General features: G+C 43.6%; 7 protein-coding genes and 1 pseudogene across 26 annotated transcripts; 5 read left to right on the top strand and 3 right to left on the bottom strand.

Annotated features, from left to right (window-relative positions):
* The first annotated feature begins 1,590 nt into the window (after positions 1–1,590).
* LOC123801496 (rRNA-processing protein FCF1 homolog) lies at positions 1,591–2,376 on the top strand (annotated as a pseudogene).
* A 111,706-nt stretch (positions 2,377–114,082) lies between these two features.
* MCUR1 (mitochondrial calcium uniporter regulator 1) lies at positions 114,083–172,798 on the top strand. Of its 4 annotated transcripts, none has more exons than XM_045811532.2 (10): positions 114,084–114,606; positions 122,039–122,176; positions 126,180–126,283; positions 127,338–127,439; positions 129,219–129,260; positions 129,951–130,022; positions 134,246–134,299; positions 136,889–137,003; positions 144,948–145,079; positions 172,266–172,798. In XM_045811532.2, the coding sequence occupies exons 1-9, from the start codon at positions 114,177–114,179 to the stop codon at positions 145,052–145,054; spliced, it is 1,164 nt and encodes a 387-aa protein (XP_045667488.2). In that variant the 5' UTR covers positions 114,084–114,176; the 3' UTR covers positions 145,055–145,079; positions 172,266–172,798. The 4 variants fall into 4 exon arrangements, with proteins under 4 accessions (XP_045667487.2, XP_045667488.2, XP_087714176.1 ...); XM_087858050.1 differs by lacking the exon at positions 172,266–172,798 and adding an exon at positions 149,005–150,596; XM_045811531.2 differs by lacking the exons at positions 144,948–145,079; positions 172,266–172,798 and adding an exon at positions 138,037–141,544 and having other exon boundaries at positions 114,083–114,606.
* A 12,768-nt stretch (positions 172,799–185,566) lies between these two features.
* RANBP9 (RAN binding protein 9) lies at positions 185,567–273,821 on the top strand. Of its 3 annotated transcripts, XM_045811710.2 has the most exons (14): positions 185,567–186,272; positions 198,943–199,054; positions 235,217–235,269; positions 236,181–236,348; positions 240,412–240,434; positions 247,771–247,955; positions 250,660–250,772; positions 252,130–252,238; positions 253,818–254,008; positions 255,191–255,335; positions 258,855–258,976; positions 260,610–260,761; positions 269,060–269,171; positions 272,827–273,821. In XM_045811710.2, the coding sequence occupies exons 1-14, from the start codon at positions 185,702–185,704 to the stop codon at positions 272,955–272,957; spliced, it is 2,187 nt and encodes a 728-aa protein (XP_045667666.1). In that variant the 5' UTR covers positions 185,567–185,701; the 3' UTR covers positions 272,958–273,821. The 3 variants fall into 3 exon arrangements, with proteins under 3 accessions (XP_045667666.1, XP_087714173.1, XP_087714174.1); XM_087858047.1 differs by lacking the exon at positions 236,181–236,348; XM_087858048.1 differs by lacking the exons at positions 269,060–269,171; positions 272,827–273,821 and adding an exon at positions 263,660–269,053.
* Positions 273,822–274,493: 672 nt separating this feature from the next.
* Positions 274,494–278,397, bottom strand: NOL7 (nucleolar protein 7). Its single transcript, XM_045811711.2, has 8 exons — positions 278,082–278,397; positions 277,939–277,999; positions 277,213–277,271; positions 275,911–275,942; positions 275,589–275,676; positions 275,119–275,240; positions 274,969–275,046; positions 274,494–274,680 (listed from the first exon to the last, which is right to left on the bottom strand). Exons 1-8 carry the CDS (start codon positions 278,345–278,347, stop codon positions 274,604–274,606), a joined length of 783 nt encoding a protein of 260 aa, XP_045667667.1. The 5' UTR covers positions 278,348–278,397; the 3' UTR covers positions 274,494–274,603.
* Positions 278,398–281,685: 3,288 nt separating this feature from the next.
* SIRT5 (sirtuin 5) lies at positions 281,686–313,633 on the bottom strand. Of its 4 annotated transcripts, XM_087858049.1 has the most exons (10): positions 313,166–313,380; positions 308,215–308,463; positions 306,560–306,709; positions 303,248–303,381; positions 298,540–298,765; positions 295,777–295,864; positions 294,930–294,983; positions 293,121–293,244; positions 291,376–291,491; positions 281,686–281,897 (listed from the first exon to the last, which is right to left on the bottom strand). In XM_087858049.1, the coding sequence occupies exons 3-10, from the start codon at positions 306,672–306,674 to the stop codon at positions 281,822–281,824; spliced, it is 933 nt and encodes a 310-aa protein (XP_087714175.1). In that variant the 5' UTR covers positions 306,675–306,709; positions 308,215–308,463; positions 313,166–313,380; the 3' UTR covers positions 281,686–281,821. The 4 variants fall into 4 exon arrangements, with proteins under 4 accessions (XP_087714175.1, XP_045667495.1, XP_045667496.1 ...); XM_045811539.2 differs by lacking the exons at positions 308,215–308,463; positions 313,166–313,380 and adding an exon at positions 313,505–313,633; XM_045811540.2 differs by lacking the exon at positions 308,215–308,463 and having other exon boundaries at positions 313,157–313,380.
* A 76,414-nt stretch (positions 313,634–390,047) lies between these two features.
* On the top strand, positions 390,048–497,410 carry GFOD1 (Gfo/Idh/MocA-like oxidoreductase domain containing 1). Its single transcript, XM_045811518.2, has 2 exons — positions 390,048–391,037; positions 490,221–497,410. Exons 1-2 carry the CDS (start codon positions 390,785–390,787, stop codon positions 491,138–491,140), a joined length of 1,173 nt encoding a protein of 390 aa, XP_045667474.1. The 5' UTR covers positions 390,048–390,784; the 3' UTR covers positions 491,141–497,410.
* Positions 497,411–517,224: 19,814 nt separating this feature from the next.
* TBC1D7 (TBC1 domain family member 7) lies at positions 517,225–538,958 on the top strand. 3 transcript variants are annotated; one of them, XM_045811651.2, is made up of 9 exons: positions 517,225–517,457; positions 518,170–518,242; positions 518,872–518,991; positions 520,654–520,734; positions 523,314–523,501; positions 527,006–527,143; positions 535,787–535,932; positions 537,262–537,391; positions 538,393–538,958. In XM_045811651.2, the coding sequence occupies exons 3-9, from the start codon at positions 518,880–518,882 to the stop codon at positions 538,477–538,479; spliced, it is 882 nt and encodes a 293-aa protein (XP_045667607.1). In that variant the 5' UTR covers positions 517,225–517,457; positions 518,170–518,242; positions 518,872–518,879; the 3' UTR covers positions 538,480–538,958. The 3 variants fall into 3 exon arrangements, with proteins under 3 accessions (XP_045667607.1, XP_045667606.1, XP_045667608.1); XM_045811650.2 differs by lacking the exon at positions 518,170–518,242; XM_045811652.2 differs by lacking the exon at positions 518,170–518,242 and having other exon boundaries at positions 518,835–518,991.
* Positions 538,959–557,813: 18,855 nt separating this feature from the next.
* On the bottom strand, positions 557,814–1,086,031 carry PHACTR1 (phosphatase and actin regulator 1). Of its 10 annotated transcripts, none has more exons than XM_087858043.1 (14): positions 1,085,884–1,086,031; positions 1,045,983–1,046,129; positions 756,733–756,897; positions 666,786–666,866; positions 643,847–644,014; positions 641,631–641,837; positions 624,524–624,845; positions 603,543–603,787; positions 601,268–601,424; positions 572,527–572,582; positions 567,916–567,977; positions 563,539–563,679; positions 561,397–561,473; positions 557,814–560,565 (listed from the first exon to the last, which is right to left on the bottom strand). In XM_087858043.1, exons 1-14 carry the CDS (start codon positions 1,085,984–1,085,986, stop codon positions 560,550–560,552), a joined length of 1,947 nt encoding a protein of 648 aa, XP_087714169.1. In that variant the 5' UTR covers positions 1,085,987–1,086,031; the 3' UTR covers positions 557,814–560,549. The 10 variants fall into 10 exon arrangements, with proteins under 10 accessions (XP_087714169.1, XP_045667501.2, XP_087714170.1 ...); XM_045811545.2 differs by lacking the exons at positions 1,045,983–1,046,129; positions 1,085,884–1,086,031 and adding exons at positions 798,298–798,354; positions 798,911–798,929; XM_087858044.1 differs by lacking the exon at positions 641,631–641,837.
* Positions 1,086,032–1,153,433: the final 67,402 nt, after the last annotated feature.

The following is a 1,153,433-nucleotide window of genomic DNA, read 5'->3' as shown; positions in this document are numbered from 1 at the left end:
CAAATAAATAAACACACTGAAGGATCTCCAAGATTCCTCCGCTCTCCACCCACCCGGGATAGTGCACCACACCCTGCGAGGGTGTGACAAAGTCAGCACTTTGTCTGATATTCTTGAATGCTATACATTTTTAATCTAGATTTTTAAATTATAAATCTAATACCCCATCATTTCCATAAAGAAATATTGAATCTGATCAGCTGACTTTCCCAAAAAATCTTTAACTATAAAATATGTATGTCAAAATATTCATAAACCATTGCATCTGGGAAGCCCTTAATATATGTTGAACAAACGAATGAATTCTTCTCTTTTTCTTCATCACTGAGAATCTGCAGTTTCGTATCTATTTGGTTACTACCAGCTTGAGGTGTAGGCTCATCAAAGACGTGCATAAACACAACGTATAGAACACAATTCCTTTAGGATTGTTTCTCCGTAAATGTCTAGACATCAACCTGAGAAGGTATACGTTGTTTTTAAGACTTTATAATTTTCTCTAAATGGATCCTTATATACTTAGCAAAATAGTCATCACTACTATATCTAAATATAGCTTTCTCAAAATTATTATAGACACAAGAAAACTCAGAAAGACGTTACTTTCATAATATTACTTTAAAATAAAAACAAAGCGACGAAAATATTTTTCCTTTTCATCTCCCCCCCCCCAGTGTTTTGCTCACTTCCCATAATTCTAAAGGATGTATCATCTCTTCCCCAGTATTAAGAAAAACGTTTACAATATCTCCTACAAGGGAATATATTTATAGTTACCAAAGTCCAAGCTCTGACTCAGCAAAATGCGAACAATCCAATTGATGAAATGCTTCAAATAATAATGGGCAAAAAAGTTTATAAAGGGGAAAAAAATCACTTTCTAAATCCTACCACATTTACTATATGTCTTAATCCAAGATTGGCAAGGAGAAACAGAACTATAGTTAGATTGTATTGCATTTATTTGCCCTGAATGGCTTTTCTCAAGAGGCCTTTCAGACTCAATGTTAATGAACGTGTCACTGTGCAACACGACTGCGTAATGCAGCATTACGGACTGACATACACTCGATGGTGGAGATTAGGGTACAGTGAAAACCTGCAATGTTTTTTTGATGACATTAAAGTGATAGTTGTACAGGAAAAGCAGCACACTGTTAGGGAAGATAGTTTTATATTTATTACATATTAAGGTTAAGCTTTTGTCTTGTGTGACTGACATATAAAACACTCATATTCTCGAAAGGCAAACCCAGAAGAGCTCTGTTTTCTTTCTTATCAGCCCAGAAAATAATTGGCTTAGGGAAGCTTTTAAGTTATGAAAAAAATAAATTCCTCTTAATTTTATGGTTGAGAGAAAAATAGAGCTCAGCTGCTGATGTCCCTGAAGATAGTCAGAATTAAGTCTGGAAAATCTTCATGGAAAGGAGGGAAAAGGGTAGTGGGACAAGCTATGTTAAAGACAGAAGTAATGTCACAGAGTAGTCTAAAGCAAAGGACAGCCAGTAGAGAGTGGGCCAGCGCAGACGGGATGTAGTGGAAGATGAAAATAAATAGCTATTAACAAGACTGCAGCGTGAAACGGGGAAGCAAGAGAAAGCAAGGACATATGCAACCATGAAGTGAATGCTTAGTCTCAGAGACGAAAGGCTCAAAGAGAAGGAGAGATTAAAACCTCTAAAAAGAAAGAAAAGAAAGATCCCAGCACACTCAAGGAAAGAGAAGTTCCCCAACATCCGTCCTACTTATTCCTCCAATATAACACACAGCTGGGGCACCTTAGCACGTCCTGGCTGATACTAACTTTATCAACTTTTCCAATAAAGCCAAACTTGACAGTCGAAGATGGACTGTCTGTATGTCAAGTGTATCCCTTATATAACTGACTGTGTCATGGCTGAAAATGAGAAAATGGGGCAGAAGTATCGAGTGGCTCTAAGGATTGCAAAGGAGTACCGAGCACACACAAAGGAAGCAGATGACTGCTTAGTATAGAGAGAAACTCAACACAAGTGATACACTGTGGCCACAGTTGCCCAGGACCTTAAGGGAAGGATCCGGAAGATCCCTGGCGTTCCCATCATGGGCATTTCTTTTCTTTCGTTCTTTTTTTTTTTTTTTAAGATTTTATTTATTTAACAGAGAGAGACAGCCAGCGAGAGAGGGAACACAAGCAGGGGGAGTGGGAGAGGAAGAAGCAGGCTCATAGCGGAAGAGCCTGATGTGGGGCTCGATCCCAGAACGCCGGGATCACGCCCTGAGCCGAAGGCAGACGCTTAACAACTGCGCCACCCAGGCACCCCCATCATGGACATTTCTAACCACAGGTACAACACCGAGCAGATGCTAGTTGATTAAGGAGCCCCTCGGTTCTAATTCTTAATAGCATACCTCTGCCTTCTTTTACCAACTTTCTCTATTCTACTTCCTACAGCAATATGCTATAGCATGAATTATTATTCCACTTACTCGTTTGCTTTGTTATGAGCTGAGTATGCTTAAATACACTCACTTTCTGATGTTGTCTTGAAATTAATATTTCATATCATTTTAAAATTTGTTGCATCTTTTTATAAATCAGATGATTGCTCACAAATTAAATTAAAATAAAATAAAATAAATAGCTACTGAGATAACTTTCAGAAAGCTTTAAACTGTCTTCAAATCAAGTAATCAATCCTTTCTGCACCTGTACCAAAAACAATAAGATACCTAGGAATAAATCTAACTAGAGAGGTAAAAGATTTGTACTCTGAAAACTATGGAGCACGTATGAAAGAAATTGAACACAAAGAAATTGAAAAGCATTCCACGCTCATGGATTAGAAAAACAAACACTGGTAAAATACCTGTACTACCCAAAGTAATCTACACATTTAATGCAATCCCTATCAAAATACCACCAGCATTTTTCACAGAGCAAGCAAACAATCCTAAAATTTGTATGGAACTGCAGAAGACCCCAAATAGCCAAAGCAATCTTGAAAAAGAAAAACAAAACTGGAGGCATCACAATTCCAGACTTCAAGTTATATTACAAAGCTGTAGTCATCAAGACAATATGGTACTGGCACAAAAACAGACACATAGATCAATGGAACAGAATAGAGAACTCAGAAATGGACCCACAACTCTATGGTCAACTAATCTTTGACAAAGTAGCAAAGAATATTCAACAGAAAAAAGACAGTCTCTTCAACAAATGGTGTTGGGAAAACCAGATAGCAACATGCAGAAGAATGAAACTGGACCACTTTCTTACACCATACACAAGAATAAATTCAAAATGGATGAAAGACCAAAATGTGACAAAGGAAACCATCAAAATCCTAGAGGAAAACAGAGGCAGGAAGTAACCTGTGTTCTAAGATCTCAGCCATAGCAACTTCTTACTAGATATGTCACCAGAGGCATGGGAAACAAAAGCAAAAGTGAACCATTGGGACTTCGTAAGATAAAAAGCTTCTGCGCAGTGAAGGAAACAATCGACGAAACTAAAAGGCACCTATGGAATGCAAGAATCTAAATACAAATGACATATATGATAAAAAGTTAGTATCAAAACATATGAAGAACTTTTCAAACTCAACACCCAAAAAATAAATAATCCAGTTAAGAAATGGGCAGAAGACCGGAATAGATACTTTTCCGAAAAAGACATCTAGGTGTCTAACAGACATGTGAAAAGTGCTCAACATCACCCATCATCAGAGAAATACAAATCAAAACCACAATAAGGTATCACCTCACACCCGTCAGAATGGCTAAAATTAACACACAAGAAACGACAGGTGTTGGTAAGGATGCAGAGAAAGGGGAACCCTCTTACACTGTTGGTGGGAATGCAAACTGGTGCCGCCACTCTGGAGAACAGTATGGAGGGTCCCCAAAAAGTTAAAAAATAGAACTACCCTACGATCCAGCAATTGCACTGCTAGGTATTTACCCAAAGAAGACAAAAATATTAATTCAAAGGGATATATGCACCCTGATGATTACAGCAACATTATCAATTATAGCCAAACTATGGAGAGAGCCCAAATGTCCATCAAATGATGAATAAATAAATAAATTTTGTATATACACGACAGATTATTACTCAGCCATCAAAAAGAATGAAATCTTGCTATTTACAGTGATGTGGGTGGAGCTAGAGGGTATGATGCTAAGAGAAATAAGCCAGTCCGAGAAAGACAAATACCGTATGATCTCACTCATATGCAGAATTTAAGAAAGAAAACAGAAGAACATATGGGAGGCGGGGAAGGAGAGAAGGAAATAAACCATAAGAGACTCTTAACAACAGAGAACAAACTGAGGGGTAAAGGAGGTGGGTGGGGGATGGGCTAGCTGGGGGATGGGCATCAGGGAGGGCACCTGTGATGAGCACTGGGTGTTGTACGTAAGTGATGAATCACTGAATTCTACTCCAGAAATCAATACTGCACTGTCTGTTAACCACCTAAAATATAAATCTAAAAAAAACAAAAATAAAATAAAGCCATCTTCAAAATCTTTTCACTGATCAACCAGCAGCCAGGGGCTCCACGAGTGACACAAGTACATTTAAAAAGTACCTCAAGAACATGATGTGCTCTCTTCCCTTGGGTTTTATTTTTATTTATTAGAAAAAGTCAAAGCCAAAACATCTTATATTCCACAATAAATACAGAAATAGAAACATCAGAGCTCAGAATGAGACGCTGAAGTCTAAAAGTCATCTGCATGTGGGGAGTAACTGAACTCATGAAAATAAGACGGGCAAACCAGGAGCTTCCCAAGGAAGTCAGAGTAACTTAGAAAGAGAAAAGTGCTGAGAATATATAAACAAGATCTGGGAACATTGTTATCGGGCTAGGAAAAGAGAAGAGAGAAAAAGAATCATGAAGAAGATGAGACGAATAAAAGGCCATCTGTCAATCCAAGGAAAGAAAGGGAGAAGGGAGGCGTCAAAGCAGCAAGGCTGCCAATTGGACAAGTGCTCAGAGGAGACCACACATGAACATAAACATCTAAGAAGACAGGCTATGGTGGGTCTGCGGTGAAAGTACGGCCAGGTCACACAGAGAAAACACAGATAATGAATTTGGGGAGCTAAAGGAGAAAAGAAGCAAGGAAGAACATTATCAGAGCCAACTGAGCTGAGAGAAATATGGATAATAAACCAGGAGAGAGTTTTTTGGTATGTACCAAAACTTAAGCTTTTCAAATATGTCCTTTTTTTCCCTACTTGGCACTAATGAGAAAACATATGGTATTAAATTCAATTTCACATTGTAGGCTAATGAAATAATGTTGCTTTTTGAACTTTTCAATGTCGATCTGGCTCAACAACAGTGACCTAGTCATGATAAAAACAAGTACATTAACCTAGGTAAAAATATGTTAAACTGCACAAAAGAATCTCATTTTTGAGTTTAAAACACATTCAATGTTTTCCTTACCTAATAAAACTGAAAACTGTAGCATCCTGGATTTTACAGCGGCAGAAAGAGGCCGCTGTGCACGCACAGCGCACGCACGCGCACAGACGAGGCTCTCGCTGCATTGCTGAAGCCTGTGGGCGCACACAGATAAGACATCTGCCCACTGCCCTTCTGAAGTGAGCATGCCCCACCCCCTACACTCCAGCTGCCTTGCTAAAGCCAGCAGGCATGTGCAATCCACGCAGCAGCCACCTCCCGAGCACCTAGCCCTGGCGGCCAAGAGGGCTGGTGTTCCAGAGCTTCACAGCAATGTAACAATCGGACAGACGGACAGACGGCTCTTGGCAGGCCACCCCCTCCAGGCACTACTACGATGACAGAAGGAAACACAACCCCAATCTTCCTGAGAAAAAAAGGCCTATTTAATCAGCCTGGAGCTTCAGCCTGAGGGACAGGCTTGAAGCTTCCCGAACATCTAGAGGCTAAGCATACACAGGGAGCGTAAGCCGGGAGACACTATCCTTGCACACACCTTTGGCCTTGCTACGGCTATGATTATGGCCCCACAGCACTGTAGGTACTTGCAACTGTAAGAGCTGCTGTCTGAGGGTCTGGCTTCTAGTCAGCCTGAAACTAGGTGTTAAACAAGATTCCTCCCTTTGGATTTCTGGCAGGTCTTGGCACATCCACATCAGTGAGGCCAATCCAGGCCGTTTCGACAGTCACAGAAGTTTGAAAGACAACCAGGAGCTAGGGCAGGTTTGAACAGAAGGCCACTCCTTCAAGACCGGGAGAGGAAGCTGTTACACCTAATACACAGAAACAAACACAGAGAGTCAAGCAAAATGCACAGATAGAGAAACATGTTCCAAACTAAAAAACAAGACGAAACCTCAGAAAAAGACCTAAATGATACAGAGATCAGAAATCTATCCCTGATAATTCAAAATGATGGTCATAAAGATGCTTGCTGAACTTGGGAGAAGAATGGATGAACACAATGAGAACTTCAACGAAAAGACAGAAAGCATAAGAAAGTACCAAACAGAGGTCACAGAGCTGAAGAGTACAGTAACTGAACTGAAAAATACATCAGACAGCTTCAACAGAAGGCTGGATGAAGCAGAAAATGGATCAGTGAGCTGGAAGATAAAGCAATGGAACTTCCCCAGATAGAGCACCAAAAAGAAAAAAAGAACTTTTAAAAACGAAGATAATTTAAGGGATCTCTGCAACATCAAGTGGAATAATAGTCACATATCAGGGTCCCAGAAAAAGAAAAGAAAACGGGGGAGAAAACTTATTGGAAGAAATAATGATGGAAAATTCCCCTAACCAGGGAAGGAAACAGACCTCCAGATCCAAGAATCCCAAAGAGTTCCAAATAAGAGAAACCCGAAGAGAGCCACACCAAGACATACCATAATTCGAATATCAGAAGTTAACGATAAAGAGAGAATCTTAGGGGCACCTGGGTGGTGCAGTCGTTAAGCGTCTGCCTTCGGCTCAGGGCGTGATCCCGGCGTTCTGGGATCGAGCCCCACATCAGGCTCCTCCGCTGGGAGCCTGCTTCTTCCTCTCCCACTCCCCCTGCTTGTGTTCCCTCTCTCGCTGGCTGTCTCTATCTCTGTCAAATAAATAAATAAAATCTTAAAAAAAAAAAAAAGAGAGAGAGAGAGAGAGAATCTTAAAAGCAGTAAGAGAAAGAAAAATGGTTATGTACAAGGAAAACCCCATAAGGCTATCAGGAGATGTCTCCACAGAAACTTTGCAGGCCAGAAGAGGGTGGCATGACAGATTCAAAGTGCAAAATGAATACATTTCCAACCAAGAATATGCTACCCAGCAAGGCTCTCATTCAGATTTGAAGGAGAGATGAAGAGTTTTCCAGACAAGCAAGAGTTAAAGGAATTCATCACTACTAACCCAGGCTTACAAGAAATATTAAAGAGATTTCTTTATGCTAAAAAGAAATGACACTAATTAATAACAAGAAAACATACAAAGGTAAAAATCTCACTGGAAAAGGTAAATATATAGTAAAGGTAGTATATTAATTAAGTATAATTAACTAAATAAATTAAGTAAGTATAATTAACTAAAACTACAATAATTAGTTAAGGGTTCCATAAATAAAAATATGTAAAAAATGACATCAAAGGCATAAGACATACTGGGGGGACTAAAATGTAGTGTTTGGGGGTGTTCAAATTTCAGTTGAACTCAAAACAGACTGTTGTATACCTAGGAAGTTATAAGTGAACTTTACTGTAAACCACAAAGCAAAAACTTATAGTAAATACACAAAAGAAAAAATGGGAAAGAAATTGACATGTAATACTAAAGGAAGTCATCAAACCACACGGGAAGAGAGGAGACAGGAACAGAGAAGAACTACGCAAACAGCCAGAAAACAATTAACAAAATGGCAATAAGTATGTACCTATCAATAATTACCTTAGATGAAATGGACTAAATTCTCCAATCAAAAAACATGGAATGGCTAAATGAAAAATAAAACTAGATCTGTCTATATTCTGCCTACGAGAGACTTACTTCAGAAGGACACACAGACTGAAAGTGAAGGCATTAAAAAAAAAATACCCCACAAAAATGGAAATGAAATGAGCCCTATATAGCTACATTCATATCATACAAAATAAACTTTAAAACAAAGACTGTAACAAAAGACAAAAAAGGGCACTTCATAATGTTAAAGGGATCAATCCAGCAAGAAGATATAACATTTATAAATATATATGCACCCAACATAGAAGCACCAAAATATATAAAATATATAAAGCAAATATTAAAAGGTAATAAAGTAATATTAGGAAATTTTAACACCATACTTACTACATCAATGGGTAGATCATCCAGACATAAAATCAATAAGGAAACTATGGCTTTGAATGACATATTAGACCAGATGGACTTAACCGAAAATATACAGAACATTCATCCAAAAGCAGAAGAATGCACATTCTTCTCAAGTGCACATGGAACATTCTCCAAGATAGAGCACATGTTAGACCATATTACAAGTCTCAGTAAATTCAAGAAGATTGAAATCAGATCAAGCATCTTTTCTCATCACAATGGTATGAACCTAGAAATCAATTATAAGAAGAAAACTGGAAAAACTACAAATACGTGGAGATTAAACATTTTATAGAACAACTACTAGGTCGTAGAAGAAATCAAAGGAGAAATCAAAAAATACCTAGAGACAAATGAAAAAGAAATACAACATACCAAAATTGATGGGATGCTGCAAAAGTGGTTCTCAGCAGGAAGTTCATAGCAATACAAGCCTGCCTCAAGAGACAATAGAAATCTCAACCAACAATTTACCCTTATACCTAAAAAAATCAAAAAATAAGAAAAGATAATGCTCAAAGTTAGTAAATGGAGGGAAATAAAGAAAAATACAGATCAAAACAGAAATAAATAAAGACAAAAAAACAATAGAACAGATCACTGAAGCTAAGAACTGGTTCTTTGAAAAGATTAACAAATTTAACAAACCTTTAGCTACACTCACCAAGAAAAAAAGAGGATTCAAATAAATAAAATGAGAAATGAAAAAGATGTTACAACTCACACACAAAAATATGAAGGATCATAAAAGACCTGTGAAAAAACGATTCTATGCCAGAAAACTGAACAGCTTAGAAGATATAGATAAATTCCTAGATTTACAATCTTCCAAGACTAATTGATGAAGAAACAAAAAATCTGAATAGACCAATTACTAGTAAGGAGATTGAAACAGTAATCAAAAAACCTCAAAAGCAAAAGTCCAAGGCCAGATGGCTTCAGTAATGAATTCTACTGATCATTCAAAGATTTAATACCTATCCTTCTCAAACTCTTCCAAAAAACTGATGAGGAGGGAAAGCTTCCAAACTCATTTTATGAGGTCAGCATACCAAAACCGGCAAGGACACCACGCATGTGCACACACACACACACACACACACACACACACTTACAGGCCAATATCCCTAATGAACATACATGTAAAAATTCTCAACAAAATACCATCAAACTGAATTCAACAATACATTATTAGGATCGTATACCATAATCAAGTGGGATTTACTCCAGCAATGCAAGGATGGTTCAACATCTGCAAATCAATGGGATATACCACATTAACAAAATTAAAGATAAATATATAATCATCTCAATAGATACAAAAAAAAAAGCACTTGACAAAGTTTAACATTGATTTACAATAAAAACTCTCAACAAAGTGGGTATAGAAAGAAAATGCCTAAAGTCATAAATGACAAAACCACAGTTAGTATCACACTCAATAGTGTAAAGTTGAAAGCTTTTCCTCTAAGATTATGAACAAAACAAGGATACCCATTACCCCCACTGTTATTCACCATGGTGTTCAAAGTCTTAGCCACAACAATTAGGCAAGAAAAAGAAATAAAAGGCATAGAAATTGTAAAGGAAGAAGTAAAACTGTCACTATTTGTATTGATGACATGGCACTATAGATAGAAAACGCTATAGACTCCATCAAAAAAACCTGTTAGAATAAATGAATTCAGTAAGTTTGCAGGATACAAAATTAATATACAAATATGTATTGCATTTCTATACACTAATAATGAACTATCAGAAAAAGAATCAAGAAAACAATCCCATTTATAATCACACCAAAAAGAATAGAGAGCCCATAAATAAACCCACGCTTATGTGGACAATTAATTTATGACAAAGAAGGCAAGAATATACAATATGTAAAGGACAGTGTCTTCAACAAATGATGTTAGGAAAACCAGACCACTACATGCAAAAGAATGAAACTGGGCCACTATATTATACCATACATACAAAAATCAACTCAAAATAGATTAAAGACAGGAATGTAAGACCTGAAACCATAAAATTCCTAGAATAAAACCTAGGCAGAAAGCTCCTTGATATTGGTCTTATGATGTTTTTTTGAAGATCTGACTCCAAAGGCAAGAAAAAGGCAAGCAAACATAAATGAGACTACATCAAACTAAAAAACTTCTACGTGGTGAAGGAAACCATCAAAAAATGAAAAGGCAACCTACTGAATGAGAGAAGATATTTGCAAATCACGTATCTGATAAGGGATTAATACCCAAAATATATAAAAAATTCATATGACCTAATAGCAAAAAGAAAACAAAAAAGCCCAAAGAATCCAATTTAAAAATGGGCAGAAGATCTGAACAGACATTTTCCCAAAGAAGACATATGGCCAACAGACACATGAACAGATGCTCAGTATCACCCATCATCAGGGAAAGGCAAATCAAAACCACAATGAGACATCACCTCACACCTGTCAAAGTGGCTGGTATCGTAAAGACAAGAAATACCAAGTGTTGGTGAGGATGTGGAGAAAATGGAATACTTGCACACTGTTGGTGGGAATGCAAACTGGTGCAGTCACTATGGAAACAGTATGGAGGTTCTTCAAAACATTAAAAATAGAGCTACCATAGGATCCAGCAATTTCACTGCTGGATATCTAGCTGAAAAAAAATGAAAACACTAATTCAAAAAGATACATGCACTCCTATGTTCACTGTAGCATGATTTACAATAGCCAAGATATGGAAACAATCTATGTGCCTATCCATGGATGAATGAATAAAGATGTGATATATACATATACAGTGTAATACTACTCAGCCATAAAAAAGAATGAGATGTTACCATTTGTGACAACATGGATGGACCTTGAGGGAATTTGCTAAGTGAAATAAGACAGACAAATACCACATGATCTCACTTATATTGGACTCTAACAAAGAAAACAAAGAAAACAAAACAAAACCCAGACTGATAGATACAGAGATAGGTGGCTGCCAGAGGGGAAAGGTGTTGAGGATGGGGGTGAACTGGGTGAAGGGGATTAAGAAGTACAAACTTTCAGTTATGGAATAAATAAGTCATGCAGATGTGATGGACAGCATGGGGAATATAGTCAATAACACTGTTATTAGCTTGTAAAGTGACAGACGGTAACAAGACTCACTGTAACGACAATTTTTGCAATGGACACAAATGTCAAATCACTATGTTATACACCTGAAACTAATATAGTATGTTAATTATACTCCAATTTTTAAAAAAAACTACAACTGAGACATGGTTCTCCCGTGTGTCTACAGGGCCTAAGTCTAGGAAGACTGAAATATCAAATACATTTAATATCCATAATTTCACGACGATACTTAAACCAAAATGATCACCTCTGGAAGATGCTGAGAAACCAACTCCTTATTCCAAAAAAGATAATATACAGAGGGAAAGACTCGAGCATTTATCCTGCCTTTCCTTTACAAACAGTCCTTAGAGTAATCAATAGTTGATGAGGTGAAATTCTTCTTTATGGAAGCACTTCAATTAATAAACAAAGAATGATAGAATTGTTATATTATTTTCCAACCCCTAATAAAGTAATTGGTGTAGGTCAGGCTAGCAGGCCAAATGTAAGATGGTAAATAAAGTTTTATAGGAACACAGCCATGCCCATCATGTACATTTGCCTAAAGCTGCTGGCCCACTCCAATGACATAGACCATATGGTCTGCAAAGCTGAAAAGAGTCACTACCCAGCCCTTTCCAGAAAAAGTCTGCTAACGCCTGATCTTGACAAGAATTATCAATGGTGGCTAAAACCATTAGGCAAGACGCAGATGAGAACATTTATAATGGAGGGATCGGGCTGACAACACCTGTGCTCATTGGTCAAACTTTACCCCACAAAGGTGGGAGACAAGGTATTACTGCCCCTGATGCCATGCATTAGAAAGCGCATGCCCCACCCTCTGAAGTCTTCTTGACAAAAAATTAAAGATCTGATCAAACCTCTGGTTCTAATTACCAGTTTACAGGGAATATAGCAAATAGAAAAACAAATTAAACTACGCCATGGGGATACAATTAGTAAAAATTCACACTGCGGGAAATTCTACAGGCAAAGGATCTGGCTTCTTCAATAAATAAACTGCAAGGAAGAGTAAAAGGTGAACCTAAAGATTAAGACGCCCTAAGAGATCTGAACCCACAACTATACAGTCAATTAATCTTTGACAAAGCAGGAAAGAATAGCCAAAGGAAAAAAGACAGTCTCTTCAACAAATGGCGTTGGGAAAACCAGACACCAACATGCAGAAGAATGAAACTGGACCACTTTCTTACACCATACAAAAAAATAGATTCAAAGTGGATTATAGACCCTGAACGTGAGACATAAAACCATAAAAAATCCTAGAGGAAAACACAGGCAGTAAGCTCTTTGACATCAGCCATAGCAAGTTCTTCCTAGTTATGTGTCCTGAGGCAAGGGAAATAAAAGCAAAAATAAACTATTGGGACTACATCAAAATAAAAAGCTTCTGCCCAGTGAAGGAAACAATCAACAAAACTAAAAGGCAGCCTATGGAATGGGAGAATATATTTGCAAATGACATATCTGATAAAACATTAGTATCCAAAACATATAAAGAACTTAAGAAAACTCAACACCCCAAGAACAAATAATCCAATTAAAAAATGAAGGGACATTTTTCCAAAGAAGACATACAGATGGCCAACAGATACATGAAAAGATCCTCAACATCACTCATCATCAGGGAAATACAAACCAAAACCACAATATCACCTCACACCTGTCAGAATGGCTAAATCAACAATGCAAGAAACAACAGGTGTTGGCGAGGATGCGGAGAAAGGGGACCCCGTGCACTGATGGTGGGAAGGCCAACTGGTGCAGCCACTCTGGAAAACAGTATGGAGGTTCCTCAAAATGTTAAAAAATAGAGCTGCCCTTGTATCCAGCAAATGTACTACTAGGAATTTACTCAAAGGATGCAAAAATACTAATTCAAAGGGGTACATGCACCCCGATGTTTACCCCAGCATTATCTGCAATAGCCAAACTATGGAAACAGCCCAAGTGTCCAACGAATGATGAACAGATAAAGAAGAGGTGGTGTATACACACAACGGAATATTGCTCAGCCATCAAAAAAATGAAATCTTGCCATTTGCAGCACCACGGATGGAGTTAGAGAGTACAATGCTAAGCTTAATGAGCCAGTCAGAGAAAGACAAATACCTTATGCTTGCACGCATATGTGGAATTTAAGAAACAAAACTAACGAGCAAAGGGGAAAAAAGAGAGAGAGGGGCAAACGAAGAAACAGACTCTTTTTTTTTTTAAGATTTTTATTTATTTATTTGACAGAGAGAGAGAGAGCCAGCGAGAGAGGGAACTCAAGCAGGGGGAGTGGGAAAGAAGCAGGCTCCCAGCAGAGGAGCCTGATGCAGGGCTCGATCCCAGAATGGTGGGATCACGCCCTGAGCTGATCCCAGGACTCCAGGATCACGCCCTGAGCCGAAGACAGACGCTTAACGACTGAGCCACCCAGGTGCCCCCAAGAAACAGACTCTTAACTCTAGAGAACAACCTGATGGTGACCAGAAGGGAGGTGGGTGGGGGGATGGGGATTCAGGAACACACTTGTGATGAGCACCGGGTGATGTATGGAAGTGTTGGATCACTATATTGTACACCTGAAACTAATATTACACTGTATGTTAACTGGAATTTAAATAAAAACTTAAAAAAGAGATGTGCCTGGGTGGCTTAGGCATCTGCCTTTGGCTCAAGTCATGATCCCAGGGTCCTGGGATCGAGCCCCTGCATTGGGCTCCCTGCTCTGTGAAGAGTCTGCTTCTCCCTCTGCCTCTGCTCCTCCCTGCAGCTTGTTCTCTCTCTCTCTCTCTCTTTCTCTCGTGCACGCGCACGCATGCTCACTCTTTCTCCAATAAATAAAAATCTTAAAAAAAAAAAAACTTAAAAGAAAAAAAAAGTCCTAAGTGATTTATCAACTAAATCATGTACAGTCCTTATCTGGATTCTGATTCTATCATACCAACTGGACAAAAAATTTACAAGACAATGAAAAATCTGAATACTAATCCGATATTTGATAGCAGCGGGAACTAATGCACTGCTTCCTGGTGTGTTAACAGTGTTGTGATTAGACTTTTTAAACAGGCAAGTCTTTTTACTGTTTTAAAGACACATACTGATGTACTCGGAGATGAAATAATATGACATCTGGGCTTTGTGTAAAACAATCCAGCGGGGGAAGGGGCATATAAATGAAGCAAGATTGACCATATGTTGATCATTGTTAAGGCTGAGTAATTAGCAAAAAGGGATTCATTCTGCCATTTTTTCTACTTTTGAATATGTTTAAACTTTTTCATAATAAAAGGATAAATTAATACAATTAACAAAGCTTTCTGTCTTTACTTCCAACATATGTGTTCATGGGTGTTTTGTTTCTCCCCCTGTCCATCTGCCATGTAGATCTGTTCATACCAAATAGTTACTGAATACTTACTACATCATGGCCCCTGTGTTAGGTGCTGGCAACGGTCGTCCCTTCAAGGGATCTACAATGGAGAGGTAGAGCCCCGTCAGCAACTCAGCTATCACACTACTGAGGATAAATGCTGCAAGAGAAGGACCCAAAGTATTCTAAGAGAACAAGGCAAAGGAGGAGAGCTACACATTTCTGTGTTCCTCATTCTTACCCCTAAATATTATCTGGTAATAGTCTATCCTGATTTTCTACTTTCCTCGCCTAAGGAATAAACTGCCCTTCTCTGAGTGACCCTGACTTACCCCATCCTAGAACCCAGAGGTTTTGAACTCCTATTCCATGACTCCATGAAAGCTAAAGACTGGATTCTACCTCCACCCCGTTCCCTGTAGGCCCTTTATATCTGTGGTGATGGACTCTCAGGACCCTAAACTCCTATCGCTGCTCACTGCTGTCCTAACTCAGCTCACTGGTCACTGACAAACACACACACACACACACACACACACACACACACACACACACTCATACACTCACACCCAGTGCAGTGCTAACCCCTCTTTCCACATCTTCACTACTAACTCACCTGTCCGCTGGGTGACTGAGCAGTATGAAGAGTCCCCCAAGGTTTCTACATCTCCCCTGGTATCACCAGAACGAAAGCAACACCAGAAGAGCACAGGAAAAAGTGGGACTACGTCAAACTGAAAAGCTTCCACACAGCAAAGGAGACAACAGAGTGAAAGGCAACCTACAGGATGAGTGACAATGTTGGCCAACCGTGTACCCGATAAGGAGTTAATATGTAAAACACGTCAGGAATTCCTGACTCAACAGCAAAAAACTAATAACCTGACAAAAAATCAGCTAACGAGCTGAACAGAGACATTCCCAAAGAAGACATACAAACGAACAACAGGTATAGGAAAAAATGTTCAATGTTATTAACCAAGGAAAAGCGAATTAAAACCACAATGAGATATCACTTCGCCCCTGTCAGGTTGGCTAGGAGCAAAAATCAGAAAACATCCAGTGCTGACGAGGATGTGAAGAAATTGGAAGCCCTGCGCACCACTGGATGGAATGCAAAATGGTGTGGCCACTATGGAAAACATTACGGAGGCTCCTCAGAAGATTGAAAATAGAACTGCCCAGATGACATAGCCGGTGAAACACCCGACTCTTGGTTTCGGCCCAGGTCATGATCTTGGGGTTGTGAGAGTGAACCCCACTTGGGGCTCCATGCTCACCACAGAGTCTGCTTGGGATTCCCTTTCTCCCTCTGCCCCTCCTGCTCATGCACGTGCGTTCTCTCTCTCGCTCTCTAAAATAAATAAATAGACCTTAAAACAAAAAAAAAAAAACACAGAATTACCATATTATCCAGCAATCCCACTTCTGGGAATTCATCCAGATTGAAATCAAGATCTTGAAGAGATATTAGCACCCTCTGTTCACTGCAGTACTATTCATAGTAGCCAAGATACGGAAACAACCTAAATGTCTATCGACAGATGAATGGATGAAGAAGAGGCACATACAGAGAGAGAGGGGAATACTACTCAGCCACCTAAAAAAGGAAATTCTACCATTTTCAACAACACGATGAACCTTCAGGACATTATACAAAGTGAAATAAACCACATTATATTATGTGAAACAAACCAAACACAGAAAGGCAAATTCTGCATGATTCCACTTAAATGAAGTATCTGAAGTAGTCACATTCGTAGAACCAGAGTGGAACAGTAGGGAGAGGGAAATGAGGAGTCACTCGTCAACAGGCACATGTTAGATAAGTAAGTTCTACAGATCTGAACAACACTGAACCGATAGTCAACAATACGGCACTATACAGTTAAGAAGTCTTTGTAAAGAGGGTAGGACTCGTGTCAAGTGTTCTTACTACAATTTTTCTAAAGGGTTATTTTAGCACCAAAAAAAGCAGAGGAAAATTGTCAAGATGAAATCCAGGCACAACAATGAGAGGGGAAACAACGAGAGAAAAATAAAACCAATAAAACCAATTTACTGTTTAATACCCCAAACAGCATAAATTAATGTTTTGACAGAAGTAAGAGAGCTATTACTTCAATCTTTGAAATTTTTAAAACACTGTAGTGGACATATTTAGGCAAAAAGTTTGTAAAGGTTTTTTTGTTTTTTTTTTTTAGGTCTGTGTTGTTTTGTTATCACTGTCATATCGCTGTTACTTTATTTTTGCCGAAACTGTAGTGTGGGGTGGGGGTCACTCAAGAGACTTAGCGGATTCAGGCAGAAGAGTCTGACACCGAGAGCTCTGCTAAGTCACGTGATGGAGCAGCAGGGACACTGCTGAGTCACTGTCCCCTCCACCTACAGGCAATTTCGCCTCCTGAGGTTATTTTCTAAGAGAACACAGTGGCAACAGTGTGGCAGTTTGACCTTGGATAAATACATTCTGTGATCAGGACATCTTCGGGTAAATCCCCAAATTGGGCCACAATCATTTTTGGTTAAGCCAACCTCAGCTTTCTCTAACGAGCAAGCTCTGGGATCTTGAGTAAATCACTTGGGGAAATCACTTAACCTTTTCTGGGTCATGGCTTGTTCATCTGAGAAATTAAGATTCTGGGCTGGACGGCTACAGAGACCCCTTCTGTTGCAGCACTACCGGGATCTGTGATTAGGAGCAGCTTTTCCATATGCATTGGGGTGTTAGCAGTAATTCCAATGACTCCTGAGAGCATTTATGTCCCGGCAAAGCAAAGCACTAGTAACCCTCCTACTTTCTCACTCAGTGGTGATCAAGCCTTGCTAAATGTTCTTCTTAGTATCTGGTACGCAGTAAACAGCTCATCAATGCTAGCTCTTATTATTGTAAATTATTGCTAAGAAAAGCAAATTGCTATATAAAACTAAAATACACATTGATAAGCATGTACTATCATGTACTGGCACTTTGAAGTCAAATGACTCTGGGTCTGAACACCAACTCCAGCAAACACTAATGACATGACCTTGATCGTGCTACTTAACATGTCTGAGCCCCTGTCTCGCGATTTAATATGGAGACACTGACCTCACAGGGTTATTAAAAGGATTAAGTAAAAATAACAGATGGCATGTGCCTGGTTAAACAAACATTAGTTCCTTCTCCCCTAGCTAGTACTGGACATTGAATTCTAGGTATCCCTGATTTCTATCTCATTTTTGGTTTCATCTTACATTCCCATTTATAAAACACCCTTGTTGCCCTGTGTTATTGGCAAAGACTCTCTCTTTGACCAAGCTTTGTTCAGGCTCCTCTAAGCCCTCAATCAGGCCTCAACCTTGGTCTATGAAAACTGCAACTTTCAGCACAAATGATTTCATCCCCCACCCTAGGATACTTAAAACAATCACTAGCAAAGTTTCTCCCAGCCCAAGGCTGTGTTCCTAGAATGAGGACCTCGGGTCCCTAAATCATCTGCCTGAGAAAGCTCACTGAAAGAATTTACTGTTTCTTCTGGCCAAAGCCTGATCATAGACCACTGACCTCCCCTTCCTTAGAATGCTTACTTTAAAAAAGCTTGCAATTGTAAATCCCTGTACTGCCCCCCTGAGAGATGTTAATTTCCTACCACCTGAAATGTCTCCTTGAAATCCTCTTTGAAATGCAAACATCCAGGGAGGTAGCTCTCCTGTCCCCTAGTTTCTGTGGGAGGGTAGCAGCCTAACTGGGATGGGCACCTTGCATCCAATTTGCAAAACTACTTCCTGTCCTAAAGAGATGAGAAATTTGTTCCTCTTCCAGATAAGTGCCAATGAACAAATCCAGATGGCCTAACTATACAGACCAACCCCTCTTAAAGACCTTTTGGTACCTTTCCTTTGGCGCACCCCTGGATGGAAAAGGCCTCTCCCCTTTTGTTTCAGGGGTGTTGAGCTCAGTGGGCGCTGAAGTCTCTCTCCCCCACTGCAGTAGAAATGACTAAAACCTGTCCCTGCCGTTTTTAACAGGTGTCTGGTACAAAATTTTTCTTAGACATGATTTACTTAGCCAGTGTTTATGGAATACCTCCCACGTGCCAGGTACAGTATGTCTAACAATGAGCACGATGCTGTCACCTTCCTCCTAGGGCTCACAATCTACCGGCAGGGACAGAAATACATGCAAGATACAGCAGTTTGGAGGCAGTGAGAGAAGTGAGGACACTGTACCCATCTCCTGCCATCTCCATATTCATCTATCTCATAGTATAACTTAGTGCCTGTAAAACGTTCTGTTTCTGTGTCTCCATCAAAGAACCATGGACTTGTTTTTTGGAGAATTTGACTAATTCTAAGGATTTCAAAAAAAGACCGAGAACAGGGAAAGGTTTTCATACGTTCCTAGGAAGTCACTGATTTATCTCTTTTTTACTCTCCAGTGTACTATACGTATTTCCATAAACTTAATACCTTGAACAACAAAAACAACAAAATTTATTTTAAAATGTTATAGCCTCAACTTTTGAGCTTCTGCTAATTCAAAACCAACAGCTACCAAAACACATCCTTAAGATCATTAGAGTTCAACATTATATTGGTTGTTTACTATAGGGGTATATAGAAAAACAGCAACTAACGTATTTAGGTTGTTAATTTAGAGTTAATAATTAAAATGTATCTAGCACCATATGAGCATAACACTGGTACATCAGAGTAGGTAAATGTAATTTCTGTGGATCTAGTAATTTTTTTTGAAAACTTTATATTTTTTTAGAGCAGTTTAAGCGTCAGAGAGAAATTGAGAGGAAGGTACAGAGATTTCCCATATACTCCCTGCCCCTACACATGCACAGACCCCACATTATCAACATCCCCCACCAGAGTGGTATATTATATACAATTAATGAATCTTACCTAATAATTTGTAAAGCTATTATCAAGACTGATTTTTATAATGTAAGGGAAAGTATTAAATCCTAGAGAAATCGGAATTTAAAATTAACCATTCTATGTCATTTCACTAGAAAACTAAAAAAAAAAAAACTGACATTAATGAGTTAAGTTAAATATTTGTGTTTTCCTAATAATAAATTCAAATATAGTTGGTCTTAATATTCCACAAATTACAAAAAAAGATCTACACCAAAAGCCATTATCAAGGGGCGCCTGGGTGGCTCAGTCGGTTGAGCATCTGCCTTAGGTTCAGGTCATGATCTCAGGTCCTGGGATCAAGTCCTGCATCAGGCTCCTTGCTCAGTGAGGAGCCTGCTTCTCCCTCTGCCTGCCACTCCCCCTGCATGTGCTCCCTCTCTCTCTCTCTGTGAAATAAATAAATAAAATCTTTTTTTTTTAAAGTCATTATCAGGGGCGCCTGGGTGGCTCACTCATTAAGCGTGTGCCTTCGGCTCAGGGCGTGATCCTGGCGTTATGGGATCGAGCCCCACATCAGGCTCTTCCACTGGGAGCCTGCCTCTTCCTCTTCCACTCCCCCTGCTTGTGTTCCCTCTCTCTCTGGATGTCTCTCTCTCTGTCAAATAAATAAATAAAATCTTTAAAAAAAAAAAAAGTCATTATCAAATTTTTGTAAAATTGCTTTATATATTTAATTGACTTTACTGTAAGAAATAATAAAGAATTCATTGGTTCAAGAGAAATTCTTCAAAAGACCAATATTATAATAACACTGCAAGTCAGTTTATCCTTTTATGCAAAAAAAAGTTTAGTCTCTTAGCTATTAATCGATATTGAACAGTTCCCTAGTTCAAATTTTACAAGATAATTTTTTAACCTTTCTGCCTACTTTTTGTATCTTCAAAAGACACCCTTTGATGATTCTAAGGAAAGACCCTAATCTAGAGAAAAAAAATTGCAATGATCACGTCTCTTTGTCAACTTAGGTCAAATAAAGTAATGATGCTAAAAAATGCTTTTGGAGATCCACTTCCATTAAAGAAGTTGTTTATATCAGACCAATCCTCTGTGAAGAAAAGCCGAATAAAATTTGCAAAAGCAAGAAACTGTTCAAGTTTTCCGACAGCAACCAAAGCAACCAGGACTTGACAGAGTGAGACCCTGGAGAGAAGAGAAATGTACTGAGGTGAGCCTGACTTTCTCTGCCACTTTCAATCATCAAGACCTTTGCCAATTGCTTTGCACACTCAGGGGCCAGGAGGCCAGGAAGAAAGCAGCACCTCAAAAATTCTGGCTTACTGAGCTATGCTTAGAAATAAAAGTTCAGCTTTACCAAAGCGGGTGGGACTGGAGGAGCCAAGATCCCCCAAAAAAGGGAAGTGCAGAGAACAAAGCCAACATTCTATATAACATGTCCCTTCAAGCTTCCGTAACTATATGACACAAGAAGCCAGAAAACCAAAGAGAAAGTGGCACGCACAAAGTTAAAACACTAAGCAGGGTTTCTGGCAGATTTGTAGGGTCCAGGAAAAAGAAAGTGGAGCTCAGAGTCACCAAAGAGGAAGGCCACATTAAACACCTCATGTTTGCAGTTGGGATCTCTAAAAGGCTATGCCCTTGGAATGAAGGAAAGCCAAGAGTAAAACATCCCTCAAAGGGAATCAAACTCAGAATGAGATTTTTTTCAATCCCTGACCCAATGAAAATAGGCTAATCCAACCCTGTCTTCCAGAAGAAAAAGAGTACCATCCGGGGTTTCCACAATGTTTTCAAATACACCGTCTGGTGTTCTATCCCAAATATCACATGTGTTAGAGGATGAGACCAAATGCCTAAAACCCGGGAGGGACAAGAGAACGTATGACCCACTGGTGTTTCAAATACTGAAGTTCTCAGATATGGACATGATGAATATGTTCGAGAAAAGAGATGACAAGTGAAGAATCTCACCAGAGAACAGCGATCTGTGGAAAAAGAGAGTAAGAATAGAATAAAGATTGTAAATCTCAAAGATACCGTAACTAGAACGGACTGACCTCGGCAGGGCAGAGTGAGGAGGCTGACACATCCTCTCCCCACAAAGCAACCATAAAGCTGCTCAAAACTGTCGAAGACAATCGTGTCAGCGCTCTGGACATTTCAGCCCACAACACACTGAGAAGCATTTACCGTGACAACAAGTGACCTTAGCTGCAATTACCATACATACGGGAGCCCTCTCGCCTGAGGCCGCTCCCCTCAGCCAGCATCCCTCTTCAGCCAGGGCCGTACCCAGCTGTGAGACACGGAGCTGCACTGCTACTGTCCAGGACGCTCCCCTGGTATGAAACTGCTGTTTAAAGTGGCCATTTTAGGGGCGCCTGGGTGGCACAGCGGTTAAGCGTCTGCCTTCGGCTCAGGGCGTGATCCCGGCATTCTGGGTTCGAGCCCCACATCGGGCTCCTCTGCTATGAGCCTGCTTCTTCCTCTCCCACTCCCCTGCTTGTGTTCCCTCTCTCACTGGCTGTCTCTATCTCTGTTAAATAAATAAATAAAATCTTTAAAAATAAAATAAAATAAAATAAAATAAAGTGGCCATTTTAGTCACAAGCAAACAGGGAGACAATGGCTTCACTAGCCTGAGACCACAGCTCTGTTTGGAGCCCATAAATGGGCAGACTAGCCAGATATGGCGTTTGAGGAGGGACGACAGCCAAAGCAGACTTGAAAAACTCTCCACGCGGCCTGGGTTGACCGGAGGCCGAGCACACCCATGGCAGAGACGACAGTTTAACACACTAACACATTCATGACCAACAGAGCCTGGACACATGCACAGAGGAGACCTCAGAGTGCGCCCAGTGGAAGGAGAAACTGAGGCAAACTTCAAAGCTGTCTGAACTTTGAATGGACTCCCCAGCCCACACGCAGATTCGTCTGTAGAGAGTGGACGCCGTGCTGACTTGAGATATTCGAGCACAACCTCTGACTAAGCTTTGGCTGTAACTTCAGCTATTAGAGGCAGGAAAGATCCCTAGGAAGCCAGGCTTTAAAAAATAAAAGATGAGGGGCGCCTGGCTGGCTCAGTCAGTTAAGCATCTGCCTCCAGCTCAGGTCATGATCTCAGGGTCCTGCAATCGAGCCCTGCGTTGGGCTCCCTGTTCAGTGGGAAGCCTGCTTCTCCCTCTCCATCGCCCCCCCATTTGTGCTCTCTCGCTCACTTTCTCTCAAATAGATAAAATATTTTAAAATTAATAAATAGTAAAAAATAAAAGATGAGAAAAAGAACTGAACAGAGACATCAGCTGCATGTTATAGGGAGAAGACAGATTTCACAAATTTAGGCCAGTTACGTTACTAATCACAAACAAAATAAAGCAACCACCATCAGCATCACCCTCAAGGAGAAGTAAATCACAATCCACAATTGCTATAATACGTTATTCAAAATGTCTAGTACGCAACAAAAAATTTTAAGATACGCAAAGAAACAAGAGAGTATGACCTATAGTCAGGGGGGAAAAAAGCAATCAATAAACACGGTCTCTGAGTGACCCCAAGTGTTACAAAGAGCAAAGACCTCATGCCACTATTACAAAAACATTTATAGAACTTTTTCTTAAAAGTTCAAAGAATTAAAGGAAAGTATGACAACGGTGGCTAAACAGATTCTCAATAAAAAGATATCATTTTTAAAGAACCAAATACAAACTTGGGAGTTGAAAACTATAATAACTGAAATGAAAAACTCAGCAGAGGGAGTCAATGGCACATTTGAAATGGCAAAAAAAAATCAGTAATATTAAGATAAAGGGATATTATCCAATCTGAAGAACAGACAGAAAAATGTTCAACAGCAAACAGAGCCTGAGGGACATGTGGGACAACATAAGTACACCAATATACATGTAATGGGGGAATCAAATGGTAAGGAGGTAGAGAAAGGAGCAGACGAAAAGTATTTGAAGATACACTGGCCCAAAAATTTTCTAAATTTGATGTAAAAATTAATCTACAGGGAGACCTGGGTAGCTCAGTCGGTTAAGCATCTGCCTTTGACTTAGGTCATGATCCCAGGGTCCTGGGATCAAGTTCCCTATCCGACTCCTTGCTCAGCAGGGAGTCTGCTTCTCCCTCTGCCTGCCTCTCCCCCTGCTTGTGCTCTCTCTCTGACAAATAAATAACGATAAAATCTTTGAAAAAAATTAACCTACAATTCTAAAAGCTCAATGAATCCCAACTAAGATAAGTACAGCGATCCACACAAGGACACATCTCAGTCAAACTGCTGAAAGACAAATAGAATGATTAAATCTTGAAAGTAACAAGAGAAAAAACATTCATCATGTACAAAAGAACAATGAGACTAACAGCTGATTTCTCAAGAGAGATAACAGAGGCCAGAAGTCAGCAGATAACATATTAAAAGTGTTGAGAAGAAAAAAACTGTCAACCAACTAAGCAAAACTATCTTACAAAAATGAAGATGAAAAGGGCGCTTGGCTGACTCAGTCAGAGGAACATGTTACTCTTGATCTCAGGGTCATGAGTTCAACTGTAGAGATTACTTAAAGAAATAAAACCTTTTAAATTAAAAAAAATGAAGATGAATTTATTCCCAGAAAAAGACTGATTTTGTCTCAGTGGAGACCTGTCTTACAAGAAATACTACAGGAAATCCTTCAAGCTGGAAGAGAATGAGATCAGACGTTGACTTGAATTGGCAAGAAAAAATGAAAAGGGTTCCAAATGCTACGAACGTAGGTAAATGCAAAATGTATTATAAATATATTCTTCTCAGGATGCCTGGGTGGCACAGTCGGTTAAGCATCTGACTCTTGGTTTCAGCTCAGGTCACAATCTCAGGGTTGTGAGATCAAGCCCTGTGTCGGGCTCCTTGCTCAGTGCAGAGCCTGCTTAAAAGTCTCTCCCCCTCTGCCTCCCCCAACACTCAGGCACTCTCTATTGCTCTCTCTCTCTCTCTCTCTCTGAAATAAATGTTTAAAAAAATTTTTTTCTCATTTTTTTCTCTTATCTTCTTTAAAACACAGAAAATTGTATAAAGTAATAGTTATAACATTGCTGGGTTTCAAGTATTTCGAGATGCCATTGTTTGGTTCTTAATATATGCAGACATAATACATATCACAATAAGAACCCCAAGGAAAGGAGAGGAAAAGGAGAACCAAAGTTTCTATATTTTACTGGAATTAAGTTAGTATGAATCCGAAGTACGGTTATCAATTAACACACATATTGCAATCCCACTAAGATAATAACTACAGGGGAAAAAAACAAGCATGATTTAAAAATCAACAGACAAAACAACTGACAAAAAAGCAGTTAGTGCAAACGCAAGTCAAGGAGGAGGAGAGACACGACATAGGAGACACACAGAACACCAGCAGCAGAACGGCAGACGGAAACCATATTACGAACAGCATTAAATATAAATGAACTAAACATTTCACTCAAAGTGCAGAGACTGTCGGACAAAATGGAAAAGCACAACTGAATTAGATGCTATCTACAAGGGACACACCTAACATACAAATAGATTGGAAATCAAAGTAGAGGAAGAGGGGCGCCTGGGTGGCTCAGCTGGTTAAGCGTCTGCCTTCAGCTCAGGTCATCCCAGTCCCTGCATCGGGCTCCCTGCTCAGCGGGGAGCCTGCTTCTCCCTCTGCCTCCTGCTCCCCCTGCTTGTGCGCTCTAGCTCTCTCTCTCTCTGAGAAAATGAACAAATAAAATCTTTAAAAAAAAAGAAGTAGAGAAAGATATCATGTTAACGGCAAACATAAGTGAGCTGAAATGGTTATAATGTCAAATAAAACAGACTATAATGCAAGAAATATTGCTAGTGTCAAAGAGAGACATTCCATAATAATAAATACATCAGGAAGACATAACAATTATAAATGAACATACGACTAATAATAGAACCCCCAAACTCAGAAAGCACAATCTGACAGTCGTGAGAGAAAAAACAGGCAATTCAACAACAACTGGAGATTTCAAAACACACCATCGCTAATTGATAGAACATCTAGACCTAAAATCAGCAATGACAGCCAACGCATAAATAAAACTATCAACTAACTTAACCTAGCTGATATTAGTAGCAAACTCTATTCAGTGACTACAGAATACTCACTCCTTTCAAGCACACATGGAATATTCTCCAGGATAAAACACAGCCTGGGCCACAAAACAAGACTCAAGAAATTAAAAATTAAAATCAACAAAGTATACGCCCTGATCACAATGGAATTATATTCGAGATCCACAACAAAAATAAATAAGGGAAAAGCCCAAATATTTGGAAATTAGTAACACATCCGGATCAAGAAAATCAAAAGAGAACTATAAAAATATTTTGAGCTAAATGAAAATGAAAGCACAACACACCAAACTGAAACAGATGTACTGAAAGCAAAGCTTAGACTTATAGCTTCAAATGTCTATATCAGGGCAGAAGAAAGGTCTTAACAACCTTAGCTCCCACCTCAAGAAACTAGGTAAAAATAAACCACGCAAGGTAGATGGAAGGAAGGAAATAATAAAGAATAGAAAGAAAATCAATGAACCAGAAAACAGAAAATAATAGTGAAAACCACTGAAACCAAGTGTTGATTTGTAAAGAAGAAATAAAATTGACAAGCCAACTAAGTTACTTAAACTATTCCTAGTAGAACAGAAGACATAAATTACCAAATTATCAAAATAAATAGACAAAATCACTACTGACCCTATGGAAATTGAAAGGCTTACGCGGGCGCCTGGGCAGCACAGCAGCTAAGCATCTGCCTTCGGCTCAGGGCGTGATCCCGGCGTTATGGGATCGAGCCCCACATCAGGCTCCTCTGCTGGGAGCCTGCTTCTTCCTCTCCCACTCCCCCTGCTTGTGTTCCCTCTCTCGCTGGCTGTCTCTATCTCTGTCAAATAAATAAATAAAATCTTTAAAAAAAAAAAAAAGAAAGAAAGGCTTATGAAGAATATTACAAACAACTATATGTTCATAGACCAATACAAGGGAAAAAAATTGAATTGGTAAATTAAAATCCTCCCACAAAGAAAAGCCCCAGCCCGGATGGCTTCCCGGTGAACTCTATCGGAAATTTAAAGACAAAACAAAGTCCACTCCTCACAAACTCATTCAGAAAATAAAGGAAAGAACACTTTCCAACTCATTCTATGAGGCCAGTATTGCCTTGATTCCAAGGCCAGATAAGGATATCACAAGAAAACTATGGTTTTCTCACACCTCATTAATAGAGACACAAAAATCCGCTTAAAAAGTACCAGCAGGCTGAACTCAACAATACAGGAAAAGACAGCTAACACAAGTGAGATTTAACCCTGAAAGCAAAGTTCATTTCAAATTCAAAAACAAATTAATGTAATAAACTATATTTGTAAACACAATTTTAATAAGAGGGAAATTAATATTAATTAAGGGGGAAAACACATGATCATCTCAATACATGCAGAAAAATATTTAACAAAATCAAACACTCATTTATAATTGTTTAGAACTCTCAAACTAAGTATAGAAAGGGTCTTCCTCAACCTAACAAAGGGCATCTATAAAAAAAAAAAAAACAAACTAGAGTTAACACCATATATAATATTGTAAGACTGAATGCATTCACCCCTAAGTTTAAGAACAAAGCAAGGATGTCTGCTTTTGCCACTAAACAAGGCAAGGTTGTCCCCTTTTGCTACAATATTGTAGTAGAAATTCTGGGTACTATAATAAGAAGAAAAGATGTAGAGAACGAAGGAAGAAAAGAAGGAAAAGAAGGAAGAAAAAAGGAAAAAAAAGAAAAGAAGGAAGGAGAAGTAAAAAAAAGGAGGAAAGAAAGGCATTCCGATTTAAAGGAAAAAAAACAACTTTTTTATTTGCAGATTATGCAGTGCTATATGTAGAATATAATATGGAATCCACAAACAATTCCTGGAACAAGTAAGTGAATTTGGCAAGACTGCAATACACAAGAACAAACACAAGAATCAATTATATTTCTTCCTATCAGCTATAAACCAGTTAATATGCTACATACCAGCCACAAACAATCTAAAAAATGAAATTAACAAAACAACTTCATTCATAATAACATCAAAAGGAATAAAATACTTAGGAATAATTTTAACAAAAGGAGTGCAAGACATACACACTGAAAACTACACAACATTTCTGAAGGAAATTGAAGAACTAAGTAAACGGAGACATTGCCTATTCATGAATTGAAAGACTCGTTGTTAAGATGGAAATTCTCCCAAACCTGAGCTACAGATTCAAAACGATCTCTAACAAAATCCCAGTAGGCGGGGGTGTTTTTGGCTTTTGGGTTTTTTGTTTTAGAAACTGGCAAACATAAAATGTGTATAGGCATGCAGAGAATTTCAATTAACCAAAACAATTTTGTAAAAAGAAAGAAGAAAGAAAGAAAGAAAGAAAGAAAGAAAGAAAGAAAGAAAGAAAGAAAGAAAGAAAGAAAGTTGGAAGATGACTTATACTATTTGATTTCAAAATTTGATGTAAGTCCACAGTGTGATAGAGGCGGGTAAGGACAGATGATAAGACAGATGATAGCACAGAATTAAAAGTTCAGAAATAAACCCTTACATTTACTATCAGTTGACCTTTGACAAGGATGCTAATTCAATAAGGAAATTATAGTCTTTTCAGCAAATGGTGCTGGTAAAAGATTAGACATCTACATGTAAAATATAAATAAACAAATGCAAAAAATTAATTCAAAATGGATCATAAACCTTAACTGTAATAAAATTTCAAATCTTCTGGAATAAAATATAGAAAATCACTGTATCTCATAAAAATCTAGAAAACCTCAGATTAGGCAAAAAGTTCTTAGGTGCAATAAAAGCATGTCCTAGAGGACAATATTAATAAATTGGACTTCATCAAAATTAAAATCTTTTTGCACTTCAAAAGAAGGCACCATTAAGAAAATGACAACATTAGTCGCAGATTTGGGGAAAATATTTGCAAATCATATATCCGATAAAAGGCCTGTATCTAGAATGCATAAAATACTCTTACAAATCAATAAGAAGACAACCCAATTTTAAAAATGGGCAAGAGAACTGAACAGGCATTTCACCAAACAAAAATTACACGTGGCTAATAAACCCATAAAAAGGTACTCAACATCATTAATCATTAGGAAAACGCAAACTAAATCACAAATTAAACTCAACACATCCACCATAATGACTATAACCAATAACTACTGAACAATGATGTGAAGAAAATGAAACCATCATACACTGCGGGAATATAAAATGTTACAGCCACTTTGGAAAACAGTTCATTAGTTTCCTAAAAACTTAAACATACAGGGCACCTGGGTGGCTCCGTCTGTTAAGCATCTGCCTTTGGCTCAGGTCATGATCCCAGGCTTCTGCTCAGCAGGGAGTCTGCTTCTCCCCCTCCCTCTGCCTGCCGCTCCCCCTGCTTATGCGCTTGTGCGCTTGCTCTCTCTCTCTCTCTTTGTGTGTCAAATAGATAAATAAAATCTTAGAAAAAAAAAAGTTAAACATACATACACCATACGATCCAGAAATTCTACTCTACTTCTCTTACCCAAGAGAAATGAAAGCATAGGTTTACACAAAGACTTACATGAATTGTCAAGGCAGCATTATTCAGAGTAGCCAATATCTTGAAACAACCCAAATTTTCATTAACTGATGAATGGATAAACAGACCAAAGTATATCCATACAATATAAATCTACTCAGCAATAAAAAGGAATAAAATACCAATCAATGCATGTTACAATATGGAGAAGACTTTTGTAAGTTTCAAAAACATTATGCTAAGTGAAAGAAGCCAGATACAAAGACTATATTTGTAAGATTCAGTTTATATTAAATGCATAGAAAAGGCAAATTTATAGAAACAGTGGTTGCCCCACAGCAAAAGAAATATTCAACGAAACTAAAAGGTAGCCTACAGAATGGAAGATGATATTTGCAAATGACATACCTGATAAAGGTTTAGTATCCAATATCTACAAAGAACTTATCAAACTCAATACCCAAGAAACAAATAACCCAGTTAGGAAATGGGCAGAAGTCACGAACAGACACTTTTCCAAAAAAGATATTCAGATGGCTAACAGACACATGAAACGATGCTCAACATCCCTCATCATCAGGGAAATAAATCAAAACCACAATGAGATATCACCTCACACCTGTCAGAATGGCTTAAAACCAACAACACAAGAAACAACAGATGCTGGCAAGGATACAAAGAAAGGGGAACCCTCTTGCACTGTTGGTGGGAATGCAAACTGGTGCAGCCACTCTGGAAATAGTATGGAGGTTCCTCAAAATGTTAAAAATAGAGCTACCCTATGAAAGAGCAATTGCACTACTAGGTATTTACCCAAAGGATACCAACATACAGATTCAAAGGGGTACAATGAAGCCCAATGTTTATCATTGGGCATTATCAACAATAGCCAAACTATGAAAAGAACCCAAATGCCCATCCAATGATGAATGGATAAAGAAGATGTGAGATAGATAGATAGATAGATAGATAGATAGATAGATATCACATATATGTATATATATATTACATGATCTCACTCATGTGTGGAATTTAAGAAAGAAAACAGAGGAACATATGGGAAGGGGGAAAAGAAAAAAGAAAGGGAAACAAACCATAAGAGACTCTTAATGACAGAGAACAAACTGAGTTGTTGGAGGGAGGGAGGTGGGGGATGGGCTAGATGGGGGATGGGCATTAAGGAGGGCGCTTGTTGTGATGAGCACTGGGTGTTGTATGTAAGTGATGGATCACTGAATTCTACTCCAGAAACCAATATTGCACTGTATGTTAACTACCTAAAATTTAAGTTTAAAAATAAATAAACAAAAATAAAATAAAACCCTATTAAGTAAATTTAATTAAAAGCTTGTACAAAATACCATCATTATTTTTGAACTAAATGTAAAATTAAATATTAAAAAAGAAAAGAAACAGTGGTTGCCTGGGGTTAGGACTGGGAGTAGAGATTACAAATGGGCTCAAGACAATTTTGGGGGTGGACAAAATATTCTAAAACTCGATTTGGTAATGGTTGCAGAACTCTATAAATTTAACTCACACCATTGAATTGTACACTTACAAAGAGTGAATTTTATGGCATGTAAATTATACCTCAATAAAGCTATAACAATAAAAGCTCAATAGATGTTTTTTAAGAGCAGATTAAACATTAAGAAGAAAGCATTAGTGTATTGGAAGATAGATCATTAGAAAATTTCCAAATTAAAGCAAAAAGGGAAAAATAGACGATGGAAAATACAGAAAGTAGTTTAATCAAATCAGACATAGTGAACAGGTCTACTATATATAAAACTGCACTTTCAGGAGAAGAGGAGAGAGATTGGACCGGAAGAAGTAATATCTAACGAGATAATTATCAAAAATATTCTAAAACTGATTTAAGAAGCTCTATGATCTTCAAGCAGTATGACTAGTAAGAAAAACATGCCTAGGCACATTATAACAGAACTCCTCAATATCAAAGAAATAGAAAACAAAATTTAAAACAGAGAAAAAAGCACATCATCTTCAAAGGACAACAAGGAGACTGACAGCTGATTTCTTAAACAAAAATAACAGAAGACAGAGGATGATGAAATTTTATCTTTAAAGCACTGGGGGGAAAAAAACCGACGACCTAGAATTCCACATGCAACAAAAATACACTTCCAGAATTAAGAGAAAATGTTGAAAGTTTCAAACAAAAACACAAAGAAATGCTCAAGAGAGGTCTACCAACAGAAGGAAAATAATCCCAGAGGGAAACAGACTCACTTACATGAAAGAATAAAAAAAATAGTAAACACAAGTAGATACTAATTGCCCAAAACATCAATAATAGTATGTTGTGCGGTTTTATTCATACGTGAAATTAAAATAAATGACAGTAACAATAGAGAAGGAACACGGGCTCTTACAGAGTTAAAGTATTCTTGGAATCCTGCATGGTGAGGGAAGTAAAGTGCTGAGAGTAAATTCCTAAGTAGGATGGATGATTCTACAGATAAACTATTAAGACTTAGAAGTCAGTGTAGCAAAATCCTTGGAATCCAAGTCAATACACCAAAATCTATTGTATTTTATATACAGAGACAACATAAAATTAGGAGGTAAAACTTTAAAGATGGCATTTGCAAGAACAACTAGAAGAGTCAACCTAATGAAAGATGTGCAAGAATGCTACAGAGAGAACTTGAAAACATCACTTTGAGGAATTAAAGACAACCTAATTAGACAGACAGCTATACTGTGTTCATTGATTAGAAGGCTCAATAGTGTTAAGATGTCAACTCTCCCAAATTGATCTGCAGATTCGATGCAATTCCAGTCAAAATCTCAGCCAGTGTCTTTGTGAAAATTGTTAGGGTGATTCTAGAGTTTATATGTAAATGCTAAATGCCAAGAAAAGGCCAAAAGGAAATCAAGAAGAAAAACAAAATTGAAAGATTTAGGCTACCCGGTATTAGGACTACAATAATTTAAGGTATTTTGTCCGACAAATAGCCCAATAGGACAGAATACAGAAAGTCTAGAAACAGATTCACAAACACAATTACTTGATTTAGGATAAATGTGCCATTGTGATTCAGTGGAGAAGGGGCAATCTTTACAATAAGTAATGCTAGGTCAACAAGATAATGACATAGATAAAAATCATCTTGACTCCTACCTCACACCACACACAAAATACAATTCCAAGAGGGTTAAAGATCTAAATGTGAAAGGTAACACAGTTAAGACTTCTTGAGAGCCCACGTGAATATCTTCATGACCTTGAGGCAAACAAAAATTTCTCAAGACACAAAGAGCAAAAACGTAAAGGAAAGATTTATAAATTGGAATTCTTTCAAATTAAAATTTTCTGTTCATCAAAGACACGACATTACAAGATTAAAAAGCAAGCCCATCCAGATAGGAGAACATCACTTACTGTGAAAGTACAAATGAAAACCACAATGAGGTATCACTTTTAACCCACCACTATGTCTTCTGTTACCAAGTGTGAGCAAAAATGAGAAACAACTAGAACTTTCATACACTGGTGTTGGGAATGTGAACTGGTACAACCACTGGAGGCAAATGTGTGGCAGTTATCAGTGGTAACTCATACACATAAGCCCAGGCCCATCCCAATCCTAGGTCTACACTCCACAGAAATGCCCATATACACACCTATGATCCTGTTCATGGCATTACTGTTTGTAACGGAGAAAAACCAAAAATGATCTAAATGGCTATCAACAATACATGGATGAAAAAAATGTGGAATATACAATAATAAAATACCAAAGCGTGGGAGAAGATAAACCAAATATTACTACGTCCAGCAGCATGGGCGAACATCACAAAGAAATGCTTAGTGAGCAAAAAAAGTACATATTGCATGTTTCATTTGTATAAAGGATTCCATTTGTTTTAAATCATTCCATTTCTTTTAAAATAGGCAAAACTAATCAGTAGTGACAGAATTCAGGCTAATGGTCACCTTGTGGGTACAGGTAATGACTGAAAGCAAGCAACGAACGGACTCTAGGAGAACGATAATATTTTATGTTTTGATGTGAGCAGAGGTTACAAAGGTGGCTTACTTCTAGAAAATGCAAAGAGCTATCACCTGATGACTTGTGCACTCTTCTATGCGTGTTACTCTTCAATGACAAAGTTTACTTAAAAATAAAAATGATGCTGGGGCGCCGGGATGGCTCAGTAGGTTAAGCATCCAACTCTTGATATCACCTCAGGTCTCAAGCTCAGGGTTGTGAGTTCAAACCCCATATTGGGCTTCCAGCATGAAGCCTACTTGCCTGCCTACTTATTTACTTACTAAATAAATCAACAAACAAACAAACAAAAAATGATGCCTCCTTATATGTTTACATGATACATATAACATAAAACAGGTAAAAGAATGCTGTGATTTTGAAAAGTCTACACGCGGCCCTAGAGAGATTTTTCTAGAACTCAAATCTGATCATTTACTCCCCTGCTGAAAAGAGTTTAAGGTCTTCCTCATCTGGCCTTGCTGGGGCATCCTTCATTCAGCATAGATACTAATTATTCCCAAATCGTGTTTGGATGCCTCCCCTTCGTGCTTCCCCAGGCATCATATGCCCTTCACCCCACCCTCTGGTGTAACGACCAGTCACTACACTGTCAGTTCCAGCAAGGTGTTCACTTCTGGGTCAGGAGTGCCCGGCACAGGGCCTTACATGTGGTGGATATTCACTAAGTACTTACTGAAAAAATTTAGTAAAGTCAGCAGAATCCTTAAGGCATTTACCAAAGAAATTCCTCCTTTCTACCACGCAAGAGTTTTACATGGGCTGTCTAAATTTTCTCCTCTTTTAAGCTGACTTTGGCAGAAAAATCTTTCATTTATAGACCAATCGACCATGACCTAGAGGTTAATAATCAAACCATTTAAATTTACTGCAGAACAAAGAATAATTGGATCTCAGTCCAAATATAAATTAGAGCTCTAAAATGCTTTAAGCTCTTCCTAATTACGTGTCTCACCGTCTGAGTAAAATTGTTTAAAGGTTTCAAACTCTTCCATCATTGTCTATAAAGACAGGAGAAGAGAAAACATTTAATCTGTTATGTTGCTAGCTCCATACCATTACAGCGTAAATCAGCACGATGGCTCATTTCGAATGCCCCATTATAGTAAGTGAGGTTGGTCTTACATAAATCACAGTCCTGTGTCTGATTTTTTTCCAGTTAAATGTTTTAAAACATCTTTGGTATATACTCAACGTAAGATACCCAAAGTAACTTTTGTACTCGTAAATTACCACAATGAAGAGATCGTTAACAATCTCAGTAGTTTCAGTGACATCATATGGTTATAACTTACGTGCTATTATTTTTGACTACCAAATGTTCTCAGAGACTCCTTGTGAGAATACCTTCCACTCACTAACACGTGGCTTGTCGCAGTTCTACGACCATAGTCAGAGTGAAGGAGGCCATGCAATCTGAAGATGTGAATAAAGACCTTGATCATATGACTTCACGGGGTTTTTTCCTGCTAGCTGTAATAATCTCCTTGGCCATGACGCATACCTCGATTTTCTACGCATAATATCGGAACAACACTGAATAGTTACACCAAATTTAGGGATTACATCTTATTCACTGTTTCTCATAATCCTTATCTCGTTACTCAAGTCCTAGGGCACTGAGTGCCCAGATGTTGCCAGGCTCCGAAAGAAACACTGGGAACGAACTTTAAGACCAAAAAAAAAAAAAAAAGAAAGAAAGAAAGAAATTGCCTCTTTCTCATGGAGCTTCCAGTCTAGTGAGGGCAATATCAACCAAATAAGCACATAAATGAAAAATTACATTTTGTAATTATAATACGTACACCGCACCTCACCTGGACTAGTGCAAGAGGCCGCTGATAATCCTGCCTGCTACCACTCTTGCTCACCCGTGATCCAACCTCTACGTGCAAGAATATTTCTAAATGTAAACCAAATTATTCTCCTTTCCCCAACTGCTACCTCCGCAAAAAGCTCTGTAATTGTTTCCCATGGCACATAGAGTAAAACCCAGTCCTTGCCACAAATTACAAAACCTTGAGCAATCTGGCCACTCCTTCCCTCTCTGACATCATCTCATACCACTGTCCTGCCTTCTCTCTACCTCAGGGCCTTTGTACTTGTTCCTTCTGTCTGAAATTCCTCTGCTCCTGATAAAGGCTCCCCTTGTCACTCAGATCACAGCTTAAATGGTACTGGCCTCCTAATCTAAGGTAGCATCCCCTCACTTGCCTCAGTTCAGTTATCTGTGCTCTATTTGTCCCTGCTAATTTTTCTAGTTGGATTTCTGTGTGTGTGTGTGTGTGTGTGTGTGTGTGTGTGTGTGTGTGCATGTGCATGCAAAAAAGGAAACTTTTCTATTAATTTTGCCCAAAGCTCAGAGTTCTGCTGGCCCACTGTGGCCATTCAATAAATATTTGTTGAATGAGTACAAGTGTCTGACCTGGTCAAGAATGTAAGGGGGTGCGCCTGGGTGGCACAGCGGTTAAGCGTCTGCCTTCGGCTCAGGGCGTGATCCCGGCGTTATGGGATCGAGCCCCACATCAGGCTCTTCCGCTATGAGCCTGCTTCTTCCTCTCCCACTCCCCTGCTTGTGTTCCCTCTCTCGCTGGCTGTCTCTATCTCCGTCGAATAAATAAATAAAATCTTTAAAAAAAAAAAAAAAGAATGTAAGGGAAATTTTCCCTAAGCAAGTAACATCTGACAAACGAGCAGGAGTTACTAAGTGAAGAGAGAAGAAAAAAACCTCCACACAGAAGGAGTAGCCAGTGCAAAGGCCCAGGGGCAGAAGACAGCATTGCACCAATGAGGGACTAAAAGAAGGCCCATGAGGCACCTGGCTGGCTTAGTCCGTGGAGCATGCAACTCTTGATCTTAGGGTTGTGAGTTCAAGCCCCACACTGGGTGTAGAGATTACTTTAAAAATAAAATCTTTAAAAGAAAAAAAGAAGCCCCATGAGATGAGTTCAGAGTACAAAAAGCTAAGATGTTAGAACTGTTAGCTGTATAAAGAATACAAAGGCAAATATTACGCTGAAATTAATATGCTTATCAGGTTTGAGCAAAAACAAAAGCCAAATGTAAAAAAAAAAAAAAAAATCACGGGGCACCTGGGTGACTCAGTCATTAACCGTCTGCCATTGGCTCAGGTCATGATCTCAGGGTCCTGGGATTGGGCCCCGCATCAGGCTCCCTGCTCAGCGGGAAGCCTGCTTCTCCCTCTCCCACTCCCCCTGCTTGTGTTCCCTCTCTCGCTGCCAATATCTCTGTCAAATAAATAAATAAAATCTTTTAAAAAAATCACTAAAGAATTATTTCATAATAATAAAATCAAATAAGGTATAAAAATGTATTCAATTAGTAATAATTTTATTTTTGAAAGTTTTATTTATTTATTTGAGAGAGAAAGAGAGCAAGCACCAGCAGGCGGAGGGGTAAAGGGAAAGGAAGAAGCAGTCTCTCGGCTAGGCAGAGAGCCTGGCATGGGTCTCCATCCCAGGACCCTGGGATCATGACCTGAGCCAAAGGCAGACGCTTAATGACTGAGCCACCCAGATGCCCCCAATTAGTAATAATTTTAGAAAAGGAGCTACCATAACATATTTAACCTACATGCCACAATTTAATCCTATGTGTTCTTATTTTTGTGTCCTGATTTCAGTAGATTGCTCCATCTAAAAAAAAAAAAACTGCTATACGAAAAATGTCCTATAATGCACATCAATTGATGAAAATCTATTTGTAGATATAGTTTAATAAGAAATCCTTATTCTATTCATTAAAATATTACTGACACTATAGTATATCTGACATCTTAATATGTTACATTATTAAATGGCTTTTTTTGTTGTTTTCTTTTAAGATTTTCTTTGTCAGAGAGAGAGAGAGAGCACAAGCCAGGGGAGCGAGAGGCAGAGAGAGAAGCAGGCTCCCCGGTGAGCAGGGAGCCCCACGGGGTACAGGATCCCAGGACCCTGGATCATGACCTGAGCCAAAGGCAGACACTTAACCGGCGGAGTCACCCAGATACTCCTAAATTTTTTTATTTTTAAGTAGACTTACAATGTAGCTTTAAAATTATAGAGTTCTCTATATTGGAACACAGCTGTAGAGAACTTGAGAAAAGAAAAAGGTAAAATGCCAGGATTATCTTTTTTGAGGAAATGATTTAAAATGATCTTCAAGTACTAGCCTCCCCCTCTTAAGGGAAAAAGGCAGAAATGAGAGGGCATAGGATGGAGGGAAAAGACACCGAACAGCATCGGGCTACCTTTATTAAGTGTTTTTTATCCGTCATCCGTGTGGTGTACCTTTCGTGCGGCCGTTGGTCCATCATGCGTCCTAGGTAGAATTAAATCTAATGACTTCCCACCCACAGACTGGTACCAGCTGCAAGACGCGAAGGGCAAAGGCAGGGTTCCAGCCTGGATCTGACTACCGGGAAGCCTGGGTTCCTCTGTCCCTGCCGCAGGGGCACCGTGCACCCGCCGGTCAGACCGCGCACCGAGGAATAACTCTTGATTTCATTTCCATCTTTACCTCCTAAGAGCTGATCTAATGATCACCACTAAGTCTATTCGCTTTCTCAGCAGCGTGGATACAAGCTCAAAAGGAAAACGTTCATAAATGACGAAGACGCCCCAGGTACAACAAATAGCAGAATTTCTTAAATCCCAGGGTATGGGGAAATGTTTTGTAGTTTCTCTAGTCCTGTCCCTTTGTCACTGATGAAGAGACACTGAAAAGCTTTGCTAAAGCACAACTTTGCAACCCCCCTCTCAAAATACACTTACTTCGGCTGAAAAAAAAGTAGGTAAATCAGAAACCTGTTAGACTGACTCGATTTTTTTTTTTTTTAAGATTTTATTTATTTATTTGACAGAGAGAGAGACAGCCAGCAACAGCGGGAACATAGGCAGGGAGAGTGGGAGAGGAAGAAGCAGGCTCCCAGGGGAGGAGCCTGATGTGGGGCTCGATCCAAGGGCTCCGGAATCACGCCCTGAGCCGAAGGCAGACTGAGCCACCCAGGCGCCCCTAGACTGACTTGATTTTGCAGCGTCCAGCTCTTGGGACGCCCTGTCTTTTAAAATGCTCATTATTATCATTAGTATTTGAATATCTATAAGAAAACTGCTAATTCAAGCTTAGAGAGCAGTGGGCTTTCTGTTTTCCTTTTATTTCTAAATTTATGCTTAAATTTACGTGCACTACAATTGCACATAAGAAATTCTAATTCATGTTAACATTAGCAGGGGTTCAAAAATTATCTCCAAATGGTTCGTATTCATTTTTACAAACCCTCTGAGAACAGAAGGGAACTATACAGTACACTTTCCTAAGACTTCAACAGAACAATTCAAATATAAAGGTATTATTAAAAGCTCTCCACCGATTTGAAAAAGTCTCTGCCATGGAAATGTTCATGTCTGTGATTATAGAGGTCTCAAGTTTAAAATCAATAATTCAGATCTGCTTACTAGAATAGAGGGTGGCATTTTCTGTGCTCTTCTCTGGGATCACTTAATAAACTACAGAGACAACCATCTGACCACACCAAGCAGCCAGAGGCTTACCCATGGAGATCTTATTCTGGGGTTTTCCTAAAACTAGTCCCCCTGCTGGAAACAGGCATCATACAAAATTATTTTATTCATTCAGGAAGTGTTTATTGAGCACTTACTATGTTCTGGACATCATTCTAGAGGCTAAGAATACAGTAGCAAAAAATAAAAAATAAAAAATTTAAAAATTTACCAAAAAAAAGAACATGGTTTTTATGGAATTTGAAACAATGGAAGAGTAAGACAAACAGAAACATACTTTTTGTTAATTTACATGATGTGCCAGGTGGGTAACAGTGTTGTGGGAAAGAACAGATAATGGGGAGAGAGAGTACTGGAGACAAAGACCACAATTTGCAGAGTGCTTAGGGGCGGGCACTCTGGCAACATCAGAGTACAGACCTGAAAGAAACAAGGGAGTGAGGCACATGCCTGCTTGGAGAGAGAGCGGTCCCAGCAAAGCGGACAGCAGTGCTAAGGTCTGGCAACCCGAGCAGGCTTGGTAAGTTCAAAGATCAAGGCTTCGAACTTCATCTGGACCTCCAGCATCCGAGGACAAGGTCCTCTCCCTAGGTGACAAAGAACATGTTGCTCTGACCCTCTGAGGTGTCTACTCTGGGGTATACGACGTGTGCAGAGTGACTTTTTTCATTTCATAAGATAAAACAAAATAAATTCAGGGGATAGACAATAGCTCCACTTAATTTTGTTTTTAATTCTAAAAATAGATTGAGGGGCGCCTGGGTGGCTCAGTCGTTAAGGGTCTGCCTTCGGCTCAGGGCGTGATCCCGGCGTTCCGGGATCGAGACCCACATCGGGCTCCTCTGCTGAGAGTCTGCTTCTTCCTCTCCCACTCGCCCGCTGTGTTCCCTCTCTCGCTGGCTGTCTCTCTGTCAAATAAATAAATAAAATCTTTAAATTAATTAATTAATTAAATAAATAAAAATAGATTGAAAGAAAGCATTCACCCCTTCTTCTACCCCAAACCCCACCTGGTGTCTGCAACGGTAAGCATAAGCAAGGATGTATTGTTCTTGGTTTTCTCCTGAGAACTCCCTCCTTCCTCTAACGGGCCACACCCACCGTTCAGAAGCGGGCTGCCCAGGCAGTCCTCAATGGCCTTTCTTCCCAAAGCACCTGCACGGGAAGGGCATCTTTAGGGCAGCAGGAACCGCCTTTGCCTGCCCATCATCAGCAAAGCAGTCCTCAACAACTTCAGATTGTGATTTATTCACACGAATCATGTTTTTAAATCTATCAACTCTATGCAACCCTGGATTAGCTATTTACTAGCATCTTATAAATGAGGAAACAAGAGTGACTGTGAAAATCAAAAGAGATTGCTGGTGTAGCATACTTTATAGATTACCTGGCCCCAAGTAAGTGCTCAATAAATGGGAGCCACTACAATATTTATTAAAAGAACATACAGAATTCTGCTTCATGACATGCTTTTATGGACACCTGTCCTTTAATCTTACTTTTCATGTAGCTTAAATAAGAAAAGACCACTGAGGGGCACCTGGGAGGCTCAGTGGATTAAGCATCTGCCTTCAGCTCAGGTCATGATCCCAGGGTCCTGGGATTGAGCACCCCCCCCACCCCCGCCCTTTTGGGCTCCCTGCTCAGCAGGGAGTCTGCCTGTCCCTCTCCCTCTGCTCCTCCAACTTCTCATGCTCTCGCTCTCTCTCCCTCTTTCTCTCTCTCAAATAGATAAATAAAATCTTTAAAAAAAAAAAAAAAGACCACTGCAGTCGATCACTTTAAATGGAGTGGGGGAGGGGCACTATGAGGCAAAACACTGAAATGATTGGAAGAACAAATGTAAATGATTTTCAAAGATCCATTTTTTTGCTCTTTGACTAGAATAATCAAAAGTTTATTCATAATTGCTAGAATAAAATTAAGCCAGCTACTATTTTTTGTTTTTATTTACATTCCAGTTAGTTAACATACAATATTAGGTTAGTTTCGGGTGTACAATTTAGTGATTCCATACTTACGTACAAACCCGGTGCTCATACAACAAGCTAGCTACTATTTTTTATGCTTTTTATATATTTGAGACATGAACATCAGAAATCCATGTAAGTTGAAACAGAACTGTGATATGTGATTTCTAATGTTGTATTTCAAATAACTAAAAGCACAAATTAATTTTATAGTGCCTTAATGATACATTAAACTTGAGTCAGTTTCCTAAGGCCCTAAAATTGATTTTTTTTTAAAGCCCTCCCTACTGACTTTGGAAGTAGAGCAAAATGTAATAATGTTATATCACATAAAAAATCTTTTAAGTATTCAATTAAGAAAAGCATACTTGCACCTACCTTATCTTTGGAAATGAGTAAGACATAGTTCTTGTGCTTCAGAAGCTTACGGTCTAGCATGAAAAAGCAGATATATGTATTTTTCAACACAACATGATAACTTGTTTTGGTTTGGGTTTTTTTTTTTTTAAGTATACACAGAATTCTCTTGGAAGAGAGTAAAAAAAGGAGCATCGCTTCTTAGTCCTTAGGGCAGGAAGTTAGCTAAGGAATAAACAGGTGAGCTCAGATGGAGGCTAACCCACAAAAGGCAACGCAAAATAGACAACCATTCAAAGATATATTGATGTATATACACCAAGTTAACGCCGGAGGAAATACGTATTCTGTTAATATTAAATACAAATAATAAGTGAAGGGACAACTATCTTCAGAAAGTATCTTTTTTGGAAATCAATCTATGCTCATTTCTTTTTTTTTTTTTTTTAAGATTTTATTTTTAAGTAATCTCTCCACCCAACGTGGGGCTGGAACTCACAACCCCGAGATCAAAAGTCACGTACTCTGCTGACTGAACCAGCCAGGTATAACCTATTGTACTTTCTACATACAGAAAAGAACACTGGTACATGTCGCAATACGCTATGAAGAAATCCCTCTTGTCTCATGACTTTACGCTTTGTTTCTCATCATTAAAATGAGAAAAAAAGCCCAAGTGCCATAACAATGAGTGCCATTATTTCTACACTTCCTACAAACATATATATACACACACACCAGTGAACTAAATAAAAGCAAAACTTCGAGCTTTCCTTCACATTAAAAAAAAAAAAAAACTAGGCTTCTGGTATGTTTTGTGTACCTTTAAGTTAGTAACAGAGCGATCACGTCGGTTTTCTCCACCTCAAACTGGAGATCATTAAAGTACCTCCCTCATAGGGTTCTCATGAGGATTAAATAAGCTAATAGTTGTGCAGTGCAAAGGAAAGCGCCTGGCTCATAGGAAGCTCTAGTGAGGGTCTGATTGATTGACAGAAGATAGATGCAACTGGAATCATACTAAACAAGGGCTGAGGAAACCATATGTAACAAGAAGAAATGCCAGATAAGACCACACAGAAACCTTTTATTGTAGATTTACAATTCAAGAGTTTGAGTAAGCAGCTGTTCTTCAATATAATTATGTCTGACATGTCACAGAATGATAAATTGTGTAAAATGCCATGTCTCCTTTGAATGACTATGGTTATCAGAAAGGGAAGAAGGTTCATAATGGACTGATCCTTAGAAACACAATTTCTCATGTAAATACATCAAATATGTTAGACAGACACGTATTCTTATAGTTCCATTACTATCTTGGCTATCTAACTGGTCTACCTGACCAATTAGCTTACATAATACACCCACGCAGAAAACCTTTACTCTCGTACCTTCATTTGTGGTTTATAATATTCGAAGTGCACTTAGCCACAGTTCAAGGGAGTCACTTTTAGGTGAGTCAGGGGAGAAGGTGGGGGTAAGTGACCAGGATCGGTCTCTCTGGTGTAGGAGTGGCCAGCCTCTGAAAAACAGGGAAACAGCCCTCCGGTAATCTCTTCAGGAGTTTGGATCATAAAGTGATAAAGAGATTATTAATGCCATCAGAGTCTTTTTCCCCTCCCGTCCCCTGGAGCGTCAAACCCTGCAGCCTTTCAGTATGTATTCAACTCCTTTTTTAACATCTTTTAACTCACTGAAGACTCCACCTCACGGTCCTTTGGTTTTCACTTCAACTGATTATAAGGTGAAGAAGCAGGGATCCAATGTAAGACAATCAGGGAAATGCACAATTCATCACCCTACAGAACCCCAAATTTTCCTATTCACCATACAACTCTATAAATATCCAAAATGTGAGATTACAACGTGTGTTGGGTTGTTGTTTTTTTTTTAATGCACACTATTATAAACTAAGTTTCCAATATTCTTCTGGGTAAATAACAAATTAACCAAATCATATTTTTTTAAAGCTCTGGGGATATAAAGTTGTTTAAGAAGATTAAGGAATCAACTTTTCCCCGTAAGAAAAAAGAGGGCTGAAAACTAGGCCAAAGGAGAATATTCGGATTTTGTACATCACAAGTTAGAGATAAAATACCAGAAATAATCATTATAGTTGGAAACAAGTAATTCCTCACCCCTAGAGCTCAGATAACTTTGATCAAACAATACAGAATATACAGAAGGAAACACCAGATAAACATTTGTTGACTAATGTCTAAAAGTGTACTATCCAATTTCTACCAATAACTGACAGGGAAGGAAATCAATCATTGACCTTGAACTGTATTTGTAACACTCCCATCAAGTGCCAGACAGTATAAATGTATATATTTTCCCCCAAACACTTGTGGTTTACCAAAGGGTTAAGACATCTTATCGTCATTTTAACTGGGAGCACAAAAAAATGAAACATAGGTCCAACAAACATTTCTCAATCTCCATCACTCACTATTAATAATCCACGTCACAAAACACCACTTCCTGTCACCACCGCCATGCGCCTCTCATGGCTCGTCTCAGCACCATCGTTCTGATCAATGCCCACCCTGCACAGCAGGTCCGTTAACCTTATAGTTATAGCATTTCTTCCTCCAGGTCTCAGGGCCCATATTCCTCTCCCCAGCCACAAATCCGAGCCTACGTGTTTTGGTAATGGAGCAAGCATGAAAACACTATCATCCTTCACAGATGTACCTTTGTAAATGCCACAACATATGGTACTCGATGCCAGTGTACCAACCAGGCAGCATGTTAGCTCAGGGCAACTAGAAACGGCAGGAGAACACTGACCCAGAAACAGCCAGTGAGGGCTTCAGGGGTCTTCTGCTGCCTGTGCCGGCTCGCTACCACGGTTACAAAACAACTGACTTTCAATGGCACGAGTGTACCGTTCATCCGAAATTGACCGAGAATGTTTCTTGGCTCGTTTTCCATCTGTGGACGGGCTTGATGAGTAAAGTTACAGGATTCTTCAGGTAGAATAACGGCTGTGATTACAATGATCAGACTATATTTTACAACTCAGCCCAAAAGCGAGGACCAGTTTTACTTGATAGAAGTAAGGGTCTCAAGCCTAGACATGCAGGAGAGTCACGCTACTGTGAAAAGGCGAGGATGACAACTAGGAGTTTTTACACCCGAGGATGCGCTGTGCTGGCCCTTACTTCCACCAGGTGGCTCGTGTAACTCAAAGCCATAAAGCACACTTTTCCTCCGCATTTCCTAGGGAGATACTGCGGAGATGACAGGTACGTTTTCTTTCCTTATCGGGGTATGCACATACCCCGGGATATGCTCCATTTCATGCCTCAGAGCTTGAGTAAATAAACCACTACAAGGCCGTGCCTGCAGTCCATGACTGTTTATTCCTGATGTTTACCGACTTTATATTTTGGCAGAAAGAGAGACAGCTTTAAAAATACCAAACGCTCTTGAATCGTGTGCCTTGGGTTGAGTGAGCAAAGGCAAAACATGAGTGAGTCCTTCTTGGGCTGAGTTAACACTGGATACCGCCACCCTTCAGAATACAAACTAAGCACCACAACGTAAGTGCTTTTAGGCCAGAACCCAGAGCGAGGGTTCCATCCGGCTGAAAAGCAGGTCCAGAGTCCTTGCACCTGAACACTGGATTTGCTAACAACTGTCTGAACAAAGCTGGATTCTTGGTGCCTTCGAGCACAAAATAATTATTTGTACTACAAGACTTGGAACGACATTCTGTGTCTATATAATATGCCTAGGCTTCAATATTCTGATCGCCTTTCATGCTTAAATGAGGAAACACTTCTTTTCTCTTCTGGTTACCTTCTCAAAACAGATCTACTTCATTGTAATCAATGTGCTGTTTCATTACCACCATCAAAGAGTATTTAGCAGAGCATCTGTGAATCACTCCACAGGTAAGAGCAGTTTAAACACAAACCCAATTGTGAAATAATCTGCAAATTGTTGCAACTTAATCCTTTAGTTTTCAATAAATCTTCTAATGAAGTCGCATTACTTAAAATTGCCAGCAAATACAAACTGACTTAGAAACCTAGTAATCAGGAGGCTAACAGGTGTAGAAATCCCAAAAGAGAGAAGAGGACTATTAGATAATCACTTTATGCCTGACACCTCAAGTAGCTTTAACAGCCATAATTCTAATCAACTTAACTGCAGTTCAAAATGATCCGTGCCATTGGTTTCTTTTCACCAACTACCTTTTAGCAAACATGATTTCTCACATTCCATTTAATGTTCTCTGGCTGATCTATTCCAACTTATATATTATTTTACTCAATTGGGAATACAATTTAATTAGTTGAATCATTTTCCAGTTACCAACCGACATCTCTCCCCAATTAAAACAAATAATATTATTCTATTATTTCCTTCAGGATTGATGAGCTCTGTTTCTGAAAATGAACACTGTCTTTCACATGATCACACATGTTATGGAAGTCGCCACAAAACAGTCTTTACAATCGTATTCATTCTTTGTGTTTGCAACAAACAGTCTCATGAAATGATGGCAAGGCTTGGGGCCGTTGAGAAAGGACGGATGCACCCAGAACTTGAGCAATTCCCCAGCCAGTACCCCTACGCCCTTGGCAACAGCTTCTAACCCTCTCCCTGCCCTCAAAACACAGGTGCAAACACCGCCCAGCTACCTGCCTCCAGAGGTGCTCTGGACTGCTTCCTTATACAGAAACACGCAAGGCATTTTGCAGTTCCTTAAAGCATGAACACAATACCTTCCAGAAACAATAGCAATGACACCCGTGCCAAGCACCTAAGCCACAAAGTACTAGTCCTGCTATTAACTCTGGTATTGCTGGATGGGAAACCCAGGCTACCCCTCCCATTCCGTTACAGGTGTAACTACACCTTCCAAAGATAAAGGTCGTTATGCTCAAAATCCACACGAACTTCAGAAGCACCCGAATGCTTCGGTCACAGGCACCTAAGTCTGGGCTCACTTTCCAGAGACTGTAAAAAATGTCTCTCTTCTTCCCCCTGCAAGCCTCCCCATTCCGTCCTCCAAGAGGACCAACTAGGAAACAGGCGAGTCCGAAGGGAAACACCGTCCTATCTTGCTCCCCACCCCGCGCCCCCCAAAAGCCTGGCGAAGGCGCCAAACAAAACCAGAGGACAGCCCCGCGGTGGGCGCCACCAGCCCTCCGCGCACCGCCGCTCGGGGAAGCCCCGCGCCGCGCACCCCGTCGAAGCCCCGGCCGTGCGCCAGCCCGCGGAGGCTCCGCCCGCCCCGCCGGCCGCAGCGCGCCGGTTGCCGGGCGCCGTCCGGGGCGGCGGGCTGCCGGGCGGGAGGCGCCGGCGCGGGGGAGGCCCCGGCGGCGTCGGGGGCGCAAGGCGGTCGGACCCCGGCGGGGACGCGCCCCTCGGGGACCCGGGCGCCACCGGGCCCGGCGCCCGCTCCCCACGGCGGACGGCCCCCCATCCCCGGGAGCCCCGCCCGAGCCCTCCCCGGCCGCGGGCGCGCTCGCCTTACCTGGCCCGCGGCGACGGTGGCGGCGGGCGCGGGGCCGGGAGCCGCTCCGGCGGCGGCGGCGGCGGCGGCGGCGGCAGCGGCGGCGGCGGGGCCTGGGAGGGGAGGGAGGCGCCGGCGGAGGAGGAGCTCGGGCGAGGAGCGGGCGGGCGGCTTTGTTTCCACTGCGCGGAGCAGCCGACCCTGCGTCACCATGGCAACCGCCGGGGGCCCGGGGCGCAGTGGGGACCCCCCCCCCCGGCACCCAGAGTCCTGGGAGCGCGGGGCCGTCGCCGCGACCCCCGCCCTCCTCCTCTGCAGTCTGGGTGCTCCGAGGGGACAAGGGACCCCCCCCCAACAGGGAGCCGCCACCAGCACAAACACACCCCTCTCTCAGTCTCCCTTAGTCTCTCTTTCACCAAATCGTTTGTCTCACCCCAGCGAGAGGGGAAGGGGACAGAGACCAGCGAGCCCAGGGCCAATTCTTCTGTCCGTCTTGGTAGGCAACACCCCCTCCCCGCCCTTGATTTCCCGCACTGGACATTCCAAGGCCCCCCACCACACCTTTCCTCTATGGAGCTGTACCCTCAAAATGGAAATTCACTGAAGAGCGAAGAAAGAGCGGTGCAAACTGATAAAGTGTTGAGCAACTGGTACCCCGTGCTCCTGTTGCCACTGCCGCAGCACGCCTGGAGCTGCCAAGGGACACCAAACCTCTTCCTCCTCCTCCCCCGCTCCCCTTTCACCAGCATCGCCCCACCTGGGTCTGCTTTCACTCCCTCCAAACTGCGCCTCGGTCCTGTGGAGGGCTCCAGTAGGAGAGATGGGGGGTGGGGGGCGGGGATAGTGGGCTTTGGTTTTTATGATAAACAACAGGATACACTTGGAACCTCACAAGCTAAAACTCAACTTTCAGGCTGCATTGTGAATCTCAGCGGCTGCACTGCTCAGCTATTGGCTGTGAGCGCTAAGCATCTACCCTGACCGCCGGCTTGCTCTGTGCCAACGACCTGCCATGCACTAGGGACCATGGCATGGCCCTCCCCAGAAGAGAATGGCGGGGCTGACCTTGGCACATGCGAGGCGTCCCTTCTTAAGGAAATTCTTGGAGAGGGAGGAAAAGTACTAGCAGACCCACAGTAATGCTTCCTCTAAAGGACAGAGCTAGAGGACAGCTATCATGGGGTGAGTGAGTCATCACCCCATACTACGTTTTCTTGAAAGATGTTACTGAATCCAAAACCCACAGTGTCTCCATTTAGACCCCAGGGAGCATGGCATTTATTTTCTGGCATTTGTGAATCACCGAAGGAATGTCAATAACTTAAAAAAAAAAATCCAGGGTAGCTGATGTTTTCTGGGTTTGCTACCGATCCGAGAAGCTATAAAGCAGAACGATGTTATTACCAATTGAAGCCATACATATTAATCAATGAAAGTATAAGATCCATTTTATAGTGGAGAATAGAAACAGCTTGTTCCTCAGGAAGGTTGGCCAGTTTCCTGTAACAGGAACATTGGTACTTCCAGATGAAGTCAAGAGACAAGGTCTTTTCGACAGGCTGTTAAGCAGTTTGGCAGTATTTGTCAAAATTCAAGATGTGTTCGGGCGCCTGGGTGGCTCAGTCAGTTGAGCTCCGGACTCTTGGTTTCCGCTCAAGTCGTGATCTCAGGGTCCTGATCTCAGGGTGGTGAGATGGAGCCCCAAGACAGGCTCTGCACTCAGTGCGGAGTCGGCTTGTCCCTCTCCCTTCCGCTCAGCCTCTCCCCACATTCTCACATGCTCTCTCTCTCAATTATAAATAAATAAATAAATAAAATCCTTTTAAAAAACCAAAAATTTAAGATATACATACCTTTTACCCTGCTGTCTCAATTCTTAGAAATCTGCCATGCACAAATATACAGGTGTGCAATCATAGATGGACAAGGATATACCATGCAGCAGTTTTGTAATAGCAGAAACTCGAAACAACACATATATCCACCAATAATCACGTGGCTAAATAAATTTGGCACATTCATACCGTATAATACTCTGCAGCCATTACAAATGATAAAATATATAGGATACACACAAAGATTTCTTAGTTAAAAAATAGGGGCTGAAGAACAATGTGTATGGGGTGATCCATTTCTGTGCAAGAGAATTTCTAGATAGATACATAGACACATAGAAATGGTCCTACAGATAAAGGTCTGGAAGAATACAGACCTAATTGTTAACAGTGGTTATCTCTGAAACTAGGGTGAAAACGGAAGGAATTCTTACTTGTTAGGACATACACAGCTCAGAATTATTTGATGTATTTGTTGTCGGTTGTTTTTTTTTTTCCAATGAGCAGGTATTTGCGATTTTTCAATGAAGAATTTAAAAAGGTCCTTACTGAATGTTTGTTGACAGCTACATGACTGCCTGGCTCGGAACAGAATACGGAGAAGTGAAGGCCTACTAAGTTGATGAGCCCTGCCCTCAGATGCTAAAAGCTGGGAAGAGTCCATAGTGGGCCCACACTTAGTGAATCCCTTAGGGACCTGCGTCTGTCTTATTCTGTGAGGAATTCTTGCAGACATTCACCTTTCTCAAGGAGATTGAGTTTTATCTTCAGGTCTGTTCCATTCTAACTTTTAGACAAAATGACAAAATTGTAAGGAAACTACCCTCTGAAATTTGTCACCTTACCTGGCAGGGGGTATCATTTGAACGGATTTTATGGCAACCATTAATCCAATTTAGTTAAGTCAGAAATGAAGGGGATGTACTGTATGGTGACTAACATAATATAATAAAAACACATTTAAAAAAAAGAAATGAAGGTAGTAAAGTTGAGAAATTTTTGTGGGGATGCATGGCTCGCCTTTCTTATTCTCATCATTTTTGAAATATGTAAAATAATAGACTGACTTTCCTCAAAAGATTTTCCAAGGCTGCACTGTCCAACTCAGGGGCCACTACAAGCCACACGAGACTGTGGAGCACTTGAAATGGGGCTGGTCCAAACTGACATGGTCAGTAAGTATAAAACACGAGAGATTTCACAGCCTTGGAACAATAACCCCAAAATATCTCATTAAGGATATTTATATTGATTATCTGTTGAAATGTTTTTACTATGTGGGGTTAAATAAAATCTAATTTTAAAATTATTACATTTGCTTCTTTTCACTATAACGTGGTTACTAGAATGTTAAAGATTACATATGTGGCATATTGGCTAGTTCTGTGTTAGAATAAGTGTTTCTGCTAAAAGATCAAGAAGCCCAAAGTTAGCTATTCTTCTTAATTTTTAGTTAAAACAAAATATAGTTACCTCATAAACGCTTCCCAACTCCTAGATGTGCTATAATATAGCAATTTATAAAGTGAAATAATGTCCACTTATTTTAAAAAATGTTATCTACAAAGATTAGCTCATTTGCTTATATTTTAGAAAGCCTTACCAGGCACTAAACGTAGATGACTCAGGCCTGAATCCTAGCTCTACTGTTCATCAGCTACATGACATGGGCAAGCAGTTTCATACACCTGGTCCTCAGCTTCCCCATCTGTAAAATGGAGGTAATAATGGTACTTACCTCACTGAGTAGTTGTAAGAATGAAATAAGTAAGTGAATGAAAAACTCTTATTATAAGTCCTGACCATATAAATGCTAAATAAATTTTAGTGTTTTTTTTCTTATACTTTGTCTCTCTACTTTTTTCTTAAACTAGAGCTCTGTCACCTAGTCTATTAACCTTCAATTCAGGTTAGTCTATATTTATAACAGATCTTTCATCTTCCTTTAAATAAGCTGATTGGAACTGTGGCTGAGCCATCAAAATTTAATTCTCCTCAACCCTGAGCTGGTTATAAAATTACTATCAAAATCAAAGAGATATTTTGATCTATTTTAAGTTAGCAAAATAAGAACGAAGCTTCAATTACCAGGTCAGCATTCACAATAATTTTGATACATATTAAAATTTCCAGGTTTGACAAAATGCAACAACTATCCTCAAGTGGTTTATATTCTGTTTATTATCATCAAATCCCTAATGTACAAAATAAATAAGATATTGCTCATGAAACACTTGCATAAAAATGTTCCTGTTCTGATAATCTGGAATCAGTCTTTCCAAATCCTTATTTTTTTCTCAATTATAAATCATAATAAGAGCTGATGTTCACTACACACTGGGTACAGGGTCATGCAGGTGTTTAGAAGCAGAATTACTAGACTCTTACCCACACACTAAGAAATATCTTTAAATTATTTGAGAGCTTGAGCTCAAATATGTTTTATTCCATTAAGCCACGAGTTTTGGAATAGGCAGAGAAAAAAAGCAAACTTCAGTGTGTCCTCATTACAACCTCATTAAGCAACGACTCCTCGACCCCTGCTTTCCTGGCCTATTCTGACATTGTTTAACGAGGTGATATGAACGCATTCAAAACACAAGAAAAAAAAAATACTTCTGCTGTCTAGGTCTTAAAATTAGTTTTTTTCCTGGATAGTTTTAAACTTTGACTCCAGCCATTTTCAAGAAGGCTTGAAAAAGAAAAGCAAACACCCTGCCGAGTCTATACAAGCTGAAAATCCGGAACTCATAAATGCCTCTCTTCCCATAACCCCACCAGGACACAGACAATCTGCCCTAAAAAGTACGGACGGTCCTATCCCTGCAAGGAGAGGAAAAGGCACTCCTTTATACACAGCTCCTAAGCAGTATGGGCATCCTTGGTGCCTTGAACTAAAAACCAAGGCTCCAAGAGACACCCAGTTTACATTCTCCATTCCTTCATCATAGTGAATCTCTTCGAGAAATAAAAGATCTAGCCAAATCACAAGCACATCCGCTAACTTGAAATGAGCTCCCTGTATAAGTGTTGCTTGACAAAAGACTCAGACTCTCCTTTTTTTTTTTAATTTTATTTATTTATTTGACAGAGATAGAGACAGCCAGCGAGAGAGGGAACACAAGCAGGGGGAGTGGGAGAGGAAGAAGCAGGCTCACAGCAGAGGAGCCTGATGTGGGGCTTGATCCCAGAACACCGGGATCACGCCCTGAGCCGAAGGCAGACGCTTAACCACTGTGCCACCCAGGCGCCCAGAGACTACAGACTCTCCTGATGGCTTTAGCAAGTAAAGAAATGATAAGACATCCACCTTTCTTATCGGTTCCATAAGTGCTCATAGAACGGAAGGAGACTAACTTGTCCCCGCAATCCATTGCACAAAGATAAGATGAATTTGGAAAATACATTCCTACTTCCCCGGGTATTGCGAAAAATATTGGTAGTGGCCATACATTGAACCACCGAGCTATCTGACGTGTCCATATCAGCATGACAAAAGCTGCTGCTCCTTAAAGGAATGTATCCTCGAAGAATCCCGAAGAACACAGCCAAAAGTAGATGGGATTGAGAACACTGTCTTCAGCATCATTTATTACTGTGTTTATTGTGTGGCCCATTCAAAAATATATACGTACGATGTGCCAGTGGGGAAAATGGCAGGTAAACAGAGAATCAGAGACACAAATGCATCACAGTTCTTTGCCAAGAGCTCCCCATGGAGAGATCCAACACAGTATTTCCGCCAAAAGTATAATGTGATATTGATCAAATCACATTAAACTTTTGCTGTGCTTTAATCTGGTTTAAATAAATTTCGTTTGAAGTCAATTAACTTCCTGCTTTGTTCAAAATGTTGTATTGAAGGAGTTTGTGCAACGGTGTTGCTTCGTTTGCTTGAGTTGGTCAGTAGCAGCTCACATCTCTTTTCAGGGGTCCCTGGCATCAGACCTCCCCCACTCTCACAGCTTATCTCGTTCCGGTGGCAAAAGTGGGTCAGCATATCAACCAGATCGGATATTATTTGTTTTAAATTCATAGTTCATTTACTTATTGATCCCTGATACAGCTGCAAATTAGCTCTTAGCAGAATGGAAATGATTTGTTTCTAGTTTCCTCATCTACAAAATAAGGGTATTGAAGCCCGCCCTTATCCCGGTAATGGATTTCATAAGTTTGAATGAGATCGTTTAGTAAAGCTCATTGATCAAAGGTTCAGTGTGACTCTAATGCCGTAATACCATTGGAGCGAGAGCCTAGAAGCGGTATCAAAGGGAAGCTATGCGCTGTATACATCATTCCAATAGTAAAATCGTTTTAAAGGCCTTCTTTGTGACTAGATCTTTTGAACATTATGAATGAAGAATTCAACCCCATCAAAGGCAAGCCAAGGGTGTTATGACCGGACAGGCTCTTCATGGCTGAGGTACGCAACATGTCAAAGGAAGGACGCGTGGCGCCGTTTCCACAGCTGCCTCACCATCACTTTGAGAGCATGCCTTGCTTTGCTAGATAGGCAGGGATCACAGAAAATGAGCAGATGCAGGCTTGTTGACTGTAGCCAGATGTGGCAGCCTAGGCAGTACTAGAGAGATCTGGAACAAGTGGGGAGGACTCTAGGCAAAGGGCAGGCTAGAGTTGCCAGATAAAATACGTATGTGCAATCTTTGGGATATACGGATGCTAAAACATGTATTCTTTGTGTGTTTCTGAAATTCAAATATAACTAGACATCCTCTGTTTTTATTTGCAAAATCAGGCAACCCGAGGCAGAAACAGCTCCTGGGAAGAACCCATTCTAGTGGGCAGAACAAGGGCTCTAGTCAACACCATGATAATCATGGCTAATAATGGCAGAGCAGCTAAGTGGTTGGCCAAGGAAATGGGGACAGACGTGGGGAGGCTGGGGAGAGGAAGAGCACAGTTATTAGAACTGGGCACAAGATCAAGTCCACACTAAGAGGAAGCTGGTGCTGAATCCCAAATCACTGGGCTGCAGGCATGGCTCTCAGTGCTCCTGCCTCCAGACCGTTCACAAAACCAAACCCTGCAACTAGGCATACTTCACTTCAGATTTCCCAGAGGCCTATCAAATTGCCCAACAAGGAGATAGGATCTGAAAAACCCACCCCAAAGCCTCAAAAATGCACCACCGCAAATGAGCAATTAGCAATCAGCAGTTTTGGGAAGATGACTCTAGTTGAGGGAGAACGGATTTGCCATGAGCGAGATGAAAGCAGGGAGGCCCACGATACACGAGGGGGTCGATGAGGTGAGAGATGATTGTGAGTTGGAGCGGATGGGTGGTGGCAGTCGAGATGGAGAGAAGGAAAACACTCAAGAGGAGGAAGAACAGAGAAATGTTACTAAGGGGTTTCCTCCAGGGCAGGAGGAAGAGGACAGTGCGAAGAACGCGTCCTAGGTGTCTGGCCTGCCATGAAGGATTCTGTGTTGAGGGAGAAGACCCTGGCCAATTCGATGATCTCTTCTGGCAAAAAAAAAAGCTGAAGGAGGTAGAAATGGCTGCGGCTGACATGTCCCGCTACACAGCTAAGCGTCAGCGTTGCTACCCATCTCGGGGCAAAAGGAAAATAAGTAAGTGCAAAGAGAAAAGCAGAGACAAGAGTTCTGTGGCCCCCAAGACGCCTACGGGGTGTCTCACAAGCTCCCTTTCTGGTCTTTGAACCCATCAAGTACATTCCCCTCCAAGTCCCCTGCCCTGCTCTTCCCCAACTTGGAATGCTCTTCCCCAAGATCGACCTCCCTTGTGTCTTTCGGCTACTCACTCAATGTCACACACTCAAAGAGAACTTTCCCAACCACCCAACCTGAAACAGCACCCAGTTTCTCGTGCTCACTTGGCCCTCTTTTGTTGTTTTCCAAACACCATCTTCTGACATTGTCACTGGTTGATGTGTGTACTGGCCACGACCCCACCCTCTAGAATGCAAGCTCCCAGACCACAGGGACTTGTCCCTTTCACGCTGACTCCCCAGCGTCTAGAATAGCACCTGGCACGGTGGGAACCCAGTAAACACCTAGTATAGGGGTCTCTCAGCAGAGGGCTTCCCAGTTCCGGGTTCTAGCTCACAGGGAGCCAGCTGGAGTTTGTTTCTAGCCACGTCCTCATAACCACCTTTTCTCTTCCTTCATCTTCTTCGACCGGCTTCTGTTCTTCACCAACAAAAGGGCTGTACTAAGAACACACATAGAAATCTCAATCAGCAGAGGGGCTGGAGGAAGGCTAGGGAATGAGCCTTCATGTCAACCTCTAATAAGGAGAAAAGCCACAGATTTTTAAAAATGAGAACAGATATGTCAAGAGAAGAATAAGCCACTAAGATAGTAACCTACCACCTGTTGATGAACATTAGACAATTCAAAGATTTTATTCTTTGAGAGACCTAGAGGTAGAGAAGGGCAGCCTAGCCACGAGGGAAGGCGGGCTGCAGAAGGCAGAGAAGGGGAGAGCCCGTGGCCGCAGAGAGGGGAAGCACTCCGTGGCAATCCACAGATCTTGCTTTGGGCCACCAAGGAGGCAATTTTCCCACTGGCCTGGAAAGCCACAAAGAAAGGGAGGTCATTCCAGGTAGAGGTAACGACAGATGCAAGGCTCTGAGGTGCCGAGCCAGCAGATCAAGTTCTGAGACCTTGATTCGGTGTGGCCAGAATTCAGGGTGTTCATGGGCTCGCGGAAGGAAATGATACTGGGACAGTAGCAAAGAGCAGATTGTCTGGAACTGCGTAAGGAAAAGTCGTTTTCTTTAGTAAAATTAAAACCCAAGGTAGTAAAAGCTATAGCCCTGGAAAAATACTTTCCTGGTGAACAGGCCCTCACAGAGCCTTAATCCGTCCCCCCTGGATTTCCCTGCCTCCTGCAATATTCATTCTCACTATGAACAGTCCCAGGGGACCCTTGTCCTTCCAGCTGAGGAGCTGGGACTTTATCCCCTCAGTGACCACACACACACACCCTGCCTTAAATGTTGTCTGACATCCTCTATGAGACTACCTTCAAAGGACCTTAGCAAGTATTACAGCTGACTGTGATTAATAATGAAGGGTATTGGAAGTTAAGAGGCCTGCTGGTCCCAGTCCAGGTTCCCATGGATGGATATCTAGTGTCGCCAAGACCAGAGCCATTGTTAGCCTCATCAATGACAGCTTGCCGGGGAGCGGCAGGGAGCCAGGAATCCTCCAAGACTGCCTGTTGTGTAGGCTGATGGAGACTGTGGGATCACGGGGGACTTTAGTTAACTCATCTAACAGGCAAGACGTTCATTAGAACAGTTTGACCTTAATAAAAACAAAACCTATAGGCTGGGAGGGTACTCGGTCCTTTTAGAAACTCACTTGATAGAAGAAAGGCTGGGTGAACTTTTTTCTCTGCCATTTGTACTGGCCATTCACCACGTTCTATCAACTCAATCTTTAAAATATTTAAGTTTCGAACCCAGCCTCCTCCTCACTTCCACTTCCATAACCCTAGTAAGGGCTTTACTATATTGTACGTGAAATGTCACCATAGCTTCTTAACTGGTCATAGTGACCTCAGTCTCTCCCACCTTTAGTCATTCCCCCATTGTTGCTGGCTTGAGCTTCCTAATGTACCACCATGCTCTGCTCCCGAACACTCTGTGACTCCCAATTGCCTACAGAATGACAGCTTCTCCCAACTCTTTTGCTCTCTATAAGCCGGCACTAACTTATTTTTCCCATGGTAACGCCTACTACATTGTCTTCATGTCATAGCTAAAGTAAAATGTAGTGTCTTTCCGGAGTGACAGGTTTATTCTGTTTGGAGTGCCCTTTTCTCGGACTCTTCCCAGATTCAAATATTAACCACCCTTCAAAGCTCACTTGAAATGCCCCCCCATCTCCATGAAGCATCTCCCATCCTTTTTTTTTTTTTAAGATTTATTTACTTATTGGGGGGGGAGGGTAGGAGGGGGAGTGCAGGAGTGAAGGCAGAGTCAGAGGGAGAGAATCTTCGAGCAGACTCCCCACTGAGCACAGAACCCAAATCAAGGCTCCATCCCAGGACCCTGAGACCATGACCTGAGCCAAAACCGAGAGGTGGATGCTTCACCGACTAAGCCACCCAGGCACCCCGATCTCCCATCCTCTTGCTGGGATAGAATCTCTCCCACCTGATGCTTCCCATAGCACATGACCTTGTATCTCTCTCCTAGAACTTACCACCTTGCATTTTGTGCTAGAGTGGTATTTGCATGTCAGGAATAAAAACTCCCAAACCACAAAGTTGGGTGTCTTACCTTTGAATCCCATGTACCCCCTTGCATGGCCTCTTCCCTCCTGACTCAGTGTCGTGCCCTCCATTGGGAGTTCATTTGTTGAACCCCAGGTAGAACTCCCAGTCCAGATGTAACTTGCACGGGGGTCACTGCGGTGGCATTGTGCTTAGCTGTCAAATGACCATACACATGAAGGCTTTCTTTTGTCATTCTGCTCTTATGGGGGGTGGCGCTTGCTTGTTCAGGGTTTGGGGTAAAGGCAAACTGAAGAGGTGCCAATTTGCAAAACAGGGCCTGGAAATTAACTCATCCCGTTGCTCTGACGGCACTCTTATTGGCACAAAAGCACAGCTTTGGAGTTTTAATCTGAGCTTCCTTTCCTGTGTCCCTAATTACTCATGTGGGCTTCTTTTGTTGCAGGTTTTTTCCTTTCTTGGACTTCTGCCCTGTTTAACAGCCCTGAACACCCTAGCGCTAGAAACGCATTTGTTCCATCAGCTTTTACTCCAAAAGGATTTTATAGGATCAATTTGTTTAAGCAAACTTTTAATTTGGTTTTGTTTTCTCTTCAGGGACTTTATTTGTAAAACTGGGATGTGTGTGCACAAAATCAGATGATTAAAGTGATTGAAATGCCAGGGAGCAGAAAGATAGCTCAGCCTCAGGGGACCCTGGAACAAACTAACGGCATTTACCCCAGATGGGTGTCTTGACCGTTTTCGCGTTTGTGGAATGTTAAATTATTCAAGTACCTGTGTCTTTGTCCGTGTCGGCTGCTACAACAAAAAGACCTTACACTGGGTGGCTTAAACAACGAACATTCCTTCCTCACAGTTCTAGAGGCTGGGAAGTCCAAGATGGAGGTGTTGGCAAATGCGTCTTGGTGAGGGCCCCCTTCCTGATGCAGAGACCGAGGTCTTTTTGCTACAACCTCAGATGGCAGAAGGGGAAGGGATCTCTGCGGGGTCTCTTTTATAAAAGCAAGAATCTCATTCATGAAGGGTCCACTGTCAGGATCTCAGCTCCTCCCAAAGGCCCCGCCTCCTAATACCACCATACTGGGGATTAGGTTTTAATATATGAATTTTAGGGGGACCCATTCAGATCATAGAACCTTGGATCAGGTAAGATACTTTCCACTGCAAAGAAGGAAATAACTGACTTTAAAAGAGTCCAAATAACAGGGGACGCCTGGGTGGCACAGCAGTTAGGCGTCTGCCTTCGGCTCAGGGCGTGATCCCGGCGTTCTGGAATGGAGCCCCCCATCAGGATCCTCCGCTATGAGCCTGCTTCTTACTCTCCCACTCCCCCTGCTTGTGTTCCCTCTCTCGCTGGCTGTCTCTATCTCTGTCAAATAAATAAATAAAATCTAAAAAAAAAAAAAAGAGTCCAAATAACAGGTATTTATTTCATAAAACAGGACATCCAGAGAAAGACAATTCTGCAAGACAAGCCTCATAATGCCAACAAAGGATGAACTCTTGCCATCTTTCTGCTCTCCTCTCCCAGTAAGCTGGCAGTGGCCCCTCTTACAGTCACCGAATGGCTGCCGTGGTTGCAAACTCCACGTCTTCACTCAACTACCTCCAAACACGAGGAAGTGGGATGGGACAAAAGGCCTCTCTCATTACATTACTCCCTTTGATCAGGGGAAGAACGTCTTTCCCAGAATTCCTCAGCGGCTTAAGTCTTAGCGGACTGCATTGGGTCACATGTTCATCCCCGGGCCAATCACAGCTAAAGGGAAATTCTAAAGCCATGATTGGTGTAGGCCAATGACGTCATGCCCTGGAGGGGAGCACAGTGCCCGATGAGAAAAGCAAGGGGGTTGGTGGGCAGGAAACAAGGGCCGGTGCAGCTCTCTGTCTGGTTCAGTACCTGTAGGATATTATATGTAGACGGGAAATCGGTACTGATAAGAGTGACTGAAGGGCATTCCATAGAGATTAATCCAAACCTAATCAAATAATGGTAATAACTGTTACTGCTATTCTTTTCATTATCAAAAAGATGATGAAGAAGAGCTGCACCTGTAAAAGCAAGACAGTCTGCCCGATTCCTTTCAGCTGTGGCTTCTTTTACTGTCCCGGGTATCTTCACACACTGTGACTGAAAACATTTATCTTCTGTTTGCGTCAATGAAGCTGAAAGGGCTATCGCTCTTCATTTCTTTTCACGTGGATTGCTAAGTAAATGGTGGCTTATGTATAATGACTGGAGGCTTATCCTGCCTTGTGGGAAAATTCCTCCCCATCTGTCCATTACTAGGAGCTTTCGCTCAAACTGACTCCCCCAACCTTTGTCCCTTCCTGCAGCCCGAGGACAGCTGTCATTCACCTTCTATCACTGCTTCACAGTACGCTTTCTTGTAGCCTCACTTGTCGTTGTCCTTTCTCCCCTCAAATCTACTTTATTTACTTTTCCAGGGATTGCTCTTCGCCTGGTGTCTGGCATTCTCACGGCCATTGCCATGTTCTTCTGAACATGTTGCCATCTCCCATGGCCCACAGATCTCCACCTTCCCCGGAGGGAAACCTGCAAGGTTACAAATCCGATATAAGCCTACAAAGAGCAGAGGGCTCTTTGAAGCCGGGCTCTGCTTTGAGCCATTCCGGAGACAGCAGTGGGAATGAACGGAGCAATTGAGCAATTTGAGAAGGGATGACTGAAGTGTCAGGCAGCAGAAACATAGTTCGGGCTCAAAAAAAAACCTCAGAAGACCGTGGGCCAAACTGGCTGCCAACATCATAAAGAGACAGGAGGAGCGCAGAAGCTGTCGAAGGTCTGTTCCAGAAGGCTGACTTAGGTAAATAAGGGGATGCTGGTGTAGGAGAGTTCCAGGGAGAAACAGTGATGGGGGATTTGATTGTCCTCTAATACGGAGGGCTTTCTTTGACACGCTATGACTTTAAGTCACTTTCATAGAATGTCAGCGTTTGTTTCTGGTGTCCTGTCCCCACCGCCATCCACCCAACACCTCCCTCAATGTAACAGCCGAGCAGAAATGGAATATGGAAGACCTAATAATTTGTCATATAAGAACCACTCTGACTTCAGGCGAGATCTCTCTGCACATTTAGTCCCTTGAAATCTCCTTGTTCTACATAATGAGAAACGAATCAGGCACTCTTCCGTGGGCACGCTTGCATATGATTTCACTTTACGTCTCACAAATTCCCAAATCCCCAAATCCCCAACCAATTTCATTGACCGCGTCTTCATTTTCTTCTTTGTAACACTCCTCCACCACCTTCTAGGTGTTCTGACCTGCCTCTCCTTCCAGATGCAAAAATAATAAAATTCAGAAAAAAACTGTCTTCCTGGGTGCCGCGGTGGCTCGGATTCTCTCCTCGCTAACCCTTTTGCCCCGGGATGGTGCAAAATCCGACAGGGAGCGGTAGATAGAGCTTCTGTGTCAGTTGCACTGTAAGCGTGCCCTTTTTTCCCATATATAGAATGAGGAAAGGATTAACTAGGTGATCACTCGCAAAGATTTCCTCTCTCCAAGGCAGAATTCCTAGGACTCAGAGCAGAGATTTGGGACCCTCTTAGTTCTACCCAAGAGATTTTAATGCAGCCTCCCACAAGCTAAGCGACCTTAGCCAATATCCTTCATCCCCGGTGTCGAAAGTTCGGTCCCCCTAACTGTAAAATAGGGAAGATCGAACTACCTATTTCATGAGATTGTTGTGAGATTACAAGAATTAACATAGGCAAAGTGCTTAGCAAAGTACCCGGTAAATAAGTTCTACACAATTAGTTGTAGCAGACTATGGATTCTTTTTTTTAAGATTTTTTTATTTAGGGGTGCTTTGGTGGCTCAGTCAGTTGGGCATCTGCCTTCAGCTCAGGTCATGATCCTGTTCTGGGGTCCTGGGATGGAGCCCCACCTTGAGCTCCCTGTTCAGCGGGGAGTCTGCTTCTCCCTCTCCCTCTGTGCCCCTCCCCCCTGCTTGTGCTCTGGCTGATGCTCTCTCTCTCTCTCTCTCTCTCTCTCAAATGAATAAATAAATAAAATCTTTTTATGAATAAATTAGATCATTTTTAAAAGATTTTATTTATTTATGTGACACAGAGAGAGAGAAAGCATGAGTAAGAGCACAATCTGGGGGAGGAGGAGGGGGGTAGGGGGCAGAGGGAGAGGGAGAAGCAGGTTCCCGCTGAGCAGAGAGCCTGAGGTGAGGCTCGATCCCAGGACCCCGGGATCATGACCTGAGCCCAGGGCAGACACTTAACCGACTGAGCCACCCAGGTGGCCCCTGGATTCTTTTTTTTTTAACAGCTTTATTGAAATATAACTTATAGACATACAATTCACCATTTCAACTATAATTTCAACTATAATTCCATATATTTACAGAGTTGTACAACCTTCACTGGAATCAATTTTAGAACATTTTTATCACCTCCGAAAGAAACCCCGTACTCTTTAGCTATCACCTTCCCATCCTCCCACATTCCACCCTCAGCCCTAGGCAAACCCTAATCTACTTTGTCTATAGATCTGCCTATTACGCACATCTCATATAAATGGACTCATACAAAGTGTGGTTATTCGTGACTAGCTTCTCTCACTTGGTGTGGTGTTCTCAAGAGTTACCTGTGTTGTGACATGTGTCAGTCCCTCGTTCCTTGTTACCGCTGAATGCTAATCCATGGTATGGATACAACTATTCAACATTGATGGACATTCGGGTTGTTTCCACATTAGGGCTATTATGAACAATGCTGCTAAAAGCATCCATGTACGTGTTGTTGTGTGAACAAACATTGTCATTGCCCTTGAGTATAAACCTAGGAGTAGAGTTGCTAGGACCCATGGTGACGCCATGTTTAATTATTCAAGGAACCACCGGACTGTTTTTCAAAGCAGCTGCACATTTTTTTTTCATTCCCACAGGTAGTCTGGAATTTCTCCACATCCTCACCAATATTTGTGGTTTTCTGACTTTTTGATTGTAGCCATTCTTATGGGTGTGACATGGTATCTCATTGTGGCTTTGCTTTGTATCCTCTTGATAACCACCGATGTTGAACATCTTTGCATGTGTGTAGTGGCCATTTGTAAGCTATGGATCCTTATAAAATACCTCGTGTCGATGCTTCAGGAGACCTTATACCACCAGAGATACTCTGAGAGCAGCTCTAGATCCTGGGTTCCCATGAGAGTTTGAAAAGAGCCAGTTCATACAAACTGGCCCTTGCAAGGTGAGGGTACTGACCATGTTCTTAATGTTAAACCAATGAAGGAAAACTAGAAAAACAGGATAGTACATCTGAAGTTCACCAGGCTCCTGTTTAGCTTCTGTTTTTCTGCCCAGGCCTCTTTTATTGTCATGAAAACTCTTTTATTCCAGTGTCTTCCAAAGGCCCCAATTACCATAATTTTAAGTTCTGCTACATTGACATCTTTTTCCTGTGTGTAAGCCTTCTCATTACAAAGTCTTCAATGGTTTGGAAAGTTTATATCTTTCATAATGCACACCGAAGTACCCTGTACATGCCAAGAAGGTCAAAGTCTTACCGCTTCTCAAGAAGAAGGCTCCTTAAACTAGCAAAAACAGTTTAAACCAGATTCGTAAACTTGAACAAGTTCATTCACTTCCATTTCCTTTTTGATCAAATGAGATTCATAATCTCTAATTTATGGAGCACTTGTGAGTATTAAATGAGATGTATGTAAAATATTTGTGTTACGTAATTAATAAGCACAAAATAAAAGAAAAAACATGTGTATACCTATCAATCAGTTTATGCTTATTTAAATGATTCTGTCTAAAAACACCTGCAGGCTGACTCTCCAACCTCGCGGGGCCGCTGGTGTACATCAGGACTTGGGGACCACCCCAAAGTACAATTTGCTGGGAGGCTGGGAGATCAGAGAAAGAGACTCCAGACCCATAGAGACCAAATGGATAAGATTGAATTGCCAGAAGAACTTTGATTTCACCACATTGGAGTTGAATGAGTTAAGTTGAATGAGGGGGCAGAAGGCACTGGGCCATCCAGGGACGCCCCAGGCCACATACCCTCCCGGCCCCGCCTTGGCTGCTCCTTCAGTGTTGCTAGGGGTTCTTGTCTCAAGCCGCAGAAGAAGAATCGAAACAGAACAAAATTCTCCAGCTCTGGAAAGAGGAGCCGCAGCTCAGACAACTGAATAAAGACTCCTCCAGAGATGTGACGAGCTGTCTTCCACATTTCTCCCTTTATCACGGTTTTACAACCCTTGGGCCTGCCCCAACTGGCTGGGCCTGCAGGGTTGGCAGAGTGATCTCTTGCTGCCATCTATGGGTAGGACATTAAAAGTGACCAGAAGGAAAATGAAAATTTCTCTTATCCGTTAGCATGTGTTTCAATGTAATTCTATGGCGAGTACCAAAGAAGTTTTTTGCTTCTGCACTGATTTTCCTAAATGCAGAAATATAAGGAAAAAAAAGATTTAGGATTTCTAGGAGCCCTCCAACAAATATCTTCAAATCTCTCTGAAAACAGTGATTCGTAGATGATGCTATTGGTTTGAAAAACGATTCTGATTTGTCTGACCCACCAGGGCCTTCAACCGGGAGCAAGTTAAAAAACAGAGATCAAGTTAGGTTAAGGGATTTTTTTAATAACAAAAACTGCCTTTGTTCTAACTAAAAATAAGCCATCAAAACCTATTACAACAAAGGTCTATTTGTCGTGGTTACCATGGAATTAGGAACTTTGCAATTATTTTAAAATAGTACTTTCTCTCCACAGCTAGAAACTTATGCATACAGAGACAGAAGAACGGGTTTTAATGAGAAAACTCAATTGTGTCCTGAAATATTTATACCAGCTTTGCAATTCGGTATAAAACATTTACCAGTTCTACCTCCAAACACATCCTTGAAAAAGATAGAAACTGTTATCTCTGATTCGCCAAAAAACAGAAACAAAAAAAACTTGTTTTGACTTAATCTGGTCTACTCATTTTAGGCAAATTAAAAAACCCGAGGTAGGGACACCTGGGTGGCACAGTCCACTAAGTGTCTGTCTTCAGCTTGGGTCATGATCCCTGGTCCTGGGATCGAGTCCCTCATGGGGCTCCTAGCTCAGCGGGCAGCCTGCTTCTCCCTCTGCCGATCGCTCCCTCTGCTTGTGCTCTCTCTCTCGCTCTCTCTCTCTGACAAATAAATCAATCTTTATAAAAAAAATTTAAAGAAAGTCCGAGGTAGATGACTAGAACAGGAAAATAGGAAATGGCAACTTTATTTGGAGAGATTGAGGCAGACATATTGTGCACACAATTCTTAAAGCATTCGTCATATTTCTGGTCGATACTCCTATCTCCTAACTAGATGTAAGATCTTTGAAAGCAGCAATCCTATTTTATTTGCTCTTGTATATTCCAAAGCTATGCCTAGTGCCTAAAGTTCAAACAACAAGCATTTGTGAATATTTAGTCAACAAAAATTTATTTTCTAGATACTTTTACTATCACAGGTAAAAGGAAAGAAGGATGGGTGGATTTTAGTGTGTGTTAAAAACCGAGTGTTGGGGCGCCTGGGTGGCACAGTCGTTAAGTGTCTGCCTTCAGCTCAGGGTGTGATCCCGGCGTTATGGGATCGAGCCCCACATCAGGCTCCTCTGCTGGGTGCCTGCTTCTTCCTCTCCCACTCCCCCTGCTGTGTTCCCCCTCTCGCTGGCTGTCTCTATCTCTGTCAGATAAATAAATAAAATCTTTAAGAAAAAAAACACGAGTGTTAACATTAGTGATGCAGGCTGATATAAGGCAGGAGAAATAGTATCTTGTTGAATGTGTGAGTTCAGACAACGTCGTTTGATTTGACTAGTAAGTGTGCCATGGTGTAGCCTGTATTACTAAAATGTAATGCATAAAAGGTAAATTTTGGTGGGATATATCGACTACATTCGAGTAGAGCAGGTGATTACTTCCAGCTGAGGAAGGTAGCAACATCACCTTGGGGGGAAAACATCAGTTCTCATCTATTTTGTTTACAGCTGTATCTCCAGCACTTGGAACAGTTCTCGGCACACAGGGCTCCGTAAATATCCATGAATGAACACTATAATCATACCCTCCTACTAGGGGCATTATGTGGCCTACTTGTGAAAATGAGGCCTTCAGAGAGAAGGAATGATCCTCCCAAGGTCATTTAACAAGAAACTATTGGAATTCCAGCTGGTATCCAACACTTGATTTCTGAGATCCCGAGGTCTGTTATTAGACCGGACCGTGTTATTGGCTCAGATCTCAGATTCCAGTCTTGCGGATACCAGCAAAGAAATACACACAAAGAAGCAAATACAGTGAATGCACGACCTCTTCACCTGCCTTACTTACTGTCCACCTTCTGTCTGAGACGATCTGAAGGGTTCCATGATAATCACCGACTTACATAACCATCCAAACGAGATTGTTCGTCCATCTGTTAAGGGCCATCAAAGCCCCCGTGCAATGAATTTCAATTTAAGGAGCTTTGGGTCCCATCTGGAGCAGGAGGATTCAGTCCGATATAAGAGAAAAAAGATCATTGTGATTTTAACCTGGTTTTAATGGAAATGACTCAATCCAAACTTTAAAATTTAAATGCTGTTTAAATATTGCATGTCTCAGCACACTGAGAGAGAATGATCTTGCCAACAATGATTTTCAAAGTCCCATTTTCACAGCAGTAAATGCTCATTAAAAACACACCGTATATCCAAGAGCTCTTGTTGCAGCATTGTTTGTAAGGGGAGAAAACTGGAAACTAACCCAAATGTCTACCAAAGGAGATGACGCAAAGAAATTGTGCTGTGTTCGTACTGCGCAGCTATTAAAAAGAAGAAGGAGACCTACGTGTACCAGTGACAAGATATTTAATATCCACAAATACATGAAAAAAAAAGCAAGATGCAAATGCCGTGCATGTTTCTGATACCAGCAGTAACAGCAATAAATGTCCGTATGTGCATATCGAGAAATCTGGAAGTATCTACAAAATATAGACAGTAATTACTCTGGGAAATAACAATTTCATTTTCAACCTTATTCAAAATCATCACGTATTGCTTCTCTAATGAAAAAGGCTTCTATCTCATTTTAAATATGAGTAGGCGTAATAAATACATTTCACATTAATAAACTGGAAGTTTGAAATGGAAGTTAATGCGTCAACGGAGTACACTCCTTTTCGACAATTACTGTGAGCTATAAACATTGCATTGTTCATATTCTTTAGTCCACTGATGGTTAACATAGAGAGCCTTTATTCATAATTCTATCGTAACAGCAGAAAACTGGAAACGCCCAAGTGGTTGACAGAGGAATAGTTAACTGCCACTCTCTATGAAATATTATGCAACTATTTATTAAGAAGCATTAAGAAGACTACGAAACAATATGAAATGCTCACATTAAGGGTGATGGTAATGATAATGGTAATAATGTTAAGAGTAAATGGCAAGACATAGAAGTGTCTATTCAAATGCGTACAGTAGGATCTCTGAATGGAGAATAAAACAGAAAGAAATTTACCAGCGCTAAGAATAATGTGGTTTAGATGGTCGCCCTCTTGTTATTTTTCTTCCTTATACCTTTTCATATGTTCCAATTTTCTGAGTAACCACTTACTACATTTGTAATGGAAAATAATGCAATCACTCCTGTTGATGGGATATTGTGGATAGCAACATTCTTCTTACTGGCCTGGTGTATGAATTTATTCACATTTTTCTTTCACTCAACCTTTGGGTTCATTAAAAAAAAAAAAAACAACCAAAAACGAGTTCTAATCCTTCAGCTGCCCCTAATTTTCCCAGCGCTCTAGAATGACCCACCAACCTCTCCACTCAATAGCTATAAAATTAGACTATTTCACTAGGCTAAATGAGAAATCAAATAATTTATGAAAAATGAAATACCCACAAAAAGGTCTATTTTTCTAATGGGTAAGCTTAGCATCACAAATGAGCACCCAGGGATTGCCGCAGGAATCTGCAGGCCAACGTCAGAAGAGTTGCGTTCATCACAATTCAGACCCTCTGTGACTTAATTTCTCCATTTTTCAACTTTTTCACTTGTGAAATAACTGTGTTGAACTGGAATCTAAATTTTGGTTTTAGAATTTTCCTAAAATCAGGGCGCCTGGGTGGCTTAGATGGTTGAGTGTCTGCCTTCGGCTCGGGTCATGATCTCCAGGTGGTGGGATCAAGCCCATGTTGGGCTCCCAGCTCAATGGGGAGCCTGTTTCTCTCCCTCTCCCTCTGCCTTTCCCCCTGCCTGTGTTCTCTCTTTCTCTCTCTCTCAAATGAATAAATAGCATCTTTAAAAAAAAATTGTTGTCCTAAAATGAAGGGCTTAGAAAGTACCAACTGTGTGCTGGAATGTATTAGTTATTCTCACCTTTATTTAACATATAAAGAATCAAACATATAAAGGGACTGAGAAAGTTGGCCAAAGCGATGACTGAGCTAGGGTTCAGGCCAGGGTGTTGGAATCCTTCTCTCTACGATTTTGTAGGGCAGGGAAGTGAGGCTTCAGAGGGATGAACAGTTTGTCCAAGGCATGCAGCCAGTTAGCGCCAGGCAGACCCCGTCTCTCGATGCCAGTCATACGTCCACTTTACATTTTCCTCTTTCTATATTTTTACAAGTTCATTATTATCAGTTATCAGTACTTCCCATCTCTTGCTTTATTTTATTTTTCCCTTTCATTCCTCTCTTCACCGATTTGCCTTCCGGGAGTGTTTGTGGACCTGATGTTGCAGTTCACCAACCTGTTTTTCAACTAGGTACTTTCTACTCCGTATCCGATCTCTTGAGTTTGATATTGGAACCACATTTTTATCTATAGTCAGTATATCCTCCTATGTACCATCTTGTCCCTGCATCATGTCACAGACATTCTCTCATCTCTGTGAGGCTGTGTATCGAGCTATTTGGAATTCTTGATCTATTCGATTATTTCCAATTCCTAGAGTAATGTGATAGTCAGGATAGGATAGGAGGTGCTGCAGTAACAAGTATTCCTGGATAGGTCAATGGTTAACTCAGAGCTTTATTTCTCACTCACAGGCAACTACCCTCTCTCACCATAAGCCTGTCCCTCAGGTATGTTTGTCATTCTCTGCCCCAGGCACTGTTATTCATGATGTTTTCCTAAGTGTACTCACCTACTGCTCGGGGTCTGGGGGGAAGAAAGAGGAAGGAATGCTCAGTGGTGTACCAGTAGGCTGGCTCCACTGCCTCCCTGACATTATCCCTGCCCCATGACCGCAGCACAGGACAGATGCTGCTGTTTATCCACCAAGAGGCAGGCTGTGATTTTCCCAAGGCCGGGGCGGTGGGTGGTGGGTGGGGGGACAGCGAACCCATGGAGAAGGTGTGCTCAATTTGTCCCAAACTATAGAGTACAAACCTCCTCTACTCCAATCCCATTTCTTCCCCAGCACCTCTCACAACCTTTTCTCTCCCTAAGGGTTTCCTGCTCTTTGCTTCCCAGATTCACATGCTGCTTTATATTCTCTGGCATCCCCAGAGTTAGGCTGGGTTGGGGGAGGGAGCAGGGGCCTGTCTTAGGTCCCTGACTTATCAGGCTCCAGAGTCCAAGGCAATTTTACTGCAGCCTTTCTAAGGCCTCCTTGGACATTGATAAGATCTCTAAGATAGTGAGCTTTTCCAGAGAACACTGGATTTCTCCCGCCACCCCCACCCCGCCCCACCATCTTGCAATAAGGGTACATAGTCCTGGCACCTAGCAAGGGTTAAAAATATGTTGACTTGACTTGAATATCCAATACCCCTTCACGTGAAGAGGGAACCACTTCTCCCAAAATGTGCAGCCCCAAGGAGTATAGCCACACTCCTTGTATTTTACCATTCTTGGAAGAAACTTAAACTCAGTGCCCCTTCTTTTCTCAAGCTGTTTTTCATATTTGGACAGCTTAGGAGAATGGGACGGGAGGTCAGACATGACAGTCATGAGGTGGGTTGATTTCCTAATTTGCACCCTGCCTGGAAGTTGACTTTTATGTAATAATCAGACACCAGGAAGCAACCAAATGAGATATTGCTGTCAGCATTTTTTGTTATCAGGAGAAGATATGTATGATCTGCTTATGACACATGCCTAAAATAAAATAAATACAAACACTTCAGACCTAAAATTATCACCTAAACTGTAGTTAAAAAGAAAGCATGATTTCTCCAACCATTTAATTGAATCACAACATCTAATTGGAAAAATGGAGTGGTCCAACTACTTTTTCTTTCCTCTGCCCTACAACCCCACTGTAGCAGATCCTACAGGTTGCCCAGTTCAAACTCACCCCCTGCCTGTTTGTCCCTTACCTATCTCAAACGACAGAGAATGAATACCTCAGAAATTTGTTTTGCCAATCTACCTTGTAGCCAGGGTAGCTTAACAAGCCAGTTCTGGCCCAAGGTTTGCAAGAGAAATCTCCTTGGAGGAGCGGGGATGATAAAGCCGATAATGGACCACTCATAAGAATACCATTCCCCCTCTTCCACTTCCCCCACTTCCTCTTTCCTGCCTTCAAATGCAGTCACAACATCTGGAGCTGTTGGATTATCCTGCAAGCAGCCCAGCTTAGCAAGGAAAAGCAACAGAAGAGGGAAGGCAGAGCAGAATGATGGTAAGAAGTCTCCTCGAAGGGTCCTTGAAGACCCTGTTGAGCTGCTTCACCAAACTTGGAAATGCTTGCCCCCCAAATTTCATGCGCAATAAGATAATTAATTGCATCACAGCTTGAGCAACTAGTCATCAGTATTATTTACTTGCGGCCAAAACTATTCCTAACAATATGTGCCCCCAAAAAAGGGAGCTGTCATTATCCAAAGGAAGAACTCTGAATCTCTATAAATTGATCAAAGGAGTTCAACAGGCATGAACTGTAGTGCAATCCTTTTGCCTTCAAAATATAAAGGGATTCACGATAGGATTTTTATAGTGTCAGCGAGGAGGCTCTGTGCTAGACCCTTCATGTGTATTACCTACCTACAATATCCTTTGATGGCTCACATAGCAACACTGGAGAGCCTCTGACTCAGAGAGCTCCAAAAGCTCAGTGAGAAGACATTTGCTCTGGGAAGCAATAAGTTTTAATAGTGCCTCCAGTAAAATATGATGTGAGGAGAGGAAAAGAGCCGAGAGTCTATGCAGTATAGTGACTAAGAGTGCAGCAGGACATTCAGGTCTTCTCCTGTTGACCCTGCATCCACAATCAGGACCCAAAGGTGGGACAAAGAAGAGCTAAGACCTCCTCTTTCTAAAGAGACCTGCCAACACTTAGATGTTTCCTTGATCTTCTAAGGATGCAGAATTGGCCCCTGTCGCTCCCCACCACACCCCAGTCTCTCTCCCAAGAGGACAGGGAGAGGGAATCTTTGGAATTCTGGGGAAAGCAGTTTCCTGGGGAAGACGCTTTCTTCTTCACCATCACCCTGAAGCCAAGTGAGAGGTTCCCCAAGAGACTGTCTCACTGGGATTGAGGGTGCCTGCAAGAAAGGGTAGTAAAGAGCATCTCACAGGAGGTCCAACGTCTGCATAGAAGACAAATTTGTTGGTTAAAAACGTAATTGGAATCCATAGTGACAACAGAAAAGATTTTTTAATATCAACCCTTTTAAGACATCAAAACTTTTCAGCATCAAACCCTTTTATGACAGTCATTCACTGAGAATAACTGGATATATATTATGGAATGAGAACTATGTTCAATTTACTAGTGAATTTGATCATTATTATATATCACAAGTACAAATAACAGAGCAGTGCCTGCTGTAAACCACAGAGCCTTCCTGTTAGCAATTGGTGAAACGCATGGAAAGGCATTTCTTTGCCCATCCTCATCCCTTTTTCTTTGCACAGTGGTTCCTACATGGTCTCCAATGGAAAAGTCTTTTAGGTCATGGCCCTTATTACAGGTGGCAGAAAATTATCAAACTCATGATAAAATTGCTAAAAATTCAGACAGGGTTAAAATTTTTCCCTTGCTTATAAAATTATATATATTGATTACCAAAAATTGGAGGAATGCAAAACAAACAAAAAACTATAATAAAGAACGTTATGTCGCTTATAATCCCACCACCCAGGTGAAACCATTGTTAACATTGTCTCATATTTTCTGCAGGATTTTTTAGTGTGGCTGTTGGTGTGTGTGTGTATGCATGCACACAGGTGTGTATTAAGTAAAATTGGGATTTACTGTATATTATTAACTATTTTTCCTGTTATTGTTATATTGTGAACATTTTCTCATGCTATTAACTATTCCTTAAAAACATGACTCTTTTATTAATGACTGTAAAGTATTTCACTGTAAAATTGAATTGCATTCCATTTAACCTTTTCCCTATCATTGAAATCTGATCCATCTCCAGTTCTTGGATATTTTAAGTAAAGCTCCAATTGCATATTGTTAAAATAATTACAATAATGACAAGAATGAGAAGGTAAAGCGGAGAGATAGCAGCAGGGGGCCAGCCTGCCTCCTACCCTCTGGCACAACAAGAACACAGGAGTGCCCTTCTCTGGAAGGAAGTCAGCCGTGAGCCATTTCTTATTGCCATCCACTAAAGCAAAAGAACCCAACAGCAAGAAAGCTGAGTATTCAGGTAGTGGCAGGAGCTAAACACGGGTACAGGCAATCAAACTGGAGCCAAATCTCTAATATCAGAGAATTATTCAGTGGAGAGTTTCCCAGCTCTCAAAAACAAATTTTTGGGGTGCCTGGGTGACTCAGTCGGTTAAGCATCTGCCTTTGGCTCGGGTCATGATCCCAGGGTCCTGGGATCAAGTTCCGCTTTAGGCTCCTTGCTCAGTGGGGAACCTGCTTCTCCCTCTGCCTGCTGCTCCCCCTGCTTGTGCGCTCTCTCTCTCTCTCTCTCTCTCTGACAAATAAATAAGCAAAATCTTTAAAAAAAAAATTTTTTTTAATTCATGTAGCAAAAAACAGCCAGCATTTAGAGTCAAGAAGCCCAGTCCACGGGAGTCAGAAAAGCAGAGACCACAGTTTTTTGTTGGAATCTTAAGGATTTTCCATATATAAGATCATGTCATCTTCAAACAGAGACAATTTTACTTCTTCCTTCCTGATTTGGATGACTTTTATTTCTTTTTCTTGCCCGATTGCCCTGGCGAGGACTTCCAGGACCATGTTGAACAGGAGTGGTGAGAGTGGACGTTCCTTGTCTCGCTTTCATCTTCAAGTAAGAGTTCGCAACCTTTCACCATGAAGCATAAAGTTAACTACGAGCTTGTCATATATGAACTTTATTATGTTGAGGTATATTTCTTCTATACCCAGTCTGTTGAATTTTTTTTATTCGCGAAAGAATACTGAATTTTGTCAAAGGCTTTTTCGATGGCTATTGAGATAATTATATGTGTTGTGTCATTCATTCTCTTTATTTAATGAATCATATTTATTTATTTGCATGGTTAAGCCATCCTTGAATTGCAGGGATGAATCCCACATGATCTTTTCCATGTGCTACTGGATATAGTTTGCTGGTTGGACTTTGTTGAGAATCTTTGCATCTGTATTCTTCAGGGATACGGACTCTAGTTTTCTTTTCCTGCAGTGACTTTATCTGGCTTTGTTATCAGCGTAATGCTGGCCCCGTAAAATGAGTTCCCCCCCCCTTCAATATTTTGGAAGAGTTTGAGAAGGATTGGTGTTAGCTTTTTCTTTAAATGTTTGGTAGAATTCGCCGATGAAACCAGCTGGTCCTGGGCGCTTTTTCACTGGGAGGAGAACAACTCTGTTATTTCGATGCTAGGTGATTACGTGATTCAGCGTACTTTAGCTCTAGCAATTTTCAAGTTTTCACAGTTTTTGCTTCCATAAGTATAGTTTGGCCAAAGTCGTATTTAACACAGTTTGTCAATCCAAAATTGAATTCATAATTTAAATGTCTACAGGGCTACACAAATTCCTGGCGCAGTGCATATAGGACCAGCTGTGACTAGCTAACGCTTCCTCACAAAATAGCTAACAGCCCTCCAAAAACCAAATCATCACCTGGAAGGAAAGCAGGAGGGCAGGTGCTAGATGCTAGAGGCTTCCATGCTTACCCAAACAGACACTGAATCCGTCATCCCCCTGGGAACGTGGTAAGAATTTTAATGTTTTGAAACTTACTGATTGCTCCATTCTTCCAGGAATACTTCTCAGGAAAATCCTCAAAGAGAGGCATAAAAATGCAGGTTTTGAATTCATTAAACTGCTTCCGAAGTACTCTGAGCTATTCTTCCATCTACAATGCAACTGCTGGTCTGATGGAATCCCTCTCATCGTGAAAGAGTTGCCAAATAACCTGGGATCTCAAAATCTGAGCCCTAAAAGCATGCCAACCGTACCATACATGCACAATGGTCAATATTTATGTTTTTGTTGGGTGAACAGTTCTGTAAAGAGGCAATAAAATGGGTAGTGTGTTGGAAAGGAGGCTTGAAAGTTAAAATGGCTTCCGCGTGGTGTTAGCAATGTTGTAACTCCAAAATGAACCTGAAGAAATAGAACACGGGTTTATAAAATAGGCCACCATGGTTGAAACTTCATCTGATATTCTTTGTTCCGTAGTTTTTCAATGACTAAGGATTATACGCATATTATTCTTCAAGCCGGTAATATTATCACATCTTTCTTCACAGTGGTGCTTCTCAGAGGAGAAATCCTGCCATCACACTTAGTCTGAGCAAGGCCGACGCAGAGATGTGAATTTGCAGTATATGCAGACGAAACAAATAGGTCTGTGTCCTGTAACTTGAGGGTCTGAGAAAAGCCCTCTGGAAACAGACTCTAGAGCAAAAGGGTATGAAGTAGGCTCATTTGCAAATGCTCTCAGGAGATACACTTGGGAAAAAACATGGGGAAGACAGGAAATGAACAGAGGGAAAGGCCACTTTGCAATGCATTTTTGGCAGAGGCCTCGGCCCACCCTTCAAAGAGCTCTGGAGTTTGCATGACCCTTCAGATTGCCCAGATTGAGGTAAGAGAGCATTAGAGACTGAACTGTGCCCCCCCCATTCATATGTTGGAGTCCTAACCCCCAGTACCTTAGACTATGACTGTAATTGGAGCCAGGGGCTTTAAAGAGGTAATTACTATTAAATGAAGTCATATGAGTGGATCCTAATCCCGTAGGACTGGTGTCCTTATCAGGAGAGGAAGAGATACCCCAGAAGCACCACAGAAGAAAGGCCATGTGAGGACACAGTGAGAAGGCAGGCAGGCAGTCATCCGCAAGCCAAGAAGAGAGAATGTCACAAGAAACCAAACCTTCTAACACCTTGATCATGGTCATTGAGCTTCCAGAACTGTGAGCAAATAAAATTCTGTTGTTTAAGACACCCAGTCTGTAGTATTTTGTTATGGCCTCCCGAGCTAACTAATATAGAGAGCCAGGCTTCTTTCCATCAAACAGTATCTCATTCTGCCTGAAATTCCATCATCATAATTCCTTTATATCACCAGCAACTTATTTCATTCATTCACCAAAAATAGTAATAATAATACTACTACTATGGGGGTGCCTGGGTGGCTCAGTCAGTTAAGAGTCTGCCTGCAGCTCAGGTCATGATCCCAGGGTCCTGGGATTGAGTCCCGCCTCAGAATCCCTGTTCAGCAGGGAGTCTGCTTCTCCCTCTTCCTCTGCCTCTCCCCCTGCTCGTGCTTATGCTCTCTCTCTCTCTGTTAATTAAATAAATAAAATCTTTTAAAAAATAATACTAGTATTCATCTTGTCTCTGTCAGGCACAATGCTATGTACTAACAGTACAACAGTTCACCTGCTAGCACGGTTCCTGCCCTCTCGAAGGACACAGACAAGAGGTAATTATAATACCATGATAAGTGCAATGACGTAGGATGAACATGAACACGGAAGTGCAGACGTGGGGCGATTAATTAGACTTGGGTGGCCAAGAGGACTTCCAGATGAGTAGGAGACATCAGGCTGAGTGGGAGAGGGAATCATCCAGGAAATAAAGGCCAGGAAGTGAGAATTAATGGTGTAGCCTACAACAGAAGGGTGGGAGGGGACACAGTGGACAGAGAGGGAGCTGGGGGGTAGAGCGTGACTGGGCCATCCAAGGAGTTTTGACCTTATACAAAGAGCGATGGGGAGACACTTGCAAGACCTAAAGCGAAAGGATGAGATAAGTTTGGTTTTGCAGAGAACTGCCTGGCTGTAGAGCGGATTCAATGGACGATGGGCTGCAGGTGGAGCATTGATGAGGGATGGTCTGATGATGGGAGACCAATCCCAGGGCGCTTGCAGGAAATCAGGTGAGAAAGCATGGCAGCCTCTTAGAGGGAATCAGCTGTGAGGACATCGCAAGCCCTCCCTATCTGAGCCATAACTGAGTAGAAATCAAAATCAAGAAGGCTTTGTGATTGACTGGCCACCTTTCCCAAAGGAAGAGTCATTTGGGAAACTAGGGGGAGGGTGGCGCCCTTCCCAAGAGAAAGGGGGAAAGCACAGAGCGGCTGGATTCAGAGCCAGATGAGGACGCCATGATGAAGTGAGTTAGCATGGATCCAAGCTAGGGAAGAAATATGGCCGTGGTTTTGGTGCCGTTTAATTGGAGATAAATGTTAACGTTTTGGAAAAGATTCAAAGAGCAATTAAGAAAAGAACTAGTAAAATTATAAACCCAGTAAGTATTGTTTCCAAAACCTGAACATACTCTGCTCCATAATGATAGGGAGAAAAAGTGTCCAAAGGGGAATTTATAAAAGCCAAAAAGAAATGCTCTAGAGAAGAAGCGTGTTTCAGTCACCAAGTATAAGCTTTTTGTTTTAATCAGCTAAAGTTCGAAGTCACAAAAGAGGGCAATATTTATGTCAGTCACGAAAATATCATCTGTAAAATGGAAGTATAACTATTGTGTTAAGGAGACCACTTGTACATTATTCTGTGGAGTCAATGTATTTTTGGAAAGATATGATTATATCCAAACTCCAAAACAGAAAGGAAGAGCCCAGTAGTGAGGGCACAGAACATCTTTCTAAAGAGGCAAAAACCGGGGCACCCGGGTGGCTCCGTCAGTTAAGGTCATGATCCTAGGGTTCTGGGATCGAGTCCCGCATCGGGCTCCCTGCTCTGCCCTCTCTCTCTCCCCCTGCTCGTGCTCTTTCTCTCACTCACTCTTTCTCTCAAATAAATAAATAAAATCTTTTAAAAAGGGGGGGGCAAAAACTGAAGGGAACGACAGAATGAGGAGGAGGATGGGCAGCCCTGAGTCAGGGAAACCCAGCGCTTCCTGCCCACGATCAGCAGGCAGACTCTCGTGACACTCGGCAGCCCTGGGTACAGAGAGGGGGGTGGAGCAGAGACAGTCTCCACGATGACCTGGGCACCAGGAGCCAGGAAGGAGAGGCACCGTGAGGCATCCCTAAGTCTCCCCCCAGCACACCCCACATGCACACATACACACACATACACAAACGCATACACACACCCCACAGGTGCACACAGACACCGCCCATGCACACATGCCCACCCTCACACACACACCTTCTGTGCTCATATGCATACATGCTTATATATACACACACGTGCTCATATGTACACACATGTACTCTCACCTACACGCTTAGCCAGAAGGAGGAACTTCAAGGGGTTGCTAGCCAGAAGTAGCTGGACTGCTCGGGGCCTCAAAGTCATTGTTTGTCACTGTTCGCTGGAACCACTATGAATATTCCAGCAGGAATCCAAGGAAACACCTGTTACTATAAACTACAGTAAGGGAGGGAGGGAAAAATGAGTGACCTAATCAGAATGCATCATCTCAATTTTCTTTTTTTAATTTATTTATTTTAGAGAAAGAGAGGGTGCACATAGGAGCCGGGGAGGGGGAGAGGGAGAAGTTCTCAAGCAGACTCTGGGCTGAGTGCAGAGCCAGACACAGGGCTTGATCTCACGATCATGACCTGAGCCGAAACCCGAGTCAGACGCTTAACTGGCTGAGCCACCCAAGTGCCCCCGCATCATCTCAATTTTAACCTCCAACTAGCTCCTGAAGCTTTGTCTTTACGAGTGTCTCCCACAACAAGCCAAACCAGAGGCTCTCGCTCTCTGCCTGCAGAGAATACATGGCAATGCTATTTGTGCGGGATGGGGACAGCAAGCCAGGACAGAATTGCCCTGAGAATCAGACACAGTCTGCCCATTAGGGAACTGATCCTGTAATAACTTTGGATAATAGGAAACGTTTTTAAAACACTGTATTTTTATTTTATCACTACAAATTCTTCTTTGAAGTTAAAATCCTTTTTATGATGTAAGTAACACTCTCACCACCCACAGAAGTATTTATGGAGGGACTCTGGATTATTGCCTGGGACTCTCTAGCATTCTAGAGCTTATATTCCATTGGAGGGAAAGGGAGACAAAAATCAAACGAACACGAAACATATACAATTTGTCAGATGGTGGTAAGTCTATGATAAAAAATAAGAAGGAAGAATACAGATAAGCACGTCAGCTCTTCCTTTGAAGTGGTTTTCCATCTTCTTGAGGTGTGTCTTCTAGAAATTCCTTGCATGAGAATGTGTTGGTGATAAACTCCCAGTGTTTATCAGAATTGTCTATATTTCAGGCTTCTTGTTGAACAGTTCTGCTGAATATTTAGTTCTAGGCTGTTAATTATTTTCCTTCAGTACTTAATAGTGTTTCCTTCTCTTGCAGCTTCTGGTTTGCTCTTGGGACCTCCCCTGCTAGTCTAAATTGGTTCTTTGGTGTGTAATCTGTGTTTCCTCTCTGGCTGCCTTAAGAACTTGGTGTTGTCTTTGATGTTTTGCAATTTTTATTACCATATGTCTAATTGCAGATTTCCTTTCATTTACCGTTCCCAGAAATTTATCACCTCTTTTTTTTTTAAGATTTATTTATTTATTTGAAAGAGAGAGAAAGAGAGGGGCAGGAGGGGCAGAGGGGAAGGGAGAAAACCTCATGCAGACTCAGTGATGAGCATGGAGCCGACAGGGAGCTTGATCTCATTACCCCAAAATCATGACCTGAGCTGTAATCGAGGGTCAAGCACCCAACCAACTGAGCCACACAAGCACCCCAAAATTTGTCTTTTCATGAACCACTTTTCAACTTCGTTAATATATTCCTTTACTGCTTCTTCATTTTCTGTTTCATTATTTTTCTCTTTTTGAATTTTCCCTTCCTGATTTTTCAGCCTTTCTTTTTTTTTTTTTAAGATTTTATTTATTTATTTGAGAGAGAGCAAGAATGAGAGAGCACAAGCAGGGGGAGCAGCAGAGGGAGAGAGAGAAGCAGACTCCCTTCTGAGCAGGGAGCCTGACCCCGGGGTCATAACCTGAGCAGAAGGCAGATGCTTAACTGACTGAGCCACCCAGGTGCCCTGAATCTTTCTTTTCAAGACTAAAAATTTCTCATAAAATATCTCTTAAGTTATAGGCTTTCAGTTTAATGTAAATTATTATGATCATTCCATTTTTAATATTTTTAAATTTTCCATCGTGCTTTCTTCCTTAATCCATGAGCCACTTAGAAATGTGTTTAACTTTCTGAACGTATGGAGTTTTTCATTTTTCTAGTTAATTTCTAATTGAATTTCACTGTGCTCAGAAAATGTGATCTTTGAAATTTGTCAAGATGGATTTTAGGATCCATTTATGGCCAATTTCTGTACATATGTTCCTATAAAAAATATGTATTCTCCAATTTGTGGATGCAAGAGTTTATAATGTGTCATAATATTGTTAGTAGTATTTTTTTAAATCTTTCATGTCCTTATTGTTTTACTATCTTTTGGTCTCCGAGAAGTGAAAAGTGCATGTTAACCTATCTCACTACGATGGTGGGTGTGTCTATTTCTCCTAATGTTTTTTTTTCTTTGTGTATTAAAGGAAATTAGGTGCAGACAAGCATTGTTAGTTCTTTCTGGTAAATTTAACGTTGTATCATGATGAAGAGATCCTCTTTATGTCTAGCCATTCTTTCTGCCTGCAGGTCTAGTTTTTCTGGTGTTCGTGTCCGCAGTAGCTTTCTTTGTGTTAGTCCTGGAATCCAGCCTCTGGAAGTACTGATTACACAATAGCTACTGTCCAACCGTGGTCCTTGAACCAGCGCTTCAAGGATTCTCAGGATACAGGGTTCTCAGCTCAGAACAAAGATGGAGCGATTTTGGTCTTCTTGGTAGCTGATAATGACTCTGCCCTGGGAGCTCCGCCCTCTGTCCACCCCCCACCCGCCACCGCGCCCTAGGGGCGGGAGGGAAAGACAATTGAAAGCTTGAGGTCACTGACTGTTTCTGGAAGCTGGAAGGGATTTCAGGCCAGTCGAGTACATCTAGATTGCAGCTTCAGCCAGCCGTGAACCTGTGCCCCTGGGGCGTCGGCAGCAGGTGGGAGGCCCTGGCGCCTGGGGCCCCGCCCTGCGCCGCACCTGCACCTGTCCTCGCCCGGTCACCCGCCGCTCGCTACCGCCAGCGGCCGGCGTGGTCCCGGGAGCTGTGGGTGTTCTTCGCGTGCCCAGTGGCATGTGCTCCGCGGACTATGAAGGGGTGGGACCCGCACTGCAGTGCGGGGACCTCGGCCGCCTCTGCCCACGGAGCGCCTGCTCCACGCGCAGTGCAGGAATTCCGCCGGGGTGGCCGCCTCTCCGCGATTGTCCTCCGCCCGCCCGGCCCTCGACGCGCCTCTGCCAGTCGCCAGGCTCCTCCCCATCCCCGCGGCCGTGCCACCTACCCCGGCAGCTGAGCGCACAGTCTCCCTCGGGGATTCTCCTGGGGCCCGGCCCGGAGCCCTAGAGGGGGCGATCGGGAACACTCGCGCAAGACAGACGGGGCAGACAGGTGACCGCTCCCCTCTTCACAGGAAGGGCCGGGGGAGGGACTTGTGGCCACCTCATCAACTCCGATCTCCAAAAGACAAGCCATCTGCTCTCTCCTCCACCTCTCTCTCCTTCCCTTCTTTCCTCCCTCTCTTTCTCTCCCTCCCTCCGCCTCCCCCCTCTCCATCCCTCCTTCTCCCTCCCTTTTCTGCCTTCTCCCTCTCACACACACACACACACACACACACACACACACACACACACACACACACAAAAGAGAAAAGAAGACCAATTGGTTTTCCGCTTTTTCTCGACTTTGTCCCATCAGGACAAAGTCGCTCTAATAACAGGCTCTGGCTTCCTAGCAAAGCACCACAGACCAGGAGACTTAAATAACAAAAACGTATGTCCCCGCAGTTCTGGAAGCTGCAAGTCCCAGATCAAGGTGTCCACAGGGTTGGTTTCTTCTGCGGCCTCTCTCCTTGGCCTACAGGCGCTTGCCCTCTCCCTGTGTCCTCTCAAGGTCTGTCCTCTGGGCACAAGCTCCCCTTAAGCTGTTGCCACGCTGAACACCTGCCGTCTCTATGGCCCATAGTGAAGCCCCCTCGTTCACAAATATTGGCGAGAAGCTCCTTCTCGACGACTTCAGATGGGTCCATAAACTCATCTCCAGTGGTCGAGCCCTGGTAAAACAAAATGTGGGAGTTAGGAGGGAGAACAGACCTTTCTCTTACACGGAAATAACTCAGCTCGTGCAAAGAGAGGACGCCCCAAGTACAGACACGAGACTAAAAAGTCCCTGGGATCATCCTCACCGGAAGTAAAGGGAAAAAATGAAAGTAGAAGCCGAGCTGCTGGAGCTGGCTGGGCCCCAGAGCCCCACCTTGGATTACACCAGCTCGCTGCACATTTTTCTTTCACTGCCTGAGGCTCCCTGATAAGCATTAATGAGAGTTAGAGGTGGCTTTGTTCCGGGAAGCATTTCAGCAAAGCGAAGCTCATAGCGACTCTCAGTGCCCACAGAGCCATTCCTCCAGGACATTTCCTCATGGCTTTTTGCTTCTTGCTGAACTCCTGGAGCAAAGCGAAAGTATGAACTTCTCTTCACACCTATCCCAACACCAGAGCTGAATAGGGTTTGTTTTCCCTTCATCCTAATTGAGTCTCTTAAAGCACAATCCGTGGGCCTGATGCCAATTCACTTCTGCACGGCGAGGCATTTTCTAGCTCCACCTATCTCGTGCTCTGTTTCCTTCACCACTGCCAAGAGCCACTGGCTTCTTATACCCAGAGGCTCCCCGAGGCAACAGATCCCAAATAATTGGAATCCTCACATTCTTGCGCCGGTGAAAAGGGAAGGGATGCCTCCCACCTATTAGGATGGCTACTACCAAAAATATGGAAAAAAACGGGTGTTGGTTAAGACGTGGAGACATTGGAGCTCATGTACCTTCTTGGTGGGAATGCAAAATGGTGCAACCACTATGGAAAACAATATGGCAGTTCCTCAAAGAATTAAAAATGGAATTACAATAGGATCCAGCAATTTCACTTCTAGGTGTATACCCAAAAGAATTGAAAGCAGGAGCTCAAAGAGCTAGTTGTGCACCCATGTTCATAGCAGCCTTATTCACAACAGCCAAGATGAAAGCAGCCCAAATGTCTAGCCAGGGAATTCATTCGCAACACATGATATATACATATAATGGAATATTAGCGTGCCACAAATTACCATCGTCAAAATGGTTGTATCAACAGGTGCCTGGCTGGCTCAGTCTGTAAAGCATGCGACTCTTAATCTCAGGATCGTGAGTTCAAGCCCCACATTGGGGCCTACTGAAATTAAAAAAATAAATTTAAAAAAATGGTTGTATCAAACTATCAATCATCCGTCTCCTAGTACGACAGCAAGAACATCTGGCACCCAAATTTGCCTTGCCTCGGATCTTTGCCTTTTTAGCACACGCCTGGGCATAAATCTTACCTTATCCAAATCCATTTACATTCCAATTCTTTTACATCCCACTAGATGGGGGGTGCTTACCCTGCTGGTCAGAGCAGGCAGGCCATTGTAACATAGAGAGTGAAGAGAAGATGTTTGACCAGCCATTTGTCAATCGGTCAAAACATTGCCTCAAAATGAAGAAACATGATTTTTATTGCTTAGTAATGTATTTTTTAAGATTTTATTTATTTATTTATTTGTCAGAGTGAGAAAGAGAACGCAAAACAGGGGGAGCAGCTCCCAACTAAGCAAGGAGCCTGATGTAGGGCTCAATCCTAGGACACTGGGATCATGACCTGAGCCAAAGACAGGCACTTAACTGACTGAGCCACTCAGGTGTTCCACTTACTAATATGTTTTTTTAAAAGATTTTATTTATTTATTTGACAGAGAGAGAGACAGCCAGCGAGAGAGGGAACACAAGCAGGGGGAGTGGGAGAGGAAGAAGTAGGCTCCCAGTGGAGGAGCCTGATGTGGGGCCTGATCCCATAACGCCGGGATCATGCCCTGAGCCAAAGGCAGACGCTTAACTGCTGTGCCACCCAGGCGCCCCCACTTACTAATATTTTAAACAAACACCCCTGTCAGTTGCCCCCCAACCCTGAGCCTCACCCCGTCTCTGAGCCTTTCTCATTCCCTTACCCACACAACAAAATAACTGCATCCAAATTGTTTGTTCTGTCTGTGTTTTAAACCACGCAGCCCGAGTTACTTTCTGCAGGGAGGTATCATTGTGATCTGAAAAAGGAGTCCATACAATTTTGAGTTAGCTCTAAGCTACTTTAGCAAAAGTCATAAAAAGAGGCAAATAATATTTGTGTTGAAAGAGCACTTAGGGGGCACCTCAGTGGTCCAGTTGGTTAAGGGTCTGCCTAAAACTCAGGCCATGATCCCAGCTGGGGTCCTGGGATCCAGCCCTGAGTCCAGCTCCCCACTCAGCAGGGAGTCTGCTTCTCCCTCTGCCTCTGGCCCTCCCGCCTGCTGGTGAGCTCTCTTGCTCTCTCAAATAAATAAATAAAATCTTTAAAAAAAAAAAAAAAGCACTGAGATGTCATCTTATCCCATCTTATAGATAAAGAAGCTCTGTCCCAGAAAGATTCAGCAGCATGCTCAGGGCATCCCACGGAAATCATGTAAGACCGGGATCAAAACTCACTGATTCTGAATCCAAGTCCCGCAATCCTTATATTTCAAACATGAAAAAAATGAGCCCGTTTTATAGACCACGTCGATAGGGATAGCCTTTACTGTGTGTTACTGTGCACTTTACATGCTCGGCCTACACAATTCCATTCCCTTTGCACCGCCCTGAGATACCAACTGTTGTCTTCCCCCATTCGCAGATGGGGAAACAGAGGCACAGAAGGATTAGGGTAACCTACCTAAGGTTAGTAAGTGATAGAACCCAGGCCTCAAACTCAGACGCGCTGGCTCTAGAATTCGGATTTCTAACCCTTACACTCAAGTGAAAACTCATCACACATTTCTTCACCCCGATTTCAGTTTTTCGAATGTGTATTCTTTCGTATAGAATCAAAGTCATCGCCTTGGAGAAAACACAAAGGAGTTTGAAAGTCTAATTCTCTTTTCTAGCTACGCAGGGGACTATGGCACTGATGTCACTTTCTTGGGGAAAGGCCAGAGCCGAACTGCCAGGACAGATGGCTTTTCTTACCGCCAGCCCGGTGATTCTGCCCAAAAGTCACACCCTCCATCTGGGGAAAGGGCTGGTGCTCTTTTCTTCCTTCTTCCCACAAACTCCCAAATTCTTCAAGTTCATCAGAAGAAATGCCTCATTTAATACGGGCTTACCGTCTGATGCATGTGGTGGCTGTTTCACCTCTGATGAGCACCTGCCAAAAATGACATTTAATCAGACCAAAACACAGTCACACTTGAAAGTGAGGGTGAGATCCTCACCCTTACTCAACAGCATCGGTCCAGTATTTTTTCCATCTCACCCCTGCACCTGCAACATGCTAGAACATTCAAACCTGCTATGATTACTCACATTTTAAAAAAAAATTTTTTTATTTTATTTTATTTTATTTTTTTTAAGATTTTATTTATTTATTCGACAGAGATAGAGACAGCCAGCAAGAGAGGGAACACAAGCAGGGGGAGTGGGAGAGGAAGAAGCAGGCTCATAGCGGAGGAGCCTGATATGGGGCTCGATCCCATAACGCCAGGATCACGCCCTGAGCTGAAGGCAGGCGCTTAACCGCTGTGCCACCCAGGCGCCCCTAAAAAAAAAAATTTTTTTAAAGCGTCTCTTGATCTCACCTCTCCAGCTTCCATCCCATTCCTCTGTGCTCTTTCGAGTCAGACTGGGAAAGTGTTACTATAATTGCTGCCTCCAATTTCTCTTCTCCCATGCTGCTGAAATGTGCTCCAATCTGGCTTTCGTCTGCCACGCCGCCAGAAAGAGTTCTTGTCAATCTCACTAATGACTTTCATGCTGAAGTCAACATTACTCTCAGTCTTCATCTTAGCTATTGGGTCAGGATCATTTGACCCAGCTGACTTCTCCCTCCTTGACACTGTGTATGTCACTCCCACTGGGTTCTCTGTGTGCTCGGGGGCTACTCCTTGCCAGTGTCCTTTGCTCACTGGTTTGTTTCACAGCTCAGACCTCGAACCTCTTCTTTTCTCCATCTGCATTCATACCCTCAGCTCGCAGCTGTAATAGACACAGGCCGACGGTCCAGGACTTTCCCTTGAACACCGGAATCATATCCACCTGCTTACCCAGCATCTCCACTGAATTCATCACAAACCCAGCGTATCCAGAAACAAGCTGCTACCTGTACCCTCGTCCAAACCGGCTCCTCTCACCATCAACCTTGCCTCAATAAAAAGTAATTCCATCCTGACGTGTCTAATTTCAGAGTCAGCCTTGACTTCTTCTTGCTCTCACAGCACTCACCCAAACAAAGCCAACAGCAGTCTCGTTGCTCCCACTGCCCAAATACATCCAAAATCTGACCACTTCTCACTACATCCCTTGTTGCCTGACCAGCTCTACATGCCGTCATCTGTCCCCTGGATTACTATAAATCCCTCAAGCTGGTCTCCCTGCTTCCCACTACAGTCTATTTACCACACAGCAGATAGAGAGCTACTTTTAAAGGTGAGTCAGATCATGTCATTCTGCTTAAAACCATCCAGGGACGTCCCCTCTCACTGACATACAAGCCTAATTGCTTTGGGAGGATCCACAAAACCCTCCCTAAATCTCATCTTCTGCTTACTCTCCCTCTTCCTCGGTTCCATTCACACTGGCCTCCTTCCTGTTCCTCACAAAAACCAAGAACACTCCTACCCCAGGGCCTTTGCACTCGCTGCTCTCACAACTTGAAATTCTTTTCAGATGTTTGCTAGATTCTTTTCAAAACTGAGTTAGGGGTCCTGCTTAAAAGTTATCTCATCTGAGGCACCTGGTTGGCTTAGTCAGTTAGGTGTCCAAATCTTGATTTCAGCTCAGGTCATGGTCTCAGGGTGGTGAGATTGAGCCCTACATCAGGCTCTGTGCTCAGCAGGAAGTCGAGCCTGCTTGAGATTCACTCCCTCGCCTTCTGCCTCTCCCCTGTGCTCTCTTTCTAAAATAAATAAATAAATCTTTAAAAATTAAAAAAAAAGTTACCTCATCCATGTGGCCTTCCTTGATTGCTTTATATAAAAGAGCATACCTCCTCTCCACCTCCTGGTGTTGACTATTCCTTTTGTTCTTTTTTATTTTTCTGCACAACGTCAGTCATCACCTGTCATATTTGTCTATCGCCTCCCTCTCAATTAAAATGTAAGATCCATGGAGACAGGGACATTAACTATTTTGTTCACTGATGAATCATTGAGACCTAGGACACCTTCTGACTGATCCATAACTAGTTGTTGAAGAATGGACAAGTGGATGAATGGATAAAGGGCATGTTTCCCTAATAACATAGAGAAAAATGAAAAATTGCTCTAAACCAATAAAAGGGAACATGTAACTAGGAAAATATATCATGATTAGTAAGATACAATTTTTGGAGGAAAATCTCTGAGAAACTCATTCAGCTCATTCTCAAGTTGTACAAAAAGTCATTGGCTATAAGAATGGTATAATAAAATACACAGCAATGAAAAGTAATGAACTAGAACAATATATATTGACCTGAGGGTCTGTCCATGGTATAATGTTAAGTGAAAAAATCAAACCACAAAGTAACAAGACTAGCATCACATCATTTTTTAAAAGCTTCAATTACTATGGTATATAAATACGTAGTTTTTGACCATAGAGAACATAACTTCGAAAGGGCAGGATTAAGGCAGGAAACCTCAAACCTGAGTTATAAACCCCTCTATTGCTTACCTCACTGAAATAAGCATTTAATGTTGCTGTAACTTTTTTTAACCAATAAGACTTTAAAGTTTTAATGTGGAAAAGTGTTTATTGACCACTAGGCTTTTCATGGAATATAACGTGGGTATCAAGCTGCTTTTGGATTTATGACATAGTATTAAGATGCAAAATTAAGTTATTAAATACTTGAGCCAATTAGGAAAATAGTTAGTTAGATTGATTAAAGAACGTCTATATTTTTCTTGCATTGCTTACACAACTCGAAATATTTCCAAATAGTTCAACTACGTTTAGTGTGCAAATACATCCAAATTGCAAAAGATCCATTTATTTGGAGATGGAAATAAACAGATATCAGGGAACCATTTCTTGATTTTGTTGCTAGGGAGGATGGTTCAACTTGCTGGAATCACATTAATTTCAGGTACTGTTGACCTTAGCAATCTTCAGCACTCAAAATGTCATAAGCAGGACTATGGTAGAATAAACACAATAAATGGAGTATATTCAGGCGTAGAGGCAGCACACACTAGCTGGTCTGGAATCCCAATTTCTTTAGTAACAAGGCAGTAAGCAAGTATCAGAAGCATCTCATTATTTTGGCATTTTCAAAAGGCACATGTTTACCTACTTTGTCAATTCTTGAGACTTGCCTCACATTCTGAGCAATTCTGAGATTTGCTTCTGTATTTAAAACATTAAGGGGCACCTGGGTGGCTCAGTCATTTAAACGTTTACCTTCAGCTCAGGTCAGGATCTCAGGGTCCTGGGATCGAGCCCGGCATTGGGCTCCCGGCTCAGTGGGGAGTCTGCTGGTCCCTCTGCTTCTCCCCAACTTGTGCTCTCTCTCTCTCAAATAAATAAGCAAAAATGCTAGACAAATCAGTGGTCCCATTACATCTGTAATTGCTTTAAAATCATTGTACAAAATCTCTGAATTAACAAAAACAATGAAAGTTCTTTGGTTGCTTGTTTTAACAATAATACTCAAAAGTTTTCTTTTCTTATTTACAATACTAATGGAAAAATCTTACTGAGCATTAACGCAATAGCAATGATTTTACCTCAAAAATTGTAACTGAGGGACGCTGGGGTGGCTCAATCAGTTAAGCGTCTACCTTCAGCTCAGGTCATGATCCCAGGGTCCTGGGATCGAGCCCCACATCAAGCCCCACATCCCTGCTTAGCAGGGAGCCTGCTTCTCCCTTTCCCTCTCCCTCTGCCTCTCTCTCTCAAATAAATAAATAAAATCTTTAAAAAAAATAATTACAGCTCCATATAAAATTAATCAAAAGCAATATTTTCAGGAGCGCCTGGCTGGCTCAGTTAGGAGAGCATACGACTCTTAATCTCAGGGTCATGAGTTTGAGCCCCACGTTGGGTGTAGAGATGACTTAAATAAATAAACTTTTTTAAAAAGCAATATTTTTTAAAAGAATATAAAATAGTATGCATTTAGACTCTCCCAATTGCTTCAGTTTTAGATAACAAGTTATCAAAAATAACCAATAAGTAAAGCAAACAGAATGGTTTAGAGCAGTGGTTCTCAAAGTGTGGTCCGCACACAGCAGCAAGTAGCACCACCTGGGAACTTGTTAAAACGTAAGTCCTCACCTACCGCGTCCCTCGACCTGCTGAATCAGAAGGGAGTAGGGTCTGACAGTCTGTTTCTTAATCTCTCCAGTGATTTGGACGCATGCTACAATTGGGGAACCACTGCGCTAAATAAAAACAATCCAAAATTCTTTTTAAAAAACTATCCCGTAGGACAAGAACCAAAAAACAGTTCGCACTTCTCGGCATAGAAACCCAATGGTTGAGGGGCGCCTGGGTGGCACAGCGGTTAAGCGTCTGCCTTCGGCTCAGGGCGTGATCCTGGCGATCTGGGATCGAGCCCCACATCAGGCTCCTCTGCTATGAGCCTGCTTCTTCCTCTCCCACTCCCCCTGCTTGTGTTCCCTCTCTCGCTGGCTGTCTCTATCTCTGTCAAATAAATAAATAAAATCTTTAAAAAAAAAAAAAAAGAAACCCAATAGTTGAAAAAATGAAAACTGAAGAAGTTGTTGTCATTTATCCTAATGTCAAATAATAGCAAAAACCACTGTTGCTTTAGCAGAGTGTTGTCTTTATTTTGTTGATTTTAGACTTGAAGTTTCAAAGTTTGTTCATGTGACGGTCTATTTCATCAAATAGTGCTGTGTATTAGTCAAGTGATGTACAAATGCACTGTCAACCCAAGCTCGGTCAGCTGTGCAAGGGATTGTGGGAGAATAGTACTTTTTTGAATTGGGAATTACTTCAAACGGGGGCCTATTTTGCTCATCGAGCCACTGGCCAAGCTCTTCATTGGTCCATCTCCTTCAAATCGATGGTCACGACTCTTCCACCCCAAGTGGAGGGATACCTTTTTATATGCTTAATTATTAGAGTTATCTAATGGCCATGTACAGCCAGAATTCTTTCATTCTCTCTAAAATTTATCCTCATTTTTTCAAGTTAGAGACCCCTTGATTTGGGCCAGAATGACACTTCAATAAAGTAGTGGTCTCTAAAGTTGGAAGAAAACACTAGAACTTGAACACTAGAACTTGAAATCATAAAGAAGAACTAAAACTTTACTAATGTTTAGTATATGACTTGACTCTGCCCCAACTTGATTCTCAGACAGTAAGATGACACGTCGTATGTAGTAGGTAAGGAAAAGTAGGAATTTCACCAGCAAGAGGATTTGTAGTAACACCTCACCCTCTCATTCACATCCAGAACATGGCTGTGACTTACAGTTTATCAGTGCTGGGTAAGTCGATTTAAGAATTATCTTATGGGGCGCCTGGGTAGCGCAGTCGTTGAGCGTCTGCCTTCGGCTCAGGGCGTGATCCCGGCATTCCGGGATCGAGCCCCACATCGGGCTCCTCCGCTGGGAGCCTGCTTCTTCCTCTCCCACTCCCCTGCTGTGTTCCCTCTCTCGCTGGCTGTCTCTCTGTCACATAAATAAAATAAAAATCTTAAAAAAAAAAAAAAGAATTATCTTATGTAGGGGGGCCTGGGTGATTCAGTTGGTTAAGCGTCCAACTCCTGCTTTCAGCTCAGGTGGTGATCTCAGGGTCATGGGATTGAGCCCTGGGTGGGGCTCTGCACCCAGCGGGGAATCTGATTCTCTCTCCCTCTCCCTCTGCCATTTCCCCCCACTCATGCTCATGCTCTCTCTCTCAAACAAATAAAATCTTTTTTAAAAATCTTCTAAAAAGAGAATTATCTTAAGTAATGTTAAGTACATTAATCTTTACTAAATACACAGTGTCTTAAGAAGATATCCTCTGTTATGGATTGAATTTTCATCCCCAAATCCGTGCGTGGTGGTCCTAATCCCTCATTTCTCAGAATTTGACCTTACTTAGAGATAGTGTCTGTGCAAGGGTAATCAAGTTAAGGCAAGGTTATCGGAGTGGGCCATAATCCAACATGCCTGGCATTTTTATTAGAAGGAAAACTTTGGACACAGACAAACACAGAGGGAAGACAACGTGAAGAAGGAGAAGGGAGAAAACGGTCATGTACCAGCCAAGGAGAAAGGCATAGAACGGATTCTCCCTCACAACCTTCAGAAGGAACCAACCCTACTGACGTCTTGATCTCAGCTTGATCCAGATGGTGAGACAACAAATTTCTGTTATTTAAGCCACTCAGCCCGTGACATTTTGTTACAGACGCTTTAGCAAACTGAAACACCAGTCCACGAATAAACTTCAGATGACAGATGCTATTTATGACTAATATTAAAGCAAGGGCATCATAAGAAAATGACAGAGTTGCTGCTTTCCTCATACAAGTTCTTTATTAGTTAGTCATCATTCAAGGTAAAAATAATAATCATCTAATCAGATCTGACCAAGAAAAAAATGACCCCTCAAAAAATCAGAATTACCAAAACCAAACCAAAACAAAAAAGATTTAAAATATGGATGTTGAAAATGTGGATGATTCTGTGTACTTAAACCTCCCAAAATTCCGAGTCTCCCTCTTCTGGAGAAGCAACCCTCCTCCCCTGCCTAATGAGGCTGACCTTACCTTGTCTGAAGACCCTGGAATAGCCTCTTTGGAGAAACTCTTCTGGACGCTGCCCTCATACCCCACTCCACTATCACACCCCCAAACTTCCGTGGAGTCGGAGCCCACTCTGCCCCCCAGGAGCCAATTAGAAAGACAGTTCCAGGAACGAGTTAGTCTCACATCAAAAGGAACACCTGGTTTGTGAAGGTTCTGAACCCTCGGGGAGTGGGTGTGGACGCGGATTCCGAAGAGGCTTGTCTCAGAAGGGAAGAGCACAATTAGAGCTCACACCATCTCTCTGTTGACCATCCTTCCCTGAGATTCCCACCCGTGGTACCTGACAGTCCCTGCAGCTAGGAGGGAGTCTCCCTGCCTGCCCCCTGGCCCAAACCCAAGGGCAGACTTGACCAAATGAAGTTGAAATGCCAGAAATTCCCTCACATAATGTAAAGGAAAGAACCCAAGGACACAGGGAGGTAGGAATGGGCGGCGGGTTTATGCTCACCCACCCCTGCCGGTGTCCCTCAGGGCACCCAGAGGACAAGACCTTCACCAGAGCTCTGAGATCTGGAAGAGTGAAAGCAAGCGCCCACCTCCGTCGAAGGCATGGTGGAGACTGTCCTCTCTCTGTGATGCACGCGGGGAAATGGAGAGAGGGGTCTGGATTGGGATTCCAGTTCCACAACTTGCCAGCTTAGCACCAGAACTTAAACTGCTCCAAGTCTCAGTTCACTCACCTTTAAGTGGGGACAGTGAAACCCTCTGGCAGAGAGCCCTGAAATATCAGATACAATAAGACATGCAGACACAGAAATTACTGTAACGAAGAAAGAAGTTTATACTCTCAGAGCTCTGCAAACAGGAGGCCATGCCATGCAGGGTCACATGGGGAAGCACCAGGGACAGTCAGGTAGCAGAAGAGGGGTGAGAAGGAAGAGCATAGCTTAGGGCCTTTATTGGGGTTTTCACAGGGTCCATAGGTGGAGGAAGTTTGGGACTGGATCGTTTGAATAATTTCAGCGGGCTCTGGGTTTTAGGGGTGGTCCCCAGTTGTCCCGCATCTAGCCCTGGGGGATTTCGGGCAGGGAAATACTGGCTTGGTGTTTGAGAATTTGATAAAGGAGATGGTCAGAGCATGGGATTGGTTGGTTTGTATATCAAAGGCAAGCTGGTAGAGGACTTCTTTACTATCTCTAGGAATTAGCTAGCCCTGGGAGGGGCAGTCTCTCCAGGTTCGAGGCCCACATCCCAGGGCATCAAGAATACAGAAAAAAAGGGGCGCCTGGGTGGCACAGCGGTTAAGCGTCTGCCTTCGGCTCAGGGCGTGATCCCAGCGTTGTGGGATCGAGCCCCACATCAGGCTCCTCCAATGGGAGCCTGCTTCTTCCTCTCCCACTCCCCCTGCTTGTGTTCCCTCTCTCGCTGGCTGTCTCTATCTCTATCGAATAAATAAATAAAATCTTTAAAAAAAAAAAAAGAATACAGAAAAAAAGAACACATAGGCAAGACACAAGGCTACTGTCAGACTGAAATGATGCAATGTTTGTAAGGGTAAAGAAGAATACATTTTCTTTAAGACGGTTAGAAACCAAAGCCTCAGCTCTGAGGGAGAAGGTCCTGTGTTTCTATCTGGTCTCTGAACCTTAAACCACACGGGTCACTCTTTTCTCCTCAGAGAATGTAGCCTCCCAGCATGCCTTTCTCAGCTCTTTCTGGGCGCTCGGAGGGAGACCCAGGGAACGTGGGGTATTTTCCCATGCCTCTCGCAAGGCTCACATGGGGAGCGCACGCAGGTGTCCTTGCTGCCCTCTCAGAGACTGAACAGACAAACAGACTTAACCAGACTAGTGATAAAATTAGAACTCTGACCCACAACCTGCAGCCACCTGCCCCGGACACCAACCCCTTACCTACAGTCACCAGCCCGGGGGAAGTCAGCCTGCCCGAAGGCAGAGCTGCAGAAAGTCAGCTGGCGATCTCGAGCAACAACCCAGGAAGCCCGTCGATCAGCCCCAAATGGCCAGGACTTGATGAATAACTGACAGCTTCCCTAATTTTTGTCCCTGCTTCCAACTCAGGACCAGACAGAGGAAACCAAATATGTGTCCCTTTCCGATCACATAGGAAGCTCCACTTGTCCTTAAGCTGCCTGCAGCTTCCCCGGGCCAACCACTTCCAAGGAGGCCATAGCTGAAGTTGTCCTCTTTCCGCACCATCAACCCATCTCAGGTCTCCGCCGGCCTTTGAGTCTCTGCCAAAATGCACGTCACGGTGGCTGGGTCTCTTACCGTCGCAAGCGCTGAATGAATCGCCTTCCATTTTCTCATGTGGCCGAAGACCTTTTCCGCACCCCTGACCCCCAGACATATTCAGGACTTCTCTCTCCGCACAGCCTCCACTGGCAGACACGGCGGAGAGGACCCCAGAGCAGGCTCCAAGCTCACCCAACACAGACCCTTCTTCCAGCTCCTGGATCTTTTCAGCTCCCCTGAGGCAGGAGGACAAAATGGCGCCGCAAGCATTCCTCCATGTGCACTGTTGATAGTATGACTACTATATTCTGAATGCTTAAAAGACAATCTTCAGAGGCTCAAGTCGCTTTCAACCACTCTCTCTGAGGCAAGACTGAAAGGTCTATCATGAAACTCATAAGCCGAAACTTGACTAATCTTTTCTGTATGTTGCTACTGTAACATCCCTTCAGGAAGACAATTTAGAATTAACAGAAAAATTAAGTGATCTGTCAGCCAAGTACAATGTTAGAACCTTCATCGTCTCCTGAAGTGAACCAATAAACTTTGAAAAACGTTGTGAGGCAAGTGAGAACATGTAAATGCTAACTGGATCACTGATGAAAGCAAAGAATTCACATTAATTTAATAATGTATGGGAAGAGTGTTATGTGTGGGTTTAAAAAAAAAGAATTCTTTTCTTTTAGAGAATAGTGAAGTAGTTATGGGTGAAATAAGACATCTGGAATTTGCTTTGAACAGTCCAATGGTGAGGGAAATGGAGAGGACAAAGGGGCTGGATTTGTTGATAATTAGGTTGAACCATGACTAAATGGGGGATCGTTATAGTGTTTTACCTATTTGGGGATCCATTTGAACATCTTGATAATAAAAAAAAATCTCGAGGTATGTTAATCATGCCTCTTTATTTATTTATTTTTTTTTTTTGAGAGAGAGAGACAGAGTGAGAGAGAGAGAACAAGAGGGAGGACGGGCAGAGGGAGAAGCTGACTTCCAGCTGAGCAGGGAGCCCAATGTGGGGCTGGATCCCATGATTCCAGGATCATGACCTGAGCTACAGGCAGACGCTTAACCGACTGAGCCACCAGGTGCCCCCTAATCATGCGTTTTAATTTTCTGTTTCTTATGCTTTGACCTCTTGGGACTTGCCAACGCAGAGGAATTGCCCCTCCCACGATTAGCCAATTCCTAGAGATAGTAAATGGCTTGCCTGGGAGAGTGACTTCAAGGGCAAACCAGCCAACCCAGAGCTCACACACCCCACGACCCTCTCTATCAGGCTCGCTTACTCAGGACCAATATTCCCCTGCACCCCGGGGCCAGGGGCTAGACGACTCAGGACAACTCCACCCAAAGCCCACTGAAACTATTCCAGCTAGCCAGCCCTAAGCCTGCTTACGCTGCCTTCCTGTTCCTCCCCCGTAGAAACCACAGTCAAGCCTCTTGTCCACACCTTCCCCTCACTCCCTCCACCTCCTGACAGCCCCTCATGCTTCCCCATGTGGCCCTAAATGGAATGCCCTCTTCTCTTGGAACCTGCAAATACAACAAATCATTTTTTCAATGGCAGACAGCTACCTCTGGTCTTACCATACTCGAGTAATAATAAAATCTACATTTTAAAACAGAAGTTTATTTTGAAACCCAAAAGCTAAGGTTTACTTTCATTTTTCTTTATATTGCTACTATAAACAACTCTTCCCTAAGGGACTGAATTTGGAATACCCTGTAGCCTGAGTTGGGTGAAGCAAGTTCTATAGGAAAAAACCCCATCTCAGCAATGATTTCATGCTAATGATAATAATAATGATCTTAAGTGCAGAGTAAGTACCCAGTAAATATTGTTGATTTATCAATTTCGTTGATTAATCAAGTTAACTTAAGTAAACTTTTCTTCATTAATAGATACCAGTAAATATGCTTTTATTTCCCTCCTTTCCCCCCCACCACTGATCAAGTGCCCCTCAGTATTTTTAACAAATTGAAATCCGTTTTGATCAACTTACGGCTGTAAATATTTGTGGGTTTCTTCTTCTACTCTCTATAAATGGCTTCACTGATTTCTCAGAAGAGAAAATATTTATACTGTGCTTTTGTGAGTATATGCTTACCAGATTTGTATCATGTCATTTCTTCCAAAGGAGAAATATTCAAATAAAGAATATCTAAGTTCAAAATAGCCAGACAGATTCACACAAGATTATGGGTTTTGGTAATTTTTTTTCAGCTCCAGAGCTGGCTGAAGGAAACCATCTAGACATGTTCATTTAGAAATAAGAAATTGTATGCTGGAATAAAGGCCTATGTTTACAGATTTAAATATGTATATTTATGTATAATTATGTAAAGTTATAGAGACAAAATATAAAAGTTGTACCGCTGTGTTCTTGCCAATTGCCAAAGTGAAAAAAGAAAGAAATTTAAGCATCTTCGTTACGTGAAATTTAAGGGGTGTATTCGTTTTCTAGGGCTGTTCTAACAAGTGCCATTAACAGGGTTACTTAAAATCACAGGCACTATTTCTCTCACTGGTCCAGAAGCTAGAAGTCCAAAATCAAGGTGTTGGCAAGGTTGATTGCTCCTAAAGGCCCGGAGGAACGATCTCTTCCATGCCTCTCTCCTAGCTACTGGTGATCACCGACAATCCTTGGTGTCCTTGGCTTGTAGACCTATCACTTCAATCTCTGTCTTCACGTGGCCTTTCCTCACTACATGATTCTTTATTAACATCACCTTCTCTCTGTCCACCTCTCTGTGTCTCTGTGCATTGTTGTTTGTAAGGACCCCAGTCATTGGTCAGGGCCCACCTTATCGTCTTAACCAATGCTACCTGTAATGACCCTATTTCCAAATAAAATTACATTCTGAGGTTCTGGGAGGACATGAATTTAGGGGAGACACTATTTAACCCAGTACCAGGGGGAAATATAGATGAGTGAAAATACCTAGAAGCACATTTCATGGCATAGGGATATGGGCTAAGTCTAAGCTTGGGATACAATGTAAGATGTGATATTTATCCTAAAATACTTTCCCATAACCTGGGTTGCTTATCTGTATGATCGAAAATGAAATCAAATTTGGGCTCAAATCCATAGCATCCACTTTTCCACAGTTAACCTACTAAAACCTGCTCCTTCCGCCCTGTTTAGCCTATTTTTTCCGAAAAAGTCGTTAATCATCATTTATGTGATGGGCACTATACCTAAGCGCTAAAGATAGAGGGATGAACAGGACATGGCCCCTGACCTCATGGAGTTTGCATTCTAATGGAAGGATGGACGTTAAATTGTTACACGTATGGTGGATGTAACAAAACTGTTAATAAGTTTTTACTACTCTGAGCATGGGAGATCCCCAAGACTACCTCCACATTCCGTAGTTCACTAGGAAGACTCCGAGGACTCAGCACACAGTCATATTCACCGCTGATGTACTGCATCAAAAAGAATACCAAGCTCAATCAACAAAGGAAAAAGGCTTAGAGAGCGAAGTTCGGTAGAAACCAGGCACAAGCTTCCAAGGGTCCTCTCCCATTGGAATCACACAGCTATGCGTAATTCCCCTAGCAACGAGCTGTGACCACAGATGTGAAGTGTCGTCTACTAGGGAAGCTCAGGAGAGACTCAGCGCCCAGGGTCTCTTTAGGGACTGATTGTGTAGACAGCTTCTGCTTCACATGAACCAAACAAAATTCCAGACTCCCAGAAAGAAAGCAGGTGTTCAACGTAAACCCTACTGTTTCTACAATCAGCTTAGGCACAGCGAGAGCTCCTCTTGTCACTTAACAATGGGACTCCTCCAGAGACCTAAGTTCTCCGACACCACCCAAGTGCCAAATGAGAAAGCGGGACTTTCCAAGGACTACAATTTAAGCTTGCTGTATTAACTCTTTTCTGCATACCCTGAGATGCAGCAGATTGTATCCAGCATCAGTCAAGTTCCCCAAAAGGTCAGGATTCACCTATCCTCTATGCAGTCCCCTTTATCCCTGACAGATTCCCTATTCTTATCTGGAGAGAGCAGCAGTACAAAGGACAAAATGGGATAGAAACAGAGAGGAAGTGATTCCTTGTTCTGAGCCCAGCCCAGTTTACAGGAGCTAATGAATCAAGTAGAAAAGGTCATTGGGAGTGGGGGTGGGGCATGCTCTGGCAAGCCTGCTGTGCCAGGTCTCTCCTGGGCCTTGTAATGGAGATGGCCTGGTGCGCATGTCTCAGACAGGTCATGGTGAGATAGGGGACATGTAGTTGTACCTGTGTGATGATTAATCATTTTCAGAATATATAATCTTTGAAACAATAGAGCAAAATGGCACCAATAGGGTTATAAGAAATGGTGCCTGGGACCTAAACATTAGATCCAAATGATGTGTGTGCGACCCTTTAAGATTATTTTGCCCGAGTTTCCAGATGACTCGATTGGAGTTATAGGGGACTTGGTAAATTCCTATTCAGGGCTTCCCATGATTTAAAGGACCTGGCCCTGGTTGGGAAGATTACATGACCATCAGCCTAGTGCATCTCCGATGAGAGCACTGGGCAAGAAGAAAGCCATGCTCATGAAATATAGTCCATCCTGATGTCTTCTGACCCCTTTGCTAAAAATATGTATTTTGTGCTTGTCACATTAACTTTAATATTTATAAGATGTATCGCTGGGTGCTCATTTTCTCCAGGACTCAACGCCCAGAGGTGGTAATCCCTGAAAAGTCAAGATGTGGGTAGGCTCCCAGTTACAATCAGCTGAATCTAGAAGTAAATCAATAGGGGGCCATGAAATGAAATTGATCAGCACTTGGAGACAGCAATGAGATTTCCAAACCTGGCTTTCATGAGAGATCAGAATTAAAAGAAACAGATTGTCATATTGTTCACTAAGGAACCGAGAGTGTGTGTGTGTATGTGTGCGTTTTGTTTTTCTGGCGATATAAAAAAAATTTCTCTTATACTTTGTGGCAGAACTATTCGTGTCCTTCGAGCATTCATTCTCCCTTTCTTTCTGATGGGACTAAATCTGAGCGAGATCTGAGCGAGATCAAGGCCACGCAAAATAAAGACTATATTTCCCAGACTCTCCGTCAGCTAGGTTTGGCCATTTAACTCCGTTCTGGCCAACGCCGTGTAAGTGGAAGTAATATGTTCAACTTCTAGGTCGTGGCCCTGAAGGGAAGAGGCACAGCCTCCCCTTTTTTTCTGCCTGCTTGGAACGTCAGAATGTCAGTGGCTTATCTTGGCAGATACTAGCAACACTCCAGGGTGAGTCAACCAGTTTGTCAACACCACAGAGGCACCCTATCAACCCTATACTACTTACCTTGCTTGCGGGTCTCTGTTATAGATGCCGAGCCTGTACCCTAATAAGCCAGTAGAGCTGGGGTATTCGCCTGCTCAGGATGCCATAACCAAATGCCCCAGACGGAGTAGCTTGAACGAAAGAAATCTGCTTTTTCACAGCTCTGGAGCCAGATGTTCAAGATCAAGATGGGAGCTGATTAGACCCCTCTTCATGGTTTGTAGAGAACTGCCCTCTCTCTGTGTCTCCATGTGGCAGGGACAGGGGTGTGGTGTCTCTTCCTCCTCTTCTATGGGCACTAATCCCAGCAGGGGACTCTACCCTCATTGTGTTATCTAAACCCAGTTGCCTTCCCAAAGCCCCATGTCCTTATACTATCCCATTGGGGGTTAGGGCTTCAACTTCAGAATTAGGAGTACAGGGACACATACATTCAGCCCATACCACTGCACCCCTAGTTAAGCAGGAAATTAATTTAATCAAGAATCTTAAGTAGTCTACAAAATTTGCAGCAGGAGTGGAGTCAGGCTTGCAGGGTGCAGAGCTGGGAGCATTGCTGAACCCGTACTACAGCAGCCTGCCTGCAAAGACCCTGCAGATCACACCTGGTGCTGTGCATGAGACACCAAACCACTAGCCCCCTGCCCCAACCAATGGCTCTGCCACCATCATTACACGAACAGCGGTGCTTGCCTTCACGTGGCTCACTGCCCAAAGTCTCACCAGGACACATGTACCTGGTGGGTGGAGATGAGGTCACACATTTAACTGCGAGGGATCCTGTGAAAGTCTGGCTTCTCTCCTGGAGAGGCAAGTAGGGCCGCCACACAGTCATGGAAGCTATGCATGGGACACTCTAAAGGCCGCCATGTCCCACCTGGTCAAGTGAGCAGCTCTCCATGGAGGCGGATGGTGGGCGGATTAGGGGGGCTCTACAAATGTCCCCCAAATCTGCACATGTCCCCCAAATCTCAGAGACTTCAACATAGCAGAGGTGGTATTTGCCACTGCTGCCACAGCCACAGATTAGTCATGTGTCAGCAGGCAGCCTTCCACGTGGTGCCCTGGGAAGCCTGGCTCCTTGCATCTGGTGGGTTCCTCATCTGGGTGGGCAGAGCCAATCCCCACTGTCATCCTGTCCCATTGCATTGAAGGAGGCACACAGAGCTCATGCTCGAGGTGAGAGGCTGTCAGGGAGAAATGAGTCAAAGCCCTCACGGAACTATTTGCTCCAGCCGTTACTGACACCAGAGGGGAGGCTGAGAGGATGTAGGGACATGGACAGAAGCTACCAGACACACCTTCACATCATTGCTTGCTTTCAGAGGACCATGGTTAAACCTCACTCTGAATTCACAAGTCCCTTGAGTTTTGTTGACGCTTAAATCCACCTAGGGTTGGGGTATATGGGGAAAACGGCAGAAGTAACTGCAACATCCTGGTCAGTCTTAAACCAATCATAAGCCTGTGTCCAGCTCCCCTTAGGTCTGGGCTGTGGCAAAGTCACTTAACTCGGTCATCTCGTCCTTTCCTGCCCTCCCTACACAGGAAGTCGCTCCCCACAGTTCCCATGCTCTTCTGCAAATCACTGTCTGCTATTTCTGACATTGGTTGTTTCTCCCTGATTCTCTCAGTTACCTTCTAATCGTTCTGCCTCTGATCTCATCCTCTCTTCCTCCAGTCTGTCCTTTTCATTGTCTGTCAGCTACTTTGAACATTTAAATTTGATCTTGTTGTTCCCTGATTTGAAATCCTTCCGTGGCTCCATATAAATTTCTTCATGTGGCAAATAAGGCTTTCTTGAGCCTGCCTTTGCCTATCTCTCTAGCCCTGTTTCTCTTTAGACCCCAACGTAGATCCTAAGGCCCAGTCTTCACCAATTCTTCAGGATTCTTTGAATCGTCTGTGTGGTCTCCTTACCTCCAGGCCTTTGCACACATTTCTTCTACCTACGATACCTTTTTAACTTTGTTCACCTTCTAGAATCTTTGTCATCTTTCAAAACCGATCTCCAGGGTCACCTCCTCTGGGGAGCCCTCCTTGATGTCCCAGTCTAAGCAAATACCCCCTCCTCTGTGTTTCCCCCATAGCATCACCTGCATATCCCTGTGGATGGAATATCATACAGTCGGACGAGTATACGTTCCTACATCACTGAAGACGGTGACCGTGCCAATATTATTCAACTGTGTAGTCCCAGGAACATTACAGCCACTTGATAAATGTTAGTGAAAAGGAGCAGAGCCCCTTTTCTTCTCCCAGGGACTTAGATGGAAGTAAAACACTTATGCATGTACTACGTCCTTAGACCCTAGATTCCCTATGTCCCTGGGGCGTAGAAATTATGCCACCTCCATAGAAGCTGATCATCTCTGCCCTCCCAATCATCCCAGCTCTTTGTGACAGATGACATAGGTCACATCAATGTCCGTTCCCTACTTTTGCTTCACTCTTATGCTCTATTCTTCCTCTTGAGGTATAGGAAGTAAATACTTGACTCTTCAGCCTTCTAGCCAGGCATGGGCATGCCATGTGGGTCAATTCCAGCCAGTGAGACATGAGCAGTAAGCCCTGGGGAGGGCATCACTTTCTGAAATAAAACACAAATTATTACAATGGGAAGGTCTTTGGCCCCTTCACTTTCCTCTTCTCTTCCAGACTGGAATGTGGTCGTGAGGTCTAGTGATGCTGCAGCTATCTTGTGACCATGAATCCAACAAGCTTGAGAATGAAAACCACACACTGAGCTGTGTAGAGCAGGAAGACAAAAGGAGTCTGGGTTCTTCATGACGTTGCTGAGCACTGCGTCAGTCCCAAATGACCAATCTCCAGTTGTGTACTTTAGGTTAAAGAGACCCCTAATTGTTTGAGCTACCATAGGCTAAGATACCTGTTATTTGCAACCCAAAAGATTCCTAAAAGACACACTACACTATGGAAGTATGCATTTCTTACCACCTCAGATTCCTTGGAGATAGATATACAGATATAGATATAGATAGATATAGATATATGTAAAATGACCAAAATAGGTACTATTTATTGAGACATACTATACACCAAGAATGGTAGTAGGTTTTGACCATTCATTCTCTCATCTTCATCCTCACCTAAGAGGTAGACAGTATTATTGCAACAGAATCCTCTTGAAGAATGGGATAATTCAGTGTGAGAGAGAGGAAGAAATTCACCTCAAGGCACATAGCTACTAACAGTCAGAGCAACCACCCAGGGTCTTAAACCCCTTCCACCCCCACTGTGCTATCCTGCAAATAACTCCAGGTATCAGATTTCAATTTGCGGGAGGTCAACAACATTCCAGGCTTAAAGCTTTTCTGATACCTGAGAATTGTCAGTACAAGAGAGCTTGGCTCATAATGAGAGGTATGCCACCTGTCCACAAACAAAACTAGTGAAACCTAGGGAAGCAGTGCGATCATAAAAAGCTCACGGAAATTTGAGCAGTTGAGTCTTTCAGAAACCAACAAAAGGGGACTATTTGGCTTTGAAAGGCAAGGGAGCCTGGGCTGTCCAGATAGAAAATGTTTCAACAAAGTATTCTACGTGGTAAATTCTCAAGAAATTTTGGAGTTGTCAGCGGGTGCTGAGGAGGGAATTGGACTCTGGAAGAAAGAAGGCAGAGTGGAAGGGGCCACAGTGGCGGCAGGGCTTGCTGGAGGAGAGAGAAATTCCCTCTAGTAGGGCAGGGCAGGAAAGCTTATAGGGAGAGGAATGAGCAGCACACAGCGTGACGCTGCTTTCTACTTACGCTTCAGTTTCCTCTGAAGCTTTAGAAACATCTGCCAGTGCAATAGTCTTGCTTTAGCACTGTTTCAGAGAAAGAAGAGAAGGGGTCGTAGTTTCAGAAATCAGCCCAGAGTGAGCAAGAACAAAATGAACACAGTTCCCAGGAATGATGAGATGGCCGTTTCCAACAGCGAACCCGGCTGCACCATGGACTGGTTCTGTCATTTTCTTAGGTACACCAGATCTAGCAGACCCTTGGAAGGAGTAGAAAAAGACCCAGGTAGGGGAGAAGGGCTGGAGGTTGAGTTCAATCCCTAATGGTCAATGATTTAATCAATCGTGCCTAAGAAAGGAAACCTCCATAGAACCCCTAAACAACAGGACTGAGAGAGCTTTTATGTAGGTGAACACAATCATGGCCCTGGGAGAATGGTGTGCCCAGAGAGGACATGGCAGCCCCAAGACCCTTCCCATTCCTTGCCCTATGCCATCTCTTCTATTTGGCTTTTCCTGGGTTGTATCCTTTTATAATCACTCAGTAATAACAAGTACTCTCCTGAGTTCTGTCAGTCATTCTAGCAAATTATTGAACCCCCAATGGATCGCCAGTTGGACTGAATTACAGGTTACAACCTGGGACTTATGACTGGCATTTCAAGTGGGAGCTGCCTTGTGGGACTGAGTCCTTTAATGTGTGACACTAACTCTGGGAAGTTGGTGTCAGAAATATTGGAAGTACAAATGCTCCAGAGAGGATAAAGTTACAGAAAAAGATGATACTGGGTAGCCAGAGCCCTTGAAGTCACCTGGTTTTTGCTGGTTTATTAAAAATTGGATAATACTCCAAACCAGCACTGTCTAATAGGAACAAAACCACGGATGTGAACCACATATGTAATGTTACACTTTCCAGTAGTAAACCTTCCAGTAGACACATTTTAAGAAGTAAAAAGAGATGCATGAAATTAATTTTAATAATGTTTTATTTAACCTAATACGTCGAAAATTATCATTTCAACACGTATGTTATGTTAAAAAGTGCTTAAGACATTTTATTCTTTTTTTTTTGTACTAAGTCTTCGAAATCTATTTTATACAGCTCATCAGTGTAGACGAGCCCCATCTCGGTGTTCAATGGCAACGAAACTTATCTCCAGAAGGGTTAAAAGAACTTTCAACAATTTTTGTGGCAATTCGCATGAAATATAGTATCATCTACTTTGATGTCTCCATTTTTTGCAAATTTTTCTCCATTATAAAAGTAATTTATGTTCATTTGTAGAAAAGTTGATAAAAGCAAGAGAAAAAAATGAATCCATCCATAAATCCCCCTTCAGAAGTAAACACTGTTAAATATTTTAATATGTAGTCTTCTAAAGTTATACATATTACTCTCGATATATCGTTATATATAGTGTACAATCTGCAGTTTTCGTCCGCCATCCAGAAGTACAGCGCTCCTACGAAACCTTTCGTAAGCCAGAATCCCAAACAACAGTGAAGCAAATACCACTAATTCACATGGAAAAGGTTTTGAGCCTTCCCAGACCCGAAAACATGACCTCTTCAGGGACACCTGGGTGGCTCAGTCAGTTAGGCATCTGCTTTCGGCTGGGGTCATGATCCCGAGGTCCTGGGATCGAATCCCGCATCGGGCTCCTTGCTCAGCAGGGAGCCTGCTTCTCTCTCTGCCTGCTGCTCTCCGTGCTTGTGCTCACTCTCTCCCTCTCTCTCTTTCTCCCTCTCTGACAAATAAATAAATAAAATCTGTAAAAAAAAAAGTGAATTAAAAAGACCTTCGGACACATCTTGCTAATGGACGCACAGAATAAATCCAGGTAAAGCCCAGATGCTCTTTGAAAACTCTGGCAGCTTGATGCTGAGATGCTGGGTGTTATTTGGGGTAAGAAGCTTGGTGGGGCCACTCTGGCTGCTTGGAAGGCGTGCTGCCTCTTGAACAGTTCCCTGCAGAACAGTCGCTGAATGACTGTTAGCGTTTACCTTTTTCTGTAAAAGCAAAAAGCCTCTTCAGATTTCTTTCACTTAGGGAGCGCAGGTACTAATGTAGGGCTTCCATAAACGCAAAATGGTGTGACACGAGCTTTTCAAAAATGGGGGATACTTGTAATAATAATAAATGCTATCATTATATTAATAATATAGTAATTATACATAATACTATAGATCGTGGTATAGTATATATAATATATATTACATTATTAACACATATATAACAGATCGAGACTGTACAATACATGCAGTATTATTTGCCTGCTTTTTCACTTTTGAAGGAGTTGTATGCCCAAACCGAGTTCATCTTTTTCTGCACATTCAAAAAATCAATACAGTTTTCATCACACAGCAAGCAGCATTATCAATTTTTCAGTCCCCACAGTTAAATACATTTTGTCTTTTCCCAATCCTGGGTTATCTACGTCTCTTCTGTCACTGGAGACTTGGGGATTTTCTCCCCCCTCCAAATGTGTTTTACTCTTTTTCCTTCCCACTCAATGTTTTCAACCTAATTCATTTCTCACATACATTCCCATTGCCTCTCTGGTCTCCCTGAGTCCAACCTCTTCCATTTCAATCCATCCTGAGTATCGATGCCAGACTAATCTTCCAAAAATGCCATTTTCCAGCTATTGGGGGAAGGCAGGTAAAATGGAGGACTGAATAGCCAGCTTTGACTCTCTAACAGAAACACACTCCAGGGAAATTTTTCTTTCCAATGGAAATACAATTACTCCTCCATCACCTCCTCCTCCCCTCCCAGTCCATCATGGCGAAGCAAAGTCTGTTGATTGATCTGTCAATCAATAAAACCTCAAAAAGATATTAGCGCAGTCTCTCTAAGAAAGGCCACAGGCAATCTCAGTTGAGCTCTCCCCTGTCAGAACCAGGACTTTAGGCTACAGAAAAGCAGAGCACGAGAACTTCACCCTCAAGGTGTAGTTCAGAGGGTTAGAGAAACAGGTCTCATATGAAAATGAGAAAACCATTTTTGAGGAAAGATCACCTCTATCCAAGGAAATTAAAGGTCTGGATAGAGCCACCTACGTTAAGTTTTAACAACATGAAAACATGCTGCATGCGTTACAAAAATGTTTTTTAAAGGAAGAGAAAGAAACAAGCAAGACTAGAAAGAAAGATACAGAAGACGCCTGAGGGGCTCAGTAGGTTAAGCGTCTGCCTTCGGCTCAGGTCCTGATCTCAGGGTCCTGGGATCCAGCCCCGAGTCAGGTGCCCTGCTCAGCAGGGAGTCTGCTTCTCCCTCTCTCTGCCCCTCCTCCCTGCTCATTCTCTCTCTCTGTCTCTCTCTCTCAAATCAATTGATTAAATCCTTAAAAGAGAGAAAGATAGAAACAAGTGTCAAAGAAAATATAACTCAAAGGCGAGAGGATAATTTTCTGTAATGGTTTCTCTATAAAGCAACTCAATAAAAATACGAGTTTTATTAAATAAGAACTCAAAGACAAGATGAAATAAGAGCAATAATATGAAAAAAGGGACTTTTCCATGTCAACTAAATGAATTAAGGACAGAAAGAATACCATAACTAATAAATTCAGTTTCTTATATATACCCTTACATATGAACAGAGGAGACCCTGGCCCCTGATTTTAGAGGACGGATGATATCTCAAATATCCAAGAAAACAAACTTAGTAAAGAACACAGTCACCTCCAGTGCCCTGCTCTGGTGCAGTGGAACCCACAAACCTAAACTCTGCCCCCATAAATAACCCTTCTCAGGCCCCAAGGAAATGTTTCTTCAAATGCACTGAAGAAGGCCAAATGCCAGGAAGCCTTTTGTGTCTTTGCCAGCATCGGAGAGGGACGCTGCTCAGGAGTATGGGAAGGATTTGAGCTGAAGTCTTTAGGAAAAATAAAAGACCAATTAATTAACTTGTCCGATACTTAGTCTCAGATACGATGAATCCATGAGACTCTTGCGTAAAGCAGTGTCGTTTGCGGGTAAGGCCAAGCATCCTTTCACCTTTCTCTTTGCGTCCAGTTCTTTGGTTGAGAAACACTAAAAAAATAGCGCACTGTTCACAATTATGGCACATGGTATCGAGGAACATTTTGTAGTATTAAACAACCCATATTACATCTTATTCTTAAATGTGTACCTACATACATTTAAGACACCACGTATGTGAAACACGGTTTTAATTCTTAACATTGGTACTTATGTGGATATTAAACACCAAAACTGAGAAAAGTTTATCAATATAAAAATATTTACTATGATTGTGTTAAAAAAATTTTTTAGGGGCGCCTGGGTGGCGCAGTCATTAAGCGTCTGCCTTCGGCTCAAGGCGTGATCCCAACGTTTTGGGATCGAGCCCCGCATCAGGCTCCTCCACTGGGAGCGTGCTTCTTCCTCTCCCACTCCCCCTGCTTGTGTTCCCTCTCTCGCTGGCTGTCTCTATGTCAAATAAATAAATAAAATCTTTAGATTTTATCTATTTTATCTAAAAATCTTTAGATTATTTGGTATAGTAAAAAATCTTTAGATTTTATTTGTTTATTTGACATAGAGACAGAGAGGGAGAGCACAAGCAGGGGGAGCTGCAGGCAGAGGGAGGGAGAAGCAGGCTCCCAGCCTGATCCCAGGACCCTGCGATAATGACCCGGACTGAATGCAGACAATTAACCAACTGAGCTACCTAGGCATCCCAATTGTGTTAAAATTTTTAAGTATTAACTAAAATTGTCAACTTTAATTTTTATTTTTGTTCATTGTAACTACGTTGCCTTTCAATAGAGAAACTTCAATAATTTGGAGAAAACTATGCAAACCATTGAAGCAATTTGTTTTGAAACTTTTTCCCATTCACTTTGGGTTTTCTATGTAAATTATTCAGATTTTCTTCAGTTTGAGTACATTCGATTTTCTAATCCTTTAGCTCTTTCCTGTCCTAAGGATGTAATTTGGGAATATAGGTGAGGTTTGGTGGGGTGAGGTCTGGAGGCGACGAACAAAAAAGAATTCTGGAGACGTCTTTGGTGCAAAACGGTGGTTTTATTAAAGCGCGGGGACAAGGCCCGTGGGCAGAAAAAGCTGCTGCCCCGGGGTTGTAAGGGGTTGCTGATTATATACTTGGGAGTCGGGAACAGGGAAATCCGGGAGGTTTTCAAAAGCACTTTCATATGCTAAAGAGGACCTACAAGGTACAGGAGGCCTTGCCTTTGTGAAGTTAAGGTTGTTTTTCCACTTAACAAGATATTAACATTAAGACGGTTGGGAGCTTCCTGGACGAATGTCACATGTATCCCACCCAGGAAGGGGGGAGAGGAGGTTGCAAGTGTCAGCTTGTGCTTTGTCCTCAGCTGGCGTTCTCCCTCATCGCTAAGAAAACAAATTATGTAAAAATCTTCATTATAACAACATACCTAGTGATATTGCTGAAATGAAAGAAAGAAATTGATTTTATAGAGTAGATAAAAAGGCACTAACTAGGGAAGTCTTTTAGTTTTCATCTGCATGTTGCTGGCCCAGGAACAGAATTCCCACGTGTGCCCAGTGATAGTGACATTCATCATCCTCGTTGATTTGCCAAATTTCGGTCACGTAGAAACAATATGAAACCACGAAAAACCATTGTTTATCCACATATTTTGTATTTTGTCAGTAAGAAAGCATATTTGTCAAGCGTAAGGGAGGAAAAACTCGTTTTCCCCTCACCTATCTTAAGTTCATTGGTTCGGTCCCCAAATTAGATTGATAAAAGACAGATCTATGAGAGAAAAACAAACAGAAGTTTATGAACAAGTACAAGCACACACACACGGGAGTGGTCAGAAATGAGTAACAGGAGTGGGTAGAACTTGGACTTATACAGCATTTTAGCAAAGAACCCTTACTTTGTACAGAAGTGGCAAGATAAAAGGCAAGGACTTTGAGCTTCCAGGGACAGCGAATTGTAGGAAGGCAAAGCTATGGGGAAGTAATGGTAGCTAAGGGCTAGTTGTAGAAAAGGGTTGTCATGTAGATTCCTCTGATTCAGTCTCTGGGCTGATACTGACCTGGAGTTCCCTCTGATGATTCACTTCTGTCCTTCCTGGTAGAGAAAAGAGAGGGGGCACCTTTCCAGATCTTTGTCCTGTTTTTAGGCAAATAGTGGGGAGAGCAGAGAACTTTTCTTGTATTGACTTCCTCTCAGTTGCCTTCTGTTCAAAACAATCCTGATGCCAAAGCGGCATATTTTGGGGGTGGCATAGTCCACTACCCTCCGCAAAAAAGAAGGTTGGACCATATTTTAATTAATAGTCACTTCGCTTGATTGAGAACTTCTAAATATTTGGATATACGGTTAATGGCTCTTTCATTTGTCCTCTTGCTCTGATCCCTACAAATGTAGAGAACACAGAGTAAGGAACAGAACTGGTAGAGTAAAAAATTAGATTGCTCCCAGAGAAGAAGGATTGAGGTGATCAAAGTAAATGGGGGGGGGGGGGGGAATAACAAACAATCACACTATTCCAAAGACTAGAATAGATACGGAGTATAAAAGTGATCCAATATATAGATAGTTGTCCCTGAAGTAGAAACTCAGCCAAGGGTGGTTAATCCTCGAATCCTCTAAGTTTCCATCATATTCCTCAGTGATAGTTGTACCGTCACGTAACTTTTTTTTTTAGATTTTATTTTTCTAAAGTCATCTCTACACCCAACATGGGGCTCGAACCTACAACCCTGAGATCAAGAGCCACACGCTCTGCTGATTGAGCCAGCCAGGTTCCCCTGACGTAGTTTTTGAATGTTTTTTGATGAGGTTGGTGGGTTGGTGGGGCCCAGAGCCAACAGCCAAGAAAGAATTCTTGAGATGTCTTCGGTGCAAAATGGTGCTTTTATTAAAGCACAGGGATGGGACCCATAGGCAGAAAGAGTTGCTGTGGCCCCAGGATTGTGAGGGGTAACTGATTATATACTTTGGGGTTGGGGGAAGGTTAAGGGAAGTTTCAAAAGGATTTTCATATGCTAAAAGAAGACTCAGGAAGCCTGAGGCTTAGCTATTGTGGAACCAAGTCTGTTTTTCCCTCTAGCAAGGCACTAACATTAAGACAACTGGAAGCTTCCTGGAGAAACTTGATACTCTGCCTGCCTCAAGTATTTGTCAATGGGCTGCAGGTTATAAGGGCAGTTAATTTCATGTACGTTTCCTTCTGCCTTTGTTCCCCACATCACCGTCCCATACCTTTCTTACTCTACCTTACCCATTAGTTCCTTATTTCTCCATCCTTTTAACTTACTGTTTCTTACTTGATAAGATGGTGGGACGGAGTAATGTATTCAATATCATATGTAAAATAAGAGTAAATGGGCACAGAATGAGCATCCAAAAGCCTTTGTGTGGCATAAAGAGCTCAGGGTTTTTCGGGGTAACTGATGATATCTCAGAGCCATCCTTCACTTTCGGTTTCAGGGTTATGTTCTTAAACTCTGAAATTGCTAGAAATCTGGCTTCTCTAAAAGGGAAGAGGACGGAAATAGCAAGGAGAACTCCCTCTCTCTGTCAAGTTCTCATCTCAGCACACATTAGAAATTACGTTCATTGGGATTTTTACCTCCTAGTGAAGCACTAAGGAGCATCTCCTCTCTCCTTCCCCTCCAACCTACTTATATCCTTCCAACAGAATGAGTTTCTTGTAACTGTGTAGTTGGGTCATCGGTTCTTTTTCTTTTACTTTTTTTTTTTTTAAAGATTTTATTTATTTATGCGACAGAGAGACAGCCAGCGAGAGAGGGAACACAGCAGGGGGAGTGGGAGAGGAAGAAGCAGGCTCCCAGCGGAGGAGCCCGATGTGGGGCTCGATCCCGCAACGCCGGGATCACGCCCTGAGCCGAAGGCAGACGCTTAACCGCTGTGCCACCCAGGCTCCCCTTTCTTTTACTTTTTAATTCATCCAACAATCTCTGTCTTTCAATTGGTGTGCTTAGACCAGAGGTTGGCAAACAATGGCCCCTGGGTCAAGTCCAGCCCACCACCTGTTTTTGGAGAAGAAGAACATGCCACAGAAATTGTATGTGACCCATAAAGTCAAAAATATTTACTATCTGGCCTTTTTAAGAACTTTGTTGACCTCTGGTTTATATCATTCACATTTAATGTAATTATTGCTATGTTTGGATTTAGATCTACCATTTCATTATTTCCTTTTAGTTGGTTCCCTCTGGTTTTTTTTTTTTTAATTTTCTATTTCCCTTTTCCTGTCTCTTTTTGAGTTATTTGAACATTTTTTATTATTACATTTTATCTATTGTGTATTTTAACTTTGTTTCTTTGTTGTTGTTATTGTTGTTTTTAAAGATTTTATTTATTCATTTGACAGAGAGAGACAGCCAACGAGAGAGGGAACACAAGCAGGGGGAGTGGGAGAGGAAGAAGCAGGCTCCCAGTGGAGGAGCCTGATGCGGGGCTCGATCCCAGGGATCCGGGACCACACCCTGAGCCGAAGGCAGATGCTTAATGACTGAGCCACCAAGGCACCCCATAACTTTGTTTCTTTGAAACCTGTGCTTATGTGTTGTTCTAGGCATTACATTATTCATATTAACTTTTCTAAGTCCACTTGGAATCAGTATTTAGCACTTAAAGTGCAATGCAGAAAACTTACCACCATATAAATCTCTTTATTCTTGCCCCTTTATTTTGTACTTGTATTATGTATTATTTTCACAAACACTGAAAACTCCATCAGACACTGTTATCATTTTTGCTTTCAACCGTTAAGCATATTTTAAAGAAGAAAGAGAAGAAGAAAAGTGTATTACATTTACCTAGGTATTTACTATTTCTATTGCTCTTCCTTCATTCCTGATGTTCCAAGCTTCCTTTTGGTATCACTTTCCTTCTACCTAGTGAATTTCCTTTAGCAAATCTTTTAGAACAAGTCTGCTGGCAAAAAAATCATCTTAGATTTCCTTCATTTGAGAGCATTTTTACTCCAACTCCATTCCTGATGGAATTTTTGCTGGAGATGGGATTCTGGGTTGACAGTAAAGGCTAGAAGGATGCCACAGGGGAAAAAATTCTGTGGACTCAACATCAGTTTGGTGGTACTTTGAATTTTTGTCTTCACTGATCTGCTTGCGACTATTCAGTTTTCAGAGTCCTCAAATTCCTGCTCTATGCTTTCTGTCCAGATTTTATAGCTGCACTGAGTTGAAGAGACAGGATGGAGTGTGCTCACTCCATCTTACCTAGAACCAGAATCCTCTCCTCACCCTTTACTACTCTTCCATTAGGGAGAAGAGCTAATCTGATGAGTGGAAGCTGATCTCTCCTGGTCAATGTTTACTTGCAAATGGGGTCATTACGTTAAAGGTCACACTCACACATGCTCCAGCTCCTTTGTTGTCTTTGACTTGCTTGCACCGAGCCAACGAGCCCTGGATCTTTCTGTCACCACTGGGTAACCACACAGAGGGCAGGCCCGGGGCCTTTTCCGGAGACAGTTCTGCCCATCCTTCCTCTGTTCTCTCCTGATACCTCAGAGTGTGTGAGGCCCACCTAGAGTTCTCATAGCTGTAGTGTCTCAGAGGGTCTGCTCCATGAAGCCAACTCTGCTCATAGAAGGTCTCCAAGTCTAGATGTGGGGTGAGAGTAGGAGGGCTCCACTTTGGCTCCAGGTCCAAGCATATTCTCCAATTCAACTTTGCCAGCGAAGAGGAAAATTACCCAGAGCAGGCCCAGGCGGTAGGCCCCAGAAGATGGAAAGTTACTAACAATAGCTAGATAACCAGAAGCCCCGCTAGGAGCAGGAGATAACCAGCCCTTTCTGTTTCTGTAAACAGCCTTCCTGCCACAAGCTCCCTGTACTGACCTCTGTTCCTGCCTAAAGCAAGCCCCCCCCCCCTCAGTTTAAACCCACCTACCAGCAGTCAGCAAAGCCCTTGAAACCTGACCCCCTGCACTCCCCTATAAAACCTCCGTAACCTGCTGCCCTAGGTCCAGCATTTCGAGGGTGAGCTCATCTGGGTCTGCCAGTGTAAAATAAACCCGAGTTCTCCTACTTCTCCTAGTGTTGCTTGGTTTCTCACCAGTCTGATTTTTATTTTCTGCAACACCAGAAAGTCCTGAATCTTGGAAGTTGTTTGGCCCCTGCCTGAAGCCTTGATATGTTGATACTTCTTTTTTATGTGGCCATTAGATTTCTGTGTCTAGTCTCTCCATTCATTAGATTCCCATTATTAGTCAGGACAAGAGACACAAACCTTACTGGTTTAAACAAGAGCGGTTTGTTGGTTTATATAAATAAAAATGTCAATTTCAGGTTAAGCTAGAACTCTTCATCTTCCAGGTCTGTTTTCTTCATAATGGCTTCAGTCTCAGGCCACATGGTAACCCCAAGAGCTCAAGGTCCAAAACACCCTACACCTAGGTACCAGCATAAAATAAGACATTGTCCTTCCCCATAACTCCTAGAAAACTCCCAGTCTCAAAGCTCATTGACTCTCATTGGGTGACATGCTCATGCTTGTGGCCTGAAGAAAGGTTGGCCAACCCAAACCACATGGACTGAGAGCAGGGACAAGTGTCTCCCCATGGGAAACTGGGGTGCTGAGACCAAAAAAAAGACATGCTTTGGAAAGCAGGTAACATGTGTCATGTTTTATCCAAGGAAAAGTCTTATCCAACCTATAATTAGTCCTGACATTTACTAGGCTTCAACTGCATGCCGGGTACTGCGCTAAGCACTTGACATATATCACTGCATTTCATACTGACAATAACAGTTTTTAAAACAACACAAGAAGGTAACCAACATCTTTATTCATCAGGAAAATGTACATTAAATTCACAATGAGATACCATTCCATTAGGAGAGAAGATACCATAACTTGGCTAGGAGATGGAATAATTGAAATTCAGCTACTGCTGGTGAGAATATAAAGGGGTATGATGACTTTGGAAAACAACTTGTTATCTTCTGTGAATTAACATACACTCGGAGCACCTGGCTGGCTCAGTTGGGAAAGCCTATAACTCTTGATCTCAGGGTCATGAGTTTGAGCCCCATGTAGGGTGTAGAGATGACTTAAATAAAATTTAAAAAAATTTAAACTAGGGCCACTTGGGTGGCTCAGTAGCTAACTGTCTGCCTTCGGCTCAGGTCATGGTCCTAGGGTCCTGGGATTGAGCCCTGCATCGGGCTCCCTGCTCCTTGGGGGGACTGCTTCTCCCTCTCCCTCTGTCTGTTGCTCCTCCTGCTTGTGTTCTCTATCAAATAAATAAATAAAATCTTTAAAAAAAATTTAAGCTACGCTTAACATATGAATCAGCAATTTGACTCTTAGATCCTTTCCCAAGAGGATGACAAAGATTTTGTCATTAACCTACAGAACTCCTTTCCAACTAGGCCTGACTTTTGGACTTTCCTGTTCCTCTCTGCAGGGTCCGATTTTAGTAAAATTCCCCATAAAACAGTTTAACCAGGATCCTCCATCCTGTATATCTGATCACCTTGATTTGCCTCTAGTAAGAATCCTATGAGGCTGGTTTAGCCAGAATCCAGCCAGAATGTTAGTCCTGATGCTCCCTCGTAGTAATTCCCCATCCATCCTGCTCTGTGGCTATAAATTCCCACCTATCTCTGCTGTATTTGAAGTTGAGCCCAATCTCTCTCTTCCCCATTGCAAAATTCCACAGCATTGCTCCCGATACCTCTCAAGATCGCCCCCCACCCTTGAATAAAGTCTTCCTTACTGTGCATTAACAAATGTCATTGAATAATTTTTTTTCTTTAGCAAGAGATAAATAACATATGTCCACACAAAGACTTATACAAGAATGTTCATAATAGCCAAAAACTGGAAACAAACCACATGCCATCAATCTGTGAACGTAAAAGGCTGTTGAAACATATTGCTAAATTGCTTTCCCTACCAGTTCTACAAACGTGTAACTCCTACATTCTATGGAAATGTCTACTTGCACCTTAATATTTCTAATGCTTTATATTTTGATAGCCGCTTAAACATCTCTTCCACCTCTTCCATAGCCTTGTGCACTCTCTTCTGTCTAATCAGCACTTTGTAGCTCTTATGGCTCATAACATGTTTTTCTTTCATCAAGCATGTGGACAAACGTCAAGTGTATCAGAAAACTCCTGGAGGACAAGAACAATCTCATTTTTCTTCTATCTCCAAGCCTGCAGCCCTGCGCATACTTCATTCCTTCACTCAAGGAACATCTACTAACTTCACACAAGGGACCCGTAATTGAGACGGGTGCATTAGGCATTCAAAAAGCTCCCTGAACTGAACACCACTAGTTTCAGATCTCCTACGCCAAGAGATCTCAGTTAACATTCACGCCCCACGTTTTAAATTCCTCAGATTGAGACTTTCTCCTTTCTTGGTGTGCTAATCCGGAAACAAAACTCTGAAGTTCAGCCTTGAAAATGTATTGACTGTGTAAACGCCGCTCCCTTGGCCCTGTTAATTCCCTAACATGCACCCCAGCGCCACACTTTGGGGGACTTCAGTCGGGGATAGTAAAATCTAGGGCAGCCGGGTGGTGCGGGGACTTTCCTTGGGACTCTGAAGGGCGGCAGGGTAATGAATGTCTTCGTAAGGACACCAGCGTAATGAATATGCAAATCGTGGCAGCCAGGAAGGCATCGCAGATGCGGGAGTGCCCGCAGCCTCCACCGCACTGAGCTGGTCCCAGGCTCGCGCAAGACCGGGGATCTCCTCTTTCGCGGGGCCCGGGGCCTCGCCCCGCCCCTCCTCGCCCCGCCCCGCCCCGCCCCGCCCCTCCTGGCCGCGCCTGGCCCCGCCCCGGCGCGCGCCCGGAGCCCCGCCCGCCCGGCAGGAAAGGGCGGGCCCGGCGCCACTGCCCACGCTCGCTCCAGCCGTCCGACTCGGGCCGGCGCGGCGCGCTAGCGGCATGAGCGCGCGCCCCGGCCGGTGACCGCCGTGGCGATGGACTGCGGCTTCGTCGCGGGCGGGACGCCGAAGCGCCCGCCGGACCGCCGGCGGCTTCTGCTCTTCCTGCTGTCAGCCCGCTGCGGAAGCCCGGGCGGCCGGGGCGTCCCGGCGCGCCACGGCCTGTCAGCGCTGTCCGTGGGTCTGGGGGCACTGCGGCCTCGTGCCCCGGCGGCCCGCGGCGGCGCGTCACGTGCCTCCCCGCTGCTCCTCCTCCTGCTCGTGCCCTCCCCGCGCCTGGCCGCCGTCGCCCCGCGCAGGCCCCTCGGGGACCGGGAGCACTCGCGCCCGGCGTCCTCCGTCCCGGCGGCCGGCCGCGGCGGCGCGGGGAGGTACCTGCCGGGCCTCGCCCCGGGCGTCGCCTGGGCCGCCGGCGCCCTCCACCTGTGCCGCGGCCGAGTGGCCGCCCTGACTTCGTCCAGGAGAGGTGAGGGCCGCGTACCGGGGGAGCAGGGGGCTCGCCTGGCCGGGCGGGGGGCGGGGCCAGCTTTGGCTTTAACCTTCCGGGCTGGGCGGGAGGGGGAGGCTCGGCGACCCAGAGGTCGGGTCAGGCGAGGTCGCTGGCCTCGTCTGGGGCGTGGGACGAAGGTCTGTCTGCCTCCGCCCTGGTGACCCGGAGTCCTGGGCACAAGGTGTGTGGAGCGCAGTTGGCCGGGATGCCGGGAGGGCCGTGCGCGCTGGGCAGGGAGCTGGTGCTCGCCGGGGCGTGGAGCCGCCGCGTGGGCGCCGGTGACGCGTCCCTCGTGTCGGCTTTCGGGTGCGGGCGGCTGCGGGGGGCTTGCGAGATTGAGGAGCGGAGCTCTGGGAACTGCAATTTCACTTTCGGCTCTAGTGGATTTATTAACTCTTTGAACACTAGTTGCCTGTTCTGGGCTTGGCTGGCGCTTTTCAGGGTACTGTCAGCACAATCTCGGACCTTCACTGTAGTACAGGAGATGATGTAGATAGCTATAACTACGTACATACACTTATAATTTACGTATAATCTACGTACGGAAGTGATAAATACCACAGGAAAAAAATGGAGGTGGTAAGGGTTAGGAAGTGAGGTGGGCCTCCAGCAAGGAATTAAAATGGGGTCATCAGAATAGTTTATGTTGAGAAGGTGGCGTTTGATTAAATACTTGAAGGAGGTGAGAGCAGTCACTGCCCTGCATAAAGATTAGGGAAGTCTGAAACAGGCTCAATGTACTAGATAGCAAATTGTTGATGAAAATATCATTTGAGATAATCTTTATTAGCAAAGGGCAAAAATGCCACTTTGGGTGGTCTTTCGTATCAATCAATAACCATCAGTAACCATACTGATGGCTTTTTTTTTTTTCACGTTTTTCTTAATAGAAAGGCCCAGTAAATGTTGACTGGTTCTAAAATATAAAAGTACTCGGGGCTGGGGAAGAGACTGATTGGGAGGGCAAAAAAGTGAAGGAAGGAAGTTCTGCACACACAGGGTGGGCAATGAGTTGCGAACTCTGTCAGTGTTCTGCAGGAATTATGAGTTAGAGATGACTTTGGTCTTTATTTCAGTACTTTTGTCTTTTCTTTCTTTCTTTCTTTCTTTCTTTCTTCTTTCTTTCTTTCTTTCTTTCTTTCTTTCTTTCTTTCTTTCTTTCTTTCTTTCTTTTGACAAGCTGGTGACTTGTGATTTATTTTCATCTCCTCATTCAAGACTATGGCGCAAAAGGGAAGAGTATTCTTTCTCATGAGTTTTCTGATTTTATCAGGATGGTGGTACTACTGGATTAGGCTCAAAGGATCTCTTTATTCACAGAGCAAGGATGGGTACATAAATACGGGGAAACAGGCAAGACTGGTAAGGAGCAATCATCAGCAAATGAGTTTTGTTCCTTTACTTTCAGCCTAGTGATTTGTTTGGTGCCAGGGTTCTCAGTAGAGTTACTGAGACTTAAGGATGGTATGAGTAGCAGGTTTCTACTTGGTTTCCTCCTCTGTTCAAGGCTAACTTTGGGCTTCTTTTGTGTGTGTGTTTTAATATCCTTTTGATATCCTGAAGGTCCCTCAAAGGAGAATTACGCATTGCACTTTAACATAGCTCAGTTTACTTGCTTCCTGGTTATTAGCGGGAATTCCTGGTTCTTGGGCCTCACTTTGTTGTCACAATAAAAGAGAAAAAATGAGTCAGAGGTATTGTAAATGCCACAGTATTGCTCCTCCTCAGGCTTCGTCCTTTGACAGAAGGCAAGCTGGCATTCAACTTCCATCAGCAGGGGTGGGCCTGCCAAGTGAGAAGCGGCCAGCCCTTTTCTCCACTTTTCAGATGATACTACATATTTTGTTGAAGTAAGCTTGTAGTTGAAATGAATTCCAGTTGTTTTGGAGGAGAAAAAAAAAATAAGCATCGAAATTGGAATCAGCTCTTGCTTAGAAAGTAGTCGTGATAGTTTAGTTTTGGGGTGTGTGTGTGTGTGAGAGAGAGAGAGGTTTTAAATCACACAAATGATTAATTTGTTGTTAGAAACAAATGTGGTACTAGAAAAATCCCATCTCTCTTCACCAGCCAGTTCTAGACTTAAATGTTTTCAAGCTCCCTGACCCATGGGACAGTTGAGCACAGTTTAAAGATGGGCGGGTTGGCCTCTAGAGAGCCCCTTGAGAGATTCATTCATTCATTCATTCACCACCACTGTTTCTCAAGCTAGGTCTGTTCTGTGATCAGGCAGACATTTGGGGTCTCTTCTCCTGGAGGCCAGCTTTGTCTCAGGACTGGGGATAAAGAATGAAAAAAGAGGGACCAGATTTAACTGAGCTATTTTATGTAAAAAGGGAAGATCATAGGTGAAGAGGTGAGAGGGGTTGATTTCAAATTTTCTTCCTGGACAGTCTCGTGATCAGATCATAGAGTTCTCTTACAAAATTATTTCTGGCCTGCAGTTGGCCAGGCCTTCTGCTAGGTGCTAACAATGTGAAAATGACTAAGACTGGCTGCTCTTGGGATGTTTGGACTGGCAGATGATACAGATGTGGAAACAGGATGGTAAGTGCTGTGACAGAGCTATCTGAACTGGGCTGAGAACACAGATAAGGAGCAATCAAGGCTGCCCTCTGACCTGGGTGGGACTAGCAGACCGAACCACACAGTGTGGCATAGTGCCTTGCCCGGATCATAATGTTTGCTTCGCAAGTTGTAAAATTAAATGAAGAGGGGTAAAATGATGCTTAACCTTGCCCAGTTGCCAGACTTACGGGTGGAGTACTAAGGTGGGTGAGTATAGGACATGGAATAACTTAGGTGGCTGGAAAGAAAGCTGAAAGGGTAGGTGTGGGCTAAATTAGGACAGGCTTTGTATTTGTGTGCCTTGCCAAGGACCCGATCCTGTAGGCCAGTGGTTCTCTGAATGTGAGGGCCTTTTTTTTAACCATCGAGGTCACACTTACATATAACAGTTGTTGCATTTTATATTTTGTCAGTCTGCAAACAGCGCTTGGTACAAAATGATGATTGGATTTCTTGTACTTACCTTGACACTGACTGTGACCCTCTTTCCAAGGTGGGAACCACTGTTATAAGCTTCTAGGCAAACATCAGATCTGTAGGGTTCTGTCCCTGTCACGTCTTTGCTTACATGCAGTTTCCTTTAGAGTGTTTAGAGGTGAAGGATTGACAATAGGAGCTGATTAGCTGAAGTATCTTTCTGGTCATTTAGGGGATTTACCTCAAACTTTTGAACTTTGAGTTAGTAAAACCTGTTATCTCTTTTACCACTCTCCTATAAACCGGGCATCATAGAAAAGCAAAGACAAATATGTAGCAAAATTTTCATATAGCTGTGTTTATTACATTTAAATGCAAGTTTTTTATTTTATAGTGTCCATCTCTTTTTTTTTCTGCTGCTGTCAAATGTCTTCTGTAGTATGCTTGTAATAGTAAGGAGCTATTGTGTTTAAATGCCCTTTCCGGACAGAATTACTAGTTGGCATTGCAATTGTTACATATTTTTTTTAACTATTTTTATGGTACATGAAATACAAAAGCCAGAGAACCATTACCATGCTACCCTCTTCAAATGAGCACCTTGAAACAAGTTTACAAAATGTGTTGGATCTGTGGCTAAATGCACAGAAATTCATAGGAAAGGTTAACATACACATTGTTAGAACACGTCTTTAACGATAGACTTTGTAGAGACATCACAAAGAAAACTATTGACCAATACCTCTTATGAATAAAGACAAAAATCCTCAGCAAAATTCTCAGCAAATCAAATCCAGCAATATGTAAAAAAGAAGTATACATCATGACCAAAGAGGATTCTGTCCCAGAAACAACAGGTTCATTTAACATCTGAATATCAGTTCCTGTTCCGCACCATATATAAAAAAAAAGAAACACAAACAAACCATGTGATTACCTCAAAAGACAGAGAAGAGGAATTTGACAAAATTTAGCACCCCTTCATGATAAAAAGCACTTGACAAATTAGGAATAGAAGGAAACTGCCTCACCGATAAAGGGCATCTGTGAAACACTCACAGCTAACATCATACTTAATAGTGAAGGACGACTGCTTTCCCTCCAAAGGTCAGGAGCAAGGATGTCTGCCATCACCAGCCATGCAACATAGAAATTCTAACCAGGGCAAGACAATGGAAAGGAGAAAGTAAAGCTATCACTGTTCACAGGTGACATGACCCTGTACATACAAAACTCTAAGGAATTCACTAAAAAACCGTTAGAGCTAATTAACAAGTTCAAGAAGATTGCAGGATACAAGATCAACATAAAAAATATAATGAAATACAAAAATCAGTTGCATTACTCTACACTAGAATGAACACTCTAAAAAACAATTCCCTTTATAGTAGCATCAAAAAGAATAAAGTACTTAGGGATAAATTTAACAAAAAAACTCACAAAATTTAAACGATTGACCCTTGAACAACACAGGACTTAGGAGTGCCAATTCCCACACAGTTGAAAATCTGTGTATAACTTTTGACTTCCCAAAAATTTAACTACTAATATCTTACTGTTTGCCAGAAACTTTACTATAATAGACAGTTGGTTAACACATATTTTATATATTATATGTGTTATATTCTGTATTCTTAGAATAGTGTAAGCTAGAGAAAAGAAAACATTATTAAGAAAATCATAAAGAAGTGGAAATACTGTGCTGTAAAAAATCTGTGTATAAGTGGACCCGTGTGGTCTAAACCTGTGTTCAAGGGGCGGCTGTACTGTGAAATCTACCTAACATTCTTAAAGACCTAAGTAAATGGAAAAACATCCTATGTTCATGGATTGGAAGAGTTTGTACCCCTCCCAAATTGATCTACAGATTTAAAACAATCTCTCTCAAAGTTTCAGGTGGCTTCTCTGTAGAAATTGATAAGCTGATCCTAAAATACGTATGGAAATGCAAGGGACTGAGAATGACCAATGCAATCTTGAAAAAGGACAAAACTAGAAGACTCCTTTCCTGATACAAAAATTTACTACAGAGCTACAAGTAATCAAGAAGATGTGTCACTGGTATAAGGACAGATCTAAATCAGTGGCATGGAATGGAGAACCCAGAGATAATTTACAGTCAACTGATTTTTGACAGATTCCAAGATAATTCTGAAACAGCTGGATATCCACATGCAAAAGAAGTCGAACCCTCATCTCACACCTCATAAAACTTAACACAGATGGGTCAGAAACCAAACTGTAAGAGCTGAAACTAAAACTCTCAGGAAAAAAATTGGTTTAAATCTTTGTGTCCTGGAATTAGCCAGTAGTTTCTTAGATATGACACCAAAAGCACAAGGGACAAAAATAAATAAATAAATTGGACTTCATTAAAATTAAGAACTTTGTGCTTCGAAAGGCACCATCAAGAAAGTGAAAGCCAGCCCGCAGAATGGGAGAGAGTATTTGCAAATTATATATATGATAAGGAACTTGTATTTAAAATGTATAAATAAGGGTACCTGGGTGGCTCAGTCAGTTAAGCATCGCCTTCATCTCAGGTCATGATCCTGGGGTCACGAGTCCCAGGATCAAGTCCTGCATCGGGCTCGTTGCTCAGCAGGGAGTCTGCTTTTTCCTCTGACCCTCCCGCCTCTCCTGCTTTCTCTCTCTCACACACTGTCTCTCTCAAATGAATAAAACCTTTAAAAAAAATGTATAAAGAATTCTTTTTTTAATTTTTATTTATTTATGTGAGAGGGAGAAAGCACCAGCCACGGGAGGGGCAGAGAAGCAGACTCCTCTCTGAGCAGGAAGCCTGACGCAGGGCTGGATCCCAGGACTCGGGGATCATGACCTGAGCCTAAGGCAGACAGTCAGGCGACTGAGCCACCCAGATGCCGCTAAAATGTATAAAGAATTCTTAACAACCAACTCAATAATAAAAAGATAACCCGATATTTTAAATATGTATTTATTTATTAGAGCGTGAGCAGGAAGAACAGAGGGAGAGGGAGAGAGAATCTCAGACAGACTCTGCACTGAGCTTGGAGCCCGATGTGGGGCTCAAGCTCACAGCTCTGAGATCACTACCTGAGCTGGAACCAAGAGTTGGACGCTTAACCAACTGTGCCACCCAGGCACAGATAACCCAGTTTTTTAAAATGGGCAAAGGGTCTGAATAGATGTTTCTCCAAAGTTTTACAAATGGCCAATAAGCAATGAAAAGATGCTCAGCATCACTAGGCATCAAGGAAGTACAAATCAAAACTGCAGTGAGCTAGCTCTAGGTTTATTGCAGCATTATTTACAATAGCCAAGTTATGCAAGCAGCCCAAGTGTCCATCGATAGATGAATGGATGAATATATACACACATCACAGACTATTCAGTGATAAAAAAGAATGAAATCTTGCCATTTGCAATGAAGTGCTAGAGCTAGAGGGTATTATGCTAAGCGAAATAAGTCAGAGAAGACAAATACCATTTGATTTCACTCATATGTGGGATTTAAGAAACAAATGAACAAAGGAAGAAATGAGAGACAAGCCAAGAAACACTTCATTATAGAGAACAAATAAATAAGTAAATACCATAATTGAAGAGACATCTAAAAAATAATAATAAAGTAAATTGCAATGGGATACCACTTTATACCCACTAGGATGGTTATAATAAAAAAGACAGACAATAACAAGTGTTGATAATGTAGAGAAATTGGAACCCTCAGACACTGCTGTTGGGAATGAAGAATGGTGTAGCCACTTTGGAAAATAGTCTGGCATAACCTAATAAGGTTAAACACAGAGTCACTGTATGATGCAACAATTCCTGGGTATATATCCAAGAGAATTGAAAACTCGTTCACACCAAATCTCATGCACAAATGTTCACAGCAGCATTGTTGATAGCAGTGAAGAAGTGGAAACAACTCACATGTCCTTCAACTGATCAGTAGGTAAGAAAAAATTGGCACATTCCTAAAACAATGTGATTCAGAAATAAAAATATATAAAGTGCACATGATTATAAGGTGCATGAACCTTGAAAACCTTACCTAAGTGAAAAAACCAGTCACACAATACCACATCCCTCATGATTCTATCCATACGTAATGCCCAGAGTAGGCAAATCCGTAAAGACAGAAAGTAGATAAAGGATTGCCGGGGGTTGAGGGAGTAGGGAGATTGGGGCACGATAGCTAAAGGGTATAGCGTTTCTTTTTGGGATGATGAAAATGTTCTAGAGTTGACTGTGCTGAAGGTTGCACGACTCTATAGTAAAAATCAAATTGAACACTTGAAATGGGTGAATTGTATGGTATGTGAATTTCATCTCGATAAAGCCCCAACCAGGTAGACTTTTGAGGTATGCCATACTCTTTAAATTTCTTTTGTTTACCACCAGATCCTGTTTTGAGCCTAATTTGCCCTTTGCATTCTAGAGCTGAGCCTGTCTGCCGGGAGCCTGCAGCTGGAGCACAGGAGAGATCTGGAGCATAAAAGGAGAGATTTCACCTCTTACGGAAACAGGAAGCTCTACTTTGACACCCATGCCTTAGTGTGTTTACTGGAAGAAAATGGTAATCCTTTCGTGAGTCACTCAGTGCCACGGAGAAACACTAAATTATAAGTCCTCGTGATCTTATCTAACTTCTCCTAGTTCTCTTTGACGGTTAAGTCTACAGATAATCTTTTGGTCAGGCTCCATTTTTTAAGTTCTTATTTTTTTGTTTAAGGACATTTTTGCTTCCGCCAGTAACAGTTGAAACTTTTTGCACATGTTTTCTATTTGTCCGTGAAAAGTGTATTTTTATAACATCCCTTCGGAGGTGGAGTGTTACAGATAAAGATTTAGACACAAGTTAGCAAAACTCAGGGATGGTTCCTATGACACCTGCCTGGTGCACAGAAGTGGTAGTTTTGTTACTGTGCATGTTGTGTGCTTTTAAAATTGTTATGAAATTAAAATGTTGCTGAGCAGCAATTGCTAATAATTTCAACTTGTGTTTTTTTAATAGTCCAACTAATATTTTTCCTTATTGCTGTTAATTAATGTAAAAGATGCTCTAACATATCTGACATGTATTGAACGTGCGTTCAGTACCTAGGTAACATTCTCATTGACTCTTCTCTAAACAGATGACCGATTCTAATTCTCTGTATTGTACTCTTCACGACACTATAGATATTTCTCTAGTTGTACATATTCGTATCTGCAGAGCTACCCTCTGTAGCTCTGCTTCCCTTGCCCAGGACAAGCGGGTGGAGTGACTTCTGTGCTTGCACTGGGGAAGTCGACGCCCTGGGTTCAAGCTCTGCCAGAGCCCAGCTGCGGAGCTAGGAAGTTCTCTCATCCTTCCCAGTTTCTTTTTTCTTTTTTTAAGATTTTATTTAATTATTTGAGACAGCGCACGAGCAGAGGGCAGGGGCAGAAGGAGAGGGAGAAGCAGACTCCCGCTGAGCGGGGAGCCCAAGGCATGGTCGATCCCAGAACCCCAAGATCATGGACCTGAACCAAAGGCAGATGCTTAACTGACTGAGCTTCCCAGGCGCCCCGTCCTTCCTGGTTTCTGTCTCCTCATCTCATGGGCAGGGTGGGCACAAGAAGAATTCCAAAGATTCCCTTGAGTATTAAAGGAAATGGGCTGTACTTGAATGCACTTTGGAAGAATTGTCAAGTACCGTATCAAAATTAAATCTTTAAAACAAACAAACAACAACAACAAAACCCAAAATTTTCACTGCTTTCCTTCTCAAGCTTGAAACATCAGGCCTTTTTTTCACCAAACCTTTCAGCTCAGAATTTATTTATTCATTTATTTATTCATTTTTAAGATTTTATTTATTTATTCGACAGAGATAGAGACAGGCAGCGAGAGAGGGAACACAAGCAGGGGCAGTGGGAGAGGAAGAAGCAGGCTCGCAGCAGAGGAGCCTGATGCGGGGCTCGATCCTAGAACGCCGGGATCACGCCCTGAGCCGAAGGCAGACGCTTAACTACTGAGCCACCCAGGCGCCCCTCAGCTCAGAATTTAAAAATGAAAAGTGGAATTGAGAAGGGAGGCATCAGAAAATACGTAGATAAGCAGAAGTCTTCCTACTTTTTCCTTTTTTCTGTGGACCTTGTGTTCTTGCATTCAAAGTAACCCATTGTAAAAAGCCATATTCGAGAGAACGGGGGTGTTTCACTACACACTAGGGCTTGATGAGAACAAGGGAGCATCATAAATCTTGTTAAGTGGCAGGGTAGCTACAGTGGACTCAAGATGGCCACAGATCTTTCTCCCGTTAAGAGGTGGGGTTTATTTCCCCTCCCCCACCAGAAAATCTATTTATTTTTGATAGATAAAAATTGTTCATGTTTAATGTTTAAAGTGTGATGTTTCGATAGATGTACTTCCTGCTTTTCTTGATTTCAAACCTTGACGCACGAGTCTTTGCGTATCTCAAGACCGGCGTTGTGAGGACCCCTCGGAAATGCAGGGCATGAGGTCTCTTAGATGAAGGGTGGATGTCTTAGGATGCCTTAGGGGGCCGAGAAGGACCCGTCCAGGAGCACCCCCACCTTCCATCCATGTCTTCTCCAGAGCTGCGTCTCCTGCTTCACGAAACTTCCTGCATGTCTGTAATCTTGCTAACACTGATAGTGTCCTGTTCTCTCATTCCTACAAAACATTATTTTGTATCTGGTAACCTGGTATGTTTTCAGGCCCAACTTCTGCTTTTTCTTACCCCTTTCTCCTCCCATAGGTGGTTATAAATTATAAGGCTGTGGAGTTTGTTATCAGCATAAGTTCTCCTCTGGTCTCTTCTTGTTTTCTTAACAATTGCCAAACCTAACTATGTTTAACTATGAACATTTCTTCATAAAGTTTTAAAAATTACAAGGCGCATTTTCATTTTCAAAAAATTAGGAAGGCAGAGAAGAAACAGGAAAAAGTATTTTGAATCCCAATACCCCAGAGCAAAACAACATAACATTTTGGTGGGTAACCTTTTGGATGATTTTTCTAGGTGCACGTGACCCACATGTTGAAAATCGAAGGACTTTGAATAAATGAAGGGAGCAGGTCTTTGGAGGTCTTTTTGTCTCTTTTAAATATTTGTCTTTGTTTCTTATGTTGGGGGCTGCCTGGGTGGCTCAGTCAGTTAAGACCCTTGACTTTGGCTCAGGTTTTGATCTCAGAGTCTTGAGATGGAGCTCTGGGCTCTGTGCTCAGCAGGGAGTCTGCTTGAGATTTCTCTCCCCGTCTCCCTCTGCCCATCCCCCCAGCTCGTGTGTGTGTGTGTGTGTGTGTGTGTGTGTGTGTGTGTGTGTGTATGTGTGTGTGTGTGTGTCTGTGCACGGGCATGTGCAGGCACACACATGCACTCACTCAAACTTTAAAAAAAATTATAGTCTATGCTTAATTTCATCTAAATTTTATCAGTTATAATTTTTTTAAACAAATGTGCCTTTAATTACAAGAGTCAGTGGTTTCTTCTGCAGTTCTTATGGATGGAAGTATTTAATATTAAAAAAATTACTTTCCAGGGACTTGGTTTTAAGCATTTTATTAGCATTTCCAACGTGAAATATAAATTACTATTCCAACTTTTTAAATTCAGTTAATTAGCATACAGTGTATTATTAGCTTCTCGGGCAGTACTATCTAAAGGTATTAAAAACAGTAACACTGGGCGCCTGGGTGGCACAGCGGTTAAGCGTCTGCCTTCAGCTCAGGGCGTGATCCCGGCGTTCCGGGATCGAGCCCCACATCAGGCTCCTCCGCTATGAGCCTGCTTCTTCCTCTCCCACTCCCCCTGCTTGTGTTCCCTCTCTCGCTGGCTGTCTCTATCTCTGTCGAATAAATAAATAAAATCTTTAAAAAAATAAAAAATAAAAATAAAATAAAAACAGTAACACTGCTGAGTTAGATCTTTCAAGTCAGCATCATTTGCTGAGTATCAAAGAATATATTTTTTTTCCAGCCTGGTCCCTTCTCCACAAGTGACCGAAGAGACTTGTGGAGGAAAAATGAAAGAATGAATTTTGCCTTTTAACATGAGATAAATTAGTAGCTAACTTACTAGTTATCTTTATATGGTCAGTGATCTGATGGATTTATGGTGGGTGTGAAATAATTGAGCTTTCCTACTTAAGTAAATCACTCTTCACTAATGTGTACATTTTTAAATTAAGGAAATCATGTCATTATAGAAAATTTAGGCCATGGGGAGGGAAATAAAGATTACGTAGAGTCTTTGTTAAGTTACAAAAGCGGTAAATTGCATCTGTAATTTTGATCTTGCATTCCTTTCCTTGACCCCACATTTCAGCTTCCTCTATGTCATGAGACATTCTCAGGAAACAGGATTTTTTTGCAGCTAGGTAGGATGGTAGAGGACACCAGCGCATCCCTTTATCTTCACATGAAGAAATAGGTGCGTCTTGCTTGCCCAGAGTGACGCACACATCATAGCCTGGGACTCTAGTCTTTCTGAATTCAAACATACTCTCCCCTTCTGTGAAGGGTTTTTTTCTCTTTTTTTCCCCAACAAATGGAGTCTCCGGAGTGTGATTGTCTTCATGTGTTTGCTTAGGGTTCACCACCCAGCAAGCAGAAATCACTGTCTCCGCATTGGTCAAGATCACGGACGCCAACATGGATATCGTCTACAAGGACATGGTCACCAAGATGCAGCAGGTTAGCTTTGTCGGGGCGTAGCAGCAAATTTAAAGTCTAAAGCTGGGATGTTATTTGTAATATGTATTTTTGGATAATATTCTGTTGAAAAGCATATAATACTTTTTTCTTTAAGGATTTTATTTGAGAGAGAGAACACAAGCAGGGGAGGGGCAGAGGGAGAAGCAGACTCCCCACCAGGCAGGGAGCCCGATACAGGGCATGATCCCAGGACCCTGGGATCCCGACCCAACGCAAAGGCTGACGTTTAACCGACTGAGCCACCCAGGAGCCCCAAAAAGCATATAGTACTTCAGAGTTCAGAGGCAAATGATTCCAGTGGTATTAAAAGTAATTTATTCAGGGGCGCCTGGGTGGCTCAGTCGTTAAGCATCTGCCTTCGGTTCAAGGCGTGATCCCGGTGTTCTGGGATCGAGCCCTGCATCAGGCTCCTCTGCTGGGAGCCTGCTTCTTCCTCTCCCACTCCCCCTGCTTGTGTTCCCTCTCTCACTGTCTGTCTCTCTCTCTGTGTCAAATAAATAAAGTCTTTTTAAAAATAAATAAATAAAAGTAATTTATTCAAGGGGCACCTGCGTGGTTCAGTCAGTTAACCGTCTGACTCAATCTCAGCTCGAGTCTTAATCTCAGGGTTGTGAATTCAAGCCCTGCGTTGGGTTCCACTCTGGGCATGGAGCCTACTTTAAAAAATATGTATATATATTTTTTTTCCGAAGCTATTTTGTCAGCTGTTGTAGAATCATGCTGGAAAACTCAACTATGCTTGAAAAAAGGACTATTCCAATCCACCGTACTTAACACAGGGAGATGTGGCTGGAATTACAGCAGTGTGTTCTTGAGCTGCGGGTCCGCAGACGCCACCCTTTGAACTGGCTCACTTGATGATGATACTGGACTTGAGTCTTTATTCTTTTCCTTTCTTCATTCTGGAATAGAGGATGATGACCTTGCGGAACCTCTCGTGTCCGTATCCTCCTGGTTTCTCACTAAGATGATCCCAGGTAGGAGGCAGACATCCTAGGCCAGCCTACTTATATGTTTTGTTTTCTTTTCCTAGGAGATCACTGTACAGCAAATAATGTCTCAGATTGCTAATGTGAAAAAAGATATGATTATTTTGGAGAAGAGCGAATTTTCAGCCCTCAGAGCAGAAAATGAGGTAAAACTAAAGAGCCACTCATACTAATAAAATGCTTGCTGTCAGAGACACTGAGACATAATGCGCACGGACAGAAGTGCACGAGTCAGGTGCGTTTTCACCAGGTGTCCTCCACCAGATCAGGAAGTAGAATATTCCTGGCTCCCCAGAAGCCTGCTAACGCCCTGCTAGGAAGACCACTATCCTGACCTGTGTCACCGTTGACTGGTTTTGCCTGTTCCAGCACTTCATCCGGGGGAGTCCTGTGGTGTGTCTTACAGTAGTTCGCTCTTGCTCGATGTCTGTAGTATTCTATGACTGTGTCACATTTTTCCGCTGTGATGTACACTTGACCCCTGAGCAACACGGGTTTGAGATGAACAGGTCCACTTGAACAGTTCAGTAAATGTGTTTTCTCTTCCTTACGATTTTCTTAGTAACATTTGCTTTTCTCTGGCTAACTTTATTCTGAGAAGATGGTGTGGAATGCATATAACATTCAAAGAACGTGTCACGTTACCAGTAAGGCTTCTGGTCAGTGGTGAGCTAATAGTAGTTGAGTTTTGGGGGAGTCAGAAGTTATATATGGAGATATTTAACCGGGGGGGGGGGAATCAGTGCCCCTAACCCCCAGCGTTGTTCAAGGATCAGCTGCATAGGAGAGTTGTTGCCAGTTTTTGGTTATCACAGACAAGCGCTGCTGTAAAATATCCCTTGATTTCTTTTTTTTTGTTTTTAATTCAATTTAGTTACCATATAGTGTGTTGGTTTCAGAGGTAGAATTTGGTGATTCATCACTTATATTTAACACCCAGTGCTCATTATATCAAGTGCCCTCCTTAATGCCCAGCACCTAGTTACCCCCTCAGCTCCCTCCCCTCCAGTAACCCTCAGTTTGTTCCCTGTGATTAAGAGTCTCTTATGGTTTGCCTCCCTCTCTGTTATCTTATTGTATTTTTCCTTCCCATCCCCTACGTTCATCTGTTTTGTTTCTTAAATTCCACATATGAGTGAAATCATACAGCATTTGTCTTTCTCTGATTGACTTACTTCATTTCGCATAATACCCTCTGGTTCCACCCACATCGTTGCAGATGTATCCCTTGGTTTCTACAGTGTGGCATACGGGTTCAGCATTGAAGTAATTGCTGTGTTGGCATCCTTCCTTTTGTTTTCAGTCCTGGCTAAAATCCCATAAAGGAAGTCCATTTATTACCAGTTGATCTTGGTCTTGTGAGAGGCCTTCCAGCAAAAGATTGCTTTTGCTAGAAAACAGTAAAGTTTGAAACTCTCGCATTTGCCCTGAAATCGGTTATTTGAAGGGAGAATTCATTCAAAGAAAAATTGAAGGAGGTATGGAAGACAGGGCCTCTGAAGGCAAACGTGTATGTTAAAAACAATTGTGTTACTGGGTCACCTGGGTGGCTCAGTCAGTAAGCCTCTGACTTGATCTTGGCCCAGGTCTTGATCTCAGGGTCATGAGTTCAAACCCTACATTGGCCTCCACGCTGGGGAGCCTACTTAAAAAAAAAATTAAATTGTGTTACTGATTTTATGTAACCTTCGAGATGAATTAAAACTGATCTCAAGATAGGCGTATGCATTATAATACCATTCTGGCATGACAGATAATCATGTCTGCTCCTAAGACGGTTCAGCTTATGTTTCATTCTGAATGCAGTTAGAACTGTGCGCAAAAACATGTTCTAATGTAGGTTTATTACTATGTTTTATTTATTTATTTTTTAACCTTCTAGCCATATCCTTGACTTGTTTTTGTTTTTTTTAATGTGTTTTTAGAAGATAAACGTGGAACTGCATCGGTTAAAACAACAAATAATGGTGAGACCCTCACTCCTGCTTGCGTGCTTATTGGCAGTTACGTAAATGTAGTAATAAATACAATGTCAGAAGTTCTTTAGGTGTTCTTAAAAACTTAATCCTATGTTAAATATTTGTGTAATATGTCTCAAAAGTACACACTGGAAGATTAGGTGAGAACAGAGTCAGTGAGTAAATTGGTGATATCTAACCAAATTCATTAAGAAAATTGTGTTCTAGGATGAATGAAATCATCTTTAAATTTAAAAATGTTGAAGTTGCCACATAGGGAGCCTTTCAGTTCTGTTAGAACAGACTGGCTTTAGAGAATTACATGTGATTTGAAAATGTTTACTGTGCCAGCTGTTCGATTTTTTTTTTTTATTTTAAATGGAAAGGACATGGACGTTAAGGAAGGAAAGGTCCTGACGAGCGTCAGAAGGCTTTATTTAAACCAGAATTTCATATTTTCTTTCTTTGAGTCCATCTCTGCTTTCCAGAGTTGTCCAGGGAACAGCTTCAGTCATAAATGCCATAAGGATATTACACTGGGAATCTCGAGGTTAAAGCAGCAGTAACCCGCCCTGGGCTGACTTAAGCATAAGGGGGGTTATTTCAATAGATTACTGGGAAGTCCCAGCCTTCACATCCCAAGAGGGTTTCCATTTCTCACTTTGGATTTCTTTCTCTCTTTGTTTGCCCTCCTGCTAGGATGAAGTGGTCAAAGTCCGAACAGATACCAAGTTAGACTTCAATCTAGAAAAGAGCAGAGTGAAAGAATTGGTATGTTCCTTTATTAAAATCAGAGTGTGAATTCATCTCTTTGCAGGACGGAATGCTCGGTCTGGTCTGAGTATACAGACAGTTCACCAGTACTGTTAAATGTTTACCTGGGCATCGTTGTTAGACACAGTTTTCTCTTTGATTGTATTTTATCTTACAGCTTAAATTTAATGCTTTCAAAAGTAAAATGAAAATCTTGGGAGGTGCATAGCCTTTGACTCTTGATCTTGAGGTAATGGGTTCAAGCCCCACATTGTGTAGAGATTAAAAATAAAACTTTAAAAAAAATTTTTTTAAAAATTAAACTCTTGGTCAAATCAAGTTTGAATCTCATTTCAGAGAGAAACTAAATTATGTGTTACTTAGACGTTACCAAAGAAATCAAACCCAATCTTGCCCTATTTCATCTAGCCTAAACCTTCACAGGTCCAGATTTTTCAAAAATTGAGTGGATCATCTGTGTTAAATAATATTAAATTCTACACTGAAATTCAAGATTAAAAATATATTTCCATATAGTCTTTTTTAAATTTTAAATAGAGAAATCTTAATGACTTGATTGTATTGTTTTGAAATGCAAATTCGAAATGGTTCTTTAAGTTACATTAAATTGAAATTTCTAATTAGGAAAAGTACTTCTGTACACTTGTTACCGAAGAGATCTGAGAAGGGTCACCTGGGTGGCTCAGTTGGGTTAAGTGTCTGCCTTTGGCTCAGGTCATGATCCTGGGGTCCTGGGATCAAGCCCCACGTCAGGAAGCCTGCTTCTCCCTCTCTTTCTGCCACTTACCCCTGCTTGTGCACAAACTCTCTCTCAAAGTAAATAAATAAAAATCTTTAAAAAAAAAAGAATCTCAGAAATGTAGGTTGTAAGTAAGTAAGCAGAAGGGTACTTGCACCTGTACGGTTAACTTGTGAGATTGTGTACAGGACCCAAGAAAGCCGTGCAGATGCAGTTCTGCTGACCATGCTTTTCCACAAATAATGCATAGAAGTACTGCTCTTCCCCCTCGGAGTTTGCACAGCAACACCTTTTTTTTTTGATTGTTTATTTTGTTCAGTTATTATCGACATACACAGCATCACATCAGTTTCAGGCGTACAACATAATGACCGCAAGTCTAGTTACCATCTGTCCTCACACATAGATTTTTTTCTTGTGATGAGAACTTTTAAGATCTATTCTCTTAGCAACTTTCAAATAGAAAGTATAGCATTATTCACTACAGCCCCCACGCCCTGCATTACAGCCCAAGACTTCACTTAGTTCACAGCTCCACGTTTGTACCTTTTGACCAATTTCACCCACCCCGCCGTCCCACCCTTGGCAGCCACCATTCTGTTCTCTATATCTGTGAGCTCAGGTTTTTGGGAGATTCTTTTTGGTTTTAGATTCCACATGGAAGATCATACAGTATTTGTCTTTCTCTTGTTTCACTTATTGTAGTCACTCAGGGTCCATCCATGTCATCCCAAATGGCAGGATTTCCTTCTTTTTTATGGCTGAGTAATATTCCATTATATATGTACACATTTTTTCATCCCCTCATCCAGCAGTGGACATATGCATCTGTGTCTCAGCGACTGTAAATAATGCTTCAGTGAAAATGTTCTAATAAAAATAATGTTGATGGGGCGCCTGGGTGGCACAGCGGTTAAGCGTCTGCCTTCGGCTCAGGGCGTGATCCCGGCGTTCCGGGATCGAGCCCCACATCAGGCTCCTCCACTATGAGCCTGCTTCTTCCTCTCCCATTCCCCCTGCTTGTGTTCCCTCTCTCGCTGGCTGTCTCTATCTCTGTCGAATAAATAAATAAAATCTTTAAAAAAAAAAAAAATGTTGAGTTGCCTCTAGTGACTTTTAACCCATCTATCTTCTTGTTCAGGCTTTATTTGAATTTGATAGCAATAGTTAGATACCTTCTTTATTCTTAGGATAATGAGAAATAGGCCTTGTGAAGCACCTTTTACTGACACGAAACTGGATACACATGTAGAAACAGTATCCACAGTTGTGCCTTGTCTTCCGATTTCTCACAATTTGCTTTTAACCAGAATGAGCTACATGATAAATGAAGCTAATACTGAAATTCAGACAAGTACTTAACTCTATTTTGGAACCGCCTCTGGATTTCAGGAGTTAAGCTGAGCTTTGTTGTACAAAATGATTATTCCCATGTCACTTGTCTGTCTTGTCTCAAAAAACACTTTTCAACCATAAAGATTAATTCACCTAGTATCACTAAAATATTTAACAGTTGGTAGCATGTGATTAGTCTCTAGAAAAGGAGAAGCTCTTTTTTTTTAATTAGGATGAATAATATTTTAATGCTGTAGTAAAAATATTTAAATTAACAAAATCTATGACAGGTGAAATATCTAAACTTTAAGATATTACTGATTTTTCCTTTTGCCTCAGGTGTCAAGATGGCTCTTATAGCACTGTTGTTTAGATTTTTAATTTCAAATTCCTCTAAAATATTCTTTTTCTAACCATCTTAACGGATTTTTTTAATTTAAATTCAGTTAATTAACATATAGTGTATTATTAGTTTCAGAGGTAGAGGTCAGTGATTCATTGGTCTTGTATATTACCCAGTGCTCATTACATCACGTACCCTCCTTAATGTCCATCACCCAGTTACCCCATCCTCCCATCCCCCCTCCCCAAGGAGAAACTCTTTTAATTATCTTTGGCCTTACGGGTTGTGTGTAGCAAAAAATCTGAATGCACGTGACTTAGGAAGATGCCTGTAGCTAAGGAGGATGTGGGACTGATCAACATGGGTGAAAGCCAGTGAAGGGATGGGATTTACTAACCTAGCTGAGACGTGGTTCTTGGTCATCCTAAACTTGCATGGCTCTGAAGTACAGGACAGTCTGTATTCGGTGTGCATTGGTAAGGGGGAGTACGTGACCCTCCCTCCCCTTGTTGAATAAAGTTCTGTTTCAGTTCTGTAACTGGTGGTACTTACAGCCAGTTTCAGAGCAGTATGGCCTGTAAGCCACTTTGGGGGTGCAGGGAGATGAGTCACATAGATACTATTTTAGAAATCACAGCAGTGTCAAGATTTAGGCTTTTCTCTTCTGGCCCAGTCAGTACTGACTCAGGGAAGACAGGAGTCTAAGGGTGTGCAGAAAACTCCAGTCCACCCTGCCCTCTTGTGGCGATGCAATGCATAGCTCTTTCCTTATCTGAAACCCTGACATTTAAAGATAGAAATGAGCATTTTTTGGTCCTAGACTAGTCCTCGGTTTGGGGTTTTGGGGTTTTTTTTCTCCCAATTTTTTAAAAAATTAAAAAAAATTTTTTTTTAATTTAAGAATTTGTGAGCAGTACTGTTTTTATACTCTAGTGCCCTGGTAGTTCCAGGGGAACATTTTATACCTAGAAAGTTTCTAGATACTTAAGCATTAATTTTCTCCCCTATCACAGTGTTAATTTAGTGAAAAATTAAATGCTAATTTTTCATTTAAATTATAGATTTTCATCTGCTCAATTAAATCCTAATGCCCTCTGCTAAGGCGACATGTCTGATTTTGGTCTCAATGTCAATAAAATTGCACTAAATCTTTGCATAAATGTTAGGGCAAGATACCACTTTGACTAACACTGGATTGCGACACACCCAAGTGGGTTGTTGTTGTTCAAGTAAAACCGACATGTGATGGTTTGGTGCATTTCTGGTACCAGTGTATTTATATTGTATCTTTAGGCAATGTCTATGTCACATAAAAATATTCCTTGAAACTATTTTTTCCCCAACTTTATAACATTTCTAACTTTGTCTAAGCCTCAGGTTGTGACCGATTTTGTGATTGTGACGGGTTAGCTCCCAGACTAAATTGTTCCCCACTTTTGTCAACCCTCTCAAAGCCAAAAGCACACGACTCAGCAGCCATGCCAATTGGTCCCCAGGGAGTGCAGTTACACTAGTGGGAGGGGCCAGATGGCATCACAGCAAACAGATGACAAAAGCAGAAGAGAGAGGTGAAGGGTGACAAGGGGAATCCAGATCTGGAGCACTGGGTGGCTAGAAATAAGAAACTTAAGAAAACACTTCTAAAGGAGAGGGGCAAGTAGGCTACTTGATTCTAGAGGTGATTTCTAGTGTCCTATATTCGTGCAAACTCCGAGACCAGAATATTTAAGGTACCAGAGAAGGAGGAGAGGGAGGAAGGAATAATTCAGAATCTGACCTATGTTACATGTTTGTTTCTTTCAGTACTCGCTGAATGAAAGGAAGCTGCTAGAAATGAGGACAGAAATGGTGGCATTGGTAAGAAATGAGACTACTTTTCTTGGTCATTGTGTTCACCTTGGCTTCATTCCATGCGTGGTTACTGTTCCTTGTGATGATGTGTTATGGGAGGGTACACTCAAGTTTTGTGTCCTAGGGTGTTTTTTGTTTTGTTTTTCGCTGTGGTAAAGGACACATAAAATTACCATCTTAACCGTTTTTAAGCGGACAGTTGAGTGGCATTAAGTACCTTCACATCCTCACACAACTATCACTGCCATGCATTCGCAGAACTCTTTACATCTTGTCGAACTGAAACTACGTCCCACACTAATTCCCATTTCCCTCTCCCCAGTGCCGGCTGCCACCGTTCTGCTCTCCGTCTCTATGAATTTGACTACTCTAGGGACCCCGTAGAAGTGGAGTCATATAGTATCGTGTGACTGTCTTATTTCGCTCCACGTAATGTCCTTAAGGTTCATCCGTGTTGTAGCCTGTCAGAATTTCCCTCCTTTTTAGGGCTAAATAACATTCCATTTACGGCTAGACCACGTTTGGATTACCCTTGGGTTGCCTTCATCTTTTGGCCATTGCGAATAAAGTTGTGCCAGTATCTGTCGGACTCCCTGTGTTCAGTTCTCTAGGGTGTGTACCCGGAAGTGGAGTATCATAGGATTTTTTTTGGCACTTAATAGAGTATTTGTTTATCTTAATGAAAGTTTAAATCCCAGTGACTGAAGAATAATAAGGAATGGAGATTTTTTAAAATTAATTTTGAACTTACAGCATGCATTATTTTTTTCCCATCTTCTGTTACTTAGGACCTCAGAAACTTGTAAGACCCTTCTATCAGACAGTAGTAGAATATTCCTCTGGAATACTTTTCTACTCATCCAGTCCTTTATTTCCTTATTCCTTACCAGAATTTTTAGCCATAAGGAACTACAAGTGATCCTTGAACAATAGGGGGTTAGGGACCCTCCCATACAGTCAAAAATCTGCATCCAACTTTTGACCCCCCAGAAACTTAACTGCTAATAGCTGCCTGTTGACTGGAAGCCTTCCTGATAACATAAACAATCAACTAACACGTATTTTGTATGTTAGTGTATTGTACACTAAAACAAAGTAAGCTAGAGGAAAAATGTTACTAAAATCATAAGAAAGAGAACATAGATTTATAGTACTGTACCACGTACAAGTGGACCCATGCACTTCAAACCCACGTTGTTGAAGGGTCAGTTGTACTTATTTGTTCTAGGATGTTCAGTGAATTATTTTTATGCATTAATGAAATGTTACAACCCCTTTATAACATGAGCCAAACTCACCACCCTTAGGGGTTGCTTATGTATGTAGTTTAACCGCATTATATTTGGAAAAAAACACAAATAGGCCTTCGGTATAACCAAACCTCGTACTAATAAAATACTTGGTGTTTGTGGGACACCTGGGGGGCTCAGTTGTTAAGCGTCTGCCTTCAGCTCAGGTCACGATCCCAGAGTCCTGGGATCGAGCCCCTCATTGGGCTCCCTGCTCCGCTGGGAGCCTGCTTCTTCCTCTCCCATTCCCCCTGCATGTGTTCCCTCTCTCGCTGTCTGTCTCTCTCTCTGTCAAATAAATAAATAAATAAAATCTTGAAATAAATAAATAAAATAAAATACTTGGTGTTCGAACTGTGAAAGAAGAAAACTTTAAAATGTGAATAGGAATTGTGTCAAGGCAAATACTGTTGCTTTTAGATTATCTAAGATTGCATTCACTTTTTGTTTTTATTTTTTTTATTTTTTAAGATTTTATTTATTTATTTGACAGAGATAGAGACAGCCAGTGAGAGAGGGAACACAAGCACGGGAGTGGGAGAGGAAGAAGCAGGCTCATAGCAGAGGCGCCTGATGTGGGCCTCGATCCCATAACACTGGGATCACGCCCTGAGCCGAAGGCAGACGCTTAACCGCTGTGCCACCCAGGCGCCCCTGTTTTTATTTCTTTTAAAGATTTTATTTATTTATTTGTCAGAGAGCACAAGCAGGGGGAGCGGCAGGTAGAGAGAGGGAGAAGCAGACTCCCTGCTGAGCAAGGAGTGGGATGCGGGACTTGATCCCAGGACCCTGGGATCCTGACCTGAGCAGAAGGCAGGTGCTCAACTGACTGAGCCACCCAGGTGTCCCCGTGTTCACTTTTTAAAGCATTTTTCGTAAACCTCTCTGAGAGGAACTTAGAAAGATGAGGTACCTTTATTGTCTTTGAGAAAAGACTGCCTTTTAACTTTGGCCTTAATTTGTAGAGCAATCTATCGTTTACAGAAGCTTTTTTTTTTTTACGTTATCACATTCGATTACCCTGTGTGAAGGCAGGGCCAGCGGTGTTTGTTTGTTTTTGGGTTTTGGTGGGGTTTTTTGCTTTTTTCAAATTAAAGTAAACAGGCCCAGAGATAGTAAAGGCCCTGAGCAGCGCAACATCATGTGAGGCTAGGAGAGCTAAGGTGAAACCCACGTCTCCTTAATTGTACCCCATCTTTCCCTGGGACTGCGCCCCGGCGGGGAGGGCCTGTAGGATGGCGGGAGCTGAGGGCATGGCAGGTATTTCCCAGATGGTTTGATGCTGCAAATCTCTTCGTTTTATAAGCATGCCCAGCAAGATCGGGCCGTCACCCAGACAGACAGGAAGATAGACACGGAGGTCGCCGGCCTCAAAACCATGCTGGAGTCGCACAAGCTCGATAACATTAAATATTTAGCAGGTGAGCTCTTTTGTGTCTAGGTAGTTCAAACAAGCAGAACATAAATAAAATTTGGAAAATAAGTCAGAGACAGATACTGCGTTTCATCGATTCTAACACATTTTTTTCACGTTTTAACATCTCTGAAATTAGAAGGCTGGTTATCATTTCCAATAGATGGAATGTCATATAGTAATTGGTATTTTTTTTTCCTTAGCAGTAAAATGATGTTCTTTACAAACCGGTGGAATCTTATGTTTTAATAAGAAACTGACATTGAACAGTAGTTACTTGGAATTTTTTTTAGTGAAATTCCAGACAGTGTTTTATGGATGGAATGAAAGGGTTTTGAGTTGTGTTCTCTCTTCTTTAATTGGTGACACTGCTCGGAAGGAATTATTGTGGTTTTGCCATTTTTGAACCAAGAGAGGGAATGAAGATTCAGGTATAAAAATAACTTAGCGATTATTATAGCTCACATTTAACATTTTGGATTAATCAATATTTTCAAATTATAATAGCAGTTAGAAGTGGAATTCTGTTGGTGAGGTTTTAAAGGGTGTGTCCCCCTATAGTATGCATGCATACCTTTGTGATCACAGAATTTCTGACTTTGTTTGAAAAGTTTTGTTGACTGTTGGATACGTTTCTACTTTGAAGACGACGATTGCGAGGAGTGGAGTGTTTTAGTGGGCAGGTGTCTCGTGGAACGTGGCACAGCAGCAGGCGATCAGCGTTTCTTTCCTTTGTTTTTCTGTTCGGTGGAGAGGTGGCTAAGCGCCTGTATGTTTTCTTAGTAAAAAGTTGTTCTTTAAGTAAGTGTTAACACAGCTAATACCATGCTCAATCTTTTTTTTCTTACAGGATCTGTATTTACGTGCCTCACAGTAGCTCTGGGATTTTATCGCCTGTGGATATAATAAAGTGTCTGTTTAAAGAGATCCCTATTGTTTTGCCTTAAGAACACCGGATTGCCGTGCCTCTTCCCCCCCTCCCGCCATTTCCACATTTTAACCCTAGTTTTGACTTAACGTGTATTATTTATTTTGTGCAGATTATGGACATAGAACCAAGGAAAGAAGTCGTAATGGTTCCTTCCATCTTTTCTGTGTAGTTGCCTTTGTACCGCTGAGTGGTGGTGGACAAACACCTTGGAAGACCCCACTCAGGCGGACCAGTGAACTTGGTCTAACCCGTGGGACGTACCCACATAAATATTTATATAACTCTGCAATTTTCAGTCTTCTGTCACATAGAGGATTGGGGGTCTCCATTTAAAAGGCTCAATGGCTTCCCTCAGGGCTGAAGAATCACCGAAACTAAACCAAGAGCACTAAACCTCTGTCCCTCGGACCCAGTCCTTCCCCTCAGCCAGTGCCCGTGTTCGGCGCTGCCTATCAGCCCCAGTGGGTTGGTGTGCTACTGGTTCACCTGTACTGTCTCCCTCAAGCAATTTTTTTTCTCTTAATTTCCATTGTCTTAGTAAGTTATTGTCATGGTTATTTTTCGTGTGCCTTCCAGCCAGAAAAATCTTGTTGCCTAATGAAGTTTTGTAACTGTAACAGGGATTCTCTTTTTACCTGGGAGAGTGCTAGATTCCTCTCCCACCCTCCCGCCTCGTTCCCCCCCCCCCCCACCTCCCCGGCTTGAGAACTGTAACAATACTCCATTGGCATTGGCAGCATTGCCTGCCTAGAACACTTGCTAATTCTCAGCAGGGACGTCCGCTTCAGCTTGTGGGACCAACTCTACTTGCTTCTGGTCTTCATGTGCTTTGTATCACAGGAGAGGCACTCCGTTTTCCTTCGGCAGCAATATCTAGATACTTAGGTCGTGTACGCGCTTCTTATAAAAGTCTTGAATGAATATGCCTTTGCGCATTCCAAGCTCAGATTGTAGGCTTTAAAATCAGAGACCTGTCATGCCAGGGTTATCTTCATCAAGATCGATTCCTTTGGTTAGTGAAGGCATTCTCATACCTACCTTACTTCTATTTTTTAAAACAAATAAATCCCTAGATGCAGCTGGGGTTCTTTTCAGAAGCACAGTCTCATATTATCTGAATGACTGGCGTGGGAGAGAATAAGCATTGTAAAAACGAGGACACGGAGAGCATGTTGTCTTTCTCCGCATGCGCGCATGTGCACGGAATCTGGTACAGTGGAGAAGCCACAAAGGCACTTGTTGATCGAACTGGCAGAATAAATCATCCATCGTCACTGTTCTAACTGCGCTGGCAAAAAAGTTACCTTTGTCCTTTGGTTGTCGTTTCTAAACTTCAGAAAATGTAAGTGATTGTCGTTTTTTAAACGTATGTTTAGCACAAAGCTTCTGAACCCCAGGTGAGCCTGGGAATCCAGTACTTTGGCATTGTGGTATCAGTTTCAGAGTGAATGATGATTTAATTGTCTTCAACTTGATCCAGAATTATCTCAACTGCTTCATAAAATACTGTAGCCATATGCGCTTCCCCTTTCAGAGAAGGATCCCCCGAAAATACTGCACATTGAGCAGTCGCCTGAGTATTACCAATTTAAGTAAATGACAGCCCATTAAGACCACATTTGCAACTACTTAGTATGGATAGAACTGTGGTTAGTAAGAGCTTGGAGAAAGGGCCTGGAGCACAGACACTCCTCCAAAATAAAAGAATCCCCAAGAGGAAAAAGCACTGTATGCAATTACGTTTCAAAGCAACTCTAACTCGTATAGGTTAAAAACAAGCGAAGTGACCTTACTTCCTGATAAAATATTTCTTAAATAACATTCAGTGGGGCGACACTGTTTGACCTGCCAAAAGTATTCCAAATGACATTCCTGTCAGTTTACAGTGGGCTGCAGCAGCCTCTTAATAAGGGCCTTGGATTTTGGTGGGTAGTTTTTGCAGTACAGAACAGACTCCCCCGTACCCGCAACCTCGGGAACAATGAATTCGCCCTTTGGTGGCTCAGATTGCATGCATATGGAGGTTAGGAAGGTTCAGGACTGTGTTCCCTTTGGTCAAATGCATTCTATCTGAAAAGCATGTGAGCCGGAAATAGAAGCATACCCTTCCCGCTGCTGGCTGGCCCAGACTTCTGTGAACAGCGGAAGCATCATGCTGGGACTAAACTATCGGTACAGAAGGCTTCCGATCGCTTAGGAACTTAGGCCTTAGCCTGATTTCAGAAGGGGGAAGATGCCTGGCACAACTTCCAGACAACCCATGTGTAGCACCTGGGAAATTAACCAGCGCCAGATGCTGCAGATGCTACCCTCTGGGCACAGGTGCCTCTGCTACAAACGCCCAGAGCAGAACACCAAATGGACAGAATCCGGACTTCCTGTCCCTTCTTTGGGGGTACCTCTGCGTTCCTACACTCCTCTCCCCTGCCCTTTCCTGGTTTAAAGAGCCTAAACTCCAGTTCTCCCTCCTTTCCTGTTCCATTAATAAGCAAAACCTGTCTGTCTATACGGTTCTTTACAGGAAACAGGATTTTGATTTCTAGCCTTTTCTTATTCCTTCAGCTGCTTTTCTCGCTTAATATCTAACAAAGCTAAATCCGAGTGCGTTCATTTTTTCCCTTAAGTATGCCAAGTACCTCAGTTGAGAAGTCAAGTTCAAGAAGAAAGCCTTGACTCAAACCAGACATCTTGCTGGAATTTGTCTTGGAACACTCTAAAAATAAAAATCCCGAGCCACAGAGAACATGTCCCTGCCTGGGTTGTCCGCGGCTCAGCTCGTGCTTTTCCCTCTAGCTGCACTGCGTGATGTGAGCTTCCCTCCCGTGTCCCAGCCTCCAGCCTCCAGCCTCCTCTATCTCCTCCTCCCCCTCCCCTCCCCCTCCTCCTCCTCCTCCACCTCCTTTTCCTCCTCCTCCTCCTCCTCCTCCTCCTCCTCCCCCTCCTCCTCCTCGCCTCCATCACCGCCTCCTCTGCGTGGTAATTAGCCCAGTCGGCAAGGGCGAGTGCTTCCCCCGCCCCCACCCTGCGATGCTCTCTTGATACTGTTGGCATCGTTTCTGAACAAATCTCACATAAATGGTACTGCAGGACTCCTGTCTAGAAAACTTGGGCTTTACCATATGTTTATCACATTTGTGGCTTTTCTGACACTAAAGCAAAAACATGTTAAACAGAAACCATTTGTTCTTGATGTATTCTTTATGTTTGAGAATGTTTAGCCCTTCCGTGGAATTTTATTTTGAAAATACCTGTCTTTCTACAGATTTACACTCATGTTCTTCTGATTATAACCCAGATCAATTTATTTACCGTTTTATCACTTAAGCGAATAGTCAGTTACATTTTGTTATATAATAGAGTGGGTATACTATTTTTATTATCGAAAATATTTAATTCTTTCTCTGTGACTACTACACTTTTCATTCGAATTAGTCAATGAGTTGGCAAATTGAGAACTTCTGCCGTCACTGTATTTTAATGTTACTCCCTCCATTGTATATGATAACACTGGTGTATTATGAGGAAGCTTAATACCCTAAAAAGTTGGGTTTGTATAGACTGTAACTTTGAAAATGCTTATTACTTGATTTGCAAAATAAATTTTCTATTTAAAGGAATTACCATGCTCGTGTAAAATACGTTACTTGTTTGAGGGGAAATGTTTTATTTTTTTAAGAGAGTTTTTTTATTCATCTGTGTACATTGGAATTCACAGAAGAATGTGACGCAATTTGATGGTTAGAACTGGGGGCTTACATCGAGGGAAAATGAGTTTTAATTAGAAGTGCTTAGAAGTGGCTGAGCTGACTCAGTTTGCGAGTGATCGAAATCCAAATCAGGCTCGCTGGAGCGGAAAGGAATTTGCCCTTTCTGGCTTACAGAATCCAAGTTCCGGAAGGGCAAAACTCAGGTGCCCTCAGAACGCCCTTCTGCACCTCTTAGCTCCCCGTCGGGTGGGCAGAATTCTCTCGGACCGGCTTGCATTGTGGAGAACAAACACCAGCACGAGCCCGACCGCTTACTGATGGAGGTTCGCTCACCTAGACGAAGCCCTGAAGAAGGGAACCGAAGCAAGCAGCGGCCGCGGCAGCCAGCCGAAGAGTGCAGGGGGAGATGCTGCGGTGCCTTGGTGCGGGCTTCTTCCCTGCGGACCCGCTGAGTAAGGGAGCAGGAGCTCTTCGTGAGTCACTCCGTGCAAGTGACCTTCGGTGTAACGCCGGTCTGCTCCAGAGGAAAGCAAACCCCCTGGGAAAGTGGATGAATAAAATAGCCCAGAAATTAATGTTAGATACCTTTCATTCTCTCCGACCAGAAATCTACCGAAGTTAGAGAGTCAAATAAACTAGACTGGAAGGTGAGCCGTAAAGTGCCTAAAAGGCCCCAAATGATTGGCAGACTCAGCCTCTGTGTTTACCGAGGGGGTGTGGGGTACAGGGTGTGGGGCGTCCGTGTACAACCTCCCACCTGGTCCTGTCACATCCAAGGGTGCAGCGAACTGAACATCTTTGCCTGGGGCCTTTGGTGTCTTTCAGAATAAGAACATAGCTTCAGAGAATGACATTTTCTAGAAACAGCTCTCTGGAACCAAAACCTCTGGCTTTCCATAGCAGCGCTTTGACCATGCATCGCACGGCCGGTCGCGTCTCTCCCCTAATTTTGCAGCTTCCCGGACAGTAGGATGCTGGGGAGGGGTCTCAGCGGCTGCCTACCACACGGGGGTGGGTATCTGCATCCTGGACGTAAACAGGCAGCACTCAGCTTTGGGTCGCCTTTTACATGCTGCAAACAGGCCTGTAATTTGTTCTAGGCCAGCACTCTCAGGAATAAGGAGTTGAAGTGCATGGGCATTTTACAAGGTCCTAATTCTTTTAGTCTTGGTTTAAACTGTCTCGCACAGGGGTTTGCCTTCTTCCTCTGCCAGCGCCCACTCTGTCCACAATGTGCCTTCTCCCAGGCGAGAAGAAACAGCTGCTGGGTGCATGAAAGTTGCTGTTTTTGCCTACTGCGGAAGCATTTTGTACTATTTCTCTTGCTTTTATAGAAGTTTATAGTGTGCACGAGCCTCACATCTTATTGAGAGACACTCTTAACAGGTGGTGTCTCTGCTATCTGTGAAAAAGGGTGATGAGATGTTACGGAGAAAGGATGGAAGCGTGGGGGATCAAGATATTCAGTGAACCCATGAGAGCATTTATAAAAAAAATTTTCTTTTGCATCGTAACAGTTGGGTGCTTTCAACTGTAACACAAAACGAACAGTGGTTTATACCAAATGACTTATTACTTGAGTCTAGAAATACAGGTCATCCTCAGGGTTGGTTTGGCAGCTCAACGTTGCCTGCAAGGACCCGGCTCTTTTCATCTTCCCATTCTTAGCTTCCTCCGTGTGTTAGCTTTCAGCTTCAGCCTTGGTGTTACCTGATCACAAAATGGCTGCCACAGCTCCAGGCATCACATCCTCATTTGGCAGCACGCAAAGCAAAAAGAGAGCAAGGTACACGAGGGCTTTTCTCATAGATCTCTCTCCTTTAATCAAGGACAAAGATCTATCCCATTCCCACAGAAGAGCCCTGATGTCTTCTAGGCCAGGAGGAGGTCACATAGGCCATCTATAGCAAGACAGTTTGCAAAAGAGAATGTTAGCTTTGCAGCCCTTCTGGTGGGAGGGGGGCAAGGAAGAAAGAAGCTGGAATTGGTTGTTAGGTTGACATTCAACGGTATTGGTTACAGTGTTTGCAAAAATAACACAGGCTGTGTACTAGGGAGAAGGATATAACGGCTTTTAGTTACCACCTTTTAGTGGCTAGTAACGCTTCAGGATGTCCTTTCCCTTTATTTCTAAGAACCTGTGGGTAATGTTATTTTATTCTCTGCCACAGGATATTTTTACTGCTTCTCCAACCAAATCTTTAATTCCTTTTTTTTTTTTAATTTTAAAACCAGTTCCCAGGATTTGTTCCAAATAACTTGCACATTTGAGGAAAAATAAATCTGTTAATGAACAAATTCATATACATGCATATTTCTCAAAACTCCTCCCCAATCTGCAGGGCAGTATACCCTCAGCTTTGCCGTCTTATTTTGGCCAAAGCACAGCATACCAGATACTGCTCCCCTCCCCTCCAACAGGTGCTGCTCACCCCCACCCCCACCCCCACCCCCACCCCTGTATCCTGAGGTTTATTTTCCCCTCAGTTGCCTTTGGCTGCGTGGCAGAAGCACACGTCCCCCGCTCTCTCCTATCTGTTCTCTTCCTCTGGTTGAGGGAAAAGTGTAAAAAAGTGCGTCTACATCTGGTAGAAGCTGGGGTTTGGGAGGAACGGCTGTGGCACATTTGGGGACCATCAGGCTTGCAAAGGGGGCGGTGTAGATTCCCGGCACATCCAGTTCCTTCCTGCGACCCAGGACAGGTGTACCTGCAGAAAGTCTGCTTAGGATGTGTGAATGCAATTAAAGCAGAAGGTCAGTGCTCAGTGAAAACAGAAAAGCTGTTGAGCTGAGCACGGTCAGGGGGCTCCAAGTCTTCCCCATTAATATTTACGGGAGTGCCTTTACTTGGTTACGAACATCGCAAGTGCTGGTGGACAGCACAGTAGCGAGCCCTCAAAGGTTAAGCAAACTCTTAAGGCAAAAAGTTCAAGGTGGGGAAAAGTCTATTAACATCTTCCTGCCAATTAATAAAACCATGATTATATTTTGTTTTAGTGGCACAAGGTCTCAGTCGGGTTGCTAACCATCCGTTTTTTACAGGCGGATAATTTCACAACCACTAATGCGATGAGTCAGGAGCTCTGGGTTCAGCTCCCAGCCTGGCCACTTGCTGTGCTCTTGGGAAAACCGCTGGACCTTGCCAAGCCCATGGTTCCCACATTTCTAAAATACCAGCAACAATAATAATGAGAATGGGAAAATTGTGGAGCATTGGTTTAGTATTTTTCAGACACAGTTCTAAAGTCTTTCCATGCTCATTTACTCTTCGTCACATCCCTATGAAGTAAGCACTGAAATGATCTCTTTACAGAGGAGGAAATCAAGGCAGAGAGAGTCGAAGTAACGCGCCCCACAAGCACCCAGCTAATACTCGGTGACTCCGGATTCGGACCCAAGCATTCTGACTCTCGGGAATAGAGACCCTGCCCACTGATAGCACCTGGTAAGGATCAAATGAGGTCAAAACATGAAAATGTTTTATAAACTATAAAACCCTACGTGTAGTAACTGGAATCACTTACTAGTAATTACTAGTAACGTTGCTTTTACCACTACCCAAATAAGTACATTTCCCTTATTCTGCTCCTTCGCCACCTCCCCAGAGTACCAAGACAGATAAAGCTATTGAGAAAGATACACTATCCTAGCAAAAAATGCTAGTCCTGGGGCGCCTGGGTGGCTCGGATGGTTAACTGTCTGCCTTTGGCTGAGGTCATGATCCCAGGGTCCTGGGATCGAGTTCCTGCATGGGCCTCCCTGCTCAGCGGGGAGCCTGCTTCTCCCTCTGCCTCTGCCTCTCTCCCTGCTTATGCTCTCTCTCTTAAATAAATAAATAAACACGAATCCTTTGAAAAGCTGGAGTATAGGTTATAGCAGGTATTGGACGAATATAGATAGCCTCGAGGAAATAATCACAAGCTCTCCAGAATTATACTATACCAGCCCTTCATATAAATCCCAGGCTGACTGTGAATGTTCATAATTTTATTTGGGGGGCTTTATGTAAAAGGATTAAAGTTGACTTGAAGGCCACAGTCTAAGCCTTAGATTCATCCGAAGTGTAGGCCTTAAATAATTCCTTATTATTTCGTTAGTATCCTTCTTCTTGGTGATATGATCATTAATTAGGATATTCCATTCTGTCTCTTTTATAAAGATTTTATTTTTAAGGAATCTTCACACCCAGCACGGGGCTCGAACTCACAACCCTGAGATCAAGAGTCACACACTCCACCAGTTAAGCAGCAGGGGCCCCTAAGATATTTCATTCCTCATCAACCAAGGCAACCATCTCTCTGTAGCACTACATGAGAAAAAAGAATTCAGCCACTTTTCAAAATGTCCCAGAAAGCTGGGCTGCCCAAATCCTGACTGGGCCCCTGGAAGTATTCACATCTTATCCAATTCTGTTTTATTCGCATAAAACCCTTGTTGCCTGCTTTCAGTTTTCCATGGAAACCATGTATGTCTTGCTCTTCTCAAGCAAAGCAAGGCTTTAGATCTCAGATGGTAGAAAGAAGGGGCACACTTGAAGGGCACACGTGCTTTTCACCCCAGCTTCTTGTGTGTTAAAAAAATTATGTATGTATAAAATGTGTACACACACACACACACACACACACACACACACCCCTTCACCAGAATAAGCAAATCCCTAGAGACAGAAAGGGGATTGGTATTTGCCTGGGGCTGAGGGCGTGGAGAGTGAGTGCAGAGGGTACAGGGTTCCTTTTTGGGGTGATGACAATGCTCTAAAAATGGCTTATGGCGATGGTTGCCCAGCTCCGTGAATACACTGAGGACACGCTTCAAATCAGTAAATTGTATGTCGAACTCATTAAAACTGTTTTTTTAAAAAAACATGTCCATCCTGCACCTTCAATTTTCGGATGAGGAGCCCAAGCCAACTGTCAGTTGTGCAGCTGACCGCGTGGGTCACACTCCTGGCCGCTCGCTAGGCCCCACCCGGGCCGGGAGTGGGCCAACGCTTCCTTCAGTGCCCTGCCTGCAGGGCGCAGGCCTCCCGCCCCGTCTCCCAAGATGATGCTCTGGCTTCTGATAAGTCCTGCATTGCTTAGTGATGAAGGTTCAGTGGTAACTAAATGAAATAACCTAGTGCATCCCTCTCTTTAAAATGTTTCATGAGGAGGGGCGCCGGGGTGGATCAGTCGGTGAAGCGTCTGCCTTCTGCTCAGGTCATGATCTCAGGGTCGTGAGATCGAGCCCCCTGTCAGGCTCCATGCTCAGCACGACCTCTGCTTGAGATTCTCTCTCTCTGCCCCTCCCCCCACTCATGCTGTCTCTCCTTCTCAAATAAATAAATCTTAAGGAAAAACAGCAAGAAGGGGAATCTATTTTTTAAAAAAATCTTTCTCATTCTCACTTACCACCAACATGGCCCTTGAATCCCCATCATTCTGGGTGAACAGTTAACTTCCTCCAGGAGGCCGTCTAGGATCAACCCCATTCTTTGCGTTCCTCCCTTTTAGCATCTTGCCTCAGGGTCAGGAGCACGGCCTCCAGAGCCAGCCTGCTTCGGTTTGAATCCCTTGACCTTCGGAAAATGACTTCAGCTCTCAGCGCCTCGGTTTCCTTATCAGTAAAATGGGGCTAATAACAGGACTTATGTCCTAGGCTCATATAGGGATTACATTAGTATGTACACGTCCACACCCAGTACCTAGAAACAAGTATCCGCGCATCTCGTCATCTCTATCTTCTCGTTGTTGACCTGTTGTTTTATAGTTGTCTCTGAGCATCCCTGGACGGACTGTCCCCTAACGGACGGCCTTTGCTGAATTAATGCCATACACACAGCAGAGGCTTCAAGAAATGCTTGCTGTTTCCCACAGCGATCTGTTTCAAAGTAGAACATTTATCGGAACTGTCATCAAGGCTGATCTGCCCGTGTTTCAGACTCTAGGTGACCGTTGGAGGAAAGAGTTGTCACCTCGTTCGTCTTGTTTCTCGTAAGCCTCGTTTCGTGTTTTCCCTGAAAGTGTCCTCTAGCTGCAGCCGTGGTACCTCGGGCCTGCCCCGAACTGGGCTCCAGATTGTCGGTTACAACCTCACTCTCGCGGATGGTACCAGAAGAGGCAGGGATGTGGTGGGAGTGAATGAAGCCGACTTCTAGGTCAGACCACAGTGTAGGGGAATAGAGGCAACCCTCCCCCCCAGTGTTGGCATCCCCTGAGGGGGCACAGAGCCTGGGGAATACCCGAGGTTAGAAAAAGCCCCAATCCCGTGCCGTGGCCTATGTCTCCTGTGCAAGGTCTGCTGCTGCTACATTTTAGCTGTGTTGACAGCTGGAATCTTCCAGATTGTTCCTTTTGTGATTATAAACTGTCTTTGGAGTAGCGTGCTGTGGGTGGATGCAGTTTTTAGAACTACTTGGACCAATCAGCCTCCTCCCCAAAGGAACACTCTGGCCTTACCCTCTCCCAGCGTCTTCCCTGCAAAACAACAGAATATGACAATCTGGGGGGAAAGGAGAGGAGAAAGGACATCGTTCAATTTAGGGACACGAAGAAATACCTGAGCATAGGCCAGACATGAGTAGAATTCAGCAGAAGATTATCGTTTCTGCAACCTCCCTCCTCTCCCTGGACCTTTTCCCCATTCTGCAGTATCCCTTCTTCCGTCAGATGCCCTGACCCACCAAAAATAGGCACAGAGGCCTCGGTTCTCAGGAAGAGGGCAAATCTCACCCTTTCGGGGCTTCGTGATGAGGGTGGGCTTTGACAGCACAGAGACCCAGGTTCAAACCCTAGCTTTTCTGCTTCCTAGGGGTCTGAGCTACTGCAAATCAGCTAGACCCTCCCACGTAAAAGACAGACCAGTGCGCTCCCTGTGCCTGGCGGTACGCTTTGAGCCAGCCACAGAGCCAACTCACAGGGGTCTGAGCACTAAGGAAATTGATGGACCCCCGCCCTAATTGAAAGTTCAGAGGTGCCACAGGCTGCCTGAACCCTGCTGCCAGGGACCCAGGTTCGGTCTGCCTCCCTGCCTTCCATCCTCGGTGGCAGCCGCATCTTAAGGCCAGCTCCTTTCACAGAGAGGCTGTCACCGGGACGGAGGGACCACCCCCTCGAGCACAGACTAATGACTGACACCAAGGGAATGCCAGGTGCTGATTGACTCAGACCTGGGTCTTTAAACTAGTTACTAGCAAGGTATGAGCAGGGTTACCAGGGTTGGTATACAGGCTCTGGTTCCCAGACTTGAGCGCACAGCAGGATTACCCGAAGGACTTACAAAAACACAGATAACTGGGCCTCGGCGCCAGTGTTTCTGATTCTGTGGGTCCAGAGAAGAGCCTGAGAAATTGCTTTTTTCTTTTTTTTTTTTTTTACTTCTTTATTTGACAGAGAGAGAGCGTATGCACAAGCACAAGCAGAGGGAGCAGCAGGCAGAGAAAGAAGCAGACTCCCTGCTGAGCAAGGAGCCTGATGCAGGACTCGATCCCGGGACCCTGGGCTCATGACCTGAGCAGAAGGCGGATGCTTAACTGACTGAGCCACCCAGGCGCCCCAGAATTTGCCTTTCTAATGAGTTCTGAGATGTCACTGAAGCCCATGGATCACACTCTGAAAACCACTAGCGTAGTCTGATGAGGGGTACCCCTAGACCGCGGTCAATTCCCCAAACTGCACAGTGAGGAAGGGGTGAAATGGGTGTTGGAGAGTTCCCTGTGATTTCCAGAATCTTGGAGAGTAAATGTTTCAGCAGTCTATCACTGGATAACAAAGCATGCTGAAACTTCGTGGGATAAAGCACCGATTTATTATGATTTCTAATGGTTCTGTGCATTGAGTGGGCTCAGGTGGGCAGTTTTCACTGAGGATCTCACATACAGTTGTAAACAGATGTCAGTTGGGGGCCGAATCATCTGAAGACTGGCATGAAACTGGTTCTTGGTTCACGTGTCTGGTTCCTGGTGTGGAATGGCTGGAATGGCCAAGGGCTATCGCCAGCATCTCGTTCTCTGTTCCACTACTCCACGTGACTTGCTTGGGCTTCCTCCCAATATGGCAGTCTCAGGGGAATTGGATTTCTTATCTGGCAATTGACTTTCCCCAGAATGACCATTCCAAGAAACCAAGGCGGAAGCTGTCAGGCTTCTCCTGAGCTAGCCTTAGAGACCACAAGTATCCCTTCTGCCCCGTTCTGCTGGTTATACGTCCATCCCAGAGCCAGCCCAGATTCAAGGGCGCACACAGGGCATCTATATATGTAGAGGCCAGGTCGTGGAGGGGTCATCCTGGGGACCAGCTACCACTGGGATTAAAGGAGATCATTCATGTAAAGTCCTGAGTATGAATGTAAGCATTTACCATGAGTAAGCGTTCAGGAAATGAGCGTTATCATGATCGCTCTTCTATTCAGGGGATTTTGCTTATTTCGCTTTCTCTGCTGTTGAGGACTTTAAGGTTTTCTCAACTCGGAAAGGATTTTCAGTAGCCAGCAGGTGAGGCAGTATTTCTGGGGAACGTGGTCTTTCCAGTGTCCCCGAAACATACAAGTCACTCTTCCCTTAACCCGGAGTAAGACCTGCGCTCCCAAGTGTATCTGCTATACAGTGGAAATGTTCCTTTTCTATTGCCTTCCATATGCTTCTTATTTTGGAGTGTTGGCTTTTGATGAGAGATTTTTACTCAGGTTCCTGTAGATTGGCTGAGTTTGCTAAAAATTAGGCCAGCTCTTGTATGGTGTATCAGGATTTACGTAAAAGCGAGTCCCCCAGGGTCCCCCACTCCCATGCCAATTATGGAAAAGTCTCTAGAATGGCAATTTCTCAAATTACTCCATATCACTCTCATCCAGCCATGTCTATCCTGAAGCCAAATACACTACTTCCCAATCTGAGCAACACTGTGCGGGACCTAGCTTCCGAATGGCCTCCTAGACAGAGTGATTTTTCTTGTTTCTGCCAAACATGTACACGTATATGTTAGCTTTATACCTGCTGGTGTTTTTTCCTTTCCTTCCGAGTGGGAGTGAGTTGGGTTTTTATTCAACTGCGTGACGGAGAGAAACTCTAGGGTCTTTCAGCTTCCGTGTGTGGGCGGTGGGGGAGGAGGTGGTGCCGTCTAATCCGTAAGAATGTACTGGTTCGGAGGGAAAAGCACGGAGAGACTGAGGTACTAGAGCGTCTGTCTGTCGGCAACGTACCCGGGCAGCCCTGCCAAGCTCTGATGTGTTTAGACTTGAGCTTGAAGGGGAAGGTTGCACGAAGGCAAGTTCCTGGGATTTGTTCTGCCGTCTGAGTAGGCTGGGTGTTCTCACCGGGCTATTTCTGTACAAAAAGCTGTCTGGAACCATCTGAGAATCCTCTCACCAGCGCGGTTTACTGGAATATACCTACTAGTCACGTTGTTGCATCATTTCCCCTCCATTTCTTGGATGCTTAAGAGGACAACTGTATGTGTCCATGTGTGTGTCCGTGTGAGTGTGTGTTGTTGTGTATGTTCCAAAGTTATGTTACCATGGAGAGTGATTTGGAAAAGCTATCTTACAAACCACTTCAGCTGAACCTATAAAAATGCATTTCAAAAAAAATCAAAGCTCCCTTTGTATGCATCGACACTACCGGGAAGGACCCACAAAAAAATGGTAATAGTAGCTTCCTCCAGGGAAGGGAACTGGGGTGGGGGGTCAGTGTGCTGAGGGAGGCTTACTCTTCACTGTGTGCTGTTCAATTTTTTTTTTAACACAAGCATGTAATATTTTTTAAAAATGAAAACTTGGGGGGGGCACGTGGGTGGCTCAGTTGGTTAAGCATCCAACTCTTGATTTTGGCTCAGGTCGTGATCTCAGGGCTGTGAGATGGAGCCCCGTGTCGGGCTCCATGCTGGGTGTGGAACCTGCTTAAGATCCTCTCCCTCTCCCCACCCTCTAAAAAAAAAAGAAAACTGAAAACTGGAGTTTAAATGCTGAAGCCTGGGGCGCCTGGGTGGCTTAGTCATTAAGCGTCTGCCTTCGGCTCAGGGCGTGATCCCAGGGTCCTGGGATCAAGCCCCTCATCGGGCTCCCTGCTCCACTGGGAGCCTGCTTCTTCCTTTCCCGCTTCCCTCGCTTGTGTTCCCTCTTTCACTGGCTTACTTTCTTTCTCTGTCAAATAAATAAATAAAATCTTTAAAAAATAGAATAAAATAAAATAAAATAATAATAAATGCTGAAGCTTCTCCTGGGAAACATTCGCTGGACTCAAACATCCCCTTTGACTTGGGCACTCAGCTCCCCCCGAGGAAACTGGGAATCTTTGAACCACCTTGGACTGAACGTGAAGAAGGACTCTGCTTTCTTGGATGCACATTACGTTTTCTCAAGGACACTCTTCACCCTTAGCCATCGCTATAGGTAAAGTATGTTGAGAGGATACCAAGTCTGTCAGATTCAGTAGTAATCAATAATGACTTTAAACACATTCCGCCTGGCAGTCTTACCGAGACAACAGAGCCGTTGGACAGGGAAGCTCTGTACCAGGTCACAGAGAAGAGTATTACAACCTTCATGACGTGTCTACACATGTTTCGGTTCCCTAATAGATGATGGCTCAGACGTCAGAAATTGCGGTGATCTTATTGTATTGTGTATTTTTACATTCTCTTTGCTGAGCTGATGCCCTGCTTCCAAACCAAGAGTACAAATTACAGGTGAACACCCCAACATTTCCTCCTCCGTCTTCACTATACTGGGAGTCCATTAAAATAACAAGTATCCACACGGCCCCTCTCTTTGGCACTCTGTGCAACGCAAGCTAACCGGATTGTACCAGACCGAGGCTGTTCACTGGAAATCATTCGCCAACTCAAGAGGGAGGAAAATAGAATAAAAAAAGAAAAACACTGCCCATCACAAAAATAACTTGAGAATTGTGCAATCTGCCAACATTGGTCATTTGTGTTGAACTTGCTTTCAGCGCTCTGTTAAATATACCACACCCTGCCACCGAAACGATCACTCCCTTCCTTTTGAGTAGCAAAGTAATGGGAACTCACAAAGCGTCTGTGAATTTGGCAAGGTTTAGTATAAATGTTTCCATTAAATCTGGCAAGAGCGAGGAGAGTGTTCGGTAGGCATTAGTGCTACCTGTTTGTTATAGGCTGCCTTTCAGAGTCCAAGCCCTGCTTTCCTCTACACGAGCTAAATGCCTGGACCCGGGGCACCTGGCTGACAGCGTAGCACAGGTTACTGCTGTATTGTTTCAAGATGTTTGAAATTATTCTGACCCTTCACGTAATGCCAATGTTTTCCCAAGGGAAATACTATATTTTTGCGCGCAGAGCTACCCAAACTCCAAGTTGCCGCTGAGGACATGGTGAGGACATGCTACTCCACTGAGCACAACGGGCCGGATGTCACGGAGGGTCTCAGTACGGTTGGGAGAAGGGTGCTGACTCCCAGCGACGTGCCAGACACCTTCATACATCTTCATGTGTTGTTGACAGCCGCTCTGCAAGGCTGACGTCATTGACCGTACTCTCCAGGGGTGCGGGGAAGCTAAAGCACAGAGAAATGAGGGCACCCAGGGTTAGCGACAGAGCTGGGGTGCCCCAGGGTGCCCCATGGTTAGCGACAGAGCTGGGGTGCGCACCCCAACGCGAACTTCCTTCCCTGCAGCAGAGACGCTGCCTTGCAAGGCCCTCTCTGATGCTGCTGATTAAGGTGTGGCCCATAGTCTGGACAAGGCTTTCAGGAGGCTGAGCAGACCATGGGTGGCACACGGTTGAGAATGGGTACTTGGATTGTGGGGCGAGGTTCCAGTATTCAACAACCCAAGGGCATCTGGAGAGTGAGAGGTAGGATTCCTGCTAATCGATTAGTAGATACAGAGGAAATAGACTGTAGGGGCAGGATCCTATCTCTAGAAAGGCCGAAGAGGCAGACCCTCAGTCATGGAGGGTACCGTGGAAGCCATGAAGACATTGACTCAGCATCACAGGGATCAAAAGAGTCAGGATGGAAACCCACACGCCAAGACTTTGTCACAGGGGATATAACAATGGCCAATGAGTAGCCTCAGGTCAGAGCAAGACCAGCACCAGGCTGACTTAGTGCTCAGTCTCTACCATGTGGCAGGAGCCATGGAATAACAGTGAACAAAATAGGCAAGGTCCCTGCCCTTTGGAGCAAGCGTCCAATGGGAGAAATAAATAAGGAAATTTTTATCACATGATGAAGACTGTAGAAAACCACGCAGCCCATTATAGTGTGTCCAAGAGATAACAGGAGGAGAGGACTTGGTGATGGCAGTGCCTGCTAGTCTAGTCAGGACGGGCCGCTCCCTACAGGACATTCGGCACAGACAGGAAGGAAGTGAGGGCGTGAGCTGTGAGAACATCTAGGAGAAGAGCTCTGAGGGCAGAAGGGATAGCGATGGCAAGAGTCCTGAGGCAAAGGGTGCCTGGTAGGTTCCAGACATAGCAAAGGGATCCATTTCCCAGGTGGGGTTCCCCAGGAAGCAGTGTCTGAGGTGGCGGTTGATGTCTGAGGTGGCGGTTGATGTCCGGGGTGTCATGAGGGAGTGCTCTGGGGATCAGCTTGTGGGAGGGAAGGGGGAAGGGAGCAAGGCTAGGCGGATGAAGAGCTGTCTCCCGTGGGGAGTTCTGAGGATAGGACGACCCTCCGGAGCTGTCCCACGCTGGGGAGGGGGCTGGGTCCCTGCACGCCCGTGTCATTCAGCAGTGGTTGCCCTGGGAAAGGGATGGGGTGGGCTGTTGGGGGGAGGCAGCTCTCCTGCCCCGAGGCCATCCTCAGCACCTGAGGGCTGTCCACCAGCAGCCAGCTGGGGCATGCCAGAGATGGCAGCAAAGTGAGCAAGTGTGGACGGAAACAAAGCTCAGAGAGGCATCCAGGGGCCAAGTCAGGCAGGTCCCGGAGTCTTTCATAAAGACAGGCTTTCATTCCACACGAGGTGGGGCACCATGGAAGGTCCTGAGAAAGGAACGACAAGCTCTAAGTTATGTTTTAACCTGATCACTCAGCAGTTGAGTAGAATAGACCGTAGATGAGCAAGAGGGGACGTAGGAAGACTTGTGTGAGCCTGGAGTTCAGAGGAGAGGTCCTAACTGAAATACGAATTTGGTAGTTTTCGCGATGCATTTAAAGCCACATGAGCACAGATACCACTTAGGGAGTGAGTGCGGAGGGGGGGAGAGAGGAAGTCTGAGGACTGAGTTCCAGAATATTTTGGAACATAAATTAGAGAGACAAGCGAGGCTGCAGGGGAAGCATGGGGGAGTGGTGGTCCAGAGGCCAAGTAAGGAAAGGGTTCCACGGCGGAGAAGAATCAGCTAGTGAGAGGTCAAGTAGAAGGAGGAGGAGCAGCGTTCATGAGACCTGGACAAGAGCGGTGTCGGGGGGGGGGGGGTGAAAGCCTGATGAAATTGCGTTCAAGGATAACGGAGAGGATTTGGAGACCATCAGTACAGACAACTTCCTGAAGAGTTCTGCTGGAAAGAGGAGCAGAGAAATGGGGGCATGGCTGGCATGCGTTTGGGATCAAGAGAAGGCCAGTGGGCCTCCGGGTCTCTCAGGGACAGCTGCAGCTCCAGAGTCTGGGCAGGGGGAAGTCCATGGGTGAGCACAGAGGGGCCCAACTGAAGGCCGGAGATGGCAGGGTTTTGGGAAGAGGAGGTCATGCAAATCCTGATGTGCTCAGTGGAAGGAAGGAGAACAGAGCATTCAGACGGGCCTCCCTTTATACAACGACTGTCCTCGTACAGACCCTGAGAAGTTGAATATGAATTGAATTTCTTTGGAAAACTTTATCTTCTTTTAACTACACTGGGGAAATTATTTAGAGGAAACCAGCGGTGATTTTTTTTTTTTAATGTGAAAAATCCTCTCTGAATAGAACCGTGTTAGGAGAATTTCCATGTATCAGTTTTTCCGAAAACTGGGTACCCCTATAATTGAACTATGGGCTCTTGGCTACATCTAGTTATGAAACTAAATATCATTATGCAATCTTTTCTTCAAAGGATCTTAAACAAAAAAACCGAGGCCATTCCAATATGACTGTGAGATTATAGAATAACAGGTCGTTTTTAAAAGCTGAAACATGGCGTCAGAAAGTTCTTTTCCAGATGTCCCTGAGGAAGCCTGGCCAAGCCTGGCAACGAAGCAAAAAAACAGGAATTTGGGGCCAGAAGGCCAGTTGTCCTCCAGACCCAAGGGAAATAGATACACATCAAGAGCCCCAAGGCTTCAGGGAGGGCTCTGAAAATTAAAGGACCAGCATCTAATGTGAACAGGACCCTGGAGAGCAGCACGGGGCAGGGGGACAGAAGACATTGCACCGGAGGGTAGTGCAGAGCAGCTGGGGGTAACAGCCTTGGTTCACGTTGAGGAGAAGGTGCCCACCCTGTGCCTGGAGCTTCACAGCTGTAGGGTGTCACTGTGAAAGTAACATCTCCAAGAAGAGCCGGCCACCTAGGGGCCTTTGACATGGGGTCCATCTGCTTGGACTACTCCGCCTTCCGCTCCACCCCTGCCTGACTCTTACTCATCCTTGAGGTCTCATCTGAAACCTGACGAAGATTTCCTGACTGCCTCCCTGCAACCTCGTTTTATTTCTTCGTAGTGCAGATGTGGTCTCCTGACTTCTCCTTCCTTGCTTGGTTTTTGCGCACCTGCTGCCCACCCTGCTTCTTCTCTCGGATTTCCTCGTTCCCCTTAGATCAAAGCGAGACCCCGACCGGCAGTGTGCTCACATGCTGCCGTCTCCAGCTGCTCCGCTCTGGGTCCAGCTGCCCACGTGAGGTCTGTCCCACCTGTTTTATGAGACAGAACATTTCAGCAGCGCCCTATTGGTTCCTGCAAAGGTGCCCTCCTGCTTGCTAGTCATGTTCCAAGGAAAGTCTGCTGTCTCCTGACCAAAGATTTTCCTGCAGATAAATATTCCAGGTAATCACTGAGAAGCACTTTGATTTGTGTAGAGGTCACCCTGAGACTTCCCATTGCTGCGTGGAGAACTTCCTGTGTAGGATTTTAGGAGCTGTGTTTGGTTGAGGTTCTGACTAAAGCACCAGCAGAGAAGGAACATATAGGAGGACTCCATGTGGTCCCACATCCTTGACAATTTCAAGTATTCTACTGAAAAGGAGAAGAGCGAGAATGTGAGGACACCGGTTGTCACCTTCCATCACCTTCCAAGGCCGCGGCATCGGTGCTGTTTGCTGTTTGCGTTCCCTCGCCGTAATCAGGACAAGATACAGGCCATATACGTTAGAGTGCCCTATCCAGAAACCATGCCAGGGCACCCCGCTTCCCTAGGCCTGCTACACCACTATCACGTCTTCCTTCCCCCAAAGGCAAACGGGGCTTAGATACTTCAGACCCTACACCAAAGACTCTCCATGGCTTGGGTGATGGGTTCCTGAGGCTGCTTCCTGGAATGCCAGGGAGCCATAGAATGTCTTTGCCCACCAACACCACAAGCCACTGCTTATTACCACTTCAGGTGTAGGGCTTAAAAACGCCAGCTGAAGCCATCCCTGGTTACTCTTTGACAGGATGCCATCCACAGGTATAAACCTGGTGAGGATGTCCTTGCTTTACTGGGGAATTAAGAAGCCCCACCCTGGGGCGCCTGGGTGGCTCCGTCCGTTGAGCGTTTGACTCTTGGTTTTGGCTCAGGTCCTGATCTTAGTGTCGTGAGATCGAGCCCTGCGTTGGGCTAGGTGCTCAGCAGGGAGTCTGCTTGAGATTCTCTCCCTCTCTCTCTCTGCACCCCTCCCCCGCACATGGGTGCACACTCTCTCTCAAATAAAATAAATCTTTAAAAAAGAGAAGTCCCACCCTTGCCTCTGTGGAGGCAAATTAGACAAACTTTAACTTCTGATATTCATATCCATCTGACCAAGGACTTGTACCCAGATATATATATATTTAAGAAAAAACTCTTACAAAGCAATAAGAAGATGACAAGCATCCCATTTCTTTAATGGGCAAAAAATTTAAACGAACATTTCACAAGAGACATACAATTGACCAATAAGCACATGAAAAAATGCTCAACATTTTTATTTGTCAGAGAAATGCAAATTAAAGCCACAAAAGGACACACTACACATGCACCAGAGTGGCTTAAATGTGAAAGACTGACACCATGTCCAAGGGTTGGCAAGGACGCAGAGTGACAGAGCCCTCATACGTTGCTGGGGAAAAACAAAATGGTGCAACCATGCTGGAAAACAGTTTGGCCATTTCTCATAAAGTTACACTAACCATAGGACCCAGCAATTCGACTCCTGTTTTTTTTACCCAAGAGAATTGAAAATATGTGTCCGCGCAAAGCCTGGTACATGAGTGTTTATGGAGCTTTATTCATAATAGCAAAACAAAACAAAATTGAAAATACCCAAAATGTCTGTCAGCCAATGAATAGATAAACAAATTCTGGTAGATTCATATCCTAGAATACTTCTCAGCAATAAAAAGGAACAAAGTACTGGTGTACAAGACATGGGTGAATTTCAGAAACATTATACTCAGTGAAAGAAGCCAAATACCCCAGAGCATATATTGTCTGATCCCATTTTTATGAAATTCTAGAAAAGCGGAAAAAAACCTGTAATGACAGAAACATTCTCAACCTCATACACAATAATAATTAAAAAAAGACAAAGTAAAACCACAATGAGGTGTGGTTTTTAATCTTGCAGGACTGCAAAAATATGTGCTTTGAGCAGAACACAAGTCTAGATTAGAGGTCAGAGACAGAGTTTGGGGGCTGACTGCAAAGAGCCACAAGGGAACATTTTGTGGTGACAGAAATGTTCTATATTTTGATTAGAGAGTGACTACCCAAGAGTATACATTTGTCAACGTCCAATAAAATGTACACTTAAAATGGGGATTTTCTTGGATACAAATTGTACCTCAACCTGGGGAACAGGGAGGTATCGTTTCATGGGTACCGGGTTTCAGTCGGGGATGACGAAAAAGTTCAGCCTTTTCATGGCGGTGATGGATGTCATTTTTAATGTAAATTGTAAATTCTTCATGTAAATTTTTAAACAACAATGTGAGCATACATAATGCCAAAGAACCGTACGCTTGAAAATGGTTGCGATGGTCATTTTTGCATTGTGTCTATTTTACCACAATAAAAAAATTCCACCTCTGGGCGTCTGGGTGGCTCAATTGGTTAAGTGTCTGACTCTTGGTTTAGGCTTAGGTCGTGATCTCAGGGACATGGGATCGCGCCTGGCATTGGGCTCCACACTCAGTGGGGAGTCTGCTTGTCCCTCTGCCCCTCCTCCTGCTCTTCCCCTCTATGATCACACATTCTCTCTCTCCCTCTCTCTCTCTCCCTCAAATGAATGAATAAATAAAACCTCAAACAAAAAATTACACTGCCCTAACATTAATTTTACAAAAATGGAAGAGGGTATTCCAAATAGAAGGTGGGAAAAGAATGAACTACAGTGTCTTGGAAGTGAATATATAAACGGAAATGAATATATAAAATTTGGAAAAATTGACGGAGCATCCACAGGTGCTGGCTGGCTGGTGGATGCTCTTGGGCCGTCAAAGAGGATAGACATGGCAGCCATGGGGCAGAGAAAGAGCTGAGATTAAAAGCCAGAGCTGTAGCTCCCGCCCCGCTCACTGTGTGGCCTGGCCATGTCACTTTTCCTCAGTGAGGAACACATGAAACGTGTGGGGGCTGGACTGGCTCGCACCCAAGGAAGGTCCCACCCTGGGGCTGACACTGTTTTTATGTCCGTCGGGGATTTCCTTCCCTACAGAGTGAGAGATTGGAGAAGGGGAATCTACAGCTTATGTCAGATAGACCTGAGGTGTGCTTCAAAGCTGTAAATGGTATTTGCATTCATAATAATAATTATGATTATTTAATATTATATGGTAATTATTATTTGTCTTAAAGAAGTCATGCCAGTTTTCTCTTTGTTCCACTTAACTTTTGCTAAGCACTCATGTTTTGTGTCCAGGCCTGTCCCTCCCTATTTCTTTCTTTCTCTCTCTCTCTCTCTCCCCCCCCACTACCCCACCCCACCCCCGGGGCCTTCCCTCCCTTTCTGTTTTTTTTCTTTCTTGTGACTCAAAACCCTGCCCAACAACACTCCCCCAAACCTGTTCTACAAAGGTCACAGTGACCTACTTCCTCATTGCTGAATCCAGAACACTCTTTTTTTAAAAGATTTTATTTATTCACTTGAGAGAGAGAAAGAGCACAAGTAGGGGGAGTGGAAGAAGAAGAAGCAGACTCCCTGCTGAGCAGAGAGCCCGATGCAGGCCTCCATCCGAGAACCCCGGGATATGACCTGAGCCGAAGGCTTAAAGATCATTTGCAATGTATTTTCGTGAAAAAAAAAAAAAAAGGTCCATTATTATATTTTTAAAATCACCAAAGTATTAGATGCTTTGGTGTCTTAGACGCTTAACCGACTGAGCCACCCAGGCACCCCAAGTTCCAGAACACTCTTAAATCTTGATCCTTCCTGAAGTCTTGGCCAAACTTGACACCGTGAAGCCCTCCAGCTAAGAGAACTGGGGACTCTTCCCTTCTGAGCTACCATCTGTCTGAGTTCCCTCCTGCCTCCCAGCCTGCCCCAGCTTCCTATTCCAGGACCTGCAAACGTTTTCTGCAAAAGGCCAGATCAGCACTATTTCAGGTCTAGGAGGCCATAAGTTCCCTATTTCACATTCAAAAGAATGTGAAAAAAAAAAGTTCTTTGTTTGTTGATATCCCAAACACTTTCCAATATAAAAGCCATGCTCCTGGTCTATGTGGTGCCCCCTTCACTCCGTGGGTCCCTCCTGGGCCATTCTGCCCACCACCCCCACTCAACACCCACCTGCAACCCCGTGGCTTAATGGGATGGCCTCTAAGTTCCGTCATCCCAGGAGAGGGGTATTAAGAATACCCCATCTTCCTGGGGCGCCTGGGTGGCACAGTGGTTAAGCGTCTGCCTTCAGCTCAGGGCGTGATCCTGGTGTTGTGGGATCAAGCCCCACATCAGGCTCTTCCGCTATGAGCCTTCTTCTTCCTCTCCCACTCCCCCTGCTTGTGTTCCCTCTCTCGCTGGCTGTCTCTGTCTCTGTCGAATAAATAAATAAATAAAATCTTAAAAAAAAAAAAAAAGAATACCCCATCTTCCACATTCCAAGAAAACTGGTAGCTTCACAAGAGAAGGGCCAAGTGCCTGCACAGAAGGTTTACAAAATAACAACCATCGGTGGCTTTTAGACATATTAACGTTCTCAATCTCAAACAGGATGAAAGAAAGGCAAAGTAAAACCACAATGAGGTGTGGTTTTTTGATCCTGTACAATAACAAAAATGAAAAAGTAATAACATAAGGTGTTGATGACGTACCGGAGACAAGCATCATCCTTTCTTTGGTGGGTCATTTAGCCATGTTTTGATCAAAATGCAAACTGCACAGACCTTCTGACCCAAGAGGTCCATTATAGGTAGTTAGATGGAAAGTGCACTGGGGTGGGGACAGGGGCGGCAGGTCACTACCTGTATAAATGAGGCAGGGGGAGAATGCATGCAAACAGGATAAATAGTTAACAGTGGCGAGGGCGGGGCACAGAGCAGAGGTTGGGAGGCGAGGGTCGCGGGAGGAATGAACTTTTTCACTGTGAAGCTTTTTGTATTGTTAGAATATTTTCATCTTACGCATATAGTATTATTACCAAAAAAAAGCCATACATGAATGAATGGCTGGATGGATGGATGGATGGATGGACGGATGGATAGGAATATCTTATAAACAAAGAGAAAGGAATACTTGAGATAGAAGGGAACTTAAAGATCATCTACTCCAAGGCCATCATTTGCTGATAAGGAAACCGAGTCCAGAGCAGGTCTGTGACTGTCTTGAGAGCTCACTGTTGCTGACTGACCTAGAACTTGAGCTCAGGCTGCTAATTCTCAGTCCAGCACTGGTCCCTCTAGCTACAACATGCTGCAACATCTCTTAGATGACCCTTTGATGCAGGAAGTTTAGCTATGTAATTTGAACTTGAGGAAGAAATAAAAATATTTATAAAAATGATGATTTGCAGGGGTGCCTGGGTGACTCAGTCAGTTCTCTTGATTTCGGGTCAGGTCCTGATCTTTGGGCTCCAAGCTCAGCAGGGGGTCTGCTTGAGATTCTCTCTCCCTCTATGCCCCCCCCACCCTGCTCGAGCTCTCTCCCTCTCTCTCTGCCTCTCTCCTTCTGTCCCTTCCCCTGCTCAGTCTCTCTCTCTCTCACTCTCTCTCTCAAATAAATAAATAAATAAATAAATAAATAAATAAATAAATCTTAAAAAAAAAGATCATTTACAACATATTTTCATGAAAAAGAAAAGGTCCATTATTATATTTTTAAAATCACCAAAGTATTAGATGCTTTGGTGTCTATTGAACTGATAGAAAATTTAAATAATGCAGATGTGTATTATAGTGTTGTTTCTACAACAAACATTCCACCCCTCCTCTATCATGTGGCGGCCATGAGTGATTTGATGGGGCCGACCGCACTCCCAGCTTTAGGGGACACCTTGATCAATCTAAGCCACTGTGGCTTATTTAGAGTATATAGGCCCAGGCCAATATGCCCCTGCCATTCCTCTGGCCCCAGGAGTTCATTCGGGATTGGTTCCATTGATATTGAACCTGAAGACTTTTGCTGAGAAACAGAGGACATGAACACATCCCTGCTTCCGGATACCATGGGGGTGCTTATGTGAAGCTTGGAACTGCTGCAACCTTTTTGCCACCATGAGGGAATCTTGCTTATGAATGCAGCCGACACAGCTGAAGGCACAGCACAAAGATGGAAAGAAACCAACTCCTTGAAGACATCACTACGTTGCCATATCCCACCAAGCCCGGCCTTGTCAAGCTGTCGGATCACACCAGACCTCTGGACCTTCCAGTGGCATGAGCAAGTGTTCCCCTGTAGTATTTCAGCGAATTACAGTTAGGCTTTCCGTCACTTAGGAAGTCAAGAGACCTAAATGATACATATTTAAAGAAGTGAAAGTCCCCCTCCTTCCACGTTTAAGGAATAACTACTGTAAGTGACTTGGTGTGTGTCCTTTTTCTCACGCCCCTCTGTGGGGGTGGGTTGTTGAAGCAGTATGTGTCCTTTTGTACCTATGCACGCACATAGTTGTTGTTTTTTTAAAAAAAGGAACAATCCGTTTTACTGCTGGTGTCATTTTACAACTTGCTTTTTTTCTACTCAATAAAACAACACGAGTAGTTTCCCTATCAGTACGTACAAAACTACCTGGTCTTGCTGCAGGGTACCCCAGGATATGACTGTAACATCTTTATCAAACCATCCTTCTGATTTTATTTTATTTTATTATTTTTTAAGTATTTTTTGATTTATTCCTCAGAGAGAGAGCAAGCGAGAGCACGAGCAGGAGGGAGGGCCAGAGGGAGAGGGAGAAGCGGACTCCTCCCTGAGCAGGGAGCCCCACGGGGGACTTGATCCCAGGACCCTGAGATCATGACCTGAGCTGAAGGCAGATGCTTAACCCAGGCACCCCTCATCTTTCTAATGTTAGATTCTTGGATTTCGTCTCTGTATTACAACAGTGCATCCTCATGCAGGAGTGAGGCATCCTAAAGGGAGCGATTATAGTTACAGGCTTTGGAGTCGGGCTGCCGGGAGTTAAATCCTGGCTTCACTAATCACTCATGGCAGAAACTTAACTTCCCTAAACCTCAGTTTCTTGGAAAATGGAAGTGATGATACGTCATTGTGTGAAGCAAATGATGTTGTCCACATGATGCACTTGGCATGAGATCTGGCACACCGCAGGTGCCCTGTGAAGGCTGCCTGTTGATACAGCCCTGGAATCAATCTCCAGAACTGGACTTGCCGGACACAAGCTTATTTACCTTTTATATTGTGATAGATGCTGCCAATTGCCCTCCAGAAATAAACCAGGTTATACTTTCTCCCAGAGCACCTTTCACCCCCACCTTTACCAACACTGGGTCTTTTCCATTTCTGTCCACCCAGGAGGCAAAAAAGTTACTCATTGCTGTTTAATGTGCATGTCTTGGATCAGTAGCGACCCTTTCATTGTTTACCAGCCATTTGTAATAAATGAATTTCTTGTGCATATAGGATACTAAACCTTAGTCTAATATATATGATGTAAATATTTTATTCTAGCCTGTCATGTGTCTGTGAATGTCTTTTGTTTCTTAGAAGTTTATGGTTTTTTTACATATATATATATATATATAGATATATATAGATATATATCTATATATATAGTGTGTGTGTGTGTGTGTGTGTGTGTGTGTGGCTTGTGGATTCTGTCTTTTTAGGATAGTTTTTTTTTTTTAAGATTTTATTTATTTATTTGACAGAGACAGCCAGCGAGAGAGGGAACACAAGCAGGGGGAGTGGGAGAGGAAGAAGCAGGCTCCTAGCAGAGGAGCCCAATGCAGGGCTCGATCCCAGAACGCCGGGATCACGCCCTGAGCTGAAGGCAGACGCTTAACGACTGCGCCACCCAGGCGCCCCTTTAGGATACCTTTTATTCAAAAAATTTTTTTCCATTCAGAATGTTTGATGCACATTTGGCTTTTTTATAGCAAGATCGCTAGGTCTGGGGCATACTATGGGATTTGTTTCTGGAATAGTGTGGGCCTCCTGGACATTACTGTAAACTATTAACTCCTTGGTCTGAGAAGGGCACTGCGGGGCACCCAACCTACAGCAGGCCTCCTGAGCTGAGCGAGGGGGTCTCTGGCCTTCAGTTAGTTTCATAGTTACTGAGCACGGTATTTAGCAGTGGGATACAGGAATGCTACAGGATATAGAAGTGATATAGTTCCTGCCCTGGAGGTACCTACAGGGTAGTGAGGGAAACAGACACATCAGCAGATCATTTCAGTTTTCTTCCCATGCCTGATTAACAGTCATTCTACCTTCATAAAACATTTATTTTTTAAAAATATTATATTTATTTATTTGAGAGAGAGAGAGTATGCGCATGCATGAGCAGGGGAGGGACAGAGGGAGAGGGAGAGGGAGAAGCAGACGCCCCGCTGAGCAGGGAGCAGGATGCGGGGCTCAATCCCAGGACCCTGAGATCATGACCTGAGCCAAAGGCAGATGCTTAACAGACCAAGCCACCCCTGCGCCCCCTTCATAAAACATTTTAATGCAGGTAGTGATATTGACGAGATTGTTTCATTGAGTATTACAGAATACTGTTTTTTAAAAAATGGACCCAATAAATTATGATCTAAGATTCAACAACAACCAAAGAATTACCTTCTAAATGAGGCAAATGAAAATGGCAGGCATAGAAAGAGGCCACTTGAACAAGGTCCAGTTGCTTGGATTCTGCCCTGGGTTGTGCAGGGAACACGCCCTGTGACTCCCTACACCTTTAAGCTTGATTCTTTCCTGGTTGGCTTTTAGGATCTTGGGGTAAGGGGAGTTTGGGTAAAAGGAGGGCAAGGGAAGGCAGAGGGGCATGAGGATTGTTTTATTTTAAAATCTCATACTGGAAAACCCTGGCCTTTAGATGAAACTTGTATTTGGTTTATGAAGTGCTTTGTAATATGTCAGTCTCATTTTTTTTTAAGGCTTTATTTATTTAGAAAGAGCACGCACGAGCACACGCTTGAGGGAGGAGCAGATGGAGAAGGAGAAAGAGTCTTAAGCAGACTAGACACTGAGCGCAAAGCCCAACATGGGGCTCGATCTCACCACCGTGAGATCATGACCTGAGCCGAAACCAAGAGTCGGACACTTAACTGACTGAGCCACCCAGGCCCCCCCTCCTCAGGCTCATCTTGGTTCTCTTCCCCATGTGGCCCTGTGCTCTCTAGTCTGTGCAGGCCTCTGCTGTGCCTCCCTGGCCTTCCTCCCATGACTACTTCGCCCTCTCTTATGGGGTGAATTGTGTCCTTCAGAATTCATATGCTGAGGTTCTAACTTCGACTTCCTCAGAACGGGACCTTATTTGGAAATAGAGCACTGCAGATGTAATGAGTTAAATTAGGGGGAGGCCACGCTGGAGTGGGCTGGGCCCCTACACCAAGAGGACTGGTGTCCTTATGGAAAGGGGGAAATTTGGACACAGAGCCGCAAGGAGAGCATCATGGGAAGACTGGAGTCAGCCTGCCACAAGCCAAGAAGCCCCAGAGATTGCCTGCAACCCCATGGAACTGGGGGAGAGGCAATGGAAAGAAAAAAAAAAAAAACAGGTTACATATCATCTTCAGATGGAATCACTTTTATAAATAATTTGGATGCAATTGACATATGGTATGTTTTATAGACATTCAGTTACATATGTATTTGATATTGTCGTTTCCTTTTCATATTTTGGACCTGACACTTTTTTTTCCCAAGGACGCAAACATTTTCCTAGTTCCCGGGAAAGCTGGCAGGCCTTAAGCGCCTGCCTGTGGTGACCGGCAAACACCCCTTAGTGTCCGGACCTTATTTCTGCCTCAGAACCTAGCGGTCCCTAGCAGAACTGTCTTCCCCTTGCGTTTTTCTTACAAGGCTATACATTCCTGGAGGACCAATCTCAACCTTATTTCTCTTTGTGTCTACAGCTGACATGTAGCTGGTAGACTCATTTAATGAACAAATAAGCAATGATTTTTTTTATAAATTCCATTTTTTAAAACTTATGAAGTGGGGCAACCATTAGTATTTCTACTTTAAAGCATAGATGCAAGAAATAGTTCAACATGACACAAAGAAAACCCAGGACATGTTTTCTATTTTTTTTTTAAAGATTTTATTTATTTATTCGACAGAGACAGCCAGCGAGAGAGGGAACACAAGCAGGGGGAGTGGGAGAGGAAGAAGCAGGCTCATAGTGGAGGAGCCTGAGGTGGGGCTCGATCCCATAACGCCGGGATCACGCCCTGAGACGAAGGCAGACACTTAACCGCTGTGCCACCCAGGCGCCCCATGTTTTCTATTTTTGAGGATATTTACATAGTGAGGACATGATGAAGACAAAACCACATTTTACATCCTAGGACAAAACCATGGTCATTTTGTTATTCCTAAGAGATAGGAGCAGAGGCTAACTGTTGGTAAGTAATCCGAGTGGCCTTCCATCTCTCTTAGCCTTTTTTTGGTTCCAGGAGATGAGTCTTGTATCGAGTTTAACTCAAGGGTTTAGAACAGATGCTGGAGAGAAAAGGCCAGGCAGGAGAAAACAACGGATGGACATCATAGTGGTGGGAATGTGTGCCCTCTGGAAAAGAGTAGGCATGCGGGGAAGTAGAAGGCAAAGTGGAAAGAGAAGAGAGTTGCCTCTGGAATAATAATGATGCCGCTGGTAAGACCACAAGCAGGTAAGCGAGGGCTTCCTGGGAGCTCATTAGTGCCCCAAACAGTGGTGAGTCCTTGCGTGCTTGTCTCCTTCTACCCTCCTGACAGCTCAGTGATTAAGTTAATCATTCTGTCCACTATAAAGAAACTGAGGTTTAAAGGCGTTCATCTGAGGTGAGCGTGTAGGTCTTACAGCTGGTGATGGCAGAGTTGGGATTGAGGCTTATGTGGTCCCAGGACCTAAATCCTCCCAAAGATCCCCTCCTCTCCAGCAAGTTGTACTCCTGGGTCTATCATTTCATTGTGTGCCCCTGGAAGGCAGAAATTTTACTTCCATCTTGTATGATAGGTAGGTTTTCTGAATTTTTTCTTAATGGAAGAATATACTAATTGCATACCAAATCAGTGATTTGATTGAAGAAAGCACATCTTACTCTCCAAGTTCATTTCTCTTGTCATTCATTGCAATATTTATTTGAGGGCAATAATCCCTTGAATCAAGACCTATTCCGTTAAAATCGTCAAACACTCAAACAGCACATATTCCGCGCTGGGCACAATTTCACTTAATCAGTGTCTATTAGCTCAGGTTACCCTCCCAGGAACCCTCCAAGCAGAGCAGCGGCCTACAACCATGCAGGCTGCAGCGGGTACCTCCTAACCGTATACAGCTCTCAGTCTGCACAACCACATGTGGTGACCCTGCCTGTAACCCTTAATATACCCATTTTACAGGCATGGAGAGGCTCAGGGAAACTTTCTTAGTTCAGGGTTTAATCAAACGCATCCTCACTACATGATACTATATTCAAGACTTGATGAGATAAAAATTGCATGAATCAGCCCAGTTGTGATGGCGGGTATGGAAAGGGGGTAGAATTTACATGACTCGGAAAATGTGCGAGTTACAGAGTCATTTCCAAGACATTAGTTCTAGTGCATTAAATTACATCAAACCAACCAAGATACTACTAGAATATCTATCCAGAAGCAGTCCTGGACCCCTACCGAAGGTTGATGTCTCATTTACGATCAGAAATCATTAATATACCCAAATCCTTAAAATTAAAAAAAGAAGCCAGGCTGGCTTTGTTTAGCGGGTTAAGTATGTCCCCCTACAAGTCTAGTGACTAGCTCGACAAGTTATTTACTCAACAACGTCTTCAGTTTCTCAAAGACTTCACCAGATTCCAAACGAATACGTCGAGTTCAACTTGCTAAGGTTTTACTCTATTCTTGAAGACTGAGTTTGGAAGGTCGTAGGCAGGAGTCTCAAGAGAAGAGCATTCTAAACTGACAAAATAACTCCTAAGCTAATGATAAGATAGGACGAAACCTTGTTTGCAACCTATTTAATACAGATTTGGGGAGGTTCTATTTTGCAGAATAAACTGCTGGGTTAAAAGAAAAAAACACAGAAGTCCATGGAATTCCAAGTAAAGTTTACCTATGCATATATATTTTTTAAGATTTTATTTATTTATTTGTCAGAGAGAGAGAGAGAGCACAAGCAGGGGGAATGGCAGGCAGAGGGAGAAGCAGACTGTCCACTGAGCAAGGAGCCCAATGCAGGACTTGATCCCAGGAGCCTGGGATCATGACCTGAGCTGAAGAAAGATGCTTAACCGACTGAGTCACCCAGGCGTCCCTACCTATGCATATGTTAACATTTATTATTCTCATGAAACAGGCACAAACTGCCTGGCGGTTTGTGCTGCGGTCCTCTCGGCCTCTGAGGTGCATAGGAACCCTTCCTGGATCTCAGTACTTTGCAGATCTGATCCAGGAGGTCTGGGCCGGGGCCAGAGAACCTGCATATTTAAAAAGCTCTCAAGTGAAGATGATACAGAAGCGTCTAGAACTCAGACTCTGGGAGCCAGATAGTTGGAGCCGGATCAAAATTCTAGCTCTGCCACTTATCACATCTGTGTCTTGGGCAAGGCACTTTACCTCACTTGTGGGTTTGTTTCCTCATCTGCAAAATGGGGTAATGACAAAGGTATATACATCACAGGGGTGTTGCAAAGACAGGATGAGCTAATAAGTGTGAAGCAGAGAAAACAACTGGCGTTATGCTACACATATGGTTACAACTTGGTTTTTTACTGGGCATCTTTTTATGTCAGTAGAATAAAATCTATCCCGTTCTTTCTAACAGCTATACGATATTCCATGATTGCATGTATCCTTTTTTTTCATAAGTTTTATTTATTTAGTGATCTCCACAAGCCCCAACATGGGACTCGAACTCATAGCCGCCCGAGATCAAGAATGAGCTGCTCCACTGAGCCAGCCAGGTGCCCCGGGATGTATCTTGATTTCCATCAATCCAATGCATTTTTTCCCCACTTTTAAAATTGTTGTAAAATCAACATAACAAAATTGACCCTTCTAACCATTTCTAAATGTACATTTCAGGGGCAATAGGTACAGTCACGTGGTTGTGCAACCATCACCACCATCCATCTCAAGAACTTTTCCATCACCCTAAACTGAAATCCTATACCCATTAAGCAATAGCTCCCATGATCTCTGGCCCCTGACAATCTCTCTTCTCCTTTCTGTCTCTATGAATTCACCTGTTCTAGATTCCTCATTTAAGTGGAATTGTGCACTATTTGTCCTTTTGTGTCTCCCATGGATTTTGAAGGCAGACATCCTGCAGGTTATAGTCTGAATCCTGGAATCTCCGAGCTGCTGGTGGTTGATCCCCCTCCATGACCTAGGCAGGAATTAGGTCAGGGCTGCTGACCTTCTAAGATGTGCAACCTCTGTTGGCTTCTGACTCTGTAATTAACAAAACCCATGGCCACTTTTCTTCTCGGAGCACCTGCCTTGGGCCGGAAAGGTGCTGAGGATTGCAGAGTGCTCTGTGAGGTGGGAAAAATGGCCCCCATTTTGCACATGCAGAAACTGGAGATCAGAGAGGCTCACTGACCTGCCTGCTGTGACTCAGGGGTTGAGAGACAGAAGTGGATTATAGTTAGGTCTGACTCCCATCGTTCAAGCCCTTTTCCACTCCGGGCTAGCCTGGCAAAGGAAAAAAAAATGCAATCGTTGGTGTTTCCCAACAACAATCTGATTCAGTGCAAGTGGAACTTAAATTAAGCAAACCTGATAACTGAAGATTCAGCTGTATAACCAAAATCATCGGGGTCTTTGCTCACCAAAAGAATTCATCGCAAAGCCTCTCTTGAGCGTATAAGCTGCTCGGCTTTCCAGATAGGGAGTGTTTCCAACCACTTGTGTGTTTGAGAGTTGATTTAGACCGTCTGCTGTTGCCTGGCCTCCTTTCCGTGGGGTCTCTTCCTAAGCACAAGAGTATGTTGATTTCCAATGTCAAGCAAACGAGGACAAGGAGCACCTTGACAAGGAGATCCTTACAGAGCTAACCCAGTCCTAAACCCCTGCAGCCTGTCCTTTGGTGTTTCGGAAGGAACAAGAATTCTCAGCAGCACCCACTGTGATCCCTGACACACATAACACAGTCAAAATGCTAGTCGGGTTTCCTCAGAGATCCCCTGGCCAACTAAATGGGCAAGTGGTCTATGCGTGTACATGTGTGTCCCATTACTCTACAGAGCCAGCCTTAGATGTTCTACTTTAAAACAAAACAAAACAAAAAAACCCAAAAAACCAAAAACCAACATAATTTTCAGTTTGAGGGGACAATCCTCTAAAAATGGCTATCACTCTCACATCTAAAAATAGCATCTCTTTCTCCTCCGAGGTGGCTTTTGTCTCTTGTTTTTGCCAAGAAGAAAGAGCACTGTTTAGTTCTGCCTCGCCCTCTTCACGTGCTTGCAGTTGGGATCCTCTTCACCAGGCTCACATGCTGTTTTGGCAGCCCACGTGCATTCTTCCCTGCTTCCAGCCCTTAAAGGAGCCCTGTCCCACCGCGCACCCCAGCAGTGGCGGGATGGGGGTACTGCATGTCCTGTCGGGATGGCCTGATGTTCTGCTTTGGGTCTGTTTTGACCAGCCGGGTCTTAGATCTCTTAGGTTGGGGTGATTAGGGAAGGCTTGAGAATATCCCCCAGAGAGGAGACACGACCCAAAGCCAGCCACTATGCTAGCACTCATGGTGAACACCAGCAACATAAAGTGAAACAACAGTAATCTCCACAAGGACTATTGGAAGGTGCAAAACTGGTCAGAAGTCAAGATTGTCCAGGTCTGATGCTTTTTAGTGACGTGGGTCAAACTAGTTAACGTTCTGTGGTGATGGCTAATATCCACCCCCTATGCAAGCTACTAGGGATTTTTTTTAAAGATGTTATTTATTTATTTGAGAGAGAGCACGAGGAGAGGGGAGTAAGAGAGAGAATTCCAAGAAGACTCCACGCTGACCGTGGAGCCCCACGGCGGCAGGGGGGTCGACCCCGCAACCTGGAGATCATGACTTCAGCTGAAACCACGAGTCAGACGCTTAACCGACTGAGCCACCCAGGCGCCCCACTAGGGATTATATTATAAGACAAACTTCTGATGTTATTACTAAGAGGTCGAATTGTATTTAAGGAGGAAAAAAATGGAATGGTTAAAGAGAAATGTGCTCTTTTCCTTCCTTTTCCTTGCCTTTCTTCCCAAATGATTCAGACCTAAGGTGTTAGATGGGGCTGGACATCCACGGCGCAGGGAGAGAGGGTTAGCTGTGGTGTGTCAGATCTTAAACAAGGCGAAGAAGACCACCACACAAGGGGAGGCATGACTGACAGGGAGTCAGAGCCCCTGAGGATGAGGGGACATCCCCATACAGAGGGGCTCCATGTGTGGGTCAGAGTCTTAAGCATGATGACCAAGGCATCTTCATGTGAGAGAAGCCCGACACGAGATAGCAGAGCCTGAGCAGAGAGGAAAGCATCTGTAATGGAGGAGTGGCGACAGAGGCAAGGAATTTATCAAATAAGTAAATACATAAAGGTTTCTCACCATTGGGGAAGGGAGTCACAAGCATGGAAAAGGAGGAAACAAAAATGAACAACGTGGTGTTATATGGGAAGTGGACGTAGCAGTGATGAAGCATGGTCTGCAAGATTGGATAGGTAGATAGACTGGATGGAGGAATAGAAATATAAACATAGATGTACCTATGCATATATGTATCGTGGCAGACAGACCATCATTCGATGGTCTCTATCCGATGGCCTCTATCACTTAGGTGATTGTAGTACGAAGCTCCTAACAGGGTCCCCAATCATCCATACTCCCTGGCGTTCATGCATTTGTGGAAGCCCCTCCCCTCGAGTGTGGCAGCGCCTATGACCTGTTCTAACCAATACAATACACCAGAGATAATAGGATGCTGTTTCATTGATTAGGCTACTGAAGATTGTCATGTCCGTCCTCCTTGGAGACTCTCTCCCTTGCTGGCTTCGATGAAGCAAGCTGCTACGTTGTCGGTGGTTCCATGGAGGAGCCCATGGGGCAAAGAGCTGAGGGCAACCTCCAGCCAACAGCCCAACTGAGACACAGAGGCTCTCTGCCACCACATGAGCGTGGAAGTGGGTCCTTCCCCAGCTAAGCCTGGAGAGAAGATCACAACCCCGGGCACTTTGTGAGACCCTCGAACAAAAGAGCCAGCGAAGCCACGCCAGGATTCCTGACCTCGGAAACTGTGAGATAGTAAGTGTGTGTATAAGTTGCTAAGTTCATGGTACTTGTTATACAGCAGTAGATAACTAGTAGTACGTGTAGTCTATACACCGTAGCTGTCACTGAGAAGGCCTAAGAGCAACAACACTCCCCAAAATGTGGGCTTCAAATGTCATTTCCAACCAAAAGGAGCTATGGCGGGCGCCTGGGTGGCTCAGTCGGTTAAGCAGCTGCCTTCGGCTCTGGTCATGATCTCGGGGTCCTGGGATTGAGCCCCACATCGGGCTCCCTGCTCAATGGGGAGTCTGTTTCTCCCTCTCCCTCTCCCCCTGCCTGCCGCTCCCCTGGCTTGTGCTCTCTCTCTCTCTCTCTCACTGTCAAATAAATAAAATCTTTAAAAAAAAACAAAAGGGACTATTTTTCTTGGAAAAATGACTGATTTCCAAACCTGCAGCATGGAAAGTAGAAGATGAGTCTGGAACATCTTCTTGTGCAAGAGTGTAAGAAAACGCTCAAATAAGGATGGGGGTGTGTCAGAAGGACAGAGGGCTCCCACTAGTCAAATCAGAGGTAACTTGAGCATCAGAATAAATGATAATCGTGGCGGTTTATGAATCTATTGAATAAAATGGGAAGGCATGCGTTGATAGATATATAAATAATGAATTTATGAATTGGAAGTTTGATAAGGAATGAACTATTCAGCTCATTCCAGAATACTTCCCCACAAAAATATTAATCAATAATAAAGAGGAAAAGAGTAACTTTATAGTGGAGAAGCCTGGCAGATACCACCTTTCTTAAATGATCAGAGTCAACGTCATCATTAACGGGGGATATTGAAACCGGGCAGCACCTGATCAAATACACTGAGAACACAGAGGCATTTGTGTGTTATTCCTGCCCGAGACACATAACCTGATTCTTCTCAGGAGGAAGCACCAGACAAACCCAAATTGGGGGATACTGCAAAAAATACCTGGGAATAAGTAAAAAGGTATCAGGGTCAAGAACATTGAAGAGACCGAGGAACTGGCCCATTCCTATGGAAACGTGATAATTAACTGCAACGTGTGGTTCTGATCTGGATCCTTCGGTTATTGGGACAATTGTCCAAACTTGAATAGGGCGTGAAGATTCGGTGGTAGTAATGCATTCGTGTTTCTTTCCTGATCACGATGGTCCTACTTGGGTTGTGTAGAAGAATATCTTTGTAGGAATTTTACACTGAAGTATTAGGATGTAATAGGGCATTAAGCCTGCAGCTTATTATCAAATGGCTCAGTAAAAAAAAAGAAAAAAAGAAAGAAAAGAAAAAAATTTCTTTGTGCTGTATTTCCAACTTTCCTATAACTCTGTGACTTTTTCCTTTTTTTCTTTTTTTTAATGTTTTATTTATTTGAGAGAGAGTGAGAGAGAGACGAGAGGCAGAGGGAGAAACAGACTCCCCACTGAGCAGGGAGCCCAATGCAGGGCTCTATCCCAGAACCCCGAGATCATGACATGAGCCGAAGGCAAATGCTTAACCCACCGACCCATCCAGACACCCCACTCTGTGACTTTTTCAAAATAAAAAAATAAAGAAGAAATTCTAGTCTAGTAATTCTCGAGTGTGGTCCCCAGACCAGCAGCAACAAATTCCCACTAGCCAAATCAAAATTCCCATACTTTGTTGGGAATGTAACAAAGTTGTTGGAAATGTAACAAATCCGTGGACCTGTGGTTCTATAGACCCATAGACCCATGTCTCGGGTCATTCTGATGCGCTCTGTGCCCTGGATCTATGCCTTAGGGCGTTGTGAAGCATTCTAAAGTTTGAGACCCACTGTACTGGTCCATTTATTCCAAACAGTGGAGTCTTGAGTGGAGTTCCCACTATCGAACACAGAAAGATTGGGCTTTCTGAATCCCAACCCCAATTTCTATTGGCGATCCATTATAAAGCCAACAAAGTGGATATGAGAAAAAGAAAGTAGAATAGATTTTAAAACTGTTTGAAAAAAGATATGAATGGAATCATGAAATACATGGTCTTTTGTGACTGGCTTCCTTCACTTAACATTTCCCAGGTCCACCCCTGTTGTAGCCTGTGCCCATACCTCATTCCCTTCTACTGCTGAGCGATGTTCCGTGGTATGGATAAACCACGTTTTATTTATCTGTTCCTCCATTGGTGGAGGGTTGGATGGTTTCTGCCTTTGACCTATTATGAATCATGCTGCTCTGAATATCTGCGCACAAGCTTTTATGTGGACATATGTTTTTCTTCTTCTTGGGTGTGTACATGGGAGTAGAATCGCCAGGTCACAGGGTACCTCTATGTGTCACCTCTTGGGGACCACCCTACTGGTTTTCACAGTGGCTGCCCCGGTTTACGTTCCCTCTAGCAGTGTATGAGGGTTCTGATTTCTCCACGTTCCTGCCAACACTTGCGATGAGTACGTGTGATCTTTGCAGCATAATCAAATGGTGAGAAACTTTATCAAACCCACGAGGTGCTTCTAAAGACACGGAATCAAAGATTATCCAACTAGCTTGTTTGCGGCATCGGGAAATACTTGACGGCCTACTAGAGGAAGCAGGCCCTCTTAAGGTATTTCTCCCGGTTGTGTTAAGTAGATGGGGCATCTATGACTCAGACTTCCCTGGCAAGCCACGAAGTCTATCAAGATCTCTAGATCTGGTTCTACAAGCAGGGTGGCGTGACGGAAATACCGGGTGCTTCCAATTGTCGATGGTGGGCAGAGGCAAATCATAACAGTTTTTGGCTCCTCCAGTGACCCAGGACAATGGGAGGCGGCAACCGCATCCAAGACATCGGTAATTGGCCTGAATTTCCAGCTCTGAACTCAGAGCTGCCATTTGGCCACTCACTGGTGACCCATTAACCAGGTCTGACCCACAGAAGTGTTCTGTTTCGCCCGTGTGGTGTTTCAAACATGATGATTTGAATCGCCTTACACACTCTATCTCTTACAGTTCCCACTGCTCTCTATTGTTTTCTGCCTAACCTGGGTCACTGTTTTACAGGATCTCTCTGGCTCCTGGGGGTATCTGAATGCGCACATCCGTCTTAGGATGACTCCTTAGTCATGTGGTTAAAGCCCGGGAGGTCCTTTGAGTAAAATATCATTGCCATCATCAAAAGGCCAATAGTCACGTGTCTACACTGCGTCATCAACAAGAAGCAGCTATTAGGCAGATAATTGTGTAGTTGCCACATAGGGAACAATAAATAGATGTGACCTGTGCCTACTAGGACCTTACAGACTAAAATAAACCACACTGACCCAGACGGACGTTCATGTGGCCAACAGAGAGTGGAAAAAGACATACAGACCGTGAAAATAAGCACGATGTGAGGTCAGCACCGAGCGCAGCAGCACAAACTCACAGCTGGGCCGGGCTCCCACATGCATCCTAAAAACAGAGTTCTTTTTTTTTTCTTTAAAAAAAATTGTTTTTTAAAGATTTTATTCATTTACTATTTGAGAGAGTGAGAGCTTGAGTGGGGTGAGGGGCAGAGGGAGAAGCAGACTCCCCGCTGAGCAGGGAGCCCCATGCAGGACTCTATCCCAGGACCCCAGGATCACAACCCGAGCAGAAGGCAGACGCCCAACTCACTAAGCCACCCTGTCACCCCTAAAAACAGATTTCTTTTCAAAAGACACTCCTCCCAGATTATTCCTATTAGAACTTGAAAGTATTTGCTGATGATATCTCCCTAATATGATTTGCAAGACTTGTGGATTGCCAACTCTCCAGTAATGCAAACACGGTATTTCTTTTTCTTCTTTCGGAGAGTTCTCTTACGGCATAGGTATTCATGGAAGTGATCAGCCGTGTGATCAGAAATGCAGTCTGCAGGAGAGCCCACACATCCCTAAATAGCTGTTGGTACCTTGACCAGTTTCCATCACCTGCGGGCTCACCCATCTCAGCAGTTCGCACTGAGCCCTTCTCCAGAGGATTGTCCTTGCCTCAAGGGAGTCTCCTGGCCCAGAGATGCCGGGATGTTATGCTCCCCCTGGGAGGGAGGGAGTCTGCAGCTAATGAGCAATTAATACATGTTATAAAAGTCCCGGACTCTTGCCCAAGGCGGGCGGACAATGCTGCAATGCTGCACACGCTTCAGAGCTCCCTGTGGGGTCAGGCAGAAGCCAGACTTCCCTGGACACTCGCCTTTTTTTTTTTTTAATAGATTTTATTTATTTGTCAGAGAGAGAGAGAGAGAGAACACAAGCAGGAGGAGCTGTAGGCAGAGGGAGAAGCAGACTCCCCACTGAGCAAGGAACCCCATGCGGAACTCGATCCCAAGACCCTGGGATCATGACCTGAGCCGACGGCAGACGCTTAACCGACTGAGCCACCCAGGCGTCCCGGGACACTGGTCTTTGCCTGGCTTCTTCCCCTGCACTATCCTGCTTCCCTTATTCCCCTCCAAACGGCGCTTGAGAGCACTGTCTCAACAAAAACCCCACTTGCGTCAGAAACCCCAAGTCCACGAACAAAGAAAAAAGAAACAAACATAAAAACAGACTTTATATCTATAAAGAACCAACTGGTGGTTGCCAGAGGGGAGGTGGGTGGGGGGAGGGGTGAAATACAGCGGACGAAGAGCGCGCTTATCGCCATGAGCACTGAGTAATGTGTAGAAGTGTTGACTCACTATATGGTGCACCTGAACTAATATCACACTGTACATTAATTATATGGGGATTAAAAATTTTTTTAATGATCAATAAATAATAAAAAAAGAAACCCCACCTCAGGCGCTGCCTCTAGGAAACCTGATAGAAGGCAACCGACCTATCCTACAAAGTTATCCTTACGGGGTCCGATTTTTCTACCGTCGTTAAAGCACGATACACGTGACATTAGGCATGTAATGGTTAAAAAGTACCAGCTCGCAGCTCTGGCAGCCAAGGTGACCCTCTGATAGCGTCCTTAGGGCCGTTTTAGGGCATTTGTGTTTCTGCCCAGTGGAAGTGCCATTTCAGTTCCTACCCCAATCATAAAATTACGCTTCCATCCAACCAGAGTACTTATAACCCCTTCCTTTACTGAAATGCAATCAGAACCCAGAGGGGTGGGGGGAGAAATGAGGCTAAGCTATAAAATTATAAAAAATGGTGAGCCTAGATTTGTCTTATTGAGGTAATAAGATTAACATGACGCAGGAGCTCTGGATCTTACAGCAAAGTACATTCAAATACAAAAGCACCGTAGTTTTGAGGAGGGAAACGTGTTAATGGATCGCTCTGGCTCCCACAACACACAGTACACTTCATCTTCTTAACAACTTTGTGCAACTTTTTGTCCCCAGAACCTGATACGTTTGAACTACATGCGTGCTTCCTTTCCTAGGCTGCATGACCAAGGACCACAAATTTGGTGGCTTAAAACAACAGGACTTTCTTCTCTCACAGTTCTGGAGGTCAGAAGTCAGAGGTCAAGGCGTTGGCAGGGCTGCACTCGTCCATGCCTGAAAGGGAGGATCGAAGCTTTGCCTCTTCCGGCTTCCAGTGGATGTTGGCATTCCTTGACTTTCGGGGGCGTGTCCCCCTGCTCTGTCTTCACATGGCCTCCTCATCTGTCTGCCTCTTTCCAGAGGACGTTTGCCGTGGGATTTAGGGCCCACTGTGACAATCCAGGATCATCTCATTACAAGATCCTTAATCGTATCTGCAAAGACCCTCTTTCCAAGTAAGGTCACATTCAGGTCCAAGGGTGGCTATCTTTTGGGGTGCTATTTTTGAGGTCAGCTACAGTGTGCACGTGTGTGTGGACACAGCCACACCAAGATAAAGAGGGAGGTACCCCACTAGAGAATCTAACCCACTATACTCGGCATTGAACACCCACGGTCTTTTTTTTTTTTTTTAAGATTTTATTTATTTATTTGACAGAGAGAGAGACAGCCAGCGAGAGAGGGAACACAAGCAGAGGGAGTGGGAGAGGGAGAAGCAGGCTTCCCAGTGGAGCAGGGAGACTGATGCGGGGCTCCATCCCAGGACTCTGGGATCACGCCCTGAGCTGAAGGCAGATGCTTAACGACTGAGCCACCCAGGCGCCCCTGAACACCCACAGTCTTGACTCTTTAGAAGCACCCCAGAAGATCCTTGACATAATTCACGTTGGTAATTTTGCCAAGCACAAATTGCATCACGTGTGTGATGGGTTAGTGCACTACATGGAAATATGCACTTGATCGTGGAGTAGTCACCCAGCATCCTCCTGTTTAGCACAGCTTTGCTGTTCTCGAACCATGTAGATTATTCACAATGTACTCACTGTATTTTATAGGGCGGCTTGCTACACGATGGTGGGATTTGGAGTTTAAGGATTTAGAGAGGTCTTTGGTCTCTGAAGAATGCTGACTAGGGGAAGTTTTCGGATGGATAGTGGCACAAAGCACATATGAGGGACTGAGATGTTTGGTGGTAGCAGGGGACAGGCCAGTAATTCCCAGCAAATGCCACTCCTTTAAATAATCGATATCCATTTATGAGTTAAATATTTGTTAGACGGATTGCAGATGAAGGAGAAAACTACTAAAGAAGTCTTTGAAATAGTTTAGGTTGCTTTTTAAAATACAGATATTCTTTTTTTTTTTTTAGATTTTTTTTATTTGAGAGAGAGAGAGCAAGAGAGCATAAGCAGGGGGAGGAGCAGAGGGAGAGGGAGAAGCAGGCTCCCAGCTGAGCAGAGAGCTCAATGCAGGCCTCGATCCGAGGACCCTGGGCTCGTGACCTAAGCTGAAGGCAGGTGCTTAACTGACTAAGCCACCCAGGCACCCCTAAAATATGGATGTTCTGACATCTTTGAAACATTAACGATTTTATTGTATTTTTTAAAGATGTCATTTATTTATTATTTGAGAGAGAGAGAGAGAGATTGAGAGAACAAGTGGGAGGAGGGGCAGAGGGAGAAGCAGACTCCCCATGGAGCAGGGAGCCCAATGCAGGACTCCATCCCAGGCACCTGGGCTCATGACCTGAGCTGAAGGCAGATGCTTAACTGAGCCATCCAGGTGCCCCAAAACATTAACAATTTTAAAAAGCTTCACATAGTGCTTGGCATGTTTTTCCTTGCATATCATTAAAGGCCCTTAAGAAAAACAAACAAAAATGTTTAAATAATTACTGAGCATAAAATGATATATAGCAAGGATGAAGGAAATAGTGAATTGTAAAATAAATTGCTTCACTAAATTGCTTTCTTCTTATATTTACTTAGGTTGCAAATAACACCTTGCACCTTCTTTAAGGATCACCATGATAAGAAAAAAAATACATGTAATTATGTCCACGTGGTAACCTAGGTACAAAGAAACTCAGACTGAAGAATTAATTTGTCTTACTTATACCAATGGGTTGGGCTGGAGAATTATGTTTCTTGGGATATTAGAAAAAGAGCCATGTTGCTTTTTGTCTCTATTATAGCACTTTTCATACTCGATCTGAAAAACCGGTTGTGTAAAAGCAACGCCTTTAAGGCAAGGACCTTGAGACTCCCCCTCCCCCTTTCCTAGAAACATCCACATGCTACCTAGCACTGTGTATCGCATATACTAGGTACCCAGTAAATGATGGCTGACATGCAGCCCACATCTTAGGGAACTAGGAGGCAAGTAATAGTCCTCAGTGATGTCTAGCACTTTGGGGAACTATTCATCATTATCCTTTAAGGACCCGTCTATTTTTTCTCTTCTATTTTTTCTACTTTTTCTTTTCTTTTCCTTTTATCTATCTCTTCCCTCCTAACTATTTGCTATAGACCAAATGTTTGTATTCCAGCCTCCTCCAAATCCATATGTTGAAATCTAATCCCCAAAGTGATGGTATTTGGAGGTGGGGCATTTGGGCGACGATTAGGTCGGGAGGGTGGAGCCCACGTGAATGGGATTAGTGCCCTTATAAAAGAGATCCCAGAGCACTCCCTCACCCTTCCTGCCATGTGAGGACACAGTGAGAAGATGGCCATCTATGGACCAGGAAGAGGGCCATCACCAGACGCTGAATCTGCAGGTTCTTTGATCTTGGACTTCCTAGTCTCCAGTACTGTGATAAATAAATGTCTATTTGTTGTTTATAGGCCACCTAGCCTGTGGGATTTTACTATAGCAGCCCAGATGGACTAAAACAGCATGCCTTTGGCCACTAGCATGCGTTAGAATCCACTTAACTAATAGGTGTTTCCTAGGCTCATAGGAGGCATTGCCTGGAACTTGGGGGAAATTCTGGGGCAGCCTTCCCATTTTATGAATCCATCAAGGACCTGATCACACCTACCCAGTAGCACTAAGGGAGACAGTGCAGAGGAAGTGAGTTTCAGAGCCTCCCAGAAGTTTTGCTCCCTGCTGTTACTCCATTTTGCATGTACTTTTCATGGCACCGTGCAGAAACGAAGAGGGAATGTAGAGATCCATATGGAAGAAAAAATAGGACTTTTGCAGATGAGAGAAGAGTTACAGTAGACTAGAAAAAGCAGAAGGAAAAAGTAAGAGAAAAATCAGATTGATGGTAGATTAACTTGTTTGGGTTCTTTAAGCCAGAATTGCAGTTTTTGTTCAAATTCTTCTAGACCTGATTAATAAAACATGGAGTTTCCTCTAAATTTAATAACTTCTGGGTTCACATTTATTTTATTAATGAACACTGAATTGTAACTGTTTTATTCACCCTTGACTGTGAAATAATGCATTTGTGTAATTCCATGGGATTCTGCAGATGCTTTTCACCCTGAACCCGAAGCCCCAGGAATCCTATCTTGGGGTTTGTGGCCATAGCCCGCACCACCTCCCTGGCCTGGCCAAGACAGGATGCAAAAATCTCCTCATTAGATTTTGTCAACCTAGCCTTGGACTCCGAAGTCTCTGTTCATCCCCTGGTACCATCCCCTCCCCTTGATTGGGGGCTGGACCTAGTGACCTAAAGTGACTTAGTGACTTCCTTTGAACAAATAGATGAAGGCAAAAGTGATGGGATGGTACTTCCGTGATTAGGTTACAAAAGACTGACTTCTGTACTGTCAGAAGTCTATCTGTCTTCATCTATCTGTCAAAAGACTGTCCTGCTGGTACTGCTGTCTTGGCTGGCACACTTTGATGACACAGCTGTTTTTGTTGGAGACGCCCATGTGCCAAGGGACTGAGGGCCACTTCTGGCCAGTAGCCAGCAAGGAACTGAGGCCCTGAGTCCAATGGCTTCAAGGAACTGAATCCTGCCCATCACCAGGGGAGTGAGTTTACAAGTAGATCCTTTCCCCATCAAGCCTTGGGATGAGGGCAGCGCAGTGGACACCTTGACTGCCTGGGAGAGACTAATGCAGAGGGCCCCGTTAAGTTGGGCCAGATTCCTGTCCCACAGAAACTATGTGATATACTGTTATTTTAAGCCACTGAGTTTGGGGGTAGCTCACTAAGCAGCAGTAGATAACTAATACAGACCCTAAAGCCATACTCTGGATCTTGGATACTTGGCCATCACATTTTCCGGTACCCAGAAAGGATACTGTCATGGATATTTACTGAAACTGGCTGGCCAGCGTCTGACCCTCTTTCCTAGTACTGGGAAATCCTCAACGATGGGCATCAGTGGCCCCTTTTTCACAAGGGCAATGTGTTCTATAACCTTTTTCATGTCATGCCATGCATAGAAAATGGATACGATGTGTAAAATACTCTATGAGGCTGCTCACTGCCAGAAAAGACCAGCTCTGCGGGCTCTAGGCACTCCAGGCCTACCCCCAGCTGTGGGCATCAATCTCAGCACCTCTATAACCCACTCATAGCAGAAGCTGGGAATCTCTGCTCACGGTAGTCCTGGCATGGTCATGCAATCGAGGCTTTGCCAACTTTGAAACTGGAGTGAGCGATGCAAAGATTGGGGGTCATGGAGATGAGAGGTTAGGTGGTGGAGGTGACATCAGATGGTGGCCGCTGGGACCAGTGGTGGGGTCCTGGCCAGTCTATTTATGCTGCCTGACCCCCTTTGGCCTTTGTTTTTAGGCCTGGTTTTCAATTCTGAGAACCATCCAATATCTTTCCAGTAAGTTCCTTCTGCTTAAGAGAGCCAGATTTGGCTCCTATTGGTTCCTACCAAGAACCTCAGCAGTAGATATATATCAGTATTATAGCAAAGGAATATATCAATATCACGAAGATATATATCAATATTATAACGACACATGGTGAAGACTGGAAACAGGTATAAAAAGATTGTGTACAAGTCCAAGGCTATTGGATTTTTACCACATATGTCTCTATGTACATGTCTAGTTTTTTCACAAAAAATTTTTAAAAATATTTTCATAATATTTCAAAAAAATTTACTTTTAATGATGTATTATAATTGCCCATTACAGAAACATTTTGTGATTTTTTTTTCCTTCACGTCTTTTTGGTAACAATTTTGGCAGTGTATAACTATTGTCTAGGCATTTCCCATGTATTGCATCATAATCTCTCTTCCATTTCTTCAAAACCATATTTTTAAAGAGCCGTGTAATATTTATTTCAGACTGAGCCTGTGCAAGACGCCCGGAGGGAGGAGGTCTGAAATTGGGCCCAATAGCCAATGACTAAATCAAGAGAAAGGAATGCCTTTTTCTGATTGGTCGGCCTCCTTCTTTTGGCAATTCCACTGCCCAGAGGAATGCATTAAAAAAAAAAATTCAAACAAATGTGCTAAATGTGCTCCTGTATTCCTAATCCTCTTAAGTGGGATATATGACAATTTCTTCAACTAGGCTCTTCTTGTTGGACATTTTGTTTGCTTGCACATTTCATCTAGTTCTTGTTGAACGTGTATAGGCCTAAGATTCTTCCACATTTTAGACTTGTTACTTGGCCTTGACTTTTTGGTGGGAGTAAGTCAAAGGCACGAATACCTTTATGTCTCTTTATAAATATCACCAAATACGTGGCTTTCTAAGATGATATTCTCTATGTTTCCTGCCAGCTTTAGTATGAAAAAGTGGCCATTTCACAGCATCCTCCCCCAAAGGTGAAGTCATTAATTTTTTGAGGTCGCTTGTTTGGAGAGCAACCAGTTACTCCTTTAAAAAGCTTCTAACAAAATGTCAGATACTTTTATTCTTTCAGCTGCTCCTAGTATGCTCCTATGTAAGGTTTTAAATGGTTTCTAAGTGTGCTGACAGAAAAGTACATGTTCATCAATGTAAATTTGATGACTATTTCAAGAAAGTTTGATGAGGTTTGGAGCCCATTTATTCAACCTTGATTAGCCAACATTTAAAAGGAGCTTGGCTTACACTTAACTCATTGTTACTGTAATACAAATGAAAGTTTTAGAACAATTTAAATACAATGACATCATGTAATTTAAAGTGCAGTGGCTTGGAAAAAGTCATCAAACAATAGGTTAGAATTATCGGGTATTTTTATTAAAGAACAAGGGGGCATCAAGTTGTCTGGGTAATTGAGGGAGAAATTAGACGGAATGACTTTATTAGTTCTGGCCAGACATTAGGGGCCTTCAATTAAATCATCATTTACCTACCCTCTTCAAGACAAAATAAATAATTCTCTATTCAGCAAACCATTCATTCCTTGCTTATTTGGCCAATTACCATCACAGTATCTTTGGAAGCAAACAAAATACCAGAATTTATCGCATGTAGTTTACACGAGTTAAGATCGATTTTGCCGGCTACGGAAAGGATGACCCAAACAAAGGGAAGTGGTGAAAACAAAATAGTAATTCTAGGATGGGTCAGAGAGCAACACTTGGCAAGTTGTGCCAAATTAGTCGACCAAGCAAAGTACTCTATTGGGAATTGCCAAGTAGGAAGTCCTATTTTTGACTCTGCTGACCTCAGTGAATATTTCCTTGTTTTAAAAATGTGCATAATTCTTTGCTACCTAACAAAGAGACCTGTTATGAAAATTAATGAGCCTATAAAATGTTTTGACGTCTCTAGAAGCCCTTTCTAAATGCACACCATAATCTTGTATTCATATAGTTCATGCTCCTGCTCTTTGAAGACATGCCAGTCTTTATTAGTATTCCTGTGGCACCTTCTACCACTCCAAGTTCACTTTAAGTCCTCATAAAAGTAATTAATAAAATGACCACTGTTTTAAGTGGGAGACTTTGCCTTCGTAAATGGTTTCCAGTACCCATGTGATAAATGTTAGGGCATTAAGTTCCGTGCGGAATAAAGAGCAGTAGGTTCGTAGAGAAGGAGGCGGCGGACGGGAACCTACTCCGACAAGCGCGGCCAAGCGGCGCCCGAGCAGTCCGTGAGCACTCCCGGGGCTGCGCACCTCGGGGTCTGAGTTGGGCCCCCGGAGCCCGACCCGTTCCGTTCGTCCCGGGCGCCCGCAGGCCGGGCTCGCGGCGGCCCCAGCCAGGCTCGATTACTTTCGCCTGGGCGAGAAGCAGCACCGCCGCTCCAGCGGGAACCCTACGGCGGCGGGGGGGGGGGGGGGGGAAGGAGGGGCGATGACAACAAAAAGAAGTAAAGTAGGAGGAGATTCTCCCGGGAGGGCCCGGGCGGGCGGGGGGCCGGAGGCGGGGGTTGGGGGGGGGCGGGAAGCGGCGGGCTCGTGGGAGAAGGCGGGGACAGGCGGAGGGACCCCGCGCCGGGAGCCTCACGCCCCGCCCCGGAGGAGCGCTCCGCCGCTCCGGCCGCGCGCCTCTCCCCCCTTCCCCGCCCCCGCGGCCCGCGCGCCGGGACCCCCGCGGGCCCGCCCCCCGCCGCCCGTGCTCCCCCCGCCCCTCGCGCCTCCGTCCCCGCCCCCTCGCCCAGCGCCGCCCGCGCGCAGCGTCTCGCGCCGGCCCGGCCCGCCCGCCGGGAAACAGCCGCGAGAGCAGCGAGAGCAGCGGCCGCCGCGGCCGCCAGCGCGCCTTCTGCGCCCGCGCTCCCGCCTCGCCCCCGCCTTCGGCGCCTCGTCCCGGGCCCGCGCCCGCACCCCGGCCAACGTTCTCTCCGGGCCTCCCCCGGCCCGCTGCCCGCTCCCCTGTCTCCGAGCCCCCCAACCGTCGCGCTCTCCCTCGGCGCGCGGCCCGCCGCCTGCTTCCGGGGCGGGCGGACTGGGCGCCTGGTGCCGGCGGCCGCAGCGACAGCGCCCCCGGGAAGCAGAGGAGGAAGAAGAGAAGAGGTGGAGGTGGCCGCAGACTGAGTCGCGGCCGGGATGTCCGGGCAGCCGCCGCCGCCGCCGCCGCCGCCACAACAACAGCAGCAGCAGCTGCCGCCGCCACCGCCGGCGGCCGTGGCCCCCGTCTCCGGAGTCGTCCTGCCGGCGCCCCCGGCCGTCAGCGCCGGCTCCTCTCCGGCCGGCTCGCCCGGCGGCGGCGCGGGCGGCGGCGGCGGCTTGGGGGCCGCGGCGGCCGCCCTGCTCCTCCACCCGCCGCCGCCGCCGCCGCCCCCCGCCACCGCGGCCCCGCCGCCGCCGCCGCCCCCGCCGCCCGCCTCGGCTGCCGCCCCCGCCAGCGCACCCCCAGCGCCCCCGGGCCTCGCCGCGGGTCCCGGCCCGGCCGGAGGCGGCCCGGCCGCAACCCTGGCGGCGGGCAGCAGCGCCGCGGCCCCCTTCCCGCACGGGGACTCGGCCCTGAACGAGCAGGAGAAGGAGCTGCAGCGGCGGCTGAAGCGCCTCTACCCGGCTGTGGACGAGCAGGAGACGCCGCTACCGCGGTCCTGGAGCCCGAAGGACAAGTTCAGCTACATCGGCCTCTCTCAGAACAACCTGCGGGTGCACTACAAAGGTACTGGGCGTGTGTCGTGCGGTGGGAGTGGGGCCACTGACCCGACGTGTCCTGCCGCCGCAGCCGACTCTCGACCCGCCCCCGACCCCCTCCCTCCCAGGGCCCGGTGCCCTCCGAGGTGACTCGCCGCCCGTTCCGCTGCTGCGGGGGTGGGACCGGGGTCGGGGGGACGGGGGCCAGATTCTTGGGGAAGGCAGGTGAGTAGAATGCCCGTAGGTGTAATGGAGCTGGTAATCCTAGGCCAGGAGGAGGACACCTTGAGGGAATCCAGGATGACAGGACATAACTCGCTTTCTGATTTTTCTTTAAGATAAATCTTAGGGCTCGGATAGAGGAATCCATGGGCCCGGAGTTGGGTTACATTGTTCTCCAGGTGGCGGTGGGTCAGGCGTTCTCTTCTTACGTAGGGGGAAGAGAGGCACGATTCTGAGGTATGATTTCTAATTAAGGGAGAGCAGGCAGATAAAGGGGGAGGGGTAATCAGTGGAGGATTTTGTCCAAAATTAGGCCAGAGATTGTCTAGGGGGACAAAAGGACAAGGGCCCCAAGTTTGGCATCAATGTTTCTTACCCAAAGCAGCTGGGAGGGTAAGAGGTGAACCTCAGAAGTAGGTGTTTTCTTAGGGGAGCAGGAACCTACCACTACTGATTGGAAATGCCCTGTATTTACGTGCCGGTATTATATGAAGTCTAATTGAAAACGGATATCTTAAAATGTTATATAGCATTTTAAAGAAAATTGGCTTATGTTTTACACCTGCAGTTTAAAAACACACACACACACACACACACACAACCAAAACAGCCTTAGGCTTGTGTTTGTCCCCCTCCTCCCTCACCTGCCTCTCCTCTGTTGAAACAAAGCTTTAAGCAGATCATTTTTATAGAAAATTATAAGTTGCTCTGAGAATTTTTGAAATGTAGCCCAAATTAATAGCATGCGTCAAGTTTACTTGCCTGGGAGAAAACAAAATCAGTCTAATGCATCAGTCTGTCTGGAAACAAATCCAGTTTTTAGGCCCCAAACCTGAGGCAGGAGCTTTTACATTCAAAGCAGCCTCCTTTTGATTGGCTACAAAGGAAGGGTCTTAATCAGATCCTAGTGACAGGGATATAGAGGGTATAAACAGTTCTTGTGGTTACATTCTTCAAGTGTACAGGACTAAAATATGAGCAGAACCTCGATAAATAAGCTACAATTTAATCAGAAAGGAGAATGGCGACAGAAATCTACCAAATGATTTGGCTGGAAAGAACCACGCACAAAAATAGGCCTTTTGAATATTCCTTCTTTCTATCCATAGATCCAGAGAAGTAGTTTCAGTTTAAATATTATGTTTCTTAATCTAAATGGTCGAAAATACCCTTTGTTTTCTCTTAAGTGAGGACATTTTGTTAATACTCTGTGAAGGCTGTTATTTAATTTTGTGTTCTAATTTGTGTGAACGATGCAGTGCTATGAAGTGTTTACTTCTCATCTGGCTACCGGAAAGCTTTTTGTTAGACTTGACGAAACTTTATCTTAAATTTATGGTTCATGGTTAACAATTAGGTTATAAAATCAGAGGCAAAAGATACGGAAAATTATTGAACAGAGAATCCTAGCTTTGCTGAGTCCTGCAGTCATTTGTGATTTTAGGTGTGTATACAGGACAGGGCCTCAGTTTCTTCCTCTGAGAGATGAGAGAGTTGAGCTGAATGGTAAGGAAATTTCCAGCTCTGAATTTCCGTGAGTGCTAGGATTTGTGATGAGAGTTTCTTTTGCACTGTAACATGCCTTGATTAGTTTTATTAACTCCTTTTACATAAAATTATTATTTGGGTCAGAGAAAAGTGCATGCTTATGAGAAATTGGTTGGAGTTTGGTATATTTATGACACTGCTGTCTTCATTATTTTTCCTGTTGGCCTCTTTATTACTTTTTGTCGTGTAATACTAAGCTTCACTTTCTGGAAACTTCACTCCTTTATAAACATAAAGCATTACTTCAGGAAGAACAGATTTTGTTGTCATCTTTTTTCTTTTCTCTCTCTGTCATCTCCCCTTTGTCTCTCCCTTCCCCCTTGTCACAAACACAGTTCTTTTCCCCCCTTCTACTGCCTCTTCCTCTTGTTATTTTAATGTGTGTGTGGCGTTTTTTTTTTTCCTGTTGTTGTTCTGTGTGCCTTCTGAGTGGACCACACCAAAGTCCTGGGCAACTCTGTCCCAGTATTAGGGGAAGGGAGCAACGGGGAAGTGTCATAGGTGGTGGAGAATAAAACTTCGAAGTCACAAAATAAGAGTGAATTTTATTTAACATTTCATTGTGCCACTTTGATTTTTACCTAAGCATTTTCAGACACTTCACATTAAAACAACTTTCATAAGATGTTTTTGCATGTTACAGAGTTTGAAAAGATTGATAATTATTTTCCAGAATGGCAAGGATTTTTCTTACCTTTGAAATAGAAATATCTTGATTTCTTTTGCTCTGAACATGCTCTGTTTTTTAAGATGTTATTTTTCTAAGTTGGAATTACTGTTTTTGGAAGCCATATGGTTCCTTAAATGATTAGAAGGGATTAATGTTAAACAATGCCAGACGTGCAGACAAAGTTGATTGGATTGCAGAGGAAGAGCAGGGTGTATATACTATATGTTAAAATTTTTAAAAAGACCTTTTCCTTAGCAGTCACACACCAACCGTTGAAACACTCAGGCATAGCCCCTTTTATTTTTAAAATTGTCAGCTTTGAGTAAGTACAAATGTGACAAGTTTAGACTTAGTTATAATGAGGACTTTACTCCAACTTAAAGCATTTTAATGCATGTGACAATGTATTCAATTAGTCCTAAATGTTTCAGTTACAGATTGCATTTTTCTATCTGTGAAGTTACCACATTTGGATACTTTACAAAGCTTTTTAATATACACACAAGTGTGTTAGTGGATTTGGACAAGATGGTGGAATTCTCATTTGCGATGTGAGCGAGTGGGAGCACCTGGAGGCTAGATTTTCCCAGTCACAAGTAAGCCAGGGTTGGAAACTAATTTTCACCAACTCTAAATTTAGTGCTCTTTCAAGCCATACAGTATTGCCTATTTCAATTTGTGTGAGTTTTAATTATCTCTAATAGATAAAATCCAGCAATGACATTTAGAACTTCTTGAAGAATAGTTGAACATTAAAAGTACTTCCTATGGAGAAAAAAATGCCTGGAACATACGAATGCCATGGAAAAGTCCAGGCGCCTTGATTCTATTGATTTAGGGCAGCTTACAGGAAACACAAGAGAAGTGAAAGTTGGAAATGATAGGTAGCTAGGAACTAGTGAATTGCTCTTTTACTTGAAGCATTACTAACGGCATCTAACCAGATAGCTGACTTTCTCGTGTGCCTCACTCCCATCCCTCTCCGTATCACCAGTCATCAGGCCTTTGACACTTCTTAAATTACTTACTGAATTTCTTGCACTTCTTAAGGTTGAACAAATATCTTAACAATATTTGCTTGCCTGCCAATGCAAATGTCTTTTAGGAATTATGGAGATAATTTAAAAATATTCCTTAAAATCCAGGAATTTAAAAAACCAAACTGAGCTTTTCCCTGGAATCTCTTTGTCAGTATTATGGGAAATTTAGCTTCGAAAAATGGTAGTTGATGGCTGCAAGAATTAAGTGAATCTAATAATCACACCTGCAGAAAAGTAGTAGTAGTGATAAATCATGGAGCTGTTGCTACAGGGCAGGTATTCTGCTAGACAATTCGTGTACCTGCATTTATTCGACAAGCTTTTAGTGCATGTTTACTTGGTGCCAGGTTCTGGGGACTCCAAGGTGATAAGATACCATCGTTGAATTCAGAGAGCTCAAAGCAGGTAAAACACACAAGTTGTAGAAGGGAAGTGTTCTCAAGAGTCCTGTGGAAGACGGGAGGAACGTCTCTACCCCTGGCTGACGCTGCAAGTGATGAAGTTGGTGAGTCAGGGACTGCTTTGGGGAGAGATGAGGCCCCTGGTCAGGCTTGAAAGATGGAGGAGGGGCGCTAGGCATTACAAGTGAAAATGCATAACTAAAAGCTTAGAGGTGAGAATTATTGTATACGTTTGAGTCTACCAGCAATTCTGGTGTGTTGGAATTTAAGCGTGTGTGACAAGTAACAGCTGGGAAGAGATCGTGAGAGGCCTTCGGAATATTTTACTGAGCTTATCTTATTCTGTAGGACATGGGGAATCGTCAAAGGATTTTAAGTGGGAAGTGACTGGCTCATATTTTCGTTTTTGTCGTATTATACAGCTAATTGGAAGATGGATTTAAGGAGTACAAGACTGAAAATAGCAAACTCGTTTAGAAGTCTGTGTAAGAATTAAGGACCTGAACTCGATCAGTGGTGGGGTGGAGCAGAGCAGACATATTTGTGATATGTTTTAAAGTGACCCTGATAGGAACTGATGGAATGATGGAGAGAGAGATCGAGGATGACACTTGGGTTCTAGCTCTGTGAGGTTCTTGCAGTGAACCACGAATTAAATAATAATTACAAGGAAGTATTACAGTGTATTTGGAGATGAGTAGGAATGGGAATGTCGGCCATATGATCTGACTTCACGGAAACTAGAAGAACCCAGAGAAGCCTTCCAGAAAGAGCAGGAACAGATGTTCTGGAGTTGAGGTGGCTCCAAGCATTGCAGCAGCTGGAGTTCATGACTTTTCACTTTATTCTAGTGCTCAAGTGACTCAGCTGTAGTTACTGGTTGTTTTCTTCTCTTTTCCCCCCCTGACTGGTTCATCCTTTCCTTCCTATTCCAGATTCCTCAGGGATTTAACAGATTGGATAAGCTAATTGCCATCATTCTTAGTTGGGCAGAGCTTTTCATTATATGCTGTGGTGTTAAATTGGTGGCCTTCATGTCAGGTGTTCACCTGTGTTGAATCAGCTGTAGGGGTGTCAAGGGTACTTATGAAACAAAATACCCTCCTAGCACAAGGAGAGTCTGGGCCCCACTTCCTTCAGTAGGGATAGCATGTGAAGCCATTTCTCATAGGGAGGGTGGGCGTGTACCGTAATTGACCTGAGCGTGTGGGAGAGGGGTCTAGGTCATGACTGATTTGGGAGTCACCTGTAGGTGGTGGCTGAAACTCAAGGAGAGGGTATGAGAGAGAGTAGGTAAAGTGAGAAGAGCTGTGGGCCAGAGCTGGAACCCTGAGCAAGGCCAACGTTAAAAGATTGGGTGGAGTCTAAGAAGGACTAGTTAAAGAGGTACCCGGACAGGGGAAGAGTGTGGTGTCACAGAAGCTGAGCGGAGTAGTATCCGAAATGAGGAAGTGACCTTTAGTGTCAAATGCAGCAGATCGGTTTAGTGAGCCGGGCAGAGAAAGTTTTCCACTGGATTTGGAAATTAGATCATTGTGACCTTAAGGAGAGCAGTTTGAATTTAGCGATGGGGGCAAAGATCAGAGCCAGTAGTAGGGACATGCAGAGAGGATAGCGACTATAGATTACTCTTGAGAAACATAGGTGAAGAAAGAGATTAAGCAATACCTGGAGGAGGATGAGGTTAAGGTAGGATTGGGTTTTTTTTTAAATGGTGGATAGTGGAGTTATGTTGTGCCCGGTGATTAGTTTCTGGTGTCAGCAAAGACGATGAAAATCCACAGAATCAAAATTACCCATAAAAACTCCTTTGGAAAGCACTTTGTTGGAGACTATTGTATCATTTCTAAGTCAGTCTCGTTTTAGCTTGTCAATGCGGGTGAGACCGAAGTGACATTAAGTTAGAGGAGTGTAATGTTAGTCCGATGTACGGAGTCCCAGTAAATGTGTACAAAATTTAACATAGCTTTTGACAAATAAAATTAACAGTAACAGTACTTGCTTTTATTACCTTAACATTCCAAAAAAAGAAAAAGTTCGTTATGCTCACTACCAACCCCAGTGCATTATCGACAGTGATTTTAGCACCAAGGCATGTAGGATTTGGAAAGTGGCCATTTTGGGGACACTGCCCGTACAGATTGAGAGATTGAGGGGAAGGAAAGTAAAGAGGGGAAGGGTGGAGAAAAGCTTGGGAGGCTGACAGTGCTGGCTTGGAGGGAGGAGAGCCGTTCAGGAGCACAGGGCAGTTCTGAAGAAGAGAGGAGGACATGTGACTGCTCTGGTCATAGGGGAAGAGGTGAACAGGGGTGGGGGACACTGACCTCTTTGTAATAGAAGAGTGGAGAGTGGAACAGGGCCATATACAATAGCAGAGTCCCATTATATGATAAAATCGGTGAGGTAGTATGCTTACTCGAGGACAGGACCTAAAGCTTCGAGTGAGTGATGAAAACATGGCCCAGCCATCGAGGGGAAGGGGGAACTAGCTAACAAAAGGCTCCTCAGTGGGAGAGCCCAGCTAACAGCATTCGTTCATAGTGGTGGCTGTTTGCAAGGCTTTTGGATTTTATTCGGTAGAAGCCAGCTGCCCAGGGCAGGAGCAGGGAAGGTGGATTATCCTGTTGATCTGAGGCTGTGGTTTTGCTGGTCGCCTGTGCTGGAAGGATAAGCATGTGAGAGGAATATTGAGGATATTTGAGAGCTCTTAAGTGATTACCTTGTAGCCTATCCTGGAAGAGGAAAAATGGGGAAGGGGGAAACAGGGTTCAGGGAATGCGAGTTCCCTTGATATTGAGGAGGAAATGTGGAAGTGACATGTTTAGAAAGGGGAGAGGATAGGGAATTGTGTCCGAGAGGAAGATACAGGCATTTCAGCTCCGGTGCCAAAAATGTGTTCCTCGGAAAACCTTATGTTTTCCACAGAATTGGGCACTAAAAGTAATGGGTCTTATGGGAAAAATCGGGCTGGGGCAGACCACTTGACACCTGTGGAACTCTGTGACCAGAGCACCACGAAAATAACAGTCCTAGTAAAATAGAAGCCCAGTTCGATTTCCAGTGGCATTTGTGCCCGGCGTCACAGGCTGCTGATCCCTCATAGCCTTAAGCCCTGGGGTTTGGGCTTCCTTCTTAGAGATGTAAGTCCTTGACAGCTGTTTGATCAAAAATAAATATCTGATTCAGGGTTTAGCCCTTTTCAACCCCCACCCCCTTTTTCAAACAAAGAGGAAAAAGCGCACAGACTTCAGCTATGAGAATGGCTCAAGTCCAAAGAAGACCTGACCACGCCGGTTGCTGGTGAGGGTGCCGAGCAGCAGGAACTCGCGTACTGCTGGGGGCAGGCAAAATGATGCAGCAGCTTTGGGAAAGGGTTTGGCAGTTTCTGGCAAAGCTAAGCATAGTTTTACCAGCAGTTGAGCTCCTGCCCGGCTGATTTGGAAACTCAACGCCCCCACAAAAACCGGCATGTGAATGTTCATAGTGACTACTGTCATAATTGCCCCAAACAAGAAGCAGCCGAGATGTCTTTGAGTAGGTGAATGGATACTGTGGTATATCCATACAATAGAATGTTATTCAGCGATATAAAGAAATGCGCTGTCCCTGAAGATAGGTAAACAGATCTTCAGTGCATATATTGCTAAGTGAAAGAAGCCAGTCTGAAAAGATTACATACTGTATGATTTCAGTCATCTGACATTCTGGAAAAGGCAAAACTCTAGAGATGGTAAAAAAGATGAGTGGTTGTCAGAGCCTTGAGGGGAGGGGTAGGCGAAGCACAGGGGATTTTTAGGGCAGTGAAAGTATTCTGTATGATACCGTACTAGTGGACGCATCACACCTTGTATTTTCAAGCCCACAGAACTTGACAGCTATATAGAGGGAACTTTAATGTATGCAAATTAAAAAAACTCATTTAGGAGGAAGGGGCCAATCTCAGGATAAAATGCAGAACGTGACAAAACGATCTAGCTGTGTTACAAAGATATGAAACCGCCTCAGAGAAGAAGGGGGACGGGTGCTGACAGAGGTAACTTTGGGAATCGGTAGTCTGTAAAACTAAAGGTGAGGGAAACCGAACTCTCACTGATAAAGTTGTATCCTGTGGGGATATGAGTTAGCAATTCAGATGTTGTTATACATGTATACTGGAATCGAACAGTTAAACGGATGGCGGCCAGTGGGAGCTAAGTTTCTTATCACTGGGGTGGAATTTTACAGGTAAGCAGAGAGAGAAGGTTAGAATGATCGGTGTGGTAATAAAGTTGGAGACCTCAGTAAGAACTCGTGTTTGGTTTAATACAAACACAGACGGTTACATATAGAAATGTAGGCGCGCACACACACAGGAGTTTAGTATACATACATATATTTCCTTGCTCTTATCAGTGAGAAAGCCTAAAAGCAATGACACCCCAGTAACAAGGAGCATACCTAGTAGCTAGATGTTGGGTTCTAATGCCATTTGCCAGTAAAAGGAGCCTCAGGGCTCCTTGGAGAAATGGCTGATTCTAGGACTGGGGCAGGAAACATGCAAGATGAGCCTCCAGTGTCTTCTGGGGCCAGAAAATAGCAAACAGAAAGCAAAACCATAATACAGGTATGTCAGAGGAGCCAAATGAAAAAGTTCCCAGTGGGTCATGAGGGGGGCAGTTTGAGCAGCAAAATAAAGTAGTATTGAGTTACAACCCAAAGTATAAAGTAAATATGCAAGAGATGCGTGGGTCCATACTGATAATAACAAAGAGGAAATGTCTTAGTATTTTTTGATCAGTGTTGGGCTTGAATTTTCTCCAGATGGCTTCGTACAGTAGCCGGCGTAGCAGTTCTTGGAGCCACTAAGCGCTGGACGCGATAGGAATGCACTTGGGGAGGTGCCCCGGGTTTCTGACTTCGGGGTTTTTATATGTTGCTAGATTTTTCTCTTTACTTTTGTTAATGTACCGGGAGAAGCTGTGTTAGGAGCTAAATGATTTCTTTATTATGCTGACATCATTCCTGTATTTATCAAATACATGGGAGCTAATTTGTATTCAAGAAATGTGTTTCAGGAAATGTGTTCTGTAGCAGAACAGATTTCATTAGAATTTACTATTTCTGAGGTGGAATAGTTTCAGGTGATGTCAGAATCCAGAGCGTGGCTCCAGGAAGGAATGATTAAAGTTAGAGTAGGAGGTCAGTGGGAGTAAAGAGGTCCAGGAATTAAAATGTGAGGACGGTAAGATAATCACAGGTAATTGGGAAGTGTGTGAATGTCATATGGGACAGATACATGTTGCTGTGAGGGCATAATAAAAAGGAGGTTAGACCAAGTCAGAGAAAGAGCCATTGAGCAAGAAAAACCTGAGCTAAGGGATGAGCAGGACTTAAGTAAAGAGGAAGGGCAGCTCTTTCTGGTGTGGGGCGGGGAAGAGTTCGGGCCAGTGTGGCGGGTGCAGGAAGGCACAGGAGAGCTGTGGAAAGTGTGGCAGGAGGGCCGGATGAGCAGGGTTTCAGGAAGGTGGTTTTTTGCCGTGGCTGAATGGGAGACTGTCAAGGAATTTTAGTTGTATGGGGGAATAGTGGTACAAGGAGGACTGAGTTATATTTCCAGAAAGGCAGCTGGGAGTGCGTGTTGGAGAGTGGAGAGGGGGTTGGAGGTGAGCTTCATTCAGACTCTTTTCCTTTCGTTTAAAAGGAATCAATAGATTGTGAAGTGAAAGAGCGAGGTCTTGCTAGCCTCGCTAGTAAATGTATTTTTTTTTTTTTTTAAAGATTTTATTTATTTATGTGACAGAGAGACAGCCAGCGAGAGAGGGAACACAGCAGGGGGAGTGGGAGAGGAAGAAGCAGGCTCCTAGCAGAGGAGCCCGATGTGGGACTCGATCCCGGTACGCCGGGATCACGCCCTGAGCCGAAGGCAGACGCTTTAACGACTGCGCTACCCAGGCACCCCTGTATTTTCTTTTTGAACCATATAGAAGACACTTAACATTGAAGACTTTGTGGTTTTAACAGTTTATACTTTGGTAGTGTGAGGTTGTTTTCTGGTTATCACAGAATTCAAGGTGATAAGCTTCCTGCTGATGAGCGTTATTGGAAATAGGCCCTTCACTCTGACATTACTAGTCTTACCTAAGAGTATGAATGCTTTTAATCTGACATCTCAGCTTTTTCTTAGGTCTTTACATTTAAGTTTAATTTAAAAATGAAACATCCTTTTAACCTTTACGGAATTTTTCTGCAGTGTCTGTAGAGCGTAGTGAATGTAATAGAACCTTGAAGACTAATGATTATGTAGTTGTTGATAGTTATTTTTGCATAAAGCGAAAATGTAGGGCAGTTTAATTCATATATGGATTTAACGCGTGATTCTACTAATTAGGGGCAAGTAATATAACATCTGTAAGAGTTTTCTCTCTTTAAAATGAGGTTAAAACCCATTTCACAGATGTTGAATGAGAAAAATCTGTACAGAAGCACTTAATTCTTTGCGAGAGTGTTTACCCTCAAATATTTCTTTTCTTTCTCTTTTCCCATAGAAGTAGGAAGAATAGGAGGTAGGAATACTAGTGAAGTGATCCAGAATGCTCATTGTAACTGGATCCTTCCTGTGGGTTCAGAGCCTGCACTGGATCGGACTTCTCGAATTTAAATCCCAGCACAAATCCTGGTTTGGGATTCTCATACAGCAGTATGTCCTTTCTTCATCTTCCCTAATTTCCTCAACTGTGAAATGATAATAAATCGTACCTACCTCAGAAGTTGTTTTGAGGGCTAAACAAGTGAACAAATAGAGTACTCTCTGAGCAGTAGCATTAAATGTATGGTAACTGTTGTCATTTACCACCACCATCACCACCACCACCACCACCACCACCACCACCACCACCACCATCACCATCAGGAATGCCTAGAGGCTACTTTATCATCATCATCATCATCATCAAGAATACCTGGAGGCTACTTTATCCCTAAAAGTTTTGGTCACTTCCCTTCCAGAAAAACAAAACCAAAAATAAAAGTTAGTTGATTTAGGACTCCGGGGTTAATCAGGGTTTTCTTTAGATTTTTTTTAACTGTCTAAATTCTTAAAATGCATTTAGTTTATCTGACCATTTCCCAGGCAACTCAGTTATTTGAACACGTATTTACATTTTAAATGTCTGTTTTGAAGAAGTGACCGGTGTCATTCTGCAGACTTATGCTGTGTTTTTTTTTCTTCTGCTATTGCTGCTTTTGTTTTTATCTTCCTGACCAGTTTTATCACCTCCCAGGGGTCACCAGATTGAGAACTTTTGCCCATAACCTATATACTTAAGACATCTGTGGACACAGGTTTTCATGGTAATAGAAGGGAGTGGTTGAGTTCATTCAGTTTCTTTTGGGCCATGTGAACATGTGCTAATTTGCATTGCAAATGTGAACTTAACTGTTCAGTGATGTAATTTGATAAAGTTTATGGGAAGGGAAGGTATCATCTCATTGGTGTGTCTTGATTATTGTATAGCTAAGATATGGTTTATGAGTTAAAAGAAGATATTTAGTTTTAAAACAATAATGGTAAATATGAGAAGGCGAATTTTTCTACCCATGAAGGTAATGTTAGAGTATGACTAAAGGATTAATGACCTAAGTTTCTATTGGGTGAAGCGTATTTAACTAGAACACTGAATAATAATTTAGAGTATTTTTTCTCATGCAGTCCTTTTGGGGATTGTGGAGGCTTGTCTTACTCTGAGTACTTTCTGACATGCTGCTTCAACTTCTGTTTTTCTTCTTCTGTGGTTTTATGGGCATATTTTCTGTTGCTCACCTGATTTTTGTTCACATGCTAGCTTTCCGGCTAATTTGTGTCTTGGGTCAGGGACAGGGGAGGTGATTGTGAGCGGAGCAAATGCGCCAGGATTAGAATTGAGGAATAGCTGTTTTAAAAAAGTTTAAAAGACATCGTCTAACAGATTACCTAAAGATTTCAGCAGTGGTATGATGATACATTCCTTTCTTTACAAAGAGAGAAAGAAAATAACAACTAGAGATTAGATATATTTCTTAGTAGGCTATAATTGACCAAAGAAATTTTTTTGGATCAGCCTTTGTATAAAATTGATAAGAGTATGTCCAAGAACAAACTTGAAAATTCTTTTTTTTTTTTTTTTTTTTTTAAGATTTTCAAAGAATTTATTTGAGAGAGAGAGAGCATGAGTAGGGGTCGGGAAGTGGGACTGAGGGGTAGGGATAAGCAGACCAGACTCCCCGCTGAGCATGGAGCCCCATGCAGGGCTCAATCCCAGGACCCTGTGATCATGACCTCAGCTGAAGGCAGATGCTTAATTGACTGAGCCACCCAAACTTGAAAACTCTTTAAGTAAGAAAGCTGCTTTGCCAATTCAATCTAATTATATAAAATTTCCCTTAAAAATATACCCGACAATATAGATGCTTCTGGTTTAAAAAATAGGCCATTTGACAAAAGAATGTTGCTTGGGAATAATACAAATTATAAGCATATTTGGATCTAATAAAATTAAGATCATATTTTCATCATGTTCTTCAAATGCATCCAGTCTACCCTGTAGTATTTAGTGTGGTAGGTTCAGAGTGTTCAGGTTCTGCAAGTGCGTTCAATTTAGTAACAGTGTCAAGAGTCCCATGACTAACCCTGGGCTACTTTGCCTACTAGATTGTGATGACAAATGTTTAAGTCTTTATGTGTACTGATGGGAGCAGAAATGTCTGTGTATCATTCTGAAAACCGCATTTCTTCCTGAATTGTTTCAGATTTTTGTTGAATATCTCATTTGATTTTTTTTCCCCTTCCTGTTTCATATGCAGGTCATGGCAAAACCCCAAAGGATGCAGCATCTGTCCGCGCCACGCATCCAATACCAGCAGCCTGTGGGATTTATTATTTTGAAGTAAAAATTGTCAGTAAGGGAAGAGATGGGTAAGTGGACATTTTGGTGGAATAAATTGTTTGCTGTTCTTGGATAATTTTTGTCTTGATTTATAAAAATTTATGATGTAATTGGAAAATTGGAATCTCGGAAATACTGGTAATTGGTAAAGTAGGATCTGAATATTATGCTGTAAGCAGGTTGGATATAGTTCTCCTTAAATACTAGTTGATACTGAGTTGGTGAAATAACCAAGTTTTTCTGGTCCGTTTGTCATTAAATTGGAGAATTGGAATTAAACAGCAGAGAGACAGTGACTCATTTTCCATGCCTTGTCTTACACTGCCCTTTTCTGAATTCTGCTGAGAACTTCAGTCTTCTCAGAGCTAGTTAACCAAGGCCAAAAGGTGATTCATAGGTATTTCACAGGGGTTGGGACTTAGAAATATGGGTTTAGATCAGGGAACTATGTGTGTATGCTCTCAGTTGGAGGTGATTCCCAGGGATTAGGATGTGGTGTAAAAGCTTCCAAGTGAGAACTCCATGTAGATCCTGGAACCAGCTTTTCTAGCATTGCTTTCCAACCTGGGGTCTGTGTGTAGTATGTGTGTGTACACAGAATCACTTACGGGACTATAACAAAGATAGTAATTTGGGCCTTACCCTAAAAGTTCCTAAATCACTATTTGCAGAAGCAGAGCTTGGGCAAGACAGGCATTCTTAAGGAAGCTCCACCGGGAATTTTGGCGCATATCTCTGATTAAGAACTGATTACCAAGAATCATTAGATCTATCCTATGGCATTTCCTGATAATTTCATTGTGGTATCAGAGATCCTTTAAAACATCCATAGAGTCCTTAGTCCAACTCCCAAGATAAACTTACTGGGTGAGTTGGCCCTGTTGAGTTAGAGTTACTAAGTTGACCTGTATTTGAAGTGAATCACTTAACCTGGTAGTGCTTCTTCTATGTTTAACTGACAAAATAAGTATATTTAGTAGATTATTCCTCCTACTTTATTTGCTGAAGATTTTCACTGTCAACAGTATGGAAAGTAGATAGAAAGTGCAACCTTGGAATTCATTGATAACTTTTTATTGAACTGTCTCAGTTTTCCCAGGGTGATCAAGCCAAAGATAAAATCAGAGAAGCCAAGGGTAAAGTGGTTGAGAGACCCTAGATTGAAACAGGCACATGATTGTAACCATTTTTAACTCTACCACTGCGTGCACACTCAGCCAGTTCTTTTTATATTTAAAATTATACCGTCAACCTCATTCGTGCTGTTGTTGCTCACAGTGATTCCTGGGGTTCCCTTCACCTTTTCACTCTACATGTTCTGTCTTTGCATGAACTTGACCTTATATTTTCATGGCTGCAAATACCCCGATGAGTGTCAGATCTAAAGCTACATCTCCAGTTATTCCCTCGAGCTCTAGACCAATCCATCTAACCCGAGGTTTGCATTTGAGTGTCCCACAGGTATTTCAGTGTAGCTTGTTTTAAGTCTTTTTCTCAGCACCAGCTTGGTTAGTGGTTTCACTATTGCTAGAAACTTGAGACCTTCCTATCTCTAACTTACTCTGTCCACCTCTGCGGCCCCTGCCTTAGGGTTGCCAAGTTATCCCCTAAATACCTACGTGGTCGGTTCATTGGTCTCCCAGTTGCTCCCTGTTTTGCTCTTACTTCAGTCTGCGACTGTTGTCGTTGTTCTTTCGAGCACAACTCACTGGCGTCTGTCCCCATCTTGAGATCGTTTGGTACACCTGTTGCTTTGAGGATAAAATCTAAAACTTCTTAGCAGAGTCCTACATGATGTGACTAACTCCTTCGTAACTCTTCAGTCTCACTTCTTTGTTGCCAGGATCCCTCATTCATCTTTTTTCCTTTCATTTTTAAAATTAGGTGATTTTTACATACAGTAAAATTTATCATTTTTAGTGTGCAGCTCTGTGAGTTTTGACAGATGTGTGTAGTCATGTAACCACCAGCACAATCAATATACAGTTGGTTTTTGAATGATACAAGTTTGATCCGCCTGGGTCTACTTTATATGCAGACAATTTTTATAACTACGGTTCAGCCCTGGAAATATAGTTTTTCTTCCTTTTGATTTTCTTAATAACATTTCCTTTTCTCTAGCTTTATTGTAAGACTACAGCATAAAATATATACAACATACAAAATATGCGTTAACTGTTTATGGTACTGGTAGGGCTTCCAGTCAACATCAGGCTGTTAATAGTTAAGTTTTGGGGACAGCAGAAGTTATACAGGATTTTCAGCTTGTGTGGTGGCAGGGCTGGGGGATGGGTGATCGATGTCCTAGCACCATCCATTGTTCAAGGATCAGTGACAAAACAGTCCCATCACCTCCCAAAATTCCTTTATACCCCTTTGTAGACGATTCTTCCCCATCTCTCAATGGCAACCATTGATTGGTCTTCAGTCTCTATATTTTGCTGTTTCTAGAATGGCATATAAATGGAATCATAGTATGCAGCCTTCTAATTTTGGCATCTTTCACTTAGTGTAATACATCTGAGATTCATCCCTGTTGTTGCATGTATTGGTAGATGAGTCCTTTTTACTGCTGATTGTGTGGTTGAGCCAACCACAGTTTGCTTATCCACTCTTCAGTTGAGGGACATCTGGGTTGTTTCCAGTTTTTGGCAATTAGGAATATAGCCACTATAAACATTTATGTACAGGTTTTTGTGTAAACTTGAGTTTTCGTTTCAGTTGGGTAAATATCTAGGAGTGGGATTGCTGGATCGTGTGTTAAGTGCATTTTTAACTTTATAAGGAACTGCCAGATTGTTTTACAGAGTGGCTGTACTAGTTTGCATTCCCACCAGCCATGTAAGAAAGTTCCTGTTGGTTTGCCTCCTCAGGAGAGCTTGGTATTGTCAGGTTTTTTTGTTTAAAATTTTTTGCTATCATAATATATCTTAGTGGTTTCTTGTTGTGGTTTTAATTTACATTTCCTTAATGACGAATGGTGTTAAAGAATCTTTAATTCTTATCTGCCCTCCTGTTTTTAACAAAATAATTATTTTGATTTTTTTTTTTAAGATTTTATTTATTTATTTGAGAGAGAGTCAGCCGGGGCGGGGGGGGGGCGCTGCGCAGAGGGAGAGGGAGAAGCAGACTCCCCACTGAGCATGGAGTCTGATGCGGGGTTTGATCCCAGGACCCTGAGATCATGACCTGAGCTGAAGGCAGATGCTTAACCTACTGAGCCACCCAGGCGCCCCTTTATTTTGGTTTTAAATTCATCATTTGTCAACAGCTGTGGAAGTGGTTAAGAAATGACTTACAGATATACTTAAAAGTACTGAATTGACTGGAACGTTCGTGGGGTGGTTTTCATTTTGTTATTTACTCCAGTTAAATTCAGGGTCCTTACACCTCAGCTCTTTCCTGAGCAGTGGAAGCTCTAACTGGGGCATCCAGTTAATCTTCATTTCCACTTGGATGCACGCTTAGGCTTGAAGAAATAAGCCCAGGAAAATAGAAGGTAGGGTGCTAAACAGAGTTGAATCAACATAAAGTGACCCCAAAGAGAGAGGTGGAACAAACTTTTTAGGTTAGAAGATACTCCCAAGGATCTGTTTTAATCAGAACCAGCTATCTGTGAAAAATGCATTGGGTAGATAGGGGTGTGGTACCATAAGGTACTGCTTGTGCTTCTCTGACTGTACACGCCGGCTCGTATTTCTAGTTCTGTCTGCACGCTCTTTCCTTCCTTCCTTCTATTCACCTTCTCTTGGCCCTTTACCATTTGCCCAGCTTAACTAATTACTCTTCAACCCTAGTTTAAAGAGACCTGTTCGGTGGCACTTTCTCCTCCCCCAAATAGGATTACGCCTTTACTATGCTTCCTTTACATTTTGGCCAGACTGTAATTTATAATATCTGTGTGTTTCAGTCGTCTGCCTACTGATGGTGTAAACTGCAGAATCAAGGGTGAGGGACTCCTTTATGTTTCTGTAAGTCCAGTACGTAATTGATAGCTAGCATTCACATGAAGGAATAAGTGAATGAATGAGAAACAGTACTTACCTCCTATGTACTATTGGAGAAAACTGTGGTATCTTTGAGCAGATCTTATTTGTCTTTCTGGTACACTCTTTGAACAAAGTTCCAGGTCTAACCCCATGCTTTTGAAAGGGAAGCACGATTCATTTATGGAAGAAAAGCAAGTCATATTGCTAGTTTTGGGCAAGTAATGTCTTTCTGGAGATGTGTTTAACTGTATTATGAGAACTAAAAATGCCTTCCTAAAATCCCAACGTCTTTGTAAAGAATGGACCAGAAGGAGCGGCTGTTGGTCACTTTTCATTTGCAGTGATAGCTGCTCATCTGAGAGTTTAATTATACTCCATTTGAAATTTAATTTTCTTTTAAACAGTGTGTTTACTCAGGATTAGAGCAGGTAAATAAATATTTAGGTCCAAGATCTTGGTTTAAGATAAATTGGTCAGTGCAGCAAGTTTTCTCAGGACATGGCTGGAGTTGAGCATGAATTACCTCTTCATTTGTCTGTGATATGCATTATTTCTGGGTCTGCCTTGGAAAATTAGGAATATGGCTATGATATTATTACTTGTACCTTATTGCCTAAGAAATAAGTGTTGAAGGAAGTTCCTTTTAGTGAGTGAAAGAAATAATATATTTGTGGTTTTGCCTTGGGTTTTCATTTAAACTAAACATAATTTTGTATATGTTCAGGAAAATAAGCTTATTTATTGGGACACAATAGCCTAAGTTTTATAATTAATTTAAAAATAAATTTATAATGCATTTCATAACAAAAAGTTAAATCACCTATCACCGTGTCTGCATAACTTTTTTTGAGACATTTAAAGGCTGTATATTTTTTGTTCTTGTTAATGATTGTTGACCATCAAGAGGGATTTCTAAAAGCAGTCTTTGTCTCATGAATCTACTTTCAGTGCAGGAATTTTGTGCAAGTTTTAAATTATACATACTAACACAGTGAAGATACAGATAATTTTAAATGTGAGAGGCGATAAATTTTTTATTTGAATATTTTTAGAGTTATAATTTATTATGAGTATGCTACTTTTAGCTTTTCAAGCAAAATATTGATGCCACTCTGCCAGTGATTCAGGAGAAACCAGCAAGTAATCCAGTCTCTGTGTTCTGTTCCTAAATTCTTCTGCTGATAAGAAAGTGTAATTCTTAGAGTGTTCCTTCTATACATGCTGACTTTCTGGATTATTTCTTGGGGGAGTGGAAGAGAAATAGAGGCCTCTCTTCCCATTTAGTTTTAAAAGGCTTTAAAAGGTCTTTCCTTCTGGTTTCGATGGGTGATAAGCAGCAAATGGAAACACAGTGAACAAAGGAATGAAAAAAGTGAACAAAGGCATCAAGTAAGCAACATATTTATTAACTTAGCAAATATATATTGAACACGTATGATGTGTCAGGCATTGTTAGCAGGTGAATATAAATTTGAAATTATTTTATTTATCTCTGTCTTATCCATAGTTCCCAGGGGAGGACCTGACACTTAGTAGAAATTCAATAAATGCATCGAGTAAACTAAATGTGGATCACTGCCCGCAAGGAATGTCGAAGTCTTTGGAGGGTACAGTGGGGCAGGGCAAGGAGCAAACTTAAATTACTCTAAATTAAGACTCACTAATCACTTTAAGAACAAGGGAGTATATGGGAGAACTGAGGGGATAGTGATTAATTCTAGCTCAAGGAAGCAGATTTATAAAGGAAGGTAGTATTGATATAAGCCTAACAAAATGAGTAAGAATTTGAGGAGCTCTTCTGGGGAAAAATATTCCAGACTGTGATAGTCGTGGAAATAGTCTCAGGGGAGGAGTGGAACTGTGCAGTGTTTTTGGCTGAGGTCTGTGGCTCAGTATTGTTGGAGACTTGAGGGATTATAGTGAAGAGTTTCCAGAAGTAAGAATGGAAATAGATTCTAGAGAGCATTGATGATAGTTCTAAGATGGAATGCTCTATAGGTAATATGGAGCCTTCAGTCTTTAGTTAGGGCAGTGATAGGATACCTGTTTTAGAGAGGCGGTACTGACTGGGGCAGGGGGTGGGGGGCGGGGCATTGGATATGGTGTGCGATGGCAGCGTGAGAGATGACTAGAGATAGGAGATGGGTTGTGTGGCTGGTGCCTAGGGATGGACTGTGATAGAGATTTAAAAAATAGAGGAAGAGGTGGTGGTTTAATTTGTTGGATACCTATTATGCGCTAGAAACCTAAGATTTATAAGGATGGATTGGGTCCCTGCCCTCCAGAAGTTCTCAGGTAAGAAGGGACATGGCCATGTTAGTAAGTTATTAAATATATAAATATACACACACACAGATATAGATATATGGACACACTGGAGAAGTATGATGGAGGAAGTGACCAACTGTATTGGAAGATGGAATGGGAAGCCTCCATAGAAAGCTTGCTGATAGTTATGGAAGAAGAAAGTTAAAGCTGAGTCTCTCACTTCCCTGTCTTTTAGCCCTCACTGACCTTCTTTTGACTAATTTCCTAAAGATTCCCCAGAGATTGTCTATGAGCAGAGTTTTTAAAGATGAATAGCTGTTTTAGAAGCTGATTAGTTACTTTTGCCAAGAAATATGGTGAAGGACTTTGGGATTGGACAGATGGAGATTCGAATATTGGGCCTGCCTGCACGAAGTTTTGTGGGAGGATTTTGTGTACACATGATTGTGAAAGGACTTCTGATACTAATGGGCATTGTCCTTTGTCTTTTAGGTGCTAGTTTTAAGCAAGGGGATGTGATAATGCTTGGATTTGCATTTTATGAGGTTATTCTCATGATAATACAAAAAATAAGAGGGCTGAGACTGACATCAAGAGGACCAGTGGGCTATTATGATTTTAAATTGAAGGCTGAATCTGTGTAGAAGAGTTGGTGAAGAAGTAGACAGCTGTGATGGCTATTTAGGACATGAAAAAAAAAAAAAACCTACCTTAATTAGGAGGTGGGAGTGGTGAAGGTGGCTGTTGAGAGAGGAGTTAAGGATAACTTCCAGGTCTCTGGAGACTAAACAAAATAAGAAATCCTGGAGGGAAGTGGAACTTTGAAGTTGCAGATGATGGGAACAGGGTTTGAATTGCTCTGGGACATCCAGATGATTCATTAATAACAGAGCTGTGGGTTTTTGGAGAGAGAGCAGAACTATAGGTGGGTTTTGGTGTTATCAGAATGGGAGTTGTTAAAGCCATAGGGATCGATGTGATCAATCACCCAAATAAGTATGTAGCTAAAGAAAGGCCTAGGACGGACACTTGAAACATATTTATTGGATATATAAGCAGGAAAAAAATCTAGCTAAAGATTCTAAGAAGGAATGGTGAGAGAGAAGGTAGATTGGAGGGTGTATTGTGTCAGAAGCCAAGAAAGTCACTAAAAAGAACTCGTGTCCACTGGTTTGTCACTTAGGATACTGTTCATCCTTGTTACAGCAATTACCTTTAAGTTGGGATGGAAGCGGGTGTGGTACGTCAGATACAGGGGTGAAGAATGGGAACGGCGGAGCCAGCAGACTGCAGAGCTGTGCTGCTGTCGTGGAAAACAAAAATACTCTATCCATTCAGCAAAATAATACACTGCTAATTGACAAATTCAAAGAGTACAGAAAAATATGAGGAGGAAAATTATCTTGTATAATTGCTATTAATAATTCAACTTGTTTCCTTCTAGTTTTTATAAATACACTTTTTTATATTTTAAACATAATTATTCTCTACTTACAGAGGTTTGCATTCTGTTTTATTATTGATATATCATTACATATTTCTTGCATAGATATAAGCATTTTCCTATTTCTTTTTCCTTTACTTCTTGGCTGCAACATAGTTTGTCATACCTATATTAAGGCATATCCATAGCTATTTAATTGTTATTTAAGTGAACTCCTTTCACAATTATAAATAATTTTTCTGCATGAAATCTGTCTCTGTTTCCTTGGGAAAGATTTCTCAAAGTAGAATTATCCTCTCAAGGGAAAAAATACACACATTTTTAAGACTTGTGATACAGTGGCCGACTTGCTCTCCAGAAAGATGAGTCCAACTGCCTTCTGGGTGGGAGAAGCTTGGTTATATCAGTCACTTGATTGAGGAGTCACTAATGAGTCCAAAGAAGGATTGAGGAGGTGAATTCCTTTGCTAAGGGGGTGGAGTTGGGGATTTTAAATAAATTAGGAATATGGAATGGAGTATGGAATTGACTGGAACACAAATATCTCTACTTCGGGAAGCCTTTCTTGACAGCCTTTCTTCCTCCCAGCTGGGTTAGGCTCCTGTTAGCTGTTCTCATGGCCTCTTGTACTGCCCCTTCCCAGCATTTCGTCATGTTCATAATTATTTAAGGTCTGTCTTCTCTGTGAGAGTGTCAACTCCATGAGAGCCAGACTTTTCACAGCTTAATCTGTGTTGTCCCTCCACATAAGTACTCAGTAAACATTCACTGACCAGAGAAGTAGAAGTATTGAGGAACTATGAAATTTAAAACCCGGAATTTGTTGTGACAGTTCACATACGTAACATCGTTTTTCTCTATGTACTCAGCTGATCGGGCAGGAAAGTTGAATTGTATGATTGATGCAGGATGGGAACTGAAAGGTCAGGTGAATTGGAAGAACAGTTGTAGACTGAGGTTACTGGTGAGGCAATATTGAAATGGCCAGTTTTAGTTCAGGCTGGGTAATGAAGTGAAATCAGTAAGGAGCTGATAAACTCGGACAAAATGGAGAGATGTACTTACTGCTGTCTTGAGTGAGGTTTGAGAAGAGTGAGGTGAAGAAGAGGATTTCTGAGCTGGAATTGCGGGAGATGCCATCTTGGGTGTAGGACCAAAAGACGACTTACACGAGGAGAAGCAGAAGGGATTTTTGGTCTGTTTTGTTCAGTAGTGTATTCTTAGTGTGTAGAGCAATGCTGGGCAAAAATGGTGCTGGAGGAATCTGTTGGCTGAGTGCAGTTAGGTGGGGATTTGGTGTTGATGGAGGGATTTGAATACTTCTTTTACCTGCCTTTTGAAACGACCAAAGATGATGGGAACTGTGTTTGTGGTGGTGAGCAAAATGTTCTTTAACCAAGTACCTGGTGACTTGGGGAAAAGTGACCTAGAAATATATCACCATCGTGTTTCTCAAATTCTTCTTGAGTTGGTTATCTTCAGTGTAGCTAAATCTCAGATCATCCTTACCCCACCCCCTATTCCCATCAGCTATCTTGTATCCAGCAAATGCATATGGATTTTTTTTAAGAACCTTTTTTGTAGTTATGAGGTAATGCATTCTTAATGCAAAAGGAGAAGTCAAACAAATCCTGTGAAGCGGAAAAAAGCATAACTATTTTAAAAAGGATCTGCAGGCCTACCACCCATACATATATACTAAACTGCATTGACGGTTTGTGGTGTATTCTCCAGGACTTTCTTTTCTCTATTCAAACAAATTCTAACGTTACTCTAAGGGAAAAAAAAAAAAACTTAAGATGTATTTGAATAATAAAATCTATTATTCTCACGTGGGCCACTACCTATACTTTTACCTTAGGATGAATTTAATGAAAAATTCAGAGAGAAAATCTCTTTTTAATAATGTCTTGAAAATACCCATAATCTTTCAATATAACTCTAAGGCTGAATAGCTTTGTCATAATGAATATATTACTTGAAGTCAAATTTTACTTTCTCAGAACCAGAAAACCAGTTTGTAACCAGTCTGTGCTTATCTCAGATATATGGAGTGCTTGCTGTTTGCTGACTGCTGGAATCATTTAGGCGAAATCGAGCATTTCAGAATAAGGAGAAATGGTCTGTAGGTTCTAGACCTTTTGACTCTTTGTCGATCATCTGGTGATTTGGATAGGGTTTTCAGGAGGAGTGGTTGAAGTGCTCACAATGATTATGGAGGAGTAGTTTTTCTTGGAAGGAAGCATGGGCTGGTTAAACACTAGCTTCATCCTAGTGTTTCTCTTTGTGATTTAGACAGTACAGATTCCTTCCCCCCCCCCCCAAGATTGATTTGAGAGAGACAGAGAAAGTAGGGGGAGGGGCAGAGAGAGAGAGAGATTGAGAGCATCCCCAAGCAGACTCCCGGCTGAGCCCAGAGCCTCACTTGGGGCTTGATCCCAGGACCCTGAGATCATGACCTGAGCCACAATCAAGAGTTGGCTGCTCAACCAGCTGAGACCCCCAGGTGCCCGGACAGGACAGATTCTAAGCAGTTTTCCTCCCCAACATTTCATACATACAGAAGAGTTAATACGGTGAACAGCCATATACCCACCATTTAGATGTTAAAGTTAGAATTTTGCTCTATTGGCTTTATCACAAACATGTCCATCCACCAACCCATCTTCTTTTTAAATGCATTTCAAGGTGAATTGCAGAGTTTTCAAATCACTTTCACTTGAATTCTCTAATTTTACACTTGTATCTCTTTTTTCTTAATCTGAAAATCTTTGTTTCTAATGTTATCGACATAATTTTTCATCTGTTTTGTATTGGAACATAACTATATATTTCTAAATTAAAATGCCAATATTATTACTAAAAAGAATATTGATTACTATAAGATGTCTTTAGAATATATCCTACTAGGGAAAGATACTCAAAATACTGAACTTTAAAGTCCCTTGAAGTAATTCTTTTGTGTTTCTACAGCTTACTTGACATATTAGTTTCATTTATTTAAATTTCTTAGGTTTCTGGGATTTCTTTTTTTTCTTTTTGTTTTCTGTAATTATGTAGAACATTTGAACATTTGGATTGCTCCAAAATTAAAACTTTACAAGAAGGTACTTTGCAGTTTAATTTTTTCTGGGTCATCTTCCCCATTCCTGCAGGTAATTATTTTTATTAGTTCTTGGTTTATTTCTTTTGAAAATACATTTGAACCTTGAACAGTATGGGAAACTAGGGGTGCTAAAGTCCTCTGTGCAGTTGAGAATCTGTGATAATTTTGGGTTTTTTGTTTCCTGTTTGATCAAAAGTTATTTATTGCCTGGAATGTGCTGTTATGGTTGTAAGTTTAGAGTTAGCTGATCTTTTTTTTGGATGTGTAGTTGACACACGATGTACGTGAATTTCAGGTGTATGGCTCTGTGCCTTAAGCTGTGCTCCCTGGAAATGTGGCTTCCATCTGTCCCATACAACACTATTGCAGCATTATTGACTATATTCCCTATTTGGTATCTTTCATCCCTGTGACTTCTTCATTCTGTAGCTGGAAGCCTGTGTCTCCCACTCCCCTTCAATCATTTTGCCCATCCCTCTACCCCTCTGCCCTCAGGCACCCATCAGTTCTCTGTATTTATGGGTCTGTTTCTGCTTGGTTGGTTGTTCATTTGTTTTTTGGGTTTTTTTGTTTTGTTTTGTTTCTAGATTCTATGTATAAGGAAATGACATTTGTCTTTGGCTTATTTCACTTAGCATAATGCCTTCTAGGTTCATCCATTTGTCACAAATGGCAAGTTCTCAGTTTTTGGTTTCTGTTTTTTTATGGCTGAGTAATGTTCATTGTGTGTATCTATTGTGTGTATGTGTACCACATTTTCTTTATTCATTCATCTGTTCATGGACACTTAGGTTGCTTCTATATCTTGGTCATTGTAAATGATGCTGCAATTAACATATGGATGCCTGCATCTTTTAGAATTAGTGTTTTTGTTTTCTTTGGTAAATATCCATTACCGGGATTACTGGATCATATGGTAGTTCCAGTTTTGACTTTTTAGAGGAATCTCCATACTGTTTTCCACAGTGACTGCACCAGTTTGCATTCCCACCAACAGTGCTCGAAGGTTACCTATCCTCTGCATCCTCGCCGGTACCTGTTGTTTCTTGTCTTTTTCATTACAGCCATTTGGACAGGTGTAAGGTGATAATCTCATTGTGGTTTTGATTTGCATTTCCCTGAGGATTAGTGATGTTGAGCATCTTTTCATGTTTCTCTTGGCGGTCTGTATATCCTCTTTGGAGAAATGTCTATTCAGGTCCTCTGCTCAGTTTGAATTGGGTTCTTATTTTGCCTTCTGTGTTGAGTTGTATAAGCTCCTTATGTATTTATTTTGAATATTAACACTTATCAGATACATCATTTGCAGATAATTTCTACCACTCAGTAGGTTGCCCTTTTGTTTTGTTGATGGTTTTTTGTTTTTGTTTTTACTATGCAAAGGCTTTTTATTTTAGTGTAGTCCCAATAAGTTTGCTTTTGCTTCCCTTGTCTCAGGAGACCTGTCTAGAAAAATGTTGTTAAGGCCGATGTCAGGGATTCCTGCCTATGTTCTCTTTTAGGAGTTTTATGGTTTCTGGTCTTGCATTTAGGTCTCTAATCCATTTTGAGTTTATTTTTGTATATGGTGTTAGAAAGTGGTCCACTTAAATTCTTTTGCATGTAGCTGTCCAGTTTCCCCAGCGCCATTTACTGAAGAGACTATCTTTTCCCCATTGTATATTCTCGCCTCCTTTGTCATAGATTAATTGTCCATAGAAGTGTAGGTTTATTTCTGAACCTTGTATTCTGTTTCACTGATCTGCATGTTTTTTGTGCCACCATACTGTTTGGATTACTCTTTTGAAGTGTATTTTGTAATCTCAGATTATGGTAACTCCAGCTTTGTTCTTTCTCAAGATTGCTTTGAGAACTCTTTAGGGTCTTTTGTGGTTCCATAGAAATTTCAGTACTGTTCTACTTCTATGAAAAATGCTGTTGGTGTTTCAATAGGGATTGCATTGAATCTGTAGATTACTTTGGGTGGTATGGACATTTTAACAGTATTAATTCTTCCAATCCCTGAGCATGAGATAGTTTTCCATTTGTGTCATCATCAATTTCTTTCATCAGTGTATTATAGTATTTCACGAGTACAGGTCTTTCACTTTCTTGGTTAAGTTTATTCCTAGATAATTTATTTTTTGATGCAGTTGTAATTGGAATTGTTTTCTTATTTCTCTTTCTTTTACTTTGTTATTAGTATACAGAAACACAACCAATTTCTGTGTTAATTTTGTATCCTGCAACTTTACTGAATTTGTTTATTCTAATAGTTCTTGGTGGAATTTTTAGGGTTTTTTATGTATAGTATTACACCATCTGCAAATAGTGACAGTATAACTTCTTTCTTACCAATTTGGATGCCTTGTTTTGTTTTGTTTTGTTTTGTTTTTTGTTTTTTCTTGTCTGATTGCTTTGACTAGGACTTCTGGGCCTATGTTGATAAAAGTGGCTAGAGTGGTCATCCTTGTCTTATCCTGATCTTAGTGGAAAGGTTCTCAGTTTTCACCATTGAATATGACGTTAGTTGTGGGGTTTTGTTTTTGTTTTTAAGATTTTATATATTTATTTGAGATAGAGTGAGAGAGAGAGAGAGAGAGAGCACGCGTGCACAAGCAGGGAGGGGGGCAGAGGGAGAGGGAGAAGCATCCCAACGCAGGGCTTGATTCCAGGACCACGAGATCATGACCTGAGCCAAAGACAGATGCTCAGTTGACCTAGCCACCCAGGCGCCCTGGTTGTGGGTTTTTCATATATGGTCTGTAAATGTTGAGGTGTGTTCCCTCTAAACCCACTTTGTTGAAGAGTTTTTATCATAACTGGATGTTGAATTTTGTCAGGTGCTCTTTCTGCCTCTATTGAGATAATCATATGATTTGTATCCTTTCCCTTGTTAATATGGTGTATCATACTGATTGATTGTGTATATTGAGCCATCTTTGTTGCATCCCTGGAATAAATCCCACTTGATCATGGTGAATGATCCTTTGATATATTGTTGAATGTGGTTTGCTAATATTTTGTTGAAGAAATTTGCATCTGTGTTCATCAGGGATATTGGCCTGTAGTTCTGTTTTTTTGTAGTGTCTTTGTCTGGTTTGGGTACCAGGGTATTGGCCTTGTAGAATGTGTTTGGAAGCCTTCCTTCGTCTTCTATTTTTTGGAATAGTTTGAGGAAAATAGGCATTAATTCTTTAAGTGTTTTGTAGAATTTACCTATGAATCCATCTAGTCTTGGACTTTTGTTTGTTGAAGGTTTTTGATTCCTGATTCAATTTTGTTACCAGTAATCAGTCTGTTCAGAGTTTCTGTTTTTTCCTAATTCGTTTTTGGAATTCGTTTTGGAAGATTGTATGTTTCTAGGAATTCACCCATTTTTTTTCCCTAGGTTGTCCAATTTGTTGGCATTTTTTTTTTTTGAATTTTTTTTTTATAAGATTTTATTTATTTAGAGAGAGCGTGTGCACAAGTGTGGGGAGGGGCAGAGGGAGAGGGAGAATCTCAAGCAGACTCCACGCCGAGTGTGGATCCCAGTGCAGGTCTCTATCCCAGGACCGTGAGATCATGACCTTGAGCTGAAATCAGTTCCATCTGAGCCACCCAGGCACCCCTGCAGTAGTGTTTTATAATCCTTTATATTTCTGCAGTATCGATTGTTACTTCTCTTTCATTTCTGATTTTGATTCCTCCCTCTTTTTCTTGATAAGTTTGCCTAGAGGTTTATCAATTTTGTTTTCAGAGAACCGGTTCTTGGCTTCTTTGATGTTTTCTAGTGTTTTTTTGGGTCTCTTTTTTTTATTTCTGCTCTTCTGATCTTTCTTATTTCCTTCCTTTTACTAACTTTGGGCCTTGTTCTTTTTTTAGTTCCTTTGGGTGTAAGATTAGATTGTTTATTTGAGATTCTTTTGGTTTCTTAAGGTAGGCCGTTATCACTATAAATTTCCCTGTTTGAATTGCTTTTGCTGAGTCCCAGAGATTTTGGTCTTTTGTGTTTCCATTTTCATTTCATATGTCTCCATGTACTTTTGGTTTCTTCTTTGATTTCTTCATGGACGCATTGGTTGTTCCGTAGCATGTGGTTTAGGCTCCATGTGTCTGCGTATTTTCCAGTGTTTTTCTTGTGATTGATTTCTAGTTGCATGCTGCTGTGGTCAGAAAAGATGCATGATATGATTTCAGTATTCTTAAATTATTGAGACTCTTTTCTGGCCTACCGTGTGATCTGTCCTGGAGAATGTTCTATGTGCACTTGAAAAGAATGTATATTCTGTTGTTTTTGGATGGAAAGTTTTGTATATATCTAAGTCCATCTGGTCAGTATGTCATTTTCATTGACTTTCCGTCTGGATGATCTGCCTGTTGGTGTGAAAGTCCCCTACTATTGTTTTACTGTCCATTTCTGCCTTTATATCTGTGACCGTTTTCTATGTATTTAGGTGTTCCAGTGTTGGATGCATAGATATTTACAATTGTTACATCCTCTTGTTGGGTTGGTATCTTTTTTATTATGTAGTACCTCTTTGTCTCGTTACAGTCTTTGTTTTAAAATCTGTTTTGACTGCTAGAAGTATTGCTACCCCTGCTTTTCTGTGTATAACTTTTGACTCCCAAGAAACTTAACTACTAATGGCCTACTGTTGGCCAGATTTGTTACCGATAACATAAACAGTTGACTAACACATCTTATATCTGTAATATATGTTATATTCATACAATAAAGTAAGCTAGAGAAAAGGAAATGTTAAGAAATTCATAAGGAAGAGAAAATACATTTACAGTACTGTATTATAAAAAATCCATGTCTAAGTGAACCCATACAGTTCAAACCCATGTTGTTCAAGGTCAGCTGTATAACCAAATATGTTTTAGAAAACTCTGAACAGATAGCACAAAGAAATGATGACAGTAGTTGCTTCTAGATAGGGGAAGTGGTTAGCTGGAGATAGGAGTGAAAGGAAACTTGAAACATTTTTGTCACTTTTTTTTTTTTTTATGATGTCTATTTTCATTGCTCTCTTTTGGGGGAAAGGTTAGTGTAGTTTTACATTTAGAAAATTACTTTTATACTAACACTTATAGTCCCCTCCTTTTAAGATCATCTCTTTTGTGAGCAATAATGAAATCAGCTAGTAACCTCTTCATTTCCCCTCTCCCGTAGTATCTTGGGGGGGAGGCATTTAAAAATTTCTTACTGATATACCTGCAGTAAAAATCCACTTTTTGGGAAGGGGATGTATAGTTCTGTGAATTTTGACAGATGCTTAGAGACAAATGCTTACAGTCAAGAACAGAACTATTGCCTCACCTCCCCAAATTCCCTCTTACTGCCCCCTTTATAATCAAATCCTCCTCCCACCCCTAACTCCTGGCAACCACTGATGTGTTTTCTATTCCTGTATTTTTTTTTTTTTTAATTTGAAACCAGAATGCCATATAAATGTAACCCTTTGAGTAAGGCTTTCTTTTCAGTCGGTGTGGTGCGTTTGAGATTCATGGGGTAGTCCATAGTGTATTGATAGTTCATTCTTTTTTGGTGAACTCTCCCCTGTTTTGTTATTCTGTTGTATCTACATGTCGTTAAAAGCACATAATATCTGCATACACAACTATGTTACTTCATCATTTAGTATTAGTTACAAATGCAACATGTTTAATAATGCTCTGTACCAGGCCTTAGGCCAAAGGTTCTCTTAGGGTTTTATTTGGTCATTCTTTTTTTTTTTTTTTTTGGTCTTTTTTGGTCATCTGAAGATCATTCTTTACTAGAGAACTCAGGAAGAGCTCATGGGAACAATATTTAAGTCCTTTCTGGTTCATAACTGTTTGTGACTAATACATCCATTTTATTACGGTTTGACTGGATATGAAATCCCTGGCAGATATTTTTTTGAGCTCCATAGACTTGGATGTGAAGTATCATTGTCACAGTCTTATGCCATCTTTTTTTCCTTATAAGAAAATTGGTCTTGGGGTGCTTGGGTGGCTCAGTTGGTTAAGCATTTGGCTCTAGCTCTCAGCTCAGGTTTTCATCTTAGGGTTGTGAGTTCAAACCCCACCTTGGGCTCCATACTTAAATTAAAAAAAAAGAAATTGGTCTTTCACTTGGAAGGCCAAAAGATTTTTCTTTAAAGAGTTGCTACTGAATATTTCTTAGTGTGTTAACTTTTATGTATGGCCTTAAATGATAATTTCAAGTCTTCTTTTATTTTGAAAGTTTTCTCGTATGATAATTTTCAGTATTTGTTCTGTTCCATTACATAGGTTTCTTTTTTTTTTTTTTTTAAAGATTTTATTTATTTATTTGACAGAGATAGAGACAGCCAGCGAGAGAGGGAACACAAGCAGGGGGAGTGGGAGAGAAAGAAGCAGGCTCATAGCGGAGGAGCCTGATGTGGGGCTCAATCCCATAACGCCGGGATCACGTCCTGAGCCGAAGGCAGACGCTTAACCGCTGTGCCACCCAGGCGCCCCCATAGGTTTCTTTAATTATGATCACATGCTGGATCTTCTTTGCCTAACTTCTGTATCATTTGTTCACAAAACCTTTTACTTTCCTTTGTTTATTTTGAAAATTTCTCTGTTCTGTTCTTTTTCTGTGGGGACTGTTCATTCTTATGTTCTGTTGAGTTTGTCTTCACTTCTGATATCTTTTTTCTTCTAGTTCTTATATGATGCAAGTAAAAACACTATTATCCTACTTATTTGTATTATAAATTGGAGACTTCCTATTAAAAAGTCTTAAAGGGGGGCGCCTGGGTGGCGCAGTCATTGAGTGTCTGCCTTCGGCTCAGGGCGTGATCCCGGTCTTCTGGGATCGAGCCCCACATCAGGCTTCTCCACTGGGAGCCTGCTTCTTCCTCTCCCACTCCCCCTGCTTGTGTTCCCCTTCTTGCTGGCTGTCTCTCTCTGTCAAATAAATAAATAAAATCTTTAAGAAAAAAAAAAAGTCTTAAAGAGGGGCGCCTGAGTGGCTCAGTTGGTTAAGCATCTGCTTAACCTGGGATCAAGCCCCTCATTGGGCACTTTTCCCTCTCCCTTTGCCCCTCCCCCTCCGCTTATGCTCTGTCTCTCGCTTTCTCTCTCTCTCAAATAAATAAAATCTTTAAGAAATCTTAAAGATCCAATGTAAATTTTTAAGTTCATACACTTGTGAAGAGGAAGGTTATTGTTGAAAAAAAACAATAAAATATTCTACAATCTGTATAGTTTTGTAGGTACACCTCACTTGCTATGATGGATAATACCTGTTAAGTTTATAAAATTGAAATGTGAAGGAATTTCTTTTTTTTTTTCTTAAAGGTTTTATTTTTAAGCAATCTCCATACTCAACATGGGGCTCGAACTCAGAACCCCAAGATCAAAAGTCGCACGTTCTACCAACTGAGCCAGCCAGGCATCCCAGAAATGTGACGCAATTTCTTATTAATTTATTTGCATGATTTGGAATTGCTGATGATTATTGTTCATCAATTTTGCAGGGACATGCTGAAAAGTAAGAATTTTAAGCATGGAGTACAATATAAAGAATTGATTTTGTTAGTCAAATATTTCACTTTATTAATAGAGTCATAATTTAGTGCCTATGAAGTGAAAGGATCTCTTTTACACATAAAATGTGATAAATTATTTTCCTTACTTTATGTTTAACGCTGTAACAGACTACTTTAAAAAGTCAGGAAACCAAGTTATGTTTATTTGTTGTTGTTGTAATTAACCACGGATGCGATTCCTTGACAAAGTCATTGGAAGAACTCTCAAACTAGTATTCCGCTTTCGTGGATCTTCAAGTTTTATTGTCTTATTACTTAAAAGGCAGGATAAATGAATAGGTACTTGAAGGCTGTCTTCGTAAGCATAGCCACTCCTTAATTTAAGGTACTGTTTATTTTTTATTTCTATTTTTTAAAGATTTTATTTATGGGGGGGGTGGAAGGGGCAGAGGGAGAGGGAGAAGCAGACCCCTTGCTGAGCAGGGAGCCCGATGTGAGGGCTCAGTCCCAGGCCCTGGGATCATGACCTGAGCTGGAAGGCTGATGCTCGACCAACTGAGCTACCCAGGAGACCTGGTACTGTTTATTTTTATAGCTTTTTAGAGGTAATGGGAGAAATATGCATCTCAGAGGTTGATGTATATTATTGTGGGCTCTCCAGAAGCAAGTGGTAGAGCCCGTTTTGTTTTCCAGGATCCTTCTGCTTTAGGAGATATGAGGGAAGGGGAGTACAGTATAGAGAAAGAGAGGTAGCTGCTTTGCTGTCAGTGGAGGATTAGAATTGGAACAAAATTTTGCGTCATAGAGAAGAAATCAAAATGCTCTAGGTTTGAGTAGTAGTATTGTGGATAATTATTTCCATTTTCCTTTACTTCACTTCTGAATTTCTTACCTTAATTCTGTTAGCTCAGGTAGTTCTTAGTGATTATTACTTAATTTGTAATATTTTAAATATCCATATTCTTGAATTACTTTTGTATGGTAATAGTGGCTGTTCTAAGAATGTACGTGTTGGATATGGAATGGTGAAGTTGTTACAGCTGCAGGAGGAAACAAGAACAAGGCTTGGAAGGAAGTTTATTATACTCACAGATCCTAGAGAGGGAGGTCTCACATGCCACGAAGGGTCCCAGGGGAAGTACCGGGTTTTGGTCAGGTGGCAGAAGGCAGGAGTAAGGGAAAGGCCTAGGTCAGAGCCTTTGTTGGGGTTCCCAAGGAAAGGGCAAAGCAGGGCCAGACCGAACGGTTTAGGAGGAGCTAATTGGAAGGGATTGGGTGGGCTTTGGGCTATTGTGCTGGTCTCTGGTTTTCTGGTCCCTGGCCCTGGGATGATTTCAGTCAGGGGAAGTAGTGGTGTGATAGTGTGTGTGTGTGTGAAAGTGAGAGAAGAAGCTGGCTGGGGCTGTGGACAGGACTCGGGATGGGCTGGTTTGTACGTGAGAGATGCTCCAGGCCAAGTCCGTGGCCAGCAGACTTTTTAAGATGTTCAGGACATCATATAACATACAAACAATAAAAAGCATGACAGTTTAATGGTCAAGTTTCATATGATTCTTCTCTCATCATTTCTGATGTGTTCATAATGTTTTAGAACCTTCACTCTCTAGGCAATTGTGGTTTTGTTTGTTTGCTTTTTTTGTAAGTTCTTAACTGACTTGGTTCATGATTGTTTTTTAACCCTGAAATATGTATCTTTTAAAAACCTGACTGAAATATTTTCACAGGAACATCTGCAGCTTTTGAGGAAATGTTTTTGGTTTAATTTTATAGCACTGCTATATGAATCACCAATTGGGTGTGTATCTGCAGTTTACTCTTAATGGTTGAAAGTAGTCATGTTTTTCTTTTTTTCCACATAAAGAAGTAGATATATGTTCATATCTTTTACACAGACCTAAGATTGGTAGCTTGTGGGGGCACCTGGTGGCTTAGTCGGTTAAGCGTCTGCTTTGGGCTCTGGTCATGATCCCAGGGTCCTGGGATCCAGGTCAGGCTCCCTGCTCAGCAGGGGAGTCTGCTTCTCCCTCTGCCTCTGTGACTCCCCCTGCTTTTACTCTCTCAAGTAAATAAAATCTTTACCAAAAAAAAAAAAAATTGGTAGCTTGTGGGTTGCAGACACGTGTCATAAGTTTCTATATGTAGAAATAGACATACGTACACCAGTATATCTTGAAGCAGTAATTCTCTTATCGTGCTCTTAATTTAAGCGTCTTACTATATTCATTATGCGATCTGACAGAAGTAAGACATTTCACTTCAAAAGGTATTAAGTAATTTTCAAGTCTTGCAAGACAAAAAGATCCCTCTACCTAAAATAACAAGAAGAAACTACTCAGAATTTGAAATTTTAAAATTAGACATCAAATAAGTTTGATTGGTTACCATTATACCCACTAGGTGAATGCTTACTGAACAGCTAACATTTAGTGTAATAGGAAATTTTATTTCTGAAATTCATGAACACTTTTGTTAAGAAGTCACATTGATAAAATTGCTTCTGAGTTTCAAATAAGGCATTGGTTAAATGAATTATTGTAAATAAATTAAGTTTAATCTTAAGATTAAATTGAATTAAAAGCTAACTAATCCTATATGATACAAATGTCTAGTTCACCACTCTTTTTGAACCTGCCAAAAGTTGAATTATTTCACTCAAAAGGCTATATTTGCCCTTTTGAAAAGCATTGTCACTTTACATTTCTAGGAAATGTATACACAGTTTCCTAACATGCTTTCCTCCTCTATTGTTGTCTGATATCTTTACATTTTATTACATTTTTTTAATAGCAGCATTGATAATAACCACATAGATGTGTTTTGTTTGAGGCATTGGGGATTCTAGCAGGGCCTGGCTGAAGTGTGCTGGCTTCTCCGTTGCAGGGCCATCTCTCCTTCTAGGTGTCTTGTTTGCAGGGCGCAGGCCTGGGTGGGGCCTTCTTGAGATGCAGGGGCGAGTGCCCCCCATTTTAATGTATATAAGGTGATTTATTACTTTCCTTTGTTGTTACACATATAGGTTAGCCTTGGCTTCTAAATAACATAAACAGCCCTGCATTTTAATTAAGATACAGTAAAATTTACTTTTTTGTTTGTTTGTACAGTTCTGTGAGTTTTGGCAAAGGCAGAGTCCTGCAGCCACTACCACAATCATGATATAAAACAATTTCATCACCCCCCATACTTCCCTAAAAGGAAATGACCATTAATTAATCTTCTCTACACTGGTAACTCCTGAGAGCCACCGGACCATTCTCCTCCCTTAATGGTTTTCTTTTTCAGAAATGGCGTATGAATGGAATTGTATCATATGCAATCTTTGAGACTGACTTCTTTTAGCGTAGTACATTTGATTTTAATCCACATTGATGCTTGTACCACTAGTTTGTTGCTTTTTATTACTGAGTTAGTATTTCGTTAGTAGTTCTATTCATTCCCTCACCAGTTGCGGGACTTCGTGTTGGTGGTGTGTTATTTGTGAGTGCAGCTGCCCTAAGTATACAGGTTTTCATGTGAGCATTTCTTCACAGTTTTTTTAAGCATACTGTATATTAAGGATGATTCTTTATTATGTATGTTGGAATATTTCTCCTAACTTGTTTGCCCTTTATATTTATTTATGGTGTTTCTTCCCCCCTTAATAGTGGACTTTGGTTTTTTAGGACAGTTTTAGATTTATATGAAAATTAGGCAGATAATACAGAGAGTTACTAAATACCCCTCCCTCCCCCAGTTTCTCCTATTAACATCTTGCATTAATGTACATTTGTCATAATTAACCAACATTGATGTTATTATTAATGAAGGTTCTTAGATTACATCAGGGTTCAGTCTTTGTGCTGTACAGTTCTGTGGGGCTTGGCACATGCATAGTGTCATGTATCCACCATTGCAGTGTCATACAGAATAGTTTTGCTGCCCTAAAAATCCTCTCTAGTTCCATCTCTTCGTCCTCCTTTCTACCCTCCATCTCCACACTCCTGGCAACCACTGACCTTTTTTCTGTCTCCATAATTTTACGTTTTCTCGAGGGTTATAATTGGAATCATACAGTTGTAGCCTTTTCAAACTGACCTCTTTGCACTTAGCAATATGCATTTAAGATTCTTCTGTATCTTTTCGTGGCTTGATAGATTTTTTTTTTTGCTATCACTGAATAACAATACCCCATTGTACGGATGTATTACAGTTTTTGTCCATGCACCACCTATCAAGGGACATCTTGGTCACTGCCAGTTTTTAACAGTTATGAACAAAGCTGTCATAGACATTCATGTGCAAGTTTTGTTTGGACATAAGGTTTCAGCTCATTTGGGTAAATACCTAGGAGTGTGATTTCTGGAGCAGAAGATGGTCTGTCTTTGTGAATGGTTTTGTGAGCTTGAGAAGAATGTGTATTCTGCTGTTACTGGAACAGAATAGAAGTAGTCTATAAATGTCAATGAAATCCAGTTGATTGATGGTGCTGTTGAGTTTGACCATCCTTACTTATTTTCTGCTTGCTGTGTCTGCCAGTTACTAATGCAGATTGGTTGATGTCTCCAGTTATAATAGTGGATTTAACTGTTTTTCCTTACAGTTCCATCAGTTTTTACCTCACAGCTTTTGACACTTTGCTATAAGGTGCATACACATTAAGGATTATTATGTCTTCTTCAAGAATTGATTCTTAATCATTATGAAATGCTTCTAATTCTGGTAATTTTCCTTGTTATATCTGCCTTGAAATTAATGTGGCTAGCCCTGCTTTCTTATGATTAGCGTTAATTAGCATTGTATACCTTTCTCCAGCCCTTTACTTTTAATCTATTTGTGTCTTTATATTTAAAGTGAGTTTCTTACAGATGGCATATACTTAGGCCTTGTTTTCTTATCCAGTCTGTCAGTTTCTTTTAATTGGCAAATTAGACCTTTCACATTGAAAGTGACTATTGTTGTAGCTGGGTTAATGTCAGCATTATTTGTAATTGCTTTCTGTTCATTGCATTTGTTCCTTGTTGCTTAATTTTTTTTTTAAATCTGTTTTCTTCCTTCTCTGGTTTTAATTGAACATTTTTTATGATTGCATTTCCTCTCCCGTTTTAAGATACCAGTTATACTTCTTTTTAAAATTTTATTGGTAGTTGTCCTAGAGTTTGCACTAGACATTTTTAATGAATACAAGTCCATTTTCAAATAACACTTTACCATTTTACAGGTAGTGCAGTTGCTTTATAACAGATTATAATCAACTCTTCCCTCCCTTCTCATGTACTGTTGCTCTCATTTCACTTATCCATAAACTATAGTACCTAATTCATTGTTACTGTTATTATTTTCAACAGTTAAGATCAATTCAGAATATGAAGGATAAAAGATCTTATTTTATCTTCATTTATTCCTTGTCTTTTTCTTTACTTAGATCTGAGTTTCTTACCTATGCTTTTTCCTTCTCTCTGAAGAACTTTTAATACTTCTTTCAAGGCAAGTCTATTGGCTGTTCTTTCAGCTTTTGTTTGCCTGATAAAGTCTTTATTTGTCTTTAACTTTTGAAGGATAATTTTGATGGATACTGAATTCGAGATTAGTTTGTTCTTTCAACCCTCAGATATTTCTCTCCAGTGTCATCTTGCTTGCATGGTTTCTGGGAGGAAGTCTGATGTAATCCTTAACCCTCTTCCTTAAATTTTTGTTTCGTTTTGTCCTTTAGTTTATTTCAAGAATTTCTTTTTTGACTTTCTGAAATTTGAATATAAGCCTCGGTGTTGATGTTTTGGAATTTATCCATTTAGTGTTCTCTGAGCTTTTTGAAACTTTGGTTTCATACCTGTTACTAATTTTGGAAAAATTCCCAGCCATTATTTACTTAAAATACCCAAGTTTCTTTCTTCTTCTTTTGGTATGTCCATTATGTGTATGTTATATCTTTCATAGTTGTCCTGCAGTTCTTACATGTTCTGCTCTGATGTTTTTCATTACTTTTTTTCTCTTGGCATTTCAGTTTGGGAGGTTTTTATTAACATATCTTCAGGCTCACTGATTACTTCTCCAAGTCGTCGTTTAGTCTAATGACGAAATCATCAAAAGCATTTTTGTGGTAGTGTTTTTAACTTCTAGCATTAAAAAAAACTGTTTTTCATAGCCTAGTTAATTAATAACAGTTATCTTCAGTTCTTAGTTTGATGATTCCAAAATCTCTGTCTTGTCTGAGTTTGGTTGTGATGCGTGCTTTGTTTCTTCAGAATGTATTTTTCTTGCTTTTTTTTAGCATTCAGTGTAATTTTTTGTTGAAAATGTTATGTGATTTTATTGGGTAATAGGAACCTAGGTAAATAGATCGTTAGTGTGAAGTTTTAGAAGCTGGCTAGGAGTCACGTTGTGTTTAATGTTTGCTTGGCGTGTGTATTGTTTGACGGTGTCAGAGGCTTCATTTTTCTCAGGTTTCCTTGTTTTTGTTTTCACTATTATTTGGGGTTTCCCTAGGAACTCCTTAAATAGAGTCTGTGTCTTGCACCTCTCTAAGTTGTAATCTACTGTTATTATACTATTATACTAGAACTTTGCTGATGTGGGGATAAGGTACCAGGGAAAGGAAGTGTTCTATAATTTTATGATTAAATCTCAGTTGTTATAGTGGACTAGGGTCCCTTTCCTATGAACTTAAGAAGAATTTTAGTCTTCTCTCCTTCCGACTCTTTGGTCATGAAGGCTGACTGGAACTGGAGTTGTCTAAATGCCCTTTTTCTAATTCAAAAAAGATTCTGATAAAGTAGTTTCCCTTGAAGGCAGGTCTTTGTTAAAAAGGACACATTGTGGTTCGCCTGGGTGGCTCAGTCGGTTAAGCGTCCAGCTCTTGATTTCAGCTCAGGTGATGATCTCAGGATAGTGGGATTGAGCCCTGCATCAGGCTGGGCGTGGAGCCTGCCTGGGATTCTCTCTTTCCCTCAGCTACTCCCTCTCTGCTCCCACCTCTCTCAAAAATAAATACATAAATACATACATTAATTAATTAATTAATTAATTATTTTAAATAGGAGGATACATTGCTCTGGCCATATCTCAGAATGGTTACTTTTCCTCTTCCCATGCCCAAAACTGGAAGAAATCATCCTCCTCTTGGTTGATAATCTGGCAGAGCTACTAATGGTAAAACTCATGAATATGTGGAGGCTTCTCTTAAGACTGGGCCTTTATGAGTTTTAAAGCTTCAAGCTGCTTTATACTCTGCCTTCAGGAATGCACTGTTACTCTAATAAAGTATTCTTACCAGTTACTTTCTTCAGAGGCTCCTGCTCACGGTAAGCTCTGTAGCTTTCCTATTTGTTCAACTTTTGTCTTTCTTGTTGTGGGGAAGGAATGACAGATTCCAAGCTCTTTACATATTGGAGCTGAAAACAAAAGACCTCTTATTTATGCTTTAATGAGAGTTTTATTGAGACAAAATTCAGAATCATAAAAATTTATCCTTAAAAGTGTACAATTAGGTAGTTTTTAGTATGTTCACAGAATTGTGCAGTCCTTACCACTATTTAATTTTAGAATTGATATATCACCTGAAAAAAGAAATCCTGTACCCATTAGCAGTCATGTCCCCCAGTCCTGGGCAACCACTTAACCTGTTTTGTTTCTGTGGATTTGCCTACACTGGGCATTTTATATAAGTGGAATCCTACAACATGTGACTTTTGTTTCCAGCTTATTTATCCCCCCCCCCCCAAATCCATCCATTTATTTTAGAAAGAGAGAGAGAGAGAGGAGGGAAAGAGCAGAGGGGGAGTGGGAGAGAAGCAGAATTTCTCCTGAGAACAACCCCATGACCCTGAGATCAGACATCAGGACTGGACCCGAGCCAAAACGAAGAGCCAGATAGATACTCAACTGACTGAGCCACCCAGACACTCCCTGGCTTATTTATCATAACATAATGTTTTCAGAGTTCATTCCTCCTGTAGCATATATCAGTATTCCGTTCTGTTTTGTTCCTGAGTAATATTGCATTGTAAGGATATATCACAGTTTGTTTATCCATTCGTCAGTAGGTAGAAATATATTTTTGGCTATTATGAGTGATGCTGTGTAACTTGTTTTGTGTGGATATGTTTTCATTTCTCCTGGGTAGATGCCAGGAGTTGAATTGGTGGGTCATAAAGAAACCATGATTACCATTTAAAGGAACTGCTAGACAGTTTTCCAAAGTGACTGCACAGTTTTTCATTGTCACCAACTGTGAAAATTCTAAATGCTCATTCTTGCCAATACATGTATTCTTGAATCTGGTCCTCTTAGGGTGTGTAAAGTGAGATCTCATAGTGGTTTTGATTTGCATTTCGCTAATGACTAATGATATTGAGCATCTTTTCATGCACTTATTAGCTATCTGTAGATTTTCTTTGGAGAAATGTCTATTCAGGTCCTTTGCCCATATTTTAGTTGGATTTTCTTTTTATTGCTAAGTTGTAAGTGTTGTTTATGTATTCTTGATAGAAATCCCCTAACAGCTGTATGATTTGCATATATTTCTCCTGTTTCAAATTTCTTGACAGTATTCTTCAACACACACAAAAGTTTTATAATTTTATGAAGTCTGGTTTGTCTTTTTGTTGTCGTTACTTGTGTTTTTGGTGTAATATCTAAGAAACTGTTGCCTAATCCAAGGTTATGAAGATTTACTCTGGTGTTTTTGTCTAAGAAAAACATTTTGAGTTAATTTTTATATATGGTGTTGTGGTATTGCTTTGCTTTCATTCTTTTGCATAGATGCATCTAGTCCCAGTGTCAGTTGTTGGAAGAGTCTATCTTCCTTCCATTAAAGTGTCTTTCCTTGTCCAAATCAATTGACCATAAATTTAAGGGTTATTTTCTAAACTCTTTAATTCTGTTGCATTAATATATATGTCTATTCTAAAGCCAGTAATAATACACTCTCTTAATTATTTTAACGTTCTAGTGAGTTTTAACATTGTGAGGTGTGAGTCCACCAGGTTTTTTTCTTTTGCAAGATTGTTTTGGTTCTCCTGGGCCCTCTGCATTTCCATATGAATTTCAGGATCAATTTGTTAATTTCTGCAGGAAAGCAAGTTAGAATTTTGACAAGGATTGCCTTGTATCTCTAGATTAATTAGGACAGCATTACCATCTTAACAGCATTAATAGTATTCTTCTAGGCCATGAATGTGGTTATCTTTCCATTTATTTAGGTGTTCTTTAATTTCTTTCAACAATGTTTTGTAGTTTTTAGCGTTCAGGTCTTGCACTTTTTGGTTAAGTTTATTTCTAGATTTTTTTTATTCTTGATTCTGTTGTAAGTGGAATTGTTTTCTTAAATTCATTTTCAAATTGTTGCTAAAGAGTAGAAATAAAACTGATTTCTTTTAAGATTTTATTTAATTAATTTAGAGAGAGTGTGAGCGTATGAGCATGGGGAAGGGGCAAAGGGAGAGGGACGGAGAGAATCCCAAGCAGAGTCCTTGCTGAGCATGGAGGCCAACGTAGGGCTCGATCCCACTATCCCGAGGCAATGACCCAAGCCCAAATCGGACCCCCAACCAACTGAGCCACCCAGGTGCCCCAAAACTAATTTTTGCATACTGAACTTGGTATCCTGCAGTCTTGTTGAACTTGTGTATTCGTTTTTTGGTAAGGATTCTTTAGGATTTTTTACGTACAAAACGGTGTCGTATGTGAACAGAGGATGGTTACTCCTATCTTTATAATACAGATGGCTTTGCTTTTTCTTGCGTTACTGCCCAAGCTAGAACCTCCAGTCCTGTGTTGAATAGAAATGGTAAAAGAAGATATCCTTTTCTTTCTTTTTTTTTTTTTTTTTTAAGATTTTATTTATTCATTCGACAGAGAGAGAGACAGCCAGTGAGAGAGGGAACACAAGCAGGGGGAGTGGGAGAGGAAGAAGCAGGCTCATAGCGGAGGAGCCTGATGTGGGGCTCGATCCCAGAACGCCGGGATCATGCCCTGAGCCGAAGGCAGACGCTTAACCGCTGTGCCACCCAGGCGCCCCAAAGATATCCTTTTCTTGTTCAAGGGGAAAGCATTTAGTCTTTTACCTTTTTTTTTTTTTTTTTTTTTAAGATTTTACTTATTTATTTGACAGACAGCCAGTGAGAGAGGGAACACAAAGAGGGCGAGTGGGAGATGAAGAAGCAGGCTCCCAGCAGAGCAGGGAGCCTGATGCGGGGCTCGATCCCAGGACCCTGGGATCATGCCCTGAGCCGAAGACAGATGCTTTAACGACTGAGCCACCCAGGCGCCCCTAGTCCTTTACCATTAAGTATGATGTTAGGTATGGATTTTTTTTAATAGATGCTTTTTACCGGGTTAGGAGGTTCCCTTTTATTCCTAATTTGTTGAGTGTTGTTATAAAGAAGGGATGATGGAGTTTGTCTTAATTCTTTTTCTGTGTCAATGATCATGTTGCTTTTATATTTTTCATTCTCTCAGTATGGTGTATAACATTGATTATGTTTCTAAAGCAACCCGTATTTCTAGGATAAATTCCCCTTGGTCATGATGTGTAATAATCCTTTTTGTATGTTGCCAGATTTGGTTTGCTAGTTGAAGATTTGAGCACATATATTCATAAAGGATAGTTTCTGTTGTTTTCTTGTGGTGTCTTTGATTTGGATAATAGGGTAACACTGGGAGGAGTCTGAGAATTGGTGATAATTTTTCTTTATGTTTGGTAGAATTTACCAGTGAAGCCATCTGAGCGTAGCTTTTCTTTGTGGGAAGTTTTAAGGTTGCTATTGAGTTTTGGTAGTTTATGACTTTTAGGAATTTGTCCATTTTAAGTTAAGTAGGTTATGTAATGTGTTGCTGTATAGTTGTTCATAGTATTTTCTTATAATTCTTTTTATTTCCTTAAAATCTTTTTTTACTTTGGTAGTAATTACCATTCTTTTGTTCCCGATTTGATTGAGTCTTTTTTCCTCTTAGTAGAACCAACTTTTGAATTCATTGATTCTTTTGTTTTTCTGATCTTTATGTCATTTATTTCTGCTCTAATCTTTATTATTTCCTTCCCATTGCCTGCTTTGGGTTTTTTAGGTTTGTTTGTTTGTTTTTAATTATCTCGTTTCTCAAAGTAGAAAGTTGGATTATAGAGATATTTCTTTAAGATTTTATTTTTAAGTGATCTCTACACCCAACATGGGGCTTGAGTTCAACAACCCCGAAATCAAGAGTTGCACACTCTACTGACTGAGTCAGCCAGGTGCCCTGAGATATGTCTTTTTTAAATATAGGCAATTGCAGCTATAAATTTCCTTCTGAGTACCACTTTAGACTCATCCCACAAGTTTTGATGTGTTACGTTTTCATTCTCATTCATTTCTAAGTATTTTCTATTTCTTTGTTTTTTTTAGGAGCGTGTTGTTTAGTTTCCACGTGTTTGTGTACATTGAAATTTTTCGTGTTTGTAATTTCTGGTTTAATTTCCTTGTGGTTGGAGAATATACTGTGTATAATTTCAGTTATTTTAAATTTATTGAGGCTTGTTTTATCGCCTAACAATAGATCCTGGAGATTCTTCTGTGTGCTCTTGAGAAGCATGTCTCGTCCCCACCATGGTTGGCGGAGAGTTCTGCAGATGTCTATTAGTTCTGGTTGGTTTACATTTGTGTTCAGTTTTGCGTTTCCTTGTTGATTTTCTGTCCAGTTATTCCACCCATCATTCAAAGTGAGTTATTGAAGTTTTCAACTATTGTGAATTGTGTATATTAATTCTTTGAGTTTTAGCTTTAAATAGGACTCTGTTGCTAGGTTTGTATTTGTGTGTAATTGTTATGTCTTGATGTATTGACCCTTTCATCGTGATAAAATATGTTCTTTAATTTTTACTAACAACTTTTGTCTTAAAGTCTATTTTGTCTGGTATAAGTATAGACATCTAGTCTCTCATTTGATTACTGTTTAGTATGTCTTTTTCCTTCCTTTTACTTTCACCCTGTTTGTGTGTGCAAATCTAAAGTGTCCTCTGTGGAGTACATATCACTGGATCTTTTTTCAAAAGAGAAAAAGACTATTCAGTGGATCTCTGCCTTTTGTTTGGATGATCTTATTTATCCATTTGCATTTATTATCATTATTGATAACATAGGACTTAAGTCTGCCATTTTGATATTTATTGTTAATGTGTTCACTGTTCTTCCCTTGTTGCTTTCTTTTGTGTGTATTAGATGTTTTCTAGTGAAACTTTTAAGTGCATTGTGGCTTCTTTTTTGTAGTTCTTGAGTTCTTTTTTTTTTAATATATAAAGCTTTATTTGTCTATCTGAGAGAATGTGAGTGAACAGAAAGAGGGGCAGAGGGAGAGAAAGAATCCCAAGCAGACTCCCTGCTGAGTGCAGAGCCTGATGCAGGGCTCGATCCCAGGACCCCGATATCATGACCTAAGCCACAACCAAGAGTCAGACGCTTAACTGACTGAGCCTCCCAGGTGCCCCTGGAATTATTCTCTTAGTGGTTGCTCTGGAGGATTACTCAGATAATATCTTAATATGAAAATATAATTTGGATTGATACCAACTTAATTTCAATAGTATGTTAAAGTTTGCTCCATAGTATATCTATTTTTCTCCCTTGTCCTTTTTGCTATTATTGTCATAAAATTATATCTGTATGCAATTTAAACCCAAAATGCTACAATTACTGCTTTATGTTTTTTAGATAGAAGAGAGTTAGAAACAAGTCATTTATACTTTTATGTTTACCTATGTTGTTACTGTTGAGGTCCTTGCTTTGTGTAGATTTGAGTTACTATCTAGTTTCTTTTCTGCCTTATTAGTTCTTATTCAGGTTTGTTAGTGACAAATTTTCAGTTTTTGTTTAGTTGGGAATATCTTAGTTTCTCCATTTTTGAAGTACAGTTTTGCTCCATATAGAATTCTTGCTTCCCAGGCTTTCTTTCAGCAGAACAGTATATCATCCCACTGCCTTCTGGCTTCTATGGTTTCTGATGAGAAGTGTGTTGTGTATCTAATTGAGTAAACTGGCATTAACTATATAAAGCAATAATGGTGACATTCTTGTGGAGTGTGCGACATATAAAAAAAAACAGTGATAGCAGTAGCAAAAGTGTGGGAAGAGGTAAACAGGCTTTAAGAAGTTTTGCGTTACATTGTCATCATGTGATAAATATACTAATTCAATCAAGAATATGTTAAAGATGCCATTTTTCACACTTATAAGGTGTTTGTTAACACAATACTGAAGTGTATAGCAAAAAGTTACAAAGGTTAAATATAGAAAAATACAAAGAACATAGGAAAGGATGAATGGAGAGAACAGATGGGAAACTAACAAGCTAGTAGACCTAAACCTATCTATAGTAGGAATTAAACTAGTCTTCTTAGTCTCTGTTATTTGATATTTGGTACAACCATAATTTAAAAAATGCTAATAAATGTGAAATTTGAAAATACCTGTATTGATACATTGATCTGAAAATTTTTTATGTCTGTTTGCTTTGCTAAACACATAGTACCACAATAATAAATTTCTTGTTCATGTACTTTATTATTTTTTTTTTTTAAGATTTTATTTATTTGACGGGGAGAGAGACAGCCAGAGAGAGAGGGAACACAAGCAGGGGGAGTGGGAGAGGAAGAAGCAGGCTCATAGCGGAGGAGCCTGGTGCGGGGCTCGATCCCAGAACGCCAGGATCACGCCCCGAGCCGAAGGCAGACGCTTAACGACTGAGCCACCCAGGCGCTCCTTGTTCATGTACTTTAAAAATCTCGTCACTCCCTCACTGCTGTTGACTTTGAGCTTGTTTTTATATGTCCTGCACACTTGAAACATGTACCAAACATGTTGGTTCACTGCATGTTACAGGCCACACCCATCCACCTCTGCTGGTACAGGTTTCCCCCGTCAAATAACTTTGCTTCCACCACTTCACAATAACCCACAAGCTACAGTGCTATGTCACCTACTTCCCCAAGTAAACTTCAGGTCTTTTCAGTGTAAAGTGCCATATTTATTGTAGTGTTGATGTATTTTAAACACTTTAGCATGTGTAAAATTGTTTTTACTGAAATTAGGGGTTTTTTAAATTGGGTTCTTCTCTTCTTTAATGTGTTACTAATGGAGTTTTGGAATCTTGTGCTCTTAACCCCACTTTTTCCCATAAACCCTGTAGTTTTTACTGCATGATTTTGTATAGTGCAGTGAATTTAAGGACCTTAAATGTGATAATATAGCATGAGTCCCGCTTCCCCCAGCTTCAGTTTGGTAGAGATTTCATTTCACTGTCTTCTGGGCTTCATATATTCTTGTGAGAAATGTGCACCTGAGTGTTCAGCTCAGTGTTCCTGTGACAGTAAAATGTCTTTTTTTGTCTCCTGGCTGCTTTCAGTGTCTGTCTCTCTTGTTTGATTGTTTGTTTGTTTTTAGTTCGACTGTGATTTGTGCCTAGGTGTGCTTTTTTTTGCATTTAACCTGCTGAGGTTTGCCAGGCTTATGAATTTATAAATGTTTTTCTTTTTCCCAAATCTGGGAAATTTTTCTCAAAATTTTTAACCCACTCTCTTTTTCTCCTTGTGGGACTCTGGTTACATGTATGTTAGACCTTTTTTTTTTTTTTCTTTTAAAGATTTTATTTATTTATTTGACAGAGATAGAGACAGCAGCAAGAGAGGGAACACAAGCAGGGGGAGTGGGAGAGGAAGAAGCAGGCTCATATCAGAGGAGCCTGATGTGGGGCTCGATCCCAGAACGCTGGGATCACGCCCCGAGCCGAAGGCAGACGCTTAACGACTGAGCCACCCAGGCGCCCCTCTTCTACATATCCTAAATGTACTTTTTAAAATATCCTCTTTGTCTTACTGTCCACTTGTTCGTGTCATCTAGAATGCATTCTTGTTGCAGTTACGTATTTCCCTGGCCTTCTTCATATTTGGGTATTCTAGAATTTTGCTTTTGTAGTCTCATTTTGATTGGGAAATCTAAAGGTTTTCTTCATTTTGTTCATCTTTTTCTATACTTATTTTCTTTTTATTACAGTTTGTACTTTCTAACACCTGGGCCCCCAGACTAAAAGCAGGTGTACATTGGAGTTCTCAGGTCCCTTTTCAAGGTGAACTAGCAGCCTTGCCAATTCAGTCACTGATCTGTTCGACTGCTTTATTCCATATTAGTCAAGAGACATCTACTTCTCTTAAGTAGACCGTGGTGTCCGACAAGCTTTAACCAAGGCAACAGGTGGTGTCAGCGTTTCCACATCTTCTTTCAGGAGCCTTTCGTAAAGCCAGTGTTTGGCTTTAAGCCGTGAGCATGGCTGATGTTCTCTTGTGGAACATTTTAAGTCCTTGTGTCCTCAGAAGGGGAAACTTGTAGGCATCACGAGTGCTCATAAACCCAGAGCTTTGCTGGTCCCTAGCCGTATCCCTGCTCGCAGCTTTGTATTTCTTCTCCTCGAAGACTTGAGTCTTGTACCTTCTTAAGTAATTTTTCCCTCCCAGTACTTAAATTGTAGGTTCTGTTTGGAACAGAGGGGCTGAGCTAAAATACACACTTAATAAATCTTTCTGACCGTGTATCTAAATGTTGTTTCTTGATGTTTTGTCACTCTTATCTCACTTGATACCTGCTCTTGATAGTAATACTGCTTTCGTGAGTTCAGCTCGCTCAGAGTTTTACTATCTGGTCGGGCAAACACAAAGTTATTTTTCCTTTTGAAAATATTGTTCTTCTTGATTAAAATTCTGTATTTTTACATATGAGCTTTAAAATCATTTTCTGGTTTTGAAAATTTATTGGGAATCTTTCTTAAGTCTTATTACATGTATATATTAATTTTGGAAAGATAAGTCTTTTTGTACTGTCAAGTTATCCAGATATACATAGTATATCCATTTATTTACGCTTTTTATATATTATTTTTATGCCATACTTGAGATTCCCATTTTATGATTTCTGTAGTTTTGTGACTGGTATGTTTACACTACTTTTTTTCTCTACCTGGTACTACTAGAAGAGAAATTTAAATTTTTGTGTTTTTTTTTAATATCCAGTCACTTTGCCGAAAAACTTCATTATACTTGACCTCTGAACGACACAGGTTTGATCTGCATGGGTACACTTACATGCAGATTTTTTTCCAGTAAATACAGCGCAGTGCTATAGATATATTTTCCTTATGATTTTCTTAGCATTTTCTTTTTTCTTCCTTATGACCTTATTCTAATAGTACAGTATATAATATACATAATCTGCAAAATACATGTCAGTTCACTGTTTGTGTTATCCATAAGGTGTCAATAGCAGACTATTAGTAGTTAAGTTTTGGGGTTTCTTTCTTTTTTTTTTTCTTTCTTTTTTTTTTTTTTAATAAAGATTTTATCTCAGAGAACACGAGTGGGGGTCAGGGGCAGAGGGAGAGAAAAAACAGACTCCCCATAGACAGGGAGCCTGGAGCCGATGCTGGACTTAATCCCAGGGCCTCAGAGATCATGACCTGAGCCGAAGGCAGACGCTTAACCAACTGAGCCACCCAGGCTCTCCCAGTAGTTAAGTTTTGGGGGAATCACGTTATACATGGATGTTTGACCACATGGGAGTCAGCACCCCAGCCCCCTCCCGCCCCTCCAGTGTTCAAGGGTCAACTGTAATTCTAAAAGCTTTTAGTAGTTTCTGTAGTTTTCTATGTATATAATCATGGCAACTACAAATAAAGATTATTTTATATCTTTTAATATTATACTGGTTGTTTTCATTATATTATTAAATTATCTGAAACCTTCAGAATAATGTTTAACAGTTGTAGACAATTCCATGTCCTGTTTTAAGTGGAAATGGCTTCAGTGTTTACTGTTGAATATCTTGCTGTATTAGATTTGGGAAAATGTGTCATATTTTAGTTTCATTTTATTTTGCTTGAGTTTTTATTAAAAATGGTAGCTGAGGGGCGCCTGGGTGGCTCAATCAGTTAAGCGGCTGTCTTCAGCTCAGGTCATGATCCTGGAGTCTCTGGATCAAGGCCCGTATCGGGGTCCCTGCTCAGTGGGGGGTCTGCTCCTCTCACCCTGCTCACACTCTGTGTGTGTCTCTCTCTCAAATAAATAAGTAATATCTTAGCAAAAATAAAAATGGTAGTTGAAATTTATCAAGTGCCATTTTAATCATAGTCAATTAACCTTTTCACAAACTGGATTTACTTTATTCTTTTATTTAGTTGGTGGTTTGCCTCTTTCTTTCTTTTTCTTTTTTTGCATCTGCTATCTTTATCAGGTTTTATTAGTATCTTACAAGCTTTTAAAAATGAATCGCATGCCTTAATAATTACTTTTTCCTTTTATATTTCTTTTTTTGGAGGTAATTTTATTCTTTTAGTTTGATAAATTAAAAACTAAGAATCCCATGTCTAATTTGATTTTGTCATTTTGCCAAACTCTGAGAAAACCAGTACATGGATACCATATAGTACATACTTGTAATTTTATTAAATATTTCCGATGTTTTTATATGAATTTGACATTTTTTCCAAATACGTATCCATGTCCCTTTTTTTATGGTCTAGATTATTACTCTGTCTTTCTAGAAATATAATCGTTTCCTAATTATTGTTTCTTTTTTCTTCCACAAGTCCCCCTATACTCTTTATTAGAAGTCTTAATCCTAAATATTTACATGTAGATAAGTTGAAAGGTTTTTGTAGTTGTTAGTGGAGTGCGTAATTATTACTAGTACTTTGGGTGTATTTATGAATTAGTGCTATGGAAATTTACTGTGAATCTGGGTTTTATTGTTGCTTAATATTGCCTTTTTTGCTGTTATGAATTGTAAAACTTTTTTGTAGCTGTCCTGTGAGTTTCAGCTTGGGTTGGGTTCTGATATGTGTCAGAGTATTTGGTAATTTTTACATATATGGTTATAATAACCTGCTTTTCTTCCTCTCCCCCCCCCCCTTTCTTTTTTTAACAGTTACATGGGAATTGGTCTTTCTGCTCAAGGTGTGAACATGAATAGACTACCAGGTACTTATCGTTGAATTATAGTACTGTCTTATGGCTACATCTTTTCTGGCTAAAAATTTGAAGTAATAATTTGAAATAGTTAAATACATTGATTTTCTGTATTTTTAATCTCCTGTGTCATGAGTTCAAAGTGGAAGCCAAGTGGTTTTAAAAAATTTTAATTTTGTGCTATTCAGCAAAACTTACATCTACCATGCATTTTGTTGTTTTATGTTTTTGCTTGCTTTGTTTTGTTTTGGTATTTTACATTACATAGTCATATCAACTACTTTAAATATTTTAATGTGATTGATTCTCTTTGCTACCCAGCACATTCCTGGCTTTTAACCTGTTTTCATTTGTGTAATATTCTGGGAATGTAGGCTAATAGTAAAAGTAAACTAAGGAAGGTGTCAATTGAGATGGCAGAACTGTTTCCCAAAACCATTCATCAGATGCAACTGATTCTTGAATTATACTTTCCGGTATTCTATTTACTAATGTTAAAAATTAATTTGGGGGAAACTTTTTGAAAATAGAAAAATCTTCTACTTTATATTAAACTGTGTGTGTGTGTGTGTGTGTGTGTGTTTAAATCAAATCAGAGCAAAATTCCTTTGGTCTGTTAGCAAAGGAAATATGCATGGAAAATGTGTCTTGCTATTTTTTTTTTTTTAATGGTAGGAGTCTTGTTTAATACATGTTTTAGTCTTCTGTGTGGCAGATATTTTTTCCTTAGTGTTGTAAACAGTATTTTAATGTAGAAATCATGTGGTGTAATTGTTGGGAATTTACATGTACATTTGGGAATTTTATCTCTGTGCTATCATCTATTGTACCATTCTTGCTTTTCTTGTCATAATCTTAGTGAATAGCTCTAGTACAGAGGAACCTTACTTTTCATTGTAAATATACTGGAACTTTCTCTTTAGGCTGGGATAAACATTCATATGGTTATCATGGGGATGATGGACATTCATTTTGTTCTTCTGGAACGGGACAACCTTATGGACCAACTTTTACGACTGGTGATGTCATTGGCTGTTGTGTTAACCTTATCAACAATACCTGCTTCTACACCAAGAATGGACATAGTTTAGGTACTAAGATAATGTATTGCATGTAAAATAATCAAATATTGTGATTATTGTACTTACAGCATGGTAGTCACGTGTATTATGTAGTCTTCGATTATAGATACATGCCTCTGGACATTCTTTCTTTGTTCTTTCCAGGTGGAAGTTGAGGAAATGGTGAAAATTTGTGTTCTGTGAAAGCCACGTTGTATCACGTGTATGGGAATAACTGTGAAAATAATCCCCATGCTCACATATTTATTCAAGTAATAGAAATGCTAAGTGTTTTCTGCTTTGAGTAAAACACTAAACACTTCATAGTTTGACTGAGTTCTGTAGGTAACAGGTACTGAGAGAAAAAAGGCTGTCAGTTTTTAGTGTAGTATGGGGCAGTAACGAAGGAAAGGCTTGATGCTGTCAACCAAACAAAGGGCATTTGACCTAAAAGGACAGGCCTGCTAACAGTGATGACTAAAGTTCTGCAGAACGGAGCAGAATTAAAACCATAACAGCAAAATTTCTAAGGATAAAAGACAGATGGCGAATAAAAAAATAAAGTAATAAAAACACAAAGAAGCCTATCCATTCTAAGACTAGTAGAAAATTAGGCTTTTTAGTTGCATATGCACCTGCAGCTCTTCAAATTGAGGATTCTGTGTGGTTGTTATACTCCCTTTTCCTAGAAGTTTTTTGTTTTTGTTTTTATACAGAAACTATAAAGGATAGTAAGACTGATGCTTAAAAAATAAAATGGTCTCACGTTATTTGAAAAGTCTTGATTCAAAGCAAATTACTTCTGATGAGGTAAAGCAAAAGGAAGCAAAAACTAGCCTCAGAAGGCAGAAATTTCAGTGTGCTCGTAAATAGTACTTAAAAATTAGACAGCAAATAGTGTCCTTAGGCATATAATAGGTGTTCTTTCATATAACGCACAAACCGTTGTATCTTTCATTTCATAGTAGAAAATTCTAAATTTCTGGCTACATTGGTAATAGCTATATCCTTTTTAGTGTCTCAGCATATTCCTGATGTAAAATTAGTATCTTCACTTTGATATTCAGCTTAAATCTTTTCCTTCTAATTATGAATATTGATTTTGAAGTCCTGTCTTATCTGACATAAAGTTTGTCCCAAGTCAACAGTAGACCCTTTTATTGTCATTGTTTCAAGAGTGTTGATTCAGGACACCAGGCAAGAATGTGTATATGTGATTTGATTGCTGTGGCCAACCAGTTCCCAAAGGATTCAGCCTCTTTAGTTGATTTCTTGTTACTGTTCTGGCTCTGACTTATCAAAGCATTTAACCCAGGATGGTCTTAGTTGCCTTGGTTGCTTAAGATATTTGATCTTAAATTAAACTGCAGAAATCTGCTTTTAGGTATGATCTTTGATTCAGAAATGCAAAAGGCATGTTTTTAAAACCAAAATTAGTCTTTTTACAGTTTTCTAAAACTTTATTCCAGAGAAGAAATTTTGTTTTGGGAGATGGAAAGATCATAGGTGATGTGATTTTATTTGTTTCTTATTAGACTTTCACAAACATTTATGTTGAGATTTTCTCTTGAATAAGAGAACTATTTTTAAAATGTGAGATACTTCTTAAGAAAAGGGTACTTAATGATAAAATCATGTTCTAATTTTAAGTAAATTTTTGAGGCGTTTGTCAGTATTCATTTATATATTTAATGTTTATTAAGCCCATAGAGTGGCGATTCTAAGAGCCATTAACATGGTTCTTCAGTTGCCTGGGTTTGTCTCCTGGCTTAGGCCATGTGACCGTATGCAAGTTAATATTTCTGTTCCTCAATTTGTAAAATAGGACCACTATAATACCTCCCTTTTTTAGACTGAAATGATCCATGCAAAGTTCTTAGGTGATTGCCTGGCACATAGTGAGTACTCATTCATGTTGTTTATTCTCATTGCCCGAGTCTGGGCTGGATGCTGGGGATGCAGTAGTAACAAGTTACTCCTCTAGAACAGAGGTCAGCAGGCCACAGACCGTGATCCAGATTGGTCTCCTGTCTGTGCTTTAAGTCGAGTTGCATGGGAACAAAGCCACACCAATTCGTTTGTGTAATGTGGGCAGCGCTTTCCTGTCCAGTGGCGGAACTGAGTGCTTGTGATGGAGACTGTAGAGCCTGGAGAGCAGAAGAGATTTACTTATTCTCTGGGTCTTTGCAGAAGTATGCTTCCCTCTGGTCTGAATTCTAGCATCTAGAAGATAAAAATATACGTACTGTTGTTTTGTATTTCCTGAAGTGGATCATTTCTACCCAAATGCTGAAACATCTTTAGTTTCTGTTTCAAAATACATATTTACTGATTATAGAAATAGAAATGGAAAGGTTTTTATTTGAGAAAATAGAGAAGCAGTTCAGTATCTTGGTTAACTTAATTGGAAATTTTTTACTTTTATTGAATGTCATCAATTGGAGATCACTTTTTGAAAAGCCTCTTGACAAATCAGAAAATTAGAAATATAAAAACAATTGTCTTCCGTGTAAAATTTAAATCTGCTAACTTACAAAAGTGGCATCTTTCTGTGGTCTGAATGTGTACAGGTTGTGGTGGCTGGATTTGGCAGTGTTCAAACATGTAAACCTGTGGGATTGAGTTGTGTTTCTCATTAGAGTTTTTGGTAAAGACAGGATTTCAGTAATTACTAACAAAAAGGAATTTTGGCTAAAACTGTAAAAGTAGACAGTCTTTTCTATAATAGACCTCTTTGGGGAAATTTTTTTAGGCTGCTAAATTATGATTAAGATACTAAGATATGATTGGTAATATTTGATTAAAATATTCTCTGTTGTTTTCTGTACCCTTTTTAGTTTCCTGAAAATTTTAGAATAAATTTCCATATTTGGTTGTAGTCACTTTGCTTTCTATTTATTAATGAAGCTAAAAGTAATTGATGTTTTATGGGGGGCTTGGGGGACCTCCAGCTTTGCTTTCTTTTGACAAGCCAACATGAATTTACTAGTTTTTTAAAAGTCATAAAAACAGGACTTAACTACAAACCAGTATTTTTACACATTTATTAAAAACCATATAGTAGAGTGGCATAGTCATTTTGTCTTTTAATTTTATTACTTTGATTGGTAGAGTCAGCTAATTCTGTTTTCTGATGGCACAGCACATTTACAGAGCCATAAAATCTCAAGTGGGAAGAGACCTTAAAAGATAATTTGATAGAAACGCCCTCAAATTTTAGATGGCGATCAACATGGGAGAGGTAGTGGTGCTGGTGTGGTTTTTTTGTTTTGTTTTAATGTGTGTTTAGACTGGAAGAATTGAGAGTAACTGACTATCTCCTGTTTTTCTAGAGCTCAGTCTTTTTTAAACATATGAATGAGGTCCTACAGAAATATTTGGTTTATTTATTTTATTTTCAGCTAAGTAATATATTTAAATATTTGAAGAGAGATAATATATTAAGTCATCACTTTGGGATGCCAGTAGACTTACTCCTGTGACTCGTATCTGGAACGTGACTATGCTGAAATTACTGTCAGAGGACATTGATGAGAAATTGTCAACTGTATAAACCTTGATCCTTTGAATGAGAAATCGAGTTTTTTTGCAGAATAGTCCAAAGTTACTTAACAATGTACTTTCGTGAGAAAAAAAATTTTTTTTAAGAAACAGAAGTACTGTATTTTGCATCGTTCACTTTTTTTTCTTGGTAACAAAAAAATCTCTTCTTTCCCTCCCCCCCAAAATTACTTAAAAGCGAAATCTAGGTGAGGAAGATTAAGTGATAAGACTGGGTAAAGCAGCTTGGGTGTTGGTCAAAAATCAGATGTGACTATTTTGCAACCAGTTTTCTTATATGGTTCGTGTGTGACTAACAAGGATGCGGATCTTGAAAGGAGATAGAGCTTTCACTCAGACCTCTGTTGGCATTACTGAGAAAAATACTAGTCTCATTATTTTGTATTTAGCTTTAAAATTTTTTCCTTTCCTTCCTTTGCCATTCCTTCCCTTGTTTTCAGTTATAAATTCAGCTTGTCACTATCGTCTGCCTTTGAAAAACCGTGTCTAATGCCACTTTTTTTTGTTTTGTTTTGTTTTGTTTGTTTTTTAGGTATTGCTTTCACCGACCTACCGGTAAGACATACTTTCTTTTAAAAGCTGTTTTGTATTTTTAATTAAAAGAAGTATAAAGAAACTAGTATTAAGCATGGTTGGAATTCCGTCTTCCTGATATCTAACAAGTTTATAGGCGATGCCTAGACTAGAGATCCTTTCTCTAGCCACCGTTGCTGTGTACCTTCAGAAATTAGGCTCCAAAGGGCACCGGGTGCCCTGGAACAAGGGAATTTCGTTGTAGCTAAAAAAATAAATCAGAATTGATGACTTCAATACACCTTGTAATGTCACTGTCACCGCATTCACTTGAAATATGTTTCTTTGGTGTTGCTGAACTTTTCGGCAAGTAGCTGCACAGCGGTCGTGGTCATTTATCAACACAGCGCGTACTGAGTGCCCGCTGTGGGGAAGGCTGTGCGCTGGGGAGGCATCAGAACGGAGAAGGTCTCTGTCCTCTTGCAGTGTTCAAGCTGGGGAATAGGAGTAAACAGTACATTAAAAACAAATTACAACATTTTAAAAGGTGGCGCAGGTACTTTTTAAAGAAAGAGGAAAAGGAGGTGGGAGTACCAAAGACAGAACATGGGCTGTGCGGTTTGCTCCCCTTGGCCAAGGTTTGCCAAGGAGGACTTGAGCAGAGACTTGGGACAAAGCGAGGGAGCCCACGGGATGAGTAGGGAGAGCAAGAGTGTCCCCAGGCAGAGGAACAGTTAGAGGAGCCCGACTAAGGAAGGGGCCCAGAGAGGGGACGAAGACAGAGTGTGCTAGCTGAGTCCGAGATCCTGGGGGCGGGGGGTGGTTAGCGAGATCATGGAGACCCGGAGGGCCCTTGTAAGTACCTAGGCATTTCCTTTGAGTGACGTGCAAAGACACTGCAGAGTCTCAGTTCTCACGGGGTAGCTTCAGTTTTAAAGGATCGCTGATGCTTTCGACTGCTGCTTGAACAGTAGACTGGGGCAGGATTTAGGGCAGAAGCAGGCGGACCCGTGAGGAGGCTCTTGCAGAAATTCGGGCAGCGGGTGATGGTGACGCACATCATTAGAGATCAGAGAACTGCTTTGATTCTAGATACCTTGTTTACCGAGGCAAACTGCGCATTGTAACATGCATGATGTATAACGCTAATGGGGGGGGGAGACCTAACAAACTAGGATAGGATGCTTTGTTATCACTTAGAATTTTGGGGTATTTAAGTAAAGGTTTTTAATCAGTATCACTTGTTGCACACCTGCAAATAATGACATAAGGAATAGAGCTTGATTAAGGTATTCCCCAAACTTCAAGTTTTGAGTCCAGTCTTTTAAACCACTTTTTTAGAGCTGATGTCTGTAGTTTTCTATGTGATGCTATCTTCTGTGCCATCCAGAACACTTCTTAAGAGCTCTCCATTATGTCTCTGGCATTTTCTTCCAAGCTTCTGATTGCATTGTGCAGGCTCTGATGCTATCAATTTTTAATATTACCAGAAGGCACTACAACAACCGGGATTCTGATATTTCTTTCTTATTTGGTCCATACATAACTTGTTGACTAAAATGTCTTAGAGGTAGCAATTATCCAGCTGTTTCACCAGGAAACAGTCAAGTTCCAGAGTTTAGAGAGAGCTTATTTCAGTAGATTCACACCTGTGCGGGCACTGACAGCTGTCTGAGCAGACAGATGTGAGGTACCAGTGCTTACAGGACACATTTCAGTTTCAGAGATGTTTGACAAAGGAGAATCAGAGGCAGAGAATAGTCATCCCATCTATAGATTATTAATATTCCTGAAGAAAATTCTAGGAAAAAAAACCCAGAAGAAATCAAAGTTATAATAGAGAACAACTGTGCTAATAAGCCAAGGAAAATGTGGAGTCTAAAATCAACGTGTTCACTAGGAAGCATTATTTAATAAGCAGTAATGGAGCCAGTGTTTATCTTTTTGAAAAAGTGTGTAATCTTAGGATTTTGTCTTATATTTATGCCAAAGTAAGTTTCAGGTAGATTAAAGAGTTAAATTAAAAAATTAAAAAATATCATTTGAAAAAAAATCCCAACTGAGAGCCAAGAGAATTTTCTGAAGGATTGGATGTGAAAATATGAGAGGATAGGGCTTTGAGATTCTTGGCCTGAGGAATGGAAAGAATGGCGATGCCACTTACTGATACAGAGAAGGCCGAAGGCCGTATATAGACAGAGCAGGTTGGGGGGGGGCGGGGGAGGGGAATCTGGAGATCAGTCTTGGATAAGTTAAATGGAATTCCCAAGTGTACAGTTGGCCGTGTAAGCCTAGAATTCAAGAGAGTGATCTGGACTGGAGACAAAAATTTGGGAATCCTTGGCATTTCCGTGTTTAAAGTCATGAGACCAGATGACATCGACAAGGGAGTGTGTGTAGGCAGAGAAGAGGGGCATGCATGTTTGGGAGAAGAGAAGCAACCGCCAAAGGGAGATTGAGAAGGAGCAATCCGTGAGGTAGGAGGAAGACTTAGATAGAATTGGGTGTGTCCTCAAAGCCAAGTGAGGAGGAAAGCATCTCTAGAAGAAAGGCAAAATCAACTGTGTGAGATGTCCCTGTGATACGACAGGTAGGCTAAGGACGGAGAATTGGACCCGCGGGTTTAGCAGAGTAGAGGGTGCTGGTGACTTTGACACAGTTTCAGTAGAGTGAGTGATCAAGAAATCCTGATCGGAAAGGATTTAAGAGCGAAAACGAGGAGGGAAATCACAAAGTAGGGACAACTTTGTGGAGGATTTCAACTGAAATAGGGAGGAAGCAAGTGGGATATGGTAGCTCGTGGCGGAACTATAGGCAATGAAAGATTTTTTTGATTTACCGGGATGTTTATTCGCTGATGAGAATGATTCCGGTAGCAAGCACACAAGTTAATCTAAAGGGAGGACAAGTAACGTAGTCATCACAGGCGTAAGTGGACACGTGGGACTGGGATCATGTGCTTCGTGGAGGGGAGGCTGCCGGTGCGGCTGCCGGTGGGTTGGTGCAGGGCGGTGTGGCTCAGAACTGTCAGAGGCTGTGGGCAACACTGTGTTGCATTTGCAGTTGGCTGAAGGGCTCAACTTGTTGGGTGTTGTGGGTTTTTTTGTTTTGTTTTGTTTTTTTACCTCTTTGTGGCCCTAAACAAGTAAAACCAATTGTCAGAGCAAGCAGATGTTTTATGAGCTTTTGTTCCTTGCTTGTACAAGTGGTGATGATTTGGAAAACGCTAAGCTGGTTGTAGACATGTTGACTATTTTTGTGTAGTCTTCTGATTATTTTTGTCCCATTTTAGAATCACTAGTTATGTTTTTTGCCTTGTCTATAATTAAGCAGTGGTGATATTCAGCTTTGTAACAACAGTGGGTAAAGTGGCAGTTATGGTGGTTGTTACAAGGTTTTGTGTTTTTTTAATACACTGGTTCTGAGAGCTTTTTATTTTTGTGACTCTGAGATCTTCTGGGACTCCTGCATGTAGCACAACATTCTGCTACTTAAAAAGGAAAAAAAAAAAGTCTTTCCCTTGAGGGCCCCACCAAAGAAGCGTTTGTATGTTCTGTACCTGTGATCTCTCACTAGCCAGTTGTAGCATTAAATTCTGAGAGTATATTTACAGAACAAAAGTTTATCTAGACCGTGGTGCACTTAATCATGGAACCTGGGGTGTTTACACCGCTTTGAAAACCTTGTCTCAGAATGATCTTTCTTCCTCGGCTCACCTCACCAGTTCGAGAAGTGTCCATCTCTAAACTAATTCACTTTGGGATTGGGTCAATTCGTTTTACAGAAGCTTCTCTCATTTAAAATGATGCTGCTTTCCAGTTCTTTCAGCTGATTTGAAATCTACGTTTTATTAGTTACATTATTTGCTATTTTCATTAGAAAACATCTTTAAAATAGAACAAAATTATGCTATTGAGAATATGATTTTGTGTATAGCTTTTGGCTATTTTTTGGATCTGTATTTTTTATAGGTTAATAGAAATTAGGAGATCTTTTTTTTATTCTCTTCATAGAGATGGAAGTTATTTTTGTTTTTTCTAATTCTAGAAGGGGTGATTTTCTTTTAAATTTAGAAAGTTTCCTAGAAAACATTGTTTTACATAAATCCACAGCCTAGATCCATGCTACATCATGGAAGAACCTTGAAAGCATTATGCTAAAATTAGAAAGACCACATATTATATAATTCCGTTTGTATGAAATGTCCGGAATAGGCAGATCTGTAGGGTCAGAAAGTGGTTCTTGAGGGTTACGGGATGGGGAGGGGTGGGAAGGGACTGCTAATAGGTGCAAGGTTACTTTTTGGAATGATGAGAATGTTGTAAAATTAAATGGCGGTGATGGTTGCACAGCTCTGTGGTTACAGTAAAAACATTGCATCGTTCTATTTTTAGAAATCTACAGTCTAGCAAGTTAAAAAAATCTGTTAGATGTATATTTTTAAATGTGTATAGTTTAGCCAGTTAAGGGCTAATTCCCTTCTCTCCAATTCTTCAGGTTTAAAGTTGAGTAAGTAGTATAAAAAATAGTTACTTTTCATTGACCCCAGCTAGCTTTACAACTTCTAGTTTTTTATCACATTCTGATTACAGAAGTAATATATAGTGTTAAGTATTCAAATAATAAATGTTTATAAATACAGAAATGTACAAAAGAGAAGTTTCTCATAATCCCAACCTGTTTAGATGACCGTGTTGATCTGAGCGTATATCCTTCCAGGTCTGTTTCTAAACTTACGTTAGCCAGTCTGTCCATTATTTAAATGCTTACAGAAAAGGTAGGGTCATAGTTTGTGTGGTCTCTAGCTTGCGGTCTTCATTTAGTAATATATATGACATCTTTCTGTGTCAGTATACAGATGTTTTACTCTTACTTTTGTATAATATCTTACTGTATGATGTACTGCCACAACTTCTAAGATGTACATTTTTCATACTTTGACATGAAAAGTATGCAGTTAAGGGTGCATCTTAGTTAGAATCTATGGCCTGTCAGATTTAATGGGCATTGTTTTTCCTTTGACATAAAATGACGATATATCTTACAGTTATTAGAGTCTGAGTTTCACTGAATGTGGTATGTAATACCACCTGTGAATGGACATTTCTTTTTAATATTTTGCCATTAAAATAATGCTGCTGGGCATATATATCTTTGCACATGTTTGTTTCTCTGTCGGATTTCATTCTTACAAGTGAAATTGCTTTGTCAGTTTTCATAGACTTTGCCAGATTTCTTTCTTAAAAGGTTGTATCATTTTATATTTCTGTGTATAGTTAATGAGAGGGCTTATTGTCTCAACCTTCAATCAACACTGGGTGTTTTCAGTCTTTTAAATCTTAATGTGCAAAAAAAAGCTCTTCTTGTTTTGATTTGTATTTTAGGAAATTGAGGTTAAGTGTCTTCCTATTTTTATTGTCATTTTATATTCCTTCTGCAAATTGCCTGTATACCTGTCACCACTTAAAAGAAATTGAGTTGGTCTGTTAATCTTTGTCCTGTATTGTGAAAATATTGTTTACTTGAGAATGTTGATCCTTTCTTATATGTGCAGCACATTTCTTTGCTATGAAGTCCATTTGTCTTGACATTTATGGCATGTTTTGTCACAGGAACATTTTACACTTTTTGATGGCACAATTTTATCAGTAATCCTGAATGTCCGTTTTCTTCTATAGTGTTGATATGATTATTTTCTTGAATTTGTCAGAAAAATTTAGCTTAGCAAACAAAACATTTTTAAAGCATCTCTGGGCAATGCTGAATATCAGAATTATAAATTCTGCCTAACAAGATTGCCTTGCACTCTGTTGTTATCTTTATTAAGAGTCTTTGGCTTCATATACTTTTGTTTTAAAGTATTTCATAATTTTGTAATGGAGTTTAATGGAAAGAATACTGTGCTAGAAATGGAGAGGCTTGCATCAATTGCTTTATGTGTATCATTAAGAAGTTTTGTGCTTTCGGATAAATCCCTCTCACTCTTTAGGTCTGTTTTCTCAGTGGTGAAATGAGAGGGTTGTAACAAGTATCTCACTTTCCAGCTTGAAACTGTAAGAACTTGCTAGTTTTGTTGATTAAGAATCAGTACATTTGCGCACATTGCATTACCATTTATTTCCCAAATCCAGTGCAATTCTATTTCTCAGTATTTTGACACAGTATTCCTTTCGTTTCTGATTTTGTTGCTTGGTTGATCAGTTGTTTCTAAATACATCCTCTTAGCTTTTTGCTGTGAAATCTAATAAGCATCTTATATTTACATCCAAATTATCTCCTCTCAAACTTCACCTGATTTTGTACTGCAAATACTTGTGATAACCGTTAAGGCAAAGAAATAAGGCATAAGTACGGAGAATGGTGATGAAGTGGGATTTGGAGGTAATAGGAAGAAAAACTAAACTTAGATCTGGTGTCAGATGAATCTGTGTTCCGGTCCCTCCTCTGTCATAATGTAGACCCTGAGCAAGTTAATTACCCCCAATCCTCAATTTCTTTATCTTTGTAATGCAAACAGTAATTATTTCACGGGATTATTATTATGCTTAAACCCTGCTATTTAGTAGACATTCAGTAACTGGTCCCCCCTGTAGATATAACAAATAGTAATAGAGCCAAAAGAACTTGTGTGTTTTTTGTGTACTTGAAGCTGTTAAACTTGATTGTTTAGCCTCGAAATCTTGGAGCGTATCTAGATGCATTTCTCTGTGAATTTGAATATTTAAATCCTTTTCCACTCCAGAAATATGTGCATTTTGAGTCATTTGTTTTTATAAAGAGAACCCCCACTCTTAATGGCACTGTGTTTTGCTTATAATGACATTCTTAGCACTGTCTCTTTCTAGTGGCATGCAGATGGACCGAGAAATAAAATTAGGAAACTGAAAGTGGGGCGTGCCCGGTTAGGGTTGTACTTCCGTGGTAACTAACTCGTCCTCGCAGGCAGCTTCTAGACACGCAGCAGACATATCACATATAGAAAGATAAGTCTGAGTTACATGTGGAAAGCTTCGCAACTATTATATGACCTATTCTGAAGAGCAAGATTTATGTTTCTGTTTATTAGAAGTCTAACACCACACAGCCTCTGAATAAATAAAATAGGTGGCTTACGGTTTATCTTTTTCTTGGTGATGAGATTATAGGAAGTGGTATTTTACATCCAGCATATGATCTAGTTTAGATTATTTGTATTTAGATTATTTGCTTTTAATCGTATTTAGGTTATTTTTCTTTCTCTGCTGGTTTTGACTGCGATTTTAAATTATTCAAGAAGTAAAATTTTATTTTGTTATTGTAAAGATCGCTTTTGAAAGAATAAATAAGTCTTTAATATAAAAGGAATAGATAGATGCTAGTGAAATATGTTGTCTTACAGCCAAATTTATATCCTACCGTGGGGCTCCAAACACCAGGAGAGGTCGTCGATGCCAATTTCGGGCAGCACCCTTTCGTGTTTGATATAGAAGACTATATGCGAGAGTGGAGAACCAAAATACAGGCACAGATAGACCGGTTTCCCATTGGAGATCGGGAAGGCGAATGGCAAACCATGATACAAAAGTAAGTGAAGAAATTTGAATGGACGTTATTATTCCAAAATACATTTTTTATAAAACATTCTTGTAGCATGGACTATTTACTGAAGCGTTTTAATCTAATTGATATCCTACCAATCTTAGTGTATCTTTGATTGTATTTAAATCTTTATAAAAAGTAATTTACTCTTCTTAATTAAAAATAATTTCTTATATATCCTAATAATTTTCATGTATTGACTGTATTAATCTCTATAAGAAGCAATTCACTCAAACAATTAAAAATCATTTTTTATTTGGTGGCACACATACAAAAGTGTATTTTAGTCTGACGTGTGAATTTGGTGGAGGAAATGAAGTGACACTAGATCGCTTTAGTTAATTCATTTGCTATCCTTAGTAATAGGATTTAATGCTTTCCATAGATAGGTTACTCGATTCTCTTAAAATAGCGCTAACGCAAAAAACAAATTCAGGAGGATACTTTAGATTGTGTAATTCAGGAGCTACGGATTTTGGACATGAACTTGGCAGTTCAGCAGTAGTTCAAATATATATGGGGATGAAGAAATATTACTCGGTAAGAATAAGCACCGAAATACTGGTATAGTTAATATACTGGAATATAGACTAGGTATGTACATTTTGTATTTCAAGATTTGACTAATTTTTTTCCAGTGAATGGGTTACTCTGTAAGAATAATATCAGCTATTTTTGCTTATTAGGATCCCACTTTTGCTAAATCTATTTATTATTTTTCATGTAGATTCAGGGAAGTTATGGTTGCCCCTATTCTAAATAGGAAAATCTGAGCAAAAGCCTCCAATTATGAAGGAGTTTTTTTAAAATCTTACTAATTATTTTTAACGTCATTTACTTTTCCATGTTATTATTAGACATTTAAGAGCCCGCAAAAGGAATAAGACCAAAGAGTTAGGAGTATGGAGTGAGGATTCCTAAAAGCAGGATAAATACTTAGGATTCCATAATAACGATGGTACAGACTGGGTAGGTAGCAGAGCAGACAGTGGGTGTCAGTAAAGGTTTACTATAAAATGAACGACCTTTATCTCAACTCATTCTTTATGAAAAAGTAGAATTTCATTGGAGTGGAAGTCGGCAGGAAAATATAAGTCCAATGACAGTCAACTTTTTAGACTGTACCTTTGCTAAAAGGCTGGAGATGACTCCTGGGTGTCAGTAGTGCTAAATGGTAGCTCTTAAAGCTTGAAATAGTACAGACTTAAAAATTAAATAAGTACCAGTAAATTTAAATAGTCATTTTCACTCCTGTCATCTCACCCAAGAAAATAGCAGAGACTTGCACATACCACCAATCTGACAATTTGTCTTAAATGTCTGTGTAATTGCTTTGAATGATTGTACATTTAAAGATATAATAAAAATTTTTGTGTGTGTTTTTTGGAGGAGATAATGATTGGAAGACATGATGATGATTCTGAAAACATGCTTCTTCCCTGGAGCTCTTACAGAACCTCTGCCCAGTTGACAGAAGAGCGAAGCCTGCCTGACGATCTCCTAGTTAGCATGAGTTAGAGCTAGCATGAGTTGCTCTCCTGGGGTCACATCCCTTTCGTCCTTTAAAAATGATTGCCGCTGAGCATCATAGCAGGAGAGTAGTAGAAAAAACATCATTTATCTTAATTCTGTAACCAGAGTCCAGTGAGGGTCCCTGCCCCCACCCCATTCTTTATAAAATTGACACTCACCATGACCTCCTAGGAAGTCCATTTTAAAAAGTTCTTCCCTGCCCTTTTAAATCAATTTGACCAATTAGATGAAATAAAATGAGAAATTTGTTTCTTGGAGATTTTCCCCTCTGCCCCCCAATCCCTCTTTCCTGAATCACTGCTTCCTACCACTTTCTGATAGGGCCTCAGGCATGCCAGATGCAGGCAGGTTTAGGATTGAATATTTGGATATATTGGATATTTGGGTTAATATTGTTGAGTCAATAGTTTTTCTAACCTTTTGTGGTTAGATGTCAATGTGTTTTGACCACTTGATGACTTTTTAAGAAAACCTGTTCTTTGGAAGTGTGGCACTTCCATGTAAATCATATTTGAGTAGTTCATCTTTTAGGTACAGTGATACTAATTGCTTTAGATTATAAGGGTTAGTTTCTCATTGGTCAGTAGTATCACCCTCGTAGACTTTGTTCTGAAAGATCCTCTCTTCAGTTCACCCTAGTATTTCTTGCGTTCACGTCTTGTAGATACCATCTCCTGTAACCGATGAGTGAAGAAAGGAGTGTAACTCCATAACACAAAGAGTTCATCTGTTATTTAAAAATTGTTGTATTTCATAAAATGCCAGCACTTCACTGGGATAGGTCGTACAATAAAGATGAAACAGAAATTATGGTTAGTAAGTTTGAATATAAGGATGGGAAGTCCCAGGAAAGGAGCCGGGGATAATGGGGAGCCAAGAATCCAGAGTCTGTCAGTCTCTTCTCTAGTGACAGGTTCTCTTCGGGAGAGTCCTCTTAACATGGCGTGTGCACTGCTCTTTTTGGAAATACTACATGATTAGAACAAATGGTGTTTTTGTTTTTTTTTTAACTTTAAAGTTGAGGTTCTTAAAGCTGTATTTCGAAGGGAATAGGTTGGTTTTGTAACAACAGAGTAGATCTTGTTTTATATAAATTGTAGTATGAAGCCTGTATTCTCTTGACTAAAAGCTGTGTGTTTCTTCTTTTTATTTTAAGAATGGTTTCATCTTATTTAGTCCACCATGGGTACTGTGCCACAGCAGAGGCCTTTGCCAGATCTACAGACCAGACCGTTCTAGAAGAATTAGCTTCCATTAAGAATAGACAAAGTAAGGACCCTGTGGTGCATGGATAATACTTGTTTTCAGATTATCGGTTTGGTTATATTGATTTTTAGAGATTTTATTTTTTAAATTGAAAGATTTTCAGATATATTAAATTAAAATTGATGCCTCTGAAATTTACTCTCATTGACATTTTTGAAGACCACCTTACAAAAAAACTCACATAAGAGTGTGTTAGCATTCTGGATATAGAAAGATATAATTTTGGAGAACGTCGTATAAGAAATGTTTACCAGTTTTTTTCTTAAAAAATGTTTGCTTTAGATTTTAGGAAGTAAACATTTAACAAAATTTTTTTTTTTTAGTTGGTAAAAAAAAAAGTCCCAGGATTCGATATTAGTAGAGCTAATATATAAAAGAAATGTAAATCTTTGCATTATTTAAATTGCTATCTAAACTTAAGATAGTATTGATCTTAAGTTTTTATTGCTTCGGTCCTAGGGCTTGTGGCCAGAGCTGGGGCCTGATCTAGCAAGGGCGAGTCAGCATGTGACTCTTCCACAGTTCACCTTCTCAATGTGGGCATTAGTCCGTCAGGGAGGGTATGACATGGTGAGAGGATAGGCATCAAAACACAACGTGATGGGTGAAATCGTGATGCCTGAAACAATTTTTTAATAGGTCCAACTTGCTGTGATAACACCGATTACCTTGTGTTGTCGCTAATCGTATGCTTGTCTTTCTCACTATGTTACGAGCTCTGGCAAATAGGAGATGATCGCTCACTCTTTTTGTATACTCATCGTCTAATTTAACAAATACCTAACCGCATAGGGAACACTCAGTGAATGTCTCTTGAATCCAGATCTTACTCAAAGGCCAGCATCCTTGTAGTACTGGGGGCAGAAGGTATCATGTTTGCTAAGACATTTTGAACGTTATCTCTAATGTTTGCTATGGTCTTTTAAAAAAAAAAAAAACACTTTATTGAGGTATGAGTGACATATTAAAAGCTGTACGTATTTTTAGTGTGTGTAACTTGATGAGATTGGGAAACGTATTCTGTGAATCTGGCACCACATTGTAGGCTATAAACACATCCGTCTTTTTCATCTTAGCGTTCAATACTTCAGCATTGCTTAACAAGTATTTTTCCTGTATTACTTGTATAGTAGTTTGTGATTTTTAAAAATAAATTATGAAATACTTACTTTTCTAATTTTTTAATGTCTGAAATTTCCCCTTGATTGCCAAATAGAAACCATGATTTTAGAAAAAGAAATGGAAGTTAATCGCAATAATTTATTTCAAGATTTTTTTAACTAACTTTTTTTTTTTTGACGGTCCACTGTTTATGTTTCTACTCTTAAAAAATTAATCTCTTGCTTTCTTTTCTCAATAGGAATTCAGAAATTGGTGTTAGCAGGAAGAATGGGAGAAGCCATTGAAACAACACAACAGTTATACCCAAGTTTACTTGAAAGAAATCCTAATCTCCTTTTCACATTAAAGTGAGTTTAATAAAATGCTGCTCTGTTATGTATGTGTGTGTGTTATGTATAATCAGAATTATTTTCATGTTTTAATAGTTTTAATTTGTTTCACCTTGTTTCAGTTAGTTACATACAATTTTGTAATATAGCACGTTGAAGTAACAGATTATTAAAAAAACACTTGTGTTGAGGGTTATAAGCACACAGCATCTTTTGCTCTGTGTTGGCTCTTCTGTTATGCTGGCTATATGTTCAAAAATGTTAAAAGCTTATTTAGAAGATGGATATCTGTTTTTCCTTCCACAGTGTACCTTATTGTAAGTCTGTGTAATTTTGAAAATTGTGGTAAAATATACATAACATAAAATGTGCCATTTTTACCTGTGCAGTTCTGTAGTATTTAGTCACACTGTTCTGCAATCCTCACCAACCATCCATCTCCAGAACTTTTTTTGTTATCCCAAACGGAGACCCGAACTCCCCATTCCTCCCTGCCCCCAGCTCCTGACAACTACCATTTTACTTTCTGTCTCTATAAAATTGAATTTGACTCTCCTGGGTACCTCATTTAAGTGGAAGCATAAAACATTTGTTCTTTTGTTACTGGCTTATTCCTCATAGCACAATGTCCTCAAAAATTCATCCATGTTGTAGCATGTGCCAGAATTTCCTTCATTTTGAAGGCTAACTGATAGACACTTGGTTTGCTTCCACTTTGGGGATTGTGAATAGTGCTGCCAGGAACAGGGGTGCACAGCTATCCGTTGGAGTCCCTGTTTCCGGTTCTTTGGGGTATACCCAGAAATGGAATTGTTGAACCATATGGTAAATCTGTGTTTAATTTTTTGAGGAAATTAATCCTTAGAATTCTATAGCCCTGCGCCATTTTACAGTCTCACCCACAGCGTACCAGAGTTCCAGTTTTTCTACATCCTTGTCAACACTTTATTTTCTGCATCTTTTTTTTTTTATATAACGGCCATCGTAATGTGGCTTTTTTAATTGGTCTTCTGAATCTTTGTTATTTTAAAATTCAGGTGTTATTAAGCTTAATATTTCACCTCTCTTAAGTACCAGGAGCCCTTTGTAAGCCAAATGTCAGAATTGTTTTGCTTTAGAATAAAATTTTAAATGTGGCCCATTTTGGTGAAAAGGTCGCAAAAGGGACTAGGAATGAGGAAGAGTGGGGAGCAGTGCTCTTTGCGTCATTTGTCCAGTAAAGCACATTGTGTTCTTACATACTATTTGACTTGCTATCAGGTACAAATATTGTTTGATTAAATTATTTTTAACTTCCAAAAATGAAGTCCATTTTGATTTTATTATAACTACCGAAAGATTTTCATTTTCTCAGTAAATCTTGAATAAAGGAAATTCAATGTCTTTTGCTTTACACTCTGATTTTTCTGGAAAATTTCAAAGTTAAGCAGTACGGTAGATGAAGCCATAGTTAATATTTTTAGCATACTGTCTAAAGGCCATACTTACTGATAAATACTGGTTCTTAAAACATTTCCTCTCAGAAATCTCGTTACTAAATAAACAAACTGGTATTTGAAAATCGTCTAATAAGTCAATTTGTCTTTTCTTTTTTTAGAGTGCGTCAGTTTATAGAAATGGTGAATGGTACCGATAGTGAAGTGCGCTGTCTGGGAGGCCGAAGTCCAAAATCTCAGGACAGCTACCCTGTTAGCCCTCGCCCTTTCAGCAGTCCGAGCATGAGCCCCAGCCACGGGATGAACATCCACAGCTTAGCCTCAGGCAAAGGGAGCTCTGCACATTTTTCTGGTGAGACTCGGTGTGATGACAGTACTTTTAAGTTTTTACCCTTCTCTGTGCCTTTGAACCAAAATTTAAAAACGTTTAAAAATCTGGACGTTTCCACATAGCTCTTTTGCATACTTGATCTTACGACGTTCTGGAAGAAAAATTTTATGTGGATCCGATGGGTGTGTTTTTAGTACCAGGAAGGTAACTTGAAGAAGAGCTGTTTCTGAGAATAGGTTATTAGCAGATGTGTATAAACAAAGGTCAGCATCCGAGTCGTCTCTGGAAATGAAGTCGTAGACATCCGGTGAAGGTAGGAGGTCACCGTGTGTTCGGAGGAGGTAGAAACGTGAAGGTGGCACCGCGGCCGTGGTAGCTTTAGTCCGCCCGTCAGCACACCTCGCTGGGCTGCCTGCTTTCTTGTCCTCTCCCCCCCGGCCCCCTGCGAGAGTCTGCTCTGCCCAGTTCTTCTCCTTCTGGCCCTTTCTGGGCTCACCGGTCGTTGTCTCTCAGGCTTTCGGTGTTCTTTTGACGACAGTTCTCGCCTTTCTTGGCCTTCATGACATCACTTCTCTAGGTTTATTTCTGGTTTTTCTTAGTCTTCTGTCTTTGCTTGTCTCTCTTTCCGTTCTTCCCAGGGGGTTCTCTTGCCTCTGCATGTTCCGCTTTCTGAAACAGAAGCCAGATACCGTTTCCTTTCCTTTCATAGAGTAATAACCCCTTTGCTTTTCCTCCATCGGCGCATACCTCTCTCTATTAGCGCCTCTCATTTTATTTACATCACCACCCTGCGCACGCCCATGATTCTCAGGTTTGTATCCTTCGCCACCTCCCGTCTTGAAGCCCCTACATTGACTCAGGCATGGACAACTTCTTAGCTTCGGTGTATTTATATATTAAATGGGAGCGATGAGAACACTGCCCTCCTAGGGGGGTGGTGGGAATTAAATAAGATCCATAATGAAGCCTTCAGTCAATGTTAGAGGAGATGGTAAGTACAGCCCAGATGGTAAGTACAGCCCACAATTAATATCCTTACAGCCTTTCAAAGAAGTTACCTGTTTGTTTACTATTTAAGTAATGCATTAACTCTCCTACATTATAAAAGTTTTAAATGCAAGATCAGAATGTGATTATGTTGTTTACAACTAAATAATAATTTCGTGTGTGTGTCTGTGTGTCTTTTTCTTTTTTTCCCCCCAGGTTTTGAAAGTTGTAGTAATGGTGTAATATCAAATAAAGCACATCAGTCATATTGCCATAGTAAACACCCGTCATCCAGTTTGAACGTACCAGAACTAAACAGTATAAACATGTCACGGTCACAGCAAGTTAATAACTTCACCAGGTACGTAATCTCCCCTCCCTAGCTTTTGCATTAGTATAAGCAACCTAAGTGTCATCATTTTCAGTAATTCAGAAAAGTTGAATTATATGGTCCATAATGGGGGTCTGGGAGTTCCCAAGCCCCCAGAGAATAAGAGGGGTACGGAGTAAGTTCCCCAGAGCTTTTCAGTCTCCCCATGTGCACACAGCCTCTTTCCTTTGTTCCTTCCTCTGACTCTGCGTTCCCTCTTCCCCCTGCCGGGGCTGTAAGAATCCCCTCCGGGCTCTGCCTTCTTCTGGTTTTCCTGCCGGCACCAGCCTGTACAGATGGTCACGTAGATGCTGTTCTTCTGGTTCCAAGTTAAGTCACAGTGGCATATTTACTCTCTAGAAGTAACATAAAATACGTTTACAACTCTTTTTTCTTTGCGTGTGGGCTTTTTTGGTGTAAATGTGTAGAATGTTTCCTGAGTTCCAAACAACTTTACGAAGAATCTTTTTTGAAAGCCTGTCTTTAGGGAGCTTGCTTACAGCAGCAGATGGACCTTAAGTCATTTGGTAATAAACATAGAGCATGAGCATAGTATTGGGGACCTGTTGGGTGTCAGATATTCTGCTAAGCATGGTGTCTGACTTCAAAGAGCTTTGAGAGAAGGGATGTCCACATGACTACACTAAAATCCTTGATAACTCGGGTTGGAGGTTCCCGGACCTAAAGGTTGGTGGAATGTAATCATTTGAACACTAACGTAGGAGAGCAGCAGGCTCTTACGAAGTCAGCCTGCCCAAACCATCCAGCATCTGAATTCTCTTTGGTTCAGGACTAGCGGGATGATAAAAATAATACGAATAAAAAATAATGGGTAGATTTTATCAATTTGATGTTGGTTTGGTCTTATCACATGAATTGGTTGCACTGCATTTGTGGGGAGTGTTCATCAGTGTAAAACTTTCTCATCAGAGGAGAAATTTGAAGCTAACTTTTCACATGGGACTTCATGGAAATAAGATTCTGGAGAAAGGAGTCTGTATAAAAATCTGTATTTGCAGTTTGGGAGAGGGAGAATAATCAGAATATCCAGATTATCTATCCCAAGTGATGAGCTACCGAAGTGATGGTGGTGTGGTACAGGCTGCGGTGGGCGTCCCCGGAAGTGGTGTGAGAAGAGTAGTGGGAAGAACGGCCGTCCCTTGCAGGGAGATTAGGGTAGTCTTTCAGTAGAAATGACATACTAGAAAATGGAAGATTAGAAGACTGTATTGTAATAAAAATTATGGAAATTTAGAAAGTTAAGCCTTCAGTACTTACCATACTTTATAGCACGTTAGTACTGTATCGTTGGTAGAGGGTTCTGCCATTGTTGGGGCAGGACTGCGGGCAGTTCGTGGGTTATTAAATACCCTTCATGGCAGGAAGTTGCTAAAGAGCCCCATTCTACCTGAGTTCAGGCAAGCAAGCTCACCGGAAGGGTTTGGTGACACAGCCTCCTCTGAGTGCAGTGAAGAAGGAGAAGAAAGGAAGCTCTTCAACTGCCTTAAGCTGTTAAACAGTAACAGTTACTTTATAGCTGGTAAAGGCCATCCTTACAATGGGATTGTGGGATTGCAAAGTAAGCAAAGATGGTATTAACTATTAAAACCATTTTACAGATGTAGAGCTGAACACCAGAAATGTAAATGACTTTCTGGGGGGTCAAGTTCAATAATTAGTGGCTAGTAAGTTGCAGAACCGTGACTACTTCCCAGGATTTCTGACTTCCAGACACGCGCTTTTTCCATTATACTGCACCCCACCCTCTGCCCCACCTGAAATGCTGCTCACCTCCCTCCCCGTCCTCCCTCCTAACTTCCATTCAAGCAGGCTGTAAAACTCAGTCCCATTGTTACTCTTCCAGGATGATTTCCTTGGTCACATCCCCACCAAATGTTGTGTCGCCCCTTGTAATTAACTTTCATCCTGGGTCTGATCCCGTTTGCCCCTGGAGGGTAGAGGCTGTTCCCTTGCACCCTTAGCACCTAACACAGAACATGGCTCAAAAGCTCTTAAATGTGTGTTGAATGAAAGAATTCCTCCCAAATACTATGTTGTATTGTCAAAAAAAAGAAAAAATTTAGTATACTTATTAAGATCACTAAAAACTATGATCTTAAGAATTTCCATTAAATTAAACATCATTATTTTTAAAGTTTGATTTTTCTTATCCCAGAATTCATCAAGATAGACTAAACCAGGGGCACCTGGGCAGCTCAGTCAGTTGAGCACCCGACTCTTGATCTCAGCTCAGGTCTTGGTCTCAGGGTCGTGAGTTCAAGTCCCGTACTGGGCTCCACACTGGGCGAGGAGCCTACTTAAACAAACAACAAGCATAGAGTAAACAAACGTTTCTGACCGATGGAGGAATCCTGGGGCCATTGCCCCCTTCTTCCTAGGTCCGTGTCTTTTTACCTGATGTGTTTTGCTGACAGAAGCAGCGCCCCCACGCGAGCATACTTAAACTCGCACGCTCACCCCGAGGCGCTGCCAGTGTTACGTCTGGGGGCATCACACACAGAGCGCTTTTTGCTCATCTGCTTTCAGTGTTGTTTTTTTCTACAAATGAATATACGTTGCTTTTTAAATGAGAAAAGTGCATTTTAATGTATTTCCTATATTTTCATCAAGTGTGTTCTTCTGGACTGTATAATCTTTACGTCAATCTTCACTGGGGGAGTCTTCGGGAGTGGGTGTTTATCGTTCTTAGAGTGCGGGGGGCATCCGGCGACAGCTTCGGCGTGTCCCGATAAGGCCACTGGCACGGGGCTGTTCATCAGTAAATGAGACACAAGTGAAAGTCAGGAGCAACCTGAGGATCCGAAACGGCATTTTTAAACTTAAGATCTGGCAGTGCTTTAGCTTCCTCAAGCCGATGCGACAGCCTGTGGGAGGAAAGTCTGTCGGGTGCCGACGAGGTCTGAGAGGACCGGACCCAGTGGTTTTCCAAGTCGTCGTTTACCTTCGCGGGAGGCTGTGTATTAAGGATTGGGGACAAATGCAGAATGTCAGGACCTTTAAAGAAAAAAATCGTCTTAGGAGGGGTGAATATGAGGGCAGGAAAGAGGTGAAGCGGGATCCGGGAATAGTTTGAAGTTTTCCCCTTTTTTTCTTTGAATGCTGGAAACGCACGCTGGGCGAGCGTGGGGGATCTTGGGGCAAAGGCTGATTATAACAAAAAACGAAGCACAGATCAGAGTCGGAAAAATCGTGGGAAGTCTGTGAAAAAGAGTTTGCCCAAATTGATATAAAGTCGGAAAACCACTGCATTTTAGGGCACACACTTTTTCCCCCTTCCCCATCCAAGAGTACATGTTTGTTAAGAGCGAGCTGCATATTGGCTTTGAAGACATTCAAGATTGAACTAAACACCTTTTTTTGCAGATTGCTATTGCCTTATATTATGAAGTCAGTTTATAAGTAGGCTATGTAGTTGAGTAGTAATTTATTTTAAACTAAGCTACAAGTATGCAATTTCTAAAATTAGGTTTTTTTTTTTTTTCATTCCAGTAACGATGTAGACATGGAAACAGAGCACTACTCCAATGGGGTTGGAGAGACTTCATCCAATGGTTTCCTAAATGGTAGCTCTAAACACGACCACGAGATGGAAGATTGTGACACTGAAATGGGTCTGCAGCGATATTTATTACATTTTTAATAAAAAATGATGACTACAAGGTTATGTTTTTACTTGTATTGATTCACAGCCGATGAGCATAAGTCAGATTTACAGACGTATGTGCCGCTGGATCTGCCGGTGGTACATAGTACTAAACCGTGCTGTGCGAGCGGGTTGCTGGGGGAGCAGAGGTACTTTCCATTGCCTTCTGAAGTTAAGCGCTGGCCGGTTCCCTGTGCGGCGCTGTCTGAGCTCGACGTCGGTGCTGTCGTTAATGCGGCCGTACTCTTGGTAGTGTTAACTTTCTTGAGGATGTTTGGGGTTGGCGATGTGAAAAGTTTTTATGCTTATTTCAATATAACCAGTAAAGGCCAGATGGGTAGAGATGATTTTATGAATTCTAATCATTTTCTTTTATTTAATGTGAATGTATGTGACTATGCGTAGTTCAGTGCCTCGCGCGTAGTAGGGGCTTAAGTGTGACCCACCCTTCTCCCCACCGCCCAAAAAATGGTGTGGCTGGAAGGTACAATAGCATCCATAATTTTGTTTTGTTGATAACTTGTGTAGTACATTGTACCATAAAGTTAAACCGTCAGCAAACTTCCCCATCAGTTGGTGAATGAAAATTTTATTGGAGCCTAAAAATTCTTATTTGTCTGAATTCCATGGCAACTTGAGATTTCTGACTGTTTTGAGGTTAGAAGGTCTTTATTGGGGATTGTTGTTGAGGATTATGTGTTCAATGTAGAATTCACTTTTTCAAGCAAGGGATTTAATTTAAAAGGCAGCCTGGTTTTACTGTGTCAGATCCCAGCATCCTCAACCTTCGGAGAGTGATTTCAGCATGGTGATTAAGGGCAGCAGTTCTGCCCTTAATTCTGCGACTGCCACTTACTAGCTGTGTAACGGTGGACAAGTTACTTAAGAGCTCAGTGCCTCAGTTTCTTCATCTGTAAAATGGGTACAGTAACAATAACAGCCGCCTATAGGTCATTGTGGAGGTTAAGTGAGCCAGTGTATGAAAAGCTAATAAGCACAAAGGAAGAGCTCAGTAAATGTTGGTTCTTGTCCTCATGAGCAATTTCTGTGTCATTAGTCATCCATTCAGTTACATTATTGATCAGTGATTGTTGTCCACCAAGATCTATACCATACAATTATTCTGTAAAAGTGGGTGATTAACCCTTCCGATAACATGGTGTCTTCTGTGTCTCTTTGGAGTCATTTAGCTTTTAGCCGAGAGGCATCCTTGTGTTCCGTCTCTGTTTGCTGCCAGAGCAGCCCTAGAGGCAGTTACTGACTGTGTTCTTTTCTTAATGCTGCTTAATGTAGTTGGGAGATATGTGCTAAACTTCTTATAAACCTTTCCCTGATAACCCAGGTGCACCCTACACTGAAAGGTGGTCACCCGACTTCCAGCTGCATGCTGGAGATCGGACCTAGATTCTTGAGACGTAGAGAAAGTATACCTTTTAGCTGCAGAGTTTCACACTGAATTACAGTAAATCTACATATTTAGATAAACTATTAGGTAGTAGTTGGTAAATGAAACGTACAAAATGTTATAAGCAATTTATGTTCATTTCTTCATTGTATTTCATTTCATAAGGTAGTAAAATACTCGTTTATTTTGCTTACAGAAGTTGATTCAAGTCAGTTAAGACGCCAGCTGTGTGGAGGAAGTCAAGCTGCCATAGAGAGAATGATTCACTTCGGCAGAGAGCTACAAGCCATGAGCGAACAGCTGAGGAGAGAATGTGGCAAGAACACAGCAAATAAAAAAATGTTGAAGGTAGATTTGTTTTTCCTTGAAAAATTAGAAATGGGTCAAAGGACCTAAATTGTCATTTTGTGAAACATTGAGTAGTGCCAGGAATTCTGGTTGGACTTCCAGTAAAAAATACAGATTAAACCCCAGTTCTGCCACCTGTCAGCACTGTATAGTCTTTGTCAACTTACTTGTTTAGTTTTGTTTTCTCAGCTGTAAAATTGGCAGAGTTATTAGGAGGGGTGTGGGTTTGCTGATAAAACTATGAATTTGAGATATTCAGCAAACATGGCTCAGGGCTGCAGCAAATTCAGTGTCTACGACGTGATTTTCATTTTGGTGGTGATTGCTGAGGCCTTGGGTCATCTTTCAAAACCAGGAGAGTTCAAATGCGTTTGCAGATCTCTTCTGGATTGGTGTGTACGATGGGTCAGGTGAGATGGATGAGATCTCAGCTGTTCAGCATGTGAGCCACGATTGTATCAGTTACAGATGGACGAGTTTTCCCCCGCCTTAGGTCAGCACTGCAATTCGTTGTAGGGATGTTAAGATTCTTTAAAAGTTTTTTTTTTCCATACTCCTAAAAGTCCCAGTAGCCCCGTGAGTCAGTGAAACATTAACCTCGCTGCTGTATTTTTATTTATTTATTTTTTTGTAATCCTGCATTAGGTTGGGCTCAGAGGTGATTCGTTATAAATATTTGCTCCTGAATGTTTTGAAAGAAGTCCAAACGACAGTGGGGTGATGGGTGCGCTGGCCCTGAGCCCGATGCCTGGGTATAGTGGGAAAGCGCAAGGCCTCGGCCACCCCTTCCTGACCCAGACTGAGACTCAGCGCCCCCGCCAGCTCCGCCCGGTAGCAGCAAACGCGGCATGCGGGCAGCAACATAAAACAGCCGCCCGCACTGTAGCCTCAGTAGGGCACCTGTCGCGTAGACGGAGCCTACCCGCTTAGCCTAGGAGCAGATAAGGAGCCCCGTGCGTACATCGCCAGCTAAATGGCGTGTGCGGTCTTGTCGTCTCAGTCGCTGGGGCACCAGGAGAGCTGGGCTCCGTGCACGTGACACTTCCTCCACGGGAGAGCACAGCTGCTCTTTCTAAGGGCCACCCTCAGCCATCCAAAAAAGGGGGGGGCTGAATTATGATTTTTATGCTAAATAAAAGAAAATCGGTGGAATATGTCACTTAAACAATTTCTCATTTAAAATGTCAGATCATTTGGTGGGACAGCCAACTGGTGCAGCTACTGTGGAAAACAGTTTGGAGAGTTCCCAAAAAATAAAAATAGAACTACCGTATGATTCAGTAATTCCACGACTGGGTATTTACCCAAAGACTATGAAAACGGTAATTCGAAAAGATACATGCGCCCCTGTGTTCACCACAGCACTGTTTACAGTAGCAGATCACGGCAGCAGCCCGAGTGTCCCTGGGTAGACGAGTGGAGAAAGATGTGCTGTGTGTGTGTATATTTGTGTAGTATTTATAAATATACACACACAATGGAATGTTACTCAGCCGTAAAAAAGGATGAAATCTTGCTGTTTGTGACAGCATGAATGGACTAAGAAGGTATTGTGTTAAGTGAAATCAGTCAGAGACAAATACACGATTTCACGCATGTGGAATTTAGGAAACAAAACAAGTGAACAAAGAAAAGACCAAAAAATGGGCTGTTAACTGCAGAGAACAGAGGGAAGGTGGGTGGGGGGTGGATGAAATAGGTGATGGGGATCAAGAGCACACTTCATGCGATGAGCCCTGAGGAGCGTAGAGAATTGTTGAATTGCTGTATTGTACACCTAAAACTAATGTAACTCTCTAATTATACTGGAATTTAAAAAAAAAAAAGTAAAATAAATAAAAATCAGGCATTCCTATATCAGGAAAATGGCCGTCCACATTTGTCCTCTAAGATGAAGAATTCCTCGAGGTCAGCCCAGGTCTTCGCTCCTCCCCCTCGAACTATATCTAATGCAGGTAGCACCGAGCTATTTAATGAGTGTTTATTAAAAAGAGTTTTGTTTGTATGGGTTATGTTTATTTTTATCATACTAGAAATTAAAACTGTGATCCATTTATTGACAAATAATCATAAATCCATTGGCTATCCTTATGAAAAATAACTTCCAAAAAATTCGAACAGTGGCGTGACTTTGAACGCTGGGTGTAACGGCGGGTGGTAAGCGGCATTCTCCTCCCTCCCTGCACACGCCCTGTAACCTCGGGAAACCCCCACCGTGTGGTTGTGGGAGCATGAGAGTGAGACGAGAGAAAGTAGTATCTTTGTGTCATTATGAAGACAGTTCGGAGCTCACACGACCTCCTGAGAGGGTCTCAGATTGGACCCAGGTATCTGGATGGTACTTGGAGAGCTGCTGTTTTAGGGGAGACTTGGGGATACGAAATGTTTTTAAGAGTTCCTACACTTTTTACACTAGGTCGTCTCACTGTTTTCTCGTTAAAACTTGATGCTAATGGCGAAGGATGAAGGAGCGCGGTTTCTGTAATGTCTTTGAAAATGCAGGATTTCGCCTCATCAGCTGACTGACTTTGATTCCAGTGTGCAGGAAGCCCCGAAAATGCATTATGTGGCCTCTTCTCAAAGAGGGTCCTTGATTATATATTGAATTATGTAGAGATGTAATTCATCTTCTTCATCTAAAGAATGCGGATGGCTTTGATTTTGCACTTCTGACTTCTGAGCAAATGCCAGCTGCTTCACGAGACTTTCTTAATCTCCTGAGCCCCTTCCTTCCCATTCCCTCAACTTACCTGGATCCACAGAGGGATGTGCTGGCTGACTGAGCCAACTTGGAAGCCCCTGAAACAGCTGGAGGGTACAAGGACGACGTGAAGAGTTTCTTGGCCATAGTTGAGAAGGTTTAGAAATTACTCCTTTTCCTTTTATTTTTCACTTCAGGGCACGTGTGATCATAGTGGGTATTTTTTCTCTTTCATTTTGTGTGGATCTGCGTAAGTGTCGGAGTCACACATGCATAGAGAGCGAGCGAGCGAGCAAGGTTTGTTTAAATGCGAAGGTAAGAGTCCCCTAAATGCCTTACCGGGACGCACCTCGCATTCTGCCTGCCCTGAGCCCTGGGGGAGCAGGCCTGGTGCGGACGGGGGCGCCTGCCTGCGCTAAATGTGGGGGAGCAGCACCTGCTGCCTCCCCCCGCCCTGTTCTCTCTGCTCCTCTGCTCCCCTTCTCTTGGTTTCTCACCTGCCCGCGCCTGCCAGTGGCTTTCAGGACAAGCACCTGAACTTGTTGGGCCGCCGTGGACGCCGCCGCGGGGCGGCTGCGGGACCGGTGCAGAGCCCGGTATGAGCCGGCGGCCCAGCTGGCGAGCAAGCAAAGAGAGAACAGTTCGGGCTCATCTGTGTAGGAGCTGCTGCAGGTCTTGGGCCACCTCTGAGCGCGGTTTGAGAATCCCACCGAGGTGGCGGCACGCGGGCCTCGGAAATTCTGCCCGCGGAGGTCTTTCCTTCTGCGGTGAAGAGTAAACCGGCATCCAGTGACCGTGCACAGACACTGTCCGTTTTGTGTCTTAAGTCCCACGCGCATATATTTTACCTCGTAATTACAGTGACACTGATTTGTATTGTTGTTGCTTACGGTCATAAACACTTATTTCCAGTTTCTTTGCATGTAGTTATTTTTAAGTGGCTCCATCATACTCTTCAGTGCTGCTCCGTCTGTTCATTTAAGCGTTGCTCTGTTAGACTTTTTGCTTTTATCCAAATGCTTTAGTGAATGCTTTTATACGTGTATCTTGGTTTCTTCCTTAAAATGGTAACACTGGGTGAGAGTCCTAGAAATAGAACGATGGAGTCCCAGGATGGTATTAGTGTGGCGTTTGCTATCTAGTGCCCTGCTGCTTTCTAGAAACCTCTACCAGCTTACCCGCGGTGGAAAGGAAAGTGCCAGAGGCACTGCTGCATTCATCTGCTTCAGCGGGCCCCACATCAGACCTTAACATGGTTTATTTGCATTTCTCTGGTCACCACCAAAGCTTAACCCTCCGTTTAGTTCTGCAGGATTTAAAACATGAATGTTGCTGCCCTGACTCCATTCCCTTTGTAAAGAAGGATAAAATAGATACAGGGAACCTGGTGGTGTAAACCTTCTTTTTCTTCCTCTTAACGTTCTGTTAGTTTTCTTGCTTAGAGCTTCACCTGACTTCCCAGCTTTGTTCTTATGCTGCTGTGCGATCTTTCTAAAGTCCGGTTTTATCTCTGTCGGTCCTCGACTTAAAACTCTATTGCCATATTGGAAAAAATTCAAGCTTTTTAATGTGATTTAGGGGTATTTTAGGATCTGACCCCTTACCTGTGGTTCCATCCCTGCCTTTCTTTCTCTCAGCCTGTTTCCATGGAGCTTGGGTCTCTTTCTGCGATTATGTCACATGACAACATACTCTCTGTTAATAAGCGGGACACGATACGTTGCTTAATTATGTGTCTGACTTTCTGTAAGACCGTGAGAGTCCTTGAAACAGTGACTGGGTCCTGGTGGTTGCCAGCTGTGGCCTGAGTGCCTGGTAGCTGTGTGCAATAATTTATTCAATTGTATTGCAAATATCAGAGCTAAATGTCAGACTTTTTCATCTTAATATTTAGACCAGCAATTAAAAGAAACTGCATCTTACAAAAATGATTTCTGCACTAGAGAGCTCTCCCTGCCTCAGTTTGCTTCTAAGACGGGCACAACAGTATCTGCCTCCTGAGGTTATTAGGAGGATAAACGGAGTCTATCCACATGTGTGAAAATTACCATCATCATCTTTTCCCATGAGGTTTTGTTTTAAATACTAGGAAAGGTGTAAACAGAAGAATGGTTGCTCTGGATTTGAGATCTGGGGCTGCGCCATTTCTCCCTTTTGCTAGCTTGTCCGGACATATGGCCCCAAGGGGGTAGTTTTGTGCTTAAGGGTTTTTATATACCCATTGCTCCTTAGCCAATTCTTTAGTCTACTTGAAAAATGTATCTGTAGTGTGGGGATGGTCCCCGTGAGGTGGTTGTGGGGTAAATGAAAGTCTTGAGCGAAGATCAGTCCTTCAGAAGTGGTGTGAGGGGTCGGTCAGCTGTGCAGGCCGCAGGCCGTGCACGCTCGGTCAGTCGCCTCGGCTGGAGCGAACCGCCGGCAGAGCTGAGCAGCGCTCGGGGCGCGCCGTGCTCTTAATTCACCGATCCACGGTTTCCTCGGCACTTTCCCCCGTGTGCCTTCTGACCTGGGAAGGCATTCTGTTGCCTGTCTCTCCCAGGTCTCCGTTGCTCCTCCAGATCCGGGCACTGACCGTTGGCAAAATAAGAAGACATCTGGGTGGCTCAGTTGGTGAAGCGGCTGCCTTCGGCTCAGGTCGTGACCTCAGGGTCCTGGGATCAAGCCGCGCATCGGGCTCCCTACTCAGTGGGGAGTCTGCTTGTCCCTCTGCCTCCCTCCCCCCTTCCCCGCACTTGCTCTCTCTCAATTTTTTTTTTTTTATTATGTTAGTCACCATACAGTACATCCTTAGTGTTTGATGTAGTGTTCCATGATTCACTGTTTGCGTATAACACCCAGTGCTCCATGCAATACGTGCCTTCCTTGAAACCCTTCACCGGGCTAGCCCAGTCCCCCGCCCCCTCCCCTCTGAGGCCCCCAGTTTGTTTCCTAGAGTCCATAGTCTCTCGTGGTTCATTCCCCCTTCTGTTTACCCCCCCTTCATTCTTCCCTTCCTTCTCCTACCAATCTTCCTGCTATTTCCTATGTTCCATAAATGAGTGAAACTATATAATTGTCTTTCTCTGCTTGACTTATTTCGCCTAGCATAATCTCCTCCAGTCCTGTCCATGTTGCAGCAAATGTTGGGTAATCGTTCTTTCTGGTGGCTGAGTAATATTCCATTGTATATATGGACCACATCTTCTTTATCCATTCGTCTGTTGAAGGGCATCTCAGCTCCTTCCACAATTCAGCTATTGTGGACAGTGCTGCTATGAACATTGGGGTACATATGGCCCTTCTCTTCACTACGTCTGTATCTTTGGGGTAAATATCCAGTAGTGCAATTGTTGGGTCATAGGGTAACTCTGTTTTTAACTTTTTGAGGGACCTCCACATGGTTTTCCAAAGTGGCTGTACCAACTTGCATTCCCACCAACAGTGTAGTAGGGATCCCCTTTCTCCATATCCTCTCCAACATTTGTTTTTTCTTGCCTTGTCAATTTTTGCCATTCTAACTGGCGTAAGGTGGTATCTCAGTGTGGTTTTGATTTGAATTTCCCTGATGGCTAATGATTTTGAACATTTTTTCATGTGTCTGTTAGCCATTTGTATGTCTTCATTGGAAAAGTGTCTGTTCATATCTTCTGCCCATTTTTTTATTTGATTATTTGTTTCTCGTATATTGAGTTTGAGAAGTTCTTTATAGATCTTGGATACCAGCCTTTTATCTGTAGTTTCATTTGCAAATATCTTCTCCCATTCCGTGGGCTGCCTCTTAGTTTTGATGATTGTTTCCTTGGCTGTGCAGAAACTTTTTATCTTGTTGAAGTCCCAAAAGTTCATTTTTTCTTTTGTTTCTCTTGCCTTTGGAGATGTGTCATGAAAGAAGTTGCTGTGGCCGATGTCGAAGAGGTTGCAGCCTGTGTTCTCCTCTGTGATTTTGATGGATTCCTGTCTCACATCGAGGTCCTTCATCCATTTGGAGTTTATCTTTGTGTATGGTGTGAGAGAGTGGTCAAGTTTCATTCTTTTGCATATAGCTGTCCAATTTTCCCAGCACCATTTATTGAAGAGACTTTTTTTCCACTGGATATTTTTTCCTGCTTTGTCAAAGATTAGTTGACCATAGAACCGAGGGTCCATTTCTGGGTTCTCTATTCTGTTCCATTGGTCTATGTGTCTGTTTTTGTGCCAGTACCATGCTGTCTTGGTGATCTCTGCTTTGTAGTATAGCTTGAAATCAGGCAACATGATGCCCCCAGCTTTGTTTTTCTTTTTCAACATTTCCTTGGCGATTCAGGGTCTTTTCTGGTTCCACACAAATTTTAGGATTATTTGTTCCAGCTCTTTGAAAAATGTCATTGGTATTTTGATTGGGATGGCATTGAAAGTGTAGATTGCTCTGGGTAGCATAGACATTTTAACTATGTTTATTCTTCCGATCCATGAGCATGGAATGTTTTTCCATCTTTTTGTGTCTTCTTCAATGTCTTTCAAGAGTGATTTGTAGTTTCTAGACTATAGATCCTTTACCTCTCTGGTTAAGTTAATTCCAAGATATCGTATGATTTTTGGTGCTATTGTAAATGGAATCGATTCCCAAATTTCTCTTTCTTCAGTCTCATTGTTCGTGTATAGAAATGCAACTGATTCCGAGCATTGATTTTGTATCCTGCCACATTGCTGAATTGTTCTATGAGTTCTAGTAATTTGGGGGTGGAGTCTTTGAGTCTTCAGGGTCCTGGGATCGAGCCCCGCACCGGGCTCCCTACTTAGTGGGAAGTTCGCTTGTCCCTCTGCCTACCCCCCCCCCGGCTCTTGCTCTCTCTCAAATAAAATCTTAAAAAAGAAAAATCGTGTGTTGAAAGATTAGAGTGAACTGACGTTGCTAACTTCATTGTGCTGTTTGTCCTTATGACGTTCTCAGGACCTCTTCTACAGACAGATGAGGAAACGGACACTTAGGCCATTGCTGGCCAGATGCCACACAGCAGCTGATAATGCAGCTTGAACTTGAAACTAGTGTCTGAAACCACTGTAATGTGCACCTCCCATAGAAAGAAGACAGAAAGAGTGATTGATGGAAAAGATGTGTGTCAGTTCCTTTAGGAAGGATGTCTTGAGGATAGTTGAAACTACTGAATGTTCGTGAAGGGGGGGCCAGTTTAATTTTTGATTCCTGAGTGAGAAGATGACATCCAGTGAGATATAGCGAGTTCCCACGTCTATCTAAAAAAATAGAGAGGCCCTATCCTTTTCATGTCAGATTCGTATCGGTAATAAATTATAGAGCATCTGAATGTTTTTGTCTTCCTCTTTAATTAGCACATTCCAGAAGAATTCGTTTTAATTCTGCTGTTCTGCAAGTGTAGGGATGGGGAAAGATTAATGAGAATGGCTGTGTACAGTAAAGAAAAATGAAAATAGCATAGGCTTTGTTGCATAATCTAGTTAAAAAACACATAGCTTCATAATCACAGAGGTAGGTGGGTTTAAACGTTACAGTAGTCTCGGGCCATGAAGCTGTATATTTTACTTGTCTCCCACCTTTGTAACTGTGGGGGATCACAGTAGTTTAAATGTTTGAATTAAAAACCAAACTATGTTTTCAACAGGATGCGTTCAGTTTACTCGCTTATTCAGATCCCTGGAACAGCCCAGTTGGAAATCAGCTTGACCCAATACAGAGAGAACCTGTGTGCTCAGCTCTCAACAGTGCAATACTAGGTGAGTAGAGCACGGCTTCAACTGGACTCTCTGAACATTTGAGGCGGTATTTGTGCTGGGGTTTCTAGAAGGGAAAATGCTTTTCTACATTTTACAGAAGTTAAAATTATTTTGAAATATGGAAACCTTCCCCTCCATTAGCTCAATTCCAGATGAAATGGATTCAGATGGAATAAATAAAAACACAGTGCTTTGGGATGCACCTGGGGAAGTCAGGAAAAGAGACATTTTTGTGTGCGTGTTATGTAAGCATTTCTGGACTGAGCCCCGCATACCGCGGCTCCCACGGTGCTGAAAATGCAGACACAAGGGCCTTCCAGGTGATGAGCGCGCGCCCTGTCGGCACCAAGCCCTGGAGTAGCGTTCTGTTTGCATTAAAGTTGAGCACAGTCAGCCAGACACCCTTACCGAATAAAGGGGGGGGGGCAAGAAAGAACAGGAGGGTCAGTAGTGAGGCCGAGCCAGAGGCGAGCCTGAGAGAGAGGCTACCGGTTCCCGTTCCTGTGAGTGACTCACTGCAACTCGCTGCAGCCCTGATTTTTTGTGTATGAACTCTGCCGCATTCAGCGTGTTTACATATAAACTCTACAGGGTTGTTTAGGTCAAACTATCTTCTAATTTCTGGATAATTCTTTTTAAATGTAATTTATAAGTAAGAGTGATTTTTCACCTGACTTTAGAATCTAGATCCCCAGGTAAAATGAGACTCCGCTTTGTAAGTCTTTTCTTGCACCGTGGCCCTGTCAGACGTAGGGGCTTTTAGGAACATGTCTCAGACCGTTTTAGGTGTATGAGAGCAGTGCCACAGAGTAGCTTCGAGATCATTTTAGACGGAGACACGTAGAGGGCCAGCGCTCACGGCCAGAATGTAAAGGAAGCAAGTGTTCACGGTTGACCCTTAATCCATTTATTTGCTCTTACAGAGTTAATTACAGTTGACCCTTGAAGAATGTGGGGGTTGGGGTACGAACCCCCCTGCACAAAAATTTGCACGTAACTTTTACTCCCCCAAAACGTAACCTGCTAAGCCTGCTGTTGGCTGGAAGTCTTACCAGTAACATGAGCACTTGGTTAGCACGTATCTTGTATGTTATATGCATAACGTACTGGATTCTTACCATAAAGCTGGAGAAAAGACGTGAAGAAAACCGGAAGGGAAAATGCCTCTGCATTACTGTGCTATCTCCATAAAAACGCCACTTGGGAGTGGACCTGTGCGGCTCAAACCCCGGCTTCTCAAGGGTCAACTGTCAGCTCACTGTGTTAAGGTCTAGTAGTGGGGGTTTTGAAATAAGAATAGTTATTTTATAAAAAAGCATTTTTTGTGGTGTTTCCTTAGAGTTTGTATATAATAAATAATGTGAATTCTTTAATGTGTTGTATTCTCTTTGGTTATATGAAATTCGTTTAGCTCTATTGGTAAAAATAGAACTTAATAGCAATGCTGGGATTGTAGGGCAAATTATGGTTTACTATAATTGTCTTTTTGAAATTACGACATGATAGGTAATCACGAAGGCTTAATTTAAGCTTCATATATAGGTATCACTCAGACTTGGAAATCCAAATTTTTATTTAAATTCTAGTTAACGTATAGTGTAGTATTGGCTTCAGGAGTAGAGTTCGGTGATGCATCACTTACATACGACACCCAGTACTCACCACAGAGGGACTAATGCCCATCCCCCACCCACCTTCCCTCCATCAACCCTGTTTGTTCTTTGAGTCTCTTACGGCTTGCTTCCCTTTTTTTTTTTCCCCTTCCCATATGTTCATGTTTTCTTTCTTAAATTCCACGTATGACATCATGTGGTACTGGTCTTTCTGACTGACTGCATTTAGCATAACACTCTAGCTCCACCCATGTCTTTGCAGATGGCAGGGTTTCATTCTTTCTTTTGCAGCTGAGTAATATTCTATGGTACATGCCACATCTTCTGGAAAAAAATTTTGGGAGTAACCAGTTAGGACAGTTTTTTTTCATCTTGGGTTCTTTAAAGGAATTCAGTTATTACATTTTGGGGCCATTATACAAGATACACATGTTCTTATATGCTGTGCTGCATATTACGTAGTGTGGGTGCAGCTATGAAGAGTACTTAAGTTTATATTGATATAATTCCTACAAAATTAATGACAAGATTAAATTGCTGTGGGTCAATGTGCGTATTTATATCATGCTATTTTATGTAGTTTCATCTCTAATAAGTGCTTAAGGTTGTTACATGGATTGTATGTAATTCTAGCAAGTTCTATATCCAGAAAAACTGTAAAAATGCTTATAACCACATGCCTCCCCAGCCCCCCCCCAATTAAAATTCTATCAGAGTACCTCCAGATGCTTACCTTTGAGCAAGGTTACTTCCCTATAAACCATCAAGAGACATCTTTGAGAAAATGTTTCCTTTTCAGTTTTTATTCCGTTAACGTTGATTTTGTGTAAAAAATTGTTCTTGACTCAAGGCAGAACTGTAAAAGTCAGTCCTGCTTAAGATTAGACTTGGCAAAAAAATGTTTATCACCATCCAAGTTTAACTAGTGTCTTGCCAAATAGCCAGGACTTTATTCATCCTAACCCACAGACCGCTTTTTAAACCATACTTTCTCCCCAATCTTTGTACCTTTTTCTTGCATTTTTCATTCTTATATTCTTGATCCTTTTTCTCTTACACCTTTAAATCCTGAATTTGCTTCCCTTTTTTTTGGCTTCATTCCACCTGGATCTTTTCTTTCTCCCACCACATTGCAAACTTGGAACCCAGAGTCGAATTCAAACATATGGAGCCTTACCAGCCAGGATTATCATGGTCTTTGCCCTTTGTTATCAAGTATGCCTACAAAGGACTAATTAGTAACTAGATAAATTGGGAATCTACGTAAACTTAAAATGTGGAAATCTCCACCCAAGGAGAGATCACCAGCTTCTAGGTGGTTGGCCACTTTCACCAGTAGTTCACTTTTTCATCTCTGGCCAAGAACAAATTTTGGTAATTAACTGCATCTGTACTATGATTGAAAATTTGGGGTATGTATGACCCTGAAAACTAATTTATTGGCAATTTTTAAAATATTTTATCTACCAATTATAAACTAACTCCTTCCAAGATTATAGGGTGGTTTTGCTTTTGTCGTCACTCATGGCCACCATCATCACCATTAGCCCCCTAGAAAACCAAATAACACTCACCAGTGTGCCTTGGAGACTGCCTCAGTTGGGTTCTCCCCCCAGAAGGGGAAGAATCCACCAGTGAAACTTCTACTGAAAACGTGGTGTCTTTTTTTGGTAAGTCAACTGACTTTAGTCAAGCTGAAGAGAAATAATAAATATTCCTTACTCCTCACTGTAAATATCAAGGAAGAAATTACACCTTTCCCATCGTAGTTAAAATGGAAGTTTTTAAGTATCTAAAATTTAAAAAGTCTAATTCTGCAAGAATTTTTCTTAACAAATGAATACCCACCACCCATATTATCTAGTCAAAATAGCATGTCCACGACAGTAATCATTTGCCTAGAAATTACCATCACTAGTTAGGTCATTAAGAGCAGCGTAGGCATTGCTAATCTTTAAAGAAATGCAGTATTTTCCCAACTGGGAAGTTTTTAGAAAATGTCTTGCTAATTGCTATTAACATTTTTAATCATTTTTCCTCAGAAACCCACAATCTGCCAAAGCAACCTCCACTTGCCCTAGCAATGGGACAGGCCACACAATGTCTAGGACTGATGGCTCGATCAGGAATCGGATCCTGTGCATTTGCCACAGTGGAAGACTACCTACATTAGCTATGCATTTAAGGGGCTCACACGTATATTGTGGCGTATAGTCAACACGGAAGTAGACCAGCTCTGCTGATTTGAAATTTAGATTTTTTTAATTATGTACTGGGGACAGGTTTTTGTCGCTTTACATTGCTTCCTAGTTTACAGCATGATGCAAATGATTTTCTAACTTGGTGTTAGGAGAAATTATTTTCCATCTTTAACCTCTTAGTTGTCTAAGAGTTAAATATTACTGAATTTCAGACGTTCAAATTGATCATCACAAATCCTTTAAAAAGAATTACCTAAAAGAAACCAAAAAATCCTGCCGCCTTTGTTTGGGGGAGAGGGGGGGAAGGAGCCGGAACAAGTTGTGTTTGTGTTAGCATGTGGGTGACGTATACTTCAAATCGGGAGATGCTCCGACCCCCACTCCCATATAAGCATTCAATCAGTGTAACTTGCAAAACGCATAAACATCCGACAGTTTGAATTTATAGTGTTGATGGAAGAAATCATTTTTAATGTGTACTGTAAAACTTGAAATACTCAGGAGCTGAGTGAATATGTTTGTTGCTACTTACAATCCCGACCTGTTAGTCCCAGTAGTTTTGTTTTAACATGGTCTTTTTCAACTTTGTTTCCTGTTCAACTACAGACGACTTCTGTTGTAGACTCACAGTTTAACTGTTGTATTATAACAGTATTACATGTCAACAGTGTGGTTATGACCTTTATTTATATAAAAACCAAATATTTAGTCAATTTACCGTGTCTTAATTTAATCTTTGTACACCTTCCATTTTTAAGTGCTTAAATGAGTACTATATTGCAATAAAAATGTAGTGATATAATTAACCAGCCATTAAAAATTTACTATTACAGATACTAGAGTGTCGAGTTTATATATCAGGTATCTGCATACTTCTGATTAATATAAAATTAGAGCAATTAAAATGAACGGTTTCTACTGTAAATCTGAGTTCTGCAACCTAAGACTGTCTTCAGTGTATCGGCCTCCCTGGATTAGGGTCAAACCTGATATTGTGGGTGCTGCAGCAGAGAACAGGAAATCTTCTATTTTTATAAAAACTACAGTATGGCATGGGAGTTGCCCGTAAAGTAACCAAGATAACCATATCCTTTGGTTGACTTTTAACTCTGTATGTACACGGAGGCTTGAATTTTAAGAAGAAATAATTATACTTAGACAAACTCTGTCAGTTACTTCTTTCCTATTCTGTATTCTGTAAAACAAATTCTCACCAAAGCACCAGAACATGTGCAAGATGAAAGCAGCTGAGAGCTGCAGCTGGAAAGCCCCAGCCGTCCGCTTCCCCTCTCACCCTGCCGCGCACCCAGCACTGCAGGGGGGAAGACGCGCGTCCGATTAAATGCAAGAACACTCAGCAAAAGGAAAACAATTCCTTTGAAATTGCTTTTTCTTCCAGTGTAATCCTCAGAGATGGCAAGGCACCCCTGTACTCCAGAAGGATGAAATGTGGTGGGGGGGCTTCCCCCAGAAGATCTAGGACTTTTGCAATGACCCCCCCTCAAAACGATTTTTATAAATGATTTATTAGATTTTTCAGAAAAACTCACTGTCTAAACCACATAACTAAGTACTATATACATAGAAGTACATACAAGTTCTCATTCTTCATTTTGCTTTACTTCTTGGACGTTTTCATCTTTCTGACCATCCACCGTCTTTTAAACCTCTTTGCATTTTGTTTTTTTTGGGTTCCTAAAATAGAAAATTTTGTGCAGTTAAGAATATTAGATATAAAATTCCCAAGAAATAATTCCAAAGTTTTTAAGATTCTATGAATACTAGAATTAAGTCTATTAAATCAGATTGTACAGATGTACGTACATACCACACCGATCTATTTTTCAGAAGCACCTTTCCCATACTAATACAGAAGGCATTATAAGGAAAACGTCGATGCTTCATAATTATTTACTGTTTCCTTAAAAAAGAGCATTTTTCGATATTTAAAAAACCAAAACTAAGAATAAAGCTGGATCTTACCCCAAGAATTATTCAGAAACTGGGCTGCAGCCTTTTTCACTGGTAACCTCTTATTTTCAAGAGACAGGAACTTATTTACTAGAAAAGAGAATTATTTATCATTTTTGTTTAATTTGCAATAAACAGAGAAACAGTCTGTAAAGAACTTACCAGTAGTTCTGTTGGTTCCTGGACCATACAAAGAATTCTGTATAAAGGCCTTCGCTGCTTCCTGCCTTGAATCTCTCAGATCTTGATCTTTTAGCCTTAGAGCCAAGTAGCTTTTATTCTGGCTGGTGACCAACACAAAAGGTCAAAATGAGCAAGTCTGATAACGTGCTTACTTTGAAAATAAAGAGCATTTTTGCTGTTACTTCAAATAGTGAAAAACCAAAATCCTAATTTTGTATGTGCACAGATAATGAATAAAACTAAATCACAGGGCTATTTTCTTTTACTAGAAATAGACTAACATTTATGTTTTAGTAGGCAAATATTCTTATATAAGCATCTGAATTGGTTTTCCCACAGAGAATCTAATCTGAAACCACTACTAATTAAAATATTTCTCCACATAAGCCACTACTTTAACTCCCTTCCGTCACCTTTACATTCTCTGTAGAAAGAGAGAAGACTCTTACCCGACAGACTGTACTTTTTGTACTTTTTCTTTAGCATTCTTGGAATCACTTCCTTTTTCATAGTCTTCCTTTTTCTTCTGCAAATTAGCTAAAAAATTGAGTTTTATTTCTAGTTAGTACTTATGTAAAAATAAAGCAGAAACATTTACTGGAGTTCACTTTAAATATCTACTCATACCAATTTCGGTGCAATTTTTATTTGTAAGAAATAGATAACAGGTCCAAGCTACACTCTCTCCGGGCCAGTAACATTTGGCTTCAGATATCTACAGATGCACTGACACTTACATGAGCAAGTTGTTTAAATGAGAACAGTTCATACCTTCTTTCAACTTTCCTGATGGTTTCTTTATGCTAAGGACGAACAATAAAAATACTGATAAGTATGGCAGATAGCAAAGATTACTCCACTTATTACACAATTTCATCTGGCTTTACAAATAAGATACCCCCTTTCATTACCACCACCCTCAGTTTTTACTCAGGATCCGTTTTGGAAAGTGAAAGTCCCTCCTGATGCATTGCTACCAATTCCCAAGCTAGTATATTCTAGGATGGAGTGTCTTCTCAGAATTTAAGTTGTGAAGGCATATGAGCAAACTTGACTACAGCAAACTGCTTCTACTGAACAGTTAAAGACTTAAGAAAAAAGCGTGTTACATACAGAGTATTCAAAATATGAAGTGAAAGGTGGTAGGATGGCATCCTTTAATTTGGAGAAATCACAGGATTAATTCAGCAGTTCGGGCACAAACACGAGGATGGAGACAAGGACCAGCCTCAAGGAGTACTGGTCGAATGGAGACAAACGTAAGCCGACAAAATACAACTGGAGATTTCCATACGGAAGCACTTGCACAGTAGAAAAGCTATACAAAGGAGGAAGCGATGGGGTGGGGGGTAAGAGAAGGAAGAGGTGACATTTGAGCTTGGTTTCTACAGAGAAAAGGGGAGTGTGCCGCCACGTGCCTCCGAATGTATATATCATTCAGGATCTGAGTAACTCCGGAAAAGTTTTTACTGAAACTTAAGAACCACCGGCCTAGGTAAAAAATACGGGACTAAACTTCTGAACTTAGCGCATTTAGGAGGGACACCTGGGGCATTAAAAATTACCCCATATTTAGAAGTCTAAATCTGTTACAGTTTGATTTCATGGGATAGATGAGGAAGAGGACAACAGCATTTGCCCTTAACCATTCAATAGAGGGCAAAGCTGCTAAATGAATGAAGCGGTAGCAGCCAAGGCAAGTTCGGGACAAGAGGACCTTCAGGAGCCTGTGGACACGTGTCTGCTACTCCACTAAATGCTAAGTCTCCACACTTATTTTATTCAGCACCATCTACCCTGCCCTTAGCACAAGGACAGGAGCACAAGCATTTATTGACTAAACACCCTGGAATCAATAACTCAGAAGCTAGTTAGCTATAGGAATGAACAAAAAGAAGTGGTAAAAGGCTGAAAAGTGGAAAGTTAATTCCCTCCACCTTTCCCACCAAATTCAAGTATCTACTGCCTAGCTTTTTACTCTTTTATTCTATTATGTGGATTCAAATAAACCTGTGTACCAATCAGTAACAGGTGTACGTAAGCAAAGTGTATGTAACAAGATGCGCTACTTACATAGTCGGTCCAGCTGTAGTTAACTTCTCTAGAATGTTATCTGGAAGGAGTTTTCTTTTCTTAGATAAAAAGATTTAAAAATCAGCAGTGAGGTACATGACAGTATGCCCCGACTTGCTTCTGAAGTTTCTGATTTTAAGGACAGTTTTACATCTAAACGAATGAATTAGGGTGAGCCCTGCCTCGACTATCTCTAAGTTGTGGGAAGACAGGGCCCACGAAACAACCTATTCCACACTCTCCGGGAGACTTGGTGAAGACTGGGAAGGCTGCCCACCGCAGGCCAGCCCAAAGGCCACAGTTCTACAATGAGCTCAATTAAGTCCCGTCCACCTGGAGTTCGTTCTCTGCGGCCCATCTGCCAAGCGTCAGAGAGCAAAGCGATCATACTCCATGCCGTACAGCCCTCCGCTTACAAAGTACCTCACATAATTCTCACTGCAACCCAATTTCGGATAAAGAAACGACCTCCGCGAGGCTAGACGACTAGGCTGTCATAGTGAGCTGTCCCAAGTGGGATGAACCCTCCGAATCTCGAATTCACGACTCTTCATTCCCGTTTTCATTCGGTGGACAGCAAAGAGCTCAAGCGCCTTTGTTTTCCCCGTTGCCTGAAGGCGTATTAGCGACTTTCCCCCGCCCCTAAGCCCCCCCAGCTGGGGCACCACACGGGAAATCAAACCCGGCCCGGTGTTTTAAAAGGCAGACGCCTCCCTACCCTCTAACCTTTTGTTCGATGAACAGCTCCTCGCGTCGCTTCCTCTTCTCCTTCAGGAGCGTTTTATCCCTGAAAGAGGGACAAGTTAGTGCGGGGCGACACGCGCGGGACGGGAAGGGGCGGTTCTCCCGGCCGGCGGCGAGCTCCGAACCTGCGCACCGCCTCCCGAACCCGCCGTTCCTCTTCTCGTGCTTCCGCCTGGGCGCTGGCGAAAGTCAGCTCCTCCGGGGCCTCGTCGTCAAACTCGTCGTCCCCTTCCTCGTCTTCTTCCTCCAACGGCTCCGCGGCCGCGCCGCTGCTGGGCTGTCCAAGCAACAGGCCGTGCTCCGCCTCCTCCTCCTCCTCGGAGGCGGGCTGGCCCTCGTCCACCATCGCCGACGCCGGGGTGCGGGACGCGCGCGGCCGGAGCTGCACCATGGCCCGCGCAGCGCCTGACCGTCTGGCCTCTGACCCGGAAGCAACGCGCAAGCGCAGCGTGACGTGAAGAGCGCGCGACGCGAGTTGCGTCGCCCCCTGCAGGTGCAGATGAGGAGACAGCAGCGCGACGGCGGAGGAGCATGCGCAGACGGGGAAGGGCGTGGTCAAAGGAGAGCGGAGCGTTGGCGGGGGCGGGAATGTTTTCTCTCCTACTCCGGGAGGTTTCCCCGCCTGGGACGCCACCTGGATTTCACCCGGCCCTGAATAACCGACTGGAGTTCCCGCAGTGAGAGCAGGTCGGGATGGCGCTTGTTTCTAGGAGGGGAAGAGCCATCGTGAGACCTCTGGGAAGCTGACAGCAGGGTTGTCTGGGTCTCCCCTCCTCCAGTCCCGCTGCCACGGGCTATGCCGTCCAGGAGCACAGAAACCTGTGACCACAAGCTCCGGTGGCCCTACCTAGCACCGGGATCCACTTGGTCCTGTTAACCTTAAAAAATAAAACTCCCAGTTATTTTATCAGCAAAAAAAATGGGTTTCTTCGGGAATCGCAGGGAGTTGCCCGAAGAGCAAGCTGTTGGCAAAACCATAGGCAAGTCCCCCAAACTAAAGAGTGGATTCTCTTTTATAGAGGAGCCGCGAAGTTGGGAGAAGCTGTCATAAACAAAAAGTCCACTGGAGTAAACGGGATTAGAAATACAGTGGCTTCTCATTGGCTGGGCTGTTGCTGGGGAAGGAGGAAAGTCTTTCTCCCGCTGGGATCCACCTACTAGGTCCACCATCTCTTCCTGTCGGATTTGCAATTAAGGGCAAGTGGTAAAGCGTGAGATCTCCCCCTGCCCTACCTCCCAACTCCATTTTAGTGAGATTTCCCCTTATTAACTTTCACATTGAATCCAATTAGTATTTGTAGATTCGGCTCCCTTCACCCCCTGGCCCCCCACAGAAGTGGCATTTCCTTGGAAGGGAAAAATTTTTCTGTAGCAACAGGACGTGATGCCTTTCAGTCCTTCTGGCACGGACAGTAACAAGTTGACAGATGCAGGCTTAAATTGATGCTCAGCACCAAACATGTGCTTGGTGACCTCAGCCACCGTTTCCCAGGCTTCCCTGACCACCTGTCCCTGGACTGTCCACACCTCTGTTAACACCAACACCGCTCCCTAATAGCTTATCATCCGACTCCCACATTAGGATGTAAGCTCTGTGAGAACAGGGTGCCCGCCTGGTGCCCAGCTCTAACCCCAGGACCTGAACAGTGGCTGGTCCAGCGCAAACCCTGTATCTGGTGAAAGAATGACTTCTCCATTGCTTAGTGAATGCAACCCTAGCGCTGCTCTCTATCCCTCCACCCCCCAGGTAGATTTCATTTCTTGGCATCCTCTCTGTGTTTATCTTCTCCCACCATTGTACAACATGAAATGACTCATCACTCTCTCAACAAACCAAGCTGTTGCACACTTGCTATGCATTTGTACGTGCTGTTTCCTCTACTGAAAACCCTCCACGTGGAACCATTTACACTTCCAAAACTGCCACCCAGGCTGACTTCCTCTTAAAGCCTTCCAAGCATCTTAACATTGACCCCATCCCCACTCCGCCCATCCCTAATTGCATTCTTCTCTGAATCTTGCACAAATTTCTTTACTGTAGTTTCCATTCTGTAAAATAGTTCACATGACAGTTGTCCCAACAATTCTGTGACCTCCTTGAGGGTAAGGTCCATATCTTACTGATAATTTTATTTCTAATGTCTGTCATAGGGTAGACATTCAATAAATATTAAGTTGAATTAAATATCACATACATCTTGTATTTTCCAGTTTTTCATCTTCTCTAACAAAACCAAAACATGAACAAAAATGGCAAAACACAAAAACAAACAAAAGAAAGAGAAAGAAAGAAAGAAAGAAAGAAAGAAAGAAAGAAAGAAAAAAGAAAAAGAAAGAAAGAAAGAAAGAAAGAAAGAAAGAAAGAAAGAAAGAAAGAAAAGAAAGAAAGAAACCGCTGGTACCAAAGGCCCAGGATGAGAGGAGTTGCAAAGAATAGTTATGAAATATCGGGGCCTTGGTCAGATGGAAATTACAGATTAAAAATATAATCAGACTCACTGAGACAGTGTGCTAACTTTCATCATTGCTAACACTAGGAAAATGTATGAATTTAACTTCGAGAAGTCCAACAACCTATTAACAGTGAATGATGGTATTTCAGGTAGAAAAACTGCATTATAAAAGGCCCCCTTCTGTGTCCATGTCTTGACCCACTCGTGCAAAGTGTGAATCAAGCCCTCGGGAGTTATGAGCATCCCTCTTGCCCATGCAAAGAACCTCTGGGATTTATTTAAAGTTATGACTTGCAAATGCAGTACAAAGTTTTATGTGACTGTGTCTTGCCCGCTCGTACAAAAGCCAAGGGGGTATCATTAAATGCAATTTTGTTAGGGGCTGAGGCAAAGTGGCCCACATGTATAATGACCCAGGGAGCCAACCTGATCCGAGGGACCTATGCATGTATGACCTCCCTACGCTGTTTACTAAAGGCCACTTCTCCCAGTCAGACCAGACAGCAGGCATTCCAAGGGCCTTGGGGGCAGCATTAGGTAGTGAGACTTGAGCAGAGAGCTGTATTCTTACTACTTGACTCCAAGGTAATATGAACATAAGTTTTTCAAGTCCATGGGGGAAAAAAAAAACTCCAGAATTCAGTGTCTGGGAAAGCTTGGTGGGCCCCCGCAGGGACCGTATGCGTCTGTGTTTATGATATTGAGAAATAGTCAACCATCACCTCTCTCTTTCCTCCTTGGCTGCTAAAGAGGCCAGTGCTCAATTTTAGGCAGCTGTGTTTATGCTTGGGTCCATATATTTGCATCATTTATTTTTCTCACCCTGATTTTCTATCTCGATGCTACTTTTCTCTTCCTTCCCTGCATGAGTTCTTGTTGTAAGCTATCCCACACACTGAGAGGTAAGGCAGCCAAACACAGTAAACAATGAAAAGGAAAAGCCCCCAACAAAGACAGCTCTTGGGGTAAGATCTTTATACAATAAATGACCTACCATAAAGAGTGATTTTATTTTCCACCAAAACTTGGCAAAAATCAGAACTACCAAGGTTTTACCCCTCTACTCCTGTGTCCAGATCACAACCATTCAATCAGGACAATTACTTTTTAAAAAGATACTCTAATCACAAAATTTCCACCTTCCAATAACCAACCAAACATAAGAGATATCTTATGTTTAAGTCCACACAAAATACGATGCGTTACCTCGACTCTTCTCTGACTTCCTCTAAGAGTGTTTGCTATTGTTGCTTCTAGGCCCCGTCACTTATCATCAGGTGGAATTCCAGGCAGGGGACTCGGAGGGTATTTTTAGATTTTCCAGTATGTAGCTCACTGTCCCCGTGACTGTTTCTCCTCTGTTTGTGGCCCGGTACGTAGACATACTACAATGTCTTCTTTCCCCAGGACAACTAAGAAACATTCTCAGTTTCGTGAGGAGCAAGGGCTTCGGGAAGAGTGGTACCACATGGCCCCTGGAAATGAAACCTGAAATAGGACAATAAGCAGAGTTAGAAACACGAAGGGGCTACTCCAGCAAGTCACACATTTCTTAGTTACATCTGAAGCAAAATCCCAATTCTCACAAATACGGTACTATGAACTTCGTTCTTCCTTTTTTCACCTAGTGTCTGATAACTCTAGACGTAGACATTTCATTATGGGTTGGTCCCAGTGATCAAGGGAATTTGGGAAAGCAACTGCCTGGAATTTAGGTGCTATAAACAATTTTATTTAAGGGATAGGGGAGACAGAATTGCAAAGTACATTTTGTGATTGTATGGCCAACCTTGTAACTGAAGCTGAAATTTTACGAAGTCTATATACTAATTACAACAGCACTCTCCTGCACTAAGGACACGAGAAAAACAACCTCGTGCACCACGCAGACCACGAACATTTTAGCTGAGTGAACAGACTCTCAAGTCCTCTTTTGGACCTTATGACTAACCCTGACTTACAGTCAGAGAGTAGCAACAAGCAAAAAGAGCAAAGAGGAGAGAGAAAGAAGAAAAATTCATTTCTGCTTCCTTCAAGGAAAAACATAACAGGAAGAAGAAAAAAAAAAGCCCAACTCTGAATGCAGGATTCAGAGTATCCTGGAAAAAGCAGGATTTTCTAGTGTATTCAGAGGAAAACCAATTGAGCATAATTAAAAATGGAAAAGCACATGCTCGAGGTAATTCAATATTCACGTTGTTTATTCTTTTTTTAAAGATTTTATTTATTTATTTGGCAGACTCTCTGAGCAGGGAGCCTGACATGAGACTTGACCCCAGGACCCTGGGATCATGACCTGAGCTGAAGGCAGACGCTTAACCAACGGAGCCACTCAGGAGCCCCCATATTGTTTATTCTTGACACAACACAGATCATAAATGCCTGAGACCTCAAATACTCTTCTCTCTGGACAGAGTGCCACTAATGGACATCCCCAACCAGGTGACATCTCCACTCCTCCTGCCACCAGAAAGCTCCTCACATGCAGAGTTATAGCCCCTTAAGGACTTCCCAAAAATTACAGCCAGGCTCTCCCCAAAATTATAGCTGTCATGGAGAACTTTCCAGAAATTCCCATAGCCTCAACTTGTATATGTTCTCCTTCCTAAGAAAGGGACTTTTGAGTGTTCCTTTCCACATTCATCCTTCTCCCACTTTGCAAGAGCAAGCTGGTCCCCGCACCCCCGTCCCCCCAAACCGTACAGCGATGTCTTTTCACAGAGTGTGAAAACATATGAGGGGCCAGATAAAGGGACGTTTGAAATGTTGGTGTAGGTCTCGGCAAACAAATGGTTTCTAGAGATTGGGCGACAAGGCATCCTTAGGCAAAGAAGGGCCATTTTGTTCCTGCTTTCCATAAAACTGAAAGAGGGTCTGGTCTGATAGGACTGTCAATGAACAGATCCCTAACTGCGATACAAAATTACAGTGTGTATTTTGGCATATAACTCGGAAAGAGGTCCAAAATCTGAGTGGCGATGCCATAATCAAATTCCTTTCATTCCTGGTGAATTATGTGGCTCACATTCTCAGGACCTACGTCTCTAAAGAGCAAAAGCTAAGAATTACAATCAACATTGGAAAGGTGAAATTTAGTTTGGCCAGGAAAAATCTGGCCTGCCCTCCCTCATATTGGGTAGAATAAGAGACACAGATGAAGCCAACTGCAAATAGGAAACAATATTTTTTCCCCAAGACGATGTACAAAGTATCATGACAACTCCCTTCTTTGAGTGACTACTGCTTTTTTACTCACGGAGGAATTCCATAGTCTAAAATCATAAGCTAGCAGAAACTGCCGTTGGAAATTGCAGCAGGAAAGGATAAATGTGCTTGAAGCATCGAAGCCACTTTGCCACCGAGCAGCAATCTTGCTTTCTAACCCTGGGACCGAGCTTCACAAAGGGGCGTCTGGGCAGTGTTGCCAGTCTACCTTCGATTTGCGGTCTCCAGGGAAACAGGACCCTGCGTCCACATGGCCAGCCAGACGGCACTTGACTCCCACACAGCCCTGCTTGCTGCTCAGACTACCAAAAACAGCTTCATTTAAATTTCACCTAAACTCCACCCTCCCTCCAAATCCTATAATAACTGCACCTTTTCCTTCGTTTGGGGACACGCGCCCTGTTCCTCCCTCATTTGCAGAGAGCGGGCACAGCTGAGCTGACTACAGGTTAGTTTCTGGTGACTTTCTGGTGGATCGGGCTAGAACAGCGTGAACTCGGACTCCTTCCCACACTCAGCCAGGGACACAGGAACTAATCCGAAAAATTCATGTCCTATAAATCTATGAAGAGATGCATTTCCAGTACGATTTCACTTTTATGGAATTATTAACTAAAATGTATCATTTATTTGTTGTTTTCAACAGCTATCCCACAAATTACTGTTCGTGATAGTTCAACCTGGAGGAATTTTTTAATAAAACATTTTTTAAGTTTTAAGGAAACTGAAAACAAATGATTCAGACCACATTTTGCTGCAGAAATATCATAGGATGGTCAACAAAAGATTTTTAAGCATAAAAATATATTACATGAATATACATTTCTGTGGTGAGAGTAGAACGGAAATACAAGATCAAGGAGGAAAACAATGAAGGTTGTTAAAAAGGGCTTGTGTATCTGCTCTGTAAGTACATGACTGTGTGTGTCCAGTGGTGGCGACATTCACCCCGGATATATTTAAACCCATGATAATGGTGGTTTTATTATAAAATGACTATTTTATTTCCAATACACTTGGAATCACATCTTTTTTGACTTTTTCAAAACAAAATTTTAGATGTCAAGTTTAAAAGAGGTACATGAGGAAAAGTGCTTGAAGACTCATGTTGTAGCACCCCGCGCCCCCCAACACACACGCCATCCCCATCTCCCCAGCAGCAGGGTGACCAGGACCACTGGGTTTCCTCTGGAATCTGTTCATGCCACTGCTACTGGTTAATGTGATTATCTAATTTTAGTACAAATTATGCAATAAACCCAAAAAATACAGTTGTTAAAAGATGGTTGCTCCTAGGAAAATTTGATGTATACATTGGAGAAGCATGACAGGTTACTAAAAATAATTCTATTAAATTAGTGTAGGTGGGGGACGCCCAGGTGGCTCAGCTGGTTAAGCATCTGCCTTCGGTTCAGGTCATGATCCCAGGGTCCTGAGATCGAGCCCCATGTGTGGCTCCCTGCTCAGCGGGGAGTCTGCTTCTCCCTCTACCCCTCCCCCCACTTGTGTGCTCTCTCCCTCTAACAAATAAATAAATAAAATCTTTAAAAAATAATAAGAAATAAATAAAGACTAGGGGGAAGGCTGCTTCACAAATTTCTTTTCATAAGTTCTTGTGGCACTTTAAAAAAGAAAAAAAAAAGCAGAAAAATACCCAAACCAGAGGTTGGAATCCAGTGTTTTCCCAGACTCCCAGATGATAAGAATCACCTGGGCCACTTGTCAAGTATACAAACAGTCCTCACGCCCTGGAAATTCTGATTCAGGAAGTCTAGACTAGCGCCTTGGGATCTGACTTTTGGGGGGAGGGCTGTTTTGTCTTACAAAATAAGGGCTGGGGTGATCTTAATCTTCAGGGGCTTCTTGGGGACCACTGGGAGGATCAGGCGCATCAGGGACACACAACAGGGGACCTGCTCACATAAAAGGCCTTCAGCTCTAGCAAACAAAGCAAAACGAACGCAGAGTTCTGCTATAAATGAGCATATTTTTAAATAAATAACATTAAGTATTTTTAAGTATCTTTAAGTATATTTTGCTAAGGCATCTATGTGTCCTTTTAAAATTATTCTGACGTTACATGACTTCGTGATGAACAGACCAACCAGGAGCCCAGCTGCGCGAGCTAAGAGTAGGGCCCCTACTGCCCACCCTTGACTGTCCAGCCAGGCATCGGACTTCCTATCAACTGCAGTCAACCACAAATTAAAAGTAAGCTCCTGGGGGCGCCTGGCTGGCTCAGTCAGTTAAGCCTCTGCCTTCGGCTCAGGTCAGGATCCCACGGTCCTGGGATCGAGCCCCGCATCGGGCTCCCTGCTTGGTGGGGAGTCTGCTTCTCCCTCTGCTGGCTGCTCCACCTGCTTGTGCTCTATCTCTGTCTCTCTCTCAAATAAATAAAATCTTTTAAAAAAATAGAAAACTACAAGTAAACTCTTTACACTCTTGATGAGCAAATAATTAAAGCAATCTATAAAACCATGTCCAGCTAAGAACTCTTTACACTGGCAGGTCACTTTCTTTGGGGGCACTTCTTCCCCCGCAGGAACGTGTTACTTCCTGACCGTACTGACCCCCTCTTCTGGGACGTGCCCTTCCCTCCCTCAACTCCGGCCACACTGACCTCCAGTGCTGTCCCTTCCACCTCCCAGGCGTGCATGGCTTGGGGGCCTCCGCTCTGGGTGGTCCTGTGTCTGGGACACTCTTAGACGATCTCCTTAGCTAGCTCCTTCCCCTCCTGCAAGCCTGCCCAGACATCTTCTCAGTGAGGCTTACCCTGACTACCCAGCTGAATCCTGCAACCTGTCCGCTCCCCTCCAGCTCTACCTTTGCCACAGCCTGCTGCCCTTCTCCCCTGCTATAGCATTTGCACGTTTATTATGCTTCCTGTCCACGGTTTGCCTCCACCACTAGAATGTCATCTTCACATGGTAGATGGTTTGGTTTACTGGTATGTCCTATCCTGAGCACCTAGAACAGTGTACCTAGTACCTAGGACCGAGTACATAGTACCTAGTCCATAGTAGGTACTTAATAGATAGCTGTGGACTTCAACTGAATTCCAAAGTTTAGAGAAATTCAAAGATGAACGTGGTGGTCACGGGGCACGGGAGGCCCAGGGTGCTTGCAAGGGCCTGCGCACCATCTCTCAGGCGAGCACAAAACCCATTCCTGTCTCAGCAAATGCACAGACGTTCATGCGCCGAGGACCCCGGGGTTGAATAACAGTCAAAACCTTGAAGCCCAATCTGAAAATACCTCGGATCTACTCTAACCGTGACAGCTCCTCAGAACTCATCCAAGACAACCACTGGGGATGCGGACAATGACAGAAACAAACCAGAGCTATATTAGTACATTTCAGTGGGAGGCAAATTCTGTGAGTCCGTCTCTAAATTAGAATTGGGGCAAGGAATCTCAACAACTTGAGCAAGGGTCTCAGGTGTCCTGTGAGATCCAAGTTGAAAGCGTAGGCAGCATCCCTGCTCCCTGTTCAGGTAAAAGGAAATTAGGTTAAAAGGACGTATTATCCCAGTTTTCATCCCTCTCGTTAACCTAGAGCAGTAGTTGGCAAACTTCTTCTATAAAGAGCCAGAGAACATATTTCGGGCCTAGCAGGCCAGACGGTGCCTGCAGGAATGACTCAGTTGTGTGGTTGCAGGTGCAAAAGCAGGCATGAACAGTACAGAAACACAGGGCCGTGGCTGAGTGCCAATAAAACTTTATTTACAAATACAGACACTGGGTGATTTGGTCTACAGGAAGCAGTTTGCTGAGCCCCGACCTCGCGTAAAATTCAACCCAAATCTATCACGCATGAGATGGAAGAGAAAATTCTGCCCTTGTCAAACTGTGTGTTCGAACGCTCTATCGCTCTAGGCCTGGTTCCCGTTTGAAAAGTTGAGAAGGGTAAGAAGATCACCTGCATCTCTCGGCATCAGCTTTGCTGACCCCTAGATAAAAGCATGACTGTCTGCCCTGGTCAGTTACGCTCCTCTGGGAAAATTCCAACCAACAGAAACTGGTTCTTGTAGTCAGTGCCGGTCAGTGAGGAGCTTGTCAAATTTGATCCAAGTTTCTAACGAGCAAGTAGCCGGTGTGTCTGAAAGGAGACGTGGCAGCTTTTCAGGACGTGAGGCTGAACGATTCTGGCTGAGAAAGAGAAGCAGCCGAGTCAGGTCTGCACTTTTAGGAGGCCCAGCTTAAGAAAGGATATTCTTAAATGCCAGGAGTCTCTTAACTCGCAGGAAAACTACCACGTTCAATTTCCTCTGAAGACACGCACAACGGAAGCCCCGTAGCTGCTGGTCAGGCTGGGCCATGAAAGGCCAGCTCTGGGCTCGGGGAGCACTCTGCTTTTATTTCCTTCTTTTTCCCTGTCTGCATTCTGTTACTTTTCTACCGTGATGATTTGTTTTCATTCTTTCTACTTAGTAGAGGTGAGCTGGAGATCCGAGGACTAAAAATAAACCACATGAGAAGAAAGCGACCGGGGATGCAGCTCATTCCCTCCTTCAGAAAGGTGATGCCACCCCGCTCTCGGAGGGTCCCGATGCTCTTTCAGGCACACGAGGGGCCTAAGCTGTCTGGCTCTGATGTTACTTCTAATGACGCATGCTACTCCAGGTGCCACAATGCATATTAGACGCTTCGTGTCTACTTTTCAGGGCATAAGTTAGAAGAGAATTTAATTTTTAATAGGACAGCTTCATTGAGATGTAATTCACATGTAATCTGTTTGTTTAAAATATATAATTTAATGGTTTCTTTTCCTATCGTCACAAAATTATACGACCATCACCACCATCAACTTTAGAACATTCTCATCACCCCGAAAGGAAACCTGTCCCCACTAACGGTCACTTCCCATTCCTCCCTACCTGAACCCTAGCAGCCTCCCATCCACTGTGAGTCTCTGTCGATTTCTGGATATCTCCTATAGATGGAATCCTAGGATTTGTGGTCTTGTGTGCCTGGCTTCTTTCACTTAGTGTAGTGTTTTCGAGGGTCATTCATGCTGTAGCCCAGATCAGTACTTCATTCTTTTCACAGCTGAATAATATTCCAGTGTATAAATACCAAATTTCCTCTAGCCACGCATCAGATGAAGGACACTTGGATTGTTCCCACTTTTGATTATGAACCATGCTGCTATGATCACTCGGGTACATGTTTCTGTGTAGACATATGTTTTCATTACCTAAGAGCATCGTAGGGTCCTATGTTAGCTCTGCATATAACTTTTTGAAGAACTGCCAGACTGTTTTCCAAAGCAGCTGTACCATTGTACGTTTCCACCAGCAATGGATGACGGATCCAGTTTCTTCACCAACAGTTGTTGTTGTTTTTTTAATTCTAGCCACGCTAGTGGGTGTTAAGTGGTATCTCATCGTGGTTTTAATTTGCATTTTCCTAATCTTAATAATGTTCAGCATATTTTCAATATGCTTATTGACCATGTGTATATATTTGGAAAAACATGTATTCAAATATTCGGTCCATTTCTAAATTGGACAATCTTTTTATTATTGAATTGTTAGAGTTCTTTATATATTCTGGATGCGAGTCCCATATCAAATATTAAACTTGCAAATATTTCCTCTCATTCTGTGGGTTGTCTTTTTTACTTTATCGACGGGACCCATTGAAGCACAGAGGGTTCTAATGTTGATGGAAAGCTAAGTCACCCATTTTTCTCATGTTACTTGCACTGCTGATGTCATATTACGGAGGCTTTGACTAACCTGAGGTCACAAGCACTTACTCCTATATTTTCTTCTAAGTATTTTGTACTTTTAGCTCTTATATTTAGGTCTATGATCCATGTGGGTTAAATTCTGTATGTGGTATGAAGAAGGAGTCCAATTTCCTTTTTTTGCAGGTGGCACTTCAGCCACTCCAGAACCATGTGTTAAAAGGACTACTCTTTTCCTGAATTGTCTTCCAAAAATGTCCTTTCCAAAAATCAGTTGCCCATACACTGACAGTTTATATCTGGACTTTCAATTCTGTCCGTATGTCTATCTTCATGCCAGTGCCATGCTGTCTTGATAACCGTAACTTCGCAGTAACTTTGGGGTTCTTCAACTTCATCCTTCTTTTCGTTTTGGCTCTTCTGGGCCCCTTGCCCATTTTAGGATCACCTCACCAATTTTAGCCAAGAAGCCAGCTGCAATTTTGTTGGAGAGGAGCTGTATCTGTAAATCAATTTGGGGAGTACCGCCATCTTAACAATATGATGTTGTCTGGTCCACGGACATAAGTGTCCTTCCACATGTGTAGATCTTTTCATTTCTTTTACTGTATAGTTTTCAAAGACTCTGTTTTACATAGAAGGCAAGTTTTTAAAAGGATGTCTTCCTCGTTCCTACCACTTACCACTTACCAATGAAGAAGTGGGCCAAGGACACAAATGGTACTGATTAAAAAGACACAGAGGAGATTAGATTGAGCCAAGCTCACCCAAAGAGGGTCATCAGGGGCATTTCCACACAGTCTGTGGCACATTTTTTATCCCAGTGAAGACTCAGAATGCTGGCCCTCATCCTGGCTGCCCGTTAGAATCATCTAGGAAGTTTATGGAAATCATGATGCCCAGGCTACACCTGAGGCCAGGTACATCAGAATCTCATGCATGATGCCCAGTCATATTTTTATTTAATTTAATTAATTTATTTGATATATATTATTTGACATATATATTTATTTATTTGATATACATTATTTGATATAGAGAGAGACAGAGAGCGCACGCACAAGCAGGGGGAGCGGCAGGCACAGTGGGCAGAGGGAGAAGCAGGCTCCCCGGTGACCAGGGAGCCTGACACGGGGCTCGATCCCAGGACTCTGGGATCATGATCTGAGCCGAAGGCAGACGCTCAACTGACTGAGCCACCTCAGGCACCCACCAGTCGTTATTTTTAAATATGAAGCTGAGGTGACAACCACTGGCTAACGTAATGCTAACAAGTTTCAGTGAAGTTTTGTATTTTATTTATTTGTATTTCTTTGCGAGTTATGTATTTTCTGTAAGAGCACTGATGCAGGTTATGTTCCACCTTATTCTAGAAAGGAAATAAGCAGACCGATAAAAATATATAAACAATTAAAAAGGGAAGACAAAAGGTGAAAAAAGGTGAAAGGTGAAAAAAGAAAGCAAAATGAAGATAAGGATAAAATAGAACTCAGAATGAGGCTAAAAACACATAGTCTGATGGTCTCCACTTTCCACACAAACATGGGAGACAGGATCAGCACCACGACATGGCCCCAAGTACTAGTTCTGAGGATATCTGGCAATTTGGCAGATATTTGGCAACAAAACCAAAGAAGAGCTCACCCAGGCCACCCCCCGGGGGAACAGCGGGTCATGAAGGTCCGCACGGGCACCTCCCCGGCTGTGTGCTGGGTATTCAACTCACCTATGCCTAAACGCCATTACCGACTCTCCCTGAAAAATACAAATGAAAGCCAAGCCTACAGAATCCAAGAACTTTGAAAATGTTCATCAAAGAACTTTCAAAATGTGAACCACAAAAGCCCTAAGGCAAATTCCCTGGAAAAAGGCACAGCTGCCTTTGGTCTACAGGTAACGATATTTTGTTCTTCCATCAAAACAGACCAAATTAGAAAACATAAACTGTGTCTCTTTTTGTTTTAATGAGAACAGTAGGTAAAATCCGTTTAGACGACGTAGCTACATCTGCTCAGTACCTTCTATCTCCCACCTTGGTGACCCCCGTACCTGAATCTGTTGGTGGCTGGGGTGGTTTCCATGTTGAATTCCGCCACTGGCACTCCCCGCGCAGACACCTGGGGCGCGAACATGGCGGCAGGATAAACCACGGAGGAAGTTCCCACCTACGAAGCAAACGAAGGGAAACGGACAAGTGACCTCATTACAGGGGAAAGAAACATTCTTTCAGAAAACATTACATAAACTCAGGCCGGTTTGCGGTTACAGATGTGAGGGAAGCTAAGCAGGGTGGGATCAATGGGGCGCTTCTGAGGGACAGATGGAAAGCTGGGAGGCACCCTTTCAGCTGATCACTAGAAGAATGTGCTGGAAGACAAGGAGCACAAATGGAGAGAACGGCAGACGAATGGTTCGGTTTTGTTTCTGCTCTGGGAGGCGATGCCAATAATCCATGTGTTTTTTTTTTTTTTAACATTAGAAAATTCAAAGAAATAGATACGTGTCATTCATAATCCTCCTACCCCAAGATAACCACTCTTCCACATTTTCATATATATTCTTTCAGGTTTTTCCCTACAAATACATATTTACAAATGTGCTTTCCAAGAAAGGAAAGACCAGATTATGCTGTACGAACCAGCTTTTCTCATTTGATCATCAGTCATGAGCACCGACGCGACACTGGGACGCGCTCAATAAACACTGGCTGAATGAATATGCGCCCATGAGAAAGCGCTTCTGCTTTTAAAGACACATTAAGGAAGTGCTGAAATATGCACACCCTTTGTCCAGTTACGTCCACTTCTAGGGAAGTACGCCCTAAGGAAAAGGTCTGAAGAGCATGCTCAGAAGTTATATCTAAGAATATTCACCGTAGCATTATTTAAAATACCAAAATGTGAAATGGCCTCAATGTCCAAAAACAGAGGATTGGTGAAATATCTCCTTTTACAGCCAAGCAACAGAACACCATGCAGCCAATTAAAAGATGATGCAGATTTGTGGATATACTGACATGGAATATACATGAATAAGGTTGTTTCAAACCAGAACGTACAGTCTGAACCCATTTCTGAATTTTAAAACAATACGTATATATCTGCATAAGAAAAGGTCTAGACCAGGGGTGGGCAAATGATTTTCTGTAAAGGGCCAGATAGTAATTTTTTTAGGCTTTGTAAGCCAGACAGTCTCCATCACAAATAGTCAACTCTGCCATCACAGTGTGAAAGCAGCCATAGACAATACAGAAGAATGGACATGGCTGTGTTCCAATAAAACTTTATTTACAAAAACAAGTGGCAGCCCAGATCTGGCCCAAAGGCCATAGTTTCTCACTTCTGATCTAGAAAAAAATATATACTAAAATGCTAACAGTGGCAATTTCTGGATGATAGAGTTATTGGTGATTTCTAATTTCTTCTTTATAATTTTGTAGTTTTTTTGTATTTTCTCAAATTTAATAATGAGCATAGAGTACTTTCAAAATCATGGGTTTTTTTTGTTTTTTGTTTTTTGTTTTTTGTTTTTTTTTTTTGTGGTGGGAAGAGGCTTTGTGAAGCCCAAGACATGGTCTTACATAGTTTCGCATTCAAGATCAATTCACATTCATGGTTTCTTCATCTTTCCATAGGGTACCACAGGACATCTCAACACACAAATTAGGAGGGGGAAGGAAGGAGAGGGAACAGAGAAGAAAGGAAGGGGGGGTGGGAGGGAGGAAAAACACTGAACTCCTACCCTAGTCCTGGTGTTCCAGAAAATCTCAAGGATCAGGGAAGGGAATGACCTACCACTAGACATAGGTCGCAGAGGGTCAGCTCTCTGTCAACCTCCTCCAGAATGGCAGGATCCAGGTTTTCTCCAAACCACACCACGTGAGGTCTCAGCAGGCCGCCGCACCCTGCCTCTTCACACCTGTAAGAACATTGACCTTCACCCAACCCCAACACCTGCCCCGCCAGGTCTGCCCAGGTGGATCAGAGGAAGGGCAGGGGTACCCCAGATCCAGTCTATCCAGATGGGTGGCTCTGATCCTTCTTATTGTCTATTCCTCCACTTCCAGACCATGTGAGCTTATCCTGAATAGAAAGTACTCATTTTAATGGCCCTCATCAAGTTTTTATTTTGTCTGGATGCACTGGGTTGCTGACAAATGTGTGTCGGCCAACCTTCACATTTCCTTTCTAAACAGTGTTTAAAAACACAGACAACAGGCCCAAAATGGAGTCACTTGTGCTAAGCCCCACGTCAGTCAACCAAGACGTAATACCTCTTCGCTAGAAAGACTTCCTTGCCCTGCCTCCTTCGGCCTTTGAAAGTCTTCCATTGTGTGTGGCTCCTCAGAGCTCCTTCCTGTCTGCTAGATGGCATGCTGCCTGATCCGTGAAGCTCGGATCAAGCCAACTGGATCTCCAACATTGACGCGGTTGGATTTGGGGTTTTAACAGCAGCTTTCTCTTTCCCAGCTACTTCACCACATGCATCGGTGTGGCTGCCTGGGAGGAACCTGGCACAGACCTGCCTCTAACACCCCAACCACCTGCTGGTCTCATCAATGACCTCCTTTCTTGTCTCCTCAGATTCACCTTTTTCTTGCCATAACCACAGCCAAGTTCTCCAGGGCCAATTACCAAAACCCTCTCAAGGGCCTGTTGTCTGTCTTTTTAGAATTCGATAATGAAAACCCTTACTAAGAATCATGAAGAGAGTTCTGTGGTTAAATAAACCAGTGAAATATTAACATATAACCACTTTTTAAGGAGGAACAGTGTACTTCAGCATATGAAATGCACTGAGAAGTCCTGCAGGAAAGCAAACATACTCCAACTTTGTTTAATCTGTGGTTTCCAGATTTATTTGAGCACATAACATCTTTTTTTCAAGTAATGCCCTTCAACATCACATGGATCCAGTGCTCTATGAAATAGTTTAGGAAACACTGTGGTAACATCTGGCTTTGAAAAACTGAGATAAAAAAATCTCTCTAGGGTTTATCGTAATCTATAAAAATCCTGTTTGGTCCTGTAATTTCACCTTTGCAAGACCTTTTACTGCCTTCTTTCCCCTGGATTGATAACACTGATGACGACGAGGAAGGTGAAGATAATACAAGAGGCCGGCCTCTACACGTTATACACACCAGATACGCACCTGGAGCATCAGGTCTGCCCAGGAACCTTCCAGACCTCAAATTCTCCCATCACAACACAAAGCAAAAAGAGACCAGAAAGAAGCAGTTTCTCACCGCGTTTGGTTCGCCTTTGCCTATTTGCCCTTGGTCTCGTAGGTCAGGACTGGTTTCTGCACTGATGCCTGGGTGGCTCAATCAGTTAATCGCCTGCCTTTGGCTCAGGTCATGATCTTAGGGTCCCGGGATCGAGCCCCACATCGGGCTTCCTGCTCAGCAGAGAGTCTGCTTCTCCCTCTCCCTCTGCTCCTCCCCCCTACTCATGCTCTCTCAGGCTTTCCCTCTCTCAAATAATAAAAAAATCTTAAAAAAAAAAATAAGAGACACCTCACAAAATGAACTTAGATTTTGATTCCCTTCTTTTTTTCACAATCTGGAAAACCAAACACAGATCCACGTTTTTTTTACCCACCGGGGAAGTTTCTCCACTGGGATCCTGGCATCTTGAGTTTCAGGGTCTGGAGCACTGAAGTAAACAGTATTAGAAAAGAAACTGTCATTGGTATAATCAAAGAACAAAGAGATAACATAACCCAGTAAGTCTGGATATTTGCCTGGCAGCATATGGTTCAAAACCCATAATTAGTACACGTTAACTCAGAAGGGCACAAGAAGGACAGACACCAAGCAGTTAACCACTGTGACTTTACCTCAAGAGACGGAACTTCTATGTGGGGAGGGGATGGAGCAGCCGGTGTGTTAAGGGGGAGTTTCATGATACGCACTGTATACGTCCTCATAATTAGACTCTTCTGCACTGATACTGTATTAATATATTACTTGTATAATTTATACTGATTTAAAATGACCAGGTAAAATTTTTCTCAATATTCCGAGTCTACTCTTATTTTTTCCCTAATTATAATAATAGTACATGTTCATCACAGAATTGTAAGAAAAGTCTAGAAAGTTATAAAGAAGAAATCAACATTTCCCATCATCCCACCACTCTTGATAATCACTGGTAATATTTTGTTGTATTTTCTCCTGGTCTTTTACCTGTATACTGATACACCAACACGAAGGGGGTGCGTTGTGTGTCTGTGTTGGGATCGTATTAGATAAGAGAGCCTGTGGTTTTCACTTAGCATCGTAAATTCTGAGCAAGATATTTCTTTTACCATTTGGCTGTACTGTATCTAGTCTAATTTCTCACAAATATCCATAGGAATCCTAAGCTAACGTTCAATTCCCTTACATTTATATTCAACTGAAAAGAGAAAACAGCACACACTCGTTCCGGAGGGCAGGATAATTACCCTTTTCCTGACAAAGCTGGACAAATTGGACTCTTGTAATTCTCAGCCACGATGCCACAAGAGGTACAGCGAGTTTTAAATAAGCTACCTGAAAAACACGAATTAAACAAGACCAGAATTTGGTACAATCAAGAGCAATTGTCTCCATGTCTGAAAGGGTACAGAATGATTGCGTTTTTATGGGTTCATTTTAGCAGATGGGCCTGCCCTAGGTATCGGGAAATGCAAAGGCGTGTAGCGGTCCTGAGCAAGCTGATAGCACGTGCCTCCCGGACTCTGCAATCTGGAAGGAGAGAGATAAATCACTTACCACCTGATGAAGGAGCTCTCGAATGACCCCTATGAGCAGGTGGATTTGAAGCGGTCAGCAGGGTAGGTGCCGCCAAAGTAAACCGAAGGGCCTGGTTTACCAAGTATATGATTGATAAACCTTCCATACCTTGGATGTATTTGCAAAATCTTAATTTCAATCTAACAAATTTTGAATCTTTTCTACAAAAGCAGCTCAGTAAGTACATAACCGATTACTACATGAAGCAAATAATTGTTAAAACTAGCGACCATTTCTTGAGCTGACACGATAACAGTGACTGTAATTCCTCAGATGTTCGCCTTGTGCCCAGCACCGCGCCGAGCCCAGCACACGTCAGAGTGCACGTGCGTCGCTCCGTTCTGTCCAGCATTCCTTCCTCGGGGAGCCATCTCTCTCCCTCCCCAGGCCGAGTGGATGGAGCTGTCGGTCCCATCCCAAAATACACGCTAAGGCCCACGCTCCAGACCGGTCCAATCACGGTACCTAATCCACTTTGCAGCCTTTGGCCGAAGGGAGGGATGTGACCCAAGCAAGGCCATCCCCAGCTTCGTTCACTGGCCTGGGGCACGGAGGCAGAAGAAGGGCAGGGGGAGAAGTGGGGCTTTCCTTGGGGAGGGAGAGCGGGAGGCGGGGCGACAGAGGACACAGCGACGTCAGCCCCACCCTAAGACTCCTCAGTTTTGTGAGTCAGTGTCCCTGCGTTGTCCGTCTTACTACAGCCGTCTTCCCTCACGGTCCTACCACGGGTCCTACCACTGGTACCGGGCCGGACGGCAGGTGCACGGTGGCTGTCGTAGCCCGCACTCGCACACCTGCTAATGGGGAACGGTGATGGGTGAGGGGTGTGCAGGGACTTGCTTGTTACTCTCGGTGGCCTGATGGGACAAACGCCAGCCCTGGCCATTTCAGCCGACGAACCACTGAGGGGCCATTTGAGGAAGAAAATGAGTTCTGGATGTTTTTATACGCACAAGCATATTATGTTTTATGTGCCTAAATGTGATATCGTTTCTAAAACTCTGTGTCTAAGTAAGTTTGCAAACTGCTTCTGTCAGTACAAAATGACAACTCTACGGGATAATATAATATCACGGTTTGGGCAGACTATTTTCTTTGTAAGGGTCACATTAAACATGTGATGTATCTTGGAGCTCCTGGGGGGCTCAGGTAGTGAAGTGTCTGATCTCAGCTCAGGTCCTGATCTCGGGTTTGTGAGTTCGAGCCCCGTCTTGGGCGTGAGGTATCTTAAAACTGGTGGCATCTTTAGTTTAATGAAAGGCAGGGCTTTCTTTTGTTTTTACCTAAGTTAGAAGAGAGTTCTAACAGTCTGCAACCTCCGAAATTCCAACAAGATGCACATATTATCTTATTTAATCCTTAAAACAACTATAAGATAGATGTTAACATCCCCATTTTAGGGCGCCTGGGTGGCTCAGTCGGTTAGACATCAGCCTTTGGCTCAGGTCAGGATCCCGGAGTCCTGGGATCGAGTCCTGCATCGGGCTCCCTGCTCAGCCAGGAGTCTGCTTTTCCCTCTGCCCCTCACCTCACTCAGGCGCGCTCTCTCTCTCTCCCTCAAATAAATAAATCTTAAAAAAAAAATCCCCATTTTATACATTTATACATGGCAAGTGACACCACCTACGTTCTGAAACTCCAAAGAAATGAGCCACGTGGACAGACCCTGTGGAAGAAGGTGCCCACGAGGCACGCAGTCGGCAAGTGGCTGACTATTGCTAGGACACAAAAGCGAGACGGGACCCAAGTGAACATTGCCCATTTCTGCCACTACCCCAGGCAGAAATGGGCAACTTCACTGCATACTCCCGGGATCACTGCTTCTGGAAATTCCACCATTAGAAATGCATTCCTTGGGATGGCAGTTTTGTAGGCTCTTAGATACAAATGCCCTTGGGAAGAAAGCTTGCATACCCAGTTATGCTCTTACATGAACAAATGCATTCGATTTTTGGTGAGCTCCAAGCCGGAGGAGAGGATTCCAGAAGATATGAAGGAAAAGGAGGATGTCATCAAGGGCAGAGAAGGGAAGCCAGCAGGATATAAGACAAACTCCACGGGCATCACAAAATTGGTGGGCTGGCTGCAATGAAGGTCACTGATCTGGCAGCTTCCCTAAAGGTCTGCCTGCTGAGCAGAAGCACAGCCTCAGGGGAGAGAGCCAACTGGGGACAGAGGGAAAGTCCATGGCTACTCCCAGGAATACCAGAGCCTTCCCGGGCACCTCCTGCTAAAGCCATAGTGGTCGGATGGCCGGAGCCGCCCATTTCCCCTCAGCCCAGCAGGACACTTGTCCCTCTGCTGTGTCATGCACACACCAGATACCTGGGCATCTTGTCAAAATGCAGATTCCCATTCAGTGGGTCCCAGGGGGAAATGGCAGGCCTTGTGTCTTGACATCTGAGTCCCCTCCCCACATGAGGGCCCCTCACCATGGATTTCCAGAAGGTTCTTGGTGCCAGCCCTGCGGTGCAGCTCATCTATGTTTTGAGTGATGACCGTGACCCGTCGGCCCTGCCCGTGCAGCCGGGCCTCACATTCAGCGATGGCGAGGTGCCCCGGGTTCGGCTCCTTGCTCAGCATGACCTCCCGCCGGTAGTGGTAGAACTCCCACACCAGGGAAGGGTTTCGCGCAAAGGCCTGAGGGGTGGCCAGGTCCTGGGGGTAGAGAGAAGAGGCAGGAGTCAAAGGGGGAAAGCCGGGATGCATCAATGCTCTGGAACACGGAAGCAGGCGGCTTCTGGAAGGCGCAAGCTGGAACAGACCTGCTGTAGGCCCGCGCAGTGTGGCAGACGCCAGACAGGGGCCCGGGCGCCAGCCTGAGTCTCGGTTTCAGGACGCACGCGAGACCGTGGGGAAACTGGTTTTAATTTCCCCACTTCCAAGGCAGGGCTATTGCCACCCGTCCCACTTACCAGTCAAGGAAGTTATGGACAATAATATGCAGGAAAGCGATTCAGGCTGAAGCCGCTTTTTCATGGAGCCCCACAATAGAGGAGGTCAATTTCAGTTACCCGGGAAAAGTACAATGCAAGGTGCCCACTTGAAGTACAATGGCCATAGCCGAGAAACTCAGTTCTTTATAACTGTAATTATATACACACTATAATTACATACAAACAGCTACACATATAAAAAACAGGATATATACTAACAGAATATATAAAAATATATTTTTAAAGGATGATGTCTCTTCTAGGATGGAAAAATCTCATCCACAGCGAAAGAGAGGACAGTCGTTGTTGTGTGGGGCTGCAAGCCAATGGGGAAAGGCCACAAGGGAACCTCTGGCCATGACTGAAATATTCTATATCTTGGGGCGCTTGGGTGGCTCAGTGGGTTAAGCACCTGCTTTCAGCTCAGGTCACGATCCTGGAGTCCTGGGATAGAGTCCCGCATCAGGCTCGCTGCTCAGCGGGGAGCCTGCCTTTCCCTCTCCCCCTGCTATGCTCTCTCGCTCTCTCTTTCTCTCAAATAAATAAATAAAATCTTAAAAAAATACATTCTATATCTCGATTGTGGCGGTGGTGGTATTAGGTGTTTGGTTGGACTATAAAGGTCACCCCCTTCTACCTGGTAGTACAGTCAGCCTTCACGTGGGGAGTGAATGGGGAGCAAACGTCTGGATTATCCGCATCCACCCCGTACGTCCTTCCTGCGCTCCACGCCCAGCACGAGCAGCCTGAAGCAGCTTACGGTGCCACGGGTGCCACGGGAACCTGTCTACGTGTGTCCTTGGAACACAGCTGGAGTCGGACACATTCTATCGACTTCTTTGCTTCCCCACAAACTCTGAGCTGCTCTGACACCACTGACCACCTCTCTTCTCTAGAAGGGCCCCCTGAGGCCTCCTGAGCCCCCACCCCAGCTTCTCTAACTCAGCGACTCCTCTTAAGGAGGAGGAGGAGGAAGGGCTGGTTTTGCTGTCCCGAGGGCTGCAGACTCAGAGGCAGTGGGGAGGTGGGAAGGGAGGCAGGAGAGGCAGGCACACGGGGTGTAACTTTGTAGAAATACGTCGTCAGAACTTCTGTCCGACTGCTTTGCCTTTTCCTTTCTCTACAAAGGGTCTATGTGGTACCAAGCTTTCTTCCACCATTGGCTTTAGTGTCAGTGCCCGAGTCCACGTCGGAAAAGAAGTCAAAAGTCGTCCGGGGTTGTCGGAACCCTTCTGCCAGACTGTCTAATGTCCGTTTGTTTTCTGCCCTGCTTCCAAGTCTTCCTCCTCCTCGTCTGGCACTGGTTCGGAAGCTCTCGTCTTCATCAAGTCGTCTTCCGTTCATTCCTCTGGCGTGGTGTCTGTTAGCGCTTGAATTTCTCCAAGATCCAAATCTTTTTTTTCTTTTTTTGAAGATTTATTTATTTTAAAGGGGGGGGGAGGAGCAGAGGGACAGAATCTCAAGCAGACTCCCGCCTGAGCGTGGAGCCCGACGTGGGGCTCGATCGCACCACCCCGACATCATGACCTGAGCTGAAGCCAGGAGTCGGATGCTTCATCGACTGAGCCACCCAGGTGCTCCCAAGATCCAAATCTTAAAACCCTTTGTCCCGCACTTTTTTTTGCCACAGCCACAGTCTTTTCCATGGCTTTCTTGATTGGCTGTGTTGTAAATCCTGAGAAGTCAAGCACAACATTGGGAAGCAGTTTTCTCCAGCAGGAATTTATCGTTTTGGGCTTGATGGCTTTGGTGGCTCTTTCTCTAATGATGATGGCATCTTTACTGGTGTAATCCTTCCAAACTTTCACGATGTTCTGTCAGGGTTCCCTTCCACAGCATTGACAATCCTTTCCATAGAGCACTATGTGTCGTGAGCCTTACAGGTCCTTATGGCCCCCTGACCTAGAGGCTGAATTAGAGATGCTGTGTTTGGGGGCAAGCAGACCAGTTTGACACCTTCGGGGTTGAACTCCTGGGCTTCTGGGTGGCCAGGGGGCATTGTCCAATTTTAAAGGAACATTAAAAGGCAGTCCCTTACTGGCAAGGTACTTCATTGAAGGGACCCATCCAGAAACAGGATTCTTGCAGGCCAGGCCTTCTTCTTGTGCGACCAAAACACTGGCAGCTGGTATTTATCTCTTCCCTTCAAAACACTGTGGGGAGGGAGGGTATCAGCTTTATAGATAAGGGCTGTCCTGATCAGAAACCAGACTGCATTTGTATAAACCATAGAGTTGGCCTATCCCTTCCTGCCTTCAATCCTGCCCATCACTTCTCTTATTAATAAACATCCTTTGTAGCATCCCCCCCCCTGCCCCCCCAGAACAGGGCACTTGTGACATACTCTCTCCTCAGTGATCTTCCTAATGGTGTCTGGGAACTTGTCCACTGCCTCTTGGTTGGCAGAAGCAACTCCTCCTATTAGCTTGGCTTTTCTTTTTTTTAAGCCAAACCTCTTTCTAAGATGATCAAACCATCTTTAGCTGGCACTGAATTCCCCAGCTTTAGACCCTTTACCTTCTTTTTACTTTAAGATGTCAGCATAATGGCTTCACTTGTTCTCGAATCGTACTGGAGCCTACAGATGCGCCTGTCTTACAGCAATCCTGAACCCGCATAAGAGCTGCATTTTCAGCATGAGATAAAAATGCATTTCACAGAAAGTGCAGGTTGCTGCACCTGCTGGTGTAGCTATGGCAATGACTTCATGAATTTCCTTTTCTTTTTCTTTCCCCTCCCCCCCAGTGGACTTTATTGGATTCATTCATCTTGAATGGTGGGCAACCACAGCTGCAGACAGCAGCCTATAGGTCATATCAAGCACTTCCACTTTTTCTTGTAATGTCATGACTCTCCTCTGCTTCTTGGGAGCACTTCCCACATCACTAGTGGCACGAGTGGCCCCATGGTATGATTCGGGGTTGACTGTATTGCACTAAACACGACGAAAAATACACGAGAACCCCAAGAGATCACTCCTTACTGCAATACGAAATTTACTCAGGGGACAAACCGCTCACATGCAGATGACTAGGGTCACACGGTATTTTAAGCAGATACTCGCGACATTTGAGCTCCCGGCAACAGCAACTGGAGGTAGCTACGAGATTATTACAGTAGTTAGTGTGATGTAGTTACGATTTAATACTGCATCGTGACATGTGTTTACATTTCTCTAGACTGGGAATGGCACCCACATGGCCTGCACTTGTGTGCGTAAGGTCTGATAAATTTTAACTTTTTGCAATAAATTTGTATGGCAGTAAATGATAAAAAGCAGACTAGAATCTACATACATTTCATGCATTTACAACATACCTAACTTTTTCTTAGATTTTTAGATATTTCTAGGTTACACGGCTCATCTGTGAGTTTTTTCGAATTGTTTCAAATCTCTAGGGAAAAAAATTTTACAATAGATTTAGAAAAAAATCCACGTGTCAGTGTCAGAAAAAAATCACCTGTGTTGTTCAAGGGTCAACTGTATATCATACCTTAATACAAACTGAAGTTTATTTTATTTATTTTACTTTTTTGCCTTAATACAAGCTGAATTTTTAAAAAGTCCCCGCCCATAGAGCTTTCATTCTCATGGCCTTCATATAATGTTTTAAACGTGAAGCCCTAAGCCTTCAACAGTGCAACTGTGGCTTTAAATATGAAAAGCTCAGGGGCGCCTGGGGGCTCAGTCAGTGAAGCGTCTGCCCTCAGCTCAGGTCATAGTCTAGGGTCCTGGGATCAAGCCCCACTTAGGGCTCCCTGCTCAGCAGGGAGCCTGCTTCTCCCTCTGCCCCTCCCCCTGCTCATGTTCTCTCTCTCTAATAAATAAGTAAAATCTTTTTTAAAAATATGAAAAGTTCACAGGAACTTTAAACATGTGTAATACTTCATTTCAATATCTGTAGAAAAGCGATGAACTACACTAACCAAGAATTCTCAGACTCCACTTTAATTACCAGAAGAAATCTAAGTCGTTATGTGAATAAATAAAATCTCTACAGATCTAGAAAGTAAGGAAAGCAGCTGCTTTGCTTGCATCTGAGACCTTAATCATACACACTTTGTGTTGAGGCCAAAATAACCAAGACGAGAGTCATGGTTAATTTCAGAACTTAGACCCCTGGGTCAGGCATCAGGCTTCAAGTCAGACTCCGCCCTGGCTTCATTCAGAAGAACCCCTCGGTATTCTGGAAGCACCACTCACCTGAGCTTGCCATTTTCTCCAGTAGCCCCCGGCTCCTCTGAAAGTCGGGACTCCACTCTCAGCACTAACACCAGCCCCTGAAATGATGACTACGTGCTTTGCTTTTGCAAAAAACTTCCGAAAATCAGCCATATCTAAAGAGAGAATAAAATCTTTATAAATCCAGTGTACCGTGTGGACATTTATATCCTGTATCGATTGCTCACATTTTGACTTGACCTTGCGTGAAACGATACTTTAGGACCCCCAAATAAAAAATCATTCCTGTCCCAGGGGCACCTGGTTGAGTGTCGGACTCCTGATTTCGGCTCAGGTCATGATCTCAGGGTCAAGAGATCAAGCCCTGCATCAGGCTCCGCACTGAGCATGGAGTCTGCTTGAGATTCTCTCTTCCCCTCCCTCTGCCCTTCTCGCTCGTGCTCTCTCTCTAAAATAAATAAATACATCTTTAAAAAAAATCATTCCTGTACCATGAAGACACTGTCCATGCGGCCTGATGTATGAGTGCACAGCATCTTAAAGAAAGAAGCAGGGTACATGACATTGGCTTTGAATCCCAGCTCCGCCTCCCGTCCATCCACCTGTGAGAAGTGACGGAAACGACGGGCCCTCTGCTCTCCTGGCTGTTTGATGTGCGCAGTAGTGCCTTCCCGAGAGCACGTGTTACAAAGATCTTAAAAGCTAATGGATGGAAAGCATCCTCCTCATAACAGTAAAAACAAGCTAGTGAAGGAGGGGTTGACCTCACGCCCCCTGGACTCCAAAGCCTTCCCTTCCTTCCCAAATTCTGTTCCGTCTGGGGACCTTGCTGATTTCAGCCTCCCTCGGCATCATTACAAGGTGAGAGTGAGGCCCCCTCCCCTGTGAACAGATGCTCTGCTGCAAACCTGGACACGTGACCTTCTCCTTCACAAACAAGTAAGACCTGGACCTTTCAACAAGACGTCACCAGAGCCTTGGGGTAACAGAAGAGAGTCGAACACAGAGAATACCATGAGAGCAGGTGACCACGGTCACACACTATAGCTTGCTCTCTGGGACGGAGCGCCTTCTTCTGCATCTCCAAGCATTCTCCCGCTCGATCTCTGTCCAACGGGGGCAGCAACCACCATTTAGCGAGGGCTCCCTGCGGCCCCGGCTCTGCACTTTACACGACCTCCAAGGCAGAATCCGCCCCTGCGACAAATGTCCTCATCCCAGGTTCAGAGTGAGGAGCTAGACTTGGAAGTGCCATGTCCCTCCTGGGCAGCACAGGTTCGGTTAGGGCAGGGCGTGTGGCTGAGCGACACCCTTCTCCCCCAGGTGCTGTGGCTCTGGAGGCCCTCATTTGGTGGTGGTGGGGGGGTGTATGGAAGTGCCACGGCTCCAGCAGGCCGGGCCTAAGCAGTACAGAGCCGAGTATAAGCTGCCAGGAGAGGACAGACTCCCTCCTCTGCTCTCCCCCAGGAGAAGCAAATGCCGGCCCAGAGTTGCCGGTGGCCCCGACACAGACATCCTCTCATCTGGGCTAAGGCACTGCAGATTTTGGCAAAAGTGCCAGTGAGTTCTTCAGCTGCTGCAGCAGGTTTTCTGGTCTCCCCTCTAGAGGCAATGGCGACCACGGTTGATCCCTGGAATGAATGAGCATCCCCTGAGAGACGGAACCCGGGACAGGCAGGTTGGAAAAAAGGAGAGATAGCGGGACGGGGGTGGAGAGACAATGAACTTAGATATGAAAGGGAATGTGACTTCATTTGTACCCCGAGCTGGTAAGACAGATGCTGTTGGTTTCTCATGCCTCGACACCTCCCTTCCGAGGCGTTCTCCTCGTAAGCCCAGAGTCACCTCCATGACTGGCCCATGACTGGGAATCTTAATAGAGACCCCGTCTCCCCTTTGCCTCCCCTCCTCTCTGGCTGCTGGTAAGAAGGCATAGGGAGTAAAAGCAGACTCTCGGAAACAAAGAAGCAGAGGCTCCAACTCCCTCTCCAACCACATTCTCGAAGCTCCCTGGGATCACGTTTCTGGCAGCGTAAATCCCAAAGGAATGAATGGTGCAGGCACACCATCCCCTTGGGCATAACCAGCCCAACCGTTTGCCAACCATCCCAAAGCTCCGTCCATGCTACACCCCCGTTGGAGATAGACCAGTGTGACAAATGAGGCACACTATAGCTGTCCCACCAGGAAGAGCTTGAAAAAAGAAACCCAGGCCGGGCAGATTAGCGTGTGCCGTCCGATCTAATCTCCTGAAAGAACAAGATGCTTAATCAGAAAAGGTACAAGTACTTTCCCAGGGACTATTTGTGTGACTCCTGGGTCCAAACCCTACAAATGTCCTCAAGGACTGCGAAGTTCACCCAGAAAGCCTTCCCTAGCCCTAAATGTCTTTTTCACCTGAAATGTAAACTCTGTCATCCTACTAATGAATAGGTCCTAGGTCAAAGTGACTTCTAGTAAGATCTCACTTTAAGGAACTTCTAGAAACACACAGGTCAACTCAGGTTTGGTTCTTGGAAAGCAGGATGTAAATATAGTAATGTTAATATGGTAGAAATCTTGAAGAAAAAGAAGAGGAAGAGGAGGAGGAGGAGGAAGAACAGGAAGAGGAAGAAAAGAAAAAAATGCATTTCCCAACTACTAAGGGAAAACGCCCCAGGACATTTTGCAGTTCCAAGCCCAGACAGCTCACTCTGGGCGGAAGTCAGGCACGCGCCCGTGGTCCCCCATAGCCTCTAGCAGCCTGCCCTCTTCTCCACAGCCAGGAACCCTGAGCTTTGGCAAAATGGAAGGAGGAGCTTCGAGCACACTCGCAGTATTAGAAAAAGTTATCCAGAGTTGAAAAATAGGCAAAAAGAGGGCAGCTTGGCCTTTCGATGCCATGCTAACGTATGTTTAACAGGCTCGCAGAAGATCCTTCATTGTATAACTGTTAGGCTCTATATTCACTACAGACTAAGGGCCCAGGAGAGAGAGGAATCCTATCTGAACAGCAGCACATTTAACTCCATATGACCCTGTAGGACAAACTCCAGCTTCCCCCTCTTGCTGAGCGGTGAGGGCTTTAAAAGACAAACCCTATGTGAGAAGCTTGAATGCAAATATTCTGGGAGAAGCAATAAAATGTCTCCAAAAGATTCAACCTGATTACTGAGAGATAATGCCGGACCTCTCCTGGGAGGGGTTTGCCTGAGGGGAGAATGGCAGTGTGGCTTTCTCCAAAATCTTGCCCAGCACTGAACCCACTATAGACATTCCCCCTCCAAGTGCAGGAACTCTCAGGTACTTCCAACTTCACCGGAGACAAGGAGTGGCAGGCTGAGAAAGACCTACTTGAACTTGGTCGAGTCATTGTTGGGCAAATCCGGGTTCCAGAGGAAGCTGGAGACTTCAGTCCACAATACAGCCCGTAAAGTAGTCGACGGGGGACAATCCGAAGAAGTTGCATCAGGTTTTCTTTCTGGTACTAATTCCTGAGATGGGCTTTAGAAAAAAACCACAGAAACAGAATCAACTTGTATTTGTACGTATGTGTGTGTGTGTGTGTGTGTGTGTGTGTGTAAGAATGCCCTTTAAAAAAATCATGAGTAACGGATCTTGATGGTTTTCATCCTCTAAACCACCTGTTTCCCATTTGTGCTCTCAAGCACTCCCGGGTGCCCTGGAGCTGTGGTTCTCAAAGACGGGTCATAGGGTTTCAGTTTTGTAAGCTGAAAAGAGTTCTGGAGATTGGTTATGCAATAACGTGGATGTACTTACTTAACACTACTGAACTGTTCCCCTAAAAATGGTTGAGATGGTAAATTTTTAGGTTATGCGTATTTTACTACAATTTTTTAAAAAAATTAATGAACAAAGTGATTCAATGTGATTTGCCGGTTGAGTCAGTATTTATTTATTTATTTATTTATTTAAAAGATTTTATTTATTCATTTGACAGAGAGAGAGACAGCCAGCAAGAGAGGGAACACAGGCAGGGGGAGTGGGAGAGGAAGAAGCAGGTTCCCAGCGGAGGAGCCCGATGTGGGGCTTGATCCCAGGACTCCAGGATCACGCCCTGAGCCGAAGGCAGACGCTTAATGACTGAGCCACCCAGGCCCCCGAGTCAGTATTTATAAGCAGACAGCTCCTGACTTCAGAAGCGACAGCTGGTATCAGCAGGGCAGAGGATATTAGGAGAGGTTGAAAATAAATGTCTGGAAGATGAGCTCAAAAGCCTGTTACTAAAAAAATTCTAAAATGAAAAATATATTAAATAAACAAATAAATTTAAAAAGCCTGTTAGTGCCAAATCAGATTCATTCCACACATCATTCCAGTGTGAAGATTTGTTAATAAAATAGACATTCTCTCTAACCTTTTTAGTTTTTCACTTTTTTTTTTTTTTTTAAATGTAAGCTCTATAGAACCCAGCATAGGGCTCGAATTTATAACCCCAGGATCAAGAGTTGCATGCTCTCCCGACTAACCCAGCCAGGCATCCCAGGACATTCTCTAGAACCTTGACAGACATCTCCGGAATATACAATGCTGAGGGGAAAAAGCCAGATGCAAACAGTGTTTCGTAAGAGAAAGGAAAGGAGATAGAAGTATAGACCGTACTACTTATCTGCATTTGCATTTTAAAAAATGGAAGAATTAAATCGTAAAAAGAGTTGCAGGTGCTGTGGGAAACCGGATGTCTGGAGACAGGAGGAGAAGCAAAGAATTTTCAATACATGTGTTTGTGTGTTGTTTACAGTGTCCATGTTCTCCAAAGGCCACAAACACACCCGTGGTTAAGGAAGTTGCAAGAAGAGAGAAACACACTGAGCACGTGCAGGGTCTCGGGAACAGTGACAGAAAGGATTTATTACAGGATCGGGGCTTGTGTTAGGAAGGTTTGGGAAGGTTCAGGAGGGTTCGGGAGGGTTCATGCAAGCAAGGCTTCGCTCTGGACTGCAAGCCGTCAGGAGACGGGAGACCTTGGTGATCTTAGTACATCTTACCTAAAAGGTGCAATGAGGGAAAAAGGGCTCATGTTGGGGTCCAGAAGCAGCAGCCGCTCCTATTAGCCTGTATAGGATGTTTTGTCATTTTTTGTGGTTTGGAAAATGTTCTTGTTTTTGTCTGTGTTCAGACCTAATTATGGAGTTGTCTTGTTTTTCTGCTGATTCACCGTGGTCACGGGGGAGCCTTGTCTGATGTTGGTGTTCTGTGAACACCATGTTCAACAGAACACCAGGGTCCGCTGCATACTGCCAGCACAGAAAAAATGGAAGCAAAGCGAATGTCCATCAACTTAAAAAGAGGTTAAAAAAAAAAAAAAAACGGTGGTTCATCCATACGATGAAATACTATTCCACAATGAAAAGAACAAACTGCTAATATATGCAAAAACATGGGTGAGTTTTTTAAGTATTACGCAATAGGAACTTGACAGTAGAAAAACTTAGCAGACCCTATCTTAACTGAGTGATCAAAAAATTAACATCACCAGTAAAAAGACACACTGACTCCATCTACCTCCTTAGAGGATACGGTGAGAAGGGCAAAACATCACTTCTGTAGTATTTACCCCGAAATGCATTAGTTCAATTTAATTATTAAGAATACATCAGACAGGCACACCTGGGCGGCTTGGTCGGTTAAGCTTCTGCCTTTGGCGCAGGTCATGATCCCAGAGTCCTGGGATAGAGCCCCGAGTCGGGCTCCCTGCTCAGCCTGCTTCTCCCTCTCCTTCTGCCTCTCCCCCCACTTGTGCTCCCTCTCTCTTTCCCAAATAAATAAATAAAATCTTAAAATTAAATAAAAAAAAGAAAAGAATACATAAGACAAATTCCAATTGAGGAGGCATTCTACAGCAAAATTGGCCAGTACTCTTCAAGAAGGTTACCAAGTTTATGAAAAATAAAGACTGGGGACTTACTCCAGATTGCAGACTAAGGAGACACGACAAATGCACTGTTTCTGGACTGGATTCAAGGTATGAAAAGGGACACTAGTGTGAGAAGTGGCAAAATTTGAATGAAGTCTGCCAAGTTAGTGAATAGTACTTTGTCAATGTCAATGTCCTGGTTTAGATCCTTGTATTCTAGTTCGGTAAGATGTTAACCTTAGGGGAAATTGGATAAAAAGTACATGGGAACTCTGTGTACTCTTTCTGCAACATTTCTGTAAACCTAAAATTATTTCAAAGTAATAAAAAATAAAGAAAAGCATTATGCTAAGCAAAAGAAGCCAGAACCAAAACCGCACATACTATTTGAGACCATTTATATGATATTATGAAAGAGCAAAACTATAGGTACAGAAAACACATTCAGAAATCATATCCGTAGTTTCCAGGAACTGGGCGGGCAGGACAGGGGACGGGGGAGGCAGGGAGGGCCAGGGGACTTTTTTAAAGCAGTGGAAAATTCTATGTCTTTATTTTGTGGTGGTTTTCAAAAACTCGTGGAACTGTATAATAAGAAGGGTGAAATTTCATAACACATAAGTTGTATTTCAGTCAACCTTACTTAAAAACAAGAATCATGTTGACAAATTTTCGTTATAACCTGTCTCTGCTGTAATCAAAAAGACTAGACGAAAAGCTTGGAATTGGGAAAAAGAGAATAGGTTAGAGAAAAACGGTGTAGTGTTGGTTTCCAGAACAACCTTGCGGGACAAGACTCTAGCTGCCCGGAGTCGTTTCTGCAGAGAAGGAATGCAGGTCTGAGCCAAAGGGAACACCAAAAAAGGCCCCTGGCTGACTGGCTGCTGGGGGAGAAGGTGGGCTGACTTGCATGCAGTGGAACGCTGGGGCGCAGCCTGCAGACTGCAACAACGGGGATGCTGGACCATCAAGGAGATCAGCCCAGCACCCTATTTAAAGGAAGCATGGCGAAAATGGCTTGGCGTGATTTTCAACCAGCACAGGCATGATAGGCTTTTGATAAACTTCAATTTATTCGGAAAAATTATTTGAAGCACCTCGGTAAGGAACAAGTAAGGTGTTGTGCTAGCTTATTTTTTTTTAACTATGGAAAAATTTAAACATATACCAAAACAGAATGGCAGAGTGAGCTCTTTAACATTCCCATCACCGAGCTTCAATAATTATCAAGAAAAGATTCAGCTGAGGATCTCAGATCCATCTGAGGCCTTAAGAGACTGCCATGGCTGATCATTGTTAAACTTGCACATCTTGATAAAAACTATGAAAATTAAAGTTCCCAATACTGCCTAACTTGACTAAAACCTTCTCGCATATTACGTGAAATTACTTACGCTATCATTTTTAGCTTAATATATGTCTTTAGATGCTTCTCTCAAGGATGAATATGTTTGATTCCCCTGTTGCTTTCTAATAAATTTGGAGACATCAGTGTGTTCCAGAAAATTCTTTTCTTCTTCTATAGGTTTTCAAATGTTTACAAACATTCCTACTTACTGTCAAAGACTTCTAGATAACTCCTGAATAAACTACCATATTTTTTCTTAGACATAAAGGTAGGATTTTAAAAGTCATTAAGAACTTTAAAGTATTTAAGGAATTAAATCCAGTTAAGAGAGGCATCAATATAAAGCAGCCAGCGATACTGCCCTTTGTCTAGACTTCTTCTGCAAGAGGGTCTCAGTGATGGGTCTTCTACTGAACAGCTATGAAATGAAGACAAATCTTCATTCTATTCTGAGCATGAGTATTGAATTTGTTGCAAATTATAAACAGTTGTCAAAAATGTGAGAATATTGGGGCGCCGAGCCGGCTTAGTGGAAGAGCATGCAACTCTGGATCTCGGGGTTGTGAGTTTGAGCCCCACATTGGGTATAGAAATTACTTAATAAAATCTTTAGAAAATTAAAAAAAAACTTGAGAATATTAAGGAATTTTTAATTATATGATTGACAAGATTAGGACATATTATCTGGGTAAAATGTTACTAATTTTTCATCTAAGTTTTTCTATTCAAAAGTTTTCATTATTGAGTAATAAAATTACTTTCACCATAACACTGAACTCAAAATAATAAAGTAGGAAAAAGTTTTACTTGCCCGTGTTCCAACATTTCCAAAAATCAGTAGTTTCTAGATTCTTGGCCTAGGAAATGCAATCACCAAGTACTTCTTGGTAAGACAGTTTAGTTCTCATCATATACAAATTATGTCTAATGACCTACACATGTATTATATATACAAATGCATGTATCCACACACTCATGGACTATAATACAATTAAAATACCTTCTAAACATGTATATTATTTGTATTTCAACTCTTTTATCAGACTAACTCATTAATTTATTAGTAGAATCTACATTTTTCATGTCTATCTTAAGTAATGAATCAGAAAATTTCTGGTCTCACAAAACCATTCTACCTCCTGTTTTATTAGTGAACACTTCACATGATTTTTTTTTTAAAGAATGTGGGAAACATTCTGCTGAATTTTCCATTAATTTAAAAGATGTTCTGCAAGTCCTTCAGTGAATGTGCGCAAACAAAGTAGAGATTAAATACAAAATGTTTGGGGTACGTGGGTGGCTTTGTCAGTTAAGCATCTGCCTTTGGCTCAGGTCATGATCTCAAGGTCCTGGGATAGACCCCGCGTCAGGCTCCCTACTCAGCAGGGAGCCTGCTTCTCCCTCTGCCTCTCCTTCTGTTTCTCAAATAAATAAAAAAATTCTTTAAAAAATAATAAAATACAAAATAAAATTAAATAAATAAATACAAAACATTTACATGTTTTTGAACAGTGCCACCTGAAATGTACTTCCAAGTTCAGAAATGCTCAGAACATAAGACTATTTTCAAGATGCTCCCACAAAGTATTTACTGGAAGCGTCTTCTTTGCCAACATTTATTTGCTTTTCTAGGGGGTCAGGGGGAGCAGTGGTTCTACCTTCCACAAGCTTACAGCCCTGTTCAAGTGGAAAAGCAAATTCCACAGTCCACCACTGTGCTGACTCAGGGAATGGAGAACTCCATTACTCGGCCTTTTATCTTCAGGGTGGGAAGACAGACCACAGGGGAGAAAATGAACTCATTCAGCAAACAGTCACTGGAAGCTTTCTGGGTGCAGGGCTGGTTCCCCAAACATGGAGGTTACTCTGGGTGAGTGGCAGTCCCCTGTTAACCGGACTTTTGAAATCACCTACTGAATTAGAAAAAAGAAAAATGTTGGCATGTTCCCTGTGGCACCCTACCAATTCTGAAAAATACAATAAATAAAAGTTTATATCAGGAATTCAAGATTTTAAAAAAATGTTTACGAAAAACAGTGATTTAAAATAGGCACTGCAAAAACTTACACAAATAAATATTTTTTGAACCCCTCGGAGGTAAGAAAGTGCAATGTGCCAGTCCCCAGCCATGAACACGGCACACTCATTCCCTCTCTCCCCTCTACCAACTGCTCTTGTCAAGGCCACCAGAGACCTCCATCCACCTTGCTAAACCCAACGGTCGTCTGGATCCTCCTTCTTGGCCATGTCCAGCCTCTGACCCCTTTGATCACGTCTCCAGCAAACGTTTGCTTCTTCTGGTTTCCCAACACCACGCTTTCCAGGTTTCCCTCCTACCTCTCTGGGAGGTCTCCTATCCTCCCAGCGTTCCAGACCACATTCCCCCCCCCCCCCCCCAGTGTCCAACAGACGGCTCCCACCTCACACAACCACGCCTGAGCTCAGGAACGTTCCCCACACCTTCTCCCCGCACAGCCTTAAGCATCTTCTCCTTGAACCTGACCTCTCCCTTTCACAGCTCACACTGCACAGCCGTGCTGGTCGGCAAGTCCTGAGGGCTGCACCTTTCAACTCCGTCCCTGCTCCGACCCCTCCTCCCACGCCCGCAGCCACCAACGCAGCCACCACCATCTGCCACCCGGGCTGCCAGTGGCCACAATGGCTCCCCTCAGACGGGACGCTCCGCTCAGAGCCCTCCTGCGGCTCCCCCTTCACAGCGGCCTACCAGGCCCACCTGCTCCGGCCGCGTGACTTTGAACCTCGCTTCCTGCCCCCTCCCTTGTCTCTCGGGCGGCAGCTGCCTGCAGGCTATGCCCGGAGAACACCCGGGCTCAGGGCTCCGCACGTGCCGCTGCCCAGCCCGGGGAGCCTCGGGTTGGGGGGGGGGTCTTCCCGCAGAAGCTGGGTCCTCTCCCCTCCCCCTTGCTCTCCCACTGGTCAAGGACCCGGGAAGGGGGGAAGCGCGCATGCGTCGGCCGGCCCCGCCTCCGCCCCGCCCCGTCCCGCGGAGGTCAGGGTAGGTTGCGGACCGTGAGCGTGCAGAGCCGGGCCCCCGGGCCGCGCGGAGACGCACCTGCAGGAGACGGGAACGGCTGCGGCCCTGGCGCGGGGGCGGGCCGTGGGGGGCGGAGGGGCGGGGCGGGCCGGCCCACCTGCCCCGCTGCAGCGGCCCCTGCCGGAGACCCAGCCTGGCAGCGCCCGCGAGCACGGGGGCCACCCCCGCTCCTGGCTCCTGCCTGTGCCCCAGCGACCGCTGGTCAGCGGAACAGCCGAGCGGGGCAGGGGCCGGTGTCCTGCTGCGCCTTTGTGAGCATCCCTCATCTGTCGTGAATTATTACCTGCTTTCGTCTTTGAGCCCGCAGCTGGATCAGGACAGGGCATTTCGAATGTTGGGGCAGCTCTCCCTGAGACGCTATTTCCAGTGATGGTTCGTTGGGTTCCCAGGCACCACCGCTGTGATCTTTACCTGTGTCCGAAGAGAACAGTTTGAGGGTCTGTAGGACTCGGTGACGCATGTGGCTCCACGTGTCCGATTCCCCTTAAAATCGCTTATCTTTCTCAGTTTTGATTCAGGCTTACCGTCTGCACTACGTTTCCTACGGTGGAATTGCTCATGCGCCGCTGATGCACCTGAACCGGAGGTGCTCTGAGAACGTGGGAGCGAAAAATGTTACCTTAACATCTGTTTTCCCCTTCTCAAACCTCAACCACTTCCTAGTTTGGCTGGAAATTCAGCCCACTTTGGAAACCCCTCTCTCTCCTATAGGCTGTACCAGCCCCTCAGGGGTTAGGGGGTCCAAGGATATTGGAGGAGGGCCTCACATCTGGCTCTCTTTTCCCTAACGTGTATATGGTACAGACGTTGTTGCGGACGCTTGTAGGAACTTAACGTGCATTAGCCATTTTAAATCTTCCCCACCACCTGATAAAAGAGACACTGTAATCCCCACTTTACAGGTGGGAAAGCTGAAGCCCAGGGAGATCAAGCAAGTGTCCAGGCAGGAAAGCTGTTGACAGAGCTAGGATTTGAACCTAAGTGCTTTGCCTCCAGACACGAAGGTCCAGCCTACCACACCTACTGCCTCTCGTGATGGTGTTGGTCTACTGCTTTTTGTGCATGTGACATTAGCCATTAAGTGTTCCTCTTTCCCTTCATTCAGACACTGGGGTGCAAGGAGTGGAGGAGGCCCAGTGCCCCTCACTACAACCTTCCCTGGCCTGAAGGCCCGACATGTAGCCCTTTGCTACCACCCACAAGCTCAGCCACCTCTGACGCATAGCATTCCATCAAGGTCCCAGAGTCTATCACCTACGCCTCCCCACCCCTCCACCCCACCCCTTCTTCCAGGCTTGGAAGAGCTGACTCTTCCTCTTGAAACATCAACCACCATCCTCTCCATCTTTCAAGCAACTCCAACTTAATTTCTTGATGGCCTTGTTCTTCCAAAACAAAGACTGTCCCCTCTTCCTGGAATGTTCTTTCCCCATTCCCTCCAGAGTAACTCCTCTGATCCTTCCAGTGTCGGCTCACTTGTCCCTTCCTCGAGGAAACCTTCTCGGACCCCAGCTCTCTGTAACCCCCCATTATGTGAGACCCCTTGTTCCTGACACAGGCTCTGACAACACCATAGCTGCTATCCCAGGGAAGATCTCAAATGTGTTTCTGGTTTTTTGATTACATTTTCTCTCTCCCTCCAGGCTGTAAGCTTCCCTGAAGATGACCTTTTTGTCTCTGTTTGCTCACCAGGGAATTTCCAGTCACTCACACTGCCTGACAGTGGATGCCCAATTTATTAATTCATTTAATATATATTAAATATAATAAATATTATATATTTATTATAATAAATTATAATAAATAATATATATTAAATATAATAAATATTTCCTGCAAAACCTCACAGGAAAGCAGCCTACAATTCAGAGGATAATGGCTTGGCTATCTTTACTAAAGTAAAGAAGCAAATTTCTTTTTCTTTCATGTTGCTTATAGGTCCCTTGCAACACAAAACAAACCAAAAATAAACAAGCAAGAACAGTTTATCCATAACTCACCCTATTGACAGAGGTTTTCCTGGCATAACCGAGAAGGGCATACAGGAGTTTAGGAGCACGTATGCTGGGAGGTAGTGTTTATTGCCTCCTCCCTCTGGTGAGATTCAGACATGCCAAACTTTACCTCTGGGAAGAAAATCTCACCCTCACCCTGACTTTTATATCCTCTTAAAGTCACTCCCTTTGCTGATTATCACGCTGCCCCTCAGGGGTGGACTGCCCTCTTTAAGCCTCTGGTACAAACGCAAACGGGGATGTAAACATCTAGGGTGGGTGTCCTGTATTGATTGATTTTGACATACTTAGGAGAAGACAAATTTTCCAAGGGTTTTACTCAATACTAAGGGAGAACAGCAAGAAAATAGACATCAAGACTGCAAAACTAAAAATCAAGAAATTGGGCAAAATCCCAGCCCCATTAGATTCTCCATCTCCCAGCTCCCACCTGATCCCACAGTAACACGCCAAGGTAACATTCAGCCCCACACCCCCACTCCACCAGCCCCATGCATCTTGGGCCTTTCATGGAGAAAGGGAAGAGACCAAGGCCCTCTCTGCACAGGTTCTTCGGGATTCAGTGTGAGGCTGGAGGACTGGTTAACACCAAGAATGACCCTGCCCTAGGAGGGATCCGGCAGCCACAGCATCCGAGGACTGGCTCTCCTCTGCGGCTCACCTCTGTCCACTGGTCGGCCCATCTGCATATAACATGGCCTCGTATGATACAGCAGCAGTGCACACAGCTCACGCTTAAGAAATAAAATTAGCGCCTATAACTGAGCTGTGAGTGGTGGAAGACAGGAAATGGGGGGTGGAGGAGTTTGCATGCTCTGCCGTGAGGGAAGCTAGGTTATAGGGAAAGGCTGCATCAGACAGCAATCCTTTGGTAGTTGGATGGCAGGGTGTAGGGGACTCGGTGCCCTTATTCTTCATGTCTGCCATTATTAATAAAGGGAAACCTCACTAAAGTAGAGTCCAGAGGATGGAAGGGGGGCCTTACTGCTCAGCATCAACTACAGGAAGCATTGTCAATTTCAGGCCCCACCAGAAGAATGGCCAATAAGAAAAAAATCATCCATTACCAGCCCCAAAAGGGAAAAGATGTACATTGCATCTCCTACAAGAAATCCACTGCAACCCAGCCAGCGAGGAACCTTCATCACCCTGAACTCTTGCCTTTGTTCTACGGACTTTCTTTCAGGATAACCCCTCCCAACTTCCTCCTCCTCCATAACATAACATTTTCCCCTCTCTTTTGTTGGACTTGCCTGTGGTTTGGCGGCAGCTTGCGTGTCCTGAATTACAATTCTCTGCTTCTATTCCTGAATAAACCCATTTTTGCTGGTGAAATAACTGTTTCGTTTCTAAGGTTAACACGTCCAAGAGCCATGTTCTTTCTTTTCATGTTTAAAGCCTGCATTTTTTTGTTTGTTTGTGTTTTATTTTGTGTATAGCTTTTGTCCTCTTAAAGCCATTGGAAGAATGGCAGTGTGTCCCAATGGCCCCACTCAAAGGGAATTTCTCAGTTGCGTCTTCACTTCCGCCTTGATCCACAGAGATAGCTCTCCTTTCGTGCCTCCCTCCATCTGAGATCAGGCATCCCAGTTCTCCACGCTTACTAGTGCTTACTTTGAACAGAAGACTGTTCCCACTTGTTGAGAAGAGGGAGGAGGGGGTTAGGTGGGGAAGGTCCAGACTCAAGCACATCTCCCCCCTTCACCCTGCTGCTTGGTCTCCAGATACTTCAAGGATAAGGCTCAAAGTGCCAGCAGTGTCCAGATGCCCATTCTTCCTTTTCTGGGAGACCTGTAGAGTTTGGGGGTTTCTTTTAGCCATAGTTCCCCTGATGTAATCAAGCCCCCCTCAGTTTCTGCCTCTTGGCATGCTTGAGACCCAGCCAGTTTCTGCTGGCTGAGGCCATCTCTCCCCTGACAGAAAGTCCACGAAACAGGACGCTTAACCGATTGAGCCACTTGGGCACCCCTCTCCTGCTATTTTTTTAAGAGATCAAGTTAAATTTATAAACTAATTTAGGGGGAATTAATAAATTTATGATGTTGAGTTTTCCTACTCAAAAACAGTATATATTTAATTCAAAAACACATATGCACCCTTATGTTTATTGCAGCATTAGTTACAATGGTCAAGCTATGGAACCGTGAAATAGGTGAAGGGGATAAAGAGTACAAACTTCCAGTTATAAAATAAATAAGTCATGGGGACAGTGCCCGGTGGCTCAGTTGGTAGGGTGTCTGCCTTCAGCTCAGGTCATGATCCCGGGGTCCTGGGGTAGAGCCCCAAATCAGGCTCCCTGCTCAGTGGGGAGCCTGCTTCTCCCTCTCCTTCTGCCCCCTGCTCATGTTCTCTCTCTCTCTCTCTCAAATGAATAAATAAAATCTTAAAAAAAATAAGTCATGGGGATGAAAGGAATAGAGTCAATAATATTGTAATAGGGCTCCTGGGTGACTCAGTGGGTTAAGCATCTGCCTTCAGCTCAGGTCATGATCCCAAGGTCCTGGGATCATGCTGGTATTGGGCTCTCTGCTAAGTGGGAAATCTGCTTCTCACTCTGCCCCTCCCCCTACTTATGCGCATGTGTGCCCTCTTTCTCTCAAAAAGTAAATAACTAAAATCTTTTTTTAAAAGATTGTACTTAAATAATAATAATAATATTGTAATAACCCCGCTTGGTAACAGATGATAATTAGACTTATCATGGTGAGCATTACAATATGTATATAATTGTCGAATCAATATGTTGTCACCTGAAACTAATATAATATTGTATGTCAACTATACATCAACTAAAAAAAGACATCTTTTAAATATTTCTCTGGAGTCTGCTTCTCTCTTTCTCTCAAATAAATAAATAAAATCTTTTTTTAAAAAGGCATTCTATTAAGTGTAAGGTGGTATCACATGGTGGTGATTTCCATTTCTCTAATGAATAACCATGCTGAGCATCTTCCCATGTACTTATTTGCTATCTAAATCTGTTTGGTTAAGGGTCTGTTCAAATATTTTGCCTATTTTTAAAAATTGGGTTGTTTTCTTATTATTAAACTGTGAAATTCCTTAGCCAGGTGTTTGTTTTGCAAATATTTTCTCTGTTACTTGTCTCTTCATTTTCTTTACAAGCCTCTTTCAAGGAGCAGAGGTTTTTAAATTTTGATGAAGTCCAATTTATCAAAAAAAAATATGACTTATGATTTGATTTTTGTGCCCTAAGTACACCTTTGCCTAAACCGAAATTACAAAGATTTTCTTCTGTATTTTCTTCTAGAAGTGCCTTGTCTGATATGGTAACCACTAGTCAAATATGGCTACTTAAATTTGAATCAATTAAAATCTAATTAAATAAAATTAACAGTTCAGTTTCTCAGTCACATCAGTCACATTTCAAGCGCGTAATAGCCACATATGGCTACTAGCCATTATATTGAACGTTACAGGATAATAAAACATTTTCATCATTACAGAAAGTTCTATTGGAAAACGTTGCTGTAGAAGTTTAGTAGGTTTGGGTTTCACATTTAGATCTGTGATCCATTTTGATCCAGCAATCTCACTCCTGGGTATTTCAAGAGAAATGGAAACATAAGTCCACAGAAACATCTCAGGGCTAATGTTTATAGCAGCTGTATTCTTAATCGCCAAAACCTGGAAACAACCCAAATATCCATCAACTGTGAATGGATAAACAACTTTGGGTACAGCCTTACAAGGAGGTACTCTTCGGCAATAAAAAGGAGCAAATGAATAACTTATGCAACAATAGGGAGGAATCCTGAAAGCATTATGTTAAAGGGAAAAAAAGCCAAACCCAAAAGGCTACTTACTCTATGGTTCTATTCATATCACACTCAGGGAAAGGAAAACTGTAGGCATAAGACAGTAGGTCATTTGCCAGGGGACTGGGATGGAGTAAGAGACTGATGACAAAGACTCATGATTTTACAACAAGCACTTATTATCTCGCACTTTCTGTGGGCCAGGGATTTGGCAGCTGCTTAGTTCTGTGTTTCTGGCTCCAACCTCCTAGCTAAGATGTCAGCTAGAGCTGCTGTCATGTGAAGACTTGGCTGAAGTTTGTCGATCTCCATGCTAAGCCGTTCCTGTATTCTTGACCTACAGAAAGTGTGAGACCATAAATGTTTGTATTAAGTCACTAAGCTTTGGGCTAATTTGTCACATAGAGATAAACAAGTAATACACTTATTAATGGCAGAGAGAAAATGGGAAGGGCCCAAATCAAGAGAAATAACTTAGTGCTTGTAGGGATTTGGTAAGAGAGACAGCCTCTCACCGCTCTGAGCTCAGCGGGGAATCTCCAAGGCAGGGGATAAGGTGTTCAACCAGACTAGGTTAAAGAGGGGTCCCTCTGATATTTTTGGACACAGATTAGGAAAATTAGATAAGAAGGATAAGAAGCAAGTAACTGTCACTCTTGGGACTTCCCATGTGCCCAAGCTTCACCCAGGTTCAGAATCCTTTGAATTTGCTTCATCTGCTCCATAATGGATGTGCATTGTAGAAGGGAGCACCAAGAAAGTCATATCTGGTGAACTGGCAGGGGAACGGGAGCTCAAAAGAAGAAGGAGCCATAAATACAGAGCCTCCGAGACTGAATTCATTCTAAGGGAATAAAAATCAGGCATGCTGAGCAGAACTCAGCAACAAGACTAAGGTTTGGAGGAGAGCAATGATTTCAGGTAGAATACCACGGTCATTATACAAGCCTGCCTCAGGCCCTTCCCCTTGACAACACAGGAGCTCTAAAGAGAGACAAGCCTGTGTAAAATTAAAGCATTCAGCTCCTTAAACTTGATGATTCCCTGGGGCTAAGGGTCTCTTCTGGAGGCCTCTAAGGATGTAAGCCAAGGAGAGCAGTGTTAAAAAGTCATTACCCATTACATGGGAGAAATGACATGTGAACAATAAGTAGACTGTTAAGCGGTGGGTGGGGCTCAGTCATCTTGCTGAAATGGGCAGTGGCATGAAGGAGCTTGGAGATGTCTACAAATATAAAAGACAAACAATAAACACTTGGAAAAAACAACCCAGGGACACTGTAGTTATACAGGTGTGGACTGTTCAACTAACAAAATAAGTAAGTAGTAAAGTGACCTTATTTGTATCCTCAGCTGGTGAGGTCTGGGGACATTGCAGTTATAGAAGAATAGTGGTCTAATTCTTAACTGCAAGCCACAGAAACCAATTCTGGCTAGTTTAATTAGAAAAATTATTTTATTGGGACACATGGATGGCTCAGTCAGTTAAGCATCTGACTCTTGCTTTCAGCTCAAGTCATGATCTCAGGGTTGTGGGACTGAGCCCCACATCAGGCACTGCCAGTCTCCACAATGGGTGTGGAACCTGTTTAGAATTCTCTCTGTCCCTCTCCCTCTGCCTCTCCTGCCTCCCACATGCACACATGCTCTCGCTCTCTCTCTCTAAAAAAAAAAAAAGTAATAAAGAAAGGAAAGAAGAAAAAATGATTTTATTTAAAAAGATATTAGATAAGTAACTATAACAATGATAATTTGTTAATGAATAGCAAGATAAAGAGAACATAAAACATGGGGAAGAAGAAAGTAAAAATGTAGAGCTCTAGAAAGCATTTGAACAAGTTGTTATTCACTTAAAATAGACTGTTATAAATGTAAGTTTCTTTATGTAAGCCTCTGGCAACCACAAAGAAAAAACCTACAGCAGATACACAAAAGATAAAAAGAAAGGAGTCTAAGCATACCACTGCAGAAAAGCATCAAATCACAAAGGAAGAGAGAGAAGAAGAAAGGAACAAAACAGCCAGAAAACACTTAACAAAATAGTAACAAGTCCATACCAATCAACAATTACTTTAAGTGTAAATGGACTAAATTCCCCAATCAAAAGACATAGAGTGCCTGAATGGATTCAAACACACACACAAACAAGACCCAACTAACTATACACTGCCTGTAAGAGACTCACTTCAGCTTTAAAGACATATACAGACTGAAAGTGAAGGGATGGAAAACGCTGTTCCGTGTAAATGCAAGCCAAAAGAAAGTCAGAGTAGCTATCTTTATATCAGACAAAATAGACTTTATGGCAAAGACTGTAACAGGTGACAAAGAAGGGCATTACATAATGACAGAGGTGTCAATCCAACGAGAGGATATAACATTTGTAAATATTAGTGCACCCAATAACAGGAGGACCTAACTATATAAAGCAAAGACTCACCTAAAGCAAGAAATAGAAAGCAAAACAATAATAACAGGAGACTTTAATACCCCACTTCCTTCATCCAAATAGAAAATCAATAAGGAAACATTGGACTTAAATGACAAGTTAGACCAGATGGACTTAACAGGCATATACAGAACATTCTACTCAAAGCAGCAGAATACACATTCTTCTCAAGCACACATGGAACATTCTCCACGATAGATCTTACAATAGGCCACAAAACAAGTCTCAATAAATTTAAGAAGGGGCGCCTGGGTGGCACAGTTGTTAAGCATCTGCCTTCGGCTCAGGGTGTGATCCCAGCATTCTGGGATCTAGCCCCACATCAGGCTCCTCCACTAAGAGCCTGCTTCTTCCTCTCCCACTCCCCCTGCTTGTGTTCCCTCTCTCGCTGGCTGTCTCTCTCTCTCTGTCAAATAAATAAATAAAATCTATAAATAAATAAATAAATAAATAAATAAATAAATAAATAAATAAATAAATTTAAGAAGACTGAAAACATACCAAGCATTTTTTTTCTGACCACAATGACATGAAACTAGAAATCAATTACAAGAAGAAAACTGGAAAATTCACAAATATGTGGTAATTAAGCAACATGGTATTAAACAACCAATGGATGAAAGAAAAATCAAAAGAGAAATTTAAAAAAAAGTATTGAGACAAAGGAAAATGGAAACACAACATACCAAAATTTATGGGATGCAGTAAAAGCAGTTCTAAGGAGGGGAAGTTCATAGCACTAAATGCCTATATTAAGAAACAGGAAAGATCTCAAGTAAACCACCTAACTTTATACCTGAAGGAACTAGAAGAACACACTAAGCCCAAAGGCAATGGAAAGAAGGAAACACCATAGATCAGAGTAAAAATAAATGAAAGAAATAAAAGTTTAGGACAAGATGGATATATTCACTGGTATAGTCTACCAACCATTTAAAGAATTAATACCTATCCATGGGGCTTTTGAGTGGCTCAGTCAATTAAGTGTCTGACTTCAGCTCAGGTCAAGATCTCAAGGTCCTGGGATTGGGCCCCATGTTGGGCTCCCTGCTCAGCAGGGAGTCTGCTTGTCCCTCTCCCTCTGCTCCTCCCCATGCTCATTCTCTGTCTTTCTCTCAAATGAATAAATAAAATCTTTTTTTGAAAGAATTAACACCAATCCTCAAATGCTTCCAAAAAATAGAAGAGGAGGAAATACCTCCAAATTCATTTTGTGAGGCCAGCATTACACTGATAGCAAAACCAGACACGGACACTATAGGAAAAGAAATTACTGGCCAATATCCCTAATGAACATACATGCAAAAATCTCAAAAAAAAAAAAATTAACACACTGAATTCAATGACACAGTCAAAAGATCACATACCATGATCAAGTGTGAGATTTATTCCAAGAATGTAAGGATGGTTCAACATCCACAAGTCAATCAATGTGATACACCACATTAGCAAAATGAAGGATAAAAATCATATGATCATCTCAATAAATGAAGAAAAACCATATGACAAAATTCAATGTCCATTCATGATAAAACTCTCAATAAAGTGGGTATAGAGGGAATATACCTCAATATAATAAAGGCCATATATGACAAGCCCACTGCTAACACCATACTCACCAGTGAGAAGTTGAAAGCTTTTCCTCTAAGATCAGGAACAAAACAAAGATACCTACCCATGCCACTTCTATTCAACATAGTACTGGAAGTCTTAGCCAGAACAATTAGGCAAGAAAAAGAAAAGGTATCTAAATCAGAATGAAAGAAGTAAATCTGTCTCTACTTATAGATAAAATTATATTGTATACAGAAAACCCTAAAGACTATAAAAAAAAAAGATAAATGAATTCAGTTAAGTTGTAGGATAAAAAATCAATATGCAAAACTCAGCTGCATTTCTATACATTAAAAATGAACTAACAGAAAGAAGAATTAAGAAAACAGTCCCATTTACAATTGCTTCAAAAAGAATAAAACACCTAGGAATAAATTTAACCAAGGAGGTGAAAGATCTGTACACTGATGAAAGAAATTAAGGAAGACACAAATAAATGGAAAGATAGTTTATGCTCATGAATTGGAAGAACTAATATTATTGAAGATGTCCATCTACTCAAAGCCAAAGCAATCAACAAAAACAACACAAGCCCTATCAAAATACAAACATTTTTCACAGAAATAGAACAATTCTAAAATTTGCATGGAACCACAAAAGACCCCAAATAGCCAAAACAATCTTGAAAAAGAAGAACAAAGCTGGAGCCATCACACTTCCTGATTTCAAACTGTAATGACAAAGCTATAGTAATCAATACAGGATGGTATTGATGTAAAGAGAATCATAGATCAATGGAACAGAGCAGAGAACCCACTAATAATTAACTCACACGTGTGTGGTCAATATATAAATGGGGAAATATAGTCACAAATATAAATGGGGAAAGGATAGTCTTTTCAGTAAATGGTACTGAAAACTGGACAACCACATACAAAAGAATGAAACTGGACCCCGATTTTACACCATGTACACAAATCAACTCAGAATGGATTAAAGATTTGAATGTAAGGCTTGAAATCATAAAACTGAAAGAAAAGTTAGGGGGTAAGCTTCTTGACATTGGTTTTGGCAATGATTTTTTGGATTTGACACCAAAAGCTAAGACAACAAAAGCAAAAACAAACAAACGGGACTACATCAAACAAAGAAGCTTCAGTACAGCAACAGAAACCATCAACAAAATGGAAAGAAAACCACTGGAACGAGAAAAAAAATTGCAAGTCATATATGTGATAAGGAATTAACATCTAATATATATAAAAACCCTGATAAATGATGATGATAGAGGACAGATGAAAGAAAGATGTTTATGTGTATATGTGGGGCACCTGGGTGTCTCAGTCGGTTGAGTGTCTGAGTCTTGGTTTCCGCTCGGGGTCATGAGATTGAGCTCCACGTTGGGCTCTGTACTCAGCACAGTCTGCTTGAGGTTCTCTCTCCCTCTGCCCCTCCTGCTTGTGCGCTCTCTCTTTCTCTCTCTCTCTCAAATAAATAAGTAAATCTTTTAAAAAATGTGTGTATGTATATGTGCATATACATACATATTTTCCCTAGTTCTGTCTACTGAAAGACTGGGAGCAGTAATACCCAATATCAATTAACATACTTGGCACAAGAAAAGAACAAGATGATCCTGAGATATTTTGTAATTCCAGAAAGCAAGATAATGCCCCAAGAATGATGGGGACATCAGAAGGACACCAGATTAATAATTATAACTTTCTAAATAAAACAGGAAATCATAGGACTATAGATACATTATATGTATATTTAAATATCTGCATTTATTTTGTATGCAGTGTGTGTGTGTTTGATACAGAACAGGATATCTAGTTTCCAAATACCACCCCACTAAGTATTTATCAACCTGGTAGATACCACCTAATCAAGGGATCAAAGTGAATGTCCTCGGTAATTTGACAGACAGACATTATAAGATACCATCACTTCCAAAACTGATAACCTTAATCTAATTTGAGGAAACATCAGACAGACCAAGTTGGAGGATATTCTACAAAAGAACTGGACTGTTAAGTGTCAGGGTCATGAAAGCCACTGAAAGACTGAGGAACTCTTCCAGACAGACAGAGACACAAGAAACATGATAGCTAAATACTCCGTGTGATTATGACCTGGATACGTTTGCTATACGATTCTCTGTTGGGTCAACTGAATAAACTTGAATGACTCTGAGGATGAGGTGGTGGTGATGTATCAAGGAGGACATCCTGATTTTGACCGTGGTACTGTGGTTTTGTAGGAAAATGTTCTTGTGTGTAGAAATTACATACTTAAGTTTCGGGGGATAATATCAGATTATCAACTGTTCTCAAATGGTTTCCAAAAAACGTTATTTGTATGGTATTCCCAACTTTTTTTTTGTAAGTTCATGATTATTCCAAAATGAAAAACATTTTTTAAAACATAAAAAAAGATATTGGGTAGCAACTCTCTTCATAATTCCTCCCCACAAAACCCAGAAACAACGCAAATGCTCATCAAAAGTTAAGTAGATAAACTGTGGTCCAGCTGTACGACATATCACCACTCAGCACAGAGGAATAGACTAATATCACATGCAACCACTTGGATGACCCTCTAAAGTGTTATGCAAAGTCACAAAAGACTACCTACTGTATGACATCCTGGGAAAAACAAGATTCTAGAGGTGAACAGATCAGTGGTTGCCAGGGGCTAGGTGTGGTGAAGGTATAGCTATAGAAGCAGGAGGAAGTCCTCTGGGGTGAAGAAGTCCTCTGGGGTGGTTAGACAAATCTATGTGTCGAAATTCCTAGAACTATATGCTAAAATGGAACAAAAACGTGACTAGACTGTGGTGGTGGTTCATGGAACTCTATAAACGTACTAAAACGCATTGAGTTGTTCAACTACAGTGTGTGAATTTTATGGTAAGTAAATTGTATCAGGAGAACTAGGGGATTGGGGAGATAAAGGGTTTGAATATGTTTGGACAAATACAAATACATATGCAAAAGAGGAACATTTTTCATATTAAAAAGTTACTAATAATGAAAGGGTATGGGTCTCTCACAGTATCACTGCGACCAGGTCTGAGACCTTCAGACAGAAGCAATGCTCAAAATCCCACTGTAGAACTTCTGCAGGAAGAACACATACGAAGCTGGGACCATACCGGAACTTGAACCACAGACTGCTCATTCTGGATCCGGATGTTGCCTACGCACCACTCCCTCTGTTGCCTGAGAAGGTGGGCGCCTTTGCCACTGTCACATAGAGTTGCTCTGGTCCTTTCTTCATGTTACCAGTTCTGTTTTCAAAGTCTAGAGCAGGCACCTCTGTCTGGCAGGCCTCTGTCCTGTGGTTAGGTGCCGGGGGAAAGCCAGTATCTTGCATTTTCACCTTCTAGAGTGGGAGGTAGACTCTGCCTCCCACCAAAACTCTCAAAGTGGGAGAATTCCCCAAATATTGGAAAGAGGTACAGATGCTGAGGAGCCAAAGAGGACAATGTCCACTCAACAGTAAGCACTGTCTCTTTATAGTGTTGTCTTAAATTGGCCTCTTTTGGTCTAGAAATGCTTCACAGGACAGTAGAGTACCTACACATTTTCCAAAACACAAAGATGGCTGATGTGGTTGACACCCACTTGCTTATCTATCTCTTCTTCCACATACCCCACCACAGTTTCTAGACAAAGCCTTACATGCTCCAAACTTGTTAGCATTTTCTGCTAACATGTTTAGTAACACAAGCTTTGCTTTCTACTTTCTAGGTCAAAAACAGGCCAAAGGCAATGAGGATACCCCAAGCTTGTTGACATATAAAGACAGCCTTGAATCATGTCAAATCATTACACTACAGCCACAGGGAAATAACTAGAAGGTAAAACGTTCAGGTGGAAAAAGGATATATATCCTCCTTTGTTTACTTTCACAGAAAGCCAAAATGGCGCCTAAGTGGTTCATTTCCACTATGGTGAATGGCTATCATGCTTTGCTTATGTTACCCCTATATTATTGCAGGAGGGATTTTTATGGAGCTTTATAGGTCCTAAGTGCTTTCAAATCATTAATAACTTATTTGTCCTTGAATCTTCAGGTCAACGATAACATCTTCTGTTTTAAGAGCACCACCTGGTTGTCGAGGGTAAGTGGCTGGCCCATAGTCAGGGGTGAGGCACTGTCAAACCTGGGATTGTATAATTTGATAGAAGAAGAAAATCCCAACACTGTATCATTCATTGGAAGAAGACTGACCTTGATCAAGTCCACTTTAAAAGTCAAAGCAAAGAGAAGGATTAATTAAGCACTGAGCTGGTTCGTGTCAAAGCTTGGCTTAAGGGAGTGCTGGCCAGGGAAGGGTCAATAACCTTGCTGCGATGGGACTTCTAAATCAATCCAGTTCATCGCTGTAACCACAGACACTAAAACTGTCACTTGAGATATTTCTCCCTGTGTTTTATCTATTCACACTCATGCTCTAAAAATGACCTTCTGAGGGATTAATGGAAGAGGTGATTTAGACCCAAGGTCAGTAAAATTGATATTAAACAGAAAGAATTTTGGCTTAATGTAGTAGCCATTTCTTAAATGCAATTGGTTGCTAATGTTCTATTATTCTTTTCTTAATAACAGGGTCAGTTTAAAATATAGGTGGCAAAAATACTACACCTTTTTGTAGGACACTCAAGGCAGGAGAGGTTAAAAGCACTAGAAGGAACCCTCGTGCATTGCCAGGCACAATCCATAGTGGCTACGTCTGGGCTTTAGAGTGAGGATAGCGCTTGTCTTCCAAAGGCCCTTCTTAGGCTCTGCAGAAAGGCTGGGGGGAAAAAAAAAGCTCTGGAAAGGAATTCAAACTCAGTTTCCTTTGCCTTCCAGAGAGCTCAATAATTAAGCAATAGTGGCTTAATGAAAGAATCCAAGAAAATGGATCATTCTTCAATCTGAGTAGAAAAGCTTCCGCCTAAATCAACTTCTTTGTTCACCAACTAATTTTCTAAGACCTTCCGAGGCAGCGGAAGGCAGTATTCTGGAGAAGGCAAGCATATGGTCATCTGAATAGGTAGGAACAAAGCCCGTTATGCTGGGAGAAACAAAACCCATCGCTACCTCGCTGAAAGGTCATTTTCTCTAATGGACTATCGAGTCATCTTGCCGCTAGTTCAAAAAGAAAACAAAAGGTTTTGGGGGGGTTCTGCCACATCTCAGTGTCCAGGTCACAAAAGGTAGGTAGGTGCAGGCTTTGGAAAGGACCCTTACCTGAAAGTTTTAACAGAGCACAACGAACTCCCCAGAGGAATTTCCTGGCTGGTTCAGTCAGAGGATGGGAGGGATTGTGGTCCAACTTTTGTTTAGGATGCAGAACGAAACTTGCACACAAATCTGATATGCAGGGCGTTGTTCCAGATTCAAAGATGTACATAAACAAAGACGATTACGAAATAGAAAGTTAGCGACAGAAGATGGCATTTCTCTCTTCTGGGGACTCTATGTGGCATCCAAGGAGGGTGACGGGGAGCCTCTCATTAGGCCATTAATTCCTTCCCCTCTGACAAAAAATTAAACTGGAGGTGAAGAGGGAGATGGGAAATGGGTTTCTTTTTAGGCCAAATAAGGAAAACAGAACAGAACAGTTCCTTTTTGATGTAATGGCTTTCCCCCGTGAATGAGGCTTTTGTACACCTTCTGGGCCCTCACACGGAGCATTGTCAACTCAATTTTAGTAACAACTAAGGCTGTGAAACCTTAGAAAGAGAACTTTCTTTTTCTTTTTTTAAAGATTTTATTTATTTATTTATCGGAGAGAGAGAACAGGAGCAGGGGGAGTGGCAGGCAGAGCAGCCAGAGGGAGAAGCAGGCTCCCCGCTGAGCAAGGAGCCTGACGTGGGGCTCCATCCCAGAACCCTGGGATCATGACCTGAGCCAAAGGCAGCCTCTTAACCAACTGAGCTGCGCAGGCATCCCGAAAGGGAACCTTCTAATTGGGGTGCCTAGGTGGCTCAGTCCGTTGAGTGTCTGCCTTTGGCTCAGGTCATGATCTCAGGGTCCTGGGATCGAGCCCCATGTCAGGCTTCCTCATCTCCCTCTGCCTGCCATTCCCCCTGCTTCTGCTCTCTCTCTCTGTCAAATAAAGGAATAAAATCTTAAAAAAAAAAAAAAAGATTTAAGAGAACGTTCTAATGGTTTAAAATTCAAACTGATGTGGGGAACAAAGGCAGAACAAAATGTAGATGAGATTAACCCTCCTTATAACCAGCAGCCCCCTGACAAATACTTGAGGCAGGCGGAGTATAACATTCCTCCAGAAAGCTCCCAACTGTCTCAATGTTAATGCCTTGCCAGAGGGAAAAACAACTTAGCCTGACAATAGCAAGGCCTCCAGGATCCTGTGAGTCTTCTTCAGCACAGGCAAGTCCTTTTGGAACTTCCCTTATCTTTCCTTCCCCCAACCCCAAAGTCAATAAGCAGTTGCCCCTCACAATCCCAGGGCCGCAGCTCTTTCTGCCCACCGATCCTGTCCTGGTGCTTTAATAAAACCACCTTTTTGCACCAAAAACGTCTCAAGAATTCTTTTTTGGCCTTTGGCTCTGAACCCCACCAACACTATTCCAAAAACCACATTAAAACCACATACAGTCAAAGTAAAAACAAGGGTCAGTCGAGGCCCACCTCTCTTCTGGGCTACAGCCCCTTCATTCCGAAGTAATAACGATGGCCTCTGCCATCAGATTACTCAGATATAAGGTGACACAGAATTAGGGCTCATAGAATTATTACTTTTCTCAGTCTGGTGTTTCCTGAGAGTACTTTAAGGACTGGGTAATGAAAGCTGTTCCCAGGGAAAAAAAAGATCTTAATCATTTTGGGAGTTATATATAATACATATAAAACTATCTGTTGACTTTAGTATATCTTCTTGTGTCAATGATAAATATTTTCCCTACCTATGACGATTTGTTATGGTTGAAATTGGTTAAAATTCAATCCAAGGTCAGCTTGTGAGCCACAGAGTTATAGCTGGTGCCTGGCAGCCCAGACCCGAGAGCTCAGTTCTACCCCAGCCGGCTCTCTCTCCACCACCCTGACGGTTTTGGCTCAGCCTGTATCTATTCCAGGCAGAACACCCTCGCGAAGGCCGTCCACACCACGTCTTGGGGGGTGGAGGGCAAACTGGATGTTGATGTGGGAAACAAAGGCAGAAGTACTCACCAAGTTTGCTCTGTGGCTCAGAGTCCAGCTGAGATGCTGGATTCAGAGCCCCAGGTTGGACACCATATGATGGAGGAAAGATGTTAGGGTTCGAAGCCGATGGCCAAGAAAAAATTCTTGAGACGTCTTTGGTGCAAAAAGGTGGTTTTATGAAAGCACGGGGACAGGATCCATGGGCAGGAAGAGCTGCCCTGGGTTCGTGAGGAATGGCCCATGATATACTTTCCAGTTGGGAAGGGGTTTGGGAGAGCGCATGTCTCTAAGGAATTTTGGAAGCAAGGTTTCCAGGACCTTGAGGGGGCTAGCTGTTGTTGGGAAAAGTTCACTTATTACTGTCTAATAAAACCTTAGTCAGGAGACCCTTCAGATGTATATCAGTTGGTCATCTGCTTGGGGGATGACTGCCAACCTGTATCTTGGGGGGTAGAGATAAAGGAAGTTTCCAAAGGAAATTTTATATATTATAATAGACTTACAGAATCATGGGGGTCGGGCTAAGGTTGACTTTTGCCCTCAGCAAAGTATTAACATCGAGGCAGGGGAGTGCCTGGAGGAAGGTCACTCTGCCTGTTTCAAGGATTTGTCAGTGGGCTCCAAGTAGTAAGGAAACTTAATAATCTTTCTTCTGCCTTTGTTTCCCCCATCAGATGCTCCCACCCTGGGAGAGTGCTGGGGCAGGGGTGACCTGAGGACACAGACTTCGCATCTCTACTTGGAGACTATGTTTCAAGAGGACCGGAAGTTCCCGGAAGTAAGTTAGACAGAGATGATGGGGGGGAGGGGAAGAGTTGTTAGCTCATTCAACTTTGAGAAACAAAACCTGAGAATAGATCTAATGAGAGATTCTCATTATTGACTTTAATCAAGAGGCATTTATTGAGAGCCCATCATGCACTGGGCAAGTGTTACCCATGAGAAATAACTGCCTAGGAACAATGCCTAGCTGTTCTGTCCCTGCCGGAGAATAGGACAAAAGCAAACGGATCTGTGTGGCACAAGAAGAGTTTCAAATTAGCTGTCATGGAGAATTTTCAACGTCACCTAATGAGAGCTGTTAAATACTGGGATGGCTTGCCAGGGAAACAGAGGGGCCCAAAGTGCACGGGCGCTGGCTTTGCCCCAATCAGTTCTGGGTGGTTTGTAGACCTCGGGTGGAGACAGGGTATGTTGTTTTTCTCTGTGTGTTATTTTGAACCTTACTTTTTATAAATACGACTGAGTTCTCAGACGTGTCGAGGGCAGGTTCCTCGAAGAAAACAGAAGTGAGTGTCTGAACTCGGAATGAAGGACGTCACCATGAAAAACACCAAGAGGTTTAAATAAACATTTTCAAATGTTAGGAAAGAAGTCATCAAACACTAAAGGAAACAGCAACCTGAGGACAATACTGAGACTCTAACAAATGGCAAAATATTTGCTATCTCATTATTCATTGAAATTGGTTAGGAGAACATTAACGCCCCAATAGATAACTGGAGTAAAGGACATTCATAAAAGGAGATTTCTATCAGGCCAAGAAATGAATGAGAACAAAAAAATTGACCTGATTACTTATAAAGCAAAATTAAATTCAAACCACTTACAATAAATTTCTTTCTAAAAAAATTAACAAATTACATTTTCAGTAATAACTTCTGTTGCTGATGGAGCTGAAGAAGAAGAGCCAGGTTCTTGTTCCATGGAGTCGAAGAATGAAGCTCGTGGACAAAGGAGAGCAAGTAATAGTAATAGAGTTTTATTAAGCAAGGATAAGAAAAAGCTCTCAGGAGTGAGTGTGATGTAGTTTTGAGTGTAGGTAAAGTTTGGTGGGGTGGGGTCTGGAGCTGATGGCCAAGAAAGAATTCTTGAAACATCTTTGGTGCAAAAGGTGGTTTTTTTAAAGGATGGGGACAGGACACGAGGGCAGAAAGAGCTGCTGCATTGGGGTAGTGAGGGGGTGGCTGATTATATACTTGGGAGTTGGGGGAGGTAAGGGAAAATGGAGGTTTTCAAAATAACTTCATATGCGAAAGAGGACCTGAAGGCCTTGGCATTGTCAAGTTAAGGTTGTTTTCCAATCTAGTAAGGCATTAAGACAGTTGGGAGCTTCCTGGAGAAATGTCACATGTATCCCACCCAGGAGTGGGGTGGGGGAGGGAGGTTGGAGGGTGTCAGCTGGTGCTGTTCCTCAGCCAGCCTTCTGTTCCCTCATCAGGGATACAGAGAAACAGGCCTCTTTGGACACCAATGATTCTCTACACGTGAAACTCCTTAAAAACATTCCATTTTCTTAGAGGAAAAGCTCTCAGTTTTCTAACACTGAATATGATGTTAGCTGTGGGTTTTTCATATATACCCTTTATTATATTGAGGTATGTTCCCTCTAAATCTACTTTGTTGAGAGTTGTTATCATGAATGGACGTTGTATTTTGTCAAATGTTTTTTCTGTGATGATCATACGGTCTTTAACTTTCTCTTATTAATGTGGTGTATCATGTTGATTGATTTTTATTTTTATTTATTTTTATTTTTTTTTATTTTTTTAAAGATTTTATTTATTTATTCGACAGAGATAGAGACAGCCAGCGAGAGAGGGAACACAAGCAGGGGGAGTGGGAGAGGAAGAAGCAGGCTCATAGCGGAAGAGCCTGATGTGGGGCTCGATCCCATCACACCGGGATCACGCCCTGAGCCGAAGGCAGACGCTTAACCGCTGTGCCACCCAGGCGCCCCCATGTTGATTGATTTTTAAATATTGAAAGACCTTTGCATCCCTGGAATAAATCCTACCTGATCATGGCAAATAATGTATTGTTGAATGCAGTTTGTTAATACTTTGTTGCTGATTTTTGCATTTATGCTCATCAGAGGTGATGTCTTGTAGTTTTCTTTTTTTAAAAAAATATTTTATTTATTTATTTAAGAGAGCGCGCACATGTGCACTCAAGAGTGAATGAGAACACAAGTGGGGGGGGGCAAGGGAGAGGGAGAATCCGACTCCCCCTGAGCAGGGAGCCTGATGTGGGGTTCAATCCCAGGACTGCAGGATCACGACCTGGGCTGAAGGCAAACATTTAACCAACTGAGCCATCAACGTGCCCCCGTAGTTTTCTTTTCTTAGTGTCTTTATCTGATTTTAATTTTACTTGAGTCCTCTCTTTTTTTTTTTTGATGAGTCTAGCTAAAGGTTTTCGATTTTATTTATCTTTTCAAAGAACAAGTTCCTGGTTTTATTGATCTATTCTATTGGTTTTTTTCAGTCTCTATTTCATTTCTTTCTGCTCTAATCTTTATTAAAGATTAAAGATGTCCACTCTCACTGCCTGTATTCTACATAGTACTGGAAGTCCTAGCTGCAGCAATCAGACAAGAAAAAGAAATAAAAGGCATCGAATTAGCAAGGAAGAAGTCAAACTTTCACTATTTGCAGATGACATGATATATCTAGAAAACTCTAAAGACTCCACCAAAAAACTACTAGAACTGATAAATGAATTAGGTAAAGTTACAGGGTACAAAATTAATATAGAGAAATCTGTTGTATTACTATATACTAATAATGAAGTAGCGGAAAGAGAGATGAAGAAAATAATCCCATTTACAACTGCACCAAAAAAACTTAAATACCTAGGAATAAACTTAACTAAGGAGGTGAAAGAGCCATACTCCAAAAACTATAAAACATCAATGAAAGAAATTGAACCTGATAAAAATGAATGGAAAGGTATTCTCTGCTCATGGATTGGAAGAAACAGTATTGTTAAAATATCTATACTACCCAAAGCAATCTACAGTTTTAATGCAATCCCTATCAAAATACCAACAACACTTTTCACAGAAATAGAACAAATAATCCTCAAATTTGTATGGAACCACAAGAGATCTCAAATAGCGAAAGCAATCTTGAAAAAGAAGAAAACAACTGGAAGTATTACAATCCCAGATTTCAAGATACATTACAAAACTATAGTAATCAAAACAGTATGGTACTGGAACAAAAATAGACATATGGATCAATAGGACAGAATTGAGGGTTCAGGAAAAAACCCATGCTTATATGGTCAATTAATCTTTGACAAAGGAGAAAAGAATATACAGTGGGAAAAGGACTGTCTCTTCAACAAATGTTGTTGGGAAAACTGGACAGATACATGCAAAGGAATGAAACTGGACCACTTCCTAACACCAAACATGAAAATAAATTCCAATGGATTAAAGACCTAATTATGAGCCCTGAAACCATAAAACTCCTAGAAGAAAATACACAGTAATTTCTTTGACATCAGCCATAGAAACATGTTTCTAGACATGTCTCTTCAGACAGGGAAACAAAAGCAAAATTAAACTGTTGGACTATACCAAAATAAAAAGCTTTTGACTAGTGAAAGAAACAATTAACAAAACAAAAAGGCAGGGCGACTGGGTGGCTCAGTTGGTTAAACATCTGCCTTTGGCTCGGGTCATGCTCCCAGGGTCTTGGGATCAAGTCCCTCATTGGGCTCCCTGTTCAGGGGGGAGTCTGCTTCGCCCTCTGCCCCTCCCTCAACTCGTGCTCGAGCTCTCATTCTCACCCTCGCTCTCTCTCTCTCAAAAATAAGTAAATAAAATCTTAAAAAGAAAAGGCAACTTATGGAATAGGAGAAGATATTTGTAAATGATACATCCAATAAGAGGTTAATATCCAAGATATATAAAGAACTTATGCAACTTAACACCCAAAACCCACAAATAATCCAATTAAAATTGGGGAGAGGACCTGAATAGACATTTTTCCAAAGAAGACATACAGATGGCCAACAGACACAGGAGAATGTGCTCAACATCACTAATCACCAGGGATAGGCAAATGACAACCACAATGAGATATCACCTTATACCTGTCAGAATGGTAATATCAAAAAGACAAGAAATAAGAAGAATTGGCCAGGATGTGGAGAAAAAGGAACACTTGCACACTGTTGGTGGGAATGCAAACTGGTGTAGCCACTGTGGAAAAGAGTATGGAGGTTCCTCAAAAAACTAAAAATAGAAATACCACATCACCCAGCAATTTCACTACTAGCAATTTCACTCCTTTCCAGAGAAAAGGAGAGCTTCAATTCAAAAAGATATATATGCACCCCCATGCTTATTCTAGCATTTACAATAGCCAAGATAGGGAAGCAACGCAAGTATCCATCAGTAGATGGATAAAGAAGAGATGGTATACATATACAATGGGAAAAAAAGAATGAAAAAAAAGAAATCGGAAGTAATCCAAATGACCAGTGATAGGTGAGAAATTGTGAGAGAGCAACTCAAAACATCGGACAATTAACATGTTTGAGTCGTAACATGGAAGAGATCATGTTCAATATTAAGTGAAAAACGTGGACTACGCCTAGTTCTGCCACTTACTAACTCTGTGGCTAGTAAGAAACTCCATTTCTCATTTTTAAGATGGGAAGTACAATAGTATCTTCCCCATCAGGTTGTTGGATCATTAGGTGGAATTATGTATGGACCGTGCAATGTGCCTGGCAAACAGCAATTACTCAATAAGTGATAGCTTTGGGGGGCACCTGGGTGGCTCAGTTGGTTAAGTGTCTGACTGTTGATCTCAGCTCAGGTCTTGGTCTCGGGGTCGTGAGTTCGAGCCCTGCGTTGGGTTCCACACTGGTGTGGAACCTACGTGCAAACATACATATGTAAATGGTTTCTTCCCCCCCTTGGATATCTCTACTACCTTTAGGGTGTATGCTGAGATCAGAGTCTTTTTTCTTTTATATAATTCAGTTTAGTTTATAATACTTTCCAAAGATGGGAGAACTAGATTCAGTCACTAACGTTGACATGGAATGACAAACATTAATTGCCACTCAACTCAGTGACTTCACTGTACCCACAAATGATGAATGGTCATGGCGAAGGGAGGGGTTGCCAGCCCCCCCACCTCCCGCCTCTCACCCGCTCAGGTTTATTTTCTAGGCCAGGTGAGGCCATAGCTGAACCTTAAAAGGGGCTTTTCTGGTGGTTATGAAGCTGTCTGTAAGGCCCCTCTTAGGCTCCATGCCTTCCTTTCTCCAGCAAGCCCCGAACTGCAAAGACAGATTTCCCAGAAAGAGCCAAGCTTTTATATAACCAACAGCCTGAATCATCTTGCTTGACTTAATGAATGCCTGAATGGATTTTTTATTTTTAAATTCTCCAAAATACCCCTTAATCTCTACCCTTGAGTCAGCAGTGAGTGGTTAAAATAAAAAAAAAAAAAGTTTTTATGTTCCTTTTTCTAAAAATGAATAAAATAAAGGGGAAAAAACCCTAGCAGTACTTTTTTCCTCAGGGACATCAAGGTGTACAGGTTGGGGGGATAATGCCCGGGTTCATTCTGTTCGCACACACACCAACATGTGTGAGACACGGGGTCTGTCGGGAGGGAAGGAAATGGGGGCCAGTGGTTGCAGAAGAGGAGAGACGACCCCTGAATTCTAATGTTCCGGAATTCATTTCAAGGACAACTGTGAATAGGGCTTGAGATACGTATCCTCAAATAACCTCCCACAGATTTATACACATCTCATAACCAGAAAACAGTCAGAACCTTCTCCACCCCTTTGCTTCCTTCCTCCCCTGGTCTCTTAAAATTGTTTGATTAACAGCCATGTCATACCATCCCCACCTTCTGCCGCCTGCTCCCCTCCCACCCCTGGGTCTGCAAAGAAAGCGGCTCTTCATGAGAAGTGCAGCTGTGTGCGGCTCACAGCCCTCCGCTCACAGCCCTCCCCTCACAGCCAGGAAGGTGGAAACCCCAGCCTGAAAGGCCGGCCAAGTCCCCCCCTCCAGCCCGCACCCCAGCTCCTCAGGGCTGCCTTGTGAGGCTGACGCTGAACTCTGTCTTTACCAAGAAAGGGCTCAAGGGCATATGCAGCCTGGTCCTCCTGTCCCTGAACGTAACAGAAATGCTGTCTTATCCTGGCCAGCACTTCCTTGCTTTGCTTATTACAAATAAAAGAAAACGAAGAAGATAGAACATTTGAGTCTTTCACATGACCACGGAAAATAGATCAGGCTGAGATTTGAAAAATAAATCAATGTGCCCCATCCTGGGCATACAATGTCAGGCAAGAGTCTGGAGCTTTCTTCTCTGGACAAGCCGAAAAGAAAAGGCTTTGCACTAGAGCAAGTTTTCTCAACCTTGGCACTATTGACATTTCGAACAAGATAATTCTTTGTAGTGGGAAGACTGTCCCTGGACATTGCAGGATCCCTGGCCTCTACCCACCCCTGGAGTGGTAACAACCAGAAATGTCTCAGGTGTTGCCAACTCTCCCCCTGGGTACCTCCAGCTTGCCAGATAAAATATAGGATACCCAGTTAAATGTGAATTTCAGATAAATAATGCAATATTTGGAACATACTCACACTAACAAATTATTCATTGTTTACCAGAAAGTCACATTTAGGGGCGCCTGGGTGGCTCAGTCGTTAAGCATCTGCCTTCGGCTCAGGGCGTGATCCCGGCATTCTGGGATCGAGCCCCACATCAGGCTCCTCTGCTGGAAGCCTGCTTCTTCCTCTCCCACTCCCCCTGCTTGTGTTCCCTCTCTCGCTGGCTATCTCTATCTCTGTCATATAGATGAATAAAATCTTAAAAAAAAAAAAAGTCACATTTAACGGGGCACCTATATATTTATTTGCTAAATGTTGGCAACGTTATTTGGGGAACAAAAACACTCCCAGTTGAAAACCCCTGCCTTAAAGATAGCAGGTACCCGAGGATGGTCTTGAGGCTTGGGGTTGTTGTCAAGGGGATTGATTGCCTGATCAATCTGACAGCCTGGGAACCGACTAGTCTGACCGCCGACCCCCTCCCTCAGACACCCACCCCAGCCACCCTGGCTCCAAGGCAGACCTCTTATAGAAGGTTTCCTTCCTGGGGGAATAGAATGGAGCCCTAGACTCCACTGCCCCATACTAGTAATGTCTACTCTCTGGCTAATCACCCTACCATGAGGCCTGCCCCACAATAAGCCTCCCCCAACGTACTCCTGTTTCCCACCAGCTTTTTTTTTGACACCTTACTCTTAGATAAAAATGGATAACCAGTGATTTTGGAGGAAAACTTCCAATATGACAGAAAGAAACTATAACCTACCCTGCCATTCTCCATTTCTTTCTTTGAATAGAACCCTGAATTTATTCAAGGTAGTAACGTGCCCGGTTCTAGATGATCGATCATCGCTGGTCCAAGCCAATGATGAGAATCCAGTTCTCTTTTGAGAACCAAATGACCTGGTGTAGCGAAGTCTGTTAGGGGCTCCGGAAAAGCTTTACTTTGTTGATATAAGCATCAGGAATATATGAGATTACCTATTCTATTCTTTTTTTTCTTGCTGTGAATGCAGATGTGATGCTTGGAGTTGTGGCAGCAATCTCATGGTCATGAGGGAAAGGCCAAAAGAATTGTAGAGATACCCATCCTAGCTAATGCCCAGCATCCACTTATCACCATATTTCTTGTTATCTGAGAAAAATAAACTGCTTTTTGCTTATTTGTTGTTGTTGTTGCTTACAGCTGAAAGCATTCCTAACTGATCCAGAGACCAAAATCATTAATTCAGGAAACAGAATAACAAACAAAAAACTCACAAGTCACTCAAATCGATTTCGCATCCTGAGAGAAATTGAGTACTGATTAATTATTCCTCCCAAAGAAAATATTTTTATTAGTTTCTTATTTATCTTTGCAGTGTTTCTACAAATGAAGACAAACATAATAGATAGTTTCATTGCACTAAGTGTAGCATGCTGCATACATTCAATCAAATAACATTCTATGTATACTGTTCTTTTCATTTCTTAATGGTATGGCCTATAGATAGATGTCCTCCCATCAGGAGGGATCTTCCACGTTCCTTTTTATAGGTGCATACTAGCCCATCGAATAGATGTACCTTCATTCATTGAACTAGTACTTAACTGCTAAATACATGGGTAGTTTATAATCTGTAAATTTTAAAAATTATGCCACAATCAAGAAACTAGAATGTGTGCTCTTGCATACTTACATAGAAAGTTGTTTAGGATCTGTTCCCAGAAGAGTGACTACTGTGTCAAAGGGAAAATAGGTCTGTGATTTTGGTGAATATTGCCAGATTCCCTTCCGTAAGGGCTTGTATGATTTTGCACCAATAAAATATGGGAGTGCCCGTTTCTTCCGAGGCTTCCCAACGAAGTATGATAATAGCAAATTCTTAGTTTTTTTTTTTTTTTTTTGGTTGGGGGGAGATAATCTGATAGGTGAAAAATGGCCTCCTGGTACAGTTTCCATTTATATTTTTCTTATTAAAGTGAAGTTGTTTATATTTCCATATGTTTAAAGGGGTATTTATAGTTCTTTCTTCCATGAACTCCCTGTCACCTTGCCCTTCGTTTTGTTTTGATTTCTAGAAGCAATATATATTTATAGATAGATAGATAAGTATCTAGATATCTATATGTCTATCTACATATCTATAGTTATCTATGTTTCAGGGAGATTAGCCCTTTGTGATATAATTTACAAATATTTTCCCACTCTGTCTCTTGATTTTGCTTTTGCTATGTCTGCCATGTAAACATTTTGTTATTTATGTAGTTGACTTGACCAATCTTTTCTGTGATGACTTGTGAATTTAAAAACATAATTAGAAAGGCCTTGTCAATATCTTAGTTATAAAGGAATTCACCCCTGTTTTCTCATGTTAGATACTCGTATATTATACAGTTTAATTCCTTACATGGAGATATTTGATCCATTTCGAGTCTATCCTGATGTATGGTATGAAGTATGGGTCCAACGGTAGTTTATTCCAATTGGGTACCCGGTCACTGCAATATCTTTTACTAAAAAGTTCATCTTTACTCCACTGATTAAAGATGGTACTTTTGTCATGTATGAAATGTATCTATAACCTGTTGGATCTATTTCTGGACTTTCTATTCTGCTCCAAAAATCCATGTGTCTTTTTTTTTTTTAAGATTTTTTATTTATTTGACAGAGATAGAGAGATAGAGACAGCCAGCAAGAGAGGGAACACAAGCAGGGGGAGTGGGAGAGGAAGAAGCAGGCTCCCAGCAGAGGAGCCTGATGTGGGACTCGATCCCAGGACTCTGGGATCACACCCTGAGCCAAGGCAGATGCTTAACGACTGAGCCACCCAGGCGCCCCCATGTGTCTTTTCATACATACCACCACACTGTGTTTATTACTAAGCGTTTGTGACTGTGTTAATATCTGATAGGGCTTTGTCCTCTCTCAATGTACTTCCTCTTAGATTTTTTATGGCCTTTCTTGTTTATTTTCCCATATAAATGTCAAAACCAGCTTGCGTACTTCCAGAGAAAATTTTTTACTATGCTTATTGAAATAGCATTCAAAAGACATTAAATAGGCTGACTGAAATAAGAAATTTGGTCATGAGGTTGGAAAACAGTCAAAGACATCTTCAGGGAACAACAAAATAGAAAATGGAAGAATAAGAAAAAAATTATCCGAAGGCTCAATTCAGGAGGTCAGTTAAAGTAGTAGGAGTCCCAGAAAATGAACATAGGGAAAATGGAGGGAAGGTAATTAATAAGAAAATATTTTTTAAATGTTTGATGTGAGTCTCCGGACTCAAATGGCCCGGTATATTCTAATGCCTTCAGAGGAGAAAGTAGGTTCCGATTAAATGAATGACGTTGAGAATGGCAGGGGCTTCTTGACAGCTCCATAGGTTCTCGAAGAGTCAGAACCACCAGGGATTCCCGAACAATGCCTAAAGTTCTGAGGGGCAAACGGTGAGCTCATTGGTTCAGTAGTGAACTACCGGTTCACCCGGTTAGTGACATTGCAGGCATTTAAGGACTCAGAAAATTTACGTCCTATGCACCTTCCTTAAGAGGCTACTGGAGGGTGTGCCCCATCAAAATGAGGAAGTACACCAAAGAACAGCAGAGGCGGGCGTGATGGGTGGTGACAGCAGGCCCCAGCAGGCCACACGGTTCTTGACCTTGGCGGCACGCTCAAACTGCCTGGGAAAACCAATTAAACACACGCCTATATCCTTCTACCTCTTCACTCCTCCACATTCCCCCCAATTCTGATTTAATTTCTCTAGGGTGGAGCTCAGCAAGTAGTATTCTTTTTAAGATTTTGTTTATTTGAGAGAGAGAGCACAAGGGCAGAGGGGGGAGGGCAGAGAGAGAGGCAGAAGCAAACTCTCTGCTGAACAGGGAGCCCGGGGCTTGATCCCATGACCCTGGGACCATGACCTGAGCAGCAAAGGCAGAGGCCGACTGAGGCACCCAGGTGCCCCACAAGCAGTATTTTTTTTTAAAGTTTCCCAACGGATTCTATTGTGCAACAAAGGGGAGAGACGCCAAATTATGAAGAAAGGCACAATGTCATGGTTGGAACAAGCATTTGCTGCCTTTCATTGTGTGTGTGTGGTTTGTTAGGGTTTTTTTCCCAGCCAGATTGGCAGGTCAGAACCTTCAACTACGAGTGAGTTCCAGGTGTGGTACAGAGCATTTATCAGCTTCTAGCTTTAAATGATTGAGACTCAAAGGGGAAACTGAGAAGATGTAACAATTAGGCAGATGCAAGTTTCTAAATTTTGCAAGAAAGTGGGGATGACTTTAACGCCTCTCTTTGGAAGGAAGCAGTGGACACAGCGGGGAGCACCCCCACCCCATGGCCGCAGTTGGTGAGGAGGGCCGTAACTAATGTCTTGCTAGGAATCGCCTCCCAAGGAAACATAAATGACAGCTCAAGGGTTGTAGATAATTGGGATGAACTAGTTTTTCCCTGGAGAGGTTCACACAGAGATTTCCTCTGTTCTCTCTCCATTTAGCTATGGATCAAGGCATTGGTTTCTAGAACCTAATTTACAGAGAGCCTGGATAATTGCTCTAAAGGCCAGAGTGTGGCTTCTCGTTGGTTTGTTTGATTTTGTTTTGCCAGTGAGTAGGCGTGGGGCCAGGGCCACTCAAAGCCTGGTCTTCTGTGAACACTTTCCACTTTCTGAAAAGGGGCATGATGGGTGACATTTTGGATATCCTGGAGGACCACAGTCATTCCAGGCTGGGTCTCCCAGAGGAGCCCCTCCAGCCACCCAGGCACCCAGGACCCCTGTGGTTAGAGCTGACTAGAAGAAATTAGGGAGACTGTTAAATTTCTTTTAAAATTATCCTAAGGAATTTGGACTTTAGACTTTCACTCCCAAGGGCAGAAATATTAGATTAATTCCTTTGAACTTAAACGTCAAAATTCTGGAGTTCGACCTCTCTGGGATTTTCCTCTTTGAGCTTTAAATTCACAGTGAACATATGACAGGAGGGATGTGTTGTTGGCATTTTATTATCATGATAACGTTATTTAAGGTCATTGTGGGACCCCGGTAGGCTATAGTGGACAACATCTCTGGCCTAATTTGGGATGGGAAATTGCAGAGGGAATGGGTTTTTAGCTTTTTAGTACCTCAGTTAATTGGGACAGGGATGGGTCTGGGTTTTGTGAGGCCTGATGCTTATACAATGTGGAGGACCCTCTTTTTTAAAAAATTTATTTTGAGAGGGAGAGAGAATGAGCAGGGGGAGGGGCAGAGGGAGAGGGAATCTCAAGCTGACTCTATGCTGAGCACAGAGCCTGATGCAGGGCTTGACCCCAAGACCCTGAGATCATGACCTGAGCTGAAATCAAGAGTCAGATGCTCAACCGACTGAGCCACTAAGGCGCCCCATGGGGGACTCTCTTAAGGAAAAGAACAAAATTATGAATACAAAATTAGATATAAAAGTAAATATTTAGAGTGAGAAAAGAAATCACAAGAAATTACAATTCTATAAAGCTGACAGGTACTACAAAACTAGAAAGTAACATGACTATTTTTTAAAATAAATGTCTGGACACTCCTCTACATTTTTTTTTTTACACTGTTGCCTATTCTTCGATTACCTCTTCACAAAAAAAAAAAGACTTTATTATATCATTTTAAGTAAAAAGAATACAAAGATAACCCAGTCTTTCTTCTAACATGGTTCACTGGAATTTTCCTCAGTTGCACAACATTGTTCCTCAGCAATAAAACCTTGCTTGGAGACGTAGAGCTTGATCTTAAATTGTATCCTAAAAGGACAATGCTTTCTGCATGACTCAGTTTCCCAAAGAGAAAGTCACAAGAGGATTACTTGTCCCAAAGTCACCTCACGAGGGGCTGTTCCTTCCCTGAGGATGAATGAGCGTGGGTGTGGAAGGACTCTTCAGGGGATAATCCCTCTTTATAGAACCAGAAAAGTGGGCAATGAGCATTCTTTCCTACCTTGCTCAGCTTTTTGGTCCCTCAAATATTGGACTTAACCATTAAAACCACAATCAAAAAGAGTAGTGTTGTCCCCTGTGGGAAAGAAGACCACAGTTGATCAAGAAGTCCTACCCTCATCTTCCTTCAAAAGCAACCTCTGTTCCTCTGTAGCTCTACCTGGCAATACTGGCCCGTAGCATTGATTTTGTTCTCAGGAAAGCTCCCAGCTGGGTCAGAAGCCCAGAGGACAGTTTACCTTGAAGCTAATGGCATTTAAGCTCCGGGGCCTGTGAGCTGGGCAGGCCTCTTCAGAGGCTAGCTGTATTCTGTGGAGAAAGCCACTGGATCTTTATTTGCTTTTTCAGGAACCAACAAAGATCTGGGCATCCTTCTACTCTAGGCATCTTGCTTGCCAGGGGTAAGTGGAATTGGTTAGAGAAATAATGCCAAAAGAAAAATAATACTCTGCTTCTGATATGCCAATCAGGACTATGCAGCAATATTTCAGCCCTGAGACACGGGCTGGGGTCTTCACGGGGGATTTTCTCAATTTCCTCATCTTCTGCCTCTCCCTCACCCCAGGACCAAGCACGTATTTTTCCTGATAAATTCCTGCTGTCTCCTAGCTCCTGAGGCACGGGCACTCAGTCAAGGCCCATCTGTGCATCAGAGGATACTGTCAAGAGAGAGGAAAGAACTTACACACTGGGAGAGAATATTTACAAATCGTGTATCTGTTAAGAGATTAATATCCAGAATATGTAAAAATCTACAGCACAATAGCAAAAACAAACAAACAAACAAACCAACAACAAAAAACAAACAAACAAGAAACAACCAACCAACCAACCAAATGAAACAAAACAACCCCCCCCCATAACCCAGTTCAAAAATCCGCAAAGGAATTGAACAGACATTTCTTCAAAGACCGACAAATGGCCAATAAGCACATGAAATGATGATATCACTAGCCAGTAGGGAAACCCAAATCAAAACTACAACGAGACACCGATTCACACCCATGAGGATGACTATTATAAAAAAAACAAAATAGGGGCACCTGGGTGGCTTAGTCAGTTAAGCATCTGCCTTCAACTCGGGTTCTGATCTCAGGGTCCTGCGGATTGAGCCCCAGGTCCAGCTCCCCGCTCAGAGTGGAGTCTGCTTCTCCCTCTCCTTCTGGACCTCCTCCCTCTCATGCTTGAGCACTCTCTCTCTCAAATAAATAAATAAAATCTTTAAAAAAGATAAGGAGCACCTGTGTGGCTTAGTCAGTTGAGCATCTGACTCTTGGTTTCAGCTCAGGTCATGATCTCAGGGGTCGTGAGATCGAGCCCCGTGTGAGCTCTGAGCTGGGCATGGAGTCTGCTTGAGATTCTCTCTCTCCCTCTCCCTCTGCCCCTCCCCCAGTTTATGCATTCGCGTGCGCACTCTCCCTCTAACAGATAAATACATCTTTAAAAAAATAAAAAAATAACTAATGTTGGGGTGGATGCGGAGAAACTGGAATCTTCGTACGGTGCTAGAAAGAAGGTAAAAATGGTGCAGCTGCTCTGGAAAACAGTTTGGCAGGACCTCCAAGAGCTAAACACAGAATTACCACACGATCCAGCAATTCCGCTCCGGGTATATACCCCAAAGAATTGAAAGCTGGCCTCAAACAGGTATTTGTATACCAGCATTCATTGCAGCATTATTCACAATAGAAAAAGATGGAAACAACCCAAGTGTCCCTTAGCAGATGAAGGGACAAACAATACAGTGGAATATTACTCAGCCACAAAAAGGAATGGAATTCTGATACAGGCCGCAACAGCGTTGAACCTTGAAAACATTATGCTAAGTGAAAGAAACCAGACACAAAGGCCAAATACTAAATAGATCCCCTATAGGAGGACCTACAATAGGCAAATTCATAGAGATTATTAAGAGCAGGGGGAATGGGAAGTTCTTGTTTAATGGGCATACAGTCGCAAGGAAGACGGAAAAGTTCTAGAGAGCAATGGTGGTGATGGTTTCACAACAATATGAATGTATTTGATGCCACAAAACTAAACATTTAAAAATGGTTAAAATGGCGGGCGCCTGGGTGGTTCAGCTGGTTAAGCCTCCAACTTTTGATTTTGGCTCAGGTCATGATCTCAGGGTGGTGGGATCGAACCCTGTGTTGGACTCTGTGCTCAGGACAGAGTTTGTTTGTCTCTCTACCCCCACACGCTCTCTCTCTCTCTCTCTCTCTCTCAAATAAATAAATAAAATCTTTTAAACATGTTAAAATGGTAAATCTTAGATTATGTATATTTTACCACAGAAAAAGAAAAAAGAGATTCAGGAGGCCACCTAGAAATAACAAGTCCAATCCTGTTGCTTTTTCTTCCATGTCTCTCAGATAGATGTGGTCTCCCCACCCCTCTTACGCTCCGTGTCTAGTCCAGCTCCCCATCACATGGACCTGGATTATTGCACTCACCTCTTCATCTGTCCTCAGGAGTTCCTTCTTACTCTTCCCCACCTCTTCTCTACAAATCAGCCGGGGTGGGAGGACCTTCAAAAGTCTAAGTCCAGGAGGGTCAGCCCTCTGTCTACTAAGTGCACTGGGGACTGTTAGAGAATTTCAAGCAAAGGAGCCCCTCAAATAGATTTACCCTATCAAAAAACACTGGCTTCCGTAGAGAAGTCAGGTTGGTAAGAAGATAAGAGGAGTGGTTCAGTGCTCTCAGGGGAGAGCTTGTTAAAGCCCCAATTTCTGCCACTCCTCACTCCCCCTCTGGAGTTTCTGATGCAGTGGGTCAGGGGTGGAGCCTACTGGGATGGGTAGAGAATATGCATTTTTTTTTTTTTAAAGATTTTATTTATTTATGTGACAGAGAGACAGCCAGCGAGAGAGGGAACACAGCAGGGGGAGTGGGAGAGGAAGAAGCAGGCTCATAGCGGAGGAGCCTGATGTGGGACTCGATCCCGGAACGCCGGGATCACGCCCTGAGCCGAAGGCAGACGCTTTAACGACTGCGCTACCCAGGCGCCCCGAGAATATGCATTTCTAACATGCTCTCTGGTGATGCCTCCAGCTTGCTTCCTGTTGTCTCTGATCCTGGGACCACACTTTGGGATCCACTGGCCTGGAGTGTAGGTAGGGAGAACAAAGCTCTTTGCAGCCGGCCCCACTATTGTAATTCTTGCCCTCTCTCCCTCAAAGAGAGCATCTGCCAACCATACCAAAATTCCTTTGTTTTCTTGAATGTTTCATGCTCTCCAGGACTTCGTGCAAACACAGTTCCCTCAGCCTGGGACTGCCTTTCCTCTCCTTCCTTGCTCCCTCCTGCCAATTGCTTCCCTACCTCCACTTTCTGCCTGGTTTTGTGCCCTTTCTGTCCTCCATCCTTCAGGCATCTGCTTATATGGAGTGAGCGAGTGAGTGTGTGTGTGTGTATGTGTGTGTGTGTGTGTGTGTGTGTGTGTGTGTCTTTTAATTTAATTTAATTTATTTGAGAGAGAGAGAGAGCATGCACACACAAGCGAGGGGAAGGGCAGAGGGAGAGAGAGAGAATCTCAAGCAGATACCACGCTCAGTACAGAGCCCCACTTGGAGTGCGATCTCATGACCCTGAGATCATGACCTGAGCCGAAATCAAGACTCTGACACTTAACCAACTAAGCTACCCAGGTGCCCCTAAATAGCTCTGTTGAGACCTAATTCACATAGCACAGCTCACCCATTCAAAGTACACAGTGCAGTGGGTTTTTAGTAAAGTCACAGATATGGGCAACTATCACAATTTTTGGACCATTTTCATAACCTCAAAAATAAATCCTGCGCTCTTTATCTGTCACCCCCTCCCTCCCCCTCTTGCTCCCACCACCAGCCCTGAGCCTGTTGAACATCTTGTCATGTGCTTAGTGGCCATCTATAGATCTTCTGTGGAGAAATGTCTGTTCAGACCACTCGCCCATTTTTAAAATTAGGCTATCTTTTAATTTTTGAGGTGTGAGGGTTCTTTACATATTCCAGATTCAATTCCCTTACCAGATTACATGAGTTTCAAATATTTTCTCCCCTTCTGAGTGCAAAAGGTTTTAATTTTGATGAAATCTATTTTACCCATGTTTTCCTTTTGTTGCTTATGCTTTTGGTTCTATATAAAGATCCTTTGCCAAATCCAAGGTCATGAAGACCCACCTCTATATTTTCATCTTAATGTTTTATAGTTGTTGCTCTTACACTTAGGTCTTTGATCCATTTTGAGTTAATTTTTTGTGTATGGGAAGGGATGGGGTCTAACTTCATTCTTTTCCATGTTTTATCCCAGCACTGTCTGTTGAGAAGACCATTCTTTCTCCCATTGATTGGTTTTAATGCTCTTGTTGAAGATCAATTGACCATAGACGTGGGGATCCATTTCTGGACTCTCCATTCTAATCCTTTGATCTATGTCTATCCTTGTGCCAGTGCTGCATTGTGTCGATTGCCGTGTCTGCTTCAATGTTGTAAAAGGGTTTCATCAAATGCATTTTGATTTTGGAGATCTCAAGTGTGGAAAAGAATGGTCAGTGTTTACTATATCCCAATTTCAGAAATGTTAAAGTCTTGGAATTGACTAAATCTGCTGTGTCTGGGGAAACGCTCTCTGTCCCCAGAGACTGCATCTCAAAGCACTTGTACTATTGTGATTCTAGTCCTCTTAGAGCAGTGGTTCTCAAAGTAGGGTTTCCAGGCCAGCATCATCATCATCATCTGGGAACTTGCTAGAAATGCAAATTATCAGACCTAACTGCAGACATACTGAATCAGAAACTCTGGGGGCGGGGACCAGCCATCTTTTTTTAACAAGTCCTACCTATGGGTGATTCTGATGCACACCGAGGTTGAGATTCTCTCAGTTTATAAGGTCCATGAAGGCAGGAACCATACCTGTCTTGTCAGTCTTGTGTCCCCAGTGCCCAGGAGGGAGGTGGGAATTGGGGGATGGTGCCTGGAATGGCTTCACCACCAAGGAAAGTTTGCTGAATAAACAAATAAGTGAAATAATGAGACTTGCCTGAGGTCCCACAGCCAGTAGGTAAGTGTTTAGAGCTAAGTGGCTTCTTTCTGCCTTGGTTGCCTGGTTTCTGGTGTGAGTTTGGTGGGAATATCTTCCTAAGCCATTCAACAACATTTGTTGAGGAATTACTAGTATTTTTCAAAATTTGCCCAAATGTTCTAGCTTTGGTGATAATTGATGGGGCATCAACGGATTGTTCTTTAGGATAATTAAAAGCACTTGAAAGAATTGACTAAAGTTGGACTTAATGAAACACCAGGGGGAGCCTTATGAAGAAGAAAGTGGCAGACTTGTAGGGCCAGCCAACCCGGCATAAGGGCACTTAATCTATTTATTTTATTTAAGAATAAATTTGTTCAAAGTTGCCCATAGAATGAATTTCTGTAGATAAACCCTTCTTTCCACTGGATTTCATTATCTCAGTATTTTCATTACCCAAGCATAATAAAATCACTCTTAAGATAGCATCATATTTTTAAAAAAACACATTTATGGGGGCGCCTGGGTGGCTCAGTTATTAAGCGGCTGCCTTCGACTCAGGGCGTGATCCCGGCGTTCTGGGATCGAGCCCCACATCAGGCTCCTCCGCTGGGAGCCTGCTTCTTCCTCTCCCACTCCCCCTGCCTGTGTTCCCTCTCTTGCTGGCTGTGTCTCTGCCAAATAAATAAATAAAATCTTAGTAAAAAAAAAAAAACCACATTTACGGATAAACAACAGTCAATTTTGGACCATTTTCATAACCTCAAAAATAAATCCTGAAAATTAAATTAGAAAAAAATGTTCTAAGTTTCTGAAATAATAAAATGCAGTCGGTCACCAAATAGACGCATGACAGCTAGGGTTATCTGTATGCTTTACGCAGTAGTTTTAAGTTCTAAAGCGGCAAAAGTGAAAGGTAAATTAATCACCAAACACGAAAGCACATTGTTCTACCAGCAGTTTGAATGATCATGCAGTTTAAGACTTTCTATTTCAGTAATTACCAGAACACGGTGTTTTTCTAATCCATCGCTGACGGTATTTAAAGTGTGTTCTAAAACGTATTAGGCACAGTAGCAGGAACCCACTCCAGTGAATTCCGTTAGATTACTTTAGGAAGGCAAAGGTTATCATTCCAGGGGAAACTGAGTCACGCAGGAGGCAGAAGCTCTGCATCTACACGTGCAGTCTCATGATTAAAGAAAAGCCTTCCTCAGTCATCTGACTTTAGTACAAGTTCACACACTGCTCTGCTTTATCAGGAGTGGATCTAATTCTGGTTAAGTGCCAGGACTTGTGGGTGTTCAACAAGTAGCAAATGAAAGGATTGAATCAACCCTGAGTTTTCCCTTGAATTTCCCAAGACTTCTAACGGCGCTCAGAGGGGAGGACCTGCAGCTGTTTTGTGCGGACTGGCTGCCGCGGAAACAAGATAACACCAAAGAAATGGCATAGTTAAAGCTATAGAGCCAAAACTCTCAGATCAAAGCCCAGTGCCTCCCAGTCACTGCAGAAATACTCCACCATTCAATAAGAAAAAAAAATTATTCTCTGAAAATTTTCAGCTGTAAGATTTTAATTGAAACTGAGACAGAACAGGGGCGCCTGGGTGGCTCAGTCGGTTAAGTGTCTGCCTTCAGCTCAGGTTGTGATCCCAGAGTCCTGGCATCAAACCCCATGTTGGCCTCCCTGCTCGGTGGGGGGTCTGCTTCTCCCTCTCACTGCTCATGCTCTCTCTCATTCTCTCTCTCTCCCTCGAATAAATAAAATCTCAAAAAAAAAAAAAAGGCAACTGAGACTGAACGAATGAATAGACTTGGGTGATTTTAGGCAAGTTACTTAACCCACCCATGCCTCAGTTTCCCTATTTGGAGAACGGAGGTAGTAATAGTACTTATTTTGTAAGGTTATTGTTAGAGCTATGAGTGTCCAGAGCTTTGCAGAATGTCTCCATTCACTCAATGCTCACCATCCAACAAACGTTTACTACATACATGTATTTCTTTCCTTTGATGTTCATCTCCACGTTTTTTAAAAAGATTTTATTTATTTATTTATTTATTTGAGAGAGAGAGAGAGATAGTGAGAGATAGAGCAGGAACAGGGAAGAGAAGGAGAAGCAGGCTCCCTGCTGAGCAGGAGCCCCGACTCGGGGCTCGATCCCAAGACCCTGAGATCATGACCTGAGCCGAAGGCAGACGCTTCACCGACTGAGCCCCCCAGGTGCCACTCGTCTCCACACTTATCTGCAACTCCCCAAACTCCAGAACTTCAGAAAACCCTAACTTTAAACCTGACCTGAGGCGTCTTGACCCCTTGAGTGAAAATATTCACATTTTGCCACAGAAGTATTAATTTATATACCTTCCAACCCCCCCTCCCGGCCCCCTAATTCCATATTCCAAGGCACTCTAGCCCCAGAGGTTTCAAATAAGACGACTGTGGACTCTTTCAACACGATGGCCACAACTCTGAGAAAAATAAACCCCTCGGATTCATAGACACCTGGCTTTGAGTCCAGGGCTGGGCATCCTCTCTGTGGCCTCAGGAAAGCTGTTTCACTTCCCTTACAGCTCGGGGGGTTGACAGATCGTTCCTTACGCTGCACACGGTGTGAACATCCTCGAATTCTGCGCCCCAGCCCCTCTCTTCATTCACCATCACCCACAACCTCCCATTTTGGGGAGATTGCTACACGCCTGCACTGCTCAGGTCACCCTTTCCCTGCATGCTTAGCTAACTGTACCTCAGGGGGACGGTGAGTGAGCCAGTGGGAAGTTTTGTGGGATTCTGAGGACGGAGAGGCCCGGAACAAACCGACCTATGGTGTGATGGAACATCGGGAATTTTTTAAAGCTTCCCGAGTTCAGTTGAAGGAATCAGGTGGATTTGTTGTTGTTAACCTATTTGCCTTGCTCTGCATGTCTGAGAGCCACGAGCAATCCAATGAGTTAGCTTCCCGAAGGGCTGCTGCCCCAAGGGTAAGAAAGGTCTAAATGCACAGAGGTATACACGGCTGACAGCCTAAGAGGGTGCTGGTTTTGAATCACATTTAAATTCAAAGAGAAAAAAGTGATTTCACCCTCCCGTATCACAGTTGACCACAGAAAGCAGCAGCAGAAAACTGGAGGATGTGGGGGAATATTCCAGATTGGTTCATTGGTCTGGCTTGATTCACTTAAGGAAGCAGCTTTAGGCCAGAGAGGCTCAATCCAGGCTGCACAGGAGACTCACCAGCTCCTCTGCAGATCGGCTGGGTCAGAAGCTCTGGAAAACGCTCCCCACCCCCCCTCCCACAGTCCCCCCCCCCCGCCCCCCGCCACAACCGCGTCAATATTTTTTTAAAAATCTCTCCAGGGGAGGGGGCTGCCTGGGTGGCTCATTTGGTGAAGCGTCTGCCTTCGGCTCAGGTCATGATCCCAGGGTCCTGGGGTCGAGCCCCGCATCAGGCTCCCTGCTCATGATGGCTCTCTTCCTCTCACTTGCTCACTCTCTCTCACCCATAAATCAAATCTTAAAAAAAAAAATTTCTCCAGGTGATCCTATATTTGCAGTTGCCCCAGGCCCACAAGCCACCTGGGGGACTCCCGGGAGCTTTAAAAACGATGGATGCCCAGGCCCCACCCCCCAGAAATTGCTCATTCGATTGGTCTGGTATATAACTGGCCTCCAGTGGGATGGAGCTTCAGGTTTTTTCAGTTCCCCAAGTGATGATAATAGTGCGATCCAGCCTTTCTCCAAATGTGCCATATCCCTTTCTCCCTAAAAAGAGGTTTTTTGGCATTTTGTTACTGAGCTCAGTTTTGGCTGCTCACCGCTGGGGAGTGGAGAGGGAGACGCAGGCTCCCCGACAAGCAGAGAGCCCCACGCGGGGCTTGATCCCAGCACCCTGGGACCATGACCTGAGCTGAAGGCAGACGCTTAACGACTGAGCCACCCAGGCGCCCCAGGGGAGATATTTTTGAATGCAGTCAGGCCTCATCTTCTGGGAAGGTCTGGCCCTTCAGTCCTCAAGGCCAGTGGTCTGCAAATCTCAAAGAAAGTTCTGCTACAGATCAAAGGGACTTAACACGCTAGGAGTGCATAAGCCGGAAGCAAGTTCACCCTTCAGACCGGTTGGATTGCTGTTACATTTTTATTGAGAATTTCAGATAGCAATAATTTTCAATAATGTAATTTAAACGCTTATTTGGCTCAGGGCCCCTGGGTGACTCAGTCTGTTAAGCCTCTGACTCTTGATTTCAGCACAGGTCATGATCTTAGAGTGGTGGGATCGAGCCCCACGTCAGGCTCTGTGCTCAGCAGGGAATCTGCTTGAGATTCTCCTTCTCCCTCTGCCCCTCCCCCTGCTCACGCTCTCTTTCTCTCTCTCTCTAAAATAAATAAATAAATGCTTATTTGGCTCTTTGCTGAGCACTCATATTTTTAGGAGCAGATTCCAATTTTGAAGAGCCGAAAATAGGTTGGGCATATTTCAGTGAAAGTCGAAAGCATAACGCATAGCCATTGACTTGATCACCTGGCCGGAAATTCTTCCTGTTGCTAAGAATCGCTACTACCAGATGCATTAGCACCTCGACGCCGAAAAGGAACGGAAAGAATATGTAGTACGAATGACTTTTACTAAAAATTAATCATTTTTTAAAAAATCTGTGACGTTGGTGTATATCACAGGCATCATCTACTTGCACACACTGCTCGGGGCTTGATATTTAAGAAACGCATTATTTTCCACCAGCAGCCAAATCGTTCATTGGCGTCCCTGTCTTCGTAGCACTTTGCCCCGTACCTGGGGGTCTAGAACAGGTGTGACAAACCTGGCCACTCAGCGATGAGCAGTGACTGAAATAGTGGCTAACGATCCTGCTTCACCCACACAGGCATAGGCTGGCTGTGGAATTAGTGATTGGACACCTAGTGACTCCCGTCCCTCATCCAGGGGCAAAAAATACCTCCATCAGTCACCAACCGCACGCCGGGTGCTTTCCTAAACATTTGACACGTTTCCCCTCCCAACCACCTATGAGACGGTTCCGATGTCTCTATTTAACTGACAAGGAAACCAACCTTCAAAGAGATGAAGGAATTTATCAGGTGTCACACACTAGTAAGTTCCAGAACCAAGAGGATGAGCCAGACCTGCCTGCCTTGAAATTCCTATGCTTCACTGCTCTCAAAGACGCGGATTAAACAAGTCTGGTCTAGCTGTGTGTTCTGAAGATTAGGCGAGATAGTGACTAAAAGTGCTGTGAAAACTTCAAAGAGGAAGAGCATAGCCTCCTCACTGGTCTCCTTTGGGCACCTACAGCGAGTACATGTTGTCCAACCTGAGTGGCGGCATCCACACGGTCAGGGGATCCTGGGGAGGCCCACACTTTCAGGCTACTGACCATCAGGGCCCACGGCGAGGTTGATGAGTGAAGGGAGGAAGGGAGCATCTTGCTGTCTCTCTGGTTAGCACAACATCGTTTCCTCATCTCACCAGGGGAGGAGGACTAGTGAGTGACTGGCCAGCTAGTTCCCGAGGGCTACAGGTGGGCAGTGAGGGGTCTGCTAGCCTCGAGCTCCCTCAGCTGTACACTAAGGGATTTGGCTGGGAGGGGGAAGGCATGTGTAGGAGTTCCGACTCAGCCCTCTATAAAAGTTGTAGAATCGGTTCCAGAACTCTCTTGGCCCAGGCCTTCACTTGGCTAACTCATTATTCAGGTCCCGCAGCTCAATGTCTTTCTGTAAAGTAGTCCCCCTCCCTTCACTCTGTTTTATTTTCTTCATCTCTATTCTAAAAAAAATTACATTTTCTGGGTTTGTTTGGGGTATTACCCATGTTCCACACTCACTCCCCACAACCCCTAAAGAAAATAGAGATTTGTTGTATTTCCCGCACCTAAAATGGTGTCTTGTACCTCATGGGTACTCATTGCATTCGCTGGATGGATAGATGGACAGACGGATGGATGAGATCATAAAATGGCGAGAGATGACTTACCATGTTTTAAGGTGTATGATCATGTTTAAGCAAAAGCCATGGGGCAATTTTTATGGATGCAGAGCTCCCTGTTGGCAAAAAAAGTCTAATCGTGGGCTATTGCCACTGCTCTGCTATGCCAGGGGTCTTGGCTTATCTTAGCCATGTGCCCGCGGCTGGGCGAGCAGGGTTGAAGTGTGATGGATTCACACTGCCCTGTGGATAAAGAAAGCTAGAATAGCATCGAACTCCTTTACATCTAAGTTTCCTTTCTATCTGGTAGAAATGATAATACTCAATGAATAACCATTGTAGATTTCGAGAAGGAAAGTCATTTAGGAGACAAAGAGTTGGCCTGACACAAGGGTGTGGGCATGGTGCTGTGCTTGGCCTTGGGAGACCTGGTTTTGAAATTAGTTCTCACCCCAACTTCCTCCCTCTTCCTCCTAGACTTTATTTCTCTCTGGGACCCGTCTGCCCAGCAGCCCCAGGCTCCGCAGTCCCCAGATCTGACTTTCTTTTAAAAATAAAACACAGTTGGGGATGCCTGGGTGGCTCAGTCGGTCTGCCTTTGGCTCCCGTCATGATCTCAGGGTCCTGGGATCGAGTCCCACGTTGGGCTCCCTGCTCCGTGGGGAGCCTGCTTCTCCCTCTGCCTGCCACTCCCCCTGCTTGTGCTCTCTCTCTGACAAATAAATACATCTTTAAAAAAACAAAAAACACACACAACTGGTGTTTGAGAGGCAGTACGGTGCAGTGGTAAGCACACAGACCCGAACCCAGACAGTATGAGTTCAAAGCCCGGTTCTAGGGCTTACTAGCTGGGCGGCTGTGGCTGCCCATTTCTTTTTGCCCCAGTGTGTGTGGGGGGGGGAGAGGAGTATTAAACACAAGTTTCAACCTCTAAGCTCTGATGAACTGAATGTTCACAAGCTGAGGAGTGGTTAAACGTTTGTCACTCTGGATTGCACAATCTCTCCTTCTGTGCCTCACCCGTCACAACCCTGTCCCAGAGAGAGCACAACCACGAGCTCACTCTACTCTACCAACCAGCTCCTGCCCTGAAACTCACTTCCCTCCCCACCTGGAGATTTAACTGGAAAACCAGAGCGGCCCCAGAGGGTCACTTACCTGCCTCCTTCTCAGACCACCACACGGATCCCTACTGGTTCTTGAAAGGAGAAGGTGTTCCAAACCCCCAAATGTCTTCCCACCCCAAAACAGACTTCGCAAAACTACTGCCAAACTCCCCTCTCCTTGTATCTATGAGCTGTTATAATTATTTCTCTCCTTGCAAATACCTTACCCCCAGCTGATTCCTTTATTCAATCAACCAACCAATCAACCAGCTTTCCTGAGCTCCCTGTGCTCTGTGGGAAGCCTATAACCTTAGAGTTATAAATGATAACTTTAGTAGTGAGCTCTGGTACGTGGGCTCACAGAGCGGGGACATCTAGAAGGGTACATACAGGGATAGAAGAGTAGGGGAAGAATGCTGTCATGGAAGGCTTGCCAAGAGATCCCCGTGAGCTAGGTCCTAAGTGGCAATTAGCCCTGTGAGGGGCTGGGTAGGCAAGAAAGTCTTCCAGGTGGAAGACAAAACAACCATATTGAGAAGAGTGGTGTGACTCCTTCTGCAAACTTCAGAGCTTGAGTTGAAACCCCGATTTTACTACTTTCTGGTCATATGATCTTGGGAGTGGCAGCCAGAGTCGTGGCTCCCTCAACATGTCCCTGTCCTAATATCCGTATCTTGGGGCTATATTATCTTACACGGCAAAAGGGCCTTTGCAGATGTGATTAAGTTAAGATCTTGCGATGGGGGGGATTATCCTGGATTTTCCAAGTGAGCCCAGTGTCATGACAATGGTTCTTATGAGAAGAGGCAGGAAATCAAAAAGAAGGAGGAGGGAAGCATGAGTTGAGTGATATGGACACGTGGCCAGGAACACAGGGAGCGTCAAGTAGGTGGAAGAAAATGGATTTGCCCCTAAGTCTCCAGAAGGAACACAGCTCTGCAGACATCTTGATTTTGAAACTGGTTTCGGACTTCTGGCCTCCAGAACTGTAAGATGTGTTTGTGCTGTCGTCAACCATGAAGTTTGGAGTGATGCGTTACAGCAGCGACTGGAAACTAACAATGCAGGGACAAGATAGCTAACATCTCAGGGCCTGACTCTCTCATCAGTGGGGTTATAATAGCTTTTCCATCGAAGGGCTACAGTGCCTCACATGTGCCAAGTATTCAATTATCACATCATGCTAAAGTGTTTGTCTTTTTATTCCATATGAAATAAGGAGCTCTGGGAACATTCTAAGAAAAGAGAAGACATGAGTAGGTATGCATCTGAGGCAGAGCCAATGGGGCAAAGTGAAGAATGGGTTTGTGGAGTGGGGGAGGGTAGGCTGGCAGCGGGAAGACCAATTAGGAAGCTATGGTCTTAACTCCAGTCAGTGACAGTGGGGATGAGATCGAAGGCAAACTGTCCTGACCCCCCGTCTCGTCATTTCATCTTATTTTGAATGCTTTTTAAATATTTTCTCAACACTGTTGGCTACCAACCCAGAATTTGTTCCACTCTTTTTCCTCCTTGACAAAACTCTAATTTTGGGTCAGATGTCACCCTTCCATACACCCCCTGGGGCAGAGACTCCATCTTGTTTGGTCCAATGGTTATCCCATGCCCTCTGCTAGTTTAGGGTTCTAGAATGGGCAAGTGACCCAATTCCAGCTGAAGAGACATGAGGAGAAGTCTGTGAGGGCTGCCAGGGAAAGGTTCCTCTCTTCTGGGAGAGCCACAGGAAGAGAAGACACCTCTCTTCTCCCTCTGGCCTCGGTAACCTCTGACCGTGATGCTTGGAGTTGCTGCAGCTTTGCGATAGAGCAAAAGAAGAAGAAAGAGCAGAGAGAAGGAAGGAACTTGGCCCTTCTAGAATCACTGATCACAAACCCTGAAGTCTTTTCCGCGACTGGAATTAAGCCAGTTTCTTTTACCCAGCAGACCAAAGCAGCCGGACCCACAATCGGAGATTTTACTTGTTTATCTATTTATTACTATCTCACCTGATAAAATGGTAAGCTCCTTGACCATGAGGCCCTTATGCTCGGGATCGCTCGGGACCTGAACTTGGCTCGGCACATCATAGGGGCTCAACCTGTATATTTTACTTAACTTTTCAACCAGACCTGAAGACAGCTGGGATACGGATGGTGGGGGAGAGGGAAGAGCCCAAGACAACTTCCTGGCTTAGGGCCCCAGCGCCCAGGTTGACGGGCGCCCCATGAATAGAGAAATACTGGAAATGGAAGAGCCCGAATGTATGACACCACTGTGCATTTTTATGGTGACCTTTTGACCTCTATCTCCACTGTGTCCCCAGTTGCTACCAAGGACCCTTTGTGAAAACAGCGAGTAAGGGAAAGCATGTGGGACTCCAAAAACCAGGACTAAAAGCAGCGGTTGGGCCACTTACAATCCGTCCCCCCCGCCTCTTTCCACACCCCAGTGGATGTGTGACCCGCCCCTCTGTCGGGGGACTTCATCCCCGCCTGCCGTCTAGATCACCGTTCTTCGCTTGCGAGTGGTTCTTGTCGAACAACGTCAGGATTCTGATCTTTCGGGTGCTGTGGGAGGTGAAGCTGAGTGATGGGTCTAACAGGTGGGAAGAAAGCCCCCTCTTTTCACTATGTAAATACAATCCGTTTTTATCACAAAAAAGAGATTCGATAAGGAAACCCCTCTTTCGGTCTCTCCCCGGGCTCCTCGCCCACCGGAAGTTTGCAGATCGGTTGTCCCTGGAGCTTTGAGATTCTGGGTCTTCTAAGGGGCCCAGCCAAGTGCGGGGAGGGCCACCCAGGCCCCTGGGTCTGGCCCCCCTCAGTCCCTCCACCGTGGGCATTTTGTTTTCGGGCTTTGGAGGCTGCTTTTTGTTCACTTGGACTCCCCACGTTCTCCTGCCCATCAGGAGACAGGCCTTCCCCTCCTCTTTGCACGCTAACAGATGGAGCTCCAAGTGCCACCCCCACCCTTTCCTTCCCACCCACCTGTACGAGCCCACAGAGATACTCAGCAGGTGGATGCTTCCCTCACCCCTTCACTGACTGCCCTTCTCCACCTTGACCTTGGCCCAGGAGCTGTCTCTGGACAGCCTCACCAAGGCCCTTGGTCCCAGGGGGCACCTACAGAAGATGGAAGGTTGAGAGGGCAGGCCTGTTGGTGGCTTCATCCCCTAGGCCCCAGCACGCTCTCCCTCTCCTGGCTCCAGTGGTCCCTGCGTCCTGGTAACACCTTCCCTCCCTTTGTCCTTGCTCTCCTAGAGGTGGTAACAGCTACCCGCATTTGTTACTTCCCGGTGCCTCATCACCCCCTATTGCTTCCTCGCATTCTGCCCACCCTTCTGTAAACAGTGTCTTTTTTAAGTTCTTTTCAGTTAAACACTTCGGAGTAGGCGCCATCTGTTTCCTGCCGGGGGCCCTGGCTGATACTGTCACTAAACTTGCTTCTCATTTAGGCTTCAAAGAAGTTGGTGTTGCCCGCCTACCCAGATCTAGGAGCAAGCATCTACACTTTCCTGCTTGTGGGCTGAGCTCTTGGGGGAGCACACCTTGTCAGGTCCTAACTGCTGGCTCTGTATTCCCCAAACTTTTTATTTGGGTCCCTCTCTGTTTGTTACTTCATTTTCCTAGTCTGAGTTTCTGATCTGTAGTGAAGCAGGAATTGCAAAATTTTAGGCAGCTGTAAGGTAGTAAGGTATAGCCCTGTGACCTCAGGCAATTACACAGCCTCCTTGTGCCTCAGTTTTCCTCATCCCAAAAATGGGTACAGTGATAGCAATACCTTCTCTGAGAGGGTTTTCCTGAGGTTTAACGACCGTTAAATGTGTCAGGCACAGGGGAGAGGGCATGACATGCAGTATATCTGAATACATGGTAGATAGTATTAGGATTTTATTGGAGAAAGGATTTTACTTGGAATTAAAGGACAGGGTTTGAATTCTAGTTCTGCCACCGAGGTACTGGGTGCCCTTGTACTTCAGCTGTTCTTGTCTAAGGTTCTACTTAGATTAATAATTATTCATTATTAATTAATAACACTTGCTTTGCTCGGCAGTTGCCAGACCAGAAGGCGACGATGGGTGGGAAAGGTCTTCATAAATTCCACAGCACTATGCGTGTATTGGGTCGTCAGGCCCACTCAGTGGTAGAAGATTCCTTCCAGCCATGTGAGGGTCTTTGCTCTGGTCGACCAGTTACCATCTCCCCAGGAGGGTCCCGAGGACAAATGGGTGTGTGTTCCTCATCACATACTTGTGGGGAACACAGTTTTATCCAGGGAAGGGAAGAGGAAGGTAGGGCAGTGGCTGTGGAGGGAAGCTGGGATGAGTAGGAGGGGGTGGGGGCAAATCTTCTCTTCAGCCTTCCAGAAGCATGATGCTCTTCAGAAGCCTCAGGCCAGCACCGCTTGGCTGACTGAGGGTGTGCTTGCAACCCTGAGTGCCAAGGCCAGGCAAGGTCCAAGGCAAACGTGGAATATTCCGCCATCAGGGGAGAGAGAGGGAGAGTGAGAGACAGAGAGAGCATAAGCTGACTGGAATAGGCAAAGGCTGGAGGGGGCTACAGAGACCCCCCACTGGTTCCCCGAAGGGCCCAGCCCATGTGGGACCCTGAGCCCCGTGGAACCGGAGACTTGTGTCTGCATTTCTTCTACAGCGGGGCCTCTATACCAGCCAACAATCGGAATGCTCCCCAACAGTAGAGCTCCCACCCCCTCCCCAGAGTGGCCCTTCATCCAGGGGCATTTCTGGTAAAAAGGTGCAGAGCGATGCTTCCTGTGACCTTGTCTCATGTACCCCCAGAATCCCGGACGCCCATCATCCTTATGTAATAGATTCAGTTCTCCTTGCTCAGGCTGATTTCTGAAAAATCCTGTGGGGTCAGCGTTCACAGAGCCCGTGTGGCTCCTCTGTGAACTTGCTGACTTCCTACAGTGGCCCGAGGCCCACGGACTCTCCGCGCTTGAAGCTGGCCTCCTTGGCCGGCCGCAGAGGCTACCCCTGGCCATCAGCCAGAGGCTATTATGAGGCTCTCCCAGCATCTGTCTCCTAAGGGCCACCGTGCCAGCCTTTGAGTGACCCAAATACATATTTTCTGCATCTCCAGGCTCTCCTTCCCTCTCCAGAGGCCCTCTGGAGGTCTTTTTTCGGGCAGACATAATCTTCTCCGGTTTTCATTGGATTGCCCCCCGGGGGGCTGGGATGTTTCTAATGCTCCTCCTTGGGTATTTTTAGATGCTGACAGGCTGACCCACTCCCCCTTCCCAGAATGTTTTGGTTTTGTTTGTTTTATTCAGTCGGTGGAGATACCTGCAGGCACTGTGGTGTCCCGTCTGCATCGCCTGTCCCCAAGCCCCAGTTAAACAACACCATTTTGGATCTGCTGCTCTCAGGCCTGGAAGACACAGAAGGGGGGACAGGCCCTAATCAGCAGCCCGACAGGGTGATGCCGCGCCCCACAGGGGTCTGCAGGGAAGCTTGGCTCTCTCCATGCCCAGCGCATACCTCTCAGACCAGAAAAGGACAGTCAGAGGTCTAGAATGTCAAATCAGGGCACCAAGACGGCGAGGCTCTCATTATACTGGTCAAGATTTCCCAGCAAAGAGCTCCCCTAAAAACCCGATTTCCATTTTCACTTAGAAACAGTTACGCTGAGTCCCCAGTTTCAAGCCTGTTTGGGCCCCACCGATGAATTATTCAGGAGACGGAGCAGATGGGAGCCTCTTCCTTTCAGTCCACGTCAACAGGTTCTCTGACCCAGTTCTGCTTGTGCTGAAAAATTGTAATGATTTTTTTTTTTTGCAAATTTCAATATGGAGTATGAGGTTTCTGAAAATACCTATGCTTAACGTAATAAAAATATTTCAACCTTCAAGAGTGCCCTTATTATTTGGTGAAAAAGCTGTTCTTCTTAAGAAAAATCAAAGATCCTGAATAACAACTTTGTTTCTGGTGGGTTTTTTTCACTCTAACAGTTTGCATTTTAAATCTCGATACAGGGATTTATATGATAATGTGACACGTTATCTAGATCTTTGAAAGGCAAATCTCAAACATCCTTATCAGCTCTTGCGGTTTCAGTTGTAGAAAGCCCTGAAAGACTTGCTCTGCCCAATTTTTAAAAAAAAGATTTTATTTATTTATTTGAAAGGGAGAGAGAGTGTATGAGCGGGGGAGGGGCAGAGGGCGAAGCAGACTCCCCACTGAGCAGGAAGCCGGGCTAGGACTCCATCCCAGGACTCTGGGATCATGATCTGAGCCGAAGTCAGACGCTTAACCGACTGAACCACCCAGGCGCCCCTCTGCCCAGTTTTTTCGACAGTGTTCTTCCCTCTTTGTGGTATGATAATCAATTAATGATCTTTATGTCCTTGAGTTATACTTATACCTTAATGAGGACTTGCTGGTTGAATAGGAAAAAGGAAGCTACAGATCAGAGCTGGACAAAAGTACTTAAAGAATTTCTTCATTAAAACATTTGTCTTCTAAGTATAAAGAGGGTATGTGAATTCTTCCTGTCATTATTGGGCTAGAACATGACAATTTCATGAACATTTCTTGTAAATGGTTTATGATCGAAAATTTCAGGTAATGTAATGAAACCCTTACCCATCATTATCAATAATTATCACACTTTGCCAATCATGTTTCATCTACCCTCCCTGTTTACTTTCAACTCTTTTTGAGTATTTTAAATAGCAAATTCCAGATCATATAAATGCTTGCGTGCTGGTTAACTTTAGGTGTCAATTAGCTTGGGCTGCCATATAATAAAATGCCACAGACTGACTTGAACAACAGAAATCTATTTCTCACAGTTTTGGAGTTTGGACGTCAGAGATCAAGGTGCAACATAGGTTTCATTCTGAGCACTCTTCTTTTGGCTTGTAGATGGCCACCGTCTTGCTATGTGCTTACATGACCTCTTCTTCCTGCAAACCTTACAAGGACACCAATCCTGTTAGATCAGGGCCCCACTCTTATAATCTTAGTTAACTTTAATTACCTCCTAAAGGCCCTGTCTCTAAATATAGTCATACTGGGGGTTTAAGTTCCAACATATCGATTTGGCAGGGGACACAATTTAGTCCATAGCATCCCTGATGTCCAGATACTTGGTCAAATATTAATCTGGAAGTTTTTGTGAAGGTGGTTTGTTTTGTGTTTTGCTTGTTTGTTGGGGGTTTTTGTTTTGTTTTGTTTGTTTTGGGGGCAATGGGGATAACATTTAAATCTGCAGACTCTCAGTAAAGCAGATCGTGTTCCATAATGTGGGTGGGCCTCATCTAAGCAGTTGAAGGCTTTCGTAGAACAAAAACTAAGAAAAAGGGAATTCTGTCAGCAGAGAGACTCTGTTGCAATTCAAAGTACAGCTCTTCTTTGGATCACTAGACTGCCAGCCTACCAAGTAGGTTTGGGGTCACCAGCCTCCACAATCATGTGACCCAATTCCTTAAAAGAAATATCTATCTGTATCTGAATCTATAGCTGACTGTTTCTCGGGAGGATCCTAACACAGCCTATAATGCTTCACTATGTACCTCTAACAAGAAGGGCCTTAAAAAATAAAAAACTCACAATTACACACAACAAAATTAACAATAATTTAGAATATCACCTAACATACAGCTCGTGGTCAATTTGCTTCAATTATCTCAAGATGTCTTTGTAATCATTGGAGTGTTTGAATAAGGATTTAACAAGATCTATACGTTGTGCACGGTTGAGGGTATTTCTTGAGTCTCTATCCCTCTCTCTTTTGCGTTAAAAATATTTTTTATTGTTTTTGTTTTTTTTTTAAAGATTTTATTTATTTATTTGACAGAGATAGAGACAGCCAGAGAGAGAGGGAACACAAGCAGGGGGAGTGGGAGAGGAAGAAGCAGGCTCATAGCGGAGGAGCCCGATGCGGGGCTCGATCCCATAACGCCGGGATCACGCCCTGAGCCGAAGGCAGACGCTCAACCGCTATGCCACCCAGGCGCCCCAATATTTTTTATTGTTATAAAAAATTCTCTACATAAATGTAGAGAGAATAGTGTCATAAAGCCCTGGGTGCCCATCACCCAGCCCCAACAGTTGTTGATATATGCATAATCTTTTTTCATCTCTATCCCCTTCCTCACGCCTCCCTCTCCCCCTCCAGATTATTTTAAAGAGAGTCCCAGACTCTAAATCACTTCAAAGGTACATACTTCTGTATATACATCTCTAAGAGATACAGAATCGATTTTAAAAACAACCACAACGTCCTTGTCACATCTACAAAAAGCAGCAATAATTCCTTAACATTATCTAGTATCCGATAGGTGTTGTTAAGATTTCTCTGTCCCATAAATGTGTTTTTACAGTTGGTTTGTTGCAGGATACAAGGGAGGAAGTTCTATGCATGGCATCTGGTTGGTATGTGCTTTGGAATGATTTGTGTGCCCCCTACCCAAATTCATATGTTGAAGCCCTAATCCCTAGGGTGACTGTATTTGGAGATGCTGGAATGAACGTTAAATGAGGTCATAAGGGTGCAGTCCCAATCCAATTGGTGGATTAAAGGTTTATAGACAGAATATCTATGCACACGCCCTGAGGAAAGGTATAGGAACACAGAGCAAAAAGGTAGCCACCTGCAGGCCAAGAAGAGGCCTCTCACCAGAATCCAGCCACGCTGGTACCCTGATCTTGGGCTTCCAGCCTCCAGAACTTGGAGAAAAATAGGTTTCCATGGTTTATGCCACTCAGCCTATGGTGTTTTATTACGACAGCCTGAGATGACTGACGCAAAACAGTTCTTAATTACATTTCCCCACTATCCCCTCCTTCGTAAGCCATTCATTTGTCAAAGAAACTGGGTCATTTGTCCTATAGCAATCCTCACATGTAGATTTGACTGATTGTTTTCTCCTGGTGTCACTTAACACATCCCTCTTTTTTTTTTTTTTTTGAAGATTTTATTTATTTAGTTGACAGAGAGAGCAAGCACAAGCAGGGGGAGCACCAGAGGGAGAGGGAGAAGCGGACTCCCCGCTGAGCAGGGAGCCCAACTCGGGCGGGGCTGGATCCCACAACCCTGAGATCATGACCTGAGCTGAAGGCAGACGCTTAACCGACTAAGCCACCCAGGCACCCAACCCATTCCTCTTATCCCCATATTTTCTGTAAACAGATAGTTAAATCCAGAGTCTTGATTAGATTCCTGTTCATTTGGCAACAACTCTTTGATGGTAGCTCATTGTGCATTCCTGCTGCACCACATTAGGAAAAATATGACATCGGGTGCGTGCATCTTTAGTGATTTTAAGTTGCCTTATGGTTCTAGATATTGTCAGCCGGATATATCCAGAATACAAACCCCCATGAGCCTTTTACCTAATGGTTTTCATCCCCATTGATGTGCATGGCCTAGATCCATTAACTCAATAGGGATTTGACAATGATGATTGTCTAATTATGTCATTCCTCCTGCTTTTATTAGCTGTGATCTTTCTACAAAGAAGGTATTTCCCATACCGACAACTCAGTTACCCTGAAATATAGGTTATTCAGAGAAGGCAGGAAAAGATCTGTTCCTTTTACTTAACAGCCTGTCTGGAGTTGGTCTCCTAGCAACCTCCAAAGGAAATCACTAATTTGTTTTCAAAAATTGTCATTATACGAGCTATGGGATTTTTATATATTTGATGTGTTTCAACCTATTATGAGTATTTTTTTGGTGTTCCCATTGACCCAACTATGGCCAGATGGAGAGAGCCCTTTCAAGTTCATTCCTGTATCCTTCTGCCATGACTCCAAGAGCCTTTGATGGTAGCTTTAATTTCAGGCATAACAACATGTCGTAGCCCTATCTTGAACAATTCCTGCCCCAGATCTTGAATCACTTGTTTCGCCAAGGAGCCCTGTTTTCTTTTAGTAAAAAACAGTATTTAGAAACTACATCTGGTGCTAGGGTTGTTCATTGCCACTGAACTGTCTGTCATTGCTCCTTGGTCTGATGAATAATATTGAAGAACTGAAAATGTCTTCCATAATGAATGGAGCCATAACTATCTCTTAAATTACTCAGACTTTTAAAGAGATTTTTTTTTAATTGAGAGAAAAATATAATAATTGAGAAAACGGAGTATTAGCAGAAAATAAGTGTCAGCAGAAAATCGAACTATCAACTTGGATAGATAAATGTTTTATAAAAATGATGACACAAATATTTAATTAAATATTGTATATTTTGCTGAATATTGTATTTATGTCATTTATTCCTTTCTAATAATGGTGGTTTATTCAATTTATAACAAAATCTTATTTATATGTTATATTATTATATTATGTGACAAATATATAACAATATAACATTAATTATAACTACTTATGTTATTATATAATTATTTAACATTTTTATTAATTAGTAAAGAGCCATTAAAGACAGATAAATGAATGAATGACAAATCAAGTTAGAGTTCCTTGTTAAGCTCTGTGTTCTGATTTGGGGCTCAGGAAATATGCTTATCTCTAGCAGAAAATGGGGCATCAAACGGTCACAGATGGATTATTTGACCAGTAGGCTTTGTTCCAATTCCTGCTCACCCATTAGCCTCCTGATCAGCGTTTGCTTTCCTTTGTGGACTACTTTACAGGGAAGGAAGCACATTGACCCGCAGATATGAATATTTCAATTTGCTATGCAATGCATTTTTTGTGGCAAAATTAGACAGAGGCATTCTGATTTATACATCTGTTTTCCATGACTTTGGTCAGTGTGACTCAATCCTCAGACTCCAATTGACCCGATAAACCAGAAAAACTGAATTGCTGGACGTTCTCTGATCAAACTTCGGACTGATACTCCTACTAAGACGCCACGTTCAGGAGGGAGGCCTTGACTGCAAAGCCAGCCTACCTCTCTCTTGGAGGTAGTCCGTTATTTCTGGCCTCTTGGGAGGGGAACCCTTCACCACTGAGGACCCTGAATGGAGCATTAGCTTTATTTTCTTTGTTTCTAATCATTTCACCTTTTTTTAAAGGAAAAAAAGGGTTCAACTGTGTATTTTAGGGCTCTACCTTCTCCCATGGTTCTGCCTCGGAGTCATTGCCCTGCTGTCTCTTCAGCCTGGAGGCACCCACCTACCCTCAGCACACTCACGGGAGCAGGATTCCTTCTGATTCACTGTTCCGGTCTTAGCTCAGTTCCCCGCTTCTCCAGGAGCCCTTCCCCAGCCCTCGCACGAGATGTCCTTCTGTTAGGCGCTCTCACGGCACACGCTTATAATGAAGCATTCATTCGTGTGAGAACCAGGTGAGCGTTGAGAGACGGGGCCGCCTCTGTTGTGCTCCCCTTGCACCCTCCGTGCGGGTCACACGACCTGGCACAGCAGCAGGTGGCCAATTACCGACATCAGGAATGAAATGCAGGACTGACATTTTCCCGCGAAAGGACAGTGAACACAGCTCGCCGGAAACCCACCACCTGAGCCCACGCGAGGCATAAACTCTGCCTCCTCCAGGCTCCTCCTTCCTCTCCCTGCAGCTCAGCCCCCCTCAAACCGGGGCCGAGCCAGAAGTTCATTAGCATCGCCAGATCAGCGGCTGGCGTAAGCGCGGACGCAACCTTTCATCCAGCTTGGGCACGTGCTGTAAGCTGGCATCCCGTGGCTTCTGGGGGTGCCCACCCTCACGCGGTCTTCCGTTCCCACCATGCTGGCCCCTGGCTTCTGACCGGCTCTCCTCCTACAGCTCCGGTTTGCTCCTGTGACGGACTCTGCCCCGGATGCCCACCCACTGGGGCTCTGCTCAGCATCTACTCTTCTGGCCCCCTAGGGACCTGCTCCACCCGCCCAGGACTGGGGTTTTAGCTTGTCCCTTCTTTGCCGTGTGACCTTGAACATGCCACCTCAGAGCACTGGGCCTTTGCAAGGCCTTAATTAAAATCGAGGGCTTCTAGCACGCTCTGACGCGACCCTGCCGGGTGCCTGCGGAATGATGAGAGGACTCCGAGAGCAGCGCTGCACAGCAAGACGACAAGGGGAACCCGGCAAGTCTAGATCTGGAGAAAGCATCCCTGAAAAGGTGACATTAGAGGTGAGATCGGAAGGACAAGTGGGAGAGCTGCTTAGAAAGGTATAAGGGAGCGATGAGGACAACAGGTGTTCTACGGAGCAATCACTGCGTTTCCAGATTTGGCTCATCGGTTTGCCGAATGCACAAAGGCATCCTGCGTTCCTGGCTTTCCGCAGCTGACAGCTGAGTTACCGAGATCACGCAGACACGTAGATCAGTGGTTCTCTCTCTCTCTTTTTTTAAAAGATTGTATTTATTTATTTGTCTGAGAGACAGAGATAGGAAGAGAGACAACACGAGCAGGGTTGGGGGCCGGGAGAAGCAGGCTCCCAGCTGAGCGAGGAGCCCAATGCAGGACTCGATCCCAGGACTCTGGGATCATGACCAGAGCCGGAGGCAGATGCTTAACTGACTGAGCCACCCAGGCGCCCCGAGATCAGTGGTTCTCGACCAGGAGTGATTTTTCTCCCCGAGGGAGGAGCATCTGGAGACATTGTTGGTGGTCCTGACTGGGCGAGAGCAGCGTGCTCCAGGCATCCAGCGGGCAGCGGGCAGGGATGCTGCTAAGCCCCTCTTGCCCAGGCCAGCCACTGCAGCAAATGTTCCTGGTGCTGAGGTCGCGACGCCCTGACACAGCCAAAGCAGTTAGCCCGAAACACCCTACTGAGCATCGAGTGCCAAAACGAGGACAATGGATATTTCTACCCCTTAATGCTGGATTTAGTTTTCAAATTCTTCTCACGTCTCCTCTCGCCCTGAAGCCACCCCCAGGCGCCCCTACTCAGTGTTACTGCTGGAGAGCACGGACCACAGAGGCAGGCACCCCGGCGCTTACACCCCAGCCGCACAGTGGGGGTGCAGCTAGTGTGGTTGGCTGGGTGACTTTGGGTGAATGTTCTCGCCTCTCTCAGTTTCTGCTTGCTCATACCTAACACGTGGAGAGTCATATCCCTCCACACAGCACTGGGCGGGTGGCTATAGATCACATGTAGAACACATGTAGAACACATGTAGATCACGGTGCCCGGAACCCAGGCCTACAGTCAGGAGTAGGTGACAATGCTTTCCTTTGCACTCCCACAGTGGTTTTGTCTATAAGCTGCCCAGCTAATTTGGCTAATTTCACCCTGTTCTAGGTATGTCCACTTTTATTATGTACCAAGAATGGCTTGAGGTGCTTAACGCAGTTCAATTCATCGAATGCTCATAACAATGATTACGCGCTGAATGTTTGTGTCCTCCCCGTATTCATATGTGGAAGCCCTATCTCCCAACGGGACGTATCAGGAGGTGGGGGGGGGGGCGTTGGAAGGTCATTAGGCTTAGATTAGGTCATGAGTGAGGGTGGAGCCCCATGAAGGGATTAGTGACCTTAAAAGAAGAGGAAGAAACCCAAGAGTTCCCTGGGCTCTGTGGTTCCAAGGCCATTGCTTTAACGACCCCTTGACCACCTCGCCTATAAATCACTGGCCGCTGTGTAGTGGCTCACTAAGAGGAATGCACGATTAGTACGCACAGATTCATCCTTTTAGTCTTTCCATAATCTTTTTATTTTATCTTTTATTTTTTTAATTTTTAAAAAAGTAGACTACACCCAGAGTGGAGCCCGACACGGAACTCGAACTCACAACCATGAGATCAAAACCACTGAGATCAAGACTGAGCCACCCAGGTGCCGCTCTCTCAGTAATCTTTCTGAGTCCTTACTGTTTATCGGGCACTTGCTAAGGACTGGGGATATACAACCAAATTTTATACAAGTCTTCAGGTTTTCCTCACATCGAGGCAGGGAGCTATGCAAATAAATCCGTGATTACGGGGACAGGTGATAAAATCCAAAGATGCAGCTGCGCGGGGAGCTATGGGATGACAGAGGAGAGGGATTTAGGACGGAGTGGGAGAGGGCAGGTAGAAGACAAAACCTGACTTTGAATCCCAGCTCTGCCACTTACCCACACTCTGACCTAGAGCAAACCACTGGACCTCTTAAAGCCTTGGTTTCCTGGTCTAAGAAAAGGGGACAGCACCGATTGGCAACTTTTTGCAGAAATTAAATGAAACTGTGCATTTGGAAGAGATTCCCTAAAATGAGAGACAGGTAGCTGGGAAGGCTTCCTGGAGGAGGAAACCCGTGTGTTTGGTTTGGGGTGAGGAGGGAGCATTCAAAGCTGTGATAACAGCACCTGGGCAGGCATGCGGTTCATCAAGATTTAATTGCTGAAGAGTAAGCCCGGGGTCGAATTTACCTCTTGTCAATGGACAATGTCTGATGTGGGAACAGCCTACGAACTTTTAACGTTCTTGGAAACACTGCCTCCTATTTCCAGCTACGGTTGTTTGTTTCTACCTGTCTTCCATATTTGGGAGAAGGAAACAAACATTCACCTTAGAAATTAAAAACAACAACAACAACAGACTTCAAACCTGCCTTACTTTTTGGCGGAGCTATGGATCCATTGAAAATATTTGCAGGGCGTCTGCGTGGCTCAGTCAGTTAAGCATCTGCCTTCGGCTCAGGTCATGAGCCCAGGGTCCTGGGATCGAGTCCAGGATAGGGCGCCTTGCTCAGTGGGGAGCCTCCTTCTCCCTCTCCCTCTGCTGCTCCCCCTGCTTGTGCTCTCTCTGTCTCAAATAAATAAATAAAATATTTTTTAAAGAAAGAAAATGTTTGCTAATTTGCTTAAGTTCATGGGAGTGACATTGCTTTAATAACAGGGATCCCAGCTTCTCTCTGTATTTTGTTTATTTTATTGAAAACCCCAGGATGATATCAAGTCAGAAGCTGGCTGGCCCCGCTGTGGATTATCTGAGCCGAGTGGCTGGAATTACTTTTCAGATATTTTGGCAACAAGAAAATCCCAAAATGTATTTTTCCCCAAGTGTTTTTACACTTCTTACCAAGAAAAATGTCTGTAGTTTAGAAAGAAATTAAATCTCTAAACCCTTAATTACCTTAAACTTTACTCATTCAAATAGTGTTTGTAAAAAAGGTATTTTGTTCCAAGAAACCTGCAAGCCATTAAAAATCCTACTCACTCAACTTTCCCTTTGCCAGAAATAGAAAAAGAGTCTCTGCCAAAATAAATGAAGCTTCACAACCACTTTGTAGAACTCTTTGGCATTATTTCTCCAAATCGAGTGTTCATATAACCCATGACCCAACAAATTCATTCCTGGGTATATATCCAACAGAAATCCACACAGAGATACGCACTAAAAGACATATACCAGAATGTTCATACCAGCACGGTTTCTAACAATCTCAAATGGTAAGCAAACCCCAATATCCACGAACAGTAGGGTGAATGAATAAGTCATTGTATAGCCTTACGATGGAATATTACACAGCAATCAAATGAATGAACCATATCAGCCATGTGCAAAAGGATGAAACTAGACCACGTTCTTACACCACACACAAAAATAAATTCAACATGGATTAAAGACCTAAATATGAGACCTGAAACCATAAAAATCCTAGAAGAGAGCACAGCAAGTAATCTCTCTAACATTGGCTGTAACAACATTTTTCTAAATAGGCCTGCTGAGGCAAGGGAAATAAAAACAAAAATAAATTATTGGGACTCCATCAAAATAAAAAGCTTCTGCACAGCAAAAGAAACAGTCAACAAAACTAAAAGGCAACCTACTGAATGGGAGGAGATATTTGTAAATGACATATCTAATAAAGGGTTATTATCCAAAATATGTTAAGAACTTATACAAATCAACACCAAAACAAATAATCCAATTAAAAAATGGGCAGAAGGCATAAACAGACATTTCTCCAAAGAAGACATCCAGATGGCCAACAGACACTTGAAAAGATGCTCCACATTACTTATTATTAGAGAAATGCAAATCAGAACTGTAATGAGATATCCACCTCACACCTGTCAGTATGGCTGAAATCAACAACACAAGAAACAACAGGTGTTGGTGAGGATGTGGAGAAAAAAGAGCCCTCGTGCACTGTTGGTGGGAATGCAAACTGGTACAGCCACTGTGGAAACAGTATGGAGGCACCTCAAAAAGTTAAAAATAGAGCTACCCTACAATCCAGTAAACATACTCCTGGGTATTTACCCCCAAAATACAAAAACACTAATTCAAAGGGATTCATGCACCCTTCTGTTTATAGCAGCATTATCTACTCTAGCCAAATTATGGAAATAGCCCAAGTGTCCAACAATAGATGAATGGATAAAGAAGATTTACACACACACACACACACACACACACACACACACACAGAGGAATATTATTCAGCCATAAAAAGAATGAAATCTTGCCATTTGCAACAACATGGATCGAGCCAGAGAATATTACGCTAAGTGAAATAAGTCAGAGAAAGACAAACACAACACGATCTCAGTTATATGTGGAATTTAAGAAACAAAACAAATGAGCAAAGGAGAGAGAGAGGCAAACCAAGAAACAGACTCTTAACTCTAGAGAACAGACTGTTGGTTACCAGAGAGGAGGGGGTGGGAGATGGGGGAAATGAGTGATGGGGATTAAGGAGTGCACCTGTCGTGATGAGACGCAGGTGTTGTATAGAATTCTTGAATCACTATATTGTACACCTGAAACTAATACAACGCTACATTAGCTATACTGGAATTAAGTTTTAGAAAACGAACGAACTATAGCTATACATAACACCCTGGATGACTCTCCAAAACATGTTAAATTAAGGAAATCACCCAAAAAAGAATACATATGATGTCATTTCATTTGTACAAAAATGTTTAATCTAGCAAAACTTGCCTTTGTTGTTGGAGGTGAGAATAGTGGACAGTGGGGAGGGGATGGAGATGGAGGGAGGTGGAGGGGGCTTCTTGGTGTCAGAAATGTTCTACTTTTGACTTGGAAAGTGGTCACATGGGTATAAGTACTTGGTGATAATTCACGATTCACTTTTGATTAGTGAACAAGTTTTTTAGAATAAAGAAATTAATAATAAGTGCATTTTAAACCTCATGAGTTTTAATATATTTTAGGAGAGCAATCTCAATCTGAAAAAATGTATTCCTTTCTGCCAAATCTCATCCCCATTACTTCATCTAATAGGAAGGTAGCCTCCATTATCAAGTACATAAATGAGTATTTGAATCATTTGAAATACCCGGAATGGACATCAGTTTAACACTTTAGGTTAGAACAAAAGTAGTTGATCAGTTGGTCCCTTGATGGTAGAGTAGATTCTTATAGCTCTCTTTACAGATAAACTGAAGTTTTCTTGTAGTTCATTTAAAAATTCTCTTCTCTGTCAGTTAAAAAGGAAAAAAAAGAAGGGGACACCTGGGTGGCGCAGTGGGGTGCCTGGGTGGCGCAGTTGTTAAGCATCTGCCTTCGGCTCAGGGCGTGATCCCAGCGTTCTGGGATCGAGCCCCGCATCGGGCTCCTCCGCTGGGATCCTGCTTCTTCCTCTCCCACTCCCCCTGCTTGTGTTACCTCTCTCGCTGTCTGTCTCTCTCTGTCAAATAAATTTAAAAAATCTTTTTTAAAAAAAGGAAAAAAGAGGAAGAATTCACCTTTGAACAGCTCGACTCTTTTCTAGTGCAATATGGATTTCCAAATCCGACACAATCTTGACATGGGATTGGAACTCAAATTTATGCATAGAAAATTTCCAATTGTTCAGATGATAAACGGCTTTTTGTATATTTCAATTTCCTTACTGATGAGTTACAAGCTCCTATGAAGAGTAACAATTCATGGCATTCTTGAAGGATGAAAACCAACCACCCAGAGCCGCCAACAGCAATCTACCAGGTGGAGAGAGGCTGCGGGTTCCTGTTGGTCTTGTCTGGTTCTCTCTCTGCCCCTCTGGCTGGTGGAACAGGGCTGCTGTCTGCTGCTCTACTTGGCAGAACTTTGGGTAGAGAAGCTGATCCAAGAATCAAAGGCCATAGCAGAGGGTTCATCAGTCCCTGTCACCCTGCTTCCCACGTGTACATGGTCTCTCTAACTTTAGAAACCTGTTACCTCCATCCTACCATTCCTGGGGCTACCTTCAGCTTCTATTTCCAAACTGTGGCTTTCAAATTGTCATCTCAGATGTTGCTAATAAAAGCCCTATACTCTTTACTGAGAGTTCCACATAAATGCCGTGATTTTCATCTGGCTGCTTGTTTCCCCCGTTGGGGCTGGACAGATCCTAAGATGCTTCCGTGGCTACTCTGAACAATTCTACAGACTCTTTTTATGACATACAATGAAAATATGGTCTCATTTATGTTTCTGTAATGTACTGCAGGAGTGACAGGTCACCTGCTGGGCCCTCAGCCAAGTGGAATCCTTTGCCAGCTGAAAATGACTAAAAACAAAAGTCATCCATAGAAGGAAGAAATCCTGAGCAGCTAACACAAAATGAAACTGGGGTTTCTACCTTTGGAAATCCTTAAATAACATGGCTATGCCACTTCTGGGATCTGGGACAAGCCCCTGCCTTTAATCTAGGTGCTCGGTGGTCACTGGTCTGCAAACCTTGCAGGAGCACACCCTGGAAACTGATACGGATGCCACCATTGACTCCTTGCACATCCTGAGACTTCCATAAACACAGATCTATTTCAGAAAAGAACCAGAATTTGGTTAGCAATTCTGGGTGCCTTCAAAGAGTGTTTGAGATGGAAATAAATGGTTCCCTGGGCACCTGGCTGGCTCAGTTGGTTAAGCATCTGCCTTCAGATCAGGTCATGATCCTACAGTCCTGCGATCAAGCCCCACGTTAGGCTCCCTGCTCAGTGGGGAGTCTGCTTCTCCCTCTCCCAGTCCCTCCCCCTTGCTTGTGCTCTCCTTCTCTCTCAAATAAATAAATAAAATATTTAATAAATAAATAAATAAATAAATAAATAAATAAATAAATAAATAAATATATACACACATACACATACACACACACATACATATGTAAATATGGTTCCCTGAACAAGAGGAGATTCCATTAGTCTAAAGAGAAATGGGAATTAGGACCACTATATATATATAAAATCAACAGTACACATCCATCCATCCATTCTTTGGTAATATATTCATTTAGTCATATATATATATATAAAACTTGGTAATATGTTCATGTAGTAATATATATATATATATATATGCACTTAAGATTTTTCAGTTTGGTGTTGGCACAAGCAAAAACTGTTATTAGTCAAAGATTTGGGAATTTTATTGAGAATTCCAGGAATCAAAAACCTTCTTGGAGGTAATAAATAAACCAGAGAGAAGATATTGGTTGAGACAGTCCTAGAGGGCCCAGCTTTCAGTGCTGGCAAGGGCTTGGGGAAGTATAAATGGGTTTTTTATAACTCTGGAAAGGTTGGGGAAGGTAGCTTGGCGTGTGTTTCAGATGTTATTAAAATGTAGGGTGAGTTGGCATGCTGGATACTCAGGAACAGCTGATGTCTCAGTTCAAGTCCAAAGGCAATAAAAAAGCAGAAGTCCCACTTTGAAGGCAGTCAGGCAGGAAAACATTTTCTCTTATTTGAGGGAGAGTCAGCCTTTTTGTTCTACTCAGGCCTTCAACTGATTGGATGAGGCCCATCACATTAGGGAGGACAATCTGCTTTACTCAGTCTACCAGTTCAAATGTTCATCTCAACCAAAAAACCCTCATGGAAACACTCAGAATAATGTTTGACCAAATACCTGGGCACCCTGTGGACCAGTCAAGTTGACCCATAGATTAACTATCTGTCTTTCCAATCTATTTTTTTAAAGTCTCCTACTGAGGGCTTAATTTACTTCCGGTTCTAATGTACCATACTATTGAATTCTTCCAATTTCTTTTAAATACATAGAAACCACAAATATATCCATGAAAAGACAGAATTTTTTGCATGTGGTTTAAAAATCAGAAAAATATTATACTTTTACTTCAATCAACAGTATGTTTCTGTAACTTATTCCTTTACTCTGGTATAATATTTGGTTTAAATGTACCATTTTTAATATTTCTCCATCCTATTAATGGATATTTAGGTTGTTTCAAATATTCTTTACCATCATCAATCCATCAATAACTATCTAATAACTAACTCTGGGTCTTCTTGTGCAATGGTGCCAGAGATTCTTTCTGGAAATCCTACGGTGGCCAAGAGTGGAATTGTCAGATCATAGTCTATGTACACTTTCAGTTTTATTTCCTGTTGCCAAACTGTTTCCACACTGGCTGTAACAATTTGTATCCCAGCAATGTAAGAGAATTTCCATTTGCCCACACCCTTGATATTTTTAGATTTGTTAATTTGGATCAATTGGAGGGATTACCAATAGACTCTCACGCTGGTTTAATTTGCATTTCTCTGGTTACTAGTGAAATGGTTAATGGTTGCTTAGGTTAGTTCCTCCGTGAATTATCTATTTATCACATTTACGTATTTTTCTATTGGGCTGCCTGTCTTTACTCAGTTGTTTGACGGGGTTCTGTGTTCTGCATACTATATGTTGCAAACTACCTTCTTTCTTTTGTCGTTGATCTTTCATCTTGGCGGTCGTGTCTTTTCCTTTATGGCATATGTTTGTGTGTCTGTGTCTGCTTTAAGAAATCTTTCCTATAATCATAGACATTGCCCCACATTATCTTCTAGAAAGTTCTAAAGTTTTGTGTGTGAAGTGTGAGGAAGGATCCGATTTTGTTTCATTTGGGGGCTGACATATTAGGTCAGTTACCTACAGCTACGTCACAAATTACTCCAGAACTTAGTAGCTCAGAACCACAAACATTTATTGTCTCAACAATTTCTGAGAGTCGGCAATCTGGGAGCAGCTTCCCTGGGTGGTTCTGGCTCAGGGTCTCTCCTGAAGCTGTGTCAGATGTTGGTCAGGGGTACAGTCATGTGAAGGCCGTGCTTCCAAGATGACTCACTCACATGGCTGTTGGCAGGAAGCATCCGTCTCTCCCCGTAGAGGCCTCTCCACAAGGCTGCCTAAGAGTCCTCATGACATGGTAGCTCGCTTCCCCCAGAGCCAGTGATCCATTCAAGAGAAAGTGTGAGCAGGCAGGCAGCTGTAGTGCCTTTTAGGACATAGTTTCTAAGGTCTCACACACTGTTACATCCACTTTATTCTATTCATTAGAAGTGAGCCCATGTCTATTCACGAAGTCTAGTTCACACTCAGTGCGACGGGAATTACACTCCACATCTTAAAGGGAGAAATGTCAAAGAATTTGTGGAAATCCCCCGTAAGTATGAAGAGTCCTTTGTCCCATCCCCACTTACTTTTAAAAGCCTACCCTTTCCTTATTGATCCATAACAACACTTCTACCATTTATTGGGTTCCTCCTAAGCTAATATGTTTCTGGCCTCTCTGTTCTGATCCGCTGACTTACTTCTCTGGTCCTGCACCAACACTACACTTTAACTTCACAAATCTTGACGTGTGACAGGTCCCTGCAGGACCAATGCACCAAACCTCCTATATAGAGACCCCTGGAGTCCCCACCTCTAAAATCTAGGTTGGCTTAGTGACATGCTTTAACCTTAGGGTCAGGTAGAGAGACCTACAGGGAGAGACCAAATGGACAGGGATAAGCCCTGACACTTTCTAGAGAAAGAGAGGAGCCTAGCCATCTTTGCAAGCCACCTGAGTCCAGCTCTGAACGGAGCAGCTAGCAGCCGGTGGTCACCGGCGTGACCCTCCGAGGGCAGCAGAACTGCCCAGCTGAGCCCACCCAGGCTGCAAAGTCACAATGGCGGTAGCAAGCCACGGAGTTTGGGAGAGGTTTGTTATACATCAGTAGATAACCCCGACAGCCCTTTCCCCATTGCTGCTCTTCTTTCTCAAAATTACCTTTTTGGAACTTAGAAATTCATTGGGGGAGAGACTACTGAGTCTGTTTGTTCACGTATTCAGCTTTTCTTTCTTTCTCAACGCAGCTTCTTGTATCTTTCCTATCAAGCCCTGACTATCCGCTGCTTAACTCGTTCTTAGAGTCAAGATGATTTCTGTTGCTATTGCAAACGAGAATTTTTTCCTACCAAATTTTCTAATTGGTGATGGGTGGTATAAAGGAATGCTGATTATTTTTATGTTGATCTTATATGCAGCAAACTCTTATTTTTTCTAATACTTTGCCCAAAGATTCTCTTGGATTTTCAATGAAGACAACTTGCAAATGATGTGCATTTTATCTTTTTCTCCCTGGTTATTTTGCCTCTTCTTTTCTTGTCTCTTTTCATTGGCAAGGAGTTCCAGTTCGATATCAGGCAGGAGGGGTGAAAATGGGCACCTTGACTTGTGCCTGAACTTCATAAGAATGTGTTTCAAGTTTCATCACTAAATATGAAATTATTATAAGGGTTTTTTTGGGGAGAGGGGGAACCATTTTCCCAAGTTAAAGAAGTTGTGGTCTATCCTTTGTTAAAAGTTTTATTATTTTTTAAGATGAATGAATGTTGAATTCTATTGCCAAAATTTTTCTGTATTTCTCAAGATAATCATATCATTTTCTTCCTCTTAACATCTTCATATTTTATAGTAATTTGCTACATTTTTCTAATGTTGAATCATATATATTTTTACAGGATAAGCCCTAATTATAACTATTTTTATATACTGCAAAATTAAATTTGCTTGTTTTTTATTTAGAATTCTTGCATTTAAAGATTTTTTTTTTTTTACTTGAGAGACAGAGAGAGAGAAAACACAAGCAAGGGGAGGGGCCGAGGGAGAGGGAAAAGGAATCTCAGGCCCCGATGTGGGGCTTGATCTCATGTCCCTGACATCATGACCTGAGCAGAAACCAAGAGTTGGATGCTTAACCCACTGAGCCACCCAGGACCCCTAGAATTCTTGCATTTATATTTATAAATTATATTGACCTATGACTTTTTTTTTTTTTTTTTTGCTGTTTCAAAAATTACTTTTTTACCTATAGGAACCTCATAAAATGAACTAGGTAGCTTTTTCCTTTCTTCCACTATGTGGAACTGTTTTGCTAAGATAAGAATTATGTGTTCCTCTACCTCAAAAGCTAATGATGTACTGTATGGTGACTAACATAATAAAAAAATCAAATCAAAAAAATAATAATTATGTGTTCTTAGAAGGTTTTTGTTTTTTTCTTAAAGATTTTATTCATTTATTTGAGAGAGAGAGAGAGCATGAGCAGGGGGTAGGAGCAGAGGGAGAGGGAGAAGCAAACTTCCTGCTGAGCAGGGAGCCCAATGTGAGGCTCGATCCCAGGACCCTGAGATCATGACCTGAGCTGAAGGCAGCCACTTAACTGACTGAGCCACCCAAGCACCCGCCTCACACATTTTCATATGTATGCTTTCTTCATGTATCATTTCTAAATCTTTTTCATTTTCATTATGGTTTCTTTTTTAATTCTGAGATTATTTAGAATCATATTTTTCATTGTCAAATTTATGGGATGGGAGAATACCACCTACTGTTGGTTTCTATTTTCAGTGCATTGTGGTGAAAGAACACGATCTGTATGACATCAGTCCTTTGAAATGTGTTGTGATTTCCTGTGTGGCCGAACAAATGGTCAAGTGTGTCAACGTTCTGGGTGGGCTTCTAAAGAATATGTATTCTGTATTTGTTGGGCGAAGATTCTCTCTAAATATCTGTTATTATTTCTAAGTATGATTATTGTCTTACTAATAAATAACTTATTGTTTGGAAAAGAAGAGTAAGAAAGAGTTTATCTTTCAGGAACCTCATCTTATCAGGAAGGGAAGAAGGATCCAGAAGCAGAACCTGAGTATGATCCTAGGAAACCAAACACAACAGCAGTTATGTAGTCCCGGAAAAACGAACTCCCTCTCTGACCCCCAGACGGGGGAGGGTCTAATGTAACAGTCCTACACTTGGAAATGCCAGAACAGGTCAGAAAGTGTAAATACCAGCTATGTCACTGCCTCTGCACTTGTAGTGATTCAGCAGGTGACACAGAAGTAGCCTTCACTCAGCACAGTTATGACCCGCTGGTTAACTGGGCCCTTCCTGTTTTGAGTATTTCTCCTTCGTTGATACCTGACAGGGTTCTTTCACTAGGGATATTATCTGATTAGATCAGGTGGGATTGAACTAAAGTGAACTGAATATTCATTTAGCTCAGCCCTAGGCTGGCGCTCTACCCAAGGGTGGCTGGTCTTGGCTCTGTAACCAGCCCTTCTTTTAGTTCCATGAGAATCCTTGTGGGGCTGGATTTTTCTTTTAGCTAGGAAAACTGTCACCAGATATTCATTGGAGCAGGAACTTTTTTGGGGACTTCTCTCTAATTTTCTTAGTTTGGACTCTCATAGACAAGGTTTTCCTCCTTAAGCATAGTTGCTATGCTCTTTGGTAGCCAGGGCCCCCACTGCTTATCTTCCTCTTCTCTCTCGGACTGTGATTTTGCACATTTATGAGTGCCTCTCCACGGCTAGATGACAGCCTTCCAGCTGGGGCACAAGCAAGCACTTCCCAACGCCTGTGGAGAGGGATGGGCCAGGGAGATCTCTCAATCTGCTTGAAAGATGGTCTCTCCTCCCTCAGGGGATGCACCCACCCACAAGCAGGTCACCCCAGCTGCACGAGACCTTCCTTATTTTACCCCAGTATGCTGGCAGATCTTCCGTGTACCATATGATAACGGTAGGGAAGGTCTGTGAGGGGTTCCGAGCTGAAGATAAATATGTTTAATTTGTAAGCCATGTTCTCAAGTTGAAGGCTGTACCTGATATTATTTCCCAGCCATTGGCTCCTAGCCCTCTGTCCCTCCTCCTCGCCCTTTGTTCAAAAGTTGGAGTCCTGTCTTGGCTGTGTGCAGAGAGAAAAAACAAAAGGTGAGTGTGTGTGACATGGGGGTGGGGGAAGGGGTGATGGGAGAGAGTGGGGGTGGGGACATGGGGAAGGACAGCTGGGTCATTGTGGTGGTAGTGATAGCTGGTGAGAGACTCCAAGAGGAGAGAGAATCCCAGGAAAATCGGGGCTGTGGCTCCCGTGGGGACTGTTCATCCACCTCCCATGGCTTACTATAGAGGGTCTAAAATTCATTTAACCGAGGCAAGAAGCATTTCCAATTCCTTTCTCATACCTTGCCCACCACCCCTCTTCTGCCTCCCCTCCACCCCTCACCTGGCTTGTGTGTGTGTCACTCCCACAAAACTGTAGTTTACCTCCATAATTTTGCTTTGCACACACCGTATCACATGTGCCTGTTTGCCTGTCTGGTGCATAAGGCCACGGGCACCCTAAGGGAAATAACGGAGTCTTCTCGCTCTGTCTTCCCAGTGAGCAATTCAGGGACCCAGAGAGAGTGGGCAGTACGTGAACCTAGCTGAATGGCGGGCTGCTGGTCTGCTGGCATGCACAAACCCAGTAGAGGCTGTACTTCTCGTGGAAATGTTCGGTCGCTGCTCTGAGCTGTGAGTGCTGCTTTCCAACCCCATTGCCTTGACCTCTCCCCCAGGTCTCCCAGGCCTGACCATGACCCAGGAATAACGTGCTTATGCTTGATCTAGCAGGGGACCTCCAAGCCCATGCTTCGGGGGTACTGGTGTTTGTCTGGATTGGTTGGTGCCCATGCTATACCAGATGTTAAGTAATTTTACCATCACCCCTGGATGAATGAATGAGTGAGTGAATGGCCTTGGTTCCCTTCTATTCTCATTGTGCTTGACATGTTCTCTCTGCCATCATTCTCCCAGGCCACACTTTGCCCCTGACTACCTCTACCTAGGAACAAGCCCTAGGGCTCTTGGTTCTTTGGGTGGCCCTCCATTGGACCACAGAAAATCAGGGCCACAGCTTATGTTGTGGTCTCACTGTCTAGATACGAATAGTTCAAATGATTGATTTGGGGTTCTGTGTGTTGCCTTAATTAACAAATAGGAGAGACATGTTTAAAATGGAGCATATATTGTTTTATGTGCCTACTCTTTATTTTTTTTTTAAGATTTTATTTATTTATTTGACAGAGAGAGACAGCCGGTGAGAGAGGGAACACAGGCAGGGGGAGGAAGAAGCAGCCTCCTAGCACAGAAGCCTGATGTGGGGCTCCATCCCAGAATGCCAGGATCACGCCCTGAGCCAAAGGCAGACGCTTAACGGCTGTGCCACCCAGGCGCCCCTATGTGCCTACTCTTTAAACCAGAAATTGAGGGAGTGGGATAATGCTCTTAATTTGATTTGCAAAGACCATGTTATTCTGTCTCCAATAATATTTACTTTCTGCCAGACTGTTACGAGGGTTATTTTTCTAGTATGCTCGTCTGCGTGTGTAAGCAGTGTGTTAATGATTTGGGATGCTAAATAGTTTTCTTACATCCTTATTGATCTGTCCAGAAAAAGCACCATACTTTTTTCTGTTTACTTGTAGAGCAATTATTTCCTCTGCCCCCAAGCCTTCACACACTGACTGAGGCAGCAAAAAGTTGCGTAGCATAGCATTCTCCCAGAGAGACCGGGGGCAGGAAGAGGGCAGATGCCCTGAGGATTTTCCCATGTCAAGAAGGAAAGTTCTGTATTTTCCACAGGAGCTAGTGATGTCCAAACCCCTGTGTATTTACTTTAAAACCATTTCCACAGTCCAAGAGCCATGGATTTGGTGATGGTGCTTTAAACAGTGTCTCCCATTCTCTTGGCCTGGTGAGTGATGCAAATAAAAAACCCGTCGCTATACAATCTAGTTGGGTCCTATTACTTTTGGTAGTTCAGAGGGCTAGTGAAATAGTTAGATGCATTAGGTTCCCTCCTTCACCGGGTTCATTTACTCAGAGCGGGAGTGGCAGATGAAAGAAACTTCTGAGGCTGTGACCCACACTAATTGTTCATTTAACCATTTAAATGTTTTTTTCTGTATTTTAAATGTAGGGAAAGGACAGACATGTAGAACAAAGTGGTTTTCTTTTCATTTCATAGGTTATTTCTTCCTAAAAATATAGAGTTGTATGTACAACAATGAGAATTGTATACTTAAAAATAATTAAAATGGTAAATTTTATGAATGTATATTTACGGCAACAAAAAAGACAAAAAAGATAGAGTTGCAGTATTATATACGCGACACTATTTTGGCTTTTTAAACATGACATTACGCTCCAAGCATTTTCCCATGCCATTAGGTGATAGTTAGAAACTGTTTACCGCCTCTATGATTAACTTATTCTTTCAACAAGGATTTATTGTGTATCAGTGAGGTCCCAAGTGCTGTTTTAGGCTGTAGAGATACAGCAATAAACGAGACCAGCAAGAGCTCTGGACCCAAGGAACTTCTATTCCAGCCGGGGGAGACAGGCAATGGTCAAGAAAGCAAACTCACGTAGATTGTGGAAATGCTGTGGATGGAATTAACACGGTGGTGTTGGAGAGCAGCCAGTGGGGTTGGAAAGAATAGCTGCCAGCGTATGGTGGGGAAGATGAGACATGCCAGTTGAGCCCAAAAGGCTGAGGAACAAGCCAACAGGTGAAGGAAGGGCTGAAGAACAGCATTCCAGGCAGAGGGAACAGGAAGTGCAGGTGTCTTGAGGCAGGAGAGAACCAGGAAAGACGGAGGAGGAATCAACAGGAGGCACGGGTGTGACTGACACTGAGGACTGACCCCTCAGCTCAAGGATGAGTGGTGTCAGACAAAGGAGGTGGAGGTGAGACAGGGACCATGGGAACGAGCCCCAGGTGACAAATATTATGCACCTGGGGCACTTTCTGTGGACTGAGATTGATAAACCCCTTCTCTTACAGAACGGAACCAGGATGTGGCCAGGATGCGGCCCCATATACACGCAGACTTTAAAAAGGAGGGGTCACCCGGGTCTGACAATACCGACCAATCAGGACGAGGCCCTCTCAACCAATCAGGACCAGGCCCTTCCAACCAATCAGGATGAGGCCCTCCCAATCAATCAGGACCCGGCCCTTCTAGCCAATCAGGATGAGGTATTTTTCCTCCTTTCTCTCCTTAGCCTGTTGGACCTGAGTGGGACCAGGAGCAAGAACTTTGTCTATATAAGCAGTACTTCTTTTATGTTGGGGGGCTACCCTAAGTGCTCTCTGTTGGTTCTCTGTCTTCCTTCAGCTCTATCTGTAGTCCCAATAAAGCCTTGCCTCAGCAGATTTTTAGGTCCAACCTCTTTTCTATCCTTGTCAGGCCCAAGAATCTGATTTCTGTAACAGAGGGACAGAGCCGAGAGCCGCCCAGGCCATTTTGAGGGGTTTAGCTTGTATTGCAGAGGCAGGAGGAAAGCAATGGAGGGTTTTCATCAGGATGGCCAATGCTTTTATTTTTATTCATTTTTGTCTTGATATGTATTTAAAAAAATTTTTTTATTGTAGTATATTTGACATGCAATTTTTTAAGTTTAAATATATATATATATATATTCATTTATTTATTATTGAAGTATAATGGTCAATGCTTTTTAAAGCTCTCTTTGGGGGGCGCCTGCGTGGCTCAGTCGGTTAAGCATCTGCCTTGGGCTCAGGTCATGATCTCAGGGGTTCTAGGATCCAGCCCGGGGTCAGGCTCCCTGCTCAGTGGAGTCTGCTTCTCCCTCTCACTCTGCCCCTCCCCCCTGCTTGTGTGCCCTCTTTCTCTCTCAAATAAATAAAATCTTTTAAGAAAAATAAAGCTCTCTCTGCTTACTTAGGGGTGGGATGCAGCAAGAGTATGAGGGTCTGTCCTGTTAAAAAGCCACTGCAGGAGTCCAGCGGAGAGATGACGGTGGGCAGGACTGTTCCATGCCCCTGTCCTGAGAAGCAGCAATTAGAGCTCAGCGCTGCTGACCTGGACACAGCTCTAGGGACCCCCTCTTCGGAGCCTGTTGACCTTTACTAGGGGAAGGGGAGAAAGAGGAGAAATGCAAGCATGCCCCTCTTCTCTAGAGGGCCAAGGGCCCTGGTGTCCGGGGAAAACAGAGGTTGTGGTATTTAACCTAAGTTCAGGGGCTTAGTGGTAACAGACTCCGATTTTGGAACGTGGTGATTTCAGTCAAATGCTTGTCTTTTACCTACCTCAGGCACCTTAACTATTTTTTTTATATAGCAGTTTCCTTCTTTGTAATAATGGGGATAATTGTACTTAACAGTAAAAGCTGTGAGGAGTGAATACATACAAAGTTTAGTGTCTCATGTGTAGCAAGCACTCAGTAAATGGTAGCGATTATTAACAACAAAACCTCCCAGAGAGCTGAAGGTATAATGATGAATGGCTACTTTTAAAAACTCTACTAATGACAAGTTCAGGAATGAATATCAGCACTATGCATATTGGAACTGTTTAGTAAAACTGCTCCAGGATCTTTGGCTGTCATTTGGCCAAGTTATATTTCTACCAAGAGCAAAAGCATTTCGTTTTAGAAATATTAAGATTTATATGAATATTGGGTATTTATGGACACTCAACTAAAAATAATCAAACCTTGTTTCTACTTTGTATGAAAAAGAATAAACAAATCAAACGAGGTAGCAAGATTTTCTCTTGTTTTTCATGAAAACAATAGAATAGTTCTAAAATTGTGGAAGCAAGTAAACCAAATTATTTACAGTGGCCACATGAGGATGGAGAGATTAAATCTTATTTCCGAAATTTCTGTACTATGTATAAGTGATTTGTACAATGAAAATATTTGAAATTATCATTAAACTGAGCTAATATGAGAAGAAATTCCATTTTATCATCATCCTAGGGCTGTAAATAAAAAAATGAATCCCCACTATTTTTATTTATAAAAAAAGGTTGAGAATGTTCTTAACATGACGATCACCTTAAATGACATTAAAATAGGCCTAAAATCTTCACCCAAAAGCAAATGGTAGAGATTGGCAGATAAATCATGGAATGAAGGGAAAGAAAATTTCAGGCTTATTTTCGGAACTGTTTAAAAGGCCAAAATGTCTGGTTGTCGTTGGCATTCAGGCTCCAGGTTTAAGAGGATCTCACACAAAGAACATGAAGAATATACACCAGATATCTGTGAGGGTATCATGTGCAAAAGCACTGGGGTTAAAGGTCCGTGTTATCAGAAGCTCAGGATCGATGCATGCTAAGAGCAATCCTCCCCTGCCCAGTGCTGTGAACCAGTAAAACACAAATGTATAGCCAGCATCTCCACCAGCTGCAACCTGGGAAAGTTACCAACTCTTTCTCACTTTCCACATCCGATTAGCTACATGGCCAGGGAGCCTCCATCTTATCACAGCAGAGGGCCTGCCTCTTCATGCACAAGCCTGTGCCTTCCTTCGCTCTCTGGGTATTGCAATGGTCTCCTTGCAGGGCTGAGTGGGGTGCACCCCCTTGCAATTCCCCTCTGTCATGGAACCTGAGTGATGGTTCTAAAATGCCAATCTGGAGTGTCTAGCTGGCTCAGTCGATAGAGCATGCAATTCTTGATCTCGGGATTGTGAGTTCAAGCCCCACCTTGGGTGTAGAGATTACCTAAATTTTTTTAAAAATCTTTAAAACTGTTCACTGTCTGCTTTAAGATTAAGTGATTGTCCATCATGTCCTGGCCTCCTCCATACAAACCTTTCCACCTCGAGTTAGCCTATTTTTAGCCTCCCCCAGTCTAGAACATTCTCACCTCTTTGTTCTAGCTAACAACTCCAGCAAGTCTTTCAAAAACCTGGGTCTAGTCCTTTCCTCTCTCTGCAAGTCTTCGAAGCTTTTCCATTCTGATTGCAAAGCCTTCCTCTGCTCCCAAATCATCCCCATCGCACGAGCCATGCTGTATTGCTGTTGTCCATTCATGTCTCCAATCAACAGGCCACCAGGCATGAGCTACCTGCAGGTGTCCTGCCATACTCAGCCTTGCTTCTCCAGGGCCTCAACCATTCTTGCACATGGCACTTGGCACAGTTCTAAGCAGTTTATAAATATTAGCTCATACACTCTTCATAATATTACATGGTTATTAGAAGAACATATAAACATTTGTTCAACAAATGCATATTGAGTGTCTAGCAGGTGCCAGATACAATTTCAGGCACTGGGGATTCAGAAGTGAACAAGACACACACACTTGTGATCTCTCTGAGTTTATAATCTGTTGAGGCAAATAGATGATAAACAGATAAACAGATCTATAATAAGTTGTGGGGCAGTGAGAAGAAGTATAAAGAAAAAGAAAGCCAGATAATGGGATGAAACGTGACAAAGATGTCATTTTAGCCAGGATGGTCGGGCAAGGCAATCTGAGGAGGGGATATCTGAGCAGAGATCTGAGTTAAGGAAGAGAGTGAGCCCCATGGATATGTCGGGGTAGAAGGAGGGTGCGTGTGGAAGGGGGCCATGCAGAGGAAACAGCAAGTGCAAAGGGCCCGAGACACAAACGGGCTTTGCTGTCCAGGGCAGTGGGGAGGCCAGTGTGCTGGAATGCAGGCTGTGGGGTGGAGAGCTGTAGGTGAAGAGGTGTGCAAGGCAGGGGATTAGCTCAGGCAGAGCTTTTCAGGCCATCCCGAGGCCTTTGGGGTTTATTCACTGGTAGGTGTCAAGCTTGGTGAGACATGATTGGACTTACCTTTTTTTTTTTTGGACTTACCTTTTAAAGGTTCGCTCTGGCTGGGGCACGTAGGTGGTGCCGTCAGCTGAGCATCCGACTCTTGGTTTCAGCTCAGGTCCTGATCTCATGGTTGTGAGATCCAGCCCCATGTCAGGCTCTGTACTCAGTGTGGAGAATGCTTGAGATTCTCTCTCCCTTTCCCGCTTGCACTCTCTCTCTAAAACAAATAATATTTTATTAATATTTTAATATTTTAAATATTAAACAATTAGATTAAATTAGATTTTTAAATCTAATACTTTAAATTTAAAAAAAAATACAGGTTCACCCTGGCTGCTGTGTGGAGAATAAAGGTTCACTCTGGCTGCTGTGTGGACCGTGGGGGAAATGGTAAGCGTGCAAGGAGTCAGACCAGGGCCAAGGTCAATGTTGTGGTCTAGGCAGTGATGATGGTGACCCCGAACCCCCACCATGCAGGGGAAGCTATCAGACTCTGGATGCATTTTGCAAGCTGAGTAGACAGGCCCTGCTGATGCTTGACTACAGAGCGTATGTGGGAGAGGAGCCTTGGATGCCTCGAAGGTTTTTGGCCAAATGGTGGGCTAGCAGTGCCATTTGTTGAGATGGGAATGACTGGGGGAGAAACAGTTCGGGGGGAAGGCTGGAAATGAAGCCTTCTGTTTTAGGCCTGTAAGTTTGAGTTGCTGCCAGGATTCAGTTTTGTCTTCTATGCAATGGGATGATGTTTGTTTTATACATTTGATGAGAATCAGATGTGATCACGTTCTTCTGATACGACACAGATGTCAGGTTTATTTTTACTCACACAGAAGCTAAGGGTAGAGGTCCCTTTAAAAGAACACAGACTACCTCTTACTGGCTAGATATTGCTGCCCTCGTGTAATTGGCTCTCATATCAAGAAATGATGTTGGTAACAGACCCTTCTCCATATTTATTTAACATTTATCTAGAGCTTACTATGTGCCAGACCCTAGTCTCAGGACTTTATAAAAATGACCCCTATAGTCCTCCAAAATCCTTTGTATATGACATTATTACCCTGACTTAACAGATATAACGGTGGCCCAAAAAGGGGAAGTAATTTGCTTAAGGTCCCATGGCTAGTAAAAGGCAGAGCCCAGAGTCAACCCCAGGTGCTCCGGCTCTGCTTCCAACCCCAGTGCCAGGCGCCACATCCCCTGCTCCAGACTAGCCGCTGCCATCGCTGACATATGACCTGGCCTCTTGTGCAGCAGGATGGTGCCTCGTGTCTGACACCACTGCCCGCACCCCTTGCCCTTGTAGGCGTTCCTGCCTTGGTTCTTACAAAACCTCTGCTCACAAGAAGCCTGTCAGTGCTGATGGCAATACTCCTTTTGTCTCAGACTTTCCCAGGCTGCTGGCAGCCACTCAGAGCACTCAGTGTCCTCTGTGCCTTTCTTCTAACGCCCTGAGGTCAGCCACCTCCCCCCATTGCAACACACGAGCCCTTTTGGCATCCTGCTCTCTCCACGGGCCGCCTCGCTGCCAGTTGCTACAAGTTGTTTTAAATGCTTGCAAGTATCCCGTTTTCCACTCCCATGTTTGAAGCAGACCTTGTGCCACGTTGAGCTGAGTGCTTAAGACAAGAGAGGAACATGCCAGGACCCCTGACCTCTCCAGAGACTTTGAGCTGGAAGCCAGGTCCCGTACTTTTCAGCTTTGGGTCTGGCATCCCAGCACCAAGTGGGCACAAAGTGGACATTCATTTATTTTGAAAATGCTTCTTGAGGGCTTACTACCTACATGCCAGTGTGATAGGTGCCGAGGATCTGCAGCCAGGTGGGTGCAAGGCGAGCTTCAGCCGGCCCTCCCTCCCCCAAAGGAGCAGAGGGTGGGGGTGCAGGCCACGGGGCGGGGGGGATGCAGGGGGCGGTAAGTGGTGAAAGATGCCAAAGTGAGAGGTCGAGCTACTGGCATAGCTTCTGGCCAGGGCGTCCTCTCCGTCTGGAAACTCAGACGGAAACACGTGCCGCAGCCGCTTCGGGGACCCCTCACTTAGCCTCTACTCAGGCGCTGGCCTCGCGGGGAAAGCAGAGCTTGTTAAGAAGACTGGGAGGAAGGCGGCTGGACCGTGCGAGCAGGGCGGGAGGGGTGGCACAGGACTGGAGCAAGCTCTCTTGGAGGGGAACTCTCAGCTCACCGCCCAAACTCTGCAGCCTAGCCAGGATTCCAATGTCAAGCCTGCCGCTTACCTATCGTGTGACCTTGTGCAAGTCACTTACCCTTCCCGGGGCTCAACTGCATCATCAGTTAAATGGGTTGCACCAATAACCTTAAATTGGTGCAAGGATTAAGAGGCAATGCCCGGAAAGCTTCCCTAGTGTGGTTCTCGGCACGTAGGAAACGCTCCCGCTCTGCTGCTCACACCTCGGTGGGTCGCCCCCGCCCCCCGGACTCCCCGGGGCCGGGTCGCCCACGGCCCGCTTCCCAGGGACTGACTACCCGCCCAGTAGGGCGCGCCGGGCCCTGATGGATTTATTGGCCTGCTTGGGGCGGGGTTTGGGAAGAGGCGAGCAAGGGTGGGAGGAGGTGAGGGCGAAGAAAGGGAAGCCGCGGAGGGGCCGGAGGCGCGCGGGGCGGGGCCGGGGAGGAGCCGGGCTGGGTTCCTGGGCCCCGCGCGGCGCGCACCGGGAGCCCGCGGCGGCGGGGGCGGGGGCGGCGCGCGGCGGCCAATGGCGCGCGGCGCTGCGGCGGGGGCGGTGCAGCAACACCCGGCTGCTGACAGCCAAACTCACCAACTCCGCCCTCGTCCCCGCGGGATCCCGGAGCCCGAGCCGGTCTGGGGCCGAGGCCGCCCGAGCCGCGCTGCGAGCGAACATGGCAGCAGAATGAGAAGGCTGGCGCCGGGTCGTGGCCGCCGGCGCCGCGCTGCAGCTCGAGATCCGCGCCCGGCGCCCTCCGAGACGCGTGCTTAGCCGGCCTCTTGGTGGCCGCTGGATTATTTCATTCGGAGCCGAGGGCGGGCGAGAAAGGGGACCCCGCAGCCGCGCCGGTCCGTGCTCTGGCAGGGTGTAGAGGCTCGTGTGTGCAGGTCGCCGGTTGCGAAAACCACGCGGGAGAGAGCGGGTCCCGGGCTGCGGCGGCGCGGACGCGGGGATGAGCCGGCCATGGGGCGGCCTCGGCGGGGCTCGCGGAGCCGGCCGGCGCTGCGGCGGGGGCGCTGCCTGAGCCGGGGCTCCGCGGGGCTTCGGGGCCTCGGGCGCCCCGGGGGGGTCCTTGCCGCCGCCCCCGGGAGGGCCGAGAGCCCCGCGTGGCGGACTCTGCAGCAGACACCGTACTGAGGCGCCCCGAGCCTGCTCCGCCTGCAGCTCCGTGCGCTTTCGGCACCCGGGCGCCTTGCCCGGGGCACGGGCGGCTGGCGCACCGCGGCGAGCCGGGTGCAGGACTGGCTAGAGGGGTGTGTGAGTGTGTGCGATTGGAGATCTGAGCTAAAGCAGAGCCCAGCGGACCAGAGCAGCCATGCTTCCCGGGGTGGGCGTGTTCGGCACCAGCCTCACGGCCCGTGTCATCATCCCGCTGCTGAAAGATGAGGGCTTCGCGGTGAAGGCGCTGTGGGGCCGCACGCAAGAGGAAGCGGAGGAGCTGGCCAAGGAGATGAGCGTCCCCTTCTACACTAGCCGCATTGACGAGGTGCTGCTGCATCAGGACGTGGACTTGGTGTGCATCAACCTGCCGCCGCCCCTCACCAGGCAGATCGCTGTCAAAACCCTGGGTGAGTGACCCCGTCCCCTCTCCCCTCCAGCTCCTTTCCTCCCCTGCTGCTTTTCTGCTCTCGGCCCCTCTGCATCCCAGAGGCTTACGAGGCATCTACTCCGGCCCGGGAGCCCGAGATGCCACATGCCCCTCGGAGCTCCCTCCTTCCTCATCCCCGGCCTTCCCTGCCTCTGCGCTGCTTCTCTCCTCCCTACTGGCACCACCTGGACGCGCCTTCCCACGTGCGTGGCGCCGAGGCTGGAGGAGGCGTGTGTTCCAGGGCTGGCGACGAGGCGGATCGGATGCTGAGGACTGGGCATGAGCCGCTCTCAGGAAGAGAAAACTAAGTCCCCAGCTGTGCCTGTAGTGCCCCGAGTGTGTGCGTGGGTGCGCGCCTGTGAGAGGCGAGTGCGCGCCCAGGATCGCCCGAATCAAGAGCCCCACACGTGTGGCTGGTTTTCCAGGGGGCGGTAGACTACCTGGCGGGTAGCAGCTGTGGCGCCCTGCTAGGCCCGTTTGCTTCCTTCTGCTGTTACTTTAGTGTGGGATTAGACTGTGACGTTCAGCCCGGTATATTCGGCCTTCGCCGTGAGCCAGGATGGCGGGAGTGGTTGGCTGGGGGTGGGGGGTGCCCTGGGAGGTCTTCCACGGGGTCCTGGCTTAGTGACGAACTGGGTTGACAAAAGCAGGGGGATTGAACTGTCGAACGTGGCAGCTCAGGGATTGGTTTCTGCGTGTGTTTGAAATAATAGACCTTAAATTTTTAGGGGATGGGCGCAGTAGTTCCAGAGGTATGGATGCTTTGTGTGGGAAAAGGCCCAACGGCGCCAGTTTCACGTGGGAGCATGCAGTAGTCCCTCCTTAATAACCGGCAGGAAAGTTCCCAGGCCTGATGTTGACAAGCAGGTTGGGAATGAGCTCACCGCCCCTCGCCAGCCCGTCCCCCCACCTAACCCAGGCGGTTTGAACAATCTCAGAGCACAGAGCGCTGGCGTCCCTGTCATGCCCAGAGGAAAAAGAAGCGCATATTTTGTCCGTCAGCAGTTCTCTTCGTACCTAAGACAGTCCTAGGAATACTGCTCACTCCTTACTCTCCCAGGAAATGTAACACCCACCCTTGAAAGTTGGAATTTTTATTGATGAGGAAAGAGACAAAGCTCAGGACACGACATTAGGGAAGAGTTTTAGGGCAAGAGCGGGTCAGTACTCTGAAGCCAATCAGTGGTAATTCATGTCATCTTGGAAGGCATGTTTTATATTTTAAAATGCGTGAATTTGGGATAGGTGAAATGTACGTACATGTTAATTCTATCTTCAGAGACCTATGACCAGAAGGCAGAACTCTTTCTTCCTAGAAAACCATTTTTTATCAGCCCCCTTCTGCTCTTGACTCCAAGAGGGAGCATGATAGAATTCCTGAGGAGGCTGCCCAAGGCTGTCCGTTTTCATGTTGATTTTATTAAGTTTCTCACCTTTGTTGCTGATTTTCTTTGGCCTTGAATTGAACGTCATTGGGTTCTGACTTTTCTGTTTGATGTAATCTATATATTGGGTTGCTAACATTTGTGCTTACAGTGGATCTGTGCATACATATCAAGATAGCTTATAACCATCCTGTGGCATAAATCTATTAGAACACTTTGTATCCAACAGGTCTGTCCTCTTCTATAGAGAGCCCATGACTGGTCGTATCAGAAAGACCTTGTAATGTTGCTTTTCCCCACTATGACAGCACAGTCCTACAGGTCAGCATCCCTAAGGTGTATCTCCAGGAGAATGGCCATTCGGGGAACAAGGATGTACCTGTTTTCTGACCATCTCTTGTACTTTAGCCAAGAAAGCATTTGAGGGGGCTCTGGGTTGGAGAGAGGTGGCACAAATCATACATTTCTGGATACTTTTTATTTTCAAAAATCCCTATGATTTTTTTTCCCCTTGACAAGATTAACACAAGTTATCTCTTCAAAACCAAGAGGCTTCAAAAGTAGACCTAGTTTATAATCATGACTAAGGACTGAGGTTTTGTTTATATTTTTGTATAAGTCTTGGGCTTTTTTTTTTAACTCCTGATTTTGTAGGTAATTTGAGATAGTTTATGATTATAGAAAATGTGGGGGTGTTGAATTTAGATGTGGCTGGACTTTGGTCTCATTCTCCAGTTCCTCTTCACTGGAAAATGCCCAGAGGTCCCTCTCTTTCACATTGTATCTGAAAGCATGGGGCTGGGTGGTCGCCTGGGTGTGCTTTGCTGTCATGGTTAGAGGTCCAACACACAACACACAACACAGGAAGTGAAACACCCCGAACAGTCATAGAGCTAGTTTGGCCGTTGGGGGTTTTAGATGCTAGTGTTTGCCTGGAATAGAAACAAGCCAGTCTTGACTGGTCCCGGTGAACTGCCCGTCTTTTGGCTAAAGCCTGGCCTTTGAGTTGCTTGCCTAGCGATGGCGAGTGGTCTACGGCCCTCCATCCATATTCTTGACGGGTCTCTGCTCTGACAAGGTGAGGGGCTGGTCTGGGGACCATCGAGGAATGACACTTGGAATCAATAGAATCATAGACATCCTCCTTGAGTTTCTAAAAATTCCCTTGAAATCCCTCCTTTGGTGAACTAGGCATTTCTCTGTTGTAGAGACTTTCTTCAGTTCTTTTGTACAATTTCTACAGTGCCCAGGGCTGTCTCTTCTGAAGTTCCTAACATGTGCCAGGCAATGTGGCAGGTGCCGTGTATAAAACACTTTCCCCGTGAGACTGGCTGCCTAGCATAGACGTTAGCCCCATTTTACAAATGAGGCAAACTAAAATGCAGAGGTCTGAGTGGCATTGCTCATGGACGGATAGCTGGGGAGTTGAACCTACCCTTCTGCCTCCCCACAGTCCTTTCTTCCTCTTCATCCCCTAAACTTGCTTCTTGGCCTCAGTTTCTTCTCTCAGATCAAAGTAGCTCAGATGAGATCATTGGCGTTCTCCTTTGTTCCTGTTTATTACCCCACGCATGGAAACCGTTCTCTCTTGAATCTGTTCCTTTTTGTCTATCATGGCTTCCTCCCTAGAAGGAACGCGTCCCCTACCTAGGTCTCTGAGCGAGCTTGCCGTCTGCCCCTCCTCACCACTGCCTCTCTCCATCTTCCACACCGCTGCCAACTTTTCCTTGAAGGACCGCAGACTCGATTGTGTCACTGCACCCCCCTTTCGTCACTTCTAGGAAGAGTCCCAACTTCTTGGCATGACAGGCAAGGGCTGGCCTGTGATGAGCCTTGCCCAGGCTCCTGTCCTGCTGGCTGTTCTGGAACCCCATGCACTTCAGCTAAACCCAGAACTCCTGGTGTGTCCTCGAACGGACCTCTTTGATTGTAGGTCCATGCCTCTGTCTGGAACACTTTCTGCCTTGTGTTAGTGAAGGATGCCTGTCCATCCTGCAAGACTCGGCCCCCAGGGTTGCCTCCTCCCTGAAGTCTCCCTCTTTCTCAGTCTCGCCCCTCACATACTCTTCTGTGGTCTCAGCACCAAAGGCTGCTCCCATCTTTTCTTGAACCTATTGTAGTGCATTCGTGTGAAACTTAAATTTTATTTAGTTCTTTTGAATGGTTTATATATTCACGTGGTGTAAATTGTAAATACTATAAAAGTGCACAGGGAAGAATGTCTCCTGGTCCCTGTTCTTCAGCTGGAGGCAGTCCCGGTTTTTTTATGTCTCTCTCTCTTTTTTTTTTTTTAAGATTTTTATTTATTTGAGAGAGAGAGAGCAAGAGAGAGAGCGCGCGCATTCACACGCATGAGTGGGGGGAGGGACATTGGGAGAGAGAGAAGCAGGCTCCCCGCTGAACAGGGAGCCCAAAGTGGAACTCAATCCCAGGATCCTAGGATCATGACCTGAGCTGAAAGCAGACGCTTAACCAACTGAACCACCCAGGCGCCCCTTTATGTCTCTTTTTGAAGATTTTTCTAGGTATGTACAGGCAAATATGTGTGTGAGCATTTTTAAAGTCTTTTTTACACAGTTGGTAACATCTCATACACACTGTTACATACCTTGCTTTTGTCATGCAAGAGTAGTATCTTGAGAAGAATATATGTATACACTCACATACACATCTATACGTATATAAAAAAACAGCATAAGGAAAGTATCCATGTTCTTATTTTTTGCTGTATAGTATTTCATTGTGTGGATAGATCAAAATTTACTTACCCAGTCCCCTATCGCTCAGCATTGAGGTTGTTCCCAATCTTTTGCTTCTTCAAACGTGTAATGAATAACCTAGACCCTGTGTCCTTTTGCACACACCCCAGTGTACTTGTAGGGTAAATACGGGAGCTGCCGGTCAAAAAGTATGTGCTCATTTCCTTTAACAAAGATGTTGCCAAATTAACCGGCCCCTGAAACGACACTGCTGTTTTGTCGATTTCCTTGTGCGCCTCGCTCTGCAAGCCCCTTGACTGCCCGGTGCCCGAAGACAGCCAGGCCGGGCTCAACTCACCTTGGTATCCAGAGCAGCACAGCTCCCAGCCTGCCTCTGGGGTCAGTTAAAACCTGTGTCCCATTTGTCCTCCTGCACTAGAGTGTGCAGTGAGCCACCTGCTGCCTCCCTAGGTCCACTCTCGTTCCCTGTCCAAGCTAGTCTCCATACAACAGGAGAGTGGCATGTATACGCGTGCATGTCGCTATGTTACTCCTTGCTCAGAAGCTCTCAGTGGCTGCCCTGGCACTTGGAGCAACATTCAGTTTCGTGGCCTGCGCTGGCCCCGCCTGCCAGTCCCTGTCACCTCTTTGGCGATTGTTTACTCTCCCTGACCCTCCAGCTACTTGGGCCTTTTTACCCAAACACACCAGCCCCTTTCCTGACTCTGGGCCTTTGCAAACTGGCTTTTCCCTCTGTCTAGAAGGTTCCCCCTCACTCCTCTGAAGGGCTGGCTCGTTCTCACTTTCAAGTTTCAGCTCAGATGTTCTATCAGGAGAGAGAGCTTTCTGGTCCTCCCCTCCCAACCAAAAGTTCTTTTCCCCACTTCTCACTTACACCTCTGCAGCCCCTTCATGTTCTTGGCAGTGCCGTCGCTGTTTGTGATGACCTCTTTCATTTGTTTGCTTGTTCTCTTATTTGCTGTTTGTCTCCCCAACTGGAAAGAAAGTTTTTTGAGGTAGGGCCTGTGCCTGCTTTGCTCACTAGGGTGGCCTTATCTCTCCTAGACAGTGCCAGGCGCTGAGTCACCCAGTAGGCACACTATAAATATTTGCTAAATGACGAATGAATGCCTTTCCAATGAATGAATGAATGCTTGGGGAAGGCAAAAGATTATCAACAGGATGGGTCCATCAATCAATAACAGTTTGTCCTGCGTGCAGTAGCCCAGTTGCCTCCCAGACGTTCACACATGGGCTCATCCCCCCCGCAGGGTAGGGCGGCCAGAGCGGGGCGGGGAGGGGGGAATCTTGTCAAAATGCAGATTCCAGGGCAGGACCCAGGATTTAGAATTTCTCTCCAGCTCCTGGCTGATGTGCCTGCAGTGGCAGCCAGGCACAGAGATGCGATGGCTTTCCGCCTTTGGGAAAACAAGACCAGCCCTGCCGTGAATAATTAACCTGTTGGGGGAACTGTGTTAAAATATCTGTTGCCTTTGTGTGTGATGTGACGACATCTGTTTTCACGTTCCCTGCCCCAGTTTTTGGAGACCGGAGTGCAGACTCTCTGGGGGAAGCCTCTCTGTGGGAGGGCAGGCTCCTATGGGATGGGGAATAAGGCTGGAGAGTTCCAGTGAGCTTTGACTGTGCTCATTGATCTTGCCCCGACTTGTCTGACATCCTCAGCCGAGGACTGGGAGCATCGTGCCCTTTCCTGCCCTACTGCAGAGTGTCCGCGCTGCCCACGGTGGAGAAGAGCTGCTGGAACAGGGGGAGAACCAGGAGGAAGCAGGGCTGGGCAGGCGTGGTGGCCACACAGGCAGAGATAGGGCTGGAGATGATCAAACGTCCTTTCTGGACTTGGTAGTAACCACTCTGGAATCCCAGTTCCCCCTTGACGTCACTTCTGGATGTATTTCTCCCCGAAGACTGTGTGGAAGAGACAGTTAGGTTTTTTTTTTTCTCTCTCCGGGTTTCTGCTGCTGAGCCCTAGTGAGATGGTTTTGGTCTGTCAGCTTGGTGTAGGTTTGAGGAAGCCCTGGAGCATTATGTAAATGGAAGTAATGACTGTGTACTGTTAGGAAAAGTCAAGCATCACCAATCTCATTTCATCTAACTGAAATTAGGTGCAGTTGAGTGATTATTTTGTTGATGATGTCTGGTTTGGAAAATGTACGAGTGAGAAGAAGCCATATGAAGAGATTGGACATTTTGATCCTGCAACTGGGGAAGAACCAAAAAAAAATGGTGGAAGTAGGGGCGCCTGGGTGGCACAGCTGTTTAAAGGTCTGCCTTCGGCTCGGATCGAGCCCCACACTGGGCTCCCTGCTTGGCAGGGAGCCTGCTTCTCCCTCTGCCTTTGCCCTCCCCCTGCTCGTGCTCACGCTCGCTCTCTTGAATAAATAAAATCTTTAAAAAAAATGGTGGAAGTAAATAACATGTTTTAAGGGTTCCACCAAGAAAGAAATACACTAGCAATTAGTTATATATTTTGGTTCAGGGTAGTCAAGGCCCGTCACTATAGACGACGTTGTGATTCACAGAATTGCTGATGATAGAAAAGGTTGTCAGGTCACAACTGTAACCATCCCCGCTGAGCCTCAGTCTTCCAATCAATAAAATGGAGTTAAAGATACTATGATACAAGGTTGGTATGACAATTAAAATGAGCAGGGGTGTAAAGACTTGGCCACCGCACCCTCCCCTGGAGCTGTCTGTATAAGTTCAATAAATATTATTCTCCTTCACCTCGAAGTGATCAGTTCTTCAGCCTGTTCTGAATGGTACTTTCGAAGATTTGTTTTTCATATTTTTTAAAGAGATGATTCCCTTCTGCCAGATTCAGAAATTCCAGTTAAAAGTTTTCTTTAAATTTTTATTTATTTACTTATTTATTTAAAGATTTATTTATCTAGGGGCGCCTGGGTGGCACAGCGGTTAAGCGTCTGCCTTCGGCTCAGGGCGTGATCCCGGCGTTGTGGGATCGAGCCCCACATCAGGCTCCTCCGCTATGAGCCTGCTTCTTCCTCTCCCACTCCCCCTGCTTGTGTTCCCTCTCTCGCTGACTGTCTCTATCTCTGTCAAATAAATAAATAAAATCTTAAAAAAAAAAAAAAGATTTATTTATCTAGAGAGAGAAAATGGGGCAGGGGCAAAGAAAGAGGGAGAGTCTCTAGCAGACTCTGCTGAGCGTGGAGCCCGACGTGGGGCTCGATCCCAGGACCCTGAGATCATGACCTGAGCCGAAATCAGGACTCGGATGCTTAACCCACTGAGCCAACCAGGCGCCCCCCCTTTTTTTTTATTTTTATTTTTTAAAGGGAATGTGCCTAAGTCAAGCTTTGGATATGGGATTTGCTGAGAATCCTGTACTTGGTTCATGGATGCATGATCTAGAAGGTGCTGTTGGTGTTCCCAGGAACGGACTGTGCTCCTGTGAGGATTTATCATCACCTGTGAGAAGGATGCGGGTCCTCCGTGGAACTCGGGGCAGGGACCTAGCTGAGGCCTCTGTAGGTGCCTAGAAAGTCTGAACTAGAATTTTATCATTCTGTGCTATTCTCCCCGTGTGTGGGCCCCATCAGCCATCCCTCTTTAGACCAGGGCCCGTGTGCTGGACAGAACCAATACAAATATTACTGGTTTAGCCCCCCCTGCCCAGCCCCCACTCCCAATTGCTCCTGCTTGTGTCTGATGCTTTCTCCCGGCTCAGTCTTTCTGGAGGTTATCTGGTAACATGGGGGGGTCCATCACAAAATGCCTTGGGGACCCTGTAGTGCGGGAAGTGGGGCTGGAGGGATTAGGAGTGGTCATCTCCAGGGGGCCACACTCCCAAAAGGCACTAATGATGAGAACCCAGACTTGGTTGATGATTTTACAAATGTAGACCTTTCTTGATTTTGTACGTTCTTTATCCGCTGTCTTCAAACACACATTGGACATTTTGCCACGTTTATAGTGACCACAGTAAAACAGTGGAAAGAAAAGATGTATGTGACGATAAAATGATGCCAACCTTGTCGTCATTATTATTACATTTACGGTGTCTCTGTTGGTAAAATATGGGATGGAAAAGCAGATACATGTAACTGGCTCTGTGGAGTTTTATGGTCCAGTCCCTCCTGCTTGGCGGGTGCCAACTGAGGAACGCGGTGACGCACAGACCCTTTGTGCACGAGCGTCAGGGCAGGGCCTTCAAGGAGTCAGGAGTCAGGAAAAAGGCAGGTCCTGGGGAAGAGGAATTTCTATCTTCTGATGGCCTTTACACTGAAAACTGCAACATCAACCCTTCCCTAGGTCTCCAGCCTGCTGGCCTGCCTTGCAAATTCTGGCCTTGTGCGTCCCCCTACTTGCATGAGCCAATTGCTAAACCTACCTTGCTTTCACTGGCCTGCCCATGGTGTCTCTCCCCCTCCCTCTCTCCCCTCTCTGCCTCTCTCCCCCATGCCCCTCTCCCTTTCCCTCCCCTCTCCATTTCTCCCCTCTGTCCTCTCCCCTTCTCTCTCCCTCCTTCTCCTCTCTCCCTCTCCTCCTCTGCCCCCCTGTCTCCCTTCCTTTTCCACCCTCTCCCTCCCTTAACCCTCTCTCCCCTCCTCTCTCCCCCTTCCTCTTCTGTCTCCCCCTCTGCCCCCTCCTCTTCCCTCCCTTCCCCCCCACCTCCCTCTTTCTCCCTCTCTTTCAACCTCTCTCTCTCCCTTTCTCTCTCCCTCTCCCCACACATCTACCCACCCACCACTCCCCACTGGTTCAGTTTCTCTGCAGAACCCTGACAAATCCACATTTTGCCTGGATCAAGTCCACCTGGCCAGGCAAGCTGGGCAGTGACGAACCTGACAGGCGTGTCACACAGGTGTGGGTCTGGCAAGACTTGTTGGTATGGAAGCCGCTCCCTTGAGTTCAGCTGGTGAGTGTGGGTCCCTAGGAGAGCGCTCTCTGAGCATCTTCCTCTAAAGCAGGAAGACCTTGAAGGCCAAAGATCTTTTGGGTTCAGACTCAACCCAGGTGGATGTCGGGGGATAAAGCTTTAAAATCCTCACTGCTGAGACCCACCTGGACCCTTTACCGTGACCAATTCTGCATCTGTCAACAGGGCTTTGGGGAAGCTGGCTTCTCAGTTTTAAGCAAGCCGGGGACGCCTTGGAGTTTAGACGTCCCTTGAGAATTGTTAATGCCCTGTGGAGTATTAAAAAATGCAGAAAAAATAACTTTACATTAAAATGATATGACTTGTTTTTTAAATTTCTAATTTCCCACTCTAATAGCTTTTATGGTACTGAGGGGCTCTGTTAGCTAGCATAATATGCGTACACGGAAGCCATCGAGGTTTGAAGCCCCAATTAAGTTGGTTCGTAGCTTTAGCATTGCTTTTTTTGCCTTTATTGAGATAAACTGTATGTATCGTAAGTTTACCCATGGAGATTCAATGATTTCTAGTAAATGTATACAGTCGTGTAAAAAGTTTTAGAATACTTCCAACATCCCCAAAGGTTTCCTCCTGCCTGGTTGCAGCCAGCCCCCCGTTCCTGTGCCAAGCCCCAGGCCACCACAGATGTGATCTGTCCCTATGGTTTTGCTTTTCCTAGAAATCTCATGTAAGTGAAATCCTACGATCTGTGGTCTTTAGTTCCTGGCTTCTTTCACTTAGCGTGTTTCTGATGTTCATTCCCATCACCGCATCTGTCGGAAAGTCATTCCTTGTTTTGCCCCGTAATATTTCATTGTATGGATATACCGCAGTTTATCCGTTCACCATTTGATGGATGTTTGTACTGTTTCCAGTTTTTAGCTGTTACGAATAATGCTGCTGTGAACATTTACATCCAGTCCTTTTGTGGACCCATGCTTTCACTTCTCTTGGATCGATCTCTAAGAGTGAGATTGCTGGGTTGTATGGTGTGCATAGATTTACCTTTTTAACAGACTGCCAAACTGCTTTCTGAAGCAGCTGTACCCGTCCAACTCTTGGACTGGCTTGGGTGGTGATCTCAGGGTCAAGCTCAGTGTTGAGTCTGCTTGAGACTCTCCCACTCTCTCCCTCTGCCCCTCCCCCTGCTTGCACACTCCCTCTCTTTCTCAAATAAATAAATCCAAAAAAAGTTGTCTGAAGTAGTTGTACCATTATATATTCCTAACACCTATGTAGGAATATTCTAATATCTCTACACCATCACCAACATTTGGTATTGTCAGCCTTTTTTTTTTTTTTTTAAGATTTTATTTATTTATTTGAGACACAGAGAGAGAGAGAAAAAAACACAAATGAGGGGGAGGGGCAGAGAGAGAAGCAGACTCCCTGCTGAGCAGGGAGCCCGTTGTGGGGCTCGATCCCGGGGTCCTGGGATCATCACCTTAGCCGAAGGCAGAGGCTTAACCGACTGAGCCACCCAGGCGCCCCATTGTCAGCCTTTTTGAGTATAGCCATTATTATAGTGTGTTGTGTGATCTCGTTATGATTTTGACCTGCATTTCCCTAATGACTAGTGATATAGAGCACCTTGTCATATGCTTCTTAGCCAGTCATGTATCTTCACATTTCTTGAGCAGTTTTAGATTGGGTTGTCTTCTTATTACTGAGTTGTGAGCGTTGGTTTTGTGATTTTGTTGTGTTGTTCAGTTAGGGGTAGATTTTTGGGTTTTCAAAGACTTCCCTTTATTTTTGATTTTGGAACTAGATGCAGCTGAACAAATTCTCCAGCCCAAGTAAAATTAGCTTTGCCAAATGTTCATTGAAATGGTTCATTATTTAGAAAAGCGAGATGGCCATGTGAGCGGATACTGATGTCTCTTGGGCACCAGCATTGCCCTGGGCCCAATAATGCATGGAACATTCTTTATGGGACATTTCCAATTTGAAGATTATCGAGGTGGCCCAGGATCTTTCAGTCACTGATTCTGCCCAGTGTCTGGAGAATGTTTCTCTTCTTCATTTCTTTTTAATTAGTAAATGTGTTTGAATGCCTGTAGCACTGTGTTGGCTGTGGTAGCAATGCCCCAGATAGTAAGATATGGTCTGTGGTCTTTGTTCTTGACACACGATAAGCATATGCAAACACACAACAATGCAATAAATTATATGATTCAGTCCAGAGTGAATTGTGATACTGTAAGGCCAAGAAGTATTTGCTTAGGGCAATTGAATAACCCCAAAATATCAGTATTGGATTAAGGGTCCGTCACCTGAGAAGCTTCCCCGTGCCAATCCACACAGGGTACTAAAACGAAGGAGAAAAAAACAGAAAAAACAAAACAACAACAGCAACAACAACAACAACAAATGAAACAGAATTCCCCTCACAAAGAGTGAATGAGACACTTGCACAAAAGTGAGATCTGGACAGGGCTTCTGCTAATAGGTGGTGAATTATTGCTATGGTGTCTTCTAGAAGGGCTGGATCTAGAGACTGGTTAAAAAGTTCACTGCTGAGCTTTTGTTTTGCTGACTAGGGAACTTGGGTTTGAGGTTAGAGATAAAATGCACAGGGCCTGTGAGGTTAGGCCTTGCTGGTCCCCAGGGCCCTTCTCCTCAGGCAGCACGAGTCCCTGAGGAGGTGGTCCTGCAGATAATGGATCCTGCCTGAAAGCTGAGGGCCTGGACAGTTCAGGAAGACCTTCTGGAGGAGGTGGGGCTTATACTGGATCCAGAAAGGGGAGGGGGTCAGGGTTAAATAATTGTAAAGGAAGATATAGAAAGTTCTATGATATAAAATCCTTTTCAAGGAACCAGCTGGTTCTGGAGGAACCAATTTTCTAAGGAAAATTATGTTTCCTATGACTGACCACTTAGGACACAGAGTAGTTTAAGAATGTCCAAAATTAAAAAATAATTTTTTTGTTCTTCTCTAGAATTAAAAAAAAAATTTTTTTTTTGCTTGCAGATCACCCCCCACCCCATCAGCAGTAAGTTCTGCTTAAATCTTTCTCTCCCCTCAATTCCAAATGGTGACAGTCACAGATGACCCAGCTCTGGGGTAGGCGAAAGAAACAGCTTGCAGGATCATTGGAAAGAACCCCCTTGAGAGGAGCACAAATGACCGCCTTATAGGGTGTGAAAAAAGCTGCAAAAATCCATTCAGCGAGAGACATCGTAAAGACAAAAGCTCCCTGTGTGATGGAGTCGGGGCCATGCTGTGGTGGAGAGTGGGGTCAGCTAAGGAGAGGGGGAGCCTGCCCAGTTCCTGATTTTGTGCTTGTGGCCGATGGTGAGGGAAACTCGGAAACTCGCGTCCCCATGTGATACAGTCGAACCCCTTAAGGTGCAAGGGGCAGAGCCGGGGTGGGGCTGTGATTCACTGCAGGAGAAAGGATAAGGGGATCTCCTTGGAGAAGGACACTCAGCGCTTGACATGTGGAGGGGCTTGTCAGCATCGGGAGGCCAGAGCTCCCACCCTTGTGAGGCTCCCTCAGGGTAGCCTGCTGTCCGGGGGAGATGGTTTTAGGAAAGGGCCACAGTGGTGGGATGGATGGTTCGTCCTAGCCCTGTAGGTGAGTGCACTGGTAAGGCTTCTAAAACGTCTCCACAGGGCGCCTGGGTAGCTCAGTCGGTTAAGCGTCCAACTCCTGGTTTCAGCTCAGGTCATGATCTCAGGGTCGTGGGATCGAGCCCCACATCGAGCTCCACGCTCAGCACGGAGTCGGCTTGATATTCTGGCTCTCCCTCTTCCTCTCCCCTTGCTCGTGTGCGTGTTTTCTCCCTCTCTCTCAAATAAATAAAATCTTAGAAAAAAATAAAACATCTCCACAGGTGACACACTGTATCTTCATTGCTCTGTTTCGAGAGGAAAAGACCCCTGTTGAATTTGGTATTGTCCTGTAGAAATAAAGTGAGGCTCCCGAATGCTTTTTTCATCAGTGGCAAAATTGACTGGTTTTAGGGGGCTGCCGGGTCACTCTGCTTGGCCGGGGTCCTGGTCTTGCCACATTCTGTGTGGCCATGGACCCTCCACTTCACTCTTCTGAGCCTCGGTTTCTTTATCTGTCAAGCAGAGTTAATCAAAGTACCTGACTCAGAAGGTTGTTGACTTAAACGGGGGTTTGTTTAAAGTGGGTACCCGATCAACGTGAGAATCCTGCTTCAGCAGAACTGACTGTGGTGAGCTACTTACCATCTATTCACTCTTCCGTAAGCGGACATTTACTGAGCACCATCCGTATACCGGGCACCATCTAGTTCCGTGCTTTGCAACATAGTAGCCATTAGCTATACTCGGTGCGTGGCTCTTTAAATTTACATACATTAAAACTAAATAAGATAAGCAATTCAGTTCCTCAGATGCCTGGCCACATTTCAAGTGCTCAAAGTTCACATGTGGCTGGCTGGTGGCTTCCATATTGGACGGTGCCTCACAGACCATATCCATCATTGCAGAAAGTTCTAGTGGACGGTGCTCATCTCCAGGCTGGGGATTCAGTGCTATGAACATAGCACTCATTTATGCTTGATCTAAGTATGGATTCTTTTTTTTTTTTTAAATTTTTTAAAAGATTTTATTTATTTAGGGGTACCTGGGTGGCTCAGCCGGTTAAGCGTCTGCCTTCAGCTCAGGTCATGATCCCGGGGTCCTGGGATCGAGTCCCACATCGGGCTCCCTGCTCAGTGGGGAGCCTGCTTCTCCCTCTCCCTCTGCCTGCTGCTCCCCTGCTGGAGCCTGTGCTCGCTCCTTCTCAAATAAATAAAATCTTTAAAAAAAAAGAAAAAAAAGATTTTATTTATTTATTTAGAGAGTATACGAGCAGGGGGAAGGGGCAGAGGGAAAAGGAGAGAATCCTCAAGCAGATTTCCTGCTGAGTCCCGAGCCCTATGCAGGGCTGGATCCCAGGACCCTGAGGTCATGACCTGAGCTGAAACCAAGGGTTGGACGCTTAACCGACTGAACTACCCAGGCACCCCTAGACGTGAATTCTTGAGACATTCAAACCTTTGGGTGCATTTTCTTTCTCCCAGGAATGGGATGATAGTCTGCACTGTATGGGTAATTACTCTCATGAGTAATTAGTAGAAGCTTAACAAGGTATGGGCATGACCTTCTCTATTTATTAGTAAGGACTCTAACAAGGAGATATGCTGTCTGTGGAAAGGCTCCTGAAATCCCCATTAGCAGTTGGCAGTGTGTAAGCAGGTAAATGATACCCCTGCCCACCTGGGGGGTCATCACAGGTACTTTGGGCAGCAGATGGCACCGATGAGGCTGGAGTGAGGCCAGAGCAGGAATGCAGGCTTGGCTCCCAGCAGACTCTTCCTTAGCCCTCCCAGCAACCTTGGGAGGTTTTCCCTCCTTTTGGCCGTTGTAGAGCTCAGAGCAGAGAGAAGCACGGGAGGGCAGGAGAGAAGGGACTTGAAGCAGGCATCTTAATCCCACAAGAATGTAGAACCCTTACAGCCAGTTCCTGATGGTCGGCTTTGGGGAAGAACCCTGACTTCACAGGTTGCTTTCTCATCTCCTTCCAACCTACTGGGGGAGATGGGGTTTCCGCCCGAATTTCCTCCTTTCTCCACTCCCCCCGTCCTTCCCTGCATCCAAGGGGAAAGGTTGAAGGAATACTAATGCATGAAGCCTCAACAAATAGGTAATTCCGATTTTCTAATTATTATTGGGGTTCCCCCCCTTCAAGTCCATTCACTTTGTGAAAGCAATACCCCTGTGTGTGAGCATTGCCCCTGTGTGTGAGCATTGCCTGGGGGCACTGGGACTGCAGAAGTTCCAGCTAACTGGAGCTGGGGGGGAGAGGTGAGTGTGCCTTGGTGAGGACGTGGGGCATGCATGCCCGGGGCACCTCCCACAGAACGGCGCTTGCCTGAAGTCAAGGGCAAGGTAGGGATTTGAGATGACTTGTTCCCGAAATTTGTCATCGGCAGCCCCTCTTTTCTTCCACATGAATATGAATAATCAAAAGTGGGCGCTGGAAAATGAGATTCATTCCCCTGCTCTGTCTCTTCCCCTTTTCCAACAGAGCTGGGGCCCCCGAGGAGGAAAAAGCAGCAGGAATAAACAGGGAAAAAAATAATAATAAAATAATGCCACGTGGTTCTATTTGTCTAAACTTCTGCTCCTTCTAACACCACCCATGTGGGACATTTGTTTACACGGCACGGTGCCGCTCTCAGAGAGTCCTGGGGGACAGGGTTAGAGCCCTCGGGGACGTCGCCCGTCTGACTTAATATGCACAGCCGTTCACATCCATGGCACAGAGGCTGCCTGGCTTTCCCCAAAAGGCTCAGGGGTTGCCTCTGTGCTGCTTCGTCCGTGGAACTGAGATGTGGCTGCTTGTGCTTACCCAACGCAGCCGGCCTGCAAAGGTGATTCCATGGGGGAGGAGCTCTGAGCAGCTGACACTGGCTTTTCTCCTTTCCACCCCCGCAGCCCAGTCAGGATGATCCTGCCAGGTGCGCTTGTCACCTCCAGATGCCAGGGAAGCCGGTGGGATCGCATCGGCTACGTCCTCTGACAGCAGTTCCCTGCTTGGGTGTGCGCTTTCAAACTGGTTCAGCATTCATATTCACCATCCATTTGTTGGGTGCCTACAATGTGTATAGAGGTATTCTAGACCATGGGGGGTGAGAAGAGGGCAGAGATGTATAAGACAGGGTATCTACTATGAAAGAGCTTATAACCTATCCAGAACCTACCCATCACTTTTCTTCCTCTTAAATAGGGATAGGGATAGGAACGTTTGTTTGTTTGTTTGTAGTAAGCTCCATTCCCAGCATGGAGCCCAGTGTGGGGCTCGAACTCACCACCCTGAGATCAAGACCTGAGCTGAGATCAAGAGTCCGATGCTTGACTCACTGAGCCACCCAGGTGCCCCAGTACCCATCACTTTTGAAATGGGAAGAGGACCTGACATTTTATCAAGCACTCACTGCAGACCAGGTCCAGAGTTAGGCACAGTACGGTGTCCTCTCATTCCCACCTCACAACCAACCTTCAAGGTGGACAGTTACCAGCTCCATCTTACAAGTGAGAGGTTAAATACCACATAGCATTGATTCTTTTTTTTTTTTTTAAGATTTTTTATTTATTCATTTGAGAGAGAGAGAGAGAGCATGCATGAGCAAGGGAGGGGCAGAGGGGGAGAAAGAAGCTGGCTTCCCGCTGGGTAGGGAGCCCGATGCGGGGCTCCATCCCAGGACCCCAGGATCATGACCTGAGCCACCCAGGCGCCTCCCACATGCCATTGATTCTAAGGCACGTTTTTTTCACCCTTCAACAGCTATGGTATAGGTATGTCTTACAGTCGCTGGCCTGTCCTAGTTTAATTGTCGGAGGCTTTCTTTCTTGGTAGTGAGTAAAATCACCATCGCTCTCTGCAGTGGTGTTTGGCCTTCTGTGACGCGCTTTGTTGGGTCCGCTCAGCTGAGTGGTGGGATCAGAACTGGACGGAGGTTTGCCAGGCTCGGAAGCCTGCGTGTTTGCCAGCACAGCGGGCTGTACAGTCTCTGGTCCGTGTGCACAGAGGCTGCATGAGTCCCACAGACAAGACACGAAACAGGGGACAAGAGGGCTAAATTGGAGTTCCCGTCTCATTGCATAAGCCGAGGAGACAATAGCAGGAGGAACTGTGCACTGAAAGATCGAGGACAGGGGCGCCTGGGTGGCACAGCGGTTAAGCGTCTGCCTTCAGCTCAGGGCATGATCCCGGCGTTGTGGGATCGAGCCCCACATCAGGCTCCTCTGCTATGAGCCTGCTTCTTCCTCTCCCACTCCCCCTGCTTGTGTTCCCTCTCTCGCTGGCTATCTCTCTCTCTGTCAAATAAATAAATAAAATCTTTAAAAAAAAAAAAAAGATCGAGGACATACTCTCGAATGGTCTCCCCTTCTCTACGGATCATAACTCATTGTTAGAAGAGGCCAGCGATAAATGGCACCCTGTTGGCTTGGATAAGATTAAGACAAGACTGGTCTATTTTTCCATTTGTTCTGGTTGCTCTGAGCCGAGGGTGGTGTTTTAACCTGCACACGTCCGCTAGGGATGTGACCAGTGGTCGCAGACACGGGGGCCTCTTTCCTGTCCTGGAGAACCACGGTAGGAGACACAGGCTGACTCCCTCCCCCACACTGGTTTCTGGGACATCCCTGAGCACCGGCCTGGGTGTGTTTATTATTATTGTCCCAGTACCCTACGGTCACCACCCCCAGGTATGCAGCCAGCTCTGTGTCATTCCACAGCTGACCTGGATTCAGAAAGCAGCGCCGGGGACCACAGGGGGAGGAACAGCCAACACCACGGCCCGTTTTGCACACCTTGGACTTGATCTGTGCAGCCCCCACGCACTCCAGCAAATCTGGTCCCGTGATGGGCTTTGATGAAGTCATCTTCCCGAGCAGCTTCTGAGGCAGGAGGGAGACAGGCTGGGTGATTTGCGTGGCTACGTCGAGTAGCAGAAAGGAAACACTCCTGGTGGGCAGAACACCGTGACAGGCCTTGCAGGGACCCAGCTCCTGAGGCCCGAGGGAAACCGAGTCTCGGGGGAGTGGAGTGGCTTGTCAATGTTCACACGGCTGATCGAACCCCAGTCTCCAGAGTGTTCCTTTTAGCTTATCAGGTATTTACTCATGTGGGACCCGAGTTTCTCCAGCAGTGAGTAAAATGGGAGGTTGACTTCTGGGAAGTCAAGGAAATAACCTCAAATAATAACTGTGCAGAAACCTGTACGCACACAGTAGGGTTTAGTGAAGCCTTATTTGTGTTACTGAAACATTGGAAACAAACCTAAATCCACAGCAGGGAAACAGGGAAGTATGGCAAATACAGCTGATTAAATACTAAATAGACTTTGAAATTATGTATGGGAAGACTGCAGCATTACGGAGATTTTTTATGAAAAGGATCAAGAAAAAGGTACAGAAATATTTCTGTATCATGTTGGTGGCCTGTTGAAAGCACACACGCGTACGCACGCACCCAGAAAACGGAAGTCTGGTAGATAGTAAGCCAAAATCCTAATGCTGGTTCTTATGGGTTTGTGGGATTATTTTAAAAATCTGATCTTAATGGAAAAAATAAATTTATTTTTTAAAAAAAGAGACAATAGCACGGGGGAAGATCATTTGGTCGGGGTGACTCTCCAGTTCTTCTATCCTGCGAGCCTTTGAATCTGGGACAGCTGTCCCCAGGCACGTGCAGACATTTGTGGTAAAGCAAAAATTAGTTCAGCCTTGGCCAAAGGGAAAAAGCTGGCTTCTAGGAAGGGGAAGCGGATGTAGAAAGGTCGAGCAGCTCTGCTGTTTTGCAGGGGGAGTGACTGGATATGACTCTGAGTCCGGGGAGAAGCCATAGCCTCCTGGTTATAGGGTAATTGATTTATAATTCTAACCATATACACCAAAAACCCAAACACGGCTGGAAAGGGCTGCTGCCGTGCCATTTCCCTCTGCTTTCTGAACCTGCCCCAGGGTAGCCAGTGAAGCTCTTGTTGGCTTCAGGCTTCCTCAAGGATGTAGGAGCCATGCCGCTATGTTGGTAGCTCCCCTTTGCTTTGCGGGACGTTTTCTTTTGAGCTAAACCTGTGCTGGGACGCTGTTTCAGAACCCTCGTGCAGGAACTTCTTCCTGGGCGCGGGGGATGGTGGTACGGTGCCGCCAAAGGGCTCTTGGCCTGGGAGCCTAGACAGGTGGTTCTTGTCCCGACACCATAACTCATTAGCTGTGTGACCTTGGACAAGTGACCTCACCTCTTAGACTTTCGTTTCCTCAACTGTAAAATTCAGGTGCTACAGTCAGTTTAGAAGAGGCCCTCCAGTTAGTTCCCAGCTTGTCTGGCTACTCCGGTGACTCACTGTAAAAGCTTGGCACATACCGGCCCAAGTGATTTGGTTTGCTTAAATATTTTTAAGCATCGTTCTAATACTATTGCTGCCAGATTGTTGATTAGCTTGACTTTTTTTTTTTTAATTTACTCTACTATTACACATGCACACATAGCTCTCCTTTATACCAGGAAGCAGTTTTCCCTTTACCTGCAAGGGAGGAGATGCATTTTGGGGGCAAAGTGGCATGACTGGTATGGGTTAAGGGGAAGGCTGCTTGCCACCTGTGTGTGTGTGTGTGTGTGTGTGTGTGTGTGTGTGTGCGCGCCTGCTAATGTGCCTTGTGCCCTTGATGGTGTGTGTGGTTTTTTTTTTTTTTTTCCTGTTAATGTCACTGCTGAGAACACATCTGTATGAGCAGCTGCTGCTGCCGGCTATCAAGCTGGTGATCCTGTGGGGTTCAGGATAATTTCTGGGCACAAATAACGGCACAGTGTGCGTTAGGAGTTAGCTTTCACTGCGGTGCCTCATTAAGCAGATTGTGCTCCATGGCACTAAGGAAAGATAAGAGTTTTGCCCAAAAAGGACTATTGCATTGTCAGCAGCAGGAGGGATATTCCTGTCAAAGGGATTTTCGTTCCTGCCAACTCCGGGCCAGAAATTGTCCTGGGGACAGTTTGCAGGAGGCCAAAGGGAGGGGGACGATAGAGAACGCCACCTTTCACACTTGAGTGACTGGTGGGTGTCCACATCGGGTCTCCCCAAGATGAGCCCCTCTGCGTGTCGTTACCCTTAGAGCACGTGACGGGAACTGAACTTTGGGGGAGCCTGTTGTTACTGATCGTAACACTGGCAGAGGAATGAGAGGACCAGGTCTGCATAAAGATAAGACCCAGAGGGAGTCTTGAAGGGAAATACTGTTTATTTCCTAACCCAGATGAGGGAATCCACACCATATGGCAACAGTGCTAAGAAGGCACAGTAATAGCATCGTCTTGTACCTGTCACAGGAGCTACGTAAACAGAGATCAGGGACAAGTGCACCACGAAGGAGCCAGTGGGGGTAAGATCTGTGTTGGCGTGGACGTTTTTGGGTCACCCTAGACCTGGGGGGGTGGGGGTGGCTCCTGGCTTTCCCAGCACTAATTTTACCCTTGGCTTCAGCGTTTGACAGTCATTATAAATGGGGAGGGTTCCTGGGATCCAACCTAAACTGAGTGGTTCTTTGAATTCAGAGAGAATCCTGTCGGTTCTTCTTTGCAAAGGAGGACACGTGGTGTCACGACAATGTCCTTCGTCAGCTGGGTGTTGGATGACCCAGGTTTCATTTTAAATTTGCTGATCGTGCATATGGATCTTTTTTCTCTTTTGTTAACATTTTCAGGGACACAGGAAACCCTGGTGGGGTCCTGTTCCTGATATTAACTCACTCTGTGGCCTGACCCAGTCTCTTGACTTTGCTGTCTCAATTCCTCTTATAAAATGAGGGGTGCGTTTATGGTGGTTCTCAAACTTGGCTGCACATTAGGAACCCCTACCCCTGGGAAGGTTTTGAACTTCCTGATGCCCATCCCCTCCCCGCCGGCTGTACCCCAGACCAACTCCATCCGTCTCTGAGGATAGTAACTCAGCATTTGTATCTCAACACTCCTCACGGTTAAGGGGCTTTGTTTAAAACAGTGCTTCTCAAAATTTGACGTGCTAGGGCTTACCCAAGCATCCTGTTAAAATGCAGATTCTGAATCCATGGTCTGGGGTGGGCTCTGAGATTCTGCATTTCTAACACGTTTCTGGGGTATGCTGATGCTACTGGCTCACGGACCAAGCTTTGAGTCACAAGGTTTGGATCTAAATATTAACCACAGAACAAGGCACAATAATCTGTGAAAATATAGCACAAACAATATGGTCCTGAAACGGGCACAGCAGAAGTAGCAGTTATTCTAACAGAGGAAATCAGGGGTGTCACACAGAGGGGGCAGTATTTGAGAGAGCCTTGAACAGTAAGGAGGCTTTCTTTGGATGGAATAGAAGTGTGTATTAGGGAAAGTTCTGTTTCTCAGAGAAACAAGACCAATAAGGGGTGTGTGTATAAAGAGAGAGCAAGATTTATTTTAAGAAATTGTTTTATGTGGTGGTGGATGCTGATACGTCTGAAATCTTCAGGGCAGGACAGCAGGCTGGAGATCCCGGGAAGGGTCGATGTTGCAGTTCAAGTTCAAAGGCCAGTCTGCTGGTGGAATTCCCTCTTTAGGGGAGATTAGTCTTTTTCTGTTAAGACCTTCAACTGATTAGATGAGGCTCACCCACATCATGGAGCATAATTTGCTTTACTCAGAGTCAGCTGATTTAAATGTTAATCTCACCTAAAAAAATGCTTTCACAGAAATATCCAGAATCATGTTTGACCAAGAAGCTGGGTAGCACGGCCTAGCCAAAGTGACACATAAAATCAACAGGGAAAATCGGGTCGGGAGGAAAACCCATGTGTAATCCTATGGAACAGACACTCTGCCTCACTGTCTTGTGATTTGAGTCATGTGGAAGAGGGGAAGACGAATGGGGGCAAAAGCTTTCAAATATCTGTAGACCAGGATCACACCGTAGTGAGAGGGCCTGACGTTCTCTGACTTTGACTCAGGGGAGGGAATACAGTTTACGCTGGGGCCCAGCGGATGTATAACTCTAAGTGCATAGCTGTAGGTAGTGTGTGCATGTGTATCAACAAAATTGCATAAAACCAAGCAGTTTTTCTGACCTGGCATGACCCGTATTTCATTGGTAAATGATGCACTATGATATTTTCTATTGTCTTCTATTTCGTCGCGAAGACCGAAAGCTGGCTCTGTCCCACTGAATGAATTTCATGATGCTTAACGGGTGGATACCTGCAGGGAAAATGAGACCCAGGCCCTGGTGGGGTGGAAAGAGCTTGGAGAGTCTTGTGATCCGAAGCCTCGCTGTCCTGTAGAACTTTCTGCAGTGATGGGAATGTGCCGTTCTGCACCATCCAGCACTGGCCCCGTGTGTCTCTTGAGCATGTGAGACGTGGCCAGGCAAATGAGGAAGTGACTTTTTTATTTTATTCCATGTTAATGATTGAAATGTAAGTAGCTGCGTCTGGCTCGTGGCTCCCGCGGTGGGCAGCACAGACCTGGGGTACTGCCCTGCCTCTAACTGGATGGCAGTGAGCCCCTCCCTCCCCCCACCCCCTGCCCCACACCCCCAGGCCTGGGACACAGCATCTCTACCCAGGGAGGCTGGACTCTGGGATTACCTCAGCGCCTGCTAGCTCCACCTTTCTGGAAAGCCAGGCTGAAGGCTGACCTGGGGCTTGCATTAATTGAGTTGCCCTGGGCTGTGTTACAGATAACGGTGCTCTGCATTTTTAAATGCTCCTTAAGAAACCCTTCCCTTCTTCCCTTACAGTTGCTTAACTGCTCACTCGTGTGACTTGACGGTTTTGAAAAGAGAGATGCTTTCTGCTTAATGAACTCTTAACGGCCCTTCACAGACTTGCCGAGCTCGGTGGATGGGCCTCTGCAACCGAACTCAAGGTGCTTTGCTTCTCCCCCTCCCCCCCAGACAGCTGTACCGGCTGGAGGAGGAGGATGTGGGAATTTGGGTGCAGAGGTTCACCGTCAGGGTGGGCTTGGGTTATTTTTGTTGTATGTGGCTCACAGAGCTAGTGATTATGTTCGAGGAGGACAGAATTTGTTTAAATTCTAGGAGCTGGAATTTCCAAAAACCCATGATTTCACTGACCTCAAGGCCTGGCTGGGAAAATTAAGGGACCCAGCAAAGGATGGGAGAAGAGGTGATTCCCCGCCCCCCCCCAAAATTTCCAGTAATAAGAGGCAGCCTTGACTGAGGATGGGTTTGGCAGGGCACGTGATAGCCCGTTTTACTTTTCGGAAGGTGATTTCTTCTCCCAGGCCCTTGCCGTTGTCAGGACTGGAGGTGAGCTGGGTGAGAAGCTCACAGCCTGTGGATTTGTGCCGAGCCCAGATGCGATTGGAGATGTTCTGCCAAAGCATTTTGACTCTGATGGAAGGGGTTAAAAGAGGGACAGAAATTCTAGGAAGGGCCCTACTTCAGGACATTCAGAAACTGGGGACAAAATATCCAGCCCCCCTGTTGGAATTAAGTGGCCCCAGGTTGCTGGGAGCATTTAAATCTTATGTCTTTCTTGTTTAGTCTGTGTGTGCATAAGCCCCCAGGCTTCTCCTGTCTGGTCCCTGAGCCAGAGCCACCGGGGAAGGAGGACGATGCCTGGGTTCAGAGGGGATGGGAGACGTCTGCTGCCCCTCCCCAGGCCCAGCCCTGCACAGAGCCTTGTCACTGTCAGCTCCCACAGCTCCAATTCGTCGGGGTTGACTTATGAGCCAGAGAAGCCTCCCCCCGCTGCTCCCCTGCCTCATCTTTCCACCCACGTCAGCTCACACCTTCCAGCCTCCAGAGCAGGGCGGTACCCCTCGGCCCCCACATGGCCCGTTTCTCCTTCGGCAGCTGCTTCCTGCCGGCTGCATCTGTGAGGGGCGTGCTGTTGTTTTCCCCTTCATCTGAGATGCACGGGGTGCACTCTCTCCCCCACCGTGAATTCCCTCTCTCTGACTTCCCGGGGAAAGAAGGCTCCTTCTCCATCACTCCACCTGGCCCCCGAATCAGATCTTCCCCGAAAACACAGCAGCCAGGCCCAGCCTCCACCGAGAAAGCCAGGGAGGAGGACTGGCCTTCCCACGGCTCGGAGCGATGCCAGCGTGTGTGCGTCCCGTACCGTCTGTGTGTACCCAGGCTGGTGTGATGAGTCACCCCTACACGCCCGGGACACAGCAGGCCCCCCTCCGCTCGTGGGCTCAGAGGCAGCACCGCGACCGAGTAGCCCTAACGGTCGCTTCAGCTTTTGACTCTGCCGGTTCCCCGCTGTGTAACCTTGGGCAAGTTACTTAACCTCTCTGTGTTTCTGTCTGTAAATGAAGATAACTCACTTCCTCAGAGTGTAGTGGTAAGAATTAAGCGAGATGCTTGGCACATGACGGAGATTTGTTCTTTTAACAGAAGGGGTTGCATTGACGTGTGGGGGATCTGACATAGCTCATCTCCAGGGCTGTCACAGAGCCATTTCTACGTTGGGAAATCAAAAGTAGACATTATACGGAAACAGAGCAGAACTGGAGCACCTGGCTGGCTCAGTCAGTGGAGCGTGCGACTCTTGATCTCAGGGTTGTGAGTTCGAGCCCCACGTTGGGTGTAGAGATGCCTTAAAAATAAAATCTTAAAAAAAAAAAAAAAAGAAAGAAACCCAAAACCAGAGCAAAACAAAAACTGTCCCAATCAAAATTGAAACCTGCTATTTAGCCTCTCACACTACCTCAGGCTGCCTCTCCACTTCAAGCATGAGGAGCTCTAAGCCACGTGCTGTGCCCCGGGGTATGTGTGACTCATTGTGCGCCTTTGACGTCCTTGTCACCCACAGACTCGGGCGTCCTTGGTGCCCATCCCCTCGAGAGGCGGAAAACAAAAGCTAGGGCAGATTCTGGTGCTGGCCAAAGGGGCGATCGGTTCCCTTCCTCTCTCCTTGCGCAACTCTCCGTCGGAGTCCGCGGCCTCTGGGGAGGCCCACCGGAATTACTGAGGGCGGCCTCCGCAATGGCTCAGCCGAGGTTTATTTCGAGTCTGTTAGAAGCAGAGTGGGTGGGGGTCCTGCCCTCAAGGAGTCCCCAGTCCCCTTGTACCAAGTGAGAGGCCATGCTAGCCTGGGAGGGCAGGGGGCCAGGGTGTCAGGGCCCGGAGGGGAGCCTTACAGAAGCCCTGACATTTGAGCGAAGCTTGAGCGGGGGCAGCTTTCCCGGCGAGCGAGCAGCACGAGCTCATGGGCACGGTGTGTCCAGGGAAGGGGCCTGGGGGGGCCTGAGTTAGGCTGGCGTGCGGAGCGACGGTGGGCAGCGAAGCTGGAGACGCAGAACGGCACTGATCCACGGAGCAGAGTAGCCTCCAGGCGGTGGGGAGCGACGCCGTCAGCCCTGGGTTTGGAAGAGCCGTGGGCAGCAGCGCGGGAGGGCCTGGGGGTGCTGGGCACCGGAGGGAGGGAGGCCAGCCGGGGGGTGGGACTCGCTGTGGTCCTGAGCAGGGTGGCACTGGAATAAACACAGATAGTGGGAGGGTGGACTGGCAGATGGCAGGAATGGCAGGTGGAGGGAGAGGGCAGGGGAGAGGCTGAGGGAGGGATGAGCTTCCTCCCACGGCGTAGGACTACTGTGTGTGTCACCGAGGGACGAGCACACAGCATGAGTCGTGCCAGTGATCTAGAGCTGCGCCACGTCTCTCCCAAGCAGTGGCTGAATATAGTAACAGCAAAAGAACCAGTAACAATCATTTCTTTTGCTCACCAACTTAGACGTTGATTGGGCTCCCCTAGACGGTTCTCGCTCGGGGTCGTTCATGCTGTTGTAGTCCGATGGTGGACGGGCCTGGGGTCTTCTTGAAAGTTCCTTCTACACCTGTCAGGTACCTGGGCAGGGAAGACAGGATCAACCGGGGCGGGGGTGCTGGAACAGCTGGGGCTCCTCGACTCCCACTGCCTTCTCTCATCTCTCCCTGTGAGATTTTAGGGCTGGACTTCTTCCCAGTGTGAGTGTCCCAGAAACCGCCAGATGCTACTAACGTGCTTTTTCGAACCCAGGCTTAGAAGTCCTGCCATCACTCAGTCTCATTCTGTTCATTGAGGCTGTGACAAAGGCCCTGGGCTCAAGGCGCAGGGACATAGATCACCCCGCTCGATGGGAGGGGCATCGAGGAATTTGAGGAGGTGTTCCCAACCTCCCTCCACCAGTGTATGATTAAATGTAACCGAGGTGGTTTTTAGAGAGAGTAAAGTAGTGGTATCACTCTGTTGGGGGCATTGAGTGTGTATGGGAACTGAATCCACCTACCACAGAAGGAGGTGGGGAGAGGGACCTGTAAATGGGAGATGTAGGCATATTCTGCAGGGATGTGAGGCTCTCTGGCAGGCTCAGCTGTTGTCCGAACTTGATTGTTATTTTCTTTTAAGGAGCTAACTGTTTGGACTCCACGTCTGAGTGCAAAGGAAAGGGGGTTTGGTGGGACCATTGCTGACAAAGATGGCATGAGGTGGGCTTGTCCCGGGGTCCCTGATGGAGGGAAGTAGGAACAAACAGAGGACTGAGTGCTCCCCAGAGTCCACACAGGCTGGAGCGGAGGAGCGTGTACAACTGCTTCTGTGCGTGGGGAGGCCGTGTTAGGGCCTGTTGACCTGGTAGCGAGCGTGAGCTGCAGTGTTGGCATAAGGGCCCTGAGTGACAGAAGGGCGCTGGAGGTACCTAGACAGTAACAGGACGGCACGAAGAAGGCGCCAGCCACGGGCTCATTTCTCAGCATCGGTCCTGTGCCCAGTGGTGCTAAAATACAGTAAGTCATAATAATAGTAATAATAACTTCCTCTGCTTGATAGAAATAATACTTCTATAGTGCAGTCTCACAAAACAGGGGCTTAACCAACAGAAATGTATTGTCTCCCCGGCCTGGAGGCCTCAAGCCCCAAGTCAAGTGTCCTCAGGGTTGGTACCATCCGAGGGCTGCAGGAGCCTCTGCGCCGTGCCCTTCTCCCGCTTCTTGGGGTGTCTGGCAGTCTACATGTTCTTGGGCTTGTAGATGCATCATCCCTGTTGGGCCTTCCTTTCCACATGACGTTCTCCCCATGCGTGTGTGTGTGTCCAAATTTCTCCTTTTAATAGGGACACCAGTCACATTAGATTAGGGCCCACTTTCCCTTGCTTTACCTCTAGCATCTGCAAAGACTCTATTTTAAAATCAGGTTAACTCTGAGGTTCTGGGGTTTAGGACTTCAGCATCTTTTGAGGAGACGTAATTCGACTCATAACAGTTGGTGAAGATGGGACAAAAATCTCTGGATCCTTCCTGCATGTCCCTGTCTTTATCTGTCCATCTTGCTTTCGATGAACGAAACACTGGTCTAATCTCTTGGTTACTGCAGGAGCTGTCCCTCGGGCTTTTCTTCTCCCTACCCCATATCACTTCTTAGAAGAAACCACATCAGAAATGCCCCCTCGTCTTCCTCTACATTCACTCCTTTTGCTTGAGGAGCAATGGGATCTTTTTCTGGCTACCTTAGTGATGACAGCTAGGACAGTACTACCCCCACAAAACAGTTTCCTATCATCTCATTTGATCCTTGCAATAACCCTATAACGCAGGTATTAGTACCATTTTATAAAGGAAGACAGTTGGGCCCAGAGAGTTCAGATCACTTGCTGAAGGTCACACAGCTAATGGGGAGGGTCTGGGACTGTAGTCAAGATCACTGTGACTGCCCCACCCAGCAGACTGCCTTTCCAGTTCAGTGGGGAGCATTATTGATTACATCTCTATTTCAGAGGAGTTTGGAAATGGTTTATTAGATGATAAATAATACAAAGAAGGTTTAAAAAGTCTGGATGAGGAAAACAGGGCCAAGGGACTAGGAAACAATCAATTAGACTTGTATTTTAATTGTCCTTAGTTTCTTTTGGGTGAGCCAAGATCTCTAGGTTTGTGGGATGGGATAGACTGGGGGAAACAGTGGAATCCTTTGAACCACTGATCCCAGTCTGAGCTCCAGGAATTGTATCTGGAACTTCTGCTGTTGCCTGGATGGAAGACACTTCTTGGTTTCAACCAAAGGTTGTCGCCAAAGTAACCCAAGCGAATGATTTAAGAGCATTGAGAACAGAGCCAGTGAAATCTCCATGTTCAGTTTTCTTGCGAGAAGAGGCTGGCGGCTACTTCCCGAGAACCTAAGTTACAGAGTCCAGCTTAAAACTCTACGAAGGATGTCTTGCTTACTCTGAATCACAGCCAGCTGCAGCAATGTGTTACAGATGGTTGCTAACACTTAGTGGGCTCCCCACCAATAATCAATAATCAGGAACCTGGCATAGAAACTTCGAGTACGGTGTCATCCAGCCCCAGCCCCATCATTCCCTGGGCGGAGGATTTATTCTCTGTACCGGTTCTGAGGACCCCGAGCTGGGGACGGACAAGAAACGCATTTCGTGTTGGGCTCTCTGCTGGAGGCGGACTTATTAATGATCATCCCCACACATTTCCTGACCACCTGCTGTCCGTAGGGCAGAGTTCTACAGGCTGTTGAACTTTCTAGAGACTGTTCCTCCATTTTAGGCTCTGGAAAATTACAGCAAGTCCAGGTCACCTCAAATCCCTGGCAGGTGCTCATTTTGCACCTGGCAAGTCTGCCTTGGGGTGCACAGGACGGAGCGTGTCCGGGAAGGCTAAGCTCCTCTTTCCCACTTTCCACATCGGGCATGTGTGTCTCTGCCTCTCTGCCTCAAATTTATGAAGCAAAGCCCCGTCTCTGATTTTCCCACGTGGGCCACTAAGTCACCTGTTAGTCGTGGGAGCAGAGAGGGGTGGGAAGGTGCCCCTGCCTGGTGCTCCCCAGACCCCTCTGCCCAGGGTCCCCAGGGTGGGGGAGGGGCATAGCTCAGCACCTCCTGCAGGGGCCGTGCCCTGTGCTTGAGGTCTCTTGTTCTTATTTCAAGAATGCATGGGAACTCTTCATTCTCCTTGATAACGGTCCTGTGAGTGTGCGAACGGGAAACGTTTCATCCCCGGGAGTGCCTGGTGTGGAGGGGAGGGCGCGGGTCTGTGAGGCTCGAGGAGGCTGTATGTCACGTCGAACGCTCGGTTCAGCATTGATGTCTGCAGTAAGAGAGCCATTGAGATCTGTCTGTAAATTCTGTAGATCCTTGTTTTTTTTCTGGAAGGGATTAGAGGTGAGTGCCACTGGTGATTTAAAAATGAACTTGTATTTAATGGATCAAGGAGAGTGGAATACACCAGATCTGTCATGACGCTATTGTTCTTTTTTTTTTTTTTAAGCGAAACCCATCTGTAAGAACCCTCAGTTTCTCTTGACCCCCTGGAACTTCCTTCGTGGTGCCCATTTGCCTACAGTTCCAGACCTCACCCCGTCAGTCTGTCAACCTTTGGGGAGACAAAGGGAGGATTTTCTCTTTAGAGTCACACGCGTCCACCTCTCCAGTGTTTCTACCACCAAATTCAGACCCGAGACGAGGGGGCTTCCCCCTCACGGTAGCCTCCTTGCCTAGAACCATTCTCCACGGCTTCTGTGAGCCCAGGGCTGGCTTCCCTCTCGGGAAACAAAACCCCTGACGGGCGTCTGGAATTACCAAGGTGATTTAGTGATAGGGACTCCTGAAAGCAGTAACGCTGAGTGTAAAACTCCGTCCCGATCGGGTCGGAAACCTGACCCACCGCGCACCGCTCTCGAGGTGTAGCCGCCCGCTGCCAGTCGCGTGCTTTCTGCCTAGGTGCTCGCAGGGACAGGGGCCTGGGGGTGGCGGGGCGTGTGCGCAGAGCCCCTGGGTGACAGGCACGTGAGCAGGGAGATTTAGATCAGATGGCCTCAGATGACTAAACCCTCAACTCTAGCGGGAGCCGTAGCCTCAGATGGTATAAAATCTCATCCCGATGCCTTTATAACTACTCCGTGAGGTTTCTTATAGCGGGGCAGCCAGAGGTTTGCTGGGATAGCCAAAGGATGACGCTAAGGTCCTGGGGTCTGAAGTAACCCCCGCATCAGCCCCCCCCCCCCCCGCCCCGCCACACACACACCTCCCTGACTCCTACTCTGGTATCCCACGTGGGGCCACTTCTGTCTCCTGCTGGCAGCCCACAGAAGGGGTAGAAAGCGCTGGCTTCGGTCCCTGGCCATCAGCTCTCGTTTCTGAGTCATGAGCAGCCCCTGGTCTGTGGGAGGTGGAGAGTGCCAGCAGTGGAGACGGGGGTTTCTGCTTCATGGGCAATGCGTGTGAGAACACACGTGCGCTTGGGACTTGTGCCGTTGCTCATTCTAAGGAGCTCGTGGGCGGCATGGAAATGTGTCTTCTCTTGGTTTCTTCTTGGTTGGTTTTAAAAGCAGCAGTCACCGAAAGGCCAGGAGGTAGGATTTGGCAATGCGCCCATGAGCGACAGGCTCCTTGGTGCCCTGGAACTCTTGCTGTCATTCCACTAAGCCACCTTGCCCTTGCTGGTTCCAGCAGATTTCTTTTAGCAGCTTGATGCTTGCCTTAACAAAATACCTCCAGCTGCGTGGTTTTGACAACAGAAATTAGTTTCTCAGGGTTCTGGAGGCCAGAAGGCTGGAATCCAAGTGTCGGGACAATCCCTTCCAGGCCTGTCCCCAAGCTGCTGGGGGTGTTTGTCATTCCTTGGCTTGTAGAAGCATCCCTCCGTCTCTGTGTTCATGTGCAGGGGTGTTCTCCGTGTGTGTGTGTGTGTGTGTGTGTGTGTGTGTGTCCGTATGTCTAAATGTCCCCCTGTTATAAGGACCCCAGTTCCCCATTTTAACTTGATCATCTGCAGACGTCTTTGCTAAATAAAGTCACATTCACAGGTACTGGGGGCTGGGACTTCATCTTTCGTGGAGGGTTGGCAGTGGAGAGACACAATTTAACCCATAATATTTGAGTAAAAGGGTTTTGTCTTTACCTTATGTGGGGGGCCCTGGAGGCACAAGTTGTGGGGTCTGAGGGCCTGGTTGAAAGCTGTCACTTACTAGCAGCGTATCTTTAGGTAGGTTACCTGCTGTGCTCCCATATCAGTAAAATGGGCAAATTAAAAAAAAATGGTTGAAAGGAACAAATGAGTTAATACATGTAAAGTTCTTTAACCACTTGGCATATTGTCGCTCTCACTAAATGTAAGCTGCTACACTGCTCTCTCTGCCATTTGAGTTGTGTTTAAAGTTCTGAGGACCTCCTATGACAAAGGATGCTTTACAGAGTTGCATTGAAAGGAGTCAGGGTGTTGCCACCTGGATTTCTACATGAGTGCATCCTCAGATGATTCCGTAATTGTCTCCTGTAGGGAATCTGCAAGGATCCATTGTGTTTTGAATGCCAAAAAGAAAATTTACCTTTGAAACTAGATTTATGCATTTAACAAACATTTATTCAAGCCTCGCAGTGCACGGAACACTTCCCTGGGTGCTAAGGTGAATTTGAAAACAACTAAGATAGTGTCTCCATGTGTTAAAGGAGCTTGCGGCCCAGTGCGAGACACAGACCTAATCGATATAATCGTAGGTGGTAGCAGGCATTGTGCAAAGTGGTGCCCTGGATTAACCCGGGTCGTCCTCGGAATAATCCAACAAGATAGACACAGGGCCACGGTCCCTAAACCTCAATTCTGAGTGCACAAAAAAACCCAAAAGGCAAAACCCAACCCGAAACAAAACACAAATAAAACCAAAAAACCAAAACACACAAACCGAAGTGTGAAAATTGAATTTTTTCCTTTGGTTTTGTGTAAACTCATTTGATCACAGAACCTAAGCTGGACTGATGGGAGATAATTTATGGTTTGATTTTTCTCCTCCACATTATGGGAATGCTCCACGCTGTTCTCTGTAGAGAAAAATGCTGGGCGTGATATGTAACATCTAGTAAATGCACCGTATTATCTTTCTGAAACCTGGGAGTGCTAACTTGCATCTGGCCCCAGAGAGTTTGGAAAAGGGATGGGGGGCCTGCATAATTAGATGTTTTACCGACAAGAATCACTGAGGTCCGGAGGAGTTGAACTGCGTGCTCAGGTCTCTAATCTTCAAAGGGATGGCGTTGGCTTTCAGAGTCCGCCTTCTTGGTCCAGGGCCCCAAGCTGGAGGGTCCGCGCTGGAGAAGTGCCGGGGGCAGGCCGACCTCTTATCTGTCCTCTTCCCTGTTGGCTGCCATCCTCAGCCCTCGCCTCTTTAGGCTCCTTTAATCTGGAACATTTCCACAGGCCTTCTTTGTCCTAAAGAGTGAAGCAGCGAGCTCTGCAAGCTTGGGGCAGCCAGTCCTGCTGGTATTCGTTAGGTCTCTTTTGCTTGGAGGTCCTAGAAACCAGCCCCAGGAGTAGACAGAAAGGGTTTGGGGTGGGTGGGGGAGGGATGATTAGGGTCCGGGTATCTCCTGGAGCCGCAGACAGAGCTGGGGCTCAGTCTTAGGAAGGATCAGAGGCAGGGGTGCAGGGAACTAGGGCGTGTTTTCTCTCTTTGTCTGGGCTTCTCTGTTGGACCACTGACCTTTTGTTTCCCGGTCCATGTGTCGGAAAACAGCCACGACCACCAAAACCTGGCTCTGTAACTCCTCAATTTAAGAGAGTAGCCAGACTCATCTAGAATCTCTTCAACCTAATCCAAATTCTGTGTCTGCTTCCCTTCTGCCTGTGAGAATGAAGAATTGGGGCAGGAATGGAGTTCTGGTTCTAGAAAACACAGCGTGCAGGTGCCCTCCCTCCATTGGTGGATTAGATCAGCATCGCTCGTCTTTCTGACCTCAGCCTAGTATCTGTACGTCTTTGGAGTGAACATTACCTTGATCTTGGTTCTTACTGCTTGGGTCTGTTGTCTTTTGTTTCCTTTGCGGACTGGCATTCCTGCTGCCCTGGGATGATGGTGCAATGCATTGGCCTGGGGCCATAGCAAGCTGCTTGGCCTTTGGCTGCCCCTGCCCCCAGGCTACGGGCTTCATGTTGGTGGGCCCCTGGAGCCACGATCCCACTACCGGCGTAACAACTATTTTGGAGGGCTTTACTGGTGACCCAGTATTTATCAAGACACACTGGACTTGACCCTGCATACTCCATGACCTCTTCATGACCACTCTTCCCTGACCTCCGCCTGGCCCAGTCACAGAGCCAGCCTGTTCCCTGGGCTCAGGCCTCCATGTTGCTGGTCTGTTCCCTCCTCCCAGGTCTGGAGGTCATGACTGAGGGCCAGGTTGGTGTCAGGGGCCAGGAGAGTCTGGCAGAAGAAAAGGGGCTCTCAAGTCCAGATTTATTCTGGGAAAATCACTTAACCTCCCTCTGGGTCTCTTTCCACCTCCGTATCCTGCAGAGAGTGAACCAGATGTTCTTTCAGGGGTCTTTTGGTTCTGAGAAATTTCCGTGATGTCCATTAGGGACTCCAGCAGGAGTTGTCAAGCGTGTACCAAGAATGAGCATCACAGCTGATGAAAAGGATGTCATCTGTATCAAACTGGGCCAGCCCCAAGTGGGAGCCTCTCTAACGTCAAAGCGTGGCAGGTCACCTTACCGGGCACCAACCCGAGGCAGCTGCGGTCTGGGATTCACATACTTTGGCCTGAGTCTTGGTTTACTTGTTGCACAGGCCCAAGACTGTTAGCCTGAGAAAGGCTGGCTCACGCGGTTGACCCTTGGCTGACATCTGGGAGCTTAACTGTAAATAGTTCCCTACACTGATCTAAAACTTTCCCTAAGTGATAGGCATGGCTCACTGTGCCTGAACTATTGGTACAAACAGTATGGTTGATATCGAACACTTGCTTTCCTTCTGGAAGTCCGGAATTTGGGTAGAAATTCCAGGCAGAAAGTGCATACCTGACCAGCCCTCCAATAAAAACCCTGGACACGTAGTCTCTCCTGGGCTTCCCTGGCAGACAGCATTGCACACCTGTGGTCACTGGGGGCCACTGGAGGAATTAAGCCTATCCTGTGTGACTCCACCAGGAAAGGAGTCTTGACAACTTGCTCCTGGTTCCCCCAGACTGTCCCGGGAGCCTTTTCCCTTTGCTGTTCTGGCTCCCCGTTCTTTGCTGTGATCAGTCATAGCCTTGGGTATAATGAACTGTATGCGGAGTCCTGTGAATCCTCCTCCCAGGCTTGGGCGTGGTCTTGGGGACTCTGGTCGCTTATGGACTTTGGAGTGCCCGAGAGCACGTCAAGATAAACCCCACACCCCTGTGCGGCTTCCCGCTGCTAATCCGTGGCAGAGAGGGTCAGGGTTCTGCTGACCGTTCAAAGAGGAGCTTCAGTGTCCTTAACATTGCGTCCCGAGCGCTAATGTTCTCCCCAGCCCCACGTAGAATCCAGATGTGGCACCCTCCACGGAGAGACCAGATCCTTTGTGGTCCACGTGTAAAAAATCAGCAAGGAACTCTTGCCTCAGCTTGGCATTTCCAGAACACAGAGGGCATTTTCTGAAACAGTTTGGCCGGCATGCCTTCTCATCAGGACAATTCTGGCAGCATCTTTCAGGATTCTTTATCAGATGAGGTTATAGATTTCTCCAGAGCCAAGTAGGAAAGCCAGGTAGTCTTATGTAAGTTAGAGGGGAAAAAATGTTGGAGGAAAATCATTTGAGAAGACATGCAAGGAAGGACTTAGACCATTTCCATGAACTTTAATAAGAAACCACATGCTTTGGGGCGCCTGGGTAGCGCAGTCGTTAAGCGTCTGCCTTCGGCTCAGGGTGTGATCCCGGCGTTCGGGGATCGAGTCCCACATCAGGCTCCTCCACTGGGAGCCTGCTTCTTCCTCTCCCACTCCCCTGCTGTGTTCCCTCTCTCGCTGGCTGTCTCTCTGTCAAATAAATAAATAAAATCTTTAAAAAAAAAAAACCCACATGCTTTAGGTAAGCGTTCTGTTTGGAAACAAGTTCTGTGCTGGGAAGGTAGTCTTGCACCGTTACTAGCGGGAACTGTGAGTCCATACGTAGTGGAGAGTGTGAACTCTCGTGCTTGGCTGTCAGATCTTTTATGGACCACGAGAACTCAAACCATAGTGTTTGAATCTCTACGCAGCTCTCTGTTCTGCTTGCTGCCGGCCTGCATTTCCCGGGTGATTCAGTGTTTGCTCTCCAGGGGCCAAAGATCACTCTTCGCACTCCAGCATTTAACATCAGCCCCTGCGTTGGAGGGGCTTCGGCTCTGTCTCTGGAGCCGGGGCATCAAGAACAGAGCATCTTAAGAGGTGTTGCTGGAACCCGGCCCACTGGGTAGCTAGAAGCATGACCCTCAGAGGCCGTTCTGAGAGTCTGTACGTTAAGTGGCTTGAGACGCTGACTTTACCAGAGCACAGCTTAAGCGCGTTTTTCTGTATCCTTGGGAGAGTGGTGACAAGGCATCAAATCTCACACAGAGGCGCTGCAGACGACATGCATGGAGTGGGTAGATAGGCTGCGCCTCTCAGCATTGGTGAGGAAGTCTGAGTGTTGCCATGGCATTTGGAAACTTTCATTTTCTTTTTGAAATTGTTCAGAGATCCCTGTTTGGTGGAAGACCGATCAGAGCATCCTTCTGTGGGGCTAAAATGACAAAATGACAAAAAAGGGAAACTGTCAGCCAGCCCCTTTTGTCAAGTGCTTCCTTTGTGCAGACAACTCGCGGTGCCAACTGCCTTATGGGGGTGGAGGAGACACTTGGGAGTAGGGGCTTCTAGAACTTTCCTTCAGACAGAATGAGGAGGCAACACCGCAGCTCCACCGTCGCCTGGAAAAAATGACTGAGGGGTGCTTGCAAAGCAAAAAGGGAAATTAATGGAAAATACCCGCCTACAGTGAGCATTCCCTGTCTACGATGGGTTGTAGCCAGAGTCAAGTGTGACCAATTACAGACATTATTAAGAAAGAGGCTTTTGAAGGAACCATGACTGCTGGACATTAATCCGGAATGCTCTCCTTTTCCCAGCAGGTCAGCTTGCTCTCCCTCTTTCTTCCCTGCCTCTGTTCAGCATACACACACCAGGGACTTGGAGTCATTCTACGTGTCTCCCCTGGCCCCTTGTCTCCCCAAATCTTACCCACCACGGCACCTTTTACCCCCTCCAGTCTCCATTGCTGCCAGTGCTCCCCCAGTTCAGGCCCTCAGCATTCTCTCTCTTCCAGCTTATGATTGGGAAAGAATTTCAAGAATGAAAATAACGCGAAGAACTCTCATCTATCCTTTACGCAGATCCACCTGTTGTTAAGGTCTCATCCCTGTTGCACGGGTGCTGGTATCTGCTCTCTCCCCATGCACGTCTGCGCGCACACACACACACACACACACACACACCCCTCTAATCTTTTCCTCAGCGTGTGAGGGTAAGTTGCATACATCATGGCCCCTAACTCCTAAAAACTTCCACGTGTGTTTCCTAAGAAGAGGGGTGTGCTGTTACATCATCCTGAGGCCGTTACCAACTGCACTGAATTAACCCTCAAGGCAACGTCTTCCTGCAATCTCCCTTCCACGTTCCAGCTTTGCCACTTGACCCCATAATGTCTGCTCTAGTGCTTCCCCGCCTCGCCACAGGCTCCAGTCCGTGTCATGCCTTGCTTGACACATGCATTACTTGTCGTGTCTCATTAGGCTCCTTTAATCTGGAACGTCTGCAAGTTTTTCTTTGTCTCTTATGACATTCGCATGTTGGAAGGATACAGTTCCTTTTTCTTTCTCTTTTCAAAAAAGAGACTGTCCCTCTGTTTGGGTCTGTCAGAGTTTCTTCATAGTTAAATTCAGATTATATACGTTCTCGGCTGGATCCCATGTAGAAATGCACGATCCCTCTGCCCAGCATCGCTGCTGAGTCATTCTGACCACCCTGTTCAGGCATTCCCAATTTCTCCTCTGCCCATTACTATTTTGGGCATTGCAACTAATAAGCAATCCGTGGGGGATACTCTTTAGGGTTACGTTCCGTCCGCCTTCACAGTTTCCCCCTCGATTTAGTGTTCCCTGATGGTGTGTCTTTTGTTATGATGGCTGCAAAATGATTTGCCAATTCTAGCCTCACGGTAATCTTTTAACAGCCTCCTCGTGGGCCTTCCTGCCTCTATTCTTTCCTATCTACTCCGTGTCTGTTCAGAGGAGGTTCTCGTTCTGCGACCCCCCATGCCTAAGTGCTTCCTTCCACTGGCTCTTCTCACTCTTGGCATAAACCTCAAGCCCTCCGTGGCCTGCATCTCTTCATCTTTTACCGTCCGCCCTGCTTGCCTTGTCCTCTGTTCTCTAGGAGCATTTAGCTTGTGACGTTGCCTCACGTGTATGTTGCGTTAGAGCTCCGTTCCCTTCACTTTCTTGACCAGGCCTTTGTCCTGATGACTTTGACAGGCAAACTCCTCCGCATTCTTTAATGACCCAGCTAGGCTTCCCCCTCAGGAAGCCTTCTCTTAACGCCTTCCCCTTCTCCAAGGCTCGGGTAAGTTCTCTCCTCTGGGCCCCCGTAGGGACCTGTGCCTGCCCTTTTCATAGCACTTACACGGTACGCTGACATTCACTGCTCTCTCTACCCTCACCCGCATCGTCCTCCAAAACCCAGTTCCTCAGAAGTAACCAGGTCTTACTGAATTTTGGAGTCTCCACGAGCTCAGGAACTGTCGTAGGGGAGAGGCGCTTCATAAATGTGTGGTGTAATAATGGATTTCTCGGATACAGTTGGAGCATTTCTCAAACATATTGGACCAGAGGATTCTTTCTCTGTCTCTTTTTCTAATTTAGTACTTTTTAAAATCTTGTATTTTTTAGGGGCGCCTGGGTGGCACAGCGGTTAAGCGTCTGCCTTCGGCTCAGGGTGTGATCCCGGCGTTCTGGGATCGAGCCCCACATCAGGCTCCTCCGCTAGGAGCCTCCTTCTTTCTCTCCCACTCCCCCTGCTTGTGTTCCCTCTGTCGCTGGCTGTCTCTCTCTCTCTGTCAAATAAATAAATAAAATCTTTAGAAAAAAAATAAAATCTTGTGTTTTTTAAAAACACTTTATTGAGATATGACTGACATGTAAAAAGCCATATGTATTTAATGTATGCAACTCAATGAATTTGGGGTTAAGTATACACCTGTGGAAGGATTCTTTATTTAAGGAGCATTTTTAAAAGTTGGTATTTCATAGAACATAGCTTGTAAATCCCTGGGTCTTTAAGATTCCTTCCAGTATGGGCAGCATTTGCTCCCTTCCACCCTTCCCCGACCCCAACAAAGAAAAGTTATGTTGGAGTCCTAACCCTTAATACCTCAGAATGTGACCTTATTTGGAAATAGGGCCTTCGGGTTAAAATGTGGTCATTGGGTGGGCCTTAATCCAGTATGACTTATAAAAAGGGAAAATTTGAGGCAGACATTTGCCCAAGGAGAGCTCCATGTGAAGATAAAGGCAGAGATTGGGGTGCTAGGGAATAAGCCAAGGACTGCCTGCAGACCACCAGAAGCAGGAGAAAGCCATAGAACAGACTCTCCGTCACACCCCCAGAGGGACCCGGCCCCGTCCGTATCTCGATCTTCCAGCCCCCGGAACTGTGAGACCATACATCTCTGCTGTTTGAGTCACCAAGTCTGGGCCGCCCTAACAGACTAGTACACCTTCCAACTTAAATCTTTGCTCCTTTATGATGATGGCAAAACGGTGATCTGGTTAACATCTGGGAGGGCCTCTAGGTTCCCCCAACATCTCTTAAACATTCCCTTTCAGATTAGGAAAATTTTTGCCAATAAACTTTGACGCCTAGAACAGATGGGCCTGGAATTCAGGAGGCCGTGTCAGCTGTAGAGCCTACAAGGTGTTCCGAGAAGGGCCTGGTGAGGATAAGTGACACGTTGCTGTGGGCTGGTGGAAGGAGGGGGGACTCAAATGCGTGCCTCCAGCTTCTAAAAGCTGTCTTCACTGTCCGGATGGATTCGTGGGATCATGGCGGACTTCACCTCCTTTCTTAGGACACCCATTTTCTTGCAGGCCCCCCCTTGCCGTAACTGGCTGTCACTTGCGTAAATGTGTTTGAGGGAGTAGACGCAGCCTGTACGTGTCCTTCACCACCCGTCTCGGGGACGTGCCTGCTGACACTGCTTGAGAATGTCACTCTGGGATTAGCAGGTGGCTGCAGCAGGCCTGTTTGGACTGGCAGACACCCAGCCTCTCCTGGCTCAGCCTTCCTCTCCTGGGGCTGCACACCCAGGCTCTTCCCTGGCTGAGTGGCTTTTCCAGAAGGACGGTCCTCCCTTTGCCTCCAGTTGAGCGATCACGGCCATCCCGTGATATAATCACCTTGCTGGTGGCCCCTATTCTAACAAAGACAGGTCTCTGTTTTGACACTTTGGCCTCATTCTTCTGGGTCAGCCCTGGAGTGCTGGTTCTTAGGATTCGATTTTGGAAGTCCCAGGTGAATAGACCCGTGTTTGGGGCTTGAAAGGTGATTTGAAATAAATTCCATTTAATGATGTGACTGTTTCAAAGCCTGTCCTCTGTTGTGTTACAGTCCCCAGAGCTGTCACTCTGTTAACCTTTAGCTCCGTAAGGATGTTAGCAGTGGGCTGTTCTTGTTAGCAACGTGGTTAAGGTGGAGGGTCCAAACTCCCTCTCCCTTTGCTAGTCCTTTTTGGTCCCTGCCAGCATCACTTTCCCCTTTGCAGTTGAACAGACCCTCTCCCACCTCCCATCTACTACCATGTACATTTCCTCCCATCAAGGCCGCCGTACCTGGCTGGTGGCTTGATGTGATACTCCATTAAGAGATCAGACCTGACCTATGGTGTTCAGGCCCAGAGGCTTAGGACGGCGAAGGGCTGGACGTACAGACCCTGCAACCCAGCCGGACAAGCTACTGGCTTCTTAAGGATTAGACCTGCATTTTAGTATGTTTGTGCATGCTCTAAGCTACAGCATTAAGATGTCTCCTTATGGGGTACGTCTCTTGATTCTGCAGGAATAAGGGAGAATAGTACCTTTGAAATCAAGCTTGTTAGCAAAACAGTGATGTGAGACCCAGCTGTCACTCCCTCTGGTTGATGGCAGGAAACTTCTCTCCATGTCAGAACTGTGGCTTGGAGAGGGAAGAAGCCAGGCATTGCCAAAGGACAAGATCTGTTTGCCTTTGGCCCTGGAAAATGTTAAGCGAGAGTTTGTTTTCCTAAATTGTTTGAATTCTCTGGCCATCCGGATATGGGAAAAGGTGGGGTTGGATCTTGGTCTCCTTAGATTGAGGGCTGAGTACAAGTGCAAACATTATTACTGTCCTCAAATAGATTATGGGCATGGCAGTGTCTGGATCTCGTTGAGATGCATATTAGTTCCTGAATATTCGCATACGAATATGAGAAGTGGTGCTTAGCAAGCATCAGGAAATCTGGCCCTTTATGGAGACTGGAGTGCAGAACATGTGCGGGCTTGGAAGGCTGCCAGCCCTCGCCTTTACCTGAATGCTAACAGCTTCCCTCCTCCATCTTCTTCCACTTTGCCTTCTGCCGGAGGCTGAGCTCTGTTTCTTCGCCGTCTTTAACCCCCACTACCGTGTGCATAAGCTGGCCTGTTACTGCATTACTGACCAGAAGTGTGCTGTTATGGGAGGGCTGGTATTTGTATTATTAAGTTACATTAAGGGGGCTTCACTTACTAATTAGAGAAGGTTGATTTTGATAGGGGAGCTGAGAATATTAAGAAATTCTTTGCCCAGAGAATGAAATGGAAGAGAAGTCTGCATTCAAATATTTCCTCCTTTCCTCTTGGTGGGGGTGGGGGTGTGTGGGGGTGTCTATCTGTGGGACGTGGCAGTTATGTGTGCCGTGTTTCATTTTAAAGAGGTCTTGTCATTTGCAGTGATCTCAGATTTGTTGCCCCCACCCCCCAGGCTCTTCACCCGAACCGCCCCCAGTTCAGAAACAAGGGCAAAGCCCACATGTCCGAGGTGGCAGCAGGCACATGAGGACCAGGGAGGAGAGCGGATGTCCGCGCTGGTGCTCATGGACCTGTGGGGCTGGAGAGGGTGTCAGAATCCAGAAGGAAACCGGGCCCCAAGTGGTTTTAGGGCGCTTGCCTGAGGTCACAGCGAGTTAGACACCGAAATGGTTGGTGAGATAAGGCTCGCGGTTTCCATGAGACCATAGCCTTGTCCACTTCTCCATGAACAAGGGCCGGGCACTCGGCTCTGGGTACACACCCATCCCCTTCCATCCCCCTGCCCGACAAGCCTTCATCAAACATGTTTGCACCCCATTTTGTCCTGCATTGTTGAGGACGCTTCGCGGCACAGCACTGTCCCCGCTAGTAGGAGGGACTGGGGGAGGCGAACTTAATATTAAATGCTTATGATATGAAATTGTATCAGCCCGGGCAGATGTGAATCGTGGAATAAGTTCTTCGCAGGGGTCTGATTACTTTTAGATAAGCGGACGAAATTACCAGTGCAACGGGCCAAAGCCTGTTCTTTTTATCCCCGTGTGTCCAAATGCCCAGATAATCATAGTGGTTCTGTCTGTCCCGTGGGGGAGGAACGGTAGGGAAGAGGAGAGAGTGGAGGATGGCCGGAGAGCAGGACAGACACACACCAGGGAAGTTTTGGCAAAGCTGAAGCACGGAAAGATAGCGACAAAAGCCCTTCTTTTTAAAGTATTAAAGGGCTCTGCGTTTTTCCAAATGGGCTGCGGATGTTTGGATAATAACCTGAGTACTGTTTACATTGAAAGCTGTTCTCTGATTTAATAGGAAACGTATCTGGTTTTGATTTCTGAAAACATTTGTTAGCAAAATTGCTGCCAGGAGACCAAGCCAGTCCTGGAATGGGAGGGCGTCGGAGCTCTTGCTTTTCTAGAAATGAGAGGTGCTGCCCAGGGGCAGGGCGTGAGAGCCCTTGTCTGAAGATTGAGTGATTATAGTGCGCGTGGGCATGGTTGACAAAGAACTCACATTAACCCTTAGGTCGAAGGATCTGGAACCGCAGGGAGACCCGGGCAGCCCGGGATGGAAGAACCGGTCTAGCCTGGTGTTCCTGTAACAAGTACTACTGAGTGACAGCACCTGATGTTCCTAATTTCAGCACGGAGGGCCGTAGAGATGAGCAGTTTTGATCACAGACTCTGGAATTAGACAGACCTGGGTCTGACTCTTACCTCCCCCACTGACTCGCCTTAGTGCGGTGATGGCCAGTCCTGACCGAACATTAGAAGCACCCGGGCTCTGGATGCCCAGGCTACACCCTAGAGCCAGAATTATAAGAATCTCTGGGGGAGGAGCCCAGACAGGGGTATTTTGTAAAGGATCCTTCCTCTCCCTCCATAGTGGATAAGCGTGTCGAGAGCCACGGCTCAAGACAGACCGTGGAGAAATTTACTATTCAGTAGCTGTGTTCCCTTGTATGTCAAGGGGGGTGATATTATCTACTGTAGATGGTCCCCCTGAAGATAAAAAGAGGTGATACGTGCCACGTGCTTCATCTAGGGCCCGGTGGATAGTAATTGCTCAGTAAACAACACCCTTCATCACTAGCTCAGCTTCTCTACATGCAGAGAAAACGCCTCAAATGCAGAACCGTAATATTTCTCGTGTCCATGAAGGAAGGCTCTGGATGATAGTTCTTGCCTTTGAGACAGACAGACTGACAGCCTCCAAGCCGGCAGCAGTGCCATCGAGGAGGGCTGGGCCTCAGAGCCCCTCCTGGGTCAGGCCTGCCCGGGACCGGGTGCTACTCTCATCTGACTTTTTCAGCCTTGTGAGTGCACCCAAATCCATCTGCAATCCCAGGGACTCATCATCTTCCCTTTTCAATTGTTTCTTCTCTGACCCTCCCTCCCCGCCGTAGCCCAGGCATTACAATAGCTGCTTACAACTCAATCCTGTTTTCATGTTTGACAAGGGGGCAGTCTCCAGAAAATCAAACGTGAGTAAAGTTGAGGTGGCAGATCTCGAATCTTCTACGCAGCACCTCTGAAACGATTAATTCCCAAGTGCCGTGATGGCAGGGAGGATGTCTCCAGAAGTCAGGAACACAGATTGGCCTCCTTTTCTGTGATTTTGTTCTCATTCCCTGATATGAAATCATGTCCACTTGTGGAATATTAATAGGTTTCTCTATCACCTCCTTAAATATCAATTATAAAAAATTAATACCTTGTGTCTGGCTAACAGTTCTGCTCTCAGCACATTATCAGCTAGTACCGCCACCATAGCACCAGCCCTGACACCGATTTGCCGGTTCAGAGGGTTTTACTGACACGTGCGTGGGGCCGGACGTTCACCACTGGGCTGGGTTGCATGTGGGACATTGCAATGCTGAGGGCTCACTCCTGGAATGAAATAGAAGTCACAGCATGGCGCTGAGGTCAGGAGACAGCCTGGAGTGCATGAACTTCAGACCTTAGGAGGTCCGGGGCCCGGGCCTAGGTCAATCCTTGGCCCCTGAGCCTCAGTTTCTTCATTTGTCAAATGGGAGCAGTGGTGTCCATGTTGCAGGGTGGTGGGTGGTCGAGATTGGAAATAGTATCAATCATATATATGTCAGGCCCATAAGTGCTCAGTGATGTAGATTAATATATGAATGTTATATATAATTTATGTAAAATATGTCATATATAATGTTAGAGAATTAATGTATTACTAGTTGAGAAAACTCATTCGTGTTTCCTTAAGATTTATTTATTTATCTGAGAGAGAGCGAGCCCGTGCACGAGCGAGTGTGTGCGAGTTGGGGGAGGCACAGAGGGAGAAAACCCCAAGCAGATTCCCTGCTGAGTATGGAGCTGGACACGGGGCTCAATGTCACGACCCTGAAATCATGACCTGAGCCGAAATTAAGAGTCAGACGCTGAACTGACTGAGCCACCCAGGCACCCCAAGTCATTTGTGTCTTAAAATTAAAAACTTTTTCTGTTCATTTTTAGGGAGGTATAGTTTTATATTCATAGACGGCACTATGTTTTCTTAGGCTTGGGACCAGGTCTTGGGTTACAAGATACATTAAGAGTCTGTAGGATTGCAAGTGGTTTTCTTTCTAAAGAAGGTAATTTGCATCCTTGGTTCCTCAACATTTTCATTGCTCTTGCCTTCCACGTTGAGATAACTTTCTTTTCTGCTCCTTCTTCCCTAAACGTGCTGTGCACAGCTGCTTTGTTCTAGGTTTTCATAGACAGGGCATGACTGTGGACGCAGGTGGGGGTCAGGGGATTGCAGATAGAGCTGCAAAATCACACTTGGGAGCAGAGGCAGAGGCTGAACTCACCACATGCCCTTTGAGGCTCGGAGTTTTCTGTATGTGAGACAACTAATCCTTTTTATCATGTCACTTTGTGACTTGGCACTTAAGTGTCTTCTCTGTGAAGCTCATTCAGTGAGAAAACACATGGAAAAGCGTACACGGGGTGCTCAACACGTGGTTTATGTGGTTTGGGTTCTCTCTGTCTCCCCATGTATATATTTTCCTCGTCCTCTTCCTCTCACGCTCTCCCCCAGCATCTCATGCATCTGGAACCCCGAAGCCCAGCCCAGCACCGATGTAATAGATGTCTGTTGGATGAAGGAGGGAGGGGAGCATCTTTTCTCCCCCAGACTCGAGTGTACCAGCGATGGGACCCTGTCCAGCGTCTGCTGTGCAGCAGCGTGCCACCAGACAGAAGCAGGGACCGCCAGAGGTCATGATCAGCATTTTGGCCCATGGTGCATTCACTTCTGTACATCCACCTGTTACGTGGGAGCCGGGGAGTTTGCTGTGTTCAGTGAGCCGATCGAGAGAGATTTGGGCTGAAAGGGCGTCTGTACTTTAAAAACCATGACAGCTGCTCTGCTCAAGACAGTAGCCACCAGCCACATGTGACTATTTACGTTCAAGTTAATTAAAAGAAAATACAATGGCAAATTCAGTTCCTCAGTCGTGCTAGCCACATTCCAGGGTCGCATATGGCCAGCAGCTCCCTTGGTGGACAGCACAGAGAATGCAGTGTCATCATTGCAGAAGGTTCTGTTGGACAACACTGCATTACAGGGTGGGTGGGAAGAGATTTAAAAGTGGCTTGTAGAGGGGCGCCTGGGCGGCCGAGTCGGTGGAGCATTGACTCTTGATTTCAGCTCAGGTCATGATCTCAGGGTCCTGGGATTGAGTCCCATGTGGGGCTCTGTGCTCAGCAGGGAGTCTGCTTGAGATTCTCTTTCCCAGTCTCCCTCTGCCTTTCCTCCCACTCATGAATGAATGAAAGAATGAATGAATGAATGTGGCTTGTAGAGGTGAGAGAGGCCCTTTCAATCTCTCCTGCATTTGCCAGGGTTAGAGGAAGGACATTTTCAAAGATACACCTTCGGTGAGGCTTGGCATATCATTGTGGGAACTCAAAAGTGGAATGAGGCAAAGGGGAAAAAGCAGCAGAAATCCAACCTTCTTGCATCTTTTTGGGTTTTTCCTAAGCTCCCAGCCTTAGAGGCTGAAACTCTTCTTACTTTTTTTCATTGCCTTCCCTGAGACCCAGCGCCTTTGGGTTGGGCTTCCCTTTACTCTCATATCTCACTCAGGAGAGCACCTGAGAGCACCTTTTTTCTTTGGAAGTAATTTTAGGAGAAAAGCAAAAGCCCCTCCTGGACATGGAGCGAGCTGTTCCTTGGCTGCCAGGCATCCAGGGACACTGAGGCTGGAGCTTATTGGACCCACCAGCAGCCCAGCCTCGTGTCTGGCCCCAGACAACAGTTCTGTGTTGGGGATTTTGCGTGAACACCGTGCCTTTGACCGAATGTCACCTTAGATGACCCCGCTTTGTATTTCTCAGGCTAGCCAAGCCTTTTACGGGAGTAACCTGATAGCCCATCAATATTTTCCTGATGTATAGATGGAGAAAAGAAAGCCACACAGTGATTGAGTATGGGCCAAGCAGTGCAGCAATAGCGAAGTTAAAATCACGCCTACCCTTCACCCCTGCAGTTCCACCTCTGGGGATTCATTTAGCTGTTTTAGCACAAACGTTCACTGCAGCATTAGTTATAATATTGAATAACTGGAAGCATCCTAAGTGTGTACGTGTAGGGGAATGGATTGTGTGCAATGTGCTATATTAACACAGTGTAATGTGCAATCTACAGAGCCATAATTTCGATACGTATCCATGGATATGGAAAGATCTCCAAGATAATAGGCAAAAAATTAAGGTGTGAAATAGAGCTTATAGCGTGATCCCATTTAGATTAATTATTTTAAAAATATAGATATTCTGAGAGAATATACAAGAAACTGCTCACAGTCGTTTGGGGAATGGATAGAGATTAGGGAGGGAAAACTGAATTTCATTTGATATCCTACTGTTGTGTTAGATTTTTTTTTTTTTTTGGTAAATGTCCCTATTTTGCTTTCATTTTAAAATTAAACTTTGTTTACATACTTCCAAAACTTAATTTTTAACAAACCGAGGGTTGCTGGAAGGGAGGTAGGTGGGGGGATGTAACTGGGTGATGGGAATTAAGGAGGGCCTCTGATGTGATGAGCACTGGGTGTTATACGCAACTGATGAATTATTGAACTCTACATCTGAAACTAATTATGGTGGCTAATTGAACTTATATTTAAAAAAACTTGTTTCATTTGTATATATATATTTTTGTACAGGGAGCACACTCATGTGATTCAAAATTCAAAAATACAGATGAATAAACCACGAAATGCTAATCTCCCTCTTCCTTCACCCCGTGGTCATCAAGCCCCTTTCTTGGAGCACCCATCATTACACGTGCATTGTGTATACACATCCTTCCAGATCTGTTCTATGCATGCACAAAAATATTCCTGAATTAACTTTCTAATTACACATGTAAACATGAATGCATGCTAAAATCGCCTCTATCACCCTCTCCACTCCCCTACTACTGAATTTATAACAGTGGCTTTTTACAAGAAAGCTAGTTGGGGAAGAAACTAAATTTTTCTAAGTCTGTTAGCCATGGATAAAAGGCAAGAGTTCAGAGTCCCAGGCTAGCCCATTTCTGAGACCTGCCCTTTGTCCACAGGAAGGACAGAAACGCTGTCATGAAAAGTCATTGCATAGTTTAGACTGAGTCTCGGTCCGGGCGCAGGCATGCAGTGGGTTTGGCACAGCAGCTCTTCAGCAACCAGTAGAGAAGTATCCCAACAATTTAACAACCTGCTTGGTGTGCTGGAGGTCATCCCTGGGCCGACCCATCTGGAGACGTGGTACCCAAGACTATCACAGGCTCTGTTCTTTTGGAGATTATGGTCTAGTAGAGGGCAACGCAGTTGATTATTTCATTACAATTAGAGAGGTGAAGGAGAAACAAGAGCGTGTAGGAGGGATCTGAAGAAGGTCATTAGTAAAGGAAGTCTTGCCGGCAGGGATAGGACGAGTAGGGAGTGGGGAGGGTGGAGGGACGGGGAGCTAGCAGTAGTGCAGGCGGAGGGAACGGCCCATGCGAAGGCTTCACGTGGTAAGTGTCTGTCGATGAGAGCGGAGGATGTAGGGCCCCCCTACCATAATCATCATTTTATAACTCAAAGATGCCTTCTTCTAGAGTTCTCTGTTCCTCTGCGTTTGAGTTTAGTTGCTTGACTTTTCTTTATTAGCACCCCCTTCGCAGTAGGTAAATAGAGATCACCATCGTGCCTGAGACTCCAGGCCCCCATCCTCTTAGACGAAGGGGGTGGGGAGGTCACAAGCGCAGGACAGCCTGTGCTTGGATGTGCCCCAGAGAGAAAGCTCTAGAAAGGAGCAGCTCTGAAGTGGCCCTGGGGGTGCTGGGCTGGAGACATGTACCTCTCAGGATGTGTGAGTTTGTGTGGCAACCTTTGCGGCCACACGTGGCCTGTTCAAGTGCATGTTGCTGGCTGAGCATGTGGCAGAGTCTCTCGGCTGCTGGCTCTCCAGCCACATTTGTCTCGCTGGGTTTTTCCGATGCTTTGACCGTGCACTGGCCTCCAGCCTGCTCTGCTGAGAACCCACTGTGCTTCCCTTCACCCTGTCCTCAGGGAATGCCTTCCCCGCTCCATCTGCTTAGCTGATTCCTCCTGGGCTTTTAAGATGTGGCTCTGACATCACGTCTGGAGGGGGATGTTAGCTCCTTCGTCGTCTCCCTCAAGCCTGAGCCCAGGGGTCGGGCACTGGACTAACGTGTTTCCGCGGTGCCCCGCGCCGTGTCCGTGACTTCCAGGCTCTCCCGGGACCGGGTGCCTCCCAGGTCTCTGCTTGCTTTCTCTCGGTATTTAAGAACTTGGTGAGGCTGTTCCAGGAGGCTCTGCAAATGTTTTTTTTGAACAAATGGCCTGCGGATCACACGTTTAGGAATTGGAACAGGCGATGCTGTGTGGACAGAGGAACCCATGAAACCTTAATGGAGGGGTCTGTTCTCTGCCCACCCTTGTGGCAGCGTGGGAGGAAGCCACGGGCAGCTGGGTAAAGGCAGTGGAAACTCACCGAAGAGAGAGAACGTGATGTGAGAAGGGTGGAGGGGGAGAGAAAGAGTGGACAGCCTGTGGAAAACCGCTATGGGCCTCCCCGCCCCTGGAAGCCCCCCTGCGGGTCAACCCAGTGGTCTTCAACTGGAGGAGACTTTGCCCCCCAGGGAACATTTGGCAGTGTCTGGAGATTAATTTCGTTGTCCCAGCTGGGCAGGTCCCACTAGCATCTAGTGAGTAGAAGCCAGGGACGCCATTGTGACTACCCTACAGGGCATAGGACACTCAGGCCCACAACAGAGAATGATCCCCACAAAATGTCCCTCAGGCTGCTGCTGTTGAAAACCCTGTGATGAGCAGGCCATGGCTTTGTCCCATGCTGATCACACAGACCAGGCCTAGGTGAGCAAATGATAAATATTTCTAATTCACTTGCACATCTGGCCAGTGACACTTGACAGGAAGTGTTTTGTGACCAGAGATGCTGAGAGGAAGTGGGTTGGTGCAGACTGCTGCTTTGTTCATCAAGGTCTTCTGCCTTCTGTCAGGACCCAGGCTAGTGGGCTGCCCCCTCAGGGTGTGAGATGAGAAGATGGGCAGGAGGTAGAGGCCGCACAATCCTGCGTGCTGCCCACTCCCAGAACAGCCCCTGCGGCTGGGGGTGCATGCACAGGCCGTTGACGTGTGGAACCACAAGAGAAACCATGTAGAAGGGTGTCCTGACACGAGGAAGGTGCTGTGGATGGAATGTTGTGTCCCCCCACATTCTTACCTTGAAGCCCTAACCCCCCATTGTGATGATATTTGGCCTTGGCGCCCTGGGGAAATGATTCGGTTTAGATGAGGTCATGAGGGTGGTAGGGCCGCCATGATGGGATTAGTGCCCTTCTGAGAAGAGCCACCAGAGAGCTGATCTCTCTCCCGCATGTGAGGGTAGAGGAGCAGCTGGCCGTCTGCAAACCAGGAAGAGGTGATCTCAGACTCCCAGCCTCCAGAACTGTGAGAATAAATGTCTGTTGCTTCAGCCCCTCAGTCCGTGGTGTCTTGCTATAGCAGCCTGCCCTGGCCGGGACAGGTGGAGGGACCGGATGGGGAAACTTCCCTCAAGTTTCACTTTGGCAGAAGTGTTAGAGCAGAGCCAGAAATAGGAGTTGCACTGTGTCTCCCTCCTCTGTTGTCTTCCTAAGAGTCTTCTCTGTTCGGAACGTCATTTAGCCAGGACGAGATCTGGTCAGTCGCTGGTTGTGTGGCACTGGCTGCCTTCTGTTCCTTGACCGACGCATGTAGTAGCACCTGCAGCCTCTTCTTTCGACATCTGGCTGCTCAGGGAGGGTTCGGAAGCCGCCTGGTGTGCAGAGGGACAGGCTGGGGCTGAGGCACCAGTGAGAAGCCCCTTGAGAGAGTAGAGCAAGGATGCTGCTAGAGGAACATGACCTTCATTTCAGGGCTTGCGGATGTCAAGGGCGGAGACAATTGCTTTTCCCACGAAACGTGCCATGGGAAGCACACACCATGGGAAGCACACAGGCTCCAAACATCAGTTGTTACTGCCCAGCTTTGAGTTTTGAGGTAGGCTCCTTCAGCGATGCCGGGAAACTGAATGAACTCTACGTCATGCGCCCAGTGTAGTACTGGGCACAGTCAACATTTATAGAGTCAATAAGTGAATAGATGATGAGAAAAATGAGTGGATACACTTAAGTTTTGCTCGTACAGATGGTCTAGTCCAGCGTTTCCCAAACTTTTTTAACATGACCCATAGTGAAGAGAGAGCATCCGTTTTATATTGCAACCCACTGATGCTGCTTCCCTCTTGCTGTATAATGAATTGTCCTGAAACTTAGTGGCCTGGACCAACACCAGTCATATATTGAGCTCTTAAATCTGTAATTTGGGCAGGCTTGGGGGGAACAATTCATCGCTGCTCCTCGCTGCCTCATCATGGTGGCTCTAACGAGGGCGAGAGGCTGAGATCGCCTGAAGGCTCCCTCCCTCACTTGTCTGGTGGTTGACACCGGCTCTTCGCTGGGACCTCAGCTGGGACTGTTGGCAGAGACGGCGGAGTGCGGCTTGGTGTTCCTCACAGCACGGTGGCTGGATTGTGTAAGAGAGCGTCCCGAGAGACAGCGGGAGTCCTCTGGAAGCCACATCACCTTTTAGTACTGATCCTTGGAAGTCACAAGGTGTCATTCTGCATGTTTTTTTTTATTAATATTTTTTATTATATTATGTTAGTCACCATATAGTACATTCCTAGTTTTTGATGTGAAGTTCCATGATTCATTACTTGGGTATAACACCCAGTGCACCATGCAATACGTGCCCTCCTTACTACCCATCACCATGTTTTCTTTCATTGCACTACTTACGAAGACCCACCTAAGTTCAAGGGGAGGGCCATAGATTCTAACTCTTCATCAAGAAGTGGCCAGGTTCTAGGAGTATCCGTGAGACTAGAAGTCCTGTGATCGCATTTGAAAAATACAGTTTGCCAAACCAGTGTATCCATGGATCTGTGTGGGTGTGTATAACATAGGCATACACACACATAATATATATTATATAATGTATAAATATATGAACGTATAAAACAAGTATTGCAAGATGATACTTCCCTTATTTCATGCAATACGTTCTATTTTCTGTTATATTCTTTTAAGAAAGAGCTTTGCTCACCCACCCAGTCGATTTCCTGACACACTGTGGTGTTGTCAGGTTTGGTCTTCCAGTCAGCCCTAGGCAAAGAGCTGTTTCTAAGAACCCTCGTGTCTGAGCGGTGCCCAGAAGCCCCGGGCACCACCTGACTAACTTTCTGGTGAAGGTTTTTACAGCAGCAGTACTTGAGAGATTCCTAGTTCTTGGCCAGCAGGACCCTCAGGGCTCCAAGGAGCTCCCGGTTTCTGAACGCTGCTTCCTTTGTGTTAAATAGGCAAGCTGGCAGTTCTCGAAGCAGCAACAAGTTGGCAGAATGTCTTGGTTGATGGTATGCAAAGGGACCAACTCCCGAGGGCAGCCACCCTCCCATGTTGGGGCCACACAGCCCTTTGATGGTGCCGACACCTGCCACACAGGGGACACGCTCTTCCCTGTGACCCACTGTATCACTTCCTGGCAGGGAGCTGAGGCCAGCTAGATGCCCCTGGTTCTCTCTCTATCATGGAACTCTCGGATCCCCACCCACCTTGATTTCTCCCAGGAGTGCATTTTTTTTAAAGATTTTATTTATTTATTTGACACAGAGAGAGACAGCCAGCGAGAGAGGGAATACAAGCAGGGGGAGTGGGAGAGGGAGAAGCAGGCTCCCAGCGGAGGAACCCGATGTGGGGCTCGATCCCAGGACCCTGGGATCATGCCCTGAGCCGAAGGCAGACGCTTAACGACTGAGCCACCCAGGCACCCCACTGGGAGTTCATTTTTGTAGAACCCTGCCGGAGCTCCCATTCTTGGGGTCTTGTGTGGCTTTCTAGCAGGTTAGCCTCGCACGTTCAGGGACTTTGGTGTTATTAAGATATTAATTCCCACTTCTTGGGTGGTCAAGAAAATAGATGCCCAACATGGTGCTTTTTAACCAGGCCAAAGAGAAAGGCAGGAAGCCGTACATCATACAGTCCCCAGCAGACCTTATTATTAGAGCGACTGAATAATCAGAGTCTTCTGCTCCTGATGGAAGTCCGTGGACAGGAAGCGTGGAGGTGCAGTGCAGAGGGGCAGATAACCTCCATTACCCCTGGGCTGGGGGACTCCCTCAGAGAAAGTTCTCTGTGCTTTAGTTGGAGAAATGCCGGAGAAACCTCAGCTTCACGATGTGAATGCTTGAAACCTTTGTTGTTTTTGTCGAGGCAGTCTTTCCTGTGCTGGGTGGGCGAGCAGGTGGAAATGACAAGCTGGCCCAGTTGCCCGGGGTGCCCGACGTGAGAAGGTGACAGGAAAATGAAAACGTCACGTTTGTGTTTCCAGGGCCGGTGGCCGGGCTTTGGGTGGCACCCCCTCCCATCTCTGCACGCACAACCTCCCCACTTCCTCTCCAGCCCCTGGTGACTGGTGTGACCCTGGATTGAGCCGGAGCGAGGCTCACGTTTTGCCAGAAGAGGTGCTGGGACCAGAGCAAGGGAAGTCGAGCGGGAGGCTGGGAGCCGAGAAGGGACCCAGGCTTCTCCAGACGCTGCACGTGGGTTGACTTTCCTTGTCTTTTCTTTTCTTTTTTTTTTTTTTAAAGATTTTATTTATTTATTTGACAGAGATAGAGACAGCCAGCGAGAGAGGGAACACAAGCAGGGGGAGTGGGAGAGGAAGAAGCAGGCTCATAGCGGAGGAGCCTGATGTGGGGCTCGATCCCATAACGCCGGGATCACGCCCTGAGCCGAAGGCAGACGCTTAACCGCTGTGCCACCCAGGCGCCCCTTTCCTTGTCTTTTCTAATGCCAAGAAGAAAAGAGAGGGTGGCACTCAAAGACGGGTTGATAGGAAAAAGTAAGTAACTAGTTCCCACCTGGACTTTTCCATCCACAAGTCACTCGGGGCTCCCAGGCCTGCCTGTCCTTGAACGTTGACTGCGCTGGGGAGGCTTGGCCCGCTGTCAGGCCTCCATGCTCTGTCCGGCTCCGAGTCGTTAGAAAAGGTCACAGTCAGCAGCTTGCTGTCAGGGACCGGTCATTTTTCTCTTTTGGCAGAGTTGCCCTCCATGTGTAGCCATCTCTTCCCAGGCTTGGGGGCCTCAGGGTCACGAGGCTCAGTCTGGTGTCCTGGGGCCTGCTAGCGATGGAGAGGTGCGCAACAGGCCCCCCACCCCTGAGGCCCAGCATCCCAGATGTGCACAGACCAAAGGGAGCTCCAGGAGTAGCAGACGGTGGCATAAACGCTCCTCTACGAACAGATGCAACAGTGGCATTTGTGAAACGTGGGTATGTCAGCCTGACATAACTTGAGTGTCCCAAAAGCATCAGAGAGGTTTGCTACCAGCAGTACTTTTAAAAATCCTGTTTTTAACTCTTCACAGTTCGCTCACATCTGTTACCTCCCCTGAGCCTGTCCTTTGTGTCAGTTTGGATTTTTGCAGTTACAAAAGGAAGGCAAGCCCTCCTGCACACCCGTTCTCCCTACGGAGGCTTGATTTGTATACCAGACACGTGGCCCTGGGTTCTGGACAGACTCTGCATGACCTTGAAAATGTAATTTCAAGATGATTGAGTCAGACTGGAAAAACTCAGTGTGTTGTGAGCCTCTGTTACCTTGAGTTTGTTCTGTGGGTTCCCACAACACCACATCGAGGCCATTTCCAACTTCCTGTGTTTTCTGAAAATGCTTTCCCATAGTCTTGCTCATCACAACAACCGCGTAAGAAATACTGTCATATTCCTGCCTTGCGGGGGAGAAAACTGAGGCCCAGAGGCGTTAAATAACGTGCCCTAAGACACAGGAAATAAGAGAAAGAGCTGAGACTCGAACCCCAACCTTCTGGTACTAGGGCCATGTTCTCTCCGCAGTGAGCCATTCATTCTCAAAGCTCTCTGTCCTCTGGTGGTTAGTTCCCAGTCCCCATCCTGCTTGCAGGGTACTGAGTTGTCCCTTGCCTTGGAGGCCTGCCTCACCAATCCACCTTGACCTCTGCTTCTGGGTCCCCAGGGCAGTCATTCCTCGGCTCACCCTCCTTAGTGCCTGCAAAATACCAGCAGCGAATTCATTCAGCATCCCAGGGAGCAGGACTACGACATCTGTATGTCGTGAGTTCTCTTTGCGTGTGAAGAAGCTCAGCTAGTGATGTGGGGGGTCGTTTATCGAGCTACTTACTGAATAACCTTGGCCTCATAACCTGGGTACCTTCAGCACTGTCCCCTACATGGTAAAGTGGGCTTCACCGTATTCCCAGGGTGACACACGACAGCTACAGAGGGCAGCGAGCCTAGGTGCTCAGTAAATGGACCCTTCGTGTTTCTCAGGAGTGTCCGTGTCCGTGTAACTGCCTATGAATTTCAGCATTCAGAGGAACCTGGTCTCAATCGAACGCTGGAGTGAGGGGGTCTGGTACCTTGGTCACTTTTTATCTGCCTGGTACGATGCTGGGCACTTCAGATTTAGTCTCGAATGTAATGCTACCCGGCGTTTCATTCCATTACTTTCTTCTGGAAGTGAAACAGACTTCCAAAGGCATCCACCTGGTTGGTTTTCAAGAAAGCCTTGAGTAAGCCAGCTATCTGCAAAGGGGTATTGAGGTGCCCTGTGGCGTGCCACGCTTCGTGGGCGCCACGTTCATTCCCACACATGTGCCCCATCCTGGAAAATCTATATTTCAAACGACATTAGAAGTAGAAGAAAAAGCCAATTAAGGCAGGGTGGATTTAAACTACGTCCTTGGAAAAATAAAATAAAAACAAAATCAAACACTTCGTTGGGTGAAATCTCTAGGCATACATACTCACAGTCTGCTCTGCTAGCTGGCTTTCCAGAATGGTCGAACCAGAGTAAGGCATTCTCCAGAAAGCCTCCTGCTTTTCACGAAGAGAAAAATTCCTGTGTAGAATCCCTGCCCTCCGGTTCCCTGCGGCTTTCAGGAAAGCTTTTTGTTTACGCAAAGGAACCAGCCCACCGGTATCTGAGTGAACACATGCTTCCTACTAAAATGAAAAAATGATCTGAGTCAAGAGGAACATGGGTTTCCTCTCCCTTTCTTTCTTTCCCTTCTTCTCATGTACCTGGGACAGCGAGTGACTTGCTTGCAGAGGGTCAAAGTGTAGACCCATAAGTGTCTTTGCTTTTCGAGAAGCGTCTGCACCTGTCCTGTGGGGGCGTTATCGCGAAAGAAGAAATCATGATTAAGGGGAAGTGGGAGGAAGAAGGTAGGGGTTTACTGGGGAGGGAAGCCTGTGTGCAGCAGCATTTCGGGGGCACCCAGCACCACATGGCAAACCTCAGAGTCCTGGCCCGCGGGGTGGGCGGTCTCTCCAGTCTCTTCCGGTCACCCCTTTCTTCTGATACCTGCGACCTTACCCTCTCCTGAGAATCTAGCTGGGCAGGATGTGTTCCATGGGCCCGTGGTACCACTTGGGGTTTTCCCAGCATCACAAACCATAAAACTTCTGGTTCTTTTTGTTGTCGCTAGGGTTGAACGGCAGCCTTAATCGGAGGAGGGCATCATTAGCCAAAAGGGAGGGAGATCAGGTGTGTCTGTGTGCGCATGTGTATTTGTGCCTGGTGTATTTGCGTATTTGTGTGCGTGTGTGGTTGGCATGTCTGCGGGTGTGAGGAGGTCTGTGTGTGTGCGTGTGTATGTGCCTGGACTTGTGCCTAGCAGTGAGAAAGGGGAAGGGCCCCAACCAATCCCTCGTATTCAGTCCTTGGATGTATTTCTCCCCCAAGGAACTATATAGCTCGTAAATTCAGATTTTGCCCTTTGGTGCTTCCCGGAGGAAGAAACCAGCCGTTGATCTGTGTCCACCACGGTTTGACTGACACCCCTGGAGGAGGGCTACGCTTGCCCAGCAAGCCGTTCTGCACTCTCCTAGAGACCGTCCTTAGACAGGAGGGGCTTCCGGCCTGATCCTCCGTGTGGTGCCCCTGCCCTAGCCAAGGCCCAAAACACAGGAGATGCTAGAATTGCTGATTGGATTATAGGAGGAGGTTTTTTTCCTCTGCCTCCCAGAGGGAAGGCTAACGAAGACTACTAAAGCAGCAGCTGGGGTGGAGAAAACAGGTCCTGGGGGTGGCATATGCCTTTTGTGTACTCGTCAAATACAGGGGTTGGGGTGGTAGAGAAAGATGAATGGGGAGGACATACAGTCTCCCGCAGAAAGGTGATTGTTCAAGTATTTTCTTTCACTCAGATTTTGGTATGCATGTGGCCACACCAGTGGGGAAAGCCTAATAAGGAAGTACCCATCACAGAGCATACCACACCTTCTTTAATTATGCACCATAAACACAGTATCTCTACCCCTTGTTGAACTCGCACTGTGTGCCAGGCGTGGGGCTAAGAATTGTACACATGTAATCATTCTTATTTTTAGATATTTAGGTTGTTTCCAGCTTTTTTCTATTATAAATGTGCTTAGATGAATATCTTAGCATATAACTTTTTGCCTGATTTATGACATCCTGTTTGGAGTGGATTTCTCTAAGCACAATGACTGGGCCTGGAATTAAAAAAACACACTTGGAACATGCGGCAGCATCGCCTCAGTGCCGTGTTCGACTCCCACATGGAGGGGGAGCGCGCCTGTGCCTCCTGCCTCCTGAAGACTCTGGAATATCAGTCCTCTGGTGACATGGAGGCATCAGCCTGTTGCATACCTAGAAGTGTAGACAGTTAAGGTGATTGCCTAGCCACATTTATTCTAAAGACTTAGAAGAGGGGTGCCTGCATGGCTCCATCAGTTAAGCATCTTGCCTTCAGCTCAGGTCATGATCTCAGGGTCCTGGGATGAAATCCTCGCATCAGGCTCTGCACTCAGCGAGTCGTCTCCTTGACCCTCTGCCTCTGCCCCAACTTATGCATGCGCGCTCTCTCTCTCTCTCAAATAAAATCTTTTTTTCCTTTTTCTTTCTCTTTTTTCTTTTTTTATAATAATTTTTTTTAAGACTTAGAAGAAAAGATAGCGGCTCTTTTCCTGGGTCTCCATATGATGTGAAGTTGGAAAGGCAGAACTCTGCATTTATTCCCATGGACTTGGGATGTTTTCAGGAGGGCTCTGGGGGCCGGCTTGGTGCATGAATTTTTAATCCTTGCTCTGCGTTTCTCTTCCACTCTTAACTTCCTTAGCATTCCACTCTTGAATTAGCTGTCCCTCAGAAGGAGATGGGAGGGGGTCTTCCCGGGAGAGTTAGGGCCACACTCGGGCTCTGAGCGGGAGGAGGCCCTCTCCCTCTGGGGAGTCCTCTGCCGAGCCCTCTCCCTTGGTCTCCCTGCCTGGCTCCATGTGGTGTGACCTGAGGCTTGGTTGTCACCTTTTAAAAACAGGGCTCTGTGGGGGAGCCTGGCTGGCTCAGTGGGTAGAGCACGCAGCTCTTGACCCAGGTAGTGAGTCTGAGCCCCACATTGGGCATAGACCTCACTAAGACAAAAAAACAAAAACAAACAAAAAAACAAGGCTATGTGGACAAATGAGAGTATATATATTTGGAAATAAGCTTGTGTATATTGAGACATCAGGGGGCCCACTGGCCTTGGGTTTTCCAGTGGAAATTAAGTTTTCTTCTTCCACGCCAGGTTTAAAGGCATGGATGGGTTCAGGTCCATGCAAGCCAACAAGTATGTATTGAATGCCTTCTCTGTCCCAGCCATTGTCACTGGAAACAGCGTAGCAAACAGGCCACATGCTGCCTACGTGCTTACACACCTTCCACTGGTGGAAAGAGAAACACTGAAGTGATGATGGCAGCCCTGTGGAAAGCAGAGGGGGAGAGGGCAGAGAATGATGGGGGCGGGGGGGGGGGGCGCTGGCTTCCTGGGGTGGTCAGAGCAGGGCTCTCTGAAGATGTGTCATCTGAGCAGAGAATTGAAGGCAGTAAGGCAGGGTGAATGTTTGGGGGGACATTCCCAGGTGGAATGTTCCAGGTGGATGCAGTAGCAAACCCAGAAGGGGTGAGCACGTGTTGCCATGTTCCCCAACAAGGGGGAGGCCAGTGCGCCGGGAGGGAATAGTGTTGGGGGGGGGAGGCAGAGGAGCGGTGGTGCGGGGCTGTGCAGGAGGAGTAGGGCCGATCAAGGAAGCTCAGTGCACCACAGTGAGGACTTGGGGTTCTCTGTTAAGTGCACCACAAGGAGGACGGCTAGCAGGAGGGCGGTGTGATCTGATGTCCTGTTTTAAGAGCCTGGCTCCAGCTCTGGTTTAGCCCATCAGTAGGGGTGAGGCGAGGCGATCAGCAGCTACCTACAGAGTCTGGGTGGGAGAGGATGGTGGTCGCTGTGGAGATCCAGGAGTGGCCCATTTAGTATCACACCCTGTCGGGAGGTCAGGTGTCATTTGCCTTCACTCCGTCCCTTGGGAGTAGAGCTCTGGCCAGTGGAGTCCCAGGCAGCTCTCTGGCACCCTTCCCTCCTACATGGAAAAGGAAGAGCCTTGAAATAGTCCGTTTCCTTTTCTGGAATCTTGATCTCCAGATTCCAATCACATCCATCTCCTTTGAAAAGACACTCTCTCACCCCTCGAACTGGCACAACTCTTTCTTTCTACGGGAAATGCCGGAGAAGTCCAACACGGCAGCCTGGCCTTGAACAAGAGCCATCTGCTCCTTTTCCTCCGTGCCAAGCCTTCTGCTGGGTGGGAACTCGAGGGGGAAAAAACCCACAAAACCAGGAACCACCTGCTGTAGCTCCCCAGCCACCCAGGCCAAGCAGGAAACACGGAACAGACAATCGCTAGGCTGCATTCTGAACATCTGTCCGCTTCCAAGCCTGTCTGACTTCCTTCTGGGCCTTTGTGTTATGGATACTGTTAGCAGAAGGGGCTAAGAAACGTGTCCCAGTGTAACAGGAAGGCTCTCGCTCCACCAGGGCTGAGGGGACCTTGGTTTTCGTTCCTCCTGTGCCAGATGCGTGCCTGGGAACATTCATCTCCCTGGGACGGCTGCTTAAGCTCAACTTCTAAGATGCCTTTCAGCTTTCACATCTTACACTTCAGAGTAAGACGAGAATAAGAAATACAGAGCAGAGAGGACCGATGAAGCCCACCTTCCGGGTTTCCGGAGAGGGATTGCCGCACGTGGTGGCCCCGTCCGAATTTAGGGAAATCTGCTGTGTGCCATCCGCATTCCGAATTTTCGGTATCAGAGGCTTCATGACTTGTGTCAAAGATGAGCCAGCAACAAGGGTGGGATAAGAAAATAAACTTCTTCCATGGCCAGAGAATCACCCCTCACAACTTCATACTCTGCAGAAGGTCCTGGTTTCATCAGCCATGCATCAACCAGACTGTGTCTTGGTTGGATTTCTGCATCTCGGGACAGTCATGAATAAGAGGGGGCACAGTTACCCACCCACGATGTGGCTATTCCTGCCAGTTCCGGCATTCTTTTCTTGGGGGGGGGGTCCATTCTCTATTTTGTTACAATTTATTGCCTTTCCTGTCCCCTGCAGTGGCTTTGGGGTAAGGTTTTACTGAGTCAGTGAATGACTGGCTTCCAAAAATGACAGGCCGGAGCCAGGTCTGGGGCTGACGCCAGGTCAGGTAAGCCCGAAACCTTTCTTCTTCCCTACAAGTTAACGTGTTCTTCCAGGCAGGGGGAGATGGGAGACCCAAGGCACCTTTAGAAAGTCCCTTTTCCCTCTTACTTTGTTTCCATTTCCTCAATGTGCTTTGCCACCCGCTGTGAAATTCATCCTTACATTGATGAAAGCGGTCCACGTTTTCTGGAGCTTTCCGGAGCACACTCTTACTAACCCTCGAGTGTGTGCTCTACGCCGAGGGGTGGATCGAGCTCTTTCAACAGAATGGTTTTCCAGCAGGTTCCCAGGGCAGGCCTGCCTTATTGTTTTGGTGGTGATGTGGCAGCTGATAGCATTATTCATGCTGTGGTTGAAAGAACCCGTATTCCAGCAATTCTTTCCCTGCTGTGTTTATGAGACGCTGTCCCCAGGCTCAGGGCTTGGTTGCTGCTTCGAGCCTGACATTGTTCTGGGCCTTTGTGTGACCGACCGTGTGACGCAGTAGAAACCCCTCCGCGCTAGGTGATGCCGCCTGTCCTCGCGGCAGCCCTGCATCAGTCAACAACACTGGTACTTGGCATCTTAGACTACTTCTCTGCTTTTGTTCTTGGAGCTGACTGAAATCAATGGGGCCATTCAGCAATCATTCGCTTCTTTTGGAAGCTGTTTCTAGACTCAGCCCTTGGAAGTTGGTAAAAGCAGAGTACCCAAGCATGGATTACTAGAGTACTCTAGGGCCCAGAGTAAGCTTGCGTGTGCTTGTTACGGAACACAGTGCCTTTCAAAGTGCAGGTGTGTCTAGTAGGGGCTTTGTAAGGAAGTCGACTAGTTGGTTTAATCTTGTCCTTTGGGTGAACGATGATCGTGACCGGGGATGATGACGAGGGTGTTGGGACAGTTTGAGAAGCCAATGGCATTGACCCATGCTGATGTCTTCCCTGGGCCCCATTCATTCTATCATCATGTACTTCTCGAATTTGTCCACTTCTGTCTGTCTCCACTGCCATCATCCTGGCCCCCATCGCTGGTAGCCATGCCTGGATAATGCAGGTAAAATTCTTAGTGCAGCGCCTGCCGTGTGGGGAGTGCTCAATAAAGCATAGATACAAAATGTTCATTGTGAGTAATTGGAGCAAGCATGATGCATCCCTATGAGGTACCATTTCTTGACTAAGACCATCCTGAGACTTGCCTTAGGATAAAAATCAAACTCCCTTCCATGGCCTTACAGCCCAGTCCCACTCTCCCCCCTCATCCAGCGACACAGTCCCTTTCGTGATGGCGCACCAGCCCTGCCGACTTCCTTCATTTCTCAGGCCCATCAAGCTTCTTTCGACCCCAGGCCCTTTATGCATGCTGTTCCTCCCGCCTCTTCTCTCCACGTGGCTAGCTTTTTCTCATCCTTAAGGTTTGGGCTTAAATGTCACTGCAGAGAAGCCTTCCCTGCCCACTCTATCCAAAGTAAGCTCCCTCTTGTTTTTATTCTCTGTCACAAATTCCCTTTCCTTTATAGCACTCCCACAATCTGAAATGATGGTTTTCTCTTCGTTTGCTTATTTGTTGGCTGTCTCTCCCAGTAGACCCTAAATTCCACACGGGCTGAGGACCACGTCTGTCTTTTACCACTGTGTGCCTGGCGCATGGTTGATGCTAAAAAAACATGGTCAGTGTTTGTTGAGTGAATGAATGGGAAACTGGACGCTAATCATTATAACCTCATGATAATGATGCTAATGATTAGTTAGGTGAATGGCCGTCAGGTGCCAAACTCTAAACTATGTGCTTTGTGTTCTTCGTCTCATTTAAGCCATTTCCATAGCCCAAAGCAGGTACCCATCTGATGAGGACGTGAGCCGTCCAGTAGGTCAGCTTGCCCACTATGGAAGCCAGAGCCACAGAGGGTCTGGTCTGTTCCGTGGTGCCCTGTGGAAGTTAAGCCAAGCCCCCTTTGGATCGAAGACCTGGACAGACGCCTCACCTTGAGGAAAGAGGAGGGGTGGGAAGGCGTCTGAGATCTGCAGCTACCTGCCCAGCAGCATCCACTTCCTGAGAACCTTGTTTTGTGCTCGGAGCTTGAGCAGCCAAGGCCAGGTGGATGGAAGAGGTGGGGTGACTCAGCGATACCGTGTCCATATTCCGAAGGACGGGCCCTTCCTCCTACTCCCTCAGACGGGATGTCAGTGTTGAAGGGGCTCGGCCGGTGGAAGGGCAGGGCAAACTGGCTGGCAAAGAGAGGCCATCCACGTTGTTCATGGTCAAGCATGTTCTAGAACTGTCTCAGGAGGAGACCGGTATGTTCAAGTTCTGGAAAGGGTGAGAGATGGGGAGGGGACCAACGTTAGCAGGAGCTGAGAAGAGCTGCTTGTTTGGATCTAGCTTCTGAGGAATATTTTAAGTGTTCTCACCAAAAAGGCCATCCGTGCCTTCAGGGGAACGATCTGAATGTCAGCCGTGCGGGGTGAGGAGGGAGTCCTGCCAGCAGAGAGCCAGCTTGTTCCTTGCCACTGGGTGTTCTGGGACATCATCCCTGACACGCTTTCTCTTCAGTGCGGACTTCTTCTCCCTGCTTGGGCTCCGCGGCAGGGACACCAGCAGGAACAGCAGGCCAGTTCTGTGTCTGGCGGCCACATTCGCTGGGGTTCCAACGGCCCTGACTTTGAGTTACAGGCTCTTCTGACAGATGCCATATTCCCCGGAACCCAGGGCCTCCCCAACCCACACCCAAGAAAATCTTGTTTGCAGTTACGTACTGGGGGCACCTGGGTGGCTCCGTCGGTTCAATGTCCAACTCTTGATTTTGGCTCAGGTCATGATCTCGGGGTCAGGAGAGCTCAGCATCGGGCTCCGTGTTGGGCGTGGAGCCTGCTTGAGATTCTCTCTCTCCCTCTGCCCCTCCCACCCCCTAAAAATAATTAAATCATTAATTAAAAAATATAAAAAATGAAAAAAAGTAGATTACGTTCTGCTACATAGTGTGTCGTTTGACTTAGACTGATTATCCTGCTTCGTGTTGCTGACCCCATTAGAAGTTCAGGCGTATTACTCTGCGCTGTGCTGAACCGCTTCCCACAGCAGCTCGATGACGTCAGCACTCTTTGTTGGTCTCCAGCTTACAGAGGCACAGAGACATCATGTGAGGGGCCCGGGGCTGCACACGCAGCAAGTGGGGTATCAGGAATTGAACCCTAGCCAAGCGACTCTCAGACATGCTTTCTTCAGCTCCGTGCTAAGGCAGCGTGCCCCCCTCCCCCCGGAGTCCGCTACGATCACCCTGAGCTCCCCAACGCGTCACCCTTTCTGTTTAAGACAAACAGCTCAGCTCTGGGCCTCTTAAGTCCGTTTTGTTCAGTTGGTTGGGTGTGCAGTGGGGCTGGCTGCCTCTGGTCCTCTCCGGATTCTTCTCGCACTCACAGACCTGCGTCACACTACCTGGCACTCCATCCAATGGGACTGTACTGCCATCTCGAGTCATTTCCAAATATACACATCTTTTCTTCTGTCCAGATGGCAAGATGGTAAGGAAGAGGGCCCATGCTCGGTTTTTCTCCCATTTCCCCGGAGCACTTGGCGTGTTATTGGGTGCTTAGAAAGTGGTGTAATGCCCCTTAGCCTGGCAAGGGGACGGAGCAGTGTGCTCGTAAGTGACAGCCTTCGATAGGTGGGTAAAACTTGCATTTTACAGCCCTGATCTGTAAAGGAGATGAAAGCATCATCCGTAGACTCCAGAAACCCAACTTTTGGGAGACTTGTCAGGGACTTGGCCGTCTTGGGCATTTTGTATTGGCCTCTTTATATGGGGTATTTTTGTGCTGTGTCATTCCTGAGGTAGCTGCTGTTCTCAGTAATCTGTTCAGAAGACAGAACCAAACTGAGCTCAGAGACTGAAGCTGGTGTGCTTGGCGGAGCTTTAGGGTCTGATCTGCGAGGTTGTTTCTGCCTTGCCGGGGGCCGATTTGCACCCATGCTTGTTTGAGAGGGAGCACAGGCTGGCCGATGAGCCAGGGGGTGGGAGCTGGTGCGGCTGTGGAGGGAAGAGGCAACCACATGCTTCAGAGTGGCAGTGGTGATGGGAGGAGGAGCGGTGGTTTGGGTTTTTTCCCCTTTTGGCCAAAGAATGCTCAGACATTCTTTTCAGCTTGCCTCACCCTTGGCTTACCTTGGATGAGGAGAGTAAAGAGCTAAATTAGAGCCATCTGGGAGCTCCCTGCCCTTCCGGAACTGAATGCCACAGGGGTAGTTACCTTCCATTAGAAAGGATTTTATCGGTTATTCTTGGATCAACCCTCTTCTTTCGATTATTCTGGACGGGGAGTGCATACTTATTGCTTGTCGCGCCTGTCGACCGTGGCTGCGTTCACGTCCCTTGGCAGTAGGGGAGAGTGTGGAGGCTGGTGACAGGCGAAAGAGCCCCTAGCAAGTGGGGGACCTTAGCCCCTGGTGCCCGTCCCCAGGCAGATTTTTAAGACTGATAGGTCACTTCTGTTCTGCCTCCTGCTACCCAAGAGGGCGAGAAAGGGTCGGGGCGCACCGTGGGCAAATATTCCAAGTGGTCCGGCCAGCGACCTTCCCGAAGAGAATGTCCCATTAGCATTGGGTGCAGACACTCCAGGGGGACAGGTAGGCAGAGGCGAACTCAGTGACAGAGCCAAGGGGATGGGTCTACTGGATGCTCTGGTACAACTTTTTTTGCAGGTCAGATTTCTCTGGGTTTCTTGTGATCCCACTTGGAGGACTGAACGGTGCCAAGCACGCAGCGAGCATGCTGTCATAGCAGCCCTGCCCTGGTCCTCAGACACGCACGCCGTCCGAAGCAGACAAGATCCCAGAGAGCCTCTCCGATGAGGGCCGTGCTCAGAGGAGCCCCCTTCATCCCTTCGCTGTAGGCAGTGGTCACGACTTCCATGCTTCGAAGGAAGGAGGGGGTGGTGCTCAGAGCCCACAGAGCACTGAGCTCTGCGTAGCCCCGGAAGGGAAGGCAAGACGAGGGGGCCAGAAAGCAGACATGCTCTTGCTGATTTCTGTAGCCGAAGGCCGATTGTCTTACCATCCAAGGGTTGGCCACTAGGATAGGACTAACAAGTGCAAAGAGGGGCGGATGTTAAAAATATTTGAAATATTTTATAACCGGTATCACCCATCAGATGTGACGGTGGTTCTGCTTGGACACGGTTCGTTCTGGGTGGACCTCACCTCTGCTAAGATAACAAGCAAACTGTGTGGGTGTCCGTCTGTTCCGGATGCCGTTACTAAGTCCCACGCACTGGGGGGCTTAAAGAACTGACCCATTCTGGAGGCTAGATGTCCAAGATCAAGGGGTCAGCAGGGCTGGTTTCATGCCGAGGTCTCTCTCCTTGGCCTGCAGATGGTCATTTTCTCCGTGTGTCCCCACGTGGTCTTGCTCCATACCCGCCGTGTCCTAATCTCTTCTTCTTATAAGGACGGGGTCATCCTGGATTAGGGCCCACCCTCAAGACTTCGTTTGCCTTAACTGCTTCTTTGACGACCTTATCTCCAAATATAGTCACATTCTGAGGTCCCGGGGGTTAGGACCTCAACATAGAGATTTTTGGGGATACAGTTTAGCCCATAACCCCGGTTAATGTGCTAACCGGGAGTGATAGGCCACGTGGCCCCTACCGTGTGTTGGAATCGTTCGTTGTGTCTGAAGGGAACGGACCACACGTTACACCTGCATGCAGACAGGCAGCTGACGTCTGTGGGAGTCCTCCCTGGGTCACAGAGGAGGCAGGCCCCACAGCCCTCGGTTGGATTCTGTCAGGGCTGGAGCCCGCTGTTTTCACAGCTGCCTTCTCTGATTCAAGGTGTGACTTTGCCTGGAGCCTTCCTTCTGCGGCTCCACCGTCCTTCCCCCAGTGCTGTAGACAGAGACGGCATGTCTGCAGGACGAAAGACGTGCTTGGCTGTTCGGAGGGCCCTGGGCTCTTCCTGCCCAGAGCTTAAGGCTTTATCGGACCGTTACGTAAGCGGTAGGTCCTGGTTACTTTGAAAGCATTTCCCACCGTCTCCTGGAAGTTAAACTGCTTGGCTGTGTGTATGATTACGTGGCCTTAGTGGCAGAGGGTGAGGGATGGGGTCGGGGTAAGGCTTTGGTCCTCAGTGTCAAGGCTGTAAGACACCTTTTTCTCCTCTCCTCTCCTTCCCTCTTTGTCTTCGTTGATCCGAACGGCTCAGACCTCTCTCGGCCTATCCTGGGAGACCCCTGACACGAATTCTGGGCTTTCAAACTGTTTCCCACTTTTCTCCTGTCCACGCATTAGGTGATTAACACCCTTCTTTCCACCTGCACTGTGGTCGTCTGGAATTACCCGGTGCTAGGTGGATGTTCCCTTCTTAAGAGGTCGGATAATCTGTCAAGATACCGGGTGAGCCAGCCCCACTGTGGGAGCCTGGGCCCTGGGCTCCTAGCAAGAGTCCAGAGGAGCTTGCTTCTCTTATCTCAACGCAAGGCATCTCTGCAGAGTGCCAAGGAAAACATTCTCAAATCACTTAGGGTTTGGGGCTTTATTTCCCTGTTATCTGCCTTTCTGATGTCAGTTACCTCAGCTGGCCTTGGACGTTCACCCTGCCCTCAGAATCGTGCCAGGCTAAAAACCTGCATTATTTCAGAAAGCGAGCAGATTCTGTTTCATTCCAGTTTCTTTTTCTTCTGTTAAGTTTAAATAATGGAATCGTCTTTATGGAAGATGGTGTGTGGTGGACTCCTGTTAATATTATTTCTACCGCCAAATCTATCCATCTTCCTCGACGTATGTGCGCATAAAAAGGTCACTGCATGACAGTCGCCTAACTTAGTGACAGAGGCTTGACAGGTGGTGGGATTTCGAGTTTCATTTTCCTCTTCAGATTTTTCTGAGTTTCTTAATAAAAAAAAAAAGGAACATGTATCATTCCTGCAAGAAGCAAGAAAGTCATTCTAAAATAAATGAATATCTAAGTAAGCATATATACCAGCCCACCTCGTTTCATTTTACAGAGCTGTTTTAACCAGGAGAGCATGGAGTACCATTGGCCATGGAAACGCTGAGGGGGAGAGGGCCCAGGGACAGTGCTGGCATCAGATTATCTCCTGTTTCTTACATCTTTTGTTCACCTGTGGCTGGATTTTATTTCGACCCACTGGCCTACTTTCTTTTAGGTCCTAAGTTGTTCACCTGAGCCCCTTTAACATGGCTGCTTTATCTTTCCTCCCTGCCAGGTCACATGGGAGGTCTTCACAGGTGAATATAAATTTTTATGGGAATAGCAGCCACCAGTAGAAAAAGTACTTTCTCCACACAATTAAGGCTGTTTTTTTAAAAGCAAAATGTGCCCTTTATCAAACTTCCACTTCAAACCACAAAGAGGAACAAGGGGAAGCTTTTGCCTCGCTGCCCAAGATAAGGCACTTGCTACATTGTGCAGAAAATTTAATGAGGCAAAGCGAGACAATTGGAACTGGGTCCTGCCCTAAGCAGGAAAGGAAGTTAACCTCTGCCTGCCACAGCTGGGCCCAAGGTCGCGTTCAATTGTGTTCTGATGAGGCGGCTATTTCCTGAGCTAGAGAGAGAATGTGTCAGTTCATAAACACTCTCCACATGGGGGACAAACGCTACTTTGAAGGGCTCTTGGCCACTCTCTTCTGCAGTGGTCCGTAGGGACGGGCGCATTTCTCACATACTTCTGCAGATCACAGTTTTTCTGGGAACAAAGCCAAGTGCTCCCATCCTTTGGGAGCTGACCCAAGAGGAGATATCCTGTGAACTTATGCTCTTTGGTTGGGCAATCTCAGAGTCGGTTGGATACATATGAGGAGGGAGGGGGTTGGGCTGGGTTAGAGTCATCACGTATGTTACACAGGGTTTGTGTCTGCAGTTCTCTCCTGATGAAACTGAGTGACTCAGGAAAAACTGAACCCAGGGGTAAAAGCTTGCTCCTCTGAGCCCCGTTTGAACTTAACTTTCCCCAAAGTTTGCTGCATGGAACTTCATAGCTATGCAGGAGGTGTTTATATGAAGCCCAGTCTCTGCTTTCGAGAAGGTTTCTCTTCTAAGATAAGCCCTGTGAACTTGGCCATCTTGGACAATTTTCTCAGCCATTGTAACGGAGTGTTTCAAAGGCATTCCAAAGGGACATGACAAAGGGCTTTGTTTTGAATATGATCTTTATTCCATGTGTCTAGGTCAGTCTGGTCAAGGGGTGCTGCTCTACACCCAGCCATGGGGTAGGCAGCATATAGAGGGAGGTGGGGACCAAAGCAGGTGATGAGGAAAATGAAACTTTTCAGCCCAGGAGCATATAGTGTAGTAAGGGGTGTAAGATTCTTCATCAGTAAGAGCCAGAGGCTCGCTCTCCAGAAAGAAAGCCTAATAGTGGGTGTGTTGGTCAAGGTTATCCAGAGAAACAGATCCAATGGGAGGGACAGAGACAGAGATCATAGTATGGTAGAATTACACAGTCCTTTGTCTGTCTCCCCACTGACCACTGGCAAGCCTGCAGCTTGCACACCACCATCTCCAGCACCTAGCACAGGTCCTGGCGAAATTACAGGTACAGCACAGACCCTGGGCTATCCCTCCCCTCCCCCTGATCAGTTCCTGACTACTTCTCTAGTAACAGAACCCTTAACTTTTAGCTGGACCCGTGGTTGCCAGGAATAAAAGAATTGGGTCACACAGTTATGGAGGCTGAGAAGTCCCAAGATCTGTAGTTAGCATGTTGCAAACCCAGAAGAGCAAATGTAGTTCCAGTCCAAGTGAGAAGGCCTGAGGACCAGGAAAGCCGGTGGTGTAAGTTCTAGTCCAAAGCCAACACGTCTGAGACCCAAGTAGAGCCATTATTTCAGTTCAAGTCCAAAGGCAGAAAAATAGGAGTTCCTTCTTCTTTTTTTTTTTTTTTAAGATTTTATTTATTTATTTGAGAGAGACACAGAGAGAGAGCACAAGCAGAGGGGAGAGGCAAAGGGAGAAGCAGACTCCCCACTGAGCAGGGAGCCTGATGCAGGGCTTGATTCCCAGACCCCCAAGATCATGACCTGAGCCAAAGGTAGACACTTAACCAACTGAGCCACCCAGGCGCCCCGAGGAGTTCCTTCTTACTCAGCCCTTTTGGTTTTTTTTCCAGGTCATCAGCTGATTATATAAGGCCCACCCTCATCAGGGAGGGCAGTCTGCTCCACTCAGTCAACCAATTCAGATGTCAGTCTCCTCCAGAAACACCCTCCCAGATCCACCCAGAGTAATATTTGAGTAAATGTCTGGGTACTCTGTGGTGCATTCAAGTTGACCCACAAAATAACCATCAGGGTGGTGTTATTATTTATTTTATGGGTTTTCTCCTTTCTCTTCTTCAACAAATAAGTCTTCAGCATATAATTTCAGATCTGAAATAATGATTTCTTCCTCAGGTCACAGTCCCTCTGAAAGCAGTCTGGCAGCTCCACGTTATCTAAGAGCCAGGCTCCTCCATTTTGTTGTTCCACTATCCTTAGGATGTGGTTCTTGCCCACATGGCCTCCCTCCCTGGGAGGATCCACACAGGAAGAGGGGAAATGTCCAATGACACCATGGGAAGTTTACACATCGCACTTCTACTGATACCCTATTGGCCAGAACTTAGTCATATGGCTATACTTAACTGCAGAGGATACTGGGAAATGTAGTTTTTTATTCTTACCAACCATGTGCCCTGCTAACAACTCATGGTTCTGTCACTACAAGCATTATGGGGTGGGGAGAGACAGCTAGGCACTGGAAATAGAATGATGTTTAAGATGCAGCCCCGCCAGTAGTCAGTGAGGAGATAAAGCACTCGTCAGCGCATTGGGTAATAAATGCTAACATGGGGGTAAACACAGGCAGCCAAGCTGGACCAGGGCTTTCCAAGAAGGCTGCCCAGTGACTTAACAGCAGTAAATCATTTTAAAGGACAGCCATATAAGGCCCAGTGGGTGGAGAGCCATTCTCCTAAACCCCAGTTTTAGCTGGGCCTATATTTCCCCTTTGGCAGTCAAACTGAATTCAGAAGTTGAGGTTCAGATCTTTGTACTTAGGTCAAGTAAGGAGGTCCAAAATATGCCTGGAAGCATGAATTAAAAACAAGTAGGATTCCTTCCCTTTTCTGTCCCTCTTCTTTCTGCCTTCCCTTCTCAGCCAGTTAGTCTAGGACGAAGGAGTTCCACAGCCCTAGCAAGAATGCAGGTGTCCTTTCTGACCGTTGTTAACCCTGTATGTTTGGAGCCTTATAGTCTTTGTGCATGAGGTCCTTTAGAGGGTTCCAGCATGGGGCTGGGGCAAGAAGTGGTGATACAGAGAGCTCTTACATAATGTGGTAAACAAACAGCCAATGGGCGTTTCATTTTCCATTAGCTGGAGAGGCATTTTATTTGCACTAGAAATGGGAGCAGACGTGAAAGCAATTAGTGTTAGTGGGTTTACCATGACATCCCTGCAGCCAGCAAAATCCCGGAGCCAGATGTCTGTACTTTACTGGTTCCTTGTTCAGAGAACATTCGTGAGTTATTTCCACCCCTGCCCATCCCACCTCCTGCCAGAAATGCCCAAAATATCACAGTTGGGAGAACATAATATTCCTTGAATAGCAGAAGCAGAAGGCCTGTTCTTTGGAGATCGGGAAGGTTGCCTCGGAAGTTGGGGAAGGGAAGTCGGGAGTAGCAGGAAAAATTCCCACCAGCAACCTCCTGGCCGTGGGGACTCCACAAGCCACTGAGGATGTGGGGCCAGGGCTTGAAGCAGAGATAAATATTAGGAATGGTGGTCCATCAACCCCACTTTCTACTCTTTTTTGTTTGCTGCTTTTTCAACCTGCCCAGTCTCACCCCCGGCACATAGGGAGTGCAAAGGATAGAAGAAGAAACAACAGCACAAATTGAAGCCCTGAATATCCTCCCCTCCCCCTCTACCCTGGAGTAGCGTGGTCTCAGTTTCCCTTGTCTGAAGCTTCAATGTGCTCATTGTCACCACCAGGACCACTAAAGCCTCAGAATCTGCCACTTCAATAATTTCCAGTGTAGATGTTGTTTTCCTATATAAGCCATTCTCCCCTTAAGGTCTTATAGTACATGGATATTGTTGGTTGTCTATTTCTCCCTGTCCAGTTCGGGAGACCCTGGCCACATCTGGCTATTGAGCACTTGAAATGTGGCCATTCCAAATTGAGATTTAAGTGTAAAACACACACCAAACTTCAAAGACTTAGTTGTAAAGAATATAAAATATCTCAAGGGGCGCCTGGGTGGCTCAGTGGTTAAGTGTCTGCCTTTGGTTCAGGGCATGATCCCAGGGTCCTGAGATCGAGCCCCACATCAGGCTCCCTGCTGAGCAGGGAACCTGCTTCTGTCTCTCCCTCTGCCTGCTGCTCCCCCCCTGCTTGTGCTCTCTCTCTGTCCAATAAATAAATAAAATCCTTAAAAAATAAAATAACATATCTCAAATTTTTATACCGATTATATGTTGATAATATTTTAGATATGTTAGACTAAAAAATATATTATGAAAATGAATTGTGTCTTTTTACTTTTTTTCATATGGCTACTAGAAAATTCAAAATTATACATGTGGCTTGCATTTCTTGTTAATTTCTGTTAGGGCAATGCTGGTCTGTGTTCTTTTGAGATATTTCAGAACTTTATATTTTACATTATTGAAGCTATTAAAAAAGAACTTTAAAAGCCTTCCCAAACACGAAAAGTCCTCTGAAAGAAAGAAGGCTCTTCAAACCTTTGTAGGAAGAAGGTTGGTTAACCAACAAAGAGCTTTCCCAGCACTTGAGATAGAGTCAAGAAACGCAATCACCTTCAGGAACCAGATAACGATATAAACAAGTAGGATGGGCTTATGGTTAGATAATAGGGAATGGTGGGGCTTGTGGTTCACTGGGGTGAGGTAACTTATGTAAAAGCATCTCAATTTCAAATTTTAAAACGCTAGGTGCTCCATAAGCAGTGTCTTCAGGTGGAATTTGGCCCAGAGGACTCCTGCATGCTACCCTCAGAGCCTTTAATACTTGAAAACTGTTTTATACTACAGAGCCCATGAAAACTACCCCTTGCAAGCAATTCAAATCAAGCTTTGTAAATTGGAGTTTCTTTTTTCAATCTTGCAATGACATTAATTTAAATTTAGCACCCAAGTCCACTTATAGTAGCTTACGTGTTCTTTTACTGAGAACATGCCCACATGCGTTAACTCACATTGAGTTCGTACTCTGGGGGCCGTCAGCAGAGCATCGCCTCATGTAGTCCCTTCTAACAACCCTATGAGGATGATGTGTCTTCATTCCCATTGAGGCTCAGGGAAATCAAACCATCCACTTGGCCATAGCAAGAAAGTGGCAGAGCTGAGGCTTCAAGCCCATGTATTTTAGATGCTACTGTCAAAATCAAATCTAATGCAAGGTCTCAAGGTTTTACTCCTGTGTTTTCTTTGAAAAGCTTTCTGTTTTTAGCTCTTACATTTAGATCTGTGACCCATTTTGAGTGAGTTTTTGCATATGGTGTGAGCTTCTTTCTAGGTAGATCTATAGGTCGTCTCTGTGTCGCTTGTTGAAAAAACTATTTCCCCGTTGAACGGTCTTGGCACCCCCGTCGAAAATCAATTAGCCGTGCGTATGATTTATTTCCGAATTCCCAGTTCTATGCTGTTGATTGCTTTGCCCATCCTTAGGCCAGTACCACACCATCCTGATCACTACAGCTTTGTAGTAAGTTTGAAATCGTGAATGACAAGCCTCCCAGCTTTGCTCTTGTCTAAGATTGTTTTTACTATTCTGGGTGCCTCACGTTACCATATGAATTTTAGGATCAGCTGGCCAAGTTCTACCAAAAAAAAAAAAAAAGGCAGCTGGAATTTTGGTAGAAATGATATTGAATCTGTCGGTCAATTTGGACAGCATTCCATCTTAACAATATGAAGCCTTCAGATCCAAGCTAGCATCTGTTGGTCTCTTTCTTTCTTCTTTCTTTCCTTCTTTCTTTCTCCTTCCTCCCTCCCTCCTTCCTTTCCTCCCTCCTGCTGCTTGCTTTTTTCCCTTTCTCAGTAGCCACCATGCCACTCTCGGACCCATAACAGTTAATAAATGTCCCTGCTCTCACCTACTACGGGGTTCAGATTTCTTTGATTGTCTGTAAAAGGCCGTGTCATGGTCAGCCTTCTCAAATCGGGGACCAAACAAGCCTTCCCCTTGTACCTGAAGTTCTATCAGTCATGTCTTCTTTATGTCCCAACAGCCCTCTTTTCCCTTTTTTATGCCCCGAGTATTTGAATTTATATTATTAAGGCACAGTGGGTCTCTACCTCATACAAAGCTAACCTCTATAGTCAGACAATCCTCATTCAATGGATTTATATTTCATATAAAGAAATTGGGAACCCGAAATTATTGTCTTGAGCAGGAGGGCCACTGGTCTGCCCAAGTGTGTGATGCTGTGGTCGGTTCTCCAGGCACCTTTTAAGGAGAATTAATCCTTGCTGAAGATACTGGACAGAACACCATTGTTGTCTGTCCGCACCCCCAATACTTGAACATCAATGACTAATTGTTGTAAGGACTGACAGAGAGGCTCTCGCTCGTCTCACTTTATTTAGTAGGGTGGAGAGCTGGATTCCCCTGGCCCCACAGAAGAGGGGGGCTGTGTTTCCTCGGGACCTCTCATGCTCCCACACCTCATCCCTGGCCTCCTATCACCAGCGGTGGTCTTCTTTCTGTTCTGCCAAGATTCCTCCCCTTCCCTTCATTTAAAATGTTGATCTGGAAGCAAGATATAAGTCTGTAATTAGGGTCAAAGCAGAGCTTACAAGTGGAAAAAAATCCCTTACGAGTTTTACATGACATCGGACTAAAAACATCCCACTTTGGTGGGTTTTTTTCCCATTGACATCACCGCGTTCTGCATTCTGACAAAATGCATGCTCTTTTAATCACCATATGCTTGTAGATTATTCCTAATTTATACTGTTCTGGAGGAGGAGGGCATTTGATATATTTCCCCATCTAGTGTGGCCGGGTACCAACCCAGCAGTACGGAAAGCACCTTGGAGCAGGAGTAGGTCTGGCGGTACAGCTGCCAAGGCTGCCAGCTGCCGGAGGTGGGGAGGGGTCCTGGGCGACGAGGAGATACTCAGGAATCTCAAGGCAACGACCACTTGCCAACTGGTAAATACATGGTTAATTTTTTTCTGCCTCCAAAGTGAGGGTTGTGTGCTGGCTTAGTATTGGCCCAGGCGTCGTGCCTGGTTCCCTGTGACGGTTTGTGCTGCGTGCTCTCTGGGGCGTCCATCCGCCATAAAGTCTCTGCTCTCTCTCTTTAATGTGTCAGAAAGCTGGAGGTCACTCCTTGAAAAGCAAAAATCCATATTCCCATGGTTTCGTAGATTCTAATCCCTTCAGGATGAAACTCCGTTTCTTAGGGAGTGTGGGAACAACCGTGTGAAGGATTGTAGGAGAAAGAAAATGGTGCCTTGGCCTTCCGGAAAGGGAACATTGTCCTCAAAGATATCAGACGCCTCTCCTTCTCCCTGTCCCCCCCCCCCCAACTCCATTCCCCTTTATCCCCCTCCCTCCACCCCCGTCCCCCTCCCTCCGCTCTCACTTTCTCCCCCTCCCTCCATCACTCGCCATCTCGCCCCTCCCCCTTCTGTGTCTCAGGTTTTTTTCTATTTACTTTATTGAGGTAAAATTTACACATAATAAAATACACTCATTTTAAGTGTATAGTTGGATGAATTTTAATAAATATACATACCTCTGTAACACCACCCCAATCTCAAAATACAGAATGTTCCCATTATTCCAAAAAGTTTCCTGCGTGACCTTGTGGCCCATACTCCCCCCTCCCAGTCCCAGCCCCAGCCCAGGTACCCACTGATGTGCCTTCCGTCTTGAGAGCTTACTTTCGTCTGTTTTACAGTTCGGCATAAATAGAGTCATAGAGTATGTGTCTCCCTTTGCATATGGCTTCTTTCACTCAGCACAGTGTTTTGGAGATTTCTCCATATTGTTGCATGTCTGGCGAGTTTACTGCTTTTTATTGTTGAATATAGCCTATTTTCTGTGTAGATCATGATGTCTTTGTCCCCTCAGCTACTAACGGACATGGAGTTGTCTCCAGTTTGGGGCTACTGGAAATAAAACCGCTGTGAGCATGTCTTCTGTATAGACATATGTTTTCATTTCTCTTCAGTTACGTTTCTAGGAGTGGGATTTCTGGGCTTTGGGGTAGATATATGTTTTACGTGATTAAAAATAATGCCTGTTTTCCGAAGTGCTTCTCCAGCTGGTCTCTTTTCATCGCCCAGCGTCACTATTAACTGACTCATGCTTTGTGCTAGGAGAAACAAAGAGAGCGAGTGGAGCGTACTGGTGTCTGTGGCATCCTTGTCAATAGCAAGGCTTCCAAAAACGATCCTGTGCTCCCAAATGCCCCTCTCTGTGTCCTGTTCTGGGGGCACGCTGTGCTTGGGGCAGCCATGGGCTGGTCTGAGCCCCGACTGGTGGGAAAGAGATGTCGCCACTCACTGAGGGGCCCAGCAGACTGAGCTGGTGGCTGAGAGGGGCTCCTTGCTCAGCGGAGCTTTGTTCTGCCTCCAGGCTTTGTGGGGTCCTGAATACTTCCTTTCTGAGTGCAGGAACGCCCGTTAATCAATACTAGTATGAGTTCTCGTTTCTATTGTACAGACGAGGACAGGCCTAGAGACATGAAATACGTGTAAAATATATATATATATGTGTAGATACTATGTTATATAATATATAACACTATATAATGCATAGTGTATATATTTAAAAATACTATATGTGGTATATATGAGAAATATAACATATATATTATGTAACTAGCATGATACAGCTAGTTGCTGGCCACCCCAGGAGTCAGACACAGCTGGGAAGGCTCTAGTGTTGGCACTTTTCCCTAAACCTCGCTTCTCAGACTTTCTTCTGACATATTTCTTAAGAACAAAGAAAAGGGAACGCATACTTCGGGAATATCTAAGGACGTGGCCTGTAGTCGGAAATTTCTTCTTCTAACAGCTAATGCAAAATTGGTATTCGGTTCCAAATATGCTTGTGTTGATTTTTATATAAAATATGTTTAATAGGCAAATGTTTGCCCCTCCCCAAAACGTCAAGTCAAGGGCCGCTCCAGGGAGATGCCGCGTGGGCTGTGCGTCATTCTGGACACCACCGTCTTCTCATACTTCCTATGACTGAGTTGGCATTTGGCCAAGTATATTGCCTGTTCCCTGCTGCTCTCCTGTTTTGTGTTGGCTTCTAATGTGGTAGTAGGGGGAGGTGAGATGTTTGCCCCACCAGGTGGTCACAGGGGCCCCAGGTCTCCTGTTAAGTCCACGTCTGGGTCTCCTTATATAGCACTGGTTCCCGCCTCTTCCGGAAATGGCAGCAATTGCCCCTGAGATGACAGAGCGTCTGGGAGTGACAGCGGAAGTGGGAAGCTATACAGTGAACATGCAGATAAACCTCACAGCAGGTGGCAGTCCTCAGGTGGAGAGGGAGGAGCCTGAAGCCTGACCTCCCTTTCCCTTTGCAGTCCAGCCCCTGTGGGGCCCCAGGTGCCCCAGTCATGGCTGCGCACTCCCAGAGTGACGATCATGGATGCCCTTGTCCTTCTCGGCACACTGGTCTCCCACTGGGCCTCTCTGTGGCTCAGAAGGTGTGGGTCCTCCATCGAAGCACCCTACACTGATCTCGGCCACCAGGAGCCTTTGCGTCTCCCTGGGCGTTGGACAGCCCTCCGTGGACAGGAAGCATGTGTGTGAGGCCCCTATGGCTGCTCTCACAAATTTTCACAGATTTAGTTTCTTCAAGCCTCTGGACAGTTCTGGAGGTGAGAAGTCTGAATTCAAGGTTCTGGCAGGGTTGCGTTCCTTCTGGAAGTTTCAGGGGAGACTCCACTTACCTTTCCAGCTTCTAGAAGCCCTCGCCTTGGCTGTACTCCTTGGTGACCACTTTCTCACTTCACTCTGACCTCTTGCTCCCGTGACACATCCTCTACCACCCATTCTGATCTCATGCCTCCTTCTTATAAGGGCCCTGTGACGACACTGGGCCCCCCTGGCTAATCCAGGATAATCTCCCCATTTCAAGATCCTTAATGTAATCACACCTGCAGAGTCCCTTCTGCTATCTTAGAAGGGCACATTCACAGATCCAGGGGATTAGGATGCTGGCATTCAGCCTAGCACACCAGGAGACAGGGAATCTTCGGCGGAATCTGGGAAAGGCCCCCGTCCTATAGGTGACAGCGCTGCTGGTCTGGCTCTCAGTGTGGCACTCAGTTTGGCGCTCACTCTGAGACGTGCATTTGGAAAGCAGGGGAATGCTCAGACCTGATTTGAAATCCTGAGCCCAGGGGCTGGCTCTGTGACCCCTCACTGGTTAAATGTACGGGCCTCGCTTTCCTCTTCTGTAAGATGGATGCAGTAATCTAACTTTGCTGGGAAGATTGAAGGTAAATCACATAGCACGGTGCCTGGCAAACAGTAGGTGCTCAATAAATTATGCCTATAATCGTTTGGAGAATTTCTGGTGAGCTCCATGGAAGTGGGACCGATATTGTGCCTCTCTTTAGTTTTCATGTTGGGTGGCCTCATGGGTACTTAGATGTACTATGTATGTATTAAGTACTAACTGAACATATATGTGCTTGTATGTACTAAGTGCACATATAAATGCTGTTCCCCAGTGCCCCAAACTCTAGAACCTCCATCTGCAAGTTTAAAAAAGGCAGTGGGGAGGGGCATACTAGGATTACATTTCTATACTGACTTCTCTGGGCTCCTGTTCAGCCCCAGCTCCGTGCCTGGCATGTTTCATCCCAAGGTCAGACTTCCCCAGAATGAATGAACCCCAAGCTGGACCTAGACTTGCCCTGGTCCCTGGAGGCCCAGGGATAACGTAAGCCTAAGTGGGACCTCCCACAGGAAGGTCCCCAGGATCTCTTTGCTCTTGGCTAGGAACTAACTTCAGTGGGGTTGGGGGTAGTAGTATTTATGCCAAGGAGGTTTCTTTTGTGGGGGAGCAAAGACCAGGAGCTCATCAGGCCTCTCCGCGCCCCTCATGGTGGCTTCTGGGCTCCTTATCTCTCATTGATGAGTGAGTGCTGACAGCTGGTCACTTTACGGGAGTCTTGTTTGGTCACTCCCCGGGATATTCCTGTCCACTTGACCAGTGAGGAAGCCACAGCCCTGAGCCGCTAACTCTCTTATCCGAGTGTGCATAGCTACCGGGGGATGGGTCTGGCATCTGTCCAACTTCCAAGCCAACCAGCCATGACACTGCAACATCTGAGTTTCTGGATAATTCCTGAATCTCTTGTATTATAAGGAAAAACAAGATTCCCCTATCAGAGACAGGGCCATGATATAGGAGTTTTAGCAGGTGATTCATAGGCTCGTTATTGTGTATCCAGTGCCTCTTGGCGGAGGGCCATGTTCAATCTGTCCTGGCTCTCCCTCCTGAAACTTAGGCCCCCACTTCCATCTGAAGGATGTTGTAGGGGTTATTTTTTCCTTTTTTTTTTTTTTTTTAAGATTTTATTTATTTATTTAAGAAAGAGAGAGAGTGCATGTCCAAGAACAGGGGGAAGGTGGGGGACAAGCAGACTCTGCACTGAGCACGGACGCTGACTTGGGGCTCAGTTCCACAACCCTGAGATTGCGACCTGAGCTGAAACCAAGAATGGGACGCTTAACTGACTGAGCCACCCAGGCGCCCCTGTTTTTTCCTTTTTGGAATTTTATCCATTTATTTTGGAATTAGGAGTGTAGTCACCTGGTTCAAAATCCAGAGTCCAAAAGCAGATACACTGAAAAGCCATCCTTCTATCCTGTGCCCTGAGGCCCCCATTTCCTGTGCAGGGGAAACCAATGTTACTGGTTATCTGTGTTTTCTTCTGGAGATACTTTACATAAATACAAGCAAATATGCTTTTATTCTTTTATATACACAAATGGTAAGTGTACCATGCCCTTTGCTCCTCATCTTTTCCTTTCTAACTTCTATATCCTGTAGGAGGAACTTTATTTTTCATGTGAAATGCAAAATTTAAAATTATTTTGAGCCATTTTTATTTTTTTATTTTGTATTTTTTTTAGATTATTTATTTTAGAGAGAGAGAGAGAGCAAGCACAGCAGGAGGGGCAGAGGGACAAGGAGGGAGAATCCTCAAGCAGACTCCACACTGAGTGTGGAGCCCAATGTGGGGCTTGGTCCGAGGACCCCGGGATCATGACCTGAGTGGAAACCAAGAGTCGGATACTTAACTGACTGAGCCACCCATGCACACCTTGAGGAATTAAAAAAAAAAAAAAATTGAAACTCAAGTGTTGCTTGGCATTATTAGAAAGAAATACTTCAGTAAGTTTTGGTGTCACCAGATTCCAGGTGAGTGAGGGAGGAAGGAGACTATATTTTCACAGGAGCCCATTGCCCTACCAGGAGTGGAGAGTCCTGATGGAGCCGTGCTGGGTGGGGTCCCGCTAGACTGACCACGAATGCCTCTCCTCAGGGATGATGAGCCGGGGGAATGCCACCACGAAAGCCTGTGTCACTTCACATACTCTTCTTCTCTGGAAAGTTCCTCGACTTTTTGTTCTGATCCATCCATGTCATCTGCTCACCTCCTCTCCCCCAGGATGAAATCACTGAGTCAGTGTTATCAGAGAGGACCCAGGAGCAAAACACACTGGTCAGAAGAAGCAATTCTCAATGAGGAGGCTGCACACGTGGCCAGCAGGGTTGTTTGGCCACCAGAGTGGTCCTTGGTCTGACAGATCTCAGCACCTCAAATAAATCCCCTGTGCACCACGGGCAGGCCTGTTCACAACTATCTACCAAAAGCAACTGAGTAGCAACCATTGAAAAGAACCAAACAGCACCACATCCGTTGGTACAGCACCAGCATGACCGGCATTAGTATTTATTGAGCACTTACTATGTTCCAGAACCTATGCTGAGCTCTCAAGATGGTTCTCACAACCTCCCAATCAGATCGATACTCTGGTTTCTCCATTTTACAGGTGAAGACACAGCTTAGAGCTAGGTGCAGTTCCTTGGCCAAATAAGTGGTAGAGCTCCGAGGTCAGACTCTCCCAGTACTCTCTGGCAGCGTCAGGAAGTTCCAGCCACGAGGCCTGAAACTCTAAGTCCTTTTCTCGTCTTCTACCTTCAAAGAAACAAAAACATCTTATGCTCAACATCGCTTTATATCCTTGAAGACTATAGTACGTATCCTTTCAACATTCCCTCCTCCGGACTTCTTTTTCCCTTGTTGGGTTAATTTCAAGCAACAGCTTGTGGAAGATGGTCATCGTGCTAGGCCACTGGAGGACACCAAGAAGTAGATAGGATATGGTACCTGATTATTCTAAAAGGTTTCAGCATTGGTTAATCAAGCCCGTCACTCAGTTAGCAATGCCTATGCTGGGCGCCATGCTAAGTAGTTTCCACATATTCACTCATTTCGTCGTCATAACAACCTTTGTAGATGCTGTTCTTCTCCCTTTTTATATATACCAAAAATAAATGGAAGTTCAGAGAGTTTAGGAGAGCTTGCTCACGGTTATGGAGTTCACAGGTGGTGTGGAGCTCCAATATCATACATGGAAATATGACCAAATTCCAGATGTTTCTATAAAAAGGCTCAGAAAGTATAACCGGCTCAGGTAGCAAGTATTAGAGAAGGAGAGCTCCCTGAGGCTTGGGGTCCGCAGGGAAGATATCCCAGGGGACACGGGACTGCAGTTGGGCCTTGGGCGGGGCTTGTGCATAACGGGGACTGCAGAGGGAGGAGCCAAGGTCTGAGGTTGGAAAGTGCATGGCGAGGCTAAACCTGCCGGAGCTTGAGGACTTAGCCGCAGGAAAGTCAGGAAACCCTTCGAAGAGATAAATCATGGCCAACGGGTGGAAAGTCTCAAATGGCATGCAAATGGTGGTGACAGGTTACGTTTCTAACCGGGAGGGGGGTGTGTGTACTCTGTATCAATGTTTGGAAAAGCTGAGTAGTACGATAGGTGGGAAAGCGGTGTTGGACATGTTTAAAGACACATTATTATTATTGGATTGCATCGCCACAGTTGGCAAAAGCACCTCTATTTGGATTTTGCAATGTGGTGTTTACATCCCCGGTTGCCGAGATTGTTTCTGAGCAGTTTTCCATATGTATTTCTTTCTTTTCTACTCCTTCAACCTAAAGGTGTGTGCGTGCTAGATGGTGGGGAGCATGGGCTTCCCAGCATGTTTTGCCATGCTTTCCTACCCCCACCTTCCCTGAACTGTACCTTCTGGAACAGCTATAGTGCTTTCCTCTCTTGAGGCTATGGGAGGGCCAGCTGGTGGGACCCTAAGTAGCTCTGACTTGGCTTCAGAGCCCCTCTGGTCCCCTCATCTCCTCTGTACTCCTGCACCCCCAAATCAATGCACATTGGCTGTTGAGTTAGCAAGGCAGGGGGGAGACTATACATCATGGAATGCTATACTTGAAGGGGCCCTATAGAACGTGGCATCCAAACACTAGCTGTCCTTCTTCTCTCTAACATGTTTTATTGTACAAGGGAATGGTCAGATAATTTGGGGACTGGGCCACACTGTTGACTCCTTGGAGATTCATGTAAACATCGATGGCGCAAAGAAGTGCTATATTGGAGAAGCCTTTTTTAATGGAGAGGGTGCTTGCAACCTCGGTTGTGTGTGCCTTTGTGACTCGGTGCTTACAATTGCTTTAAGAAAACCATCAAAACACACAGAAGCCTATGAGGCAAAGGTGCTCATTGGCAGGTCTAATCTCTCCTAGGACTGTGAGGCATGAGATCGAGACTGGCAGTGGGGGTGGAACACAGAACTGAAACGTGTGAACGTTTTTGATAAGCGCTTCCCAAACTTCTCGACCTTGGAGTCCTTTTCAGGTGCATGGCCCAGCAGTGAATACCCCGCAGGACTGCCCTTTGGGAAATGCTGCTTTAGCCCAGTCCCCTTCCTTTGGAGATGAGAAAATGGATAGTGGCAGAGTTGGGACTGGGATATGGGAACAGAGGTCCACAGAAAGTCTCGATCCCTGTCCCCTGGCTCATGCCCATATATGCTGATGACTCGACCTCTGCTCACGGAGGCATGTGTAGAGGTGAATCCTGCCTCTTTGTCTCTTGAAAAGCACCAGGGAGAGAGCAGAACGAGGGGTGTTTGTTTGGGGAGAAGAGCTCACTGGCAGGCAAGTGGATGGCCGAGAGCGGATTCTGTTGGGTGAATGACACTTCCGCTGACTCTGGCTGGCAGGGGACCATTTTAAAGATGGCTCCGTGAACTCTTTCACAGTTTCCAGTCGCGGTTTTAGGTTGCTGATAACATCTGCGATTTATTAGAATTAGAGCCCTGTGGGAGCAGGTGCCTGGGTGGGTCCACCCCTGCCTGCCCTATCTTGAGATACCCACACAGAGGATTGGCACATGCCAGAGATTAGAATGGCAGCCTCACACTGGACACACTACTCCTCTGCTCCAGCAGCGGGATGCAGCTGTTGCTAAGCGACCACTTTATCTCCTGGTCAGCAGATAGAGAAGCCGGCAAGCAACTCTGCTCTGCAGAGTTCCAGCCGGGAGAAACCAGGCTGGGGGGCGGGGGTGTGGAAGAGCTGTAGGGGCTGGCACTTGAACTCTGCTGCTGTCCTCCAGCTCTGACCCTCCCCTGTGTGCCGAGGGCCTCTTCTTCCTGGAGGCGTGATTCTGCCCTTTGAGACTGGAGGGAATGATGTGGCTCAATGACACAATAATAGATTCAGCTTAAACAAACCAGGATCCCAACCTCATGGGCAAAGAAGTCTCCTTTTCAGAGGCGTTTAAGGTGGTTTATACTCAAATGCTGTATCTTTATTTGTATTCAAAACCCTTAAGAGGCCGTTGATTATTTAACTTTGCATCTGAGAGCTCAGAAAATTGTATGTATTCGCTAGGGCCCAGCAGGTGCTTTATGCATCTCTGACCGCCAGCTGGTAGGACCTGTGAGCTGGAGTGTAATCACCCCATAATCACTCACACCTTGCTGGACCTCTGTGGATGCTTAAGGGCTTCTCATGGCGGGGTTCATTCTTTTATTGCCAGTTGTGAACAAGTATCTAAAAAGTATCTACAGCAAGCCAGGTACGTTGCTGAGGGAAAACCAAAGTATTGACCAGTACAAGATGGCTTCTACCTTCAAAGAACTTATAATTATGGGTGAGAGGAGGGAGTTCACAGAATGTTCTAGAGCAGAAGTTCCCAAACATCCTCCATTCACACTATCTTTAGTGTCTCAGTACTTTTTCATGGTGCTCCGAAGACAATAGAAAGACCTAACAATTTAGTAAATCCAAATAGTAAGTATTTGTGTTCTCACATGCAGGATACTTGAAAAAAATAACACATAAATTGAAAGAATGAGAATGCTTGTACTTCATTCTTAAATAATCAGAATGAATTGTAATGGTATAGGTGTGCCTGTTGGACACTGCTCAACTTCTCAAACCTTGGAGTCAAGATACAACCACTCTCATTTTCTGTCCAACCTGGATTTTTGCCTGGTACTCTCTGTTTTCATCACAGCAACTGCCAAAAACCCAGCTTCATAGAGGTTGGATGTTATTGAAAGGAATGCCGTGCAATCCAATGTTGAAACTGAATTTCCTTGAGCCAGAGGTTCCCGTAATGTCCAGTAGATGCTGACTACTACTTTGTGTTCCTCAGACATTTAAAATACACTGCAGTGCCCACGAGAGTTCCGTGTGGGACCCCTGCATGCCTTGGGTGCTGAGGCATTCAGGTTGGGAACCATGGTTCTAAAGCACAGACACTAGTTGCGGAAAATATAAGATCAGGTAGAGGCCGGGGCACTCCCTCCCATTTCTTTCCCAGGAGGCCTTTAATACGTGTTTGCAGCTGAACAAAAGGTTACATGAAAATCTGTGATTACAACTTGATTCCTTTGTAGTCGTGTTTTCCTGGCTGTCAAATAATTGCTATTAGAATTGCAACATATTATTCAAAAGGAGCCGCAGATACACAGAGCCAGAATCCGTGCATTGGAATCCCAGCTGTATCACTAGCATATGAATTTGGGTAGTTGGTTTGTGAAATGGGAATGGCAGTGACCTCCCAGGGTGGAGGACAGCACCCTACCAAGCGGGAGGGGGACAAGCCACAGGGAGGCCCCTTGGCAGAGGCTGGCTCTTTGCTCTCAGAGGGCTTAAAAGCCTCAGGAACTGCTTCCCGGGCACGGACAGCAGTCCTACTGCTCCAACACCCCTCCGCAGTGTGGCACACAGCACACCAAGCCTGGTCTCTGTCTGTGTTCTCTGTATCTGGCACACCGTTAGGGCATCTGCTGCATCTAAGACATCTGGGCATCTCCCCCCATACTCGACCCGAGCCGTGCACAAGTCTGATGAGTGATCAGGTGCTCAGGAGCCCCGGGCCAGGTTGTTCCAGCACTGTGCCCCTGCAGACCCCTCTCCTGGGAGCGAAAGAGTCCCTGCCACGCAGGGGCATCCTCAGGATGTATCTGGAACCGTTACAGCCTTGCTAGGACTCTTTCTCCCTGGGGCTGGAGCCCTTAGAACCTTTGGTTCTTGTATGTTGTATCCCAGCCTCCTCCAGGGCCTCTCACAGTATTACGGAGAAGAGAAAGGATTAAGATTTAGTCCACGTCTTCATCTGTAAAATGGGGCTGCTGCCACCTGACTTCACCAAGCAAGCCAAGGGCTGTCTAGTTTCTCAGGCTTTCAACTAGTATCACGGGGGCAAACCCAGACTGAGGTGTGCCCAGTTTTCTGGGAGTTCCTGCCAACTGAAGATTCTTTGTTTAAAAAGAGTCCGCATTGTTTGCAAATTGTTGCAAACCACCCCCCCCCCAAAAAACTCAAGACTCCTCTTAGCCAGCGCCTGGGGCAATATGACTCGTCTCCACTCCCAGAGAGCAGTTTGCAGCTTTCAGCCTCAGCGGACTGGGCTTGCTGAAACTGTCACCAGCGATGCGCAGAGGGTTGTCTGTCTCCTGGTCCCAGGGTGAAAAACTAAGTACTGTCCCTTTAAAAGAACAGGCTGGAGGAGGGAAGAAATTGCTGGCTTCCGGACTGCTCAGGGAAGCCCAGATCTCTGTGCCCCCCACCAGCCTCCTCCCTCAGTCTTGCCCATCACTAAGGTTCTGAGCTCTGGATCCTCCTCCTAGCAGATCTGTTAAAGTATCAGCTGCAACCAAGGGGGCGGATTTGTTCTCAGGAAGAGGGGTTCTCATTTGCAGCCTTCCATCACTAGCTGAGCTGCAATTATTTGCTAGCAGCTAATAAGGTGCACAGCCAAATGTCTCAGCCTGCCTTTGCTTTGCATTTTGCCTCCCTGTCGCCACCCCATACAGCCAACAATGCCAACAGAAGCCCCTGGGTGCGGTGTATGGAGTGAATCATCACCCCAGTCGGTGCCCGTAGGGTCTGCATTTTGTTCTCACTCACGTGAGCAGCCGGTATCAGACCAGTGATTCCAGACCTAGAGCATTGCCGTAGATTGGGTTTGTAGGTTTTCTGTTTTGCTACCGCATGTCAGCAGTAACTTTCTTCTTGTACTGACTGCTCCTTCCAGCAGACGTTCTTATGTCCCATTTGTGCCACGCTGTCAACGACCTTATAAAGCTGCCCGGGCCAGATAGCAGCCCCATTTCAAAGATGGCTTTTGCACATTGAATTGGTGGCAGAGTCCGACTTAGAACCCATTTCGATTTCAAGTCTTGGTACGTACCCAGCCCTCTGCTACCACGCACGGACGTCACTGCTGCCCAAGGTGTTAATTCTTGTAGCTCTAGTTGCTGACAGGAGCAGTTTTTAGTTGGATCCATTGTTAATTTCAGTAGACATTCACCAGAACTCTTTAAGTGGCCAGAGAGTTGCCCATATGTCATTTCATCCTCAAAGCAGCCTCTTGAAAGTGTTACTTTCCAATTTTATAGACATGGGAACCCAGTTTCCTCTATGTCAAATGGCATGGGTCACACAGTTCCACGTGCTGGAATCAGAACTTTAAAACACATTACCCGACCCTCGTTCCCCTTCACTTTCCAATAAACCACACTGGATCTTTGGGTGCTTTATTAACAGACACTCAATGGTTTCTCTGTGCTCAAATCAGCCTTTTCAAAAAGGGATCCAGAAAGCTTATAAAATCTTGTCCTGGAGAAACACTTTGATGGCCAACAACAGAAACCACCTGACTGATTTTAACACAGTAGGATTTCTTGAAAGGAGATTAGTTCATCACAGAAATGTTAGGCTGGGGAAGTAAGCTTGGAAAACAGGAGGACCAACGGAAGCCTTGGCAGCTGGAATCCCCATCTAAGTCACACCAGAGAACCCAATCAACACGGACGGACCCTGTTGCTTTCTCGGTGGTGCCGGCATCTTTGGAATCACTGCCACCGCAGCCCTTGAAAACTGGATATCACCAGCCTGACCACCAGCCTAGACCCTCCATCCTCTGCTTTTCTTATGAACTGAACCCAGGCAGGGTTCCTGGTTGGCCAGACCCAGGCCTGTGCCCATGCCCCTTCTGCAAAGGCTGCTGGGAAAGCATACCCCTTGCTTGGCTTCCACGGGAGGGCAGAAGTTCTACCTCCCACCAGGACTCACACACAGTGAGGCGTTTCTCAGATAGAGCAAGGAGCTTCAGAGGGCAGACAGCCCCTGAAAACGACAAGTCGGGGAAGTGCTTTGCTCGTGACTACCCTGACCGTCTTCCAGGAACCCCAGATCTGCTTTACCTCCTGGCTGTGCCGGGGGTTGACTGCTATGGTGTGGCCGCATCAGCAGGAGCCCTGACCTAGAACGGATCGCCTGCCGTCCGCCCTGGCAGCGGGGTGAGGCCCATGCTGTGTTCGTGAGGAAGCATGGAGCCCAGGTCTGCTTTCCTCTCCGGGGCACATTTTGGCCTCATTGAGGTGTTTATTCTCCCCCAGGATCTGCCCTCCTGGGCTCCACGGGCTGGTGCAGTAGCGTGGACCCTGCTATCGTTCTGCCCCTGGGCCACTGCTTCTCAGAAGTGGAGTATGTGGCAAGCGCCTTGCTGCCTAGTTCCTTCGGCCAAGCGGCGGGTGCCCGCTTGTGCTGAGGGCTGTAGCCCTTGCAGGGCTTCCTGTGTTCAGCTGTGGGAACCCTGTCCCCGCCACGACCTGTTTCCCCAGCCGCTCTCCTTCCTGACCGGCCCCTTTCAGTTGCTCCCTGGGCCGCTCCCGGCCATAGATGTGGAGCAACTGGACGCCGGCCTCACCAGGCCAGCAACCGCTGTGGTTCAGCGTGGGGCCTCCAGCCCTTTGCTGTCCAGCTCTTCCCCCTTCGGGCGCTAGCCTTGCCCCCCACCACCTCCAGTGCCTCCCCACATCCCTTCCGGACTCTGTGCCGGGGTCCAGTGGGGCCCACAGGATTTGGGGCTGCTTTATTAAGGCATCTGGTAGCTCCGAGGCTCTGGCATTTAATCCTGCTTCTCCCGTTCCACCTGCCGTGGTTCCTCAGCTGGAGAGTGGAAAACCGAGGGCTTTGGGAACACAGAGCTGAATTTGCAGTGGGGACCTGCCACCTGCCTGCGATCCTGGGCCATCCGAATCTCTCTGAGCCTCCAGGACCAGTTCTGGACAAACGGAGATAATGGTGCCGGCGGGAGGCTTCTCTGAGCCCACCGGCATCTAGTGGATTCTTGGCAATTTCAGCTCCTCTTCGCTTATTATGCCCATTTCGGCCCCCGGAGACCCAGCCTGCCACCCTGCCGGCCCTGTTCCTATTACGGCTGCCTACAGGGAGCCCTGAATCGGGGACACAATCTCCGTGGTAACAAGGAGACTAATAATAGGTTCTTAAAGCCTAGAGTACCTCACTCAGGCTTTCTTTCTGATGCAGTAAAAATTATTGAAAGAACACAGAAACAAAAGTTGATTTGAAAGGGATGTCAACACGTGTCTGAGATGCTTTACGTGGGGAGAATACTTGAGAATCTTCCTCCCGGCAGGACTTTTTTCCCCCCCGAGCTCACGTGCACACGGGTTGGAGTGCAGTGGTGTCATTGAAGATGACCTTTGCTCCCCTGTGTCCTTCCTGTGATTAAGTTTTACGGCCAAAGGGAAATGATCTGGGCGGGCCCTCATGTAATAACAGGAACCCTTTCAAGACAGAGGGTTCTCGCTAGCTGGTGGCAGAAGAGGAAGTCAGAGAGATTCCGGCCTAAGGACTGACCTGCATTTACCATCCCTGGGCTGCGTGTGGCAGCGCACCTGAGGAATGCAGGCCCTTCTAGAAGCTGAACAGCCACCGGGAAACCAGCAGAGAACCTCAGGCCCTTAGCTCCAAAGCCCTGAACTCAGCCAGCAGCCTTGTGAACTTGGAAGCACATCCTTCCCCAGAGTGGCTTTGTGAAACCCGAAGCAGAGACCCTGCGAATGGCTGTTGGGTTCAGCAGCTCCGTTCCTGGTAGTTCGTTAGGGCAGCAATAGAAAACTAACACAGCCCTTCACTGGGGACTGGCGGGGACCGGGGGCTGCTGGAGGTGCAGGCACCCCCCAACTTTGGAAGCCAGAAGCTCCAGCTGATCGTTGTCATGCAAGAGGGTCTGGGGGTTAGAAACCCAATGTTTCTGAATCTTTCTATTGTTTAAGAGAGGCCAAAAACTTAGGCTGTGTGAAATCTGATTTTAAACACACACGTACACACACGCACACACACACACACACACACACACACACACACACATATCACTGGGTAAGTGTAGCTGTCATCCCTTCACTGGAGAGTTTGTTTTGAATGGAGTTTCCTCCTCTTTGGTTTGAGAAGTTGCCTAAAGTCTATTGTCTTTTTTTTTTTTTTTTTTTTTAAGATTTTATTTATTTGTTTGACAGAGAGAGCAAGCACAAGAAGGGGGAGCTGCAGAGAGAGAGGGAGAAGCAGGCTCTCCAGTGAGCAGGGAGCCTGATGTGGGGCTCGATCCCAGGACCCTGGGATCATGACCTGAGCCGAAGGTAGACGCGTCACCGACTGAGCCACCCAGGCGCCCTAAAGTCTCTTGTCTCACGTGGTATATGCACAGTGAGGAGAGAGTTCCTCTGGAAAGCGTTGACTCAAAAATTGGCAATTCGGTACTGAGTTTTTGGAGAGGACAGTGGCAGGGCTTTGGGAGATAATGTGGGGCTTCCCACCCTTTCCGATGTGTGATGCAAATTCACGCTCTACTTCCATACCCTTCTAGGCCCCCATCCTGCTAGATGCGTGGGTAGGGAATGGAATTATAGTGCCATCCAGTCGACTCACCCAGCCCAGTCATTTACAGTTTCAGTAACTCAGTCTCTTTTGGACAACTCTGGTGACCCCGTGGCTCAGCATTCTGCCCTGTGTCCTCTGCCACTGTGGGGCGTGGCTGCTTCTGTGGGGAAAGTGGTGGCCTACGTGCGCCAGCTGTGTCCAGATGGTGTCCTCTGAATTCTGGCTTGTTCGGGTGTGGAATAGCGGTGGAGGCTCGAGAGGGGCGGTTCCAGACCACTCCCCAGAATAAGGCCCAGTAAGATGCAGTGGCTGTCATTTGGCTGTTTGGGACAACCATAGCAGGACTCCACTGGCAAGCCCACAGCCTGGCCATTTTCCTCTGTCCCCAAGTCCATGACCACTGCAGCCACAATACCCAACCCCAGGCCTCTGTTCTCCCGTGGGCCCTCTCACTGCCTCCTGCCCCTCACCCTGGGGTCTGTATGTGCCACCCACAGGCAGGGAAGGACCTCAGGCCTACCTACCAGGAAGCTCGCCACTAGCCTCGAAGGTCTCTGGCTTCTGCCCACCACCTGCTGTCTCCCCTGGGCTAGCAGCGGCCAGCTTTTCCCTCCGGTGGAATGCCCAGGCTGGAGGGGGCTGGCTTGTGACTTGCCCACATCACGTTCACTCTCAACACAAACAGGCCAAGAGTGATACAGATGCCTGGGATTTACCAGTAGGGAAGCCGGAAATGAAACGTGTTTCATGAGCACTGTCCCTGCTCTGGATATCCCTGCTGTTATGGGCTCAATGATTAGATAATCTAATGTGCACGAAATAGTCTGAGAAAATCCAACACCTGGTCGGCATTCCTCTGCAAAAGGAGGCTTTAGACAACAGTCCTGAGTGGTGGGGGGGCGGGGGGACCCATAAAAAGCATTGGTGGGATAGAGGCTGACCTCTCAGGGCCATTGGAGATAGAAAAGCACTTGAATGTCTAATTCGGTTCCATACCAAGTCCCACCTACATTAGCTGTGCTGATTTCCTTTCTCTGGTCGTTCGCCTCTTTCGGAGCCCACCAAGGGCACCAGGGGCCTGGACAGACGGAACCGAAGGCAGGTCACCCTTGACCTATTTCCGTGTGAGGTTTGAATTTAGAATGGAAACTTAATCATGATGCTCGGGGCTTCTGGCTGTCATCCAGCGGGGCAGTGGGCACCCCCACCTCCCTGGTGTTTGATGCTCTCCACGGTCAGCCACACGGTTCTCCCTGGAGCTCTCGTGAGGTGCCGTGTGTTACAGGCATTGCACACGTGTGCACGGGCACGTGTTGCCTGGCGGCATTGGGAGCGTGCATCAGAGAGGGGGATGTCACCTCTGGGTGTTGTATACAATTCAGACAGAAGACAACCGAGCCAGCCTGAGGACAAGGGTGTTCTGAAGGCAGTAGGAGTGTAAAAGTGAAGACCAGGTTTGCTCTGAAGCCCGGCAGTCTGGGTTCAAATCCCAGCTCTACCAGTCACTGACTTGTGGAAGTGTGGGCAAGTTGTTACCCCTCTTCGAGTCTCAGTTTCCACATCTGTGAGATGGGTACGGCATTAGTACCCGCTTCATGGGGGTGTGTACACTACAAACATGGAAGCATGTGTAAAATGCTCAGCCCCTTCTGGCACAAGTGCTCAGTAGCTGGTTGTGGTTGCTGTTTTAAAGTACGTCATTGAGGCGCCTGGTGGCTCACTCCGTTAAGTGACCCTTGATTTCAGTTCAGGTCATGATCTCAGGGTCCTGAGATTGAGCCCGGTGTCCATCTCTGCACTCAGCGGGGAGTCTGCTTGAGATTCTCTCCCTCTGCCCCTCCTCTCGAAAGAAAGAAAGAAAGAAAGAAAGAAAGAAAGAAAGAAAGAAAGAAAGAAAGAAAGAGAAAATTTAAAGTATGTCATTGTTATTGCAAACAGATCAGATTAGCAGTCTGAGTTGGGAAGTTGTCAGAAACTCTCCTGGGGATTGAAGATGAGGGATTTCTCCAAAGGGGCTGTCCTCCCAGTTTATATGGAAGAAGGGCCAGAGGGTACGGAGTGGGGTTTAGACAAGTCATCCCTGCTGGTGCTGAAAGAAGCATTCTCAGCTTTAAAAAAAACACGTGTGTCTGGGGGGGTGGGGGTAGGCTGGAGTGTGGAGGGGGAGAAGATGCCAGCCCCTAGAGGGTGAAGGAGGGACGAGCCAGAGCAGAGACAGAGCTGGACTGAATGCTCTGTTGCAGGGAGTGAGTGAAACCCCGGGAGAGGGGAAGGAAAGGTTACAAGTATCCAGTGTGTTTGGATACTTAGTTCCATTAAAACCAGAGATTTGTCTTTACTCTCCCTTCAGTTTTGCTTTTGCTCTACACACCAGTTCTGCTTGATCTCCTTTGAATCATAAAATCTTTTAAGACTCTAGTGAATCTCCCAGAAAATTAAACACCAGGATATATACATATAATTTCCAATTTTAGTGGTTTCTCAGATCCTAGGTTAAACACTCTTGTTTTCAACCATTTTCTAAATGAGACCTGAATCTTCTGAATATTCATTCAAGTAAACTTTTTTTTAAAATTCATTTATTTGAGAGAGAGAGCGCGCGAGAGTGCAAGTGGGGGAGTGGGGCCGAGGGAGAGATAGAAGCAGATTCTGCACTGAGCACAGAGCCTGACACAGGCCATCTTATGACCCTGAGATCATGGCCTGAGTTGAAATCAAAAGTTGGAGGCTTAAGTGAGTGAACCACCGAGGAGTCCCTCTGGTAAACTCTTACACATACCTCAGAACCCTGCTGAAATGTCACCTCTCCAGAAGACCTTTCTACCACGCCCAAATCGGTGGGACAGCCCTTCTTCCTGTCCTCACTGCGTATCCCTGTTAGATCCCGTAATCTATAAAATACTGTAATCCCTCCTTTCTGGTTGGTCTTCTCTACTAGACCGAGAGCTCCAATTTATCGTTCTTACTCATTTTTCAGTCCCAGTGCCTGGCACAGAAACGCTGACAGAATGGAGTATAAATGAAGATAACGAGTTCCTGGCCTGAATGGCAGAGAAATCTTCTCTACCTTCTGTGAATGGGAGGAAAAACTGGGAGGCTGCATCTGATGGGACTTCTTGTGGGAATTCTGCCAAACTGCCAGGACAGCTGCAAGCCCGGCTGTAGGATCAGCAGCCATTTGGGCTTTCAGAAGATAAGGAGCTGTCAACACAAGTGGAATACTTGGGAAGCACTGGTGGGAAAGTAGCATTGGCCTCATAGATTTCCACCATCGATTAGATAAGGGAGTGTGTAATTGGCCATGTGCTGGCAGGGAGGCGTGCTTTGAAGTTTCAGGCTGATTATCCTGGGGGATGGCTCTGGTCTCTGGGTGGCCGGGTTGCAGCTGTACCCCAGGTACCCAGGGGATGACCTACTTGATCCAGGGTAGGAAAGGGCGGCTGCTCTTTGGGACAGCAGACAGCGTGTGTCTTTCCCTCAAGGAGTCAGTGGGAAGTCCCTTGCCCCTGCTTCTTTGGGGGGCTCATCTGCAGGGCGTGTCAGTCCCCTGCAAAGGCTCCTGTCTCTGGAAAGCGATATGGGTGGGTACCCAGCCCTAGCTAGGAGCCCTTGAGCTAGGAGGGTGGGGGCGCAGCTGCCTGAAGATGGCTTAGGGTCTGCTGGTTGGAAACTCCTTCTCTGCAGCACTAACCCCTCGTGAGCGCCCTGGATACCATGCTCATTACAGCGAACACACTCAGCAGGCCGCGGAGGGAGCCAATTTCCCATTTCCCCATGAGAGATCTCAGGAGGGCAGTAAAGCTCCTTCTGGAATTATTTCATTTTAAAAGCTTCTGACAAAGCAGGCACGCGGTCTTGCACGTTGCACTTTCACCCTCCAGAGTGTTCCCATTGATCTCATTTTCTCCCCTGCTTCAGCTCCGTGATAGAGGTGAGAAGGTCTTAGTCCCACCGTTTTATGGACAAAGATGCTCTCACTTTATTTGCTGACAGGGGGTTCTCACTTGAAAAATGAAGTTTGTTCCAGCAAAGTGCTGTAAGAGGCAGACAACGTTTCCCATCTCCCCTTCTAAGTTTTTTGGTTGGCTAAAAATTAAATTGACATTAGACAGTAACGGGAGAAAAATTTCTTATGTACGGGAGCCCCTATAGAGACATGAGACTCCCTGGCAGTCAGGTCCTTGAGGCTTATAGATCAGAACCAAGATAAGCAGAAGAGGGTGCAGGGGTCTGGGGCCTCAAAGGGGAGGAGAAGACATTTCGCAGGAAGATGAAAGAGGACAAATGCTTGACTAATGAATGTTCCCCAGGCCATGCAGATAAGTCTTTCTGATATGAAAATTTATCTCTGGTAATAGCTCTCTCTTCCTGGTTCAGCCCCTCTAGCTGAATTCTTTTAGGCAGTCTAGGGGGAGATAAAGAGCTCTCCTTGAGTCTGCTCATTGTCTTCAGTCTCGAAATAATCCACGTGCCAGAGCAGTACATTCTGGGGTGCTGTATTCTGCTGCTCTCGATCCCCAAAAGACCCAGCTTAGGCTCTTTGTCTTAGTGCAAAAGGATAAATTGTGTACAGTGGAGGCGGGCTGTGAAGACTGCCCCACATGCCAGGCCAGTCCTGATGTGTTCTCTGCCACCCACCCAGAGTCACTGCACCGCCTTGACAAATGTGGCAAGATTCCAAGGCATCCATTTCTGGGTGCAGGGGCAGATCCCTCGGTGGAGAGAGCTAGGCAGAGGGTGATGGTATAATGACTCAGATCACTTCTGGGGCGGGGAGCAGCAGGGTGACTGCATCCACCATTGTCCCCAGATGCCCAGAAAGCTCTTCCTCTGCCTCAGTGTGAGCACCAGTGGGCCTAACTGAAACTCTCCGGAGGTTGGGAAATATTTGGGGCTTGGCAAAACACAAAACACTCTTTCTCAGTCACGTAGCACTTTTTTCTGCTTTCCATTTCACACGGCCTGTTTATTTGGAGTGCAATCGAATCCATATGTTTTACGTCCTTGATTGGCTTGGTCCTCTGCGGCATGATTTTCTTTAAGATGGTTTGGGGTGCCGGGCGCCTGGGTGGCTCAGTCGTTAAGCGTCTGCCTTCGGCTCAGGTCATGATCCCTGGGTCCTGGGATCGAGCCCCGCATCGGGCTCCCTGCTCAGCGGAAAGCCTGCTTCCCCTTCTTCCACTCCCCCTGCTTGTGTTCCCTCTCTCACTGTGTCTCTCTCTGTCAAATAAATAAAATCTTTAAAAAAAAAGATGGTTTGGGGTGCCAGAGTTGTGGATCTTTCACCTTAGAAGGAGACACCACATCTTGCCCCAAGAGAGTCGAAACTCCTAAGGGAGCATGTTTGGCCTTTTGGTAAGGTCCTCCCAGGAGTGAGAAAACACACACTCTCCTCTTAGGGTCTACAGAGCAGAGACCAAGGTCATACTCTTCCCCTCGTGGTTTCCCATTAGGAATCAGCCATGGCTGTTTGGGGGCAGGCAGGGAAAAGGGCCTTCTGTCTCTCCCCGAGCTTCTCTCCCTGAGAAACAGTCTTTCAGCTCCTTTTGCCCTGATGGTATCTATTCCCTTCCTATCAAAGTCGTGTCCTTAGGGAGGAGTGCGGGATTTGGCCCCCACTTGTTATTTCCTTTTCAGCACAAAATAGAGATAGGGCTTTTCTCTTTAGAGCGTATCCTAGCACTTTCTCAGGGGCAGCAAGAAAAGCATTGTGCTAAGACACCTGAAAATCACAAAGACACCAAAGAGCTGTGGTATTTTCTGGAGAGCCAGACCAAAGCCCAGGCTGACAGAGGCCATCCGGAAGGCAGGTATGTCTCTGCTTTCTTTGGAAGAAATCCCAGCCTATATTCTGCGGCATCTGACACACCCAGGATCGTTGGGTGTGTCAACCCTATACCCAGACAATGTAAGTTCCCTTTACACTGCATGTGATTTTAGGAGTGAGGGGATGCTGTGTGCTACACTCATGTACTTTCACACCTGCATACACCCCTACACACACACACTGTGTCTGATGACTGGAAGTCAACAATGTGAATTGTATCCCTTTAAGGACCAACTTTCAGCTAGAAGATGAATAAGAGCTGAGGAGCTTATGTAAACGTGGTGTTTATAGCTGATAACATTGTATTACGTAATTGGAATTTGCTAAGAGGATAGAACCTAAGTTTGCTCACACACAGATAAACATGAGAGGTTAACCAAACAGACGGTGGAAATACTTTCCCAATGTGTGCGTATATCAAATAGCCACAATGTACACTTTAAATATCTTACAATTTTCGGGGCGCCTGCGTGGCTCAGTTGGTTAAGCGTCTGACTCTTGGTTTCAGCTCAGGTCGTGATCTCAGGGTTGTGAGATGGAGCCCCGCGTCAGGCTCCGCGCTCAGTAAGGGAGTCAGCTTGAGATTCTCTCTCTCCCTCTCCCTCTGCCCCTCCCCCTCAAAATAAACAAAATCTTTAAAAAAAAATCTTACAATTTTATATGTCAATTATACCTCAGTAAAGCTGAAATTAAAAATCAGAAAAGCCAAATAAGCAAACAACAAAACGTAGAATTGTATTTCTTTAGCCTAAGCCCTTTGTTCTTGTGAAACTGCTAAGGACCTTGGAGCCTCAGGTTCTGGGCATTTTGATGGGAAGAAGCTGGGGAAAGAGGACCTGAGGATTTGGGGGGCTCCAGAGGGTGCTTTGCAGAAGCCCCACCAAGCGGGGTAGGGTTGCGGTAAGAGTGTCCAGAGCAGAGAGAAAATGAATTTGCTTTACGAATCAGTGAACAGCCTGCTAGCTCTGCATTTTGGGTTTCTTTTAAAACTGGAAGCATTATCTTGTTTTTAACAAAATGTCATAAAGCCTTCAAAAAGTGATTGTACAGGGGCGCCTGGCTCACTTGGTAGAGCACGTGACTCGATCTGGGGATTGTGAGTTCGCGCCCCATGTTGGGCATAGAGCCTACTAAAAAAATAAAAATATATACACACATAATTTAAAAAGAAGAAGTTACTGTACAGTTTATGATGGAGATGCCTGTTCCTCGGAACCTGAGGGAACTGTGCATGGGCTTGGGGTGTGGGTACAGTTGTGTGTGTATGTTTGAACCGCATCTTTGGAAGAGAGTCCATAGCTTTCATCAGAATCATAAAGAAGTCCTGAGGAATTGGAGCCAGAAGTCCTTGCAATGTAGCCTGAACCTCTAAGCAGCCACAGTTGAGGGTCCGTGGAGTGCTCACCAGCCCGCTGGGACACGGGAACGGATGGGGACAGGTCCACTGGCTCTCGCACCTGCCTGCCCACCCTAGGCCTTGGAGGGCCCTCCACCATCACGTGAGCACCATCCTTCAGAGGTCTTCGAGTCTCCTTTGGGTTTAAAACAGAAAAACTAAGGGGTGCCTGGGGTGGCTCAGTCAGTCAAGTGTCTGACTTCGGCTGGGGTCATGATCTTGGGGTCCTGGGATCGAGCCCCACGTTGGGCTCCCCACTCGGCACGGAGTCCGCTTCTCCCTCTCCCTCTGCCCCTTCCCCCTGCTCGTGCTCTCTCTCTCTCTCCTAAATAAATAGATATGGTCTTTAAAAGAAAAAGAAAAGCAAACATTTTTTTCTGACCCTAAAAGAGAAACTTAGACCACACAGAAAAACACAGTGAAGAAAATACCAATCAGTCATAATCCTACTAATGAATTAAATAAATAGATATGGTCTTTAAAAGAAAAAGAAAAGCAAACATTTTTTTCTGACCCTAAAAGAGAAACTTAGACCACACAGAAAAACACAGTGAAGAAAATACCAATCAGTCATAATCCTACTAATGAATTAACCACTGTAAACATTTTGAGGTGTTCCCTTCCAGACTTTCTCTTCTTCTTTTGTATTTTTAAGAGAGAGTTGAGATCATAGTATGTCTATGAATAGAGCCCCTTTTCACTTAACATGACATCATAATCATCTCGCCTGCCATTAAAAAGTCTTCACTGGCATCACGTCCAGCGGCTTCACAATTATTCCATTATACGGCTGTAGTACAGCTCCCTTACCCATTCTCCTATCATTGGGCATTTGCATTGTTCCTAGCTTTTTGCTTTAATAAATAATTCAGTGAGAAGCCTCTTTGGGCAACAAGCCGTGCTTACGTTTTAGATTCTTTCTGGTAGATTCCTAGAAGTCTCCTCTGTGCTTTGTAGGTATCGCGAGTGACGAGGTTGCGGAGACCCATCCGGGAAGTGTGGATATTGCTAAGAGCGCGGGCTGTAAGGTGGGGCCAGGCCACACATCCACTGGGCGCTGCGGGCACAGCGCAGGCTTGAGAAATGAGAGCCAGTCTTTGTCTTTGAGGACTGGATCGTGTAGCATGGAGCCACAGCGTACGTAAATAGCCTAACGTAAATAGCCTAACGGATCTCAGAACGGCGGGGGAGCCATGCCTGAGTTTCAGAAGGGGAGAGGGCTTCGTGTGTCTGTTCATGTTGCGTTTTCTGGAGAAGGAGCTATCAACAGAATCTTTTCATCTCTAGAGCTGCAAAGAATTACCTATTTAGTGATGGTTTTGGGTGTGTGGATGGGGAGTCAAGTAATGTTCCCTTTTTTTTTTTTTTTTTTTTTACTATTTTGTAGTTTTTTATGATAGAAAAATAAGGCAGGTGGGTGGCTCAGTCAGTTAAGCCTCAGACTTCTGGCTCAGGTCCTGATCTTGGGGTCCTGGGATCGAGCCCCACGATGGGCTCTGTGCTCAGCGGGGAATGTGCTTGTCCCTCTGCCCTTCCCCATGGCTCATGCTCTCTCTCTCTCTCTCTCTCAAATAAATAAATAAAAAATTTTTTAAAAAGGGAGTATAATAGAAAAATAAGAAACTTTTTCTTATGTGTCATTAAGATGACAGGAAGTGCACTAAGACGATGACAGGCAGGGTCCTGGTTTGGGGGGACCTTGAGGTAGGGTATAGGAGAGGCCACAGCCCCTATCCAGCAGGTGTGAGGCAGATTTTGGCAGCATTAGTCACCTGTCCCTGCACTGACCTACCAATCCGTTTACATGTAAATCTGCTCCTGCCAGTATGAGCTGGTGTTACATGAGCCTAATGCCGACAGGATCGTGTTATCAGAACGTTATGTTTCGCAAGCGCATGGCACATTTGGTAATTCAAACCAGTGTTTCCTCGTCCCTCTTCCAGAGCCTTAGTACTCAACTGGTTGCTAAGAGTTAAAGGAGCTTCTTACTGATCATTCATGGTCATTAGAAAAGCCAGCCAGCTCTGCCAGTATGGAAGAGACAAGATGTGGTCATCGTGTGGCTTCCAGGCCTTTCATTCAGGGCCAGAATTAAATGTGTGTATGGAAATTGACAGCCATCGATCGTATTTATTTCCTACAATCTGTTCTGACCACGTCTATTGTTTGGCTAGTTCTTCCACTGGGAAAATGAGAGCCACGGGCCAGACCATGGCCTTGTCCAGGCATCTCTGGACAGACACCCACAGTTGCAGGACCCCCACAGAACCCTATCTCAGCTCAGCTTGTTGTGAGATTTCATGGGTTCTGTCAAGTTGAATGTCCGCAGTCAGGACAACTGGGATGGGAGTGTGTGTCTCGTTGCTCCCTTTCCCTGGGGTATCTCCCCTGTCTGTGGCTGGAATAGACAGGTCCCCACTAGAGGGTCAATGTGCAAAGCATGACTAGACAAGAGAGACCAGCCACAGGCAGACATGTACCCTGACTCAGAAGCTCCCCAAGTCTTTGCACCTAGCAACCTTTAATCTGGCTTACTAACAAAATCCGTGTCATTCTATTGTTGTTGTTGTTGTTGTTGTTATTATTATTAAGTTCCAGTTGGTTGTCTCTACAGGTGCAGCTGAGTTGTTTTTCTTCCCTCACTCTTGGCTTCTACAGAATAAATCCCTTTCTTGTCCCCTGTCACTCTTCTTTCCTTTGATCCTTTGTTTTCTCCAGACCCAGAATCACTTAGTCTCCCAAAGGGCTTGAATCTACCTGTAATTTATGCACCCAGTACAGTCATCACAATAAGCCTAATTGTTATTTGGCCCCAGCTGCATTGGCCCAAAGCACCAAACCCCACCACGAGCCAGATGGGGGTCTGCGAGGAAGCAGCCACTGCCCACCCCTCAGATGCAGGGAATACCCACTCTTCGTGTCAAGAGTGGGAAAACAGTAAACAAACATATCTCTGACCACTGCCAGCCCTAATCCGTAATGTAGAATAAACAAGCAGGATAACACTCAAAATATAATCCTTTGTTTGTGGTTGTAGGGGAGAGAGTTAAAAGCTTAGACCTCTGGAGGATATCATTAAGAAATTCTTCCTCGTATTTAATCGGACTTGCCTTGGCTATGACTTAAGCTTACATATTCTGGTTCTATCAAGACAGAGACACTCTTCTCTTCCCTACATATTTCTAGTAATACATTTTTAATACATTATGTTTTACATATAAAATAAAGTTATAAAACATCTCATACGGAAGATAATTTTAATAAAACATTTTATATGTAAAAATATATTGTATACTTCCATAGGACTTATATTTTATATTTAAATTTTAAATTTATCCGTATTTTACAAGTAAAATATATTTGTGTATAAAATGTTATGGACTTATAGACACGAACCATGAAATGAAACGTTTTATATTATATATTGGCAAATATTTAAAAAACCTCTCCAAAATATAGGCTATTTAAGTACAGTAAAATGAGTCAATATTTAAATCCGTGATTTAATACATAAGTCACTAGACTTACATATTAGAATAACTATATATAGGTTATATTATACATATAATACAGACTACGTAACTTTTGCATAAGTAACCAGTGCCACGAGATATTTTCGGTTGTAAAGAGGACTCTCAGATCGGGTCTGGTCCGCTCCAAGGATTAGTGTCTTCCGGCCACTGCGCCCCCTGTCGCTGCGCACGCCCGCGCCCTCACGGCTGTCTTTCCTCCCACCCCGCAGGCATCGGCAAGAACGTCATCTGCGACCGCACGGCCACGCCGCTGGACGCCTTCCGCATGATGTCGGCGGCCCACTACTACCCCAAGCTCATGAGCATCATGGGCAACGTGCTGCGCTTCCTGCCGGCCTTCGTGCGCATGAAGCAGCTCATCGAGGAGGGCTACGTGGGCGAGCTGCTGGTGTGCGAGGTGCAGGTGCACAGCGGCAGCCTGCTGGGCAAGAAGTACAACTGGAGCTGCGACGACCTGATGGGCGGCGGCGGCCTGCACTCGGTGGGCACCTACATCATCGACCTGCTCACCTTCCTCACCGGCCAGAAGGCCGTCAAGGTCCACGGGCTGCTCAAGACCTTCGTGAAGCAGACCGACCACATCAAGGGCATCCGCCAGATCACCAGCGACGACTTCTGCACCTTCCAGATGGTGCTGGAGGGCGGCGTGTGCTGCACGGTCACCCTCAACTTCAACGTGCCCGGCGACTTCAAGCAGGACGTGACCGTGGTGGGCTCGGCCGGGCGCCTGCTGGCGGTGGGCACGGACCTGTACGGGCAGCGCAACAGCGCGCCGGAGCAGGAGCTGCTGCTGCAGGACGCCACGCCCGTCAGCAACTCCCTGCTGCCGGAGAAGGCCTTCAGCGACATCCCGGCGCCCTACCTGCGCGGCACCATCAAGATGATGCAGGCCGTGCGCCAGGCCTTCCAGGACCAGGACGACCGGCGCACGTGGGACGGGCGGCCGCTCACCATGGCCGCCACCTTCGATGACTGCCTGTACGCCCTGTGCGTGGTGGACACCATCAAGAGGTCCAGCCAGACGGGCGAGTGGCAGAACATCGCCATCATGACCGAGGAGCCCGAGCTGAGCCCCGCCTACCTGATCAGCGAGGCCATGCGCCGCAGCAGGATGTCCCTGTACTGTTAGCGCGGGACGGGGGACCGAGGGGGACGCCGGTCTTCAGCGTGGAGCCCAGAGAGGGGGAAGGTGTGGGGCAGAGGTGGCCTCCAGCAGTGCAGGGCGGGAAGGCGGAGGGGGGCAGTGTGAGGAGGCGGCACCTGAGGAGGGGAGCCCCAGCCCGGGGGAGGGGCACCGATGGAGACTGTTGGCAGGCTGAGCTCATGGCCTGGGAGTGTTGGGGGGGGGCCTGCTATTCCTGACATGGTGCCTGCACGGCATTTGCATAAAGGGGGAGGAGGCTTCGCAGCTTCTGTTGCCCTCTTACGGTGAGAAGCAGAGAGGGGGTGCTTTCCTCCTCACCCCATCCACCCCCTTCACCTTGGCCTCCTTGGCCAGCCCCGGGCTCCTGCCATCCAGTGACAAGCTCACTGGGTGGCAGCTTTCCTCCCCGCACCCGCTCCTGGCAGGAGAAGGCACATCCCCATCTGTCCAGGGAAGCCTGTTAGTCTGGGGAGAAGTAGGGGTGCAGTGGGCTAATGAGAACATTCGAATTCCAGGAAGCCACTTAAAATATCTGGAGGAAAAAGTACTTGGTAGCAAAGTGTCCAGCGATCTTGACTGATCGGTGTTCCTCATAGGAAGCAGGAGGGAGTGTCTTCCTCATTGGTTCATTGCCCCTCACCTGGCCTGAGATGGGGTAAGGGAGGGCCGGGAACAGCAAGTGAGCCAAAAGGAGAGCACCAGAGCTCACAGGGCACGGAGCCGGAGCCGGGGAGGCAGAGAATACAATAGCCCTTTGGGTTTGTCAACAATTAAAAAATTGCAAGGAGCCACCTTATACTACTCCTTGGGGTGGGGTGGTACTGAGCGTAAGGGGATATGCTACCGAAGTGTCCTTTCACATGGCTCTCCAGCATGGTCAAAGGCACAGCAGGAGTGGGTCTGACCACAGGCTCACATGCTGGGGCCCCCGTGTTGCGGTGGGGCTCTCCCAGCAGGCGGGAAGGCGAGCCAGCCCTGGACGGGCTTTGGGCTCCGGCCCTCATGTCTCCTACCAAGCTGGTAAAGGACTTTTAGGGGATTCCCCCAGCTTTGTGGATTTAAAAGGGAAGCCTTCAGTTCCACGCAGATATAATCATCTTCCCTTAAAAAAAAAAAAAAAAGTCAAGGCTCTTTTTCTTAGCCTTGAACTTTGCTTTCGAGATGCTGACACCTGCAAGTTTTTGAATAGGTATTAAACAAAAGGACAACCAGGAACATAATTTTCAGTGTTTCTAAAATGGGGTTTTAGAGCCCTCAGGGGTGTATCTTCATGTAGGGCTGAGAAGGTTCATGTTGGAAAAAACCGTATTCTTTCTTTCCTTGGTCCCTTGTCTCTCTTGTCCTGTCGCTCTCTGCTTCCAGAGCTTTTACTAGAAATGGTGGACTGCAGGCTTGGGGTGGGTCGTTCCAAAGGGAACAACTGAAGCTACACGCACACACACACACACACACACACACACAAGGGTTGGTCAGCACTCACTACCACCAAATGTCACTGAAACGGTTCTTAAAAATGTAGACCTTTCTTGAATGAAATACCAAGTCAAACGTTTTGAAGACGGGGGTTAGCCTTTTCTTAATCCTTCATCCTCCGTTCGACATTTGTCAGGCTTGGGTGTGCAGACCAGTACTTGTCAATCTCCATGGCTTTTGTTCACAGGTCACAGAAGTCCAACAGTTGTCTCTGGCACACAGTGGAGGTGTAGACATCTTTTCAGGTGACTGGTGGTAGAACTGGAAGGGAATTTAAGGGGCTGTGAGCCCCCCCCCCCAGGCTCTGAGGAGGCAGAATCTGAAAATGAACAGAATAGTTCGTTGTATCCTCCCTCCTCCTCCCAGGGTCGGTACACTGTGCCGCCCGGCTGTCCGTGGGTGCAGGGTAGGCGTGTCTAAACCCCACGGGCAAGTTGGTCATTTTCCAGCACAGAGGAGGAAGGATTGTCTTCCCGGAAAGAGTCGCCCTACTTCCTGGGGTCCCATTGCAACCTGGCTAGGTTAGTCAGCTGACACTCTCCAGGGTACGTGATGGTCCCTGACATCACGCCTTCCTGGGGAGCATGCCGGCTTTTGCAGTTGTCAATTCAAAGCTAGACATTTAGTAGGATGAACGAGTCCCAGTAATAGTTTGAGCAGAGGGCCGTGCGGTGGTCCGTTTGGGTTCAGGTTCTCCTAAATTGCCCTCTGGGTAGATAACTTTTGTAGACACTGAGTGGAAAGAAGTTGTTTTTTTTTTTTTTTTGGTCTATCTAGCCTGAAAGGCTGTGATTAAGGGTGAAGGGAAAGAAAACTAGATGACTCTGTGGGTCTCATTTTTCTAAGTCGTTTATAATCTAAGTAGGGCTATTGCAGGGGTTTCAATTTCATGTTTCTGTACTTAACCAAAAGACTTGGGAAACTTCTTTTCTTCCAAAGGCCTCTGAGTTCTGTGATAAATATTCAGTGTCTAAAACAAAAAATTCTCATTTGAGGCTAGGGTGTATAGAAAGAAAAAAAATATTCTTGAAAAGAAGCATGAAAAATATTTTAGTAAGTCTACTCAGATTTTACGTACTGAAATGCATGTACTAGGTAGATGCAGAAAGGAGAGGAAGAAAAGACCTAGGCAGTTCATTTTTTAAATACAAAAATTATAGGAAATGAGTTCGAGATGCTTCTTTCATGCTCCTTTTCGCCCCTCTACTACCACTTGCAAAGCCTTGATTGGGAGCCGCAAGGGAAGCCAAGATCTCAAGCTTTGAGCAAAGCCTCCCGGGGCAAAGCCCAGCCCCTCCTATAGTGCGCTCAGGGGACTGGGTGCCATCAGGCGACTGTGACGCAGGACGAGCCCCCCACAGCAATCCAGCCCCTCTGTGCTCTGGTTACAGTGTTTCAAAGAGCCGGTGTAAGGGAGGCACATTTTAGGGTCTTTACATTTAGTCCCTGTTGCCTGATTTGTTCCTATCATTGTGTGGATGCTTCTGGTCCCCGAAATTTGGGCTCATGCTACAGGTTGAGAGAGGGTGGAGGTCAGTGGTTCTTACCTGGTATTTGCAAGTGTTTGGAATGCTCTGGGCTTCGTTGGAAAGTTTGGATTCTCTTGAGTTTTCTTGAGTCCATGACCACTGTCAGCTCTCGTATGATTTGTCCTCTCAGTAGGAGAGATGGTGCAGGGTACCACACATGCCCCTTCCCTACCTGGTGGCAAGTGTCTGTGTGTCCGGTGTATCTGGACTCCCTAGGGGACAGTCTTGGCTGACTCCAAGACAAGCTACTTCCGGACCCCTTCTCCATCGACAGAGAGCCATCCAGGTACTCTCTGTGCGCCAACACTTCTCGATCATCCGCTGTGTGCAGGGTATTTTAGGCAAATTTTCTCCTTGAATCCCCCCAAGGAACCTGTGGTTTTGGGTATTGTTCTTCTCATGACACACGTGAGGCTCTTACAGGAAGAGTACCTTACCCAAAGTCACACAACCATTAAGCAGAAGGGGAGTCCCCTGAATCCAAAACTTCTCTTCTCCAAACCACATTGCCTCCCGAGAAGAAAGTTTTGTGCCTCTGCGCCTTGTCGAGCACAGAGGGGGTTCCTGTCACATCCTGTGAGCATCCCACGACTCCCACTCAGTGTGACCTGCATGGGGGCTCTCCCCAACTGCTGTCCACACCGTCCTGTTGAACAGGATGCCACATTTGATGTCCTGCCAGAAGGTTCCTTGTAGAGCTGCAAATAGAAGCAGTCGATTTTTCTTCCCCTTCCAAAATGGAAATGGCACTCAGCTTCTTTTAGAATCGACTTCCTCAGTTGATTGTGATTGGAGGTGATGCAGCCAACTGCAGAGTTGGGGATTTTCAAGACGTCACTAGCCCACTATTATAGGTGGCCTTGGATTTTGCTCTGGGGGGTGTGGCCTTCCTATTATTATAGGAAAATGTCTTCTCAGGGAGCGGGGCTTTTAGAGTTCGTTTATTTGACTCCGATTTACCCGTGCACCGTATTCATGCCTCTACTCTCAACTCTCTTCATCTTGTCTCCTAGCCCAGCTGTTGGATTTGAGCTGGTCCTAAAGTAGGTCTCGGATGGCATTGCTTTTCTTCCGGTGGGAATGGGGGGGGATATGTCAGCGTGCTGGGGAGACATCGTGGGGAGAAAGTAGCTCTGGTGGCATCCGGAGGGACCCCAGAGCCCAGTGTCTTCACATCCTTTATTTTATATCCCAGAGAGGTTAAGTGATGGCAGAGGTCACACTGCTTCTTAGGGGTAGAACCAGGACTAGAAGTCCCACGTTGCAAGTCCCACCTTGTCACACACGGGTACCTTCAGAGCTCTCAGATGGGGACAGGGAGGCAGAGAGGCGAAGTGACCCGTCTGAGCTCCCGTGGCTAGTTGGTGGAGGAGTTGAGATTAGGACTCAGACCTGCAACCGACTGTATTTCCTGAGCTACTGTGGCTGAATCCATTTACTTTTTAGCAACTCAATTATGTCCCGAATGTACTCAGAAACTAGCTGTTTGAAATTTCCCATCGCGATTGTCATTGTGGTCAGTTATCTGTAGTTTGTATGGTATCTGGCAAGGATGGGGGACACACGTCTCCATGTCCATCTTTGGTATTTCCCGAGGCCAGCTCTGCTGCGATTGTCCCCCTCCCCCACCGGCCACTCCTCTTTGAGATACAGTTCTAGGCCTTGACTGGTTTCTGACACCTGTCCCACTTGCTGCCTCCTTTCTTTGGCCAAAGCCCTGAAGTATCCAGGGCAGAGGCCATGACATTGGGGAGCTCATTAAAAAGAAACTATCAGAGCCCGCATTTCAGGTTTCTTTTGGGGACAGGGAGGAGGGCAATGACAGGAGAGCTGTGTGTGTCCTGACCAATGGCCCGCATGCCCCACCTGGCCTGCCCCACCCTAGGCAGACAAGCAGGCTGATGGCAGCCCTCTGAGTCGCAGGGGACAACCCTGACTGAGTCAAGCTCCCAGGCCCTCCCACAAGAGCAGCGAAGGCCTCCCGTGATGCTCAGAGGTCATGGGCTCAGTGGTCTCTCAGAGCCTGGAGGTGAGGCCACTGTCGTATCTGAGTGACCACATCCGTTAGCATGGAAGGCGGTGGCCTCTCTTCCCCATGTCAGAGTCCCTGTTTGCTGGAGCCCTTGAGAGGGCCGCCGGAGCATCTAGCTCTCAGTCAGGCTACTGAAGTGTTGCACTACTGACTACTCTGGATTCTGTTGTACTCTTTTCTGTTTAAACCAGCAGCGAGTAGAGTAATAACAAGACCGTGTCGTATGCAATAGCTCTACGCTTAGTGAAGCATCGAAAGCTCGCCCGGGCCGGTGCGGGCAAGGCCTAGAGAGTAACCATAGCGTCGTGCCGTCTCTCTCACTCCCCTTCCCGGTCTCTGCTGTCCTCTGCGGCCGTCACAAGGGCTAAGTGGTTGAATGAGCCCCATGACTTCTCCTTACAAATGCCATGACTTACTTGTGATTCTAGTCTAATCCCACGTTAAGAAGCAAAACAAAAGCAAATGGCCTGACCAGCTACTTTGCTCCCCTCCTTCTCCTTCAGGCATCCAAACATATCTAAACATAGTAGTGTGCCCTGTGCCTTGCCCAGGGGAGGGAGAAGTTTCTAGCAAATATGGCTTTCTGTTTGCTGCCTGGTGCTTTCACAGTACTACTTCTTCTTCTTCATCGTGGTTTTTTTTTTTTTAACCAAAATGACATTTGTTTGGTTGTCATTGTCGCGTATGTATTTATTGTGTTGTACGACCATGAGTATATATATGTATGTATATGTATAAAACCAAACTTATATATATAAAGTCAAGGCATGTATACTAGATATTTTAAAGAGTTATTTATCAAGGGGAAAAGATGTGTGTTATAAAGTAAACAGAGTCTATATTTTATATATAATGTAGATAGCAAAAAAATAGCTTATAAATTATAGAAGGTTTTGGTTTTCTTTTTTTATTATTATTAAAGCAAAAAAAAAAGAAAGAAAAGGAAAAAAGACAATGAATGCAACTGTTTTTAGTGTTTTTAAGGCCAAACCTACTGTGGGAGGTGACTTTCCCTACTGGGCCCTTGGGCCATAAGTCTGAGCTCCAGACCCAGGAGACAATGTCCGCTGTTACCTCTGCGATGCTCAGGGGACTGGGGTTAGCATCGCTCAGCCAGCTGGCACGTGCCACCTCGCACGTGGCCTTTTGCTGCCCTCTCCAATCTGCCTTGCTGGGAGAAAGAAGTGCAAGTAGCAAATAAAGATTGAAGAGAAGACACGATTCCAGCTGTTTCCCTGTTTATTAGACCCAGATGCTGTAGCTCATGGGTTCGGTTCCCGGCCAGTCTGTGCGATCCAAAGCAAGAATGTGGATGGGAATGATGATACATCTGGTGTGTGTGTGTGTGTGTGTGTGTGTGTGTGTGTGTGTGTGTGTGTGTGTGTGAAAGCTTAGTCCAGACAACAAGATGACAATATAGACTTCAGAATGGGGGAGCGAATTTTAGAATTCTCTATTATTTTAATACCTTAACCTAAACCCTCACACCAAGCTCTGGAAGACACTCTACCAAGCTCCCCTAATTGTTCACAAGAGCAGCTTTGCTGACTTCCCTGTCAGCAGCCTTGAAGGGCCATTGTCTTGGACCAAGCTCAGCCTAATTTCAGGTTTGCATGATGTGAGATTCCTCATGGATGAGTTGCCTCTCCATCCACCGCTGTCTTTCCACCTCTCTGCACATAGGTAGTTCGTCTGGTCCATGCTTTCCCATCACTTAAAAACGGTGAAGAATTAGACATAATGGTACATAAAGCTACATTCTCATTATTCACTCCTTCGTGAGCAGGTCCTGACAGCAATGAATTCCGAATGCAGTCTGTTCAGACAATAAAGGAAAGCGCTGCATCTGTATAGATTATTACAGTGCACTTATAGCAATCTTACGACACTGCAGTCCATCTAGGAGCTGTTCCAAAGAAGGCAGTAAAGGTGAGTGCTTTGTCAAAGCTAAAAGTGCCATCTGCCCAAATATAAGATATGGTTGTGATGGGGTCTAGTCCTCTGAGTGCCAGAGTGCCCTGACAACCGGCCCTGATGGGAGACTGCACTCGTCTTAGCACTTCTGTACGTTTGCAACTCAGGAGCCATTTGTGCCTTCCCAGATTTGGACTCCTGCTGTGCTGTGGGTTTCTTTCCATTCAAGCCCATTTCGTGTTTTGTAAACCAGGGATTATACTGCCTCCTGCGAAATCACAGGATATGAGTATCAGCGCTTTTGGAGTCTCTCCATTGCTGCTTTAGAAGAACAGACGCAATCGTATTGCAAGTCCTTCTGATTGTTCGCTGGTCAAAGGAAGAGAAACCTGCGTGTCCACCTGTGCCCGTCTACCTCTGCCCGTGCCCGCCACCACACACAGATGCATACAACCATTTTCCAGTTTCTCTTCTCTCCCGCTGCTTTTATCTTGTGCATTTTTAGCACATGTTGTGACAAGTCTGGGTGGCTCAGTCCGAAAAAATAAAATGACTGCAACAATTGTTACGAGAACGAAGAATCCCTATATACAAAGTATGCAGACTTCTGTATAGAAATTGGGGAAAAAATCATTTCACCTCACTCTACATAGTGGGCTCCCGCTTTATTAACCCACACCTACCCTAATCTTGCCTAAGCAGAAAAGATCCCTCTGCCTGGATATTCCTACACAGGTGCACTTGGCAGCAGTGTCCCCCCCCCCCCAGCTGGAAGGCTGCCCAAGACAATGATGAAAAAGAACTGCGACAGCTTGGTGGCACAGCCGGCCAACCACAGCTCTACAAGACGGGCTCGCCCTAAGTTGGTTGTTGGACTTCCTCTAAAATGTCATCCTAATTATGGGAACACCTTCTCTTGCTTAGACGCAGGTTCTGATCACCTCGTATTAAGACAAACCCTCTCTCTTTAGCCACACGTAAAAATGAAAGGCTAAATTTTTAGGACCCCTTCTTGCGCAGTTCTAGATTGATTCACTTCTTGGTCAATGATTGGTACACTGCTGGGGCTCAATCCCAGAACTGCAATCTGGATCACAGATGTGTGCATGCCCCTTGGTCTCTGACCCTTTCATCCTTGGCCATCAGGAAGGAGGGACCCTAAAAGGGCCTTGTGTGGCTGCAGCTGATGTGGAGACCATGTCCATGGTCCACAAGGCGCTAGGCAGTCCTCGGTCTTGAACTCCAAGTCACTAACGCCTTTTTAGAGAGCACGGAGGGGTCTAAATTGGAAGTCAGACCAGGGCTGTTTGAGGCTGCCTTCGGAATCACTCCAGACTCCTCAGACTCCAGGACCAGGAACTCATGACAGCCATTGAGACAACAAGGGTTGGGGGGGGGGCAAGACATGAGCCCCCACTGTCCCTCTAAGCCTTCTGAGGTTGCTTGTCTGGGGCGTGGGAGCTAACAAGGGAGCCTGGAGAAGTCAGTCAGGCACTCCTCAATATGCCAGGCTGAGTCTGGACTAGACATTCAGGTTGCTGCCAGGAAATGAAAGAGAGAGCTGGTCTGGAAAGAACAGCTGTGTATCAATCTGGCTGTGAAATCCACTGTATGGCTCGCTGAGGAAGCAAGTGGGAGGGAAGCGATGGGGAGAGAAAAGAGGAGGAGCTGGAAGTAATGGGGGGGCAATGGGGGAAATGGAGGGCAGAAGCAAAGCGGTAGTTCACGCCCGGGGTAGAAGCAGACGACGGGGAAAACAGATGAAAGACCAGAGCTATGCACTTAAGATATGGAAGGTTCTGGAGACAAGGAACTGTTATGTGAGGATCTGAAATACGGTTCCTCTGCGGCTGGCAGGCCTGATCTGGGCTCTGAGAACAGCTTGCATGAGGAGGAGGATAGCAGATGAGAAGAAATGAAGCAGGCATTCTTACAGGAACCTTAAAAAGTCTGGCTGGTTCACTTCTAGAGCTGTTCAGAGCTATCAAACTGTTGGCATTCGCTGGAGAATTTTCAGTACCAACCGCTGTGTTAAATGAGCACCAGACCCCAAGTGTATCTTGGATCCCACCCTCCTTTCTTGTTGCTCTTCCTATTTGCAATTCCCCCAAATCTGAAGTGTTCAAGGTTTCAAACATCTGCCATTTCACCCCGTCTCCCATTTCTCTCCTGGGCCCCTGGGACACACCCTCCACTTCAGAATCTGACATTTAGCCTTTTATTTTTTTATTTTTTTATTTTCTGCAAACACAGGTCTCTCACCCCTCCTCAGCTTCCAAAGACCATGCCCCCCAGGCCATCACTACGATCCGAGGTAACCCCCCTCCACAATCTGTATTATCTCCCTGAAGTTATCTGAGCATACCCACAAAACATATCTACCGTACACACTGCTCTGTGTCTGGCTCTTTCTCTTAAATGTATTTTTAACATCTTTCCACCTCAGCATAGATGATTGACCTCATTCTTTTTAATGGCTTTATAAAAAGAAATCTACATTAAAATTCTAATTAAAAAATTTTTAAACTGGAGACAGATAATGGTGATCGTTGTACAATTGCGTGAACGCACCAAGTGCCCCTGAACTACATACTTAAACACGGTTACATTGGTAAATTTTATGTTCTGGATATTTTACTAAAGTTTAAAAAAAAAATTTTTTTTTTAACTTCCCCCGGTAATGGAGCTGCAATGCCAGCTCCCTCCTCTGCCTCCCCCTTCTCTTCCCCTGATCAGGTCAGCCAGCCTGACATTTTGGGGACACCTACTCTCATTTGCCTCTTGGCCACCATTCAGAGCCCTTTCGTTCTGGAGAAACTCAAAGCAAAATGATGATCTATATTTCTTTATGGAAAACAATGATATCCTTCCTAGGGGTGGCTGTTAACAGAGAGCGTTAAGTGGCACGAAACGGTTTTCTGCTAAGCCCGTCAGAGTTGGCCTTACCACGGGCAGTCCTCGCACTCCAGAGGATAGAATCCTTTTCAGCTCTGGAATGCCTTTCATCCTCAGTGTTGGAAGCTTTGCGGAAATTAGGCCAGGGCTTGTGAAACAATTCAAGCCCCATCACAAAGAACCCCAAAAGTCCGAGCCAAAGCCTCCTTGTACTTTTCTTTAACCGGACTGTTGGTGTCCTTGACCCAGCTGAAGTGCTTAGAAGAAGCCTTTTCACAAGTGAAATAGGTTAAATCCCCTGAAATGCCACACCGGGTGGTGTACCTGTAGGGTTTAACACACTTCCATTGACCCACAGACTCTGGAACGGTTCCGAGCGTAGGGACCAAAAGCTCCAGAGTACAGCATCGTGAGATGCTGATCCAGAGTACATCGTGAGACCTTCAGCCAGAGGCAGACAGATCCCCCCAGAGCCTCAGTTCATCTAGGCCACATAGAGAAGTCAAGGGCAAGTATTGCCTTGGCCACAGACTGACTCAGGGTGCCAGCTTAGACACTTGCCGAAGAGGCCTTAGTGACCTGGTGGTTACTGTGGTATCCCAATTCTTGTCTCTCCCGGCTAAGGAATCACTTAAAATCTCAGGTTTGTTTGTTTGTTTGTTTGTTTTTAAGATTTTGTTTATTTGACAGAGAGAGAGCATGAGCAGGGGGAGCTGCAGAGGAAGAGGGAGAAGCAGACGCCCCGCTGAGCAGGGATCCTGCTGTGCGGCTCAATCCCAGGACGCCGGGATCATGACCTGAGTCAAAGGCAGACGCTAAACTGATTGAGCCACCCAGGTGCCCCAAAATCTCAGGTTTAAAAGTCTCAATATCTCCCAGATTTGAATAGCTTGGCCTTGTGGGTTTGTCCAAATCCCATCAGTAGGGACCCGCACAGGGAGGTGACTCTGTTGGCGATTAGAATTTCCCCAACGTTTTGTCACTCCCTAGAGTGTTAAGTTATGCCCTGCCACTGCATACATTAACATCTCATGGAAGGGATCTTTGGGTTGGTGAGGCATGGCTCTGAACTTATAGGTTCATTGGAGATTCTTTTCAATTTTCTCCTTCCTACGTGGTAATTAATAGCCGCTTCTCTGGAATGGCTCATCATGTGACGTGGGAAACAAAGGCAGAAGAAAAATTAAATTTCCGTACTACCTACAGCCCACGGACAAGTCCTTGAGACAGGCAGAGTGACCTTCCTCTAGGGACCCAGCTGCCTCGATGTTAATACTTTGCTAAGGGCAAAAGGCAGCCCTAGCCCAACCCCAGAAACCTGTAAGTCTACTATAATATATAAAAGTTCCTTTGGAAACTTCCTTTATCTCTACCCCCCAAGATGCATGTTGGCAGTCATCCCCCAAGCAGATGACCCACCAAAATACATCTGAAGGGTCTCATGACTAAGGTTTTATTAGACGGTAATAAATGACCTTTTCCCAACAACAGCTAGCCCCCTCAAGGTCCTGGAAACCTTGCTTCCAAAATTCCTTAGAGACTTATGGTCCCCCGAGCCCCCTCCCAACTTGAAAGTGTATCATGGGCCATTCCTCATGACCCCAGTGCTGCTCTTTCTGCCCACAGGTCTGATCCTGGTGCTTTCATAAAACCACCTTTTTGCACCAAAGACGTCTCAAGAATTCTTTCTTGGCCCTCGGCTTCGAATTCCTTAGGTCTTTCCTACATCATGACGTAAGCCCTCTCTCCCGGCATTGGCATTACCATCACCGTCCCTGCATTCGGGAATTCGACTCCACAGCCCCCTCTATTGGAGTATGACCGACCTCCACACCATTCCTCCCGCTGCGGACTAGCCTAGCTCAGGCCCAGTTCATCCCAAAGACACAGAAGAGGGGAGCAGCAGAGACGGGTGGTTACATTCAGAGGACGATGGATCTGCCACACCCTTTGTGTTTTCATTTCACGGCCACCTTTCCTCTGAGAGCAACATGTTCTCAGACCTCATTCTGTGACTGAGGTCTTCGCAATTACCCTGTAAGGCGAAGGCAAGGAGTCCGGACAAGCCCCATGGAAGTCAAACGGGCCCCAGATCTCCAGGCATGCTGCTTTCCTTGCTCTGGGCTGCTGGCTTGCCAGAAGGCATGATAATAGACTATTTGTAGCCTTTTTAGAGCCGTTTGCTGGAAATCCACTAGTTCTAGTAGGAGTTTCAAGAGCCTTTACTTGCAGCTAAGAAAGAAACGTGAGCCACTTCCAATTCCGGTTTTTATATTCTGGCTTGCTCGCTGGCACCTTCGTCGGGCTGCAGGACACCTGAGGAATAGCGCAACTACAATAGGAGCTATGTGCTCTGTAATCCTTTTTACCCGGATTCTTAATCAAAACTACCCTCTTGCGCACCTGTGCACTCCAAGTCTTCTCCAGGGGGTATGACAGACGCTCAGGCTCCAGACAGGCAAGTGTAATTTTGAAGAAAGTTGCCTCTAGGTCAGCAGTGGTCAGAGCGGTGTCCTTAGGTCCGCAGAAATACAAATCCTCCATCCCACCCCAGACCTGAGCATCAGAAACACTGGGGGCTGGGCCCAGCGAGCCCTCCAGGTGATTGTGAGTGCGGGCATGGCTCCAGGCAAGTCTCTGTCTTCCATCTGTCCACCATGAAGAGTCAGGGTTCTAGAACAGTGGCTCTCAGCTCACCTGGGAGCTTGCACAAACTAGGGAGACCCTTGGCTCCACCCCTAGAGGCTCAGATTTGACTCATGGGCCAGGGGGCGCAGTCACAGCTCTCCACGTGATTCTAAGGGACAGCCAGGGTTCAAGAACCACAGGTGCTGCTCCCTTTGCAGATGTCAGCAGCCTGATGAGTAACCACCTGTTTCTTCCCCACCGCCTCGTCCCAGCACAGAAGGAAAGTATTGCTTGTAATGCATCAGCCAGGAGACAACAGGATGTAAGACAGAACCCTGCCAAAGTGGGGAGCTTGGACTCTCACTCCCCACCCCTTACTGGCTACAGGGTTTCGGGAAAATTAATTCCTCTGATGTTCTACACTTCAACTGCCTCACTCCAAAACAGAAATCGCATTAATAATTCCTTTCTTCAAGTCGGATGAGCCAGCTGATAGTCTCCTAGAGTCTTTTCTAGCAGAAAAATAAATCTCAGATTCTAAGGGCTTTTAAAAGGTCAGAACTGCTCTTTGGCTTTGAATTGCTAACATTGATCTGACTCTCTCTAGGATGGGCAAGTATATTGTGAGCTGGTCAATTTTGTGTTTTTCCTGTGTTGACAAATATGAGTTGAGCCGAAAAGAAGTTGATACTCAAGCAAACAGATGCCCCAAAGGACACGACTACAGTGTTTGTATTCTTAATCTGCCCTAAGAGATCCCACTGGGCACTCACCAGTCTATCTGGAGAACAGGTTGCTCTCACGTTCAGCCCGGTTCCCCCATAGTCACGGGCATCTGAGTCCTTTTGCTACTAGCCAGCTACCTGCCTTTCTTTCTACCTCCTCCTTTAAGCTTTTCTTCCCCCCCCCCCCCCGGCTCCACAAAAAGTGTACGACAATCAGCCTGTGATTAATCTCCGAAGAGCTCCTCTGTGTGAAAAACAAGTAGAATGGGTCAGGATGGAGAAAGGGAATAAGTCAGGTGTTTCCTTAACCAGACATTTATTTTTTTTAATTAATTAATTAATTAAATTATTTATTTATTTAGGTATGCTCACTCTCTTCTTCCCAGAAAACAAAATAGTTTGGTATCCCACCCCCCACCTCTACACCCTGCCTTCTAACACTTAGGTAATAAGATTAGAAGAAGGCTGAGGGAAGACAGTAAATTGTTTCAAAGTGACATTGTATCAATAGTACTGTGTAAATAGTCCAGGAAACCCGCAATGTCTGGGAATTCCTTCAGAAAGAAAAAGAAAAGCTACAAATGGAAGGAAACTAGGACCTTCCCAGCTGTGGCCCAGGTTACCGCGGGGACAGCATGGGTCTGGATGTTGGGTTGCACACACTGGTGTCCCACCTGCAGTTCACATGCCCACTGCCCACCCCATTTCTATAAAAGAGAACATCCCTCTTCCCCGGGAAATGCAGGAAGGGGGCCTCCCACAGCCAGTGAGCTGCCCAGCTGCCAAAAGCCCAGCCCTTTCTCGGCTTGAATTGGGAAGCCTCAGGCAGCTGGCTACAAACGAGAGCCGTGCTTTGTCTCTGGTGTTCTGATGCAGACAGTGCCTTTTATTCTCTTTCACGTTTTCGCCCCTTGCTGCTGCCGAGACTAGTACTCCAGGGGCCAGGTCTTCAGTCCCATCATGCCACCTAGAAGTTCTCAGGGACACAGGTAAACATTCAAGGTGTGTAGACTGCACACACGAATTCTTGGACTGCCTACTGCCTTTATGATTGACGGGATGTTTGCGTGCTGTTCAGTGTTCAGTTGGGTCTTTGAATCATCTTGTTTCCAATTGGGAGGGTGTTTTAACTTCTATTATTAAACCCTGATGACACAGAGTAGCCTCCAAGAAAACTTCTTCAACCTTTTGGTTTTGTAATATGTGCGTCATAAGACAGCTTTTCAAGGTTACTTAGGCAACAATCTCGTTGTACAATTCCACTGTGAATAGAACCTGCCTTCCGGTGAAATAAACTGGTCTAGCTGGTATGATTGGAGGGTCCTGGGACTCATTGAGGCCCAAATTTCTCTCTTCTGTCCTATTGTTTATACCTGAAACTTCACCCTATTGATTAATGACGTACCCGTGCAAAAATACAAATATCCCTTAAAAAAGCAGCTTATTGATTTCTCCTGAACGATACTTGATGGATCAGATCCTTTTCAATATGGCACCCATTTAAAAAGGAGCAGGTTTAGGGAGGGCAGAGACGTGAGCATGGTTGCTCTGTCCACCCCCCACCCCCTTTTTTTTTTACAAAGTTTTGGGGGTGCTTGCTTTGCACTGATTGGCCCATGTGGGACTGAGGGAAGACAGATAATCTCAGAGGGTAGGGGCAGGTGGGCCCTGCCGGCTGCTGATTGGTGACTAAGGGACTCCAGACCGCTGCCAAAGCACCAGCAGGGGGCGCACTCGGGGCTGCTAGGGCGGAAGCAGAACTTGTATAGAAGCAGGCATGGCATCGCAGGGAGGCGTGGCATCGCAGGGAGGCGTGGCATCGCAGGGAGGCGTGGCACTGCGGGGAGCCGTGGCATCGCGGGGAGGCGTGGCATCGCAGGGAGGGGTGGAGCCCAGGCTGCGCATAGGCGGCGAGAGTAACTCTATCGTGATTGGCGAGAACAGATGAATTTAGAAGGGAGCAGAGGTAGGAGGGCAAGAGCTTTGTCGATGGAAAGTTGGCAGAAACATAGAGCTCTGTTCAGCCAAGGAAGCGTGTCAAGTGTAACAGTGCCTTCGTTTAATCCTTACAACCGTCCTCACTATTGTTAACCCTCTTACATAGCCCACGCTCATAAGCAACTTGCCAAGGGTAATGCAGATAGCAAATGAGAGATGTAGTAGCCAAACCAACATCTGCATAGAGGGCAGATTACACTGAAATGCCAGTGATGTCTGGTGCACTCCTACCTTTATCTTATACCTTCACTCATCCAATCAGTATTAAAAATCTCCCATCGATCTGACAATGAGAAGGGCCAGACACACAGAGTTCCATGCAGCATTTGAGAGACCACATCCAAGGAGAAAGCATTCCAGTGATCCAAAGCAAAGAGGGCTCCTTGCAATCTATAGCTTGCAAAACGTGCCTCTGTATGGTTTGATAAAAATAATCACATCCTGGGGTGCCTGGGTGGCTCAGTCGGTTAAGCATCTGCCTTCGGCTCAGGTCATGATCCCAGGGTGCCGGGATCAAGCCCCACACTGGGCTCCCTGCTCAGCGGGGAGCCTGCTTCTCCCTTTCTCTCTGCGGCTTCCTCTGCTTGTTCTCTCTCTCTCTCTCTCTGTCTGTCAAATAAATAAAATCTTTAAAAAAAAAATCAGATCCCTCTGGCTTCCTATTGGACTTGCTTGATGAACCGATAGAACATTAATTTGAGCCCGGGTCTGCAATGCAATTTATTTTATAAAAAAGTAATGGTAAGTACTAGCATGTCGATTTCTGGAAATGTCCTAAGTCTTAAGTTAGCACTCCTTTATGGCTACCTATCACCCACCTGTTTAAAATTAGACTTTAATTCTTCATATTGTGTTGAAATGCTACTCCAATCACATGCAGAAAAGTTCTCACATACTCCCTTCCCATTCCCTGCATCACACATACTGTCTTAGATCCTAGACAGAAGTGAGCCTCCAAACATCTGTGCCACATGACAGCTGGACTCCTCTCTTGTTCCTGCCGGTGCCAGGTGTATAGGCCGGTACCCAGTATGATCCCCCGGCAAAGAAAAAGAGCTTAATAAATGTCCGTGGGAAGAGGGAGAAAGGGTAAACTTACATTGAGTAAGCTGTCTCTGAGCTCAGGAAATTGTTCTCCTGGGAACCACACATCAGGAGAATCCCATCTGGGAGAGTGTGAGGACACAGAGGAGGGGTGTGCTGAGAGAGTCCTTTGAGAGAGCAGAGTTGAGTTGCCTCTGATTTGAAATTTAGGGAAACTGGGTCAAGTGTAAGAGCTGAGAGATTAGATGGTGTTTCAGGCATTCTGAGGGTGGGGTGATGGCAAAATGGCTTGGATTGGTGGAGTAATGAAGAGAGTGAAAGCTTTACGGAGATGGAGAGGACTAGATTCGGAATAACTTAACAGGATTCTGTGGCTAAAAGCATTAGAATTGGGGGATGGGAATGGATCTTGCTAAGCCTATTTTTCTTAGTTGACAAAGAGCTCCAGTCCCCTCTCTCAAGCTGTATTTTCTTACAGATGTGAAGTTGGCACTTTTATGTATGTTCACATCTCTGTTCAAATTTTTTTTAAAGATGTATTTATTTTAGAGAGAGAAAGGGGGGGCAAAAGGAGAGGGAGAATCTCAAGCGGACTCCCCGCTGAACTAGAAGCCTCACTCTGATCTTGATTTCAAGACCCCAAGATCATGACCTGAGCAGAGATCAAGAGTCTTCGGCTTGACCGAGCCACCCAGGGGCCCCTAATTGTTTGTTATAGCATTCAAAGCAGTGGTCTTGAGGGCATATTTTTCTGGAAGTCTGTATTCATTTGAATATGTTTGATTGCATAGAACAGAGTCTAAAACAACAGAGGCTTAAGCAAGAAAAGGGTGTTTTTCTCTCCAGTAACAGCTAAAGCTGGAGTGGTAGGTGTTCTCTGCTAAGTTGGCAGGGCCCTGGCTTCTTTATCTGGTTGCTCTGTCTTTCCTAGGAAGTTGACTTTGTCTGGATGGTTCTAGATGGGTCATCTCTGTGTCTGCATTCCGGCCAGCAGGAGAAAGGAAATCAGAGAACATTCCCCTTCTCTCTAAGGACATGACCCAAAGTTTCACACTTACTGTCTCTGTCACGTCCTTTGGCCGGGGACTTAGTCTCATGGCCACACCTACCTGCGGGCAAGTCTGAGAAATTCAGTCTTGTTTCTGATGGCCTGTGACGTCCCTACAGGAGGTTTCCCCATTCTGACCCACCTAGAACTAACTTCTAAGTTCTCAGGTGCTGCCACATTTGACCTTTGATTTAGGTCACTCCCTAAAGTCCCAACTTCAGCTATCCTCATCTGGAAATGGACATACCCTCCTTTCCTGAATCCGAATAAGACAATTTTAAAAAGGAAAGTAAGGGGAAAGGAGAGTAGCAGCAGGGGAGGAAAGATTTGGGGGCAACTGGGAAACACTTGTTGGCAAATCATATTTCATGGATGGATGTCTACTCTGTGCACTGCTAAGCAGGTACTCCTGAATCAGGACATTGCGAAGCATTTCCCCCTTTATCTCCTCAGAGAAGGAAACCACCTGCCACTGAACCAAGAATGGCTCATTTTTTTTCCTCCTTCACCCTCACAGTCTCCACTCCTAGTTTTATTTTTTTTTAATTTTATTTATTTATTTGACAGAGAGAGAGACAGCCAGGGAGAGAGGGAACGCAAGCAGGGGGAGTGGGAGAGGGAGAAACAGGTTCCCAGAGGAGGAGCCCTATGCGGGGCTCGATCCCAGAACGCTGGGATCATGCCCTGAGCCGAAGGCAGATGCTTAACGGCTGAGCCACCCAGGCGCCCCTCCACTCCTAGATTTAAATTTTACTTATGCCTTGGCAAGTTCTCTTTTTGTTTGATTTTTGTGTTTCTCTGAGAAATACCACTTCTAAAACTTTTTCTTCTGCATTCCTAAATCACAACTTTTTGATGCCAGAGCTGGAGGGAGGCCAAGGGCTCATCCTTCAACTGAAAATCAGGTATTTTTTTTAAGGTAAGAGACTAGGAATGAATGGAGGTGGAAGCCGGTTGGTTACATGGCTCTCAGAATCCTTCGCTGTATCGAATGTAAGTGCTTCGGCAAGACGTAGGAACAGTTTTTTAAAAAGTTATTCCACACTCCATCTGTTTCTTTATAATGCACTTTTCCTATGCTCATTGCAGTGATTTGGCCAGGAAGGGAAGCAGCTCCTGTTCCTGAAGCTTTACCAAGGTTTTCCCTTCTGCTTTCTCTCTGTCTTCATTTTCCTCCTCCCATATAACTGCCCCCCCCGCTCTATTTTAATCATGACCATCAGTGGAGCTATTGGGGGATTCAGAGGAGTGGTGTCTCCATGTTTTAATAACTGTGCTGGCTGCTCATTTCCCCTATAAAAGGAACCTATCTAAAACCCTCTAGACTTTTCTGTATGTGTTATAAACCCTGCTACAGTGCTTTCAAGCAATCTTGTGGTGAAGAACCAGCTTTTTTGAATCTTTATTTTTTGAGAAGGGGGGAGGAACAAGGGAGAGGGAGAGAGAGAGACTCTCAAGCAGGTTCCACGCCTAGTGCGGAGCCCAATGCAGGGCTCGATCTCACAACCCTGAGATCATGACCTGAGCCAAAGTCAAGAGTCAGACGCTTAACTGATGACTGAGCCACCTACGTGCCCCACAACCAGCTTTCTAAAAATAAAAATTCTAATCTGTTGTGGACTTAACTTTTCTCAAATATAATAAATACAAATCACTGGAAAATTAAAATAAAAGACATACAAAATACGAGCCCCCAATTTTTATTATTAGATTCAACAGGCATAAAATGACTGTCAAGTTGCTACAAGAGCGTCTAAATGCTTGCTCTGAATTTCTGTACTTAACCTTGTTGCAGACCCATAACAGTTCGCGGACCAGCACTAGTCACGCGATCACACTTCACGAGGCTCTGCTCCCACAAACCAAAATATCTTGTTTCTGCCTTATAGTGTCTTGTTTGTTTGTTTTTTTTCTTTTAAGATTTATTTATTCAACAGAGACAGAGACAGCCAGCGAGAGAGGGAACACAAGCAGGGGGAGTGGGAGAAGAAGAAGCAGTCTCATAGCGGAGGAGCCTGATGTGGGGCTCGATCCCACAACGCCAGGATCACACTCTGAGCCGAAGGCAGACACTTAACTGCTGTGCCACCCAGGCGCCCCTATAGTGTCTTGTTTAAAAGAAAAGATTTAAAAATTTACAAGGCATCCATCTTACCCTAAATGTATACAAACTAACAAAAACTCTCTATGCACCAAAAAGCAAAGCATACACACACACACACACACACACTCACTCACTCCAATAACAATACCACTTCCTGGAGAGGTAATACAATGTAATGTTTAAACATGTGGACTCTGGAACCAGATATCAATCATTTACAAGTTATATCCACTTGGACTCCTTTCCTATAAAATGTAGGTGGTGATAATAATACCAACTTCTTCAGGTTGTTAAGAGAATTAAATGGCATAATATGCACATGGCTCTAAAAATAGTAGGCACTCAATAAATGTAGCTGTTATTCTTTTCACTTGATGGAATAAAGAGGTCCCTGTTGCCCTGCTCAGCATTGCCATCTGCAAGAAGATGGATGTGTGGTTTACCTGGCAAGCCGGGGCCAGCCTTCTCTTCCCCAGCATCTGGAAACACCTGCTGTTGGTGAAGGCAGAAGCCCAAGTCCTCTGAGCGCCTTGCGAGGAATCTGCCACCCACCTGCCGTTGCTGCCCTCTGCTGCTGCTCGTGAGAATTCTGCAAGCCGAGTTTCTACGGCTAGAGACCGGGGCAAAATCTAACCCCACGTGGAGGAATTATCCGTAGGTCCTTTGTTCAGGATTTGACTGACTCTCCAAGAATGCATTTTAAAGTGCCTGTAACACCCTAGCTCATTTCATGAGTGTACCATCTACAACTGCACCTGGGCGTCGTCATCAAATGCTGACCCTGGTTATCCCCTGCTTAGCTAGCTGGTGATGGAACGTAGCTGGTTCTCAACCTGCTCCTTGCTGACTTCCTCGTGGTGATCTTTCAGGCCGCCATAACCCAGATGTCCCGATTTGAGTCCCAGGTTAGCTACGACCTCTCAGAGCCTCTCAGCTGTCCAAACCCACCACTCCCTCCCTCTGCAATGGCCTTTAGCACCTCCAGAGAGGCCCTCTAGCCTCCAGGTGTCTCCCCTTCCTAGGTCTTTGAGATCCACTGTTCTAAAGCTTCCCTCTGATCTGAGTCACCGCTCCCTCAGAGGAGGGTTCTTGGTCCTTCGGCCTTCCATATCTGACCTTCCTTCTCTCCAGCCTTATCTCTGATGACACCCACACAGCTGCCACAGGCTGACTCCCATTCTCCAAATACACATCATCATTTCCTTTGTGGTTCGGTGGGTGCCATATCTCCTGTCAAAAATACCCCTTTTGCTACAAAGTCTTTACTCCTCATCTCAAATGCTGTTCCTTCCACGGTATCTTCTCATCCCATTCCCTTAGGAAATGTGTTGTTACTTGGGTAAATTTCTTAACATTTTTTTTCCTGACAAAATGTTTTGTTGAAATGTGTGGAATTAATAAAGAAAATGATAACATGAAAAATAATGATTGGACCTCTGCTTTTTTTTTTTTTCGTGTAAGCTGTACACCCAGCATGGAGCCCAGTGTGGGGCTTGAACTCATGATCCTGAGATCAAGACCTGAGCTGAGATCACGAGTCAGATGCTTAAGCAACTGAGCCACCCAGGCGCCCCTGGACCTCTGCTTGTAATCAAGATGCAGCGTAACAAGGACAGATGCATCTCTCACCTGAAACACCAACAAAAAAACTGGACAAAATATGTGAAATAGTAGCTTTCAAGATCTTGGGTATCAGTGATTCCACAAAAGGGGGTAAACAAATGAGGTATGACCTATGATATCACCCCAGCTTACTGCCTTGAGAGACTGTCCAAGCTGTGGCGCAGTGGGGGGGAGCCCAGGTAGAGCCTGGTGGAGTCCCTGATTTAGGGATACAGGGCTGAGAGACTGGGGAAAGCAAGGTGGCTAGAGTTGACAGGACAGAGTGTTGGAGAGGAAAGAACCACAGACAGCAAGCTCCAGAGATCTACCCAGAGTCCCCTTCAAGTTTCCAGGAGAGGGCTGATCATTGCAGGTGTGATAAGGGACAACTTGAGGCCAGGGAAAGAATCATCCAAAAGGATTAAAGAGAACTGTATACGCTAGGTTGGGGAGAATTAGTGCCTTTTCCCAGCAGCCAGACTGGGAAGCCACATAATTCATGGAACATCAGGTAGAGTACTGAGAAGTGGGATAAACATGTCTCTGGGTCCACCTAGCAAATCCTGAAAGCAAAACCCAAAAGAATCAAACCGTTTCCAAGTAATGAAACTGCATTTTAGAACAAAGTTCAAGAATATTTAGGGGATACAATTCTATTCAGCACCCCAGAAAGGTGAAAGTCTGGCATCCAGTGAAGAGTTTCCAGGCATGTAAAGAAAGAAGAAAACTTGATCCATAATGAGAAGAAGAAATTGATCAACTGAAACTGACCCAGAACTCACAGATTCTTTCTCCTACACCTGCCCTGGTTAATCTCCACTGCTTTGGAAATTTCTTCACTTATTTTATATATCTTTTTCTAGTTTCGCTGAAAATGAAGTTTTCATTTTAACCTTGCTGACTCTCCATGCTATCTTGACACTAGAAGGGTCAAAGATTTATGCAAAATATCAGACAGGGCCAAGGCCAAATAATTATCAGTGGTTAATGGATTCGTTATTTGTTAAATGACTCCTTAAGCACTAGGCAACCTCTGGGTCTAACCATAGAGACAGTATTGAAGTTTGTAATCACATCTACATAATACATACACTCCTAGTTTTAAAAGGTTAGCTACTGTTGCCTCCAGTAGGACATATCTGTGTATCGTTACGCATCATGAAAAGGGGTCATGAAAACACCAGTTGTGTCAAATGATGCAGGTATAAGATAGGGTTGCATGAGGAAAAACCTACTAGTAGAAAGTAGTCAAGTGAATGGGATCCCTCAAATCTAATTATCCCAGAGCTCAAGCCAGGCATAGAGGGTCTCTATACACTGTGGCCAACTTTCCAATCAAGAGGGACCCCTCTGCCCTTAACTTTTTACATATCTATTAACAGTGATGGGTCAGAGTGGGGTGGTGAAATATGGAACTGCTATGATTAGTACAATTATTCCCGTAATTTAGTAAGAACAGTTAACCACCAGAGGGCAGTCAGGTTACAACGCAGTGAGAAATGATGCCGGCCACAGATGGGCAGCAAGGTATACGTTCAAAAATGAAGTGCACCTGTGACTTTTAAAATTCATATTTCAATTAAATTCCATGAAAATTTTATTGCCTGCTAAGATTATCTCACCCAGTTCTAACGTGTGTATGTGTGTGTGTGCGCGCGCGTGCAAGCACACACGTGTGCGTGTGGAGGGGGTGGTTTCCCTACACCACTGAGCAATTCTTGGACACCAGTTGAGTGTCTTATATTTTAACTAAATTCTGACATTATCTACCCAGAGACAGCACCAGATTCCACAGATGAAGGGCTCCATCCTACAAACTGGGTCCCCCACCCCCATTTCAGATTCCAGATGAAAATCTAGGCTGTCTCCCTGGCTTCTGGCCAACCAGCTATACACTGGAGGTTCCTACGAGCTCCTCCTTGGGTTTGAGTAATTTGTTAGTGTGGTTCACAGAACTAATAGAAACACTTTACTTGTGAGATTACTGATTTATTATAAAAGGATGTAACTCAGGAACAGCCAGATGGAAGAGATGCTTAGGGCAAGGCGTGGGGGAAGGGCACAGAGCTTCCGCACTTTCTGCAAATAATCACCAACCCAGAAGCTCTCCAAACCCCCTCCTCTTAGGGGTTTTAATGGAGGCTTCATTATACAGGTATGATTGACTGCATCATTGGCCATCGAGGACCGATTACACCTCCAGCCTCTCTCACCTTCCTGGGGGTCAGGGGGGCAGAATTGAAAGTTCCAGCCCTCTAGGGGTGCCTGGGTGGCTCAGATGGCTAAGTGTCTGCCTTTGGCTCAGGTCATGATCTCAGGGTCCTGGGATCCAGCCCCACAGTGGGCTCCCAGCTCAGCGGAGAGTATGCTTCTCCCTCTAGCTCTTCCTCTCCCCCTGCTTATGCCTGCTCTGTCTCTCTCTCCCCCAATGAATAAATAAAATCTTAAAAAAAAAAAAAGAAAGAACGTTCCAACCCTCTAATCACCTGGCAACCAGCCCCCATCCTTAGCTGTAGTCCAATAGTCACCTCATTAACATAACACGAGATATCTTTCTCACTCTCAACACCTAGAACGTTTCAAGGGTTTTAGGAGCTGTGAACCAGAAACAGGGATGAAGACCAAATATATGTTTCTTATGAATCACAGCATCACACTTGGCTACTTCACTCGACGTTCTGTGTTGTGGCAGGCGTCCGATGACTAATAATGTCTTCTGACATCTCACAGCCCAAACGTACAATGTTAAGAAAAGAATGGCTCTCCATTCACAGTGTGTGGGGTCTCTTTTCCTTCACTCAGCAGTCTGAATTGAGCACTTACTATGTCAAGTACTGTCCCATCAACTGTGGAAGCATCAGTTAACAAAGCGAAGTTTCCTGACCTTGTGGAATTGACATCCTGGTGGGAGGTTAGACTCAATAACAAGTAAAATATGTGGATTACGTAGTGTGTGAGGTGGTAAGTGCTGAGGAAGAAAGGAAAAGTAGAGGATGGGAGGAGACTGGGACTCAGGCAATGAGTTTGCAATTTTCGGTAGGGTGATGGTTGGAGGAGGAAACATATGACCAAAATTAAGGTGAGGAAACAGGTTATGTGGCTATCTGGGGAAATACCATTTTCGGCAGAGAGAATAAACATGAGAAGGTCCTAAGACAAGAGGGTCCCTAACAGTAGATGAGGTTGAGGTAAGAAGGCACACAACGAAATGATTTTGGTTTTTACTCTGAGGGAAACAGGAAGCTGTTGTAGGATTTTAAGCAGAGAAAGGACATTTTGAAAGGGTCAGTCTGGCTGCAGTAGTCTCCAGGAGACTTATTTCCTAGAGAAGCTTCCAAATATTCTGTTTATCAGCTCACAAAAAGCACAGTGAAAGGCAATTAAAGACAACCATATTGTCACCCGTAAGCAACTGGCAGCTGATTCACGTATATGCTCGCTGTGCCATAGCACTGTGCCAAGCAGTTTACATACTTTCTCATTTAAGCCTTCCAATACCTGTGATATTGTCACCATGATTAGCTCTATTTCCAAGATATAAAAAAAGGAAATTATAAACATTAGTGACGGGTCCAAGGTTCAGAGGAAGTAAATGAAGCAAATGGAATTCTTGAAAGCTGTAACTTGAAGAATTCCTCCTGATGTGAAGAAATGCTGCCTAAGCAAGGCTTAGTACCCCAGTACTGAGGAACTAAATAAAGATGGTAATGATCGAGGGGTTGGGAGGACCATACGTGTTTGAGTTCAACCACCACTAGCTTCTCTTAAAGTTCTATCTAGCTTTACACCACAAACTTCCTGACACTGTAACTGGACTGACTTCTGTACCACTGATTCCAAGTTTCCCTCTAGAGCTTGGCCTCTGTGTGGCCTGTTCTGTACACATTTGGGCTTTTAAGGAGGAGCACCCATCACCGAGCTGACTTTTCTCTAGGGGGTTCCTCTCCAGCTGTGTTGGTTTAAACACAGGCAGCGTTGCTCAGAGGGATGTCCCCAGGACCAGTGCTGGTCTGTGACAAGGTAAGCAGAGAAACAGAAAATGTTTATAAACTTTAATAGCCATTTTACAGAATAGTTTTACGTCTGCTGAATCTAATAGATTGGGGCTTGTATTTAGTATATCTTGTTTTAAAACTTCATTTTTCATAATTTACTTTCATAGTGTTTAATTTGAATATACAGTGGCCCAACCATATATACAAATAGAACTCTGACCCACAACCTGCAGCAACCTAGATAGAAAACCAATGCCTTACCTATAATAATCAGCCTAGGAAGCCTGTTTGCTCTAAGTCAAACTTGCAGGAAGCCAGACTGCTAGCTTTAGAAACAACCTAGGAAGTCAAACAATAAACGACCGTAACAATTGGTCCCAAATGGCCAGGACTTGATTAATAACTGACAGCTTCCCTAATTTTTGTCTCAACTTCGGACCAACCAGAGAAAGCCACTCATGGCTGACTATGGCAAGGATCACACAGGATGTCCCCCTTCTAATTAGTCTCCCTACAGCTTCCTCATGTCAATAGCCTTCAATGAGGGTACGCCCGAAGCATTGCCTTTTTTCCTCTATCAGCTGTTCCCACTCCTGTCTGCCTTTGATTTTCTGCCAAAACTCAAAGGATGGTGGCTCCCCTGCACAGCAAGTTTTGAATAAATTGCCTTTGCATTTTTCATGTGCTTGGTCTTCACTTGTTTCCACATACTGGAAGAACAACAAGGGAATCAAGAATCAAAACAGGAGTCTTCCACTGCAGACAGGCTGGGGAGCATCCTCCCAGGCTCCAAGGTCTCCAGCAGGCGGGGATCTTGCGGCCCTGGAGAAGACAGCATCCCAAACACTAGCCGCCAGGGCAGAGGGGATAAGGTGGTCGCGAGATTCTCCGGACCAGGTGTGGGCCGGAGGAGCTAGAGGACGGAAGCCAGAGGCTGGCGCCGCGATAAGACAACCTTGAACCTCGCACCGGAGAGGCTTTCTGCTCTTTCAAGCGTCCGGGTCTCCGAGCGAGAGTGGAGCTTTTGCGCATGCTCAGTACGCACGCGCAGTCTCGACACCGCCCCTCGGGCGGGTACTGACGTCACGTCCGGCGACGACGGCGGCACCGGCGGCTTCCTCCGGTCGCTGCCCTCCCGGGCGCGGGTGTCCGGCCACCTCTCACCACAGCGGGGGCCACCGTGGGGCGCTTTCGTGTCCTCGGCGGCCCTTGCGTCGCCCGTCTGCCCGCCGGCCGGTCAGCGCGCTGGGCCTGGTTTCCGCTGCCTCCCCCGGACCACTTAGTCTCAACCCGGGTGTGGTTTCCACTTCTAGAGGTGAAGCATAATAGGGAGAAGGGGACCTGGGGTCTCAAACCAGGGTATGTTTGCATTTCCTGAAGTGGACGCTCGGGCCGAAGTGTCAACAGTATTTTCTCCAGGACCTGTATGCCGCTGTAGTGCAATCCGAGAATGGCGTTTTTAGGCAACGGGCACCGCATCACCCTGCAGCTGTTCGGATGCTGTTTTTAAATGAATCCCGAGCTCATTTAGTGTTTTAGTCCTTTGTAATTTTGTTTTTTAAAAAAGCATTTGGTCCCCAAAGCTCAGAACCCTTTAGAATTTGTCATTTGAAACGATTCCTCTTCTTTCCTGTGACTGAAGGGGCTCAGAGCCTATCTTTTCAATAAGAACGTGGCTGTCTGGAACTTCTCAGGATTTCTAAACCTGAGGATTATATCTATACATATATATTAATATAATACATATGTGTATATATGTGTACATATATATATATATATATATATGTATATATATATATATATATATATATGTTTTTTTTGCGTCGACGTTTTAAGCATTTGAGTCAGGCAGTGCAGTACTTCCTGAAAAATGTGTTACATTCATTTTATTCTTAAAAATGCCAACCCAGTTTGACCTTTTCCTGATGACCTGCTGTCAGTCTTATGAACGTTTATTGTGAAAGAACCTGAGAAGCTGAACTTTTTGAATTCTGATGCCAGATTTTAAGTCGTTATTCTGTCTCCAGCTGTGGCATCACTTGTCAATAGGCTACACTCCTGGGCCTCTTCTGGTTTACAGTTTAGTGCTGTTAATCTGTGGTGAGTTCTGAATTTTGGTAATTGCATTTGATAGTATTGTCTTTAAAAGAAAACTAAGTGAGAAACGTGTTGCTTTTTACTTTATAGCTTAGTTTTTCGTTTTACAAAGTGCCCATTCAAAAAATATGGCTAGGCAAAAGAAAGATTTAAATCACTGAGAATCCTACTACCTAAAGATAACTCATTGCCAACATTTTAGAATATAGTCTAATTTTTTAATGCATAATATCTGTAAAACAAAAAGAATCCTAGTGGATACTGTTTGGTAACCCCTTTTACATGACATCTTCTCCATCTTCATATTTCACTAATTTTTTTCTTTGAACATGTGTAATGGCTAGGAACTCCCATAAGTAGGAACCCTAGTGCCTGCACCTTGTGAAATCGATTTTAACGGCTCAGAGGACTTTAGTTTTATGTCTTGGTTTTTGGCCAAGGAACATAGGTGAGGTGGTGTTAGTTGTTTAAAAGGAGATATTTAATATTGAGTCCTATGCAAGGGCAGCCAGTTTATTTCAGTATATCGAATTCATGGGGGAAGTTGCAGAAAATCATTGGAAAAGTTCCCAATTCTTCATTCTTTGTTTTTAAGCTCACTCTTTCTCCTTCCGTGCTCTTTCTCCTCCAAGAATGAAACATGACTGAGGACTCTCAGAGAAACTTCCGTTCAGTATATTATGAGAAAGTGGGGTTTCGTGGAGTTGAAGAAAAGAAATCATTGGAAATTCTCCTAAAAGATGACCGGCTGGGTGAGTTTTACAAGCTAAAGTTATCGGGTTTTAGTCATCCCAGCTGTCCTGAAAGAAAGGCTCTTAAAAGACATTCAGAAGTATTTGTTACCTGCTGTATTATTTAGTGATAGGATAACAGGTGAATAGTGTGTTTCAGGAGAAGTTACGGATTTTTCAAGCTTATATTTTGCCGAGGCCAAGTCAGATGCCTTTGAAAGGTCTCAAGAAATCAATGATGTTTTTTTCTCATATTTTCCATATGTTTCCTTTCCTCGGTTTTCAGAGGTGTTACTAGCTTCTGGGTAAATTCACAACTCTTGGCCATGATTTTTCTTCTATGGAAATACCGAGCCTACATTATGTATTGACATTTTAGTTTCTTTGTAGTAATAATAAGGTCTGTTCTGTTGACTAGAGTAAAATAAACTGAACCATAGGTAAAAATGGTACTCTGTAGAATGCTTTTAAAATTTCAAAACCATATCCCACCTGATCTTTGATCCTCACTAGACAGTCTGTGTTTTAAGTATGTCTGGAATTATTCTCATTTGACAAGTAGGGGGATCTGAGGTCCAGGACAGTTGATTGTGGATTATTGAAAAATGGAGAGATTTGAGGGCTGACTGTGACACTCACTAGCTATACTAACTTAAGTCACTTAACTGCTTCGAGCTTCAGTTTCTGCATTTTAAAAAATATTTTATTTTTATTTTTTATTTTTTTTAAAGATTTTATTTTTTTGTCAGAGACAGAGGGAGCACAAGCAGGGGGAGGGGCAGAGGGAGAGGCAGAAGCAGGCTCTCCATGGAGCAGGGAGCCCGACTCTAGTTTCGATCCCAGGACCTGGAGATCATGACCTGAGCCGAAGGCAGATGCTTAACCACCTGAGCCACCCAGGCACCCCATCTGCATTTTTTTTTTTTAAAAAGAGAAATCTATTTATTTGAGAGAGAGAGAGAGAGAGAGGAGGAGGAGGAGGGGGAGGGGGAGAGGGAGAGGGAGAGGGAGAAGCAGACTCCCGGCTGAGCAGGGAGCCCAACACGGTCTTGATCCCACAACCTGAGTTCACACCCTACGCTGAAATCAAGAATTGGATGCTTAACCGACTGAGCCACCCAGGCGCCCCAATTTCTGCGCCCAACAAACTTGCAGTATGGATTAAGTGAAATAAATTCTATAAACAGTAACTACCGCTGATGTTGTAGGGAATGTAGTAACATATGCAAAATGCTTCACCTACGCCGTGAAGCACTGATTGTTTTTATTTTTTTTTATTTTTTATTTTTTTAAAGATTTTATTTATTTATTTGACAGAGAGAGAGACAGCCAGCGAGAGAGGGAACACAAGCAGGGGGAGTGGGAGAGGAAGAAGCAGGCTCATAGCGGAGGAGCCTGATGTGGGGCTCGATCCCAGAACGCCGGGATCACGCCCTGAGCCGAAGGCAGACGCTTAACCGCTGTGCCACCCAGGTGCCCCAGCACTGATTGTTTTTAAATAGCTAGTTGGTGGAACACCTGGGCTAGAAATCAGACCAGCATTGCCTTTCCTAGATCTACTGATGAGAGTAGAATTCTTCTGAGGAAATGTTACTCTAATTTTTGAAAAAAATGAAATGCACTTTCATGTGATCAGCATAAAAAGCTTCTAACTGTTTTTTTTTTTTTTTTTCCTTCCTCTAGATATCGAGAAACTTTGTACTTTTAGTCAGAGGTTCCCTCTCCCATCCATGTACCGTGCGCTGGTATGGAAGGTGCTTCTAGGTATGAGACCCAACAGTTGGAAAGTTTATCTTTAAAAGTGTTGAGTGAGGGGATATGCATCATCTTATCGGTCAGAAACAAGAGGATTTTGTAAGGCTCTTTACTGCACGATGGATCTGCTCTCAGGAGACTGATTTACCGCTCACTGTGAAAGCAGTTTGTTTAAGTAGGTGACTTCAGCAGCGGTACATTAAATGTGACTCTAAGAGTGTCAATTTAGTCATGATAGAAGAGAAAGTAACATGTGTCCCGAAACTAGGTGTGGAAAGAGCATTGTATTGGGGAAGGAACTGGTCTAGGTTTTACCATCACCTGAGTAACCCTGAGGAAGACCCTGCTAGGCCTCCGTTTTTGCACCTGTAAAGTGAGGATACTGAGCTAAATTAACTCTGAGGTCATAGCTCTCAGTTTATGATCTCTGTGATTCCCAGCTGCAGAGGTCTGACTTCCTAATGAGTGCTCTCAGAGTCAGAAAGAAACGGAAGAGTTTTTACTTCTGAGAAGCACAAATGGATACATTTCAGTGATGAGTGGCTGAAGGAGAAGAAGAAATGAACCTGCTCAGTTTCTGTGGAAGAAAAAGTGTATTAGGTGCCACAGTGACTGGCAGCATCCCTTTTGAGTCAAGGATTTTTTTTTCTGTGCTGTGCCTGCTGATGCATATAACATCCATCCATCACCATTCTCCTTTCTTTAAAAAAAAAAAAATGAGAGTAATCTAGAATTCTCCTGTGAGGTAGGTATGAATATCCCAGTTTTACAGACGGGGACAAAGACTGCAGGCTCTGTAAGTGGCAGAGCTAGGATTTGAGCTTAGGTTGGTAAGAGCCCATTTGAAGTAGGATAGACAGACCTCATTTTCTTTCCAAAATGTATTTCCAGGACTTGAGAAATCTGCAGTCCTCAGTCTGATTAATGTGGAGGCAGTGAGGGAATACCGCCCATATTAGAAAGCACTGTATGATGCCTTTTTCTGTTGTGGGTCCCAGCAGTCTTTGTGCACTTGTGTTTCTGGTGGGCCACCATCCAGGTAATGTCTAGAGAACAGTATCAACTATTTTAGTTTTTCCCTGAGCATTTTTTCCTTAAATCCAGGTGTTTCTGGCGGCTGTCAAAATAAATGCCATCCAGGGATGCCTTTTAGGTGATATTGTCGGTACTGTCTATTTTTACTGGGAAATGCTATGTGTCTTATGAGTTAATAATACCAGTGGATTCTTGGGAGATGTACAGTTGTAATTTGTGACACTTTGTGAGTGCCAGGAGTCGTTCATCACCTCTGTTTTTCCCACTTGTCCTTATCAGGTAAGTCTTTGTTGTTATTTTGTGGTAAAGCCACTGGAGATTTGGAGCTGCCATGCTGTGTAGGAGACAAGCTAACTCTTCCCAGCACAGGTGTTGATTACTCAGGGACCTTGTCAGGCCCGCTTCCTGATACATTTTAGGTAAATATCGGAAAGAAGCTTTTTAGAACTAGCTCTTTCTTTGAGGCTCAATGTGGGAAGCACTGTGCTACCTCTAATAGTATGAGGAGGGTTGAAGTACAGCTGTTTAATCTTTATTAGCCCAGATTTGGAGGACATTTTAGTGTAGTCCACTAGGCTTTTTCCATGCCATTTGCTTGTAAAAAACATAGGTTTTTGCCCCAAAGCCTCATGGGTAGACATGTTTAAATGGGTTAATGAGCATAGAACGGCATCAAAATGTAATGTAAGGTGGCTTCATCAGTGAAAATTAGAGATTTCTGTGGTCCTGAAGCTAGGCTACTTTGTGAGCAAGTTTGCTTGTTGGGGAGGGGAAGGATTTGTTGAGTTGTTGGTGGCTCTGAGATGAGAGGCCTGTATTGTTAACTCGGGCAGCCATCACTGAATACCACGGACCGGGCAGCTTAAATAACAGTTTATATCTGCACGGTTCTGGAGGCTGAGAAATCCAGGATCAGGGTGCTGGCTGGTTTGGTTGTTGGTGCTGTAGGCCTCCCTTCTTAGCTTGTAGCTGGTCACCTTCCCACACTGTCCCCACACGGCAGAGCGCAAACTCTGGGATGTCTTCCTTTTCTTAGAAGGGCACCATCTCTGTTGGATTACCACCTCAGTTAGCCTTAATCACTCCTTATCGGCCCTATCTCCACTTATAGTTTCATTGGGGTTGGGGCTTTAGTATATGAATTTTGGGGGGAAACAATTTAGTCCGTAGCAGGGGCCAAGTGCAAAACCTGGAGATACGTCTGTAGGAGCTGAGGGAGGCCCCAGGCCGACAACCAGAATGAATGAAATCATTGTGATAATTGATGGTTACGGTCTTGTTTAGGGGCACACTTATTCAAGGGCTTTATGATGCCCTTTCATTTCTCCTACATGTCAGTGATGCAGTTGGCATTCAAATATTGATAGTACTTTAAATTTAAGATTGTTTTATAGACAGAATTTGTAGAACAGAATCTGTATGGTAACTAAATATCTGTGTGATTCCAGTCTAATCATGATGGGCAGCTTCTCACTTGGTTCTCTGTCATAGAGGGGTTTGGGTCTGTGTCTCAGTATTTTGCCCATTCTTTTTTCCCCTTGGTCTCTGTATAGGGATCCTGCCTCCGCACCACGAATCCCACGCCCAGGTGATGATGTATCGCAAGGAGCAGTACTGTGATGTCCTTCATGCCCTGAAAGTTGTTCGCTTTGTCAGCGATGCCACACCTCAGGTTGAAGTCTATCTCCACATGTATCAGCTGGAGTCTGGGAAGTTGCCTCGAAGTCCCTCCTTCCCACTGGTTAGTGGTACTTTAGTTTGACACTTAGTTCAACTCTAGACTGTCCCATCCTACTGGCCTTTGACTGCCTTAGAAACTTTCTTTTTTTCTTTTTTCTTTTTTTTAAAGACTTTACTGATTTATTTGAGAGAGAGCACAGCAGGGGGAGCAGCAAGCGGAGGGAGAAGCAGACTCCCCTGCTGAGCAGGGAGCCCAATGCAGGACACAGTCCCAGGACCCTGGGATCATGACCTGAGCCGAAGCCAGATGCTTAACCAACTGAGCCACCCAAGCGCCCCGCTTTAGAAACATTCAGTGGCTCTCCTCTGTCTGTATCTTTATTTTTTTATTTTTTTTTATTTTTTTAAATTTAAGATTATTTATTTATTTATTTGACAGAGATAGAGACAGCCAGCGAGAGAGGGAACACAAGCAGGGGGAGTGGGAGAGGAAGAAGCAGGCTCATAGTGGAGGAGCCTGATGTGGGGCTCGATCCCATAACGCCGGGATCACGCCCTGAGCCGAAGGCAGACGCTTAACCGTTGTGCTACCCAGGCGCCCCTCTCCTCTGTCTGTGTCTTTATAACAAGTTCCCATCAATGAACATTTCCTTATTTTCTGGCACAAAAAATACTCCAAGCCCATCTTGTACTTTTTCTACCCCAGTCCTAAAATCAGCCGTTTCTGTTTTGAAGAAAACATGGTATCTAGAAACCAAGAACAGGACACTAGATGTGCATGTTGTTTCCAGTGTGGTGTTGCTTCTAGGGCCTGTCAGTCGGCAGAGCTAGGAAATATACACACGTTCTATAACTACATAGAATCATGTACACACAGTCACACTCACCTATGTATGTTTATATGTCTGTCTCTGAATATGAAAAAGCCTCAGTTCACACTGATACCTCTGATCCCAGTCCAGCACCGCAAGTTCTTCTCACCTTTACCCTTCTGTGTTTGCATTTTCTTGTCTGACAAGGGCAAATATGAAAAGGCTCCCCTTAGTACAGTTACTTCTTTGCTCATTCCTCTGGTTGCAAGCAGTATTGCCAGCTACCTCTTGGCCCTTGCCTGCAGGCCCAATGGGCTGCCTCCTTCGTCTTGACCCTCCTCAGCCTCAGCCCAGCAGGCCCCCAACCTGTTTTTAAACTTCTGTCTTCGACAAACCCTTAACTCTAGTTACTTGGACTGCTTGTTGTTCATAAAGGGGAAAGAGGGAAAGTTCAGGCAAAGGAATGATTATAGCTCTTGGGCTTTGGCTATTTTAATGTAATTGGAAGTTCGTTTTAGGCATTTTAACTTTTTGTGCATTTGGCTAAAACAGCGATTGCTCAAAATTAGTATTTGCCTGCAAGCTGTGCTATTTCTATAAAACTTTTTTTTCTTTTAAAGACTTTATCTGAGAGAGAGAGCATAAGACTTGGGGAGGGACAGAGGGAGAGGGAGAGGCAGCCTTCCTATTGAGCAGGGAGCCCGGCATGGGGCTCCATCCCAGGACCCTGAGACCATGACCTGAGCCACCCAGGCACCCTGAAACTTATTTTTTAATTGCAATTTGCAACCTATCCCTGTAGCACTTTGAGTTTTGGCTTGTTCTTTCTTTTGAAGTGAATGATCTGGCTCCCATGGACAGACCTGAGGTTGTCCTCTCGTATTAAGTTTATCAAGAGAGAATGGCCCTGAAAATAATTGGAAGTCTTAACAAACTTCTGTAAGTTTTGCTTTTCTCTGGCAGAGCGAACTTGGTAGACTCTGCAAGTTCTTAAATTATGTATTAGGTTAGATTATCTATTAGTTCAAGATACCTAAATGAAGGTTATGGTTTTACCTCATCCCTACTTAGCTTGCCTGTGCTCCAAGCCCAGACACCTTCACTGTGGCCTTGGGCAAACGTGCCATCAAAGTGTTGGTTTTGACTCTGCCACCCCACATCTCCCCAGTCATCAAGCCCCACTCAGCTTCATTAGTATTACTATCTAGTAGAGTGTGTGACAGCCCTCGACACAGGGCTGGGAACATAGTCAAGGACGTTGGTTCTCTTTCGTGCCTCTCACACTGTCCTGGAGCCTGTGAGATGGCACGTTCAGGAGCGCCCTGCACGGTGCCCAGCATGGGGTGGGAGTCCAAGAAAGGAGACTGTCTTTCCCTTTTCTTCCTTCTCTCTCTTCCTCTGATACATTAATTCATGTTTAGAAAAATATATTTTCTGTGATTCTGTTACTCTGTTTTTTTTAATTTTTATTTGAATTTAATTAACATATGGTGTATTATTGGTTTCAGGGATAGAATTCAGTGATTCATCAGTTGCATATAACCCCCAGTGCTCATCACATGAAGTGCCCTCCTTAATGCCCATCACCCAGTTACTCCATCCCCCCGCCCCCTCCCCTCCAGCAACCCTCAGTTTGTTTGCTATTGTGATTCCGTTACTCTTGGACATTTTATAGAATATTGAGGTTGAAAGGAGGCCTAAAATGAAATGCTTTTTTAAAATAGGAATTTTGATATAACTTGGGGCTTTTAAGGGGAATAGATACTTTTTGTTTCTTTTTTTACACTAAAGTCCTTCGGCTGTTAAATCCTAGATGAAAATGTAATTTTTTTAAAGAGAGAGAGCATGTGCATGTGCACACGTGCATGAGCTGGGGGAGGAGCAGAGGGAGAGGGAGAGAATCCCAAGCAGGCTCCACACCTGATGTGGGGCTCGATCCTGTGATCTTGAGATCATGTCCTGAGCGTATATCAAGAATTGGGCGCTTAACTGACTGAACCACCCAGGGCCCATGAAAATGTAATTTTGTGTGGGATACAGTGTGTGAAAACAGAATAGATTTTCAGGTAGATTCTAGTTTTTATAAGATTACTTTGTTAACATTTACTTGAGGGTTTATGTTCATATTCTCAGTGTTGACATAAGGTTTGAGAAATGCCATTCTTCTGATTCCTAAAATTCTGATTCTAGGGACATTTTAACTTACTAGGTGCTTAAAGGTGCTTAAAATTCTAAAGGTATGTATGAATGTTTTGAAATAAAGAAAATGCTTTATTTAATTTATTTTTTTTTAAGATGCTTTGTTAGTCCCTTTGGAGTCATTGAACTTTTGTAAATTACTGTATTAACAAATGTCTCCAAGTATTTGTGATGTTTATCACATCCTTTTGAAAGAAATTCTCTTCTAGCCCTGGGAATACTTTCGGTTGGAGAGAGTCAGCACCTTGCTTATGATTTATGTTTTCTTTGATTACCTTTAATGTTAAAAGGTGGAAAAATCTCTGAGTGCTCAGTCTGAAACCTGGACAGTCGTAAGCACCACTGATCCACATAGATTTCTTTGGTTACCCATCCTTATCTCCACCTGGTCTTCTGTTTAGTGGTGGACTGTGTGCTTTTTGGTTCCACTTTGATTTATTAATGCAGCCTCTTCAAAAGTTAGGGGGTAAGGTTTCATTTCTATGAGAGAAATATGCATTCCTCTCTTCTGCTGGCTCCCTCCCTTTACCAGAGATTTATTATTAATCTTTCAGGAGCCGGAAGATGAAGTATTTCTTGCCATTGCCAAAGCCGTGGAAGAGATGGTAGAGGATAGTGTCGACTGTTACTGGATCATCCGATGCTTCGTGAACCAATTAAATAACAAATACCGGGAGTCTTTACCCCAGCTGGTAAGGGATGGTTTTCTGGCTCTTGTGGGGTAGGGGTGAGTAGTGGTACTGGGGAAATATCTTTACTTCCTGGTGCTGCTACAATTATGAGTGGACCCTCTGTAGTAGGAGCCAACAAATGTTTTCCATAAAAGATCGAGTAGTAAATATTTCCAGGTTGATGGGCCGGATGGTCTGTGTCTCTCTTGCAAACACTCAGCTCTGCTGTTGTTGCATGGGAGCGGCCATTGACAACGCATGCAGGCATGGTCGTGGCTGGGTTTGGCCTGCTGCACGCCGTAGTTGGCAGCCCCTGCTCTTTTCTGTTCCTTATCCTGGTCTAGAATCTACTGGCTTTATCGAGAATTGCCTCTCTGAATTCATTAAGGTTTGAATTTGGCGGCATATAACGGAAAGCCCAACTACCTGAAGCTTTATATTTTTCTCTCACGTAACCAGAAGTCTAGAGGTAAGGCAGGCCAGAGCTAGTGCCACAGTGCCATATTGGCGGGGACCCAGGCTCCTGTCCCTTTGGTCCAGCATTGTTAGGTGTGCTCCTTCCTCTTTTGCTCACAGCTGGATGCTGGAGTGACAGCCATGACCTCTGTGTTCTAGGCGGGTAGGGAGGGAAGGGCGAAGACAAAAGCGAGGGAGTAGAAGGAGCAGCCAGTCAAGTCTGTCTCCCTTGGACAGACTTTGCTTCTGCGTATCTGTTAGTGGCAGGACCGTGGCACCTGACCACCTCTGACTACAGCAGAGGCTGGGAAATGTGGTGGTTTTTTGTTTGTTTGTTTGTTTTGTTTTGTTTCAGCCAGGCATATTGTGATCTGTTAAACTTGGGTTCTGTTAGTGAAGAAGGAGAGGTGAATGGCGATGAGGGAGGCAGCTGCTGGCCGGCTGCTGTGCTCGGACTCGGGAGTCCAGAGAGTGGCTCAGCACTTGCTTCCTCCACATAAGCCAGTGGTTCTTTGCCATTCTGTTTTTGCAGGTTTTTTCCTTTATTCCTCTCATTTAAAAATGAATGTCTTTTTTCTTAAATCATCAAGTTGTTTCATTTGGAAATCCTGTTGAAAGCAGTAACTGAGAGTGGTTTCAGGGCCAGCCGAGGGCTGCTGAGGAAGGTTGATGGGGCCCTGAGGATCACTGTGCTGACTGCAGTCATCAGGGCAGTTGGCAAGAAGACCCTTTAGCTTGGTAGAGCACTGTTACAAGAGTGTTTTATAGAGTTCAATTACATAAAATTTGATTTTCAGAATTTAAAATTTAATCCACTTAGTTAATTTCAATAAAAACAAGCATGGTGATGGAAGCATAATGTTACTCATTTAATTAAATCAAGAGGTCCAGATTATACCATGATGTAATTTGCTTTTCTTATTTAGTGTTGAAGTAAATTCCATAGCATTTTGCTAGTTTATGTTTAAAGAATTCTTTATTTTTGATAACACAAGTAATAAGTATGTTCTTGAAGTATTAATCTGGATGAATCCAGTGTTCCCATAGATCTGTACCTCATCATTCCCCACTTTCTGAGAAGTAAACATTGTCATTAGCTGGGTGTGTATCCTAGACTGTTTGTATACATTAGGTTGGATGGAATCCATCCACATGCACAGGTATAGACATATATACACACGTGCATCTATACACACACACACATATGCATATAATGATTTATATTTTTTTATATATATAACTTAAAAAAATCACATAAATATGATATCGTTCATATGGCTCTACAATTTTTTTTTAAACCTAATGTCTTGGAGTGCTCTTCAAGTCAGTGCAGATCAGTAGTGTTCAGCGCTGACTTCCTGTTAGAACCACTTGGGAGCTTTTTTTTTTTTTAGTCACCATACAGTACATCCCTAGTTTTCGATGTAAAGTTCCATGATTCATTACTTACGTATAACACCCAGTGCACCATGCAATACGTGCCCTCCTTAATACCCATCACCAGCCTATCCCATTCCCCCACTCCCTTCCCCTCTGAAGCCCTCAGTTTGTTACCTGGGAGCTTTTAAAAAATTATCAGTGCTTTTCCTCACCCAAACCCATTAAGTCAGAATCTCTGGGGTGGGGAGCGGGGTTGGGGGGGGGGCAGAATTCTATTTTTTTAAAAGCTGCAGGTGATTCTGAAGTGTTTCTAGGGTTGAGAGCCACTCATTTAGAACCACTTTTTTTTTCCTCTTAAAAATGTGTTCATATTATTTCATTTTAAGAATTTTGCCATGTTTTAATATAACAGATCCATGTTGACAGTCCGCATGCCCTTCTACATGAGTCTTTTATATATGTGAGTGTTTCTGTAGGGCAGGTGCCTGTAAGGGGACTGCTCAGTTGAAAGAGAGATGTATTTAAAGTTTTTAATTGCCAGGCTGCTCACCCGGAAGGCATACTGATTTTCCTTCCCCCAAGAGATAAGATTTTCTATTTTCCACTCCATTGCCAGTACTCGATAGTTTCAGTTTCTTAAATTTTTGTTAATCTGATAGTGAAAATGGTATCTCATTTTAATTTACATATCCTCATTTTCTAGGGAAGCTGAGCAGCTTTGCATATGCTTATTGGTCATTTGTATTTGTCCACCTCTCTATTTTGTTTGCCTCTTTTTTATTTGTGGGAGTTATTGATATACCCTGGATACTAATCCTGTGTTAATATGCTGACAATCTTTTCTCCCTGTTTATAGAGACTTTTAAAGTTTTGATATAATCAGATCTGTCAATAGTTTGCTTTTTGTATCTTATTTAGGAAACCCTTTCTAACTCTAAGATTAAAAAAAAGTTTTTTTAAAAGCTTTTCTCTAACTTGTAAAAATATTAAACATTTTATTTATTTTTTTAATATGTTTTTAAAACATTTTTTTAGAGGAAGAGAGAGTGCACTCAAGCAGGAGTGGGGGTGGGGTAAGGGGGGCAGAGGGAGAGAGAGAGAGAGCGTCTTAAGCGGACTCCACACCCAGCTTGGAGCCCGATGTGGAACTCCATCTCACGACCCCTGAGCTCATGACCTGAGCTGAAATCAAGAGTCAAAGGCTTAACTGACTGAGCCCCCAGGTGCCTCTATATTGAAACATTTTAAAATTGAGTCCTTTAATTTGTGAGGGATTTGTGTTTGTGATTGGTATTGACACAGGTTTGACCTTGTTTCTTTGCTGTTAACTGCAGTAAACCTTCAGTCAGCCTCCTCCTCTTCCCCTTTTATTAAGCTCGTGCTTCATGCCAGGCAGTTTACATTATTAGTGAAAACTTGACTTTAACACACCTCCCTGTTTTTATAGACGAGGAAACTGAAGCACAGAGCAGTTAAGTAACTTGCCCAAGGTCACACAGTTAGTAAGCAGTAGAACTACCTACCACTTAGCAATCTGTCGGTTCATTCTTTTTTTTTTTTTTTCACAGATTTGAAATGCCACCTTTATCATATGCTAGATTTCTGTATATATTTGTATCTCTTTCTGGACTTTTTACCCCATCAAGCTATTTGTCTATTCCTGGGCCAATACCATATGATTTATTTAATATAGCTTCCTCATATGTTTTGGTAGCTGGTAGGGAAAATTCCTTCATATTGTTGTTCTGTTTCAAAAGTGCGTTGGCTTTGCTTGAACTCCAGTTTCTTTTTAGAAATGAATTTTGAATCAGCAAGATATTAAATGCCCTCTAAACCTTAATTTCTTCATCTTCGAAAAAGAGGTTTATCTTAATATGTACGTTATAGTACTCAACACATAGTTTTAAATAGGAAGTTTTTTTTTTTAAGTTCTTCAGAATGTGTAAGAAAAGTTAAAATACCTTTGTGTTGCTATTTGACTTAGTGATTTACGTGGATTTTTCTCTTTTAAACTGTGCTGAGTTTCTCATAAAATTTTTATTACTGTGGTTAGTGGATCTTTTCTTCCTATCTTCCTGTTAAAGTAGAGTTTTTATAATCTTATCTATCATTTTCAAGTTTTTGTGGTTTTACCAACTAAATTGGTTATCACAAAGCATAGCTTGTTTTATCATCCTAGGGAAATGTACATGTAATGGGCAGTGATGGGTTTTTGGCATGACAAGAAGATGAGACTCTATCTGGTGATGACACATTTATTACGTCGTAATATTCTGATTGATAGGGTTACATCACAGCTTCTCTTCTCTTTACAAGCTTTAGGAAATGTTGCTCTTTGACGAGGCCTGTCTTTGGCAAGGAGAATAGACTCTAACTTCAGTGTGTGACCTGGACGGCCTCTCTGGTTAATCTCTTTCCAGAGCAGACCATACTTAAGCCATCTCAGGCTTAATTGTGTTTAATCATTAAAGTAAGTGAACTTTCTTTCATTGCCATCGCTCTGCTTTTTAAAAGCTATCCTAAAGAGACTTTTTTTGGTTTGTTTTGTTTTTTAAATAAACACTATTAACAGCCTCTTCCTAAGTTCAATATAAATTCCTCTCAGTGGTTAAGTCTCTTGTTTGTCAGGTTTTGCCTTCTGTTGATGAGGTATGTTTTCTTTTCTTCATAAACTAAGAATTCGAGGGTCATGGAAATATTAGAAATAGCCTAAAAGTTTAGCAGTTAAAATATAATTATAATCTCATCCATCATTTGCTGTATGCTAAAATTTTCAGGCAATGTAAATATTCTCTCCACTAAAAAAAAGTGTTTATACATATGTATTTATATGTACTATCTTTCTTAGATTTAGTAGTAGCATATGATACACATTTTTCTCTACCTTGCTGTTTTCACCTGATATATGCTAGAAATCATGGCATATGTACAGTTGACCCTTGAACAATGCTGAGGTTAGGGGCACTAAGCCTCCACACAGTTGAAAATCATGTATAACTTTTGACTCCCTAGAAACTTAACTACTGTAGCCTACTGTTGACTGGAAGCCTTACCAAGAACATAAACAGTCTATTAACACAACTATGTATTTTGTATGTTATATGTATTATATACTGTATTCTCACAATAAAGGAAACTAAAGAAAAAATGTTATCAAGAAAATCATAAGGAAAAAATATACATTTATAATACTGTACATGTATTTATTTAAAACACATTTATGTGTCAGTGGACCCACGTAGTTCAAACTTCATGTTGTTCAAGGGTCAACTGTATACAGAGACATTCCTTATTCCTTTTCACAGCTTCATATTATTCCACCGTGTATATATACTTTCGTTTATTTGACCTGTTCTCTATTGGCCACTTAGGATGTTTCCAGTCTTTTATTATTATACACGGTGTTACGGATAAATAGCTTTGTGGATATACCTTTTCACTTATTTACCAGTATATTTGGAGGATATGTTTCCTAGAAATAGGTTGACTGGATCAAAGGGTAGAGGCATATGTTATTTTGTTAGATATTTCCAAATTCCCCTTCATAGACCTCATTCTCATGACCAGTGAATGAGAATGCATTTCCCTGCAGTCCCCCTTGCCAACATGGTGTGTCATTTTCACCAGTCTGATAGCTGAGAGATAGATGATACTTCAGTATAGCTTTTTTTTTTAAGGGTGAAATTTTTTTCATTGATTTTAAAAAATTTTAATTCTAGAATAGTTCACATACAGTGTTCTGTTAGTTTCCGGTGTACAACATAGTGATTCAGCAGTTCTGTATGTTACTCAGGGCTCCTCATGGTACGTGTACTCTTAATCTCTACTGCCTATTTCACCCACCCACCGCCCCACCTCCCCTTTCGGAACCATCAGTTCTCTGGAGTTAAGATTCTGTTTCGTTATTTGCCTCCCTCTCTTTTTCCTTCCCCCTGTGTTCTCTGGTTTTTTGTTTTGTTTTTTAATATATTATTTGTTTGACAGAGCACAAGCAGGGGGAGCTGCAGAGGAAGAGGGAGAAGCAGGCTTCCCACTGAGCAGGGAGCCTGATGTGGGGCTCAATTCCAGGACCCTGGGATCATGACCTGAGCCAAAGGCAGACACTTAACTGACTGAGCCACCCAGGCGTCCCATATCTGTTTTGTTTCTTAAATTCCACATATGACTGGGATCATATGGTATTTGCCTTTCTCTGACTTATTTCACTTGCATCATACCCTCTAGCTCCATCCACGTCAATGCAAACGGCAAGATTTCATTCTTTTTTTATGTCTGAGTAATATTCCATTGGGTATATATGTCACATCTTCTTTATCCATTCATCAGTTGGCGAACACTTGGGCTGTTTCCATAGTTCGGTTATTGTAGATAATGCTGTAGTAAACATTGGGGTGTATGTATCTCTTTGAATTAGTGTTTTTATATTTTTTGGGTAAATACACAGTCATGTGATTACTAGAGATGATACCTCAGTGTAGTTTTGGGTTTTCTATTTATTTATTTATTTATTTATTTATTTATTTATTTATTTATTTATTTATTTTATATTTTATTTATTTATTTGACAGAGAGAGAGACAGCCAGCGAGAGAGGGAACACAAGCAGGGGGAGTGGGAGAGGAAGAAGCAGGCTCATAGCGGAGGAGCCTGATGTGGGGCTCGATCCCAGAACGCCGGGATCACGCCCTGAGCCGAATGCAGACGCTTAACCGCTGTGCCACCCAGGTGCCCCCCCCCTTTTTTTTTTAAATACCGAGGTTGAGCATCTTTCTTAAGAGTGAGAGTCATTTATATTTTTTTCTTTTGAGGTTTTGGCTTTTTCTTCTCTGGTTTTAGAAGTTCTCTTGATTTAGGGATAGTCACCCTTTAAGGTTGTTTAAGGTTGTTTATTGTGGGGAAAATGCCCCACAATATGTTGAGTGCAAAGAGCAAGATACTAAACTGTGTATGCAATATGAGGCCAGCTAATAAAAGTGTGTGCAATGTATACAGAAAAACAATTGGGTGCTATACAACTATATATTATCAGTAGTTATCTTTGGGTAGTGTGAGTTTAAGGGATCTTTATATCCTTCTTTATTCTTTACTATATTTTTGAGATTTTTTATAATGAACATATTATAAATCAGAAAAAAGATTTAGAAAAATTTAAGACTGGCAGGAAGATGTACATTGAATGATTATCAAGATGTTGATTAACATATTTCAACATTTCATTTAATTCATGATATTCATTTACTTAACGGTTATATGTTGGGTGCTTACTATGCCGAGTAATGTTCTAGGTACTGGAGAGCTAGTTTAAAATTTTCTCTCATCTATCTTGTTATTTGTACTGACTTTTAGGTGAGCTTTTCTTTGCTATGAGACATAATATATAAATGTGTGTATGTGTATGTTCACCCATGTCAGTTTGTGAAAAAACATTCCATTGGCAGAACCAACCAAAATTCTAGATGGGGTTTTAGAGGTGAAAGGTGAGAACGATAGCCTTTTGACAACTTGTACTTTGGAGAAAAGCTTCTGTTTTGGGGAGTTGTGTGTAGTGTTCTTGAGAAGCTCTAGGAATTATTAAGTAGTGTAGGAAAGTTGGTTAAGCAGAAAAAATTAGAGATCCCCTGAAAGAGGGAAAACTGGGCCCGATATTAATATGTGGGCCTCTGTTTGCCTGGCTAGCTCCTGTCATTCTTTGTAAGCCTGTTCAGATGTCACCTCTCTGGGAGTCGGTGGCTTCTAAGCCTGGGTTTGGATTCCCACCTCAGTGTGTCCAGCATGCTGTGCTTACCCCATGAGAGCTTTATTACATGCTTGTCTCAAGCAGATTATTTGCTCCCTGAAGGCAGGGACATTATGTCATTACATTATCATTTACTCTATTCCCTGTATGTTGCATAGGGTTTGGCTATAGTGAACTTTGTAAGGGTGATGAATTACCTCTTTGGGCGAGATGCAGATATTTAGTAAAATAAATGTTTGCATTTGCTTAGGTGATACGGGATGCCATTTTTTTCTGAATAGGGAATACACACTTCAGGGTTGGACCCCTAGGCGCTGTTCTTGGCCAGTGGACCCTAAATAGAGCAGCTTGTGTCCGGCGGATTGGCTGGTCTGGGAGCCAGCTTTGTTAGCTCTCCCAGGCTCCTAGAGTTGCCTGCTGCTTAACCTTTCATGGTGGCTACCAGGTGCTTTGTTCCCCCCACGTTATTTCTCTGCCTCCCGAGAATTCTTCTGCATGTGGGGTACAGAGTGCCTCCTCTGGATGTCTCTGTTGTCGGGGTCTCTTCGGCATGGTGCACTGTCGTGCTTGGCAGCAGTGTGCTCTAGGACTGGTGGGCCCTTTTCACGTCCAGCTCTTTTTGTCTCATTCTTCTGAACTCCCTCTCCCCACTTTGGTCCTACTCTGTTTCTTTCGTCTTACCCTTTCCCCTTCTCCCTTTTTCCTGAGTATATCATCTACTGCTCCAGAGCAGCCAGGAGTCTCGTGGGCCTTTCTTAGTTCCCCAGAACAGTTGAGTTTTGCTTTGGACGTCTGCCTTCAGCTGTGGAACCTTGTTACTGCTGTTAGGGGGAACATTAAGGGGAAGAACTGTTTGGTTTTGCCCAGTCCTGTCCTGGAAAACCCCTCAGTCCCACACTGCTGGTTGCTCTGGTTAGTGCTGACCTGGGAACTTTGCGTCACCCATGACTTGGGTGAGTCTGAAGTTTTGTTTTCTAGCACTTACTTGCATTCAGCATGTACGTTCGATTCATCTTATTCATCGCAGGCTGTAAGATCGGGTAATGTTACGTCACAGGAAACGAGTAATCTCCCTTCCTGTTTAATCATTAGCCAAAGGCTTTTGAACAATACTTGAATCTGGAAGATAGCCGTTTGCTGAGTCATCTGAAGACGTGTTCCGCGCTGTCCAGACTTCCTTACGATCTCTGGTTCAAGAGGTGCTTCGCGGGGTGCTTGCCTGAATCCAGTTTACAGAGGCAAGTATCGCTTTCAGAGGTGGCCGAATGCCTGGAGGCAGAGGAGGGTCCTGGTTTTTCATGTGATCGTCCCTGGAGTATGCATTTGCTTGAGGACAATACCATAATTTGAAACCAGCTTCTCTGGCAGGCAACAGAGCAACACTTGATTCTACTTACTATTTATACAGTTGGGAATGCTCGAATATTAGTCATGTTAACCTAACACGAATACAAATTAATGTTGATGCTAGAAAAATTAGCATATATAATTAGAAACCTTGAAGGCCCTCAGTATGTTGGATGCTGTACAATATTCACATCTGAAACCGTCTCCAGGAGCTTTTCTTTTACAGGTCTAGGCTTTTCTTTTCCAGAAATGTGGTAGGTCCTGATCTGGAGGAAATCTTCCTGTTCTTAGTTCCATCATGACATCTTTAAAGTAGCTGAAGGCAGGCAGAGATCAGAGACTCACTGTCAGCTTTCATTCATTCCAGACGTATGTTGCTGGCATTTAAGAGTCCTTCCCCTGCCCCAAGACTGTATGAGGTGGTTGGGAAGAAAGGTGGCATGCAGAGAACATCACAAGACACTACATGGCTAAGCACGTAGAGTGTAACGCCAACTTTAAGAGGTATAGGAATTACCAGAATAGTTATTCTAGAGTGGTTACAGAGCAATAACTAGCCCCTTAAGCTCTTTAATTTTATTTATTTATTTGAGAGAGAGAGAGAGAGAGATGGTGAGAGAGAGCATGAGCAGGGGGCAGAGGGAGAAGCAGACTCCCCTACTGAGCAGGGAGCCCTGATGCGGGGCTTGATCCCAGGACCCTGAGATCATGACCTGAGCCGAAGGCAGACGCCTGACCCACTGAGCCACTCAGGCGCCCCCTAGCTCCTTAAGCTCTTGGAGAAGTTTTAGGAATTTGAACCACTGGAAAATGAAATTGCATTGATCTCGTTTCATATGCTGTGTTGTTATTCCTTAGCATTTAATGATTAGATTAGCATTACACAATATTAATAAAATCCAAACTTTGGTTTACGACTTTTCCTTCCCTTAAATGTCAGGTTCGAAACGTTAGGGAGTGGGTGTCTGGTAGATTTCTTGCAGAGCAAGTACTTTTTAGTGATCATTCCTTTTTCCCTTCCAGTGCTGATTGTGTGTGAAATATGTTTCAAATGGCTCATTTGTTGTGTTTTGCTTTTCTGATGATTATTTCATTATAGCTTTTCTCTGAAGTTTATACTTAAAGGGAGTAATTTGAATTAATTTTATAATGTGAGATGTTTAGCTAAACATAAATTTCAAACTCAAATAATTTTATTATATCTCTTGATTTTTTTATAGGGTTTGGGATAAAGTTGTAAGTGGATCCTGTAAGATCCTAGTTTTTGTAGCTGTGGAAATTTTATTAACCTTTAAAATAAAAGTAATGGCTCTGAACAGTGCAGAGAAGATAACAAAGTTTCTGGAAAATGTAAGTGTGCTTTTTTTAAAATTTGATTTTGAATCTAGAAAGGAAGTCAGGTTAGCAAGCCAGATTTTCCTACTGCATTACATTCTTTCTCTGATACTTTTTACCTTATAAGAAACACTTTTTTCCCCCTTGGAAAAATTTAGCTTAAAGTTGGTCTGTGGGTTATAGTTTGCAACCTCACTTTGGGGGATGACAGTCTGAGCAGTGAGACTGTTACCATGGTGTGCATGAAGACCAGAGTCTTATCGCCTGATGTGACCACCAACAGGCTTGTTGAGAAAAGGAAGAGGTGACAGCTGTCATGCGAGGTCGAGTAATCCTTTTTAGTGGGAAAGGAAGCCTGATGTTGTGGGGGATTTTGTAAGCCCTTTCTGCTGTTACTGTCTCTGGCAGAATCCCAGTTGGGTTTATTCATGTGCTTAAGTATATACTTAGTGCGTGTAGGGAAAGGTCTAAATCTCTGTGTATCTTAGAATACCCTTAACCAGGAGAGAGGTGGAGATTTATGCCGGGATGAATTTCACTGGACCCAGAATCTATTTTTCTTTTTTTTTAATTGGCCACTATTAACATTTGAATAGTGGCTCAGTAAATAGTAAGTACCACGTGAACGTGTGGTGAATAAATGAGTCCTCAGCATTCTGTTAGTGGCTGTAAGTATTTTTCACGGAGTCTCCCCCGTAATCCTAAACGGCCCTGGGAAGAGAGGCTGTCATTTGCCCCATTTTAGAGATGGGATCTGAACTCAGGTAGCCTAGGTAACCTGCCGAGGGGCACACAGTGGGCAAGTGCTGGCTTGAAACCCAAGCAGTCTGACCAGAGCTCCTCAACGTGGTCTGTGAAACAAAGATCCTGGCCGTAGCCTTTCGTTTGATCGCTTTCGGAAAAGTCATGAGAACTCTGTGGGGTTGGGGGCAGTAAGTGCTATGTTGCAGCTAATGAGGGAGACAAGGAAGTTATACACACCGAAATTTCACGGTGACTGGTTTGCTTGTCCACAGATTCCCCAGGACAGCTCGGACGCGATTGTGAGCAAGGCCATCGACTTGTGGCACAAACACTGTGGGACCCCAGTGCACTCAGCCTGACGGCTCCCGCGTGCGCATGGTGTCCCAACCCGCCCTGAGCAGTGTGTTCTCAGGACACCGCCTGCTACACTCACTGAAAATAGGGCTCTTGCTTTGGTGCTCAGAGCATCATTTTTTCCCCAGTAAAATTATTTAAGATACCTGGTGACGTTGTGTTGTGGAGCCCAACTTGTGGTTACACAGAAGTACAAAGTTCAACTCTGAATAGCATGTGAAAGAGTTATTCGAAAATACCTCCCTGTTTTCAGAGCAGTTCAGCCACGGAGGGCAGGTGCTTTGATAGGCAAGCCTGCCCTTCCCCTCTCTAATTAGCACCATGCTCGTTACTTTCTAAGGCTATTTCTGGAATAAAGAACAACTTCCTTTTGTTGACAACTCAGATTCGGCTCCGTTGACGCAGTACATGTTTAAATCTAAGCTGTCTACTTTCTGAGGCTTCGTCTTGCCAAATAGGTTTCAATAAAAGCCTTACTTTCTTTTCTCTGTGTCAGTTGGAATGAAAGTTATTGAACAAAATAAGTCTAAATTTACCTACCAGGAGAGAGAGTACTTGCAGATGTCTTGCCAGACTCATGGTTTTTTCCTGATGGGTCATTAAATGTTGGGTGTGCTCTAGGGATCACTCTGCCACCCAGCATTGGAATGGGAGAAATGGTAGGCTAAGGTTAATAGCTAATGCCCTGGGCCCTGTCGCGCCACATAATGGTTAGTGTTGATTAAACAGTTGTAGGCTTTGAGACCAGTGATTGAGATGAGGCCCTTTGTTCAAGACTGGTTCAGTGGTCACACATGCAGGAGCCCGAGTGGTGAGTTGGTTCTCTACCCTACCCCACCCCCAGAAGAGGAGGGAGACCCTGAAATTATGCAGTTAGAATTTGGAGAATTCCTTTCCTCCCTAATGTGTAAAATAACTCTTGAGAAAAAAGTCAGAGTGAACAGAGTTGTTGAAGCCAGCTGGTACTTCGGAATAGTAACATAACCAAGAGTATTCCATTTTTAAAACAAAAAAATACACCCAGAACAAAACTCCTTAAAGCAAAATGCTGTCTACAGTTACTGCTTTACATTTATTCAGTGATTGCCTCTGCCCCTGAAGAACTTCCCAGCCAGCTGGAGACAGAAAACACGGAAGGAGGAATTCCTGCTCCGCTTGTCTGCTGTTTGCTGATCTTGGGGGATATGCGAAATTCACAGAGAAGTCCTAAAACAAAAATAATTGTACTTTTATTTAATTTGTGAGCCACGTATCATTAGTACAGCTTTTTAGTAAAATAAAGATTATAAAGTCAAGTGATAGTAAATCTCAACCTCAGAGAAAGAAGAAATGAAGAATTAGTAGCCTCTCACCCAGAGGTTAGTTTCAAGGTATGTGCTCCTGCTTACTCCTGAGTTCTGGGAGAAGACAGGCGTGCCACAGAGCGAGGGAGGGGGGCACGGGGCGCCTGGATGCTTGGGCAGGAGGAAGCCTAGGGGGCTGACACTTGCCTCTTCACAACTTTGGGGGGGGGTCCAGACGAGCTGAAGGGAAGACTCTTACTGTCCTATGAAGGGATCGGAGCAGAAGTATTCTGCCAAACCCAGGTTGGTCTGACCTTCCTGGCGAAGGACTGGGGGGTGGGGATTTTCTTTTAAAAGTGAGTTAGTCTGATACCATCAAGCGTGTTCTTTCTTAGACAACCAGAGAGCTCCATCTGAGCAGAAGGGTTTTTAAGGCCCACTGTGAGGACAGTGGCAGAATGTGTGCGGATCCAGTTTCATTTTGGTATCAGAGTTTTATTTTGCTGAGAGCCTCAGTATCTTGAAAATGTTTCTGCCCACTGCCTCTGGTGAGAAGCCCAGCTCCTGATGAAAACACCCCCATAGTCCCATTATTCAAAACATTTTGTCAGGATACTGCAGGATTTCCCCTCGGTGTTACAGCCCGGGGTTTTTGTCATAGCTGAAACTGTTAGGGCTAATATGGGGGGCTCGCTCTCCCTCGGAAAACTGGGATTTAACATTATTAAATTTAGTTTTAGTCCTTCCCTTCCACGGTGTCTTTTTTTTTTTTTTTAACATTAGCTCATTCATTCATTCATTCGTTCGTTCATTCATTTTTTACGGTGTGTTCATAAACACGATGAAAAAGCTCCAAATCTGCTCTGCTGGGAGCTACTGAGAGCCCAGAAGGTTGAAGCGTGTGTGGTTTCTGCCTCGTAACACAAGGAATTGACGGATCGTGTGCGCACACAGGCGTGTGGGCGTGTGGCTGAGGTTACTTCGGCAAATGGGTCAGGGTTCATTAGAGTGAAGTACTTTTATTTTTTTGTTAATGGAAAGTTTGCCTGAAAATCATGGGGCAAGCCACAAATCACATGATGTGGAGGAAGAGCCCTGAAGGCCTCCATCCTCTCTCGCTGGGAGTGTGAGGCCTAGGCCTGCCCTGTCTTGAATTACTTAAGAATCCTCCCTTGGCTCTGACCTGTTCCCTGTCCTGTGGTCAGCGCTTCCTCACTGTGGGGATTTTTTTTTTTCTCCCTAAGAGTGAAGACTCTGGAGAGAAGTCCGTGAGGCTGAGGAGGGTAAAAATAGAGCATATGTGCCCTGGACAAGTCTCTTGCTCAGGGTGACAGCCTCGGCTGGTGCTGTGGATGTCAAGCAGGAGACGAGTCCGGACTTCTTCGGCCACGGGCAGCCTTTGGGGGGGGCGGGGTGTGGGCAGCTGGCAGGGCGGCTGGCTGGTCACATAGGATAAGCAGCTTTTGTCTTCTGGGTTTGGAAGGGCCAGAGGACACTTCTCTCTGCCTTGACAGAGAGGGGGGTGTGGGAATTTTTGTAGCAGGAGTTGGTGGCGTTCTCTCTGGTGGATGAAACAAAGAGCTGTTTCTCCTTAGACTCTGCCAAATGAAACTGCTCGTGGCTCTTGGCACCAGCCACACCTCTCTAGGTCAGCTGTCGCTTACCCAGTGTTGGCGCCGGTTTGGGAGGGAGGGGAGGGTGAAGGAAGAGGGGTGCTGAGAACAGGAGGGAGCTCGGAATTTTCCTGGTGGACCACAGGGTGGGGTGGGGGTGCCGTCCTTTCTACTGCTTTCCTGACTGGTTCCTCCCTGTCTTTTTTGGTTTCTTCCAGCCTTACGTTGCGGAGGTTAAAAAGTAAGTAGACGGTTAGTTGCCACCTCACCTCACTCCTGGGGGCTGGTTTTACTGTAGGGCGACCACAGGGGGAGGCTGGAGAATGTGATCCAAGAAGAATGGGAGAAATCCTTCCAGAAACTTGTCCCGACTGAGCAGAACTCCCAATAGAGTATCACAGGAGGTGCTTAGTGTTCACACTGGAAACGTCGGTACGACTGTGATGTTTACCAAGGACCGTGCACACGCTTACCAGGCAGCGACCGCTTGCACACACGCTAGCCTCCGACCTCGGGTTCCCCTGCGGTTTGCAGTCTGGGCGTCTCCTCCCCACTCTCTGCCTGCCCTCTGCACGAATACCCTGAAGGTTTGTGAGGGAGGCAGCAGGGAGAAGGAGAGCTCTGGACAGTTCACAGGTGAGAAGCCTGCGCTCACCCTCATGGTGAACCTCGGTCCCCTGCCTCCCATCTCTTCCCTTCCTTTCTGTTTGGTTCATTCGCTCTGTGAGTCATTCTCATTCAGTCGTGACATCGGTTTGAACACACCTGATCATGGACCAGGTTACAAATACGAAATTAAACAAGTACGTGTTGTGTTCTCTCGGTCGTAAAGGGTACCTCTCAACTCCTCTGAGCTGCCCCACAAAGGGGACGGTAATGTGGGTTGGCCCAGAAGCCTCAGAGCAGGGTTAGGATTACTCTGACATGTGTGGTTCTTTGTCCCCTTCCCTTGTTAGTGGGGAGGGCCGGGGTGCGGGGGAAGGGCCTGAGCTTTTGCCCTCCTCACTAGTTCTGTGACCTGTGTTTGCTTCCCTATCGACAGGAGGCCGTTCTGTTACATTTCTTCCACCGCAGCGTGCTTGCAAATGAGTTCAATGTGAAAGTGGTTTAGGAAATCCGGAGCTCTGGATAATATTGAATATTTTTATAGCGTCGTTTGCAGAATGAGGCCAGGCACTGCCTGTTTGAATCCGCACATTGCTTCGAGGCCTAACTTTGCTCTGCCCGTTCTGAAAGTCTCTTGTAAATGCCAAGCTAAAAGGGGGTTCTCCTTCCTCTCAGCCTCTGTCCCGTTGCAGGCACCACTCATTTCATGGTAATTATTTGGAAGGCTCTTGTTTGCTAGTCTTGGACTTTTACTGAACTTTCCATGTGGTTTCCCTCTAAACTGCAAGCCTCTTGAGTCTTGTGTCTTGTTCCCTTTCCCTGATCCCCGCCTTATCTAGTATAGCTCCTCGTGTGTGCTTTCTCCCCCAAACCACGCCAGCCTACCCTTCTCTGGGCTTATGCTCATCTTTGTCAGGAACGTCCTTTCGCCCCTGCAGGGCTCCACTCTGAGGTTTAGCTTACGCAGCCCCTCCTCCAGGAAGCTCTCCTGGCTGTCTGCCCCTTTCCTGTTGCCTCAGGCTTGTTTCCTTCCCAGTACTCTGTGTTCTTTTCACCACATTTAATACGCTGGTTGAGGTCACACACTAGCCCGTGAGCTCCTTGAGGGTAGAGATCGTGTCTCATCCTCTTTTCCTTTCCCTCAGAGCCAAAGCACATCTCAGCCGGCTCAGGCTCGCTGTGGCTATGAGTTTGAGTACCTGAGTCCCTGCCTCAGTGTTAAGCCTTCTGTGGTGACAAGTAATGGAACCATCCGGAGCTAGCTTGCTTAAAGGAGACCCTTACTCTGGGATACAGGGTGAGGCTCAGGACCCTGCGGGCTCAGGGCCACCAGGTCTGGGACGGGACTAAAGAGAGCCTGGGCTCTCATGCCCCTCTCTTTGACCTGTGCTAGGCTGCTCCAGTGGAAGATGCCTTACACTCAGATCCTAAGCTGTTTTGTCATGGAGACAGTCTCTTGGTTCCCGTTCGTTCGACTGTGAGAAAGAGGCCGTGGTCCAGCTAGGGCCCAGTGCCATCTGTAGCCCGGTCACCTCTAGCCGCGGGAATGGAGGGGTCATACGGCAGACGCATGGCTACGGGGAGCCTCCCTAGTGTCCATGGCAGTGTCGGGGTGCTGAGGGAGGGACGTTGTTAGGGGTCCACTCTGAACTGAGAGGACACTCTGAAAGCTTTCCACTCCATTTAGCACATCTATTAACTGGATATGTACCCTGCAAAGGTGCCAGGAGGGGCACCAGGCGCCTTCTGCCTTGAACTAAGTCTGAGTGGCTTTTCCTTCACCTCTGATTTCTGGTTCCTGTCAACCAGCTGAAGGGTGGGACAGCCAGGCCTTTCAGATGGGGTGGGCAGAGTGGGAATACCCCATTAGGAGCTTTGGCAAACCCGGTCTCCTTTGGCTACGTGTTCGTGAACATTTGGTATCAAGTCTAATTTATTCTGGAACTCTACAGAAAGTCGGTTTCACCTCGCTCCTTCCCCCGACCTGAGTCAAGTGGGAGGGCTTGGTGAGGAGTGGCTGGCAGCAGTGCTGTTTATTTGCCTCTGACTGCTTGGGAGGGTGTCTGGGCCCCCCAGGGTGTTCCACATCTGGGTCTCTAGACAGAGTTGGGCTGTGGCCAGACATGGTGGCACTTGGGTGAAGCTGCATTGAGTTAGTTGGGGGTATGCGGCCGCTAGGGCCGACTGATTTCAAGGTCACAGGGCAGGCACACCTAGACCTGAGGAATGTGGGAGCTGGATGAGAGCTTGCAAGCCGTCTGGTTCCATAGTCCCCTCCCCAGTGCGCACGTAAGAGAGGTGAGGTTCCAGGGCTCCAGCGGGCTATACGAGGTCACCACAGAGAGCTGAGCAGCCTCCTGGCTGGAGTGTACTTCCCCAAGCTACTTCCTCATCCTAGAACACTGCCCCTGTCTGTTCTCTGATCCTTAAGATCCCTTCGTCTGGATAAAACATTGGTGGCCAGTAAGATGGAAGTCAAAGTCATTAGGTAGGACTTCCAGAAAAGGTCTTTTTTAAAAAGAGAATTTAGTCAGCGGGTAGGTGAACTTTCTTCTTAACTTCCTGCCTGGAACACATACATAACACCTGGAACTCCAGCAGCCATCTTAGGCCATGAGGCAACCACGAGGATAGTAACAACATGATAAGGATGGTAGGACAGAAAAACGGAGTTGTGGCACATTGATGATATCAGATTTTCCTTGCTTAGCTCCAGATTTCCTTTACAGAAACAAACAGTTGTTTGGGCCACTATTTGGGTTTCCTGTTATGTGAAGGCTGCTGAAGGCAGTGCTGACGCAGAGCAGATGCAGTTCAGCAGCATAGACACAGGTGTAAGGCGGTGTCCTAAACTAACATTTTCTGAGCACCCTCTGTGCATTTGCTGATCAACGTAGGGTCAAGGGAACTGGGTTGAGAGCTAGAAGCCTGGGGTTCTTAGCTAGGCTCTGCCACTCCCTGGCTGCATGATCCTGTTCCCTTTAAGCCTCACGTCTCCTTTTCTGTAAGATGGGGATGAGAGCTGAAAGTGTCCAGTGCAGTGCTGGGGTGCAGCACTGATAGCAGCTGGTGTTGGGGTGGTCTCAGGATGGTGGTGTGAGGACACAAAGGTCAACGCGGCAGCAGTGACCAGTGCTGACGTGAGCAGTGAGGGGCTGCAGGGCTGAAGCTTAGGTGGAGGCAGGAGTGTACCATCCAGGGCTTCCTTTAGGCTTGCCCACCTGGGTGTGGCAAGGGCAGCAGAGCACTGCTGCCTCTGCTGTAACCGGAAGGGGTTGGACTAAGTGCCCCTGTCACCGTTAACGTGCTGTGAGTGTGATGTTGTTCAGAGGAAGGGGTGGAACCCAAACCGCTCTCAGCTGGGCCTTGAGAAACGGGCCTTTGCATCTTCCCTGTGCCGGCTTGGAGCTCTGCGCTGAGGCCGGGAAGGCGGCTCAGGCAACATCTCAACTCCCCTTCTTGCTTTGCTGCTGAAACCCAAATGCCGCTACCCGGCGACTCGCTCCAGGCCATTCGAACGGACTGGTGGTCAGGCATCCGTGTCTGCTCTCTCCTGTGGACAGGAACCTATGGTGAAATATTTTCAACCACAGAAGAACGGTCCATACTTTTTCTGTCCAAAGACCTTTTTTTGGCTTCACCTTTCTCTCCACAACCGTCCAAACCCAAAGCCTCTCTCTGCCCTTCCCTCTTTCCCACCTCAGTGGCTTCAGTTCTGCACCTGCACTCTTTGCACTCATGCAGAGCTGGCTGGTGTCTGGAGGGCGAAACCATGTCTTTACAATGAACTGAAATTATCAAGAGACATGCTTATGTCCCAGCCTGGGGTGCTGGGTCGGGGGGTGATGGGCAGAGGCCTGAAATAGGAACCGCTCACTGCTCGGCCCCATGGGGCTCCATTTTTCTGACCAGCTGCTAGATGGTTTGAAAAATGCCCGCATTTCCTTATTGTGGTCGTTCCTAGATTTTCAGTTTTGATATAATTGAAATAAGGTTTGTCCGAGTAAACACGGTACACATAGATAAGTTTCCTTGTTCAGGCAAGACTAAAGGTAACCAGTACTGTACGTACTTTCAAATGCTTCCCTTTTTCTTTTTAAGTTTTATTTAAGTCCTCTCTACACCCAACGTGGAGCTTGAACTTAGTCCCCGAGATCAAGAGTCACATGGTCTACTGTCAGAGCTGGCCAGGCGCCCCTGTAACTGGGTTTTTGAACGGAAGAGGGATATGTGCGTGTGGGGGTAGAAGGCAGCGGGGCAAGAGGGTGTGCAGCGCACAGCGACAGCCCCAAGTTCCCTTTCCCAGAAGCAGCCTGTCAGCCTCCACACAAGCGTGGGATCGCACATGCTTTTCTAGGAAGAAGGGGGACTGCGTAGGGGTTTGTCCTCCCTGCTCCGGGGCTGTCGTAACCCGGTCACTGAGAGCGGTTTGGGGAAAACCCAAGAGAGTTCAGTGGCAGCAAGAAGCTCTTGTGCCACGGGTGGGTGGGTGGATGTTCTGCCACGGGGTGAGCCCGAGGGCTGCTGGGAATGTCCACAATCTTGGAAAACTGTCATCCCCCCCCTGCCCCCCGCCAACAGCAAGACCGTGCATAATGTGAACACGACCAACTGAAATAGTTTTGCTATTTTAACCACAGGGCCTTGTAGAGCCGGCGTCCCGGCTGGGGCTTTCCTTCTGGGAGGCTCGGGCGCGGAGTAAAAAGCCCAGCTCTCGCCTGTGCGCTGCGCGCTGGGAGGCCAGGGTACATGCTCTTCACCCTGATTGTATTCACGGGGGACTTTCTGAGATAACAGGCTTCACCCGTGTGTGAAGTGTTTTTTACCTGCTTAGCCGAAGAAACTCGCGTGCCCTCTTCTGGGAGGGGGGCTGTGAAATCACACGCTTCATAGAGACACGGCCTCCTGTGGACCCTTGAAACCCCCCTTGAACGAGGGGTCAGTGACAACCACCCCACTCTGGGTGGGTAATTAAGGAACAGACTGACTCTTCCTCCCTCCCTTCCAGTCTGTCGTCTGTTATCTGGTTTGTTACTTGTTTTCTTTTTTTACGGAGGGAACAGCAACGGCAATGATGTCACCCCACAGGAGACACGGAGCCTGGAGATCACGAGGCTCAGTCCCGACCGGCGGCGGCGGCGAAGAGAAGCTGGCGTGTGGATTTTCTGTATCGCGCACGTCTTAACTGGTTTGTCCGAGCTTAGTAGAAGAATCAGTTAAATTGTGCTTTCGTGGTTTATTCTTCCTGTCTCCTCTGCAAACAAATTCATGAATTCATTTTTAAAAAGGCCCTTTGCCTTCATCTGGGGAGGTACCCCATGGAAATATGGATGAGCATGGCCTCTTACGAAACAAGGAGCTTTTTAAAAAAATTAATGGTGTATAATGAGCAGAACTCCCCTTTACCAAATAATAGCATTTGGGAAAGGGACTGTTTGCGTGCCCACGATGGATTAAATGTCAGACGTGTTCTTCCTCTCCGGCTTTAGGCAGCCTCCTGTTCTCTTCCTGCCTTGGCCACAGCCCCAGGTGGGACCCGTGCCGTGCCAGCGCCTGGCCCCACATGAGTTCCCTCGCAGGAAGTCATCAATATGGGCGGACGGGCTCCGGGTTGGTGGGAGTCACAGACGGGCCGTGTGCTACCTGGAGGGCTTGGAGAGACCTGGGTGTCTTTCCTGATCCGTGGTCCTCGGTGTCAGAAGAGGGCATGATACTGAAGACAGGTGACTGCGATAAGTGGCTGGCTGAGAGAGAGAGAGTCCGAGAGAGCGGCGGGGAAGCAGTTGACCTAGCAGGTTAAGAGTGAGGCTTGAGTCAGACCTGGTTTGGAAGCCGCCAGCTGTCACAAGGAATGAATAAAATCATGCGTGAAAATGGTGTAGCACAGCTGACTTATGTCGTCAGCGTGCTCTGGTTGGGAGCCGCGCGTGGTGGTATCAACAGGAAGGAAGTGCCCACACAGCCTGTTAGAAGTTGGGGGCCACGTGTCAGGTACCATAGGGCACAACTCTCTGTTCCTACTATTTGTGTTGTTTTGCACGCATGAGTACTCTGGCTTCTCACTAGAGTCCAGGGTGACCTAAGCGAGGCCTCTCATGGACTCCGTCCAAGGAAGCTTAGGTGCTCAGTCCCCGAAGCCCCTTTGTTGTCCCTGAGGTGATCACCGCAGCATGGCCCCATCATCAGCCCCCCTGCTGGGCTCCAGGGCCACAGGGACAGCTCTGGGGCCTCGCGGCAGGAGGACAAGGCAGGGGGTGGGCCACAGCAGCACCGACGCTGGTGCAGCGGGGAGTGGGATCTCACCAGAAGGGCAGGGGGGCCGGCAGACGTCAGGCAGGAGAGGGGTGTGAGCAGGTCTGCGTTTGGATAGAGGACTTCAGGCCAGCAGGGTCACAGGCAAGGAGAGCACGACTGTGATCATCCAGGCGAGAGGTGAGGCCTTAATTACAGAGCAGTGGAGTCGTGTCTAGAACTAACGGGCAGGGGTCTGTGATCAGCCGGAAGTGGAAAAAAGAAAGTGACTTCTAGGTGATGACATTCACTGGAAAAGGAAGTAAGGGGAGGAACAGGATTGGGGCAGAGGGGCAGGGTGTGAAAAATACGAAAACAAAAGTACGGGACATAACTGAGTTTGTGGAGCTTGTGAGACGTGTCAAACGTGCCAGCTAAAGCAGTTGGTAAGACCTGACTGTATGTCAGATGCTGTGCTAAGCACCTTATACAGGTTTTATTGAATCCTTGTAGGAGCCCATAAAATACGCGCCTTTATTCCCATTTTACAGATGAGAAAGCGGAGGCACAGTGTAACTTGCCCGACACCGTTAATAACGGAGTGCCAGACTTCGACCCCCGAGCTTCTGGGCTCAGTACCATGGTGTTTTTTCTTCTTTCTTTTTTATCGAAGTGTAGTCAACACACAATGATGCATTAGTTTCAGGTGTGTGACATGGTGACTGGCTAAGTCTGTGTGTTTTGCTGTGCTCACCACAAGTGTAGCTCCCCACCTGTCCCCATACAGCGCCATCATAGTACCACTGACTATATTCCCCGTGCCGAAGCTTTCATCCCTGCAGCTTACTCATTCCATACCGGGAAGCTCGTGCCTCCCACTCCCCTTCACCTATTTGCCCATCCCCCCACGCACTCCGGCAACCAGCAGTGTGTTCTCTGTATTGATGGGTCTGTTTCTGCTTTTGTCCATTTGTTTTGTTTTTTAGATTCCACATGTAAGTGACATCATATGGTCTTTGTCTTTCTCCATCAGACTAATTTCACTTAGCATAATACTCTCTGGGACCATCCATGTTGTGGCAACGGGCAGGGTCTCATTCTTTTCTGTGGCTAATACCCCACTGTACATATATACCATATTTTCCTTACCCCTTCATCTGTCAGTGCCACGGCTTGCTTCCACACCTTGGCTATTAAATGCTGCAGTAAACATGGGGGTGCACGTATCTTTTGGAATTAGTGTTTTCATTTTCTTTGGGTAAATACCCAGTAGTGGAATTACTGGATCATACAGTAGTTCTATTTTTTAAAATTTTTGAGAAGCCTCCATACTGTTTTCCACAGTGGCTGCCCCAATTTACACTCCCACCGACAGTGCATGAAGGTTCCATTGTCTCCACATCCTCGCCGACACTCGTTTCTTGTGTTTTTGATTCCAGCCATTCTGAAAAGTGTGAGGTGATATCTCATGGTGATTTTGATTTGTTTCCTGATGATTAATGATGTTGAGCCTTTTCTCATGTGTCTGTTGGACATTTGATGTCTTCTTTGGAAAAATGTCTATTCAGATCGTCTGCTTATTTTATTTTTTTAAAGATTTATTTATTAGACAGCAAGTGGGGGAGGGGCAGAGGGAGAGAGAGAATCTCAAGCAGACTCCACACTGAGCACAGAGCCCGACACTGGGCTCTATCCCAGGACCCTAAGATCATGACTAAGCTGAGATCAAGAGTTGGGCACTTACCCAACAAAGCCACCCAGGTGCCCCCCCCCCACGCTTATTATTTTTTTCCCTCTGCTTATTTTTTAATAAGCTCTTTTTTTTGGTGTTATGTAAGTTCTTTATATATTTTGGATATCAACCCCTTATTGGATTTATCATTTGCTCATATCTTCTCCCATTCAGTAGGTTGCTTTTCTTTTGTTGATGTTTCTTTGCTGTGCAAAAACTTTATATTTTGGTGCAGTTCCAATAGTTTATTTTTGCTTTTGTTTCCCTTGCCCAAGAAGACTTATCTATGAAAATGTTGCTAGGCTGATGTCAGAGATTACTGCCTGTTTTCCTCTAGGAGTTTTATGGTTTCAGGCCTTACATTTAGGTCTTTAATCCATTTCGAGTTTATTTTTGTGTATGGTGTATAAGAAAATGATCCAGTTTCATAGTTTTGCATGTAGCAGATGTTGTTCTTTGTCAGGATTGCTTTGGCTATTCGGGATCCTTTGCGGTTCTATACACATTTTAGGATTATTTTTTCTAGTTCTGGAAAAATAGTATTGGCAGTTTTCCAGATGTCAATGCATTTTCCAGATGCATTGAATCTATATATTGTTTTGGGTGGTATGGACATTTTAACAATACTCTTAATCCATGAGCATGGTATGTCTTTCCATTTATTTGTGTCTTCTTTAGTTTCTTTCACCAGTGTTTTATAGTTTAAGAGTACACCTCTTTGGTTAACTTTATTCCTAGGCACTTTATTCTTTTTGGTAAAATTGTAAATGGAATTGCTTTTCATTTATTTTAGAGAGCACGAGTGAGCATAAGCAGAGGAGCAGAGGGTGAGAGAATCTGGAGCAGACTCCGCACTGAGCGTGGAGGCTGATGCGGGGCTCGATCCCATGACCCTGAAATCATGACCTGAGCTGAAATCAAGAGTTGGACACTTAAGTGACTGAGCCACCCAGGTGCCCCAATGGAATACCTTTTTAAATTTCTACCACTTCATTTTTAGTGTATATAGAAAGGCAACAAATTTCTGTATTTTTGTATCCTGCAATTTTACTGAATTTGTGTGCTTTTACTGAATTGTGTGCTTGTGTGCTTTTCCTTGGCTTTATAGTTTTCGGTAGAGTCTGTAGGGTTTTCTGTATATAGTATATCATCTGCAAATAGTGCCAGTTTTATTTCTTCCTTACTAATTTGGATACTTGTTATTTCTTGTCTGATTCCCTGGCTAGGACTTCTAGTACTGTGTTGAATAAAAGTGGTGAGAGTGGGCGTCCTTGTCTTGTTCCTGATCTTAGAGGAAAAGCTCCCTGTTTTTCACCATTGTGTATGATGTTAGCGGTGGGTTTGTCATATGTGGCCTTTATTGTATTGAAGTATGTTCTCTCTAAATGCACTTTGTTGAGAGTTTTTTCTTTTTATCATGAATTGATGTTGAATTTTGTCAGGTGCTTTTTCTGCATCTATTGAGATGATCATATACTTTTTATCCTTTGTTTTGCTGATGTGGTGTATCATACTGATCGACTTGCAAATATTGAGCCATGTTCGTATCCCCGGAGTAAATCCCACTTGATCATGGTGAATGATTTTTTTCATGTGTTGTTTATGTGGTTTGCTAGTATTTTGTTTAGGATTTTTACAGCTATGTTCATCAGGGAAGTTGGCTTATAGTTTTGTTTTTTAAACAGTGCCTTTGGTTTTGGTATCAGGGTGATCCTGGCCTTGTAGAATATATTTGGAAGCTTTCCTTCCTCTTCTGTTTTTTGTTTTTTTTCGTTTTTAAGTAGGCTCCATGCTGGGCATGGAGCCCAACATGGGGCTTGAACTCATGACCCTGAGATTAAGACCTGAGCTTGTCAGTTGAGCATCTGACTCTCTCACCCATGTGCCCCTCCTTTCGCTTCTGGTTTTTGGAATAGAGAATAGATATTCTTTAAATGTTTTGTAGAATTCACTTGTGAATCCGTCTGGTCCTGGACTTTTGTTTGTTTGGAGTTTTTTGGTTACAGTTTAATTTTGTTACTAGTAACTGTTCTATGAAGATTTCCTATTTCTTCCTCATTTGGTTTTGAAAGATTGTATATTTCTAGGAGTTTATCCATTTCTTCTAGCTTGTCCAATTTGCTGAAATATCATGTTTTGTTGTAGTCTCTTATAATCCTTTGTATTTGTGTAGTGTTGGTTGGTTTTTTTTCATTTCTGATTTATTTTGGGTCCTCTCTCTTTTTTGATGAGTCTGGCTAAAGGTTTATCAATTTTGTTTATCTTTCCAAAGAACCAGCTCTTGATCTCCTTGATCTTTTTTATTTTTTTAGTCTTTATTTCTGCTCTGATCTTACTTCTTCTAACTTTGGGTTTTGTTTGTTCTTTTTCTAGTTCTTTTAGGTGTAAGTTTAGATTAAAATTTTTCTTGTTTCTTGAGGTAAGCCTAGGCTGCTACAAATTCTCCTCTTAGATCTGTTTTCACTGCATCCCAAAGATTTTGGACTGTTGTTTTCATTTTCATTTGTCTCCATGTATTTTATTTCCTCTTTCATGTCTTCATTGACCCACTTAGTAGCATGTTGTTTAGCCTCCATGTTTGTGTTTTTTTCCAGGTTTTTTTGGTAATCAATTTCTAGTTTTATACTGTTCTGGTTGGAAAAGGTGCAAGATATAATTTCAATCTTATTAAATTTATTGGGACTTGTTTTGTGACCTAACATGTGATCTGTCCTAGAGAAAGTTCCATGTACACTTGAAAAAAATGTGTTGTTGAAAGACACTCTTCCCTTACTGATTTTCTACCTGGATGGTCTGTCCGTTGACGTCAGTGAGGTGTTAAAGTCCTCTACTATTACTGCATTACTGTCCGTTTCTTCCTTTATGTTTGTTAATACTTGCTTTATGGATTTAGGTGCTCTGGCGTTGGGTACGTAAATGTTCACAATTGTTGTATATCCTCTTTCTGGACTGATCCCCTTATCGTGAAATAATGCCCTTTGTCTCATTACAGTCTTTGTTTAAAGTCTATTTTGTCTGATATAAGGATTGCTACCTGGCTTCTTTCCCCCGCTTCCATTTGTGTAGAATGTCTTTTTCCATCCCTTTGCTTTCAGTCTGTGTCTTCAGATCCGATGTCTCTTGTAGGCAGCATATAGACGGGTCTTGTTTTTTCATCCATTCTGCCATTCTGTGTCTTGATTGGAGCATGTAGACCATTTACATTTAAAGTAATTATTGATAGGTATTTGTTGCCATTTTGTTGTCTTCTGGATGTTTTTGTAGTTCTTCTCTTGCTCTCTTGTGATTGATGATTCTCTTGTTGTTATGCTTGGTTTTCTTTGGCTTTATTTTTTATTATAGGTTTTTAGTGTGTGGTTACCATAAGGTTCATATAAACCTCACATATGGTTCGCATATAGTCCTACTTCATCCTAAATATATGTCAGTCTGTAGTAAGTTGGTGGTCACTTAAGTTTGAATGTATTCTAAAAGAACTGTATTTTTACTCCCTCCTCCACAGTTTGTATGTGTATTTTACATTTTTTAAAATTTTGTGATTACCCTTAATTTTTTTAGTTAATTGATTTTAATACTTCTGTCTTTAACTTCACACTAGCTTTATCAGTGATTGCTCTGCTACCTTTACCGTATGTCTGCTTTTACTCATGACGTTTTTTCCTTTTACAATTTTCTTCTAATTATGGCCTTTTCTTTTCCACTTAAAGAGTTTCCTTTAAAATTTCTTATAAGGCTGGTTTAGTGATGATGAACTCCTTCAACTTTTTTTTTTCTCTTTTTTGGTCTGGGAAACTCCTTCAATTTTGAATGATAATCTTTTTTTTTTTTTTCTTTTTAAGCATTGGTTTCAGGGGGCTTTATTTCAGATTTCAGAGATTTATTTTTTTTAAAGATTTAATTAATTAATTAATTAATTAATTAATTAATTTTACAAAGAAAGAGCCAGTGAGAGAGGGAACACAAGAAAGGGGAGTGTGCGAGGGAGAAGCAGGCTTCCTGCCAAGCAGGGAGCCTGATGCAGGGCTTGATCCCAGGACTCTGGGATCACGCCCTGAGCCGAAGGCAGACGCTTAACGACTGAGCCACCCAGGCGCCCCTCTGAATGATAATCTTGCTGTGTAGAGTATTCTTGGTTGTAGGTTTTTTTCTTTTAGCAGTTTGAATATATCATGCCACTCGCTGCTGGCCTGCAAAGTTTCTTTCTGCTGAAAGATCAGCAGATAGTCATATAGGGTTTCCTTTGTGCGTATCTTGTTACTTCTCTCTTGCTGCTTTTAAATTTCTCTAATTTTTAATCTTTGGCATTTTAATTATTCTGTGTTGTGGTATGGACTTGCTTGTGTTCATCTTGTTTGGAACTCTCTGTGCTTCCTGAATCTGGAGGTCTGTTTCCTTCCCCACTTTAGGGAAATTTTCAGCTGTTATTCCTTCAAACAAGTTTTCTGCCCCTTTCTCTTCCCTCCTCCTTCTGGAACCCTCGTAATGCCAATGTTTGTTTGTTGGACATGTTGTCCAAGAGACCCCCTAGCCTATCCTCATTTTAAAGTTCTTTATTTTTGCTGTTCAGCTTGTGTGCTTTTCATCACCCTGTCCTCCAGACTGCTGATGTTCTGCCTCCTTTAATCGATTGTTGATTCCCTCTAGTGTGTTTTTTATTTCAGTTATTGTGTTCTTCAATTCTGGTTCTTTTTCATATTTTCTTTCTCCTTGTTGAAGTTTTCACTAAATTCATCCACTTTTCTTTCCAGTCCTGTGAGCATCTCAGTGACCATTACATCAAACTCGTTATCAGGTACATTGATTAGTTTCATTTCCTTCTCTTTTTTCTGAGGTTTTATCTTGTTCTTTTGTTTGGAGCATATTCCTCTGTCTTCTCATTTTGCTTGACTTTGTGTTCATTTATATGAATTATGGGGAGCAGCTACTTCTCCTCAATTTGAAGAAATGGTTTTATGTGTGGTCATCCCCTGTGTAGACTATGTGTGTGCCTGGTGACTTTGGTTGGCTAGAGCAGTGATTGGCATGGGCTGGGGGGGTCCCAGGACAGTGCTTGAGCTGCCCTGCTGGAATGGCCTGAGCCGAAGTGGGCATGAGCTGGGGTGTCCCATGATGTTCCATGCACGGGGCACCTTGATGGGGCAGCAGGAGCCAAGGTGGGCACAAACCAGGGGGTGCTGGGGTGCTCCATGTAGATGGTGCTCTGGCGAGCAGCTGAAGCTTGCAGTGGGATGTGGGCTGAAGGAGCCCAGAGTGCTTTGCATGGGGGGTGCCCTAGCCAAGGCAGGCACAGCCTGAGGGTCCTCGGGGGCTCCATACAGGGTGTGACCTGATGGGCCGGGAGGTCCCAGGGTGTTCTGCTACAGCAGCACCGTATGTCCCTAACATCTATGCTGTACTGCTGCTTTGTGCCATTTGGAAACCCAGGCCAGGAGCTCAGGGTAGATCTGAGCTGTTGCTATAGATATGTGGTTCATCTGAGGCCAGGGGAGTGCTAAGGATGTGAAGAGAGCCAGTTAGTGTTTCTGGTGTTAAACCTTTCCTTTTGCTTACTTGTCAGGTATAAGCTCATCCCTGATGCAGCCCCAAAGGTGGGGTGCTGTAGAGGACAACCTAAGCATCACTGCTCAAGGTCCACAGGCCCCCCGGGGTGCTTTGCCCAGAGGAAGGGGGAAGGCAGGACAGCATAGGGTAGTCTGGTTGATGGCAGCCTCAGGATGAGCCCCCACGAAGGCACATGCGAGAGGAGGCAGCGCCCACTGCCAACGAGCCCTCCAAGAGGGCCATCTAAGGCAAGGAGGGGTAGCAGGCATGCATGTCAGACTTGTGGCTGGTCTGAAGGAGAGGAATCCAAACTGTTCTCCTAAAGATTGCCCTGGCAGGACTCCTCTAAAGCTTACTCTTTCCTAAGGGCTTAGTGTCTTACAATTCAGTTAAGTCCAAGTCCTAGAAAGCTGATGCCCCAAAGGCTAGCCAGGACATCTGTGTTCCCATTTGCCAGGTGAGAAAGTTGAGGCCCAGAGAAGTGACTCGGTCAAATTTTTGTTGTGACACAGCCACCGCTTGTCTGTCCTAGGATGACGAAACAGATCTGACAGACGGACACACTGGCCGCCTCTACCTATTGGGGATGGGTAGCCATGACCTTTGTTTACTTCGGAAAGGGCTCCCTCGGGATGATGGTCAGTTTCCTTCCCTCTTGCAGGGCCGAGTCTTTTCTTTAGAGGTCTGTCACTCCCCTGGGTATCTGTAGCCTGTTCTGCCGCTGAGATGTATTAAAGTCCTGTTCTGCTCTGCGGGTGAGCAGAGGGCAGCATGGGGGCGAAGCGCTCAGCCTGAAACCTGGAAACCTTTCTGTAGCCACTCGCCCACTCTGCTGTCACTAGTCCTGCTCCAGGAGCCCCTCCGCCAGCACAGGTGAGAGCGTGTGCCCTCTGACGCGGCGCGGCACAAGGTAACTGCCAACGGGGGCTTGTGGCCGCTGCTCAGCACGGGAACGAGCAGCGCCTGTGCTCATTCCGATCTGCGGCCGCAGACTCCCAGGTGAAGGCAAAGCAGCTCCTTTGTCCTCCCGCCCCTGCTACTGAGCAGCAGGCCTTCTGGACCGGCAGCGCCAGCGTGGCCTGAGCGCTAGCTAGACACGCAGAGACCGCAGGCCCACCAGACTTCCTGAGTTGACAGCTGCGCGTCAGGACCTCCATCGTGATTCCTAGGAACGGCACGGGGGGGCAGGACCGCCGTCGGCCCTGCTTCCCCACAGCCACCTGCTTCCACGGCCTGACCCAGCAGAAGACGGCCAGTAACCTCACCCACCTACAACGCAGCCAGCAAGCACTGAAGCCCCTCTTGCTCCCCCCAGAACCTTCGAAAAGACAAGTTAGGACCAGAAAGTTAAGTTGCATTCTTAGCTTTCCAGGGCAAATACTCAAGACTTCTCCTGGAGACAGAGGTAAGTCCTCAAAAGCAAAGTAGTTTGGGGCCTTTGCTTTGGGGCAGTGACGCCCACTGCTGCTGTACAGCCAGCTGTCTGATACGGGATATTAAAGAGATGACTCGGATGGATTTAACAAGGTAATTTATATTCATTATTCCCAGATTATTCAAGGACAGGTGGTTGGCCGCTACATTTTCGAAAGTCCTAGAAAGCTAATTTATGTGCAGCCATCCTTCCCCCCAATAATACCTGATACATGAGGTGGTTTTCTGTCTCCATAACTCCTACTGTTTGCTGATGAGCTGACCTGCCTTCCTCCCAAACCCTGTCCTCAGCCAGACTGTTTTCAGCGGGGATAAAATACACAAGAGTCAAGGAAATGGTTTTTTTTAGACTTTTTTTTTTGGTTTGTTTTTAAAGAAACTGCATACATCATCAGAGACAAACAATAATTTAAATACCATGCAGTTTCTGTATGTACAAAACCTAGGCCATAGAGATCCAGTTTAATTTGTATTCTATTTACATTGTCTTCCTCATACAGCCATCATCTGTTAAATTAGAACACAGGAGAGCGCTCCGATACAAAGACAAACTATGTACAGACACCCGGGAAGCAACTGGAAAAGCTACTGGTTTGGGGATTAACAGACAGATGGGAAGAAAAGTCATCTAAGGTGACCTCCACCCACCGCTGTGCACAGGGAGAGCCTGACATCCCATTCATCGAAGCACACACCACGATATTCATTCGGCAAATATAAATACACGTTCATAAGCGGGAGAAAAATAAACTCAGGCTTTTATCACATCTACCATCACGTTGTTTGGTTTCTCTAATTTGACATAAAGGCTGAAGTTTTAAAAGTCTCACAGGGCTTTGAGGGCCTTTGGAGAGGAACAGATCAGCAATTTTGAAAGAGCAAGTAGGCCGACGGCAGTCCCTTCCGTCACAGGTGGTGGGGGGAGGTTGGGGCAATGTCTGATTTTGAGAGGGAAACCTTAGATTTGAGGAATTTCACATTTCTCCTCTCACGCTAATCCGAATGACGAAAGGCTCCGCTGGGAATGCATATGCACAAGACCTTTGAGAACTGCGGCTTTTTCAGAAAAGGAATGCATCGTAAACCACCTAGCCTGTCTCACCTTTTTATTTTTTTTAAGTAACATCTTCCAGTTGTCCTAATAATATGGCAAAAAAAAATTTGGATAGATTTCTATAAAGACCTCAAGATTTCACGGAAGGAAAAAGCAGAGGCCCCATGCTGTGGTCCACTGAGGGTGCTGAGCCCCCTAAACTGGGCTGAGCTAGCCCACCTGGATGGTGAGTGCCATCTCGGGCACGGGAAGTTCACCCCTAATTCCTGCAACTGACTTCTCAGAAAGGGCGCTCTGCAAGAAGTGGAAATTGTGTTCCCTGCCTTCCGTGCTCAGGGCGGACTGCCACAGTCGGGCACTTCGGGCAGGATATCTGGGCGGCTGGCTGGCTGGCTGCAGGGAAACCGATTTGGACGTCACGTTCCCAGGGCCTCAGAGGCCCGAGAAGCCAGCAGAGAAGCCGTTGGCCTTCAAAGGAGGAGTCCAGGCCACGGAAGGCGTTCTCTCTGGACTCGCTCCTGGGCCCGGGCAAGGCCCGACCATCACACCAGAGCCCTGGGAGCCGCACGAGGCCAGCTGGGAGTTCCAGAATCCTGGCAAGGCAGGCACCTTTGCCTGGAACACATGCCTGCCGTCAAAAAGTCCAACGAAAGAGCCCGACCTCTTTCGTCCTACCATTAGCACATTCAAACGTCAGTAAGCCTTTCGGGAAGACTGTGTTTACAGCCACAGTAAGATCCCGACCATGTTTTCCCTGAACAATACCTTCCCACGGCAGTTAACTATTCAGATTCCACATTCAAAGAGAAAAGCATCTAGTGACGGCGCCCTCGTGGGGCGGGGCAGCGGCGGGCTCGGCTCTGCAAAGGCTCGTGGGCACCGCCTCAAGAACTGCCCTGCACTCCCCCCAAAACTGGCGCAGCTCCTGCCTTAGTGCTGGCTGGAGGGGCCGTGAAGGCCTGCGGAAATGACACGGCCTCCGTGTGAGTGTGCGTCCCCGGAGTTAACGCTGCCCGCACGTTTTGGGGTGGGAACTGGGGAACTCCTTTTTGTGAAGGCCAGTCTGGCACCTTCTAACTCTCGGGCGCATGGTGGCGGGGAGCGAGCCATTACCTGGAGAAACGGCAGTAACCGTGCGACGGCTCCAGAAGGCCAGGCAGAGTGGTGGGACTGAGGGCCCTACGAGCTCTGGTAGGAAGGAAAACCAAGGAAGCTGCAAGGGGTCTTGTTAAGATAGTCGTTAGGGTTTGGGGGCTGTCCTTCCTCTCCCTGCACATCCTGTCCTTGGTGTCCCTCTGTCAAAAGAACACTGCCTTTCTGGGGTCCCAAGTGAATGGGACAGGGAGAGAGACCCCTTCGATCGGCCTTACCAGCACCACGAGGGAGAGGAAGGTGTCTCTCCGGCCAGGAGTGGGAAGGTACAGCGTGGGCAGGCGCGGCTGGTGTTTGCACGATTCCGGCATCTGCCGAACCCTGAAGCTCCTCCACAGCAACTCTTCAGTGCAAAGAAAGGAGACTAGAAGGCCATCGAGTGGTTCTGAGTACCAGTCCTTCCGTGACCGGACGGCCAGTCTGCCAGGGACTGGTCTCTGGCTTGCATGCATTGGTCCTAAACTGAGAGGCTGTTTTCAGCTTCCAGGCCGCACGGTCACCGGCCCCGGGGTGCGTGGAGAAAATGAAGAACAGCAGCCAAGCAGTGTCCTTACCCCAGCCTTTCTGTCCTCAACAGGGTCCTTACGCTCAGACGCACCAACGCCACAGGATTACCACGGCAGTGGCCGTGTGCATAAGATCCCCCATGGCATTTGGCTTTTCTGACCCACATGGGTGGATTCTTTTGAACCGAGCAAATGACTGCTTTCCCCTCCTACACCAGAGCTCCCTGGAAGGCAGCTCAGCTCCGTCCGCGGGGGCAGGACAGGCGCTCGGGGCCGGCCTTCCACACCTGGAGCACACGCAGGTCAGGGCCGACGGTCAACCACAGGCTCCCCCAGAAAAGCATCTTCCTTCCTGTTCACCATATGGACGACGGCTGAAGGGAGAGCAAGGGCAGGGGCAACCGAGGACAGTGCTCCCTCTCAGCGTCCTCCTCAGAGGCCCCTGAGCCGGACGCCACACCTACAGCCAGTGTGTCTGGCCAAGTCTAGAAGGCCCACCCGACCATTTGCTTTGCACAGTCCATTCCAGGCCAGACCCACCGCCTCGGTTTCTTTGGACCCAGGTGACACACACTTTAGGGGAGAGGTTCGCTGGGGCCTCAATGAGCCTAAGGCAGGCTGGCCTGCCGGGCCTGGCTGGAGAGGCCCAGGCCACTCTGGGCGCCGGGGAGTCTTCCGTCCGGCCCGCCGGTGCCCTCGGCGTCCGCGGCAGCGCCAGCAGCTCTGGCCGTGGAGCGGTGACCATCGCGTTTTCGCAAAGAGAATCGTGATCATGTCTCCTTTTATTTCTCTTCTTCTTCTTTTTAAAAAAAGGCAGTTCAGAAGATTTACATCATAATGGGGAAGTGAATAAATACCAGCACTTATGGTTCTTATAAATTTATGTTTTGAAGACAGCATAGCACTCAAGAGGAATTTGACTGTTAAGGTCGGTGAAACCTAGGAAAACAAATAATTACATCAGGACCGGGGGCTCTTAAAGGTGCCAGATTCCCTGTTGCTGAGGAGTGCTGGGCTGAACCGAAGGCACAGGCCCACAGCGCTCCCTGTCCTCCAGCCCCACGGAATTCACCTTCGATTCTGGAGTGGCTTACTCTGGAGCTGCCGGGGGCCACCCTGGACAGCCCTGCCGGCTCTCGGCCTGGACGCCGCAGCCAGGGGGAGCGCCCAACCTGCGTCTCTGAGGCCAAGCCCCACAGAGCCGGTACGTCCTGGTTCTCTAAAATGGTTACTGTTTAGTACGAGTCACAAGAATTAAGTCGATGACTCTGTCGCTAGCCAGCCACGGGACCTTCCATCAGGCCCTCAAATCTCTCTGCGCTTTAATTTCTCCAAAGGTGGCCACGGGGACACGGAATCACAGGGGCGAACCCACCTCGGAAGCGCCACGTGGATTTGGTATTTTGGCCTAGGTTTGGCTCGGCCTGACTGGTTATAAACTGTCAACGGTCTTTTCTTCTCAGCTTAAGTTTCCATAAAAACCCACTCTGGCATTATTGGTGGTCGGCACTTATCAGATCTTGAATCAGATCTTCTGTTTGGATAATTTAAACACTAGGGCTTTCAGAAGACCCTTTTAGCCTGGGCTGTAGTGCTTCCTCCCCAAGCCTCAGTCACTGCAGGGGATCTTCATGCTGACCTTTCACCTTCTCCCCCAGCACACCTGCCACACCACCTGCGACCTAGCCACAGGTGGGAGAGTTTTCGTCTGGAAGCAAATATTACAGTGTGAGCGGAAAAAAGGGGAAAAGAACCCCTCGATACACTAACCTTGTTAAATGTCTACTCAATTCATGAACTTCCATTTCAGTGCTTTTAAATTCATTGAGCTCCTTTCGAATGGCAGCCTGGAATGAAGAGAAGCCCGTGAGTACGCGGAAGAGGCAGACGGAGGGAGTTCACCTTTTGTTTCTGTTTTCTTTGACAAAGCCATATGACAAAGTACGGAAAATGAATTCTTTCACTGCGAGGGAAAAAAATCACCCAGAACCTACTAAGAATCCCCCTCCTGCTAAAATGTAAATTGCAAATGGCGAGATCTGGCATATTGCCCAAAGTGTCGTCTTCCTCTCTTCATGGAGTGTGGCCATCTAGGGAGCCAGAGCCCATGCAGATCTGCCCCACACTCCTGGGGTCTTGAGGGCACATTTAAATGTCAACCTCTCACCTTCCTTAGCTGCCCACAAGCATGGTGATGCCTCCAGGTGGATACTTCTAGAAGGTGTGGGTCAAATTCCTCAATCAAAGTAAGGGAATGGGTGATCACCCCCCCCCCCCTTAGATTTATGAAGCCCTCACTCGTTTACAGCTCTGTTGACTCTGAGGTGATCTATGATCTATCCATCAAGGCCATGGGCTATGTGTGAGAGGCCTCCTCCTTCCAGCACTGCCCACAGGGATGAGCTGCGGTGGAGGGGAGGGCCGGGCATCAGACTGCCAGGACTGGTGAGGAGGGAGTGGGACAGAAGTTCTGGCACTGGAGAAAATCTCACTTCTTCCCCAGGGGCTGAAATTCTTTAGGTAGAATCAGCGGGGCTCCCCCCCAGAAAACGCCCAAAGTGCCTGTTTATCAGCCTCGGCACCACTTCCTGTTCTGCCGAAGCAGCCTGTGAGGAACTAGAAAGTTCCCTCCCTGCCTGCTACGCACAACTTCAGCACGCGTGTGTGGAGACATGCTGTACTTTCCCTCAACTTCTGCTGATCCCCATCCTCGGTCAGCAAGCATGCTGCAGTCAGAATGTGAACCAAAGGCAACAAGGACCAAGGCCCCTTCCTCCATTCCCATTTACATGACACAACTGCCTGGGGACTGGGTCTTTGGGGTCTGTGTGTGTGACTAGTAGACAGTGGGGCCAGTCCCTGGGGTCACTCACCACAGATGGCTGCACAGGGAAAAGAGGAGTGCTATGTTTAAAAGGAGGGCAGAGGCTTCCATTCATCAGGACCTGTGTGGTGGACCCACCATGCGGGAAGCCCTTCTGGAAAGTCTGCCTCTGATCCCATCATTCCCACCCAAGTGTAGCAGCTTCCCTGCGTTCACGCTCCCTGAGATTGGTCAGACCAGAGTCTCGCTGCAGATGACCTCACCACTTTTATAAGAAAGCCACTGGCCCTGGGAATTCATGGGGTGACGGCAGGACTCTTCAAGAGAAGGTCCCAGTGTCTCCCCAATGTCACCTGCACATTGGATGTAGTCATTAATTTAGACATTTTTTTTTTAAAGGCCCTGAGCTCCCCAGTCCCTCTTGATGATTGGACTAGAGTCTCAAAGGATTCTGTAGCAGAGGTTCGGCCTGCTACAGGGTCTAGCGGACGGGTAAGAACGAGGTCTCCCTCCCAGCGTGGAGCCCAGTGCAGGGCCCACACCCACCACCCCGAGATCAAGACCTGAGCTAAGAGTCAGACACCTAACCGACAGCCTCCCAGACGCCCCAAGAACGATGCATCTTTTTGCCTCCCTTCTTTTGCCTCCCGGCATTTCCTAGAAAACAAGCTCAATTTCAGATCATTGTTTTCCAAATGGATGAGGGGCTGGTGTAGTGAGGCAGGTTTCGCCCTCTCTGTGATGCTTCTCGTCTACCATCAGGTTATAAGAACTGCAGACACAGTGAGTTTGTCTCTTTTGGTTGTGTGAATCCTCTCGGGTGAAGGGGACAGCGTCCTCTTCCCTGAAGGTCTGCACGGAGCCTGCAGCCCGGCGCTCGTGGACCCCTCTGGGCCCAGCCTCCCATGCTCTCTCTCCTCCCGCTGCTGTGCAGCCTGATTTTATGTGACTGCGTGGGCCTTCGCGAGGGCGGTGAAGAGCCAGCTGGGCGACCTCTCTGCAGAGGCGGCCTGGGGGCGGAGGCGGGACGCAGCTGCCGCTGCTCAGCGCTGTTGCACCGAGGCCCCCCCCCCCGCCCCCCTGCTTACTTTGTCCGCAGCGGTGAGGCGGGTCCACGGCTTGTCGGCCCTGCGGTCATAGTCCTGAGCGTCAGCCACCTCCACGTAGTCGCTGAAACGGATGAGGATCTTTCTTTCTCTAAGTTCTTCCACCGTGGGTCTTTGGCTGAGCTGCAGGGAGGGAGCGCAGGTGAGATGCCGGTCAGTCCGCGAGCTTCCAGGTGGGGACGAGGAGAGGCCGCCAACGCAACGCGTCCCAACGAGAGGGAGGGAGGGACGGCCCCGGCTGGGGAGCTAGGGCCTCTGACTCCTGGACCTGGGCCTTTTCCAGAACTCCAGGACAGACACAGCGTTACTATCCCCGCAGCTATCTACCGGCTCATCCGGATAGACAGCCAGGCTGTCTCCGCCTTAACGACCGCGCAGAGCCTCCCTACGAGCCGCGCGTCCGTCTGTGCGGGTGTGGGTTTTCCCACACCTGTGCCCCTTCTCCCAGCGGGTGACAGGCACCTGACACCACACTTCTGTCTCATTTTGGTTTTGTAAATCCATGACCATGTGTCAAATGGAGTGTGCTCTGCAGGATGGGTTTGTAAGTCATTTTACACACGTGTGTGTGTTTTAGGAAAGGTGTGTGTGCAAACAACAGGCAAGTTCAGGGGGATGCGGGAATGATGCAGGAGGTCCGAGGGGACCCTGCTCCTCCAGAAGTTCAGATGAAAAGCCGGTCCACACATGCGGAGCGAGGCTGGCTCTGCGCCAGGGAAGCCGGGGGACAGGCCCACGGGATGGGTCTGCGGGGAAGGGGTGCGACAGGTAGGAGGGGAGCTCATAGTGACTTAACCGCCTCCCCGTCCTAGTCACTACACCCTTCCTTTGTACTTGAACAGCACAAGGCTGACGTTTCTATGATCATTTCCTGCCTCTAGGTTTATTTCTTTAGGAGGCTGTCCATTCAGGTTTAACCGGTGTTATTTAAAAGCAATATTTCCTCTAAGCCCTAGACTGTATTTACTTCTATTAGATAGAAAATGCAGGCAGATAACAATCTCACCGCAAAGGCCTATCAAACCCACGCACACAAGGGACTCCAAAGCACCCCGGCTGTTTTCGCTCTGTTTCCTGCAGCTGCCCTAGACCCCCGGCTGCTCCGGAGTGCCCCCCAGCTTGCTGCCAGCTGGCCGGCCGCAGACAAGCCCAGTCACAGGACGGCCCGCTGGTAACCGGCAGAGTGCAGCTGGTACTGCGAGGCTCCAGGTAAGACCAGAGCAGCCGGCAGCTCCCTGCTGGCCAGCGGTGGGGAGGTCTGGGGAGCAGAGGCCCCGTGGGCTGTGGCACCGGCCCGTTTGCCCAGATAACGTGCAGCTTCCCGTCGAAGCAGTTCCAGTCTCCGCCGAGGCAGCCCTGGCTTTCCTGGGACAGGCCCTCCGGCAGCAGTGCGGGCCTGTCGCAGGAAACCACAGGTCCCCCAGGCTTTATGGGTTGCTGTGAACGAAAGCGGCAGCCCGTCCTGACTCGAAAATGTGTTCTCTAAAATGTGAGTTCAGGGAGCTTTTGCACTGTCATGAAAGGACATACGAACATTTACTGTTTCCATATCCCCCCCGCTATGTAAGGACTCCCACTCGAAATCCCTAGTATTTCTTAGGACTGGCAAGATTTACCACAGGGTGCTGGACAAACTGAATTTCTAAGTGCACCATGACCAGAGCAAGGCTAAGCCTGGAATTTCTAGCTGTTATTTCTGGAAATCGTGACCTGGATACTTTACTAATAGACTTGATGGCAGAGTCCGGAGTGAACAGAAAACGAAATGTTAGATCTAAAGGTCAGGGACTATTTTTTCATGCCTGAATCCCATGGAGACTAGACAGCGTCTCTCAAATCAATAAGGCGCTCCAAGGGAGGGAGGGAGTGAGGAAGGCACCAACTTCCTCCAGGGGCAGTGTCTCAGGCAGCGTGGAAGCCACTAACCAGTGTCCCCCCGGGACGCTCCCCTGGGAGCACAGGCTCGTGCCCTGGCTCCTTGTGCCCAGAGGGGCCTCTGGCTAGTGGCCGATGTAGCTCTTGGGGCGCATGAACCTGGGGTCCCTCCTCAGAGGGTGAGGAAATGATCTTTGTGGCCAAAGCCAGGTTTCTGGGCTGGTGGGCTGGCAGAAAGGGTAGCGAGCAGGGGCTGGTAGCCTTACGGTTTCATCTACGGCAGAAATACCATTTGCAACCGAATACTGAAGAGTAAATTACTTGAGCCCCAAATCCCACTATGAATACAACTTGACCCAAGTGCATGTCCCCTGCTCCCCTCCGTCTTTCCCTCCCTCCTTCCTTCTTCCCATCCATCCAGTGACCTAGCATTTTTTTTTTTTTTTGAAAGGGGGAGGCCGGCATTTCTTAAAAGATGGAACATATCATTTTTCTCAATTTGGCTGAAGAGAAAGACTGGTCTGCTGCTATCAGCATCAGCTCCTGGGGTTCATTTTTCTCATGAGCACATTAAAAGTAAAAGGAACTGTACTGAAGAACTCCTCAGGCTGCTATAACCGAAAAGCAGCTACCACCACTGGCATCCGGTCTCCTGCGCTCAAGGCTCCAGAGGGAAGGAACCGCTCAGGGCCCCGAGGCCACACGGAATCCCTTACCTGCTGCCAGGCTCCCATCTCTGCGGCAGAAACACAGCTGAAAGGTCCTTCCAGCCTCGCCCTTAAGAACAGTTCTCCCTGCCCTGAAACTCATTACGTCCCAGTCCCCAAGCCAGGGGAGGGCAGGCGCTGAATTTCGCCGGCAGTGTTCCTACCGGGGAGGAAGAGGAGCCAGTCCTCCTGTCTCGGAGCCCTGCAAAAACGAGGGGCTCTCTGGGGGCACCTATCCCTAGCAGCACCCACCCTCAGGGAGATGGGGGGGCGGGAACCCCCTCCCTGCCCTGCTGCCAAATGATGCCATCAGCTGAGTTTCCGTAAGAACGAAATGTATGCTGCCATATTGTCCTATTACAAGTTTTTAGCAAGAAACCCCTCAAATTTAGGAGAATTTCTGGGCCCAGCAATCAACCCCAATGAACCTGATGAAAATTCAATCTAAATTTTTTTTTTTCCTAAGTCTAGACCTTTCTGTGTCAGAAAGGAGGGGTTGTCACCAGCCTCTCTGGATAGCCTGTCATTTCAAGGACACACGTAAAACAAGCCCGTGCCTCTTCCCCAGGCCCCCACACTACTTAGGCTGGGAAGAGGGATGCCCTGCGTGCAAAGACTGGCTGCTCTGAGGGACTTAGAGAAGCAGACCGTGACTTGGGTGAGGGCACTGGGATGAAGTGGGGCCACTTAGCTCTCCCGTGAGGTCCCCACAAGGGGGCCGCCAGCCCGTCATCCGGCCCTTCAGGCATAACTGGGGCGGCACCTGCTTGTCACCAGCTGTCTGGGACGCTCCAAGGGAGAGAAAGCCCAAGAGACACAAATCAGCACCCTTATAACTGGTGTGCGGTTTTAGGACCTCTGAATTTCTTCCTTTACATAATATTTCTAGGGGGAGAAATCCATTAATAAACCTTTAAAAATTAATTTTAATGGGTCTCTTAACTGTCTCTAAGATTTGAGTATCTTTCTTTCAAGATGGTCACTGTAGGAGGCTGATTACAAACACTGTAGTCAGAGAGAATACAGTATTATTTCTTGTGTGCTATCAATTAATTAATACTTGTCCACATCATCCAAGAAAAGCCTCCAATAAGAGTCTGTCATTAGGCCACTCACAGAGAATTAGATCCATTTGGGTCTACTCTGCATTGCCACGCCATCCATCTTTGGGGTTAAAATACGTAAACATTCTAGCTTTATGACTTTAAGTGCTTTTCAAACACCTTCAGTAAATTTATCAGTATTTTGGGCTTTTTCCTAATCAGTAATTCAAATTGGATTTGGCAATAATACAGTCAGTTCTCAGTTAATAGGTAAGGAATAGTATCCAGGGAGGCGAGGGAAACTTACTCCCCCAGGGTCACAGCACAAAACTGCATTATATTTGAACTACTGATTTTGACGATGAATTTCCAAGGCTTGGCGAGGTGAATTTTTAGTGAATCTGGTGAATTTTTAAAGAACATTCACTGTGATTGAAAATATAATGCATCTGCCGTCAAGTTGCTTGGGGTGGGTGGGTGTCCCCAAATCAGGCGACAGAATGTCACCAGCCGGAGGGACTGTGGGTCATGAAACTGAGCTGACCACCGTCCCCAGGAGAGGTCCTGCCGAGTCCAGAGAGCCGCTCGCTCTCGTGCCTGAGGAGCAGGACCCCCGAGAGAGCTTCCAGCGGGCCAGGGCCAGGCACCTGCAAGGCCACCGGGGCCCACGGAGGGCACCGGAGCAGCGGGCGGCCCGGCCTCTGTCCCAGCTCCCATCTGGAGAAGCTGCTCACCTTTCGAGTTAACCTCCTCTTGATCTCTCTCTTCTCCTCTTGTTCCTCCTGTTCATTCCGAGCTGCAAGAAACAGTGAAGGGGCTTTTGATTTTGGGAAATAGTGTCACACACAGGGGTATCCTCATGAACGTCCGCAGGCTCCAGGCCGAGCCCCTCATGACTTGAAAAAGGGGGGAGCGAGCTCCTGTCCTCTCCCCGGCCACCCTCCTGCCTGTGGGATGCTTGCCCAGCTGCCCGCACGGTTTCAAACGGACGGTGAGCTGGCTGGCCGCCTCGCTTAGTTTTCTTTATGCCACACGGGGGTTTCAAGTCTCCAGGCAGAAGTGCTGGGCTGAGAGGTGTGGCTTCGAGGCAGGGAGGTAGGTCCTACAAGAGTGGGGTGCTGTGAGCAGGGAGGTGGGCATCTGGGGAGAGGCAAGGCTCCCTGCTTTGGACAAGCCCCGGGCCCACTCAACTCTGCCTCGGGCCTCCCAGTGACTGCTGGGGGCTCATTGTGATGTGGCCTCATGTCTGGTGCTCTGTGGGGACCAGAGAGGAGGCCAAGGCGTGGGGGTGCCCGCCATGTGCTGCAGGAGCAGAATAAGGCACGGCTGACACCCAGTGCAGCCCGACTGCACGGAGGAATTCCCGAACGCTCACCTTTCGCAAGCCCTGATTCCATTAGTTCTTTGAATCTTCCAAGAAGTCCACAGAGCAGGTGGGAGGCCAGAGTGTGGGACACAATTGTCTGCATTTAGGCTTTTTAAGGAGTGTCTCAGGAGAGAAGACTTCGGAGTCTAAATGTTCCCAGCTTAGTATGTGGGCTGACCTACTCATCAGGTGTTTAAAGAGCCGTAGGTAAGAGGGTCTGGGGGATGGAGCAGAGATTTGGGGGACAGAGAATGAGGGCTTATTTCTCCTCCTAAGCAAAGCCAGCGACCGAGCGACCGTGGGAATGTCACTTTCCTCCTGGCTCTGGGGCAGAGGCACGGGTCTGAGCCTAGTATTGTCTATCAAACCGTGTCAGAGGGGGTCTCTGCTTCTCAGCCCCTGACTTTAGAGGGGCAATAATGAAAGCAGTCTCCTTCCAGGTGGTCTTCAGACCACCCAGGGGCACTCGCTCGCTCATGCTGAAATCACTGTTGTTAAATTACGTTTCAGTAAGTTAACTCGTCATACCACTGCACCCCTGCAATTCAGTTGTCTCCGGATAGGACGGGTCTTTAAAAGAGGGAGGCCCCTGTGCATGGAAGTGGGGTCCCACCCAGCTCCTCCCCACCAGCCCCGGCAGCAGCCAGCTGGGGGAGACACCACACACTCTGAAGGCCACACTTCCCACTGGGAGGGACAGTGGCAGGTCAGAGCCGGACTCAGGCCCTGAGCGACGCCCCAGGGGCACCGTTTGGCCACTGTGACTGACTGGGGGGGGGGGTTCAGGATCTACGGGGGCACCAGACATGCCCACATCCTGCAGTGGGCCAAGGTCACCAGAGGACCCCAGTGCAGCATGCCCACAGGGCCCCCACCCCCACGAGAGACAGACAGGGAGGGAAGGAGGGAAGGAGGGAGGTGGCAGGGAGGGAGAGATCCTTCCTCTGGACTGAAAGATCTTATCTTCCTCCCAGAGTTCCCCTTAACAATGAAGGTTTCTCTTGGATAAAAACTCACTAAACTAGCCAGCCATTAACAACTTAGTAGGAACCAGGTGATCCATGGTAAATGGGGAGACAGAAAGCAAGAAGGGAGACCGCAGACAGGTGCTTCTGCAGGTGGCCAGGGGATGAAAGGGGAGGTCGAGTCTGGAAAGTGAGGACCCAGGGGGCGGCTCCAGGGCTCTTGGTCTAAACGAGGATGTACGAGCCATGGCGTTAAGTGGCTCAGCACAGGCTACAGCGCTACACGGCTAATTCGTCAGACGACAGCCCAGCCCCTTTTGGGCTTGCTAGAATAATCGGCCTCTTTCCCCGTCCATGTGTTGCGTGGGGCCGGCCCCTCGTCCTCGTTCCCGGTTGCTGGCCTCACACTCCGGGCGGGGCCTCCTCATCCCACAAGCCCCCTCGGAGCCGTGGCCCAGCCTGGAGCCATCCTCCCCCGTGTGTGTTTCTAGGGTCCCCTGCGGGGCGGAGCCACACGTGGCCGCCTCTGGAATCTGTACCTTTAGTTCAAAGCCATTTACAAACCCAGGGCCATGAATTCTCGGGCTGAGGGTACCAAGACAACCCCATTAGGCAACTGGGAAGAGAGGCCAGGAGAGGCCCGTGATGTCATCAGCTGCCGCTGTCATCAGAGTGCGCTCATTATGTGCTCAAATGCGCACAGAGTCCCATTGGCTGCGGGACAAAGCCAGCTGTCCCCGGGGGCCGGCGGGGGCGGGGGCTGGAAGGCGGCTGCGGACCCTCCAGGCTCCCCCGCACAGCCGCGACACCCGTGTCCCCAGCACCCCGGACAGATGGCTCCTCAGATGACTGAAAGCCCGGTTCAGGATCATTTGTGCGTGGCTGTTTCCTTATACCACTAAAAGTTTCTTGTTTAACAGAATGGATTAAAAAAAATTCTTAGGAAAACAAAGTTCCAGAACACAGGGAAAAAATAAGCGCGAATGGGAAGTAGACGTTCACATCTTAAAAGTTTCAAAACCGAAACGACCAGCCTGTTTGAACTTGGTCAGGCAGTGCTTTAATTCGGCTATTTGAACGGGGTAAGAAGGAAGAGGGACTAGAACAAAAGTGGACCCTGGGAACAAGGTTTTAAGGCCGCCGCTTGCGTCGCCTGGCTCTAAGCCCCTCAGGCTTATTAGACCCCAGTCACCGCCTCGGAGACCTGAGTCTCCTCCTAGATGGCAATCACCCCCGACCATGAGGGATCCGCCTGTGGTCTCCCAGGGAGCTGGGCCTCCTCGTTCCCTGCCCCGAACCCTTGCTGAGAGCAGCACTATTTTCGGAAACTTGAGCAGCGCCCCAGAGAGTTGCAGCCTGTCTGTCTGGGTGCAGGCTGGGGGCCACCAAACAGCTCGGCCCCATAGGTACATTGTACCGAGATTCCTCCAGAAACAACAGATCCGTGTTGGGTGTGTGTGCGGGTGAAGAGGCAGAGGGGGAAGGAAGCACGTTTGCTCGATTTCCCACACCCAGAATACACGGACACCTATCTTCCTTCCTCTCCAACAAGGGAAAGGTAATGATGGATCAGGTGTCAGACTGGGGCAGAAAGGGAGACACCACACAGGCCAAATGCTTCCCCGACCATGAAAATCATCTGAAAGAGTTCTCATTCGTTTTACAGCATTGGAAGCTTCAAAACTGCTAAAGGCACCTCGTGGTTAGAAAAACACACACACACACACAAATTCCGAGCGACCGAGGAATGACGGGAGGTGCCCCCAACGAGGGAGGCCCGTCCTGAAAATCGCGTGCGCTGAGGGCTGGGGAGGAGGCAGGCGGTGGACGGAGGCCCGCCTCACAGGGACAGGTGCCTTGCCGGCGCTGCGGGCCGCCCCCCTCCCCCCAGCCCTCCCTGGGGAGGGTCAGCAGCTCACCACCCTCAGCAAACCACTCAAAACCGGCCAAGTCCCACGGCCACGGTGGGGGCGGAGTAAAAAGGAAGATCACGAACATTTTTGCTTGGTCTAAGTGGAAATATCCAGTCACTCCGACTGAGGCTTCACGTGATTGGGTGCGTGCGTGCGTGCGTGCGTGCGTGCGCGGCATTCCTAGCAAACGCTGCACGGCTCGTGTTTCTCTTTTCTAGAGAGAAATTAGAAGCGGATGCGTGTGGGGAGAAGGGTCATGAATTAAACTAAAGACAATATTTGTTGGCCGTCTCGAGGAGAGTGCTGGCGAGTCGTAATAATGACGGGGCAGACGTGCGCTGAGAGGCTTTGTTTTTCAATCATTTAATATCTGCCACCCCATGGAGGAATCCTGATGTCCCTGAGACGCTTGCTTCTCGTAGTTTCACGCTGGCGAGGCACCAAGTGGGTTCCCTCTCTCAAGTCTCTCTGCGTCCTGAACCAAACCCGGGGCTCGTTCCTTCTCTCTCCCCATGGCCAGGCTGACGGCGAGCGTCCCTCGGGTGACAGCATGCGGCCGGCCTACTGTGGGCCAGTTGGAGGAGCCCCGAGAGAGGCACACGACGCGTTCTCACTTGGAAATGCTCTCCTAGACTTTAATTTTCGCAGGAAGGGGGGTGGTTATCAACAGCAGCCAGCCGCCACGGGAAGTCATGGTTTCCAGCCCCAGTTTTCAAATGGCCGTCTGCCTTATTTTAGCCACTGACATAGTATTTGTGGGTTTTAAGTCCATTTGGGTGTGAAGGTGACCCTAACTCTGCTCAGAAGCCCTCAGTGAGTCCTCATATTGCTGCTTCTCTGACTTGACGGCCCACGAAGGGGACGGTGGGTCTCACAGTCTCGGTCTGTGAGCTTCCAACGAGCCAAGCGGACTCGGACTTGCCTGCTCTGCGGGGAGGCTGCCCTTGGACGTTCTAGCACCCCGGGGTGAAGCGTCAACCATCAGAGCGCTTCTCGGTCATTTCCACCCAGGCACAAGGCAGAAACCGTGTGGCCCACACACTGAGTAAGAACCAAAGCCACCACGCGACACCAGCGACTGCCACGGGCTGAGTCACTTACGTTTTAGAATGTTCCTCTGCTCCAATTCCTCTGCCGTCGGCCTCTGGCTCAGCCGCCTGCGGAAAAAATCCAGGAAAAGTTTTTGGACCATATCATATCCTCCTTGGGTCATTAATCTCCGCGGCCCTTGTAGGTGCATGAGACAGGGTGCGCGCCCGTTCCATCCTGTGCTCTGCAAGACGGCCTCTGACCACCGCCGCCTCAGTTCCTCAATTTCAACCCCAGGAAAGGCGCCCTGCGACACGTCACGCCGAGCTGACCCTCCTCCTTCCTCCCGCCGTCGGCCCCTCCCCAGCCCCGCTCCCCCGGGGCCTCCGGGCCAGGGGACGCTGCTCGTCACAGAGGTCCCTTTCTCTCATGTGGCCTCGCTTTGGGACTGCGGCCTCTGCCCCCCACCCCCCCGCCGCAGGCGAGGGCTCGCTGCTTGCCATGTTTGTGCAGATCCAGTTAGGACAAAAAGAGGCTCACGGCCCCGGGGAGACGCAAGACAGCGCTTCTTGTGTGCAAAGAACAATAGATGCTCTTCTTCTTGTCCCCACCCATCACCACCAGAGCCGCCTTAGATGGGGAAGGACAGGGGAGCAGGGACGGGAATGCCACTCCTGTTGCCGGCACTAACGGGGCTGTAACAAGTATGACATCACAGCAGGGGCGTCAACTGGCCATGATGCAACAGTGGGGGGCGGGGATGGACGACAGTGGCCCCCTGTCCCGACAGAAGTCCCCAGCGAGTGGGGAGGGCCCCGTGGAGGAGAAGTACAAGCTGGTATGGGCGGACAAAGCACTAGCAATGAGCAGCACGAACCGTGGGCCCTAGTATTCACAGAGACGGTTCAGTTTTGGAAGCTCCTGGCAAGTACTTAACGAGCCTGCAGAGTCGAGCATCGTGTGGCACCCACAGGAGGGGGTGTGCACGAGAGGAGAAAGCCGTGGAAGGAGTCAGGGGCTCCTCGGCATCCTGCACAGGGGCCTAGGAGCTCCCCTAGGAGGTCACGCCGTGCTTCCTCGCCGGATATCAGCACAAGTGTCTCTAGTTGGCAAGGGGCGTCTACACCATGGAATCTCGAGAGAGACCCGGAGTGGGAACAGAAAGTCCATGGAGTTACCGAGTGCAAGTTGTTTAAACCCAACGCTGCTTGTCACCTGTAATTTTCATTGCCCTGGATTTTGAGACCCCAAAAGCATCGCCACAGATGCTCTGGATAGGGCACGGGCGTCGATGCTCCAGAAAGGAATTCCGGTCAGATACCAGCTGGTAAAATCTAGAGTACCCTGGAAATGGTTGGAAATTGTATTCCAAAGCGTGGTTCAATTTATAAGAACACTGTCATGTTCGTTAGTCATTTTCTCTTCCAAACGTCCCACGAAGACACTATTTCTTCCCCCTGATAAGGGCCCGCTGTATAGTTGGACGTTTGCAATACCGGAGACTCTAAATTGGGACTCCAGAGTCTTGAAGTCTTTCCTAAAATAGCACTGTCAGAGCTCGGGAGGGAACTGTGTCATGGGTCTGGAATGCAGACTCCTCTCAGAATGAGCTGCTGGGAGGCTTGCCTCACCTTTTATCTTCCCCCAGAACCCTGGCTTCGTTGGTAGGGATGTGCAGCCAGCTTTGTGGGACCCCTTGGCCGAATCCAGGCTCTGGATGCCACTAGGGCTTTCGGTCAGTAGGTTTTGAATAAGCTCCCGATTCAAGATGGAGCTTGCATCCCAGAAGTCTCATGCCCAGATGCGTCTGCAGAACATTCCCCCACCCATTGATTCTGCCCCCAGACCCGCTGCCTGGTTCTGCGCTGGCTTTTTCTTTTTTTCTTATGAGTCATGTTTGGAGGGGACGAAAGGACAAGAGACTGAACTACAAGCAGAGCAAATTCTGTTAGCTAGACGGCCTTAGAGTCAGACACATGCTTTCTAGCGAGGCTCCCATTGATGTTTAATTTCTCTCAAAACGGTCCGAGAACATCAAGGCCAATCACCACAATGGAACGGAGCTAAGCCCTCCTGAAGGACACATGCGGTACTGAGTCGCTTTGGCTTTGACAGTGAGATCAGGTAGGAAAATGATACAGGAGTTAGGGGACCTGGGTTCTAGTTTTGGCTCTGCTCTGAGCCTACTTTCCGTGGACACGGTATTGGGACTGCGCTGCAAATAACAATTTAATTGGCTAAGGCTGACGTCATCCCTGTCGTGTACAGGCATGGTTCTTAGAAGCAGATGCTATATACTTGGCCACATCCAAACATGAATTCATTGAGGGAGTGTGAATGGGGGGGGATAGGAAAAGAAAAAAATATAAAGAAAATACATAATAAAACATTTAAATAAATGCATTTGTTCATTTTACAAATTATTGGTTGAAGGCCAGCTCCGTGCCAGGTTCTGCGCTGGGCACTGGGTGAGTCAAAACGGATCAAGGTCCTGCCTCTGGGGGAGGCAGTCATTAATCAGGTGGTCACGGAAGCAAGTATGAAATGTAACCATTGTGAAAAGCTGCCAACAGGAGGCACCTGGGCAGGGATTCTGGTGTTTGACCAAATTAGGCCAGGAGAGGGGTCCCAGGGGGAGTGATGTGGTGCCCCAGTGGGAAGGACAGAGGGAGCCACAGTGCTGGAGTGGAGACAGCGAGGGCAGGAAGGAAGGTGGGAAACAGGCCGTGCGGCCCACGGGGGCCGTATCAGGATTCTGATCTTTTTTCAAGGAGCAATGTGGAGCCACGAAAGCGTTGACATTTTAGAATCAGTGAGGGCAAGAGTGAATGAACATTTCAGATTTACAAGGGATCTCCTTGGTGGTTGTCTGGAGAGTGCACTGGGGTGGGGGAGGGGACAAGAGGCAGTTTGGGAAGAAGCCACAGGAGGGACACCTGGGCCAGGCTGCGGCAGCTGCCATGCACATTCTTAGGAAGCTGAGCTGACAGACCATGGAGATGTCGTGTAGATGGACAGAGCAGGGAGAAGCAGGTATATGTAAGATCTGTCTGTCTTAGCTTTCACGGCTTACACAACTGGATGGATGGCAATGCCCTTCACTGAGACATGCACATGGGAAGGGAAGCAGGGTTTTGGAGGAGGATGGGAAGGGTGGAAGGGAACTGTGAGTCTGAGTTTGGATCTGCTGAGGTGGAATGCTGTCGGAACATCCAAGAGGAGAGGGCAAGTAGGCGGCCACAGGCACCATGCTCCTGGAGAGGAGAGGTCGAGGCCAGGGAAGGAAATCTGGGGCTGGTCTGCAATACGGAGAATATTTGAAGCCAGGAATATGATGGGGCACAGCCTAAGGAGGCAAGAGGGCTGAGGCTAGAAGCTCACAGAATCCCACTATTTACTGCTCAGACGGAGCATGACGAATCTGCCGGGAGTCAGAGGAGGACAGGGTGTGAGGGCAGGAGAACACTCAACACGTCGTATCCCTGAGTGAGGTGGGAAGATGGGCCCAGCCGACATGGTGCTGGGTGCTGCTGAGAGGTCAGGTGAGCCTGGCAAACTGCCCACGGGGATCAGCACCAGGTGGGCTGGAAGCAGCCTGGCCTAGAGCTTTGTCAGGAGGCTCAGGGGATGCAAGCCAGGCTGGAGTGAGCTGAGAACAAAGGTGAGAAAATGGACAAGTATGGATGATTCTTTCTGAAGCCTGGCTGGACAAGAGACTTGCAGGTGAAGGGGGCTCTGGTGAGGTTTATACTTTTTACTGGGAGAAGACTGGATGTGTTTAATGGAAATAATCCAGATGAGGTGGTGGTGGCGAGAAACTATATGAGGAGGGAGGAGGCTCAGCTGATGGTGCAGGAGTCCCGAGGAGGCAGGAGGGGTTGGGGTCCAGGGACAGAGAGACCTTCCTTCTCAAATGTAGGAGAGATGGCTCTTGACCATGACAGGGGAAGCAGGATGGTGTGGGTTGTACACAAGTGTGTATATTTGGTACTGGAATTAATGAAGAGTTCCCAACTGATGGCTTTCAGTTACTGTAACACAAATAAGTTGGTTTATCACAAGGACGACTTACATCAGCTTAAAATGATACCCTTCCTTCGCAGGGTGGTCTTTGGACAGATCCAAATTCATAAACTAAAGGGATAAACTCTAGCTTCAGAATTCTAGTGGCCAGCTTCTTAGGAAAGGACCCAGAGCAGCCTGACATGGTCCACGTAAAGGCTCCTTTCTAGATCTACATTGTACAGAAATACTGGTCACTAGAAATCCAGATAGCAGAGCACAATTACTTTATTAACAAAGTGGTCAGTTTTATGAATAATCCCAAGGAGCAGATAACTCTAAGAATAAAAACTTTCTGAACGTATTGTATCTCTCACCCCTGTCTTGATGGTATGTTTAAGTCATTGTATCAGATTTAAACTCACATTAAATTTAAAAAGTGCTTCCTGACTCTGTAGGTAGACATGACCATTTATATGCTAGATGATAAAGGAAACATTTTTGGGAGTTTAACTTTTCAGTAAAATGAATGATCCGAAAGTAGTAGTTTTAATAGGCTCTCAAGTGATCGATTTCAATAGCTTTTGCTGTTATATATGTGGCCCTGGTTTATAAGATATCGCTGAGCTGCAAAATTGTTGTCACTCCTCAAATGGTTTCTTCTTTACATGGAACACCACCGCTAAATGGTCTGCATTGGCTGCAAAGTGAAAAATCACCGAGTTCCTGTTTAAATGTCACGCGCCATCAGTCGCCACCTGGGAGCCTTCCAGGTCCTTGCAGAATTTAGAAATGGATTTTGTGTAGTAACAGTTTGAACAACTCTATGCTGGTGACCACAAGAAACAATGACATAAACGAAGGCTTTTCTTTGTGCATGTGAGGACTGTGACAGACCTGAAGCAAATGGCACTTCGGCTTTGGCCTCGGAAAAAGGAGACCGTGAGAGAACATGGTGGCAAGACGTTTTAGACGATGCACAGGGCAGGGGAGTGTCTCCCCAGAGACATGACAAAATCCCTGTAGGTCTGGTTGGTCTGACTCCTGCTGCTGATGAGGATTCGTTCTGCCGCAAGGAGCTAATGAGCTTTCTGCTGGCGTCACAACTGCAAGGTCATGGCTTTCATTAGCATTTGCAACCACAGATTGTTTGGAGGGCTCTGGTTTTAAAGTTTGGATTTCTGAAGCTCTATCTGCATTTCGGGAAAAAGCAAAGCAGAACTGACTTTGGTCTTCTGCATCTCAGCCCCCGGCGGAGGGAATGGCCCTTCCAGATGGGTGGGAAGAGAAAATGGGAAGGACTCGTCCTCTCTCCTAAGGCAGGAGGAGACGGGTTTCCCAACTGCTGCTCCAGGTGGGAAACTGAATGAGTGCAGACAGGCGTGATGGGGCTGCGGGGAGGGGAGACGCACTGAGTTACTGCCCCTCCTTCGGAATCTTTCCAGAGGACGTGTCAGTTCCACATGGGCTGGGGGTTTCTGTCTGGCTTTGGCCATTGCGGCGTCCCCAGGTGTTAGGAGACCTTGGAGAACAAGATAGATGCTTTTAGTGATTATTTAGCCCAGATCCTGCCAGTTCTGATGCCACACACGCTCCTGGGAAGATCTCATCCATAGTCATGACTTCAGTTCACATCTCTAGCCCGATGACTCCAAAATCTATGCCTTCAGTCGTAGTTTCGAGCTCTGGACGGCCTTCTCAACGTATACTCCTATTGGCTGTCACGCTCAGAAGCTGCTAAATGAAGTCATCCGTCTTCCCCTCCGGTCCTGACAGCTTGGCGTCCCCGTGAGCTGCCCAAGCCGGGAAACTGGGAATTGCCATTGCTGCACTTGACCCTCAACAGCCAATCCACCGCCAGGTCCAAGCCGCCCCCCATTCTAGCCCAGCATAGCCGCCTCGGGAAGGCAGCCCTGAGCATCTCTGCTGGCTGCGACAGCCCCCCACTCGGGTCCGCCTCCACCCCGCTCGGGATGGTCTAAGGGGAAACCTGACCACAGCACTCCCTGCTTGGAAACTACGCACGCTCACCCAGGGCCTGCAGGAGGCAGTCAAACACCCAGGGTCCTAGAAGAGTCTTCATGATCTGCACGCTTGCCAAGAATCCCCCCCCCCCCCATCCTGTAGACATAACTGCGTCTTCCTGGTTCTTTCCAGATTCACATGCCTTTCCTGAGAGCGGCATTCGCTCTCTTCCTCTTCGGCTAACTGGGAGTAGTCGTCAACCTCACAGCTTCAGCCTTAAACATCACTCCCTGTGGTCACTAACCTTTTGGTGAAGGTGCCACCGTGTGTGACAACAGTTTCGCATGCTGGTGCTTGCCCTTCTTGTTATGGCCCGGCCTGTCCCCTGGACCCCGGGGCTCGGGCTCTGCGACTTGGGGCCACCCGGCCCCCTCACCACCAGGGTCACCTCAGGAGCACAGAGCTGGGCAGCTGCACGGGGCCCTGCTTAGGGGGGCCCCCGCTTGGGAGGGCCCCGCACTTGGGCTCTAGGCTCTGCTGCCATTTTGAAATTTTCAGTCATTTCTGAACAAGGGACCCGTCACCAGCTCAGTGTGGTGTCTACAGCGCCTGGCACCGAGTCGGGTAACTGGAGAAGCTCCATGTTTGTGAAATCATTAAATACATGTTGCCCCATGACTATGCCTTGTCTTTAACCTTTCCCTCTCTTCTAGTTCTTTCCCTAGGGCAAGCACATCTGCTCTTTATTAGAAACAAAACAAAATGAACGACCCCCCACCTCTGCTGCCCCTCCCCCAGTGAACCTCCTCCTTCCACCCGCCCTTGGCTGCCGGACCTCTTGCAAAGAGCGGCTCAGGTGCGAGGGCTCAGCAAACCATCACAACCCCGGCTTCTGTCCATGCCGCCCTATGGCCCTGGTTCTCCCCTGGACAATTCTGCCCCCAGGGGACCTCCGGCAACATCTACAGACATTCGTGTTGTCAGGACCGGGGAGGCCGCTCCCCGCATCTGGCTCAACGTCCCACCCCGCACACGCCTGTCCCCCACAACACAGGACCAGCCGGGCCACGGGACAACAGTGACGAGGCTCAGAGCCCTTGCTCTCCCGAATCAGGAATCCGCGGCCGTCAAGGTCACTGGGGATTAACTGCCAAATCCAGCGGCTTTCACAGAGCCCTCGTTTTACCTGACCTTTCTCTATCGTTGGCCCCTTTGACTACCAGCGACTTCTCGAAGCTCCTTCTCCCCTGGTTTTCAGTGTGCTCAGGTCTACTTCCACACCCTTGGCTCCAGCTCCTCGGCAGGTGGCACGCCTGGTGAGAGCCCCAGAGGGGCCCTGTCCTGGGGGTGGCTTCAGAAGCAGCACCGTACGTACCCAGCGTGGGTCCGCCACCCGACAGGCGGGGGCCCTCGGAGGAGCCGGCCTTCTCCCCACGCCCCAGCCCTTCATGCCCGTGTGGCGGAGCGAAGGGGTCCCCCGAATGCCGGTCTCCTCGGGCAGACTGCCTAGAATTCCGGTGCTCGGAACGGGCAGAGGAGGGACGGCAGGGAGGCCACAGGGAGACCGTGCCACTCCTCTGCGAACAGCCTTCAGGGGCGACACTGCACTAAGAATACAGCTCACACTCACTTCCCCCCGTGCCCTGCGGCGTGAGTGTAAAAGGCCCCATACCGTGTTGGCCTGCACTCTTCCTTGTTCACCTTGACCTAACGGGGCACACATCCCCGGTCTGGAGCAGCTGCAGGGCCTCTGGATGCTACCAGCAGAGCTAGGAGCTCCCCCTGCTGGGCTCCCCCCTCTTGATCATGGCCTCACCCCTGACACCCATATTACCCACTGGCATGACTATCTTTGCAACTAGACCGGGAATCCTTCACAGGCAAATGATGCCTTATTTATCTCTGTGTTTCTAGACTTAAGATGGCGCCTGGCTCACAGGAGGGGATGATTTTTGATCATTCAATCAATGAACAACACTTCAACCCAGGAGTTGTGCCCAAGGGGATGGCCAGAACTCTGGGCCCTACACGACGGTGGCCCGGCCACTGAAGAGGTTCCTCTGGGACAGTGGACAGCAGTTTTGCTTTTATACCACAGGACTATGCCCTGCTACCCTTTCCCTCTGCCAAGAAGGCGGAACAACTCTTAAAATTATTGATCCACGCACCCAGCTCTTTCCAGGAATTTCAGTCAATAGTTTTCAATTTTCTTCCTCCTCCTCATTGTCCTCAAGCTATTCACAAGTAGCCTGGTTCCAGCTTGGGAAAGAGCACAGAGAAGAGAAAACAGATTGGGGTCCAGAGCCTGCCTCCTGGCCTGCCCCCACCATTAGCTGGAAGGTTGCTTGGGCACGTTATGCCGCTGGACCTCTGAGCCCAGTCCCACTGTCTGACGGGTGGCTGTGACCACAAGCTAGCCTGCCTGCTACCCGGGAGCGCGGAGAGGCTGGAATGATAATGAGAGATAAAAATCCCTCTTAAAAGTAAGTAGAAGGCATGAAATTTTATTTTTGGTAACTTGAAAAAAAGTCTCTGACCTCAAATAGATAAATAGGTTACTTTTCAGAAGGAAGTGTTTTCGGCTTTGCCCATTGGAGGCTGTGGCCCCAAAGTGAGGCCCCGTGGCTAAACTCAAGTATTGTGAGGTAAAACCAGAGAAAACATGGAAATAATGTTGGTCGTGTGGAGCTGAGATCAGTTTGGAAATAACCAGGGGAACGTGTGTTTTGCTATGCATCAAACACACTGAAAAAAACCCAAAATGGTACAAAAACTCAGAGTCTAGGGTCACCTGGCTGACTTAGTTGGTAGAGCATGTGACTCTTGACCTTGGGGTTTTAAGTTCGAGCCCCACACTGGGTGTAGAGGTTACTTAAAGAAAAATCTTTAAAAACAAAACCAAAAAACTGAGATCCAACATAGTGAATACTTTCAGTGTTACTGGCATTATTAGGCATAAACCCAATATTAGCGATCAGGAAGGTTTCACTTTGAAAGAGTATCTGAGTTGTTCCAATAGGAATTAAGATAGTTAATGAAGTCAACCCAAGAATATGCTCATTTCAACAAGGCCATCTTCACGTGAAGAATCCATCACAAAAGGCTAAAACAACGTGATGCCAAAAGATAAGAAACGTGGGGATAAAAAAAAGCCCACTGTTCTACCACGTTAAGTGGCTGAGGAGTGCTGGTCACCCTGAACTTAATTTTATCAGTCTATCCACCCACCCATCCATACGTCCCTCCAATCCACCCATGCATGAGTGAGTCCTTCTGTCTGTCCATCCATTACATACCAGACATTGGTCTAGGCCTCCAATTATCTATCTTAACAGATAAGCAGTCTATCGCTTCCTTGGTTCCTACACAAAGTGCAACGGTAATCTACATGAGAGATTCATCTCATTTGTCACCTCGGGCTGTTTGACAGAAGGGTTCCGAAGCCTGCCCGCATCTTTGAGATTAGTCCTGCTGTCAGTAAATCCTCCTCAAGTTAGCATAATTAGTGAGCCCCAGGTTTCCTGGTAGACGATGGACGGAAAGATCATGGTATGGAAAGTCTTCCTTTTGCATGAAGCTGTCCAGGCTTCAGACACGGAGAAAACCAGAGGGAAAGGAGACGCCTGCTTTGTTGTCACGCATATCAAATCTGGTGGATCCAGAGAGTGACAGATAATGGTCATTTGATGAGACTGTCATTGTGCCACTTCTCTTTAAAGGTAGAAGCTCAAACTACGCACAGCGCTCTACCCAGGAGGAAAAAGCCAAGAAAACCATTCAGATGACTGCATACAATGTTCTCCATGTCACACAAACCCATCAGCTCCAATCTTTACAAAGTACCCCAATGATCTCTGGAGTCCCCACTTAGTTTTTAACATGTCCTGCCACTGGCCAAAGGGCATTGGCCGCTCTCTTCTTTTTATGCCATAACCCGTTCAGTGAGGGCGCTTGCCTCCACTGCTGGGAAAGCCACTCGACAACACTTGGTCACTTGACTGCTGATGGCTGCCTGCCCAGTGCGAGGGCACGGATGTTCACGTCCATGGAGCCGATCCCGTGCAAGAAAGCTAACCTCTGGTGGGCTCAGGACGTGTCCACCAAACATGCCCACAACTGTCCGAGTCTCAGCAAAAGACCTGACTCAGGCTCAAGCAGGAACTTCAGGTATGTGCGGGCTTCCAGCGAGTCTAGCTTGAGCCCTCCCTTGGTATCTCTGGACTTCCAGTCCTTCCTACTTTAAAGAATATTGCTTTTGATGGACACAGACCATCAAGGCAAGGACAACGAGTGATTCCAATGAAGAGAGGAAGCTCTGGGTGTCACTGCTGGGTGACTGTCATGGGCAGTATCAGGGGTAGATCGACGTGCACAGCCCAGACAACACAAAAACGGTGTTAAGAGTATATATTTAATTTATTCACCCATTCATTCATCCATTCATTTAAAAACCATTATGGTTCCAGACTTCCCCAATGCCTCTGATCTGTGGGGCCCCAATAAACAACACACATGACCCATGACAACTTTCTGAAGCTAGACAACGGATGAAGAGTTGGATGTAGGCCCTGGGGTGCCCCCTCCCACCCAGACTCCTCTCAGGAGCCCCCGAACATGTGCAGGTCATGCTCTTTTCATATTCACCCCCTATGAGCCAGTCCCTCAGGGCCATCAGCACTCCCCAAGGCGAGTTCGGAGGGTACAGGTGAGGCAGAGGCCAGGAGACAGGAATCCCCAGCCTCCCTCCCCCTCTTCACGTGGTGCAGCCCCGGCCAATGTCCTCCTGCTGCCTCCCACAAGCTCCTATTTCCAGAAACAATAACAACTGAGGTTCATATGAGCTCCCGTGCTGTTTAGAAGCCTGGAGAGGAACACACAAAACCCCCAAAGAGTCTCAGATGCCCGTGCGGAGGGGGTTTTGGTCACATTATTTTGCAAAGTTTCCTACAGTCCTCCTTTATTAAAAGTCCCACACCCCCCACTCCTTCCTGAGCCATCACTTCTCAATTGTAAACGTAAAGCTTCATTAAAGAAGAAAAAATCTATTTATCTATTTGAGAGAGAGAGATGTGTGCAAGAGCAAGGGGAGGGGCAGAGGGAGAGGGAGAGAGAACCTCAAGCAGACTCCTTGCTGAGCACAGAGCCCGATGGAGGGCTCGATCCCACAACCTTGAGATCATGACCCGAGCCAAAATCAAGAGTTGGACACCCAACCAAGTGAGCCACTCAGGAGCCCTGTAAACCTTCATTTTTAAGCCAATAGACCTGTATCCCAAAGGAGGGGTATTGAATGCAGTTACTCTCATTAAACTCTAAGTGCTTTCCTATGGCATGGTAATCTTTCACAGAATCTATCTTTCTATATATGTGATGTACCAAAAAAGCCCAGACCCCCCCCCCCCAACCCAACCCCGTCCACATACTTTTTATTTCTGGCACGATGGTGGACCTTAGGAATGTCTAACCAGTCTGGATTTGCAGTTCTGCCTTCTTTGGAAATCCTTGTAATTGGGAAAGGATCAGGAAAGATGAATGGGATGGGTCTGTCTGGGAAAGGATCTACTTACATGGGAAAGGGGAAAGAGGAGTAAGAACAGGAAATGGAGTGATACTGACACTTTGAATAGATTTCGCCTTGATTGTAGAGGAAACAAACAGAAAAGATTTCTCTCTACTTTCTTGGCCTTATCTACCCAATGCTTTGGGAGATCCCTTGCGAGAAGAGACTGTCTCCCCTTAAATATATTCCCCCAAATCAACTGAACTCATAGCACGTATCTACCGAGGGACTCTTAGCTCCCAGCCTGGTGAATGAGAGTCCAAGTTCTCTTCCCTCCCTTGGGCTCCTTTTCTTTATGTCCTGACATCTGGTCCCATGAGGTACACAGCACCTACACCACACACATGCTCCCTCACTCTCCCACAGGTGCACTCGATGTGGGGGGCCGGAGGGGAATCCCAGGTGACTGGGGCACCACCCTACGAGCAGGTGGCATCTCAGGGCTGCAATGCTCCAGTATGAGCTCAGGGAAACTGGGCAGACTCCATTAGCAGCCCTGGGCCGTGACTGTCATGTCCCTCACAGGACCACCAGCAACGCCAGCTCCTGAGAAGTCAGAGAAACACCTTCATCCTGAGGGAAATGGCTGATAGTGGAACATTCCCTTAGGGGTGGTCTCCTCCCCCAGAAGAGCATCCTGACCGCCATGTTTTTTTTTTTTTTTTTAATGGAGGAGGGGTAGAGGGAGAGAGAGAACCTCAAGCAGATTCCACACTCAGCATGAAGGTGAGGCGGGGCTTGATCTCATGACCCCATGACCTGAGCCGAAATCCAGAGTCTGACGCTTAACTGACGGAGCCACCCAGGGGCCCCATGACCGCCATGGCTCTATCCAGAGAAATCGTGAGGCTGAGCTTGTCTGAAGGCAGAATCCCACCCATGGGGGAACGCTCGGCCTCTCAGAGCCCTGGAAGGCCTCGTTCTGGGCATTCACGGCAGGAAAGGGATGGGAAACCTTCCATTCCAGCAAAGCACCGGGCCCTTCTCAGCACCTCGCTTCTCTAGTCAGGAGACGGGCTCTCCTGGTGTGTGTGTGTGTGTGTGTGTGTGTGTGTGTGTGTGTGTGTAAGTATACGTCTTCCCCATGCTGTAAGTGTTGTACAGAGGTTCTGTCAGGCTCTGGTCACCTCAATTTTACACACATCCCACACATCGGCGGTTCTGTGATTTGCTGGAACGGCCACCACGACCTCTCTTCTCACCTGTGTGATGCTCGGTTTAGTGTCACCGGAGGTCAGAGCTTGGGGCTCAGGCCCGCCTCACGCTCCAGGAATCACGCACCCGTGTGGGGCTTTGCCTCCTTGCGTCCCTCTTCCTCGTGCTTTCAAACCTGGTCCTGGGGCCGGAATCCAGCTCCAGCCCCCAAAACAAGAAGACGCTCCTCACTTCGGCCGCTACTCCTTTCCCAGCTGGACCTGCCTGGCATAGCGCGTGGCCTTCCTTCTTGAGGACGACACACACCTTCTGCTAACTGGACTCCCTCTCGGGGCACCTGGGGGGCTCAGTTGGTTCAGCGTCTGCCTTTGGCTCAGGGCATGATCCCAGGGTCCTGGGATCGAGCCCCACCTCAGGTTCCCTGCTCAGCGGGGAGTCTGCTTCTCGCTCTCCCACTGCCCCTCCCCCTGCTCATGCGCACATTCTCTCTCAAATAAAATCTTAAAAAATAAATAAACAAATGGATTCCCTCTCTCATCAGCCTGTACAGCCGGTCCCTTCTCCACTGGCCAGGAGCTCAGCTGTGCTGTTTCTGATGGTACCTGGCTGTCCTTGAAACAGCTTTCCTAATGGCTCAGGTGATAAATCCAGTTTAAAAGAATGGAGTGTACGCCTGGTATAATTTGTAGAAACAATACGGCGCTTCACATTTGGACTAATAAGTAAAAGCAAATGCAGTCATTCTGATTAGAGAAATTAGCTCAGAGAAAAACCTCTTTGTGTGAAGACAGACACAATGTCTCCCTGTGATGGGGACACCTGAAGCTTGTGCCCTTGCTACATGGACCCAGCGTCAATATTGCGAGGGGCAAGGCCACCCGATCCTTAAACGTGTCATCTCCTTCTTCAAAGGGCCAAGCAGTGAATGCGTCAGGCGGGGCGGACTCTGCGGTCTCAGTCACTACAGCGGGAAAGCAGCCACCGCCCCCCCCCCCGGCCCCCCCCCCCCCCCCCCGCCAGCGGACGTCCCAGCAGGTAGGGTTTGGCCCCCAGGCTGCAGTTTGCGACCCCTGCCACAGGGTGTCGCCCGTGCCTGCGAACTCCGTCCCGGGCGATCACCTGGCCCGGTGGAACCGCAGGACCCGCCGCAGCTTACTGGACGGACACGAATTATTTTGGTTCCTCGAGGTAGAACAAAAGGGGGGCTTTAGTCACGTGCCGTGTAGTTCCTGACCCCGTAGCAGTGGGGCAACACGCTGGATCCCCCAACACGTCAGACGGAGACCCTGAGCACAATCCTCTTGTCTTCCTCGCCACCACCGCCACCACACCACCAAGACACCCTCTGGGGCGCCTGGCTGGCGCAGTCAGTTGAGCCTAGGACCCTTGGTTTCGGCTCAGATCATGACCTCACGATCGTGGGATCGAGCCCCGCAGGGGAGGGGGAGGCGGGGCGGGGGGGGGGTGTCCTCGCTCAGCGGGGAGTCTGCTGGAGATTCTCTCTCTTCCCTCTGCCCCTCCCCCGGCTCGGTCACTAATAAATAAATCTTTAAAAAATAAAATACCTGAAAGCTGTCACACCTCCTATGCATCGCCTTCCCTTACGCGGCACATGACATGGACAACTGCTCAGTGATTTCTACCGTCTCCATCCTCAGCTCTCACCCGCCACTGCGGCCCCCGGACTCCTGCCCCTTCCCAAACTCGGGCCCCTGTGGGGGTCAGTCTCCGCGGCTCCCCGGTCGGGCCAGAGCTGTGGCGGGGTGGCTGTGAGCTCTCCCGCTTGTGGCAGCTAAAGGCACGCTTCCCTTAATAGGCCTGTTTGCCCCACCTAATCCCTGCATCTTTGCGGGATTCCTCTCTTCTCGCAGCGTCCGTGGCCTCCAGGCTCTGCTACGCACTCAACAGGACAACTGTGATGTACATAAAAGAGATCAGAATGTCCTTCTGACTCAAGGTCGTCGTCAAATAGGCTGTCCGAAAACTTTTATGGAAATGATTAATGTTTAAGAAAATGTCCCGGATAGTTTTACACATATCTTGGTATTCTTTTTTTGTCTCCCCTCAAAGAGAGAGAGAGAGTGCATGTATGAGTGGGAGGAGGGGAAGAGGGAGAGGGAGACAGAATTTCAAGCAGACTCCCCACTGGGCGCAGAGCCTGGCATGGGGATCGATCCTACGGCCCTGAGACCTTGGTGGACCTGACCCGAAACCAAGAGTCGGACGCTTAAATGACTGAGCCACCCAGGTGCCCCACATACCTCGACACTCCACTATTCATAAATTATTAAACAGCTATCATGCAACCTACAATGTAAATTTCTGACAATTTTCACCAATTTCTTAAATAGTCTGAATCTCAGATTACACACAGGCTTAAAAAAAAAAGGAATAGGTTTATTTTGTTTTTGCCTCGACTGAGCCATATGGATTTACAGCTTCTTCGTGGAAAGTGCCCGAACAAATCCCGGTTGCACTGCTCACTGACTGTGGGGTGAGAATCAGATTTCACAGGCCGTGGTCCCAAATGACGCTACTCATTAAGGACTGTGAAGAAAGAGGGCAACGTGACAGAGAGCTGAGAGGCAGTGAGAGCTGGGGGTGGGCAGGGGAGGTGCTCCGGGGATGTGCTGGACCCCACAGAGCAGGCTCAGAGCAGAAGCTGCCCACTCGGCTTCCAGGAGCACAGAAGGACGGTGTGCCGAGGGCTCCCCTGGCGTGGGACATGGGCTGCTGCTTGGGATGGAACATGCAGGTGGCAGGTACACTGGTTCAGTAAATTCAGGAGGACGGCTCCTGCACTGTCATTAGCTCACAGGAAGATGCAATCGCCTAGCTTAGCATCTTTTAAGAGGCAGCTTGGTGAGTTACAACAGGACGACGAACAAAACGAGGAGAATCGTAAGTCAAAAAGAGGGCTGCATTTCAGGTAGCTAGAACTCTCTGCAACATACCGATTACCTGTCGGCATGCACTGTTTATCTGCCTGCCTACTTTCTCTTCTTCCAAAGGAACCGACAAGGCTTCCCATTTTGAAGAACTATTGTTTTAATGATTCCATGGGCAAAGAACATAAAATTTTCATGATCCTACTTCCTAAAATAGAAGCGTATTCACTTATATTTCAAAGGAATTGCCTTTAGAATCAGAGGGAAAAGCGATTTTCCAGGGTTTGTATCTTTGGATAATTTTTTCCTGTTTATAGTCTGTCTATTTAGTGAGCATAAGTGCAATTTTCGAGGCTATTATAAAAATCTTTGCATTGTGAAATGAATATAATGAAGATAAATAAAATGAATTACTCTTATTAGCATTTTGCATGCGCTCTGAGAGGTATTTTGCCAGTAAGCAAAGATGGGCCGGGATACAGGAAAAACAACTGCATCACACACTTCTGAACTATAATCCAATTCTGCTATTTATGTTTTCAGGGCTGTGTGTGTGCCAGCCCTCTATAAGAGCTGTAGAAAAATCACATATAATAAACCCCAGAGCCAGTTTGGTGGGCGAGGGAGAAAGAGCATGACATACCATGGAAATTATTCTGGAGACTGGAAATGCCAACTTCACCACTGAAACAAGGAGCAAGTTACTCTTAAGGATGAAAGAGGAGAGCTTCATTCGTTTGAATGATACGACCAGGAGAATGGACACACCCCAAACCAAGGTACCAGCCAACGACTCTTCCAAAGCACCTGCTCAAGTCTTCAAAGTTCTTCATGAGACTTGATCACATATGAACTAGTAAAATGGGGAAACAGCTCTTGCTTGGGCATTTCAGTGTTCGGCTTGCTAAGCAGGATCGAGGAGGAAACCGTGCCCACGAAAGAACCCACCTATGCCCCTTTCTCACAAGCCTTCTGATTACTGAAAACATTCCTCAAAGATGTAATTCAAAACCTCTGTCTTAAGGCCTTTTTCTTTCAGGCATGAATTGGTAAAAATAATGAAGATTATGACTGGTCAGGCTTTGAATCAAACCATTGGCCTCTGTCTTCCAGTAAGAAGTGAATACATTTCTCCCTATTTTGAGGGAGATGAATTTTTTTTTTAGTTTTTATTTAAATTCCAGTTCACATACAGTGTAATATTAGCTGCAGGTGTATTAATTTTTAGCACCAGCTGGGGGCAGGGAAAGTGGCTTCAAGTCCAGGTGTAGCTAACCGTGAAGCTGGTTAGCAGCTTAACTTCTTTTGGGCTCGGTTTCCTTATCTATAAAATGGCATGTGCTCTAGGAGGTGATAGCAGTGTTTACGGGGCGCTAAAGTGCTCTCATTCTATTACCTTTTCAAATTCAGAAGCTGTCACTGCAAAGCCCGTGAAGAAACTCACACAGTCTCCTTGACATACAGCCACAAAGCCCATAGCAAAAGAAAAAAAAAATGAATAAGCCAATTTGGAAGCACGAGGCCAGATTTTGAGGTAGAATTCCATGCAACACAATCGTCTTTCAACCGAAGACTGAAAGATACTTTGAGTGCTTCTCAAGGATTTAACTCTGTTTACTTATTGCCTCCCGGTAAGTTCACAAATGGCTCTGAGAGATCTTTTCCTGGATAACAGCGTGATAGAAATGACACATCCTTATCTGTTTCAGTTTGTAAGGGGATCAAAAGACTGAAGGGGAGAAAAAGAATATATCGCAGGGAAAGTGCTCTGACAACTCGAGTTCAAGTTGTTCCCATTAATGTGCCCGTTTCAGAGAAAAAGGGCTCTGAATCAACTGTTTGGATGATTCAGTGTTTACATTATCCCTGCCTATCCCCAATCTTTTGGGAATATTTTAAAGGAAAAAAAAAAGGGGGGGGGGAAGATAAATAGTCTGAAAGAAATTCACACCAATAAAAAAAAAATGCAGACCCACCCTTTCCAGAAGGACCCACACATTCCCCACAGAACTTGCCCTTAGCATCTGTTTCCCAGAGTAAACCTGATAAGAGTGAGTATGCCTTGACTAGCTTGTCTTAATTCTTGTAAAGGGATGATTATCCAGCTCCATTTTTTAAAAAAGATTTTATTTATATATTTGTCAGAGAGAGCAAGCACAAGCAGGGGGAGCAGAGGCAGAGGGAGAAGCAGACTCCCCCTGGGCAGGGAGCCTGATGAGGGACTCCATCCCAGGATCCCAGGATCCCAACCTGAGCCAAAGACAGACGCTTAACCAACTGAGCCACCCAGGTGTCTCGATCCCAGGACCCTGAGATAATGACCCGAGCTGAAGGCAGACGCTTAACCGACTGAGCGACCCAGGCGCCCCATCCAGTTACATTTTAAGTGACACTTAGTACAGAGCCATGCACACAGTAGGTGCTTAGTCACAGAGCCATGCACATAGTAGGTGCTTAGTCAATACTTCACAATACAATCAATGTGTTGAAGCTGAGGTTCCCTGGTCTCCTTTAGTGACTTGTGACTCTGGAAAGTTAACCTTCCGCCCACAGAAAACAAACTCACTCAGTTCAAGGTCCACGGTGCCCTTCTGGGACCTCCCATTTGTACTTAAGCCAGTTTTTTTCTTTAAATGGAGGCAGTGTTTATTTGGGGTCTCTTTTTTTCTCTAATTGCAATCATTCTGATTTCTGTGAGCTGCTTTGCTCTCCTGGACCTCTGGAGCAATCCATCCACTGAGGCAGATCAGGGGTACGTAGTGACAGTCGCCCCAACGCACAGAGTTGGACTCTCCGCGTGGTCTGCTCCCCTCAGAGACGCCATGCTCTCTGCCCTCCAACTGCCAGTTGGCTGCCTCCTTCCTTCCTTATTTTGGACAGATGAAAACTGTATATACTTAAAACGTACAACATGATGTGCTGGTATATGTATATCTTGTGAGACGACGATCTCAACTAAACTAATCAACACGTCCATCACCAACCATCACAAGGTGCCGTTTTTTTTTGTTTTGTTTTGTTGTGTTTTGGTGTGTGCTGAGAACACGGGAGATCCATTCTCTGGGAAAATTATGGTGTATAATGTGTTACTATTAACTCTAGTCACTATGCTGTTCATTATGTCTCCAGAACTTATTCATCTTATGACTGAAAGTTTGTGCCATTTGAGCAATTCTTCTCCTTTGCCCCCCACTCCCCAGCTTCTGTTAATTGCCATTCTACTCTCTGTCACTCGGAGTTCGATTGTTTTTGATTTTTCAGATTCGACATACAAGTGGGGCCCCTGGGCGGCTCAGCTGGTTGAGCACCCTACTCTTGATTTTGGCTCAGGTCATGATCCCAGGGTCATGAGATCGAGCCCCACATAGGACTCCACGATGGGTGTGGAGCCTGCTTAAGATTCTCTCTCTTCCTCTCCCTCTGCCCCCCAGCCCCCCGGCTCATGCTCTCTCTCTCAAAAAAAAAAAAAAAAAAAAAAAGAGAGAGAGAGAGAGAGAGTCCACATACAAGTGATTTCATGCAGTATTTGCTTTTCCATGTCTGGCTTACTTCACTTGGCATAACATCTTCCAGGTTCATCTATGTTGTTGTCAGTGGAAGGACTTCCTTCTTTTTTTTTTAAAAGGCTCAACAATATTGCACTGTATGTTTTTATACCAAAATTTCTGAAAAGTCTTTTAATCACATCTGTTTTAGATATGACGGTCCCTTTTATACGACTGGGACCGTGACCAGAACCATCAAATACAGAAAGCCTGTGACAAATGCTGGCTCCGTGGGGTTGTGGCCGAGACACTATGTGCTCATCAAATATTCCAACCGCTCTTCTCCTCCTCCAGCCTCTCCTGCAGCTGGATTGGGGTCAGGAGCCCAGCTCTGGTTAGTGGGTCGTGAGCAGAAGCGATGTGTGTATCTCCTCTAACCCCTCTTCCCTTGCTAGGGAGATACTGGAGCCATGTGTTCTAGAAGTGTGTGGTGGCTTTATCACGGAGAAGACGTCTGATCCACATTAGGCTTTCCTCCAGTGAAAAATAAACCTTTACTGCCCCAAGCCATTGGGATTTAGGATTTACCTGTTAGGGCGAATAACACCGCTTATTCTGAGTAGTAAGAGTCTAGTGTAATGTAACACTCAAATTCACAATAAGAAGGAAGGAACCAGGGTTCATTATCTACAACTGGGAGAAATACTCATTTAGAGCTCTTGATGACCTTGGGTGGGAGGCCCATCCTACGGATGTGGGAATTGAGGCTGGACAGGAACCCACCCAGTAAATGGAGGATGGAGCTTTCAATCTACGGTTCATAGGCTTCACAGGCTGGATTGCTCTATTAGACCCTTGCTTCCCAAACACTGGTGTGCGTCAGAATCGTGCTCGTTACAATGCAGACCTCTGGGCTCCATCTTCAGAATTTCTGATTCAGAGCCTGGGTGGGGCCTGGAAGTATGCATTTCAGCAAGTTCTCAGATGATGCTAATGTCGCCGACCCATGGACCGCACTGTGGGAACCACCCCACTGGACGCCCTTGCTTCACTGGACGCCCTTGCTTCCCACATTCCATCAGGCAGGACCGTCTCTAGACCCAAACCTCAGCCTCAAGAGTTTGAGCTCTTCCTACGTACTGCGGACAGTGTCACTGAAATGCAAGGAAAAGCCCAGTTAAGTCCGAGAGGGAAGAAAATCTCCTATCCCCTCTTCCTCTCACGGCTTACCTCTCCCCCTGGAGGACATGTGCACACACAGGACGGAGCCCCTGGTCTAGAACTCTGCCACCCCCCCCCCCAATTCCTGCCCAACCATGGGCACTTGGGATGGAAATTCTGTTCAACATAAAAACGAAACCAAACGAAACATTTTTCTCAGCATCTCTGCTTCAGATACAGAAGTCTGGGATTAGGAAGGTGTGTTTCTCTTTGCTCCTTATCGTGCCTAGGATTATTAGCTCAGTTTCTTCACATATGAGAAGGGATCCCAAGAGCAGCCACCTCAAGGGGTGCAGGTGAAGACAGATGGTCAGCTGAGGTGTCAACGGGGAGGCATGCTAACCACAGAAAGGCCTCTGGAGTCTTAGATGATGTTATGGCAGGGACCATCGCCCTGAGACGTTGCCTCTCCATGGAGACAGGCTCATTCTTCTCTTACTTAGCCAAATATTCCAAGAAACAGGGCCTTTCTTTCTGCCATCCGCTGAGATGAACAACACACAAGAATAATCCTTGCAGATGACCCCCCTAATGATCAGGATAAGAATCGCTGGAGAACTAAAAGGGCTTTTAACAACTTCAAGTGTAGCCAGACGTACAGCAGCTCAGAAGACTGGCCCATTCTCCGCTTCTTCTGTAGGGGAATACAGCAGCCCCCTCCCCAGCCCAGCGCCCCCAATTTTGCAACGGACTGAGCAGTTGTTCAAGAAAGCTATGAATAGAAAACAAAATAAGACCCCTCCCCCCAGGGAGGGAAGGCCACTTTTTTCTTTTTTAAACCGTTTTAAGTTTTAAACACAGACGGATTCTGTTTTTGCAGAGGAGAAAGCAGCTCTTTTGTCCCCCACACTTACTCTATCCCTGAAAAATGCTCAGGAAGCCGGGACAGCTGCGAGTCACACGCTCACAGCAACGGGAGTGCCTGACAAGATGTGGCTTTGCTCCCGGACACCTCGCGCAAAGCTTGAGAACCGCAACTCCCCTCCTCCCAAACGCACATGCGCACACGTGCACACGTGCACGCGCGGCACGTGCGGTCAGGGCTCCGAAATGCCGTCTGGGTAACAAGATGTCAAGAACACTGTCTTCACTGCCTTTCTTAATCGCTGCAGACAGGGGTGGGAGAGTTAGGGGTTTCCACGTCTCTGCAAGGCTCGGCTGGCTCTGCCACAGGTCAGTGGCTGCGGGTCCCATGATGGGCGTGGCTCAAGCCCCAAGGCCACAATCTCCACTTCTGTGCTCCTGAAGTTTTATTCCACCTCCCCCAAGACGCCTCTGTCCAATCTCCCCTGGAGAGCCTCCGCAGCTTTCATTAACAGAAAGCAAAAAATGTGCGGTTGCCTCTTTCTATCAGATGGACAGCACTGTAGCCTCGACTCAGCACCTTTCACTGGGTGTCAGCATTTCTGAAGGGCTTTTACAAAGGGTTTTCTATTTTTGTGCAGCGAGTTAATGGCAGAGGTCAAGCATCTGAGCGACTGGATGGGTCTCCATGTTCGCTATGCAAATGCTGCACAAAGAATCAGGTCCACTCAGTGTCAGTGTGGCTGCTCGTACCCCATTTCCGGTTGGTTTAGGGGTGCTCTCGGAATCCGTAGAGAAAAGCCCAGCAGCCTGAGTGACACCCCAGCCGGGTTTTTGTGGATGGGAAGCAGCCCCCTCTTCCCTCCCTCCCACTGGGCTGGGCTCTGTGCCAGCACCGCCACCATGGCTGCCCCGGCCAGGGTGCTGGGGATGACCAGGACGGAGCTGGCTGCAAGGGCCAGGTCCACAAGGAAGCTCCTCCTGAGTGCTCTCGGTTTATTTCCCTCCATTGTTGGCAGGGTGACTCGCCGCGGCTTCGGGTCCAGGGCTATGGAGTCAGTCAACGTTGAACAGAATTTATAGAGCCTTTGAATGTTATTCTTATTTTTGGGATGTGCTTTTGCAGCAGAAGAAACTACCTGGCTCATACTTAGCATGGGTCCTTAGATTTTGTGGGGGGGTGTATGTGGGGGGGAGATGCTGTTCGCCACCTCGGAAGGAGGCTCCGGTGCGTCAGACTCACAGCAGCAATTTTCCCAAACCACAAGCAGTGCGCAAGCTACAGTTTGAAGTCAGAATTACTGTCTTTTATTGCCTGTGCCATGAGCATAAGAAATGGATTTCAATTTTCTGCCTTGAGCAGGACCTAATCCTCTGTACATACGACTTTATATTCTGCTTCTAGTGACTTTAGTTGTGAACCACCTGGCAGCACAAAATACGGATTTAGCATACTCTTTCTTGCTACCACGTTACTACATTCTAGATAAGAGAGGATCACATACTAGGTTCTAGGGGGATGGGCAGGACTGACATTTTCCCAGCGGCCCCGTCTGGTTCACCACCTTCTGCCACCACAAAGACAGCGGCTGGCTAAGTGATGGGAACTGTCCCTGATGTGGAGGGGAGGAGGGATTTTTGTACTTACCAAAGGAGGGTCCTACTTCTGATCTGGACATGGTGCTTAGCGCTGGTTTCCACGTCTGAAATGTACACTGAGACTATCAATGACCAGCAGGTGCTTTAACCTGAGATCCTTCTGAGTCCCAGACTCATGGACCCAGAGGAAAAGAAGCAGCTACAGGTATGTCTCCATCCAAATTAACATGCTCTTCTGCAGTCATCTACCTGAATTCCTGAGACAGAGAAAGCTGGACCACGTGCTCTTTTTAGGATCGTGGTTGATTGCTTTAATGATCAAGCCACATAAATAACTACACTCAAATGAATTTGGATTCTATAAGATGTTACTCTGAAATTGCTACAGATATACACATGCAACATTCTCACATTTATGTATTTAAGATTTTACTTATTCATTTGCGAGAGAGAGAGAGCACGAGCGAGCACAGGCACAAGCAGGGGGGAGGGGTAGAGGGAGAAGCAGACTCCCTGCAGAGTGCAGAGCCTGATGTGGACCTTGATCCCAGGACCCTGAGATCATGACCTGAGCTGAAGGCAGACGCTTCACCGACTGAGCCGCCCAGGTGCCCCTTACATTTATGTTTACAACATACAGTAATATCCTTTCTCAGAATTTCAGGAAAGATGTGTAGCGCACTCCCCCAAGAATGTATGACTATGGTCCACAGAAGAAAAATGATAGCTTCCAGGTCAGAGTTCAAAACCAGGCACCCAGGCTGAGATGTGGTCCTTGGGCTGAATTTAATTCATAAATATATTGTTTGCTCTGTACCATGTTCTAAAAATTTTGAACTTTTGTTTAAAAAACAAATCCAGATTTTTTTCAGACGAACTGAAAAACTAGTCCTTCGTTTCTGCAAAACAAGAGGGGCTGAAACTGACTAGCACTAACACCTTTAGATAAGGGGTGGACTTCCCATGCTGCCCCCATTCCCAACACTCTCTGTTCACAATCTTAGAAATGCCTGACTTCTTATGTTCCCTACCTGGCTGGCCCCGGCATGCACCTGAGGCTGCGGCCCCTCTCCTAGCCAGTCTAGGGGCACCTCTGCACCTCCCCAAACGTTATGGGTCGAATCACGTCTCCGCAAAATTTGTATGTTGAAGTCCTAACCCCACGACCTCAGAATATGACCTTAGAGACAGGGTCTTTATAGAGAAAACCAAGTTAAAACAAGACTGTTGTGGGTGGGCCCTCACCGATATGACCAGCCTCCTTATGGAAAGGGGGAAATTTTGACACAGAGACGCGCTCACAGGGAGACGCTCAGATGAAGCTGCAGGTCAGGGTGACGTGCCCGCGAGCGGGGAGTGCCAGCAAACGCCCAGAAGCCAGGGTGAGGCATGGCGCGGATTCCCGTTCACAGCCCTAGAAGGAACCAGCCCTGCAGATACCTTGGTCTTGATGTCTAGCTGCCAGAACAGGAGGCAATCAGGTTCTCTCTGGTATGCTCTCATGGCTGCCCTAGGAAACCAATACTCCAAGTAGCGTAAATTAAGTCTCTTCCTTTGATCGTGGGGTAGAATCATGGGCCATGGTGGCCATGGTCACTGGATATGTCTGGTCCAGAGAGCGGACATCACAAGGAAAAACATCCTTCCCCAAACTGAGCAAGGCTTCCAAGAGCTTCCTCATGGAGATGTTTCCAATTACAAGTTGGGGGGAGGGGTGCCTGCTCCAGCTCGGGTGGTGCCGAGAAAGTCTGGTCAACCATGGCTGCAAAGACGACGAGGGCCCTTCGCCCGAGCGGGCGGCTGATAGTGAAAGCGAGAGAGGTATGTTCGGGGAACGAGCGTGTCAGGGGAGCAGACGGCCTCAACCCTCACTGACACCCGCGCGTGCTTTACATTACACACTCCCACATACACTGCGAGGCGCCTTCCCTTTGAGTTTCCCTCCTGTCTGATCTAAACATTCCAGAGGGGACTGGAGAGCACGGAGGAGAGGGTCTCGGTGGGAGAGGACCGAGCCGGCTGGGTCTGGAAAGCTGGCTGTTCCCCAAGGAAATGCCCAACTGCACTGGCCACGCACGGGCCACGTTCCAGAGTCTTACTTCCTTCCTTTTAAAACACGCAGCCCTGGTGACTTACAGGACGATTCACTTTCTAAAGGATATCTCAGAGACGACAGCACGCCATTGTTGGGGCATCAGGCTTCTCTTTAGTCCCTGAGAGTCCCATTCCCAGGGGCCCTGTGGTCTGAGAATTTCACTCTGTGGACCAGTCAGCACCCCGCCCTGCAAAGTGGAGAAGGGCCAGAAGGCGCGATCGGGCTGACCACCTCCTAGGGTTCAGGTTGAAGGGCCCCGAGAAGAGACCCAGAGAGAAAGCACTGGGGTCTTGCACTCAGGTGGGGCTCCGGGGCCAGGGGTCGGGGGGGGGGGCTGCCCTAAGCTTGCACACTTCCATAGACCAGCAGTCACCAGAGATGAAAAGTCCTCCTCACCTACCTTGAGAAGGGCCCTTGGTCTGTGGACTCCATGCCTTTTGAGAAGTCCATCGAGAAAATCTAGGCAGGCACCAATGCCCCCCCCCCCCATATGCCATTTCTCTTAGCTACATACTAGTGCCACTGCATTCATACACCATGAGTATTATAATACACACATGAGCGATCAGCTTAAAAAGAATAATACAGAACAAATTTAAACAGACATTCTGCTACCTTTATCCCCCACTCCCACCCCTCCACGGATGGGCTTGCTCACCCCTTGGTTCTCTGCACCCAACCTGAGTCTGTATACATAAGGCACAGAACAACGTGCACCCAGTTGACCATGTTCACGTCTCAAGGGCAGCCCACACTTCTCAAATGGCAACTGACTCAACCGGTTATTTACTGTCAAAACATCCAGATGACTCCTCGATTGAGGTTTTGAAGAGTGTGCCCCGTGGCATCAATGAGAACGTATTTTTGGAAGAATGATGTCCGTGCATTCTTACAGATAAACTCTGCCCTCATGCTTGACACTGTTTGGTGTTTCTCTTCCCCACCCCCAGGCTGGGATTATTCTTGGAACGCTGCATTGTTTGTATGGGTTTTTTTTTTTTTTTAATGCTATTAAAACTGCCAGGCTCAAATTATGTTTTGTGTCTTACTCATCACTCCCAGAGCACTGCAGACTTGGCTACGTGCTTTTCCAAGCATGTAGATTTCCAGCACAATTTCATGACCTCCCGGAGCCAAAAAAGGCCACACCCCCGTAGCTGCAAACTCTAATGAACGTTCCTACATTCTACTAGTTACTTTTTCGGTAATATAACCCACAGATGGCACAAGGTTATCAGATGATCTTTTTGATCCCCTCGGGTTGGGAAGTGAAGGCCCAGGGCAGATGCTGGTCAGCAAACTGCAGAACCAGAGCTAGGACCCAAGGCTCCTGCCCTACGGCGAGTTCTGCCACCGTCACCTTCTGCTTCTCACATTGCCCCTTCGTTTGGCCCTGGCTTCAGGATAATGAGTGGCTGGAAGCACAGAGTTGGGTTCTCATCTCAAAGGGAATAATAATCCTGAAAACTCCTTGGGTGGGACTCAGTGGCTGCACTATCTCAGAGAAGACTGTGAGATACGGACTTGGCCCGTCCACCTGATTTGCTGGATTCTGCACTATCTGGGCAACCCACCGAAGGCCCCCACATCCTCTCTTTTAGGCCCACTTTCTACAGTCTGGCTGGAGATGCCCAGGCTCTGGCCACGAGGAAACAAACTCCCCAGCTGGAAGAAATGAACAAAGACGAGGTGAATTCGGAGCAAGGACGCAGGCCAGCTCAACGCCTTGAATGCACCCAACATGGCCCTCCTGACTCCCCTTCTTTCTCTCTCAGGGCACGACCAGGATGCAAGAGAGTTGGGAACGGTAACCTTCGTGGATTTTAGGAATTCCAAGCAGAGTTACGTGTTGTTAGAGGAGGAAGGGTTGGGAAGGGGTGACATACAAGGATGAGGCTTTAATTGTGGAGAACTTCCAGCGTGGGCATGGTCTGTGTGTCTCTTCCCACCTGCGGTCTTGTCCTGGCCACTGCCAGCCAGTCATGGTGGTGGTATGGGAATGTGGGTTCAGGTGTGAGAAGCTGGGCGCTGTCTCCCTTTCAGGAGTCTGTCCTGGGACATCAATGGCCTGTTTTACTTTGTCAGTCACCTCCAGGTGGAACAGCTCTACATGGGTAGGCAGAGAGGCCAGCCCAAGCCTGCTTTCTACAGGCCCCATCTTTCTCTCCCTCCCCACGGATGATGCCACTCCAGGCAGCCAGATGGGCGGGCGTCTCCCTCACCTCGCTTCCCACGGAGAAGTCTTCCATTTTGCCCTCACACACCTGGGGCTCTGCCTGTTCTGTAGCAAAGCTGGGAAAGTGGGAACGAAGGGCAGAAAACCATGACAAAGGGTGCCCACCCTCAGGGTGGGGGGAGCTGCACTTTGAGAAGATGGGCTGGGGTCAAGGAACCGCTCCTTCTTTTCCCCCTCATCCCCTAAAAGACAGCTCTCTTTGTGTTGGGTATAAAACTGAGCAAGTGGGTTCAGGAAGCAGCCCAAAGCTACATCCATCCATCCCGTGCCCAGAAAGATCTGGTTCTATCCTGGGAGAGGAGTATCACTGTCTCTAAGACGGATGATAATAGGGGATGAGGCTCTGAGTGGTCGCTGAAGGAAGAGGATGGGACCGTGGGGAAGAGTTGCATGGACAGAGATTTTTGTTCCATGGAAGGAAGAATGTGTAACAATCCAACAACGGGGCAGGCTCCCCAGGGTGCTCTAGCAGCTGTCACCATAGTATGAAGAGAGATCTGGATCACTAAACTGTGGCCGTGTTACCACACTCAGTGAGCGTGTGAGAGTGTGCGCGCGTGTGGCAGGCGATTAGGTTATCTCCATCCTAGGGCTCTGAAGTCTGCATAACGCAAGACCAAATCATCCATCCGCGTTGAACAATTGACACAGCCCGGAACCATTAAACCAACATCCTCCAGGATGAAACCAAGTTAACCGTGAGACGCAAGGTGCCCTTACGTGAGGATCTAAGTCAGGTGGGAGGGAGGAACACCAGCACGCTGCTGGATGGTGTCTACACCTCCGGAAACTCTCTAGCCACCACGTTCCTCGCCTGTACTTGTGAAGATAATGAAAGCTACAGGACGGGGTTGTTGGGAGGGTCACAGAGTACTTACTATGGGCCAGGGACGGGTTTAAACGCTTTACTTATGTTTCTGAATCCTTTACAACTCCCATTTTACCAATGTTAGCCAGACACAACAAGTGACTTACTTGAGGCTGTCCCGCTAGGAAGAGGCAGAGGGCAGCTCAAAGCCGTGGCCCAGTGCCCGGTACAAAGGAAGGGCTCCAGGTGACCGCTGTTAGACCAGAGGGGGGTAGTAATACACTTGGTCAAGAGGGGGCGCTCTGGAGCCATTCAGGCAGCTCAATGCAGGTAACTACAGGTCTCAAAGCCCGCTGTCCTCCTCTATGAAATGGGCACACAAATGCCCATTTCACAGGGAGGCTCAAAGAGGAAATGATTTAATACACATAAAATGTTTGGAAGAATGCCTGCAAATAATAGGAGCTCCGCGAACGTTAGCTAATACCAGACACGTGACCTAGGTTCTAAACACAGACGTAGGGGTCTAATACGTGAACATAACACAGTGCCGCAAGTATGTCTGTAGCATCTGTACGTAAAGGCAACCACTCAGGAAGGCTCGCAGGTCAGTAAAGAGGCATGATTCACCACTGGCCTCATCGAGCTGCGCAGGAGAGTGGAAAATGTGCCGACTGACAGCACTGAGCTTCACCAAACCCAGTGCCAATGCATGCAGGTCGTCCGAGCTACTGGACGGTGGCGGTTTTTCTCCAGGCGGTTATTCTCCCTGGAAATCTGCCCTTCAGCTTCTCCCTGAACCTTTACTTAAGTAAAATTGCCAAGATGTGGCTGAGGGAAGGGGAAGGGACTGTAACAGCAACGCTGGAGAAGACCTGGAATGTGTTCCATGGACTGTCCCCGCAGGAAGCTGTTCGAGAGACACCCAGGCCCGATTTGGGGATGGAGACCGAATTCTACTGGAGTCCACAGAACGGACCGTCGGGCTGTCCTACCTGGTGAGCTTGGTGCCGATCTGCTGCCTCAACTCCAGTCTCTCTTCATCCGTCTGCCTGGGAAGGATGTTCTTTTCTTCGAGCTCCCGCTTGGAGGGCCGGTTGCTGAGTTTGATGGCTAAGGAGTCCTTCCTGCACACCTTCATGGCCAGGGAGGCTGCGGGAGGGAGAAACAAGTGCTTAATGCTGACCTCCAGCTGCCTGGGCTCCACACGGCCAGGGTGGGCCACGAGGTGAAAGGCAGGAAGACAGACATAAGGGGCTTAACACCTGGAGCGGCTACGGCCTTACTCAGAGCGTTCACTGGTAGAGTTCCTGAGACCAGCATGTTCTTTATACCTCGCACTATCTCGCTGTCTTGTGCATGTGAGGGGCACATGGGGAGCCTGTGATTGGATCTCTGCCCCCAGGAACCCCAGCAGGCAGACAACATCACAAAGGAGGGCCGGCCGGGCTGTGGAGCGCAACAGAACGCAAGGCAGAGAATGGCCAGAGGCCTTGGGTGGCTATGGGGAGCTTCAAAGAGGAGGGGGTTGGTGCCCACGGGACAGGGGGCACCCGAAACAGGCAGCGGCTGGTGGCCATCTGCAGGGGGAAGGCTCAGAGAGGACGGATGAGCCAGGGGATCACAGGAGACCAGAGACCAGCTGGAGTGGAGCCAGGGGTGCATGAAGGAAAGTACAGTCGGGCAGAGTGGGGTGCGTTTGGGGCTGGAGTGGAAGCGAGGTCTGAAACAGGCAACGTTCTGGGATTGAGCGGAGGGCAGGGCTTCCTTACGTCTGGAATAAAGCTACAGTTCTCAACCAGGGGTGAGTTTGCACCCCCCGCCCCCCACCAAGGACATATTTGGCAAAGTCTAGAGATACTATTGCTTGTCAGAACTGGGGTGCGGTGAGGGAGAGGGTGTTCCTGGCATCTCGTAGGCAGAGGCCAGGGGTGCTGTTGAGCACCCTGTAATGCACAGGACAGACCCCACAACGAACAGTCCTCTGCTCTGAATGTCAGTGGTGCTGAGGCTGAGAAACATTCAATCCTCCGGGTAGGAAACGGGGAGCAGAGGCTGGGCGCTGCTCCCACTCATGGGCCCCTGGGGCTCTGGTGGCCCCTCTGCGGTCCTCTCTCCTGGACAGGATTTTGATCGTCTCATTGCTCGCTCACCAGGCCTCTTCCCAGCTCTCCAGTTTAGCTAGCTGGCTGAAGCCTGGTGCGTATAAAGCAAGAGGGAGACACTGGGAAGCAGCACGTGGGAGGGGGGCATTCTTTTGGATTTTATTTAGTAGTGCTGGTCTTTCTTCCTCCACTGGTTCTAGAACAAGGGCCTGGAAGGAGACCTAGCCAGTGTCAAACCCCAGGGCTGCCTCTTCGATGTCAGGCTCTGGGCCAGTCCCTTCCCTCTCCACATTCCTCCCTATCTGTGGAACGGGGCATCAGCATCCATGTGACCTGCTGTTGTAAGATGCACGGAACAGAATAAAATCTTAGTAGTTGTCAGGCATGCAAGTATATGTTCAGTAAAGAGTTGCTATTATGTAAATTCATTAAAAAGTTGACCAAATAGGGCACTTGGGTGGCTCAGTCAGTTAAGCGTCTGACTCTTGGTTTTGGCTCAGGTCATGATCTCAGGGTCGTGGGATCAAGTCCCATATCAGGCTCTGACCTCCGCATGGAGTCCACTTAAGATGCTCTCTCTCCCTCTTCCTCTGCCCCTCCCTGGCTTGCACCCACTGTCCGAATAAAATCTTGGAAAAAAGAAGGTTGACCAAATAATCAGTCTATACTCGCTGAACTAAAATTCATTATTTGTGGCCAGAACACCCGATTTCAAACTTTGCTTTTTCATTGTTTTTCTTGTGCCTTTCACACGTAAAGGCCTAAGGAAGAAATTTAAATTCAAGCCTTCCAGAGCTGTGGAGGTGTGCTTAAAAATGAATTTGTTGCATATACAATGGCTAGCATTTCTGAGTATTCTGTAGACTGGAACTGAGTTTTAGGGTCCCTCCCTCCCTTTTTTTTCGAGTAAGGGGGAAAGGAAAGGAACCAAAGACAGAAAAAGCCATCTAAGAGATGAGAAGTGGCAGCATGGGGTTGCAGTTTTGGGAGGGATGAGGGCGTCTGGAGGACATTTACCCTTTCGTCTTCTTGACTGAGCTGCCCTGGAACCCCGGGCCAGGGGACACCTGCGCCCGGACTGGAAGCCAGAGTGGGGGCCGCTGCGGCAGTTCTCCTCCCCGAGCCCCGCCCTCCCGCCCTCGGCGACACCCCGAGGCGCACGCACTGGTGTACAGCGAGCTGTCGTCGTCCTCGTCCTCCTCCTCCTCCTCTTCTCTCGTGTACAGGCAAGAAGCGTCTTCGTAGCCCGATTCATGAGGCACATTTTCTTTATTGTCATCACATTCAATCACAACAGTTGGCACTTGTCTTATTTCCGGAAGGCCCAGAGGTCCCGCTTTGGTGACACCGTCACCCGAGTGCAAACCAGAGCTGTGGTAAGAAGTGGAACAGGGGACCCGCTGCTCAGAGCTGTTGGGAGAGGAGGAGGAGGAGAGGACGTTAATTCCAGCCAACATGTCACATAAATGCATCAGAATCTTTTAAAAACTCAACTGTCCCATCCTAGGAGACAAAGGGTCTACCGCGCAATTCAAGTCTCCTTCCTTATCTTGGAGAAGACATTTTAGGGCAGCAGAGTTTCCTGAGGGATGGATGGGGTAAGGCTTACACATCAGTGTGGACGTACTCAATGCCACTTAACTGTACACTTGAAAATGGTTATCATGGTAAAAAAATTTTTTTTGGTCTGGTGCATGTGTCACAATTAAAAAAAAACACACAGACTTTTTAAAAAAAAATCTATATTCCAGAAATGTTTATGGTTAAGATCAACATCTCCAAGCGTCAAAGGAAGGTTCATTTGCAATCCGCATGTTTCACAGGAGTGAGAGCATTAATTGAGGGTAAAGCTAGGGATCCAGGAAAGAAAGAGATAATGCATGAGGTTCTAGCTTTCAGAGCTATACATTACAGTGGAGGGGCTGAGCGTGGGAGAGACTGTTTGAAATGTCATGGATGGAGAGGCAGAGGAAGAGCGGAGATGGGACCATAAGGCTGGAGACACATGCATGACCATCGTGGTGCACGGGGTCATGGATAACTTGGCAGGACTTCTCTCCCAAGGACCGTGTCAGACTCTCAGCAGCCACAGGTCATGTCAGTCTGTTTTTTTTTTTTTTTTGTAGGTTAATTTTCCAGAAGGCAAGGATGATGACATTCTTGGTTTTACCTCCTAAGGTGAACCAACGCAGATAAAAAAAGACATTTTAATTAAAAATGGTTCGCTTCAGTCTAAAAGCCATATAAATTCACTGTAGGGAAATTAGGAAATGCATCTCAAAAATAAAGAAAACAGTTATTTAAAAAAAAAGAAAAAGAAACAGAGTCTCTCCTAGGCCCCTTTAGCAATTTAGAATTTTTTTTTTTAATATTTTATTTGCCAGAGAGAGAGCACAAGCGGGGGGAGCAGCAGGCAGAGGGAGAAGCAGGCTCCCTGCTGAGCAAGGAGCCTGATACTGGACTCCATCCCAAGACCCCGGGATCATGACCTGAGCCAAAGGTAGACGCTTAGCCACTGGGCCACCCAGGAGTCCCTAGAATTCTTTTTATGACAGGCTCTGAATGAAGTCTAGCAAGAAAAATGGAGCCAGGAACCGTGAAGTTTTATAATTCTTCTTCAGGTTAACTGGAAGTGGTGTTTATACTTTCATTTATGGAATTTCTAAGCACAGGTGACTCGATGCATTTTACCATCCCAAAGTGTCTGGCACTCACAAGGAAGGGGAGGGTGAGGTTATGCTATACTATATATCAATACATTTTACATTAGCATATCTAATCCAAAAGAAAAATTTTCCTCGTGACATATAGAATGCATGATACTCTCCTTTGAAACATTCATTATAGTTTAAATTATTGCCATGCCTAATTTAAATTAATTAACTTTCTTCCTTCTATTGTTTCCAAAGAGCTGTTTTTCCTCTGTGTGTTTTGCATGTAACTCTGCAGGGACACAAAGGGAAATCGAGTTAACACGTTACGAGCTATGAGGTTCAAGGCAATGAACTCAATTTAAAAACCCTGCGACGGCGGAATAAGATTAAAACACATAGTTACCAACACAGAGCATCTGATTAGCCATTAGCAGTGCGAGGAGTCCATTTCCCACCTGACGTAGTGCAGGGGCAGCGAGAGCAGGCAGGTGGAGGAGTGAGGGGTGGCAGACAGCCTAGCTGGCTAATAGGGACCTACTGCCCCGCCCGCCATGCGGCCCTTTCCTCCCCAAGGCACGCCCTGCCTTCCAGCTGCGCTCAGATTTCCACACTGACAATGAAGAAAGTAGACATGGAAGAGGCAAAAACCTAACTGCACAGCTGGCCCATGTGTCCCCCACCCCTGCCTTCTCCTCTCCCTCATCAATAGTTTAATTAACAAAGGCTCTGGCAAAGCCACAGAGCCGAGGAGAGGACAGGTAGGAGTGAAGGGTGAAAAGCAGCCAACGGATATTCCTGTGTGGTGGAGAAGAACCTTTGGAGGCCAAAAAAACTTTAGAAACGGGAAAGCACAAGAATTCCTTAAGCTAGAAGGTTCCACGTTGTCTCAAGAGGACAGAGAAAGGAGAAATATTATGCAAAGAAAGGTAGGAAACGCAGCCTCACAGCTAGGCTGTGAGACACAGGAGGCTGTGGTCTCTCCTCCTTCAGAGATACGGGGGAAGGGTGAGGGCCTCAGAAGGACGGGATCGTAAGTTGGGCCCGCCAGCCGCCGTAACAGGTGTGAGCCAATAGGCCACCGGCCTTAGGAAACAGCAACCGGTCATGGTGATCGGCGAATGCCTGTTGGGGGCACCACAGACACATCTGAAGATCTTGCCTGGCCCAACCAGGTCATCTTCCTCAAGTATGAATCTAGCAGCTGAGAGAATGTCTCATTTACCACAAGGATAAAGGTGTTTCCCAGGAAGCGAGGTGAATCCACCAAAAGAGTCTGAGCCATAAGTATCTGCGGGCTGCCAACTACAGATCAGCAGAGGTGCTGGGGGGAAGACAAACACCCAGGTAATCCCATACACCGGGTAACTGCGGAGCCAAAGGACAGCAAGAGAAGACAAAGGCGACAAGAGTCAGGAGGCTGGAAAGGTTATTACTGGACCTTAGACTGAGAAGTCCAGATACAGATCGGAGCCCAAGTTTGGCCACTTACTATCAAATCTTTACATTGGGCTAATGATGTAACCTCTCTGAGCCCCTGTCTCCTTGGGCAAAATTGGGTAAACCTACCTTTATAGCAAGGCCAGTGCACATGAGGTGGCCCGTGGGCGTGCCCGTGAATGAGGCCCTCTCCTGTTACTGACAGGAGCAGCCTTCCAGGGGACTCTAGACACTCGGGGCTTCAGACCATTCACACCGTTGTCCGAGCAACTTGCTAAAACCCAGATCTCACCGCTTCACCCATTGGAACTCTGAACACCTGCCCAGTCTACAAAACCAGTGCTTCGTGAGTGACACAAATGGGAAATCCCGTTAACATCTTATGAGCTATACTAGCCAAGGCCAAGAGCTACATCGACATACACGGAGCGCCTGATTACATTTGGCCTCCACGCCTGGTGGCTGCAGGCAGAAGGGGACATCTAGCCGAGTATCAGTCTTATTAAGGCTGGTTTTCTCTGATGGAGTTGTCACTTAGCAGATTCGCGCTCAAAGGTCTCACTGTGAAAGGGAAGGGAAAGCCATCAGCCTAGAAGGCATGGTTCCAGCACAGCAGCACGCACGATCCCCTGCACAAGTTGACCCATATTATGAAACCCACCCTCGTTCCCTCTTCCTAGCCCTGTCCCCGTACAACGTAACCCTCGGTCACATGCAACAAGGTGTCACGTGCTCTTGGCCTGGAACATGCCCCTCCCACCTTCCCTGTGCTGATTTCTGTTTATCTTTTACTGCTCTGTCCCAGGCGATGCTTTGCCTGTGTTCTCCAGACACTCCACCATTGTGAAAATTGGGAACATCTGTTTGCCTGCTACCTCCCGTCCCCAGCCAAGCTGGAGTCTCCCGGAGGGGCAGGGACTGTGTCTTACTCATGTTTGTAGCAGGTGTCTAACACTGTTCCTGACACAAGGCAGACAATCATCTTTCATGGTTTTTGCTGAGTGAATATGGGCTCGAATCACTGGGATTTAGGTGCTTTTCTAAGGGGATGGCAAATCATCTTCAAAGAGTCTTAAGAATTTTTTTAATTTTCAGGGAGGCACTCGTGGTGTGTTTACTGCAGGGCTGTGGGTGCCCCTGACTTGGCACTTTCATCAATGGCTTAATGACAAAAAGGGCATCCTCATCAAATATGTAGAAGAACTGAGATAGAGAAGGCATGGAGGGAGTGAAAAAAGGGAACATTGACTGTGTTGTCCACTGTTCTAGAAACTTCCATATTCGGTATCTCATTTCATCCTTGTAACAGCTCTGTAGGAGAAGTGTCATTATAGTCATTTTATCAAGCAGGAAATTGAGGCTCTGGGAGGGTAATTTGGCCCGTGAGGACACAGGTAGTAAAGGAGGGAGCTGGAATTTGAACTTCTCCTGTCTCAATATGCGCTATACCTAAAAATTGAATTGTAGTACTGGTAAGACTGTGTACTTGGATTAATCTCAAACCCCACTAACTGTATGCATGCAAGGTGGAGGAAATGTGTAAAGGAGAGCATTATTACTTCATAGAAGTACTTTAAATCTTACTAACCAGGGTAGGTATTAGTGCTCTATCTTGCCACAGTCAGGCTGCCCTTGGGCACTGAGTTGAAAGGATTCATCTCAGACGCTGCATTATAATGGCCAGGACGGTGAAGAGACTCATCTGTTGACTCATCCGACGACTTAGTCACGTTGACTGGCGTGGCCTCTTTTGCCCCCAAATGTTAGAGTTGAGTAGTTGCTATAGAGCCTCAAATCTTTACCAATTCAACTATCAGAAAATGTTTTCTGAAATTTGTATGGAACCATGAAAGACCCCGAAAAGCCAAAGCAATCCTGGGAAAGCAGACCAACGCTGGAGGTACTACGATCTCAGATTCCCAGATCTACTACAAGGCTGTAGGGTACTGGCACAAAAACGGACACACAGAGCCAGAGAACAGGGGAGGGAGCCCGGAAATAAACCCACGCTTATATGGTCAATTAATCTACAACAAAGGAGGCAAGAATATATAATGGGGAAAAGACCCTCTCTTTAATAAACGCTGCTGGGAAAACTGGACAGCTAGATGCAAAAGAATGGAACTGGACCACTTTCTTACACCATACACAAACATAAACTCAACATGGATTAAGGACCTAACCGGGAGACCTGAAACCATAAAAATCCCAGAAGAGAGCACAGGCAGGACTCTCTTTGGCCTTAGCAATGTTTTTCTAGCTATGCCTCTTAAGGCAGCAGGAACAAGAACAAAATTAAACTATTGGGACTACATCAGAATAAAAAGCTTTTTGCACAGCAAGGGAAACCATCAGCAAAACAAAAAGGCAACCGACCGAATAGAAGATATTTGCAAATGATATATCCTATAAGGTGTTAATAACCAAAATATATAAAGAACTTACACAACTCAATGCCAAAAAACCAAATAATCCAATTAAAATATGGGCAGAGGACCCGAACATTTTTCCAAAGACGACATCCAGATGGCCAACTCACATGAAAAGATGCTCGAGGTCACTCATCATCAGAGACATGCACATCGAAACCACAATGATGTCGCCCTACACCTGTTGGACTGGCTAGTATCAAAAAGACAAGAAATGGCCAAAAACAAAAAAAAAAACCAAAAACAAAAACAAAAAAACCAAGTGTTGCAAGGATGTGGAGAAAAAGGAACCTTGCGCACTGTTGGTGGGAATGCAAACTGGTGCAGCCGCTGTGGAAAACTATGGGTGTGCCTCAAAAAGTCAAAAAATAGAATTACCTGCGATCCAGTTAATTCCACTCCTGGGTATTTACCCGAGGAAAATGAAAACACTAATTCGAAAAGATATATGTGCCTCTGTTTACTGCAGCATTATTCACAGGAGCCAAGATAGGGAAGTAACCCAGGTGTCCATTGACAGATGAAAGGATAAAGAGGATGTGGTGTTTATATGTGCAATGCAATACTGTGCGGCCATAAAAAAGGAGATTTTTTTGCCATTTGCAACAACAGGGATGGACCTAGAAGGCATTATGCTAAGTGAAATCAGTCAGATGGAGAAAGACAAGTACCACATGACTGCACTTATATGGGAAATCTAAAAACCAAAATGAAGAAGCAAACAGAAACAGAAACAGACCCACAAATACAGAGAACACACTGATGGCTGCCAGAGGGCGTGGGGGCTGGGCAAATGGACAAAGGGGAAGCGGGAGATACAGGCTTCCAGTTAGGGAATAAAGAAGTCACGGGATGAAAGGTACAGCCTGGGGAATACAGTCAATGGAAAAACAACAAAGTTTTCTGACCTCTGGCTTAAACGAATGTTCCCTAGCCTCGATCATGCCCACACTCACTTTTTGTGTGTGTATGTGCCATAGTTGAAGTCCAATTATACTATTTTCTCTTTGTATCTTTAAGTCAATGTTTAAAAGAACAAACACCATTGGAACCTCAATTTAAGCAATACCTTTGTGATCAAAGGTTTTGTGTGCTAATTATTGTGTTTATAGTTTATGTTAAAATAAATATGACCATTAAAACTTCTATAGAAAGTTGTCCTACACTCAACTAATGTACGTATCAGCAAATGCATATGTCGCATTTCGGTTCAATAACGGCCTAGAGCAGATTTTGTCAGCCTCGGCATGACTAACACTCGGGCTGGATGGTTCTTCGTGGTGAGGGTCTGTCCTGTGCATTGTAAGGTGTTCAGCAAGCATCCCTGGGCTCTACCCACGAGGTGCCATGGTATCTCCTCCAGTTTTGGCAGCCGAAAATATCACCAGACATTGCCGAATGTCCTGTGGGGGCAAAACTGCCCCTTTGGGGGCCACTGGCCTGGAACAGCCACAAAAGCTTTGCTACTCGCTGCTTCCCCAGCGTTGTACCATGTGAGTCTCTTCCAAAGCAAGCTCGACGTTGACCGTCAGGAATCTGCAGCATTCTCTGGATGACCAGGAACCGTCCAGATCCTTTCTTCTAAGTTCCTGACTTGTTGTGTCCCAGGGCTGATCCTCAGGGGTGGAACCATCCTACTGACGTTGTTAGACTTCCACCGAATAAATTCTCTGCACCCCTGCTCTGGTCCCTCAGCAGTTACCCCACACTCTTGAGCGAGCCGGCTTTTCTCATCACGTTGCCCAGGTCAGTGATTTACAAAATGACACTCTGGTGGCATGAGTCACCACACCTTGCAGAGTACCTGTCAAACTCCCCGAGGAAAAGCTGACTCATGTAATAAGATCCATTCTAGACCATTCACATCAAAACTCGTCGGATGAAGTGCTGAGTTTGCTTGGAATTCAAATGGCTCTCCTTGCCTATGGTTTGTGTTCACTGTTGCTCTCCCCAGCACTGACTGGATACGAACACTGTAGGTCAGCTTAAAGCCTCTCATCCCTGCCTCCTGGATGGAGCCTTCCTTTACTCTTACTGCACTACTGCACGCAAACAGGATAAAAGTTAACATTTTAAACGCTCACCCTGTGCCATGCATTGGCTCATGTGAGCCTGACAACAACCCTTTTGGACGGGTACTACCGTTACCCCCGTTTCAGAGCGGAAAAGCAAGGCGTACGGCCAACGTCACAGGTGGAGTGGTGCAGACATCACTGAGCTCAGGCAGGAGGAACTGCAGAACTTTATCCCTTATTGATGTCACAATACCACCAGCTATGCAGAGCAGAATCCCTGCTATGGCTTTGAACTCTGTCTTCTTCCAGGACCTTCCCCTGCCCACCCTCTCTAGGGCGGTCAAACAGATTTGATCATGTAATTCTCCCAGTTAAGACCTCTGAAGAGTCTGTCACCTTGACGAACTCCGGCCCCTCTGCGTGGACGAGGGGGCGCTTCACAAGATGGTCCCATGCTTCCTTTCAACCTGAGCTGTTCCCACTCTTCACTGTACCCAGCGTTCTGGCCACATGAGGCCACTCGCTGCTTCCCAAGCACACTGGGAATTTTCTCGCCTCCTCCCTCTGCTCCTACATCCCTCAGGCTCAGGACTATCCCCCACCCTCCAGGGATAGCTCAAATGCCAGTTCTTCTGAGCAACCTTTTCTGATTTTTCCAACGGACACCAGGCCTTTCTCTGGGCTCCCAGGCTCTGCTCCCAATTCCGTTATGGCATCTGTCATATTATGTTACAATTACGTGTCTCAGCACCTCCCCCTGCCCCACTGACTGCGCATGTCACAGACAGAGGCTGGTGATCCATGATCTTCAACTCTCAGCCCCATTTTTGTGCATGTTTTTGGAACGGATGGAAAAGTCAGTCAAATATTTGAACTGAAGTCCCCTGAAATCAGACTAGGCCATGTTGTGTGTTCCCATCATTTAATTCACTAAAATAACCATCCCTGTGACCTTTAGAGTCTTGTTATTGTTGGGAAAATATCCTTGTGAAAGGAGAATTAAGGTTTTAGAAATTGTGACTGAGAGTTTTTCCCTAAGAAAATAATCCAAAGAGATAAGGCACAGAGATCTCTGCAAGGAGGGGTGTCATGGTACCCACAGTGCCTTCCATCTCAGGACTACAGGAGCACAGAACGGGTGAAAGAAAGAGCTTGAAGTCATTACATTTTCTAATTCTACACTCACAGCCTGTCAGGCTACTTCCATTAAGACTGTCCAGAGTTGGGCCATCTTGTAAGGTAAGGTAGTTGGGTGAGATGAAATCTATCTAGAAGGTTTCTTCTTATAGGACATTTTTTTTTCTTATAGGACATTCTATAATGAATTTAAATAAACACCAAAGGCCCTAAATTATTCTCCAGGGATGGAGGAAAGAGGAGATTCTGTTGCATCTACCTAGCTCCAAATGATGTAATTTTCCCAGCAAATGTCACAGGGATGAGCATTTCACGATATTCACGAGACGCTGGACAGCTGTGCCATTCTGGAGTATTTCCATTCTACTAATTAAATATATCAGGGGCTCCATGGCTCAGGATGAAAGAACAGGGCATCTTTCAAAGCAGCTATAATAGCTAACACATATGGTCCTTGAAGGGTCCTATAAAAGTGCTTTGTAAATGTTCATCTTCTCATTGACTCTTCACAAAAACTTGAAGGGTACTGCTATTATCTTGATTTTATGGATGAGGGCATTGTGTTTCCGGGAAAATGAGGGAAGTGATCACGTGGTTGTGATCATAGCAGGGATGTAGCTTTGGGTCTTCTCACTCCGAGACTGTGTTCTTTACACGAACCAGGCTGTCTTCTCCCAGAGAAACTTCGATGTCCAGGATTTTCTTGTACACGTTCATGAAATGCAATTTGTACCACAAATTCAAGAAAAAATATGGAAGATAATAATTTTCCATGTAACAAAAGGCAAGGATAACAGATGCTCACAGAACCCAACTGCTCTTTTGCTATGAATTTTGCTCTGAAGAGTCCCAAGGTCAGAGGCTCTTATGGAACAGAAAGGCAGGTGTGAATTCTAGACTCCGACAGCATAGCATAGTTTTAGTGTGAGTATCACAGGGCTGGAGGTGAGTAGGTGTGCAGATGGAATGGGATACAAGAGAGAAGAGACAATAATTAGTAGGCTGAATAATCCAACCGTGGATCATGGAGTGTTGTCACTAAGAAGGGGGACTGCATGGATTTCTTATGGTCACATTAATAACCTATTTCACCAAGGATAGAAAGGCCTCACCATCAACTCTTCCCGTTTCCTGCCTTATTTTTCTCCGGTGCCCCCTCCCCACTTCACAGCACATTACATATTCATGGGTCTCCTCCCCTGAAAGGTAAGCCCACGAGGATGTGGACTCTTTTATCCTCGTTGACCAAAAATGATACTTTCCTTCATGAAAAAAACGAACAGGAAGAATAAAGAAAAATTTACCTAAAACAGGATGCCTACTATTTACAACAGACACAGTACTAACAAAAATTCTGAAAGCTTGAGAGTAGAAGGGCAGTCCTAAATCTGCGAAAGCATACATTCTAAACTCTCTTCTCCTTCATTATGTCCCCATGATATAACACGGAAGTGAAAAGCTTCATTTGCTCCCTCGGTCCCGTCTCCATCAAGAAAAACATTTAGCAAGTCTTCTCTTTGGAAAATTCAACTCTCCTTTTTGACTCTGCTAAGCCAAGTAGGAGACACATAGACTGGGAACACAAAGGCACCCCTCAGATTTCTATCACCCCTCCCCTCCGCCATTTTCCTACCATTCACCTCCCCTCTGCCATTTTCCTACCACTGAAATAGTTGCATGTTCTAAGGAATCCCTTGACTTTGAAAATTAAGAGATTATCTTATACCTATCCTGTTTAGTACTGGGGAGGGAGAGGCAGTTTACTTTGAATAATTCATAGAGAAATGAATGCCAAAACATCTACAACAATTCAGAGTCATGACAACGGTTGGTCTCTTTTCAAGAGAGCTTTCTGTCATCGCTCTCTCTCTGTCACATGGTAACAGGCAGATGCATGGCAGGGCCCTGGGCCTCATCCACAGGTGGGGGGTTACAGGTTACCAAACCCCCCTAATATTCTTTTAGGAAATCGGGGGCAGGTTTTGAAATTAAAAATCACTGTCTATTCAAAATCCTCATCTTCCTTGAAAATACTGGAGAATCATCCTTTCTAAAGAAAAACACGTAAGAGGTACTGCTTTCTGGCATCGGATTTCAGAGGCAGTGCTTGGTAAAATTTTTAAAAAGACATTAATTTCCTCAAAGGACAGAGGAAATTTCTTATCTATGAACATAACACTGAAAAGGAAACGCAACTTCCAAAGGAGCGGCTTCTGTAATGTGTGCGAGTTCTAAAGACAGTTTTCTGAGGGGAGAGAGGGCAATTTCCTTCCTGGAGACCAAAAATGTGTGAGAAATTATACTACGAATTACAGCGCCTGAGGCAGAAGAATGACAGAAATAACCAGTGAAAGCCAAGAAAACAGTGAATCAGCTTCATTTCAGGCGAGCAGGCACGATTGTGCGTTTTATCGTGGCCTTCGAAGATAAGAAACTCGACAGGAGAGCTTTTGTTTCTCTCTTGGACTCTCGTCAGCAGGAAACTATGCCGCTCTATATATAGACCAGGGCACTGAGCCTTCCTGAGTCGAGGATGTGTTTTGAGCTGCTTTTTTCCCCAGGAGTGGTGATGAATGTAAACTAATTCATTCATGATCCCTTCCTCTGCCCTTTCCAAGGACCAGGGACCCCACATTTCTGAAATCCTGTCTGGGGTTGGGATGGGAGAAATAAAACCGTAAGACGCACAGAGTCTGACCAGCTCTGCCCAGCCTTCCCCAGTTCGGATGGTGGAGCCAGACTGGTGGCTTTCTCCCGGAACTTTATCCGTACACATCAGCGGGGGTCCTAGGTCATGCTTGGCTGGATGTCTGAGATGCAGAAGGGTCACTCACTAGCTGTACGTCTTGGCTGGGTTGCTCATCGGTTAAACGGAGACACCTGTCTGCCCACCTCATCGGCTTTCTCGGAGATAATGCTGGTGCAGTGTGTTCGTTAACGCCAGGGCTGATGGTTGCTGTTTTAACTAGGGGTGCACTTAAGCAATGACCATTCATCAGAAACCAGTCATTCCGGATATTATCCATGAATTTATTACAAACACTTCCTTTAGCCTTTTGGTTAGTTTTGGCCTGAAAAATCTTTCTGGACAATGGTTTCTGAGAAGATCAAAGAATCAACAGGCACACACGGGGCAAGAGCAGGTTTTCTACCGATGCAACACAGGAATTCAAGAGCAGAGTCTCCCTCTTTTGAAAATACACTTCTTTTTTTTATCCTCCTAAGACTTCCCCTAAGCAGTTTGCTCACCACCCGGCAGGGGAGAATATGTCCTGCTCACAGTGACATCACCTTGCACTGAAATCACACCATGCCCCTGGGAATCAGTTACATCATAAAACAGTATCCACGTGCAGCCACTTCAGATAAATACATGTTTCAGTCAAAGAAATGACCTAAAGTAAGAAACTGGCAGTTCTGGCCTCAAGAAGTCAGGGACAAATGGTCATTGATACCAAAAAGAGAATCCTTCCCTGGAAATGCATTTCATTTAAATATGTATGTGGTTTCATAGACGATGAACAAAACCCTGAACTTCTTCGAACAGATGCCACCTCACAAGCAAATGACATTTGGGTCTTCGGTTTCACTCCTGCCAGGCCACCAATGCACGTCTGCTTATCATCACGGAACACTCTGATTTGCAGATGGAAGCACTCTTACCACAAGCCAGTGCAGTAATGAGACTGTTATGGTTACAAGAAACCTTGGAAATCATCTAGCTCACGAGCAAGAATTATTCTCGAGAATTTCTTGTGACCCTGGAGGCCACATGAATAAAAGGAGTTGCCACCATGGAATGTATTTATACTAGGATTATGAATTGTGCTCTTCGGAAGGTCTAAAAGTAATTATGGAACAATAGGATTTGAGAGATTTAAAGAATCTGGGGGGTGGGGAACAGTGGGGGAGAAAGGCTACTGATTTCAATTTCTTCTGTCCAAGGTTGAAATTATTCCTTTTTCAATATTCTTGACAGTAGTAATTTAATCCCCAGCTAATGTGTAAATATAAAAATGGGGATATTATAAGCAAACAAAATAAACTATTGACATACCTAAACTTATCAATATTATTTCAGGGGCGCCTAGGTGGCTCGGTTGGTTGAGCACCCAACTCTTGATTTCGGCTCAGGTCATGATCTCAGGGTTGTAGGATCGAGCCCTATATTGGGCTCTGTGCTCCACGTGGAGTCTGCTTCTCTCCCTCTCTCTCTCTGTCTCTCTCTGTCTCTCCCCCTCTGGCCCTTCCCCTGTTCCCACTCTCTCTCTAAAATAAATAAATCTTTGAAAAATTATTATTTTAGAAGAAATACCACAGATGTTATTAATTGTGTGTCTACCACAATGCTTGGCATGCAGTACTCAATAAACGTTACAAGAGTTCGAGATGGTTCTGGAACCCTTTCTGCGTCTGACAAACCATCATTGGTCTGGACTTGTTAACACAGATGCACAATATCCCGGAAGAGGTAAAACCAACCTATTTCTAGAAACATTCACAGTCAACAGCCTACCTCAGTCTATCGCACACGAGGTGACAGAGTTGGACAGGTCCTGAGTAGATGATCTCTCCTGCTAGGTTTTCCTTTGATGAAGTACATGAGTAAAGCATCGGAAACAGCTCTTAGCCTATCCTTCTTGAAGACCTCTAGTACCCCCTCCAGCAGCTCCTGGGTCCTTCCTTATGTCAGATTACACTCTTCTTTTATTTCTCTCATTCTCAATGATTGGTTCTCTACAAACTCGGGGAGTCACCACCAACGTCCTGCCTTTTCAGAAAAACCTCACCACTCATTTGGAGACAGTCTATCACTCCTTCCTCTCATCTCGCTAGAATGTTCTCTCGTTTCCTTTCTCCCTCTTCATCTGGTCATTTCCATCTTTTGGATTTCAGGTGAAAGGCAGCTCTCTAGGGAAGCCGACCCTGAATCTCACCTACCAAGCTGACCCCCTGCTGTATGCCCTCCTCCCTCCCTGGTACTGACTTACCCAGTTTATGCTGCTAGCAGTCTCTGCACCCCGCTGGGGCCAGCACTGTATCCCCAGTGTCAAACACAGAGCCTGCTCCAGAAAAGGTACTCAATAAAAAATTGCTGACTGATCTTACGGATGCTAAGGAAACATAGGTACCTTCCTTTTTAAATGTCAGAGCTTTCCTGTTCTAGCTGTTGAGGGATTCCAGGGTAGGAAAAGGTAGAGGAAAACGGAATTTATTAGAAATGTGTTTATTTGTCCACTTTAAGACCCATATGTAGTAAGCAAACGTATCTCTGTAGAACTAAATACGTGGTTCTTAAAATTTCCTAAACCAAAACCCAATGGGTGAAAATAACAGTATTAAGAATATCAATTATTGATACATGAGTGATAATAGGAACAAAAACATGTGAATTTTCTGCTTTTTTAGTTTCAACCCAGAGATTTCCATTACTCCTTCCATGCTAATACACTCCCCTTCCGCTAATCCGTCCGGATGCCCCCTCGTCCACCTTTCATCTGCTTGTGCCTATTTTTCAGATCTCTGTAAATTCTTAAAAGTCTGAAAGTTTGGTTTTTGTCTTAGGTGGAGGTTACTGAAGACAGCTGGATGATCCGATATGAAACTCTACACCCCAACAGTCCGCTGGAAGAGCCACAGATGATCACTATTCTATCATATACAATAAATACGGTCCAAGAGAATTAAATGAAGGGACAACGAACTTCAGTGGGTAAAGTTCATCACCGACATTACGGTATCTTGAACTCAAGTCTGATATTACTCAGTGTGACAAGCAAAGACCTATATGCAACTTTAAAGGAAGACACTTTGACTTTGTTTCTAATATCTACAAAACAAAATTCACACAGCTCCACAATGGGATGGGGAGTGTACCCACAACTAAAGCTTGTTTCTATAATTAAGGGACTTTCTAATAAAACATTAAACATCAGGTTAAGATACCTGTCTATTCAAAGATTGGAAGAACTTCTAATAATATTCATTTAATACACGTTCACTGAGTACTTCCTACAGGACAGGTCCCATGAGGGACTGGGGGCTGAGTGGGAAGACAAGGCTGGTCCCAGCCCACATCAAGGAGAGAATATGCAGACAAACACACAACACTGTGTGCAGACACTCACGGCCCAGAAGGAGGCAGAGCTTCCTCTGCGAACCTGAGGAGGGGTCAAGGAGGACAAGGTGTTTCTTGAGAAATAAGCAGAATTTTGCTTTGCCAAACAAGGTGGAATGAGTGGTGGAGAGGAGAGTGCATTCCAGACAGAGGGAGCGTTCAAAATTTTGGGATCATGAGAAAAATACAAAAGGTTAAAGACATGTTCTTCCTGCTATCACTTAATATTTAGGTAACATGTGTCTTGCAGAACTCAAAGCTCAACAGTGACAACATCAGGAGCGCTCTATCCATCCCCAGGAAGAGATTAATCATCTAGCCATAGTGGTTACCAAGGACTCTTCATTCACTCACTCACACATTGGTTTATTCCCTCAAACATTAAGCACCTCCAGTGTCTATAAGCCAGGCCCTATGCTAGGTGCTCAGGATACAAGTCTGAACAAAACAGTTCTCACCTCTATGGAGAAGAGCAATAAGCAAAAGGAAAAGCCAGCAATATAGAATGTTAGATGGGGAAAAATGCTACAAAAAGAATAACGGGGGGGGGGGCACTGGAGAATATACTGTGTTGGGAGGAGGGTTGCAATGTTTAGAAGGGAGATCAGGGAAGGCCTCACTGAGGAGGTGACAAGTGAGTGCAGACCTAAGGAAGGTGATGGAGGGAGCCCTGAGGATAGGTTAGGGAACAGCAGTCTAGAGTGGGGGAACAGCCAGCGCAAAGGCCCGTTGTCCGAGGGCACCTGGCCTGTCCAAGGCTGTGAGAACAGCGAAAGGGCCTTCGTGGTGGGTGAGGGTGGGCAGTGTGGGGAATGAGTCAGGGACATGACAGGGGTCCACGCCACACTGGCCTTCTTTGCTTTTCACTCGTAAGTGCACTGGAAGGCCAAAGGAACATTCTGGGCACAGTCATTATTATGGGTTATTGTGTCCCCCTCAAAGTTCATGTGTTTAAATCCTAATCCCAGGACCGCAGAATGGGACTGCATCTGGACCCAGTGGTCTTGAAAGGAGCCACTGAGCAGGATGAGGTCATTGGGGTGGGGGTGGGGTTCTAACCAAATGACTGGAGTCCTCATAAGAGCAGGAGATTAGGACACAGACACACACATAGAGGGAAGACCACGCGAGGACCCAGGGAGAAGACGGCTGTCTGTGAGCCAAGGAGAGAGGCCTCAGGGGAAACCAATCCTGCTGACACTTTGATCTTGGATTTCCGGCCTGCAGAGCTGTGAGAACATAAATTCCTGTTGTTTAAGCCCCCCAGTCTGTGGTACTCTGTTATGGCCGCCCTGACAGACTAATGCAGTCATGATCCTATTTTTGTCACACTTTGTCTATTTGACTGAGGAGGCAGGAGTGGAGGCAGGAGACCAGGCAGCAGGGACAATGGAGGTCAGACCACCAGGTGGGAAGCGGCTCATCCAAGACATACCTCAGTGTAGACCCAAGAGGATTTGCCAGCCCTTCAGAGATGAGGTACGAGAGAAAGAAGTGTGTCAAGGGTGACCCCAAGATTCCTGGCCTGAGCGACTGGAAGGACGAATTTCCCTTTTCCTTAATTAAGAAGGACTTCTTTAAAGTGTATTCCTTTAAGAATCTTCCCCAAATTCCTTCAGGGTCAACAAGGATACAGATCCCATCTTCATTTTACAAACAGGGAAGCCAGAGCACAGGGAATTGATGAACTGAATTAAGATGAGAAAGAAATTAGTGGCTGATTAGGATTTTAAGTCTGAATTCCAAGATTTATGCCAATTAGCTCACCGAGCTTACTGCGGATATTAAAAATTGCATGATACCTGAAATGAGAAAATTGTCACTTTCAAAAAAAGATATGAATCATCAGGGAATGAAACAAATGAAGACCCTGTCATTTCAGGAAACAGACACACACAAAATCTCCAATAAGACGGGATCAAACCTATTTGTAATGTGCCTTTTAGAGGCACTGAGGTGAATTTTTATGTAGTTTGGCGCAACATTCACTACCGTTTCTTGGACATTTTCAACGCACGCCAGGCAATAAGACGACAGATTTGGATGGAAGAAGTCACTTGCTCTTCACAATCCTAATGAGGCTGGTGGTGGTATTATTACCCCTGTTTTGCAGATGAGGAATTGAAGGCAAAAAGAAATGGTGTCTGAGGCTGACATCACAGCAGTTAGACTGTGCAAACCCGTGATGCGGGGGGCTCCCCTCCAGCCTGGCTGCCCCGCCGAGGGCAGCCCTGTGACCTTGGATAAATACGGCACTCTTCAAGTTTACTTCAACTTCATCTCTAGTTCCCTCGTCCTGCACCCCTCCCCCAAATCCGGTGAGCCAATGCGGTAAGTGACCAACCACATGTCACATCTTTGCATCACGGAGGAAGTTCAGGTTGGAGTAATGATTAAGAACTTGCTCCTATCTATAGCAGCCTTATCAACAATAGTCAAATCAGGGACAGAACCCAAATGTCCATTGACTAATGAATGGATAAAGAAGGTGTGGTGTATATATAAACAATGGAATATTACTCAGCCATCAAAAAGAATGAAATATTGCCATTTGCAACAACGTGGATGGAGCTAGAGAGTATTATGCTAAGTGAAATAAGTCAATCAGAGCAAGACAAATACCACACGATCTCACTCATACGTGGAATGAAGAGACAAAACAGATGAACAAATGGGAAGGGATGGAGGAAAAAGAAGAGAGGGAAACAAACCATAGGAGACTCTTAATGATGGAGAACACACTGAAGGCTGATGGAGGGAGGTGGGTGGAGGATGGGTTGGAGGGTGAAGGGGATGAAGGAAGGTACTTGTTAGGATGAGCACTGGGTGTTGTATGTAAGCGACAGATCGCTGCATTCTACTCCAGGAACCAACACCGCACTGTATGTTAACTAAGCAAAATTTAAATAAATGTTAAAAATAAAATTAAAAGAACTTGTTCACACAAATCAGAACAGATTTAGAGTATTCTTGGGAGAACACGATCAAGACGGTAAACGGTCTAGAAACCATCTCAATATATAGTTAATTATAACAAACTTGGGATTATTGGTGTGGAAGAGAGAAACCCTTATTCAAGTCACTGGCTGCAACCTTCAAAGATTTGGACATTTTTCACAGGAAAGGAAGACTAGAAATAGAACTGAGGGGGTCTAAGTTAGGAGAAGTAAGACTTTTAACTTAATATAAGAAACTCGATAATAATCAAACCTTCTTGACAATGGGGTGGGCTCTCTGGGGACCTCTGGAGGCTCCTGTTCTTGCAGGGAATGGAAGACAAATGGTCAGGAAGGCTGCGACAGGCAGTGGGCTGGTTGCCTGGATGTGCTCTCTGGCCCCTTTCAATGATAATAGGACTATTTATTCAGATTTATGGCCCAAAGTCCGGCATTAATGCTCCTTAATTCTTCATTTGATTTTCACATGAGTCAGTGTTCCATCAGGAGCCGACCACAGGAATGCACCAAGGTCCGACAGGTGACATTCCATGAGACCTCAGGGGCTCTGCGGCCAGCATGCCTAAGTGCTCGGGAATGTTTCTTCCCACTTGCCGTGCTTTTTGAGGTCACTGGAAATTGCCAGGAGAAGAGGGAAATGATTCTTTCTTTCTGTGTTAAACTTGGCCAGAACAAGGATGAAATCATGTTGACAGGCACCTGGGAGCATCTGTAGGCAGTTAAAAGGAGGGCAGCATCACCAGAGACAGTGGCAGGTCCCGCACTAATGAGAGGTGGCCTGTGATCCCATTGCTCCAGATCCGTCCGGGACTTCTGGAAGACCCAGATGGGGACGCTCAGAAAAATCTCCCCATCTTTATTTGTTTGGGAAGAAGGCCTCTCTCTCTCGAGGGTGATCTTGTCAGAGTGATGTACACGTTAATTCCCTATGTCCTGGCTGGTCTATCAGAACAACCCTGTCCTTGACCTAAGGCGGGAAGGGAGAGAGACAGGAGGTAATGAGGGCCTGAGGGTGGCACGAAGCACAGGGGATCGCCTTGGCCCAGAGGCCAACATCATGCTGTTCCCCATCTTGCCTCCTCTTCCCATAATCTCATCTGTTCTCTTCAATTCATTTCAGTGAAGAAATGACCTGGTTTAACGGGGCGCCTGGGTGGCTCAGTCGTTAAGTGTCTGCCTTCAGCTCAGGTCATGATCCCAGGGTCCTGGGATCGAGCCCCACATTGGGCTCCCTGCTCCGCGGGAAGCCTGCTTGTCCCTCTCACACTCCCCTTGCTTGTGTTCCCTCTCTCGCTGTCTCTGTCAAATAAATAAATAAAATCTTTAAAAAAAAAAAAAAGAAAAAAAGAAATGACCTGGTTTAGGTCCAACAGACCTACCCACTGGGCTACACACAACTGAAATATTCTACAAATACACACTGAAATTACTGAACCGAAGAACGGTGTGTCCCTTGTTGGTTAGTACCTCCCACTGAACCTTCTAAAACGGCGTATTTCAGCAGAAACATAGTTAGCAACTAGCATGTTCTCGAGTATCCTTTTCAATTCTCCTGCGAGATACGAAGACTTACTGGATATACAGCGGGGGTGGAGATCAGAAATGATGTGGACTGTTCGCAGTCTTCAGGAAAACAGCCGTACTGTTACAGAAAGAGTTCTGGATTTGCAGTAGGAAGACCCAGGCTTGAGGACGTGTCCCCTTGACTTACTGCCTAGGACGGTGCTTTTCAAAACGACTATGAGGAAGGACCTGTTTTGTTGGCTGGTTGGTCGGTATATTCATCTATTTTAATTTTCAATCTATCACTTGTAGCCCAAACACAGACTACTTGGCAGAGAGTCGGTAACTATCATAGAAAGCTCCTGACCATGCCCGTCTCGCCTCTGGCTCTCTGCCTCGTGACCAGCAGGCCCACCAGACTGCACCCGTCCCGTCGGCAGGACCTGGCTAACAGCTGTTACTACTCTGGGTCAGGTGCTCAGGGTCCTAAGCTCAGACACATCCTGCCCAGCGGATTGCAGCACTTTCTTCTTGTTACGCTAGGGAACTAGGGCAAGCAACGCGCCTTGTAATCATGTTGGGAAATCTGGCAGAAGTGGGGTGGTATTTGCGCGCACACACACACACACACACACACACGCGCGCGCACACACAATTCAGAACGAGTCCTTCAGGTCCTCTCTGCAGATCTCCCAGCAGTGCTACTGGAGGCAGATTCTGGTGAAAGAGCGGACTGCATGAGGTGTGGCTAAACACTAATGGGTCAGTAATCAGGCTACAAGCATCTGCTTCCTTCATCAGCAAGAACAAGGGGTGCCTTCCACATCTCCCATCCCCCTGCTTTTCCAGCACCATCCTGCCAGCTCTCATCTTTTCTTATTTACATTCAAATTGTCTTTTTTCTCTTCTTCTTCTTTTTTTTTTAGAGAGAGAGCACGAGATCACAGGTGAGAGCAGGGGGAGGGGCAGAGGGAGAGGGAGAATCTCAATGAGTGCAGAGCCCTACATGGGGCTCGATCTCACGACCCTGAGATCATGACCTGAGCCGAGATCAAGAGTTGGACGCTCAACTGACTGAGCTGCCCAGGCGCCCCTGTCTTTTTCTAGCATAAAAACAACACACACAAAATAAAAATGTAGTACAGAAAGATATAATATATAAAAATAAAAGAATTTCTCTCCCATCTCCCCACCTGAGGGGTAACCACTATTAGTAATTATATGTATATGCTTTCAGAAAATGTTAAGACTTACAGAATGTTAAGACTTACAGAACACATATATATGTTGCTCTTTATATATATTTATGTATTTAGATACACTTATATCAAATATTTAATTTATAGTAAATATTTATATTTAAAATCTATATTATATTTACACATATTAATAATTTATATATTGCTTATATATTTATACATATTATACTATTTATATAGTACATGTGTATATACGTGCACGCTACTTTTTTTAAGATTTTATTTATTTGCTTGACAGAGAGACAGCCAGCGAGAGAGGGAACACAAGCAGGGGGAGTGGGAGAGGAAGAAGCAGGCTCATAGCGGAGGAGCCTGATGTGGGACTCGATCCCAGAACGCCGGGATCACGCCCTGAGCCGAAGGCAGACGCCTAACGACTGCGCCACCCAGGCGCCCCTACTTTTTCTTTTTGATAAATATGATTGTTCTACAGTTTGGCAACTGGCAACACTGTTTTTTTTTCTTCCACAGTTTCCCTGACATTCAGTTTTTGGTCTGATTTTACTTTCAAACTTTTCCCTCAGTGAGGATGAGCCCTTACCTTGGTCTCTCCACTCCTGAGTCATGGTCAGATCCCCAAACCACCCCCAGCCAAAGCCAACTCCTCCCCCTGCACCCCCCCTTCCCCACCAATTACCTTTCCAGCCTCTGCATGGTCATGGCCAGCGTTTTGTTCAGCTCCTCGATCATCCTGCAGCCGGAGGGGTGCATGGGGAGGGAGCCGGTGGTGGAGGGGAGGTGCGGGCCGAGACTGCCGTACTGCAGCTGGTGTTGGATCTGGGACGGCAGGACCGTGTGGTGGTGCTGGGCCCCACTCTGCTGGCCACTCTTCTGGGCGGCGTAGGACGCCAGGGAGAGGTCTGGCCCCCCTACAGGCATGCAGATCATGACTTTCTTTGGAGGTAGCGGAGGCGACAGTTTCACTGGCAGACAAGGCAATTTCACGGGGGCGCCAGGATCTGCAGCAAAAGGAGGGCAAGAGGCAGCTGTGAGTTTGGGGGCCCGGGAGGAAACCTAGAACATCACACGTGCGCCCACCCTGGGACTGTGGGCGCTGACGTGGGCCCTGACGTAAAATGCACCAACGGGAGACCCAGCGGGTAAGTGCTACTGAACAAGCACCCGGCAACTCTGCTCCCTCAGGGCCCTCGGGGACCCAGGCATTTGCGATATCTGTCACACAGCTGTCAGGCTAAGTAAGGCTCACCAGCAGCAGGAAGGGGCAACGAACGCAGTGCATTCTTCCATTTATGGAAACCCACGGAACTTCCAAGACACCTTTTCTAGCATATGCCATGATGTCTACAATTTTGCCACTGTCATGTGAAAATACCCTTTCAGCTGGCACTTAATAACAGGCACGGGACTAGAAGCCAGTCCTAGGTTCAAGTCCATGAACAGCGTGTCCCTCCACAAGTGACACCAGTGCTGCTGAGCTTAATGCCCTCATCTGTAATCTGGGCATAATGCTCTATGAGGACTCTGTCACACAGCGGGCTCAGGGGCCCCACGTGGAGGCAAGGCGTCCACGGACTGTGTGCTATGTAGCTTATCTCTTCCTGTCCACACCTGACCTCCATGAGGTCTGGGCTCGGCGGCGGCTGGGCTGGTCGGCCCGCTCTCGTGGCATCCACAGTTGGGCTGTTCAAACTGCAGGGAGGCTCCAACAGGTACTCCTGGGCCTCGGTGGGACTGCACACGGCCAGCACCCCTCGGTTCCAGGACAGTGGCTCGTAGGCTTCCCAGAGATGCTCCAAAATCCGGGGAGCTGCAGGACAGAACAGCCCACGGGCCACCTTTGGGACAACCCTGTAAATTCCTGGAAATGATCGAGCATGGCTGGGGGCAGGGTTGAGTCTTGGGGGCTGCAGGTTGGCCTGGGAGCAGCTCAGCCAGGAAGGGCACGGCGGGGGAGGGAAGGCTGTATGGCACGTGTGTGATGCAGGCAGAACGCTCTCGAATTCACACCACATCAGGAGGACCGCGGGTTTCTGCGTCTTGCTCCTTGAGGCCTTAGACTTTTCTCCGTCTGTCTACTCTGAGTGTGGCCTTCTCCAGTTTAATTTCTCCACAGTTCTACCAAACTGACATCCCGAGGGCACCAATCTGCCATCACACCCTCGTTTAAACCCCACCAATGGCCTAGAAATAAAGCCCACCTTCCTGACGCATCATCCAAGCCTTCCGTACGTAGTCTGCGTGCCGTCTGGCTCCTCTCTATGCCCACACTTCACCCCCTGAACTCTGCTCCGGCTTCCCTATCAAGAACGGCCTCTCCTTTCGTATCTGAAAAGCCTTACATCAAAGTCTCCTACGTCACCTACTGCTTTTCTCCCGTGGATTTTCCTTGTTTGCTGGCCCACAAATTCAGTCTCCAGCATCCCCTAAATCCCACAAGGTGGCCTTTGTCCCACACATTCTCCGCACGGGCTGTCGTGGTCTTCCCTGGTCTTGCCTCAGCAGACCGCTGCTCCTACTTCACAGAGAAACCCAAGGTGCACGGGCGAGGCCTCTCCTTCCCTCTAGAACTTCTGTGCTCCCCAAACTCCCTGATGTTTGCACACCCCTGGGCCCCTGCCATGTTCCCTCCTCAGTTTGGAATATTCCTCTGTTTTGTCTTCCTGGTCAATTCCTCCTCTTCCTTCATAGATCCAACTCAAAAATTACCTCCTCTGAGAAACCTTCCTGGCTCATTACATCACTCCTTCCATGCCACACCCAGCGGACCTACTGAGGGCACGAGGGAGGTCCGTGCCCACAGCAACGGTGCCAACAGTGATGGCAGAAAGAACTCGAGGCGCCCCTTACCCCGTGCCAGATACTAAGGACTTTTCAATTTAATCCTCACAGCGAGCCTGATGCAGAGACATTATCATCTTGCTTTTGCAGATGATGCACTGGACACCGAATGGTGCTTCCTTTTTACACAGCTGTCTCCTCTGCTGGAGAACAAGGACCTCGAATCATGTGTCACTACCCTTAGCGTCTTGTACGGTGCCCACAGCGAGAGGCTCACAACATGTTTAGAGCATGAGCTGACGTTCTGATGCTCTCTGGTGGGATGAATTCGCACCTCCCCCCAGAAATAGATACTCTCCGGGGTGGGGTGGGGGAGGGACAGGAGCATAAAATGGAAAATAATTTGAGGACCATGCAGCTGGGGGGGGTGTGGACACTAAACTGTGGATCCTACAGCTGAGATACAGGGAAGCCTAATCATTCCGGGGGGCTTGACCAGCTTGCCCCCCCACAGCAAAATGCCAACCGGTCGTAACCACAGAGCTCCCTCACGCTCCTCCACGAAGGCTCATCCCGTTTGTCACCATCCCCCACGCACAGGACACAAGGTAACCTAACCACGTTCAGGTGCATGACCAATGGTGCTCGCTCCAAAGTGGCTGAGAGGCAGGAACTCACCCGCTTTGTCCAGTTCCTGCTACTGAAGGGTCTGCTCTCTTGGCTCTTGGAAGCCTTTGCGCCAACCCAGCAAATGCAGTGTGTCTGGAAGTGTCAAGGGTTTCTATCCAAGACTCTTGACCTGTTACTCCTTCCTTTGTATTCCAGCTATCTGTCTAAGGCAGGTAGGCGCTCACTCGCCTGGGCAGGAGGAAGCAGAGCCAGGAGGGCTGCATGGAACCGTGTCCTTGGGAAGGAACAGCGATTACGTGGGGTTCTACCCATTTTGCTAAGCTACACCTTCCGGCACACGCGCGACCACCGTGTTTCCCGCCATCACTTCTGCAGCAAACCTTACTTGGTTTCTTCACTAGGAAAATAGCCAAGGGGACACCAGAGATTCTATCAGAACAGGCAAGGACGTAATGACCAAATTAGTGCACATGGTTACTTTCATTGCTTGAGAAAAGAGATTCTGGGTTGTGGGACCCCTTTCTCTTTTCCTGCCTGCGTCTGCTTTCTGGTTGTTTCACTACACACGGTCATCAATTAAATAGGGGTAGGAAATGAAGAATTACTTAAATAATTTTTTAGCTCAGTAGATTTGGTAAAAAGGGAGGAAATTGGGAAAAAAGGTTAAAATCAGGGGCATTATTGGCTTTCAGTGAATTAGCTCTATAATCCCCATCTTTCTCCAACATGGTAGACAAGGGGGGGGGCCTAGGCAGCCCAGATCTTTAGTAACTCTCAGTGGCTATTTTTATGTCTTTATGATATCTTAATACCAAGTCATTGCTCCTAACAGACCTGGAGCCAGCTATACACGATTTGCCATTCTGAGTTTCTGTCTGTCGCTTTATCTTGGTCCTTCGCTAACTTCTGTGTTCTCTGTCCCCTTGACCACTGCACCAGTCTGGGACCTCCTCTCTTCTTGTAGGGCAGGTAAGAGGTTCCACCCTCTTAATCCATCTGCACCCCGTACCAGACACCTTCCTCCATCACACACCACGCTGGAGGTCCCCTGACAACTTCCTGCCCTGGTCCCTGCTGTGGGCTGTCCAGCCCCGCCCAGCGCCAGCTGCCACCTCCTACCCTACATCTCCGTGGCCACTCCTGGCCTCTCTGGGCAGGCCAGCTTCCCCACGGGGTTTCCCAGTAACCATCCTCTTTCAGGGTCTTTGTCACACCAGCCCCCTGAAACACTCTCTCTGCCCAATAATCAAAATTGCATTCACCATTTAAAGCACAACCGAAGATCCCCCCTTGCAGCCTTTCCTGCTCCTGGTTAAGGCCAGCTGCATTTGGATGGCTCCTCCCACGCGGCCTTCTGCTGTCCCCAGAGGGTGCCCAGAGTGGAGCACAGCGAAGCCCAGACTTCTGCATTCTCGTGGTTCTCAACCCCAGGGGTGCATTAGCTTCAGACTGATGCGGACCCTCCCAGCCCCTCTCAGGGATTCTAGCGGGATGGCCGGGCTGGGGGGGGGTGCCTAGCTTTGTGTCTTTTAGAAGCCATGTTTGAAAACCACTCAACATCATACTCTTGTCCTTTTCTCTGAACAAAACAAAAAAGAGCACAAATTCCTTTTTCTTTTTTCTTAAGTAGACGCCACACCAGCAGAGCCCAGTGATGCGGGGCTTGAACTCTCGACCTTGAGATGAAGCCCGGTGCTGAAATCAAGAGTCAGATGCTCAGCTGACTGAGCCACCCAGGTGTCCCAAGAGCACTAATTCTTAAGCAGAGTTCTTGGACCACCTGCGACAGTCCCCTGATGCTTGCTAGAAGTTTGTATTCCTGGCCTCCACTCTGACCTACTGACTGAGAGTCTTGGGGCCAGGTGTTTGGATTTTAAATGCTTCCCAGGTGCTCACCATATTCAGAGAGGAAGAGGAAAGAATCAGGGAGAATCACTGATTTGGGGGTGCTACCCTGCTTGGAGCACAATGCTGCCCAAGGCGGAGATATGATACATTGGTTTCATCCAGCCCCTGAGTGGTCAGCAGTACGGTCCCCGGGTTCTATTTCTTTTTTTTTTTCTTTTTTTTTTAAGTTATACTTAATCTGCAGTGAGCAGATTAAGTCTTCTGACCTTTTTTTTTTTTAAAGATTTTATTTATTTATTCGATAGAGACAGCCAGCGAGAGAGGGAACACAAGCAGGGGGAGTGGGAGAGGAAGAAGCAGGCTCCCAGCAGAGGAGCCTCATGTGGGGCTCGATCCCAGAACGCCGGGATCACGCCCTGAGCCGAAGGCAGACGCTTAACCGCTGTGCCACCCAGGCGCCCCCCCGGTTCTATTTCTATGCCCCCCACATACAAAAAGTAAAACTGATTTGCAGGAAACCAATTTACTGAAAGCTACACTGTCTAAGATCTATTCACCTCATGACTAGCTCTGCCTAAACCTAACATTTGCAATTAAGGGACTTGTCTTAAAACCAATTTGTTTAATGGCGCCTCCAATTTAATTTTATATTTATAAAAATCACTTATGGATGAGCACTTTGTGGATGAAAAGATTTCTTAGATCCCTGTGGGTGAATTTTTTGTTTTATTTGCTTTAGAATACTTTAAGGACATTTCAGACAAGTTTGCTTAAAGAGCCTTTCTTCAAAATTTTGTTGCAAGCAATAAATACTTAATCAGATGTTTCGCTTTTCCTACCAACTTGATTCAGGGCATTAGATTCCTCGTTTCCTTCGTGCTGATTTTCACATGTCCTATGAGCACTGTATGTATGTATTACACACACAAGGAAACATACACCCAATACTCATTTCTGTTTAATGAGGCACGGACACCTTTGTAACAAGGACAACGGACTGAGATGAATGCATTGGGAATGGACTGCCTGACTCCACCGTTTCTTTGCAAGATGCCAAATTCTTACGGTACTGATTTCAACCAACCCCATCGGGGAGGTGTGGGAGAGGCGGATTTCTAAGCCTCAGTCTCAGAGATTTTGATTCAGTGGGTTTACAACGGGGTCTGGGACTCCGCTTCGTAGAGAAGCTCCCAGATCACTCTGACCTTGGTGGAGACCACACTGAGAAAGTGCCCCAAGTTAGTAACGGATTAAGTGGCACAAGATCATTACCAGAGTTTGTCATACTAAACACAGAAGATAAGCTGTAAAGTCACACAGTTAGTCAGCTCTGTTAGCAATGGCAACTGCTTGATCTCTTTGATGTTCTGTTTTCCAATCTGTGAAATGGGGATGAATTAATATGTCATAGGCCTATTGCACAAATCACGTAAGATAAAGTGCACACACTGCGTGGCACCGTGCCTGGCACTCAGTTAATAAATAGTAGCCTGTTTCTGGTGGCTTCATTCTCATCATCATGGGAATGACGTCCATGGAAGCCGATCCATCCTCCTCCCCAAAGTGAAGGTGCCACCACGAGGCTCTCATGGGCCCCGATTTCCCTTAGTCACAGCATCTCACGTACAGTCGATTTAATCCATTACATTTTTCTTGTTGCCAATTTTTATTCGCAGTAGGTGTAAGTGATGCATTAATCTTATGACACTGGGTGTGGCTGTTCCCCTCCTGTTTGCTAACAAGGAGCTGGGAGCAGTGCATAGTAGGTGCTCAATAAACATCTGGTTTTCTTTCTCACGACGTCTTCAGAGCCGTGGGAAGAGGTAGAACTTAATGACCACTTTCTCCTACCCTAAGGCTCTGCTAATCGAAGTGTGGTCTGAGGGCTGGCAGCAGCAGAAGCTCTTGGGAGCGTGCCAGAAATGCAGAGGCTCAGGGCCCCAGCCCAGGCCTTCTGAATGAGAACGTGCATCTTGACAGATACCCCAGGGAGCCCTGCACCATCGACTCTGAGAAGCTGTCCTCTCAGGGCCACTCCTCCGTGAAGAGGCTGCTCCCTCACGCAGAAGGACAAGTGCCCAGGGCCTCCTGGGGGACATTCAGCTCTCGTGCTTGCTCTCTGAGTGCTGAGCAGGGCCTGTGGGGGGCTGTTCTATTGTAGGCTGAGGATAGAATGGCTGTGAAATCACCACTGGGTTAGATCTCAGAAGAGCTGGGGCTTAATCCCAGTTCCAAGACCAGGAAGCTCTGTCACTTTGCCTGAGTCATTAGCCTTCCTGAGCCTCAGTTTGCTCGGCTGCAGAAAGGGACTATAACCCACTTCATAGGTCTGTTACGAGAAGTAAATGGATTAATGTATACACGGCTTCTCCATGGGGACCAGCAGCTGAAATCCAGTCATTCCAGAGGAATGGGCAGCGTTCTGTGACTCATTCTTCCAAAGGGCACCTTTTTTATAATTTTACAAAGTCCTTGAACAGGTCAGCAGAGGGCCTGAGTATAAAATCCCCCCCGTCTAGTCCTTGATTCCCTGATATGCAAAAGGAGCTCAATAAATGTAGTCTTTACTGATCCTGAAAAAATAATATATTCTCTGCCTCTGCCACAGGTGAGGGTCCGACAAGAGGATGTGGACGCGCTTTGTAATCTGCCGAGCACGGCATCCCTCTGGCCGGTTACTCCCAGGACGCTTGCGGCCCTGTGAGCGTCCCCTAGCCTGATGCTTCCCGTCTGGGGTGGGACTCAAGAAACCAAGACAGTGATCGGGAGGGCGGTGGCTTAGTATGTGGCGGTTCGAAGTAAGGGGGTGAAAAACTGGCTGAAAGTGAATGCAATAATGGGAGAGAGCTTCCAAAGGACGGTCTCGGCAGTCTTCCTTGCTTGCGACAAAGCACTACAGGAAAAGAAAAAGGCAAGGCCATCCGGATTTCAGGGTGCTGTTCTAATGCATGGCACCCTGCACCAGCATTTAGGGCTAGTGGAAAAGAACACAGAACTGGGAATGACAGAAACTAGATTCTCTGATGTTCCAAGGCTTGGGAAAGATAGCTAACATTTTTCGGGAATCAGACTCTTTACCTCTAAAAATCCAGGGAGAAAAAATGTCTCTTTTGCCTCAACAGCACCTCGCTGAATAAAATAGCTTTGCATCTATGGGACGCATAATATTTATGGATTTTTGGAGGACACACTTTACCTCCTGCATCTATAATGATGACAGCAGCTGGTCCTGCAGGGGGTGGGAGGGGGGCACACACATAGCTCTCTGCTTGCTGACTTAGAAATGCATGAGTTCCTCTGCAGCCAGACTGATCGAGATGCAGTATATTCATAAAACTGTCTATGTGGATGGAGTGGAAAAAGCAGAAACACCCCGTTCCAGAGAACAAGGAAAATAAACTGTGAGTGTCACAGAGCCATAAAACCCAAGAAGGCTGTTATTTCCAAACATGACACAGCTCTGGCTTACGACTTCAGACAAGGGAAGGAAAACTCCAGATTACTTCTCTAGTCCGTTCTTGTGTCCCAGGACCACAGTCTCTCACAGAACCAGTCTGGGCTAAAGGAACACACCTCTAGCCTCTCTTCTCTTTTTTTTTACTAGCACCTGTCGTCGAAGCCCATTTCTAACTGCGGATGCATCCGAGTGCTTGTCAATGAAAATAGCACTTAGTGTCTTAATGAACAAAGGTGTTGCAACAATTTCTCAGCCATTTGCCAACCTGGTGTCAGTGGGTTAGAGTCTCTGGTCGCCTTTTATAGATACAGACACTCTACCCAAGAACACAAAGGGCCTCTACGAAGAGTACTTAGAACGTAAACGAGTCTAGAGTCACCAAAGCCCGGATTCCCCCTGGCTGCAAACAAAGGTGCTCACATGACTTCTGTCAATTCCTTCAGACCATCCCAGGGATTCTGAGTTCATGGGTCTGATGCCTGGAAAGGCCACATGTATGACCAACCCCTCGTGGTAAGAGGGATGATGCGGAGGGAAACGGGTAACAAAGAAGTGACCTGTGTTACATGCCCTAAGCCCGGCTCGCTCTCCCCAGCCAGGCCGGCACATGGACACCAACGACCACCTAATGTTTGTGACAAACACATCCTGAGACCTTCCAGAATCCTAAAAGTGAGGGCCACGATAGCACACACGTCACCAGCACCTGACTTTGTTTCTGAGTCACTTTCCACAACGAAACGTTTTGTTTTAAAATTTCCCCCTTCCAAAGACCATCTGGGCAGATGGTAACAAGGAGGGAGGGACATGCCTCACGGGGATGGGGATGCTGGGCAGTGGGTGGGGGTCACAGCTGGGGCACCTGTCCTCTTCATAGGGCATACAACTTGGGTTTTTTGTGTTTTTTTTTGAAGTAAAATTACACATTATTCATTGCCAGAAAACTGCCCTTAAAGAGCCACAACTGTAGGTGTCCCTCTCTCATGACAACAAACACCTGCTGAGATCAGCACTTTGTTAGAGATTACAAATCATTTGCACAAAAGCGCATTACATGGTTTGATTTTGCGGTGATGAGGACGACCGTTGTCGCTCCCACCGAGACCGGGGAGGAGAGCAGCATTCAACTGATCACTGAGCTGTGGAACCTAGCCTTCTGCAGGACAGGCACAAAGGGCAGGGAGAAAGTTCTCGAGATGGACAACAGCAAGAAGCATGGATGCAACAGTGCCCACCGGGAGGACGGCTGTTTGTGACTCTCCGGGAGAAGGCTGGGAGAGTCAGAGCAAAGTCACAAGTCATGATGGGAAGCATGAATGTGCTCATCTGATCTCAGAACACCGGAACTAAGGACAGATCGAGGCTGTCTTTAAGTAGGTAATGCAGAGGGTATAAAATGAAATACTACATTGGAGCGCCTGGGTAGGTCGCTCAGTTGCTTAAACTTCTGCCTTCGGCTCAGGTCATGATGTCTGGGTCCTGGGATCGAGTCCGGCGTCCGGCTCCTTGCTCAGTGGGGAGTCTGTTTCTCCCTTTGCCTCTGCCCGCGCCCCCCGCCCCCTCCCCCCCACTCATGCTCTCTCAAATAAATAAAATCTTAAACAAACTGAGGGTTTTAGAGGGGAGGGGGGATGGGCCAGCCCGGTGATGGGTATTAAGGAGGACATGTATCGCATGGAGCACTGGGTGTTATACACAGTGAGTCATGGAACACTACATCAAAAACTAATGATGTACTACTGTACGGTGACTAACATAATGTAGTAAAAAAAATAAAATACTACATAGATCTTATGGAGCTATCAAGAGGTAGAACATTCAGGGTGAAGGTATGAGTAAGTTCAAGCCAGAGCCTTAGATATTATAAAGGGGAAAAAAGGATGGTTGCAATTCATCTCCAACCCTGCACCTACCTGACGCACGATACTTACTCATGGTTGGAGGACACACTCCTATCCCTTGCACTTACAGTGATGGAGGCGGCTGGTCTAGCCACCTGCACCTGCTGGACTACAAGGGCATCGCCATTTCCCAACATTCCCAGCGCACTCCCTGACACCTCGGTCTGGACCACAAGTCTGACTGATGCAGGACTCTTAGGTTCTATGTGCTAGTCTGATAAGGGGCTGCTTTTCCATCTGGGGATCGGGGCTCCTTCAAGCTCTACAGAAGCACGAGGATCAGATTTGGTCTATGGCACAACTTGGAGCCTATGAACAAGTATCCTGCTATGAACTCGTGGGCAAACGATCACCCAGCTCCTCCTTCAATGCCACCGCCCCAGGAGGTCCTCTCACAAGCCCTCCTGCTCTGGGGCTGCTCGGCGCTCGCTGAGGACACAGCGGGGACCACGGCCAACTTCGTCCCCGCTCTCGGGAAACTGACCCCGGGACACTGACACGATGTCCAAGAGAAGAACCAAGGGCAGCAGCTTGGTGCCCTTTGCAATTTCCCATTGACAACGGCCATGCACCCCAGTTTCCTTTATATTTCCAGATGTGCATCCAGCCCCCGATATTATTGTCCATCGAACCCACAAGAGCCTCAAGGAGACAAGCTGGGTTGAAATCAAGCAACTGCTGCTAAATGTCCATAAAACACACCTGCTTCCTCCTCTAAAGTTAAATCCTTCGTCATGGCATTCGAGGCTTTCTACAGTGTCCCTTCAACCCACTTCTGGCCTGACCTTTGGTTACCTCCCTCCACGAATCCAGCACCCCTGCCAAGCTGGGCTGCTCTCTAGTTCTTTTTTTTTTTTTTTAAGATTTTATTTATTTATTTGACAGAGAGAGAGAGAGACAGCCAGGGAGAGTGGGGACACAAGCAGGGGGAGTGGGAGAGGAAGAAGCAGGCTCCCAGCGGAGGAGCCTGATGTGGGGCTCGATCCCAGGACTCTGGGATCATGCCCTGAGCCGAAGGCAGACGCTTAGCGACTGAGCCACCCAGGTGCCCCGTTCTCTAGTTCTTGAACTTACTGTGCCTCGTACTCAGAATTCTGCCTCCCATGTCACAACAGCCTCCTTTCCCCTCTGTGACCTTCAAAATGTGACTCATCTTTAAGTTTTAAACACATCCTCCTTTATGAGGCTTTTTCTGATTCTTTCAAAAGGATTAGGTCTCCTGCTGTTTATATTTCTTGAGAACCGTGTTTATACATCTTCATACGAAGCACTTTCTGTAGCTTATAACTGCCTTCGACCCCTACAGCTGGCGAGGCAACACTTCTTATAAATTCCGTCAAGGCTGGCGGAGCACCTTGCACAGGGTGGGCCGTCAAAACATCAGTGCCATCCAGCCTTACCAAGCAAGGAAATCCAATCCCACGCTACAGCATGGACGGGCCTTGAGGGCATTAGCAAAGCGAAGCAAGCGTCTGCTAAAAAGACGAACACTACGGGATTCCCCTTATCGGAGGTGCCTCAAATCCTAGAAACAAGAAGTAAAGTGGTGGTTGTCAGGGGCCACGGCAGGAGGAAAGGAAAAGGGGAGTCGTTTAATAGGTACAGAGTTTGACTTTTGCAAGACGACAAAGTCCTGGAAATCCTGTTGTACAAAACGTGAATCTAGTTAACGTTACTGAATTGCACACTTACGACCTGTGATACGTTATGTTTTTACCAATATAATAAAAAGTGCCAAGTGAATTCCATTTCCATCCTAACAGTGCCACCAAAAAAGAAAGGTATTTTGCCATCATCATCACACTGGTCACAGAGGTGACAGCGGAGCGCACCCGTCATAAACTTTTAATAGAAAGTCCTCCCGTGCACCAAGAAAGAATTTCTGCATTTTAAGAAAGGGAAATCAGGACTGGAAAAATACAGAAAACTGGGGATAAAGAGCAAATTCGGGTATATTTCCCATTCCTTCAAGGTATTGGCTACCCAGAGACTATGAACCTTAAACCTCTTTCTGAGGCTTTGGGGTTACAGTTCATGTTTTCCTCTTAAAGGCAGAAACGAGCTCCAAGGTCACCGTGGTCCACTTACCAGTTTTCCTGCAGTTTCAGAGTAGAATGCAAGGATAGAGGCAAAAGGAGATGATTTTGTAGGATTGGAGAGGAGGATGCAGGAGGAGAACAAGGCAAGTGGGGAGGGAAACTGGAGAGAAATGGGGACACACAGTAGCGAGCCAGAGAGGAACAACAAAATCACAGATCCGAATGTGACTACAGAAGAGTCCGCCGTGGATGTGTCCACAAAACTCGAGAGACAGCATAAACAGGAATGTTGGTTTTGGTGTGACGAGCTCTGGGTAGAAGATTCTCATTAGACATGTGAGGCTGAGAAGTACCAGAGGGCACGGATGCCATTTGCCAGGTAAGTCTGCAGCTGTAAAAACTCTGGAATGTTGAAACTAGCCATCGACCATCACAAGTTCCTTGTATTTCAGGGTCTAAAGACAAAGAAACCCTGGGCAGGTTCACATTAGCAGAAGGGCTTATTTTTAAAGGATCAGCAACACTTCCTTTTCTTTTTGTCCTTTCTTTTAAGGATTTATTTATTTATTTGAGAGAGAGAGAGAAAGAGAAGAGGGAGAGCAAGCGGGAGAGGGGCAAAGGGAGAGTTAGAGAATCTCAAGCAGGCTCCACACTGACTCGGGATCTCACACCCCTGAGATCATGACCTGAGCCCAAGTCAAGAGCTGGACGCTTAACTGACTGAGCTACCCAGGCGCCCCAATACTTCCTTTTCTTTGCTGAACTGCAAGTCTCTAATTGTGGCCAAGTGCTTCCCATGTGATTTGGCCTGTTCTTGATTCTTACAGGCTATTTCTGGCATGTTCTTCCAAACCCAACCCAAATGCATTCAAGTCCTCCTCTCTATAATCAAGTACCTTGAGAATATTACTTATTTTTGAAAGACTGGATACATTTTGTCTTTGAGTTATGCAAATAAAGAAGCCAATTTCCTTTCTTTAAAAATTTAATTAATCAATCAATTTATTTATTTTTAGGGGGGAGGAGAAAGAGCGCAAGCAGTCGTGGGGGGTGTTAGAGGACCACAGGGGGAGAGAGACTCTTAAGCAGGCTCCACGCTCAGCACAGAGCCCAGCATGGGGCTTAATCTCATGACCCTGGAGTCCTGACCTGAGCTGAAATCAAGAGTTGGATGCTTAACCAAGTGAGCCACCCAAGCACCCAAGAAGTCAATTTTCTTAAACAGACTGAAACACACAAGACCAAAAAAACAAAAACAAAAAACCAAACCGAAGAAAGCTCATATTCCATTGTTTTGAATTTTAAGAATAGGCATCTTAGTGAGGAGAGTAGAAACTAATGGTTATGAGTAAGAACTCTGGAGAAAACCAAAGTAGGTCCATCTCTGGCACTTATTAGCTATGTAACCACGACTGAGTTATTTAACTTATCCGAATTTCCTTTTCCTCCTCTAGGAAAAAGAGAGAATAATGAAAATAGTATCGACTATTAGGATCGACTAGGACTAACGATATGCTGTAAAGTTCTCAAAAAAATGGCAGCTGCCATTATCCCCCAAGTGTGAATGTCAGACTGTGAAGTCCAGCTCTCGTAGGAGTTGATTATCCACCATTCAAATAGCACCTGTGGGGTACCTAATCACAGGTACCGTATGCGGAGGCATGGATTATTCATGTAGTGTGTCATACCGGACTCTTGGAGACAGGATGGCTGGAGAGGTGATTAACAAAGACTTTGAAAGATAGGAGACAGTGGGTTTTTTTTTTTTTTTCCACTTCAATCAACACTTTTCCTCTGGGGTCCACCATCATCCCAAGAAAGATGCACTTTGAGAATCATTCACCTCAGTTCATACGCATTATGCAACCAGCTCTGCTATGCACCATACTTCCAGAACCGATGCTCCCCCATCACGTGAAATTGTGTATGTTGCTGTTGGAGAACAGGATGATGACAAGAGCAGAAGAAAGACTGTTTGGGAGAGCTAGTAGGCTTCTCACTACTTGCTGGCCAACAGAGAAAATTAGTGAGACAGTCTCCAAGTTCATAACGGTCTTCCTGATAAAGTGGAAGCACATGCCACAGCAGATAATTCTGCTTGTCTTTGCCTGAGCCTATACTTGGAAGTGGCCCCAGGTCAGGCTCACCTTCCTCTAGTATCTTACAGGACCATTAACCAATGTCACTCTATTAATCATGCTGGGTGTCTTTCAAACTGTCCTGTGTTTCCTTTCAAAAATGTCAACAGGACAACCGACAGTGAGAGAGAACATGCTACAACTTATAAGTCTCGATTTAGAGTTCTAGAATTCTTGGTTTATTAATTTCTTCTGACAGAGCCCAGATGTCTCTAGAGTAATTAGTAACAGAACAGGGTTAATGTAGCTGCCTCATGGTGATGCAGATTCATGATGACTGATTGTTCACCTACAAAAATTAAGCATGTCTAATTGAGTTTAAACCCAAAAGGACAGCACCAGGCTTGCAGCCCACAGATATCTCCACCTGTCTTGTCTTCCTCCTATTTCGGAGGCTACCAGATACAGCTCGGGAAGGACTGTTAGCTCTAATGTATCTTTATCCATTCAATCCATGCTACATAGAGGTAAGGTTTATAGAGAGTAGAGAAGTCCACTCTCCTTGGACAAGGGTGGGGAAGCCAGAGATTGGGCTCATTCAGATATCCTCAGTCTCGCATATATCAAGAATCCTGCAGATACCAGGCCACCCACGTTCACGGCTCATAGCTGAAGCTGGGAATGAATGAAGTGCGCCTTCATTAATTAGAGAACTAGATAAATGAGAGGCTCTTGTTGGCTAAGAAAGTGTCAATTCTTTGAAAATGGCTTTTCTATTGTTCTGTTCTCTCTCCTCCTGCTGTGATCAGCCAGATGCTTGTGAGCTCGTATTTCAGACACAGGAGTCGCTTCCTCCATAGTCTCCCTGGTTCAGATTATTCAATTTAATTCAACTAGTGATTCTGGAGAATGAGGCATAGGGCTGGCCTTTCTAGGCCGTCCACTTTCTCTTCCTGTTCATTCTCCACAGTGACCCAGGAAAACTTTCGAAAGGCTGGTTTTCATCACATCATCCTCTGCTCAAAAACCTCCAAAGGCTCTCCGATGCCATGAAAACGGAGTCTAAATCCCCACAGAACCCTTTCTCAACTCATCCTGAGATGCACCCTCTGCCCCAGCTCCGCCACCTCGTCACCGACCCAAACCAATGCCATCTCTGGGCCTCTGAGCAGGGCCTTCTCTCCTGGAATGTTCTCCCCTCGTTCTCCATAAATGCCCTTTATGCTTGAAGGGTCAGCTCAAGCTTCAGCCCTTCCACGCCCTTTCATCAGACTGCACGGACCTCCAAGTGATATTCAGACAGTATCCTGGCACTCTATTACGTGTATATATAATATAGATAACATACAAAATATATATATGTGAAATTTACATATTAAACCGTCCTTTATTTGCACCCGCTTTGATACCCAGCACATGTGTGATGAATAAACATGAACTACGTACAAGAGTTTACTTTGCAATATTTACTCTTCAGGGAAATTTGGCATCAAAGCCTTCCAAAGCCTATAGCTCTTCAAAGGTATATAATTGATTTCTAGAAAGAGAATAAGCAACTCTAATTCTAGAATGAAATTGGGAGAAATTCCGATGCTCGTGAAGCAATGATGCCCCTGAGGATGTTGGCTGCGGATTTTCACAACAGAAGATGGGAGAGTCCACAAGGGGCCAAATACTTAAGTCCGACTTCGCCCCCGGGCAGCTAACAAAAGTGTGGCGGGGAGTATTTACGAACACGAGAACCAGTTCACAAGATACCAATGCGGGCAAAAAGCCGCTGGCATATAGCAGGCATTTGACTTTTATTAGGCAGACAGACAAATGGACAGCGGTTATCTCCTAGAGGGAAGTTTATGAGAGCATTCTCTCCTTGTGGTTTGTCTACGCATTTACAGTTTGGGGCCCTGGACTGACGCGTTATTAATACGTTGAATGGTTCCTTTAGAAGGAAATGTGCTCTTTTGAACCACAAGCATCTGGCTTGGATGGACACACACGTCGCTAGAGTAGTTTGACTCAATCTTGTGTTTAAGCTGGACTCGAATAAAACTCAGCACCATGTGGGAGACACCCTTCTATCGCAGAGACAACGTTCCCTGGACAAGGAATTAGGAAGCGTGGGGTCCAAGCGTGCCTCCACTGCACTGTTCCTGCTAGCCCTGCTGAAGGCACTCGTTTTTCTTAAACTTCAGTTTTCTACTATAAAAGAGGTGAATATTCTGCCCCACCTCCATCCTCGTCACATCTCACAAAAATGCACAGATATCAATTAGCAACTATTTACGAAAATACCAAACGCACAATGAAAAGGCAGCCGAACAGGTGAAACTACTCTTAAGGCTGGAGAAACAACCCCCCTGAAATCTTTACTCTTTAATTAAACCACAAGGTTAAATCAGAAAGTTGTGTCTGATTCATGTGTGGTGGAGTACAATTTCAGTAGATGCCCAATTCAATAGCTAGCGGTGCGTGCGTTCACTAATGCTTTAAACATGAAAACCTAAATATCATTTTAGAACAAAACTTCCTCTTCTTTTAAAAGTATTTCCCACAATACTCTGCAGACTGTCTCTACTTTTTTTTTTTTTAACAGAACAAACAGCACAGACATGAATTTTAATAGAGGAAATATGCCAGGCTTCAGATCAATAATTTAAAGACAAAAACTTTAAGAGCTTTGGCAAACTCATTATGAAGGGAACAAGGTACTACTCTTCATCTTTGCAAAGATTTTGACATTGAATCTAATTCAGCTCGATGGGCAAATAATCGTGAGTCAGCCACATAAATACCAATGTACATATTTACAGATACACATGACAAAGGCTCTTGGCATATGGCTGGCAGGTGCATGTTGAATGCTTCTTGACAAAAACACACAAACCCAGGTCACGACTGCGTGTACCAAGACGCACATGGAAACACCCAAATGTCCCACAGAGCAACCTCACCGGAGAGGTGCAACGGGCCTCAGATAAAAAGAAAAAGAGCAAGAGATCATCCCTTGAAGGGAAGGCAGGGCTGCACGCCCCCAGAAGACGTCTTGACTCACCTGTTAAGTGGTTGGCAATCCTGGCAGTGGGTTTGGGAGGCAGGGCGGGGGGTTGCTTGAGAAGGGACAGCTGCTTCACTGGGGTCTCCTCATGGTCTCCAGAGAAAGCAGCAGGTTTTTTGGGGGGCAGTAGCAGGACTGGTTTGGCTGAAGGATCTTGGGACAGGAGGACTCCAGACTCACTGGCAGAGGGACTCTCTTCAGACACTGAGGGGACAACCACACGACACACAGGAGACATTACACAAACGCAGTGCGGGGGGGCCGGCGGGAGCACACAGGATGGGGGTGTGGGTTAGCAACACAGCAGAGCACTGACGGTTGCAGGTCGCCATGTATGTGGGGGAGAGTGACAGGCCACTAGAAATCCAATAAAGCGGGTGGTGGGGGGGTGGGTGGAGGGGCACATCAGGGAGGCTGAGACAGTAAGGGAGGGGGGAGGGGCAAGAGGGAGGAAAAAGGAAGAGGACATTTTCTGCAAACTCTCCCAAGCTTCCCGTCAATCTTGGCATTTGTACTACACCTCCTGTGAGCTCTCTAAAACGTGACTCATGGGACCACGGCAACAACCCACAGCCGGCAGGTGCAGCGGGCCGGGGACAAAGAGCCCCATCTGAACCGAACCAGCACCAAATGCTGGCATCTTCCTTGGGCCTGTTTGCCCTTTGTTGAGAGGAAGACAGGAGATTCCGGGGTCTTGTTTTTGCCCACTGGGTCTCCCCGGGTCTGGGACATGAAGTCACGGAAGGAGCCCTAGAGGCTGACACCAGGCCGGGAACCCTCACGTGCCTGGAGTGGCTGCTGCTCCAGGTTCTGGAGCCAGCCAAGCCAGGCAGCGGCCGCCAGCAGGCACCTTGCAGGCTTAGGGGCTCCTATAAACCTTGACCAGACAAAGGATGCAACAAGACAATGTCTTTCTGTCTCCCAGCTTCCTCTCTCCTCTCACTTGCTGGAATGATGATTTTCTGTTTGATTTCCCCTATTTCTCTTTGTTCCGCAGTTGGTCTGACTCCTCCTTTCATCCATGAAACCCCGACTGGCTCAAGTTAAGAGCCGTCCTGGGGCAGGGAGGGATGGGGGTGCTGCCTGGCCAACAAGACTGAAGCTCTGAGTTCACTGGGATGACAGATCTCCCTCTAACGGTCAAATCTGTGTAATTCCAGCATCACAAGGAAGGTTGGATGAGAAACACAATACACTTGCTTTAGCTGGAAAAATCTTCTCAGCCAGGCAGCTGCATAGCCTCCTTCCTCTCATCGCTGCTATGATAGGAATGAGTGTACTGACTCTCCCCTGACCTCTTCTTCCTCCCTAATCTGGGTAGCAGTGAACCCTGTAGCTTCAAAGCCCTTGCAAATAACCCTCATGAGCTCTTGGTTCTCCCCCCTCCCAAGGGACACCATGACCATCAGTGTCGGACACACTGACAGGGCAATGCTCACCAGGTCCCAAAGCGCAGCATGGAATTGACTCAAACACCAGCTCTCCCGTCTTCGCACCTGAGCTCTGCTGCTGCGGACTTTGCATATGGTGTGGAAAAGGGACATGGCCTTTCTCCCCGGGCTCTGGAGACTCCAGAGTTCCCTTTCTCCCCAGGCTTGCCTCTTGCCAAAAAGATCACTCCTCACTGGCTGCTGGGAGGACCCTACCTTCTGAGGGAGTAATACTGACCATCCAGAGGGCTTTGGACCAAAGAAGTAGTGACAGGCCAGTGGTACCAAACACCATCTGTCAGCAGCATACAAGTTAACCTTAACCGGTAAACTGTATACAATTTAAGAGCCAATTAACACACTGATTGTATACAGTAAACGGATACAATTTGCTAAATTGACAACAACCATTTGCTGGTATACCGAGACTGGGCTTAAAGGCCGTGCCAGGGTTGTACAAACACGTGAATCAGATAGGTATCGTGTAGAAGAAGTGTAGGATTCCTTGGCTGGACCTTAAGAGAAAAGAGTGCTAGAAAAAAAACCAATGACATTTTAAATACCCAATAGTACAAAAACAGGGCATGTCTTCTTTAAAGACATTAAGATTACAAAAAATGTTCTTGAAAAACTACAGAACAGTAAGTATAAGTATGTACTGATTGGGCAGTTTTGTCCCCATTTCCAGGAGATTCTTAGGCTCGGGGTGGTGCAAAACAGAACTCCAAGTCCAGCCAGGCTACAGGTCCCGAATGCCACATGCAGCTCGACCAGGGGCATTACCTGTTCCGTCCATGATGTCTGAAGGCTGGAGCACCTCGTATGAGCAGGGATCCCTGGGCATGGGGACCGGCTCCATTTCGGACAGGGCAGGCAGAGACAGCTGGCTGGAGCTCAGGGACTGTCCGTTTTCCAGCGAATCATCTTCATTCGATATGGAGAGCTCCCCATCTGTGGGAGCAAGAAGGAGATGGCGGAGTTAGACAATGCCCGCCATCCAGGGAAGGGTGACATTTATCATTGGCGAACTGAATCTAAATGTTTTTGAACAATCTTTATCAAGGTCAGTCTGTAAAATCTACACTTGTTCTTTTGCTTTTCAGACACTTATTTTATTTTTAGACACATGGCATCTGACCACGAGGGCAGCAATTTCTAGCGACCTCTAGAAAATTGCCCGTTTGCTCTCCATCTTTCTAACCATAACCACCATATTTTGTATGCATTTTTTTAATGAAAGTGAATTAAAATGAACTTTTCTTCCTAATTTTTGAAAACCTGGAAGAACAGACGAGGCCTCAGAGACTGAAAAACCAGGATTAGAAATGCCTACTTTAGGGAGCCAAGGGCTTCATGCCGCTCAACAAACACTAGAAGTATGGTTCTCTAAGGCCCTAGGAAAAATTCATCCTCTTTTCTCTTTACTTCTGCCAGCATCCAATTTCTCCAGGCAGATAAGTGTTTAGGAGCTCAAAGGTCCCCCAGGCTCCCCTCCTGACAACAGGGACCGCTCCTCACTGGCTATTGGGAGGGTCCCACCTTCTGAGGGATTGAGTACTGAGGGCCTACTCAGAGGGCTTCAGACCACAGCTGAGGCTGCAGCGTCCCCAGGATGATGGAAAGTGCCAGAATTCTCCTAGTGTCCACCAGTGATCACGCCTTGGGCGGGGGGGGGGCAGACTTTGATCTTCCTTACAGCTCCTCAAAGCAAGGGGCAGGCAGCTAGTTAACACCACGGGAGAGGATCAAAGGCTCCCACACAATGGCTATTTGTCAAATCGAAATTCTCCCAGTGTGATTTCATCCTAGCCCAGGGGAGTCCTAAATAACGAGGCATTAAAGTCAAATTAATTTTTAAAGAGTACGGAAAGCTGTTCCAGTAAGATGAATAAACATCCAGATGAAAGACTCCTAAGTTATGCTTAGTCAGAAACACAGAAGCTAGCAAAGCAATTACCTGCCTTAAAACTGGAAGAAAGAGGATTTACTTGTAGAAATGAAACAGTGAGATGACTCAAGGTGGATCTTGTATAAATAATCCTTTTCTTGTGCGATGCTCCTCCGAAGGCTTTAATGTTATACCCAGCAATGCGTGCTGGTAAAAGGGTGCTCCACCAGCGCCCCCCCCCCCATTAGAACCAGCCCGCTGAAACGGTCAACAGCGTCATCTACAAACCAACAGGCTTTAGACAGCATATGGTTCAAGGTCATAGGCTATTTGACCGGAACCTTGTATAAACATATAAGAAAAAGTAGAATAGATACCAAAAAATCATCAGAGGCAGATGACAGAAAGCACTGACACACTTGAAGATTGTGATTTTCTCCCCATTTTTTTCATTGGGCCTTTCTGTATGCCCGGAACGGCGCGGTAGTTAGTGCAGCTGTAATTAACACGACCACTACTCCTCGTTGATAAGAAGAGCAGTGTGGACTCTCAGTACACAGCTGAACCGAGAGTGTTCGGGAGAGAAGGGCCACGGGGGTGCGTTCCCGCGTTGCCGCCCCATTGGGGACGGTCCCCAGTCCCCACCGATGCCGTGGCAAGTAGCACGGCTTCGTGTTCCCAGTTCGTGGAATGATATCGTCGCTGCCACTCAGTCTAACACACCTCTAGGAACCCACTTTGATTCTTGATGCTCCCAGCGTAATAAAGGTCCCGGTTAAGACAACTGGAGGAGGAGGGGGTTTGGGGGGCCACTGCCAAGTTCTGCTTCTTCGGGGCGACGAAAGAATCAAATGACTGCTGTACTTTCGAACAGGTAAGAAGTACCCCAGAAGCAGTACTGGGGAGAAGACAGGACTGTAGCTGGATCACTTCAGACTCTATGAATCTCGGTTTCATCAAGGCTGCTGGCTTAGTACTAGAGGCTTTGCTAAGACCAGAGAAGCCGTCCTGGGGACACAGCAACTCTCAGAAATCTAGCTCCCCGTAGATTTAAAGTTCCTTTGCTAATTCGCAAAGGCCGCTTTGTAGAGGAAACATTATCTTGGGAATTCCACTGTCATAGTTTCTAAAAATACATTTCTACCAAAAAAAAAAAAATGAAGGAAAAAGAGTAAGACAACCCAACAGAAAGAGTTTATTTATCTGTACATATTTTTCATAGTTGTGATCTTACTACACATCAGATTTTGTGTCTTGGGTTTTGTTTTTGTTTTTTTTTTACTATTACAAACATTACAATTTGCATAACTATAATCTTAACGATTACACTGGATGACTAAACTGGATTTTGTTTAGCTATCTTCCTGTGGCTGGTCATAAAGGGGGTTCCCATGTTTTATGATATAATGAAAAAAGGAGGCTCTGCCGATGACCTTCCTGCATAAAGCCTTTTCTGCAGTTAGGCGTCTCCCTTTTTAGGAGAAATTCCAATAGATGAAACTTATGTGTATTAATATTTCAATATCTAAGTGACACATACTTTGAATCTTGCAAAACTGTTTTGTGAAGAGTTTCTCTGTTTGCACAGCAACAAGGTACAGATCACAGGAATTTCTTTAGTTTTTGGTTATTTCTTCAATATTGACCTTGATAACCATGTTTTATCTACCTACCTACTGATCTAGCAGAAATAAATTGAAACCATTCAATAGGTATGACAAATCCATTATTAATATCATTTATGACTAAGAATGGTAGTAACAAAAGTGAAGACCATCTGATTTGGATTCATTTAACACGGGGTTACAATGATGCTTGCCCCTGTTAAGTAACTGCTGTTTTAAAATTCTTTTTGTGACATTTTCAAACACACACAAAAGTAGAGATAGTAATCTAACTGACCCCATTTACTCATCATCGAGCTAAGAAATCAGCTGGGAATTCCCAATGTTTGGTAATTCCAAATTCAATTAATCTGAAGAGTATGTCTCTCTCTACATCCTTTCTATTTACAAGTACGGTTTACCAGCCTCTCTATTGGCATTTCAATTCGCATTAGAAAAACTGTTCTTTTTTAGAAAGAAGCTAACCCTCCCGATGAAGAGGAGTCTCATGGATTATTGGTACCCTCATCTATCAAGATCATCACTGTCTCTTGTTATCGGGGACGAAAAAGAGTTTGCTCTTTATACTAATATTAGAAATTGTATTAGAAATAATATTAGAAATGATACTGCCCTATATAATATTAGAAATTATTTTGATGTTTTATATGACCTTCTAAAACGATCTGTAATAATGGTTTTCAAAATGGTGCACCACAACTACCGACAGTAAGAATGAGTAGCGGGAACAGAAGGGGGAAGGCCCCTGAGACCACAGGGGTTGAGATGGCGCTTCTCTGGCTTCAGCGGGGACCGCAATTCCCTGAAGTGGGGCTGGGTTCCACCCCCAGAGTTTCTGCGCCAGTAGTTTTGTGGTGGAACAGAGAATATGCATGGCTAGCAAGTTCTTGGGGGATGCCGGAGCTGCTGTGGCTGGTCAGAGTTCCACACTTTGAGACCCACTGGACTGGAGGTTAGGAGTCAGAGATTCAAGGAAATCTGGAACGGCAACAGTGCCTTGTCATGATGAGGCCTGGGGCAGGAAATGCTGTTTATGGGGCTAACACGGAACAGAGACAGTTGGATTAAACCTCAAAGAGGACAAGAAAGCAAGGGGTTGCGTTGTCTAACCAGGGATTGTGAACATGAACTTGTCACAGAGGAATATGGGACTGGGGAGAGCCGTAGGGGAGATTGGAAAATTGAAATGTGAGCCGGATGCAGACATATTTAACGAGGTAAAATCAGGTCACAGAAGTGACAGGGAACATGGTGCGGAAGTGAGTGCACGTCAAGGTCATAAATTTTAAATGATGAGACATAGAAAACAACGGATCTCAGCTCAGAACTGGTCACGGAAATTGTGCCAGCCTTATTCTCCTCCTCTCCTCGTGAGATGTAAGAAATAAAGATGTTGGTGGAGTCGGGTTAACAACCAAATCAAGGAGAGCGAAGGGAAAGGTGACAGTGAATTAATTCATTCAACTGGCAAACATCTGTCCAGAGCCTGTAATTAACAACACACATCACAACCCAGAAACCGCAAGCTCTCACAACGACCTTGTGAGTCAGACAGATGTTTGCTTTCAGCACCTTCTGATGCCTGTAGAAACCCCCACCTGGTCTGCTGGCCCCCGAGCCCTGGAGCTTTACCGCAGCCCACCCTGCTTCCCCCCCGCCCCCCCCCCCCAAGCCGGGCACGGTGCCAGGTGCTAAGGGAGGACATCACAACACAGATGAAGAAACGCAGAGACACAGACACCGGCAGGAATTAGTGTGAGAGGTGGGAAAGAGAAGCCAGAGTGGGAAGTTACACCCCGAGAAGCCGATGAAGAGAAGAGCTGAGGTAAGACAGAACACCCCACGCTCCGCACACAGGAGACCACGTGTTTGAGGAGGATTTTTGTCCCACGTGCAGTTTATTTTAACGTTCTGAAAGTACAATTTATGTAACAGTGGTGATCCAGAGGACTGGCTCAAAAGATACACTGAAAAATGCTTTGTTTTTGTTTGATTTAGGACTTGTATTCACCTAGAACCGGATGGCACCTTTGTGCCCATATTTGAGGGGTTTTTCAATTTTCCTCGATTGTTGTTTTGCTTTAGGAATACTCTCTGGTTTTAGGGTGACTGACACCTTCTGATCAATGAAATCTGCTCAAAGCTTAAGCTTAACTGAAGTTGTTTTTTTTAATACATGAAGGTCCCATGGAGAATGGGCAATGGGATTCTTTCAGGTTCTCACGGACAGCCACAGAACATTTACATTAAATAACATTAAAAACTGCACGAAAGATACTTTGTTCTGAGAGTGCTCATGGTTCATGGCGCTCTGAAGTTGAAGACAAGAAAGTATCAATTTTAATTCTGAAAAAATATTTTTTTATTTTTTTAAAAGATTTTATTTGAGAGAGAGAGAGAGCGCACAAGCAGGGGGAGCAGCAGACTCCCCACTGAGCAGGGAGCCCAACTTGGGGCTTGCTCCCAGGACCCCAGGATCATGACCCGAGCCGAAGGCAGATGCTTAACCGACTGAGCCACCCAGGTGCTCCTGAAAAAATACTTTAATATAAACTTAAGCTCGCCCCTGAATCTGATTTTCTAGGGTATGCATATGGATTATATAAAAACCTATGTTTAAAAATGTTTTTCTAGTTGGATAAGACATCCTTAAATAAATAATAGTTGACTATGAGTATAAAGTATTGCTTCACACCTATACACTGAACCATTATGGCATACATTTCACATGGAAAAAAAAAGGAAAACTTTAGAACTAGAATAAATACTATAAGTAAGTACGCATGCACACATTTATTTATTCAGATTTCGCAAGAGGGAAGCCAGATGGGGAGTTTTTGGCTTACTCACAAAACTTTTTTTTTTTTAATAATGATTTTTTATTATATTATGTTAGTCACCATACAGTACATCCCTGGTTTCCGACGTAAGGCTCGATGACTCACAAAACTTTTTGATCTTTAATTTGCAAAATAAAATTCTGTACGCCAAATATAAGAAAAAGAGCAGTGTCGTGGGGAGACAGGAGCAAACACGGCTACTAGAAGATGGACTATTCCAAGTATGAAGAGTATGTGTACAAACAAAGTGTCCCGGGTGCCTCTTGGGAAATGGCAGAGCCTTGCCGGGAATGAAAGAAACACAAATGAAGTGACCATGTGGATGCCCAGACATTAAAAAATGTGTCTGAAATAATGTCAAGTACAACAGCAGAAAGGGGAGCCATGTGTCCCTGTGGATCAGGATCACGTCAAAATGAAATATGCATGCAAGCTGGCAAAGTTCTGAAGTAAATTTGACGAGACACAAGTGGAGTTTAATGATCATTAACTTTTTTTCTGTAAAGATGCTTCCATTTGTAAAACAAAATAACAACATAAAAACTGCATGCTGCTTTGTTACATTAAATTACAAAGAACTGGAACAAAAGTCCTTAAATTTGTATGGAACCAGAAAAGGCCCTGAATCTCCAAGGAACTGTTGGAAAAACAAAGCTGGGGGCATCACAATGCCGGATTTCGAGCTGTACTACAAAGCTGTGATCACAAAGACAGCATGGTACTGGCACAAAAACAGACACATAGACCAATGGAACAGAATAGAGAGCCCAGAAATGGACCCTCGGCTCTTTGGGCAACTAATCTTTGATAAAGCAGGAAAAAACATCCGGTGGAAAAAAGACAGTCTCTTCAATAAATGGTGCTGGGAAAATTGGACAGCTACATGCAAAAGAATGAAACTTGACCACTCTCTCACACCATACACAGAGATAAACTCCAAATGGATGAAAGACCTCGATGTGAGACAGAAATCCATCAAAATTCTAGAGGAGAACATAGGCAGCAACCTCTACGACATCGGCCAAAGCAACCTTTTTCATGACACATCTCCAAAGGCAAGAGAAACAAAAGATAAAATGAACTTGCGGGACTTCATCAAGATAAAAAGCTTCTGCACAGCCAAGGAAACAGTTAAAAAAAAACTAAGAGGCAGCCCATGGAATGGGAGAATATATTTGCAAATGACACTACAGATAAAAGACTGGTATCCAAGATCTACAAAGAACTTCTCAAACTCAATACACGAGAACCAAATAAACAAATCAAAAAAATGGGCAGAAGATATGAACAGACACTTTTCCAATGAAGACATACAAATGGCTAACAGACACATGAAAAAATGTTCAAAATCATTAGCCATCAGGGAAATTCAAATCAAAACCACACTGAGATACCACCTTACGCCAGTTAGAATGGCAAAAATAGACAAGGCAAGAAACAACAATTGTTGGAGAGGATGTGGAGAAAGGGGATCCCTCCTACATTGTTGGTGGGAATGCACGTTGGTACAGCCACTCTGGAAAACAGTGTGGAGGTCCCTTAAAAAGTTAAAACTTGAGCTACCCTATGACCAGCCATTGCACTACTGGGTGTTTACCCCAAAGATACAGATGTAGTGAAGAGAAGGCCCATATGCACCCCAATGTTCATAGCAGCATTGTCCACAATAGCTAAATCGTGGAAGGAGCTGAGATGCCCTTCAACAGATGACTGGATTAAGAAGTTGTGGTCCATATATACAATGGAATATTACTCAGCTATCAGAAAGAACGAATTCTCAACATTTGCTGCAACATGGACAGCACTGGAGGAGATAATGCTAAGTGAAATAAGTCAAGCAGAGAAAGACGATTATCATATGATTTCTCTCATCTATGGAACATAAGAACTAGGAAGAACGGTAGGGGAAGAAAGGGATAAAGAAAGTGGGGGTAATCAGAAGGGGGAATGAAACATGAGAGACTATGGACTATGAGAAACAAACTGAGGGCTTCAGAGGGGCGGGGGGTGGGGGAATGGGATAGACTGGTGATGGGTAGTAAGGAGGGCACGTATAGCATGGTGCACTGGGTGTTATACGCAACTAATGAATCATCGAACTTTACATCGGAAACCGGGGATGTACTATATGGTGACTAACATAATATAATAAAAAAACATTAAAAAAATAAATGAAAAAATAATAGTTTTTGTTGGAGGGAAACTCCCTTCCTCACTCCTCTGGTTTCTTGAGGCATTGATTTTCCCTAAGTCCTCGTTTTTTTTCTTTGGCCTGGCTTCTTACCCTTCTCTTCAGTGACCTCATTGCTAGGTCCCTGTTTCTCCACGGGGTGGAGCAAATCTATCCAAATGGTGAGCCCTAGGTTTCCCTCCTCACCTTGGACCAATGTTGATTCAGGACTCAGACTTTCTTCTTGGGGTGGGGTGGGGGGGCTGATGTGAGGTCCAGGTTTGGGTGGAGGGCAGGAGTTGAAAGTTGTTGTCAATGACTTCCTCTAGACTAGCCCTTACCAAGAGCACGCATATTGGATCCTTCAAATCCTTAGGGGTCTGGAGTTTCAAGGGAAGAGCATGCTTTTTCTATCTCAGGTAAAAAGAAACGGAAGGTGTTACAGGATGACAGGATGGTGTTATAAACCATGTTCTCTGTACATCCTTGAACAGAGCACCCCTAACTCATTCTCAGGAGGGCTGGGTGGGGAGAGAGAAGCAGCAGGTATGGTGGAAAGAACCCAGACTCTCAGTGCGGGGAGAGCCGTGTTCTTGTTTTTGCCATCACTGGCTTGCAAAACAAGTCACTGAACTTATGGGACTTCAGTTTCTGTCCCTTGAAAAAAAAACAGGGCTGTGTTGGATAATGCCCACCTTCCTTCCAGATGGAAGTGTTAAGTGTAGGACAGTGGGAAGAAATGAGAATAAGTCCTCCCCCTCCCCCCAAACTTGCAAATAAGCCTGAAATAACAGAGAAGCTAAAACAGCAAATCATTTAGGCTTTCTTTTTCTTGTCTGACTTGCTCTGTTTGGGCATATCACAAGAACAAGGAAATACACTGATGTTCACCAATAAAGTGTTATATTTTCATTAAAAAAAAAAAAACCGGTTAAGTAAGTTTTAGCATAGAGCTAGAAGGCTGTGCTCTACCTACAAAGCCTTTATATTCAGTAGAAAGACAAGGAGAAAAAACGGGACAGTGAAAGGGAGGGTCAGGGAAATATTTTTAAGCATTTTAGAGTGACAAGTACAATGCTGGACATTTTCTATATAATAGTAACAACCCCTTAAACAACATGTTGGGAATTTATTCTGAGCCAGGTACTTGTTCCTTTAATATATACATAAAACAGTTCTGTGGCGTTGGTACCAAAATTCCTCTCCCTGTAGAAAGGAAAGTGAGCATCACATGGTTAAACAACTTGCATAAAGTCACATAATTGGTTAGTAATGAGCTAGGAAGTGGTGAGAGTATGTGATCTCATTTAAAATGACTTAGAGATTTTACTTCCTCAAGGATGGCAAAAGAACAGTATAGGAATCCTTTAAAGACATGTAAATGTCAGCGTTAATACCCAAATTCTTTTTTTTTTTTTTTTAAGATTTATTGGAAATAGAGTGAGAGAGAGAACACAAGCAGGGTTGAGGGGCAGAAGGAGAGGGAGAAACAGACTCTGCACTGAGCAGGGAGCCCGACGTGCGGCTCGATTCCAGGACCCTGAGATCATGACCTGAGCAGAAGGCAGACGCTTAACGGACTGAGCCACTCAGGCATTCCAAAACCCAAATGCTGTTACTGTTAAGAACTTGCAACACAGAAGAGTGAATGGCATCATAAAATTCTGGCTACACTTATGCTCCCACACTAAAGAACAATTACTACGTAAGTGAAGCATCATGCGACAGTTTTAGACTGGAAACCCGAGGAGCATTAGTTAAACTGCATCTTTGTTGCTAATACACAGGCACGCTGGTGAAAATTCAAATGCATTTTCATTTATTGGTGATCCCCAATGGCTGTAATGAAAGCGAAACCAAAAAAGCAAAGCCACCTACGTTAAAGCAAACCATTACCTTTGTGATGACATGTAAGGAGAGCCTCCTGCAAGCACTTGCTAACTCGTGTTTCCCTTTGAGACAAGAGCCACTATTCAGCCCATTCCATGATCTCATTTTAGCTTCCCAGGCATGCTCTTGGACCAAAAAAGGGCACCTCCACTGGGTGGCTGATGAGTTCGAGTGGAAGATGTTTTCCCAAGAAAGTGTTACTCTAGTAGTGGTGGTCCTAATATTAGTAAGGCACAAAGTACAGACTTCATTGACTTTTTTTTTTCTTGACACTGATAGACTTTTCCACTAGAGTAGGAAAAAAAAAAAATCCACCCCTGTAGGCATTAGAGTCATTGTTTTGAAATCCACAAAGATGCCACTTTAGCCACAATGTACAGTTTTGGCAAAACTTCCATTCATCCCGATCACCTTTTAAATCATTATGATCGAAGCTACTAGCTGCTCTCATAGTCAGCCAAATGATTTGCTGAGCAACAGTTAGCTAAGAAAGAATTTATCTAAGGATTTGACCGAAAGGTTAAAAGCTTTAAACCTAAGAAGTTGGAAATGGCTCTCTGGCATGTGTCAACTTTCGTGGGAGATATTTTCTGCAATTTGCCTGAGTTCAGGGAAGGGTTATAATTAAACTACATGCTGCTACAGATGACATTTTGTAGAATTTGAAACATACACAGAAAGCAATACATTCCTCTCAAACATTGGCTGTTTGCGAATGAATGCATTTGATTCCTGAGCATTTAAAAAGACTTGAACTGAACATCTTCTTTGCAAAACCAAAACCAAAAGAAACCCAACAGTCTCATTCTCTCTTTCTTTCTCTCTTTTCTGGTGGGCTTTCTTTTCCACTGCGGAAAAGTCATTGTGAGCGTGTTTGTGTGTGTCTCTGTGCTTAAAAGGCTCTGTGTATCACCAGGATTTCAGGCAGACACCAGTGGATTCTGTAGGATCAGGGAACACATATGTTAGGAATCTACAAAGTTAGAGAATCTTCCATTTGATTTGCAGCTACAAGTCTCTGGATTATTCTGATCAGCTGATCCAGAGGAACGACTATGCAGGAGCCATGGGGTTCCTTTCTGTCTGATACAAGCATCTTTGTAACCCAGAGAGTCTTTTCGAACCTGCTACGTTGAAAATCTGTGCAAGATGCAGTTCAATACCAGAATTTAATCGATGCTGCGATATTCAGGACGGTTTCTTACATGGAATGGAGCGGTACCTATTTTTGTGCTCGGAGAATCACCTCGCCTTTTTTAGGCTTGCTACTGTTCTGGATTTCGTATCCTATTTTGAAATTAATTAAGAGGCCTTTGCCTAAGCCATTAAATATGTGAGGTGCAATGACTTCCTGTCACAAAAGTGGCCTTGACCTTGGGGAGCCTGTTTCGGTTGCATTTCCCTACAGCTGTTTTCTGCTGGATTTATCAGCATTTCCTGCCATATCCTCAGCTGCTTGCCGGGACTGCAAATGCCTCATTGTGTCAAACAGTGGTCTGTTTCATCTGTACTGGGGACAGCTTTGCCTGTACCCCCATCTTCACACCGAAGGCCAATGGCTCTTACATCATCTAACCTGATGAAGTATGAAGTATGATTTCCAAACAACGACTCTGGCTCCCAGGTTTGTAGCTGGAAGAGCGTTTGCCATCTTGCTCTTCCTGGGCATTCTGATACCAAAACTGCAACTGGGGCAGGGACTGAATATGAAATGAATGAGATGTCACAGCTTCTCCCCTATTGTATTATATGATCATGTGACTCTCAGAGAAGCACACTGCATCCTTGTGCAAGGGGCCTTGCCTAGTTATCAGGGTAGCCCAGCTGAAATTGGAATCCAAGACTCAAAAAAAAAAAAAAAATCCTCAATGGCTAGAATGGGGGGCGGGAAGTGACAGGGGCTGGCCATTTCCAGACAGAGGTAAGCAACTCTGTTTCTCTAGCTGGGCTCTCCAAGAAGGCACCCACTAGCCACAGGCAGCTATAATTAGTTAAAACTAAATAAAATTTAAAATGCAGACCCCCTAGCCACACTTGAGGCACACAACAACCACGTGAGGCTAGCTAGAGGCTGCTGGGGTGGCCAGCACACAGAATGACAGAACATTTCTGTTACGGCCTAGAATTCTACTGGACGGTACTGCTCACGACAGACTTGAAAATCACAGTCATGGCCCTAATGAATATGAAAAAGGGAATGCATTTCTGGAGCTGGGAGGCTGAAAGGGTGTGGCTAACGTGGCCCACATCACAGTAAGTGGGCAGTTTTGTGGATAATATTTCCTTCTGAGAAATTAAGAGAGGGCTGGGGAGCGAAGGCGTGCTCCGGGAAGCATGCGGCTGGCAAGAGTGAAGAGTTACAGAGGTGGGCACAGCCTGTGGAGAAGTCCTGAGGCCTCACACTGGAATCTCAGCTCTCCCGGGTGGGCGGCGGCGGTGGGGGGGCACTAGGGAAAGTCGAGGTTCAGGGGAAGGGAAACTGGGAAGGGGAGGCAAGCCAGGGAAGGTAGGCATCTAAGAAGAGCAGAAAAGCAGCACAGGCCCCAAGTCTGGTGGAGAGCCTCACTACCATTTACTGGGCACTCGGGGCAGGAAAGGGCTTAGAAGGCCAACCAGGACTCTGTTCTTGGATCCTCCAATGGCCCCATAAGAGAACAAGCAAGGGCAGACTGGAGTTGAAGAGTACGCCATCCCGTGGGTATTCCCTGAGACACTAGGAGGACCCCTGGCTGCAACAGATGGCTTTTAATCAAGCAGGCTGAGGACCGGGCACAGCGAGAGAGGAATGAAGGGAAGCATGGCTTTGCCGGTGGGAGCAGTCAGGGTCCTGGGGTCGCATCCACTCTGAAAGCAGAGTCCCAAGAGATGAAAAGCTGCCCTGTGCCTTGTACACACAGAAGACGAGAGAGCTAGGACCGGAACCTTGGGTGTGGAGCTCCCAGCAGAGCGCTGCTGTTTTAGATATTTATGTGGGGGTGAAGTCGAATGCCCTGCTTACCTGTCCAAATCTACACAAATCCTAGACAAGTCAGGGAGGCTTTTCTAAGTATGATCGGCTTTCCTTTTATTAGCTACCAGCCTTCCGAAGTTCGGCTGGCTCTGGCACCGCAAACATCCGTGCAGACCAATGACTGTAGAGTGATCAAGCGTCAGTAGGCTGGGGACGTGTGGGTGGGTGGCCATGATGCCCACCATGCCCATGGTCACCTGCCCTGCCTGGATTGGCAGCTGGAAAGGGTGGTATGGTGGTGGGTCTTCCAAGGACAACTCCAACTAGGCAGCAGCCCATAGGAGTTGACTGTCTGTAACACTTTAGTTAATGGAAACATCCGTCAAAATTAGGCAACAAAATATCTAGTGGTTATCTCCCAAAATTCTGGTCAACGAAAAATGAGAGTGATTCTGGAGAAGCTTTGGGGCAAGGTTTGCTTGCTTTTGGAAAGAGATACCAAGAAGAGACAGCCCCCTCTCTTTCCTCTGGATACATTATCTGCATGTGATGGTGGGATCCCTGCAGCCATCTTGTTACCGTGAAGGGTTGGAGCCCGATGATGGCATCCTTTAGCCATGTTAGTGAACTGATGAATTAACCAATCTTGGAGCTGTCCTACCACTAGACTTTATTATGTGAGATTCATTCATTCGCTCAGCCACTCATTCAGGCAATAAATATTAAATGAGCACTGAGAAATGCCAAGCACTGCTCAAAGCATCTGGAATACTACAGAGAACAAAACACAAAAGATCATGGTCTAAATTTGCTTATTGCTTCCCCATCCTTGAGTTAAGTCTTTGTGACCTGAACCAGAAGCCTTTTAACTTATACCCTGCTGATCTCACATTGGCTTCATAGGTAATTGAAAAGCCTACAATCAAGCATCATACACATAATCCAAAGGACACTTCTTGGTCCATATCTTATGTGATGTGTCTATATTTGACACTTTAAACCACTTTTTCCCAAAACTCTTTGTCTTGGCTTCCATTCTGATACACATTTCCGGTTTACTTCCTATTTTTCTGTCCACTTCTCAGTTTTGCAGGGTTTTTTCTTATTCCCAGACCATTTTTGCTTTACTACCAGAACATTTAATGTTGGGGTTCCATGGGGTTTTCTATCAGGACCATTTATGTTCCCATTCTACATCTTCTCTGGGAACTATCGTCAACTTGTGTGATTTAATAACCATTTATATGACTCTTCCAAACCTGCATTTCCAACCCAGTTGTCTCTCTTGAGCTTCAGATCTGTATCTTCAGTGGTCTGCATAGATATTTGGGTATGTCTACCCAGTGTGGTCAAACCATGGCAATATTTTGTGATCTCAGCTCGCCTATTTTGGGTCCTGGCTCAGTAAATGGCCCCAGTATCTGCCCACTCAGTCACCCAAGCCAGAATCCCGAGTATCAGCCATGCTTACACTCTTCCCTTCTCTTCACCAAATCTCAGCAGTCACAGGGCCCTCTTGATTCCATCTCCTCTAATTCTCCAGTCTGTCCTCTCCCCAGATGTCGCCCCATTCCTGTTACCCTCCAACACGTCACTGAATCCCAGCAATGGTCACTATCTGGACACCCTGACTCATGTCTTGGCCTCCATGTTCTTCTCCGTAGGCAGAACAATGAGGTTGCAAATCCGATCATGCAGAAAACCTTTCTAAAGCCCCTCACAGCCCTCAGGATAAAGGATAAACAACAACTATAATTTTCCTGTCTGCATGATCCATCCCAATGCCCCCTTGCCTTACTAAACACACACTCTCTTCTCCCTCCCTTTTCCCCAACTCGGTGCCTCCACGTGGGCTAGTCCTTCCCCTTCTGACATTCTCCCAACCTGTCCAGCTTCTCTGGGATAATTCTCATCACATGCCAGGTTTTCTCGGAGATACCACTCTTTCCGGGATGCCTTCCCTAAGTCTCTAGGCCCGGGCAGGTGATGCTTCCATGTGCCCCCGGACAGCCTGCACTTTCCCCGTCATAACTGTGGAGTGCCTGAACCCTACTCCCAGGACTGGGGGTTCTGTTAGCCAGGGAAGCCTGGCCTGTCCCTCCTAAGTACTCCCGGTGCCCAGGATGGTGCCCACAACATAACAGGTATTCAACAAATATGCAAGGGATGAGTAAATTGACTGGGGATGCTCGCTCGTGGCTGTAACAAATAATTTCAGTCACTGTTTGGCTGGGGATGGTGATTTTTTTTTTTTAAAGAACCATATTGCTTAAGAGAATTTTGATCACAACTTCTATTTATTCTCTTTATTGTTTAAAGCACTTTCCAACTACCCCACTCGGGCAAATCCACTGTACTAGGCTCTGAGGTGCTTCACCAGTCACGAGTGTCGTTGATGCTAAAGGTAAACACCGTTTTTATTTCCGCACAGCTACTCTCCACCACAGCTTTCGGAAGGTGCCATTTTTAGGGAAGGCCTCGGAAACAGTGAAAAACGTGACAAAGTAATCGTGCCCGGTAAAGGCTGTGAAAAGCATTTCCCACAAACTCTGACTTGAAATGTCTACGCACCTCCGGTACCAGATAAACAACGTGACTTCAGGAGGCCCAAGCCTACTACGTTCATCTCCTTTGATACACAGGAGAATTTTTAATTTTTAAAATATGGTGACCTTTTAATTTAAATAGTGGGCTTTTTTTTCCTTCTTCTTCTCTTGAATGCCAGAGAAGGGAAAATGCAGCCTCGTGCATAAAAGAGTTGTCCATTTCAGAGAGCTTCTGTTTGTGCTTATAATTAAAAACAACACCTTCCAAAATGTTGCTCTCACTCGATTAAGGCAAAAAGCACACTTCAGTGCACTTTATTCTTTGCCATGAAATGTTATCTCTAACTCCCAGCACACAGGGGAAAGGGAGGTTGCTCACCAGCCCCCAGTCAGTTCTATTCTGACATGGCCCCCTGCTCTTCTTCCCTCACTGGTGGGCTGTCTCCTTCCCTGGGTCTCGGTGGGACTGCCCTGGAGACTCCTGGGAGAGCTGCTGCGGCCCTAGCTATAATTCTTGCACGTTCCAGCTCCCCTTAAGTGGTGATGTCGTACCATCCCACCGCTGAGAGATGGTCTCCCCTCCCTCTCCTGCCTCTCCTTCCCTCTCCTGCCCATCCATGTGAATTAAACACACCTGTCCTGTTTGCAGCAGGTGACCCTGGGGGAGAACTAAGGTTCTTCAGGAAAATTCAGCACAATCGCCACTGTTAACCCTGATATTCTTCAAATCCAGCATTACATTTATTTGTAGAGATTATCTGCAACCACACTAATAACCACACTTACTAAGATCTTCTGACTACCAACTGGCAACATGTTACAAAGTTTTCCTGTGTTCCCATAAATTCCAAATGGAGGACACACCGGCTTAGCAGGGGTTTTAAGCGTCCACACTCGCTGGCGGCCATGGATCCGTTGACAAGGCAATAACCTCGCCGGGCTTCCACCACTTAATCTCTATGTTGGAAAAATAACATTCACTTTGCCAGGTGACCTCTTGAGAGTCTTGCTAAGTCAGAGAAATATTATCACTATTTTAGTAATAGCCAAACCATGCATTGTTTTCAGGGTATTTTTCTCCTTAATACTTAAAAGGCACTGTCTGAAAGTCGAGTATTTAGCACCCATCTCCATAAACATACACATAATAATGATATTGCCTATTTCAATAACTGGCGATGAAGTTTCATGGACCATAAAGCTGAATAAAGAAGGGGGATCAGAGAATCAGGAAGTTCACCGACACAAGCGAATAAACCAAGTGGTGTGAGCAGGCAGGGACGGCCGCCGGTTTGCACACGTGCTTCATTCTATAAACGTTTACTGGACATCAGCTATGGCCCAGGCACTGTTGTGGGCTCCCGGGCTGCATCCGTGTACAACCCGGACCAAGACCCCACCCCATGTGCTGGAGGTTCTGTTTCAGTGAGGACGGACAGGTGAGAGAAAGGGTAACACAACAGATAAGGAATTGAGAGAGCTTGTTTGAAGGTGATATAAGAGACAGAAACTAAAAAAAGAATGAAAACAGAACAGGGGAAGGGGAGGAAGGACTTAGGGAAGGAGGAACAATGTAAAATCTGGCTGCTGCAGGATAAGCGTCATTGAGAAGGTGACATCTGAGCAAAGACTTGAAAAGAGAGGGAGCTGTGTGGATGGATATGTGGGGGAAGAGGATTCCAGGAGAGGGAGCGGCCAATGCCAATATCAAGGGCTGGAAAGCGGGGCTGGAGATGTGTCATCAAGAGGAAGTTAAGAGGGGCGCCTGGGTGGCTCAGTCAGTTAAGCGTCTGCCTTTGGCTCAGGTCATGATCGGGGTCCTGGGATTGAGCCCCAGGTCAGGCTCCCTGCTCAGCAGGGAGTCTGCTTCTCCCTCTGCCTCTGCCGCTCCCCCTGCTTGTGTGCTCTCTCAAATAAATAAAATCTTAAAAAAAAAAAAAAAAAGGAAATTATGAGGAGGTATGGCCAGGGAGTTGAAGCAAATTTAGGGGCTGGAGTGCAAATCACAGAGGTCTTTGTAGGCTGTCGCAGGAACTTGGAGTATCTCCTAGTGAAATGGGGAGCCACTGCAGGCTCTGAGCCGGGAGGGGGGGGCGGTGGTGGTGGAGTGTGATGTGCTCTGATTTACAGAGAACTGAGAGAGAGAGAGAGAGAGAGAGAGAGAGAGGCAAATGTAGTATAGAGGCTTGAATTTAAAAGGAACATACTGAGTCAAAGTTTTTTTGGAAGTAAGTGGTAGGACCCATGCCCCCGTTTCAGCCACAGATCATTTAATTTCTCTGTGTAAGTATCAAGTTCTCCATGATTGCATTTAACCAAGATCATGGCTCCACTCAATGACTTCATCTTTTTACCCTGCTGCTTTGTTTTTCTTCATAGGGCTTATCACTCCTTGACTTCACTCCTTGAAATATCTAATTATGTCCTATTTCCTTTAGTAGAATAGAAACTCTGAGAAGGGGAGGATTTTGCTCTTTTGGTCATCACTGTAGCTCAACACACAGGGGACCGCCAGGCACAGAGAGGGTACTCAGGACCAATTTGCTGAATGAAGAAATGTATGTGAGTCTAAGAGAACCATCACATTCTGATTCAAACACACAGGCCACAAGGTTGGGAAATAAATTGTTAAAAAATAAGCTGCCTATCAAATCACAGATTATTTTCCACCACTAGTTGGTTTTAACATTTTTTGCAATTTAGAATGATGAGTTTACCCTCTGAATGTGTACCTTGTGTTCTTCCTAAACCTGCTGTATCCACATGGTGGAAATTTTGGAAAATGGGATTAAAAGATTTTAGGATTTCATGTCCCTACTACATCAAAACTAACAATGAAAAATTTTCTTTTTATGGAGTCTTCAACGTGTCCTACTTTCTCACATGGTCTCAATATACCCAGAGAATAAACTGTTTTCCTGGATTTTAAAACTTTTATCTAAAGTCCCTTCTCGGGGCGCCTGGGTGGCTCAGTCGTTAAGTGTCTGCCTTTGGCTCAGGGCGTGATCCCAGCGTTCTGGGATCGAGCCCCACATCAGTCTCCTCCACTGGGAGCCTGCTTCTTCCTCTCCCACTCCCCCTGCTTGTGTTCCCTCTCTCGCTGGCTGTCTCTCTCGGTCAATTAAATAAAAATAAAATCTTTTTAAAAAAATAATAAAGTCCCTTCTGGATTCTAAGATTATGTGATTCTATATGGAAATCAATAATTAAAAAAAAAAAACCCCATAAGCTACTGAGTGCTGTGTGCTCCATACTTCTAACACACTCCTTCCAGTTCACCTTTATACTTCCTATGAACAAGTGGGGTGCTATTAAGCAAAGTCAACCACGTAAAGAAGTTGGAAGAGGAAAGGTACCTACTAAGGGTAAAGCACTTTCTCGCACGTTAGCAGGCTGATACACGGAACAGCGTGGCCTCAGTGTGAATAGAGGCCGAGGCCTTGTGGGCCGCGGGCAGCCGGACGGGCCGGCACAGTGACTGCAAACCACCGGGCAGCCGCCAGGGACCGCACATCTCCGGTGGGATCCGTTTTACTGCCAGGAGACTGGAGTCGTGTCGCTAACGCAGGAAGCCGCACAGGAGGAGGAATTACCAGCCAGGCAACGTGGCATGATGGCTCCGAATCTCTGAAATGTCTCTTGGAAACACGCAACTTGGAAACCGATTAAAAAGTCCTTTTGGGGGCGTCTGGGTGGCTCGGTCGTTAAGCGTCTGCCTTTGGCTCAGGGCCTGATCCTGGCGTTATGGGATCGAGCCCCGCATCAGGCTCCTCTGCTGGGAGTCTGCTTCTTCCTCTCCCACTCCCCCTGCTTGTGTTCCCACTCTTGCTGGCTGTCTCTCTCTCTCTCAAATAAATAAATAAAATCTTAAAAAAAAAAAAAAAGTCCTTTTGCCACTTGCTGTTCACTCATGTTGTGGCAAGAGTTCTACGTGTTTTACCCACCAGAGCCCCAGCTACAGCAAGAGAAGTGACGCCCTAGAAAGGGGAGGAGGAGGCGGAGGACAGGAAAACCCAAGAGGAGGGGTAGGAGGAAAACTGAATCGGGCCGGGGGTGGGGGTGTCTTCGTGTCGGCCCCCCACATGGTCAAGAGTGGGTCGCAGATCCTCACACCTCAGATGAAAGAGGGGCACTCATGTTTCTTCCAAACTCTTGGACCTGCTGACTGAGGGCGAGGCATGGAAAGGGTCTCGACACCTGTAAAGGGTGAGATCGACTACTAATAATGGTGTGTTACCACCTCTCAAGAATTTACATGGGGCGACAACCACCATTCTATGTGACATATTGTTAAGGACTGAGTGGTATCCTCCCCACCTCCCGAATTCCTCTATTGAATCCCACACACCCAGTGTGACTGTATTTGGGGGAAGGGCCTTGAAGGAGAAAATCAAGGTTCAATGAGCTTATAAGGGAGGGGCCTGGATCCAACAGGGGTGATGTCCTTCTAGGAACAGGAAGGGACACTACAAGTGTGTGTCCATGGAAGGAAGGCCATGGGCGGACACGGTGAGAAGGCAGCCAAGGTAAGCAGAGAGACTTCACCAGAAATCATTCCTGCTGACATCATGATCTCGGACTCCCGGCCTCTAGAACACTGAGGAAGGACATTTCCGTCTGTGCCATTCTGTTATGGTTGCCCAAGCACACTAACATCACGTGTTATCCCAGGTAAACCTCATTACGACATTATCCACACTTTTCGATAAAGACACAGAAGCACAGAGAAGGTAAGCAACTTGACTGAAGTTGCACAGCTCATCAGTGGTAGAACTGCAATTGAACCCAAGCAATCGGACGCCAGGGCCCGTGTTCCTCACAGCTGATATAAGGTAACATGATTAATATCCACAGTGATACAAACGGATGCTTTTTTGTTTTTTTTAAAGATTTTAAAGAGATGAAGAGAGCGAGTAAGAGCACACAAGAGGGGGAGGAGCAGTGGGAGAAGGAGGGAGAGAGAGACTCTCAAGCAAACTCCCTGTTGAGTATTGAGCCTGACTCGGGGCTCGATCCCAGGACCCTGAGACCATGACCTGAGCCGAAACCAAGAGTCAGATGCTTAACTGAGTCACCCAGGTGCCCCTCCAATGCATGCTTTTTATCAGAAAAACCCAAAGCAAATACAAAGCCCTGCGTGTACTCTGTGCAATGAATTTCTGGTTTTAGTCCCTCTCTTCTCCTCTTCCCATCACCCAAACAACAATTTCTGTGAGCTTTATCTATCTCAAGCATGATCTGAGGCTGGGAGGACCAAACAGGAACCTCTGAGGGCTGTGTTCTCCTGGACAGAACGCGCTAGTAAGGAAGGCGGCCAACACCGAACAGAAGAGCACAGTGACAGCGAAAAGCCCAGTCGGGAAGTGGTGGCGACAAGTGGGGGCTAACCTGGTCCCTTTGTCCACAGCCAGTTCCTGAACGCACACAGTAAAGCAGCTGGGACTTGCTTGCAGGCCCCCCCCTCAACGCTCCCCATTTCTGTCTCTAGAAAATGAGGCTTTTGCTCTAATAACCTAGGACTTCTCTGGTGAAGTCAGAAGTTACTTGGGAAATAACTTACCTTAACCCCGTTATGAGGTGGAATGGAAATAATCAATGCTATAGTCAAACGTATTCTCCAGAGTGTTCCAGAAGGTTTACGGTAAGAGATATAAAGGTTGCAAGAAGACAGGAGGGAGGGGAAGGGATCATTTCACAGGATCTGAGCAGGCTTTAAATGTGATGGAGTGTTTCCTGAAGCAAGGGGAGGCTTATTATGCAGTCCGGTACCTGGAGTCAGACGCTAACCGTCTCTGCTGCGGAGCTCCGATGGGGGAAGCAGCAAGGCTTAAGGTCCACGCAGGGGACGCCTGGGGCTTGGACAGGAAGCAAGACATCGGAGAAACGCGACGACGTTGTGGCTTTCTCTTCCCCTGAGAGCTTAATCCACCAGAGAACTGTATTTTGGGAAGGCCTTACCCAGCAGCAGAAGGATCAAGTGGTCACAAGAGGGATTTCCTGGCCCCAGGAGGTGCTCTGAAATAGCACAACTTCACCCCTACCTCCAGCACCCCTGCCACGTAGGGCAGGGCGGGGCCACTTCCTACTTGTGGCACTTCGGGGTGGCCATCTGTGCTAAGAGAAAGTACTTGAGGAGTGCCACCGGGAAGGCCCGTGACGGGAATGGACGAGGGGACGTGAGCCCGAGGCGTAAGGACCGAGTCACTGAACACGCGGAAGCAGAGAGGTGGACCAAAGTAAGAAACCCAACCTGCCTTTTTGTATCAGAATACAAGCCAGGCCCGGAGAAGACTCCCAGGAACATGGTCAACGCAGGATTAAAGGGTTGCTGAACGGTCAAGATGTGTCTTTGCAGTAGAATATGTGCTTTAATCACCTGGCCCAGCAAATAACACCCGCTTCAAGCAACAGGGAGACTGGAGACGGACAATCACCGGTGATGACGCATCAAGATGGAAGACGAGAGTTTGCCATTTCACAGAGGCCTTAACATGGACAGTGGAAGGGAAAGAGGGAAGGAGGAGAGGAGGGGACAGGGAGGAGAGGAGGGGTTAGTGGAGAGGCTAGAAGGATGGGGGGAGCGGGAAGAAGAAGGGAGGAGGGAGAAGGAGGGGGAAGGAGAGGAGGGATGAGGTGGGAGGGGGAAGAAGAAGGGAGGAGGGGGGAGGAGGGGGAAGGAGAGGGAAGAGGAGGAGGGAGAAGAGGGGAAGGAGGGGGGAAGACAGAGGGGAGGAGTGGGGAGGACAGAGGGGAGGAAGGAGGAGGAGAGGGTGAGAAGGGGGAGAAGGAGGGAAAGGAAGTGGGGGAGAGGGAGAGGAGGAGGCAGGGGGAGGAGAGGGGAAGAGACAGGGGAGGAGAGACAGGGGTGAGGGTAGCTGAGGGGAGAGGAGGGGTGAGGGGGAGGAGAGAAAGCCTAATTTAAAACAGCAAAACTCTTAAAAAATAAAAATGAAGAACACTTAATATACCATTTAAACCACTGCATACATTTGTACTTAAAGACGGGCACTCAATAAGCAAAAGACAGTGTTCACTGACAAACCCTTGTGGACACTTTCACAAGGCACCTGCAGCATCCTGCCCATATTATCATTCGAAATTATCATTTGAAATATCTTATGTGTACAGTTATATTTTATAATGTTCTCTGCGTTGCCTTTTTTTTTTTTTTTTAAAGATTTTATTTATTTATTTGACAGAGATAGACAGCCAGCGAGAGAGGGAACACAAGCAGGGGCAGTGGGACAGGAAGAAGCAGGCTCATAGCGGAGGAGCCCGATGTGGGGCTCGATCCCACAACGCCGGGATCATGCCCTGAGCTGAAGGCAGACGCTTAACCGCTGTGCCACCCAGGCGCCCCTGCGTTGCCTTCTTTTACTGTGGGGAGACAGAAGGCCGCTAAAAAAAAAATCTGTCAAGAAAATTCTAGATGCCCGTAGATTTTTAACATGTGTCTTGGGAACCCCCACTGCCCGAAAGAGCCTCGGCACTTAACTTCGCCCCAGCTGTGTGTGTGTTCGAACAGCCACAGATTCCGACCAGGACCCACACCGTTCCTGCAGCCGTGTCATTCCGCACGGTACCCTGTGGTGTGATTCCAATGCTGAGAATAAAGGAGCCTGATTTCTCTATAATACTGAGAGCTCTGGTGTGGTCTGCGAAATTCTCTCTTCCCTCCAAAACTGTCCGTGGAGTTTTCAAGGTTCAAATCCTGATAAAGCAATGCAAAACACGGAATCCAACTCCGAGAAGTACGCACACCCATTCCATGCACGGCTTTCCAGGGCCCAAGGAGCAGACCGGTCCCCCTTACCTTTATCATAGATTTCCTTCAAGACCCCTCGTTTTATCAGCTCCTCTCTGCTTTGCCTCATTGATATTTTCCTTTCCAGGGCTACGAGCAAAACACAGAGAAGCAGGTGTGAGTTGGTAACAAAGACATTTTTCAAGGCATGTGTTAACATGGATTAAAAAGTAACATACAGAAAAGCCTCTGTAAATTACGTTTCATTAATGTAAGTTAATGAAATACGATAAGCATTTTAATCAGATTATTTCATCCAATCTTCAAAACGATCTTCAAACTACCTATAAGGTAGGAGCTCTTATTTCCCTTCATTTCACCCCGCTTTAGGGTTTAGTATTCTGTAGCATAGAGAAATTCAACAACTTGTCAGAATAACAGAACTACTGACAAGAGGAGCGGGGATTCAAAGGCAGAAATGCTGTCTCCAACCTCGGCACAGTCTCTGTGTCACAGCACATCGTCCTGATTGTGGCATTTCCTTGTGAGTGGGATTTAATGATGTCTTTCGTACAGTTCATGTCTCACGGAGGATTTTGTTCCTTCCCGACTATTAAAAAAAAATGGTATGAAAACATCTCCTACAAAACTCTCTGGAGTGAGAGATGGGGGGGTGGGGGCAGGTAGTGGGGGACCCCCATGGGACAGGTGCCCATTGCTTTCCTCTCTTAGCCTCCAAATCCAAGCGGACAAGCAAGCTGTGAGCTGCCCAGTTATGAAACACACATCCACTGGGGTTTGGCTGAGCCCCTGAGCGGGACACTGAGGCAGGTGGCGCTGGAGGAGGGAAGAGGTTACTTTGGTTGCTTTTGAGAATCTCCACATCCTTTGGATGCACAGTTATTCCGCAGGGAGGGGGGAAGCCAGTTATAAAGAAACTTTCACGTGGACAAATTCAGACACAGATTAACTATGCACGTACAAAGCTCTGTAGAATTTAGTACGAAGAATTCAAGTCAGCGCTAGAAAGCAAGCAAGGAAACAGGGACTAGGATTCTGTTACCTACTAGCCAAGTGACCTTGGTCAAGTTACTCAGTCAGTATGAGAAACACTGATGCCTCAGCCCCCGCTTCTCTGATTTAATAGGTCCAGGGTGGGACCCTGGACATTTATATTGTCATGAAAAGCTCTCTGGGTTATTCTCAGCCATATCAAGGTTGGAAATTACCTTTTTTATATTTTTGGGACTTATTATTTTTTACGTGTTCTAACTCTCTCTTAACTTATAATGAATTAAGTGGTATGAGGCAACAAAATAAATACGAGGTTAGGCTGCACTCCCATATCGCTTCCTGAGAACATATTAATGGTAAAATGGGTACATATATATACACCCATAGAAGTGAGTCAGGAGGGCTGTACGGAGGTCAAGCCAGAAAGGTGGGTGTAGGAATCACTGGAATGGTGCTTGGTTGGGGGGGGGCGCTGTGGGAGCTTTATGACTCATACCAAATGACATGACGTGGGGGCAGGAGGGCAGAAGAGGAACGCCCAGAAAAGGGAGAGAGAACTGCATGCAGTTAGGTTAGAAAGTTCTGTCTGCTTTTGTTAGGAGTAAGTTGGGTAGTTAGGTAGTCAGGGCCAGGGTCCCCAACAAGAAAATATGGAGTCAGGGCAGCTAAAATAGCACTAGCATCCTGACACGCAGCTTAGACAGGACCATGCTAGCATTCTGCGTTGCAGCCTTTGCAGAAATGACTTCCGCAAAACGTCCTAAAAGAAGATAATTAACCACAAAGCATTTGTCAATATCATAGTTAAGGGGAGGCTAAGACATAAGCCCCCGGATGTCAGCGAAAAAAAGACCATTAGCACAGAGACATTAACCTAATAGGCAGACAGATACACGACCAAAGCCCTGACTGGCACGACTCAGCACATCCTGATGGCTGAAGACTGGATAGGCAAGGTGAAGCAGGGGTTTTTAAGCAAGGATTTTGTGAACAGATTTTGGGGGTGGCATCGAGCCTCCCAGAAAGCATGCATAAAGAGGTGCTCTGCCAATCCCGTACTGAGCCACAAATTGAATGAATTTCCCTTAAGCAGAATGAGGTTTCTCAGGGGCTTTTCAAAACTACAGATGGACGTGGAAGGACCTGATGCCCAGCACTAAAGGAAGAATCAGCAGCAGGTGGGCAAAGCCATGGGCCTGGCGGTCTGGGATGGCAAGTTTCAGCAGAACGTGGGTGCTCCCAGCCCAATCATTCAGCCATGCGGACTCTGTGGACTCCCGGTGCTCATCCAACAATGACAGACCCCCTGTCCATGGCGAAAGGCACTCCTCCAGGGGCTGGAGATGATGGAGACTGAAGGGACAATCCCTACCCTCGCAGTTGACAGACTGATGTGTGGTTCAGACGGTCATCAAATAGTATTAGCTAATGTGTGATTACAAAACAAGGTAAGTCCTGTTAAAAGAAAGAGACACGTTCTACTGGTCATATGATCAGTAACCTTCCCTACGGGGCCATGAGAAAAGGCTTTTCTGAGGAAGGGACCCACAAGTGGAGTCTGAAAGACGAATATATATTATCTCAGCAAAGGGCAGTCAGGTTGGGGCTGAGGGAAACACCCCAGACATAGCAAGCCGGGCAGTGGCTCCTGATGGGAGGAACCATGGCACCGCTGGCAAAGAGAAAGCACCCGACGTTACTACACCCACCACCACCAGACGGATGGGGGGCTGGGCCATGAAGGGCCTCATGGACCATGCTGTTTTAAGGGCAATGGAAATAAACCATCAGAGATCAATGCCCACACCACCATGGAGAATGGATGGGAGGCAGGCCAGTTCTTGGGGATTCCCTAGTCTAGGCAAGAGATGATGGTCACTTGGACCAAGATGCTGGTGATGGCGATGCAGGCAAAGAATGCATTCAAGTCATGTGAAGGTGGCAAGGTGGCCATGGTGTCGCGTTAAGGACATGAAGGAAAGAGAGGGGTCAAGGGTAACTGGTTCCTGACTTGCAGAGCTGAACGGACGGTGGTGCTGATGACTCAGTGGGGGATGCGGGTTGAGAATCAGGTTTGTAGGGAAGATGGCGAGCCTAATGTTAGCTATATTTAAGTGGGGATATCAAGTACATGCTGGGGAAATGTAGCCGCACACTTTCTAAAACAAGGACGAGGGGTAACTAAGACCATGCTGTACCGGCACAGACTATGGTAAACTTTTTCAGGTACCAGTGTTTCTCAAACTTCTCCATGGAACCACTCCTAACGGCAAAGCAGTAATGCCAGGGGCTCCAACGGTAGGACAGAGTTGGCTGTCCCAAGCATGCCGTTTCTTTACTGTACTGAGTTTTGCCTTAAGAATTAAGGTGGAAGAGTTCCTGGGTGGCTTAGCCGGTTAAGCGTCTGCCTTCGGCTCAGGTCATGATCCTGGGGTCCTGAGATCGAGTCCCACATCTGGGCTCCCTGCTCAGCTGGGAGCCTGCTTCTCTCTCTCTGCCCTTCCCCCTGCTCATGCTCTCTCTCTCCCGCTCTCTTAAACAAAAATCTTTTTCAAAAAAAAGAACTAAGTGAAGCTCACATAAAAATCTATTTGCATTTATTTATTTATTTATTTTTTTAAGGTTTTATTTATTTATTTGACAGAGATAGAGACAGGCAGCGAGAAAGGGAACACAAGCAGGGGGAGTGGGAGAGGAATAAGCAGGCTCATAGCGGAAGAGCCTGATGTGGGGCTCGATCCCATAACGCCGGGATCACGACCTGAGCCGAAGGCAGACGCTTAACCGCTGAGCCACCCAGGCGCTCCTGCTTTTATTTAAATAAGAAAATACCCACCCCCAATTTCCAAGTTTAATTGACATTCTGGGAAGAGATGGCTTCTTTATCCTTTGGCTTTGTCCACTTCCTAGCCCAGAACCCTGTGCCCACAAGGGATACACGGATCATTTTGAGAAGGGTGACAGGACATTTAACTTAATCCTCACCACATCCCATGAAGTGTTATCATTCCCATTTCTCAGAGGTAGCTGAGACCCTGCAAAATTGACTTGTTCAGAGTCAAAGAGCGGTAAGTGGCAGAGTAGAAAACGGTTAATGCCTGTTTTTTTCCATACCACGTTGTTGTAAGGATCGTTACGACGTGCCCAGGCTCTAAATATAATCTCATGTACAAGACTCTAGAAATAGAAGGTGATTTTATTATTAGTTTATTTGGGGCTGTAGGTCATGGTAAGATGGCATAATTATACTACTATTCTTAGGAGAATTTCTTCTGGGGAACTTTTACTCACTCTTTTAACAAGGTATATGTGACGCTTCTCTTCCAGTCTTATTTTTAGCAGCCCTTCCAAAGTTACAGGCAAGTTGAACTACGGGCAAAGACGAGCTCCAGCACTGCCCCTGAGGTGAAGTTAAGTGGGCTGTCTGGTGCAGAAGGATGACAGATACCCTCCGACCCGGTCTACTACCAAACTACAAAACACAGGAGGAGGAGGGTTTGGTGCGGGGGAAAGAAACGTAATGGTTTCCTGTTCATTGACCAAGACGAGGTCCGATCTGCTCTCTGCAACAACTCTGGCTTTGGGTAGTACAAAGATGAAAAAAAGAAAAACAGAGAAGAAATGACAAAAAGAGTCGGAGGAAGAGAATCAACACATGAGGGAAGAGAGAAGGTGTAATAGGTATCACACCTGGCCAAAGGATAGCAGGGATAAATCAGAGAAAGTGAGATCCAGGGCATGACCGTGAGCTGACTCACTCGGCAACGCTTGGCCTCTGGGACGCAGGAAATGGAAGTTAACAGTACAAAGTCATCCATCTCTTTTATAAAAAGAAAACTGAAAAATTGTCTTGTGAGATGTGTGGTAAAAAGTAATATTCTTAGGGGCGCCTGGGTGGCTCACTCGGTTGAGTGTCTGACGCTTGGTTTCCGTTCAGGTCATGATCTCAGGGTCATGAGATTGAGTCCTGCATTGGGCTCTGAGCTGGGCGTGGAGCCTGCTTAAGATTCTCTCTCTCCCTCTGCCCCTCCTCCCTGCTCTCATTCTCTCTCTCTAAAAGAAGTAATCCTTTTATATAAAAGATGAAGTCCGTAAGGGCGATTTTAAAACAATAAATATAAATCACCAAACACAAAATCACATAAGCCAGCAAACGTGCAAAAGTCCACTGCAAGGGCAACAGCAGTTGCACAAAATTCTATGTGCAACATAAGAGACAGCCTGAAGAGGAAAAGGGAGAAAAATTACTGATTTGCTTTTACAGACTGACAAAGAATAGCTAAGGAGGTCCAAATATGCAAAAAGAAGCTTCCTGTACCCCTCTTGCCTGGATTGAATAGATTTCTCAATTACCGTACCAAAAATAGCCCCCCAATGTCCCCCCCCCGAAACCATAATCAAAGGTTAGGATGTTCAAGGAAGACTTCCAAAGCTTGCCATCAAACTCGGCCTTAATATAAAAGCCACACAGAAATCCTTGAGACGCGTAATTATTCTTGCGACTCTATCCCTGTCTATTAATCTTGTCTTTTTACTTTCTGTATTTTTTTAAATTTCAGGTAACTCTTGGGGGTCTTGCTTATAATCCTGGTGAGACTGCCCCTCCCAAGGCTAGCCACATCCCAGATAGCACCTGACTGGCCTGTGAACATACTTTCACTGCAAACCACCTGACCCAGAGCCCAGACTCCCAACCACCTCCTTAAGGAGCTCGTACGCTACAGGCCACTAGCCACCTGCCCTCATCAGCCCAGGCCCAGGTGTCAGACAGCTGGAGATAGTCCCCATGCCCCAGAGCCCGCTGAGATGATTCGAACCAGCCAGGCAAGCTGGCTCACCCTGTCCATTCTTTCCTATGGGAAACACACTAAAGGCTCTTGCCCTCATTTTCGACATTTCCCTCCCACTCTCTCTGCCTCCTGACTGACCGCGATGCTTCCCCATATGGCCCTCCATGGCATGGCATGACTCTTTCTCTTGGACTCTGTCAGTGTAACAAAACACCTTTTTCTTTTTTTTAAGATTTATTTGAGAAAGAGAGACACAGCATGAGTGGAGGCAGGAACAGTGGGTTAGGGAGAGGAACAAGCAGACTCTTGTCTAACAAGACAAGCTCTGAGCAGGGAGCTCAAGGTGGGGCTCGATCCCAGGACCCTGAGATCATGACCTGAGCTGAAACCAAGAGTCGGACACTTAACCCACTGAGTTGCCAGGCATCCCTAAACCCTCTTTTGAATGGCTGACCAGGAAGATGCTAATAGAGCAAAGGGACCATCTATCCACCCACCTGTCCTCCTGGGGTCCTGGTGAAGAACTGCAGCTGGGAGAGACTGGAGCTGCTTTCCAGTGAGACCCCCGGATGGGCGGGTCCCCCATGCACTCCCCAGATAAGTATAACTAGACTTGTTTAACCTTGAGCAGACCAGTACCACAAAGTATCTGCCCAAAATAACATTTTTGGCTTTGACATAATTGATATCAGGTGCTTCTGACAGTAATTTGGACAGTGCAATTTCCTCTGGAGTCATAGAGCAGAAGAGTAGGACCATGTCATTAGCAGAGATGAGGTGATCTGTTTCCCTCGTTCCTGTGGGCGAAGTGCCTGCACCCAGGTCCCACGGGAGCTCTATCCACTGATTAAGTGTATGGGGAAAAAGGCAGGATCACAGACTCATTTTCAGCTGCAAGTTGTACAGTTAAAACTACTTCAAAAATTCTTTATGGATCTTGATTTGAACAAACCAGCTATAAAAGTGTCTTGGGGTCAGCTGGAAACACACGAATATGGACTGGGAATTAGATGATATTAGGGAATTATTATTAGTTTTACTATATAGGATACGGATCTTGTGGTTACATAGGACATTGCCCTTATTTTTTTAGAGATGCATGATTAGAAATGTAATTAGGGTGCCTGGGTGGCTCAGTCGATTAAGCGTCTGACTCTTGATTTCAGCTCAGGTCATGATCTCAGGGTCATGAGATTGAGCCCTTCACTGGGGTCCATGCTTGAGATTCTCTCTCTCCCTCTGCTCCTCCCCACGCCCCTTTTTATTTTTATTTTTTTTAAAGATTTTATTTATTTATTTGTCAGAGAGAGAGAGAGAACATAAGCAAGGGGAGCAGCAGGCAGAGGGAGAAGCAGGCTCCCCACTGAGCAAGAAGCCCAAAGCAGGACTCGATCCCAGGGCCCTGGGATCATGACTCGAGCTGAAAGCAGATGCTTAACTAAGCCACCCAGGTGTCCCCCCATGCCCCCCTTAAAAAAAAAAGTCTGTCATTAACTTAAAAACACTTCAAGAGGAAGGAAAAAAAAAAAAAGAAAGAACAACTATGGCCAAATCTCTATTAGGTGGCAACTAAGCAATTACATTATAATACTGGTTTATAATTCTCTCAATTTCTCTTACATTTGAAAAATTTCAAAATAAAAAGTAAACTCACAAAATGAATGAATCTTATAAGTAATGTTGAGTAAAGAGAGCAAGACAAAACACATATACCATGATTCCATTTACATAAAGTTCAAAAACTGGCCAAACTAGATGTATGTTTTAGGGATACATCTCCGACCTTGAAAACCACAAATACAAGCAAGGATATAATCACAATAAAAATCGAGTCAGTGTCTGCCTTTGGTGGGGAGGAGGACTGCAATCAGAAAGGCATATCAAAGGGCACCTGGGTGGCTCAGTCAGCTGAGTGTCCGACTCTTGATTTCGGCTCAGGTCATGATCTCAGGGTCATGAGATTGAGCCCTGAGTTGTGCTCCCTGCTGGGCATGGAGTCCGCTTGGGATTCTATCTTCCTCTCCCTCTGCTCCTGCCTTCCCCTCAATAAATAAATAAAATCTAAAACCAAAAAAAAAAAAAAAAAAAAAAAAAAGAAAGGCACATCAAGGGACTTCTGGGGACTGTTGGTAATTTTCCTGACGTGGGCAGTGGTTATGCGGAGTTTGCTTTAGAGCCACCTGTTAAACTGCACGTCGACGCTTACTACACTTTTTTCCAACGTATTTTATTTTCCCAAACAAAAACATTAAAAGGCCATTTTCACTAACGCTGCTTCCTTTTGTACTGCTCCAATGGTCTCCGAAAGGGAATAAAAAACTCAGCCACCAGATAATGAAATTAAGCAGCTGGCAGCAGACGATCTCCGGTTAATGAAAGAAAGGGTGATTATAAGGCAATAAAAGCTGCACTTCTTTTGCTGGTCATTTCTTCCAGTAGGTCAGCCTCGCGTGTGGAAGAGCTGCTCTTGATGCTTGCAAGTCTCGAGGCAGCACCGCAGGGACCGGAAGTTGCGGGGGCAGAAATTTTAGGTCATTCTGCAGCAGCAAGGATTCTGAATTTTGAAAGCAGGATGCGCTGCCCTTGCCGTCCCACCCCCCGAGGGACAAGGAGGAAACAACTTAGGGGAAGTAGTTTTGTGAGGGTCAGGCTCAGCGCTCTTGGGAGCGCACGGAGGAAAGTTTCCATGTTCGGGCTCTTTAAGCCCTAATCTGCACAGGAAAATTTCAAATCAAATTCTCAGTTTCAGTAAGTCTCAGTTTTCTCTTCTGAGACCGACAAGACACAAAAGAAATAATTCCTTGTCCATTTATTGGCCCCGTGGGACGGGAACATGCTAGAACATGATTTAATAAACTATAAGATCTGAAAAATAATTTACGTTAAGCTCCATTGACAACCTTTGCTTTGTCCCCTCATGTACAGATCACCTATTGTGACAGCCATTTTTATTAAATGTGAAACAGGTGGCCCTGCAGTCATAGAGAATGCAATGTGATGAAAGTGTTTATGTCAGAAATAAAGGCGTGGTGCTTTGGGGCTTGCTTCTGTTACTTGTAGCCAAGTGTGTCATAACACCTAATTTTTTTGTGTGATTATACACCAAGCCGCAATTCACATTTCCACCGTGTTCTCTGCTGCCTCGAACACTGCCCCCCAGGAATAAAAAGAGAATGCACTGATTTAGACCTAGTTACGTGAGCTTCTCCTTCCAGATGGAGGAAGCATAATACCGTACTGTATTTCATTCCAGACACCTAATTATTATTGATCACTTCATGATAGAAGCGTACTGCTCGAGGCACTGAAGACTGGAAAGCTGAAATCCTGCCCAGACCAGCTTACTACCCCAGCTACCACCTGTTACCTACGAGATAACAGGGCCCTTGTTCAAAGTGTTTTGTGGTGCCAGCTTAACGGGAATCAGCTTGCCTGCTTCACTGCCTGTTTTTCTACCCATGGTCAGATCGACACTGCTGGATGAGGTCTTTAAAAGTATTAAGACATTTAGGCTTTAAGATCTTACTTCTCGGACACTTTATAAATCAGGGGGAAGACAGCAGCATTAGTTGGAGAGTTTTTATTTGTCCTTATTACCAGTCAGAATGAAAGTCAGCTAATAACTTGGAGCAAAAAAAAATTTTTTTTTAAATTATACCTATACGAGGGCGCCTGGGTGGCTCAGTGGGTTAAGCGTCTGACTCTTGATTTCGGCTCAGGTCATGATCTCGTGGGGGTGAGATAGAGCCCCATGCCGGGCTCCGCATTCAACAGGGAGCCTGCTTGGGATTCTCTCTCTCTTTCCATCTCCCTCTGCCCCTCCCCCACTCGCACTCTCTCTCTAAAAAATAAATCTATCTTAAAAAAAATTATACCTATGCATAGGTATGTCAGACATCTACTCAGACAGATATGTTGCCTGAAAGGGACATTTGGTGCGAAGACCCGGTTTCTCCCTTCTGTTGCCATGGTAACACTTACTACGCATTAGGAGTTACTGGCTTTCCATGTAGTACTTTATGTAAATTTCAACACAGCTCTACCCGGTCAGTACTACTATCTCCATTGCGCAGAAAAGGAAAATGTTCAGTAAGTTGCCCAAAGGGCAAAGAGAGACTCGAACCCAAGCCATGTGAGTCCAGCGTGTGAACCCTTCACCACGCCGCTACACCGCCCACCCGTGTCTTTAAGAACGAGGACTACCTCTCACAACTTGTCCAGCCTGTCTACGAATGAACAAACCCGTAGAGATGGGCTACCGTGGATACACAGAAGAGCGAAAGACACAATTTTTACTACTTACAGGACAGAATTTTGTAGCTTGTAAAAACTACGATCACTTCTTAAATCATTTTATTAAATTCAGCAGTTATTTACTTATCATTGAATGAGGTTTCACATACCAAGCACACTGCCCCTACGCATAAAACTCATAAACCAGCCGAAGTGTGGCTGTCACTATTACCACGCTGTCCTTCAGGACAAACTTAACCTGGCCAGAGCCACGCTTCAATTTATAATTTCACACTCTTTTTTTTTTTTTTTTAAGATTTTATATATTTATTTGACAGAGATAGAGACAGCCAGCGAGAGAGGGAACACAAGCAGGGGGAGTGGGAGAGGAAGAAGCAGGCTCATAGCAGAGGAGCCTGATGTGGGGCTCGATCCCAGAACGCCGGGATCACGCCCTGAGCCGAAGACAGACACCCAACTGCTGTGCCACCCAGGCGCCCCTATAATTTCACACTCTTATATGTATACGAAGGTTTACGACAGCACATATCATCAATCACTTCAGGTGGCGAGAATCGTATAGGAAAGAATGTGCAGATATGCCGTGGATTTTCATGTGCATATTGAAATAGTGAGCTACAGGGAGACTTTTACACCAAAGCGGAACACAGAGGCTCATGAAGAAGAAATGCATAATAATTGCTTGTAATTAAATAACAAAACCTTCCAAATCTAAGAAAAAGTCCCAAGCAATTTAGGAACATCACTTCCTATTCTGCAGACAAAACATTTTTTTCATTTCTGTCTCAATCTTCTCTTGCATGATAAGTAAGATGCTTTACCCAGAAAAGAGGGACCGGATTTGACTATACTTCGTACGTTTGCCAACTAATGATAAAAACAATATGGCGAGGGACGCCCAGGTGGCTCAGTTGGTTAAGTATCTGACTTTAACTCAAGCCATGATCCTAGAGTCCTGGGATTGAGTCCTGCAATGGGCTCCTTGCTCAGTGGGGAACCTGCTTCTCCTTCCTGCCACTCCCCCTGCTTGTGCATGCTCTTTCTCTGTCAAATAAACAACACCTTCTTAAAAAAACAAACAAACAAACAAAAAAAACACCAATATGGCAAAATGTCCATTATTTTCAAAGCAGTGAAGTGAATTGTTAATCTGTATGGTGGGGGGGAATGAACTGTTAGGGCCTGGATGTTATCCTTGAAAAAAAAAAATCCCAGAATATTTAAATAGTCGGGTTGTAAGTCAGACACCGTAAGAGCAATTGGAAAAATTGAAAAACACAACCACCACCAAAAGAAGAAGAAATGTCATAACATATGCAATAGAAAAGAAAGGTCTGGAAGCAGAGTGCTATCCAAAGCTTTCCTCGAGGCTCTGCTTGTTTCTACGGGATGCCATCAGTCCTCACAGTTATGACAAGGCAGGGAGACATGGCAGGCAGCACACAGCCCCCTTAAATGAAAGCTCAGCCTCTCTGCTCTTTTGTGACCGCAACTTGTGAGTTTCGTTTCTGATGGGTATTTCTGCACTTCTTTTGAAATAACTATAGCAAGGACAGGGGTAGCTGACAAATGTACAAGCCTTAATTCACAAACAAAAACGGCAGAATTCAGTTTCTTTCATTTGCTTGAGACGATTGGTTAGGACATCACAAATGGAACTTTGTTCCATAATACCGTCTGGCTGTTGCCCAATGTTAGGGATTGAGTCCCAGTGACGGGCTGATGTGAGCAAAGGTCTGGGCTGAGGCAGCAATTGAGAATGACAACTCTCAGTCTTGGTACGACTGTAGCTTGCGTGAGTAAGGGGGTGAAGTATGGCTGGGGGGCTGAGGGGACCGCAGCTGATCTCAGTGGCGTTCCACAAGCAAATGTCCATCATCAACCCATTTTCCTCCTTCCTGGCAGGCCCAAAAAAGGGGCTGTGCTGACCTCGTCATCGGGTTAATAGAAAATCTTGCCCAAGGATGTACCCACGCGATATTACAAGAACAAGTGATAAGACCAGATCAATCAACTCCACTTGATTTGTTTCCCTTATTAAAATACCCTGTCACCTGACAGAGCTAGCTAAATAAACGAACTGCTGTGAAACCGTGAAGGCAGAAAAACCGTCTGGTCTCTGTCTGGAGTCTGTCGTGTGCGGTGTCAAAGCTATGAGCTCAGCGATGCCAGCGGCTTAGCGTTATTAACAACATGCAACAGAAACTCTAGCATCTTTGCTACTCCTAAGCATACAGTTCAGTAGCATTAAGTATATTCCCATTCTTGCGCAGATCTATACCCGTTAACTTAGCATGACGTCAATAAGGTTCATCTATCTTGTAGGATAAAAATTTCCTTTCTTTTGGGGCACCTGGGTGGCTCAGTCATTAAGCGTCTGCCTTCGGCTCAGGTCATGATCCCAGGAGCCTGGGATCGAACCCCGCATCGAGCTTCTTGCTCAGTGGGGAGACTACTTTTCCCTTTCCCACTCCCTCTGCTTGTGTTCCCTCTCTCAGTCTCCATCTCTCTGCCAAAAAATAAAATCTTAAAAAAAAATTTCCTTTCTTTTTAAGGCTGAGTAATACTCTGTCGTATGTCTACACCACATTTTCTTTATCCAGTCATCTGTGGATGGACACTGGGTTACTTCCACCTCTTGGCTATTACAAACAGTGCTGCTATGAACACGGGAGCACAAATATCTCTTTGAGATCCTGCTTCAGTTCTTTTGGATATATACCAGAAGTGGAATTGCTGGATCATACGGTGATTTTACTTTTAATTTTTTGAGCAATCACTACACCGTTTTCCACAGTGGCAGCACCATTTTACATTCCTGCCAACAACACACAAGAGTTCCAGTTTCTCCAGATTCTTGCAACACTTGTTAGTTTCTGGGTTCTCTTTCTTCTTTTTCTCTTTTTTGGTAATCGCCATCCTAATGGGTGTGAGGTGATGAGCTCAGTTTTAAGATGTCAAGACTCAGAGAAGGAAATTGTGAGAATCTAGAGATACGATACTTGGCTATGAGCTTAAATGCTTCTAAAAGTTGCTGATTCTTCCCCTGAGGTCACAGAAATCCTATCACAAACTCAAGACTTTCTTTGACCCTTTGGGATTATAAGACTTCATTTCTCGATAGAGGAATGCTGGGGATGAATTTTACAGAAAGGTTGAATAAGAGGAAGGGTTCTATTTTTCAGAGAAAGAAAGTTTTGTTACTATTGCTTCTAGATGTTGTGCAATTAAGGAAGGACTGCAGCTTCACGGAGAATGGGTACAGCTCCCTCCACGGTGTGTGACGGTCTTACGTATGACCGCCATAGTTCCTAGTTCTTGAGGAAACCTGGCTGTCTGGTATGCACTTGGTCTCTTTCTTGACGCTTTGCTGGGACTTGAAACAAGGATGTGCATTCAAGTGGAATCTCTCAAATGAAAATTTGGGAAGTTGAGGGGATATACAACTAACTGGGTCCAAAAGTGCCAGTCTGGATTCTGTAAGCCTTCCAGCTCCATGTTTCAAATAGAAAACATAGTTATAATGGAAAAAAGAATTTGTGAATACATAGAGCGCATGTTGGCAGACTTCTCCTGCAAAGGAACACAGAGCCACCGTCTGTGTGGAAACCTCTCAGCTCTCCCACCGTAGCTACAGACAGTGCACAAATGAAGGAGTAGGGCTGTGTTCCGATAAAACCTGATTTACAGAACAGTCTAGAAGCCTCTTTTGGCCTGTACATCAGAATTTGCTGGTTCCTGTTGTAGAAGACTCACCAGAAAGAACTTTAAAAATTAAGAGTTTTCGGGGTGCCTGGGTGGCTCAGTTGGTTGCGCAACTGACTCTTGATTTTGGCTCAGGTCATGATCTCAGGGTCCTGGGATGGAACCCTGCGTCAGGCTCCCTGCTCAGCACGGAGTCTGCTTGAGATCCCGTCTCCCTCTGCTGTCTCCTCACTCACTTTTTCTTTCCTTCTTTCTAAAATAAATAAATAAATAAAATCTTTAAAAAAAAATTGAGTTTTCTCGCAAGTTAAAGGAGGAGGAAAAACCTTCAACTTCTGTGACCAAAAAAAAAAGAAAAGAAAAAGAAAGAAAGGAAAAGAAAGACAAGTGGCAAAGTAAATCCTCTTGACATGATTTCTTTTAAAACGAAGTATAAAATTGCGGCCTTCGTGTAAAAAATGCAGTTAATGGCCCATGTCATGTTCATGCTTTTGATCCTTGATCTCACAAAGTTTATGATAGGTGAAAATCACCATAACCTGAAAATCCTAACTTCCTTCAAAGCTCATCTTTGACTTTATGAAGAAGAAAATCTCAGGTAGAAATTGCACCCTTAATCACAAGTCACTTGGCAAATTCTGTTGTCGTCTAAGGAAATGACATGTTCCTTATTAATGTAACTGGAGGCCCCAAGGTAACCACAGAAGGAAGTGCTCCTTCTCAGGGGGTGGCCAGGCGAATGTTCCTCTGACATCCATCTTGTTTTCCTTTTGGAGTTCTCCCAAAATGGGGACAAAGACTATCCTTGACTAAACTCTACTCAGGTGCCTCTGAGCCCTTTTTTTTTTTTTTTTTTTAAAGATTTTATTTATTTATTTGACAGAGAGAGAGACAGCCAGCGAGAGAGGGAACACAAGCAGAGGGAGTGGGAGAGGAAGAAGCAGGCTCCCAGTGGAAGAGCCTGATGTGGGGCTCGATCCCAGGACTCCGGGATCACGCCCTGAGCCCAAGGCAGACGCTTAACAACTGAGCCAGCCAGGTGCCCCTCCGAGCCCTCTTCTTGACTAGCCTTCAATCCTTGCCTACAAGAACTCAATTTTCAACACAAATGATCCATAAGAGACTTGAGGAAACATACTCTCTAGGAGCTCAAGGCCATGTTCCTAGGATGGTAATGATTCTAGCCCCATTTTCAGGGGCTGCGTGAGAGCGCTCAACACTGCCAAGGGAACTTCCTGTTTGTTCTGGGCAACACCTGACGTAAGGGCCCTGAGCTCTCTTTTCTTAGAGCATTTCCTTTAGAAAACTTGCAATAGAAAATCCTTTCTGTCCCTTGGAGATGTATATGTATTTTTTATAACCCAAGTGTCTTTCTCAAGGAACTTATTCCTTTGAAATGTAAGCATCAAAAAAGAGCCTCTGGGGCGCCTGGGTGGTTCAGTTGCTTAAGAGTCAAACTCTTGGTTTCAGCTCAGGGTCCTGAGATCAAGCCCCGTATCAGGCTCTGCACTGGGTATGGAGCCTGCTTAAGATTCTCTCTCTCCCTCTGCCCCTTCCCCTGACCCCACCTCAGTTGCACTCTCTTAAAAAAAAAAAAAAAAAGGAAAAAAATTTGATATATATATAGAGAGAGAGAGAGAGGGAGAGAGAACACCTGTCTCCCAACCTCTGTGGAGGGAAGGAGCCTAACTTCAGTAAGACCCAGTTGGCAGTCACAGATGGCCTACTCACATCCCATAAGGCCCTTTGTTACTTTTCCTTCAGCACACCCCAGTGTTTAAAAGGCCTCCTGCCTTTGGTTTCCATGGAGATGAGCTCAGGATACACCAGGGTCTCTCCTCTACAGCAAAAGTCAGTAATAAAATCTGTCTCACTGACTTAGTGTCTCGCTTTGTTTCTTTTCGACAGTGATGACTTCTCCATGACACTTTCAGGGGACACTGCTCCATCTTTAATGCCCAGACCTGTGAAGGACGAAACTCTCTTATTTCCCTTTCAATCTCAGGAGGCCTAGCAGACTCTCTGACCAATGCTTCACAGGTGAGACCAAGAGACGTATTTCCTCTCCTACCACGTGGAGCCTGCCCTCTGTGTTTCAATTTCTGGAGAGAGAGGCCTCTTTGCCTATGTGAAAGACAACAGGAACACATTCACCCACTCCTATTCCCAATCCACAAGGGCATGGGGTACTAAGGACATCTGACTACAATGTAAGCAGTAACGACGCAAACCACAGGAATTCATGAATCTAGAAACCCGAGTGTTATTTTTATTTTGGACAAAAGGGGATGAGAGAAAATATAAAGATGACTTAATCCAAGCAGTTTAAATCTACAGTGAGGCAATTCTCAAAAGTACCATTTTATGTCAAAATTTCTGAAATATGATGGCTGTGTCCAAAGCTACTTCGCTCCTTTGGTCATTCGTTAACTTGGTCACCAAATATTAAATATTTTATACATAAGATGCTGACTACCGTCAGGTAGCACGCACATTCCACTAATTTCTAGGTACGCTCTGAAAATTGACTTATCTTCCATATTTACTAAAAACAAAACAAAACAAAACAAAAAACCCACAAAAAACAAAAAACCAAAACTCAGAATGAACAAAAACCAAAATCTCATGCTTCAGGTTTTCAGGCTTAAGCTTGGACATCCTGGGCACAAAAGACTGTCCACTGATGAACTCAGCAGTCTGCACTGCTAATTTCCCTCTAGTGTTTCCCAAAGGTAGTTATGACTCCATAATAAAATAAATACAGTTGTCACTGTATCACTGACCACAGCGCCACGAGTAGACATATGCTAAGTATATCCCACGTACAGGATGCAGAGGTGGCAGAGACCTCGGTCTACAAGAGGCCACGGGTCTCTGGAGATGGCTGATGAGCTGAGAACCAAGTGATGGGAGAGAGAGCAGGGAGGAGTACAGCTGGCAGGTGTAGCCAGGTGGGACTTGGGCTGGGAAGGCAGAGCTCAGCTCCGTGATCACAGGAGCCAGGAAGTTCCTCTATTAAGCAGAACTAGTACTAAGGTCTCAACAAGCTGTTGTAACCCTTTCTGAGTTACAGGGTTAGTGCCTCAGTATCTAATAGAAGACCTGGATGCCTGGGATGTGGGCCAGTCTTCAGTTTCATGTCTTTTCCAGTCATGTGGCAAGGGGCTACCTGAATTTCTTCTCCTGAGGGGGGTGGTGTCTAATGCACTATTTTACTTAAAATGGTTCTTGGAAAGGATTTGGGGAAAAAAAAAGACTAGGAAATATCACGAAGGTCAAGTTTTGAATGGCATCTGAGCTCAAATTTCTTCTTCTATACTGGCTTTGTGGAAAACTCTTTTCTATATTATTAAAAGAACATGAGAGGTCTTTGGGTTTCGCATTCAGTCAAATCACTGAAGTAAATCCTTAAAACTATTTAACAGGTTGACCCAACAGGTGTATCAAGCTGAGGAGACTTTTAAGATATTTATTTTTTTAAAGGCAAAATGCCACACGTTATCAAATTAAATGAAGGCAAAATTTCTCAAAAATTTGAATCGGCTATGAAATGGGGAAATATTAACTGAAGTTCTTGTTTTTGTTTTAGGGGTGGGCAGCAAAGCAAAGTTTATTGAGCAATAGTAAAATGATAGTACAAAGCTCTCAAAGAGGGAGGAACCCAAGAGGGTTGCCTAGCTGAAGAAATTTTTTAAATAAGCCCTGTTCTTGACTTCTGGAGAGTTCTAGGAATTAAATGTAGCCTCTACATCTCTTGTGACTAAAGTCAGATTCAGAGAGATACCAGGGCCAGATCTCATTACATGGGCTCTATCTCAATGGAAGACTTGTCCCCACTGTAGGCGGATTCTGCCAGGGCTCCTGTGCCCTCCGTATTCAGAACAGGATTTCACACGATTCAGGAAGGACAACCAGATCTCAATTGTCTGCCGCTTTAAGTCAATGAGTAAATTTTGAATATTTCATCTGTGGATTCCATTCATTCTTTCTTCTGACAATTTCTTTTGGTTTTAGTACATCCTATATTCTAGGCACACAGCGAGGCTTTGGGGAGAGAGTGGAGAACACGTCCCTAATCTGGTATTAAAAATCAGGGCTAATGCTTGACTATTCTGATGATGGAACCCCAGTTATAGTAACTTGGTCCTTTTCTCAATTTTATCCTTGAACCCTCTATTCATAGGGACTAGGATTCTCCTGTTTTTTTCACTTCTGCCAGGGACTTCCCCCCCACCCCCGGGGGATTTTTGCTAGGACTGCAATCATGCACTTGAATCTGGGTTTCTGCTGTGTACCAATGTGACTCTGATTACATACCCACAGGTATGTATTCAGATAACTTTGTTACTTTTTCATTCTTCTAGCGATATAAGCACCTAATATCCTAAACTAAATTCTTTTCTGCACTGAACTTCAGTGATGCCCCCACCATGATGGTAAGGTTGGGTGGGAAAGTGTCTTCTTTGGGCTGGGGGTGGGATAGAGGAGGTGGTATCCTCTTTTGAGTGAGTTGGGTATCCAAATCAAAACACTGATGGTCAACCAAATATATATAATTGGAGAACTGACAAGAAATCAGAAGCAAAGAGACAACCAGAGTTCAGTACACAACCAACAGAGGGTAGGGGCTTCCTAGAAAATTGAAATTAAATGAGAAGCAACAGAAGGGAAGTCACTGAGCCTTACAGACAACCGCAGTGATAAGGCTAGAGGAAAAATCTTCACCAGAAGTTAGAGGGGAGAAAAACAAAGCTGCTTGAAACTGGGCTTTGACAAATCCTAGATATTCTGAGCACTATATGTAAGGAGTACTACTATCCTGTCTCCTTAGGTACTCTTTGTCACCCATATTCGTGTAACCACTGTTTGAATAACACAATAAGTGGGATTTACTATGTCATTCATAATTTTTACTGTATTGCATGTTCATTTCAAAGTTACTGTCATTTCCTAATTTGCATAGCTCAGGAAAGGCATTTTAATTTTCCAAATAAAACAATGACATGCTCCAAACTTATATGGACACTCCATTTATGAACACTGCCTTTATAAACATTTGACTTATTCAGAGATAGAGAAATTTTTTTGCATTCCACTACCAGGACCCCGAAAAAAGGGATCTGCAAAGGAAAAAAGGATTTAAAAAAATCCAAGTCTCAGCTCACAGACTTGAGATGGGAATTTTACAGGACTGGCTTCATTTAAAGCATATAGGTATCCCTCGCTTTTCGAAACTTCGCACTACGCCGCTTCGCTTTTAGGAAAGACCTACGTTAGTATCTGTTTTTGTTAACTGAGAGAAATCCAAAGATAATTTTCACTTAAAAAGAAAAGGTCAAAAGCGAAAATAGCGTTTAGCGTGTTTTGCAGCCAGCTGCGATAGAGGCAGCGCGCACCCCAGCAGAGAGAGTGGCGCCACCAAGCGCCTTCCCCAGGAACTACACACAGCATCTCAGCATCAAGCCTCCCGAGTTTTGAACTACGTGTGTTTGCTCAGCGTTCATTTTGTGTGTCCGTTAGCAAGGTGTGCCCTAAGGTATCATAAAAGCCTAAAGAAGTTGTTTTGGGGGACCAGGAATGCTCAAAAATGTTAATATGTAAATTAATGGTACATGGGTTTGAATAACATGTGTTTGAACTGCACAGGTCTACTCATAGTACAACACTATAAACGTATTTTCTCTTCCTCAGGATTTTCCCAATCACGTTCTTTTCTCTAGCTTACTTATGGTAAGAATACAGTTTATAATATCTATAACATACAAAATATGTGTTAATCGACTGTTCATTTTACTGGTAAGGCTCCCAGTCAACAGTACGCCATTTGTGGTTAAGTTTTGGGGGAGCTGAAAATTATATGTGGATTTTTGACTGCATGTGTGTGTGTGTGGGGGGGGGTGGTCAGTGCCCCTCTGTTGTTCAAGGGTCAACTGTAACCACTTCTTTACTTTATGCCATTCCAGCTTACAAAAGGTTTCACCAGAATGTTGTACTTTCAGATAGCGTGGGGGAGGGGGGCCGTACAGACCTATACCAGACTGTTAATTTAGAATAAACCTAAAAGGTTATTTTAAAATGCACCTCCCTAAAAGTACAGGTTGGATGAATTTTCTAATGGGGTCATTAAACCCCCTTCAAGCCTCACGTTACCAGTTAATGAGAAGGTTCAGTTAAAATTTTAATTAGCCTCAACGGAGTTGAGCTCATGGTTGCTTAACAAAAATATGCAAGAAAAATAAAAGTCTTTCTGTGAGCTGAAGTTAAAGGATGAAATCTTCCATATTGCTGTCATTTTCCCCCTCAATTCAAAGAAACCACTGGAATAGCAGATGATCTTATTAGAGAGGATTCTGAAGCTCAGATAATAATTGTTCTTTATGTTGATGTATTTAAAATTAGAGGGATTTCACTTTTACTAAAGACTTGAAATACAGTCAACCATCGCTGTCCTCCATACGACTCGAGGAATCACTGTAAGATACTTTCCGGAGCTTGAAGTCACTACAGCATTCCCTCATCTGAACTGCAGTTCAAGTTGCTAGCCAGCTAGCAAGAAGCCAGAAAAGCAACGCAGCCAGTAGAATGGATGGCACAAATCCACGCATTAAAACTCACGCAGTTAATCATTTTGAGAGCTCCCCAAACTCCCACACCTAGCTAGTTTACTTTAATTGTAGTTATAATTTAAATGGGTTTTGGTAGTCTGGTTTCCTAGCCCATTCCGGATTAGAAACATAAATCACAAAGCAAGAGGCAGGCGGGTAGAAGTAGTAAGTTCCAGAAATGGAGATGGGGGAGGGGATTTTAAAGACAACAGACTAAATCGTCCTACACCCTTTATTAGTCCCCGTGAGCTTCATCATTCAGTGCATGGCAATAGTAAAAAAAAAAAAAAAAAAAGTTTGTAAATAAGAACCCTGAAGCATCAAGAAAACATAAAATTAGATTTACTTTAAGGAGAAATGGAAAGGCATAGATTCTCATGAGACTTCTATTGAGATTGATTTAAAAAATTCTTTAAGACATTCAGAAGAGATAATCTTTTGGTAAAATCACTCATACGAACACTAATTTCCTAATGCTTAATGAAGCATTATGATATTTCCATCATGCTGTAAGCTGACATCAATCACACAGAGACATGATCACCTATAGAGCTACAACACTGTGTGCTGGTGCCTGGTTAAAAGTATCAATCAAAGAAATTAACAATTTAATAAAGGTGTATTGATGTTCCTGTTTTCTAAGCACTTCAACAACATGTATTTTCAAAGTTCGGAATAACTTTTGAAGTGAGGAAGCCAGAAGACAGTTCTAATTCCACAACATAATGCCCGTCAAGCCAGGGTTCATCTAAATCTAGATTCCCGAAGGCCAGCGGCAGTTACAATTTCTGGTAGCTGTCAATTAAAGCCATCTACCATTTAGAGGGAGAGAGTAAGAGTCTCTGAGTCATGTCTTCTTTGGTCAAACATAAAAGAATGCACATATGGCCCCAAATAAGCAAGCCATAATTTATATAGATCACTCAGTGGAAAGATGAGGCCAAGTCTAGCATAGAAAAAAAATGCCATGCCACTCAAGCATAATGAATCATCTATACATGATAGATCAGAGATACGCCTGTGTTTATATTTTCATACACATAAACCATTTTAAATTCTTTCTGTAAATTACATGCATAATGTGAATGTCTGTATGGTAAACATCAAAGAGCTATGGGATCGATTATTTTGCGAATGGATGAGAAGACAAGGGTTTTCTATTCCAACCTTCTAAGAAACAGAGGCTGAGAGGTTCCAATGATGTATCAGCTCAAGGTTAACACTTTGGATCTAAGACCAAAGCGAAACTCTAGGATACTTCCAACCACGCCAAGAATCAATCTCAAAAAGGTCAGATACATACTAACATCTGCACTTTCTTCCAATTTTCTTATTTTCCCAAATTAACCTGATAGGCATTTCATATGGACATTATTTTGAAGAAGCAAGGAGGAATTAACCAATGGCTAATAGTTAAAATTTCTTTAATCAATTTCTGCCAAAATTGAAGAAACTTCCTATCAATTTGTTTCTACAGCCAACTTCCGTAGGATTCTTTAGAAATAGTGGGAAGAACCACACTGTATAGAGTGCTGTAAAAATACATTATTTTATGCCCACTTGATAGCACCCACTACAGACAGAAAGGGCAAATAAGAATACTGAAGCATACTTCCAGCAAATGAAATGGCCATCCCGAAAAATGTGTGGATATGTATGGTGTTGTTGAAGGCCATTCCAATCTATAATGGGAGGGCCTCAATCTCTTGGTATAAATCAGTCACCCATTCTCTAAACTTGAAGAGGTCTAACATTAAACAAGCTTCCATTAGAAAGTAGTAAGTTTTTTTTAAATATTTGAGAGAGAGAGAGAGCGCGAGCGTGCGCGAGCATGGGGGGAGGAGCAGAGGGCGAGAGAGAAATTGATCCCACGGCCCTGAGATCATGATCTGAGTCAAAATCAAGAGTCAGATGCTTAACACACCAAGCCACCCAGGGGCCCCCAGCAAGTAGAATTTTATGGGCATCTGCAGTTACTTTCTTTCTTGGACATTTACAGAACTAAGTAGCTGGACGTTTTCTCCTTCATTCCCACCTTCCCTTTGTTTTTTTCCCTTCCTCTCCAGAACATTTAGTATTTGGTACTTCCTAGATTCCAGATACACTGATGTTTATTGTTTCTTAAACACAAATGCAATAAAGCATTTTCACGAATTAGTAAAGTAAGATAATTTCTAATTCACATTCTCTCTACTCTCTCTCACACACACAGCTAAGTCAGTCCTGTCACTTAAACTACTTTTATGTCTTTTTTTTCTTCTTTCATGGTTATTTGCTGGCCTAAATCCCTAAAAGGAAACCTTATTTGAATAAGAGAAATGCTTTTAAATACTATTAAATTCTTTTTCTTTTTTTTTTTTTTTAAAGTAGGCTCCACACCCAGCGTGGAGCTCAGCACAGGGCTTGAACTCATGACCTTGAGATCAAGAGTCAGACACCTAACCACCCAGGCTCCCTTCCATTCTTAACTTGATTTTATCTTGTTTTCAAGGCCAGCAGCTTTTTGAGGTTGTTCCAGTCTACCTTTCAGTTATTTTTAATGTTACCTTCAGTGGAAGAAACCCACTGAAAAATAACATAATTGCTACTCCTAAGACTTTATTTTCTATCTCCCTCCAATAGGAGAAGAAACATATCACTCCCGAAATTCTTTCTCTCCCTTTCCCTCCACCCCTCCCCCTGCTTGCACACTCTAAAATAAAATAAAATATATACATAAAAGAGGCGGCACCAAGAGCTTGCTGCCTTTCTCTCCACCACATGAGGACACTCCAAGAAGGTGGCCATCTACAAGTTAGGAAGGGAGCCCTCACCAGAACACGACTGTGCCAGTACCCTGATCTTGGGCTTCCGGCCTCCAGAATGGTGAGAAAATAAATTTCTGTTGTTTAAGCCACCCGGTCTGTGGGACTTAGTTACAGTCACCCATGCTGACCAATACAAATTCTTGTCTTTAATCAAAAGGCCTTTATAGATATAAAGGAAACAATATCTGACTCAGAGTAAAATCAGTTCTGAACTGTCTTAATAACCACAATGCCCACAGGTACGCAGGGCAAACTAACAACTTATCAAGTGACTGAGTCATAATGAGCCTCCACATGCATGCTTGAATGCTCTCAAATGGTTTCATTTGATAGGGAACACACTTATGTAATTATTTCACAGATTCATTTAAGAAAATAAATAGAGGGGTGCCTGGGTGGCTCAGTCGTTAAGCGTCTGCCTTTGGCTCAGGGCGTGATCTCGGTGTTCTGGGATTGAGCTCCCCATCAGGCTCCTCTGGTGGGAGCCTGCTTCTTCCTCTCCCACTCCCCCTGCTTGTGTTCCCTCTCTCACTGGCTGTCTGTCAAATAAATAAAATCTTAAAAAAAAAAGAAAAGAAATAGAAACAGATATTACAACTGCTTTTGATGACTGGAACCCCAGGGAACACCACTGGTCAGAGAACACCATGGTATGGGAAGTCATGCTCTGTGGTTCTTCCAAGTTGGTTGGAGACGCAGCCCAGCCCAGGCATCCACGCCTTAAGGTCCCAGTGGCACGCTTCTGGTTAAAACACTGGGGAGAGGGAGACTTGCACAGGGGATGGATCACTGCTCATGATCGAGCTCTTGGTGGTTCAATACCCCTAGAACCGTTGGATCTTTCTGATGAGGGTCTTACTCTGCCTTTTGGTTCCTGGGGGCATTCTGTCTCCTTGGGTCATTTGAATACAGAAGGACCTGCCCCTCTTGAACTCCGCATGGCAACCTCTCTTGCCCCTTTGGGCTATCTGACCTCAGGTCAGAATTCACTTCTTTCATCTGAAAACCAGCAATTTGAACCAGCATTTCTCAGGACTGTCTGAGCTCCACCGTCCCTGCCGTCAGACCACACACTACCGTTACGGCGCTAACGTGAGTGTCCTCTGCCTGGGTGGGGCCGCAGGGAATGAAAGGGACGTGACGGGGCCAGCACTGCGGCACACAACTCAAAACTGTCTGACTTCAAGTTGGTGTTGTTTTATCTGTTTTAGAGGAATGATTATGGACATTGAGACTCCAGTCAAAAGTTCAGAAATTAACAACAAAACACCCCACGCATCCCCATCCCCCAGCAAATCAGCAAGGAGGACAGATGTCTGCCAATTTGATGGAGGCTATTAATGACTTTCATTCTCCCCCCGCAGAGCTGGCTGTAGGACCTAAATTTAAGGGCCCTTCCAGTTCTCCTTTTTAGAGACACACCCACGATCAGTCTTTCCACGTTCAACACTGCACCTGCGTGAGAGAAAGGGCCAATCTGCTAAGCCTCTCTCTTCTTCTTGCCCTTCATTTATATCCCTGTGGCAACCCCACTCAGTACTCACTATTCTTCCAATAGTAAAAATACGCAGATTTGGATTCTCTCAACATCTTTGAAACATTCCTATTTTAAAAGGATCCAATGTTCCCATGGGAGCACAGTGGTAATCTGGCCACTCCAAGAGGAAAAAAGCAATAAAATTCTCTTGTAAACCATTATCCACACCCGGGAGCTGGATCCAGGCTGACCTGGCTTTAGGTGAAATTAAAGAAGAAATGTTTGTCTTCAGCATCTAAATTATTCTTTCACATTTTAAGGACCCTTTCCTCCTTCCAAGTTCTGGGAGCCGCACTCCGTGGGAAGTTTGCAAAGTTCTTGGTCTTCCTTTATGTTACTTCTTCAAAATTCATCTCATGAACCATTTCCTCAGAGGTCCAAACTTTGCCTCTGGCTCTTAAGAAGATCCTAATTTAACAAAATGACACAAACCAGAGACACCCAATATGTGCTACTGTCCAGTGGCTATTTGCAGGACAGTGTGTGAACTCACAGGCCACCCTTGTTCATTTTCAAAAAGACTAAAGGCAATGACCTTCACTGATGGAGTCATTCTCGTGGTGGATCAGTGGTCCAGTGGCCCTAAAATCACACCACATACTCTCTAGGCAACAGTTCTCAACAATATTTTCCCATTTCCAAAAGTTTCATTCTCCTTAAAAATGACAGAACAGGAAAGATTTTAAGTATTTAAAAGTACAGACATCAGTACAATGAAGCCTCACCTACTCATCCCCCACTTTCAATAACTGTCACTGTAATTCTTATACAACTCTGATACGTAAGTTTAGCACATCTCTGTAGAGTAAAAGTCCTGTATTTGCGTAGAACAATATAGAGGTCGTTTGACTTCCTAACCTGCAAGCCAGTGCCGTGAGCACACGTATTTTTAAAGCTTCCTTCTATGACCATTACAAAGCTCATCACCGATCAGGTGCAGAGGAAGTTCCCCACATCCTCCCCTTATTTCAGGAGAGTTTTTATACTTCATCTAATTACATATATAAGCTGTTTAATCAGTAACCCTAATTAAAAACTCATGAAAACGCAAGACACCCAGATGTAAAAAAACAAAATCCTGATCTCCTGAAACTCTTAAAAGTGAAATTTTTTTTTTTAAGATTTTATTTATTTGACAGAGAGAGAGAGACAGCCAGTGAGACAGAGAACACAAGCAGGGGGAGTGGGAGAGGAAGAAGCAGGCTCCCAGCGGAAGAGCCTGATGTGGGGCTCGATCCCAGAACCCCGGGATCATGCCCTGAGCCAAAGGCAGATGCTTAGCGACTGAGCCACCCAGGCGCCCCAAAAGTGAATTTTTTAAAAGGGATTTTGTTATCGGATTGTTCACTGTTCAGAAAGTGCTGGCAAGGGGCGCCTGGGTAGTGCAGTCGTTAAAGCGTCTGCCTTCGGCTCAGGGCGTGATCCCGGCGTTCTGGGATCGAGTCCCACATCGGGCTCCTCTGCTGGGAGCCTGCTTCTTCCTCTCTCACTCGCCTGCTCTGTTCCCTCTCTCGCTGGCTGTCTCTCTGTCACATGAATAAATAAAATCTTTAAAAAAAAAAAAAAAGTGCTGGCAAATATTCCAATACAGCAATGAACCCTCGGTGAAGACTGGTGGCCGCAGGGGTTAGGGACAGATTGCTTCTGTATCACACTGAGGTCAATGAGCAAGCACACCATGAACACGTGGCCTGCCATGTTTCCTACGAGCCTCTGCATGTGGACACACACACACACGTGCACGTAAATCCACGCATTTAAAGCCCACAGGAGTCCTGGGCTTCGTGTTGTAGGACATCTGAATGCACTCTCTCCTGCTTCCCTCATCAATTCGCTATAAAATGTGGTTTATATGATCTCCGTCTCCTCTTACACGGCTCTCCACGCGGGCCTTTGCAGTCCTTTTGGCATTCTGTCGTGATGGAAGGAGGCATCTGCTAGGTCTTCCTGCCGCCAGCCTCACCTAGACCCACCATCCTTCACACTGTGGCCAGAGTTATTTTCTAGAAAACATGTCAGATCATGTAAAAATCTACCCGGAGCCCCTTTTAAGTCTCCCCAGTGTTTACCAAATGAATTGACTGGCAGTCACCAAGTTGGCATACTAGGCCCTATGCCACTGAGCCTCAAATTATAATTTATATTATAATAGCTATTGTCATAGCTAATAGCTATAATATAAATTGCAGTTGCATTATACAACTATCATACTATACATAGTATTATATATTCTAACCGAATGACTACATATTATACGATCAATAACCTAAGATATACCATCCATAATAGAGCTTACTATACAAGAATCCTATGAAGGAGGTACGATTATGTCCGCTTTACTGAGAAAACAGAAGCACAGAGTGATTAAGTAACCTTCCCCAGAACACCCAGCTATTAAGTGACAGACCTGGGAGTTGAGCCCCCGCAGTCTGGCTCTGGAGCCGTGCCCCTTAGCACAACGCGCCACACCATCTCCCCTGCCAGGCTCCCCACCACACACACACACTGGGCTTCACACTGCTTCCCTCGGGACTGCCCAAGGCATCAGGCAACACCACCCTCCGCCCCCTCCCCCCAGCACCCCTGCCTGCCTTACACACTATCCGGTCCTGCCTTGTGCTGCCGTCAGCGGCATACCTGTCTCTGTCTGTACACAGACCTACACTCTCTAGATTAGAAAGTGGTCTTTCTCACGCTGTTCAAGTGCCGGCCATTCATCTGAATTATAAAAACGCAGAGGGGCACAGTGACACCAATGCCACAATGCTTGGTAAATTTTCTCCAGAAGAGACCAACAGATACTTTAGAATGACATCAGGAACAAGGGCTGCATGAGTCCTTAGGGGTAGTGCCTTGTCTTTCCCCAAGCCCTGGTTTTCCCGACACAGAACTGCGCGGTGGTGGGAAGGCGATGGAGGGTGGTGTGTTCTCGGCCGGATCGGCCTCCTGGTGTCACAGAATTAAATGACGGAGATGAACACAGAAATCTACAGAAGAAGAAACAAGGTCCTGCGCTCCTTGGCTTGCAGGAAGAAAGAAAACCAAGGCCCCCTACTTTGTGCGGGCGAACTTTAGCTTGGCGAACTTTAGCTTGGCGAACTTTAGCACCAAAATGCTTCACATGAGCAGGACTGCGGGGTTCTAAGTGACTGATTATCATGAAATTGGTAATCTTTATCTTTTTCCCCTAAAGATTTGATTTATTTGAGAGAGAGTGTGCACAAGCAGGGGGGAGAGGGAGAGGGAGAAGCATGCTCCCTACTGAGCAGGGAGCCCAAGGCAGGGCTGGATCCCAGGACCCTGAGATCATGACCTGAGCCGAAGGCAGATGCTAAACTGACTAAGCCACCCAGGAGTCCCCCCCCACCCAACCAAGTGTTAAAAGCTTAAATTAATCTTGTGGGTTTTCACAAACACATTGCCTAACACTGGAATTTCTTGGGAAGAGATGTTTTCCTTCTCATGTGCAAGCCTTATTTTCTATCTTCTACCATCCGAAAAACACGCTTGGGGGAAAAAAAAGAAGTGATGTAAAAAAGTAATAATAATAACCACTCTGTTCCTTAGGAATTAGGAAAAACAAAGAAAGCTTGAAAATGGAAGACAGAGAGAGGTTTCTGAAAAACTCTTCAATAAGGGGAGAAGAAATGTTTGTTCAGGGCCTATCATGGATGCTAGGTGCCCTCACTTGACCTAGCATTGTAAGTACTCTGGTTACCATTTTACAGATGAAGGAACTAAGTTTCAGCACTGTAGGAATGGTATCAAAAGAATGAGTCTAGAGGCGACAGGGTGGCTCAGTCGGGTAAGGGTCTGACTCCTGATTTTGGCTCAGGTCATGATCTCAGGGTCCTGGGATGGAGCCCTGCGTTGGGCTCCAAGCTGGGCATGGAGTCTGCTTGAGATTCTCTCTCTCCTTCTTCCTCTGCCCCTCCCCCTGTTTGTACGTGCTCTTATGCTCTCTCTCAAATAAGTAAATAAATCTTTGAAACAATGAGTCTGAAATGTGGTTGGACAGAGGTGCAAACCCCAGTGATTCTAAGCTCCAGGGGTGATGGGCTCTTTCCCACGTACCATACTGCTCCTCTCAGAAGGGGTTCTGGGGCACCATAGGAGCAGTGACCTCATGGAGGGACAGGAAAAGGATACTATTTAATAGACCACCAGGACTTGGGTAAAAATCTCGGGCAAGTGGCTTCTTGATTACCTTGCTTCCTGAAAACCAAAGCCTCCATTCTGGCCTTTCCGAAACCTGGGAGGGGAGACACAGCGCCTGACCATAATTGGGGGAGCATGTATAATTCTTCATGCATATCCACCCAGCCCAGATACTCTGAGCAGCAAAAATTTGGATAAGACAGAAAATTCATCAACACAGTCAGTTCACTTTCCTTCTTCATTTTAGAAAAGTCTGCAGTATTTCTGTAAAGTTTTAATGCACAGGTAGAAACTGACTGAATATTGAATTTTTTGTTTGATTCCACCTAGCTTCCAGGACCAGCCCTGAGGACTACATGTTGGTTTAAGGAAAAGAGTAATAGCAGATTATACATACAACATGAATAATTAAATTTATCCTCATGCTCATAAAAATCAAGAGTTGAACAGAGAGGCTACGGTGAGCATTAATTTATCTGAGACATCTGTTGAGTGCTTACCAGGTGCAGAAATCTGTGCTAGGTGCCATGAGGGTGAATAAAAAAGAAAAGGTGGTTTAAAAAAGATTACAATACCCAGAGGGTGACAGAAGGGTATAGCGCTACAATCATTACTGAACGTAAAGGAAAAAGAAAGTGTTAGGAGATACGTGGGCTAAGCTTACAAGGTGAATTACCAAAAATTATGTTACACACCGATTCAAAAGCCTAGCCCGGTAGGATTTCAAATACTCACACATTCAAATATATCCCATCCTTACGACCAAAGAGCGCATTTTTGTGAAACTTACTACACGGGCTAACTGATCACAAAACGGGTGCCAAATAAATACTTGCTTGGTTGAGTAGAGCATGTCAGATGTTGACTGGGATGCAAACTGTAGCCTTTTAAGAGCTAAGGATGTATTTTAACTTGGTATTTACTACCCTCTATTAACAGCCTTCCAAGATTATTCATAGACATCCATTTCATAAACACATCCAACATGACTTCAGCACTGAGGAAGAGCCCCAGTTTAAAAAGAAAACAGCCAGACCTAAGATGAAAAGAAGGTCAACTGGAATCAAACCCCAAAACCCATTAAACATGGCACCTTGCCGGGGTCAAGTGTGCAGAGGCTAGAATAAGTGTGAACCAGACTAAGGCTATCTTGCACCATTCCACCACAACAACTTCTCTATAACCTGAACCTTTCTAGAACACAGCACTCTCCCCTCCCCCATTCTTTCCCTTGGTTTAACAAGAGCCTTAAGCACACCCTCTAGGCATAACCTCCTTGATCTGCCCTGGAAATATGACTGATACACCTATTCTCAAACATTTTCCTCCCAGAGGTCCCTCACTGTGTACTCCCGGCCTCTAGGGCCATAAAAGCAGGTCGTAGGGGAAGTGGGGTTGGGGAGATCTATTCAATCTTGATGCCCCCAAGACACGCTTCAAAATGGCCTTAATAAACCATTTCTCAAGGAGCTGGACTTGCAGCCCTTGCCCTTCAGCCTTCCAGTGCCTTCAGCCTTCCAGCGTCTTCGGCCTTTGGAGGTCCTTTTGCATACACCTCCCCTTCACCAAATGCTGTGATTGACTGGTGTCTTTTAATTTAAAGGAAAAATCAAAGAGACTGAGGGAAGTGGCGGGTTTCTAGAGAAAAATATCAGCTGCTCTGATACAACATGGCGGCCGACTTCCTCCAAAGGGGCACTATGCCCTTGTCACGTTGGGCTTCAAGGTTCTGAGGGTCCCAGGCCCAGGCAGTGAATAACTGAGCCAGTGCAGGCTAGCTCCGGTTTTGAATAAACCAAGAGGCTGCCAAGCACTTAACTTCCACTGGCCAGCTCTGACACTTGGAAAAGCAAAAGCATCAGGTCTAAATAGCAAAACTTGCCACCCTCCAGAACTGTGACCTGGGATAGGTCATTTAACCTCCGTGTGCCTCAGTTTCATCCTCTGACAATGGGGATAATACCCTTGTCATCTACTCAATCGGCTGTCACATGGATGAAAGGAGAAAAGGCAAAGAGCAGGCTGAAAGGTCTCTCATGGTTCCCTCCTCCCCAGAAGTCACAGTTCAACAAAGTATCAATATTTTCACCTTCTTCAAACTGCAAAAATGTACTTACAAAAAAGCATAGGCAGCTGAAAACATTGCTCATTATAAAGAGCCCTACTCTGTAACCACCCCTTGGAAATAAGAGAACCCTGCGAGCTCCAGAGACTCTCATGTGGCTCTCCCCAACCCAATTCCCTTTCTCCCTAAAAGTAAACACCGTTCTGGCTTCTAAAATGCTTCAATATTTTCCCAAGTTGGCCTTAAAAGACTCAGTGCATGGTAAAGAACTCCATGAATGTTGGCTACTGTTGTTTTGTTTTTTAGGAAAATAAAGGGTACACTTAGGAGTCTTCTGCTTCCTTATGTCACGGGACTCTCATCTCATAATCGCACTTGTACGTGATGCCTCTCCGTCTTGGCCTGTCTCGGGGTATAACCAGCTTGCACTTGTCATTCTGAAAGCAGCCGCCAGACTCCACAGCGTGCTGGATTTGTGAAAGTGGACTAATTTGGTGCACATCTCTCCAATTTCAATCTACTTAAACGTTATCCTCAAGAGTAGCTTCCTCGAGAATAGCAATGAGGAACTGGAGCCTTAAGGATTACCTCCTGTTTTATATTTGTCCAGAACTTTTATAAAAAAAAAAAAAAGGCAAATCGAGCACCATTTTGAAAGGAAAAAGAGGAGAGCTCATGTATCAAGAAGAAAGCCTGACTCTAGCACATCCAGCACTTGGGGACCATCGGATCACAGACCCCGACAGCTCCATGTTACCCCAGCAAATCTCCTATTTCTGGGAAGCGGAAGGATATGCAAACTTAGTTGAGAAATCGCTACGCACCTGCTGTGTTGCCACTGTGCTTGGTGAACCCTTCACTGGTCGTGGGTTCATATCCCTCAGGCCTAACTCTGAATTCAGTTATACCTGCAGAGGACAGTTCCATGTGAGCTAAACCCAATTTCACCGAAACCACCCCTTCTCAGGTATGCAGCGGGCATCTGCATTTTCCCATTACCTGCCCCAAGCCCTTTTATGCTCAGCCCAAGTGCAAGGGCAGCTCGGAAAAGCATGGATTTAAAGCAACGGGGAAGGAGCTCCCGATGCTCACAGCGGCAACCTGAATAACACACCTTGTACTGGCTTTTCTTCCTCCCTGATTTACTCTGCCTCATTTTCCGTTTCCTGAGATCACCTCCCAAATAAACTACCTACGCCCAAACCCTTGTCTCAGGCTCTGCTTTCAGGCTAACCCAAACTAAGACATGGATAGAAGGGAAAAGAAGGTGCAGCTTTAGAAGGGATTCCTTTGTGTGCGGAAGGTGGGGGGAGGTAGAGAATCAAGTGCCATAAAGCCTGATACCCGTGAGCATGTGTGATGGGGTGGGGGGCAGCTGTCAGTTCTACCTTCAACCAGCTGTATGGCTTTAGGCTTTAGGGAGGTCATTTTACGCTGAGTCAAGTAGTGGTAAGACAATTAAAGAAGAATCTAGGTCTTCAACCCAACAGTTCTCTGGTAGTATAAAAACAATTCTGGGCTAAACCTGTCCCACACCATGAGAGCACTTAACCTATAAGGACTGAAAGAGGAACAAGCCTACATCAAGACCCCACAGTCTCTCACCTGTAAGACGAGGGCACTGGCCCTACTTGGAAGGGAGTTTAGCTTAGTTGCAAGGTCTGGCCCTGGAGTCGGACCAGTTTGAATTTCAGCTTTATTCCTCAGTCATGGAATAAACTTACGTATTTTTTTTAACCTCCCTAAGCTCAGTTTTTTCATATGTAAAGGAGGTACAAAAATAGTACCTTCCTCGCAGGAGAAGCTACGAGGGTTCCATGAGGGAAAACACACACACACACACACACACACTTTATTTCGCACCACGTCTGGGATAGCCTAAGTGCTCAATAAATACTAATCGTTATTGTTGTGGTGACAGTTTAGATTTACAACTTTTGCATGAGCTGTTGATTTAGGGTTTCTCAGCTTCAGCCCTACTGATATTTTGAGGCAGGTCATTCTCTGCTCTGGGGGCTGTCCTGTATATTCTAGGATGTTTAGTGAGTTCCTTGGCCTCTCCCCACTAGAGGCCAGGAGCACCTCTACTCACCACCCCTCACCCCCTCACACCGTGACAACCAGCAGTGCCTCCAGACGTTGCCAAACGTCCCCTGGGGGCAAAAATGCCCCAGTTGGAAACCACTCAGCGAGAGCAATGAGGTTCAAACTCTAAACCTGCTGATTACTGACCCTAAAATTCACTTTATCATGTGACGAAACATCCTTCTGCTGTTTCTTAATACTTTTGGTATCTGGATACGCTCATCCTCTAAGACAATAACACTTCCCAGGGGGCTGGGGGGAGATTTAACTAGATGCCCCAGATCAGGTCAGAAAGGAGCACCCGTACATGAAAAGACCAAGCGTCCTGTGACTGTACCAATAATAGCTCTAGGGACAAACTCAGACCCGATGCCTTCCCCACTCTGGAGACTTCAAGAACTCAGAGGTCTCACGGGAACTGAGAGTTTTTGGAAAGAAAATAACTGTAGTCTTTCTGTTCTTGAGCCAACACATGGGAGCAATTAAAATAGCTCCTGGCAGGGGGAAGAGGGAGAAAGTGAAGCCATCAGGGCAACCCAGCTTCTGGGAACCGGAGGGCACAGAAGCCAAGCCCGAAGGGTACCAGCACCCTGGGCCTAGCACTCAGCTACTTGCAGGATCAGAAACCTGTGCCGTGCGGGGCTGTGAGCAAAATGTTTTTGCAGACCTTTTAGTTTCCTTTTCGGATTTTCTTAGTATTTTTGTTTTTCCAAAATCAATATAGTTTTATTGCTTTTTATCCAGTTGGAACGTGGTTACTTACAGCTTATCCTGGTCAATACTTGCATTATTTCTAATAACTAGTCGGAGATCTGTGTATTTACCTAAATTCAATAATCTGCAAACTATGACAGTTTGTTTCTTCCCTTCCCATCTTATTTTTAATTTATTTATTTGAGAGGGAAAGAGAGAGAACAGGAGTGGGAAGGGCAGAGGGAAAAGGAGAGAGAATCGCAAGCAGACTCCATGCTCTGAGAGCACAGAGCCTGACATGGGGCTTGATCTCATGACACCGAGATCAGGACCTGAGCCGAAACCAAGAGTCAGAGGCTTAACCAAACGAGCCACTGAGGCGCCCCACTAATCTTATAATTTTAATAATTTTCTTGACTTACTGCATTCCCTGGGGCCTCTGGTAAGATGATGAAATAAAAACCTGAAAACTGGGCATTCTTGTTCCTGATTTTAAATGCTTTTTAACATGTCAGCATTAATAATGATGCTTACTAAAAATAATAAAATAAATAAAAATGATGCTTACTCCTGTTTTATTTAGCTTTGTTTTCGTTGCTGTTGGTATGTTTTATTAATTTAAGGAAGTTCCCTTTCTACTGTTTTTCTTGTTGTTAATCAGGAGTAGATGTTAAATTTCATGCCATAATTTTTCTGTGTCTACTAGAATGATCACATGTATCTTATCCTGTCATTTGTTAGTGTGGATTATGAACTGAGTCCAGCAGAATCAGGTAGCATGTATCCCTCCTTTTTCCTTTCTCTTAAAGAGAAAGGAAGCTTTATAATAATCTGTTAAATTTACAATAATCTGTTTCTTGAAAGTCTGGTAAAACTTGCTTAAAAACCTTTGATGCATTCTTTGTGGAAAGATTTTTTTCTATTGATTCATCTTATTTAATGGTTATAGATTTATTCATGGTTTTATTCTTGGGCCAGTTTTGTTATTTTTTTCTAAATTTATTTGATCTACATTTTAGTGCTTATCGACAAAGGTGTGTGCTGTATTCTCAGTACCTTTTTAAACTTTACTCCTTATTCATTTCATTTATGCACTTTTTCTCATCTGGTGGTTCTATTTGCTGATCCCCTATTTTATTAATCCCCATCTCTGTATCTTTGGAATCTCCTTCCTTCTACTTGCTTTGGATTTAATCTGTTGTTCTTTTGCTTAGTTTCTTAAACTGGATATTTTAATTTCTGTTCTCTTCTCTGTGAACACTTAAGGTCGTGAACATCCCTGCGTTCCAAATGTTTTAATATGTACTGTTTATTTTTTGTTCTAGGTATTTTAAATTTCCATTATAATTTATTCTTTTGCCCATGAGCTATTTAAATGTACGTTTATAAGTTTCACATTTTACAGAAATTTTTACTTTATTTTTAAAGATTTTATTTATTTATTTTAGAAAGAGGGCGAGTGAGCACGAGCAAGGGGAGGGGCAGAGGGAGACTCTCAAGCAGACTTGCACTGAGTGGACAGCCTGATGTGGGGCAGACCTCAGAACCCTGAGATCATGACTTGAGCTGAAATCGAGAGGAGGACACTTAACCAACTGAGCCACCCATAGGCGCCCCTTAATAGAAGTTTTTAAATGTATCTTTTTGCTGCTGCCTTTGATCAGTAATTTTTTTCATGATAACTTCGGTTTTTTCATTCTGCTCAACAGGATCAGCATAAGGCTTTTTGGTCTTTAACTGATTGCAGTGGTTGCTTTATGGGGGGAGGGGAAACTCAAAAATTTCTGCCACTTCCATGGGGCGCCTGGCTGGCTCAGTTGTTAAGCATCTGCCTTCGGTTCAGGGCGTGATCCCAGAGTCCTGGGATTGAGCCCTGCATCGGGCTCCTCCGCTGGGAGCCTGCTTCTTCCTCTCCCACTCCCCCTGCTTGGGTTCCCTCTCTCGCTGGCTGTCCCTCTGTCAAATAAATAAAATCTTAAAAAAAAAAAAATTCTGCCACTTCCTGAAAACTCAGCAGCTGTTATACTAGGACTCATCTAAGATCTAATTGGTTTTTTGGATTTTTTTTTTTTGCAGGAGAGCCCTGCAGAGAATTTAGTCCAAAATACAGTTGGAAGTGGAAGTCTCAAGGCCTCACTCTTAAATACAAATTCACAGCCAGTGGCCACTTGGAATGTGAGGGAAAACTCCTATATGAAAGAGGGATATCATGACAAATAAATCAAAAATTAAAAAACAGAGAAGCAGATAAAACAAAGACCAAGAAAGAATACCATAAAAAGTCCTTTGAGTAAAGATGAACTGTATGCTATGAAAAAGAAATAAAAAGCGAGAAAGACTTCTTGAAAATAAAAAATGATTATCAAAACAAATGAAATTATATGTGTACGACTTAGAATACAAAGTCAAGGAAATATCCCAGACATTAGAAACAAAAGACAAAAGTTGGAAAATAACAGAATAAAGAGATAGAATCCCTCAGTGAAATCTAACACCTGACTGACAGACTTTCCAGGATGAGAGAGCAGAGAAAGTCAAAGGGAGTAAAGTTTTAAAAGAAATAATGTAAGAAAAGTTCCCAGAGCTGAAACACAAGGGTCTTTAGATTGAAAATGTCAACTGGAGGCCACACACAATGAATGTCAAGGTACACAATCAGGAGATTCTAGAACATCAACGATAAAGACACTACCTCCAGATACTCCAAACAATGAAAGTTCATACCCAAAAGCATAAAAATCAGAATGCATTCAACTTCTCAAAACTCCTCAATGCTACAAAATAATAATATCCTCAAATTGTCATAAAAGTTAATTAGAACTTGGAATTTACTTTTTTTTTTTTTAAAAGATTTTATTTATTTATTTGACAGAGAGAGAGACAGCCAGTGAGAGAGGGAACACAAGCAGGGGGAGTGGGAGAGGAAGAAGCAGGCTCATAGTGGAGGAGCCTGATGTGGGGCTCGATCCCATAACGCCGGGATCACGCGCTGAGCCAAAGGCAGACGCCCAACCGCTGTGCCACCCAGGCGCCCCTGGAATTTCACGTTGAATGAAACAAAGTGTGTGAGGTTCTTTACAATCACTTTAGGATGTGCTGCAGCAAAGCTATAGAACAGAGGAAAGGTGTGGAATCCAGAAAACAATGAGATGCAGGCAGACAACAGCTAAAGAAGTCTCCTGATGAAAAAACTGGTGATCTAGACAGTAAACATCCCATACTTCAAACAGGAAGGTGAGAATAAGGCAGTCTCACAGCAAATGCGGGCACTCAATAGATGTAAACATGCCCGAGCTTAAAAAAAAAAAAAAAAAAAAAAAAAAATTGTTTTAAGGAAGATATTACAGGAAAAAAAAAATAAAGAACACTTTAGGAAGAGAATAAAAAAGCTCTGCAAGAATGAGAATTGTAATAACACACTAGCATCTCTGCAGAGAACATCATTATACAGACCCACAAACGTAAACACTGTTCACTGATTCAACTATATAAGTATACTGGAAAGAAGGTAGAGGATTAAAGTAAGAGTTAAGAGCCTAAAACAGTAGGAAAAGTAAATATTAAAATTAGTAACTTGGGGCACCTGGGTGGCTCAGTCGTTAAGCGTCTGCCTTTGGCTCAGGGCGTGATCCCAGAGTCCTGGGATCAAGCCCCACATCGGGCTCCCTGCATCGGGCTCCCCCTGCTTCTTCCTCTCCCTCTCCCCCTGCTTGTGTTCCTTTTCTCGCTGGCTGTCTCTCTGTCAAATAAAGAATAAATAAAATCTTAAAAAAAAATTAGTAACTTAAGTAATAACATTATAAGATCTAAGTTAGAAATCTAGAGTTAAAACTTGGTTTCTTTGAGCAGTGAAACTGGCATGATGAGGTACAGGACAGGGGATGACCGTTCTCAGTATAAGAACCTCTCCACTATTGATATTTTAAAACATATCCATATTTTAAGTTAATAGGTTTTCAATAAACAAATGTGAACAGCCAATAGATGTTATATAAATTCAAGCACAGCATTAATGAAATAAATGAAATTCTAGATAAATGATATTCCAACAATAAGGTATCAATTTTTACTTAAATTGAATATTTAAAAAATATTTGAATATCCAGTACTAGCAAGGTCATGGAGATATGCACACTTTCATATAGTGTTGCTGGGTTTAAACTAAAATAATCTTTCTGGATGGCAACTTGGTAATTTGTGCAAAGAGCCATGCAAATGTCTATTTCCTTTGACACAGTAATTTCATTTTATCCTATGGAAATAATAAAAAAAAAAAGTACATTAATATTAATGCACAACTGGGGTCTATGTGCTTATGTAAATTATGGGGGATTCTTATGCAAATGATGGTATATCTAGTCAAAGAACTGTTCTCCAGTCATTTAAAGGAGAATTTCTGGAGAGCATGAAAAACACTTAAAAGATTAAGAGAGCGCAAAAGAGAAAAAAAAAAATGTGGTACAGAACTTTGCAGTAAGGGCAGAATTTGTTTCCAGCTATGACAGAGTAACCAGATTTGACTTTGACTGTAAAAAACTAAGAATGAGGATAAAACTTAGAAAATAACTCTTTTCTGACAGTCCAGACAAGCAGGACATGACTGTGATCTATGAGAAAAGGAAAACAAGTGAGGTGAGCCCTATGATATCCCCAGATTTCTGTCTGAAGGCACTTTACAGACTGTGGTACTCAGATGTGGGTTTCAAGTACAGCTTACTGGTCCTGCTGAATTGAAAAGACAGAGACTGGAGGCGACAGGGAGGCTGAGGCAGCTGGGATATGAGAATAGAAATTGTTCTGAGTTTTTAGCTAAGATTCCAAGCTTTTGAGTAAACTACAACTTCCAGGAAAAGAAAGAATACAGAAAGCTGGACTCATTCGAACTCTGATCGTTAAGAATAGAGAAAATTCACTGAACACCTGCAGCATTTTGTATAGACCCCAGAAGGCCTCAGTAGAAGGGCTACACCTACCCTAAAAGGAAAACTACTCCGGACCCAATCAAAATAAACTTAAAAAGCAAGCTTTGGAGGGATCGTGCAAATAACAATTGCTAGCCAGAACAAAACTTAATACTCTAAAATGGAATAAAACAAAATCTAGACAGTCAAAAATGTCACACCATAATGGTCTGTATTCAATCAAAAACTGCTAGGCAAATGAAAAAGAGAATTGTAAACTATAATTAGGAGGAAAACCAATCAACAGAAACAGATCCAGGAATAACAGAGATAATGGAATTTGCAAACAAGGACTTAAAAAAAATATTTTATGGTCAAGGATTGAAAAGTAAACATAAACATAAGAGAAACTGAGAAAAATTTAAGATATAAGGAAGAACTAATGAAGGCCTACAGAGCTGAAAAATACTGTATCTGAATTAAAAGCTTCACTAGATGGAATTAACAAGAGATCAGACAATGCAGAAGAATAGTGAACTTGAAGACATGGGAATAGAAACTATCCAAACTGAAAAACTAGAAATAAAAGGGCTGAAAAAAATGAGCAGGGCCTATGAGTCCTATGCAACAGTATGAAATGTTCTAATACACATATAAGTTGAATTCCAAAAGACAGGTATGAGGGGAAGGCGCAGAACATTTTTGTAAAAAATAATAGTTAAATTCTTTCAAATTTGGTTAAAAAAAACTATAAAGGAATAAAACCACGGATCCGAAAAGCTTAATAAACCTCAAGCATGACAAATTTTTAAAAAGTGACACCAAGACACACCATAATCAAATTATTCTAATTACTGATAAGAAGAAAATCTTTAAAAAAGTAACCAGTCAAAAAGACATATTACAGAAAGGGGAACAAAAATAAGAATGCTCTCTGACTTCTCATCAAAAATAAGGCAATCTAGAAGACAATAGAATAATATCTTTAAATTACAAAAGGAAAAATAAACCCATCACCTATTATTCTATACCCAGAGAAATTTCCCACAAAACTGAAGGTAAAATAAAGAAATTTTCAGGTAAATAAGAGCTGTGCAAATTCATCTCCAGCAAGCCTGAACTATAAGACATATTAAGGCAGTTTTTCTAGGCCAAAGAAAATTTTATCAGATCAAACTCAGATTTACACAAAAGAATAAAGAGTAGCAAAATGGAAAAGACTTCTTATCAGTTTTTAATTATTTAAAAGGTAACTATAAAAAAGTAATAAAAATGCATTGTGAGATTTATACTGTATATAGAAATTAAACGTATTTTAAGAGTGGCACAAGGACTCAGGAGGGAATTGAAAGTTTGTTGTGTAAAAGGTTCTTACATTATATATAAAGTGGCAACATATTAAGTAAAGATAGACTGTGGAAAAACAAAGGTGAATATAGTAAATCCTAGAGCAATAAAAAGAATCAATAAATAAAACAAGGGAATATAACTAATAAACAAATGATTAAACAATCCAAAAGAAGGCATGAAATGTAGGAAAATGGAACAAAGAACAGATGGGACACGTGGGAAACAAGTAGCAAGAATGTAGATTAAATACAACCACATTGATAATTATATGAAAAAACACCCTAAAATGCAGGGACCCACTATATGCCATCTACTACAAACAAAGCACACTGTATTTTTTTTTTTTAAGATTTTATTTTATTTATTTGACAGAAACAGCCAGTGAGAGAGGGAACACAAGCAGGGGGAGTGGGAGAGGAAGAAGCAGGCTCCTAGCGGAGGAGCCTGATGTGGGGCTCGATCCCAGAACACTGGGATCACGCCCTGAGCCAAAGGCAGACGCTTAACGACTGTGCCACCCAGGCGCCCCAACAAAGCACACTTTAAATATAAAGACAACGAGAGCATTTCTCTACTTGCTAGATGCGATGTTGCCCAATTCACGAATTGCTTAATACAACTCCTTACATGTTCGAAAAATATAATAAATACATATACATACATACAGATTGGCTACCAGTGAAAGGACAGAAGAAAGATAAACTATGTAGACACGAATGCTTGGAAGCTGGAATAGCTACATTAGTTTCAGGCAAAATAACCTTCATGTCAAGGAATAGTGCCAGATATAAAGAATGCCATTACATTATGAAATAAGTCAATTTTTTAAGAAGAGCTATATAACAATCCTAAACAACAGAGTTACAAAATACATTCATCAAAAACTGACAGTATGGAAAGGAGAAATAGACAAATTCATAATTTTACTTGGAAATTTTAATGTTCCTTTTGCAGTATTTGCTAGAAAAGTAAACAAAATATAGCAACAGTACACAAAATTTGAACAACACTATCAACCAGCTTGACCTAACTGCCATTTATAGGATACATTACCCCAAACTGCAAAATATACTTCTTTTCAGCGGACATAAAACATTGACCCGGAGGGGGTGTCTGGGTGTCTCGGTTAAGCATCTGCCTTTGGCTCAGGTTGTGATCTCCAGGTCTTAGGATCAAGCCCCATGTCAGGCTCCCAGCTCAGTTCCCGGCTCCCAGCTCCGTTCCCAGCTCCCTCTGCCTGTCCCCCCTGCTCGTGCTCGCTCTCTCTCAAATGAATAAATCTTAAAAAAAAAAAAAAAAAAAAAAAGTTGACCCACATATTCTATACGCTCGGCTTAAAATAAGCCTTGATAAATGTAAAACAGTTAAAATCATTCTGAATACGTTCTGTGACTACAGTGATATTAAATCAGAAGTCAAAAACAAAAATATTTTTTATATAGTTGTGTATTACAAAAGTAGACAATACCAGTATACGTAATGGATGCGTTAAAAAAGAAATAAGAAATATTAGATAATATCTGGAACTGGATTATAATGAAAATATAGCTTATGAAGTCTGTGGGAGGTAGCTGAAACAGTCTTTAAAGAAAAATCATAAAACTTTAAATGCTTATATTCTAGGGGAAAAATATCAATGATAGAAGCCTCCCATTTTAAAGGAACTGGAGAAGAAAACTGAATTGAACAGAAGTATAGGAAAGGAAATAATAGAGACTGGAAATCAGTGAGAAAGAAAATGAGCAAAAATGAGGCAAAATCAATAAAATTAGAAGTTGATTTTTGAAAAGATCAGTATAATTGATAACCCCCTAGCAAAACCGATCAAGAATTTTTTAAGTTATCAATATCAGGAATGAAAGTAAAACTAAGGGACATCACTACAGATACAATAGACACTAAAAAGGATTATAAGCAAATATTGTGAACAATTTTAGGTCAATAATTCAACAACTTACATGAAATGATAGATTGCCTGAAAGACAAATCATTATAAATGATACCAGAAGAAAGAGAAAATGAAAATAGTTCTATATCTATTAAAGATATTGAATTTGAAATTGAAACCTGTTCTACAAAGAAAACTCCAGGTTCAAATGGCTTCACTGCTGAACTCCATAAGACATTTCAGAAGAAATAATAACAATTTTACACAGACTCATTCACAACATAGAAGAGAAGGATACTTTTCCTAAGCTCCTTTTATAAGCTCAGTTTGACCCTGGTGGGAAAACCAAACAGGGACATTACAGAAAAATTACAGACCAGTATCTCCCATGAATGCAGACATGAAAATCCATAAGAAATCCAGCAATATATATAAAAGGTATAATACAGCATGACCAAATGATACTTATCCCAGAAAATGCAAGGTTGGTATAACATTCAAAAGTGATTCAACTGTCTTCCATCACACTAACAGAATAAAGGAAAAAATAATTATCTTAAAAGGTGAAACAAAGTTTGAAAATATGCAACATCCATTTATGATTTAAAAAAAACTGGTAGAAAACTAGGAATTGAAGGAAATTTCCTTACTAAAAGGGCATGTGTGAATAATCTAGAGTTAACATCATACTTAACAGTGAGAGCCTGGACACATTTTACCCTAATATCAGGAATGCGGGGCAAAGACATACAGCTCCCCCTATTTCTATTTAACACTGTACTGTATTATAAAATGCTTTTAAAAATACCCTCGGTAGCCACACGATGAAGCTGGACAGGACGGGACAAGGAGAGGGAAAAGGGAAAAGGAAAGGAAAGGAAAGAAGAAATGTAAATTCGGGGCATATGCGGGCAACATGATCACGTATCTGGAAAATTCTAAGGACAATGTCAATATACAGAAATTAACTACATTTCTATATTTCTACAAAAAAATTAATAGTTGGGGAATGAAGTTTTTTAAAATACTATTTACAACAGCATCCAAACATCAAATATTCAGGGATAAATTTAACAAATTATGAAAAAATCTATAAACTATGCTTCAACATTGTTTCAAATGCAGAGCAAAAATACTGCTAAAACCATATGCAGAATACTCACAGTGGTGTTATCACTGTGGATTATGTATGATTTTTATTTCCCTCCTAATACTTTTCCTAGTTTCCAAACAGTATGCAATATCCTGTTTTTTTACTATCAGAAAGAAAAAAAAATTAAAGAAGAAAAACACCCAAAGAATTTGGCCTTTGTCCTGAGAGAAAGACTGTATCCTTGCAATTTCCTGAGTCACAGGCATGTCTTTGTTATTCCTGGCTGGCCCGGACAGTTTATGCTAATGAGGTAACTCACTGTGGGTCTCCAGATAATTTCAGGATGGTCAGGCTGGAAAGACCATGTGATGACAGGGTTGGGGCTGTAAGCCACCTGATATCACCCTGAACTTCCTACCTCTGGGGAGGGAAGAGAGGGCTAGAAACTGAGTTCAGTCCAGTGGTCAATGTCCAGTCATAATGAAACCCTAATAGAAATGCCTTTCAGCTCCAAGAGGAGAGGGCATTTGAGCTCCACGTTCAGGACCCTGCCCAGACCCCACCTCACACTTCTCTTCATTCATGTGGCTGCTCCTGATCTGTGTCCTTTATAATAAAACTTTAAGTGCTTTCCAGAGTTCCGTGGGTGTTTCCAAAAATTACTGAACTGGAGATGGGAAGCCCGGCATTTGGAGGGATTCAGTGCAAAGTGCAAGAGATCCTTGTTGCAGGCATCAGAAGATGGAGCAGTCTTGTGGACTGTGACCTTTCACTTGTGGGGTCTGAGCTCACTCTAGGGGGTGTCAGAAGTGAACTACAGAACAGCTGAAACAGTGCAGAGCTGAAATAGAAGAGAAGGGGGAGAAAACAATGCTTGTGGAGCTGGGGCGTGTGTACAGAGCTCCATTCAATAGTCATTTGTAAAGAGCGGTGAAGCATGGAGTATTCCTGCCCTTTTTTACCCAGGAGGGCCAAGGTACTGAGAAGAATAGATTAGTTTATAAATAGTTCAGTTGCTCTCCAAAATCATATTTTGGTAACAACATTAAGTTTCCTCATACAACTTATTAATTTGAATCACACTAACTTGAAATCTATAGAATCTAGGCAAGATTCTGGCTGAGATTTATCTTTGCTCAGCCAATGTTTTTTTTATAGTGAAGGAAAAAAAAAGATAAGATCCTTCCTGGGGAGGATATTTAAGGAAGTGAATTATTTATGAAGTTGAAAGAATCTACAAAGTACAAATAATACTTATGTTAATTATAAATTTGCCTTTCATATTCAGTAAGAAGCTCCCCTAGACAACACTTAGAATGAAAACTCTGCATCAATTGAGAGCTTTATAAAAATTAATGGACGAAAACCCCATCTATTTCTAAAACGTTAGATTTAAAAATTAAAATTCAGGCCTTGTTTTTAACCAAATCTGGGTGGCTTTTTTTCTATTAATCTGAATTCGTAAAGTTTATTGAATAAGACTAAGTTGTCATACAAGGCAAGAAACAACAATTGTTGGAGAGGATGTGGAGAAAGGGGATCCCTCCTACATTGTTGGTGGGAATGCAAGTTGGTACAGCCACTCTGGAAAACAGTGTGGAGGTCCCTTAAAAAGTTAAAAATTGAGCTACCCTATGATCCAGCCATTGCACTACTGGGTATTTACCCCAAAGATACAGACGTAGTGAAGAGAAGGGCCATATGCACCCCAATGTTCATAGCAGCAATGTCCACAATAGCTAAATCGTGGAAGGAGCCGAGATGCCCTTCAACAGATGACTGGATTAAGAAGTTGTGGTCCATATATACAATGGAATATTACTCAGCTATCAGAAAGAACGAGTTCTCAACATTTGCTACAACATGGACAGCACTGGAGGAGATAATGCTAAGTGAAATAAGTCAAGCAGAGAAAGACAACTATCATATGATTTCTCTCATCTATGGAACATAAGAACTAGGATGATCGGTAGGGGAAGAAAGGGATAAAGAAAGGGGGGGTAATCAGAAGGGGGAATGAAACATGAGAGACTATGGACTATGAGAAACAAACTGAGGACTTCAGAGGGGAGGGAGGTGGGGGAATGGGATAGACCGGTGATGGGTAGTAAGGAGGGCACGTATTGCATGGTGCACTGGGTGTTATACACAACTAATGAATCATCGAGCCTTACATCGGAAACCGGGGATGTACTGTATGGTGACTAACATAATATAATAAAAAATCATTAAAAAAAAAAAAAAAGACTAAGTTGTCATAGATTATTAATGTATTGGAAAGGCCTCCATGAAATTTTTCTTCAAGCAAACAAGCATTTCAAGAGCCTCCCATTCAATTGCCATCCCACCCCCCAAAACAACACATGACCTTAGCACATTTCACCAGATACAAAAAAAATTTGCTTTAACAAACATTTTTATGAAAGAGAAAGAATGATGAATTGTTACAGACTACAGGGGACTAAAAAGAGAAATGTTTACAAAACTCAACTTGAGGTTCCAGATGGGATCCAGAAAAAAAAAAAAAAAGGAAAAATAGGTGACATGTGAATAAAGTCTGTAGTTTAGTTGGTCATGTGGTACAATGTTAATATCCTGCCCTCGATCACGTACTGTGGTTGTACAGGATGCCAACACTGCGGAAGCAAGGTATAGGGTATTAAGAAGGTCTGAGCTACATTTGCAACTTTTCTGTAGGTCTACAATCAGTTCAAATTTAAAAGTTCAAAGAAACACTTCTACCCCATGTTAACATGTTTACACTTAAAAATATATATAATTTCAGAAAGAAGAAAAAGTCATTTCAAGAAGTTACTGCAGGGACTGGGATGTTGGCAAAGTAATGGCAATTCTGCAAACTGTCACATCTGTTACTGCTACTATGATTTCTTATTACAAAAGTAATACAGTCACCATCCCAAGACTGTGGAAAATATTTGCAAATTCTCTCAACAATCAACAAACCACTGCTAGGGCTTAGTGCGACTCTCCTGTTGCACACATTATCAACTAAACTACAGACTTTATTCACATTTCACCTATTTTTCCTTTTTTTTTTTTTTTCTGGATCCCATCTGGAACCTCAAGTTGAGTTTTGTAAACATGTCTCTTTTTAGTCCCCTGTAGTCTGTAACAATTCATCATTCTTTCTCTTTCATAAAAATGTTTCTTAAAGCAAATTTTTTTTTGTATCTGGTGAAATGTGCTAAGGTCATGTGTTGTTTTGGGGGGTGGGATGGCAATTGAATGGGAGGCTCTTGAAATGCTTGTTTGCTTGAAGATGTTTTCCTACATCTAAAGATAGATTTTGTGTTCAACAGCAGTGATGTCTAATTTATAACATGCCTCCAATTATATCTACTGCTCGACACTAATGTGCTTGCCAGAAAAGCAATAAAATTAACAGCATGGCACTTTTTCCAACAGGGCAAAGTAATTTATTTAGAATGTTTCCAGGCCGTATTTGTGACAAACCTTAATAGGTGGAAGTAAGTAGAAATGTATCTCTTTTGTTTTGATGGTGTCATAAAACTAATTCCAATCACATTTGAGCCTGGCCAGGCTGAGCCTCTCCGTGAAGAAATAAAATAGCAGTTTGGACCGTCTTACACTGCAAAAAATGAAGTAAAGGTCATAAGCTTCTTTGATAAGCGACGGCTTGGTTAGAGGCCGACTGGCTATAAAGGAGGCAGCGAATGCCTGTCCGTCTGTCACTTTAGAGATTATTTTAAAAGGTATGATTTGCATATGAAGAACGCATGATGCAACGTCAGCTACGTTTTCATCACAGTATACGCTGCTATTACCGGGAGGTTTTGCGAGCTTTTCAAAATAAGAACAGATTTTGCTGCTAAAACCAGATATACATAGAAACACGTTTTTTTTTTTTTTTTCTCCCAGTGCAATCCTACACATCCTTGAGGTTGCCCCCCGTGGAGCTACGTACCTACAACAGCCGTAGCCACAGCCTCGATTGCTCTGCAATGTTCCCAAGCCAAACACACCACACACACACACACACACACACACACACACGCACACACGCACACACGACAAAACAATACACATAATTCATAGTGTAATGGTTGTAAGTGAACAGGCTATGCTCTTAAATACTAAAATTCTCCCGGCCTTTCATTTCTAATTACAGAACCTACCATGGAGATTTACAATGTTTGCTCATTTTGGGGTTTGATCCCTTGAGAGTAAGAAAATATTCCAAATCACCGAACTGTGGTTTTTTTTCCACACTGCCGATGACCCTCTCCAACACACCCAGAAACTCCCTTACTCCAAGCCAAGCAGAGGGGTTTTACTGAATCTCTGGAACAATTGGGTCAAAGTTGAACTCTAATGATTAGTCTGAAACTTAACTGTATTGTTTCTCCTCCAGCCCAATCAACCGCTCCTTCCACGGGGCTTGTTAGAAGCCAATTGTTAAGCCCTTGGCAACTGCTTCCCCCTCAGGGAAAACAAAGCAAAGCGCGATTCTGATCGCAGAGCCTCGACTCGGGGTCAATGAGCAATACAAATGTCTTCCCAGTTAGCAAGATTCTGACAAGCCTGTTCTCACTGGTTGGAAAAAGCCTTTTCAGAGGTTCTCCGGGGTATCGAGAGAGTGGGTGTCCAGCGGGACAGGACCTCTTGGAAACCACGTGGGGTATTTACCCCAGGGCAGCAAGAAGCCCCCCGTGAAACCCAGCATTCCAAGCACCAGACTTTACCCAAGGAGGCTCCTCCGCGGACAGGGTGGGCCTCTCTGTTGCTTTTAAGCAGCACCCCAGAGCCGCACCCCTGAGCTGGTGATTGGCATTCTTACAGAAAAAGTTAAGCTTCTTTTTCTCTTCAGAGATGTCTCGCCCTTTCCTACCTCTTCTCTGGGAGTCCGGAAACACAATGTAGCTTCTGTAAGTTTCTACCCCGGTCAGCCTAAGTGCTATCTGCACCCATGGAATATGGTCACCATTGAATATGGTGTCTTGAGTTCCATGCCCATCATATTTTGATGCTGTGGGTTACATGACTAAAGGTTCCACTGTCATTTCTTAGTTCTTAACACAGGTTTATTGCAAAATGGCAAAGAGTGGGGTAAGGGAAATTACGGGTCAGCTCTTCCCACTGTTGGCTGGGCTGAACCAGTTCCCACTGTTAGCTGGTTAAGTGAAACCAGCTCAACCAGTTATCCTCAAAGTATGGTCAGGCTGCTAGCAGCTGTATCCCTAGGAAGCTTCTAAAAATGAAAATGGATGGGCCCTATCTAGGATTTACTGAGTCAGAATCTCTGGAGGGTTGTTGGGGGGTGTGTGTGAGCAGGAACATGAGTTTTAATAAGATCTTCAAAAGATTCTGATATATAAGAAAAGAACCAGGAGAAATAAACTCAAGTCATTACAATTGCAATCTGGGACATCTCTTTACCTCTTGTCTCTGCCCTTTCCTTTATCCCAATTACCTGAGCCTCGCCAAGTACCTGGGGAGTTATGAACAGGGCTCAAGCATCAATCTCTTCATCTTCTAGAGAATCCTTCCTTACAGCTCACAGTTGCCCGGTACGTGCCTGTCGGCTGATGAGTTCATTTCCACGGAGGGTTTCCTGAAGCTGATTATCACACAACTTGGTGAAGGCAATTATATTAAAATACCAACCAACCAGCCAGTTCACAATTTGGGATTTAAGAATGTGGGAAACAGGAATACCAAGAGTGCCATTAAAGGGGAGAAGAGGAATAAATGAATAAACATAACAGGTGTAGAGGTGCATAGGGACACAATTTTGGAGGTCGGCTGGGGGAAGCTCAAAGAAGCATTTTTTTTCTTCTGTCACTTACAGAATAGTGTATGTCCACAGTTTTGTGGCTTATCTACCCCAGGCAGACAACTGATCACATTCCCATGTTGGGAATTAAAACAGTTGGCCAGGACTTCAGTGGGGTCTGTAATTCTCTTCTGCAAATCTGGGAAAAAACTATTTTATTCTGAGAGCCTGAAATTGTGAATGTGATTGTTCAGAGGTTTCAAGACGTACCTTGACTCAAATGCCATTATTGTATTAATGTGAGATAGGTGGAAAGAAGATTCAAATGGAAACAATTTGAAATTTTAATCAAGAGAAAATGAAACTTTCTGCTGGTGATTAGCCTCAGTACAATAGCATGGCTTGGGGCTTCTGTCTTTTGTGATAGCGTATACCTTCCTTTCCTCAATTTTATTTCTGTTATTCCTTCCTTCACCACGAGGGCTTCACAGCACAGTCCGTGTGTGTTTGAATATCACTGATTGTTATGCAGTCGAGCAGAGTAACACTAACCTGGTTGTGACACTAAATCAGCCGGCCACCCTTCCTGATTTACCATCATCCACAGCACTTGGAAATTATAGAGGACTTTCAATGGGGTACGAACTAACTTTCAAATGTGTATTTTCTCTTCCCAACTTAAAAAAAAAAGCAACTATCATGGTAAAGTGTAAACTGAAAAGATGTGTTCAAGCACGAATCGCACCTGTTGAAACATTCCAAGCTAATGCCATCTTCCTAGGTCAATATAACTATGTTTGGATTTCAGCAGATGAGTTACCTTTCATGTCTACTTAGAAATTCTTAGAGTAAACACTCTTCACAGGCAGAAGGTAAAAGGCTTCAAATACATATACACAGAACATCACCATTAGGAGTGATTTTTTGATGGGGAACAGGAACACTCATTGCTATACTCCAGAGGCAGTTACACACCAGGGAACAGGGCCTGTCCTGTCACCAGCAGCACTGAAGAAGCCAGTCTGAGCCACCAGAGCTCCAGGTCAGTTCCAGGAGGATGTTTCTATTTATCTGTCACTCACGGATTCATTCAGCAACGATCATTGGGCACCTCCCATGTGCCAGGAGCATCTAGGACGGCACAGACAGAGGGCCCCCAGCGGGCAGTCTGCTGTGGGTGACAGATGTCTGATCATCAGAAGAGACGCAGGACTCTGAATTGAGAGAAATTCTATGGCAACACAACGGCACGATGAATGCCTATGGCTGTGGTGCCTGTTTTAAACTGGAGGATATCGGAGCAAGTGACATTTGGACAAGTCTGAAGGCATAAGAGTTGAAGACTGGGTGGACATGCACCAGAGCCATGGAGTGGGAACTACCAGCATAGGAAAGGCCATGTGGCTGTGCCAGGGGAGGGTGGCTGGGATTGCAGGAGGCTTGCAGGCAGCGCTAGCTCAAGCAGGGTCTTGTAGACTGTGTAAAGGATTCTGGACTTTATAAGCATGCTGGAAGCTATACAAATGTTTTAAAGGAGGAATACGACCACGTTGACTGTTGCAACAGAGCAGAGAACTGATTACAGGGTGCCGAAGTGGACGTGAGGGGACCAGGGGAGGCTGTTGTCATAGTCCTGACGAGAGACCGTGGAGGTTGGCTTAGGAAGGAATCATGGGAACTAGAGACAAATGAACACGTCCAATAAATGAACAGGATTTCAAGACTGAATGTGGTAGACAGGGAGGTGCTCAGAATCACTGCTGTGTTTATCTTGAGTAAGAGTGAGGGTGGAGGAAGGAAGCACAGGAGAAGGATGGGGTTTGGGGAGGCAGATGATGAGCCTGATTTTGACGACTGTCAATTTGAGGTCCTTGTGAGAGAGTCTGGAGATATCAAGTGTGAGTCTGGACCTTCGGAGGAAATCTGGATGGCAATGGATAGAAATCTAAACTTGGGTTGTATCAGCACATAGGTGATATGTGGAGCCACGTGCAGGATGAAAATGTTCTAGAGACGGGGTACAGAGGAGAAGGGGGCTCAGGATCAAAGCTGCATGGACTATAACGGTTAGGCACTGGGGAGAGACAAGGAAAAGCAGGAGAGTGCATGAAACCTAAGCCAAGAGAAGAGGGATTGGTCCTTCTGTGTGAGAAACAAAGGCAGATGGAAAACTAAATTTCCTCACAACTCAGAGCCCGCTGACAAGTCCCTGAGGCAGCAGAGTGACACTGCTCCAGGAATGCCCAGTTGTCTTAACATTAATGCTTTGCTAGAGGAAAACCAAGAGATCACAGTTATGCAGGACACGAGTCTCTTAATGATTTACAAGGAAAAAAAGCAATTTTAATAACAGCCAAACTTCCAGAAACCTATAGATTAAATTTCCTGAAACCTTGACGTCATCCTCCCCTCTACAGGACAGAAAATCTTTTTTTTTTTAAAAGATTTTATTTATTTATTCGACAGAGATAGAGACAGCCAGCGAGAAAGGGAACACAAGCAGGGGGAGTGGGAGAGGAAGAAGCAGGCTCATAGCGGAGGAGCCCGATGTGGGGCTCGATCCCATAACGCCGGGATCACGCCCTGAGCCGAAGGCAGACGCTTAACCGCTGTGCCACCCAGGCGCCCCAGGACAGAAAATCTCATATACTCAGCCGCTCTTCATGACCCCAATGCAGCAATTTCTGCCCATGGGTCCTGTCCCCCCTGCTTTCACAAAACCACGTTTTTGCACCAAAGACGTCTTAAGACTACTTTCCTGGCCATTGGCTCTAGACCCCAACACTCCAAACCACACCCCTTATGCAGAAGAGGAACTGGTTCACTGGGGAAAAGTCCTCGGGATGTTAAGAGAAAGTAAAACTGGAAGTAGTCACAGAAAGGAATGGACCTCTGGGGCACCTGGGTGGCACAGCGGTTAAGCGTCTGCCTTCGGCTCAGGGCGTGATCCCGGCGTTATGGGATCGAGCCCCACATCAGGCTCCTCCGCTGTGAGTCTGCTTCTTCCTCTCCCACTCCCCCTGCTTGTGTTCCCTCTCTCGCTGGCTGTCTCGCTCTCCGTCAAATAAATAAATAAAATCTTAAAAAAAAAAAAAGAAGAAGAAGAAGAAGAAAGGAATGGACCTCCAAGGAGCAGCTGCAGTAAAGCCAGGAGCAAGGTGAGAAGCTCGGCCGGGAGCAGAGAAAGGACGGCACCGGAACAACAGGGTCAAGGCAGAGCTTTTGAACATGGAAGGCGCTAAGGGCATCTTTGTGTAGGGACAAGAGCTAGCAACAAGTGAAAACAGAACCCTAGGAGAGAAAGGAGGGGATATGAGGTTCTGTCTAGGTAGGAAAGTAGGGGCCAGACAGATCTTCAGAAGGTAGAGGGACCTTCCTCCAGCTCAGCAGGAGGAGGCAGAGAAGGGGTAGGGAGTAGGAAGCCGGGAGCATTCTTGCCTGAGGGCGGCTGCTGTCTACACCAGGCTCCTAAGGTAAAATCGGGTGGGGACGGTAGGAGTCGGGGATCGGGAGCGGGGAGGAAGTAAGATGCTAGAGAAAAGTGGAGTCACTAAGAACAGTGGCGGCGTGAACATTCTGGAGAAGCAGAGTAGGATGGCCAGAGAGGACATGAGGCCCAGTTGAGGCCGCTGAGTTTACGACGCTTTCAGTAGGAAAATCCTCCACGGCTGGAGGGGAATCTGGCTCTGAATCAGCCAGTCGGCCAGGGCAAAAGGGACATTCTTCAGCTTTAAACCAGTTTCCTGGTAGAAAGGTGCGTGGTTTCTCAAAGCTCAAAAGTAAAAGAGCTTTCCTCTGCTCTAACAACCAAGATCAAACCGCGGAATATTACTACAAATAACTCAGGATAAAGTGTAAAAATAATTACACCCAATTACTTTAGAGTACAATCACTCCTTCTACCATTGCTGGGGGCAGCAGGACGAGAGCAGGGAAGAAGGAATTAGGGAGGGCAAGGCAGAGATTAATTTGCATCAACACAGATAATACTTTCTTAGAAATAAATCCATCTTGAATTGGTTTACTGCTTTCTAGTCAAAAACATATAAAGTTATCATCCAGGAGACCATTTGGAGATTTATAAACAGTATTCCTTATCTTGAATACAAGCAGAGCTCAAGAGAGCTCAAACGGACCCTACTTCCAACCATGTAGGTTGCAAGGAGTTTCTGGAAAAATGGTGAATGCCTGACATCTAGATTTGCATTTATGGGAAATTCAGTTTCTAATTATTTCCCCTCTACCTTATGAATCCTTAAGAGCAAAGAGCCCGAGGCTTTTCTTTTTTCTTCCTCCCTCACTCCCCCCTTTCTGTCTTTTGTAAATATCAGAGCAGTTCTCCCCTAGCCATCTAAAACTTGTGCTATCCTGCCTTTCTACACCACCTTTGTTTTTCCTTTTGAGTGCAGATACAACGCCTTCTCAGCATTCCAGTGGTCATGCGTGACAGGCAGGAGAAGCTACGTGCTTCTAGAAACTATTCATAGAATAGATCCAATCTTCACTTGTTATTTTTTCTGGCACCTCTTCATAGAGAGACCTTCCCTAAAAGTAATACAAAAGCTTTACTGAATAAACAAAACTGTCACAATCCTCACTTATACCCCAAGTCAAAATATTTTAGAAAAAACTAAAAAACTAAGAAATTCCACACAAACATCAATTCTCTGGGTTTCGTCATGGCTGCAGACTTTGCACTTGCTCTCTTTCCTACGATGTCCTCCTTCCTTTTTAATGTCCACAGCCTTGCAAGTTTTATTACTAATAGTAATCTGCATCCACAGAGTCACCAAGACTTGATTCGCTTTCCATTTAAAAAAAAATTTATTTGACAGAGTGAGCGAGTAAGAGAGAGCGAGCGTGCACGCACAAGCGGGGGGAGCTGCAGGCAGAGGGAGAGGGAGAAGCAGGCTCACTGCCTAGCAGGGAGCCCGATGCGGGGCTCTAGCCCAGGACCCCTGGGATCATGACCGGAGCCGAAGGCAGCTGCTTAACCAACTGAGCCACCAAGGCTTACCCTTCATTCCCTTTCCTAAAGAAGCTTCTCCAGCATGCTTTTTTTACAGAGTAACAGGACACATACGTTAGTGGCTTTCCCTCCCAAGGCTCCACCTGCCCTCTCAGGGCTGTCCAACTACTTCTAATTTAGCCTATGTGTCTAAAGGATCTGAAGCACTAGCTTAATCTCTAATCAGGGGAGGAATTTCTCTTTTACCTTTAGAGAGTCTTGTAAATGAGCCAATCACTAATGTTTGCTCTTAGGATCAACAAATGTGTACCGGGGGAGTGGAAAAGAAACGGTCAAATTTATTTCCTTATCAATTTGATTTCGATCCAGGGAATCATGTTGGTAAATAGAGAAAGAGAAAAAAGAAAGGCATGGGTTGGAAAGACTCATTTCAACCTCCATCACCTGCCTGAATACACCAGCAGTTTGTGGAATGGCATAAAATCTCAGAAGTTAACATCATTTGTGGGGACGAGGTTTAAAAAACTACGGAGCACGAAGGAAAAGCACGTCATCCCTAGTTGTGATTATCCAGATGCTAGCAACTGGAAAGCACACGGTTAAAAGAAATACACACATCAAGAGAGACCTCCCTTCTACTTTCTGGGTTTCGAAAACTGCTACAGTTCCTATCTGCTTGACTTCTTACACTTACATGACGTAACACATAGACATAACATGTGACAAGCCAACGGATCAAAACCCAATTCTTCCTCTTGATAACTTACCCTGTTAGTTTTATGAATCTTTTTTTTTTTTAAGATTTTATTTATTTATTTATTAGACAGAGATAGAGACAGCCAGCGAGAGAGGGAACACAAGCAGGGGAAGTGGGAGAGGAAGAAGCAGGCTCATAGCAGAGGAGCCTGATGTGGGGCTCGATTCCAGGACCCTGGGATCACGCCCTGAGCCGAAGGCAGACGCTTAACCGCTGTGCCACCCAGGCGCCCCAGTTTTATGAATCTTTGACCTAACAGGGAACTTCAAAGCAATCCACTTTAGTTGTTAAAAGTGCGTATGAATTATATTTCCAAATTAAGTTCAAGGTCATATTCCCTCTCCCACTCTTCACCTTCATCTTCCCCTTGTGGGGAGGTTTATTTTTTCAGGCTCCCTAGTACTGCAGAGGAATGCCACAGTAAAGTTAGGATGCTGTGGGGTCTCCCACACCATTTTTCTTTGTTAAATGACTGAAATCAACAACATCAAGAATCCTAAAAGGGAGAGACGATGCCCGCTTTATCTGCATCCCATAGACCAATAGAGCACCACCAAAAGAGAGCAGCGTCAACGATGGTGATGAAGACTGCCACTGACACCTAATTTAAATCACTCACACTGAAAGGGGAGTATGTTCTGTTTTTAGTTTATTGGTTTATCTTATAAATTAATAGGCCATTAACGGTGCCACAGCCTCAGCTGTGTTTCCTCTCTTACAAGCGGTGTTGGAAATGGGGAGGGTCTCAGGGCCACCATAACAAAATACCACAGACTGGGTGGTTTAAGCAACAGAAATGTATTTCTCAGCGTTCTGGAGGCTGGGAAATCCAAGATCAAGGAGCTGGCCAGGTAGGTTTCATCCTGAGATTTCTCTGGGTTTACAGGTGGCTGCCTTCTTTCTGTGTGCTCATGTGACCTCTTCTTTTGGTGCAAAGAGAGACAAGGCAAGCAAGCTCTCTGGGGTCTTTTCTAACAAGGACACCCCTCCCCCTTAGATTACAGCCTCTCCCTTATCTTCGTTTATCCTTAACTGCTTCCCCAGAGGCCTCACCTCCAAATCCAGTCACACTGGGGGTTAGGATTTCAACGTATGAATGAAACTGGACCACTTTCTAAAGCCATATACAAAAATAAGACCTAAATGTGAAACCTGAAACCATAAAAATCCTAGAAGAGAGCACAGGCAGTAATCCCTTTGACATTGGCCTTAACATTCTTCTAGATATGTCTCCTAAGGCAAGAGAAACAAAAGCAAAAATAAACCATAGGGGCTACACCAAAATAAAAAGCTTCTGCACAGTGAAGAAAACCAGCAACAAAACAAAAACCAACCTACCAAATGGAAGAAGATATTTGCAAATGACGCATCCAATAAGGGCTTAATATCCAAAACATATAAAGAACTTATACAACTTAACAACCAAAAAAATAATCCAATTAAAAAATAGTCAAGAGGACTTGAATAGACATTTTTCCAAAGAAGACACAGAGGTGGTCAACAGAACATGAAAATATGCTCAACATCACTCATTATTACGGAAATGCAAATCAAAACCACAATGAGATATCACTGTACACCGTGTCAGAATGGCTAAAATTAAAAAAAGAAAGAAAGAAACAAGAAATAATAAGTGTTGGCAACGATGTAGAGAAAAAGGAATTCTTACGCACTGTTGGTGGGAATTTATATTGGTGCAGCCACTGTGGAAAACAGTATGGTGGTACCTCAAAAAATTGAAAAATGGAAATACCATATGAGCCAATAATTCCACTGTGGGGTATTTACCCAGAGAAAATGAAAACATTAATTTCCTATGCTTACTGCAGTATTATTTACAATAGCTAAGATAAGGAAGCAATCTATGTGTCCATTAACAGACGAATGGATAAGGAAGATGTGGTATATATACACAATGGAAAATTACACAGCCATAAAGAAGGAAGAGATAGGGCCATTTGCAATAACAGGGATCGACCTAGAAGGTATTACGCTAAGTAAAATAAGTCAGACTGAGAAAGATCAAATGCTTTACGATTTCACTCATGCGGAATCTAAAAAAACAAATGAATAAAGAACAAAATGAGACCTATAAATATAAACAGCAAACTGATGGCTGCCAGAGGGAAGGGTGGGTGGGGGGATGGGCAAAATGGATGAAGGGGAATGGGAGATACAGACTTCCAGTTATGGAGAATAAATTGGGGAATTAGAAGTGCAGCATAGAAAATATAGTGGATGGCACTGTAATAATGTACGATAACAGATGGTAGCTACACTCGCGGTGAGCGTAGCAAAACATAATAGTTGTTCAATCACTGTTATATACCTGAAACTAATTTAACGTTATAGGTCAGCTATGCATGTGTAAAAATATTTTTCATAAATAAAATGCTGACAACTACTTAAAACTAAAAAAAAAAAAAAATAAAGTTGTTGCAAAAACAATAAAAATAAAACTATATGGCTGTCTCAGAAGATGCCTCTTCTTTGTAATTCAGTATTAATCCACTAAAAAGTGCAATAAAAACTAGGTGCTTTTGACTTACTTATATCTCACCCATAGTTCACAAAATCTAACATCTGTTTTAAACACTGTAGTGTCACTTCCTAAATAACAAACTAGATACGTATTGTCCAACATCACTAAGCATTCTGCCAACCATATAAATGCAAATAGAGCTTGCAGTGACCTCAAGGGGTTCCCGGATTCATCATTCCCAGACACAAACAAGATCATGGCTAAACCACCCTATGCCAGGGGGTCTGCTTTAAAGATGATCAGATAAGAATAGTCCATAATCTCCTCTAGGTGTCTATTTCCTATCCTAAAAGCTTTTAAAAATATGTAAATGTTACTTCCCACCTGAATCCCTCCAGCTGTAGTTCACTTTGTTCTCCACGAAGATGAAGAACATGAGTCCTCATCTGCTCAGCAGCAAAGCACCGAGCTCCTCCACCATGCTTGCTAACAGGTAGCGCTCCTTTTTGCTTTCTGCTCTATCAGGGCTCCCCACATTGTTGGCTTAGCTCTTTCACGCACTGCTTTTCCCTCTCAAGGATCTCCTATGATTCTCTCCCATTAGACTGGAAAATATTCAAGAGCAGGGACTATCTGTGCCTTGTTCACCTCCTGTCCTAGTACCCAGCCCAGGTCCTAGTATCTAGAAACCATTTGATAAATATTTATTGAAAGAATGACATAAAGGAATGAAGAAGAGCTATTTTTCTGAGCTATTTTCCTCCTTTTCTTCTCACTTCACTTCTCAGAATAAAATCAGGGAATTCCAGCTACAGCACGCAAGGCTGAGACATGGCTGGTCTATGGTGCCATGCTGCATGCAGCATAGTTGTCTTGGGTATGTTACTCTGGAGGGAACTTGGAAGGGATGAAAATGGACAACTTTAATAAAAGCCAACAATGCAATGCTATTCCTTTCCATTGTATTTACTTGGCTTCTGGCGTTTCAGCCTATCTGATAGCTCACTGGTGTCCACTTCTGATTCTAAAGGACATATCCTATTCATCACATGGAATTTTTTCCCCACAATTAGGAGTTATGGAGATGCTGAAAGCATGTGGATACATTTTCCTCTGCCCTCCAAGCAGAGTTTGCTGCACTGTGGTTTCAATTTGCCAGTTTTACTCAATAGCAACAGAGCTAAGCAACACAGTCTGCCAAAGCACTGGGGGAACTACCGTGACAGGCACTGAATACAGAGCTGGAAGAACGATAATGGGAAGCATTATTTGTACCCTGGAGACCTGGTTTTCTATTAGTTGTCTAATGCTGACCTTGTCACATGACCATTGGCAAGTCAGTTCATTTCCATGGCCTTGGTTTCCTCAGTTAATGAAAAGTTTGGATAAGATGCTTTCAAGGGTCTCTTTAAGTTCTTACATGTTATGATTTTACTTAAAAGAGGAGAGTATGTTGAGTCAGAATTCTTCAGGAAACGAGCTGATGTATTCCTGGTTGCACAGGCAGCAGAAAAATCTTGCCCTGTTCCTGGTACCTAAGAGGACCCTTCCTCCTACCTCTGACCCTCCACATTTAGGATAAGATGTCTGGGCCAAGGGTACACCCTGAATCCTGCACCCACTTTTAAACCACATTCTGAGCACTGGGTGTTTGGGACCACTGAATTTCTTGCCCAGATGGCCAAGAGCTTCCAGAAGATGGAGCGTGAGTAGCGGGCTGGTGGGTGTCCACACTCATGCCCCAGAGGCTCCTTGTGGTGGGGGACGACAGGCCTAGGGTGGGAAGAGGAAGCCAAGGGGAGAGCGACTCTATCTGCACTTTTATCCAGGTCCAACAAAGACCTATAGGAGGTTGCTTTATGATTGCACAATGACAAAGAGGTAAAGGGGATTAGAAGGAATGAAGGACCACCTTCCTATTGCTTGTGGAACATCTAAAATGAATCACTCTGTTTTCTGGACCTTTCAGGTTTTGTATAATCCATTAAAAATATAATCGGATACGCAAACAATGAATCATGGAACACTACATCAACAACTAAGGATGTACTGTATGGTGACTAACATAATAAAAAATTTAAAAATATATATAATCGGCACCTCTTTCTGTAAGACTCTGTTACAGGATACAAAATTGAATAATAGCATGCTGTCCCTGCTCTTGAGAGCACAGGAGAAAATATTTTACTGTGTTCTGCACTATATCCTCTGTTTCCCTGCAGGTAAAAGTCATTTAAATGTTGAAGTTGACCTTAGAAGGCCTTTTCCAGGATTACTATAGGGACAATTTTCTGATATCCAAAAAGTTTAGAATCAAAGATGGGCCAAGTTAGGGAGAAAAAAAAAAGTTATATACTGAAACAGAGGCCAAAACAAAGACTATTTGACCTGTGTTTTGAGAGGGCCATGAATAGCATGAGTAGAGGCAAATTTTCCAGATCTAATAAAGGAAACATGGTAAATGGGTGCTTGATAAGATAACTGCCAGAAACACAGCAGCTCCTTTACAAAGGTTTGGGAATGAAATGAAATGGATCAGTATATACGCACACAGGGGACAGACCATTGGGAACAGGTATTTGTAAAGAAGCTGGAATGTATAGGGAGAATCAGATTTCTTCTAGTGCCAACATAAGGAGTCAAGTCCTTTAGGAGTGAAACAGAATCAACTACAGAAACTACAGCCATAGTTCTGAGTGGCTGTTTTGGCCTATCAAGAATAAATTCTTACAAATTACCGTTATGTTTTCTTATTACTTTTATCTATTACATATGGCTTCTATTGATTTTTTAATATATGTTAATCTTGTATTCAACCATCTTGCCAAACCTTCCATATTAGGTTTTTTTTTTTTGTTTTTGTTTTTAAGTAGGCTCCACACCCAATGTGGGACTCAAACTCATGAGCTTAAGATCAAGAACTGCATGGTCTACCGACCGAGCCAACCAGGAGCCCCCCTTCCATATTAGTTCTAAGTTCTCCATGGATTCTCCTGTACTCTCTATGTAGAAAGCACCGTATCTCATTCTTCTGGGTAGGACCTCCAGACGGTGGTAAATAGAAATAGTAAGCGTGAACACTCTTCTCTTCTAGCTATCCTCCAGAAAGAATGCTTCTAGTGCTTCACCATTTTGTAGCTATACTTTACCAGGTAATTAAGATGTCTGCTTTCATTTGTAATTTGCTGCATTTTTTTTTAATGCCATGAATGGATGTTAAAGTTCACCAAATGCTTTTTCTTCTTTTGAGATAATTATAGGATTTTCTCCTTAATATGGTCATATGGCAAATTACATTAATACATTTTCTAATGTTCACCTGTTCTTGAATGGATAAACCCCACTTGGATATGACCCCCCCCCCCCAATTACTGGGTTTAGTTTGATAATATTCAATCTATGTTTGAAAGTAAAGTTGATCTACAGATTTTTCTTTCTCATAATGTCTTTTTGGTACTGTGGTTATACAACAGAATGGGGAGCTTTCTCTCATTTTCTGTGTTCTGGAATAATTTGTTCCTTGACAGTATGGTAGAATTTGGCTAAATAACCACCTAGGCCTATCATTTTCATTTTTAAGAAGGGTGATTTTAAACTCCTACACATAATATTTATCCAGAATATATGACACAGTCTGAAACTCAGTAATAGAAAAACCACCTAAATTTTTAAAAAATTGTCAAAAGATTTGAACAAAGATATAAAAATAGCACATTAGCACATAAGCAGATGCTCAACATCCCTAATCATTAGGGAAATGCAAATTTAAGCCACAATGAGACATCACTCGTTAGAATGGCTAAAATTAAAGAATGGACAATACCAAGTGCTGATGAGAGCACAAAGCAAGTAGAAATTCAATCACACTGAAAACAGCATGGCAATTTCTGCTAAGGGTAAACCCTTAGCATATGACCCAGCAACCTCACTCTGTTATTGACTCAGGTGAAATGAAAACATGTTTACATATAATTGCCCCAAACTAGAAACAACCTGAAAGCCATTCAACTGGTCCAATGGATACACTGGTATACCCACACAATCCCATACTACTCTCAAGAAAAAGGAATGGATTACTGCTACACACCATAACATGGATGAATCTGAAATGCATTCTCAAAAGTCTATGAACTTTCTTAATTCCATTTATGTATCATTCTGGAAAAGACAAAAGGACAGGGACAGAAAACAGATCGACTGTTACTGGGCTTGGGGTGGGAGAAAGAGTTGTGTACAAAAGGGCATGAGGGAATTTTTTAGAGCAAAAAAACTATCTTAATTGTGGTCGGGATACGTGCCTATACAGAATTATCAAAACTCACAACTAATACATGAGAAAGGGTGAATTTTACTGTATGTAAGTCATTTCTCAATAAAAAAAAGATTTAGAAAAGAAAGAGGGCTGCTAAACTCCCTGATTTAAATTGGATACTGATTATAATTTATTCAGGTTTTTCTATTAGCATCCATTTCGGCCACTCACTCATATTATTTCCTGGGAAGCTGTCTTTCTAACTTTGGTTTTTAAGTTTCTGTATATAAATTGTTCAGTTTCTCCTTTTGATTAAAAAGGCCACTCTATCAGTAGCTACATTCTTTTCTAGTATTTTTTTAAACTTTCATCTTTATTTTAAATAATTCTGCTAGATTTTTAAAATCTATTTTAGATGTTTTTTTCAAATAACTGTTTTGAAGGTGTTATGGATCTTATTTATTGTTTCACTATTTTCTGATTAACTTTGGCTCTTTTCAGTCTTTTTTCAAAGGTATGCCTTTAAGGTTATACATTTACTTCTACTTGCTGTTTTATATTTCATATGTGTCTGACATGTAATATATTTATTTTCAGTCAGTTCTAAACATTTACTATTGAGCATAATTTATTTTTTTATGATTCTATTTATTTATTTGAGAGAGAGAGAGAGAGCAGGGAGAGGGGCAGAGGGAGGGAGAGGGACAAGCAGACTCCATGCTGCCTAAGGCGGGGCTTGATCTCAGGACCCCAAGGTCATGACCTGAGCTAAAACCAAGAGTCAGCTGCTTAACCAACTGAGCCACCCAGGCGCCCCTAGATTATTCTTTAATCCATATACTATATAGATGTTTATTTTTAAATGTATGTACTTATAATGAGCTTTGGCTGTCTCACAGCTCGTTAATTGTATATTTTCGTTTTCTAGATCTTTACTATTTTTGTCTGTCTGACCAATTACTGAGAGACACACTAATAGATTTGTTCATTTATCCTTGTATTCTGCCAACTTTTGCTGTATATATTTTGAGACTATCAAGTTACATACATACATATCTTGAATTTTTACAGCTTCCTAATGAACTGCACATTTTATCAATACATAATGAACTTTACAAGTGTTTCTTGACTTAAAAATATTTTTTGTCTGATATTAATGCAGATAAGCTGGCATTGTTTAAAAAATATTGGCTGGGGGGCACTTGGGTGGCTCAGTTGGTTGAGCATCTGCCTCTGTCTTGGGTCATGATCCCAGGGTCTTGGGATTGAGCCCTGTTGTAGGCTCCTTGCTCAGTGGGGAGCCTGCTTCTCCCTCTCCCTGCTGCTCCCCCTGCTTGTGCTCTCTAAATAAATGAAATCTTTTAAAAAATATTGGTTGGTGTATCTTTTTATGCCCTTTAAACTTCTCTATATCCTGTTTTAGGTATATTTCATAAGTAGCTTATACCTGGATTTTTGTTATATATTTTTTAGCAATCTCAATCTTTTAATTGGCAATATATAGAACATTTATGTTTATTGTAATCACTGATGTATTTGGATTTATTTCTACTCTTTTTCTGTGCTAGATATCATGATTTTCCTTTCTTCTTTCCTTCTTTATTGTCTTCTTTTAGGGTGATGAGGTCTCTTTTCTTCTTCCTTTTCCCTCTTCACTGGTTTAGTTATCCATTTTACTTCTCTTCTTCGAGGGGTTAGCCTTAAATATTTAATATGCTACTTGACTTGCAAAGTTCAGAATGAATTCCTAATTCCCACCTCCAGAATAATACAATGAGTTAAGAACAACTTCACTCAGATCATCCTCTACACTGGTTTTGCCTTCATTTAGTTAACCCCTCAATTGCTTATAATGTTATTTTTAAACAATCAGCACTTATTCATATTTATAAAATTTTGCCAATTTCTTTGCTCATTATTGCTTTCTGCACTGTACTCCTTTATTATGGGTTCTAGTTCATTCTTCCTGAATTATATTCTCTTCCATTTCTTTTTGGGACCATCTCTTCGTGGTAAACTCTTCTAGATTTTTATTGCTAAGAACATTTTTATTTCACCAGAACAATGTCTTACCAGGGCACAAAATTATTGATTAGTAGTATTTCCCCTCAGTGCTCTGAAGATGTAATTTTCATGGTCAGTCATCTCCAGTGTAATGACTTTGAGCAAAGTGATGCCTGTGAGAGCCATTAGTGACTCAGACTCATAAGGGAAGAAGAAAAAGGATGTAAACATTAGGATAAACAAAGGTAGGAGGAAAAATAGTGTTGAATGCCCGACACAGGGAATTTAGTGCTATTCCCAAAAGTCTGTGCCTAGACCTAACTGTCCCTACTTGGCCCATAAGCGCTCTTTTTCTTTAGGCATTAACATCTGGTCCAGTTCATGAGAAAAGGGCTACAAGAAGGATCTTACCTGCAATCCTCTGAATTGTTAGTCAAACTAGGAGAAGAGCTAGCAACAACAAGAAGGCCACCATTTGTTCTTATATTCCTAAATTCCTTGTAAGGAAAGCCTTACCGCCACAGCATTTAAAAGGGCAAACCATATTTCTTTTAGGCTTCTTACTTAAATTCGTTTTCAGATAAAATCATATTAGCCTCTTCAAATAGTTATAACCTGGAGCAGTGCTTGGCGAGGATGTTATGCAAAGAGAGATATTTTGCTAACAGACAGGGTAAATACCGTGTCTATCATTTTTGCTGTTACTGCATCTGAACGCAGCTGAAAACTTACTTAATAAGAGTTGACATGTTTTTCCCATATGTGTTGATTTAAAACCAAAGAATATTAGAGCTGGCAGAGGCCTCGGAGACCATATATTCTAAACCCTTCACGTTATGCATGAGAAAAAGAGCTCTTGGGGCTTAGGCTAGGGGCAGAATCCAATTTGGGAAAGAAAATGGGGTTGTGCCAAGGACTTGAGTACTTTCAGAGCTTCACTCAAAGTAATTATTGCTCTAACCCCCTGTTTTATTTTCCAACACTCTTCTGGGTACATGAAAAGAGTAATATTTTCAGGAATTTCTTACCTGGTGTTTTAAATATTGCATTCTGTACTATTCTCTGCTCAGATGAAGAAGTAATCCATTGGCTATTCAACGCATTTCTGAGTTCCTGTTGATGCAACAAACTGTCTGTACTCCAAGCGCTTGCTGTATTTTTCTAAAAATATTCTCATTTTTAAGCTCAGCCTGAAATTTCTTCTCATTTTCTATTAGTCAGGGAAGCGAGCCATTAAAAACTTTTCTTCTTTTACAAAAGGTTCTAACCTAGGATGACATAAAATTTAGGTGGAGACATTTCTCACACTATTGTACTACTTAATCTCTAACGCCTCTTTCTTTTCTTTTCCACCAGGCTTGCTTTATATTTTCCTTTTTGTGACATTGTCTATTGTCCTCGAGGACAATATAAGGGAATTCAGCTTTCACAGAGAACAGTCCTGGTTCCTGATCAAAAGAGTTTATTCCCAAGATAATTGCTTCTAGACATCAGATACAGGTAGTGTATGGTGACCAACACCAGCTTTTATCCTATTCTATCCACTGAGCATTCGAATTATTAGCTCTTGGAAGACCACCTGTATATTCAGAAGGTTATCTCATGTTAGGGGGCTCTGCAGAAGGAAATCGTGTGCACCACTGATTTAGTTTAACATCCTGAAAGCCTGATCCGTGTGGACCCTGCAGACACCCCAGTTCTAATTAAGACAGCTGGGTAAACATTTCAATAGGGTTAATTTTGCCAGCTGAGCAAGTTCATGCTCACGGAGACTCTAGGCTCATTACAGAGGTCTCCGGCCCATGCTTGTCCTACGGAACCCAAAACTCCAGCACTTGAGATAACTTTTTAAAAGGTCCCTAAAGAAATGCATTCGATCTTCTAATCAGGAGTGATGGCTGTATGGGGTCACATGGGAAGGAAGGCAGCGAAGGCCGGGAGACGGCCTCCAATGTCATGACCGAGAGCTGACAATGGACTGTTCTAAGGGGAATATTCCTTTGTGGCATGTTTCTTACATAAAGCTGGGTGGAAGTCAATTTTTTAGACTTCCAACACACAGATCCTGCTTTTGGCCACAGAAACAGGGACACAGAGGGAAACCTGTTAAATGGCTTTTCTTTATACTTCTTGAAAAGAATGCCGGTCTGTGTCAAAATGAGAGGAGTATTCGACGTAACAGACTTTTGGAGATTGTGTAGTCTAAGCCTCACATTCTGAAGATGAAAAGATAAGGTTCAGAGAGGTGAACTCACTTGTCTACGGTCACACAGTTAGACCAGTGATCTTGCTAGTGTATCACATGGATACTCTTAATTTAACACCCAATTAAAAACAGAAGGAGCAAATCACAGCACACCGACACTGGGATACAGTGCGACTTTCTCAAGGTCTAATGGGAACCCCATAATTACAGCACGAGCAGGCCCTGGGCATCTCACTTGTCAAAATCCCTGGAGGGATGTTTCTGAAATCTATTGCTGGGTGCAGCAGTCGCCTGCCAAGCACTCTTTGGCCTGCAATCCTAGCTCTGTGTATCTGTGAATCTCCCGCAGGGAGAGGAGTGAAAAATTAATGAGGAGCTCAGAAAAGCTCATTTTCAGGGCTACGAGATTGGGAGGGCAATGAAAATTGGAAGTGAAGGGAAAAGTTTAAGCTATCAGCCTCAAGCTCTGCCAAATCCTATAAATGGGGTGTAAATGTAAATATACCGACACAGAAAAGGAAAACCACCAAAGAACGATTTAGGGAAGCACTGGATCTGAATCATAAACACCCAGGGCAGAGCTCTTTGTGATTCATTCATGGGCGGCTGTCCATCTCTGGGATGCCCACCCCTACAGCCATCCGACAAAGAAGTGTCAGGTCCCTCTGAGCTGGCATTTCCTTTTCCTGGAGAAGGACTACACACCTTGATCCAGATGTGTTTTTCTCTGATCCTGCTTGCGTGTAACAGCCCATAAGCCTATGAGGATGAGGGTGAATCTGAAAAAATCAGATACCTTTTAAACAAAGATTTTCAGTGGACTGTCTTCCTTTTCGACAAGCTAACAGAATTCATTTTCCAAGAAGAAAAAAATACAGAGTTATAAATCGTAAACTATTGTTACTGACAAAGCTTGATGTCCAAAGCAGGAGAAAATGGGCACCAATCCCTCCCTGTTGGGTACTGAATGTGGGACTCGATTTGCCCTTGAATATCCTGGGGACTCCCAGCTCAGGCTCCAGTCTGCACCTGTTCGTTCTCAAGCAGCTATTCCCAGGGGAGAGTTCTCTAGCAACTGGGCCGTGTGCTCCCAGCTAAGCAGCTACTTTCTCTGCAGTATGGTGTTCCAGAGAGGGTACTGGCATTCTTTTGCTAATTAAGAATGTTTGCAAGTCCATTAATGAGTTGTGAACAGGCCTCAACCCTTACAGATGTGATAAAATCTTCTAGGCCAATAATGGCTTGCTCACAAACCTCTAGAAGGCGCCTGAGGAGAAGAAAAAACTTGTTATCTTTTGAGAGCAAGAAGGCCTTCATCTCATACACTGTTATGGGTTGAATTATATTCCCCGCCCCCCAAATTCACACGCTGAAGCCCTAACTCCCAGGATCTCTGAATGTGACTTAGTTTGGAAATAGGCCATTAAACATGTAATTACTTCGATTACTACGAGGTCATGTTAGAGGCAGGATGGTGGACCCTTAGCCCCATATGACAGGAGTCCTTATCAAGACAGGAAATTTGGACACATACACATACAGGAGGAACGCCACGTGTGAAGATGAGGCAGAGATCGGGGGGATGGCTCTACCAGCCAAGGGGTGACAAGGGTTCTCAGCAAACCACCGGAAGCTAGGAGAGAGGCACGAAACAGACTCGCTCTGAGCCCTCAGAAGGAACCCACCCCACTGATACCTTGATCGCTGACTCCCAGCCTCCAGAGCTGTGAGAGGATACATCTTGTATTCAAGTTTCTCAGTTTGTGGTACTTGTTCGGACAGCCCAAGAAAACAACTACGATTGATTCATGGGGTTAAGACTGTTCCCGGTTCCCCCTCTTCTCAAGACAAGACAGAACCCAGCCCGGGCGCCCTGCGCTCCCAGCAGATGGCCTTGCCTTCATCACACGATGGGGACTTTTTGGATTCTCTCTGGCCAGAGGACTCCGTCAGAAACAAAAGCCTTCTCTCATTCTCCTACATTCAACCCTTACCCACTCCTGTTAAAAAAGCACTACCAATCAGGAGTCACCCGGGGTCAAGGTCTCAGAGTCACCTCTGATTTCTCCTTCGTCCCCATATCTTGTCTCCTGTGTCCTGTCACCTCTCCCTCCTCCATGTCTCTCCTCTCTCTCTCTCTCCTCTTCATTCCTGATGCTACCACCCCCTGCAGGCTTCAATTATCTCTTGCCTAGACTGTTACAATAGCCTTTTTTTTTATGATTAACTTTTTGTTTTTATAATTTTTATTTTGTTATATTAGTCACCATACAGTACATCCCCAGTACAATAGCCTTCTACCTGGCCTTCCCCTGCCAGATCTCTACAGTTCTATCTGTAACTGCCAATGAGTCACCCAGGGCCAGCTGTGATTATGTCACCTCCTTGCTCAGAAGTACCCAAGGGAAGAAAAGCCCAACTCTGCAGTCTTTACTACTTTCCAGGATCTAATCCTCATATCCCGTCACTTGCCTATTACTAACCCATGCTCCGAACTTCTGGAACATGCTTCTGCTTTCCCGCCTCGGTGCCTCTGTCCCATTTGCTCTGTGGGGGGAACAGCCTCTTCCCTAACTGTGTCCGTCAAGTGCCTACAGTTGAAGGGCCGTAGCTGCAGTGCTGGGGTTGAGCCTGGGGGCTCTGCAGGGCAACGCACCAGATCGAACGCAGCTCCCTTATTCGAAAAGATGTGACACTGGCAAGGTGTCCAACATCCCCGCGCGGGTGGTTTCCACAAATGCAAAACCCCGCGTGTCTACAATGAAAATTAAACACGGAAGTGCATGAACCGCATTTAGAACGGTACCTGGCATGTGAGGCTTGCAATAACTCACCTGCTACTGTTCTTACGAACACTTTTGTGGAAGCTGAAGGGCGCAGCAGTCTTCCGTGACCTCTGTGAACATCCCCTCAAATCCGCTCTTAGGCTACTGAGGTTTCTTTCATAATTTCTTTTGGACATGCTTCTCCTTAAATCCATAACTTTGCAGCATTCCTTCCTGTCTCTTCTCTCTTACTGACCTTGAACATGAGTTCCAAAGTCCCCACAGAACCACACTCTGTGTTCTCCACCCCTCAGCTCTGCTCCTGCCCCCACTGGGCCAGACTCAAGTCTCCAAGGGGAGGAACTGTATTTTTCATTTTCTTTCTTTTCTTTTCTTTTTTTTTTTTTTTTTTAAGAGAGTAGGAGAGAGAAGTGGGGTGGGGCAGATGGAGGGGGAGAATCCCAAGCAACTGCCATGTCCAGCACGGAGCCCGACGCGGGGCTTGATCCCAGGACCCTGAGATCACGACCTGAGCCGAAATCAAGAGTCGGACGCTTACGGACTGAGCCATCCAGGTGCCCCCGACTGTATTTTTCATCTTTGTGTCCAAGGGCCTAAGTCAGTGCTTAACATTTAGTAAATACAACACAATGCTCACAAAACTACCGGAAGACTGAATGTGGAACTGCTCAAAGGCGTGAACGCCCCAATGGGCTGAAGCTGTCTCGATGTCGTCACACAGCGACTGGTCCCTGTCTTTCTAGGGGCCACACGGCTCTTCTACGCATGCAAGCACAGGTGAGGGGCTGTGATTACCCGAGGGGCCGGAATCTCCCAGCGGAGACCTGCGGTCACTTCTCTGTGCGGTAATTCTCAATCGGGACTAAATTAAGACAATCGAGGACTCACTTACGTTCTTCCAGAGCACCGTGTGTGTGGCGGTGTAATTACTGGCTGCCAGTTCGCTAGCTTCCATTAGCGTGTGTTCAGTGTGGGCAGACTCTGTCTTATTTAGCTCTCATTGTTCTGAGCCTGCCATTTCGGAGATCTTGGGTAAGTATGTGTTGAACAAAAGAGTTTGCCAGAGAAACCTGAGCTAAACAATGGGGTATGTATGGTGAGCCACTAAGTAGCATTAGACAGAAAAAGATGCCCCTACATGGTATTTTTTCCCCCAAATACTTCATTGCTAAGAAGGTTTATCTGATCAAATACTATTATTTCTGTGACATAATTCTGAAAAGAGTGAAGCTCAGATAATCACCCTGGCCTCGCATCTAGCTTGACTTACGTTATTTTGTCTTCCAAGCTTGGTATAGGGAGTCAGAGAGCAGAAAGCTCCCCTGGCATATGACCTTGAGCTACAAAGTGCTCTGCTATGGGGCAGGCAGGCAGCCCAGGCTGGGAGCCTAACAGCTTTGGAGGATAGAAGACAGAAACGAATGGATCCTGGCCAGACACTACTGGGCTCACAGCACGCCTGGAAAGGAGAACTCTCGATTTTCTGTTCAGAAAGAAAACTAGGCTTACTAAAGAAGAAAGAGGGGTTTTAGGAGCCAATTCCCACCTTTTGTAAATGGTCCCATTGTGGACAGATGAAGGATGGACAATTTCTGCATCTGAAAAAGAGGTGCCTCCTGGAGCAGAGGCGAGAAATAACGTCAGCCTGTTACTAAATAAAACCATTTAGTGACTGACAAAAAGAACTTGAAATCGGTAACAAGTAATGGTATATGGACTGTTACCAAGAACTTACTCTAGGACAGAGCCTTCTGTTTGGGTGCTAGCAAATATCAAAATATTGAGCAAAGGTAAAGGGGGCTGGAGTGCCAGGCTTCTGGAGTTCAAATCCTGGCTCTGCTTTTTTACTGCTGTGTGACCTTGAGGCAAGTTGCTTACCCTCTCTGTGCCTCTGTGCTCGCTCAACTGCAAAATGAGAATATAACGGCTCCTGCGTTATATGGGTTTGTGATGATTAGCGAGAGTTAATAAATGTGAAGAGCCTGGAAGAGTGAATGGCACATAAATAATACATAGTAGCATTAAATTAGGCAAAGATCATGTGTTAGCTACAATCCAGTGAGAATGTACCTTCTGATTATTTTATATAAAAGCAACAAATACCTATGGCAATCCCTCGGCTACAAAAAAAGGAATATGATGAAATACCAAGCCCTCCTCTTTTGTTCAGCTATCCAATTCTACTCCCTGAAAACCACCACACTCTTAAATGTTTCTTCCGTGTTTTTGCGAAAAAAATTTTTTTTACTCAGAAACCAAGATGTGTATATACAATCTATCCTTTAGTTAACAACGCTGTTTGGAGTACTGGAAATTTGTTAAGAGATTTCAGGTGTTCTCATCACACACAAAAAATGGTAATTCTGTGGGGGAGATATGTTCATTGGATTGACTATAATAATTATTTACTACATACATATCAAACCATCATGTTGCATACCTTAAATATATACAATTTTTGTTTTAAAAAATAAGGGGGGGGGGACACCTGGGTGGCTCAGTTGGTTAAGCGTCTGCCTTCAGCTTGGGTCATGATCTTGGGGTCCTGGGATCGAGCCCCGCATCGGGCTCCCTGCTCAGCAGGGAGCCTGCTTGTCCCTCCCCCTCTGCTCCCCCTGTCCCCACTCATATGTACTCTCTCCAATAAATAAATAAAATCTTCAATAAAAAATTTAAAAATAAGGGGGAATGTCAAAGTCAAGAAATGAACAGACATGAATAAAGCTATACATCTTAAAGTTCCCTCAATATCTGGAGATATAAATCAACCTTGTGTTTTTTGTGGCTCTATTGGTACTCCATTGTGTAGAAAGACCATGATTTATGTCACCAGCCCCGACTGATGTCATTTGTCTTGTTGCCAGTTTTCTAATATTATAAACAATCTGTAAAGAACAACCCTGCACATCCATCTTAATAATTCTGCACACACACATGTAGGTTAAATTACTGGAAATTTACAACTCCTTCTGGGTATGCCCTTCCTCATGTCTGTCACTTTGCAGCATCCTTTCCTGAGTCTAGAATCTTTCCTTGCCTTCCCATCCTTTGCAAGGTTGATGAATTACGAGGTCAGGTGTAAGTGCATATAAAATTTTGGTGGGTGGCTTAGTCGTTGAGCCTCTGAGTCTTGATTTCAGCTCAGATCCTCTCCCAGGGTTGTGGGATCGGGGGCCCTGCATTGGGCTCCCTGCTCAGCAAGGAGTAGGCTGGAGATTCTCTTTCCCCCTCTGCTCCATCCCCCGCTCACACACATGCACTCTAAAATAAATAAAATCTTAAAAAATTTTTGTTTGTTTACTCTCGGGCCTCCTGGCCAGCTCAGTCAGTGGAACATGCGATTCTTGATCTCAGGGTTGTGAGTTCAAGCCCCATGTTGGGTTTATAGATTACTTAAAAATAAAAATCTTAAAAAAAAAAAAAAAAAAGGCCAGCCTCAAAAAAAAGAATAAAATCTTAAAAAACGTTTTTTTGGTTACTCTTGTCAAAACTGTCCTCTAAAACGGCTTGCATTGATTCACCCTTCCACGGACATTGTATGAGCACGGCTGTTTCCGACTCTACTTACTAGCTGACACCGTGTAGTGATCAATTTCTTTCCCTTCTGCCAAAGTCATAAGTGAAAGACGTATCTCCCCAGTTTCAATTTGTGTTTAATTATGAGTGAGGGTGAGCTTTTTTTTTATATTTATGGCACATGTGTGTTCTTTTTCAATTTGCTAGTTCATGTCCTTTGTCCAATTTATTTTGAATTGAAAATAGGACCTTTGCTACTTCCCTGCTTAAAACTTTTATTGGTGACCCACTGTAGGATAAAGTCTGGCATCCCCAATATGACAAAAAGAGGTTATGACACTAGTCCCTCCTCAGCCTCCTCTCATATGGTTGCTACCCTTGCCTCAACATTGATGATCCAGTAACACCAGGCTGCTTGTGGTCCCCAGCCCTCACTGTGTCTTCAATAAAGATTCACTGACTAATTGAAGAAATTCCAATTTTCATGTAAGATTCACTGACTGGGGCACCTGGTGGCTCAGTCGGTTGGGGGTCTGCCTTGGGCTCGGGTCATGATCTCAGGGTCATGACCTCAGGGTCCTGGGATGGAGCCCTGTGTCGGGCTCCCTGCTCAGCGGGGGAGTCTGCTCCTCCCTCTCTTCTCCACTCATGCTCTCTCGCTCTCTCTTTCCCTCCCTCCCTCTCTCTCTCAAATAAATAAAATCCTTAAAAGAAAATTCACTGACTGATTGAAGAAATTCCAATTTTCATGTAATTCACCTTAACTAAAGAGCTACCGTGAAAGATTGAACATTCCACAAGTATTTCACTTTGCTCCTGTCAATCCTCTTTATCAGGGACCATTTGTAAATGACGTCTTCTGTGGTCTCTGCTTGTTTATACCTGTAACGATACCCAGCCGTCTTCTAGCTGGCTCTTACTAAAGTTCTCCCTACAGTTCAGGTATTCTGATGAGGAAAACTTTACATGTGGGTTGCAACATTCATACCAGGAATTTAAAATAAGCTCCAACAGAAGAGATCTGTCCAAATAGAGGCCAGTGGCCACAGTTTTGCTGTGGCCACTCTGGACAGACTGTCCAATGTTGGCAAATCCCAGGAAAAAGTCCCCTCTTCCCTGCTTGATTTCTCACAGACTGCTCTTACAACTTAATTTCACATGTCTCTCTATTGCAACCGCGAGAGTGTGAAGTCATTACTCCCCGCGTCACACCACAACCTTTCTGGAAAGCAAGAGCTAAAAATAATATTCACTCCCAGTGCGCCCCTGAATCAGTCTCTACCCTAAAGAAGAAAGTACATAAGGAGGAAACGCTGGATACACAGATGCTAGTGGCAGGTTATTTATAACAGCGTGTGCCCAAGGGAATGTGTTACAGTCAGGTGACTCGGCCCACTAGGAGCAAGAAGTCTACTACAACGAACCACTACGTTAAAAAATTAAGAGGGAGATAAAGGGTATGAATATTTTGCTTTCATCTATGTGAAATCATTACGAAAGAATGCAAGCAAATATGCATAACTGATCGTAATTTGGAAGGGTGTCAGGACGAAGGGGGAATTTTCTATTTTCAAACTTGAATGGGATCTATTATATTTATTTAAAAAATTTCTCTCAAGTTTGCTATTTAGAGTCTAAATACAAAATTATGACAGTAATTACCTTATACAGGGACGCAGTCTGTGATGAACGTCTTAAGTGACTTGTTCAGAGCTATTTCCTTATGTACCTATGATTAGAATTCAACACACAAGAGCCCCCCAGCCTTCCCAGAAACACTACGACCCGATGTGACTATGGCCGTGAGGGAAGGCACACGATTACCAGAATCTCTGTAAATACCTCCCTGACCTAGATCTATCGAATGATGTTTCAGTCATTCACGAGGTGGGGGAGAATTATCCTCACTGTCATGCCAGATCTTCTGGCAAAGAATCTTTCCAGTTGTCCATGCATGAAACAGTTTTGTGCTATGATGGATAAACTGTATAACTTTTTTTTTTTACATTGGGATATGGTATTGTAAAATGAGGCGGTAGAATATTACAGTTCACAGCTGCTTTATTCCAGAAACGTCTGGAAATGTAATTAGCATGGTGCTCTAACCACTGCACTAAACAACCCCTTCCTGTGTGCCGAGAAGCATTTAAAAGCCCTTTTCACGGGCTTCCTTGACAACAGTTTGCAGTGGTATCAAGCAGCTTCCTATAATCTCACAGAATCTCACGGCTCCCAAGCAGCTAGGGAATTTTAAGCCCAGCGGACACGGAGATGTTGCTATGCCACAGAGGAGACATTTATTCTCTTCAGAAACTCACACGCGCTTGGGGACAAAAATAGACGAAACATTACAACAGTCTTCTATGCCGAAATTGTATCTGAGTCTGAACATCATTAGCACTGCTCTCTGACTTCCCCACAAAGACCCCTCACAACGCCGCTTAATTAGAACTCACTGTGATTAGACGGGAAGGTCCCCCCCAGGCATTTGGGGTTAGCACCCACGTCCTCCTCCTCCAGGTCAGACTGCCACTCTAGGCAAGTGCGTGGTACACAACGCTTTCTTTCATCCATGTGCTTCCATTAATATCTCACACATTTCGTATTCCCATAATGCCCCTGGATCCAACTCTCCCTTGGGCTAACAAGGAGGAGGAGGAAGACCTTTAAAACTGACCTTCAAAAGCCATTTGATTCCTATGTGGGCTCGTGGTCTGTTTTTCCCATTAAGGTTACTTGATATTTCTTTTGTCAAACAAGCCCCAACTTCTAATTACCTCACATCTTCCCTGTAACTTACTACAACAAGGAAACCAACAACAACGAAATCAACCAACCAACCGAGGCACAAGAACTCATTTTTTAAAGAGACAAGTTAACATACACCACACAAGGATTTTTCTTTGCCTCGGGAATGCCAGCATTTCTCACTGAAATCCTCACGTCTTATTTCCAGTATTATTTTGTTTTCTTACAGAGATCAGCTATCTGAATTCAAGTGTGCTTGACACCTATCTAACCGAGATACACATACATCTTAACCTTTTGACTCTTTAGGCTTTCAAGTCACGTGGAACGGTGATCTCTCCGAGCAAAGCCCAGGACACTCTGAAGTCAGACACGCTTGCTCTCAAGCCCTCTTGGGCTTTACCACTCACCAACTGAGTGATCCTGGGCAAGTTCTTCACCCTTCCTAAGCCTCCTTATCCTCATCTATAAAACAGATGTTAGCAGGAACGGACTCCTAGGACTGCAGAGGCAGTAAGAGCTACATCGCACCTGCTCTGGAATTTGTCATTTGGTGCCCAGTGATAGGCCACTCATGACTACCAGCAATCCCACTGTTCTTACTCATGCTAGTGTGCTAGGACGGTGTTTACAGTGAAGCAAAGGGAAAAGGCCCAAGATTTCCGGGGAAACCCAGGCAACCCGGGTGAACTACTCTATGAAAGTGGTTGTGGAGAAAGGAAAGGGCATGTCTATAATCAGCACTGGTTAAGGAAATAAAATCGAGACGCGATTCTAAGGTGTTCCCGGAGTGAATGAGGATTCATTTCACAGCGCCAGGGTGCTTTTGGAGGGGAAGCCTGTGCGGGCAGAAAGGAGGCATTTGGTGTGTGTGTGTGTGTGTGTGTGTGTGTGTGTGTGTGCGCGTGCGCTTATTTGGGGGATGGTGGGAGGGTCCTGCAGAGTGCTGGCCTTGGGGTGAAGATCTTTTTTTTTTTTTTTAAAGATTTTATTTATTTATTAGACAGAGATAGAGACAGCCAGCGAGAGAGGGAACACAAGCAGGGGGAGTGGGAGAGAAAGAAGCAGGCTCATAGCGGAGGAGCCCGATGTGGGGCTCGATCCCATAACACCAGGATCACGCCCTGAGCCGAAGGCAGACGCCCAACTGCTGTGCCACCCAGGCACCCCTGGGGTGAAGATCTTTACAGAACTGAATTTCTGTATTCAATAGAATTCTGCTTTTGGTCCACAGAGTTCAGAGTGCAGTGCTGCCCTACGGATGTGGCCACCAAACGTCTGGGAACTTAATGAACTCAGGAGACATCAGAACTTCGACAGGATAAATGAGTGCTCCCAGGAGAAAAGAGGAGGGAAAGAATGAGAGGAGGACCACAGCTAGGGAAGAGGAGGAAAGAAAGAAGATGGAGTTGCACAGAAGGAGAGGCACCCAAGGCCAGTGAGGAGGGCCTGGAGGTGGGGACACACATGGGGTCTGCTGGACTGGCATGCAAGCAGGTGACAGGTGCAGTCCAGAACCTCCGAGAGTGACAGACGTGTTGAAGATGACAGAATGAATTCCTGGTGGAAGAAAATGGGACAGAATTTTGGATCAAGACACCTAGCAGGTGAAGAGCCGGAGAGGCGGCGGGCACAGAGTTTGAGGGCTGGGAACCGAGACGTCCAATCCGTCAAAGATGCTCTGGGACTCAGTCACCATGAATTCATTTAGCTGAAATGCCGGGCAGCTGAGTGCCTTTTCGTATTCTTAGGAGTCTCGGTTCCACACGGTCCCTTCTACTTTCTCTTGCGAGTTAACTGGCACTCCTTTTCTGTTTGCAGAACAGAACTGGCCTCAGCGTGGTACGGGGTGACCGCGCCCCCCTCTTCACCCACCACAGGCCTGTTTCAGGCTCACCATCCCAGTCTAGGCACTGATGGCCTCCCGCGGTATGGTCAAAAAGGGCCAGGTTTGCAAAATAAAGTATATGGTCATCGTGTTTACCCCCTTCTCTATTTTTTGAGCATTCTGACTGGCCACAGAGCTCTGATTTTCCAACGGACACTACACCCACGTTGTTCCACTCCGCCCAAGATCACCTTTTCATAAATCACACATGTTTTTTTGCCCATGTGGCGGCCAAAGGAGAAACAGGATGGCGCATTTCCTCAGAAGCCATTGTGTTTGTTCACTTCATTGTAAATTCATAGAGAGGAGGAAATACTCATCGGTACCTTGCGATGTGTCTGCACGCGGGCTCCTACACCCAGGACCTAAGTAAAACGACCTAAATCTAAGAGAAGCTCATCGTAAATGTCACTTTATACATACACCATATCCAAAGACTATGAAATAAGTCTTTCCTTACTCTTCGATGCTTGTTTTTTAATGCATTTCTACGGGGAAAGAAAAAAAGTCATGATAAGTAAAACTTTCATACAATGTATTATGTGCGAGGTACTGTTCTAAGAGCTTTCCAACATTTTTTTTTAAGATTTTATTTGTCAGAGAGAAAGAGAGTGAGAATAAGCAGGGGGAGCAGCAGACAGAGGGAGAAACAGGCTCCCCACTGAGCAAGGAGCCCGATGCGGGACTTGATCCCAGGACCCTGAGACTAATGACCTGAGCTGAAGGCAGACGCTTAACCGACTGAGCCACCCAGGCGTCCCTAAATTCTTCAATCCTCAACTTTATGAGGTGCCAGTTTTATTCCTCTTTTAGGCAAGGGAACTGAGCACACGATAAAAATGACTCGCCTGAGGTCATGTGGTGGGTGGGCTGCACGGTCTGTGTCCCAACCACGGTCCTGCACCACCTGCCACACTGAACAACTGCTTGTGGTCAAAGTCAGTGGGCCAAGAACCCATTTCCTGATCAACGCTGTAAGGCCGGTGTCCTTTCAGAATTAGCTCTGCAAACACCTAGCTGTAAATCGAGCACCCATTCCAGAGGCCTGTGTGAGCCCTGTCTGCTTGCCTAACGTACACACATTTTGTTCCTAGACGCCGCACAGCAGAGAGACGTCATGTTCTGCTGAAAATACAAATGCAAAGGTTTTGAATGGTATTTGTCTGGGGCCAGTATCAATTTACTCTTTTGTAGCCATTCAACAAATGCAAAGCATGTGCCGTGGACATGACGTCGAACTAGACAGTGTGGGACACAAACGAAGAGGAGTAAGCTATTTGCCACTGCCTTGAAGGGCATTCGAGAAAGAGTCACACCATGACTTCCAGTCAGCGTTCACTGATGAGTGTCTTTTCCTTCACAAGTTGGCTTTACGGGGATGTGTCCGAAAAGGGAACTGTTCTAGGACATCACCGTGAGGTGCAGGGGAACTACTTGTGTGGCATCCGAATCAGGAGTTCCCATACTCATGGATCTGAAACACAATACAGGTGACAAGACTACTGGCTACGTTCGAATTCCAGGTCTGCCATTTCTAACTGGAAATTATCCAGCCCCTCTAGACCTTGGGTTCCTAACCTGCCGCATTAAGTTAACGACAGCATGGAGGTCTGCTGTACCATTAGGGTTCTTAAGGCATGGAAAGGGTCAAGTGTATTCCACATGCACTGAAGACACAACCGAGACTGCTGTCGTTGTTCTCGATATAGAATTGGTGAAGCACATTCCACCTGGAAAGAAGAGGACGAGCAGCAGCTGTAGCCTTGTTACACCTTGAACTATGGTGTAGCCGGCTTCCCGAGACGGCACCCAACGGACCATGCTCCTGGCATTCACACCCTTGTTCAGTCTGCCCCAACAATGAGTCTCGGCTGGTCCCGTGACTTCTTTTAACCAACAGAAAACTGAATGAGATACTGGGCCGATTCTGGACTGAGTCTTAAAAGGTCCAGCAGCTTGTACCATTGCGCTCTTGGAGGCCCCGAGCTATCCTGCTGGAGAGACCACAGGAAGAGACCGCATGGAATGGTACTGAGAATACACATGGAGAAAAAGAGGGGTCTAGCTCGCCCCACATCCTGGTGAGCCCCCTGATGACCCCAATCCCATGAGTCTGCAGACACAGGAGATCCCAAGAGAGACTGGCTGAAGAACCACCCAGCTGAGCTCAGGCAATCATCAGGTCACAGAAGACCGTCCAATTGTTGCTTTAAGCCGCTACTATGTTGGGGGATGTTTTGTTACATAGCAAGAGATAACCCCAAAAAACAGTGCTGCCCAAAAACCCTGAAAGTAAACACACAATGTCATGGAACCTGACCTGTGTACAATCCACACAAACTGAAAAACAATCATGAATGATGGGAAGTCTCTTGAAGGCAGGGGCCATGTGTTCTGTGCTTCAGTAAATGCCCTCATTTCTCTGCTGTCAGAGCCCGGGAAACAGAGGAGTTCCTATAGTTGGCTGGCCACCTCTCTGACTTTTAGTTCCTTATGATCTTATTAGGCACCCACTACGTCAGCTGTTTGCTCAATCCCAGGAGACAAGGAGGAAAAGGCAGGGCCTCTGTTGTTAAGGATTTCATAGCCTTGACACATAAGAGCAATGGAGGAAGGTCACCTTGAGAGGAAAAAATGACATCTTTACCAGCCCAGCCCTAGGAAGGTACTGATTTCCAGAGTCTTTAGCCTGTATTGGACATTTTCTGTCTTTTTTTTTTTTTAACTGGGCCATTAAGTCTACTTTGCCTTCCAAGCCTTAGCTGTTCCCTTTGAGGGTCATGATGGACATGCAGGTAAGAATATTCTTTGCATGTCCATCCTCAACTCCTTTCTTAAAGAAACTGAAGGATCTAGTTACCCAAAGAGAATGTGTGATCTAGCCAGAGGCTGAAGGCTAGACAGCTTGATTTGACGATTCCTTATTAAAATCAGATGCATGCTAAATAGTGCTCTAATTATTTGCATGTTTGTTTTTTCTAGTCACAAGAAATGTCATTACTGAAAAATGTGTGGAAATATATTCATTTGGCTTCACAGTCACTGTGCTGATGTTTCTATTTCCCTTGGAATGCCAAAGCCACGTTAAGGCAAATTTTGCATCTTGACACAATCCAACCAATTAAAAACAAAAAACAAAAAACCACCTCCCTCAAGCTCATTTCCCATTTTGGTGACTACGATCTATTTCTCTTTCTCCCTCCTGGCCAAGCCTCTTAAAAGAAGTCTACTTCCTCCTCTCTCATTCATAACTCAACCATATGCTTCCTAAATCCCAGCCAGAGGCTTCCCCGAAACTGTTCTCCCAAGGACACCAATGAAGACTGGTCACTAAACACACAGGACACATCTCAAGTCCTTACCATCCCATCAGAAGCCGCCAGAGCAGACCCTTCTCCTTTCCTGAACTCTCTCCTGTTCTGTGGAGGTAACACCACCAGTCCCTCCTGGTTTTCTTTCCTAGCTCTCCAGTGGGTCTGGTCTGTCTCCCCATAGGCTCCACTGCCTGTGCGCATAGCTTAGAGGTCGGTGGTCTCAGGGTGTTGCTACTGCAGCCCTATTTTGCTTCCCACTTCATATTTTCACCTTGAAGTTTCCATCCCAGGACTTCAAACGAACCCAGAGGCATGCAGGACTTCCAGATCTGCATTGCCAGCCAGACCTCTCCTGATCTCAGTTCTCTACATCCAACAGACTTCAGTCTTGGGGCATCTCAGAAGCACACGAGAGCCAGCATACCCCCACATAAATCATATGCCCCCCCAACGCACTCGTCCTCAGTGTCCCTGATGGGGTGAGAGCTACCTCCACCCATCTAACCGCTCAGCGAGAAGCCAGAGTGGTTCTTTACTCCTCTCGCCCTCCACCTCCCATCTGCAACCAAGTTGTGCTCATTCTGTCTCCTAAAGATCTCTTGCCCCTGTGCAGAGTCTTCAGTGCCTAATGCCACTATTTTAGTCTGGGCTATCTTATCTCTGCCCAGCGTCATCATCAACCACCCGCTTCCTTCCACCAACGGTGTCCTTGTGACTGGAATCAACAGGAATACTCAATATCCCATTGGATTCCATGACAGCGAAGAGGTGTCCCCTTAACTGTATCCCAGTTTTCTCTCGTTCTGCAAACACACAGTAGTTAGATCATAAACTTGATGTTTGGTCACACTCCAAACTTTTTCCGTGCTATAAGAATGGTCTAAAATGCGCGTCTCTTGACTGCTTCCGTAGGATGCTGCATTGGGATAAAGTCCAGGCTCCGTAACAGACCTCGTAAGACCCTTCATCATGAGCAGATCCCTGCCCACCTCTTCATCCTCAGCTCTCACTACTCTGCCTCTCCCCCAGCAACCCCTCTCAAACCACAGCCTCCCTTTTAAGCTGTACGTTGGCAATCTCACCTTCCCCCTTCTCCACACTTTCCTACGCTCTGTTCTTTCCACCAGGAGAAAGGACTCCCTCACATTCATTGCCTAACACCTTGGTTAAACGTCCATTTCTCCAGGGAACCTTTCCTGCTAACTTGTAACTCAGCCGGGTTTGTTCAATTTGAGTTCTTGGAGCCCCTGGGTGTCTCCTCTAATATCACGGATACTTTACTGTAATTTCTGGCTTTATTATCTATTATTCCCTCAAGACCATAACCTTTGGGAGGCAGGGGCCACGTCTGTCCTTGTTATAATTTTGGGGATAATGGGGGTGCCTGGCACATAAAGAAACATACATGCCAAGCTGATGTCCTCACTGAACTCTCTGAGGCTTACAGAAGTCTGAAAACCTAAGTTCTGCCCAAGTACGTCACATTACTTTGTTAGTCTGAAAAGGGGACTCCAAGGGAACACTAGAGTTAGGGTGCAAAGGCCCACACCGTCTCTCTCAGGCGCACACGGGCCCATTCACGAGCATCAATGTTTGCAATGAATCAATTTCACCTCTCCGCCGGAGTGGGAAGAATAGAAACTTCCAGCTCCAGAGCTGAGCCAGTGATGGTCCACAGGGCCTTTACAGCAGGCAGAGTTGGTCTTATGCTGGATATAGAAACAATGATTTCATTTATTAACTGTGATCTTCAATCCTGCATGACGAAAGGATGTCAATATGAGCCTCCATGAACAGCTTAGGGTTTCTCTCTCTTTCTCTGAGAAGTGCAAATACACTTCCCTCATCACAGGACCTGCTAGGAATTCCTAGTAGCCAGGGACTGGCAACGTGGGGTTCAGATGCCAGCCAACCACCCTGGGTATCAGCCACAGGCTCTGACAAGCTCCGAAGCCCATCCCACCACGTCCAAAGGCAGAATCAGTTTAGACGGTCTTCCTTATCCAAGGAGCAACAATCATTTGAAGAGCAATCCCAGAGACACGGGCTTCCCCGGAAGGATTGCTGAAGTCCTCAGTGACTCTGGGTGAACCAATGCAGGAAATAAAGGCAGCAGAATCTGGCCCTGAGGGAAGGGGGCGGCCAGCAACTAGATGAAATAGTTAGCTCACAGGCCAGGGCTCAGGGCTGCCTCTTGTTCCGCTGGGAGACTTGCGGTGAGCAGAAGCTACAGCAGAAGGGCAGAGGGGCCCCATGCGAGGAGTCCATGCTCATGAGCGTACTTGTACCTGTCCTGCCTACAGGCACCACGACATCAGTATCGCGCTGTACAGAAAACGCTGGGCAAAAGCATGCAGGCTATTCCAGGACCCCATCAGGAACACGAGGGGAGCCCCCAGCATATTCAGGCCTGGCCCCTCATGACTGCCAGCAGTTAGGTGGGGCTGACACAGACTGACCGATGCCACGGTTCACGGGTCCCTAGTCGTATCACAGGGGAACAGGCCATCTATGAGTCCTATGTCAAAGCTGCAGCCTTCCCCACCAATACGTTAGGTGGGTGTGCCAACAGCTGGAGTGACCGTTTAAAAGGCGACCTCTGACTTCCTATAAATCACTTAGGGTGCAGTACTTTAAAGGTATGATGGACGGAAACCTCTTCATTTGGAAAAGGGAAATAGAGAACCTCTCCAAGAAAACGTTAGTTCAGGAGCGAGTTGAATGCTAAAACCAAAGAGAAAAGTTCCTTTTGTTTCTTGGTTGAAGATAGCAAATTAAATCAGCACACAATCTGGCAAGTAAGGTACGTGTCTCTGTTAGTGGATGGGATGGTTTACCACGTTTTCAATAATTTCCTAACTTCTTCCTCTACCTCAGTCACCCAGTTCCATGGCTGTAGTCTCTACTACAACGTAGTCTCTACTACAACAAAGTCTCTACTTTGAAAATCACGAATTCAAGATGCAGCTTTGTACCCAGGCCCCGCTTCCTGCCCTTCTAGCTTGCTTCTGGCTACCAGCCCCACTGATGGTTTTAAAATTCTTGGATGCCCCTGGAATCTCAAGTCTATCGACTTTTCTAATTCTGCTCAACTCACTGGACCTTTCCTTTTTGAATCCAATTTAAAGTCACTACCATAGTGGATTAAACTGTATCCCACAAAGGGATAGGTTCAAGCCCTAACCACATACCTGTGCGTATGACCTTATGTGGAAACAAGGTCTTTGCAGATATAACTCAGTTAAAGGTCTCTGAATGAGAGGATCCTGGATATGGGGCGGACCCTACATCCAATGTCTGCTGTCCTTATAAGAGAAAGGAGAGGGAGACACAAGAGAAAGGCCCTGTGCAGACAGAGGCAAAGATTGGAGTGACGCACAAGCCCGGAATGCTAAGGATAGCCCAGCAGGCACCAGGAGCTAGGAGAGAGGTGTGGAACACACACTCAGCTTCTAGGAGGAACCCACCCTGCCAACGCCTTGATTTTGGACTTGGACCTGCAGAACCAGGAGAGAATAAATGTCTGTGGTTCTGAGCCACTAAATTTGTGGTGATTTTTTACGGCAGCCCTAGGAAACGGACACAAATGCCCTCATCTCCTCTGCTCCACACCTCTCCCACCCGCACTTTTTAATCCATCTGGCAAAATCCCAGTGCCTGGAGGACCCAACTGTCTGCTTTATCCAGAGTTGTCCTGGGACAGCTGAAGCCACTGGTGCCACGTAGTGTCATAACCACCAACCTGAAACTGGTGGTTTCCTCTCCAGGTCCTACTCCTGCCCTCCCCATGAAGAGATGAGCCGACCTATGACCTGGAAAAGCTCAGCAGCCCAATAGAGTCATGCCCAACGTCCCCCCCCCCCCCAGCCAGCCCCTCTGCTGGCCCGGCTATTTCAGTGCAGCCCTTTTCTGATACGAGCCCTGCTATCTGTGCCTTATATCTCACCCACCCCTAGCTTCTCAGCATCTTACCCCCCTCCCCTCTCCTAGATCTTCCTACTCTTCCGCTCTCTTGGATCCCTCACACCCTGGCCTGTCACACTTATGTCACTTCCATCGTACAATGACAATGACAAATCTGAAGGCACACAGACAGCCGCTTGCGATCAAAGCACATACACAAGCCTCTGGAGACATGGGTACCTTTCCTGCAGCATCCATCCTGTCCTGTGTCTTTTCCCCACTTCACAGCCAGACTCCTCCAAAAGCTTATTCCCACTTCCCTATGTTTCCTACTAATTTCTCACTCCACACTAATCTGGCATCGATCCCCAAATAATCCACCAGACAGCTTTTGCTAAGTCATCAATGAGCTCCAGAGGGCATTTTTCTGTATTGCACTTGGCTTCTTCATGGTACTGAATGTGGTTCATCAAACCCTCCCTGAAACATTTTCCCTTCCTGGCTCCTTTCACACTACATTCTTCCCATTTTCCTCCTACTTCTTTAGACACTGCCTTTTTTCTTTTGTTAAATTGAAATATAATTAATAATACAGTGTTATATTACTTTCAGGTGTACAAGGTAAGGATTCAACAATTCTATACATTTCTCGGTGTCCATCAGTGAGAGTGTGCTCTTAATCCCTTTCACCTGTCTCACCCATCCCCCACCTTCCCCTTTGGCAACCACCAATTAAAAAATGAGCAGAGGACCTGAACAGACATTTTTCCAAAGAAGACACAGAGATGGCTAACAGACACAAGAAAAAATGCTCAACATCACGAATCACCAGGGAAATGCGAATCAAAATCACGAGACGTCACCTTACACCTGCCAGAGTGGCTAATAAAACAAAACAAGACATTACAGATATTAGTGAGGACGTGGGGAAAAACAAAAACAAAAACCTCATGCACTGTTGGGAATGCAAACTGGTGCAGCCACTGTGGAAACCAGTATGGAGGTTCCTCGGAAAATTAAAGATAAATACCACATGATCTTGCAATTCCACTACTGCGTACTTACCTAAAGAAAAACACTAATTTGAAAAGATATATGCACCCCCAAGTTTATTGCAGCGTTACTTACAACAGCCAAACTATGGGAACAGCCCGCGTGTCCATCCACAGATGAATGGATAAAGAAGATGTGGTGTACATGCAGTGGAATATTACTCAGCCATAAAAAGAATGAGATCTTGCCATTTGCAACAACACGGATGGAGCTAGAGTGTATAAGGCAAAATGAAATAAGTCCATCGGAGAAAGTCACTGCCTTTCAACCTCCTTTCCAAGTTTATCCTCCTCTATCCAGTCACTAGTGATGACAGCCTTCTTTTGTCTCTAAGGCAGGCTTCGGTCCTCTTTTCTTTCCATTCTTTGCATTCTGTACTTGTTCCCCAGCCCAACTCCTACATGGTCACTCTAATGCAGATATGCAAAGATCCAGGATTTACTCACCCAGTCCGGACCTCTTTGCATCCCATATATTCAACTTCCAGCTTCGGATATCACAAAATCAACTCCAATCCACACCTAAAATGGAAATCACCTCTCTCCCACCCCTCACACCCTCCCCCCACTCCTCCAAACCTGCCACTCTTCCACAGTACTCATCTCAGGAACCCTAAACCAACATGACAGTGTCGAACAGGACACTTCTCTCTCTCCTTACTAAATCCACTGGTCATTAAGGCCTGTCACTCCTTATAACATCTCTCAAATCCATCCATTTCTACCAACAAATATTAGCCCAAGTTACCATCAACTCTATGTGCCTTAACTGGTCTTCCTGGAACCACTCATACCCTTGTCTAATTTACTGTACAGGATGAAGGCCCAGCGAGGGTCCACTCTCTGGTGACCTCTCCAGCCTCAGCCAATACCATCCTCCTAGCTCTCCATTCTCTAGCTGCTGGTTTCCTTCCTTTCCCAGCCTGGTCATCCCTATTTCTTCTACCACAGGGCCTTTGCACAGGTGGTTTTGCTGCCTGGAATGCTCATTTTCTAAATGCTTTCTCTTCTGCTGGGTCTCGAACTTCTCTTCCTCAGGACAGTTTCTCTGATCCCTCAACTGCATTTTCCCAAGTACCTTTCCTTCCCTGCCCTTGTCGCAACTGTGATCCTACCTGTATTCTTGTGTTTTGTCTGCCTCTCCCCCTACACCGTGCATGCCACAAGGTCAGTGACAAGGCCTGGTGTTGCTCACAGTTCCACATCTCCAGAGCAGGTGCGGTTTCATCATGGGTAGGCATTCAGTAAGGTTTTTTTTTTTTTTTTAATTTTTAAAAATATCGTGTTGCTCACGGCCCCAGGTATGCGGAAACACTTAGAAACACAGAAGGAATGTTGGCACGTTGCAGATTTCCAGGGCCAACCCCCTACTGCTTCTGATTTTCTATCAAGAGGAAACAGAAGCCTAACTCTGTGGCATCTTCATGCTTTATTCCTGCCAGTTCTGTTTTTCTATAAATACAGTCCTCATTTTCAAGGAATTTGGAGAAGACGGTTGCAGGGGACTATTTTGGGGCGGGCTGCCTGTTCTATGTAGAGGGGATGTTATCATTTGTCTTTGTTCCCGGAGCAGCTGTGGGGGTGTGCTGTGGACACCCACCGCTGACTCCACGCAGGGAGTTGGGCGTGTCAGGCTAACTGCTTTGCAGGCCCCAGGCCCGGCCTCGGAGGACAGGCTGGAAAGCGTGTAAAGATCACGTCCCGATGGACCTGTTATTTTACCTTCTAGCTATCATTGTCGTTTCCCTATGGCTACGATGCAGGGCTGTTTTCTTCTCCAGGGTTTTCACCACCGTCTGGAGCTCAGTCTTGGGGGACTTACTGCTGCAGGCCTTGTCAGGACACTGGCCTTTGGCCTGGAATAGGAAGGATGTGCGAGCAGCACGAGATACAGATAGGGAGAAAGTTGAAAAATGCATACAATTGTTGATGCCAAAATTGAGGGATGTGTAGAGATTATAATTTTCCAGTGTAGTTTTCTTATCGTTATGCAACTTACAAAGCAGTATTTCTGGGTGTATCTTTGAAGACATGGTATACACAGACACACTTGTCTCATAACTTGAGTCAGGAAAACTACAGGATTAGCTAACGATGGCATATTGTAAGTGTAACTCGCTGTGGAAATACAAACAGGCCAAGGATGCACTGCGTTCGTGTCCTTTCATGTGTTTAAAAAAGAGTACAATTTTAGGGGCGCCTGGGTGGCTAGTCGTTAAGCGTCTGCCTTCGGCTCAGGGCGTGATCCCGGTGCTCTGGGATCGAGCCCCACATCAGGCTCCTCCGCTAGGAGCCTGCTTCTTCCTCTCCCATCCCCCTGCTTGTGTTCCCTCTCTCGCTGGCTGTCTCTGTCTGTCAAATAGATAAATAAAATCTTTTAAAAAAATAAATAAAAATAAAAAAATAAAAAAGTATAATTTTAAATACAAATGCATACTATAAATGAATATATGGACTTCGTATTTGTATTTAAAACTGGGGACATTACATACAAAAGGGCATTACACACACACACATACAAGACAAATTATACGCATACCAGCTAAAATTGGCCAACCATTAACAACCCCCAAACCAATCAATCCTTCTGTATATGTAATATTTAACTCTTGTCAGTGCATAGGAAAGTTTGTGCTTCCAAGTTTTACTTGCATAGATATACAATTTATCATGTTAAACATCCTTACGTTGCCCATTTTTTTCTCTTTTGGGCTAAGAACTGGCACAAGTTTCTCCAAAAATAAGGAATATTTCTGAATCCAGTGAAATACAAAGGTACTCTAGTGTAAACCACTGACTTTTTTAAAAACTAGAATAGCTTTGCTCAGTTCCTGTACCCCTCCATCTATCTGGATATAAAGACATTCCATAGTATATCCTCGACATTTTCTACCTCAGGAGCTGAATGTCTCTTTAAAAATAATAATAATAATAATAATAAAAACCCTACATACAAATATCACATTCAACTGCCAAATTAATCAGTTTGGCCAGAGAGATCACAAGAACTTGCTAAGAATAGTTAATGATAAGGATGATTCAAACGGCAACTTTGCCCGTCACGTGTTTTAATTTTTTCTCCCCAAAGAGTTTTCAAGGAAAACAACGATCAAACTTCTAATGATCCACGAGTAATCTGCTGTCCTTGTATTTGCATCTGTCAAAGGACCAGTTTCCCACCATCTTGAAGAAGTCAGCATACTTATCTTTGCAGGCAAGAAGCATCCGAACTTTACCTTAAGGTCTTGCCAAAGGGACACACCAAAGCTCTTGATTTGCTGGGAGGAAAGGCATCTGTTGCACCCTCATTCAGGGATTCATGCTGATGAACGGCCATTAGCTAAGTGTTTGTGTTATTATAAACCATTTTCCACAGCAGAGTGAGGAAGACCATTGTGAGGGATCTTGTGGAAACTGTTATTTTTTTAAAAGACTTATTTATTTATGGGGAGGAGAGAGAGAAGGAGTGTGTGTGTGTGTGTGTGTGTGTGTGTGTGTGCGTGTGTGTAGGGTGAGGGCAGAGGGAGAGAATCGCAAGCAGACTCTCTGCTGAACATGGAGCCCAAGGTGGGCTCAATCCCACCACCCTGAGATCATGACCTGAGACGAAACAAAGCGACTGAGTCACACAGGCACCCTGAAACTTTGTTATTTTTTCCAGTGTTTACAGAACACTCCCTTTTTCATTCTTCGAGTGTCTTACACCTCACTTTGTCTAAAGGATATACGTAAGATTTCCCCGGAGGCAATGATGGGGGCGTACAGAGGAGTCATCCATTCAGTGTTCAGCCTGCATGTCAATCTCTCAGCAACGTTTAGAAATGCACGAGAGGCCCACAGGTTTTATTACACCTGTACAATGACCACAGGGGTGCAGAAGGCAGTCAGGGTGAAGGGACTCAGTCCCCGGGATGACAGTGTTGAGACTGTTCCGGAATTCAGAGGTTTGTTCTCATCTCACGAATTAACACATTATAGCAACAGGACATTGGGGCTTCCATCAAAGGAAGAGTCAGAAAACATGAACTGGAGATATCCATGAGAACTGCTGAAGGTGTCAAGGCTTTTTGCAACTTTCCCATGTTTGCTATTCTCTTTCACTCCCCAAGGAAATTAGCATTAAAATTCCCAGATCTTGGGGCACCTCGGTGGCTCAGTCGGTTAAGCATCTGCCCTCTGCTCAGGTCATGATCCCGGGGTCTGGGATCGAGCTCCACATGGGGCTCTGTGCTCACTGGGGAGCCTGTGTCTCCCTCTCCCTCTGCCCCTCCCCCCACTGGTGCTAGCTAGCGCTCTCTCTCTCTCAAATAAAATCTTTAAAAAAATAATAAAATAAAATAAAATTCCCAGATCTGCAGACTCAAGTTCAGGTACAACGAGCAGCCCCATCTCCTATCTCATGGTCAGGTGTTGGGGGAGGGGAATGTTAGGAGGAGGGGGAAGGGACCAAGAAACAGAAGAGGTGATGATTCTCAGGAGGAGAGAGGGCAGGTTGAGTTTTTGAGGATGAAGAGGAAGGAGGAAATGAAAGCCCTGGAATGACCTGGGCATTTAATGAGCAACATCAGAACAAAACAAAGAGCATCTGCACAGCTATTCCACCATCTTCTCTCAACCCCCCCCGGGGGAAATCCGACCTCTTTCCTTATACACTTCCCTCTGCACACGCCTACTCATATAACAGATCCGCACAGCATGCCACATAGACTCAGGATTTTAAGTCATGTCAAGTACTGTTCTTAGCCCTATTTTACAGACGAGAAAACTGAGGTACGGACTTAAATAAACTGAGCAAGGTCATATAACTACCAAGGATCAGAGCTGGGGCTTGAACCCATGCAGTCTGACTGCACAATCTACACTCTTCACCCCTCAGCTAGGCTGACTTTCCTCCAATGCCTTTGCTATCCACGAAGCCATGGACTGTAGCGTTGCCCCTGCCATAGCAGTGATGCTGCAGTTTCATTCTCCTGTGTCTTCCTGCCATGTCCAACAATCGTTCATTCAAGATTTTTCCTCCATGGAATAACCTATTCTCATCTGCCAAAGACCATATATAACTTATTCTCTGCTGTGTGTTGATTTTTACCAGAGCAGTGAAAACAAGGCTGAATAAGAAATGGGTTGTCAGTAGTGGAATAAAAGCATTCAATTACAGAAAAGGTGGAATTCTAAGCTTAGATATTTCTAGACTGAACACGAGTGGTGGATCAAAACACAACAACAAAAAACCTGAAACACGAGAAAACATGCAGGATCTGAACGCCATTTTCAATGGCACCAAAGATTTATTCAACACAAGAGCGAGACTCAGGCTTGATTTCCCCCCCCCCCCCCGCTTCTTTGGTTCAGATGGTCCACAATAATTAAATTCTAATTAGTATACAGAGTTGAAGTCAACCAACTCTCCAGGAGAAACGAGGGAAACAATCATCTTACCTGCAGATGTGTGTTTGAACTTCTCGCTTTTCTTCTTTCTCCACTTCCAAGGCTTGAAAATCCTTCCCAGGTTGGCAAACTTACTTCTCCTCCGGATGGGAGGGGTGTGGGTACCTGGGACAAGGGAGTCAGAGCGCATGGCCGCCAGCCTCTCCACTTCCTCAGCTTGTTTCCCCCCGAGAAAGAGATGGAAAGAGAGAGAGAGAGAAAAACGTGTTAAAATGGGATCCTCACAGATGGCCAACGTTTTCCATGGTTACAGATAACAGAAACCACATGACCGAAGTTCCGTTTCTCTTTTTTGCCTTTTGGAGTGGAAGGCATACCAACGTGTTCTAAAGTCTGGAGACAGTCAGCCAAATTCTAGGTATCTGGAGCACCCCAAATGACCCCAACACCTCGACTTAGACCTAAGAAGGAGGACAACGAGGTGGAAGAGGAACAGAACCCCCTTGACACATCAAGATTCCCCCAATGAGGCAGGAAGAGGGCATCAGAGGAGTCAGGTGACAGTCTGTAACTACTGGTCCAGCAACAGCTCAGATAAGACTTGGCAGATACAATCACTATCGCACCGTCTGCCGAGGAAAGAGGAGGGAGAAAACATTTATCAACTGTCTGTTCCAATGCCAATGCCTCCACCACCCACGACTCTCCTTCCTGCTTTGCCCAGACCCAAAGCAGCACCCGAATCTGTTCAGTGAGTGTCTCCACCCGAGACTGATTTTAGAATCACTCACCCTCCATTAGACTTTACAACTGCCTTCATTCCTCTAGGTTTTCTTGTTCCTGGTATTGTGCTTTCATAATGATAATATTCTTAGAAGTTGGGAGCTGAAAGTGACTTGAGGGAACACATGGACTAATCCCAGTAACTTCACGTGTGAGGACACGAAGACCTTCAAACTCGTCATGCCTAGTGGACCCTTCCTTGGAGGTCACGATCGCCCTGACCTCTTTTATCCCTTGTAAAGAAACAAAACCTTTTCCAACTTACATGAGAATTTACATATCTCAGTGAGGGAAATATACACAGATTTGAATTTTTAAGACAGAAATAAGTAGAAAAAGTAACCCCCGTGGCAAAATCAGGAGGGTGAGAGAGATTCACTATTTTAGAGTCAGGTTACACCGAGAGCCATGGTGCCGAAAACCACTCTTAACACCATCTTCAGAGAAATCACCCAGACTTTTGCAACACAGGCTTCCTCAGAAGCTCGATCTCACAGCCTGGTCGTCTGCCTGTTATCACCTGAAATGGTTTTAACTGAGAGACTCACGGACTTCAGAAATATATATATGGTCCCTCCACCACGTGCCAGGCAGTGTGCTTGGTGACAGAGATGACAGATTGGCAAAGGCTCGCAGCAGCAAGACTGAAGAGAAGTCGATGGATTTGGGAGGAGATGTCTGGGAGCAAAGTCAACAGGGTCTTGTTGGGTGACCTGAGGGAGAGGAGGGAGATCATTCCTGATGCCCAGATGCAAGTCCGTGGAGTGCCACCCCGCACTGATGGAAACAGGGAACACAGGGCAGGCACAGGTTTGGGGGTGAGGACGGCAACAATGTGGACACGTTGCGTGGTGACGGCCCTCAAACCTTTGACTATGTGTTTCAACACAAGCTCTTCTTTTCAACCCCTGCATTAAATGACACCGTAATACTCTAAAAGACACTGGGATCGATCTGGGGCAGACACACAGAAGACCTGGACGTCACTGAGCACAGAGTCTAGGGGACGAGACCACAGGGGTCTCCAGTGCACAAAAGAGCAACCACACAGAATGCAAAGGAAGCAAACAGGAGAGAGAGACTAATTCTCCTTCACGGCACTGGAGGAGACCCACAGGGGATGGAACTTTTGGCCAGATTTTGAAAGAGGAGGAACTGTTCTCTCCACATGGGGAAGACAGAGAAGGACCCAAAAGAATCAGAGAAGGCTGAAAGCACGTGGCACGTCCTGAGACCCGTTAGATCTTGAGTACCACTTAAGCTCTGTGAGCTGGAGAGCCACCGGTGAGGGACGGGGGCTGGAGGAGTCTGGAGCCCCATCAGGCAAGCTTTGGAAAGTTTCTATCAGGCGTTTGGGTTTTATTCTATAAGCAGAGGGGAAAGGACGAGAATGTGAACATAGGCACTGAGCTTATGACATGCAACAAATATGTACTGAGTGCTTACTACGTACCAGATGCCTAAATTATGTCAGTGAACAAAACAGGAAAGAACACCAACTCACAGAGCCTCAGCTGGGAGGGCAGGGGCAGAGCGGATAATACACATGACAACCGAAGTCAACTGTCCACTATGTTAGAAGATCTGTGTTTTGGGGGAAAATTAAAGAAAAAGTAGAACACCGTGAAGGAGATCAAGAGTGTCTGGGTGCGGGGCGCCTGGGTGGCACAGCGGTTAAGCATCTGCCTTCGGCTCAGGGCGTGATCCTGCCGTTATGGGATCGAGCCCCACATCAGGCTCCTCCGCTGAGAACCTGCTTCTTCCTCTCCCATTCCCCCTGCTTGTGTTCCCTCTCTCGCTGGCTGTCTCTCTCTCTCTGTCAAATAAATAAATAAAATCTTTAAAAAAAAAAAAAAGAGTGGGTGGGGGACGGGCTTCATGTTAATTAGTGTGATCGAGAAAGCACAATTAGATTTATTTCTAGGACTAGCACTGGAACAGCAATGGGAGCCCGAACTGGAAGATACAGGTGGCAGAGAGTAATGAGGAGGCCACTGCAATCCTCTTCAGGGGAAGTGACTGGAACACAGGTAGCGCGTGCTAGAAGGAACCTGAGAAACGACAAGATCCAGACGGGTGGCAGAATCACAGGCTCTTGGCCACTTTCCAGATCAACACGAGGGAGGACAGGGAAGTGGGGATGGCTGAAGTTTTTGTGTTTCAGGACTGGGTAGACAGTGAAGGCTTTTTTTTTTTTTTTTTTTAAGTAGGCTCCATGCCTTGGGTGGAGCTCAACGCAGGGCTTGAACTCACAACCCAGAGATCAAGATCTGAGCTGATATCAAGAGTCGGATGCTTAACCCACTGAGCCACCCAGATGCCCCACGACTTTACATTTAAAAAAAAAAAGACTTTGATTAGAAAAGGAAGCAGCAGAGGAGGACAGGAGGGAGCTTCATGACAAGGGCTCTGGAGCCAAATAAGGCAGTTTTTCTGCAAAGTATCTTTGGAAATTTGGATTTCACGTCCTAGGGGAATGGAGAGAACAAGTGAAGGGAAATCTGCCCGGATGCAGGAGGAGAGACTGGATGCAGAGGGCGGGCTGAACTGACAGCGGAGGGGAAGGGAGGCTGAGAAATTTACCAAGTAAAGTAAATTTCAGGGAGGAGAGAAGGGGGTGGGATCAAAGGTACAATATGCGGGCCTTCATTCTGAACTAGGGTTAGTCACCAGAAGACTTCACTCCCAAAGTCTGGACGGAGGTCTCTGATCACAAGTGTCACTCATCAGATGGGAGCCTCAGGGAGATTAATCCAGCAGCAGTGGGTGACCAGGGGCTGAGAGGGGGAAGGTACACACTGAGGAGGCTTTGAGGAAGTTTGGGCTGCAGAGGGGCTGAGGAGAGAAGGGAAGAAAACCAGCTACAGTGAGAAAGGAGAAGAAGCCGAACGGAACAAGCGAACAGCATTTGGAACCACGCTGGACTTGGACATTATTCTCTTTAAATGGTATCTGTGGGACGCCTGAGTGGCTCAGTCGGTTAAGTGTCTGCCTTTGGCTCAGGTCATGATCCCAGGGTCCTGGAATCGAGCCCACAGTGGGCTCCCTGCTCGGCCGGGAGCCTGCTTCTCCCTCTCCCCCAGCTTGTGCTCTCTCTCACTCTCTTTCTCTCAAATAACATCTTAAAATGATAAATAAATAAATGGTATCCGTTGCTTTGAGTGGGTGCTTCTTCAGGGACGCCCACTAGCTGAGTCGTCCTGGGGGGAGAGACAGATGTGAAAACTGTTTGGAGTCCAGGGGGGTTTGAGTCCAGGAAGGAAATCAAGACTGTCTAGTGATCTGATTTTCACAAGGTCGCTTTCACTTTCACACTCACCACCTTGTTCCTGTTCCTCACCTTCATTTATAACCTGAGTATTGCTTGTCCAGACTTTGCAAGTCCCCAGGCCTCCATTCCAAACCCCAGTCTCTGGCCTTCAATCCTGTATTTTACACTATTGTGAGATGATGCTTCCAGAAGCCTGCTTTTCCCAGCAGCTTTCGAAAGTGGCTTCCCACAACTTACAGTAGAAAGTTCTGATTTCCTGCCTTGGCCTCAGGAACCCCCATCGGAGCAGCCAGCCCAGAATTATCTGCTAGCGCCTCTCGAAACACACACTCAGCCAAAATGGAAGACTCACTCAGCAACAGTCCCATCCTGGGATCTACGATCCCAACAGGCTTGGGCGGGGGCGGGGGGGGGGGGTATCACACCACTGAAAACACATGCACAAGTTCATGTATCTCTGGGTATCTGCAAGCGGTTGGGAGAGTTTCCATCTTTCTTTCGAGTCTCTAGTCTAAGACATAAAAGATAAAATTTTTAAAGTATCCAGTCTGAGACGTCTCTAAGTTTAGCCAACCTGAAACACCTGCTGTTAAAGGTTGGATAAAGGAAGAGATTATACGCTGCATCCCTCAACAACAACAAAAAAGTCAAGGTAAGTTCTTCAGGATTGGTACTGAGGTTTGCTCTCACAGTTGGCATCCAATAATAGTTTGTTTAAAGTGAAGGAAGGAGGACCCCTACTTCAACTCACTCGTACACCTCTCGAGAGGAATCAAATCAGTATCGCTAGTCACCTTAGGAAAAATACACCACCAGGACCAAAAAGCTGTTTCACGATCACATCTTGAAAAAAATGAAGAAAAAGTTCCAAAATTACCACATTAAAATAATTATAAGAAATTAGGAGTGCCTTAGAGAAACCTAGAGTGGCAAGACGCTGAGAGAGCATTAGGAAGGCAGAATTATAACTCCATAGTTAAATGGATCTTTAATAAGTACATTATTAAATTCAAGATGTTCAGCTCTTAAGTACAGATTACTGAGCAGACTGGATTACTCTAATTGATTTATATTTTAATCATCCACATTACGTGTTTCCCCAATTCATCTGACAATAGGGGCTGACTCCAAATCTGGCTGCTTTGCCACCAGATAATGAAATTGGAGGGTTTACGAGCGAGGGATTGGCAACCCTAGAGTAAGGATGGGAAGAAAAGCAACAGAAAGTACAACCGGGCTCGGCATAAAGTGGTCTCCAGCCTCGCAGGAGCGTGGGGGATAACAGGACGAAGACAAGGGGACAGGAAGGGCATATGGGCCAGGTGCATTTATAAAAACAGCCTTCTTTTGAAGCAGACGATGAAAAGGCTGCTGTGGCCAGGCCCACTGCTCTCAAAGGTGGCTTCCTCATGCTGCAGAGAGAGGAGACAGCTGTGTGGAGAAACGGCTCACTTAGACAAGAATCAGCTCCAATGTCAACTGCCAGAACAGAATGCCGAACCAAAAGGTAGGAGGCCGGGCAGCCGAGCTGCTTCAGAGACCCGCAGGAGAAGGAGGGGGGGCTGGCCAGACTCTGGGGGTCTTCCCAGCACCTCCGTCCAGGTAAATGCTCTTCAAGCCACTAGGCTATCTGGGGCTCCTTTCATGACATGTCCAGGGTTCACTTTACTCGGAGGGAGAGAAATGGTTGGGACTTGATTTTTCTGTCCCTTGAGAAAAGCAAGACAGAAGACTTCATTGAGGCAGGATCCAAGCACCTGTGTCTGTGTGGGCTCTGAAGCCCACCCCTCTGGCAGCCCGGGGTTGCTTCCGGTGGGCTCTTAGAGCAGGCCATGGGAGTATGGCCCCCGGGGGGCAGTTCAGTTGGCACCCTTACCATTATATTTCTCATGCTGGCCTGGCCTTCAAGGCTTACCCAAAGGAAGAACCAACTTTGGTGTTCTAGAAAGTATCAGCAATGCAGTATTCCCCTGAGAATTTTAGAAGGAGGAAGCCACAGTGCCTCTCCTGAGGCCCAGTCCTCAACAGAGGCAGAGAGGCCAAGGCATCTGCCCCCCAAGCCATACCTCTCTCCAGGTACCAGGTGCTCCTTAGATTTTTGGAGGACCTAAGATTCTCACAAATCGGATACTTGCCTCTCAACCCAAAGTGAACTCAGGAAATAGAAAGCTTATGTAGCAGGACCTGATAACATTCACTTCTCCTTCCAATTGCATGAAGTGGTTATGTTTTCACCACATTTCACCGTCTTAGGAGTGGTGGCCAAAGTTCGAGGTGGAGGTGGGATTAGCTGGTCAGTTAATGACGCCGAAACCCAACACACCCTTTCTGCCGCGAGCAGCGCTCGACACCTTCTCTCACAGCTGCAGAACGACAGCACACAGGTGCCCAGCCACACCGGAAATTCTCCACGACTGCGGCTTCCCTGCTTTTACACGGACACTTGGAGGTTTACAGAGATACCTCATGGCAGGGAAATGAGGGATTAGTAGGAGTCATCAGGAGTAAGAGGGCAGTATTCTCCCCTTTTCACTCCCTAAGTTACACCACACTGTCTTAGAGAGGCCAGAACTCTTTGGAGCGCATCTGTCCGACCTAGGACTGATCTGTATTAACTATGAAATATGTTTAAGAAAAAAAAAAAGGGATGGACACATTTTTATTCTAAAAATCAGAAGCTCCTGTGTATGAGTTGAGGAGTGGGAAGAAGATGGGGAGAAAGGGGTACAGGGGACAAGGGGTGAGCATTAGCAGAGGTGGCCATGGGGGTACATGGAGGCTCTTTTGCCCAGAGAAGGTTACCTGGTTTGGAGAACACATACCAGCCCATAAGGAGGTGGGAGATAAGACAACACCCCCCCATTGACCGTGGGGCCACTAAAGAGTTCAATGCAAACACGGACATGAAGCCCGAAAACACACTGGTGTTAGTATCACCAAGTACGAGGATCCCTGGTATTCTCACCATCTTCTCGCTCTGCCCTCTCCTTGACCTTCACTGCTTTTACCCCATCTTCCAACCTTTGATCACCACTTTCTTCCCCATCCCTTACCATTGGTCAAAGATGGATCCGATCTGCCCATTAGAACAGACGGGTATGAACACGGATACTGGCCTAGGCCAGTGTTACAGGGAGTACAGCTGCTTTTAACAAAGGGTTCATCCGTCTTCATCCAAAGTCTGCTTGAGTGTTGCAGGCCCCAATGAGGAGGGGGAAGGAGCTCTGTGTCCCCCAGTTTTCTGGACACCCAGGTGGCTGCCCTCTCTACCTGGGAACCACCAATTACACTCCATACGAAACCACACTCACCCTCCGGACACCAGCGTCAGACACCATCATGACGTTTGGGTCTTGCCCACTGTGCCTCTGCACAGACATGCAGATGTTTATACTGAGAGAGCCGCTTCTCAATCTTGTTGCTACAGGATTCTTCACGAGGGAAGAACCAATAAAGGTTGTGCCGGTACACTGTACTCCTATGGGTCGGGACATGGTGGGAGAAGAGAGGGAGGCCACATGTACCTGGGCCCATACTTCTCAGCATATTTGCTCAGGCACTTGGCCACCTTTCTCCTTTTGTTCTGGCTCTAGAGATTTCTGCCTGGTAGGAGGCAGTTCCACCCACTGCCAGGAGCGGGTCCCTAAAGGTATGCTCACAGGCTCACCACTGCCTTGAACGCTGTGAACAGACTGCGACCATCCTTTACAGGCACCTTGGCAGAAGGACACAAGGACACTAGGCCAGTATGGGGAGGGAGAGAGGGAATGCACGGCTCCCATGGGACCAAAGAGGGCCCAGAGTCTTTCCGTTCATTTTCTCTCAAAGCAGTAACTGAAATCCTAGGGGAATACAAACAGGCCCTTAAGTCCAGGGTCCACAGAGGCACTGACTTTTAAAGAGAGCAAAGGGAGTAGCTGAACTGGCTGAGGAACTGCACGCCATCAAATCAGAAAGTCGCTCAGTGACTGACGTGGTCTAGGGAGCTCTGCCTACTGCTACGAGGGTGTCCGGTTTCCCAACATCAGGAAAGGAGATTCTAAACAGGATGGTGCTTCCTTAGTCATTGACAAGGATGACAAGGACAGCAACGACACACCCACCCCTTCTAGTCATGGAGTCTGTGCGGGGCACTGACCAAGGCACTTAACATAGTACCTTCTGGAATCCTACATTCATCTCACGAGGCAGTGCTGTTACCATCCCCATCTTACACTTGGGGAAATGGAGGAGGAACTAAGGAACAGAAAGACAGGACACTTAGAAGAAACAGCTGCTATTAACTAAGCCTTGTCTAGTCTCAGGAATACCTGCCCACTCTAGGAAAACTGGGCTTTTCAAACTTCCGAATGACTGACTGAAGTTACTGAACAGCCACTGGGAGGAACGTGGAAATGAGGGTCTTTTTGAAAAGGCTACATACAAACAGACGCCGATAGAAACAGACCCTACTCCAGCAAGAGAGAACACCAGTTATCTGCCTCAGCCTGAGAGGTCATAAAATATATGCACACCCCACCCTAGGTCACCAGGACTGGTGGAACCATAAGGACCTTGTCTGCTCTGCACCCACGCCACGGGCTGCCATCAGGAACTCAGCACGGACCAGAGTCTGGCCTGGGACAGGGTCAGGTCCGCTTTGCTCAGCAAATGCTATACATTGTACACAGTGGAAAGAATGTTAGTTTTAAAGCCAGGACGGTGTGGGTTCAGATCCAGAACCTACCACTTAACGGCTATTGGTGGGTATGAGTTCTTTTTTGGCCTCCCAGCAGGTAGCAAGAGGGTCCTGATTCTCCTCTGGAGACTTCTTTCTCTACTTCCCGTGCAGGTGGTTTGGGAAGGGATGACCTCACTCCTGACACGGGGGTGGGCACGTGACCCAGGGTGGGCCAATGAGAACGCTGCATTCTCCACCGCCCCACCCCCACCCCTAGTCGTTCAGTCCGGGACGAGCCACTGAGCCTAGCCAGGCAATGAGACTCAACTCTGGACTCGGCTGGGGCTATTAATAGACATGCTGTTTCAACTGGGATTGTCGATTAAGCAGGCTCTCTCTCTCTCTCTAAGGCTGGTCAAAGCAGGGGCCATAGACTTAAAAACCTTCACTCGGATTTGGTTAATAGGAGAAGAATCTCTCAGTCACAATGGTAATTTCACATGCTTTGAGAGGAAACAATCCGAGGATGTCAAATACTTCAGATTTTCTAAGCACTGCGGAGAGGGTATTTGCATTTCCTGACCACAGGCAGTCAATGAACAAAGAGCACTGCTAACAGACCAGACAGGTGGGGAAAACGTCTTTTTTAAATTTAAATTTATACATGTCTGTGTTGTTTTATTTATTGAGATAATAGATATTATAAACCAAGTTCTTCCTGAGACATGCAATACAAAATTCCTCTTCCATCTTCCAGGAATCTAACCTTCAACCACTAAAACATATAATGACTGCAAAAACTTATAAAACATTCTATTGTTCTTTTAATCAATAGAATATATTTGTGTTGGGAATGGAACTTGTTCATTTAAACTAAATAAACTCCCAAGTCTCGTGTTAATCCAAAGCAACAATTTTTAAGTAATGTAGGTTCTTTGTTCATCTTTTTTTTTTTTTTTAAGATTTTATTTATTTATTTGAGGGAGAGAAAGTGGGAGCATGCACGAGCACGAGTCAGGGGGAGGGGCAGAGGGTGAAGCAGACTCCCAGCTGAGCAGGGAGCCTGACCTGGGGCTCAATCCCAGGACCCTGAGATCATGACCTGAGACAAGACAGGTGCTTAACTGACTGAGCCCCCCAGGTGCCCTGGTTCTTTGTTCATCCTAAAACATTAGACCCTAGGGTCTGACACTCTAGAAATAAATAAATAGTGCCTCTCACAGATTCAAAATCAAACTTCAACAAAACTTGGCTTCTCCTGCAGGGGTCAGCAAACTCCGTAAAGGCAAATCCTAAATACTTTGGGCTTTATGGGCCATACAGCTCTGTTGCAAATACTCACTAAACTTCCTGCAGCATGAAAACAACCCACGGACAAATGTGCACAAATGGGCATGGCTGTGTTCAATACAGTTTTATTTACAAAACTAGGCGGCCAGCCCTTGTGACTAGAGTTTGCCCACCCTTGTTCTATAGCATGAGCCTGCTAGTAATATTCCTGCCACCTTGAAGGGAGAGCCTGAGAATTGAAACAACAGAGAAGAAAAGTGAAGGAAGGATGGCTCAGGTGAAACTGAGTCTTCATTACATCATTTGGGCCCCTGGATCCAGCCCTTCCTGAAACCATTCTAACACTGGACATTTTCTTTATATGAACCAATACATTCTCTTTTTTACTAAAGACCAGCTGGGTTCGTATTCTGTCACTTCTAACCAAAGGGCTCTAACAAATTCACTGTGTGACCTTCGGGAAGTCCTGTCAGCTTGCTTTCCTATAAGCTGGGAATAATACTGACTTGTAAGGATGAACAGCTATGTACTAAATGCACCCTTTGGGAGCAAGGAACGGGAGACTAAGTAAAAGTTATCTAAAAATAAAAGGTCTCCTCTAGTACCAGGCAGATGACCTGGCCAGAAAGGCATGAAGTTCCTCACCAGTTTACCACTAAGGGATTACATGAAGTTTAGAGGCTCTGAACTATATGCCAAGACCTTCCGGGCTGGTGCATCTCACGCTTCAGTGCAGAAGAATCAACTCAAATATCTTAAAACTTCTGATCCCTGGTCTCTCTCTTAGCTGTGAACCAGTAACGTGAATGCATTAATAAGCAGCCTAGGTGATTCTGGTGTGTGCAGTCTAAGAATCACACTTTGAAAAACATACCATGGCATTCCTACCAAAGCCTAGAACCTTACACCCTTCTTTACAATTAAATCCATAGCCTTCGGGTGGGTAAGGAGTAAGATCGCTTCAGGGACGCTAGCCAGTGCCAAAACCCTCAAAGAATTTGAAGTCTTTAAACATGTCTAACGTTCATATACTGCTTTATTCTTTCCAAGTGCTTTTTTTTTTTAATTAAGTAATCTCTACACCCGACCTAGGGCTCGAACTCATAAGATAAAGAGTCACACACTCCACTGACTGAGCCAGCCAGGTGCCCCTCTTCCAAGTGCTTTTACATCTATTATCTCATTAGAGCTTCATAACATCTCCATTATGTAGGAAGGGTATCAGATTTCCAACACTGTTGCCCTGCAATTATGGCTAACATACCATGTCCTCTTCTCAAGGAATCACATCACGTTTTAGCCTTTTTAAGGCTCTGAGAAGGTCTGCAAAAAACCTTGTAAACTTTAATCTTTTGGTTCCCAAACTTAATTTAACCACAAATATGGCTGGTTGGTGCTCCCCGGTGGGACACCACGGAGGTCTCAAAACAGACCAGCATTCCATGGGGCATCATTTCTGAAATGCCAAGGCAGTGTCTTTTCTGACCCCTTCTACAGGTGCAGGAAATTAGATGCAGAGTGGTCAGGGGACTTGCCCAGAATCCGCCAACTCAGGCAGTTAAAGCGCCCCAAGGCTCCTGAGTCTAAAGAAGGCCCAGTCATTCCTCACACCCCAAACCTCATGGATGGCTTGAGGACGCACAACACCAAGCAGCCTAAGTTTTTTGATCCAACTCTTTTCAAACAGTCTCTTCTGTGATACTGTCAAGGTTAACACACTCCTCAGCCTTTTCCTCCCTTGAGCTCATTGCAAGATCTCATAATAATGGCCCCTGGGTTACCTATTGAACACGGAATGATAAAGCACCTTGTGAAGACCTCACGTTCCACGGTAGAGTCATTGCCTGAGTTTACTTCCTTTTAAGCTCAGATTCCTCATTTTCTTTCCCTAATGACATAACGGTTTCCTCATTTACCTCCCATTAGTTCACAGACCAATTTTTCAGCACCATTTGTTATTTGCGTAGTGACTATGTGAAACCTAAACACAGTACTCCTGGAGAAAATATTTTCGCAGGAATGCTGGTCCTTCATAAAACAGCCCTGCTTTCTCTCCCTTGTGTGTATAATTTCCGTGTGTATTTGCCATCCATAGCTCTAACTTGGGCCCGCCTGACCATTAGTCAGAAAAGAAAGAAACTGCTGATGTATTTTTTGAGGTTTTTCACAAGGAATTCGTAATTTTCCTTGTTTCAGAACACAGAAATTGAGTTCCATTAGTTTTTTTTGAGAGGTAAATGTCCTGTTCTTTTTGTCCTGTCAATAATCCCTTTGCGGACCTCTCATTATTCTTCGGCATGAAAGATGTTCAATTTCTAAAGAGGTCTCAGCAGGGAAAGTCATCAATGTTTCCCCTTAAGAAGTTCTGAATTCACATCGAGGGACACCTGGGTGGCGCAGTCGTTGGGTGTCTGCCTTCGGCTCAGGGCGTGATCCTAGTGTTCTGGGATCGAGCCCCACATCAGGCTTCTCCTCTAGGAGCCTGCTTCTTCCTCTCCCACTCCCCCTGCTTGTGCTCCCTCTCTCGCTGCCTGTCTCTGTCAAATAAATAAAAATCTTAAAAAAAAAAAAAAAGAAGTTCTGAATTCACATCGAATTAGGAGTATATTTTTAAATTATTATTTTTTTTAATGACTGAATATACTGATCTCAGAGCCTAGAATTTGGACTCTGAACACTGAGGTCTAAGCAGCAATCATCAATTTGCTGTGTGGGTACAGGCACATTAATTCATTAATCTGAGAATCTCATTTCCTTAACAGCGAAATAGTATAATCCTTATATTAACACACGAAAACTCTAGGCTAATAACTGGCACTTGGTGTGTTCTCATTAAACATCTCCTGACTCCAAATCTAGGGTGTCGATAGGTTCTGCGGTTATCCTTTGTCTGAATGTACTCTTGGTTCATCTCGTCCGACAGTGTGGAAGGGAGGCAACGGTTTGTTGGGTCTTAGCTGGAGGGCTTCAGAAAGTATAGCTAAAGACCATCAGAGCAGCAATGAAACTAACCGAACAGCACTGGTTCCAACTGGGAGACCTCCCTGCATTGCCGAAGTTAAATGGTCATAATGTTGGCCTACAGTTTTACTTGCAATCAGGTATTTTAATTTACAAAGCATCTTTCCAGTTTCTCTTTGAAGTGACATAATAAAACTTGTCACAACTAAATCAGCTCTCATTATGCTAGTGCCTGTCCTCTTTCCAAAGTTTCCAGGCGTGAGATGAGAAGGCCTCAGGTCAAGGAAAGGAAAAACAGGGATGTCACAAGAAACGGGCCAAGTTCAGGCCTCCGTCCTCATCTCTGTCCCCAAGGGCACATAATGGCCCATGAGCACATGAGGTTATGGTGCATTAACCCTGCAAACGCTTGTTAAACATTTATTGTACCACTCGAGTTACGGGATTGGGGAGTTAAGGAAGGAGAAGGTAAAGCTCCTACCCTTTAAAATCCTAAATTGGGAAGTATTACACAAAAGCAAATACCATTCCATTCGGAGAGGAATGGGAAATTGATATGCAACATACGAAGCACATGTATTATGGGATGTATTATGGGAGGAAATAGAAATTCTTTGCTCCATGTGACAGAACGATCTTAAAGGTCATTATTAAAGGCAAAAGCATCATCTTTCTGGAGGCAAACTCAAAACTTAAAGGAATATTAACATTCCCAGATAAAATAAACCTAGGGTAGTCAGGAATTAACAGGGAAAAGAACTTCCATTTGCTTTGAGGATCTCCAAGGCACAGTCACGGGCTACCCTTTGCATCCAATTTCTTAGCAACCAGTGCAACTAGTTTCTGAACAATAGAGCCATTCCCTTTAGTGCAGTCCTCTCAGGGGACCTTGGTCTGGAATCTTGTTATGTTCCCAAGAAGTCAGAAGGGGAAGGACCAGGTGGGTTCATGACATGACTCCTGTCCCCACAGTTAATTCTCCTGCATTCTTTGGACACTGCCTGAGTTTGGCAAAACTGATGGGACATTTGACCGCAGAGCTAGTCAAAGATCAATCTTGGCTGTTCTGAAATTGATTCTAAAAGCAAAGGAAAGCCTTGTCATTGAAAGGCAAAAATTATAGAAAAAATATCCCGTCTCTCCAATTCACATTTCCTGCTTTTTGCACCTACAGATTTGTGGAAAATCTTAACTTTTCCCAAGATTTTCTCATTCAAAATATAAATGCCTGCTGTGTGCAAGAGGAGTTGATGGCCATCCTCAAGCAACTGTCTGAATAGTGTTTTGTCATTTATCAAGCACTCGCCCAGTTGTATCATTTGATCCCTACAACAAACCAACAGGAGCGTTAAAGCGAATATGTTAATCCTTATTTTACAAAAGAGCAAACTGACAGCGGCAGGGATGGCTGGTGGCCTGCCAATATCCATTTTTCCCTTCTCTTTAGTGAAAGCTTCTTGATTTTCTGCGCAGATGACAGACTGTTTCCTAGGCTCCTCTGAGGGTAGGTGTGGCCATATTACCAACTTTGACCACTGAGCTGTAAGCTGAAGTTTCGCGACTTCTGCCAAGTCTGTTAAGGAGAAGGGATGTGCCATTTCTTTGATCTGCTTTTCCCTTCACCCAGTTTTCTAGAGCAAAGCTGTGATGGCTGGAACTTGGCAGCCACTATGAGGACAAGGGTCACCTCATAGTAATGAAGGAGCAGTAAGCTAGGGGGCACCTTGGTCCTTAAGAATCTCATGAAGCCATCACATGGTAAGTTTGAACTGGCTGCCTCTGCATTTTTCCATGACAGAGAAATAAACTCTTATCTTGTTTAAGTTATTATGATTTTGTTTTATGCAGTTGAACCTAATCCTAATGCAAAGGAGTGACTTGAAGAAGTTTATACAATCTACGGTTTGTAAGTGGCAGAATGTCAAGTGCTGACATAACAGCTCCATGTTCCACACACTCTCTGGCAGAAGTTCAGAACCTTTTATAACCTGTTCCTCAGCTTATAAAGGAGTCAAGTATTTTTATTTTTTTTTAACTTTTTTTTTTTTTTTTAAAGCCAACCTATAGGAAGACTTCTTCCCCTCTTCCTCTTTTCTTGTGTGTCTGTCAGACTTTGATTTAATCTTGGAATTTCCCAAAGCTCAGCTCTCCCTAGACAGCTTCATTTACTCCTGTGGCTTGAACACTGATAAGCTGAACATTTCTAAATGTAAGCTTCTAGCCTAGAAGGCTCTTCTAACTGATACAACTTACCAGCTGTGTTAACTCTGGCCCAATTACTTAACTTCTCTGGGTCTCATTTACCACATCTGTAAAATGGGGATAACAACAGCATTTACCTCATTGGGTTACTGTGAAATCGTGACTGAAAAAGAAAAGATTTTGAATGGTGTCTGAACCATTCTGCTATTAATATTACTCCTCATCTCTAAATAATATTTTACAGGTACCTGAAATCCACTTTACTGAAAGTGAATTATTGTCACCCTTAATCTGATTACTTTTTTTTTTTTTTTTTAAGATTTGAAAGAGAGTGCATGCTAGAGCATAAGGGGGGGGAGGAGGAGGGACAATGGGAGAAGGAGGGAGAAGCAGGCTCCCCACTGAGCAGGGAGCCTAACACAGGGCTCAATCCCAGGACCCTGGGATCATGACCTGAGCTAAAGGTCACCCCTTTAGCTGAGCCACCCAGGCACCCCAATCTGATCACTTCTTTAGGAATGGCACAGTCAATTTTCTAAATGCTCAGACAGAAATTCATGAGTCATTTTTGATACCATTTCTTCCGTAACCTCCCCCAGATCCAATGCATCACCAAGAGTGGTCAAAACTAATTCTTCATTATTTCCCAACCCTCTCTACTTCCCTACTCAGGGCAGACAAGTTGTCTGCATCACCAACCTCCATTCTTTCATTTTTTAAAAGATTGACTGATTGATTGATTGATTTGAGACAGGGAGAGAGAGCGCGCACACACGTGGGGGAGAGCCAGAGGGAGAGAATCTTCAAGCAGACTCTACACTGAGCATGGAGCCCAATGCAGGGCTCAGTCTCACGACCTTGAGATCACGACCTGAGCGGAAACCAAGAGTTGGTCGCTCAACCAATTGAGCCACCCAGGCGCCCCTCCAACTTCCATTCTTAACTCCTACCACTTATCTCCAAGTTTTTCACACAATCTCTCACAGACATGCCACTGCTCTGCTCTAAAGCCCCCAGTGAATCATCCTGATCTCAGGCTAAGGACCCCGGGATGTCACATCAACTCAGAGGGCCATGATCTCTCCCACTCAGTGGTTCCAACCCTGCTCATCTTCCTATTCCTCAAACACAACAAGAAACACATCATTTCTGCCTCAAGGCCTTTGCACCTGCCATTCCCTCTGCCTGGGTGATTAGTTGTGTCACTTTGCAATGCCAGCTTCCTCTCTAACAGAGAATGTCAAGCCCCTTTCTGGGCATCTTCCTTCCTAAGACAACCCAGATTGTGCTTAGTTATTTACCTCTTCTCTACAGGACCACGAGCTTCCCAGAATCTGACTCTACTCCCAGCACCATTGGGTGGATCTCTGGTCAGTAATTAAGAGTGGGTAGCCTGTCCAGATCTGACCAGTGAGATCTGTAAGGGATGCCTGTAGGTGGCGGGGCTTCCAAGAATGGCCTCCTTGCTCTTAGAAATAGCCAACGAGAGACAGTCCTGTTTCTGCCCCTGGTCACTGTGGTGTCAGGATGGGAGGACTGAACTGTTATAACCATCTCTCAACCAGTCTGAGGATGGAGTCCAGAAGCAAAGGACGACAAAGCACAGAATCGTAGTGCAATGGAATCAGGCCTGGAACCAGCCCTACTTACAAATTTATGTTAGACAGTGAATGACCTTATTGTTTAAAGTCAAAATGCACAAGGTCCTCTCTCACTGCAGCCAAAGCATCCTCACTGACATGTCCCTACTAGATTGATGGGTCAGGACCATTTATGACACACAGGAAATGGTCACTAAAGATTTTTGAATGAGTAAATGAACGCAGGTTTCTTAGGCTCCGACTTGGGCATGTATAATATTTCCCATTTCCTGGAATGTGCAAGGTTTGGACAATCAACTGCAGGTAAGATTCATCCTTTATTTATTTACTTCTAGGGAGAGCCCTGGCTGGAGGTGGAGCTACGGGACAGGAGATGGTATCTACCTCCAAGCCACAGGTAAGAAAAGAGGGAGAATTTTCTCACACGCAAGGAAAGGATGAGAGGCTGTCATGTTTCTTGAAAGAGATGTCTTGGTTATAAGGGTTATGCCCAATCTGATGACTGAACTGCTTTTGCCTCAACTTGATAACTGGCTGTTCACAGAAGTCGGCCCCACATGCCATCGTGATTTGCTGACTTGCTATCAAGTTTGAGATATATATCTATATCTTGATATAGATATGTAGATCTCTCTCTATATATATATCAAGTTTGATATAGATATAAAAATTGAAGGGTCACATCACAAATTAAACTTAATTTGTATTTTCATAGCACAAAAAGTAATTCAACTATCCAACCATGAGGGATAAATCAAACTAAGGGCCAACAATCGAATATAGACTATGTGGCCATTATAAATGATGATGGACATCTCTAATTACGGACATGAAAAACTGTCATGGTTGCCTGTTCAGTGGACAATAAGTTGCCAAATATTATGTACAGAATAGTTAGACTGTTCTAAAAGTTTACCTGCCTATCTACATACCTGTCTATACACAGGCATAGGACCTGGAAGAAGAAACTCAGCTATAAACAGAGGTTCTACTGGTGCCATAAAGTCATAGATGATCTTCTCTACAACTTTGTTTCCTGATTTGGGGTGAGGAGATAGGGTTGAATTCAATCCCATCTCTGCCATCTATAAGCCATATGCAAAGCCTCAGTACTTACCTTTGCACAACAGGGAAAATAAAACTTCTCTCTTAAATTGTTATGAAGAATGAAGAATATTATTGAAGAATGAATATATGTGAAAGCATTTAGTACGGATGTAGCGTAGTAGCTATTATCTTATGAAAAGCATGTTGCCATTATTGTAATGTGAATATTGCACTTGTGTTTAAACCTAACAGATCTACAAATGGTACTTAGCGGAGTTGTGGTTGAATGTACAGGGCATAAAGGAATTACTAATAACTTTGAATGTTACCTCTCCTACCAGAGGCTATTCCTGGGGTATGTGTGATACAGCATTTAAGAGCTCAGTTTTGGAATGGGTAGACATGAGCCTCATGACCTAAGGCAGGTTTCCTCACTTTAAAATGGGAATTAAAAAAATAACTTTTAAAAAGAGAATAATAATATCTTCTTTATACGGTTGTTGTATTACATAAGATAATGCACTTAACTACTTAATACAGCTCCTGGCCATAGTTAAGAACAAAATATTATTGTAACTTCCTAAATTTTTTTAAAAGATTCATTTGAGAGCAAGCAAGTGAGCACCAACGGCGGGAGGGACAGAGGCAGAGGGACAAGCAGACTTCCTGCTGAGCGGGGAGCCCGACACAGGGCTTGATCCCGGCACCCTGAGACCATGATCTGAATCCAAGTCAGACACTGAACTGACTGAGCCACGCAGGCATTCCTGAAATTTGTAAAAATTTTTAAAAATTCTGTTGGAGTTTAAAAAATATTTTTTTTAATTTTTTAATTTTTTTCAATTTAAAAAATATAATATCACCTTGATATTCCACTAATTATAATTTTTAGCTAGCAAATTTCTTGCGTTTTTAAAGTGGACTTGTAAGAATTATTTAACCAGAAACAACAGTGCACTAAGATGGTTTGCTGAGTTAAAAAAAAAAAAAAAAATTAACCCCTTACAACTTTTCTGGAATATTTGTATTCTGGAAGGAGATAAAGTCCCATCTAAAAGTGGAGGGGGAGGGGCGCCTGGGTGGCACAGCGGTTAAGCGTCTGCCTTCAGCTCAGGGCGTGATCCCGGCATTGTGGGATCGAGCCCCGCATCGGGCTCCTCTGCTATGAGCCTGCTTCTTCCTCTCCCACTCCCCCTGCTTGTGTTCCCTCTCTCGCTGGCTGTCTCTATCTCTGTCGAATGAATAAATAAATAAAATCTTTAAAAAAAAAAAAAAAGTGGAGGGGGAAATGAAGGGGCTCTCTCTGAGAGTAGGGTGGATAACAAGTTCAAATTTAGCTGGATGCCAAAACCATCTTTATTCTACAGGATTTAATTCACATGAAAACGGCACTCATGAAAAATGGATGCCTAGTACTTTATAGACCAATAAAAACAACAGAGCCCACTGGCTGGTCTAATAAGACATAGCTACAGTTAATTTTTTTGTCTTGGGGAAAATAATTTGGATTTTAATCTTATAGCTAAGTTGACTAAAAAGGGAAAGAGGAATTCAAATATATTCACAATGTCCTCATGCAGTGCACAAAGCAAACACTCTGTGAACACTCCCAAGGCTTTAGGGGCATGTATTTAAATGGAAATTGCCTGAGATCTGGTATAGAGCCATTAAGCGGAAAGGAATTAGACCCCATGAAGTCAATATTTTCATAGGTTTTCTAACAGCATTTGATATTTGTTGAACTATCCTTCAAGAAACACCGAAGGTAATTTCTTGATCTATTTCCTGGCTTTTCGCTACTCAGAAAAGTAAATTTTTGCCATTTATACTGGCTCACATGCAAATATAACTCTTCTCTTTGATGCGTATTTAAAAATTAGATGCGGTTATGGAACTGACTGGATCCGAGAAAGATTCAACTCAGGAGGACAAGCCAGGTTAAGGGGTTTCTTATTTACAAGTGGAGAAGACACAGTCAAAAAATTTAAGTCTGACAAGGAAGTCTTCTGTGTCACACTCAGATACAATCACAACCCCAAAGCCAATAAAAGGAATTTTTTTTAAATTATCTGGAGAATTCAGCCCTATATCCACTGTGGGGAGAAATGGTAGCTGTTCATTTTGAGCTCTTTCTCAGCTCACCAAAAGAGCAATAACTGAACTAAGATAAAATATGAGGGGAAGTGGTTTGGAGGGGAAAAAACAATCTATAGTAAGGACTTTTAACAAAAATTAGTTTCCCCAACAAACTGCCTTTCATGAGTTCAACAAACATTGATTAAACATCTGCTCTGTGTGCAGCTTTGCTAATTGGACAAAGAGGAGTCTGCTCTTCAAAAGTACAATATTGTGGGACACACACATACACACACACACACAATCATCTAACGGTTCAGACAAGATCTAGAGAAAACAGTTTTTCAGATTCTCTTAAAGATAAGTTTGTGCTATTTTGCTCTATTATATTCGGTATAAGGTATGTAGACCATTTTATTAAAAACCATAATCTACCGCTTTGTTTAGGGCACTCTGTGGGACAGGAAGAAGTCAGCCCCGTATAGCATTAGGGAAGTTCTTTTATAGAACAATTCATACTGTAAAAGTTGGAGCAACTTTTGTGTCTGTAGTCAAATTGGCATGAATCAAGCTTCTGAATTCTGACGGACTGAATCAATACCATATAATGTGTTTTCCTCTCTGGTTCTGAGGCCAACCAACTAGAATAAACAGCTGAAAACAAACAGCATTGTATGGTGATCTTTCGAAAAATGTTTCTGTCTCGTTGCCAATAACTGCTAGGGATGGCTGTTTGCAGAAAGAATCGACGCTACGATGGTGCGTTCTAACAGAATGTGCCCACACAGGACCACTTGTCTGCAAAACCGCAATAACGTTGTTTGTATGGTACTGTTGTAACAGTAGCTGTCCTAACAACTGTCCTAACCTAGTAGAATAGGGCAAGTGTTTACACTTATTGCATCCTGAAAATGAGAAATAACTTCAAATAGTCACTTGTCTACAATGTAGCTGGAGCTCCAGAGAGGGAAGGACAGCCTCACTTCATTCTTCCAAATCAGTTCCTTGCCACAAAGCAATGGTAATGATTTTGTGGACATGCAAAAAAAAATCTAATGTTAAGTAGTTTGACAATTCTGTGTTATTCCTAATTTAGGGATCTGGCTTGGGTTGCGGGGTGGGGGGCCACATTTCTCTAATAAGAGGCTGTTTGTCTAATAAGAACATGTACCAATGCTATCTTCATACTATTGCACAGAAACTTTTAATCAGTGGCTGTCCTCCAGATTTTTCTCCTTACAAATGTAGTTGCAAGTTAAGATTAAAACCGTAGCGTTCTAAAGAAAAACTGAAGTACAGGAAAAGAGAATGAAAGGAAGAAGTTAGCTAGCTTCACTTTCATGACATTCAGGAAATAAAAGTTTCACAAAATTGAGACTTGCTCTTACTGGAAGTTCTGACCGAGACTCCGACGGAATAACAAAAGTATTGATTTCATCTCCTCTTCTGTATTCTCCAACAGCATAAAAATTCATCACAGAGTTAGTAAATGTCACAAATATCCAGGGCACAGGGGATATTCTGTACACGCTCATAAGAAGAACCTAGAAAATACTATTTTAACCACACACAGGAACAAGATCTCTTCGGCTGCGTGGCCCTGACCTCCCCGGGATGGAGAGTTTAACCTTAAGAGCTATTTTATCATTGAGTCAAATGCTATAAAATATGGGGGAACTAGAGGCAGGTGCTTGTCTATACACAGATTCAGTGCAAAATAGGTTGAGCTTAAAGTAATTATGTCTCAGGAAAGCCAACGTTCCAAAAATATCCACTACTACGGGCCACAATTACTTTTCAAGGTATCACAGTTCAGTGTGAAGTGGATCTCCTTAATAAATGATGAACACAGAATAGCCCAGGAATAATTTGGCAAAGTTACTCCCAGGCTATATAATATCAGAAAAGATCTCTCCATGGGTAATTATTCTACAGCAGTAGGTAAAGTAGTATATTCACAAATTCTCCCCAGTGTGGAAAATGTGGTATTTCATTACACTGGTAAATTCCATAAGTCTCAGAATAGCGGAATAGAAAGCTATGTACACGCTCTAGCCTAACTATTTTCAAAATGCAATTTAAATAGTGCACCTTTCTCAAGATCCCCTATAACTTATCTCAGTAGAGATTTAATATACAGCCACGTCCCCATGTAGTCCCTGGTTCAAGATCTACTAAAAAGTAAACTTTGATTTCTTTTCTTCTTGCTACCCTTGTATCCTTTGGGCAAAGGTGGGTTAAAAAGAAAACTGGTAATTTTTGGTACTTGTTTTAAAGACATGAGTAATATCAAATTTATTGTACAAACAAAAGGTACTCTAAAGATAAATGAACCTGCTTCGGGTCATACACCTGCTGTGCCAGAATTTACCTGGAAAGGTAACCCCGGCAAACAGGTATACATTACTCTTCTCATGCACTCCGAGTCACATACAATGTAACGCATTACTAAACCAATCAATGGTCATGAAAGCCACCAAAAAGCTTCACTTTAGCACCAGTATGGGAAGCAGAGGAGACCAAAAAACTGTATTGCTCTTTTATTAAAGTTTTAAATGAAATTTTTTTTTTTCAGTTAAACTCATGGTGGACTTAATCACTCGTAGGATATATAACGATATTTGTTAACCAATACAAAGTCCATCAACTATTTGTCTAAGCAAAAGTCATCAAGATGAAAAATAAAAGGTGGCACGATAAACATACTCAAACGTTAGGGCCCAAACAAGACAAACACTGCCTAGGGACAGTCACACCCTGTTTTCAAATTTAAGAAAAATCAGCCTGGGGTGGGAGGGATGGATTTCCAAGTTCACGCACGCGTGTTGGGTCAGCGAGGGAGGCTATCAGAAATTAGGACAATCCTAAGAAATGTGGCATGCATGTTTCATTAGGAGAAGTTATCGTTGCTTGGAAATGTTGGAATAGGAGGTCTCGGGGCACTGTAGAACCATCATCAGTCTACACCAGTGGTTCTCAACCAAGGGAAGGCATTTGGCAAAATCTGGGATAGGTGGGGGTTTGTTCCTGGCATCTGGTGGGTGGAGGTTGGGATGTTACATAGCTACAGAACACAGGACAACCTCCCAGAATGAAGAATTAGCTGGCCCAGAATGTCAGTACCGCCAAGGTTGAGAAACCCTGTTCTCTAAACCTTAAAACACACGTCTTGAAAGAAGCCAGGCCCCGTTGGGTAAGTTCTTCTACCTCTTGTATATATTACTGTACAATCATCGGCTCAGCACAATGACTGTTCATAATGAGTGTTCCCCATAAGTAGAACACGGTCTGTTCTTCACGACCAACAGACAGCTGTTTTGCATGTGTGATTTATCCTGTTTCAGCTAGAATATAAACAGATCATTTTGAAAAACAAATGTCTTGACTAGTTTTTAAGTTCCTAGTTTATGAGCAATGGATTCCACTTTAGGAAATCACTGATGAACAGAGCCAAGCAATTAATTGACTCCAAATGTTAAAACAAGACAAAAAACGTGAAAAACAAAACAAAACAAAACAAAAAACTAAGTCATGTAGTTTTAGCACTGAATGCTAAATTCTCTCCATCAGAATTCCTATTCGATTGAAATTTCATAAGATTTCTAAGTCGTTAGTGACTTTCTTTATAGTCTTCATTTTACAAAACTACATTTTTAAACTTCTTCCTTATCCTATTAGCTACAATATACTCAGTGCTATTTCCCAAGCACCGCGTGAATGATTGCATGTGAATTTTTTATTACAATAATCCTAATTGGTAGGAACTACAGATATTTTCCTTATCCTTCTTCAAACTCAAGAAGTGTAAAGATAGAAAAGGAGGACTGAAAATAAAACACTCAAATAGCATCCACAAGTATGAATTCATGTGACTTCATTTAATATAATGAAAAGCACGAAGGATAAAAAGGCAACAGGAGGGACATACTACTTGTAATAATAACAATAATAGCCACCATTTATTGTGTGCTGGCTATACGCGAGGGTCAGGTCAGTGCCAAATGCTTTATGTCATCTCATGTAATCCCACCCCAGCCCTGGGCGTAGATGCTGTCAGAGTCCCCATTTTATAGACGGAGAGACTGAGGCTTACTCTGATAAAGGCCACACAGGTAGCAAGTGGCTGGCATACGTGCCCCGTTCCGTCGCACTTGAAAGTCGACATCAGGGCTTGGCGAACTATCCGGCTGGCTGCCCGTCTTTGTAAATAAAATCTTATTGGAACGCTGCTGTGCTTTTTCATTTATCTATTGCCTATGGCTGCTTTTGAGCTACAACAGCAAAATTGATTAGTTGCAACAGAGACCATATGGTGAAAGCCTAAAATGTTTACTATCTGGCCCTTTACAGAGAAGGTCTGCCAATGCCTGTCTAAAGTCTTCGATAGGAAGTAGCATCAACTTGACCTTGTGCTCGGTACATTCGGGCCTTGGAAGTCCTATGCCCTCACAAAACCTGGTTAAGCAGCTTCATTTCCTCCAAACATTAACTGCCTGCCTCTATTTTTGTAGCCATGCTCAGGGCTAAATACTCTCCTTTTCTTCCGTAAAGAGTTTCCCTGACTGATGGTAATGTTTCACAAGTGAAACTTACTAAATATGATTCCCTTACAGTCTGCAATCATTAAAAAGCAAAAACAAAGCAAGTATTGATTTTCCGCTGGGAACAAACTATGTGCCAGGAATACAAAAATGAATAAAACCTCATCTTGCCCTCAAGGAGCTCCCAGGCAAGCAGGGGGAACTGAGGTACACACGCGGCAGGAATGGCTTTCTGCAAACGCTGCGCAGGGGCTAGGATTCCAGAGAAGTATCTTTTCCCAACCACCCAACGGCTCAAAGAAAGGACATTTGAAAACACATCTTCTCTAAGAAAAAGGTCTCCATTGTATTGAATTAAGTAACAGAATTGTAACTCGTCTGTTCGGTTAGTGGAATTATTACTCATAGACACAGAATGGTAGAGCCAAAAAGGATTTACAAGCTCAGCCCCTTCGTTCCATAGATGAGAAAGGCAAGAGGTGCGTTAAGTGTGCCCACCAACGATAGGAGAGAAAGTGGTCCCAAGTGCCCAGCAGCGGACAATTACGTGCTCTGAGGCTGCACAGCTGGGTACGTAAGGACGTGACTCTGGAGGCGGAGTTGGGGCAAGTTACTGTACCTCCCTGAGCCTGCACATTCAGAGGCCAGTATAATAACTGAGTTCATAGGTCAAGTGCAAAGGAGCTGTGCCTGGCTCCTAGGAATGTCAAATGAGGGTGCTATTCTGAAAATTCAAAACGAGGCATGGAAATGAACTAAAACAACTCTTTAAGTGAGCCCAGAGTCTCCACACTCTGAGATACCCCCCACCCCACCCCAGGCTGCCTCCCTATTACACCTGCGCCCTTCCCGTGCGGGAGGAGGGGAAACCCCCATTCTGCTCGGCTTTTGTCTTAGACCCAATGAAGTATAACCTTTTATGCATTTCTTCAGCCTTTATTTCTGGATTTCATGTTGTCTGGAAACATCTCTGATGCCCCCTACCACCCCAATCCTACTGTCACCACCCTTGACCAAGCAGGGATCATCACACCTGTATTACCTGGTCTCGCCCAGCTCAGCAGCACCCCAGCCCACCTGCGACCAGCTCCCCTGTGCCTCCTGCAGGCTGTTGCTGCCAGATGAACCGAGACACCCTCTCCATTGTACCGGACCCCTGCTGAGGGGTACCACATACCTTTAAGTCTAGACGCTTCGGTAACTGAATAACCTTTAACCTTACCTGATGTTATTTCTAATCACAGAGACCTGATTTCGGAACCTAACACCGACACATACCCAGCGGTATGACCCAGCATGCTGCTTAATCCCTGAGTCTCAGTTTCCTTTTCTGTCAAGATGAGATAAATACTACTCATCTTTTAGGAAGATGAAGGACACAATTCCCATCATTGGCACAGGGCTTGGCGTGTAATAAATGAATACAATGTCACTGTTAACATCTGAACATCAGTACACTTAATCTCCGCCCCCCCCCCCACCCTCGCCTTTGTTCGAGCTCATGTGAATCCCCCTACTCAAGACTTCTTCCTTCCTGACTTCTGCCGATCCAAAGCAGCATCTCCACACAAAGCCTTCTCCTGGGACTTGAGTCCACATTGCTCTCTTGCTTTGGTGAGATCACTCATGGTTGGCACTACCCACCTTGTTCCTTAATCAGTGGTTCCTAACCCCTGGGGTGATTTTGCCCCCTCAGGGGGCATCTGGCAACGTCTGGAGATTTTGGGTTGTTGTAACTGGGAGGTAGCTGTTTCAATCACGCTTTTTGTACTTTTAGTATTTTGCGATGCCCTGACATCCAGGCTCCAGGAGAGACTGCCCCTCCAGGGCTAGTTGATTCCTAGGGACGGTCATTAACTTGCCTGCTGCCATGTCTCTCATATGCAAACCAACCACCCCCAAGCACCTCCTTTATCTAATTCTCATGCGCCAAGTTAGTATTTGCTCTGTTCTAAATCACTCCAGGGCCAGGCACCTGACCACCAGAGACCACTCAACAGCTGAGCCAGTCATCATGACTTAGACCATTCAACCCTACACTTGCTCAACCTTGCCTATCCTGACTTGCACCTTCCTTCCCTGCAAAAAACACAATGAAGACTCTCAGCTAGGCTCTCCCCTTGGTCTTTCTGTCTCTGGACCAATCCCAGTACTGGCACGCATGCGTCCCAACCTCTTACAGATGGTTAAGAAATAAACTCTTCATTCAGAGGCAGTTATCTCCCTGTCTGTCCCCTTACCATACCTGATTAAATAAAATCCCAGGTGCATTTTTAAGACTGTTGGCATTTTGTGGGTAGAGACCAGGGATGCTGAATATCGTATGAAGCACAGGGCCCTCCACCCCCCACAAAGAATCATCCAGTCCAAAATGTCAGTAGGCCTGCAGCTGAGTAACACGGACCTCAAATATTCCACACATGGCGACCACAAGTCTCTGCAAGCCGGGGCCCTGCCCTATGGTTCTAGAGCCTGACTAGGGAAGCAGGGAGCCTCTGGTGCCTGGTGGACTGACGCACATGTACGCTCAACAGAATAGTTTAATTTGCATTCAGAGCTCTTTTAACCAGAAAAATCACTGAATCGATATGTTCAGCAAACATATTCCTTTTCAGTTCGTATGTAAAGTTTAGTGCTAATAGCTTCTGCTGGAAGGAAATATTCATGAATGAACCTCATTGTTCTGTAAGGTTCCATATCTCTCCAAGTACGAAACATATTCAATCAATATGGTATTTTCTACAGGAGGATTCTGAAATAGCACGTTAATTTTCCTCTGGGACATTCATCCCTTGTGATACTCTCCCCACCCCCAGGGGAAAAGAAAAAAACAAAACCACACTGATCATTGGGGTAACTTTGGGTAAACAAGTATATATACTTTTTCCGTGAAACTTCACCATGCACATGGCATACCACGGGCTCAGAGATTAAAACAATCTACTTCACTTTGTTTTAGCTCCGTTTTCCAAATGAGTTTGATCTTGAAATTTTTCACATACCATCTATTACCATCCTAAGGAGCAAGTGTTACGCAGAACACTTTCCGGAAAACATCTCATTAGAGCTGACAAACATTTCAACATTGAACTTTCGAACTTGAATTATAAAGTTTCTCACACCGTAATCAGAGCTGCTTTGGGACACAAAATAGCAGAGAAACATGACACAGGCCCCCCCCCCCCTTAACTTTAAGTCTTTGGCAGGAAGGGGAGTGCTTTCTGCTGGTCTCTGCTGGAACGGCACAGATCCCAGAATTTGGGCAGACCGTATTTCCAAATGGCACGGAAGAACTGGTCTTTTCTGCCTTATTACCTTGGACTGGTTCTAACAATCCAGACCTCAACATATTTAGACGCCAGGCAAAAAAAATTGTTTTCCCACAAGCAGTAAGGCAAACTTAAACTTTTGTCTTTTGGGAGGAACCCAACAGAATAGGACCCTGAACACCCATAAGGAAGCAAAGAAAGGGAGCAAATCAAGACCAAAGGTGGAGGGTCAAAGTCCCACAATTTTACCACCCGCTTCCAGACGGCTCCCTCTATCCACTCCAACACTTGTATCTCTAAGTCACAGACATAGCCGTTCATTTTTAAAACTCTGTGGTTTCTATGGATTTAGCTGAAGAGCAGAGGGCTGTGAATTCCGAAGAGGATCTGTACTTCCCAGAGGACCTCAGCCCGCCACCCTTGCTGGAGAATGTGCAGCCTTTTCTTCTGAGTAGGATGACCGGCAATGGGCAGTGCTCGGTCTCTAGATCAGCCTTCAGGAGACTGCTGTTCAGAGTGACCTGCACAGGCTGAGAAGGGCTCGGCTGAGGCTGGGGGATGGGGGAGGGTAGAGGGAAAAGGGGGGCACTCACAGCCAGAATCAGTGTAGCAGCAACAATGCTGCCATCTGTTCACTCGCTCAGGGAACCCCTCTGCTCTTTCACCTTGAAATAAAACAGCGGTCATTTGCCCAGTCCTACAGGTCATCCAGCCTGTCTGGACCTCTGGTCTTCCACCCGCCATCACCCACGAACAGAGAGGAGAAGACGAAGAGAAAAGGGTAACGCATCTCCTTCCTCCCTTTCGAATGTGCAAGGCAAGCCGGTACCATGGATATAAAAGCACAACACACCCCTGTGTTTATTTTTGAAAACGGTCCAGATGCCTCCTGAATATTCTCGAGACCCTCTGCAAAAACAAGTGGGCCCTCCTGTCCGGCACCCCCTTTCACAAGAAAGAAAAGAGGGTCGGGACTGAGTGACCTGTCTGAAGCCAGTTTCCGGGGAGGCCACTGGAACAGAGACGCAGGAGCGGATTCCCAGAGGGTGCTCTGTTTTCCTAACCCTCCCCTTGAGGCTGCTAATTCCTTCTCTCTGGTAAACACTGCCAGGAATTGCACTCTTAGGATTTTGCAATAAAAATAAGCTGTGTCTGCTTTCCAAAATCATGGTAGAAATCCTCCCAGTTAAATCTTACTGTAATTTAGGCTAGGGTGTTTTTCAAAGTAAATTTGTGCCATTGCGTTCACGGTGAATTATGGACTTTGAGCTAGTAACACACACTGACCCATCTGTCACGCTTATGGTTTAAGTGTTAAATGTCATTCCGGTTTGGTCTTCAATACACTTGCTTACAAATCCAGTGGTGAGTTTCAGGACCATCAACAATGTGAAGAAGGGAGCAAAAGGGATTGTGCACCAGATCCTATCTCATTTTAGGCAGCTTTTTTAAAAGAGGTGATTATTAATGTTGGTGTGAGAGTAAACATTTCTACTAAAATAATTTGAATCTAAAAATGTTATATTCCTACTCATTTATATATGATGTAATTCTTCAGCCAATTTGTACATTTTCTCAAAGCTAACTTTACCCTAGGGTATGCATCTGTACTGTGCGCGCTCTCTCTCACACACTCTCTCTCTCTCTCTCACACACACACATACACCCCTTATAACCTATTTGGTTATACCTTATTTATATCACAGCTGCTCTAGATGTTTCATCATCTCCACTGAATTAAAATTTAGGGTGTAATCCCCTGTTAGGATGTGATGTTTATATTCTAGAAATGCAATAATCACTCTGCAATACATTGTATCTCATCTAAATGGAGCAATGCAGAGAACAGCATTTAAACTGTGGTTCTAAAATCTCTAGGATTCTAGGGCACTATGGGAGGGCAGAGAGGGCAACCCCTCTCTTATCTGGTTTATATATATGAAATAGATATATATTTCAATATACTTGTAAGTTTTCTTCCAAAGACTCTCTCTTCTCATTGGTTACATTTTGTCTTTTATTTCTCGAATACAGATATTCCTTTTTTGGATATGTTCCCCTCTTCTGCCTTCCAGTAAAACTTGAAAAGTTAACACAGGTGTGCAGTCCAAAAATTACTACAATTACCAGGTACCCCAAGCTATTTCTATGTTCCTACCACAAGAAATCTACATATACATCATGATTCAATCTCAAAGACCCCAGGCAAGGATGGGAGGGGTCCAGTAGCTTATCATTTTCTATTTCCCTTTTTTTTAAAATTAAAGATTTACTTATTTGAGAGAAAGCGAGCTCACACGAGAGTGGGAAGAGAGACAGAGAATCTTCAAGAATCTCCCTTCATGACCTTAAGCTGAAATCAAGAATCAGACGCTTAACCAACTGAGCCCCCCAGGTGTCCTCCCATCGCTTCTATTTCCACTGCACAGGGCTCTTTCAGCTGCAAATATTAAAATCTCTTTTGTATTCAGTTTTACTTTGGGTTGTAGTGTTCTGACCACAGGCTGCTTAATAGTGCATGAATAATTCATACTATGGCTGGTAGGAAACTGCACCATACTATTTATTCTGGATGTGACCACATTAGGGCTCTGGGCAAGCCAAAAGGTTCGCTATGTGTTCATCTGGGGAGGATGAGCTCCCAGCTGTAGCATGTTTGACTTTTTTAGTGGGCTGGCAAAGAAAGTTACAAATTAGTTGAGTTACTGAAATTTGCAGAGGGCGATTCTTGAACTGTAGCAGGTCTGTGATGTTTCCCTGTCACTAAGATCAGTTTCATTATAGGCACGTAGCTTCGTTTATCAGACAGGTGCCAATTTCCAAACATATAAATAAATGTTATGTACAGTGTTTGCCGGTCATGTCAAACACTCATAAACAGACTCTAAGTCTCTCAAGAAATAACCTAATTCTGGTATGTGCCCAGCCTGTCGGAGACGGATGGTCGCTAACTGTGCGGCAGATTTCATTCTTCCATTCGTGCCAGGAAACACCAGTGCCAGCCCTTACTGAGAACACCTTCAGAACCTGGAGACCTCACTACAGTGCAGCTCTCAAAAACTCAAACCAACCAGTAACACAGTCTGGTAGGCTGATCTTCCCTTTTGCAATTTTATTTCCTATTACCCGAACGATTAAATCAGGCTTTGCTTGTCCCTTTTCTTGCTTGCTCTTCTGTCCTTCTGCTCATATACTTGGAGCAGGGCTATTGTTTTGAAGAGGTTGCTTTGAAAGTAGCTCTTGCTTCATTATAGATTGCTATTGTACTTGAAATAACACAAGAACAGAGGTAAGGTGGAGGGGGAAACAAGGGGCACAGAATGTGACACCCCTAAAAACGAAAAGTGAAGAATGGGAACTCCCCTCCCCCTCCAAGAACCATGCTGGGGTTACAGCTTGTTTAGAAGATAATTATTTGATTTTATAATTACTTTTGTGGGTTGCAAAATAATTACTGTGGAGGCAAATCTCCATGTGCCAAAATAGCAAAGGCGATTATTCTAAAGTTCATGCCGAAACAATAACAGAGTCAAGATGCTGAGCTCTTAGGTGGGGATTTAAAATCCAGTGTCTTTGTAAAATGTGCCAGCCTGAAGCCCACATAAAGGTCAGGGTGCGGGTGGAGAGCAAAGATAATCCACAGACCCAATTCCCACAAGTGGTTCCTTTTTAGGTGGATTTTCACTTTAAATCGGTCCCTCTGGACACCCTAGGATATCAAGTAGCCCTTGATAAAGACCAGAACTGCAGTCCAGGTGAGCGTCATGGACAGGAGAGGGTCCCCCGGATCTTTTTTTTTTTTTAAGATTTTATTTATTTATTTGACAGAGAGAGCCAGCGAGAAAGGGAACACAAGCAGGGGGAGTGGGAAAGGAAGAAGCAGGCTCCCAGCGGAGCAGGGAGCCCGATGCGGGGCTCGACCACAGGACCCTGGGATCACGCCCTGAGCCGAAGGCAGAGGCTTAACGACTGAGCCACCCAGGCACCTCAGGGTCCCCATGGATTCTAACTCAGATATCGTGCTGAGGTGGTTAGGAGGGACAACTTCTCAGCACAAGAACTTTGATAGAATCAGGGGTCAGCAGACTTTTTCTGATGAGGGTCAGAGAGTAAACATCTTAGGCTTTACGGGTCTCTGTTGCAAGTACTCAGCTCTGCAGTTGCTGCCATGGTCAGTACATAAATGATTGTGCATGGCTGTGTGCCAATAAAACTTTATTTATAAACACCAACATTTGAATTTCACCTAAGTGTCCGTGTCCCTAAATATTAGTCTTCCTTTGATTTTGGTCAGCCTTTTGAAATTGTAAAAACAAACAAAAACACCTCCTCAACCTACAAAAACAGGGAGAGGGCTCATGAGCCAAAGCTCACGGACCTTCGATCGAGCCAGATTTCAGGCACCTCAGCAACATCTTCAGGGAAGAGAGGGAAATTCATTTTACAAGTGGAAGAAATGCAATCTCCTCTTGCCCTTTTTAATGAATTGACAGTTTGCTTTGGGTGTTGGTTTTTGCCCAGATTTTTCTTAAGAGTCCTTTTCACCTTTAATTAATCACTTCAAGAAGCTGAATTTCACTAACCAAAATAACTAGTCTCTTCTCAGAGGTTCACATCTCAGCAGCAGCCAACATAGTTGTGGAGGTGGCTCCAGGGGGACAGTCCAGGGACAGCAGCATCAGCTCGTGATGTGCAGGAAGCCACGAGCGCTCTGGAGCTCTGTTCCCTCTTCTCTAACACAGTCACAATAGTAATTCCAACCTGAAAAGGCTACTGTGATGATCACAAGGAAATAACGTGCTAATTACAAAGTGCAATATAAAGAGAGCTATGTAAGGTGTCTAGGCTTTCTAAAAAACCTTACTGGCTTCCTGAAATGGACTGCATTACCCTCTTCGTGACCACCAACTCAGAACCTTCTCACTTTAAAAAAAAATCCTCTAGGGAGGCTATAATCAAAAACACAGGTAACAAGTGTCAGAAAGGATGTAGAGAAATGGGACCTTCATATAGTCATTGCGGGTGGAAAGGTCCAAGGGTGCAGCCACTTTGAAAAAGAGTCTGACAGTTCCTCAGATGGTTAAACAGCGTTACTGTATGATCCAGCAATTCTCCTCCTAGGTATAGATCCAGGAGAAATGAGAATTACATCTACACTAAAACTTGTACATGAATGCTCACAGCAGTATTATCGTAATAGCCACAAGGTAGAGACCTATATGTCCAACTACTTAATGGATAAGCAAAATGTGTCACATCCACCCAATGATTTAGAAATAAAAATAAATGACGTACTGACACAGACTGAACCATGGAAAAGAACCTTGAAAGTACAAAGCTAAGTGAAAGACAACAGGCACCCGATCACTTGTTGCATGATTCCACTGATATGAAATGTACGGACTAGGGAAGTCTATAGAAACAAAAAGCATATTGGTTATCTAGGGTTCGTAGAGGATAGGAGGATTGCAGGGATAGGTTTGAAGATGGGATGGGAGGCGGGGTTTCTTTTTTGGGTAATGAAAGTGTTCTAACATTCATTCTGGTAATGGATGCACAACTCTGTGAATATACTAACACTCTTTGAATTATACACTTTAAATGGATGAATTGTATGGTGTGTGGATTACATCTCCCTAAAGCAACTGAAACTTTTCCATAGAACTAGAAATGACATTTTCCAATGCAATAGAAAAAAAAAAATCCTCAAATTTATATGGAACCACAAAAGATGCCAAGTAGCTGAAGCATTCTTTAAAAAGGCAGGAGACGGGGTGCCTGGGTGGCTCAATTGGTTAAGCGACTGACTCTTGATTTCAGCTCTGGTCATGATCTCAGAGTCTTGGAATCAAGCCCCGTGTTGGGCTCCACACTCAGTGGGGAGTCTGCTTGAGGATGCTCTCTCTGCCCCTCCCTCCACTCCCGCTCTAAAATAAATAAATCTTAAAGAAAAAAAAAAAAAAGGCAGGACGCATCACACCTCTTGGTTTCAAACTATATTGCAAAGCTATAGTAATCAAAACAGTATGGTACTGGCACAAAAGCAACCAATGGAACAGAATAGCAAGCCCAGAGGGAAAAAAAAATGCATATATGGTCAATTAGTTATGACAAAGGAGCCAAGAATATACAACAGAGGAAATGATCATCTTTTCAAGAAATGGTGCTAGGAAAACTGGACAGCCACATGCACCTCACACAAAAATCAACTCAAAATGCACTAAAGACTTGAATGTAAATCCTAAAACCATAAAACTCCCAGAAGAAAAGATAGGAAATAAGTTCCTTGGCATGGATCTTGGCAGTGATTTTTTTGGATTTGACACCAAAAGCAAAAAAAAAAAAAAAAAAAAAAAAAAAAAAAAGCAAAATAAACTAATGGGACTATATCAAACTGAAAAAAAAAAAAAGCTTCTGCACAGCAATGGAAGTCATCAACAAAATAAAAGGCAATCTAAGAAATGGGAGAAAGTATTTGCAAGTCATATATCCAATGAGGAGTTAGTATCAAAACATATAAAGTCATCATACAATTCAAGGGCAAAAAAGCAAATAATCCGATTAAAAACGTGCAGAGAAACCTGCCTGGGTGCCTCAGATGGTTAAGCATCTGCCTTTGGCTCAGGTCATGGTCCCAGGGTCCTGGGATCGAGCCCCACGTTGGGCTCCGTGCTTGGCGGGGAGCCTGCTTCTCCCTCTCTCTTTCCCCCTGCTTGTGTTCTCTCTCTCTCAAATGAATAAAATCTTTTTAAAAAAATGAGCAGAGAATCTGAGTAGACATTTTTCCAGGGAAGACTCCAAATGGCCAACAGCTACATGAAAAGGTGCTCAACATCACTCATCATCAGGACAATGCAAACCAAAACCACAATGAGAGATCACCTCCCACCTCTTAGAATGGCTATTACCTTAAACAAGCAAACAAAGAAATAACAAGTGTTGGTGAGGATCTCGAGAAAAGGGAACTCTTGTGTACTATTGGTGAGAATTTAAACTGATGCAGTTATTAAAGAAAAAACAGTATGGAAGTTCTTCAATAAATTAAAAATAGAATTACCATATGATCCAGCTATCCACTTCTGGTATAGACCCAAAGGAAATACAGACAGAATAGTGAAGGGATATTTGCACATCCATGTTCACTGCAGTATTCATGATAGCCATGAGGTGGAAACGACCTGATCAGTGGGTGAATGGATAAAGATGTGGTATATATACCGTTGGACTATTATTCAGCCAAGAGAAAGAAGGACACCCTGCCATTTGCAACAACATAGACGCTATCTTGCGAGCAATCTGCTAAGTGAAATACAGCAGGCAAAGAAAGACAAACACAGCATGGTATCACTTCTAGGCAGCGACTGGTTTTTAAAAAAGGAAAATTGTGGGGCGCCTGGGTGGCTCAGTAGGTTAAGCATCTGACTCCTGATTTTGGCTCAGGTCATGATCTCAGGGTCGTGAGATCAAGCCCTGTATTGGGCTCCACACTGAGCAAGGAGCCTGCTTAAGATTCTCTCTCTGCACACATGCATGCATGCTTGCGCGCGCTCTCTCTCTCAACAAAACCAAAAACTCCGTACACTTACTGAAGCCCTAAAAGTTTTTACCATTCATGCGAATTACCAAACTGCAGAGATGAATGTTTGGGGCCCCTAAACAAGTACCGAGCCCTCCCCCCACCAGTACGGCTTTATGTATGCATCTTCTCCATTAATCCTTTTTATCTCCTTTAGACATGTGGGTATACTTCAAGCTGTAGATTTTACAAATATTTTTAGCCTCTCTTCTCCTAAATGGAGTATTTATGGATGTCATCTGTAAAGCATCAGAAGTTACTAAAATGGAAGGGGAAGTTATTAGTAAAATCACATATAAGTTCAAAGCTTTGCTAACGGAAGGCCAACTGACTTTGAATTACTGGTGTTCCTGGAGCTTTTTAGGAGTCTGTAACAGAATCGCAGAATCTTGGTCTTTTGACACTTAGACTGCTTCAAGTCCTGGAATACCTTTCTCTTGTCTGGTCCTTGCCTAGGCACTGCTGGCAACACCATCATAAAAACTCACTCACATGTGCTTCAGTAGAATACAGGAGTGGGGCAATGTGGGTGATAAACTCAGAGGGGCTTATTATCCTTTTCTACTTTTGTGTATGTGAACAATTTTCCATAATGATAGTTTTAAAAAGGTGACTTGTTCATGCCACCTCTGCTTAAAAACCCCTGTGCAGGGGCGCCTGGGTGACTTAGTCGATTAAGGGCCCGACTCTTGGTTTTGACTCAGGCTGTGGGCTCGAGCCCTGCATCGGGCTCTGTGCTCAGTGTAGAGATACCCTCGCCCTTGCCCTTGCCCTCGCCCTCGCCCTCGCATGCACTCTAAATAAATAAGGGAATGAATGAATGCTTTAAAACAAACAAGCAAAGGAGAAAGCCCTGTGCAGCCTCCAGGGATCACAGGATGGAATTCAAACTCCATAAACTGTCCCAGGATTTTCCAGACGTCCCTCATGCCCAAGGTGGGACTGACCACACTCTCTTTCTGGCTCTGAAACAATACCTTTCTCTCTCAAACACTTTTAAAACTTCTGCACACGCACTTGTCTACCGATCTCCCTGGACTCCTTTATACGGTATTTCAGGGCAAAGACCATAAGGTCTTACTGATTTTTATATTCCTAATACTTAACTTGGTACATAAAAAGTGCTTCACAAACATATTGCTGGAAGAAAATGAATTGCCTCAACATATGTTTCCAAACAAAGTCAGGTCATTTCCTCGCCCCCCTGACATTTCACAAATTCTACCTGCTGAACTTCTCCCCTTTCCCAAGCAAGTCATGCTCTTTTACAGCTTCGATCCTTTGTGTATGGTTTCTCCCTTACCGAAAGGACTCCTCTGTGGTGTCCTAGTTCAAATATGTCACCTCCTTTAGGAAGCCCTCCTGCTTTACTCACTCAGTTAACGGCTTCCTCAGATAAGTCAACAGTTTACTTGCTGCTGCTCTCATTAAAGTCCAGACTTTTCAAAGGTACCAACTGGTTGCTGTACCTGTTGATAAGTACCCTTCAGTTGAGGGGGCCCTGCACACTCAAGCGGCTGATTTTATGAATGATTATAAGAGAATCAGTCAACAACTCCATTGGGTGAGTACCCAATACTCCAACACAGTTAGTTGTAAGACCCAACTGCATTAGAATTCCCCACTCTGTATACTCGTCCCAACATGCTGCTAAGCCCTTCCTTACCTCTCTACCCAATAGCTTGAGCAAGTGCCCTTCCTCTCCAGGTGACACACAACCCTACACTCGGCTCGAGTCAGAGCACTTCCTCGGCTCTCCTGACCTCAAGGAAGCACTCTCAAGCCTCTATCCCTTGCTTCTGGCCAGAGCTGTCCCTATGCCTCCGAGGGTCCTTCGGGCCCCTGCCCATAAAATTCTCTGGCTACTACTGCTCTCAGCTCTTGGCCTTCCTCCCAGAGAAAGAACTGGATCTCATCTTGCCCATTTCTTTGATAACTCAACAGACCAAACACATGCTTAGTCATTGTAAATTTAGATCCGCGCGCGAGTCCTTTTACCTAGAACATACTGGTCGTGATGGTTAAAGCTTTAAAGCAACAAAATACTTCTGACCTCTGCGATGCTGAAGGGGCCCTTCCCCAGGCTCACTTTTACTTCACTTGCCTTATTAGAAATACGGGTTTTAGGGGCTCCTGGGTGGCTCAGTCGGTTAAGCATCTGCCTTCAGTTCAGGTCGTGATCCCGGGGTCCTGGGATCGAGCCCTGTGTTGCGCTCCCTGCTCAGCGGGGGAGTCTGCTTCTCCCTCTCCCACTGCCCCCACCCCTGCTTAAGCTCTCTCTCTCAAATAAAGTAAAAAGAAATCTAGGTTTTAACTGTTAAATACAGAGTAGAAATGAGTGCTTTCATTTTGGACTCAATCCAAGGAAGAGGCCAAGCAGCACAGGAGAGGAGGAAAAACGCAATATTGGACTTAGTAGTAACGCTACAAATGGTAGTAATCACAGCAAGTACTTCTCGAGCACCTTCTCTTGCCGGCACTGCACTAAATGCTTTGTGCCCATTATCTCATTTAATCCACACAGTTCCATACAGAAGTTAATACTGTGGTATCCTACAGCCGCCCAGCGAGTGGAGCAGCCAGGATCCAGTCTTGGACTTCATGAAGGAACAGGGTCTGCAAGGAGCCCTGACACCAAGTGGGTCACAGAGGCCTGCTCACCTATCACGATGCACCTCAATTTTCTCATCTGCAAGATGAAGGATTTGACCCACAGAAACCCAAAAGGTGTTCTCTTCCCAAAGGCTGTCTTGCTGAATGAACCCTCCAGTCATTAACAGGAAGCACTATGACAAATTGTTGTCACTCCAAAAGTTTGTATTGGAATTCACAAGAAAACATGGTATTTGTAATCCCTAAAACGAAATTTGGAAAGGTGTCTAGTGAGTCAACGGATTCATGAACGTCTGTATGAATACTTGAATAGAAATCATATTTAGTAAAATGAAGGCAACCTTGAAATATTGATTAGTCACATGTGAAAGGCACTGAGTAGCAGCTATAATCAATAGGTCTTATTTCTAAATCTATTTATCATTTGATTAGTTGTAAAATATGCCATAAGACAGAAGCTTCAAAATATGTCTGAAGTGTTTTAAAATGTTAAAATGTCTTATTTCTATTAAAATTACTTGAAATTACATCTTAGTAATGATTAATGTGTTGTAATTCCTATGATAATCCCTCACTATTAATAGACTTAAAAGGAATTCAAAAGAGTATAGAAAATATGTGTAAAATGATATCCAGAAATACTTTGCCTTCTAGAATAGATTCCTCCCTGAAGTTGATTTTTAACTATTTGTAAATTAAATAATATTCTCGTATTGACTTGCAGTGGAAGACCTGTGATGATTTAGCCATGTTTCTTGTAGCTTTACAATGTACATTACTTCTAATCCACTTAGCTAAATGTTTTTCTCCCTCTGTTCCTACCAATTCCAGCTTCTCTATCTAATAGATAAGGCAGATAAAAAAAATTAAAGCCTACTTAGGAATTCCACAATTCCTTCTAATTCCATATCCTAATAAACCTGGCCTATTAGGACTGCATCTGTATGTCACACACACACACATCATAGTACCTAAGTTTCTATATTCAGTGTGGGTGATACTTTTAAAAAAAAGACAATTTGATGGCATGGTAGAAAGCACCTTGATTTTAAAGACAGACAAGGGTCTGAATTTTTGTTCTACCCTGTCCTTGCTCTGAGTACTTGGTCTTTAGCACTGAAATGCTACAGAAACTTGCTTCGTGATTTGAAAATGGTTTCAGTAAGGTAACCAAAACAGCAAAAATGAAAGAAAGAAACCTATATTTGACCATTAACGGTGAATTGTATTCTACAGCTTTTTTTAAATAGAAGATTACTTAAAATAAGGTCAGCAAAGCATTTTTAATACTAGCTCGTGGATACCAGGAATTTTTTTAAACACTCTTAAGTAAAATACAAATTGCTAAAATGTAACTTCACCTTTAATATATGTTCAACTAGCCAGGAATATTTTTTTTCCTTTAAAGTGTATTCTATATTAGCCAAATATTTTTAGTTATAGGTTGCCTTTACACGGCAAGTTATTGAAATTTGCTTTTTAAAAGAACTGTCATCTTTATATATAAAGAAATAGAGTCAGTGAGCAAGGCCTCTGTAAAATTCTGCCTGTGTCAACTTTCACGCAAAGGCTTTCCAGCGGGACCAGAACTTTCCTTGGTTGCCACCAAATGGCCTCCTGAGTGCCGAGTGAGAGACCAGACACATTGATGGTGCCGAACACAACGCAGGAAACCTCCTCTTCCGAGAAGCCCTCCCAAATCTGTTTGCATGACTACAATCTTTACTACACGTTTCCTTCCAAAGAGCTAACTCTCCTGGCAGACAGAAGAGAGTCGCGGAATTGAAAATAGCGTCTAGAGAACTCATCTTACAGAATGCTCACTCCTGAGAAACCAGCAGACAAGGTTAATCTTTGCAGAAAGTGAAATTTGAACTTCCTTGCCTTTGACACTGGGCGGTACAGCCCTGGGCTCTGGCCCTGCAAGAAGAACCGTTCAACTCGACCTCATTCTATTTCACCGGCTCAAGGGAGCGCACCACACACCAGAAAGGCAGGATTAGCGGTGTCCAAGGTCTCCCCTGTACAAGAATCCTCTGAATTAAATACTTTAGTCGCATCAGAGGCTATGTGAACATCCATGGCTAGCTCCGTAAGACATTCCAGAGCGTGTGGGACTGTAGAGATGATGCAGGTTACCAGAAGTCTGTGCCCAGACCACGTACACGGACGCATTTACCAGGGACAGTCTGCATAACCACACATCCTTGAGCGCAGACACAGACCTTTCCCTACTGTAGCAACATTTAGAGCTCCTAATTTAAATCAACTCCCAAGGCTGTGGAAGCAGCCCACGTGGGGAGCAACACAGTCAACAGAGTGATTCATTTAATAAATATTTTAGCCCGCAACTCATGCTCGATTACATGATATGGTAAAAGCCTGGCTTTGCATCACCCTGTTCATCCATTTATATTCCAGAAGTGTCATCAGTGTATACAGTAACCGAAGGACCAAACACATGTGGGTAAGTGTGTGCTTCTCATAAAGGGATGTCCTCCCCCACACCGAACGCAAGCAGCACTGGTGTGCCCGACGATGGCTCCAGCGTTCCTCCAGGATGCGTAGTGTTATCCCGCATAGCCTCTCTCACAGCTTAATCAAAGAAAGGTATAATCACACTGGCAGGACTCTAATTTTGAAAAGACATTAGCCAAGCCACCGTCACTTCATTACCGTGCACTTCAGAGGCCGACAGCGAACGGAGGGATCCTGGTTAATATCAGTTCTTCCAAAGGGAACAAGCTAAACCCGCCTGGTTGCTAGGAAAATCTGCCTGCCCAAGCAGGTGGGAGTGTCAGCCAGGCCCTGAGCTTCGGGCTGGCCAGGAGCTAATGCTTGCCCTGCAAAAATCTACTGCCCAAAACTTTTCTGCGACCTTCACTGGCCCTCCGGAGTCGGCTCCGTGAGCTGCTTCGGAACCGCGCGGAGGCTCCAGCGAAATGCATAGGCGCTTCCACATCTGCAGGGGTTTCTGCCGGGTCCACGCCGAGCTGTCGCTCGTTCTTGGCTCCTTCAGCCCAGAGTCGCTGGCAGCCCGGCAGGCACCCGTTCACCGCCCCACTTCAGATCAGATCTGGGGAAGTTCCTGGGCTCACACACACATAGGCTCACCTGGAAGAAGCCGCTGCAAGCCCCTCCCCCACCTCCCACATTTTGGCCATTAGGCATCATTCCAAGAGGGGCCAGCAGCTGCGCTCCCAAAATCACAGCCATGTTTTACTCTAAACAGAAATCATGCAACAACTCCACAAGTCTCCAGGGCGCTGGGCGCTGTGACCGAGGCCAAACCGCCTCGCCAAAGTGAACCCACCCGAACCCCACATCTGTCACGCAGCCCAGCAAAGCCTATCACAACGCAAGGATGGGAGGGAGAACAGCTAAGAAGCCCAGAAAGCTAGGAAAGCAGGTGCAACCACCTTTTTAAAGCTAATAATGCGACCCCTGACAACCCCCCCTCCCCCAAACCCCACCTGCCCGGGAGAAAATCCCAGAGCTGCCCATTTAACTGTTTCAAACCCCTCGTATGAGGGAGCAAATACATCAATGGTATATGCTCGGCGGCGGTCCGGGTTTGGTTTTGGGCAGCACTCCGCAAAGTGCCGGGCGGGCGGATGTCCCCGTTTTCCAGGCTGAGACGCCGGCGGCGCCCCCAAATTGGGGACCAGCCGCGCCACCTCCCCGCCTCCCGCGCTTGCCGCCGCCCCGACGGGCCCCGGCACTTACCGTCCCGGGCGTCCTCCCCCCGACTGCAGTTGCTGCAAATGTGTTTGATCTCCTTTCCTAGTTGACAATGGATCACAAAGGACACGTTGTTGTTGTTGGGGGCAGGCTCCTTCAGGGGCTTCATCTTCAGCAAATTAAAAGCTTTCTTTTTGGGTCTCTGGGCGCTCGCTGCTGGCACCGCGCCCTCCCTGCAGCGCGGCGAGCGGAGCGCAAACCTCCCCAGCTCCGCGGCGCGCGTGGGCTCCGCCATCCGGCCCCCGGGCGCCCCGGGCCGGGCGCCGCTCGGGCCCCCGCGCGCTGCCACCCGCGCCCCGCCGCCCCGGCCAGCATGCCCCCGCCCGGCCCCGCACCCGCGTCTCTACGGCATCGCTACCGCCGCGGGGCGGGTCAGGGGAAGGCGCAGAAAGGGTCTTGACCTCGCCGACCTCGCCGCCCGAGCCAATCCGAACCCCGCGGCCGGAGGAGGGTTTCCGGGAGGCACTCCTCGGTCTCACCTGAGATGCGGCGCGCCCACCCCTCTGGCGGCCTCACGTGTACCCCCTCCCCCGGCAGCCCCACCCTCCTCCGTAAATCTCAGCCCCGGCGATTTGCGCCTGCTGGGTTTTGCAGCTACCTTCACTCTCTCTCGAGCTCCAGGGCAGAACGCCAGCCTCCCCCTCCCCCTTTTCTTCAAGCCTCGCGCTGCCAAATGCAAGCAAGATGTGCCACACCGAAGGCAGCTGCGCGCGAAGCCTCGGGGTGCCAGCACCTCTCTCGTGGGCCAGAGCAAATTACCATTCTCCAGTGGGTCCAGCCCATAGCCCTTGACTTTTCCCTGGAGCTGGCAACCTGTTAGGACATAATTGATCTTTTCACCCTCCATAAAAATCCCCCATCCTGAAGGGGCCCTTCCACCAGTGTCGTTAAAACTTAGACTAACAAGGAACAGAAAAAGCTGCTTAAAAGGAATCCTCGGAAACAGCAACTTGAAACTCCGGGCTCCCAGCTAATTTGCCTGAAGGTTCCCCAGCTGTTTTAGCACGGTGAGTAAGGCTCAGCCAGGCGAATGACATCTACTGAGATTTCCAAAGACACAGCAGTGCCTTCAATAAGCAGACCCATGGCTCAAATGGTAACACCAGCTACGAGTTGAGCCTTTTTTGTTGCGCGCTTAAAAAAAAAAAAATCACATTCTGTCTATTACAGTAATCTGGACTCAGATATTGTGAATCCTACATCATCTTTCAGAGAACTAAGGCTGGGAGAAGCCTCAAATCACAACCACTGTGGGTGCTTATTTAAAAAATAGAAATCTGGGGGCCCCTAAGCACTGGAATTCTGGTTTAGTAGGTAAGTGTAGGGCAGGAATCTGTAGATTTAACAAGCTCCTCCAGGTGATCTTGATGCAAGGCATTAATGGTGAAACAGGTGCATACAGCCTGGGGTGTCTAACCCCAAGCCTCTATCTTCCCATCACACCTCATTCCTTGTGAGCCACAACCTTTGCCCTTTTTTCCCCAGCCCACTGAAATAGTCAGTTAATGGATGCACTATCACCACTAGTTGTTTCTAGAACTTCCCCCAAATTAATTTCATAACACCCTGCGACTGATACTTCCACAAAGGGCAAATCACTGCTAGTCTCTCCCCCAGCTGGGCAAACTCTCCATGTATATGGTTCCCCTCACAGGTAAAAGTGTCAACAGTCCACAGGGGATATTAACTGACTGTGTTATAATAAGCTTCTGATCATTGCAATGCTCCCACTCTGTCATGGATACTACTTCTCACCTGCAAAATGTTCTGCCCAAATGAGCACATTCAGTTTCTTCTTCATTGTGTAGTTAGGGACGTTAAGCGTCCAGTGCCATAGCCTGCTCTAGAGGTAGGTGGCAGAGACTGGAATTCACATGGAATTCACATGTTAGAGTTGTGCGATCTTTCATTACACCAGTCTCTCCCAGTGTCCACTGGGACCTTCAAGGACCCCCTCCCTTCTCACCTAGATTACCAGTCAAACCAGCCGCAGGTAAATCTCACTGTATCTTCTCATGTCGGATTCACGTCACTCGGTCCCTGGCTAATTATAAGCCTTATCTGAGAGATGGCAGAGGCCCCATTTATTATGCTGGTGGAGTATATGACGGAATACACTGCATTGTGTTATAGGCAAACATTTGTTATTTTTTCCAAATCCTCTAGATCCCTCCCCCAAACTACTACTTAACTACCTCCTGTAAAACAAAACAAAACAAAAACAAAGAAAACACATATCTTGGGGCTCCTGGGCGGCTCAGTTGGTTAAGTGTCTGCCTTCGGCTCAGGTCATGATCCCAGAGTCCTGGGATCCAGCCCTACATCAGGCTCCCTGCTCAGCAGGAACTCTGTTTCTCCTTCTCCCTCTACCCCCGACTCATGCTCGCTCTCTTTCTCGATCTTAAATAAATATATAAAATCTTTAAAAAAAAAAAAAAAGAAAGAAAAGAAAACACACATCGCTTCTTAAATGACTTTTTAAAATTGCATGCCTTTCCCCCTTTACCGCGTGCCTCACAGGTCAGAACAGGAGACCCACATAAACCCCACACGGTCCTATTAAAACAACTAAGCCCACCGCAATCTTTTATGCACTCACTGAATACTAAAACAGACCTACAGGCTCTGGGGGTCTCTATTTTAATTGGCCAAGTGGCATAGCACAGAGAACATGGACACAACCGCCAGCCTGGGCTCAAATATTAAAGGCGATGCCCCACAGTTATGGGGGCTCTTTATTCAAATTAAAGAGACTAAGGTAGACCTCTGAGTGCTATTCCCTTGGTTGGTGATCCATCTTCTTAAACTGCTTTTCCTGAGTCTGCAGCTTCCAACTGGCCACCTGTGGCTATTTATACTTAAATTGATTAAAATTAAATAAAATTACATTTCAGTCGCTCACTTGTTCCAGCCACAGGTCACGTGCCCGATAGTCACATGTACCTGGCGGCTACTGAATTAGACAGGGAGATGGTGAAACATTTCCAGCATCACTGAAAGTTCTATTAGACCATGCTGCTCTTAGAAGATGCAGGAATCTTAGTGTCTCAGGCTGAACTGGGAAGCTCAGAAGCACTATCTCCTATTGCCGCAACGGAAGGTGGGGGAGAAAGGACTAGGACGGGATATACCTTCGTGCTGGCTGGAGTTTGGAAGAAGGATGTCTGTGTCTGGCGGCTCCCAGCGCCGCCTTTCCTCTGACCCTCAGTAGGGCAGGTGTACACACCCGTGTCTGGCATTTTTGCTTGACCCTCTTCTCTACCTTGAATGCCACCTCAGCGAAGCCTTCGTCTGATACCCATTACTAGAATGTCCCTATAGCTCCCAATGCCAAGAAACACCTTACACGGAGTTTGGGTCTGTGTCATCCCAGAAGACACACCTGCTAATTATGATCCTTGCAATGATGGCTCAGCTCTGTTGCTGTTCCGGCTACTCCCCTCCCTGCGCGGATAATGAAGGAAACTGGTCATCCGACAGCATTCTTGGAAAAAAAATAAAAGCTTTTTTGGTGGGATTTCTTAATTTGAAAAGGAAGGAGGGAATCACTGAAGGCAAGGACATTGCAGAGCGTTATGCCACCTAAACGGAGGTTCTCAACGCTGGGCCTATGGAGGAGTTTGCATGGGATTTCTACCCACAGGATCCAAGTGAGAAAGACTCCCCTGGGGTCACTCTCAGTGTCACTTAGCTGCATGGCCATCTTGTTCCCATCCCTTCTTTAGGATACACTTAACTGGTAGATCCCCTCCTTGAAGCTTGTTTGGGGCCCTAAGACCTGTTACTTAAAATACAATTCTGTAGACCAGCTGATCCGGTCACCTGGGAGCTTGGGAAGAAAGGCAGCATCTCAAGCTCTACTCCAGAGCCTGCATTTTAGCAAGACTTCCAGGTGATTCAGAGGCACATTAAGGTTTGAGAAGCATCCCCCAGGCATCAGCCTGGCAATAGTACTAATTGCCTAACAGTGGAATACACATTCTGCTTCCAAAGTAAACAGCAGATAGGACCCCTGATCCCACAGAGCTTAAAATTCAAGAGGAGAGAGGATGCACTCAACGAAACGACATATAAGAATAACAGAATCAGGGCGCCTGGGTGGCGCAGTCGGTTAAGCATCTGACTCTTGATTTCAGCTCAGGTCACGATTTCAAGATCGTGAGATCAAGCCTCGCGTCATGGGCTCTGCGCTCAGCAGGGAGTCTGCTTGAGATTCTCTCTCTCCCTCTGGACCCCCCTCCCTGCTCTCTTAAATAAATAAATAAATAAATAAATAAATAAATAAATAAATAAATAAATAAATAAAATCTTAAAAAAAAAAAAAAGAGTAATGGAACCCACCCCCCTGAAACATACACAAATTTATGGCTAGAAGCAGCCAGGGAGAAATAGGCATTGAATATCTCAGTGGGAGCCATGTGTAAAGGGGATTCTGCAGTGATTAATGTGGAAGAGAAGGAGCTGGTGAGGCACGAGGTCCCTGGGCAAGTCAACCTGAGGCAGCTGGGGGTAGAGGGGTGGGGGGAGCGGGGTGGCAGGAGAGGTGGTGGCCATGTGGAGAACATGTGAAGTCATAGGCTAAAAGGAGTTCACGGTGATGCAGTAGGTGGGTGGGGGCCTACCATGATCTTTAGCCTGGCGGGAGGGTTACACCCAGCAAAGTATCTTCTGGAAAACTGGGCTTTCCACAAGATACCACCATGATGATGATGTGAAGGCAACTGTAGACCTTAAAATTCCCCAAGGCCAAATGGGAGAAACCGTGCGTGATCGACTTGGAACTCAGATTTTGTTCTGCTTTCTGCCCATCTCTGCTCACCCTACTTTTAATGCTCAACAGCTATTAGGCGTAAGGGAAGTCGAAATCAAAGGGTAGACATTTGGAAATGCTCAGAAAGTGCTTTAACTCTTATGAAAAAGAAAGAAATACAAAATATTAATATCAACACAAGGCAACGCAGTGGAACGATTCAAAGAGAGGTGTGCTTAAGTAAATATCACTACACATATTGGATGTCTAAAAAGATTAACATTTTTTTTTCTTCCTCACCCTTTTTCTCTTCAATTTACACTCAAGCTATCCATTATATATTTTTTTTCCAGCTTCGGTCTCTCTCTTTTTTTTTTTTTTTAAAGATTTTCATTTTAAGTTATCTCTATACCCCACCTGGGGCACAAACTTACAACTCCAAGATCAAAAGTCGTATGTTCTATCAACTAAGCCAGCTGGACAAACCTGTCTCCTTTCTTGTTCCTATCATCCTCGTAGTGGGCTGAATGGTGGCTCTCCAAAAGGTATATCCATTTCAAATCCCTGGAACATGTGAATATGTCTTTATTCAGAAAAAGGTTCTTTGCAGACTAACGAAGTTAAGGATCTTGCTTTTCTTTTTCTTTTTTTAAAAAGAGAGTGTGCATGCTAGGTGGTGAGGAGGCAGAGACAGGGAGACTGAGAGAGAATCTTAAGCAGGCTCTACACTCAGTGTGGAGCCCGACACGGGGCTTGATCTCACAACCCTGAGATCATGACCTGAGCTGAAATCAAGAGTCAGGCATTTAACCTACTGAGCCACCCAGAGCCCCTGAAGTTAAGGATCTTATAATGAAGAGATCATCCTGGATTATCTGGGTAGGTCCTGAATCCAATGACAAGTGTCCTCATGAAACCGAAGAGACACCCACAAGTGACAGGAAGACTCAGGCAGGAAAGGACAAGGCAACGTAAAAACAGAGGCAGAGACTGGAGTGGGGTGGTCACAAGAAATGTCAGTCACCAGAAGCTGGAAGAAGGCAAGGAGTGAAATCTCCCAAAGAGCTTCTGGGGGATCACGGCCCGGCCCACACCTTAAATTTGAACTTATGGTCTCCAGACCTGCAGGAGGATAAGAATCTGTTGTTTTAAACCACCAACTTGGTGGTAATTTGTGACAGCAGCCTGAGAAATTTTATCCACTCCTTCAATATTAGCAATATGTGATATTTCTAATTTAAGAAAAACATCTATTTTTTGTCTAAGTTTGATCTAAATGTGTAAATGTGTACTATGTTAAAACCAGAACTGCAAGGTAATCTACAAAATACATATTTAAGAACAGGGTTAAAAATGACTTCCAAATGATTTATGACACTAAATTGTGCTCCACTCCCGCTACTCGTGTGTGTGTGTGTGGTTTCCGCTCCTGTTTTTACAGATGCTGGAATGCAAGTAGACTTTCATCAAGAAGGGGATACAGCTTCCAGGCTTTTTTATATTTAGTAGAATGCATTTGTATGCTGAGCAAGGAGACATGAGCAGAGCTGGCTGCGGGAGGCCAGTGAAAATTCTTCAGGCAACACAGTGACGTGTGAGGAGAGCTCATACTCAGCCCTGTGCATGGGTATGGCTGTAGGCATCATTGATGGCTGGCATCTGTTCTAATAGCTGGAGTATCCTTTCTGACTCTTGAAAGTCCAGTTATTAAATATTTTGCATGCCAATCCTGTAGATAAACGTTAGAAAGCAGCTGCATGATTGGCAAACTTTTATTCTCCTAAAAGAAGGGTTTCTCCCACAATGTTTTTCTTAAGAATGTGTTTTGGAGCCCATAGCAAACGTTCTTCTGGATTTAGCTTTTCCCTTATTATTTCTTAATCCAACCTGGCAGGTTTTTGGTACAAGAGCCAGAGAGCAGTCCATGGACAGTTGCTTTGAAGAACCAATTTCATATGTCTGTTTTTAGAACTTGAGTTCTTAAAAATAAGTTGAGACATCTCAATGGCACAAGCAGTTTGTGTGTGTGTGTGTGTGTGTGTGTGTGTGTGTGTGATTTTTGTTTTGTTTTAGCTAAGGGTTTGCTTTTTTTTTTTTTTCTTTTCCTAAAACTGAATAGAGAGCAATTTTCCTTCTAGGCTTATGGTAATTATGCTTACTAAGGGGTTGTTCTGTGCAAATTGTTCTACAAACACTTAGCAGATAGCAACCCGATGAGAAGGGAAGATTGGAAGCATTTAGACCAAACAGGTGGCGAAAGAGGTGATTTGAAGGACAACAGTCAGAAGTGCATTGCTATAGCTTGATTGCAGTGTTATCTGGCAATGTTTCTTTCTCTTTCTGCATTGCCACAGATGGGAGGAGGACTGGAGTGGTCTAGTTCTCAAGTCTAAGAAGAGGATCTTCAACATGAAGTCAAAGTGCATCTAATCTTGGTGGCTGGGATGGAAAGTTCAGTCTGGTAGGACATTTTCGGCAAGGTCTTATTATGTCAAGCATCCTTACAATCTATATTGACGATACCCAAGGAAGGCTCTCAGTCTGCATTTTAAAATTCGGAATCGGGTATTTCTGTTTATGTCCAGGGGAAGACAGGATAGAATAGGTAGAGGATGAGGACTGTTAAAGATTAGGTTTTTGTTTTTTTTTAAGATTTTATTTATTTGAGACAGAGAGAGAGGAAAAAAACGCATGAGTGGGGGTGGGGTAGGGGAGGGGATGAGGACTGTTAAAGATTAGGTTTTTGTTTTTTTTAAGATTTTATTTATTTGAGACAGAGAGAGAGGAAAAAAACACATGAGTGGGGGTGGGATAGGGGAGGGGCAGAGGGAGAAGCAGATTCCCCATTGAGCAGGGAGCCTGCCTCCGGGCTCCATCCCAGGACCCTGAGATCATGACCTGAGCTGAAGTCAGACACTTAACCTACTGAGCCACCCAGGCACCCCAAGAATTATTAAAGATTAGCGAGAAGTCTGTTGTTCCAAAGTAGTCCATTTCTTTACATTTTGCTCCAAATCATAAATCCCATATTAAATGAGATTTATAACCATGTAAACACAGCCTTATGTTTCTTTTTAGAAACAGGTTGATTTTGGCAATTCAGACACTTCTGGATATTTATCTTGTAGAATAAAAGCACCTGAACACAGAGATACCATTAAGTGTGTTTATATCACAATAAAGTAAAAAAAGGCCACCGATAAAGAAATGGCTGCATAAATTACAGTACATTTAAAGCATGATGCCACTAAACGAGTTCTAGCTTAACAAATTGGCTTGGAAGGATTTCCACAATGTATTGTTAATGAGAAAATTCACATACAGAGAACGGACTCATTCTTGTAAGACATATATTGTGAGCATTAGTATTATTCTCCAAATATTTCTGATTTGCTATCTTCAGGTACGTGGTAGGATTGCAGTTTATACATCTAACCCCCTTGAGGATAACGGATGGAACCAGGTAGCCAATTCTAACCTACGAGTCATGAGCTGAAGTTCAAGATAGCAGCTGCTGCTTTCTTTTGTGTTCTGAAGTGAGCCGAACCTACTGGCAGGCCCACAAAGGCCACGCAGTACGAGAAATAAACTTGTGCTGTTCTAAGCTACTGAAATTTCGGTGTTGATTTAACGGAAGATTAATCTAGCCTATCAAGATTAATACAACAATGACAGATGTGGGTGAGAGACATATTTATGTATGTGTTTGCATATTACCTATCCCTTTATTTAGTTATCACACCACCACCATAAAATAGAACTGTTATTTCCATTTTACGCTTCCGGAAACAGAAGCTGGATAAGATTAAATAAATTTCCCAGGTTACACAATTAGCCTCTTGCCAGTGAGAAATCTGAGCCAAAGTATGTTAAACTGCAAAGCATACTTTTCCTTCTCTAACCATCCCACTGACACGCAGAGAGCTGCTAGACGGACCCCCGGCACTAGTTTGGGACAAACATACGGCGTCATAAAACACAACCAAGAAGGGTTATCAGGATACAGGCGTGGGACACAGACACCTGCCTGCCAGGTGCGGCATAGCTACTGAGGATAGAGAGAACAGGGGTAAAAATAGGATCCCTAGGTTCCTAGCCATCCTCTGTATTGGCAGATGCCTGCCATTTAAGTCTTGAAACGGACCGCGGTTGGTACTCACTGATGTTATCCTTTGAGGGCTGGGATTACACCCACAGTGTGGTGAGCCCCTCGGGCTGTCTGGCAAAGCTCAGGATCAGCTAATGGTAATGGGTCATTAGGACCTAATCACAACTGGGTGTGCAGGAACAAGGTGATAGGATAACGTGACATTGGTGAAAAATGCAAATTGGCCCTTCCCCCGCCTTTTTTTCCAAGTATGAGAACTTCAGTTATACAAGAAACATGATTGTGGTGTGAGTAGCTGTGAGTAGCCAGCAATGGGGAGTTCTTAAGTGGGTACTGCAGGTGTATAAGTGTATGACATGCAAATTATTTCTTCCACGGAAAGTAAGATGGTCTAATCCACCGAGGGAAACATTACAATATGCTCTAAGACTTGTAAAGTGAATGATCAAGGCATGTATCTGCTTGTAACAAGCCAAGTGGTTCTTTTCCCAACAGGCCAGGGTCCTGTGATCTGGTGAGCTTCCAAAACTGTTTTTCTGTGTGTGTGTGTGTGTGTGTGTGTGTGTGTGTGTGTGTGCACGTGTGTGGTTACAGTAGAGCAGCCTGGCTGAAGAGGAACTGTATTTATTTTTATACATTGTATGTCAGTAGGGCTTTTTCTCTGTGATACCTATTATTTCCGCGTATTATTATAACAATAGTTTGTAGCCATGTTACGTGGAAAAGGAATGTTACTTACAGGACTGGAAGGGTACATGAAAAAGCTAGGAAGAGTCTAAAGAGAGATCACGAAGAATGTGCTATTGGAATTTAAGAATAGAAGAGTAGATACACTTGTATATAGAGATAAAGATACACTCTAAAAACCCATTCAGGGTCACAATGATGAGTCTACAGGGAAAAGGTCCATTGTAGGGGGGAGGCACGGAGGGACATATCCCTTGATAAGCTTCCAGGGTATTTGTGAAACGCTGCTGGGCTTTTTCCTAATAAATACACCAAATGTTTTTATTTACACACTTATTTATAAAATATATTTATGCAATAACAAATACATTAGATATTGTATATTAAAATCAAATGTTACATAATACTGTATGTTATATATGTTTTCTAATTTTAATTTACAAATTCTCAGGTAATCCTCACAACAATTCCCAGATGCGAGGTGTTCCAATCACCATCTGACAAAGAAGGATCCAGGGAGATGAGAACATTGCACAAAGCTGTATAATGTGAACAAGGCAGAGCCCAGATCTGCAAGGCATGAGAGCCATTCACCATTCAGACACAGTCACTCTCCACTGTATCATGCTGCTATCCAAAAATGTGCCCACAGGACAGAAGCTGTAGTGAAGGTAAAAATATCCTTCTAAGCCAATCCAGGAAGAAATTCCTGGAGGGCATTTCAGAGGAAGGGCAAGCCTGTCATAGTCACTAAGATATACCCATTTACACTGGAAGTCAATCTACTTTTCCATTTTCTGGATTTAAAAAAAAAAAAAGTACCCCAATGAACATCCTTTCATTTGCAAATTTTGTAATTTATGTTTAAAACATTGTAACACATGCCCTTTTTCCTTTCAACATAGAAGGTGAAAAAAAAGTCTTATTAAATCCTTGACAAAAATGATCAACTCTTAGAAAAGGTGTGAGTTATGATAAAAAAAAAAATGAAGGAAACATCCAGTCTATAAACATCAAATCAACATATTTTTCTACATTACCAAACATAATGAGTAGAAACTATTTATAGTAAATCTGGCCAAAGAGTTTAACTATGTGAAGTCCCTTTTCCAGATTCTCTTTCTTTTCCAAAATTGGCAATATATCAGGGGAGACCTCGAGCCCAGGTTAAAATCCCCTGATTTCTTCTTCTTCTTTTTAAAAAGATTTTATTGATATATTGATTGAGAATGTGTGCGCATGCGTGAGCGGGCGGCAGGGAGGGGCAGAGGGAGAGAGAGAATCTCAAACAGACTTCGTGCTGAGCACAGAGCCCCACATGGGTTTGATCTTACAACCCTAAGATCATGAGTCTGACACTTAACCAACTGAGCCACCCAGGCACCCTAAGAGCCCCTGCTTTCAAGAAAATAACCACACCTTCCCAGGCTAGTGTCCTCTAGATCTGTCAATTCCCTTAAGGCGAAGAAGCATTCCATGGTTCTAAATCCTAATCTCATCTCTACCTTAAAAATAAAACATTCCTGTTTTGCTGGCAAGAGAAAGTTGCAGATACTGCTCTGCAGCCTAAACCTGATGTTCCGAAGTTGTAAATTCTCAGACACGCTGAAGGCATTAGTGCAGATGAATTATGAGCATTACTTATGAAGCTTTCTGGATAATATGTCCATGAGCCCACACAGGGCATGTCTGTATATTAGGATCTGCTCATTTTTCTCAAATGCTGCATATTAAGTCAATGGTGAGTTGTTCAGAACACTTTATACACCGTTTGGGAACTATTACCCATCATTACATTCACGTAGAGTGATCCCCCAAGGCAGGCATTGGCAAAACTAAGCTTAGTTTTTGACAGTTGCACATGATCAACCAACAAGTGACATTCTGTCAATCCTCGGTATACTTTGGAACAGAGACAGGCTTTGTTTCTGTTACTGCGCTTTGAAATAGAAGGGCAACGTAGGAGCCATGATAAACCACAGGGCTGTAATGTAAGCTTTCTGCTTACACTTTTCCTTGGGTTTTGTTAAACATGTAAATAATGAGAGATACAGATATGTTCACATGTAATAGTGGAATAAAAAGAGAACAGAGCTATTTTGCTATGAATAAATATTTACAGCCGAGGACAAGAGTGAGCAGAAATGTATAAAATGCTTTGTAGTCCATGCTGGCATTTTGCCAAGTCAAGAAAGAAACTGGATGGCTGAGCTAACATAGCAGGCATTTTTGCCTTTACCTGGGACCCTGTGCCATTTGCCAAAAGAGATGAGCAAGGTGCTGCTGTGTTCTCTAACATGACCTTAGCTCAAAACTATAAAAGAGGGACAAGAGGGGTGCCTGGGTGGCTCAGTCTGTTAAGCATCAGACTCCTGATCGGGGAGTCCCGGGATCAAGCCCCACCTGGGGGGGAGGGCGGTCCCTGCTCAGCGGGGAGTCTGCCCCTCCCTCTCCCTCACGCTTCCTCTCAGTCTCTCTCTCTCTCTCAAATAAGTAAAAAATATATAAATAAAAATAAAAGAGGGACAAGATCGGTAACCCAGGAAGGAAAGGGTCCATTCCATGCAAACAATTTGGGATGTTCATTATAAATACAAGGATAAGTTTGATAACACGAAGAGACTGCCCAGAACTCTAGATGGCTAATTGCTGGAGGAAGGAATGAAGGAGTCCGTGGCATCCCGATCTGCAAATCCAGACCGATGCTACCACACAGCCTCATCGCCTGCTGGTCCCAGTTGGACCGAGACCTCGGGTGATGGCAGTCTTAACAAACTAGAGGAATTCTTCCTGGACGTTTTGATTTACCTATGGCTCAAGCATGTCCCGGAGGATCAGGAAACACAAAGGTTGCAAACCAAAGTGAGAAGGAAAAGAGCAGACCAGACACAAGAGAGCACTTCCCCAAAGTGAGGGCACACTGTGTATTAGATTTCCTGTGTCAGGCTGCCACATTTTTCTTAAGAGGTGGAGTTGAATTAAGAAACTGAATTTCAGAACATTACAGAGAATCCTCGAGAAAGATTTGATTATGTTTACCTGAGCTATTGCAGGTGGTGATGCTGGGGGGAAGGGCATGTATCAAACTGATTTGGAATGTGCAGTGTTGTATTTTGGAATTCGACAGTCTGGCCCCAAACTTTTCCCATCATTTCCTTGTGTAGACTGTTGCTTCTTCCCAGGTCTCTGCCACTTGGACTTGAATCCTCTCGCCTTATCGATGTCACTCCATCTTGTGCACACAGTGACCAAGCCTTATGCACTCCTCATCTTAATTCTTTTATCATTTGTGATAAAAATCCCCAGAGCCAGGGGTGGGATGAGATGGCACCCCTTCTCACTCTTCAAAACATGAATTCATTTATTCTTTTATTAATTTTTATAATTAAGAACCCATTAAGGGGCGCCTGGGTGGCTCAGTCGGTTAAGCGTCTGCCTTCGCCTCAGGTTATGATCCCAGAGTCTTGGGATCGAGTCCCACATCGGGCTCCCTGCTCTGGGGGGAGCCTGCTTCTCCCTCTCCCTCTGCCCGCTGCTCCCCTGCTTATGCTTGCTCTGTCAAATAAATAAATAAATAAATAAATAAATAAATAAATAAAATCTTAAAAAAAGAGAACCCATTAAAATAATGTATAATACATTAAGCACCCATATGCACATATCACCGTGTTACTTTCATGAAATTTTCTACCAATGAACAATGAACTGTCTCTGGACACAGTCTTTCCCTTGACTCCTTCATAAACCTTTTCTAGGAATCAATTCTCCCAGCAAGCCAACTGAATTGACTTGGATTGCAAAGGTAAAACCTTCAGAGTGGTCTGCCATCAAAGTGATCCGTGCATTCTTTGGGGGATAAAATGAGGGGATTGGACTGGTAGACGCTTGCAAAGATGATCTTTCCAAAAACGCAATCTTTGAGTTTAAGAGTTGATACATTGCAGGGGCGCCTGGGTGGCGCAGCGGTTAAGCGTCTGCCTTCGGCTCAGGGCGTGATCCCGGCGTTATGGGATCGAGCCCCACATCGGGCTCCTCTGCTATGAGCCTGCTTCTTCCTCTTCCACTCCCCCTGCTTGTGTTCCCTCTCTTGCTGGCTGTCTCTATCTCTGTCAAATAAATAAATAAAATCTTAAAAAAAAAAAAAAGCTTAAAAAAAAAGAGTTGATACATTGCAACCTCTAGAAGAAGGTCCAAGGAGGAAAGAAACATAAGTATTGACTGTGTTGGAAGAGGGAAATGACAGTCTAGATAGAAGTAGGAGCTTTCAGGGAGCATTGAACTCTCCTGAGATATCAAATCTTGACCTACAGCCAAGCCAGGCCAAGTCTTCCTCTGCAGCCACATCTCCTACTATCTTGCGTATCTCTACCACTTCATGGCTACCGTAGGTGACTCCCACTTCCCAAGCGCTATGCCTTGTCATGGCTTCCCATGTGCTACTTCCTCATCTGGAGGACCTTCCCTTTCCCCTTCTCTCTCCCAGGAGCCTCTTTCTCATTCATATCACAGCATAAAGGCTGCCATTTTGGAAGGCTCTCTTAGCATATTTGGGCAGACAGAGCTACCTGCTGTCTGTCCTCAGAGCCACCCTGGAACCTACTGCCAACTGGCCATTTATTGTAACATTCTGTAAATATTATTTTTATTTATAATATATTTCAAAGGCACAGAAAAAGACAGTGAGTACAACACTGTATGTGTGTTATTCAGGTTTAAAAATGTTGACATTGGTTCTAGCTGCTTTCATGCTTTAAAAAGAACACAAAGGGCTACAAATTATAGATTTAGTGAAAGACCACCAATCCTCACTTCTTTTCTCACCCCCTTTCCCAGAAGCAACTACTCTCCTGATGTTGACATGTGTGTATTCCATCTATATTCTTGGATTCTTATTGTATGTCTGTTTGCAAGCATTACATAATATCGCTTTGTGGGTTTCAAATGTACATAAGCGGTACCACGTATTAAGAATCATTTTCTAACATTCTACTTTGAAGTCAATATTATGTTTTAAGATTATTGCATGTTGATTCATGTAAATCAAGTCCATTCATATTTCTTGCTGTATCAGTATTCCGATTTAGAATTATATCACAATTTATTTACAGATTCCCTCATGGAGGGCTAGTTAGTTGGGATCTAACTTTTGGGTAATTATAAGGAATTCTTCAGTGAGCATCCTGGTAAAGTTCTCTTCTGTACTCTTGTGCAATAGTTTCCCTAAGGAATATAAAAGTTGAATAGCCATGTCATAGTATATGCCCATCTTTAGCTTAACTGGATATTGGCAGCTCTCAAAGTGATTGTAACAATTACCATTCCATCCACTGTGTATGAAAGTTTCCCTTTCCACCTCACCCCCACTTGGTATTACCGGTATTTTAATTTGTTTCTCAGTATGCTGGGTGTGATTTAATTGCTATATCCTGATTACCTATTAGATACTCACCTTTTACAACTTAAAGATAACCCCTCTTTTTTGTTGTTTTTGTTTTTTAGAGAGAGAGCATGAGCAGGGGTGGGGAGGGGCAGAGGGAGAGGAGAGAGAGAGAATCTTAAGCAGTCTCCAGCAAAGTGCAGAGCCTGACACGAGGCTCGATCTCACAACACTGAGATCATGACCTGAGCTGAAATCAAGAGTCAGATGCTCAACTGACTGAGCCACCCAGGTGCCCCTACAGATAACCCCTCTTGAATGCTCATTAAAACCACCAGCAAAACCTTCTAGTACTATCGATTTCTCGTTAACAGATTTTTTTTTTAATTGTAGATTCAACTTCTTTAGAAATTGTAGAAATTTCAGTTGCCTATTGGTAAGCACTGGTAATTCGTAGTTTATCTGGAAAATTCCTCATTTTACCTAAGTTTTCAAATCTACTTGCAGAAACTTCATCTTAATAGTCCTTTAAGATGTTTTAAAATTATCTGTTAACTATGCACTTCTAATATTCTTTGTTTGTTCCTCCTTTTGCTTTGTTCTCAATGAATCTTGCCAGACATTTGATTATTTTATTACTATTTTCAAAACACTAGCTTTGTTTTGTTTTTGAGTTTTTTATGGTATCTTGGTTTTCCTTCCCATTAAGTTCCTCTTTTATTTCTCTTATTTCCCTTCTTTGTCCCTGGATTAGCTCTGTTGTGTCCTTTCTTGTTATTATTTTCCATAACTCTTAATACATATTTTTATTATTTCTCTAAGCTTCATTATGAGTGACTTTCTTAGATTGTCCAGTTTATTGAGTCTCTCTTCCGCTGTGTCTACTCTGCTATTGAATCCAACCACTTATAGTTTCCAAGACTATATTTTTCATTATTATATATTGCATTTCCTTTTCTCGTCTGTCTCTTGTTTGTTTTTCATAGCTGTCTATTCTTTCATGATGGCTTCTATTTTTTCTTTAATTTTCTTATTGTAAGCATCTATATTTTATAATCTCTAGATTTTTCTCTTATTTCTAGTTCTTCCTTTGTTGCATCCACTTATCCTCCTTCTTGGGGTCTATCTCTTCATGCAACTTTTGAGTTTTTCACTGTGAATTTATGCTCAATGGGATAGTTTTTCATTCCCTATAGATTTTTTATTTGCTTCTGTCAGTATCCCAGTGCTTCCAATGGCCTGGGGGGAGGGGGGGATTACATTCACTTTTAGGACTGGGATTTCCAAATCTTATCAGCACTATAAATTTGAATCCCTAACATAGAGAGTGGGACAAGTTTGCAGTTTTGATTTATCCCAGGGGCATTTCTGCCTACACCCAGATCCCCAGAGCTTAAGGCTCCTCACTACTTACCTGCCCTTATAGGCAAAAAATTATATATATTTTTATTGTCCTATTTCCAGGTTTAAGTGTGGAAGACCCTTGAGGAACCTTCCCGTAAGCAGGGTCTTTGCTCATTGCCTTAAGCAAGGTAAAGGTCACATTTCTCGTCCTTGAATTGGGCATTGAAACTCTAGCCCTCAGTGTCTAGGGTGTATATCCAGGCCAGGCACCCTGGGGAATGTCAGTTCAGTTGCCTGCACTGCTGAAGGTCCTTCTAATTGTGTCTCTGCATGTTGGTCTCCCTCACTGTCATTAAGCATCACTAAGGCCAGAACCACAGTTTATTACCTATCATTCCCCCTCCACTCTGCTCCTCCAGCTTCCAGCATAGTCCTGGCACTCGGTACACAGGAGTTTGGTAAATACTGGGTGGATGGCCGGATGGATGGATGGATGATAGCTTTAACATAGGTGAGTTTGACATCTACTAAAAAGTTCCCTACAACTCGTCATTTGCAGCATGATGTAGAATATTTCCAAGACACAGACAGGAGATGTGTCAGAGAATAAGGAGGATTGGAGAGAGACACTTGAAGATTTCCGCGGTACCTACCTGATTGTTCTGACCCGGTCTCCAGCTAGTTTTCTCCCGCATTGAAACATTGTGTAAATCAAATAATTAAAACCATATTAAGAGCCCAAAATAGCACTCTGATGCTATATATAGCTTCCAGCTACCTAGTTATGCAGTGCACTGAAATGAGGAAGCTTTTTGACAATGTAATTAACATCTTTCTAGATCTTCAATTTCTTAAAAATACTGGGATGCTTTATTTTCAAGGTGCATACAGTGCAAGAGGAAGGCGCTCTGATTCGTCCTTTAGCATCTATCACTGAGGGACTTGGGCAGGGAATTAGGAGGAGGGAGAAAAAGGGAAGGAGAGCCTTGTCTTTTATTAACCCAGGACTTGTCCTTTTGCTCACCTTCCTCTAAGTCAGCTGTTTACCTTCTGGACATGGTAAATAACAACGCAAGTGTTGTCAGCAGATTTTGGATATTAAAAAAAATAGCTCAAGTGTGGTATTTAAGAAACAAAACAAACAAACAAAAAAGACAAAAATAACGACTCTTAAATACAGAGAACTAGCAGTTGCCAGAGAGGAGGTGGGTGAGGGAATAAGTGAAATAGGTGAAGGGGATTAAATGTACACTTATTGCTATGAGCACTGAGACGCGTGTAGAATCGTGGAGTCATTCTATTGTACACCTGAAACATATAACAGCATATGCTAATTATGCTTGAATAAAAAAGTAGCAGATACTAATTAGGATCAAAAGACCTTTCCTAATAGTAACACACACACACACACACACACACACACACACACACAGTTATGTCAATGCCACCACTGAGAAAGGTCTTGCACGGGAGTGTGAAATTTACAAGGTTTATCACATCGAGTACTTGATATTTCCATTCTCTGAGATCCTGAGCAAGCCTTTAAAGACGTGTGCTCAGAAAATGGTGCTCATGTGATTTCCCTGCCCCCAGCCCCAGCAGGATAGTTTAATCTAATGAGACGAAGTCCATTTACTTCTCAGTGTTCACCATCGTGCTGGCCACTCTGGAGAACGTGCCTCATCATCCATCCAAGTATCAAGCTTATTCCTCTGAGGCCAGCCACCTCCATATGGCAACAAAACGCTGAGGAGGGAGTTTGAGTTCTTCACTTACAGTTTTTTGTGTGATTTTTTTTTTTTTTTTCCAGAGGAAGAAAAAGATATAGGAACAGAACTGTGCCGGAGAAGAAATCAAAGAGCAGAAGGGAATATTTTAATGAAATCAGAAAAAACAGCAGACGACTACTTTTCTGTATTGCTGGCTCCTCAGAAAACATTCTGTTGGCAGATTTTTTTTTTTTTTTTTTTTGATGGTGGAAATCAGGCAGGGACATGTGCCTTTTATGCTCAGAACGTTGGTCCGGGGTCACTAGATGCTACTGGAGCTCAGTCATGTGGTCACAACCAGCCCACCTGGCTGATCCTGCTAGAGCTTGCTTTGTCTCCTCCAGCTCCTGGGCTAGGTACATGTTTATTTATTTATGTATTTAAGATTTTATTTTGAAGGCATCTCTATACCCAACGTGGGACTCGAACTTACAACCCCGAGATCAAGGTTTGCATGCTCTACCGCCTGAGCCAGCCAGGCGCCCTGAGGTGCATGTTGAGATCCATCAGGAGGAGCCCCAGTATGTCCTGCAGGACATCTGAACCACTGAATTTGGAGGGTTGGGATTGAGTTAAACTCAAAAAGTAATTACAAGAGAAAAAAAAATACCTTTAAAATAAAGTTTATAATCAGCAATGTGGGACATTGGTTTCATTCACTCTTTTTTTGACATATTGTTTTCCTTTTTTCCCATTCAATTTATTTAAACTAAAACCAAAACTAAACACAGTTTACCCATCTCTCCTACTCCTCAGCTCAGGCAGCCATCAATCTGTTCTCTGTATCTACGAGCTTAGTCTTTATTCAATTATTTTTTGGAGCCGCACATAAGAGAGATCATGCTGTATTTGTCTTTCTCTGTCTGACTTATGTCACTTAGCGTAATGCCCTGAAGGTCCATCCATGTTGTCACATAGCAAGATTCATTCTTTCTTTGTGGCTAATATTCCCTTGTGTGTATATAATACACACATACATACACCACATCTTCTTTATCCGTTCATCCATCAATGGGCACTGAGGTTGTTTCCATGTCTTGGCTATTGCAAATATACTGCAATGAACAGGGAGTGCGTATATCTTTTGAATTAGTGTTTTCGTTTTCTTTGGAAAAATACCCAGGAGTGGAATTGCTGGATCATATGTTAGTTCTATTTTGAATTTTTTGAGGAGCCTCCATGTTGATTCCTACAGTGGGTGCACCAGTTTACATTCCCACCAACAGTGCACGAGGGTTCCTTTTCTTCCACTTCCTCACCAATACCTGTTGTTGCTTGTGTTGTTGATTTTAGCCATTCTGGCAGGTGTCGGGTGATATCTCATTACAGTTTTGATTTGCCATTTCCCTGATGATTAAAGATGTAGAGCATCTTTTTCATGTACCTGTTGACCAATTGTATGTCTTCCTTAACAAAATGTCTATTCAGGTGTTCTGCCCATTTTTCAAATTGGATTGTTTTATTGCTATTGAGTTGTATGAGTTCTTTATATGTTTTGGATTATTTGTGTCTTATTAGAGATATGATTTGCAAATATTTTCTCCCATTCAGTAGGTTGCCTTTCCATTTTGTGGACTGTTGTCTTTGCTGCGCAGAAGCTTTTTAGTTTGATATAGTCCCATTTATTTATTTCTGCTTTACTTGCTCTTGCTATCGGTGTCAGATTAAAAAAAATCATCACCAAGGGGGCGCCTGGGTGGCACAGCGGTTAAGCGTCTGCCTTCAGCTCAGGGCGTGATCTCGGTGTTCTGGGATTGAGCCCCACATCAGGCTCTTCCGCTATGAGCCTGCTTCTTCCTCTCCCACTCCCCCTGCTTGTGTTCCCTCTCTCGCTGGCTGTCTCTGTCTCTGTTGAATAAATAAAATCTTAAAAAAAAAAAATCATCACCAAGACCTATGTGAAGGAGCTTACCACCTAGGTTTTCTTCCAGGAGTTTTATGGTTTCAGGTCTTATGTTCAAGTCTTTAATCCACTTTGAGTTAATTGTTGTGTGTGGTGTAAGAGAATGGTCCAGGTTCACTCTTTCTGTCATAATGGAGTGAGCTATTATAATTACAAGCAGTGACTTACTGGTCAGTCGAGTTTTCCAGTGTGGGGTAGTCCTGAGAAGACACATACTACTGCTCTATAAACCACAGCTATCCCTACAGTGTGCAGAGTCCTTGTCTATAGAAACTATCTGAGTCTGCCCATATCAGCATGTCACCTGATTTACACACACACACACACACACACACACACATACTAGCATGCTGGCCAGCGGGAAAAATCTGCTAAATCTGCTAGGCAGTCCACCCCCCTGGACTCCATGGCCCATAACCAACCCATGGTGAGAACGCTGAGCTCCTTGGGGCATCTGATCAACCTCACATGCCAGGCATGGGGTGGGATGGAGTTAGAGGGTTGGAGATGATCCCAAAAAGGAGAAGCAGTGGTCCAGGGCCCACAGGGGTTCTGGTTTAGGTCCAGGGCTCCCCGCTTAGATAGCTGCCATCCCTCCGGTCACAGGCACCTGATAAGGCCTTAGAATACTTCAAGGAAAATGCTTCCAAGAGGGAGTTGGATGGGTGAGGGGCTGAGGAGTGCAGGGCCTCAGTCAGGAGCCCTGAGGTTACACTGCTGTAGACAGCCCACAACCCCAATATCCTACCTAGCTGGTTTGCCACACCTGCAGCTCAGATGTCACCTCCTGGATGAGACTTTCTTGCCTACATAGGCAGAGTTATTCACTCTTCCCCCTGTGCTCCTGTAACATTTTCTTCAGGCCTCTGCTCTCACGTGGCTGTGTGAATATGTGGTTCTCTCTCTCCCACCCCCTGAAGACTTCGAGACTCTGTGGAGAGCAATTATATCTCATGTTTCCTGTGTCTGCAGTGCCTGTACACATGGAATGGCAATGATGTTTGGAATATGAATGAACGAATGGCTTGCCCACCTGGAAGACACCTCGTGTAGTGGTGTTCCATATGCTGATTGCTAATTACCACGTAGAGGACGGAGAACTCTATGACATGCAGTGTGGTGCTGTGTTAAATATTCATACGAATGGTTAAAAACAGTGCTTTCCTTTTTAAACCTTTGTTGCAGCAGCAGGCTGAACAAGAAGCACGTTGTTCTTGGAGATCAATATTCCCGAGTGGGCTCTGCAAAGTTCAAAAATGTATGGGAACTTCACATTCTAGTCACACTGAAGGGATCTCACATTTGAACCCTGCTTTCACATCCATTATCCCTTTGATCCTCTCAAAAACCCTGGGAGATGGATAGATTCTTTTACTTTGTAGGAAAGGCAAGCAAGACAGACTGGTTAACTGATGCATCCCTGGTCCCCCAAATCCAAACATGGCTTTCTTGACCAACTCAGTTTTTCCTGCTATCCATTTGTCACCATGATGGTGGCCACATTGCTTAAACTCTCAGCAACCTTTTATGATTTCTGAGCTAAAAAGAAGAAAAATGTATTCTATGCAGTGGGGAGGTAAGATCAAGGAATTAAAAAGTTGCTTAAGTACTTTGCAAATATTATCATTTTGCATCTTGGTGGTGGTTTTCCATGATGGTTTGATGGACATGTACTTATAATGCATCACCCCTACCAGCACTGTGGATAATTTTGTAACTAGGGATCGAAGGGGAACTTTCTGCTTCAATACTTCATAATGAATATTTAACATGGCATCCAAGCACTTTTCACACCCTTTTGCTATCTACGCATGGTAATTGGCGATCGGTGTGATGTGACTTTCTGGCACATAATACTTTGAGATGATTTCTAGGTCATCTACAGCAATCAGGCTAGATGAAGACTATTTAATTTGTAATTGCTTATGACAATTCTTCCATATTTTAAGAAGCTCTTAAGGAAATGATGCCTTTATTCTCCGTGTCTTTGCCTATCAAGATACACTGCAATGGAGCCCAAACCATTTAATTTCCAATGTCCATTCCCATTGATTACCTTAGTTGGCTGCCACATGGTATGTCTAAGATTAGTGTTAGAGGTAGTGCCCCTGTTACCAGATACGCTTGCTCTTTTTCATGGCCAGAGGCTGACCAACCCTTTCATAAATGCCCCCCATGGGTCACAGAGGAGCCTCAGCCAGAGCATGGGTGGCTAGTCCAACCCAGCCCAGTTGCTGGAAAAATGTATGCCTTCATAATGGGGACTAGTGTAACACTTCCATTTGAATGGGATTCTATGGCAATTTATAGTTATCCTCAGGACTTTGGAATTCTGTTCCAAAAGTTAACTCTTTCCTCTCATTCAGTCCCTAGCCAATACTCACCTATTCCGTTGACTTATTAATCTTAAAATGTGCTACTTCTGCTGCTCCATTCCTATGGCTTCCATGGCTCACCCCACATGGAGATCGTTCGTGCTTCCTCCACCACAGCTCCCTGAGCACTGCTGCTGAATGAGCTCTATTTGCTCAAGAACTATTTTTATCGCATCATTCCTCTGCTTGAAAATCTCCCCTGACTTATACAATCAAATCCAAAACCTCCCTTCTAGAACGAGAAGCTGTCTTAACCTCCCCTGATTTCACCTATGCGCCCTCAGATCTCATTATTTCCAAACAGGAACATCTATCCTCACACTTTGCTTCAGCCTAAAATGTCCTCTCCCCCGCTTTTTCCTTGATCTAAATATTACAGATCTTGCCAGGACGAGCTCCAGTCCCATGTCTTTCCACGAAGCCCGTCATTCACATTCTGGTCCGCAATGCCGTTGTCTTCTCCGACCCAGTGCATATGTTGATGTACCACATTTTGGGGCTAAATCAAATACTGTTCTGAATTCCTCTCCAGTTGTTGCCGTTGATGTCACCCCTCTGTAAAAAGGCCTTTCTTATCTCCCATTTACCTACAGAATAAAATCCAAATCTTCAGGATTCCGGATTCTTCTTAACCTATTCATAATGGATGATTGGCTGTGATCCTAACATTCCAAACCACATTCCTTTAAAAATCCTATTTACATATGTATTTTTTTCTGATACATTCTTACTGTAGGAAATGTGTAGTGAGAGTCTTATATAAATAAGAAGTGGGAAAAATCTATTGCTCCAAGGCAGCCCCATTAGCAGCTGGGGAGGTGTCCTTCAGATGTGCTTTCCACCAAACTATGCGTTTTCACTTGTCTTGGCCTTTACTTACATTATTCCTCCTAAACCATATTGTCCTACCAGGTCTTCCCAAACGAACATGAATCAGGAACTCTCCAAATATCACCTCATCTGTGAAGCTGTCCTTAAATCCCATCCTCATAGGTAGGATTAATCCACCTCCACCCCCTCAGTCGTCCAAGGGTTTCTAATATACTGGTGTCATCTACCTGGCATCACGTACACAGGTCACGAAGCACTATGCTTGCCCATCCATCAACCCAACAAGACTGGGAGCTCTCTGATGGCAAGGAGTACTTTTATCCGTCCCTGTATTTTTAGCACACTTGCCTGCACAGAGCCGGTATTTAAAAGAATGCTAAGTGAATAATGAATGTATGCATATTATTTATGGCTTCTCATCTGGTGAGTGGAAGACTGAAATCATATTTATTTATTTTTAAATCCCACAGAATAAGCACACAGGACTCCATGAATATGTTTGATTTTATGTTTCCAGAACATCATATCTTTTATGATAAAAATACTGCCCAATTAGGAATGAAAGTTTTGGAACAGATCTAGACAATCCAATATCCAGTTCTACAATATGCCAAGGCACACATCACTGTGGACGAAGTTCCAGGAATATCCATGCAGACATCACCCAGATCAAGATAAGCCCCCATTAGTGCTCCCTCCCAATCACCAACCTCACCCTCCTCCCCAGTTCAGGGTAACGAAGTTGTTTCTAACAGTATAATTTAATTGTGCATGCTTTTGAACTTCATGTAAATTGAATCATACAATATGTATTCTAGCTTCTTTCACTCAATACTATGTTTGTGGGATTTATCTATATGATTGTGGTTTGCTACTTTTACTGCTATGTAGTATACCATTATGATTAGGTTATAATTTATCCATTCCATTCTTGATTGACATTGGGTTGTTTCTAGGTTTTAGCTTTTATGAAAAATGCTATTAACTTCATATATATAAATACATACATATACATATTGATATGTACAAAAATATTTAGAAATTTGTCTTAGCTAATATTCTATCAATGGAAGCTATAACCTGGTTAGTGTCTGGGAAATGACAAAATAAAATTGAAAGTTACTCTTTTTTGGAACTCCAGAGGGATAGCTTAAAAGTAAGCAATGATATAAATTTCTAAGGTTAGAATTTTATGTCCTGCCACACACACACACCCAAGTTAAAAACATTTTTCATAAACTGAAAATTTTTCATTCATTTCTCATATATATACATATATAATTTAATTTGCAGTCCTTTACAAACTTCTGAAGCGGCATGTTCAGTGTAAACAGCAGCCACTTTTAAATACAAATGAACTTGCTTTTTGTTGGAATGAAAATTAAGGGAGCCACTTACTAGAATATAGGAGATCCAACTATATCCACCCTCAATCAGTTCTGAACCTCTATGTGCATGAAGTCAGATATCTGGTCTCTGCAAGTTAATGTCTCATTTGGAGATAAGACCTCAGGCTTAAATTATTGCCTGTAGAGGAAATCTGAGCCATAGGAAAATTTGGATTTTGAGACAATTTACGGTAGATCAGGTGTGAATTAGAGAAATTATAGAGTATTTTTCAAAGTGCTTCTTAAAATATTAACTTAGAACAATGATAATACTGACAAACCTCATGTTTTATTAATGAAAATTCAATGTAGGTGGTTTCAGTTGGACGCAATTTCAGCTGGAAATGCCAGTGGAATACTGTGGTTTAGATAATGTTAACTTAAGGGGCAACCTGGCTTTTGTTAAGTATAAAACTCGTCACAGAACTTGTAAATCAGAAGTTTCAAATGCAAAGTGACTATTTTAGTTAGACATACTTGGTCAAATTCTGTTCTTACATTTCCATGAATGTGCTATAAAAATTGACACAGGCTGCCTGTTTATTAACCACGTGTTCTGAACCATCATCAGTGGACGCTCCAGTATTACTGACCCAGAAAGAGAAGGTTTGCTAGTTCCTTATGAAACAAACTACTTAGCTATGTGAGCCTCATGACCCTATTCTTTCCCTGGCAATAATACAAAAAAAAAAAAATAGGAATCAATGTTAGCTAATATTCTATAAGTAATAGATATAACCTGGTTAGTGTCTATGAGATGACAAAATCATGTTGAAAGATAACCTTTTGGGGAACGCCAAAGGGGGGTAGCTTAGAAGTGAGCAATGATGTAAGTTCTTGAGGTTAGAACTGTCCATTTACATTCAACCCTGATGCGCCATGTTTCCAGAATCTGCTTTCTTCTCTCCATTACCATCATGCCTGTCTTTTTGGCCCTCCCAACCCAACCTAGACTGGATTTTTAGGTGTTTTTTTTTTTTTTTTAAGATTTATTTATTTATTTGAGGGTGGGGGCAGAGGGAAAGGGAGAGAAAGAACCTCAAGCAGATTCCATGCCCAGTATAGAGCCCGATGCAGGGCCCAATCTCACAATCCTGAGATCACAATCTGAGCCGAAATCAATCGCTGGACACCCAACCAACTGTGCCACACAGGCACTAGGGGTCTTAGCTTTAATGGTAAAGGAAGACATTGAAAAACCCTCTCATTTACATTGAATGTTACATCACCAAGTACATATTTATTGTGAATATACACTCATTAGTTGTAGTTAGGAAGAACATCTTTTGAGGGTCAGGAACTGATCCACTGGACAGATGAGAAAGTAGAGGCTCTAACAGGGAGGGAAACTGGACTTTGGACAAATGTTGGTTGATTTCAAGTCTAGTGTTTTTTATGCAGGTGAATTGTCTCTTGAGAGCCAACATAGAAAGGGAGCTTTAGGTAGGTACATCTTAATAATGAGTAAATAACCGGCAAGCAGTAGAAACGTCATCATTCATGTCTCAGGGGAATGAACAAAAGGGATTTAAGCAGTGGCTGGAGAAAGTTGCTTTGGGGAATTGGAACTTAGGCAGGTCCAGGCAGAAGAATATCAGGTGCGTGCTGTTGCAAAAGCAGCAGGTGTGTGGCAAGCAGAGGCCAGTTTATTCAGGGGAAGTCACAGCGGGGAAGCCACATCCTATTACGAAGATTCTTAATAGGGCTGTGGGGACCTGCCAGTTAGGGGAAATGCAAACTCATGGTTTATCTCAGTTTCAGTTCTGGGATTTCTGGTCAATAGGCAAACATTTGATCTCTTCCCAAAGACAACCAGGAAAAGAGGCTTCCTGAGATTTGACAAGAAAATCGATGCAGGAAAGTGGATTCTGGGAATGGGAACAATGTGACAGGGCTCAAGTAACTGGCATCTTATTTTGGCCTGGATAAGACCCTGGGAATAAAACACAAAAGATTTTATTAGTGTATATGTATGTGTGTGTGTGTGTGTGTGTATATGTCAAGGTAAGCTGAGGCCCCAATTCAGCTACCTGGTACAACTCATCCACTTACATATGGTTTGTACCTTGAAGAGTCCTCGCCCTGCCATTCAGGAACTTTCTGGTTCAATCAGCTCACTGGTCACAAGGTGCCCTTCTGAGGGCTGGCAATGCACATAGGACAAGACAGTGATCCCGTGGTCAGATTCTGAACTGGAAAACTCTCAATCCTTTAACTAAAGTGAAAATGTCTAGAAGTTAAATAAATGTAAAGCAAAGTGCCTATATTTGGGGGTGCTCCATGGAATTTTTCCTACATAACCAGAAATCTTTACAACATGAGTTTTTCTCGGATGGCTCACATTCTAACAGAAGAAAGAAGGGGCATATATGCTATCTTTCAGCCTAAAGGTTTTCTTCCTATTCGCGATAGGACCTAGGAAGTGCCACGACGTGCAGTCACGATAAGACACTTGGCCGAGGGCGCCTGGGTGGTGCAATCCATTAAGCCACCGACTCTTGACTTTGACTCGGGTCATGGTCTCAGGGTCGTGGGATCGAGCCCCATGTCAGGCTCCACTCTGAGCCCAGAGTCTGCTTGAGATCCTCTCTCCCTCTCCCTCTGCCCCTCACGCTCACTCTCTCTCTCCAAAAATAAATAAATACATCTTTAAGAAAAAAGAAGACATTTGGCTAATGTGAGTTAACATCAGTTTGCTTTTATAAGAGAGACGGAGATGCAGAAGAGTTTTCATGGGATGGTCTCCGGCCTCTCTCGCACGACTTGTTTGCAGGAGTACCTTATACTATCACATCCACAGAACCTACTCTGAAAAATCGCAACCTGCCAATTCCAAAATTACCCATGTTGGCCCATCGAAAAGGCCGGTATTCACACCGTAAAATGTAGCTGATGCAGGAGAAGAAACCCAAGGCAACGTGGCCTGGACAAGCTTGACTGGGAGGCTGCGTGCCCGAGGACTCCCGACATGTAGCCCTGTTTGCTGAACATTCCCACTGGTAAACCGGGGGGGAAGGTGGCCAAGTTTATGTCACAGTGAATCCCCAGACATCTGTATGACCTGCACCCAGCCCCCAAAATGCAAGGAAGAGTAGGCGGAGCTATGAATATTGATGCACAAGTTGAATTATAAAGAAATTGTGTAGGCAGACTCAGTTCTACAAGGGAATTTCTGAAAAGTTAAAATAAGACGAAGGAACACTTTTATAAAGGCATATAAATAACGGCAAGGCTATCTCTCTCTCCCGGCTGTCTTTATCTTTGGTCTGCACCCGGTGTCTCTAGGAAACGGGAAAACGAATTTGTATAAGAATTAGGAGAGAGAGTCTCAAAACCACAGTTCTCATAGACAAGCAGTGGGCAGCTTGTAAGGACCTGCCCACTTTAACCTACTCGCCTCGCCACCACTGCACAGAGAAGTCATTCTGCTTGCGACTCACAAATGTGACCCCAAACTCACCACAATTCCCCCCAACTCTTCTATGCATTCGGCCCAATGCTTATGGGGTGCTCCTAAGGGAATACAAGGCACCGTGTCCCGCGGCCCCAGCAGAGCTCATTCCCTTGAAGCGTTTACGGTGTAAAACGGTAAGACAGTTAGAATAATAGCAACGCAAAGGCCTGTGAGCAGCATCATAAGAAAGACCAAACTAAGTGTTTCTAGAGTACGAAGCTTCTGGTTTAGAGGGTCAGCACGTGATCCTGGGCCAGGTCACACCCAGACCTGGACAGGCAGCCATGGAGAAGAGAGCAAAGGAATATTCTAAGCAAGGAGTGAAGTGTGAGTAAAAGCGGAGAGGTCACCAGGCGCAAAGCACGGCCCCCTCTGTGGGGCATGTGTGACGCACTCCTACGCAACCTGCCCGATGTGCCTGGGCCAGGGTTGGGGAAGGGTGAAGGGTGGAGGATTATGAATCCTCGTCTCAACTCCGTCACTTTAAGGCCACCGGGCGATGGGTGTCCAAGAGCAAAGGCAGTGAAAGAGGCAAAACATAAACCCTTTCAGTATTTGTCATCTGTTACACGCGTGTGTACACACACACACACACAATGTGTGATTTGTTTATTCTGTAAGCTTTTTGAATCACCAGTGTTCCACACTGTTCAATGAGAACCTATGTTGAGGACTTGGACTTTTCCCACCTTCCTTCTGCTATGGCACAAAACCACCCTCTATAATTTGATCATGACATCATAATCATGTTAGCATTTTACCAGCAGTGAGGCTGAACATTTCTATGTATCGTGAAGAGAACTCTATCTTCTCTACTGTGGCTGATAAACCTGGCTGACTGCGGAAGTGAGTTCATTCCTATGCAGAAATAAAGGAACTATTCGGAGGGCACAGCCATCCTGGGAATGAGAAGCAAGTTTTGTGGTTTTTTTTTTTTTTTAAGACTTATTTATTTGAGAGAGAGAGAGCATGTGCACAAGCAGGCGGAGGGGTAGAAAGAGAGAGGGAGAGAATCTCAAGCAGACTCCCGCTGAGCAGGGAGCCCCACAGGGGGCTGGATCCCACCAACCTGAGATCATGACCTGCGCTGAAATCAAGAGTCGGATGCTTCTGAGTTTCAGCAGTGTAAATGACAACTACATTGGAGTAAGTCAGGCAAAGTGAAGCTGACAGAAGCAGGACAGAGGACACAGAAATGTTTCTTTAAAAAAAACAGCAACACTCAGTGGTCTATGGTATGCTGCTCAAAGTAGAGACCAACTAGAGACAAGGCCCGGAAAAGACGGTTTCTGGCAAACGCCCCCATTCTCCTTAGTGGCATATGCTCATTCAACGTCTGTCCTTACGGAACGGCAAATGATTATGTCCTCTGTGTTAAGCGAATAACTACAGTGCAAACCCTCGCAGACCTTATATGACTGGGGGATTTTGGTGTTTTGCTTTTATCATTGTAAAGCCAAAAGTAACTTCACAACTTTTGGGGAGGCTGTGTGTGAAGCTAGTACATGTAGGCCTAAGGTAAAGGAATGAATCCTTGAGAGTGGGCCTTTCAAATCAGGGGTTTTCTTGTTTAAATGAACTTCTTGTTTTGAGAGGGAGAGAGAGGGGTAGGGGGACAGGGAGGGAGAGAGAGGGGAGGGGGAGGGGTAGAGGGAGAGGGCGAGGGCGAGGGAGAAGAAGGGACCAAACAGCCATGTGATCAGGTAGAAACAGCACTGGACACTTGAATCCGTAAGCAATCTGGCCCTCGAGGACAAAGGTCCGACACTTTCAAGGTCTTATTTTTTTTCCTTAAGTCAAATAACAGGGTCAATTTAGATGCTCTGGAAAGTCTGTTCTTTTTCTAAGATTCGAAGTCACATGTAAGTCAAATCTTATTTCATATTCACTCAAGGAGTTTCACTTTTTACCGGTTTGACGGTTTCCTAAAGGAGTTACACCTGTACTTGGCTTTATTAGACTCTTCAGTATGCCATTAGCATGCCACCTCTCAAAGGAAATGTAGAAGTCAGCAATCCTGCTCTCTTGTCCTGAAGTACAAAATGACTGAAGTTTAGAGCTCCTTGGCCAGCTGTCTCCTTCCCCTTCCATCACCTCCTTCCCCAGTGATTGATTGCTAAGCGTCTTCTATATTTCACAGATCTTGGCAAGTTGGGTTCTCAGAAATAAAGTTCAGAAGGGGGAAATGAACGTAATTATCCCATTCCTCCCACCCCACTTATTTCTAAGAGCATCTCTGAATGCCAAAGCCTTTCAAGAAGCAATGGATGATCATAGAACCAGTTGGCCCATCTTACACAGAGCACTGGCCATGTGTGAAAGACCCAAACACATCGCCAAACTGAACCTTCTATACCAAGCAATTAAAGATGAACTCTTTGTGAGTTAAAATGTGACATTATGACATTTTAATGTCATTTCCCTGAAGGACAGGTCGTGAGAGAAAATTGCATTACAGACTTTGGCAAAGTGGTGTTTTAAGTGTTTCTACGTAAATAACTTAGATCATCTATAAGTTTACTAACATCCTGGTCAGGATTTCACTCTGGTCAGGAGTTTTGTAAACTCTTCCTCAACACTGAGCTACAAATTTATTTTCTTGTCTATACCCACCACGAAGGTAGCATGTATACGCCACTAAACACCTCAGACCAATGCCTTGTCGTTTCTGGAACCTTTGTGGCAAGTTTAAAAGAAACCAAAACATCAGACCCCCGCTCGCTCATTTCCTAATTGACCATTCATTTCCCGTCCTTCCCTGCCCCTCTCACACACATTCTGACAGACGTAGTCAGCACCCCATCAGTATCCCACTGGCACTCACTTCCCTAATTAGAAGGCCTACAGGGAATACCTGCAACTCTGAACAGAGGGCTCCCCTTCCCCCACTGTAGGAGTAAAGGCACAGGAAGTGCTGGAGAGACAATGCCCCCCAAAGCAGCATTCAACCCATGGTAGAGAAGAAGTGTGTGAATAAGTAAATACCTAGTGTCTGCACCCCCAAACTGGAATAACGTGGAGGCGCGCTGCATACAGTGGTGACAGGCTTGATCATGTATTCTTGATGGCCTGCCTTCTCTCTTCCTGTCTTATCTCCCCAGACCGCTGCCAGTATTTCCCGAGTGTGCCTCCCAAATCAGCTGCTTACACAAGATTGTATCTATTCCTGAGTCAGCTTCTTGGAAACCCCAAACCAAGATCCAACACACAGTTCCCATAGCCACTAAATGTTCTGAGCTTACAAGATACTGGAGCTGAAAGGCACCTCACAGTCCTATCACTACACAACCCTGGCCGGCTTGAACTTCATGTGGAAACACAGGAGATCCAGATAGACTGACCCCCAGGTCATATAAGCAGTTCATGGCAGAGAGCAGGGTCCCTGGGTCCCCAGGATTCTACACTGTGAGACTCAATCTGGTTAATCACCTAGGACATTTTTTAGTGGAAACACTACTTTAAGCAGAGGTCAGCCATGGGGTTCAAACTAAAGAGTACAAAAATGTCCATATTAGTAGGCTGAGTGTAAGACAGTAAAAAATGAAGAGGGTGATCTATTCTATGAAGGTGACAGTGGTTACCAGAGAAAGGTATTATTGTCCTTCATCAAAAAGAGACAAGAATATACAGGAGAATTCTGCATAAGAGCTAAGGGAACATTCCATCCTCTCCAATTACCAAACTCCTACCATTTAATATTTTGAATGTATATTAAAAATACATATATATATATATATATATATATGTATCTCTTACATAGATATCCTATCTATATATATAGATATCCTATGGATAGGATAAGGTCTCCCACCTTTGCAAGAACAACCCCTCAGAGCCCTGAACCCTTAAATAACAACAACCGAGTCTCTCTCCATATTGTGCTTTCAGTCAGCAGATTCAAGGCCACCTCATGGCCTCTGGGTTTGTTCTTCGTCTTTTGTTGTAATTTGGGGCCTTGACTTTGACAATTTACAGCTGTTGCTGTAGGAGGTAAACCTAGAGCAAAATAGACACCCTAGAACCTTTAAAAAAGAAGACAATGGCCTATTTAAACCGTGCTTTACGCAGCACACAGTTGCCTTAAGTGACATGGTAGAAGAGAAAGGATGCCTCAAAACAGTTTTTGAGCAATATAAATATTATTCCACATGTGTGGTTGTTCTCACGTGTCCTCACTTCCACGTTCCTTTGGTGCGGGACCTCTCTGAGGGCTTGACGTATGAAAGCAAGCCTGCAATTTATCAGCTAGTGATAATACCTTCAAAGGAAAATAATATTCTTCATGGCACATCATCAAGTTTTTAACTTACTTTATTCCTCTAAAATTTTAAGAGGAGGACATTTTATAATGGGAGACAAACGATAATATTATTTGATTCTAGTCTCGGTTTGGGTTATGAAGAAAGAGAAGCTTTTGAGTTTATGTTCAAGGTCAAAATATAGAAGACTGCAGTTATTCTGAGAATCCTTTCAAACACGGGTTTTTCTCCTTTCAAATCAAGGGTGTGGTAGGTTGAATAATGGCCTCCCCCAAAGACGTCCACATCCCAGTCCCCCCACCTGTGAAGATGTCACAGTACAAGGCAGAAGGGACCCTGCAGACGTGATGAAAGTAAGATTCTCTCTTGAGATGAAGAGATTATCCTGGATTATTCAGATGGGCCCAGTGTAAATGACAAGGGTCCTTGTAAGAAGGAGACAAGAGGGTCAGGTCAAAGAAGAAGGAGATGTGATGACAAAAGCAGAGGTTGGAGTGATCCCGTTGCAAAGAAAGAACCGCAAGCCAAGGGATGTAGGTGGTCTCGAGAGGCAAACGGATTCTCCCTTAAGCCTCTAGAAGGAGCCTTCTGCCCCCAGAAAGAACATATTTGTATTGCTTTAAGCCACTCAGTGTGTGGTGATTGGTTACGGCAGCCACGGGAAATTAATACAAGGGGCGCGTGTAAGGACTTCTGCTGGGCAATCTACCAAGCCGTCCTGCTCCGGGCTGTGCATGCTTATTCGCCCAATCTCAGAAAAGCCGGCTGAGCAGAAAGACCAAGCCTTAGATCAATCAGACATCTCCTGAGCTCCAGTCCCGGCTCCGCCCCTTACTTTCCGCGTGCTTCTGGGAAGGTGCCTTCGCCTCCCTGAGCCGTACATGTCTCATAAGTAAAGCAGGGCTTGTCTATATTTCAGATCGAAGAGAACTGCATCTCTGTTGGAGCAGCAATAAACCATCCAGATAGAGTAAAGGCACTAGTAGGCTGTGGTGGGATTTAAATGAGATCCTGCGTGTCAGGTGTCTATGCTGTGTGTGTTATACAGTAGTTGCTCAGCTGAGGTCAGTTCTCTTCCCCTCGGCTGGACCTTACACAGGAGGGGTTGTGCATGATCCCAGGGGGAGCTGTCCAAAATTCGGGTGCAGGAAGCTGTATCACCGATACCTTCTTGCCTCGATTGGGAGAGCATCAGAACTCCTTAGCAAGGGTTATAAAATGCCTTGTTATCCTGACGGCTCTATTGAGACATAATTTACACACCATCATGTTCACCCAATTTAAGTGTACCCGTCAATGGACTTGAGTATATTTGCAGAGTTGTACAACCGTCACCACAGTCAAATTTTTGAACATTTCCAACATCCTAAAAAGAAGACAGGTGCCATCACTCCTAATTCTCACCCTAGCCCCTATGCAACCATGAATCAATGTTCTACCTCTATAGATCTGCCTTTTCTGGCCACTTCCTATAACCACACAATGCACGGGCTGTTTTCCTGGTGCGTATTTGCTTCTCCAGGCTCACACATTACCTGACTCCCATCCCCCAACCTGCTATGACAGCACAACAGAATTATTTTCCGTTCTCTGAGTTTTCACAGTTTACACTTCCCTGCCTCTAGGCCTATCAATACACACGCCCCTCTGCCTGGAACAACCTCCATGCATCCTTCAGGGCTCAAGGGAGACGCTGCGCTTTTCGGGAAGTCTTTGACAGGTGCAACCGCTCCGTGCTTTCTTAGCTCCCTATTCTACAGCTCATCATGCTACATTATAACTGCCTGTTTGTCTGCATTCCCTGCGAGCCTTGAAAAAGTAGGACCTGTAATCTATCTTATTCATCACTGTATTCTTAGGATCTTGCGTGGTACTTGGTACTGTAGATATTTATCAATAGGATGGATTAAAAACGTCTCCAATTTGAACAAGTTCACCCTTCTTGTTTGCTAAATTCAGGGAAGCTAAACTAAGGCTGATATATCAGACCTTATCTGATCCATTTGTCACCTACATATTACTAATGGATATTTGGGGGTGTGTGTACGTAAATGTGTTCTATATCAAGAAATATATAGTATTATATAGCATTTAATTTTCCTCCACTAATTTCTGGACAAAACACGGCTGAATGACTTCCGTGGCAGTATTCTACTTAATCTGGGGAATATTTCCACCTAGGGTAGGTCAGGAAGGCTCTTTCATTCCTAAATCTCTACTGAGTAAGGTTTTAACCTTTGTGCAGAAGGGATCTACTGAACTACAAAAAAAAACCACAAAAAAGTACAGTTAATTTTAAACCAATATTTTCTAACACAACCAAATAAGTAAATCCTAATTTAAAAAAAGTCCTTCATTTCTATGGTCTTCTCATTGCTTCTTGTACTTCAGGGAGTATAACTTTGCTGTTTTATCCACAGGTTCAAGCATAGCACTGCCCAACAGAAATATGATGTGACCCACAAATGTAATTTAAAGTATTCTAGTAGCTGTATTTAAAAAGTATAAAGAAATGGGTGAAATTAATTTTTAAAAAATATATTTTTTAAAGATTTTATTTATTTATTTGAGAGAGAGAGAGAGACAGCCAGCGAGAGAGGGAACACAAGCAGGGAAAGTAGGAGAGGAAGAAGCAGGCTCCTAGTGGAGGAGCCTGATGTGGGGCTCAAACCCAGAATGCTGGGATCACGCCCTGAGCTGAAGGCAGATGCCCAACCACTGCGCTACCCAGGCGCCCCTAAAAAATATTTTCTTTAACCCAAGGCGTATGTGTGTGTATGTGTGTGTATGTATAATATCAACGGTATTATTCAACGTGTAAACAATATAAAAATTATAAACGAGATGTTCTCCATTCTTTCTCTTTCTGCTAAGTCTTCAAAATTCAGTGTGTATTTAGCACATTGCAATTTGGAATAGGCGCATTTCAGGTGCCCATTGGCCACATGTGGTTGGTGGGCGCCATATTGGACAGGGCAGCCATAGAACATCCATCCCTGGAACTAACTCTTATCCCAACAGAAAGCACAAGAGAAGATTACTGGTTGGGCTGGAGCTCTCAATGCACATGTAAATCATCTCAGGGACATTTAAATGAAGTTGCCATCCCTATGTCCCACGTCTAGAGATCTTAATCGATCTGTGACAAATCCTGGAATCAGTATTTTGAAACCGGTCTGCTCCCAGGTTATTCAAATAAGAACTACCAGAAGAACTGGCCTAGGTTACTTATCTTTGTCTTATTATTGGCGTTCTTTATCAATTTTGGCACCATTTATGTCTGGATAATTCGTTAGGTTTTTAAATTCCTATCTACTTGGGCTACATTTGGTGCTCCTGACTTCCCCAATGGACCTAACCTTTAGGCGCTGAGGATGACTTTCTAATTCTTACTTAGTGCAATTCTTACCACTTTTCTTGCCTTAATTCTTGGTGTTGTTTCTGCCTGGTGTCTGCGCATCCTCTGTTATTATTTGTGTTCTTTTTAATTTTTATGGCAATTTTCTGTTCTCTTGGTTTGGCCCACTTCCTTACTGAAAACCTATCTACCTTAAGACATCTGATCAATCACCAAAAGCTGAAAACAACCACTAGCTATTAGAATTATAGGGCCTATCCTGGTGATTGCCAAGGATGGGAAATTAGGCAGTGTTCCTTCAGGTGGATTCCAAATGTGGTCCTCCCTTGCTTCAAGAAGAAATTTCACTATATAAGCAAACAGACACCCATGAGCTTACTGGCCATCACTACAAAATTCTACATCAGCTTCTTTTCTTTCTCAAAAAGGAGAAACTGGGTTTACCTGGAAGGGCCTCTGAAGGGAAGTGGGTTTTATTGGTCAGAGCTGCCAGTATTAAAGGGAACTGAAATTCAAATTGTACATTTTCAAATCATGACTTTTCAAGAATGTACAAGTTTAAAACTCCCCTCCTCACTCCTCCTCCTTAACCCCTACCTCCAAAACTCTAGTCTGAGTGGTAAGAGGAAACTCTAGTCTGAGTGGTGAGAGGCCCCATGACTCCAGAGATGAATATAGAGGGACCTGAAGTCCAAGGGGGACCATCAGCCCCCAGGGCATGCAGGGTGGTTCTACACTCTTTCCAGCCCCTTCACCCCATACAGGTGCCTTCAGTAATCTGAGTGCCAGAGCCATGACTCTTCGCTTGCCCCAGGCTTCTAGGTGGTCTGTTGTAATTGTAGCTGAATGGGCCTGGCAGCTGAGGTTGTCAGAGTGGGACGGGGTTAGGTTGGGCAGTAAGTTTCTACCTGGAGCAGTAGGGGGATCTTATAAGCCATATGGTGGCCACACCCAAGACTGCGAGAAAGCCTGAAGGCTAAGGATTGACAAGAAGGCAGATAAAAGCAGATGTGTAAAGAGACCCAGAGAGGCATTTCAGGTGTTCCAGTGTTGGGTGAAGACAAAATCAGAGAAGAAACAAGCAAAATGGTTCCAAACATTTCCTCCAGCGCTGGCTGCTTTGGGCTGCTCATCCTGGTATGCACAAGGATTAAATTAACTCCAAATATACAGGCAGCGCCCAATACTGTACTGCCCTGAAGAACAAGAAATGGCTCTTCATGACTGTCCCGGCCATGTCTGTTGTATTACCGATCATTCTACTGATCACCGCTACACCGTTCCAATTCCCGGAGATATGGTTAAGAAGGCACTTTTATAGTGAGGAGGGTTTGGGTCAGTTTAGATTCATGCCTACGAACTACCCATAGCATAAAATGGGAAATATTTATATGGCATCCAAAGTTTCAGTTTTTACAGCCTGTTGTAATACTACTAGCAAAAAAAAATGGGGGGTGGGTGGGGGGAGTAGGATAAAAAGGGCTTTTTGGTGGATCAAATTTAACTTCAAAAATATGCTGTTCATTTAAGTCTCCTTCGGGATTTAACATTTAAATAACTGGATACAGTTATTAGAGTCTGTATTCCTCTGCCAGAATAAATAGGAATATATTCTTTTCTATCTTGCCATAGTTTTATTATCAGAAATTAGGAGCGAGCTGAAGAAGCAACTGCAACCGTTGGCTAATTATTGTGAGAAAGAGAAGTTCCGCTTCAGCTCGACTGAAAGTGAAATAATTACATTAGGCAGGTATTCTCCAATATTTAGGTGCGCGATATTTAATTACCCCAACCTCAGATAGCACATTCAGCTAGTAACTCACCCAACAAGGTCCACCGGGGTGCAGTCATAAGCAGAATCAGATGTTCCACAGAAGTAATATTACATGTATTTTATGCCAGAGACAAATGGATTGTAACATCTGCTCTTCACATTTTTCAGGCAATTTTTTAATCTCGATTTTTTTTTTTTTTTTTAGTGCAGGATTCTGAGTTCTCAACTAGGTGTCTAAGTACTTGAGCATATCAAGCATTTTTTAGTTGAGTGTCAATGTTGGTTGTACCCACAGTTATATCTGTAGCTCTCTTGGAAGAGTAAACAAGGGGAACCTCTGCAGGAGTGAGAATACGTGACGGGTCACTAAGTTTTCATAGCCGAATGTCAACTCGGTAGTCAACACATCTGGAATCTAAAGCATTTGCCTCTTTCCTTTATCAGCAACCTAGAAATAGGCACTTAAGACACTTGTTAGAGAAGTCGAGTGTGAATTCATTGCAATGGAATATTCACCGAAGACTCAGGCAATGCATCTGATTCGGAGAGAGGCAGCCCAGGACCGCGACCACTACTTTTCCAGGTCAGAGCTCCTCTGGGTGGGATGTACGTTACGATCACCTGGGGTGTTTTAAAAATACCCACCTCCATGTCCCACCCAGAATATTGGATTTAGAATCTTTTCAAGGTTTCCCAGGGCCATGAACCACTATTCTAGAACCTCACTTCTCCAAGTGCGGTTCATGATCCAGCAGCGTTAGCGTCACCTGGGAGTCTACTAGAAATGCACTACCTTAAGCCCCACTCCATCCATATCTGTTGAACCGAAATCTGCCTATTGGCAAGATTCCCAGGTGATTCTAATACATTTGGAAGTTTACCAACCACTCTTTTAAAATAGAAGGTTCTATAAGCTCTTTGTATTGTCAGATATCAAAAAGCAGCATTCCCACGGAACTCTCTGGTGAAATACCCTCACTGAGCTCCAGTTTCACGGTTTGCCTGAGGATCGTACGGCCCATGAGGGTCAATCATACGGCTCTCATCAAGGACATTTTCCTATTACATAGCCAATATTCCTTACACAAGAATCCATGCAATAAAAGTCTTCTAACATTTTAATGACAGAGAAAGTTCCTGTCACCCGATGAATGTAGTTGCTAACTTTTATATAATTTTAAAGTCTACAGTCTAATTCATGAAGGTCTCTAAAGATGATAAGCGTTTTATATACATCGGCTTGGCGGTACTATTTTATCACCTAGATCTCTGTGGAGGCCATATTTACACAATCGTTCCAAGAATTACATAAACTACTTCATTTCTTTGGCCATGAATAATGGTCCACAGGAATTTCGAGACGGCATCCTTGCGAAATCACTGAAACATATCCCCAACTAACCATTAGTGGATACACCTAGAATGGTTCTTATACCTGCCACTCAACTGCAGGCTAGTGGTAAGAACTGGGAAGATTGTAGAATACTGGTTTTCCAGGTGGGGTCCTGACACCAGCGGATAGGTGCACCTGGAGGGCTTGTTAGACATACAAGTCCTCAGGTCACACCCAGGCCTATTGAATAGGAAACTCGAGGCATGGGGCCTCCATGATTCTGGTGTACATGGAGTTTGAGAAACACTGGACACAGATGTGAGTTGGGCTCAGAGAATTTTCATTTCCAACAATTTCCCAGGTGAAGCTGGTGGGGGAACTTACTTTAAAACCCCTCAATGAAGAACAATGAGAGAGAAAGCGACATAAACATTACTTGATGTAGAAGCAATTTTAGAAGGCTTCAATTCTGACCATTTGAGCTCATTTAATGAAAAAAAACCTCAAAAATAAAGAGAAAAAAAATGATTTTTTCTATTCCTGAAGTCAATGGCTCCTCCGAAGCTACTGTTTTCTAAACTCAATGATGAAATTCTACCTTAGGTTTTTAAGGGCTACAATACTAGTAAGATTTCAGTAGAGAAGTTATCTCCTGAATTTTCACTTAGCAAATGGAATGTAGAGAAAGGGTGTGAAAATCCAAGAATGGGAACGAGTTTGAGCGGAAATCACAGAAGCCAGTGGTCCCCTACCCTTGGGTTGTTTTCCCTGAGGGATTTCTGTCATTCTAGTGAGTGGAGACAGACACACAGCACAGATTCCCCCAAAGGCATTATAAGGTTGGCTCTGCCAGATTTGGAAATAGTTTCCAGGGCTCTGCCCCCACAACCAAATCCAGAACCTCTGCCCAGGCATCTGTTAGCTCTTGGCAAAACAGTGCTTCCTGTTTTCAAGACAATGTTTTAAAACGGCTCATAAAAGGTTTTTTGGACATAACTAGTCCTTGCAAAGCAGTATTTTGATGATTAAACTATAAATGAATCAGAAACACATGGAATGAATTTCCCTCGGGCTTGGCAAAACACACTTTGGACTTGATTCCGTCCAGAATATTTGAAAGATGGTTTCGGGGGTTTGTTGAATCAAACCAACATGGCTTCACTTTTCCCAGTTCCTTTTTACGCTGTAGCAGTTTCAGAAGAGGACAAAGATTCCTCTGGCTTTGCCTTAGCCTTTGTTCCTACCTTACCAGATCTCTCTACAAATGCAGACTTGATTCACCTAGGAGTTACTTGCAGCTGAATGAGGACACGGCAGAATTGTAACTCTCTCTTTTGACTTCAGAATAGTTCAAGAGGTTTCTTTTTAATTTATAAAGGAACGGTTTCATACTTGGGTTATTTCAAAGAATAGACAGTCCCTTGTAGGTGAACTCTTTTCTGCTTGCCTGCAGAGATTCAAGCTAACTATTCTTGCAACCACCGGCATTTGAACTCTGTGGGCAGAGGTGTTTTGATGAAATGCCACAGCTCTGGAGAGCCCCTTCTGTGGTTAGAAAGAATGCTCACCTTCTGGACATCTTGGAGGCACTTTGCAGAAAGAAGGAGGGAGCCCAAGATTCTGATGGGAATTTTTTCCCCTATTATATATTGCTAATATGTTTCTGAATATAATAAACAGTTCTGGCACTTTTTAGATGAGACCCCCCTCTGTATTTGGAAACTATTCCTTCCTCGGGCACAGTACTACTGGGAATCCTGCGGAAATAACGCTTGATACCCATGTGTCGGGGGAATATTTAATTTCTTAATATCTCCAGGACATAGACAAATAAGTCTTAGGGATATGGATTTGGGAAACTTAGAGACTTCATATCTTTTAAAAAGTTCAAAGATAATTGATATCTGAGATGAAACGCAAAACAGGGACTGTGTCTTTTTATGTCAGGTTATCCAAATCTAACACACAAATAGCATAATCATGTTTTCCTCTATTAATGAGCACATCTGCCAATAAACCATAAGCCTATTAATGTGAAATGCAGAGTGATTAGGAGAATAATTGTTGCTAAGTAACATGTATTACATTCTTAGAAACCTTGAAATCTTCAAACTTTTTTATGAAACAGCACAAACTAATACAACGTAACATGTTTAATTCCTGCAACTGTTAATTTTTTTTTTTTTTTTTTTTGGGAGCAAGAGAGAGAGAGAGCACACATTGAGGGTGGGGAGGGGCAGAGGGACAGGGAGAGAGAGAATCTTTTTTTTTTTTAAGATTTTATTTATTTATTTGTCAGAGAGAGAGAGAGCACAAGCAGGGGGAGAAGCAGGCTCCCTGCTGAGCAAGGAGCCTGATGTGGGAGTTGATCCCAGGACCCCAGGATCATGACCCAAACCGAAGGCAGACACTTAACCGACTGAGCCACTCAGGTGTCCCAGAGAGAGAATTAAGAGCAGGTTCCACGTCCAGCACAGAGCCCGATGTGGGGCTCAAGCTCACGACCCTGAGATCAGGACCTGAGCCAAAATCAAGAGTCAGATGCTTAACTGAGCCACCCAGGCATCCCAGCTATTAAATAATTTTAGTTATACCTTTGTAACATCAAGAAAGAAAAGAGGAAGAAAGAGAAAAACCTTAAAGCTAAGAGAGAAAACAACATTCCTGTGGGACAGAAGAATTTGAACAAAAACACAAAGGTAGGAAAACATCTGGTAAAAAGAGAAAATATTGGAAAAAATACAATTAAAAACAAGAAACTAGAGAACAAGATAGGGTATCTCTAACATTAAGGCGTCTCTTCCTCCAAGATCTCAAACTGCAACAGTTCTCTCTGTTATTACAACCTCCAGGGTCACTCAGTCTGGGTTTGAACTTCCTGTTTTTTGTATAAGCAAGGTGCCCATAAACAAGTTACTTTATTTCTTTGAGCCTCACTCTCCTCATCTGTAAAATGGGCATCGTAGTCACTGTCTCGGGGCTGTTGTAGATTCAATGAGATTGCTCGGGTAGAACCTCTCAACAGCACCTGGAATGTATGAGAACTCAGAAGATAACAACTGGCATTCCTGTTCTCAAACCCCAGGCCTTAAGCCCTGCTGAAGCTGCTGCTTACCCTTCCTGCAACCTTCCGCCCAACAGTCTGCCACCTTCTCCTGACTTCAGAGTCCTCCTGGAGCCCTACTCCTCTTTGCCTTCCATGTGCAGTCAGTGGCCAAGTCCTGTTGATTATACTTCCTAAACCTCTTGCAGTTTACCTCCTTTCCTCCATTCTTCATTTTCATCCCTGTCACCTGATCCAGACCCTTATGTCATTACAAATATATGTCATTACACGATGACATGCCAGTCTGGCAGACTGGGTTTACGCCTGCTGTTTGGCTTCAGGCAAGGTCCTTATCTCTCCTAGCCTTAGCTTACTCCTCTGTGGAAAGGACAGTACCATAGCATTCTCGATATTCAAGTAGCCCTCTTCAATAAAGTCACTGTGAACACTGAATTAGTGAACACAGAACCATTGCTCCTCAGGGAAATATAAGCTAAGGTTCCCATGAGCCTCTGGTCACATTGTTTCCACCGACTGATCAATTTGTACCTTGTCTTATGTGTGTTTCTCTTTAAAGACATCTTATTTAGTATATATTATTGATTCATTAACCTTGAAGTTGGCCAACAGCACTCTAACTCATTCCTGAACGAAGCTTATCCAACACACATATTTTCTCCGTAAGTACGCCATGGCCTTCTTATACTCAAGAACACAAGAGAACACTTCAGCACTACACTTGGGGAACATTTTAAACAGCAAAGTCACCAACAAAGACCCCCCCCCCCAAATGTGGAAAACATTAGACTAAATAGACCATGAAAACAACACTTGTTTACGTCTGAGAGCTGAAACAAAATGGCAGAACATCACCTTCTTCGATTTCAGTTGGGAATGTATGTGCAGCGCAAATTTTTTTGCTTCTCTGCGCATGTCCATGAACAACTGTGAAAGCATCATGAGTATTGATTTTGGGGCTACAAATAACTTTTAGCGAATAAGTGAATTTGCAAATACAGAACCCATGAATAACGAGGATCAAGTCTATTTGGACCTATCTCCCAGCTCTGCTGGGCACGTTAAAAGTGATCATCTAAAGGAAACGCTCAACAACTACAAGGCACTCAGCAAATGAGAACAAGTTGTTGTCATTATCACTATTATTAACCGCTGTTTGGTTCTCCACTCCTGCAGTAACATTGTAACCGATGGTCACACTCACCATCTCTCCCCATTCACCCCACCCTATGCATACTTTTAAGCTCCCAACATGTCCTGTCCTTCTCTGCTTGATAGTCAAGTTCTTCCCAATGTATGTACAGCTGGCTGCTTTCTTTCCACCTGCTCCTCCCACAAAACTGGCCTGCTCACTGTGTCATGAACGATTTTGCTTCATGCTCACTCCCCGCTCCCCCTCCACACTGAAATACACCTATTCATCCCGGAGACATTTGTTAAAAACATTCCTAAAGCCCTCTCTAGCTGGAATTAATATCTCCTGTTTTTCAACTTCAATAACCGTTTTTTTTCTGTTCTCATGAAGCTGTCATTTTCTGTATCTCCACAAAACTTTTATGTACATGTTTTTTTCTCTAGATACGGTAGATCTGATTCATCTTTTCTTCCCCGCAAAACTCTTTGCACAACACTTTGTTCTTAGTTCAGTAGACAGTAAGTGCTTACTGATTAAATACAATAACAATAACAATAATTTAAAAAACCCACCAAGGTAGTGATTTTTTTTTTTTTGCTTTATCAAAAACAAAAAAAAAAAAACAAAAAAAAACCCAAACCCACATTTTTACTTGGAAAGTTCTATATGGGAACGAACCAACTTAAATAAGAGTTCCTAATTTATGTTCCTAATTTATCTGAAAGCCAAAGAGAACCAGTATTAGTTTTTCTTGGAGTCTGATGGCTTGTTCCTGAGTGTGTGTTCTTAAACATTTTCAGGCTCCAGGTCCTTTTTCGGGCAAGTCATGAACCTTCAAATCAGTGCTAAGCAATCCAGGCTCTGACATATTCTAAATTGCATCACAGTTTCAACATTCTCTTTCTAATAACCCAGACAAGAGCACCTGACACTTGGAGAGAACATTGCATCCAAACAGCTTGAAGTTTGGGCAAACTAATTTAGCTAACACATTCCTGCCCCTGCCTTTGAAATGGATCCTGGTAGAAGGGGAAAACTCTCCCCTAAGAATGGAGTGTGCTCTTTGTGCTGAGACAGCAAGAGGAGCTGGCTCAGAAGGTATGTTCATGATGCTTGGGGAACCAGTTCTTTCCCCTTGGGCATGGAGGCATAGCCTTTTTTTTTTTTTTAACGATTATATTTATTTATTTGACAGAGAAAGAGAAGAAAGAGAGAGGGCACAAGCAGGCCAGGCCGAGCAGCAAGCAGAGGGAGAAGCAGGCTCCCTGCTGAGCTGGGAGCCCAATGTGGGGCTCAAACCCAGGACCCTGGGACCATCGCCTGAGTCGAAGGCAGACACCTAACCGGCTGAGCCACCTAGGCGCCCGTGAGGCATATCTTGTTTTTAATGCAAAGGGACAGGACAGAGTGTTTTACAAGTTACTAAGTTACTTCTTTCTTCCTTCTAATATGAATTTTCACTACCACCAGTTGTTTTAAAAAGAAAATCAAGGTATGCCTTGCTTGCACGGTCTCCTCATGCTTCCTGTTTGGATCTGGCTGGGATGTGTCCTACCAGAGTGTGCAAATGGTCTCCTAAAGGTGCAGTTGTGAGTGGTCAGGGGCCACAGAAAGGCAGTGAGCGTGCTCATTCTTATCTACAAACACCTGCGAACCACCTGCTTCCCCTTTCGAGCCTTTTCATGCTGTGAATGGAGAATAGGCATTAGTTCCTCAGTGCTTCTCACATTTGTGGGGACCCCTAGGCCATGAGCTGGATCCCGTATCTCTTTCTCTGAAATCAAAGATCTGACATTCAAGAAGAAAATGATGTGCGAGTATCACTTACAAAACACCTTCCTCTCTACTCACAAGATCTGTTTCAGGATTGAATAAATGTATGTGTGTGTGTGCGCGTGTGTGTGTGCATATACATGCACACGTGTGTGTATTTCAGGCAACCGTGTCACTGAATATCACTGTTCACACTGCTGTGAACTGACGGAAGAAATGGGGAATAGCGTGCATGATTACACTGAACATGGCAGGACCCCAGATGGTAGGATTCATCTTCGACTTCCTTCAAGAGACAGAATATTAAAAGGAAGTGGGAAATGAGCCAGTGAAATGCCACAATCCTTTTGACTTCAAAGGAACATCTAATTCCAAACAATGTGAAATCCATCCTCCAAGAACAGCTGTCACGGCGGAGATGCAACCATGCCTGGGACTAGTCAGCTAGTTCTTTGACAGAACACCTGGGAGGAAGGCAGAAAACAAGCTCCTCCCTTCTCCTCTTAGCAGAAATACACCAGCAAGTCAAGCTCCTCTTGACTCTTGGGCCAGATCTGCCAGACTACTTTCCGTGATGTCTCTCCATGGCGATCTGGAGATTTCATTGTTCCTTTATGGAGATACCATTTTCCTTTAGGGACCTGATAAATTTCTAAAACAAGAACATACCTTTTAATGAGCTTTCTTAAGCCTTTGGCTCAGGTCATGATCTCAGGGTCCTGGGATCAAGCCCCACATTGGGCTCTCTGCTCAGTGGGGAGTCTGCTTCTCCCTTTCACTCTCCTTCTGTGTTCTCTCTCTTTCTCTTAATAAATAAAAATCTATTAAAAAAAGACGAAGAAGAGGAAGAGACCCCAGGGATGTGCATACACAGAGGATAAGCACACACACACGTGAGGACATAGAGAGAAGGCAGCCATCTTCAAGCCAAGGAGAGAGGGCTCAGGAGAAACCAACTCTGCCAACGCCATGATCTTGGACTTCCAGCCTCCAGAGCTATCAGAAAATAAGTTTCTGCTGTTTAGGCCACTTAGTCTAAGGTATTGTGTCATGGCCGCCCCAGCAAACTAACACAGTAGTTATTGGTTATCTATCAGCTAAGAGTATCCAAAGTGATTTTCTTCTGTATTACTAAAAAGAAAATCCTGTGGGTTTTTTTTTTTTTAAGATTTATTTATTATTTTAGAGAATGCAAGAGTACACATGCATGCAGGGAAGAGGCAGAGGAAGAGGGAGAATCTTAAGCTGACTCCCCACTGAGTGTGGAGCCTGACTCAGGGGCTCTATCTCACAACCCTGAGATCATGACCTGAGTTGAAATCAGGAGTCGGATGCTTAACCAACTGAGCCCCCCAGGCGCCCCGAAAATCCTATTTTTTAGTAATACACACATTCCTTCTTTTTTGGTCAATTTTTTAAAATCCTAAATAGTTTTTAAAACCTACGGACAGGCCTAGCTAACGTTCACGTTTTCAACAGTGTTGAGGGAATACTCTAAGGTTCTCATCAATCTTCCCAGTTTTGACACAGTCTCTCATTTGTGTCTCTCAGTGACACCTGGAGTGGGGTAGGGATTATTGTTACCATTTTATCAGTGAGGAATGATGGACTCAGGCTACAGGGCTCTATCTGTGGTTTCTCCCACATTCTGCTCCTTTTTCTTTTTCCTGAGCTTTATCATATTTCCAACTTTGGGTGTTTTTACATTTCAAAATTTGTTTCTTTATTTTTGAATCCTGTGTCTTACTTATCTGTGATTCTACTGGGTTTTGTTTCTGTCTCTCTTCATTTTAGACTTTTGTGCTGTCTTTGGTGCATTTCTTAAAAGAAGACACTCTTACACCATTCTTCACTCTACCATTGTGTGTGTCTCGGGGGTGTGTGTGTGATTTTTATTAGTTTTTTTGAGAAGCCCAGGCTATTCCTGGACTATCTTTTATGAAATCCCTCTCTCAGCACCATCCTGTAACTGTGAATGCTGAGTTCTACAGGGAGCAAAAAACCCACGGAATGCAAAACTGGCCTTTTGACATCTGTATCCTTTAGATTCATTATATGGCTATTGTTGGACTTGATAACATACAATTGGGAGTTTGCTTGATGGGAGGCATTAAATCCCCACGTTAGGAGACTGCAAGAGAAAAATAGAAGCAGAGCCCATAAGGGGCTACACAAGGGTAGCAGATTTTGTGCTGTCCCCATTGGAGGCCTGGAGTCCTGGTCATAATCACCCATCTGCATGAGCTGGCCACATGGGTAGACACCTGTAGGGCATCTGAGGCCAGCAACTCAGGAGAAAAAAACCCAGCAGAGCCACCACTAATAGCAGGCTGAAGCAGGGAAACTGAGTCTGCCGCACCAAACTCCATCGACAGGAAGGTGTTTGAGGCTCTCTAGAGACAACAGCTTCTTGGCTTTGTTGCCCCCACTTCCACCCCTCCGCCCCTGGTGTGGTCCCCACGGAGACCATCAGGAGCAGTGTGATCTAGGGGGTAGGGCACAGCAAATCTAGAGACAAGTACCCCCCTCCCCGCCACTAAGGTCCTATGTGGCTTAAACCAGTTCAATAGACTCTTCTATGCAAAACATGGGGTGATGATGCCTCATCACTCAGAGGAAGAGATACGCTAATAACTTCATTCCAGAACATTTTGAGGATCCCGAACATTGTTCTAAAGTTGCACAACATTATTCCTTAAGCTCTGGGATATTAAAAGGAAAAAATGGCCCCATTTTTCAACTATTTTGTGGTCACTAAATAGCACAAATCATAACAATAATAACAGCAGGTACTGTTTATTAGGTGTTACTTATGCCAGTATTGTATTATGTGCTGTTTCACTTATATATCATTTTATTCACTTCCCAGACAACCGATGATGACGATTCAATTTTACAGATGAAGAAACAGGCTGAGAAAGGTCAAGAAGGCTGCCCAACCTCACTGACTGAATAGATGGGAGAACAGGAAGGCAAACCCAAGTCAGCCTGAACACAAAAGACCTATGCTTTTAAACAAAGTATCCACATTTCTGCAAGGACTGGATTTTCAAAAGCCTTCCTATCTCGCATCTTCTGACCAGCTGTCCCATGAACTATTGAACCGTCCCAGACATGTACCCCCAAATTTGGTACCTTCGTATTCAAACTGCATTTCCCAGACTGTGCCTCACCCTGAAAGTAACAAAAACAACTCCTTTGTAAAACCGCGAGTCCTGTTTCTTGGGGTGGGAGATGTGGGCACCATGATTTAGGCAGATTACCAAACCTGAGTGAACTGGAGTGCAAGGTAATGCACTCAAAAGTAAATCGAGTCAGAGCATCACGTGGTCTTCAGTGATCTGAAAGGCCCTGATGGATCTTGTGGTGTCCAGAGGTCAATCCTTGCCTACCTCAGTCCTCATGATATTATTGAAGCACAGAAATGCAGGTTTTCCACCAGTTTCAAATGCTGGAAATCTGGATTAAAAGGAACTCACTGTGCTGACATGAATTCTGGAAGCAGTGCTTTCTCGGGGGGCTGCCATGGCCTGCGGGGGGTAGGGGGGCTCCATGAGCTGTTCTCTTGTGAATATTTATAATAGTATACTATCTGTATTCCAAACATGGGCTTAATTAGAAACCTCACTATGTTATGCATTTTCTCTCTGTTGTCATCATTGAGTCCTGCTCATTGAGCATGGCAAGAGGTGAGGGTGATAGGGCGAAAGTAGAGAGATGACTCTAGAAAATTCATGATCAACAAGATCCTTTCTGTTCCACATGGGGTCCACGGGCTCAAGGATTTAAGAACCCCGATTCGAGATCATTTTTATTGTGAAATCCAAACATCCTCTCACAGCGATCACTATACACTCTAAAGAGTTGTTTATATTAGACACAGTCGGCTCATATAATTTGCTGAAAACTGGAAGTAAGGTGGGGAAGGGGTGAAGGGTAGCAAAAAACTTGAATATCCCTTCTTAGACCTACTCTTTCATAGCACGTTTTCTTTTTGGCTCTAACATCACCATGTTTTGTTTAGAGCACCTCAGTGTGGCCAAAAAAGAATAGCAATTAGAAAGGAACTCTTGGAAACTCAAGCCTTGCTTATTTCCCGAGGTCTCTAGAAGTCAGTGAGAAAAAATTCATTTAGCTTTCTTGTTTATGCCCAGTGAGATGTTATCAGTTGCCATATTGATTTTTATCATCATGCCTAAAACCTCAAAATGCCACAGCCCACGATGGGAATCTCACCAAACCTGTATTTATCCTTCTATTTCCCGATCATCTTTCTCTTTCGTCATCCACAACTTCTCCCTGAGCCTGTCTCCCTGCCACCCCCCCCCCCCCCCAATAACCACTGCTGACCTGATTTTTCCTTTCCTGTCTCTTTAAGTCAGAAACTTCCTGAGGTTCCCAAGTGCTGCCTGCCTGCCTGCCTCAGCCTGAGTCCAGGGCAAGCCTCCACTGCAGTGAGATTTGCAAGTGAATCCCGATCTGAAAAACATCGCTAGCCAGTTTCCCATCAATATCCTCTGACTTCAGGCATCCGCATCCCGTATGTACATCAGTGGGTTCCAAGACATCCTATGAACCGGGTCCGGAGATTGAAAAACCAAATCAGTCCATACTGGCAGCTCCAAAAGGCGAAAATTCCCGAAACCCAACCACACATAAAACTAATACAAAATCCAACTAACAAATACATGAAAAGCAATCAAATTATTTAAAACTCAAACGCCTACCTTACAGATTTCCCAAGACTCCTTGCTCACGCAAGTATCCTCCCCTCTGGGTCTGTTTTCTGGCTTTCTAATAGCTGTGCTTTCTTAGACTGAGAGAGTCTCAAGTGTCGAGCTCTGAAATACACATGCTCCACACACCCAAGCAGCCCTTCGGTGCCAGGCAGCCCCTTCGCCTTCCTTCCCGGCCCCGGGCCAGCCCGTGCCAAGTCCCTGACTGCTGACCAACTCCTCCATAGGGTGGAATGGGGGAGGGAAGGAAGCCCACAGGAGTTGGGGATGATTCCACTCACCAAGGACTGGCTGGCCACCCATCCAGGCGGGAAGGATCCACCTTTCCCCCTTTGCTAACCTTAAAACCCTTCCGCAGATAGCTTCTCTGGCCTCATTCAGATCCCAGAACAAGTTGGCGGATTCCTCCTGCCACTCCCTGCTCGCACACAGACTCCTTCGAGGTGGCAGCCCCCGGGGGCAGGCGGGACACGGATGCCTCTTACCTTCACAAAGTCCCAGTTCTTAAAAGCCTGGCTGGAGTCTCCAAGGAGTCATGCGTTTTCCTTGACATTGGAGGCAACCAATTCCAGAAGCAGGGAACATTTCGAAATGAAACAGAAAGTAACCCGGTGATCCAACCAGACCCCCGACCTGCACTTGGCCCTCAGCAGCAGTCTCTGCGAGGGCGTCTCCGGACCCAGCCAAACCCGCCCAGCTGTTTCAGCTTGGAGAGAATTCAGAGAAAACTGCAGCTTGGAAGTCTGGAACTCACGGCCTGGGCTTTTTATTTTATTTTATTGTTTTATTTTTGAAGTATTTGTTGAGCTTTTTAACATGCAGTTTGTCTCCTTCTGCAGGGAATTACTCAGTGAGACTGTCACCTGACTCATAGCAGCTCCATTATATAATCCAAGCTGTGCCTTTTGAGTTCTGATCAGAAAACCACACTCCGCTCCTGTCCCCCTACCTGCCTCCCCCCCTCCCCCTGGAGTGAAGGGGGAGACAGAGAGGGAGCTTTTGCAAACACCACTGACAAGTAACATTTTCTGAAATTTCGGTGGGGGGCGGGGCATGCTACAGTTTTTGAAGTGCATTTTTATTTCCTTTTGGTTTGATTCTTCTTGGGTAGAGGACCTCCTAAATGCCAGTGCTGAGGTAGCAGAGATTTCTGAACATGTAACATCTCCAGATGTAACTGTAGCACTTTCCTTGATTTTCCTTTAGGGTGGCTGTAGATGTGATACAGTATTGAATGTGTTTTCAGATGATAGAGTGCAGAGATTTATCGCACCTGTGTAAACTGAGCTCTGAAACCTGGAGTGTTTACTACTTTCGCCACATATCTAAGTTCCCTGAAATGCCAAAGGGGTAAATTGGGTTGAGGGGCTCTTTAGCCAATCCCCCTTCCCCCACCTGACCTTGATCATCATAAACCCTCCCCCAGCCTCCTCGAACAAGCATAACAACCAACTGAAAGCCACAAGCTTGTTATGCAAATACCTCTTAAGGGCCAATTCCTCCAGCCCCCACTTTCCACCAAATTGAAATCCTTAAGGCCAATCTCTGGATATTTGGAAGCCAGCACTGTCTTGGGTGAAAGTGGTAAGAATCATCTCAGTCTATCCCAACTTCCTTCTCTTAGCATCCCTGTCATCTCTGAGATATTTATTGAGGGGCAAATATGTTAAAACATAGAACTGTCCCGTGAATGAGAGGCTCTTTGGGAAACTCCGATGGCATAAATGAGTATAACACTTAAAGCATCATGAAACAGGATGATCAACATAAAAAACTCAGACCTGTATGCACTGTCCATATCAAAGCCAGGCTGACCTGTATGTGGAGGGGGCCCTGGGCTCCCAGTCTTCTCCCAGCCAGTGGAGCCTTGTTGCTGAATGTGTTAAGTACCTAAAAAGGACTGTTAAAGTCCATGGGAACAAATATTAACATTGATCACCCTTTTTTGGTTTGTCCCAGTCTGACCTCTCTTCTTCCTTCTGCACCCCCACCCACATCCACGGAAGGAAAGTATCTTGCCCTTTCTGCCTGCCTCCAGCTTTGGACAGAATATTGGATACCATTACTATATTAAACTGTGGGCCGGGATCATTGTTATCCTTATACAGATGCAAGGAAGCCAGTGACACAGGCAGGAATTACAAGTCAGTTTTCCTACTCTCAGCGCTCAGTTTTGCAAAGACCCAGACATTCATGAAGAAAATATAAATGTGTAAACCTGAATGACAGATTGATGTCTGTTTATTTCACACTCCTCTACGTATAGTAAATATAGTATGTTGCCACAGTTGCTATGGTAACTACTTCTGCCTTAATGAAAATAAGGACACATAGTAAGATAATAGAAAACATCAGGTGGTGAGACCCAGTAATGGGAAGAAAAGCAATAATATAAAATATACCCCTGGTCCGTATATAGTCATTAAATATTGATGCCACAAAAATTGAATTTCCTAGACCAGCGCCATTCAATAGAAATATAATGTAAGCCACATACATAATTTAAAATTTTCTATTTTTTGCATTAAAAAATAGTGAAATTAATTTTGGTAATATATTGTATTTAATCCAATATATCCAAAATATTATTTTAACAGGTAATCAATATAAAATTATTCACAAATTATTTTGTATTCTTTTCTTCATACTAAATCTCTGAAACCTGATATGAATTCTATGTATTGTATACCTACAACACATCTCAATTAGGAGTAGCCATGTTTCAGGTGCTCAATAGCCACGTGTGGCCACACCCGGCCACATTGGATGGTCCCACCTCAGACTGTATTTTGTCATATGGGGCTTGGAATTTGAGTATGCATTTGTCTATCCCTACTTGAAACTTTTAGAAAAATAAATTGCATTTATTTGGTTCTAGCCTTATGGCATAAATCAAGTAGTGTTCTCTTGGGCGGAGCAAGAAAATATCAAATAAGCCTGGAATTGAAATAGTATTGGGGCGCCTGGGCGGCTCAGTGGGTTAAGCGTCTGCCCTTGGCTCTGGTCATGATCCTGGGGTCCTGGGATTGAGTCCCGCCTCGGGCTCCTGCTCAGCTGGGAGACCGCTTCTCCCTCTCCCTCTGCCCTTCCCTCACTTTATGCTCTCTCTCCCCTCTCTTGCTCGCAGCGAGCGAGAGAGAGCACATGCAGGTGGAGGGGTTAGAGGGACAGAGAGAAGCAGATTGCTCACTAAGCAGAGAGCTGGCCTCAGGGCTGGATCCCAGGACCCCAGGATCATGACCTGAGCTGAAGGTAGTCGCTTAACCGACTGAGCCACCCAGGTGCTCCATAAAAAAATTTTTTAATGTAAAAAAAAAAAAAAAAAAGAAATGGTATTAAAGACTCAGCTTCTTTCATGTCACCAGAAGATAGAGAAGATTAAAAAATAAATCTTGGGTTTATAAAAAATTCCTTCATTGGGTTGCCCCAATCACAATGTTGCCCCCTAACCCAAGTTAGGGACCTCAGAATCATGTTTGATTGCACTGTCTACATCTCCCTCTGCTCCTTGGAGCCCCTCCCACAGACCACTAAGTCCATAGAGTCTACCTGTCACCTCTTCTCCAATTCCAGGATCTCTGCTATATCCTAGAAGATCCCGATAGCCTCTGCCTGGGCTCCCTGCCTCCACTCTCTACCCATCCAGGTTCAGTTTCTATCCTGCCTTCAGTGTGAGATGCGGTGAAAGCAGACATTTCATCATGTAGCTTCTCAGCTGAAAAAAAAAAATTTTTTTAAATGATTTTACTTATTTATTTGTCGGAGAGAGAGACAGAGTACAAGCAGGGGGAGCCACAGGCAGAGGGAAAGGCAGCCTCCCTGCTGAGCAGGGAACTGGATGTAGGACTCGATTCCAGGACCCTGGGATTGTGACCTGAGCCAAAGGCAGATGCTTAACCGACTGAACTACTCAGGCATCCCTCCGCTTTAACGGCAACTTGCTGCCTTCCCAAAAAAACCCATACTCCTTGCGGTGATACACTAGGTAATCATAAACTGGCCTTCAGGGAACTTTCCAGCCCATCTCCTGGCTACACTTTCTTTGATTTTACCCTGATCTACATTCTTGACTGTGCCATGATTTCCAGGACAACTTGTCTTTGTCTAGTCTGTTTCCTCTGCCAGAAATGTCCTATCTTAAAATGCCTACCCCTTAAACAGCAAAATCCTTTGAGCCTAGCTCCAGGATTTACTGTTGGTTTTCTTAATCTTGTAGTCCAAATTAACAGCCCCCTCAACTGTGTTATCACTCTACTTTTATAAAGAGATTTGTACAACATTTATCACATTCTGTTGTAATTATATGACATGTTAGATGAATATGTCCTCGAGGAGAGGAACAACATACTATTTACTTTGAATTCACTTTGGGACATAGTAGGATCTCAATAAATGCCAGAGGAATTCTAATCCCCCTCCCATTCCATTTCCCCCTTCTTGCTGTTGAACCACTTGGTACATCATCACCATCACCATCACCATCATTACATGGCAGCCAATATGTATCAGCACTACTAGGTACCAGGCACTGTGCTAAGCATTTTACACCCATTTCATTTAATGTCAACCACAAATCTGCAACTTCTCAATGTTTAATAGCTGTGGCATCTTGAATACCATTTCCATCTTTCAACAAGTGTTGTAAGGTATCCGTTTCTTTTTCAAATTTTTATTTAAATTCTAGTTAACATGCAGTGTAATATTAGTTTCAGGTGTATAATTTCGTCATTTCATCATTTACATACAACACCTGGTGCTCATTGCAAGTGCCCTCCTTAATTCCCATCACCTATTTACCCATCCCCCCACCCGGCTCCCCTCCAGCAACCCTCAGTTTGTTCTCTACAGTTAAGAGTCTATTTCATGGTTTGCCTCTCTCTTTTCTTCCCTCCCTTATGTTCATTTGTTTTGTTTCTTAAATTCCAGATATGAGTGAAATCATATGATATTTGTCTTTCTCCGACTGATTTATTTCACTTAGCATAATACTGTCTGGCTCCATCCATGTCCTTGCAAATGGCAAGATTTCATTCTTTTTGATGGCTGAGTAATATTCCATTATGTATGTGTATATTTTATATTTTATTTTATATATATATAAATTATATATATACTATAACAATAATATATATTATATATAATAATAAATATATATTTCAATCACATCTTTCTTATCCATTCATGAGTTGATGGACATTTGGGTTCTTTCCATAATTTGGCTATTGTGGATAATGCTTATGTAAACATTGGGGGGCGTGTATCATTTTAAGGTCATTCTTATAAACACCATTTATGAGAAGCTGATGTGCAGTTATGTGCAGTTCTGACTCCAAAGAATGCAGGATTGCACACTTGCTAGTAACTTATTCATTAACAGGCTGATGCATGTGTCTTGTTTTATAGTTTATTGCCTCCATCTATTAAATGTTTCTAATTCTTAATGTATTGGGAAAGCAGGAAGCCTAACTTAATAGTATTTTGTACTGAGTAAGAATATGGTGGCTTTGAGGAAGGGCTGAGGAACCCTGCCACAGGGACATCACAGGATGTGACATTTAGTTTTGTCGCTCAGAATCACTTTTGGCTTTGTTCCTGGCTCTCTACTCATTTCCACATAATTCAATTTGGCGGGGCTTTAAAAAGTGGAAGAACTTCTGTGATGGTGAGGATACAGAACGCAAGAACTCTCATTCATTGCCGGTGGGAGTGTAAAACAGCACAGCCATTTTGGAGGACAGTTTGGTGGTTTCTTACAAAATAAACTCTTGACATGGAATCCAGCAATCCAGCAATTGCACCCACTGGTATTTACCCAAATGGATTGAAAGCTTTTGTCCACACAAAAACCTGCTCATGGCTGTTCATAGCAGGTTTATTCAAAATTGCCAGAACTTGAAAGCAACCAAGATGTCCTTCAGGAAGTGCATGGATAAATAAACTTGGTACATCCAGACAACAGAAAATTATTTAGCCCTAAAAAGAAATGAGCTATAAATGGGGTGCCTGGGTGGCTTAGTTGGTTAAGCATCCGACTTTCGATTTCGGCTCAGGTCATGATCTCAGGGTTCTGGGATCGAGCCCCTCACTGGGCTCTGCTCAGCATGGGGTCTGCTTCTGCTCCTCCCCGCCCCCTCCCCCCGCTGTACTCTCTCTCAAATAAATAAACAAACAAATAGATGAAATCTTCAAAAGCAAACAGACAAAAAAGAAATGAGCTATGAAGCCACAGAAAGACATGGAAGAAACTTAAGCATCTATTACTAAGTAAAAGTAGCCAATCGGAAAAGGCTCTGTACTGTAGGATTCCAACTATATGACATTTTGGAAAAGGTAAAACCATGGTGATGGTAAAAAGATTAGTGGTTGTCAAGGGCTAGGGAGGGTATGTGTGTGCACGCGTGCATGTGTGTGTGTGGCAGGAATGAGTACATGGAGCACAGAGAGATTTTTAGGGCAGTGAAACTCTCTGTATGATACTATGATGGTGGGTACATGTCATCATACATTTGTTCAAACCCATAGAATGTATAACACCAAGAGTCAACCCTACGTAAACTACAGCCTTGCGGTGATAATGATGTGTCAATGTAGTTATTGTAGTAACACATCAGTGGTGATTCATCAGCTGAAACAAATGTAACACTCTGGGGCCAGATGCTGATAATGGGGGAGGCTGTGCTGTGTGTGGGTGGGGTAGGGGCTATATGGGAACTTTCTGTCCTTTCTGTTCAATTTTGCTGTGAACTCAAAACTGCTCTAAAAATAAAGTCTAATTGGGGGTGCCTGGGTGGCTCAATTGGTTAAGCGGCTGCCTTTGGCTCAGGGCATGATCCCAGGGTCCTGGGATGGAGCCTCGCTCAGTGGGGAGCCTCCTTCTCCCTCTCTGTCCCTCCCTCCTGCTCATGCTCTCTCTCTCTCAAATAAATAAAATCTCTAAAAATTAATTAATTAAATAAAAATAAGGTCTAATTAAGAAAGAAAAATGGAGGGGCCAGGGAATGGTTTGCTCATGGGTGCCCAGGGATGGTGCGCACTTGGTTCTGTTTTCCCACTACTTTGTCAGTTGCTTAAGTTTATTAATTTTTTTTAAATTTTGTTTCCACAACACCACTAAATAAATGGCAGTGCATGTACTAAGGGATTAATAAATTCTCGTTTAAATGAAATGAAGAGAAAATACACTTCTGCTTCAAATAATAAATACATATTTCTACCCACATAAACAACCTAATAGCCTTAGTGTCAACAGAAAGCTATTACTGATGCACTTTCTGGAGATCTGGAGCCTGGGACAGCCTCAGACTTGGAGGAGGGCTGTGCTAGGAGGGCTGGCCCGGGGCTGGAAGAGTAAGTGAGTCTTGGGAAAATTTCACTTGCTCTTGGACTCCATCTATATGCCCCCAGGGGTCAGCCCTTGCCACCACCTGCTGGATTTACAGTACACCGCAGGGAGCAGTGTTGCCTCCACAGGGTAAGGTCCTGCGAGCCTCATCTAGAGCCTTTCTCATCTAGAAAAAGCAGATAAGGATATTGTGGGTTATTGTGCGTGCTACAGGAGATGATGTCTATGATCGACTAAGGTCTGTGTCAATTAATGGAAAAGTTTATTCTTAATGCTTTTAAATATTTATTTATTTATTTGAGAGAGAGCGCATGAGTGGGAGGAGGAGCAGAGGGAGAGAGAATCTCAAGCAGACTCCCCGCAGAGCTTGACCCTGAGATTATGACCTGAGCTGAAATCAAGAGTCGGGTGCTCAACTGACTGCATCACCCAGGTGCCCCTTATTCTTAATATTAACTATAATCAGATATCACGTGAGAGTAACAAAACACTGGAGATGGCATGGGGGTGCTTGCAAGAAGGCAGTGCCCATGTGAACGCCTCTTCTTCTACCTCACTTCCCTTCTTTCTATCCAACTTGGGGTCGGCACACATTCAGATGGTGAGCGGATTGACTTCCCCAACATCTGTTCCCTTCCTTCCTTCTTTCTTTCCTTTTCCATCCCTCCCTTCTCTATTTTCCTTATTCCTCCCTCACTCTTCTCCTTTTCTCTCTTTCCATTGATTTTTAAAATTTTTTTAAAAAATCTTTAAAAATTTTTAAAAGATTTTTTTAAAAAATTTGAGAGAGAGAATGAGCAGTGGGGGGGGGGGGAGAGGGAGAGAGAGAAGCAGGCTCCCCACTGAGCATGGAGCTTAATGCTGGGCTCGATGCAGGGCTCGATCCTAGGACCCTGGGACCATGACCCAAGCCAAAGGCAGACGCTCAACTGACTGAGCCACCCAGGTGCCCCTCCATTGACTATTTTTAAAATGAGTTTTATTTTTAGTTGGGTTATTTGGTGTTCTTGGGTGTGGAGTTGTACCCTGCGACGAGCCCCGGCTGATGTGTGGAAGTGCCGAATCACTACATGTACACCTGAAACCACTATTACACTGTATGTTAACTACCGGAATTATAATAAAATAAAATAAAATGCAATAAAGAGACATGATGACTAAAACTATAAAAATAAAATAAAATGAGTTTATTTTGTCCCTTGCTATTCTCGGCCAACTAAGACTCTTTATATCGAGATCTTCTTGCCAAAGCCATATTAAGCTCACCAGGTTGCTAAACTTAGAGCAGCCTGTTTCTGCTCTCTCTTGGAAAGCCTGCGATACCATAAACAAGAAAGGTAGGAGGTCAAAGGATTCTTATTCAGAGCGAAGGGGGCTGCTTCACACAGAACTTCCCAGAAGGAAGGCAGAGCTTGACAGGAAAAATATCCGAGGCCTCCAGCATAATCTGTAACAGAGCAGTCGATACCTCACTCTCCATCAAGTCCGTGTGCCTGCCAATCTCCGAAGCCATTTTTCAAATTGCGTTTTGGCCAGCTCAGCACAATGTCTGTATGACAGCCTTGGGAGAACAATAGAAAAGGCAGTTTCCCAGAGGACAGGTGGTTTCGATGCTTCCTTTCATTCTCTCCAAAGCACCATGTGGAAGTTATGTGACGACATGCATCCAAAAAGGACTGGGACCCAAGAAAGACACAAGAAGGGAGAGGAGACACACAGTGGACCAAATAATGGGGCAAATGAATGAGGTTTTAAAAGGTAGAGAATAGGGACGCCTGGGTGGCTCAGTGGGTTAAGCGTCTGCCTTCAGCTCAGGTCATGGTCCCAGGGTCCTGGGATCGAGTCCTGTGTCGGGCTCATAGCTCAGTAGGGGGCCTGCTTCTCCCTCTTCCTGCCACTCCCCAGTGCTTGTGCTCTCTCTCTTTCTCTGATTTAAAAAAAAAAAAAAAGGTGGAGACTATAGTAGGGCGAGACCTGGGATTGAATTCTAGTCCTGCCACCTTCTCACTGGGGCAGGCTAGTGAGCCTCTGCTTCCTCCTGTGAACAATGCTGATAATAATAAATCGAGGGTAAGTGGGAGGCAGTGTTTGTAAAAAGCATCTGTCAGGTGGCCTGGTGTATAGCAGGTGCCGAATGACATTGGCCAGGTACATTTCCGAGCTTCTGTATCATCAGGTCTAAAAGGGAAAGAGATGACAATGCCCCCTTTATAAAGTACCTTGGTGTAAGTTAAAAGAGGCCTCTAGCAAACGGTAAGTACTGCACGTGTGGGCCTCCCCTCTTACCCATCCCCACCTATCCCCAAACCTCCACCTTGCAGATCACAGCTTCCAAAGCTGGCCACAACCGTATCTCCCCTCCCACCCTCTTTAGAACCTTGCCACTTCCTCCTGGTCAGGGGGTGGAATCTAATTCCTCTTCCTGTGACTCTGGGTGGAAGGGAGGGCTTGGAGCACACTTGTAGTCAGCGTGGTAGAAATAATTCTGTGGACTACAGAGACTAGGTCATAAAGGGCAATGCGGCTTTTGTCTCACTAGTTGGAGTATTTACCCTTGATGCATTCAGCTGACAAGTGAGCAATTGAGTTCTCTGCAGCCACCATCCTAGGAGGAAGCCCAACCTCACCCAGGTGGGGACAGAGAGAGTTCCCAGATGCTCCAACCCCAGCCCCCACAGTCACTGCCTGACTGCAACTTCATCAGAGACTGGATCCAGAATCACCCAGCCGAGCCCTTCCCGAGTTCCTGATCCATGTCAATGAGAAATGTAGCTGTTGAATACACAACAAAACCCAACTGGAAGAGAAACATGGCCTCCATGACATTTTCCAAAGGCACAGTAGCATCGGGTTCAAAGCTCAGGCTCTGGATTCGGGGAGGACCAGGGTTTAAATCGGCCCCATTATTTAGCTGTGTGATCTTTACTAAGTCCATGCCTAAAAATGATGATAAAAATAATGACTAAGTTGTAGGATTATTGTCAGGAGAAACGAGGTGGTTCTGGTTAAGTACTTAGCCTCAAAACTGACACAGGGTAGACACATCTTAGACATTCCTTGTCCACACCCACCACCAATGCCAACACCATCACCAGAAACCCAATCCCATTCATTAAGATGGGGTTTGCTCCCAGGGCCTTAGAGCTGGCTGGAATTCACTCCCCCCAACTTTTTTTTTAAATAATCACACTTCCTTCCATTTAGACACTTTGTACAACTTTGTACATACTTTGTACATACTTTGTACAACTACACTTCTCAGCCTTCATGCTAATGTCACAATCATAAGGAATTGTTTCAAACCATCCGGTCAAACCTTGGCTGCATAGGACAGCTCCCCCACAATCAGCTATCACTTTAGCCTCAATGTTCTCAACAGTCACAGTCATCGTGGCTACTAATGGCCAAATATTCTGGATCTGGAGATCTGTTTTGACCAAGAACTTTCTTTTCCTTTTTTTTTTTTTTTATTAAAGATTTTATTTATTCATTTGACAGAGATAGAGACAGCCAGCGAGAGAGGGAACACAAGCAGGGGGAGTGGGAGAGGAAGAAGCAGGCTTCCAGCGGAGGAGCCTGATGTGGGGCTTGATCCCAGAATGCCGGGATCACACCCTGAGCCGAAGGAGACGCTTAACGACTGAGCCACCCAGGCACCCCTGACCAAGAACTTTCTATCCCTAAACCTGCTGACAGGTTCAGTTCAGGTTTTGAGTACATACAATGAGCCAACAGAAGAAAAAAAAAAAAGGTTCAAAAAGAGAAAGTCTATTGAAGACAGCATTATAATTTGCTTAGTCACTCATACATTCACATATTCATTTGGTCATTCAACATATAGTAACAGTTGCTCTGTGCCAGACTCCGGACATAAGCAAAGCAGGCGTCCTATCTGTCCTCGTGAATTTTTCAGACTGGTGGAAAGGAACTGGCTTTGTCATTAAATAACCTAGGGTTTGAATCTGACTCTTTCACTTGTGACATATTTAATTTGCTTAAACTTTTCTGAGCCTCATCCTTTCCTTAGGGTCATCATGAGGGCGAAATGAATGAACGTCCGAGAGTGCATGCTGCGGCATCTGGCCGTGTGTGTCTGTTTTCCGAAAGGTCATATAACTGGCAAGCTCTGGAGCCAGATGTGTCTGGCTCCCACGTTCATGCTTTTAAAGGAATTTTCTAATGTTGTCTGTTTTGATATTCCTCCCAAGTCATTAATTCATCACTCATTCAAAATTTGAAAAGAAAGTTTTTCCAGTTCCTCTTTTTTTTTTTTTTTTTTAGATTTTATTTTATTTATTTGACAGAGAAAGAGAGAAAGAGCACAAACAGGTGGAGCAGCAGGCAGAGGAAGAGGGAGAAGCAGGCTCCCCACTGAGCAGGGAACCCACTGCGGGGCTTGATCCCAGGACCCTGGGATCATGACCCGAGCTAAAGGCAGACACTTAACCGACTGAGCCCTCCAGGTGCCCCTTTACCATGCCTTTTCATCCTTCTTCTGCAGAACCCAATGCAGTAAGCATTAACTGATATGAAATTTGCAAGGCGATTAGTGTCGTCACAGAAAAAAGTAACAGGAATGATTATGTTTCTTCGGGTTATACTTGGGAAGCTGGTGTAAAGTACTGGGTTATGCAGGATGTCTTAAAATTTTTTATTACTGGAGTAGAGTTGACATAAATGTTATATTAGCTTCAGGTGTACAGCAGTGATTTGACAATCCTATGCATTCCTCAATGCTCACCACAGTAAGTGTGGTTACCATCGGCCACCATACGTTATTACAGTATTATTGACTATATTCCTTATGCTGTACTTTTCATCCCAGCGACTTATTTATTCAATAACTGGAAGCTTGTACCTCTTAATCCCCTTCATCTATTTCACCCATCCCCCCACCCATCTCCCCTCTGGCGACCACCAGGTTGTTCTCTGTATTGCTGATTCTGTTTCTGTTTGTTTTGTTGCTTAGATTCCACGCAGGCGAGAAATATTTGTCTTTCTCCGTCTGACTTGCTTCACTTAGTATAATATCCTCTAGTTCCATCCTGATCTAAATTGCTCAGCAAAAAGAGCCACAGTCCACATCCAGCCAGAAAGAGCTTCTCTGGCCATGTGGTTATTTCTGGGCCTGATTTCTTTCATTTAAAAGTTGGAAATAGGGGCGCCTGGGTGGCTCAGTGGGGCGCCTGGGTGGCTCAGTCGTTAAGCGTCTGCCTTCGGTTCAGGGCGTGATCCCGGTGTTCTGGGATCGAGCCCCGCATCAGGCTCCTCTGCTGGGGGCCTGCTTCTTCCTCTCCCACTCCCCCTGCTTGTGTTCCCTCTCTCGCTGGCTATCTCTCTCTCCGTCAAATAAATAAATAAAATCTTCAAAAAAAAAAAAATAAAAGTTGGAAATATTACCAAATATATTCATATTCTAGAGGACTGCCATTACAAATCCACCAGCTTACTGCACCCTCTGTAAAGTCTTTCTAGATCTCTGAGGCCTCTATTGTGTTGGACATCATGTTGCAGTTCTCTTGCCTCCTACTTACTCTCAAACTACTTTTGAAAAAATAACTCATCAGACAATGCACTTCCCTTAGTCTCTATCTTTTGCACCACTTGCCACTATACCCCCTTCAGAATATTGGTCTTAGGAAATGCTCTACTGAAAAAAAGAGCTGTGGTCAATACAGTACTGGGTAATAATGTATGCCATATACCCTCTCCCCTTGAAGGTTATATGCATATTAGCATTTCAAAGGCTCTGAGAAATCCTGCAACAAATAAACCTGGCTAGCTTTGTTTAACCAATTTTTTATAAACATTGGACTCCTCTTTTTCTGGAAGCCCTTAAGAACTAGGGTTTATGAACGATTGTTTGGGAAACACTGATACGTTCAAATCCTCTTCATTCATTCATTCATTCATTCATTCATTCATTCATTCATCCCTTGTCCATTATACATTTGCTTGGCAAATCTGTATTTAACACCATGCCAGACAGTGGAGAATGTGTGGGGAGAGCAATAGAAAGCAAGATGGATATAGTACCTGCTGTCAGGAAGCTTATCGTTTTGCCGGAAGGGCAGACACATAAACACGCCACAACCACAGAATATGGTAAGAGCTATCGTGGGGGAAATAGAATTGTGACAGTGCAGAGGGTTCGGACTTGATCAGTCTGGGGGAATGCTTAGGGAGGGCTTCCTGGAAGAAGTGGCTTTATATGGGAACCTGAAGGAGACGTGGGAATTAGCCAGATAGAAATCAGAAGCAGAAATGGAAAGTGTGATGCAGGCAGGGTCAACTGCTTATGTAAAGGTCCCCAAATCAGAGAGGACATGGGCTGCCTGAGTGACCAGAAAAAATCTCAACTCAAAGGCCACTATGAAGTCTTCGATATCGCTTTCATCCCCACTCTCAGAATCTTCCTCTGTCCTCTTACCGTATCTAGCTTACAAAGTGGATGTTCAATAAACGTTTGTTGAATTGCTATTTCCCTTATGGTAATCTGATTGCAGATATGAACTGCTGAAGCACAGAGATACACATATATACACACACAGATTCACACACACACTCTGTCCCCAACACTCTTAAGTTCAAAATAAGGGGGTATTTTTAAAAAAGGTTTATTGCTAAAAATGTATATCGATGTTGTTTTATTAATTTTATTTCCAATTTATTTTTTGATTAAAAAATTAAATATAGATAGGCAATTGTGAATGGTGAGGTGACTTTCTCATTAACTCCATTGTTGTTTAATCCTCTTTAACATGTTTTCCCTTATTACGCAGCTTGCTTTTGTGACCTAGCAAATAGAGAGGTCAAAGTGTAATTGGGTCTATTGAATCAGACGCTTAGAATTGAGGGTACCTAAGAGCCCAGAGGCTGGACTCAGCATCTCTCCCTGCAGCCATCATACTGGAATTTCTGCCCTCTGTCACCTCCTTGGTTCTCAGACACACAGCAATTCCTGCCTTTCTTTCTATGGCTGCTGCCTGGTTATAAAAGAAGAACCATCCCTTTTGTCATCTGTAGAACAGAGGCTAATGTCTCTTAATTAATGAAAGGAAGTGGTGCAATGTAGTGAGTATATTGCAATTGTTTCCAATTAATCCCACATGCAGTTTGGCAAAGTTAATAATCCAAAAAATGACCTAGGATCTAAATACGGAGAACAATCATCTTTTATCAGTCGTTTTCCTGTTGTTCTGGCAAAAGCAAGACAATTCAGAGGCTAGATGCATAAAAGGTCTACAGATTTATAGTATCATAAATTCTTAAATATAATCGAAAATAGAAATGTACGCATGTCTCTCAGATCTGCTGAGCCCCCAAATGTTTTACAACCTCTGCAAGTCATCACACATCGACTGGTGTCAATTCAACCACCAGGGGAGAAATTATTAGATTAGACATACCATTTGTCACCAAAGCAGAGACGCCATCGTGGTCACGGAGAAACAGGAATTAATTAATTAATTAATTTCATCAGACAGTAGCAGATCTAGATTCTTGGAGGATAGAGAATGTGTCTTGTACACCCATCAACCCCTACAAATGCCTCATGTAATCTCTTACTCCAGATCCATCATGCATTTTTTTTTAGGAGAGAGTGCAAGTGGGGGTTGGGGCGTGGGGGGGCCCAACGCAGGGCTCGATCCCACAACCCTGAGATCATGACCTGAACCAAAATCAAGTCAGACAGCCGACTGAGCCACCCAGGTGCCCCGCTACTTTTTTTTAAAGTTGGGGTGAAATGCATATAACAGAAAATTCAGCATTTTATCCATTTAAAAGTGTATACTTCAGTGCCATTTAGTACATTCACAATGTTTTGTAACCATCACCACCGTCTGGTGCCATAATATTTCTATCAACCGAAGAGGAAGTCCTGTATCTAAGAAGCAGTCACTCCCCGTTTCCCCCTCCCCACCAGCCCCTGACGACCACTAATCTGCTTTCTGCCTCTATGGATTTCCATATTTTGGATGTTTAATATAAACAGAATTGTGTAATATGTGGCCTTTTGTGCCTGGCTTCTTTCCCTTTGCATGATGTTTCAAGATTCAGCGATGTTATAGTTGTAGTAGTACTTCATTCCTTTTTATGGGTGAGTAATATTCCACCATATGCTACAATTTGTTTATCCATTCATCATTTGATGAGCTATCAGGAGTGTTGCCACCTTTTGGCCATTGTAAATAATGCTGCTATGAACGTTTCTGTATAGGTTTTTGTTTGAACTTTCGTTTTCAATTCTTTTCAGTATCCACCTAGCAGTAGACTTGTTGAGTCACAGGGAAATTCCCATTTAACTTATTTAGGTGCACGTACACTTTTTTATTGAATATTACCAGGATTCTGCAAAGGTGGAATGTGGTTGGTCGGGAAACATCTACACTTGCTGAAATGCCTTAATGAAAATGCTATGAAGCACTGGGATGTGCTCGCTGATCTCACGACGGGTCAGGAAAATTTGTGTGGGTTTGCTCCTCTGTCCACTAGCTCGGAGGCTACTTTCTTCAGCAGATCTTTGCTGCTAAGCACCCGGGCACTGGAATAGCATTATGTGAGTTGCAATACCAGGCTTGGCATTTATCAGTGTGTGATCTTAAACTAGTTGCTTAACCTCTAAAATGTCATCATTTATAAATGGGGGAACTAGCTACAATGACAACATAGGGTTGTGGTTACTTTCAAGAGGACAGTGTATTGAAAAGACTTACTCTATCAGTTGGCTAATAAATGCTCAAGAAATGTAAGCTTGGGGGGTGCCTGGGTGGCACAGCAGTTAAGCGTCTGCCTTCAGCTGAGGGCGTGATCCCGGCATTCTGGGATCGAGCCCCACATCAGGCTCCTCTGCTATGAGCCTGCTTCTTCCTCTCCCACTCCCCCTGCTTGTGTTCCCTCTCTCGCTGGCTATCTCTATCTCTGTCGAATAAATAAAATCTTAAAAAAAAAAAAAAAAGAAATGTAAGCTTGGATTGTATTTATACTTCTTGATATTCCCGTGGTGTTTAAGTAGCACAGGGCTGGGCACATAAAAGTCACTTAATTATAACTGAATATGTAACATGTTTAATGGGAATTGCCTTGGGTTGTTTTGGGGTTTATGAACCTCCCTGCCCCTTTCCTTCCTTCCTTCCTTCCTTCCTTCCTTCCTTCCTTCCTTCCTTCCTTCCTTCCTTCCTTCCCTCCTTCCTTCCTTCCTATTTTGTGTTGGAATATTTCATTTCCTAAAGGGTGAGCAACAGATGGAATCTGGCATTGGAGATCCAGTGTCCATGAATAGGGGAAGAGAATCCCTCATGGGTGATTCTCGTTTAATCCCTTTGTGGGAGAGCTTAGTTGTGGGCAGCGTAGGGCAGTTCATGAATCTGGTGTTGCCTGCTCAAATTTGTGCACACCTTGGTGAGGAGCTTCTCCAGAAGGAAACACCCCAAAACTCTGAGTGTATTAGAAAATGTATGTTCATTAACTCAGGTCCATCTGTGGCATTCTGACTGCAAGCCCTACACCCTTTATAATGCCCTATAACAGTTCAGTTTACTTTGCATGATTTTCAAGGCCAGCGAATACCTTCCTTTGCTTGTGTACTTGTTTCTGGCTTATTATCTGCTCTCAGTTCTCATGACGCTGCATCTGTGACTCGCACCTGCTGTGTCTTCCATCCATAACTTACAACCCTGCAGCTCCCCAGAATCCCGGTATTAAATGTGAAGGATTTTCAGCTCCCACCCACCTCAGGTGAGAGAACAGGTTCAAGTGGAGAGATGGGAAGTAGTGGAATGTTGTCCAGAGGTAAGGTCTTCATGCAGAGGAAAGATTTTGGAGCAGTGTGTTTGTTGGGGGACTAGCCCCCCCTCTCTTCTTTTCTTTCTGTCAGGCTTCATGTGCCATAGTTTTCTGCTTGCTACTGTTCCCCATTGTAATATTCAGGGATGACCCTTCATCTACTTTACATTTCTTATGTCGTAAGAAATGGTCATAGTACCCCATGCAATGGGCAAGTGACAGATATGAGGTAGGAAGTTGGTTAATTATCATGCACCTATCACTAATTTGTTGCTACTTTGGGGGTACTTCTTAAAGGGGCATTTGCTGCTGGTCTGGTTTAGCCTTTCACCAGCCAAAAGTTTATCCCAAAGTAGTGGGGCCCAAGGATTTTCTGTAGGTGAACTGACATGGGTAAGTTGCCTTGGCCATGAACCTCACCAGTAGCAAATGATTACTGACATGGAATTGGTGCTAAGGGAGTCCAATAAACATAACATCCAAGGAAGACTCTATGCTTTCCATACAAACACTTCTTAAAGGTCAAGCCCCCAGCCTCCTCTTTCAGCCATATTGAAATCCCTAAGGCCAATCTATACAGACATTTTGAATCTACCATTGTCTTGGGAGAAGGTAGTCAGAATCATTTCATTCTGTCCCAATTTTTCTTAGTACCTGCAATGAGCAGACAGCAAGTGTCTCTGTCCAAATGATACGTATTGAGGGGCAGGCGGGTTAAGACATTGGAATTGATCTATTCATGACAGGCTGAGAAACTTAGATGGTATAAACCAGCATAACTTAGGGACTCATTAAACATGACCATCAACATAAAAATCTCCAACCTGTTTGCTTTTTTCCACAGCACAGCCAGCACAAGCTGCACGCAGGACAAGACACAGGGAGGCTGCGAAGGGGCATTTCGTCACTTCTCTGCAGCACAAAGCTCCCGAGCAATAAAGCTCTCTGAGAAATTATGCCTCCTTCCACTCAAGGTTTGACATGTATTATGAATTCTAGACTGAGTTCTGGTCAGCCATCTATAAAGCAATTTTATCTCCACTGAATACTTCACCATGCTAAAGAGAAACTTCCAGCCTGCTACCCTATAATTTAAGTTGTTTTAAAGAAGTCCCTCTAAACCAATATACTGAGGCTTTCATGAGTTAAAACACAAGCCTCTTACAACTCTGGTCTCTAGGAGAAATTCATCTTTTTAACACCGAAAGAGGAAAAGCAGCTTTAAGAAGCTTTAACCGTTCCATCCTACACCGTGAGTTATTTAATTGTGGTAGGAATGCATGTACCAAGAATCGTTCCTTAATTAGTCGAAACCTAAAACAGCAGTTGTTAAATGTGTGATTTGAGTTGATGCAATGGGGTGTGCTTTGCTGTCGTGAGGCAGAGACAGCGATGCTCTTCAGGTTTTATTTTTAAAGTTCGGGTAATTATAACTTAAATTAACAGCAGGGTGGGGGGGGAATGAATCATGGATTTGCCGCTCGTATTACAGCTTCTCTCCCCCAAAAGCGTTTCCCTTCGTGCAGCATCTACCTCGCTAGTGAGGTGTTACTCTGTGTCCCGAAGACTCTAGCATCTGTGATTTGATCACAAACTGTGGAGTCAACATTCCACGACAGGTGATGGCCACCCTAATTCATTAAAAAAACAGGAAAGAAATGCACTCATGTAATTCGGGACATTTGCTGGAGATAAAACTTGAAGAATCAACAAGCAGCAGTTTGGTGTAGGAGGGAGGGAGGGTTCTGTCCTTGACGTCAGGAAGCCTGGATTTGGACTCCCTTCTGCCAGTGATTAGCGGAGGCACCTTGGGCACCCCCACTCCTGGGGCTTCGGTGTTCTTACGCGCTTCGTAACGGGGTTGCTGCGTGCAGTAAAGAGGAGCAGGGCCACCCAAGAATGTCCAACTACACGGATAACCTCCCGCTTTCCTCTAATTGGTACGAGCCAATGAGTCAGCCTAGAATTTGGCTGCCATTTTGACTGATGAAGAAAGAGTCCCGGGGAGGACGAGGGACTTGTCGACAGTCACACCGCTGTTGGTAAATGTAGGAGAGAGAGCGCCAGCCAGGGATTTCTGGGCCAGGTTATCTAAGGCCATCTCTCCTTAGATTATGGAGAAACCAAGTGACACCTGAGTGAAAGGCTTTACAACTGCATTTTTCGATGGCTGCTCATTACCTCAGACTAGGAAGGGGTCCCAGCTTTTGACATCTAATGGTCTTGGTTCTGGTTCAGAGTGGTTTTGCCACACAAGGCAGCTGCTATGCGTTCTCTTTTTATCTTGTTTTTTTTTTTTTAAGAGAATTTTATTACGTAATGGTTAAGAGTGAGGGTCTGATACAAACATTTTGCACGAATGTTCACACCCGCTGATTTGCAATAGCCCCGAACCAGACACAGCACCAGTGTTCACTAGCAGGTGAATGGATAAGCAAGCTGTGGCACGTCTACACAACGCAACACTACTCAGCAAAAAAGGGATCGAACTGCTGATACCCACAACGATGTGGACAAATCAGAAAATAATCATGCAGGGTGAAAAGAGCCAAATGACAAAGAGTTCACACTGTATGATGCCACTTATATACAATTGCAGAAAATGCAAGTTCATCTGAAATGATGGAAAACAGATCAGGGGGTGCTTGGAGGTGAGCGGGAAACGGGTGGTAGGATTATAAGGAGGCATGAGTGTGGCATAGGTCTACGGTCTCTATGGCGGTGATGTTTCATGAGTATAGACATACGTTAAAAGTCCTCGAATGGTACCCCTAAAAATGTGCCATTTATTGTACACCAGCCGCTCTGAAAAACAAAAATAAAAAACCCACAGGGGCCTTGAGTTGAAACCCAGCCTCACTATCCACTTGCTGTGTAACCTTTGGTGAGTTAATAACCACATTGGCAAAAGGAGGGTAATCCTAATTCCCACCTCACAAAGGTGCCCGGGGATAAACGTTCTGGGGGATTAAATTCATACCTTTGAGGTGCTCAGTAAAAACTAGCTCTTCCTATTATTTTCCCGGAACGACTGAGAAAGGATTCTGTTTTACCTTTTGCATGTCATTCCCATAAGACTTGAGTTCATGAGACTACTTAAGGAATATTGAAGTGAGGCACGTTCATGCCGATTTTCTGGTCTCTGCTCAGCACCCTGTCTGGGAGCTTTCTCCTGGCCACACTCTGAAACAGCACCCCTACCTAACTACTCTCAAGACCTTTTTCTGATTTATTTTCTTTCCTGACTCTTACCATCGTCTGACATTATATGACACATTCCTTCGTTAATTTGTTTGTTCTCTGTCTCTCTCTGCTGGAACATAACCTCCCCGAGACCAGGGACTTTGGTTCACTACTATAAAAGTCATTCAATAAATATGTGTTGAGTGTTGAATAAACGAATGACCGCATTATCTCCAAGAACCTTCCTTGGTGATGGGAGCAGGGTGATGGTGGTGGCATATGGTGCTGATGCTGGTAGTGGGTACAGGCTTCAGGCTCCCTGTGATTCCTGTAGCTGGCCCAACACACAAGTAGCTAGGCAGAAAAAGATGTGAAATTGTTGGGGCACCTGGGGGGCTCAGTCGGCTAAGCGCCTGTCTTCGGCTCAGGTCATAATCCTGGGGCCCTGGGATGGAGCCCCGACTCAGGCTCCCTGCTCAGCTGGGAGTCTGCTTCTCCCTCTGCCCCTACCCTCTGCTCATGCTCCCTCTCCTTCTCTCTCTCTGTCATAAATAAAGTCTTTAAAAAAAAGATCTGAAATTGTAGAGATCAGTGAAGTCCCCATCTGATTTCATTTCTGGCTCTGCAGGAGTTATGAGACTGCATGGGCTGAACAAGATATTTGGGGGAAAAAAAAAAAAAGATCGGGGCCGGAGATTGTTACTAAGATGATGAAGGACAGAAATCTTAAGTTTTAGAAAGTTGTGCACATAACGGCTTTGAAGTGATGAGTCCTTAGACTCGTTTCTTTACAGTCGATAAGAAGAGAAATTAGACAAAAATTGGGTCTGAGGTACAATGTCACCCCTGACCCCCAGTGGCCCTTGCAAGTGCAAGCAATTTGTTCTGGTGTGGCTAAGCCAGGACCTGCCCCGTCCGTTTTCCTCCTTTTCAATGTTACGGATGCAAATTACGTGCCTAAACTTCAAAGGAGTTCAGTCTTGACTTGCTTCCTTTTCCCTGCCTTGTCCTCCTCCTGCCATGTTTCCCGCAGAGGCTATTCCTTCAAGTTTGCAGCTTTAGGAGAAATGTGGAAATGGCATTAATGCCAGTTCAATGCGATGTCTCCTATAAAGACTCACTTCGACAATGTCCCATGAAATATATGCTTGGATGGGCAACTGTCCTGTGAGCAGTCCTGGCGTGACTACTTTCATTTGATATCTGTGTGTAAACAGATCACCACATTTATTCTGCCTTGAACTCCTTCCTCAGGAATCTGCAAACAATGCCTTATAAATAAGTGGCACACTTTTCAGTGCATACAAAGGGCTTCCTGACTTAGCATTTGTCGTCTTTTATGTTTTAATTAACCTCATTTGATCTCTTTATTGTTGCAATTACATTCCAATTTTGTGTGCAGACACTTGAGCGCCTTGGGCTAGATTAATCAATTAATATTACAATTAGTATTATACCAATGTAAATATAAGTGGAGAGGTGGCTAGAGTAGCTCCAGATAGGTTACTTTCATTCTGAATAAAGGGAGCCTGGCTATGGAAAATTCTTTGAAGCTGTTTTGAAGTGCAAAAATCCTCAAGGCACAGAAGGGGTTTAGATGGGTTTTTGTCTTGTTTTGGTGTTAACTCAATAGTCCTTCTTTGCTGCAAATAGGCATGGTTCTTTAAGGGGCACCAAAATTGTCACTTGATCTCATTTTCTCTGGTGCTCAATCTGAAAGCACCAGGCAGTGGCCTTGATCAAAGGCCTCAGTGAACAGGGGAGTTTGAGCAGGTTGTAAAAAGATTATGTTCCAAGGATAATCTCTTCTTGGGCAGACTAAGAATCCATTGCTCAGCCATGGGGGTGACCTCCCCGCTCCATGCACAGGTCTAAGAGATTTTTCTGGAGCGTGTCTCATTTCACACAAGACACACAGGCTGGCGGCCACCGTGAACGCAGAACAGTTTGTCCTTGAGGCTTTGCAGGAACCACGTGGCTAGATGGAAATAAAATGAGGAAGACTGGGTCCGAAATTCTTTTCCAGTCCCAGGAAAGACATCCATCCTCCAGATTCCTGCTCCCCTATCAAACTAGATGCAAACACACGCACACACATGGAGTTGCCCTCATCTACTCAATCATGCACAAACACGTGCAGACCATAAATAAGGCATTAATCAATACCCGAGATGCTCTCCTTCCTTCGACTGAACTTCTATATTGCAACATCAGTGGCTATATGTTATATTGCTCTTATGTATTCTCTAAAGCATGGGTATATTTTGTGCACACATCGGATTGCAGCCATCGGTAGCATCCATCAAATCTTTGCTATGGATCACACAGTATCTATTTTCTCCTGTAATCCTAACAAGCCTATAAGGAAGGTGCTGCTGTTATCCCTATTTTTATAGACTGAGAAATTGGGGCACAGAGGGGTCCGGAACTGGTGAGGGGTAGAGCAGGGATTGAAGGTAGAGACAGGGTTTTGTGCATCTTGAGTGGCCCTCAAAAAGCACTACAAACACATGCAAGGTGATCAGCAGGTGGCTATTAATTAGCGTTTCAACCCCATGGGATGTACTGTAAATGCAGGCTTTGTCAGGGTCTTGGGGGAGTTGATACAGATCTGAAATCCTCCTCAAAACCCTGGCTCACCAGAGCCATGGAGTAAATCGAACACATTGCCATGGGTTGAACTGTGGACTCCCAAAAGACACATGAAGTTCTAAGCCCTGGTACCTGCGAATGTGACCTTATTTGGAAACAGTGTCTGTGCAGATAGAATTAATCCTGTTTGACTGGTGACCTCTGGGAAGAGAAGAGAGCCAGAGCCAGGCATGTAGGGAGGAAAGATGATGTGACGGCACCCGGGGGAGAAGGCCTGGGGTGAAGGTGCCATTGACTGGATGGATGCATCTGCAAGCCAAGAAACGCAAGGATTGCAGACTCCTACTGGAAGCTAGAGGAGGCAAGGAAGGACTCCTCCCCAAAGACTTCAGAGGAAGCACTGCCCTGCTGACACCTCAGTTTTGGACCCTGCGCTTCCAGAACTGCAAGAGAATAAATTTCTGCTGTTTCAAGCTACCTATTTTGTGGTATTTTGTTAAGGTAGCTCTAGGAACCAATATGCAACACATACCAACTCAGAGTTTGCCTTTTTATAATAAATCAAATTGTAGATGCCCTTGAGCGGTGCTCAAGTTGAGTAGAGAACTGTGTGTCAGCTGTGGGCTAATGCGGTTTATGTAGGAGCTCTCTTGCCGAGTGTGTGATTCCTACGTCGAGGAATAGATGAGCTCTCATTGAGGAGGCCGCTAAGGGTTGGCACTAGTGGCCTCACACTTGCTTCATGCATATCCCCCCCCCAAAATGAAAAATGTCTGGCCTGGTGGGAATATGAAGACATTAAGGTGTGAGCCCAGGTCAGAAGGAGGAAACCTATCCCTACCCACAGTCAGAAAGCTAATATTCTGGCACCGAGCCTCATTTGTTGGCTCTTTCTGACCTGGCCTGAGAGTTCCAGATGCTGGTCTGTGCTGGTCCTTTGAGAATCTTCATAGGCCTGTAACAAAAACGGTCTTTTGCCGGGGGGGGGGGGGGGAGGGAGGGATACTGTCTTTATTCTGAGATTATACCCTTCCTATTAAAATGTCAACATGTCCTTTGTCTTCTGAAATGAAGGCGACTCTAAATAGTAAGGTTTTTAATCTTTTCATTTCCTTCTTTGGCAAAATAAACAAAGTTGGCATAGGGACGTCAAGCCCTGATTGTGTACTGAGATTTTATAATGTGTTCCATGGAAATTCAAAGTCTGACCTTGGGTAGGCTGTTTGTCGCCAGAACTGTATCAGCTATTTTTTTCCTGATTCATCCTTTAGGAGGGAACTATAACAGAAGAGAAATGACAGAAAAAAAAAAAAAAGAGTTGGAAACACAAGGTTTTTTAAATGTATAACTTACATACAGTGAAATGCACGAATCTAAAGTGTCCGTTTGATGAATTTGACAAATGCATAACCTATGTGGGGAAGCTGACTTTTAGTTCCAATTCTACTACTCTCCATATGTAGGACCTTGAACATGTTACATAACTTCACGGTCTGCAGTTCATCTGGAAACAAAGCGTGGACTAGCAGGTATCTAGGGATAGACAGTTGTTGAACTCCACCTGGCTCTGATTTCTCTAGTCCTCTTCGAAGATGAAGAACCAACTGCTTATTTATTCCACAAGTACATGATGGGTAAAGTCTTCCTCTAGTGCTGGGGACATAATGGAAATTGTCCATGAAGTAATTTGAGAAAGAAGGCAACTGGATGCTTTTGGTGCTCATTCCCATGAAGATAAAGTGAATCATGTTGAAGAAGGCCCATTACAGTCATCAGTTCTAACTGGTGTCTTTGATACATTTGTCTCCTCTTTTCTCCTAGTTTTCATGGCATTGGGATTCTCAAATTATGATGATTTGATCACTGCATTTTGAAATATCCCTTTAGAATATCTACTTTTCTTAAATAAAATGTCCTTTCCCATGAACATTTTAATTCCTATAATATTATTTTTAGGACATTTCTCTTTTTAAAAAAGATTTATTTGTTTATTTGAGAGAGAGAGAGAGAGAGAGCACGAGTGGGAGAGGCAGAGGCAGAGACAGAATCTCAAGCAGACTCTGGGCTGAGCATGGAGCCTGATGTGGGGCTTGATCCCAAGACCCTGAGATCATGACCTGAGCTGAAATCGAGAGTGTGATGCTTAACTGACCGAGCTGCCCAGGAGCCCCTTATTTGTAGGACATTTCAAACTTATAATTTACAATAGAATTTCCAACCTTAAGAAAAATGTGAAACCTTTACTTAACCAAGATTTGGAATACATTAAATGCCAGCCACATAGATAGATAAATTAGAGCCAGGGTGGGCCCAGCCATTTCCACGCTCTCAAACCCCAGGCAGGTAGTTCAACCCTAGTGAATCTCAGTTTCTTCATATACAAAAATGGGATAAAATGTCTTACGGCTTCCTCTATTTCTTAGGGTTATTATAAGATAATATTAAAAAAAGTATTTAGGAACTGCCTAAGTCCTTCAGGGTTGCTATCATAAAGTACCACAGAACAGTTTACACAGAACGGAAATTTATTTCTCACGATTCTGGCGGTACGAAGTCTGAGATCAGGGTACCAGCATTGCCGGGTGAGGGCCCCCTTCCAGGTCATAGATTTCTTGTTGTATCTTTACACACTCAAAGGGGCTGGGGAGTTCTGTGGGATCTCTTTTCTAAGACACTAATCCCATTCATTAGGATTTCACCTTAGTGATTAAGCACCGCCTGTTGCCATTATCTTTGGGAGTTAGGATTTCAACATATGAATTTGGGGAGACACAAAAAATATTTCAAAATGCAGACACAAAATGCAGGTGGTTCCATAGCAGGAACCATCAAGATCATTTGGAATAAAAAAAAAAAAGATTGTTTTTATTGTTGAAGAAATTGAAATTGTTTAGCTCAGAAGAGAGAATAAGCAATGATGTAAAAAATGTCTTTGAGTATACAGATGATAACTAGAATGGCCAAAGGCTGGCGATCTCTTGGAAAGATCATTTAAGAATAAATGGGCTTGCATTATAACCGGAAGAAGTTTGGCTATTTAAAAACAAAAAGGAAAAATGCCTTGTCTTATATATTGATTGAACACTGAAGTATCTAACAAGGAACACTTAGGATTTCCATCCTCAGAGATATTTGGGAATAGTGCTGGCTACAGTTGCTATCTTGGATGATTTGCATATTTACTACCATAGAGACAAACAGATGAATAAAAGAGTTTTTTTGAAAGTCCCTCCTAGACTAGGATTCCAGAACAGGATCTATAATCTCTGGTGAGATCCAGGCCAAACCAAGCTGCATTTGGGGCTACACGATCTTTCTCAGAAGACACTCAGTGAAATGGCTCAGGAAGAGGCAGCAGGTAACTGAAGGCAGTAGTGTCTAGATTTGTGGTCCTCAGACTTGAATATGCACCAGAATCATCTGGAGGGCCCCCCTAAGAATTTCTGATTCAATGGGACTGGGGCGGGTCCCGAGAATTTGCTTTTCTAAAAGTTTCCAGATAATGCTGATACAGCTGGTCTGGGGACCACACTCTGAGAACCACTGATCTACAGAGAAAGAGATTCCACAGAAAGCAGAAGACTGAGTGATGTCGGAATGCCAGCATAGTGGCCCCGGTCCCAGCTGGCCGAATTTCCCAGCTGTGAGATTCTGAGACCATCAATGAAATGAGTGTTGGGTCTTTTCCTCTGTTTCTCAGCCCACACCTGCCAAACTCTGCTTGCCTGTACTTAGCAGGATGTATACAAGCGCGGGCCAGGGGGCACATCCCTAGGTCTTGTGTGCTCATATGAATCTGTTAATGTGAATTCTGCTTTATGAATATCACACCTATTTAACTGGAGTTTCTGGATGCTGGCACAAATATTTTCTTTTCATTCATCCATTTACTCATTCACCTATCAACCCAGCCTTTACATATGTACTCAGTGTTTATAATGTGAATAGCCCTGCGGTATATACTTTTTTGACTCCACTCCCAGTCCTCTGCTGGATTTATTTGGGGTCCCTGGACATTTATAGTAACTTGCCATTGTAGAGACCGCTGACTCTTTTCTTTCAGTAAGAAAACCTCCTGAGTTTAGCCCAGCATATAGCCACAGTGCTCCAAACTAAATTTGCCAGCCTTCCATGCAGTTAGGTTTGACCATGAGACTAAGCGGAGGCTAAAATGAGATGAGCCGAAGCAACGCATGTGACTTTTGGGTTGTCTTGTTTAAGCTACTGTATTTGGGGGCTTCCTTGTTATAGCAGCTTTGCTTTTATCTTAACTAATAAAATGGCCTGTATTGTTGTCCTTTGCACATGTTCTTTCTGGACTCCAGATTCAGCTCAAACTTCTAGAATGATGGTACTGATAAAACCTTTCTGGTACCTAGAACTGGCTTTGAAGTGGTATTTGCTTCCACCCCTTTCAACCAGAACTGGTCCCCTGTGCCCTCCTGGGTAGTGACTCATCACTTAGGGTGATCGTCTAAGGGACAAGACAAGGCTGGAGGATGAATGTGGCTGGCGATGCTGATACACAATGTTGTTAGAACAACGCAGGTGAAGATCCTGGTTATCAGATACTTGAGTAATTATTGGAGGACTGATTGTCAGCAACTCCTCTTTCTTTTCCCGTAGTCCCCAAAGAGGTTCTCCAGACACACAAAAAAACTCTGTCCGAAGGGTGTGTTTGCAGTTTCCACCAACAGATTAAAAAGTCTTTTACTTGCAGTATTTTAGAGATAAAATATTTTATTAAAGAACAGGGCAAAAAATTGGAGCGCCTGACTGGCTCAGTCGGTCGAGTGTGCAATTCTTGATCTCAGGGTTGTGAGTTTGAGCCCCATGCTGGGTGTAGAGCTTACTGAAAAATACAATCTTTTTTTTTTTTTTAAAGTGCTGGGGCACCTGGGTGTCTCAGTCAGTTAAGCTCTTTCTTTGGCTCAGGTCATGACCCCAGAGTTCTGGGATCAAGCCCCTTGTCAGGCTCCCTGGTCACTGGGGAGTCTCCCTGTCCCTCTGCCCCTCCCCCTGCTCCTGCTCTCTCTCTCTCCTTCTCTCTCGCATGTGTGCTCTCTCTCTCAAATAGACAAATAAAGTCTTTTTAAAAAAGTGCCAAAAAAATTAAAGGGAGACAGTACTCTGCTGGTGACTCAAAAGACATTGTCATTTGCATCAACATTTAAAACGACGATTATTTAGCCAGGAAGTACCATGCAGGCATTTACATGAAACCAAAATGATTACTTCTGACAAGCCAGAATGAAGGAGCAGTCTCAGTGGGGACTGATCAGTGAGACACCATTCAAGAATATCATCTGGGGATCCTGGACGTGTTTTTCCAAACTAAGAAAACGCAGTGAAGAAGTGGTGAGCTTTCGCCGTGAATAAATAGTCCTCAAAAGAGGTAAGATTGGCAGCTCTTTCTGTGGTGTGACTCAGGAACAATGAGTCATTTGTTCTTTGGATTTGTGTGTTTCAAGTCTGAGAGTCACTGTGGGTCTTCAACCTCCTTGGGCTTAGCCACTGTCCTCCACACTCTTCCAATTAAGGGACAATGAATGATTGCAGATAATATTCTAGAGCCCATACATCCTCTGGCTAGGACATTTTACTACAATCACCATCATTCGATCCAAACGGAGTGTCTATAGCGAATAGTTCAGAGGACTGGGGAATCTGGAGTCAGGGCCCTGGAGCAGAGCCGGGACAGAGATTCAGGTTACAAGTGACTTTACTTGGTGATGCTCTCAGGAGACAGGGTGAGGAAGGGCAGGTTAGGGCAGGGAGGAGACTCAAAGCAAGGTTGTTGTCTCAGTTGGAGTCTAGCTTGAGGCTGACCCCATAGGGAAGCTTAAAGCACGAACTGGCTCACAGAGTTGGTCCAACCTGTAGGCAAGGGAGCCAGCCTTTTGTCCCCAAGTGCTGGTCATCCATTCTTAGGCTGCCAGCTGCCCACTGGGGAGGGGCGGGGATGAGACCATGGGGGGGTGTGGGGGTATAAATGAATACGAGGGGCATCCTTTCCCAATGCAGCAGCTCTGTTTTGCTTAGGGCATTCCTCCAGAGTGGTGCTTCTCAGACTTTGCTGCACATTGGAGTCTCCTGGGGGTCTTTAAAAAAATACCACGGTGTTGCATCCACACTCAGACATTGTGATTTAAGGAGCTTTTGCCTGAAACTCCCTGACTTCTCCCTCTTCTCCTTCAAGACTCCTGTGCCCTTCCTCTGCACAGCGTTCCTTTGGTCCTGCCTCGGGATGGGTACACACATCAGTGCTGCTCTCTTCTAGTACCTCGACCTCTCTGTGCTACAGAAACCATCAGCCTCTAGTGAGGTGGTCCTCCCCTCCATCTGCCTTGCCCGTTTTGCTGGGCTCTCCCTTGAGGATGTGGAAGGGCTTTGTCTCTCCTGGTCCCTGCCACAGTGCCTGGCACAGAGCACAACCTCAGAGTTTGTGACTTGAATGCACGAATGGGTGGAATGCAACTTTTCCAATGAGTGGGACAGACACAACCACTCCACCGCCCTGAGAGGGAAGCAATCCTTCAGGCTTTGAGGGAAAGGTGGAGATTTAACCGGGATTCTGAAGAAATAAGGAAAACAAATCCCTGCCACGTCCCAGTTTTTCTAGAATCCTGGGGGTTAATTTCAAGCAGTTTTGGTGGGAGGTAGCAGGATGGAAGCTGGACGAACCAGGCATTGTGCGTGCTCTGCTCAGCAGACTTCCAGGAGGGACCAAGCATGGTTTATTAACACACGTGGTGAAAACTGCTCTGGAAAGAGATCTCGCCCTTCTCCCACGGTCATTTGAAGAGGATCACTCATTCATCAGCAGGTGTCTGTCCTTCTCCTGTTCAATGTGTTAATGAACCCCGGGTGACACAGTGGGGCATGGGGACGGGCACCATCATCCCGGCCATGATGGATGGCTCTATTGTTCACCCTCGTCTGAGCCTGACACAGGGACTCCAGAGCTTATGCCGTGCCTGGATGTGACCGGGACTTGCGTGAGAGCCGACAAGCCAGCTGAGGTTTATTGCAGGTAAAAGAAAGATTGGTGCTGGAGGCAGGAGGCAGAGCAGATTACCTGCACGCAGCAGCGGGAGGCTAGCCATCCTAATTCTGGGGTGCTGACCTCCTGGGGACGATGGTTCCTTTCAGACGCCCAGGAGACAGCGGGGGTTGAACTTGCCTTTCCCTGTGCAGAAAGGTTACATCTCTCTTCTGTAGGTGGGCTTGCAGGATACCTCTGGGTTTGCTCTTCATCAGACTGTTTTTTACAAAAACACTTGACATTCTCTGACAGTCCTGAGCCCCTGGTTTTAACATTGCGGACATGTGAGGGTCTTTTCGGTGTGCACCTGCCCGTACCTATTGTGCTGGCTGTCATGTTTAAGGACACAGAATTTAGACAGGACTGGATTCAAATCCTGGCCATGTGACTTGAAGCAAATAACTGAGCTTCTTTGAGCCCCACTTCTACGATCTGCGTAACAGAAATAATAATAGTAGCTTCTTCATAGGCACATGGTGATAACTAAGTGATATTATCGATGGAAAAACATTCAGAATTGTTCCTACAACATAATAGGGGATTAAACGTGTTGATTGGCTTATTGTTGTTGTTGCTATCATTGATCTTTCTAATTTGATAATTTTTGCAAGTTAGTGCAAGAAACTGTACTTGGCCTTGAGGCTAAAAAGGCCAAGGAGACCTGGCTGTAAAAAGCTCAGAGTCTAGACCATCAGATGCATTTAAGAGCTTGAAACTGAAGTTCTGTTTGACAATGGGTCACCACTTGCCTACATTGCACCTTTATGTGAATTAGAAAGACAGATGCTCCCTCTGTCAGTGGGCTGGATTTTAGACCCTTGTTCTCTTGGCCAGGTGTCCTTGCTCATTGAACAAGCTGAACAACTGTGCATAATGACCATATGTGATGTGAACTATGCCGGCAGTATTAGCAAAATTGTGATTATTGTCCTTGGGGTGGGAAAAGTAAAATAAATCCTCACAGGGAAGGTGGCATCTAAGCTTTATCTTAAGCAATGACTAGACTTAACGAGGCTTGCAAGATTTGTCAGAAAGAGCAGCAAAACAAAGTCAAGGAGTCATGAAAGGGGTTGGCTAGAAAGCTCTGGGACCAGAGTGTGAGGAGCTGTGAATGCCACACAAAAGAGCTTGGTGTTTTGTCTCTAAGCACTGTGAGCTCATGATCAGCTCTGTTTGAGCCCGATGCCTGCTGAACATTGCGATATGGATTTGTAAACAGAGAGGGAAGGCCTCTCTACAAATCCCAATAAGAGGAATGAGGGCCCAAAGCAGGTTGTGATGGAGAAGCAGCCAATGCCAGATATGCTCCAAAGGAAGACTCTTTGGAACTTGCTGGACAACCTTCTACGGAGATAAAGAATATGAGTCAAGGGTGAGTCTTGATGTTGCAAATCAGGATAGGGAACAGGATGGATGGGCAAGGACTTGGATTTGGGGGGACACAGATTTTGAGGTATATCAAAATATGGATATTTTATGGTGTATATTTTGTGGTATATACAACTACAGATATGGATGTGGAATTCAAGTGAGGGTCAGGGCACAGATTTGGAAGTCGTCAGTTTATTGGGCAGCACTGAAGCACTGGGAATGGATGAAATCTGTCGGGGAGGGTATGTAATGAGAAAAGAAGATCTAAGACAGTATCTTGGGAAATAGCAATAAGAGATGAGACAGGAAGACAACAGACAAAAAAACCCCAAACCAAACCAAACAAACAAACAAACACCCCAAAATGGTGGAGAAGACCCAGGAGAGAGAGTGGTAGGAGTGAAGGACATCAAGGACAACCATAATTCTAGAAGAGGAAGAAGTTAGGCCAATGGGGCTAAGTAGCTGCAGAAAATTCTAACAGTATGTCTGAGAGGTAGCATTTAGGAGTTCGTGGGGACCTAACCAAGGACATTCCAGTAGTGAGCTAGGGTCAGAAGCAATACTACAGGGGGGATGCCATGTGAGTTGAAGGGAAGAAAGTGGAGGAAGGAACATCGACTATTTTTTCAAAGAGATTAGTGAAGAAATAAAAGATACATGGTTCATTAGGATGGGTTTGAAGACATATGAAGGAGAGGCCCCTAGAACTGGATTATATATTTCTGCTTTGGATAGCAGAGAATGGGAGACCCTTTTTGGGGGGGTAGGAGAGAAAGAGGAGTCCCCAGGCTATTTTTGTTTATCTTTGGAGGTCAATTCTGGGCTTTCTATAATATCAATGCAATTGCAAGGTAAGATGCTATCCTTATGTGATGTTCTACTGGGAACAGTCATCAGCCAAATCTAGGACTTTTGAAATAAAACATGAATTCCAAAAATTAAGGGGAATGTGGGAAATGTACCAATACCCGCTAAATTCCATTCCGTGTGCTAGTTTTATGTACATCATCTGATGTAATGTTCAGAATGACTATAGGATGTGGGAATTTTTCTCTCAGAACAGAGGTTCCTAACCTAGAGATACATGAAGTCCTTGACATTTTATTCAACTTTTTGTGTAAGTATGGCATTTGACAGAGTTCATAGCTTTAATGAGATAATCTACAGGGTCCAAAACACTAAGAACTGCTGACTTGGGGGGCTGCTCATCCCACACAGCATACGACAGAGTACTGGCATTAATTTCATTTTGTTTACATTTATAGTCTTCTAGGGGACTTACAACCTTGTATACACCTTCTGGGCCGGCCTCCCCATAGTCTTGAGCAACTAATAGCCTCTCGGTACTTGTTGATTAGTTAATTGGCTGTTGTTGTGTTCACTCAAATGTATTTATAATTTAGAGAAAAAAGACAGTAGAGAAATTTTCACTTTCAACCTATGGCTGGTATCACAACTTAACTGTGCTGTATCAACAGGTCAGTTGAGCCCTCAGTAAAAGGTGACAGGGTTATGGGGAGCTAGTTGTGCTTGCAGTCTGCATCACAAATGCCCTACGAGGTATCTGACTGTATATAAAATACAAAGGGCAGCTGCTGTGCATCTGTAACAGCAGCTAGCGCCAGGAAAGCATATATATGCCAAGATTAACAGGCAATTTAGGCGATGGATCTGAAAGAGGACCAAAACCAGAGAAACAATCCACGCTAGCATAATGAGCTGCTCACACACGCTTCCTATCGGAAATGGTACAGATTGAAGGGTAATGCAAAAAGAAATGACTTGAAAACGTCCATTTCCATTATGTTCATCAACTTGTGATACAAATCATAGGAAAAAGCACTTCTGCATTTTTAAGATGGGCCTAAATGAGCATAAGCAACTGCAAAATATGATTACTTACTATAATTTAAGAATTTTCATCTTACTTTATATCTCATTAAAAATTCATGGAAATTAGTGCATTGTGTCAGAAGCTTGGCAAATCAGTGTTAATGGCAGATTGAAGAGTTTGGTGTGGTTGCTTATTGAAACACAAAATAAAACTTGTATTTTTATTTGTATATGGATTGTATATGGATTGTATATTTTATTGTATATGGATTAAATAACCTCAACAGAGCTGTGGATCTACACGTGTTGGTTATGTGTGTATACATTCACACACACATTTATCTCTATCTCTATCCTTGTACCCGCACCTTCATACCTCATACCTATACAACACCTGTCCCCATACCGGTATCTCTATCTATCTATTCATCCATCCATATCTGTACCTGGTTATATCCATATCCATATAAAATATGTGTGTGTGTATATATGTGCTTATCTACATCTATGTACATTATCTAGAATACATAGTCTCAACCATCTATAATATAGGTCAATTTAGCTTGAAGGGCAAATTATTTATATAATCTACAGACTGCCAAAAAATAAAAAAACAATTTATATTTGGTGATCGTATCATTCAGGATTGAATGGATAAATTAAAGTGATGTAGAGAGGGGCGCCTGGGTGGCACAGCGGTTAAGCGCTTGCCTTCGGCTCAGGGCGTGATCCCGGTGTTACGGGATCGAGCCCCACATCAGGCTCCTCCGCTATGAGCCTGCTTCTTCCTCTCCTACTCCCCCTGCTTGTGTTCCCTCTCTCGCTGGCTGTCTCTATCTCTGTCAAATAAATAAATAAAATCTTAAAAAAAAAAAGTGATGTAGAGAATTTACTTTAGAACTTTATTATCACCAGCAGAGACTGCTCGTTATCCCACACTTATAAAGTTGTTTAGAGAAGCAAATCATCGTTATAAGCTAAATACGTCACTATAAACCGTCCACTTACAAAAGCAAGTCATCACCGTATCCCCTCTTCCCACTACGCATCTTCAGTTCTCTGCTGAGACAGTGTAAATGGACTGTAAAGAGAAACAGCAGATCTTGCGAGGAATGTTATGGTTTCAGGAACTGAGGGAATATGATGATGGAGAACTGTAAGGCCCGTGAAACATGAGCTTCTAAGAGATAGGTTAGCAACTGAAGAGAGAAAAAAAATTGGCCAGTTTAATGACATAATAGACGCTTCCATGGGAATACTTTCAGTGTCACGAGAATGATATTAGGAAAATGCAGGTCTTCATATGATTTCCTAAATGCGATTCTATCCTGGATCATCCTGCAGAAGCCAGATCCAATGTCCCGGATGTCTCACTGTGCTTTCATAATACTTGTTGCAAAGCTATTTTAAGTAATACATTCTTTTTTGTGTTTGTTTTATGAGTTACCGCATAATGGTATTTCATCCTAAATGTTGCTAAATATAGGATGAAATAGCTTAAATGGATTAATTTTTCAAGGCAAAACCTTAGTCATACACCTTTTCTACTATTTATTATGGAAATAGAGCCAATTTTGGAGTAGATTCACGTCCGTGGCCTTTGATAAGGACCTGTCCATCATAACTTAGATCCGCCAAATCTTTTCTAATTTTAGAATATCCTTAGTCTCCTTTGCATTAAATTTTGAGCTGCTGGAATTCTCTTTAAACATTCTTTTTATCACATCACATAAGGATAGCAGGGGTAATAGATATATGAAAAAAGGCTCAGTTTCTGATCCTATCTTTGTAATCTCCCACTGTGTGCTGCTAGTAGGCAATATTCAGTAAATATTTTAAAGATGAATAAAGTTCTATTAATTTACTCCAACATTCAATGCGGAGTCCTGGGACCAGGGGAGGGCTGTAGGAGGAGGTGCCCTCGCTTTTAATTACCGTGGACCTGACTTCCAAGGCGGTGCCGTCTGAATATTTTTTGCTCTCGAAGTATAGAGTACACTTCAGCGGAGCTGCAGATAATTTCCAGGTTACTGATGTTAGGGTGTGAACTCTTACTTTATTCATCTGGGAGTTAGCTGAGGCTAACTCACATGCTCATGCTTCATGTTCCCTGGGCCAGAGCCCTGTATCCTGCAGTGGATCCTTATGCTTGTATAACACCGTGGTCTTCTAAGTGTTTTAAAAACATTATCTTACTCAGTGAATCAAAACTTTGCCAAGTGCAGCACGTGTTATTATTCCCATTTTACAGACGAAGAAACAAAAGCTCAAAGAGACGATATGATTCAGATGCTAGTCTCTGGATTCCAAGTATGAAAGTCTTCCTACTGTGCTGTTCTTACCACCTGTAAGTCAAGGAGGCAGAGTGCAAATTTGTTGGGTTTGGGGGGAGGGCTGACATGCCAGGAGACACACCCAGCTGTGCATCTGGGAATTCGTATGTGAGAAGGTTGTATAGACACCCTCTCCTTTTACAATAAGGCCCCTACGCAAGGTTGTTTAGATGGGAGGGTCATGCTTCCCGTGAGAGCCTTCAAGAGGATGTGGCTGAGGCAGAGAAGAACAGAACCTATAAATTTGCCTGCCCGCAGTGTTCCCCAGGAGGTGGTTGCTAACTCTGATCACTGACTAGAGTTCTGATACATAACTAGTTTATTGAGCACCTGCTATGTGTAAGGATATTTATAAGCTCCACGAACCCTCATGGGACCCTCTGAAGTAGCATTAGCTCTATTTACACGCTGGGATATCGGGGCTCAGAGAGGTGGACATAAACCCAGCAGCTGCCACAGAGCTAGTTAGTGGCAGAGTCAGAATTTGAACCTTGGTCAGTCATCTCCACAGCCCCCCGGTTTTTCTGTGACTCCACTCTATCGCTTGGTAGCTTGGGAAAGATTGTAACAAAGTAGACAGTGCAAGCGGCTTCGATTCTGGAGCTATAGATTCAACTCCTCATATCATGGTGCTCCACAAGTATTTCTTGAATAAATAGACTGCTATGATGTTGTTCCTTATGCTTACCTAAAATGTATCTTTTATTATTTTTATTTATTGCCCTATATGCATCATTGATATGTTTGCATAGTAGTCTCTTAGAGTCGACATCATTGAATGTGTACTAATCCATGCACAATAAGATGAGATTACAAATAACGTTACAAACGTTTACTCAACACTTCCCTGAATACTTCCGTCACGTAATTATGAAATGCTTTGAGGATTTTGAATCAGATTTCCTCATTTAATGAATGAGGAAGCAAGATCTTGCAAGAAGAGTCCTCTGTAAGGTTCTACTAAGGATAAAAGGCAAAGCCAGAAGTAGAATGCAGGGATTCCAACTCCAAATTCATGGTTCTGTACGTTACAGTCAGCATTCCTTCTATTTGTTCTCTGCTTGACAGTCCCAAAAAGTGTACCCTCTCCTTTTGACATCATCATCATTGTGACTTTGTGAGGTAGACAGCCCAGGTGAAAGCATTCCCGTTTTGCAGGTGTGGAGATGAGACTCTGAGAGTGTAAGATTCAGTGCCCCTCCCACGATGCCTGCTGACGCTAGAGCCAGACGATACTGCAATGCAGAGCAATGCTTGGGCCTTCCTCCCCTCCTTCTCTGTTAGATTGCTTGGGATGCCAGCAACTCCTAGTACACCAGCACTGTAGTCTTGAAGACAGGGACTGCCTTTCTAATCTCTGTGTGCCCTGTATTCCTAGCCCTGGGCCTTTATTTATTGAATTTATTTTCTAGAATGTTGAGCATGGTTACCTGATATGGTACCTAATAGAGTGGTCGAAAACACGAACTTTGGATCAGATCTAAAGTCTTCCTTGACCATTTTCTTTTATTTTTTCTCCAAGATTAATTAATTTATTTATTTTATTTATTTATTTCTTTTTAAAGAAAGATTTTATTTATTTATTCAACAGAGATAGAGATAGCCAGCGAGAGAGGGAACACAAGCAGGGGGAGTGGGAGAGGAAGAAGCAGGCTCATAGCGGAAGAGCCTGATGTGGGGCTCGATCCCAGAACGCCGGGATCACGCCCTGAGCCGAAGGCAGACGCTTAACCGCTGGGCCACCCAGGCGCCCCTCCAAGATTTATTTTTATTTATTTTAGGGGAGGAGGGGCAGAGGGCGAGGGAGAGAGAGAATCTCAAGCAGGTTCCCTTCTGAGCATGGAGCCCAACACGGGGCTCGATCCCAAGACCCTGAGATCATGACCTGAGCTGAAATCAAGAATCTGACACTTAATGGAGCCACCCGGGTGCCCTGACCATGTTTTTTTCTTTTTGGTTGTGGGCAGGGTGGAGAGTAGGGTAAAGCAAGGAGGGATCTGGGGTACAAAATTTAAGGAGGCACTCACTGGCCGGTGCCAGGTCTGCACTTGCACAAACCTGAGAATGAGTGCCTCCTTAAATTTTGCAGGCTAGGCACCTTATTTGTCTCTCTCCTCCTGGCTCTGGACCTTAGGTCTTTCATTTCTCTAAGCCTTGTCTCTAAAATGGCATCAGTAGCACCAAATTCAGAGTGCCAAACTCAGCATCAAACACAAAGGCTTTAAGGGTGAATGAAATGTTTTGCACAGCTTTTGAAAACACAGCTAATGACTAAAAAATGGTAGCCATTAGTATTAGGGATACTATTTTCAGGTCCCTTGGACTTCAACGTATAAAGTCTTCCTTCCTCCCTCCAAAACAGTTAACTTGACACAGGAAGGCACATCATCTTGTAGCTACTTTCTTCCTCCATTTATTTTGCTCCTACTTCCCCTTGGCCTGGACCTATTCTCAGGGACACTTGTATAACAACAGGCCTTTTCTTTCACTGTAATTCTGCAACTTGTTAATTATTATTATTATTATTATTATTATTATTATTATTTTTAAGTAGGCTTCACTCTGGGCACATGCCCAATGCAGGGCTTGAACTTAAAACTCTGAGATCAAGACCTGAGCTGGATCAAGAGTCAGACACTTAACCAACTGTGCCACCCAGGCGCCCCTGCAACTTGTTAATTATAATGCAGATACAAATTTACTTCGTCATTACATTCAGCCCCTCCTTAAAGTGCCAGGCAGGGAAAAATAGAAACAGGAAGAGCAAAAGCTTGATAATGCATGGATTACCATTAATGAAGAGATAATGAAAAATACACATTATCATCTTGGCAAATGCAGACTCCTTGGCAGTTTATTTCAGGTGACAGGCTTGGAAAAGCTCTTCTCCTCTGTTAACCTATGAGTGACTCAAATAGGGGAAGAAGGGAAGAGCTGAAATTTCATATGTGCAAATGGCGTGAAATACTCAAGGTCACCCTCCGTAATGTGGATTTTTGAACTTAATACAACTTATTGGGATTTTTTTTTTACTGGTTTATGAATATAAAAAGCTTTATGCTTCAATACATTCATTGTCATGTAATTTGGAAACAGGACAGAAACAAGTTTTGTTTTCTCTTACTTCCTCTTCATTTGTTTACCATGCATTTAAGTTCATTTGGAGAATTTCAGCCAACATCTGAGCAGATATTTATCTGTTAACAATACGAGTAACGATCATAATGTCAACACTTCTTGAGTGAATACTGTGTTTCAGGCAAATTATTCCCATGTTCATTTCTCTGTCTCTCCTTTTTAAACAATTCTCCTTCGAGGTAACTATTACCTAGTATGATGTTTTGAACATGGGAAAGCCAACTGGGGCTGAGGTCAGGGAGTGATTTTGTCAACGTGAAAAGTGAACTGTGAATGGTATCCAGGTCTATGTGACCATGTCCCCCAGTGCTTTGACAACGTCAGGCACAGAGCAGGATTAAAACTAAAACAGGCAAAAGACTTGGGGGTCTCTCCTTGGAGAGATCTGAGTCCCGCAGAGATAAAACTGACTTCAAGCACAGTACACATTTAAGGGCATTGTTGCTGCGCACAAAAACTGATGGTTTAACGGGACTTCCGAATTTCTCAGTGATGGCAGTGAGGGACGCCAGACAGGACAGCTAGAAGCCACGGGAAGCATCATGGTGGAAAAATGAGCCTCCACTTCGTGTGTGAGAAAGTTAACTCTAAGTTCTGTAAGGCACCCTGGTAAAATATTTATCTTATTTCCTCGAGTCTAAAATGCTGTTTCTAGATTGTAAAGATTATCTTAGCAATGTGCACACCCACAGTGGTTGCGTTTCGTTTTTGCCTTACAAGTCAGGGTGAAGCCCCTACAAAACAATGGCATTTTAGAATCAAAGACATTTTGGAATTCTTTTTTTTCTTTTTTCTTTTCTTTTCTTTCCTTTTTTTCCTCCTGGCTGATGACTAAAAGGTAAAAGTTAAATTTCTTTTTTTTTTTTACGAGTGTTTATTTATTTATTTGAGAGAGAGAGCGAGAGAGCGCGAGAGAGCACAAGCACAGGGAGTGGCAGAGGGAGGGGGAGAAGCAGGCCCCCGGCTGAGCAGGGAGCGTGATGCAGGGCTCGATCCCAGGACCCCGGGATCATGACCTGAGCTGAAGGCAGACGCTTAACTGGCTGAGCCACCCAGATGCCCCCCCCTTTTAAAGATTATTTATTTATTTATTTGAGAGATAGAGCAAGAGAGCACAAGCAAGGGGAGCGGCAGAGGGAGGGGAGAATAAAAGTTAAATTTCAAGTGATGTGGAAGAATGGTCGTTTCCATCCTGGGTGCAAATTAAATTCTTTTTTTTTTTTTTTTTTTTAAGAAGCTTATATTTCCCTCAGTGTATATTTATTATTAGAGAACCTAGGTTTTTTATTAGATGTGTTCTTTTTTTTTTTTTTAAAGATTTTATTTATTTATTCGACAGAGATAGAGAGAGCCAGTGAGAGAGGGAACACAAGCAGGGGGAGTGGGAGAGGAAGAAGCAGGCTCATAGCGGAGGAGCCTGATGTGGGGCTCGATCCCATAACGCCGGGATCACGCCCTGAGCTGAAGGCAGACGCTTAACCGCTGTGCCCCCCAGGCGCCCCTGGGTGCAAATTAAATTCTAACGGTCTTTGGAAACCAAAACCTGGCCCACTTAGATGGCTCTGGTTAAGATTGTTCTTTCTGCTTCTATCTTTAGATTTAATGACATGCTGACATGTCCTAATGGTTTTTGGCACTGGTCAGTGATTTTACACTAGGAGTCCAGACTTAGAGAGCACGTTCATTTATGACATAACACCTGTTTTATGCTCACAGTGACATCACATCAAATGAATGACTATTGAAAAATACAACCAGACAACCTCTATATGCAAATAGCACGATGACAGAGAGCGGTGACAGCTCTCACAAAGCAAGGCTGATTTTACATACAATGGCAGCAGCAATGTCAACAGACATCATTCTAAATGCACTGTCAAAATTTGGGCTCACCTTCCACTAAGTGGAGATGTAATCATGTATAAGACAAACCGTGTTTGCAACCTGAGGTACGGATAGGTCTGTGTGATCACAGAGGCTAGAGCCTGAAAATTCTGGGCTGTGCAGGAGTAATGGGAATTTTAAAATGTCAGACCAGTGTTTTCCTAGAGTTTCCCCTGACAGTTTCTTGATGAGGAGGAAAGGGTTACAGATGATTTGCATGCGGGCCAAATGGCCAGCTCTCTATCTAAGACTGCGGATGAGTCCTGTCTGGGGGAAACCACTTTGTGGCTTCTTGTAGGGACCGATTTATAAAGGTGATCTGCTGTGCAATGCTTGTTTGCCCAGGGGGAGAGCACAAGGTGAAGGCTTTAAGTGTATAAGCTGTTCTTGTCATTGAACTTGATTCCTGCCATGATGGGTGGTGCTAAAGCTTCATATTAGGAGGCAGGATGGTGTTTGTATAGTTATTTTTTGCTTATCACCAAGAACAAATTCGATTCTCTTTTTAGTGGTACCATCAGAATAGAGGTGCCTGGATTGCCAGTCACCTCTGAATAATTCCCGAGTTCTGAGTTCCTGAGCTCAGCTCAGAGAGTGAGGGCCACTGTGGAAACCAAGGGGCAACGTCCATGCCTTGGTTTGCATTTGTGGCTCTCTCCTTGGAGCTGACCAAAGGTAGCAAACTCAAAATAAACCTGGGTGATTCTGATATGGTCCAAGTCCCTCCTTAGGGTCAACCTGAAAAGCTGTAGGTCTGGAGTTAGGCTCCAACTTGTCCCGCTCAATGACACCTGGTTATATTGACTGGCTAACAAAAACCCCAGTCTACGCTGCCAGTCCCCTTGAGACAAATTCATTCCACAACACTCCTACCAATGGAGAGGCTGGTCTAAAAAGAGTAAACTGGTGTACTACTTGAAGAACTGTCCCCAGTCATGGAAGCAGGAATTGACTAAGTCAATGTGAATTGTAAACAAGAGGACCCGTGTGCAGTGCTGAGCTAGAAGCCTGGCACACTAACTTATTATTATTAAACAGAAGCCTAATAATAATCACAGATGTGACTTCGGCTTACTTTGCTGCTCATTTGCTGTGAAAGGTAATAGTACCCTTTGACTAGAAGCCACCCGGATTTCTGAGTTACCATGGGTGATGGGCTACCACAGCTTCCAATGCTGATATGTTGAAAGCAAAAAAACAGTAGCTGTTTATCACTTTGACAATTCATTCTACTCACGAGCCCAGGCCCAGGAGTAGCCAATTCTCCTGAGGCTTATTAGTTATTAATCCTTTTGGGTTAATACTTGTAAATGTACTGATTGTCAACACTACTCTTGCATTAAGGGTGTGTTTCTAGGAATGCCTACCTAGCCCGTTTACTTTGATCTATTCTCCCTACCCCCTCATGAGACAGGTATCCCGACTCCCTAAATTCCATCGCTCTCCCAAGTGTGGAGATGTGGCAATACATTTGTTACACAGGTTTATACAGAGATGGCAGAGCCTGACACGTACACGGGTAATTTAAAATATTGCGTGTTGAGAAATAAAAGGAGAGCAGAGAGAAAGAAACAACTGGCTTGTTTGATTATCCGGAAAGGTTTTGCTGAAAGTTGGCATCTGAGAAGCGACTTGCAGGATGGGTAGAAATTGCCCTGTGGACGAAAGCAGCAAAGGGTATTCCACACAAAGGAAATGCCTTGTTTGGGAGGACAGGGCTGGAAATTCAGGGCTTGGTGGGAGAAACTCAGTCTGGTGAGAAATGAAAAGAGGCCACGTGGACATGAAGGTCGGGAATAACCAGGTCCCAAGAGAAGGAGGTTGGCAAAGTGGAGCCACAGAGGAGTTTTTCTCTTTAAAAGTTCAAAAGATTTAATTTTTTTTTTCTTTAGAGCAATTTTAGGCTCATAGAAAAATGAGCACACAGTACAGAGAATCCCACATAAGCCCTCCCGCCCCCACCCACACACACATTTTTTTTCTGTTATTAACGCCTTGCATCAGCCAATTAGACACCAGAGGCTTTTAAGCAAGGGCATAATAAAGATAATTTTGTTCCTTTAGGGAGATACTTGGTAGTGTGTGGTGACGGGACTGGAGGCAGGAAGACCAATCACAACACCGTGGCCACGGTCCCCAAGGCAGAGGTGGTAGGGGTGAGAGAGGATGAACTCTATGCGGCAGATGACCCGCTAAGGGTTTAGCAAGATCTGGTCACTAAATGTGAGGAGCTTAGTGTAGGCCGCGGTGCCAGCCATGATTCATTACTGCTTAGCCCCAGATTCACAATTCTGGATCTGCTCAGCCAGAATCAACTGGAGTCTTCAAGCATTCCTCCTTCCCATGTCAGTAGGGGGCCCTGGGGGGGCAGATAGGAAGAAGGGAGCTTCCCTTCCTGTTTGCTGTGCTGCGTTGTGCTTTTTGGGGCTCTTGCTGCATGTTTAGCAGCTCTGGTGTGGCCTGGTGCCATACTGCCATCGGGCCACGGCACAGTGGGGTCCCGACTCCCTCTGTGGCCCACCCACCAGCCCGGGCTCATCTGAACTCCAGAGGGTCAGGGCTCGCCATTCTGTCAGTGAGCTCGTGCCTGGACACCCAGCCAACCCCTCCATCATCTGGGGGCCTGCAACTATACCTTCTCAGTGAGATCTGAATGCCAGCCCTGGGGTGCAGGACCCATTTCCAGATTTGTCCTTCTTTGGGTGCTCTCCCTCAGCCCGAGCCTGCCCTTCAGAGTCCTCTTTATAGCTTTATAGTTAGCCCCCAGCATAGTTTAATTCTTCTTATATTAAGCTTCCTAATTTCAGTCATGGTGAGGTTTCTGTGTCCTGGTTGGAACCAGCTTACAGAGCAACTGAGTGGATGGCCGCCCTAATTGAGATGGGGGAGTAAGAACACCTTTTGGTGGTAACGATGGTGAATTCACATTGGCAGTTGTTACATTGAAGGTGCTTGTGGGACCTACAGGTGGAGAAATCAGACAGGTGATTGGGACAGGAATCTGGAACTCAGACTGGGGACACAGATGTCTCCAGCACAAATATGGTAGTTGAATTGGTCACCAGGGAAGACATGCAGAGTCTTCTGGGGGCGAGAAAGACCAAGCATGGTGTCCTTAAAATTCCCAAAGTTTAAGCACCGAGCAGAGCAAAGGTGTTAGTGAAAGAGGCGAGAGGAACAGCCCCGGAGGTAGGGGAACTAGCAGAAGTCGAGGAAGGACGTTAACAAGATGTCTCAGACCATTCAGCAGAAGCAGGTTGTCTTCAGAGTTTACTTGGAAGTTCCTGATATTCGCAGGAATAACACCCTAAGAGTGTCAAAATGTGTAGGGTGCAAACATATCACCCCTGTGAACACTACCCGTTTGCTAAGAGGGAAATGTTATTAAGGGATACCTGGGGTATTACCACCTTTTCTTCCTGGAGGAAAAAAGAAAAGAATTCCGCTCTTAGGAGTTCCCTTGCACCCGAGGGCACCCGGAGTGGATCTGGAGACCACTGGGAGCACCTGACATGATGTGAGAGCCATGTTAAGCATTCAGACATTTCCTGGGGCGATACGGTCTCCGGCGGAATCTGATCGCGTTTGATCAATCTTACCAAGTTCTAAGCTGCCTGGTGCCTGACTGGCATACGGCTCTTGGATTTGCTGCAAGAGGGTCTTGGGACTTTGAGCGCTAAAATTTGCATGCAGTTTTTAATATTGTAAGTGCCTCTGGGACACAGTGAGAGTTCACAGTCAATTTGCCTGGCAGCCTAGCTTCATAGACAAGTCACCTGATGAACCCCTGGATCCTGCCCTGTTCTGTATTCTGTGCGATCTCTTTCCACTGAGACTGCAAAATCATCTTCGGTGCCCTGATGAGATGCAGCCATTTGATTTTCATGTTCTGGTCATATGTCTACATTGGGTTTTTCTGTAGGAAACTCAGTATCTAATCTGATAAGTTAAACTATGCTTCCTGGAGGAAAAAAAATAAAAAATAAATAAACTATGCTTCCTGGGGATGGAGGGGACAGACAGAAAGCCTTTTAAGTAGGATGGATATATCCTTGGAATGTATTTTTGATAGCTCTAAATGCCAGCTTTAAAAAATTGTCACTTCTTAATACACAAGGACAAAACATCAGCTACTTATTAGATAAGGCAGGGGAGTGGAGTGGAGGGAGAGGAAGATGTGTTTGCACCTCGCACGTCTTTTTTCTTACAGGGGGCATAGACTGAATTTATAGACATGTGCAAACGTTAGTGGCTGACAAAACCTTTTCAAAACCAAACCACTGATTCTCTCTTTGGATAACACAAGCTGTGCACTATAAATACTGAAATAATGGACCCTCTGCTTAGTTTTGACATGAGGTCCCCTAAAAGCCTGCCCTGTCAACTCTGCAGGTTAAAAGCTGTTGGAGACATACAATCACAAAATGTCTCCTTGTCCTCAATCCTGTATTTTCCTTCGACCTTCCTCTCTCATCTGTTGGTCTTCAGGTAGTCAAGTTAATAGAGCTTTCAAGAGAGGGTTTTACTGTTGGTGGCGGAGAAGGTTAGCTGCCCTGAATCATGGTAGGTTGTTTTGTGAATCTGGGAAGGGGACAAAAGCAGTAATAAAGTGTCCACATACATCCCTTGAAAAATAGCAAGAATTCAAAGGCTATTGTTTTTCAGCTACAATGACTTTGGACACTGGAATTTTTTTTTTTTTTAACAAAGAAACTGGACCTTGGTTTTGAACTAAAAAACTCTGTGTCATTCCCTCAGAAAAACAGCCACATTATTATTTAACGTATGTTGCCCCCTAGCAGATGGCTTAGTATTGCAAGCGTTTTGTTCAGCACCGTTCTCCTGACCCTCTCTCGGGCATTACAGAGCGTGTCTAGGAAGACGTGCAAAGGAGAACCTGCCCCTCCCCCTGCACTTGACCTGCCAGGGCCCCTCCGTGTTTGGTACAAAGGCTGGCCTGCGCTGGAATCTACGCAGAATTGAAGAGCAGATGGACACATAACAAGGAGCTGGGCCAAGCGAGATGGAGCAGCCTCACTCCGCAGGACTCCGTGCCGTGACCAATAGAAGGGCTGGACAGCTCGCCAGAGCAGCGCCGGCTGGAGACCGAGTGCAACTGGGATCTTAGGTTGAGGCGCTTGGCGTGATCATGAATGGTTGTGTGTTTTGTTAAAAGTTGGGGAATCTGGGAGGCCTGGCCATGAGCAGGTATGAGTGGTAAGTGTAGATGCTACTGAGTGTGCCCCCCGGGGGATTGTGAGTATACCTTGGTGACGTCTGTGGGAATGCTGAAGATTCCAAGCCCCAGCAGGACAACTGGGATGCCCTCCTCTTGCTTCGGGAATCGGTCCATTTTCAAAGTGACTCTCATGAAGACTCCACATAGTAAATGTACTGAACAGTCATTGAACTTGGAACGGATGTATGGGTCATTGTATCTGCAGTGGGACTGTTACAGAGGAGCAAGGTTTGTTTTCAGCTACTGGTAATAATCATATCTTTAATCTGCCTATTATGAAGACATTGCATCAGGCTCAATGCCATGCCCTTCATATTTTTAAATTCACTTCCATGTTCAATTATTATAATTGCAAAAATAAATTTAAAACTAATTACTCTTGCATAGAATTCTATATCTCACAACTCAGCATCTGCAAATAAAGGAAGCCATAGCTATTATGATAATAGCTCCTAATAGCCTGGAACTGTGGCCTAATTGCAGTTTAAGTTGACACCATGATGTAAAGAGTGACATTGTTATTACTTCAGGATCATTACCCTGTGGGGAAGAATAGGTTGCAATTAAATTATGGTAGCAGGGTCATCAGATTGCATCCATATCAAGAAAGAAGCCAAAATGGTATGTGGATATGGAAAACCATGTGGTATACAATGGTTGAAAAAGATGGAGTCTTTAAGGAAAAATAATTTTTAAAAAATCTCCCTAACCATGTGTTTCACTGACATCCAGTCAGGTACTAGGGGCTGATGTGGATGTTACCTGCATGACAGTCCGGGCCCCCATGTTGCCTCTCGGTTTCTATTGCCTAAGGACGGCTACATCCTCCTCTCTTGCCACTTCCCTTGTGCCATCATCCCTTCTCCTCCTCTCTAGAAATGTCCTACTGTGACATTTCTAAAGACCCATCACTATTCAAGATTTCATTGATTACATGATTTTATGCTGGTTTTTTCCCTGCAGCAGTGTGGGAAAGATGAAATGGGGAGGTGGATCTGAGATGCTGGACCATTATGGCGGCACAAAGCTAATTGATCATTTTCCCTCTCTTTACAAACTCCAGTTTTTACTGCAGCTGCCATCCTTGCACGGCCCCAAATTAGGTTTCTTTATGTTATGCAACCTCATAAGTACAACTTCTTACTATCTAAATAAACCCCAGAGGAAACTGGATTCACATTAGTGTTAAAAGATTCTCTTAAAGATGATGATGGCTGGTTGAAATGTCATGTGCCTAAAAACTCATTGAGGCTGCAGATCAGGCAAAGTCCTTCAAACTGGGCTCAGGACAGAGGAACTGGCTTTCTGAGCAAGTTTGTGGCATGACTGGACAGAATGCAAGTAGCGTTTTCCCATCTTTCTAGTCAGTCTAGAAAGACGCTACCACTGTAAGGGAGAAACTCATCTCAGGACACTGACTCTGCGGGGTCCCCAGGCAGGCATCCAGTTAGGAGGTGGCATTTCATATTCTCTTCATACCTGTTGTCCCCTAGGAACATGTGGCCCCTTTGTGTCACCCCCTATCAGTCTGACCTTGGTCCAACCAGCCGGAGACGACCACTTAGTGTTCAGGGAAATCACTCAACGGAAACTGCTCTGGAAGTGGCGGTATGGAAAGGCTTATGTTTGGGAGCTACTAGCAAGATGGGACAACTCTGATTTTAGTAGGTACTTGGAGTGTTGGGTCCTTTCCCCCCAGTGCCAAATTTCTGAATGGTTCTATGTGGTCCTAGTCAACATACTCCCTCATGTAGTGATCTGCGGTGCTTAGTACTTCTTTCCTCATTATGCCACCAATAAATATTGATTTATTAAATATAAATATTTGATTTATACATAGTAGAGTTCAGATACTATTTTAGGCAGTAGGACATAGATGTGTTAGGGGGTCAACAAGCGAAACTAGTTGAAATCCAGATATGAAGAATGGAAGCATAAGGATGTATATTTTAAAGATCATTATCTCTATCTCTCTCTCTATTTATCTCTCTATCTATCATCAATCAATCTATCTAATCTATTATCTAATCTCCTTAAAGTGATCTCTTAGGCCTAAATCTGGAAGAATAGTGTCCAGCTGGAGCCCACTGGTTTCTTACCATTTTATTTATTTATTTATTTAGACAGCGCGTGCACATGAGCGGAGGGGAGAGGCAGAGAGAGAGAGAGAGAGAGAGAGAGAGAGAATCCCACGAAGGCTCCACACCCAGCACGGAGCCGAACGTGGGGCTCAAACTCGCAACGCTGAGATCACGACTTGAGCTGAAACCAAGAGTCAGACACCCAACTGACTGAGCCACCCAGGTGCCCCTCATTACCATTTCTAAAGAATGAATATATCAGCAGAAGGGATAGAGTAAGCAGGAAACTTAAAAAAAAAAATGAATGGAGAATAGAGAACTTGAGAATTTTCTTTATTAAGCCCTGAGAAGATTCCCTGACCAGCTGGCTTATGGATCCAATTTACCCAAAAAGTGGGTAGGGATGCCTCAAATTGGCATAGCTTGACATCACTAGCCATTATGTGGATCCTAGTAATAGATCTTGCTAATACGTCATGTTCGCCCAGCAACATGGAGGTTAAAATTTGGCTTCTCCTAGAAACTTCCTCTGAAGGAGAGAAATCACTGACTCTCCCCTCCCTTCCAACTACCATTTCCAATAGTACCACTTCAAATATTAATTGCAGACCTACTTATTCTGTCCCAGTGTTCCAGGATCAGGAGTCCATTTCAAGATTTACATTTTGAATGTGGATATTGACTTCAATATAAAGAATTGATTAAGGAAGAGGGAGGATTGAGTCAGGATATCAGAAGAGTAGAACCACAGTCTAGATTAGAGACAATAGGAGTCTGTGTACGGTAGAGGCAGAGGGGAACACGGGTTGAGAATGGGGGGGTGTATTAAGAAGACGGAATTAGGAGGGCCTGGTCACGATGGAAATATGACCAGGGAGGTTTCAAGAAGATTCTCAGATTTCTTCTGTGAATTTGGTATTGGCTAGACTTGGAGATATCAATAACCCTTGAATGAATTAGGGAAAAACAATTTCTGGGCCTTCAGAACTGAGGACCATCTTTAGACAAAAGTGACATTTCCAAGGTAGTTCTATCCTGTTAGATTCTATCTGAGTGCCAGGAAACCAGTGCCTTTCAGCCCGTAATCACTATATAGGAATACAAACACACTAACAACTTTTCACGGAAGCCTTATATGGTGAAAAGCACAAAAATGAAAAGCTTATAATTTCCCACCTATCTCCATCTTCCTCAGCCCCCATCTTGTCTGCAGAAATAACAAACTCAAGATAAACAGGTTTAGTTAATGTATTTCTATTTTATTAAACTGTAATTCTTTTTCTGAGACACTAGTTGTGTGAGCTACTAAGAATTTTCTCATGCAGCTGAATAACCAAAGAGAGTTTTGTGATGTTGCAGAGAGAGTCTATTGCTCACAGAAGGGAAATGTGCCAGTAGTTGAAAGAATTTTCAAAAGAGAAGAACGGCCAGCTATATAATGTAGTTAATTTTTCTATTGGATCTTCATTTCTTTGCTTAGTGGAAATACTACAGTTTTTAGGGAGGTACAAGAGAAGCGCTATAATAACATGGTAACTAGTAATGCTCGTCTCTTAATTTGTCTGCCCCCCAGTTTCTATACCATGGGGACTGTTCTTCCCCTCTCCTTGTGGTTCTGGTGGGTATCAGTGGTGGAGTCAATCAGAAAAGCTCATCTCCCCAGACAGAGCAATTAGTCCAGAGTGGGCACATGGCCCAACAAGGGCCGATCAGAGTTCTTTTGGGGACTTGAAAGGTTGGTTCCCCGACAGCTTCCCTTTCAGAGACCATGAGCTGTATTCACTGGGGGCTTTGGGCCTGTCAGAGACCAGCTTCCCCTCTGCGGAATAGAACCTACCAGAGAATGAAGGCAACATACCCGAGAGATGAAGAGACGCAGCTAGAGTCTTAATAACATCAGTGGAGGGTCTGCATACCTTCTCACCTATTACTATTCCTTGAGCCAATAAATTCTCCCTTTTATAAAGTTTAGATTTGAAAGGAAAGAATACTGACAAATTAGATACCCTGAGCTGAACTCAAAGCTATGATATACAGATTATCTGAGGGAAGGAAATATTTTAGTTTCTCATCACTAGCACTTTCCATTTAAAGATCAGAAAGTATCTTTAAACATGAGGTTTTTGGAAGGTGAAAAAGTTGACCCCCCGCATAGTTTAACTATATGATAATGGGAGATGAGAACACCGAGACACCGCATTCATGTATATTTTAAGTCAAATGTCAATTCTGCAATGCTTTGATGTCCCGCTCAAAATTCAATAATCTATGGTTGAAAACCACTGAACATAAGGAGTAATATATTTTTAAATCAATCTGACTAAGTGGTTAAAACCAGAACTGTCAACAGGCCAACTCTCTGGGAATTATTTTACTCAGAACACCACTGACATTTCCACTCTTCTGTCTATCTCATATACAGACAATGACAGGCACACAAAACCTGCCTTAATTAGCCTATTAGATAAGGAAAGATTAGGAAAAGGAAGAGAAAAAGGGAACTTGCAAATTAATTTTATCTGTGTTGTAGAACTAAAAAAAAAAAACAGTTAGAAATGATGTTAGCAGTTATTTATTCAACTTATTTAACATACTATGTCAGGGTAGTATCACACATATTTCCTGGGGAATTTAATTAATGAGAAGTTGCCAGGTAGGACTAGTCTAAATCCCTATTATCTGAATAAAATCTTCAATGTATGGTAAGTACCTACAGACTTACCCTAAAACCTTGAAGATGAAACAATATTAATTCATGGTTATTATATGAAACTGGCAAACTCTCATCCCCACTCATGCCTCCAACATTCTATCTTTGGACTGCTCTTCTCTGGGCAGGTAATTCCTATCTATACTTATCATCCCCTACTCTGGATGTGCTCTCAGGCTCTCTCTCTCCCGAGGCTGGGTTAGCGACCTTTCTTCAGTGCATACTCATATGGGAACACATGTCACCTTAAACTGTCACCATTCCTCCATTGGACTGGGAGCAACTTGAAGCAAAGATTGTGTCAGGCTCATTTCTGGATCCCAGAAGAATACACAGTTCCTGGTACATAGATGATGTTCAATAAATTATGTAATAATTTATTACATAAATTATCATGTAATAAATTCATTATTTTAATGAATATATGAGTGCTGACTAGACATTGTGCTTTGGGAGGGAGACTCTAGAATCAGCATCGAATCTTCCTTAAAAGATACCCAACACACCAAATTAGATAGAGTTTAAGGACAAGAACATACACTCAAACGAAAATGTGTTTCAGTGATTGTTTATAACCAAACACATGACCTACCAGAGTACAGGGACACGATTGGGCACACCTGTCAGGTCAGTAGCTCTCAGCCCTGGATGGTCCCTAGAATCCCCTGGGGCAACTCTAGGACCATATAGATACCTTGTTCCCATTTAAATCAGGCTCCCTAAGGATGGCTACCAAACATCAGAATTTTTCAGAAGTTCAGTAGGTGAGGTCAACATTTAGCCAAGGACTGAGAACCACAGAATTGGCTAACGGGCAGGAGAGCTTCCTTTCATCCAGTTGGCTTTCCTATGACTTCACTATTATTTCCAAGGAAATGATTGGGATCAGGGCCTAATCCATAGCCTATGTACAGAGGGCGCACTGTATGCCAGGCATCAACCTCTATCATCTCAGCAAAATCCCAATTGTTTCCTTTCATACACAAGAAGATTGAGGCTCCAGGGCTCAGGAAGCAGCAGACCATGGACTGCGAGCCACGTCTCTCTCAGTAGCCAGACTGTGTCCTCTCTAGGTTACTACACTGGGCTGGTTGGATGGAATGCTGATGATGCTAGACTGACACCTGGTCAGTGACCTCCGGGTATATAATTGGTTTGCCCTCCAGATAATGAACTATTTATTCTTCCCCAGGTCAAAGAGATGTCAGGAAATAAAGACGGAAAGGCATAATGTTAAATGTGATTCTCATGCCAGGGAAACCATGGTTGGGAGTAGTTTCCATAAAAGAAGCTAGTTAAACAGACAAACTAACAACCCAAAGCAAAAAATAAAATTCGAATAGCTTTTATAGTTCATTTGTGAATTCATATGTGTGTTCTATGCATTTAACAAACATAAAAGAAATGTCTTCTCTGTTCTAGATTCTGTAGTATGTACTGGTAGGTGAAAAAGAATAGCTCGATTATCCCCTAAATCTTAAGATGGAGGTAGGTCTTCTGTTAAAGTAATAAGCAAAGTCTCCATTAAAAAAAATATTTTTGAGGGTTAAAGACAGGATTTTATTTTAAGTTTACAGGCTGTTACCTCCTTAAAAAGATGTTAAATTATAAAACATGCGGTACTATCAGGAAACAAGGAGGAACCAAAAATCCATAGGTATTATGACTGGATTCTTGACCTATTTAGAACTGTTTAGGAATGTTAATAGGCCGAAATCTCTCTTAATTTACCCCAGGCTTTTCACATATTTTAAAACTCAGCTGGTGGAAAAATATAACCATCGCCAGTGATTTAATACTATTTTGTTTTATATGACTTCAAGGGTATAACCATATTTCTTATCTTTAATAAAATAATTAAAATCCCATTTCACTGTTATTTCATCATAATTATGTACAGAGTTCTACGGGGGAAGGCCAAGAACTCCCCTGGGGCAAAGAAGGAGCTGAGAATCAACCAGCAGGGAAGCTTGGAGAACTGTACTTGGTGTACTCGTTCTTAAATAGCAAAGAGGAAACAGAATTAATGTGAAGTAGGACGGAGTCCAGTCCCATTGCCCTTGTAAGGAAGTGAAATTTGTTTAAGTTTTCACTTAACCTTGGAGAGAGGTCACCTCTGGTCATGCTGACCATCTGGTTGATTCATTCGTAACAATGCTATCTAAGGGTAATATTAGCGACCAGAACATTTGCTTCTTGGCTGTGGGTTCATGGCATGGCTCTTCTTTAAATATACCCACCTTTGCCAGGCAGTTGTGTCTGGCACCGTGCCAACTGCGTTCCTTGTCCTAACTCGTTTGATCCTCACAGCAACCCTTTAGGATAGCCCCACTTTACATATAAGGAAACTGAGGCACAGAGTGATTAAGGCACATGACCAGGAGCTGGGGGTTGAGTGCAGGGGCACGTTGTATCTGGGGGTTGTCCTGTGTATTATACGGCTCTTAGGAGCATCCTTGCTTTCTACCCCCTAAATGTCAGTGGCACCCCCCCCCCCCCCGTTGTGACAACAAACAATGCCTCCAGGCATTGCCAAATGTCCCCTGGAGGACAAAATGCATCCCCCTCCCCACCACTTTGTTGAAAACCACTGTGTGCAAACAGCCACACCAGAGGTGCATTTCTGGAGACTTGAGTCTTTCTAAGGTCCAGATTGTCTATACTCTTAGGTTGTGCAAAAAGGAAGTTGATAGAAAAACTCCTGAAATTTCATTTTCGTTTTCCCCCCTCGTTCCATCCCTCCTTTTTTCCCCCTTTGCACTGCTTTTCTTTTTTTCTAACATATTACCATCTTTTGGAGAGGCTATAAGAGAAATCTCTTGTTCTTAGGCGTCCTGAACTTCACCTACCATCAAGGCCAAAGAGAAGTTGTCCCTTTGAAGTTGACTGTAATAATGTTTTTGGTAGGATGGAAAGATACTATTGCAAAATTACTATTATAAGCAGAAAACAGCATCCACAGCCTAGCCAGTCCTACAGTAGGACTTAAGATGGCTTTTTCCTAAAGGCCTGAGAATCCTTTCCAATAGAAATTCATTTACTGAAAAGTGGAGAACTAAGATCCCATTCCTTATCTCACTTCCCGACTCAATGTTCTTTATTTCTTTGCTCACGAAGAAACTAAGTGAAGGAGACAGGGGCCCCTGCTGCCCTGACACTCTTCCCAGGGAGCGCCCTGAGGATGAAGGAGTGTCACATGCTCTCCTTCCAATTACTTTTATCAGCACGTCTCTTGAATTGCTCTTTGTAAAATAAGAGGGAAAAAAATAACAATTTAAAAATAAAGTCAGAAGATAATATTTGTCTGAATAATTAAAAAAGGAGCCAAAAAGGCTTAAATATCAAGTAAAATGTCAAATTAAAATGAAACACACACACACACACACACACACAGAGTCAGGAATAATTAGTGGACAGCAGATAAAGTAAAAATGGAGCAAAGAATAATTCACAGCCAAGAGTCAAACACTGAAACTGGACTTTAATAGAAAAGGATCAGTAAAATATTAAAATAAGAGAAGGTGATATAAAAGTGCAAATAATTTAATCAACCAAGAAATTGAGAGCTTGAAAGCCTCTCAGGAAAAAGGTGAGTGGGGGTAAAAGTAGGGCTAAAATAAAAATAAATCACTGGACAATATTATCAGCTCCAAAAAATTGATGAGGGAAAAGGCAGTAGTCAAAAATAATTAACAGAAAGTAAAACAATGAAGTAAAAACGAAGAATGGGGACAGGCTTAATACAAATAAAAAATGATAAAAAATATGTCTCCAAAAAATAATTCAAGCAATTTAAGAGACTAAAGAACTTGAAGAAGGAGAATCTTAAGCAAGACAGCATCAGACCAGAGTTGGTGTGGCTGGGTATGTCACAGATAGGGTTTCCAGAGAAAAGAAAGTATTTTTCAAATATCCCCTAAATCTGGCAACCAGGCCTTACAGAGTCGCTGGGCAGAGCTGGTCCCCTGGTTCGGTCTAGAAGGGGGCCGGACTGTGTGTTCAGGGGAGAGGGCGCTGCCACCAGGATAGCTGTTAAGTTCTCAGTTGAAAGGACACAAGGGCCCATCACAGGGAGCGGACCTCCTACAGAATGGGCTTGCATGACGCTGCAGAACAGTTTCTAATCCAGTGGTGACATCACACACTTGCCTCCCTGGGTTTTCAACTACTCTTACTCTTCTGGAAAGTCTGAGTTGATCTGAACCCAGAACACCCTTGTGGGGTTGGTACCGAAATCATCATTCCTTACAGAATTTTTTTCCCCACATTTAAGCTATTCTCCGTTCATCCAGAAGAGGGCGCAGGAAACGCATGTTGATCCCAGAATAAGGAAACGTGAGCTACTCTCCTTCCACCCGGGGCTGCTGAATTACGTGAGCATCAGAATTTTACCAACCCTTGCAGGTATCTACATATAGACACACCTTTTCATTATAGTTTCATTCCCTTGGACAAATTAAAAGAACCGTATTAGTTGGACTATTTTTAACAGTTTACGGCATACAGATACAACTAAAGATTATATTAACTAGGGTAATAGGTAAAGAGCTTGCTATCTTTCTTTTGGGGGTGCTTTTATGACTTCAATGCCTTAAAATGATTGTTTCCATTACTATTCCCCATACCAGCCCTGTACTAGAAAAGTAAAATCATGCTTCATTTATTCATTTGATATAATTAATCACTGAACTGTTTGCCAGGAAATTGATGCATATTGTGAGCATGTGATGAATTCAGATTCAGACTCTACCGTTAGGGAATTTACAGTCTTCTTAGAGCAAGAAGATAACAGATACACGGGCTGTTTCAGCGCAGTATAATAGGTGATGGGTTAGAAGTACACACAGGTGCTCTGGGAGCAGACAAGGGGCATCAAGAGGCCACTATCGCAGCATCAAGGGGCTCCAGGAGGTTTTTCTGGGGAGGCTGTATGTGAGGATATGTAGACGAGGACGAGGCAAGACAGTGGGGTGGGCTGGGTGGGAGGTGTGTTTCAGGCCCAGGGAGCAGCCTATGCAAAGGGCTTGGGGTCAGACATAGTAAGGCAAGTACCCCAGTCCTGTGCTGGAGTGCTGTGCAGGATAGCTGGTGGACATAGAAGGTGGAAAGGCGAGTGGTGGGGGAGAGCAGAGAGAACCTTCTGGAGCCCACGCCCAGGGGGCGTATGCTGAAAGTGATGGGAGGTCCTGGTAACAAGGATGGATTGCCGTATAGAGAGAGTGTTCTGGCTGGAGCTGGAGAGGGGGTCAGCAAGAATGGAAACAGTGTGCCGTGTCAGGGGGTGGCTGAGGGGATCCCCATGAAGGACGTTGCAGGCTGCCCGAGTAAAGCCACAGTAGCTGCTATCGATTGAGTGTTTGTGTCCTCTCTCCGATCCCTGAGCCAGACTCAGATGTTGAAAACTAATCTTCGACTCAATGACGTTTAGAGGTGGAGGTCTTTGGGAGGTTCATGAGGGTGGGGTGTCTGTGAATGGGATTTGTGCCCTTATCACACAGTCCCCAGAGAGCCCCCTCATCTTTTTGTCATGAGCGGTTAGAGCATGAACCAGGAAGCAGGCTCTCATCAGACCCGGAATCTGCCGGCACTGTGACCTTGGACTTCCCAGCCTCCGGAACTCTGAGAAATACATTTCTGTTGTTTATAAGCCACACAGTGGGTATTCTGTCCTAGCAGCCGGTATGGACTGAGACAGTAGCCAAGCTGGAAAGAGGTGATGTGTTTGAGACATGTAGGAAGTAGATCCAATGGATACGGTGGCTCAGTCATCAAGAGTGATGGCCAGGTTTCTGGCTTGGCCAATGGGCTCTGGGTGTTGCCTCATGGAGACACATAGAATATATGTCCCATGTGTCACAGACGTGAGAACATAGAAGTGGTGGAGAGTGAGTGCTAGAGCTGAGCTCAGGACATGCTGCAATTGTGGGGTCTGTTGGACACATTGTTTCAGGGTTCTGGAGAATGACTGGGTTTGGAGTTGTTTCAAGAATCATGAGCTGACAGCTGGAATTTGGAGGGGTGGGAGTGGGTGGGTCCCCCGGCAGAGAAGCTATGGAGAGTAGAGGAAAGGGGAGAGAGCAGGACAGCATGTAACCACAAGGTTTAGGGGAGCCAAGGAAGACAAGGAGGCAAAAAAGGACCCCAGGAATAGCCAAAGAAGTAGGAAAAAAATCCCAAGAGAATGAGGTGGGTTGAAGTCAAGGAAAATGGTGTGTCAACGAGACAGAGATCCACAGTGCTAAATGCTGCCTGAAAAGTCAAGTAAAGTAAAGACTACAAAGTGCCCATTACATTTTGGAACAAAGACATGTTTTGTCTTTTTGGCTGGAGAGATTTCAGCGATGTGATAGAGGCCAAAGTCAGCGAGAGGGTATAAGTGTAAGGGGGGAAGTGGACACTAACAATGAGGTGATGTGTGTGTGTGCACGCATGTGTATATGTGTGTGTGTTAGGGTGAGAGCCCCCTGGCAATCGTAAGACGGTGTGGGATTGAAGGAGGCTTTATTTTCCTGCCTGGGAGGAATTGGGCACGTTTAATGCCAATGGAAATATTCTAGCAGGAGAGGTTGTGAACTATTTTCCATGTCCCTTATGTAACAAAGGGACACAGAAACCAAGGCTGGTGATGACCCTTTTATTATTCATTTCAATTAGGCGTGCTTTTCAGAAAGGTCTCCTGAAGAAGCATGTATGTGAGCACCTGATTTGAGATCTTGTATCCGAAGCCAGTGTTTCCACACCTGCTGCTGACCCGGGTATTTAGATTGGACTCATTGTCACGGCAAGCTCTCAGGCAGGCGTGCTGGGAACTTAAACTTCAACATCAAGAAGGCATCAATAGAACTTTTGGTTCCTTTACTTTGAATTCTACCCTTAACACATCGGAGAGAGACACAAAACTGACCTTTCCCGTTCTCCAGAGAGACCCCCCCACCAGTCCTCCAAAAATTGCAGCAGCGATACTTGAAAGATGAGAAAGAACTGCACAGATCAAAACCAATTGCGTGGGAAGAGAAGCATATAAGGAACTGTCAGTTCACTGGAGTTTTAAAAATGAGACGTTTTATTCCCTAAAGAAATATGGTTAGAGCTGTTTTTGGCACGAGAGAACGTTTCTCTGTTGTTTATTTTTATTTTTAACTAGAATCTCCTGGGGAGCAGGGACGACATCCAATGCCCTTCACTCCTTTCCAGCCCATGGGACTGTCTGGCATTTTGGTCCCATGTGAAGCATTTAATTGCACCCTGGGGGGTGGCGGGTTGCAGGGTAAGTGATCTGGGCATGCTCAGTTCAGAGAGTGCCGCTCAAAAGTCTGGAACGTGTGAAAGGAGAGCAAACAGTAATCAGGCTAAGGAATTCTCAAAGGAATAGGGTCTCCGATTCTAAAGAATCCGGGAGAAGCTCCCTCATAAATCTCCCAAATGGTGCTAAACCAATTACAAAGCGTATATGTAGTTCCAAAGTTAATTTCCTCTACCTGGCAGTGGAAGCCTGTTTTAATACCTATGTCCGGTTATAAGGATAATGGCTGCTAATGGCTTTACTGTATTACAATAGAGAGACGCAGTCCATGGCTTTATGTGCACAAGGGTTATGATTGCTGTATGTACAGTCATTATGATATTGACAAGTTGTCTAATACATAGTCCCTGTGCTTGCATTACTTGTATTGTTAATTCCCAAAAATAGCTCTGAGGGGTTCCAGTTAGCAGAACTTGCTGCCTGGTATCTGAGCAGCTAGGATACCCATGGCATTGCGTTCACCTGACCACACACACTGGAGAAGGGCTTCTTTACTGGGGCTGTTTTCCCTCCTGGGAGGATCTCCCTGACACGAAACCCATGGTAAGTCCATGAAAACGAGAGTTTCTCTATCCTGGCTGCATGTAGAATTACCTGGGAGCTCTGAAAAATACATGTGAGTGAGACCCACCAGAGACCAATTAAGTCAGACTCTCTGGGGGCTGGGACCCAGGCGTCCCTAGTTCTAAAATTTCCCCAGGTAATTCTAATTTGCAGACAGACTCGAGGATCCCAGATTACAGTTCTGAGGCAGAGGATGTCACCTTGGTCTTATTCTGATGGGTAAAATTTGCGCAAACAGCAATCTTCTGGATCAGAGCTTGTATTTTATTTGGCAAGCGGTCCCCACCATTGTTGCTGCTGGCTTATAATTACCAGGACTGAGGGACCCCTCTACCATGCCGCTAAATGGTAAAACTCATACAACTCCACTGCCTTCACTTTTTACAGTTTTGTTAATAATAAAATAGAAAGAATCATAGTATTAGATGAGAGTAGGTTAGTTAAACAGATAGAGGATATCCCCAGAGTGAAATTTTATACAGGTATTAAAAACAATTATGCACATTGTTTACTCACATTCATTTAACAACTACTTTAATTTTAAAATCAATTTATTTTTTTGTTTTTTTTCTTTTTCAAATTTTTATTTAAATTCTAGTTAGTTAACATATAGTGTAATAGTGGTTTCAGGGGTAGAATTTAGTGATTCATCACTGGCATACAACACCCAGTGCTCATCACAGCAAGTGCCCTCCTTAATGCCCATCCCCCTCCATCAACCCTCAGTTGTTCTTTATCATTAAGAGTCTTTTATGGCTTGCTTCTCTCTCTCTCTCTTTCTCCTTTTCATACGTTCATCTGTTTTGTTTCTTAAATTCCACCTGAATGAAATCATATGGTATTTGTCTTTCTCTGACTTATTTCACTTAGCATAATGCCCTCTACCTCTATCCACATTGTTGCAAATGACAACATTTCATTCTTTTTGATGGCTAATATTCCTGTGTGTGTGTGTGTGTGTGTGTGTGTGTGTGTGTGTGTACACATACCACATCTTCTTTATCCATTCATCGGTTGATGGACATCTGGGCTCTTTCCATAGTTTGGCTATTGTGGATAATGCTGCTATAAACATCGGGGTGCATGTGCCCTTTTGATTCTGTTTTTTTTTTTACCCTTTGGGTAAATACCCAGCAGTGCAATTGCTGGATCATAGGGCAGCTCTATTTTTAGCTTTTTGAGGAACCTCCATACTGTCCTCCAGAGTGGCTGCACCAGCTTGCATTCCCACCAACAGTGCAAGAGGTATTTAACAACTACTTTTAGAGGAAGATCCTTCTGGGCCAAATACTGTTCTAGGCTCTGGGAATCTAGCAGCGGACAAGAGGCTTTCACATTTTTCTAAAAGGAAGTTTAAAAAGAACATGCCTCTAATGATACCACTTTTGTGACATGTAGACATAAAACCATGGAAGATATACATCAAAATGTTGAGATAGTTACCTTTCTGTGATGGAATTGAAGACAATTTTAACTTTCCCTTTTTGGATTTTTTCCTATGCTGGGCACTTGTTATTCTGTAATTTTATGTATATAAGGGAGATATTCCATTCCATTTCTCAGAGGTCTCACAGCTCTTGAGTGACTTGTCAAAGAGCAGGACGTGCCTACCTGTCATAGGGGCGACAGCGTGGCTGGGCTGAGACGTCAGCTAGATGCCGCGCAAGTTCAAATGCAACCTGGCAAAGCAAACCTGACTATTGAGGTTTAAAACGTATTAAATCACAATTACAATAATACTCTTAGGCTTTCTTCCTCTTTATCAGCTTGTTTTTCGGTGCGAGAGCCTGAGATAGGGGTTCAAAAACTACTTGTTGAATAAACGAGGAAATGAATGATCACAAGGCGGGTTAACCTGTGCCGAATCACTCACATGCAATATTAAAAGCAGCCGCGAGATGGCGATAAAGTTTAAAAAGTGAAGTAGGGGGTTTCAAGGAAAAAATCCCACAGGTCAGGAATGGAAGATGTGCTCCTGTGCAAATTGCCATTAAAGGAAGCTAATGACAGCACACGGTATCTCCCACCTGTGGAGCCTCCGCCCTTGACCCTGCTCTGCAGAGGGTGCAGCTGGCCTCACGTAAATAGAAATGGGGTTCTTGAATCTTCTCTCCCTCCAAGGGCAGGGCTGCTTTGCTGAATTTGGAGGCCCATGGGACTCCTGACTTAGCGAAGGGCTTTAGCCTAGAGTGAGAAGGACTTTGGCTGTTTGTCCCCTCGAGGGAGAAGTGGGATCTGCAGTAATAGTGGAAGAAGAGGGAAAGATGAAAGCTAACAGGTTGGATGCAAGTTACCGGTGTTTTCATGGTGCGGCTGCAGAGGCTCAGGGGCACAGCCCCCCACCAGGAGGACGGATGGTGGTCCCCAAATACAGGTTCTTACAGTCATACATCTAACAATGAAGGGGTCACAGGGCTAGCATAAATATGCCTAGAACCTGTCTACGGATTAGCTAGCTAGTTTACGATGTACCTTGCTGTTTCACTAATTTTCCAGCCGATCTGTTGTTATGATTAAGGTAGCAATTTCTATGGAAAATCTGGAGAGGTAGGGAGAGCAGGAGAATCTTAAGCAGCAATTGTCTACTGTTGACGAATGAATGTTTATTGAAAGCTTGCTGCTCCCCTTGACTCTGATGCATAGCATTTGGGTATCGATGCAAAGAGTGCCGGTGCTGGAGTCGGACAGCCCTGAGTTGGGCTCCAACTTTGCACATGACTTGTGTTCCTTTTTGAGCTCCTGGTTTTCTCACCTGTCCAATGGGGCTTATGGGAGGACGCGGAGAATCGTGTTTATAAAGTGCCCAGCATATAGGAAACGCTGGAATAATGGGATTTTCCTTCCTTTCCAATCCCATTTTTAGCCACATTACTGGCCTAAGTGTGTTGCCTGGACACTCTATACTGTCAAGACCCAATACTTTTTCTCTCCCTCTTAACCCTCTGGAAGCTTCTATCCTCCTTCTTTGCCTTAAGAAATCCTAGCATTGCCTCAAAGCCTGATTCCAAAGCCTGTCTCTTCCTCAGTGCCTATCACCCCAGCCCTAAATAGCCTTCTAATGAAACCTAGTCTCCTTTGCTCTTGTCATTCATATGACTCGTACAATTTGTCCTACTCATCACTGGTGGTTTCCTTGTCTCCGCCCCCCCCCCATTGTGGATTCCTTGAGGACAGAGATCATGACGATGTTTCAGCCCCTCATATCTGTTTGAACAAGTAGAAGGACAGCTTTGATTACTCACACTATCCTGTCTCCATGAAAAGGAAAAATATATCTGAAACAGTAACTGCCATTGCTTCTGCTCTGCTTTACCACGAACTCAAGATATAGTCAAAGAAGATGGAACATTGTAATAGATCATATTATTTTGACAACCAAAGTGGGTCCTACACATGAGGATTTTGCAACCAAGTCCCCAAACCTCCCATGTAACTATAAATCCATATGGATGTGTATGTCTCACTGCTTCCCTCTGACAGACCCAGAGCATTTCTCTCCTAATTCGATCCAGGTTTGAAGAGCCATGATCCAGGCAAGAGAAGTTATGCATGTGTAGTCTATTATTTGCATAAGGTGAAGCCTGAATTAAATATATTAAATCATAAATGAGCTGGACACTGTCCCGGGCTTTTCAGTTTTTACCATGAAAACAATTTTCTCTAATGTGCTCCTTTGGCAAAGACCACCCACTTTGACAAGATGGTGCAAACTGAGCAAAACTGCTTGCCCGCTCCCATCATTAGGCTAACAATGCAAGAGGAGCTCCATTTTTCAGGACTTTATTTGGACAGATTGAGGGTTCGTGGGGAGCACTACAGCATTCATATATTCAATATGAACTGTTAGCATACTCATTTAATAAGCTAGTAGCTTTATAGGGAAAATGTCTCTCATGTAGACTCTGAATTCTACTTGGGTGTGACGGTGGAAGAGCTAACAGAAGCCCTGTGGGTATTATCTCATTCGATCCTCCCAACACCCTATAAAGCAGGTCTATTGTTATGCCCATTTTACAGATGAGACTTGGGGAGTAGGTGGCCTGCTGAGGGTTACACAGCCAGGAGGTGGATGGAATTCAAGCCCAGTTTGATTTTGGGCTTAACTATTATTAGGTGCCAAACCCTGAAAGGCTTAGTAAAACCAGGTTCTTTTTGGTTCAGTTTTTATGAGCCAGTCGAGGATGGGTTGCATGTTTACACAGACTCTGAAAAATGTGTAACGGCATGAAAAGTAGGAGGTATCTGGAGTAGCCAATGGTTAGGTTTGTCCATCAGAAGGCTCTGACTTAGGTAGCATCCTGAAATTTCAGTTCTTTCTTTCCTCATGATAAAATCCACCCATTTCTCAAGCCATGTAAGGACAGCATAATTTTTGTAATAAAGTCAAAGCATGGGGGTGGTCTCCCTCATCTTTGGCATTCAGCTCACATTTGAGGAACCCAGGGGGAAGAAGGGCACTTAAAAAGATTCGGGTGAAGGTATGGATTAAATGACAAGGAACATCATTGCCACTCACTTGAGCTCAATAACATGATCTGTAAAATGGAAGGAGCAGCGCCTAGTTTCTCACATTGATCACCCAAGTGTCACACGATGATGTTGGAAATGCTGATTTTTGCTTTTTCCAGGGGAAATTGGTATCACTTTGGAAATTGCTCCTTACTCAAACATGATGAATGAAGGCTTATACTTGCATATTTAAAGTGCAAGATGATTTTTTACAATTTTTTGTTTAAAAAGCAAGTAGGGGTGCCTGGGTGGCACAGCGGTTAAGCGTCTGCCTTCGGCTCAGGGCGTGATCCCGGCGTTGTGGGATCGAGCCCCACATCAGGCTCCTCCGCTATGAGCCTGCTTCTTCCTCTCCCACTCCCCCTGCTTGTGTTCCCTCTCTCGCTGGCTGTCTCTATCTCTGTCGAATAAATAAATAAAATCTTTAAAAAAAATAAATAAAAATCAAGTAAAATGATGAAGGGAGTGAACTAGTGATCTACAAAAGTCCTTACGTGTTCTATTTCCGGGGAGGAAGATAGGGATTCGCTTTGTCATTCAAGAGCTTGCTGAACGTCCACTTTGTGCCGAGCATCATTGTTGGTAGCTGGGATGTATCAGTGACCAGAACAGACAAAGGCACTTAGACTCATAAGCTTATGAAAGAGGGGAAGACAGCTATTGAACAGTAAGTAGAACAGGCAAATTATTATGAGGGTTAAATTTGTTAAACAAAAATCAAACAAAAAACAAGCAGAACAGGGTCAGGAGGACCCCAAGTGTTGAGGCAGTTTTCGTGGTCACCAGCCTTTGCCTCCCTGGGAAGGTGATACTTGAGTAAATGAGGAAATTAACCAAGCAGATGTCCAGGGAAGATCATTTCAGGCAAAAGGAAGAGAATGCCTGGAGCTAAGGCCCTAAGATGGGAACATATTTGGTTCTAGGGAAAAAGAGGCCAATGAGGCTGGAGCAGAGTGAGTGGGGAAGGAGGGAGAAGGAAATGGGGGTATCGGAGCCCAGACCAGGCAGGACCTTGTAAATGATTGCAGGGATTGCTCTGAATGAAAGGGGAGCCACTGCAGGTTTGGGGAAGAGGAGGCACACGGTCTGACTTCTGATTTCAAAGGGTCACTCTGGCTGTGCTACTGAGAATGGTAGGGGAGCAGGGCGAAAGTGGGAGGGCCTTCAGGGGAATGGGGCAGGATCGCAGGTGATCCGAAGGGGTCTTGCACCAGGTGGTTGCAGTGAAGGCAGAGAAACCGGCAAGAGGGAGCCTCACAGATGGGGCCACGTGTTTGTAAGATTCACCCTCCAAAGCTCAACTCCAGTCAAGCTCTGCCAGTCTGGGGATAAAAAATTAAAAAAGAGAAATTGTGGGGCACCTGGGTGACTCAGTCCATTGAGCACCTGCCTTTGGCTCGGGTCAGGATCCCAGTGTCCTGGGATGATCCCACATCCGGTTCCCTACTCAGTGGGCGTGGGGGGTGGGGGTGGGGGGGGTGGAGGGTGTTTGCTTCTCACTCTGCCCTTCCCCCTGCTCATGATCTCTCTCTCTCATGCTCTCTTAAATAAATAAATAAATAAAATCTTTAAAAAGAGAGAGAGAGAGAGAGAGAGAGACATTGAACCACGGAAGATTTTGGCTATAATCATATTTCAAGTCTATCTTTCAGTTATCTGATTTATTAAAAGAATGAATTGGTGAAAAAAAAACTTTAAATGCATCAAAATGGCACTGGATAACACTGACACTCTGGCTAAAGGAAGACTGCTTGGCTCATCAGTAAATCTTACTTGCTGCCATCTGCTCCCAGATGTCCCAGAAATTTGAGGGAAGGCTGACAAAACCACTTCCATTTCTTTCCAGGCCTCCAATGTGCAAGGTGGAAGAGTGTTGGAACCCTGGTGTCAGATTAGCATATATTCCCAAGCATCATGATATCTCGACATTTGTAATTCTCCAACATGCCTTAGCTATTATGCATTTGATCATTAAATGTCATTGTGATAGATAAAGATGTAAACATAGATAGAGCCTGCAACATGGACTTTCTGAAGGCACCGGAATTCAATAACTATTTGCCTTCCTCCTCCACCTTTTGTCTGTGGGAAGAGTATTCCCACCCCACTGACCTTGATATGACCTGCTTTGGACAACAAAATATGATTGAGGACAACATACATCTCATGAGGCAGAAGCTTTAAGAGGTGTTACATGTTCCCACCCATTCTCTTACTGTTTTCTTCTCACTAGACTAGTATGCACCAGAGAGAGCCCTCCGGCATGAGTTCTGAAATCAAAAGACACATAGAACAGAGCCATAGCTGGCAAGAGAGCCCACACATAACACGAGTGAGGAACAAATGTTGCAAGCCACGGAGATTTTGGAGTTGTTTGTTACTGCGGCAAAGCTAACTAATACAAAATCATTCTGGATGGGTGCATTTTCTAATTAGCAGAAGGGTTTATTTCTTAGAGGGCAAATCTAATTAAAAACATACTTTATTTACCAAAAATATATTACTCAATGCATGGCCTTTAGAAAGAGTTAAACAAGACTCCTTTTTAACGACCTTAGGTTTTTAAAATTCATGATTAATTATAAAATGCTAGTCTAGATATAGCTTACTGAAATTTGGATTTCCATGCAAAACTTTTCTAATAAATGATATGCTTAAGATTGGGAATAATGTTGTACCCATCTTTGTGTCCCCAGCACCTAGAATCATGTCTGGCACATACTGGACTCAAAAAGTGTTTGTTGATCCACGTGGCAAATGAATGCAAGCTAAGTGAGACCATCATGCTCTCAGTGCTGGAGGGTTACTGCTTCTGTAGTTGAATGGTGATATTCCATGGATGGCACTGCTGGATGGCAGGGGTCGGTGATGGATTAGAGGAGGAAGACTATGAGTGTTTAGCTTGGCTGGCAGTTTTGTGTTGGCTAGGAATATTCGGGGAGTGGGGGAAGAACAGAAGAGCAAGTGAGCTGCATTCCACAGTTCAGAGGACTCAGCAGAAAGCAGTGACTTATGACTTTTTTTTTATAAAGATATATTTATTTATTTGAGAGAGAGAGCAGGGGGAGGGCCAGAGGGAGACGGAGAGAAAAGGAGACCCTCCACTGAGCACGGAGTCTGATGTGGGGCTGGATCTCATACCCTGAGATCATGACCTGAGCTGAAATCAAGAGTCTGATGCTTAACTGACTGAGCCACCCAGGCGCCCCGAAAGCAGTGATTTATTAAGCTTATGATAATGTTAGCCAACCCCTCTACTGTCTTCAGGCACTGAGGATCCTGGCATGAAAGTCCCTTCCTTTCGCCTGTTGGTGTGTGGTCAAAGGAGCAGGGAATCTAAGAGGAGGGGGACAGGTGGTGTTGAGTGGGGGTGGGGGGCATCAGGAAAGGTCTTGATTCCCCAAACTCGGGAGGGTTGGCAAGCTAGAGGAGAAGGGGGCACCCTGGTGCTGGCCGACCGAGTGGGATTGCACGTGGCTGACGGGGAAAGTCTCCAGCTCCTAAAAAGAGAAGGAGAAGGTGAAGGTGAAGGAGAAGGAGCCGTCTTGTCACATGGCATTGCACGCTGGTCTGCACCCAATGGACTTCCTTCGGGATGCCATGCTTGGAACCAAACTTTTTGCCTCATGATCTACATTCCCTCATCCCTTCCTCTACTTTTTTTTTTTTTAAATGACAGCTAAAGCATTTAGCTTTAGGATCTGCATTCCTTAAGTTCCCACCTGCCTCAGAATGCTGACTCATGCCAGCAGAGCAAGGCTCCGCTCACCCCACCTCCTCCCTCTGCACCAAGCACCATCAAGAACTGTTCACCAGCTTCTGTCTGTGGGCTCTCTACTTGGGTCCATATTGTCTGGAATCCATCCTGGTAACTGGAGCCCTATATTGTCTATGATATTTGGTCTCAATGAATCCCTTAACTTTAAAGCTAGGATTTCAGTTCATTTAGGAAGCCTGGCTAGCCACCTTTTCTACTTCTAATTCTCCTTCTCCTTTGCTTCCCCAGAATAGGTAGGGGAATGATGTGGGAATAGCAGATGTAGCATTCGAGAGCTTAAGTTCTGCATGGCCTTGGGGAAGTTCCTTAAGCTGCCTACTTCTCTCAGTTACTCATCTGTAAAATGGGCATAATAATACTACCTCCCAAGAGTTGTTTTGAACATTTAACATGAAGAAAAAAGTATTTAAAGTGGTTAGTGCCCGCAAGCATTCAGTGAGGACATTTATAATAATAGAAATTATTATTGAGATACTTGTGTTTAATAGGGGAATTGGTAAGCGTTGAGAGTGCCCTTTTAACTTGCAAACATTTTTCTTCATTTTCAGGAATGTGTAAGTCTTTGTCATTTGAATGTGTTTTTTAAGCTGCTTTTTTAGCAATAGGACATAAATTTGAGTGTGAAGATATATGTTGCTGTGGTTTGCTTCATCACAACGCAACAACGATCCAATATTGTAAGGTCATAGTAGAATCAGAGAACTCTTTTTCATTTCATTAAGCTTCCTTGGACAGGGTTTTAAATGGTCAATTGTGTTCTTAGACCCTATTCCCTGTGTCCCTGTCATCAGATGAGAGCCTCACTCATTTTCCACGTCATAAGGGTATAGATAAAGAACGGTATCTTCTCTCAGAATAAAGCCACAAGAGTGGCTGTGTCATTGTGAGGGGCATGTTCAAACAACCTTCTGGTGAAATGATTCATAAAATGAACCCTTTGAAGGGAATGGCACAGAGAGACAGAAAGAAAATGTAGCTTTGCCATTTCTGAAGCCAGACTACAATTTAAAACTTCAAAGTGAAATAAACAGGCAAAGTCTCCAACATCCCCTGTCCAGCAATTTTCCAGATAATAGGAATTCTCTGATCAAAGACATGCAGGCACTTCCCTTTAAATGGGTCAAATGATAAATGTCTACATGAAATGCCCAAATTAATAAATCCTTCAGCATTCTGAGAGCCTTTGAGGGAATTGGACAGATGCTTGTGGATAACCCTTCCAACAAAACTTTCTCAAGAGGCACCCAAGGAACCTGGAGCCAGATGTGGTGTCTCTTCACCATGGCGCTGTCCGGGCTGAACTCAGGCAGATTCTAGAAACCCTTTCTGCACGCCACTGGAATGTGTGGTAACCTCGCTCCAGTCTGTAGATCTGAGCAAACCTTGGCCATGCCCTTAGAATCTCCAAATGAGTTGCAAGAGGATGATGTTAGCATCACCAGGTCTAACAAGGGCTTTCCACAGTAAGGAAACTCCTATTCATCCTTCAGAACCCTATTCCTGGGGCGCCTGGGTGGGTCAGCGGTTGTGACTGACTCTTGGTTTCAGGTCAGGTCGTGATTTCAGGATCATGAGACTGAGCCCCGAGTCAGGCTCTGCACTTAGCTTGGGGTCTGCTTGGGACTCTCTCTCCCTCTGCCCCTCCCCCCTGCTCTCTCGCTCTCTATTTCTCTCAAATAAATAAATCTTAAAAAAAAAAGAACCCTACTCCTCTGTGATCACTGTTTGATTATCAGGACAACTTCAGTGGCTCCTTTATCTGGCATTCTTATTAGACTATGTTAAGCCATCCAGTAATTATTTATTTATGATTAGTATTTCTTTTATAAAACTGAGTTACTGGAGAGCAGGGATCTGTGTGTATGTGTGTGTGCAGTGTGCATAGTGCCTGGAAATGATAGGGGTTCAGTGGTGAGTGAATGAATGAATGAGTGAGTGAATGAATGAATGAATGAATGGCATATTGGTGTTATGTTGAGGTGTAAGACATTCTAAGAATTCAATAATCTAACGCTGTGATTTTCTGGAATAAATCACGGTGCTCATCTCTGGGTGTATATGATCTCTTTAATGCAAGTTTGTGCTAATTTACTAATGTAAAAAAGAAATGAAAATGGAAAGAAAAGCTATGAAGATTTACTGCGCAGAGCACTGTGCCAGATACTGGAAGATAAAAAAGTTTGGAATAGGTCCTGCCCTTATGATCAGCTGTGAGAATGTGTGTCCATGGGCATATGTGTGCAGAGATGAACGCATGTATGTACTGGATTCTTAACCAGACGGTAGCTGATGAACCTAAAGGACAGTACAGGCGAAAAGAGAATGGTGATATGCAGGAGGAAGAAAAAGGAGGAGAAAATAGGAGTCCGTCAGCCCTAGGGCCCCAGCGTCACCAACCTGCCCCAGCTTGGACCCCTGGATGGGAGGAGGGCTCAGTGGGACCAGGCCATCTCCAGAGAGCATGCAACTCGGGGAACTCAACTCCCTTGGGGCCTGGACTTTGGGGCATTTCTTTTTCTCTGTTGTGTGATCTTTTTAAAAAGACCTTACACTTTTTTTTTTTTTTTTAAACTTGATGTTCTTGTTTCAATATATCCGAGAATGCGTGCTGCAAGCTGGCTGTCCCTGAGGCAGGAGCTGGGGCGGGGGTCACCCTGCCAAGCTCCATCTCCATAACTCTGATTTATCACTTGGGGAACCTGTGAGGACCCTGCTGCTGGTAGCAGCATCTCTCTAGAGTCATTAAGCCTCCTGCTGGCCCAACACCTCCTCCAAACAGGTGCTTTCAAAGGCCTTTGTGTGAGGTTGCTGGAGACCATGAATCACCTCTCAATGGCTGTACACAAAGCTGTCTTGTTACAACCGGGATAATGAAATCACTTTCAAGCATTACTATACCAGCTCCGATTCATTTATAACATACTTCCAAGTGCCTCACAGCGCATTCTTATTCTACCGAACCTCTGAGGAAACCTCGCCAGGAAGGCAAGAGACCGGGAGCCCCTCATGTTCCAGGGTTGGATGCTGCAGAAGGGCAAGGGTCTTGCTTCCACCAGGGAGCTGGCTGACACGGTCACAAGAGCCCTCATACTCCCTTCTCCTTCTATTTTCACTATTGTCATCTTTCTCTAATTTTCTCAGTTTGCTTTGGAATCTCTATTTTGCGCCTAAGTTGATTTTAAGCAGATGAAAACATCTTTCCATATGGCAAAGGCATTAGTATCTGTTTTCATGTTTTCTTCTATTTCTCTTCATAGGGTTGAGGTTATGACTCTATGGTAATGTGGCCACAAGTCATCACAAAGTCATTCTGTGGATTTTGGTCGCCAATGTCGTGGATCTGATCAGTCCGTCTCCCTCCTGTTGGGGACAGATGTCCTCTCCTTATCATGTCCTTTTCTTGAGCAATTTCATTCTCCCCCTCTTCATGCCTAATTCTCTCCTATGGAGGACCTACTTTCTCTTACATTCTTCTCCCCTTAAACTACTCTCTTACTTCTCAACCCCATTTCCCGTTGCAAGATTACCAGGGCTTGGCAGGGAGCAGTACCTGCCTCCCTCCATCATCCTGCTCTTGGACTGGAGCTCACGGACCAGAGGAGCCCCTGCCCCCAGCAAATTCCTCCTTCTTATATTTCAGTCTCCCTCAGGTCTCTATAGTACTTGGCCATGTTGAATTCTTTCTTTTCCTTCCCCCTTCCACTCTTCCTTCTTTCTTTCCTTCCTTCTTTCCTTTTTCTTCCCCCTTCCCCCACCCCGCTTTCTTTCTGACACACCTTCTGCCCTTGGACTTCAGGACATTTCTGTATCTTGCCTCATTTCCTACCTCTCTGTTCTCATTTTTGCTCTCTATCTCCATCTTGCTTCCTGCACCTTGGATGTTTCCAAGGGGCTGGATTGTAGCTTCTGTTCTTTTCCCTCCTCATTCTCTGCCTAAATTCAACATTATAGTTTCATTTATTCAAATGCATTTCTGTTTATTGAGTTTAACAGTGCTCGAGACCACTTGCTAAAGCTACTGAGTCCTGGTCCCAGACCCTCTTCTGCTTGCTGGGCCCAGTGGGGAAGAGGACCAAGCCTCTGCTCCCCTGGGCAGGCAGACTGTGAACAAATGAACAGACATTTCTTACAACTGCAGCCACTGGTGAGGGTTAAGAAGGAAGGAAAGCAAGACGATGGGCTAGAAAGCGTGGGGGCCACTGCCCTCTCTTGGAGAGGTCAGGAATGGCTCCTCATAGAGGGTGACATTTGAGCTGAGCCCTAAGTGATACAAAAGCCATGGGCATCTCTGGGGAAAGAGCATCTGGGGAGTGCAGCAGGGACATACATGACGTCTACACAGGTGACTCTGAACTCAGGGCCACAGTTTAGGACTGTAAAGAGCTCCTGTTCCCTCTCTCTGACTGCTCTCAGTGACTGACTGTCACTGCGGGAACAGCTTGTCTGGAACCAAACGTTGTGACCGTGCTCCCCACATGAGCTGGCTCTCTCTCACTCCTGCCTTCCCCACTTCCTAGGCTGGAAACTGAAGCGTCACCTGGCACATATCATTGCCTTCTTTGCTGATGTTCAGTGACTGCATCGGTGACAGTCTTAGTGCCCCTTCTGTCCCTACAGGCTCTGCCCTCTCATGCAGCTCCTTATTGCCCGGTTCATCCTGTGACTCGCAGTGGGGAAAAATAACTACCGTTCAATGCAAATGCACACTCTTGTGGGCACGGTGCCTGGCACATTACGCTACGCTACGTTGGCTCATGCTACTGACAAGGTGGTATTAGCAGTCCTGTTTTACAGATGGAGAAATTGAGGCTCAGTGTTCCCCCTAGATCAAAGCCTTCACTCTGCCTTTTCCTTTCTTTTCTCTTTTCTTTAATAACTACAGGAAAAAAGACCATATTTCCTAGCCTGATAAAGAAGACTGCAAATTTCCTTTTGAATCACAACTCACTCACCACCCCCCGCAACATGAAATCTCTGCTGCTGCTAATTGATAAATCGATGTTGCTTTTACCCATCCCATTTTCTGACCTTCACCTTGACCTCTATACCTGGAAAGTCTTGACCTTTTCTTTTTGCTCATTCAAATCTTGCTTAATCTTTGCTCCTCTTCTCAGAGACACACTCTCCATTCACTTAGGCCATGAAAACCCACATCACATATTATTTGGGGATCAATTGTTTTTGGCTCTTGATCATGCATACATTTCCTCAACATGAGCCCACCTGTCTTGCTGCAGAGCATAGTAGCTAAAAGTGTGATCTTTAGAGAGACGGTCTCAGAATTTGAATCCCATTTCTGTCCCTGAGTGGTCGTGTCAACTCTGGGGGTCTATTTCCTCATCTATAAACTGGAGTTGATGATAATCGTACCTACTCAAAGTGTTGTTGTCAAGTTTAAATAAGTGAATGCATGTAAAAGTGTGTAGCAAGTCCGGTACACGGTACACATTCAATAAATGTTAGCTCTTTGCACCCCAGATTAGCATGGTATTGGGGAATAACGTGGCCTCAATGAATATCTTTCCATTATTGATCCATTCAAATCAATAAATATGTGACTGACAGTCTTCTGACTACTGTAAGCTGGAGAAAAATACCCACGTAAGAATAGAAGAACTGCCACAGTGGACCAAGTTCACCACCTATTCGTGAAAGAAGTGTGATCTTGGTGTGGGGTTCAGGAGTCAAACTGCCTGCATTCAAATCCTGACACTTTGCCTCTGTGCGGTCTGGTTTTTCCACCTGAAAAATGGGGATGATAATATTATGAGCTTCAGAGAATTCTTGTGAGGACCAAATAAAGATAATAAATGTAAAATACTTGGTACTTAGTAAATGTTGGCTCTTGATATTATTGTGTGTTGTTGACTTAGACCTGAGTAAGTCTGACTGGGGCACAAAGGTCCTGAGGGAAGGGTCAAAGATTAGTTTGAAGGAAACCAAGAGGAAGGAGATAATTAAAACAGGAGCCTTGAAGCTTCTGGAGGATTCTGGAAGATTCCAGAGGATTCTGGGCACCTGGGAAAAGTGGGAGGAGGATGTAAAAAAGAGCCCAGGAGTCTCTGAGAGCTTCCCAGTTGGCTGATTCTCAAGACTTCGCTGCATGGAGTTACATTTGAATTGGTCGAGTGGCCTTGGACAATGACATTGTTCTCTACTTTATCTTCTTTCTCAATTTCCACATTCAACTGAGCAAGACAGACCCAGGCTCTCTCCTCAGAGAGCTTAACCGCCTCCTAGGTCTCTCCTCTCTCCATCTGCCTCCTGTCTCTGCTTTGTTTCAAACTCATAGTCCAAGTTTCTTGCTTGGATGATTGCTACGGCCTCCTAGAATCTTCACTGCTTTCAGCCATGCCTCTGTAATCTGCTCTACACATGAGCAAAGTTAACCTGCTTGAAAAACATGACTGCAAGCAAGAACGTATTAAAATATTGAAACTGTGAGCCACCGCACTGCATCTCTAGACTATTAACAACCCCTGCTGCTACACGTGTCATCTCAATGCTGTTGATACAAGAAGAGGCAGAGGTGAAATTTTAAGTGGATGAAAGATTGATTGCATGGAGCCATAAATTCCAGATAAGTCCACTGAAAACAGTGCGTCTGAATCTGTCTCATCCCTTTTTATTCACCTCCTCCTGTTTTAGACAAGAGTTCCAAAGTATAATATATAACACTTTCAGGACCCGGGGAAGCTAAGAGGGGGACAAGACAACTTGATGATGTTGAACAGCACACAGGTGCTCTAAATATTTCAGCAGTGATTCAATTCTCTGAGGCCAACTCAATAATCCCCAGGGCAACGACATTAGCAGGCTGAACTCCAGCTGCACTTGGAGATGCTGGCTCACCACTCAGCCTCTGGTCATACACAGCGTGGTGTTTCTTTCCAACTCTTCCATGGGTGAGCTAGGCTTTCCTACACTCAAGACAGGTACCAGGGACTCGAGAGATTTACTTTCTTCTTCTGGCTCTACTGCCCATTGGTTCTATGACCTTGGAAATACTTAATTTCCATTTCAATTTCTCTCTATTTTTCTAATATAGGGGTTGAATTACATCGGCAAGCCCCTGGTGAGCAGCAGGGTTCTTTCAAAAGTTCATCCATAACAAAGTTCATCCATCCATGCATTGGGATCAATAAATCTACAGGAGCTTATTATGGTCTTAACACAGATATTTCAAGTACCTATGATTTTGTGGGGATCGTCACATTTTGATTTATATCTACACATGACAAAACATTAGATAAGATCCTGAGATCTCTATTGCTTTCATACTTATTCACCCTTTCATTTAATAAATATTCATTGAAGGCTCCTCCACAGACACTCTGCTAAGGGCTCTGGAATCACAGGTGGGAAAGTATGATTGGCTTCAGACACCACTACAGTTCAACATGATATGAGTCAGAAACACATAGAGGGAATTTCTAAAGGTTTCCACGAGTATATCATATGATCTTTCCCCACTCTACGATAGGTACTCTGAGCATTCCCATTTGAGGAAGAGTCAGCTAATGCTGGATAATGAATGGGTCTGGGTGGGAGAAAACTCTGTCTGCCTCCGAAGCCTGAGTTCTTGGCACTAAACCCAAGCTGCTCTGCGGAAGGGGAACGTACAGGCAGTGGGATGGCTGACTGAGGAAGGGAGGTTTGGGGGGAGGTAGGGAAAGCGGCACAGGGTGGTGATGTAAGTCATCTGATGAATGGGGAATAGTTTGCCGGGTAGACCAGCAAGAAGCTGGTTCCAAGAAGAAGTGAGAGCCAATGCAAAGCCACACAAGTGTGAAGCCCCAGGGGACACCCAGGAACCAGCCAGAGTTCTGTGCCCCGAAATAGGATGATGGGGTGTGGGGCAAAGCTGAGGAGGAAAGGGCCAGCCATTAGGACTCTCTGCACTCCGGTTCGGCTGTGTGCTGGATGGTTCAGTAACCAGGAGGTGCTCTCTCCTCTCGGTTGATTAGGACTGGATAGTGTGCATTATTCCATCATGCGTTGTTTACTGGTATTTTCTTCCAGGCAATGCCTGAGCTTGCAAACTAGTCTACCTTCACCCCAAATTGACATCCAAGCCTTTGATTTCCTATACTGAGCTTCAGAAGGAAACAGCCTCACATACCCAAAACATGACACATCACAGGCACGACAACCACACAACGTAAATACATACAAGTCATTTCACTGCGGCCTGGGGTAGGCTTTTGATCTTGACACTGGAGGCTTCCTTGTGAGCCTTGCCCAAGGAAGGGGCATTCTTTCTTGAGACGAATTTTGAGATCACTATTTCTGAGTCCGGGGAGGGCCTCTTTAGTCAGACGGTACCGATTAAGTATGTGCATGCCCGGGCTCGCAGGTGCACCCCTGAAAGTCAGTGATGTGTGTTTGTCCCCAAAGGCAGGGAGAAGCTGAAGCTTAGAGGATTATTTTCTCATTAGGGCAGAATTCTAACTCTGAAGTCTCCTAGCTGTGTTACCGGTTTGGATAAGTCTCTTACCTGCTTCTCATCTCAGTTTCCTGATCTGTAAATTGGGAATCATAATGACCATAGGGGTGCGAGTATAGCTACTACTGTAAATAAAACACCGTTAGGATGATTAGGAAGGTTACAAACTTCATGTGTCTTTAGTTTAGAACAGTGCCAGGCATTTTGGAAGCTGCATTGGAAGATGCGTTACTTGTACAGGGGGCTCTGCTGAAAGTGTGGGGGAAATCAGCCTTTGTCCCTCTCAATAAGCCCCATGCCACACACAGGGCATCTTCCGCTGATTGTCACAGGCCGCCTAGAGCAATCGTGCTTGCGGAGGTGATGAGCTCGCCCCATCCGCTCACATCCCTTTGCTCTCCTCATTTTGTGACCATGTTTGAGAAATGTTTGAGAAAACAGACTGTAAGCCTTCATCAGATGGGTGTAAATTGTTTCAGGCTTCCCATTCATGTTTTTAATATCCCTAGCTTTATTATAATGTTTGGCCAAAACACACCCATGGAGCAGCCACTCCTGATTATTACCCACAGGGCCCCTGGTCTCCCCCCTTGCACACTTATAAACAGAGCGAAGGCACTTCACAAGCAACCCTTAAGGTGTGTGTCATTGTGTGGGTCCATTTGGTCTCTACAGTCCCTCTCGGAAAAGCTTGAAACATAGGACAATGCAGGCCATGCTTATCTAGTAATTTCTCTGTTGATTTGAACTAAAAATCTCCACTGCTGCATGGGAGCCTACACAAATCCCCACAACAGTGATTAATTTCCAGTGTCGGCCCCCAAAAGCAGGATAGCAACCGAACAGCACTGGGGGTTATACTTGTAGGTCAGATTGGACTGCGAAGCCTCCGTTACTGATCGGGCAAGAACAGGGTAATACGTGGATGAGTTTTATTCATAGAAGCAGCACAGAACAGAATGTTGAAGAAAGCCCTTGATGGGAGATCAGAAGGCTGAGCTTCACTCCTGGTTCTGGGTGATCTTGGGCAAATCCCCCCAATTCTGCTCTTGGCACTGGAGTGGGCCTCAGTGGCCACGATGCAGGTACCGAGGCAGAGCATTTCAGTGATTTGCCAGACACAACTGAGTTAGTAGTTGCGTGGGGCCACTCACCCTTGGCTGCTGGGCCAGGGCTCTGGAAGAACCGAGAACCCTATGGAGTCATGATGAGGGAGAGATGACCTTTTTTTTCAGATAAATTGCAACATGTCCTCTATTAAACACATTAAATATAAAGTCCATATACAAAGTTTCTGTGGGAATTCAATCCATATGTTTTCTGAGTCATTTGGAGTTAGTTCATCTAAATGTTATTCTTTTGAGAGTGATTGATTTCCAAAGTGCCCTTCAAGTTTGGTCCTTTACATAAGTGTTTTTTTGGGGGGGTAAGTTGGGGAGGTGCAGAAATAGGAAGTTCTTTGCCAGGAATAAATACATTTGAATGCCAGAGGATTTTAAATATTCTTTCAGATTCACTATTTGCCAAATCTGAGTTAGTTCTAATTCTCTACTTAAAAATAAAGGTGGGGGGGGCTGGGTGGCTTAGTCAGTTAAGAGTCTGACTCTTGATTTTGGCTCAGGTCATGATCTTAGGGTTGTGAGATCAAGCCCTGTGTTGGGCTCCGTGCTGGGTGTGGAGCCTGCTTAAGATTCACTCTCTCCCTCGCCCTCTGCTCTTCCCCTGCCCCCCACACATGCACACACACTCTCTCAAAACAAAAATTAAATTAAATTTAAAAAAATAAAGGGGAGGGAAGGGATTATTCCCAGCTCCAACCCTCATAACAGCAAGCCGAAATAAGCAAAACATATTTGAAGTCACTCAAGTGACTGTTTTTACTTTACTATAACATGATAAGGATTTTGGAATGAGGTAGGTGGAAATCAGCAATATTTTACATTTGTTATGGTTCAAAGTACAGTCCCAACAGGATTTGCTCTTTTTATTTTGCAGGGGGTCCTTTGGTTGGATAGTTGACATTACTTTTGGAAATGTGTTTGATCATCAAATTATTGCAGTTAAGGGAGGGAGGTACATGACTGGTGGCTCAGGAGCGATGAAGGGCATGGGGTGGGGAGATCCTCAGCTTAAAGGAAGAGAAATGCAGACACTTTGAGAATGGATGCATAACATATGGTGACTGGTATAAGCCTTGTTTTGAGGAAGGAGAGAGACATGATTAGTGGCCATTTGGCACTTATAAAACTGGTCTTCTAAAAGCTTAGACTGAGGGATGCCTGGGTGGCTCAGTCAGTTAAGTGGCTGCCTTCAGCTCACGTCATGATCCCAGGGTTCTGGGATCGAGCCCCACATTGGATTCCCTGCTCAGCAGAGAGCCTACCTCTCCCTCTCCCTCTGCCTGTCGCTCCCCCTGCTTGTGTTCTCTCTCATGCTCTCTGACAAATAAATAAAATCTTTAAAAAAAAGAAAAAGCTTAAACTGTGGTTACTAAAACAAGGTTTGCAACTCCATGAACTTCAGTAAATCAGGTTGTGTCCAGAATGAGTTCAGCTCTGGCCATATTCTCAGCTGCAGATACTTTCTCAGATGCAACTCTTTCATGTCATTCTGGAAGAACGGACCCCGAGAATCCAGAGTTTCTCTAGCTGTTTGCTACTCAGAGCAAGCTGTGCTGTCTAGCAACACTGGCATCACCTGGAGTTTCTTAGGAATTCAGAATTTTAGGCTTATTCAGACCTATTGAATGAGAATCTGCATTTCAATGAGATTCCAAGGTGACTTCTATGCACTTTAAAGTTGGAGAAATGCTGTTCTAGAGCAGAGGTAGGCAAACTCTTTCTGTAAAGGATCAGAGAGTACACATTTCAGGCTTTGCACACACCACTCAACTCAGCCAGGATGGTACAGAAAGAGCCACAGACAATCTGCAAACACCATGGACACGTTCTTTCTGACACCTGATGCAGGCTGGATTTGGCCTGTGGGGCCGAGAGTCATAGGCTTACGATGTTACCGTTCCAAAGCGAAGACCAGGTTCTTTCCCTTATGTCCCTTCTCTGTCCCTTCATACTCCTCCCCCTTTGGACTCCTCCCCCCTTCTACCCTCTCCCTGAATACCAACTCCTCTTCCCTCCATTCCAGTCCCTTTGTGTCTGTGGAATTCCCACTCATCTTTAAAGGCCCATTTCACATAGGATCTCTTCTCTGGGCTTCCTGTCTGCGCTCCCTCAGAATTAATTGGTCCTTCTTGGTGTTTCAAAAGCCCTTTCCATGAATGTCTAATGCAGCACTTGTACTTAACATTGAGATTCTTTTTCTACTTAAAGACTCTGTATGCACTTGTGTACATGTCTTTCCCACTCAAATGGAATTTCCTTGAGAGCAGGCACTGTGTTTTATTGATGTTTGCCTATCTGGTGCCCAGGTGCCCAGAACCGTGGCACAGTTTATACATGTTTATAATTGTTTTCATCTCTGATCTAAACTGGTCTTACTCTAAGAAGTAGATTTAGAATTAAACAGAAAAATGGATTTAGATGAGCTGCACAACTGGCGGAGTGCCAGGCACTGAACACAAAGATCTGGTCTCCGCCTGCCCTCGGGAGGAGTCCAGCATGGCTAAGGATGATAGTGAAGAACAAGAATGATGAAGAGCTTTAGGGGCATCTTGGTCACGTGGGGAAAGGTGCTGAACTACAAAAGCCACGGTATTGAAACAAACCAGGCTCATAATTTTTTAATGTATATTTCAGGATTCCCCTTTCTAGGGACTAGAATACATCCTGTTTCCCCTACTTTCTGGCTTGTGTGAGGATACCAGGAGAACTGAGTAATGAAAAGATTGCTTTATGTACACGGAGTCAGAAAGAAGAAGTGAAATGGCAGGTGTGTGTGTGTGTGAGAGAGAGAGAGAGAGAGAGAGAGACATCACCCTTTTCTTAAACTTTTTATTATGGAGATTTTCAAACATCCAATAAAAGTGGAAATCATAATATAAAAAAAACTCCCACTTACCCATCACCCACTTTTAATATTTTCCAAGCTTCTTTTTTCATCCCTGTACTTTTTAAAAAACTCAGCATATTTTAAAACAAATCCAATCTACCCCGTCATATTTCATGAATAAATAGTTCAGTATGCACCTTGAGCAGATAAAAGTTTTCTTTTGATGTACCCACAATACCCTTATGAATTTCCTAGCTCTGTGTAATGATGATGCCGAGAGACAAGGAAGAGGCAATACCAGCAAGCACCTCTAGCCTCCAGATTGTGGTTTTTAATTATCACTTCCCATGAGAAAGGAATGAGGGCTCCTCCGAGAGGTGGCTGCTTCCAGGTCTAGGGTGGTAAGTGCACAAGATGAGCTAGAAACATATCATGCCAGAAAGGAAGGATGCTATCAGGAGCTACTGACGCCATTTCAAAAGGTGTAGGAGCTAACTCAAAGGGGCTCCGACTTGACAAAGATGTAATAATCAGAGCATCAAAAGGAATAATGACTACAAGGGATTGAGCACATTTGTTATTTCAAAACCCATGTGCTCCTAATGGAACAAGTACTCTCTGGTCATCAACTCATTATTTCTAAAATGTGTAAATAGAAGGAAAAATAATCAATCATATATCCTGCCTTTCACATACACACTGTATTTCAGGGTAACCAAATGTTTGATGAAGGAACATTTTTCCTTTCTTTTTCTTCCTTTTTTTTCTTTTCCTTTTTCTTTTTTTTTTTTAGAGAGCAGGGGGAGGGGCAGAAGGAGAGGGAGAGACAGAAACTTAAGCAGACTCCATGCCCAGCGTGGAGACTGACCTGGGACCCGATCTCACAACCCTGAGATCATGACCTGAGCCAAAACCAAGAGTCGGGTGTTTGACCTACTGAGTCACCCAGGCACCCTGGGAACATTCTTCTTTATAGAAGAATTCCAGCTAATAAAGGCAGAAGGAATGAGAGAATTATAAAAAAAACATTTCAACCTCTTATGAAATAGAAATCTAAGCAACAGTCACCAATGGGTGTTAAAATATTTAGGTACAAGATTGATGAAGAACTTCAGAATGGATGGATTGGGCTGACAATACCCAAGCCCATTAATCAATCTTAACCTCGCTAAAAGAAGAACAACCAACATTATGACATCCATGATGTATTTTTGGCAAAGAACGGAAGCTGGATCTAGTCAAGGCAGTTTATAGGAAATATGAGGAATAGAGAAACATGTTAAATGACACCACGGGGATGAAATGAGTTACATCTAGATTGTGGGGAATTCTACAGATTAAATGACCTGATTACTTCCACAGCAAGTGGTAATATAAAAGAGGGGATGGATGATGTCGATTAAAAGAGACTTAAAAAACTTACAAACCAAGTGCAATGTGAGGATTTCTTTTGGTCTTGATTAGAATAAACAAACTGTAAAAAGCCATTTGTTAGATAATTAGAACATTTGACCCAGTGAAGATCATTGAGGCATTTGGGGAAGAGGTCTGAGACACGCAAATACCCAGTGAATCAGATGTCTGATTTCCAAACTCATGTACCAATGTCCAATAGCTCATAGTTTTGGATAAGTACTGACAAATTGTTTTTATTTGTCCCCCTCTTTGGATCTAGCAGGCCATTCTGTTGGAAAGCCTTTCTTCCTTCTTAGGTTTCAACTTTCATAGTTACCATCACATACCTTTGATTCCTCCCTGGGTTGACCGGATTTGGGTCTTTCTATGTTTCAATCACACATTTACTGACAGTCTCCTGAGACTTTGTGACTTCTTCTAAGTCACAGAGCCTAAGTTCATTCAGTATAGATGATAATTATAGTGTTATTCCCTAGATGGTAATCTTATTTCCTGGGTCTGAGAACTAACTAATTTTCCTCATGCACTGATGTTATCCCTTGCTTTTTAGAAAGAGTTGGTTTTTTAAAAATCATCACTTGGATGGAGACCTTTAGAAGCTGATAAAAGTCAGCTTTCCAACTCATGCCCGTCCAAGGATTCCTGTCATGGAACGTGTGTGTCGTTCATTACTGCTAGATGGAAATGAAAGTGTGTGCTAGGGGCCTGTATGTATTATGAGGATTATATACTATATATGTTATGGGTTATGGAGATTTGAGGTACTCAGAGGGGAGACTTAATGTTCTTCCACACGCAAAGGAAGAGACAGAAGAGAATGCACATGGGTGCGTGTACGTGTGCCATTGTGGAGATACCTGCTGCCATCAAATAAAATTCCCAAGGAATCAGGCTCCAGTGTTTTCTGGATAATTATAATTTTGAACTTTTCAGAGGCTGACATGTTCTAATAAAAATCATTCTACCAAATTCCTCTCCAAAAAGGGGCTTGATAAAATCCCCTTGATGAAACATGTAATCATACATTAATGAATCTTCCATTTAGATGAATTGAATTTCAGGTTGTATAGCAACTGTCTGAAAAAAAAGGGATAAAAAATAAATAAAAGCATTCCAACCAAGAGACACATTTCCCTGAAATGAGCACATCAAAGAATCTCTGAATTGACAGAGCAATGCGTTATTACACCTACATGGCTGCCAATGTCTCCGACATATTGAAGAAAATGTGCATGTTTTCTCTGAGCCAATTAAAGATGTTGGTACATGGGAAGCATTGGAGTGATTTGTTGTTGTTGTTGCTGTTGTTTGTTTGTTACTGTGTCCCTATTCAGCTATAGTGATCATTCAGCCAACTAATTTTTTTCCCCCTTTCATTCTATTCTACAGAATGTACTGAGGACCTATTAGTGGCACTTTGCCAGGCACTGTAGGGGCATACAAATTATCAGGCTACAAAATAAGGTCTTATAAAGCCATGTCTTAGTCACCTTCTACTCTAGCACTTTGGACCATGCCTGATACAGAAGAGGAGCTCAGAGACTATTTGTTAAAAGGATCTGAGGCATTGTACCCCAAGTTCCTTGCCTTTACAATCTTCTGTTTTGGGGCAATATATTTATGAATGCATATAACTAAAAATAGAATGTGCTAAGTACTCTAAGCAACGCAAATGAAAAGAGCCGTGGACAGGGAAGATGAGAAATTCTGATTCCCAAGGATTTCACACAGGTAGTAAAATTTCAAGGATATGGAGTATGAAGGGCATTTAGGCAGAGTAAACATTAACAAGGACACCATGGTTCGCGGAGAGGAGGATGTGTTTGCTCCACAGTGAAGAGCCCAGTTTAGTTGGAATGTGGGGCATAGGGCTGAAACTCAGGTAGAGTTTAAGGGGTGGGAGTTAGGGCTGGGCCATTATGTAGAATTGCAGTAGGACCATCACTGTGGTACAAGAGTGGGAAGAAGGCTAAACAAGAAGGTAGAGGTGTATTGGGGATAGGGCTGGACCATCAGGGAGAGGTACAAAGGGTTAAGATGGGGCTGGACTATTCAGTGGAGATCCAGGGAACATAAGGTAGAACTGGATTATTAGGTACATAATGCAGGGGTGAGGAATGGGGCTGCGCTATTGGGTGGAGATTGTTGCTAGAGGGACTTGAATGTCATACTGAATCTGTTCTTCATTCGGCATGCCCTGGGGAAGTACTGTCAGCTCCATGCTGGGAAGCTATCAATGCCCTGTGAGTCTCTTTCACGGCTCCGAATTACACCTGAAGCATAATCATGGCCCAGAGGTGGATACAGATTAGAAGGAGGATGTGGATGGCAATGAAAAGAGGCTTGGATGAAGAGGGGAGTATGCTGGATCCTCCCTGTTAATTAAAAAGAGAATTAATGAGGACAAGTTACCAAGACCTGGCACTCACCAGTGGGCAAGTAGTAGACTACTCGTACCTATAAGAGGTTCTATGGAGTGGATCTATGTATAGAATTGAGGTTCCTGGCTTTTGGTGAAGGGACTGCCAGCAGACTAATTTCTCTGTTCTAAATGAATAGAATGCGTGCCCAGGGTCTGGATCCTAGGCATATCTTACATGGTCCATAAGTTCTCATAAACTGTTTCTAGCTCCCTGAATGGTCCTCTGGGAAAAGACAAGGACACGCCATTTGCTTTTTCAGGGTATTAAGAGGCATGTGACAACTTTCTTTTCTGTTCCTTTCCCTCACTCTTTTGTTCCTTCCTTTCCCATTCTGTGTTTCCATTCAGTATACCCACTATCCATCCTTGGTGCTATTTTGCCAAAAATGATGGAAGCTCTTGATATATACATCTTGATATTGATCTACACATCTTGATAGACTGTAGCATGTCTCTCACCCTCTCCTTGCTTCTCATGTCCTCTCCTCCACTTCTCTATTGAATTTGACATCTTCAGAAGTGTCTTTTCATAGAGAATCCATCTTTAGAGTATAGGTTCAGATAGGATCATGAAAGACAAGCCAAAAAAAAAAAAAAAGACAGTTATCATTCCTTAAGGAATGTAGAACTATGGTGTTAGAGGGGTCCACCCATGCACTGGTCCGCACTTGAACCTCTGATTCCCACCAAATATGTGAGTTGAGATGAGACATTAATTGGTGTGGATGTGTGGCAATGTTCCTCTGGAAACAAAGAGGTCTTGTCCCATACTTGTCCCAGACTGTTCCATAGCTTTACCCATATGAATGGTGGACTCTTCTTCCCCTTCCTTCCTTCCTCCAAAAATTGACTTACATTGAGTAGGAAACAAAAAGGAGGAAAAAAACACACCCCAACCTATAGATCTATCTCTCCTATCTTGCAATCTAGGTCACTATGACTCCAAAATTCTTACTATTGATAATGGAAATGAATTTGTATTTCACGAAGAGCTGCTATATGCCAAGTGTTGGAATAGGGCTGTGATAATGGGCTGGGTCTCTCCAGTCAAGATCCTAGAGTCAAAATTCTAACTCCTCCATTTAAAGTAATTTGTTGAACGCTGAATTACTTAGCATCTGGGGCCAGTCAGTTGTCCTATCTAGACTTCAATCTCCTCACCTGTGAAGTGGGTCAGTAAATGAACTGGAATCATTATTGTTACTATGAGGGGAAATGAATTCATAGACGTCAAGCACTTGAGAGACCGTGGCAAACAGGAAGAGCTCATCAAGTGTCTGCTAAAGGACTTTACATTTAATCCTTATAAGAATCCAACCATGGGCACCTGGGTGGCTCAGTCTGTTAAGGGTCTGCCTTCAGCTCAGGTCATGATCCCAGGGTCCTGGGATCAAGCCTGCTTCTCCCTCTCCTCTGCACTTGGGCTCTCTCTCTCAAATAAATAAATAAAATCTTTTTTTTTTTTTAAAGAATCTGACCACTTAGGTACTGTGATTTGCAGTTTGCAATGAACCCAGTGAGGTGTGGCTCTCCTCTGGCCCCTTGAAGCAGCAGGCAATGAAGACCCCAGCAGATACAAGAGGTATAGCCTGCGATTCTAGTCAGAGAGCTGCACAGGGGTCACATGACCTGGATTTGGGTCCTGACCTCGGAACTGAATAGACAAGGGCACCAGCAGTACAAATGACCGGGCTAGTGGTCAAAAGGGACCCTTGCCCAAACATGCTGCAAAACCCACTTTGCTGGGGGCATAGTTGTTTGCTTGTTTTCACCAGTGCCTGAAGCAGCTTAGCAGTCTTAAAAATTACACTGTTGGTAATTAACTATGTGAGCCCAGAGAAGCCATGAAATTTCTCCTGGATTCTCCTCTCATTTCATCTGTAAAAGCTGGTGGCTAAACTAGATTACTTGCCACCCCCTTAAATTCTGTGATTATCCAGACTGTTACTTACATAAGTCAGGTTCTGTGCTGCTTTCAGATTTACAACATGACTACTCTGCTTAGGAGAGCTGTCCCCATAGAGGTCATGCGTTGTCCCCAGAAGAGAGGACATTTGTATCCAGTTCTCTCTCTCTCTCCCTCTTTCTATCTCTCTCTGTGTCTTTTCTTCTCTCTGTCTCTGTACCTCTCTTTCTCTTTTTCACTGCTCTCTCTCTCTCTCTCTCACTTCTCTCTCTACCACCAGTTCCTCACCATTAGCTAAACTCAAGGCTTAGTGAACACAACAGGCGACTGGGGGGAGGGAAAGGAGGAGAAATGAAAGCATTTTGCAAAGTGGGCCTCTAGCCCACTAACCCATAAGGGACCATGTGTTTCATTTGAAAGCTTTATTTTAGTTCAACAGCAGTAAAACACAGAAAGACTAGTTTGGCATCTACGGACCCCTTAACTCCCTAGCACACAACTCTGCAGAAAACACCTCCCGTCTATTGTTGGTGTTTCTTTTCTGTCACAGAAGCCCTGAGTCTCTTTTCAGCAAGGCAACTTGCATAATGTTTTATTTGCAGAGGGTAGTTAGGCGACCTGCGGAGGCTCCTTCACCTTTGGGAACATAAATGGAACATTCTGAATACGCCTTCTCAATTACCCCAACTCAACCTGCAAAAACTGGCATGTGTGTGGGAGGAAAGAGGATTGTGCAGGCTGAGCTTTTTAGGCACCAATTCTTTCTGACATAAAGAATAGCAGTGCTGGGCTGTAGGGGAGAGAATTCTTGAAACTTTTCCACTCTCTTTTGGGGAGAGAGGAAGCAATGAGAGGATTTCAGGGATGTAAAGAACCGGTCCTTTTTTTTTTTTTTTAAGATTTATTTATTTATTTGAGAGAGAGAGTGTGTGTATGTGCATGTGCAATGGGAGGAGGGGCAGAGAAAGAGGGAGAGAGAGACTCTCAAGCAGACTCCCCATTGAGTACAGAGCCCAACGTGGGGCTCAATCTCACAATCCTGAGATCATGACCTGAGCCGAAATCAAGTCAGATGCTTAACCAACTGAGCCACCCAGGCACCTCATGTAAGGAACCAATCCTTCAGCCAGGATGTGGGTGGAGGGGTGGACAGAGAGAAGAGGTTAGACAGCCTGACAGGGAAGTTTAAAATACAACCAAAATATTTGTCTAACTTCTTTCCTTTACCAGGAAAAGCTTGGGTCCTATAATATATGAAATCTGCTCGCTTGATGTACCATTTGTTCTGGATGAGAGGAAGTGAGAAGCTTTAAGTCTGCAATCACAAACACCGCCATCCGCTTGAATTACTTAGGCGCAGTGAAAGTATAAACTCTTCGATATTGTTTATCATAATGGTTCTTCCCCAAAACTGTTGCTTAGGCTGAGATTTGCTGGGTACCATGCTTATTCACAGATGGTGTAAGACATAATTGAAGGAGCTGTGTTTCTCCTTCCTGTATCCCTCTTGGAGTCAGAAGACAGCAACTCAGAGCCCCCTTCAGCTGTTCCTGTTGGAAGGGAGTGCCTTTCTTAGAGAAGAGAAGACCAAAGTTCAAGTTCTCCCACTGAACTTCATTTTCCAGTCATTTGCATTGGGGGGGGGGCAGAATTATAAGGCTTTACAGCTGGAGGAATATATAACATCAAACTTTGCAAGCCAAACATTAATCCCCCAAACCCAATGAGAGCAAGGATACTTGTTGGGACAATGTAACAAGCCTTCTGAAAGTGGGACTGTTCTGGAAAATCAAGAAGTTAAAACCTTTAATTTTATAGCTTTGCAAACTATAATATTTGAATAGCACTGATAGGCAGAGAATGAGGAAGTTTCCATAATGACCGCTTAGGACAGCTTCTGACTACCGAGCAACTAGTACAGTACGTAGGGGAAGAGTGTACAAAGGTGCCCAGTAGAAACAGTGAAAAGACCAGGGAACTAAAGATGAAAAGAGCTTGGGGAGGAGGAGTTATCGCACATTTGTGGACTCATGAAGCAGCTATACGGTATTTCAACCCTAGCCTCACACTGGAATCTAGGTGGAAGGCAGCAGGCATGACTTTATTGGTATTTGTCAAATCAACTCATCAGTACTGAAAGACATTTTTCTGCTCTCATGATACCATCACTGCCAAGGGATTTTGCCAGTGTGAAGCAGCCAGTGTGAGTATGAATGGTATGATCAGTAGTCATTATCGTTCTCTCTCCCCACCCTTCCCCCAAGGTCATTGGCAAGCTGTCCTTATGGTATGGTGAGTGACCAACTCTTCTGGTTTGCCCAGGCTGAGGATTTTGCTGGAATGGGGGAATTTTCAGTTTTAAAAGTTGGGACCCGTACCTGGGGAAACTGGGTCGCATTGTTCACCTGACCTTCTACCTGTTCTCCCTCTACTTCCTGCCCTTGCCTACCTCTAGGCAACACTAACACACCAGCACTAACACACCAAATTCAGTTGTGCAGACAGAGATGAAGAATATTCAATCAATGACACAAAGCAGAAAATCAAGAACAAAGAAGGCAATTGATTATAAAATGCTGGGCTATAGAAATCCCATCTGAAATCCTTTAAGTTCCCGAGGAAACCTCAATGGAAACCAAGTCCTATGTGCTAGTCTGTGGAGGCCTCATGTTTATCTCTTGAGTTTTCATCCGATTTTTTCAAAAGGACAAATTAGCTGAAGAAACTATTTCTTAGAAGTGAAGACTCAGTGTTGGGGTGTAATTCCTTTCTTAATTACATGGAGTTTGAAAGAACATCATCCTTTTGAACCAGCACCATTGAAATCACCTAGGAAACATGTGGGACAAATTCTCAGGTTCCATCCAGACCAACTGAATCACATACTTCGAGGATGGGACTTAGGAGTCTGTATGTGGATGAACCCTTCAGGTGACCCCTCTCAGACATGCAGCAAAAATTTGAGAAACAAGTGAATTGATGTACCTACATCCTATCTTCCTTACTTGTGATGGACACTCAGGGATTAGACAGACACCCAAAGAGTTCAGGCATTGAGCCTACTGTCTACATTACTACTCTATGTCAAGGGCAGGCAAGTAAGAATCTTGGACATCACCACCAACAGAAAATATTTCACATGGTACTAAATTCATGACAACTTAGCATCATGCATGAAGCTCAATGCTATCTTCTCTGCTCCCCACTTACTTGCCCTACGTTTGCTACAAGTGAATCTTATACATCATGAATTGCTACTGAAGCAGCCTTCCCTGAACTGCCACTCAGCACCTGGGTGTCCCTGCAATTCTGTGCAGTCAACGAGCTTTGTGTTTATTTTAGCATCACATCGAAGATATTTCATTATTTTAAAAGCTGGGGAAACATCACAAATACATTTTGTGAAGATGGTAAACACCCACATCGATGATCATTTTATATTATAAGATGAAACAGTGATTATTCAAACCTGTCTTTCTAAGCATCATTTAAAAGACACCCTTATTTCCTAAGGATACCCTACTGGACTGTCCTTCTGTGGTCAGATCCTGCTTGGGTCTCTTGGCCTTCAAATGAGAGGAACTCATTCCAGACATTTTATAATCTCCTGTCATTACCTTTATTCTTTTGGGTTAATAAAACAATGGTTATCTCACAATGTAGTGTTATGGACTGAATGTTTGTTTCCCTCCAAAATGCATATGCTGAAGCCCTAACCCCCAGTGTAATGGTATTTGAGGAGGGTACTAGGAGGTAATCGGGTTTAGATGAGATCATGACGGTTGGACTCTTATGATGGGCTTAGTGCCTTATAAAGAGAGGAAAGGCCAGAGATCTCTTTCTATCCAACATGTGGATACACAAGACACATCACACAAGATACACAAGGACACATCAAGAAGGTGGCCATCTGCATGCCAAGAAGAGCTCTCACCAGGAACCAAACCCGTGGACACCTTGATCTTGGACTTCCCAGCCACCAGAACTGTGAGAAATACATGTCTGCTGTTTAAGTCACCCAGTGTATGGTATTTTGTAGCAGCCCAAGATGCCTAATATATACAATAAACATTTCAACTTCCTAAATTCTCTACCTACACTATTGGTTAGTAAATGATGCTGTAATTATCAAACTTTAGAGTTCATGAAACCCTTTCATGGCTTATTGAGAGTCCCCATTTAATGGTGGAAAATTGGGGTTCTGGGGGCTGAAATGCCTTGCTCAGGGACACAGCTGGTAAGGACTAGTGCTAGGGTGGAATCCATGTCTTCCAAAGGTGAGACCATTTTTCTGTCCACTGTAACACAGTCGTTCCAATTGCACCGGGGTCTCCTGGGTCACTGCTAGGCTCATGAGTATCCCAGCTTGCTCTCATTAACTGGTAATGGAAAGCACACAGAGATATTCTTTTTTTTTTTTTTTTAAGATTTTATCTATTTATTTGACAGAGAGAGACAGCCAGCGAGACAGGGAACACAAGCAGGGGGAGTGGGAGAGGAAGAAGCTGGCTCCCAGCGGAGAAGCCTGATGTGGGGCTCGATCCCAGAACGCTGGGATCACGCCCTGAGCCGAAGGCAGACACTTAACGACTGCGCCACCCAGGCGCCCCACACAGAGATAGTCTTGGTCCCTACAAGTCCCTCAGTTGTTCAGACATATCAAACAAAGTGGAGCCTTTTTAATTTCCTTTCTTCCTTGTTCTCAACCCTGCTGGGTGCATCATGACCTTGTGGTGTGTGATAACACAGCAGGAGTGTTGGCCTGGACACCGTGGGACTTCTCAACAGCCAAAGGAGTGACCACTCTCCTTCTATCTTGGGCTTGAAAGGGAGTGAGATACGGCTCTGGAACAGTAGGAACCACTGTGATAAGTATCATGACTCCGTCTGTGCTAGTGACCCTGAAAAGGACAGCAGAGATGCATTTCCTCTTTCCTCACATTCTCCCAGTTCTAGTGCTTTCCAGCTGACCTGGCTGTGACTCCACTATATCTGATTGATCTGTAGATACCTCTCGCCTTCACCTCCACCAACATATAAATAACTCCTAGTATAATACTTCAGCAAGATTTATTTATATATATTCATATATAAATATGTATTTAATATGTATACTAATTTATACATAATATAAATATATAATAATTATATATATTACATATTATAATATATTTATTTACATATTTGTCTATATAATACATTATATACTCTATTACATATTAGTATATATTATATACCAGTATATATATTAGTATGTGTCAAGTACTATGTATATGTATGTATAAAGTTTATGTAAAGTATATATATACATACACATTCACTTATATTTACAACTATCTGTTTATACGTACATACTATTTATTTCAAATGTTAACTAAATCTGATATAATCAAAATTAGCTTTTGTGGTGTGGGGCCAGTTTTGGGCTCTGCTCAAAATATGCATCTGATTTCTAGCTTGCCAGAAATGATGATGTTACATCTCGCACTTACTATTTGTATACTGGAGAGTATGACTAATTATGGGTTTAAAGAAAAGGTAAAGAAAACGACCAAGAAGAAGAACTTGTGTAAACTGGATTTTCATAGCTGATGTAAGTAGAACAAAGAGCCTAGAGCACAGAGCTTCTATGCTCTTTCAATATGCTTATTCCTCTAACAGCAGATAACCCCTTTGTCTAGAATAGTGCAATGATAGGAAGTCCCTGGGTAAAGTGTTTGCTTAGCTTCTCTGTTTCTTCTTTTCAACTCAATATATATTTCATTAGAACACATGGCTAACATACACGTTTCAAATTGAGGTTTATGTATTCACTGTCCTAGCCGAAGGAAGACTGGGAGTTGCTGTTATTATTTGCATGTGTTTGTTTAACAGGACCTGCGTGTAGTCTAAATGAGATGGAGATTTGCAGATCCTAACACACGCTGCTTTTCATCTTCTGAACAGGAGCATTGGGTGACCATTTTTCAACCTCTTATTGGACCTTTCTCTTAAGAAATCAGAGCCATGGCATCTGCCTAAGTCTCTTAAAGCTCAAGAGATTCAATGTGAGATGGGAGTGTGTCCACCAACTTTATTCTTAAATGCCTACACAAACCAAAATGTTTACATTTTGAAAATTCGTTTCTGATTTATTGAGGAAATAACTTCCAGTCACCAGCATAACAAGAGTGTGTACGATGTTTGGGGAGGAAACGCACAGCCCTGCAATGGCATTCTGTCTGTGGACCACATGCTCAGGGTAACGACATTCTGAAAGTGGTCTAAAACTATAAATCTACTTTATAATGTTGCCTGCCTTGCCCAACAAAAGTGGGACAGTTTATGTAATATGCCAGAAATTAATCTTATAATTGTCAAGCAATCCTTACATCATAACCTTGGAACAATGGTGCACTTAAGATACTATTCTGAACCCATGGCTGAGAATTTTTATAGAAAACCTAATGGTGCCTTATGGATGTTGGAGCCTCCTAGCCCTAAAATCCTGTGTCTAATAATACCAGCAACGTTTAAAAGGTTCTCTCTGGAGAGTTTCTTGTGCATTGGGAATTAACATCTGTTGTCCTTATGTATTAGAGTTCATGTTATTAATGATGGTGAACATATTGGTTCTGGGCAAGGGTACAAAGATATGGTTAATGAGGCACCATCCATAACCAAGGAGAGAGCTCAATCAGCATTCGTGGGACAAGCAGGCTCCTTGGCTGACGGTCTAAATTATAGCCCTGTTCCCTAAGACTGAACTTTGCACACAGGGTTCTTGAAGTGTGTTTACTGTTGCTATTAAACAAAAACAAACAAACACAAACAAAACAAACACCAAAAAATCCTGGATTGCTATCTTCTCTCAAGGCCTCTGGACTTCTGTCCACATAAAATCCACCATAGTATCAAATTTAAATATCATTTAGTACATACCACTAGTATAATATAGAATTCCTGAAATACACTTGAAATACACAAGGCATGGCAAAGACTTACTGATATATATAGAACAGGAAGGAAAAGCTATAAATTACCATATTTGTAATGCATATGTAATACATGCACTGGTTGTAAGAATCATTCACTGATATAGAGTAGGCTTGAGACAGTTCCCTCATGGTTGTGTACCAAGTGCTATATATTTCAGTAGGCAAAAAAGTATGTGTAGGTGGTAAAAAAAAAAAAAAAGCCAGTAACTCTAAAACCAGGAACTATTTTCATTAGCTACCTCTTGTTTCTTCCTGCATCTTATTAAGTCTTTCTTGTGAAGGTGTTTGCATTTACTAAACTTCTTGCAGATTTTATTTTATTATTTCATAGGAAATTGTAAACTTGGAGTCTAACACCACAGGTTTTAGAATAAGCCAGCTTCAAAAGTTGGCTGTGAGGTTTATTAGCTGTGTGATCTTGAATGAGTTATTTAGGTTCTCTGAATCTCACTTTCTTCCTTGATAAAATCGTCACAGTAATATTTACATCTTAATGCAGAGGAAGTAATATTTACATCTTAATGCACAGTAATATTTACATCTTACTCCATAAAAGAATGCATGCAAAGCACTTGGAACTCTGGTTTCAATACTCGATGAAGGGTAGATACGCTGATACCTAGACTTGTATCTCCAAACTTAGTCACACACTTATAAAGTATCTAAGGAATGTATTGATATTATCATTTGGCCCTGTTGACAGATGAGAAAATAAGGCTTCAGTTGTGATTATCCAATCTCCTGGGAAGTTATATATGTACCTGTAGATGAACGAACTGGTTTTATGATGTTCATATTTCAGCCTTCTTAGGGTATGAGCAGCATGTGTTGGCCTCCCCAAACCTCATGGGCACTGGGACCCTTACCAAAGAGAATCTCTGTAATGAGTGGGTGACTCATTACACGCACACTCGGAGAATTCATTGGTATTACTGTGCAGTCCCTTCTAAAGGTCTTCCCAGTCCTTTCCTAAACTCATTGTATCCCTTCCATACCAACTTCCATAACCTCCATTATTTCAACTCTCATACTGCATATCTTTTTCTCTGCTCTATAGTAAATTTGTTGAGATCAGGCTGTATCTCTTAATCTTGGCCTCCCAAATGCCTAGAACGGGAGCTGGCATGGAAGAAACATTCAATACTTGTCTGTTGAATGATCACAGTGACCTGACCAAGATTGCAGTGAATAAATGGTGAACTCAGGACTTAATCCTAGATCTTGTGACTACAAAGCCCTTATTCTGTGTCCGCAGGGTTTGGCTGAAGCAGGATGATTGAATCTCATGTCTTAAGAGGGAGAGAATCATAATCAGTACTGAGAGGCATTAACCCTGGTAAAAGGCTAAAAGATAGGGCCTCAGGCTTTGGTAATCCCAAAACAACAACAACAACAAAAACCAAAAAACCCCCACCCAACCATAACTCATATTATTAGTTGATTCAGCATGATTATTTTTATTACCAATTGAGTACTATTTCTGCCTAGGAAAATGTTAGTATTTTTTTTTAATGAGCATGCAACTATGTTAATTTGGTTTTAAGTGCTGTAAGTATAATTTATAGATCTTTTTCTTAGGATAACACTTGACCTAATTTTTATCTAAGCAATGAATTCCCATCTAATTGTGGCCCACAGGCAGGAAATAGCTAATAGGAAAAATAAATACAAACATTCTGTGAATAAGGTCAGCATTTGATCTACTTCATACACAGAGCTACTTACTGAGGACAAAAGATTGCTTTCCAGGTTCTGCATTTGGGAATTATACTTTTCTTAGTTGGCTCCTTGAGTCTGTCTGAAACACAATATTCCACGAAGAGAGTAATCTCTAGTTTCAACAGAGAACGAACAAGAGGAGGCCTCCATTTTCATAGGCTGAGAGGGATTCTGAGATCTCATTAATACCACAGGGTCCTTTTCTTGGTCCCATTGCTCAGGAGAGCACATTCTCTGTCTGTAGTCCTGAGCAAAGAGAACACTCAGAATGCTCCTGGCTTGTTTCTTAAGCAAACACCAGTGTTTTGTTGAGAGACTATCCAAAGGCAGAGTACTGCCCTTTCCCTGGGGCCTCCAAGAATTGGTTGAGGCAAAGTAGCTAAAGTGGGAGGAATTTGGGATCCTGAGAGTCAGTCCTGGTGATTGTTAGAGTATAAAGATGCAGCAGGAAGTGGGATTCTCGGTAACCACAGGGCTCTTGTATATGTGACTGATCACAAAGGAAGATTTATTTTGGTTCCTGCAGTTATCCTTTAGATAATTTGAGAAAGAGTGAATTTTTGGAATTAAACTTAAATAGACAGTGACCTAATGAGCTGAAGGGACTAAATAATGATACTTCCCTGGTGACCCAAGAAGATAGGGCAGTAGTTGAATTCAGATTAGCTGAGCTTTTGCTTTGGTAGTCGCCCTTAATATCATCATCATTAAATATATATATTGCCTTTGGTCACACTCTTATTCCAGTTTAGGAGCTTTTGACTGTGACTATTAATTTCAAGGTTTATTCTGCTCTGGGCCGTACGGCTCTAGAATTAAGAGAAATCAGGAATTGATTGTAAGCCACTCTGCCAGAAGTAACCAAAATGATAAATTCCTAACTTATATTCCCATTCATTCGCACGTCGGATCGGTCTCAGGTCATTTTCAGATTCAGAGCCAAATTTCAAAAAAATAAGGCATTCAGGAAGTCCTTGGACAAAAGCCATTCATCACACAGTGACACTTCCCTAGGTACACAACAAAACTTTCTATCAGGATTTGCTAGAAACAAGGAAAATGCTAAAAAGGTGCAAATACCCTCTGAGACAAGCAGGTCAGCCAAAAATACATCCTATTAGCCTGGCCTATTACCCTACATCTGAGGAAATGAAACAAAAAAGAAACATACACATTTTCCATGACAAAACTTTAAGTGGATTTTGGAGGACCCCGTGCTCGGCAGCTCTTTAGAGAAATGGGTAATTCTGATATTTATGGTTCTGTTTTAAAGGAATTGATTAGAGTGATATGTTTGTTATTTTCTCCCCCCCAACACTTCCATTACCTCAGAGAAGAAAAATTAAATTTCCTACGATACTGAAGGTCTTTAATAACATGACTCTAAGTTACTTTTGTTCCCACTTTATATTGACCCCTGGAATCCAGTCACATGGAATTGTCCATACACAGAGCTTCACATACACACACCGCGTGCCTTTGTTCCTGGGCTGTCCCAGTCAGGAACGTTCATGGTCCAAACTTGTCCCCACCGACATCATAGTCATTCTGTAAAGTCTTATTTCAATACTCTCTCTTCCATGAAGCCTTCTCTGCTTCAACCACTCAGAAAAAATTGTCCTTTCTTTTCATTCTCTTAGCACATTATTGTAATCTCTACTTAGCCTTTATTTTTTATTTTTTTAAGATTTTATTTATTTATTTGACAGAGAGAGACAGCCAGCAAGAGAGGGAACACAAGCAGGGGGAGTGGGAGAGGAAGAAGCAGGCTCCCAGCAGAGAAGCCTGATGCGGGGCTCGATCCCAGAACGCTGGGATCACGCTCTGAGCTGAAGGCGGACCCTTAACGACTGTGCCACCCAGGTGCCCCTCTACTTAGCCTTTAAAAATATATGTATATATGTCTGGAGTTGTTACTGGTGATATGCCAACCGTGGTTAACAAATTGATCTCATCTCCTCTGCCAAATTCGATCTTTTGCCCTCCTAGATGTTGTGTTGAGGATTCTGAAACTGTGTCCACCAGTGGGGGGATAAATGTGATCCATTAATAATGTCTGCAAGGAACAAGGACAATGGTGACACCCTCGCTATAGATTTGCCATTTCTGCAACTGACAAAACTTTCCAAGTGCTAGGATTGTTTCTTATTTGATTTTTATAGATTCTAAATTGCATTTGTTTTTACCTTTATTAGGGGCTTAATATATGTCCTTCATATGTGTCCTGTGCAATGGGCAGTGCTGGAGACTTAGGTCAGAAGTAAGGATGAATTATTGATGATTCAGGCTGTGATATGATAAAAAAGGTTTCTAGACCAAGGATTTCCTGCCTGAAGGTTTTAGGACACAGGTTACAACCCCTCTGTGTAGAATGCTTTATGTCCAGTGCTGTCAAAGCAAGGCAATGTATTTAGTTACCTCTTGGTACTCTTCAGATCCAAGAGTCAATGATTTCTAGAGATTGTTGCTATTTTAGGATAAGGAGTTTGTATTCCAAAACTAAGTTCTAGAAGTTTCGCATATCGTATCTTTCTTAAGTTAGATTCTTCTGATTGAGTTTCTGATTTCCCTTTGTAAGATTTTTACTATTTTCTTTTGTTGTGTTTGTTTTTACAGGGTAGGGTGGAAGGGAGGGAGAAAGGTATGAATCACCCCAGCTGTGGGCCATTGCTTAGCCATAGCTGGGTCATTGATACTTTAAATTGGCTTCATGAGAATTTCTCTTTAGGACCTCAGTACTTCTTACCACATAATGGAACATACTCATAAATGTTCTTAAGCAGTAGTACCAAAGCTCCTGATATGCAGGACAAGAGAGGAAAACATTCAGTACAGCAGTGCATAATTGTTAAGGATTTTTCTTTTAAAAAGAAAAGAAAATTAAGGATTTAAGTTCAAAATGCTTTAGAATAAGTATGTGGAATCCGTCAGATTATTAAGGTGATTTGGAAAATCAAAGTAGAGCTATGTGAAATATGTGGCACTACTCAGTGGCTGAATCCTGTGTTCAACCTATCTTTACCACTGCTCCACATTATGAGTTATTGCGTAAGTGTTAATTAATGATAAAATGGCATTTTTATTGCATTAGACTGTTATTACTTCTATCTGTCTTCTTCAGGAAACTTGCAGGGTATTGACTAATTGCAAGACTTGGTATTCTTATATTTCCTTACAATAATGTCTTCTAATGCCATTACAATCCACCACTATTCCCAACGGTACTCTGTTTCCTTGTGTCACTTTATTTAATATTCTAGATTGCTATTTAAATCTGCATTTCTTGAGGTAGGCTATTTAAAGTCCAAAGCTCATCTTATACTCTTTTCATCTCCTCTTCAGCACCCACCTCCCTGGTACGTGGTAGGTATTCTTACTGATCAGTCCATTCAGGAGCATGTTCGCGTGGCTCCATTGCTACGTATCAGTGTGGGGTGATCATCTCCTAGTTTGTGGAATCTGGGTTAGGTAGATGTTTTAGATGTGTGATCATGCAAACTTTCATAAAATTGGGAAGAATTATATGGATGTATTAAAACAGGGCAGTGGAATACTGTTGTGGGTTTAATGATGTCCCCCTCCCCCAACACACAAAAGACTGTTGAAGTCCTAAATTCCGGCACCTTGGAATGTGACTTTATTTGGAAATAGGATCTTTGCAGATTTAAGGAATTTAAGGTGAAGTTATTAGGATGGGTCCTAATCCGATACGACTGGTGTCCTTATAAGACGGTAAGCTTGCGACCCAGACAGGCACAGAGGGAAGACGATGGGAAGACAGAGAGAGGAAAGACCACCACGTGACTGGAATGATGTATCTATAGGCCAAGGGATGCCAAGGATTGCTGGCAAATAGCACTAGCTGAAAGAGGCAAGGAAGGACCCCCCCCCCCCCCGCCCCGCATCCACACAGAAAGAGATTTTCTGCTAAAGGGAGCACAAGTGATGACGTAGATTTCCCTTCTCCAGGCCATGTCATATAGGAGGAATGGCAAATCTAGTTCATCTCGTATGCAAAGTCGATGTACCAGTGGTGGCTGCCAGAAGCCCAGGTTGGGAAGAATTCTGCGTCTGTATCTGAACTTGGTGGGACAAAGTGCAAACGTCTGTCAGCAGCAGCTGCAGCGAATGCAGAGGAAGAAGCACGCTATTCTAGCAGCTTCCTGAAGTCGAGAAAGGCAGGAGACTGATCCAGTGCGGGGCAGGCATGGGGATAAGAAGGGGCAGCAGAGATGATGAAGCAAAATTTGACTGAAGCAAAAGGCAAAATGAATCCTCAACACTCCCAGTTCCAGCCCTGGCAGTCAAATCCTGTGACATCCTGGGACAAGGGACACAGAAGGCAAGATGCTCCCTAGATCTCAAAGCCAGTCCAGGAAAAAGATGCAGGCACTGATTTTTATAGAATGACAACACCAGGGAAATCTCAGGGATGAAGCAGTCCACTCCATTAATTTGAAGAAATGTACATGTATTTGTATTCTGGAAACTTAAACCACTTAACATAACTTTGTGGCCAAGAATTGTGTATTTTTGTTTTGGATTTCAAATATTCATCAGAGTCGTGGGGACAGAAGAGAGGAGACTTTTTCGCCATTATTACCTGATTATCTGAGGACGGGGAAGCCGTTCACTACTGCACAGAATATGATATTTATGAATGTAACTGCTGATGTTGTTGCTGGCGCCATCTGAACTCTCCCAGGCCTCACAGGCTCTGGCAAAGCACTGGGGTCTCAGCAACAGCAAAATCTCAAAACCCACGGGCTCCTGCCCTTCCAGCTCACACAGAGTCCTGGCCTCCACCTAAGCTTCACCCAGTTCTTTCTAGAAGTCCAAAGACTACTTCTCCCACATGCTCACGGTCCAGTCGGTCAGCTGCAGTGACAGGGGCTGTCAATTACATTCTTTCTCCTCAGACTCACAATCCGTGTCTCCACAATGGGTTGCAGACCACCCATCATCCTCTTCATCCCGCCGCTCCCCCAGCTCTGGGCCCCTCCCCTTCCCAGCAGGTGCAAGGGCTCCTACAGGGAGGTGTGTATAGGTCTGACTGACTTGCACACCTACATGGGCCCGCACCACACGGAAACCTAAGTGCTTTACGTAGTGGCTGATGCCAAGTCTTCTAGAATCCCAAGGAGGAGTGAAGTTTCCTAATTGGTTCATTCTCTCACACACTCCCAGGGAGCTTCTGTTATTGCTCATAAACTGAGAAACTAGAGCATCTAACTCAGGAGTCTCCTTACTGCCATGCCAGGGGATTCCTGCTGGAGAGCAGTGCCATCCACCTCAACCATTGTAGGGCGTTGCGTTGTGCAGAATGAACAAGGCACCATCTGCAAAGTCATTTGAGTTGTAGTAAGGAAGAATATTGCCTGTCTTTGAAATCCTAGATAGAATAAGCTCTGATAATTAGAGATGGTCAGATTAAATGTGCTTTGAGAAATGCAAAAATAAATAAAGTCTCCATTTCCTTGGAATTTTAGTGGCTCTCATGAATGTCTTTTGATGTTTCAGCTGTTTAATCCAGACACTTACAGCACTTTCTTTAAAAAAGAAAAAAAGAAAAAAGAAAAAGAAAGATTTGCTTCCTTTAAATTGAGGTGGATTTCTCAGGGGAATTTATTTAGTGTTCTCTGATGGCAGAAAGCCATTTGAAAATAAGTTCAGAACCCAGAAACCTAGTTATTTTCCTCATGTCTGCTCAAGTGCCCACGTCTTGTTTTCAAAGTGATCAGTTACACTGAAATGTTTATCAGGATGTGCAATAGAAGCTATTAAATGTCAGTTAAAGCGAGCTAATCCTCAGGCATGTTGCAAACCAATTGTCTTGAGAAACCGTTTGATTCAAACTCCACTACCGCCCTCCTTTCTAAATGAACTGCTATAAAATTTCCAAATAAACATCTCCACCAGTTGCCTTGGATTTTTAATAGAAATGAATTGGTGCTTGATCCAGTCCAGTGCAGCCTAAAGGAGATTGGGAAAAGAAGATAGTGGGAAGAAAGAAACATGATACAATCACCCTTACGTATATTTGTGTTTCTGTAAAATCCTGTATATGTAAAATATGTGTATGTACATATAGGTATATTGGTAAGACTATAAACAGAAAAAATGGGCATGGCTTAACTTTCCATCGGTAGGTGATTATTTCTGATAGTTAAAGATTGAGATGTGAATATGCAGGCCTAATATCCATGCGCTTGGTTAACTCAATTCTGCTTATAACCAGTATGTGCTATTGGTCCAGCCTAAAATTGTGGATGGATTCATGAAACTCCAGGTGCGTGTTGCAAGGGTAGCACTGAATAATCATAGATCATTTATTATACCATTATTCCTTATGTATCTCATGTGCATATACTGGCATCACCCAATGATCAGCTATTGTATTTCCCAGGAAATACTCTCCTAACCATGTCAGGACGAGGAGGTATATCAGAGTCTAAATAAAAAATAATACACAGGAAATTGCAAATACTTTTAAAACCTCCATTAAATGGTATCATTGAGGAATAAATTGTTTTAAAGCAGTAAATTTTGAGGAATGTTGTTTTGCTCCTTTAAACTCTCTTTGTTTTTTTTAAAATCAATTTTGGATGGAAATATCTCCCAATATATTAGCTATTTTCCTGCCTTTGGAAATAGAGTCTCCTGAATATAAAGCAACACTTTTTAAATAGCCTATTACTGGAATACTGTACCACTGAAACATCTTGGTATGTGTTTTATAATTTTTTTCTTTTTTACTAGACTGTCTGAGATGGCTGCTCTCGTTGAGGTTTTATGGCTGTTTTCATTTTTTTTACTGCTTCTCTCTGGGCTAATAGGTCCTATCCATTATCAATATCAGTATTGATACCAACATCAATACCAATAACCAAGTGTGTTAGAATTGCATGTGAAATAAGAGTAATAGATTCTCAGTGAGAAATGCAAAGTGCTTAATATGATGAAGATTGATGACCTTTGTGTCATCTAGTCTGGCTACTGAAAAATCTTTCTGGTTTGTTCTCTTCTTGGTTTTTTACTCATCTACTTTGTCATAAGATGAGGTTGCTGAGTGTTTGATTTACAAATATTTGAGGGGCTATAATTTATTCATATCTCTCTGTACTTGCCAATATATGTGTATATATTATTGATTCAGAGCTCTCCATTGATCTCTACCTGCTCTCTCTCTCTCTCTCTCTCTCACACACACACACACAGAGAACACGGATGGTTTTTTGTTGTTTTGTTTGTTTTTTAAATTTTTAAAAAGATTTTATTTATTAATTTGAGAGAGAGAGAGAGAGCGTGCATGACTGGGGGGAGAGGAAGAGGGAGAAGCAGACTCCCCACTGAGCAGGGAGCCCTACATGGGGCTCGATCCTGCAGGGCTCAGTCTGGGGACTCCGGGATCATTACCTGAGCCAAAGGCAGACGCTTAACCGACTGAGCCACCCAGGCACCCCCTGGAGCACTGATGTTAAAAGGAACATTATTGAATGTCATTATACCAGCTTGTTCAATTATCTACAGTTGTAAAGACTATGTAGCAACTTAAAATGTTTATGATAGAACATTATCTTAAAAAAAAAAAAAGGCAGGCTGCTGAGTGGTCTTTAAACTATAACTGGAATTATCCCAAATTCTCCAAGGCTATGGAAAAAAGGCCAAAGAGAAATGGGCAAAAAGAGCATTCATAATTGGATTAAGGCAATAGCATTTATTTTAATTTTTTAATTAAAAATTTTTTAAAAGCAGGCTCCGGGCCCAGCATGGAGCCCAATGTGAGGCATGAACTCATGACCCTGAGATAAAGACCTGAGCTGAGATGAAGAGCTGGACACTTAACCAACTGAGTCACCCAGGTGATAGCAGGTGACAGCATTTTAAAAAAAGATTTTATTTATTTATTTGAGAGAGAGAGAGAGATCGAGCATAAGGGGCAGAGGGAGAGGGAGAAACAGAGTGTCCCCCCCCCCCAGCAGGGAGCCCAACGCTGGGCTTGATCCCAGGACCCTGAGATCGTGACCTGAATCGAAGGCAAATGCTTAACCAACTGAGCCACCCAGGTGCCCCAAGGGATAGCATTTTTAATTTCTATAGTTACAAAGTTTCTTTAGGGTTAATATTGTTAAAATAATTAAAGGAGGTCTTTAGACAAAGGTGGCTTTAATGCCTTAGTAGCCTACGTAAGCAAACTCAAACTAAGCCTAAAAGGCCTCAAGGTTAAGAAATTGAAACCTAAGAACAACCAACCACAAACTGCCAACTTGGCTTTCTCAAATAATGCAACCCTTTCAGTTTTCACCAATCAGATGATTTCCTTGCTCTGCTTCCCCCTCTTCTCTATAAAAGTCTTACCCCTGCCTCCCTGTCACAGAGTGCTCCTAACCACTTCCGGTATGGCATTGTCCAATTTGAATAGGTTTTTGCTCAAGTAAACTCTTAAAATTTTTAACATGCCTCAGTTTATCTTTTGACATCATTTCAAATGTTAACAAGCAAATGTATAACTGAAAAGCCTGATAAAGCATCCAAAGCTCTTGCCACATCTACATGTAAGAAATCGATATGGAACATAAGAACTAGGATGATCGGTAGGGGAAGAAAGGGATAAAGAAAGGGATAATCAGAAGGGGGAATGAAGCATGAGAGACTATGGACTCTGAGAAACAAACTGAGGGCTTCAGAGGGGAGAGGGGTGGGGGAATGGGATAGACTGGTGATGGGTAGTCAGGAGGGCACGTATTGCATGGTGCACTGGGTGTTATACGCAACTAATGAATCATCGAACTTTACGTCAGAAACCAGGGATGTACTGTATGGTGACTAACATAATATAATAAAAAATTAAAATTAAAAAAAAAAAACAAACAACCCCCCCCCCACACACACAAAAGAAATCTGATTTTGATGATTAAGCAACACCAGTGCATGCCTTGTGCTCCGAATCTTAGACTCAGGAACCACCTAAAACTTTGTTGCAAAAGAGCATCTGCCCTTAAGGTGCACTCACCCAGTAGTAAGGATCCTTAAATATGAAAGGGAATGTGACTTGTGAAAGTAGAGTCCTTAGAGTTGTCACTGTGTTGAAGGAAATTTGCAGTGTAATCCCAAGAAGAGTATCAGACATGTGGCATCAGAGTAAAGTTTTCCATTTCCATAGCATTTAAGATCTTAACATTTAAGGGGCACCTGGCTTAGCCAGTTGGGCGTCAGACTCAGTCAGTTGGGCGTCAGACTCCTGATTTCCACTCGGGTCATGATCTCAGGGTCATAAGATCAAGTCCCATGTCAGCTCTGCGCTGCGTGTGGAGCCTGCTTAAAATTCTCTCTCTGTCCCTTCCAGCGCACCCACCCCCCAACTCACACGCAGTTTCTCTCTCTCTCTTAAAAAAAAAAAAGATCTTAACATTTAAGATCTCTCTCTCAGACATGAACATTTATCAATCTATTCCCTAGGCAGACAGTTATTAACCTCTTCCTATGTGACAGGCAGTTCACCAGGCACACTGAACAACAGTCAAATATCAACATGAGGGCTAAAATCATCCTTCCAAATGAAAGTCTTTATTCTACAGTGTTTAGACCTCAGTTTTGCTTATTATTTTTAAGAAATGGTTTCAAAATGGGGGTCAATTCTCTCCTCTCCACAGTCCTCACTTTTGCTATCTGCCAACAAAGTACATTTCACCTATTCACCTCCCGGGCTTGACTGTGGAATATGGTGGGGAAGAGAGGCATATATGTTTAGCAGGTGCACGAGGTCTGTGCACAGCGAATTGCTTACTTTGTCCAACGAAATTTTAAAGGCAATACGAGAGCTCTTTTAAATGAAGAAGTCAAAGTTACTTTTGCTGAATCTAAGAGAATGCTGCCGTTTGGTAAGACAAATGGCCTTTTAAAAGGAATAATATAATGTGCTTTGAAGAGATACATGTGAACAATTCGGTATCCCAGCCCACAGAAGGAACTTAATAAAGCACAGAGATCCGGTATTCCGACCTCGGGGAGCATGCTAAATAGAAGCATTAACCTCAGGAGTTATCTTCCTTTCAGGAGTATTTTTTTGGTAAATAGCACACAAAAGCCATATATATGATAATAATCTGAGCACATGAGAACGTCTCTGAGCCGAACAGAAATAGTAATCCCGGAGGTGAAAAGCCTGCTGTGCCACGGATGACGATACCGCCATCTGATGCAGAAGGAATGCTCAGCGTTAAGGGGATTTTTCACTATGACATCTTTGCATGCCATTCCTCTCTCCCTGCAGAAGAATGAGCAAGCGCCTGGCAGCAGGGACTAAAACGCACAGGAGAGAGAGAGGGGGAAGGATTCACAAAAGACCCGGCAGCATACGTGATGGGGGAACAACTATGCATCATGGGATCTGGTGAAGAAGAAAAAGAGGCCAAAATAACTTAGGGCATTTCCTCACTTTCCCTCATGTAGATCATGCAGAGATTTGTAAGCATACCATGCAGATACTCATATTGTAAATTAAAAAAAAAAAAAAGTTTTGGAAAATATAGACCGTAACACGCAGATGCTGTTGTACCTTACAATGCCCACAAACACATAGGCTCTCCCTACATACACCATTATGGTTTGTTTCACTTGTGTCTACAAACTCTTATACCAGGGGAGAATTGCAACACAGTGACCCTTTGTGCAGCCAGATCATTCCTGGTTGCCTGCTGCTGCTCAAGCTTTCACCACACTTCTTTGTTTCTACCGTTAGAAGGCTGACATGGGGGAGAGGTTTCTCTTGCAGGCCTGCAGATCCTTTAACTGAGGTCCTGATCGCTCCTCTGAGACACTTCTTCACTGATTTCTCCAGTGGTATCTTCTCCTGCTGTTTTTTTCTCCCCCTTTCTCATATTTCTTTCTTTCTTTAAATATATCTTGAATCGTTGCAGGCTCTACAAGGCAGATATCCCATCTAGTATTTCCCTTCACTCCGTGATACAGTGTTTCACGTATATTAATACATTCTACCCTTTATTGAACCTAATTAGCAACATAGAAACTCCGAAGAGCAAGGACCTGGTCTGTATGCTTCCCCTGAGTGGCCCCAATGCTTAGAGCAATGCCTGTAGCATCACCAACAGCATCAAGCCCTGAGCACTTACTTACAAGATTGCAGATCCTTATAGCTGGGTGGTTCATTCTTAGAGTTGAATTTTTAACTTCATTTAACATAAGAGGAATCTGGGATTCAGAGATATCAACCACTTTGCACAAGGTCACACAGCTGGCAAGGACAGAACTAAAGTTCAGACCCATATCTATTTGACTTTAAAACATATTGTTTCTACTACAATATATTTATCCACAGAAATAAAGGGCATTTATGGCCATATAAAACATTTTATGCAAATACAAATATTAAATTGACCTGTTATGAATGAAAGGCAAAGGGAACTTTGGTGATTGATTGCCGAGGTGTCATACCCAGTAGGAGGCCTGTTACCTGTATTATCTCCTTCGTTCAATGTCAGGTCTTTACTAACAGCGCTTTGAATATTTGCAAAGCCCAGTTGCTCATGTAGGACAGCAATCCTTGACCTTACTCTCATTGGCAGTGGGAGGGGTTGTCAATTTATGATGCATGGTTTAACACATCACTTATAAGGAATCAATGGTTTCCAAGCAACTGGTTTACCCCTCAGCTTCAAAAGAAATAGGTATTTCTAAGTGTTGTGTGCCTGTGTGTGTGCGTGCGTGTGTAACTGCTAGCTTCTAGTCTCCTTGCTCTGCTTTCCCTACCTGCTACCTCCCCAATCTTTTAGCATCATCACCAATTCTAAGGCTCCTTGTTTGTATTTCCTCTTTTCTTCCAGGCTCCCCTGTAATTGTCATTGAAATGGGAAGAATGAAAAGGAGATCAATTAAAGGCTAGATGGTGAGGTTTCTGCTGTCCAAACTCCCAGAGCTAAAGTCCTTAGGAGAGCTACATAAGTGACATTTATTTTAATTTCTTAAAAATCGACTCAAATTGATTACTGCCCTTAGCTAGTAAGGGGAAATTTTGCATATTCTCCTTGCTCTGGGAGATTTTAACAAAAAAGAAGGGTGACACTGGTTCCAACTTCAGGATATTTGGACCATCTAAACATCACCTCAAAGTCTTTCTACATCTCAAATGACAAAAAAGCAACTTTGTTAAGAAAATGTTTATTTCAGATAGCACATGAAGGGGAGATAAGTCAAACTGTGACCCAAAAGATATATATAATTTTGTGCTAAATGTACATTGTGCCTTTATGGTATATTAAAATTCCTTAAATAATCAGTAATTACAGTGTATTCATGTTGACTTTTTGCAAAATTTAGAAAAAATACCTTTACTGTTTAAATACACTTATTAAAATGTGTTTTATTATTTAAAATAATTTTTAAGACTTGAAATTATACATTTTCTTTTAAAGAGATCATCAGTAATTTATGACATTGGGCCATTGGTCAAGGTCACACAGCCTCCTACTTGCAATCTTGTTATTAGAAGAAAATATGACACACTTCTTACAATCTATTTTTCTTAGTAACATGGGCAAAAGTTCAAGATTTTCTATGTAGTATATATTGCTGAGAGAAGACATGAAATTATGCTTTAAATAATTAAATTAACTATACCTGAATAAAGCAAATTAACCATCTGGTTGCTTTCAGAAATTTTTTAATTAAATTTTTAAGGGTAGAACACTGGATAAGCAGCACTTTTCATAGTCAAATATAGTTTTTCCTCACTGTTATTTTACATATGTATTTTTATTTCATTTATATATGTCTCTTATTAAGTAGCAAACATACAGTGTTGTGTGGTTATCATAGACTAGTACTCCTTATTTCCAATGGCATAAAAATAACCACTCATGATTGCTTTATATAAAGCTATAAAACTGAAGTAGATTGTCAAGATAATAACAAGCGGTGGTTCTAAAGAGTACTTTTTTATTTTTAAAATAAAGGTGTAAGAAGCCCTCAGGCAACTGAAATAAGCTGCTTAATTAAGTGATAATATCAGTAGAAAAGAACATTGTCAGCACCTAACGATTCCCATAAGAGATGCACCAAATAAAGCAGGATACTCATCAAAATGGATTTTAGTGTAAAATTGAAATGTTTACAGCACGCTTTCCCGGCCAACGCTATGTAATTCTTTAAGCAGAGTACTTATTTTTTTAATTAAATAAAATATATTGTATTTATTTATTTGACAGTGAGAGAGAGAGAGCACAAAAGGAGGGAGAGGGAGAAGCAGGCTCCCCGCTGAGCAGGGAGCCAGATGGGACTGGGGCTTGATCCCAGGACGCTGGGATCAAGACCTGAGACAAAGGCAGATGCTTCCGACAGATCCACCCAGGTGCCCCTCTAGTCTTTTTTGATAGCTGAATGGTCACAGTACACACTGTAATACAAAACTATTCTGTTTGTCGAACATTTCTACCCAAGCATGAGAGAAATTATTCTTATTTTCCTAGTGATATAAAAAAAGAGAAAATCTTGATATCTGATGCTCAATTTATATATAGTGTGCTCTTCTCCTTGCAACTGGAAGTGTACAGAGTGAAGAAACTCTGAAGACCCACCTGCTCTGATCTTAATAGTCTCCCAGAACTTAGCAAGTTCAAGGTTGTGGCCTCTACCACCACCCTAGTGCACATATTGTTGAGGCATGGTCTTCAGTTTTAGTAGGGTGATGTCACTGTATAGCAAACGAGAAAAAGAAGCAAGCACCACATTGGTCTAATGGAAAGAACATGGCCTTGGAGTCCAAGCTCCATCTGACAACATATTAAATGTCTGATCTTGACTGTGTTACTTAATTTCTCCAAATCTAAGTTTCCTTATCTCATACCTTAAAGGGTTGTGAAAATTAAAAGAAGTATATATGTATTTTAAAGATTTTATTTATTTAAGAGAAAGAGTGCACAAGCTTGGGGAGGGGCAGAGAGAGAGAGGAAGAAGCTGACTTCCCGCTGACCAGGGCTCGATCCCAGGACCCTGAGATCATGACCTCAGCTAAAGTCAGACGCTTAACTGACTGAGCCATCCCGGGGCCCTAAAAGAAGTTAAGTATATTTACAGAGCTTACAGCAATGCCTACCATGCAATAGACGGGAAAGCAGCAAAGTTAATTTGTATCACATTTCTCACTGCAACTCACTCTTCTGTAGCCAGGATACCCTAGTGTCCCCACGGTCCTGTCTGAACATGGCCGAGAGACAGACCATGTCACCCACTAAGTCCATTCAGCTGCCGAGTCCATAGAGTTATTTCCTCACCAGCTCAATGCAACAAGCATTTATTAAATGTTTCCTTCGTGCCTAGCACTCTTCTGCAAAGCATTGATAACACTTGGAAATTCAATACAAAAGCAAGAAGAAATGGTCACTACTTTAGGAGACATAAGTTTGGGGTAGAGGGTACAAACCTTTGTAATTTATTTATTTTTTGCAGAGACTGTGAAAAGCGTGCTGATAGAGATATTAGAGGTGTGTGGGGCACCTAGGTGGCTCAGTGAAATCAGACAGACTCTTGATTCCAGCTCAGGTCATGATCTCAGGGTTGTGAGATGGGAGCCCCATGTAGGGCTTGAGATTCTCCACTTGAGATTCTCTCACTCTCCCTCTTCCTCTCTCTTTACCCCTCCCCACACTCATGCTCTCTCTCAAATAAATAAATAAATAAATAAATAAATAAATCTTAATAAAAAAAAAGAATAGGAAATATAGGTGTGGGTATAGGAAATCCATGCCTACATTACCCATTAATATATAAGACTCGGAGCTGCATTATATAGTAGCCCCGGAAATTTCCCCTGTGGTGAAGCATTGGTGTTTCTCTATGTGGATGAGGAAGCAGGTCCAATGAGCAGTGTGGAGAAGGTCTCCTTCCATGTTCAAGTGTCTGGAAGTCTGCTTCTACATGGGACTCCCTGGACATAGGCTCCACCAGCTTCTTTCTCATGGATGAAAGCTTTTTCTCTATTATGTTTAGGTTGTGAGCACAGTGGAGCAAGTTAATGGAATGAACCGCCCAGTGTTTAAAGAAAACAGATGAGATATGCCAAAATATTGGCTTGACTGAAATCAGATGTTCTGCATTTTTAGAGAAATTTCTATAAAGATCTATAGAATGCATTCTTGAAGGAATTAACATCAAAAGAGAACAGAATATAAATGTCTGAAAATAATTTTTAGTTAGTGAGATATAATAACTGTATCTCCATGAAGTCTCCTATGGGACATCCACATAAAAATTCTGCTCATGATTTCTCGTCAATATGTAACTCCTTTGCTTCGGGGTTGGGAATGATCTCTGGTGACAGATATATATATATATAGAGAGAGTCATGATCCTTTGTTCTTGCTTTGTAGCACTATTACACCTACATTCCTGCCCTCTTGCCACAGACCTTTCATTTTTCCTCTTACACAGCCTAACCTTACCACTTGTGGCCCAGGTAGACACATGGACTATAACCAGCTGGTCTTCGTTCATTTTAATTTAATGAGATATGTTTCCGGTGATAATGGATGGACTTTCTGTCTATTAAATATGCACATTTTGATGTGTTTGTGACCAGTATTCTGCTTCTATAAAGTGCATCAGACATTGGAATCAGGTTGGGAGGCTGAAGCCTGGGGAAACAAGGGTTATCTTGGTAGCCAGGTTGTGGCAGGGGGCTAGTGCATAGGACCCACGGAATATTGAGAAGGAACAGTCTACCACAGAAGTGCCCTGGCTACTCTGTTCACTGGCATGGTACAAGCCTGACCCTTCCTGAATCCCACTAAGGACTCCATGTGGAGTAGAGGGGGTTATGGAGAGCCTGTTCCACTCCCCACTCACTGGCTCTAAGAGAAGGAGTAATGGCTTGCTGACATCTGGGGGTACATTCACAGTGGCTAGGATGGGGTGAGTGTCAGAACAAGGGCTGTTGCCATTCCTTGGCCACAGGTGCAACTTTGATCCATCTGCAGCCAGACAGTCCTATAACATTTTGAAGAGAATATTAAGGCCTGTCTTTAGTCTTCCTGGTTTTTCATGGCAAGTTCTGAGAGTGAAACTTTGTATGGTTAGATTCCGGGCCCTAACACTTGCCTGCTATGTGATTCAAATCTCTTTAAGGCTCTGTTTCTGCATTTGTGAAATAGGAATCATAACAGTTCCTTTCTCACGGGGTTGTATCAGATTGCATATATGAAGCATGTTAGGATAACTGGCATGTCATAAATGCAAGCGAATGTTAGCTAGCTGTCACCACCATTGTTAGCAGCAGCAGCAACAGCCTTAGAATCATTCAAATCCCTACCATCTTTGGAAGACCCTAGTTCTCAGAGAACCCAGAGACTCTAGACACAGGTAGGGCATACAAAACATGGCCAAACTACATAGGATGACCAACACTGGCATTGATGCCATTCTGTCTCATGTTGGGGCTTGTGGCTATTTTTGACTACACTTAGGGGAACAAAATCCACAACCACTTCCAGGCTAGTTTGCAAAATTATTTTGTAGTGTCTGTGTTTCATGAATGCTTCTGCATTCAACAATTTCGATTTGTAATCATTTTCTGAATGCAGTCCAACAAAAATGCATCAAAAGCATGACACAACAACAGAAAACAAAAGGCCTTCTATTTTAATGACATTTTACCTAACTAGTAAATTTACAGAACACAATTTAATTTATTATAAAACACTAATTGAAGTGTTTTCCACTGCAACTTGTCTTTTTCTATTTTATTTTTAGGGAACTCTAAAGTATTGTCTTTAACAAAGAAGAATTTTATGGGGCAACAGGGGTCATGGTCTTCTGACATAGAAACCAAAAAAAGAAAGTGTTGGTAAGGTAGAAAGGGTTGGTAAGGTAGAAAAAGAAGGAAATGGGTATTAGACACTATGATGGGCATAAAAGATAGCCAGGGCGATGGGATGTCATTTCTATGATTATGTAACATAGGGAGACTCTCCCCCTTGCTGGTTTGATAAAGCAAGTGGCCTTATTCAGGTGGCTCATGTGGCCTCTAGGAACTGAGGGTCCTCCAGCCAATGGTCAGTAAAAATCCAAGTTCTTCAACTCTACAGCCACAAGAAGCTGAATTCAGCCAACAGTCACATGAGCTTGGAAATGGATTCTTCCTCAGTTGAGCTTACAGATGAGACTGAAGCCTTGGCCAACACCTTGACTGGAGTTTTGTGAGACCGAGCAAAGCTGGGCCCAAACACCTGACTGCAGAAATTGTGAGGTAGTAAATGTGTGTTGCTTTAAGCCACTAAATGAAGTAATATTGTTATGCAGCTCCAAATAACTAATACAGATATCTATTATTGTCAGTCACTGGATTGTTATTTTTACATATAAAGCTCTACAATTCTCACAATAATTCTGTGAAGAAAGCCTTTATCCCCATTTTTATAGGGAAAAAGCTGATGCGTGGGCTTGTTAAGTTACTTGTCCAGGACCATTCAGCTACTTTGAGGTAGGGTTGTAATTCATAGAAAGAGATTTTTTATGGTTTGTCTCATCTCTTAATTTGGTCCAACTGTACTAAATTGAAGAAATGGTGTTTCTTGCTTATCTTTTATTTTTCATAAGTAGAATGAAAAAAATTTTTAAAATATCTGCTCCCTTTATTCATCACATTAGGAACTAATTGGACTGATGAGATAATGCCGTTTAGAAACTCCTGGCTCCCTGGAGAAGCTCGTGAACACAGTTAATATTTGAAATAATTTTAAATATTTCAAATTATAAGTGAATTACTGAGGAGGTACTTGCCTTCTTAGAACAATTCCTTCTTCTCTGAAACTAAAAGACAGTGATTTTCAAAGTATGTAATTTAGACTCTAGCAATATTACACAGGAAATATTTCAACTATCATTTCTAGCAGTGGACACCAAAGCTAAATGAGTGCCTCTCTGGGATACACGGTATCTTTTTTGATCATTCTTGATTGCATTTGTTCTGGAAATTTTGCAAGGATGATAGCTTGATTAGTATTTGAGGACGCCTCTTCACCTTTCAGTTTGCTAAGTATTGCTAGAGGTGTTTCACTTTTATATTCAGCCTTCCTGCTGGACCAATGCTACTGGCTTCCAGAAAAGGGACAGATGAAAGAGATAAAGTCCTGACAATTCAAGTTTGAGAGAAATCAGAATTTTGACTTTGCTTTTATAAATTCACTAAACTATGCTACCAAAAAATTCAGATATGGTGCTTGGTCTGTAGAAAAAAAGAGTACCTTTATGGGGCACCTGCATGGCTCAGTCAGTTAAGCATCCAACTCTTGATTTTGGCCCAGGTCATGATCTCAGGGTCCTGAGACTGAGTCCCACGTCAGGCTCCACGCTGGGAGTGGAGTCTGCTTAAGAATCTCTCTCTCCCTCTGTCCCTCCCCTCACCACTGGTGTGCTCTCTCTCTAAAAAATTTAAATAAAAAAAAAAGAGTACCTTTTCTCATCATGTATGCTGAAATTGAAACTGAAAAAAGAAATAGAGTTGGCAGGTGAGAGAAAGAGAAAGACAGGAGTTAAAAATCAGAGCCAGGGAATTAATATTCCCTTAATATTTTAAGTTGCTGTGGGTGTATTTTCAGATGCCTTTAGAAGTCAGATCAGGTTGATGGCTTCCTGGTAAGTTCCAGAAAGTAATTCAAACTGAAACAAAGGCCCTGGTCCTTAATTCACCAGCACCAAGACCATGATTATTGTCGCTTTTATGGTATTAAATAAAAGGCCATTATTTTTTATAAAATTTTATAAAGAAACAATATAGACACACTAATGATTTAAAATTTTCTTGCCGCAAAGGAATTCAAAACTTTCTTCTTTGTAGCTATTCAAAAAACAAGCACGAAACTAGTATATGGGAGATTTCATTTATAGTTATCTTTAACTCTTTTCTTCCCTTTGTGTTCCCCCACTCCCCAGCTGGGTCTTAATCCAGATATTTTCACCAAAAAAGCCTGGGTTATGTTACTTAACTTCTGCCTGTTGTCTTGTCAGCAGAAGAGAAACAGGAATATCTGTCTTACTTTACATGAAACTATGGTAAAAAATACACCACTGTGTAAGACACAGTACATTACTGTTCAATCTGTCCCTCCTCATATACTTTCTTTTTTGAAATATCTTCCATAACGGATACCTATAAATATATATACCATTAGTTGGTGAGAGACATTGTTTCATGTGTGCAGCCTTTTGAAGCTTTTGAATTTTGAATGATAAAAATGACTGAAAAACAAGCAAATAAAATTAAAGCCAACAAACAAATGTTTAAAAACAATGTTTCATGGATTTGGCCTGGCATGCTGGACAAGTGGCCTCCTGGATAAAGGATTTAACTAGGGGGCACTCCACACTTCCCCTATGCTACACTCTGCCTCACACTCTGACACAGGCATCTCCAGAAATGTCTTGCCTTCCTCTGCCCAGATGCCTGGGATGGGCTGGGAAGGAAGAAACACCTTCATAACTCCATGTACCCCATGTGACTCCTCACTCGTCCCACAGGCATACTTACTTCAGGCTTGCCCTTACTCTCAGAACACGTTCCTACAGAGGTCTATTCTCTCCATGGTTCTCTACCTCTGGGTTTGCCCAGCTACCCTTCCCCCTGCTACCCTTCCCTCTGCTCCCTTTCGAGCTATCATCTGGGCCCCAGTTTCCCATCATCCTCAAAGCTTTTTGCCTACTCTCCTCCTTTTCTGAATTCTTCTCATTGCTAACCAGTTGGGAGGCAAAAGCAGGGCATTTCACTTTTCTGGGGATCAAATGTTCACCTTTGGGAAGGGGGTATTTGAAAGTGTGCAGATGCTTCCTCTTGAGGATGGCCTGTCACTCTGTTCTAGGATGTTCTAAGGTGTCCTAGAAATTTCTCCAAAACAAGTCACCATCAGGAGCTTGACTTGATCTATTTGCCTACAAGGAGGAGAGCTTTATGCTGTTCTGACTCATTCTGAAGGCAATATGAACAGAACTATTTACATTCAGACTTTTGTTTTTCTAATCTCATTCCCTTGTGGCTCAAACATCACATTCCCAAAACAAGGATAAACTATCTTAGTATTATATTTTGTTTGTATCACTAATATTTTTTCCCATCCACTGCTACAGTAATCCGGACTTATGTGTGCTTTGGCCATATGAATCTGTGTGAATTTTCTGTCTGAAACAGGTATGTTTTACATTTGGTTTATTCTTGGTTGTTTATTTTATGGATAGCTGTGTGTAACTGAAAGGTGTAAGCTACATGAGGATACCCTACATCCTCTATTTTAACTTCTTCTGGGTTAAAACCACCATTTCTCTCCACTAATTTAAACCCACTTAACTCTGCCCAATCTGCAGAAATTTCAGTTTCTAGAACCAGACTTCACTGGCTCAGGTCTCTCCAGGGAACAAGATTGAGACATTTCTACAAATATTTATGGACCTATTATGCCATTCAGATTCTAGAGTTGATGAAACTAAATTATTTCTGTCAAAGGGGACATATTTTTACTCTTTTCTAAAGTCTCTAAAAAAATAGCTTTTGAAAAAAATTATTATTGAGCACTTACTATGTGCTGGGCACTGTTCTAATGATACATCAATGGAAAAAAATAGGCAAAATCTCTTCAAACATTTTTGGGTGGGTGCAAATAAAATCAGTCAACAAGTGGACACGCATTCCAATAATATGATTTCAGACAATGGTCAGTGCTATAGTGGGGCTAAAGCAGGACAACCGGATGGAGAGTGACTGGAGGACATGTCAGGATGGGGATTCAGGAAAGCTCTCCAAAGGAGGCAACAACCAAACCGCGAATCACAAGAAGGACCCAGCCTTGGGCATCCATCATGATGATTGATTGGGGAAGACTATTCCAGATAAAGGCAGCCATTAGTTCAAAAACTGTAAGGCGTGAGTGAGCTCGGTGTGTGTGAGGAGCAGAAAAAAAGCCAGAGCAACAGAGCATGGTGAATAAGGGCAGGAGAAGGATGACAGGGCAGCAGAGGCTGGACCATGCGGGGTTTTCTAAGGCAGGCTAAGGGGGTGAGATTTTATTCCAAGTTTGTAAGAGGCCATCAGAGGATTTACGCTTAGAAGTGTTCACTCTGCCTGTCACGTGGAGAACAGACTGTGTGTGAAGTGGTGTGTGCATGTGTGCAAGAGTGACAAGCAGGAGACTAGTAAATAATTCAGGTGAGAGAGATGGTGTTTTCAAACATGATGGCAGTGGTGAGGATGGAGAGAAGGACAGATTCAGATTATGGTACAGAGGTTTCTAGAGCAGTGATTATCTGGTGTATCAGAAGATAACTTAGATGTGCCCAGTTTTCACACAGAAAAGGAAGCAAAGAAACAAATGCCATGTGGATCGTAGCGGTTTTGAGGTAGAAGGGACCTCAGAAGCCATTTAACAGATGAGAAGACAGGGAGCTGCCATAGGTAGTTAACTTCATCAAGGACAAACAATTAATGGGCTCCAGAACGACATCTCTTCAAGCTTGTCTTGCTCACCATATTCAGGCTCACTCTAATCTGGAATTTGCCCTTGGGATCACACTATAGTTGATAATGTAAAACTACAGGTTACTTAAGGAGAATCTCAGAAAGACTGTTTATACATAAGCACTTCATATTTTCTAAGACATTATTTGGTCATGATGGAAAGGAGGTCAAGTGTCCTGGCTCAGAGAAGGCACTTTGGCATTTAGCATAGACAGAGATTTACCAGTGTTCTATATCCCCCTGCATTTCTATGTTCCTGACAACACAAGGGGAACAAATGATGAGGGGTATGGGAGGTAGGGTTCTTTTCCCGGTAATAGTCTAAAGATCTGAAACTAAGTTATTATCTCATGAGGCAGAGAACTTTGAAACAAGCAATATGGTAAATGAAATCTTAAGCGTTACACTAAATTTAATACAAGCATTTCAATTTTGCTTGCTTTGAGAGTTCATCAACTTTCATATGATAAATTCTTGACTCCCTAAAGCCTTTATTTGCTGCCAGTTACCAGGGCCAGATTGAAAAAGCCGGGAAGTGCTTCCTGTTGACAAGAGATAAATTGTCTAACTATTCGAGGCATGCTACAGCCATGAATTATTTTTCAGTGTTTACTGTTCTACATCCATAACTGGACTATGACGAACTTTCTTCAGGTTCATGCCAGAATGTGAAAAATGTGTTGACCTGGCAACAAGCCCATTACTCTAAAACTAAACATATATGAGCATACAATTCAATTATAGGTTATACAGTGTGGATTCTGTTTCAGACTCCTAGTTAATATGAAGTGTTATTTCTAACTGCTCTTCCTCTAACAAATGTTGTATCCCAGAATTTCAAAGTGCTTTCTTCAAGGCATGTGAGGAGAAAAGCCCTATGTTTCACCACATTTCTGACAGAAACGAGCATCACCCTAGTCTGCTGACTCATTCACTTTTTCGAGGTACGTTGTTTCCTTGAACATACAAGGAAGGTGTCTAGAATACATGGTCTAAGATCCCTTTCTTCTCCAAAATCAAAAGACAGCAGCTATTTTAAGAAATCATTAAAATTGTGTGTGCCACAAATAACCAAGACCGTTCTCAAGGGAAGCAAGTTTTGCAACTCTTGGACTTAACCTTGTCTTTTCTTCTTCTCCATATAGCTAAAGAGATTTTCATGTGTTGAACCATCCTTGCACCCCAGGGATGAATCCCACTTGTTCATGGTCAATGATGTTTTAAATGTGCTGTTGAATTTGGTTTGCTAGTAGCTTCTTGAGAATTTTTGCATCTATATTCATCAGGGATATTGGCCTATAGTTTTCTTTTCTTGGAGTGTCTTTATCAGGCATTGGTATCAGGGTAATGCTGGCCTCATAAAATGAGTTTGAGAGTGTTCTCTCCTCTTTAATTTTTTTGGAAGAGTTTGAGAAGGATTGGTGTTAATTCTTTAAATGTTTGGTAGAATTCACCAGTCAAACTGTCTGGTCCTGGGTTTTACTTGGTTGGGAGGTTTTGAATACTGATTCAAACTCCTTACTTATTATTAGTCTGTTCAGATTTTCTATTTTTTTTTCAGATTCAGTCTTGGTAGGTTGTACATTTCTAGGAATTTACCTGTTTCTTCTAGGTTGTTCAATTTGCCAAGAGGATTAAATATAATTACTGTATGAGCTAAACACTGATGGTTTTAAATCATATCATAGTTGTCATTCTGTTATGTCTGCCAAGGAATGTAACAGAACATAGAATAATTCCAGACTGGCCAAAGTCTCCTCTTAAAGAGGCAGGAAACACTTCAAAGTAAGCCACACCTTATATGTCCAATGTGAATTTAAACAAGGAGGCAGATATCTATCTGATCCCTGCTTTATGTCTTTGAATCCAAGCATGACTTAAATATCAGTTACTTAGTTATGAAATGATAGATTAAATTTCCTCCTATTTTAAGGATGTCATCCCTTGCTCTAGGTCACCAAAGTGCAAGGTACAATATATACCTGAGGTTCTGAGTGAGGGGTATTTTTCTGGATAATTTTCCTCATTTTGGTACCATGACACTTCCTATTTCCGGACAAACCTAAAGTCTACAAATTATAAATATACCATCCCTAAGTGTTCACATGGCTTTAAAAAATGCACCATGATTTAATGTGTATTTATTTATTTGTTTGTTTATCCAGTCATTTAGTGGATATTTGTTAAGTGCCTATGACGTGTTAGGTAATGGATTTTTAATCAGACAATATGAAGGCATTATTACTTTATTTTCTTTTTCTGGGGGAAACTGAAAAAAAGCAGTGTTCTTTCATAATTTCATATGCTTAGGTGTGCAAAATTCAACATTTTAAAATGTTAATGTCTTAGACAAAGTGAGTCTTCATTTATCATAAGCTGTCGCTAGCTGATAATAGACGGGTGGTCTAAACTCCATATTCTTTGGTTCTCTCTCTTTCTTTCTCTGCCTTTCTATCAATTCATCATTTTTATTTGTTCAATATAGACTTTATCAATGTGAGCTTTAACTATGCTGATTTAGTAAAGCAGAGATTTAAAGAAACAAATATCTTACTACCAATGCCTTCTTTTACAGATTCTTTTTCTCTAAGACTTGAATCCTATTTTAAGAGCAATCAATGAAGACAATAGGTAAGATTCTAGGATGGGTCAGCGGGGTCTCCAAACTGAGGAGAGTTTTTAGTTCATTTTTGGTTTTTAGACTCAGTTGTGAACTGAATAAATGGTGTGTCTTGGATGAAGGGAAGTAAAGACACCTTTAGTTTTCTTTTATAATCTTCTACTATCTCACTCATTCATTCCACTCATAAAACTGGAGCCCAATTCAAGATCGCATCTGGTCCATTTTAAAGTCTTAACACCTTATACACATTCTACCATTACTCTTTTCCCCAAGCCATTTACCCTGTTTTGCAGATTAATTTTTCTTAACTACAGCACTAATCTCATGACCCATCTACTCAAATGCTTTCAAGTGAACTTCCATCTCCTCCTAAATCAAGCACAAAACTCTTTGGTCTTGTACTTAAGGCTACAATGTGGTCCCCAAACTGAATTCTATTAAACCTTCTAAGAGTCCCTCAGGGCTGTATTAGGCTAAGATACAACTTCATGTAAATAGTTCTTTTCACTACTAGAAAGAACTTTTTCTTTGGCCTAAAAGTTTGTGATTTTTACTTCTTTTTTTTTTTTTTTTTGAGACACCCCACTGACAGTCCTTCAAAACAGGCATTGCCCTTCCTCATCTCTGTGATGACTCCCCTTGGCCAAAAGCTTCAAAGTATGTCTTGCCTCTATTCCAAACTGCTTTTTAAAAAGGCCAATATATATATATTTTTTACAATGAGACCATTATTTTCCTCCCAAAATGAAGTTTCTTTTGTTGCTTTTTGCTCATTAAAAGAGCAATACAGTTTTATTACAGAAAAATTAGAAAACAAAGATAAAGAAACAGTGGGGAACAGAAATCATCCATAATCCTACTGATCCAGAGAAAATTACAATTAAATTCTCATGTATTTCCTTCTTCTTTTTTACAAAAATATTACACTGTCAAAAGTGCTCAAATGTGAATTTATTTTTATTTTTTTATTTTATTTTTTTTTAAGAGTGTATTTATTTATTTGACACAGAGAGAGAGAGGGAACACAAGCAGGGGGAGTGGGAGAGGAGAAGCAGGCTCCCAGTGGAGGACCCTGATGCGGGGCTCGATCCCATAATGCCAGGATCACGCCCTGAGCTGAAGGCAGACGCTTAACGACTGAGCCACCCAGGCACCCCTCAAATGTGAATTTAAAGTAATACTAAAACACCAATTGTTACTGATGAAAAACCCAAAAGTGAATAGAAACTCCATCATAGAACACCTTTGATCATCTACTTCTTATAGTTTTTCTCGTATAAGGAGAATACATCCTCATAATTTTATGTCTTTTCATGCAGTCTAAATTTGCTTCGCTTTCTGGGTTTGCATGAGTCACATTTTTGTGCTGAATACATATAGATATGCTTCAGAAAATGTACAGTATCAGTTCAAATAGTATTTAAGTAGGGAACTGCAAAAATCAGTGGCAATTCCTAACTAGTAAGAGAACAGAGAAGCATAATGTTCCACTTTAAGCTGAGAATTTCATGATCTATAAATAAATCCTTTTGGTTAATTGACGTCATATTAGCAAAATGATAGAATGACAATTCTCTTGCCTACCCACTAAGCCAACTGTGATTTGTTAAGGTTAGCGAGGTAATCAAAGCCCACAGTCACTTCTTTGTATAGATAATTCTAGCTCTGAATTAACCTGACAATCACATCCCAAAATTAAATTTTCTTTTGGAAAAGAGAGACATTAAACAATTGCTAAAAACCAAAGTGACTAATGAGTATTGAAAAGGCCCAAATAGCAAATCATAATAGCTCCTAGATATTCTATTTATTTCAGGACTCCCTCCCTCTCATAAGTCAGAAAAGAAAGCTCTTTTCATTTTTATGTTGTCATATAACATGGTTGGAAGGTTATATTAGAATTCACTTCAGCCTTTTTAAGTATCATTGGTACTCCTGCCAAGGTCCAGTCTTCTCATGAGGAGGGATAATTTTAAGCTGGCTTTTGCTTCCATAGAAATATTAATATTTGGCAGCTCCAGAAATATCTGTCATAAACAGTAGGTTCTGTTAATTTTAGTAAATTGGATCTGCCTCTGTCTGGGCAGATATGTTGCCTTTTACATGAATGAAAACACTTCCCAGTCTGCCTCTCGACATTGATGCCATGGTCATTTCTAGTAAAGTCCCAGAACAAGATTTACTACCTATATAGGCTTTCGTTTATGTGTATATATCTTAAAATAACCAGAGTCAAGTTATTTAAGTTAGAATGAATGGCATCTTTGGGGTACAGGCCTTTTGCATAGGTTCTAGGAGGTCTATAAAATCTCTGAAATGATATGTAACATTTAATATTATAAATCTTTGTGCATCATTATGGGGAAGGGGGTCTATAGCTTTTGTCTTCTTCTCAAGGGTTTGTGACTCCAAAATGTCTATGAAACCCGGTCCTACTTTAAATACAATTGAGTGAAGTTGTTTCCATGTTTATGCAGTGAAGTTCCAGCACATACCTGGATAGCCCTTGTATCTCAAGTGATTAAGCAAAAGACAGGAAAAGTCCTTTCAAGAAAACTTGACGAGGAATTTTCAAGGCTGTTAAGATAATTAATCGAATGGAACTTCCTGACACGTCTGTCAGGATGTCATGGAGAAAGGCATCCGAGCAATCAAAGTGTGCTCATCTTCATGAGGAGTAACAGGAGAAATCCCTGCTTAACCTTTGTTTCAAGATTAATTGTCCTTAACCTGAGCTATTGTTTCCTTTATATTGATTTATGGACCTTGAGCATTGTGAAAACCTGGAAGTTCTCTAGCACAGTATGTTTGAGAAGGATTGCAAGTGACTTTTGTTGTTAAGATTAAAGTAATAAAGATGATAAATTATGTATTTAATAAATAAATTAGAGAAGATTCAAGGATAGCCTATAACTTTGCCACAGTCATTTGAAGACTTTCTACTTGAGTGGCAGAGAGAATGAATAGCAAGTAGCAAATAGGCTACACTTGGGTCCTCACGGAGGAGTCTCTCTCTCAGGTAAAAGTCACTTGTTCTGTAAGTTAATTGCTACTAAATTTGAATTTAGTAATGATTGGGAATTGCTGTTAAATTTGATTATGTTTCCATTTTTCTAGTCAACCAGGTAAACTCCTCCTCCGAAGAGGCTTGGGTCATGAAGATATACATGTTTAGCCTCTTGGGCTCCACATTGCCTCTAACTTTATTATTTATTTTTATTTTTTTAAGTAGGCTCCACACCCACTGTGGAGACTAACACAGGACTTGAACTCATGACCCGGAGATCAAGAGCTGAGCTGAGAATTGACTGAGCCACCAGATGCCCCTCTTCCAAGTATATTTTTAGTTTTTTCTTCTTATTTTATTGGGGGAAGGGGTGTCACAACTTTAAATTCAAGCTATCTTGGAGGGTATGTATGCTTGCAAGCTGCTTGATTCCTTTGGGAAAAATGGTAAATACATCAATTAAAAAAAAAAAGATGGGGGCAGCTGGCTGGCTCAGTCAGTGGAGCATAAGACTCTTGACCTCGGGGTCATGAGTTTGAGCCCTCTGTAAGGTGTAGAGATGACTTAAAAATAAAGTCTCTAAAGAAAAAAAATGAAATAAATGTACAGTTTGTTGGCTTTCCCATTTCTAAGTCAATCAGTGAAGTGCTTGGATTTTTGGAGTTAGGCATGGGGAAAAATTACTTTCAACATTACAGAGCCTTGTAACATAAGTGAATGTATAGAGCCATATTGAGGAACACTCCCAATCTATTAAATTTATTAATTAAAAATTCAAAGAAAACTTTAACCTGGAAAAAATCCCATTATTAATGTAAACCTAGCATTGTGGAAAAAAGTCTCCTCTCAAAATTTTTTCTTTTCTTTCTGCTCTTTATTTTGCATGCTTACCCTCCTAATCAATGGAGAGGTTATCAAGAGTAATGGTGAGCTTAGAAACCTTTATTTCATAATGAGATAAAGATGAAAAAGGCAATGAATGCCCTAGCAGTTGAGAGTGACATAGCCAAACATAAAAAGGATTGTATGATGAAGAAAGGAGCAAAAATGGAGACAGAAAGAAATTCTGGAAAGTATAGCTGGGAAGGCAGAAAGCATGAGCAAGCAAGAAGTAGCTGGGGGGTGGGGGCAGCAAAATGACGGAGTCTCTCAAGAGATGCTCAGGGCTGAAATGTCAAGTTCACCTAGAGGTTGCACTGCTCCAATTTAGCTTCCTGCCTGGTTGGGGTCAATGGTCCCAAACGGCCGGGAACTGAAGGAAAGCAGATCCTCGTTTCCTGACTAAATGATTAAGGAGGATTTTGTTTATATGCTCAATGGGCGAGTATTCTCAGGAAAGAGGAACTTTCTAGCTGCATGATGTGCTGTTGGCTACCAAGAGCAGAGGATGGGGATCTTTCATTTCTGGTCACTATTTACCCCTAATGTGTCCCTCCTGTGTTGAATCCAATCTTTTTTTCTAAAATAAATAGTCTAGGGGCACCTGAGTGGCTCAGAGCGTCCAACTCTTGGTTTCAGCTCAGGTCATGATTTCAAAAGATTGGAATCAAGTCCTGCATTGGGCTCCACGCTCAGCGGGGAGTCTGCTTGAGATTCTTTCTCTCCCTCTGCTCCTCCCCTACCCTCTCCACCCCTGTGCTTGTGCTCTCTCTCTCTCAAATAAATAAATAAATCTAAAAAAAAAAATAAACAGTCTAACTTGGACATTCATTTTAATAGAGAGGTTAGGTTATTCTTTTGCTATTAATAGGCATGTGGGCCTGAGGCTGAGTCTGGGTAGTTTCTTTCAAAAACGGTCCTGATGTAAGAGGGGGCACATACATATCTTTGTTTTAAAAGCAGCAGCATAATAATGCAAAGAATGAAAACAGAGGAAAGTCACTGAAGAAGGAAAAATGCAGCATATAAGCTGAAGTTTATTGCTTTTTTTGGATGTGAAAAATGTACGTGCCATGTAAAAACAAGAATGATAGGATTTATTACTTCCAGCACACGATTTGTCAAAACTTCTTAAAAAAAGAGATGGCTGTACTAATACAAAGTGATGTTTTTCAGTCATTTTTCTATTCCACTTGTAAAATGTTTCTAAATAAAATGGAGAAACAATACTAAATAGTTACCTATCACTTCATTCAGAAATAAGAGCAGAGAAACTAGTAATAGCTATAACGTCATTAACTCTTCTAGACACTGTCAATATATTAACGATTTCCTTTGCACTCATTTTACAGATGCGGAAACCCAAGCACGGAGAGCAGAAGTTACCTGCCTGAGGTCGGAGCCCAGAATCAAGCCCAAGTATTCTGGTTAATAAACTGGTGCTCTCTTGACCCCTACGCTAGGTGTTAGATCCAAACACACACAGTTAGACCATGTATATTAATGTTAATCTTCAGAAACTTCAAGACCCACGTGTATTAATAGATCCCATTATTACATGATGGAGAAGGGATTAAGCGTGCCATGAAAATAGAGCTAGGAAATAGGACGGCATTATCTGTTTCCCTTCTAGTCTCCATCTCTGCCTTCACTGCCCTCTTCTAAACCTTCTGAAATCCATCCTTAAACCGTGATCTCCCAGAGCAGTAGATTGAGAATGAAACGTATTTAAATGGCTTCTCTCTTCTTTAATGGTATGCAGATGTATAATCCCATTAGGCACATCATGCTGGTGACAGAATTTCCCTTCTCTTGGAAGGAAAATCATGAAAAAGGTAATTCAGGAATGCGTAAATCAAAATGTAGTCATACCCCAATGAAACAGCAAATGACCCCTAGCAGCTAATGAATTTTAGCTTCTATTTGTCTGCAAAATAAGGAAAGAAAATGGATGAAATGAATGAACCCTAAGTACCAGCTTCTGAAGTGGAAGGAAACTACTTCTGCCCTATTACAATAACAGACAAAACCACAGACAGAGGCGCAATAGAGAATGAATCTGAAGCTCCAACTGAGAGAAGGATTTTCTAAAAATCAATTCGTGTAATTCAATACAGCACTGTGTTCTAAACATGGAAGTGGGTCAGCTCACTTCCAGGACTTCTATATTTCATAGATCTCTGATCCATCTGAAAACCAACAGGCCAGATCTACCCAGATCCAAAGGCAGGCTTGCTGCACGCATAATAACCAACAGAATATGGTTAACAAAATTTTTTTTCTACTTCACTCAAAAAATTCCATGCATCTTATTGGGAATGGAACCACTGGAACGTTTCTTATATTTTTTTATTCTTAAACTCATTGTGTACTTAATGAATAGATGTTTCAAATTAACTTCTTGGATTCACTGTGTTGATTTTAATAAAGGTCACTGGAAATATCAAATTTAGGACTCCCCATGTGTCATTCATTTGTTCCTCAAGGCTCTTGAAATATATGAACTTACTTACTGTCCTCTAAAATCTCATGTAAAGGTGCACTACTCCTCCCATTTTGTGGAATTAAAAATCTAAGCATTGAGAATATAGTAGCTTGCCAAGGTTATGTGTGTGATGGTAGATGGCAGAGCTTCCAGAATTAGGTGATGTCCACAGACGGTCAGATTTTGTGACATGGCCTTGATTGATAAGCAACCTTTGCTGATGGGACACCAAGACCACAACCACAGTGTTGTTAAGAAGATCTATTACCAAGGCTCCATGAGGTTTATTTGTGGTCACTGCTAAGCCGCTCACATTCCTGATCCAATGTTATTGTATAAAAAGTACTTGAAAGGTAAAATCAAAAGGCATTTCCCTTCCCATAACCTCTCAGGCAAACCCCCTGTGGTCTAATGCTCAGCTACCTTTTGAGAGATAAAAACAAAACAAAAAGTCCTTTTCTCACTTTAAACCTTGAAACAGTGCCAACCTGGTAATTCACATGTCCAGTTTGGCTTATTATCCACATGCTGAGCATTAGTTGAAGTCAGAGCTGTGGGTCAGAACGGCTGTAGGCTAGACACCTACCCTGGGAAAGAGGCAGTCTCCTTCATTTCTCTCCTGACTTGAGCTTCTGCCCTCTTTACTGCCCCTAGCCCACCCTCCCTAGATGCCCCTGCTCCTCCAGGACTTGGGAAAGGCCAGGAAAGAAGAAGACAGATAAGGCTCAGGGAATGTCTTAGGTGTTTAGCACTGTTGTGAGCTGGCATTGGTATCTTCTGGTTGAGGCAGAGTTTCAAAATCAACTGTCTCTCATGGAGAGCTTTGTGGAGTGTCCAAAGGCCTCTCACCTGGCTGTCCCCCAGTCCTCATTCACTTGGTATCTCTCTCTGGTAGCTCCCCAACCAGGGTGACTGGCTGGCTCCTTGTGGCTTCCCTGGTTTTCCCTGTTGGGATCTCACTGCAAATCCAGGAGCCAAAGTCCAGTTAGGAGCTCCAGGGCAGTTTTCTCTTTCTATCCACATCTTCATTCCCTGGAAACACAGACCTCTAACATTTAGTTGATAGGAGTCCAGTGACTTGTAAAACCACAGACCTCTGTTCTGTGGCCATAGCAAGGTCCTTGTCCTTCATGTTTCTCAGGCCAGAGTCCCACAACAGCCCGCTGAGCTCCTCCAGCATGGCATGACCTGAAACAGACTCTCCTTGTGATTTTCTTAAGTCTCATCTTACTTGACTCGAGGCCAGGCGAATGCACATCAACTATGGTCTTCTCATGAGGCTTATCATTAAAATGAATCTCTCCAAAAGTTTTTCTCAAGGCATTTTCACGTTCCTGAACATCACTCACCAAAACTAATAAAATCAGATCTGGGTTCAAATTGGATCAGCTTGGATGAACTTTAGCAGCTTAATTAACCTCCTTTCCTATTTTTTTTAAAGATTTTATTTTTAAGTGATCTCTACCTCCAGTGTGGGACTTGAACCCACAACCCTGAGATCAAGAGTCACGTGCTCTACCGACTGAGCCAACCAGGTGCCCCTCCTTTCCTATTTGTAAAATGTACGACACACGTGATTGAATGCTCACTCTGTCATAACATTATCCACAAACACATATTTTTAACATTTCTAAGGACATGGAAACTTGTTTTAGAGCAAAGAGATGCTTTCTGCAATTTCCCTCTTCCCCTCAGTTGCATGTTTTTCTTCTCCATTCCTTCCTTCCTTTTCTCAACTGATCTCTTATCTTCAAGTACCATGTCCTTACAGAAGGGTTACTCCACAGGGAGATTTACAAAGGCACAGCTTCATTTTGGCAAGAGAAAATGGAAATTAATGTGAAATCAAAGAGCCAAAGATTTCATTTAAAATCTGAATTCTTTATTATTTCAAACTTAAAAATATATACCAAGGATTAAGAATAGAAGCTGAATTGTTAAAATATGTCTGTATGAGCATTCTCTGGGAAAAAAAAAGAAATCATTACCATCACCAAAACCAAGCCAAAAAAAAGAGGGAAAAACATAAAAAAAGAAAGCCACCCTATCTAATCTTGAGAGATGATAATAATGCCTTACTTTTCCTTGTCCTTTTCACATTTTCAAGCCTCTTCCAAATATTTTCTTACTGGGAAACCTACTACTGATTGAAAGGCCAAGAATTACATGTAGACGATGACTCTGTGCTTTAAGAAGTGTTAACTTTTCCTAAAGGTTTTGATTTCCTTATGGGAACAAAGCTGTAGACTCACTACGGAATATTCTGAAGAACTCTCTTTATAGCTGTGTATGGAGATTAGAAGGCCTGGCTACCCAAAACTCCTGTATTGTGGAGTCTGAATGGCCATAGGTTTTTTGGTAGTAACTCCCACCAAGTGGGGGGCACTATAATCCTTCAATCTGCATTGGCCATGTGATATGCTTTGACTAATTAGAGAACAGAGGCTTGAAAAGTGCTTGCTTATCAGGGTTTGCCCTTTCTAGCTACTGGGAACTCTTGCCATCATGCCAAAAAGCTTAGGCGAGCCTCCAGGAGGATGACACAGGCTCCAGCCAGCCCAGCCTCCTCAGCTATCTCAGCTGAGGCCCCAGACACGTGAGTGAGTGAGACCATTCTTGACCACCTAGCCCCAGCAACACTAGTTCAGATCAAAAGAAGCACCTAGAAAATTCACAGAATCATGAGAAATAATAAATGTCATTTTAGGCTAAGTTTTGGGGTGCTTTGTTGCATAGTAAATGCTAAATGATGCATTCTCACACTCCCCCAAAAGAAAATAATTTAAAAGTAAACATTTACTTAAAACGTCCATCCTACCCAAAGGAATCTACAGATTCAACACAATCTATAGATTCAATACAATCAAACTTCCAATGACATTTTTCACATAAAGAGAAAAAGCAATTCTAAAATTGTATCGAACCATGAAAGATCCTGAATAACAAAAGCAACCTTGAGAAAGAAGGACAAACCTAGAGGCATCACACTTCCTGATTTCAAACTATATTACAAAGCCATAGTAATCAAGACAGTATGGTACTAGCACAAAAATACACACATAGATCAACACAACAGACTACATAACCCAGAAATAAACCTAGGCATTTATGACCAATTAATTTAGGACAAAGGAGCCAAAAATATACGATGGGGAAAGGATAATCTCTTCAAGGAATGGTGTTGGGAAAACTGGACAGCCGCATGTGAAAGAGTGACACTGGACCCCTATATCACACCACACACAAAAATCAACTCACAATGGGTTAAACACTTGAATGTAAGACCTGAAGCCACAAAACTCCTGGAAGAAAACATAGAGGGTAAGCGTCTTGACATTGGTCTTGGCAATGACTTTTTTGGATTTGACACCAAAAGTAAAGGCAACAAAATCAAAATTAAACAAGTGGGACTACATAAAACTAAAATGCTTCTGCACAGCGAAGGAAACCATAAACAAAATGAAAAGGCAACCTATGGAAAGGGAGAAAATGTTTGCAAATCATATGTTTGATAAGGAGTTAATATCCAAAATATATAAAGAACTCATATATCTCAAAAGCAAACAAAACAAAAAAACCCAAACAACAGAATGAAAAAATGAGTACAGGAACTAAGTAGACATTTTTCTAAAGAAGACATGCAAATGGCCAACAAGTACATGAAAAGGTGCTCTACCTCACTAATTATCAGGGAGATACAAGTCAAAACGACAATGAGATATCACCTTACACCTGTTAGAAAGGCCATCATCCAGAAGTCAAGAGATAACAAGTGTTGGCAAGGATATGAAGAAAGGGAAGCCTTGTGCCCTGATGGTGGGGATGTAAATGGGTTCAGCCATTATAGAAAACAGAATGGAGGTCCTGCCAAAAATTAAATAAAGAAATATGATATGATCCAGCAATCCCACTTCTGGGTATATATCCAAAGGAAATGAAGACAGAACATTGAAGAGGTATCTGCACTCCCATCTTCATCACAGCACTATTCCCAATAACCAAGATATGGAAACAACCTAAGTGTCCATCAACAGATAATGGGTAGAGAAGACGTGGTATACATACACAATGGAGTATTATTCAGCCACGAGAAAGAAGGGAATCCTGCCATTTGGGACAACATGGATGGACCTTGGGGGAATTACAGTAAGTGGAATAGGTCAGACAGAGAAAGACAAATACTGCGTGGTATCACTTACAGGTAGAATCCAAAAAAAAAAAAAGTTTAACTCATTGAAATAGAGTAGAAAAGTGGTTGTCTGGTGCTGGGGGTGGTGGGAACAACAGGAAGAAGTTGGTGAAAAGGTACAAAGTGAGTCAGAAGATGAATAAAGCCTGAAGAGTGAATGTGAAACAGGGTGACTACAGTTGATAACGTTGTATTCTATGACTGAGATTTTCTGACAAAGTAGAACTTAAGTGTTCGCATACACAAAAAAGATAAATATGTGAGGTGACGGGTGTGTTAATTAACTAGATTGGGGGAATTCTTGCCCAGTGTATTCAGGTATTAAATCCCCATGATGCACACTTTATCTTACAATTTTATATGTCAATTACACCTCCATAAAGCTGGAAAAATGAATTAAACATTTGCTTATTTTGAATCAGCGGTGATTTTGTGTGATTATATAGAGTCCACCTTCCTCAGAGGAAATGGTTTGATGTCAGTAATTATCTTTCCTGAAAAATATAACCAAAGTCTTCCAATTTAGTGTTAGAAAAATTCCCAAAATATGAAACCTCTTTTCTCTTTTTATGGTGATGTAATACAACAATGACAAAAGCTAGCATTTATTAGGCACTTATTGTGTCCCAGCTCCTATGCTCAGTGCTTTAGAGCATGACCTCACTCAATCATAGCAATTCACCAGGAAGGCTTGAGTCTTCCCATTTTCAAGTTTAAGAAACCGAGGTTTGGAGAGATGAATTTGTCCAAGATTTCACAGTATGTGGCAGAGCCAGGATTCAGTCCCAGATCTTTCTGGCCCTCAGCCATGTTACTTTATGGACTACCAGGCCATTTATTATTGCTATGAATAAGTTTAAAACTATTTTCCCAGGATTTAAGGGATGGAAAAGTCTGAAGGAGATATGGAGAGCGGTAAAAAGTTTGCAGAAAAGGGAGGCAGAAACAGAAATGTCACCTACTTTGTAATTTTGCAATCACTATTTCCTTGGTTAAAGTCCCCTTTATTGCTGTGCCTGGGTAGGTCAGTTGGTTAAGCGTCTGTCTTTGGCTCAGGTCATGATCCCAGGGTCCTGGGATCCAGCCCCGCATCAGGCTCCCTGCTCAGCAGGGAGTCTGCTTCTCCTTCTCCCTCTCCTTCTGCCACATGCCACTGTGCCTACTTGTGTGCTCTCTCTCTGTCAAATAAATAAATAAAATATTTAAAAAAATAAAAAAATAAAGTCCCCTTTGTCAAAGAGTCTTTTCTCCCACCACACACTAAAAATACCAAAAGACAGGAAGGGTTTATAAAAAGTATCATCTTTTAGATCACTACGTGAGTATAACCAAACTCGTGCTTCCCGGCCAATCAGGGAAGGCATACTACCACTGTAAAAATCCTGTCATTACATGCATGTACCAGACACACACAAGCATATGGGCATGTGTGCACACACACACACACACACACAAACACACACGCACGCACACACACACTACCTGATTTGTCCTCTCTATTCCCTTCCTCAGTATAAATTATGAGTGTCCTTCTGAGTCGCCAAAGTGGTTTTCTTTTTTCTCACGGCTAACCCCAGTGGGGACTCTCACAGCTAAGCCATAATTCCATTGCACATTCTACTCCAGTGTAAATACTGTTCTGATAATTTGGTCTTCTTTCTTGAAAGAGGTAATTCATGAAGTCTTTTGACACATCCTTCTGACTGCCCTGGTCTGTTAATAAAATTGGAAAGATTTTTCAAAGCAAAAGGAAAAAAATCAAAGCCTGTCTTCTAAACTGGGGCTATTGCAATTTATGTAGATGAAAACAGAATTTGCCACTTCTGAAACACTGTAGGATACTTTAAAGTTGTGAAGATAGACAGAAAGTGTCAGATATGATTTTGCGGGATGATGGCACAAGTGACAGAGGTCTCCAAACCAGGATGTCATATAATGTGAGGCCCTCAAGAATAAGAAGGGCCTTTCTTAGACTAGTGCCCTGTCCCTGGGGAGTGAGCTTGATCAGGCTTTGTCTCTCCCTGATATGAAACCCAAGATACACACCCACAGGGTTTAAATACATAAGTGTAAAAGACTAAAGGGAATGACTGAATTTTCCTTAGAGAGAACTTCAGATTAAGAGAGGGATAAAATGTTTAAGAAATGACATCCGTTCTTGGAGGCTCAAAAAGAATGGGTCTGATAAAACAGCTCTCATGAAAGGGTGAGTGGCTTGTACCTCTTTTGAATAGATCAGGTATCATCAGGCCTTTAAGGAGAGAAGTTGACAGCCTTTTCAGGTTAATGCCAGTATTCATTTAAATTAAGCATCATTGACTGAGTTCCAATTCTGAGTTGAAAGGGAGCCATTTAAAGTAGCGTTGGTGGAAGGTTCTAGAAGATAATTATATTCATGTACAACTGTTATTTACATATCTGCAAAAGGTCCACCCTCAGGGGTGAAGAGTTGTGCTTAGTTGACTTGCTCTTGTTCTGTCCCCACTGGAAATATTCTTCCCCTTACAAACTGAGCCCTGCTCCCCTGGAAGATGGGCAGACACGAGGAAAAGGGAACCAAACTTCGTAAACACCATTAGTTTCTTGTGGAAAAGCTCTGCATACTCTTATGTGTTCAGTTGGGTAATAGAAGCTGTTAAGGGCAGAAAAGAGACAAAGGGAGAAAAAAAAGTAGAAGAAAAAATAACTGAAGGATAACTAAGCAGATCTCTCTTTTAACTTCCCCCACAGCCTGTATTTGGTCCCCCTTTTTGGATGTGAGCTGGGATTTCTGTAGTTTGACTTAATTTGGGAGAAGGTAGAGTTAAGGAGCTGTTCCCTCATCACTCCTTCCCCTCCCACGCAACTGTCACTAATGCTCAGTGAAAAGAGGAGGATGATTGTTGTCTTCCTTTTCCATTTGTAAAGCACAAAGAAGCAAGAGCAACTTCACTAGCACCCACTATTCAATACTGGGTTAATTTGCCACATTTGCTCGTCAGTAGCAGTGATCGGCTTCTGAGGGAATGATTAAAACAGCTAAGTTTGATGTAAGAAGATGCAAGTAGAGGAAATACCAAAATGTGAGGCTCGCAGGGGAGAAGGGAATTTTGGGTAGACTGTGGGGGGACACGGGGGCAGCGCTGGGGCTTAGAATAAAGGGAAAAGGAATTCTAGGCACTACCAAAGCCACTCCTTATACTTCCCTGGCTTTGGTGGGGGGGGCTCCTTGGGAGGTTTTGGTGAGAAAGAACAGTATACAGGAAGTCAAAGAATTGTTGAAACTTCAAACAAAGCGTGGTGGCCCTCCTATTACATAGGTGATGTCTCTTCATTGAATTATAATTCAAAGCAAAACAATTAGAACCGAGTCCTTCAGCATTTTTAATTGTCTGCATGGGAGACTGTATCATTACAATGGCAGCTGGCACCCTAACAGATAAACACCAAGTACTGAAGCTCCAAATTAATCTTTTCATTTTGTCACAGAGGAGTTTGCAACCGTGCTCAATGCGTGTGAAGTGCGTTGCGTTTTGAGGCAAACCTAATGGAGGGTATCTCACAAAGGACCAAGGATTGGGGCTCTGGGTTGCAAGTAGTCACAGCAACTCAGAATCACTAATGGAGGGGGATTAATGTTTGTGCCAGTGGAACAGTGAACATATATTTGTCCCGAGGGATACCCTTCAAGCATTTGACTCTACAGTGTAGCTTTTTTCATCATTTGTAGAACATCTGGTGGGTGATAGTTTCCTCCTCAAGCTAAGACATAAAATGACAGGGTCAGGAAAGATATGACAGAGCATGGTGGCCAAAGCCTCATTTCATAGACTGGAGATGAAGGGGAAGAGACTTTCCAAGTTCACACAAAACTAGTCAGAGCCCTACTCGTTGGGTTGCCTGGGTGGCTGAGTTGGTTGGGCGTCTGCCTTCAGCTCAGGTCATGATCCCAGGGTCCTGGGATCGAGTCCTGCATTGGGCTCCTTGCTCACTGGGGAGCCTGCTTCTCCCTCTGCCTTCTCTGCCTGCTACTCTGCTTGTGCTCTCTCTCTCTCTGACAAATAAATAAATAAAATCCTTAAAAAAAGAAAAGAAAGAAAAAGAAAGAAAAGCTGACTTGCTAGCTCTCAATTCATGGTCTTTCCAGAGAGTTAAGTAAGTTCTGGAGATGTACCACACAGAGTAGTGCTGATTGCCAATGATGCTGTAATGTACACTTCTAAAATCTGCCAGGAAGGTAGACCTTTTATGTTATGTTATGTGTCCTTACCACAATATAATAATAGTAGTAGTAGTAGTAATAATAATAATAATAATAATAATAATAATAATAATAATAATGATACAGTAATAGTGATAATAATAAAAAGGGCGCAGGGGGAGACTTCGGGAGGTCATGTATATATGTATGGCCTGGTTGGTCGTGATGACTTCTCAGGTGCCTACCTGTCCCCAAACTCATCAAGTTGGACACATTGAACAGGAACCTATTTTTGCATGTCACTCAGGCCTCAATAAAGTGGCTTTAAAAAATAAAAGAAACAGTTTGGGAACCAGGCACAAAGTACTTTTCAGTATCTTTGATCCTTACCACAACCCCATGAAGCTTGAAGATGAGGAAACAAAGCCCAAGAGGCCATGACCTGCTCATGGCTATACGGCCCATGGAGAAGTGATTGGAGAACTGAATCTTCTGATTCCTGCCTCTCTTCTTCCTCTTCTTTTATTTATTTATTTAGTATTTTTATTTATTTGGTTTTGTTTTTTTTTTTGAGAGAAACAGAGACCACGCATGCGCACTGAGCAGAGGGAGGGCAGAGGGAGAGAGAGAATCTTAAACAGGCTTCACGCCCAGCATGTAGCCCAACGTGGGGTTCAATCTCATGACCCTAAGATCATGACCTGAGCTGAAATCAAGAGTAGGACACTTCACCAACTGAGCCACCCAGGCGCCCCTTTTCTCTCTTCTTATCACAGCACCATCAAGAGAGGGCAGCCACAGGGCTTTGTGCACCAGACAGAGGCTGGAGGGGACAGCACCGGCATGAGAAACAGCCCCATCCTTAACTGACATCAGGGAACAACAGGAATCCCACGTGACCTGGAGGAGCTAGAGTCAGGGCGGTGACGGAGGAGGATGTGGCTTCCTACGGGGCATGAAGAAGAGGGAGGCACGCTGAGAACGGAGAATGGTGTCCAGATCACTGCACCAGCCTGACCAGTGTTTCTCAAACTCTACTGGGTCTAGAAATCCCTGAGCAATCAGTTGAAAATGCAGATTGTGGGGGTACCTGGGTGGCACAGCGGTTAAGCGTCTGCCTTCGGCTCAGGGCGTGATCCTGGCGTTATGGGATCGAGCCCCACATCAGGCTCCTCTGCTATGAGCCTGCTTCTTCCTCTCCCACTCCCCCTGCTTGTTTTCCCTCTCTCACTGGCTGTCTCTATCTCTGTCGAATAAATAAATAAAATCTTTAAAAAAAAATGCAGATTGTGATCCAGTTGGTCTGGGTGGGGCCTGAGAGTCTCTGTTTCTAACAAGCTCCCCAGGGGATGCTGCTGCTGGTGTGTGGACCACAGTTTGAGTTGCAAAGCTCTGCCCATTCTTGTTTTCTGCACCTCCAGAAAACTCTCTCCGTCGCTGACTGCTTCCAGTGTTAGCCTTCACCTAGCGGGCCCCTGTGTTTGCTGCAGTCTCTTACCTGGTTGGTTGGTTTGGTTTGGTTTACTAGTTAGAGAGGGACAGGTGGAAGGTGTAGAGGGAGACTCCAAGTCTCTGCTAAGGGGCCAGCTGGCCTCAGGGTCCTTGGGATGATTGGAAGCCCCTCTTCCCATCGCAGGGAAAGTTAGGGCCCCACACTGTCAGACTGTGGTTGGCCGCCGCTTCAGAGGGTCAGGGAGAAAGCTGTGAAGTAGTGTTTCCTAGACCAAGAATCTGACAAAAGGCTCTGCGTTCCCATCTCACAAAAATGCATACACAGAACATTTTTCCAGATAATTTCAAGGTGTTACCAGGCTCCTTGGTGTGGTTTGTGAACCCAAGGTTAAGAATGCTCCCCTTCAACTGTGAAAGGGCCTTCAGGACTTGTGTTTGGAACCAATATCCCAGCCCAAATGGAGACAGCACATGTCTATAAAAATAAAAACGGGTTTCACTGAAATGCAATTTGTAAATATTTAAACACTTATTTGAGAAATAATTAGGGCTCCTGTCTGTTTTCATCTCTCTGTGCATCGTTAATACCCAAACTCCACTAAGTTTTCAATTTTTAAAAATTTTTAATTGTTTTTACTATCTCCTAGTTGACAAAGCTTCACAACCAATTAGAGAAATAAATTGGCCTAATGAATTAATTATTAAAATCCACCTCTGCTGTTGCTGCGTCGGTGATGTTCATGCATATTCAAATCACCCCCTCTTTTCAACAGTTGAAACAAAGCTTGAAGAGACCTCCTTCTCTGGTGATCGCCAGGCGAGGAGAGAAAATTGTTTTCAGGTTTCAATTGGCTGAAACTTTATCCAGCACTGGAGAGCAATGGACATTTCTGTAAAGTTTTTAGCATCTATATTGAGAACTAGCAGGTGATTTCAAACAAGGGAGATCATAGACAAGGGTCTGTCTGGCCCGCTCTGAAATGTCAGGCAGTGTCACTAATATGTCAGCAGGGAATGCACAGACAGACCCAGATGTGAAGTAAGGATCCTAACACGAGAGACACCTGGGTGTAGTGCAGTAACGTTACACCTTGGGTCAGGAATGTGGATCTCAGAACAGGTGAGCTGGTTGGCTTGCTTTCCAAAGTCGGGCTAGAGACTTCACTTCTTTGAACCTTGGTATTCAGATCTGTAAAATAAGGATAATGCTATTTATATTTCTCAGGGCTGCTACAGGGGACTACGTGGGGTTACATATGGAAAGTAGCTGGCATAGTATCTGTTGCTTTGTTTGTGCTCAAAAACGTTAGTACTTGAACCATGCAAAGCAATGAAGCCCTGATACATGATATCTTGTGGATGAACCTTGAAACCACTATGCTAAATGAAAGAAGCCAGACACAAAAGGCCACATATTGTATAATTCCATTTATGTGAAATGTCCAGAACAGGCGAATCCATGGAGACAGAAACAGATTAGCGGTTGCCAGGAGCCGGGGATGGGGAAGAAGGAGAGGAGCCTGCTTAATGGGTACAGGGTTTTCTTTTGGGCCAATGAAAATGTGTGGGAACCAGATAGAGGTGATAGGTGCACAATACTGTGAAGGTACTAAATGCCACTGAATTGTAGACTTTAAAAATGGTTAATTTTATCTCATGTCTATACACTTCACATCAGTACACTTAATAAGAAAAAAATTCGTGCTGGTTTGTCTTTCCCTACACACACCCTATGCATCGGCTATTTCTTTCAGAAAGAATAAACGACCATGGGTCTGTATGGTTCCTGGCATTTCTGACATTCCTGGAGTCATGTCCTTTTTTTTTTTTTTTTTAAAGATCTTATTTATTTGAGAGAGGGAGAGAGAAAGAGCAGGAGCAGGGACAGGGGGGAGGGGCAGAGTGAGAGAGAGAAGCAGACTCCCTACTGAGCAGGGAGCCTGAGGTGGTGTTTGATCCCAGGACCCCGAGATCATGAGCAGAGCCAAAGGCAGACGCTTCACTGACTGAGCCACCCACGTGCCCCCCTGGAGTCACGTCCTTAATGAAATCCTACTATGAGCTGAGTCCTGTGCTGGTTGCCATGGAGACATAAAGGCAAAATAAAAGATGATGCCTGCTTTCAGGAAGTGTACTGGTAAGTAGGCAGTAAGAGACAGACACAAGTTTTTGAAGTAAGCATACCTGCTGAAGAGAGAAGCAGACCAGAACTAGTTCAGAAGAGGTGACTGATATGGGGTAGGACATCAGGGAAAGAAGAGAGAGCAGCGTAGGGCCTGTTTAGGCTAGAGCCTCAAGCTGGAGAAGATCTGGCCAAGATGGGGATGGGAAGGAAGGAAATCATGCAATGTCCTTCAAATGGAAGGATAGCAAATGTCAAGTATACATCAAATAAAATGCATCAAGTACACTAACCTTAAGTGTCCAGCTCAAGGACTTTTTTTTCCATTTGTATATACCCTTGTAACCACCACCCATGTCGAGAGAATGTTTCTTGTCACAAAAGAAAAAGAAAAGAAAAACCACACACATAAATTTTTAACAAGTCAAATGATTAAAACCTACCAGTTCTTTTCAGTAATGAGACAATATTCTCCAGCATAACCTTATATAATCAAGGATGCACTTTGTGTAATGATTTTAAATACACTCGGGGCCGGGTCTTGTGTTGCATTTATTCTGAAGTTTCATGTGACTAGGCAAATTGAAATCCACGACATTTTTCAGCGTTTTCTCAAACTATGACATTTCCTTCCTCTTACGATTTCTGAAACCCCCGTATGTAATCTCCGAATGACAGGAAAACAAGGAATGAGGCCTCTTCCTATTACGTTAAATGCCACACACCACCTTGCAGCTCAAAGAATAATTTAGGAAACTGATCTACCAGACATGTGATGGAGGAAGCACTTGCTGAATCTGTGGCCATTTCCAAGGGGTTTCTGGGGCAGAGACACATCTGATAGGCAGGAGGATGGACAAGTGACCAAAAGCAGCCATTTATAGTCTGGGCAGCAGCCTAAGAAGCCTGCTGCTTCCGTCGGTTCTTTACCTGCTACTAGGGGGTGACTGATGGCCCAGCATGCTCTTTCTTGAGGAGTGTGAATGGGACACACAGAGAAGTGATATATAATAGAGCAGAACAGGAGCAAAGAAGCATGGGGAGAGAAGGAAGCAGAAGCCCTGACAGGGGAGGGGGGAAGCAAAGATGTCCTCGGTGGTAGAAGAGGAAGAGCACACTTAGTGAGAGAAGTGGGGCCGAGAACACTGAGGTGTGAGCAGCGCACGTCCGGGCGGTTGCTCTGGGGTCACTACAGAGAAGACGCTGGAACGCAAGCCACTGTCACTTCCTGACAGAGGGAACAGCCGTCCAGTTCTACAGCGGCTAATACCTCTCAGGGATTTTCTACAAGAAACCCAAGTGCATCTCCGTTTCTTGAAAACCAAAGGCGCTTCACGCAAATCTTGTGTGAAACATTGAGATCATTTTTATAAATGCCTGGGAATAAGAAAAAGGTAGCATCTTAAGGAAGAGGAATATGAATGATTTGGGGGAGGAAAGGAGACACAAGGACAACGCTAAATTGTCATAAAATAGGGAGCAATTTTGTCCCCCCTTTCAATTAATTACTAGTGAGAAAAAAATGAGTTTAAAACAATGCAGATTTTGAAATGAGTGTACCTTATGAAGAGAGAAATAATCTGAGGAACTATTTCATTTTTAACCCAGATAGAATTCACTTGATTTGTTCTGTCCCATACCCACCCAAAATGAATGTACTACATATAAGAGACTTCTTGACAAGCAACGATGACCAGCCAGGCAATGGAGGTGGGCTGCCTCAATACAGGTTTTCAGTAAACTCAGTTCATTTATTTATATTTCCATCCTCTAGTATTAGGGTCCTACATCACTTTCCTTACAAGGGTGGGGCCTTGGACTTTAATACCAAGAAGATAAGAATTATGTTAAGATATATTTATTGTTCTAATCATTGGTTGGAATAATATTCAAATCATATGATTTGCTATCCAAAAAAGATAAAGTTTGATATACCTTTTTTTGGGGGGTGGGGATGAAAGGAAAGTTCTAATCCATAGGCCTTTCCATCTGTATCTGATCTGGTAAGAACAATTGAACTATGAGGCTTAGTTAAAGAATTATTTCCTTTTCTCCAAGAAAGACATCTGGCCTCACATCTACCCCTTTATTAATCTACACTACTTCTTTGGAAGGAAAGATAAATTTTTTCGAGGGGAGAAATTAAAGCACTATTATATAAAACACCAGAATGCAACAAGAGAATCTCTGTCCCAGGGGAGAGAGTTTTGTTTGTTTTCTTTTGATAGAGTAGAATTGGCGAACAGGTTTCGTGTCTCACACTAGCTTGGATTAATGGGTAATCAAGAGCCCAGTGCTGAGAAAAAATGAGGTTCCATCAGGGTTGCTTAGGGCAAAGTGCTGAGATTGGTGAGTGGGGTCTTTTGGGTGTAGAGTACCTGCTATTCCTACACAAGGGGATTGGCTTTTATTAATGCCGTATGAAAGAATCTGTGTAAATATCAAGGATAGCTTTTATTTTCCTTACTGCTAAAGCAATCTGTGTTCACTACAGAAAGTCCGAAAATACGTATAGCTACAAATAGGATAGTAGAAATCATGACCCTTCTTTTAACTAAAGGTGAGGCAGCAATATTGATAGATGTTCTCTCCCTTTTTCTCATCGGTATTACTTTTCAAAAAGGGGTTGTACATGCCACCTGATGCTGTAACCTCGATCATAACTCATGAAAAGATTTCTATGTCATTTATTTATTTATTTATTTATTTATTTATTTATTTATTTATTTTAAAGATTTTATTTGTTTCTTTGACAGAGAGAGAGACAGCCAGTGAGAGAGGGAACACAAGCAGGGGGAGTGGGAGAGGAAGAAGCAGGCTCACAGCAGAGGAGCCTGATGTGGGGCTCGATCCCATAACGCCGGGATCACGCCCTGAGCCGAAGGCAGACGCTTAACCGCTGTGCCACCCAGGCGCCCCTTCTATGTCATTTAAAATACCTTCCTTGTATTCCATTGTACCAGTTTTATGTAGCTTAACCATGATTCTTGTATATCATGGTGGTCTCTAATTTTTACTGTTTTGATAACCCTCATTTCATGAATTTTATAGCCACATCTTTTGCCACCTACATGATTGCTATGTCAAGATAAATTTGTATGAGCAGAATTGCTGAAACAAATTAAATGCGATTACTTTTGATGGGTATTGATGAATAGCTCTCCTGAAATGATAAGAAAATTTAATTTCCACCAATATTTTAAAATTTGAAAAAATATATAGAGATATTTGATTTATTTTATATATTGATATATTTTTATTATATATAGATGATTTATTTATTTATTTTAGAGAGAGAGAGGGAGAGAGAGTGAGGGGAGGGGCAGAGAGAGAGAATCTCAAGTAGATTCCCTGCTGAGCGCAGAGCCCTACACGGGGCTGGATCTCACGAGCCATGAGATCAAGGCCTGAGCCAAAACCAAGAGTTGGACACTCAACCAACTAACTGAGCCACCCATGCGCCCCTGAAAGTATATTTTTAAATGTGCCCCAGGACTGAATAATGGTACTAAGATTTCAGAGACCGATGAAGAATTCTGTTGTATAGGTTAGTAACTGCTCTCAAGAAACTAGTTTCTGCACATGTGACTACAATGAATCATATTAATGTCATATTTGGAACTATGTGGGTGGCAAAATACTTTTTTTGCACACGAAGTTATAATGGAAAAAGTTACCTGCTTGTCATGAATATGTTGACTCATTAGATGGGTCAGGACTTGCTACTGAGCTCTACTTTGAGATGTCACAGAGAAACTAAGGAAAAGTTCCTACAAACAGGAATGACCGAGTTCTACGCTCTGATGCCTGTTTCCAATATCACCTGGTATATACATTAAAACCAAACCTATTAAAATTATGGAAACAGTCCCGCAGCTTAAATGGAAAATTCTCAATCCCTGCGGATTATACTTTTAAACTGTAAATCTCCTTAACTTAATAGCAGCTGAGGTATGAGTATGTTATACATTTACCCTCCCCCAGTCAAATTCAACAGACTTCATTGGACAAAAACATTATGCCAGACACAGCAGGTGCAAAGATGGTTAAAACATGGTTTCACCGATTAAAGCTACAACAAGGCTATTGAGAAAACATCTACATAAATATCTGGGGAGAGGTCAGCATAACAAGTACTAGGAAGGATGCAAGTAAGGGTTAAGACACAGTGACAGGGAAGCCACAGCAATGCCTGTGAGGAATAGTGAAGGCCTTGTAAAGGTGCATCTTTTTAGATGGATTCACTAAGAAGACTGAGTTGGTGTGAGATTTTTGATCAGAGATTCCGCCGGCTCTTTGTAAAGATTTTGCACGTCTCTGTTCTAACCAAAACAGTCTGCTAGGGAACTAAAATATCTGAAATCAGCATTGATCAGTGGTACTTATCTATTTATCTCTCCATCATCCTATCTTTCTCATTCCTTTGTATCTCATTGAGTTGACATAGTAATTAATACTGCGACTCTAACTCTCTAATGCACACTTGCGTCTCTTATTTGGAATTCTCCAGAGAACGTTATCTACCTCTTTAATGTCATCAGCCAGTGAAGGAAGAAAAGAAAATAGTGTCAATAAATATTTTGGGTTTTCTTTTCCAGTTGCTATCTCTCTCTCTCTCTCTCTCTCTCTCTCTCTCACACACACACACACACACACACACACACAAAGAAGAACACACCACTTTTAGAAGATACAGTTAAATAATCCAAATATTATTCATTCACTCGTCCATTCATGAACTATTCATTGGGTAGCCAATCTGTACTAAGCATTCTGTGAGGTTAAAAAAAAAAAAAGCCCATATCTACAAGACCATTAAGCACTGGAAAATCTATGAAAGCACACATGTGTTACATCATCTTTCAGAGTCAGACTCTTTATGTTTTGGGAAACAGAGATTTGTTTGCCAAAATACTGTAGCACGGGAAGAAAAAATAAGAATCTTTGCGTTTTTAACTACAACAGCTGCTTTGGGGAAAAAGTCATCATAAAAATAGTTAAGCATGGAATGGTAATTGCTCATCTTGTCATCTGATTGCTAGATTAAAAACTCCAGATTTGTAATTGCAGTTATCATGCAAACAAATTCAAGATTCTGAAAATATATGTCCTCCTGGCTATGTTTTTTAAGGACAGTAATTTTTTCCCAGGGATTTTGATGGATGCTAAATATTTTAATCATCCTAAAGATTGAATTTACAGCGATTACTAGTGAAAATGTATAACGGAGCTCTGATTTATAAAAAAAATGCATTGTTTGATGAAATAATACTCTCTAAAAGATAATTGCTAGTATTAAAGCCTGCTATGAATGGCAGAAGTCATAATTTTTAAAAGGCTTTTAAAAATCCAATTAGCATCATTTAAAAATTTCTGTTATATGATAGACCAAGGCTTTATATTTCACTACGTAATCATTCAAAAGATATGAGATGTTATCTTCCAGGGGGCCTCCGCGTGTTGCAATCCTGTCACATGTGTTACCAAATTTTTAGCAATGTGTAAAGCTTATTTTTGTTATAACTGAATACTCCACAATGGCTGTCAGGTTGAGTTGAGAGGATATGTCACAAAGTGTAGAGGTGAAATGTGTAGTTAACCTCAAGCTACAATAAAGCAAAGTGCCCTCATTGGAGTGCTGAGACTAGCTGAGACTAAGTGCAGCGAGAGCCACACACAGCTCTGCTCACTATCCACAGGGCACAGAGGGGAGTAAGTTGCCAACAAAAGCAGGTGAGCTGAGGATGCTTACATGGACAGGGAGCCACCACTTATTGGAGAAGGGTCTACACTATGGTTAGCATTGACATGAGTTGTTCCCAGTCTTTGTATTTCTTTAAATGAACGGCCAAAATGTCTAGAATTCAAAAGGACTGCAAGCACCCAAAGGTTGAGCACCACTGACGCTCATCTTTCAAGGGGACCCCAGTGGTGTTTAGGCTCAAGTCTGGTGAATTTCCTCAGTGCAGCCTGTAGACCTTGGACAAGTGCCTTAGCCTCCCCTGCATAGGCATCTTCATTTGTCAGATGGAGCTGTTGTATCTCCCTTCTGGGAGGTTTTAAGAGCTAAGGTGCCATTTTCTAACTGCTGGGTATAGAGTAGACACTCTATGAATTTCCTAATTTAGAACTCATTACCTTAAATTCTTTTTGGTCAATCATTAGAAGTGTGAATTCACCACTACTTTAATTGCTTACCCAATCTCTAGCAATGAAACCGATTACAGCAAGGTTTTCAGCACTTTATGACTACATTTGAAATTGTAGATTAGTTACCACCACCTGTGTGACACACCCAGACCCTATTCTTTCTGCCTTCCATTTCTCTGCCCTTCACCCCTCCTCCCAGTCTGTTCCCTATCTAAGAAAATTGGGCTAGTAAGATTATTTTATATCAAACATACGTGCATATCATCGTGACTTGGTTTTATATTATAACCAAATAACACTCAAATGAATCAATAAATATTAGCAGCACAAAATAGAATAATAAGAGTTCAAATCACAGATGGAGGACGATTGAGTAAATTTAGACACATTGGTTTTAAAACTTAAATTTCATACCTACCTGGGAAAACTTTTTCTTTGCTTTTAGACACCATTTTGGGTAAAACAATTATGCCAACTGCAAAAGCACTATGGACTTCATACTGAAAACATCACTTCCTGTCTCTGTGCTGTTATTGGGTGTTAGAATTTTTTTCCAGAGATCAGAGTCAAAATGTTCTGAAGTCAATACCACAATATCAGACAGGTCCCTCCTAATAGAACAGGCATGTGAGAATAAAGGCTGGATTTATTTTATTAGAAGATTAAAGCTACTCTCCCACATTTTAAGTGCTATTTCATTGCTTCTGATAACCTTCCAGATTTTGATGAATTATATCACTCACAAATTAGGAAAGTTTTATTTATTGCTTTCAATTCTATTTTTTTAAAATATAGAGCAAATGTTAAAATACCAAGACAAGGGATAAAACAAAGTCAAACACACACACGGTCCTTATCCTTGAGTGTAACATCTACCAGGGGTGATCCAACAGGTGCATATAACTGGGAAACAAGGAAGTGCCTTGGAAATGGCATGATAAAGACAGAGGTAGATATAGGAGCAGAGCAGGGAATCAGAGACAACCTCATAGACAAACCTCATATCTAAGCAATTTTTCAAAAGATGGGAGAAAATCTTAGCAGAAAGGATAGGAAAAAGCATTTTGAGTTTGCAAATGTTAGCACACATCAGAATCACCTGAAGGGCTTATTAAAACACAGATTGCTGGGACTTCCCTTCAGAGTTTCTCATTCAGCAGATCTGAGGTTGGCCCGAATCTGCATTTCTTACAAGTTCTCAGGCACTGCTGATGTGCAGTTCATGAGACGACACCTGGGGACTGTGGTGTGAGCACAGGGATGTGCAGGCGGACCATATTCAGGGGATGGGGAGTTGCCTGGGTTAGCTGGCATGTGGGACATTGAAGCTATAAGTGGGTTGAGGTCAGAAAGTAGAAGACATCGCATACTTGGAGGGACCACTGCAAGTTTCTGAATTTGGGAAACTGTTTCCATTCTTTGGAAGGAGCCATTCTTTATGAAGAGGTAAGCTCTAGCTGCAGCTTGGTGAACAGACCAGAAGGGAGAAAATCAGACAGGTGCTTAGCCCACAAGAGAGGACACAAGGACCTGAACCAAGATGTGAGCCTGAAAAACAAGGTAAGGGAAAGCAGAGACATCACAAAAGTGCTTCTTGCCTGATTTGCCACTGATACAACGTGTGGCATGAGGGGGAAAAAAGGGACATGAAAGCTTTCTTCTAGATTCAAGTCTGGTCACGGCAAAGGCAATGGTGATGCGATGAGTCTAGAATGGGAGCATATGCAAATGACAGGGTGGTGGACCTACTTGTACAGCTGTTAGAAATTCCAGTTAGGTTTTAAAGCCGGATTAGGAACTCCAAATCTGTATGTGTGGGAGGCATTACACTAAAGCCCTGAGGCTGGGTAGGATTTCGAAGACACGGTAGAGAATGAGAACTGGATCAAGTCTACAACACAGAGAGAGACATGATTACTGAGGAAGAAGAGGCATCTTGGACATTGGGATTTGGGGAGGAGGAAGAGGAGAGGAAAGCAGCATTATAAAGTCAATGGGAAATTCCATGAAGGAACTGTAGTTAACAGTGGCAAACACGACTACAATGTAAGGAAGCAAATAGGAGGCCATTCAAGTTGACCATCAGTCATTAGTGTCTTTCTGAGCATGTCATTGGAGGCAGAAGGGGGGACTGAGGTATGAATGGAGGTGACCATGTAGAGATTGTTGAAGCTGCACACATGCTTCATGCTTCTAGAAAAGTGAAGTCATTGTGGCCCTATGACCTCAAGTAAACCAGATCACGTAAGTAGAGATTTATTTTAGAAAGGAGTTGAAGAGTTTGACACCTCAAAAAGCATTGTTAAGTAAATTCCATACAATGTGTTAATTGATGGCTTCCAAGTGTGATATTTTCAAGAGTACAGATGAGTCATTTCCTCTGTGATAAAGTTTTCTGACTTAACTAATAAGATAGTTTGATAAATTTTTGCCCCAGACTTTACCAAAAAATGTTAAAAGCCCAGTCCCAAACAACCCACATATAACCAAAAAGGAAAATTCTTTTGCAACACATATGCTGAGCATAAGAGAGGTGAGATTCTGAACAGCACATGAAATAGTCATTGCTGTTACTGAGCAAGTTTGTAGCAAAAACCATGTAAATTACAACAAAGTGTCTGAATAAATTTCTATGGGTTAATAATTATTCATTTTTTGGAGTGAGTATTCTCATACTAGTGTGGTCAATTGATGTCTACTCTAAGTGACAAAAAGTAATACTTAATAAAATAATATTTATTAAAATTTCTATAAGAAATGATTTCATACAGCAAAGATCATTGTGTAATGGGACCAATCATCAACTTTCAAATAAATCTGATTTCAGTGAATTCTTTCCTTTCAGGTATCTAAACTCATGCACTATGCTTTCTCATTTCTTTGGCTGTCAGTGCCTGAGCCATCCCAAGCAAGACAGAACACAGGGGAAGAACTTGGGAAAATTGATGGGACAAAAGAATTTTCAAAGACATATAAACGTAAGTCAACACTTCAAAGCACCTCTTAGAGGTCACTGAATAAAATGCAGAGTTGTTTTCTCTGAGTTAAATATGAGGATCATCAGATAATTCAATTGGCATATAATTCAATGGGCATTTATTTCATTTTAAACTAAGAGCAAAAGAAGTCGAAGAGACACAAGGCAATTCCAAACAATATTTTGCAAGTGATGGTAATCATTTTTTCCCCCTCTCTGCTTGGCATTGGTCAATTCTAGAGTAAGGACTCCTTTTAGCTCTTTGTAGAGGAGTGACTGATCATTTGTTACTATTTGGAGTTTTACTCCATTCCCTGCAGCTTTTCTTTCTGGAGAGATTAGAGCGGAGGTTCTCATATGGAGAGAGGTGAGGAGGTAATTTTGCCTTCTGGAGGACATTGGCAATGGAGAGAGTTTTGGTTGTTGCAATTAGGGGAGGAGTGTAATCCACATCTGAAGCCTAGTGATGCAGCTAAACGTCCTATAGTACCCAGAGCAGCCCCCACCCCTTCCAACAAATCATTACCTGTCCCCAAATGTCAGTAGTGTCAGAGGGGAGGGGGGTGGGGGAATGGGATAGGCCGGTGATGGGTAGTAAGGAGGGCACGTATTGCATGGTGCACTGGGTGTTATACACAACTAATGAATCATCGAGCCTTACATCGGAAACCGGGGATGTACTGTATGGTGACTAACATAATATAATAAAAAATCATTATAAAAAAAAATGGGAAACTCTGAATTAGAGCACAGCTTAGAGAAATTTAGAAAAGAGTATGGTTGCACTCCCAATGCTCCTAGCATGTTTTAGTATGGATAGGCAGTAACGTGTTTCTTTTTCCTATTTATAAAACTTTTACACTTGAAGTTCAAGTGTGAACTCCCCGTCTTCCCTAATCTGCCTCCTCCTTCCCCCCTTCCCAGTGAAGGGTGGTGGGCTGGTTAGGACTAGTGGTGCAGGTGCCAAGGTGCAAGAGGAGACCTAGAGCAGACAGATCTCACGTCTAAAGCCCTCCCGCCTCCTCCCAGCACTTCGGTCCTGATTAGCTTCCCTGCTTGGCTCAAAGGCACTGGACTTCTGAGAGTTACCGAGTGTGGCAGTATTGACACAAAGACTTTCCAACAAGAGGACACACAGAGAAGTGATAAGATAATGAGATCAAAGAGCAGCACCCTCCAGCAGAGCACAGATAAGACCGTGCAGCTTGGTAGCAGTCACCAGTGAATACACAAGCGTTGAAAGGGCAGCCTGATATTTTAACATGCACGTTCCTCTTCACTGTATAATGGAATGTGTCTCCTCCTTCCTGAAAAGCCACATAGATCAGTGATCTTCACAGAAGGTTTTTATTTTGCCACTCTTGTCATCCAAGAACAGAGAATGAACTAGAAATCAATTTTCTCTTAACCAAGGAGAATAAACCCCCAAACTCACAGTCTCTTTAAAAATTTCTCCTCTCAGAATAAAATGATAGCAATGAGGGCCTGGGGTGTCAAGGGCTTTCCCTGGGAAGACAGTCAACTCGGAGTTGAGAGACCTAATCAATTGCTGTGTGTTTAAGCTTAAGATACAGTATTTCATTGATGATACTATGTGCATTTTAAGAAACATTTTAACATTTCAGAAAGCAAGATGCATCTTAAAATTGATGAGATAAGACAGCATTGTGTCACAATTTAATTGGTTGTCTCTTTGTTGGTGGCAGATAAAATAATGGTACATCCTATAATTGATAGCATTTTAGATTTAATGAAGTCAGTAGTCAGTGTTTTCCAAATTTCTTAGAATCACTTGGATCAGGCCAGTCATATCTAAAATAGCTCCTCTTTTGATACTTATCCATACCTCTTTTCTTTTTAAAATTAGCCTTGTCCAGCTTCTATTTTCCCCTAGTTACATATTCCATTTGCCAGAACATAAAAATGATTAATTTTGTGTGTAGCTTCTTGTTCCTAGGCTCTTTTTCTTGTACACTATCGTAAATTGCTAATGAGGACTACAAACTAATAGGGACTTAAAAATGTTTTTCTTTTTTCCCCAATAACTAAGTTAGGCTGGAAATAGAAGAGCATAGGTAGAAGTAAGTATCTACTCATCATCTTTGGCATTAACTGGCTATATAAGTTTAATTACATAATATATAGCTCCACTTCCTATGACTCAAGGGGTATATAAATTTAAAGGGTTGTGTGAGGTTAAATGATCACACCAGAGCCTAGAAATTATATGTTCTCTATGCAACTCCATAAATCTGAATCAGGTGAGGCTACAAGTAGGGTATAAGTAATGCTAACTAGATATCAAAAGACTGGATCTGACAACAATTTATTAAGTCACTTCTCAGTGGCTTAATCTTCCAGTCATATTAGTAAAGGTATTGGCTTAAATGTTGCAAAGGGAATATCATATTCTAGGGTCCTATGATATGAAGGAAGAACTGAGCAAGAGTTCTACTTGGCTCAATAAAGCATTATTAAGTAGTTCTCATTTGCAGAAGGTTTTTCTTGCTTTTTATCTCATTTTCCCAGCTTAATTTAACCTCATTAATTCCAACCAAATCTCTAGATGATCTCTATGATACCTTACAGCTTTAAAGTTCCAGGATTCTGCTAAATGCTTCCTTCCCAAACTTCTACAGACTTCTTAGCTCCTTTTTTGCAATTAATTCCTCCCCCTTCTGCCATCCGTGCCCTGGCAGAGCTGTCAGCCAAGCAGTAAGGATATTCTGTTCTTTTTTATTTTTATTCTTACAAGTGAACCCTCATAATTATTTTTGTGGCCCCTTTCTGAACTCGTTCTCCTTTGCCTACCTTCTTTATGAAAATGAGATGCCCAAGCCATAACCTGGTTGAGTAGTTGAAGTCTGCCAAAATCTGGTTCAAGGGGGCATGTAGTGCCCGCAGTGCTGACTGGACCATCGGTCCTGTGGTCCTCTTGACCATCTCATTGACTTGACATGCGCAATTGAGGTTTACTGCCAAAGTAGATTGCCGATGATTCATTTGTACCCATCTTTCCAGTCTTTTGTAGAGCCTCCCCTTTCAACTATTGTCAAAATATATTAGCAAGCTCAAAATCTTTCTCTAAATCACTTTACTAATACAAATTATTAATTTAAGGCACACCATTACATTTGTCTTTAGCTTGAGTACCTTGAATACAAAAAATCAAGGGCCCTAACAAACCCCTGTCCATAACTACTGTATATTTTCTTCCTGATAACCTCACCTTATTTTTAAAAATACTACACTCAAAGATTTATTAGCACAGTTCGCCACTTAGAAACTGAGAAGGGTCCCTGAAAAATGAGCTATTCAAATTGACTTTTAAACTTCTTTAACTCAGAATTTTCTAGATCACACACCTCACTTTCTTTGTTATGACTTCTCTAATGAACTGCCCATATTAAAATTAGGGAATCACTCTGACTTTAAGAGAAAGGACGATGGCATACAATGAGACGTAAAATCAATTTATTGAACTGGAGGCTAGGAAAAGGGTGTAATAAGCCCAAAATGCCAAAGGATCAAGTGTGTCTCTTGCATGTGTGCAAGACATGCAAGAGCTCGACTACCATTGCTCTTGGGTTGTAGCTTTTTGGTGAGACGCCCCGTCTTTGAGATGTTTTCTTTTGCGCATATGGAATGCCAATCTCTGGATTAAAAAAAAAATTAATTCTAGGGATTTATATCCCAACCCTGATTCTAACCAAGAAAAAGTGTAATCATCTAGCATAGAGACAATAAGGTTAAGGAGTTTAAAATTTTTCTTTCTCACTACTTCTTGCTCATATGACTATTCTTTGTTCCTTCTCAAAGGAGTAATGGAATGACTATGGGATCAGCGGTCAGAAGACCTGCGGTCTAGCGCAGCGCCTGTTTTTTATTTTGGCATCAATGTCTTCATCAACAAAATGAGAATAATAAGATTTAAAAACTTGTACACAATGTTGATGGAAAGATTAAAGTAAATAAAGTACGTGAAAATTTTTGTGAACTGTAACATAGAATAACATACGATAGCACCAGAACATAATGAGTTCTGAGTTATTACTGCTGTTATTAACAGCATCATCTTCAGCTACCTCTCTTCTATGCCTTTCAGTAGAAATGGCCACTTGGATAAAAGTTTGCCCATGAAAAATTCTATCAAAATCCCCTTTCCTTTATTTTCAAGGTCATATTAAATTTAGGTTACCTCACGATGAAAACGTTATCAACACCAGACGATTAAAAGGTCTAACCACACAGCTTTACAGCTTGGCCAGGACTGCCGAGATTACTGACACTTCAGAAATTTGTGTCATGTCAGTTTCTAGCAATGAATCTGAGTTATAAGATGGAGGTGTCTTCTTCTTTTTTAAGATTTTATTTATTTTAGAGACAGAGCACATGTGTTAGCAGGAGGAGGAACAGAGGCAGAGGGAGAGGGAGAGAATCTCCAGCAAACTCTGCCCTGAGCGCAGAGCCCAAGGTGGGGCTTGATTCCAGGACCCTGAGATCTTGACCTGAGCCGAAATCAAGAGTTGGTTGCTAAACTGACTGAGCCACCCAGGCGCCCCTGTAAGGTGCCTTCATAATGGGCTTCTTATCTACTCCTCCAAACAATATAGTTAGTTTTATCATTTCTTGGGGAATCTGTCCAAATGTTGGTAGTAGAGACACCTAGAGAGTATGAAGAGATGCTTTTCTTATTATAGCAAGAAGACAACATAGTTATTTTTTCACCCAGAAAAGAAATTGTGGGAGAAATATCTAATATTTCGAAGACCTAATAGCTGGTTCTAACTTTGAAAGCTAAGAATGTCTCATTTACATATGCATTTTGATTTGGGTGGCATTTATTAGATAAAAAGCCGTGATGGTGAATTCTCTGCGTATGAGTGCTATCTCTAGGGTGACCCCAGCTTGATACGTGGCCTTACCTTTCATCACACTGTGGCATTTGTAAAACATTCTTTCCATGCCTCATGATGAAATTTCACCCTGGTGGAGATCCTTTTATAAATCTTTTATGTAGATGACTTGAGGAAAACTGAAGTGAATCACGTGTACCAAACATGTTCCCAAGAAAGGTCAAATTAAAAAAAAGGATATTGCTTTTCCCCAAAGTGACTATTGTAGAGTATGACATTTAGAAGGTGTCACTCAGCCTTTTTGCAACTTGACATAATCTCAAATCAATGAAATGCTCTTAAGTTGCTACCTGGAGATCTTCACAAAGGAAAGAAAGGAGAACAGTTTTAAGTGGAAAGAATCTGAATATTCTTTCAAGTAGAACTGGCAGAATTCTTTTTGGAATGATCAACCAACTAGACTAAAAAAACAGGCAGACCATATATGGCCACCAGGCAGATTTAGGAAAGGGCCTACACTGTCGACCTTTTGAAACCTTGTGAATTTGTTCTGCCACTGTGCCGGTACACATGATAATTATGCATCAAAATTTCCAAGACAATGGAAGTTATGCTCTGGAAATGAGCCAGCAATGAAGACAGCTTCCTTTGCAATATGCTGACCTCTTAAGCGACTATCCAAAGTATGCAGCACAAGACACATTACCCTAATTAGAAAGCAGGATGTCTACTCTTTCTGAAAACCCTCAAGAAGGAAGGTGCTGCCACTGAAACATTTGTGCCCTCAAGTAACTTAATTAGTATTTCTGAGGCTCATTGTTCTCTTCCGTAAAATGGAAATAACAATCACTGCCCTTCGGTGCTGGTGTGCAGAGTACCTGAGATTTTTGCGGACGTGTCAGCCCAGGGTCTGGAACACAAAGGGCAAAGATAGATATAGGTGCCTCTTATTTCTGCTTCAACCTTGCCTGTGGACTCTAGCCTTTGGAAGTGTCCCACTGTTCACCTGCCGTAAGTCCCCACCAGTGTTCTTTTCTATGATTTTACCTTCATTTACCCTAGATTATTCCTCCCACCATACTTCTCTCCCTTAAATGTTTTGGAAACTCTGGGCACCAGTACCTAGTGGGTATGTTGGGAATCTGACCTAGAAATCAAAGATCGGAAGAAAATTAGTGATTGATTGAATACCACATGTCTGGAAATTAAGACATCGAAATGTGTGGTTCATTCTGCAGTGGTGTCTTAAAGACCCTTCTTGCTGTATCCAGCACGGCTATGAGGGCACTGGGCTAGCCCTCAGGCAGCGGGCAGGGGAGAAGCTGCCACCACTAGGTCTCAGGAGACAGCAACGTAACCATCCTGGGCATCAAGCGATCTTCCAAGTAGCACGCCCTGGCAAAAGGAAAATGCTTTCTTGCCCTGATTGTTTGGACCCAAATTGAGTTTTATACATAACTACTCTAAACCAAAAAGCACACACATTCTTACTTAAGTCAGAGGGCACTCAAAATATTATAGAAGAAAATACATATATTTAGAAATAACAGCAATTAAGTCTCCCCAATATATACATCCCCTAAATACTGGGTTTTTTCCTTCCTTCTGTGGCTCTTTCAACTTAATCAAGAAAAAAAAATCAGCTTTGTTGACCTTGGCAAAGTTTAAGTAAGTTATGCAATTTAACTCTTTGCATTCCCAACGAAAACAGATGTACATATGTTGGAATCCTAATTTAACATATTAATTCTTTATCTACTTAACTTCACGGAATGGCCAAGAATCATTTGGGAACTTTTAAGGAATTCCAAAAACAATAACTTATGTTTCTCCACGGACTAGAAGATTCATTTTCCTAAAATATCAATTCCGGTTAAGGGAAGACAGAATTTCTATCAGGAATTTTTCCCTGAAGAAAATTCTCTATTACCACCACCTACCCCTCCAAAAAGAAAAAGGAAAAAAAAAAAAAGAAAAAGGAAAAGAAAGAAAAGAATGAAATGGAAAGAAAAGGAAAGAAAGAGGAAAAAGTCAGCACAATGGGCTAATATACTTTGCCTTCTAAAAAGTGGAGGTGTAAAGTACATAAAATAAACTTCAAAAACCGTATCTCCATATCAGAGTTACTCTGCATATCAGTCAACTGACCTCTCCCAAATTACTTAATGTATATGGACACAATGAAAAATGTACCGGTTTTGTTGTCATTTCCTATCCCTGACTTCTGCTGCCTCATCACTTGGTGACACGTTACCTGCGTCAAACACTAGGACCCATTAGTCATACATTGAACCCCTACGTGGGCAATTTTGTTACAGTCTTGTGGTTTTCAACTTATTTGTGACTGGAAATGTTCTTCCCCGGGAGCATTAAATCACAGGCAGTTTGTGCCCAAAATGTCTTTATCCTTTTAACATGAATTAATGAGCTTCCTGGAAAGGTTAACAAAATTGAAATGCAAGATAATGGTTGTCATTCACATTCTTAATTGACACAGCGAGTTCCCGGAGAAGGGGTGACTTCAAAAGGGGCTTAGCACTAAGTAGCTAGTTCTGGACTATAAAGAATCCGGGCCATTTGTTTGTATTTTGATTATTAACTAGAGGTTCTTCCTTCTCTCTAGGCAAAATAATCCTTTACGTTATTTTCTACTTTTTATTCTAGATCCTTGCTATGCAAAGTGCGATCCCGTGAACCAGGAGGATGAACATCCCCTGGGGAGCTTGTTAGTAATACAGACTCTCAGGCCCCATCCCTGACCTAGAATATTAGAATTTAATTTAACAAGATCCTCAGATTACCCATGTGCACATTGAAGTTTGAGAAGCAACAGTCTACCTAGATCGTTTGTGACAGCCTCCTGAGGGCTGGTCCCTCTTTCGAACTCCCTCTCCCCCAGGGTGATCTTTGTAAGTTACAGATGTGGTTATATAACTCTCCTACTTAAAAATGTCAAGTTCATTGCAAGGCCCCCTGTCATCCGGTCCCTGCCTTCCTCTCTAACCCCCCAGCTCCTTTCTACCCACACACCCGCAGTTCTATATCGATGCTGTCCACGGTGGGAGCCACCAGCCACATGTGGCTACTGCGGACCTCAGATGTGTCCGGTATGAATTCAGATGTGCTGTGAGTGAAAATACACACTGCATTTCAAACGCTTAGTATGGGGAAAAGAATGTGAACTATCTCATTAATTTTTTATACGGAGGACATGTTGATACATACCACTTTAGATACATATTTAAGTAAAATATAGTCTTAAAATTCATTTCCATTTTTCTCTTTAAAAAATGTGGCTATTAGAGGAGTGCCTCAATGGCTCCGTCGGTTAAGCAGGTGACTCTCAGTTTCGGCTCAGATCATGATCTCGGGGGCGTGAGAGGGAGCCCGGAGTTGGGCTCCGTGCTCATCGGGGAGTCTGCTTCTCTCCCTCTCCCTTTCCCACTGCCCCCCCCCCACTTGCTCACTCTCTCTCTCTCTCAAATAAATAAATCTTTTTAAAAAAATGTGACTACTAGAAAATTTTCCTTCATTTATTTCTATTAAACAGTGTCATTCTATGCCCCACACATTCAGGCTTGTGATCTGTTTGGGCATTTCCCTTGTTTTGGAATTTTCTTCCTTATCCCTGTCTGCTGGGCAAATGGTTTCCCTATTCAAACACCTCTCCTGCTCCTCCTGACACATCCTTTTAGGATAACCCAAGGATGCCCTGTGCACTTCAGCAGTAACTCCTGGCAGGTTTATCAAATTGTACCACTGTCATCTGTTCACAGTTTGGTCTCTTACTATTTTGATTAATCTGTGAGTTATAGAGGGGATGTCTCACATGTGAGGGTCTACAATGGGTGAAACGGACTAGGCATTTTACAAAGTGGCATGTTTCATTTTGTCCTCAGAAATAGGCCAAGTGAGGTGAAGCTCAGAGAGGTTAACTTATTTTTCCAAGGCCACACAGCTGCTGAGTGGCTGAACCAGGATTCAAGCCCAAGGCCCTCTGACTCCAAACTCTGCCTTTTCCATCTTATTTCTCTTTATATCTCCAGGACTTAGCAAGGGGCCCAGCATTTTCATGATGCACAGTAAAGGTTTCTCGGGTTAAATTTATTCATAGTTCATATGAATTCACACTGAATTCTCACTCAAATTACTAACTGCCATAGGGTAGTTGTAGAAGAAGCTTTGGGAAAGTGATATTGATTGTGTGGAAAATTTGGTGCCCCATTAAAGAAAACAGAAATGTGAGTATGTCTTGGAAAAGCTGATTTACACCATACATTTTCCTCTCGACTTTGGACAATGAAACGTTACAGTTGAAACACCACTAGGCTGGTAACGACAAATCTGGGATTCTGATGCAGCTTCTACCACTAAATTAACTTAAAAAGCCATTTCACCTTTCTGGGTTTGGTTTCTTAATCAATATAATCAGAATTTGGAGCACTAAGTGTCTTCCAGCCCAAGGGTTTACAAAAATTTTCTTCTCTGTGTGACTTTGCATTTCTTTTCAAACAATGAATGACACATTATGTTTTCCTTATGCTTTCTTGGTATACAAGAAGGATGGAGAAAAAGACGGAGTCCTGAGCTATGCCTTTCAGTTCACCCGTGCCCCCTGCCAAATGGCTTTCTTTAAAAAATGCCAATCACAGAAAAAATAACAAACCTGAACACAGGAAAAATTATGTACAAAGCTTTGCAGTCACCAGATTTTATAACCCAATAAAACTCTAGAACAGGACTGATGGGAATGGTTGCCAACTGTCACACAATGAAACATTTGACATATGTTCAATTTTAATTCTGAAACACTCCTGAAACACCAAGTTAATAATCTCATATCAGAGCACTTGAGAAATAGTGCAGTGCAGACTGCAACGCCTAACGTGAATGGTCCTTAATATTCATCTTTTCCTTTCTTTCTCTTTCTTTCTCCTTCTCTCTTCCTCTCTCTCTTTTTAACATGAGGCGAGAGTTGATAATGACCTTAGGGGAAAAAAATACATTTTTGAAGATAAAATTAAAATGACAAATCTCACGAACTTCACTAGAAGCAAGAAAAATCTAAAATCTAAGCATGTTTTTGACTAGGAGAGAGCTTGCCAAAAATAGCAAACACGTAGGTGTAGTCAAGATAGAGAAGCTTCAGAATTCCTTTGATGATTGCTCCCTGAGAAAAGCTTTTATTTAAGGAACAAATATAGTGGGAATATCAAGCTCAAGAATGTACAACTCTATTTAATGTCCCTACACCTTGAATTCCATTTTAATGGTGTCTAAAAAGCCTCAGAGTTCAAAAGAATCCTAGCCTCACGTTAAATTTTCAAGATTTTGAATATAAAATGGGAGAACGGGATCATAATATGCTAATTTCTAAGACACAAACACTGAAATTTGCACAATTATAGATAGCTTTAAATAAATGGGCATGAATGCAGTGTCTGCAGCATTTGAATTTTTGAGTATTTGAGTTTCCTCAGTAATAAAAATTACTCTGCAGATTTAATTTTTTCAGGATGATGTCAGACCTCATTATTCTCTGATTTCTAACTGTAATCTATAATGCAAATACATGAATATATAAGTATATATATGTAAATATGTACATTTAAATAAATGTCTATACCAACTCACCTACTTTCATACATATACACATATATATTAACACCCCTTTGGGACCTCTGTTCAAGTGTCATTATCAGAAAAACCTTCCTCGACCACCCTTTATATGAGCATATTGCCCATCTGTCCCTTTACCTTCTATCCGCTTTGTCTTTATTTTTCTTCACGACACTATCACGATCTGCATATTATGAAACCTATTGTGCATTTACTATCTGCTTTCTTACCATGGGGTAGCTCCCAGGAGAGGAGCACTATTTTCTATGTTGGTCACTGCTGCTCCTAGAGCAGAGGCTGGACATAGAGGTGTTCAGCAAACATTCACCGAAAATGCAAACATGGCGGCTGCCTATTTGGTGTGGGGCTCTGTGCTGGCTGTACTACACATGGTAACTCATGCCCTCATTTGATCTTCTGAATGAAGCTTATGGCTCTGGCATATTTTCTCCTCCTTCTAGAGGTGAGTCTTAGCGAGGCGAAGAAACTCTCCCAAGCAGGCGGCTTCACGCCCTGCCTGCCGTTGCATTCAGCCACTCCGCTCGGCTGCCTCTTGTCTCTTTCTTAAGGTTGCTGAGCGAGCACCTGCTGTTGCCAAAGGTCTGGTCTCTTCACTTCTCCCCGAGGACACCATGTTCATACTTCACTGTAAAGCTTTGCTCAGGTCACTTCATTTGTGGAGGAAGCGCGATGAGTGACAAGTTCCTGGGGTCTTATTCATCTCTGGCTATTTGAGCTGATCTGATTCCTTAAATATATTCCTCCATCCCAGGCAGAGAACAAGAGGAAGTACCTCAAACCGCCATGAAAGAAGGTCTAAACCAGCAACCTTTTAGCAACCATAGGTGACAGAATTGAAGGATGAAATGCTGAGATTCTCTGTAATGAAACATCTCAGGGCCTCTAAAAAGGTTCACTTACTTCTCTTCTCCCTCATTGCAGAGAGCAGCAGTGGTTCTTTTCTATATCGCCATAGAAGCTTAGCCTATTGTATTGCATATATTTGCTTATGTGTCTGTCCCTCCCATGCCCCCCACTGTGAGCAGCCCAGTAAGAGACAGAGTTAGCCCTCAGTCAATGCTGGCTGAATGACTACTGAATAGGCCGTCTATTGTGTTTGCTTATTATTCACTCTCCTTTTAAAAAATAACAGCTCACTGATTTTAAAGAGAGGAATTGTTCTTTCCCTATGGGAGCCAGTTTAGATAGAATGGTCCATCAAGCTGCCCCACTCTCCCCTGGCCAAGGGTCAGGCAGATGACCAATGTAGGCCAATCAGAACTCTCTTTCTGCAATTTGGACCTTGATCCAAATGGAGATCGTAATTTAGCCCGATGTGGGGACCTGAGGAGATGAATTCAAGTCTTTATGAAAGCCTAGTTCATCACTTTTCTTTAGATTCTTTGACCCATCCTGTGCACATCCAATAATACCCTCTTTCTATAAGGTAGCCATGGCCTGTCTCTGCTCCTTCATTCGGTAAATACTCACTAGGCACATGCTATGTGGTCTTTCTTATTAAACAAAACAGACAAGGATCACTGGTCTTATGGAGCTTACATTTTCTCAGGGGCACAAATGATGAACAATATAAACTGCGACTGGGCAAATAGTTTGCAATATAAAATGGGGGAGCTAGAGGGGGTTTTGCTGAGGTGAAGGACCCTCGAGCAGGTACTTGAAGGAGTTCAGAGAGTGAGCCATGTGATATCTGGGGGACAGCATTTCAGGCACAGGAAACAGCGAAAAGGCTGTGAGGCACAAGCTTATCTGATGTGTTCCAAAAAAGAGGGGAGGTCACTGTGGCTGGATCAGAGTGATCCAGCAGGACGATTCTAGGGAACAGGGGTAGAGGTGACAGGATCCCAGACCACAAAGGCCCTGTCAGTCGCTGTAGGGATTTTGGCTTTTAGTCCAAGGGAAACTGGAAAGCTGTAAGGGGTTTTGAGCCAGATGAGTAACATAGCCTTTCATTTTAAAAGATCACTTTGGCTTCTGTTTTGGGAATAGATTTCTTTTTAAAAATTTATTTTTTATTTTTTGTTTTTTTCTCAGCCGTCAGTGGGAATAGATTTCCAGTGGGGAAAAAGTAGAAATAGGGATTTATTTCAAGGCTGTTGGAATGAACCAAGAGAGATACCATGGTGGCATGAAGTAAAGTTGTACCAATGGAAGTGGCAAGATGTGGTCAAACACTACAAATTTCTTTTAATATTTCCAGATGTAGGTGAAAATAGAAAGAAAGAGTCAAAAATGACTTCACGGTGGGGTGCCTGGGTGGCTGAGTTGCTTAAGCATCTGACTCATGATTTCTGCTCAGGTCACAATCTCAGGGTCATGAAATTGAGACCCATATCAGTCCCTAGCTGAGCGTGGAGGCTGCTTAAAATTCTCTCTCTCTGTCTCCCTCTGCTCCTCCCCCGCCCCCATTCATGTGTGCACATTTTCTCTTTCTCACTCAAGAAAAAAAAAAAAGGTAATGACTCCAGGGTTTTAGACTAGGCAAACAGGAAGATGATTGCAGCCATCCACTTGGACAGAAAGGCTGAGGGTAGAGCACGTTTTAATGGCCACAGATGAGGAGTTCAGTTTTGGACATATGTTGGGCATTCAGGTAGAAATGTTGAAGAGTAGTTAGATATACGACTACAGAGTTTGGAAGAGTTGTCTGGGCTCAGAACATACATTTGGAAGTTATTTCTGCTTATGTGTTATTTAAAATCATGAGACCAGAGGAGACTACCAAGGGAGTTGGTGTAGATGGAGAAGAGAGGACCAATGACCTAGGTCTGAGGCAGTCCAATATTAAGAGATCAGGGACTTTGAAGGAGTCTGGGAGTAATCTACCAGTGACTCTTGAGGCAAACCAGGAGGAGAGGCTGCATGGGAAGCCAGGCATGTGAGGGAAGTTTGCCAATGGAAGTGGGGTGGGTCCCACCATCACTGATGATGCTGACAGTTCTAGAAAGACAGGATGTAGGACTTGACCTTTAGATTTAATAGGATTGAGGCATTAGTGGTCTCAGCAAAAGCAGTAAGGCAAATAAGCAAAGCAAACACATGAACCCAGGTAATTTAAGAGGAAAAGAGAATAGAGAAATTGGGGACAGTGAGCATTAACAAAGAAGAACAAAGAAATGGTGGTGTGTATCATCCAAAGAACTTCAACAAGAAAGTGATACAGCTCTTCAGCTGAGTGACTTCTTCCTTTCTTCTCTAAATACTCTTGCTTCTTCAGGTCCTGTCTTCCTTTCAAAGTTTAACTCATGTCCTCCCTCTCGTCCCCGAAAATGTACATAAGCCTTTATGTTCTATGGCCTCAGTTTAGCACTTAATCAAATTCTGCCTCACGCTGTACTCTACTCCTACATGTCTTATCTCTTTCCAAAATTACTACTGCTGGAAGGCACAGACAATGTGTTAAATTTGTTTGGTGTTGTTATAAATGAGCACTAGAATATTATGCATGCAATGGGCCCAAAAAGGCCTTGGCCACTGTTCTCTGTCAGATTAATTTACATTGTCTGATAACTAACTCCTCACTTTATTAGTATTTTGATAGTTAAGAATAATAACAAATGTGAGTGAATATTGGTATCTTATTCCACCTCAAAATCATAATAGTGTCTCAACATGAAATATAATTTCATAGATAATTAGAGCCTAATGGATCATCAGAGTCCTGATGAAATTCTCTCTTTCATTATATTTCCTTCCTCTCCATCACTCTATGAGGTCCTCATTAAAAATATGTGACTTTGGGGGTGCCTGGGTGGTGCAGTTGGTTAAGCATCTGACTCTTGGGTTCGGCTTGGGTTGTGATCTCAGGGTCCTGAGATCGAGCCCTGCATGGGGCTCTGTGCTCAGCAGGGAGTGTGCTTGAGATTCTCTCTCTCTCTCTCCCTCTGCTTCTCTCACTCAGGCACTCTGGCTCTCATTCTCTCCAAAATGATTCAATAAGTCATGGGGCTCCTGGGTGGCTCAGTCAGTTAAGCGTCTGCTTTTGGCTCAGGTCATGATTTTGGGGTCCTGGGATCGAGCTCTGTGTCAGGCTCCCTGCTCAGTGGGGAGTCTGCTTCTCCCTCCCCCTCTGCTCCTCCTTCCTGCTCATGCTCTGTCTCTCAAATAAATAAATAAATAATCTTAAAAAAATAAATCTTAAAAAAATACGGGATTTTGTACATCATGGCTAGGTTATTCAAAATCTTTAAAAATAACTCTGACAAGATAACATGCCTCTCTTCCTTGTAGTCTCTAGATTTTTGTCGCTGGAAAGAAGAAAAGGGGTTTCATTTCTGCAAAGCCCACATCTTGCTAAATGGTGCAAATGAAAATATGGCGACTAGTTACACCAGTTGATACAATGGGGAACTTGGAGAGGGAAGCTGTGGCTTTGGCAGTGCTCATTTTCTCTCATTTAATTTGCCCGAATCTGCTGTTAATGGACCCAAGTGCCCTCTTGAATCCCCTGGCTCAGGCCAGGGCAGAGGTGGAAGCCATGGTTTCTACCATTTGCTCTCTTACTCATTCTGAGATGCGGAGATGCTGGTTCCTGTCTAGAAAGGTCACTCTGGGTAGAGCAATGCAGTTGGTGAAAGCCCTAGGACCCACGGGGTCAACCCCCCGAGCCTTGTTCCTGCCAGAATCCCTTGAGGAGGAGAGCTGTGATTTAGCATTCGACCCCAGCCTAACAGGAGATTGATTCTGAGCAGTATCTGCCAGCCTGTCGGAGGAGCCTGACTGTAAATCAGAAGCAAACGGAGTTCTTTCTTCCAGCCTTCTCGGCCTTTGTGTAAAGGCAGGTTGGAATAAACTCCCCCAAATACATCTTCGACTGTTCTTTTCATCAGTGTTCTGGGAAACCGTTGCACAGGATCAGAACTTTTCCAGCCTTGGCTGTGAATATGTAAGATTTGCCCCATGAAAGACCCTTCTGCCTTTCACATTCATGGGAGGATACTGGTGGCTTTTGTAAAGGAAGTAAACACAGAGAAATGTAACTTTGAAATTCTTATGCTTTACATCTGCTTTTAAATACCTACTGGGTTCTTAACTACAACAACAACAACAATAATAATAATGTTCTAATTTAAAAGACAACATTATTAGTAGAAAGAAACTGACGCATCATTCTGGCTTTGCATCAAAGGTTGGCATTACCCCTGACTCAGCCTGGAGGTTTCTGCCTCACAGTTGTCCCAACTGTAAAATGAAGGGGTGATCTCTAAGCTCCCTCCTATTCAAATATTCTATGAGAACTGTCCATTCAAGTCATCTCTTTTTCAGTCAGTTGGAAAATAGTCCCACTTCTCAATTGCTTCGCTAAGTGAAATATTTTCCTTGGTATAGTACATCACCCATGGCTTGACAGCTTATTCCCAACCTTTCTGAATTTAGATAAAACTTATAATTTTCCCTTAGTTATAGAAGTCAGGGCATGATGTCTGCCCCCACACCCCCTTCTGTTTCCCAAAACTCACTACCAGAGGTGATTTAACTTGGTAGTTAAAAAACATGTAATTTCATAGATGGAATATTTTTATATACAGCTGTAATTTTAAGTGTCCATTTTTTTCTGACACTGAGGCTTGGCTAAGCGTTTTTAAAGGAGAGGAAACAAACAAAATGACTACTTTTATCAAGATTGTTGACGGTGGGCATTGAAGGGCTTTGCTCTTGTACTCTGGAAACAGCTGTCACTTTGAACTCAACTTCAGAATCGCAATTTCCAGACGGCTAGCTTCCTTGACACTTAACTACTTGCAATAGTGTGGCAAGGGCATCTGTCACTTAATACCGATCCTGAGCAACCCCAAAGCACATATGTACAACCACTGACAACTGACAGTTTCCAGAAACAGGCAATTTAATTTTTTCCCTTCTATTCTTACTTTTATACTGGTTTCTGAACCTTAGACCCAATTATATAGCAAATACCACACTTTGGACTGAATCATTCCTTGTATCTGATGCTTTGAAATTGATGATCAACAAACTATCAGAATTTGTGGCAGGAATTCTTTTCCTATTCAAATGACTCTCCTGAGAAAGCCATGCATTTATAATACTGGCTTGGTCTAACACACACACACACACACACACACACACACGAAAAAAAGATTAGAAGCTCCTGGTTTTGGATTACCATCAATTTATGAGTAGCGTAAGAAAACCAGTCACATTCCTTTATAATTGAACCTTGTGTTATATTTTAAACAATAAAGGGTGTATAGGTAGACTATAATAACAAAGGTCTCATTTACTGGGACAGAATATACAGTGTCTCCCATCACCACGTTGGTATTTTTTTGAATATCCAAAGGCAGGGGAAAAACTGCCTTAAGAAGAAAAGTTTTACTTTTCCTTGTAGTTGTCATTTTAAAATGACAAAACTGCTATGCTGTTATTTGCACAATGACCTTTGAAGGATTGTCCTGTCAAGAAAGAATTCTCTTCAGGGATGTCAGAGCAGACATCAGCAACTGGGTGAGTGTAATCAGTGAAATGTGCCCTGTTAATTTGCACAAAGTAGGCAACTCAGTAAATATTTTTTAAGTGAATGAATGAATGAATGAATACATAAATAAAGCCATGACGAAGGATTAATGAATGAATAATATAAATGAATATGATATAAACGATGTAATACATATAATATAATAGAAATAAATGAATAAAACCATATTGGCAAAAGGAAAAGTGGTTTATACTCAACAAGGCATGTAAGAGGGCATCTGGTTCCTGGGACATGAGGCCTGCTTTCAGGACCAGCATTCAGACCCTAAGAAACTTCTAAATCAGTTTTGTGATACCAGAGACTCTTGACTCAAGACATTGTAAAAACACTGTTGCTTCCCCCAAGAGAAGAAGCCTGAACCTCCCTTCTGTTTTCCCGCTGATCCTGCTGCCAACGACTAGCCTGGCAGGTCCGCAGTGATTAGTCACCCCTGTACCACTCCTGGGCATTGCTTTGAGACAGCCAGGAATAAGATGTAACTGCTGTTTGAGGTTTCCTTCCTGAGCAAACCAAGAAAGAACTATTCCTACCCTTACATGTTAACCTAATGGGCACGCTTTTATCTATTTTAGCCTATGGAGACAAAGGGGGAGGGTGGACACAGGAGCCTCTTCTATTGGACGGCAACATGCGCGATTATAGTGGGTGAAACTCAGTGCTAGCCTACGTGTCAACTCTAATGAAATGCATTGTTTTCATGGCAATGTCCTGTGTTTCTTCTTAGACTACAGCCTCCTAGAAGGAGTTTCATGTTTGCTTTCTCTTTCTCTCTACAGTATGTGTGCATGCGTATCTACACTTATATCATCATGTATGTGTGTGTATGCGTGGATGAGTATCTAGGTATATACCAGCATGCATATGTGTGTGTGTGTACGTATGTGTATAGGTGTATGTGCGTGTAGGTATCGCGTGTGTGTGAATGCATTCTAGCACCATCTCCGTAAAAGCAAGTATAGGACTAATTGATATCTTGTGTTGATCTTTTCCTTCTCTGAATTTCTAGAGCAATTACTCATATAGCGGTTATTTATTATTTCACTATTTTATGTATTGAACATGATATAATAGAAAAATGCAGACTTAAATTCAGGTAACCTAAATTTGAATCTTACATCTGGTTACTTGGGCTTGCCACTTAGCCCCACGGACTTAATATTTTCCTTTGTGAAAATGAGACAATAATTTATAATATTTTTGTATATGGCTGGAAATCCATTTAAAGCCTCTTAACATGCAATAAATGTTCATTTCTATAACCATGGTGACTTTTACGACTGTCTTTCTCCATAATTTGATCAAAAGCTCCTTGAGGCTGAAAAATGCTATTTTGGAATCCGCCGCAGATTTGCTTATCAAAGCAAGCGCATGATGACACTCTATAAATATGTTTTTATTACACTGAAAAATCCATGTGGTTTGGACTATAACCAAATAGGTTTAAAAAGTAAATTTGAAGTTAAAGTTTCTCTCGCCATATGTCATGAGGCCATAGGCAAAGCCCATTCACATTCCCTATTGTTTTACTTATGGCACCCCATACATTTCGAAGCACAAGGAGAGCAAAGAATCTGTCTTTAAATACGCACATTAAAAAAATTAATGCTTTTCAATTTAATTCTTATACTTTGAACCAACACTAATCCAGGGTGGATCTGATTTTTGTGAGTGTGAAGCACTTGACCCCCACACAGAGTATTCCTAGTTACCCACCTGGATACCCAACACAAACGAATCTGTGCATTTGCTGCAACCCACCTGGGCAAGGGATGCAGGGAGATGACAAGACAACACTCTTGAAACCAGGGTTCCTGACATTACACAGACAATACACAAGCAAAGCCACAGACTGCTGTCAGCCTTGCCTGTTCAATCAACAGCACAGCTCACAATGCACGTGAACTGAACGTATTTCATTCGTCCTGCCTAAAACACAGCTACACTAAAGACGGGGCCACAGCTCTTCTGGAATGCCCATAGCCGAGCGTCGTAAATATCTGAATCCAAAGATGATACAGGTTGAACACAAATATTTCTTTTTCTCCCCCCTATCTCCCAATTGAATTTCCAGCTGGCTATGTATTTCATAAAAGAATAGGCACTCAGATAATGCCTATGTCTACTGGATAATTCTTTTTGATAGCTACATAGCCCCTCACTTCCTGTCATCAGGATGCTATCCAGAATCACGATCTTCTGTTACTCTGCCTGCCTAATTAATAGTAGGTCCTCTTTTTAAATTCAACTGCTGGCCACCATCCAGCCTTATCTAACATTCCCTAAAGGCCAAACACATCTTTCAGTTCTCATAAGTTGTTATTGCTACCTTTCCTATAATTATGCCTTATGCCATCACAATCCAAGTTCATGAAAAGCAAAAAACTAAAGATTTAGGTGGAAAAGATTTATGCTTTTCAGTCAGTATTTTGATGAAAACCTTAGCCAGATCCTCAATATTACAAATCTATGTGCAGGGGCACCTGGGTGGCTCAGTCGGTTAAGTGTCTGACTCTTGATTTAGGCTCAGGTTGTGGTCTTGGGGTTGTGAGATCGAGCCCCACGGTAGGCTCTGTGCTGGGCATGAGCCTGCTTGAGATTGTCTCTCCTTCTTCTTCTGCCCCTCCCCCCACTCTCCCTCTCTAAAAACAAAACAAAACAAAACAAAAAAACCCACCAAAACTGTAGGCAAATATGCAACAGTCTTAGAAACTGGATTGGAAACACAAGCTGATTATATCTGTCCTTGTGAATACAGTCTTTTTATTGATGTGGGAAACAAAGGCCTTGAAAAATTATTAAATTTCTTTACTACTTATAGCCCACTGGCAAGTCCTTGAAATGGGCAGAGTGACATTCCTTTAGGGACTCAGCTTCATTGATGTTAATACTTTGCTAAGGGCAAAAGGCAATCTTAGCCCGACCCCCAGGGTCCTATAAGTCTATTTGAACATATAAAAATTCCTTTGGAGGGGCACCTGGGTGGCTCAGTCGTTAAGCGTCTGCCTTCGGCTCAGGGCATGATCCCGGCAGTCTGGGATCGAGCCCCACATCAGGCTCCTCTGCTGAGAGCCTGCTTCTTCCTCTCCCACTCCCCCTGCCTGTGTTCCCTCTCTCGCTGGCTGTCTCTCTCTCTGTCAAATAAATAAATAAAATCTTAAAAAAAAAAATTCCTTTGGAAACTTCTTTTATAGAGACCCCCCCAAAATACATATTGACAATCATTCCCCAAGCACATGACCCACTGATATACATCTGAAGAGTCTCATGACTAAGATTTGATTAGACAGTAATAAGTGACCTTTTCCTAACAAAGTTAGTGCCCCCAAGGTCCTGGAAACCTTGCTTCCAAAATTCCTTAGAGACTTACGCTCTCCCTCACCCTCTCTTAACTTGAAAGTATGTAATGGGCCATTCTTCACTACCCCAGTGCATCTCTTTCTGCCCAGAGGTCCTGCCATTGTGCTTTAATAAAACCACCTTTTTGCACCAAAGACATCTCAAGAATTCTTTCTTGGCTGTTGGCTTTGAACTCTAACATCTTTCCTGCATCATTATGGCCTGATGTTATACTGGAAATGTCAGTCATGGTACGGGCCACATCTAATGTGCTCTCTGAGGACAATGGCCTTGCCCACGTGCCTTGCAGGAAAAGCAGTCATAAGCAGTTCCCTGTGCAGATCTCATATAGTGTGCCACTTTAAACATCCAGATCTAATGAACTGGACCAAGAAGGGGACTACCAACACTTAGGTTGACAGAATCCTACAGGATGACTCAATATAAAAGGTCAGCCCCAACAGAGTCAATATTCATTTGTTAGGACAAATGATTTGGTAATGGGAGAAAAATAAGAATTTACTGTTCACCTTGCTCCAGGAAAAAGTAGAGATGACCAGAAGTCATGAACACTTGTTGCGGAAATGGCAATGAGATGGGAAGAAGTGCCCGGGTCCTGGAGGGCCCACCATGAAGGGGTGTAGACAGTGATTGATTTGGGACTGCCATGAAGTGTCTGTTTCCCAGTAGCTATGCTTTTCATTAAAAGAATCTCCCAAGAACTGAGATTACCAAATTGAGCTTTCCTGTTCCTTCCAAATGAAAAGCCCAGCTAACAGCGAACACACTTGATGGAAGTGTGCTTTTGAACCGGGCAACCCTGGAGCCCTTGTGGGCCTGTTTGGAAAATAAATAGCTTGCCAAACACTTCAAGACAGCAAACGCTTATTTATTAGAGTGATCATTGCTTTGAAGATGGTTTTGTCACTAGAGGCTCATATACTGCATGGAATGAATATTAGTAGCGAAGGAAGGATCATAAACTTTCTCATCAACGGCAGGTGCACAAAGGGGTCTGCCTTCTCCACCCTGAAGATATCACAGAACAAAGAACTCACATTGAAGCCAGGATCAGCCTAGAGGCAGAACGTGGGGACAAGGAGGGGAAGACTCAGCACTACTCTTCTCCAAGTCTAGTACAGAACATGGGAGGGACTCCAAAATATGTGAAGAATTTGTTAATTTGCATTCTTCAAGCCCTGCCATCTCCCCCAGGGGAGTGACAAGGAAAGAAGGCCTCTACATCAATGGCTAGAATGAAGAATTTCCAGTTTTCATGAGGGGCTCCTAGCAGTTTGCCTGAGATTCGTGTGAGTGACAAATTATGCTAAGTGTCGTTCTGTAGAGGAGGGGGAACGAGATAAAGTCAAAATATGTTTTTCCCCGTCCTTTGCCCAGTTCCTCTGTCCTCCGAAACCATTTATCACATAGGGGATAAAAGGGATGAGGCAGGGTCAGTTTGCACTGTAGTATATCAGAAAACATCCCTTTAAGATTTGCAGCTGTTTTTAGAGTTTTGGAGATCACTTTCCATAACTTCTGCTTCAGCGTGCTTAGATGACCTTAAGGCAGCTTGAATGAATATACCGCAAACACCGGGAAGGCTGCATAGAAAAGGACTTGCCTTGGGCATGCTGTTGTAGATTTGCTTGCCCAGGGGAGGTCATTACGCATGCAAACAGGGCTGTGAGGGATGTACTCAAGGTTTTGACTCTTCGGGTAGAAGCCAGTTCCTAGTGCTCTATTCCTTTTGCAGGGATCTGGCAAAGATTTACTCTGTGATAAATGGCCATAATCCACTAAGTAAAATTACCTCTGCATAATTCTGCTGGGTATGAAGCGTAGAGAAGAGAGGATTTACTATATAAGCTCAGGATCGCGTAACAGCAATTATCTGTTTCTATATATCAGACCCTGACACTCATATATCTAAAGTTGCCTCTGCAGAATGCTTAGGTCTGTGCATGCACCCACACAGAACGGAATGGCCTCTCTCTCTCAGTCTCTCTCCTCTCTCTCTCCCTCTCTCTATCCTTCTCTCTGCAACCCCCCCCCCCCACTGGAATACTTCCATTGCTCTCCTAGATAATGGGCTTTTATTATGCATATAACTGTCAAAGATTGTAAACAACAATAACAATACGACTAAAATACAGTCAGATTCTTGAAACTCGAAATCTTTCTAAACTTCCTGATTTCTACTTCCAGGTGTCACCTCAGTTCCCTGCCACAGGTTCTTAATAAATTTCTCCCCCCCTCCCTTCTCTCTGGATTTAGAGCAGGAAGGAAGCACAAGCTGACTTTCTCAATAATGTGAACATTGGGAAATGACCCGTACACAGCATTGGAAAGCACAGTGAGTGATATTCAGGATAACAGTATTACATAATTCTCCATGATGTCTTTCTATTCAAAACGCTCTATCTATATGGAAAGCTCACTTTATTTAAACTAAGCTATATATATAGTGAGAAAATGAGGATATATATATATATGTGTGTGTATATACACACACACGCACACACACACATATATATATATAGCTTCCCATACTGCTGCTGAGAAATACTGCCATGGTGAAAATGCTACTTTCTAGTCCTCGTCATACAGTAAATTGGAGGCTCCCATCACCAATTCCAATGTGGGATGGGGGATCCCCCACAGCAACAAGCAATGCTTGGACACCAACTGCTTGTTCTGCAATTCAAGTCAATTTTGACACTATCTACCTGGAGATGGCATCAGATCTCACAGGTTAAGGGCTCAGTCCCTACAAGACTACTCCTCTCCCCCCCCCCCCCCCAGCAGACCAGTTGAAAGCCAAGTTATAAACCAGAGATTCCCATGACCCCTTCTTTGGGTTAGACTAATTTGCTAGAGTGGCTCACAGAACTCTGAGAAACATTTTTCTTACCAGATTACTAGCTTATAAAAGGATATGACAAAGATACAGTTGAACATCCCGACAGAAGCTATGCATAAGGCAAGGCATACGGGGAAGGGGTTTGGAGCTTTCCATGACCTCCCCAGGCTCACCACTCTCCCCAAATCGCCACGTGTTCTCCATCCTGGAAGCTCTTTGAACACGGTCTTTTTAATTTTTTTTTTTTTAGATTTATTTATGTATTTGAGAGAGTGCGTGAGGTGGGGAGGGGCAGAGGGAGAGGGAGGAAAAACTTTAGTGGACTCCATGCTAAGCACAGAGCCCCACTCAGGGCTCAATCTCATGACCCTGAGATCACAACCTGAGCCGAAACCCAAGAGTTGGCTGCTAAACTGTGCCACCCAGGCACCCAGCTCTTTTGAGTTTTTAAAAAACTCTTTTGAGTTTTTATGATTTAATCCATCATACAGGCGTGATTGATTAGATCATTGACCACTGATTGATTCCATCTCCAGCCTACCTCCCCTCCCAGGTGTGGGAGGTGGGACTGAAGGGTCCAACTCTACATCAAGTGGTTGGTTCTCCTGGCAACCAGCCCCCATCCTTAGGTTACCTAAAGGCTTTCCAAAGGTCACCTCATCAAAGTAAGAAAAGACACCTTTATCGCTCTCATTGCAGGAAATTCTAAGGGTTTTAGGAGCTTGTGAGCCTGGAACCATGGACTAAGACCAAATTAGATATGAGAAATATATTTTGGTCATCTGAATGACCAAATACACATTTCTTATAAATCACCATATCACATATAGCAAGGAAATAGCCTTTACCAAAAAATGAGATCATGAAGGTGTTGGGGGACTTGAAATTAGGGTTTGATCACTTGGACAATTATAGTAAATGGGAAAAAATGGGAAAAATGCAATGAAATTTGTGAAATAAGTGGAAATGGAACTCATGGGTAGAAAGTGTCTTCTATTTAAGATGAGGTCACCAGGAATAATTTCCTGAGGGAAACTGCATGGAGTATCTCCCAGTGCATTTGTTTTAATTAACTGAAGTAAATATGACATTACAAAGAGGTTTAACTTAGCTAATGAGTCAATTTGAGAGTCAGGATTTCTTTCTTTGGAAAACAAAATTAAGGAGAGGAATCTTGCTTCCTTAACTTCTTAATATCCTGGGTCAGCCATGTACAGTTGTGCAGGTTGTCAGCATGAAGGCACGAGCCAGGGGACAAGTGGAGCTGAAATCCTGCCTGGCACCTGTGGCTAAGCCAAGAACGCCAGGTTGGGGTTGGGTTGGGTCTGCTGGGAGGGGCATCTTTTTCTAATTTGCACAAAGGAACAGTATGGGTTAGTAGTGAACCTGCAGTATTCTATGTAGGAATATTGAGCTGGGCATTTACATGCTTTATAATACAACACTAAATTTCAAGCTTTTGTGTTACTATTACAGAGACTACCCCTTGACATAGTATAGCATCAGAACGTTTACTGTCTTCTAGGGGTTTCAAACAGGCATCCACGGTCATTGGAAATGGGGGTAGGAAAGTGCTTGAACATGTTTTTAAGATTCTGCAAATTCCTTACAGGAATTGATTTGATTTGATGTTTTTATTCAGATGATAATCTAAAAAATTAATATGACCTCTTTTGCAACAACGACAAGTAATACTATTGCAGACTCTAAGACAGACTTATAAGTAAATAATTCATTTGCACCAAGTAAATCCACAGAAGAAATGAAGGCTCTACTGTGTTCTACCAGAAAACTATCTCCTGGCACTTGAAATATATAGACATGCTGGAATCAGAAGAGGCCCCGTTGCCATAGTAGTCGATACTATATTCACATTTTGAGTGGCAATTTAATTTCAGCCAAACAACATGTTTTGCCACATTAAATTAGTTTTGTTAATTTGATTTTAATTGATTTTGTAGTCTGTATTTGATTGTTAATTTGTTTTGATTTTATGGTTAGACAAGGGCTCTGAGTGTTAAGGAGTTTATAACCAGGTTTGCAATTCCTGGGGCCCAGTAATATTTTTTTTTTCTTTTAAAAGGGATCCATACTTTATTCAACCTAGAGAAACCCCCTCTCCCTTCCATACCACACCCATGCCTTTTGAGCTGCTGAGGGACCCCAGGGTCATTACAAGAAGTCATCCCATCCATGGGCATAGACTGGTTATTAGCTGTAGTCTGAATAAATCTCAGATAGATCCATGCTCTAACTCTTCAGATGTATGCAAATAGTGTTGTGTTGGATAAAGTACAAAAAACGTTTGAGTATTACTCAATTCTTCATCATTTCTGCCAATCAATGGATATTAAACACAAACACTGTGTGCATATTGAGAATTTCTGACCTTAAAAGTGAGTGGTTTTACTAAAACATGAATGAAAATGACCACTCTGGAAGCCGACTGGCTCTTTTGTGGGAAGAGGATGGATCGTAACTTCTATGTGTCAAAGATGATATTCTGTAACAAGCTATGTCATGTAAAGGACCCTATCTAGTTTTTCTTCCTTTTCTACAGAATCTAAGAATCTTCAGTATTACTCTAGAGCCCAACGTCTTATTTCCCCAATCTGTGAGTGAGCAGGAAGAAGCAGGTAAAGACCAATTTGGTTATAGAACTAATACTTGAGGCATCTGAGGTCCTTAAGTCAGGGAAGATGGTATGAATGACTCCTGAAAAGAAAAATTAACCTTAAAATAATATGTCCATTTTTGTTTAAATAACTCTATTTTAGAGTTGAGTAAGATTTTACTCATAATATGTAAAACTCCAAATATGAAAATGGAGTAATAGAATCAAGATAATATACACAAGATGTTTCTGATTTTCCCTTGAACCTGAACCCACATCTACCTGGTGACAACCACTGTCTGATGCTTATCAAAGTGTCGTGGAGACCTTTGCAGGGCGGGCATGCGCAGACTGCCAAGACCACCCCGTGTTATCAGCTGGTGACCATGGTGAGGCACCTGCTTTCCCAGAGGCTGCTGCCAGTATGGATTCAGGCTTCCCAGAGTCAGCTTTTTCCGCAGAAGCAGAAAGATTGTTTTCTTATTTTGGACTAACCTAAATTTGTAAATGGTAATGAGGAGTGTGTTAAGACAACAGAAGAAAGTCTCACTTTTTTTTTTCAATATATAAGTAAACAGGAAAAGGAAAATAAAGACAGTGTTGGCTATATAACCAATACTTTCTTCTGTTAACGTGGGTATGTATAGTTAATAGAAAAAAGTAAACATTTATAGCCAAAAGATGTAGGAAAATAACCTCATCTTTAGTTGAAAGGTTGTATAAGCATTTTAAAGAAAAAGGGTCTTTAGACAATAGTCTTTCCTAATTTAAAAATTTTTAATTTTTTCCCAGTTTGTTTCCCAGAGTCCACAAACTGAGGGCTTCAGAGGGAAGGCGGGTGGGGGATTGGGATAGGCCGGTGATGGGTATTAAGGAGGGCACATATTGCATGGTGCACTGGGTGTTATGTGCAAATAATGAATCATGGAACATTACATCAAAAACTAAGGATATACTGTATGGTGACTAACATAACAAAAAATTATTATAAAAAAATTTTAAAAAATAAAAAATTTTATTTTTTGACAGAGAGAGAGAGAACAAGTAGGGGGAGCGGCAGAGGGAGAGGGAGAGGCAGGCTCCCCACCAAGCAGAGAGACTGACATGGGGCTCGATCCCAGGACCCTGGGGTCATGACCTGAGCCAAAAGCAGAAGCTTAACAGACTGAGCCACCCAGGAATTCCAATTTAAAAATTTTTAAACATCACGGGGCTTCTGGGTGGCTCAGTCCATCGAGTGTCAGACTCTTGGTGTCGGCTCAGGTCATGATCTCCTCATTGGGTTTCCTGCTCAGCTTGGGGAGTCTGCTTCTCTCCCCTCCCCCCCACCTCAGCTTGTAGCTTGTCCTCACTCTCTCTTTCTCTCTCTCTCTCACTCTCTCGATCAAATAAAGTCTTTAAAAAAACTTCTAACATCACTTGAACGTTCACACTGAGGTGACCTTTAAGACTGTAAGAGCCATGAGAACAGGGATTAATAATACAACGTTCACCATTGTCTTTCCATTTCTAAGCACAACGCCTGGCTTAGAGTGAGCACTCAATAAATAATTCTTGAATGAACTAATTATTTTTAATTATTTAGTTTTAGTTTTAGATTTTAACATAAATAATGAATGGTTTCCTGACCCAAGGATCTATGAAAATGGTTGAGAATCTCTTGTCTTCTATCAGATCTGGAGGTCGGCAAGCTTGATGGTACAGTATATTCCAGTCAAAACTATTGGCAGGAGAGAATCTTGCTCAGATCTTAAAATATCAAGTTTCTAAAAAATTTACTAGAGGAAGAGCAAACGAAAACCACCTGCTCCTGGATTCCCATATGTATAAATTCCATTTCAAACCATTTTGCATCTCACATGAATTTGCATATTTTCCCCACCACAATGGATTTTTAAAAAACCCACCACATTAAATTTTATTTTAATTTGTCATTTGGTACTCGAAAATAAATGTAGTATCCCAGGATTAGCCTTCACTATCCTAATACAAATTAAAAAGGTGAGTGGTGCTCTGCAGTCACGTTAGGCCACATGATTAATGAGTTCAGTGAATGGAAATAGATTTATGTCCTCATATTGTATTTACTACATTACTGGTTAACTATGTGGCAACAGATGGCCAGATCCAACTTCCTCTAAATAAATGTTTTTAAAAAAATTAAGATATTTATTTTAACATTTTTAAAAACAGAAGATGTCATTTCATTAAGGGTGTTTTGGGGTGCTGAACATTGATTTATCATAGGGTTACAAATATCAGGAAACCGGTTATTTGAAAAATTGAATAAGATGCGATACAGTGCGGGAGTCCTGGGGTAATTAATGTGTCATAAACATGAAGAGAGATGGGGTGAGTCCTAGAAAGATAAAAGAGTGAGTCCCTGAGCCCTTCCCTGGCTCATCCTTTTAATAGGCTACTCTGGCTAGTAGGGCCTGAGATGGCCCTCATCTGGTGCCCCCATCTGTTCAGCATTTCCGAAGTGGGGAGTCTCCTTGGAGAGATAATAGAAAGTCATGGGTCCTTCAGCTGCAGACACGCTCTCAAGGCAACTCAGGGACTTCCTAGCAACATCATCACTTACTTTATTGGGAAATGGTTTTGCTTTTTGAGAACTAAGCCAGCTCAGCTGCCAAAGTCTGGACCTCTTTCTTCCAGCCTCTATTGAAAATGGACTATCGGCCGTAACAGGTGAATGCCTGCAGCTATGATACTGCATTTAAGCATCCCACAGATACCTAACGGCTCTAAGATTTATTGATTTGGATATATTCAAATCTATGAAGTGTCAGGAAACTGCAAACATGCCTCTAGGTCTGAAGGAGCTTACCTTCCAGTTGAGAAGATAAGAGCTGAGAGCACTTTGTAAATTCTAGGGGGTTATGCAAACATTAATCATGAATGTCATGGGCAGAGAGAGCTAATAATACCAAATATATATGTCAGTATAAAATACAGAATAGTTCCCATACAAAAAATACATATCTGTCTCATCTGGAAGAAACATGTTTGCCATATATTTTATTTATTTATTTTAGAGAGAGCGAGCGAGCATGAGCGAGCACAGGGAGGGGCAGAGGGAGAGGCAGATTATCCCAAGCAGACTCCCGAGCTGAGCCTGAGCCCAATATGATGCTCAGTCTTACCGCCCTGAGATCATGACCTGAGCCGAAATCAAGAGTCGGACGCTAAACTGACTGACCCACCCAGACCAATTGCCACATATGTGAAATTTTTATGAACTCTCTCACCTTTCAGTTGAGTGCCTTTCTTTATACCCACCACTGCCTTCTCTGGTCCTTTACATCTGTATCTATACTCTTTAATTTCCCAGAGTGAAAATTGCAAGCAAAAATTCTAAGAGAAGAAAAATGGTTTTTGTGTTTAGAATGCATTTTCTGGGCAATTTGATTCCCTTATCAATGAAATAATCAATCAATCAATCCATCAACCAACCAATACAAAATGGGTGACAAGTATGTAGGAGTCTAGAAATATAAAAAGGAAAGAGGACCTCACCAGACAAAAAGAGAGATCTGACTCTTGGAATGTGATAAAATTGGATGTTTTAGTTAAAGTTTAATATTTTTAAGCATTATGCGAGAAGTAAATACTCTGGCAAAGCGAAATGTCCATGTGGTTGAAAAAATTTTTTTAAATGCCACATTGATGCCTGAAGCAAATAGTCACAGCTCAGATATTATGAGATCTGTGAAATCTGAGGTTTAATATTAGAATAGAGACATGACTTGAACTGACAGCCTTCATTCTGGATCTGCTGTACGTGGTTCTTAAGACTAGTTTGAAATGTGGTGGTTTTTTTTAGTGTCTAATTTAAAACAAGGTAATATAATTAATAACATTGCATGTCCTATCCCCCTAAGAAGGTGACAAATTGCGTAAGTCTGCAGAACACACAGTGAATCAGGTGAGGCTAGATGGTACAAATTCTAGTAACTGGATATTAGTTGGGAAGAGTAGAGCCACTTGTCACAGCGCTCCGAAAATCCTGAGCTGATATGAAACATACACGTCCTCCTGCACACGTGAGGGTCAACTCCCAGAAATGGAACTTGATTTGTTGTACCCTGTTGAGAAATCTTGGCATGAAATGGAATTTGGCTGAGACAACCCATCTTTTCATTTGGAGATCTAGACATCTTTTCATATCTGCCCCCAACTTCACTTCAGGGAAATGCACACAGAAAACAGAGAAATCACCGCACACTAATGACTGCTTTCAAACCTCTGTTAAAGAGAGGTTTCTGCTATGTATTCCATCAGTTCACCAGATTGTTTTATTCTTTTCATTATTCTAAAGGGCGTATTTTCTTTCTTTCTTTTTTTTTTAAGTTTTTATTTATTTATTTGACAGAGAGAGACAGCCAGCAAGAGAGGGAACACAAGCAGGGGGAGTGGGACAGGAAGAAGCAGGCTCCCAGCGGAGGAGCCTGATGTGGGGCTTGATCCCAGACCGCTGGGATCACGCCCTGAGCCGAAGGCAGATGCTTAATGACTGAGACACCCAGGCGCCCCTGAAGGGCGTATTTTCTTATTTAAAGGTCTCCTTCTTATCACATTCATATTGTATCTTTATATAAATGTCTGGAAATCCTACTGGATTTGGTACAAGCTTAAATTAAAAATGGAAGTTGAAAATAGAGTCCATTTGCTATGATTTGTAATCAGTTCTAACACTTTTCTTGAGCTCAAATGACACATCCTAGTACAAACAGAAACTTTAAATGCGTACTCTCATGTTTTGGGGAGCATGCTCTCCCCAGTCTAAGCCAACATATACCTTCCAATTTAGAAGCGATGGTAGGGGATATTTTTGATCAATGAGTTGTTGCCTGGAAAGAGTTGATTTCATTTTTAAGCCTCATTAATTTATTTGCTTGGTATTTGAGAATGGTGAGATTCACTCCAAGTACCATTTACCTCACCAAAAAAAAAAAGTCAAAACACTACAGAAGGGGAACATATGGTTTGATCACTGTGGTAGAGAAAATGTTACTTAACAGATGAATGTAGGAGAAAGGCCGGTGTGCAGAGAAAGGCAGGCACAAAATATCTCGTTACACTTTAAAATAAGTCTAAATAAAAGAAAACCTCCAGAGCAAGAAGATAAGTGTCTACTGAATCAGAATATTTTTAAAAAACTCATTATTATTAGTTAACATCACAAAATCTGCTTTCTCCCCTTACGAAATGTGTATATTCACATATTTCTGGAACTATTAAGAAGTGACATTTTAAATTTCTGTGCACACCACTAATGTTGTTTGACTAATTCTGTGACCAAACTCAGTATGTGAATCTTCATTCCCCGAATTAGCATCAGGACTGTGCCCAGAGTTTCCATAGGAAACAGGGCTGCTTCTTCAGGGACCTTGTAACCTAACTGGGGAAATCAGATTAGCCACACCTCTGTGCATAACTGAAAAACAAAACAAAACCTCTTCTGACGCTTGTCCCACGCTAGCTAGCTAGAGTACTGTTCTCACCTTTCTTTCCCAGTGAATGCCCTTGAATGAAGGCCACTGGCCACTGTATTTCCCTAGAAAACCCTTTTTCCTCTGGCTTGCTCTTGTTTCCCTCCCTGTCCTTCTGTTCCTCCTCACCTGCTGGGGCTGACTCCTATTCTCTGCACACTTTAAAATGGATGTCCGTTGGGAGTCTGTTCCCCGTCCTCTTCTGTTTCTCACCGTGGTTTCCCTGGCATAGGACTTCCTACTGTTCCATCAGGTCAGGGCAAATATAGAAAAAGATGGTGATGGCTATTTGGGGTCTTTTGTGGGAATGTAAATTGGTGCAGCCACTGTGGTGTCTCAAGAAATTAAAAACAGAACTACCATATGATCCAGTAATTCTACGTTTGGGTATTTACCCAAAGAAAATGAAAATGCTCATTTGAAAAGATATCTGCCCCCTTATGTGTACTGCAGCATTATTTACAAGATATGGAAGCAGCCTGCGTCCATTGGTAGATGAATGGATAAAGAAGATGTGGTGTCTATCAACACAATGGAATATTACCCAGCTGTAAAAAAGGATGAACTCTCCCCAATTGTGACAGTATGGATAGACCTAGAGGGTATTATGCTAAGTGAAATGAATCAGAGAAATAGAAATACCATATGATTTCACTCCTGCGTGGAATCTAAAGAACAAAACAAATGAATAAACAAACAAACAAACAAACAAACAAGAGAATCAGACCTATAAATACAGAGAACAAACTGATGGGTGCCAGAGGGGAGGAGGATGGGGGGATGGGCAAAATGGGTTTAGGGAAGAGGGAGATACAGGCATCCAGTTATGGAATGAATGAGTCATGGGATTAAAAGGCACAGCATAGGGAATACAGTCAGTGATACTGTATGGTGACAGAGGGTAGCTACAATGGTGGGGAGCACAGCATAACCTACAGAGAAGTTGAATCACTATGTTGTATACGTGTAATTGAAGTCACATCATGTGTCAACTATACTCAAAAAAAAAAAAGGAAAGAAAAGGCTGGTGATGGGATGTTAGCTTAAGTTATTATGATGATCATTTCATAATAAGTACATACATCAAATCATTACTCTGTACATCTGAAACTAATACAACGTTGAGGATATCTACACTTGGGCATAATGTGATCACTGATGGTACCCTGAACAAGAATCTCTGACCTAGGAGGTCTTACCCACCTATGATTTTAGTAAATATGAGTACTTCTCTCTAGCTCCTGACCCATGTATTTGCTTCTGGATGGATCCTCCCCTGAGAGGCTGCACAGACAACCCCAAACCCACCTGTCTATGGAGAAGCTCATTAATCTGTCCTGAGAGTTCCTGAGAGTATGTGCTCCATCCTCTGTTCCCTGAACTGGTCAAGAGAACTTAGTTAGCCAAGGAAGAAACTTAGGTTCTCATCCCTCTCCCCCTAACCCTTCAGAGTCCATGGTTCCTAGGTCCTGGCTATTTTACTTTTTAAAATGTCTTGATTCTAAATCAATTTTGCATCCTTGCTCTTACTGGCCCAGCTCAGGCCTCTCTCAGGTCTTGCCAAATGCTTCAGAGAAACTCAGCACCTCCCTGCCTCCAGTATGGGCCTTCTCTAATCCACCTTCCTCACTGTTGCTGAGTATCGTATGAAGTCTCTGCTGTCTAGTCCCCTCCCCCGTCTCCTCCGCAGGTCCCTGCTCACACACGCTCTCCAGTTTTCCTGCTCTTTGAGAGGTTGCATGTCATCTGACCTTCATACCTTCACACACACCCCTTCCCTTGCCTCACTGGGGGATGCCTCTCATTCCCACAGCCTTCTCCAGCACCACCTCACTGTGAGCCTCCACTGTGAGCTCCCAACATGAGCCCCCACCGGGTCCTGACACTCTGCTGTGGGGACCCCGACTTTCTGCTGTCAGAGCACTTAGGCTGTATCATAGTTACCTTCCATGGCTTTCTTCTCTCAGTCTGCCCCCCCCCCAATGGCAGAGACGTCCATAGTCACTTCGGTGCATTACAGATCATATATGCATATTTCTTAAGGAATACAACCTTTGTGAGCCAGAGTAACCTAAGAGCCAGATGCCTTTTGTGTAGACTGGTTCCTCTGATTAGAATGCCCTTCAATTCCTGAAATGCTTTCCTCATGGTTTCCTCCATGGGAAAAATCCAACTCATCCTCTGAGGATCTGCCCAAGTGCCCACCTCAGTAAAGATTCCCTGACTCTCCCAGGCAGGGCTGATCATTGTCTATGTTGAGTGATGCTTTGACTGTGCCTTGACTATGACCCTGCCACCACTTTGCCTTGGAACCACCTGTTTACCATCCCTCTACCCAAGTCAACTCAGGCTTCCAGGACTAAGGGCTTGCTTACCCATCTTCCTGTCTCTAGTGCTTAGCACTAGGGTCTGGGGGCAGGGGATACTAAATAGCGATATGATGTAAAACAGCTGTTAATGTCTGGAACTGTGCTTCCACTATCGCCCTTTTGGGTTAATTGTGAAACAAGGTTTAAGAGTCCCCACAGTGGGAGGACGCACCAAGGAGGCTTTCCAAATGAAAGGGCAAGAGGATCTAAAGTCTTCACTGACTCATACCCTGCTTCCCACATCTTGTGGCATTTCAGATTGCATAATCATCTCAAGCAGTTAGAGTTGTAAGTGACTAAACACTGGTATATCACATCTTTAACCTGCCTGCTGAGTGAAATACTTAACCCCATAAATCAAGTTACCTAAAAGAGGCTTGAATCCTGAATCTGCTTAGTCACAGCCTGAATGATGGCTTTGGGACAGGTTGTTTCAGCCAACACTCAACCTGGGGGTGAAAGAGGTTTTCTTCTGAGCCTCTAGCAGATCTGTGCAGAGGAGGAGCAAAGCAAAAGCAGGGACTCACGGAGGGGACCACACAGTGTCTCTGCCCACCCTGTGTCTGTGGCTCTTCTCCCAAAAGGTGCTGAGTCTCTAAAGCTTATTAGCACCCTGGGCTGACCCAGCCAGCCATGGCCACTAATAGTACCAGTGAACATTTGCTGAGTGTTCATTATGTATCAGAAATTCTTCTAAGAACTTTGTACAGATTGCTTTATCTAATCTCCACAACTGTAAAACAGATGCTATTATTATCCCTAATTTACTGAGAAAGAAGAAAGACATAGGGGGGTTCAGCAACTAACTCAAGGTCTCATACTTAATGAAGCCTGGAGGTGATGTAACCCCACTGGCAGGACTCCATGGCCCACGGTCTAACCCACAAACCCCAACCCAAACCAAGATTGGAACTCATTCTTTTCTCAAAAAGAGAAAGTAAGTGAAAAGAAAATTTCTGGCTCTCTATACTAATTCATCCTACCAAGACCTTAAGGAGGTAAAATCCATTCTTTTCTCAGGATCTGTTGTCCAACAGGGGATTGATGGGGTAACTGTTCTTCCCAGGATCCGTTCCCTAAAAAGGGTTTGATAGCATTCTAAGTAATTGTTCCCATAGAAAGAGATGCTGTTGTACCAAGTCACATCAAACTTGTCAAAATCAGGTAATTTCACTTCCCAATCGACAAATCTATTGTCCCGATGCACCAGGTGTCACTCTCTACATCAAAGGAAAATGCCAAGCCCAATTATGTGATAATATTTAGGCCACATACAATAACATTTTCTGCTTGATTCATGTTATTCAGCTAGAATATGTTAAAGTAATCGAAACAGGATTTATTAATGCCTTTTAAGTTTGTCTTATCATTTTTCCTAGAATTCTCCATCCTTAGGCTATTTTCTCAATTCATGACCTCTTGTTCTGAATCCCTTTATACGTTTTCTATACGTCAGATCGCCCAGAAATGACCTGGAAAGCTTTAAAACACACCAAGAGAGAAAATATTCTCATTTATTTCCCTATACTGCCCTCATGCATAAATGCAAAGTTCTCATTTGGTTTCTTAGTGTATGCACATGCACTCCTTTATGATTGTCATTGAGCCACATTTTAAAAGGAAAGAAGAGTGTAGACAAGGTTGTTCAAATTCCCTCCGGCAAGTCAGGTGCTCCCCTGGGACCTTGATTTCATCTACCGCTGCATTTACTATAAGCTAACAACTACTCAGAAAACCAAAAAAAAAAAAAAAAAAAAAAACAACCTTTCTTTCCACTGCTTGAAAAACACATGTGACTTGCAGAAACTGAAATATAATTTTAAAAGGCTCTCTTAGAAAGCCTACGTGTAATGACTTTTTTCACCTGATGGAGATTAGCAACTGTTCCAAGGACAGATACGCCAGGAGAATTCTAAATAGCTGTTGACTTCTTGCTTCAAGATGCACCTTTCCAGTTGGCAAGGCTGGTATGCAGTTATTGCAATTGACTCACCATCTACTTGATTGAAACTGGATTCCAAATAGAGTTAATGTATTATAGTAGCATTAGTTGGGAAATGTGGAAATGCTGAATATGTTGGAACACTGGCTAACCTGATCTTATTATTGAATGGACTGCAGAAAGAAATCTACTTTCATCTTCCTAAGTGTCCAAAATACAATGTAAGATGATAAAAGACTTTCTATGAAAAAGTGTTAAGTTGTATCACACGTTTTTATATCTATTCTAAAGATGAAAGCATATTTTCAACAGACATGCTTATATCGTGCATCTAGCCATATTGATTTTGCCATATTAAAATACCAGTAAAGCAATAATAAAGTAATTTTATCTATCAACACATTCCTAGATCCTTTGAAGTAAATAAACATTAGAATGTTAAGTTGTCAAATTAAATTGGTCAAGTGAAACCACTCTGATACTTTTCCTTTGATATTTTTAGCATGTAATAAAACATGCCTAAACCACTTACATATACGCTTGGATGGTGCTCAGAGAATGTCTGTTAAATATCAGGCTCAAATCTGTGAACAGAGCTGTGACGTGCCAGCTCTCAAAAAAACGTTCTGATTTATAGTAGTGTTTGCTGATTTTCATGGGTAAATACTCACTCTAAGGCTGATTTCAAGCCACGGATGTACTATCACTGACCATGGAGTTGGGAAGAAATGTGTTCGCAGGCTCATAAGAACCTCTATGTACTTGTTGCCAGGGCACCCCTGGAACCGAGCTGCTTTTGAATGTCTAGATTCTGAAGACTTTCTTTTTCCCTTTCTTTTTTTTCCCTTCTTTGGGGACCACAGGGTTCTCTAGGACACAATTTCCTCATCTGCAAGATGGGTTAACTGGAACAGGTAATCTCTAAGCTTTCTCTAAGCTCAGTTCTTTAAATACTTTAATAATTTTCCCACTCTGAATTTTAAGAGAGACTGAGTATTACACCAGAATTAAAGAAAGTTCCTTTGAGTCCAAGTTTATACTCTAAGGACTTGGAGCTGTAGGGTGGTGTCCAACACAGAAGCATGTTATTTCTAGTTCAGTGTGGTTTATTTTATAAAACTTAACTATGGTTTTCAGAGATATATTAAATGGCAGACTCCCATGATCTTGTTACAATGATGTCAGTTCCTACAGTTCAGCTCAAAAAGAAGAAAAACAAAACCAAAAAAACCTGCCAGGTCAATGAGGAGAAACACATTATGGTTGGTTGTACCTGCTTCATTTTTACTTAAGCATTTTTAAAATGGGCAAAATTAAGGGTATCCCTAGTTGTGATACATGGGAGGAGTAACAGCTAGTCTCCTTGGCCAGAATAGCACTTTCAAACTTCCTCCATGTATAGGGAATCACTTGGGATGAGACCATGAATTGAGTATTGATGAAGAAAAGTTAACGGTATCATCGCTAGTGCTATTGCAACTGTAACGTACTAAGAATGAAAAGCAACATAACCCTTTCTTTCCGTGTTTTTTAGGACCCCTAGACACAAACTCTAGACAATATCACATCTCTGGACCCTCTCAGAGAGGGGGGTTGGAGACGTGGACACGGCAATACTGAGAGGCCTGCTTGGCTTGTAGACCACTCTGAGAGGTTAAGTGTCTCCTTGCTCTAAAGCTTCTGCTTATCGAAATTGTCAGAAGGAAACAAGGATCAGATGTGTGAAGATGTCTACAGACATTACGAAAAAGTGAAGAGAAGGAACTCTCATTCATTGCTGGTGGGAATGGAAAATGGTACGGCTACTTTTGAAAACAGTTTGGCGATTTCTTACAAAACACAACATACTCTTACCATATGATCCAACAATCGTGCTCCTTGGTATTTATCCAAAAGAGTTGAAAACTTATGTCCACACAAAAACCTGCACATGGATGTTTATAGCAGCTTTATTCATAATTGCCAAAACTTGGAAGCAATTAAGATGTCCTTCAGTAGGAGGTGAATGGATAAATAAACTGTAATCCACCCAGACAATGGAATGCTATTTAGTGATAAAAAGAAATGAACCATCAGGCCATGAAAAGACATGGAAAAATCTTACATGCATACCACCTTAAATGCATGTGAAAGAAGCCAGTCTGAAAAGATTATAAACTGTACGATTCCAATTTTATGACATTCTGGGAAAGGCGAAGCAATAGGACAGTAAAAAGTTCAGTGGTTGCCAGGGATGGGGGACAGGAAGAGAGACAAATAAGCAGATCACAGAGGATTTTTAGGGCAATGAAAATACTCTTCATGATACTATAATGATGGATCCATGTCAGTATATATCTGACTAACCCACAGAAAGTACAACACCAAGAGTGAAATCTAAGGTCAACTATGGACTTAAGGTGATAGTGACATGTCCAGTGCAGTTTCATCAATTGTGACAAATGTCCCACTCTTGTGGGGGATGTGATCACAGAAGGCTCTCCACATGTGGGAGCAGAGGATAGAGGGAAAATCTCTGTACCTCCTTTTCCATTTTGCTATTATCCTAAAACTGCTCTTAAAAAATAAAGTCCTTTCTGGGACACCTGGGTGGCTCAGTTGGTTAAGGGTCTGCCTTCGGCTCAGGTCATGATCCCAGGGTCCTGTGATCGAGTCCCGCATCGGGATCCCGGTTCAGCAGGGAGTCTGCTTCTCCCTCTCTCTCTGCCTGCTGCTCCCCCTGCTTGTGCTCTCTCTCTCTCTCTCTGACAAATAAATAAAATATTAAAAAAAATAAAGTCCTTTCATCAACATGTGTAGATCATAAACTTACACAATGTTGTATGTCAATTACATCTCAATAAAAACATAAACATGAAAAAATTTAAAAAATGAAGTCCTTTTTAAAAAAACTGAAGAAATCCAACGAGTTTGGTATAAAGATGGACTGATAGCAAAGTGGCCATTGCCATGATAACATTTCTTTTCATGGCAAGCACTTTTTGAGCACCTCTTATGGGCCATGCTCTATGCTAGACACATAGCATAGGTAGAGCAGGGGTGAATGAGGCAGACATGGTTCCTTCCCTCAAAAAGCTTGGAGTCTGGTGGACATGATATTCCTACTGATGGATTCACTTGTTGAAGAAACTGTTAAATCCACGTCAAGCATGTAGTAGGCCTTTGGTAAATATTTGTTATATGGATATTTAATGAAATAAGTCACGATAAACAAGTCATCCATTCTTCTTTGAAAATTTTGTCCAGGTTTTATAAGGGGACTTCGGTTAATCTAATAATTGTCACCGTGATACAATATCGAGATTCTATGTTAATAAACTAAATTGAACATGCTTCTTGCCTGAACGGTTTGAAAAGTGTTTACTGAGCACCTACTATGCCAAGTACATTATAGCCCCCCTTCAAGTCATTCTCACGACCCTGGGAAATGAATATGCCCATCTTATAGGTAAGCAATCAGAAATTCATAAAGATAATAAACTTGCCCAAAAGAGTCAGAATTCATACTCAGGTCTGTCTGACATACCTGTGCTTCTCCCTTTGTATGCAATACTTCAAGAGCAAAGAGTAACATGACACTTCACCTAACCCAAGCTCCCATGGGAATCAATAATCTCCAGACATTTTTTCTCCTTCTATGTATGATTGTATGTTATCAGTCAGTGGGCCCTCTTGGCAATTTATCCCTGGGAGGACTACAGCTCTACTGTTTACTTGCCACTCTGCCTCCCTGATCTGCTTCCAGCTGCATAGCCTCTAGACTTTACTACAGTAAGGCATTTGGTCCGTACACTAGGCAGAGCGGGGGACGTAATGGGAAAAATTAGGTGGACCTAAGACTTGGAACTGTTCTCCCCCTCAGGGAAGGATAATCAGTGAACCTCAGCAACACATTTATGGAAACTGAGGACTTATGGGGAAAAATTCTATTTTTATGAACCCACATAAATAACACAATTCTTTTTCTTTAGGGTCACCGACGAGCAAGCATGATGAGAGAGACGAAACCAGTTATAATTTAGAAAAGACACTAAAACGCGCTCAAGATTCATTGTGGTTATTGGACTGTATTTGAGGTTTGTAGAGATTGAGAGAGAATAAAGTCCTCTGAGAACCAGCAACTGGAAAGAAAATTACATCCACTTTAATATACACCAGTGTTGCTGAGTCTATGTACCCAGTTGCCGTGAATGCACCAAATACATGAATCAGTGTACAAGTAGCCATGAGATGTTTCTCATTTTCCTTCAGTTCTGAATGATGAATCTTGGCTGCAGAAAAGCTTTAATTAGACTAACATCCACTTCTCTACTTGGTCCCTACTATGCCTTTTTATTATAACCTATGTGATTTCCTTTCAAAACCGGTATCACCACTTCAATTCTGTGTAGAACAACAAATTTAATGTGAATACCACCTAGTCTGAGCCATGTTATAAGATTAAAAGGAAGCAAATCTTTCACAATTGGTCTTTTTTTGCCTCAATAATATATTTTATCAATTATTAATGATGTCTTATTAATTACTACTCTTCTATTTCTCTCTGCCACTTGCCACCAAAGATCTGAGTTATCCAAGTACTATGGTGATGAGATTTAAATTAAATAGTGGAACACTTTTGAATGAAACATACACAGTTTTGTGTAAATCAGTCAGTGAGAGGGGCACCTGGGTGGCTCAGTTGGTTGAGTGACGGACTCTTGGTTTTTGTGCATGTCATGATCTCACGGGTCCTGGGATCCAAACCCAGCTTGCCATAGGGGCTCTCTGCTCAGCAGGGAGTCTCCTTAAAGATTCTATCCCTCTGCCCCTCCCCTCACTAGTGCATGTGCTCTCTTTGTTTCTCAAACAAATAAATAATCTTTAAAAAAACAAGTCAATGAGACACTGAAAATATATTTTAAAAAGAAAATACATTCATATTTGTGTACAAAGGGCCTGCTGATAGCATTTCTCTGGACAAATCATCTATAATAAATGGAGCTGGCAACATGGCAATAAAAGAACTGAAGTAATGCCTGACTGAGTGATTATACCAGTCTTTTCTGTGTTGGCTAAATTCAGTCATTGTTTCCTTTCCACCTCAATATTTCCACTTCAGTGTCCTTAATAAGTGGAACCGGGGAGGAGATAGAACGCAGATCCTAGTAGTTGTAACTCTCCTGAATTGCTCCTATAATTGGGTTTATGAAAGGACTGTAGACGATATATTTCTTTATGAGGTAACTTTACAGCAGAAATTGTTCATACAGATCATATTATATGAGCTGTAACAGAGAGACCAATGAAGTGAGTTTAAGGCTGATTTGAGCTTACTTTGGGTTGACCTGGTATTATTTTTATGGATGGTTCTAGTTGCTCTTCAACTTAACACACACTTCCATGTATGTGGTTACTCTTCCATCAGACAAATTGACGTGGTTTGACTCAGATCTTGGTGGACACGAAAAATAAAGGCAAATCTTTTTATTTCTAGAAATACCAATGTTCTTAAGATACCAGAAAGAATATTACCTGTATTCTAGGTGCAAACATATGAATAGACATTGAAAGACAAAGCAGAATTTTCAAATCAACTGAACAGGAAACCAAGGGAGCACCGATTATGCTGTCTGGTGGCTTCAGAAAGTGGGGAGGAGTTTTGTGGCCAGCAGTCAGTGGTACACAGAGTGTAAGAAACACCTTTGGCTAAAACATCAGAAACCACACTAACGATTTATGTCTGCACATTTAAAATGAACTCCTTATGAGAAGATAAAGGAAAACTATCTCAGGTCTTTTACAATTTGAAAAAGACTTTATCATTTTGAAGTTTTTCAAAATTATAATAATGTATCAAGCCTCTAATTTTGCTTAAAGCAAATATCTTTTTATGTCAAAATGCAGTAAAATACACTTGTCAAAATTATGTGATATCATAAATTATATATAATGGGAATCTGTGATTAGCCACAATTTGGTGTGGTCTGCATTACCCATCACAGCTCTAGACTCAGACATCCGCTGAAATTTTTTGCTTCTAGATGCATGAAATCCCTCTAAACGGTGAAACAAAGACAAAAAGTACATATGAGGATAAGAACCCATCCACTCCTAATTTTGTTTCTGCCTGTTTTATTTCAGTGGAACACACTGAACATGGAGAAATTGTTTCTAGAACTGAGAAGCTGCCTTACATGTGAGGTGGTTCTGAGTTCCTTGCCGAAATTGCTGGGGAAAGTCAGTTTTCTTACTGAAATAGTTGCTTCTTAGCTGATTACAGTCAGCGTCATGACCAGATAGAGCAAAGATGTTGCTGGAAGGCATCATGGTGGGAGATCTGGAGGGAACACAGGGCAGCTGGCTTCACAGCTGTGCAAACCGTATAATTCTATGGTTTGAGTGGGACGTAATGAACAGTCCTAGACTTCCGCAGATACACAGGGGACATTTGAGCCTCTTCCTCTCAGAAATGAAGATCTGGCCTTGAAAGCTTTGGGTGTGTTGTATAAAGTCAAAACAAATAATCAGGGCATTCAGTTGGGGGAAGGAGTAGAGCATGAAGAAAATGGGAGGGGAGTTTGGGAAGGAAGAATACACTTGGTTATTTGGCTGAGTGTTTGCCTACGGCCAAGTTGGACTGATGCCCCACATGGCCAGTGATCCTAGAGGCAGTACAGTTACTTTTTTTTTTTTTAATAATGATTTTTTATTATATTATGTTGGTCACCATACAGTACATCCCCGGTTTTCGATGTAAGGCTCGATGATTCATTAGGTGTGTATAACACCCAGTGCACCATGCAATATGTGCCCTCCTTACTACCCATCACCGGCCTATCCCATTCCCCCACCCCCCTCCCCTCTGTAGCCCTCAGTTTGTTTCTCATAGTCCATAGTCTCTCATGTTTCATTCTCCCTTCTGATTACCCCCCTTTCTTTATCCCTTTCTTCCCCTACTGATCATTCTAGTTCTTATGTTCCATACTTTTAGCTTCAAAATGACAAACACTTGTAAACATTCAAGCACTTGGTCTCTTATGGGTTGGTAATAATATCCTAAGGAAGCCAAACTTCATTCCATGATGAGAGTTGACAGTGGAGGCACGAAGGTCACCTACATTTATAAATCAGTAAATGCTATAGTCAGTCTTTCTGGGCTAGTAGGCTGTGTTGAATTTTTGGCTATGGCAAAGGCAACATTTTAGGTAGAATTAGTCTGGTTTTCACATTTTCATTCCCGTGCCTTACTTGTGCAAGAGTTAGACATCTAAAACTGTCCCATTCACTCAGACCACATCTGTTTCTTGTCTTTGTATAGTACTTGGCTCTTGGCAAAACATTTTCATGTTTGGTCCTTAAAGCAACAACAAAAATTAGGCAGAGAGTCATCCCCACGTTACAGGTTTCAAAGATTCAGAGATGATTCAGCCCTTCAGTAGAAGACTCAGATTTTGGGCTCAGCAAATCTCCAAACCCATCACAGAACACTTGTGCCCATGATTCAAGAAAGAGAAGATGCTTCTCCTGGCTCTCAAAAGCTAAGATTCTGTGATTTTTTGATATTCACCTGGCCTACATGGATGACTTCTCAAACTGAAAAGTTGTGTTCTCTCTCTTTTCTCCCTCCTTCTTTGCCTTCCTCCTTTCTTCTCCCTATACCCCTTTCTCTGCTCTTTCCCCCCTCCCTTTCCACAAAACACCTGCTCCCTATTCAGGGGATCACTGGAAAGTCCAGTAGTTACTCTACTGGAACAGCCATTTCCGTGTGGCCATTTGCAAAAGATATTTCAAGGTTGATCCATTCAATCAGTCAGAGGATAGACTGAATGTAAATTTCCTTAACTTTTAGTGTCTGAGGGTGACTTCTTTTCTCATTCTGAACCTGTCATATTCACTCAGTATTCCAGACAAGAAGCACTGAATAGAGGTAAAATTTAGCTAAGAAAATTTATGCCTTATGTGGAAGTTCCTGAATTTGTAGCTTATTTGGTCTTACAAAATGTGGTAACTAGAAGGACATCTTCCTTTTTTCTTTTTCCTTTCATTTTTTCCATTCTTTATTGTGTTGTAGGATCTTGGAGGAATTGAACAAGGACGATGCAAAACACAGAAACCTAATAAAGCTCACTGGCCACTTTGTGTGATGAATACTCACTATATGCAAGGCATTATTCTAAGCTTCTCACATTTAATAAAATTATCTGCTCTTTAAAAGCAAAACAAAACAAACCCCCCCAAAAAACCCTCCAAGATGGTCACCATTATTAATACCATTTTATAGGTGAGAAAACTGAGATAAGAAGAGGTTAGATGTCTTGCCCAAGGTCAGACAGCCAGTAAGTGACAGAGTGGGGATTTGAACCGAAGACGTCTAGTTTCAAGAGTATATCCGCATAACCACTAGACTACCTTGGAAAAGAAAGGATTCTGTCTCACTGCTCCTCTTTGCACTCTGCAGGATTGCATTGTGACTTCTGTGGCTCCTAGGCATTTTTGCCTTTAAAAGCCCCTATCACCACAAAAAAAAAAAAAAAAAAAAGTAAAAACTGTATTTTAGTAGTATGCTGGTATAAAGACAAATATAAACCAGGCTGGATTATATTCATTTTTTTCTCTCGACTTTACAAGAAATTAAAACATTTTTGCCGGCCTTGAAAAGTATTGTGAGTCTGGGCTCTGTGCCTACTGTACCCAATAGCTAAGTTGACCCTGACTCTGAGGTTTTTCTCTTTCACCTTGATTGATGTCCAGTTAAGAAAATGAATTTACCACATTCTTTGGGGGATTTCCTTGCAAATACTGTTTCTGAGTTCAGAAATAGCACCTGGTAAACTACCAACGAAGTAATGTTTTTTAAACTGTAGGTTGTAAAATCATTTAGATGGGTTGTAACTAGCATTTTTATAACTAGATTAGGTTAGAATGGAATAAAGTGGGAAGGGATGGGATAGGATTATATAGAAAATATCAGAGTATATTCACACCTGTTGAGGAATATTTTATTCCAATTATAAATATGCATGTGTGTATGTGAGGTGATAGAAAGTGCGTTTCTTTTTCTTTTCTTTTTCCTCCTTCCTCCCTCCCTTCCTCTCTTTCTTTCTTTCTTTCTTTCTTTCTTTCTTTCTTTCTTTCGTGAGAGAGCTCAAGCAGGGAGGGGCACAGGGAGAAAGTGAGAGAAAATCTCAAGCAGGCTCCACACTCAGCACAGAGTGTGATGTGGGGCTCGACATCACGATCCCAAGATCACAACCAGAACCCAAAGCAAGAGTTGGCTGCGTAAACTACTCTGCCACCCAGGCACCCCTAAAGTGCATTTCTTAGTGAGTCCTAGCCAAATATTTTTAAAAATACTGAGCTAGGATGCATTTTTAGTTCTATCTCTTTTTTTTCCCCCTAGCCATGTTCAGCTTAAAATGTGACCATATTATGGCAAAGCTGACATAAGCTTGCTCTCTTGTAAGAAATCATGGCCATTAAGAATATGGGTTTGGAGTCATATAAAAGATGATCCAAATTCCAATTCTTCACCTTATTCCCCTAATTATCTGTATCACCATTGCTAAGATATTTAATCTCTTTGTGACTTAGTTTCTAAGTGGATAAAATAAGGATCGTCATCATCATGCCAACCTCATGGGGTCATTATGAGATATAAATGAGCAAATGCTAATAAAGCCCTTGGCACAGTAGATGTTAGTAAACACTGTATGTGCAGACAACTTACATAGTTATTTCTGAGCCAGACCTCATTTTTAGCCTTAGGCTTGTCTAACTGCCCATTTGATACCTCCACTGGGATGTCCAGTAGGCATCTCACATTTGACCTATCTGCATTTGAACTTCTGACCATTCCCCCATGCTCCAAAATGGCCCTTTTATTCTGTAGTTGCTCAGGCCAAACCTTTGAGGGACTTCTTGGTTCTTTCCTTCTCTTACAACCCACAGTGACTCCATCATGAAAGCTTGTCGACTATCCCTTGATATACATACAGAATCTGACCACTTCTCACTGTACCTCCTTGCTAAGCCACCACTATTTCTCTGGGTTACTATAATAGTTTCCAAATCAGCTTCCCTGCTTCCTCATTGTCCCACGATAGTCTGCTCATACCACCGCAGCCCCAGCGATACTTTTAAAACTATATCTCAGATCGTGTTACTCTTATGCTTAAATCCCTACACTGTCCCACATTTCACTAAGAGGAGAGTCAAAGCTTGGCAGTGGCCCATCAGATCCTGTGTAATCTGGTCCCTGTTCCCTCAAGAATTTCCTCTCCAGCCACCTTGGGCTCCTTGCCAGGTCTTGAACATACCAGGGACACTCCAGAAAACAGAGCCTTTCCACTTGCTTTCCCTGAGCTTTCTCTTGCCCTGTCCTCCACCCATACTGGCATTGCTCATTCTCTCACCTCCTTTGGAGAACTTCATTCTCGTTCCCACTTCTCAATGTTGCCTATCCTGCAATCCACCCCTTTCTTTGCCTCCACGTGCCTTATACTCTTAGCTTGCTTTATTTGTTTTTGCCTTAACACTTAACTTAGAAAATACTATACCATGTATGTAAATATTATATTGTTTATTGTCCATAACCCACTTTCAGAAGTTAAAATTTACAAGGGTTAGATGTTGCTCGTTTTGATCACTAATGTTTCCCAAGTGTCCAAAACATGGTCTAATACATATTTAACTTCTCAATATTTGTTGAATGAATAAATATTATTATATTATTATTTCTTCTTACCTTCTTCCACCTCCCCCACAAAGCACAGAGCCCAAATGGAATAGGGATAAATTCAAAAATAATGAAGCTCTTTCTATACTCCTGTTTACATCATGGTCAAATATTAAACCAACTTGCTATCATATGTTTGGTAGAGATCTAGAAATAATGGGCTTTCTATGTCTATAAATGGCAAACAATCATATTGATAAAGTTCAGTATAGTTTCAAAACCAAGATATACTTTGAATCCTCATGACTATAATTACAGCCCAGGTGTTTACTATTCAAAGATTCTGCTCCTGAATTGTTAGTTTAGGGTATACAGATGTGGTAGAAAAGATCAATAGGAAAGCTACAGGCTTTTACACAACACTTGCCTTTATAAATGTTAAATAACTAGTAGTGTGATTATTTCTGTTGTCCTTCGATAACCTGTGTAGAAAGTCATGCTAATCCATCATCATTCAATAAGGCCATAAAATTGATTTTGTCTTTTATTTAACTATTTTACATTATATAAAAGACTTCAAATTAAAGCAATTAAGATGTCAACATGGCCCACTTTTTTTCCTCCTGAAATCACATCCACTTTATCACATACCAAAGTGGGTGGGGACAGTGATGAAACAAAGGGGAAAAATGTTAGAATTCTTATATCATACAATGAGGAACATATTATTTCTACTAATAGTTCTTCCAGGGCCTCTTTTGTTTTCATGACATAATACACTGGCTATAATACATGTCCCCTTTTTCACCTTATCAAGTCTAGGAGAAAAATAGCTATACAAACCATCTTCCATTTCCACTTGTGTCTTAATGCCTGCTTCTACAATAAATAATCACGAATTGAGGTTGCATACATCAAGGAGTAACTCCACATGTAATATTAAAACATTTTTGCTTGGTATTAAAATATAGGCATAAAATATATTGTTTTGCACCTGTTCTAACCAACAATTTATTTGCTTCTGTTACCATATACAGTTGGGAAGAAAAAGGAAAAAAAAATTCTTTGTAATCCATGACCAAGTTTTACAGTTAGTGTCTAGAAGTTAGGGTCATTCGATCTGAATTCCAAAGGGGTATACTTACCTTCCCTGGTAATTTAAAAGGATAAAGGGAAAATCTAGATCTTATATACCCCATTCATTTTAATTATAAAGGAGGACAGGCTAAAAATTTAAAATGCCAATTAGAAGACTGGGTTAATATTTAGTTTTCTCACTTTCCATTTATTGCCATGATTTCTCCAATACCTTACTCAATCATACAACAAACATTTACAAAGCATCAACCATGTTAAAGACTCTAATCCTTGAAAATTCAAATTTAAAACATTTTAATTAAGATGATGTATGTAAATGTGCCTTCTAGCACATTATTAAGAATTAATATTGATTATTTATCAATTCTTTGTTTAATTAAACTTGTTTTCATAACTTAGCTGTAATCAAATATTTTAATTATTGCTATAATTATGCTATGTATGTTTTATACCATAAATAAGATGGCATATAAAAATCAGTGGTATAGTGTATATCCAGTACTACAGCTAGAGTTAGAAGCACTACTTATTCACAGGAAATTTTTAGGTTGGATGAGACTTTAGAGGTCTTAAAATCTAAATTCCTCATCTTAGGGCTGAATGAATCAAACAGTTAAATGACTTGCCCATGCTGTTAGAAGCAGAGATGTATTAAAATCAAGTTTTTCTGACTCTTGACTCATATTTTTCACATAAAACACACCTCCATGGTCTTCCATAAAATCAAAATATACATATATTTATAGACAAACTACACAAGTAACTTGTCATTTAGTGATAAGATAATAGTAAATATAATACTTAAATGTTAAAAAAATTTTTAGTAATGCCCAGACCAGAGATCCCAAGAAAATCTAACCATGTGACACAGATTTTATACTTGAGTTGTCTCATAAATGTACGGATTGTTATTGAAACGATGACATGGTAAGCAGCCACATTAAATATTAACAGCAAAGGGTTTCCCATTTTCTCATATTGTTAATTATTTACTTTCCCTAACCTGGTTTATATTATTTATATTGTCTGGAGTGATTTCATCAGTACCATCTGAATGCATTACATAATGAGTTTACCAGGTTGGTTAGCTTTAACAACAGTAAAGAAGGAGGGCAGACCTTCAGAGAGTCCCATAATAGAGGCTTCTGTTTAACTACAGGCCATCTATTTGCACTGTGGCTACTGAATGTGAAAAGCAGTTTTCTTTCTTTCTTTCTTTCTTTCTTTCTTTCTTTCTTTCTTTCTTTTTCTTTCTCTTAGAAGCAATACTTTCAAGGAGATTTTTGGCTCACCAAATAACAGCCAAATCCATATGATCTGCTTTCAATTTGAAATCAGTAAAAAAAAAAAATTATGAGGGAGACATTGGCATTCTTCAGTGAAAGAGTGAAGAAAGATGCTTACCAAGACCTTCAGACTGGTGCAACAATCTTGGTTGAGTATGACAATATTCACAATTTTACCTAGGGACAGTTCTCATTGCTAAGTGATGACGGCACACTCTGGGCTGTCACTTCTCAGTATCATAAGTTTTCATAATTTAAGTAAGCAATAAATTCTTCCTCCTCAAGAAAGGCAGGAAAGAGATCTCCTGAGACCCAGTTTATAACTTGATCTGGCCGACCCATCCATTCTTACAGGTAGCCAGAACAAGCCAATTTTGACTGCCATTATCCTCTGTGCCTAAGAGTGGAGAAGACCAGCAAAAGTCAGAAACAGCTATTCTTGGGTGACATCAGAAACTAAAACAGATCTTGACCTCCCAAGGAGGATAGGTATTCTGAATTTGACCATGCTATTAACTTAAAATCTACTCCACGCGAAAGCAATTCTGAAATGTCAACAAAGGTTAAACTTCCTTATGATTAGAGAAGTACTTACTGTTCTCAGTCATGGCTCAATATTGGTTTTGGGTTTTAAACAATCCTAAATCATCAGGATGACTAGCCTTCCTTCTTTTGACATCCTCTAAGAAATTTTTGATGTGCTTAAGTCTTCTATTTATCATAACACCTCCATTCACCTCAGTGTGTAATGGCAGAGAACTTTTCAGTTTTAGCACCTTCTATCTATCAAATACTCTTCTATGTGCTCTCAATATAAAGATAAATAAAACACACTAGCCTATAGGAAAACATCCACCAGATGAGCTGCAACTCTTCATTGCATTCACTTCAATGCAGTGAATGAATGACCTCATAAGGCAGGGTGAGTTCTCACAAGCTAAATGTCAGTGATGTTCATTACTAAGTGAGAACACAATTAGAAACACTTGCTACTAATAGTGTGAACATAGTCTTCTGTTACACGATGTCCTTATAACACATTTTAGTTTCTCAGGGAAAAAAAAAAACCTCTTTCAATGTTTTAAATGAGGTCTGATGTGTCTGGGTAAGTTTCAGCAAATATATTGGCTTAATTTTCTCTAGCATTTATACTATCTTCAGTAAATAATCATTATCAATATTAGCATAACATACTAAGTGCTGAAGAGAAGTTAAAAACCTACAAAAGGGGCTCTTTTAGAAAAAATGGAAGTCATGGTTCAGAAAATTTCTGTTCTATACTCTGTCAGTTTAGGCCGAAAACTTGAAATTTGCATCTTCATAAAGTGATTTAAGACCCACATTTTGGTGCTATTCTTTGACTGACTTGGGACTGTAGGTGAAGGAGTATACCCTTCACTCAAGCTGTGGAGTTATTTCTGAAATGATATTATTAAGTGCCCTCAGGGACAAGATGTAGTTGAAAGGATGCTTAAGTATTTAATTAGTATTCAAAATGCCCAGTCCACTTTATTTGGCAACTATATAGATTAGTTTTAGGGAGTTGGTACCCAAAATGATTTTGTGATATCCAAATAAAATGAATATATGTATATTTATTCCATGAAGCATTACTAAACCTCTAAAATATTAAACATGGAATAATATAATGAGTGGGTGTGAGAAAGCAAATATTAAACATAAATAGTTTAAACCAATAAAGAATTTCTCTGGAAAGAATAAACAATAAGTGACTATTTGAGGGGTAGAAGAGGAGTGGGAATAAAGGGCAGATTAAAGCTTCCTTGCTTAATTGTTTATAAATCATTGTTAAGAGACAAACAAAATTCTCTCTATGCCCAAATTATGTAATTTATCCGAAGTGTGCAGGCTCCTCTGTTCAGTAACGCTGATAACGACACTAATAGTTTAATTATAACTTGCTGCTCAAGGAGATAAACAAGGCTGTTTGCTTTTTAAACCAGGGGTTACAATTACTTTTAAACGCGGGGGAAAGGCACATCTGCGAGTGGATCTTACTATGTCAGGAAAGCAACCAGAAACCAGCTGGAAAATAAACAAAGCACCAGGAGTGAGCAGCCTGCACAAAATTAGAGCAGAACTGCCTGATTTGAGCAGTGCAGCAGTAGGCGTGAGGCGTAGTAAACAGGCGGTAAATGTAGGTGGGCAGGGATAGAAAAGTTTTCGGTGGCTAGATCTCTATGTTTTCCCTGGGATTCCATTACAGGGAGGAACTGGGCACCCCTCCCTCGAGTGTCTTGCTTACAGTCATGTCTCTGTCACACAGTCCTTCGCTTCAGCACCACAGAGAGAGGACAGCTCCCCTAACCGTAGAGCACAGCCTGCTGAGACTGCCCTCCCTTCTTTCCAACATCCTCTGGATGGCATTTCTCTTTCTTGCTGGTGTCTTTCTTGATTTTGCTTTTAGGGGAATTCTAAGGGACATATGGAAGGGACTGGGAGCTTATTGGGCTTGTTTATTTCTAGATTAAAGGGAGACAAATCTTCTCTGAAAAGTTCAATCTTTTAATTGGCCTCCAGAGTAATTCAACCAGAATAAAAGATTGCAAGTCACTGGGTTTAATCTGGTGGCAAAATAGCTCAACCCAACTCAGGAGTGGCTGAAACTTGAAGCTCCCTTTTAGTGTTTTATGTTATTGTTTTGTTGTAAAAGTAAAACAAGGTAAACAACCTTTACTAAGTGCCACTTTTGTCCTGTGCTAAGGCAAAGATGCTAAGGAATATACAAGAGTTTGGTAGGAAAGGGGTCAGTGGTACAATTTCTAATATCACTCAGTGTGAAAACAATCTCAGTCATAAAAAAAAAAAAAAAAAACTCTTCTCAGTCCTTTTGAAGACCCCTCACAACCACATCCTGAATCTGGAACATACAACTGAAGGGTTAACAGTTCCATAATGAGACCATAGGCTATTACAGCACGCCACAAGAATGGCCAAAGCTTCCCCCAATAAAGACCTCATTTCCCCACTCTAAATCCAGAGGAGAACATTTTAGGAGTGACAGGGAACATATGATCAAAACCCAAAATCACCAAGAGAGGAAAACGACACTCCAAGGACCTTGGCCACTTTGGTACTTTCAGTTGCCATTCTTCCAGTCCTGAAGATACGGTTATTTGGCCACCACATCTTGTTTCTCTAATCAGAGTTTTCTCTTTTGTCCAAACTTCCCAATAGTGTATACAATACTTATCATTTGAAGGTCCTCTTTGCTCCAACACATGCACACACACACTTTGATTCAGTTCCATTTCCAAGAATTTAGTTTGCTAAAGAAAAAGGTATTATCTGGTTTTCAAACCTATTTTGAGGGAGGGTCTTCAGGAAAATGCCCTCACTCTTTTTGCACTGGAATTGCTAGCTAGAATACTAAGACACTCTAGAAAGGAAGAGACACAAGCTGGAGGGGGCGCGCGGGGGGGGGGGGGGGACTTAGGAGGCATTCAGAAAAGGCAGCACTATGAAGTTAGTGGTGAACAACTTCCTCCCAGTGACAGTGACCATCTACTAGCAACAGAGGGTTAGGTCTGCCCGTGAATCTGGAGCAGTTGCAGCAGTGGGGACAGAAGACACTGGGTGTCTCTTATCAGGTATGCTGAGAGGTCTCAACTGAAGCGATTTGATTTTCTGAATCCCTCAGTCCTTTCTATTGCCCCCTCTTCTTCCCTCCCTCCATCCCTTCCTCCCTTCCTCTCTATCCTCCTCCCTCCCACCTCCCTCCCTTCTTTACCTCAGTTGTCCTTTTCACTTAATTCCATCTGGGCCACTTTGGGCACCAGTACCAGTGACAGAATCAAATCAAATCACCTAACATGTATCTTATGGACCATGTAATTATTATTATCACCCCTAGGGTTGCTCTCCAACTGCTTGGTGAAAGGATAAGGTCCTGTTCCTAGCTATCAACCCCACACCCTCTCGCCAGCCTACACATAGCAGTGGTATCACCAGTGGTATCTCGCCAGCCTACACACAGCAAAATCACCAGTCTGAATGTCACCAACAAGTTCCACCCTGTAGTAGCCCTGCTAGCAAACCTCACCAGCAGAGCCTTGCCAGACCCTCCGCCCACAGCCAGTGCACTCGCATCCCGATTCAGCTTTGGTGATTCCTAAGATCATTGTTATCGCTGACAACACTTTCTTCTCCTAATAGAAGGGGGAAGCCCGCGTGTGACTCCTGGGCGGATGTAGGGCTCCACGGACTACCCTCCCCCACCTCCGCAACACACACACACACACACACACACACACACACATACACACACACACACACACACACCCTCCGAATACCGGCGACACAAAGAGCAAGTGAGCGAGCCCGGCGCCCGGCTGGGTGGGAAGGGGGGCGGGAGGCAGGGCACTGCCGGGAGGGGGACACCCAAGGAGAGGCAGGGGGCTGAGCCAGCCAGAGAGGAGGGAAGGGAAGCGAGGAAGCCGTGTGGGGGAGAGAGTAAGGCGAGAGGGTCGTCCTTACCTGCCCCTAGGTTGAAGGAGATCCTGGCTTCGGCGAGGTACGGCGTGTCGCTCTTGGAGCGGACTCTTCTGATGGGCCGCCGGTCTATATCATCCTCCGAAGATGCCGCCATTAATGTGGGAGGCAGGAGCAGGGTCGCCCGGCGAGCTGAGAGGGAGAAGGAGATGGAGAGAGAGAGGGAGAGAGGCGGAAAAGGGGAGGAGGGGAAAGGAAGAGGCGCACACACGGGGAGGGGGAGGGGAAGGGGGATGGGAGAGGAAGGGAAGGGGACGGGGAGGGAGGGGGAAAAGAGGGGAAAAAGGGAAAAAAAAAGAGGGAGAGAGAAAGAAAGAGAGCAAAGGAGAGAAAAGGGTGAAGGGAGAGAAAGAAAATCCGTTAAGGATTTGTGGACTGGAGCAGAGATCAGGCTATCCCTGGCTTGCTCCCAGGGCTCCCCTAACTCCTCTTGCAGCCACAGGGCCAATGGGTCAGTGTTCCCGACTGACACCCCGCCTCCTGCCCGCAGCCCCAGTTTTCAGCTGTTGGCACAGATAGGCTGATGCGAAAGGGAAGACTCCAAAGCAAAGATGCCCAGTCAGCACTGTGCCCTCTCCCGCCAAACGCACTTACTCTGCTTTTCAAGTGCACACTAGGGTCTCCTTAACCCACAGGATTCTCTAGACTGAGGATGCCTGGCCAGATATACCAACTTCAGCTTTTCTTGCGTGGAATTATTATTGCTGGAGTGCAAGCTCCCAGTGGTCATGGAGAAGGGCACTACACCCAGGGTACCCCTCCGCTCCCTCTTTCCCAACCCGGAGCTCAAATAAAGATGCAACCAGATCTGCAATCCTCAGGAGCTGTATTATCGCCCCCTTGAACCCTGGAGGCGGAGGGTAGAGGAAAAGTATATACAAGTTTGGGAGCGGTTTGGCAATAAAGTTTTTGGAGTTGATACTTTGAATGTAGACTAGGCATATTCACACAGCATTGAGTGACCCTCTTTTTACAGTCACTAACTTCTAGGATGTGTTTATGTCTCCATAAATACCCATTCATTTTAACCTTTAACTTTCTCTTTATTTGGTGACTTCGGGGACAAATAATGGTCTTTGCAGTGGACCTGTAGTCTCTATAGCCCTGTACCATTGAGGTGAGGATCAAGGGCACTTTACATTTCTTTGAATGTTTGCACTGCCACCTTCCCACATTATACAGCAGCGAAGGAAGTAGAAAGGTTTCTGGAGTGTGAATCAGAATGTTTTGATGCTCCTACTGAATCTATTGATGGGCTAAACTCTTTGATGTTTGTCTTTCTATAGCCTCAGTCACTTGGTCTTTTTTGTGGCCTGATGTTGCCACTCTCCTTTCTAATAAGAGCTCACCTGGAGTACACAGATAAACGGTGCCTTGATTCCCTCCCTGCTACAAAGGAGATCTCAGTGTCAAGTCATACCCTTCCATTTCAGAGGAAGAAGTGCTGCCCCAGCTCTGCAAGACTTCCCTCTGCACTTTGGCTGTCAGTTCGAACTCTTGCACCCTAGAATCTCCAGTCTCTCCACACAGGTCTTTCTACTTCACACATAGCTGGTAACTCTTCATCTTAGGAAAAATACAGCTGCCCTTGGCCTCGCTGCCTCCTCAGTCTCTATCAGACTATTTCCCTCCCATTCTGCTTAAGCTTCCCGTGGAACTCTCGCTCCATACGCTCCATGTCTTCACTGCCAATCCCCTCTTTCATTCCCACCACTGGGTTCTATCCCCACTACCCAAACAAAGTTATTTTAAAGGTCAGCATATCCTTTTAACAGTTAAATCCATCTTTCTTGTCTGCTCAGTAGTAAACTGTTCTTCTTGAAGTAGTTTCCTCCTTTGGCTTTCTGTACTAGACTTCCTCCGGAATCCTTCAATTTCTAATTATTTGCCAATTATCTGTGTAGTTAATTTGAAATTGCTTATCCTGGCATGCAGAGCCCTTTCACAATCTGACTTTAACAGGTTTTTCCAAACTCATCCCCCATTATTTGCTTCCAGTCTGCTCAGATTTGTCCCAGTCCTGCTCACACCTGTATCTGCACCTCTGCTTGTGTCACACACCACACATTTCTTCCCTATAAACTTTCTATGTTCTCCCTCAGCAATGTCAGATAACTGGCCCACTAGTCTATGGCATGAGCCCAGTACATAGTAAATGCTCAATAGGTATTTTTTAACAGAAGAAGGGAGGAGAGAAGGAGAGGGAGGGAGGAAGGAGAGAAGAGAAAAGAAGGAGTTGTTACATGAGTAATAAGGAGTGAACAGGGGACCAAACCCATATCTGCCAGATTTTAAATCCTGTGTCCTTAACTGGTATATTGATTTGCTAAGTATATGTATTTGGTTGACTAGCCACACTTAAAATTCACTTTTCTATGACATTTGCCTCAAGATTATGTCCCGTTTATCTCTGTTAAACATAGATTAAAAATGGATGCCTCCTCTCCCAGGAGGCACAACAGGAGTCTTTGGCTCATCAAGTGAACCATGAAGGTTAATGCTTTTACATGGCTAGTCAGGCTGCAAACCAATATTATGATTGTAACATTTAGGTTCAGGCTCTTAAGGAAGTGCAAACGTAAGGAAATTAAGTCCAACACTTCTGAATACTGTAAAAACTCTACCACTCTTTGAATTAAGGCAGTGCCACTTGATCAAAATATTTGGGATTCCCCACCCCCTTGTATTTTCATTCTTCAACCATGTCTTAAAAACAAAACCCAATAGAGTCATTTGAAGAAACACCTAGCCTTAGCCTTCCGTGTGTATCTTTGATTTTACATTTAATGGTTCTTGATATAGAGAAGTACATCTTTGGATTTCTAGATCTTCTTCTTTCAGCATTTTAGAAGATTAAGAACTTAACATTGCCATTACTTTAGATGTACCTTTCTTTAAAGGAGTCTAAATGTACTTTCATAAAATTTCGTTATGGACATTTTATTATTGAAATAATTCTAGATAGATACACTTTCGGCAAAAGCGACATAAAAATATTACATCTGTGTACATGTTCTTGAATTATTTTATGATATTTTTATTTCTGACTATTATCTTCCATTTTTTGACTTCCCTAATTTACTGTTTTCTTTGTCTTATCTAGTTTTTCCCATTCCCTTTTCACTCTGCCTCCTTTCTTACATCTTTCTTACAATGTGTTCACAAAATTGATCCCATTTCATGTAGCTCCTTCCTATGCTGTATGAAGGACTCACTTCTGTGGGTTTGTCCCAATGTATCCACATTCTTTATTCTCTGGGATTCCTTTCATGTACGTGATCTCTTACCATAAACTCTCTGGGTGACATCAGGCAAGAAGCTCTGGGGTGGAAGCTCTGGTGCTGGGTGCTGGGCCCAGTACTACCACTACCTCACCAAGTAACAGTGGGCAAGTCACTTACTCTACCAGGTTGGAATTCTGTCACCTCAGCTATAAAAATGGCAGGGTCAGCTAACATGATCTTAAGGCCCTGCCTAGCTCTAACACTCTATATTTGCAGCTATTTTTCTATCTCTTCTTCCTTCCATGGCATATTTTGTCTCTTAATCTAAGAAAATACATTGTTCCTTTGATTTGGATCTAGCCATATTTAGGAAACCACATGGTATCCATATTTCTCTCAAGTGATTTCATATTATTCAAGTTTATTTTATACAACTGTGCATCCTTTAGAATGTGTTTTTTTTTTCCTTCATACTGTTTCCATCATGTGGCAACACCCATATGATTGTTTGTGTGTGTGCATGTGTGGGCGTGGGCGTGTATATAGAAAGAACTGAATTCAACTGTGATCTCAACAACTTTTGAATTACTTTTTTTAAAAAAGATTGCTTCTTTTTGAGTAGGACTGCTGACTCAGGATAAGGATTTTTTTCTTTTCTAAAGCCAGTCAACATTTTAACACTGAAGACCCATACAGGCATGTTATATCCAGACCTAGTGACAGAGAAAGAGAAGCAGCAAAATAGGGTGCTCAAAAAAGTAACATTTTATACATCCATTGCTAGCATGGAAGAAGATGAAGGTGGGAAGAGAAGGAAGAAAGAAGAGAGCAATATTCCATCCTAATCAATAAAACACTTCAGGTGAGTGAAGCTTTAAAAATATTACTCAAAGTGTGTTTTTAGGATACCCCTACATTTATATCACCTAGACTACTTGTTAAAGTTGTAGATTTTTCAAGACCCCCAACCTGGACCTACTGAATTTTGAGGGGATGAGACCTGGGTACATAGATTTTTCAAAAGGCTCCTAATTTTGTCCGTTCTCACCACTTTTACTCAACATTATACTGGAGGTCTTGGTCAATGCGGTGACTTAAGTAAAAGAAAAGAAATTAGAAAGATATAGTGATTGGAAAACAAGAATAAAATTGTGATTAGTCATAAATGTTATGATAGTGTACATTTAGAATCTATAAGAATCCAGACTGTTAGAAATAATAAGTGAATTTGACAACATCACTGATACAATAGCAGTATAAAACATCAATTTTGTTTCAACATACTGACAAAATTAGAAAATATAACTTAAAAAGAACCATTTACAGAAGTATCATAACCATCAAATACCTATGAACAAATCTCACAAAAGACGAGCAGGACCTCTACATGAAAAACTACAACCTGAAAGAAATTAAGAAGACCTGAATAAATGAGGAAGGATGACTAAACCATTCTCATGCTCATGGATTAAAAGACACACTATGTAAAGGCATCAGTCTTTTCAAATTGATCTAAAGATTCAATGAAATTCCAGTTAAAATTCAAGCTTTTTTTTTAATTGACAAGCTGATTCTAAAATTTGTATGAAAATGCAAAGGGATAAGACTAGCCTTATCATGACAAAGAAAATAGTTGGAGGACTTACAGTAGAAGATATCAAAACTTACTATAAAGGTATAGAATTCAAAAACAAAGTAAGATAATTAGACAAATGGAAGAGAACAGAGAATTTAAAAGTAGACCCATATGTAAACAGCCACCTGATTATGACGAGAATCCCACTGCAGTATTGTGAGGGAAAGATGGACTTTTCAACATATAGTGCTTGGTCACTTAGATATTCATATGGTGGAAAACAAACCTTAATCCCTATCTCACACCATATACAAATTCAATTCCAAATGGATCATAGACCTAAGTGTGAAAGGTAAACAGTAAAGTTTCTAGAAGAAAATTTTTTCATAGAAGTATATTTTATGACCTAAGCAAAGATTTTTAAACAGGACATGAAAAGCACTAACAATAAAAGAATAAGCAGGCATGTTGCTGCTACTAACATTAAGAACTTTTGTTCATCACAAGACAAAACTAAAAGTATAACATACCAAAATATGTGGGATGCAGCTGAAACAGTGCTGATAGGGGAATTTATAGCACACTAAATGTCCATATGAGAGAAGAGGAAATTCTCAAATCAATAATCCTACATTGAGAACTTAGAAAAAGAAGAGGAAAATAAATCTAAAGTAAGAAGAAGGAAGGAACTAATAAAGATAAGATCAGAAGTCAGTGCAATTGAAAACATGGAAAAATAAAAAAGTAAATGGAACAAAAAGCTCATTCTTAAAAAAAATTGATTAACTTCTAGCAAACATAACAAAGATAAAAATAGAGAGCATACAAATTACCAATATCAGAATTCAAACAGGGGTAATCACTATAGATCCCATATCTATTAAAAGGATAATAAGAGAATACTACAAACATCTTTATGCTCATATATTCAACAATTTAGTAAAAATAAACTACATGCAGTGGTCTTAAATAAAGAAAAGGCAGGGGCACCTGGCTGGCTCCATCAGTGGAGCATGCTACTCTTGATCTTGGGATCTCAAGATTGTGAGTTTGAGCCTCATGTTGAGTGTGGAGATTACTTTAAAAATGAAATCTTAGGGGTACCTGGGTGGCTCAGTCAGTTAAGCATCTGCCTTTGGCTTGGGTCATGATCCCAGGGTCCTGGGATGGAGCCCCACTCCATCGGGCTCCCCGTTCTGTGGGGAGTCAGCTTCTCCCTCTGCTCCTCTTCCCGCTTGTGCTCTCTCTTTATCTCTCAAATAAATAAATAAATAAATAAATAAATAAATAAAATCTCTAAAAAAATAAAATAAAATCTTTAAAAAAAATAAGGAAAAGATATTAGGGGAGTGGAAAGGCAAGCCAGAGGATGGGAGAAGATATTTTCAGATTTGTATATGACAAAGGACTTGGAACCAGAATATATAAAGAAACTCTAAAACAATAATGAAAAGACAGATAGCACAACTCAATATTTTTTTAAAAATGGGCAAAAGACTTGAATAGGCACTTCAAACAAGAAAATTCAAATGTCCAATAAGCATAAGAAGAGATGCTCAGAATCATTACTTAAAGGTAAAGGCAAATAAAAACCTTAATGACATATCATTACACATCCACCAATTTGGCTAAAACTTTAAAGTCATTCAATGCCAAGTTTTGGTGAGGATGTGGAAGAATTGGAGCTCTCATGAAAGCTGGTGAGAATGTAAGCTTGTAAAACCACTCTGGAAAGCCGTTTACACACACAGTATGCATAAATATAGGTAAACACACAAATACCCTATGACATGGACATGCATGTCCATGGCAGATGTATCCATAATGGCCCCAAACTGGAAATAACCCAAATGGCCATCAAAAGCAAAATATTTCAAAAATGATTGTAATATCTTCATTACAATGTCATACTTCATGAAAATGAAAAAGAACAAATTATCACTATAAGCAACAAGATAGATGAATCTCTTAGGCATAATGTTGAACAAAAGAAGCCAGATTTATACATTGTATGAATATTTGTATATTCCACTTATGTGAAGCACAAGAAAAATAAATAAAGCTAATATACAGCAATAAGTGGTTAATTAGAAAGATAATGTCTTGGAGGGGTCACAAAGGAAACTTTCTGTTTCTTGACTTGAGTGGTGATTATAAGTTTTAGAAAAAGTGATTACTTTTGTAAAAGTTCATTACGTTATACATTGTATATTTGTTTACATCACTATATATATATTACATACTACTAAAAAATAAATTTTAGAAAACTTTCAGCTCACAGAATTGTGCTTACTTTAATAAAAATTTGCTAGTCTCCATTTACTACACATTTAGAAATAAAACAGTTATATTATTATTTAAACAAATATATCCTGGAAAATATTATAGTATGTGGAGTTTTGTAGTTATTTGATACCAACTTTATCAATTTAAAAATAAATGCACAAGCTCTTTTTTAAGTTAAAAAATCTTCCAGCTTATTAATATGCACAAATAAATATGATAATCATTGCATTTAAGTACCAAATATTTACGAATCCACACTATTAATAACAATTTAATTAGATCTTATTACGTAGTTTCCTAATGACTTGGGCATCTTTGTGATTATCAACATTCCACTACCCCAAAATTCTGTAGGTTTTTTTTTTTTTTTTTCTGTCTCAGCTTTCGTTTTAGGCTATCATGACATCTGTTTTTTATAACCATGATCTTTTAAGTATTCTATCCACAGCATTCTGTGCTGCATTAAAAACAAGAACAAATAACTAGATTGGAAATGCATATAAGGAATAATGAAAGAATGATGAGAGTAGGCTTCTTGTTATGCCAAAACAAGGCAGCATTCCCCCAAATTAAGAGGTATGTCACAACACAGGAGCCAGCTTGAAGGGGGTTGCATTGGCCAAATCTGGAACAATGTGAGCACAAAAAATAATTAAGTCCACTAATGAATGATGAATTATTAATAATAGGTATTCATTAGTCTAATCATAAATAGATAAGTGGATAAAATGGATAATAATTGGATAAATAACTACATAAGTAAATGCAGGAAAGGGGAGGACTCTTGCTTCCAGTAGAATGCAGAGAATTGACACCTCAGTTCAGAAGGAGTGCAGGAGTTACAAAATCATCATTTTGCAGCCATTGTAGCAAAGATCAAACAAGAAAAAAAATCAAGATCAAGCAAGGATTCATAATAGATGCTAAGTCTAGGAGGAAATTTTGATGATGATATCTTCATGATCTTAAAATTTCTCCCCACAGATTTATTAGTTTCAAGGAAGAAATCAGAAAACACCTTGACTGGGCAATCAAAATTATCATCACCACAGAGGGACAAATGGACATTGGGTGACTCCAGATGTGATACCTACAGAACATGACATTACTCTTGGAGTGTTCCAGTCCAGAATGCATAACCTGAGTAGAACGATGAGGAAATGTCACACAACCTCAAAAGTAAGAAGTGTTTATTAAAAAGGGGGAAGGGGAATTGTATTTAAAAAAAAAAAAAGCCATTGCTCTAAAAGACAAATTAAGGCTTTGAAAATTTTCAGATAAAAGGAGGTAAAAGATACCTGACCCTAAACAGGACTCCGTACTGGAGTCAGATCTTAGACTGAACTGACTCTAGACTAGATCCTGTCTTGCAGGGAAAAAGTGCTATAAAGGACATTCTGTGATCAGCTGAGAAAATTGAAATTCAAAGAACAGACTAAAGTATCAGTGTTAAAGAGGTGAAAGAAGTGTGCTCTGAAAACTATAAAACATTGATGAAAGAAATTGAAGATGACACAAGGAAATGGAAAGACATTCCATGCTCATAGACTGGAAGAACAAACCTGGTTATAAGGTCTATATTACCCAAAGCAATCTACACATTCAGTGAAATCCCTATCAAAATACCAACAACATTTTTCACAGAGCTGGAACAACCCTAAAATTTGTATGGAACCACAAAGACCCCCAAATAGCCAAAGCAACCTTGAAAAAGCAAAGCAAAGCTAGAGGCATCACAATTTCAGACTTCAAATTATATTACAAAGCTTTAGTGATCAAAACAGTATGGCACTGGCCCAAAAATAGACACATAGATCAATAGAACAGAACAGGAAACTCAGAAAAGGACCCACAACTCTATGGTCAATTAATCTTCTACAAAACAGGAAAGACTATACAATGGGAAAGAAAGTCTCTTCAACAAATGGTGTTAGGAATACTGGACAGCAACATGCAGAAGAATGAAACTGGACTATTTCCTTACACCATACACAAAAATAAATTCAAACTGGATTAAAGACCTAAATGTGAGCCATGAAACCATAAAAATTCTAGAGGAGGACACAGGCAGTAACCTTTTTGACATTGGCCACAGCAACTTCTTTCTAGATATGTCTCTTGAGGCAAGGGGGAGAAAAACAAAAATAAATTACTGGGACTACATCAAAATAAAAAGCATCTGCACAGTGAAGGAAACAACAAAACTAAAAGGCAACCTATTGAATGGGAGAAGATCTTTGCAAATGACATATCTAATAAAGGGTTAGTATCCAGAAACATATAAAGAACTTGTAAAACTCAACACCCCAAAATTGAATAATCCTATTAAAAATGGGCAGAAGATATGAAGAGATATTTTTCTCAAGAAGACATACACATGACCAACAGACACATGAAAAGATGCTCAACATCATTCATCATCAGGGAAATCAAAACCACAATAAGATATGACCTCACACCTGTTAGACTGGCTGAAACCAACAACACAAGAAACAACAGGTGCTGATGAGGATGCAGAGAAAGGGGACCCTCTTACACTGTTGGTGGGAATGGAAACTGGTGCAGCCCCTCTGGAGAACAATATGGAGGTTCCTCAAAATGTTAAAAATAGAACCGCCCTACGATCCAGCAATTGCACTGATAGGCATTTACCCAAAGGATACAAAAATACTAATTCAAAGGGATGCATGCACCTTGATGTTTATAGCAGCATTATCTGCAATAACTAAATATGGAAATAGTCCAAGTGTCCATCAACTGATGAATGGATAAAGAAAATGTGTATATTTATAGAAGGGAATATTATTCAGCCATAAAAAGAAGGAAATATTGCCATTTGCAATGATATGGATGGAACTAGAGGGTATTATGCTACGTGAAATAAGTTAGTCAGAGAAAGACAAATACCATATGATCTCACTTATGTGGAATTTAAGAAACAAAACAAATGAGCATAGAAAAAAAAAAAAAAAGAGAGGCAAACCAAGAAAGAGATTCTTAACTATAGAGAACAAATTGATCATTACTAGAGGGGAGGTGGGTGGGGGAATGAGTGAAATAGGTGATGGGGATTGAGTGCACCTGTGATGAGCACTGTGTGTTGTATGGAAGTGTTCAATCACTATATTGTACACCTGAGACTGATATTACACTGTATGTTAACTAATTGGAATTTGAATAAAAACTTTAAAAACAATTTAAGTGTCAAAGTTAAATGTACTGAAGTTGACAGCTGTGCTGTGGTTATGAAAGAGGCTATCCTATTTCTATTCTTAGGAAATATACAGTAAAGTATTAGGGATAAAGGGTCATGATGGCTTAGGAAAAAAATGTATGTACATATATACACACACAAAATCAAACACACACAACTGCATGTATATATTCTCTTTCCGTCCTTCTCCTACCCCCCCCCAGTATAAATATACACTTTTATGTTCCTCTCTGGATAGAACAATTAATCGATCAACTGGTCGATAGATAAATATAGAGGCAAGAGAGCAAATGATAAGCAAATAGGATAAAATATTATCAATAGGTGAATCTGAGTAAAGGTACATAAAAGTATGCTTGTACTATTTTGTTTTTGCAAATTTTCTGTAAGTTTTTTTTCTAATAACACTTAGAAGGTACTAGTGAACGCATGTTTCTTTCTATTTAGAAGAGTTTCCAAGGACTAGAGAGGAAGTGCCAGCCTTACTTTCAATCTTTCTGAAAAATTGTCATTGTCAGTTATTCACACAGGCTGTGGATAAATACAGTATTGATTTTCAAGGGTAATCTGTCCTGCAATTTAAAAATTGATTGATTGATAGAGGAGTCAAGCAGATTAAGAATCTGGGCTGTATAGATAAAGTATATATATCAGTATTTTGCATACCTAACATGAGTCAAAAATACAAGAACATTTTCACCCCACAATTAAAATGAGTATGATTCCAGGGCACCTGGATGACTCAGTTGGTTAAGGGTCCAACTCTTGATTTCAGCTCAGGTCATGATCTCAGGGTTGTGAGGCAGAGCCCCTCCTTGGGCTCCATGCTGAGCCTGGACCCTACTTAAGATCCTCTCCCTCTCCCTCTTCCTCTCCCCGCCCCCCCTCCCTCCCTCTCCAAAAATAAATAAGTAAACAAATAAAATGAGTATGATGTCAGTAACTACAGTGATGTTATTCAAAATCATTCATGTAGAAAACACAAAATGTAAATGATAAGGATCAGTGTTATTAATGGCAATATCAACCCTAAAAGTTTGCATTAGTAACATATATTTTAAATAGATTTAACAAAAATATCCCAGAAAGACTTTTGGGCTTTTCATTATAACTAAATTTAGTAAGTAGCTGCTGAGACATTTGTTCTTTTCTATAAATATGCATACTTTGCTAGAAAACCCAGAATCTGTGGAATTGTTATTGGTACATCTTGGCTCTCTCTGCCTAAACTTACCATTAAATGAGCTATCCACTCTACAAAGTTCTGATGAGAATCCTCCTTTCTTTCTGGCTAATTTTGTGAGGCCCACGAAGGAGAGTGGGTGGCTGCCTTGCTTTTATAATTGCTGCCTAGAGTTCCAGCCTCACAGTGCTTACTGGCCCTAATTCAGGTCTTTCACGCTGCACAGCTTCGGAGGTCCATCATTACCATCTTAGCCTATGAGAATAGAACTATGGAATTTTGAATTCTACAGGCCCCAAAGGTGGTGGCTTCCCAAAGAGATGGCTCCATGTCTGGCATTCAGGCCAGCCGTGTTTCCTATAATAATATGGGTCTAACATTGACTTTGTTCTGACTCTTCTTTCAAAGCTTTAATATTTGGAATTTCTTGAATTAATACCTGGATAAAGATAGACTTAAGACAATTTAATAGCTACCTTAACATTGGCATAGTGGCTTCTTCTCCAGAGGGACTACATTTTGTTTTTTGTAAAATCGTACCTAATTTTAAAATCCCTTGAGGCTTTGAGATATATTAGCAACATCTGCCATGTTTTTTACTTCTTTTGAAATTTTTCGTCTCCTGTAAAAGTTTGTGTTGTGATAGCCAGCCTCCAAGGTGGCCCCCAATGACCCCCAATTCCTGGAATTCATACCCTTTTGTAGTCCTCTCCCATATTAAGGTTGGTCTCTGTGACCACTAGAATATGCTAGAAGTGATGGTGTATCATTTCCAAAGTGAGGTCATAAGATACATTGTGGCTTCTACCTTGCTTTATCTTTGGGTCTCTTGCTCTGAAAGAAGCCAGCTGGAATGTCATGGGGGAACCCACGCAAGAAGCCTAGGGAGAGGCTCATGAGGCAAGGACTGAGACTCCTGAGTGAGCCACCTTGGAAGCCCTTGTCAAGCCTTTGGATGACTGCAGGGGCTTTTTTGGGGGGAGGGTGTTTTGTTTTGTTTTAAATTTTAGGTAGTTAACAGACAGTGCAATATTGGTTTCTGGAGTAGAATTCAGTGATTCATCACTTACATACAACACCCAGTGCTCATCACAACAAGCACCCTCCTTAATCTCCATCACCCATCTAGTCCATCCCCCACCTACCTCCCTCCAACAACTCAGTTCGTTCTCTATCATTAAGAGTCTCTTATGGCTTTTCCCCTCTTTCCTTTTCTTCTTTCCCCCCTTCCCATGTGCTCTTGTTTTCTTTCTTAAATTCCACATATGAGTGAAATCATATGGTATTTGTCTTTCTCGGACCGACTTATTTCACTTAGTGTAGTACTCTCTAGCTCTATCCATGTCATTGCAAATGGCAAGATTTCATTCTTTTCTGATGGCTAAGTAATATTACAGTGTGTGTGTGTGTGCGTGTGCGTGCGTGCCTGTGTGTGTATCACATCTTCTTTATCCATTCATCAGTCAGTGGACATTTGGGCTTTCTCCATAGTTTGGCTATTAATGATAATGCTGCTATAAACATCGGGGTGCATGTATCCCTTTGAATGTGTATTTTTTTATGCTTTGGATAAATACCTATCAGTGCAATTGCTGGATTGTAGGGTAGTTCTATTTTTAACATTTTGAGGAACCTCCATCCTGTTCTCCAGAGTGGCTGCACCAGTTTGCATTCCCACCAACAGTGCAAGAGGACTGATTCCCCTTTCTCTACATCCTCACCAACACCTGTTGTTTCCTGTGTTGTTAATTTTAGCCATTCTAACAGGTGTGAGGTGGTATCTCATCATGGTTTGATTTGTATTTCCCTGATAATGTGTGATGTTGAGTATCTTTTCATGTGTCTGTTAGCCATCTGGATGTCTTTTTTGAAAAGTGTCTATTCATATCTTCTGTCCATTTCTTAACTGGGTTATTTGTTTTTTGGGTGTTGAGTTTGGTAAGTTCTTTGTAGATTTTAGATACTAGCCCTTTATCAGATATGGCATTTGCAAATATCTTCTCCCATTCTGTAGGCTGCCTTTTAGTTTTGTTGATTGTTTCCTTTGCTGTGCAGAAGCTTTTTATCTTGATGAAGTCCCAATAGATCATTTTTGCTTTTGTTTCCCTTGCCTGTGGTGACACGTCTAGAAGCTGCTACAGCTGAGGCCAAAGGTTTCTTCCTGTGGTCTCCTCTAGGATTTTGATGGTTTCCTGTCTCACATTAAGATCTTTCATCTATTTTGAATTTATTTTTGTGTATGGTGTAAGGAAATGGTCCAGTTTCATTCTTCTGCATGTTGCTGTCCAGTTTTCCTAACACCATTTGTTGAAGAGACTGTCTTTCCCATTGGATATTCTTTCCTGCTTTGTCAAAGATTAGTTGACTATATAGTTGTGGGTCCATTCTAGGTTCTCTATTCTGTTCCATTGATCTATGTGTCTGTTTTTGTGCTAGTACCATACTGTTTTGATGACTACAATTTTGTAATATAGCTTGAAATCTGGAATCATGATGCCTCCAGCTTTGTTTTTCTTTTTCAGAATTGCTTTGGCTATTTGGGGTCTTTTGTGGTTCCATACAAATTTTGGGATTGTTGTTCTGGTTCTGTGAAAAATGGAGGTGGTATTTTGATTGGGATTGCATTAAACGTGTAGATTGCTTTGGGTAGTATAGACATTTTAACAATGTTTGTTCTTCCAATCAATGAGCATGGAATGCTTTTCCATTTCTTTGAGACCTCTTCAATTTTTTTCATAAGCGTTCTATAATTTCAGAGTATAGATCTTTTGCTTCTTTAGTTAGATTTATTCCTAAGTATCTTATTGGTTTTGGTGCAATTGCAAATGAGATCGATTCATTGATTTCTTTTTCTGCTGCTTTGTTATTGGTATATAGAAATGCAGCAGATTTCTGCACATTGATTTTACATACTGAGACTTCGCTGAATTCATGTATGAGTTCTAGTAATTTTTTGGTTGAGTTTTTTGGGTTTTCTACATAGAGTATCATGTCTTCTGTAAATAGTGAAAGTTTGACTTCTTCCTTGCCAATTCAGTTGCCTTCTATTTCTTTTTGTTGTTTGATTGTTGAGGCAAGACTTCCGGTACTATGTTAAATAGTAATGGTGAGAGTGGACATCCTTGTCTTGTCCCTGACTATAGGGGAAAGGCTCTCAGTTTTTCCCCATTGAGGGTGATATTAGCTGTGGGTCTTTTGTATATGGTTTTTATGATGTTGTGGTATGTTCCATCTATCCCTACTTTATGGAGGGTTTGTATCAGGTAATGATGCTGTATTTTGTCAAATTCTTTTTCTGCATCTTTTCACAGGATCATATAGTTCTTATCTTTTCTTTTTTTAAATATGGTGTATCACATTGATTGGTTTGCAAATATGAAACCACCCCTACAGCCCAGGAATAAATCCCACTTGATCATGGTGAATAATTCTTTTAATGTACTGGTGAGTTCACTTTGCTAGTATTTTGTTGAGAATTTTTGCATCCATATTCATCAGGGATATTGGCCTATAATTCTCCTTTAGTGGGGTCTTTGTCTAGTTTTGGAATCAAGGTAATGCTGGCTTTGTAGAATGAGTTTGGAAGTTTTCCTTCCATTTCTATGTTTTGGAACAGTTTGAGAATAATAGGTATTAACTCTTCAAATGTATGTTATAATTCCCTTGGGAAGCCATCTGGCCTAGGACTTTTGTTTGTTGGGACATTTTTGATAATGGATTCAATATCTTTGCTGGTTATGGGTCTGCTCAAATTTCCTACTTCTTGTTTCACTTTTGGTAGTTTGTAACTTTCTAAGAATTTGTCCATTTCTTCCAGGTTGCCCAGTTTGTTGGCATATAATTTTTCATTTTCTTATAATTGTTTGTATTTCTGTGGTGTTGATTGTGATCTCTCCTCTATCATTTGGGATTTTATCTATTTGGATCATTTCCCTTTTCTTTTTGATAAGTCTGGCTAGGGGTTTATCAATTTCATTAATTCTTCTAAAGAACCAGGTCTTAGTTTCATTAATCTGTTCCACTGTTTTTTGTTTGCTTGTTTATCATTTATTTCTGCTTAATCTTTATTATTTCTCTTCTGCTGGCTTTAGGCTTTATTTGCTCCCTTTCTAACTCATTGAGGTGTAAGGTTAGGATGTGTATTTGAGACTTTTCTTGCTTCTTGAGGTAGGCCTGTACTGCAATATACTTCCCTCGTAGGACTGCTTTTGATGCATCCCAAAGGTTTTGGGCTATTGTGCTTTCATTTTCATCTGCTTCCATGTATTTTTAAATTCTTTAATTTTCTGGTTGATGCATTCATTCTTTAGTAGGATGTTCTTTAACCTTCATGTATTTGAGGTCTTTCCAAATATTTTCTTGTGGCTGACTTCAAGTTTCATAGCAATGTGGTCCGAAAATATGCATGGTATGATCTTGATCTTTTTCTATTTGTTGAGACCTGTATGTGATCTGTTCTGAAGAATGTTCCATGTACACTCAAGAAGAACATGTATTCTACTTTAGGATCAAATGTTCTGAATGTATCTGTTAAGCACATCTGGTCCAGTGTCTTTCAAAGCCATTGTTTCCTTATTGATTTTCTGCTTAGATGATCAGTCCATTGCTGTAAATGGGGGTGTTAAAGTCCCCTACTATTATTGTATTACCATTAATGAGTTTCTTTATGTTTGTTATTAATTTATTTATATATTTGGGTGCTCCCAAGTTGGGGGCATAAATATTTGCAATTGTTAGATCTTCTGATGGATAGATACCTTAATTACAATATAGTACCCTTCTTCATCTCTTGTTACAGTCTTGTTTTAAAATCTAATTTGTCTGATATAAGTATGGCTACTCTGGTTTTCTTTTGATGTCCATTAGCATGATAGATGATTCTCCATCCCCTCGCTTTCAATCTGCAGATGTCTTTAGGTCTCAGATGAGTCTCTTGTAGGCAGCATATAGATGGATCTTGGTTTTTTTTATTCATTCTGATACCCTATGTCTTTGGTTGGCACATTTAGTCCACTTACATTCAGAGTGATTATTGAGAGATATGAATTCAGTGCCATTGTGTTACATGTAGTTTGGTGTTTCTGGTGATGTTCTCTGGTCCTGTCTAGTCTTTGTTGCTTGTGGTCCTTTTTTCCCCACTCTAAGAGCCCCCCTTAGAATTTCTTGCAGGGCTGGTTTAGTAGTCACAAACTCCTTTAGTTTTTGTTTGTCTGGAAAACTCCTTAGTTCTCCTTCTATTCTGAATGATAGCCTTGGTGGATAAAGAATTCTTGGCTGCATATCTTTCCCATTCAGCAAGTTGAATATTTCCTTCCATGTCTTTCTGGCCTGCCAAGTCTCTGTGGACAGATTCCTTGCGAACCTGATCTGTCTTCCCTTGTAGGTTAAGGACCTTTTTTCCCCTTGCTGCTTTCAGGATTCTTTCCTTGTCTGTGTGTTTTGTGAATATGATATGCCCCGGCGATGGCTGGCTTTTACTGAATGTAATGGGAATTCTCTGTGCTTCTTGGATTTTGATGTCTGTGTCCTACCCCAGATTAGGAAGTTTTCAGTTACAATTTGTTCAAATAAACCTTCTGCCCCTTTATCTCTCTCTTCATCTTCTGGGACTCCTATGATACCAATGTTACTACATGTTACCAAGTCACTGAATTCTCTAAGTCTGCCTTTGTGGTCCATTATCTTTCTTTCCCTCATCTTTTTGGGTTCATTATTTTCCATAATTTTATCTTTTATATCACTGATTTGCTCTTCTACTTGATCCATTCTGTTTCTATGGCCTCCATTTGTGTTTGCATCTCAATTACAGCATTTTAAATTTCAGCCTGACTAGATTTTAGTTCTTTTATCTCTGTAGTAAGGGATTCTCTAGTGTCTTTCATGCTTTTTTCAAGCCCAGCTAGTATCCTTATAATTATTGTTTTAAATTCTAGTTCAGACATCTTACTTGAGTCTGTATGGATTAAATTCCTGGCTGTGAGTTCTCCCTCACGTTCTTTCTCTTGGGGTGAATTCCTCCATCTCATCATTTAGTCCAGAAAAGAAAAGAAGAAAGAGAAAAAAGAACAACAACAACAACAACAACAAAACCCCCAAACCCCAAAAAGCAAACAAAAGACAAAAACAAAGCAAAAAACAGAAAAAAAAACCCCACAAAACAAGAAAAACAAAAACACAAAACAAGAAAACCAAAAAACCCCCCACTAGATCCTGGATGTGTTTTGGTCTGCTTGTTAAAAGAATTTAGATCCCCAAAATAAAAAATAAAATGAAATGAAAGTAGACAAAAAAAATTTAAAAATATGTATGAAAAGTATATATATAAATTTTAAAAATTAATAAAAAATTTAAAAAGGAATTGGAAAATATGAGACTAAATGAAAACATAATAAAAATAAAAGAAATAAAGAATACAAGTACAAAGCGAACTCAAGCCTATTTCCCCTAGAGCTGAAGCTTTGCAAAGTTGGCGTGAGTGCATTATTTGTGCTGGTCTTCTGGAGGAGGGGCCTGGTGCACTGATTCTCAGGTGGACTTGCCTCAGGTGGACTTGCCCTTCAGGGTGCAGTTTGCTGTAAACTGCTCTGGCCTCCACTAGGTGGTGCTGTTTTGCTCCCTGAAAGCTTTCAGCACTGAGGGGCGGGATAATATGGCGGCGTCCTACCCTCTGGCCCCCAAGCTGAAAATTCGGGTCCCCCACTCTTCCCATGAGCCTTCACAGAAAAGCAGTCAATCACCCTATTTGTTTCCTCAGTTTCAAATGAACCCTGCATTCACCCTGCCCGTGTCTGAGCCTTTTTGTCTCAGGTGCCTGAGTTTCTAAACTCGAAATTTAAGGGATGCCCGCAGCCTCCAAGAGAGGGTCTTCCACGCTTGCCCGCCATCCCAGGAAAGCGGTCCCACAAACGCGCAGCACGGTTTGCCGTTGATAGCAGCAAGCCGGCCCAAGACCCAGCTCTCCACTGGCTTCCCAGCTCCTATGCCTGGGAACAGCGCGGCACCTTGGCGCCACCCGCCCTTCCTGCCACCCAGGGGATCCTCAGACCACCCCGTCGCTCCTGGGATTCAGCGTCTCTTCGCCACCTGAGCACCTTTCATTCAGGCACGCCCTCCACGGTAGGGAACTTAAAAGTTCTGATTTTCCACTCGGCCTCTTCTAATACGTCGCGCGGTAGCCTCGTAAGCAGGCTTCCTCCCTGTCCCGGCTGCCACAGCTCCGTCCCCCCCAACTCCCCTCCTCCTACCTTCCAGAAAGTGCTCGCTTTTCTACTTGTAGACTTGCAGTTTTTGTTCTCTCAGCCCTCCAACTAACTTCTTGGATGTTCAGAATAATTTGGTACCTATCTAGTTCTCTTCCGTCCAGGGAGGAGGCAACATCAGGGTCCTTCCACTCCTCCACCATCTTAACTCCTCCTCTATCCGGGTGACTGCCGCCTCTGGCTGAGGGGCCAACATCCCTCCCGGCTACCACCTGCTAAGCTACCCGGCTAAGATACTCTGGAATTCCTGACCTATAGAAACTGTGAGATGATAAACTTTAGTTGTTCTAAGCCATTAAGGTTTGGGGTAATTTGATATCCAACACTAAGTAAGTAATACAATAGACGTGGCTTCTCAATGGGCTTAGAGCCTCCATCATGCATACTTAAATGCCATCTAGGTCTGTCAGAAAACCCAAATCTCAACCACTGTGATGGGTCAGTGAGCAGATTTTAAGACACAAGACCAAACACAAATTAAGAAAACAGTATCACATCACAGTACAAATCTTTCCACTGGAAAATCTTTCTTTTTCTTCTCGCTGTCTTTGCCTGTCTAAACTCTGCCCATCCTCTGTGGCTGGAAAGTTTCTATTCCCATCCCCAATCCAGTACCACTGTGACAATGTAGTATCTTTCTCTTTCTTCATCTATGTCCACCTATGATGCGTTGTAATTTTCACTTTGTATGAATATATAAACACAAGGATGTGGATATTATTTTCCTTTCAGACAATATGAAATAAAGGTTAGCAGCACAGGCTTTGGGACTAGCTTTCCTGACTTTGTGCTGAAGTTCCATGCTTAAAAGTTGTAGACTCTTACCTATAGGGAACAAACTGAGGGTTGCTGGAGGGAAGGTGGGTGGGGGGATGGGGTAACTGGGTGATGGGCATTAAGGAGGGCATTGATGTGATGAGCACTGGGTGTTATATGCAATTGATGAATCACTGAATTCTATCTCTGAAACTAATAATACACTATATGTTAATCACATTGAATTTAAATAAAAGTTTTTTAAAAAATAAAATAAAAGTAGTACGATTTCATGCAAATCACTTACCCTTTGTGCATCTATAAAACGGGCCTTACGGATACCTATGGTTTAGAATTGCTATGAGGATTCAAGCATGCGAATGTGTATAGTCTTTGGCAAAGAAAATTCCCAATAAACATTTATTATTTTAAAACTATTATTACCGGACAGCTCCAAGTGAGCCTGTCACTGCGCAATTAAACCTTGGCATAATTCCCAAGCTTAATGCTTATTAGATCTTGGAAAAAAGTTAGTGAGCTCTCCAAGCTTCAGTTTCTTTATATGTAAACTAGATATAAAATAAACTCTCACTGGGCCTTGGGAGGATAAAACATTATGTAATAAATGTAAAACACCTAACACACAGCCTGACAAATGGTAGGCGGGCAACAAATGTTCATTGCTTCCTTTCCTCTCAGCTTCTTAAAGTAGATACTGTGCAGAGCGGCTGGGGGCTGGGTGCTAAATCATGCTAGATGCAGAAAAGGAAAATGTGTTTCAGGCTTTGTATGTTGAACTGAGTTGGGCATAAACTGAAATAGCTTTCTATTACTTAAATGTTGAACATGCCCGGTTCAGATATACAAGTCACTTTTCCAGTTGTGTTTAATAGCACAGGTGATGCGAAGCCTTATTTATTTTAATTTTGTATTTTCTACATGGTTGATTTTCAATAGAGTTGCTTTAATTAATGACATAATTTGAAATCTAAAGGTACTAATATTTCTAAATCACGTTCAGTGTAAAAAAGGGTGATGTATACCGGGCTGTATCTTTGTGTGGCAAACTGCTGGGCTTGGTCATTTGCAAAGTGATCTTAGAGGCAAATACCATGGGCTTTAATCCCGTTTGAGCTCCATGTACAACAACAAGTTGTAGAGACAAGGGCGGTGGTCTAGATAGTAGAGGACTAGGTTCTAGTTTCTGCTCTTGTACTATCTAGATGTCTGATTTCAATGTCACCTCTTTCCAGAAAGGCAGGATGTTGGAGGGGAAACCAGAGTCAGAAAGACTCATCTTGGAATCATGCATGGTTCACATCATAGTTGTGTGATCCTGAAGAGTTTTAATTTCCTATAGAAAAGAAACTCTCCCTGGGCCTTGGGAGGATAACACATTATATAATAAATGTAAAACAGCTAACACACAGCCTGACAAACTGTAGGCGGGCAACAATGTTGCAACAATGTGATTTTGAATGAAATAAACAGGCATAGCTTGTGGTATCTGTCAGGAATTTACTGAACACATTTTCTTTCCTTTTTTCCCCCCTGAGCCTCAGTTGTATCACCTGTAAAATGAGCCAGCTGAATTAATTCTCTCCTAGTTCTAATGTTCTATTATTGTAGGCATTATACTGTTAAATGAAATATTAGATCTGGGCACTTGCTCGTGGTATGTAACGAAGTGCTACATCTGGTTGTAATAAAAATAAAAACATATTGTGGTGGTGGAAGGGGAAAAACACAAAAATTCCTAAATGTACGTGTCGAAGAGGAAGGCCTGAATATAGATTCAGTAGATATTTTATTTGCATTCTGTTGTGTCTACAGATGGCCTGATGACAGTGATCAGATCACAGGGTATTAGTCAGAGACTCTGTCTAGTAAATAATGGCAGAACAGAGCCAGGAACGTCAACCCAGCTGGCAAAGTCACCCTTTCCGCAAAAACAAAGCATGGTTGACCTCTGCCTCTTAGCTCAAACTGTGTCTGATTGTTTCCTACATTTGTTAGAATCAACTACACCAGGATATGAAGAATTTACTTATGTTTTAAATTCAGACAGAGGAAATTAAAGGTAATAAAGCTGAGGAGCTTGATTAAGGTTAAAAGGAAATGTATGTGTGTAAGTGTGTGTGCTTATGTGTATAAAAAAGAATGTAAGAATATTCACAGGTTGTAGAGAGTACTTATTTTTGGATGATGCAGAGAGTTTGGTGTGTTTTGTTGTTTGTCTATGTTTTCTAAAATTTCTATAATTATTATGTGTTATGTTGGTAGTGAGAGGGAGAAATGAATTTTGAGAATAAGTTTCCATGAGGGCTTAGGATAATTCAACCTGAAGGGCTGAGATGATTCACCATCCCATAGTGATAGTTTTTCAAATAAATAAAGGTGAAAATCACTTGAGAATGTTGAATCTAAGAGTAAAATTACATAAAATGCCTTCATTGTCACATTTGCATCTTATCATATTGAGATTCTGCCTTTGAATATGTGGAAATACACGAATCATGTATGATCGCACATATTTCTTAGTATGGCCACGGTTGCCAATATAATATAGGACCATGAGATGTAATAGGAAGAATCAAAAGATTCAAGAGCGTTATTCTGGCTCCATTCTTAACAGCTGTCTGGGCTTGGGAAGTTACTTTATTATTGGAAACATGGATTACTTCATCTGTAAAATGAGAATAATAAACAAGTACTTCTACAAACTTCCCTTTCTGGGCCTAAATGAGAAAATAAATACTAAACCCATGACCCATGAAATGTGAGTCATCTTCCCTTTCTCATTTCCTTTTGCAATTTCTATGTGCATGCCCAGATTATTGAGCTAGCATAGACTAGGGGCTAATGTCAAAATCAGTCTTGGCAGATAATGTTTGGAAGTGTGGTCTTGCTTTCCAGAGACAATTGAATTGGGCTAAGTCAACTCATTTTTTCTCTGCCTGTCACCGATCAAGTAGTACATAATTCAGTCACCAAATAGTACATAATTAACTAAATGTAACAAAAGATCTTACTGTGTAGATTCAAAAGAAAAGTAAGGTCTATTTTTAACCAGCTGTAGCTGAATCTCTTTTTTCCCTTCTTTTGCAACATTCTGTTAGAGCCTACACTTCTGTAAAGAGATTGAACTGCATTGAGATTATTTAAAAGATAAAAACAACTTGTTTTCTTTAGACGATCTTGTATTAACTCAAAATTTGCTTCTTATGAAAACACAAGCCAGAATTTGAAATAATAATTGGTAACTTCAAACATTTGGTTTATGTAAATATTTCAAATGGCCTATTAATTTTAAGTACTAGTGCTAGAGAGAAAATATTGTACTTAGAGCGAAAACTTTTAATTTACAAAATAAATGTTTCCTTTATACCATCTCCCAGTCCTCCAAGAAAATATGAAAGGAAAATTAAAGGCCCGGTGGAACTACATATTTAGAGACAGATGTAAAAGCAGTTAGTGACATTATTTTTGGAATTATATAGGCATATAGAATATTTTGTATGGTTTTCTAAGATCTCTCTATCAAGCCTTAAGCCTATAGATTTTTTCCCTACTGGTAATCTATGGCTGGGTATTCTATAGGGTTTCCAAATTTAGTATACTCTAAATTGAATTTATCTTTTTCTCCCCTCCATCTCGATTTTCTTCCTGTATTTTCTCTCCCAGTGAATAGCTTCATCATCTACCCAGTGGGTTCACATAAAACATCTGGGGATCATTGGAAATACCCCTCTCTGACTTTCTGTCTACTCACCCTAACACAACATAATCTGGAAAGCACTTTCTTAATATTCCTAAAATCCCTCTCCCCTGCTGAATTCACTCAGTCTTTACTTCTTGTTGGGATCACTGCGGGTGCTTCTCTTTCTGTATTTCTAATCTTACTCCCTCCAATCTGTCTTCCATGTCTGTGGTCTTGATACAAACAGATCTCACAACAGCTCTCCCCTGTGTTAGATTCTTTGGTGCATTCCATATCAGGTTTAGAATTCCTTTAAGCTTGCTTAACTAAGTATGCTTCATGCCTTGGCTGCTGCCTGCTCTTCTAGTCTCTTTTCTTGCCATGCCCTGTATTTCCAATATACCTTTCATTCTGTAACATGGTCCCTTAACATATAATACTCCTCATGTGTCCATGCCTTATCACAAGCCATTTTGCACTGCCCTGAATGTTCTTTTTTCTCCTACTTCAGTCTAAGTCAAAGGCCGATTAAGCATCATCTCCTCTTGGACGCTAATGTAGAAACACATCTACCCTCTCTCCCCAACACACACGTGTATTTCTGTTTGATGTGGGGGCCCTCCTCTGTGCTTACAAAACTCACAGTGTATATATTCTCCCAGCATTTATCTTTTGGGCCTGAAATCATTTATTTCTTCTTGAGGCCAAGGGGTTTTTCTATTTTGAGTTTGAATACCCAGCACATGGTTAGTGGTCAACAAATAGTGAATTTAAATGAATATAATCTTGGATTTTTATTCCATTTAATTCATTTACCTCTTTTGGCTCTATTTTCCTCATCCATAAAAGTAAAGAATTAGGGGCGCCTGGGTGGCTCAGTCAGTTAAGCATCTGCCTTCAGCTCAAGTCAAGATCTTGGGGTCCTGGGATGGAGCCTTGTGTTGTGGGGCTCCCTGCTCAGCGGGAAGTCTGCTTTTCCCACTCCCAGTACCCCTCCTCCACTCCCCCCTCATGCTTTGTCTCTCTAAAATAAGTAAATATATAAAATCTTAGAAAATAACTTTAAAAGTGAATAATTAAGCTAGTCAGTGGGTCTCAACTTCTAGACTTCATACTATTTACATCAAAGCATCTGGGAGCTGCAAAAAGAAGACAAAACACCCCTTAAAAATAGAAAAAAATCCAGATTGCTATACCTGACTCCCTAAAATTCTGATCAGTGCATCTGAGCCGGGGCTATAAAATGTGTGTTTTTGATATCTAACAAGATTTGAAATGAACGGGCCTAGAAACTGCCCCAGCTTTAGAAATCCTTACAATGCTCTGTTTCCTACAGATTTCAAATTTCTTAATCTTCTATGCAACATCCCTTTCCTTGAACTCTGCTTTTTTCTCCAATCTCAGATGTCACCTTCACCTTCTTGTACGTTTTGATCTAGCCATACTGAATTGTTTCTGGAAAGACCTATACATGCTAGCTTTTTCTGTAGGGAATGCCCCACTATTGTGCTAATTCTAGGATGAAACTCTGGCATCAAGTCTTCCACAAAGAATTCTCTGAATTCTTTCCTTTCCCCTTTCAGATCCTGTGTTTGCTTCTATTAGAGTACTTTGTACTATATTATATATATTGTCTCTGAGCTTCTTGAAGACGCAAAACAGTTGCTCCATGAATGTTCTTTCCTTTCCTTATTGTGGCAATTTATCATTCCTTAAACAAATATTTATTGTGAATGTACTATTTAAACTGAGAATCTACTAATCTAAAGTTATTCCTTTGTGTCATTTTGTCCTTGTGACAATAATATTGCAAGCATTGTTATAATTTTGCAAACAGGGAAACAAGGGCTCATAGAGATTCAGCTATTTGCACAGCCAGTCTCATGGCTATTTAAGGGCAGGGTCAGAATTAGCTTCCTTGTCTCTGATGTCACTTTCTTCACATCATCATGTTTTGTTTCAAAACAAAACAAAATAAAAGGAGGAAGGGAAATATGATTTAAAGCGGATTTTCCCAAATCGATTTTCTCATTCCTCGGTAAGTGCTGACTTATGCCAATCGCCACCTAGAAGCCACAAGCTGATAAATTAGAGTTTGCTGTAAATTCAGGGGAAATCAGAACAGCGGAGCTAATGCTTTGAGAGAGTTTGCAGGACGAAAATACCCAGCAGTCCAACCATAAAGAAAATTCTCTGGGGATTTTTAGCAACTCGATTTAAAAAAAAATCAAAGTTTTGTTGCTTTTTCTTGTTCCTGTGTTTTCAGACTGTCTCACGTTTTCAAAGGGCTTAGAAATCTGAATTAGGAATAAATAGTGGCAGAAAAGACCAGACATGGGACAGGGTGGGAGGTCTCTCCTGGGGAACTGGAGGCCCTGCCATTTTCCTCAGGGGCTTGACCAAACTAAAGCATAATTACACAGGAGCTAAAACTTACTAAGTGCATGTTAGGTACTTGACATTTTGCTTAGTGTTTTATGTTTATTTGTTCAGTGTTTCCAAACGTTAGTCACTCCTACGTCATTTTTATGGATTTTACTCCATCAAAGTGTCGATTATTTACTTCATGTTTTTCCTTAAATGGAGTTCAGTTAGCCTACTCTTTCCCCCTTGGTCTAAGCAATAGCCCCTAAGTATGAAGTCTAATTATATAGCTTTCTATTTTCATTAAATTTCTTTAATTTACATTTTTTCTAAAACATGATGAAAACAAACACATTGTTATTATAAAAGAGTTCATAAGTATTATCTGCAAATCATCTGTTGGACCATAGTTTGTGAAATGCATTTTGTTTCACTTAATCCTCAAAATAACTCTTTGGATTAAGAACTCTTATTCTCATTTGCATTCAAAAGGGAAAAGCCAGGCAAAGAGAGATTAAATAACTTCATGTCACAAGCTATGGTGTGGAAATCATAGTGTGAAATCAGATCTGTTACTCTGAACCCCAAGCCTTAAAACATGATATTCTTCAGCCAGTCCTGGAAGAGACTTCATTCATAACTCCAATTTTGTATATGCCACAATGTAACTTTGTAAAAATTTGAATGGATATGAGAGTGACCAAAAGTCAGTATAAAAAATTAAAACACAGTTGACCCTTGAACAACACAGGTCCACTTATACGTGGATTTTTTTGATTAACTATAGTACAGTACCGTAAATGTATTTTCTCTTCCTTATGACTTTCTTAATAACATATTCTTTTCTCTAGCCTACATTATTGTAAGAATACAGTATATATTCTATATATTCTGTATTATAACAGAATATATATTGTATTATATGCATATAATATATACAGTACATGTATTATATACTATGTGTTACAACTGTTTCTGTTATCAGTAAGGGTTCTGGTCAACATAGGCTATTAGTTTTGTTTTGAGGAAGTCAAGGTTGCACGCAGATTTTCAGCTGTGCACAGGATTCACACCTCTAACCCCTGCTTTGTTCAAGGGTCACCTGTATTTCACTTAACCCCTTCATCTAGAAGGTTGTTTTCTCTACTTGGCCTTATTCGTATTCATCTTTCAAATTGGTATGCATGCACCTAGAATATGCTTTCATAGCTCTGCATTTCTGTGTGGCACCTAGGTCATATTTTTTATTTTATTTTATTTTTTAGTTTTTTAAGTAGGCTCCATGCTGGGGCCAATGCGGGGCTCAAACTCAGGACCCTGAGATCAAGACCTGAGCTGAGATCAAGAGTTGGACGTTTAACTGACTGAGCCACCCAGGTAGCCCGGTCATATTTTATTTTTAAAAAGTAAAGTGTTTTGTCAAATATTCCCCCTTTTTGAGTGAGAAATGCAAGGAAAGCACACAGTTTAAGTTGGCACTGTGCTTTTATTGTAATCCTAATGCACATTAACTGGTACCAGGGTTTCATTTTAACGTAGCCTGGAATGTGTCTTGCATCTTTTCTCCACAGGAGGAAAATAAAAACACAAGCCCTTTGTTACAAAGTGGCAATAATATGAACCAAGATTACAAATGTATCAACATAATACCATGGAACATGACATTTTGGAATAAAATATTTTGAGGCTAAATTATAGTCAGATTATGTTAAATATTAATATGATCACCATGAGTTCCACACATTGTTCTGAAAACAGGTTGTGGAAGATACGAGTCTAGGAATTTATTTATTTTTTTTCCATCTTCCTACCTTACAATTGCATTAGTGGTAACAAAGGTGTGAAACTCAGAAGAAGAGCCTGAGAATATATATGGGCCAAGAGCAGTTAATGACACAAGGGGGCTTTTCAACAACTGAAACATTTATCGACCGATTTGAAAAGTACATTTAATTTTGCCTTAGGATAAGCAGGCAGAGCGGAATGTGGCAGCCAACATTGTTGCCTCTTTGGGCTTTTTCTAGAGTTCAAAGGTAATTAAACAATAGAACGGTCCAACACTCAAACAACGGATAGAGCTGAAACTTTTCAATTCTCTTTATTCCATTAACAGGAGAGTGGTCAGGACTCCATGCAAATGCCAATATTGTAAATGAATTAAGTATTGGTAATATGGCTGACCCATCTGTGATGAATACGTCAAAGGAGCCATTTCTCAATTTCCTTTTTTGGGATTGACGGCTGTTTTTTTTTTTTTTTTTGTAATCACCTATAATGGCTCTGCAATACATATCCACATGGCCTCCAGTGTATTTTCACAGAATTAGATATTTTTCAAATTTTGGTAAGCCTAAAAATTATCAGGAGCTTGATGAAAATGAGTATTTTTGACTCCCCTACACCAGAACTTTCGATTGAATAGGTCTGGGGAAGGCCTTTTAAACAATGGCTTCAGTGATGCTGTTGTAGATGGGCCAAGACCCCAGTTGGAGACTTGCTTTAGTAGCCTGAAGAAGCCTTGTGAGTTCCCTCTATGTCTTCGTGCTTTATAATGCCCTTCTCATCCTAACCCTTATTTAAATCCTATCAGCCTTCAAGTCTCAGCTCAAGCCGTGCTTCTGAGACAGCCTTGATCTGCCGACTCCCATCAGAGGTGCTCTCTCTGAGCTTTGTGGCAGATATGGATGTCTCCAAAGTGGACTCAGCAGCCCGCCCGCTGGAGCTTACTGAACCTGCATTCCCAAGAACGTAGTTCTTAATCCATGGATCAGTGTTGTACTGTATGTATATTTTATATATGCTATAAAATACACACAAGAGATAGTTAACAGATGAATTAAGATAAATAAGTAATTTTTTGTTTATTTGATTGAAAGTTTGGAATATCATATATTAGGGATGTATTATGATGCAACATAAACTTTTCAACGACCCAAATAACTGAATGTGCTTCAACATTTAAAAACATATCGATTGGGGCACCTGGGTGGCTCAGTCAGTTAAGTGTCTGCCTTCACCTCAGGTCATGATCCCAGGGTCCTGGGGTCGAGTCCCATGTTGGGCTCTCTGCTCAGCGGGGAGTCTGTTTCTCCCTCTGCCTCTGTCCCTCCCCCTGCTCCTGCTCTCTCTCTCTCTCTCTCTCACATTAAAAAAAAATCTTGACTGATCGCTTTAGGGTTAGTTCTAAGTTCAGTTTATTTCAGCACTGATTTTAATAGCCGTTATAAGTGAAAACCTTGGAAACTTTATAGGTTTTAGGGGAAGGATATCATTGAGGGTGCTTGCTAAATTATGGTGTCAATTCTGCAATCCCATCCACCAATTTTCATAATGGATTTTGTTGAAATTCAGGAAATTATATCTTCCCTGATACTAATAAATTCTCACAAGCTATATTGCATTTTTTTAAAAATGTATTTTTAAATAGGTAATTATTTACAAGGTACAATATTCAGAAGTGAAAAAATAAAAAATCTCCTTCCCTCCTCTGTTTCTAGTCAGTGGTTCAACTCCTACAGAGGCAACAAATTCTGTTCCCATCTGAGCATATAAAGCATACATATATTATTTTTTGACCCAGTTTACACTCACTACCATAGAGAATGAGGAAGGACATGGTTTTCCTACACCATATCTCCTCCACATTCCTCAGCAATAATTATTTTATCAAAATTCCGATAGTACCCACTTGATATTATAACTATGCAAGTTTGGTTCATGGGCCGCAGAGTCCTCAAAATTACTTTCTTACACAACTTTTTTCTTTAAGTCACTAACTGCTAAGAGATGCATTTAATTTTGTGTTGGCCTCAGTATTTAGCAAAAATCTCCTCTTAGGTGTTGGCCTTGCCCGTTGGGAGGCTACCTCGCTGACTGCCTCCTTCAGGATCACTTTTCTTGGCAACTCTGAAATTGTACTAGATCAAGGATAATGGTCCTTTTCTCAGATAAACATCATACCCATTCAGACTAACGGTCTTCAGTATGAACAAGGCACGTATATTTGTTATGGTAATGCTAATTTATCAAATCAACCTTACATTTCAGTACCTTAACAGAGTAAAATGTATTTTTTTGTTCACATTGGAGTCAGAGTTACTGGTCTTCCTTCCTATTTGAAGTGAAACTGTGATTAGCACTTTCCCTCTATGCTCTATCATCCACTAGGGCCTTGTTGTCAACTGCATCCAGCCAGTAAAAGGCAAAAAAAGAGCATGGAGACCAAACCATAAGAAACTCTTAACTCTAGGAAAGAAACTGAGAGTTGCTAGAGGGGAGGTGGTGGGGGATGGGGTAACTGGGGGATGGGCATTAAGGAGGGCACTTGATGGAATGAGCACTGGGTGTCATGTGCAACTGATGAAATCAGTAAATCTACCCCTGAAACTAATAACATAGTATATGTTAACTAAATTGAATTTAAATTAAAAAAAATTTTTTTTTAAATAAATAAAAAAAAAGGCATAGAGAAGGTGTACCCACTTCTAAAATACCTTGGCTTGGAAGTGACACACTAATTCTGTTGTCATTCCATTGGCAAGAACTGATTGTAGGTGCTACCAAAGCTATAAGAGGGTCTAGGAAGTCTAATTCCTGGCTGGGTAGCAATTTCTCAAAGGAACTCTACATTATGAAAAGGGGGACGTGCAATTATATGTAATGGACATATAATTATCTACTGCAAATAATTCAGACATATCGTTAATATCTGAATATTCATTTTTAAAGAAAGGTAAATATTTGGGATATACATCAAAGTGAAAAATCTCACTTAAAATATAAGCTCCATAAAGGCAAGTTTTTGTCTGTTTTGTTGACTGCTGAAGTCATATATAGATAGTACTTGGTACTCTATAGGTGCTCAATAAATATTTGTCAAATGTTCAGCTGAATGAATGTGCTTTATGTGTTGAAATTCTATTAATCAGCCAAAATAGTAAAGTATATGTATAACAAAAGTAAAGTGCTGCAAATAAATTGTGAACAATTTTATGTACAGAAATAGACATTGAGCACTTTCTGATAGTTGAATAATAGGAAAATAGATGGATAGTAGGACTATTAGAGTAAATAATATCTAGAATACCTTAAATGTACAAAAACATTTTAAGTAACAGTACATGGCAGAATAATAAATTCAATTATTTCTAATTCCAGTAGTTATAGAAAAGGTATACCAACATTCACAATTGTAAACAAAGAACTGTATTAGATTTTTGGTTATTTTATGCCATGTAGATAATCAATTTTCAAGAAAAAGTCCAATTTGGGAATTCTTCAGTCTTTTGAGAGTAACTTAAAAATGGAGTGTCAACTTTCCTACTCAAATTTCATGTAAAGGACAAACTCCAAAGATATATAAACCACATCTATGATAAGTCACTTTTGATCTGACTAACATAAAGACTATAAAGAATATGGGGAAAGGGAGAAAGCATTAGAGAAAAGAGAATAAGTAAAATATTCTATTCTCAATGATCACAATTAGAATGTCCATTGTAATAAGAATACTTGAATAAAGGCAATCCCTCCTCTACCCCGTATCATATGGAAAATGCATTTAAGATGGATCCAGGCTTCAATGTGAAAGCTAAAACTACAAGGCTTTAAAACAACAACAACAACAACAACAACACAGAAAAATATCTCCATAACATTCAGGATAGCCAAGATTTGTTAAAGGACTAACCATAATAGAAAAAAATATTTACCAATTTCGTCAAAATTAAAAACTTCTACTTATTAAAATATACCACTAAGAAAGTAAAAAAGCAAAGCATAGACTGGCAGAAGATATTCATTATACGCATGCACAGTTGACCCTTGAACATGAGTTTGAACTGTGCTGGTCCACTCATCGGCGGATTTTTTGTACAGTAATGTATTAATGTATTTTCTTCCTTATGATTGTTTTAATAACATTTTCTTCAGCTTTGTTGTCAGAATACAATATATAATACATATAACATACAAAATATGTGTTAATTGATATTTTATCAATGGTAAGTCTTCCTGTCACCATCAGGCTATTAGCAGTTAAGTTTTGGGGGAATCAAAAGTTATACACTGATTTTTGACTGCATGGGGAGTAGGTGTCCCGACCCCTGTATTGTTCAAGGGTCAAAGATAGTTGTGTAGGGTTGATTTTCCTTCCCATTTTTTAGCTAAATATTTTAATACTACCCTTGTTTTGCTTTTATAATTGAAAAAAGATACATAGATCTCCAACATAATCTCTCTGTTCAGTCCTAACATTTCAGAAGTACTATTCACACCAATATTCAATCTGTGGTTATGCACGAGCGTTTGGGTCTAATTGTTTACTGAAATATTCTTTAAAATATTAAAAATAGTATTAGCCGTGAACTGATTTTAATGTGCTAGGCTCCCTATCCTTGCCTCTGCCAACTCAGTCCCAGAAGGTGGTACTGAAAGTTTTTAGGAAAACAGATTTATTTGGGAAAATGAGAATTCTTTCCCAAGCACCTGTGATTTGTTTATGCTAATTGGGTCATGGCTGACGCTGGCTGTGTGTGAGCTGAATATGTAATCCACTCTCTCATATGTCTTATGTGAAAGCAGGAGTTATTAATTGATTGCAATTATCTCATTGTATTTTCGTATCATTTTTTTCCCTTTCTGTTTCTCATCCTCTGGTCTTTTCTCTCTCTTCCTCTTGTCCTCATATCCTACATTACTTATGAGCTCTGAATCACAATACATGGCAAAGCAGATGCTTGCTGGGAGCAAAGGCACAAAGAGCTTTGGAAGACCGAGTGCAGGTAAATTGTTGGCACCACGGAGGCTACTTTGTGTACCGAGAATTGCCCTGTTCCAATGGCATACTCCAGAAATGGAAGATTAAATTTTATGGTTATCTACCTATCGATGAAATTGGCAAGCTCGCTATCTCCACAGTATTTTTTCTCTTAATCTGCCTTCACCCTCTCCTTCACACAGAATGTTCCTTGTATTAAACACAGGTTTGGAGAGCCTGCATGTGAGCAATTAGAGGTCTAAACTGGAGTGTGTGGGAGGTTAGGAGGGAAGGCTTGCTAGTTAGCTTGTCATCCATGAGTGAAGCACAGCGTGCTGCTTCCTGGATAAAATTTTAGAGGAAAAGAAAAAAGACAAAAAGCAAGTATTTGTTGAAGGTGAGGACTTGAGCGCCATGAAAGTAAGGCTAGAAACTCTCTGTGAAAAGTGGTTTCTGAAGCACCTCTCAGAGACATAGGTCTGGAAATTACATGTATCCTACATGGTAAGGACATGCCCACGAGGACACAGATGGATGTGGCTGATTAGTTGTGTTGGTCTTAGCAGGACTCTGAGGGGCAAAAAGGAAGACATAAGATTGGTGAATGGAAAAGGTTATGATCCTGTTGGCAATCACGCCTTACATGGGGATCAGGTTGCTATGCAATCACTGTTTCTACCTCAGTCCTTATGGAGCAAATTTGATCTGTAGGTCCCATTATAAACCACATCTAAAACCACGACATGAAGGTCTCAGGGGACAGACCGGAAGAAGGAAGACAACCTGGCATCTACTCAGCAAGACTCCTAGAAACACCATGGCCAGGCTTCCAGTGAGTGGTTCTCAAAATAAGTGTCTCCAGTTTAGGTGGGTGTCTACAGCCACCTTCCATTGAGTCTGGTCAGAAGCAGGAGTGTGAATGGAAGCTAGTTAGAGGGCAAGTCAAGCACAGAATGTAAGCACTGGATTAGGCAGTAAGGATATGAAGAAGGAACGGGAAAGGTGTCTCAGCTGAGATATAGCTCAGAGCTAGTTTCCTGAACATGTTCAGAACAGCTTTTGAACTAATGTCAGTTGAGTTCAGCAGAATAAATGTTGACTGGTTGCTTATTCCACAACTCTTACTTTAAGGCAGAATAAAAACTCAGTCATCATAGATTCATATATTAAAGAGCTCTTCTACGAACGGTACTATTCAGGGGCGCTGTAAATCTATTTAAAAAGTTAATGCTCCTCAATAGTACACAAAATCTCTCCTGCTTTATTTTCTTTTTGCTTTTGATTTTTTAATTACTTCTGTTTTATGGGAGATCTAGCAAAGTTGATAACGTTTTCTGTTTCCTGAACCTGTATGTATTTGAAAATTGTTTTTACCTGTCCCTCCCTTTGGCCTTCAGCAGCCTCTTATTTTCAACTAAAGATTTGAATTCTTTAAAGGTCCTAGAAGGTTTTATTTTCCAGATCTTCAATTGTCAAAAGTTATTTCCCTGAATCCCAAGTATCTCTTTGTAATGGAGATTTAAGCATTTTTCATTCCTTGAGTTCAATAGAATAGAGACATTTACTACATCTTAATTCTCCTACTCTATACCAAGGATGATACTAGGCACCCAGAAAATGGTATTTAGGGAGATCACTGCTCTCTAGGTATGTAACAGACACCTCAGTAATAATAAAACAAAAGCATTGATGATTAATCAATAATGATAAATAATGTACTGAACACTTTTTAAGCACACCTCTATTAATTCTAAAAAATCCCCATGAATTTGAAGCTAGGATTATGTCCATTTTGATGAGGACCCTGAGGCTTAGAGACATGAAGCCATTTATGTGAGCTCATGCAGCTAGTAAGTGGTGAAAGTTGAATAATACAGTATGACAAAGGCTATAATATAGGCATGACCAGAATGCTGTGGAAGAAAGGCCTGGAAAAGTCAGACAAGGCTTCTCAGAGGTGTTAACATTGGGTTGGGTCTTGCATGAAGCACAGGAAAGGAAATAGCATGAGCACATTTTGTGCTGATGACTGTTGTCAATGATTTGCAACTAATCGAGTATAACCATATGTCCTTGTCTCTTGGGGCCACGTCAAGAAGTCCCAGAGGTTTAGAGTTTAGGTTTAGAGTACATTCGAGTTAAATAACTCAAAGCTAACGATTGAAGAGCCAGCTCTTCTGACAGATTTCACAGGGTGGGCAAAAGGTGGAGGAAATGTTTGAGAGAGAGGGTTTTAATGAATTCCTCTCCATTTCCAAATGCATCTTGAAGAGACTCTTAGCTGCTAACTGTGGCATTCATCAGTTGTCAAAAGTGGCATTTCCCTTCACCGGAAAGACAGAGAAGATGCTCTATGACGAAATGAGTATAGCACCTGGTTCCAATGCCAAGAGTTATTTAAAAAGATAAAAGAGGGAAATTGTGAGCAGGAGTCATAAATGTGATTGCCTAGTGACTTTAGTCAATTGGCTTCCTTTTAATGTATTTTCCCTTTGATAGGAAATTTAATTGTCCAAGGACTTTGGTGATCTTGGAGAAAAACCTAGTGCAGCAGAGAGGATATGGGTGTGTGTGGTAAGACGCGTCTCCACCTTCTTGCTGTAAGCTGTGTGATCTGGGCATGTGGTGGAACCACCTTGAGCTTCACCATATCTGGAAGTGTGATTTGGTTATGAATGTTTCCTTCACTACCTGTGAGTTTGTTGGAGTCAGAAATACTCAAATTCAGTTACTGGCCATGTTGCTTTCTAAATGTGTGGTCTTTTCTCATCTGTGAAATGAGCATCATAATTCCTCTTTCCCAAAGTTTCTTTGAGGATTAATGGATACAATGAATATGCAAAGGGTAGCACCCAGTCCTTTTTTAAAAAAGTCCATTTGCACCTTTCCAATGCTGTAGATTTATTTACGGGAAGGACCTAGATAGAGAAAGATCCTCAAGCAAGAATAGCCGCATGACGTGCTAAAACCTCCTGTACTGTAAAACAGGAGGTCAGTAGTTCTGAGTCCTCGTTGCACATTTGAATCACCAGGGACAATTAAAATGATTCCCAAGTTTAAGTCTCACCACCAAAGATTCGGATTTAATAGATCTGTCGTGGGACTCCAGTCTTGAGTTCATAAAAGCTCGCCAAGTGTTTCTAATATGCACTGGATTCAGTCATTGCTTCTTGAACTAACATAAATTACCTGGAAATCTTGTTCAAGTGCGGGTTCTGCTTCTCTAGGTCTAGGGTGCCTGAGACCCTGCATCTCTAACCAGTTCTGAGATGAAGCGGGTGCTGTTAGTTCAGGACCACCTTCTGAATAGCATGTGATTAATGATCCAGAACAGTGGTTCTCAACCTTCAGTGTTCATCAGAATAGCCCAGTAGCTTTTTGAAAATGTAGCCCTGGGACCTGGGTCTGTCCCTCACAAATTCCGTTTTACTTGGTTTCAGGAGGGGCCAAGAGAATCCCCCATCTATAATGTCCCTTTCAACCCGAAAATCCTAGGATGCTAGTTTTGTGGTCTTATAATATGACTTCCCTCCCCATGCAACTGTTCAGTAAAAAATTACAGAGACTGAAGTTGAGGGTGTGAGTCATCATTGTCAGAAACCTGGAAGGTGGGTGAACTCAAGTTAGTTGATGTCAGGACATGGCTGATCTCTATGCCATGTGTATCTTCAACCCCAAGAATTCTCCTTTTGAGTTAATGGAGACCTTCACCGAATTCCCTCTCAATAAGCAGGTTTAATTGTTGATGAAGCACTCACAGATTAATTGGGAGAGCATCCTTCACTGATGAATGATGAACAGGGTGACCCTAGATGTTTTTCTGTTCTCTGCAACACATCATGCTTTCCGAAGCAGAATCCCCAGAGAGGTGGACTCATCTACCTTACCTCGGGACCAAACCAAGGAAAAATGAAGGTCCACAGAGCAACCTGCTTTATTCCACAGAGCTGATGATTGACTTTGGAAAATCTCTGGGACTTTCAGAAGAATTTGTCCCACAATAAAGCAAAAGCAATCTTTTGTCCTTGTTTTTCACCCTCTGGGTCTTCTCTGGGTTTTACTAGCTAAACACATCTACTTAGAGGCAGGCCTTTTGCCACTTTCCAAAAAGAATTGAAAAATAACTGTGATGGGGTCAAAAACATTATAATTCCAGCATCATGGTCTTAGATAAGCATTTTGCATGTCATCAGTAGAAAAGGGGTTGGTATCTAAGAAGTTTATGAATTTGTAAATAAAACTGATATAAGGATGGTAACGTGGAAAATAAAACTCAGATTTTCTTGCTTCCCCCTTTAAAAGTATTTGCACCTGCAAGAACACTTGATCGGTCTACAGAAGTATCAACATGATTTTGAGAATGGACAACTCAAAAAGGCAATAATCACTGACCAGTTGAGGGGATCAAATCCCGGGTCACTCAAATTCTGGGTGGTCAGCTCCATTTTATCTCCCAGTTGGAACTTCTTTTAGAAGAGGGTGTCAGATCAGGGTTATTGATCTACTGTTCCCCTGTCCCCAGGCTAGGCTGGCCAGAAAGATAGCTGCTGTGTGCTGTGATTCAGCAGCAGCACAAAACCCTAATTGCCTCAAATGCCTTTCCCAAGAGCCAGCTCCCATGCTGCCCCCTTTTCACTGGTGCTCAGAATCTCCACTCAAACACATACATCTGGTTCTGAAAGGGAGGGGTGCAGGCTGTGGTCTTCAGGCTTCTGCCCACTCACCCGAGCCCTTTATCAGGCCCAGGGACTGATTCTCTAGGAAAGTCTGGGGAGTCTGTGCCAAGTGGAAGGACACTGCCATGGAGGACCTGGGGCAGTATCGTGACAAGTCCCACATCATAGTGACAGCAGAGGTCCAGAAAGGAGACGGGTTCACCGGCCCTAGGTGGTCCACCTTTGGGGAAGGCATGGGGAAGAAAAGAAGGGGGTGTGTGTCTCACTTTTCATGTGAAAAAAAAGACTAGGTGGATAGGGAATGCCAAGACAAACTCATTACTTTTCAGTTATGCCCTGAGTTGGGTTTTGATGTGACAAGAAAATAATCACTATGTTTTATAATTCATGTAAAATTTTCTTTTCTTTTCTTTTCTTTTCTTTTCTTTTCTTTTCTTTTCTTTTCTTTTCTTTCTTTTTCTTTCTTTCTTTCTTTCTTTCTTTCTTTCTTTCTTTCTTTTTTTTTTTTTTTTTTGCTAAAAATAGGAGATTAAGCTTCTATCAGGCTACATTCTTGTTTGGCAGTGGCTTCCATATGAAATTTCAGACACAGGAGGAGATAGTGTTTTGCCAGGGGTGTTTATTTTATTGATTTGCTGATGTGTAGCATTTCTTATGTGCCAGACAGTTTTCAGCACCTTAAAATCTTACTTCATTAAGGCTGCTAGCAACTGAGGAACTGGGCACTAGTATGGTTTCTGTGTTTTGCAGGGGAGGGAAATGCAGATCAAAGAGGGGAACTTGTCCAGGTTCGCTGTGGCAGACCCATGATTTGAACCCCAGCGATCAGGGTCCCAGGTCTGCAACCACTGTGTCATCCTGCCTCTAATGCAGAGGAAGGTGTTCCTGTTCCAGGAAGGCAGGAGAGAGATTGGACTGGGTGGACTGGTCCTTAAATGTGGGCCCCTAGACTGATGTGCTGCTAGGTAACATTATTGGAGCTCTTGCTTAAAATGCAGACTCCTAGGCTGTACACCTGGATGTCTGGTTCAGGAAGGCTGGGGTTTTAAAAAATCGAAATAGGTGATATTTAGGGACCCCTCCACCTTACTATGAATTCAAGATCCTTTGATTGAAATGTCGTTCCTATTACCTTAAAATGAATGTGCTATCAGGAGCACCAGTGGCTTATGCTACCACCTCCCCTGCATTTTTCTAGTCATTCCAGCGCTGCTGTCTAAACCACAGTCACGGATGGCGACAATTCTGACCACTCCACCCCCAAACTCCATCTGCTGACAACCACCAGGCTGCTTTGAGTCCTCTGAGCCTCCCACACCCTGCCTGCTTTCCTTCCGTGGAAGCCTGGAGCCCACAGGCTTCTTAAAAGCTTCAACTATCTCTACTGCAAGGCAAAGTGGGCATCTTTAATACTGTTAATGAACTCGACTCCCCTTCTCTGCTCTGCCGACCATTACGCAGCTCAGGTAGATGACTCCACCACTGAACATTATTGTCCCACTCAGATTGAATGGATCAGACGCAGTAATGTTTAAACACAGGACTGGAGATGGGGACTGAGCCTCAGCCCCTTTCCTCCATCTACTCCTAGCATCTTCTTACTTGCAGACCCATAGGAGGCTGGAGGTTCTGGCCAGCCTCTCCCTCTTCTCCTACTTCAGCAACATATTCATGTCTCTTTAGGTGGCTGAGAGGACCATTTGCTGACTACGTACAACCGGAGGTGCAGGGAGGATTAGCTGTTGTATCACGTTTGCTGACTTAAGTCCTGCTGATGAGCACACTGACCCAAGCAAATCAACCAGATCATTTCCCAGCCCCTCCTGACTCTAAGAAGCTTGGATCATAGCCAGGAAAATGGAAGCAGAGAAGAAGGAGGCTTGCAAACCCTTGAGGTTGCCGTGGGAAATTGGCTTGCCAGTGAGGTAAAACCAATGCAGAGGAGACCTCTGGGAAAGCCAAGGAAGATATCATCAGTGCCCCGTGTGAAGTACCTGTCACCACCTAACAGTGAGAGACGCCAGCCATCCCTAAACAGCATTTCTTCTCAGTTCTGCCTTATGACTTCCAAGAATTTGACTACTTTTCTCTTTAAGAATACGGACATTGCCTTTCTCCTGATGCCCATCATCAGATTGCTTTGACTGAATACTTTAAATATTCCATAGAAAAGAGAAAATATGCTTTAAAAAAATCTCCTGCCTGTCAGGAGACCCCCTAAGACACTCCAGCTTCTTTCCAATGTGCTGGCAAAACATTCTCGATACACCATGGAACAGGAAGAGCCAGCCAACTGGAGCTTAACTGACCATCTTGAAATATGTAATAAAAATGCACACATCAGCCACACTTCACAACAGGCATGCTCCTCACTGCTCCCCAAGTGCACTGTTAATTCCTCCAGCAGTAACGTGAAGTTCATCTAAAATAGATAAGGCAGCTCTAGAAGCACAAAGCTGATCTCAGGAGCCCCTCATTCAGCTGGATTTCAGTCAGACAGGTCAGGGTGCCCTTGATGTCCTCAAGTGTAGTGGCTGCAAACTTCACCTTTCCCGGGGGGATAAAAGCATTCCAAATACCTTTCCAGATACCTCTGGCTTGCGTGCAAGGAGGTGGGAATTCATTTTCTAACCTAGCTGTCTAAGGGGCATTTGTGTCAAAAGTTGGGTAGGATGCTTTTTTTTTAACCACATCCAAGAAGTTTGCATTTATCCATTCTATTGCATGCCTCAATTTCGGCAACAGTTTGGTAGAGATTTGTTTTCGATTTAGTAATCCCAGTTACTGACCCTCTTCTGTGGAGCTGAAGCTACTGCAGTTGACACTCAACTGTCAATATAAAGCCAACATGCAAAAGAGAGGAGTTTCCTCTCTTGCTCCCCTTGTATTACCTTGAGCTCCTTGACTGTAGAAGAATCTCTGAGCAGACTCAACATCCAAGAGTCTATGAGCAGACTCTACATCCAGAAAATAATCCATTTTGGGATAATCCATCCTTGATGTTCCAAAAGCAGGGTTTCAAGACAAAATAGTCACTTGTATCCCTATGAAAAAGGAAAAAAAAAATCCACACTATTTTAGACTGTCAAACAGATGTTTAAAACCATATATATATATATATATATATGTATATACAATATATTATATTTGTTATATAAGGCTGTATATTTCTAGAGACACATATATGTATATGTATATATATATATATATTAAAAATTTTGGGATTTTATATATATATACCCATTATAATACTCCCTCATTTGACATTTCCAATTCTAAAGCCACCCTCAACATAGCTTTCCTACTGTATGAGAAAATGCAACATTTAATCAACATTCATTAAAAGAAATATATTCTACTCAGAAAAAAAAAAAAACACCCAGATGATTTAAGCTAAAGAGAAATAACGTACCAGTCTTTCCTTGTTGTATATGAACTGGAAAATAGGCTGTTAAATTCATATGCTATCCGTTTTCAAAAGGTCTGTCTGATGAATGGCATCGTTAAGTGTCAGCCGTTCTGAACTGATCTTCAGTTGGTCCAGGGAGTCCCGATTCCCCTAGAACAGCGAGAATCGCCTGGGAATCCGAGCCTCCACTTATAGGTGCCTTGCATTTATGACACATGCTGACATGTTTGCTGTAAAAATGCCTTGGATTTCTTCCTTTTTGGTGATTCCCTCCAGCACATTTTATAAAGTGCTACAGAATCATCACCTGCTTGCCCCCGACCCAGGCTGCTTTTGAGAAAGAATCCTGGTTTGTAGGGCAACGATCCCCACAATATTATCATGCACTAGCCTGTCAGGAAGCTGATGTACTTCATTAAAAAGCATTCAGCCTGTTGGGTTCTTTTTAGCATATGTAGCCTTTCCCTGATACTTGCGCAAATGAAGTATCTCTATTTCTGCAGGATGTTTTTGGAAAGAATTTATAAGACCAAGTCATTAAAATCAAGCTCAGAAGGCTAATCCAATTCGTTCCTCTTTCTAGCAGTGCATATTTTAATTTAAGAAACCAAATCTGGTAAGAGGAAACTTTAAAAAATACCCAAAGGTACCCCAACAGCAAATCATACTTACTGCAAGAGAAAAAAAAAAATCAAGGACTAACTGCCGGCAGTAAAAACAAGAAGAATTTCAGCTGGAGTGTCTTTGATCTCACTAAATTCCCGACGAAAGTAAACAATTTTGATTGTTTGATTAGAACAGCGATGAATAATGTATACAGTCCACTGGACCTCCTTTATCACATAAAATGGCCAGAGCATGTTACCTTAGCAACAGAAGGTGACGCCAGCCTCAGCCTCTTTGTATCCTCCACTCTGAAGGAAGAAAATGACCAGTTTCCCGTATAAAACTTGGGCACAAAATCATCACCATCAGAATCTACATGTAACCATCATGTGGTCCAGTCCCCATCACCCCTTCCTTCTCTTACGCAGAGAAGTGTCATCATCATTGGAAAAATGGGTTTTAGCTTTAATAATTTATGTTTATAGCCCCGAGTCACAGTTTGATTTGCAAATTGCAACAGAATTACATGATTAAACAGTTAATAGGATAGAAAAGTTGTCTAGAAATTGTTGGGGGGGCACCCAGTTCTTATCCTAATGCTGGCTCTGGGTTGTAGGGAAAGGCCATTTGAGCTCAGCATATGTTAAATGTCCCCCTGTTATAATTAATACATAGATCAGTCACCAGCATCTAGGCTGAAAATAACTCTCTTTCCTTCTGCGAATCAGTCACTGGAAGAAGCTGAAAAAGCTGCCTGAAATTTCCCAGCTTTTAAAAAATGCATTATAACATAGCTCTTGTGGGAGCTGTCCCCCACCCCCCCCCCCGGAAAAGAAAGGTAGCCAAAAATGATACAGGAAAGGAAGAGTCTTGAAGTTAGCAGATACTCACCAACACTTGCTGGCCTCTTGCAGCAGGACACCGCAGAGCATCAAAGGAACCTGTGTAATGCTGCTGAGCATGCGAGCCCAAATGAACAGCTTCTAATTTTCCCTTCAATCTCAATTCGAGAGCACTAGGCAGAGGCAAGTGATGGATTTGCCCATTTTATATTGTGATGAAATGCAACCCCTAAGAAGAGATCTGAGTGGAACTGCTCTTTAGAACACATTAGACTGCTAATTTAAGAAAATTGAAAGGTTTTGTTTTACTGTCTTTTATGTGTTCTTTCTGCTACCCCCTCAATTTAATTTGCATTTAAAATTATGCTCATGTCTCCTCAGTTCTCCAAGGTGTGGAGTACTTTCTAATCACGATGGCTGCTTGGGTAGGGGTTGGTGCAACGCCACTTTTATTCTGAGCTGCAAAACAAGGTGGGTAATTATAATTGTGAGCTGTTTTCTGGAGTGAAATATAAAGTGAACATCTGATTTCACCCCCTCCCTCTTCCCTGGCCTTTCTTCCCCTTCCTGCCTCTGATTGCTTGGTCAAAGCTCCAGCCCAAATCATGCCAATCTGTCTAAATGCATTCTTTTCTGTCTGAATGTAACAAAATAAACCCAATAGCAAAAGGAAACTTTGGTTAGATACCTGAGCTTATTCTGGTGGGATATTCTCCCTGCCAAACCTCGGGAAGGACTTTTAGACACAATACTTGGAGATGTGCTCATGAAAGGCATACTGAGAGCCAACTGCAAGCCCAAGAGTGGGTTTTAACCCTTTGTTGACCAAGAAGAATTAGAATGTGTGTGGTGTGTTGGATTGTTAAGAAAAAAGAAGCTACATTTGAGAAGTCTTGGATGGAAGACCACCACACTCCCCCCTCCCATAGACACAGTTCTTCCGGCTGCTTTTGAGACAAACCTGAAAATCTCCTGCTGTTTGTCTTGTGGGCTCTCCTACCCAATCAGAACAAATCAGACACCAAGCTGGGGCTGCTGAGTTAAGCCTGATGAAAGAGGAAGCTAAAACTACCAATCATATGTTCTTGTAGGGAAAGTCCACTTTGGAGCAGAATACTCCAAGCTTTGCCCAGACCCAAGGACTTACTTTTCTAAGGTTACATTTCTATTCAGCCTCCAATGGAGACATGCTGAACACTTGACATTTACAAGACGAGAAAGCTGTCTTCTGGTTTCTTTAGCTTACAGTGAGGTGTGGGCGACAGGTTCTGAACTCTCTATTGTGAATCTACTGAAATTGTAATGACTCATAGGTGAGAGAGAAAGAGAGAGAGAGATGGGGAGAGAGAATGTGCAATCTACTGCTGCTGACAAACACCGAACATTTAGGTGAGCACAGATGAATGTGTGATTGACGATGGAGATGCTAAATTGGAAATTTGATTCCCAGAGGTTGGGGGATGGGTTTGGAAGGAAATCATTTCTGGAGAGTTGGCCAAGAAAGGTAAATTTGAAGTGTCTTACAAAATGTACATGCAATATGAAAGGGCCATGATTTAAGAAAACTCGGAGAGGAAAATTTCATTTAGAGAAAGAAATATATTTGGGAAGGGGATGATTCTTCACTTGCAAAATGGGGACTTCATTTTACTAAATAATTAACAACTAGTTCTTTTTTTAAAAAAAAACATAATATGATCAGCTTCTGAAATAGATTTTCAAAAAATGCTTTTGCTCTCTGAGAGCAAATCTATAGATTACATATAGGAATATCTGGGTGAGGAATTATTTTTAAAAGTGGGAAGCATTGTAATGTTCAAAAGCCAGTGTCACGATTAGATCAGCTCAGCTCTGTTTTGTAACTTTATTCTGCTCAAAAGCAACATTTATAATGGTCCATTGTTCTGAGGTATAATAGAACCAGAAGGCAACGTTAGAGCAAGGATTCAGACTAACACTTATGTAGCCCTGAACAATTCAGCCCAAATCATCTTCAAGACATCAGCTCAAAAAAGTTAACTTAGACAATGTTAACATGTCCCAGTGAGCAAGAAATAAAAAATTATTTTAAAAGAGGCCAAAGTAGAGTTATATCTTTTATACCATTGGCATTATAATATGGAAATTTGGAACTGTAAGACTGAAAGAAATAACCCAGGATTGTTACAAATACATGACATGGCAGAGATATGTATACTTTCTATTCAGTTTGGTGACAAGAGTGTATGTGTATGAGTGCTCTAGATACAAAGGGAAGCAGTATTTGATTAATTCAAAATGGAGGTGTATTTCAAGATGGAATCTGGAGACCAGGAAAGATATCAGCTTTTGTTAATTTATTTTTGGGGTATACTTATTTATTCTATTGGCTAGCATAAGACCCAGACATTTTGGGAGAGGAGGTCACATGATTCATAAGTAGACTACTGGCTTTTTTGTTCTTTTGGTATCATTGTATTGACTTCTATCAGAGTCAGTCTGGGTTTACTGTTTACTAAGAAATGAAGAGTTTTGTGTTATTGACAATTTTATAATTAATTTTACTTGTTTAATTGGTTCACTGTATTCCAGAGCTCTCTAGCAGACAGTGTTTTATATTTGTGTTGAACTACACAAAGCTCTGCCTTCTCTCTGCATGAAATATTGGGGAAATTTCTCTTTTCCCAGAAAACCCAACTAACTTTAATTTTAAAACATTAGAAGCTCGCTTAAAGTGTGGGAGCATTTTGGATTCCTTGGTGTGGTCCCTAGGTTGAAGATCTTTGGTTAAGTGCTAGCTTGCTAAACAAGTATAGAAAACAATATATTTATTTATTTCTGCAAATAGCTGACCTCAGAATATGTTGCAATATCAGTGGTTTCTCTCTGCTTGGCAAGTCACTCTCTTATCTCTTAGCCCATCCCTCAAAAGAAGTCTCTCCTTCCCTGCTCACTAAAGATTGTCATTAAATGGTAGGAGACGGAAAACATTTTATCTGAGGTTTTATCCATACTGAACTCTCCCAGCGAGAGGAAACACTTTAAGCCATCATCAGTTACTTTTACTCTATAGTAAATGAATTTCCAGACTTTTCTTGTGAGAAGGTTTTGATGATAGTTTGAAAGCTAAAGAAGGCTGCGAGGGCTGGGAAGGTAGACTGGGAAAACAAAGTCTCACAGGGAGAAGGAGCCTAATTGTATTCCATGGAAGCATGTAGTCATGTTTTGAGACCTCATGTATAACGTGCCAGGTATAGGCATACCTTGGAGATATTGCAGGTTCAGTTCCAGATCACTGCAATGAAGTAAATATCACAATAAAGCAAGTCAAGTGAATTTTTTGGTTTCCCAGTGTTGTTTACACTATACTATAGTTTCTTAGGTGTATAATAGCATTATGTCTTAAAAAACCAATGTACATATCTTAATTTAAAGATACTTCAATGCTAAACGATGCTAACCACCATCTGAGCTTTCAGAGAGTTCGCAATCTTTCTGCCAATGGAAGATCTTGCGTCCATGTTGCTGGCAGCTGACCGGTCAGCGTGCTGGTTGCTAAAGGTGGGGTGGCTGTGGCTAGTTCTTAGAATAAGACAAAAATGAAGTTTGCCTCATTGATTGACTCAGACTTTCATGACTGATTTCTCTGTAGCTTGTGATGCTGTTTGATAAGCATTTTACCCACAATAGAAACTTCTTTCGGAAATGGAGTCAATCCCCTCAAACCCTGCCGCGGCTTGATCAACTGAGTTTATGTAATATTCTAAATCCTTCATTGCATTTCAACAGTTTTTCACAGCATCATCAGCAGGAGTAAATTCCATCTCAAGAAACTACTTTCTTTGTTCACCCTTGAGGAGCACCTCCTCATCTATTCAGGTTTTATTACGAGATAACAGCAATTCAATCCCATCTTTAGACTCCACTTCTAACTCTAGTTCTCTTGCTGTTTCCACCACATCTGCAGTGACTACCTCCACTGACATCCCGAACCCTTCATGCATGAGGGTGGGAATCAACTTCTTCCAAACTCCTGTTCATTTTAATATTTTGACCTCTTCTCATGAATCACAAATGTTCTTAATGGCACCTAGACGGGTGAATGCTTTCCAGAAGGCTTTCAATTGATTTTGCCCAGATCCATCAGAGGACTCACTGTCTATGGCAGCTGTAGTCTTACAAAGTGTATTTTTTAAAGAAAAAGACTTGAAAGTTGAAATGACTCCTTGATCCATGGGCTGCAGAATGGACGTGGTGTTAGCAGGTGTGAAAACATTACTCTAGCTGTACGTCTCCATCAGAGCTCTTGGGTGACCAGGTGCATTGTAATGAGCAGTCATATTTTGAAAGGAATCTTTTTTCCTGAGCAGTAGGTCTCAGCAGTGGGCTTAAAATATTCAGTCAACCATGTCGTAAACAGATGTGATGCCATCCAGGCTTTGTTGTTCCACTTACAAAGCACAGGAAGAGTAGATCTAGCATCATTCTTATGGGCCCTGGGCTTTTTGCTATGGTAAAGGAACACTGGCTTTAGGTTAAAGTCACCAGTTGCATTAGCCCTTGACAAGAGAGTCAGCCTGTCCTTTGAAGCTTTGAAGTGAGGCATTGACTTCTCCTCTTGAGCTATGAAGGTCCAGGCTGGCATCTGCTTCCAACAGAAGGGTGTTTCATCTACATTCAAAAATCTGTTTAGTTGCAGCTGCTTTCATTAACTCTCTCAGCTCAATCTTCTGGAGAACTTGCTGCAGCTTCTCCGTCAGCACTTGCTGCTTCACCTTGCACTTGGTGTTATAGAGATGGCTTCTTTTTTTAAACCTCATGAACCAACCCTTTCTAGCTTCAACCTTTCTTCTGCAGCTTCCTCACCTCTCCCAGCCTTTATAGGATTGAAGAGAGTTAGGACCTTGCTCTGGGTTAGGCTTTGGCTTAAGGAATGTTGTGGCTGGTTTGATCTTCTGTCCAGGCCACTAGAACTTTCTCCATGTCAGCAATAAGCCTATTTTGCTTTCTTATCATTCATATGTTCACTGGAGTAGCACTTTTTTCTTTTTTTAAAGAAGGCTCCACACCCAACATGGAGCCCAACGCAGGGCCTGAATCCATGACCCTGAGATCAAGACCTGAGCTGAGACTAAGAGTAGGGTGTTCAACTGACTGAGCCACCCAGGCGCCCCTCAGAGTAGCACTTTTAATATCCTTCAAGAACTTTCTCTTTTCATTCACAACTTGGCTAACTGCTTGGTGCAAGAGGCCTAGCTTTCAGCCTATCCTGGCTTTTGACATGCCTTCCTCACCAAGCATAATAATTTCTAGCCTTTGATTTAAAGTGAGAGATGTGTGACTCTCTTTCACTTGGACACTTAGAGACCACTGTAAAGTTATTAATTGGCCTCGTTTCAATATTGTTGTATCTCAGGGAATAGGGAAGTCTGAAGAGAGGGAGGGAAATTGGGGAACAGCAGTTGGTGGAACAGTCAGAACACACAGCATATATTGATTTGACTCATTGTCCTATGTGGGTGTGGTTTGTGCTGTCCCATAACAATTACAACAGCAGCATTAAAGATCACTGATCACCAATCACCTTAACAAACATAATAATAATAGTAATAATAATAATAAAAATAATAATAATGTTTAAAATATTGTGAGGATTACCAAAATGTAACCCAGAGACATGAAGTGAGTGAACAAATTCTGTTGGAAAAATGGAGCCAATACACCTGCTCAATGTAGGTTTGCCAGAAACCTTCGATTCATAAAAAACACAGTAATCTGTGAAGTGCAATAAAGCAAAGTGCAATAAAGTGAGGTAAGCCTGCATTCAGCTGGCAGAGATGGGCATTAAATCTGTAAACATCTTAATTTGGACCAGGGACTGACACTGCCCAAAGGATCATAGGCAGACTTCTAAATCCTATTGAAGAACATCATGTCAAAATTGTTCCCTCTTCGCCCATTCTCAGTTAGCAGGAAAATTCTTCAAAAACAAAATCACACAGCCCCCCTGTTTGGGACTGCATTGGAGAAAGCCACATTAGAAGAGAGGTGGCATTGGCCAATATGGCGGAGGGCTGAGAAGAATGCAGCCTTTAGCTCCACTTGCTGCCCACTTCTGAAAATATTCTTTCCCCTCTTTTAATACTTGTAGAAGGGCTGGTTCACAGAGTTGAAAAGAACAATATTGAAAATGGCATTGTACTCTTCTGCCAACTGGATTCTAGTAAGTTGATCGTTTTTAAAATACAGAAATTTCTTTGCTTGCCAGAAAGAATACTCATACATTATATTTCTATCTTAGTGTTTATCTAATTGATCTGGAAATAGGGAAATGAAGAGATATTGAGTAGGGAAAGGAATTCTCAAACAACTCTCTACTTACTATTACTCTCAAATCCCTAAACTATGAAGACATGAAAATGGCCAGCTACTGATGGAGAAATGCATTGACAGTAGTAGCTTTTTTAAACATGAATTTGAGGATATATTATAATGATATTTGACTTCATTCCTCCTGGCAAGAAAATCACATTGCCCTCAATTCTTTATGTGTAGAGTGTGTGTGTAATTTGTTTTCAACCCTCCTGGAGGGGAAAAATTAATCCCAAGTTCAATTGCATTTTCCTAGTCCTCCTAAAAATCCAGATAAGCAGCTTGAAAATATCCCAATATGTGCTGAAGAACGAAAGAACAGTGATCTCTGAGGGCATGAGTCTTATAGACCCTACAGAAGATGTGGCTCCTGAACTTCCAAAACACATTTGTAAAATAAGATTGAATATAGCAGTGAGAGCTCACAGGGAGTGACTTTGAATTGTATCAAAACAGTATAAGTCATTTTTCGGGCATTTCAAGGTCATTTTGAAAATCCCACACTACTATGCAAACCGAGGATTACCAATAGATTGGATAGATAGATAGATAGATAGATAGATAGATAGATAGATAGATAATAGATAGATGATAGACAGATATAGAAGTACAAGTAGAGATTAGAAAAAGACAGAGAGGCAGACAGAGATAGAGATATATAGACATAGAAGAAGAAAATAATCAAAATGAATTTAGACACATGGTAACCTTGAACTACCTTTTTCTTTTCTTCCCAAATGCCAAGGTCAAAAACCAAACAAAACTGTATAATTCAAAGGAACTTTGGTAACTATTTCATCCCTTTTAGGTTTTTAATATACTGACACATTCTACAACAAGGTCTCTGTGCTTAAATATTAATACTAAATGTTTTCCTTATGCATATGTGCAAGGGTATTTGCATAACAAATATTATGATGATGATGATGATGATGATGATGATGATGATGATGATGACGACACAGCTCCTGGTTTGTTTTCAGAGACAAATGTCTGGGATCTATCACCCAAAGCATCATATCACAGGTATCAGGTTTCCAAATCAGCATTCCTTACTCCCAGTGGATCGAAGATAACAGAAGACCCACCTCCACCACAATGCTTAGAAAGGGGAATGATGGTAGGTGGGTGCTTGCTTCTGAAACAAAGAAAACCTTAGTGGTATTTGCTGAGTTTTCATTTTTCACAGGCATTATTTATACCTGGAAAAATTGTCATATTTAGTCTCAAATACTCATTGCTATATAATAAACACCAAAGAAATGTTTTCCAATCATTCAGGAGACAATGCAGGAACATGGTTAAAAATATTGGCTTGGGAATCCAATTTTGCTGCTTCTTAGCTGAGCAAGCTAATCTCTCTAGGCCTCATCTTCCATCTCTGTAGAATAAAAATAAAAATAAGAATCAAATAAGATAACCTGTGCAGACAACAGAGAACCTGATACACAGGAAGCATTTAGGTTAGTTATTACTTTAAAATATTTCTTCAACAGCTTAGAAATGTAAGGAGTTGTGAGAGTAAGACATCCCATCCCCTGCACCCCAACCACATCTGTCTCATATTAGTTGAAATATTACCTCTAGATGCATCTAGAATGGTACCTGGCCTATAGTAAGTGCCCCAGAGTGTTAGTTGTTATAATTATCTTCTCCCACAGAGAGCTGATGGACTCGATGAGCTCTTCTGTGCGTGTTCTTTTTCTGGAGGGGAGCATCTGGAACTCCTGCCAACATATCCTCACCAAAAGGGCAGCTGTTTTTCTTTCCACCACTCTGCTTTCCTTTTCCTACAACAGGGAGTTACAAACTATAGCAGAATTTTGGCCACTCTTTTTCATAAACTCATCTCTTTCCTCAGCCAAATTAAACGACATAATATATATATAGATGCTTGGAGCAGAATAAGCCCTTTATCCATTGCATAATAAATGGCTCAACAACAGGAGTTTCTATTTTTCAGGGGTAGGGCCAGACATGTTGTCTGGTCTAAAAGTTCAGTCACTATTCATTTATTCATAATTATTTAATTGGGGATAATGGTTTATCACTCACTCTGTGCCAGGCAATGCATGGATTTTGGGAAATACATTAATAAACTAGAAAACTATAAAATACATTAATAAACTACCAATTTCTTTTCTCAAGGAGAGTACGAGTTAGCCAAACTTAGATTCTTCCAACTTTTTGCATATTAAGGCATACATTGAAAATGATCATATGTGTAAATGAGTAGATGTGTTCAAGGGCAGTCAGCTTTGGGGGCTCAGCCATCCAGGGTTTAAGGGGGCAATAACTCATCATGCCAGTTAGAAAGCTTTACATAAGATGCACAACTTTTAATGTATTTAATTTCTCCATAGCTTTTCAGATTAGAAGAAAAATGCAGCATCTAGTTGGTGGTGGGAGAAGGGAAGAGTAGACACCGATCAAACTTAGTGCAGTGTTTAACCCTAAAATTGCAGATTGGTAATCTATGTCAGAACTTTGAATTAGTGATTAAAATGACGAGGGGGCCATGGGATGGAGGAACGAAATACATAGGTGCCACTATGTTTTACCAAACAATTTTAAAAAATGATTTCAAGGGTCTCTGGGTGACTCAGTCAGTTACATGTCTACATTTGGCTCCAGATCCCAGGGTCCTGGGACTGAGCCTGCTTCTCTCTCTCCCTCTGCCCCGCCACCCTCTGCTTGTGTTCACTCCCTTTCAAATAAATAAGTAAAATCTTTAAAAAAATGATTTCAAGAACTATTGGTTTTAGATCAATTGCTCATTAAAAAAAAATATTCCCCTGCGACCCCCACCCCCACCCATCCTGTGACAATTGAATGACAACCGCCTTGGGGGAATTACTACCAGTTTTTATGTATTTCATAAATCTCTTCTGGAAGAAAAATAACAAGACCACATTGTTTTTCACTAGCTTGGAAGTTGTGATGCTTAAGGTAGTTGGAAGAAGTCCATGTTCTTTAGCTGATGGGGCTTTGGGAGTGACATTTTTTTTTCAGGTTAGTGTAACCTCCTTTGGCAGGGTAAACATTTGGACTGCATTTTTTAAAGAGCCCTTGATTTAAAAAGCTCCTAGTTGTAAACAGCAAGAATCCACAGTCACATTTTTAACAGCTCCAGAGGAACTATGATTTAAAATCAAAAGTCTTCTCATTCCTATGGCAACCAACAGAAGTATTCAACTAATGCTGCATGCTGTGTACATTAAGCTCTGCATCGTGTACCCCCGTCCCCCACTATCCCCTCCCTATGGGGTCAACCTGAACTTCACGGAATTGTACACCTTGAAAAGGATCTGTGTCTTTTCCAGACACAGAGTTGGTTTCCAACATGCAAGCGTCAAACCCATGAATGTAAAAGGGAAGAGTCCTCCCGAAGGAAACCTTTACACACCCAGAGGGAAAATGTACCCCAAAATAGAGATACCGTCTGCTTCCCTGATTTGACAGGTTTGAGAGCTCCTTGTTTTAAAGCCAGACATGAATCTGTGAAGAAATTCCCTTGAGTTACAACCCTTTTTGGGAGCAGCTACCATGAAGATAACATATGTGGTGAGACAGAGCCAAGAAAGCACCCACTGGGCTGCAGCACAGCTCTGGGAACATTTATAACACATTCTCAGGAAGCTGGAGTGGTTAGTCATGGGTGTGGAGAAAGTCCCCCTCTGCGTCAACTGTCTCCTAGGCCCTAGGTGTTGGCTGTCACCATTACTGTCTATTCCTCAAGGAGGACCCCAGTGGTTCTGTTTTAAAGAGTAAGACCCTGAAGCCTGAGATTCAAAGATCCAAAGGCCAAACAAAGCCTGAATCCTGGCTGAGTGTTTTTAAAATCTCCAAGGAAAAATCATTTTCAGGGTGGAAATGGTCTGGGATGTTTTTGCATAAAGCTTGCTTAGATTTTAAGATATTGACAAAAGGTGGATTAGTCATTCATTTCTGTTCCTTTGGGAAGGTTCAGAGGAACATTTTGGAACAGAATGAAGCAGGATGCACCACTGGCTTCTCTCTAGAGGCCAACCATTGTCCCTCTGTCTCCCAAACTTCCTCAGTTAGGATGTATGTCTACGGGGGTGTTGGGTTAAGACACTGTTGTCAATAACTGTATTCCTGGAAAGTGTAGGGATTGGGAACTAAGAAACCCAGATGTGGATCCTAAATCTATTGCTCTGTGCTGATAGGCACAGGACTCATCAGCACTGGGCTTTTCTTTCCCTCTCATGTAAGATGGAGATGTTAATTGATTGAGTCTGTAGGTCTAAAGTATCTTATTGCTCAAAGAGTCTAGTTTTCAGAACCGAAGTCAATAGAACTGAGGCCTGGTTAAACTTTCTGACTTTTATTTCTTTTTGTAAAGTGAGACCGGACTATTTAGAAGTGAATCACGCTGTGAGACCCTTGGTATAGAATCTTGCTGCTCACAATGTGTCCGTGGATGAACAGCGCCAGCACCACCTGGGCACTTGGGAACCGTAGACTCTTGGGCTCCACCCAGACCTACTTTTCAGAACCTGCATTTTAACAAGCTTTTCAAGAAATTCATGTGCACATTAAAATTTGAGAACAAATGCCATAGAGTATGTATAGAGGTGATGTTCTGTTGATAAATTTTTTGACAGCCAGGTGAACTGATTTAAGCACCGTGATCTGCCTTCATCTCAACCCCCAAGGTAATGATTGATTGTTATTCTCATTTAATGGATGAGAAAACCAAAGTGCAAAGAGGTAATGTAACTTGTCCATGGTTACACACGAAATAGGTTCTTAAGTGGTGAAACTAAGGTGGGTTTAAGGTGGACTTCTCCATAAGGCTATTCAGCTAAGAGGGGGAAAGTGTGTCCACTAGGCCTTCTTCAGATTGTCCACCATTTTAAACCTCTCCGTTTGTTAACAGATAGAATCTCCTGGCATAAAAGCCCTTTGTCATAAAAGCCCCCACCTACCTTCCAACTTGACATGGATTTTTCAGCTGAAAAATCATCATTTGGTTCTCATGACCACATCATATGGAAATCAGGAGTGGGATTATAACTTCCTTTTACAGAATGGATTGACACAAATCCTAAGAACTGAATGGACTTGTCTGCGCGGGTAAGTCACGAGCCCAAGCAAAAGCACAGATGTTTGCGTGCCACACCCAGTATCATTGACTCTTGTGTCTGATTCAGAATATTCATTGTGCTACCCACGTGTGGCTGTGTGTCTCTATTCTGACCAAGACAATGAATAGTGCCTTTTGGTGATGCTTTTTTTTTAATTAAAAATTTTTTGAATTGTTGTACAGTATGCATAATGTAAAATTTACCATCTCACTATTTTAAAGTGAAGAGTTCAGTGGTATATTTTTGTGAAACCATTACCACCATTTATCTTTAAAACTCTTTGTTTTGCAAAACTGAAGCCCTGTACCCACTAAACAATAATTCCCCATTCTTTGTTCTCCCCAGCCTATGGCAACCACCCTTCTACTTTCTGTCAGTACAAATTCAACTATTCTAGGTACCTTATATAAGTGGAATCATATTGTATTTGCGTTTTTGTGACTGGCTTATTTCACTCAGCATAATGTCCTCAAAGTTCATCCATGTTATAGCATGTGTCAGAATTTTCTTCCTTTCTAAGGCTGAATAATATTCCATTTATGGATATACCACATTTTTTAAATCTATTCATCTACTAATGGCCACATGGGTTGCTTCTACCTTCTGACAATTGTGAATAATGCCGCTGAGAATATGGGTTTACAAATACCTCTTCAAGTTCTGCTTTAAATTCTCTAGGGCTTATGCCCAGAAGTGGAATTACTGGGTCATATGGGAGTTCTATTTTTAATTTTTCTGAGGAACTGCCATACTGTTTTTCCATGGTGGCTATACCATTTTATATTCCCACCAACAGTGCAAAGAAGAAAGCTGTTTTCTTCAATTGAAAGAAAAGGGTTTTTTTTAACCTTTAAAAAAAAGATTTATTTATTTTAGAGAGAGAGAAGGGGGGTAGTAGGGGGAGTGGCAGAGGGGAAGAATCTCAGCAGACTCCCTGCTGAGCATGGAGCCTATACCAGCTTGATCCAGAGACTGAGATCACGATCTGAGCTGAAGTCGAGAGTCCAACGTTTAACTGACTGAGCCACCCAGGCACCCCAAGAGTTAACTGATTTTAATGTCTGTTTTTTCACCTCATTCCTTTCACTTAATATTCTGGGAGATTGAAAGGTTGACTTTTAAACACTTAACCCAACCCAATGGTATTTTCATTCCTTGGGAAGGGGTTATATTGTGTCTTTCTTACTCTTTTTTTTTTTTTCTTAAAGATTTTATTTATTTATTTGAGAAAGAGAGAGAGCAAGTGGGGAGAGGGTAAGAGGGAGAAGCAGATTCCCCGCTGAGCAGGGAGCCTGATGTGGGACTCGATCCCAGGGCCCTGAGATCATGACCTGAGCTGAAGGCAGACTCTTAACCAATTGAGCCAACCAGGAGCCTTGTATCTTTCTTACTCTTAAACATGGACAGCCTGTTGTGAGACTTCTACATTAAAGAAGCAGCAATTCTTGCTCTAATTATTTTTCATAGTGGCAAGTCATTTTGAATACTAATGGTGGAAGTAAACTGGTTTTAAAAGAAGGGAATATATATATTAAGGAAGGTCTGTTTTTGAGATTTTAAGCTAAATTAGAGTGGCTTCAGAGCCAACATATCATTTAAGTGAGATAGAAACATCCATCAAAAAGTAAAAATGGTCCTTTGGACTGAGGAATGGAAAAAAAGGAGACATATTGATCAAAGGGTACAAATTTTCAGTTATCAGGTGAATAAGTTCTTGAGACCTTATGCATAGCAATGGTGACTGTAGCTACTAATACTGTATTCTATACTTGAAATTTGCTAAGAGAGTAGATTTCAAGGATTCTTAACACACATACACAAATGGTGACTATGAGAGGTGATGATATGCTAATTAGTTGATTGTGGTGATCATTTCACAATGTATACATATATCAAAATATCACATTGTATATCTTAAATATAAAAAATCCTTATTTGTCAAAAATAAATACATAAAAATAAAAATAAAAGTCCTGTGAGCTATACATTTAAAAAAAATGGTCCTTTGGAATGTTTATGTGGTTATCTTGGTTCACAGAATGAGCTATTGTTGAAATATACTGTTAAATGGTATAAAGGATTTCTCATATCATCACTTGGGCAATGCAATTAAGAAAAATACAGCTCTATCCAATTTATTTTGACCCTGGTATCCTTTAGCTTGTTGACTGGTTTGAATCTCTCTGAAGTTGTTTTCAGAAGGAGGCATCTTCCTCAAAAGCTCACTTAAACTTTCTGAGTTAATTTTTCCCACTTTAGTTTTTGTCCGCTCTTAAGAAATGCTGAGAAAAATCTACATGTAGAGAGTAATATATATATATGTATATATATGTATATGTATACATATATATATATATGGCACATAAACATGCACACACTGAATGAAAAACTTTCTAGAAACAAACATTCTCCTATTCAAAAGATTTACAGAACTGTAATTCATTTGTCAGAATATAATGAAGCACAGAGGTCTTATTTGGTCTGTCTTAAGGCTGAATTATTTGCCATAATAATTGGGCAAATCCCCATAGTATCAAGTCAGCAGTTGACTGATTGATACTTCCTATCATTTCATAAACATTGTAAAGTATGAAAGTCATGGAATAGATGCTGAGTTTCCTTTTGAGAAGTCCAACCCTGCTAAATGGAATATTAATGTGAAGTAATTAATTGAGTATTCATTCATCAAATATTGAACAATTATTAGGTTAAACAATATGAAATTGCTGGTACTGAACCACTTTTGGTCTGCAAAAGCATCTGACACTGGTGACGAGCTAAACATCCAGGAATGGTTAAAAATAAAATCCCTGCATTCAAAGAATTCATAGTCTATTGAAGTAAATAGATTCAAAATACAATAAACATGAATGTCTTATAATAAAGACATGTACGTGGCAGTTAGGGTAGGAAGAGAATGGAGGGATTAACTTTGCTTCATCAGGAGTTTTACTGATTCCCTTTCACCAAGAGGTAAAATATTTTGATAGAACAACCTACATATTCTTTTCTGGACTCACAGATTCATTTGAAAGGTAATAACATCAACAAAGTTATGCAGAATGATGGAAGAGATTGCCTGGGAATGTTTTCAGCCTTTCGTGCTTGAAACTTTAAATTTAACTGTCCTTCTATCCTCTTAAAAAATTCATTAAGAAGCCCTTTGGATATCAGCAAGGAGACTCATCAAATGGTTCATGAACAACCAAGTGGTATTGTTCCATGGCAGGCAGCTCTGTAAATACTTGTGATCAGATGCAACGTGCAGAGGCCTCTTCTGATTTCTTGGGATTATGATAATAATCCCCAAATTCTATTTCTTGGGAGAAAGGGTTATAGTCTTTTTTGATGTCCTTGTTTTTAGCCAGATACATGATTTTACATTTGTTGGTGCTAACATATCATCTAATTCTTGCAAAGAACTTCTTTCTTGTTAAAAAAATTACCTAAAGAAAAATAAGCTGAAGAGAACACTTTCTAAACATTTAAAAGTTTTAAACACCTACTCACCTTAAAAAAAAAAAAAAAAAAAAAGCAATAGCACACCAAACCTGCTGATGTCACTTTTCATGGATGTTGACGCATTTAGGTTGTCAATTCTATTTCTGTTCACTTAACCATAGCCTCCGATTTCCACTTATAGAATTTAGCTTGGAAATTTGGCTTTCTTTAAACAGCAATGCCTGAAAAGCTATGTAAAGCATGCTACAATAAGAATACCCTTGAAACTGCCTCACCTTTTTTGGGAAGGATCTTGAGCTGCTTTTATGATGATGAGCACAATACTTTCATCTAGGGCTAACTGTGGAATGAAGATATAGAGGCAAGCAACACATTAACCTAATAAGAACTTCCATTTATGCATTTGAATTCATCCTAATACATGAGTATTTATTTTTTTCTACTTGCTAAATCGACATCTCTTTACTCTGTTGCTCTCTAGGGCAGCTAAGCAATCAATTTGAGCTTAAAGAAATAAAAAGTGTTTATTGAACAAAAGAATAAAGCAAACAAAACCTGAACTCTTTTAGAGGAAACTCTTTTAGAGAGTCAAAGGAGGCAACATTGGTGACAATTTAGTGTTACCCATTCATTTTGCCATTCCTTTAGTTGATTCAAAAGGACTTGTGCTTAAAAATAACAACAAAGAAACAACAGAGTTCTTAGGGCAGATGGTGTGGTGGCTCTCGTTTGGTAAAGGAAATGTTATAAAACAAATAATTACAATTCAGAGGTTGGAATGCTTTAATGGAGATGTGGAAGAGGGAATTTGACCAACTTGTCTTGGCTATAGAGTGCTTAAGAGCAAGTTTGTTTGACCTAAGGTCACAGCTGAGTAGCAGTTAAGTAGGAAGATAAAGTGGAGCAGAGGGGGCAGCCCAGAAAGGCCTGCAAGCAAGGAAAAAAGCTTGGATTATTTCAGGAGGAAAGAGAAGATGAAGGGGCGCCTCCAGAGGACAGGTTTGGATGTTGGCAGAGGAAGATGAAGAAGTAAGCAGGAACCACACTGTGATGGATATCCTGTTCTGGTTTTATTCTCTAGGCAAGAGCCAGAGAATCTTGTTAAGAGGCAATTGACTAAGTCCAGGCAAGATACGAGGACGACTTGACCTGAGACAGTGAATTTCGGTTGGAGTCACTTTGAATTTCAAGTATCTCACAAACATTCAAGAGTAGATGTTTAAAAGGAAATAAGAAATTTGTGTCTAGAGGGAGAGGTCGCACCAATGGATATGAATTCTCAACCAGTATATTTGGAAGGTGAAGCAGTGCAAACAAGTCTAGTCACTTAAGCGATAAGGTGTTCCCCTGAGCAGCATTTGTACCTGGCGGCTGGTCAGAAATGCAGAGTCTCAGGTTCCCCCCCAGACCTACTGTATCAGAATCTGCATTTTGCTTAGATTCACAGGTGACGTCCAAGCACATTAAAGTTTTAAGTCTTGGGGTACCTCGGTGGCTCAGCGGGTTAAGCACCTGCTTCTTGATTTCGGCTCAGGTCATGATCTCAGGGCGGTGAGATCGAGCTCCACTTCAGGCACCACGCTCAGCACTGAGTCTGCTTGTCCCTCTTCCTCTGCTCCTCCCCCAACTCGTGCTCTCGCTCTCTCTCTCTCCTCTCAAAATAAATAAATAAATCTTTAAAAAAATAAAGTTTAAATGCTGGCTTCATATGTTGGAGGTGATCAGGGTCTTGCCAATGCACAGGTCATGGGTCATCCTTAGAAGACAACTGGTCAGCCCTGGCCAAACCCAACTTACGTGCCTCCTGAATTGCTAAAATAGTAGTTTAAACCCTGGCTGCACATTGAAAAAAACATCGTAACTTTAAAAATATACCCAAGCTCAGACTTTACCCCTAGAGATTCTGATTTATTTGTTCTGGGGTAAGGCCCAGGCATTGGTATTTTAAAAGCTCCCCAGGTGATTCTAATGTATAGCTAGGGAAAAGAATCATTGTGTTAAGAAGTCTTAAGGGGAAGCAGAAATCTAAATTCAATCAAATATAATAGGATTTTTTATAATGAGAGCATAATGCCAGGAATGTATTAATAATAGAAGCCTTAGTTGCTGTGCAGCAGAATGGTGTGAAGGTAATTTCTGGAAGGTATCATCAATGACATAAAACAGCATATTCTTTAGGAAACCTTTGAGGTTTTTTCTTTTTCTTTTTCTTTTTTTTTAAGATTTTACTTATTTATTTGAGAAAGAGAGTGAGTGAGAGAAAGAGCACAAGTTGAGGGGGAGCAGAGGGAGAAACAGACTCCTCACTGAGCAGGGAGCCCAGCGGCCCAAGGCAATGCGGGGCTCCATCCCAGGAACCTGGGATCATGACCTGAGTTGAAGGCAGAGGCTTAACCAACTGAGCCACCCAGGCACCCCAAACTTTGAGTTTTTATTAAGCTATTAACTTTCTAGAGTTTCAATTAACTTAGAGAGCTTATACAACAATTTTTTGAAGTTAGCAGAGCTAGGATAAAAACTTGTCTTGTACTAAAGTAGTTTGGGGGAGAGGGAGGGAGCAAAAAGTCAGAAGGAGAGAGATTTTTCTTTTAGCGGTAAAGCTGTATGCCTCAATTTGCTAAACCTTGAAACGGTGGCATTTTTAAGACTGAAAGACTTTGTGTAGGTGTAAGTAGAATGTCAAGGATGAGTCAAAGATTAATACCTAAATTATAGAGTATGATGGGAATTTCATGCCTCTGCCTTGGAAATCAGGTTGAGGAGAAGGAAGTATTGACTGATTCTAAAGTACTACTTATGTTGGGTTATAATTTAATCAGATGGATTATGCCCAACTCCAAGAAGGGAGAAAGACTTAAACCATGTATTTTTAAATAGTTCTGCAAATTTTCTCAAGTGTCTAGCTTATTCATTGGCAGGCTAGTTCCAATGATGTAAAATGGGATCTCAAAAAGCTTAGGAGTTCTTAATTATCTCAGAATGTGTTATGTACTGATCCTAATAATATTTTTCCAAATGCCCAGGTATGCTATAATTAAAGTGTTGCCATAATCTCAAAAGTGACCTACCAGTAGAATGATTCTTATGAAATGCTTTATAGAATGTCTGTGTTTTTGTATTCAATAGCTGCTCGTTAGGTTCTCCAAACTATCTTGGGTACCTACAGATGGTATGAAAGAATTGCAAGACACTCTTTCTGTCCTTGAGAAGCTTAAACATTTGTTCAATAAAAACAATTGGAGTTGTGCATCTACGGAAAACATTTTATTTTCAAGATACAATAAAACTGCACTTAAAGTCGAGAAAATCTGTAAAGTCATAAAGCTCAAGGTTTTAAAAATTGAATGACAGCAGTAATATTGCCAGGGATATGAGGATACAAAATAGCTACAGATGTTTTAATATCTGGTACGATGGTTTAAAGAAATTATTGTCAATTTAAGGACACAAAATACTGGCCTGAGAAGTTGTAATATCCCGTAATTCTCTTTAACTTAGAACACTAAGTTGCTCGCTCTAATTCTTCAAATAGGGTAGATAAAAAGCATTGCTGATTTTCTCACTTGAACATGTTAGTTTTCCCAAGAAGATGTAAAGGAAGTCCATTCTGTAGTATCTCTCCTCCACCTCTGGCCTTGTCTATTCAGTGTTATTTTGTGATGGTGGCTCCTTTTAACAGTGAATAGGCTATTGTGGATTGAAGAGAGTTGAATGTATGATAGACTCTTAGTGCCTTTTTACTATACGCTCCACTTTCAAATAAATACATTTCTTTTCATTCTCAGAAAAATTCTTTTGGGTGGTATTATACAACTTTGACAGACTGAAAAAAAAAATGAAGCTCACAGAGATAAAAGTTACTTGCCTAAAATCACACAAAGGAGACTTTAAAATCCAGTTTTTTAACCTAAATTCCCCGTGACATGCCCATTTGTTCCCTTGATTGTAGAACCCCACCACAGGGTTGAAAATGTAGTAGTAGAATGAATCTACTATCAAAGGAACCCAAGTGTGGCTCAGGGCTTTTACTTTTGCACCTTTCTTTTGGTCTTCAACCTTAAGGTTTAGGAATTAGGAATATGGTTCCTGGGGTGCCCGGGTGATGCAGTCGTTAAGTGTCTGCCTTCAGCTCAGGGCGTGATCCCAGCGTTCTGGGATTGAGCCCCACATCAGGCTCCTCCGCTAGGAGCCTGCTTCTTCCTTTCCCACTCCCTCTGCTGTGTTCCCTCTCTCGCTGTCTGTCTCTCTCTGTCAAATAAATAAATAAAATCTTTAAAAAAAAAAAGAATGTGGTTCCTGCTTCAGATGCTGGCACAGCATTTACTGGCTCTGTAACCTTGGGCAAGTCAACTAATGTTTCTTGTTGGACCTCTTTTATGAAAAGAATTAATGATAGTTCCTATCTCATATGAATGTTGCAAGGATTACATGGGTTATCCACATAAGGTACTTGGAACAATACTTGGTATGTGGCAAACACTCAATAAATGTTAGCTGTTATTATCAATATCATGATTCTTGAATTGGGATCTCCAAAGCAATTCGCCCTTCTGAGCTATAGACTCATAACCTCCTGGTGCTGCTGGTGAGGATGCTCTCTGGGATGACATAGACCTCTCAAACTCATCATGCCATTTGACATAACATAATGCAAGAAGTTTGGCATAATGCATGATGAATAAACCCTGAATAAATTTTAGCTGTTACCATTATCCATGCCCTAATTGTTCTTTCTTCTGTATTTTTTTTTTTTTTTTTTGTAAATGGCACATCATCATACAGAGAATCTCATCTAGAAAGCTGGGAGTCATCCTAAATCCCTGTATTTTCTTTATCCAGCAAGATCTGGCCAGTCACTAAGTTTTGTCAATTTTCCCTCCTCATGAGTGTGTTTTATACCCTCCATTCCCACTACTTCCTCATTCTTGGCTTTAGTTATTTGAAAAGGTTTCTAATGGTCTCTGGGATCTACGCCATGCCTCTCTCAATGCATTCTCCTCAATTACGCTAGAATGAATCTTTAAAATTCAAATTGAGCATGTCATTCACTTATCTGAGATCTTTCACTAACACCCACCCAGACTTCAGAATGTGTTTCTTGCTCCCTTCTTGCCACAGTAAACAAAACAGCCTCCTGGGTGAGCCCCCTCTCTCAGAGGTACCAGAGGTAGCCACATGGTCTCCTGAAATTTTCTGCAAACTCTGATTTCTGAGAGCTATTGCAAATGTTGTTTTTTGAACCTAGAATGAGCTTTCCCCATCTCTATAAAGAAATATTTTTTGTCTTAAAAGGCTGGGAAACACAATGATTATTTGCATTTAAAAAATTCCAGGTATATGAAATCAAATTCACTACAACGACTCTTTAGGGGAGATAAATATTTGCCAGTAAGTAGGTGTGCAGAATTCCCCCCATCAGAGAAGCTTTGCACAGTTGTTAGGGTAGAAATTACTACTAACAGCTTTTTGAGTAGAAACTAGTATAATCTTTTGGGTGCTGAGAAAACTACAACAGACAGAGTTTCTTTCTCAAGGCATCATGCGGCTAAGACAAAACCAAACTTCAAACATTACTGGGGCCACCATCATGGAGAGGGCGAGAGATTTACATATAATTGAAATGTGTCAGTTTCTCCTTAGTGCCTAGGCATCTTGCAGGACTTGATGTCAATTTTTATACTACTCACTGGCATTAATTCTAACTATGTAATTCTCTATACACCACCCTGGTGGGAAATTATCCCCTGGTACCTGGAGAGCGACAACTTGAGTTTGATCCCAAAGAGACTGTTAGGAAACATGACAGTTAACACATCAACAGAAAAACAGAAAAATTGTTTAAAAATCCAGAGAGGGATGATCATACCAACAATTTTAAGGAAGAGAAGAAGCAAATTTCTAGGCACTCCAGTAAGTGGTTGAGATGATATTTTGCATGCTCAAATTCAGTAACAGATCATCTTTGCTGGGTCAATGTCTTTTATATGTAGCTTGTAACTGTAAACTTAGGTCATTTAAAATCTGTTTCCTCTTAGAATCTTCTACCTTAAACACTCTTAAATTGATAAGTCAATCTAAAACCTTCAAAACAGGAAGATTTTGGCTCTACCTAGCAACAGTGGTCTTTGGAGATTCTTTCTTTCTTTAGGATGCAGTTCAAACTCCCTAGTATTTAGGGAGGTCCCTAAATTTTAGGGACCCAGATTTTTTCTTTCAGCAGTTGCTGTATGCCGTTGCACTGCCACATGCATTGTTCGCTCTAGGCAGACCAAAATTCTGGTTTCTAAAGACCTTTTGCTTTCTGGTGTCTGCTTGCCCGTGGACATTCTCTTCCTTCTGCCCATCCACTCTTCTCTCCCTGTGTAAGTCTGTTTTATCTGTCAATACTCTTACACCACTTCCTAAAGACTGAGTTAACAGACTACTCAGGTTTCCCTCTCTGATATTCCCATACTGTTAGGACCATGTTTTCATTGTGTTAGGACCATGTTTTTATTGTGTGTATCCACTGTGATGAAGATGATGATGGCAATGATGATGGTGGTGGCGAACATCTCATTCTAGGCTATGAGTTTTTGAGATAAGGACTCTTCCATTCTTTTCTTTATCCTCAATTTCTAACACAAGACCTTGAACATAATACTGTCTATAGAATGAAGGAGTAAAACATCATAGTCTTTGCTAGGTATTTGCCTTTTAGATGGCTTATTGAAAGGACTATCTATAAAATGTATTGTTGGCTCTTAGATTTCATCCGGTTATAATGGTTGTAAATCAATGTGTTCTTATAACATCCCTGACACATTACCTTGTATCCATTGTATTCAATTTATGCTTGATTTCAGTGTTTGAGTAAGTACCATGTCCTCCTAATTTCCTTTAAGTCCATTCCTGGTGGGTAAAATGAGCTGTATATGAGACCCATCTCTCCACTTGAGTTGTACACAGCAGAGCAGAGATGTCTCTCCCTCCCAGCTGGGCACTGCACCATCTCTGGGGAGCCTAAGGTTTAGCTGTGTGGTGCCAGCTTCTCGTTTTTGGCAGTAGGTGTCATTTGCCAAACTTTCTGAGCAATCTTATCAGAGGTTTGAAAATAAGAGAGACCCACAGAATGAGAGATTCAGCCATCCAATCAATTTTCTAACATCCAAAATTGTACAAATAGGCTTTTACTTCATTTGAATGGGTAAATGCTCATTTATTTAAAATGAAAAACATTTCTAATGGCCTTATATTCTCCCACGTGTAAGAAACACTATATTTAAACGTTGTACTTGAATAGTATTACCATTGTAAGAGTAAAGATATCTCTGGAGGTCAAATTTTTATTTATTTTTTAGTCTTTATGGTGCATCTTTCAGTTGACCAAATCCTTTCTCTAACAAGCTGAAGAGAGGTAATGGTGAAAATTGTGAGCCATTGAAGGAAGAAAAACCCACTTTTCAATGAAAGTGCATTGCATCTATCTTGACTATTGGTCTCTTTGGGGGCATTTTAACAGAAAACCATGAAAGTAATGCTGTTCTGTATTTACAGAGATGGGTTTATATCTTGAATATTTCACTATTTGTTGTAGGATTTCATCTTTCCACAAATAGCTCTTAAATTTGAGCAATGACTAAGGCAAACAGTTATGTGAACAATTTACAGGTAGAACACATTTTATGCCTTAGTTTAAAAATAGCCCAAAGGCTCATCCTGTGAAAACTGGCTTAGGGGAAAATCATAAGCAGGACCAGAACCAGGCATCCTAGCTTGGGCGGTAGAGGAGAAGTGCCTCACTCTCTTCTGAACCACTGTCTCCCCAATAACATTGAGGCTGACCCTTCTGCATTATTTGTTTTCTCCCTCCACTTCTCCCACTCGCTCTCTCCCACTGCACGGAAGTGGGCTTATGTGCTCACACAATCAACCTAAAACCTTTCTTTGCACACCCAAAGATTGAGGAACACACTCTGCTAAGTAATGGTCTTTCTGCTCCAGGCTCACATTCGCTTCCGCCTTCATCAATTTTCAAAAGCAGATGAAAGTAATATAAAGATTTTCCCTTGCTAATAAGATGATAGTTTTATCCTCCCTCCATTCAACCAACACAGAAAATGACACCCGAAGCCATCTTTCCCCTTCCCCTCCTTTTACAGTGGAGACGGTGTCTCTCCTCTAATCTAGGGCTCTTCCCTCTGCATGTTCTTTAAATCTTGTCCCCTTTCATCTCCTTAGTGACCTCAATCCATCAATCATTCCTCCTCTTCCCTCTAACTTCTGTTTTGGTGTAATTTCAAACTTACAGAGAGGTTTCAGGAATAGCACAAGAAAATCCACATACTCTGTATCCAGAGTCACCACTTGTTTACATTTTACCCCATCTGCTCCTCTCTCTCTGTCTCAATTCATAAAGAATAATTTCAGATACATTGCGGAGAAAGCCAACTTCTTACCTCCTAAATCCTGCTGGGTGGATTTCCTAAGAACAATGACACTCTCTGACGTAACCATAGTGCAGTGATCGAAATCATGAAGTTTAACATTGACAACAATACTATTGTTGAATCCGTGGTTCATGTTCGTACTCCCATCAGTTTTCCTAATTATGTCCTTTATAGCTATTTTCTTTTCCCAGATGACTCTTAACATTTAGTTGTCATATCTCTTTAGTTTCCTTAATCTAGAATAGTTCTCCACCCATTTTTTGTCTTCCGTGACCTTGATGATTTTATAAAATAAAGACCCATGAGTTTTTAGAGTGTCCTTTAATTTGGATTTGTTTGTTATTTTCTCACAATTAGAATTCAAGCTATTCATTTCTGGCAGGAATATAACCAACATAATGTTTTTCTTCTTCAGTGTGTTGTATCAGGAGGCACATGAGGTCATGTTGTTCCAATATTGGTAATATTGACTTGGATAAGGTGTCTGCCATATTTCTCTACTGCACAGTTATTATTTTCCCCTTTGTAATTAATAAGTGATTTGTGGAGAGATAGCTTGAGGCTATGTTAATATCCTGTTCTTCCTCAATATTTCACTTATGAAGTCCAACAATCTATTATTCCCATCCTGTTGAAACCTGCCTATTTTCCAGCTCTATCTTTCCTTCATGTTTATTAATTGATATATTACTGAAAGAAAGAGCTTTCCTTTCTCCTCTTTGTCAATCAATCGATTAAATTACTATAGACTTATGGATTTTATCATTTTTTTAAAAAATGGGTTCTCTCTCTTTGTCATGATTTATTTTGACATCAGATCTTCAAGATTTGGTGCCTGGCTGTCTCTCAGGTGTCTCTTCAATCTCCTCCTTTCTGCTTACTGCTCTCCACCTGCACTTAAGCATGTCTCTCTCTCCTTTCTAGGCTTATTCCTCTCTTTGTTGCCGAATCTCTTGTTTCTCCTTCAAAGCTGTTACTTTTTTTTTTTAATTAATGTATTTATTTTAGAGAGAGAGAGACCAAGGGTGGGAGGGGCAGAGGGGGAGAGAGAGAGAGAGAGAGAGAGAGAGAGAGAATCTCAAGGAGACTCTGCACTGACTGTGGGGCCTAATGCGGGGCTTGATCTCATGACCCTGAGATCATGACCTGAGCCGAAACCAAGAGTCAGACACTTAACTGACTGCACCAAGCAGGCACCACAAAGCTGTATTTCTTATAGGGTTGCCTGTGCTTGCTTCCCCGCCCCCCACCTTCCTCGCCCTACTCCAGTCTATTCTGAATCTCTCTCATTTCACTGAAACTGCCTCAATAAGGCAAAAATCTACTTCCTTGTCACAAAATTGAGAGGATTTAGACATACACATTTTTGGGACCTGTGCCTTCCCTGGCTATTTCTCTCTTCTAATCTCTTCATTGTAAAATAGAACAGGTGCACAAGATCACAGAGAATAAATGCAGATATTAGTGAATTATTATATATTGACCACTCTGGTAAGCATCACTCAGGCCAAGAAATAGAAACCATGATGCTAGCTCAGAAGCCCATCCTCCCACTAGTAACCTCCATCCTGACTTTTGTGTTAATAATTTCTTGTACTTCCATATGTTTTTATCACTCCTGTGTGCATCCCTATGACAGCTTAGACACTACAGCTTAGTCTTGCCCATTTAAAAATATTTGATGTAGCGTGTAGGTTTCTTTTCATTTAATTTCCTTTTGCATTCTTTTCTTTCCCTTACAATTTGACTGTTAAAAAACTCTGGTTGTTTGGCTGCGTATTTTTCCACAATCTGAATTTTACTGATGGCCATACTCCTAGTAGCGTGTTCCTCCATCCTTTGTATTTCTTGGAAATTGGCATTTGGGCCCAGACACTTAATCAGAGTCAGGTTTGATTTCTTTGGCAAGACTATAGGTGGTAGTGTGTCCTTTTTTCAGGAGGCATATTATGTCTGGTTTTATCTTTTGGTGCTGTTAACGGCCATTGGTTCTCAATGCCTAGATCTATTAAATTGTAGGAGCTTGCAAAATGATGATATTCTAATTTATCATTTCTTTTGAATTTATTTTTGAAAACCTATTACAGAGACATTTTCTCTCATCCATTGTTTGGTTAATTGAGGAAAGGCTGAATAAAGTATTGATTCATATTCTTTATTGATGTGTTCAAGATAATCCTTGGTTCCCTATCATCTTCTGAAGATAACCAATGATTGTTTTTAAAATATTATTATGAACTCATAAATTTAAACATAATTAATGATTTCCAATCAACTGCATATCTTATTTTTGTTGAAGATTAATTGCTTGAACTTTGGCCGGTGATCTAACTTTTCCAGTTAGATCCTGAGTGTTTTTGACATGACCCTAATTGTCTTTAATTTCTTCCTTGATATCTGGTATGTCAAGGTACCCCAGAATCATTTCTTGCCCCAGATCTAGAGCCAGCCATTTCTCCAACAAGCCCTGATTTCTCTTAATGGGAAATAGTATTTCAAGACTAAAATCTGAATGCTGAAATTTCTTTCTCTCTCTCTCTCTCTCTCTCTCTCTCTCTCTCTCTCCTCACTGTATTATACTGTAACCTGTATTTCTTTTCCTCTATGCCAAGAATCTTTTTTCTACAAGGACTTGGGGGATGAATTAGAATTAGAATATCTGATGATTGCTTCTTTGCTTTGTCCAAGTGGTTCTCAACCAGGGATGATTTTCCTCCTGCAGGGGACATTGAGCAGTGTTTGGAGACATTTTGGGTTGTCACAACTGGAGTGAGGGGATTTTGGTGCTACTCGTATCTAGGAGCCAGGGATGCTGCTAAACATCCTAAATGCACAGGACTGGCCCTCACAACAAATAGATATTTGGTCCTGAATGGCAATAGTGCCAAGATTCAGAAACCCTACTATCCCCATGTTATACACACACAATATTCTCAGAATAGTAATACTAATGCTACTACCATCAATTATAATAACTAAAGTAGTTTAAAAACATTGTTTGCATACGCCAATCCCCTTATACACACCAGGTAATGACAGTACCATATCTATGTTGTCAGATCATGCAGCTGTTACATATGAAACTTTCTCCCTTTCAAGTCTCTTCAGTTTTGGTTTTACACATGCTGTAGATTTATTGCTCATCACCTGGCTTCATGTCATGTTTTTCTAGTTTGATTCCTCCAATCTTGCTCTCTAGTAGATTCTTTTGGAAGGGATTGTAGGAATACTGTTGTTCTTTCTTAGTGATAACTTTTCTATACCTTTGTATTTGATGGTCTGTTTTGCTGGATATAAAATCCTTAGTTCATAATCGCTGTCTTTAAATATCTGAAGTATTTCACTTTATATTCATCTGGTACAAAGCTGTGGGGTCAAAAAGTCTGATGATTATCTATTTTCCTTCTCTATAAATCTCTTTAAGCTTCAACATTTTTCTAAAATATGTTTTACTGTTGGTTGTTTTGAAATTATGTGCACTCGTGCTCTTTCAATATGTAGCTTCAAATCTTTTTTTTTTTAATTTTAGAAACATTCTCTTTAATTTTAGTTTTGGGTAGTCTATCCCCTCACTTTTGGTTTTCTTGTTCTTTTTTGGAATTATCTTTTTATTAGGTCATCTTGGTCTATCTTCAAAACTTGTCATTTTGTCTTGAATCCTTTTAAAAAGTCTTTGTTTCTTGTGAGTTAAAGCATTTGTAACTTTTCATTTTTTATTTCTCTTAAGGCATTGTCTGTGGTATTTATTTACTGTTGTGCTTTCTAACTTCTCATTTCTAAAATAAGTTTGTCTTTTATTTCTTTTTAAACAATTTTTTATTTGAGCATAGTTGACATACAATGTTACATTAGTTTCAAGTGTATGATACAGTGATTCCACATCTCTGTACTCTTTCTAATTCTTTTTGAGTTCTGTCACTTCGTTTGGAGTCTTCTGATTCTGATATATGTTGATATTTCATGTCTTGTGTAGTTTTCTTAATGTCTTCTAGCTCACTTTATGCATGTAGTCGTTTCGATCTATTTTAAACCTATCGTTTGGCATGCTTTTATTTTGTATAGGGTATTATTCTGCTCTTTTTTTAATCTTCTAGAAACTTTGCAATAAATTTGGACTTGATAACTTTTTTATGGCAATTTAATTTTTCTGAATGTTTAGAAGGAGGTTGGTTCTGATAGTTTTCTAACTTACAGAACTCTCCTGTCATTCTCTCATGTTACGAAATGTCAGTGGCTTGTCTAAGATTTCTTGTCTCAGTTCCCCTCCCCCACTTTGAGCTAGACTTCTCTTTCATGGGCTCAATTTTGATTTCACTCCTCCAGTGTGGAGCCTGTCCCATGAGGAGCCCTGAAATTCAGTTTCAAGAGTTCAGAGCTTGGAGGCTACTCCAACTGCTTGAGATCTTCTTACTCTGAGTGCCTTCACTTTAGAAATAAAGAGATTCAGAGTAAGGAAACCCCTACTTGTTCAGCTGCTGTTCCCAAACTGACCCACTTTGACTTTCCAGTGAATTCCTGGTGGCGATATTGGGGTTCTCCTAGTCTCAGGTCTGTCGGGTGCCCTGTAGCTTCCATCTGTGTTCTCCCACACAGATGCTGGAATGGCATGGGTTTTGTCACTGTTGATGGTTTGTTGTTGCTCCCTTGTATTTCAGAGTTTATAAAGATGTTTTGTCACTGAGAGTTCTTCTACAGGCTCCCATATGCTTTGGTTTTGCTATTTAGTTTCTCTGTCTCCTATTATATGGAGAATTTAGGAATATCCCCAAGCTAGTCTTCTGTGTGCCTTGCTACTATCTTTCAGACACTCTTGAAATACACTATTACCTGAGTTTGCATTCCAGCAATTTCTTCTAGATTTTTTCTACTTCTCTTAGCCCACTTTTGTAGTTTTCTAGGCTTCTCTTTCTATCAGTCTCTTAAATGTTGGGGTTTCCCATAACCCTTTTCTCTTCTAACTCTATGGATTCCCTATGGTCCCTCTGGGAGTTTTCACATAATCTGACAGCTTCCAATGCCACCTAAGTCACGCTAACTCCCAAATCTGTATTTCCAGTGATGACCTGTTCCTGAGCCTGAGATGCATATATTTAATTGCCTATTGGGTCATCCTATTTGGATGTCTTTCAGGTCCCCCCATATTCAGTGTATTCAGAATGGAATTAATCATCTTACTCCACAAACAGCCTCCTTCTTCTCCTTGTTCCCTGGTCAGTAATAAGCACCATTTCATCAGTTTGCTCAAGCCATCAATCACTTATTTCCCCTTTCTTGTCCCAAACCAATTAGTTCTTACAGTTATCCCCTACGTATTTTTCAATTTGCCATTTTCTCTCAGCTCCATCCTCCACCCTCACACAGACCAGCATCACCCATTTCCTGGAATCTTGCAATATTTTCCCAAGTGATCTCCTGGCTTCCAGAATTGCCCTCTAGCGACAGGCATTGGAGTTAGAAGTGTTTCCTCTTATTTCTTCCTTGCCTCCCTCTTATTCTTGCCTTCTGGGACCTATAACTAGAATAAAGATTGGGAGGCTGGGTAATAAAGCAGGTGGAACTGGAGTCCTGTGGGATGATGTCACCAGAAGGCTACATCTAGGTGAATCAGCTTTACTAAAAAAATCAATCTCTGTGTTCAGAAGCTGTGGAGGTGAAAAAAAATACAAATGGGCTATATTATATAATGGCTTCATTGCCTCTTATGACATATAATTAAATCTGTTCAAGTCATTTAACGGATGACTAACAAACGAAGCAACAGCAGTAGACTTGGGGAGCTATGTGACATTCAGGTCACGAGAGCTGGGAGCAAGATAAGATCTCCTATTCCCCATTACTGCTTTTTTTCCTGATCACTTTAAAAAATTAGAGTGCATGTTTTTTCCTGCCATTTACTATTGCATTTTAAAATTTTTCAAAGGGCATTGTTATAGTTAGTTAACTATTATCCATCACTAACTCATTAACCAGATTCCCAAGACTTGACCGTAAATCAGGGACTTCCTCTTCAAAGCTGTCCTCCTGTGTTTTTCCTTCCAGCTCCTGCTCATCTTCCATGCAGACCCCAACCTTTCTTGTACTCTCTCCCTCTACCTATCCTCACTTTCATCCACCTTGCTGCTCCTTTGTCCCCTCACATCAGCTCTCTCTTACCTCACACTCTTCCCTGTGTGTTGTGTTTTTAAAGATTTAGTTAGTTATTTTAGAGAGCTAGAATGAGAGAAAGAGAGAGAGTGGGGAGAAGGGCAGAGGGAGAGGGTGAGAGAGAATCTTCAAGGAGACTCCAGACTGAGTGTGGAGCCCAACATGGGGCTCTATCTCAGAACCTGAGATCATGACCTGAGCTGAAACCAAGAGTTGGAGAGTTAACCAACTGCATCACCCAGGTGTCCCTTTCTCTATGTTTTTGAACTTTGGTAACATCTCTGGCTTTTCAACGTGTCTCCAGACAGAGTACTTGTTCACAACCCACAGCCTTTACTTTCTTGTCACCTCCTGCATATATTCAAATTTCCAGTTCCTACTTTCTCCTCTGCTTCATATTGCACTGAAGTCATCCTTATTAAAATCTCCACAGAAGGGACACTTATTGCTGGAGTGCTCGATGGTCAGTTGTTAGCTCTCTCATGCTTCCGCTCCATTTCTGGGTGTCTTTTTGTGGTTACTCTGATTGTTATTGTTGCTTCCTCTGATGGGACACTCACACAAGGGCCTTTATCATGCTTGACCATCACCTTCCATGCCTTCTTGTGCCAGGTAAGGAACATGGTCTTCAAAACAGGGCTACAGTTTCAATTTCACAATTGGAAAGTACACTCCTTCTCTTAAATCTTTGTGAATTGTTTTCCATTCTGTTTTTCTTATTGATCTTTCTTCTGCATATTTTGTTCCCAACATTTTTTTTTTAAGTAGGCTCCATGCGCATGGAGCCCAACACAGGGCTTGAACTCATGACCCTGAGATCAAGACATGAACTGAGATCAAGAGTCAGATGCCTAACCCACTGAGCCACCCAGACACCCCTGTTCCCAACCCTTCTTAAATCATCCCTTGGATGTGTGCCTGCATTCATAGTTGAGCAGAAGTCCTGTCCCCTTTCCTATGCACTGGGTGCTGGGATCCTACTGCTGCTGGCATTACAGGTTAAAACATACTTTTTGCATCTAGTAATGCAATCTGGGCTTCCCATATTTGGAAGACAGCTGGGATTTGGAGTGGAAGTGGGGAGGGGTATGTGTGTGTGTCTAGGGGTGGGGGATGACCACAATTTAATCTTTGCTTGGAACACCATTGTTTGTGGCAGGGCTGGCTCTGGTGGGTGTTTGTCTGGTGATGAGTCTCTGCACAGCCAGAGCCTGATGGGCCAGGAGACCCTGCCGGGAGCCTTGCTGTTCTTTGTTGCTCCAGCAACGAAAACCAGATGGGTTGACATTTCTTGTCCTTTGTAACACATGAGGACTTGAGCCAACCAAGGGGGGAAAAATCAACAAATTTCAAAGTGTCCTCTCTCCCTTGAGACACAAGTTGCATGTATTTTACATACAAATTTTTCTGTATTTCTTCATCAGGAAGCACATGATGGCCATTCAGAGTTGTCACTCTCTCAGCCTGCGATCCCTGTGGTGATAGGAAGTAGGTTACTGAGAAGTCAAGTAACCCTCCAGGCAATTCCCGACAGGTGAGACAGGTAAGTCTACAACCTAAATGGAGAAATTGGAGAATGCATTCTTGAAATAAGACGGTGTGCTGATCACTAAGAAAGCAAATTTAAGTATAGGAGCAAAGGACTCTGATAAACTGCCTCTGCTTCCAGTGTAGACAAAACCTTCTCACCCACTTCCTACTTCAGGCTAGCTTCTGTCACTACCCACGGAAAGCAACCAAGAAGGATCCCTGGTGGACAATGGAATGCAATCCCCAGCATTCACCCCAGGCTGCCTGCTTGTCAGAGTAGGGAAAAGAGAGAATATTTTTGTCCAGCTAGTTTCTCACACAGGACCTTGGCTTTGTTTCAGAGTTTGACAAACCCTGGATTTCGAAGTTGATAGAACATAGTCCCAGTGACCCTAACGTGTTTGCAAACCTGGCAATTAAAAAATAAAACAAAACCCATTCTACTGGGATGGGTGTCTTCAGGCTATCACTTGGCACGTCTCCCCACATCCTTTGATACCGAAGGAGATCCAGATGCTCATTACGAATGCTGGTAAGAAAAAGCTGGACTGAAGCAGAAAAAATGACTTTTACCACCAAACATCAGTTGGTGTGACAGCCTCTGTAAATTGGTCTCAAAATAGGGTGATGAAGAGAATGAACAGTAGCGTGAGGAATCCATGCAGGGGTAGGTAGGCAGATGCTGGGAGACAGACAGAAAAGCCTTTTTATATAGCCCATGGTTTCTCTAATTGCCTCTTTGCCTGGTTTTCATGAAAAACTGTCTGTGGGAAATGCCTTAGCAGAGAAGGGAAGCCATTAGCCTCACGGTTCATCCTTATAGCAACACTGACTGAAGGAAACTTAAAATGCACATGTGCTTGGGCTATCTGTTTTAATCAGTTTCGCCAGACAGTTGCTTAACCATCCACATCAGTTCACCAGCTTGATCCATCTTGAGAACACCTGCCATTGACCGTGTCCCATGATCTGAGGGATGGCCGAAGGTCAGGGGTCAAGCGGTGGCTCTGACAATTGTGCTCAGGTGGGGTTGTGGGCGATTGCTGACATGCCATATTGAACTATGCAGAGCTGATTTTGTATCAACTGCCAAGATTTCTGGTCCTCTCTATCATCCATTCATTTTGCATCCCTCAGCAGCTAAGCTTCTTAAAAGAATTGCCTTTGCTGGTCTTGCCACTTTCACACCTCGCAGGCACTGCTCAGCGCTCTGAGATTTGGCTTCTAGCCTGTGTCCCTGCACGTTCCTCATGTGTTGTCAGATTCAGGGCATGTGTTCAGTCCTTATCTGGTTGTGCATGGTAGCCCCCCACCCTCACTTCAAATCTCTGCTTTCTTGTTTCCCCCATGCATCTCTGAATGCCTTGTCTCCATGTTCTGTGGAAGGCTTTGTTTCCTGCCCATCATTATAGCTGGTATACCTTGTTCTAGTGCCAACCTGGTGTTTTTTCTCTTCTCATTATCTCCCTACAGTAATGCCCATTCTCATGTGTACAACCACCTGCTGGGTGCTGGTGAATCCCAAATCTTACTAGCACAGAAGTTTCTCCTGAAGTTCAGCCGTTTACTAAGTCAGGGTGGACCTAATGATCTAACTTCCAGCTATGTATCTACTCCATTACAGTTAAACTCAACTGGTCCCATACTGTCATCCTCATCTTTGTTGGCTCCCTGTGTTTCCTCTAGGTTGACAGTCTCTCCTAGGCAACAAAACATGGGAGCAGCCTTGACTCTTCCCTCCCTCTTAATCCCCCACAGAAAATAAATCTCCAAACCTAATCAATTTGTTACTGTGTAATTGTTTCTTCAACCCATCATGTCCTCCCTTACCTTACAACCTCTATCCTGGAACAGATACTGTGTGGTGGGCAGTATTGTACCAGCCTCCTAATCATTTTACCAGCCTTTGGTATTTTCCCTCTCAAATCCAACTTTTGCAAAGGCAATGGAGGGATCTATCCAAAATATTAAACCACTTGATTCTTCATTGTCTTTCCAGGACCTTCCAAATGAATCCCAAACTCCTTAACATGCCATATGTGTCCCTCTGCAATCTGGCCACCACACCCCTTCAAGCCTCACCTCTGTATTTCACACTTGAAGGACACTGAAATCCCCGTGTTCTGCACACACTGATCACTTTATGCTTTTCTGGTTTCACTCATATTCTTCCTCCACTTGGAAAGTCCTTTCCATTCCTCCCCCCATTTTGATATTCTCATGCTTTAGGAATGACTTGAAGTCCTACCTCCTTAGGAAGTTTTTTTGCAGTTCTATCCTCCCTGCTCCCCAAACCCATCTGGTATGGGATCCTAGGAGATCCCATAACTTGCATGTTTCTTTTTGTCTAAATGGACAATAATGCCTTGTGCTGTTTCCTTCTCACTCTCCCCCTAGATTTTGAATTCCTGGAGGTCAGAATCTGTTGCTTTCGTCTTTGGATGATCAAAGCCAAGTGCAGTGCCTGAACAAGCAAGCACTCCATTAGTGATTGAACATCTTTGGTTGTTAGTTTCTTTCAGTAACCTAAAGTATAGGAAAGAGGAAGGACTAGGAAAGATATAAAAGAATACATCATTTGTCATTGCACCTGAGTATAAGTGATTGCTTTAAGAGAAGCATCAACTGATGTGGCAACGCAAAGGAAGGAATTGAATGTAGTAAGGATGTGAAATGGGCAGGCGAGGATTTAGTCAATGCACTAAGGAGGGCCTGGCATTTAAGTGGGAACTTGAGGAGTATAGCAAGAGGTCTGTCTAGCTAGTAGAAATGGGCTCTGGAGCACCGTCTAATGTGGGTCCTCTTTCGTGTGTAATAAGACAAAAAACAACAATAAAAAATGTAGTTATTTGAAAAAAAAAAAAAAAAGCTAACTCTTTGCTCATTCCAGTAGGCCATGCATCAGCTAATGACATACAAGGTTTTTATTTCGGGGTGGCACTTTGGAGAGGGAATCACCATGAGAAAAGAAAGAAAGGTAGTAGGAAAGCACACTAGGAAGAGATTCGCAAAATTGGGTGGAAGGATGTCTTCTACCCTTCACCGCTAGGGAGGGAACAAGTATCCTCAGTTCAAGTCAAAGCTGGCCCTCCTTGCTCTCTGAGAGATGGTCAGTGTTCTCAGCACCTAGGAACCAGCAGGAAGCTACCACCCATCGAAAGTACAAATGGGCTTCTCTCCCAATAAACCTGTGCAGCCATGGACACTGAAGCAGTTGGCTCCTTTGGTTTAGTTTTATAAGGGGGATAAATCTTCAAAAAGCTGAAGTCATTGGTGAGAAAGAGAAATGTCATATCAGGCAAGGAATATCAGGAACTTGAAAGGGGACAAGTACAGGAGATAAGTCATCTAGCCTGCGGAGCATGGTAATAACGGGAAATACAACTGGAAAGTTGTGTTAAGTGAAATAATACGATACTTGAACTCTAAAATTTTCCTCCTATGCTGTATGTATATGCATGTATTCCACAGACCTGTCTGTGCATATCCAGGGTCCATGGTGGCAGTTAAAAGGGTGGTTGGGCAGGAGGTCAGAATTAGGGCCATGGCCACTGTCTTACTGCAGTTGAGACCTGCAATGGATCAGGTAGGGGCACTGCTACTCTCACTGCTAAACAATCTGATAGGCTGGGTCCCTGCCGCCCCAGCCCTGGAGAGTAGGTGGCTCCTGGAAAGGCAATGCAGCTCTTGCCTTTGATGTTGCCCACCACAAAACCTTCTGCAGGCACATCTTTTCATCTTTAGCTCCTCATTCAGTCTTGAGTGGCTACATTTGATGGCTCAAGCATTGGCTAGGGGCTCAAGCTATCTCTAGTAGAGCCCTGGTGTTTCCTGCACTCGTTAGGAGGTGACTTTGCCTCTCAGAAAAACTTACAAGATAGAGATTTCCTGAAATACAGAAGGGACTAGGAAGCTTAAAAAAAATTTTTTTAAAGGCAAATTTCAACATAGTCTTATTTAAGTCAAACTTTTATATTGCTGCCATCGTTCATTCCCTTGCTAAGAGTAAGGTTGGAAATTGAAGTAATATATTGTATCAATCACATATTAACTCAATAATATTACAAGCTATTTTTTAAAAAGATTTTATTTATTTATTCGACAGAGATAGAGACAGCCAGCGAGAGAGGGAACACAAGCAGGGGGAGAGGGAGAGGAAGAAGCAGGCTCATAGTGGAGGAGCCTGATGTGGGGCTCAATCCCAGAACACCGGGATCACGCCCTGAGCTGAAGGCAGATGCTTAACCGCTGTGCCACCCAGGCGCCCCCTACAAGCTATTTTTGGCTTTACAGCCAGGCAGTCTCCAACCTCAGAATGAATTTGTTTAACAAATTTTACTTAAAAATTGGTTTGGAACTCATCTTTTCCAAAGAAGTAAATTTTTTCGTATGTAGTTTTCTGGGCCAGGAAACAAAGTTGAATTTAACTCTAAATGTTTCGTAGGTATAGTATAAAAATATTCACTTATGTGTCAGTTGCTTTTAAACACACTTTTCATTAGCTTCTCTTCTGCAATCGCTTCTTAATTCATTTTATGCGGTCTATCTGGGACTATAGTCCCTGAGTTCTTTGCATGTTCCAAAATACTTGTCCTTATATATGAAAGACAGCTTGGGTGGGTATATAATTCTTGGGTCATGCTCCCTTTCTTCAAGGATTTTGGGGCAAAACTTTTGTGGCAAAGTCTGAGATCCAGTCTGATTCTTTCCCCCTTGATCTTTTTACTTGCATGTTGAAGATTCCTTATCTTTAAAGCCCAGCGCTATTATTAATTGGCTATCCAATGTCTGCTACCCCACCTGTCTTCCCGCACTTTCTCTTCCTCTCCAGAAAGAAGACTGAAGCTCAGCATTGGGCTGGCGCTCCAGCGCCATCTTCTTGTGCCTACTTCTGACCCCACACTTTCAGTTATCCTTTCTGTCATATGAATTTCCAACTCCCTTTCTCCTGAGCCCTTTCTTCTGAGTAATCATTCCTACATGCTCCTCATCACTAAAAAACATGATTTTTTCTTTTATCCTGCTCAACCTACAAGCTACTGCTGGTTTTTCCCCCCACTTTAGCATCACCACCAAACTCATTAAAAGAAAAATGTCTAATCATTATCTAAATAATGAGACCTTGCTATCCATTCATTCATCAGACCCCTTCAGTTCCACTTTAATATTTCTCCCCTACATGATTTAAAGTTTCCTCATTAAACTAGAGGTTCCTTAAGGCTTAGGGTCCCTCATACATCCCAGCTCCTAACACAATGCTTGCTATATTTGTGTTTGTGTGTGTGTTCCTGAATCTTTAAAGGTATTTATTCAAAATTCAGATGTACCCCAGAATTCTCTGTGGCTACCCATTTCAATTAGCTCGACATTAGCTGGCCTAATAGGCAAAGAATTAAAAAGTGAGCATATGAGCAGGGGAAAAGCAGTATATTGCAGAGGAAAGGCCTGTTCTGCTACAAACTCATCCTTCAGCAATTGCATTTGTAAAATCTGTTGAAGGATATGGAAGATAACTAAAAAAATAAGCATTTAAATCAAGACCTCCAACTCCATCCCACCCCATCTCTGCTTTCTTTGCTACTTTCTTCCTTGAGAGCAAATCGACTTGTAGAGCTTTAGTTGTCCTTGATTTAGGCAGATGACTCTCCAAATTATACCTCTAACCTGGATGTCATATGGGAACTCAAAACCGTCTCCATTTTTCTGTCTGACATCCTTGTTGGGACTGTCCTAAATCTAAATACATCAGAATTTCAACCTCAGACTCATTTTTTTTTTTTAAGATTTACTTATTTATTTGCGAGAGAGAGAGATGGAGAGCATGAACAGGGGGAGGGACAGAAGGAGAGGGAGAGACAGAATCTCAGGCGGACTCCATGCCCAGAGTGGAGCCCAATGCAGGGCTCGATCTCATGACCCTTAGATCATTACCTGAGCTAAAATCGAGAGTTGGGCACTTAACTGACTGAGCCACCCAGGTGCCCCAACCTCAAATTCTTACAAAAACAACTTCTACCTTCCTTTTGATTCCTCTATTTTCATGACCATTTTTATTGGCCTCCTGATTACTTAAGCCCCTTGACTTCTTCCAACTTGTCTATCAATACAATCACTTCCCAGGTTATTTCTTCTACATTGGTAATAGTCCTCAAATCAGTTTCGTCCTTCCTATTCTCATAGATACTGAGGCTTTAGGTCTTTATTTCTCCTTGGCCTAGATATTTAAAAGCATTTCCCTGTATCTCCTGTCTATCCATCTTCCCATCCATTGTATACACACTGCTACCAGAATAAGAGTCTCAAAAACATTCAGTGGCTCTCTATTGCCACCAATAAAGAAAATAAAGAAATAAACAATCCAGAAAACAAAAGCAACAACAAAATAAAATCTTCCTTCTGGTTTCCAAGGGATTCTGCAATGTGATTTCATCTTATTTTTCTTTCTTTTTTTTTTTTTAAAGATTTTATTTATTTATTTGACAGAGATAGAGACAGCCAGTGAAAGAGGGAACACAAGCAGGGGGAGTGGGAGAGGAAGAAGCAGGCTCATAGCAGAGGAGCCTGATGTGGGGCTCGATCCCAGAACGCCGGGATCATGCCCTGAGCCGAAGGCAGACGCTTAACCGCTGTGCCACCCAGGCGCCCCTCATCTTATTTTTCTATCCATAACTCTAAACCAAACTAGATTCAATGTTCCTGACCCTTCCCTGGGCTCTGTATCTGTGCCAGGAATACATTCTATAGAGTGTTCGTCTCTGTGGATGAAATGGTGCTCAGTGCTCAAGACAAACATCACCTCTTTAACAAAGGCTTTCATGATTCCCTCATCTGGATATGACCCCTTTTCCTCTGTGCTCCTTTAGAACCTTAAAAAAAAGGTTGTGAGTTGACTTGTGTCCCCAGAAAAACATATTGAAGTCCAAACCCCTAGTACCTGTGACTGTAAACTTACTTGGGAATAAGGTTGTTGTAGATGTAATCAAGTTGAGTTCCTACTGGATTAGGGTGGGCCCTAAATCCAATGACTGGTGTCCTTACAAAGAGAAGGAGCCTGGGGGACACAGACACATGCATGGAGGGGAAAAGGTGATGTGAAGATGAGACAGATTAGAGTGTTATAGCTGGGAGCCAAGGAACACCAAGGGTTGCCCGCAATCACTGGAAGGTAGGAAGATGTAAGAAAAGATTCTCCCCTATGGCCTTCTGTGGGAGCATGGTCCTGCCAACACCTTGATTCGGGACATTAGCCTTCAGAATTTGAGAGAATAAATTTCTGTTGTTTGAAGCTGTCCAATTTATGGTAATTTGTTACAGCAACTCTAGGGAACTAATAAAAATATATAACATGTATTACTACTTTTATGCATTATTTGCTTGAAGTATTATACCAACATATTAATTATGTACATTATAAAATATATGCAAGCATAAATTTTTTTAAAAAGTATGAAAAAAATATAAATAAGTTATGTTTTTCCCATATCTCAATGGGCATTATTGGGCTCTGTGGATATCCAAGGACTGCAAGTTAGTAGATGCTTAATAAATGTCTGTTGAATTGAATTAATATCTTGGAACTGGATATAACTATTTTGACTTTTCAGATTGAACTTCATTTTGTTTTTACTTTCTAATTTTATTACATTATGATCAGAAAATATAATCTATATAACATTGATTCTCTAGAATTTTTTGAGGCTCTTTCTTGCCTAATTCATAGTCAATCACTGTGACTATTTGGCGTGTGCTTGGTAAGAGTGTGTGTGTGTGTGTGTGTGTGTATTTAAATTATATACCTATAATTTATAACTATAAATTGTGTCAAGTCTTTTTCATTTTTTATCTGCATGATCTATCTCTGGAAAGGGGCTATTAAAATATTCAACCATGAGTTGATTAATCTGTATCAGTTTTCCTTTATTTATTTAAGACTACATAGTTGGATGCAGTTATATTCCAGATCATTTTGGAGCCTTGCTCAATTTTCTCTCTTACAGTAAATAATATCTCTCTTTGATGCCTAAGAATTTTGTCTTAAATTTCATTTTGACTAATATTAAAATAGCTACAATGTGTTCTTTTTTAAAAATTTTTTATTATGTTATGTTAGTCACCATACAATACATCATTAGTTTTTGATGTGGTGTTCCATGATTCATTGTTTGCGTATAACACCCAGTGCTCAAACTCAATACATGAGAAACAAATAATCAAATCAAAAAATGGGCAGAAGATATGAACAGACACTTTTCCAATGAAGACATACAAATGGCTAACAGACACATGAAAACATGTTCAAAATCATTAGCCATCAGGGAAATTCAAATCAAAACTACATTGAGATACCACCTTATGCCAGTTAGAATGGCAAAAATCGACAAGGCAGGAAACAACAAATGCTGGAGAGGATGTGAAGAAAGGGGAACCCTCTTACACTGTTGGTGGGAATGCGAGTTGGTACAGCCACTTTGGAAAACCGTGTGGAGGTCCCTCAAAAAAGTTAAAAATAGAGCTACCCTATGACCCAGCAATTGCACTACTGGATATTTACCCCAAAGATACAGACGTAGTGAAGAGAAGGGCCATATGCACCCCAATGTTCATAGCAGCATTGTCCACAATAGCTAAACTGTGGAAGGAGCCGAGATGCCCTTCAACAGATGAATGGATAAAAAGATGTGGTCCATATATACAATGTGTTCTTTTAATTCGTATTTACCTGGTAACTTATCCCCTTATTTTCAGTCATATAATATTCTTTTATTGTAAATATATCTCATATACTATATTGCTGAGTTGTATTTTGTCTTGTTTTTAATTCAGTCTGAGGTGCTTTATCTTTTGATCTTAATTTATTTCATTTATATTTATTGTGAATGCTTTTTTCTATCATTTTTTATTTACCATATTTTCTTTTGTTTTTTATTTTCTACATTTCTACTTTCCCTTGATTAAATTATATATAAATATATTTATGTATATACATATTTTTTTTCTCTCTCTGGGACTCTTATACTATACAGATGTTTACACTTTCCTACTTTTCCTAGCATAGATTATATTTTCCCCTCCTTCTCTAGGACTCTTACATTAAATAGTCTGTTTTTATTCTCTCCTCCTTTTTTCTATGTCTCCTAACTCATCTATTTTTTCATCCCTTTGTTTCTTATTAATGCCTTCTTGGAGAGTTCCTGGACCTGATATTCCAGTTTAATCAGTTTTTTGACTATACCTACTCTGTGAACTAGTCACCTTTTAAGGTCTTTATGTAGCTACAATATTTTTCATGTCCTGTCTCACTAAATGGTTCTTATTTATTATTGCTGACCACAACACATGGGTTCAGTATTCTTCCTTATTTCATTGAAAATTTCTATTATGCTTATTTTAAATTCTGATTCTCCATGGTCCTTAATTCTGCTTACTTTTACGTAGGTTTTCCATATGTGATCTCAATTCTATATTGCTTGTGCTTTGCGGATGTCCCCTTATTTCCTCTCTAAGCTCATGATCTTTTGGATCAGTGAATCCTCTCTGCAGGTGATGTATAGACAGAGGAAGGGACAAATGCCTTAGCCCTAGCTTCCACCCCCTCAGATTAGTCAGGGAAAGGGGCATATGCCTCTGAGGTTACACCTGAGTTACTGCACGTCTACCCTCTTCATAAAGTAGTCCTATTCCTCAGGAACCCCTCAGCACCTTTGCCCCAGGCACTGCTGTTTCTGAAGAGTCTCCTCACTTAGGTATAGTTATCTCACTAAGGGTGGAAACCGAGTGGGAGGAGGAGGGTTGGCTAGTTGATTTCACCACTTCTTCTCCCCTTCTCTTCCAAATCAGTTTCCAGAATTTCTCTGATGTTACTTACTCCTGTACTCGACATTAGGCTAGAACTTAAGTTTTTCTATTTTACAAGGACAGCTGATAAAGTAATGGAGGAGAGAAAAGAATGCAGTGAAATGAGCTCCCCACCTAGTTCCCTGTCCCCTGCTCCCGGCTCCTCACTGTCGTTTCTGCCACATACATGGCAACAAAGACTCTGCGCCTTCTCTCTCCCTAGGGATTTCCCTCTGTTTCTGTTAGGTTTCAAGCTCTCTCTCAATTCTATGGCATCTCCCCCTTTGGGTTCATGGGGTAGAGCCAGCAGCCTCTGTTACTTCTTTTTCATCTATTTTTGTGCCAATAAACTGCATATTCCTCCCAGGAAAAACTAATCATATCACAATAAATGTACCTGTTACCATTGTTATTTGATAATTTAGTAAGGAACTTTCACAAATACACTTAGGTTTCTGAAAGCTGTTAAAAATCCAATAGAACTATTACAAAGAGTATTAATATATAAATGGTCATTAAGACAGGGTTTAGTTCCCATCACCAAGTGATATAAAGGCAGTAAGCCTGGTGAAGCATTTAAAATCAGAAAGAGCCTCTAGCAGTGTATAAATATCAGCAAAGAATTGCTAACACGTTTTAATAACTTCAGCAAGCAAGCAGGCAGAACTCACCCACACCTTCTGTAGTAGGAGAAACATAACAAAGGTTTGACAGCCCAGAGTTTTCAGAAAGAATAAAGTACCTGCCTTTACTAAGCATGAACACGTATGTGCCTGGTGGAACTAAAGAGAGAAAACACACATCTTCCATCCATCCATCATTTTTAGAAAAGCAAAACTGCCACATTTTTAGGGTCATTTTTAAAAGATTGTTACATATTCTTTTTTTAATTAAGTTCAATTAGCCACCATATAGTACATCATTAGTTTATGATATAATGTTCAATGATTCATTAGTTGTGTATAACACCCAGTGCTCATCAGATCACATGCCCTCCTTAATGCCTATTACTCAGTTACCCCATCCTCCCAGCCCCCTCACTTCTGCAACCCTCAATTTGTTTCCCAGAGTCCAGAGTCTCTCATGGTTTGTCTCCCTCTCTGATTTCTTCCCATTCAGTTTTCCCTCCCTTCCCCTATGGTTCTCTGCACTATTCCTTATACTCCACATATAAGTGAAACCATATGATAATTGTCTTTCTCCAACTGACTTATTTCACTTATGTATTCTTCTAAGACAATTGTCCCCAGTCATTTCTTTGAGAATGACACCCAGGCTATTTAGGGGTCTTCTGTTTGTTTATTTTTGCTTCTCTTCTTGAACTGTGAAATCAGAAGACATGTGGAGTGCAGGAAAACCATGGAGGTGAATCCAACCTATGCAGGCAGCTGTCACTGGAGCTTGTTGCCTTGAAAGAGGAAGTTGTTTTTTCCCCATTGAGCCAAAAAAAAGAGCAATGCAAGCAAGCTCAATGGCAAGGCTATCCCAGACATACTAAATTACTAAAAATTTGCTTTGCTTGCTTTCCAGGTTGTCCTAAGAACAGTGAAAATATTTGAAAAGACAATGAAAGAGAAATTAAATCTCTAGAGTTAATTTGAAAAAAAGAAACACTTAGAAATATCTATACACAAAATATACTTTTCAAGTATCCAGAAAAGAAACCATAATCTCAGTTTTCATTATAGTAAAGTTAGAATACAATTTGGACGAATCAATATTTTCTTAAGAGACTAGTCAGGTTCCAAATGCCTCTCTCAGATATAATTTTTTTGTGCATTCTTTCAAATTGAGTTTCTCAAGTAAATTTAAGTGATTTGTCTTCCTAGACATGGGTTTCTAACATATATTGGGTTAAAACTCCATGCCTTTTTTTCTTCACATTTTATTATATTTTTATAACATGCAGAAAATATTCAACCATGCAGAAAAATTGAAAGATTTTTATAACTAACACTGAATATGCACCAAGATTCTACTATTAAATTTTACTGTACTCACTTTATCACCTATCTGTCTACTCCTATAACCTTCTAGAATATCACCATCCACACAGAAAGTTTGCTCATGCCATTCTGGATTAATCTCCACCTCCTCTCCAGAAAGGCAGGCTAGATTTTCAGCTACCTTAGATGTAAAATTCACATTTAAATGCCACTTAATGACTTCTCGAATGCTTATATCATTTTGAAGTAGTTGGAAATTTACATAATTGTTTTGATTTTTGAAAGCAATCTGTCTAATGAGTGTTCTGTTTTCTAGACAAACAAATCAGAGCCCACATTCCATGGAGAATCACCAACTTCAAATAGAATGTATCAGGATAGCATCACTTTAAATGAGAGACTTCAACTCTTTGGGGGTCAATTCTTCATTTGTAAAGTGGTGATATAAAGACCAACTCTCAACTTACCTCAGGAATACTGTTAAGGTGAGAAAGAGAAGCAGTTATGACTTCTACAGCAATGTACAATATTCTCTTTATCTGCAGCAATCAGACAAATTGAATTATTAACGGCAGGTTGCAAGTGCAGCCTTAGAGATCATGTACCTTCTTAAATAAACAATATGAGCTTTATTTCTTGGAAAATTTGGTAGAATTGCATAGTTGGTTCAGTGTGCTGTAGTCTCATTTTTCTCCTTAAAGGCATTTAAATTCTCCCACTGACAAAGCACGGGGAACAACTGTTTTCAGCAGTGGTCTTTAATGATAGTGTGCTCTACTAACTCAAGTCAATTTTCTTTACTTAATTTTTATTGTTAATTAAATGGTGGTTTACAAATAAAATAAAGGAACATTGAGGCCTTTCCCCTATATCCTAGTATAAGTCATTTTTGAATTCTTGCCTCAAAACATCCACAAAAAGAATTGACAGCTGACCATTGTGATCCAAATCAATTTCCACCCTGCTCAGTTATTTTGAGTCTCAAGCGCATTAAGCATTCCAGACAAAGGTCAATCAGAAAGTGAGTAAAATAACTATTTTGTATCTATAAAATATCCAAATAAACAGCTTTGATGAAGTTTTTATTTCTCAAGTGGTTATCCTGCTGATGGTATATATCTATAAATAATTATGAATGCTATAGCAGTGATTTCCACTTGAGATATTCAATATGAAAGTCATGTTAATTGAAATTAAAATTTAATAAATGTTACTTTTTGCTTGAAGGTCCATATCATACTGTTCCTTAGGATGGAGAAAACCAAAGCAACCTGAATTTCCAATTGTAAGAGAAAGACAAAGTAATTTATGGGACATCACACAATACAATATTATATTGTTGGCATGTTCATGGTGAGTAAACTCTGTGTAATATGCTTTCAAGTCAACGTGGAAAAAGGAACACACGCATTATAATATTAACGCTGTTTGGCGCAAGATCATGGGATTATAGTGTTTTTAATATTTTGATTTTCAAATTTCTTTCTTAAACTGCTTTGAGTTATATCTCTCAAGCTAACCACAATGCTTGCAATAAGCTACATGGTATTAAAAATGTCCCACTTTAATTTTTTCTAGTTACAAAATAATATGGCTTTCATTGAAAATACAAACACTGTAGACATGCATAATTTAGAAAATAAAATGGTATATTTAACATGCTGTTTTAAAACTCCCTTTTTCTTTATGCTGTATCATGGACAGTGACTCATGTCAATTCATTATACACCCATGTCATTTTAAAAAATGACTCCGCAGTACGTCATTGTATGGATAGAACAGAATTTACTTGTCAAACCCTATTTTTACTATTTGAAGCCATGCTGCAGTGAAACATCACTTTATATATTTTTAATTTCTGTGAGTACTTCTACAGATTCAATTCCTAAACACAGAATTGCCTTTTTATAAAGAATGGAAAATAGAATGTTGGAAAGATCAATTCATAATAACAGCAACACAGTGAAAGCAACAAAGCTACTACTATAATTCAACAAAGCAATTCATAAAATGCTTAGAAATAAATTTAACAAGATATAAATAAATAAAAAATATTATAAGATGCTACTGAGGGGCATGTATTAATAAAGGGAGACACATACTTTTTCTTAACCAGAAAGACTCAACATTATAAAAATATCCTTAATATGTGATTTAAACTAGAAGTTAAATTCGCCAGGAAGATACTGTTTCATTCACAGTAGCTTTATGGTAAACGCTGAAATCTCTTGGAGGCAAGTCTCATTTAATTACTCTTCTCTTTCAGAATTTTGCTGGTGGTTTTCCTTTCTTTCTAATTCCAGGTGAAATTTAGACTTGTCCTATGAACTCCTAAAAACATGTTGCTAGAGTTTTAACTACAATTACACAGAATTTATTAAATTTATTCCCAGGTAGTCCACGATTTTTAGTTTTGTTGTTGCTCTTTGTGAATTTTTTTCTTGTCTTTTTCCTAAATGTGCTGTTTCAACACCAGTCTTACTCAACATAATTTCATCACGTTCACAAAGCATCCATTACTCTGATAATTTTAACAAACGGGAAAGGGTGGTGACTTTTTCCATTTTGGTAGCTCTTGAGATAATCATCATTTCCAAGTGGGTCTATTATATTACTTGGATGGTACATGACCAGATAAAAGGGAAACAGGTAGAAAAGCAAAACAGCGAAAGGAGGTAGAAAGAACACTGAGCAGGAATCAAAAGATCTAAATGATTTACCTTTAACTGGCATTGACCTTGGGCTCCTCTGTCAAACTCTATGTCTTAATTTTCTTTTAGCTTTATGGTCATATAATTTCTTCTTCTTCTTTTTCTTAAAGATTTTATTTTTAAATAATCTCTACACCCAATTTGGGAGTGGAACTTACAACCCTGAGCGGTAAGTTCAAGAGTCACTTGCTCCACCGACCAACCATGTGTCCTTAATTTATTCTTTATTGGGTTAAAAACACGGTGTTTTTTTAGGTGCCAGCCAGGGTACCAAGAGCTTGGAAATCAGCTCCCTGAAGAGGCAACAGAATATTCAAATAACTCAGTCTTTAATTTCCAATTTCTCGTGTCAACGTTACTTTTCTTTGAGTAGCCTAACTGGGTGCCAATTTACATCTCCGAGTTGTGGTTTTGCAAGTCCTGGAGCAGGTTTGTGTGTCCAGGGTGTGGTTGGCGGGAGGAGCCTGGCTTATTTTTTCCTCCAAGTGGGCTTATTCTCCCCACCAGTTTTCTCCTCCTTGGAATGTGGGTATTTTCCATTTCACCTTCTGTGATTCTCTGACCTGGATGCAGGCGCACATTTGACCAAGCATCAGAGAGAATCAGAAACATGATGTTCTTGGAATCAGCGGTTCTCATGCTTTAAAGTGCCTGAGGATCACCTGGGATCTTAATAAAAGTATGTCTGATGGGGGACCCGAGGCCCCCTGCTTCTCTTAAGCTCCCCGGTGAGGCCTGCGTGGCTGTGCCAGAAACCACATTTTAAGTAGCAAGGGGCTAAATCAGTCTAGCAAAGGATGGAGAACGATGTGTTCCCTCAGCAGAATAGCCTGCTTAGGCAATCTTGCCACAGCAGGTCAGAGTCACCTAATTCAGCAGCAACGGGTCAAAAATATAATCAATTCCTTTCGTGTCGTTCAAATGGCCCTGGAGCATTTTCTTCCCCTCCCTGGCAAAATGACTCAATACCCAACGGCTCCTGCTGTCGCATATCTCAAAGAGGGTAATCAAGAACGAGGTTTTAGGCAATCATCAGCAAAGGAAAAAAATTGTGGAAAAAACCCAAACACCCACACGTTTGCCAAACAGCCTGAGTAGAGAAATCAGGGAACCTCTCTGAGGGACAAATATAAATGTATCTTTTGCCTTTACCATTCCCCCAATTTTAATTTTTTTAATTCCTCCATTTTATATTATTAACAGAAATTGGGGGTGCTTATGATTAATGATTTGACCAACTCTGACAACAATATGGAGGAAAAATTATCTCAAATTCTAACATTCAGATATAACTCCTGCTAATATCTTGAAGAGCTTACTGTGTGTCTGACTGTCTGACTCCATACATGCACACAAACACACCATATTTAATTTTACGGAACTAAATGTATTCTTCATGTTGTATTGCAAATTGACAGTTTTTACAAAAATAAATTTACCTTATCCATTATCCGTAAGTCTTAATCAACACTAGCATTTTTTTAAAAAAAGATTTTAAAAAATTTATTGTAGAGGGGGGAGGGGGAGAAGGAAAGGGAGAGAATCTCAAGCAGATTCCACGCTGAGTGCAGAGCCCAATGCTGGGCTCGGTCTCATGACCCTGAGTTCAGGGCCAGAGCCTACACCAAGAGTCAGACGCTTAGCCAACTGGGCCAGCCAGGCACCCGTACGCTAGCACTTTAAATAGCTGCTCAAAATTTCATGGTATTGGTGCAGTAGAAGCGTGTTGTTTTTTCCCCCCAAATTAGAAGATACATTTTAAGAGAGTGTTTTATTAATTTTAAAGACCTTATTAATGATATAAGTTCAGACAATATAGATAATTATAGAGCAGAAAGCAAAATATTACCCCAAATTTAACTCTCTGAAATACCTTTTCTAATATTAGATGAGCAATGTTCCTCCACATTTTTTTCTTTTCCTGTTGTGCAGTCATCATCTGCCACCATACGATATTATTGCAATATTATTGACTATATCCTGAACATTTTTCTATCCACATATATATAGTTAGAAAAATAGCTAGATGAAAAAATGCATTTTTGTAAAAAATGAGATTATGCTATGCATATTATATTAAGTAAGACTTCAAATTTAATTACAACTGAACTTAAGGGAGGAAAAAAAACCCTGAAGTCAAACTGTATAGAATTGTTTCCATACATAAAAAATATTACTTCGAGGATCCACCCCTTAACTTTCTGTGGGAACTTGGGCAAGTTACTTAACATTTTCCATGCCTCACATTTCTCATCTGTAAAATAAGATTTATGGTACCTAAATCATAGGATGTTGTGAGGCTAAGAAGAGATAATATAAAGAAAACATTTAGAACAGTGCCTAGAATATAGTGATTCATAAATGTCAGTTATTTTTATATTAGCTCAATTATATAGATTTATTTTAAGGAAAGTTGGTTATGAAAAATATCAGAGATGGAGTCATGTTTTGGGTTAGGTCCATTTTTGAAAAAATTCTGTAGCTTTGTGCTAGGAAAGGTGGAGGAATTTATCATGTTTTCTCCCCCTCCCTCCCACCTTCTTCCCAATCACATCCTGACTTGTATTTTATTATTTTTATTTAGCTAAGAGTTTTAACATCTACATTCTGTTCTATACTCATGGATTCTAACAGTTATTTGTTTGTTTGCTTTTTGTTTTTTAAGTAGGCTCCAAGCCCAGTGGGAAGCCCAATATGGGGCTTGAACTCAGGACTCCAAGATTAAGACCTGAGATCAAGGGTCGGTCACTTAAACCGACTGAGCCATCCAGGCACCCCTCCAACAGATGTTTAACTAGGTTCCACAATCAAATGAATTCAGTGTTCAATGCGTATCATTTTAGTCCTGTGTCTCCCTTTCTGAGATCTTTATTCGTATTTTGATTCGTATTTGATTGCATGATTTCGCTTTGGAGTGACTGCTTTCAGCAAGGACCTATGGGTGCACTACCCCGTGATTGTTTCCCGAGTAAGAATGTTGGTCTGTTAGTTTAATACTTGAGCATAAACTGAAGCTGAGTGTTATATTCTTCAGCAGTGCTTTCTCAGATTTTTATAAGGGTTTTTTTATTATCACCTGGAATTCAGCAGCAGTTATTTCTTGTCTCGGTAGGTAAACTGCATTTCTTCTGGGTGACTAAAGATTTCTTTTCTCTCATTATACTTAATGTCCAGAACTTCTTTGTGACATGTCTTGATGTAGATCTATTAAAATAAATCTTTTACAGAACACAAAATGTCTTTGTGTTCTGCAGATTTAATTCTTTCTATATTTACGGAAATTTTCTTCTGTTATATTAAAAAAAAAAAACTAATCGTGAAGACTGTCTTATATCCGGGTGTAGTTCCAGGGTCCCCAAGACCACCTTCATTGGAAGAATTCACAGTTATGGCAGAAGGATGTAGGTTAAAATCAGCAAAGGGAAGAGGCGCATGGGACAGCATCCCAGACCAGGCAAGGGCTTCCAGTTGTCCTCTCCCAGGGGAGTCATGTAATCAGGGTCCACCGATCCCAGCAACACTGTGTGCCAACAAGCATGGAGTATTGCCAAACAGGAAAGCTCCACCATGCCCTGGAATTCAGGATTTCACTACAGCCAGGCACACAGGCATGGCTGACTGCCCACATGGCCGGCCTTTATCTCCGGCTTCTCTAAAGGTCAAGCTGATATTGCATGTCCAAGGCCTCTAGATAATAAACACACTCTTTCCAGAAAAGGCATTCTGGAAAGGTTTAGGGGTTACTTCTCAGGAGCTAGTCAAGGGCCAAATCTTTCTTTGGGCACTGTTAATCCTTACTGCACAACAGGAAACCGGACACACAAACAGGTAAACCAGAGAAGTGGTAGATGGATATAGAGATGTAATTTAAGAACATTAATAAAACAAAGACCTATGTACCCAGCACTTACTATCCAGATTAAGTAACACAATCTGTTACTTTTTCGTTTTCTCAGCTGTATTACTGTTTCTCTCCACCAGAGATAACCACTATTCTGACTTTTGTGTTGACAATTCTCTCTCTCTCTCTTTACCTGCCTGCTCTTATTTTTGAAAATCTGAGTAGCAAATACAAACCTTGTGTTGTTAGGAAAGGGCTTATTGATGAAGAAAACATAAGCTGAACATTCTGTTTCATATTTCAGCTTCAGCTTCCTTAGAAGTAACCACTGCCTCCTTTGGGGATATTAGTGGACAAGGTCACAATGGAATTCTGGAAAACACAGGGCTTATGAAGGTGGGGCATCTGGCAGGCATGGACTGTGAGCCAGGTTCTGGATATCTGACAAAAATATGGTCAGAGAGATTAGGCTACTTTGTAATTTTTACTTCCCAGTTCATACAGTAGAGATATTTATTGCTCACCATTTATTCATGTGGTCTGCCACATTTCCTAGAAACGTTGTGGTTAGAAGAGGGTCATTTTTCTAGCTCTTGCCAATGTGCTGGGAGTGTGGGAGATGTATCTTGTTTCTGGGAGTGGTTGAAGAGTGGCTGCTAAACTGACTATTTTAACCCTCCGCAGCAACTGTGAGAACAAGATGTTAAGAATAGGAGTGTTTATTAATATAAGCCTGGGTGCTCAGTGACTATGGGAGCAGGATATCCATCCCGAGGCACACTGGACTCGTGGGATGAGAGTGATAGGTCCCCAAAGCCTGAGAGTTAATTTGTTACCCAGCATAATCACGGATACTCTGATGAACACATCTCATCATGACTTACTTTAGCTCCCAAGTAAGGTGAATGAAGTGCACTTTTGTGGTTTGAAATGAGTGTCTTTAGATGATCTAATATTGGAGCATAGATGGAAGAGCAGAAACTTCCACAGCATGTGGTTATGCAATCCAGAACACATAAGCACCTGGAGCAGGCATGTCCAGGCATTTTGGGTTGAATGGCTGTAGGGCTCTTAGTGAAGACTGCTTTTCATATATTTGTTGCTTGTCTTGCCACTTCAGACTGGATTGTTGCCTTCTGATCTAGAGCATAACTATCATTTGGGATTTCCCTTTTCCTTGGGAATTCCCCGGGAATTCCCTTTGCCTCTCTCTGGCATTGGATGACCCATTTCCCTATCCCTTCTCGTCTTCTTAGTTGATATGCTCATTTCAAGGAGCACACCCTCCAGAAGCATCTTGTTGAAGGGTGTACAAGGTTACTTTTTTGAGATACTTTTATGCCAGAAATATCTTTATCTTACCCTCATGCTTGATTACAGTTTGGTTAACTATAGAATTCTAGATCAGAGATATTTACCTTCAGAATATTGAGAGCATTGCTGCATTTTTTCATCGTTCTGATTGCTGTTGAGAAGTGTGACACCATTCAGATTTCTGATTCTTATTATTTAATTTTTCCTCCATTGGAAGTCTATAGAATCTTCTTTTTGTCCTTGGTATTCCGAAATGTGGCAACAAAATACCTTGGTTGCATTTATTCTCATCCATTATACTGGAAACCTGGCCAATCATTTTTTAAATGCTTCAATTAAATGCAATTTGCATATAAACGACTTTACTGAAATATAATTTACCTACCATGCAATTCACTCATTTAAAGTACACAACTAAATGTTTTTTAGTATATTTAAAGAATTGTGCCATTTTTACCATAATCAAATTTAGAATATTTGTATTACCCACCAAAAGAAACCCCATAGCTATTAACACTAACTCCAACCTGAACTCCCAGCACTAGGCATCGCTAGTCTACTTTATGTTTATGGCTCTGTGGATTTGCCCTTTCTGGACATTTCAGATAAATGAGTTCATACAGTTTTATAACTTTTCCTGACTGACTTCTTTCACTTAGCGTGATGTTTTCAAGATACATTCATTTTGCTGCATGTATCAATATTTCCCTTATTTTCATTGCAGAATAATATTCCATTGTATGTTTATATCACAATTTGTTTAATATCACGATTATATCACAATTGTTTTAATATCAACTGGTGGTATTTGGGTTTTCTCACAGTTTAGCTAGTGTGAAGAATTTATAGTTTATGTACAAGAGTTTGTGTAGACATATGTTTTCCAATCTCTTGTGTATATACCAGGAACAGAGTTGCTGGGTCATGCAGTAACTCTATATTTAACCTTCTGAGGAACTGTTAGATTATTTTCCAAAGCAGCTACATTATTTTGCATTCCTACCAGCAATGTATGAGGGTTCCAATTTCTTCACATCACTGCCTATACCTGTTATCACTTGTCTTTTTGATTTTATCCATCCTTCTTTGTGGTATCTCACAGTGGTTTTGATTTGCATCTGCCTGATAGCCAATCATGTTGAGTTTTTCATGTATGTGTTGACCATTTGTATATCTTCTTTGGAAGACCACTTTTATATGAGGTTATTTGTTTTTCATAACATAATTTTTATTGGTGATATATGTCCTTCTGTTCTGGAATATTTTCTTTTTTTTTTTTTAAGATCTATTTATTTGAAAAGACAGAGAGAAGGGGGAGGGGCAGAGGGAGAGACTCTTTCAAGCAGACTCCCCACTGAATGTGGAACCCCATGCGGAGCCCATCCCAAAACCCATGATCATGACCTGAGCCAAAACTGAGAGTTGAACGCTTAACCAACTGAGCCACCCAGGCACCTTTGTTCTGGGATATTTTCTTAAATCGTTTTATTGATGACATCATCTGCTCACTTGTCTTTAGTCTATCTTTCTGCAGTGACTTTTATTACAGTGTTAGAATCATGGATTGGCTTTCTGATTTTCTTACCTTTTTTTTTTTTAAGATTTTATTTATTTATTTGACAGAGTGTGCACAAGTAGGGGGAGCAGCAGGCAGAAAGAAAGGGAGAAGCAGGCTCCTTGCTGAGTGGGGAGCCCGATGCAGGGCTCAATCCCAGGACCCTGAGATTATGATCTGAGCCGAAGGCAGATGCTTAATGACTGAGCCACCCAGGTGCCCCGCTTATCTTCTTTCTTAATCTCTTGTCTTTCTGCAGTATTTTATGGAGAACTTCCTCACTTATATTTTCCAAATTGTCTATTGAATTTCTTAGTTTTTGTTCTTGAGATTTCTGTTACTAAAAGCTTTTGCTTCTTTGAAATCTCCTTTTTAAAAAGCATCCTAATCTTGTTTCAAGGATGCATTAGTTTTCCTTATCTCTGAGGGTATTTCTTTTTTTTTTTAAAGATTTTATTTATTTATTTGACAGAGAGAGAGACAGCCAGTGAGAGAGGGAACAGAAGCAGAGGGAGTGGGAGAGGAAGAAGCAGGCTCCCAGCAGAGGAGCCTGATGTGGGGCTCGATCCCATAACGCCGGGATCACGCCCTGAGCCGAAGGCAGACGCTTAACAACTGAGCCACCCAGGTGCCCCCTCTGAGGGTATTAGTAATAGCATCTTTAAAGATTTTTTTTTCCTACATAGTTTTTCCAGTTTTTTTCTGACTTGGGTTTTTCTTTTTTCGTTTCTTGTTGTTGGTGGTGGTTTGTTTGTTTTGCTTCTTTCATGCTAGAGGTTTTCCTTTAGTTCCTGTAATTCTGGGTTGTGTGTTTATGATTAAGATGAGTTACTAAAGCTGACTGGAAGCACTGAGTTCATGGGTTGGGTTTGTTGTATTTGAGCTTCATTATAGGGTGACCTTAATGGCCTTTTTTTGAGAATCTCCAAATATTGGTGTCTTTAAATATGTCCTCTTGAACTGCTTAGTGTCCCAAGTCTCCTTCTTGGAACATAAACATCCAAACACCATCATTCTGGGAGCTAAAGTCAGGGGAGCTGGGGTAGTGGTGGTCTCTGCAGTTAGAAATCAGTGTGCATATAGCCACTGAATCTAGGTATCCAGATAATATATCCCGAGGCTTAGAATGAAATGAGAAAGAATACTAAGAAGCTAACTTCTTCGAGAAAAACTCTCTCAGTCAGCTTGGCATCTCTTTCTTTTTCCCACAGTTCTAGAGGGATCTAAGGCTGCCGGCTTCTGCACCTTTTGAGATTTATGTAAAGCAAACTGTGTTGAGCCTCAGCTCTCTTGACTGCTTGAGATTTGGCTTTCTTGTATTTGCCAAATTGGTTACCATTGGTCCATTTGCTTTTCAGCCTCTCAAATTATGTTACACGTTTTTCTTCTTTGTTCTCTCTGACGTTATTATAATTGTTATTATTATTACTCTGTGGTTCCAGTTGGACATTAGGATAGCAGAAAATTACCTAGACCTATTACATCTTTAAACATTTTTTTGGTTATTTTATTTGTTGTTTTCTACCTCAGGGATAGGAACTATCTTCATGATAGATGGTGTTTGTCTATCTTTTGTATCTATTATCTTCTTTCTAATTATCTTATCTGTTTGCCCATTTCCGTAGCATTTATTATAATTATCTCAAAAGCTTTTGTCCTTATCAGTAATTTAATTTTCAGCCATGGTTAATCTGCTCCTTAAGGTTTCTAATTTATTTATTTATTAGCTAGGTAGTTGGGGAGTTTTTTGTTGTCCATTTGTTGCCTTGGCTGGAAAAAAATTTCCCGTTCCCTCTTATTATGTGGTTTTATTATTTTAACTGCATCCTTGGTTTATATATTTATATTCTTTTAAAGCTTTTTCTGTGACATGAGGCACTGATGGGAAATTTTTGTCTGTCCCTCAGTTCATGACTTCTTTTATTGCTGCTCCTTTTCTTTTATTTATGGTTAAGGGGGGCCACTCTGTCCACACAGTATGAATTAATATTTATACTGTTCATAATGCTTACATTAACAATTTTTTCCCTTGAATTTTTCCTGACTCACCTGTTTACTGCCAGTCTGGTCATGCCTAAATGGGAAATGGGTATTATTGGGAATTTCCAAGATTTTATAACATTTTGTTCATTGATATGATCTCTGAGAGGTAGTTGTGGTGTCAGATGTGAAGTCACAAAAGAATTTTCAGTTTCTTGGTTGCCTTTTTTTTTTCTTTAAGTTTATTTGCCCTTTCTTTGCTTGGTTGCTGCTGATAATTGTTTTACTTTTTTTTTTTTTTACTTGCTTATATTAGCTAACATTGATAGTCTGCCAGATATATGGCTAAGAAAAAATAATGCATTCAATAACTACCTTAATAGTATTAATGGAAGGAGATTATGGTCTGGCTTCATGTTGACATTTTAACCCAGATATTTCATTTTCTATCCTACTGTTTGGTCACTTTGGTACTTTTTAATAGATCTCAGTTTCCAATGGGATTAATCTTAAGATAAGGAGTAGCTCAAAGACAACAAGTTTCCCATTTTTTATACATTATGCACTTAGTGGTTCCCTTCACATTTTCTAGGGTTCAAATTCCTAAAATATAATCTCTAAATGTAGAGTTCTTATTAAAACTTCTCAGTCTCATTTTTATATAGATGTCAGATATTAACTCAAAGTGTGATTTGCTCTAATGGAATTTTCTTTTTTTCTTCTTCTTTTTAATTTAAAAAACATTGCTTGTGATTTGTAATTTGCCAGTGGTATATTAACTTGTTTCTCACAAACCTTCTTTGAAAATAGGTGGAAAAACTGGAGAGCAAAGATTTGTGTACTCCAAACCCCTGCCCCCAAAAAAGTAAGCCAGAGTAAGAGAGTTGGTCTCTCAAAGCATTTGCCAATTTTCAAAACAATAAGCTATGTCAAAAGGTTGGGAAGCTGAGTAGAGCTGTCAACAGGAGTAAGGTTATAAAAATTGGAATTCAAGGTCCACCAATATGAGGAGGGTGGTTCACAAAGTCCCAGACTTTTGGTTGGAATTCTCCAATCTGAAGGTAAAGGGGGTGCTGGGATACTGGAAATAGAACATTCCTTATAGAGGCTTAAGCCCAATTTTAGATCATCTCAATTCCTAATCAAAAAAGTGAATCTTGGATTGCTAATGTGTCTAGCATAGCTGCCTGCCAGAACCTAAATTACATTTTCTCTGGACAAAGGTAACATTATCTAGAGTCTCAAAACACCTCTACAGTTTTTCATAGGGAATATTTGGGTCTAGTCAGAAATTATGAACATATGAAAGGACAAAACTTGACCAAACAATCAAGAGAAAAAGTGGAAAAATAGATACCCAGATACAGATAATGGAGTTATCAGGGACTTCAAAATACATAATATATGTTCAAGGCATTAAAATAAATAAATGAGAATTCTGAGGAAACTATAGAAAGATTCAAGGAGAGATTACATAACTGAGAAGTGTAATCTGCACACTCATTGGATGGTTTAACAGCTGATTGCAAATGGCAAAGATAGAATAAGGAACCTTGAAGGTAAGATGGAAGAAAATATCCAAAGAAATAAAAGGTCAGAAAATACAGAAAAGAGTAAAAGAGACATAGAAGATACAATAATAAGGTCTAGCATGTGCAACTGGTGTACCAGAAGAGAAAAGAAAGAGAATTGGGATAGTCTTATTACTTGAAGAGAAGTGGCTGAGAATTTTTAACTGATGAAAGACATCAAACTATATATGCAAGAGGTGCTAAGAACTCTAAGCAGGTTAAATATAAAACACATCTTATCTATGCCCATCATACTAAGCAACTGAAAACAAAGAGGACATCTAGAATCACCCAGAAGAATAAAAAAGTAACTCTTATGTGTTGTTTAAAAAATGCAATATCAAAACCTAAACTCTTTCCCAGTTATATTCTCAGCTTTATTTTCCTTGCCTTTTTAAAGAAAAATAAGATGATGTTACACATACTGTTAAGAAACTTACATTATTCTTTTCTGAACAATACATCTTGTGCATCTTTCAGTGTCAGCAAACATAGCTGTTCTTTTTGATTGCTACAAGGTATTCCAATATGTGGATGTCTGCAATTGCTTTAATCTTACATTGATGGAGATTAAAGAAAAAAAAAACAGAACAAAAGATTTACACCAAAACCCAAAACAACACTAAATATTCACTTAGCACATATTGTACCTGATACTATATTTAGTATTTAACATGCATTAACTGACACGTAAGTTATATATTATTTCCAATTTTTTATTAATGATGCTGGTATGATTACATGTATTTCCAGAAGTACTGTGTAAAGATATACAGATGCACATACGTGTACATACATGGAAATACTCCCAGAAGTACGTACAAGGAAGCCTGTATCTTTCCAGTATTTCTGGAAGTATGTCTAGCCTAAATTCCTGGAAGAAATATTACACTGTTATAGATTTATGCATTTAAATTTTGGCAGATACCACCGAAATGTCACACAAAAGTGTATAGCTGCCACAAGTTCATGCCCCATTCAATAGTTATTTTCTGTCAGGAAAGGTAGGTCTTAAGTATCTTTTTTTTCCTCTAAGATTTATTTATTTATTTTAGAGAAAGAGAGAGAGAGCAGGGGGAGGGGTAGAGGGAGAAGACAAGCAGACTCCCTGCTCAGCGGGGAACCCAACGTGGGGCTTGATCCCAGGACCCCGAGATTGTGACTTGAACCGAAGATAGCTGCTTAATTGACTGAGGCACTGAGGTGTCCCCCCTTTTTTCTTTTTCTTTTTTTTTTTAGATTGATTTATTTATTTGAGAGAGAGCAGGGGAAGGGGCAGAGGGAGAGGGAGAGAGTATCCCAAGCAGAATGACGTGGGGCTAGATCTCAGACTCTGAGATCATGACCAGAGCCAAAACCAAGAGTCGGACGCTCAACTGAGTCAGCCAGGCACCCCTGGTTTTTCTATCACGTGCAGAACTATCCTATACAAGCTTGTAACAACTTATCTACCCACCAGCATTTGATGAAAATGTCATTTCCCTATTGTATTGCTGGTACTGAACATTACCAGTCTTTTACATTTCATCCAATCTAGTGGACAAAAATTATAGCTCATCTTAATTTTCATGTCTTATTGTTAGTGAGGTTGATCAGCTTTTCATAAACTTACATCATTTTTTGTTTGTGACATAATGATTGATATCTGTTACTTTCTATTGGGTTGTCTTTAGAGCCTAGCAGACACTTGGATTTTCGGGAGCAGGCTATTTGGATTCTTTTTCTCTTTTTGTGTTTCTGGTTGTATTAAACATATGGTCATTTCAGAGTTCATTAGCACCTCTCCTAGACAGTAGGCTGAACGAGCAAGAGAAGATGAACTTCAGTCCATCCACCTGTGGTCTTGTTGCAAGAATCTCACCACCGTCACATACAATACTTGAGCATTTTTGGAAGTCAGACTGCAAAGTTGAATTGCTTCTCAGAGACATGATTTTTATGCAGCCCAAGTATAAAGCTTGTGTGAAAAGAATAGGGACCAAAGTAAAATAACATCTCCCTCACACAGAGTAAACAGAGTGTATGCATGTGCTTGTGATAGCCACAGGCATATTTTAAAATAATTCACATTAAAAAAAATTGTGGTGCCTTCTCATACTTTCTAGTATTACTGACTACTTGAAATAATTATGCAAGCGTGGGGTTTTACAACCGCAGTACAAATGACTCTGCAGTATAAACTGAAATGTTGATAACGATTTATAGCACTTACTTAGTTGATGATATGCATGGTATAGTATGCATTGGAATAAATTACAATAAAATTTAACCGCTTTTCATTTCACTTCATTTCTGTGCCCTGCCTAAATTCTACTAGTCTTCATAGCATTGATCAACAGTAAAAATAGGCACAAAGAAGGATATAATTATTTTAAAGTTATATAAATATCTGTATATCTATATGCTGGCATATCTATGCCTATGTATCTATCTATCGTCTATCTATCTATCTATCATCTATCTATCTATCTATCTATCTATCTATCTATCTATCTATCTCCAAACCTGAGATAGTATTCCTCTAAATTATTCTTCAGTAAAAAGGTGATTTTAATCAATTTCCAGTGATAGGAATTCAAATGCTATGCTTGGTTATCTGATGTCCACTTATTTTTGTCTGTGCTTTAACGAGCTACCTTATTTAACTTTTTATTACTTCAAATATTTTTTATCAGTATTCTTGAATAACCCTCATTGAAAATGGTGTTACTTTCAAGTCATGATAAATGTATTTTTTCTAATACCGATATCTTCTTTTGTTTATTTTACTGTATGGTGTCTCACTTTTAGAATCCAGATAAATAATGGTGGTGCCCTTGTGCATTTTGTTCGCTTCTGATATTACTGTGATAAATCAAGTATTCATCACCGAGCAGGATGTGGTGTCTGGTTTTAGATGAAAACTATTATGTTTAGGAGGTATATATTCCTCATTAACTAATAATGTGTGAGAATTATCTTCTGCTTGGTGTAAAAATATTTTAGGAGAGTTTTAAAAGTAATTCGATGCTTTGGTTTAACCTTTTAAAAATAAATTTCTGGTGTTAATGTAATGAGATGGGAAAAAGTAATCTGTGTAATTGTACTTCTTAGAACTTATTAAGGTTTTCTTTGCAGGTGGGTGCGTGATTTAAAAAAAAATATTTTGAGGTGCTTAATAAGGATGTGTGTGTGTGATACAAGCACACACACGTATTTACACATACTGGCACACATTTATATTGAATCCAGATTTATTGTCTCTGTGGATTTCACTTAGAAATTGATTTTTGAGACTACAAACCAGCATGCCAGCCCTTGAAGGCAGCTCTTCCTGCTTTGTGTTAGATGTGTTACACAACCTTTGTAACAATGCTGTGATCACACATACAGAAGACGTCTGTCTGTTCGTTGAAGCACCCAAGCTTCCCATGGTATCCAAGGAAACAACAACAGTTTGGGGGATTATTTTCAATGTATTTCAAAGCATAATAGATGTGTTCCATTATGTGCAAGAAAGCTCACTGTAATTGTTTCAGTTACCTACGTAGCAAGCAACCACCAGACTCTGTTGTGGCACAGTGATAGGTGTTTATCATGCGGGGTCAGCTTTGGGTTAACCAAGAGTCTCTGCTGATCCTGATGGAGCTCACTCACCTGCTGGAGGTTGGGTGATCCAGGCTGGCTGTGGCCGAGATGATGAGCTACTGAGCTCTGTTCGAGATGTGTCTCATTTTCTGCCCGATTAGCCAGGGCATGGCGTCATGGGGATGATGGGAAAACAAGAGACAGCAAGCTGCCACATGCAAAGCTCCTTAAGGTCTCGGCTCAGAACTAGCCCACTGTCACTTCCAGTTATCCTGAAGGTCAAAGCAAGGCACACGGGATGGAGAAGTTCTCCTGCTTTAGAGGAAGAACTCTGAAGTCACTTGACAAGAGGTGTGGAAACAAGAAAGGGCCAAGAATGCAGTTAATTTAGCAAAATATATAACTAAGCTTCCTCGGTAAGAAGAATTCCATGAAGTTAACCTGGCTTTCTCTTTCTTATGTCAATCAGATGCCCTAACCATCACTTATGAAGGTTTTGGTGAATCAAGCATCCTATCATCGATTAATATTTAGTATTTGAAGTTGTATTAATAAAACTTTCAAAATACAGAAGTGATGAACAGCTTCAATAAGCACATGAACGGAGACTAAGAATCATTAAAAGATCCCACTTCTTACCACTAGGTTGGCTAAAATTTAAAAGACTGATAATAACAAATGTTAGTGAGAGTATAGAATATTTGAAACTCTCTTACATGGCTGTTGGGAGGATAAATTGGTATAACTACTTAGAAACACTGCTTTTCAGTTCTTTAAATTTTTTAAAAGATTTCATTTATTCATTTGAGAGACAGAGAGATAGCAAGAAACCGCATGAGCAGGAAGGAGAAGGAGAGGCCGGCTCCCCGCGAGCAGAGAGCCCAATGTGCTACTCAGAACTGAGGACTCTGGGATCATGACCTGAGCCAAAGGCAGATACTTAACTGACTGAGCCACCCCAGTGTTCCTGCAGTTGTTTTTATTTTTAAATAAATATTCACTATCCAGAAAATCTGCTCCAAGGTATTTACTCAAGAAAACTAAAGCATATGTTCACAGACTTTTCTGCCAATGTAATTAGAAGATTTATTTATAATAACTCCAAACTGGAAACAACCCAAATACCCATCATTAGTTGATTTGATAAACAAATTGTTGTGTTATCTTTGAAATCAATACTCCTCAACAGTAAGAAGAAACAAGCTAATGGTATACATATCAACGTGTTTAAATCTTAAAAAAATTATGCTGAGGGGAAGAAGAGAAACACAGAAGACAACATACTAATTCTATTTACATGAAATTTTTGAGAGCCTAAACTGAGTTACAGCGACAGAATGCTAACCGGGGGTTGTTGGGGATGAAAGTGGAAAGGTTTGACTACAAATATTCTGTGTTTTGGGGCTCTAGGCTGGTTCAGTCAGTACAGCAGGCAACTCCTGATCTCAGGGTTGTGAGTTCAAGCCCCAGGCTGGGCATAGAGCTTATTGGAAAGAAAAAAAAAAAAAAAGCAAATATTCTGTATCTTGATTCTGGTGAGTGTCACGTTAGGATGCCATTTTTCAAAACTCAGTTAATTCTACCCTTAAATTATGTACATTGTATTGTACAGAAATTATACCTCAATGAAGTTGATCTTTTAAATCTGTGTTTTTTCTGATTATAAAAGTAATAGGGGAAATTCTCTACGAAGTGTGAGAAACAAAAAAGTACAAATTAAAACCAAAAACTATTACTTTACATCCAGAGAAAATGTCAAAGATAGGATATATATTCTTCCTTTATTTGCCCTGCATATGTATGTTAAAAATACACGTATATTAAAAATTATGCTGCGTTACTGGATATTTAGTGGTGTATACTATTTTGTTGGAATAAATAATGTCAGAATGAACTTTACATGTATAATGTTTGACTTGGTTTCCAATAATTTCCAGAGACATATTACTGGTCAAAAGGTATAAATATTTTTAATGTTTTTGCTTTAAGTTGTAAAATTTCTTTCTAGAACGGTTATATGTTTTTACTAACCATGTGTGAGGTGTGACTTTGCCATGTCCTAACCCTCCTTACTAACATTGAATTACTCTTTGCTAATTTGAACAAGATCATTTTAATTTGTATTTTTGTCAGAACTAGATTAAATATTTTCTTGAAATACATCCATTGTTACTTGTAGTTCTGTAAATTCTGTTCAAGTTCACTGTCCATTTTTTTCTGTTAGGGCTTTAATATTTTTAATAGACATTTACAAACTCTTCATCTCTTAAGAACATCATCTTCTGTGGATCATATATGTTGTAAATATTTTTCTCAAAATTTTTTCTGATGTATTTTTTAAAATTTCTATTTAAATTCTAGTTAGTTAACATACAGTGCAATATTGGTTTCAGGAGTAGAATTCAGTGATCCATCACTTACATAAAACACCCAGAGCTCATCATAGCAAGCGCCCTCCTTAATACCATTACCCATTAGCCCATCCCCCACCCATCTCCCTCCATCAACCCTCAGTTTGTTCTCTAGTGTTAAGAGTCTCTTATGGCTTGTTTCTCTCCGTCTCTCTCTCTCTCTCTCTTTTATTCCCCCTTCCCAAATGTTTATCTGTTTTGTTTCTGATATTTTGAATATTCAGACATTTTGTGTGTGTGTGTGGTCACATTTTTCAATCTTTCCATTTGAATTGTGCTTTTCAAGGTATAAGCCACCAAATCATAGAGGAGTCAGAAATGTGCTTATATTAAGTACAAGGCAGCATGATAGTTCCAAATACGATGACATTAAAAAAGAAAGAAACTGATCTCTAGTAGGAAGGAAAACATAGAGAAACTTATCCACTTCAGGCTTGCAATGACAAATATTTAGCCATATTTTTTAATAAGAAATATGTGAAAGTTGAATACAAGTGAAATAGGGAAAAAAGAGCATTAGGTAGTGTTTCGGCATATGCCACTCCTTATAGACAAGAAGTATAGATAAAAAAGTGAGAGGTGAAACCTGGCTGATGCGTGTTTAAGATCAGATGCTTGAAAACTCACATGAATGGGTCCTAGTGAGCTATTATTGACTGTAGGTATGGACCTGGTCATGGGAGCGGTATTGGGACATTGCTAACATCACTCCCACCAAGGCATTGATGAGAAGAATAACAAAAAATCTGAATTGTAGAGGTTACTGGACAAACTATTACATAAGTTTCGAGTAAGCAGGCCACGATGTGTTGTGCAAGAGTTTGAGACAATGAGAACGATGCCCTGTGCATCAGAGTGAATGTGACCACGGAAAGTTTTCTAGTCTGTGTGTGAGCACCGCCTGCTGGCCGTGATTGGGCGATTGGACCCTGGAACAGTGTTCTCCGTAGAAGCATTGATCCAATGGACAAAGTATCATCGTCTTTGAAGTAGTTGGACTTAATGGAAATGACAGTGCTAACTCAATATGGAAGGAGATATTTGTTTTCAAAACGTCTTGGAATGGGAGATTTTAAGAATTTTTCTATGTAGAGCCAGTGTGGAGAGAAGTTACTCTTATGTTCCATTTGCAGGAGTGTAGATGGGCTTAATCTTTAGAAAATGCATTTTGTCAATGTGTATAAAAAATTAAATTGAACTCTCAAATTCTACTTTTAGGAATTTATCCTAAATAAGTGATCAGGAAGATTAGCAGAGTTCTATGGCAAAGGTCATCTTCAGAACATTATTGTAGAAGTCAAAAAAAAAAAAAAAAAAGAACCAAACTAAACTCCACCACGAAGAGATCGTTTATGTAAACTGAGGCACAACGATCTAAAGGCATTCACAAAAAGATGTATGTGTTTGGATATTAATGTGGAAAGGTATCAGTGATATACCGTTAGGGGAAAAATGCAGGTCATGAACAGCCCCTAGCCTGTCTTTGGCTCTAGAATAAATCTGCTTCATTTTGGATTCTGGCTTCACCACTTGCTAGCATGTGGCTTTGGACAAGCTGACTAATTTGTCCTCAGAATTCCTTCATCTCTAAATTGGGAATGCTAACAGTACCTACTCTATAGGGTGGCTTTTAAAATTAAAAAGGAATTCAAACAAAGAGCTGAAGCACGTATTACCTAAAATAAAGTCAACATTCTGCTTGTGGTTTTGTATTCCTCTATAGGTCCACATTGATATTTCTACTATAAACAATTAGAAGTCCAGAAAGATATACCAACATAATGGTCAAGTTTATCATACAGTGTGGGAATTAAAGGTATTTTTTTCATATTTTTTATATCATTTTATACGTTTTGATTTTTACTTTGAATATGCGTTACATATAAAACTTAAAATAAAACATCAAAGGTATTTCTATACCAAAAAAGAAAAGTAACTTTCTAAAAAAAGCAGAAACATACTCTTAAATACAGAGAACAAACTGGTGGTTGCCAGAGGGATAGGCAAAATGGGGGAAGGGGAGTGGGAGGAACAGGCTTCCATTATGGAATGAATAAATCATGGGAATAAACGGTACAGCATGGGGACTATGGTCCATGGTATTTTGATAGTGTTGCGTGGTGACAGATGGTAGCTACACTTGTGGTGAACATAGAACACTGTATAGATTTGTCGAGTCACTATGTTGTACACTTGAAACTAATATAACATTGTGGGTCAACTATACCTCAATTAAATAAAAAGGAAAGTAATCTTTTTACTGCAGAGACAGTTTGGCATTATCAACAACATACTTTTTGAACTGAAATGAGTCAAACTTATTTCCTATTGTATTTAGAGCATCATAGTAGATTTGGCCAGTGACCTTACTATTTACCAAAACTTCCTAATGAAGGCATCAATCCTGAATACCTAGACCAAAATCGTCTTTTTCTAAAATGAAATATCCATAAAAGTTGAGCCACGTGTTAAATTCTCCAGAGGAATGCTTTCCTTATAATCTCCATGAGTTAAGCAAGAATACGACATGAATCATTGATGTGCGTATGATTATAATAGTGAGGCTGAAATCTGGTTTAATGCTACAGAAAGTTGTTCTTCTATTATATGTCACCCACAGAGAGGAAAAAATGAAGGCAGAGAAAGAGAGAGGCCACCTATGATAATTTTGGATGTGCTGTCTAAATGCTTTGATTTTCATTCTCAATGGATTCTCATTTAAAGTTTGGTCAGTGTGTGTTGAAATAAGAAATTATCTTAATGTGGGGCACCTGGGTGGCGCAGTCGTTAAGCGTCTGCCTTCGGCTCAGGGCGTGATCCCGGCCTTCTGAGATCGAGTCCCGCATCGGGCTTCTCCTCTGGGAGCCTGCTTCTTCCTCTCCCACTCCCCTGCTGTGTTCCCCCTCTCACTGGCTGACTCTCTGTCACATAAATAAATTTAAAAATCTTAAAAAAAAAAAGAAATTATCTTAATGTGAAATTTCCAAGGTTTCGTTCATCATGTTATATTTCACACTATTCAATTAGCAAGTCTTACTGTCTGCACATTGCTCCACACTCAAACTAGGGAGCAAGAGACAATTTCTTTCACAATTATCTTTTCTAAAGTCTCTGTTTTTACAACCAGAACAATCAATTCATGAAAATATTGGCCATTCTATGGATAAAAATCATAATCAGGTGTATATGATTATTAAAGCTCATGGTGCAATATGCCCATTGACCAGGTGCAAAAATTTGTTTTGCTTCAGATCAAGAAAATTATTCTGATTCTCCAGGTTAGGTGGTAAGATGACTATATCCCAGTCATCTAATATTCATTTTCCCAAATCCCTTTGAAATGATTAATAGAAAGTTGCATGGCCATTGGAAACTAGGGAAGGGCACTCCTGACATTCCATGACATCTGAGGAATTTATGGGAGAGGTGGTGAGGTGGACCCATCTTGATGACAGTTATAGAGAGTGACCCATGCCATTCCTCCTGTATAAAAGCAGTGTTCCTGGTCACGTGTGGAGGAAATCCTGAGAAACCCGAGCAAGCATCCAAACACTCAAAAATGCAAGTATTAGAGACAAGCATGATCTCTTTGGCAACATTTGTACCCCTCCAGTTAAGCTCCATTATAAGATATCAAAAGGACGTCAACTCACATATTGACTCCAGTTGTTTTATATTGACTGCCTGTTGTGTTGAAAGTAATTTAATGCTGTGACTAGGCTGAGTAGTAGTTGCCAGATAAAATACAGGATGAACAATTAAATTTGAACTTCAGATAAACAATGAATAGTTTTTTTTATTGAAGTATACCATCTGTCATTATACAG

Source organism: Ursus americanus, chromosome 32 (assembly GCF_024610735.1).
Source record: "Ursus americanus isolate L20-20 chromosome 32, mUrsAme1.1.p, whole genome shotgun sequence".
Classification (NCBI taxonomy): Eukaryota; Metazoa; Chordata; class Mammalia; order Carnivora; family Ursidae; genus Ursus; species Ursus americanus.
Note: the sequence above shows the minus strand (reverse complement) of the source record. Positions and strands in the feature narration are given on the sequence as shown.

Coding starts and splice junctions, on each gene's coding strand:
- MCUR1 (XM_045811531.2), top strand. CDS start 114,177: ATGGACTGCGGCTTCGTCGCGGGCGGGACGCCGAAGCGCCCGCCGGAC. Junction 127,440..129,218: donor CCCTCAGAGCAGAAAATGAG/GTAAAACTAAAG, acceptor ATGTGTTTTTAG/AAGATAAACGTGGAACTGCA. Junction 134,300..136,888: donor GGACAGAAATGGTGGCATTG/GTAAGAAATGAG, acceptor TCGTTTTATAAG/CATGCCCAGCAAGATCGGGC.
- RANBP9 (XM_045811710.2), top strand. CDS start 185,702: ATGTCCGGGCAGCCGCCGCCGCCGCCGCCGCCGCCACAACAACAGCAG. Junction 252,239..253,817: donor AATCTCCTTTTCACATTAAA/GTGAGTTTAATA, acceptor TTCTTTTTTTAG/AGTGCGTCAGTTTATAGAAA. Junction 254,009..255,190: donor GAGCTCTGCACATTTTTCTG/GTGAGACTCGGT, acceptor TTTTCCCCCCAG/GTTTTGAAAGTTGTAGTAAT.
- NOL7 (XM_045811711.2), bottom strand. CDS start 278,347: ATGGTGCAGCTCCGGCCGCGCGCGTCCCGCACCCCGGCGTCGGCGATG. Junction 278,000..278,081: donor GTTCGGGAGGCGGTGCGCAG/GTTCGGAGCTCG, acceptor TCCCTCTTTCAG/GGATAAAACGCTCCTGAAGG. Junction 274,681..274,968: donor GTTTCTGAATAATTCTTGGG/GTAAGATCCAGC, acceptor TTTCTATTTTAG/GAACCCAAAAAAAACAAAAT.
- SIRT5 (XM_045811539.2), bottom strand. CDS start 306,674: ATGCAACTTCTTCGGATTGTCCCCCGTCGACTACTTTACGGGCTGTAT. Junction 295,865..298,539: donor GAACCTTCTGGAAATCCATG/GTGAGGGGCCCT, acceptor CGTGTTTTTCAG/GTAGCTTATTTAAAACTCGC. Junction 291,492..293,120: donor TCTGCGACCTATGTCTAGTG/GTAGGTCATTCC, acceptor TTTGCTTCGTAG/GTGGGAACTTCCTCCGTGGT.
- GFOD1 (XM_045811518.2), top strand. CDS start 390,785: ATGCTTCCCGGGGTGGGCGTGTTCGGCACCAGCCTCACGGCCCGTGTC. Junction 391,038..490,220: donor GATCGCTGTCAAAACCCTGG/GTGAGTGACCCC, acceptor CCCACCCCGCAG/GCATCGGCAAGAACGTCATC.
- TBC1D7 (XM_045811650.2), top strand. CDS start 518,880: ATGACTGAGGACTCTCAGAGAAACTTCCGTTCAGTATATTATGAGAAA. Junction 523,502..527,005: donor GAAGTCCCTCCTTCCCACTG/GTTAGTGGTACT, acceptor TTAATCTTTCAG/GAGCCGGAAGATGAAGTATT. Junction 535,933..537,261: donor CCTGAATCCAGTTTACAGAG/GCAAGTATCGCT, acceptor ATTTTTTTATAG/GGTTTGGGATAAAGTTGTAA.
- PHACTR1 (XM_087858043.1), bottom strand. CDS start 1,085,986: ATGGATTATCCCAAAATGGATTATTTTCTGGATGTAGAGTCTGCTCAT. Junction 572,583..601,267: donor ATCGGCACCAAGCTCACCAG/GTAGGACAGCCC, acceptor TTTTTTCCGCAG/GCGGCTGAGCCAGAGGCCGA. Junction 567,978..572,526: donor GCAGAGGAACATTCTAAAAC/GTAAGTGACTCA, acceptor TGTTTCTTGCAG/CTCGGAATGAACAGGAGGAA.